This window comes from Cetorhinus maximus, chromosome 9 (genome assembly GCF_964194155.1).
Source record: "Cetorhinus maximus chromosome 9, sCetMax3.hap1.1, whole genome shotgun sequence".
NCBI lineage: Eukaryota > Metazoa > Chordata > Chondrichthyes > Lamniformes > Cetorhinidae > Cetorhinus > Cetorhinus maximus.
Window position 1 is genome coordinate 16,477,167 of NC_135887.1, and position 1,153,433 is coordinate 17,630,599.

A 1,153,433-nucleotide genomic window follows, 5' to 3' on the forward strand; every position below is an offset into this window, starting at 1 on the left:
GAAACCAGTTTGCGATCGTCCGCTCAGCCTGTCGATGGCGGGCCGCGTTCCCCGCCATTGAACATCGGGAACCTCGTCGTAGTACATCTGCATATCATTATAAGGCCAGCCCGCTGGAGTCATCACCCCACCCCCCCCTCCCACCCCACCCCCCCCGCTGGATCGTCCATCCACGTCAGTGTGATTACACGCCGGTGCAGAACTCGCCTGGCCAAGTGTGACATGCAGAAGTCGAGACTTACCGCCAGGGCCACATCGCGGACATCTGAGAAACAGCAAATGCTGGAGCCCAACTGCAATGCCATACTGGAGGAATATCCATGGCACACTGGGGTGGACTCTGGCTCTGCTGCGAAGCAACCTATGGAAGTCGGAAAGTCACCATTGAGGTTCTGCTCACAACTGATGATGGTCGGGGGGGTGGAGAGGAAGGTCCAGCTGTGCTTGGGAAAGGAAGATGTACCGGGGGCTGGGAGAGGAAGGTCTAGGGTCGACTGGGAAAGGAGGAGGTGTCAGGATAGGATGAGGTTGGGAAGGGGGAATTAAGGTGTCAGGATGGGGTGAAGTTGGGAGGAAGGGGTAATGAAGGCATCAGATGGGATGAGATTGGGGGGAGTACAGGGTAACAGGGGAGAAGACAGAAATTGGGGAGGTAAGTGTAAGGAGGGGGGGTGGAAGGTGTAAGGGAAAGAGTTTAGAGGTGGGAGGAATGAGGAGAGGGGAGGGAGTCCAGGGGGGAGGAAGGAGTGTGGAGAGACGGGGGAATCTGGGGGGAGGAAGGAGGGGGGAAGGAGTAAGGCTGGAGGAAGAAGTCCAGAGGGGGGAAGGACTAAGGGTGACGGGAGAAGTGAGGGTGTCTGAAGGAGTCAGGAAGGGGGAAGGACTAAGGCTGAAGGAAGAAGAGGCTGGAGGAAGAGATAAGGCTGGAGGAAGGAGTCAGGAAGGGGGAAGGACTAAGCGGGGGTGGAGTCCAGGGGGTCGGGGGAGGACCAAGTTGGGGGAGAGTGGGGGGATAGGGTTCCAAGGGAGGGAAGGTGTCCGGAATTGGGAGGGGATGTCCAGGTGAATGTGCGAGGGAGGGCTCTGATGAGTCCATGACTGCCTCCTGCAAACTGAGGGTGGGTGTGGAACAAGGGAATGGTGAGAATCACCAAGGGCAGAGTGAGGCGATAGGGTGGGAGGGCGAGGGTTCGATGGTAGTGGTAGAAGGGATGGCGAGGGTGGTTGGTGGGGACTCAAGGCCAGAAATGGACCCTGGGGGTGGGAAGGAGGAGGTCGGGGAGGTGAATGTGGATGGGGGTGGGATTTTCAGGAAGGAAGGGAACGTGCAAGTTCATCTGGACATCCCCGAAGGAAAAAGGTTGTGGCTGGTAGGTCACGGAGGGGAGGTGGAAGGTGATGCCGGGGGGATCTACAGTGATGGGGGAAAGGAAATGGGTGACTTGGGGAGGGGAAAAGATGAGGGAGCACACGGTAAACTGAATCCAGACCATGCTGTCCAAATCGAAAGTGAAATGAATGTCATGGTGGGCAGGAACAGATGCTGCATGGGAGTGTGATCAGTGGGTGGGCGGAGATGCAGGTCAGCTCAGATGGACAACGCAAAGCGAAACCTGGCAGGCAACATTCAAAATGCTCAGGACATTGAGATGAGTATTAAACGTGAAGGATCCTTGTGTGTGGGAGAGTGCTCGCATGAGGCTCCAAAAGGCCCCCCTCTCACACACACTTCTCCCTCCAGAATCACTCGTAGGCCAGCTGCTCCCTCTGTGGTGACAGAGGACGAGGTTGAGGTGCTGATAGGCAAAGGGGGCTCAGAGGGAGAGGACAGCCTCTGAGATTCCTGAGTGGGTGACCTAGGGGCGTCCAGCTGCTGCTCCTCCTCCCCTCCAGGTGCCCGGGGGCCCTGGCCTGAGTCCTTGAGGGGAAGGAGCACCTGGAGGGACGTTGAGGTGCCCCGTTTCCCCCTCGCGTTGCTGCTGCAGGAACTCACCCATGGCTCTCGTGTGGAGTGTCGGTCTGCACTTGGCTTCCGCCATTCTCTCCATGGAGACCTCCATACAAGCACATGCGGGCACCACTTCTTCAGAGAGCAGGCAAACGCACTCCTCCGACTTGCGTGCCACTCTGTTGAGGGATTCCAACAGCTCTGTGTGATGTTCCCCCGCTTTCTGCTGACTCTCCACGATGAGTTGGAAGGCCGAATCCAGAGGCTCATCCCCCAGCAGTCCTTCGAGTGCTGGGCAGCTCAGCTAAATCTGCCTCCTCCTGCTGCGGACATGTGTCCATGCGGTGACCACCAGATTGTGAACCCAAGCCTGTTCTAGATCTAGGCCCCACCAAGATGGCGCACTCCTCAAAGTGAGTGAAGGGCCTTATGTGGGCCCGGTCTGGGACCTCTCCCTATTGTTGTGAGCCAGCTTCTCCTGTGTGGAAACAGATGGAGAGAGCGTGAGCAGGATGCATGGCTCTGCACGGAATGTTTGTGTGGACAGGATGAGGATGTGAGTTCGAGAGGATATGAGCCTGATGGAGATGTGAGGGTGTCTGTGAGAGTTAGTGGTGTTGTCCCTTGAGGTGTGAGATCCCTGTGGGTGTGTGATGGGTTTGTGAGTGTGTGAGTTGAGAGTGATGAGAAGAGTGAGTTACCCTGCGGAAGGGATGAGACCATTCATCCTGTGGCAGCACTGGGTGGCTGTCCTCTGGAGCTGACCACTGCTGCCACCACCTGCCACGCTGGATTGGTGATGCTGCTGCCTGACCTGCGGCCAGAGCGGGGGCAGAGGACATCACGGCGAGCCTCCACAGCGTTCAAAAGGCGCTCGAGGGATGTGTCACTGAAGCAGGTGGGGGGCTGCAGTCTTTTTGCCTTTCGGGGCCATCCTGTCTTCTGTGCAGCAGTCCTGGGCTGGAAACACTGAGAGGTGTGTGTGCGGCTGCACTTTAAATATGGTGCCCAGCGTGATGAAGCGGCGAGGTGATGGCGTGGTGGGCGAATGAGAGCCCTCCATGGAAACGGCGTGTTTCCCGGGAATGCATAGTTAATGCGGCGGGTTTGGGACGATACGGCGTGAGAAGCTGCCAACGCGGCCGGAGGTTAAAACATAATTTTACCCACCCGCTATCACATTTAGTGCAAATCTGGGACGATTCCGCCCTATGGATGTAGGAGTTGGATTCTGAAGAAAGAGGATGAGAGGAGGATAACAGTTTTTGAAATGGGGTATGGAGGAGGATGCTCAGAATCAGCTGGATGGACAGAAAGACAGATGGGTGAGTTAGATCAAGGGGAGAAGTTCGGGAATCAAAGAGATTATAGAGAAGAAAATTGCCAAGTCCAGACATTGGAAACGAAGACTCAACAGCCTCGTCCTGGCAACAATTGAAGGAGAAATTGAGGGTAAAAACAGAAGAGGAAGAGGAAATATCAAATGGGTGGATAACATCGAGACGTGGATGAGGGAGGCTTGAAGACAGCCAGAGAAGAAGCAAGATGATGCCAACAGGCCCACTAAGGCTATGGTGACAACAAACAATTGAGTTACTATGACGGGGAATGCACTGCCTGAAAGGATTCTGTCACAACTATCAAAAGGGAATTGGATAAGTTATTGAAGAGGGAAAAATTGCAGGGCCATAGAAAAAGAGTGGGACTAATTGAAAAGCCCTTTCAAAGATCCAACACCAGCACAATGGGTTGAATGGCCTCCTTCTGTGCTGTAGCATTCTATGATTTCTGAGTCAATTAATGTGGAAGAGTTAATAATTATTAAAACGTTTTTAGATAAACTTACAAAGCCAACCCCAGAACTTAAGTCCATGACTCCACCCTATGTCCTGCCCCCATCCAATCTTCAGCCTTGGGTAAAGACAGCAGCTATGGTTGTGTGGAAGAAAAGATATTTAAAACTGACATAAAGAGAGCTTTCATGTTGTTCATCTGAGGCAGGGCTTTGAAGTGGATGAACAGCCAAGGGTTCCTGATTTTGATTACTATCCAATGGGCCCACCGGCATTAGACATCATACGAACATGTGAATTAGGAGCAGGGGTAGGCCATTATGCCCCTTAAGCCTGCTCTGCCATTTGATAGGATATTGGCTAATCTGATTGTGGCCTCAACTCCACTTTCCTGTCCACTCCCTATGCTCTGACTCCCTTGTCAACCAAGAATCTATCTATCTCAGCCTTAAAAATGTTCATTGACCCAGTCTCCACGGCTCTCTGGGGAAGAGAATTCCACTGAGAGAAAAACATTCTCCTCATCTCTTTCTTAAATGGGAGATCCCTAGTTTTTAACCTGTGTCCCCTGATTCTAGTCTTCCCCCACAGGGGGGGAACATTCTTTCAGCATCCACCCTGTCAATTCCCTTCAGAGGAACCAGGTTATTTTTTTTAAAAAACCTGTAAAATGATGGGTGGGACAGGCTGTGATCATATTTAGGCGATAGAGAGGGAACGCAAACAGGAGAGAGGCAAACAACAGCAAAATGCTGGGGATGCTGGAAATCTGAGGTCAAAACAGAAAATGCCGCAAATGCTCAGCAGGTCAGGCAGCACCTGCGGAGAGAGAAACAAGAGTTAAGGTCATTGGCCTTTCATCAGGAAAAGAGCAGACAGACCTGGGCTAGATTCAGTGACCTGGACTCCTGAAGGCTTGGCATTCTTGTTATTCTTTAATATGTTGTGGTGACTTCTGTCCCCATCGGACACCGAGACAGTCACTTCACTCAACGGCTGAAAGAGTGAATTGAGAAGCTGACAAAAGTACTGTGTCCCCTTTAAGACTACACATGTGAATCTTTAACACTTTCATGTCCAGAATCAGCCAGCAATCCAGTGAAAACGACCCCGATCGATTATTTCTTCCCCAAAAATTGTATAGATTTGCCTTCTGATTAACAAAATAAGAAGTGACCAAGAACAGTTTGGGTCTTATGGAACCAGAGTCCCAAAATCTCAACGCTAATGTGATTCTTGTTTAGACATAACAATGGTCTGCCCACAAGAAACGCAAGGTTAATTTATTTAGGTTCTAATCAGATTTGATATCGGAACATACATGCGATCATACAAATTAGGAGCAGGAGTAGGCCACTCGTCTCCTTGAGCCTGCTCTGCCATTCAATCGGATCATGGCTGATCTGATTGTGGTCTCAACTCCATTTTCCTGTCCACTCCCTATACCCTTTGACTCCCTTTTCAATCAAGAATCTATCTAACTCAGCCTTAAAAATATTCATTGACCCAGTCTCCACTGCTCTCTGGGGGAAGAGAACTCCACTGAGAGAAAAAAATTTCTCCTCATCTTAAATGGGAGATCCCTAATTTTTAACCTGTGTCCCCTGATCCTAGTCTCCCCCACAAGGGGGAACTTTCTTTCAGCATCCACCCTGTCAATTCCCTTCAGGATCTTATATGTTTCAATAAGATCACCTCTCATGCTTCTAAATTCCAATGGGTGACAGGGCCAGCCTGTCCCACCTTTCCTCATAAAATAACTCTCCCATCCCAGGAATCAGCCAAGTAAACCTTCTCTGAACTGCTATTATATTCTATCTCAAGTAAGGAGACCAAAGCTGTATACAGTACTCCAGATGTGGTCTCACTAACACCTTACACAACTGCAGCAAAACTCTCCTACATTTGTAAACCATTCCTTTGCAATAAATTACAACATTCCATTTGCCTTCCTAATCACTTGCGATACCTGCACACTAACTATTTGTGACTCATGTACCAGGTCACCCAGACCCTTCTATACCTCAGAGTTTTGCAATCTCTCTCCATTTTCTCCTGCCAAAGTGGATGAGTTCACATTTTCCCACATTATACTTCATCTGCCAATTTTTAGCCCATTCACCTAACCTACCTAAACCCCTTTGTGATTCTTTAAGTCCTCCTCACAGTTTACTTTCCTACTTATCTCTGTGTCATCAGCAAATTTAGCAATCATACATTCATCCAAGTCATTTATATAGGTTGTAAATAGTTGAGGCCCCAGCACTGATCTCTGTGGATGGGGAGGACAAGCTTGGGTTTGACTGGTGTGTTTTGGGCAGCTGAATGGCTCGTCAATGTAATGCCTAAACTTACCATGAGGAGTAGCTACTAAGGTAAGGTAAGAATGCTTTGCTGGGAGAAACTGTCTCCCAGTAAAATCTAGCACCTTTAGGAAGGGAAGATAGTCGAAAACTCGCTAGTCCAATATAGTTGTTTAGTACAATCAAGGTAGCTCCACTCAAACTATCCTCCTGATTCCAATGCAGCATGAGTTCTCAGTTTAGCCTTAGTAATAGTGAAATATTTACAATGAAGAATTAGGGCACTGTATTAACATAAGAAAGAACATAAGGAATAGGAGCTGGAATAGGCCACACAACCCCTCGAGCCTGCTCTGCTCTTCAAGTATAATATTTGACCTCAATCGCCCTCTCCCTTGGTTCCCTTTGTGTCCAAAAATCTAATGATCTCAGTTTTGAATCTACTCAATAACTGAGCATCTCCAGCCCTCTGGGGTAGAGAATTCCAATTATTTATAACCCTCTGAGTGAGGAAATTCCTCCTTGTCTCAGTCTTAAATTATCCTGAGATTATGCTCTTGTTTCTAGATCCTCTAGCCAGGGGAAACAACATCTCAGCATCTACCCTGTCAAACCCTCTAAGAATCTTATCAGTTTCAATGAGATGACCTCTCATTCCTCTAAACCCCAGAGAGTAGCGGCCCAATTTACTCCACCTTTCCAAACTGTCATCGTAGAACAACCTTCTCCTCCCAGGATTCAATCTAGTGAATCTTTGCTGTATTGCCCCCAAGGCAAATATGTCCTTACTTAGGTAAGGAGACCAAAACTGTACACAGTATTCCAGATGTGGTTTCACAAATTGTAACAAAGCTTCCTTACTTTTGTACTTTAACCCCTTTGCAATAAAGACCACATACCATTTGCCTAACATAAAAGCAAAATACTGTGGATGCTGAAAATCTGAAACAAGAACAGAAAACAGTGGAAAAACTCAGCAGGTCTGGCAGCATCTGCAGCGAGAGAAACAGAGTTAACGTTTCGAGTCTGCATTCAGAGACATTTGCCTTCCTAGTTGCTTGCTGCACCTACATGCTAATTTTCTGTTTCTTGTATAAGGACACCCTACTTTCCCTGAATATTTAAAAGTTTCTCACCATTTAAGAAATATTCTGTTTTTCTATTCTTCCTACCAAAGTGGATAACCATACACTTTCCCATATTATACTCCATTTATCATCTTATTGCCCACTCACTTAACGTGTCTATATTCCCTTTGCAGCCTCTTTGTGTCCTTCTCACAGCCTATTGGCCCACCTGGCTTTGTATAATCAGGAAACTTGGATACATTACTCTTTGTACCTTCATCTAAGTCATTTATAAAGGTTGCAAATAGCTGAGGCCTTGGTACTGAAGCCAATGCTGAATTTCAAACTAGAATCCTAACATCAGGTTATCTGTTTGGTTGTGTCAAAAAGGTAGTTTAAAAAATAACTTGCCTTATCTGGCCTTTCCAATGTGGGTAGTGGAACTATCTGAGTCAATATGACAAAACACTCTTTCCCAGAGATCTGATAAAAGATTGCTAACTAAACTGGCCCATTCATTCTGCAGATAGCCTCAGTAAATGTATTTCTGTTATCTAGCCTAGAAAGAAAGGGCTGTTATCAATGTAAAGGGTTACAGCGATCGATGATGTATGTATACAATTGATGGCTACTTATTATGGAGCTCTGCTTTCTATTGAAAATAAATAGGACCGCAAGACACCAGAGGAGACCATTCAGTCTCTCGAGCCTGTTCCACTATTCAATTAGGTCATGGCTGACCTGGACCTCATCTTCATTTGAAGAAGAGTCATACGGACTCAAAACGTTAACTCTGTTTCTCTCTCCACAGAGGCTGCCAGACCTGCTGAGTTTGTCCAGCATTTGCTGTTTTTATCTCATCTTCAATTACCTGTCTTTGTTCAATTTCTCTTGATATTGTTGCCTAACAGAAATCTATTGGTCTCAGTTTTGAAAGCTTCCATTATCCCGCATTGACAGCCTTTTGGGGGGCGAGGGGGTGTGGCGGTGTTGAGAACGACAGATTTACGGTACCCTTTATGTGAAGCACTGCTTTTTGATTCCCCTCATAAATGCCTAGCTCTGATTTTAAGATTCTGTCCCCTCATTCTTGATTCTCCCATTAGAGAAAATGGTTTTGCTGCGTCTATACTCTGCTGAATCCTTTAAGCATCTTGGACAGATGTGAGCCCTCAATCTCCCTACTCAAGGAATACAAGCCAAGTTTGTGCAACCTGTCCTCATAATTGAATCCTCTAAGCTCTGGTATAATTCTGATGAACCTGCGCTACATAGCCTCCAGGGCTAATATATCTTTCTTGGAGGTATGGTGTTCAAATCTGAATGATGTACTCCAGATGGAATCTGACCAAGGCACTATACAACTGAAGCATAACTTCCTTCCCTTTGTATTCCAGCACCCTTGAAATAGAGGCCAACTTTCCATTTGCCTCTTTAATTACTTTTTGTACCTGACTACTCACTTTAAATGATTTGTGTACTGTACTTGACCTCCAAAATCTCTTTGCTCCTCTGCAGTTATTAGTTTCTCGGCATTTAGAAAATACTCTGCTTTATCCTTCTTATGTTCAAAGTGGATGACCTCACATTTGCCCACATTAAACTCCATCTGATACTTTTGTCCACTTACCCAAATGGTCTATGACCCTTTACAACTTCCAGCTCCCATCTGAATTACTCATCCTAATTAAATCCAAGCTGTATGGAAAATCTTATGTCCACGTGAACTTCCATAATAAATTTCTAGACTCCCACCTACAATGGAAGCTGCCTGTGTGAAGTTGTCATGCTGTAATTGCTACCTTCTGCCAATGGAGGCACTGCAGCTTACAGTGAGGAATGAATAATTGCTGTGTGACAAGTTTGCTGTTTTCCATTGCGAATGGAAACGTAAAAGCCTGTGTAGAACAGGGCCTGGGAGAGGGGAGTGCACCCAGTTCAAAACAGCGGGCCCAAGGTAATGCATGACTTTAAACTGAGAGCTGAATTATATCTGCTCTGCACGTTCAGGTCCAATTATCCCCAATCTTTCAATCCCAGCTCTTCTGATGATTTGAGTCCCTGTGTACAATGTCAAGGGAGAATGACTCATTTTGTTTTATTTGAACAGGTGCTATCTCTCATTTTTCTCACCTTCAATTTCCTGCCTTCCTTTCCCAGGTTTGGGATAGAATTCCACAGGCCTGGGCGGTTCTTCACTGCCCCACCTAATTGGATATAATTATCATTTTTTTCTTCCGGTATTTCTTGGAAGGCAATGATTTAACCTGGTGTACAATTGCACAGGATGCACCCCTCTCTAGTACCTATCTTATTGTATGAATCTGGACAGTGACCATTAACTGAGGATCACAGTTGAGTCTGATCACCCTTTCACCCAACAACAACTTATATTTATATAATACTTTTAACGTAATGAAATGTCTCAAAGCACTTCACAGGAGTATTATAAAACCAAATATAGCACTGAGCCATGCGTGGAGATAGGGCAGATGACCAATAGCTTGGTCAAAGAGGTAGGTTTTTAGGAGTGTCTTATAAAGGATAAAGGCTGATAGAGAGGTAGAGAGATGTAGGGAAGGAATCCATAGCTTAGGGCCTAGGCAACTGAATGCATGGCCACCAATGGTGGAGCGATTGAAATGGGGGATGCTCAAGAGACATTAGATGAGCACAGTGTTATGATCCCAGCTGATGTTACCACTGGACAAGTCAGGTCCCAGGCTAGATAGACCCTAACTTTTATTTTTTGTTTAGAAACTTGGATGGCGGCTACTGAAGAGAGTCACAGGTCAGCTGTTGAACTTTTAACAAAAGAATAAAACATTTATTAACCAAGAAAAGAGGGGCCAGGATTTTAGGCCCCTCCCACCCAGCGAGATATTACAGTCCCGTCGAACTGAATGGAGTTTCAAATGGCTCGCTGCATCCGCTGGGGAGGAGACATGCTGCAGCAGGGCTGTAAAATCCTGGCCGTGAACTATATTACACTCCTTCACCCACAACTATACCTTTACCAATAGATACAGATTTGTAAGGGTAACACAAGTTACAAAAGCTATCTTATTCTCTAGTGTTCACAGTAAGTACATAGTCCATGTAAACCAATAGGCAACTTGTGGTCAGGCACACCACACTCTGAAACCAAGTGACAGATGCCATCGCAAACAGATGCTATGGATCTCTCCTCAAGTCCCCCCAGGATAAGTCTAAGAACCTTAAAGGGAGAAAGCTTTTGTAACTTGTGTCATCCTCCCATGAGCCAACTGGTCTCGTTGAGCTCCAACTTTCACACAAGGGTTTCCAATCTCCACTCTCGAAGAACTCGCTTTGGAATCATCTCCCAAACAACACTCTCTCAGACGCCTTCCACAAGGGTCCACCTCCAGGGTCTCGAACTCGCCCCTGGATCGCCACGTGCCTTCAAGCTTTGTCTTCCATGCATTCTCTCTCTGACTCAGCCATGCCAACAGAACACCACTGCTTCACATGCCCATAGTAAAGAGTTACAGACCTTAGTTTGTCTCCTTGAATCTTCTGGCTTCTCACAAGCTTATTTTGTTTGAAGTCCATGTCCTGCAGCTTTCTCTGTTTAAGCTTGGAGTCTCCCTCTGCTCCTCACTCCTAACTTCACTTAACAGGACCTTTTCCAGATTCCTATCCTTGTGCTTTGACTTAACCTAAAGGGCTTCTTGGGCCTTGCTCTTTTTCCTTTAGGACCTGCTCCCTGCAGTTCCCTCTCCCAGTAGACTGCTGACAACTTGCTATCTCCCTTGAGATCCAGAACTCACTTATCATTCACTGTTACTTTAACTTTAGAACAACTAACCTAAGATACTTAGACCTATTCTTCTCAGTAGTCTGCTAGTATGTCAGCTAGAGAGACACTTAAACTGTTCCCTTCATCTTAGAGCAGAATGACCAACTGAACTCAAACTGCTTTCAGTTTCTTTGTGTCTGTGTGCAGCCTTTCTCTCTGGACCCCTGTTGCTAGGCAACGGCACAGTTTTTTCTGCCTTGTGTTTGTTTTAACTCCCCTTGAAGAGTCGTAAACCTCATTAAAATGCAGGCATCTTTTAAAATGAAACTAAAACTCAAGTTCTCCCTTTCTTAAAGCACGAATACAGAAATACAAATTAAACTTAAAGATAAACCTTATTCCTAACACACCCAAATACACATATGACTCACTTAAACTATGTCTAGTTCCTAACAACAGACATCTTGGATATCATATCTCACAATTTCTCTCTTTTCCTTCTATCAAATGTGTCCCCAGATGCTTATCCTTCTTTGGGAGTCCATTCCATACGTTCACTACTCCCTACAGCAAGTATGTTGCTTCGCTTCAACCTCCCTCATCAACATTTGAGGCCACACCCTCATGTTATCTGCGTCCACACAAGCTAACAACCTATTTAGGGTAAAAGCAAAAAACTGCGGATGCTGGAAATCTAAAACAAAAACAACAATAGCTGGAAAAACTCAGCAGGTCTGACAGCATCTGCGGAGAGGAACACAGTTAACGTTTCAAGTCCGAATGACTCTTCAACAGAACTAAGGAAAAATAGAAAAGAGGTAAAATATAAGCTGGTTTAAGTGGGGGTGGGACAGGTAGAACTGGATAGAGGGCCAGTGATAGGTGGAGATTGCCAAAAGATGTCATAGACAAAAGGCCAAAGAAGTGTTGACGATGGTGATATTATCTAAGAAATGTGCTAATGGTGACATTAAGGGTAGAAAGCAGGACGAGCAAGGTACAGATAGCCTTAGTGGGGGTGGGGTGGGGGGAAGGGATCGAAATAGGCTAAAAGGTAGAGATAAAACAATGGACGGAAATACATTTAAAAATAATGGAAATAGGTGGGAGAAGAAAAATCTATATAAATTATTGGAAAAAGGGGGATTGGAAAGGGGGTGGGGATGGAGGAGAGAGTTCATGATCTAAAATTGTTGAACTCAATATTCAGTCCGAAAGGCTGTAAAGTGCTGAGTTGGAAGATGAGGTGCTGTTCCTCCAGTTTGCGTTGAGCTTCACTGGAACAATGCAGCAAGCCAAGGACGGACATGTGGGCATGAGAGCAGGGTGGAGTGTTGAAATGGCAAGCGACAGGGAGGTCTGGGTAATGCTTGCGGACAGACCAAAGGTGTTCTGCAAAGCAGTCACCCAGTCTGCGTTTGGTCTCTCCAATGTAGAAGAAACCGCATTGTGAGCAGCGAATGCAGTAGACTAAATTGAGGGAAGTGCAAATGAAATGCTGCTTCACTTGAAAGGAGTGTTTAGGCCCTTGGACGGTGAGGAGGGGGGAAGTAAAAGGGCAGGTGTTGCACCTTCTGCGGTTGCATGGGAAGGTGCTGTGGGAGGAGGTTGAGGTGTAGCGGGTGATGGAGGAGTGGACCACGGTGTCCCAGAGGGAACGATCCCTGCAGAATGCCACCAGGGGGTGTGAAGGGAAGATGTGTTTGGTGCTGGCGTCATGCTGGAGTTGGTGGAAATGGCGGAGGATGATCCTTTGAATGCGGAGGCTGGTGGGGTGATAAGTGAGGACAAGGGGGACCCTATCATGGTTCTGGGAGGGAGAGGAAGGTGTGAGGGCGGATGCGCGGGAGATGGGCCGGACATGGTTGAGGGCCCTGTCAACCACCGTGGGTGGAAAGCCTCGGTTAAGGAAGAAGGAAGACATGTCAGAGGAACTGTTTTTGAAAGCGGCATCATCAGAACAGATGCGTCGGAGGCGAAGTAATTGAGAGAATGGGATGGAGTCCTTACAGGAAGTGGAGTGAGTGAGTGAGGAGCTGTAGCCGAGGTAGCTGTGGGAGTCGGTAGGCTTGTAATGAATATTGGTGGACAGTCTATCACCAGAAATTGAGACAGAGAGGTCAAGGAAGGGAAGGGAAGTGTCAGAGATGGACCATGTGAAAATGATAGGGGGGTGGAAATTGGAAGCAAAATTAATAAATTTTTCCAGGTCCAGACGAGAGCATGAAGCAGCACCGAAGCAGTCATTGATGTACCGGAGAAAGAGTTGTGTGAGGGGGCTGGAGTAGGACTGTAACAAGGAATGTTCCACATACCCCATAAAGAGGCAGGCATAACTGGGGCCCATGCGGGTGCCCATAGCCACACAGTGAGAGGAGTTTAAGGAGAAATTGTTCAGAGAGAGAACAAGTTCAGCCAGATGGAGGAGAGTAGTGGTGGATGGGGATTATTCGGGATTATTCGGGCCTCTGTTCAAGGAAGAAGCGGAGAGCCCTCAGGCCATCCTGGTGGGGCTGGAGGTGTAGAGGGATTGGACGTCCATGGTTAAGAGGAGGCGGTTGGGGCCAGGGAACTGGAAATTGTTGATATGATGTAGGGCTTCAGAGGAATCGCGCATGTAGGGGGGAAGAGACTAGACAAGGGAAGAGAGAATGAAGTCAAAATAGCAAGAAATGAGTTCCATGGGGCAGGAACAGGCTGACACGATCGGTCTGCTGGGACAGTCCTATTTGTGGATTTTGGGTAGGAGGTAGAAGAGGGCTGTCCGAGGTTGGGAGACTATGAGGTTGGAAGCTGTGGAAGGAAGATCTCCAGAGGAGATGAGGTCAGTGACAGTCCTAGAAACAATGGCTTGATGTTCAGTGGTGGGGTCATGGTCCAGGGGGAGGTAGGAGGAAGTGTCTGCGAGTTGACTCTCAGCCTCTGCGAGGTAGAGGTCAGTGTGCCAGACAACAACAGCACCACCCTTGTCAGCAGGTTTGATGACAATGTCAGGGTTAGACCTGAGAGAATGGAGTGCAGCAAGTTCAGAGAGAGACAGGATAGAGTGGGTGAGAGGAGCAGAGAAGGTGCTGTGCAGGGCATCCCCAGAGCAAAGCAGAATCTGAGCTGGCAGTAGGTGCTGAAACCTGGATTACTCTGGGATCTGCAGGTCAATAGTTTCAAATTTAAATTCCCAGCGTGTTAGGAAATCCCATTGTTAATTTGACCAACCAACCAACTTAATTATTGAATATATCTGCTATATGGACACTCTGTAAGAATCATAATGCTGGCAGCAAGTGAATTATAATGGCTAACTATTGCACTTTAACCAGTGTCATTAAATAAAATGTAACTGAAGAGGTAGATTGTTGTACAATGTCAATCTGACAAACGGATATTAGAAGTGGCACTCCCCAGAGCCCACATAGATTAACGAGAGATTTATAATATTATTTACAAACACAGCCGGCTTTCGCTGGAACCTGAAATAGTCGCAGATTAATCAATTTTAAAAAGGCACAAACTAGCTCCAAACTATTGCACCATCAAATGGGTCATTTTCAGGTTGGCGAGATGTGACAAATGGAGTGCCACAGGGATCAATGCTGGGACCTCAACTATTGGCAATCTATGTTAATGACTTGGATGAAGAGACCGAATGTACAGTTGCTAAATTTGCTGATGACACGAAGATAGGTAGGGAAGTAAGTTGTGAAGAGGACATATGGAGCCTGCAAGAGGGATACAGATAGGTTAGATGAGTGGGTAAAAATTTGGCAGATGGAATATAATGTGAGAAAATGTGAACTTGTCCACTTTGGCAGGAAGAATAGAAAAACTGCATATTATTTAAATGGAGAGAGATTTCAGAACTCTGAGGTACAGAGGGTTCTGGGTGTCCTGGTAGATGAATCACGAAAAAATTGTATGCAGTTACAGTAAGTGATTAAAAAGGCAAACTGAATGTTATCATTTATTGCAAGCGGAATGGAATATAAAAGTAGGGAGGTGTTGCTACAACTGTGCAGGACATTGTACATGTTGGTGAGACCACATCTGGAGTACTATGTAGAGTTTTGGTCTCCTGTTTTAAGAAAGGACATAATTGCATTTGAAGCAATTCAGTGAAGGTTCACTCAACTGATTCCTGGGATGAAGGGGTTATCTTATGAGGAAAGGTTGGACAGGTTGGGCCTGTATCCATTGGAGTTTAGAAGAATGAGAGGTGATCTTATTGAAACGTATAAGATCCTGAGGGGACTTGACAGGGTGGATGCTGAAAGCATGTTTCCCCTTGTGGGAGAGACTAGAACTAGGGGACACAGTTTAAAAATAAGGGGTCTCCCATTTAAGACAGAGATGAGGAGAATTTTTTCCTCTCAGGGGTTGTTAGTCTGTGGAGTTCTCTTTCCCAGAGAGCAATGGAGGCAGAGCCAATGAATGTATTTAAGGCTGAGTTAGATAGATTCTTGATTGAAAAGGGAGTCAAAGGGTATAGGGAGTGTACAGGAAAGTGGAGTTGAAACCACAATCAGATCAGCCATGATCCGATTGAATGGCAGAGCAGGCTCAAGGAGACGAGTGGCCTACTCCTGCTCCTAATTTGTATGTTCGCATGTATGTTCAGATATCAAATCTGTTTAGAACCTAAATAAATTAACCTTGCGTTTCTTGTGGGCAGACCGTTGTTATTTCTAAACAAGAATCACATTAGCGTTGAGATTTTGGGACTCTGGTTCCTTAAGAGCCAAACTGTTCTTGGTCACTTATTATTTTGTTAACCAGAAGGCAAATGTACACAGCTTTTGGGGAAGAAATAATCGATCGGGGTGGTTTTCACTGGATTGCTGGCTGATTCTGGACGTGAAAGTGTTAAAGATTCACACGTGTAGTCTTAAAGGGGACACAGTACTTTTGTCAGCTTCTCAATTCACTCTTTCAGCCGTTGAGTGAAGTGACTGTCTCGGTGTCCGATGGGGACTGAAGTCACCACAACTTATTAAAGAATAACAAGAATGCCAAGCCTTCAGGAGTCCAGGTCACTGAATCTAGCCCAGGCCTGTCTGCTCTTTTCCTGATGAAAGGCCAATGACCTTAACTCTTGTTTCTCTCTCCGCAGGTGCTGCCTGACCTGCTGAGCATTTGCGGCATTTTCTGTTTTGACCTCAGATTTCCAGCATCCCCAGCATTTTGCTGTTGTTTGCCTCTCTCCTGTTTGTGTTCCCTCTCTATCGCCTAAATATGATCACAGCCTGTCCCACCCATCATTTTACAGGTTTTTAAAAAAAATAATCTGGTTCCTCAGATCACCCTCTGAGATTCTAACATGAGAATGTTTCACACATCTGTCCGAAATTCCTCTCTTTGCCATCTTTGTCATTTGAGTGGAGGCGTGAACTTTTTTGAAAATAATATTACCTCCACTGAAGCAGCAGAGAGATGAATCAGTTCAGCACCTGCATGTAAGTTTCTCACAGAGTGATTTCGGGGCTGTGGTTTTAATCTGCTTCTCAGGAGTGAAACTTCCAGTAACAACCCTAATGTTTTATTTAAATCAGATCTGACACAACATGTTTACAACATGGGAAAAAAGGATGGAAACATGTTGTTCTTGTACACTTGTGTTACCTTTATGTTCTGTGTTCCACAGGCGAGCTGTATCCGCTATGTATCAATAAAGCTTTTTTGAACTGAACTATCGCTGTTTTATAATGACATTTTAGTGGGATAATGCTTCTTTAAATTTACACACACAGTTAACTCCACCCCCCGCTTAAAATCTACCTCTCACCTGCCCTAGTAGCTCCTGAATTGGCTCAGTGACAACATGTTATTTAATGCTCCTGAGATGTGCCTTGGGATGTTTAACTAAATTAAAAGCGTCATATAAATACAAGATGTTGTTGTTGTTGTTGCTTGTTTTTCTGACTGTCCAGATGGACTGCAGAATCTTTTCTGCTTCTGTACTAACCTTTTTATCTTATGCAATGAGGATGCCAAGGCATTTGTGTTATCCTCACCTCCCTTAACTAAAGGATTGAGAAAACATGAAGCAAGGAGTTCAGAATAGGCTTTTGATTGTACACGCTTCAAAATGTTAAGGCCAGCAAAGGGTTACGTATGTTTACAGTTCTATTTAAAATAATATCTAACAGGTTGTCAAGAACTGTCCTGTGGGCTTTTCAGAAACACCAATAGCTTTGTCCAATTATTTAAAGTAGTGTTATCATGAGCTAGTAAATAACCACTGGCTCACAGCCATCATTATTTATTAGCTCACGATAACACTGGTCCCATCACCTTAGACACAATCAGCCACAACATACAAGCTATATCATGTTGATGTCTGCTGACACTGGGCTTTGTGTAAAAGGCAGTGTTGATTTAGATAAGGCTTTGGGAGCTTAACAGAGGGAAGTTGACTCCTTCTTACCCTTCTTTCTATGTGAATCCCTCTATTTTCCTTTGTTGTCTTTTCCTTACCCTTTCTCTGCTTATTGTTCTCTTTGTCTATCTCAGTCTTTCTGTATGTCTTTGTATTTCTCTAATTCGTACATGTTCCTTCTGCAAGTCTGCCCCTCTCCTCCCCTCTATCTTCCTAGTTCTGTTTTTTTTAAATCACTGTTCCTCTTGATTTCCTACCTTGTATGAATGCAAAATTCTCCTTCTCATCCTACTCTGCCTCCCTGTATGTATTCTGTATTATCTGTCTCTCCTTCTCTGTCTCACTTTGCTGCTTTATTTTGGTTGAATATAATTAGTACAATTTACAATCAACTAAGGCGTTAAATAATTCAAAGAAATAATTGTGATTGCAGCTGAATGACAGCACGACTACAACTTTGACCCCGGGCTCTGTAACCTGCATCTCTGATCAATTCGCTTTTGTAAGGAGCATTGAGCCTTCTCTTTAACTATGAACTGACACTATAGCAAATTCATGCCAATTGTCACATTGACCCTTGAGGAAAGGAATCGACATCAGATCCTGAGAAGACAGAACTTGTTGGCACTTTGCAAAAGCAATAGCTTATAATGAAATGTAATTATGCTTGCATTTGTATGGTGCCTAATCACATTGAAATGTCTCAAATTCCTTCACACAGTGAATTACACATCTCAGTGTCACACTGGAGTGCGAGTCTATTCGTTGTTGGAGTCTATTAATAAAATCCTGTTTTTGTTTTTGAGGTCAGGCCTTCCTTGAAAAGCTTCAATAGGAATTAACTAAAGGGTTAAACTTAGTTTTTGTACTGATGGTTTTTTTTATCTTAAAGCAACTAAGCAGAGAAACAAATTGTAGATTTATTTTGACTTAATTTGTTTCTGTTTTGAGCTTTCAACAATGAAATTGGAGACTGGGGGTAGGAGGTGGGAATGAAGGTTGGTTATGAATCAGTACTCTTCCATTACACTGAGGTTTGCCTGCATTCAGCTTTGTGTGATATTTCTGTTTGCATCTTCTGAAATGATCCAATGTGATAGATCGTATAGAGAATAATATACTTTGCAACTGAAACACTACAGATAATTACTGGAACCTTTTATAGCCTTGCAGTTGCAGTCAAGATTTAGAAAAAAACTCAACTTTGTTATTGTGAATCATTCTATTAATAACAAATGAGAAGGTGTGGGTGCAACAGGGGATTTTTTAAACCTTGATAATGATTATTTTTTGCATTCAAAGCACAACCAAATATTAATACAATTACTGGCATGGGTCAAACTCTGTGATGCTTTGTTTTCATTGAATGGATTATAAAAATAACTTTCTACAGATTCCTCCACTGGTTATATAGATTCAGCATGTTTCATACTGCCAGCAAGTTACAACTTCACAGTGTGGTACTACTTTAAACAGTATTTAAACCAAAAGTAGCTATTAGCCTTATCAGCATCAAACAGAACAATTAAACGGAGGGGAGTATGCCATACAGTTGGAAACTTTAATGCATTAGTAAACTGCCCAGTGTGGCACTGAGCTATACAGATCGGGAAAATACCAAAATCCATTCCTTAACCATTGTAGGGTTAGTTTAATTCAGCTGGTGGTGCCACAGTTGTTCTTCGAGTTAAGGATCAGCCAGGATTCCAGCTCCTGTTAACTCACACATGTATTGACTGTGGCTTAGTGGGTAGCACTCTAGGCTCCGAGTCAGAAGGCTTCAAGTGCCATTCTGGAAACTTGAGCATGTAATCCAGGCCGGCACTCCCGAAGCAATAGTGAGGGAGCGCTATAATGTCAGGAGCGCCATCTTTCAGATGAGATGTTAAACAAGCCCTTGTCTTCTCTCTCTCTCAAGTTGTCATTAAAGATCCCATGGCACTATAATGAAGAAGAGCAGAGGAGTTTGCCATGGTGTCCTGGGCTAATATTTATCCCACAACAAACATCACTAAAACAGACCATCTGGTTGTCATCACATTGCTATTTGTGGGGACTTGCTGTGCATGAATTAGCTGCCGTGATTCGGACATTACAACAGTGACTGCACTTCAAAAAGTGCTTTATTGAACTATAAAGTACTTTGGGATAGCCCCAGGTCATGAAATATAAATGCAAGTCTTTATTTCTCCTGCTCCAACTCCTATTTCTTCTGTTCTTATGAGAAATGGAGATAGAACAAGAAGGTGGAGTTAAGGTAGAAGATCAGTCATGGCGGCGCAGTCTCAAAGGGCCAAATGACCTATTCCAGCTCCTCTTATATTCGCTTTGCATTGATCAGTGCCGTAAAATGCATGGATGATGCTGGCTGGAGGCAGAATAAGATTTGCCAGTGATGTTTTCGTACTCCGATACCCTGCTGACACTCTCTGTCTAGGTTCACAAATGAAGAATGGCCACTTACAGAACTGTATTGCAACATTTTGTTTGCCTTCAGAAGATGAGGGAGAAAAGAACACAAATTTGGAACAAAAAAATTGTCAGTGCCACTCTCTCAATGAACACACCTGGTAGAGTGAAGGGTGAAAGGGGAGCCTTAGCCAACTCTATAGCTATCCATCAGACTGTGATCCAGAGATGAATTAATATACAGAACCCATAAAATGGTTCAATGGGTTATCATTCTGGGACGAATGGTTGGAATTTAGCCAGACTGATAGGATGTAGCCTCTTCCTTCAGCTAGCCTGCAAGGGTCTGATGTGAATTGAGTTTGGCACAGTCACAACTCAATCCCTAATGGGCACAGCATCCAACTACCTATAACCTGACACTAATTGATAGTTTCATTCAGAGGGTACAGAGAATTGCTGGTTCATGAATTGACAAGTTCGCACTAGTACAGGGGTTGGCAGCAATTATGTTTTGGAAAGAACAGTGCGACAAACTTAGCTCTACAGCACCATTATGATGCGGAGTTACGGTCTAAATTCTCTGCTTCATCCTCATGCACTTCTCCAAGAGGGCTGCCTCCAAGTATCACTAGTGGAAGCCCAGAGGCAGGTGAGTATTGTAATGGGCCATATCACGAATGTAATGATGGGAGGCAGAGGCGCCAAAGATAATGGGCCAAAATCCTTGGAATATGCAAGTGAGGTTGCCATTTCATCGAATCTTTGGTTGCTGCCAGCATGGCGATTGGGGAGTTGGATAATGAAGAAAATCTGAATCTTAACATTAGTTTTGAAAGGACTCAAGTTTATCTTCATTGTAGGGGAAGACCACAGAAGCCAAATAATAAGATTATAAAAGTGGGCTTTGATCGAGAGGAGATAGTTGGATCAGTTTGCATACCTGGAAATTATTTTTATTGTGGAACCTGAGAAGAGCCAGCCTCCACTTTTCTCTGGAGCTGAGATAAGTGCATGAAAGCAGAATTTGAATACGTTTTACAACATCTGGAAAAACTCAGCAGGTCTGGCAGCATCTGCGAAAAGTAACACAGTTAATGTTTCGAGTCCGTATGACTCTTCAACAGAACTAAGTAAAAATAGAAAAGAGGTGAAATATAAGTGAAATATATCACCTCTTTTCTATTTTTACTTAGTTCTGTTGAAGAGTCATATGGACTCGAAACGTTAACTGTGTTCCTCTCCACAGATGCTGCCAGACCTGCTGAGTTTTTTCAGGTATTTTTGTTTTTGTTTTGGATTTCCAGCATCCGCAGTTTTTTGCTTTTAACTTTTTGCAACATGCTGTGTAAAGAGAATGTTGGGAATCAGCTCAGAGGATAGCTTGGTCAATAATGAAACAATGAAAAGGAACATCCTGCAGTAAGCTGATTGCTAAGGGTAGGCCATGTGTGCTGTTTGGCTGACCACACTAACATTCGAAAGTGATGGAATGGGTTCCAAGTTTGGAAAATCAACATGGAAGGCTGCAACTGACCTCAGTAATACTAGCAGGAAAGTATATGTAGACAGGAATGTGCTCAACTGTGACACAACCCCCTACCCCCCATCCCATGGTGACTGAATAGACTGCTGTTATTCACGGTTCAGGGTTTAAACCTGAATAGTTGCCAGATGTTAAAGGCACAAGAGCATGGTCACAGATGATGAGACTGTACCTGAACAGAGCCACTGCCATTAGAAAGGGTGGAGAGTTGTGGGGGGAGGGGAGGTGGGGCAGACAGAACACCGTAGGGATAGATAGGGGGAGGAGAACATTTGGTCATAATTCCCGATAAAGAGTTTTGGGAGTGATAAACAGATATTTTTATTGCTCAATATCAAAAAACAAAAACTCGTGCTTCATTTTTCTAATTATGGAAATTACAAAAACATCAGAAGGGAGGCATGGTGGTACACATTGGGTTAATACAGGATTGAATGGCATGGATTTATATCCACATTTCTCCCTGCAGTGAGTTCTTGATCACAGCTGTGCATTATGAAGAGTGACAGGGCCAAATGTTTCTCCACAGAGGTCAAGGGGAAATGAAGTCAAGATCTGCTGGGCTACTCTAACACGCTTGGTGAGAATGGCATTGGCAGTGCAGGTTGCTTACCACCTACCCTCTAGGCTTGGTATGTGATATGGAGACAAGAGAACAAGGGTTCTCCCATGCTTATATGTAGTGTACACTGGAGTGATTGTACTCCTTCAATCACTAGTTCCTGTTTTAAGGCATGTGCACTATAACATCTGTATAGAAGAGCATTGTGGAATGCTTTTATAAGGTAGTGGGGAGGAGAAGGATTGAGTGGGTTTAGGATTGAAATAGATCAACATCACGGTCAAAGAGGTAAGTTTTTAAAAGATAATTCAGAACTGACGTATGGTAGCTCAGAAAACGTTTTGTTTATATATCATAAGGACAATGTTATTATTCTTAAAGATCGAGGGCCTTTAGGGACCACAATTTACAGTGTGATATTCACAGATCTGCAGAATCCCTACATTTTACATGAAAAATAATGCACGCAGGTGCAGAAAAGAAACTGAAGACAACTGGTAATACACAAGGAAAAAAAGGAGGCAACAAAAGAGAGGATGGAAAACAATTTAGATTAGATAAGGAAACAGTCATAATGAGCAGGTAAAATCTGATCTTGATCGGCAATAATCGAAGTTATTAATGATTTGTGTCAGTGGTCGCATCAGTGATTGCACACCAGGAAAGCAGGTAAATATATATATATATATATGAAGTAATTTACTATTGGCATATGACGCAGGCACTTCTCTGCAGAACTCGGAGAACGCTGCATTGTCGGAAATACTGTCCTTCCGACGAGGCATGGTTAATTTGATGCTCTGCCTGTCTGTGTTGGGAATTGTTGAAGGTCTGAAGACATTAACAGAAGAGGAGTGAGGATTGTCTCACTGATCCTGGCCGACACTTCTCCCTCAAACACCACCTGCCAAAAAAAAAACAGGTTAAATGGTCATTCGTCACGTCGCTGTTTGTGGGAGCTTGCTGTGCACAAAACACTTCCCTCCTTTACCTACATTACAACAGTCACGCCACTTTAAAGGAATTGGTTGCACACATGAGCCACTTTGACACATTTCTGATAGAGACAGCACGAGATGCTCTGCTAACTTAGAACTTCCAGTGGAAATTCTAGTAGAACTTTGCTCAGTTCTTAACTTCACTGGTGCTGAAAAAAATAGTCTGGGGGAAATAAAGAAAAACAATCGATAAAATAGCGAGGGACGGTTGGAGTATAACGTTGTCAACACTCTACACTTCCTGGAAATTGTTACGAATCGACCATGTTATTAAACAACAACCGCTAACAATGATCTGATGTAAACATCATATTTCATTCAGAAATTATTAAAAAAAACATTTTTGCTTCTTTGCTGAGATGATCTAATCTGACTCAGCACGAACTTTTTAAAAAATGCATTTCAGCGTTTGAGTTAATGATTGGGAAACTGTAGGCTGGATCGAAATAGGAGAATGAATGACAAATCCCATAACATATCTTGAAGCGGCCATCGATTCCTACCCGTGGCAAAATCAGAACATTAAAAAAAATATATATATTTAAATATATATGTGTTTGGTCTTTGAATTAATATTTAGTAAATAAGTTGTCGCTCTGGAAATCAGCCTGATTTCCGCCAGCCAGACTTTTAAAGACGGGATTGATTCAGCGGAGTAAATGCTTTGGTAAGCCTGGTGCAGCGTGAAATGCAAGTCTGGAAGGCAGGGGCAAGTGCAAAAGGGATTTTATTTAATACTGGGTTAATGCACAATGTGTGTTTTCTGTTGTGAATGAGGGAAATGAGATTAAAGCGAAACACTTGGGGGGTGACCAGCAGGGGAAGGAAGAAAAAAAGCCTGTAAAACTCGTGAAACTGAGAGTCTTAAAAAGGCGAGCAAGAGTCATAACTGAACTGGAAATGTCTCTTACTCTGTCTCTAACTCCACTGATGCTGCCAGACCTGCTGAGTTTTTGCAGCACTTTCTGCTTTTATTTTAGATCTCCAGCAGTGTACCTGCTTTTATTTTGTTTTCCTTTCCCCCCCCCCACCCACCAAAAAAAAAAGGGGGGGGCGGCTGGATGGGATGGCAACTCATCACCCAACACATGCACCAATTCATTTGTTCTCAGAGTGGGGGCTGCAATTCCAGATGTTATTTCACGTGCAGCTGACCTTTTTTTTCTTCCCCCCCCCCCCCCCCCTCTGGACGGTGCATTTTATTCCCAAACACTTGGCAAATGAGTTTGTCTCTCTTTCTGAAATCACTTTATATGTTGTATATGCAAGAGCTCCTGTCAATCACAGCTTCGCCCTCCTTCCCCGGAGGCTGCGAGACTGGGCAGCTTTCCGCAATTTGCACCGGGGTGCAAACTACTTTGCTATTTCATTTCCTCTGCTTTTTGGTGTGTGTGTGTGGGGGGGGGGGCGTTTTGTTTATTTTGCTTTTGGCCACCCCCCCCAAAAAAAATTCTGTGTCTCTCTGCTGCCATGACGTCACCGGCATTGCTGCCGCTTTCCATGACAACGGTGGTGCAGAGCGGGCCAATGGCAGGCCGCGCCGGCTGGAGCTGTCAATCAGCGCCGCCACGCTCCCTGACGCACGAGTAGTGGGGAGGCGGGGCTTCCCCCCGTCAGGAAGGAGCCGGCCGGCCGGGGCCGCGAAGGGGAGGGTGGGCCATTGGGCGGCGCCTGATGGACGGGCGGCGCCGACCAATGGCCGGGGTGGGCGGCTCGGGCGGCGCGGCCGGCGCTCGGGGGGGGGGGTGATGGCCAATGGGAGCGGGTGGAGGAGGAGAAGGGGGCGGGGCGTAGTCTGAGTTTTGTGTACAGCGTGCCGGGGTGGGTGGGTGGGTAGGGGGGGGGGAGAAGAGAAAGAAGGTGGCTGTGATGGACGGGCAACGCCGACCAATGAGCGGGGAGGGGGGGCGGCACCGTCGGCGCCGAGGGGTGGCGGCCAATGGGAGCGGGCGGAGGGGGCGGAGTCTGGGTTTCGGATACAGCCAGGGTGTTGGGAGAGAGAGGGAGAGAGAGAAGGGGGGTGGGAAGAGGGGGAGGGGCTCCAGGCTCAGGGCCCGCCCACGTGGGGGGGCTCAGGCAGCAGCAGCAGCAAAGCGGCGGCTCCGGACTGAGCTGATCCCCACGTGTGACGAGCTCATTCCCCGGCTGCCAGTCGCTTCTCTGAGCGGGGGCTTCTTTCCTTTTAGTTTTGGGGGGTGGGAGGGCTGTGTGAGTGAGTGTGGTTTTTATTTTTAGTTGCTAGATATGGAAGCAGACGGTAGCCAAGCCACCTCTGGCAGTCCAAACGACTCGCAACATGACCCAGGGTATGTTCTGATCTGACTTTTTTTTTATTTTCCACTTGCTGTTTTTGCCCCTTTTTTTCTTTTCATCCCATCCTCTCTCTTTCTCTCTCTCTCTTTACCCCTTTCACTCTTTTACACCTAGTTTTTTTGTTAAACTGCACTCAGTCAGGCCTCCCCCCCCCTCCCCAAACACCTTCTCCACCCCCCCCCTTCTCTCTCTCTCTCTCCCTCCTTTCTCTCTCTCTCTCTCTCTCTTCCTATTTAAGCTGCAAGTTACACGTCAAAATGGCCGATCTGACATCTGTGCTCACTTCTGTTGTGTTTTCCCCCAGTAAAATGTTCATCGGCGGCCTCAGCTGGCAGACTTCACCAGGTAAGAGAGCCCAGGCAAAGAAAGTATTTCTCCCTCTGTTCCCAGCGCTTTTTTTGTATGTGTGTGTGTGTTTATATATAACCTTGCAAAGAGAGAGAGAGAGGGGAGGGGGGTTGGGTTGGTTGGGTTGGGGAGGGGGGGTGTGGGTGCTGTAGGAATGGAAGGAGGAGGTGTGGGATTCAGTGAGCGATCGCTCTTTTTAGTTCCAGTTTTACAAGGTTGCTTTTTGATTGCGGCCGGGTTATTATAATGGTAACATCATGGAGTTGTTTTGGTCCTCCTCCTCCCACGACCCCTACGTTCAATGATTATCTTTTGAAGTGTGCACAGGCTACCCTAGTGACAAAACCACACTAACCTGCTTTTTCTCTTTTTTTTTGTCTCTTTACCCCCTCCCCCTCCTCCCCTCCCCTCCCCTCTCCCCATTCTTCCTCTTCGAATTTATTTATTTTTACAGATAGCCTTAGGGACTATTTTAGCAAATTTGGCGAAATCAGGGAATGTATGGTAATGCGAGACCCGACCACGAAGCGATCCAGGTAAGATCGTCCATTTACTTTTTATTTAACCTTTTTTTTATTTTTTTTTGGAAAGCGTTCCTGATTTTTTAAAATAAGTTTGATCCTGATTGCATCCGAAGTGCTTTTATTTTTCTCGCTTCTAATTGTGACACTGTCTCCAACGAAGAGTGTCTGAGCATTGAGCTTATTTTTTGACATTGTCCTGATGTTTAGAGGTGATACTTTGTGTATATATGCGTTGCATTTTTTTTTCGCTACATTTGTAGCCCATCCCTCTCCCTTTATCTTTCTCTCTCTCCCCTCTCTCTTCTCTTCTCTTCCACGCTCCTTGAGTCTTTGTACAATCGAAGCGATATTTTGACACTTGTGTTTGATTCCCTCTTCCCTGTTGCTCGTTATTTACTCATCGTCTTCTTGTTTCTTTGTGTCATTTCAGAGGCTTCGGTTTCGTTACGTTTGCCGATCCTGCAAGTGTAGATAAAGTATTAGCTCAGCCCCACCACGAATTAGATTCCAAGACGGTATGTTTGTGTGTTTCTGTGTCGATTTCCTTCAGTGTAAAACTGTAACGAACTGATTTTTCCCCCCCTCTCTCTCTCTCTCTCTTAAGGTCATTAAATGCCCGATGTGTCTCATCTTAGTAGAGCCAAAAATGACCTCGGAATATTAAAGCCAACTGTTAAAAATGTGTTTCGCTGCAACTTAAGTCCCTTTTTTAAGAGAGGGAAAAAAAAATGTATAATTTCCTACCCTACCGAAACAGCTTCACTGTCAGTTTCATGTCAGTTACATAAATTGACAAACCGCCTAGTGGCCGATTAAATTGCTAGTTAAATGGAAGTCTTGCAATTAAATTCTAATCGCTTTTCCAAGCAGTATGATCGGGATGAAACGCAAATGGGAGACGGTAAGGTTTGAGCTTTTGCATTTCTTATTTTGGGGAGAAAAAAAAAGCCTCCCCTTTAAGAAAAGCGATGCCGCAGCTCCAAGCAGAAAGTTTACTAAACACAAGAGAATGGACACACAAGCTGAGTTTGACTGTAAATCGCATGAGTGAGTTTCTTGTTGATCATTCTGTGTATCTTGTGTCTTAGCATCTGTTTGTAGCGTTCTATATACCCTTTCGACTTTGTTTTAAGGTTCAGGCAGGAAACCGATCGACAGAAGCTGTTGTTTACGGTTGCATTAAAACATTATTTAGGTAATGACAACTACATCAGAAATAGTTTGTTTTCTATCTAGTGACCTCTAGAAGACTGTAGTTAGTTTATTTTTAAAATCTCTTTACTTAGTTAGAGCTAACTAACTAATTTATCTTGTAGTTTTAAAAATGCCTAGTTTATACATTTTGCAATATAATGGTTTTAGCCAGTGCTAATTTTTCTGTACTTATTTTTTTTAATCAAATTGAGAATACCATGGGAGACTAGTCATGGCTACATAATCCAATTTGAGCTCAGAATTCTAGCACCCTCCCCCTCTGACAAAATAAAAATTCTTTTGGGTGAGAAATTGGTTTCTCAGGCAACTCCCAACGACGCTGGGTGAGATAATTAATTAAAATTCCCACTCTCAATTCTGGCTGACGGACCGGATTAGACACCCTTGAAGCACACAAGGTATCAGATTGTGCGAAGGAGGTTACTTAATGCTAAAACATCGAAGGGAGAGGAATAAGGCCAGCTTCAAACTGAGGAGAGAGTTTGGGCATGGGAGTAGTGCTTCAGTGAAAATTGTCTTCAAGCAACTGTGGTATTGACCTGTTTTAAACACTAGAAGGTGCACAATATTTCCCATTATTATAATATATACTTTTGCTAAAGTGTTGAAAAATACGTGAAACATAAATTTGTATCTTTTTTTCCTTCTTGGCCTCTCTGTCAGTTAAGCTGTGTCCCAAACACCAGAATTGCATATTCTCCCTGCTAGGGTTTTTTAAAAAAATAATTTGTTGTGTGCAAGCCAGTTATTTTGATGTTTAAAGTGTGACTTGAATTTTGCTAATATATTGGGATTGGTTTTGACCTGCCAAGGAAGTAAGGTAGCAAATCTGTTTTGTTCATGCTGTAAGTTAAATTTCAACCCATTAGAGAGGGTTTCATGATGGTCACCCTGTATTGTGGTTTTCAGTGGGCGTTAGGTTTTGGTTGTGGAATTGTGATGGATTTTGGGTATTGCATTGACATTGCAGAGGACAAGGTGCTGATTGATGCTGTCAATGGAAGCGTAAGGTGAGAGCATTGCAGGTGTTTAGCACAGACTGGGTTGTGGGCAGAATAAAACACCTTTACTCACTGCTGCTGCTGCTGAGGGCGGGCACCTTCACAGTCTGTGTGGATCCATAGACGAGGATATTCCAGTGCTTCTCCATGCAACGGGACTACACTTCTAATGGGTGGAGAGATCACACTGGCCCATGGTGCAGTTTCTCACTCTGATCCTGCTGTACTTGGCAGTTTATTACATCCCCCTCCCAACCAAAAAAAAAAATTGGTTTGCCATTTCTTCCAGGGCTAGAAACTAAAGTGAACAAATGAAGCAGGAACAATCTCTGGCTGAAGAGAACTTGGGTGGGTTTTTATTTTATTATTGAAGAGCTGCTTAAAGTTCCCAGTGGGCTTGAATGCAGCCTGTGAAGTATATGTCACCAAGTGGATAGCTCTGAAGGTGTGTTCATTGTGTCCCTTCTTTCCCCACACTTTCAACCTTTTTTTTATAAACTGTTTGTCATGTGCTGGGGAAATAGTCCTTTTGGATATCTGAAGCTTTTCACACCTCGCATGTGACCATTCCCCATATTTGAACCATTCCTAAGAGTCTCTTTGTCATCAAGGCTAACCACACACTCACTCCTCACTCACTCCACTCATTCATTCACACACTCTCACACGTACACACACTCTCACACGTACACACACTCTCACACGTACACACACTCTCACACGTACACACACTCTCACACGTACACACACTCTCACACGTACACACACTCTCACACGTACACACACTCTCACACGTACACACACTCTCACACGTACACACACTCTCACACGTACACACACTCTCACACGTACACACACTCTCACACGTACACACACTCTCACACGTACACACACTCTCACACGTACACACACTCTCACACGTACACACACTCTCACACGTACACACACTCTCACACGTACACACACTCTCACACGTACACACACTCTCACACGTACACACACTCTCACACAGACACACACTCTCACACACCTTTTCAATGGAAGACTCCTGGATTGTGAACTGAAGTTGCAGGCCATGTTTAGCTGTCCCCTCCCGGGTCCCTTCTCCAATCTGAGATAGTTTCCTAAATGCCCACCACCCAGAGGCTTTCTCTCACGCTGGACTGTCAGAACTTATGAACAGGGTTGCAGTTCTCCTTTTGGGGTTGTGAGGACAGTGCTCCCTATCTCTCCTGTCCCCGTCATTCTAGCCCTGCTCCTCAGTTGCATTTGTTTCGATAACTAACCAACAATGCCAGGAGCGACCGTTGGCATTCTAACTTTGGCCGCTGTGGGTTAGAGCAATGTGAAAAGGAGATCCCAACTACTTGGGTTTATCTCGCTTTGTGAAATTGGGAGGATGTTAACTGGATCCTTTTAACTGCAAACTCAACAACATAGCTCCTGAGCCATGGGGAAGAGAAAATCAAAATTTTGACTGGATCTGCACCCAGTTTTGATAACAGCATGCAGCTAGGAAGAACAGCTAACCGGGTGGGAGTTGATTGAGTAGAGAGAGTAGTTATTTTGTGGTTGGTGAGTACAGAGTACGGGAAAGTTGCTTCCTGCATTGTGTGTTGCATTGGCTATGCAGAGCCAGAATGGTGTTGAGAGATGCTTCAATGGATTAGGGAGAATAACCAGGATTCCCAGTTGTGACTGACTACTGCCTAGCGGTCCCTGCTGGAAGTGCGTGTTTGTCAGGTGAAGATGTGCTTGAGAATGGCTGGAGTGACCCCCAACCCACCCACAACCACCAAATTCCACCCCCCCCCCCCCCCCAACCACCACCAAATCCCCATGACCGAATAGCTGCCTTGCATTTGCGTGTGAGTGATTGGTAATTGGAATGCCTCTGGAATGACATCCCAATTCGGAGTTGACATGTTTAGGATGATGGGTGTTGTGGAATGGAAATTTTGTATGTAAACCTCTTCATAGCTCTGGGTGTATATGGAGAGAGGGGCAATTCAGAATTTGTCTTTTTAGCCTTGCACAGTGGTGCTAATTCCAATTTTATTTAGAGCTGGATACAAGTATGTTGCCAGCTCTGTTCTCTTGATTCCTGCTCTGTTTCTTGGTCTGACCCCACTTCACTGCACCAAGTCTGTGGCTCCTTCCTTCAGAGGCTCTCTCCTGGCTGGGTGTGATGTTTAGCTATGTGAATGGAACAGGTAACCTCCCAGTCCATGCAGGAACCAAGAGGCCTGGGCATTCGTCAGATATGTGAGCATTTAAATGGGGCATAAAGGCTACATAGTGTTCAGGATGTGTGGGCCAAGAGGGGAAAAAAGATTTCATTCCTCCCCTTTGATTAGCAATTATTGTTGAATTGCGTCGAGCGAGTGGCTTCGAAGCAATAACAAGGACTAATAATCCTCAGGGCCGTGGCTGACGTCTTTAAAACAGGTTCAAAAATAAAGCAGGACAGGATGTAAACGGTGACCGGCGGCCTTAGAAACTTTCTGCTTTATTATTCCTTTTTGCCTGAGAAACACCATGTTGGTTTGAAATGGCCTGGGGCGGGGATGCACCCAATGATTTCCTGACCCTTCTCTGATTTGCTTCAACAGATTGACCCTAAGGTTGCATTTCCTCGAAGAGCACAGCCCAAGGTAAGTGGGAGGATCATTACTGTGATTTGTTTTCTATCTGTCAGGGCGCACTGAGGTATTGTTGGAGGCTTTGGCAAGTGCTTTGGGGAGAGCGATGAAAAGAGAGAAGTGTTACATACGAACACACTGGTTTTGAGTTGGTAATGAAACCTTGAAAGCTCGTGTGCGTCGCTTGTTTGAGGTTCTGAGACATTGCAGCGGGAGCATTTGTTTGTGTTCTGTTTTACACTTCTGATTTTGCAATCTAATCCTCGTCTTGTGGCTTCTCTAGTATTTGCAAGTGGAATGAGGGGGCTTTTATTTATTGTTGTGGTTTGTTTAATAACTTTATTTGCGAGAAATAGGCAGCATTCTTTCTGATTTTGCTGAAACACGATTACAACAGATGGATTAACGCTAGATATTTAGGTTCAATTAGCGGAGAGGGTCAGGGTGGGGGTTGGTAGGGGGAAAAAATGCTGCTGAGCCTCGGTAACAAATAGTGTGTTGTGTTCTGAACCAGGACTGTCCTGTGAAAATGGAGATGGCAAGACGGGGGCCTGAACCTTCCAGTGCCCTTTGACCTTTAGATTGAGAGGGTCAACATGTGGTGTTGCTTAATGTTGCTTTGATTGTAGGCTGACAGGATGTGAATGGGCCAAAGGCAAATTATGCAAATTGCCTTGGAGCCTGATTGCATTAATGCTCGACGAGTCTGGTAACCTGGAAATAGTTGGTGTTCCTTGATGCAAGGAAGCCTGTGTTCGCTCAGTATACTTTCCTCACATGTTTTAAAAGCCAGATTTCCTCCTGGCTGCTGCGCTGAAAGGAAGCTAAGAAGCTGCCTGACTGGTAGCTCACGGGGCTTGCACACCTGGTCACCACGGGAAAACTTTTTAACTCTTGGCGGCCCTAAGGTTCAAGGCCGCGTACTGCCTGCCTGTCGGTTCCGCTTGATGCCCGCGTGCCGTGAATGACGATACCTGTGCCACCTCGGGAGGCGGGAAGGGGAGCTGCTCCCTCAAGTGTATCGATTTGATAAGTGGTTATTTTTGACGCGAGCAGCAGCATTGGACTAACTTGAACTAGGAAACCGCCCGGGGCTCCCTGCCTGTAAAATAGGCACGTAAAATATACACTTTAATTTTCGCAATTTGCTTTTCTGAGGGGGCAGCCCACCCCTTCAACATGATTCCCGGAAATCACTTTTTTATTTTAATGGAACATTTTCACACCAGTAACCTACCACTGAACATAATGGGATGGTAATGAAAAGAAAAAATCTCACTCAATAGCCCTTGTGTGAATAGCACTAAAATTATATTAATGCAGGAACTGTTTGATCTGTGACAGCGCTTAATGTGCACAAAGCTTAACACAAGGTGTAACGCAATCTGGCGTGTAGAATGATCTGTATATAATCTTGTATTCGGCTCTTTGCTGATGAATGGGAACAGTTGGGGTGATTGCAGTTGGATTTAAAAGCAAAGTGCTCAAGAAAAGGTGTTAGATATGAGGTAAGCAGCCCCAGACGTCGCTTGGCAGATCACAGAGGCATAGTCTTTCTGCTGCCTGGTTTGATTCGCTGCTTCCCGCGGTTTTTAGTGTTTTTATAACTCTCTCTTTGTGTGTGGTCCTTGGGATCTGTCATGGAGTGGGGTGCAAGATGAGAAGGAGGGCGATGAATGAGTTGGTCAATTCAAGACGAGTGGTCTCGAATAGAAGGTGCTGTTGCACGTGGCAAGTGTGTTCATGGGGGTTTTCTCAGGTGTGGACTTGCACCGAAGTTGTTCCTTGTGATTTTGACGTGAGGTGTACGGCCACCATTTTTTTGTGTTGCACTCGGCCAGCTGGGGGTGGCCTTCAGCCTGGGGACAACTCTCTTGTCTGTCTGATTTATTGCCCTCGCTGTGTTGCCGCGGGTGAGGACAGCATTGCGGTGTGTGTGTGTGTGTGTGTGTGTGTGTGGAGGCCGTGCCAACGTCCCTCCCGTGGGTCAGTCGTGCAGCGATTCCACTACCTGTGCACGTGAGCAGGCCCAAAAGGATGTAACGTTTTGACACCGTGTCTCTGCGTCACTGGGAGAACTGTCCTGAAGCCATTCGCGCACCTGTGACCGTCGTTGTCTGTGTGACCTGCCAGTCGTTTTGTGCTCAGTAGATTTTGCCGCAAGATACTAGGCTGCTACCTGAACCACCAGCACTGGCAAACAGGGACTTGGTTCAGTGACACCTCCAAAGCCAGGCACTTTGTTGTGAGCGTCGCGCTCTCTCAATGCCGGACTGTCGTTGCAGACTATGTGAGGCAGTGAAAACCACTTTCTGCTTGCTTTCAGTTTGACTTCGCGTTACAAAGGCACAAGAGGAGGGCAGCAGTTTTCAATTCGGACTTTTTTTTTGATTCAAAGCCTAGTGGGAGCCCTTGATTCCGAGAATAGACTCTCTATTTTCCTCCCTCAGGGCCCGAGGCTGGATCTGCTCTGTGCATGTGGAGTTGGTCTTTGACTGTGGTCCTTACTATTCAGTGTTGTCTACCGTGCAGCTCTTTAGGCAGCAACCCTCAGTGGGGTTAACGCTTAGGCCTCCTTGTTGACAGCAGTCGAAATGAGCAGTGTCAGTTTTTTTTTGGAGGGGAAAAGCAATTGGGCGTTTGGAAAATTGCTGCTTGTGCACCTAATATCTGGGATTAAATTAAAAAATTCTCCATTGAGATATTGCCATACTTTGAATATAACAAGTTTTGGTCCTTTTTTTTTTATATCCCTTCTTGCGAGGGGGTGGTGGGGAAGTAGACTCTATTAAAAGTCAAGTCAGCCCTGGCTGTGTGGGATTGCTTGGTACTCTGCGATGACACAGGTGTTCATTGAGAGACTGCACATAACTGTGACAGTTTTCACCCCTGTTTAAATCAGGCCCTGCTCACTCAGAGGCGTGTTTATATGTGACTTGCAAGCTGAAATTTGCTTGACAACTGCGGCCCCTTTTAAGTCCTGCTTATTCATCGGGAATGAAAGACAGCTTCTCAATGCCTTACTACGGCTGCCTTCCACAACTGCATTCAATTTAGATCCGCCTTGAAGTTCCCTTTTTTCTTTTATGCGTGCGTGTGTGTGTATGTATTTTAAAAGGTTGTTGAGAAAAAGCTTTTAAAATAAGCGGGGGTGACCTAGACACATAAATCAGCTCCGCACAATAAAAAGCACTGGATAGAGCAGAGAGGAACTGGAGACTGCTTAGTGGTGAGTGTAGGGAGCTGGGGAGTAAAAGGACACCAGGGAAGGGGTGAGGTGAGGTTCTGGCGCTTTCCTGTTTTGTACAGAACCCTGCTTAATTTCCCACAGCTATTTTGTGCAGGGCTTGCAATGAAACTATCTAGCTCGAAAGAAATGAGGTAGAACTGGATCCACACGACTGGTACTGGGAGAAAACCTAATGTTGAATGACAGTAATGAGGTTACCGGGGTGGTTTTGTATACACGCTTTTAGCTTAGTTTAAAAAGGAAATAAACCCTTTTTTTTTTCCTTGACCATTCTATCTTGCATTTTCTGTTTCCACTTAGTCTGCCCTGTTTTCAAAGGTTTCAATCAGGATATTTTTGCTTCTGACCCACTTTGCCTGCTGGGAGCGCGTTGATTAGCGTGATTTCAGGAGCTGCAGTATACCGAACCTGTTCACCTACACACATGGCTCTGCATTTCCCCTTCGCTTGACCGGTTAACATCGCCCCCTCCCCACCAAACTCGGTCCCGCGCAGCCCTTGTTGAAAGCTCCCTTTTGGGTTTAACTCTTTCTTAATTGGTTTGTATTTTTCTATAAGGCAGTCCGGCAAAGGGTTAACGAATCCTGCTGATTTAAGTGTTGTGGAACGGGCATCGTCCGAACTGTTTTCTCCCTCTCTCTGAGGGGGTCAGTGCAGGAAGGCGAAGGAGCAGAGGGTTTCATTTCATTCCTGGACTGTTTTTGGTGCTGCTGACTGATAGGGGGTCACATTCACCTGCTGTTTGTGCTCATGTGATGCATTTGGCTGATGTTTGGAAAAAATTACTTTTTTCTGAAAAAAAGTAGCGGCAACACAAATCGTCGCGTTAAAATGAGTTCACGGAGGGAATGAAACACCCCGGGTGTGTTCCCTAATAACATAGCTGCTTAAACCCAGAGGGTCAGAAATGGGAAGGTGGACCTCCATACAAGAATGGTATTAGTGTTGATGATAGGATTTCAGTAAGGCATTGTTATGTCCACTTGAGTTTTTTTTTATATGTGCAAAATCACCCAGTGGTAAGTTTATAGACCCTGTCCTTCTGAACATGGGTTGTGTCGTTGGATTGTATAACCCTAGGGCAAAGTACTTATAAGTCTGTCACCTATGGTGGCAATTGGAGCAATTTGAAATAAGTCGATAAAACACAAGAAGTATTGGCACTGCACTAAAGTGTATTGGATTAAGTGTGATTTCTTTTACCTACAGAGTACTAATGCCGATATGCTAAGTAGGGTTGACTGTACTGTGCACCAGGCTGAAGACCTCTCCCTCTCTCCTCTCTCTCTTTCTTTCCTGATCTCTCTTTCTCTGCCCCCCTGTCATTTTTTTGTCTTTTTCTCTCCCTCTCTTTTTTCTCCTTTTCTTTGTCTACTCTGCTTTCTCTTTCTTCCACTTTCTCTCTTTCCTTTTTTCTCTTCCTCTGTTGTTTTCTCTCTTTTTGCTCTCCCGCCTTTTTTCTCTTTTCTCTCTCTCTCTCTCCCTCTTTTTCTCTTTTCTCTCCCTCTCCCTCTCTTTTTTCTCTTTTCTCTCTCTCTCCCTCTCTTTTTTCTCTTTTCTCTCTCCCTCCCTCTTTTTTTCTTTTTTCCTCTCTTTCTTAGTTCAGCTCAGAAACTTTGCTCAGAGAGTGGTAATAATGTGGAACATGCCATCATAGAGATCGGTTGAGGTGAATAGTATTGATGCATTTAAGGGGAGGCTGGAAAAACATTTCAGGGGGAAGGGAATAGAGGGTTATGATGGACTTTGATGTGGAAATATGGGAGGAGGCTCGAGTGGAGCATAGACACCAGCATGGACTGGTCAGGCCAAATGGCCTGTTTCTGTGCTGTATATTCTATGTAACCTCTTTCCGTCCCCAATCTCAGTATCTGTTGTCATTTTTGCTTATGCACGAGTATCTTTTTTTAAGTTTGGTCTGTCAGGGGCTATGCTGCTGACGTGGGATCTTGTTCTGTAAACCAGGTGTGCGGGTTCCTACTGTGGGGATTCAGCAGTGAGTCACTGCTCCCTGTGTCTGCCCTGCAGAGCTGCATTTGGAAGGTCGTAACAAAATCTGCTTCTGTCAACCCTTTCCTTATCGTCATCTTTGACAGGCAGTGTTGTTCACAAGGAGAGCTGAGATGCTCTGTGTTTAAAAAATACCTTGATGGCCACACCTCCAGCTGCCCCCCCCCCCCCCCCCCTCCCCCCTCCCCTTGCCACCATAGCAATATTTGACAATAAGGGGATGGGTTTTATTGGGTAAGGAAAAGGCTTTTGCAGCATTTTTCCTCCAGGGTTAACCTAACGCCATCAAAATGGCAGCTGCTCGCAACTTTCCCAAAGCTGCTGTTTTGCGGAGAGCTGTTCAATGGTGAGAGTGTGGAAAATTGATGGTGCTTTCAGAGTTTTTGATTGCCCCTCAACCTGAGGCAGCCCATGTCCAGATGCAGCAAGACCTGGACAATATCCAGGCTTAGGCTGACAAGTAGCAAGTAACATTCGTGCCACACAAGTGCCAGGCAATGACCATCTCCCACAAGAGAGAATCTAACCATCACCCCTTGATGTTCAATGGCATTACCATTGCTGAATCCCCCACTATCAACATCCTGAGGATTACCATTGACCAGAAACTGAACTGGACTAGCCATATAAATATTGTGGCTACAAGAGCAGGTCAGAGGATAGGAATCCTGATCTCCTGACTCCCCAAAGCATGTCCACATTCTACAAGGCAATGTCAGAGTCTGCTGGAATACTCTCCACTTGCCTGGATGAGTGCAGCCCCTATACCACTCTTTCCAAGACAAAGCAGCCCGCTTGATTGGCACCCCATGTACAAACATTCACTGCCTCCACCACCAATGCACAGTGGCAGCAGTGTGTACCATCTACAAGATGCAGGAACTCACCAAGGTTCCTTAGCACCTTCCAAACCCATGCCCTCTGCCATCTAGAAGGTGGGCAGCAGACACATGGGAACACCACCACCTGGAGGTTCCCCTCCAAGCCACTCACCATCCTGACTTGGAAATATATTGCCGTTCCTTCACTGTCGCTGGGTCAAAATCCTGGAACTCCCTCCCTAACAGCACTGTGGGTGTACCTACACCACATGGACTGCAGCGGTTCAAGAAGGGAGCTCAACACCACCTTCTCAAGGGCAATTAGGGATGGGCAACAAATGCTGGTCTAGCCAGCGAAGCCCACATCCCGTAAATGAATAATAATAAAAAAGTGGAGGGTGGATAGTGGATTGAGCTGTGGAGAATGCAGGACTTGGCCGGGTTCTGGTTTAGTACTCGATTGTCCAGGCCAGGTTTAATGAGCAAGAACATGGCCATGCTGGGAGATGATGTACAGAACATGGCAAGGCTGGTGCCTGGTGTTTGCATCATAGTGATGCTGAGGGATGGTGAGCCAGAGAAAAGTAAAGCTCTGTTGATGCCACTGCAGTGCAACACTGGCGCAGAATGTGGCAATGCTTAACTGACCAGGTGTACCTGGCACCCAGCTAGTGAAGATCTGGGGATGTGATGGAAGCTTGCTTTAAAAGGAGAAAGAGATGACCAAAGCTAATGCTGATGTGCTTTTGGTGGTTTGAGAGGTTGGGGGTGGGGGGGGGGGGGGGTGAAAAATTTAACTTTTTAAAAATTCTTTCATGGGATGTGGATGTCACTGGCTAGGCCAGCATTTATTGTCCATCCCTAATTGACCTTGAGAAGGTGATGGTGAGCTTCCTTCTTGAACTGCTGCAGTCAATGTGGTGTAGGTTCACAGAATCTTAACGGCACAGAAGGAGGCCATTCGGCCCATCATGCCTGCACCGGCTCTCCTAATGAGCATTATGATCTAGTGCCATTGCCCTGCCTTTTACCCGTACCCTTGCACATTTGTTTCTATTCTATTCATTCTTACTGAGAAGTGAGTACTTTATAAGGCCAATATGGACATGGGGGATGAAGAGCACAGATTTTCTGGTTGGAAAATTGAACAGTGTTCCGTCAGTCTAGATCTCTCCCCACTTTGAATTGCGTGGGATTTCCAGTGTCCGCGGAAATCCTCGGCTCAAACGGTCTGGTGCTCACTTAAAATATTAATTCAGGATTGGGCATGCCCAGGGTTGCGAAGAAATCAGCTGTGAGCCTTGGTTGATTTAAAGGGCACGTTACCCTAAATCAGTTCTGCGGTTACAAAGCAATTTTGCTTAACCATTTTTCTTCCTATTTTGTGTTTATGTATTTTTCTGCTAACACTTAAGTTCTCAAGAGTTTTCTGTGTGAATTCCCCAATCCATGCTGTGGCACTCAACAGGGAATGTACCTTGGGAAACCATTGGGACTGTTGGGTTGAGATTTTGGTATTTATTTTTATGCTGGCCCTCCCACTCCGCCCCAGCGATTGTTTATTGTAGCAATGGGTCTTCCAATGGGAATCCACCTACCTGAAATCCAATAGAGGAATAACAGAAGGGTTTGGCTGCACAGGAAGTGCCCATGAGCTGGCACCTGTACATCTGCAGGCAGATGTGATTGCACCTCCCTTTTTGGAGGAACTTTCTATTCCCAAAGCTAGTTCCACCACTGATTTGTGAATACTGACTAAAAGTGATAGGGATGCATCAGAGGAAGGGCACCATTGTTGAGGCTAGGGAAAGCATCAAACTTAAGGGAACTGCGCAAAGATGAGTGGCAGGTCAGATGCTTGGTCAGAATATAAAGAACGGCAGAGAATGACTAAAAGGTTAATCAGGAGAAAGAAATGAGAGTTTGAGAGGAAGCTAGCTGGCAATGTAAAAACAGGTAGCAAGAGCTTCTACAGGTATTTAAAAAGGAAGAGAGCGAGTAAAGTGAGTGTTGGTCCTCTAGAGAGTGAGAATGGGGAGTTAATAGTAGATAATAAGGAAAAAGATGAACAAATATTTTGCTTCTCTCTTCAGTATAGAGGATACAAAAAACACTGTAGTAATAGGTGTAAATCAAGAGGTGGAAGGGAGAGGGGAACTTGGTGAATTGACAATCAGTCGGGAAGTGGGACTGAGCGAACTGATGGAGCTGTGACAAGTCCTGATGGACTCCATCCTAGGGTCTTAAAAGAGATGGCTAAAGAGGTAGTAGATGCATTGGTGTTAATTTTCCAAAATTCCCTAGATTCTGGAAAGGTTGAATCAGACTGGAAAGTAGCAAATATAACCCCTTTATTCAAGAATGGAGGGAGGCAGAGAACAGGGAACTATAGGCCAGTTATTTTTAGTCTATAGTGGGGAAGGTGTTAGAATCGACATTAAGGAGGTTATAGCTAGACACTTAGAGAAACTCGAGGTAATCGGGAAGAGTTAGCATAGTTTTGTGAAAGGGAACCATGTTTAACCAATTTATTGGAGTTCTTTGAAGGAGTAACATGTGGATAAAGGGGAGCCTGTAGATGTGCTGTAATTGGATTTTGAGCAGGCATTTGATAAAGTACCCCATCAAAGGTTATTGCAGAAAATAAAAGCTCATGATGTTGGGGTAACAGATTAGCATTGGTAGAAGATTAACTTGCTGGCAGAAAACGGAGAATGCATAAATGGGTCTTTTTCTGATTGGCAGGATGTGATGTGTGGAGTCCTGCAGGGGTCTGTACTGGGGCCTCAGCTTTTTAGAATTTATATCAATGACTTAGATGAGGGCAGTGAAGGCATGTTAACTAAATTTGCAGATGAACAAAGATAAGTAGGAAAGTATGTTGTGAAGAGGACATAAGGAGGTTGCAGATGGATATAGATAAGTTGAGTGAATGGGCAAAGATCAGGCAAATGGAGTATAATGTGAGAAAATGTGAAGTTGTTCACTTTGGCAGGAAGAATAAAAAAGCAGAGTATTACTTAGTGATTGACTACAGAATTCCGAGGCACAAAGGGATCTGGGTGTTCTACTGTATGACTCACAAAAAGTTAGCATGCAGGTGCAGCAAGTAATTAAGGCTAATGGAGTGCTATCCTTTATTATGAGAGGAATTGAACATAAAGGTAAGGATGTTATGCTTCACTTTTGCAAGGCATTGGTGAGACCACATCATGAAAACTGTGTGAAGTTTTGGCCTCCTTATTTAAGGAAGGATTTAAATGTGTTGGAGGTGGTTCAGAGGAGGTTTACTAGATTGATAGCTGGAATGAGTGGGTTGTCTTATGAGGAAAGGTTGGACAGACTGGGCTTGTTTCCACTGGAGTTTAGAAGAGTGAGGGGTGACTTGATTGAAGTATATAAGATCCGGAAAGGTATTGACAAGGTGGACGTGGAAAGGATGTTTCCTGTTGTGGCTGAGTCCATAGCTAGGGGGCACTGTTTTAAAATTAGGGGTCACCTTTTTAGGACAGAGATGAGCAGAATTTTTTCTGAGGATTGTGCGACTTTGGATCTCTAACTCAGAAGGCAGCGGAGGGGCGTCACTGAGTATTTTTAAGGCAGAGGCAGATTCCTATTGGACAAGGGAATCAAAGGCTATTGGAGGTGGATGGGAATGTGGAATTCAAAATGCAAACAGATCAGCCATGATCTTATTGAATGATGGATAAGACTCGAAGGGCCGAAAAGCCTATTTCTGCTAATATTTTGTATGTCCGTATGCTGTCCTGCTTCCATTGGCATTGTGTGCCTGAGTGCGTGGCAAGATGATCAGTGACCAAGACATCCTGACATGCCACATCTGCCAAGATGCCACATCCATGGCACAGCTGGCTGGCAGCGGACCTGGGGGAAAACTGTCTTGATGGAGGGGGCCTGGGTTAGCAGTTGGCCAGATGTAGAACTGTGCCGTCCACTGCGGCTACCATGCAGCACAGGGCCGGCACATCCTGCGACCGCACCGGTGAGATTGTGGCCTGGCATTTGGCGGCACCTCCCTGCAGGCAGGCTGACCAGTGGTACAGGGCGTGACCATGTGCCCACAATCGCCACATGCAGCACCACTTCCACTTCAGTGACTATTAGAGGGCATCAGGGATGGGCACCTCCTTGCCAACTCGTGTCTGCACCATTGCCCTCTCTCTGCCTTGCCAAAAGGACCCAAACTTTTCCTTGAGTAGTGAGGATTTTTGTCTCACTATTCTGACATTTCCCTTTAATCGTCCTTAAGTTTCACGCATGTGCAATTTTCAGCTCCCACCACTAGTGTACCCACTTGGTAGCACTGTTGTCTCTTGAGTCAGAAGGTTCTGGGTTCAAGTCTCACGCCAAAGACTTGAGTATAAATTCCAGACTAACTCTCCAGTACAGTACTGAGTGAGTGCTAATCTGCTGGAGCTGCTGTCTTTGTGATGAGATGTTAAACTGAGGCCCCGTGTGCTTTCTCAAGCAGATATAAGATCCCATTGCATTATTTGAAGAACAGGGAACTCTTCCCAGCGTCCTGGCTAATTTTTATCCCTCAATCAACAGCACCAAAACAGGTTATCTGGTTTTTGTGCGCAGCAAACTCCCACAAATACCATTGTGACAAAGTGACTGTTGTGTCTCCGACATGAGAATAGTGAGTACATGTCAAACAAAGAAGCTCATTGGCTGAAAAGTGCTCTGGGGTGTTGTGAAAGGTGGTCTATAAATGCATTTTCTATCTGTGCACATGTTCAAATAAGTACCTAAAGCTATAATTATGGTAATGAGCAAACCTTGTATATAATAGCTTTCTTCCATTTGGATCTACGTAATGTCCATTTCAAACCATTCTAGTGGACGTTGCATCTATATTGAAAATTTCTTAGCTATGAAATAAAAAATCTGAAGGGTTACCTCTTGCTGAGACTGAATTTCAACCACCCAATTCTTCCTAGCTTAATCCACATGGTTCTTGTCATTAAAGGAGAAAAAGGGATGCATAAAATAGAAGGGGCGCTGACTGCAACAGGTGGTGCTCTATCTCAGGGGAAAACCATTAACTGTGTATTAAGCAGACTCATTGACTTAATCCGAAAGGGGGCTTTCAAAGATGTTTAGCCTGAGCAATTTGCAGAGGTAAATAGGGCGATGAGTAGCCCTGTTGGTATGTAACCATATTTATCATGTAACATATGCAGCAAAGCGCTGGATACATCAACATTCCTCCACGCACGGGGCACTTGTGCTAATAGTTTGCATAATGATGGTGTGATATCCGTGTGGTCAAGTGTGCTTGCACAAAGGCTTCCCCTGCTCACTTCATGCAGCAATGAAGATCACGTGATCTGCAGTGCTGAAATGCACAGTCTCAGCCAACCATCAGTGCACTCTTGCATTAATCACCAGTGTAGATGCACCATGTGACCTTTGCAGAGTGACACACTGCAGGTGAAGCACAGAGCACTGGGACTGAAGGCACACAAGAGTGTGGGAATTGATGAAATGCCATAAGCTGAATGTTCCTTTGAGACCCATCTTACTGGACCTACCTTTCCAACATAGACATGGACTTTGTTGAACAGGCTATTGCTTTCTGTATCAATCTATAATCCTAGGCAGTACAAAGTGCTGTGGATAGGCTGCCTCATGTGACATAAATGCTTTTGGAGTCTATCTTATCTCAAGGCTGACCCTGAGGGAACTCATTCTGCACTGATCTATACCTAGGGGGTGGGTGGCGTCAGCTGAGGGCATGTTCTCTATCAGTGACATGCATGTAGAATCATTGGGAGTAGATTCTCTGTGACTGTGGTAGCCTCACACAAGTAACTGCTCCTGTTAATTCCAAAGGCAGTAAGGCCGGGTCAATGCCTTTAGCACTGCACGACACAGGTACATCAGAGGGAGTCTCAGAGCCTGGTGGAATGCCCTGTGAATCTAATTCTGATGGCTAAGTGACCACAGCCTACTTCTACTCCCTGATGAAACATATACAAACAGGTCACACAGGGAAGGGGGAGATTCCTAATCCATGTCCACCAGGAAAATGTGAGAAGTGTCATAGATCTTGCACGATTTTAGAAAACGTTATTCTCTGTGGCATTGAATTTCTTTCCAATGGCGATAGGAGGAGGGGGTTAGGAAAGATGCTATTTGTTTGGAAATGGGATCATGTTATTTGGGTTAGCTGTGTATTTCCGATGGGGAATTGCCCTCCCCCATTGCTGTTCCTGAGAGTGCTCATTGGAAGTTACACAACACATGGCAGACAGCTTTTGTTTCACAGTTAGAAATTTGTCCCTTTTGAGTTGTCACTTGGTTATAGTTTTCCAAGATCATGGAGGGAATTGACAAAATTGATCCAGGCAAACTGTTCACTGTGTTGGTGAGAAAGGTTTCAAATATCATGGAGTGCAAGTGAAGAGTTAGGAAATTGGGAATGCGATGAGAGGTTGGATGAAACGTTCTTATCTAAAGAGTAACCCCACTGTGGAGTAAGTTAGTGGGGAATGCTGTTAAAAGAGTCAATTGAATGGGTTCAAGACACAATGAGTATTGTTTACGATGAGAGAGAGCTGAGGGGTAGACTAGGAAGTAGGTAGATATTGGGGGTGGCTTATCAAAAGGGACTTGTGCCTGTTAATGGGTGAAAACCAATGGCTTCCTTGGCTTTCAGCCCTCTCAGTTTAGTCAGTTCAATGGTTCAAAAGAACAGGCAGGATTTTCTTAGTGGGCTTTATTGGTTGTCTGCTGGAGAGGTTTAATGCCCTCTCCTCTAAATTTTTGCTTTTTTTAGTGTCTATAAGTGTGTATTGAGAACTGTGGGGACAGCCCCGATTGCTTAAATATTCAAAATGCTGACTTTAGATGACTTCCTGTCTAGCAACTGTTTTGCCATTTGGCCTTCTTATCTGGATTTGACAGCTTACCTGTTATTGTCTTTGTTCCATTGGTCTCGACATTCAGTTTTATTGTCCGCTGGAGCACATCCCCTATTTCATTCCTCCCTACTTTTCCTGCCACCAATTCCCTCCCCACTCCCGAAGCTGTAGACTCTTGATGAAACGCCATGTTCCTGGGAAGTGGGCGCTCTTTTCAAAGCCCTCTTCCTCAAGTGACTATTTATCCGTTGTGAGTTTCTAGATGGTGAGTCTGATCAGGCAATTCAGCTCCATTGAACACGCACCCCACACACAATTATGTAGCATACTTCACATTTCCAGGATGTATGAAAGCCCTTTCCAGCCAATCAGTCACCTTAGGAAATGTGGTCACTGGCTGTAATGTAGGGAATGTGGCAGCCAATTTGTGTACAGCAAGATCCCACAAACAGCAGTGTGCTAAGGACACGTTTGTCTGTTTTAATGGTGTCGATGGGAGAAATGAATACTGGTCAGGGATTCTGGGGAGAGCTCCCCTGCTCTTCTTTAAAATAGTGCCTTGGCATCTGATGTAGCACAGGTTGAGGATTGAAGCTAGAACCCCTCCTGGCTGCAGAATGCCCTGAATAGAACCACGAGGCCATCACGGAAGCACAAGGTACCCAGCTGATGACTGCACCTTCCGTCCAAACCTGGACCCTTGCCCTTTCAGAAAGCCAAGTGGAATGAGTAAGAACAGCTCAGCAGTGCTATTGCGGCTGATCCTGATTTGTGAGACTGTTGGGCCTCTGTGAAGTGCTGATGGGATGATCTTTGAGAGGTGCACCACAGAGAAAATAGTCAGGTAGGTTTGTTTGTTCTCTGCGGTAGCAGGGCCATTGCATTGACCCTAAGTCCAGATGGTGGAGATACTAATGAGCCTTTGCTGCTGGTGCTGTCTTAGCATGCCTGCCCTTTTGCTTTCTTTCTAGTATGGAGATGGGAGAGTTGTTTAGTCAGCAGGGCTGCCTTTTGACTGCTTTTAGGTTACGTCTTTTTTTTTTGAAAAAGACTGTCACGAGCACAAATCTTTCCCGGAGCACTTTGCTTTCCCTGTTGCAATCTCTCTCGTCATCTTTCTTTTCCACTTTGCAGTGCAGCTGCGAATTTTATCAGCCTCGCTGCGTGATCTCGTGGGGCTAGCATTGTTACCGACTCAACTTCTGATTGAGACAGGCTGCCACTCTTGCTCTGTGATTGTGCTCTTTGTGGCACAGTCTCGGGCTGCATCTCCTGCACTGCCTGTAGGATCTTAATGGCACTTTCTAGAGAGGTGGAATCATGCAGCCTCCTGTTGTGCAGACCTTTTGTGCTTCTGCTTGATTGCTGTTGAGTTCTGTAGCCTTGTCCCTGTTGTGCTTTCACCGGGAAAGGTGCATTACTTCAAAAAAAAAAATTAAAAATTGCATATCAAGCATTAGGTGATGTGATATGGGTAGGTTTTCAGTGCACCTGGTAATGGAGTTGAATGCTACATGGTGTGACTCTTAGTCCAATGAGGAGCCCTGTGCTTGATGCATTGAGACATCAAGCTGTCCTAGGCAGGGATTGTATCACCTGACACAACCATGTCCACTTTGGTATTTAACCAACTTTTGTAACCTTTGGGAGCTAAAAGTAGTTGCACTGCAGAAATGTTCATTACAGATGGAACAGCAAAATAAAAGTCTATTGGTTTTCGAATAGAGAGAGAGAGCGGTGTCTGCATCCAAGTGTGTGAGAGTGTCCGGGAGGGAAAGTGAAGAGACGTAAATTTCAAGTCATTCCCCCGATAACCCCGAAAGGCTGTCGATACTGGATCAGTTGGAGTTATCAAGGCTGAAATCTGCAAGATTTTTGCTCGACTGGAATGTTGTGTGATATCCAGCAGAGATGGGTAAATGGAGTTGAGTTACGGATCAGTCACTACCTCACTGAATGATGGAACAGGCTCCAGAGCCTGAACAACCTACCCTTGTTCCAGGTCTTGCAGTGTTATGGCCAGAGAGGGAAGAGAGTTAAACGATGTCTGTAGCAATCAGACTTTAGACTCTGTAATAAGATGTTTGTTGTAAGTGGCATAAATCCCACTAAGTTATGTCCTGTGCAAGGTCTTAAACCAGCTATGTTTCCAGGATGTTGGGTGAAGCACAATAAAGCAGAGCCTGCAGTGATTTCAGTATTTGTGTGAAAGCTTAGATTATCCCTTTACCCCTTAAGGACTCTTCTGTCCAACCTCCCGTTTTCTTTTTTTTTTCCCTCTCCTCTTCCCCATGATTGTTTTCCGAAGCTCTGGTGCCATTTTAACCCTGAGTGTTTTTCGAGAGCTGGTAACCCTGGTTGCAGGTATGACATCAATGTGTCATGTGACCTGGGACAAGCGAGACCTATTAATCTTGAAAGTGTTTACTGCCATGTGCATCTGCCATGCTACTGAATCCAAGTCTCTGAAGGTAACATTGAGACCAGGTGTTGATGTGCAGGTTGCATTGGCAAATGTTGTTTGTGCTTAACTTAGAGTGGAGGAGCTTTAACCATCTCAGTACTGGGTGTCCTTTCACTCTCGTCTTTTCCTGTAGTATTCTTATAACCAATAAACCCCCCCCCCTCCTCCTCTTAATTTTTGCTTTGTAAGTTAGTCACTTTAATTCTTGATGTTTTCCCAACCAGCTGCCCTTCACGATGGATGGTTCAGCCTCTGGTCCTGGTGAGTGCAGCAAGCTCGGGAAGAACGGGTGATGCTGGGACCTGTGGCCTCCGAAGCTCTCCGCCGCTGGGGGCTTCCTTACCTCATGCAGCGGGTCTATTCCAGACTCATTGATAGGGGATGATTGGCTAAACCCTCCATTATTGCTGTGCCATGTGACTACCAGGATGGTGGGAGGCAATTTAGATGGACGATGATCTTTCCTTATCGAGCATTGCTCCATTTCCAACCTGTTCGGTGCCACTGGAAGTTATATTGTGATTCCTTGGCAAATATGTCTGTTAATGGGTGAAAACCAATGGCCCCCTTGGCTTTCGGCCCTCTCCGTTTAGTCAATTCAGTGGTTTAACCGGGCAGGCAGGATTTTCTTAGTGGGCCTTGCTAGTTGTCTGCTAGAGTTGCTAGTTGTCTGCTAGAGTTGGCAAGAAGAACACTTGGCTACAATAGTTGTTGCTAAGTGAGATGGAGGTTTGAAAGAACAGATCAGTAACAAGGAATGTTGATGTGCAGATCCACTGAAAGCATTGTATGAATGCAAGTTGTTGTTCTTGGTACCTGAACAATTTATTCCTCCAGGAGAACTGAGGCACTTTGTAACATTCCTATCATCCTCTCAGCTGAGATCAAGTAGCATAACATGAAAGTGTGACTGAGCTTGGGAGCTCCTTGGTCTGTATGATTCAGCTACTCATTGACTATATGCAGGGAAACATCAGGGGAAGCTTATTATAGAGTATGTAACACACTGCAATTTATCAATAAAGTGATGTGGCAAAGCTGGTAGGTCCTGTGTTATTTACCATATTGGCTGGCTCTGATGGTGGGTCATTCAAACTGGCAGATAATTGAGTTTGCACCTTGCAAGAGTGCAGTTGTTGTGATCTAGAGGAAATGATCACAATATTTTACAGAGGAAGTTTTTATTCTCAAAGCATAGAATGCAAATTAGTGGAAGATCTGCATTGGTTAAATCTGAAGATGTTGCAGAGAGTAAATGATTGTAATTCCTCTCTTAAAATCACTTTTACAAAGTAGACTATTTCAGTTGAGTTGTGCAGGGCATTTGTTTAAAAGCTCCTGTGTTTTGTCAGGTTACTGACTTACCTCACGTGGATCTATGAAAGGGAAATCATGTTTGACAAACCTGCTGGAGTTTTTTGAGGATGTAACTAGCAGAATAGATAAGGGAGAATCAGTGGATGTGGTGTATTTGGATTTTCAGAACGTTTTTGATGAAGTCCCACATGAGGTTAGTGTGCAAAATTAAAGCACATGCGATTGGGGGTAATATATTGTCATGGATTAAGAATTGGTTAGCAGACAGGAAACAGAGTAGGAAAGAATGGGTCTTCTTCGGAGTGGCAGGTAGTGACTAGTGGGGTACCACAGGGATCAGTGCTTGGGCACAATATATAACAATGATTTGGATGAGGGAACCAAATGTAATATTTCCAAGTTTGCTGACAACATGAAATTTGGCGGGAATGTTAGCTGTGAGGAGAGTGTTAAGAGGCTTCAAGGTGATTTAGACAGGTTGAGTGAGTGGGCAAATACATGGTAGATGCAGTATAATGTGGATAAGTGTGAAGTTATCCACTTTGGTAGGAAAAACAGAATGGCAGAGTATTATTTAAATGGTGATTGATTGGGAAATGTTGATGTACAAAGGGACCTGGGTGTCTTTGTACACCAATCACTGAAAGCAAGCATACAGGTGCAGCAAGCAGTTAAGGCGGCAAATGGTATGTTGGCCTTCATTGCGAGAGGACTAGAGTACAGGAGCAAGGATGTTTCACTGCAGCTGTACAGGGCCTTGGTGAGACCACACCTGCAGTATTGTGTGCAGTTTTGGACTCCTTACCTAAGAAAAGATAAACTTGTCACAGAGTGCGCAGCGAAGGTTCACCAGACTGATTCCTGGGATGGCAGGATTGTCGTATGAGGAGAGATTGGGCTGACTAGGCCTGTATTCACTGGGGTTTAGAGAATGAGAGGCAATCTCATTGAAACATATAAAATTCTGACAGGGATGGACAGACTGGATGCAGGGATGATGTTTTCTCTGGCTGGGCGGGTCTAGAGCAAGGGGTCAAAGTCTCAAGATACAGGGTAGGCCATTTAGGACTGAGAGGAGGAGAAACTCCTTCACTAGAGGGTGGTGAACCTGTGGAATTCTCTACCTCAGAAGGCTCTGGAGGCCAAGTCATTGAATATATTTGAGAAGGAAATAGATAGATTTCTGGACTCTAATGGCGTCAAGGGGTATGGGGAGAGAGCGGGAGTATGATGTTGCGAAAGAGGATCAGCCATGATCATATTGAATGGTGGGCAGGCTCGAAGGGCCGAATGACCTAATCCAGCTCCTGTTTTCTATGTTCCTAATTGACCCTCTCCCTAGCTTTATCTTCCCGTGTGCCTGCTGCAACAAGAGATTATCTCATTTTTCATTCATAGGCCTCATTAGCCCTCTCTCCTTATACAGCTTAGTCATCATACAAGTGGAATTAAAATGAGCGGCTGGTTTCTTTTTCCTCTTTTTGGTCGGCGGAGACGCAATGGGCTGAATGGCCCCTTTTTGCACTAACTTTTCTATGGTTCTATAGTGGATTACTTGCTGCATTGCTCTCGATTGGTTTTTTTTTACAACAGAAGCATTATTCAATGTGATCTACTGCGTATTATTGTGCTGTTAATGGCTATTTGCTCTTTAAAAGGCCATACATTCTATATGCTGTTAGGTAAACATGGCCACAGTTAAATCAGAGTTCAATTGTAGCATAGTGAGCTGATTATAAAGTGCTGGGAAATCTCTGGCTCTAGATCAACAATGGGCTTCTTTACATTAAAATTGCAACATCTGGAATATGATCAATCTTTGATGTATATTATTTATTGCCCAATGTATATTGCTACAAGAAGCATTGTACAAAGGGTGGGATTTTCCGGTCCTGCCTGCAGTCAACGGACCTTCTGCTGGTCCGTCAAATTTTCCATCCTGCCCGTGACAATTCCTGTGGCAAGTGGGACCGGAGAAACCTTCCCCCCCCCCTCCCCCCCCAAGAGTTTCAGTCTTCCATCATTAATACTGAACAGCCTTAATTGTGAGGCACAGGATCAATTGAGATAAATGTTATCTAGAGAGGCATTAAGTATGTAAATTTATCAAAGAGGGAGAGGCCAGCGGATGTTGGGAAGCATGGAAAATTCAGTGGCATATGTTACTGTAAAAGGTTGTGGGAAGTTGTAAAGAAACTCTTGGTCCTCAGGATACCAACTGTGCGTAACTCTGGACTGTACACAGATGTCTGCATTGTGTACTTCCCTGTAATCCATTATTGAAACCAGATGTACCAGTCACGTGCCACTGAGTCCCTTCAGAGTGCGAGTTGTTGTCCTCTTTATGCCATCTCATCACAGTCACACTCGGTGCGTGGAGAGAATAACAAGTTCTGAGACATTTCACGCAGGTACTGAGTGGAAGCGGAGTTACAGAAGGAGATACAAGCAGAGGAACCAAAAGCTTGGCTAAAGATCCAAGTTTTAAGCAGGAGAGTGAAAGGAAGAGCTTACCTTTTTATAAAGTACCTTTCACAACCTCCAGATGTCCCAGGACGTTTTTAATATCGGTTTTCAGAAGGCTAAGAGGGGATTTGGTAGAGGCGTTTAAATTCATCAAAGGTTTAGATAGAAACGTAGTTTCTGTTTATTTACTCTAAGTACTGAAGGGGCATTAACCAGAGGTGATTGGCTAAAGAACCAGAGGCGACTTGAGGAAAAACTGCTTTATGCAATGAGTGGTTAGATTTTGGAGTGCATTGCCTGATAGGGTGGTGGATGCAGATTCAATGGTGACTTTCAAAGGGAAATTAGGTAAATACTCAAAGGAGAAAAAGATTGCAGAGAAATGGGGAAAGAGTGGATTAGTGGAACTAACTGGATTGCTCTTTGTAAAGAGCCAGCACAGATATGATTGACTGAATAGCTCCCCATTCTTCTGTACTGTTCTATGATTGAGTTCTTTTGAAGTGTGAAGGGAAGAGTGAATGGGCTAAGGGCCTTTTCGCTAGGAAAGGGACTGCTGGATGAGCTGATAGATGCCTTTGAGATTATGGAAGGGTTGGATAGGAAGGCTTAGAGAAGGTGTTTCCACTTGTGGGTGAAAAGAAAGACTTACAGTTATATAGCGCCTTTCACCTCCTCAGGCTGTCCCAAATCACTTTATGACCAACGAAGTACATATTTGAGGTGCAGTCACAGTTGTAATGTGGTAACCAATTTGCACACAGTAAGATCACACAATCAGTTATGTGGTAATGACCAGATAATCTATATCAGTGCTAAAAACAGAAAATGCTGGAAAAGCTCAGCAGGTCCGGCAGCATCTGTGGAGAGAGAAACAGAGTTGATGTTTCGAGACCAATATGACTCCTCTTCGGAACTGGTTGGGGGCGGGGGGAGGGCAGTGGGAAGAAGTTCCGAAGAAGAGTCATATTGGCCTCAAAACGTTAACTGTTTCTCTCTCAACAGATGCTGCCAGACCTCCTGAGCTTTTCCAGCGCTTTCAGTTTTTATTTCCGATCTCTGGCATCTGCAGTATTTTGCTTTTATGTTAGTCTGTATTAGTGATGTTGTTTGAAGGATAAATATTGGCCAGGGCATGAGGGCAGAAGTTCCCTGTAATACTTTGAAATAGTGCCGCGGAATCTTTTGCATCAGGAGGGGCAGACGAGACCTCCTCAGTTTAGAGTTTCATCCTAGGTGCGAAGTACTTCACTGGGAGTATCAGCCTAGACTTCGCACTCAGCTAGCTGGGATGGGGATGTGTACTAGCTGGCTGCAGTCGTGACAGTGTAGTTTCCCACTGAGAAGCATTTCCCTAGTGCTGGTATGATATGTCACCTTCACTGAATTCTGGGACAAACTACCTCGGCCTCCGAAGGTGCCTGTGTGGGTCGGCCGTGCCTCTTAGACGTAGTCCCTTGGGGTGCTGAATATGTTTCGGGAGCAGACACTTGAGAGTTGTGTTCAGGCAATTGACTTGGACATGCTGATGTGAGTTTTAATAGAGAGATCAGAGAAGCTTATTACCTTCCATCTTACTTTTGCATTCAAGAGCAATTGCTAGCTTTCAAGTCAAAACTTCCCATGAGCTTTTGATGGCAGAACATGTGCAGAAGTTTATAATAATTGTTTTCTAATGTTTGTTGCTGGCACTGTTGTCTCTGGGTAGCTGCTACCTGCTGAAGGTCTACATTACAGTGATGATCTCTGGTGGGGTGGGATGCAGGGGAATGACAGGTAACCCCTGCCATGGTGTCCTGGAGCTCCCCTAGTGGCTCAGTTGTTAAATGCACAGCTGAGCCATGCACACCAGGGTCTATCTCCAGTTTGATGCCTGGTTTGTGCTGTTAGTAGATCCTAGCCAGTGATGAAATGGGGAAAAGGTACAATTAGTCTTAAGTACACCAAGGTTAGGACATAGGAACAGGAGGAGGCCAATCAGCCCTTGAGCTTTTTGCTCCATTTAATGAGATCATGGCTTATCTGTATCTTAACTCCATCCTCCCCTTGTCTATCCATCTTGGATTTAAAATTAATAATCGAACTAGCATCTCAATCAGGGGTGATGGTGGCAGACTGCGAACATCACTGGACTAGTAAAGCTAGAGGCCCAGTTAGACTCAGCAGTGGTGACCATGAAACTATCATTGATTGTTGTAAAATCCCATTTGGTTCACTAATGTCCCTTTAGGGAAGGAAATCTGATGTCCTTACCTGGCCTGGCCTACCCTACATGTGACTCCAGACCCACAGCAATGTGGTTAACTTTTAACTGCCCTCCGAAATGGCCTAGGAAGCCACTCAGCTCAAGGGCAGTTAGGGATGGGCAACAAAGGCTGGCCTTGCCAGTGACGCCCACATCCCATGAAAGAATAAAGAAAAAAAAAAAAATCACTTTTTTTTTTGGGTGGGGGAGAGAGTTGCATTCTCTTTATAGGAAGAAGCGCTTCTTAAATTTTTCTCCTAAAAGGCCTGGGGCCTGGTTCTGTTTTTATTGTTATGACCCCTTGTCCTATACTTCCCCCCACTACAAGCTATATTCAATAGGGAAAAGATAAATAGGCCAGTGTCCTCGCTGTGAGTGCTGTGGATGGAATATAAAGTGAGGGCAGCTTGACATGTGGCTGTGAAGCTCCCCATTTACCTATACTGTCAACCAGCTCCCCCAGCACTTGTGCCTGGCAGGGCCTCCCCAGTGAGAATCAGCACCTTCTGATGAGGAGGGGGAAAGCACTGGGGGGAGACTAATGTGAATGTTCAAAATCTACGGTATCATTATAATGTTTTCCTCCCCCAGTGGCTTTAAGTAAGGAGGAGTTATTTGTTACCCAGGTTCTGTGAAACATTCCTTGTGAAATGTTAATATGGATTTTGTCCAATAACTTGTGACATGTTGTTGAGAACTAGAACTTTGCAAAGCATTGAAAGGTCTGAGTGACTGTCCGCCAAAAAGTATGCAGATGTTTTGGCTATGTGAATAGGAGTGTGTGTGAGTAACAAATAGCTCATAAAACTAAAATAGTTTTGGGTTTGGCAATGGCAAGGTCAGATTCGCTCAGAAATCTGTTGCAGGGGTTTCTTCCCGATGGCAATTTTTTTGGGGGGGGTGGGGGGGTGGAGAGTTGGTTTGGTCACTCTGTGTAATAGAATTTATAAACACGCTCTTTTTGTGGTCCAGAAATTAGGCTGCGCGCTGCCTATTTTTCTCAGCGCTGTGCCGACATCTGCTACAGGTGTTGGGGCACTTTACATATGCAAATAAGGGGGCTAACAGCTGTTTGAGGCTCCGACTGAAATTTTTAGCTTGCCCCCGGCGACCAGGGAAACCAGGCCTACATGTGGCCTAACAGTTAGGCTGCAACCGAGAAGTTAAGTTTATGTATATATAAAAAAAATATATATACTTAGCTGAATGGGGACCCAATCTTCAGTCACACTTCACAGCAGCTCAGCCACTTCATGGGACTGTTGTCCGATGCTCCCTTTTATTAGCTGTAGCTCTTCCGAAATTGGGAACACTCCTTAATGACATGGCTTACCTCGCTCAGAAATGGACAGGTAGAATGGGAGGCAAACAGGGGGGTGACAAGACGGACAGATGGACACAACAGAGCAGGCACAGGCAGTGAGACCTAAAGAAAGCACCTCTCGGGTGGACGTGGAGTATCCCAAGGCACTATTTTTGAAGAAGAATGCGAGAGTTCTTTCTGATATCCTGGCCAATTTTTATCTCCCAGCCAAATCATTGAAACAGGCTAGAGGGGCTGAATGGCCTACTTCTGCTCCTATTTCGTGCGTTCGTAAGTTATTTGGCCGTTATTGCATGGCTGTTTTGTGGGATCTTGCTGTGTGCAAATTGGCTGCCGTGTTTTCTACATCGGCTACACTCAAAGTACTTCACTGGCTGTCAAGTGATTTTGGGGTGTCCTGAGGTGTGAAAGGTGATATATAAATATAGGCCTGTCATCCGTTTCCTTGGTAAGGTGTCTGTGCTGGGCGTTAATTGACCGCTGAGAAATGGTGCGTGAGGGAGGGGGCCAGTAAACTTATACATTTCTTCGACCCTGTTGTTTAAGTGTAAACAGTGGGCTGATCGGAAAATGTAACTGTGATTCCTGGCTTCTCTCTGCCTGTTGCATGGTTTGATTATATCCTGAATGGATACTTAAAACTGATTTCTTTTCCCTGATGCTTGCACTGATAGTGCCTCTCTCCAACCCCACCCCATGAACACAGGCTCTCAGTTTCCTCATTCCTGCCAGAGTTGTCACTCTTTTGTTGAAAGCCAGCCCGCGCACTGGGTGGGCACAGGGAGTTAAAAGCCTGTAACTACAGCACGTCAAATGTTTCATGACAGTTTATTTATTTATAATAATAAAATCATAAAGGAAGTGTAGCAGCTCCAGCAAAAGTAATTCCCAATAGAATGGATGCATCAATCACTGGTTAAATATAGGGCACTCACAAAACAGCAATGAGCAATGGGTGGAATAGAATATCTTCACTCCTGTGTAATTTTGGCTATTTTTAGTCCGGTGGGCTGGTCCTTTTCTCATTAAAGTGGGAGAAATCATGTTTCCCGTTGCCCCTTGCCGTCTCTCCGAACGCGCGGCACTTTTTCTGTGGCGGGCTCTTGGCCGGTTTTTAGATCAGAAGCACACGGCCCTTCACTTTTGGCACGTGCTGAGTCGCTTTGAAGTAGCGAGTGGAAAGTAGGATTCACATGCAGGGAAATCGCCGCCTTTTTTTGTTATTGGTGTTTGCAGGGTAGGTTTCTTTTTTCTAAAAAAAAATATATATACTAAGCCCCTCCATCGTGTTTGTACTTCGTCTGTGTTGGTTTGAATGATGTTGAGGTTTACTGTGGGTCTCCAGGTAGCTTGACAGGTGCACATGCCGATACATGCTTGGAAAGTCGCAGAAGCAAAACGCTGCAAACCTGAAATGAAAGGAAAGTTCTGGAAACACTCTGCAGGTCTGGTAGCATCTGTGGAGAGAGAAACGGAGTTGACGGCCGAATTTTTTTTTTGCCCTTCCCTGGCCTGCTAGCCCACACCGGGGAAGGTGGGGAGTTGAATTTGGGTGGGATGGCGGTGGTGGTGGAGGTGGGTTGGCCCTGTGCCTGTCACTTACCTGCCTTGGCTGGAATTTTACCAGCAATTGTGTAGGTACTGGGCCACCCCACCTGCCCTTGGGGCCAATTGAGGCCCTTAAGTGGCCAATTAGTGGGCCGCCAATTGGCCAGGTAAAATCTGGCTTGGGGCAAGGTGGGTGGGTGGGTGCAAGTCCTGTTCAGAGCACCCTGTGCCCAACGGAAGCCCCCATGCTCCCCTCCAAAGGAAATTGTCCCTGCTTGCCCCAAACTCCTGGTTGCAGCCTTTCCACCCATCGCCACCACTACTGGGTCCTGCGTGTGAAGCTGCTCCTGGTTACCTGAGCCCCTCCGTGGTTCATGGTCAGGGATCGACTGCTACCCCAGCAGTGACCATCACTCCCATCTGATTGACCGGCAGCTGTTGGAAGCGGGACACCCTCCCACGTTAAAGTGAACTGCCTGACAGCCGTAAAATCCGATCGCGGCTTCCCAGGGCCACCATCCCCGCGGAAAAGCACGGCCGATGTTTCAGGGTGAATGTTCTGACGAGAGGTCGTCGACCTGAAATGTTAACCCCTGTTTCTCTCTCCACAGATGCTGCAAGGCCTGCTGAGTATTTCCAACGTTTTTTTGCTTTTTTTGTTAAGGAAGATCTCCGATTTAATCGGTGCGCTGAGCCGGTGAATCTCTGCCGAAGACTTCCAGATTTCCTATTCCTGACTCGTATCCAGTCACCTCCACCGGAATGGGTGTGGTGTGGATTGGGTTTGGCTGGGGCGTGGCGCCTGTGTTGTTGAATAGCCAGTTAAAGCTCAGGGAAGTGGAATGACCAGTTGGTTTGGAGCATGGAGAGCTGAACCCTGACAGGTGCTCATGTACTTCAGGAGAGTAGAAAAGTAGAGACAAATTTTGAGAGGAAAGATTGGGGTAGATTTTTTTCATCCGTTGACTGAATAAATACATTTATTTTTGTTAGAAGATGCGCTTTATGAAATAGAGGAAGAATTAGGTTCATATAGCACCTTTCACAACATCACAAAGCATGTATGTATAGCCAAAGAAGTACTTTTGAAGTATAGTCATTGTTCTCGTGTAGGGAGAGTGCAGCACCCTGTTTGCACACAGCAAGCTCCCACAAGTGGCCATGTGGGAATAAGCAGATAACCTGTTTTAGTGTGTTAAAAGTAAAATGCTGCGGATGCTGAAAACCTGAAACAAAAACAGAAAATGTTGGTAAAACTCAGCAGGTCTGACAGCATCTGTGAAGAGAGAAACAGAGTTAACATTTTGAGTCCGTATGACTCTTCTTCAGAGCTCTGTAGGTTTTAGTGTGAGTTGAGTGACCAATCTTGGTCAGGACACAGGGATAATGTCCATGGGTTTCAAAACAGCGCCATGGGATCTTTTATGTCTGTCTGAAATAGCACATTGGGACCTTGGTTTAATGTCTCACCCACTCCCTGGAGTGTCACCCTAGATTAGGGTGGGACGTGACCCACTGCCTCCTGACTTGCACACAAATGAGCTACCCACTGAGACATTGATACCCATCTCTGATAGGCTTAGACTTAGGCTTAGAAGACTTCCTGCATCTAGAGACGCATGAGGCAGCCACAGCACACACTTGCGCCTGTTTTCCATAGCTTTTTCCTGGAACAGGTCGCTAGTCTGAAGCCAGAGGTTGTAGTTTGAGAGGGAGGGCCACTCCGCATCAAAAACATGGCTGACCAGGGGTGTCTTCACTCTTACCGCCTGCCATAGGTGTGTTGGAAGGATCAACCTGCTTGGGCGCGTTATGAACGCACTTTCCATGGCCATCAAGTCCTGGAGTGGGACTTGAACCCGGAGCTTCTGGCTCAGAGGCAGGACACTACCCACTGTGCCGCAAAACCTCCTTTCACCTCTGATACCTGACAGGTGAAAGCCAGGTGCGATCTTAGCTGTGAGATGTTTGTCTTGGGATGCCGCAGCCTGTGGCCACAGCTTCCCTGGAACAATTGCTGATATCCCTGTTCCAGTCAGAGCAGCAGCCGTCAGAGTAATGCACAACCTGGCATCACTAAGCATATCAGCAGAAAGTGGCCCCAGTTGAAAAAAGCTGCTATGATTGTGCGGAGCAGTTTGAGAAAAGCAGCCTCATGGGCTGACAAACCCGAGGCGCAGTTTCAATGGTGCTGAACGCAGAAAGAGGTCTCTCTGCCCAGCCAGTCCAGTTGATGCGCTGTGAGATGCTGAACCTGCGGGCCACATCCAGAGCCTGTTGGGTTCGGTCCTGGAGCAGCGAGCCTCATAACTGTACAGCTCATTTCTTGAGCTGGGCGCGTGACCTTCCAATTGGCACTTCTGAGAACTTGCTGAAAGAAAACCCACCAAGACGGAGTCTGGCACCCCGCGCCGCCTGTCTGGCACCCCGCGCCGCCTGTCTGGCACCCCGCGCCGCCTGTCTGGCACCCCGCGCCGCCTGTCTGGCACCCCGCGCCGCCTGTCTGGCACCCCGCGCCGCCTGTCTGGCACCCCGCGCCGCCTGTCTGGCACCCCGCGCCGCCTGTCTGGCACCCCGCGCCGCCTGTGTGTGGATGAGGTGGGCTCGTTTGGCAGGATTTATATTCTGTGTACTCAAATTTTTAAAAAGGAAAGTAGACCTGAAAAGAGAAAGAAAGACTTGCGTTTATGTAGCAATTTTCACGGCCACTGGAAGTCCCAAAATGCTTTACAGCCAATGTAAAACATTGGAAGTATAGTCACTGTTGTACTGTAGGAAATGCAGCAGCCAATCTGCGCACAGCAAGCTCCCATAAACAGCAATGTGATAACGATCACATGAATCTGTTTTTGTGATGTTGATTGAGGATAAATATTGACCAAAACGCCGGGAATAACTACCTTGCTCTTCTTTGAAATAGTATCAAGGGACGCTTTACATCCATCTGAGCAGGTGCATGGGTCTTGGTTTAACGTTTCACCTGAAAGATGGCACCTCTGACAGTGCAGCACTCCCTCCATACTGCACTGGAGTGTCAGCCTGGATTTGTGTGCTCCAAACATGAACTCGGCCTCACAACATGTCAAGCGGGGTTGCTGGAGCTACCAAGTTACACGGTGAAGGAGTGATTATTCTTCCTGTGATAGAGGAGCCAAAAGTAAAGAATGACACACATCGGAGACAGAATGGTGGGAGTCAGGTCCCAGATATATTCCGTTTATTTTTCTTACTTTTAATGCTCAGATTCGATTTTTTTTTTCAGGTCTCTTTTTGATGTGTGTCAGCTCCTGTCTGATTCACCCTTAAATCAATATTTTTCTTCGTTCCTGGTTCTTTCATTAGTAAAGACAGCACACAAAGTGCCCCCTTGTGTTGCATGGCCCTTAGCATAACCTGCTGTGCAAGTGGCTGTGAGGGAGTGACTCGCTGCTGAAGGTGTATTATATTTATTTTACCCCTTTACAGGATGTGGGCTTCGCTGGCTGGGCCAGCATTTGTTGCCCATCCCTAGTTGCCCTTGAGAAGGTGGTGGTGAGCTGCCTTCTTGAACCTCTGCAGTCCCTGTGGTGTAGGTACACCCACAGTGCTGTTAGGGAGGGAGTTCCAGGATTTTGACAGTGAAGGAACGGCGATGTATTTCCAAGTCAGGATCGTGAGTGACTTGGAGGGGATTGTGTGGGTGGTGGTGTTCCCATCTATCTGCTGCCCTTGTCCTTCTAGATGGCTGGGTTTGGAAGGTGCTGTCGAAGGATCTCAGCGGCTTCTTTTGATTTTTGCCCATTTGCAGGAGCTGTGATAGTTTTGGGTTTCCTTGTGTGTGGGGGAGTGTTCCTGTTCCGTCATTGCAAGGATAAGTATATATGAGGAAGATCATATGATCCAACTTGGCCCAGCACAGCTCCTTTCTTTAACTAGGCCTCAATGAAGGGCAATGGGATGTTTTTGTTGGTTAAAGGCGCTATATAGATGCAAGCTGTTATTGCCAATTTTGGAGGCTTTGCCTCTACCATCATACCCAGAAGTCCTTGCTCGTTTTGGTGAAACATTTCCTTGTAAATTTATTGTGAATTTGGATTTCCGCCCTACCCTTGCGGTAATCTTGATTCACCTTTTCCCTGAATTTTCGATACCTGAATATCTCCTTCATGAGGAACAGGAGGAGGAGTATGCCATTGGGTCTATCGAATATGCTTTACCAGTCAAGAGGGTCATGGCTGATCTCCTATGTCAACTCCACTTTCCCACTGATTCCCCCATATTCCTCAGCATTCAAAAAGATGCTCCTTTTTAGTTGAGCAGCTTTAATAAAGACCGGGTGAGGTGTGAGTGTAATCCTGTTTCCTTAACCTGATGAAACTGTTTATGTACAACCGGGATGTTATATTGTTGTTTGTAGCTTTGCTTTGGGTGAGGTCAGCTTTGGGTTATCTCTTGTGTAAATACATGAATCCAATCGTACTTGGGGCTGGCACTCAGGGTAGATTCTCTGAATGACAAGCGCCCCCTCAGCGTTTTCCTTTGAACTGACGAATGGACGTGGCTTTGCGCCGTAGCATACCCAGAGGCCTGGACTAATGATCTGGAGACGTGAGTTCGAGTCTCACCACGCAACTGAAGGTTTAAATTCAATAACTTTTTAAAAAATTCCGGTTTGTTATTTAAGTATTAGGAAAGCTAACCATTGATTGTCATAAAAGCCAACCTGGTTCATTATTGTCCTTGAGAGGAAACTTGCTACCCCTACCCTACCCGGCCTGGCCTACATGTGACTCCAGGTCCACTGCAATGTGGTTCACTCTTTACTGCCCTCTGAAACGGCCGATCAAGCCACTCGGTTGTATTCAAGATGGGCAGTAAATGCTGGCTTTCCCAACTATACCTGCATTCTCTGAATTAAAACAAAGGCTTGTTATTCAGTTCCTCCTTACCTGTGATTCCAAACTATGCCAAAGGGGGAATTGGGTAAACAGCTCTTGACCAACCTCTTCCCTTCTCTCATGGGTTCTGGGCAGGGCAGTTCTATAAAATTATAAATAGCTTTCACGCACTGGGTGTCAATGGAGATCACACTCTTTCTGTTATGATGCTACTGTGGAATAGTGTGAGAGGTGGCAACTGGACATTTCTAGTGCAGGGTTGTCTGGCCTAGTGAGCTTGAAGAAGGATTGGATTTCTCTTGTGGAACTTCAAACTGAATGTGTTCAGTTAATGGCAGACATGTCAGTACGTGTTGTTAGAAAGTGGTCCCTCTTCAATATTTATTCACTGAACAGAAATAGTTTAATTGAGCAGTTGCTGAAGTGGAATTGATGATTAGGTCTGTTTTCTTGTCAGCTACAATCTGTCTGTCGGTGCGTGTGTTTCTGTCGGTGCGTGTGTCTCTGTCGTTGTCTGTTTGTGTGCGTATGCGTGTATATATTTTAAAAAACTGAGTGAGAACTGATGAGTATAAAACCAGAGGCTGTTGTATTGTGAGGAGAGGGAAAAACCTGAGGGAACAGTCAAGCCTGGGTGTTCCCGTGCACTGGCACGGTGATGCCGTGGTTATGTTAGTAGAGGCCTGGATGAACAATCCAGAGGACGTGAGTTCAAATCCCACACCATGGCAATTTGGGAAATTGAATTTCACTTTACAAAAAGTAAATAAAACTATAAATAAATAAAACCAGCATCAGTAAAAGTGACCGTGAAGCTGTCAGATTGCTGTAAAACCCACTGGTTCACTGATGTTCTTTTAGATAAAGAAACCTGCCGGCCTTCCCGTTTGATGAATGATTTCAAAAGAAAGCTGGATGGGCACTTGAAGGAAATAACCTTGCAAGGCCACAGGAATGGAGCGAGGGAATGGGACTGACTGGATTTCTCAACAGAGAGTTGGCATGGAATCGATGGGCTGAATGGCCTCCTTCTGTGCTGCAATGATTCTGTGACTCAGATGTGTGTGTGTGTGTGTGTGTGTAATCTCCAGCCCTGCACAAATGTGGTTGACAGCCTGAGTCTGAGCTGTGCGCCCGATTATTGCTTTGTTTATTATTACAAATTATTTTTTTGGGAAAACTGATCCAGAAGATCCCCTTTCCTTTGAGGGGTGGGGGCAGGGGTATCTACCACATCCAAAAGTTGTGAGGAATGAATGCTGACTCTTTCTATAAATTGGCGACAGTGGTGCACAACATGGTTCAAGGGTCATGGGTGAGTTTGAACAGTGCGTCGATGAACTGGGGCCAATATGGGCAATGAGTACAACTGCCAGTTGGTGGGGTGAGGGGGAGCGGTGGCCCCCCCTCTGTTTTGGAACACCGGGGTCTCCATCGGGAAATGGTGAACTTCCCAGGACGTAGTTTCCAGGCCTTTGGCTTTTAATGAACGGAAAGAGTGCACTTTCCCAAAGTGAGATCCCATGGGGATGCGGGAAGTGTGAAGGCCTGGCTCTGCACTCCTGACCTCTGTTTGTGCTGCTCTGCACGTCCTGTGTGCAGGTGAAGTGGTGATTGGACTGCAAATGTCTTTGCGTGTGCAGCAAAAAAAAAAAGTATTTTTTTTTTTTAAGTTTTAAAAAGAAGTTGCTGATTTGCAACACCTTGCATTTATCAGGCCTGCTTGGTAGGCCGCAGCTGGCACAGGATATGATAACTAATTTTCTGGTGCAGTTGCTTTAAAATTGATTAAAACGCTCCGAAGAGCTACTGTTTATGGTTCTGCGTGTGGCCAAGACTGTGTCAGCCAGCTCTTAAAGGGACCACGCGGCCATTGAGAAATTTCTGCAGACAGGTTTCAGAGGTTCCCTCTGATACCACCTCAGCAGGCTGTATGTTTGAGCGGGGCGGGCCTGTTGGGGATGTGGTGGAAGAGAAGCCGAGTGTTGGGGGCTGAAACCGGGGGAAGGCTTTTCATTCCCGGGATAACTTTCTCCCCCAGTTAGAATACAGCTGAAAATTCCATTTTGAGTGACCTAACAGTCTTGCTGAAGTGTCCTGGCATTGTGTATGCGTGTGTGTGTGTGCGTGTAGAGATTCCCTCTGTAATCGGTGTGTGTGTTGTTTGATCCCATTAAATTCTGTTTAGAATAGATTCTGCATTGAGTGACGATGGCGAATGATCTGTCATCCTCAAGTCTTCCAGGAACAACTGCTCTTCAGCAATGCGGAGCAAAGGGAAAACATTTAAATCATTGAGAGTCTCTTATGGTTGTGAGGGGAAACACCATTGCAGTTTGAACAGAGCATTCAAAGAGTGTGTGTGTGTGTGTGTGTGTTTAAAACCCACTGTGTGCACCCCCTCCCCAAACTGTAATGGGTGAGACACCCACGCCAGCTCTCCCCCCCCACCCCCCCCACTCCTTCCAAACCGATCCTAGCCCTAAATCACAGAGCACAGATCTGCTACCCTTGCACCTTCATTCCTGGTCTGTCCTCACCTGACTGCTTTTGTGATGGTTGAGTTGCCCTCCGTGTCTTGGGAGAGAGAGGAGAGGGAAAATCTCCCGTCCCTCCCTCCCTCCCCCGATTTATTATCCAGTGACTCCTGTTTCCCTGCCTTGGCTCCCCCGCCCTCCCACCCCAACCACTGAAGTGAGTGTGTTTGGTGGGGGTAGGTGTGAACCCCCCCCCAGCCCAAACTCCCTGCCAATGCCGCGCGGAAGGCTTTAATCACCGTTAGGAACTAGCTGGTGGGTCTGTACTTTGGCCAGCAGTTGACACCTTTCGGAATGGACAGGTGAACAAAGCGAAAGCAGACTGGTCATCCTTTCTTTGACAGGCCCGTGCAGTGATTGCTGAATATCGAATGACACAGACGAGGCATCTTAAGGATGGGGAATGTGTCGGGGGGAGTGTGTCGGGTGGTGGGGGGTGTGTGTGGGGAGGTGGTAGCGGGTGGGGGTGAATCTTTTACTTGAATCTCCCCCCGTGCGAGAGGGTTGATTTGATGCCTTTAACCTCAAAAACGCTGATTGAGATGCAGCGTTGCGCTGCCTTCAGGATCCTGCTTGGTGCACGATGGGTTAAATGCCTCGATGATGGGCCTTTGAGGGAAGGGTATTCGGCCTTCGTAAAGCTGTGGATCCTTCCAGTCATTGAGAAGAAGGGGGAGAGGAAGGTGGTCCTTTCGCCGACATATTCTGTGGCTGTACTGACTCTCCCTCAGCTGTCCTGAATTGCTATTTGTGTTCACTTTTGCCGTGTAGGTTGACTTGTTCTATTTGAAGCTGTCCTGTGGCTTTATTTTTTCGTACTGTAGTATGACATGATGGACAGCCCAGAAAGATTCCAGCTCTCTGCAGCATGATAAATCTGATGCTAAAATTAGTGCCGGGCCTCTGCTTAGACTGTAATGTCGGTGAGATTACCATGGAATACTAAAGCTCCTGTACTCCTGTCAGATGGCCTACATAAGTTGTGCCGCTGCAGGTGCCTCCCCTTGTTCTGGCTATTAGTTTCGTCGAGCCCAATTTTAAGGCCAGTCGGTACTGCCTTATGCAATCCAGAGGACTGGGATATTCTCTTGCACCGTTTGGAATGTGCAATATGACATTGCAAGAAGCCATCTGAATAGATGGCTCAATTTGAGGTGTAATGATGCATTGTTGATGGACAATCTACAGATGGAAGGAGACAATTAATGTTCTTCAGCTCCCTTTTTTTAAATTCTGAAGCCAAAATACCAACTCACACCAAATCCCTTTCGCCCGTCATGCCTGTGTCAAACCTTGACTTACGTCGGCTCCCCCAGCAATGGCTCTCTCTCTTTTTTCTTAAAAAAATAATCCATGTCCTCGTCTATTCTTATCTCTGTATTATCCTCCAGCCCTAAAAGCCCCATGAGGTCTCCAGCTCCTCCAATTCTGGCCAATTTTTAATCGCTCCACCGCAGGCTGTGGTGCCTTCAGTTGCCTGGGCCCTAAACTTTTGGAAGTCCCTCCCTCAACCTCTCTAGTGTCTCTTTGCTCCTTATAACATGTTGCTTAAAACCTCCTTTTTTTGACTGAGCTTTTGTTTACCCGCCCTAATATCTCCTCACGTGGCTCCGACATTAAATTTTGTTTGGTGCCACTCCTGTGACATTTCCAAGTTAAGGCGCTGTATAAATGCAAATTGGTGTCTGCTTTCCTTTCCGACTTCAGCCGCTCCCTCGCCTCTGCCGTTCTCACTCCAAGCTGGGCCCTAAAAGGTGACGTGGTTACGCCCAGGATCTGTTCCCACCTCCCTCCCACCGCGTGGGCAAGGGCCTCCCTGTTAACCAATGGGATGTGAAGTGGAGCTCCGTGCTGAGCGACTGCTGCCTCCCCACTGTCTTCTCCCACCGTGTGCCCTCAGTCACTGTTCCTCTTTGGCTTCTCCTTCTTGGGGGCGTGGGGCAGTGGGCCCAGCTGGTCCATGCTTGAGTTTATGCTCCACACGAGCCTCCTCCCACCCCTCTACATTTAACCCTATCCACGTATCCTCCTCCCTTATGTGTTTATCCAACTTCTCCTCAACTCCCCATCGATGGTATTCGCCTCAACCACTCTCTGATAGTGAGCCCCGCTTTCTGGCTGAGGAACTATCTCCTGAATTCCCTATTGGATTTATTAATGATTCCCGTATACCCATGTTTTGGATTTCCCCACAAGTAGAAATATCCTCCAACATTTACCCTGTCCAACCCCTGCATCATTTTAAAGACCCTCTATCAGGTCACCCCCCCCCCACCCCCCTCAGCACTCTCTTTCCTGGGGAAAAGAGGCCCACCCTGTTTAGGCTTTGCAGCTGGGTCTATTCTCTCAGTCCTAGTATCTTGCCCGTAAATCTTTTTTGCACCTTCTCTAGTGCCTCTACGATACTATTGGAGACCAGCAGGTCCGCTGTGAGACATGGTGAATGGAGGTGGATGAGGATGAGCGAATTGCTGGTCCTGGAGCGATGGGGCCTAGTTCCCGATGGGTGCCTCTTTTCTGTCTCTCCCTGTATATGCTTTTTAACAGAAATGACTGATGAGGGTGACCTTTATCTCCCCCCCCCCCCCCCCCCCCCCCACCACCAACCCCCTTCATTAATGGACCACAGAATAACTTCTTTAAAAAAAGCAGCTGCTCCGTCTTTAAGATTTCCCTCTTCGGATTCCTATTGTAACTGAAGTACAATTTATCTGAAGGCTGCCACTTAAAGGCCTCCCTGGGGAGCGGGGGTGGGGGAGGTCTCATCGGAAGGAGCGTCCTGTGTGTGTTATGTGAGTAAATGGACACATCCCGCCCCCCTCCTCCACTCCCCGCTTCATCTGTTCTTGAATCGGCCATTAATGCATTTTGGAGCCCCCTGGCCCAGGACAGGGTGATTGATGGAGCAACCTACAGAACAGAAAAGTGAAGCAAGGTCACCTTAAATCATTGGTACAGCTGGAAGAAAATCTGGCCGCTTCGAGCTGAATACTCCTGCTCTCTCTGGAGTTTCCAGGATCACGGAAATGATTTGGGAAGTTTCAGATATCTGCGTACCTCCCTCTCTCTTCTCTGCTCATGATCTCGTTGTTTGTGGGGCTTTTCTATGAGCACATTAACTGCTGGATTTCCCTGCATTACAACAGTGACGACACGTCAAGAATGTTCAATGGGCTGTAAAATGCTGTGGGACTTTTTGAGGTTGAGAATGGCACTATATAATGCAAAATTGTCATTCTCCTCCCCTCTCTGTCTTACACTCTCCTCCCATCTCCCACCCTCCTTCGCTCCTTTACCCTTTCCCCTTCCTCCCCCTCTCTCATTCTCCTCCGCTGTCACTCTGTCTCCCTTGCCCCTCTCTCTCTCTCTCTCTCTCTCTCTCTCTCTCTCTCTCTCTCTCTCTCTCTCTCTCTCAGTCACTCACTCACACTCTCTGTCACTCACTCACTCACTCACACACATTGCCCTCCACTTCTCCACTTCCCCTTTGCCTCCCTTGCCCACACTCTCTCTCTATCACTCTCATTGCTCTTCACTACCACTTTCTCCCTCCCTCCCTCCCTCCCTCTCTCTCTCTCTCTCTCTCTCTCTCTGTTTCTGTTCACCCTCATAACTATTGATGTCAATACCCTTGACTGTATATAGCAGGTAGATGCTTGTTCCTATGCATTGTTTCTCTTCCTTTACAACTGAGTCGCTATAATGGAGCAAGTGAGTGTTCATTTTGAGCGCAGTGTGTGCTGTGCCATTTGGTGCCTCGACCCGCCTGGAGTTTGATTCACTGCACGCCAGCTCCTATCCTGGTTTCTGGGTGGGTTGGGGGCTTGGTTATTGGTCAAATGGAACGCACACTGCTTCCTGCAGGGTTGTGAGATGCTCCCCTGCCCTCCCTCCTCGGGACTGGGTTTTACAGGCGAACAGGTAGCGGCCAGCTGGGCTCTGACTGTTGCACAGAAATGCAGAGGCAGGTTGGGAGGGAAAAGGGAGTTAACAGTTGTCGCCAAGAATTAATAGCACTTAAATGGTTAATCTGCTCACAAGGCATTTCTCTGCCTACCACGCTAAGGGAGGGACTGCAACTTATTTATCCTAAACAGGTCGCCCCTCCCTTAAAATATACAGAGGGTTAACATGTGGACGTTAAAACATCTTCCATATTGTCACAGCTTTAGACTTTTTTTTTGAAAACTGGCTGAGGTGTCCTCATGGGGTTGGTATACCTGGGCTGAGGTGGGCAGTCTTAACGTCATGCAGAATGGCCAGGATAGGCCTAGAGTCTTCAGTGAGATTTAGACAAGTGAAGGTTTATTGATTAATCTGAGGCAGAGATAGCAGAGTGAATGAAGGTTTATGGTGCCCTCGAGCCATTCTCTCTCCCAACTCACTGCCTGCCTGTGTCTCTTTTAACACTTTGCCCTTGACTGTTTATCGTCAGATGTTTTGTCTACAAATTGCTGGGCCTTCTATTTTAAAGCAGTGGATGAAGGGAGAAGGAGGAACCAATGAGCCAGGGCAGATTTCAAATACTTGTGGTGCTTGATTGCAAGAGCCAGCGCCCCAAAGACAAAGTCGAATAAAAAAAACTCCCTCAGAGTTCATCCGTGCGGGAGCAACCCTCTTAAAGAGGTGGGTTTCACAAAGAGCCTCCAGGGCAGACCTGGCACCGTGTTGTGGGCAGAGGTGGAGAGGGTGATGCCATTTCTGCTCTAGCTGTCTGGCCCTTCTAGCGCTCTGTGCTGGCCTCCTGGCACAAAAGATGCGAGAGGAGATGTGACCCTTAGAATTGGTGCCTCAAGCTGCAAATAACTGCGCAAACGCAGCCTTGCACATTTTTAAGAGGATGACATTCTGATGTGAGCAAGTTCACATATCAGAGCTTAATGTATATCATACAGCATTCCAGGCTGTGCTATTTTCAAACGGGGGGTAAGGGCGGTGTTATCTCCGGCTTAAAAATAGCACAAACAGGAGTTACTCTGAGGGTGTAAAGCCTCATGGCCTTGCCTCGCATTCCCTGTCGCTCCAAACCTCCTCTAGCCTACAATCCTCTGAGATACGTGTGCTCCTCCCAATTCTGGCTCCCCACCCCCCCCCCCTTGCCTAAACCTTGCACCAGGTGCTCCTTCAAACCTACACTTCTGGTGAACCTGCCCTATTACCTGTTTATGTGGCTCGCTGTTAAATCTCTGTCTGATTTTTGCGTTTGTGAAGCTTTGGGTTGCTTAACGTTATTAACGGTGCAATATAAATTAAATTGTTGTCTATGTAGGTGAAGTTCACTGATTGGAACTTCTAGCTCATCCTGTTTTTTTTTGCTGAGGTGCTGTGAAATCTCTCTAAAGTGACAGTATTTAATAAATTTAATCGCCTGCAATCGTCTAGCGCCTAGCGTGCATCTGCCGCACGTTAAGTGCTGGGTCAAAGGCGCCACGTTTCTGAAGTATTGGGCAAAACGAGCATGCCAGTAATTTCCTGCTGCTTTCACTGACCTTGATAACTGGCCCTCTCCCCGAAGGCAGAAGTTGGGGATTTATAAGCAGCTGTTAGGCTTACAGGAGCTTGTCTCGATTATTAGACTTGGCTTGACCTATTTGGGCCACTCCTTCCTCGCATACGCGCAGAGTAGCTAACCCAGCAGCCTTAAAGGGATAGACCTGGTTAAGGAAAGCTCATGGTAGCAATTGAACGTCACCACCGTGCTTTAACCCGCAGCACAAGCTGCGTTGCCTAGAGGTGAATATAATGGCCGAGGCGGGGAGGGTGGAGCCTGCAAAAGGAGCCTTTGAGTTCTTGTAATTTGAAACGCTGTTTAGAAGATGGACCAAGTGAATGTGATACAGTGACTTGGACTTGCCTGAAGGCCAGGATGCTGCGAGGGACACCAGTGCTATTTCTTTCCCTCTCGCTCTGATTTTGGAAAGCTGACCATCCAGCCATATTAAAGGGCCTCTTCACAACGCAACGGTCGTATCATCTGGGATGAGGAATCCACCTCGTTTTGTTTTTTGGGAGAGGATTTTCGTTGCTACAATGCCTCTCATGTCCTTAAGACACTGCCAAAGAAATTCTCACCAATTTAATAAGGTTTGAAACGTAGACACTTGTTATGTCGGTAATAGCGTTTGACCACAGCTAGATCCACAAAAGAGTGATGTGATCGATGACCTTTTGTGGTCTTGTTGAAGACAGGACGCGGGTAGAACTCCTGTGTTTTATGCGAAAATAGTGTCATTGGACAGGCAGATAGGGCCTCGGCTTAACATATTATTCAAAGGCCAACACTTGTTCAGTGCAATTCAGTTCTGAATTGAAGTGTCAGCCTGAATTATACACCCAAGTCCTAGAGCAGGACTATATAAACTCTCAACCTTCTGAGCTTGGAGGAGGGCAAGCTACCCCTGAGCTGAGACTGACACAGTGCGACATCGCCACCACCACACAGCCTACGTATGTATCTGTTCAAAGGGCTTGTTTCACAATTACATTTCCAAACTCCCCAGTCAGTCGGACAGACCTCGGCAGGCCGGCGATGGTGCCGGACTGCTTTCCAAACGGCGTGCCTGTGTGACCAAGACAGGATGGTGGCCTCAGCCACAAAAGGCCTAGACTTCAACAAGCAAGCGCTTTGCCCGATGGGAGCCCACGAGGTCAGCGCACACATCTCATTTTTTTGTTAAGCAGAATCGCACGGACGCACTCGCCTCTGAGCCCAAAACGCTGATTACGGGCGAACCCCTGAGACAGATCAGAAGTCGGAAAATCTTCACCTTCATCCCGGCCTCCTGTTGCTTGTGGATGCTACCACTTCCCTAGGAGGGTGAGGGGCGTGTGGCTACAATACAGAAGTTCATCACTTCCTGATGGGTCTCAGTGCCCGAGGGAGCCTGGTAGCTTGCTGTGCTGACTGTGCAATTGGGATTGCCACTAATGGTGGCATTACAAGAGAGGTGTGATCCCACCTACCTGCTCCCTGCAGGAGGTTGGAAGCTTTGATGGGAGTGACTAGAGTATTTGTGTGCCTAGGAGGTTTGTTATGGTCATATTAAAGCAGTCTGTGCCCGTATGCAGCAAGACCTGGACAATAATTGAGGTTTGGGCTGATAAGTGGCAAGTAACATTCATGCCACACAAGTGCCAGGCAATGACCATCTCCAACATGAGTGAATCAAACCATCTCCCCATAACATTGAATGGCATTACCATCGCTGAATCCCCCACTATCAACATCCTGAGGGGGGGGTTACCATTGACCAGAAACTGAACTGGATTAACCATATGAATAATGTAGCTATAAGAGCAGGTCATTTGCATTGAGTAACTCACCTCCTGACTCCCCAAAGCCTGTCCACCAATCTACAAGGCACAAGTCAGAAGTGTGATGGAATACTCCCCACTTGCCTGGATGAGTGCGACTCTAACAACACACTCTGGAGGCTCGACACCATCCAGTGCAAAGCCCTCTGTTTGACTGGCACCACGTCCATCACAATAAACATCCACCTCCCTCCACCACTGATGCATAATGGCAGTAATGTGTACCATCTACAAGATGCTGTGCAGTAACTAGCCAAGGCTCCTTTGACAGCACCTTCCAATCCCACAACCTCCACCACCTTGAAGGACAAGGGCAGCAGTTGTATGGGAACACCACCGCCGGCAAGTTCCCCTCCAAGTCACAGACCACCCTGACTTGGAAATATACCGCCATTCCTTCACTGTCACTGGGCTAGAGTCCTGGAACTCCCTTCCTAATACACTATGGGTATATCTACAACACATGGAACTGCAGCAGCTCATGAAGGTGGCACACCGCCAACTTCTCAAGGGCAATTAGGGATGGGCAACGAATATTGGTCTAGCCAGTGACACCCACAACCTGTTAAAGGATAAAAAAAATCTCAACCTGGGCCACGGTGTGCTTTTATGTAGGAATGAGGAATGAAAGAACTTGCATTTATGTTGCACCTTTCACATCCTCAGGATGCCAGAGCCGTTACGGCACAGGAGGAGGCCATTCGGCCCATCGAGTCCATGCTAGCTCTCCGTCGAGCAGCTCCGTCAGTCCCATTCCTTCACTCTATTCCTGTCGCCCTTCGAGGTTATTTCCTTCATGTGTCCATCTGGCTTTCTTTTGAGATCATTCATTGAATGCGAAGGCCGGCAGGTTTCCTTCCCTAAAAGAGCATCAGTGAACTAGTTGGGTTTTTACAACAACCTGTCAGCTTCATGTTCACGTTTACTGATGCTGGTTTTATTTATTTATAGTTTTATTTACTTTTTTTGTAAAATGAAATTCAATTTCCAATATTGCCATGGTGTGGGATTTGAACTCACGTCCTCTGCATTGTTCATCCAGGCCTCTACTAACATAACCATGACATCACCGTGCCAATGCATGGGAACATTCAGGCTTGACTGTTCCCTCAGGTTTTTCCCTCTCCTCCCCAGACGATACCCAGTGAGATCATGATGAGATAATCTGTCTTACTGATGTTGGCTGAGGGACAGATATTGGCCATGTCACCATCGAGAAACCCCCACCCCAGTCCTTGTTCAACACAGTGCCATGGGATCTCTTGCACCCATCTCAAGGGGCAGACAAGGCCCCAGCTTAATGTCTCATTCAAAAGACGGCACCTCTGCCATTGCTGCACCTCCCTCAGTACAGTACTGGAGTGTAAGCCTTGACTTTTGTACTCAGGTGTCTGAGGATATGAACTCGGTGTTGCCACACGTTCTTGTGTAATGCAGTGAAACTTTCTGTTGAAGAACACAAGAACTCACAGCTGCATTAGGCTAATGACGCAAAGATTGGTAGGAAAGTAAGTTGTGAAGAAGGGATATGGAGTCTACAAAGTGATGTAGGTAGGTTAAGTGTGTGGGCAAGAATTCGGCAAGTGGCATATAATGTGGGAAAATGTGAACTTGTCCATTTTGGCAGGAAGAATAGAAAAGCAACATATTATTAAAATGGAGAGAGAGAGAGTGCAGAACTCTGGGGTTCAGAGGGACCTGGGTGTCCTGGTACATGAATCACAAAAAGTTAGTATGCAGGTGCAGCACGTGGTTAAGACGGCAAATGGAATGTTGTCACTTATTGCAAGGGGAATGGAATATAAAGGTAGGGATGTTTTGCTACAGTTGTACAGGGCGTTGTTGAGACCAAATCTAGAGTGCTGCGTACAGTTTTGGTCTCCTTAACTAAGAATGGACATCATTGCATTAGAAGCAGTTCAGAGAAGGTTCACTTGACTGATTCCTGGGATGAGGGGGTTATCCTATGGGGAAAGATTGGACAGGCTGGGCCTGTATCCACTGGAGTTTAGAAGATTGAGAGGTGATCTTATTGAAACATATAGGATCCTGAGGGCACTTGACAGGGTGGATGCTGAAAGGATGTTTCCCCTTGTGGAAGAGACCAGAACGTGGGTTCACAGTTTAAAAATAAGGGGTCTCCCATTTAAGATTGAGATGAGAATTTTTTCTGAGGGTCATGAGCCTGTTGAATTCTTCTCCCCAGACAGCGATGGAGGCTGGGTCATTGAATATTTAAAAAACTGAGTTAGATAGATTCCTGATTGACGAAGGGGGGCAAAGGTTATCGGGGGTAGGCGGGAATGTGGAGTTGAGGCTGCAGTCGGATCAGTCATGATCTTATTGCATGATGGAGCAGGCTCGAGGGGCTGAATGGCCTACTTCTACTTTTCTCAATTACTATGTCCATATTCAGCCCTTTGAGCCTGCTGCTCAGCTCAACAAGATCATGGCTGATCTTCTCCCTCAACTCCACCTTCCCTCACTATTCCGATATCCCTTAATTATGTAAGGATATTGAAATCTAAGTGGCTGGCTGAATGAAGAAAGAGAGGCTCCTGTTTGAGCAAATGCCCTACTTTGAGAGAAGAGCAGGGAGTTTAATTAAAAATAAATCTCTTGTTGCCTGCAAGTGGTGAAATTTGTTGTGTGTATGTGGCTCCTTGCATACAAGAGGATGCCAAGAACATGCCCAAACAGAAAATCTGAGATTGGAGTTTCATTCTGCTAATTGGTTTGCACGAGGTATGTGAGATCTTCAGTCGATTGAAGTACGGACTTGACTAGGGTGAGTCAGGGTGACACTCGGTGACTAGAGAAGCTGAAGCCTGATTTTTTTTAAAGCCACTATTGAATAGAAGGCTCCGGCCATGGATTGGTACCCTACTGAGTTCAATAAGTGTGGTGGTTTGGGGACTAACACCAGAAAATGACCCCATAAACAGCTGCATTGTTTAAGAAGAAAAGCACCTGGTTCAGTCCAGACCCTCGGGGAAGTGAATCTGCCCCCTCCCCACCCCCGATTCCCTGTATAGGAGGAAATTGTGAGCATTGTCCATTGTCGCTTCCATTGCAATGGGTAATTTTTCATTCAGTCTTAGGAGGTAGGCATCGCTGGCATTTATTGCCAATTCATAGATCCCTTGGAAAAGTGGTGATGGGCTGAACCATTTGCTTACAACCGAGTAGCTTGCCAGGCCACTTCCAGAGGGCAGCTAAGGGTCAGCCATGTTGGTGTGGAACTGGAGTCACGTGGAGATAGGAAAAGACAGCAGTTTTCCATCTCTGAAGGGCACCGGTGAACCAGTCGGATTTTAAAACAATTTTTACAACAACAATTTTGCCATTTTACTGATCGTCGCAGATTGTTTTGAAACCGAATTCAAATTCGCAAACGCCACGGTGGGATTTAAACTTGTGTTCACTTTGTATTGTTAGTCGGGGATTCTGGATTACTGGCCCAGTAAGGTAACAACTACGCCACGATACCTGGCTGAATACCAATACATTAGTCCCGGGGAAGCAGATTTAAAATATGTAATAGCCTTACAGCAGAGTGTAAATGTGGTGTAATTAGGGTTATGTGGGTATAACTGAGTTGTAATGAAGTATTGTAATGAGCGAGACGTATGTATGACAGATGGTTCTCATCAGACTGAGATGCTTTTAATTGAGGATGGCGATCAGGTCAGGTGAAGTCTATACTGTGAGTGAGTTGTACCACAGTAGCGATGAGGTTGTACATACTTATGACGAGGATCATAATATAATGGCGAGCATGACAGTTGCGTTGAGGTTGAGATGTGTGAATGATGGAGAGTCATGAGTGAAGGTTGGGCGTATATGGGGGGGATTGTGAATAAGGGTGCAGCTTCTATGGTGAAAATTTATAAGGGGTGTGTATGATGGAAGTTTGTAAATGAGGCAAGGAATGCATCATTACATGACCTGCTTTTTAAATTTATTTCTTTTGACAGCTAATTTCCATAGGAGTCCAGATAAAGTGGTTTGTACCTTCAAAAAAGGTACTGACTGAAAGTATCTGTTAATTAGTGGAACTCATTCAAATAGTTTTTGAACTGAAACTATTTGAAATAAAATACCTCTAATTGAATATGTGTAAAGCTAAAAACAAGCCTGGTCTCCTAAAGGGGTTGATCAGGTTTGCTATGATTTGCTTATGAGTGAAGCAATGAATTCCTGAGGCATTTTAAAATATTAAACCATCAAATTCTTGCAGGAAAGAGGGTAATTAGAAAATCAATTATTGCTAAGGAACTGATTTGTTTTTAGCTTAATTTATTTAAAGCACAGAAATCTCTATTCCCCTGCCCCTTATCTAAGGAAAGATATACTGGCATTGGAGGCAGTGCAGAGAAGGTTCACTAGGTTGATCCCGGGTATGGAGGGATTTTCTTATGAGGAGAGGTTGAGTAGGTTGGGCCTGTACTCGTTGGAGTTTAGAAGAATGAGAGACGATCTTATTAAAACATACAAGATTCTTAGGGGGCTTGACAGGGTAGATGCTGAGAGGTTGTTTCCCCCTGTGGGAGAGTCTAGAACCAGAGGGCATAATCTCAGAGTAAGGGGACACCCATTTAAGACCGAGATGAGGAGGAATTTCTTCTCTGAGGGTAGTCAATCTGTGGAATTCTTTACCACAGAGGGCTGTAGAGGCTGGGTCGTTGAGTATATTCAAGGCTGAAATAGACAGGCTTTTAATCAGTAAGGGAATCAAAGGTTATGAGAAAAAGGCAGGAAAGTGGAGTTGAGGATTATCAGATCAGCCATGACCTAATTGAATGGGGGAGCAGACTCGATGGACTGAATGGCCGACTTCTGATTCTATGTCTTATGGTCAAAACCCCTCTCTCTTCGACCTCCACTGAAGCTGTTTAATTAGGGTGTGGGTGGTCAACCCTGGTGCTCTGCTTGCAACCCCTCTCCTCCTGTCTCTTGAGGTGTTTCTGACTGTTCTGGCCAGCGTGAGCGATTGTATGGCAGCCCCTGTATCTGGGAAATCCGGCATTGAGTGGCTATCTTGGTTTAATGCATGGTGCATGTGTGCCATGATGATGTTAGGTGCAACATGCACTGCATGGCAGAGTGTGGCACTGCGTCTTCTATGACCTCGCCTAGTGAGTTCCCAGGAGTGGGAGCTGGAAGCTTTCAGGGGTGGGTGTGAGGAGCTTTTCAGGAAGAAAGACTTGCAATTTACATAGTGCCTTTCAAGATACCCCAAAGCAACTTTAGGGCCAAGGAAGTACTTTTGAAGTGTAGTCACTGTTGTAATGGAGGAAACAACGGCAGCCAATTTGCACACAGCAAGCTCCCACAAACAGCAATGTGGAAATGACCAGATAATCTTTTTTTTCTTTTCTTGTGTGATGTTGATTGAGGGATAAATATTGACCAGGACACCAGGGTTGACTCCCCTGCTCTCCTTCGAAATAGTGCCACGGGATCTTTTACGTCCACCTGAGGAGGCAGATAGGACCTTGGTTTAACAACTCATCCAAAAGATGGCAGCCCCGACAGTGCAGCACTCCCCTTGGTCACTACAGTGTTGGCTTAGGTTTTGTGCTCGTGTCTCTGGAATTGGTCTTGACCCCACAGTGTTCTGACTCTGAGGCGAGAGTACTACCCACAGCCGTGGCTGCCTTTTGGGGCCATGCCTCTTGCTATAGAGCAGGAGAAGTGGAGTCCTTTTCTTTGCTAATTCCTTCCCCTTCTCATTGGGCAGTGTCGGCTGGGGTTCTGAGTCACGGTGCAGGGTGCACTTGGGAATCTCACTCAGCCGGCCATTGTTGAAATGTGAACGCTGAGGACGAGTGTGGGGGGAAATTTAACCCTGGGGACCTGAGTTAACTCATTCAGAATGTAGTGTTGAAGTCACCCAATGTCCTACATGTGCATTCATGCAGGAATAGCAATCAGAAGGGAGCAACCAGAGGTGCTAAAGACAATATAGTGTTCCGACAGGGGCTTAAAGGGTTAAGTAATGAGAACAAGTTACATAAACTGGTCTTGTTTTCCCTAGAGCATTGAAGATTAAGGGGTGATTTATTGAGCTATTTAAATGATAAAAGGATTTTGGTATGGTAGAGAGAGAGAAACTATTTCCACTGGGGGGGGGGTTTAGTTTTTTTGTATTCTCCACGGTTATAGAAGTAAGGCGGGCAAATAAAGTTGTGATGCAGATCAGCCAAGATTGAACTGAATAAAGGACAAGGGGCTGAATGGACTCCTCCTGTTCCTGCCTGGGACCAGCTGATTCAGCATTGATTCAGGGCTGAAGGGATCTTCCTGATCTGTTGGGTTCGCTTGCTCGCTGGATCCACAGTCTGAGCAATCGGGGGGAGTGGGGGGGAGCCCCTGATTTGCGTGTTAACCTAAGGGAATGTTTTACCATCAGTCCCTTTTATTTTAAACTGTGATTTCTGGGGTTTTTAATTATCATTAGTCCCACGATTTTACACTTGCACCTCATCTATCCGATGAAGCATAAGAAGTGGAATTAAGGAGGTAGTGTACCACAAAAACCTGCTGTTCGTTGGCAACAACACAAGGTGCTCATTGACCGAGAGGGATTGTTCAGGTGGGGCGGGGGTTGGGTGGGTTGGAGAGAGAGGGAGAAATCAGGCACTTAAGCTTTAAAACATACTTGCCCCAGACACACGATGATAAAAGTACTTATCATCTCCGGAGTTTGTATCAAGGTTAAACATTTTTGCTGTTTTGTTGAAGACTTAAGAGAGGGAGAGAATTGGCTATTTAGTGTGGAGGAGGCTGGGAGAAAGAAGGAAATTGATTTACAGACTGATGCAAAGTTTATTCATGCGAATCCCAAAGCGCAGCACAGCTTGAGCATCGTTTGCATAATGTTTCCCAAACAAAGTTTGGCCTGCAGTGATTTCTGGGCCCATCTCCCTAGGAAACTGGGAAAGCTTGCTTCACCTACCCAGCCCAGGACACAAGAAGCAAAATGCAATGAGAAGTTTTCTTTACTAACACTCCCAGTAGTTAAAGAAGCACATTCCGTTCAGGTTATTGAATCGTAAGTCGAGCCTGGGGTTTTTTTTTTGGTGCGTGAGGAGTTTTTTTTTTTGGTCACCATGGTGACTCAACAAAAGGCAGTCCTCCCTGGCTCAACGTCGTGCGGTTGCTGTAGAGTGGCCGATTGGCAGGTGGCAGCCACAGCGAGATCGGCAGGGCCCTTTCTAAGTGTGGGGGGAGGATTCGGAGAGGGAACGCTGCATTGGCTGACAACCCAGAGGCCTTGCAGAGGGCTTTTAACTCCTTCACTGCAAACTGGCACCCTCTGCAGAGCCAGCCAAACCTCGCCCCTTTGGCACGGCTGTGCTCGGGTTGCCACCTGTTGGCTTCTGGGGGCCAGCAACCACGATGGGGGTAATGGCATCAATTTAACTCTTCAACTCCTGGATTCGCTCCGTGATCGAACCCAGTGTTAATGGGGTGGCATCTTCATTGAAAAGAAAAAGTGCTGTTTAAACGCATTTTTAAAAAATAAGTTTTTTCTTTCATTGAATGATACACCACTGAAGGAGGCCATTCAGCCTGTTGTGTCTGTGCTGGCTCATTGAAAGAGCAACCCTGCTTAGCCTCTCGTGTGTGTTTTTTGGCTGTGACCCTGTAAGTCTCATCCTCAAGCACCCATCTACCTCCCCTTTCGAATGATTTATGGAATCGGCTTCCACCATCAGAAGAGGTTCACTAGGTTGATCCTGGGTATGGAGGGATTTTCTTATGAGGAGAGGTTGAGTAGGTTGGGCCTGTACTCATTGGAGTTTAGAAGAATGAGAGGTAACCTTATTGAAACATATAAGATTCTTAGGGGACTTGACAGGGTAGATGCTGAGAGGTTGTTTCCTCCTGTGGGAGAGTCTAGGACCAGAGGGCATAATCTCAGAGTAAGGGGGCGCTCATTTAAAACAGAGATGAGGAGGAATTTCTTCTGAGGGTAGTCAGTCTATGGAATTCTTTACCACAGAGGGCTGTGGAGGCTGGGTTGTTAAGTATATTTAAGGCTGAGATAGACAGATTTTTAATCAGTACGGGAATCAAGGGTTATGGGGAAAAGGCAGGAAAGTGGAGTTGAGGATTATTAGATCAGCCATGATCTCATTGAATGGCAGAGCAGACTCGATGGGCCGAATGGCCTACTTCTCCTTTGTCTTATGGTCTCATGATCTCTTCAGCTAAAGCATTCGAAGACCTCAAAAACTTTTGTTTTCCCTGGTTGGTGAGTCTGGAACTGAGAGGCATAATGGGATAAGTGATTCGGTGCCAAATCTTGTCTGACTGCGCTCCTGTGAAGCACTTTGGAATGGGGTTTTGCCACCTTTTTAAAGGCGCCGTACGAATGCAAGTTGTTGTTGTTCTGTTCGAGGGGCAAAGTTGACAATCCTGGCTCTACTTGAGGTGCTGCCCTCCAGACACTGCATCCCGCCATGACTGACAGCTGAGCAGCCAGCCTTGCATTCCATTAGGTTCTTATTTCCCTGCTCTGTCTCCTTCCTTCCCAGTGTTTCCTTTCTCTCTCTCTAAACCACTGTAACAGTTTAAAATAGAGCATCCCACTTTTTTTTTTAAACTGTAGCCTGTTTTGCCAAAGCAGTAAAGGTCCATTCGAACAGCAAGTCACAGGGCGGCTGACATTAAGGATACTTGGCACTTAATTAGATCCCAACCGGATTCTTTTCTCTTCCCTTGTTTGGATGAGATGTGAGTCACTGCCTTATCATAAAACCCATAAAAATAAATTCTGACCTAGTGCAGGTGTGAGTAAATTTGAAGAATTTGTTCTCTTTTGACATGGCACCTTGTTTTATTTAATGAGGCTTATTGCTTCTGGAACATGTTGGCCCAGATAGATTGTGAAACGCAAGGCTGTTTCCCTTGGCTGGAGAGTCTAGAGCTAAGGGGCTGTGGTTTCAGGATGAGGGGCCTGCTGTTTAGGGCTCTGATGAGGAGGAATTTCTTCACTGAGAGGGTTGTGAATCTTTGGAATTCTCCCACTCCACGGAACTCCTAGTTGCTTGGCCGCTGAGCGTATTCAAGACAGAACCTGATGGATTTTTGGGCACTGAGGGAATTAAGGGATAGTGCGGGAAGGTAGAGTCGAGGTATGAGTCCTACCGTGATCTTATGGGATAGCGGAACAGGCTAAGACCATAAGGCGTAGGAGCAGAAGTAGGCCATTTGGCTCCTCGAGTCTGCTCCACCTTTCGATGAGATCATGGCTGATCTGATAATCTTCAACTCCACTTTCCTGCCTATTCCCCATAACCTTTGATTCCTTCACTGATTAAAAATCTGTCTATCTCAGCCTTGAATATAGGGGGGTGGGGTTATGAGGCCACAGAAGTTTACACTATAAATTAGTGGGCGGGAAAATGGAGTTGAAGCCTAAGATCAGCCATGATTGTATTGAATGACTGAGCAGGCTGGACGGGCCATATGGTCTAGTCCTCCTATTTCTTGTGTCCCTGTGTGTTCTGTGCATGGAAGAGGAGAGGCCATTCAGTCCCTCAAGCCTGTTCCGCCATTCTGTTAGATCATGGCTCTCAACTCCATTTACTTGCCTTAGTTCCATAGCCCTTCACACCCTTGTCTCACAGAAATCTATCAATCTCTGTTTTCTCTTCTGTTTTGCTATTGAACCCAACCTCAACAACTTTTGGGGAGAGAGAGAGAGAGTTCCAGATTTCCACTACCCTTTGTGTGGGGAAGTGTTCCCTGACATCACCCCTGGGCAGTCTGACTCTAATTTTAAGCTCTGCAGGGCTATGGCACGAAGTTGAATTGGAGAGACAGCACAAACATGATGGACCGAATGACCACCTCCTGTGCTGTAACCTTTTGTGATTCTATGGGGTTATGCTCACTCGCTTTGGCCTCCTCCACCCCCCCCGCCCCCCCGAGGAAATAGTTTCTCTCTATGTACCTTATCAAGTCCATTAATTACCGTAATCCTCTTACCCGTGACTCTTGCCTTTACAAGATGGTTACAACGCTGAAGGAGGCCATTTGGCCCATCATGTCTGTGCTGGCTCTCTGAAGAAGCAATTCACCTAGTGCCACTCCCCTGCATTTCCCCCCTGAACCCTGCACGTTGCTTCTTTTGCCATTTATCTTAGTACTGCGGCCCCTGGTTCTCGGTGTTAGGCAGGCCTTTCTTTCCCTGCGTCTCCGGGATAGATGTTGTTGGCTGGTGCATTGGGTGCTTAACCACTTTGACAGAAATAAATTGCATTACCGGTGCCTCGAGGTGCCTGACAGCCGATGAAATGCATGGGGGAAACATGGCTGGCAGCTTATCCACAGAAAGGCCCCACGATAGCAGTGCGATAATTAACATCTATCCAGTTTTAGTGATGTTGGTTGAGGGAAAACTATTGGCCTCGGTGCCAGGGAGAATTCTCCCTGCTGTTCCTTCCAATATTGCCGTGGTGTCTCCCTCGTGCACCTGTGAGGGGCAGATGGCTGCACGTCTCATCCGGAATACGTTATTCCCTCACTGCCGCACTGGTGTACCAGCCTAGATCGCCCGCTCCAGCCTCTGAATGGGTAAAGGAAGGTGAAGTGGGAGGAAGGAAGGAAATAATGGTTGAAAAACGGGAGGATTGAAGGGAGAGGATTTTTATTTCGTATCGTCACGTGGCTGCAATGTTTCGCAGCACTTCAAGGAACGGATTACTTTTCGAAGCCACTTTTGTGTGGGAGAACGTGGCTAAAACATCAACTGTTTGGGCAGGGGGGGGTAGAAGGGAGGGAGGAGAAGCCTTCGAAGAAGTGAGCCAGAATTGAGGCCCCGATCCGCTTTTGGGGTGGTGGGGTGGGGGGTGAGAAAAGATGAATAATACAAAGAGGTGCTTGAACAGAAGCAGGTAGTGATCTGCGTCCTGCTGCCCAGCTATTTGTGACAAACAGCGTCGGATCTTATCGCAATCCTCTCTGGCGAGCACAGAAAATATCACTTTTTTTCCTGGTGCTTCCGATGATGAGCGCTCTTCACGCTGGATCTGAGGAGACAAAAGAATATCTCCACTGACCTAAACCCATGAACAAAGGGGGAAGGGGAACACAGACCCAGTTGTGCCATGCCTGGCTGCAAAGTGTTAGGGGTGATTGTCCCGACAGCTGACCGTTATTGGGCTCTGAAGGGGCAGAGGTTATGACCCCCCCCACCTCCCATGCCAGCGCCTCCATCTTGAGCTCTGATTTTTTTTACAGCGCTCTTTATTTATTTCCTTGGAGGGATAGATCACAGTTGGAAGTTGCCCCTATTTTTCCAAGTGCGACCATCGCTTTGCAAACCCGTCCAGCGAGCTAACAGTAACGCGGAATTGACCTCACCCGGGGGCCCTGTGAGCGTTACCAATTCTGGGCGATTTAACTCTAATCTGTGAGGCGAGGGGAGGGGAGGGGATGGGGAAGAGCTGATTGTCAATGATGGAGAGAGAAAGGGGGGTGATGGGGTGAGGTGGGGTGGGGTGAAGGCCATCAGGCCTCCTCGGGCAGTACTCGGGGACTCGGAGTGGGGGGGGCGGGGAACTGCAAGGGCACAGGCCTCTCTGCTCGTAAGTGGCCGAACTGAGGGGTTTTCCACGTGGCAACTTCTGTTTGCTTTTATTTCTTGGAAATGTCAGTCAAATTGAAAGTAAAACAGTTTTCCACTTACTCACAATGGGCCAAACTGTCAGGCCTCTGGGATTTTCCTGGAGTTTCCAAGAATGAAAGATCACAGCTTTGAGCAACCTGTAGAAAAATTGTAAGTTTAAAAAAAAAACTGCCTGTGTATTTCCCCCCCCCCCCACCTATTTTCTTTAAACATTTGTTTTTGATTGGTTATTACTGTAGTTCCAAAAACATTAAAGATTGTTTGGGGGGGGTGGGGGTGCAGGCGGAGTGCTATGGGTGTTAAAAATACAGGGTGTTTGACCAGGATGGTGGGAGGTGATGAGACCATGACATCAGCGAAATTCGACTGTCTTGCATGGGATTGTTGACTGCATATCCTCAGAGACTGGAGCACAGAATCCAGGCTGATGCTTTAGGTGCAGTGCTGAGGGATTGCGGCACTGTCTGAGGTGCCCCCTGTCAGGTGAGGCGGCTGCCCCCTCGGGTATATGTAAAAGAACCTGTGGCATTATTTCAAAGCAGGGATCGGGTATCCTGGTCAATATTTATCTCTCTCTACCAGCATTGCAAAAAAAATAGATTATCTGGACATTATCACACTGCTGTTTGTGGGATCTTGTTGTGTACAAATTGGCTGCCACGTTTCCTACATTCCAGCAGTGACTAAGCTTCAGAGATGTACTCCTCTGGTTGTATAGTGCTTTGGAAAGCTCTGAGGGTCACAGAAGGCCTCAATACGGTTTCCATCGTTTAGTTCATCCTTTCTCCTTCCCATTCTTCTGTGTTTCTGAAGTCTTGTGTGTCATAAGAATAGAAACCACGCCTTGTATTTCAGATTCTTTTAGTCTAGTTCTGAAGCGGGATTATAATGGCAAGCTTAAAACATTCTGGGAGGCAGTGCCCTTGCTCGGTTCTGCCAAATGATGTTTTCAGCTTATTATTATTTTTCTTTCTGTTTCTACCTCCCTCGATGTCCGTCACTTGGAAGAGTGGCTGGTTTTACTCTTGTGTCAACACAAAGCGTCCATAATGCCAGTTTGTCAGCTTGAGGAACTGGCTGTAGTAGATTTAGTGACGTCAGGAGCCAGGCAAAGAGAGTGCCTGGATGAAGGGAGCCTGTGTTGCTCTGATCCACAATAGGCAGTGTGACAAGGAACCAACCCATCATTAATCCAGGAATTGGGGGCGGGGGGGGAGTCAACCACATACTGAACTATTACTGGGTGCTATACATGTATGAATCATTGCACTCAGAAGTGCTAGTTGCTCTTGCATATTGTGAATATCTTATTTTTTTTCAACATGAAAAATTGTCTGTTAGGTCACGTATAGAATCTATGTTTTTTTACTTGGCATGTGGGTGTCACTGGCAATGCCCATCCTTCATGGCCTCTGAGAAGGTGGTGGTGCGCCACTGCCCTGAAGTGCTGCACAAGTGCCGTTAGTGTGGTGTTCCAGGATTTTGATCCAGTGATGATAAAAGGCACCTTGTTTTGCTCCGCTGATGGATTTGATTATCTTCACTACTCTTCCTCCACACTTGCCAGTCTGTGGCAGGGATTTTAGAATCAATGTCACCCTCCATAGGGGTGATTTAAAAAAAAAATGTCATAATTTTTGTCGGGTGGTTTGAGGAGGGAGCAATAAGCGGCAACTTCTTTGAAATAGCTCCGGTTGAAAAACACAGGAGAAATTGTGCAGCAGGATATCTGACTAGATAAATCTGAAATTTTCATGCAGTTACTCGTTGAGTAGGAACTAATCTGTGCAGTGGGGAATCTCCAGTGAAAGGGGAGGTCATAACCTTCAATGTGGCGGCACAGACCTTGTGCTGACTTACAGCAATTAGTCAAAAGCTCAAATAGTGACTCCATTTGGATCCTGATTAATGCCCGCGCCGTGGGAGCTCTGATGTGGTGATTGTCACCCATCGATCGCTGGGTTCGGTCGGTGGGGGGTGGGAGGGTTTTGTTAGACATTCAGAACGGTAACTACAATGACGTGAGAGAAAGCAAGCGCTTTTCAGTCTATCTGATTCTGTAAGAAATCCATAGCCTGCTATTCTTCCCTCCCCCACCCCCGCCCACTGGAGAGGCTAAGTTAATTTGAATCAATGAGATGTGAATTAACACAGTTTTGGATTTAGCTGGGGTGTCATCCTGCATCTCGTGTTTGCTTGGAGCCCAATTTGGATTAATGAGGAACTAGCAGGGAGTGTACACGCTGCATTCATTGAATTAGACTCTTTTTTTTGTACAGTAGACATTGCGGGTCAACTTTGACTGACTGACTGACTGGGGCTCTTCAGAGCCTCTCTCCCTTTCAGCTGTGCCGATTCCTGGCTCGTGCTGGGTTAGCTGATTTTTGGGGGTGTTGCAGCTACCACACTGCTCCCTTTGGTTAAGGGGCGAGGTCAATAGGTGTTCGATGGTTCTTGCTGCCCCTCTAATCCTGGCCTCTTGGCACATCATCGATTTTTTAAAATCGCTCCACCGTTGGAAGCTGTGCAGTTTTAGAACCTACCTCCTTGACTAAGCTTTTGGTCACCTGCCCTAATATCTCTCCTTGGGCAGGATTTTTAACTCGGTGGGTGGGTGGGCGCGCTCCTGACCTGACCGAGCATGAAGTGACACGCAATGATGTCGGCCGACGTCAACAAGCAGTCGCGCGATGGTTCGGTCGATAATTGCGCGCTGGAGCCTGCAGCGCGCCCGCCGACAGTTAAAAGGCATATTCAGGCCATTAAATTATCAACTGAATTTAATTTTTCACTGCCCATCCAACCTAATGGTTGGCGGGCAGGCGAAAAGGCCCAGTGGCCTTTGCATCCCTCCCCCCAACCACTGCCACCCGCACAGGTAGCGCTCAGCACTGCCGCTCGTGTATCACGCTGGGCGGGCCTTAATTGGCCCATCCGTGTAAAATCGCGGAGCGCTGCCGATTAGCCGATTGGCTTCCCGACTGCCCCCCGCCGATCCCACACGCCGAGGAAAAAGCCCTGCCCCTCGTGTGTGTGCCTCGGTGTCAAGTTTTGTTACCCTCCTGTGTGTGTGTGTGTTTTTTGGCGGTAAAGGTGCTATATAAATTAATTATAAAATTGGTTGTCATTATCGCTGTCTAGCCAGGAATGCCCATGTGTGGAGGTTGGCAGAGGGAGGAGGGCGAGTGCGCTGCGTTATGAGGCACTTCCCAGCTGAATTGCCTGCTGCTACTCGCCTCAATATAAAGGCCACTCAGGCCAGAATGGGAAGTGCCACCTATTGAACGTGGATTCCAACCCTTCAGGAGAGGGGATACGGACATAACACACCCAACAACCCTCCTGAAATTTAAAACATCATTGCTGCTGGACCAACATGAAGTGATTTTGATTTCTGCTTCTACAGCTGCGCATGGCGTAGTTCATGGAAGGAAGAAAGCCATTCATCCCATCAAACCCTGCTGGCTCTTTAAAGAGTTGTCCAAACAGTTCTGTGCCTCTGTTCTTTCCCTGATTGGCTTGAGAATGCCACCACTCCCACCCGGAACCCAACCTTTTCAAGTATTTATCTGATTCACTTTTACTGAATCTGCTTCTGCTTCCACTGTCCTTTCAGGCCGTACATATCAGATTATTGATTGCAGAGTTGGAGCCATTCGGACAGCTGTGGCACAAAGTGGGTTCCGGACACGAGACTGACAGACTTAGGGGCTGACCAGAAAAGGTTGTCTGCCTGTTTCACAGAAGTGTACAGATTGCCCTTTCGCTTATCCTTCCCTCATCAGTTTCTCAAAGATCTTCTGTTCAAAACAAGCCATTGAAAAGTGATCATTTCTAGTCGAGGGCTCGGAGCGTGAACTCCCCTGAGTACTCCTGGTATTCTTATGAAAATTATGACATTTACAGATGGCCCCTTGCTGAGTCCTGATCTCTGCATAGTAATAGCAAAGCTGCCTTGCCTATTGGCGTCTTTCAAGATCTACAGCAAAGAGCAAGGGTTCGCTTTCAAACATAAGTAGGCCAGTGCGAGAGGCTGTGTGCTCCATTTAGAGTGTTTGTCCCTTTTTTATTTTTACTACTTGCTCTGTCCCCTCTCTGCAAAGTGCCTGTTTGCAGTAAAATTCCCTTCTTTGTCCCAGGGTTCTTCCCGTGAAAGTCATACAGAACAACTTCCCCGTGTCAGAGGACTTTGGTTATGGCGGGGTCAGCTGTGGTTCAGTGGGTAGCACTCTCCCCTCTGAGTCAGGAGGTTGCGGGTTCAAGTCCCACTCCAGAGCCTTGAGCACAAAACTAAGGCTGAGACTCCAGTGGAGCCCTGAGGGAGTGCTGCAGTGTTGGAGGTGCCCCCTTCTTTGGATGAAGTGCAAAATCGAGGCCCTGCCTGTGCTATCGAGCGGATGGAAAAATTCCAGTGACACTATTTCAAACAGCAGCACAGGAATTCCCCTTGATGTAATATTTACCCCCTCCCCCCCCACAATCTGCATTCCAAAAATCCGATAATCTCATTGCTGCTTGTGGAAGCTTGCTTTGCACAATGGCGAATACGTAAGAACATTATCTGCACTTCAAAAGTATTTGGTTGGTTGTAAAGACTGGGGGACGCGAAAGGTGCTACCTAAATGCAATTTTAACATTTCTTTCTTAAGCTGACAACTCCCAACTCCCCGCTATCCCGCTCACTGTGTGGCTGCGTGTTAAAGTTTAGATTTGGGAGAGGTCATTGTTGATACAGAAGCCAAGTTGGTGATGCTGGTCAGTCAGAGTGAAGCCCTTCCCTTAATGCACCATTTTATTCAATTACTTATAACGACGCGACAACTTCAGTATTAATTTTGGCATTGATTTAAACAGGTACGATTTAATTATTAATCAGCATTAAGTTTTGTTTTATTTATTTAAGTGCACTTGCTTAATTGGACCGTGAGCTTTCCCAAAATGTGCATTGTTTTGTTTTGGGTTTTCACCATTTAATTTGCTTCAATGTAGTATTTATTAAAAATAAAAAATTGCACATTGCACAGATGACAACTCTGTCAAATGGATTTTTAATGGTGTACAAAGGATTTGTTGATTGGGCCTGGGTAGTGAAAGTGACTTTGTGACGAGAGTTAACACAGCGGGTGTCCAAGGATTTTCAAAAAACACTTTTCAAAAATGCCCACTTGAGTGCAGTGGATTATAGCATGTACTCCAAACTATATATAACATACATCTTTTATTTAGCTGAAATAGCTTGTATTACTGTAATACCAGGTGCTGTGTGCCATTAAATCTGAGGCTCCTTTCGACAAGCTGGTCTTGAAACTTTCCTTGCTCTTTCCCCTCTCCTGACAGTGCAAACTTGTGTCGTAATGTTAGCCTTGCACTCTGACCTTGGCTGCATGTTTAAAAACGTATTCCATTGTCTTAGCCACTTGTTGAGATGTTCTGAGGAGGCGAAAGCGCTCTACAGATACGAGTTCCTTCTTTTATGGGGTGGGTTTCTACTGGTGCCAGCAATGCTCCCTCCTGTACCCCACTCAAGCGAGTGTGAGGGGCACTTGAAGCCCTGGTTTTTAAACCATCTGGTCCAGGCAATATCTGCTTTGCTGCTGTCAGTGGTTATCCCCTCACTGCCATTTTAACATGGAGTTTTCAGAAGCATTGAGGCCCTTGGAAGGTGCCGGCCAGGGATTCATACATATTCCAACATCACAGCCCGATAACCATCATTTGGACTCTTAAGTTATTTAATAGTGATAAAAGCAAAATACTGCAGGCGCTGGAAATCTGAAATAAAAAGAGAAAATGCTGGAAAAACTCAGCAGGTCTGGCAGCATCTGTGGAGAGAGGGAAACACAGAGCTAACGTTTCGAGTCCGTATGACTCTTCTTTAATAGTGACCTACGCAAACCACATCCCCCAAGCCACCCATGAGAAATTGGCTACAAACAGGATCACCCCCCCCCCCCCCCCCCCCCACTCCTTGCCCCCAGTTTAACATTGGGGCTCGAGTGTCAGCAGAGTGTTTCACCAGGGAGCGGGGGGGGGAATCCCATGTTAGTCAGGCGTTGGCATTGCCCACCCAGCACCCAACTCAAGATTGGCTGATTCCGCACCAGCCAGGGGCACAGCCTGGGGTTTTCCTCTGCACAGGGCAGGGTGCGAGTCCTCGGAGTGCGACTCAGCTGTTTCAAGCTGTATTGCTGCTTGAGAACAAGGTGTTGACAGAAAGGAAACGTAGCCACCAACCTCACGGCACATTCTGTCTCTGACAGATGTTGAGCTATTTTAGGAATCCCCGTTTCATGTGCACTTGAATCCTGAATCAGTTGAATTGGTTTGTAAGTTAGGAGAATTAGCATTTATATGATGCTTTTCATGTTCACAGGACACCCCAAAGTGCTTTATTGCCACTGAATTGCCTTTGTGATGTAACCTCCAGGCTTGACTGCTCCAAATACTGTGTCCCATCTTTCAGCCTCCATGAACTTGAGCTCATCCAAAACCCGTCACCTCCCGTGCTCGCTGACCTTTATTGACTCCTGATCCAGTAACACCTCAATCTTAAAAATTCTCATCCTTGTTTTCAAACCCTTCCACGACCTCTTCCCCCTTTCCCATCCCCATAACTCCTCCAGCCCGCCAACCCTCCAAGACCTCTAAGCTATATCCAATCCCAGCCACTTAAAGCTCCTGACTTTTATCACTCCACCATTGGTGACCATGTCTCCAGCTGCCTAGGCCCCAAGTTCTGGAATTCCCTCCCTAGGCCTGGCGCGCTCCCCCCCTCTGTCGGCGCGTGCTCCCCTCTGTCAGCACGCACTCTCTCCCTCCCCTTTGAAGTTGCTCCTTAAAGCCTACCCCTTTGATGAGCTTTTGGTCACCTGCCCTAACATCATCTCATGTGGTTCGGTATCAGATTTTGCTTGGTGAGCCCCTCCCTGCAAAGCACCTTTTGGACATTTTGCTACATGAAATGTGCTGCATAAACGCAAGTTGTTGTGTAGGGAAGCGTGGCAGTCAGTTTGTGCAGCGCAAACTCCCATGGAAAGTGATGAGGTAATGGACCAGATAATCTCTTTCTCTGATGGCATGACTAAAAGGATGAATGTTGGTCAGAACTTATTCCCTGTTCATCCTCAATTAATGCTGTTGGATCCTTTATGTCCACCTGCGCCGGGGACCTCCAACAGTGCAGCACCCCTTGGACGCTGCAGTGAAGTGACAGTGAGGTTTTGTGCCTCTGTGGTGGTGTTCGAGGCAACTACCTTTGGCTTCAGAGGAAAGAGCGTATCCAAGATGATTAAACAGCCATTACGGCTAAATGATGACACTTCCCATCCACTGGGAAACTTACATGATTTATTTCATGTCGCGGGCACTTTGAGCGAACTGTGCGGAAATTAGAGACTATTATGTGGGATATATAGAAGCCAAATATGTGTGTAGCGTGCCCTGGCTCCCTGCCTACCCACTCTGAGCTCCGTAAAGGAATCTTTGTGCTGTTAGTGCTCGCTGTGTGCAAACTGTGGTGGCCTTTAACGATGTAGTTAAGGTTTTTTTGTTGCCGAGGTACTGGCTGCTGCCGTTGCTGATGGTGCGTCTGTCGATGTGTTTATGCAGGGCTCCGTCACTGCTAGCAGTGTGCACTTTTTTTTTTTCTCCCCCCCAGTGAGGATTTGCTGTGACTCGTAACAGACATCCCATCGAGCTGACTGGAATCTGAAGGTCACCCAGCAAACGAGGAATTCATGCAAAGCTTCCTTGAGAGTGACTTCATCTTAAAGGGAAAGCGCTGAGACGTTGCTTCTTCCTATGCGTGCTTTTAAAAAGAGGAAGGGATTTATCTCCTGTGGTCTTATGCTTGGCACCCTGTTTTGTTCAATTCTGTTTCTCCTTGGCCTTTTTCCCAGCTGTGGCTCAGTGGGTAGCGCACTCACCTCTGAGTCAAAAGGCTATCTGTTCAAATCCCGCACCAGAGACTTGAGCATGAAATCTCTAGACTGACTTTCGATTGCAGCACTGAGGGACTGCTGCACTGTCGGAGGTGAGCTCTTTCAGATGAGACGTTGAACCGAAGCACCGTCTACCCTCTCAAGTGGACACAAAAGGATCCCAGAAGATCAGGGGTGTCCTGGGCAAATATTTACCCCTCCACCAATGCCACTAAATTGTTACCTCACTGCTGTGTGTGAGACATTGCTGTGTGACTGTTGGCTGCTGTGTTTCCCTCCAGTACACTTCAGTGAAAGAAACATTTTATTGGCTGTGAAGTGCTGAGGTTGTGACAGGTGCTATATAAATACAAGTTTTTCCTTCCTTTCTATTTTGTATGTTACTGGTTATTCCTGGGGATGTGGATCTCCAGGCACTTGTCCATCATTTGTTACCTTGGCCAAGTGGCCATTTATTTTTGTGGGGAAGCTGTTGGACTGGAGAGCAATCCTGTCCCCATCCAACAACCCCCCATCAAGTGCAGATAGCAATCGGGAATGGGAAGCCTGGCTGATTTTCCTTCCTCCCTCTCCCCTACCCTTTCTTTTCATTCAAAGTCACTGTGGCCTAACTGTAAAGCCCCAGCTGCAGCTCTGACTGGGATCTGCTAGCCAGACGCAGGATTGGCCCTGGGCCCTGTCTGATCTCCTATGGCCCAATCACATCCAGCGGTTCCCAGTCGCACCATTGGAAAGGGAAAGCTCAAGCGTTTTCTGCTGACTTAGATGTTAAGGGTGAAGGTCATGGGCGGATCTCTGTATCCCTCCCACGCTGGCCACTTGTGCATTCCCCACTTCCTTTGTCGCACCATTGGTAGTCCTGCCTTAAGTCGCCTAGGCCCTAACTTCTTGGAGCATCTCCCCAATCTCCCCCCCCCCCTCCTTTTTAAGATGCTTCTTGAAAACTTACCTCTTTGACCAAGTATTTGCCCTAATGCCTCCTTCATTGAAGAAGAGTCATACGGATGTGAAGCCTTAAGTCTGTTTCTCTCTCCTCAGATGCTGCTAGACCTGCTGAGATTTTCCAGCATTTTCTGTTTTTATTTCAGATTTCCAGCATCCGCAGTATTTTGCTTTAGTCTCCTTCATTGACCTGGTGCCAGTTTTTATTTGCGCTGCTGTGAAGCGCCTTGGGGTGTTCTACGTTAACGGAAACTGTAGGCTGTAAGGACCCAGTTTGGAAGTCAGAAATTCGAGCTTTACGGTGTAAGAACGTAAGAAATAGGTGCAGGTGTAGGCCATTTGGCACCCCGAGCCTAGCATTCAGTGAGATCTTAGCTCACCTGACTGTGGTCTTAACTCTACTTTCCTGTCTCCTGCCATTGTTGTGAGGGTGTTTGGTGTCTCACTAAGAGGTCTGAAGGCTTGTGTGGTTGAACATACACTGTTTACTGTTAACAGACAATTATATAAATATCTCCATGGTATAGGCCTAACTAGGTGGTATCTTCACGATGGCTTCTATCAGACTCTTTCTAACCATAGCCTGCCATCATGTGACTCCCCGCATCATAATGTGGGCAATACTGTTTCCCTGGTCCCACATTAACCCTTACTAATCCAAACAATAGCCATAACCCTTGACTCCCTTGCAGAGTAAACATCTATCTAACTCAGCCTTGAATATATTCAATGACCCAGCCTCCACTGCTCTCTGTGGAAAAGATTCCCACAGACTAACAACCCCCTGAGAGAAGAAATACCTCCTCATCTCCATCCTAACTGGGAGCCCCTTATTTTGAAACTCTGCCCCCTAGTTCCAGATTCCCCCACAAGGGGAAACATCCTCTCAGCATCTACCCTGTCAAGCCCCCTTAAAATCTTTAATGTTTCAATAAGATCACTTCTCATTCTTATAAACTGCAATGAGTACAGGCCCAAACTGCTCATTCTTTCCTTGTACAACAACCCCTTTATCCCAGGAATTAGCCTAATGAACCTGCTCTGAACTACCTCCAATGCAAGTATACCCCTCCTTAAGTAAGGAGGCCAGAACTGTACACAGTTCTCTAGGTGTGGTCTCACCAATGCTCTGCACAGTTGTTTACTACTTTTATATTCCATCCCCCTTGCAAAAAAGCTCAACATTTCATTTGCCCTCCCAATTACTTGCTGTATTTGGATGCTAACTTTGTGATTCATGTATGAGGACATCCAGATCTCTCCACTGCAGCATTCTGCAGTCTCTCTCCATTTAAATTAATATCCTGCTTTTCTATTCTTCCTGCCAAAGTGGACAACCTCACATTTTCCCACATTATACTCTACCTGCCAAATTTTTGCCCACTGACTTAACCTTCGCAAACTCTTTGTATTCTCCTCGCAACTTTGCTTTCCTACTCGTCCTTGTATCCTCAGCAAATTTGGCTACAGCACAGTCTGTCCCTTCATTCAAGTCATTAATATGGATTGGAAATAGTTGAGGCCCCAGCACCGATCCCTGTGGCAGTCCGCTAGTTAGTTTGCCAATGTGAAAATGACCCATTTATCCCAGCTCTGTTTCCTGTTAGTTAGCCAGCCCTCTACCTGTGCTAATATATTACCCCCCACCATGAGTTCTTACCTTGTGTAATGACCTTTTCTGTGGCACCTCGTCGAATGCCTCTTGAAAACCCAAATACACTACATCTTCTGGTTCCTCTTTATCCACCCTGTTTGTTACATCCTCAAAAAATGAATAAATTTATTAAACACAATTTCCCTTTCATACAATTGGGCAGAGTCAACATGGATTTTATTATGATTTTCTAAATGCCCTGCTACTACTTCTTTAATAATGGATTCTAGCATTTTACCAACGACAGATGTTAGGCGAATTGGCCTATAGTTTTCTGCTTTCTGTCTCCCTCTCTTGAATAGAAGATTGTGAAAAAGATGATTATCCAGTGAAGATCATGTTTCTCGCTAGCTGTTTCCTGGTGCTTCTGTGGTGAATACATCACCTTGCATGAAGCTAAATTGGAAAGACCAGGAAGGTTTTGGTGTGATGCTTAGCCTTTGTAAATGCAAGTTGGCTTTGAATCTATCTTGATGTACTTATTGAATCTGTCCGTCCAGGACAGGAGTGAATGCAGTTCATCAAGTGGAGAGTGAAGCCCATCCCCTCCCCCCATCAGCGACCTGGAGGAAGCACGAATGACTGAATCATTGACTAAGAGTTTGCTCAAATATTGGGAGCTTAATTCAGTCCAATGAATAAGCCCAGGATGATTAATAACTATGCAAGATCATTCAGAATGACTTATTGTACAGTATCCTGTGTGAGGTGTTATAGGGCTGGACTGGCCCTCAGTAGAGGAGTTGTGAAGAACCTGTAGAATTTGACAGGGATTTCACAAAGCAATGAATACTTGTATTTGCGCTAAGAGAAATGATCCCTTTTACTTATTAAGAGGCAAACTCAAAATTTGGTATTAAATAATTGTGCTACAACAGATACTATGGAAGCTGAGATTGGCCTCTCTCAGGATAGTTCCACAATCCAGTAGGACAACTACCTTGTGACTAGTTGCTGGCCAGATAATGCCTGGACATGTACAGGCCCAAGCAGCTAGAGGCTGTAAGGATCCAGCATTGGGAATCGTGGCTTCATGGACTTTTTTAAAAAATAAAAACATTTTTCTCGCATTCTGTCCCTGGTGCCTCCCTGGACACTAAATCAGAAAGACCAGGAAGATGGTCTTGCTACGATGCTTGGCCTTCATTGAGTTTGTAGGCCTTTAGTTGGTTCAGAAGATTTTCCTGTGCTCACTCAGCGGCCTAATCATAGCTTTGTCCCTCCTGAGTTAGGAAGGGGAAAATTGGGGCTGGATTTCTGCCCTCGATTGCTCGCCCCCTCGCGCCCAACCCCTTTCCCGCGACTCGCCATGAGAGTGTGCAGGTGTGTGGCCATTGTGGGGAGGACAGGTTTAGGATTGGCTGTGAGGCCTACAGCCATTGGCTAGATTCACCCCAGAATCGTGACCCGCACCTGTGGACCTGCATCCAACAGGAGTCTGTGTCTTCAGATATAATGAAGGGGATTGGAGGAAAATTGCTGGAAAACTTCAACAAGGATATTTTAAAAAAAAACAATTTGCTTTCAATCAAAGTGCAATCAGCAAAAATCCTTACCTTATCAATTCAGCAGAGCCATGAGATTTAAAGGGACATGTATTCCTGAGAAGGGCGAGTCAGTGAATCTCTTCCCATTGGGAAGGAAATGTCAATGGAATTTGGGGCCACCGGTCATTTTTGTTGGGCAGTGTCACTCAGTCTGTGCCAACCCTTGCCCCTCTGGCTCATCACCTCTCTCACTGAAAACCCCCGCCTCATTGAGATTTTGGCTACTTTCTTTGACGGGGCTGAGCATCATCTCTGGAATGCCTCGGGATGCTTCACCCTATTAATGGTGCCGTGTGAAGACAAAGCTGATGAATGGGAAAGGTTTCCCAGAGAGCGTGATCAAGAAGACTCCCCTTTTAGGAGCTCATACCGCAGCAGAAAGTCTATTTGGATGAAAGCTAACTCTAGAAATTTAAATGTAAACTCTAGCACTGCTGTCTGGAAGCAGAACGCGTGGACTATGCAGCGTAATGCTGATACCCCTGGCTCCCTGTTTCGATGGTCAATCCGTTGTTGCCTTTCCATGATGATGCTTGTACTTTTCAAAAGTATTGAGGGGACCTTGATGAGGCCCCTGCAAAATCCAAATCCAATAAACCGCTGGAAAAACTCAGCAGGTCTGACAGCATCTGTGGAGAGACAGAGTTAACGTTTCGAGTCCAGGTGACTCTTCTTCAGAGCTAAAGAGAAGTAGAAATGTGGTGAAATATGTACTGTCTTAGGGGGGTGGGACAGGTGAAGCTGGATAGAAGGCCAGTGATGGGTGGAGGCCAAAGGGGAGATTGCAAAAGATGTCATAAACAAAAGGTGGAAGGGGTGTTGATGGTGGTGATACTGGCTAAAGGAGGTGCTAATGGTGACATTAAGAGTAGAAAGCAGGATGAGCCAGTGACAGATGGCCCTCGTGGGGGTGTGGTGGGGGGAGGGGACAGTGTGGGATCAAAGATAAAAATAGGATAAAAGGTGGGGATAAAACAATTAATGGAAATACATTTTTAAAATAATAATAGAAATAGATGGGGAAAAATGTATATAGAAAAATTTAAAAAATAAATATTTGAAAAAAGGATCAAAAAGGTGAGAGGATGGAGGAGAGAGTTCATGGTCTGAAGTTGTTGAACTCAATGTTAAGTCCGGAAGGCTGTAAAGTGCTGAGTTGGAAGATGAGGTGCTGTTCCTCCAGTTTGTGTTGAGCTTCCCTGGAACAATGCAGCAGGCTAAGGATGGACATGTGGGCATGAGAGCAGGGTGCAGTGTTGAAATGGCAAGCGACAGGGAGGTCTGGGTCATGCTTGCAGGCAGACCGAAGGTGTTCTGCAAAGCGGTCACCCAGTCTGTGTTTGGTCTCTCCAATGTAGAGGAAACCGCATTGGGAGCAGCGAATGCAGTAGACTAAATTGAGGGAAGTGCAAGTGAAATGCTGCTTCACTTGAAAGGAGTGTTTGGGCCCTTGGACGGTGAGGAGGGGGGAAGTAAAGGGACAGGTGTTACACCTTCTGCGATTGCATGGGAGGGAGTTGAGGTATAGGGAGTGATGGAGGAGTGGACCAGGGTGTCCCGGAGGGAACGCTGACAGCAGGGGGGTGAAAGGAAGATCTTCGGACACATCTTCGGGTGTGTCTATGGGTACCCGCGTGGGCCCCAGTTATGCCTGTCTCTTTATGGGGTATGTGGAACATTCCTTGCTCCAGTCCAATTCAGGCCCCCTCCCACAACTCTTTCTCCGGTACATCGATTACTGTTTCGGTGCCACTTCATGCTCTCGTCTGGACCTGGAAAAATGTATTAATTTTGCTTCCAATTTCCACCCCTCCATCACTTCCACATGGTCCATCACTTTCACATGGTCCATCACTTCCTCAACTACAGCTCCTCACACCCCGCTTCCTGTAAGGACTCCATCCCAATCTCGCAGTCCCTTCGCCTCCATCGCATCTGTTCTGATGATGCCACTTTCCTAAACAGTGCTTCTGACGTGTCTTCTTTCTTCCTTAACTGAGGTTTCCCACCCATGGTGGTTGACAGGGCCCTCAACCGTGTCTGACCCATCTCCCACACCTCTGCCCTCGCACCTTCCTCTCCCTCCCAGAACCATGATAGGGTCCCCCTTGTCCCCACTTATCACCCCACCAGCCTCCGCATTCAAAGGATCGTCCTCCGCCATTTCCGCCAACTCCAGTGTGATGCCACCACCAAACACACCTTCCCATTGCCACCCCTGTCGGCATTCCATAAGGACCGTTGCCTCTTGGACATCCTGGTCCACTCCTCCATCACCCCCTACACCTCAACCCCCTCCCGCGGCACCTTCCCATGCAACCACAGAAGGTGCAACACCTCCCCCTTTACTTTCCCCCTCCTCACCGTCCAATGGCCCAAACACTCCTTTCAAGTGAAGCAGCATTTCACTTGCACTTCCCTCAATTTAGTCTACTGCATTCGCTGCTCCCAATGCAGTTTCCTCTACATTGGAGAGACCAAACGCAGACTGGGTGACCGCTTTGCGGAACACCTTTGGTCTGTCCGCAAGCATGACCCAGACCTCCCTGTCGCTTGCCATTTTAACACTCCACCCTGCTCTCATGCCCACATGTCCGTCCTTGGCTTGCTGCAATGTTCCAGTGAAGCCCAACGCAAACTGGAGGAACAGCACCTCATCTTCCGACTAGGCACTTTACAGCCTTCCGGACTGAATATTGAGTTCAACAATTTTAGATCATGAACTCTCTCCTCCATCCTCGCCCCTTTTTTCAAATATTTATTTTTAAATTTTTATATGTACATTTTTTCCCCCCACCTATTTCTATTATTATTTAAAAAATTTATTTCCATTAATTGTTTTATCCCCACCTTTTAGCCTATTTCTATCCTTGCTCCCACACTGTCCCCTCCCCCCATCACAGCCCCACAAGGGCCATCTGTCACTGGCTCATCCTGCTTTCTACTCTTAATCTCACCATTTGCGCCTCCTTTAACCAGTATCACCACCATCAACACCCCTTCCACCTTTTGTTTGTGACATCTTTTGCAATCTCCCCTTTGTCTCCACCTATCACCGACCTTCTATCCAGCTTCACCTGTCCCACCCCCCCTTAGACAGTACATATTTCACCACATTTTTACTGCTCTTTAGCTCTGAAGAAGAGTCACCTGGACTCGAAACGTTAACTCTGTTTCTCTCCACAGATGCTGTCAGACCTGCTGAGTTTTTCCAGCATTTTTTGTTTTTGTTTCAGATTTCCAGCATCCGCAGTATTTTGCTTTTATCCAATATACCGCCTCTGCTGGAGTTTGAAAAGTTCCCTTGGCATTATCTCGAAGAGCAGGCGTGTTCTGCTCAGTGACCTGCTCATCCCTCAAAAACTATCACTAAATAATGGATGGCCTGATTAACATCTCATTGCTGTTTGTGGGAGCTTGCTGTGCACAAATTAGCTGCCACGTTTCCTATGTTTTCAGGGGGGAAAAAAAAGCACATTGCTGGCTGTAAAGCACTTTAGGATGTTCTGAGGTTATGAAAGATGCTATAGAATTGAAAGTTCCTCCTTTTAGTATTATCACTGCCTAGTCACATGGTCTTGGTAGGTTCTGATTTGAGGACTGTGACGTTGTTCCATTCTCCTGGCAGGTCACGTAAACTGTAAAAACATGTTTAAAAAAAATACGCGGGGTCTTCTATTCTGTCATGGGGTGTGGGCACCGCTGGCAAGGTCAACATTTGTTGCCCGTCCCTAATTGCCCTGGAGCCGTGTGGTGAGTGCTGTAAAAATGAAAGTACCCAGTGCTATCACAAGCATCTACAGAAGGACAAACTGATGCCAAAGAGTGGTCAGACTTTGCTGTAAATGGACCCCTGGGTGGGGGTGGGGCTGGCAGTTGTTGGCCGAATGCCTTCTCAGATTCTCAGCAAATGCTGGTGCCCTGAGTAAACCTCAAAACCGACAAACATCCGAATAGCTTCTTGTGAACAGCTTTACTGACAAGAAAAGCTGAGGCCTGCCTACTTTGTTTAACCTGTTTGGAGCTTGTGCAATGTGGGTTTCTGCAGATGGCATGTTTCTCAGCTTGGCTCTCTGATACTCCATCTCTCTGTCTCTCCCTCCCCCCCTCTCTCTCTCCCCTGGCACCTCCCCAACCCCCAACCCTCAACCCCCAACCCCCAACCAGTCCTTCTCGAGGGTTCCCAGCCTTCCAGGATTATTTTGGCATCCCCAGAGATTGAAAATTAATCCCGTGGACACAACAGGTGCATCCTGGGAGAGACCTATTGGGGACATGGGAAAATATTTTTTTTTTTCTTCAGATTTCATTTTCTTTGAACACTTTCATTTATCGGTCATTAAAATATTAGAGACATGTGGAAAATGCTGTTGGATTGGCTGGCCAAGGGCCGTCCATCAGTTAACTGAAGAGCCCATTTGTTTTCCAGTTGCCGTTGGAAAATGGTGAACGATGTATTTGGCGGCCATTGGTGGCGGCGTGGGGGTGGGGCAGTTGGTGGCAGTAGGTCATGTGATGAAACCTCCAGGTGTCTGTCTCACCAGAGTTGGCATCTCAGCCTGGGTCTCTAACATTGTATCTCTTCTGTTTTCCTCTCCCTCTTTCCTGTGTTTCTCTCTATCTCTACCTCTATCTCCCTCTCTCACTCAGGAAAATTCAGTGAGGTCCTGCCTGCAGAGCAGAGTCTTACCGATGGCCTTCCGGGTTGGAATGTTGGGAGTGGACTGCTGTTGCCTGTAGCCTGTGTTGCTGACTCACGCTCCATCCAGTGAGGCTCCACTCCAGGAGTGCAACCTTGCTGAAATTATCCCCAGCTCCGTATTTTAAGTTTTTCTTTGCTTTAGTTCCTGTGAAGTATAACAACACAGCGACATGGAGCTGCCAGTGTTTTGCAGCCCTGTGCCAGCTGCCAGGTTGCTCTCGCTGTCGTTGTCCAAGTCCAGCTCTAAACTCCTTCAGGCAGCTTCTCCGGGTGTGATGTCATCACGGACATTTTCATAAATGGTTCCAACATGTCTACATAATTTTTCAGCTCCCTTTTTTTCCTCCTTCCTCTTCCTTTTCCTCTTCTTCCTCTTCCTCTTCTCATTCTCCTCCTTCTCCCCCGAAGGCACAGTTTGACCCTTGCTTGACCCTGGGAGTGTTTGCACTCTTGCCTTCAATGCCTTCGAGTCATGAGTTGTGGGTTCAAGCCCCACCCACCCCCCAGCCAGCTTCAGAGAGTTAAGTATAAAATATATGCTGCCACTCTAGCACTGAGGGAGTGCTGCATTGCCAGAGGTGCCGTTTCTCTTTGGGGACATTGAACTGAGCCTTCTCTGGTCTGCCCTCTCAGATGGATGCAGAAGGTCCCATGGCTATTCCAAAGAAGAGTAAGGGAGTTATCCCTGGTGTCCCATACCAAACTTATCCCTCAACCAACACCCAGTAATAGTTGATTGGTCAGTATCACGCTGCTTTTGCAGTGTTTCGGCACTGTTTGGCTGCTGTGTTTCCTATATTAAGCAGTCACTTAGCTCAAAAGTACTTAATTGGCTGTAGCAATGCAAATCTCACTCTCGCCCTCGCTCTCTCTCACTCACTCACCTCTTATCTCTTTCCCAACCACACCCCCACTTCCTTTCCCAGGGGCACCAGTTCCATTAGCACTGTCTACTTCACCCATTCTTTGTGTGTCATTCTGGGCAGTGAGTGTCAGATGGGGGTGGGGGCCTCTTTGACCAGTTGGGGCATCACAGCCGAGCATTATTCTGTATTTTGCCAACGTTCACACCTGGGCATTTCCCAGGTGTGGTCGAAAAGGGTTGTGGAGCGGTGAGCGGGGGGAGGGTCACTGAATCAGGAGCGGGATGCCTTCTTCGTTGAGTTACAGCCCCTCGCCCGCACCCCCAAGTCAGACCGATTAATGTGTGCCCACAGTTCTGTTCCAGAAAGCTGGCTGGTGTAGGATAGAACTGGAGCCAGTATTTACGCACTTTTATATTTATTTACAGTTACCCATTACAAGCATACACCTCCTAATCCAACAGCCACAGCTTTAGTCTGTAACTATAAGGGCTCAAGTGGGTCCCTGGCTAATGCCCATCATTTGCATAAAATTAAACACAATGAACACATAGCTCAAAACCCTCCATTGCCTGCAGCTCAGATGAACTAACCAGGGCAGAGCGGGGATCGAACCTGGGCCTGTCTAGATCTGTTTGGCCCCTTGCCTCTCCGTGTAGTGGGATTACCCGCTCAGCTTTGGGGGAGCCAGAAACCGTTCAACTTTTAATTGTCAAAAGCAAAATACCTGTGGAGGCTGGAAATCTAAAACAAAAAAACAAAAATTGCTGGAAAAACTCAGCAGGTCCGACAGCGTCTGTGGAGAGAAAGACAGAGTTGACGTTTCGAGCCCTGATGACTCTTCTTCAGAACTGGGACTTTTAATTGTGTTTTGCGTATCCTGAACTGTAATCGATTAAGCCGGGGCTTATTTTGAAGGGGAGAAGCTCGTGTAGACAGGTTTGGCTTTCGGACAAAACAACACATGTCTAAACTTGTCTCAAAGTGCTCCTTCCTTATCCCCAGGCACCACATAATTAAGCATAGAAAATAAATTATGTACGAGTTCACTCACTGAGATTTATTTTTGTGCAGCTCCTTAGTTACCTCCAGGGTTCACTGTTAAAATGCTCAATAATGTGAATTTTCCTTTCGCCAAAAATCCTGATAAATGTCACCCATTGGATGCTAATAAATATAGCTTCTGAGGTGATTTCGCTGGGTTATTATCTGAGAGCAGCCATTTTTCACGCCTTTACTGCTGTTGCCTGTCGCAGGATTGGATTGTCTGCTGTGAGAGAGCAGTCTTCCTTTCCCGCTGTCTGCCTGGTTTAAATAATTTATCACAAGGTCAATCTTCTCTGTGGGGGTTTCGACTTGAGGTATGAGGCACTTGGGCTAATCCTGAAATGCTTGCGTCAACAAGGGCCCTCAGGCTGTGGGTCAGCGCTGTATATTGCACTTGGCCGCCCATTGCAGAGGCCAGGGAAGCTCCTGTCTTGCCCCGTGCCTTTGTGGAGCTTCATTTTCAGTCCTGGGACGTGTGGCCGATTTGTGTGGGGGAAGAGAAAAAGAGAGGAAATCTCGCGTTTTTCTGTAGCGCCTCACACGATCACCGGATGCCCAAAAGCGCTTCACAGCTCGTGAAGCACTCTTGAGTGCAGCTGTTGTAGCAATGCAGGGGTACATGGTAGCCAATTTACACAGAGGGAGCTCCCTCAAACAAAGGTGATAACGACCAGGCTGTCTGCTTTTGTGACGTTGATGGAGGGGTAAGAATTGGTCAGGACACCAGGTAGAGCTCCCCTGCTCTCCTTCGAAATAGTGTCGTGGGATCTTTTACATCCACCTTGGGAGGGCAGACGAGGCCTTGGGTTCGATGTCTCATCCGGAGGACAGTGCCTCAGACGGTGCAGCACCCACCCCGCCCCCAGGTGTCAGCCTCAGGTTGTGTCGTCAGATCCTGGAGTGGGTCTTGAACCCGGAAACTTGTGGCTCAGAGGCCAAGGGTGCTGCCAGCTCAGCCTCGACTGACACCTGAGAAGCTGGCGCTGGGAGAGGAAGAAGGGCTTGTGTGTTGGCATGGCCGAAATGGGGGGGAAGAAATCCTGAACTGGAGCCAGGACCTCCCTTTCACAAGGTGGGCAGGGAAAGTTGGAGAACAGGTCAACCCAGGAGTTGGGAAGAGTAGAAGAGAAGATAAAGCAAAAGGGGTTGGTTATGCAACATGCCGTCTGTAGACAGGAGGAAGAAATAAAGGTCGGTGTACATACGTTCCATAATTCACTCATTTTAGTTCAAGAGGAGAAACCAGTATAAAGTGGCCAGCCCTGAGTGCTGGTTAAGATTTAGCCGGAGTTGCGAAGGGTGCATTGGATCATGGTTTCCTTACAGCGAGGAGGGAAGAACATGGAGGCTGTTGTATTCTGAGCAGCAGAGAAAAGTTCAGAGAAAAGGCGACTGCTGTGGTGTCAGAAAACCAGAGGAAGGCGGCGGAGAGGGAGAGAGATTGGTGGCAGGGTGGGGTGGGGGTGGGGGAAGCGAAGGATCAGGTCAGCCACATTTTCTTGCACCGTCTCCAGGAGAGGCAAGACCTTGTTTGCGCCTTCAGTGCGAAAGTCAACTGGGGGTGCTTTTTCTAATATGTCAATTCAAATGAGCTGTCGGCAGCTGAAGGGCATTTTGGGAGAGAGGCAGCTCTCGATCCATTGAGACAGAATTGAACAGCCGAAAAATTCTTTTGACTGTTTTTATTGGATCAATACAGCATTGAGATAAGCTGACATCCTGTCCATTCAAAGGCAACACTGCTCGCTTTGAGGGCCTTGGAAGGAAAGGGTTGCGCAAGAGAACATTTGATAATGCGCTGAAGAGAAAGAAAGACTCTCAAAAGAAAAATGATCCACTTTGGTTATTTATGTATTGCAAGTAACCGGAGAGTACCAGCTAACCTTGACTCAGGTACTGTTAACAGAGGTGCTGTATGGTCGTCTACTGCAACTATTTCTTATGTTCCTATGGCAGATTAGAATCTTGGCATTAAATCAGCTTTCTAGTTCAAGGTGCCTTTTGTAGAGTTTTTTTTTTAAATGTCCTGTTGAGTGTTTCTTTTTTTTTTTCTCTCCGTTTCTCCCTCTCTTCAGCGACAAATACCTATTCTCGTTTGCACAAAAGCTGCTCCGAGACTGTAGTTGCTGTCATCGACTCTCCAGCGTTGGAGAGGTTTCGATGTCGGGGTGATGCTGGCTGAGGCAATGCATTACCTTTCGGATGCTGTGACACCTGTAGTTAAGGCTGCTCGGTTCATTAAAGGGAGATTTAAATTGAATTTTTCGAGCAGATTTTCTGTCATGCTGCTTCTAACTAGAGCTGCACCGAGGACTCTCTTGACAGCGCAATCAGCTGGCTGTGAGCACTTGAAAATTCATTATCCCCTGACTGGACTGCTAGGCGTGGCATCCCATGGGTGAAGGAACCTCGCTGAGCCAGGTTTGAGGGGTGGGGGGTGGGCGGTGGTGGGGGGAGCGGGGGCAGGAGCAGGAAGAGAGTAGGATTGATTCGCAGTCTTGGCCACAGTGAACACACATCGCGATGGCTGAGTGCACAGTCATAAATTGGTTTGCCTATCTGTAAGTATAGTGTAGACACAGATGACTAATATATAGTGGTCAGATACAAAAAAAAATCAAAAAGGCTAATAGAGTATTAGCTTTTATGACTAGAAGGCTAGAATACAATGGGGAGACATACTTGCTATAGCTGTACAAAGCCCTGTTAGACCACATCTGAAGGACTGAGCACAGTTCTGGGCACAATATCTTAAAGGATATATTGGGCTTGGAAAGAGCACAACACAGATTCACCAGGAAGTTACCAGGGCTGCTATGGTTAGATTATGAGGAGAGATTTCATACACATGTGTTCCCTAGAAATTACATGAGAACGTAAGAAATAGGAGCAGGAGGAGGCCATTTGGCCCCTTGAGCCTTCTCCACCATTTAATAAGACAATGGTTGTGGCCTTAACCCCACTTTCTCCCCCCCCGCCCTCCCCCCGACTTCCTTGTTGATGAAAAATGTGTCTAACTCCGCCTTGAATATATTCAATGACCCAGCTTCTACTGCTCTCTGTGGAAGAGAATTCCAAACACTAAAGACCCTCTGACAGAAGAAATTCCCTCTCCATCTCCATCCTGAATGGGAGATCCCTTATTTTGAAACTGTCTCTCCAAGTTCTAGATTCCCTCATGAGGGGAAACATCCTCTCAGCATCCATCCTGTCAAGCCGCCTCAGAATTTTGTTTCGATAAGACCACCTCTCGTTCTTGTTATGACCAGGCGAGAAGGGGTGAATTTGGCTCCCCTCTCCTCGGTTGGTCACAGCAAAGGTTTACATTTCTTTTTCACGAGGATATGCCTTTTTCAAATCGGTATGTTTTTAACTATTTAAGCTGCGAGCTTAATCGAACAAGGTTTTCTTGAGTCAACGAAAGAGCAAATTTATTAACCACCATAGCCGAGAAAAATAATAAAATGCAGTGTCAAGCATTCGGCCTTCGTGGAATCATTCACGCGCACGCACACACGCACACGCTCACACACACGCACACGCTCTCACACACGCACACGCTCACACACACACACACGCTCACACACACACACACACACACACACACACACGCTCACACACACGCACACGCTCACACACACACACACGTATCAGAAATAAGGGAAGTTAGAAACATGATTAAGTGTCCTTTGATTGTCCTTGAGGTGTAGATTTTAAACGCTACGGCCGATTTAGGTTAGCTGGCTTCTCAGATGAGGTCAGATATAGAAGATGTTGCAATTAGTACAAGATCTCGGTTCGCTGATAGGTTTCTGGTAGAGTTGGCTTCTCGAAATGGATGACACTTTTATTCCAAAAGAGAGGAGGGGAGAGAGAGAGTGCAGCCTTCAGTCCGTTTCCTCTACTGGCACCACCTGTGTCACTTGCAATCTCCCTCAAGTGGCTGGGCAGCCTTGCCCTGAAATACTCTGCCCGTTGTGTATTTTCAAGAGGTTTTGGGTGTGTTTTCCTGTGGCAGCCATTGTTTCAATAGCCAGTACTTTGCATTTTTCACGCCGCTTCCTTGGACAGTTCAGAGTTTGGATGGGTGTCTCGATTTATAGGAACGGTCTCTCGCTTCCCACTCCCCGGAAGGCGATTTGTTTGTTTCTCACCTTTGCCTTGGAACATGGCTTTGCCTTTTTAAGCAGTTGTCTCTGCCTCAATTCAAATGGCAAAATTCCCAGTCAGTTGAAAGTTGGAACAATCATATTTCCAAAAGAGAAAAAGGGGCAAAACCCTTGTGACATTCTTCTAAACTCCAATGAGTAAAGGCCCAACCTGCCCAACCTTTTCCTCATTAGGGCAACCCCACCATCCCAGGATTCAGCCTGGAAAGTTTATTTAAGGAGTGATTAGACACAGGATTTTTGGAGGAATTGATAGGGTGGATAGACTAGATCCTTTTACTCTTGTACCCCATTTAGACTCTCAACTCCCAAGGAGAATGTGACCGTCATGTTTTTCCTGCCAAAATGCAGCACCTCCTGCTTACCTATATTGAAAATCATTCACACGCCCGTTTTGCAGGCTTATTGAAGTTTAGGAGCCGTAGAACCGATATGGCACAGGAGGGGACACTTCAGGCTATCGAGTCCATGCTTTCTTGTACTTTGCCGCAGCCTTCCGTTTTTTGCATTAACGGCAACCCCCAATTTGGTGTCAGCTGCAAATGATGATATCGTGCTCCTGATTCCTTGTTCAAATCTTTTACGTAACCTGTGAATCAACAGTGACCCTTGCAGCGATTGTTGTGGAACCCCCCCCGCCTCGGTCCTCGGGTACGCTGAGGTGGTGAGAGGTGCTACATTACAACAGTGAGGACACTTCAAAGACACTCCATTGCTTTTGAAGCACTTTGGGACACCCTGAGGTTGTGAAAGGTGCTATATAAATGCAAGTCTTCCTTTTCTTTCTAATACAAGGCAGGTTTTTCACTTCCGTCTCTAGCACGTTGTGTGTTGAGTGACAGTCTACGGATTTATTTTATATTAATTCACGGGATGTGGGCATTGCTGGCTGGGCCCAGTACTTATTGCACAAATTAGCAAGTACAGCAGTTAAAGCCTGGACCCTCGGGCTAAATCAAGTCATTTGCTCCAAGGTGCTCTGGCCGCACTGGTAGCAGCGTTGGTAGGGCTGTTGATAGGGTGAAATTTCCAAGCTCTAAATTCCTCTCCTGGGAGATATTTGCCCTGTTGTGCCCTGAACTCGTGTTTAAGTTGACTGGAGCAGTTGCTTAATGATTTTTGAGTCTTCATTCACAGAAACGCCAGTACCGGGGAGGCCAGCCAGTGAATCTGAAGCATGTGACTGTTTGAAGGTCATTCATTGTTTGTTTGACTGTTGGATTTCAGTTTTCCTGGCGTGTGGGAGGCTGTCATTTTTTTTTTTCTCTGTGGATATGAATGAGTGAGGCAATAAGAGGTGATGAATCTGGCTTTGAGGGGCAGCAGGACTGTTGTCGGGGGCGGGGCAGAGTTGTGGGTGGGCAATTCTCCTGCTCAAGTTTGGACAAAATTCAGACCTGCCTCACTCATGCCTTTAGATAATTTCTTTGCATCTACGACATCCTGTACTGACACCATCTGTGCAGCTCTTACAATATCCTTAAGAGCATAAGAAATAGGAGCAGGAGTTGGCCATTCTGCCCCTCGAACCTGCCCTGCCATTCAATAAGATCGTTGTTGATCTGACTGTGATCTCAACTCCACTTTTCCCTCGTAACCCTTGACTCACGTACAATTCAAGAATCTGTGAGCTAAATATATTCAATGACCCAGCCTCCACTGATCTCTGGGGAAGAGAATACCAAAGATTAACGACCCTCTGAGAGAACAAATTCCTCCCCATCCCCATCTTTAAAGGGGCCCCTCTTATTTTGAAGCTGTGCCCCCCCCCCAGAATCTTACCTGCTTCAGTAAGATCATCGCTCAATGTGATCTTAACACAATAACCTTGGCGTCGCCATGTGCCATGGCTACCAACATCTTACCCGGCACCAGAGACATGTTAAATCTGCTCTTGAGAGGAAAATGATCAGGACTGATTTTTTTTTTGTTGTTGTTGTGAAATTGGTTCTGCTGCCCAAGGGTAAAAAGTAGACGTTTCCTCTTTCAGAAGTGATTTATATTTTGCAGTCTGTAGAACAAAGTGTTTGCTTCCTGTGGATAAGTTTATTTTTGTATAATACATTGAGGTGCCCCCTAACCCTGACACCAAATATATCATTCTGCAGTAAGTAGCCGCTGCTGCCTGGGGAACTCTGCTCTGATCCCATAAAAACGTCTCTCTATGAACAGCTCGAGCTGGGGGGGGTCTCCACTCCAGATCATCTCCCAGGCCCCTTGCTGTAAAGCCCCCAAGCCCCAATCTCCCTTGGTAGAGAAGCCCACATACATGGAGGGTGACTATTTGGGTATGCAGCCTTGGAACTACACCCCAGCAGGAGAGATGGTGAGGGATGGCATATGGGACCATCTTGTCATGTGACAGGAATTCTCTCTCAACATCAGCTTCTAAGAACATAAAATAAACGTAAGAAATAGGAACAGGAGAAGACCACTTGGCCCCTCGAGCCTGCTCCGCCATTCAATAAGATCATGGCTGATCTGTTTGTGTTTTGAGTTCCACATTCCCATCTAACCCCGATAACCTTTGATTCCCTTGCCTAACAAGAATCTATCTACCTCTGCCTTAAAAATATTCAATGACTCCGCCTCCACCATCTTCTGAGGCAGAGAGTTCCAAAGTCGCACAACCCTCAGGAAAAAATTCTCCTCATCTCTGTCCTAAAAGGGTGACCCCTAATTTTAAAACAGTGCCCCCTAGTTCTGGACTCACCCACAAGAGGAAACATCCTTTCCACATCCACCTTGTCAAGGCCGTTCAGGATCTTGTATACTTCAATCAAGTCACCCCTCACTCTTCTAAACTCCAGTGGAAACAAGCCCAGTCTGTCTAACCTTTCCTCATAAGACAACCCATTCGCTTGGTGGCAGGTGTGGAGGCCCTGGGTACTAGTGGCAGGATCTCAAGGTGGATAAACGTGAAAGCGGTAAATACAACGCAGCGGTAAATGCGCGTTGGATGTGTTCCTGCAGCTGATCGCTACCTGTCCAACTTCCGTCAGGAAGGTTGCATATTTACTGGAGTGCCTAAGGGTGGAACCGACACCGTGACATTTTTGGAAGCTGCTCGTCGACAGATCTTGCTGTTTTGTGTTTTGCTTCACAAAGTCCCGGAGGGCGTTGCAGCTTCGCACTTCTCCCTGTCCCCTGTAGATCAGGAAAGGTGGGCTCAATTCCTTATGGAAAGAGTCATGCACTAGGTTGGAGTGATGATTCAGAGAGGATCATGCCCAATGCTCTTTATCGGATGGTTTCTCCGGGTTTAGTGATGTCCCAGTGGAGGAGGAGCTGAATAGAAAGGAGCAATCATCTTCTCCAGGAAGAGATCGGAGAGACCACATTCTGCTTCAGAATGAACTTTTGGCTGAACTGAGTCTCCTTTTACTAATTTACTTCCAAAAGTAGATTTTCTGGATGCTGTACCTGTAAATAATAATTAGATATTCTCAAGGCTTGTACCTTCGTTAGATGGGCAGCTAGAACTGAAGTTTGGGGGTGGGTTCAGATTGGGAATTCCTGGAGACATGCTAACTGGGGAATGTTAGCAATCTGAAGAGTCCTACACTTCTAAGGATTATAACACACGGAGACGGCCTGGGGACGATGGGTTTGGTAACTTGAAGGAATGGGGTCCATGGTCTGTACAGTGAGGAGTGAACTCCACATGGCTCCTAATCAGCTGTAGTTCCCATTTCCCACAAACACTGGTACCCCCAGCCCCCCAGTACGTCCAAGACTAGTGTCCTGCTTCTCCATCTAGGGAACTTACATCACCTCGCCCACACTCCTGGACGGCATACAGCTTGTCCCTTGTCTGTTGACCTTTCTCTCGCCTTTTAGCCTGTAACCTGTCTATCCCTCTGATCCTGTTTTGAACTGAAGAACTTGCATTGCTGTGGTACCTTTCACCATTTATAGGATGTCCCAAAGTGCTTTACAGCTAATGGAATACACTTTTTGAAGTGTAGCCACTGTTGTAAGGCGGAAATCACAGCAGCCAATTTGCACACAGCAAGCTCCCACAAACAGCAATGTGATGGTGACCAGATCACCTGGGTCAGGCCAGGAAGTTGCATGTCTGTTGCTTCTTCTGTTTATGTCTCTCTGTGTGCCTGACCCTTTTAATGTCTGTTGCTCTCTCTCTCTTCTTTCTCTTTGTGTCTCCCTCTCACTCTGTTGTCTTTATTCTTCATTTTCAGTGACCTGAGGTAACTTTGTTCTGGTCCAGCCCAGTTGCTCGTGAGAGTGAGTTTTACTCTGCATCTATCCGCCCGATAGCTGAATTTAAGTGTTCCACTGAATAAGCACTAATGTTGTTCACCCTTTTGACTGGCCACAAAACAGGATTTGTTTAAAAAAAATATCTTTTCAAAGGTACTGACAGCAAAGCTTTGAGGAAACAAAATGTTCTTTCTACAGTTTTACATGTGAAAATATAATGAGTACAGAACACGCCCTGTGAAGTCTCCGTTTTTCCAAACTGACTCTGTAAGATGAAGTTTTCTGTTTCACCCGGGACCACACTGGCCATGTGCATATCGAACACAACATCCAGACAGTGAGAGGAGAGACTTCAGTGACACGACTGTGGTAATCGTCACACAGCATAGGCCTGTGGGAAACAGTTGAACTTCGTTTAAACGGATGTTGCTTAAGCTCCTCACGCATAGAGCCAGGTGCATGTGGTTGGGGTCTCATGTACTCAGCTGCTCCTGGCCTCTTAAAAGGGCAATGCCCTGAAACAGACTGATTGCTGGACTACTTTCAACACTGAGAGCACCTGCTGCTGCTGTGCGTGTGTATGGTGGGTGCGTGTGTATGGTGGGTGCGTGTGTATGGTGGGTGCGTGTGTATGGTGGGTGCGTGTGTATGGTGGGTGCGTGTGTATGGTGGGTGCGTGTGTATGGTGGGTGCGTGTGTATGGTGGGTGCGTGTGTATGGTGGGTGCGTGTGTATGGTGGGTGCGTGTCGCTCTGTGTGTGTGCGTGTCGCTCTGTGTGTGTGCGTGTCGCTCTGTGTGTGTGCGTGTCGCTCTGTGTGTGTGCGTGTCGCTCTGTGTGTGTGCGTGTCGCTCTGTGTGCGCGCGTGTCGCTCTGGGTGTGTGTGTGTGTGTGCGCGCGCGCCGCTCGTGTATGTTGCTTGTATGTGTATGATGACTGCTGATAACTGGAATGCCATGCGCTTTTGTATAATGTTGGCTCTTGGGAATCATCACCATTTTGAAATGTTCTGCAAGCCTCCAGTCCAGTTATTGGGTTGTTGGCGGCCGGCTGGTGTTTGAGAAATTTATAAATCAGAAGCACGAGGTGTTTTTCATACCCCATACCCCATTTGCATCTCTACATTCTCGATCTAAGCTGAGGTGTTGAGCTACACGGGCATGCAACCTTCTGTCCAGCCCCTGGCAATGTCCCTGTGCCGCCAGATGCAAAGGTTGCTGATTGCGGTAATCTGCTCCATGTGACTGTTGTGTGTTGGGTGTTCAGCATACCACTGGCATGTATCAACTTGATGTAATGGTTGTGCTTGTAGTAGTTGAGCGGTGGTGATGTCACATGACCAGAATGCTGATCCACATGGCCCCCTCTGACAGTGCAATACTACAGAGTAGTCGCCTTGCGAGAGCACCTTCAAGGGAAGGTTGGGAGAACGCCAGAGGAGGAATGAGTTAAAGTGTGTGATGTAAAGACATATCTCTTAATGAGAAAAGACAGAAGAAAGACTTCAATTCAATTTCACTTTATTGCCCATAAGGAAATTAATTTCAGGTACATGCTCGTTCATTTAAAAAAATTGCATATAAATGAACAATAACAATAAAAGGAAGAAAATTACCCTATCACAGAGGTGTAACTTTAATTAAAATGTATTTAAAAACTATTCCAATGTATTAAAGTAATCAGTCAGTGTGTCCCACCCTGAGTACTCATCCTCATTCACACTTTAAACTCCTGTTAAAACTTCTTATAGAGAAGGGCGCAATCAAGTTCAGGAACTGATTTGTCCTGCATCTGAGGGATTGTAGCCTTTTTCCCTGAATGCATCCGACAGCAATGCTGAGACAGGAGGTGATTCCCGTTGTTCATGACACTCTCTTTACTTTCATCAAAATTCTTTTCGAGAGCGGGTTTTGCCAAGATTTTGTCTGCATTTGTATAGCGCTTTTCGTGACCCCTGGTTTTCTCGGCGCGCTCTACAGCCGATGAAGCACTTTTGAAGTCCTGTTGTAACGTCGGAAACACAGCAGCCAATTTGCGCACAGCAAGCTCCCGCAAACGGCAATGTGATAGTGAATCTGTTTTTGTCTTTATGATTGAGGGACAACTATTGGCCAGGACTCCAGCGATGGCCCTCCCCCCTCACTGCTGTTCTTCGAAGTAGTGCCATGGCACCTTTTACATCCACCTGAGCAGGCAGATGGGGCCTCGCCTGAAAGCCGGCACCTCCGACAGTGCAGCACTCCCTCAATTCTGCACTGGATTTCTTTGTTGACCTGACACTGTTACTGGTTAGGCCATTGGTTCTCATGGTGGGGGGGAGAGAGAAATGAAGATAGCAACTACCTTTCCACCACCTGAAGACCCAGTTTTAATGTTTTTTTAAAACTCTCCGAGCAACAGGTCCTACTCCGGAAACCGGAGCTGCATTACAATAGTGCCAAAAAAACCCTTAAAGGCTTGTGCGTCATTGTTAAAGAGTTTCTTCAAATATTGTTTGAGTATCACACAAGTATATAATTAAACATGATTCAAAGTCAGCCGGGTAGACACTGAGCATGTATTTATGGGGGTTTGATCTTTTGTAAGTGTATGACAGAATGTCTAACTTTCAGCTATTTGGGAATAGGCCTGTCAAGCAGATTACTGGTAGTCCATTACAGCTCCCTTTTTAAATACACGTCTGAAGATTAAAAATAGATTTTTTATTTCTCCCTGCCGTCTTTCAAAAATGTATCCTTGGAGCGAGTTGGTGCCTGAGCAATGGACTGGGTGAGCTGGCCTTTGCCCGAGTGCCACCCTAACCTACTTTTACATGCCGCCCTTTGACCTTGGTTACTATGGTAGCATTTCCGCTGCGTTGCATGAAGGAATTTTGTATTTTTGTGTTTTTTTTAAAAAAAAAATGTTGTGAAAGTGCTTTTGAAGTTTTCAGTAGTCTTTTCCAGGCTTCCGAAGGCTAACGTGACTCCGGCCACCCATGTTGGATGGTCCGTGCTGTACCAGCTCAGGTCCGGGCCCTGTGCTAAAGTTGGCAGAGTTGTCCAACGTGTGGCATACTGGCTGCACCCTATATTACATTGTGCAAAACACTCGCGGGCGCACAGTGCCCAAAGGTGATTTGTTGCAAAAACACTGAAGCAGAATCCATCGCTGGCAGCACGGGGCACGGGATTCCTGGCCTGGTACCCGGTGGGGGTTTCTGAGGGGATTGCTGGCCTGGTACCCGGTGGGGGTTTCTGAGGGGATTGCTGGCCTGGTACCCGGTGGGGGTTTCTGTGGGGATTGCTGGCCTGGTAGCCGGTGGGGGTTTCTGTGGGGATTCCTGGCCTGGTACCCGGTGGGGGTTTCTGTGGGGATTGCTGGCCTGGTACCCGGTGGGGATTCCTGGCCTGGTACCCGGTGGGGGTTTCTGTGGGGATTGCTGGCCTGGTACCCGGTGGGGATTCCTGGCCTGGTACCCGGTGGGGGTTTCTGTGGGGATTCCTGGCCTGGTACCCGGTGGGGGTTTCTGTGGGGATTCCTGGCCTGGTACCCGGTGGGGGTTTCTGTGGGGATTCTTGGCCTGGTACCCGGTGGGGGTTTCTGAGGGGATTCCTGGCCTGGTACCCGGTGGGGGTTTCTGTGGGGATTCTTGGCCTGGTACCCGGTGGGGGTTTCTGAGGGGATTGCTGTCTCCGTTATGGTGAAGTGCTTCCTTGGGCACCGCTAGCTCCAATGGGCGGGAAAGAAGAAGTTTGTTTTTGTTGTATATAATTGCTTCAGAGCACAGGGATATTAACACTTTTTTTTGGGTGTTGGGGGGGAGCCTAAGAGGGGCAGAGAAAGGAAAGGTTTGGGAGTCACTGTGAATGGGAAGGGGCTGTTTGCCCGAGAGAGCTCCTCTTCTGGCTCCCCCTCGCTGTCAGGAACCACACGGTGTTGCTGCGAATCCCTCAGTGAGATCACACACACACACACACACACACACGCAGGCCCAGATAACTCTGGTGGCTGCGCAATATGGAAAAATAAACTCTAAAATTAGAAACTCATCCAATGGTAAACAGATCTGCTGTGGGAAAGGCTCTGGTTGACTGTGTGTTTTTCTCTCTCTCTGCCCTTTTCAGACTGCAGGGCGTGTAGGGCGAGTTACTATAACCGAGGGAAAAACTCCCAGGGCAGATAACCTGTTATTGCAGGATAGCCAGGGGATGAAGGAGCGTGTTAATCTGCAGAGCGCTCCTGGGAAGAATAGGCCATGGAAAACTGGAGCGTTCCGGGATGCCGGTGGTTATAGGGTGTGCTCTCAGCGAGGGACACACAACTGCTCTTTGAAGATGACGTGGCGCTTTTATACTGAGCACGTTAAGCGAGTTTTATTTCCAACCTGTGGCTGACCTTTTGACCCTGTTTATTGCTGGAATGTTTTGTCACTACACAGTAGCTCCAAGACTATAAAAGTTACTGCCTGCCCTGGGAGTGCTTTATCAAGGCGAGAGGATATTTAACCTTGCTTTTTTTTTTAATTAAAAAAAAAATGAACGACTGTAGTCCTGGTCTGCGAATTCTTTTATTATTTAAACTTTTTTATTTTGGACCTCGCTTGGATCAGCCTCTTGCCCTCTGCCTCCACGGGGATATAATCACTTAAGAGGAAGAACTAACTTTGCATTTATATAGCACCTTCCTCGGCCTCCGGACTTCCAGAGGCGTTTATTGACCATGAAATGCAGCCGCCGTTGTAACGTAGGGAAACGCAGCAGCCCAATTGGGTACACAGCAAGATCCCGCCAGCCACACATGAAGTAAATGGCCAGACAATCCTTCTTTTTTCTTCTTTATAAGTGATGTTGGTTGAGGAATAAATATCGGGCAGTGTACTTGGAGAACTCACCCACTGTTCTTCGAACTGGCCCCGTGGGATCTTTCGTGTCCGCCCGAGAGGGGGCAGACATCTGAAATTTGGCCCCTCTTGACCACGGTAGCACTCCCTCGCGTTGCTCCGGAGAGTCAGCCCCCATCACATGCTCCAGTCTCGGAGGTGGAATGGTGAACCTACAATTTACCGACGGGGGAAACAAGTCCTTGTTCACAACCAAGTCACTCGTTAATACAGTGTTACCGTCCCCGTCTGTTAAGTGGGAGACTGGGGTTCGATTCCCCGATGGGGGGATAAGTTTCTTAGGTCTGCAGTCATGGCCACGTGCTTAAGGCGATGGATTTGATATCCGCTGGGGTCTCCCCATGCAGTTTCGAATCCTGCTGACTGTGCCGCTCACTTTTCCTCCCTTTAGGTGTCTCCAGAATAAATTATAAGAATCTCCTCGTTGATATAGTGGTGTAGTATCGCCCGCCTGTCACTGTGGGAGACCGGGGTTCAATTCCCCGATGGGAAGGCAAATCCCTGCTCCGAATGTCAGCTGTGATGTGAAAGCTCACGGTTTGGGGGCTGCCTTTACATTGTCCCTCATTTTGTTAGTCTAGTTTATTTGTTTGTAACCCAGAGAGAGTTACAATTTATTGACTCGGGCAGGATTGCCGGCCATCGATCCAAGGCTGACTCTGCAGTGCCACAGCGAGGGAGTGCTGCATTGTCACAGGTGCTGTCTGCCTGAGGTCCGCACGTAAAAGAAATCCCATGGCGCTACTCAGAGGAACAGGGGGTTTTGCTAAATTCACACCGACATTCATCCCTCAAATAACAACGCTAGAAAAATAAGGTTAATTAAACCTTCATTCGCTGTTTCCTCTGGCAGGGGAGTGGAGACCGAGGAGGCTTAAAATCAGAGCCAGGCTGTTCGGGGTTAATGTCAAGAAGCACTTCTTCACACCAAGGATGGTGGAAATGTAGAAAACTTTTCCCGCCCCCCAAAAGCTGTTGAGGCTGGGAGTTGATTATAAAAAAATTCAAAACTGAGACTGATTGTTTCTCATCCCTCAATAAAAATCTAACTCTTATCTCCATCCACCTGAGTTGGATTTTTATTATAATGGTGATCAGCCATGATCGAATTGAATGGGGGAACAAGCTCGAAGGGCTGAAAGGCCTCCTGTTCCTTTCTTTAAATCAGTATTGTTCCAGAACTGTGGCTACAAGCACAGAGGCTGGGAATTCTGCAGCGAGTAACTCACCTCCTGACTCCCCAGAGTCTGTCCACTGTCTACAAGGCACTAACAATACTTAAAAAAGCTGTACACCATCCAGAATAAAGCAGGACACTTAATCAACACCCCCTCCACCACTGGCAACACTCACCCCCTCCACCACTGGCAACCCTCAGTCCCTCCACCACTGGCAACATTCACCGCCTCCACCACTGGCAGCACTCACTCCCTCCACCACTGGCAACACTCACTCCCTCCACCACTGGCAACACTCACTGCTGCCACTGTGTGTCGGTGGTGGAGGCAGTGTGTGTACCATCTACAAGATGCACTGCGGCAGCTCACCAAAGCTCTTTCGACAGCACCTTCCAAACCCGCGACCTCTTCCACCTAGAAGGACAAGCAGATGCAAGGGGACACCAGCACCTGGAAGTTCCCATCCAAGCCACACAACACCCTGACTTGCAAATATATCGCCGTTCTTTTCACTGTCGTTGGGTTAAAACCCTGGAACTCCCTCCCTAACAGCACTGTGGGTGTACCTACAGCACTGTGGGTGTACCTACACCACATGGACTGCAGCGGTTCAAGAAGGCAGCTCAGCACCACCTTCTCAAGGGCAACTAGGGATGGGCAATAAATGCTGGACTTGCCAGTGATGCCCACATCCCAGGAAAGAATAAAAAAACAATTTGTCTATCGATTTCCTCCCCATCTTATTTCCTGCTCTCCTGAAGGCACTGCTTCCTCGCTGGGCTTTTTGACTCCGGTGTGCTACTGTCCAAATAGCTGTGATTATTAGCAAGGTATCGGAATATGGGAGACGCCAGGAAGGGAGTGTCCTAACTGAGTCCATTCCAATTTCAGCAGGTTTACTGTAAAACAAAGTTGATCAGGCACCAAGGATCCTGGAGTCTTATCTGGAGCAAACCGCTTAACATCTCCTGATTCTTTGAGATAAAGAAACAAGAATTTACTTTGATGTCAATGGTTTTTACAGCTTCAGGACATCCCAAGGAGCTTCACAGCCGAAGAAGTACTTCTGAAGTGTACTCATTGTTGTAATGTTAGCGGATGGTGATTTGACATTGAACTGGTTACATAAGTGAGATTGTTTAACAAACTGTTTATGGGCAATTTAACAGGGGCTGTTCATAGCTGTAAAGATAACTGTAAACCTGTGGCTTCAGGTTGGCTGGCCTTCTGATGTTTTGTTCAGACTTGAGGGCAGTTATTGCAGTTGACTCGAGTGTGGCTGGGGGAAGACTCCAGTTAAATCTGAAGATGTTGAATGACAAACAGATTTGTCCCCCAACACACATGTTGAGGCCCATCTTGTTCTCTGTCAACATCCAAATGTGTGTACTGACCAGCAGTAGCATGGATTGTAGATGAACATCAACCCAATTGTCGGCTCCATCCTGAAGACCTGTTCCTCCTCCGACCGCCTGTCGGCTCCATCCTGGAGACCTGTTCCTCCTCCGACCGCCTGGTTGGCTCCATCCTGGAGACCTGTTCCTGCTCTGACCGCCTGTTGGCTCCAACCTGGAGACCTGTTCCTCCTCCGACCGCCTGTCGGCTCCATCCTGGAGACCTGTTCCTCCACCGACTGTAAGAAATACATTCTGGAAAAGGGGGATTTAACCCTTTTATGAGCTGATTTTAATTTTACTTTTTTTTTTTACTCACTCTACTGTCTTAGGACCTTGCTGTGTCCATTTGATATATGTCTCAAAACAAATCTGGCCAAATAGTTTTAACCTGTACGCATTGATCTGACCTTGTTTTACTTTCCATCTTTTGGAATGGACAGGAGAACACAGAGAGCAGCTTGTGTATTCTCCCGAGAGAAACATCCCACAATTACAGGTTAATTGTTAAATCTGGGCCTGTTGACCCTTTAACCCAACATACAAGGACAAAGCACTTGGTTTGTATTGAAGCTTGTTCTGGCCACAGAAGCAGCCACCTGGCCATGAAAGAGTGAGGAAAGGCCTGAACTGTGACAATCAATGCAATCGCACTCATCCCACGTGATTTCCAGCCTCCTTTCCCCCAACGGCATTGCTTATAAACATCACTCAACCGACACCCCCTAACTCTGCACCAGAATAGGGTGGAACTGTGCCAGTGTACATTATCAGGAGATTCAGGGACACTGACTAATGTACGTCACTGATGCTTGTAGAACCTTGTGAAGTTGAGACAGTGATCTATTCCAGTTACTGCTAATGGCTCAGCACTCTCAGAAAAATATATATATCACAACCGTAATTATTGAAACATAAGAAGACAAAGCGTCAATTGTAAAACTCAAGTTACCTCACAGTCCAGTTTGATAATGAGCATTTTTTTTGTTTTTTTTTGTAAAACGTGTTCCTGATCGTGCCGGCTGCGAACTTTCCCTATCCAAGCTCGCCGTTCACTCTTTAGGCAGCTCGGCACAGCACAACAGCCTGAACAGGCTCCCTCCGGGTTCCATCGAGCTAGGATAGCAGGGCAGGAGCAGATACAACTGCTGTCCACGTTCAGGGTGGGGTAACTGGCTTCTCTCGACAGGCCCGATGCTGCCTTCCGATTTAGAGATTTTATTTAAAAAAGCGCTAAATAAAGAGCCTCGTCAGGGCTCCTGAAAGTACGAGGGGGGATGCTGTAGAGGCAGTGGCAGAGTGGACAGCGTCCCATTAAGCACATGTTGATGGGGGTAAAACTGCAAGGTACTTTATATCCGGAATTCCTCTGTCTGTCATTGTGAATCGAAACATCAGTCACGAGGATCCTTGTTGACAGCTGCATTAGCCCTTTCATCACTAATACAGCCCAGTGCAATTACCCAGCACACTAGCGTCAGACAACCAAGAGCTGCCTCACCATTTGAGGGAGCATGGGATTGTTACTTCCACCATAGGGAGGGGAACGTGCCTGTGGGATCGGCCCAGACTCTGACACTGCTCAGACCCAACTTTCATGTGCTTCTCTCTGACCCCACCCCCCCACCGCACCCCACAATTCCAAGTCCTGATTAAACCGGGGCCTTATCGATTAGCAGGAGCCAAGTTTGATAGGCAGCTGGTGCTGAATTAACTGATCTCGGGTAGGCATTGGCATCGGCTGTTACAAGTAGCCTCACCCTTAAATAAATAATTGGCGTGCTTCCTGTTCCTGACCATGATCCAGTAACACCTGCATGAGCTTAACCCATGCATCAGCACTGAAAACTGTGATGCCCTCCACAGTGGAGTGGCATGCCTGTACTCGACGTCCAAGCTCGTCTATGTGGATTGGGCAAGGTGCCAGCTATCAACTGGTGCTTGTGAAGTCAATGGGGGGATCACTTTACCTGGACAGGAGTGCAAAACAGGTGATGCATCCAATTGGCCAGCATTATACACTTCACCTGACTTTGGAACGGAATATTGGACTAGGAGGGTAAGAGTTCGGTTCATCGACCAACCTTCCCCACCCAAAGCCTTGAGGACAGGGGACAGAAGAAAAGGGGGCACAAATCACCAGAAAACCTGCAGGGGGAAAAGAGAAAGAAACAGGCAGACACACTGGGAAGAGTGAAGCGCACATCACATCCACACCAGCATTATCCCGGGCCACAGACCAGGCACTATGACCACTGGCAACCACTTTCCATTCAGACCACACAAGCTGCAAGAGCCATTCTAGTTCGTTCAGCCTGATCTCCCCAGGCTGTCTGATTTATCACAGCCAAGGGAACTGAGTTCTGGCCTATCCAAGCTCCCTGAAACACAACACACAAGGGTAGCAGTGAGCCATCTGTCAACTCCCCCCCCCGACTCTTTACCAGTTAAATTATTCGCTTGTGATCAATCACATCCGCTGATGATTTGAGCAAAGATAAAGCAACACTAATGAAAGGAGTAAAATGAAGCCAATATTAATATACTGGTATCGAGCCCATTCCTAGTTGCCCTTGAGAAGCTGGTGGTGGGCCTTTTTGAACCTCTGCTGTCTGTATGACGAAAGCACTCTCACATTGCTGTTAGGCAGCAAGTCCGGGATATGTCTGAATATGGAGCTAAAGTGGGTAAATGGAGTTGAGATACACATCAGCCGTGATCTAATTGAATGAAGGTACAGATTTTAGGGGCTGAATGACCATCTCCTATTCCTGCGCTCCATGTCTGGGACCAGCTAACTCGTTGTAGTTGGGATCTTCTTGGTGTGTTGCTCACTGGATAGATAGGCTAAGCAATCAAGGGGAGCTGCTGATGTGAGTGTATGACGGAACAGGCTTGAGGGGCTGAATGGCCTGCTCCTCTTGCTATGTTGACACCTGCACGACTACACGCTGGGCTGCAAAGCGCGGAGTAAGAGCAGCTTGAAGAAAGCATCTCAGTCTCTCTCCCTTACTGAAGACCCTTCCATGGTGGAGACTGAGAACCCGCAGTCCGGAGGGAGAAACAGCCTTGTCCCACTGCCCTGCTCCCCCAATGCACTGATTAACCCCATATAAGAATGGAAAGGACATTCCACAAGCAAGTTATTATTGGACTTGTTCTGGCTCAGTGAGTGAATGCACCATCCACGATAGAAGAGAATCAGATGGCCCCATGCTAGTGTCCACTCTTCGAGAAATCGGACAGCAATTGTAGCAAGGATCTCACCCATGTCATGTGGCAGAAATTCACGCCTTCACCTGACTGGCTACGTTCCACCTCCCCCACTCTCCCAGTTTGGGAGGGGGCAGACCGATGGCCTGAACAGAACTACCTCAGATTCCAACCCAATCAAGGGTGAAAGGCACATTGAGTTTTTGGGCTGTGCTCTGTACTGGAAAGAGGGTTGGTGAGGATGATACTGGAGCCAGTCTTTACTTAGTCTTAGATTTATTTACAGAGTGACATTGTGAGCACACACCTCCTAACTCAACAACAGCGGTTTCAGTAAGTGAATCCACGTGAATCCCCAAGTAATGCCCTTTAGCTGCGTATCGTTAAACATAATTGATATACAATTAAGAGACTGCTCACTTGTGGAGTGCTGAGCGAAAGGGAAAGCCTTTGGCTTTAACGTGGGTCTGGTGCCATGGAGGAGAATGGTTGCCCTTGACGGGCACGAGTTTGGTTTAGAGGCCTGCGGGTTTGAGGTAATGTTCGAGGTGAACACTCCCAATACAGCCACTGACATGAGGTGCTGCATTGGTGGAGGTGCTGCCCTTGGAACGAGATGTGTGGAGGTTGAGCGATGGCGCCATTTGAAGAAGAATGCTCTTGGCCCATTGCTTGTACCCCTTTCTCAACCGCCATCACTGCAAGCGGGGGTGGGCTGCTTGATTTTCTTGCTGTGGTTTGCAAGGTGTTGCTGGCGCACATCGGCTGTCAGGCTCACCTGCGTCACCCAGCACCACAATCTCTCTGGAGAAAAGTAATTCATTGTGTGAAGCATGTCAAGGTGATTTTAAATGAGATGGTGATGTATGAATGGAAATATTGTCCGAAGCTGAGCAGGGAAAATATCTCTTTGGAAACCTGAATCCCAGGGATAATAAGCTGATTAAAAGCTGGCTTGTGGCATGTTGGCACAGTCAAGTGAATGCTTGTATTTGGATGGTGTCTTATGTTATCAAAATGTCTCTGTTTCACACAATGAATAATTACATTGAATCTACAGCGTAGAAATGGGCCATTCAACCCAACCACTCCATGCTGGTGTTTATGCTTCACGCCTCTACCCATCCCTCTTCACCCTGTACCCTTCTATTCCTCTTTCCGCCAAGTACTTATCCAACTTCCCCTTAAATGCACTTTGCCCCAGCTACTCCCTGTGGTAGCAAGTTCCACGTTCTCGCCACTCTCTGGTGGCTAGTGAATGTCCTCTAAATTCCTTATTGGATTTATTGTTGACCATCTTATATTTATGACCCCAAATCTTGGGCTCACCCCCACAAGTGGTGATGCCTTTTCCATGTCCATCCTATCAAACCCATTCATAATTTTAAAGACATTCATTGGGCCACCTCTCAGCCTTCTCTTCAGGAAAAAGAACCCCATCCTGTTCCGCCTTTCCTGATGGCTGTAACCTCTCTTCAATTCTGGTATCACCCTTTATGAACTATATTTCTACCTTCTCCAGTGCTTTGATATCCTTTGTGGAATGTGGAAGCCCAAACAGCACGCTCTACTCTATAAGCCTGGTCCAACCAATGCTCCATATAAGTTTCATAGAACTTCTCTGCCTTTCAATTTTATTTTTGGAGTGCAGGGACTTTTGTTATGTAGGCAAGTGCGACAAGCCATACTACCCCTACAATATCCCAGGGGTAGCGCACTGATTTAACATTCCTTTTCCCTGAACACCTCACCACTCCCAAGGCTGTAGTTGAGTCTGTGCCTTATGGAGAGGTAATGCTTATAGCTCCGACCACTTTACTTTCAGTAGAAACTCTTCCAAGTCGTAGACCCTGCTCATTTATTGTATGTTGGTGTGTCACTCTGAGTTGGACAATTTTGCCAAACAATTCAAACATGTCAACCCAGCTGCCCTGTCCAGTTGTGGATGTATTTTTTTTAACATTATGGTAAGATACTTAGCAGCATCATTTTATGAGTTGCAAGAACAGGAAGCCTGTCAACTTGCGTTTGGTGAATCAGATTCCATTGCATTGATGTGCTTGAAGCATTATTAAAAGAATATTTCCACGCAATTGATTTTTTTTTAAATAGAGAGAAATAATGGATTACAAGTCTACAGCACATTGTTTTCTGTTTTGTTTGTCTTGAGGTGATAGTCTGTATAGCATTACATAGAATTTACAGTGCAGAAACAGGCCATTTGGCTCAATTGGAATAATCTGGCGCTTATGCTCTACATTACCCTCCTTCCACCCTACTTCATCTAAGCCCGATCAATGGATCCTCCTATTTCTTTCTCCCTCGTGTGTTTATTGAGCTTCCTCTTAAATGCACCTGTGCCATTTGCCTCAGTTACTCCCTTTGGTACAAGTTCCACATTCTCCCCACTCCCTAGATAAAGAACTTTTTCCTGAATTCCCTATTGGATTCCTTGGTGACTGTCTTATATTTATCTCCCCTATTTTGGACTCCTCCACTTCTCTAAGTCTCCCCCCATCAAACCCCTTCATAATTTTAAAGATCTCTATCAGGTCACCTATCGGTTCTGTTTTCTAGAGTAAAGGGCCCCAGCTTATTTAGTTTTTCCTGATGGGTATAACTTCACAGTTCTTGTGTCATCCTCGTAAGTCTGCCTTGCACCTGCTCTGCTGCCTCTGTATCCTTTTTCTAGCAGCGAACCTTAATGACGTGTTTGCATTTGTAATGGCCTCGTATGAACTTCTTGCCAGCGCCTTATTTCGGAGTGTGGGAGGTGCCTTCCACACTCTTGTAGCTCTTGATGTTGGCCGCTCGACTTTCTTCGATATTCTTCGATAAATTATTGAGGAGAAGAAGTTTGCTAAGCCAAGGGGAACGGGCAGAGCAGTGGAACTAATTGGATAGCTCTTCCAAAGAGCCAGCACAGACACAGATGGGCTGAATGGTCTCCTTCAATGGTATATCATTCTCTGGTTCATTCTTCCCGTGAAGAATGAATCTTCTAATGAGGATTCAGGCAGGACCAGACGAGAAACCAGGCACACGGAATAACACGGTTCAGCAATGAACACTTAATGCATTTGGTCCAAAGTTATTGGTGGAGGTGGGGCTGGTTTCTCGCAGGAAGCAACAGTTTCCAATGGCACAGAGGGTCAGTAAACAGAGGGCACCAATTTAAGATAATGGGCAAAATAGGGTACAAGATGAGATTGTTTTCGATAGAACGAAAACAAAAATACCTGGAAAAACTCAGCAGGTCTGCCAACATCTGTGGAGAGGGATACAGTTGACGTTTCGAGTCCGTATGACCCTTCAAGGATTTTTGTTTCTGTTCTAGATTTCCAGCATCCGCAGTATTTTCCTTTAGTCTTGTTTTCGATAGAGCTATGACCTGGAATGCACTTTCTAAGGGTGTGATACAGCAGTTGAAAGAACTATCCAGTTACATCGTCCACCTTCCCCTTTTCACTATCTCTCTTTTCTAATGTGTTTGACTCATTTAATTCCAAACCATTGACCTTCCCCCAGCCCAGCAATCTTTTTCCTATTCAGCTGTTTATCTAAGTCCATTTTGAAACTTCCTATTGAATCTGCTGCTATCACCCTCTCGGGCGTGACATCCCAGATCACGACTTGCTGTGTAAAAGCAATTCTCCTCGTCTGAAGAAATTTCTCCTCATCTCAGCCCTGAATGATTATCCCCTTATCCTGAGACTGTGACCCCTGCAGCACAGAAAGAGGCCATACTGCCCGTTGTTCCTGTGCCATCTCTCTGGAAGAACTATCCAAGTAGTTCCTACTGCTGTATCCCCATAACACTGCCAAATTTCCCCTTTTTTAAAATATATATCCAGCTCCCTTTTGAAAGTTACCATCGAATATGCTTCCCATCACACACTCAGTGCGTTCCAGATCATCATAACTCTGTTGAAATCAATCTCCCCCATCTTGTACTCTCTTTTGCCCATTAACTTAAATTGGTGCCCCCAGTTTACTGACCCTCTGTGCCTTTGGGAATTGCTGCTTCCTGTGAGAAACCAGCCCCCCACCACCCCCACCCAGCCATAACCTTGGACCAAACGTGTTAAATGTTCATAGCTGAAGCGTGCTATTCCGTGCTCCGGCCTCCTCCTCTGGTCCTGCCTGAATCTTCATTAAAGATGAGGCCGAATGTTTTCTGGGCTGTGTTGGGCTGGAGGTTGTTCCCACTGTATCTGATGACTGATGGGGAAGTGCTCTCATTGTTAAGTGCCTGTAGGCCCTGCAAGTGTAAGTGTCTTTTCCCTGTATAGTATCTGTAGAAAGCATCTTGTGTGCTTGTCCCAAGCACTGGGCAGTCTTTCTAACCACGCGTTAAGGGGCTTCGATACACGCCGGGTGGAAGTGCCCGATTTCCACCTTCCATTGTAATCTTGAACAGTCGGTCAAACCTTGTGTTCAGTCAGCTGCCCTGACACTACTATATATCCCCCCCCCAACCCCAGCCTGCACTCTGTTAATTGGTCTCGGCCTGAGTAATGTCAGGAGTTGGGCACAGATTAGGGAAAGGATGAGGCCAGCCAGGGTTTGACGCTGATGAGTGGGAGCACATCAACATTGTACAAGGTGGGCAGGGCTGTGATGCACACTGCAGTGGAGTAGCTCACTGTCTTATTTAGAATTGCAAGGTATTTACAGTGGAGAAATGAGAGAATCGGTCCAGTGGATCTATGCTGGTGTTTATGCTCCTTCCACCTTACTTTATTTAACCCCGTTTGCATATCTTTCTATTCCTTTCTCCCTTATTTGTTTAAGGGGAGGCCCGATGAGCATATCCCTGCAATTTGCCTCTACTACCCTACATGGTAGCACGTTCTCTTGGTGAATTCCCTGTTGGATTTGGTGGTGACGGTCTTGTATATTTATGGCCCTTTGGGGGTTGTGCACGAGGCGTGGGCACATCGGTGAGATATTGGGGGACGTCCAGTCCACTCATCAGGGAAGAAAGCATCCATCTTCAGATGAGAACCAGGGAAGGGGGTTGGGGGGCAAGGTGGCAAGATGGCCGGCGGGGGGGAGGGGGGCAAGGTGGCAAGATGGCCGGGGGGTGGGTGGAGTGAAAATGTTTGTCGCCGATGGCTGAAGTTTAAAAAATGGTGAACAGTAAAAGCGGGAAGGGCTCTTTTATTTATTTATTTATTTAAAAAAAAAAACGTGCTAAGTCTTCCATAAAATCAAAATGCCAAGTTACTGTTCAATATTTGGGGATGTAACGATGACCTTTGAACTCCTCACAGTGGCGGATCCTGATCGACCCAACGGGAAGTTATTTCCAGTGTCACACTGTGTCCTTGCCAGCTGCCTGGGCAACCGAGCGAAGAAAAGTTAAAGGTTTTGAAATTGGAATGCGTTGTCTTTTCTCTTTTGCATGCGTAAATGTAATTGGTTTCTCAGCAGTTAGCTGGCTCTACCCTGAGCATGAGAGATCGAAGATAAGAGATTTCTTGGCACCCGGAAGTGGAGCCGCCACGTTTTGGCAAGTGCAGTGGGTAGGGGAATGTAAACTGACTTAAATGTCATCCAAGTTTGTGCGGAATATTCCGGATGCTTTCCAGAGTGCGCCATGTGTTGCAGAGCTGGCGCCCGGTCTGTCACATCAAAAGGCACGATGTGTTTGGTTTAATTAGACAAATCATATTTTGGAGTGAGAAGCTAAGATGAAAAAAAAAGAAGCTTGTGCTTTTAATTATTACTTATATATTTTGTTTAATATTTTCCTGCCTTGGTGCCAGGTGCCACTTTCCTGCCTGGAAAGGGCAAGTGAATTGTCCTGTTCCTTTGCCAATTTCTCACTTGGAGGGCAGGAGAGTGACCATTTTTAGGGTATTTTACGCCCCCCACCCCCCAAAGTTCTTGTGGGAGATGCTCAGTCTCCGGCGTTCCCTTCCTCACTCTGTTACTCAGTTGAAGTAAGAAAGGAATGAAAGTCCTGTATTTATAGAGCACCTTTCACAACCCCTGGACATCCCAGAGTGCTCTTGACATCTAGTCATGTATGTAATGTGGCACCCGCTTTGCGCTCAGCCAGCTCCCGCAAACGACAAAGGAGTAATGACCGGATAATCTGATTTTCGGGATACAATGGCAAAAATACTGCAGATATTGAAACTCTTGAAGTATAAACAAAATGTTGGAAGCACTTGGCAGGCCAGCCAGTATCTTGTGGAGAGAGAGAGAGAGAAACAGAGTTAATGTTTCTCTCTCTACAAATGCTACCTGACCCACTTTCAGTAATGTTGGAGGACTAAATGTTGGCCCAGGACATGGCGGAGAACTTCCCTGCTCCTCTTCAGAATAGTGCCATTTTAGAAACCTTTTATGCCCACCTGAGAGGGTAGATAGGGCCTTGGCTTTATGAAACCATTCTGAAAGACGACACCTCTGACAGTGCAGCAATCCCTCAGTCCTGCGCTGGGAGTGTCAGCCTACACTTGGTGCTCAAACTGAGTTGGTGGTGAGAACACCTGCCCTAATGTGATGTCAGGGTGGTGACAGGCCACGCCGCCTGGGCAGCTTTCTCCTTCTCTTCTTGATTGCTGACGGTCAGCCTGGTGACCAGTGTGGCTGAGTTCAGGACAGGTGGAACTGTCGTCGGCAGCGGACGGTGAGATGTGATGGGAGTGACTTGGATTACGATGGTCCATTTGGCAGGCGCACTGCGCTAATGGCCGCCAAGTGTTCAGCTGACACCACTGCAACAGAGTGGAAACACTGCCCGAGAGGTCCCTTGTTCCATTCCTTGGTCTGTGCTGAGTCAGCCAATCAGTTAAGGGTACGGTAGCATAATGGTAATGTGACTGGACTAGCAATCTGGACTAATGCTCAGGAGACGTGAGTTCAAATCCCACCATTGCCATGGGGTGAATTTAAATTCAATTAATGGCATACTGCAACTAACTTTAATACCCTATAGCAAAGGATTACTACACAACTGTCATTCTCACTCCTGCAAAGTGCGCAGCTGTGCATGAGGTGAGGTGTGCTTGAGATGAAATGCCTCTCCCCCTTACCAATCTGCCCAATCTTGGTTTGTGGGTGAAGAATATTTACTTGGGTGAGGTTATGTAAATGAACTGGAGAAGCTGCTCCTTAGAACAGAGAAAGATAGGAGGAGTTTTGCTCGAGGTGTTCAAAATCATGATTGGCTTTGATAGAGTAAATAGCGGGGGGGGGGGGAGCGGTTTCCAGTGACACTAGGATCGCTAACCATAAGGCGCAGAATTAAGGTGATTGGCATAAGAACCAGAGGCGACATGAGGAAACATTTTTTTTACACACAGAGAGTTGTGGTGATCTGGAATTCGCTGCCTGAAAGGGTGGTGGAAGCAGGTTCAGTGGTAGCTTTCAAAGGAGAATAGGATAAATACTTTAAGGGAAAAAATACACGGCTTTGGGGAACGAGCAGGGGAGCGGGATTAATTGAATGACCCTACCGAGGAGTCAGTGCCAGCATGATGGGCTGAATGGCCTCCTTCCGTGATGTAACATTCAATGCTCCTGGAGGATGAAACCCATTCACCCGAGCAAGACACTGGGCCTTGGGGAAGGGAGGGCAGAGGTCAAAAGTGAAGACGGGTATTATAGACTGTAACACCATTCATGGCTGATCTGCGCCTCAGTTCCATTTTCCTGTCATTACTCCACATCCCTTGTTATCGCTTACCCAATGACAATCCTCTTATTGATCTCAGTCTGGAAAGCTCTGACTGATTCACTGTCTTTCTGGTGTAGAGAATTCCAGACTTCCCTTAGTGTGTGGGAGGGGGATAAAAGTGCTTCCTGATATTACTCCAGAATGCCCCCATCCAGCAGAGGAAACGGTTTCTCCGTATTTACCCTCTTGAAGCCTGTTAACATTTGCTTCGAGTGGAGTTTCAGTATAAGTTGGCAGGAGACTCTCGGGAAGAGCAGCCTCAGAGCTGAACCGTTGCAACATTTGCCTTTTCTTGTCACAGAGCTCCCCCTCTTCATCTCTCCCTCACATCCAGCTCAAAGCTGGCCTCGTTCTTCAGTGAAGAGATCGGAGCCAACGGGAACAGTCGAGTTCCGCATAAAAGCTCATTTGGTGGGGGCAGAAAGAGAACACTGCCGTGAATAAAAAGCAGCTCGGAGGGTTCTCTTACTTATCATTCACTCGTGAGCACATTGCGATACACTATGCCTCCCATTCAGCCAGTCGACATGCTGGAGAGAGTGGAGTGGAGTGGTGTTAATGCAGAACAAAGTAGAATCTGTTTGCAAAAAAAAAAAAGTTCTTAAGAAGACCTTGATGTGCACTCGGGCTGTTTGTTTCTCAGGGCTTGTTGTATTTGGATGGGGCGGCCTGGTAATTAATATGTGGAATGTGATTCAGCTTGGGAACGAACTGATTTGAAAATGCATTTGATGTGGATCGAAAAGCCGGTTGGCAAAATGCCCCGATTGTTACTGGACCTCCTGCGCACACATTGGCAGGGAATAACCGCCATTCAGCAGCGCTTGCGTTCAGGGACTGAGCAGTTTGCAATGTGGGACAGTGGGTTTGGTGCAACTCGGGTTTGGTTTCCGATGGTGGAGAGTGTACTTGTGAAGGGAGCTATCCTGTGCTATTCTGGACTGGGCAATGTCTCTGGTTCTTCCTTTGAGGATAATGGGGGTCAGTGAATTTGGAAGGTACTGGAGATACAGTTGGAGCCCATCGCACAACAATCCTAGCATGACCTGTTCCTTTGTTCGTTGTTCCCCCTCCCCTGCCCCCTACTGTGTTCCGCCCCCATCCCGATCCCCACCTGCAACACCCTGTGGGGCTTGTAAAGAAAGAACTCGTATTTACAGAGCACCTTCCACGACCACAAGATATGCCAAAGCACCTTGCAGCTCATGAAGCACCTTTTGAAATGGGCTCACTGCCGCAACATGGGAAATGGGGCGGCCATTTTGTGCACAGCAAGATTCCACCAGCAGCGAGCCGCGCGGTGATGGCCAGATGAAGAGCTTTTAGTGGCACGGGCTGCGGTGGGCACCAGCTCACCTCTGCAGCAAGTTCCAGCAGTTATAGCTGGCATTGAAGTCGCTGTGGCACACCACCAATGGATGCCACAAGCAGTCAGTTTTAAGCCATGATTTGTGGTGAAATCCACTTCTCAGGCCTCGCTGTTCAAACAGTGAGCCATTCAAACTTGTCCGGGTTTCACAAGCCCTACCTGTTTGACGCTTGTGGCCCTGCCCACGCAGCACTGAATGAACAGGAAGAGAACACACTGTGAAGTTTTGTAGGAAATAATTTTGAGACAGGTTCAATGCTGCAGCCCCCTCCGCCCCTTTGGGCCTGTTTGACACAGTGAGTTGCTTCACGTTTATTCCACAGATCAGTCGGAGTGAGGCACTTGGGAGGCCTTCATGTGTAAACAGGCCCTGAAAGAAACTTTACAGCGTCGAGTTGAGTGGCTGTCGGGCATCTCGTGTAAACCAAACCAGGCAGCAGCCAGGTTCAGGAGCTCTTCATGGGGGTGGGGTGTGAAAGACTTGCAATTATATAACGCCTTTCACAACCTCGGGATAAAAGTGCTTTGTAGCCAGTGAAATACTTTTTGAAGTGTAGCCACAGTTGTAATGTAGGAAATGCGTCAGCCAATTTGCGCACAGTGAGATCCCACAAACAGCACTGGGATAATGACCAGATAATCTCTCTTTTTTTTCTTTAGTCATGTTGATTGAGGGATAAGTATTGGGAAACACTCTAGGGAGAACACTCCTGCTGTTTGAAAAAATGCCATGGAATCCTTCATGTCCAGCTGAGGGCTACTTTCTAGATGCCTCAGAGAGTGTGTGTGTTTGTTTTGTGTTTGCGTTTTGTGTGTGTGTAAGAACATAAGAAATAGGAGCAGGAGTAGGCCATTCAGCCCCACCATTCAATAAGATCTTGGTTGATCTGCCCCAGGCCTCAACTCCTCTTTCGTGCCAACTCCTCATAGCCCTCAACTCGCCGATATTTCAAAAATCTAACTACCTCCTCTTTAAATACTTTCACTGAGCTAGCTTCCATAGCTCTCTGGGGTGGAGAATTCCAGACATTCACTACCCTCTGAGAGAAGAAATTCCTTCGCATCTCAGTTTTAAATGAGTGTCCCCTTATTCTGTGACTATGTCCCCTAGTTCGAGATTCCCCCAATAGTGGAAACATAGAGTCATAGAGGTCTACAGCACAGAAAACGGCCCTTTGGCCCATCGAGTCTGTGCCGGCCAAACAAGTACCTAACTATTCTAATCCCATTTTATAGCACTAGGCCCATAGCCTTGTATGCTGTGCCATAGCAAGTGCACATCCAAATACTTCTTAAATGTTATGAGGGTTTCTGCCTCTACCACCCTATCAGGCAGTGAGTTCCAGATTCCCACCACCCTCTGGGTGAAAAAATTCTTCCTCACATCCCCTTTAAACCTCATGCCCCTTACCTTAAATCTATGCCCCCTGGTTATTGATCCCTCCACCAAGGGGAAAAGTACCTTCCTGTCTACTCTATCTATGCCCCTCATAATTTTATACACCTCAATCATGTCTCCCCTCAACCTCCTCTGCTCCGGGGAAAATAACCCCAATCTATCCGATCTCTTGTCATAACTAAAACTTTTCAGCCCAGGCAACATCCTGGTAAATCTCCTCTGCACTCTCTCTAGTGCAATCACATCCTTCCTGTAATGTGGATTCCAGAACTGCACGCAATACTCTAGTTGTGGCCTAACCAGCGTTTTATACAGTTCCAACATAACCTCCCTGCTCTTATATCCTGTGCCTCGGCTAATAAAGGCCAGTATCCCATATGCTTTCTTAACCACCTTATCTACCTGCCCAGCTACCCGTTACCACATCAAGGTCCCTTTGATCAACCCTCCTACATTCAAGTCTAAATTGTTTATATATACCACAAACAGCAAGGGACCCAACACCGATCCCTGTGGAACCCCACTGGACAAAGGCATTCAGTCATAAAAGCACCCCTCAACCATCACCCTCTGCTTCATGCCACTTGGCCAATTCTGGATCCAATTTGCCAAATTGTCTTGGATCCCGTGGGCTCTTATCTTTGTTATCAGTCTCCCATGCGGGACCTTATCAAAAGCTGTGCTGAAATCCAAGTAAATTATGTCAAATGCACCCTTCTCAACCTCTGTCAAGCCCCCTCAGAATATCGTACGTTTCAATAAGATCCCCATCATTCTTCTAAACTCTAATGAATAAAGGCCAAACCTGTTTAGCTGTTCTTGATAAGTCAACCCCTTCATCCCAGGAATCAGCCTAGTGAATCTCTTTTGAACTGCCTCCAAAGCCAGTATATCCTTTCTTAAATGTGGTGACCAAAACTGTACACAGTAATCCAGGTGTGGCCTCACCAACACCCTGTACAGCTGTAACAAGACTTCCCTATTTTTAAACTCCAACCCCCTAGCAATACAGGCCAAAATTCCATTTGCCTTCTTAATTACTTGCTGCACCTGCATGCTAACCTTTTGTGTTTCATGCACAAGAACACCCAGATCCCTCTGTGTTGCACTTTTTTGGAGTCTCTCTCCATTTAAATAATAGTCTGCCTTTTGATTCTTCCTACCAAAGTGCATGACCTCACACTTTCCTACATTAAGCTCCATCTGCCAAGTTTTTGCCCACTCACTATATCCCCTTACAGGCTCCTTATGTCCTCATCACAACATGCCCTCCCACTTATTTTTGTATCGTCAGCGAATTTGGATACATTACACTCTGCCCCCTTCTCCAAGTCATGAAAATATAGTAAATAATTGAGGCCCTAGGTCTGATCCTTGTGCCTCTCTACTAGTTACGTCTTTCCAACCTGAAAAAGGCCCATTACTCCCGACACTCTGTCTTCTATGGGTTAACTAATCCTCAATCCATTACCCCCAATACCTTGAGCTCCTATCTTGTGCAATAACCTTTTATGTGGCACCTTATTGAATGCCTCCTGGAAATCCAGATACACTACATCTACCGGTTCCCCTTTATCAATCTGCTTGTTATATCCTCAAAGAGCTCCAGCAAATTTGTCAAACATGATTTCCTTTTCACAAAACCGTGTTGATTCTGTTTGATTGCATTAATCTTTTCTAAATGTCCTGCTATTTCTTCTTTAATAATGGACTCTAGCATTTTCCCAATGACAGATGTTAGGCTAACTGGCCTATAGTTTTGTGCTTTTCGTCTCCCTCCCTTCTTGAACAGGGGCGCCACATTAGCGGCTTTCCAATCCCCTGGGACCCTCTCGGAATGCAGTGAGTTCTGGAATATTTTGGCCAATGCCTCCACTATCTCTGCAGCCACTTCCTTTAAAATCCTTGGATGCAGGCCATCAGGTCCTGGCGACTTGTCTGCCTTTAGTCCCATTAGTTTGTCAAGTACTTTGTCCCTCTTGATAGAGACTGTTACAAGATCGTTCCTCCCATTAGCTCCTTGCTTATCTGATATCTTTGGGATGTTTATAGTGTCCTGCACTGTGAAGACCGATGCAAAATATTGGTTTAAATTATCTGCCGTTTCCCTGTTCCCCATTATCAATTCCCCAGTCTCACCCTTCAAGGGTCCCAGCTCACTTTAGCCACTCTCTTTTTATATACCCGTAGAAGCTCTTGCTGTTTGTTTTTATATTTCTTTCCAATTTACTTTCGTAATTTATTTTCTCCCTCTTTATTTCAGTCATCTGCTGCTGGTTCCTAAAAAATGCCCAATCCTCTATCCTACCACTAGTTTTTGCGGCTTTGTATACCTTAGTTTTTGGTTGGATACTCTCCTTGACCGCCTTTGTTAATCACGGGTGGTTCATCCTTCTCATCGAGTCCTTCTTTTTGACTGGGATAAATTTTTGCTGAGCGTAATGAAATATTTGCTTAAATGTCTGCCACTGCTCATCCACTGACCTTCCCCTTAGCCTATTATCCCAGGCTGCTTTAGACAACTCTTTCTTCATACCTCTGTAATTGCTTTTATTTAAATTGAAGACACTGGTTTCAGACCCTAGTTGCTCACCCTCAAACTGAATTTGAAATTGTACTATGTTGTGATCACTATAGCAGCACTACAACATGTAGTGATTGTTGTGATGTGTGTGTGTGTATCTCTTCCCTCTACTTGTCTCTCATTCCAGTTCTTTCTGTGCCAGGGAATGGGGAGAACTCTCCTGAAAATAATGACCCTGTGTGTGTGTGTGTTTTTTTAAACACATCCGTTTGAGTGAGCTGATAGGTCCCCTCAGTTTAATGTCTCATCCCAAAAGACAGCACCTCTGACAAAACAAGCAGTCCACCCAGTGCTTTATTTTAAACATCTGCAGCCACTGATCTATGCTGGACAATTGCACCACAGTTAGGACTGGTCTGAAGGGAACACCAACCATCTCCAGCTTTGGAGGAGGGTCTGCAGGCACGATGAGGGTACTTTCATTCCGCTGCTTGAGATGGTGGCAAATGTATTGCCAGCCCTCCAGTTTACAGCGGGTGCTGTCACAAGCTGTAGTGGCTGCTAAACATTCCCCAATTCAGTCTGTCAACTTGCAGTGCTATTTTCGGACCCTGCTCAGACTTGATGGAGAAAAAACCCATTAATTATTAGACTTGAATCCAAGGCAGGACAATGCCACTTTGCAAAGTTATTCACAGCAGTGGTTTTTCAAATGTTTCTGAGAGTGGTGGGGAGGTGGGGGTCGGGGGGGGCAGGGGGTGGGTGAAAATATTGTTTGACCCCGAGGATCCCAGCTGAATCTGACTTATTTCTCAGCAAATTGGCCATAGCCTTTGCCGCCGCTGCTTGAAGGACTCTGCCCCGCAGAGGCTCTGAAGCACTTTGGGACGCCCTGAAGATGTGATAAATTTATACCCGTACAATTTCTTTTGCTCTGCCCGGTTACAGCCCGTGCTCGATGCAGAGTGGAACTCTGCCCGGTTACAGCCCGCGCTCGATGCAGAGTGGAACTCTGCCCGGTTACAGCCCGCGCTCGATGCAGAGTGGAACTCTGCCCGGTTACAGCCCGCGCTCGATGCAGAGTGGAACTCTGCCCGGTTACAGCCCGCGCTCGATGCAGAGCGGAACTCTGCCCGGTTACAGCCCGTGCTCGATGCAGAGTGGAACTCTGCCCGGTTACAGCCCGCGCTCGATGCAGAGTGGAACTCTGCCCGGTTACAGCCCGCGCTCGATGCAGAGTGGAACTCTGCCCGGTTACAGCCCGCGCTCGATGCAGAGCGGAACTCTGCCCGGTTACAGCCCGTGCTCGATGCAGAGTGGAACTCTGCCCGGTCACAGCCCGCGCTCGATGCAGAGTGGAACTCTGCCCGGTTACAGCTCGTGCTCGATGCAGAGTGGAACTCTGCCTACGTTGCTGCTTTGGGTGCTCCCAGGCCAGGCACACCAATGGGTTAGATGCTGAGTAAAACTCTCACTGCCCAACAACATGTGCAACTCTGATCCCTGAAGAGCATGCCTATTTCCTGCCCCCGGCAGTTTTGTGGCCTTCTTGTCTGAGATTGACCATGAAGGTGAACAGCTCTGTACTGTAGACTCCAAGCCCACTAAAAACTGGGATGGAATCATTTGAAACTCAAATCGCCCTTACAGCTGGGGGAGAGAAAGTTTCTTCCCATTATTCAGTGTGGTATTTAACCTCTTGCTGTCTGTCTTTATTTTTCTTTTCTTTCTTTCCCCTGGCCTGCCTTTCTCTCTTTCTCTTGTGTCAACCATGGGGAGGTCTTGTGGCGCAGTGGGTAGCGTCCCTACCTCTGGGCCAGAAGTTCTGGGTTCAAGTCCCACTTCAGGACTTGATGGTCTTGGAAGGTGCGTTTGTGACGTGGCCCCAACAGGTTGATTATCAGCCTGCAAATCCTTTCAATACGCCTGATGGGAGAGTTTCCTGGTCTGACGTACAGCAGAAGGCAATGGCAAACCCCTGCAGTACTTTGCCAAGCAAATCATGGACCAGTGCAATGAGAACCCATGGTTGCCAACACCGTCATAGGGCCTGGTACCTGAAGGAGGAGGAGGTGTCAACCATGAGCACAGAACTCAAGGCTGATACTCCATTGCTGAGGGAGCGCTGCACTGGTAGGGAGGCGCTGTCTTTCAGATAAGATGTTAAACCAAGCCTGCATCTGCCTGCTTGGGTGGATGTAAAAGATCCCATGGCATTATTTTGAAAAAGAGCAAGCGAGTTACCCCAGGTGTTCCGGCCAATGACTGTCCCTCAGTCAACATCACAAGAAAACGGATTATCTGGTCATTGTCACAATGCTGTTTGAGGGTTTGCTGTGTGAATATTGGCTGCTGTGTTTCCTACATTATAACAGTGACTACACTTCCAAAGTACTTCATTGGTTGTTTATGCACTTTGAGATATCCAGTGATTGTGAATAGCACTCAGGCAAGTTTTTCTTTTCTTTTATTTCTCCTTCTCACCCTCTCTCTCTCTCTGAACATGTAAGCTATGAGGACTGTTATTATGTGACACCTATGTGAAATCTCTCTTTAGCACTTTGTTTTGCAGTGGACCGTGTTCATGCCGGCCTTTCAAACAAAAAAAGCCCTTTATTTGCATACACCAAGTGTCATTTTTAAACCTGAAATTACTCCTGAGATGTGTGAGGAGAGCTTTGGGTGCAGTGTTTTGATGAAAGGTCATTGACCTGAAACATTTAACTCTGTTTCTCTCACCGCAGATGCTGCCTGACCTGAGTTTTTCCAGCATTTTCTATTTTTATTTCAGGTTTCCAGCATCCGCAGTATTTTGCTTCTGATCTTGTGCAATGCTGTATCCTGTTAAGCATAACCAGGAAAAAAAGGGTTCCTTAATGTCATACAAAATACTTATTTCCTCCGCACCCCTTGCATCATAATTTTGTTTTATTTAGAGAGATTCTCCCAGGAAAGGACGATTACTGCATTCCTCACCTTTTATTGAGGTGTTGTTTCCTCTTCCCTTGCCGGTTTTCGGACAGTTTTCCCTCTTAAATAAGCTAATAGTTTTTCCTTTGACCGTCTTCTCTGCTCCTCCACAGAAGGTGCTGCCTCTTGCTGAGGCATTGGTTCAACGGGCATCTGCTTCACCGTTGCACCTGAGCCCAATAAATGTTCTCCACGAATGGGGCATAAGACGATGGTTATCAGACGGCTGCTCGGCAACAAACAGCATCACTCCGAGCCCAGTCCTGTCCGGACGCTCCCTTCAGCGGGTGGGGTGCGGGAGTGTGAGCTCAGGAAGCTGGGTGATGCCTCTCCCTGGGTGGCTTGCTGTCCTGTGCAGAGTATAGTCGAGCAGACTCGCACCACAATCCTAATTTCTTTTTATTACGTTTTTGCCTTAATGAAACAGGATGATGAATCTGCAAAGGTCTTCCATAAATTCAAGCCGCAGACCCAGCTTGCTGAACAAACGACTAGCAAATATATGTCTCTCTCACACACATTCGCTGATACGAACTCAATGCACCCGCACGCTCTCATACACACCCTAAGGGAAAAACAATGCCCAGAGACATTGCCAGCTGACTGTTGCAACTGATTATCACTGCCTTGTCACCTTGTCCCAATGACTGGTACTTTGTTGCTTTGTATCAATTGTTGAGTTTCTCATCACTTTGTCTCAATTACTGGGTGCCTGGTTATTTTGTGTCGATTATTGTTACCTTGTTTTGTAAAGGTTACTAATACCTGCTTGTTTTGTACCAATTAATAATACCTGATCTATTTTGTACTGATTATTTGTTATTGCCAGGTGCCTGGTAACTTTGCATTGCACCCCTGGTTACTTTGTCCTGATTACTGCTGCCTGGTTACTTTAATGGTCCCTCACTCGTGTTTTGTTTAGCATTGCTGAGTGCACTAATGAAACTCGAGCTGTTTATAACTGCTGGTTGAATGCTAAGATTAGATTGTACTCTTGTAATCCATCCCCGGTGCCTGGTCTTTCTTGTTGTTATGTATGCCGGTTTAATTTTGTGGAGGAATTATATTGCCTTGGTTTCGTATTGGTTTTGTACAGATTGCATCCATTAGTGCAGCCACCTGCATTGCATGTCCCATTCCTTGCGCGCAGTACTCTCCCACGGAGAGTAAGGACTTGTGATGTTATCACTGCGGGTTCATTGATGAATTATGTATGCCGGATTAATGGGAGAATTTTGTTTCCAAATTGGTGCTGCTCTCAGCAGGGTTAAAATCAAGGGTACAGACAGTTAATTCCCAGAGTGGCAGCAACAACAACAAAAACTTGCCTTTGTGTAGCATCTTCACTGTGATAAGACGCCCCAGTGTGCTTAGTTAATACTTTTCCAACCTGATAGCAAAATGTCTGGAGGCACTGGAAGAAAGGATTGTGAGGAGCTAGGTGACCCTTCCTAGAAAGGACAGGGTGTAGCCATTAAAACACCGATACCGTATCAGTTTGTGTTAATTGAAGGGGGGGGGGGCCTATTCGCCCACTCAAAGATGTCCTGAGGTTCTGAAAGGCGCTATATAAACGTAGCGTGTTTTTAAAAATAGTATAGTGGGGGGGTGGGGAGATGATGGTGTAGTGGTAATGCCACTGGACTACTAATCCAGAGACCCAGGCCAATCTCCTGGGACAACATGTTCAAATCCCACCATGGCACCTAGTGGAATTTCCATTCCAGATTTTATCAGTTGAGCTGAAAGCTAGTATCAGCAATGGTGACCATGAAACTATCATCAATTGTTCATCATCTGGTTCACTAATGCCCTTTTAGGGAAGGAAATCTGCTGTCCTTACCTGGTCTGGCCTACTTGTGACTCCAGACCCACAGCAATGTGGTTGACCCTTTACTGCCCTCTGAAATGGCCCAGCAAGCCGCTCAGTTCAAGGGCAATCAGGGATCACTGGCCTTGCCACTGATGCTCACATCCCATGAAAGAATAAATGTGGTTAAAAAAAAGTCTTGAATTGGTTTCATTCATTGAGCCCAGCTGGTACCCAAGCTGAACAAGGTGAGCTGTGGGGGAAGTTCCTCATGTGAAGATGGCTGTTTTATTGGCAACACGATGAGCCAATCCTTGACATTGCCCTGGGGGGGTGGGGCAAAGTTCTGCTTCGTTTTCTCTCTTTGGGCGGAGCAGGCAGTCTGATGATGATTGTTTTTCAAACAGTCAATGAGGCATAGAGGGCTCATTTTCTCTCCAGTTTTACAGCTTGCTTGCCTGTAAAATGAGATTAATTTATTAATACGGTTAGAGTGGTGTACCTTTTTTATTTCCCATTTTGCACAGTGACATGAATTAGATTGAATTTCATTGAAAATGCTACTCTGTTCACTCATGTATTTCATGTAAAATAAAACAGTTTATCGGCTTACATGTTGCCCCCACCCCCCCCTCCTCCCCTCACCCTCCCACCGCCTCACTAGATCGCTCATTGGCCTGGCATTACATTTCCCAACCTCCTGATGCTCCAAAGCTCTTTACAGCCAATGGAGTAACTTTTTTTGCAGTGCCACTAGTGTTGCAAGTGTGGAAACCAGTTTGTACACAGCTTCCATGAGCTGATGTGATAATGACCAAGTAATCATAATTTGATGATGTTGGTTGATGCACAAATATTGACGCGGACACTGGAGAGAACTCCCCTGCTCATCTTCAAAGATCACCGGATCTTTTATGCCCACAGAAAAGGGCACTTGTGGCCTCAGTTTTAATGTCTTGCCCAAAAAAGTGGCAAGAATGACTGACAGTGCTGTCGGCCTGGATTATGGAGCTTAAGACCCAGAGTATAAACAAGGTACTTCCGGCAGTGCAGCACTCCCTCAGTACTGCAATGGATTGCCGGTCTGGAGTCTGTGCTCAAGACTCTGGAGTTGAACCCACAACCTTCTGAAGCAAACACGCCTGAAGCATGTGCATAATTACAGAATGCTGAATGCACAACAAGGAGTCTCACTGCTGTGGGCTCTGGTCATGCTATGGTATAACCAGATATTGGTCAGCAAATGGTAGGGGGCAGAAAGTTCGCTTTTGGGAGTGACTATGATACTGAACCCAAAACAACGTCCATAGTGACTATCTGCCCAAGGGCAGGTACTGTGCTCATTTCTTCACCCCTCATGGCCCTGCGCCTTCCTCTTCAGTTGCTCTTAAGAGCCTCCCATTTTTAATTTTAGTGATCAATGTGGAATACGACTAGGGAAAAGGGTGCATGAGGTGGTTTCCCTTTGCCTTCCTCCGTACGTCCCTAAAGGAAACACTGATCCTCTGCCTGTCAGCAGCGATTGTCCCTCGCGATTTCAGCTCCTCCACCATGCGCACTGGAAATTTGCTGACACTGCCACTGGCCGTGCCTAGTAACCCTGAGCATGGGACCCTTACCCTGGGCCTGGGCAACTCGCTAAAGGGCAGGGGCGACCATCCCCCCGCGGTCTCAAATGACCCAGCTACCTGGGAAGACCAGAATATAGTGACACCTGCTACTGGACCACAACACCTGTTCCAGTTCACTTCAGCACCATGTCGAATGCTTGTGTGTAAAGCTCTCATTCTTGCCTCCCCCCTATACCTGTAATTTCCTTCAGCCGTAAAGTCCTTCGAGATCGCTGTATCCCCCCCAGGCAGGCCTCTTGTGCATTCCTGACTTTAATCACCTGACATTGGCACCCATGCCTTGAGCTGTCTAGGGATTAAGCTCTTTAATCTACTCCTTCTGTCTCACTACCTGTTTCTCCTCCTTTACAACGCTGCTTAAAATCTACCTCTTTGACCAAGCTTTTATGTCACCTCCCTTAACGTCTCCCTAAGTGGCTCAGTCTCAACTTCCGCCCAATGATGCTTCTGTGAAGCGTCTTGGGACATTCTGCTACATTGCTGCCGCTATATAAATGCAAGTTGGTTGAAGGCAGAATGTTGGCCAGGGCACCAGGAGAACTCTCTGCTCCTCTCTGAATAGTTCACCGAAATCTTTGAGTCTTTTTTCATTCACTTACGGGATGTGGGTATCGCTGGCTGGGCCAGCATTTGTTGCCCACCCCTAATTGCCCTTGAGAAGGTGGTGGTGAGCTGCCTTCTTGAACCACTGTAGTCCCTGTGGTGTAGGTACATCCACCATGCTGTTAGGGAGGGAGTTCTGGGGTTTTGACCCAGCGACAGTGAAGGAACGGTGATATATTTCTAAGTCAGGATGGTGAGTGGCTTCAAGAGGAACTTCCAGGTGGTGGTGTTCCCATCTATCTGCTGCCCTTGCCCTTGTCCTTCTAGATGGTAGCGGTTGTGGGTTTGGAAGGTGCTGTCTAAGGAGCCTTGGTGAATTCCTGCAGTGCATCTTGTAGATGGTACACACTGCTGCTACTGTGTGTAAATGGCGGAGGGAGTGAATGTTGAAGGTGGTGGAAGGGGTGCCAGTCAAGCTGGCTGCTTTGTCCTGGACGGGGTCGAGGTTTTTGTGTTGTGGGAGCTGCACTAATCCAGGCAAGTGGGGAGTGTTCCATCACACCCCTGACTTGTGCCTTGTCGATGGTGAACAGGCTTTGGGGAGTCAGGAGGTGAGTTACTCGCCTCAGGATTCCCAGCCTCTGACCTGCCCTTGTAACCACAGTATTTATATGGCTAGTCCTGTTCAGTTTCTGGTGTGTGTTTGAACCACTGGAACACATTGTTTAACCTGTCACCTCGAGTTGCTGTGACTGCTGCCTGCTCCCAGCGACAGATCCATAATCATCAGTGTTGTGCTGCACCTTGTGCTTTCTCCAGCCAAGCCCGGTTGGACGGACAGAATCTGGGGGTTCCAGCTGGGAACTCTAGCTCCAGTGTGTAGTACAGAAACTGTCTCTCACCCACCCTCACACTTGGCTGATATCCTGGCGACAGCACAGATTCTTCAGTCGGTCTCTGTGTGAAGTAAATCATCCTTGTGTCAGGGAGTTTTGTCACCGCAATGAGTGACTCAGTGATTGACAAACCAGCGAGTGGCTTAGCAGGAAGTGTCGGTGTTTTCATGATTAGATAGCACTGCTCCTGGGTAGGACAAGGGAACAAGTGAGTAAGTTGTATAGATTTGAAAGATGATGGGATTTGGGCGGACCCTTTCCGGGACTGGATCAGGGGCGTCAATCCAAATCTGCAAGGAGAGATTATTTTTCTTTATTCTTTCATGGGCTGTGGGTGTCACTGGTAAGGCCAGCATTTGTTGCCCATCCCTAATTGCCCTTGAACCGAGCGGCTCACTCGGCCATTTCAGAGGGCAGTTAAGAGTCAACCACGTTGCTGTGGGTCTGGAGTCACATGTAGGCCAAACCAGGTAAGGACGGCAGATTTCCTTCCCTAAAGGGGACCAGATGTGTTTTTACAACAATCGATGATTGTTTTCATTCGATTCCTGAGACTAGCTTTATATTCCAGATTTATTAATTGAACTTGAATTCCACCAGAACCCATGTCCCCAGAGCATTAGCCTGGGCCTCTGGATTACTAGTCCAGTGACATGACCACTACACCACCGTCTCCCTGTAATTCTATAATACAGTAGGTTCTGATCTGCAGGGCTTCTAGCTGCCTTATTGGGTTAATGGACTGCTTAGTATGTTACTAGATAGGGTGGGTAGGAGCCATCCTTCAGCTATACAAACTTCTGGTTTGACAATGCCTGGAGCACTGTCAGCTGTTCTGGGCACCACATCTTAGGAAAGATATATTGACGTTGGGGGCAGTACAGTGTGGATTCACCAGAACGATACCTGGGCTCCAAGGGTTAAATTACAAGGAGAAACTAAACAAATGGGGTTTCCATTCCCTGGAATTTAGAAGGTTAGGAGATGATATTTTAAGATGTTAAGCGAAGCTGATTGGGGGGATAGAGAGAAACTGTTTCCTCTGGTCGGGGGTTCTAGGGAGAGGGGGCAGTGTCTAAAGATTATAGCCAGACTTCTCAGAAATGAAATTAGGAAACGCTTCTACACACAGGGTGGTAGGCGTTTGCAACTGTCTTTCCACAAACAATAATTGATGCCAGATCAGTGGTTAATTTTAAAAACAGATTGATAAGATTTTTATTGAGGAAAGATAGGATGGCTTTATAGGGAAAAGGGAGGGATGTGGTGGGATCAGCCATGGTCTCACTGAATGATGGACCAGGCTTGAGGGGCTGAATGGCCTCCCCCTGTGCCTATGTATTGAGTCTGGCAAGAACCAGCAAAACACCAGGTCTGATCCCGTGTATGTGCAGTTAGCCAGTTTAATTTTCAAGAGACGTTTGTGGGTGAGGGATCCTTACTGGCTTCAGCAACCCTGGGCTAGAGAGGAGGAAGAACAGCTACAGAACCTATACCTGTAGCTACACCACAGGGACTGCAGCAGTTCAAGAAGGCAGTTCACCACCACCTTCTCAAGGGCAGTCAGGGATGGGCAATAAATGCTGGCCCAGCCACCGATGCCCACATCCCCTGAACGAATGAAAAAAATGATTCCACTTCTCACTGCAATCCAATGGCTTTTGTAGGGTGTGTGTGTTTGTGTGGGTGTGTGTATTTAGATGGAGATCAGTTTTGATGCCCACTCTCTGTTTCCCCCCCATTGCCACTTACCAAATCAGCTGCCATACATCAAACTGTAGATTGCCCTGTGCGACCATGAGCCATGCAGACCAGGAAGGGCCCCAGTTTTGGATGCCAGGCCTTTGTACAATCAAGTGCTACAGTGGGCCTCAATACCTAGTGGGGAATGGAACAGGGGCATGTGGCATTCTCACATGGTAACTTTCCAAATGAGGTATTGGCAGGTTATTCATTTGCAGAGTGAACACAGCTGAGTCCAACCCCTGCCTTATCTAACACCCTCTTCCGGCAGTGGGTGTAGGAAGCCCACCTCCTCTCTGACTGAGCAGTGTCAGCTCAGCATGGAGCAGGGAAATGAGAGCGTGGGAGTGTCCGCTTTGGACTGTTCTGCTGCTCGCTGCTTTCTCTGGATGAGCCACAAGAAGATTTAAAAACAGGAAATGTTGGAAACGCTCAGCAGGTCAGGCAGCTTCTGAGGAGAGAAACCAAGATAATGTTTCAGGTTGATGACCCCTCTTCAGAAACATTGTCCCGGTGAGGGCGCAGCACTGATTCACCGGAGTGATGGTTCACCGGTGTTCCCGTAAAGACAAAGGGACCAAGTCCGGAGAACCCTGGATGTCAAGGGACATAAAGGTTAGGTTTAAGAAAGAAAAGAGAAGCTTATGGCAGATACCGAGGGCTCAATACGGCAGAGTCCCTAGAGGAGTATAAAAAGTGCAGGGGGGAACTTAAAAAGGAAATTAGGAAAGCTAAGAGAGTGTATGAGAAAGCATTGGTGGGTAGAATAAAGTAAAACCCAAAGGGGTTTTTTAAATATATTAAGAGCAAGAGAGTAACTAAGGAAGGAGAATGGCCAATTAGGGGCCTCCTTCTGTTCGGTAAACATTTGAGCCTATGTTGATCCCTGATCACCCAGGGAGTCTGGGTTGCTGTGGCAACCTGTATATTTACATGCATGTTATAGCCTGGAGCTCTGGATAGTGATGGTGGAGGCTTTAACTTTCCTTTTTTAAAATTCATTCATGGGATTTGGGAATCGCTGGCTGGGCCAGCATTTATTGCACATCCCGAGTTGCCCTTGAGAAGGTGGTGGTGAGCTGCCTTCTTGAACCGCTGCAGTCCATGTGGTGTAGGTACACCCACAGTGCTGTTAGGGAGGGAGTTCCAGGACTTTGATCCAGTGACGGTGAAGGAACGGCGATATATTTCCAAGTCAGGATGGTGAGTGACTTGGAGGGGAACTTCCAGGTAGTGGTGTTCCCATCTATCTGCTGCCCCCGTCCTTCTAGATGGTAGGGGTCATTGGTTTGGAAGGTTCTGTTGAAGGAGCCTTGGTGAGTTCCTGCAGTGCATCTTGTAGATGGTACACACTGCTGCTACTGTCTGTCAGTGGTGGAGGAAGTGAATGTTTGTGGATGTGGTGCCAATCAAGCGGGCTGCTTTGTCCTGATGGTGTCAAGCTTCATGAGGGTTGTGGGAGCTGCACTCATCTTGGCAAGTGTAAAGTATTTCATCACACTCCTGACTTGTGCCTTGTAGACGGTGGACAGGTTTTGGGAAGTCAGGAGGTGGGTTACTTGTCGCAGGATTTCTAGCCTCTGACTTGCTTTTGTAGCCACAGTATTTATATGGCTAGTCCAGTTCAGTTTCTGGTCAATGGTAACCCCCAGGATGTTGTTAATGGGGGGATTCAGTGATGGTAATGCCATTGAACATCAAGGGGCGATGGTTAGATTCTCTCTTGTTGGAGATGGTCATTGCCTGGCACTTGTGTGGTGCGAATGTTTCTTGCCACTTGTCAGCCCAAGCCTGGATATTGCCCAGGTCTTGCTGCGTTTGGACATGGACTGCTTCAGTATCTGAGGATTTGCGAATGGTGCTGAACATTGTGCACTCATCAGTGAACATCCCCACTTCTGACCTTATGATGGAACGAAGGGCATTGATGAAGCAGCTGAAGATGGTTGGGCCGAGGACACTACCCTGAGGAACTCCTGCAGTGATGTCCTGGAGCTGAGATGACTGACCTCCAACAACCACAACCATGTTCCTTTGTGCTAGGTATGACTACAACCAGTGGAGAGTTTTCCTCCTGATTCGCATTGACTGCAGTTTTGCTGGGGCTCCTTGATGCCACACTCTGTCAAATGCTGCCTTGATGTCAAGGGCAGCCACTCTCACCTTACATCGGGAGTTCAGCTCTTTTGTCCATGTTTGAACCAAGGCTGTAATGAGGTCAGGAGCTGAGTGACCCTGGCGAAACCCAAACTGGGTGTCAGTGAGAAGGTTATTGCTGATGACCCCTTCCATTACTTTACTGATGATGGAGAGGAGACTGATGAGGCGGTAATTGGCTGGGTTGGATTTGTCCTGCTTTTTGTGTACAGGACATACCTGGGCAATTTTCCACATAGCCGGATAGATGCCAGTGTTGTAGCTGTACTGGAACAGCTTGGCTAGGGGCTCAGCAAGTTCTGGAGCACAGGTCTTCAGTACTATTGCTGGAATATTGTCAGGGCCCATAGCCTTTGCAGTATCCAGTGTCTTCAGCTGTTTTTTGATATCATGTGGAGTGAATTGAATTGGCCGAAGACTGGCATCTGTGATTCTGGGGACCTGTGGAGGAGGTCAAGATGGATCATCCACTCAGCACTTCTGGCTGAAGATTATAGCAAATGCTTCAGCCTTATCTTTTGCACTGATGCACTGGGCTCCCCTATCATTGAGGATGGGGATATTTGTGGAGCCTCCTCCTCCAGTGAGTTGTTTAATTATCCACCACCATTCACAACAGGATGTGGCAGGACTGCAGAGCTTAGATCTGATCCGTTGGTTGTGGGATTGCTTAGCTCTGTCTATCACTTGCTGCTTATGCTGTTTGGCACGCAAGTAGCCCTGTGTTGTAGCTTCACCAGGTTGACACCTTTTTTTAGGCATGCCTGGTGCTGCTCCTGGCATGCTCTCCTGCACTCTTCATTGAACCTTCTATCACATGGCTGACCAGGAATTTGTCCTGCTCTTCCTGCCTGCCGTTGGTGCGTGTTGGAAGGATTTGCAGGCTGACATTCCACTTGTCTGGCCGTGTTCCGTCCGCACTTTCATGGCCATCAAGTCCTGGGGTGGGGCTCAAATCTGGAGCTTCTGGCTCTGAGCCAGGGACGCTCCCCACTGTGTCACAAGACCTGCTCATCATATTGATATTGGGGCTAAAAAGGTGAAATTGTGAGGACTGGTTGCTGAAACGAGGCGTATATTCCCTTGAATATAGAAGATCAAGTGGTTTAAGATGATTAACAAATTTAATAGGGTTGATAGAGAGAAACTGTTTGCTCTGATGGAGGAGGGGAGTCCAGAACAAGGGGGCAGGAGTTGAAAAATGTGTCCGGGTCATTCTGGAGTGAAACCAGGAAGCACTTCCTCACACAAAGGCTAGTGGAAATCTGGAACTCTGTCCCCCCCCCACCCCAAAAAAAATAAGCTGTTGGGGTTGGGGGATAGATAGGAAAGTTCAAATTTTAGTTGGGCGAGTGTTTTAAGGGTTATGAAGGTAGATGGAGTTAAGAGACAGATCAGATCAGCCATAATCTGATTGAATGTTGGAACAAGCCCGAGGGGCTGAATGGCCTCCTCCTGTTCCTACGATCCTTTGAAATTTCAGTCAAGTTTTGCTTTGAAGTGCTTCCAGGGTTTACTAAAATAAAATAAAGTATGAAAAAGACTGATTTCCAGTTGGCTGCTCTTCCCGATTCAGTCTCATTAAATGTGTGTGTTTTGTGCTTTTTCTGTCATTGCTCAGCTAATTATAACCTGTGCAGGGAACTGCATGCGAGCTCGTGTTACACACATTTCGAGGTATTTTTGACCCTATGACGTTGTGAGCTCTGTATGCTTTAGCCTCTCTGCTACGCATCCATTCTGCTGCCGATTGTCTTTCCAGTCGTTTGAACTCCAAGCTGGTGCGACAGGAGGATTGAAGAGGAGGTGGGGTGGGGACATGGAAGGGGTTGGGGGGGGTGGGGGAGCGGAATGTGGCTGAGAGGCGAAGCAGGCCATGGAGGTGGGATGGTGATGTGCAGGTAGGGGGGGGAAGGAGGAGAGGGAGGGTTGAGGCCGTGGAGTAACAGGGGGTGGGGGTGGGGGGGTGGTCATAGAGTATGGGGGTTGAGGCCGAGGAAGGGTAAATGGAGCTGTGATTGGCAATGGGAGGGGCCATGGAGAGGTGGTGGGGGAGGGGCCATGGAGAGGTGGTGGGGGAGGGGCCAATGGAGTGGTGGTGGGGGAGGGGCCATGGAGAGGTGGTGGGGGAGGGGCCATGGAGAGGTGGTGGGGGAGGGGCCATGGAGAGGTGGTGGGGGAGGGGCCATGGAGAGGTGGTGGGGGAGGGGCCATGGAGAGGTGGTGGGGGAGGGGCCATGGAGAGGTGGTGGGGGAGGGGCCATGGAGAAGCAGAGGGCGTTGTGGGGCCATGGATAGGTGGAGGTGGTGGTGCAGAGCCCATGGAGAGGCAGCAGGTTGTGGGGGTGAACCATGAAGAGGCTGGGTGGGGGTGGGGGTGGGGAGGGCATGGAGATGTAGTAGGGGAGGGGTCCATGGAGAGGCAGTGGTGTAGGGGCCTATGGACAAGCGGCAGAGTTGTGGGGGGACATGGAGAGGTGGCAGGGCTGGATAGGAGGGGGTTGGGTTTTGGCAGGTCCATGTAGATTTGCAGCTCATTTATTTAAGTTGTACCAGATGAGCTCACATACTAGGGTAGATGCCACTGAGCACTTTTGTTGCCACATTGTTGTCATTCAGAAACAATGGTGTGTGCTTGTTGTGTAGCCCTGTGAACTGTGAGACTGTTACAAACTCACCTTGGTCCAGGTAAATCCTGGTGTGATAAGCATGCAGTTCCACAAACTCTCCTTTGAAACCTCTCAACATGGAAAGGATTCAGGCTCTGATAAAGTCTTACAGATTGTCAATTGTAGCATCACAAGATTGGTTTACTCAGCAGAGGCCTAGGATTGAACCTGGAATCAGTACTACATTGGGAGTTCATTTATTCTCAGGCGTGAGTTACGCCCGTGACTCGAGGCAATTGCTGAATACTTTATACTAGCCGGGCACCAGTGTCAACATTGCTCTGGATCAGTAGCTGATTGGACACGCAAGTGGTGTGATGCAATAAAACTGTGATGGGTTCTGTTGATTAGGATGGAGTTGATTGAGAATGTCACTGTCAGAACTCTCGGGGGTTGACTGTTCAATGATAGCATTAAACACTGTGATTTTTCAACAACAAAAAAATTAGGACGACTATTTTTAGGAAACATCTTCTGGCTAATTAGCCAATTGGAGCTGGCAGCAAATCCATGTTACGGCTGTCAGTCATCGCTGGTTCCATTTGAGTGGAATCTCTGATTAGCTGATTAAATGATGAAGTGGGTATTGGCTGGGGCTGCCATCACCTGTTCTCAGTGGTCCTGTGTGGGCAGAGTAACTGGATGCATTCAATGCCAGTTACACAGCATTTAATATTGGCTCCTCATCTGAGCAGAACCCAGGACACGCTCCAGGGAAAATCCATTACTTTTGACTCTTCCCAACTCTACAAGCCTCGCTGTTGTCCCCAGCCAACCTGGGATGTGGGTGTTGTTCAATGGTCTTTGACACACACCCCATTATTGCATGGTGCCTTCTAATCCCCTGACCCCGCCATCTCAGTGACCCAGTTGAGATGAGTGGGTCGCGATGTTAATATGGACTGTGCTTTGGTTGGGCGCGGCTCAGACCTGTGCCACTGTTCCTAATTCCCGTGTGTGACTTACTGGCCGCCGGCACTAGCATCAAATATAAAAGTTTCAGAAAGGACATGGGCCTTTGCTAATTTGTGACCCGAGCAAACCCTGCTTGTTTAGCTTGGTGTTGCCACTGATGAACCACGATAGGCAGTGGCATGTACATTAGTCCCAAATCAATGGAGAAATAGCTTCATCCCAACATAGAGCTGGTGTTACCTTACTGACAATACGCTGCTGTGATAAGATGCAGCTGCCAAGAGGCAGTGCATCTTCTGGCTTGTCTCCTAGTGCAACCCAATAGCGACGGACTGATCCAACCAGGCACCTGAAATCCTGCACCGGCCGACCAGCCTCCTTTTGTGGTGTTGCGACTCACTGAGGCTCACAGACCAGGAAGGCCCGAGTCTGTAGTTTCTGACTGAGATCGGTTAACAACATTGAATTTACAGCACAGAATCAGGCCATTCGGCCCAGCTGGTGTTGATTCTCCACCCTGCTTCATTTCAGTGAGTCAGCGTATCCTGCTATCCCTTTCTCCCTCAGGGACTTAAAGCAGCTTTCCCTTAAATACTTGTATTGTAGCTACACCTCGTGGTAGCAAGTTCCACATTCTCAATGCCCTGTGGGTACTCTAACCCCTGTCTGAGCATTGAAACCATCCTCTGGGCCTCTGCTGCCCTGGGTGAGAGAGAGAATGTGTGTGTGTGTGCGCGTGTGTGTGTGTGTGTGTGTAGAGGAGGATGGAGTTGTGTTTACCTGTGATGCCTCTTGTAGTTGAATAACTGGACAACGTCCCACAATCTAGGTTCTCCTTGGAAGGATGTCTGTTTGGAGGGCAGCCAGCACCTGTGGCATTGTACGCCAAGTAAAAGTCAGAAGCAGGAGGAGAAAATTGACAGAGAGATTCTTTTTTTTTCTGTTGTGGAAAGAACCTGAGATCGATTCACACGTCCGTTTTGTTAAGTTTGTTTGGGCAGGTTGGTTTATGTTAATGAACCTGACAATGGCGTCATGGGGAGAAGCGGCTGGGAGCAGTTACTGAGTCTGACAGAGTGAATTAACGCAGCTGAAGTCACCAGCTCGATGAAGCGTCCTGGGTTAATGACTGAATCTTTCCTGATATTAATTCAGCTGCATCATACTGTCAGGCCCAAGTGCCCCTCCCAATCTGTTTCCCAATGACGTTGCCTTAACTCTTTGCCCATTAAAAGCAAACAAATATTCAAGGGTGGGGGGGGTGGGAGATGTGGTTGTGAGGGAGGAGTAATGAAAATGAAAAAAACAAAATTAGACATGGGTGGAGGAGGGGTGAAAATAGATGTTATGGTCGGTCATAAATCTTTTCAACGCAATTGATGCAAGACTAATTCTCTAATCCTCTGATTCCTAATGCATCCTTCTGTCTCATGGCCAAAAATAGAGCTGAATTTTCCATTTCTTCGAGGCCCGTGCTATAAATAAGGGCTTATTCCACGTGTCTGTACTGTGTTTTCTGACACACACAGCCCTGCAATTAAAGGGAAAGAGAGTACAGACTGAACAACCTCATCATATTGGGAGGGAAGGAGGGGTTTTTATTTCAGACAAGCATTAGCGCTTCCCCTGCAGGCAGTTTGGAAGACCATAACTGTATTTTCACCTGCTCTGATTTGATTTTTAAAAAAAACTCATTAAGATAGACCGGGAGATTGAGTTGGGTTACCCTCATGTTCAGCGTCGGGCTTAAAATTTGTTCCTAACTGTGGTAATCGGAACAATCCTCGCACTTCCTGGTGAACCTTTGCCCCTTCTCGCTTGTTGCTGTGATCCAGGCTTCGTAGGCCTCTGGTCTCACACGCAAGCCTTGGCATGGTGTGGGATTTGCCCCATCCCGCAACACCCGTTTCCTGAACCGCGTCAAAGGCCGGGTCAGGCCCACCACCTCCGAAACGAAAGCCACTCTCCTGTCGATGCCACTGCAGTGGAAATTTACCAAGTCACGGAAGGGGATTTTGACAGCCTATCTTGGGTGTGCCTCCGAACAATTGGTCCCCAAGGAAAATTAAACCCAGGAGCAAAGGGAGGACTGAAGGATTCCAGGAATTGTACAGAGGCCAGCTCTTATAGAGTTGTTTTGGCACTGAAGGAGGCCATTCAGCCCAATGAACCCATGCCAGCTCTCTCTAGAGAAGCCCAGTCAGTCCCAGCTCCTCGCTCTATCCCTGTAGCCCTGCAAGTTTCTTTGCCTCAAGTATCCATCCAATTTCCTTTTAAGATCATTGAACATCTCTGTTTTCACCACCCTGGCAGGCAGTGAGTCCAGGTCATCACCATTCGCTGTGTAAAAAAGTTTTTCCTCACACCACCCCCTGCATCTCTTGCCTAAAACCTTAAATCTATGTCCCCTAGTCCTCATACCAATGGGAACTGCTTTTCTGTGTCTGTTGTGTCTAAACTTGTCATAATCTTGTATGCTTCCATCAAATCCTTGTAGCATTTGGGTCGATGGTGGCGGGTCAGATGAATACAGTTCCTGCCTAATGTTTCTCTGCTTAAAAAAAAGTGACATTATCAGTGCAAGCAATTGGTCTCTGTGTTTGTGAATGAGGGAGGGGACAGAGATGACCCCTGGTGGACAGTGTGTGGGTGGTGACTGAGGATATGCTCAGGCTTGGCCTCATGGGACGCAGGGATTGAGCAGATTAAGCCTACATTCCTTGGAGTTTAGAAGAACGAGAGGTGATCCAATTGAAGCGTACAAAATTCTTAAGGGGCTTGACAGAGTAGACACTGAAAGGTTGTTTCCCCTGGCTGGGGAATCTAGAACACGGGGTTACAATCTCAGGTTAAGGGGTGGGCTATTTAGATATATTTAGATATATACATAAAGCTATATATAAATATATTACATATGATCTCATCTGACCTCAACAAAATTCTGAGGTTGCATTCCCATCATCACTTGCAGATGGAAGAATGCCAATGACCATTTAAAAAAAAAAATCTTTCAGGGGATATAGGTTTCGTTGGCTGGGCCAGCATTTATTGCCCATCCCTAATTGCCCTTGAGAAGGTGGTGGTGAGCCGCCTCCTTGAACCGCTGTAGTCCATGTGGTGTAGGTACACCCACAGTGCTGTTAGGAAGGGTGTTCCAGGATTTTGACCCAGCGAGAGTGAAGGAATGGCGATATATTTCCAAGTCAGGATGGTGAGTGACTTGGAGTGGAACTTCCAGGTGGTGGTGTTCCCATCTGTCTGCTGCCCTTGTCCTTCTAGATGGTAGCGGTCGTGTGTTTGGAAGATGCTGTCTAAGGAGCCTTGGTGAATTCCTGCAGTGCATCTTGTAGATGGTGCACACACTGCTGCTAGTGTGCGTCGGTGGTGGAGGGAGTGAATGTTTGTGGATGGGGTGCCAATCAAGCGGGCTGCTTTGTCCTGGATGGTGTCAAGCTTCTTGAGTGTTGTTGGAGTTGCACTCCATCTATTTAGAACTGAGATGAGGAGAAATGTCTTCACTCTGAGTGTTGTGAATCTTTGGAATTCTACTTCAGAGAGCAGTGGATACTCTATTGTTGAATATATTCAGGATTGAGATTAGTAGATTTGTTGATACTTAATAGATATGGGGACTGTGCTGGAAGGTGGATTTGAGGTTGAAGATCAGCCATGATCTTATTGAATGGTGCAGGAGGCATGATGAGTCATCTAGCCTACTTCATATCCCATTTCTTATGTATTTTGTTCAGGGTCACACATGACGAATGACCATGTGGGCTGGATTCCCAGGGGGGAGCTGAGAGTCCCTGGGGTCATAACGTGGCAGGTGGCGGCCTCTGCAGGACAGGAGGGACAAAGCAAAGTGATACTCGGTGCCCGGCTGCCTTCAGAGTGGCTGGCGAAGCTGGCCCAGGCTGTGCCCACCGAGGTGTTTGCAGGACAGTGGGTTCGAAATTCCTCCACTCGTGGACCTGTCAGAGTAGGGGGGGCACCTAGTGAACAACTGGGGAGGGCGTGGCTTGGCAGAGCTGACCAGTGACCCCAGGAGCTTGGAGGCGCTTGGCACCATCTGACTGGGAAGGGTAGAACTCTGCCCATGATCAGTTACCTGCCTCACATGCCATTGATTAGTGTCGTGAGAGATGCCAATGTCTATATTGTCCTTCCTCACGGTTTGCCACCCCCACCCCCACAATCCTTTCCCAATGGTGTTGGCTCCTTGGTGCTAAACAATTCTACACAGCCAGGCACCCTCAGTGTGCACTTAGTGAGTGCTGGTAGATCCTGGGGGCATTACAAACAAGCCTGATCCTATCCTCAGCATTCACACGCTCCCTCACTCAGAGCTCTCTTCAAACAGGAATCGCTTCATATCCATCAGGATAGGGGAAACCCTGGCTGATTCCTGCCTCCACCCTTCACTGCCCTGCGCCCCCACCCCTCAAAAATTCAGTTGTAACTCTCCAAGTGTGAAGTGTCAGCCATACCTCTGCTGGTAGAACTCTTACCTCTGAATCACAAGGTTCTAGTTCAAGTCCTACTCCAGGGCCTGAGCACAGAAACCCAGGTTGATAGTCCACTGCTGTACTGAGATAGTGCCGTCTTTCAATTGAGCCGTTAAACTGAGGCCCCATCAGCCTGTTTAGATGGATGTCAAAGATCCCCCAACAGTTATCCCTGGTGTTCTGGCCAATATTTAATCCTCAGTCAACATCACAAAGAAACAATTATCTGGTCGTTAACCCATTGCTACTTGTGGGAGCTTGCTTTGTACAAATTGACTGCTGAGTTTCCTACATTACAACAGTCACTACACTTCCAAAGTACTCCATTAGATGTAAAGTACTTTGAGATGTCTGGTGGGTGTGAAAAGTGCTATATAAATGCAAGTATTTTTCTTCTTAACCTCCACACTGGGAGAGAGCAGCATGCCAGTACAGGCCATGGCGGGGCCTTGGGCCCTGGGCCTTGTAAGACTTGACTACTCCCAGGCTGTGAATCCACTGACTCCCTGGGTGTTGGGCAGGGTGGGGTTGGAAGACAGGTGGCACATTTTTGTTCTCTATAAAGAAACAAATTAATTTCCTTACTTCCTGACCTTGTGAGGTCACTGCCTGTTGATCGCAGCTACAATACTGTGTTGTGTCATGGAGGGTAACTGTGTTGTGAGGGCCTTGTTGCCTGAGATTGGGTGTCTTTCCTCCACCCTCTTTCCCCCCCTGCGTCCCCTCTCAAACCTACTGCCGTAACATTCACCTATGCACCAGGTGTGCCCTGGGCAGGGAAACAGCAGCTTCGCTTGACCTGGCACAGAATGGCTTTGTTCTAAGACATCCCAAGGTAACAGAAAGTACTGTACCACTGACTGCATGTGACGGCAACCAGGAACGTTGAGTACAGTACATAGATGGCACAGTGCCCCACTTCAGTCCAGAGCATAGATCCCTAAAACTGTTGGCAAAAGGCAGTGCCAGTCTTGCCATTTTATTTTGTACCTGTTTTTAAAAAGAAAAAAATTTGCATAGAATGACTGCCGACCTGGCAGATTTTTGGCTTGAGATTTGCATTGGGAGCCCACCTACTCACCAGACAACAGCGTTGGGTCTGATTCAGATCGGGATTTGCAATCCTGGTTGTGTTCTTTTCCCCCTATTGCCGTCTCTAACCTGACTTGTAATTCCCCTATCCACTGGCAGAGACCAGCTAACCCACTCGCCTGGACCTGGAAAAATTTATCAATTTTGCTTCCAATTTCCACCCCTCCATCACTTTCACATGGTCCATCTCTGACACTTCCCTTCCCTTCCTTGACTGCTCTGTCTCAATTTCTGGCGATAGACTGTCCACCAATATTCATTACAAGCCTACCGACTCCCACAGCTACCTCGACTACAGCTCCTCACACCCCGCTTCCTGCAAGGGCTCCATCCCATTCTCTCAGTTCCTTCACCTCCATCGCATCTGTTCTGATGATGTCATGTTCCATAACAGGGCTTCTGACATGTCTTCCTTCTTCCTTAACCGAGGTTTCCTACCCACGGTGGTTGACAGGGCCCTCAACCGTGTCAGACCCATCTCCCACACCTCTGCCCTCGCACCTTCCTCTCCTTCCCAGCACCACGATAGGGTCCCCCTTGTCCTCACTTTTCACCCCACCAGCCTCTGCGTTCAAAGGACCATCCTCCGCCATTTCTGCCAACTCCAGCAAGATGCCACTGCCAAACACATCTTCCCTTCACCACCCCTGTCGGCATTCCATAAGGACCGATCCCTCTCGGACACCCTGGTCCACTCCTCTATCGCCCCTACACCTCAACCCCTCCCATGGCACCTTCCCATGCAACCGCCCCTTTACTTCCCCCCAACTCACCATCCAAGGGCCCAAACACTCCTTTCAAGTGAAGCAGCATTTCATTTGCACTTCCCTCAATTTGGTCTACTGCATTCGCTGTTCCCAATGCGGTTTCCTCTACATTGGAGAGACTAAACGCAGACTGAGTGACCGCTTTGCAGAACACCTTCGGTCTGCCTGCAAGCATTACCCAGACCTCCCTGTCGCTTGCCATTTCAACACTCCACCCTGCTCTCATGCCCACATGTCCATCCTTGGCTTGCTGCATTGTTCCAGTGAAGCTCAACGCAAATTGGAGGAACAGCACCTCATCTTCCGATTAGGCACTTTACAGCCTTCCGGACTGAACATTGAGTTCAACAACTTCAGATCATAAACTCCCTCCTCCATCCTCACCCCCTTTATCCCCTTTTTTCAAATATTCATTTTTATTCTTAAATTTTTTTCCCACTTGTTTTTATTGTTATTTTAAATTTATTTACATTTTTATTCTTTGTTTTATCCCCAGCTTTTAGCCTATTTTTGATTTTTTTTTCCCTCACCATTGTCGCTTCCCCCCTACCCCACCCCCACTAGGGTCATCTGTCACTTGCTCATGTTGTTCTTTCCAGAGTGCTTAACCTGGTCTGGCTGTTATCACAATCTGCTTTCTACTCTTAATGTCACCATTAGCACCTCCTTTAGCCAATATCACCACCATCAACACCCCTTCCACCTTTTGTTTATGACGTCTTTTGGCAATCTCTCCTTTGCCCCCACCTACCATTGGCCTTCTATCCAGCCTCATCTGTCCCACCCCCCCTTAAACAGTATATATTTCATTACATTTCTACCCCTCTTTAGCTCTGAAGAAGAGTCATACGGACTCGAAACGTTAACTCTGTCTTTCTCTCCACAGATGCTGTCAGACCTGCTGAGTTTTTCCAGCATTTTTTGTTGTTGTTTCAGATTTCCAGCATCTGCAGTATTTTGTCTTTAACCCACTACAGGATTGGATAAGGCATTGGCCTGGTCTGTACAACGCAAGTGCTCCTAGATTTGAGCCTTGCTGTACCTTGAAATAAAAACAGAAAGTGCTGGAAAAACCCAACTGGTCTGGCAGCATCTGTGGAGACAGAAAGAGAATTAACATTGCGAGTCCAATATGACCCCTTCCTTGGAACTTTGGAACCCCTGCATGAACTGGTTAGGCTGAATGGCCTGTTTCCGTGCTGTATACCCTGTGTAATCCTATGGATAAGGGACCAAGGTCTTTTGTACAGGATCCACCAAGGTGGCAAAGGGTACAAGGGAAAGCTCATTCCGAAAAACAATCTTATCGGACTCGAAACGTTAACTCTGTTTCTCTCTCCACAGGCGTGGCCAGACTTGCTGAGTTTTACCAGCACTTTCTGTTTTTCTTTCTGATCCCCAGCATCCGCAGTGTGGAAGATGGTGCAGTCAAACTGCCCAAAATAAGTGAAGTGCAGTGATGTAACTGTTCTGTGAATATGGAGTGTAAATTTAGTGGCCCCGAAGCCTGACCCTTTGCCATCCAGGATACCTGAAACCAGGCCGGGAGAGAACATGCATCACCTTCCTGAAACCCACATGAGCCACGTTAAAACGAAATGCTCGTGATATTATTTATTTCAATAAGGCTGAATAGGCCAATTTCTGTCACAATTATATGTCCTTTTGATGTCAGTGAAGAGCTGTGTTTTTCAGGTGCCTCTTTCATTGTGCTGTGCTGTTGAAAGGAAGGATGTGATTTATGGGGTGTGTATAAGCTGCTGTTGTTCAACTTCAGTCATTTATCAGAGAGAGAGAGAGAGAATGAGAAAGAAAAAGAGCAGATGCCAACTTTTATAATTCTCAAGGTTTTCAAAAACTGGAATAGCTGTTGTCAGTTTGTCAAGAGAGGTTGTTTTTACGGGATTGTGAGGGCTTCTTGCTTCTCCCCTGCGCAGTCGTATTTGACAAGGAATCACAGAGTTCTCTTTCCCTCCTCCCCCTGTTGACGTCTCCTCCTTCCTTCCCCGATTCCCCCCCCCCCCCCAACCAATACCTTGGCCAATATTTATTCCTCAACCAACATCACTAAAACCTATCTGGTCATTTGTCTATACACATTGGGTGGCGTGGTGGTATTATCACTGGACTGGTGACGCAGAGGCCCAGGCTAATGCTCGGGGGACATGGCAGCTGCTAGAATTTAAATTCAAATCAATAAAAATCTGGAATAGAAAACTAGTCTCAGTAATGGTGACCAAGATGTTGTAAAAACCCATCTCGTTCACGAATGTCCTTTAGGGAAGGAAATCTGCTGTCCTTACCTGGCCTGGCCTACACGTGACTCCAGGCCCACAGCAATGTGGTTAACTCTTAACTACTCTCCGCAATTACAACAGTGACTACACTTCAAGCAGTACTGTCGTTGACTGTAAAGTGCTTTGGAACATCCTGACGTAATAAAAGTTGTTATATAAATTCAAGCCTTGTTTTATTCTTTCTATCTTTCCTGTCCTAAGACCAGTGAGCTGTGCGGAGATGTAGGCCCACCAGCCATGGTGGCCTTTTGACCCTTTCTTCTTTAGACCAAGATGATGAACGTTGTTGAAGAAGTGGGGCTGGGGTCAGCATCAAATTCTGAACCTGGTCCTGCCCTCTTTCTACATGCACTAGTGGACTAAGTGGTGATTAAAGAGAGTCCAAAGACTAACTAGGCAGCCTGAAAATCTCAGGGTGCCCAGGTCACTATCCAGAAGTTAGATGATGGGTAGGAAAGGCTAACCGTGCATTGCTTGTAGCCCCAAAGTGTATATTTGTTTATAAACATCAGAGGAAGTCAGGTCCTCCCCCACCCCAGTCCCTGACCACACTCAATGGGATTAATCTCCTCATTCCATACAACAACTTGTCTTTGTATAGGCCCTTTAATGTAGTAAAACGTCTAAATGTGCTTCACAGGAGCATTATCAAACAAAACCTGACACTGAGCCACATGGGGTGTTTTGTCAGATGGCCAGTGGCTTGGTCACGCTTAGATTTTAAAGCATATCTTAGTAGAAGAGAGAGACTGAGAGAGATGAAGAGGTGTAGGGTGGGAATTCCAGAGCTTAGGAGCCAGGCAACTGAAAGCATGGCCTCCAATGGTGGAGCAGTGGAGATCGGCGATGCTCGAGGGGCCTGATTTGGAGTTTGGAAAAAAAAGCCTTCCCGATCAGCTATTTTCAGCAGCGTTTTGAACCCTTTTCTGTCAAATGGCTGCATTAAAAGAGCGTGGAGAGAACTATTTTTGCAAAGGTGTTACTGGAGGTTGAGAGGAGAGATTCTGCAGTCCACCCCCTCCACCCCCCCCTACTCAATCCCACTCATCTTCATGAATGACCTGTTGCACTGGATGACATCACAAGTTGAACGAATTACAGTTTTCTTTGCAAATATTGAGCTTTAGCTATCTGTGCCCATCTAATTTTGGCCTCTTGAGAGTCCCTGATGTTAATCACTCCGCCATCTGTGGCTGTGACTTCAGCTACCTTAGCACTAAGCTCTGGGGATTCCCCACCCCCCCCCACCCTTAAACATCTCTACCTCCCCCTCCTCTTTTCGGAAGCTCCTTAAAGCCTTCTTCTTTGACTAAGCTTTTGGTCACCTGCCCTAATATCTCTTAATGTGGCTCGGTGTCAAATTCTGATTCATAACGCTCTTGTGAAAGTATCTTAGAATGTTTTATCATGTTAAAAGCACTACGCAAGTTGTTTGTGATGGCTGGCTTTCCCATGGCATCGTTCACAGGAGTTCAGAGGGCAGCCTGCCCCTTTAAGCCAGTGAATTCAGTGGGAATTCTGATATTCTGTGCTTGTAAATTGTTGAGGTCAATCAAAGATCAGTAAACTTCAGGCTGCAACTCAGAAGAACCCAGGATACTTCATACCGCAGCCATTTGTTACTGAAAATGTGTCGTGTGGTCTGTGTATAGTATTCAGGACCAGAGGCAACATTCTTCTGAACAGGGGTCTTTCAGGCAACTCTGCACTCGTGTAAGAAGCACGCCCCCTATCTAGAATAATGCCCATTAAACTAACTGTCATCGCTAAATTCGTATTAGCAAACTTTTAAAACTGAATATTGCACGTTTGATCGGCACCCCATTCACCAGCTTAAACGTTCACTCCCTCCACCATCGACGCACAGTGACAACAGTGTGTACCATCTACACGATGCAGTGCAGCAATTCACCAAGGCTCCTTCAACAGCACCTTCCAAACACACGACCTCTACCACCTAGAAGGACAAGGGCAGCAGGCACATGGGAACACCACCACCTGCAAGTTCTCCGCCAAGCCACTCACCATCCTCACTTGGAAATATATCACCGTTCCTTCACTGTCGCTGGGTCAAAATCCTGGAACTCCCTCCCTAATGACCTTTGTGGAAGTGCCTAAGCCACATGGACTGCAGCGCTTTAAGGAGACAGCTCACCAGCACCTTCTCAAGGGCAATTAGGGATGGGCAATAAATAGCAGCCTTGCCAGTGGCGCCCACGTCCCATGAATTTAGAAATAAATAGCGTTAGGGATGTGATGCCCCAGAGATGGTTGGTGCACAATTGTTGAACCTGAGATTTAGATTCCAGTGCAGCCCCAGTGGATGGTTTGAAAAGTTCCTCGGCTTGAATGTGACATATGGATTGAGAAATGTAAACCCAGTTACGTGTTGCCCCAGCTAAGCTCAATTAACTTGACAAAGACCGACAATCTTACCTACATCTTTCCTTGTCTCAGCAGCACACTGTATGGTGCGTGTACCCAATAAGCCAGGTAATTTTTCCTCTTGCATTTTTTCTTTAATTCATTCATGGGATGTGAGCATCGCTGGCTAGGCCAGAATTTATTGCCCTTGTTTCCCTAATTTAAGGGTCAACCACGTTGCTGTGGGTCTGGAGTCACGTGTAGGCCAGACATGTATCAACCAGATGAGTTTTTACAACAATCGACAATGGTTTCATGGTCATCATTGGACTTCTAATTCCAGATTTATTTATTTTTTAATGAATTCAAATTCCACTGTCTGCCCTGCCGGGATTCAACCCCGGGTCCCCGAGTATTACCCTGGGCCTCTGGATTACTAGCCCAGCAACAACACCACTTCGCCATTGCCTCCCCATCAATCTAATTAGTATAGAATTGTCCTCCGATGAGAAAACATGGTGATGTAGTCATTACCTGGAAGTTGACTGATATTAAACCCATTTAAAGAGCCAGGGTTTAAAGAAATGTTTTTCATGTTGGCAACTTGATGTGGAGGGAGTGTTTGACCAGTCACTGACTGGTAACGTGGATGGAAGATATTTGCATAATCTGCATTTGAAAACATTTCGCTATGGGACACTTAACATCCATGAACACATCAGACACGTTCCTGGTACGTGTAAGTGGATCTTTAACTCTGTGTATGGTCTGGTATTAGTCTGATAAATGAACAAGAGGAGAGACCTCTGATGTAAATGGGATTTCCCCCTCCCCACCCCCCACCCCCCCCGCCCCCACCCCGCCCGCTCCCAAATATCTGAAGTTCAGTTTTGAGATTTTCTTTGCACTTCTGTTCAGTGTTTAGTGTTTAGATAGCTCAGATCTGGAGACGAGGTTGCTTTGTCATGTGTTAGAATTGGAATGCCAAACTGTGTGTGGTGTGGGTGGCTTGCAGACAGCACGCATCAGTATGAGATGGCAATGAGCTGTTATGGTGGATTCAAATCAGGGACCTTGGTACCTTGGAACATGGTTAAAAGCTGCATAAACACCCGTCAGAAAGGAATTTAGTTCCACTTCTTTCTCTTGCCTCATCATAAAGGAAAAGAAAGACTTGCATTTATACAGCACCTTTCACCACCTCCCAAAGCACTTTGCATCCAATAAAGTACTTTTGAAGCATAGTTATTGTTGTAATGTAGGGAAATGAGGTAACCAGGTGGCACACTGCAACTCCCACAAACAACCCATGGCCAGATAACCTGCTTAACAATTAAATGAGGCTTTGAGCTCCTTGGATACCCCAGACTTCTGGCCAACAGTGAAAGTGTGGAAATGGTTTTCTGTCGGGGCTGATTGCAGCTGTTGAGGAGGGGATTGGGCAAACCCATCAAACAGGGGCCATCTCTCTTGTCTTTTCCCTCTCTCAGTGCTGCTGTTGCTGCACAACAGGATGTCACCTCTCACTCCGTCTATATTGTGACTCTCTGATGAGTGGGTTGCGCGCTCTCGTAACCCTGCAGGTCTAACAGCATCTGTGGAGAGAAAAACAGAGTTAACATTTCGACTTCAGAGCTGAAGGAGAGTCATACGGACTCGAAACGTTAACTCTTTTGTTTTTCCTCTCCACAGTTGCTGTCAGACCTGCTGAGTTTTTCCAGCTGTTTTTCTGTTTTTGTTTCAGATTTCCAGCGCCCGCAGCATTTTGCTTTTACTCTCATAACCCTGCCTTTTTTTCCCCCTTCATTCTTTCATGGGATGTGGGTGTCACCGGCAAGGTCAGCATTTGTTGCCCATCCCTAATTGCCCTTGAACTGAGTTGCGTGCTAGGCCCCTTTCAGAGGGCATTTAAGAGTCAACCCCATTGCTGTGAGTCAGGAGTCACACGTAGGCTAGATCAGGTAAGGAAGGCAGATTTCCTGCCCCTAAAGGACAATCGTGAACCAGATAGGTTTTTATGACAATTGATGATGGTTTCGTCGACGCACTAGTTTTATATTCCAGATTTATTAGTTTAGTTTAAACTTAGCCTGCTGCCACTGTGGGATTTGAACCCTGGATTCCTAGTCCAGTGGCATTCCCACCACGCCACCATCTCTTCGTCTACTGCCTTGCTTGCTGTTGCCCTGGAGGTGACAGTCACAGGCTGGGCGCAGATCTCCCTTGGCGACGCTACGTAGGCCTGTCTTGTCTGTCCTTCAGCCCACAGGCCCAGGGGCTGAATGGCAGCCTTTCCAAGCTGACCGGTTGGCTGGTGGGTGTTGCCCTCTCATGGCGTCGCCAACGTTAACCCCATCGGAGGCTTGGCAAAGGGCGCTGGAGCATCCACTCGTGCCGAACATGGTTAATCCCCAAAAGTTGCCTTTCCAGCCAGTGCTGCGCCTTTGCTTATTCTCCCTGTGTGTCGTACCAAACCATAGCCTGAAAATTAAGTTAGACGAGCAATTTCGTAGTAAGTAGGAGGGAGAATGCCCTCAACCAGCCTTTGTAGTAAACCTTGATAATTCTGTTTGTTGTTGAGTTGTAATGATGTTCATTGTGAAACTTGCGTTTGCTGTGCTGTTTCCTGATTTTGTGTATCCCGATTTAGGTTTTCAAATGAAATGAATAAATTGAGCGTTCACTTTGTTTACCAGTGGCCCTCATTAAATAGCCCACAGGTCGGGGCCTAATTAGTGTGTAGAGGGTTGTCTGGAAGAGCTCTCTGAGCAGCAGCTTCCCCCCCACCCCGCCCCTCCCCGGGCTGATTCATTCCTCTGTACTTAGGCTGCTGTGCACAGCTTGGATGGAAAGGCACGGCAAAGCTTTCTCGCTTTACTGCTGCTGCTGTCAATTTCACTTATTTAAAATTTTTTTTTTAGTGCAGGGTAGGCTGGTTTGTTGGTGTCGGAATGCGTGTGTGATCCCGATCGTCTCTTTCTCTCCTCTCCACCTCCCTCCCTCCCTCCCTGTGTGTGTGTCTCAATTTTTGTGTCAATCACGCTGAACCTTGTGTCTGCTTTTCGCTGTATGGCATTCTCCTGAGTGTGTGCATGCGCGCACACGTCTCCTCCCTTGTTTCTGTCTCCTCTTTGCTCTACATCTGTTCCTTTAGCTCTCTGTGTATCTCCCCCTTGCAGTCAGTGTCCCTCTTTGCTCTTTCACACGTGCCTCCCTTTCTCATTCTTTCTCTGTGCCTTTTGACAATTGAGTCTCCCACTGTTTTCCACTCTTCGTCTGTTCCCCTGTTTCTGTTTGTCTCTGTTCTGTGATTACCTGTCTCTCTTGCCTTTTATTGTTACTCTCCCCTCCCTGCCTTTCCTGCCTCTAGCTGTGTGTCTTCCTCCTTGTGTCAGTGAGTGCAGATCTCTTTCTGTCTACTGGTTTCATTTTCCCCGTGTTTCTTATTGAGTTTGTGTCTCTGCCACTTTGCATCTTGACCCCTCTTGTCTCTATTTGTGTCTCTGCTTATGTGTATATTGTCTCTCTCTCTCACTCTCCCCCTCTCTCTCTCTCTCTCTCTCTGTCTCTCCCCCGACCTCTCCCTCTGTGCAGGTGTGTGTGCACGCTATTTCCCTTCCCTTTGTTTCTTAGATCTGTAACTGTTCTAAACAGGAGTGCTGTTTAAAGTGTGAAATCCTGTAGGGCAGACCGAGTCGCTGGCTAGGAGTTCCTGACTGAATGATTGGACACTCCTTTGGGCTGTTGGGAATGAGATGTACAATTTTGAAAATGAAATACTCCTCCTCTGGTCAAATAGTTGGCTATTCATGTTTAATAAAAAGAATCACTGACCCGTGGCTGCTGACTTGCTTCTTAATGTCCTTAAAATGAGACACTGACAGCTGCGGGGCCACTGAGTTAAAGATGGCTGCTTTTTCACCCCACAGCCTTATATTTAAACCCTGTTGTGTTTAACTGTTTGATAAATGCTGTGTGATTATAATTTTATCTTTGTATCTTCAACTTCAGAAGCCTCACTGCCGGAGTCTATGACTGGGATTTTTCCCTTTGTCCCTGGTATCGGTCTTTTAGTGAGGCTCCTTCACTATGAAGGCTGAGCTAATAAGAACAGAAGACCATTCAACCCCTCAAGCCTGTTCCACCACTCATTAAATATTCTGGCTGAACTGTATCTTAATTCCCATCCAGCCTTGGTTCCGAATGTTAAATACACAATAAAATAAGTGCGTAGTCTCATCGAGTGGGCTTCAAGAGGGGGAGAAATGAATACTGGCAGTAGTCATTACGAGGCTGTCCTCACTTCACTGTGGCCCTCGAATTCCCCAAGGCCTGGGAAGCCGAGCTGGCCTCCTTGAACAGCCCGCCTCAGTAGAACCCAGAAGCTGGATGGCTGGAGCAGATCCTCCCCTTCACCCTTGCCAGGTCCCACCTTCTCACCTGTACTAAAACTCTCTCCAGTGTTAACATATGCGAACATACAAACAAGGAGCAGGAGTAGGCCATTCGGCCCCTCGAGCCTGCTCTGCCATTCAATAAGATCGTGGCCGATCTGATAGTAACCTCAAATCTGCATCCTGCCTAGCCCCCGATAATCTATCACCCCCTTGCTTACCAAGAATCTATCCACCTCTGCCTTAAAAATATTCAAAGGCTCTGCTTCCACCACCATTTCCGGAAGAGAGTTCCAAAGACTCAATACCCTCCGAGGGAAAGAATTTTACCTCATCTCTGTTGTAAATGGGCGACCCCTTATTTTTAAACAGTGACCCCTAGTTCTAGATTCTCCCACATGAGGAAACATCCTCTCCACATCCACCCTGTGAAGACCCCTCAGTATCTTACATGTTTCAATCAAGTCACCTCTTACTCCTCTAAACTCCAGCGGATACAAGCCTAGTATGTCCAACCTTTCCTCAAAAGACAACCCTCCCATTCCAGGCAGTGGTCAAGTAACCTTCTCTGAACTGCTTCCAACGCATTTACGTCCTTCCTTAAATAAGGTGACCAATACTGTACACAGTACTCCAAATGTGGTCTCACTAGTGCCCTGTACAATTGTTGGACAACAAGCATAACCTCCTACTTTTGTATTTAATTTCCTTCGCAATAAGTGATAATGTTCTGTTAGCTTTCCTAATTACCTGCTGTCCATGCATACTAGCCTTTTGTGATTTGTGCACTGAGACATCCAGATCCCTCAGCATTTCTGAGCTATGCAATCCTTCACCATTTAGATAATATGCTTCTCTTTTATTCTTCCTGCCAAAAAGGACAATTTTACATTTTCCCACATTATACTCCATTTGCCAGATCTTTGCCCACTCACTTAACCTATCTATATCTTTTTGTAACCTCCTTATGTCTTCTTCACAACGTACTTTCCTACCTATTTTTATGTCATCAGTAAATTTGGCAAACATGCCACCCATCCCTTTAGCCAAATAATTTATGTAAAATTGTGAACAGTTGAGGCCCCAGCACTGATCCCTGTGGCACACCATTCATTACATCTTGCCAACCTGAAAAAGAACCATTTATGCCTACTCTCTGCTTCCTGTTACCCAGCCAACCTTCTATCCATGCCAATATGTTACCCCCCTATACCATGAGCTTTTATTTTACGCAATAACCTCTGATGTGGCACTTTATCAAAAGCCTTCTGGAAATCCAAGTACAGTACATCCACCAGTTCCCCTTTATCCACAGCACACGTTACTTCCTCAAAGAACTGCAATAAGTTAGTTAAACATGATTTCCCTTTCACAAAACCATGTTGACTCTGCCTGATTATCTTGAACTTATCCAAATGCCCTGCTATAGCTTCTTTAATAATAGCTTCTAACATTTTCCCTATGACAGATGTTAAGCTAACTGGCCTGTAGTTTCCCACTTTCTGTCTCCCTCCCTTTTTGAATAATTGAGTTACATTTGCTATCTTCCAATCTAATGGGACCTTCCCTGAATCGAGGGGAGTTTTGGAAAATTAAAACCAATGTGTCAATTATCTCACTAGCCACTTCTTTTAAGACTCTATGATGAAGTCCATCAGGACCCGAGCACTTGTCAACCCGCAGCTCCAGCAATTTACTCAGTACCACTTCTCTGGTGATTGTGATTCTTTTGAGTTCCTCCCTCCCTTCCATTTCCTGATTTATAGCTACTTCTGGGATGTTACATATATTCTCTATAGTGAAGACCTGTTCAATTCATCTGCCATTTCCTTGTTTTCCATTATTAATTCTCCAGACTCACTTTCTATAGGACCAACTTTCACTTTGATAACTCGTTTCTTTTTAAAATATTTATAAAAACACTTACTATCTGTTTTATATTTCTGGCTAGCTTTCTCTTATACTCTAATTTTTCCCTCCTTATTAATCTTTTAGTCATCCTTTGCTATTCCTTATACTCTGTCCAATCTTCTGGCTTTCCACCTATCTTTGCACAATTATGTACTTTTTCTTTAAGTTTGATACTATCTTTAACTTTTCTAGTTAACCCCGGATGGTGTGTCCATCCCTTGGACTTTTTCTGACTCATTGGAATTCTATCTATTCTGAAATATCCCCTTAAATGATTGCCACTGCATCTCTATTGACCTACCCCTTAACCTAATTTGCCAATTCACTTTAGCCAGCTCAGCTTTCATGCCCTCCTAATTACCCTTATTTAAGTTTAAAAACATGGCCTTGGACCCACTCCCCTCTCCCTCAAACTGAATGCAAAATTCAATTGTATTATGGTTGCTGCTACCTAGGGGCACCTTCACTATGAGATCATTAATTAATCCCATCCCGTTGCGCAATACCAGGTCTAGTATAGCCTGCTCTCTGGTTGGCTCCAGAACATACTGTTCTAAGGAACAATCCTGAAAACGCAGTGTAATCTCCCTTGATTATCACTGTGCCTTTCTGATAAGCTCCCACTATTTCTTCCTTTTTGTTCCATCCTACTGTGTGGTTACTGTGTGGAGGGCCTGTACACAACTCCCACAAGTGACTTCTTGCCATTACCATTTCCCATCTCTACTCAAGCCGCTTCCACATCCTGATTTCCTGAACTTGGGTTACCCTTCTCTATTGTGCTAATACCATCATTAACTAGTAGAGCTACCCCTCCACCTTTTTCCTCACATCCTGTCCTTCCTAAATGTCTTGTACCTTTCAATATTCAGGTTCCAATCCATGCCCCCCCCACCCAACAGCCATGTTTCTGTAATGACTGTCAAATCATACTTACCTTTCTATGTGCGCCCTCGGTTCATCTGTTTTGTTTTGAATGCTTCATGCGTTTGGATACAGAGCCTTTAGTTTTATCCTTTTTATCACCTCTAGTCTCCTCTATTGATTTACTGTTAGATGTACTCGTTATCCCTTCCTGTCATGGTCTGTTTTTCATTTCCTGTGATAAAACCTTACAAACGCTCCTTACCATTTGGCTCATTTGGGTAACCTGTTGCCTCAAGGGTCAAGGCAGCAGTAGCTTCCTGCCATGCTGCAGGCTTTGGGCACATAACCCAGGCTAAGACTTGAAGAATTGGCTGCTTTGCTTGTCGACCCCTGAACCTGAAGAGTCTTGGGTGATAAATCCCCCTCTCCTCGCCTCCCCTGCTTTCACCAGTGCCCCTTCACCTTGACTATGAAGGAGGACTGAGCTGGGCTGCCTGTGAAAATAGTGTGATGGGTTTCAGTATAATGTGCTGAAAATAAGAATGATGCTGCTTGCCACCTTCAGAGCTCTTTAGTATATAAAGTGGATCCTGTTGCATTCAGTTCCGACTCTCGCTATCTGTCTCTTTAGTACAACCTCGTCAACATTTAGAAAAATAACATATTTATGTTCACACTTGGCCTCCGTACTGCGAAAAGGGTATAGAGGGACTGGAGAAGGTGGGAAAAAAAAGATTTACAAGAATGACGCTAGACCTGAGAGATTGTAATTGTTGTGGAAGATTGAACAAGTTGGAGCTGCTTTCTCCAGAAATGCTGAGGGGTGAAATTTTGAAGTGATGACATAGTTCACTAGGTTAGACGTCAAGTAACTGCTGGGGGGGCATCCAAAACTAGAGATCATGAATCTAAGATAATCACTAATAAATCCTATGGGGGAATTTGGGAGAAAGCTCCTCTCCCAGAGAGCATAAGAATGTCGAACCCACTACCACAAGGAATAGTTGAGGTGAATAGTATGGATCTATTTAAGGGGAAACCTCAGTAAACACATGCAGGGGAAAGGAATAGGCCAAGCTGATAAGGTGAGATGCAGTAGGGGTGGGAAGTGGTTCGTGTGGAGCATAAACACTGGTGTAGATCAGTTGGACCAAATGACCTATTTCTGTGCTGTAAATTCCATATAATGTTCCCACTTTCCCTGGTCAACCCACACCGCTCTAGTTCAGATGGCTCCGTTCCATGGCATTCCAGTACGCCATTGCTGGGTGCCACAGGCTGGAAGGATGCCCGTGATTGCTATGGTGTTTATCAATCTGGTGTCGGTGTGTGTGTGTTCCTCTGTCTCGGCCGTGGCTCAGTGGGTAGCGCCGTTGCCTCTGAGTCAGAAGGTTGTGGGTTCAAGTCCCACTCCAGAGACTAGAGCACGAAAACCTGGGCTGACGGGTCCAGTGCTCCACTGTCTTTGGGGTGCTATCCCAAACTGAGTTCCTGCCTGCCTGGTCAGCTGCACACCAAAGATCCCATGGCACTATTTGAAAAGCAAAGGGAGCTCTAGTGTTCTTGCCAACTTTCAGCCCTCTGTCAAAAACTCGTTCCTGTAGATGTGAACGGAACTTCATAAAATATAACTTCTTTCTCATGTGTGGTGGGAGGAGATGTGGGAGGTGAGATATCTACTATCATATAGGAAAGGACTGGCACTGGTTTGTCTCTGTGCATGTGTGCTATTATTTCTCCCATTTACTGTCCTGTATGTATGTCTGTATCTCTCTCGATCGAGTTGTTTATATATTTGCTTTACTGGGTGTTTCTACTGTTGGCTCCTGATGTGTGGGTGTTGTGGATACTTTGGAAAGCCAAAAGTAAACTTGCCGGATTCACTGCCCACGGAAAGACTAATTTTCATTTCCCTTTCACCAGCCACCTCCCCACCACCGCTGGCAACCCTGGTCTTTTCAGCTACTGGCTTTGGCAAGACTGGCTCCTTGGAAGCCAGCAACATCAACTTGGTACATCTCCCAGTTTAGTGGCAGTTTCCCTTTCTCTGTCTCTAGACCTTTAGGTTGTAATGCCAGCATAAAAATAATTTAGTTAGAAAATTGAGCGCTTGCTCTTTCCTAGAATCATGGAACTTCACAAGCAGAGATGGAGGTCGTTTGGCCCAACATGTCTGTACTGGCTCTTTGCAAGTGCCACTCAGTCTCTCTTTCTCTCTCTCTTTAGCTCACTCCCTATTTCTTTGTCACTGTTCTTCTGTGTTTCTATGTGGAATGCTTGCATTTTAATTGCCCTTTGGGATGTAATGCTCTTCTAAGCAGGATTACCTGTCTTAAGTCTATTCAAGGTCTTGGCATTTAACTGAAAAGTCAGATGAACATATTTCTTTAAATTTAAAAAAGCCTTCCATTTCACTCCCTTTTGAGGATTTGCAAATTTACAGTGTTTATTCCTAAACTCCAAACAATGGGAAGCTTGTCCTTGATGACATTCCTCCTGGTTGGGTTATTTGCAGGTTATCCGAATTAGAGAAGAAACTGAACATTGTTTTTCTTTCCTCTTTTTCAGATGGTCACACGCACAAAGAAAATATTTGTAGGTGGATTATCTGCAAATACAGTAGTGGATGATGTAAAGCAGTACTTTGAGCAGTTTGGCAAGGTAAGAGTGGATAAAGATGCTGTGGAATGTGCAGAATTGAAGCAACCATCTTAATCCCCTTGAGAAGGACAGGTCTCCTTGTTTTGGGAGTTGGCACTGGTTCTGTGCACATAGTTACGAGGCCTTGGACAATTCTGTACGTGATTCCTGGCTACTACGATTCTGGCTTTGAACGTAAGAGCAGGAGAAGGCCATTCAGCCCCTCTAACCTGTTCCACTGCCATTCAATGTGATCATGGCTGACCTGTTAGCTCCATCCATCTGCCTTGGTTTTTGATCCTTCTGTAGCCTTGTCTAGCAAAGATCTATTGCTCCCCCTGTTTTAAAATTGTTAACTTGTTAAATTGAGCTAGCGCCTGCTGCTTTTAGCGGGAAGAAGTTCCACACTCGTGCGCATACATTGCGTGCACCATATGGGAGCATTGGGAGCCACTGGTGGACTTGGTTGTTGGAGCTGGTGTTTCAAAGCAATGGATGACTGATGTAATTGTCACTAATTTAAGAGGCATTGCCATCTCTCGGCCATTTTCTCCACTGTGGCCACTCAGGATTCTGGTTTTCCTTGCTGCCTCCCATGCACTATCCTAACCTCTAACAAACACAGGGCAGGCATGCCTGCACCTGACATGGATGAGGATGTCCAACCAGAGCTGGCAGCCACAGGAAGCTGTTAGGAGCGGGATTTGTCATCGTCAATGGGTGGGATAGTGTAAACCGGCTTTTCGTTTTTTAAAAAGAAATGTGGCCAATATTCTTCCCCCTGCTCTTGTCCCTTTTTCTGGGGAGAGGGCTGGTGCTCTTGCACTGGGTTCCCACTTCACCAATGGAGCCATCATTAACCACTGCTCCTTGACCATGAGTAGCAATGAGGTATTTGGACCTCGGATGGCATCACACTTGAGCCCACTACTCTCCTCGTCCGCCGTCCATGTGAGAAATTCCAATTGTGTCTAACTAGTTGGCAGTTACGAGAGCAGAATGAGACTGGAGCTAGACGGGTTAAATTTTCAGGACTGGTTGCTGAGAGCAGCTTTGTATTGATAAAGACTCATTGCGGCACAGATGGAGGCCATTTGGCCCACTGAGTCTATGCTGGTAATTATGTGTAGAAGATTAAGAGGTGAATTAATTGGTCTTGAAAATGATGAAATAAGGTAAATAGAGAGAAACTAATTTCCTTTGGTTGGAGACTACAGAACAAAGAGGCATAACATTAAAATTCGAGCCAGGTCATTCAGGGATGATGTCAGGAAGTGCTTCTTCATACAAAGGATGGTAGAAACCTGGAACACTCTTCCTCCAGACAAGCTGCTGAGGCTGAGAGAGATCAATTGAACGTTTCGAAACTGAGCTTGATGGATTTTTGTTGGACAGGGATATCAATAGTTACCCAAGGTGGATAGAAGGTGTGAAGATACAGATCAGCCATGATCTAATAGAATGGCCCAATGATTGAGAGGCTGAACCATCTCCTCCCTGTTCCCACATTCCTGTCCAGAATGGGAAGCCTGATATGATGTTCCGGTTGCAGATGTATTTCACCTGCTGCTTCAGTTGAACCCAGCGAGTTCAGCACTGATTGATTGGGGATTGAACTGGGAACCTTCGGGATCTGAGTGGCTTAATGCATAAATCTACTGAGCCATCGGGGCAGCCCCTATTCCAGGCATTGGTAGGAAAGAAATGTGCCAGAAGGTGCTCTGATAAAAGTAAAATGAAGGAAACCTGATGGGGCCTTGGGGACTATTTCCTTATGCTGATGTGGAATGATCCAAAGGGAGGAGGGACTACTTTCTTCTATAGTGCCTTGAAAGGAATCAACAGGATGAGAAGTTCTTGAGAATCCAAATGGAAAGTTTTAATTCTGTATTGATTCTGGAATGCGTCCTACACAGCCTTGTAGTTAAAGTGGTTTACTACATTCATGATTTCTGTATTGGTACCCTTCTTGTTTGCACAGTTGGTTTTGCTGAACAACCTTAATATAGCCTGCGAAGCCAACTTACCGAGTTTTCAAATTTGAGAGGAACATTTCTGTCCAAAACGTTACTAAAGACGTACGACTTGAAAGTACTGGTTTCAGTGCTGTGGTTCACAGTTGCAGTTCAAAATGGTGTCAGGTCAGAACAACGTTAATTTATAGCAGGCCTGGTGAAGTCTGCTTCCTTCCTGTAACCCAGTTTGATTGTGGGTCTTGACAGCCAGCTTACAGGAACATACAGAAACATCTAGCCACCTGTTGTTATAGTCACCCTAACTGTTTCTGAACATAGAAACGAAGCTACATTTTACAAGTTTTACGTATATGCACTCTTTCTGTCCATCACTCTCCAGGTGTTGCATATGCAAATTGCTCTGTCTCACCTTTATAAGGGAAAAGAAGTATAAGGGAATACTTGCAATGTTTGCAGCAACTACTCACCAATGCGAAATACCTGAGCCACAATGTCTGCAGTCCCCTAATTGACATACCCACAATCAAAAGTTCATTTCACCTTCGAACTAACCCAATGGCTTTTTTTTAAATTCAGCCATGAGATGTGGGCATCGCTGGCTGGGCCAGCATTTTTTGCCCATCCCTAATTGCCCTTGAGAAGTTGGTAGTGAGCCTTCACTTTCCAGCTGCTGCAGCCCAAGCGGGTGTAGATACACCTGCATTGCCATTAGGAAGGGAGTTCCAGGATTTTGACCCGGTGACAGTGAAGGAACGGAGACATAGTTCCAAGTTGGGGTGGTATGTGGCTTGGAGAGGAGCTTGAAGGTGGTGGTGTTCCCATGCATCTGCTGCCCTTGACCTTCTAAATGTAGAGGTCGCGAGCTTGAAAGGTGCTGACGAAGGAACCTTGGTGAGTTGTTACAGTGCATCTCATAGGTGCGTCGGTGGCAGAGCGAGTAATGTTTAAGATGGTGAATGGCCAATCAAGTGGGCTGCTTTGTCCTGGATGGTGTCGAGCTTCTTGAGTGTTGATGGAGCTGCACTCATCCAGGCAAGTGGAGAGTATTCCATCACACTCCTGACTTGTGCCTTGTAGATGGTGAACAGGCTTTGGAGAGCCAGGAGATGAGTTATTCGCCACAGAATTCCCAGTCTCTGACCTGTGCTTATAGCCACATAATTTATATGGCTAGTCCAGTTCAGTTTCTGGTCAAAAGTAATCCCCAGGATGCTGACCATGGGGGATTCAGTGATGGTAATGCCATTGAATGCTTAGATTCTCTCATGTTGCAGATGATCATTGCCTGACACTTGTGCAGCATGAATGTTCCTTGCCACTTATCAGTCCAAACCTGAATGTTGTCCAGGCCTTGCTGCATATGGACAAGGTCTGTTTCAGTATCTGAGGAGTCGCGAATGGTGCTGAACATTGTGCAATCATCAGTGAACATCCCCACTTCTGACCTTATGATGGAAGGAAGGGCATTGATGAAGCAGCTGAAAATGGTTGGACCTAGGACACTACCCTGAGGAACTCCTGCAGTGATGTCCTGGGATTGAGATGATCTCCAACAACCACAATGATCTTCCTTTGTGCTAGGTATGACTCCAACCAGTGGAGTGTTTTCCCCCTGATTCCCATTGACTCCAGTTTTGCTAGGGATCCTTGATGCCACACTCGGTCAAATGCTGCCTTGATGTCAAGGGCAGTCACTCTCACCTCACCTCTGGAATTCAGCTCTATTGTCCATGTTTTGGACCAAGGCTGTAATGATGTCTGGAGCTGAGTGGCCGTGGTAGAACCAAAACTGAGTGTCAGTGAGCAAGTTATTGCTGAGTTAAGTGCCACTAATAACACTGTTGATGACCCTATCCATCACTCCACTGATGATCGAGAGTAGACTGATGGGGCGGTAATTGGCTGGTTTGGATTTGTCCTGCTTTTTGTGTACAGGACATACCTGGGAAATTTTTCATATTGCCAGGTAGATGCCGGTGTTGTAGCTGTACTGAAAGAGTTTGGCTAGGGGCACGACAAGTTCTGGAGCACAAGTCTTCAGCACTATTGCTGGAATGTTGTCAGGCCCATTGCCTTTGAAGGATCTTAACACCAATTAGTAGCCTTAAAGGTAGTCTTAAAGGAACGGGCACATCTGTACTGGTCAAAAACTAGAAAGGAAAAATATTTGCAGAGCTTTGGGAAAAGAGTAGTGGAGTGGGACAAATTGGATAGCTCTCTCAAAGAGTTGGCATAGGCACAATGGGCTGAATGGCCTCCTTCTGTGCTGTATGATTCTGTGGTGCTTTGCTGTGATTCTGGTGGAGTTGTTAATTGTGTTTTGCGTGGCATAATGTTGCCCTCCTTGTAAAGCTGTGCATCTTTTGACTTGCCGTGAGTAGAGCCATAGGAAACTTGCTAGTTATCCACAGAAAAGGTCTTGTTTACAGCATGTGCTCGCCGTACTTCAGCCATCGCATTTCAATTGTCTCACTCTATTACAGATGAAAAAAAAGGTCCTTTTTGAAAATAATAGACTGCCAGTCACGTCACGCTGGCTGCTGCCAACTTAAAGAGCCTGAAATTCTGAAGTGCTTTCCAATCTGCAAAGCTCCTCTCATCAAAAAAGCAATTAAACTCAGACTGACCCGAGGCTGTGTTTACTTAACAACGGTTGGAGTTTATGACTGTGAGCACACCTTGGCAGCAGGATGACACTGTGTGTTACATGGCGCAACTCTCTTGTCCTTGTAAAACTGTGCTTCACCCGACTCAGGGCAGACCTGCTGCTTCAGGTAGATTGCGAGAGAGCTGATCTCTGTAATCTCAAAATAAGTTTATAACTTGTCTTTGAAATTTATCAGGCAGCAACGCATGAAAGCTCCATGGAGGATTCCAATAATGCTATCACCTCGCATTTTGCCACCTGCCTGTGCGAGCTCTATTGTGTCATGAATCCAGGTCTTCAGAAGTTTGGTTCGAAGCTGTTGCCTGGCATTCTCATGTCAGACCAGGAGACCCCAGTTTTGATTCTTGTTTTGTGCTGTGTTAGTTAAAAGTGCTGCAGTTGGCTTCAGGATTCTTGAGAAGGGAGAGAAACTGGCTCCCAATTCCTGGACAGGAGCTCTGTATGAAACTCTGATGGGGATAGGTTTCGAGCCTCTCCCAACTCCAGGACAGAAACCTACCAGGCACCTCTGGACTTGTGTGTGGAAACTGACTGCTTGAGAGCTGTTGGGTCAAAAAACTTGTATTTATATAGCACCTTTAACATAGGACAGTGTCCAAAGGTGCTTCATAGGTGTGTGATTGGACAGAAATTTACACCGAATCAAAGAATTAGGACAGGATGATCAAAATCTTGTTAAAGACTTAGGTAAGACATAGGTTTTAAGAAGCATCTTAAAGTGGAAAGGGAGAAGTAGAGAATTTTAGGTTGGGGATTTTGAGGCTTGGGGCCTAAGTGGCTGAAGGTGCCACTACCAATGGTGGGTCGAAGGAACCAGGGGGTGTATAAGAAGCCAGAAATGGAGGAAGGTGAAGGTCTCAGAGGATTGTGGGATAGGAGGAGATTACAGAGTTGGGGAGGGGTAAGGTGATGGAGATTAGAGATGTGGAGGGGTAAAGTGATGGAGATTAGAGATGGGGAGGGGTAAAGTGATGGAGATTAGAGATGTGGAGGGGTAAGGCGATGGTGATTAGAGATGGGGAGGGGTAAAGTGATGGAGATTACAGAGATGGGGAGGGGTAAAGTGATGGTGATTAGAGATGGGGAGGGGTAAAGTGATGGAGATTAGAGATGTGGAGGGGTAAGGTGATGGAGATTAGAGATGTGGAGGGGTAAGGTGATGGTGATTAGAGATGGGGAGGGGTAAAGTGATGGAGATTAGAGATGGGGAGGGGTAAAGTGATGGAGATTACACAGATGGGGAGGGGTAAAGTGATGGAGATTACAGAGATGGGGAGGGGTAAAGTGATGGAGATTACAGAGATGGGGAGGGGTAAAGTGATGGAGATTACACAGATGGGGAGGGGTAAAGTGATGGAGATTACACAGATGGGGAGGGGTAAAGTGATGGAGATTACACAGATGGGGAGGGGTAAAGTGATGGAGATTACACAGATGGGGAGGGGTAAAGTGATGGAGATTACAGAGATGGGGAGGGATACGGTGATGGAGGGATTTGAAATCGAGGATGAGAATTTTATAATTGAGGCATAGGTGGACCAGGAATTTAGATCAATGAGCGCTCGGTTGATGGCTGAACAAGACTTGGCGCGAGTTAGGATAGGGACAGCAGAGTTCTAGTGAATGAGAGGGTGGTCAGGAACGCATTGGAATGGTTGAGCCAGGATTAGTTGAAGGGTCTGTAGTGCTTTATATCCCAGCAAAAACTAATGGCTTTTGGGAGAATAGGGAGGAAGAAAATCGAATAGTAGAATGGTTACAGCACAGAAGGAGGTGATTTGGCCTGTCTAGTCTGCACCAGCTCTCTGCAAGAGGAAGTTAAGCTGGTCCCACTCCACCTCCCATCCTCATAATCCTGCAATTATTTTCTTTTCAGTTGTTTATCCAATCCCTTTTTGAAAGCCGCAATTGAATTACTCAGAGGCAGTGCATTCCAGATCCTAACCACTTGCTGCATAAAAAAAAACTTCTTCCTTGTGTCGCTGGCTTTGGTTCTTTTACCAATCGCCTTAACTCTCTGTTCACTGGTTCTCAACGCCTTGGCCAAAGGGAACAATTTCTCTCTATCTACTCTGTCTAGATCCCTCATAATTTTGATTCTATCAAATCCCCTCTTAACCTTCTTTTCTCCAAGGAGAACAGCCTCAGCTTCTCCAGTCTGTCCTTGTAAATGTAGTTCCTCATCCCAGGAACCATTCTCATAAATCTTTGCTGTACCCTCTCTAAAGCCTTCACATTCATCCTAAAGTGCAGTGCCCAGAATTGGACACACTACTCCAGTTGAGGCTGAATCATTGCTTTGTAAAGGTTTATGATAACTTCCTTGCTTTTGCACTCTAGGCCTCAATTTATAAAGCCCAGGATCCCATATGCCTTTTTACTCCCTTTCTCAAGCTGCCCTGCCACCTTCAATGAATTGTGCACATATATACCCCCCAAGCCCCTCTAGTCCTGACCTGTACTGCTTCAGAGCTGCATCCTTTAGTTTAACTTGCCTCGCTTCATTCTTCCTACCAAAATGTACCTCTTCGCACTTCTCTGCATTAAATTCTGTCTGCCTCATGTCCGTCTGTTCTGCCAGCTTGTCTATACCCTCGTGAAGTCTATCATCGTACTCCTCACAGTTCACAGTGCCTCCCCAGTTTTGTGTCATCTGCAAATTTTGAAAGTGTGCCCTGTACACCCAAGTCTAAGTTATTCAGATATGTCAAGAAAAGCAGTGGTCCCAGTACTGAGCTGATGGGAAGCCCACTTCCTCCAGCCTGGGAAACAACTGTTTGCCCTACTCTTGTTTCCTGTCACTCAGCCAATTTTGTATCCATGCCACCACTGTGCTTTTTATGCCATTAAAGTTGTCTCTTCCCACACCAAATATAAAATACAAAAGAAAATGTTCTCCAGCTCAATAACTTTAAAAGATTGAGTGCTAACTGGTTCCCCCTGTTGTGTGCTACAATACAAACAGTCCCACTAATGAGGACCTTTGCCCTTCAGTGATTCACTCTCTCTATTTTCCACTTCAGCTGATGTTGAATTAATGGGTTTCTCATTCCTGTGGTCAGATGCTCAATGGTCATTCGTTTGGACACTAAGGTTGCCATGATGCAATCCTTCCCACTGAGGATCATGGTTAAATGAGGTAATTGCAGACTCACAGTTCCTGTGTGATGTCCAATTTATTGAAGTGAGAAATAGGCCATGATTCATAAGTTTCACCGTTCATCTTCCTTTCTTCGAAGGGTTCTGATTTTAATCCTGATTGTGGGCGATTTTGCCAGTCAGCTGGCGTTCTTGGTCTGATTCAGCTTGGTTTGAGGTTGAGAGCGGGGCAGCGAGTGGGCTAGGAGTTTTTGATGGGATGTTGATGACTTCCAAGTCTGAAGGTTGTGGGTCAAAGTCCCACTCCAGAGATTTGAGCGCAAATTCTAGCTAACACTGCTAGTGCAGCACTGAGGGGGTGCTGCGCTGTCTTTCGGGTGAGACGTTAAAGAAAGGCCCCATCTGCCCCCTCAGGTGGACAGAAAAGAAACCATGGCCATTATTTCAAAGAAGGGCCGGGGAATTGTCTTGGCCAATTTTTATCCCTCGATCAACATCACATAAACAGATCTTCTAGTCATTATCACACTTGTGGGATCTTGCTGTGTACAGATTGGCTGCCGCATTTTGTGCTTTACAAGAGCGACTGTACTTCAAAAAGAACTTAATTGTCTGTAAAGCACTTTGGGCGGCTCTGTGGTTGTGAAAGGCGCTATATAAATGAAGTCTCTTCATGTTCCTCGTCGCACGAAAAAATATTGTTTAAAATGAAAACCTAAAACCAACCTTGTGGAAGTGGCCTGTAATCCATCCTTTAAGAACCACTGGTTAGCAGCTATCAAGGATTGGTGTGTGCTTGGTGTCTGTCGATTAGTACCTTTAATTAATATTGTGTGGGTTTTTCAACGTACATCGTAGGATCCCGATTTAGCATGTTCCAAACGGACACTTGTCAGAACAGTCACCTGTTCAAGGGCCCCAACCAAAATGGCAGGTGGGGTGCAGATTTGAGCAGGAACAAGGCGGGTAAGTGAATCTTCTGTGATTTTTGGGGTGCTACTGATGGTTAGAGTTAGAGCAGAATTAGCGAGAACTATAAGCGGAGAAGTTAAGAAGAAACTGGCTTTTGGAAGGCCTGTCTTTTGTTGGTGTGCTCCTGTGGCAAGGCATTGGGGAAGGATTAGGGAATCGTTGGAAGGGCATATAAACCAGTTCATTCTGAGTGTTAGGAGGCACTGGGAGAGCCTGTGACTTTGCTTTGGTGGTAATAAACCTGTTGTAAGGTACAGGCTAACTTTGGACCCATTCTTCCATGACATACAATTATTGGAATTGACACTGCCTCCATGTACCCATGGTTTAATTTAAAGCTGTACTCCCAGACAGGCTGTTATTTCTCATTCAGTATTTGGGGTTCAAGTGCCTTTAGTGATTAAAAAAACCGCTGAGGTAAGGATTTCTCTGGTGCCTGTATATAGCGATGTGAGTGAGCTTGTGAAACCTGTCTTCATCAGTGTTACAAATCTTGTATACCTTAGAATGTATTAACTAGAAGCAACTACATGTAGCACAGCCAAAGAAATCCTTACAACTCTGAGATGGTGAATCAGATTTCCAAAATGCCTGTGCTTGGAAGAGAGTTCAGTAACCCAGGCTCTGTTGCATTATATTTCAAACTGGCCTCTGACCTTGGAAGTTGGCCAATGTTAGTCATCTCTTGTGGACAGAGAGACTGAAGTGACTAATATAGATAACTCTGATACTTTGTACCTCTTGATGCAGTTTGTAGTGAGTGCTCTGAGCCATCATTTCACCTATAACTATTGTCAGCCATTGCTCAAGGACAGTTATTGTCAACTGGGGGGGGGGGGTGGAATGTCTGAGGTTCTGAATTTGTTGGGATCAGACAAGAAAGGGTTAACTGACCTTGATACCTGTGAATGGGTCAATGCTCACCTGCAAAATCTGCTTGCCATGTCGCTCCAACACCAAGTCAGCTAGGTTACTGGAGAAGCTTCCAGTTCATCTTCGATTAACATGATGCTGATCCCTGTGCCTTCGCCCCAACCTTATACCCCATACCCCATCCGGAGAGGCTGTAAGAAAGACCTAGCAGTGGTGTGATGAGGGGAAGAGCTTGTTTTCTCCTGTGCACCAACTGAACAGCTTTAATTGGCTTTTTTTTTTGTAAACAGAAGGAGCAACAAAAAAAACACAACCAGATATCTACAAGATTATTTTCTAAGGATATTCTCAGTCACACTGACAGCATCTCTCGTGGGCATTGTGTGCTTTTCTTTTTCCATTCTTGGCATCTAGGCATTGATGGCGAGCCCAGCATCTTGTCTCTGTTCCTAATTGCTGTTGAGAAGTTGGGTGGTGGGATTCTTGACCTGCTGCAGTCCCGTGCAGTGTAGGTAGACCCACCGTGCTGTTAGGGAAGAGTGATCTCGGATTTTGACCTGGTCACAGTAAAGGAACAGTGACATAGTTCCAAGTCAGGATAGAGTGCGACTTGGAGGGGATGATGCACACACGGCATTGGCTTCCTTTGGTCTTTCTGGTTAGCGGAGTTTGTGGGGTGATCGTAAACTGGGCTGGATTTTTCTGTAATATCGGTTACTGTTCCAGAGTCGGTATAAGCCAACTCGTATTTATTATCTTACTGAAGGCATCCCAAAGTGTTTCACTGTGAATAGTTATTGAAGTGCAGTCACCATTGTTGTACGGGCAAAAGTGGCAGCCGTTTGACACACAGCAAGATCCCACAAATAGAAATATGGTGAATGGTCAGTTATCCTGCTCTTGGTGATGGGATAGCTTAGGGATTAAGGGATAGGGCGAGAAAGCGGAGTTGCGGTAGCAGATCAGCCATGATCTTATTGAATGGCCGTGCAGGTTCGAGGGGCTGAATGGCCTAGTCCTGCTCCTGTTTCTTGCGTTCTTATGTAACGGTTCTGCAACGTGCGCTGACTCACCAGTGCCCTCGATTTGCTGCCTTGGCCCCAGGGCCATCACGGTGCTTTGTGTGGACAGTGAAGATGAGCTGGGTGTTCTTGGGATGTCCTGATCAACAGCATGCCCTCAACCAACACCACTAAAAAGAAGATAAACCCTCTTGTTCACCTGTTTGCTGTCTGGACGTTATTAAATGTGGAATGGCTTCCTTACGTAACATCAGTCACAACAGATTCCATGTCTGTCAGGCGCTTTGAGATGTTTTGACACTGCGATGTGTTGCAGTACAAATTGTAGCTGTTTTATTTCTACCCACAAATGTGACGCTGGAGTCTTTGATTAAAGGAAGTCTGTGGCAAAGTTTGGTTATTCTCTGCCATGAGGCTTGAAGTGGAACCTAAATGATGGAGCTGGGGCTATTGCTGCAACACTTTTGAAGAGTTTTACAGTAGGGTTGACTAAAGCAGAAACCAGATTCTCTTTGAAATCCAGGGATGGAGACCGAGTCTCACACTCGCAACTTCTCATCCACGGATGAAGTAGTGAGTGGAATAATTAGTTTTGAAGGCCTCTCCTTAGTCAGCGCTTTAGCCTAATCGGCTTTGTCTGCCCTCAACAAAGTGAGCTTATTCTGCTAAGCTGCAGTAACTCCTGTCTCGTTGTTGTTTTTTTTTTCAAATTCATTTTCTCTTTTATATTTTCTGCCAGAGCTTTTCTTTCTGTGACCGTACAAGTCATTTCCAATTCAGTGGGTCACTACAATCGTCCCTTTATAAGGCAGCTGCCCTAGTTCCCAGGCCCCTTGTCTCCTCCGATTCTTTCTCTCTCACTTTCTCTCTCTCTCTCTCTCTCTCTCTCTCTCTTTCTCTCTCTCTCTCTGTCTCTCTCTCTCTCTCTCTTTCCCACTACAGCCTACCTTTACAGGTTTATTTTAAAAATAGCCAGGCCTGTGAGAGGGCCTCTGAAGTCATTACGCAGTACTTAGCATGAGAAAAGGTGCTTTTCTCTTCATGTGACCATTTTCTGGTAAGGTTTAATAGGCTGGTACCAGTGTGTACAAGGAGGAGGCTTCTTAGCACAGATGAAAGCCCAGCTCGTTTAAGCTTGGGCAAATCCGCGAAATCCTCATGTCTTTTATTTATTGATGCACTGTTTTTACTTGCCTTATGTATGACTTATGGTTAACATAACTGTCTGGGAATTCACACCTCACTAGTCTGTGTTTGTTGGTGAGCCGCATTTCACAAAGCAAGGAGAAAGATCCGACTTGGAAATGGTTTAAAAACGACTCAAATTTGATTGAGATGGAAGGCTTTTCAAACTGTCACCTCCTGTTTTAACCTCCAGAACATCTGGTTAATGTAAGCAGCTTTAATTAAAGGGATGATCCCTCTCCTCAGCCCCTGTGCGCGACTTCTGTTCCGAGTCGAAATGAAAGCAAGCAGCAGTGATTCACTCCCACATACTTCATCTTGGTGTCCCAACTGCTCTGTGCAGCTCCTATTACTGATTCAGTTTGAACGCTCTAATGCGATTGCTGCAGCTTCCTTCCATTGACTAGATGTAGTCATTATCCCATGACCTTTCCAGTTTAATGTGGGATTGCCCCCTGGTAGCTGCACATCTAACGGACAAGCCCAGGAAGCAGCTGGGACAAAGGCCGTTTGCGGGGGTTGGGTGAGGGGGCTCGGCAATAGTCCTGCTGCTTTACTGCAATTCACAAAACCTTTTTGTTGTGAAGGGAGAAAGGTGATGGGTTTTTTTTTAAAAATATCGAGGCATATTGCAGGTTTGATTCCTTCATCCTCACTCAAAATGGACGCCAAGGTTTGCTTTCAAGATGGCGGAGGTTGCTCTTTGGGAAATCAGCCACGTCCGCCGTCACCCAGGTCAGGTAGAGCAGAGTTAGGGCCAGGCCTGAGTAAGATTCTCCTTGCACTGGATTCAACCTGGCAGAGGAGTACGCTCTAAATGTTTCCATTTCACATGGTCAGCCACCCATATGGTCTGTTCTGTGTTGTGGTCTTGGATTCTCCACTGGAAATGACATTTGAGGTTTTCCCAACGTCGTTTTTGCCCCAGCCATGGGGACGCCGTTGAGGCCAGGCCTTTCAGGAGAAAGTATCTCCTACCCAGTTGTTTGCTAGTTCTACAGAGGAATTTCCGAGTGCTGACTTAACATTTTTCTCAGTCATTGCCTGTTTTATGCTTATGACCTTTGAAACTGGGAGGGGTTTTGGAGAGAGCCTGTGGGAAGAAAGTATTTCCTCTGGCAAGTGGGCCAGCAACTAGAGGGCACAGAGTTAAAATAATTGTCAACGGAAATGGGGAGAACTCTTTTTTTCCATACGGAGGGTCGATCAGATCTGGGTCACGCACCCAGGAAGTTCGTCGGAACTTTCAAAAGGGTTTCTTCTTTATTCTTTCACGGGATGTGGGTGTCACCGGCAAGGCCAGCATTTGTTGCCCATCCCTAATTGCCCTTGAAGCTGAGTGGCTTGCTAGGCCGTTGCAGAGGGCCAACCCCCCGAGCCAACCACATCTGCTGTGGGCCTGGAGTCGCATGTAGGCCAGACCAAGTAAGAACGGCTGATTTTTCTCCCCCCACCCCCTTAAGGGGCAATAGTGCTTGTCGCGGGCGGGGTGGGAGAATTTGAAGAGCCGTTGGCTTTTAACGGTCTTCCAACTTTTCCCGCCCCAACCCGCCCGGGACGACGTCGGCTGGTGTTGGGGCCGGAAAATCCTGCCCTAAATTGGACAGCGCTTTCAGATAGCCAGTACAGGTACGATGGGCTGAGTGGCTTCCCTCTGTGCTGTAAGACGGTGCGAGATTTGTGTGTGTTAAGTGAGGGGCTTAACCTGTGTTAACCAAAATGCGGTGGGGGGGGAACGAAGCAACAAGTGGGAGTTTCAGTTACTCCTAAAGCTTCGATTAAGCCGCGATACCAGTTGTGACAAAACTGGGGCTCGTCCGTTTCATTATTTTGGTGAGTGTTTTGTCTGTCTTATTGCCCTATACCCAACATCTAGATGGCATCCATGGGTCTCGCAGGCCTTGTACAGGCCTGTCATTAGTCCGGCTTTTGACAGGTTGGAAAGTATGATTATGGATGGAGGTTTATTGATGTCTGGGATGACATCTCTGCAGCACTGATAGCGATGTTGCAGCCAAATTGGCTGTCAAACATCTGCCTCACGTAAATTGGGGGAACGGATTCACGCGAGTCTCGAGCGGTGATATATTTTTCTCTCTCTCTCTCTTCTCGATTCAAGCCTGCCTTTATTCTTTTTCATTTTTTGGTTTGTTGCCTGTATCTCCGAATTCATCTCATCGTTTCCATCCTGTTGAATTTTGTTACGTTCCTGAGGCGAAACCTTCTCTCCCCCCCCACCGCCCCACCAAACAGGACGTTCTCTGGGAACGGCCTCTATATATATATATATATATATATATATATATGTATAAAAAATTGGATTTGTGAGCCTGATGTGGTTTGTGAGGCAAAAAAAAAAGATTTCCCACATTGTTGTCATTGTTAGTTTTCAAAGGAAGCCGTTTGAGGCAGGTTAACAAATCTCTGAGTCCTGTGAGTCTCTCCGATCCGACTGCTTTCCAAGGGATGTTGTGAGGGGCGGGGGTTTTAACTGGCAGAATTGGCAGTAGTAGTGATAATAAACGGCATGGACTCGATGGGCCTCCTTCTGTCACTGGAGCAGTTATTAAACTAAATCTGACACCAAGCCGTGTGAGGAGGTATTAGGATAGGTGACCGAAAATTTGGTCAAAGAGGTGGGTTGTAAGAGGTGCCTGTTATGTTGTTTGATCTCAGTCGGGGCGATCGGAGGGGTTTATTAGGATTGGCAGCAGCGAAGCAGGGCTTGGGAGCAGGGAAGGCAGCCGCCCACTCTGCAATGACCTGTGCTGGGAATGGTACTTCTAACCTCTGCGATCGGGTGGTGGGAGGGCTCCCTGCATGTGCGCAGTCTAAACTCCGCAACAGACCATGCCTTCGAGCGAAGAAGGGACACACTGGGGGTGATTAAAGGTTAAAGGACACATTTTGGCTGCTTTAGATTTTACGTTAAACACAGATTGGTCATTTTGCTGAAGACAGACAAAGAATCAATCTTGAATAGAAACAATAAGTGTTGGGCAAACTCAGCCAGTCGGGCAACAAAATGTGGAGAGAGAAGCAGACTCAACGTTTCAAGACGGATATGGACTCTTCTTCAGGAATTAGGATCAATCTTAACTGCCTTCCAGTGCAGCGATGTTCTTTTATTTGCCTCTATCCAATAATACAAGCCATTTTCTAAAGACACGACAGGCCTTGGTGTCAAAGCTGCTGAAGCTGCATAACCCAGGGTCTGGGTTGGCTGTGGGGCCCCAGGTCTGGGCCCTTGGTAGGCCTAGACTGGGTCTGTTGTGGGATTAGGGTTGCCGACCCTCCAGGTTTTGCCCGAAGTATCCAACAATTGAAGATCAACCTCCAGGACACTGCTGGGTGCAACCCTGGAGAACAATCATCAGGACATTAAAAAATAGTTTTTTAGAACCTTTCTCTTTACCAGATATAAAAATATTGAAAATTGGGGGGGGTGGGGAGGGAAAAAGGCTGCTTGGCTGACAGCCCATTGGGTAATGAGTCTTTTTACTTTCCAGTTGGCGTAGGAAGGCAGTATGTGGCAAGGTTGGATGTGTTGGCCAACTAATGGCTGGAGGGTGGGGGCAAGTCATGTGGTGAAGCCTCCAGGAATACATTTAATCACAGTTGGCAACCTTATGTGAGCCCCAGGCCTGGGCCTGCTATAGGGCCCTGGACTGGGCCTGCTATAGGGCCCTGGACTGGGCCTGCTATAGGGCCCTGGACTGGGCCTGCTATAGGGCCCTGGACTGGGCCTGCTATAGGGCCCTGGACTGGGCTTGCTATAGGGCACTGGACCGGACCTGCCGTGGGGCCCTGGATTGGGCCTGCCCTGGGGCCCTGGACCGGGCCTGCTGTAAGGCTCTGGGTCTGTTGTGGGCCTCAGTTTAAATCTGTAACCAGAGGACCATTTGCAGCGCTTTCTGGATGTATTTATGACCTTAGTTAATCGGATCATTTTTTTCCTCTGTGTGTTACTGAAATATTCTGTAGCAGGTTGTCAGTTACTCCTCAGAGCTGCTTGTAAATCATCCGGCTGTACTGAGGAGAGATTGGCTGATCTTAAATTGAAGACCTTTTCCCTAAGATAGACAAATAGGGAGTTGGAATGGAAGATGGCAGAGGTAATAAAAATCATGATGAGTTTTCAAAACTAGACTTGTGCCATCAGAAATTTTTTTTGTGTGGTGTTATTTCATACATCGATAAGGCCTGGGTTGATATTATTTAACTGAAAGCTGCTGTGTTTAACACAGGAAAGTCTGCAGGCTCTGAAATTGGAGTTGTGCTATTAGTCCTGTCACTGGCCCTTCCCCCCCCCCGCCCACTTTTCTCCCCTGCTCTCCTGAAGGCTCTGATTTTTGCTGGCGTTCTCTTACATTGGAACAGGAGGAGGCCATTCGGCCCCTCCACGCCGTTCGGCCTCTCGAGCCCGGCCCACCCATTCGGGTCCTCGAGCCTCTTCCACCTCTTAGGTCATGGCTGATCTGTATCTGAACTCCATCCACCTGCCCTGGTTCCACATCCCTTGTTCAATGAGAATCCACTCATCTCAGTTTAGAAATTTTCACTTGACCCTCGGACTCGACAGCATTTCGGGGGAGACAATTCCAGATTTTCACTACCCTTGGTGCAGGGAAGTGCTTTCTGACATCACGCCTGAGCGACGAGCTCTAATTTATACCCCCACACTGACCCCCGCCCCCCTCCATCACCGATGGAAAAGTTTATCAAATCAGAAATGTAAGTTTTCACTATCTTCAATTTAGAGGCATAAAAACAGAGCAGAAGACCTGCCCGAAATGACGTAGAATCTCTTAATTTTAAATCAACAAAACCTTGTGATCTTGTTTCAAGCCTCTGAATATTTGAAGCTGTCATCAGTCTGCCTGGCTTCACGACCAAGGCCTCAGGCTTCAAAGCTTTGCCGACCGATGAGACAAAAGGAAGCACGGAGTTCCCTTCATTATACCAGGATCCAGCAGAAATACTGTGGATGTGCTGGGAAATAGAAGGATCTGCTGAGACTGAGATGAGGCAGATGGAATGGGAAGAGAGCCTGGTTGAGCTTAAACATCAGCAAGGACTAGTTGGGCCCAATGGTCCGTTTCTGTGCTTTATATTCGATGTAATTTGATGTACAGTCAGCATCTGGTGATTAGCATCACCTGAATGACACCCAGGACTAAACAATGGAGACGGGTTTCAAAGACTAGGCTTGTATTCCACTGAGTGTAGAAGATCTAAGGGGTCGTCTAATCAAAGTATTTAAGATGATCAAAGCGTTTGATAGGATGGACAGAGAGAAATAAAAGCATTTCCTCTGGTTGGGGGAGTCCAGAACAAGGGGGCATAATCTTAAAATTTGAGCCAGGCCTTTGAGGGGTTGATGCCAGAAATAACTTCTTCACACAAAAGGGGAGTGGAAACCTGGAACCATGTGGTAGGAGAGGGGGGCGCAAAGGGAAAGAAACAAAATTAACAGGGAGGCAGGTTGCTGCGCTCACCCCAAAACCGCCCTTATTTACCGCTTTGGTGGCAGCTACAGGATGAGAGGGCCCGGAGAGTACGTTGTCTCCCTCGTCTCTAGCAGCCGGAGTGTGCTGGCACAGTGAGAGGGAATTGTCAGTATTGGTGTGAGCGCATAAGAAATAGGAGATGGGGAAGGCCGCACTGCCCCTCAAGCCTGGCCCGACATTTATTATGATTATGGTTGATCTTTGACATCAACTACACTTTCTCCTCCTGCCACCCCCCCCATGTTCCCCATATCCCATGATAAGAGTTCCAAAAATGTACTGAACTCTGTCTTAAATAAACTTGAGCACTGAGTATCTACAACCACCTGGGGTAGAGAATTCCAAAGAAACACAACCTTCTCAGTACTGAAATTTCTTATCCCAGTACAAAATCTTTAGAGGGACAATGCACCATCAATCTCCACAAGTGAACCATATACACTTGGAAGCAGGCAGATCTGATCCGTTAAGTTAGCTGGTATCATTTGGGGCTCTATAGTTGGCCTCAGGACCTCTGGGTCAGGGAAGGGACCTGTGTTGTTTAAACCTTGCACAGTGACTGCTGCTGAAAGGGGACTGGATGAGAGTTGTGTATGAACTGGCTAGTCCTCAGTTAAAGTACATCGTCCAATTCTGGACATTACGCTCTGGGAAGGATGTCAAGGCTGGAGGACCATCAACTCTGTGAAGGACGCTCTTTTGGTCTGCCCAAAGCTTGCTGGTCTTCCAGTGCGAGGAGTTGTCCAAGGTCCAGGACTATGTTCAGAGAGACAGACGCACTAAAGCTTGGGGCAGCCACTACAAAGGCCCAATGGGGAAAGGCCACTGCCTGGGGGGTAGAGGGGCTGGAAACTGGGTAAAACCCCTCAGATTGTATGTTTAAAGAGGAATAATTCTTGTAAATGTTAAACATAATTGTTAATGTGGTGAGTAATACAGCATTGGAAGAAATGGATTTAGTTTGCACCTTATGTAATGTCAATGATCATGAATTGTACTGAATTTTATGAATAAAGTCAAGGCTTTGGGAGGGGGTGTAAAGGAAATTGGCTACAAATGGACTGGGGATTGGGGACTTCAGTTACGTGGAGCGACTGGTGAAGCTGGGATTGTTCCCCTTAGAGCAGCGAAGGTTAATGGGAGATGTAAAGAGATGCTCAAAGTTCCGAGGGGTTTGATAGAGTAGATACGGAGAAACTGTTTTGGTTGGTAAGTGGGTCAGTAACCAGTGGACACAGACTTAAGATAATTGGCAAAAAATTCAGAGGGGCATATGCAGAGTTTTTTTTACACAGCAAGTTGTTGTGATTTGGAATGCACTGCTGAAAGATTCAATAATAGCATTCAAAGGGGAAATGCCAAATATTTGCAGGGTTATGGGGATTAAGGAAAGGAATGGAGCTCACTGGATAGCCCTTGCAAAGAGCTGGCATCAAAACAATGAGCAGAATGGCATCCTTCTGTGCTGTATGATTCCATGAACAGGACCATGCCTGTATTGTGATACACCCCCAAGTTAATTGGAATTAACCTACCTATCTCGGTCTGGGTTTGCATGGAGAGAAGGTTCCACTCGCAAGCGGGTAGCAGACCTGGGGTCCAGAGCGAGTTGGGGCATTCAGCTGAGGGAGGTGGGGAGGAGAGAAATTGGGATATTAGTAATAAGGAGCGCAGAGTGAGAGAGAGAGAGAGAGAAGGGAAGGGAAGTTTTGACTTGCTCCAGAGTATTCAGCTCCCTCGGTGCTTTAGACAGCATGGTGATGGCGACAGGGGGCCGAGTTTCTGGTAGAAGCACACACGGGGTTGTATTTGTTTGTGAAAACAGCAGAACAATGGTATATTTGGAGAGGGAATTAAGTGCAGCATCTGTCTGCCTAAACAGCAGATAATGAAGCCGCTCCGAATGTCAGAGCATCATTCCCAAATGCTTAATTAGTTTTTATTTCCAGGTTAATGATGCTGACAGAGTACTGAGGCTCCGGTGGGGGGGGGGTATGGGGAGGGGGAGGTGGGGGTGGGGGTGGGGAGCCAGTGGAGTTGTGAGGGGGTTGGGGGAGGGGGAGGTGGTCAGGGAAGTACCAGCACTTAACTCAATGAATTTTCTCGAATTCATCACCCCCACCTCCCCAGCCCATGCTCTCTGTCTCCCACTTCTCTCAGTACAGTAGGGCCTGTGAGTTGTGGTTGCCCCCTGGTCCCATAACTAAGCGTCTATCCAATACTGGAAAGCAGAGCTGGATGAACTTCTGTTGAGAATGTTGGCAGCAATGCAAAAAGTACCGGGAGTCACAAGCACAATGAGCAAAACCCCACATAAAGAAAATTCTCCCCGCTCCTTATTCACTCCCTCCCTCCCTCCATGGGAAGCCCTGAACTCCCAGGGGCCACTGGCACCCCTCCACCCTGTGCGACCCAGACCCTGCCATACAAATTGGATTTATGTACAACTGGGCCCCACTGTGATGTTAGTGGGTTGAAAGCTGGGGGAGGGGGGTAGGGAGTATGTCACTGTCGCTGAGCCGTATAGAGCAGCAGAAGCCTTTTATGTTTATGCTCCAGCACAACAACCAGCGACCTCTCTGCCCTCCTGCAGCTCTGACCTCTAGCCCATCCCCCGTTTCTATTGCTCTACCTTTGGTGGCAGTGCTTTCAGTGGCTGAGGCACCCGCCTCTGCAATTCCCTCCCTAAATCCCTCCGCTTCTCTGCCTTGTTCTCCTTTTAAGGTGCTTCTTAAGATCTGCCTCTTCAACCAAGCATTTTGTCATTGGTCCTAAGGTCCTTCCATGGGCTCAGTGCCGCGTTTGATCGTCTTCACGGAAGCATAATCACCTTGGAGCGCTTTACTACTTTTAAAAGTTGCTATATAAATGCAAGTTATTGTTGTATACAGCACCTCTCATGACCTCAGCGTGCCCGACAACACTTAACAGTCGACTACGTACTTTTGAGATGTGAAAACTGTTGTAAGGTTGGCAATCGTGGTAGCCAATAGGTGCACAGCAGGCTCCCACAAATACTAGTGAAATAGTGACCAGGTAATCTCTTCTAATTGATGTTAGCTGAAGGTCCCAAGTTGCAACACTGCTCTGGCACTGAGCGGACTGGCCTGAGTCACGTTGTGGTTTTGGGCCCAACAACTGGCTTCAGCATCCGCCGCCACCCCCACCCCTCCCCCGCTGCCGGCCGGCACCGGGAGAGGAAAAGATTTGCCGGTATTCCTGTTCCTGATGGCCAGCCCGCAATGCAGGCTGGATGTGCGTAAAATTGAGCTCAGCTTCATACACCATCCCTCAAATAACCCTGACAGGAAGGTATCGGGGTCTTGCCTGTATCCAAGGACCTGTACTAGACTCTGAGGGGGCTTGGCAGGGTAGATGTTGAGAAGATGTTTCCACGAGTGGGGGGATCTCGAACTAGGGGACACAGTTACAGAATAAGGGGGCACTCATTTAAAACTGAGATGTGAAGGAATTTCTTCTCTCAGAGGCTAGTGAATGCCTGGAATTCTCTACCCCAGAGAGTTGTGGAGGTTAGATCACAAAGTATTTAAAGAGGAGGTAGATAGATTTTTGAAATAATCGGGGAGTTGAGGGCAATGAGAAGCTGGCACGAAAAAGGGGTTAAGGCCTGGGGCAGATCAGCCATGATCTTATTGAATGGCGGGGCAGACTTGAGGGGCTGAATGGCCTACTCCTGCTCCTATTTATTATGTTCCTATGCTTCCTTCAGCGAGAACTTTGAGGAGAGAAAGGAGAGGGGGGGAAAACCCGTCTTTGATTTAACAGAAATATTTCGAGAATTAAATGGGGATGAAATGAATGGGAATGAAATAGATGCCCTTTTTTTTGTTACACTCTTCCTCCATTTCTTTCCCATTGGCTTCTCAATGGGACGGGATGTAAAATTAGGGAGCCGCATTTCGCTGTTGGACGTTTCACACTATCGACTCGCAATCCATTTTCACCCCCCCCATATCTACCTGAAGTGAAGTGCGGGAGGGGGACGCAAAAGGGTTAAGAGTGACCGACCTTCCGTTAATCCATCAGAGACAGCTTTCCGCTTATTTTTGTTAATGAAGAAGAAAAGTTCACCAGATTTTTCTTACACGGGGAAGGGGGAGGGGAGGGGGGCGGAAAGACGATGTCAGCTGTCAGGGTTTTAAACGTACTCACACGAAGTAACGAGGAGGAGGTGCTGGGTGAATCTTGTTGCCGTCGGCGATGCCTCTGGTCTTCATTAGCTGGATTGGCACTTGCTGGCTGCAGTGCTGGAAGGCTGACAAGGCTGCAGGTTGTCTCTACCGATCGTCTGAACCCCCACAAGAAATCCTGCAGCCGCTAATTCCAGGCAGAATGCACCCACCTGGGAGAGAGGACAATTTCAAAATGAGGGCCGACATCTGTTAAGTTCCTAAAGGGCGCGTGTATCTCGTGTCTCGTTTTTTTACCCCCCCCCCCCCTCCCTCTAATCTCCTCTGCTTCAACATTAATTAAGAACCTCCTTTCCAGGTTTTGGTAAACCCCAGTCTTCGCTGAATATGTTTACTGGATTTTTTTTCTAAGGCCGTAACTATCAGGAAAGATTCTTTTCTCTAGAAAAGAGGAGGCTGAAAGGTGACCCTGGTAGAGGCTTTGAAATTAGGAAAGGCTTTGATAGGATAGGCGTAGAGAAGGTGTTTCCCCTTGTCTGGGGTGTGTAAAACCGGGAGCTTTAAATGCAAGGTTGTCCCTAATAAACCCAGTAGGGAATTCAGGAGAAGCTTCTTCACCTTGAACAAGGCTTCCTAAACTGTGGGCCGTGACCCCCCAAGTCACAAGATGAGATTTTGGGGTTGCTAACTCCGAGGCAGGAACGTCTGCCTTGAAGCTCGGACCGATTCCTGGCAGCCGCAAGGCCCCTTTAAATCCGCGTATTCTTTTGTTGAGGGGCATGGGCTAATGGGACTGCACCCTGTGGCCCGATTGCTGCTGCAAAAATAATCCTGAGAGTAGCTCGGTGTCCTTTTGGAGAAACTCTACCTTCTCTCACCCCACCCCCGCTCAACAACTCTCGTACTCCCAAATTTTCACCCCAGGATTGGGGTGGGGGGTGGGGGGGGGGGGGGGGGGGGGGGGGGGGTGGCGGTGGGGGTCACATGAAGTCTGAGGCATTAAAATGGGGTCACATCAGACAATGGTTTGGGAGGCACTGACCTGGAGAGTGGAGCTTGCTACCATGAGGCGTAGTTGGACGTGAATGGTAGTGATGCATTTGACTGGACACTTGATAAACGTATAATGTAGAAAAGAATAGGACACGTCGATGGGGTTAGTTCTGGCTGGTTGGGAGGGGCATAAACGCCAACGGATCTTTTGGACCAATTGGCCTTGTTTCTGTGCTGTAAACTAGGTGCAATTGTACGGCTGTGGGCTTTTTTTTGTGCTGAGGAGCTGGCTTTTCCTTTCTTGCTGTTCCATCCTTCATGTGTCCTGTACCCCACTAATTATTATATTAACCCATGACATGGTTGCTGGGAGGGGAGGAGAGCAGGAGGGTGGGGCGTGGATGCTACAGTCACCATGAGGTGCAGGGCAGGCTTGTTAAACCAGCTGGTCTTTAGCTGTTCACCAATTCCGTTTTGTTTATATCAGGGTGCCGGGAGGGGTGATAGGAGGGGTTTGGAGCCTGGCTCACCAGCATCTCCATTACAGCTCTCTGTCGATGGTTCATCATCTTTCTGCCTTCAGTTGCTCTGTATTGTTCAGAGTGGTTTTCCCACCCCTCGCAGGAGGTCACTGATCCTGGTTTGGCAAAGGGAGTGCGCATATTGTGATGCACACAACATCGCAAACTCAGGTTGGATTTGTTTAATCCTCTGAGCATTGTCAGGTCTAGCTGGCTAAATATACCCACTGCCTGAACTCCTGCCTTTTGACTTGTGTAAATGAGGTTAAAGGTTGACTTTGGCCACATGTTGCTCTTCAATGTCTGGGCTTTTGATTGGCTGTAAAGCTGGCCTTTAAAAACCCATGACTAGCCAATGAAAATCCATTTCCTTGCCATCTACGCATCAGACAGTGGACGGCAATAGAGCGAAATGTATGGTTGGAAACCTTGACCTTGAAATGGTGTTGAGAACCTGAGCCTCTACGCAGGTGCACCTGTATTTGTTTTATCTGCTGTTCCAACAGGAGGTAAAATATATGAGTTACGCAATCTTTTTTAAACGTCCCGATGATTTTTCTCCGGGGTTGCACACATCAGTGTCCCGGTGATTGAAGTTCAATTCCTGGAGACCCCAGGCCAATCCTGGAGTGTTGGCAACCCTACTCAAAAGTGTTTCTGTGGTAGTTCCCCTTGTAGAAGGTCAGGGCCTTCATTTGCTTATGGGCGGGGGTGGGGTAGTTGGTGTGGAGAGGGATGGTTGGAAGAGGTGGGACAGAATGGTTTTCGGTCACAAATTGGAAAATGTGATTATATTAAACCTCCCAGGGTGTCGTGCATTTTACAGAATCACTGCATTGTTACAGAAGGAGGCCACTCGAGCTGCTTCTCAAAAGGAGCAATGCACCTAGTGCCATTCCCCTGCCTTCTCGTAACCCTGCACATTCCTCCTCTTCAGATAATAAGCCAGTTGCTTCTTGAATGCCTCGATTGAACCTGCCTCCACCCAACGTAAGGAGAGGCAGTGGCACAGTGCCACTGAACTAGCAACCCAGAGACCCAGGCTAATGCCGGGGGAAATGTGGGTTCAGATGGTGGAATTTAAATTCAATGAATAAAATCTGGAATCTGAAGCCAGTCTCAGTCATGGTGACCATGAAACTATCATCGAACCCATCTGGTTCACTATTGCCCTTTGGGGAAGGAAATCTGCTGTCTTTACCCGGTCTGGCCTACATCAGTGTGGTTGACTCTTAAGCTGCCCTCTGAGATGTCTGAGCAGGCCATTCATTTCGACGGCAATTAGGGGACGGGCACCAAATAGTGGCCTTGCCAGTGATGCCCACATCCCAAGAAAGAATTTAAAAAAAGTCAGGCAGCGCATTCCCAACTCCTCACTGTGTGAAAAGGCTTCTCTTCCTGTCTCCATTGCTTCTTAAATCTGTAACACGCATGATTCCTAGATATAAGAAAAAAATCCATTGTGTTTTTGGATGCACTCAAGCCAATCAAAAGTACAATTTAACATTTAATTCGCTATCAAATCAAAGCTCTCTGCCATGTCTAATCTCTCTTCCTCTACATGTATAACATATACTGAACTTGTGCTAAGTAGCGATAGGTTTTCAATGGAAGTGATCCTTTAAGTAGTACAACGACCTGAAAATGGAAATGACAGGGGGTGACATCAGGAGTTCCACCCAACGTCATTTTACGCGTCGGCGAGTGGGCCCCACCCCCGCTCACCGACTGGAAGATCCTGCCCCATGTCATAGCAATAACTGTAACCCTGCTACTTGGATGTTAGCCTGGTCCAATGGGTAGCACTGAATCAGATGTCCCACTCCAAAGACTTGAGCTGAAATCTAGTCTGACGCTCCGGTGCAGTACTGAGCGGGTGCTGCACTGTTGCAGGAGCCTTCTTTTGGATGAGACCTTGAACCGAAGTGCCCAGCTGTCCTCGTGGATCCCTTGGCGGCATTTTGAAAAAGAGCAGGAGAGTTATCTCTGGTGTCCCCAGCCAGTATTAATACTTCAAATCAACATCGCAAAAGCAGACTACCTGGTCATGATCACATTGCTCTTTGTGGGGGCCTGCTGTGCAGAAATTGGCCGATGAGCTTCATACATTACAGCAGTGACCATGCTTCATAAGCACTTCCTCGGCTTTGATTGATCCTGAAAGGTGCTAAATGAATGCACGACTGAGTGACTCTAAGCATTTGGGGTTTTATTAGCGCTTGCCTCAGAGTCATTGTGCCCGAGCGGAAAGAATGTTGCTTTCTCCAGTCAGGGAAGTGATCATGTGCCTGGATGTCGGGTGAAGGACATTGAGTGCGGGAGGAGGAGCAGCCGTTTGGGCTAAAATATCTGCCCCGAGCTGCTTATGAAGATGTTTTTATTTGGTGGTTGTGGTTGGTGGTGGTGGGGGGTGGGTGCGGAGATGGAGTGATCTCACTGTTACACTGCTCTTTTAGTCTGCTGTCTGATGTTTATCTGTGCAGACTCCCCAGGGAATGCAAAGACCTGATTTGTCAAATCAGTGTGGCTGGGTCTGCATGGCTGGTTTCTTTTTGAAACAAGTGGCCTTAATTTGACAGCAGATTCGTCTTTCTCCCTCGTTGACAGCTGGTGTCCTCTAGTGTCAATGCACCTCCAACTGCAGGCCCAAACCACCACACCTTTGTAACAAAGGGAATCTAGAGAGTGTGTATGGATGCCGATCTACTTTGCAAATTCAGGATACCTTGGGCATTTCTGATGCATTCAAACTGCCTTTAACCCAAGTTCTTTAGTGCAGTTGGAACTACTCCACAAGGCTTATTACATAAAACCTTAGAGTTAACAGTGCAAGTTTCGGTCCAGCTGGTCCCTGCTAGTATTTTGCTCTACATGACCAAGATATTTGCCAACTAGTTAAGAGAAATCATATCATATATACATCTTACATTTGTGTTACATAAGCGACTATCATATATTTTTTGATTTGACATTACATTTGGTTATTAATCAGCAGTAGCACTTTTCTAGTGATATCTACAGCTAATGAGTATACAATGTAAAAGAAAGTACTGCAGTGTTTCTTGTTGAAACATCTCTAAAGACATGCACCCCGCAACAGCTTTAAGGATGCCCCTGGCCTATGACCAACCTGTATCTTCTAGTCTGCTGTTAGTTAGATACAGAATTTGTGTGCCTGTTTACTGACTCTACAAACTTATACAGGAGCCTTGATCACTTTGTCAGAGTCATTATGGCACAGAGGAGGCAACTCAACCCATCGAGTCCATGCTAGCTCTCTGTAGAGCAGAGGCAGTGAGTTCCAGGTCATTACTGCTCGTTGCGTTAAATAAAAACAGCTCTTCCCTGCACCCACCCCTCCATCCCTTGCCCCAAACCCTAAATCTGTGATCCCCTAGCCCACGCATCATCATCAAATTATAACAGCTTTTCTTCATGACAGGTTCAGACAGGTTGACAATCTTGTTAAAAAGGCAACTCTTAAGTTTGTAACCGATGGGTTTGTCATGTTCTTTGGTCACTGGGTCTAGTGTCATTAGACGAGAGTGGAGACATGTCCAGGAGAATGGGTCTCATCGAGAGGCTGTTCGTTGTGTAAATTAAAGCAGCTTATCGAAGGCCGAATTGAGATATGACCTTGAAAGCTCTTTATTATGTCCAGCCTCTGTCAATCTCAAACCACCCCCCCCCACCCCACATCGATCTCCACACCTCACACCCGTCCTGACCCAGTCCAACAGGAGTTTTCTGGGTGGGCCAGTGCATTCCATTTTGCCACCTGGTGGTATCTAAGCGATTGATAATTGCGTCTTAAGTAGGGCATATTTATTGACTGGTGACTGTCAGCAGCTGATAACCATGAAAAGGTGCAGCAGCCTCTGTGCACAATACGCACTTAGAATGTGTGCTCAGTGTCTTTCCATATCACACTTCCTTGTTTGGTTCAAAGTAGTTCAATGGCTTGCCTGTTGTCGCATCCCCTATTGCTATAAAATGGTATCCTCCAACTCACTGTGATGGACACCATGGGAGATCAGCCAGCATTTTGGAAGGATCTTCTCTTTTTCCAATTTTTGTTCCAATTTTCTCCTCTTGCACTTCTGTCCTCCAGGCTTGAGGCTGGTGATTTGGACTTGGATACAAGCCCCTGTGATTGTCTTTTGCCGTTGTCCGCCTGGTTGGGTGTATTCCTGTAGGCTTTGTCACATGAGCTTCTGTGCTCTTGTAGCCACAGTAGTTATGTGGTTGGTTCTATTAAGTTTCTGGTCAATGGTGATCCCAGGATGTTGGTGGGGGATTCGGTAATGGTAATGCCGTTGAACATCAAGGAGGCGATGGTTCAATTCTTTCTCATTGGAGAATGCCTGGTTTAGTAAGTGTAAATTCTGCTGCATATTTCTGCCATCCTTTTATTCTTTTCAAAACCCCTTTGTGTAGAAATATATTAGCTTTGTCTTTTTACATAATGATCACTAAAAGTACATTGTCCAGGTAGAACAATCACGCCCAATGATAAGTACACTTGTCCTGTCCACTGCTGGCAAAGCCAATGAGCTGGCATGGAGGGTTGGGCCTTTATACCAGTGAGGACCACAAGAGCCTGTGAGGTTGGGCTGTCCGAGGATGGTGTTGGAACACATCTCTGGCTTGGAAGTGGCTCTGTATCAGACCCACGCAGAGAGTCCTGGACTCGAATGCCTAGTTAGTGTGATTTCGAGGCCACTGCGTATCAATACGCTGCTTTTCGTTAAGAAAGGCAAGCTTAGTGGGATTTCCTTAATAAATTACCTGTGTATCTTCCCGCTTTCTGAATGGGCCTCGCTGTCTCTGATTAGAGCCTTGACACAAGCAACACTGGAGCTTTTTCAGTATTTAATTCCTGGGGATGAAAGTGTGATAATGGGAGGGCGCGAGAGAAGAAAAAAAAAACTCTCTTTTTCAAAAGCACTTAAATGCCACCCTGTCACAGTATCAGCAGAGGATCACAGATTGGAATGATAATGGAAACTCCTCCACTTTCATTATAGCAGTTCTCAGGAGTCAATTACTTCACACATTGAAAGCCTGTGTTGAAGTCAATGTCCAATAACTGTAAGAAATGTAAGCTGTGAAAAAGCTGGGAGTCAAGGTCCAGTAACCTCGGAGCTGAAGAGCATTGGAGTGCAGTTACCAAGGGTTTGATAATGAGATTTGGAGCTAAGCTTCCGACAAGGAGTCGATTTGGGCTTTCTCATGGTCCAACTTTACAGAGTCATGTGCTGGATTCAAAGTAAGTGGATGAAAATGAGAGTGTGGGGGAAGCCGTTGACAGGTTTTGCAGAGATGATGCTGTGCTTGTGGAGTTATCGAATGCACCAACTCATTGAGGGCCGCGTATCAATAACACGCAATCCTTTCATTCTTTTATTATGGTGAACAGACTTCCCGTTTGTCCCTCCTGCGTTGCCTTGTCGAAATTTTAGACCTAGAGCTCGATGCAACACGGGAATGGGTTTCTGGTCCAAGCGAGAACAGGGTGAGATTTTTTAAAAAAAGAAGCTGCTCAAAATATTCACTGTCTGGCAGCATCTGTGAGGAGAGGAACAGAGTTAACATTTCAGTCAATGACTTTTCATCAGCATTTTCTGTTTTATTTCAGATTTCCAGCATCTGCAGTATTTTTGCTTTTGCATCAAGATTAGCGTAAGTTGTTGTGGTATTATAATGTGATAGTAACGGTTACAGTATAGTATTCCAGAGACCCAGGGTAATGCTGTGGTGACCCGGGTTCAAATCCCACCACGGCCGATGGTGAAATTTAAATCCAATAAAAACCTGGAAATCTGGTGGTGACCTTGAAACCATTGTCGATTGTCGTTAAAAACCCATCTGGTTCACTAGTGTCCTTTAGGGAAGGAAATCTGCCCTCCTTACCCGGCCTGGCCTACGTGTGACTCTAGACTCACAGCAATGTGGTTGACTCTTAAATGCCTTCTGGACACGGGCAATTAGGGATGGGCAATAAATGCTGGCCTGGCCAGCAATGCCCACACCCCATGAAGCAATAAAAAAACATGTAGACTTGACACTTCAGTGTGAAACTGAGGCGTTGTTGGAGGGGCTGTTTCAGCTGAGACGTGAAACCACGGTCTCGTGTGCCTGCCCCAGTGGTTTAGGTGGACGTTTGCAGATCCCATTATAGGCTGAGGAACGGGGAGTGCTCCTGATGTCCTGGCCATCATCCTTCACACGACCAACAGAAGAAAGAGATTAACGTCTTGTTCTTCTCATTTCCTCTTTGTGGGATCTTGCTGCCTTATTTGCTGGCGTTGCTATAGCGACGGCACTTCACGGGTAATTCATTGGCTGCAAAGTTTCTTGTGACCACCTGATGAATTGATAAGGCTCTGTGCAAACGCAAGTTTCTTTTTTTACATCAGCAGTGGACTGAAAGAGGTGCTTCATATTTACATCGTGCCTAGTTTTAGTGTTCCTGACACCTTTTAAGCACCTGTGGATCTTATCTCTTAACAATTCAGGGTTGCTTTGAATTCTGCTCTGAATAAAAATTGTTTTCTGTGCACGCCAAGTCCCTGGCATTTGTAATGTTATGTAATCGGGTGACCTCACGCCCCGACTGAAATGGCTTTGGAGGGAAACTGTATTGCCTGAGCAGAATTATCATTTGTGTGATTCACAGAAGTCAGGTGGGTGGCTGTCAGGGAACAGCCATTTCCTGAGTAGTAGCTGAATATCAAACCACATTGTAACTGAAGACAGCACCGATTGATAAAGGGAGTGATTCAGTCTCTTTGACCAAAGGTTTGAATGAGAGAGCTTCCTCTTTGACTTGGGCTGTGGATGTGTTTCTAATTTGGACAGTGGCATTGATTACATGATGCAGTGCACAAAATAGAGATGACCTTATCCAAAGGCAATTGATAACATTTTAGGATACGAATCAGATATAAAATTCTAAAACAACTCAAACCTCTTGATCTCATCCAGCCACCTAACCAGGCTGCTCAATTTGCCCTTCTCTCTCCAGGAATATATCTAGTTTGCTTTTTGAACCTGCTTGTGCAATCGATTTCTTTACCAGTAGCACATTACATTGTCCATGCTTATAAAGGAAACTGTCTATGTAAACATGTCACAGTGTATTTACACCCTCCTGCCATTAAAGGCACTGCAGCACCAACGGCAGGAGGCATTGTGACCAGTTAATGTAGCCAATCGCCATTATTAATTGTAGGGGGGATTTTATAACCAAAATATGAGAGAAAGGTCATAGCGACAGCAGTTTGCATTTATGTAGCATGTTTAATGTGCTATAAGTCCCAAATTGCTTTACAGGAACATTTTCAGGCAAAAATTGAATAAGGAGGTAACTCAAACAGGTCAAAGAAATGGATTTTAAGGTTGCGTTTTCAAGGAATGAGCGTTGGAGAGGTTTAGGGAGAGAATTCCAGAGCTTGGGGCCCAGGCAGCCGCTGGCATAGCTGCCATTGTTGGAGCGATGAAAAATGGGGATGCTCGGTTGGTCAGAATTGCAGGAAGACAGAGGTCTCGGAGGTGCTGTAGGGCTGGGGGAGTTTACAGAGACAGAGGGCCATGTTCCCCCTTATTTCTGTTTGCTGTGCGCAGCCTGCTTGTTGCAGTGCCCAATCCCTTTAAGGTCGTACACAGCCGCCATCTTAAAGGGAACATTGCCTGCGCATGGCCTTTTTGTCCCTGTGGAGCATCGCACGCCCACACAGCTTAGAAGCAACATTAATGGGGAGGGACAAGGCTATTGGGGGGTGGGGAGAGCTGGGATTTGTAAATTAGGATGATGATTATTATTACTTATTCATATATTATAATCAAAGCTGCACACGCGCCCATGCTTCCTGTCTGCCACATCACATTTCATACCTTGTACTTCTCTGCCGCACTTAAACAGGCAAACCTATTCTCAGCAAGATACTTGAAGCTGATTGGCTCATATGCAAACTTTTCCAGCAATTCTTCTAAGGAGAAAGAAGGGCCAGTGAATTAGAAGCACAAGAGACAGACTCCGGCCAACAGAAACTGCCTTATCAGCAGAGAAGTCAGATTATCTGCAACCTCTGATTAGAGCATTAATCTTGGCAATCACAGTTGAAGAAAATGAAAGGTTTCATCCTGGCTCCTCACTGGCAGGCTATAGAGGGGTACTCCATGTGGCCGCACCCTGAACAGTTCCCGTGCAATTGAACTCTGATTGACCCGAGTTCTTGTTTACTTAACAGCAGACTTAAAGGGACACCTTGGCAACGGAAGAATGCAATATGCATTGTGCGGTATAACAAACTTTTGTTCTTGTCAAACAGCACGCTATCGATTTACCATAATCAGCACCACAAGAGCCAAGATCTGACCAAGTGGCACAGCCTGAAGGGGCTGAATGGCTTTCTCGGGTCCTGAGGAGATCCGATAGCAAAGCAAAATTAAGACTTAAGAAGCTTTGATCATGGTCATTCGTTCACATGCTCATGAATTTATATTTATATATATGTGTATGTGTGTGTGTGTGTGTGTGTGTGTGAGTTCTTGTTAAATTATCCACGTGTTCCTCAGCACCTCCCCACCCCTGTTCTTTACCATCCTGCCTTAGATGCTTGACTCATGTTGAACTCCCATTTGTACACCAGCTACTTTCTGGAAACTCACCAAGGTATCCATTCAACATGAGTGTCAGTATCCTGTTTAACCATGGGCAGGTATTGCAGCCTAGCCCAATCACACCCTTTGCCCGACATCTATATATGCATGTCACTGGATTGCAGACACCAGACAAAGCCTTGGTCTTTACTCCAACAGCCACTCCTCAGCTGTCACCCGGCTAATCTAATCTTCAAACCGATTTTATAGACTGCTTCCTCTGGGCTGGGTGAACTCATGAAATTTGGTCGGTCATTATTGACCTTCCAACAGTTCATGGAGCTTGGCCGGTGAGCTAGAAGCTTGCAGATTGTCCTTCCATTCTGCCCTTCAGACAGTTTGGGGTTTTGAGTTAAAGCAATTGCACCATCTCAGCTCTCCCTTCATTCACCATTTAACTAACCCTGCCTTCAGGTATCAGCCGTGACTCAGTGGGTGGCACTCTCCCTTCTGAATCATAGGGTTGCAGGTTCAAATCCCACTTAAGAGACTTGTAATCCAGACAGACACACTCATTGCCAGTGCTGAGGGAGTGCTGCATTGTCTTTGGGTTGAAACGTTGAACCCAGGCCCTGTCTTGCTCTCTCAGGTAGATGTAAGCATTCCATGGCTCTATTTTAACGAGGAGAGTTCTCCCTAGTGTCCTGACCAGCATTAATCTCTCAGCTAATGTCACAAACAACAGATCATCTGGTTGTTATCACATTGCTTTTTTAAAATTCATTTACGGGATGTGGGCGTCGCTGGCTAGGCCAGCATTTATTGCCCATCCCTAGTTGCCCTTGAGAAGGTGGTGGTGAGCTGCCTTCTTGAATCACTGCAGTCCATGTGGGTGTAGGTACACCCACAGTGCTGTTAGGGAGGGAGTTCCAGGATTTTGACCCAGTGACAGTGAAGGAACGGTGATATATTTCCAAGTCAGGATGGTGAGTGATTTGGAGGGGAACTTCCAGGTGGTGCTATTCCCATCTACCTGCTGCCCTTGTCCTTCTAGGTGGCAGCAGTGGTGGGTTTGGACGGTGCTGTCTAAGGAGCTTTGCTTTGATGTTTTCGAAAATATTTTTATTACACTGGAATTTAGAAGATTAAGGGGTAATTTGATCAAAGTTTTCAAGTTATTGAAGGGAACTAATAGGGTAGATTGAGAGAAACTATTTTCGTTGATAGGAGAGTGTAGGATGGGAGAGTTTGGAACTCTCTTTGGCAAATGGCTCTTGATGCAGGTCAATTGTTAATTTTAAAACTGCAATTATTAGATTTTTGTTAACCAAAGGAATTAAGGGATAAGGGACAAATGGGGTTTAGGTCGCAGATCAGCCAAATCTCATTGAATAGATGAAGAGAAGCTCAAGGAGTTAAATGGTCTTCTCCTGTTCCTATACTCTTTCTGGGAGCTTGCTGTGCACAAATTGGTACTTTTTGTTTCCTACATTACAAAAGTAATTACACATCAAAGAGTAATTCATTGGCTGTAAGATGCTTTGGGACACACCGAGGATGTGAAAGACGCAATAGAAATGCAAGGGCTTCATTTCTTCCTTCCCTCTTTTTCTTTCTGTAATACACGGGCACGCAGACCCCAACCCTCACTGCAAATCCCCTCCCTGAATTTGAATATGATGTCTGCTGCTGGAGACGGCTGTGGTTCTGGCTGTGTGATGTTCAGCAGGGTGGGTAATGCGAAGAGGCTGGTTCCTGTTGGTGCTGGGACCAGAGCTGTGCAGGGCCCAGGCTCCTGTGCCAAAGGCAGTGGCTGTTAAAACTCATCACTTTGTTCCAACTCCCTTGGGGAGGGTGACATTCTCAAATACTGATGAATAACAAAGTAGGGTATTAACAACAGCAAGAACCTTAGTACTAAGCGCAGAATCTAATTAGTGCAAAGGTTGGAGAGGTTATTACTACAATAATGATGATGCTATCTCAATGCAATTAGTTTGAGCTAGGGGTCATTTTACTTTTCTTCTCATTTTTCAGATAAAGGAGAGCATTTTTATTTTCATTTGCCACCTCCAACGAGGAGCTCTCATTCAACTAAATAGATTTGTTTTCACAGTTAGTGCTTGAATGTCAAGCGTTCTGGGGGCATGGACCTCCTCACCTTTCAGTGCTGGATGTGCCATTGTAGAGAGGCAATTTCACAGTGTATCCATGTAATCCACGCACTCACCATGAAGCTCGCCAAGGCGATACTCCCCCCACTAGACTTCCATCATCTCTGATTGTTTGCTTGTTTCCCGGGGAATGGGAGATGAGGAAAGCAGTGGTGGTCCTTTTCTGGCAGTTAGCAAGCACTGAGGGATTGTGTTGGACGCTGACAAATCGTCTCCGCTGGTCGGGGAGTCTAAAACACGGGGGCACAGTCTCAGGATAAGGGGCCGATCATTCAGAACTGAGATGAGGAGAAATGATTTCATTCAAAGGGCTGGGGATCTTTGGAATTCTCTACCCCAGAGGGCTGCGGATGCCCCATCATTAAATTCATTTAAGGCTGGAATAGATAGATTTTTGGGTGTCTCAGGGAATTAAGGGATATGGAGAGCAGGCGGGAAAATGGAGTTGAAGCCCAAGATCAGCCATGGACGTATTGAAGAGCAGAACAGGCTCGGTGGGCCCTGTGGCCCACTCCTGTTCGTATTTCTTGTGCACACTCCGGAGGTTCCAGCCTCCTGGAAATGGATAACTTTTACCTGGCAACAACTGGCCCATTAACGGGCCTGCCCTCAACAGCCAAAATACCAGCAGCAAACATGAAGGACTACCTGCTTGACAGAAGCCTAGTAAATGGCAACCAAGATGGCATTGGAAGAGGTAGGTGTTCCTCGACCTGCCTCAAGGCCGGTTTTGAGGAGGTGATGCCCACATTGACAGGGGTAGCCATGTTGCCTGGAGTTCCAAAAGATCTTTCCATAAGGTAATTCATGAGGAATTGCTTCGCAAACCAGGCTGAGTGGGTCTAGAGGGTAAAACATTGAAGTAGATTTGTGCCAGGCCGTAGTGTATTAATGATCACTTCGTCCCAAATGTGGAGAGACTTTGAGTGGGGTGTTGCAACCCTTTCTGTGTCTACTGTACATTTCAGTACAAGATCGATAACTCCTCAGATAGGGCCAGGCCAAAAGGTGAGATGGTGGAACAGGGGGTTGGGGCGATTGTAAATTGAGAGTCCGGGCTGTTAAAAGTGAAATTAATTGGCTTTGCACCTTGAGCTGGCCAGCGGAAAGTGCACTTCAGCACTGGTGAATTTGAGGTGTTGTAAAATCGAGAGTTACGAAAATGAGCATTGGGTGGGATAGGGCTGACAAGGGTGAACTTGATATCATCCAAAACTCTGCTACCCCTGTCTAATAAGTCACACCAAGTCCTGTTCAGCTATTACCCCTGTGCTCACTGAACTACCTTGGCTCTCTGTCAGAGAACGCCGTGATTTTAAAATTCTCATCCTTGTTTTCAAATCCCTCCATAAGCCTTGCCCCTCCCTATCTCTGTAATCTCCTCCAGCCCCTCAGCCCTCCAGGATATCTGCACTTCTCTAAATTCTGGCCTCTTGAGCAGCCCGCCGCTGCCCCTTATTTTAATCGCTCCACCACTGGTGGCTGAGCCTTCAGCTGCCTTGGCCCAGCCTCTCCGCCTCTTCGTCTCGCTTTCCCCCTTTTAAGATACTCCTTAAAACCTAGCTCTTTGACCAAGCTTTTGGTCGTCTCCTTTTGCGGCCCAGTGTCACATTTTGTCTTATAACGCTCACGGGAAGTGCCTGGGGGCGTTTTATTCTGTTAAAGGGGGCGACATAGATATGAGTTGTTGTGCGGGAGGGTGGCGAGCAGATGGTTCGCTGCCAGGGCATGTGCTTGTCTGCCTTCCAGAGGCACTAGGAGGCTCCAGGGACACCCTGAAGATATAAAAGTCCCGTCCCCACTCCCACCCCCACAACATTTCCCGGAAAAAAAAAACCTTCACAAGAATCCCGAGATGAATTTGCCCACTCGTCACCTTGGGGCTCAGTAGGTGTTGATAGATTCAGAACTTGAAGTTAACCGACAGCTATCCACTTCTAATTGCCCAGGAGTTTTGAGAGAATTAAGGTTGTTGTGTTTACCGTGGGCAGTGCAGTTTTAGGAGACCTTTTGCCTTTCTATTGTGCTTTTATAATGAGGATGATTGGTTCTAATAGTCTGTTGTGAGGCAGAGATTCTGTGGCGCGAGATGAGTGGAAGCCTGGGGAGTAAGAACTGATTGGCTTGGTTAATTAAGTTGGTGACTTGGATTTATTCGTGGGAATTTTTTTTTCCCTGCTTCCAGGATTCAGGGAGAACGTTAAAAATGAAGCTTGAAAATCCTTCAGAAGCTGCCATTGGATCAGATGCTGGATTGGAGGGAGGGACCCCGGGGGAGAGGGAGTTTTGGGTTGGAAGAGGGAGGGCCGGAGGGAGGTTTGAGGATGTGAAGGGTTGGGATTGGAGGTAGGGTTGGAGGGGGGGGGTATGGGTGCAGTAGGAGGCACGGCTGGTGGGGTGGTATGGGAGATGGTGAGGACAAAGGGTGTGAAGGGCAGAGTGGGGTATGAGGTAGAGGATGGGGCACAGAGGGATGAGGGTGAGAGTGGATTGTGATGGGGAGAGGGTTTGGGGGTGGTGGGAATGTGCAGGAGTTGGGATGATGTCAGGGGGTCAAGGGGGTGTGTAGGGGGGATGTAGGGAGTTGGGGGGTTGCTGGGATATGTGGGAGGTGTGGGGTTGGGCTATGTGAGGGGTGAGGGGAGGATCTGGAGGACTGGGTGGGACAAAGACATTCGGGTTAAATCGGTCTATTTCCCACTGCCCCACAATCTGGTACAGGCTTCTCTGTGGATCACACTCCATCTGCCCATGGTGTGTGCAGCTGTCAGCAAGCTGGTTAACATTTGTATCTGTGCTATGCAACATTTAAGATATTACACGGCACACGTAGACTCTCACACATGCAATGCTTTCTTACACATGCGCTCTTAACAAAACTTTAATATATATAATTCCTTTAACATTGTAAAACATCCCAAGGCACCTCAGAGGAATCCAACCAACGCTTGACACACATTCTCAATCTCTCTCTTTCTCACTCACCTACTCATACTTGCGCTCTCATATGCACACTCATTGACACGTCTTTTTCTCTCTCTCATACCCTGTCATACCCTCCTCTCTCTCTCTCTCTCGCACTCTCTTTGTCATACCCTCCTCTCTCTCTCTCTCGCACTCTCTTTGTCATACCCTCCTCTCTCTCTCTCTCACACTCTCTTTGTCATACCCTCCTCTCTCTCTCTCTCGCACTCTCTTTGTCATACCCTCCTCTCTCTCTCTCGCACTCTCTTTGTCACACCCTCCTCTCTCTCGCACTCTTTTACATGCGCTCTCCTGCTCTCGCTCTCACTCACTCTCACTGTCTCTTGAGGCTTGATTATCCTCTCTCTCGCACTCTTTTACATGCGCTCTCCTGCTCTCGCTCTCACTCACTCTCACTGTCTCTTGAGGCTTGATTATAATCTTGTCTTTTTTGGCCTTGTTACTTTCCACCCACTAAATGGTTAATCGGTTTGATGAGACGAGTGTAATGAAGAACTGAAGTGGTTGTGTGCAGTCAGCAGTGCGACAAAATGGCCTGTGGTGGCGATGTTGGTGATTGTGTTGGTGACGACACTTGAGGTCGGGTCAAGACGCCTGGAGGGGGCTGATTGGAAAGCAGATAAGCCCCTCCCCCCCACCCTCCTGACTAACAGCCCCACATCCAGCAAATCTGGTGGCGGAAGTCATAGGAATATTGTAGCTCTGTCCCTTCCATAGCGCTTCGAAACAGGGTGAGAGGTTAAAAATAGCAGATGGTGTCTTTTGTATAAATAGCTTCATGCAAATAAGGTTGCTCTTGCTCCCGAGTGACTCATGGTGCAAACTTCCTCCTATTGGGTAAGGTGAGTTTTACAATGTCCCGTCGCCCTGAATAAATTAAACTGCCCCCTGCCAATTATTTTAAGCTCCTTCAAGGGCATGTTTTTATTTAGACTGCCGCCTGAGGCCTGTGCCTCGCTCTCATTGGCTGCCTGCTCAGCAACGTGTTGTTCGTACGCACCTGCTTTGCATCTGCCTCCAGCACACAGCTTTCAACTTGCCTTAACACAGGACGCGAAGCCAGTCTGCTGTGTTTTGCCAGGCAAATAGCAGCAAGGCTCCCTTTCATGTGGCTAATTTTATTTTGCTTCTGCATTAAAACAGAACCGGTACACTCTGAACACTAGGGTTTTACCTAGAGTCTGTAACTAGCCCGTGCCTCACACCTTGTGAGCTTCTCCTGTGTAAAGTTGGGTGTAATCTAGAAAAGATAGGGAAAGCTTTTATTGGAGGGAGGACCAAAGATTTGAGGCCTGTTCGCATAATGCCCTTTGTAAAGCCACGCCAGCTCTGGCTCAGTCACTAACAACCTTCTCTCAACCGCAAGACTTGTGATTTCAAAGGCCCAACCCAGGGAGCTTAACATGTAACCAGGGGCAGTGCTGAGGGGAGCGCTGCACATTCTTGTATTTGGGATTAAACCTTAAAACTCACCTGCAACCACAATGCTTCCTTAGCCAAAAGGCAATTTCCCACCCAGTCTTAGTTATCTCGTTTACAGCCTGTCTCGATTTTTAATAGAAGGTGGGAACGCTGGGCTGTGATTTTTATTAGCTTTGGGAGTTGACAAATGTTGCTCTGCTTTTCAAGAAAGGAGGGGGGAGAGAAAGCAGTGAACGACAGGGCAGTTAGCTGAACATCAGCTGCTGGGAAAATGCTGGAACCTGTCCTTAAGGAAGCATCAACAATGCACTTAGAAAAGCATTGTACACTTAGAACAAGTCAACATGGTCTTACTAAAGGGAAATCCTGTTTTTGACAAATTTAGTCGTTTTTTGCTTATGTAACCAGTAAGGTAGATACAGGGGAACCAGTAGATGTGGTATACCTGAATTTCCAAAAGGTTTTTGATAAGGTTCCACACAAAAGATTAATAGGTAAGATAAGCGCACATGGAGTTGAAGGTAATGTATTAGCATGGATAGAGGATTGGTTAACAGATAGGAGCAGAGAGTGGGCATAAATGGGATTTTTCAGATTGGCAGATGGTGAATAGTGGAGTACCACAAGGATCAGTGCTGGGGCCTCAGCTATTTACAATCTATATTAATGACCAAGATGAAGAGACAGAGAGTAATTTATCTAAACTTGTTGATGATACAAAGCTAGGTGGGAAGGTAAGCTGTGGGGAGGACACAGAGAGGCTGCAAAAAGATATAGACAGGCTAAGTGAGTGGGCAACAAGATGGCAGATGGATTATATTGTAGGGAAGTGTGAAGTTGTTCACTTTGGTCGAAAGAATAGAAGAGTTGAATATTTTTTAAAAGGTGAGAAACTTGTAAGTGTTGACGTTCAAAGAGACTTGGTTGTGCTCGTACAAAGGACACAGAAAGTTAACATCCAGGTGCAGCAAGCAATTAAACAGGCAGATGGCATGTTGGCCTTTATTACAAGGGAATTAGAGTACAGGAATAAAGGAGCCTGGCGAGAGTTGCTTCGGGTTTTGGTGAGACCACGTATGGAGTACTGTGTGTAGAACTGTCCCAAGAGCTTTCTGTGTCCCAGTGTGTAGTTCTCGTCTGTTATGCAGCAACATAACTGAAATGCTAAGATCAACAAGTGTAGAAAAACATGGAAATCTGATGTCCTAGGATCCCCTTCCGCATTCTCTCTCAGATCCTCCCTTAGTGTCAGGGTGGCCCATTTTGGAAATCTCTGCCTAAACCTGAACCAGAAGTGGTGCTGTACAAAGATGTGAGAGAATTACTGAGCGCCTGAATCCTGGGTGGAGTTTCACTTAGTCAAGAGGTGAAAACTCAGTACTGGGGCCTACTAAATTAGGATGGATCTGGATTTTAGCAGCTGTGCAGGTCAGTTTATTCATTAGCTCTGCCCTTCATTTTTATTTTACTGCATATTTATTTCATATTTTATTTCAGTTTTGCCGTATCTTTTTTAATCATCAACCTTTCATATTGTCATCCTCGGGAGTTTTAAAAAAATTTTTGCTTCTCTCTTGCAGAGAGAGCTCTCTGTTCTGAGCGACATTTCTCCACTTTCACCCAAATCTTGACATCAAGATACCCACAAAATGTGCCATAACTTCACCTCCTGGAACCTCTCCTCCCCGCTCCATGTACACGACTTGTGAGAATTCAGTTCCCCCCACTCCCTGCTCCTGCTCCTATTTCTTACGTTCTTAACTCCACTCCAATCAGAGTTGCCCAGTTGGTGCTAGATCATAGACAATTTATGCTTTTGGTCTCGTGTCTGTTGGGAGTTCAGATGAAATGGGCCAGATTTGTTTCTCTCACAGCCAGTAATGACCCAAGTCGAGAGGGGACTTTCATTCCATCTGTCTGAGAGGAACCTTGAACCCAGAGGTGGAAGGATTGATCCAGGCCACAGGGCCACGGCTGCAGTTGCACATACTTTCCAGTCATTGCATCTGCTATGGACTCAAGAGCATTCCTTGCTCTAAGAGCAAAGAGAGGTCTGACTGAGGCTTCAGCCCAACCTGACCACATTGCTTAAGGTCCATATGTATATCTGTGTGTGGTGTGCCTGTGTCTGTCTGTGTGTGGTGTGCCTGTGTCTGTCTGTGTGTGGTGTGTCTGTCTGGTGTGCCTGTGTCTGTCTGTCTGTCTGGTGTGCCTGTGTCTGTGTGGTGTGCTTGTGTCTGTCTGCCTGTGTGGTGTGCCTGTGTCTGTCTGCCAGTGTGGTGTGCCTGTGTTTGTGTGCTGTGCCTCTTTGGTGTTTTGTGCCTGCCTGTGTGCGCCTGTGTGGTGTGCGTTGTGCCTGTGTAGTATGCCTGTGTGTGCCCATGTGGTGTGCGTTGTGCCTGTGTGGTATGCCTGTGTAGTATGCCTGTGTGTGCCCGTGTGATGTGCGTTGTGCCTGTGTGGCATGTCTGTGTAGTATGCCTGTGTGTGCCCGTGTGGTGTGCGTTGTGCCTGTGTGGTGTGTCTGTGTAGTATGCCTGTGTGTGCCCATGTGGTGTGCGTTGTGCCTGTGTGGTGTGTCTGTGTAGTATGCCTGTGTGTGCCCGTGTGGTGTGCGTTGTGCCTGTGTGGTGTGTCTGTGTAGTGTGCCTGTGTGGTGTGTGTTGTGCCTGGGAGGTGTGTCTGTGTAGTATGCCTGTGTGTGCCTGTGTGGTGTGCGTTGTGCCTGTGTGGTGTGTCTGTGTAGTATGCCTGTGTGTGCCTGAGTGGTGTGCGTTGTGCCTGTGTGGTGTGTCTGTGTAGTATGCCTGTGTGTGCCTGTGTGGTGTGCGTTGTGCCTGTGTGGTGTGTCTGTGTAGTATGCCTGTGTGTGTCCGTGTGGTGTGCGTTGTGCCTGTGTGGTGTGTCTGTGTAGTATGCCTGTGTGTGCCCGTGTGGTGTGCGTTGTGCCTGTGTGGTGTGTCTGTGTAGTATGCCTGTGTGTGTCCGTGTGGTGTGCGTTGTGCCTGTGTGGTGTGTCTGTGTAGTATGCCTGTGTGTGCCTGTGTGGTGTGCGTTGTGCCTGTGTGGTGTGTCTGTAGTTTGCCTGTGTGTGCCCGTGTGGTGTGCGTTGTGCCTGTATGGTGTGTCTGTGTAGTATGCCTCTGTGTGCCTGTGTGGTGTGCGTTGTGCCTGTGTGATGTGTCTGTGTAGTTTGCCTGTGTGTGCCCGTGTGGTGTGCGTTGTGCCTGTGTGGTGTGTCTGTGTAGTATGCCTGTGTGTGCCTGTGTGGTGTGCGTTGTGCCTGTGTGGTGTGTCTGTGTAGTATGCCTGTGTGTGCCCGTGTGGTGTGCGTTGTGCCTGTGTGGTGTGTCTGTGTAGTATGCCTGTGTGTGCCTGTGTGGTGTGCGTTGTGCCTGTGTGGTGTGTGTGTTTATGCACCACCACTTGTTCCATATGTTGGGAATGGGTGGACATTCAGTTGATTAAAGGACTAGGCTGTACAATCCTTAAGCTTTAATCATCTCGCCATTTCCGCCAACACTGTCTAAGGAGGAGGATTAGAGCTGAGCTTCAAAGCTGGTATTTGTTTGATGTGCTCTTAAATGAAGCATCTATTGAATTCTAGATGTTCAGCTATTGAGATGCACTAAAATGGCTACTTGCCCAACTTCCATCAAAACTCCAACTTGCTACATTTTTGATCTCTTGATTTTGATGAGAAACCAGCGTGTTCTCAGGATTTGAAAATTCTTGTTAATAATTACCCATGGATAGTCACCCTGTGTAGGTGGTGACAGGCCCTCGCTTTGAACTGCTGCAGCCTCGTGCTGATCATGCCCCTACCATGGCGTTAGGTTGGGACATCATCGATCCAACCGCTGAAGACCGTGGATAGATGGAAATCAGCTGACTTGGTGATGGTGTTCCCACAAGCTCTTGTCCTCCTTGGCATAAGGGGTCGGGGGCTGGGGAAGTGCTGTCGAAGTTGCTGCAGATGGTATGCAGTTGCAGCCACGGCTGGTGGGAGTGGGTACATCCAGAACCTGGAGGCAGGGATGCCCATCAAAGCTGCCTTGACGGTGGTGTCGGGCTCAGCGAGTGCTGAGTATGTCGGACTTGAGCCTGGTAGAGGGTGGGGAGGCTTTGAGCGCTGAGGAGGTGGGTGGGAGGGAGGGGAGGGCGGATTCAGTCGCAGTGCTGTTATGTGGACCTCCTGCCCAATGGGGTTTCTCCCCCCCCCACCCCCCCAACCTCCCAACCCCCTCAGCGATGGCGGTGCCTTTGAGGATTCAGGGGAGGGTTGGGGCTGGTGTGCATTTTCTTGTTTGAAACCATCATTCCATGGTGTGAGTGTTGCTCAGCCCAAGCCTGGAAGTTGCCCAAGTCCCTGTTGTAGGCTCATAAGAGCTGCTTCATTATCAGAGGCTTACAAGCCAAGTATCCCCATGCTTATTCCTACCAAGATTGCCAACGTCCTTGTCAGGAGGAAATTAACTTTACACACAGAATTGGCTGATAATGAACGGAATCAATATTTATTCTTGCTCGTTGGTGCAGAAGAGGGCTTTACGATTATGAATTAGTTTGAGAAGTTCGACTGAATTCAGGGAGATTGTTTCCACCTGTGGTGGTGGGGGTGGGGGTGGGGGCGAGGGCAGGGTCCAAAAAACTAGGCAAGAAATCTTGTAACAAATTCAGGAGAAACGTCTTTTACCCGCTTACCTGTTACCGCAAGCTGTAGGTCGAGGTTGGAGGCTTTGGAGGGAGGAGGGCTGGGGGGAGAGGGGAAACCTGGATAAACACACAGAAAAGAGCTTGAAGGATTTGCTTGATGGGGTTTGAAGAAGAGGGGTGGGCGGGTGGGAGAAGGTGGCTTGGGAGGAACATACACACACATACACACACACACACACACACACAGGAACCAGTCGGGCTGAATTCTATGCTTCTTCTGCTGAATTTTCAGTGTATATCTATGCAAATGCTAACTCTGTACTTATGGCCAAGTGAAAGGCTCTGAGAGTATTGCATTCTTTCCAGGATTGCAGGGGAAGCAATGCTGCCTCCAGGAGGTGAAAGGCTGCAAAGGGGCTAGCTGGATTCCTCCATGATGAGGCGGAACCTGGGCGGACCCACGTCGTGGGGGGTGGGGTGGTGGGGGGTGCTGACGTTCCTCAGTAAACACGGATATCTGAAAGCTCACAACAGACCGAGCCACCACCTCCCTGGGAGTAGTGAATGGGTTTGGGGGGGAAGTGGTGGTGAGAAGGGGGCAATTTTCAAATGTCCCTTGTCCCTTTTCTTAAGGTGAGAGGAGGTGACATCAGCCATTGTTTTGTGTGGCAAAGTTTTCCAACACAGCTTTTCTGCTGGAGGCGAGATGCTCGGCATGTTATAATTTGCCATTGGAATCACGTGGGTTATTCCTGTGGGTGCTCACGGCAAGAAGCATCCCTCACTGTGTTTCAGAGCCTGGAGAATCTACCCTCTGACGTCTTTGTTGCTGATTGTAAACACAGCAACAACCATTTGCATTTATATAGCGCTTTTAGCATAAGAAAACATCCCAAGGCGCTTCACAGGAGCATTATCAGCCTAAACTTCAGGGTACGTTAAATAAGAAGATATTAGGCCCAATGACCAAAAGCTCGGTCAGAGAGGTAGATGGGAAAAGGAGCATCTTGAAGGAAGAGAGAGGGATAGAGAGGCAGAGAGGTTTAGGGAGGGAATTCCAGAACTTAGGGCCCAGGCAGCTGAAGGCGAGGCCACCAATGTTGAAGCGAGATCCACTAGTGGTGAAAAATTGGGAGGTTTGGGGGAGGTTACAGTGATAGGGAGCAATGAGAACATGGAGGGATTCGAACACGAGGATGAGGAAGGTAAAAGTGAGGTGTAATGGGTAACTCCTCTCTGATAACATTAAAGGATGGGGTGACAGGACCTGGGTTCAATGCCTTGTCGGTGCTGTACGCTGATCTCAGTGAGTTACGCTTGTTACAGTTGCCTCATTGCTCCTGAATGTGGAGGGGTGAAGGATAGTGGTGGGAGGGAGTAACCCAATCACATAAAGCCATGTCCTGCAGGGAATGGCCCCTGTTTTGACCAATGATGGGATTGGATCATGAACTGTGATGCCCATCACAGTTGGATTGCCTTGTGAAACAATCTGCACTCTAATAAATGCCAAGTAACATTCGCACCATACAAGTGCCAGGCAATGACGATCCCCCAACAAGAGAGAATATAACCATCTCTCCTTGACATTCAATGGCATTACCATCGCTGAATCCCCTACTATCAATATCCTGGGGGTTACCATTGACCAGCCATATAAATACTGTGGCTATAAAAGCAGGTCAGAGGCTGGGAATCCTGCGGCGAGTAACTCACCTCCTGACTCCTCAAAGCCTGTCCAACATCTACAAGGCACAAGTCAGGAGTGTGATGGAATACTCTCCACTTGCCTGGATGAGTGCAGCTCCAACAACACTGAAGAAGCTTGACATCATCCATGATAAAGCAGCCCGCTTGATTTGCATCCCATCCACCACCCTCTACATGCGTTCCCTCCACCCACCGATGCACAGTGGCAACAGTGTGTACCACCTACTGCAGAAACATACCAAGGCTCCTTCGGCAGCACCTCCCTAACCCACGACCACCACCACCTGGAGGAAAAGGGCAGCAGAGACATGGGAACACCACCACCTTGGAAGTTCCCCTCCAAGTCACTCACCACCCTGACTTGGAAATATATCACTGTCACTGGATCAAAATCCTGGAACTCCCTCCCTAACAGCACTGTGGGTGTACCTACACCACATGGACTGCAGCGGTTCAAGAAGGCAGCTCATCACCACCTTCTCAAGGGCAACTAGGGATGCTGGCCTAGCCAGCGACGCCCACATCCCATGAACGAATATAAAACAAACACATATGAAGAATGGCCTCCTGAGCTTGGTGCTGTGGGAGAGGACAGCGGGAGACCAGGGATCCAAGACAGGAAGTGAAAATGTAGGGGAGGGGATGGAGAGTAAAGGATTAACCGATAAGGTGTTCTACAAACCCAAAGTTATTGCACTTCAAAAGTGATTGGTTGTGTGAAGCACTTTGAGGCATTTTAACACAAGACCCGACATAACAACAGTCTCCCCTTTAATTCGTGACTGCACTTTGAGGGACTTTGAGGCACTCTTGAGATTGTGAAAGACGCTATATAAATACAAGTTCTTTTTTTTTCCCCTGTAGAAGTATTATTGGTGTTTAAATCGGTTGGACTGAAGGAGATGTACTTGTCACGGGCACTCACTCTGTAAGAGAGCACCAGATATCCACAGTGGCTCGAGTCCCAGAATACCAGGCAGAGCAGCCTGGATTAACCTGCTGTTTTGCCAGGGCTATAGATTTAAAAAATGTGTTGGGGGGAGGGCTGGGGTGATGAGTGGGGGCTGCAGGGCCTGGGGAGGAAATCATTTCTCAGGATCAGTCGGGAAGCATTAATACCGTGAGAAAGAGTGACTGATCGGCTGACTGATCAGCCCCTGCAGTGAGTAATGGCTGAACGTGGTGGGGGAGGGGGAGGGGGAGGGGGAGGGCGCCTCAGTTAGTTCAGCCTTTGATCATTATAATATAGCCACCAGTGCCGCTCTTGGCCTCCCTTTACCCCTCTGAGTAAGATGCGGGAGAGCCAGGTAGCTGGGAATCCTGACGTCTAGGTTTCAGCAGGAAAGTAACTGCTTTCCGTTAAAAGCAAAATACTGTGGATGCTGGAAACCTGAAACAAAAACAAAACTACCCGGAAAAACTCAGCAGGTCTGACAGCATCTGCGGAGAGGGACGCAGTTAACGTTTCGAGTCCGTATGGCTCTTCCACAGAACGAAGGAAATAGAGAAACGAGGTGAGGTTTTCACCTAATTTCTCTATTCTCTCTCTCTCTCTCTATTTTGTCTGCTTTCTGTGGTTAGGCTTGAGGTGGAAGATAACAAATGCTGGGCAGGGTTCAGTTTGAACTGAAAGGGGGTAAAATCCTGTGGTGGTTTTCTCGGAAGGCTAGGGAAAGGGACATCATGTGACCCAAAACCGCACGGTCTAATCCCGTTTGGAGTTCCCAGCAAGCACTACTCTGGAAGACCTGTGCGCACTCTGGTTAGTATAATCTAGGTGAGAAAGGGTCCCAGCCATGGGCTCTGGTTAGGGGCGAGTTTGAGTGTTGCAGGAGTGTCTGATGTTTTACCACACACAGCAGCAGTCGAAAGAAGAAAGACTTCAGGATGTCCGAAAGTGCTTTACAGCCAATGAAGCTCCTTTGAAGTGTAGTCACTGTGACAGTGTAGGAAAGGGGGCAGCCAATTTGTGCACAGCCACCTCCTGCAAACAGCATTGTGACAATAACCAGATAATCCCCCCCCTCCCACCGTTTTTGTAATGGTGACTGACCGCGGCACCTGGGACAATTCCCCTGCTCTTCCTTAAAATAGCGCCGAAGGATCTTTTACCACCACCTGAGAAGGGCAGGTGGAACCTTGGCTTAACATCTCGTTCAAAAGACAGGGCCTCCAGCAGTGCAGCACTCTCTCAGTACCGCACTGAAAGCACCAGCTGGATTTTTGTGGTCAAGCATTTGGAGTGGGGACTTGAGCTGGCGACCGACCGCCTCAGAGGCGAGAGTGTTACCGCTATCCTGACAATAGAGGCCGGGACCATGGGAAACAGGAGAGGCAGAGACCACGCCGGCCATTGGTTTACTCCAGCAAGGGTATAATGGATCGAATGGCCTCCTCCTGGGGTGTAGGCCTCTATGGATCTGTGGGTCCCCTGTGAATGGAGTTTCAGGAGTACAGCCCAGCAGGATGTGGCCTGGTGCTATAACTGGTTGGTTCCTTCCCCTGTGGGCAATGGGGGCTGGTGGCCGCAGCCATGTTGTGTGCGTGTATGCATGTGTGTGCGCCCTTCTGTAGCCCAGGGCTGCCCAATGAGAACCTGACTGGGCATTGATTTTCTTTTCATTGTTGCAAAGGGTACTGCCCCTGTCTGGTATCTCCAGTGCCCATTTGGTGCTGCCCCAGCACTGGTATCACTGCCACCCAGCGTTGGTATCGCCGCCCAGTGCCGTGGATCTCAGTTATCAACACACTGGTACACTTTTCACCTAATAAAGCAGGTTGCACTCTCAGAATAGCGCAACTCTCAGGCAAGGTCCCCAGAGTGCCATAAAACATCATTATGCAAACCAGTTAGTGTATTAAGTGTGTTTGTAAATGCTATTTAAATCTTTGCTAACATTAAATAATTTATACAAAAGTCCGATTGACTGAGTATTACTGTATGGGAGAGGTCTTTCAGCCTGTGGTGAGAGGGAGAGTAAGCAAATGAAGTTTTTCCATAAAGCTCAGGTTTGATAGGCTGATATTATTCTTCCACTTTGTAAAGGCATAGCCTTTACTCGGAGACTTGTGTGCGGGGACGAGGGGAGAGTTTGCCAGGGCTTTCTTTTGAAAGCTGAGGGGTGAGGATTGGAAATGGGAGTGGTAAACATCAGTGGTACATGGCAGTGGATGGTGCCATAGGACATTAGGGTGGGATTGTGTCTCTGCAATTGCCCCTCCACTTGCCGACCATCTGATCTCAGCCATATGGTTCTGCAACATGGATTGAGGTTGAGGGTTGGTGAGGTTGTAGGAAGACTTGGATTCTCTTTCTCTCCTTTCGTTTGCTGCCCTTTTTCTCTTGTTCTGCATCTCCTTCTTTGAATGTCTTTGCCCATAGCATTCTCCCCCCCTCTCATCCCTGCTCCCTCCCCCCCTCCCTCCCTCTCTCTTCCCCCTCTCTCTTCTCCGTCTCTCTCTCTCTCTCTCTCTCTTCCCCTGTCTCTCTCTCTCTCTCTCTCCCTCCCTGTCTCTCTCTCTCTCTCACCCTCCCCCCTCTCTCTCTCTCCCTCCCTGTCTCTCTCTCTCTCTCCCTCCCCCATCTCTCTCTCTCTCTCTCCCTCCTCCGTCTCTCTCTCTCCCCCTCCCCCTCCCCATCTCTCTCTCTCTCTCTCTCCCTCCCCCGTCTCTTTCACTTTCCCTCCTGTCTCTTTCTCTCCCTCTCCCGTCTCTCTCTCTCTCTCTCCCTCCTCCGTCTCTCTCTCTCTCTCTCTTCCTCTCCCGTCTCTTTCACTTTCCCTCCTGTCTCTCCCTCTCCCGTCTCTCTCTCTCTCTCTCTCTCTCTCTCTCTCTCTCACCCTCCCCTCTTTCCCTCCTTCCTCCCTTCCCCCACGAACTGTTGTTTTTTGTAAAACTAATCTTGTAAACAATGATCTGAAGCTGATGGTGAGTTGGCAGGCCGCAGCCCATCAGTCACAGAGCACAAGCACAGGCTTCCAGTTGTTTTTAAACAGTTGTTTAAAGTTAACAGCATGGTGGGACAAAATCTGAATAATCCTCATTTCTAATTTGCACCATGAAACCTTTGCGAGTCTTGCACATAATTTTCTTTCTCTTGTGTATTCATTTGGTGTCTCTGTTTCTCTCTCATTCCACAGGTACACCAATTTCTATTGACTGTGTGTGTGTGTGTCTGTGTGTGTGTGTGTGTCTGTGTGTTGTGTGTGTGCAGGTGTGTGTGTGTGTCTGTGTTTGTGTGTGTGTGTGTGTTGTGTGTGTGCAGGTGTGTGTGCGTGTGGGTGTGTGTCTGTGTGTGTGTGTGTCTGTGTTTGTGTGGTGTGTGTGCAGGTGTGTGTGTGTGTCTGTGGCTATCAACCCTATCATTCTATGGGTGGGATTTTCTGGCCCCACCCACTGCCGGGATCGCCTGGTGCCGCCAAAAGTCGATTGGGTCTTGGCTGGGCCACCGAATCTCCTGTGGCGTGTCCTGCCCACGACCAGAAACCTGACCAGTGTCTCTGCGAAAGCCTCTCTCTCTCCCTGTCTCCCTCCCCCTGCCTGTGTCTCCCTCCCCCTGCCTGTGTCTCCCTCCCCCTGCCTGTGTCTCCCTCCCCCTGCCTGTGTCTCCCTCCCCCTGCCTGTGTCTCCCTCCCCCTGCCTGTGTCTCCCTCCCCCTGCCTGTGTCTCCCTCCCCCTGCTTGTGTCTCCCTCCCCCTGCTTGTGTCTCCCTCCCCCTGCCTGTGTCTCCCTCTTCCTCCCTGTGTCTCCCTCTCCCTCCCTGTGTCTCCCTCTCGGCCACTGCCTCCCTCTTTGTGCCTTCAGCTCCCAGGGTGTTAACCTCTGGGATTCCTTCCCTAAACCTCGCTGCCTTTCCTCCTTTAATACGCTCCTTAAACCCAAACTCTTTGACCAAGCTTCTGATCATCTGTCCTCAAATATCATCGTGTGGCTCAGGGTTTAATTTTTGTTTGGTAATGGCTCCTGTGGGGTGTTTTGGGATATTTTATAATGGGAGAGCCACTGTAAGTTGTTGTAAAATTCCTTCCTACATATTTTATATTCTAGAGAGCACGGTGATGTAGGATGATTTTTTTTTTATTGTAAAAATATACTTTATTCATAAAAAATCTTCAATCACATTCAAAACCATTTCAAAAACAACATTACAAGGGTACAATCCAGGTTAAACTTTTACAAAATGTATCACCAGGTGCATCAGTACAAACAATATTACAATCATTTACAGCCTTTCATTTTGATCTGTACAGCCCGAGGGGCTCTAAACAGTTCCCAGTCTCTCGGTGCGCTGTGGTAGAAAGGTCTTAGACAGCGACCCTTCCCCATTGCGCCTTTGCGGCAGCTGCCCCAAGCTTTAGTGCGTCCCTCAGCACGTAGTCCTGGACTTTGGATTGTGCCAGTCCGCAACAATCGGTCGGGGACAACTCTTTGTGCTGGAAGACCAACAAGTTTCGGGCAGACCAAAGCGCCTCTTTCACCGAGTTGATGATCCTCCAGCTGCAGTCGATGTTTGTCTCGGTGTGTGTCCCTGGGAACAGCCCGTAGAGCACAGAGTCCTGTGTCACAGAACTGCTCGGGATGAACCTCGACAGCAACCACTGCATCTCTCTCCAGACTTTCTTTGCAAAGGCACAATCCACAAGGAGGTGAACAACGGTCTCTTCCCCACCACAGCCACCTCGAGGGCATCGTGCAGAGGGGGTGAGACTCCTGGCGTGTAGGAAGGATCTGACGGGGAGGGCCTTTCTCACCACCAGCCAAGCTACGTCTTGGTGCTTGTTGGAAAGTTCTGGCGATGAGGCATTCTGCCAAATGACTTTGACAGTCTGCTCGGGGAACCATCCCACAGGGTCCACCCTCTCCTTATCCCTCAGGGCCTCTAGGACGTTACGTGCTGACCACTGCCTGATGGACTTGTGGTCAAAGGTGTTTTTCTGCATAAATTTTTCCACCAGGGACAGGTGGTACGGCACGGTCCAACTACTTGGAGCGTTCCGCGGCAGCGTGGCCAGACCCATCCTTCGCAACACCGGGGACAGGTAGAACCTCAGCACGTAGTGACACTTGGTGTTTGCGTACTGAGGGTCTACGCACCGCTTGATGCAGCCACACACAAAGGTGGCCATCAGTATGAGGGCGATGTTGGGCACGTTTTTTCCCCCTTTATCTAGAGGCTTGTACATCGCGTCCCTGCAGACACGATCCATTTTCGACCTCCAGATAAAGCGGAAGATGGCTCGAGTGATCGCCATCGCGCAGGAGTGTGGAATGGGCCAGACCTGCGCCACGTACAGCAACAGCGAGAGTACCTCACACCTGATGACCAGGTTCTTACCCGCAGTGGAGAGGGAGCGTCGCTCCCACATGCCCAGTTTCCTTTTCACCATAGCCACTCGCTCCTTCCAGTTTCTAACGCATGCCCCGGTCCCTCCGAACCATATCCCCAGCACCTTCAGGCCGTCAGCCCTGACAGTGAAGGGGACAAAGGATCGGTCAGCCCAGTTCCCAAAGAACATGGCCTCGCTCTTCCCACGATTTACCTTGGCTCCCGAGGCCAGTTCGAACTGGTCGCAGACGTGCATCAGTCTGCGCACCGACAGCGGATCCGAGCAGAAGACGGCGACGTCGTCCATGTACAGGGAGGCTTTTACCTGAGTGCCTCCACTGCCTGGGATCGTCACTCCTCTTATGCCCGGATCCTTCCTGATGGACTCGGCAAAGGGTTCTATGCAGCACACGAAAAGGACAGGCGAGAGAGGACAGCCCTGCCTGACTCCAGATTTAATCGGAAAGCTATCTGTTTCCCACCCATTGATTGAGACTGCGCTACTGATGTTAGTGTAGAGCAGTTGGATCCAATTTCGAATTCCCTCCCCAAAGCCCATTTTGGAGAGCACATCCCCCATGTAGGTGTGCGATATTCTGTCAAAGGCCTTCTCCTGATCCAAGCTGATGAGGCAGGTATCCACACCCCTGTCCTGTACATAGGCAATCGTATCCCTGAGCAGCGCCAGGCTGTCAGAGATCTTCCTGCCTGGCACAGAGCAGGTCTGGTCAGGGTGAATCACCAATTCCAGAGCGGATTTGACCCGGTTGGCGATGACCTTGGACAGAATCTTATAGTCCACATTCAACAGTGAAATGGGTCGCCAATTTCTAATTTCCTCCCTTTCCCCCTTGTGCTTGTAGATGAGGGTGATGATGCCTTTCCTCATGGATTCTGACATGCTGCCGGCCAGGAGCATACTCTCGTACACTTCTAGCAGGTCTGGGCCGATCAAGTCCCACAGAGCCGAATACAACTCCGCCGGCAGGCCGTCGCTTCCGGGGGTTTTACTCTTCTCGAAGGACTCGAGGGCCTTAGTCAGTTCGTCAGGAGTTAGCGGTTTGTCTAGGCTCTCCCGCGTACTGTGGTCTAAGACCTCCGTGATAGAGGACAGGAAGGACTGGGAGGCCGTGCTGTCCGTGGGCTTCACGTCATACAGACCGGCATAAAAGGATTTGCTGATCCTCAGAATGTCGGACCGTGATGACTTTACTGAGCCGTCTTCTTCCTTCAGGCTGCTGATCACAGAGCGCTCTCTGTGTACCTTTTGGAAGAAGAAACGTGAGCACGTCTCATCCTGCTCCACGGAGCGGACTCTGGAACGGAAGATGATCTTGGAGGCCTCCGAGGCAAAGTGCGAGGCTTGCTGGCCCTTCACCTCTTGGAGCTCCTCCTTGACATCGACCCCCATCGACTGCAGCCGGAGCAGATTCTGCATCTTTTCCTGGAGTCGGGACATTTCCCTCTGTTCCTTTCTAGCTTTCTGGGTGCCTTTGCGGATGAAAAACCTCTTGATGCTTCCCTTGATCACTTCCCACCAGTGTGTCAGGGACTCAAAGAGGGGTTTCACGGTTCTCCAACCTTTGTAATCCCTCTTGAGCTCCTCAATGTTCTCTGGGGTCAGCAGTTGCACATTTAGCTTCCATGCCCCCCTGCCCACCCTCAGGTCTTCCTCCAAGTGGCAGTCCGCCAGTAGGAGGCAGTGGTCAGAGAAGAACACCGGCTTGACGTCGGTGGATCTGACTGTGAATGCACGGGACACAAACAGGAAGTCTATCCTGGAACGAATGGACCCGTCTGGCCGCGACCAGGTGTATCTACGCTGCGCTCCGTCTGCAGGGTTGCTGAAGACGTCGTGCAGCTTGGCATCCTTAACTGTTTCCATCAGGGATCTGGACGTAGCGTCCAATCTGCTTCCGGCCCTGCCGGATCGTCCAGCCGCATCGATGATGCAGTTGAAGTCCCCGCCCAGAATGACCGGCCTGGAGGTCGCCAGCAGCAGTGGGAGCTGCTGAAAAACCTCCAGCCGCTCAGCCCCTTGTGCCGGGCCGTACACGTTAATTAACCGGAGTGGAGTGTTCTTGTACATTACGTCTGCTACCAGGAGTCGCCCGCCCACCACCTCCTTGACCTCGGAGACGGTGAAGTTGCCTCCCCGCAGCAGAATACCCAGGCCGGAGGAACGAGAGTCGTTTCCGCCCGACCAGATCGATGGCCCGTGGGACCACCATCGTGACCATTGCCTGTAGGAGCTGAGGTGCGGTATCGCACACTCCTGCAGAAACAACAGGTCAGCTTTGACCTTGGCTAGGTAGTCCAAGGTCGCAACACATCGCGTAGTAGATTTAATGCTACGCACATTTATGGATACAATCTTTAAACCCATATTAAAGCATTTATTCTCCTACCAAACCCACTGTCTCTGAGAGTCCCAGACCTTTAGTCTGCTCCTTCATACCCGTAGTGAGCTCAAATTCCTTCACTTTGGATGGGCTGAGGTAGATCTCCTTGGCCGTGTTCTGCTCCAGTGGCATCTGGAGGTTCACGTAGTGAGCGGGTTTTGAGATGACCTTTGCTGGAGAAGCTTCTCCAAAACTCACCCCCTCTGGGGGGTTGCTGTTCCCGGCTTCCTGGAGCTGGGGTGCGATGATTGCCTCACTGCTCCCAGATTCCAGGGGCTGTGGTGCACTGGCCTCCTCAGGTTGCAGGCAAAGTTGGGGTGCGCTGGGCTCCTTGTTGTCTCCAATTTTCTGGAGCTCGGGTGTCTCGTCCTCCAACGCCCTGGAGCTTTGCCGCCTCTTCTGTCGGTGCCGCTCTGGCACTTCCTCATCCGAAGAGCTGCTGCCCTTGTCATCCGTGTCGGATGGGAGACGCCTCTTGCCGCTTCTCTGGGAAACGCCTTTGCTTCTTCTTCGCTCCCTCTTACTTTTCTTGTTCTTCACCGTCCGCCACTCCCCCTGCTGCTTTTCCACTGCTGCCTCCTCCTCCATTGATTCGCTGTCCTGAGGGCTGGAAGGTTCAGGGGGTAGTGCTGTTGATTGGCTCTCTGTTGCCTCAATCTCTTTCTCCACCTTGTCTCTCTCTGTGTCCTCCTTTGTCCCGTTGAGCTCCCTGGGGGCCTTGGTGGTTGGAGTGACACGGAACCTTTCTTCTGCTTCCCCCTGGTCGGCTTTGGCTGCCTGTGCGTAAGTACGGCAGCGTTTGGGGCAGGTCCTGTAGAGGTGACTTGCCTCGCCACACAGGTTGCAGCACTTGGCCTGTTTGCAGTCTTTTGTCTGGTGCCCTTCCTGTTTGCAGATCTTGCAGAGGGAGGCGCTGCAGTTGGCCGCCACATGGCCAGCCTTGCCGCATGAGCGACAATGCTTGGGTTGCCCAGCGTAGACCAGGTAGCCACGGTTTCCCCCGATTGCGAAACTGGAAGGAGGGTGGAAAATGGCTCCCTTACCATCGGTCTTTAGCGTGACCTTAAACAGGCGTTTGCCTGTCCAGATCCCCAAGTCGTCTCGAATCTCGGTGCCGCTCCCCACCTTATCGAAGTACCTGGTGAGGAAGGTGACCACGTCGGCGACAGGGACGAAGGGGTTGTACACATGCACCATCACCTCACGTTCCCGTTGCAACGGCAGAGAAAAGTGCGGCTCCGCCGTCAGGATCTTCATCTCCGGCAGGTCTCTCTTCTCCTCGAACACCCTCAGGAGCCGGACGCAGTCTGCCACTCGCTTGAAAGTCACATCGAAATAACCACCTTTGCGGGAGTCGTGCAGGGTGAAGATCTCCGTAGCTTGGAAGCCGCACGCCTTCAACAGGATCCTCCTGGTGAAGAAGCCCCGATCCATAGGTGATCCTCCTTCGCTGTGGTTCACCGTGACTCGGACGGTGATAGGTAACCCACGGTATAGATTTGGATTGCGATTGGTTATCGCCCTTCCATCCCGACCTTGCCATGGCAGGACCATGGGTGATGTAGGATGATACTGGAGCCAAACTTTATACAGCCTTACATTTATTTGCAGAGTGTAACACTACAAGCATACACTTCCTAACTTGGCCACACCACAGTTTCACTAAATGTCTTTTTACATGTGCTCAAGTGAAATCCCATTAATGTCCTCTACCTGCATGCAATTCAACACAATTGATGGACAATTAACAATATATATGTCTCTGCACCTTGTGGCTCACCTTTCTCTGTATCTGTGTGTATCTCTGCCTGTACCACCCTTCCTTTTTGCCATTGGTGACTGGGAGATGGAGTGCTGACAAGAGTGAATGGATTGTTTCCTGCACTATAAATCTCTCTTACACTCCCCTCCAGGGCTGCTGTTCAGGAGATGTTAGTGAACTGCTTTCTCTTGCCTTGTTTTGTTCAATAATAAATGTCTTCAGTTGTAGCCGGCAAACTCTGGGTAAGAGAGGGATGGTTTGAAAGCTGTAATCAATGTGAGGCTAGGTCCTACTCCAGCAAAGCTGCTACATTTCAAGATTGGTAACTGCCTCTTCCCAGGCATCCAGGTCCCTTTATTACTGGTCAAGCGCTCTGCACACAGCTATAAATTCCACTTAAGTCACTTGCCGTTAAGTGTAACCTATAGAACACAGTGCAGCTCTGAGCACTTTTGAAAATAAGAGCCTAAGTGCTTCAGAATTGGTGAGGACAACAGGTGCTGACGCCTCCTTTAACAGACCAGCAAGACCACCTGCCTGAGTGATCGCTCGGAGCCGCGGGCACCTCTCTGGGCACTGCAGTTGTTACCGCCTTTGCCGTGAAGTAAGTGAGAGGACATTACCGCTCCCAGTCAGGCTGCTGTACGAGGAGGTGACTACACCAGCAAGCGGTAGGTTGGGTGGTCTGAGGCGCTACCTCTCGGTGTTTCCTGCCTCCCCACCCCGCCCATTGTGGGGTGACAAGCGTCTGGTTGGGCCAGACGGCGGCAGGCAGCCTTTGCCACACGTTGGGTAGGAATTTCAACAGCTGCCTCTCCTTTCCAGTAAAGTTGACCTGGCAACTACAAGATACAGGTGGAAATGAACTGCATTACTGACACTCTGAATCGATAGATGACCCTCAGGGATTGACCCAGTCTCAGGATTAAAAAGCCTGGAGCCTGGAAAATGTGAATGTGCAGATGGTTGTATTTGTGTCCCACTAGTCCCTGTGGAAGGAGCCCAGCTTCCCTCTCCACTCTCCCCTTTCACTGAACTATACTTTCTATCCCCAAAGGCAGCTGGAGACCTCTTGGTGAAAAAGTACTTGCATTTATAGAGCACCTTTCACTACCTCAGGACATCCCAAAACGCTTTGATCAATGAAGTACTTTTTGAAGCGAGTGGGGCAGCCAATTTACATACAGCAAGCTCCTACAGGCAACAATGTGATGATGATCGGTAGTTTTGGTTTTGGCTGAGGGATAGGTAATGGCCAGGGCACCTCCTGCTGCTGTTCTGAGCTTTGGTGCCACCTGATTTTAATTGTTCCACCATTGATGCCTGTGCCTTCAGCTGCTTAGACCCTAAGCTCTGGAGTGTGTGGTGTGTTGTGTTGTGTGTGTTGTGTTGTGTGTGTTGTGTTGTGGTGTGTGTGGTGTGTTGTGTGGTGTGTTGTGTGTGTTTGTGTGTTTGTGTGTTGTGTTTATGTGTGGTGTGTGGTGTGTTGTGTGTGTTGTGTGTGTTGTGTGTGTTTGTGTGTTTGTGTGTTGTGTGTGGTGTGTTGTGTGTGGTGTGTTGTGTGTGGTGTGTTGTGTGTGGTGTGTTGTGTGTGGTGTGTTGTGTGTGGTGTGTTATGTGTGGTGTGTTGTGTGTGTTTGTGGTGTGTGTGGTGTGTTGTGTGTGGTGTGTTGTTGGTGTGTTGTTTGTGGTGTGTTGTGTGTGGTGTGTTGTGTGGTGTGTTGTGTGTGGTGTGTTGTGTGTGTTTGTGTGTTTGTGGTGTGTGGTGTGTTGTGTGTGGTGTGGTGTGTTGTGTGTGTTGTGTGGTGTTTGTGTGTGTGTGTTGTGTGTTTGGTGTGTGTTGTGTGTTTGGTGTGTGTGTTATTTGTGTGCGTGTGTGTGTTATGTGTGTGCGTGTGTGTTATTTGTGTGTTGTGTGTGCGTGTGTGTTGTGAGTGCGCGCGCACGCATGTGTGTGTGTATGTGCGCGTGTGTATTTGTGCGTGCATGCATTGGGTGTGTATATGTGTGTGCGTTTGTGTGTGTGTATATAAACTTTGTGTTATCCAACACTCTATCAACCAGAATTCTCTACTAATTGAAGTTTCTGATATTCCCCTGATAATGAAACGTCATTTTACCAACTGGAAAGCAATTACCAAGTTATCAGGAACTCATACCTATATACTGTATTACTTTATATTTTAATGTATGTTTTGATATATTGTTGAAGGTTAGAAGTAAAAAGAATACTGTTCCTTACTTCCTGAGTACTTGCATGTTAGTTCATGCTGCAAGTATTGTTCTGTAATGGGGAGTGCACGTACCAGCTGAGACACAATAGGAGTCTCCGTGTTTTTATCGGCTGTGTGTCTGTTCCTATTTGCAATTTTAACTGGCTTGCCTAGGCTCATGCATGTCTCGTACTAGCCACAGTTTGACTCTCTCGTCCCTGTATTCGAACACACCAAGGTTATTGGCTTTGGATTGAAGCCAGCATTCCCACGGCAGGCTTGAGTCGTTTCAGGTGCATTTTTAAATGTGACCAGCAGGGGGAATTTTGTTTGGCTCAACCTCGCGCAGGGCCTCGGTGATGCCAAACAACAATTTGCATTTATATAGCGCCCAGTAACTTCGGGGGGGGGGTGGGGACTAAAAAGACACTTCAAATAGATATTTGGAATAAAAGAATGAAGGAATGAGTGCCCAAAGCGCAGAGGAAACACTAGTGTAAAAGCAAAATACCACGGATGCCGGAAATCCGAAATAAAAACAGAAAATGCCGGAAAAACTCAACAGGCCTGGCAGCACCTGTGGAGGGAGAAACAGAGTTAACGCTTTAAGTCCATATTTAAGTATTCTTCAGAGCTAAAGAGAAGTAGAAATGCGATGGGTTTGATACTGTTTAAGAGGGGGTGGAGCAAAATAGAAGGTCAGGGATAGGTGGGAGCTAAGGAGAGATTGACAGAGGCCCTGGACATAAGGCGAAGGGAGTGTTACCAGTAGTGGTTGTGGTTGTGAGGAGCTCCTTAGGGCCAGAGAGGAAGGTGAAGTGGTGGAGGGATCTGGGGAGGTATTTCCAGTACCTGGGCCTAGGTTGGGGGAGGGAATGCAGTAGAGGCCGCACTCAGAAGGAGGGAGTGTTTGGCGGTGTGGTAGTGAAGGGATGGAGGTGACAGAGGTGGGAACAGGCAAAGCCATGATTGGCTTTAAGCACCAAAATGAGAATTTATTATTTGAGGTGTTCGGGGGACCGGACATTAATCCAAGTCAGCAAGGGACAAGAGTGATGGACGTCTACATCTTGATGGCTGATAGCAATAAGAGAGCGAAATTTTGGAGGAGCAGATGCTTGTGGAGGGCAGAGGAAGAGAAGCCAGCCAGGAAAGCAGTAAATATTTAAGTTTTGAGGTGACGAGGCATGGAAGAGATCTTCAGCAGCAGCTAAACGGTGACAGAGACAGAGATGGGGGAAGTAGGGGGCGGACTTTGAATATTGAGTCGTGGGCTTAGGTCAGGGTTGACTAGGAGTTGAAGTTGCAAAGAGCACGCTATCGTTTGTTCGCTTTGTATCTTCACACACAGTTTCTTCCCTTTGGGGAATAGTGGGGAAGCCTTGGAAGGATTAGTAGCCTGAACCATGTCATGACTGCGTCTTTCCGTGGCTGAGGAGTCCTGGAGTGGGACTTGAACCTGGAGCTCCTGGCTCAGGGACAGAGATGCTCCACACTGCGCCACAAAGGCATGGTTCAAATAGTGGGACTGAACGCCAGCAAGAGTCAGTGCCTTCAAGAAAGAAGTGGAACAAATTGAGAATGTTCCTAATGGTGTGGCTGTGCATCCACGTTCCTTGAGGGCAGATCCCTTCTTACCCTGAAACGTTGTTGGAGCTGGTGAATGTGCAATTGGTGAACGTGAGGAACCGCGATATAATTCCAAGTCAGGGTGGCGGGTGACTTGGAGGAGAACTTTCAGATGGTGGTGTTCCTCTATTTGGGATGTTCAGACGTTTTGTAATTTAGTGCAAAGTCACTTGATTTTAAAAGAAGTTTAATAAAGATTTATAGAAGAGTGTAGACTTGTTGGGTAAACATTCGGAGGAAACGGGAATAATGAAGCAGAATCCTGGCTTCTGAATTGTCCAAATGTACGGAGACAAATGCTTCCTTGATGTCAAGGGCAGTCACTCACCTCACCCCTGGGGTTCAGCTCTTTTGTCCATATTTGAACCAAGGTTATAATGAGGTCAGGAGCTAAGTGACCCTGGCAGAACCCAAACTGAGCATCAGTGAGCAGGTTACTGCTAAGCAAGTGCCACTGGTAGCACTGTTGATGACCCCTTCCATCACTTCACTGATGATCGAGAATAGACTGATGGGGCGGTAATTGACTGAATTGGATTTGTCCTGTGTTTTGTGTATAGGACATTCCTGGGCAGTTTTCCACATAGCTGGGTAGATGCCAGTGTTGTAATTGTACTGGAACAGCTTGGCTAGGGGTACAGCAAGTTCTGGAGCACAATTCTTCAGCACTATTGCCGGAATATTATCAGAGCCCACAGCCTTTGCAGTATCCAGTGCCTTCAGCCATTTCGTGATATCACATGAAGTGAATCAAATTGACCAAAGACTGGCATCTGTGATGCTGGGAACTTCTGGAGGAGGCTGAGATGGATCATCCACTCAGCACTTCTCCCCTTTTTCTCTGAGGCACACCTACCATGTCACCCTCAGGCCACCTTGAGCCCGGCCCCAGCGCCGAGAGCACCTTCGATGAGGACCCTGAGGGCAGCACTGTTGAAGGTCAGTCACAGCGCCTCACCCACACCCTCCACCAGCGCAGCACCACGCACCTCGGTGGGACCTAGATGTGGGGCAGCCTCGGGATCACAATCTGGTGAGCACAGCACACTATTTGTTCCACAGCAAGCGGAGGCAGGGACTTCCTTGGTCGCCGGCACTCAGGGGACTGCTGGAGGCAAGGAATCCTGCTGAGTCCGAGTCAGATGATGAGCCTCTGGACTCGGTCCTCGATCAGTTGTTGGAGCTGCAAAGCCAATGATGGGAACGTCAGGAAGAGATGTCTGGTGCACTCTTCAGCTTGCACAGGATGATGGAGGAGTCTGCCCGCCTTCAGTCTGAGGTGATAGCGCCGGAATCCTGATGCGCTGAGGTGAACACTGGGAGGATGGCGGCCGCCATGGAGACCTTGCTCCAGGGCATTGGTCCTGCACTGCCGCGCGGGCTGAACTCCATCGCTGACCCCATGGTTGGCCTCCAACAGTGTCAATGCGAGAGGGGTGCTGGGCTGTTTCACTCTTATTCCTGTTTCCCCTTCTCCTCAAGGAGTCAACCAGGGGCCCACGGCGCCCGTAGGGAGGAGGACCAGCAACTTGACACCTCGGGGCCCTCCACCCAGGTGACTCCTGGAATGTTTGGCTGATCCAATCCCCTCTTCCTGTGACTCCATCACCTCCAGCTCCACAGGCTGAGGAGGGTGTACCTGGCCCACAACAGGGCACCAAAGCAGGCCGGAGCCTTCAAGATCTCAGCCCTCCAGAGGGTGTCCACCGAGGTAATCACAGACAGGGTGTAGCAGTCAGCAGGCTCCCTCCACCTCTGCTGTGGATGTCCCAGGAGCACCAAGACGTAGCGCATCTTGTGCTGTAATTGCTCCGTGTGGACACGGGCGTTAATCACTTGTACATGATGTTCATTATTGCCAATAAACTCCCAAGAATGTCTGTTTCCCTATGGTCCCTTGTTCTGATGAGCAGTGTTCTAGTCACTCAGATGTGAAACCTTTCTGCACAAGTCAAAAGGCAGGTGTCTCAGTCCAGGGCCCCTTCCCTGTGCTCTGTGCAGCCTTCAGACCACAGTGATGGTCCGGCCTCACGTTCCTCGGACACGTTACTGGTGCCTGCACCTCGATGGTGCTTGTCGTTGCTGCCAGTGGGCAGGCACCATGGAGTTCCGACATTCTCTCTCTCTGTTCCCTTTGAGGTGGGGCTGGCCCCCATCTCATCAGCATCTGTGACCAGTGACACTGGTCCTCCTGAGGGGGTCTGGTACTGAAGGTGGACAAAGGATCAGATGCTTTTAAAGTTTCATTGCTGCGTTAGGGGCATGAACTGTATGCTACTGCTCTCTGATGCCATGAGTTGGGCTCTTGCTGTAGCTCAATGTTGACTTTAGAAAAGAGCGGGAGAGGCCAAGGGGAAGTGGACGTCCACAGCCTGCTGTCTGAGTCAGTATTAAGAACAAAACATAGTCAGAGTAATGGGCGTGTTGGTCCTACGTTACTTGATGAGTAATTTTCCAGTATATGATTTTCCAGACTAATTGGCAAACATTGCCGGGTAAACCAGCGTATTAGCCGTGGTTGATCAATTGAAGTTTGTCCCTGATGACCAGCTCCCTGATCCCTGTTTCCAGCTTCCTCCTCCTCCTCTTCCTGTGTCTCAGTTACAGACTAAAGATCACTGTCACCCTGATTCTCACACCTCTACCTGGCATTTGATGCCCGCAGCAGCTCCCGCCCGACCAACCTTTCCGTGTGGTTCGTCGGCGTAGCAATATCTGCTGTTTTTTTTTGAAATGGCTTCACTTGGTTAACGAGTATTGATGATCTCATTAGGAAGCTGCACAAAATGGCAGTCCGGCTGATTTGCAGGAGTGATGGGCACACAAAGGGTTAATGGACCAGGAGTGAACGGGGTGTGTGTGTGTGTGTGCGCGAGAGAGAGTGAATGGTGCTTATCCTGCCAGCTGGGCGAGCCCTTCACTACCTTGGCTACATTGAGCAATGTTAGGGCTGACTGTCGATGAGCTGAGAGAGATTGCCTTGTGCTTTCTTTTTAAAATTCCTCTCTTCACCGGCACCGCGTGCGTGCGCTTGCCCAGCCGGTAAAAACGAGGTTTGGCCACTCGGCGGTTTGCAAACTAACCCGTAAAAACCGTGTGCGCTCATTAAAGAGCGTGTGCAGAAGAAAGTAGCGGATTGGATGCCTACGGAAGGGGACTGCAAAAGACAGGCAGCTCCAGGGACAGCTCCGGCTGCTCGGACTTAGATTGGACCCCGCTTGCCTGACCTTTCCATCCTTAGAGGTCAGTTTGCCTCTCCTGATGGCACTGAGCCTTGGTCAGGGCTTGCAAAGATGGGAGATCGAGGCTGCTGCGGAATGGGAAGGAGTGTTAAAAGATAACGTTCATTGCCTTGGCTTGCGGCCCTCGAAAATAGAACTTTCTTATTAACAAAAAAAAAGTGGCTACTTCAGGGGGAGGATAATCTTGCATTGTTCAAGCACCTAATTAAAAATTCCTGGATGCATATTTGAATTTTTAATCCTGTCCTGCTGGCTGGAAGCCTCATCTCTTGTGCATTTCTAAATAGACCGAGGTCGACTCTCCTTAAACGTTACCATGCTAGAATCATAGATTTGATTCAGCACAGGAGGAGGCCATTCGCACCATCATGCCTGGTGCTCGTCCTGTGGTAAAGCTGTCCTACTAGTTCCGTTCTCCTGTGACTTGTTCCCCACCTCGCTCTACTCGTGTGTTTATCCAATTGACTTCTGGAAGTCTTCTTGGCACAGCCATGGCTCAGTGGTAGCTCCCTTGTCTCTGATACCGGGGAAAACCCCCCCCACCCCTCCTCCTCTTCAAAATTGTGTTGTGGGACCTTTCGCGTCCGCCTGACAGGGCCTCGGATTAATATTTCATCCCAAAGACGGGGCACCTCCGACAGTGCAGCACTCCCGCAGCGCTGCACTGGGGGCGTCGGCCGAGGTTATTGCGCACAAGCCTCTGGAGTGGGACTCGAACCCACAGCTTTCTGGCTGGAGGGTCGTGCCTGTTGAACCCTGCTACTTCCTTGAGTCTAAGTCAAAGGGGGACACCTGTCTTATCAGTTCCTCTGCTGATTCCACTGCGATCCTCAGCAAACCCTTGAAAAGCGTCAGTCAGTGCACTCCCAACACGAGAGAGTGAAGCATGGACTGAGCGTCCAAGGGAAGGGAGTCCATGGACTACAAGGGGAGCAGACACGTTGGCACATCTCAAACTGACGGCAGGTTCTGACAGGAGGGACATCTGTGAACTGTTTTTTTCCGATAAATTGCATGAGGCTTTTGTTTAAAGCTGAAACGCGCACCTTTGTGAACAGCTGCACTTCCAACCGAGCTCAACATCGGTTCTGCCTCTCGAGTCAGGCTAGATTAATCTTTTATCTGTGCATCTGCTTAGCCGACACTGATTGCTGTCATGTGCAGAGGTGTTTTGGCTACAGTAACCGTGGCAACGTTATTTAATTAGGACGAATAATTACCCAGTGGTTGTTGAGATGCTGTTTGCTTTTTTTTCAAATGGGGGATTCTGGATATTTTCTGAGGGTTTTATTGGACAGCCTTTTTGTTATAACTAAAATTGCTTTCCAATCTTGTGGCCTGTTTTTTTCCCCTCTCGCTCCCTGAATTGGGTGATAGGCTGAAAATTAGGCAAAGCGGCCCCAGCCAGCCCACCTCCCCCTGTTTCCCCCCCCACCACCCCACTCCACCCCGCCCCGCACAAATAGCCCACGTTCTGGAACTTTCCAAATTGCAGTGTTGGAATAGGCTATTACAAGGTTTTAGTACCATCCAGTATCTCACCCAAATGCCAGTCTACATAACCTGAGCATAAGCAGTGGCTATTCAGCTGCACGGGGCATCACAACTGAACCTAGTTGGATTGTTAGCCAACTCCACACCTGCGCACCTTGCCAGGGGATTGCTATAGCGATATAGTTGGTATAGGGATCGGGAAGCAGTTACCCTTGCTGATCATTTTGTTTCCTTCTCCTGGGTTTAGTTAGTGGCACTCTCACCTCTGAGTCAGGAGGTTCCAGGTTCAAGCCCCACTCCAGGACCTGAACACAAAATCCATACTAACATCCCCAGTGCAGTATCGTGGGGGTGCTGCACTGTCGGAGGTGCTGTCTTTCAGATGAGGCATTAAACCAAAGCTCCATCTGACTTCTGAAGAATATGTAAAAGACCCCATCGCACTATTTCAAAGAGGAGCAGGGGAGTTGTCCCCACTGTCCTGACCAATATTTATCCCTCAATCAACATTACAAAAACAGATTACTTGGTCATCACCATATTGCTGATTGTGGGAGCTTCCTGTGTTCAAATTGGTTGCCCCCTTTCCTACATTACAACAGTGACAGACACTTCGAAAAGGACTAAACTGCCTGTGAAGCACTTTGAGATGTCCTGAGTCATGGAAGACACTGTTTATAAGTACAAATCTTCTCTGATTTCTCCTCCTTGATCCTCTTCCTCCTGCAGCCATTTTAAGTTTGACTACCTCAGCACTGGGCCAGCTCTGCCCAGAGAGACACCAGGTATCACACTCGGCAATGGGTTGTTAGCAGACCAATCTTGTTTGATAACACCGGACCCCCCCCACACACACACTCACACACACTGGACGATGCTCGTGCATATTAGTGCAGTGTGCTCTCTCTCTGTAGCCTACACGCACAAAGTATGCTGATCCAAAAGCAAATGTGCTGTATTGGGTGGAATGATCACCACCTCTCCCCAACCCGTTGTCTCACCACTTCCTGTGCTTGTTCGTTAAGCATCCCCGCGCTCCCTGTTGCTCTGGCCTATGGGCTTTCAGTCTGGCTCCTGATATATTGCAACGTTTGACACCTGTGGTTTTGTGCATGTCTCTCGCTGTCTCATTTACAACTGCTCCCGCAACCTTCAGGTGATATTTTATAACTTTCTCTCTCTCTCTGTCTCTCTCCCCCCTCAAACCACTTCCTTTGGTTGGCTTGGACCCACCATCCCTGCAGGCTGTCTTGTTTTATTTATTCTTCCATGGGATGTGGGCATCTCTGGCTAGGCCAGCATTTATTGCCCATCCCTAATTGCACTTGAGAAGGTGGTGGTGAGCTGTCTTCTTGGAACTGCTGCGGTCCATGTGGTGTAGGTACATCCACAGTGCCGTTAGGGAGGGAGTTCCGGGATTTTGACCCAGCGACAGTGAAGGAACAGCGATATCTTTCCAAGTCAGGATGGTGAGTGGCTTGGAGGGGAACATCCATGTGGTGGTGTTCCCATGTGTCTGTTGCCCTTGTCCTTCAAGGTGGTAGAGATTGCAGTTTTGGAAGGTGCTGTCGAAGGAGCCATGGTGAGTTGCTGCAGTGCATCTTGTAGATGGTACACACTGCTGCTACTGTGCGTCGGTGCTGGAGGGAATGAATATTGAAGGTGATGAATGGGGTGTTTTTCCCTGGATGGTGTCGAGTTCTTGAGTGTTGTTGGAGCTGCACTCATCGAGGCAAGTGGGGAATATTCCATCACACTCCTGATTTGTGCCTTGTAGATGGTGGACAGGCTTTGAGGAGTCAGGAGGTGAGTTACTCACTGTGCAATCCCCAGCCTCTGACCTGCTCTTGTAGCCACAGTATTTATATGGCTAGTCCAATTCAGTTTCTGGTCAATGATAACCCCCAGGATGTTGATAGCGGTGGATTCAGTGAGGGTTATGCCATTGAATGCCAAAGCGGTGTAGGGCTGGGAGTTTGTTGTGCATAGAGTATGGCACCCTGAGATTAAGGCCAGGGGGAGGCTACCCTCAACTCTGTGAGGGGGACAAATATGTGTGTGTGTGTGTGTGTGTGTGTGTGTGTGTGTGTGTGTGTGTGTGTGTGTGCGCGCCCCTTCAGAAAGGCCGGAGTAGGGCATCAGAAGATCAGTGGCAGAGTGAGGATTGGAACAACAGGATGTGTCTCACCCAAGGTGCCCTAAATATTCTGGGGATCAGCACACTACCCTTTGGAGTGGAATATACAGACATAAAAAGAAAGCCTTGCATTTATATAGCATCTTTTACAATCTCAGAATGTCCCCAAGGTGCTTTACAGCCAATGAATTACTTCTGAAGTGTTGTCACCCTTATCATACAGGAAACGCGATAGCCAATTTACATGCAGCAAGCACTCACAAACAGAACATAAAATAAATAGCCAGATTGTTAATGTGTATCAATTGTATTTAATTGTATTCAGGTAGAGGGCATTCATTGAGGTTTCACTTGAGCACATATAAAGAGAAACTCACTGACACTGTGCTGTGATTGAGTTAGGAGGTATATGCTCGTAATGCTTCAATCTGTAAATAAACGTACGACCGAGTAAAGATTGGCTTCAGTATCATCCCATCACCAATTGGTTTTCCAGAATGTAACACAGCCTGTTTTAGGTATCAGTTGAGTGGTAAATGCTGTTGCCCAAGAATCCAGGAGAACTCTTCTTGGAATAGCGCTTGTGGTATCTCTTCCATCCACCTGAGAGGGCAGGCGGGGCCTCATTTTAATGTCCCCGCTGGAAGACTCCACCTCTGACGGTGCAGCATTCCCTCAGTACTGCACTGGGGTGTCAACTTAGATCTTGTGCTCAGGTCTCTGGAGTGGGACTTGGCCCCACAATCTTCTGACTCAGAGGCGAGAGCGCTGCGCACTGAGCCACAGCTAACACTGCCCTGTAACTCAGGTATCAGTGCCGGTGGGTGGGAGGTATGTCATCTCAGCCGGGGTGGCAATAGGGCACCACAGTTGGTCTACATACCCCTGAATGGTGAGAGGGGAAGACAATCCAGTGTCCATACTCCTTCATATCCAGTGAAGGCATGAATGTGATGCAGTCGGCAGCCGAATAGCCTCCTGGTAATGTGAAAACTGGCTACTTTTTCTTGAAATTATGGGCAATGTGGGCATTTATGGCTCTTGCCAAGCTGCCCTAAACTGGTGGTGTCAGCATTAAGAATCCGGCACCCATTGTGGGAACGGAGCAATGTAGACATGTAGAATTCAATCCTCAAACAGCTATGGTGGGATTTACACTCCTCTTTTCTGAATCATTGTTTCAAGCCTCAATCGCCTCTCCCAGTAATGGAACCACTACGCTTAACCCGGGCAGGAGAAACCCAGTTGGGACTTCATAGCCGATAGCTTCACCTCTCTGGGATTGCAGATCCCCCTCTCTCTCCCTCCAAGTGTGACTTATATCGTGTGATGATACCATTGACAATTGGTCACAAGCCCAGTTTGTCTCCCTCCCATCCAACAACAGTCCCATTGTGTCAGTAATGCAGCTGGTCAGTCCAAGCGGCTTGTGGTGGTGGTGGTGGTGTGCCACCCGTCACTCAGGGAGACTGAGTTGCTGTGGCAACACACGTTTTTACAGGCATGTTGTAGCCCAGACCTATGGGTAGTGATGGTAGAGGGTCCAATGTTCTTTCCATCATGGCTGACCGGGACACTCCCCCGCTCTTACCGCCTCACGTTGGCATGCACTGGGAGGATTTGTAGGGTGAATATCACCTTCCTTGGCCATCAAGCCCTAGAGTGGGACTCGAACCTGGAGCTTCTGGCTCAGGGGCAGAGATGCTAACCCGCTGCGTCACAAAACGTTCAAGCTGCTTGTATCACTAGATTATTTCTTTAATATGTAACTTGATATTTCACAAGGCCACAACTGAATAAAATGACTTTTGAGAGTGTTGGGCAGTGTAGTTCTAGTTTAGTTTGATTTTGCATGGAATACGTTACCACCAGTGGCCAGTAAGGTAGAGATTATAAACTCTGGAGATGGTGACTGGCATCTGCAGACTCATCATCCGTGAGTCAAAGTCGAGGCCCCGTCTGCCCTCTCAGGTGGATGTGAAAGTCCCCACAGTAGAAAAGCAGGGGAGTTCTCCCCAGTGTCCTGGGCCAACATCGATCCTTCAACCAACAGCAGTAAAAATGATAACATTTACAGCACAGAAAGAGGCCATTCAGCTGATTGTGAATTTGCCATCTCTCTGAAAGAGCTTCGCACTCCCTCTGCCCTTGCCCCTTAGCTGTCACTGAACGCTAACATGCAGGGGGAGCAGGCAATCAGGAAGCTTAATAGTATGTTGGCCTTTTTATCACCACAAGGATTTGAATACAGGAGTCGTGAAGTCTTGCTCCAATTGTATAGAACCTTGGTGAGACCACACCTGGATTAGTGTGTGCAGTTTTTGTCCCCTTACCTTAGGGGGGATATTATTCCCATAGAGGGAGTGCAGCAAAGGTTCATCAGACTAGTTCCCAGGATGGGGGGACTGTCCTATGAAGAGAGATTGGGGAAACTGGGCCTGTTTTCTCTGGAGTTTGGAAGAATGAGAGGTGATCTCATTGGATCCTACAAAATACTTAAAGGAATAGACAGGGTAGATACAGGCAAGATGTTTTCCCTGGTTGGAGAGTCTAGAACCAGGGGACACAATTTCAAAATAATGGGGAAGCCACTTAGGACGAGATGAGGAGAAATGTTTTTACTCAGAGGGTTGTGAATCTTTGGAATTCTCTCCTCCAGAGGGCCATGGAAATTCAGTCACTGAGTGTGTTTAAAGCAGGGATTGACAGATTTCTAAACACCAATGACGTAAAGGGATATGGGGATAGTGTGGGAAAAAAATGGCACTGAAGTGGATGATTAACCGTGATGGTACTGAATGACAGAGCAGGCTCGATGGGCTGAATGGCCTACTCCTGCTCCTATGTTCCTATACTTGCTCTCTTTGCCTGTGCCACATCGCCCCTCGGTGGGGGTGGGGACGGGGGTGGGGGGGGGAGGGGACGGACAGCTGGACGAAAGCCTGCGCCTTGCTCCCTGCCTCACTCGTTTAACAGAACCCCGCCCCCGCCGCCTGCGATGGGCTATAAAAGCAGCTTCGGAAAGGGGCTGCGTTTCGATTCCACTGTAAATGCAAGAGTCCCACTGTGTGTGTTTATATCACTGCGAGAATTGAATCAAATATTGCCGGGTGACCCTGCCCTGCTGCATTATGCGTTATTACTTTGTAAACGGCCAGATTAACAGATGAATTACGCTGTATAATTAGCCTGTGAACCTTGTTTGAAAACAAACCGTGCCTCTCTATTTACTGCTGATATTAGGCACTTCTAGGGATTTTTTTTTAAATGCCACGATTGATGTGGTTTTTTAAAAATCAAATTGGAAAGGTTTCCCCATTATTTACTGTAAGTGCGTGAATGTATGTACATGTGTGTTATATATATATATATATATTTTATATATATGTAATATATATAAACACACATATATATATTATAATATGTCAGTATTTGTGTGAGCATTTATACCCCTGTTAGTTTGTATTTATATATCTGTGCATATGTGTGTCTGTTTATCTACTTTTATATATATTTATATCTACGACCTGAAGAAATCCTTGAAAGGTTAAAAGCCTGATTCCCTGTTACAATCTAATAACCAGCATAAATAAACTGCTGACTGGTTTCGGAGTATTGAGAGAAATAGCTGATGGAGGAGAATTTGCCCTAATTTACGCGCAGGCTCTGCGCAGCGTTTGACACAGCAAGGCCGAGGGAGAGGGAATGTTTACACCAATTATCCACACACACACACACACACAGTGGTTAAGCTGGGGAAAAGAGGGCTGCATTAGGATGAAGGCCAGGGGAGGCAAAATGCATCATCCATCACAATTAATGCCACACAGCGGCAAGATAATGGGAAGAGATGGTGAGTGCGTGCGAGGTGTGTGCTGTGGGGAAGGGGGTGGGCGGTTGGCTGGGGGAGGGGTTGTTGGTTGGTTGGCTCCTGTTACATAAACATTATCCAGGCTGTGGAATATTACTTGCCACCGGCCTCTCATGCTCTTACAATATAAATATATAACGCACGTTGCCTGTTGGAACTCGAGGGCTCCTTCAACGGAAAATGATATGGGTTTTTTTTTTTCTTTAATTTCAGAGCTTTTCCGCCTCTGCTCTCTGGAGATGGTGACTGGCATCTGCGCATTCATCATCCGTGAGTCAAGGTCGAGGCCCCGTCTGCCCTCTCAGGTGGACGTAAAAGTTCCCACAGTAGCATTTTGTAGAAAAGCAGGGGAGTTCTCCCCAGTGTCCTGGGCCAACATTGATCCTTCAACCAACAGCAGTAACAATATAGTGTTCACTTGGCAGTTATCACATGGCTGTTTTTGGGAGCTTGCTGTGCACAGATTTGGGTGCCGCGTTTCATATACACCAGTGACTCTGCTTTATAAGTACTTCAGAGGCTGAAAAGCACTTTGGGACCTGTGAGGGGCAAGGCGCTATATAAATACAAGTCTTTAATTATTTCATTAAAGCAATTGCACATTGCTTCTGTTAGTGGCCAAGGTAGAATGTGTTACCATAGCACTGAGACCCTGAGGCCACATTGTGGAACTGCTTCTTGAAGTCTGTCTTGTTAATATTTGCGACTGACTTGGCATTTTTCCTTTACACCTGAGTATAGCTGTTATCAGACACATCTCCTCTCAAAAAGACCTGGAGGAATCTGTGCAATTAAGACAATGATATTTTCTGATTGCTCGCTATCTCAGCTGGGCGAGCAGACGCAAATTGTTCTGCTTCCCTCAGATCTCATCCTTGCCTCTTAGCCTACCCACCAACTTTCATTTATATTGTGCCCTTTAATGGAGAAAACTGTCCCGAGGTGGTTTGCAAGAGAGGGAAAAATGGATGCCACTTATCTCTGAGGAATTATCTAGCGTTGACATCATAGAGACAGGACTCTTGGCCCAACTGGCAGTGCCGCACCAGCTTCCATCTCATCCAACCTGCATTTGCCTTCTCAGGAGCACTGAGGCGAATGAGGTGAGGGATTATAATGGGGATAGGACAAAGCAGAGAGGGACCTGACTGGATCACCCTCGGGGGATTCAGCAGTGTCGGTGTGAAGTGACCGTGCAACCATCCAGCTTTTAGGCACCATCTGTCGGAGTTTGGTCAAGTGAGGGCTTGGACAAATGACCCATGAGGTAGGCTGCCTGGAAGGCCTTGAAGGAGGAGAGAGGTGGCGGGGCAGAGGGGTTTAGGAAGATAACTGCAGTGCGTGGGATTTATGTGGCTGAATGCTGGGTTGTTAATGGTGGCCTGAACAGGAAGGGGAGTGCACAAGAAGCCAGAGGCTGAGTGATTGTAGGTCCGAGTGGGGTGGGGATTCCAGCTGCTTTACTTTGTTGCAGGAAAGGACTTGGGGTTAGGGGTGGCTAGTTCTTAGGTTGGCAGCAAACCCTGGGATCAGGGCTATGGGAATGTTTGCGTTAAGCCAGTCTGAGAGTTTTGAATTTAAATCATGGTGGGGGGGATTCGATAAATAAACAGCGGCAGCAGTTACTGGTGCAATTACTGCCTGTGACGCATCTACTAGCCTGTAGCACTTTCCAGGCTCCCTGTGTCTGGGACACGGCAGAGGGCAAGAGGCGACTTAAACTGTGTTGCAGAAGAAGCTGTAATGTTGGAGCCCCTCAGTCCACGCTGGTAGTGACCTGGTGCCATGACACTAGGTCTGTCACCGAAATTCGGTCACATTGTTTAGGATGACACCCGTCAAAGGTGGAAGGAAAGTTAATCCGCCCTCCAAACATGCCCCTAACACTGTGCTCACGTACCTCTTAGTGGTCAGTCCCAGCATAACACCAAGAGGGCCCATGCTGATCAAAGATGCTGGAGCTTGTGACGCAGTATCTCAAGCAGAATAATCCTCACTTTTTTGCTTCTGTTCCCCGATTTCCCCCTGCTGCCCCACCCCTCAAAACTGCCCCTTGCTGAGGGAGTTGACTGCTTGTTAGGCATCCTTTCATGAGTTACTGAGCACCCTCATCTGAATTAGGAGCAGGAGTAGGCCATTCGGCCCCTCGAGCCTGTTCTGCCATTTGATAAGGTCATGGCTGATCTGACTGTGGTCTCAACTCCACTTTCCTTCCAATCCCCTTTGTCCTTTGACTCCCTTATCAAACAAGTATCTAACTCAGCCTTAAAAATGTTCAGTGACCCAGCCACCACTGCTCTCTGGGGAAGAGAATTCCAAACACTAATGACCCTTTGGGAGAAAATCATTTCTCCTCACCTGCGTCTTAAATATTTTTAAACAGCGTCCCCTAGTTCTAGTCTCTTCCACAAGGGGAAACATCCTCTCAGCATCTACCCTGTCAAGTTTCAATAAGATCATCTCTCATTCTTCTAAGTGGATACAGGCCCAACCTGTCCAACCTTTCCTCATAGGATATAACCCCCTCATCCCAGGAATCAGTCAAGTGAACCTTCTCTGAACTGCTTCTAATGCAACTATATCCTTCATTAAGTAAGGAGACCAAATCTGGACACAGTACCCAAAACACCTCACCCCAGTAGCCGCCATAGAACCACAGAAAAGTTACGGTGCAGAAAGAGGCCATTCAGCCCATTGTGTCTGCGCCGGCCAAAAAGAGAAAAAAGAAACTAGCCGCTCATTTTAATCCCACTTTCCCGCACCTGGTCCGTAGCCTTGCTGGTCACAGCGCTACAAATGCAGACCCAGGTACCCTTTACGTGAATTGGGCATTTCAGCCTCAAAAACCAATTTAGGCAGTGAATTCCAGATGTCCACCATCCTCTGGGTGAAAAGGTTTTTCCTCATGTCCCCTCTGATCCTTTTACCAATCACCTTAACCCTATGCCCCCCCCCCCCCCCCGCCCAGTAATTGACCCCTCAGCTAGGGGAAAACAAGTCTTTCCTGTCTACCCTATCTAGGCCCCTCATAATTTTGTCCACCTCTATTAGGTCACCCCTCAGCCTCTTCTGGTCTAAGGAAAACAACACCAGCCTATCCAATCTCTCCTCATAGCTGTAATTTTCAAGCCTTAGCAACATTCTTGTAAATCTCCTCTGTACTCTCTCCAGAGCAATTGTGTCCTTCCTGTAATGTGGTGACCAGAACTGTACACAAAATTCCAGCTGTGGTCTAACCAGCATTTTATACAGTTCCATCATTACATCCCTGCTTTTGTATTCAATACCTCACCCAATAAAGGAAAGCATTCCATATACTTTCTTGGCCACCTTATCCACCTGTCCTACCACCTTCAAGAACCTGTTTACATGCACATCAAGTTCTCTCATTTCCTCAACCCCTCTTAATAACTTCATGTTTATTGAGTATTCCATTCCTTTGTTCGCCCTCCCCAAATTCATTACCTCACACTTTTCCAGATTGAATTCCATTTACCGCTTCTGCGCCCACTCAACCAAACCACTGACATCATTCTCGAGTCGACAGCTATCCTTTTCATGATCAACTACACGGACAATTTCTGTGTCATCTGCAAATTTTCCAACCATGCCTCCCACATTTAAGTCTAAATCATTAATATATACAACAAACAGCAAAGGCCCCAACACTGAGCCTTGTGGGACACCACTGGAAACTGTTATCCATTCGCAAAAACATTCATTGACCATTACCCTTTGTTTCCTGTCACTGAGCCAATTTTGGATCCAACCTGCCACCTTTCCCTGTACCCCATTGAATCTCACTTTCCTGACCAGTCTGCCATGTGGAACCTTGTCAAATGCCTTACTGAAATCCATATAGACAGCATCCACTGCACTACCCTCATCAATCCTCCTTGTTACTTCCTTAAAAAAATTCTATTAAATTAGTAAGATGACCTTCCCCTAACAAAACCATGCTGACTATCCCCGATCAACCTGTGCCTTTCTAAGTGACAGTTTATCCTGTCTCTCAGAACTGATTCAAATAATTTGCCCACCACCGAAGTTAGACTGACCAGCCTATAATTTTCTGGCCTATCCCTCGCACCCTTTTTAAATAATGGTACAACATTCGCAGACCTCCAATCCTCTGGGATCTCGCCTGTATCTAGTGAGGTATGGAAAATGAACCTCAGAGCATCCGCTATTTCTTCCTGGGCTTCCTTTAACAACCTGGGATACAATCCATCCGGCCCTGGTGATTTATCCACCTTCAAGGATGTCAGTCCCTCCGGTACATCCTCTCTCACTATGCTTATTGTATCTAATATTTCACACACCTCCTCTTTAACCAGAATGTCTGCATCATCCCTCTCCTTAGTGCAGACAGAGATAAAGCATTCATTGAGAACCTTGCCTACATCTTCTGCATCAACCCACGAGTTACCATGTACACTTCTGATAGGCCCGACCCTTTCCTTAGTTATTCTCTTGCTCTTAATGTACTGGTAAAACATCTTTGAGTTTTCTTTGATTTTTACCTGCCAATATTCTTTCGTATCCTCGCTTTGCTTTCCTAATTTCCTTTTCCCTTGTACTTTCTATACTCCTCTCAGCTTTCTACAGTATTAAGTCTTTTGTGACTGTCATAAGCTTCTTTTTCTGCTTTACCTTGGCCTGTATGTGACGGTGACAGTGATGGTGCTTTGCTCAAATCTGAACTGAGGGAAGGGGCAACACAGCAGCTCCAGCGGTTCCTGGTCCTGTTCTTGCCCAAAGTCCACGCTAGAAGAGCATTAACATAACGCCTTTCACAATCAACAGAGGGCCCCAAAATTGCTTTATAGACAATGGAGTACTTTTGAAGTGAATTCATTGCTGCAGTGTAGGCAATGGGGCAGCCTGGTGATGTTAATCCCCACGACCTTCCCCTGGAGCTGTCCCACTCTGTCTGGGATCAGCTACCTCGTGACTGAGTGAGGATTGAACCTGGCACCTGCCAGCACTTGGGCCTTCAGTATCACAATGGGGTGGCAGTGGTTACCGGCCAAGGGGGAGGGGCTTCCTTTTATTTGAGCTCAAACTCTGTCTGGAGAAATATACGGTGACAGCGTCTTGTTCAGTGAAAGCTGGGTTTATTCGGTCTGCTCCCTGGTGCTTGTGTTTCAGCCCTGTGCTTTTTTCACTTTCCCATTGTGGGGACGCGAGTGTCGCTGGCAAAGGCCAGCGTTTATTGCCCGTGCCTAATTGCCCTCAAGGAGGTGGTGGCGAGTGGCTTGCTGGGCCACCTAAGAGGGCAGTAAAGAGTCAACCACAGCCGCTGCTGTTCCTGGCTCTGTGGGGGCAATTCCTGCTTCAAGCACTTGCCATTAGTGAAATTTATTGATGTCAGAGGAAATGAAAGGCAAGGAAACATTTCCTGACGCTAATGAGCTCCATCCATGGGTCACTGGCAGTCGTTTTCTCTTCTCAATGGCTGTGTTATTAAGATTCTGTCCAGGCGGGCCGGGTGATGGGTCGGGAGGTGGGGAGACAGGCCTCTGGAGGCTGCTTGAACTCTAGCTCAGAGTGGGGACGTAGACAGCTGTTTGTGGCAGGCACCATGAGACAACGTGGATAAAGAGATGACGCTGACACTCCCTGGGCCTAGGCAGTGGCTTGAGCCTGTTTTGCGAGGCACTGGCTGTGATTTCCCGCCTAGTTTTGGGGTGTTTATCTAAGGGTACAGCGCATATTGTCTCAGGGACACCCCCCCCCACCACCGCACCCCGCCCCGCCCTGGATTTTACTGAAGGGCCCATTTTTTAAATAGAGGCAAATCACCGCCGGTGCTGAAAAATTTGAAATGAAAACAGAAAGTGCCGGGAAAACTCAGCCGGTCTGGCAGCCTCTGTAGAGAGAGGAACAGAGTTAACGCTTCGAGTCCAGTTCATAGTCCCGAAGAAGAGTCACATTCAACTTGAAATGTGAACTCTCTTTCTCTCTCCACAGATGCTGCCAGCACTTTCTGTTTTTATTTAACATTATTTAAACGTGTATTTAATGTACTTTCCCCCTCCCCCCCCCACCCCACCCATTACCCATCCACACAAGCTCCTGTAACAATCTTCCAGCACCTTGTCTAAGTGATAGTTCTTCAGGTGTGAGCTTGGGGAGGGAGTGTTAGCCGACCGGGTGAGTAAATCACAAGTGTGAGGACTCTCACTTTTCACACTCTCGCTTTCACACTCTCGCTCGTACGCGCGCGCACACTCATGCACTCACTCACACTCGGATGCTCACACTGTCATTAATGCACTCACGCCCAGTAATGCGGGGCAGTGACCAGTGCCAGACCAGGGGAGGTTTGCTGCATTCCAGCGCCCAACTCAACACCCCACCCTGCAACCCACAATCAACCAGGCCACCGTGTGGATAAAGCTAGACAGCAGTGGAGGCTGCCGTGCCTGCACCTATTCCGTGCGGTGGTTGGAAAGGCGCCCAAGGCCTGTTGACCTGCCTTGAACTCAAAGCCTATAAATAAAGGAACTTCAATGGGGATAAAAGTCAAACACGACACAATAATCATTTTCAGGCAACGCATGGGGTTCTGTGAATCTCAAGGAATACTCTTTGTTTTACTGCAGCATTTTGATGACAGGTTTCTTCTGATATATAAAACCTCCGTTAATTATTAACTTTGAAGCTTAGAGCTTTGATTCTCTTCCCTGCCCTCCCCTCCTGACCTCAGTTTCGAACATTGCTTTTATTTTTTTTTTAATGGTCTTTGTGTTAATTAAGAAAACCATGCTTGACTCCCATTAACTGAGCAGCGATGGCCCTGAGCTGGGTTCTAGCAATCGGTGTCCCCGGCACTCCAATCATGACAAGCCTTAACCCTTACTCTGCAGGATAAATCTAAAACTCCTTGAAATCCAGGAACAGATGTAGTGACTGATTTTATACACGAGGAGGGGTTTACTTTGGGTAAAGGGTTGACCTTATCTTTGCTTCCTCAGGGGTCATTTAATGAGTTTACTTTTTACGACTTCATTAGTTGAATTACCCCCCTGTCCGCCCACCCTCAACACCTTCCCCATTCACCCCCACACCCCCTAGTAGGTTCTCCATCTTAGCCATTGCTGGTAACTGGCTGTTCCGAAGTCTCCAACTCAACTGTTGCCGCTGTGAAATTGTTTTTTAAAAACCGTGTTAAAACGGTGCTGTATAAATGCAAGCTGTTGTTGAAGACATTGTGCCAGCAGATGGAAATAGAGCAAGTTTATAATAATGCCTTGTGGCAGTTTGACTTATTGAATGTCGACAACCTTGCTTGCTGCCGATAACTTAGGGTGGTTTCTTCCCCAGCAGCGAAGCCTGTAACCAAATGGCTTGTAGCGAGTGATGACGATTACTGTGAGCTCTTTAAAATTTTCATTCAACACTTTCTAAACAGCATCCGATTCTGTTTCGTGCTGTATGACTGGATTTTCCCAGCTTATTGCCCCCGGTATTTGAAGGTTTGCTGGGAAGTGCTGTTGAGGGGAACTGACTTTTGGTGAGTGCATTTAGTTGTCCTTCATCCTCCTCTTTCTCGCTTGAAACTTAAATGTTTTCCAGGCTGCTGTGCAGACCTGTTTGCCTGTTGTGTGGCACTGCCCTGGTTTATACAGAGAGAATTTGACAGCTTCCCTTTTGGAAGGAGATGTGATGTTGGCTCAGTGCATCCTGTGAAGATTTAATGGGTCATCGTTACTGCTTGACTTCCTGTGTGTTTTCGGGCTCCCGTTGCGTGGCAACCATCTACAATCTGAGCTGGACCTGAGGCCTAGGGCCTACAGATCGGTGCCTGTCGGGGAGCCGCGGTAGATGAGGCCAGAGGTAGCCAGGTGCTTGAGTTCTTGTGATCTGCGTTGTCTCAGTTTATAGAATTTCTCGCAGTTGACGCAGTCCTCAATCAGTTAGGCTCTTTGCTTTCAAATACCTCAGCACTGAAGAGGAGCAGAGATCCTTTTTAAAAAAAAAAAAATCCTTTAAAATATTCTACGGGAAGCTCAATTCCGGCTGTAACTTTACCAGAAAGTCAGCAGAAACTCTCAGAGAAATGGTTTGGGTTTCCCTTGGTGTTAGCCCGGTGGAATCTCAGTCGCTGTCTATTAGAAACTTTTCAAAGGGCATAGGAACAGGAGAAGGCCTTTCAGCCCCTTGGGCCTGCCCCCATTATACAGGGCTGGTCTGTATCTTGACTCCAACTACCCGCTTTGGTCCCGTAACCCTCAATACCCTTACCTGCCCAAAAAAAAAATCTATCAATCACATTTTGGAAATTTCCAATTGATCCTCCAGCCTCAATAGCTTTTTGGGAGGAAAGAGTTCCAGGTTTCCATTCCCCTTTGAGTGAAGAGGAGCTTCCTGATACCTGATATCACCCCTGAATGGCCTGGCTCAAATTTTAAGGCTATGGCCCCTTTAGTTCTGGACATCCCCCCCGCCAGAGGAAATAGTTTCTCTATCTGTCGTATCAATTCCTTTAATCCCCTTACATACCTTAATCGTCCTAACTTCCTCTAACCCAACACATTGTATTTCTGAATGCTGCCTTTGCCTGTGTATTTCAGATGCGAATCACTGGACTGGGGCTGGCGGGGGGGGTGGTGGTTGGTGGTGAGGATGGAGAGGCCTGACAGTCTGGTGAAATCATTAGGACAAATATTTATTTATGACTCAAACAGACGATGATCCACTCCATCACCTCCTTATCGGACTCGATTGCACTGATGCATTTAAATTCAGAAATAGTAATGGGCCTGAAAATTGGACTGTGATTGCCTACGAGCAGCTTCGAAGTCTCTGTCAGAATGTTTTCATTTCTTTTGAGGATACTTTTAGCGTTGCCACAGCAACACTTTGCCACTCTGTACTGACCTAGAATACAATCTTTTGCCTAGTACACGCCAAGCTTTTGTGCGCGGTCAGATCGAATGATGTGTACGCGTGCATGCGGGCGCTCATCAGTTATGGCCCTACCTGAACTTGTCTGCTGGGTAAAACCCCCCTCAGAGTGCAACACAAGGGTCAGCCACGACCATCCTCTCCACAGTCCACCTGTCACGAGGGGCAAAAAGTTATGCCGGGCGCAGCAAGAAAGGGCGTGCATTTTTATAGCACCTTTCCCCACCTCAAGAGTGACCCAAAGCGCTTCACCTGCCGATGAACTCGATCAGAATATGAGGGAGAAAGGAATAGAAAGCTTTGTTGATTGGAATTAAGTTGGAGAAGGTTCACGTGGAGCGTAAACACCAGCACGGACAGGTTAGGCCGAGTGGCCTGTTTCTGTGCTGTGAATATTTTTAATCACTTTTTGAAGCTGCAATGTAGGGAAACAGGGCAGCCAATTTGCACACAGTGAGCCCCCCACAAATGGTAATGAGGGTAATGACCAGATAGTGTGTTTTATTAGTGGGTGTTTGTTCAAAATTGCGATGACCATTTGATTCGTGACTGCATAACATTATCCCAAATTGCAAGCTGACAATCGGGACAATGAGGCACCGGAAGTCCGCCCTCTCCTGTTGTAGGGAATTATTTCTGGTTTAGTGTCCGCGAGGTCAAACCAGGCAGTACGGAGGGGGCTATTGGTTTGATCATTGATGAAGGGTCTTGCTTTCAAGGCCACAGTCACAGCTCCTTGACCTAACTGAAACCCTCTGCACTCGGTCAAAACCTAAACCCCTCCGAAAGGCAATTTGAATGAGCCAATTTTATTTTAAATGTGATCATTTAGCCTTTCACTGATCCAGGTCCTCGGAGAAATAACGAATCAGGCTGGCAATCTCTGGGTAGCTGCACTGATTATTTGCCAGTCTGTACGTCAAAGAACCGATTCCCTGCTTTCACTGAGCTGACTGACGTCCTGTGACCGTCTTGCTGAGGAGCTGATGATGTTCCATTTCTAAAGATGCTGATTCTTTAAATTCGGCAAGCCTGTCATCTAAAACAAAACCCTTAAATGCTAGAAATACAGAGCGTGTTGGTTGGTACCTGAAAGGGGAGAGATAATGTTAACATTGCAGTTGGAGGAAGCCTTTGCCAGATACTGTCCCCAATTCTGTTTCAACAATTTCTGCTCCTCTTCCATCCCTCAACTGGCAAATCTTTGCTCAATCTCTTATGTCCCACAGGCCTGAGGCTGAGAGCCCCGCCCCCAGCCTGTGCAGCAGGCCTGGCTTAACCGTTAGGCCAACGTAAAAAACTTGTGTGGACCTCGCACGGCGAGATTGGCGTTTTTGTGGTTTAATGATCACCACCTCCGAGTGGATTAAGTACGTTCGGATCTAGATCAGGAACGAACGGGTTGTGGGCTCCAGGTGAGGTGGGTTTGTCATTGTCTTAATGCAGTGCACGATGAGAGGCTGCACATGTTAAACTGTGCATGGTCTTCATGCTTCTGCGTATACACAGAACACAAGAGTTAGGAAGAGGCCATTCGTCCCCTCCAGCCTGCTCCTCCATGCAGTAAGGTCACGGCTGAGTGAGGGGATACAAACCAAGTTGGCATTACTAATTAGAGACGATCATGTGTAATTATGCACGATAGGCTTGCAGAGCCTGTATGTGTATGACTTGTGTATTGGTCCCTGCCTGTGTATACGTGGCCTGTGTTTGTACCCTGCCCCTGTGTGTTTATTTGTATTGGCCCTGCCCCTGTATGTGTCCTGTGTATCTGCTCTGTGTGTGTGTCTATGCCTGTGTGTCCGTGTGTATGGGTGTGTCCATGTTTATGGTCTGTGTGTGTGTGTGTCTATGTACCAATTGACTCTGTCCCTGTGTGTATCCTGTGTATTGACTCTGCCCATGTGTGTGTCCTGTGTATTGACTTTGCCTGTGTGTGTGTGTGTCCTGTGTATTGACTCTGCCCATGTGTGTGTCCTGTGTATTGACTCTGCCTGTGTGTGTGTCCTGTGTATTGACTCTGCCCCTGTTTGTGTCCTGTGTATTGACTCTGCCCCTGTTTGTGTCCTGTGTATTGACTCTGCCTGTGTGTGTGTGTGTGTGTGTGTGTGTGTGTGTGTGCTGTGTATTGACTCTGCCTGTGTGTGTGTGTCCTGTGTATTGACTCTGCCCCTGTGTGTGTCCTGTGTATTGACTCTGCCCGTGTGTGTGTCTTGTGTATTGACTCTGCCCGTGTGTGTCCCCTGTGGATTGACTCTGCCTGTGTGTGTGTGTGTGTGTGTGTGTGTGTGTGTGTGTGCTCTGTGCATTGACTCTGCCTGTGTGTGTGTCCTGTGTATTGACTCTGCCTGTGTGTGTGTGTCCTGTGTATTGACTCTGCCCGTGTGTGTGTCCTGTGGATTGACTCTGCTCGTGTGTGTGTCCTGTGTATTGACTCTGCCCCTGTGTGTGTCCTGTGTATTGACTCTGCCCCTGTGTGTGTCCTGTGCATTGACTCTGCTCCAGTGAGTGTGTCCTTAGTATTGGCCTAGAGAGAGTCAATGATCCTCTTGCCCCGTACTTTGAGATTTTCTGGCGTTCCTACAATTGTACTTGGAAGAATCCCTCTAATTGGTGCCTGGAGAGTTAAATCGCTGTTTTTGAATCTCTGATGCTTACAGCAGATGTGTTTTTGATCCCTTTGTTCTCCTGCGGGCCCCTGCACACGTGTCTGGGAAAGGCAATATTTTTATGCCAAAAAGAAAGCTACTTAAAATGAGACCAGGTCAATAAAGAGATATGAGTAGGGACTCCTGGAAAGTGGTGTCTGCTGTGTGTGCAAGTTGAGTCTTGTCCACGGTTTGCCATTGAACAGCGCTGGGTGGAATTGTGATCCCTGCGTTGTGTAGGTTATGTTTGGTTTCACCCATTTGAAGCACAAACTGGGAGGCGACAAAATTAGGGGCATCTATCTGCCTCCTCCAATAGCTTTCCAGTTCACATCTCAGTGCACAGAGCCATTTAATATGGCAAGGTTTCAAGACTGCCGGCCATTCCATCTAGCACCTGGAGTCAGGGAAACCACCTCAGTCGGGGAACCAGGAGCCATTTTCTCACCCTTGTTTGACAAAGGTTTCCGATATCGTCGCCAGGCTTATTTAATCAGCTCGGCTCGGTCAAGGCACCCTCACTTTTTTAATGAGGGGGTGGTGGGCTCAAGTCCTCAAGGAGACAAGCTAGGTTGATACCTTGGTACAGGTGCTGAGGAGGTCAGAGGTGAGAGGTTGACGGTAAAGATCCCAGGGCACTCATTTCTGGGAGTCCTGCACCAACACTCTTCCTTCTACTGATGCCACGGAAAACAAATTTAATTGGCCATTCATCTCGTGGTCGAGTTTTTTTCATTCTTTGATGGTATGTGGGTGAGGTCAGCATTTGTTACTCATCCCTAATTTCCCTTGAAACTGAGTGGCTTGCGAGGCCACTTCAGAAGGCAGTTAAGAGTCAACCGCATTCCTGTGGGTCTGGAGTCACATGTAGGCCAGATCGGACAGCAGATTTCCTCCCCTAAAAGACATTAGGGGACCAGATGGGTTTTTACAACAACGAGACCAGCTTTAAACTCCACCAGCTGGTGTGATGGGAATTGAAACCATGTTCCCAGAGCATCGACCTGGATTCCTAGTCCAGTGACGTTGCCACTATGCCACTATCTTCTCTTGTAGCAAGTGGACACTTTATGAATAATCCTTTGGATGCAAAGCACTTTGGGTCATTCTGAGAGAGATGGTAAGCTGCTATTTAATCATTAGTTTTTTTCCCTTTGGGTATTGGTACCAGTCTGGACCCACCGGTTCATGGCGAAAGTCATATTTTGTTATTATTCTACGGGAATCTGGCCCCTTAACCACTCTTTGAAGGGTCACATTCCACCATTCTGTCCATCTGCTGGAAAGCCGCCAACCCAGTGTTAGCGATGCAAGAGTTGAATGTAAGCGACGATACGTGTTTGGATCTTTTAACTTATCACCTCAATGTTCCTGCCTCTACCATCACCAGCAACCAATCCTTGACTACCAGTATTGACCATAGTGTCTACCATATGATAGGACTCTCAGCTCCGAATTAGAAAGTTGTGGATTCTGTAGTGTATTGAAAATTGCATTGTGTATTTTGCCCACTCGAAGCTACCACACACATGTACCAGGAGAGGGAGTCTGCTTGGAAGAGATAGTAAAAAGATCCAAGTTTAACAGCTTGTGGAGTTCTAAATGTTAATGTCTTTGGCTGAATATATAACTGTTTCTGTCCCAAGGACTTCAGAGATTCAAGTCCCACTTTAGCGACTTACATACAAAATCTAGGTTGTAAGTTGCATTGCAGAACTGAGGGAGTGCTGCACTGTCAGAGATGCTTTCTTCCAGATAGAAGTTAAGCTGGGAGCCCATTTACCCTCTTGGGTGGACACATACAAACATACCTACATACATACGAAATAGATGCAGGGGTGGGCCATTCGACCCCTTGAGCCTGCTCCGCCATTCAATAAGATCATGGTTCATCTGTCTGTGTTTCGAGTTCCTCATTCTCATCTACCCCCGATAACTTTAGATTCTTGTTAGGCAAGGGAATCAGTCTACCCGCGCCTTAAAAATATTCAATGACTCCACCTCCACTGCCTTCTGAGGCAGAGAGTTCCAAAGTTGCACACCCCTGTGAGAGAAAAAGTTTCTCCTTATCTCTGTCCTAACAGGGCGACCCCTAATTTTAAAACAGTGCTCCCTAGTTCTGGATTCACCCACAAGAGGAAACATCCCTCCCATGTCACCTTGTCAAGACTGTCAAGACCTTACATACTTCAATCGAGTCACCGCTCACTCTTTTAAACTCTAGTGGAAACAAGCCCAGTCTGTCCATCCTTTCCCCAGGAGACAACCTGCTCATTCCAGGTGTCAATCTAGTAAACCTCCTCTGAACCGCCTCCAATGCATTTACATCCTGCCTTAAAGAAGGAGACTAAAACTGCACACAGTATTCAAGATGTGGTCTCACCAATGCCCTGTATAACTGAAGCACAACATTCTTACTTTTATGTTCAATTCCTCTCGTAATAAAGGATAACATTTCATTAGCCTCCTTAATACTTACTGTACCTGCATTCTAACTTCTTGTGAGTCATGCACTAGAACACCTAGATCCCTCTGCACCTCAGAATTCTGCAGCCATTCTCTATTTAAGTAATACTCTGCCTTTTTTTATTCTTCCTGCCAAAGTGAACAACTTCACATTTTCCCACATTAAATTCCATTTGTCAGATTTTTGCCCACTCACTCTACCTATCTATATCTGTCTGCAACCTCCTTGTGCCCTCTTCGCAACATGCTTTCCTACCTCTCTTTGTGTTACCTGCAAATTTAGTTACCATGCCTTCACTCCCCTCATATAAGTCATTGATGTAAATTGTAAGAAGTTGAGGCCCCAGCGCAGACCCCTGCAGGACTCCACTTGGCACATTCTGCCAATGAGAAAAAGACCCATTTGTGCATACTCCCTGTTTTCTGCCAGCCAGCCAATCTTCTATCCATGCTAATATGTTACCCTCTACACTGTGAGCTTTTATTTTCTGCAATAACTTTTGATTGGGCAACTTATCAAATGCCTTCTCGAAATCCAAGTACAGCACATCTACAGGCTCCCCTTTATCCACAGTACATGTTACTCCTTCAAAGAACCCCAATAAATTGGTTAAACATCATTCCCTTTCAAAAAACCATGCTGACTCTTCCTGGTTACCTTGATTTTTTTCTAAGTGCCCAGCTATAACTCCCTTAATGATCAATTCTAACACTTTCCCCATGACAGATGTCAAGATAACTGGCCCATAGTTTCCTGTTTTCTGCCTCCCTCCTTTCTTGAATAAAGGGGTTATATTTGCTACTTTCCAGTCTGATGGAACCATTCCAGAATCTAGGGAATTTTGGAAAATTAACACCAATGCATTTACTACCTCATTAGCCGCCTCTTTTAAGACCCTAGGATGAAGTCCATCAGGACCTGAAGACTTGTCAGCCCACAGCTCCATCAGTTCACTCAGTACCGCTTCCCTAGTGAGTGTAATTTCACCAAGTTCCCCTCTCCCTTCCATCTCCTGATTTACAGCTGTTACTAGAGTGTTTTTTGAAAGTGAACATAGAAGCAAAATATTTGTTCATTTCATCCGCCATTTCCTTATTATCTACTATTAACTCCCCATTCTCACTCTCTAGAGAACCAACTCTCACTTTACTTACCCTTTTCCTTTTTAAATACCTGTAGAAACTCTTGCTATCCATTTTTAACATTGCTAGCCAGCTTCCTCTCATACTCTAATTTGAAAAAGCTCATGGCACTGCATGAAGAAGAGGAGGGGAGCTCTCCCCAGTGTCCTGGCCAACATTTATCCCTCAATCAACATCACTAAAAACAGACTATCCCATCAGAATCACATAGCTGTTTGTGGGATCTTGCTGTGCACAAATTGCTGCAATGCTTCCTACCTTGGTAAGACTCCTTTGACAGCACCTTCCAAACATACAAGCCGTACCATCTAGAAGGACAAGGGCAGCAGGTGCATGGGAACACCACCACCTGCAAGTTCCCCTCCAAGTCACTCACCATCCTAGCTTGGAAATATATTGTCTTCCCTGTTGTTGGGTCAAAAATCCTGGAACTCCCTTCCTTCCGGCACGGTGGATGGCAGCCATTGTTTGCACAATAAGCCCCCACAAACTGCAATGAGGTAATCTGTTTTTGTGATTTGATTGAGTGATAAGTAACAGCCAGGATACCGGGTTTGGGGGTGTGAGGTGGGATTAGCATCTCTTCTCTTCGAAATATTGCCATGCGATCTTTTATGTCATCTTGATGGAGCAGACAAGGCCTTGATTTTAACATCTCATCCAAAGACTGCACCTCCAACTGTACAGCACTCCCACAGCTTTGCACTGAATTGTCAGCTTAGATTTTTGTGCTCAACTCTCTGGAATGGGACTTGAACCCACACCTTCTGATTCAGAGTCAAGAGTTCTCCCACAGAGCCACAGCTAAAACTGAAGGAGTGGAAGAGATGGGTCACCCAGTGTGACTCAGTAGAGGCTTCGCAATTGCCCTCAACGCCTGTGGGCTAAGGGGGAAGGGAGGATATCAGCCCATGCCCTCGCTGCGAGTTGTTCTCCAGTGACCCCCAACTGGGATGTTTTTGCTGAGGGGTGGGGGTTGATGGGTGTGTCCAGGGTGAGAGGATGTGAGGGCTAGAGGGCCTAACAGCTTCTAAAACATGTGGACTGAAGTCCCAGAGAACCGAGATGGGCCTTTTAACCAGCCCACCTCAACACTCGCCTGCCCCCATGGCCACCTTGGATCTGCTTCCTGGGTCAGCGGGCCTGACTCTACCCCGACCCTGCCTCCACGGAGTGATAATGGGGCCCTTTAAACTGAGGCGGGTTTGCCTATTTCCCGACTGGAGCTACCCTCTTTTGGTGGCGAAAATCAAGCCTCTGGAGTAGGAAATAATGATCAAATATAGAAAGTTACAAAGGGGACTTGTTCAAATAGGGTTCACTTTGAATTAAATGTTTCAGTGCTCAGCACCTCCTCCCCATAACTCCTCGCTTAGATTACAGTCTAGTTCCCTTGTAAATATATTATTGGTGTGACCTGGCCTTTAACTAAGCAGAGCTGCCATGGGAAGAGCTATTTGAAGACTCTTTTAATGTAAAATGTGGTCATACGTGCCATTTATAGATGGTGTCTTTTTTGTTGTTGTTAAGGAGACTGTTGCAATGCAGCGGCCTATTTGCATGTGACCCAGTATTTTATTAAAACCTGGATTGCTGTGATAACAAAAGTTCTGTCTGAGGAATGTTTGGTTACAGCTGAGGGGGCTTTTGTGTTCCCACAATAGCCACAGTTAATATACTCGGCTGACGCTTGTGTAGTAATTTTGTGAAGCTGAACAAAAAGGGGCTTTGTCTGGAGCCTGAATATAAAGGAGGAATTGTAACGTGTAATCCTTTTTGAAATCAGATCATTCTCGTTCTGTGCGGAGACTCGGTACAGGTTAAGCCGTCATTGCTGAGAGGTGAATTCCTATTAAAATATGAAACAGTCAGTAAGCAGGCAGCCCTTGAGATCTCTGGCATTGTGCAGTTGAGCTTCATTTCAGAGGGCCGCCATTTGAGTGTTGGGAAACTTAGCCTGTATGCATATCTTGACTTCAATGCTTTGCTGTTCAAGTGTTCCAGCCCTCCGCCGCCTCTCCCCTCCCTACCTCTATATAACCCTCCTGAGACTCCTGCACTCCTCCAATTCTGGCCTCTTGTGATTCCCCGATATGAATTGCTCCACCAGTGAGTGGGTGGAGGGGTTGGGCCTGCGGCCTTCCTGATACATACTGGGACACTACCCCCCCCACCCGTCACAACTTGCTGAATCCTCTTGAAGATAATGTGACCTACAAATAATGGATAAAAACAGCACAACCAGAATTCAGCTAGGCCGAAGGAGCCTAGCCGGCTAACTGCAGATTGGTGGTCAACGTGCTGCCCACGATCCGCTGATCGGTTCGGCCTATAGATGAGGCTTTTCTGTGGTGGTGTTCATTCCTGAGTCCAGGGACCAGTATCTCCGCATTTTAATGGGATATGAAAGGAGCTGGGGAGAGTGTGAAGAGTGTAGATTGCTCTATCTTGATGTTTAAATCTCACTGGAATTAATTTCTGAGACTCCCTGCGCGTTTGGAATTGGTGGGAGATTCACTCTCATCAAAAGGAGAGAAAGGAACGCAGCCAGTATAATTAGCCTGTGGATCTCTGGCACTGAGAGGTTTTTTTTTGTTTTGTTAAAGGAAAGAAAAGCCTGTCTTTTGCCTGTTAACACAAGCAGGATTGTAAATCTGCAAGCACTCAAATCAGCATAAAGCTAGTTTGTACATTGCCCCAGCCTTCTCCTAAGTCTGAGGGGATTGTAGAGATTTAGCCAAGGTGCCTCCAATGTGGAAAGTCTGTGCCGATGAAAATGAGAGAATTTGCGCTCACGCTGGGTTTGAATGGAAAGGATACCCTGGATAAGGATTCCGATAGCTGGTGTAAAACGGACACGTGGTTTTGCGCCAACACCTGGCTTCCCACAGCTCTGCCCTGGAGCCCAGTGATGTGGCCACTGCACTTGGTGATGGCTCCTCAGCTGTAGGCAGAGAATATCACACGAACATGAGCAGCGGGTGCATTAAGATATGATCGTCTTCAAATCTTCCTCCAAGTCTCGCACCCCACCCCCCCGCCTCAACAACTCGGTCATACATCAGCCCTCCCACCATCTTGGCTGGGTCCACAACATGTAATCTCCTACCCTACTTCGATAAGGTCACCACAGAAAAGCTGTTCCCAGAGCTAATGGTACAGGGACTAAGGGACACAGGTTTAAGGTGTCGGGCGAGAGATACAGGGGGATAAAGGAGGAAGAACTTTTTACGCAGTGAATGGTGATGACCTGGAACTCATTGCCTATGTGAAGGGTTGAAGCAGAGACAATGGCGGGCACTTGAGGGATATAAACCTGCAGGACTTTGGGGATAGAGCAAGGGAATGGGACTGACTGGATTGCTCCACAGAGAGCTGGCATGGACTCGACAGGCTGAATGGTCTCCTTCTGTGCTGCAATGACTCTATCTGAGTAGAATTTTTAAAAAATTATTCTTTCATGGGATGTGTGCATCGCTGGCAAGGCCAGCATTTGTTGCCCATCCCTAATTGCTCATGAACTGAGTTGGCTTGCTAGGCCATTTCAGAGGGTAGTTAAGACCCATTGCTGTGGGTCTGGAGTCACACCTAGGCCAGACCGGGCAAGGACAGTAGATTTCCCTCCCTAAAGGACATTAGTGAACCCAATGGGCTTTTATGACAATTGATAGTTTCATGGTCACTATTACTGAAACCAGTTTTCAATTCCAAAATTATGATTGATTTTAAATTTCACCAAATGCGGCAGTGAGATTTGAACCCATGTCCCCAGAGCCTTAGATTGGATCTCTGGATTAGCCTAGTCCAGTAACGTTGCCATTGTCTCCCCCAGTGGAATTTAAATGATGGAAAGCTAGGAACAGTGGAGGTCCAATGAGATTTCAGGATCCATAGGTACAGATCATTAAATTATAGAGATCGGGTATAAAAAAAACAATGAAAAAGGCTAATGGAATGACAACTGTTATAACTCGAGGGCTAGAATATAAAGGGGAGGAGGCTTTGCTACAGCTAGGCAAAGCACTGGTTCAAGCACGTCTGCAATACTCTGAATCGCTTTGGACACCACACCTTAGATAGAGGCCCTTTGAAGGAGGGCAGGACAGATTTACCAAGAATGTTACCAGAACCTTGCAAGGGTTAGGTTATAAAGAGAGGTTACATAAAAATAGGCTTGTTTTCCTTGGAGTTTAGACGGTTAAGGTGTGATTTGATTGATGGTTTTAGGAGTTTGAAAGGAATTGATAGGGTAGGTAGAGAGAAACATTTTCCACTGGTGGGGGTATCTAGGTCACAAAGACATGACCTTAAAATCAGGATAGAAGACAGGCAATGGCTCTTCACCCAGGAGTGTGGAACTCTATCCCACAAAAGTAGTAGATGTTAGCTCAATTAATAACTTTAAATCTAAGATCAAAAATTTTTGCTAGACATGGGTATAAAAGGTTCTGGAGCAAAGGCAGGTGGATGGGGTTAAGATATAGAACAGCCATGATCTCATTTTATGGCAGAATGGGCTTGAGGGGCTGAATGGCCTCCTCCTGTCCCTATCTGCCTTACATGTCCACCTTCGAGCAGGGTCAATGGATGGTGATCAGGAGCTGAGAATTTCTTTTTTCTCGAGCCCAAGAACACTGAGGTCCATGGCCAGTGAGGTTCGCAGGGTTGGTTATTGGGAATATTAGTTAAAATTTGACACAGAATCTGAGTGGGAAAACCCATTGCAGCCTGGCTGTGGGGTAAGGGAATTTGGGAGGGAGTGGGGGGGGGTGGATGTGGCGCAGGGCAGAGGCGGAATGGCCTCACCACAACCAATGGCAGAGAAGCAGATGGGAGAGGAGCAGTAAAGAACTTCCTGAAATCAGGGTAGAAACAGGAATTCTGAAACGCTTCGAACACTAGGACTTGGCCCTGTAAAATAACAAAAGGCCATTTCCCCCACTTTCAGTGCCCAGCAACATTGAATGCCTGCTTTACGTACGAAAGGTCACCATGGAGTGCAAATAACAGCATAAGGGGCATCTAATTGTCAGGATATGGAAACAGCCCTGTTTACATCCACCTACTTGGAAGTAGGCCAGGTTTGAGTGCGGTGAACGTCAGATGGTTGTCAGCGGAAACCCCATACTGAGATATCCTTAGTGTAATATTTGGTTGGCATGATTTCTTGGGATCAAATGGATCAAACTAATTTTCTTCAATGTTGCCTGTCTGGAATTTGGATGAAGCGCAGCTGATTGTTGAAGTCTTGTTCAGTCCTAGCGGGGATTTGCCATTACCTTTGGAAGATAGACAAGGGAATGTTTGACTTGAGACCGTAGTTAGCTGTTGTATTGCTGACCTTTATGGGTTGATGTGAAATTGTTGAGTGCGTGACCTTTTAAACCAGAGGACAAAGGGAGTTTGGGCCTACACTCGTTGGAGTTCAGAAACATGAGAAGTGATCTCATTGAGACATATAAGACTCTGAGGGGATTTGACAGGGTAGGTGCTGAGAGGATGTTTCCCCTCGTGTTGGAGTCTGGAACTAGGGGCACAGTTTAAAAATAAGGGGTCTCCCATTTAAGATGGAGGAGAGGAGGAATTTATTCTCTCAGAGGGTTGGTAATCTTCAGAATTCTCTTCCCAGCAGAGCAGTGGAGGCTGGGTCATTGAATACATTCAGGGCTGAGTTAGGCTTTTGATTAACAAGGGAGTTAAGGATAATGAGGGGGCGCAGGCAGGAAAGTAAAGCCACAATCAGATCAGCCCATGACCTTATTGAATGGCAGAGCAGGCTAAACGGGCCAAAAAGCCTAATCCTGCCCCGATTACTTATGTTGTTTTGCAGTGAGCGAACTATAATTCTAAATAAGTGACTGTGTTGTTAAAGACTGCCCATTATGCATGACCTCCTATTGGTTCAAGTGCAAGAATTGGCTCTATTGGTTACTCTGAAGGAGTGGATACCCCCGGGGTCAGTTCCTATTACCTCCAGCACAATGGAACTGGGTGACAAGGAATGTAAAGCTAATGACGAGATATTAGAGGGAAAGCTTTTGGGGTCATTTAGCTCAGTCGGCTCGATGGCTAGACCGTGATGCAGAATGATGTCAATGTGTGAGCTCAATTGCGTACCGGCTGTGGTTGTTCATGAAGTCCTGCCTCCTCACCTTGCCCCACACTTGCGGAGCAATGTCCCTCGTCTTTCTAATGGAGAGAGATGCCTATGATCCTTCGTGGACCGTGGCTATTTACCTCCATCGTCTTGTTGGCTCCTAATATTTCTGCGGTCGATCAAGCAGGTCCTCCATGCGTGGCAGGGATGTGTCACCTGGCCCAGACTAATTCTCTGGCCTAGAGGATCATTTAAATAATCTTCGAGGAAACTATGTGGGGGAAGGGTGGTGGGGTTGTGGGGTTATGGATAATGGTGGTGGAATGGGTTAAGAAAAACAGTGGCAGATAGAATTTTTGATGCAAGTTGGTACATTTGGGTAAAGATAACAGTGTTTTGTTTTTTGTTTTTTGTTTTGGATTTCCAGCATCCGCAGTTTTTTGCTTTTATCTTAGTGATGAGTGGACATTGAATGGGGGAAAGGCTGGATGTTATGGGCGAGCACAACAGAGGTGGGGGGAGGGTGTTAAAAATAGCACCTCAAGGAGAGGAGGCCATAAAATAAAAAAAGCCGATAGCAGAATGTAAAAGTCAAGAAGTAGTGGTGAATCAAAATAAGAACTCAGTTGGAGCAGTCTATGCAATTTTGGGCTCCATATTATTGGAGGACATTGAAATAATAAAGAAAATACAAGCAGACACACTAGGATGCTACCAGTATGAAGAAATAAAGATCCATCCAATCTCGCTCAAGGCTTCTGCTTATTTTGCTCCCAAGTTAATTAAGTTGCCTACTTAAACCACATCTATATCTTTGTTTTAAAGACCTGCATCACTTAAGGAGTCAAATGGTCACAATAAGCTTTGATTAACCTCTTAATTACATTTTAATTTGCCTGCACTTTGTAAGTCATTGTATGTCAAGTGCCGTGAGATGTTTCTGAGTGATGTGGTTAAGATTCTTTATGAATACAAGTCTGTTTTAAGTGTCTCTTTTTTTTTTCTCTGTTTTTTCATTGTTTGTAAAAATGAAACAAATGAGTACTTTAAAAAGGAATTATTTAAATAGCAAAGCATGGATAGCCTCATTGAGGAAGCTCACCTAGAGCCTCTAGTTCTTCTACCAATGAACTTAACTCTGTTTAAGCGACAGGAATGTGTGGGACAGAAAACAGCCCAATGAATTCATGCTTATGTTCCACACAAGCCTCCTCCCTACTCTACTTCATCTAACCCTGTGACATATCTTTTTCTATTCCTTTCACCCTCATGTGTTTATCTAGCTTCCCCTCAAATGGATCCATGGGCCTAGGGACATAAGTGAATTAATATTACAATAAGGTCTGGCGGTAAGAAATACTTTGTACGCCACCCAAGTTCTCTCTTATTTTTTGGTGTTTTTTTGTGTCGTAGTTATGGGGGCGGAGTTATAGTTTTGCTTTATCGGCAGGCGTTACAAGGTGGAAGCTCTCATCGGCTGTGACCACTTGACTAATGTGGCCCAGTTACCTGAGAACCTGAACCATTGTGCTGGGGCCAGAGGGTCAGGTGGGGCCATTTCTGCCCAGCTAGTTAAACGCCTCAATTCAACTGTCCGGTTCTTTCCACAACCAGAGTCGGAGGGCAGGGGCTCAGGAGGTGTGACCCTTTGCAAAAACCAACTCCATTTGCCCCAATCTGAAATCTGGGTGCTCTTCCCTGAGGGGGAGGGAGTGGGCTCATATAAATATCAGATCATCACTAATTAATCAAATAAAAGAATTCAAGAGAAACCCCTTTACCCAGAGTGCGGTTAGAATACAGAACTTGCTATCACATGCGTAGATGTGTTGAAGGGAAAGCCAGCTACGTACTTGTGGGAGAAAGGAATAGAAAGATGTGCTTGTGGGGTTAGATGAAGAGTGAAGGGAGGAGGCTGATGTAGAACATACCGCCAGCATGGACCAGTTGGGCCAAATGGCCTGCTCTATGCTGTAAGATCCATGTATGTAAGGTGGTGTTTCTCAGTCTGTTGCCTGTGGCAGTGTCTATCTGTGTGCCACAGGCTTGTTTGCTGATGCCGCATTGACACAATTGACTCTATACATGGAGAGTATCCGCAGCTGTGCTTCTAGGCCTTTCTCAAGATAAAAGAGAACTTTCTTCCCTGGCTCTTTAAGGTGTTCTCTTTCTAGTTGATACCCCGAGCGGTGGTTAATGGTTTGCTCCTTTGCTCCTCCCATATTGGGTTCTGTTGCACAGTGTGAGCTGTCATGTCCGAAGTTTGACACTGACTTTTTGTTTTCGGAGGCAGAGGGCAGCGAGGGGGTCATTCACCTGGCATGTTAATTCTGGGTTTGTACCAGGGCTGTCCTGTTTGAATCTGGAGAGAAGGGAGAACTGTAAATAAGTCTGAAGTGCTGAAAATTCCATTCTAATTGAATAGAGTTACCCAGTTCCTTTACTCTCCCCCATTCCCGCTCACCCTCCTGGTCCAATGCTGGATGTCCCTCCCCCACCCCCCCCCCGCTCCTTTCAAAACTACCAACATCACCCTGCTGCTCGATAAACACTCCCTCTCTGCCCTGTCCGATTTCTGAGGGTGCTTGACAGGGTGGATGCTTAGTGATGTTTCCCCTCATAGGGGAATCTAGACTCATGGTTTCAAAATAAGGGGTCGCTCACTTAAAACAGGGATGAAGAGGAATTTATTCTCTGAGGGAGTGGAGGCTGGGCCATTGAATATATTCGAGGCTGAGATAGACAGATTTTTGAACTATAGGGGAGTCAAGGATTATGGGGCGGGAAAGTGGGGTTGAGAACACGATCAAATAAGTCATGACATTGAACAGCAGAGCAGGCTCACGGGGACGAATGGCCTGCTCCTGCTCCTATTTCCTGGGAGTTATCAGCTCCCAGCTCCTCTGTCCCGGAGCTCCCTGGTTTCAATCCCCTTCAGCCTTGCTTCCCCATTCTGTTTCTAGCACCAAGGCGGCCCAGGCCAAAGCCTGAATGGCTCCTCTGTTGACTGCTGCCCCCACCCCCATGTCCTCCTTGACCTCTCTGCTCTGTTGGAAATGGATGACTATACTGTCCTCCTGCATCGCTTTCTCTGATGTCCAGTTGTGTAAGATGAGCCCTGCTTGGTTGTTCCGTTCCTATCCACACCCTGTGCATCTTCAGGTTTTACCTCTCCCACTCGGAATCACCTTGGTTTAAATGATTGCAAGTTGTGGCTGGGGCCTGTGGGCTATAACTGTGTAGCTCAGGTTCCGATTGATTCCAATGCTGTTGGATAATCCTTCTGATATAAATATTGTCATTAGCGTGGTGCAATGAGATGAGCACAGATTTTTTTTTAAGCTAAAGCTGAAACGAGGAGGAGATGGTGCTGAGCTGAACTTCGGGGTGTGATGTGCTGGAGGCATCACATCGATTAGATGGTTTGGTTCTTTCCCAATCAGTCACCAGCACACCAATGGAGAATCTGTCAGACTCTCATGGGATGGTCTGTGTAGGAGACCCAACGAACCCTTATTTTGTCTTCTGATTGTGTACAGAAGGCAAGCAGAGTATGTGTCTTCCAGCCATTGTGGTCTTCTGGAGTTGTGGGTTGGGGAAGTCAGATAAAAGCAAAATACTGCGGATGCTGGAAATCTAGAACAACAACAAAAATACCTGGAAAAACTCAGCAGGTCTGACAGCATCTGCGGAGAGGGATACAGTTAACGTTTCGAGTCCGAATGACTCTTCGTCAGAACTTGAGAAAGAGTCATTCGGACTCGAAACGTTAACTGTATCCCTCTCCGCAGATACTGTCAGACCTGCTGAGTTTTTCCAGGTATTTTTGTTTTTGTTCAGGAATTTCCCAGACTTGCACTCCCAAATGGGGAGGAGGTGGTGGCCTAGCGGTAATGTTACTGCACTCGTAATCCTGGACTAATGCTCTGGGGATGCAGGTTCAAATCCCACCACATTGAGTTAATAAATCTAGAAGCATAAAATGCTTCTGGTCCGGCCTAAATGTGACCCCAGACCCACAGCAACGTGGTTGACTCTTAAATGCCTCTGTGATGGCCTGGCAAGAGTAATCATGGATGGGCAACAAATGCTGGCCTTGCCAGCAACACCAAAAAGTTAGCCTTCCAATTTTTGTCATTTGTTGAGAGCCTGTGTGGGAATGGGTGTTGTAGAAGTCACACCATAATAGTGTAGAAGAGAGTCAATGGACCAGGTGGTCTCTTCCTGACCTTCGTTTCCCTATGTTTGCCTATTCTTCCCCCAGCTCCCCCACCCACTGACCTGTACCTCTAAGGGCCTTGACTCCTGCTGTGGAATTACATAGAATATACAGCATGAAAACAGGCCATTCGGCCCAAGCAGTCCATGCTCCGCTTCAGTCTTTTCCCAACTTTCATCATCTATCTCTTTTGGTGTAACCCTCTATCTCCTTCTCCCTCAAATGCTTATCTAGACTCCCTTAAAAGCATTAATAGAATTTTGCCTCAACCACTGTGGTAGCGAATTTCCCCATTCTCACTCTCTGGGTAAAGAAGTTTCTCCTGAATTTCCTCTTTCATTTCTTGCTGACTATCTTTATGTTGATGAGTTGTAGTTTTGCTCTTCTACACAAATGGAAAGGCTGTCTCTGTGTTTACCCTGTCGAAACCTCTGGTAGATACGGATCCACAGGACTCCTGGCTGCGTTGCCTAGACACCGAGTGCCAAAAGGCCAACCAATCATGAAGGGCATCACAGCGAAACCGATGATGACTTCATCCAACGATCCAGTCAGATGTGGTTTTCAGCATGGGTCACTGGATGGTTATTTGGAGCAGGAGTCTGGCTGATCCTTTCTCCCTCTGTCCTTAATTATAACAGCCTTGCATTGAGATCAGCTGAGTCAGCACGGAAGCAGTATTGCTCATGGGCACGTCTGTTTTATGTTTCTATTCATCAAACAATGGAATTTATTGACAGTAATTTACTAGCCTTTTAGAAGTTGCAGACCCTTGTGAATTAGGTGCTGCATATGTCATTAGACGGGAACTTGACATCATTGTTTTGGCGATTGAGAATAGTGCAGGGGGTATTTGTGTAGACAACATGGATGATACCATCTCCCATTCCAGTGGGTGCAGGGAGGTGTATTCACTTCCTGCTAAACTGGTCATCCAATCTGTCTTGTTGCTGCTCTGTACCCCTGATTTTCTGTCTGGTTCCCACTCCCCTTGCTCAGCTTCCTAATTGCCAACACTTTTGTCTCAGACTTCTGGTCCTTTTTTATCCTCCTTATGACTGCTGCTTTGCTGGTCCTCTCTCTATGGCTCCCATTTTCAGCTCCCCTTTATTGTTCCCACTATTCTACATTCCTCTCGTCGTTCCCATTCTCTCATTTTTCTCTCCCTTATTCCCACTCTCCCGGCACTCCTTCCATTCTTGCTCTCCCACTCTCCCCTTTCTCATGCTCACTCTCCTCTCTCTCGTTCCTGCTTTCAACTCTCCTCTTTCTCATTCCCACTCTCTCTCATTCCCACTATTGCACTCTCCTGCCTCTCGTTCTCACTCTCCTGCCTCTCGTTCCCACTCTCCTCTCCCTTGTTCCCCTCTCTCATTCCCTCTGTCTCATTCCTTCTATCTCGTACCTGCTCTCCTCTCTCTCGTTCCCGCTCTCCTCTCTCTCGTTCCCACTCTCCACAGTGATGTCAACCTCTACACAGGTCCACCAGCAATGGAAACTGCAGAGTTACTGTAAGAGAAATTTGTTGTGTTTTTTTTGAGATTCTTTATTACCTATTTTGGGATACAGTGTTTGATTAAATTTTTTTATAGTTCCTGTCTCTGTGTTTTTGCTGTGGGTAAAATAAATCTACCTCAAAGCTCCTTGGAATCAGTTCCTACAGAATCAAACAGTAAAGCCTGCTGTGGTGATCCCATCAATCTGTACATCAGGGAATGATAAAGCACATGGTAAGCCCTTCACTGAACCTCTTGGCCCATGGTCTGTCTGTTCAGTGAAAGTTGTCATCTTACGGGCTGATATTTGAACAGACCTCGGGAGAATGAGTGAGAGGGTTTGATTCAGTTCTCTTTAAATGGCCTCACCTGTTGGCTCAGTTTTGCTCTCCTGTGTTGGAACCTGGCCAGACAGACTAAGCAAGGGTACCAGTTTCCACCCTCCGACAGTGCTGACTTACCTCGCGGCCTTCTCCAGCCCCACAGCACCCCTGAGATCTCTACACTCCTTCAGTTCTGGCTCCTTGTGCAGCCTTGAATGTAATCCCTCCAGCACTGGCTGTCGTGCCTTCAGCTGCACCTGTTGAAGGCAGGGACGCACAATGAGAGGCAGAATAAAGTTGGGGGTTACACAAGAAGGTAGAATTAGGATCATAGGGACAGGAGGGGGCCACTTAGCCCCTTAGCCTGTTCCAACATTCAGTGAGATCATGGTTGATGACCTATTCCCTATAACCCTTTGGTTAACAAAAATCTGTCAATCTCAGATTTAAAATTTATGATTGATTTGGCATTAATTGCTGTTTGCACAAGAGAGTTCCTAAACTTCTGCTACCTTCTGTGTGGAGAAGTGTTTCCTAATTTCACTTCTGAAACATCTAGCTCTTTGCCCCCTAGCCCTAGACTCCCCAAACCAGTGGAAATAGTTCCTCTTTACCTTTCCTACCCATAATATCTTGAAAGCTTCAATTAAATCACCCCCTCAACTGTTTAACTTCCATGGAATGCAGCCCTAGTTTCTCTAATCTCTCATCATAATTTATGCCCAGGTTAAAACTCTGGTAAAAGTAAAATACCGCAGATGCTGGAAATCTGAAACAAAAACAGAAAATGCTGGAAAAACTCAGCAGATCTGATAGCATCTGTGGAGAGAGAAACAGAGTTAGTGTTTCAAGTCTGCATGACTTCTTCAGAGCTCTGAAGAACGGTCTTACGGACTTGAAACATTAACTCTGTTTCTCCCTCTCCACAGATGCTGCCCGACCTGCTGAGTTTTTCCATCATTCTGGTAAATCTGCACTGTACTCCCTCCAAGGCTGATATATCCTTCCTAAGGAGTGGTGCCCAGAGCTGCTCAAAGTGCTCCAGGGTTGGTCTAACCAGGGCTTTGTATCGTTGAAGCACAACTTCTACCCCTTTGTATTCTATTTCTCACGAAATGAAAGTCAATATTTCATGGTCTTTTTGGTTATTTTTGGTACAAGTTTGGAACGTTTTATTGATCTGTGTACCTGGACCCCCAGGTCTTTTTTGACCTCCACTGTTTCTAGCTTTTATAGGAAGTACTTTATTCTGTCCCTTTTGGGTCTAAAGTGGATGATCTCACATTTGCCTACATTAAAATTCACTTGCCAGTTTTGTCTGTTCATGTAATCTGCTTATATCTCTCTGTAATTTTATGGTTCCATCTACACCGCTTAAAACGCCATCTATCTTTTGTGTCATTGGCAAATTTGGATATGTGGCTTTCAATCCCATCATCGGAATCATTAATAAGGTTGGTGGATAGTCAAAGCCCGAACACGCACCCTTGTGGGACGCCATCCTGTCAATTCGTGGATCTGCCCATTATCCAGACTCGTTCCACTCAGCCAGTTTCTTAAACCTGGTCAATAGTTCACTTTCAATGCCATGAGCCTAACTTTAGCAAATAGTCTCTTAAGAAGAAATTTATCAAATGATTTCTGGGAGTCCATATGAGCAACATCCATAGACATTCCCCTGTGCACTAATTCAGTCACCTCTTCAAAAAATTCAATAAGAATCTTTGGACATGGCCTACCCTTTACAAATCTAAACCAGCTCTCTCTAATCAGTAGGATATGTTTTAGGTGTTCACCCGCTCCCTCCTTAATTAAAGAACTGCAGTCGTTTCCTGACAGCAGATGTTAGGCTAACTAGTCTATAATTCTCTGGTTTCTCTCATCTCACTTTTCTTAAATAGCAGAGTGTTTGGGGGGGATTGGAGGAACACAGAGTTTTCAGAGGGCTGGAGGAAGTTACAGAGATAAGGTGGAGCAAGGCCATGGAGGGATTTGAATGCTAGGATGAGAATTACAAAATCGGGGAATTGCTGGACTGGGAGCCAACATAATCATGGAGAGCACGGGTGATGGATGAACAGGACTTGGTGCGGGTTTGGCTGTGGGCAGCAGAGTTTCGGGTGAGCTTATGTTTATGGGGGTGGGGGTGGGTAGAAGGCGGGAGGCAGAGGACTGGGGTGGCGTGAAAGGATGGATGAGGGTTTCAGCAGCAGGTGAGCTGAGGCAGGGCTGTAGGCGGGTGTTAGTACAGAGGTGGGAGAAGGCAGCCTTTGTGATGGATGAGGATAGTGGGGGGGTCGGAAACTCAGCACAGGGTTTGCTTCAGCTTCAGGCAGTGATCGGGAAGGAGCCGGAGCGGGTGGCGTCGGAACAATGTTCACGGACTAAGCCTGAAGATTGTCCCCTGGGTCGAAGCAGTGGAGGTCAGCTGGACTCATGAAGCCAGAGCTCAGTACATGTAGGAAAAGTAGAGAGATGCCGGAGAGGAAGCGAGAAACCACAAAGTTTCTCCTGTTTGTACTGTTCCGGAAGAATGGAGATGTCCAATTAATTAGGAGCAGCAATGTGTCTCTGCGAAAAACAGGTTTAACCAAGGGAGTGATCTGGGAGTTGAGTGAGCTGTGTCTTGCCAGCTCTGATGTGTATGCTCGATACAGATGTGCTCTCTCAGCTCTGTTTCGAAAGGCACCTTTTCAACTGTGTCATAGGATTAGGTTTACATTTATCTAAGCAGGATTGTCAGTCATTGAGTAACATATTTGAGGAACTGTTTAATTCATGGCCAAGTTAGGGATGGGTGATAAATGCTGGCCCAGCCAGCAAAGCTCACATCCCGTGAATGTATGAAAAAAAAAGGTTATGCAATGGATTGCGGGGAGGGGTTTAGGCACCTGGCAGCGCGTGCTGGGTGGGGGTGGATGGTGTAACTGGGCAAATAATGAGAGCGTCCAATCAAATTCAGCTCCCGCTGTTCACCAAATATTTGGGTTGCCTCGACCAGCAACAGGAACCCTTTTTGATGGGGTGGTGGGGGTCCAGGGTGGGAGTGCTGTCCCGGGTCCACCCTTGCATATACGTGCTCCGGATAGAGCAGGAGGAAACGGGTGGGTAGGTTGGGAGGGAGAGGTCGGCTGTGTTGCTGTGTGTGACCGCTAGGCCGCACTGAGCTCTGAGCGATGACTGGAACCAACACGGCACAAAGTGCTGAACAAATGGGCAGCTCTGAGGCACCACTGAGCAGACTCCGCCTCTTGGCTCCTATTGGACCCCGTTGGAACCTCCGGGGATGCGCAGCTCCTCTGGTGCAGGTCAGCTTTCTGGTCACAGGCTTGACTGGGTCAAATTGGGGAATTTTATTGAGGTTAAGTAATTATTGCCTGGGAAACATACAGTCATTAAAAACATTTAGTCACATCTTTCATTAGCAGAGACATGATGGCTTTGTGAGGCGGTGGGCTGGAAACAATAGCATTTAGGCGAGGATGGGGGAGCTTGTGAGAACTGTTAACCCTTTGCTGCTCACTGAATCTGTAGGAGATGGGAAGCGAGGCCAGTTTCCTTGAAAACTGTCACAAAAGGAATGTTGAGTTTATTGGTGAGTGCAGTGGATTGACACTTGCCTACAGATCCAATCCAGACAGACTGGGGGATAGTCGTCTGTCTTCTCTTGGACACATGAATTCAATGGTGAATGAATATGGGTAGTGTCAGCCCAGTTCCTAATGGGTCCACAGCACACAAACGCCCCGAGCTCTGCACTAATTATATAGAGTTAGGTAGAATTTAAAGCACAGACACAGGCTATTCGGCCCAACAGATCTATGCTGGTGCTTCTGTCCCACAAAAGCCTACTCCTACCTTACCTCATCAATGTATCCTTTCATTCCTTCACGCTTCATTTACTTTTCTGGATTCCCCTTAAAATGCCTCTGTGCGACTTGCTTTAACTACTCCCTGTGGTAGCAAGTTCCACATTCTCTCTCAGGGTGAAGTTTCTCCTGGCTTCATTATCAGACATATTAGTCTCTATTGCCTAGTTTTAACTCCCCCACAAGTAGAAACATCATTATGTCCATCCTATCAAACCCCTTCATAATTTTTAAGGCCTGTATCAGGATCGCTGTTTTCCCTTTGTTAGAGGTAAGAGACCCATCCTCTTCCTATTTTCCTGATGGTTGTACCGTTTCAGCTTTGGTATCATCCTTGTAAATCTTCTCCAGTGCCTCCATATCCTTTCTTGTCTTTGGGGAAGGTGTGTTAGGCCATTTCAGAGGGCAGGTAAGGATCAGTCACATTGCTGTGTGTCTGAAGTCACATGTAGGCCAGACCGGGTAAGGACAGCAGATTTCCTTCCCTAGGGGGCATCAGTGAATCTGATAGGTTTTTACAGCAATCCTTACTCACCATTACTGAGACTACTTTTCTTTTAAAGTCCAGATTTATTAATTAATTGAATTTATATCCCCTCCTCTGTGGTGGGAGTTGAACCCGTTTCTAGAACATTAGCCAGGGCTTCTGGATTTTTCTTCTCGAGCCGCTGCCTGAAGGCAGGTCTGACCCACAGCGCCACGACCTCCACCAGGGGTAGGTCAAGGAGGCAGGTCCCGACTCCATCGCAGCCAGAACGGGGATTGAACCCCATGCTGTTGGCACCAGTCTGATCCACACCGGCTGTTCAGCCAACGGAGCCAACCAGCCACTGCCAAGGAGTCCGAGTTGTCGTAGCAATGTGCACTTTTACAGGCATGTTGTAGTCCGGAGCTATGAGTAGTGATGGTAGAGGCTCCAATTTCTTTCTGTCACATGGCTGACCAGGAATCTCTCCAGCTTTTAGCGCCTCCCATTGGCATATGTTGGAAGGATTTACAAGTTGATACTCAACCTGCTTGGCCGCGTTGTGAGCGCATCTTTCTTGGCTATCAAGTCCTGGAGTGGGACTTGAACCCAGAGCTTCGGGCTCAGAGGCAGGGACACTACCCACTGAGCCACAAGATTGCTAGATTACTGGTCCAGTAATGTTCTCACTACACTACCGTTCCGATCTAACAATCCTGTACCTGACCTGGGAGTGCTTGTCACTGCCGGTGCCTCGAAGCTTAGACAACCAAACCAGATATATTTTTTCAATGAATGAAACATTAATGAAGTCCATTTTTGAGGGCTGAACAAGGGAGTGGTGGCAGCTTTGAGCGTGACCCTTGATAAAGCAATTTGGACTAACAATGCCTCACCCTTTGAAGGGTTGGTCTTTGTGTTCGGGCTCGCCCGGTTTCAGTTTACAGCATTGATCGATGTTGAAGAAACACCTGGAGGAAGATGCGAAAGATCTTTTACAGCAGCAGAATAGTTCTCAGATGTTCCTTCCTAGTTTTTCATCCACCCCACCAAGATGGATGTGGAGAAGCTGCTAAGTCCTTACCTCCTTCTCCAACTGATTCTCAATCTGCACTGAGGCCCAGCAAGGCAGCTTCCGCAATCCTCAGTACCCCTGAGAGGGATTATCCTCCAAAGTACAGCATTGTAGCTTCAGTTGGTGCATGGGAGGTGAACAATAGTCATCACAACCCAGTGTTCCTTTCCAACACCGAAATATTCTCCCTTTTCCTGACCAGACATCAGAGAAAGTCGGTACTCCACTGGTATATTCACGACAGAATCATTGGAATAGTTTGCACTTATTCATTTGTTTTAATTACAAGATTTCACCCTACCTCTAGTTTTGAAAGCTTGCGTCAACACCAGCCGCAGCATTCATTTTGGACATCCTGTGCCTGTTCTTTTCTGGAACACTTGATTTCGAAATGTTATCTTTTTAAATGTTTGTGCCCATTGAGGCAGTGGATGTAAAGTTGTAGAATGGAATTCATTTGCGTCTCTCAAGTTCAGGCACAGTGCAGGACACGTGCGGAGTATTGCCAAACTTGAAGTGGCTTCTTAGTGTGCCATGGCTCAGTGGGTAGCACTCTTGCTCTCAGTCAGAAGTTCATGGGTTCAAGTCTCACTCCAGAGACATAAACACAAAATCTAGGCAGTCCCGCCTCTCGGATGAGATGCTAAACTGTGGCATCATCTATCCCGTCAGATGTATGTAAACGACCCTGTGGGATTATTTAAAGACAAGTAGAGGTCGTCTTCTTGGTGCCCTGGACTATATTTACCCCTCAACCAACATCACCAAAAACATCATCAGATTGCTGTTTGTGGGAGCTTGCTGTGTGCAAATTGGCGGCTGTGTTTTCTGCATTACAACAGTAACTACATTTCAAAAAGCACTTCATTGGTTGTAAAGCACTTTGAGACGTCCTGTGGTTGTGAAAGACGCAAAATAAGTGCAAGTCTGTTTTTTAAACCACAAACTCGGAAGACTGACCCCTCCTGCGTGCCTGTAGTATTTCTGTTTCTGCTCCAGGCTGTCCTGTCCACTTCCGGCGACAGCTTTCCACCTCCAGTCATTAGGCAGCTCGGACTTGCTTTCCTGTACTTTCAGATTTGCCTTATGCCAAAACTTAATCATCGCACAGGAATTTCTGGCCCAGCCTTATCTGCATAATTGTTCACAACTCCAGGTGCAAGTTCAGGTGGTTCAAGGGAATGGCGCCACTCATCAGAGCCGCAAATGACCTGCAAGCCAACTTTAAAGAATGGGGCACTTAAAATGGAGCGCTTTGGGGGTTGGGGGGCAGGGGGGAGGGCGGTGCATGGGGGCAGGTGCAAAAATTTAGGCAGCTTCCAGACAGCATTAAGAGGCACCTTTTTCTTTTCAGGCTGTAAGAGTCTGGGCTGTGGGCGTGGTGCCACCAGGTTTAGAGGCAGACCAGTGACAGTGCATTTCCCCTGGGCATCAATGTGGTGCTGCTTGTGTGGAGGCTTTTCCAGTCAGCAGCACTGTCCTGGGGTGGGGGAAGGTGAGTCAGCACTGTCATTGGTCAATACTTTAGCACCTCATCGAGACAAAAAAAAAGGGCACATTTTTATTCATTCATGAGATGTGAGCATCGCTGGCAAGGCCAGAACTTACGTCTCACCCCGATGGCCCTTGAGAAGGTGATGGAGAGCCGCCTTTAATTGAGTGCCTTGCTAGGCTATTTCAGAGGACAGCTAAGAGGCAACCATGTTGCTGTGGCATTTGGAGTCACCGTGGGCCGGTCTGGATAAGGGTGGCAGATTTCCTCTCTCTCCCCCCCCCACCCCACCCCAAGGACATTTTTACACCAAACTGGAGGTTTCTTGATCATTATTAATTAGCATTTTATTCCAGATTTATTAATTAATTGAACTGAAATTCCTCCAGCTGCCATGGTGAGCTCGTGTCTCTGGAACATTAGTCTAGGCCTGTAAGATTACTCGGCCAGTCACATTACCGCTATGCTACCCGCCCCTGTGATTCAGATTGCTGATTCGTACCATATCATTCCTCAGTTGTGTGGAGTGGAAGTGCATCATTTCTGAATCGGGTGAAGACCAAGAGGACTGCTTCACATCAGCCCTCTGGAACCAGCAGTGAGAGGAGACATTTAGTTTGAAACCAGTGACAGCTAGTTTAATGAAATATTTCTTTATCAGTCCTCTTTGATTCTGACTGCAATTCCCGAGATACTGCCTTTCATTCTTCCTCTGTCTATCTGTATCTCTCTCTCTCTCTCACGCACACAACTCTCATTGCTTGCCACTTGTCATTCTGAGTCTGCCCATCTCTGTGTATATCCATTCCTTGATTGATCATGTCTGCCTGACTGTCTGTGTATCTCTCTCCTCCCTCTCTGCCTGATTTCCTCTTGCAAATCCTGTGTGCAGCCAGTGCCTTTGGTATTCGTTGTTGGGTGAATGATTGGCCTTCTGAGAAACAAACTTTTAATCCCCCGCTTCCCCCACCCATCCATCCCACTCGGCCTCACCTTCCCAATCCTTGGATTCAACAAGGTAGAGGCTTTGCTGCCTGATTTTCGGATGGCTGTTTTCATTCCGTTAAAGACTTTCTGTCAAAGCTCGGTCCGGCATAGTCAAGATAGCCGAATCCACTCTGGAAAACAAGAACTGATTGCTGAAGGGGGGGTGGGGTTCAGGGGTCTAGTCTGCATCAACTGTTAGACAGAGCCTTGCAGTGTTATGGAAGAGAGAGTGAGAGTCCGCCATCCTACGACTGTGGATTAGCTTGGCTTTGCCAGGGGGCTGGTGGTGGTGGGGTTGGCGGGGATGGGAGGGGCGTGGGCTCGGTGGGGTGGGGGGCGTGGGCTCGGTGGGGTTGTACTGTAGCTCAACATCTGACCTTTTGGAGAAGATTTCAGGATTTTTCTGGAGTCGGGGTTTTGGACACCAAGCTTGCATTTCTCATAAGCCTGTTAAATAACCCTGTGGGGTGGGAGGTTGGGGGCTGGGGCGGGTGCAAGGGGACCTATCCCCCTGTTTGATAATGTCAGAATGGCTCAGTAAGAGAGAAGTCGGCTAGAGAATGGCCCTCTCAATCCGGCCTGGTCTTTTGACAGCACAGCTACCTCAGACAAGCTTCAGAAGATGCAGGAAGACATTTGGATGCGATTGTGATGCAGACAGACACAGACACGGTTGGGCTGCAGGTGTGCGCCTGGGATTAAGCACTTGGCAATCCATTATTGCCACGGTCAGTCAGCAGTGAGATACAGCATTTTGAGATAAAATAGGATCCAGCTTGCAAACCATTGAAGTGAATAGAAATTGAGTTGTTATTTCACAGTGAGGCTCACAGAAAGAATTGGTTTTTTTTTTGTATTAAAAAGTATCCTGTGTTAGTTTAAATAACCAAACAGTAGGTGGAATTTGTCATGTGATATGTGTGTCCTTCCCCAAGCTCCCGTGACCAAGTGTGCTGACTTGAGCTGTGGCCCAGTGACATGGGCACCCACTACCCTCACGCCCAAAGTGACCATTCCTCGAGTGTGGGTCTGCCATTTGCCAATTTTAAATGCAGCTCCCGCTTTCCAGCGGGGAACAATGTAATAATGATCAATCAGAATGATCGACCTCCCCCACTCTCAGTCCCGGAGGTGCTGAGGTCAGATGTAGCTTCTCCATTGACCCCGCCCCTCCCCCTCTCCGCCCTCCCCACCGGCCCACCAACCAACCCCCAAGCTGAGATCCAGTAACTCAACCCGTGTCGGGGATGAAGCTGGGCAGCCTCCTGTTCATACCCATTTGCACACTTGATGTTGTACCTAGCAACTGAACCATCAGGGCAAATCCCATTCAATTTTCATTGGTTCAATTTGGGAGGCCACAAGACAATAGCTGACCAATTGTAGGTTGAGTTGAAGCAGTGTGATAACTCCCAGCTAGCACTGGGCGTGCTCCCAGCTGTGCTGAAAATTCCCAGCAGTCTTTTCACCAGGATCATCATTCCCATCAATAATAACGACCAGTTTGAGTTCCATTCCATTCCAGGCAAATTGGTTTACCCCATTTGAGTCGACACACATACAGCAAAAAACTAGAGGCCATCAATATAAGATCAGCAATCCAATAGGGAATTCAGAAGAAACCCTTTTTACCCAGAGACTGGTGAGAATGTGGAACTCACTAATGTGGAACTGAGGCGAATAGGGTAGATGCATTTAAGGGGAAGCTGGATAAGTAGATAATTGAGAAGGGAAATAAAACTATGCTGATGGAGTTATATGAGAAGGGTGGAAGGAGGCTTTGTGTGGAGTATAAACGCCGGCAGAGGCTGATTTCTAAACTGTAAATGCAATGTAATCCTGCATAATCAGACACAGGTATTACTTTGCCAATGAAGGGACAATTAAAGACACTTAATACCAATTACTCTTACAGAGCTTTCATTCCTTCCCTTCCTCCTCCATCATGGCTTGATTTTCTATCCAGTGTTTTGCCAGTGGCATTGTCTGGCTAGTCTGTGCAAGTTAGAAAAGAAGGCTTGAGCTGTGCATAACACAGACAGATGAGCATTCTCTCCAGTCGCTCAGGAAATAGCTGTACCCCTGGCTGATTCAGAGTAGCGGAGAGTAGTAGAGAGCATTGCACATGTATCAAAACATTTTTTATGGCACTGAGTTACACCCACTGACGTTACAGGACAAGCAGGAGCTAGTGGAAATATAGCTTACCCATACGCCTAAGGGAGAACGAAATTGTTTTACAACACATTGAGCGATTTGCACAACTGTTTCACTCACTGAGAGGCATTGGGTAAAACCTACCTCTTGGCATGAAGTTGGCCATCTGGCAAGGCAGCAGGAGATGTATGGGTAAGAAAGATAAATCATAATAGAGATGCCAAGCAGAGGGTGCCCTGTGAGTGCAGTGCTCAATCCCATCCTCTTATTTAGGGTCTCCAATGTCAATGTCCTTGTCAAAAGTCCATCGTTGAGGGTTGTGCAACTCGTTTGGCTACCAAACTTGAGAACACTAAGAAAAAATGTTTTTTTTGTTGTTGCTGAGTTGGGCTGGTTGCCATCGGTGCTGTGGGATATGGAAGGTTCATTCCATCCTTTGGCAGTTCATGAAACAGAATGGGTGAGAAACAGCAGACAATTCTGGAGACATAAATACAAGATGGTTGCATGATTCTATGATTCAAACCGGTTTACATGGCTGCCAATGAGCTGGACTCTTTATTGCTTTGAGTGCTGTGCCACTGGGCCCTGTGATTATTGAATATTAATGTCTGTGTATCTAACCTGAACTGTTTTTTTTGTCTTGCAGGTAGAAGATGCCATGTTAATGTTTGATAAGACAACTAACAGGCATAGAGGTAAGTGAGAGTTTCCAGCACTAAACTCATTCTGATCTCAGAGCCACCTTTGCATTATAGAAGGGTCAGTGGACTATATACTCCAGTCGTACTCGGTTTGAATGTTTAATGTTGAGGATCATGGGCATTATGGTCCCCTTTGCTTGACATCTGCATTCCACACACTCTCTAGGCCTGAAACTCAACACGTGGCACAGACTTCGGCTGTAGAGGTTTTAGGGCATTTGGATGGATAGGTCAACAGGGCTAAAGAGGTGGGTGGACAGCCGTGTCTTGAGTTAGCTTCAGTAGATTGGTTCCCGACTAGGTAGTTGCAGAATGAAGCAAGGTCAAATCCAGAGTTCATCTTGTATAAAGATAATCTGGACTTCTGAGTGAAAATTAAACCTGATGTTAGCGGAAAATATTATTCAAAATATTCTGACACATTAAAACCATTGTAAGTTCCTCTGTTCCTATAAGAATGGCACGGTTTGTTTTCAGACTGCTGAAGAACTTTGCGTTTTTGAAGCTGGTACCTGTCTCTGGGCCCAGGATCTGCTGCATGAGCCTCAGGTGTCTGCATTGTGCATCATCCAGGGACTTGTTGACGAAGGATTTTGGTTGTGCTGTCTTATTTAATTATATATACCATGCTTGGAGAACTCTGTGCAGTACACACCATTGGGACTGTTGGGTTGAGATTTTGGCATTTATTTTTATGCCTGCCCTCCCACTCTGTCCCAGCGATTGTTTATTGTAGCAATGGGTCTTCCAATGGGAATTCACCTACCTGAAGTCCAATAGAGGAATAACAGATGGGTCTGGCTGCACAGGAGGTGCCCACGAGCTGGCACCTGTACATCTGTAGACAGATGTGATTTGCACCTATCTTTTTGGAAGAGGAGCTTTCTATTCCCAAGGCTAGTTCCACCACTCTGACTTGTGAATACTGACTAAAAGTAATGGGGATGCTTCGGAGGAAGGGCACCATTGTTGGCTGTCCTGCTTCCATTGGCATTGTGTGCCTGAGGGCGTGGCAAGATGATCAGTGGCCAAGGCATCCTGACATGCCGCATCTGCCAAGATGCCACATCCATGGCACAGCTGGCTGGCAGCGGACCTGGGGGAAAAACTGTCTTGATGGAGGGGGCCTGGGTCAGCAGTGGGCCAGATGTAGAACTGTGCCGTCCACTGCGGCTACCATGCAGCACACAGGGCCGGCACATCTGGTGACCGTACCGGTGAGATGGTGGCCTGGCATTTGGCTGCACCTCCCTGCAGGCAGGCTGACCAGTGGTACAGGGCATGACCATGTGCCCACAACCGCCACATGCAGCACCGCTTCCACTTCAGTGACCATTAGAGGGCATCAGGGATGGGCAGCTCCATCACCTCCTTGCCAACTCGTGTCTGCACCATTGCCCTCTCTCTGCCTTGCCAAAAGGACCCAAACTTTTCCTTGAGTAGTGAGGATTTTTGTCTCACTATTCTGACACTTCCCTTTAATTGTCCTTAAGTTTCGTGCATGTGCAATTTTCAGCTCCCACCACTAGTGTACCCACTTGGTAGCACTGTTGCCTCTCGAGTCAGAAGGCCCCACTCCAAAAAAAATCAGGGCACGTAGTCTCAGGATGAGGGGGTTAGGTCATTTAAGACTGAAATGAGGAGGAATTTCTTCACTCAGAGGGTGGTGAATCTTTGGACTTCTCTATCCCAAAGGTGCTGTGGATGCTCAATCATTGAAAAACCCAGATGCATTTAAGGTGAAGTAGGTAAGCAGTTGAGGGAGAAAGGAATAGAAGGACATGCTGACGTTCAGGTGAGGAAGGGCGAGAGGAGGCTTGTGAGGAGCATAAACATCTGCATGGAACTGATGGGCTGAAAGACCTGTCCCTGTGTGGCTGTGACTCTCAAACCCCTCGTCTGAGGGCTTCTTAGGCAGAGCAAAAGACCCCATGGACCACCGACCGGCCTTACCCTACCCACTTTCACTTGCCACCGCTAAAAACCGATAAATACTTTCCTGCTTTTTTGCAGCTGAATGTAATAAATTTACGTGCTTTAATTTTTTTTATTGATTTATGCCAGAAACAAAAGTCTAAACATTTTCATATTATTAACATTGATAGTACAAGAGAACATGTTCATCTGAAACTCTCCCTCAAAAGGCAGTGGAAACAGAGTCTTTGAATATTTTTAAGGTAGAGGTACATCGATTCTAGATAAACAAGGGGGTGAAAGTTTATCGGGTGCAGGCGGGAGGTTACAGTCAGATCAGCCATGATCTTACTGAATTGCATTGCAGGCTCGAGGGGCCGAATGGCCTACTCCTCCCAATTGTATGTTCGTATGAAGCTTTGCAGTGTGTTTATTTCAAATTTATTCTTTCATGCGATGTGGGCGTCACTGGCAAGGTCAGCATTTGTTACCTATCCTTAGTTGCCCTTGAACTGAGCGGCTTGCTAGGCCATTTCATAAGGCAGTTAAGAGTGAACCACATCGCTGTGGGTCTGGAGTCACATGTAGGCCAGACCAGGCAAGGACAGCAGATTTTCTTCCCTAAAGGACATTAGTGAACCAGATGGGTTTTTACGACAATCGATGATCGATGTTTTATAAAGTAATCACAATAATCTTCTTCTGAGTGGCTAATTCTTAACTCACATCTACACTAATCAGACAACATTGACAGTAACATAAACCTTGCTTATAAAACTACATTGTTTCTGCTCCTGTTCACGATGACTTGCGTCACTCGTGCAGGAGCCTGTCTAGTTGTGTGATGCCATGTGAGTGGCAGAGATGAGGATTTTGGCCTGTTCTCCAGTATGGGCTTAACCATGCCTTTGCGCACCTGTGACTTTATTTTGGAGCAGCCTGTGGACCTCCTGGAGGACCCTCACAGACCACCAGTGGTCTGCAGACCACACCTTGAGAACCGCTGCTGTGTTGCATCATTCAATAATATAACTGGTCAAGCTCACCACAGAGCATTGATCTGCAGGGCAGTGTAGGCATACCGCACATGCTCGGATGAGGCAGCCAGGCTGCACTGTACAGTGACCATGGGCTCAGAATACAACTCGATGCCTTTGTGAGGATAGAATGGATTGGAAGATATGGTGAGTAGGCACATTCAGAAATGGATGGCTGTGATGAGTGGGTCCATGGCTCCTGTTTGCTTGTGTAAGGTTTACCTTTGAACTAGAATTGAAGTGAGTTTAAGTCTTTCAAGCAGGAGCAGTTGTTCCCCTGGATGGTGCCTTTAGCAGTCAGAAGTGTGGGTGGGCCGGGTCAGGACATGACTGGCCCAAGAACTTGACTCTTTGAGACCCTTTGGGTGAGGTCAGGAAGTCTCATTTATTTAGGGCAAGGTCTTGAGAATGTACAAGACCGACACATATCATGTCATAGTTGAGTGAGGGGTATGAATGGATATGGGAGCGAAGGAGGGAAAATGGAGTTGAGGTGGAGCTCAGTCATGATCAAATTGAATGGCAGAACAGGCCTGAGGGACCGAATGGCATCTTCCTCTTCCTAATGTCACTACTTAGGCCATGGTAATTCGGATTCATGACGTGGGGCCAAGTGGTGGTGTTGATAATGAGAAGACTTTCACTAGACCACTTTGGCAGTGATGGAAGCTGCTCCTGTTACTGCTGCCTTGTTGTTCTGATGGTGATTAGGTCCTCCACAGTAGAGTTTTGGTGGCCTCTCTAATGGTGGGTCAGTGATTTAGCACTCAGGATCACTGGCTAAGCCTAGCTCACCTGAACCTGTGAGGCATGAGTGCTCTCCCCCCCTCTCCCCTCTCCTCAACCCCATTCCTGGAGACCCTCAGGGCCTCCACAAGGACTGATGAGTATTCCCTACATTGCTTTGATTGTAGTTAAAGATTTTGGGTGCAGAATTCCCATTTTGAGGATAATATTTTTCCCTTTTTGAAGGTGTTTTCCTCTCCCGTCCCTTCTTCACCTCTCCGTGCCACTGATGGAGGTGGTTGACCAATTTGCTGGCACTTGCCAAAACTACTAAAAGGATAGTGACCTAGGGATGGACCCTCTCCTTTCTCCCTACTTCCAACATGTGTCCCTCCCTCTTCATAGCCTCTCTGCAGCAACTTGGGTGAAATCTGGGAATCAAAATAAAAATAAAAAGCAGTTTGAGGCATCGAGACCTGGGACGAGAGAGGAAGGCGAGAAAGGCCGAATTCCACAGAGGGCTTTACCTCACTTAACCCATGCTTTAATACAATAAAGGCCAAGGAACTTGGAATCCATTTAAACACTCAGCCTCACTCAGGCCTCGAGGGTAGCTTCCAGTTTGCAAGCAGTCAGTGCAACCAGCCAACTATCCCCCCTGGAAATCTGTGGTTCTGTATCTCTGCCTTTGCCACGCCCAATGCGGGTGAAGGGGCACCGTGGAAATATGTCCATGGAGCACTGACAGGCCCAATTCCCCCCTCGCTGAACCCCTTCAACGTCCCAAATGCTCATAGTCTGGTTGGCTCTCTGGGGGGGGTGGGATTTTTCCCTCTTCGGGCGGACTCGGTGGGGGTAGTGGGCGGCGGGAGCGGTCGGGAAGCTGACTGCCGACTGCGATCGGGGGCCGGACCTCAATTTCACGCTGACAGGCCGCTTGAGGCCTTCCCAGCGTGAGTCGCGCGGGGCAGCTCTGCCCGTGTTGGGGGGGGTGGGGCTGTAGGAGGGCGAGTGGGAACTTGGCGCATGTGCGCGCTGGTGCGGGTTTGACAATCTCCCTGAGGAACAGAGCTGCCTCAGGGAGATGAATAGCTTTCAAAATGAAAAATAAAGGTTGAAAAATGTTATAAAACATGTCCCCTCATGTGACTCTGTCACACCAGCAGGGACATGTTATTAATTAAATTTTTATTTTATTTTTATTTGCTGTTGGAAGCCTCATCCCGCCCGTGGATGAGGTTTCCTAAAAATGCAAAGGCTGCTTGACCTTTTCACCTGCCCGCCAACCATAAGGTTGGATGAGCAGGGAAAAATTTATTTAAATTACATTTTTAATGGCCTTAATAGGCCTTTTAATTGTCGGCGGGCGCACTGCCAACTCTGGCGCCTGCCTGCTGACCAAAATATTCGCCTGACGTCATCGCACATCATTTTATGCTTGGCCGGGTTGGGCACCTGCTCGCCCGATGAGCTAAAAATTCTCTCCCTGGAGTTGCTTCTTCAGTTGGTTTACCCAAGGACAGAAAAAATTTCACCCAGCCTGTTTGAGTCATGAGCAGACGGAGTGAGGCGAAACCCTTGAACACCTTGCCCATAACTCATGACCTCCTGTCTCATGACCTATAACTCTTGGTAACAATTCAAAATCTGTGACCATCTGACACCCCAGCTGGGAGCTAAGCTCTTTACTGTGTGAGCGCACTATGAGCTGTGGCTGGACTGTGTATAATCCCCAGGGTAAAATGCCCATGGTGGCAGGCCTGTTATTGGCTGTGGGAACAAATCGAGGTATTAAAAGTTTCACACAAGACCTATATTAGCAGAACATTAAGTGGATATTTTTCCTCCCTGGAGGATGTTAGTCCCAACAGATTGAATAATCCCAGTTACAACATTGTCAGATGACAATAGTGGCAGCTCTGAAACCTCCCCCAATTCTCCTCCGCACCCTCAAATGGCTTGACTAGAGTCAGCCGCTCCTTCTTACAGTCAGAGGACAGTAGGAAGTCTCTCACACGAGCTCTCGGTGCAGAAAACCATGCTTATGGGCCGAGATATAAGCAAGATACTGCGGATGCTGGAAATGTGAAATAAAAACAGAAAATTCTGGAAAAGCTCAGCAGGTCTGGCAGCATCTGTGGAGAGAGAGAAAGAGAGTTAACGTTTCGAGTCCGTATGACTCTTCTTCAGAGCTCTGAAGACGAGTCATACGGACTCGAAACATTCACTCTCTTTCTCTCTCTCCACAGATACTGCCAGACCGGCTGAGCTTATCCAACATTTTCTGTTTTTATTTCATGCTTAAAGGCCAATGCTTCATATTGACACCGGGATTCAATGCCATTCATACTTTGTGAGTAGAGTTTGGAATACACTCTGCTGTTTTATCTTTGGTTGCTGTTTAATGAAACAAAATCATCGTTTCATCCTCACAGGGGTTGAGCTACTTAAAATGTAGGATTCAAGTGGCAGTAATTTGGTGTTAATACATGTTTAGTCAGAAGAGCTAACTGAAGTGGTGCAACTGGGAATAACATGGGCTGGTCTGGGCACTTAAAAATACCTGCAAAGCTTGGTAATGGTGCCAGGCGGAGGTTTACGTGGGCACTGCATAATACATTTCTCTTAAGTCTACATCAATTAGGTTAAAACAGAATAAACTATTGCCCTGGTTTAAAAAAAATATCAGAACCCCACTTCCTAATGCTGAAAAATCAGAAACAGAGGTTGCATTGTAGGACTGTAGGTTGCTTACTTTGCTATGTTGCTTCAAATACAAATAGCCTGGTAATCGGAGGAGACAAAATGACACAAGTTAAAAATCAGTCCTGGATAATGGAGAAAGTCTGGCATTTATATCACGCCTTTCACAACCTCAGGATAAATCCAAGTGCTTTGGAGCCAGAGAAGTACTTATTTTTAAAAAGCTGAGTCACTGTTGTAATGTAGAAAATGCTGCGGCCAATTTGCCCACAGCAAGCTCCCACACAACGTGATAATGACCAGAAAATCTGTTTTCAGTGATGTTGATTTGAGAGATAAATATTGGCCAGGGCAGCAGGGAGCGCCCCCACCGCCCCCACCCTTCAGCCTTTCTTTTATATCCACCTGGGAGGACAGACAGATGTAGCATCTCATCAGGAAGATGGCTCAAAGATGGGGAAGATTTTAAGCGTTAATGCAGGTTGATCATCAGCATATTTGCCTACTCTGGAGTTTCAGCTCAGATTAATAACAGGTTTAACCAGTGAGTTTTTACTGCAGTTGAACCCAAGGGGTGACTTAGTGAGGCTCATGACTTCCTTGACAGGTGAGAGTGCAACTGCTGAGTCAAGAAGGCTGACGCTTTTAAAAGAAAATTGCATTGCCGGGTTTAGCTCCTGCACACGTTGCTATTAGCTTCTTATGGGGGCGTGCTTTAATACACAGGGACACCTTTGTCAGACCCCCAACCCCCAGCCCCCCCCTCCAAAACCCAACAGTTGACAGAGGTTAAGAGTAGAAAATGTTAGAAATACTCAGCAGGTCAGGCAGCATCTGCAGAGAGAGAAACGAGAGTTAATGTCTCAGGCCGGTCAACAACTCCATTTCCAGATCTCCAGTGCCATTGCTTGTCACGAGCCCAGGTATATGCGAACTAAAATGTGACATCTGAATTGTGACAGGAGGTAAGTGTGACACTATGTGCCAGATTTAAAAAAAAAAAATTAATTGGCTGCATTTGCTTCTAAAATGAATGTCCATACAGCCACTAACAGAAACAGCATGTTCCAAACCATTGCTGACATTTCAGATGATTGAAATGCAGATTAGAGATTGTTTTGCATTTAAACAATATCATTTATTTTTAGAATATGTTTGATCGCGCAGAAGTGGAACAGGCTGAAGTAATTTTGCCATCCGTTTTACAAAGGGAAACCTCACTTTAAACACAGGAGGAGCAGGCTATAATCAGCACGCTATGTTATTAAATATAGTCATCTTGCAAGTTTGCCTTCCCAGTGCAAAAGCTTTGTGCATTTGGGAGCACGTATTGGCAGGATGACATGGAATTTAGTGCATCCAGTATGAATTTATGTCTACAATACAGGACCAAACCTAGAATTGGGGTTAGCCCACCACCTGGAGCTCCCAGTGTCGGGAGACTAACAAGGTGTGAACGGGAGTGGGATTCGAAACAACGACCAACTCTCATTCCCACAAAGATTTCCGACACCAGAACGTTTCCGAAAAGGGCCAACTGATTTGAAGGAGCGTTTTAAAGGAGGTAGTTGGGAGAGGCTTGGGGCCTAGGTAACCGAAGGCCAGTTGGGCTGGCTGTTTGGGTCATGCGATCCACTGTGCTTTGTGCTGATGAATCAGGCGTGTAAGTTCAATGCACCTTGCTTCGCACACTCCCACATCACCTTCCCAACCTCGTGCCGTGCTACAAAGGTTCCTCTCTCTGGTGTTGCTGTTTCTCGTGGTGCTGTGGAGTTTGGGAAGATGGATAGTCTGACTTTTAGTTAAACGACACTTAGAGCATTGTGAACAGTTCCGTAGGCTCCATATTACAAAAAGGATATAGAGGCACGGGAGATGATGCAAAAAGTGCTTTATAAGGGCGATACCATAACGAGGGAGAATTTATAAATATCAAGGGGGGCTGAACAGGCTGGGACACTCTTTCTCTAAACAAGAGAAAACTGATGGTGAATAGAGGTGTTTAAGACTACGAAGGGGTTTGATTGGGTAAGCACCCATAGGCTGGTGCTTCACATTGACACCAGGATTCAATGCCATTCATGCTTTGCAAGTAGAGTTTGGAATATATTCTGCCTTTTTATTTTTGATTGTTGTTTGATAAAACAAAATCATTGTTTCATCCTCACAGGGGACAATGTACTTAAAACGTAGGCGTCAAGTGGCAGTAATTTGGTGTTAATACATGTTTAGTCAGAGGAGCTAACTGAAGTGGTACAACTGGGAATAACATGGGGCCGGCCTGGGCACTTAAAAATACCTGCAAAGCTTGGTAATGGTGCCAGGCGGAGGTTTATATGGGCACTGCATGATACATTTCCCTTAAATCTACATCAATTAGGTTAAGACGGAATAAACTATTGCCCTTGTTTAAAAAAATGTCAGAGCGCGCATGGGGCGGAATTGTACAGTCCTGGTGGGGCAGGGCCCGGCCGGACATGCAGCGAGAGGCAGGGCTGGAAAATCCCAGCAGCGGGAGGCGCCGTATAATTCCACCCCCTATTCCTAATGCTCAAAAATCAGAAACGGGTGGCGTCGTAGGATTGTATTCGCTAAATTGCTTCACTTGGGGGGTGAAAGGTTATTGGGGGTAGGTGGGAATGTGGGGTTGAGGTTACAATTGGATCGGCCATGATCATATTGAATGGCGGGGCAAGGCTTGAGGGGCCGAGTGGCCTACTCCTGCTCCTAGCTCGTATGTTTGTGAGGGAGTCCAAACCAGGGGCTATAAATATAATGAATCTGGTTGGGATTTCAGGAGAAACTTCAAAAGTGTGGGTAAGAATGGAACTTGTTACCTGCCGCAGGGAGTAGTTGAGATGATTATCGCAGATGCATTTAAGGGGAAGTTGGATAAACGCATAAGGGAGAAAGGAATAGAAAGTAGAGTGGGACCCCAGGACGGACCAGTAGTGCCAAATGGCCTGCTTCTGTGTTGTACATTCTGTGTAATTCTGTGTGTTTGCAGTTGGCTCTAATGCTGAACATGTGGCAATAGATTGATCCCTGTGAAGCCAGTGACAGAAAACAGGACATTTACAAACCAGGACTGACACTACAGATGATCTAAATGTAGATGAGCAATCGTTTTGCATTTAAATAATAAAAGTTTATTTTTAGGCAGGCCAGCAGCTCGGGAGAAAAGAATTGGCAGAAATCACTTTAATATATCTGGCAAAAACACTCGCTTTCAACACACTGGCAAGATTATAATCGTGGCTTTTTTTGAAATGAAAATGTACTTTATTGCTATTGAATATAAAGTTACAAATTAAATAGAATAGTGGACCCTGAAGACCCAAAAGCTGTCCCTGTCAAATTATGTGTTTGCTGAAATGTTCATCTGCTATTATTCACAGCTTCAGAACATATTCCTTGGTGCTAAATATAGAACTGCTCCCTCTTTGTCAGTTTAAAGAAGACTGTTATTTGGAGTGTAGGTGAGTCCTCCAAATAGAACTGTATATTTCAAGATGTGAGGAATTTTTAAACTCGTGTGACAAGTTTCCTTTTTTTTTTAAAAAAAAGAACACCTTTTCTACCTCCTGAAAGGTGTCCGATCTTTCTTGGGGTGGTGGGGGGGGGTCCTATGTCTTGGGCAGCAAGTAGCCCTTTGATGTCTTACCTATCTGACCAAACTCAACTCCCACCCGCTGCCTCTTCCACGTTCCCTGTCTCTGCACCAAAATGGCCCGCACAGCAAAATGAACAGCCTCTATTTTTGAGTCTAAAATGGCAGAATGCTTTCCTGAGCAGCTGGGTCAGGGGCTGCTTCTAATTGTGGCGCTGTGTGGGTAAGCAGGGTCCGACACCAGGCAGAGAAAAGCAAAGAGCTTGCGTTTATTGAGCTGCTTTCACGGCCTCCAGGAGGTCCCAGGGCACTGTACATCCAGCGCGGTACTCTTTGAAATGTAACTTCTTCTGTTCTTAGCGGCAAGAGAGTCAAGGGTTATGGGGGGGGCAGGCAGGAAAGTGGAGTTAAGACCAGAGTCAGATCAGCCACGATCTTACTGAATGGTGGAACAGGCTCGAGGGGCTGAATGGCCTAGTCCTGCTCCTAATTCTTATGTTCCTATGTCACTGTTGTGATGTGGGGAAACCTAGCTGCCAATTTGCATTAATAGCAATGTGATAATGTCCAGGAAATCTTGCTTTCTCTTTAGTGATGTTGACTAAGGGATAAGTATTGGCCAAGTCACGAGGGAGAACCCACCTGTGCTTCTTCGAATAGTGCCTTGGGATCCTTTATATCCACGTAAGATGCCAGTCAGTGCCTCGCTTTAACATCTCATCTGAAAGACGGCACCTCCGACAGTGCAGCACTTCCTCAGTACTGCACTGGAGTGTCTACCTCGATGACGTGCTCCAGTCTCTGGAGCATGACTGGAGTTCCAACTTTCTGACTCTGAGACAAGAGAGTGCCACTGACCACTAAGGCACTCCCGATACTAGTCACAGTAGAGGCAGTGGACACAGCACACTGTGTACCACTACAATATTTAATGACTCGGAAATCAAAAGTCAAGAGACACAAGGGAACATGGCTTGTGCAGGAGATACTTCCACCATTTTGTTTTTAAAAAATCTTAAAGTAAGAAGCTGAATTTACCCAGGAGGAGACACACTGCAAAGTTAGCAAAAAATGTGCAATATATTTGATCCCTATAATTGCAGAATTGATCACAGAATCTTTACAGAGCAGAAGGAGGCCATTCGGCCCATTGAGTCTGCACTGGCTCTCTGAGAAAGCATTCTACCTAGTCCCACTCCCCTGCCTTATCCCCATAACCCTGCACATTCATTCTTTTCAGGTAGCAATCCAATTCCCTTTTGAATACCTTGATCGAACTTGCCTCCACCACCATTTCAGGAAATTTGTTCCAGGCTCCAATTACCCTCTGGGTGAAATTTTTTTTCCTCACATCACATATGTTTCTTTTGCCAATTATTTAGAATCTATGCCCTCTAGTTCTTGATGTTCTCTTGAGTGGGAACAGTTTCTCACTATTTACCCTGTCCATACCCCTCAGGATCTTGAATACCTCTATCAAGACCCTCCTCAGCCTTCTTTTCTCCAAGGAAAACAGTCCCATTCTCTCCAATCTATCCTCAGAGCTACAGCTCTTCATCCCGGGAATCATTCTTGTGAATCTCCTTTGTACTCTCTCCAATGCCTTCACATCCTTCCTCAAGTATGGTGCCCAGAACTGGATGCAGTATTCCAGATGAGGCCTAACTAATGTCTTATACAATTTCAACTTCACCTCCTTACTCTTGTACTCAGTGCTGTTATTAATAAAGCCCAAGATACTTTCTGCTTTATTAAGTTCTATCTCAACATGCCCTGCCATCTTCAATGACCTATGTACGTATACAGCGAGGTCCCTCTGTTCCTGCACCTCCTTTAGAGTTTCTCCCTTTATTTTATACTGTCTCACCATATTCTTCCTGCCAAAATGAATCACTTCACACTACTCTACATTGAACTTCGTCTGTCACTTGTCTGCCCGTTCCACCAATACATCTATGTCCTTTTGAAGTTCAAGACTATCCTCAACGCAGTTGACAACATTTCCAATCTTTGTATTATCTGCAAATTTTGAAATCGTGCCCTGCACACCACAGTCTAGGTCATTAATATATATCAGGAAGAATAAGGGTCCCAACACTGACCCCTGGACAACTCCACTACAAACCTTCCTCCAATCTGAAAAACAACCAACTCTCCATAAGCATGCACAATAACCCTAACCCGAACCCTGTTACCTCTTGCATGATGTGACTTGTGGAATCAGGCAATGCACTTCCCAAAACGTCACTGCTCTGGGTCACCGCAGAATCCCAGAGCTAATCTAAAACAAAGGAAAACAAAACTTCATTGACGAAAGAAGGGAATTATTCCTCCGACCTTCCCAAGTGGCCAAAAGCGCTGTTTATGCGGCAGTGGGAAACCCAGTTTTTGGCCTGTCAGTCCTGTTAAAGATAATGTACAGTAGCTGTTAGATACTCTAAGCTTATAAGGGAGCACTGCACCTTCAGGAATTGTGGATCTCTTTTGTTCAACTCTGATGCCCCGCCACTTTCGAGGGATGACACTTGCGTTAGACACAGGGTCTGTGCTTTGAGGACTTCAAGTTAACATCAGTGGAAATATTTCCTTCGCGGTTGGCCGGGCAATCTCAGAATGGTTTTTTTTTTAAGCAGTCTGCATATTGAGCTGGAGGGCACACGACTGACTGAGCTCAATTGTTCCACCATCATCAACCGATCCTTCGCTACGTCAGCACTAAAATATAACCAACAGCCCAAGAGAAACTCTACAACACGAGGGTATGCGATCCAGCTCCAAAGAGGGGAGCTGAGCACTTGGCTGTGGTGTATAGTGGTTTTGGAACTGGACGAGTAGCCCAGAGGTCTTGAGTTTGAAACTCACTACAGGAGGTTGCAAACGTCAAGTCAATAAATCGGATGATTTTGTTGCTCAGTCCAAAATTAATATAAAAAACAATGAAAGCTGGTCAGGTTGGTCGACCAATTGGATTTTTATAGCAATGTCCTAAAAGGAAGGGAGCATGTCATCACTCGGAGTACTGTGTACAGTTTTGGTCTCCTTACCTAAGGAAGGATGTACTTGCCTTGGAAGCAGTTCAGAGAAGCTTCACTCAACTGATTCCTGGGATGGTGGTTGTCTTCTGAGGTAAGGTTGAGCAGGCTGGGCCTTATACCCATTGGAGTTTAGAAGAATGAGAGGTGATCTTATTGAAACATATAAGATTCTGAGGGGGCTTGACAGGGTGGGTACTGAGAGGAGGTTACCCCTCATGGAGGAACCTAGAACTAGGGGGCGCACTTTCAAATAATTGGTTTTCCATTTAAAATGGAGATGAGGATTGAAACTCTAAACTCTATTAAGAAACTCTAAACTCTTTTAAGAAACTCTAAACTCTTTTAAAAAGTACCTGGATCTGCACCTTAAGTGCTGTAAGCTGCAGGGCTATGGGCCGGGTGCAGGAAGGTGGGATTAGAAAGGGCACCTGGGTGTCCTTGGGCTGACATGGACAAGATGGGCCGAATGGCCTCCTTCTGTGCTGTAACTTTTCTATGGTTCTATGGAGGATGAATTTCTTCTCTGAGGGTCATTAACCTTTGGAATTCTCTTCCCCAGTGAGTAGTGAAGACTGGGTCATTGAATGTATTGAAGGCTGAGTTAGACAGATTTTTGGTTGATAAAGGAGTCGAGGGTTATGGGAGGCAGGCGGGAAAGTGGAGTTGAGGCCACAATTGGATCAGCCATGATTTTATTGAATGACAGAGCAGGCTCAGTGGGCTGAATGACCTACTCCTGCTACTGTTTCTTGTGATCTGATGTCCTGGTCTGGCAAACACATGTGACTCCAGTCCCTACATTGTGTGGGAGACTTGTGATACCCTCTGAAGGGGCCATCGAGCTGTCGGCTTGTGAGACTATTGGTAAGGAAGAATGAGCAGTGTGTTGGGCCTTGCCAGTGCCTCCTACTATGTGGAGCAGACTACCCAGGAAAGCAGCAAAAGGTAGACACTGCGAGCAAGTTGGAAAAGGACTAGACCTTGGACAGAGAAATGCTGTTGAGGAACATGAGACAGGAGAGTGGTGAGTGGGAACTTTCAGGCTTTGGGACTGATTGGATGAATCAAAATGATCTCCTCTGGACTTGTACTTTCCTAAGATTGGGAATAATGTACTAATAAAACTCAGCCTTCAACATAACTTTGGCTGAAGCCTGATATGATCATTACTGTAGCACTTTAGCCCCATCCAACACCTTAATTCTGTATCTGTTTGTCTCTATTTTGTAACCTCTGTAGTTCTGTCTGTCTAATCCCATAATCCAGCTGTTTTGAGAGAGAATGAGAGAGACATGAATTGGCAACAGACTCATCCTTCTGTTGCTGCCCCTCCCAGCTAAGTAGTTGCAATTGGGAACTTGGAATGGGTTTAATTGTAAAGGTCTGACCTGCAGTACCCTGAACTGGAGCTGTACTGGGACTCTGGACATGGCATTGGAGCTGTACTGAGGCACTGAACTGGAGCTGTACTGGGACTCTGGACATGGCACTGGAGCTGTACTGAGGCACTGAACTGGAGCTATATTGGGGCACTAGATAACCTGAACTGGAGGTATAATGGGGTACTGTAATGGGGCATTGGGCACTGAACTGGAGCTACCCTGGGACATTGGGTGCTGAACTGGAGCTGTACTGGGACACTGAACACCCTCAACTGGAGCTGTACTTGGACTCTGAGCTGGAACTGAACTGAGGCATGCAACACCATGAGCTGGAATATCAGTAGCCTAGGCATGAGAGTTGTGCCACCACTGTCTCAGCTGCCTTTAGTTTTAGACTTTATGACCTCACAGGGATCCTTGACCTTCCCTGACAGTCTCCGTCCCCATTGTCTCATTGCTGTCTGTATATGGAGCTTGTGAACGTTTTCTTGAGGGTGACCTGGCCATTTAATCGGACACGAGTATTCATAAATAAGAGGCCAGTAGGAACAGGGGGAGACCCTTTAGCCCTTCGAGCCTGTTCCACCATTCCATGAGATCATGGCCGATCTGGGACCTAACTCCAATTAACTCCACGTCTCTTAATATCTTAGCCTGACAGAAACCTCAATAACAATTTCAGATTTAAATTAACAATTGATTCAGCCTCAACTCCTGTTTGCAGAAGAGAGTTCCAAACTTCTGCCACCAGTTATGTACAGAAGTGTTTCTCACGAATATCTGATGTCAAGTCTCAAGTCTCCCATTAGTGCTGCAAACAACCCAGCTCAGAACCTCGCTGCTTCGAGTGGCTGATTAAAACTTGCATTAAAATTGCTTCAGTTTGTCTCTCCCACAATGGTTCCCATTCACTGGCTGTCTGGCCATGCTGTATCACCTTGCTGTTTCTTCAACCCCACTCGAATGTTGCCGTGCCCCTCATGATTAGTAATTTTACAATAGGGGTGGGGGCAATGATTTAAGGCTTTGGCAAGAGATGCTGGGTGTGGATGCAAGGAATGTGAGGATGAACATTTTTACCCCGCAGGCGGTAGTGAATTTGAACTCACTGCCTCCGAGGGTGGTGGAAGGGGAGGTGATGAATGATTTCAAAAGCAAATTGGACGGGCACTTGAGGGAAAGAAACATGCAGGACTGTGGGGATAGAGCGGGGCAGTGGAACTGACTAGGATGTCTCGAAGAGACCCAGCATGTACTCGATGGGCTGAATGGCCTCCTCCTGTGCTGTTACGACTCTGTGACATAAATCTTGTGATGTCATCAATGACCGTGCGCTCTATGGGATTGAACTGTTGATTTAAAGGCCTAGGCTTTTGGAGCAATAAAACTCATAGAATGATACAGCACAGAGAAGGCTGTTTGGCCCATCGTGGCTGTGCCAACTCTTTGAAAGAGTTAGCCAATTAATCTCACTCTCCAGAGCCTCCACCATCACTATTCATAGCTCCGGGCCAACGTGCATGTGAAAGTGTACGTTGCCACAGCAATTCAGGCCCCTCAGGGGGCTGGATGGCTCCATTGGCTGGACGGCTGGTGTGGATCGGATTGGTGCCAACAGCATGTTGGGGCAGGGGCAGATCGAACCGATCCCTGCCCCGGCCTGGAGCAGATTCAGGGCCTGTCTCCTTGCCCTCCTCGTGGTGGCCTCACGGCACTGTAGGTCAGACCTGCCTTTGGGCAGAGACTCAAGAAGACAACTTATTTATCCAACTCCCTTTTGAAAGTTACTATTGAATCTGCTTCCACTGCCTTTCCAAGCAGCACATTCCAGTTTGAACTCACTGCGGAATAAAAATACACTCCCTCATTTTGCCCCTGGTTCTTTGTCAAATCGCCTTGAACCTGTGTCCTCTGGATACCGACCCTCCTCCGCTGAAGCAGTTTCTCTTTATTTACTCCATCAAGACCCCTAACCATCCCTGCTCGAGGGAGAGCAATCCCAGCTCCTCCAGTTTCTCCATGTAACTGAAGCCCCTCACCCTTGGCCTTTTCCGCTCGGAGACTTCCCGAAGCTCGTAGTTCCCGTGGTTCTCGGGCGGGTTGAGCGAGACCTGCGCTGACCTTCCCTTCACTAATCGGAATCCACCTTTTTAAAAACAAAATGGCTGGTTTCTCGCTTCTCCCTGGGGGGGTCTGCTGACTGTTGCTGAGACGCTGAGAATCTTGCCCTGGTGTGGCCGATTTTTCTGAATGAGCCTCCACTGTGTGTTATTGGACTGTAGGAGGCATCACAGTCGACTTCCAATCCTGCCCTCAGCCAATATTTCAGCTCATGGACTACCCAACAACAGGTGGAGGATGGAGCGTGGGTTGGAAGGGTCGCCGGGGTGGGGGGGGGTAAAGGCAGTGTGGGAGGCGGTTTGTGGGGGGGTGGCCGTGGTGTGGGGCGGGGCAGTTTGTCACTGAACAGCTGTCAGGCAGGATTGCATCCTTCCTAGTCCAGTGGGCATTATGGTCATGTAGCAGCTGAGATCAGCCAGCTTTGCAGAGGGTCAGACGTGGAATTTATGTGCCAGTGAACTGGGTACCACACTGAGCAGTGCCTTTAACACTCGACTATCGGGAAAGCTAAAGTGAATGTCCTGTCTAGGTGGGTGTACTTCAGTGCCCTGGCGAGTGTGGGCCTATCTAGCTCATAACCCGTTGTGCCATCAATATATTGATTTGCATTTTTTTTAAAAAAAGAATCTTGTATTCTTAGCTAGTGTTTAAAAAGAAATTGGAAAACAGGAGGCTGACATTCTATTTTGTCTTTGTGAAGAACTTGTTAAAACGAGAACTCGGGGCACTGACTGACTGACCTCTGATGGGCAGAGGGTTAATTTTAATTCTTGTTAGTCTACAGGACGTTACTGTCCTCCATCTCGGCTGAGCTCACTCAGTTCCCTCGTTCTGCCATCCAACCTGGGTTCTCTGTTATCACCATATTCTTTCCTTCACCCTCTCTAAACCCTGCGTCTCCTGCACCCGTGGCTCTGTTGCACGTTCTCCCGATGTCCGTGAACGGAGGCTCTGTCATTGCCGATTCCTTTGAGCTGGAGAGGAACTGCATCCTCTGGTGTGGGGGAGCCCAGAACAGGGGGAGCAGAGCCTTAAAACTAGAGCTAGGCCAATCAGAGGCGATATCAGGAAGCACTTCTTCACGCAAAGGGGAGTGGAAACCTGGAACTCTTTCCCCTGCACCCCCCCTCTCCACCCCCCCCAAAAAAAAGCTGAGGATCAGTTGAGAATATCAAAGCTGAGATCGATAGGTTTTTGTTAGGCAAGTGTAGTGAGGGTTATGGCACCAAAGCGGTAAATGGATTTAAGATACAGATCAGCCACGACCAAATGGACTGGCAGACAAGGCTTGAGGGGCTGAATGGCCTCCTCCTGTCCCTATGCCCTTACTATCTCATAGTAACGCTCTGATACCTATTTACCATCATGATAGGAAATTCTGCCACATTCCAGGGTGAAATCAAAGGTTTTTGTTTGAAGAGCAATCGGAAAACATTTTGAATTCACAACGAGCTGAAATATTTGATTATCTCTCATTGTCCTGCACAACACCCACTGATGCTTACTCAAGCGAGTGAGATTACAGGTACAAAGTGCCTGCCACATCCATGACTTTATTTGGGGGTTTGACGGGGGGTGGGGGGAGGTATTGACGTGAAACAAGCTAATCAGTTGTAGCAGACGGGGAAATGACCAGCTCGCTCCTTAAGGTGTTCGTGGCTGCTTTTGTCTTTTGATTCACAGAACGTTTGGCATGATGCACTTTAGGCTTTCACTGAGCCTGAGCTTTCAATATGAAGCACGTAGACCAGCTCAGTCCCAGGAATGACTTGGACCTCTGACAAGTCAGCCCACTGTTTCTGGCCAGTTTAAGATCTTGATCTCAGTTGTCACATCCGGTTAAATTTCCTCAAAATTGGATTGGCACTGAAATCCTCCAGATGCAGCCACTGGAGATCAGCCTACTGGATAACCCAGTACGGTGACATCCAGAATTTTAATGGTTGTATCCCATGAACTAGGCAGTGAGTACAAAAAATGGGCTTCACCCCCATTGCCTTTGGAAAGCAGGCAACCAAGTGTTGGAACTGTCCATGGCTCTTATTCTCAGCTCAAGGCGATTCTCTCTATGGTCCTCCCAACACCATGTGGCATCTCCCCCAAACAATCTCTTGGCTCTCTCCCTGACCCATTTCAGTAGTGGGAACTCCACCACTTGGAAGTTCCCCTCCAAGCCACTCACCATCTTGACTTGGAAAGATATCGCCGCTCCTTCACTGTCGCTGGGTCAAAGTCCTGGAACTCCCTCCCTAACAGCACCGTGGGTGTACCTACACCACATGGGACTGCAGTGGTTCAAGAAGGCAGCTCACCACCACCTTCTCAAGGGCAACTAGGGATGGGCAGTAAATGCTGGCCCAGCCAGCGAAGCCCACATCCCATGAATGAATTGAAAAAAAAGAAAGTTACCCAATAGACTTAACCTGTTACTGCACTGCGGTAAGTCAGTTTAGGATTACACTTCTATCCTGGTAATCGGCACGATGAATGCCGAATAAGGAAGACCATTATTGGTCAAGTATGTAGAAAAGCCCACGGACCTCCCCTCCCCCACTCTCGCTGTCCTTCAGAAAACCTCACGTTTTTTGCCTCCACTAGCCTACCCCAGGAACCCTTTTCCAGCCGTTAATTTCTTTTTCATTCAAAGTATGATTATCAACAACAGCGTGCATTTATATAGCACCTTTTAATGGAGTAAAATGTCCTGAGGTGCTTCACAGGAGCATTACCAAATAAAATTTGCACTGAACTGTACAAGCGGATATTAAGGCACTGCCCAAAAGCTTGGCCAAATAAATTGGTTTCAAGCAGCGTTTTAAAGGAGGAGGGAGAGGGTTAGGGTCTGGGTAGATGAAGGTAAGGTCACCGATGGCGGTGTGACTAAAATTGGGAATGTGCGAGCGCCAGTGTTGGAGCATCACGGAGATCTTGATAGGTTGTAGGGCTGGCGGAGGTTACAGAATCTGTCCTGTGTTTGCCTTCTGCCAATTTATACCCACAGGTGCCACGTGCTACGTGCCCTGCTAATCTTAAAGCAAGCTGTTCCTGATCTACCCTTTCTACGCAATTCCCTGCCTTTTGTCTACTGGCGTCCCTAGTCTTTAGTCATGCAGCCTTTCTCTGGCACAACTTACACTCAGCTGAGGGCTGGCAGTGTGAGGGGAGGGGGTAGTGCTGGCGGTAGATGGGCAGATAGGCTGTGGGCAATTAAAGGAAGCAGACTAAACAAGGAACGAAAAGTCATGATACAGTAAAAGGAAAACTCGTGTACGTTTTTGTAAGGAAGGCTAACTTAATTGATAGCTTGCCAGACTTAGTGTAATAAATGTAGCGTTTCCGATCTCTCCTCCTCTCTATAGGGGCAGCTGGTTAATCATTACATCGATTTAATTAACTGAGGAGATAAATTGCCCACTGATCTTAAAAGGAATGCACAGTTAAATCACAAATATTTAGCCTGGCTTGCCACTGAGTAGCTGTGCATGTCCGTCCACTTGCTGCACAGCCAATGGCATCGCACCCTGTGTAGAGTGCAAGGCTGGGGGTGGGGACAGGGGTGCGGGGAAGGGGGCGGCGCAGGGGAGGGGAAGAATGCAATGGAGACACAGGTCAGTGGAAGGTTGTTGTCAACTCTCTTAAATATTGAGGATAATAAATAAAAGCCAGCTTCAGAGTTTTGCCAGACGTCTGAAGGGACGGGGTGGCGGGGGGAGAGTCTCAAAGTTAACCCTTGGACCTTGCCGAAATTTTCTGCCTGACGTTGTGGTGCCTCATCACAGAGGCTTGACTGGGTGAAGGAAGTTGCCATCTTGGGTACTTTACCTGAGGGGATAGGCCTGTGCCTTGGGGCATGGCGCGCCACACCCTTCCCACATACACACTTCAGAACATACAAAATTGATCAGCTGGGAAAGACCAGCAACGGAGGAAAAACCCCCAGGGTTAGCACACGCTCCAATCAAAACCGTCCTAGGAGATCACATTGAATGTTAAGATGTCTGTAAAAAAAAAAAAATACTTTTACATGATGCCATCCCTGCCTCAGTCAAGAACTGGTCCAGATCCCTCATGAACACTCGAGTTAGGAGCAGGAGTGGGCCACTTGGCCCCTCAAGCCTGCTCCTCCGTTCAATAAGGCCATGGCTGACCCGATGAACGTAAACAGAAAGTCCGTGCCCACCACACCAGTGGGTACTGACTCGCAGAGTTTCATTAATTGTTGCAGTTGGTGCTTGATACTTTCCTAAGGACATCAAGGAATCCTCATCTACCCCTGTCAGCACTTTTAGAGATGGCCCTTGCGTCTCCTGATGGGTCAAGGTGCAGTGTGGAGGTGGCATGGAGACAGGCGGGCTAACTGATTGTCAGGTTCAACCCCTGGTCTATGCTGCAGAGTGCACTGTCCCCATGTGGAGCAACACCGGAGATGGAGGGTGCCACGGTTTGGACTCAAGTGCCCCCCAGGATGTGGGAGATTGCAAAGAAGTCAGCCAGTGCACTTGTGTAGACACCAGCTCCAGTGCACCCTGTCGTTGGATAGCCTGCTCTCTCACTGGTTATGGAAATTGGTCCATGAAGAATAGCCAATGAGTTGAGTATTCATGTGTGGCTGCTACCTGAGGAAATGAGCACCCCGCCCCCTCCCCAAATGTGGATCAGTCCACTCGGGAACTGGAGGAGGAGGAAAATACAAGAACTTAGTTGGCCAGCTGTTCCAAAGAGTTGCCTATAAACACAATGTGCTAAATGGCCTCCTTAAACGCTGTGTGATTCTATGAAGAAACAATTGCCAGTTTTTAAAAAAAGAAAAATTCTTTCATAGGACGTGGTCATCACTGCTAAGGCCAGCATTTTGTTGCCCATCCCTAATTGCCCTTGAACTGAGTGGCCTGCTCGGCCATTTCAGAGGGCAGTTAAGAGTCAACCCTATAGCTGTGGGTCTGGAGTCACATGAATGCCGGACCAGATAAGGGCGGCAGATTTCCTTCCCTAAAGGGCATTGTCAGCCTTTAGACAACAATAGTTTGATTGTCACCATTAGCTTTCATTTTCAGATTTTATTAATTCATTGAATTTAAACTGCACCAGCCGTGGTGAGATTTGAACCCATGCCCTCAGAGCGATCAGCCTGGGCCTCTGCGGGAGCGGTTCGGCGATATTGCCGCTGTCTCTCCATGAAAAAACTGCCCAGCCAATCCATGGGTTAACTCCAGCCAGAAATGGTGACCCGTTTCATTTTTGCAGCATGTTTTTTTCCAGGGGTGGGAAGCACTGAAGTGATGCAGAATGCAAACAGTTCTGGTTGAAAGAAAATATATATCTAAATGCAGATTGGAAAGAGAGAGGGAAAAAAAAAAATCACAGGGTGGATCTCATTTACCACCACACTTAGCGGAGAAATCAAAGGTTTCTTTGTTTGCTTTTTGTCCCCGTGTGAGAGCGGAGCCTCTGACTCAGTCAGGTGTGGAAATGGACTCGGGCTGCAGAGGACGGTGGGCTAGGCGAGCAGAGACCCCATTGGCGGCTGAGTGAGCAACAGCTGTGTCAGGTGGGTGATGCCAGCTGTCGGAGGCAAAGTTCCTCTAGGTGTGTGCGCGGAAATGGGTTTGATAAATAATGAATCAGTGATAATAAGCAGCTGCTCACTGCACATCACGTGGGACAGAGCCAGGCTCCTGTGGTGGCTGGTGAAGGGGAGAGGGGGAGTGGGTAGAGGCTGTGGTGGGGGGGAATGTCAGCTGGAGGTGGGGTCGGGCAGCGAGAGTTGGATCAGGACTTGTTGAGAAAGATGACCTTTCCACCCCTTGACTCCCCTGCCCCTCCTCCCTCGTTCCCTTTCATCAGCGAGGAAAACGCAGCCGTGGGTTTGATGCCTGGCGAGAGGTCCCAGTAGGGACTGTGCATCGGGATCTGGATCACTGCTGCACAGCTGAGAAAAGTTTGCTGTAAACAGCCCCTGCAGAAATACAAAAAAAAAAGTACAACTGAGAACCACAATGTTTACAGTTTACATTGGGAGGATATATAGCAGAGCTGGGTGCTGGGGGGCAGTAATTCGAGGTGTGGTAATATAAACATTGAGAGTATGCCACCTGAGATTATTGATTTGAAAATCACTATCTGCCTAGGAGGAATTTGTATTTGTGTAGCCTCTTCATCAAATCCTCAGGATCCTCTTCAACTAAAAACCTTTCTGACATTCGGTCACTTTTGTGACGTTGGTAAATACCACTGAAGGAGCAGTGAGATGGATGACCAGTTCACCGGTGTTTTGAGGGAGGAATATTGCCCAGGACATTGAGAGAACTCCCTCTCAGTCCTGGGATCCTTCACCAGTGGATTGTCTCGTCCACCCATTGCTGGTACTGCAGCAATAGCCCAGAACTGCACAAAGTGTCAACCCCTCTGTCTCTGTCACTCTGTCTCCATTTCTATCTCTTTCTGTCTCCCTGTCTCTGGTTCTCTCCCTCTCTCGCACACACTCTGCCTCTCTCTCTGTCTCCCTGTCTTTGGCTTTCCCTCTTTCTGTCTCCGCCTCTGGCTCTGCCTTTCACTCTCTGGATGCCTCTCTGTCTTTATATCTCTCTCTCTGTCTCCCTGTCGCTGTGTCTGGTTCACTTAAAAAAAAATCTTTCACAGGATATGGGCGTTGCTAGCTAGGCCAGCATTTACTGCCATCCCAGATTGCCCTTGAGAAGATGGTGGTGAGCTGCCTTGTAGGTACACCCGCAGTGCTATTAGGAAGTGAGTTTTGACCCGATGAAGGAACGACGATATAATTTGAAGTCAGGTTAGTGTGTGGCTTGGAGGGGAACTTCCAGGTGGTGGTGTTCCCATGCATCTGCTGCCCTTGTCCTTCTGGGCCGTAGAGGTCGTGGGTTTGGAAGGTGCTGTTGAAAGAGGCTTGGCAAGTTGTTTCTCACTCACTCTATGTGTCTTTGACTCTCTAATTCTGTCTCTCTGCCTTGCGCCCCCTGTCTCACGCTCTCGTGCCCTCTCCCTCACTCTCTCACACACTCTCTCGCTCTCTCACACATTCTATCACTCTCTCACTCGCTCTCTCACACTTGCTCTCGCGCTCTCTCTCTCTCTCTCTCTCTCCCACCCTCTCTCTCTCGCTCTCTCCTTCCTGTCCATTCTGTGCCCCTTCCGGATTCGATCCCTGGTTTGTTAAACTTCAAAGGTGTTTTTCTCTGTGGTTCGATAATTGGTTTCATCTTAGCAGAAAGTTCACAGGCACCTGCGAAACTGCAAATTGAGTTCAGGATTTTTAGCAATTAAACCCTGAGGGCCTTAAAGAGGAGATGGGGGTGGGGGGATGTGGGGGAGGGGGAGGCGGGTACGGTGGCTGGAGTTGGTGCTGAGATCACATCTTCAGCTCCGCAGCAGAATAATACAGTGAGAACCGCCCCCCCTTTCCCCTTTTATCCCATCACGCTTGTGACATCCACTCCGTCCCCCCTATCCTCGTTTTAAAAAAAAAATCTTCCTTTTGGTAGCGGGGCCAAGGCTCCCTTTACAAACAACAAAACCCCCCACCACCAGCTCCCCCCATCCCACCTCCCCAAACACCGGTTGTTGGTGCGGCACGCTAAGCAGGCATTGATGACTGGCACAGACAAGCCCACCAATGCCACCGCCTCGCAGTGTCTGCCGGTGATTTGCCAGCCTCGTCACTCGACGGGAGATGGTGTCGGTGTGGGGGGGGGGGGGGGGGGGGGGGGGGGGGGGGAGGTGACCCTCAGGCCCGGCAGGCAGGGGGGGACAAGTTGTCTCGTCACTTGTCGAATCCTCTCCCCCTTTGGACATTCAATCAAAATGCAGATAGCGCAAGGGAGCGAGCGAGTGATATTATTGTAATAAGAAGTTAGCAGATAGAGGAACAAGACGGCACAGAGTCAATGCAATGAACCTCATCTCACTTTAATTACCCTGACAACACTTGCTCTCAGAAGCAGGCAATTTAATGATGGTTTCTGCAGGAATGCTTACACTGTTTTGTTCTCTCTGCCAAGAAGAGGGAGAAAAAATTACCAGTGCCAAGATTTCTATATAAATATATTAATAAAAATAGGTAATAAACTTGTTATAATATAAATGGTCTATTATCATAATCTTTTCGAAAATGGTTATTAACGTGTCATGATATGATTTTTTTTTTAAAGAAACGATTGAGTTTGTCAGTTTGTGAATGGAATGATTACTTTGTTTTTTTTCTCCCTCCTCTTAGTTCCCCTTTTGAAGGTGGGTTTCTCACTGCTTCTCCTGCTCTGCTGCCCGCTCACCATCACCACCGTGTGGGTGACCATCGGGTAATGACAGGGTTGGGCTGCGCTGCGATGCTGCTCCCTCCTCCCTCTCCACGCCCCCACCCACCTCATCATCAATCCCAGCTTTTCCAGCAACCCCCCCACCCTCCTGCCCCCCACCGTCTCGCTTACCCACCCACCTGCCTCACGGTCGAATACCCGACCGAATCGTATCTATTTCAGTCGCGCCACCATCGGCAGCCATACCCTCAGCTGCTGCCTGTGTGTTTTTAAGAACGAGGACAGGGGGATGGAGTGGATGTCACAGGCATGATGGGATAAATCGGGAAAGGTGGGGGGAGTTCTCACTGTATTATTCTGCTGCGGAGCAGACGATGTGATCTCAGCACCAACTCCAGCCACCGTACCCGCGCCTCCCCCTCCACCACATCCCCCTACCTGTGAGAGAGAGAGAGTGTGAGAGAACGAGAGTTCATGGTACGTTCATTGTATCCTTAAGGGTATACAAGAATTGATTGATTAAGTACCTTGAGCACATACAAGGAGAGACTTGGCTGGAGTGCATCACCAGCCCCAGAGGCATTATTTTAATTTGATAAGTGTCTTTTGTGGTTTTTGTTTTAAGTTGCAGTACCCCTTTAAGGGGTTGTTAATTAGTTAATGGGTTCATTTGTCTATTGTTTACTCAAAAGAGTATGAAGAGAGACTTAGCCCCTAAAACATCATTTTCATTTAATTTTGATGTTTCCTTTTGAGTTTTGTTTTGTTGTAGGGCCCCTTTAAGGGGTTGCGAACGAGTTTGGCCATTTGCTTTAGTTTGCTCAGAAAAGTGAAAGAGAGACTTCTGTGACCCTGGGTGCTGGGTAGGGAGGAGGCAGACATATGTCATTGTTGCATTCTGTAAATAAATCTAGTATTAAGTAAAAAGATTGGCACCTGGTTTCCTGCTTCACCGTTGGTCTTAGAATGAATTACTGCTAAGCTCTAGAATTCCCTCCCTAAACCTCACGACCCCTATGCTTGCCTCTCCTCCTTAAAGACACTCCATAAAACCTACCTCTTTAACCAAGCTTTTTGTCCTCTGTCCTGGTATCTTCTTACATGGCTCAGTGTCAAATTCTAGTTAGAATTGCATAGAGTATACAGCACAGAAAGAGGCCATTTGACCCAATTAGTCCCAATGAGACTCAACAAGAGTCTCCTCCGATCCCATCTACCTCATCTCAGCCTTTTAGTATCTTTCTATCCCCTTTTCTCTCACGTACGCATCTAGTTTCCATTTGAAAACATCTGAGCTGTTTGCTTCAACCAGCTCCTGTGCTAATGAGCTCCCTGTTCTAACCACTCTCCGAGTAAAGACATTTCTCCTTGCTTTCCTGTTGGATTCATCAGTAACTATCACATCACAGGTGTAGAAGGAGGCCAGGGGAATGGTCTGGGTTCAAATCCCACCACGGCAGATGGTGAAATCTGAATTAGATATTTAAAAGTCTGATGGATGAAACCATTGCCAATTGTCGTAAAAACCCATTTGGTTCCCTAACGTCCCTTTAGGGAAGGAAATCTGCCCTCCTTACCTGGTCTGGCCTACATGTGACTCCAGACCCACAGCAACGTGGTTGATTCATAAACGTCTGCTGAACAAGGGCAATTAGGGACGGGCAACAACTGCTGGCCTAGCCAGCGACGCCCACACCCCATGAACGAGTTAAAAAAACAAGTCCGCCATCTCACTACTTGACTGCGTGGAGAGCAAAAAAAAGCCATCGGGGGGTAAAAAAGCCCATAGATTTCAATTTTTATCTGACAACCTCTCTCATTGGGAGTGCCTTGGGGACGGTTTCACTATGTTAATGTCGGGGGTGGGGGGGGGTGGCGGTGCTAGTGAGGAGAGGAGAGGTTCTCTGGAGGAGAGCTGGGGACGGTGTCACTAACTCAGTGCCCTCTGTGTGGAGCAGATAAAGGAGCTGGAAGGAATAGAATATGGATAGAAATAAACTCCGAGCAGCTTTGAATTCCCAGATTGGAGGATTATCCAATGTAACTGTTGTCCTGTTGGATCTTAACATATACATACCAAACACAATAACAGTGATTGGTAAACTAAAGTTCTGAAGCCTCCATTGTTGAAGCATTACAAGATTCCAGGAGAGCTCTTCATACACCTGTTAACTGATAATCGACATTGCTCCAACAACCAGTATCACATGTTAACTTGCATTACTCCCCGTGATGATGATGTATACCGAGCTATTTGCATATTCAGCAGTATGTTGACCTGCATGTAGCACAAAGCAATACCACAACGGTAACCAGGAGCACTTGCCTCTCCGGTTACAACCTGCAATGCGCTGTCTGGATGGGCAGCGGAAGTAGATTCAATAATAACCTTCAGAAGGGAATTGGATCAATAATTGGAACGGGAAAACGTTGCCGGGTTGTGGGGAATGGGCAAGGGGGGCGGGTCCGATTGGGCAACTCTTTCAAATTGTCGGCACAGGAACGATGGACAGCCTCCTGTCCTATATCGTTTTATGATCCACGTGCAGTTTACTTCAGTTTAAGCCATTGAGGTAAAAAACTTGGCCTGGCCCATTTTTGTATCCCCGGGAATCGGTGTCGCTCAGGCCAAACCGAGGTGAGCCCAAGGTTGGCCCGAAACTGGGCTTCGGGTCTCATTTCAGTAACATAGGGTGAGTTTGATGTACCTATGGCATCTCCACACGGGGCTCACTCATTTCAGAAGATGAGCTTCAGACCTCTTGCCTCATTGGTAGAAATGCTCTGGTAAGAGCGAGGGACGGTGGGTTGGAGGCATGATCATGGCTGCCATTGCTGCTGGACTCCTCCTCCTGGCTCCGCGTGAATTTGAAACAAAATCAATTAAAAATTCCACCTTTTCAATGGCAGCCATTTTCTAGGCCGCAACCACACCAGGATAGACTGACCCCAGAGCAGGCTCTGCTCAGGGCAGCCCAAATGGCCAGCGGGGTCCTAAAACAGTGTAGGGGTTGGGGGCTTGGACCCTTCATTAACACATGCAAGGAGCCTAATGTCAGTCAGAGGCAGCCCTTCCAAATGCCTGAAAACTGTCCGAGGTCAACACAGCATCAGGAATTGATTCAGGCATGCGTGGGGGACCGGGGACAGGGGTAGGGTGGAGGGGGGTCGCTGGCTGCTAGCGGGAGGCATAGCAACCCCCTCCCCCACCCCCACCGAAAATGGTCACGGTTTAGCAGCCCAGTCTGACCTGGGTTAGGGATGAAAGGGGAAGACCTCCTCCAAGCGTTACTGAGCCGATCCTGCAAACAGCCTTATGACGCGGAGCCTGGCCCTGCAGGAGCACGTGGCGCTGATCTGACGTGAGTGTGGGCAATTGGGCTCAGAGTGTCAGGGGGGGGACGTACAAGACCTTGATGCACTCCGGCCTATCTCCCTGGCTTAACGGGCTGACAAATCACCAGCCTCGCTGCGATCACAGTCTGGTCACTCGCTCTTTATGACTCAAACCGATTCGCACCAGGTTTCTTTTGTGTCAGAGAAGCTCACTCCCAACTCCCGACACGACGGGTTTTCCTTCTTGAGCCACGAGCCGTGCCTCAGAGGGGTAGCCAGCCCACGTGTGTTTCCAATTATTCTTGTCTAAATCTACCCCCCCCCCCACCTCCCCACTCTCTCCCCCCCACCCGGAGCCGGAGAATGGTAATTAATAGGCTGGAAGTTATTTTGTGTGGTGTCAGTATTTCTGTCAGGATGATAAGTGATGATCTTCACTGGCTGTCGGGGCCCGAGGGACGTTTCCATCTTGTTATCTTGTCTGACAGAATGCTGCGTCTGCCTAGGACGGTCAGCCTGACTCCCGGGCAACGGAGCTGGCTGCAGCGGTGACTGAAAGCTTAGTCATTATCACCAGCCACTTTTAAACATTCACCTCCTCCACCACCAACGCACAGTGGCAGCAGTGTGTGTACCATCTACAAGATGCACTGCAGCAACTCACCAAGCCTCCTTCGACAGCACCCTCCAAACCTGCAACCTCTACCATCTAGAAGGACAAGAGCAGCAGACACAGAGGAATATCACCACCTGGAAGTTTCACTCAAAACCACTCACCATCCTGACTTGGAAATATATCGGCCGTTCCTTCACTGTCGCTGGGTCAAACTGTAACACCCTCCCTAACAGCACTGTGGGCGTACCTACACCACATGGACTGCAGCGGTTCAAGAAGGCAGCTCACCTCCACCTTCTCGAGGGCAACTAGGGATGGACAATAAATGCTGGCCCAGCCAGCGATACTGATCTTCTGAATGAGGAAATGAGAAAAAACTTAGACAGTGGCCCCTAACTTGCTGCTTCTGCGAGGTCCAGAGGAGAAAGGCACAAACTGCCATCTCATCTCTTGCAGGATTACTGGAGCCTGTGTTGCATCCATTAGAAGCTTCACTCTCTGTCAATCCAAATTCTCCTCCATTACGTTCTCAAGGTAAAATTTAACGTGGGCTGCTAGCTCAATACCAATTCTCGAATAGAATTTACAGTTTAGAAGCAGGCCAACCTGTCTGTGCTAGTGTGTATCCTTTGAATGGGCTTCCTCCTCCTCTTTCGTATCACACTGTTAAAATACCCTTCTACTCCTTTCTCTTTCATGTGCTTATCAAGCTCCGTCTGAAATTCATACCACATCTCCTGCCTGTGGTAGCAAATTGCACATTGTCACCACCGTTAGGGTGAAGAAGTTAGTTATGCTCTCTAGTTTTGTACTGCCCCTCCCCCCAAGTGGAAACATTTTCTCTGCGTCTGTCCTGTCCAACCCCATTCTAATTTTGAAGAGCTACATTAGGCTACCTCTAGCGAAAAGAGCCCCAGCCTTGTTGAGTCTTTGCTGATGATTGTTCCCTACCTGTTCAGGTATTAGCCTTCTAAATCCTTTCTGCTTTTTCACCAGTGCTTCTCTTTCCTCTTTCAAATATACATTGGTCCTGTATCGATTCCTGCGGGATCCTATTCGGGGATATCATTCATCATTCACCATGAGGCAGTGTTGGGGAGTGCGGGGGGTGGTGAACTGTTATGGCTTTGAGGCAATACAGCTGGAAACATCTTCTCCTGGTCCAGTCCTGTTGATTTGGACTGTCTCGCTGATCTGTCCATGTCGCGCCACCCAAAGACACTCACTTGTCACACCCTCCAATGTCACAGCTGCCCCCCGCCAACCCAGTGTCGGACCCTCCATTTCCACACCAGGAAAAGATATCTTGCAGCTTTGGTAAATTAGTGCCTGTGGAATTCTGTTATGGTTCTGGCTAAGACCAGGCCTCACCCTGAAGTGAAGGTAGGCCCATCTATTAACTTCAGGCCTCACTGTGATATCCATTTTTCCTTAGATGTGCGAGTGCAGGGGTTAATTTGTGAGAATAAGGAGCGAGAGGTGAACAGCAGGTTAGTGAGTCAGCTACAGGATGACGCACCAGATCAGGCCCTAACTACAGGCCAGAGGTTACTCTGCAGACCAATGCCATTCTGGATGCAGGCAGGCAAGAGGCCAGACAAACTTAACCAGGACACACTTGGGCAAAAGGGAAAGTAGGCAGTCACACTGAAACCTGACAGACCTTCAGTGTTTCTGCACTCTTATTCAAAGAGATGTCCTGATTACCAGAGGGAGAAGGAACATGTCGTCTTCAGTGCAACATTAATTGGTGACACAGTGATAGATTTTGACATGAAATGCGTCAGTACTTGCTGGACATGCTCAGCTTGGACAGTATCCTGGTAAAGGGAGGACAATGACGGACAGGAAGAGACCCTGTGTGTCCCATCCAGCCTGACAGCCCCAACCCCCCGCACCAACCGCAAAATTGTGCATTGCAATATGTCCGCACTTCATCACAACCCAAAAGCCATGAGATCTCCTGTAAAAAGCTGAATTTGCCAACAGTGGATGTAAGCAGAATACATAGCCTGCACACCCTCTTACCCCACACCCTCACCCACCCTGTATCTGGGGTGCACTTCCTACAGCTGCAGACCATCTCCTGGACACCTTTCCCCCAGTGACCAGTCTTTTAGAAGTGACTCCGCTCGGATTTTCACGCACTGGGAACACACACTGGAATGTCAGGAGTGTATCTCCGATTTCCCATCCACTCTATGCCCAAATTCCTCATTTGTGCAGTCGGTGGAGGAGATTTCATGTTGCCATCGCAGTTTTCTGGATTTATTTACTTCACTGCTGATCTTAATCATGCTTTCATGGAACGTTGCCCACGGACTTTCGAGCAGCAATTAGCGACCGGGATTGGGACTGTTTTCCATTTCCCGGCTCAGAGATGTTGCCCTCTTTGAGGGAGTCCAACTCCACGCAAACTGGAGGACATGCCTGATATAGGTGTCTGCTTTGTTTGGGAGGAATCTTCTGTTCGGCTCTGAGTGTGAGCCAGGAACATTTCTGGCTCCTGACCCCACCTGTTATGGTGCTCAGCTGGGAGATCGCCCGTAGGTGGCCAGACAAGAGGCTGCCACCCGGTCCACCGTCCAATTGAAGATGGCCTGAGGCTGCAGGCCCAGCCTGAGAACCTGCAGCCTTGGACGGACAGGCACCCCCACCATCAGAGGTGGGTGCTGCCCCCTGTTGGAGGGAGGACATGAGGGTGAGTCCATCTTGATCCACCCTCTGAAGTGCTGTTAGTTAACTTCAATCCAATAAATAATGGTGGCCACAGCTGCCAGGCCACCCCTGTGGAGGGGAAACCTCTCCACAGGATGGCCAGAGGGCAGCAGCTGTGGCTGGTTGATGTCTAAACCCCAGATGGGTGGGGCCACTGTCGGAGTCCTCACAAGACCCCTGCCCCTAGAACAGCTGCCACCTAGCACCTGTGACTTGGCGCTCAGTGGGAGGCCCGGCCCAGAGGCATGCCTAGTCTACCCACGAATCTGCAGTGAACTACGTGGAGTGACGACCCGCCTGGACCCTCCTCTACAAAGACCGCGTTGGGCCACTGACTTGCTGCGTATTTCTCAGAAATTCTTCCTGGTCCTGCCCCTGTGGGACCAGGAAGATTCTGCCCTTTGACTCAGATCAGCACATTGGAGAATGCAGTGACCAACTGAGAGCTACCAGGGGTACTCCAGCCTGTGGCGAAGTTCCACCCACATTGCATGTTGGCCAATTGCGCTTGAGACATCTAAACGACTGCACCGTCTGGCTACTCTCCCAATGCAGACTCTCTGTCAGCTTGGCTCAGTCAATGGGAATCAGGGGGAAAACTCTTCGCTGGCTGGAGTCATACATAGCACAAAGGGAGATGGCTGCAGTTGTTGGAGGTCAGTCATCTCAGTCCCGGGACATTGCTGCAGGAGTTCCTCAGTGGAGTGTTTTCAGTCCAACCATCTTCAGCTGCTTCATCAATGACCTTCCTTCCATCATAAGGTCAGAAGTGGGGATGTTCGCTGATGATTGCACAATGTTCAGCACCAGTCACGACTTCTCAGATACTGAAGCAGTCCGTGTCCAAATGCAGCAAGACCTGGACAATATCCAGGCTTGGGCTGACAAGTAGCAAGTAACACTTGTGCCACACAAGCGCCAGGCAATGACCATCTCCAACAAGAGGTAATTTAACCATCTCCCCTTCATATTCAATGGTGTTACCAATGCTGAATCCCCACTATCAACATCCAGGGGGGTTAATATTGACCAGAAATTGAACTGACTCAGCCATATAAATACAGTGGTTACAAGAGCAGGTCAGAGGCTGGGAATTCTGTGGCGAGTAACTCACCTCCTGACTCCAGAAAGCCTGTTCACCATCTACAAGGCACAAGTCAGGAGTTAAGAATAAGTTAGATAGATACATGGATGGGAGAGGTCTGGAGGGTTATGGACTAGGTGCAGGTCAATGGGACTAGCGGAATAATATTTCGGCACAGACTAGAAGGGCCGAATGGCCTGTTTTCTGTGCTGTAGTGTTCTATGGTTCTATGGAGTGTGATGGAATACTCCCCACTTGCCTGGATGAGTGCAGCTTCTACAACACTCAAGAAGCTCAACACCATCCAGGACAAAGCAACCAGCTTGATTAGCACCCCACCCACAAACGTTCACTCCCTCCACCACTGGCGCACAGTAGCAGCAGTGTGTACCATCTACAAGATGCCGGAACTCACCGAGGCTCCTTCGACAGCACCTTCCTAGAAGACCTTTATCTTCTAGAAGGACAAGGGCAGCAGATGCACGGGAACACAACCACCTGGAAGTTCCCCTCCAAGCCACTCACCATCCTGACTCGGGAATATATCGCCGTTCCTTCACCGTCGCTGGGTCCTGGAACTCCCTCCCTAACAGCGCTGTGGGTGTACCTACACCACAGGGACTGCAGTGGTTCAAGAAGGCAGCTCACCACCACCTTCTCAAGGGCAATTAGGGATGGGCAAAAAAATGCTGACCCAGCCAGCGAAGCCCATACCCTGTGAAAGAATAAATAAAAAAAAAGTTGATAGCACTTGATAGCTGAATCATAACGTTTTTAAAAGAAAATTTATTCTCAGGAACGGCATCCTTTATGGGGACATTGATGAACCAGTTGAGTTTTTACAGCTTCTTGGCCACATTTATTGGCACCGACTTTTTATTTCCAATTTATTTTGAAACTAAATTCAGATTCTCAAACTGCCAGGGTGGGACTTATATGATTCCATAATCTCTGGATTACTGGTCCAATAACAAAACCATAACTCTACCCATTTGTACTGGAACACATAATCAAACAGTGGCTCAAACAGAGATCTCAGGGGAATATTGAGAGAAGAGGATGTTCTCCCTGGCCAACATGTTGCTGCCAACAACCACAACAACGTGTTATTATATAGCATGCTTAACATAGTCAAATCAAGAACGAGAGGGCACAGATTTATGGTCATTGGCAAAGGAAGCAATGGCAGCATGAGCAGAATCGTTTTCGCACAGCAAGTGGTTGGGATGTGGAATTCACTGCCTGAGAGCATAGCGGAGGCAGGTTCAATTGAGGCATTCAAGAGGGAAGTGGATTATTATCTGAGAAGGAAGAATATGCAGGGTTACAGGGAAAAGGGTCAGGGAGTGGCACGAGGTGAATTGCTCCTTCAAAGAGCCAGCATGAACACGACAGGCCGAATGGCCTCCTTCGGTGCCGTGGCGATTCTGCGAAAATGTCGCAGGGCAATTCATGCAAGTGCAATCGGGGCAAAATTTGACGATAAACCATGTAAGGAGATATTAGGACAGGTGGTTAAAAATTTGGTCAAAGAGGTAGGTTTTCAAGAGGCTGGGAGGTTTAGTGAGGGAACTCCATATCTTTAGGGCCCAGGCAGCTGAAGGCACAGCAAATACAGGGGCAGCGGCGAAAATCAAGGATGCGCAAGAGGCCAGAACGGGAGCAGCACTGCGATCTCGGAGGGCGGTAGGGCTGGAGGAAATTAGAGAGATAGGGAGGGGGAGAGCCTATAGAGGGATTTGAACATGAGTATTGGTACTAGATTGAAATGAAATGATTACTAATGTGAACAATGTATGGAAAGCAGTTTGAGACATTTCTAAGAGATATGATAAAATGTTTGTTATAATTGGGACTCTCTAAGCACTTTCATCCTGCACAACACAGAATCCAGCCCCATTAATCAATCCTGTATCTCCTAGATACTGATGGTTTGTGCACACAGCAACGTGAGATAGTACATTCTGGATGAACAACAGGCCTGTTTATTGTCTCAGCATTTCCACTTAGAGTTTCCACATCACTTTAGAAGACGGTGAACGTCAGCCACAGCAGACATTTTTGGAACAGGTTAAATTACCAGGCAAGTTCACAGTCTGAAGGTCATGGGATCAACTCCCACTCCAGACACTAGAGCACAAAAATCCAGCTGACACTCCAGTGCTGTGCTGTTGGAGGTGCTGTCTTTTCGATGAGATGTTAACCTGAGGGCCCCATCTGCCCTATCAAAGACCCCATGGCACTATTTTTAAGAAGAGCAGAGGAGTTACCCTAGTGCCCTGGCCAATATTTATCCTTCAATCATTGTCACTGAAACAGGTCATCTGGTCATCATCACGTTGCTGATTGTGGGAGTTTACTGGGCGCAAATTGGCTTCCGGGTTTTCTATGTTACAACAGTGACAACACTTCAAATGCACTTCAATGGCCGTAATGCGCTTTGGGCATCCGGCGACCATGAAAGGCACTATATAAATGTAAGTCTTGTTCATTCACTGACTGTAATTTAAAGAAATGAGCTATAGTAGCGAGTTATTGAAGTTAATCCAAGAAGCACAGCAACTTTGATCCAGCTCACGGAAGGGTTAATGCAACAAAGTAGTTAATTGAGTGCTATTGGATGGTTTCCTTTACAGACCCTTCAAACGAAGGATGTTATCAGGTCTGTGTGTATTAGCAGGTGCCCAAGATATATCATTGAGGATTAAGTGTTGCCTCTCTCTTGGGAGTTAGAGGTGTTCTCATTGAAACAATGGCAAACAAATTGTCCACAAGGTGTTACAATCGTGTAGGAATAGACTGTTCTGCCCCTCAATGCTTTATGTTCAGAAGCTACACATGTACCAAGGGATGCTGATGGGCTGGGAACATAGTCTAGACTAGGGCTGCCCTGAAAAGTTTGCATTTCTACTTAATATTCTGAGGATGCACCGTAATTGTTTCTAGCATCGGGGAGGTAACCTCATTTCCTAGGTGTTAGTAATTAGAGCAATGTTTTTAAGTATGTCAACGTAGAACACTTGAGTTTATGTAACATTCTTCCCATCAAAGGGGAATTTTACAGTCCTGGCAGGATCTTCTGGCCCCTCTGAAGTATGGTTTACCCCCTTTCACAGCCCCACCCCCGCTGCGATGGGGCCGCAAAATTCCACCCATAGAGTCGATGTGTCGTTTACGGCACAGGAGGAGGCCCTTTGGCCCATCGAGGCTATGCTGACTGTCAGTGAAGCATTCCGTCAGGCCCACTCCCCCTGCTCTATCCCCATAACCCTGCAAGTTGGTCTCCTTCAAGTGCCCGCCCAATTTCCTTTTGAAAGCACTGATTGTTTCCGCTTCCGCCGCACTCATGGGCAGCGAGTTCCAGGCCGCCACCATCAGAAAGGCACCTCAGAGTGACGAGGAAAATGCACATTGAGCAGGAGGGGTGAACTGGCAGATGGCAATTGGCGAGTGTGGTCAAAAGGCCAGGCGAGAAGGTGGGTCTCCTGCTGACCTTAGACAGCAGGGAGGGAGGATGTTAAACAGAATCTTGGTTCTGGTTGGACGTACCTACAGCCGCCAAAGGCTGGGCCCACTGAAGGTCAAGGTGCAGGAAGATCAAATCGATGGCAGCAGTCTGCTGGAACACCCATGGCTCTGTGAGGCCGCCTTTTCTGAAATCTCCACAATGCCGTAGAAAGGACATGAACCGGTCAAAGATAACAGAGAGCTTGTACATACAAGTCTTTCTGAGACTGTAAAAAGAAAATGATGTATCCATTGGGTGCTGTTATAAATTTTCTTTCATAAGCTGAGGTACTAAGTACTGGTGTCAAGGTTAATGGGAATAAATTTCCCAAGTGGCTGCTTCTGGAGCTTTGCCTGGTTGCTTTAAGTCTGTAAAAGTGAAAAGAATCTGCACAGAAGGTAAGAGGTAACCTCAGCAGTCAAGATATGCTCAAAGGAACAAAATAACGCAGTCAGAAAGATTATAGATCAAAGTCAGCCCAACACTCAAGTTAATAATGTGATTGTTGTATTCAGAAAATTATTTTTGGAGGTCAGTGAACCAGACCATCATCACCTCTAACCTGTTTCCAATGTTGCTCGACTGTTAAAGAAAGCTCTTTATCCGGTCTCTCTCGAAATTTCCCAGTCTGAGATCGACAGATTTTTGTTAGGTTAAGGGTATCAAGGGCTTTTAAATCAAGGCAGCTCAATGGAGTTGAGATACCCATCAGCCACGCTCTAATTGAATGGCATCCTCATGTTCCTGATGTCTCTCCATAACATCTCAAAGCATCTTTCATGTGCAACAGTATTGTTGTGTCGGCAAACACTGCAGCCTTTTTATCCTTCAGATATTGCCATGGGATCTTTTATTTGCATAAAGCAGCTCATGAGTTACAATGATTGAGAAATAAATGTCAGCTGGAAAACAAATGAAATGCTGCCAATTACTTGCACCAAAAAAAATGGAGGGAATGAATGGCCTGTTAATGCTATCTCGGCAGACTTTACCTTGCCTTCTGGCTGCAGGCATCTATAGACAGCAACGTCATTAATATCCAGTATTAATGGATCGATTGGACCCAAAGCACCAGCTGTTCACATGTGACCCCTGAGTTGATGGAAAATTGTGGTTAGGAAGACAGGATTTCACAGTGTATTGTGTGGGAATTAATCTCTTCCCTGAATAAGCAGCATTTAACAATGTGCTTTCATCGTGGTAGAGACATCCCAAGGCGGGAGGGCCGTTAGGCAGCCTTCAATACTGAGCCCCATAGGGAAATCTGAGGGCAGGCGATGGAAATGTTGGGTTAAAGGGAGAGGGTTTAAAGAGCAGCGAGACAGGGAGGGTTCTAGGGAGGGAATAGCGTTTCGAGCCAAGGCAGCTAAATGTCCGGCTGCCAATATTGAAGTGAAATAAAGTCAAGGGTGGACAAGTGACCAGAATTGGAAGAGCAGAAAGATCCCGGAGATTTAGTATTTTGATACTTGTACAGGTTGAACTCCGCTGCTCTTCTGTGAAACGGTGGCTATGGGGTCTTGTGCACCTGCCTGAGGGAGCAGATGGACAGGGTCCCTGTTTGACGTCTCATCTGAAAGACGGCACCTCTGGCAGTGCAGCACTCCCTCGCGGCAGCCCAGACAGTGGGTTGGAGTCTCTGGACTGGATGCCGAGCTCGCCGTTTTCTTGAGGCAGGTGCAAGAGCGCTAACCGAGCGATCTGTGGCTTCCACCCACAATTAAGAACGTGGGAGAAATAAAATACACGTTAACCATTTTGATGACAGTGAATAGTGAGCTTGCTCTGGTCATTCTGTGTGCTAGCTAAATAATGTTGAGCTGTCAGCAGCATCACTGACTGCATTTAGTCCATTACCTGTGACTCTCTCCGAGAACTAATGGCCTAAACTTTTCAGTCCTGCCGGCTGCAAGACTTGTAAGTGGGGGAGGAGGTGGGGGGGGACTAGCAGCAAGTTTGTTGATTTGGGGTGTGAATTTGCGGTCCTGCAGTGGGCAGAACCGGAAAATCCTACCCGATGTTTCTGTTTGCAAATAAAAGCTATGAAGAGCGGGCACTTCTCAGGATATTTTCCCACAGTTTCTAATGCAAATGGAAAAAGTCAGTGTGAGAAAGAAAAGAATCCTGTTGTGTTTTTCTCTGAATCTGAAGGTTGTGGGTTCAAGTCCCACCCTAGGACATAAGCACAAAAATCCAGCCGATACTTCCAGTGCAGTACGGAGGAGTGCTACCCTGTCAGGTCGTCCGTCTTTTGGGTGAGACGTTAAACCGAGGCCCCATCTGCTCTCTCAAGTAGGTGTTACGAGATCCCATGGCACTATGTCAAGGAAGAGCAGGGAGTCATCCCCGGCGTTCTGGCCAATATTTATCTCTCAATCAACATCACAAAAACAGATTTATCAGGTCATGGCCACATCGCTGTTTGTGGGAGCTTGCTGTGTGTAAATTGGATGCCGCTTTTCCTACATTACAACAGTGACTACACTTCAAAAGCACTTCATTGGCTGAAAAGCACTTTGAGATGTCTGGTCGTGAAGGGCGCTATATAAATGCATGTTTGCGATGACTGGCACTTTAAGATCAGTTCAATTGAGTAGGGGCGTCACGTGATTTGTTCAACCAATGTTGGCTAGTGCAGGGGGATAAATTCTAGGAAGGGGGTTCTGAAGAAAAAAATGAGGGGCTGGCTGGATACAAGCGGCCACGGAAGCTCGCGTGTAAATAAAGTTAGTTTTGTTTGACTAAGAAGCCTCCCGAAGCGTGTTTCTACAATGTCTTTCATTTCTATTACTGCAGGAACATATTCACTCACATCAGTAGCCACAGAGAAAATAGATCAGCCATGATCTTAATGAATGGCGGAGCAGGCTCGAGGGGCCGAATGGCCTACTCCTGCTTCTATTTCGTAGGTTTGTATGGATCTCCCTTCCTTTCAGTAAATCCAAAAAGCTCACTGATGAGTTTCCACTGGAGCGGAAAGGGCTACACAGTGTCGTGTGTGGGAATTAACCCCTTCCCTGAATAACCAGCTTCTTCGAGTTGATCGAGGGCTCCCAAATTGTAAAGGGTTTTGATCCAGGTACCATGGTGACCGATGGTTTCCCCTGGTGCCAGACAGGGACGTGCTCACAAGAATCAAAGAGAAGGAGGTGGCTGGAGCAATGATTATTTGCACAGAATGTGGGACCCTCCACCACAAAGCTGCTTCTGAAGCAGAACCTACCAACTCTTCTAATTGGGCAGTCATTTGGAAAAGGAGTAATGTAAGCTATGGGGGAGAGCGCGGGAGAGTGGGAATCGGATCAGTTGGCACCATGCAGGGAAAGACATATGAGTCACGGGCTTGATGGGCTGAATGGCCTGCCCCTGTTACAGTTACATTCCACGAGTGTGCAGCAACAGCTGGGGCCGATTGTACAGGGAGACTTCGTGGACACCGCTGATGAAAGCTCCTGCTTGAGTTTGAGTTATTGGTCTGTCCAATCACTTCTCTTTAAAAGCTGATCTGAGTATTATTACAGTAATCAATTTGCTGATTATCCCTGCTTTGAATGACTAGGTGCTGCGATGCTATTGAAATTAAGCCTGAAGACAGTACAATTTACTACAATTAAGGGCAGACAGCTGTGAGTCGGTACAGTGCTGATGGTGAGCGACACATTGGCTCTGGGTCTATTGCCGCTCTTGGGATTTGTGTGCCCCCTCAGTTCCCTGAGCCTGAGGTGATCTCTGACCTACTTTCTACTATTTGGTGGGCAAGACAAAATATTTAAAGGTTAGAAATGGGCCATTCAGCCCAACTGGCCTATGCTGGTGTTTATGCTACACTTGAGCCTCCTTCCACCCTGCTTCATCGAACCCCATCAACTATCCTTCTATCCCTTTCTCCCTCGTGTGTTTATTTAGATTCCCCCTAAAAGCATCGGTGTTATTCGCCTCAACTACTCCCTGTGGCAGGGAGTTCCAATTTCTCATACTCCCTGGGTAAAGAAGTTTCTTCTGAATTCCCTACTGGAATTATTAATGGCTGTCTTATATCTATGGCCCCAAGTACTGGCTTCTCCACAAGTGGAAACATCTCTCTGCCAACCCTAACAAGCCCTTTCATAATCTTTAAGACCTCTATTCTGTCACCACATCTCAAATCATCTCTTTTCCAGAGAAGACTTCCCCATCCTGCTGAAGACCTACAGGAAGTACATCCCAATTCCCAACCCTTAACCTCTCCGCCTCTCCTTCCGCAAAACACCCATCTTTTTGACCAAGCATTTGGTCATAGCTCCTTATATGGCTCAGTGTCAGATTTCTTGTCTGCTCACCTTCCTTTGAAATGCCTTGGGACGTTTTCCTACATTAAAGCTGCTATATGAATGCAAGGTGTTGTTGTATGGGGGAGCGAGGCACACAGTTTAATCCCAGTGCCGGGTGAGTTATGAGCAAGGACTGGAGAAACAAGCTATTCAGCCCAGAATGGATGGGATCTTCTGGAGATAGACAAGGGCATTAAAGAGCTTGGGAATGTTAAGTCCAGAATATCTCTTTAAAATATCTTTTTAAATTCAATCACGGGATGTGGGCTTCGCTGGCTGGGCCAGCATTTATTGCCCATCCCTAGTGTGAGCGCAGGACAAGGAGACTCGAGTTGAAATGGGTAAAAGATAAATCTGGGCCTGAGATCAGGAAATTCCTCTTCCTACAATCAGTGGTATACACGGGGAACACATGGCAAAAACCTAACAGCCAATTGGATGCTGCATTTGGGCACCTTCAGGGTCGCCTTGGATGAATAAACTACGGTGGCCCAAATGGACTCCCTCATCAGTCAATATTTTGCAATCTGTTGTACTGTTGCAAACTGCCCGATCGTCCTGGATGTAGGGATGGGCAACAAATGCTGGCCTTGCCAGCAAGGCTCACATCCCATGAAAGAATAAAGGAAAAACAGAGCATTGGCGTGGTGTGCACGTGCCAGAAGCATGAAGCGGACGAAGATTGTGATGCCCAACAGCCTCTCATACTGGTTTAATGCACATTCTGCTTATCTGGAGCTTGCAGGTCCTGTTAACAGGCCTCCCCTTATCACTCCCAGCTGAACAGGCGTTCATTGCACAGCGGACAACCCGCACTTGCCTTATTTATAGCACCTGCGATCCCAAATGGAAGTGAGGTGCTTTTGACTTAACATTTGCTCTTGCAAAGTTTGGGGAATGACTGTCGTGTGCTCTTGCAGGAGTTTAGGTGAATTGTTGGATTTGGAAAGGATCGTTGCTGGCAGGTCAGAGGACTGACTCAACAGAAAAACCTGCTAGCGTTAAGGGGTCTAGAGTTACAGTCCCTCTCGCAATGCAACACAGCAGAGATACGGTGCACAGATGACAGAAAGGGGAGGTTGTGTGGAGAAGCTTGGGGAAAGGGGAAACTGTGTGTTGTGGTCCATTGAAGAGTGCAGGAGGGCATGTCAGGAGCAGCACCAGGCATACCTAAAAATGAGGTGCCAACCTGGTGAAGCTACAACACAGGACTACTTGGATGCCAAACATCAGAAGCAACAAGTGATCGAGCTGAATGATCAGATCTAAGCTCTGCAGTCCTGCCACACCCAGTCGTGAATGGTGGTGAACAATTAAACAACTCAGTGGAGGAGGAGACTCCACAAATATCCCCATCCTCAATGATGTGGGAGCCCAGCCCATCAGTGCAAAGGATGAGGCTGAAGCATTTGCTACAATCTTCAGCCAGAAGTGCCAAGTGGATGATCCATCTCGGCCACCTCCAGAGATCCCCAGCATCACAGATGCCAGTCTTCAGCCAATTTAATTCACTCCACGTGATATCAAGAAACGGCTGAAGACACTGGATACTGCAACGGCTATGGACCCTGGCAATATTCTGGCAATAGTACTGAGGACTTGTGCTTCCAGTACAGCTGCAACACTGACATCTATCCGGCTATGTGGAAAATTGCCCAGGTATGTCCTGTCCACAAAAAGCAGGACAAATCCAACCCAGCCAATTACTGCCCCATCAGCCTACTCTCCATCATCAGTAAAGTAATGGAAGGGGTCATCAATAGTGCTATCAAGAGGCACTTGCTTAGCAATAACCTGCTCACTGATGCTCAGTTTGGGTTCCACCAGGGCCACTCATTTCTGACCTCATTACAGCCTTGGTTCAAACATGGTCAAACAAGCTGAACTCCACAGGTGAGATGGGACTGACTGCCCTTGACATCAAGGCAGCATTTGGCTAAGTGTGGCATCAGGGAGCCCTAGCAAAACTGGAGTTAATGGGAATCAGGGGAAAACTCTCCACTGGTTGGAGTCATACCTAGCACAAAGGAAGATGGTTGTGGTTGTTGGAGGTCAATCATCTCAGCTCCAGGACATCACTGCAGGAGTTCCTCAGGGTAGTGTCCTAGGCCCAACCATCTTCAGCTGTTTCATCAATGACCTTCCTTCCATCATAAATAAGGTCAGAAGTGGGGATGTTTGCTGATGATTGCACAATGTTCAGCACCATTTGTGACGCCTCAGATACTGAAGCAGTCCATGTCCAAATGCAGCAAGACCTGGACAATATCCAGGCTTGGGCTGACAAGTGGCAAGTAACATTCGTGCCACAGGTGCCAGGCAATAACCATCCCCAGCATGAGAGAATCTAACCATCGCCCCTTGATGTTCAATGACATTACCATCACTGAATCCCCCACTCTCAACATCCTGACTAGAAACTGAACTGGACTAGCCATATAAATACTGTGGCTACAAGAGCAGCTCAGAGGCTAGGAATCCTGCAGCAAGTAACTCACTTCCTGACTCTCTAAAGCCTGTCCACCATCTACGTGGCACAAGTCAGGAGTGTGATGAAATACTTAAGCTTGCCTGAATGAGTGCAGCTCCAAAAACACCCAATAAGCTCAACACCATCCAGGGCAAAACACTCTGCTTGATTGGCACCCTATCCACCACAATAAACATACACTCCCTCCAGCAGTGTGTACCATCTACAAGATGCACTTCAGCAACTCACCAAGGTTCTTTAGACAGCACCTTCCAAACTCATGACCTCGACCATCTAGAAGGAGAAGGGCAGTAGATGCATGGGAACACCACCACCTGGAAGTTCCCCTCCGAGCTACATAAAGTCCTGACTTGGAAATATGTCCTCCACTATCGTTGGGTCAAAATCCTGGAACTCACTCCCTACCAGCACTGTGGATGGATCTACACCACATGGACTGCAATAGTTCAAGAAGGCACACACCACCACTTTCTGAAAGGCAATTAGGGTTGGGTAATAAATGTAGGCCCAGCCAGCGACGCCCAAATCCCGTGAGTGAATGAAAAAAAGAGGGAAAAGGAGGAGGGCTCTACACAAATGGTCCTAGCCAGCAAGGTGTTTCAGGGACCACTACACACAGCTCCCACCCAGCCAGGAGCAATGTGTCAGCTGCCTACAATTCACCCAAGGAGGAGGCTGTTGTATAATTAATATCTCATATCTATGCAGAGGTGATACTAATTTCTATGTGTGTAACTGTGCTTTAAAAATGTCTGCTATGTGCTCTAGCTTCTAGTTCTATCTACAGTTGTGTTTACTTTTCTGAGTCCACAACCAGGCTTAACTAATCAAGCACAGTGACCATCAATAGTAAACAGATGTACATAATCAAACACAGAGCAATTGAGCCATTGAACACTACAATGGTCACCGAACTGTGACACCGAAGACCATAAACAGGGGCAGGAGTAGATGATATGACCCTTTGAGCCTGCTGTGGCCAATCATCTCCTTCAATAGGACCTACAGCAGTAAAGCAGAGTCTCCCCAGAGAGCAGCAGGAGGAGCGGGCAATTAGCTTTGCCAGGGAAGCGGGATTCCCTGTGTTGTGCATGGCGTCATTGAGGGCAGGCATGTGGCTGTTCAGACCCACAGGGAGATGTACTGGAACCACAAGGGCTACCTTGTGCACAAGGGCACAGTTGTACTGGGCTTCACATTGAAATGAGGGGGTATCACAAAGTCCACGTGCTGCCTACCTCGATGGGACCGGGCACGCGATAGTCACAAATCCTCTGCCTGAGAAAGGGACCAATCGAATTTTTTCACCTCCCCGCTTCCCCACCCCACCCCAATAACTTTCCCCACAACATTATCACCAGCACACTGAGGGAATATCACTCAGTGCTGGCTTTCTATGGGCAGCTCCAGTAGTTAAGGTTGGGACTCCCACATAAAAATTGAATGGGGGCACCTGGCCTGTGGCTGTTCTGTCCTCTGGCATGCAAAATGTTCGGCCAAATCTAATCGGTTGGTGATGTTGGCATTTGTATATGAGCCATCAGTGCCATTACTCTGAAGATGCAGAAGGAACTTTCTTAGAATAACTGATGATACGTACTGGCTGTGAAAACTGGCATGGGGATATCTTAACACCCCCGCCCCTCAAGAGAAAATGACCCATTTAAATCAAATACAAATACTGTGGAGCGAGTTGCACAACCTCTGATACCCTTTCCCTGTCTATCTGTGCCCCGGGGCACTGGGTGGTCTCCCTGAAATGCGGCATTTGGGTAAATTTAAGAGTGGATGCAAAGTGGGCGGGCAGACTGATGTTCGGAGGACAGTCAGCGTTCCAGATTAATGATGTCGTTGAGGCCTTGTCTTTCCAAACCCCTGAGCGTAGGCCTGTGCAAGTGAGGGGTTAAAACTGAAGAGCTCACAGCAGACTGAAACTGGCGGGAATTGGTGCAACCAGATTCTCTGCCTGCCTCTCCCCCCCGACCCCCCACAATGCAAAACTGTTTAATAATTGATGAAAACATGAAGTAGACCCAACCAAAAAGAACCTTTGTTGAACAAATAGGCTGCTAACCATGGTGTGTATCAGTGAGGAGTGATGACACTGATTTGCTGCTACTCTGCTGAGGTAGGACCATTGATTACTGAGTTTGATGTGTTTTCAAGTAATGGTCTCAAAAGCTTCCAGGGGCTGGAGTAAAGCAAGGTTGTTAGGGCTGCATGACGAGGTATTTTATTTTTTTTTGTATGGCTAGCCTGATTGTAATATGTTCTGACAGCCGCCTTCAGATAATATAAGCAGTTGCAAGATACCTCTGTAGGAATAATGGATTTAGATATTGTGTCTCGGGTTTTTTATTTGCGCTACCTAAATTGGTCCTTAAATTGTCCTACAGGAACCGACTCGATTAAAAGGATCCCGCAGCCCCTCAGTCGGTGAGCCGAGCATTGGCTCAAGCCTTTAACCCTTGACTTTACTTCCTGATTCAAAGGGACATGAGTTTTCTTAGGAACTCCTCAGGCTGTCGAGCAATGAATCTGGCAGGAGTTGGAGCCATACAGTGCGCAACAAAGGCCAGGATTTAAGTTGAGGGATCCTGCGTGGTCTCATGAGGGACATCGCCTCCGCCCGCCCACGTATGGCTGGTGGTGTTGGAGGGGGTGAGACCCAAGGTGGAGATTCCTTGCCACAGGTTAACCACCATATCGGAAGGTGATTTTACCCTCCCGGGAATAGGGCTGCCAACTGTCGACTTATTCCTGGAGGTTTCATCCCATGACCCGCCCACCTCCCAAAGGCCTCGCCCCCACGCTCCAGCCATTGGCCGCCCAACATGCCCATCCTCCCGGTGCCCTGCCTACTCAAGTGGAAAGCAAGAAGACCCTTTGTTGCCCAGTTGTTGGATGATTCTTGCCTGTCAGTCAAACAACCTTCTGCCCCATCTCCAATATTTTTAATGTTAATAAATAGAACAGCTAAAACAAAGTGCCCTGGAAGTTTATCTGCAATCCCTGGAGACCCTGGAACAATCGTGGAGAGTTGGCAACTCCAGTTTGGGGAGGTGGGGGAATGGTGGTTAGTGGCATCATTCATTGTTTAGAGCCGCCTTCCTTATTTGTTTCACTAGCAACTTGTATTGGGGCCCTTGACTCTTGTGTGACTCTACATAAAGAAGAAAATGTTTGCAGTTCTAATTTTATCTTATCAATAACAACTTATATTTGTATTGCGCCCTCAACAGGAGCATTATAAAACAAAGTATGACACTGAGCCACATAAAGAAATACTAGGTCAGATGACCAAAAACTTGGTCAAAGAGGTAGGTTGTAAGAAGTATCTTATAAGGGGAAAATGAGGTGTGGGGGGGTTGGGGGCGCAATTCCAGAGTTTAGGGTCCAAACAACTGAAGATGTGGCTGTCAATGAGAGGGCGATCAAAATCAGGGATGTTCAAGAGGCCACAGTTGGAGGGGCACAAATACCTTGGAGGGTTGTGGGCCAGGAGGTTACAGAGATGGGGAGGGGACGTAGCCATGGAGGGATTTGAAAACAAGGTTGAGAATTTTTAAATTAAAACAATCAAAACAGGGAGCCCGTGTAGGTGAGGGAGCACAGGGGTGATAGGGGAACGGGACTTGGTGTGAGTTAAGACACATGCAGCAAAATATCATCAAAATATCCTCAAGCTCTTCAAACAGTGAATCAAAATTCGAAGTACACTCACTCCAGTTATGGAGGCAAAGCAGAGCTGCCATTTTGGAGCGATTAAAATCGGGAAGATGCAAGAGGCCAGAATTGGAAGAGCACAAGGGATCTTGGAGGGTTGTAGGGCTGGAGGAGGTTAGAGAGAGGGAGGGACGAGGTCAGGAAGGGATCTGAACAAGAGGATGAGAATTTTAAGAATGGAGACATTGCCCTATATAGGTCAATGGGTACGGGGGTGACGGGTGAATGGGACTTCAAAGTCTAACTGGGGAGTATAGACCCAATCAACCAGCTGGATTGATCGATGTATCACATATAGAAATGGTGTGAATTACTGGTTGACCTGTTCAACTTGGTTATGTTCATTGAAGGGAATGTGCTAGTTTTCCAGCAGAAATTCATTTTTTAATTTTATTCTTCAAGTTGTGTCATGAGATAACTAACACGCACTGGAGCAGATGGGTCCTCAGTTTGATGTCTCATTTTAAAAGTTGGCTCCTCCCAGATTGCAGAGCTCCCTCACTGCTCTGTCTGCCTGGGCTCTGCGCTGGTGTTTTTTTTTTGTTAAAGGGCTCCAGTCAGCACAGCTTTCTGACTTGGAAACGAGGGGGGGGTTGCTGAATGAGCCAAGCTGACAAAAGTGTGAGCTGCTTCAACCCCCAATTTTTTTTGTTGTTTTGGAAGGTTGCACTTTCTCCTGAGCAGATCACCTTGAGAGTGACCTCGCTCTGCTTTGTGGCCTGCACAATCTGATTATGCGATTCAACCTGAGGAATTTTTCACAATCCGCTGTAAGCTTGGATGGTAAGGTACTTGAGAAGCCAAACCCCAGCTGGTTGATTGGGTCTATACTCCCCAGTTAGACTTTGAAGTCCCATTCACCCGTCACCCCTGTACCCATTGACCTATATAAGGCAGTGTCTCGATTTTTAAAATTCTCATCCTCTTGTTCAGATCCCTTCCTGACCTCGTCCCTCCCTCTCTCTAACCTCCTCCAGCCCTACGACCCTCCAAGATCCCTTGTGCTCTTCCAATTCCGGCCTCTTGCATCTTCCCGATTTTAATCGCTCCCACTGTTGGTGCTGTGCTTTCAGTTGTAAACTCTGGAAATCCCTCCCAAAACCTCTCCACCTTTCTTTCCTCCTTTAGTTTCTCTGTGAAATCTATCCCGTTTGACCTAGTTTTTGGTTACCAGTCCTAATATTTCTTCAGTGGCTTGGTGTCAAATTTGTTTCTTAATGCTCTTGTGAAGTGCTTTGGGACCTTTAGCTACCTTAAAGGCGCCATATAAATGCAAGTTGGCGTTGTTGAGGGGTGCTGTGAGCCCGTATGGTTGAAAATTCCTGTTGCAAAGTGACCCCTTTTAATGAATGTCGCAGAAATACTTACTGCAGTCTCTGGCTCAAAGTTCTGTTCGTTCCACTTCTGTGACTCAATGTCAAAATGCCAGCTCCAATTAGAGTTAAATGCTGTAACCTTTAGGGGCCCAAAGCTTTATCCTGAAACTTCGCTCACTGACGGCGAGGGTGTGTTGAGCGGTGTCATGCCTTTGACATTCAGAGGACGACGTGTGCCCATGCATTCGCTGAGGAAATAGTGGCGCAGTGGTAATGTCACTGGGCTAGTAACCTAGAGACCCAGGCTAAAGCTCTGGGGGGGGACACAGATTCAAATCCCACCACGGTAGCTGGTGGAATTTAAATTCAATTAATAAAATCTGGAATATAATGGTGGCCGTGACAACTATCATCGATTGTTAATAAAAACCCCATCTGGCTCCCTGATGCCCTTGAGGGAAGGGAACCTGCCATCCTTACCTAGTCTGGCCTACACGTGACTCCAGACCCATAGGTCGACTCTTAACAAAGGAGTTGCAAAGAAAGGGGCGGAAGATGTGTTACGGTTTATGTTAAGCTCTTGTTAGATCATTCCTGGACTACCGTGTTCGATACCTCAGGAAAGACATATTGGTCTTGGAGTGGGTTGCAATGTAGATTCATCGGAATGCTGGTGTGTTACAGAGCACTCAGGGAGTCCGGGCTGCTGTGGCAACGCCCACTTTTACACGCGTGTTGTAGTCTGGAGCTGTGGATCATGACGGCCGAGGCTCCAACTTCCCTTCCCTCACACGGCTGACCGGGAATCTCTCCCGCTCTTACTGCCTGCCCTTGACGTGTGTTGGGAGGATTTGTAGGCTGATGCTCAACCAGTTTGGCCGTGTTATGAACACACCTTCCTTGGGCCATCGAGCCCTGGAGTGGGACTGGAACCCGGAGCTTCTGGTCCAGAGGCAGGGACACTACCCACTGCACCATTAGACCTCCTCATCAGAATGGTAGGTAGGGCTAAAAAGGTTAAGTTAATTGCATTGACTAGGCTTGTATTCCCTCATGTATAGAAGATTAAAGGGTTGACATAACTGAGGTGATGATTACAGGATTTAATAGGGTAGAGAGAAAGGGTTTCCTCTGATGTGCCCCATAACCGGGATAGTCGGGGAGGCCATGGCCTCCATATTAAAGCCGGGCTGAAATCAGGAAGCACCTTCCATACCTGACCTCCTGTTACACAGCCGCGGGGCAAATTAAAGCGGGGTGTTTATTCCTCTGTGAATGTCTCAACTCGAAAGTTGCAAGTTTGATGCCAGTGTGCCACCCCATCCTGGCAAGGCACAGCACAGCACTGGGAACAGCAGGTTCATTCAATAGGTGAGTGGGTTGGAGCAAGAGGCATCCCACACACTGGTTAACTCTGGTCCCCTGCTTTTCCTATCTGACGCGGAGCTCTTGTGTAACCCACCCCTTTCACAGGAGTCTTGGACCCTGTGCGGGGGTGGGGTGGGGGGGAAGGTGAGCTGACGTAGCTTGAGAACCAAATCATCCAGCGAGTAAGAGGGATATTCTTTTTTTCAGCCGAGCCAGAAAAACAATACGAAAACAAGCACCCAGCGGTATAATCCTGGCTCAGAGCACAGCAACATCAGCAGAACAGAGCACAGGACAGATGCTCCAATAAATCTACTGCGGCTCTTCATCATTCCCAACTCTTCCTAATAACCCACTAAATAAACAACAACAGAACAACAGGTGTTCTGCTGTGTCCCTGCATGGAATTTGAAGAGAGTCTATCGACAGCGACGAGTTACTGCCCAGACTGTGCAATAACTCTTTGCCTGCAGCCAAAGCGAAATCACCAGCCAGCAGCTCATCACTGGGCTGGCCTATCACAGCTTCCCCATGTGCATGTGTCAAGACAATATATAACCGTACGAGGTACGCGTCAGATTCTCCCCAGATTGATGGAACTGATGATCTCTCCTGGATCTCGATATAGAGCCACTGGGAAAGGTGCAGGGCTGGTTTACCAGGGATGATACCGGAATCGAGAGGTTATAACTAGCAGGAAGGGCTGATCAGACTGGGGTTCGAAAAGCTGAGGGGTGACCTGGTGGGTGGTCTTTAAATCTACGAGAGGGTTTTGATAGGGTAGATGCATTTTGTTGGGGTTGGGGGTGGGGGGGGGGTGGGGTGCAGTTCAAAACTGTGGGCCATCAATATAAGGTAGTCACTAATAAATCCAGTAGGGAATTCAGGAGAAATTCCTTTACCCGGAGAGTGGTGAGAATGTGGAGCTCATTCCTTCAGGGGAGTGGTTGAGTACGTCGCATTTAAGGGGAAGGTAGGGAAGAACATGAGAGAGAATGGAATAGAAGGGTTTGGTGAGATGAAGTAGGGTGAATAGAGGCTCATGTGGAGCATACAGACCTGCCGGGCTGAGTGGACTTCCTCTGTGCTGTACTTGCTAAGGAGATGGAAGCTAACCTAAGTGAGATACACATGGTCCCTAAATTCTGTCACTATCTGCCAATGTTTTGGGGGATAGGGAAGTGCAGCTGGCTGTGTAAACCTGGATTCAGTCACATGCTGTGTAATCCTGGATTGGGTCACATGCGGTGTAATCCTGGATTGGGTCACATGCAGTGTAATCCTGGATTGGGTCACATGCGGTGTAATCCTGGATTGTGTCAGATGCTATGTAATCCTGGATTGGGTCACATGCGGTGTAATCCTGGATTGGGTCACATGCTGTGTAATCCTGGATTGGGTTACATGCTGTGTAATCCTGGATTGGGTCACATGCGGTGTAATCCTGGATTGGGTCACATGCTGTGTAATCCTGGATTGGGTCACGTGGGGTGTAATCCTGGATTGGGTCACATGCGGTGTAATCCTGGATTGGGTCACATGCGGTGTAATCCTGGATTGGGTCACGTGGTGTGTAATCCTGGATTGGGTCACATGCTGTGTAATCCTGGATTCAGTCACATGCGGTGTAATCCTGGATTGGGGTCACATGCGGTGTAATCCTGGATTGGGTCACATGCGGTGTAATGATCCAGTATCATAGCTACTGGCCAGCCAGCCGCAGAGGTTGTGAGTCTCAATCCTGCAGCTCGGTCCCATGGACATGTTTCTAGCCTTCAGCCTGAGGTGCTAACACAGTCTCCATTTTAAAAACACCTTTGTGGCCAAGTTTACTGTGCCACGATGGGTGTGGAATGGGGGAGGGTGGGGGGCGGGTGAGAAACGGAGGGGTGCAGTTTTATACCCAGGCTGTTTACCACCCCCCCCACTTTCCTCGCCCCCTCCTGAAAAGCTGCTTATTATCAAGAGAGTTGGAGCTGAGAGACGAGGGGAGTGTGGGGAATACAACGCAGAGAGATGCTGCATGATGTGTGAATGTTATAACATCGAGTCAACAGCCTGTGTCGCCAGTAACATTGCTCCCACACTCTATCGGCATGTGTTCAAAATTGATCAGGTACAGGCTTAAGTTTTTAAGCATTTTTTTAAAATATGTATGAATATTTTTCAACTGGCACCAGACTCCATCTAGTGGCCTCTAAGTGCATAGTGACATTATAATATTTGGTTTGATAAAGTTTTTTCACCAGTGTGGATCTTGTTAGGCCATGTGTTTGACTCATATAAAATAATATATGGTGCGAGTGAGTATCTGAGTGGAAAGGTGAACTCATTCTCTCTTTGTCTCTGCCCCACCTCTTTCTCTCTAACCACCCCCCCCCCCCTCTCTCTTTTTCTCTCTCCCTCTCCCCGTATCTCTCTCCCTCGCTTTCTCTCTCTCTCTCTCTCTCTCTCGTTCAGGACTCTGGGTGTTGTAGCTCCCCCAGTGGCTCACTAGGTAACTGCAACATATGTGTGATGGAGCCAGACCAGACAGGAAGGTTCCTGTCTATGGAGTCTTAAAATTCCCTATTCATCCATTACTTCGAGCTTTGCCCTATTTAAAAAATACTCTGATTTATCTTCTTAGTGGGTGACCTCTCATTTCCCCACAGAATCCAGGTAGCAGCAACTTACATTTATTTGACACCTATAAAGTTGTGCAATGGCCCAATGCACTTCACAGTAGTGGTATTGAGATGAAATTTAACACCGAACTGTATGAGGTGGTAATAGGACAGGTGACCAATAACTTGGCTGAAGAGGCAGGTTTTAAGAAGCTTCTTAAGAGATGTGAGTGAGCTGGAGAAGTGGGAATGGTTTAGGGAGGATATTCCAGAACATAGGGGCCCGGCAGGTGAAAGGCTGAGCTGCCAGTGGGGCAATTAAAATCGGAGATACGCAGGAGGTCAGAATTGGAGGTGTGTGGACTGTAGGGTTATAGGGCTGGAGAAGATTACAGAGGCAGGGAGGGACGAGTCCATGGAGGGGTTTGAAAACAAAGGTGAGAATTTTAAAGTCAAGGTGTTGTAACTGGCTACTTCTGTAATGTGCAGGTTGGCTACTGGGTTTGATCCCATTCAAAACAGTTGCTACTCTTCGAAACAAATCCATTCGTTGTACAGTACTCTGGAACTTCCTGAGGATGTGATGAGGCTCCGACAGTCCCAGAAAAAAAAAGATAACCGCTTGTTCCGTCAGGGTCACTCAGCTCCTGACCCCATTACAGCCTTGGTCCAAACATGGACAAAAGAGCTGAACCCAAGAGATGAGGTGAGAGTGACTGCCCTTGATATCAAGGCAGCATTTGACCGAGTGTGGCCTCAAGGAGTCCTAACAAAACTGGAGTCAATGGGAATCGGGGGGAAACTCTCTGCTGGTTGGAGTCATACCTAGCACAAAGGAAGATGGTTGTGGTTGTTGGAGGTCAATCATCTCAGTCCTGGGACATTGCTGTAGAAGTTTCTCAGAGTAGTGGTCCTGGGCCCAACCATCTTCAGCTGTTTCATCAGTGACCTTCCTTCCATCATAAGGTCAGAAGTTGGAATGTTCGCTGATGATTGCACAATGTTCAGCACCATTTGTGACTCCTCAGATACTGAAGCAGTCCATGTCCAAATGCAGCAAGACCTGGACAATATCCAGGCTTGGGCTGACAAGTGACAAGCAACATTCACACCACACGAGTATCAGGCAATGACCATCTCCAACAAGAGAGAATCTAACCATCGCCCTTTGATATTCAATGGCATTACCATCACTAAATCCCCGCTATCAACATCCTGGGGGTTATTATTGATCAGAAACTCTACTGGACTAGGCATATAAATACTGTGGCTACAAGAGCAGGTCAGAGGCTGGGAATCCTGCGACAAGTAACTTACCTCCTGACTCCCCAAAGCCTGTCCTCCATCTACAAGGCACAAGTCAGGAGTGTGATGGAATATTCCCCACTCGCCTGGATGAGTGCAGCCCCACCAACATTCAAGAAGCTCAACATCATCCATTCAAAGCAGTCCGCTTAATTAGCACCCATCCATCACTTTCAACATTCGTTCCCACTGCACTGACGCACAGTGGCAGCAGCAGGTACCATCTACAAGATGCACTGCAGCAACTCCAAGGCTCCTTTAACAGCATCTTCCAAACCCGTGACCTCTACCATCTAGAAGGACAAGGGCAGCAGATAGATGTGAACACTGCCACCTGTAAGTTCCCCTCCAAGCTACTCACCATCCTGACTTGGAAATATATCATCGTCCCTTCACTGTCGCTGGGTCAAAATCCTGGAACTCCCTCCCTAATAGCACTGTGGGGGTACCTACACCACATGGACTGCAGCGGTTCAAGAAGGCAGCTCACCACCACCTTCTCAAGGGCAACTAGGGATGGGCAATAAATGCTGGCCCAGCCAGCGAAGCCCACACCCCATGAGCAAATTAAAAAAAGATTACCACTTGTAAGCAGCAAGCAGGGTGAGCAATAGCGGAATATCTTTTGCCTTCTGATTATCCACCTTCTCCTCCTCCTTGTCCTTAAAACTCATCTCTCTAACCAAGCTTTTTGTGTCTTCCCACCTCTGCACTGACTCACCTTTTTTGCTTGCTGTCCATATTTTTCTTGAAAATGGGAGCACCTTTAAGGCACTTGTAAACATTAAAGATGCTATATTAACTTCAGTTATGAGGATAGATTGGAGAGGTTGAGACTGTTTTCCTTGGAGAAGAGGAGGCTGAGAGGAGATTTGATGGAGGTATTTCAAAATGGTGAGGGGTCTGGACAGAGTAGAAAAGGAGAAACTGTTCCCACCTGGTTGAAGGGTGAGAACCAGAGGGCAAAGATTTAAGGATACTGGCAAAAGAGGCAATGGAGACATGAGGGAAATCTTTTTCATGCAGCGAATGGTTGGGATGTGGAATGCTCTGCCTGAGAGTGTAGTGGAGGACATTTCAATCTAGGCATTCCAGAGGAAATTGGATTGTTACCAGAAAAGGAAGAATGTGCAGGGCTATGGGGAGAAAGCCAGGATATTACATCAGGTGAATTGCTCCTTTGCAGGGCCAGCACAGACACGACGGGCCGAAAGTCCACCTTCTGTGCTGTAACCATTCTGTAACATAAATGCAAGTTGCACAAAGTGTAGCTCCTGGGGATTGAAGTAATCTGTCTTGTGCCAGTGTGGCAGTGAGGGCCAGTGTAATGGAGGCAGCTGTTCAATGTTATGATGATGATGATGTCCACACAGATGGACAGATGGTTGTGTTGTGATCACTGTCTTTATCCAGTTGATAACTTGGCAAAGTTGTCATATTCTCCAAAGACTTGCCCCGTGAATTTTCTCTCCACACCTGAGTCACCAAATCTTTCTGCTGACTGTCATTCGTAAGCTTGGATCGGGCGCTGCTGTTCCAAAGCTGATCATCCTTGAAGGTTATCCTCAAGAATGTGGCAACACCCTGTCGTAGCCTAACAGGTTATGGGCCTGTGTGCACGATTTACCACAGAACACACTACTGTGGGTTCAGCTGTGGCTTAGTGGGTAGGACTCTCACTTCTGAGTAAGAAGGTTCTGAATTCAAGTCCCATTCCGGAGGCCTGATCACAAAATGGAGGCTGACACTCCAGTGCATTACTGAGGGAGTGCTGCATTGCTAGAGGTGCCATCTTTTTGGATGAGGTGTTAAACGTCTGAAGTCTCAGGTGGAGAATAAAGATCCCATGGTGTTATTTTGTAGGAGTTCTTCCTGGTGTCCTGACCAATATTTACTCCTCAATCAACATCACTAAATCAAATTACCTGGTCATTCTCGATAGCTTGTTTTGCACAATTTGGCTGTTGTATTTCCTCCAGTACCTGAGTGGCCACACTTGAAAATTACTTCATTGGCTGACAAATAGTTAGGGAAGTACTGTGGCCATAAAAGATGCTATTTAAATGCAAGTTAGTTCTTTCTGTATCCCTACATGTGCAGTACATTAATGTTAGCCTGTGTACTGGGAGTGGGGTGGGGGTGGGAGAAAACCAGTGAGCATTAAATCCAAGTGGGACAAGTGGAATTCTACTTTACAAAGAGAATTTGGAGGCCTGGAATTCAGGTTGGGTAAGGCTATCAAGGGATATAAGAACATGAAAAATAGGAACAGGAGTAGGCCATTCAACCCTTCGAGCCCACTCCACCATTCAGTGAGATCATGGCTGGTCATCTACCTCAACACCATTTTCCTGCACTATCCCTGTATCCCTTGATGTTTCTAATATGTAGAAATCTATCAACCTCAGTCTTGAACATACTCAACAACTGAGCCTCCACAGTCCTCTGAGTAGAGAATTCTAAAGACTCACTACCCTCTGACTGAAGAAATTCCTCCTCATCTCAGTCTTAAATGGCCCACCCCTTATTCTGAGACGGGGTCCCCTGGTTCTAGACGCCTCGACCAGGGGAAACAGCCTTCCTGCATCTACCCTGTCGAGCCCTAAGTTTGAGTGACATCGCCTCTCATTCTTCTAAACTCCAGAGAATAAAGTCTATTCAATTATTTCTCATAGGACAATCCTTCCATCCCAGGAATTAATTTAGTGAATTGCTGGAAAAGCTCAGCAGGTCTGACAGCATCTGTGGAGAGAAAGACAGAGTTAACGTTTCGAGTCCGTTTGACTCTCCTTCAGAACTTAATTTAGTGAACCTTTGTTGCACTCCCTCTATGGCAACAGAATCACAGAGTAGTTACAGTGTAGAAGGAGGCCATCCAGCCCATCGCGGCAAGAATATCTTTCCTTTCAGATAAGGAGACCAAAACTGCACACAGTATTCCAGGTGTGGTCTCACTGAGGCTCTACATAATTGCAATAAGACATCTTTACTCCTATACTCAAATCCTCTTGTAATAAAGGCATATACCATTTGCCTTCTTAATTGCTTGCTGTGCCTGCATGTTAGCTTTCAGTGACTCATGATCAAGGACACCCAGGTCCCTTTGAAGTTCAACACTCCCCAGCCTCTCACCATTTAAGAAACACTCTGTATTTCTGAGAAATACCTTGTAATTTGGAGCAACAGCAGGTAAATGGAGTCGAGATGCAGATCAGCCACGATCTGAATGACAAAGGGGGTCGAAGAAGCTGAGTGGCTGTCACTGGAATGGCCAGCATTTATCGCCCGCCCCTAATTGCCCCTGACAAGGTGTCGGTTACTTGACCATTTCAGAGTTGAGATTGAACCGCACTGATGGATAAGGGGCCACACATTTCCTTTCCTAAAGGGGGCATTGGTGTTGGGACCACAACTTTTCACTTTATACATTAATGATCTAGATGAAGGAACTGAGGGCATCCTGGCTAAGTTTGCAGATTATACAAAGATAGGTGGAGGAACAGGTAGTATTGAGGGGGCAGGGAGGCTGCAGAAGGATTTGGACAGGTTAGGAGAATGGGCAAAGAAGTGGCAGATGGAATACAACGTGGGGAAATGTGAGGTCATGCACTTTGGTAGGAAGAATAGAGGCATAGACTATTTTCTAAATGGGGAGAGAATTCAGAAATCTGGAGTGCAAAGGGACTTGGGAGTCCTAGTCCAGGATTCTCTTAAGGTTAACTTGCAGGTTGAGTTGGTAGTTAGGAAGGCAAATGCAATGTTGGCATTTATTTCGAGAGGACTAGAATATAAAAGTAAGGATGTGCTGCTGAGGCTTTACAAGGTTCTGGTCAGACCACATTTAGAATATTGTGAGCAATTTTGGGCCCCGTATCTCAGGAAGGATGTTCTGGCCCTGGAGAGGGTCCAGAGGAGGTTCACGAGAACGATCCCAGGAATGAAAGGGTTAACATATGAGGAACGTTTGAGGACTCTGGGTCTATACTCGATGGAGTTTAGAAGGATGAGGGGGGATCTGTTTGAAACTTACAGAATACTGAAAGGCCTGGATAGAGTGGACATGGGGAAGATGTTTTCATTAATAGGAGAGACTAGGACCCGAGGGCACAGCCTCAGAGTAAAGGGAAGACCTTTTAGAACAGAGATGAGGAGAAACTTCTTTAGCCAGAGAGTGGTGAATCTATGGAATTCATTGCCACAGAAGGCTGTGGAGGGCAGGTCATTTGAGTGTATTTAAGACCGAGATAGATAGGTTCTTGATGGGTATGGGGATCAAAGGTTACGGGGAGAAGGCGGGAGAATGGGGTTGAGAAACTTATCAGCCATGATTAAATGGCAGAGCAGACTCGATGGGCCGAATGGCCTAATTTCTGCTCCTATGTCTTATGGTCTTAACCAGATGGGGGTTTTTTTTTTGAGACAGTACTGTAGCTTCGCGGTCGCCATTACTGATCCCAGCTTTTCATTTATTTATTTCATTGAATTTAAATCCCGAGCTGCCGTGGTGGGATTTGGACCCATGTCTCTGGATGATTAGTCCGGGCCTCTGGATTACGAGTCAGGGTCCAGAACCACTATACCACCATTCCCAACATCTTGCTTAACTTCTTGGGCTCCCATGGGAGGGCCCGGGATTTCAGAGCAGTTCCGTCCGACCATAAAAGATCCTTTATGATAAGTTAAGCTGTTGTTTCCTCCAGCTATCGATTGCTCTTTGATCAGGAAACTAACGTTGTAGGTGTGCCCTCGTGTTTCGAGCATTTTTTTTTTTCAATTTAGCAATCAGTCCCTTAGAAGTAAGTTGACTGGGTGAAAGCCTGGGGAGTATTGAAGTGCAGGGGTGGAATTAAAAATAAATCAGGAAAGCAAACATAACGTGTGATTCAAGCACAAGGCCTGCACGATGGTTATAAAACAGGGATCCTTTATTGCACTGGCATCAAATCTTTATAAACACTAATGGAAAAGCTTAACTTAAAGTAATAAACTATTTACAGTGGATATTCATAGGCAATGCTCTAGATCCACTTGGATACTGTCAAGAGCTTAACTCCTGATCTCTAACCAGCCGGATATTGCCAACTTCCTGTGCCCATGTGAACCCGACTACCTTGTCTCCCAGGCACAAAGGGGATCGATCTTCCTCTCTTTGTGGCCTCTTGAACTTGGGGGTACTGTCCAGGTGGTTGGCCTAGGTCTCCAGCAGCTGTTCGCCTTCTCTACTCTGACTTCCTGGCTCCCCAGCCACAGTCAGAGGCCTCGGTCTGCCCTATTCATGGCCTTGGCTCCTCAACTCACCAACTCACCAGCCTTGTACTACTGGTCCAGCTCCTCACTGCAGTCCTACTCTCTCTCGCTTCCAGCCTCGCCTCCACTCTCGTTCCATCTCCTTCGGGCTCACTCTCTCTCTCGCTCTCTTGTTCTTGCTCCCTCTTTTGTGCACTCTTTCACTCTCGCTCTCTGCCTCCCTCTTTTGCGTGACTTCTCTCTCTTGCTCTTGCTCTCGGTCTTGCTCTCGCTCGCTCTCTCTCTCTCACACTCGCTCCCTCTTTTGCGTGTTCGCTCTCCCTCACTCTCTCTCTCTCTCTCTCTTATTCTCTCACTATCCCTCTCTTTTTGTATGAGGCTTCTGGCACCTCCTGTGCACCTTCAGCCCACTGAGGCTCCACCCCCAGCCTGCCGGGGACCTCGGCTCTTGTCCCGAGGGGAGCCCTCAGGGCCGACCAGATCCCCTGCCCGGCATCCTCCCAGGCTGACGATCCCTGCAGTGGGTGGGGCCCAGGCTCCGGCCCCACTCTGAGGTCGGAATGTCGAGGGCCCGCTCCCCTCCCCTCCCCCACTGCACAAAAACACGCTATGAAAAGATATTGACAAATAAAAGCATGGAAAACCCAAAGATGCTTTATAAATACTGAAAGAGCAAGACGGTAACTAAGGAAAGAGTAGGGCCAATTAGTCTCTAAAAAAGTAACTTGTTTTGGGAGGCGGAAGCTGTGGGCATGGCTCATAATGAACACTTTGCATCTATCTTCACAAAGGAGGGTGATGATGCAAACATTGCAGTTAAGGAGGTGGATTGTGAAATAATGGATGGGATAAACACAGTGAGAGAGGGTCGTTCAGCATCTTTGAAAACAGACAGATTGCCAGGCCCAATGAAATGTGTTCCAGGCTGTAAAGAGAAACTGGGGAAGAAATATCGAAGGCTCTTCCCATCCCGGGTGTTTCTCCTCAAGAAACGTAGCAAGTACAGTGTGATCAGTATGTAACTGCCTCCCGCCCTCCTGATACCCTGACTGACAAAATTGGGACCATTGAGCCAAGTACTAATCGCAGGCTGGTGAGTCTCACAGTGAAGGAACCTCCATATGAGGCAGCAGCCTCGCCAAGGCTCCTTCGACAGCACCTTCCAAACTCGTGACCTCTGCCACCTGGAAGGACAAGGGCAGCAGATGCATGCGAACACCACCACCTGAAAGTTCCCCTCCAAGTCACTCACCATCCTGACTTGGAAATATATCGCCGTTCCTTCACTGTCGCTGGGTCAAAATCCTGGAACTCCCTCCCTAACAGCACTGTGGGTGTACCTACACCACATGGACTGCGGCGGTTCAAGAAGGCAGCTCACCACCAGCTTCTCAAGGGTAACTAGGGATGGACAACAAATGCTGGTTCAGCCAGCAACGCCCACAACCCATGAAAGAGCAAATAAAATAAGTTCCTGTGAAACCACGCCATCGATTGGTGGCTTCTCCATATATGAAGAAGCATTCAAAGCTCTGTGGTGAAATAGTGCCTCAGTGCTCGTTGAAAGTGATGTTATCACGCAGCATGTCGGGTGTGTGTGGTGTGCGAGTTTTATTTTCTTGCGATTGGTGCGGAGTTCATACAGACTTTGTCTTGTTGGGGAGAGAGAGCTAGTGTATCAGCTCAGTTGGTAGCACGCACTCGTCTCTTGAGTTCGAAGGTTGTTGTTTCAAGGCTCACCCCAGAAACTTGAGCACAAAATCAATGCTGGCAACAAGAACACCTTGCATTATCTAGCGCCTTTAAAGTAATAAATTGCCCCAAGGCATGTCACTGGAACATCATAAAGCAAAAATTTGACACTCAACCACATCGGGCCATATCAGAATAGAGGGCCAAATGCTTGGTCAAGGAGGCCGGTTTTTAAGGACTGTCTTAAAGGAGGAACAAGCAGTAGAGATTTAGGGAGGGAATTCAAGAGCAGAACCCCCAGCAGCTGAAGGGATGACCACCAAGGCTGCAGCGATGAAAATTGGGAGGTACTCGAGAGGCCAGAATTGGAAGAGCGTAGACATCTCGGAGGGTTGTTGGGCTGGAGGAGATTTCAGAGATAGGGAGGGGGCGAGGGCCATGGAGGGACCTGAAAACAAGGATGAGAATTTTAAAATTGAGGTGTTGCTTGACTGGGAGCCATCGTGGGTCAGTGAGCACACGGGTGATAGGTGAACAGGACTTAGTGCTAGCAAGGACATGGGCAGCATGGATAACCTCAACTTACAGAGCACCAGCGTCCGGTGAGCAACCAACGGAGCTGTGCCCGCGTTGGCTCGAGCTCCTTCGGCAATTCGGAATTTGTCACTAGCTGCATGACAGGCCTGTCTCTGCAAGAAGTGTTGCACTTCCAGCGATCCACACTGTCGACAGTGGCAGAACTAACAGGAGGCCCTTCCACAGCAGCCAAGCAAGTGCCTGGGCTCTTGGCTATCACTTGTGTGAGGAAGATGTCCTGTCTGATTTACACAGAGCTGTAATGTAATGTGATTCCTTGCATACATACAGGCTCCCGAGAGCCTGCCACCCCACAGAGATGATTGTGATTGTACTTGATAGAGTAATGAAATGTCACTCTTCATCACCAGTGACAGATGCACAGGAAGTCCGAGTCAGCGCACCAGTTTACACTTAATATATATTAAAGGTGTCATGGGGGCGATTGCTATCAATTTAACTGGACTGGTAGCTCGGCAGCCTTTCGTTGTCAAAGCAAGGAACGGTTCCAAGAGAGGTTTTAGCCAGGAATAAAAATGTGGCGTTTTGATGTTTGAATGCGAAGTTGGGGGAGAAAGAGAGCCTTGTGAGCTGTGAATACGCCAGAGCATTTAAGTATAATTTTGCCTTTGAGAGAGTGGCACTTTCCTGAGTGACTTAACAGTTCAGCTATTTTTTTCCTGTCACTGTGCAGAGTGGAGGTGGCAGAGAAGTGTCACAATGTTTTCAGTCATTTCAATACCTAATGTTTCTGTTCAAAAAAAAAAAGCAGAGTGCCTTGATCTGAGGAATTGCCTTAGGATTCCTCACGGAGCTTGTCCCAGTGCTGCTGTGGTAATGGTGGTCGAGCGTCGGAGGAGGCCCTGCGGCTCTTGTGCTGTGCTGAGTGCAGGGATTGGGAAACGGAGGGCAAGTTCCTTCTGCCCCAGCAATGTGCATTTCTGTAGCGCCCTTAATGTAGCAGTGCCTCCCGAGGTGCTTTACAGTGGCCTGTAGGAAACCAAATCACAGGAGAGATTGGTCAATGACGTGGGTCTAAAGGGCGGTCTTAAAAAAACGAGATGGGGCAGCAAATTGTCAAGAATATTCTCCACCAGCATCTCCCAAACCTGTAACCTCTACCAGGTGGATGGATAAATGCAGCAGGCCGTTGGGAACACCACCAGTGTCCCCTCTCAAGTTCTCTCTCCGTGCACAGCCTGCTTGTCACCCTGCGTGGTATCTTTAAGATTGCCGTGCCCAACGCGCGCATCTTTAACGGTATGTTGGTTGTGTGCGCTCTGTTCTCCGCATTCCAGATTGCTGTGCAGCTGCACTGTTCAGAGGGAACACTGAACACTGCCGCTTCCAAGTTCCCCTCCAAGCCGCACACCATCCCGATTCGGGCGTTCTGTCATCGTGGCTGCGTCAAAACCCTGGAACGCTCTACCTAAGAGCACAGTGGAAGCACCCTTATCTCAAGAGACCACAGTGGCTCAAGATGGCCGCTCACTAAAGCGTGAGGGAGCCAATCGTTTCCTGCTGGTTTTTCTGACCGTAACCATCTGTGGAGGCGCCCGCAATTGATCTCTAATTGACCTTGGCGCTTTGCCAGTTCAGAACACTTCCCCTCCCGCCCCCCCCCAACCACCACCACCACACACACACACACACACACACACACACACACACACCGGGGGAATCTAAACAGGCGCTTCTAGGGATGTGGCAGAGATAAGCACAGCTCGGTTCCAACAGGTAGGCGTGCTTAGCCGCAAACAATGAGATGGCAGATCTGCTCGTAACTTCTTCCACACAAAGTTAATTGTTTCTGTCTCCTGTGTGGTGAGTGGTAGTAGAACGCCCGAGAGCTAGACTGGACTGACTGGGCTCTAACTAATTTCCACCCTGAGGTGGGTATTTTTTTTTTTCTAAAAGTGCAGGAAATGAACCTGAGGAATTCATAAAAATAAAAGAGAATTACAGGGTTACTGTTAAAATATCTTTTCAAAATGGGATTAGCATTTTTTGTGGAAAGCGATGACATTAATTGGTACGATTTAACCTGGTTCTGACCCAGCTGTTTAATGCTCAAGGTTATCATTATTGACGTGCTTGAGTTAAAATGATGAACCAACATCAAGAGATCACTGAGGTATCATTAACTTGATGACAGCACATTAGGAGCTAACATCTTTAAACTCTCTCTTTTAGTAATTGAAAAGATATTTGATAACATTCCAAACATTCAGCTCAATACCGCCTCGTCTCTCAGGAGAACTCTCGGGCCTGCAACACCACAGGCAGCCCCCACGAATTGGCAGTGTCGAGTGAAAGGGAAGATTTTTGAAAGGTTGAATAGGTCCAAAGAGGCCAAAGCTGAGCCAAGCCTATAAACCGTTCCATTGCTACTGCAAACTGAAGTCAAACACATTGCTGCTAATTTGTAGGCTGTTGGGGGGCCTCCTTTCCTCATGCTGTGCAGAGTCAGAGAATCATTACAGCACAGAAGGAGGCCATTCGGCCCAACAAATCCGCGCTGGCTCTCTATAGAGCAATCCAGTCAGTCCCATCCCCTCACTCTATCCCCTGCAAGTTTTATTTCCCCCAAGCGCCCAACCAATTTTCTTTTGAAATCACTGATCGTCTCCGTTTCCACCCCCCTCGTTGGCAACAAACTCCAGATCGTTACCACTTGCTGCGTAAAAAAAAGTTCCTCCTCACGTTCCCCCTTCACCTCTTAGCGAAAATCCTAAATCTTTGTTCCCTGTGTAGCTTCTACTGATGATTGACCAACAGGAGTAGAGATGTTGGGAGAGGTCGCACACATCTTGCTAGGCGGTGACAGAAAGCCCAATAATCTAAGTACCACCCTGATAACTCTCCCCGTCTCATAGGGTACCAACTCTCCAGGATCATCCAGCAATTTAAAAATGATCTCCGGGACCTGCACAGAAAAGTCATGAGGGTGTTAAAGATAAAAATGGGGGTGTTTTTTTCCAATTACTTTGAATATTTTTGTTGATTAATTAGAGGACAATATTGGAGCTGGGGCAGGAGTAGGGGAAGGGGGAAGGGGGTTTGACAGACTGTCAGCGATCATCACTTGGGTAATTACATAGGATAGGTGGCACAGAAACAGGCCATTTGGCCCAGCCCGTTCATTCAGGGATTTATACTCCACTTGAACCTCCTCTCATTTTCCCTCAACTAAATCAGTTATTGTAACCCTCTATTCCCTTTTCCCTCAAATGCCTGTCTAGCTTCCCCTTAAATGTATCTCCTACAATACTTGCTTCAACCACTCCCTGTCATAGCGCATTCCACATTCTCATTATTCTTTGGGTAAATAAGTTTCTACTGAAGTCCCTTTTGGATTTTTTGGTGACTGTCATATATTGATGGCCTCTGTTCTTCTTTTGAGGAAGACCAAGACTATTCTCTCTGTAATGAAGAGCTTGGGCTTAGCGTTAAGTTTGAAAAGGCAATGTGCTGTAGTAATGGGATGTGCCTGGCAACCAGTTGTGGGGGTAAAGAAGATAAGAAGCATGAGGGTCATGTGACTCTTATCTCCAGGAATACATCCACCAGAGTTGGCAGCCTGACAAGTTCACTTGCAATGAAGCCTCCGTGATAGTGTCCCACCATCTCCCGCCACCAGCTCCCGCCACTTGCCTGCGCGCGCCTAGCAGCCCCTGCTGGCCTCTGTCGATCCATTGCTGATGACTAATGCCACGGCTGCACCATCAGTGTTTTCTCAGTTGGAATCCCCTCCACCTTGTACTTGCTTCGCTTTATAAAGTCTCTTTAAAAGCCTTAGAACCTCATGGTGTGGAATTAGGAGGCTATTCAGACCATCATGCCATTGCCAGCCCTTTAGGAGAGCTGTTCCATTAATCCCACATTCCGCTGCCTTTTCCCCATTTACAATATCCCTCCTTTTCAAGTATTCATCCCAGCCCCTTTTGAAAGTGATCGAATCTAGCTCCACCACCCTTTCAGGCAACAGTCATCACAATTTACCTCAGTTTAAATGGCTCTTTTGCCATTTAAATCCTCGTCCTTTGGTTATTAATTCTCCTGCAAGTGGAAATAGTTTCTCTTGAACCACTTAACCATCTTAACCACTGCCTCCTGACCCTTCCACCCGCCCGCCCGCCCCTGGCATCACCACCAGCCCATCCACCTTGTTTCTGTTCTCTTCTTTTTGCCCCCTCGATGTCCAATGTTTTCCTCTGGCCACCACAGAGCCTTAAGCCTTGTGAGGGGCGCTATAGATACGCAAACTGTTGTAGTTATTACCAGTCACTTGGCTATAAGCCAGGTTAATGAATACGTTCCTTATTTATCAATTTGTTCATCACAAATGGGAGTGGGGGGAGGGTCTGAGAGGGATTTGACACTGCCCTGAATTAAAAACGTGAATACCCACCGAGGTCCCAAAAAAGGCCCAATTCAAAGCCTGAACCTTTCCTGCCAATGGGAATAGGAATGCTGCTGGTGGTGGTGTGTGTGTGTTACAGTTCATTCAGGGAGCCTGAGTTACTGTGGCAACGTGCACTTTTACAGGCCTGTTGTAGTCCTGAGCTATGGATAGTGATGGTAGAAGCTCCAATTTCTTGGCATCACACGGCTGACCAGGAATCTCTCCCACTCTTACTGCCTGCCATTGGAGTGTGTTGGAAGCTCAAACCCAACCTGTCTGGCCACTTTATGGCACATCTTTCCATGGCCCTCAAGTCCTGGAGTGGGATTTAAACCTGGAGCTTCGGGCTCAGAGTCAGGGACGCTACCCCCTGCGCTACAAGACCTTCCTTCGCAATGACGATTACAGTCCATTTAACAGATAGATCTAGATGTAGACCATAAAACAGAATGACTTTGCACCACTTAAATTCCACATCTAGTTAACGCCTGTAGATCTCAATGAGAGATTCATTACAGGACAGAGGGAGGCCATTCAGCCCTGTGAGTCCATGCTGGCTTTCTGTAGAACAGTCCAGTAAGTCCCATTTTCCCCCTATATTCCTGATATGAATGACTTTTTAGAGTCATGCCACCTTGGATAATGTGGTACTAAGTTGCTTGGGAGACAACGGGGTAAACATTTTTATTTAAAACTATTTTTTTTTAAAGATTATTTCCTTAAAAAGTATATATATGCAAAGAAACATCTCAACGTTGACAAGTTAATTCATCCTTTCTGATTCTCACTGGCTAAAGAATGTCTGAATTCCTGACGTTCCCACGGATTAAAGGATTTGTCAACTCTGATGGACTTGTTTTTCGATGTAGCTCGGAGTGAACTGACGTTACAAGAATCTCTTCAAATAGTAGCCCATTGACCTCTGCCGTGACATTTGACCTGTTCATGCCACCAGGTGACGTTCACAAGAACAGTGTAAAAGCCACTCGGGCGGGGCCAGCTGTGGCTCTGTGGGTAGCACGCTCACCTCCGAGTCAGGAGGTCGTGATGTGTCCGAGTCCCCCTCCAGAAACTAGAACACAAAATCTAATACTGAGTGAGCGAGCGAGCACTGTGCTTTTGTGTGGGGCGGGGGTGCTGCCTTTCATTTGAGACATTATCCTGAGGCCCCCTGTCAGGTCTTTCAGATGGATGTGAAAGATCCCCTGGCACTGCAGTGGTCAAGCAAGTTATCCTTAGCCATGCTGGGTGTGCCGCCTGCTTTGGGTGCTGCACCCCCACCCCCTATGCCCCTGCCAGGCTCTGTTTGCTGCAATTTGGTACATCCTGAGGCTTTCTACAGCTGGAGAAGGAAGCCTGTAGATTGACAGGTGCTGATTCCCAATTCAATATCTGGAAAGAAAACGTGTGAAATTGCTTTTTGTTACACTTTTGACACTGTGATATGTGACAATCCGGGAATTTTATATCAAGATGCAGATACCAGGGTAGATTTTCTCTGTTTCACTCTCACAGTCTCTCTCCCTTGGGATGTGATTCATTGTGACAGCGATTAGCCAGTTTCGAGAAGTGCTTGAAAGGACTAACAATTAATTATTGGACCCGAAAAATGTATAAATTGAGTGGGAGAGTAGACCCTGTCATAGTACAGTCCCGTGTCCATGCGCGTGTATGTCTCTCTGTGTGCACCCATGCCTATCTGTTTGCATGTTGGTGTGTGTGTGTCTTTATGTCTGCCTCTGTCCATCTGTGTGTGTGTGTGTGTGTGTGTGTGTTTTTTTACCTTGTTCAAAGCTGGGTAGGTTTGGACATTGAAGAAGCTTCTCAGAGTTGTGGGCAGCTGCTTAAGAGCACAAGGGTTGAGGTCTTCATTCACACCAGGCAGTTGTCAACGCACCAATGGGAAACTGGAGTTTTACAAATGCCCCTCCCTTGAATCAGACTGTCCTGCACCTAAGTGGGAAAGATGGTCACCTGTGCCTGTATCTTTCTTCTCTCTCTCTCCCTCCTCCCACATTACAGCACTGACCATACTTCAGAAACTTCATTGGCTGGAAATACATTTTGGGACATCCTGAGGCTGTGAAAGATGCTATATGAATGCAGGTTGTTTCTATGCCTCTCTTTTCTCTCTCCTTCTCAGTTTCACTTCACTCTCATTTTCTCTCCATCGCTTTGCCCCTTCTTGAGGTTTAATTGTGACTTTGGGGATTAATGTAAGTTAGGTTATATTGGCACAATTGCCCCAAGCCAATGAAACTGAAATGGGGAGAGATGCAGAACTGTTCCAACATATCATATTATCACACAGAGTCCACATGACCCTGCCCCTTCTATTTTTCACTCTCTTTTTCCATTTCTGTTCCTTTTCCCTTCATTTCCCTCTGCATATTTATCACTCTCCCTCCCACGTCAGAAGCTGAACGGTCAGGTATGCTACTTGTGACAGGAGTATCATTCAATCAAGAAGTATATCAACTTTTCTGTTGTTAACTAAAGAAAAGCTTGCATTTATGTTGTGCTTTTCATGACCACAGGACGCCTCAAAGCACTTTACAGCCAAAGAAGTACTTTTGAAGTGTAGTCACTGTTGTAATGTAGGATACAAAGCAGCCAAATTTGCACACAGCAAGCTCCCACAAACAACACTGTGGTAATGACCAGATAATCTGTTTTTCTGATGTTGATTAGGGGATAAATATTGCCAAAGACACAGGGAGAACTCCCCTATTCTGCTTTGAAATAGTGCCATGGGATGTTTCACATCCACCTAAGGGGGCAGAAGGGTGCCTCAATTTAACGCCCCATCAGAAAGAGCACTCCCTCAGTAAGGTACTGGAAGCGTCAGCCGTAATTTTTGTGCTTAAGGCTTTGGAGTGGGACTTGAAACCTAAACCTTCTTATTCAGGGACAGGAGCGCTACCAATTGAGCAACTGTTAGGTGTAATTGTTCAGGGAAAAGGCACCTTTAAATTGACATTTACAGCGTATATAAAACACACATGGCGCTAAACAAGCTGAATCAGCGAGAGTTGGAGAGGGCCAGGCGCTGGATAGGCTGTCAGCTGTACCTTGCTGATAATGAGCCCTGGACAGCCAGGCGTGTGACTGTCACTCACAAAGCCCCACTTGTCTTGGGCGTGTTAAGGTGCAAATGTACTCGAGTTGCTCATCTACGCTTCTGCTGATGGTGATTTTACAGCTTTCTTGATTGGTGCCAGGCAGTGTGAAAAGAAGCAGCTTCTTTATCACTCATGTCTTCTTCGACTTGCATGATCTGTCTCCACAGAGCTGTTGGCTGAGGCCTACGTCAATACCCTTGAATGTGCCGGTTCCTCAAGGAATTGACCCCTGTCCTCAATATTCAAAGCACCAAAGCAGCAAGCCCAAACTTCTCTCTTCCTAAGTTGAATTTACTTGGCAACAATGTAGCCCATCACATGACACTGACGTCCGCTCGTACTGTGTTTTCCCCTTTTTAAAAATGTTCTTAATTAATTTCAGGCTCTATACGAGGCCTCTGGGCCCTGTTGTCTCCCGCGTACTCAGCCATTGATGGCGTTGCCATGGTTACCACCCTGCACCATGAAGCCTTTGGGCTCAGTCAGGCCATGCAGAGATTTGGGAAGACTTTGTGTCGACCAGCCAGACTGGACCACCTTCACCCCCATTCCCAGCGGCTTTTTGGTTTCGCTGGGTGGGATAGGTTGCGCGCAGTGACCTAAGGGCCTGATGCAGAAGGGCCTGAGAGGTGAAGGGCCCAGTCGGAGAGATGCCACCTTGCTTCACGGCGCATGTGAAGAGTGCCAGTGACCTCTCATTGCAAACAGCGGACGGATTGATGTGGATTCACACGGTCACTCACTCCTCTCGTGCGCCCGAGGCGGGATTTTCCCACACCCGCCCGCCGCTAGGATCGTCTGGTCCTGCCGCAAGTCTGTGGGCCTCTGGTCAGGACATCGTCCCCCCCGTGATGGGGGCCGGAAAATCCCGGCCCCAGTTTCTGTTGTGCTGTCAGGCAGCGGAGGAGAGAGATGGGCAAGATATGAGGAGGAAGTGAAAAAGTTATGCACTCTGAGCCTCTCTCACTTACCCCCCTTAACAACAACTGACATTTATATGGTGCCTTGAACACAGTTAACCATCCCAAGAATGTTATCGAACAAAACATGAGATATTCAGTCATGAGGTAATCAAAAGATTGTTCAAAGACGTAGGTTTTACAGAGTGCCTTAAAGGAGGAGAGAGAGAGAGAGAGAGACAGAGAGACGGGGAGGTTTGGGGGTGGAGGAATTGCAGAGCTTCAGGCCCTGGAAGCTGAAGGCACGGCTGTTAATGGTGGAGTGCTCGAGAGGACAGAATTGAAGGAGTGCAGCGATCTCAGAGGGCTGCAGGGCTGGAGGAGAAACAAAGATGGAGAGGACATGGAGGGATGTGGAAACAAGGGCGAGAATTCGACAATGTTAGCCGCTCAGAGACCTGGAAGCAGGGCACCCGACTTCCCTCGCTGGACGTGAGAATGACGCGAGCGGCGGGGGTCGGAGGACACAAAAGATGTGAGAAGAGGGCGGAAGTCAGCGCAGACCCTTGGAAAGTGAAACTCCTTCGATTAGAGGCTGAGAGTGAAGCTCATAAAGCGCCACAGTGATGGGTTAAACTCCTCCACTGACTTTTTCCCATCTGAACTGCAGTGTAAGGCACGCACCGGTGTTTTAGTCATGTCTGCTGCAGAGATGCAAATGAGCTATCATGGCCATGGCTCCTTGCTGCTGGTCTGTGCCCAGTTACAGCTCATAAACAGCTCAGCTGTCCGCTTGCATCGGACTCAAAGCCCCGGCAACAGATGGTGTGTCGGCGCTGCTGTTGTCATAAAACCATAAATTAGACCTCGCATCCAGCAGAAGACAGTAATGTTTCAGGAGTAGATGTTAATCCCCAATATGTGGTGACAGATTACACATCGGACAGGTTTTGTTGGCGTATTGTAAAAGCAACACGCTGCGGATGCTGGAAACCTGAGGAAAAAAACAGCAGAAAGTGCTGGAAAAGCTCAGCAGGTCTGGCAGCATCAACGGAGAGAGAGAAACAGAGCAAACGTTTCGAGTCCCGTGTGACTCTCCTTCCGAACTCAGATTTGTTGGCATCTCTCCTGAAGAGGCAGAGCGCTCTGCTCCTTCAGTGGGATTTGTGATTTGTTAGCAGGGCAGGGTGGACGGATTGAGAGGGGAAGTGGGCAAGGAGCCCGATTACCCGGGCATTGGGTGTTCTTGGGGCGAGGTTTTTACCTACCCTCCCTACCCTTCCTTCCATTCTACTGCCTCTAGCGCCGAGCAACCCTCTTCCTCTCCGTCAGTGTCCATCAGCCTCCATGGGTCTCCATCATCAGTGTCAGTGAGGGTAAACTAAAGGTCAGCATCTTAACGGTGGATGAGGTGGGGGACTGGTGGTGGAGGGAGAATGGGAGTGCGGAAGGAACGTGGGAGTCAGGAGAGGGGAGAGGGAGAGCAAAAAGGAGGAAAGTGAGACAGCAAGGTGGGAGCAGGGATGGGAGTGGTGTATGGGAATGGTGGTTGGGTAGGTGGGGGGTGGGAGGAGATGGAAGGGTGGGAATGGGGCTGGGATGGGAAGGAGCAGTCCATCTATATGGAAGGAGGTTGACACCTGATGCGGTGAATATTTATCCACCAGTAGCCAGAGTCTCGACCTAGGGGGATGTCGTGGGAGGGATGGGTGTCTACGGGGAGAGACTTGGGTGTCTTTTTTTTCCTGAGGGGGAGGAACCTGGGGATCTGTGGGGAAGACACCAGAGGGATCTGACTATGGGGCAAGGTCCTGGAGGAGGGGATAGTTTCCCACCTTCTCAAGGGTAATTAGGGACGGGCAATAAATGCTGGCCTTGCCAACAACACCCACATCCCATAAATGAATGAAAAAAACACCAGCTCCTTTTGGACTTGTGGATGAAGGGTTTAGTGCCCACACTGGGTGGAATTTTATGAAGTCTGCCAGGGCGGGCATGATGGTGGGGGGAAGCGAGGGGGTTGCAAGGTGCCGGGATAATGGAACAGGAGTACCCACATCCGATAAAAGTTAGCGGGGGGAGTGGTGGAGGGGCAGGAAGGACCTGGCGCAGGAATCCTGCCCATTGGTTGTGGAATGTCAATAAGACTCACTAACAAACCATTTAGAGCCAATAATCCCTGAGCCCACAGGGATTTAACGGGACTCACACAGGTCTTCCATGCCTGCCAAAGGCTGCTCAGCAAACCCTGTTGTGTTTGACAGCGGCCTACCGGGGTGTTCCTCCTTGATAAGCGCTCAGTACCCGGTTGGGGGATCCGGCATTGGAAAGTGGAGGAGCTGCAGCTACTTAAAGCCACCACCCTGCCCTGGTATCTGACTTCCCACCAGTCCTTCCTCGGCGGTGACCCCCTCCCCGTGACTCCATCCCATCCCACTTGTCAGCCTCCAGGGACCCAGCAATGGTGAAGACCTCAGAGCATTACCAGCAGCGGCCACCACTCCCAGTGGCGCTGTCGGCAATGGACAGCTGCCAGCCTCTGATTGGCCGTCAGCTCTCGGGGGCAGGATTTCTGCATTGGGGTCTTGAGATCTTAATGCTGCCCGGGTGAGTGCCTGGTTGCTTTTAAATTTCGTCGGGCCTTCTGCAGAGAAGTGACGTGGGGTTCCCACCGGTTGGACGGTGGGCTAAATTCTGCCCACCATGTGTAGAACACTCTCCCACTACAGTCCTAGAGAGTTATAAAACTTGGGTGAGCAATAAATAATGTCAGACTCTGAGAGTTACTTTATCTTTAGGAAGTGGGTGTCGGACATGATATAGCACTTGATGCATTTAAGGGGAGGTTAGATAAACAGATGAAGGAGAAATGAATAGAAGGATATGCTGATAGGGTTAGATAAAGAAGGGTGGAAGGAGGCTTGTGCAGAGCATAAACACTAGCGCAGCTGAGATGGGCCAAGTGGCCTGCTTCTGTGCTGTTCTATGTAATTCTGCCCATTGGGTCCTTTACTGTGTTTAGTAATCTCCTGGAATGGAGAAGCTCGTTGCTCAAATCATCAAATGCTCAGACTGTCTGACCATGAGGTGGGCTCTTTTTTCCTTTGTTTATGGGATGAGGGTTTCGCTGGCTGGGCCAGCATTTATTGCCCATCCCTAATTGCCCTTGAGAAGGTGGTGGTGAGCTGCCTTCTTGAACCACTGCAGTCCATGTGGTGTAGATACACCCACAATGCTGTTAGGGAGGGAGTTCCTGGATTTTGACCCTGCGACAGTGAAGGAACGGCGATATATTTCCAAGTCAGGGTGGTGAGTGACTTGGAGGGGGACTTCCAGGTGGTGATGTTCCCATGTGACTCCTGCCCTTGCCTTTCTGTGTGGTAGAAGTCATGGGTTTGGAAGGTGCTGTCTAAGGAGTCTTGGTGAATTCCTGCAGTGCATCTTGTAGATAGTACACACTGCTGCTGCTGTGCGTCGGTGGTGGAGGGAGTGAATGTTTGTGGATGGGGTGCTGATCAAGTGGACTGCTTTGTCCTGGATGGTGTCGAGCTCCTCGAGTGTTGTGGGAGCTGCACTCATCCAGGCAAGCGGGGAGTATTCCATCACACCCCTGACTTGTGCCTTGTAGATGGTGGACAGGCTTTGGGGAGTGAGGGGGTGGAATCTTACTGAGGGGTTGGGGAGCCTCGCCCGCCGGCTGGAGAGCTGGCGAGAAATCTGCGCTGCCTCTTTTTGGGATGGCCCAGCAAGCCACTAGCTAATCAGGCAATGGCGAGGACAGCAGTGGGCCTTCACCTGGAATTGGGACCCTGAGGATGGAAGCCTCGCCTACCGGGGAGCTGCTGGCCAGTCGGAGGCGAGCAGCTCCGAAGGCGGTGGCTGCTGCAGGAGGAACACCTATTGGAGTCTGAGGGTCGTAGAGCCACCCAGGCCACTATCAGGTGGCTGCTGTCCTGCACTGCCTGTGGTTGGCAATCTGATGATGCTGTGTAAACTCTGATTTAACCTCAGTGGGCCTTGTTGCCAGGAGAGAAAAGCATCCCAGCAAAAAAAAAAAGGGCCAATTTGTTGTCACAGAATATTTGGAGCTGTGAGGTGGAGAGTGTGACTGCCTCGGGAGCCTCTCCCATGGTCACCTGGGACTCTGTCAGTCTCCACGTAGTCTCCTCCTCTGGGGCTGGCATTTCCCATTGTTACAGGTGGGGCTGTGAATTATTCAGTGAATACAGCGCTGGAGACGGTGCAATACGCCTTCAAAAAAAAACTTAACACGCTCCAGCTATGTTTTAATGATTGAGCATATTGCTTTCCAGAACATTCTGCATATAGGGTGGCCAGCCCTCCAGGATTATCTGACTTTACAGCCGTGACTACACTTCAGAAGTACTTCATTGGCTGTAATGTGCTTTGGGATGTCCCAAGCTCATGAAATGCGCATTTTTTTCCTTCTTTTGTGTGTCTTCCAATTTCAGATTAATCTCCAGGACCCTGCTGTGGGCAAAAATGCAGGAGAAAAATCATAAGGGGATATTAAACAAAATTGCTTTCCCTTTCCTTCTGCATCAGCTGTGCCTCAGTTGATAACACTCTTACCTCTAACGCAACGGGTTCAAGTCCCACTCCAGACTCATGAGCACAAAAATCTGGGTTGGCACTACAGTGCGTTGCTGAGGGAATGCTGACCTGTCAGTGGTGCCATCTTTCAGTTGACATATCTACCCTCTAAGATAGAGGTAAAATATCCCCAAGACAATATTCTGATGAAGAACTGGAGAGTTATCCCCAGTGTCCTGATCCATATTTATCCCTCAGCCAACATCGCTAAAACGGGTTACCTGGTTGTTATCACATTGCTGTTTTTGGGAGCATCCTGTGCACAAATTGGCTGCTGCTTTTCCTACATTACAACAGTGGCCACACTTCTAAAGTATCCATTAACTGTAAAGCACTTTGGAGCATCCAGAGGTGGTGAAAGGCACTATATAAATGCAGGCCTTTATGTTCTTTTTTGCTTTGAACAATTTTAAAAGTTTGTTATTAAGATGTTGGAGATGGCGGGTCGAGAATGAACCGTTTGGGGTGATCAAGAAGTCAGCTGACTTTCCCATTGGCTGAGGGAAGGCAGGGCGCCACGGAGATGGATGGGTCGGGTGACCAATGGCAGAATTGGGGGATAGGGCAGAGAGGTAGGAAGTCGTGTGGTGGAACTCCCTCGACTATCTCCCTACCAGAGTTAGCGAAACCTCCCAGCCTGCCCTTCACGATGATGCCCGTTCCTGTCTTGGGGACAGGAGGTGAGGACTCCAGTCAGATAATGTCTGCCAGGAAGAAGAGAGAAGTGAGCTCTGCAGCCTGAGGCAGGGCAAGCCTTGCTTTCGGGGCCTCGAGGATGCTCGAGGACGTTTAGATCAAGAACTGATCCAAACACACAGCGTAGGTGAAGGCGCTCACAGTACAAAACAAAGAGTTATCTTTCTAGTATGTTTATCTGGCTGGTTATGGGGTCTGAATTCCCTGAGGCCTGCTGCTTCCACGCAAGAGTTAGCTCTGCCCAGGAATTCCTAGCGTGGACTGCTGAAAAATTTCCGGAACAGGTTAAGTTGCTGCTTTTGTTTTTGTTTTATTTGCCCCCTCCATAACCCCCGGCCGAGGTCTCCTGAGGTTTTCTTGTAAACCAAAGTTTCACCGCACCTTCTACTGCCCCGAGTTGGATTTCCTCGCTCCCAGTCCTGCTCGGAGCTCAGCGAGTGAACCTCAGCCAGCAGATGTTGGAGTTCCCCATCGTGGTCTTCAGAGTGTAACAGCAAAGGATGTACAACAATCACTGGTGCCTGTCTCAATACACATTAACATTTTCTGATACAGGGGCCAGATGGCTACTGCAGTCCGCCTGTCCCATCCACTTAGCGTTACATGGTGCCTGCCTGTGCATAATGCTTCTGTCTCAGTTTTGAGCTTCTATTACATTTCTGAGCAACGTGCTGGACCCCAGGCTCTGTGAGGCCTCCCCCCCCCCGCCGCCCCCGATAGGGACCCTGCGAGAAGCCTTTAAGGGTCACTCAAGGCACCATGGTACGTGGTGGCTTTGTCGGAAACTCCTCAACTCCAAGTGGGCAGCTGACAGCCTAGGTTCAAAATCGCCACCTTGACAATTGGGGTTTTCAGTTCATCCTCAGGACGTGGGCAACCCAAGCGAAGCTGAAACACAAACAAAAGTACCTGGAAAAACTCAGCAGGTCTGGCAGCATCTGCGGAGAGGAACGCAGTTAACGTTTCGAGTCCGTATGACTCTTCGTCAGAACTAAGGAAAAATAGAAAAGAGGTAAAATATAAGCTGGTTTAAGGGGTGGGGGGGTGGGACAGGTAGAGCTGGATAAAGAGCCAGTGATAGGTGGAGATAGCCAAAAGATGTCTCAGACAAAAGAACAAAGAGGTGTTGACGGTGGTGATATCAGCTAAGAAATGTGCTAATGGGGACATTAAGAGTAGAAAGCAGGGAGCTGGCATTTATTGCCCATCCCCAATTACCCAGATGTAACACAAGGTTCGACATTCAAGTCCCGCTCCAGGGCTTGAGCACAGAAATCCAGGCCGACACCCCCGGTGCAGTACTGCGAGGGAGGGTGCAGCCTTTCAGATGAGACACTAAACAGAAGCCCCATTAGCCTGCTCAAGGTGGGTGTAAAAGATCCCTTGAGACTATTTCAAAGGAGAGCAGAGTAGTTAGCCCTGTTGTCCTGGCTGATATTTATCCCTCGATCAACATCATAAAAAAAAGATTATCTTGTCATTATCACATTGCTTTTTGTGGGAGCTTCCTGTGCACAAATTGACTAGAACATAAGAAATAGGAACAGGAGAAGACCATTCGGCCCCTCAAGCCTGCTCTGCCATTCAATAAGATCATGCCTGGTCTCCTTGTGTTTCAATTTCCACATTGCTATCTAACCCCCGATAACCTTTGATTCCCTTGCCTAATAAGAATCCGTCTACCTTAAAAATATTCAATGACCCCACCTCCACCACCTTCTGAGGCAGACAGTTACAGCAGTGACTACACTTCCAAAGTACTTCACTGACTGTAAAGTGCTCTGAGAGATTTAGTGGTTGTGTAAAGCGCTATATAAATGCAAGTCTTTCTTTTTAACTGAGAGGTTTGCTAGGCCACTTCAGAGGGCACTAAAGAGGCAGCCAAATTGGTGTGTGAGCTTATGAGTGTAAGCATGCAGACATCAGCAGGGAGAGGAGGTGGGCGAACAGCAATAGGTTTGATCGTGCTGTTCCATCCCTTCCCTAACCTCCCTCCTCCCCACTTAAAGACCCTCTGACATTCACTATCGAGATGGCACATGAACACTGACCAATTGTGTGAGCTGACAGAGGGCACCCGATACCCATGAGACGTCCCCAGCCCAAAGCAGCCAAGGAAGGGACCATCAATAGAGCAACAAGACAGAGAACAGCTTTGCACATCCCGTGCACAGATGTGCGGCCCTGGCCCTCGCTCTGTGCCTGTGCTCATTGGTAGGGTCTGCTTGCTTGAGGTTGAATCCAAATTGGTGCCAATCTCTTTACATTTTAATCACCCCCCCTCTACGCCCCACACCCCCAGTAGCAACACACAAAAAAAAAAGGCTTTCATCTAAAGCAGTATTACGAACAGTTACGGCAGTCCAACAAAACCCTTGGCTTGTGACAACTGTTGCAATGCCATCCACACCCCACCTACCTCCTCATAGCTTGGGCTACTCAGGACCATTTGCCAACAGGAAGGGAAGCGAGTATCACATGCTTTGACTTGGTAGTCTTTGGATGGAATGCCTCTATACCAACGCCAAACGGCTGCCTGGATGTTGGGGCCAAGTGCCAAACTCTTAACGCCCTGATCGTGGGCCTGGCCAAACTCAGCCAGTCCAGCAAGAATTAACTGCCGGCTTTGCCATTGAACCACGCAGGGACCCCATGAACCAGCGACACCTTCCTGGGAAGGCAAGAAGGTGTCTTTAAAAAGAAACAAAAACTTGCCTTTATGCAGTGCCTCAGGATGTCCCAGTGTGCGTGGCAGCCAATGCAGTCATTGTGGACATTTGAGCACAGCAAGCTCCCAGAGACAGCAATGAGATAAATGATTGTCTCGTTTTTCTTTTGCGCCAGATAATTATTGGATAGGATGTCATGGAGAGAACTCCTGCCCTTCATCGAAATAGTGCTATTGGGAGGCCTTGGTTTAACATCTCATCTGAAAGACGGCAGCTCTGACAGTGCAGCACACCCTCAGTACTGCACTTGAGGACTGGTCTTGGATTTTGTGCTCTAGTCTCTAAGGTGGCTCTTCACCGCACAACCCCCTGCCTCTGAGACAAGAGACTGCCACTGAGCTAGAGCTGGCACTTAGGACTTCATTACGAACTTCTCCTGCATGGGGAGAGATAACACTTTGGACTTAGCACCATGGCCCGGTTTATTGGGGATTCTCCAGCTAGCTAGACCCTAGTTTTGTTCCCTAGTCAGAATAACCCAGAGTCCTCCCCACCGTCTGACACAGGCCAAGATGTTTCCCAGGCTTGATAGTTGGTTTCAGTGTCCCTGGATATGGGGAGGAGAAGAAAGGAAAAAAAATTGAAATTCCTGATCCTGGTCACTGACTCCCACCCCCACCCCACCGTTGCAAAGTGGATGTTGGCTGAAGAGGGGATCAGGTCTGTTGTGATGCCTGCCCTCAACAAAAAAAGGAAGTTTTGCATTGATATGGCGCCTCTCATGACCACTGGGAGTCTTGCAGCATTTCACAAGTTTAATCACGATTGTAAGGTAGGAAATGCAGCAGCCAATTTGCACACAGGAAGCTCCCACACACAGTAACATGATAACGCCAGCAGCTGAGCCTCACTGACTCAGTCAGATAGAACGCTGGCATTGACTGGCATGCCTTACACGTGCAGAATGGTCACTTACCCGTGTAGAGCAGCTCATGGAACTGTGAGCAGCAAACATCAATTCTTCCAGAGGGGAGAAAATAACATTTTGGTTTGCATTGGGTTAACAAAAACGGTAATACTTTAAAAAGAGACAGGAAACTGGGTTGAAAGATATAGATGAGGTAACCCAGTATTGGTGGAATTTAAAGAGGCCTTATTGATCTTGTCTTCTTCCCTCCTGCCCCCCTCCCCCTTTTCACTACATTCTCCCTCTCTTTCACACTCAATTACTCACTCACACTCCACTTCACTGTGTCACTTTTATTTCCACTTTCTCTTCCACACACTTCCACTCAAATCTGCAGGAACCTTTGTGTCTATTGTTTATCAGATTCCTGGACCTGCATGCAGCCCCTCATTGACACTGTCTGGGTCACGACAAGGTTACACAGTCCGACTCCTGCCAACTGAGCTGAGATTTTCCCAGGAACCGTCCTGTCTGCATCAGGATTTCTGACAACCACAGAAAAAAATGTCAGAGTCTGTGTGTAAAAATCTTTGTCTCCGCCACAGTTTAATCATTTGTTTATTCAGTGGCTGGCTCCCAATTCGACCAGAATCCGTGGAGATTTTTCCCCACGGTGATGAGATTAGGTATGACATTGGGCTGATGTCATTTTGGTTGGTATGTCCTGCTCCCAGTGTGGGTGAATAGAATGATGGAATGTGGGCTTGATTCCCCTCTACCTTCTCCCTCTCTCTCTCTCTCTCTCTCACACATCCCCTCTTTCCTCTCCTCCCTTCCCCCCTCTTCTCTCCCATCCCTATCCTTTGTACCCTTCCCCATCTCGCTTCTTCCCCCTTCCTCTTCCCTCCTCCCCCCCACTCTTCCCTCCTCCCCCCACTCTTCCCTCCTCCCACTCTTCCCTCCTCCCCCCCCACTCTTCCCTCCTCCCCCCCACTCTTCCCTCCTCCCCCCCCACTCTTCCCTCCTCCTCCCCACTCTTCCCTCCTCCCCCCCCACTCTTCCCTCCTCCCCCCCACTCTTCCCTCCTCCCCCCCCACTCACTCTTCTCCCTCCCTTCCCCATCCTCTCTCTCGCCCTCACTTTTCCTCTACCCCTTCTTTGCTCCCCCTATCCTTTTTCCTCCCTTCTTTTCTCTGCTCCTCTCCTCCCCTCCCTTCATCCATACCCTGTGTCCGTGTGTTTCCCTGTCTCGATGATGGGCCCACCAGGCAATGTGCTGGGGTGGGGGGGGGGAGGTGGAGGGAGGGTGGCTGGGGGCTTGTTTGCCACTTTGCCTAAAAGTAGTGAATTTCACAACCCCCCCTGCCACCCAGTGTCAGTGATAGCGTGGTTAACCTGCTGCAGCCCGTGCATGAATGGGGAGTGATCTTGCCAATGGGCTGTCCAATTCTCTGAATTGGCTAATCGTAAAGACTCCTGGTGGAGCGATTCACTGACTGCATTGTTGGGCAGTGTTGGTTTCTTAACATTTCACCAGTGTCCCACTCAGGCTGCTGGTGATGGGTTGAGAGCCACAACTGGAAGAGAATAACATTTTGTTTCATAGCTCACCGGTCCAGTGGAGAGGAGAGTAGGAGGGCTGCTCATTATTTAAGTGGCTGTTCCGTGCGAGCTGTAGGGGAGGGTAGATGTGGGTTTGATTGTGGACACCGGGGGGGGCAGGGGGTGTGTGGTGAGGGTTTGTAGTTTGGGGATGGTGGGTGGGCACTGCTGCCTTCTAATCACCCGATCAGTCGCTCTTGGTGATCAGCCGGGCTGTTGATCCATTGATCCCTTCACCCTACATTAAAACAACAACCACACTTCAAAAAAAATACTTCACTGGCTGTAAAGTGCCATGGGACATTTTAAAAAAAAAAATTCATTCACAGGATGTGGGCATCACTGGCCAAGCCAGCATTTATTGCCCACCCCTAATTGCCCTTGTTCCAAGGGCATTTAAGAGTCACATGTAGGCCAGACCAGGTAAGGACAGCAGATTTCCTTCCCTAATGGACATTAGTGAACTAGATGGGTTTTTACGACAGCCGGAAATGGTTTCATGGTTTTACTTAATTCCAGATCTTATTTTTAATTGGACTCAAATTGCACTATCTACCTTGGTGGGATTTGAATCCGGGTCCCCAGAGCATTACCCCTGAGTTTCTGGATTAGCAGTCTGGTGACAATGCTACTATGCCGCCACCACTACAGAAATGCAATTTGTTTTTTTTATTCCTTTTAACTGGCCTGATGGAAACACAATGTGAGGCATTGGTCAGCAGTGTGAGCGTGAATCATGAGTGAGTTGGTAGGTCTGTGGCTGGAGGTTGAGGATTCTCCGCCTCTCTTCCAAGGGCAGTGCTGAGAGACAAAAGCCCATCTGACGTGTCATCAGGCTTAGTCACTCCTTTATTCACCCGGCAAGACGAATCATTCTGCTTATTGTAGTTGCCCTCGAGTCCAGCGGAGTCAATGTGTATCTTGACAACAACAACTTGCGTCTATATAGTGCCTTTAACATAGCGAGACGTCCCAAGATACTCCACAGAAGCATTATCAAAAAGAATCTGACACCCTAACCCCTTAAGGGAATATTAGGACAGGTGACCTAAAGTTTTATCAAAGAGATGAGTTTTAAGGAACGTCTTAAAAGAGGAAAGAGAGGCGGAGAGATTTAGAGAGGGAATTCCAGAGGCTAGGGCCTTGGCAGCTGAGGACATGGCCCCCAGTGGTGGACCAGTTAAAATGGGGGATGCACTAGAGGCCAGAATTGGACGAATGCAGAGATTTCAAAGGGTTGTAGAGCTGGTGCAGATTTCAGAGACAGGAAGGGGTTGAGGCCGTGGAGAGATGAGGAGGAGAATTTTTTAAATTGAGGCATCGGGCAGACCAGCGGTTGATTTAGGCCAGCGAACACAGGGATTGTGGGTACGGCATTTGGCGCGAGCGGGAATATGGGCAGTGGGGTTTTGGAACTGAGCTTCCTTGTATTTTGATTTAACTTTTGTTTTGGAAAACCATTTTATTTGGCGCTCGTTAAAAGTGAAAGCTCACAGTTGGCAATGAAAGGTGATGGGCATTGTGAGAGGGTTTCGTTAATTCTTAGCCAGTAACAGGCCCGCCATGTGAGTGGCTCTGGCACGGTCTGAGCTGACTAGAAGTAACAGTGACTGACAGGCCAGCTGCGTGGTGCTGCTGAGGACTGAGCTAGCCCTAACGTTCTGCTGCATGTGTCAGCACTCAGGGGCAGGAACTGCTGTGAGTGAGGTCAGAGTTCCCCCCCCCCACCCCAGTTTTTTATGGGGCTTTTTTCACAATGGGATGTCCAGGGATAAGGCAGAGGAATCCATTCAGGCAGGAAGTGAAGTTTCCAAGGAATCCAGTTGGGGATGTGATCAGAAACACCCTGGATTTTTTTGCCCATTGTGTAGTTGGAAGACATGAGGGGGGTGGAGGCGGGAGAGTGACCAAGGTGGGATTGGTGATTGGTCAAAAGTCTTCAAAGTGGCTTTTATTTGAAGTTGTGCTACATGGCAACTACAAACATATCTCATAGGACTCTTGCCCCCTTGAGGTTGTGGGTTCAGGCCCCACTCTAGGTAGGAGCTGAGCGCCTAAACATAGGACTGACTTTTAAGTGCAGTACTGAGGGAGTGCTGCACTGTCTGAGGAGCCATGAGACTTTCAGCTCTCTTGCTCAGATGAAAGTTAATCGTGTGGCATTATTCAATGAAGAGCTGGGCGTTCTTCAAGTGTTTTGGCTGAATTTCCTCGTTCAGCCCGCACCGCCGGAGGGAGATTAACCGGTCGTTTACCCGAATGCTGATTGTGGAACCTTGCTGTGCGCAACGTGGTCTCAGCATTTGCTGACAAAATAACTGAGAGTGTACTTCGAAGGTCATGCGTTAGCTGCAGTGTGCTTTGGGCTGTCCAAAGGATGTGAAAGACGCTAGGTCAATGCAGGTTTTCTCATGCACTGGAATTGAGGTGCGCACGGACACACACACACACACACGCTGCACATTCTTTCCACAAAGAATCACGCAGGACCTCCGCTGAGAAATTTGTTTTGCCCCTCAATTTATTTTATTGCAATTTTCTTTCCTCATCCCCTGACGGGGCCAATCCTTTCCTATGGTTCCTTGTGTGCCTCCGATCAGTGATCACTCTTCACTTTACCAGCCTGGAGCTGGTGTCGGCCTATTGGGCCATGGAGGCATCACCCACGCAAGGGGCCTAACGTCTGTTTTCGGTAGCTGCTGGAAAAAATGCTGGTCTGACCCAATTCCAGCCGGGGCATTTTTCTCCTGGTGACCCCGGCCCTGGAAAGTGGGCTTTGCTGCACCTGTTTCTCACAGGCGCGTACAGCGAGTGCAGCGAGGGCTCTGTTCCATTGCCAGTTTCTGAAGTTAACCCGGTCGGCTGTTGGGAGAAGGTGGTTTTGAGGCCCGGGAGGAGGCGGGCACACTTACGGCCTGCGCAAAGCAGATTAATTTCCAATAATACTCTGTTGATAAAAAACACGCTTAAAAACATAACCTAAGAGGTTAATCTCCATTCTGTCTTTCAGAAGCTGTAATGCGCCCTAAGTGTGTGCAGTTATAATTAAATGTAATTATGCAGCGCGCGGGAAATGTTGTGTAAAAATGCTATGTTTAGCTCGTCTGCTGAGCACTTAGTGAAGCCTCACTGCAGAGCTTGGTGATGCATCAGAGCTGAGAATGTACACTCCCGGCCCGGCGTTATTGGAAGCTTGGAGCGATCTTCACTGGGGCCTCTGTTTGGCAGCGCAGTGGCTGCCAAAAGACGTCCCCCCCCCCCCACCCCCACGCCCCATTGGCAAACCTGTCAGGACAATCCCAGCCATATTTTAAAGGGACCACACCCCCATTTCCGGCGTGCCCAATGGTGCCCTTTGGTCCCAATGAAAGCTCCAAGATATGGGCTTAATTTCCTGTTTGCTATTTTTAGCCCGGCTGGCTAATGCACTCTCTCATCGAATTCCCTTCTGCTCTGTTTTGACTTTGGCTGTTAACCCATTTAAAATAAACATTTTACTGAGGTGGCGCTAAAATAGTCTAAATAAACTAGAGTTAACCCACTTTTTTTCCCACAAGGGGAGGGGAGATAGGAACGTCATTATGACGTGGTGATGTAGAAATTGCTACCATTGGGTGTCTATTGAGCACAGCACAAAATGGCAGTGGGAATAGATTTTTTTTTGTCCCTGAGTTGGTTGAATTTCCAACGCAATGCCTACATCGCAGAATTGTTACACACAGGAGGCCATTCAGCCCATCGTGTTTGCACTGGCTCTCTGAAGGAGCAATTCACCTATTGCCTCCCTGTAGCCCTCCCTTTTCAGATAATTATCCAGTTCCCTTTTGGAAGCTTCGATTGAACCTGCCTCCACCACACACTCAGAGAGAGCATTCTGGATCCTAACCACTCACTTTTTAAAAAAGCTTTTCCTCATGTTACCGTTGCTTCTTTTATCCAAATCCCTTAATTCTTCGGCCTTTGGTTCTCGATCTTTCCAGCAATGGGAACAATTTCTCCCGATCTACTCTGACCACACCCCCTCATGATTTTGAACACCTCTATCAAATCTCTTCTCCAAGTGTTGAAGGAGTCTCTGATTTACAAGGCTGGGGGAATTATTCTGCTGAATGTGACTTCATGCCCGTTGCTTCCAGACTTGAGTGTTCTTTAACGCTTTCCTGGTTGGCACCCTGTCACCCTCCCTCCATAAACTTCATCTCACCCTGTCTCTAACTCGTACCAAGTCCCGTTCACAAATCGCTCCTGGTGCTTGTTCACCTCCATTGGCTCCCGGTCCTACATGACCTTAATTTAAAAAAGTCGTATCCTTGTTTCAAATCTTTCCATGGCTTTGTACCTCCCTCCCTAGCTCTCTAATCTCCTCCAACTCAACAACCCTCCCAAGATCAGAAAATGCTGGAAAAACTCAGCAGGTCGAACAGCATCTGTGGAGAGAAAAACAGGGTTAACATTTCAACTCTTCTTCAGAGCCATACGGACTCAAAACGTTAACTCTGTTTTTCTTTCCACAGATGCTGTTAGACCTGCTGAGTTTTTCCAGCATTTTCTGTTTTTGTTTCAGATTTCCAGCATCTGCAAAATTTTGCATTTAACCCTCCAAGATCTCTGTACTTGGTCAATTCTGACCTTTTGATCAAGGCCAATTTTACTCGCTCCACCGTTGGTAGCCGTGCCTTCAGCTGCCTAGGCCCTAGGCTCTGGAATTCCCTCTTTATACCTCTGCACCTCCATCTCCACCTTTATGACGCTTCTTAAAAGCTATCTCTTAACGAGACTTTTGGTCACCCGTTCTATTATCTCCTTATGTGGATCTGTGCTAAATTTTGTTCATCGTTCTTGTGAAGGTTGTTAAGTGTGCTGTATGGATGCAGATTGTTGTTGCTGGTCTCCCTCTATAAAGTCCAATTGGTCTAAAATCTCTGCTGTATCCTATCATACACGACATCCCAACACTGACCAATCACTCCCATTCTCACTGTTTGAGATATTTATTCTTCCAGGGCCTTATTGCTGGCAATCTTTACAACCTCCTCGACCCCTACATCTCCTCCCAGCCTTCTGTTCCCCTGACTCTCACTTTCTGTGTATTTTCCCCCGCCCAACAACCCCTTCCCCTTTGGTTCCCTTTGACTCTGCAGCTCCCTCCCTCAATCTCTCCACCTCGCGATCTCTGTCTATCTCTCCACCTTCAAAACTTTCCTCCAAAGCCCCACCTTCCTGACCAAGCCTTCGGACACCTTTCCTAATCACTCCCTTCCCGGCCCACTGCCCGTCATCCCTGCACCTATTTATAAAGTGCCTCGGGCTATGCTTTATTCTGAGGAGTGATCTATAAATGCTTGCTTCACAGCACAGATTCATGGAAACCAAAGCTACAGGCAGTTGCGTTCAGGTGCCAGGTGGCTTGCAGTAGCCCTTGAGCCACACTCATCACTCAGCTTCATTCAGCAGTGGTCAGCAAAAGTGGCTGAGTGTGGACTTCCGTGACCTGTTGGAGATAACGATAGCCAGGCACTGCGGTGTCTCTGCCCATGAAGCGTAGTGCTGTTCTGGGGTTAATATCTTCAAAGGATTATAGAATTTGGAGCCAAGTTTTCAAGATGGGCTCTTGTGACTTGGAAGGAAGGTTTAGATTGTGTTGTGTCCCGATGTGGGAGTTTAGCCTATGCCATTGTCCCACAATAAGAGAGGGGAACTAATTTCCTATCCCATGAGAAAAGCAAAAGGGAATAACCCCCGATGCAGATGGAGTGCTCCAGCACAGTACAAAGGTGCTGTGTTAGGGACTCTCCCTAACTTCCTTTCACTATTGCAGGGGTGCAAGGTATTAGTTGGCCCTGGGTTTAATGCTCTGTTTACATTTTCTATTGGTAGAATTTTTCCTAAAGTGCTTCAGTGAAGGTGGGGAGGCAGGGGGGTGGGGGGTGCCGAGTATATGTTATTGTGAAAAGGGTCATCACTGTGGACAGTTCCTTGGTTGTGAGATTTAAACATTGATGGGTACTGAGCTGTCATGGTCAGGCTGGTCACTTCAGCTCCCTTATCAATTTGATTTGGAGGAGGATGTTTGCTGGACTCTGGAAGCTGACCCATATGTACTTTTTTCAAACCCTACCTTTGTTCCAATGTTCTTGCGTTAAAATGATCACTACTGTACACTTCAAAAGTACTTCATTCATTGTTGGTGGAAAGTGCTTTGGGACGTCCTGAGCTTCTGGAAGGTTCTATGGAAATGTAAGTTCTTTTCTCATGAACGCAAGGGAGTGGCGGCCTGATACCTCAATCTGTAGTAGGAACATTCAGGCTTCTTGCCTTTGCCAGCCGTATATGTGAACATCACAGAGCCTCACAAAGCAACTTGCAAAGTTTGTGTCCCTAATAATTCATGTTTATCCCAAGGTTGCTGATTTATGCACCAAAGCAGGAGATAAGAACAGTTCTTTCCAAGCCTCCAGGTCCATGGAATTTAAGTAGAACAAGACAGCAAGTGAAGAAATATTTGCATAGTAACCATATTTTGGACACAGTCCTGTCGGAGATCCAGCTCTCTTACCCCAGCAGCTGTTACCAAGAGCAAGGTCAGCCTCAGAGGGAGGCTTCACTGCAATGAGTTTGTCTTTTAAGGTCTATTTACTCAGCAAACAGTGTCTGTTTAAGCAGCATATTGCAGCAACCAGTCTACAGAGTCTATTTAAAAAGAGCCTTCACAGACAGGGAAGGTAATTTAAGCTCACTTCACCAGTCCAATCTGTTTCAGGAGCACATCTGTGCTGATGGTTATACAGCTGCATTGCTGGTGGGGCCATTGGTAAGAAGTATACCCTCCTCCCCGCCCTCAACTGCAAGTGCCTGAGTAGAGTGTTTATTGACACCACTGTAGCCGAGAATGAATTTGACGGAGGCGAACTTATGGCTGGACTTACAGGAAAGAATGAATTATATAGCAAACCCAGCAGTCTATTTAAGCAGCACATTGCAGCAGTCTACAGAGTCTATTTAAAAGAGTCTCCATGATCCAGTCACTTACAATAGTGTGTGGCCTCCAGGAGTGACTGATGGTGGGGGTGATGGGGGGGGTAATAGCCAACCATCTTCATCCTGGTGGAGAATCGTGAGGTCACTATACGCAGTCATGTCTGTGAGCTGATTCTGTGGGAACGCAGAAGAGGGTAGAACCAAAGAAAGATGGACAAACCAATTATTTCACTCAGAGAGCCTCAGGGGCACACAGTGACAGTTCCTGCCTGCTGTTCGTGCATTCCTGGCATTTGTTACATGTTAATAGTCCTTGGGAGACTAATTAGTGCTTGAGTGAATGGAGTTTAATGGCCGGGTGTAGATACCTTACAATGTGTCTGATCCTTGGTCCCTAATAGAGGGGACCAGCAACCTGGGTGGCCGTCATTAAGTGGCAGCAGCTAACATTCCTTTCCTTTTCTGCTTCTCTTTCAGGATTTGGCTTTGTAACTTTTGAAAGTGAAGAAGTTGTTGAGAAAGTCTGTGAAATCCATTTCCACGAAATCAATAATAAAATGGTAAGCGACCGTGACTGAGTTTGAGAGAGAGTGTCCTGGCTGGGTTTGAAGGAACGTTCTGTCACAGGGTTTTGGAAATATATCGGCCGTTCCTTCACTGTTGCTGGGTCAAAATCCTGGAACCCCCCCTCCCTAACAGCACTGTGGGTGAGTGTACCTGCACCACATGGGCTGCAGCGGTTCAAGAAGGCAGCTCACCACCACCACCTTCTCAAGGGCAACTAGGGATTGGCAATAAATGCTGGCCCAGCCCAGCGAAGCCCACATCCCGTAAACGAATTAAAAGAAAGGTGTTAAACACATCCCCCCCCACCCCCAGCGCACCTTTTGAAAACTCTCCTGTTCACACAGATTCTGTCTAATTTTGTTCATGGAATAAAAATGTAGATAACCGTCGTGTGGCATTACACAGAAACATCTAGGGAACGGGTTTGGTGAATGCTGTAGGTGCTCTGTGCCACACAGACACAAATATATGCACACACACACACACAGACACACACACACACCCTTACACATGGGCAGGAGGGGGAAGAAGCAGTGAAGGGTTTTATCTTGTATTGTACGGCTTTGAAGTGCAGGAGTTGTTGTTACTTAGCAAAGAATTAATGGGTTAGAAAATGAAAGAAAATCAACTGCGTTTAGTCATAAGAAGTGTTTGAAATTCAGGCCAAGGAAGGGATTGTTGAACTCAAAAAAGGGTTGCTGTGTTTAGGAAACATTTTCCAGCAGCGTGTAAATGGCTGCTCAGATCCCTGCATTTTCCATTTAAGTCGGTGTGTGATCCTTTTAAATGGTGTTCCACCCGATTTACTCCCACGATTTACTTTTCTATAATTACGTGACAAAATGGGACTTCTTGAAGAAACCCGATGAGGTGCAGAGAAAGGCTGCCAGCCAGGTTCATGGAGCAGAGCTGCACCGATTACGGCACCAATTGGGTGCTGGATTGCTAGTCCCGGCTGTGCAGTGGGGCCTTTTTTTCTGAAGCTGGGAGAGGCTGCAAGTCACAGAGTTTCTGAAGGTGCCAGGAGAGAACATCGGCTCTCCGCGTTCAACCCACACTGGAGTGTAAAGTTGGAGAGACGGAGAGCCCGGTATGGCACAGCGTTCGGTGAGTTGGCACATTCGCGTATTTCTCTGGGCGAGCTGGATTTCGAGCCCTGTCCTCGACCCGTTTCTCCCATTGAGACTTGAGTACGTCAGGTTAGGCCCAGGCTCCCAACGGAGCCCTGAGGGAGTGCTGCACTGTTGGAGGCGCCAACCTTCCATTGAGATGTTAAACCCAGGCCCCATCTGCCCTCTCAGGTGGGTGTGAATGACCGCATGAGACTATTTCGAAGGAGAGCAGTTGAAACAGCCCCGGCATCCTGGCCATTATTTATCCCTCGACCAACATCACTAAAAAAGATGACCTGGTCTTCATCACATTGCGAGGTCTTGCTGTGCACAGACTGACTGTCAGGTTTCCCACATTGCCATCATGACCACAACTCAAAAGTGCTTCATTGGCCCTAAAGTCCTTTGGGAAGGTCCTGAGGTTGGGAAAAGTGCTATATAAATGAATGTCATTCTTAATTGAACACAGCTCCCTCCAGATTATTTCCCCAGGAACAGAGCAACAGTCGCTTATTTGACCTAGCTGCATTGACATTGCTGGGCAATGATTGCAGCAAATCATTATTTTTTGAAGTTTGAATTGCTGGCCTGCAACAACGCTTTGGCCCGTGCTCCTGGAGCCTGGTGGTGGCGGGGGGGTAGGTGTGGAAAGTGGGGGCTGAGGGCGTGCCTCAGACCTTTCCGTTCTGGCATAGCTTCTAGGCCAAACGGGTTCAGGGTCCATGCCCGAACCGAACGTTGGGGGTGTTCTCTCTGAGTCGTTGAGGAGCGGTGCTTAGCGAGAGAACGGACCAGGAGACAGAATGGGGGATCTGTGAGTTCCACACCTCCCCGAGCAATGCTCTCTGTGTCTCCAGCAGCCTCCCTACTAGAAAATCAGCCAACAACTCATCAAATTTGTTTCTTTTGGAAACGAACGTCTTGTTGTTGGCAGATTGCACTCAAAACACCAAGAGACAGCCTGGATGCTTTCAAAACATCTCCACCTCCTTCAAACACAAAACATACCGCCTCCAGACTCTCGGTTTTACATGACCTGTGAATCCTGCTTTCATCCCTGCCTTTGTTAACAGATTTTGAAATATTTGGGATTTGAACCTAGCTGGAGGCAGAGGAAGAGATCCCTTCAAAGGTGAATCAGGTGGGACCTCCCTGTTAGTGCCTAATCCCCCTTTTTAAAAATTGTAATGTTTACAAAAAAATAAACTTTTTTTTTCCGGTAAATTGACTGACGGGAACTTTGCTTTGGTCGGAAGTTGTGCGTGCTCTGTGTTGTACCCCGGGAGGGGGTGGGGGCTGGTTCCTCTACCTCGAGGTTCCACTGGCACACACTGTGCCCTCCTATTCATCTCTGATACCTTCCCCCCACTACCCACCCTCTGCCTCTCCATCCCCCCCCCCACCCCAACTGAGAACGAAGGCTACGGGAGGGAGGCGAGGCTGTAAGTGACTGATGCATTGCTGATGTACCAAGGCCTGCTGATAATATGGCTGCTCCTGGGCTGGGCTCCTGTCTTAGCCAAGCCTGTGACCTCTGGTGTGTGCCATGGATAATAAAAATAGCAGCTAAATCTTTTCAGCGTTAGTTGGAAGGGATGTGACCATATGTTTTTTTTTTAAAAAGGACATCATTTGACGTGTTTTTTATTTTTAGTTGCAAGCTAAAAGTAGGATTCAATGAGGCAGTTAGAAATTGCCCAATTTGGGGCTCCCTGCTGAACATTGCTGGTGAGGCTAAAGCAACTGTGAATGCAGCAGGTACCTTCCATATTAGCCCCTCAGCCACACACTTGGAAGCGCGTTACTATGTGTTTGATATGTTGTGTGATTCAAAGAGGCTTTCCAGGGCAGAGCGCAAAATCTGCAGAGTAAATACTAGCACAGTGCAGCCTGTAGTCTGGGGAAAATAAACACACCCAGCAATCCTCCGAATCTACATTACCTCCTTCTCAAACCCCACGTGCCGTTTTGATGGACAGTTTTCTGAAGCATATTAATATATTATAACCCCACTTTCTCCCTCTCTGTCGCCCCCCCCTCCTGCTCTCTGTCGCCCCCCCTCCTGCTCTCTGTCGCCCCCCCCCTCCTGCTCTCTGTCGCCCCCCCCCTCCTGCTCTCTGTCGCCCCCCCTCCTGCTCTCTGTCGCCCCCCCCCCCCACCGTGCTCTCTGTCGCCCCCCCCTCCTGCTCTCTGTCGCCCCCCCTCCTGCTCTCTGTCGCCCCCCCTCCTGCTCTCTGTCGCCCCCCCTCCTGCTCTCTGTCGCCCCCCCCCCCACCGTGCTCTCTGTCGCCCCCCCCTCCTGCTCTCTGTCGCCCCCCCTCCTGCTCTCTGTCGCCCCCCCTCCTGCTCTCTGTCGCCCCCCTCCCTCCTGCTCTGTCGCCCCCCCCCACCCCTGCTCTCTGTCGCCCCCTCCTCCTGCTCTCTGTCGCCCCCCTCCCTCCTGCTCTGTCGCCCCCCCCCCACCCCTGCTCTCTGTCGCCCCCTCCTCCTGCTCTCTGTCGCCCCCCCCGCTCTCTGTCGCCCCCCCCCCACCGTGCTCTCTGTCGCCCCCCCCCGTGCTCTCTGTCGCCCCCCCCTCCTGCTCTCTGTCGCCCCCCCCCTCCTGCTCTCTGTCACCCCCCCCTCCTGCTCTCTGTCGCGCCCCCCCCCTCTCTCTGTCGCCCCCCCCTCCTGCTCTCTGTCGCCCCCCCCCTCCTGCTCTCTGTCGCCCCCCCCTCCTGCTCTCTGTCGCCCCCCCCCTCCTGCTCTCTGTCGCCCCCCCCCCTCCTGCTCTCTGTCGCCCCCCCCCGTGCTCTCTGTCGCCCCCCCTCCTGCTCTCTGTCGCCCCCCTCCTGCTCTCTGTCGCCCCCCCCGTGCTCTCTGTCGCCCCCCCGTGCTCTCTGTCGCCCCCCCTCCTGCTCTCTGTCGCCCCCCTCCTGCTCTCTGTCGCCCCCCCCGTGCTCTCTGTCGCCCCCCTCCTGCTCTCTGTCGCCCCCCCTCCTGCTCTCTGTCGCCCCCCTCCTGCTCTCTGTCGCCCCCCCTCCTGCTCTCTGTCGCCCTCCTGCTCTCTGTCGCCCCCCCTCCTGCTCTCTGTCGCCCTCCTGCTCTCTGTCGCCCTCCTGCTCTCTGTCGCCCTCCTGCTCTCTGTCGCCCCCCCTCGCTCTCTGTCGTTTCCCCCCTCCTGCGCTCTGTCGCCCCCCTCCCACTCTCTGTCACCCCCCCCTCCTGTTCTCTGTCGCCGCCCCCTCCCACTCTCTGTCCTTTCATTCGGCATCTGTTCCTCAGCCATCGTCAGTGGGTCAGGGTGTTGGCCCTATAAGCAGCGCAAGGCAGGAGTGTGATTCAGGGGGAGAAGGGAGTTATGTGTACGTGTGGAGGGCTGGGTGTGTGTATATGTGTTAACGTGTACGTGTGGAGGGCTGGGTGTGCGTATATGTGTTACGTGTACGTGTGGAGGGCTGGGTGTGCGTATATGTGTTAATGTGTACGTGTGGAGGGCTGGGTGTGCGAATACATGTTATGTGTACGTGTGGAGGGCTGGGTGTGCGTATACATGTTATGTGTACGTGTGGAGGGCTGGGTGTGCGTATACGTGCATGTGCAGAGAGGACAGAGCCCCACAGGGCAGGCGGGGGCTAGTGGGTGAATATCTCCTTCTGACTGACTGATGGAAGGTAACGGGGACAGATTCAGTCCTTCTCGCCAATGCTTCTGTCCCCAGTGTTAGCTATTGTTGTATACGGTGTGTCAACATCTTATTGCGCTGTGTTGAAGTATATCATGTCAGATACACGGAGGGCTATCGTGAGTTGGAGCCGATCTACTTAATAAGCCCAGTGACAGCCATGAATGGAGATGCAAACGTGGTGACTGCTGAATAGATGTATTTTTTGATGGTGGTCTGTGTGCATGTCTTTACATCTATAAGAGAACTTTAAAAGACTGAAGCGCATTGCCCTCCTCTAACACTGCCAAACTTCATAATGGAAAATGTATAAAGGCTGTACCTGAATTCCAGATCTTCTGGTGGTCTTACTGAGTGGGAAAAGCATCATTATCCTGTGATGTTCAACAACTAAGTCAAAGTTGGAGCTAGCTCCCTTTTCTATTCCGATCACAGATGTCTCTGTCTTCTCCTCCTTGTCTCGTTCTTTCCCACTTGGATATTGCTGAAAAGAGAGACATGTCACTGAAGCGTTTCATCTTGCACTCAACAGGACAAACACAAGAATGTCAAATTTCAAACAATCATCACAATTTATACTCCAGGGGAACAGGGAGCTGATTGGTTGGCAAGTTCAACTGTTGCAATCCTCTGAAATTTGGTATTCTTGCATTTGTCCTGATGAGTGTAAAGTGCAAAGCTTCAGCGACATGTCTCTGTTTTCAGTGATATTCAAGCTCTATACTACCAATTGACTACTTTCCACTTTTTCCTTTGCTTCTAACATCCGCTTGCTCCATGTGTTGTCGTTGGTCATTATTCCCCCTAAAAGGAGTAGGGAAAGGATTTTCCTGGTTGGGTAACTCCGTCCCCATTGGCTCCTTGAGAGATGTTCACAATTGACATGACATGTTAAGACACAGCTGCTGTCAGTGAGTTTTAATCTGGCTGTTTCTCACAGGGTCATATCTGGAAATTATAATGTTGTTTTAACGTACTCGAGGCCTCTGTTGCTGATCTGAGGAGTGTCACACAGACCTTTCCACCTCTTGACGGCATTTTGGAGAGTGCTACTTTACGGGGATATTACTTGTGGAATGGGAGATAGGAAGATGGGGAGCAAAATCTGGGAAGCAACACGGGTCAAGAAACGACTGAATAAATGGACTCGGTTTTAGACAAGCATGGACCTTTCTGAGAGCAATTCCAATTTCCTATTTGTCCTGTGATAACTAAAAATACAGAAACAAAATGTGGTGGCGCCCTCTTAAAGGGACCCCTCTGCCTGTCCCATGTCCGAAGCATACCTTCACCGTAGATAAAAACCAGGCAGTTAGTTCATGACTGTACCACGGCCTTTTTAAGTGCTCTAGACCACCAGAAGGTAGACAAATTCATGTTCTTGCTGAACCAGGAGCCCTGGGGAATTCAGGCTTTGGGGTAAATGGGCTTCGAATGGATGGAGAATCCTGTGGGGAGTGGGGGGAAGTGGTGGGGGGATGACCTCTGTGCTCAACTCCTTGTCACACACCCTCAAAAGTGGTCAAGTTCTGTCTAAGGAGTTCTGTATTCCGTGGAAGCTACCCTTAAGGTGTTCCTTTAGAACCGTCGGGACTTGGCCTCACACTGAGGGGCCTGTGACGCCAGCCAATGGCATGACGCCATTAATGGTTGCCATGGAGGACGCGGCAGCCCAGACTGCCACCTCCCGCTCAAACGTTGAAGTGGTGTGTGATTGGGGAAAGGGGGAAGTCACTCAAAGACCCAGCACCAATCATAGCTGCCATGCTTCCTTCATTCCCCAACAGGACCGTTCCCCCCCACCCGACATGCTCCACCTCCCGCCACCCATCCTTTCCATCGCAGTAATTGGCCTCTTACGTCAAGCCCATCTTTCATCTTCAGTATAATGGGAAAACCGATTGCAGCATTACAGGCAATTAAAACATTCCGGGTTCTTTGTCATCGTAACTTAGCAACGAAGATACACAGTTAAGTATAAACATAATGAGAGGAGCATGCTTGTCCTACTTATTGGGATTCTATCTGGTAATAGAGCTCTCAGTGTGGATAAGATCAAAGCAATCTTCCAAGCGCTGTTTGCAACAATCTAGCCTGCGTATTTGGCTTGTAAATCCTGCAGCACAAAGGTTGTGAGGGACCTGGTTGCTAACAGCATCAAATGATGAGAATTAAACAACTCTCCCCTGATCCATTTGGGGCTTTCCATCTGTGACCTTTTAACAGACTGAAAATGGAAATTAAAACGTGTCTGAGGAAGACAATAACGGAAACGATCCCTTTTATCCCCTGGGCCGGGAAATCGTTTTAAAGTAGGATTTGCCCTGAAGTGTTTAATTTTCCCCAATGTGCCCCCCTCCTGTATCTCCTCCGGAAAGGGATAACTGGAGGCCAGGAGCTTCTCCCCTTTACCCTGAGGCAGCAACGGTCGGATTGTGGAGTGGGGGACGCTGCCTCCCAGAGACCCTCCATTTTTGCGCGCTGAGGTCTGCCTCCAGGAAGGCAGCAGATTCCCCCACCCACTCTTTCTGTTCCAGTGCTAGCTGCTCTTGAGCAGGGCATCATAAAAGGATAGTAAATAGGAGCAGGAGTAGGCCATTCAGATCTTGAGCCTGCTGTGCCATTCAATACGATCACGGCTGACCTATGACCCCAACTCCACTTTCCTGCCCCGCCCTCGCATCCCTCGATTCCCTTATTGTCCACAAATCTATCGGTCTCTGTCTTGGATAGACTCAACGACTGCGCTTCCATCTCCCTCTTGGGTAAAGGACTCCAAAAATTCACAGCCCTTTGAGTGAAGAAATTTCTCCCCCCAAACACATTTCTTCAGGTCTCGGTGTATTTTGCTAATGCGCGCCTCAAGATAACATTTTGTTTTTTGCAGTAAGGCCCGCAGTTTCTCTGCTGAGAGCTTTATGGGTTCCTTCTCCAAGCTCCGAGTGCCTGTCTCTCGTCTCTCGCAACATTCACTACAATGGGACCAGGGATGAGGGACTTGCAGTCTTTTGCGAAGAGATGAGAGAAGCTAGGATTGTCCTGTTCCGAGCAGGGCAGGTTCAGGGTAAATTTAATAGTGTTTTTTTTTTACTCTTTAAGGCTTTTGACAGGGTCAGTGAGGAGAAACTTTCTGTTGGCGAGGGGTGGGGTGGTGTCAGTAGCCAGGTTTAAAGGCATTGGCAAAGGAACTATTGGGGAGGTGAGAATTTTTTTTTACGCAGTGTTGTTGTTGTGATCTGGAATGTGCGGCCTGAAAGGGCGTGGAGGCACGTCCAGTAGCGTCTTTCAAAGGGGCTTGGGTAAAGACTTGAAAAGGAAAGATTTGCAGGGCTATGGGGAAAGGAGCAGTGGGAGTTGGACTAATTGGGAGAGTTCTTCCAAAGAGCCAGCACAGACACAATGGGCCAAATGGCCTCCTTCTGTGCTGTACAATTCTAAATACGAGGTCCTTAGTTGAACGGGTGTGACGGCCTACCTGCATGGATCTCGGCTGGTCTGTAACTTTGCAGAGCCGACGCATGATGCGTGCTGGTCTATTCTCCCATTGGTTGGTGTTTCCCTCCCACAGGCGCTGGCTAAGGGTGGGGGAGAGTTCAGACTCTCAGTGTCACCCTTTCCAAAAGAATGTTAACAGGGAACATTTACTTAGGAAGATGAGAGAGAGAGAGAGAGATTGTATCGGAAAAGGAGCACTTAGTAATCTTGCTTAACAAGGTTATCACACCTCTCCTGTCAATGGTCACTAAAGCCAAGTGGAAAATGTCAGCTAACACTTTGATGCACTTTAAAGTCACGTCTCTTTGTCCGTTAGCTTTAGCAGTCAGTAACATGAGCCACGCACCCAATAAACTCTGAACGATGTGACTTTGTAACACGTACTTCAGGTTTTCTCAGGCAAATATCAAGGACACTCAGCTGCGAAAGTAAATTTTCCAGAAGTTGTTATGCTCAACATTAACAAGGAAAGCTGCCAAGACTCTGGGCAGAATCTCATTGTGCAAAGCTCATTAGTAATCTAATTGTCCCAGTGAAGAGAGGGAGAGAGATTGAGGAGACTAACGGAGAACCTCCGCTCTCGGGCACTAGTTGCAGAGCAGCATTTGTGTGAGGACTGAGACCCCATGGTCAGCAGGCAGAGGGATGATGTACAGCAGGAATATGGGGAGAAAAAAGTACTTTCAAAAAGACAAGCACACCTTCCAGTAATAGAGCAGGTGCACCAGTTATTCTTCAACTATATGGAGCTCCTGATTTGGGGAACGTGTGAAGGAACTGGGTCAATATAAGCTCAGTGGCCCATGTCCACCGTGTCAACCTGTGCCATTGGTCAGTAACCTAGACAAAAGAGGATTAATGTGTCACCTTTAAAAAGGAGCTTTCTGTCTATCTTCCCAAACTTAACCTATCAACTTTTTCTTTTAACTTGTTCTCGCATCACTGGTAAGGTCAGCATTATTGTCTATCTCCAGTTGCCCTTGAGAAAGTGGTAGGAGGGCTGCCCTCTAAAGGGAGCAGCCTCAGTTTCTCTGCTCTCTCCACATAGACTGAGGTCCTTCATCCCTGGAACTATGTGGGGAAAGTACTCCCACTGTGCTGCGAGGCAGAGAGAGTTCCAGGATTTTGAGCCAGTGGCGATGTCCGAGTTAGGATGGTGTGCACGACTTGGAGGTGGTGGCGTTGCCACGGATCTGCTACCCTTGTCCTTCTTGGTGGTCAAAGTCATGGCTTTGGCTGGTGCCATAGTAGCACTGTGCTACAGGACAATGTACTCATTGTTACTCAATGTTGTATTGAATCTGCTTCCCCCACCCTTTCAGACAGCGCGTCCCAGATCACAACAATTTGCTGCATTATAAAAAAAAACTCATGTCCTAAGGCTCTTTTGCCAACGACTTTAAATCCGGTTACTGACCCCACCACCCGCGCCCCCACCTCAATCAGTAGAAACAGCTCATTTACTCCCAAAACCCTTCAACATTTTGAACGCATTTATTAAATTCAAACTGAGCCATCTCTGATCGGACATGAAAGCATCACCTGTTGAGTTTATAGCTGTATTTGAACCACGAATAGGCATTTTCACTGGGTAAAACACAATAAATCAAAATTCAAAACAGAGGCAGAGAACCCTCAGCAGGTCAGGCAGCATCTGTGGAGACTGGAGATGAGTTAATGTATCAAGTGCGGCCCCTTCAGTATAACCTTAACTTGTCTCTTCTCTCCGTTGATGTTGACAGACCTGCTGAGTGTTGGCAGCATTTTCCGTCTTTACATGACTTTGTTCTGATTCTCAGTTATACTGGGGCTCTCCAAATCTGCTGCACCTTTACAGACACCAGATTTCATGGCCAGTGGAAGCCGGTCTTGGTAAATGTGGTTCGTTGAATACCGCCACTATGGGGGGGTGCGCCGTTTCGGTGAGGAGACCCCATCACCACGTTCACGGCCACTGGAGGTGGGAAATAAACACCAGGCTTGCAAGAATCATCCACATCTGGAGAACAAGTTTCAGACCTTGCTCCCCGGAATTGGGACACATACCTTGGAGACGTTGCTTGTTTGGCTGAAGGTTTATTGGACTTGCTCTGTCTGGTAGTTCTCCCTATCGCTGTTTTCTGCCTTGAAGAGATCAAATGAAGGAGACCATGGGGAATGGGTTACCAGGGTAACCCTACATGCCAGGCTGGGTGATCAAATTCCCCTTTGAGTCAGAAATGAAAAGAAAGATTTACATTTATATAGGGCCTTTCACGACCCCACTACATATCGAAGAGCTTAGCCGCCAGTGAAGCCCTTTTGAGGTGCGGTCACTGTGGTAATGTAGAAAACACGGCAGCCAATTTGCACACAGCAGGCTCCCACAAACAGCAATGTGATCATGACCAGATAATAGGCGGGATTTTCTGGCCCCCACACTTGGTGGGCGTCGGCGCGGGTAGGACGGGAAAATTTGGAGAGCTGTTAAAAGTCAGCGGCTGTCCAAATTTTCCCATCCCCCTCCCCGCCCCGCTCCATGATGATGTCCACCGCTGGCGGGGCCAAAAGATTCCAGCCTCTGTCTTTTTTAGCAATGTTGTCCGAGGGATAAATGTTGACCAAGAACTATCTACTCTGCTTTGAAATAGCCACATGGGATCTTTGACATCGACCCGAGAGGGCAAGACGGGGCCTCGATTTAATGTCTCATTTGAAAGATGACACCTCCGGCAGTGCAGTATCCCCCTCAGTAGTCTTTCAAGTTGGAACTCATCAGGATTTCATTGTGACCTTGTTTGTTAGATTCTGAGGCCCATCCCTCCTCAGTGCCCTTCACTGATCCTCTCCATACCTGATGTGCATATTAGATTATTTCTACAATGAGGACCGCTGGATAGTGAACAGGAGCCCAGGCCCTAGCATTGTCTTGAGCCATTGAAGCCAAATGTAGGCTGTCACTCTGGGTGAGCTCAGTTTGAATCAGGGACCCGTTGTTGTCTGAATGGCTCAGTATAGCTACCAGGAGAGCTGGCCATTCCTTCCTGTATAACCGTATGGCCTGAGAACAAATTTGCAGGATTATGGGGAAAAGGTAGGAAGTGGGACTAGCTGAGTTGCTCTTGCAGAGAGCCAGCATGGACGCAACAGGCCGAATGGCCTCCTTTCCCACATTTTGGATATGGTCAACCGTTGTATCAGTTGTGTGGCATGGCTCTGCCAATACGTAGATAAAGGAATGGGCCATTCAGTAACCGGGATCTAACTATGGGGAACAGGCACAAGGTGCTCAATGATCTCAGCCCAGACGTTATGGATTATCTTCAGACCAGTATGTAACATAGAAAAATGGGACTGTGTGTTGCTCAGCAGCCTGGGATCCAATACCTATTGAATTGCTCAGAACAACATCTGCTGGTTGCTGAGTTGCTTACAGGCTGGGGGATTGCTATCCATATTTCCACTTGATTGGCCTTAATTCCTCTGGGATGGATGGGGTTGAGGGGGACGCAGGGAGAAAATCAACCAGGGTTCCCCAGTGGAAAAACCAGAGTAAGTACGTGTGCATCGACATCAGACAAGCAGTAAATAGGCATAACTGCGACATTCTCTATGGTCAATCTCCTGACAGTCATTGTATAGATTTCGGGAAAAGAGAAAGCAGAGGGGTGACCTGAGTGAGGTTTTCATAATTAGAAAGGGGTTCCATAGGATAAATGTGAAGAAAATGTTTCCACTTATAGTGGGGTGGTGGGGGGGCGGGGGGGGTGCGGGGGTGTTGGTGGGCAAGAGGAAGACCATGAGGGTGAGATAGTAACTAATATGTCCAATAGGGAACTATCCAAAGAGTGGTTAGAATGTGGATCCTGCTACCACATGGAGTGGTTGTGCTAAATCACATCAATGCATTTAAGGGGAAGCTTGATAAACACGAGGGACAAAGGACCAGAAGGTTATGCTGATTGGGTTGGATGAAGAGGGACAGGAGGGGACCTGTGTATGGAGCATAAATGCCAGCGTTGACCATGTTCTGTGCTGTCATTGCTATGTAATTCTATGTAATTATGTTTGGAGTTTTCAGTAAAATTTGTATCAGTGCATTTACAATGGAACTTAGCGTGTTGTTAACTTTAGCAACAGGTGATTGACGTATGCTGCAGTCAAGGACTCATTGTTGACTGGTCCCCTACGAGCTTTGCCTGTCACAAACTATCCCCTGTTAAATCCCTGCTTTGTTAAGACGTTCCAGCCTTATGAACAGGATCACCGCAGCTTCTGTACAAATTCTGGCTGGATGCAGGCATGGATTTAGAGGTCTATAAATAAAGCTTGTTGCAATAAACTTGTCAAAGCCTCACTCAAAGCACAAAGCAAGTTGCCTCACATGCTCACATTACCTGAGCTGTTTGTCAAAGCGCAAACACAATTTAATTTTATTTGACGTGTTGCTTTTCCTCATTATCTCCTGTCTGTAGCTTCTGGGAATATGTGATTCCATCTCCTGGACCACAATTACTGCTGCCAAACCCAGCCTTCCAGCAAAGATACAACACAACTCCATGGCATCCACCAAATTCAGCCCTGTCAGTTCACATTGGAAGGCTAGGAGATGACTGGCGATGCTGCTTATGTCTGAATATAAGAGAGAGCAGGACCAGTTGGATAGATGTACCAGGAAGCCAGGACTGGTATAATGGCTGAATGGCTTCCTTTTCTGCTGCATCATTCTATGATGCTATATCCTAGCCTGTCCCTGGACCCAATTCCTTCCCCCTTAAGGTTCCATCCAGAGGTACTCTTGAATGGCAGGGTTAACCTGAGGAGAGATTGAGTAGAATGGGCATAAATTCTCCGGAGTTTGGAAGAATGAAAGTTGATCTCATTCAAATGCGTAAAATTCTTAGAGGATGTTTCTCTAAGTCCAGAACTAGAGGGCCATTACCTCAGAATAAGCAGTTGGCTACTTAAGACTGGGATGAGGGGAAATTTCTTCACTGAGGATTGTGAAATTTTGGAACTCCCTACCCAGAGGGCTGTTGATGCTCAGTTTGTTGAGTATATTCAAGACAACCATCAATAGATTTTTGAGTAGTCGGGGATTTAGGGATAACATGGGAAAGTGGAGTTGAGGTAGGAGATCAGCCATGATCTTATTGAACTCCTGCCCCCCTATTTCTCAGGCATAATCAGTTCCCTGTTTGAAGTGCTGCCGTTGGCCTATTTTCACATCTGTATTTCCCGTTAGCTTGGACCCATTGTAAATCCCTGTGCCCGCGTTTACAATGGGACACTTACATATGCAACCCGTGCTGCACAGCGAACCATAGGTCGGGATTTTCGGGTCACTGGGCGGGCGGGCCTGGGAGCGGCCGGGAAACGGGACGCCACCCGCGATCGGCCCCCCCGAACGCAATTTGACGCTGGCTGGCCAATTATCGGCCAGCCGGCATGGGGGCGTGGGGGGGAGCGCGGAATGAAAACTCCTCGAAGGCAGAGAGAGCTGCCTCCGGGAGCTGAAGTATTTTAAACCAATGAATAAAGTTTTTAAAATTCCAGGAAAACATGTCCACACAGCGGACTCCCCTCGACATGTAGATTTGAAAAATCCTGCCCAAAAATTTTAATCTTTTTAAAGCTTAATTACGGAAACCTCACCCCGTCCATGGATGTGAGGTTTCCTCAAAAACCCAAAGGCCGCCTGGCCGATGCGCCCACCCGCCGTGTTGGACGAGCAGTGAAAGATACGGGTTAATTAATCGATTAATGACCTTAATAGGCCTCTTAATTGTCGGCGGGCGCGATGCCAACAATCGATCATGCCCATCGAGCGAAACATTGCGCGTTACTCCACACTCGGGCATGCGCCCGCTAGCTGAGTGGAAAATTCAGCCCATAAATTCAAAGCCAACAACTTGCATTTACGTAGCGGCCTTTAAGGCAGTAAAACATCTCAAGGTGTTTCAGAGGAGTCATTGTCAAAAAAACTAACTAACTTAAGAGGTAAAATGGCAAGATTTAAGAATAATCCAGTGCCATAACTCAGAGGCCATAACCTCTGGCGGTGGTGTGTTACACTTCACCCAGGGAGTCCAAGTTGCTGTGGCAACATGAGCTTTTACAGGCATGTTGTAGCCCGGAGCTATGGGTAGTGATGGTAGAGGCTCCAATGTTCTTTCCATCACAGGGCTGACCAGGAATCTTTCCCACTCTCACTGCCTGCCATTGGTGGGTGTTGTAAGGATTTGTAGGTTGAGTATCAACCTGTTTGGCCGCGTTATAAACACACCTTCCTTGGCCATCGAGCCCTGGAGTGGGAGTCGAACCTGGAGCTTCTGGCTCAGAGGCAGGGATGCTAACCCGTTGCGTCACAAGACCTCATTCGAGGAGACTGGAATGACTGTTAAACTTCGAACCCCGATGACATAAAGAACTTAATCGGATGATCAGTACACTATTCCACTCTGCTCGTTCTATCGTTTTTTGTACTTCTTCATTTACTTGGAATGATTGATCGTAAAACTTACCACAGTTCAGCCCTTGGCTGTGACAAAAGTTGATTTTTAAATAAATAATTCTTCGTTGGGTAGTATGGAACTTGAGTATTGCCAAAAGGTAACAGCCATTCCCTGGTTCATTCCCCAGGGGCAATGCCTTGACCATTCAGAGGCAACCTGCCAGGTTTGAATTTAAACATAGCATGGCGGTTAACTATCAGTTATCAGTTAACTGGTGCAATCTCCATGGCAACGCCTCTACCAATCAGAGTCCGCTTGCCAACCAGTTGGCACTCTCTCCTCGTGCAGTATAAATTGTTGTCCCCCTTAGCAATTTGCTATTCTTGTCAATTGTCCTGATGAGTGCAAGGTGAAAAACTTCGACAGCATGCGTCTTTGCTAATAGGTTTGACACCACTATCACACCAGGAGATATTTAAGGTCAAGGTGTCCAGGAAGCCAGCCCTATTTTCCCTCTGACTGAATAAAGCCTTTTGTTCTTAACACTTGTCTGATTCTGTCTTTTTTGTTTCTTTTTTTCTCTGCACTCCCCTCCCTCCAACAGGTAGAATGTAAAAAAGCACAGCCTAAGGAAGTGATGTTCCCACCAGGAACCCGTGGCCGTGCTCGGGGATTACCGTACACCATGGATGCGTTCATGCTGGGAATGGGAATGCTGGGTAAGGTCTTGGCTCCATTCCTGTTCCGCCATTTTGCAGGGAGGGGGTGTTTAATTGCTGGGGGTTTACTGAGTTGCTGCGGTATAACCCGGATGAATAGGTCAGCATTGGGTTTGAACAATATAATTAAATGTAGCCAGAGTGAACCTCGTTGATTAATCCTAACTGAGTTTGAGAATTAAATGAATCAAATTAATATTTAAGATTGGAAATTTATTTACCAGGGACAGAGGGAGAATCTCAATTTTATTAATATGAAGTTTGTCTAGATTTATTTCTTTGCCCATGCCCTTCCCCACTCCCTGAAGGTGATAACTCCCTCCCAGGGTATTCTCTGATAGAGGTACTCAAAAGCATGGGGAGTCTGGACAGAGTAGATAGGGAAGAACCGTTTCTACTGGTGGAAGGCTCAAGAACGAGGGGGCGTAGGTTGAAGGTAATTGGCAAAGGAAGCAATGGCGACATGAGGAAAAACCTTTTCACGCAGCGAGTGCTTAAGATCTAGAACACGCAGCCTGAGAGTGGCAGAGGCAGGTTCAATCGAGTCATTCAAAAGGGAATTGGATTATTACATGAAAAGGAAGAATGTGCAGGGTTAGGGGGAAAAGGCGGGGGAATGGCACTGGGCGAATTGCTCATTCGGAGAGCCAGCACAGACACGGCGGGCCAAATGGTCTCCTTCTGTGCTGAAGCAATGCTGCGACTCTGGGTACAGTTCAGTGAGCAATGACTGTCCTTCCGCTACCTCAACCAAATGACCCTCTTCATGCGTGACCCTGGGTAATGAATGCTGGTATGTTGTTTGGCCAGGGAATGTCTCACAGTTGAGCCTAAACCCATCCCAGCCCCAATGCCCACGCACAACCAGCTTTCAACTGGAATCCCAGGGTGGTCTCGGATAATTTGACAATTGGCATCATGAGCCTGTTTCCTTAAATTCTTCATAAAAATGACCCACCGTCATTCTGAAGTGAGATAGTTTGCACCTAAAGCTGCTGTACGTTTACACGCCTCAGAGCAGAGAGAGTTCGAGTCTGCAGCTGACAGAGCTCTTACGAGACTCTCTTGGCGATTGTTGAGACTTGGGGGAACCTTCTAGACTCTGACAGTCAGCTCGTATGTTTTTGCCACGGCAACTGTCGGGACTCTGGGTGGGATTTTCCTGTTCCCCAGCACCGGCGGGCATCGTCGCAGACGGGACGGGAAAATTCGGAGGGCCGTGAAAAATCAGTGGCTCTCCGAATTTTCCCATCCCGCCCGGGACGATGCCCGCCGGTGTCAGGGAACAGGAAAATCCCGGCCTCTACTCCCACCCGCAAGAAAGAGGAAGTGCTAATCTGTTGGAACGGTGGGCTTGGGTCGTGGGTGTGGGGTTTTTAATCAAAACGGTGATTGCCGTGGTCTGCCAGTCAAGGAATCAAAGGACTGAGAACCCAGGGCTTCAGGCCCTGAGCCCCAGAGTTGTCACTCGCATCTGACTGCTGAGGTTGGGGGTTTTATTTAGCCTGTTCCTGGCTCACCTGTCGGATGGGGCACTCTTGCAAGAGGCCCGTTTCACCCCAGGTTGTGAAAAAAATAAATAAACATTACATATTATTCCTGCCTCTTCTCCCCTTCTGCACCCCACCCCCCCCCCCCCCCTCCTCCCCACACCACATACACTTCCTGGTGTTTCTATTAATATTAATTACAGGACATTAATATTAACTTTGCATTAATATTAATTACAATTCCCTCCCTGTTCGGAGCTTTAAACGGGTTGACAAACAACTGGGGAAAGCAGGCCGCAGTAGTCTGAATCGAGAAGGTGTGCTCTTTGGCTCTTAAATGGGTTTTAATTGGATTGAGATGTACAATCAATTCTCCCTAATCAAATCAGGCCTGGTGGTCCACCAGGCCCTTCTGTCCAAACTCCTAACACCTCCAAGGCTTTCCAGTCGCTGCTGATGTTTTCTGCTGTGTGTGAATCCTGCAATCGCATTTACTCTCAAAACAAGTCAGGATTCCATTTCGGTGAGGCAAATTGAACAGTGGCACCTCGGAGGCAAGAGCAGAAAATAAACATCGTTCCCCTCGGCGGCGCCCGACGCCCGGTTGATAGCATTCTTCTGAGTCAGAGGGCCGTGGTTTCAGGTCACACACCGGGGTGGGGGGGCTTGGGCACCTGACCCAGAATGCCGCTGCAGTGTGTCGCTGAGGTGGCGGTGACGGAGTTAGGGGAGGAGGTCGAAGGTCAGACTTAAGACTCAGGAACGGGACCGAGATGGAAACTGGGGGACGCCAACCTATCCGGTGCAGAGTCCGCAGTCTTGAAGAGCAAAGGCAGGTGATTGAGGCTTTCAGGAGCGAAAGTGGGACTAGGCCTCCAAGGTGTGCTGCCCGGCCCCAAAAAGATTAGGGGTGGCGGAGGGCGGGCCCTAAGGGGAGGGTGGGCCCTAATGACCTTCTCCACTGGAGGGTGGGGAGGGTGGGCCCTAATGACCTTCTCCACTGCAGGGAGGGCCCTAATGACCTTCTCCACTGTGTCAGCATTGCAGAGGGATTACTGCGTTGCACCTGAGGCGCTCAGGGTCGTGTAAGTAACCTTTAGGGTATCAGAAGGATGAGATGTATTTGTGGGCGGGGAGCAGGATAAAGCTGCAGTTCCGATTTGGCCCCATTCCTTTGTTGAACTGTAACTGTGGTGAAGTTCAGCTCATGAGCATTTAAACGCATTCATGTGATATCGCCAGACCGCAGCACAAAATACAACCTGAGACTCCAGTGCAGTACTGAGGGAGTGCTGCACAGTCAGAGGTGCTGGCTTTTGGATAAGATGTCAGACCAAGGCCTCACCTGCCCCCTCAGGTGGATACGAAAGATCCCACGGCACTATTTGAAAGAAGCACAGGGGAGTTCTCCCAATATTTATCCCACAATCAACATGACTGAAAATACAGACTAACGTCGGCTGGATTTGAGCTGAGACACCAGAGGTCAAAGGGCATTGAGGTAAGTTTGGCAGGGGTGGGGAAATGGGAGATGCTCTTATGAATTAATTCAAAGAAAAAAAGAGTAGGCGGCCTATTTTATTACTGAGGAGTTTAATTTTGAATTAAAACGGCATCAACAATGCAAATCCCTCAAAATCCTTTCTGAAGCGTAACATACACCCTTGCATTGTGAAACCTTTGTAAGGCCCAAGCACACCCTGCTGTGTAATAAACTGCCTGCAGCCTCGGAGCCTGGTGAATTGTATTGACGGCGCGACCCTTGACCTCTCCCTCACACCCATCCTCCGACAACAACCGCCACCCCCACCACCCACCCACCCACCTTGCTCTCGGTTCCCAAGGACAGGCAGACGCCAGGGATCTCTCGGCTCCTCCCCGAGTGCGCTTAGCGTCAGGCAAGATAATTACTGTGAGATTGACTGTTCACTGAAGGTACTGGAGCAAGAATAAATCAATGGCTCTACGCCAAATGAGGGGGGGATGGAGATCAGAAAGGTGGCTAATGGAAGCAGCGCGAAGGTTGTCACAAACCCTGATTTGGCCCATGATGCAGCATCCACGCAGGCCCCGGGGTTAATGTGCTGCTGACCTTTCGAGGCCAATTTGCCCGCGCAGGTCGGACCTCAGACTCACTGGAGCGGAGAGTGGGGCACGGTAGCAGCAAACGAACAGGAAAATTCAAGCAAGGTTATGTTAGAAATTTAGAGCGTCCCCTCCCTGACCCAAAGAAAATTGTGTCACGGAGATGAGAAATAGCGCAGTTGCCCGTTGGCTGCGTGACCTTTCACCCTCGGTGCCACATGGAAGTTGTTGGAACAGACTTTGTGTAATAGCTTAAAGTGGGGGCACTCACTCTGGTGCTGGGCCTGTCCAAGATCAAGATCACGGCTCTCAACAAGACCACGGCTGATCTGCACCTCAAACCTCGTTTGCCCCATATCCCATGTTGCACTTACTAAATAAAAATCCCCTTGATCCTAATTGTAACATTTTTACTTGACACTTCCCCCAGCCCCCAGCAGCCCACAGGTTATTAAGGGAGAAATACCAGATTTCCACCACCCTTTGACTTTCCTCCTGTTGCTTGTGACTTGACCCTGATTTGAAGTAACAGCCGAAGATGCGCTCTGCAGAAGGGCGCTGCTCTTTTGAGAACGCGTCCACGTCCATGAGACAGCCCTGGCTGACCTGTCGAGCCTCGGAAACCAGGAGAGTCCTGGGGTCATCCCCCCCTGCACCCCCCAGCCTCTCCCCACCACCCTCAACAACAAACCTGTTTCCAGGTCGGCTGATGCGCGGACGCTCACAGAGCTGCAGCATTGGCGAAAGGGTTACGTCCTGAGGACAGGCTGCACAGTAATCCCTGGGGTGTAGAAAGTTAAGGGCGATTGAATTGAGGTGTTCGAAAGGATTTTGATAGAGTGGATAGAGAGAAAGCATTTCCTCTCGTGGGGTGGGTGAGTGGGGTCCAGAACAAGGGGGCCGTAACCTTAAAATTATATCTCGGCCGTTCGGCGGGCTGATGTCGAGAAGCACTTCTTCACACTGAAGGTAGTGGCAATCGGGAAGCCCCTCCTTCAAAAAGCTGCAGACGTTGCTTGGGGCTGGCAGGGAGCTGGTCACTTGAAACTTTCAAAACTGCTGTTGATAGATTTTTGTCAGGCAAGGTTATTCAGGGTCTTGGAGTTATATCAGCACAGAAGGAGGCCATTCAGCCCAACAAGCACATGCTGGCTCTCTGTAGAACAATCCAGTCAGTCCCATTCTCCCGCTCTACCCCCCCCTCCGTAACCCTGCAACTTTGTTTGCCTCAAGTGCCCATCCAGTTTCCTTTCAAAATCATTGATCGTCTGGGCTTCCAGCGCCCTCCTAGGCAGCGAGTTCCAGGTCATTACTCGCTGCGTAAAAATGTTCTTCCTCGCATCCCCGCCCCATACCTCATGCCCCAAGCCTTAAATCTGTGTCCCATAGCCCATGTATCATCAGCCAGTGGGAACAGCTTTTCTTTGGACTACCTTTCCTAATCCAATGGACCTCGGGCTACAGAATCAAGGTGCGTAGATGGAGTTAAGATACAAAGCGTCCATGATTGAATTGAGTAGAGGAATGAGCTCAAGGGGCTGAATGGCCTCCTACTGCCCCTGTGTTCCTAACGGTGCTTGGTGTGAAGCGCTCAGCCCGGTTTTGTCAGGCAGCACTGCCTCGGAGAAAAGGGTCTGCAAACCTTCACGTTAGCTTCACAAGGTTCGGTGAGATGTAGTGAGAAAGCAATCTAAACGGAGCTCAGTTTGCCAGGCCTCACCTGTCACCTTTGCAGATGCCTCCTGGTTTGACGGCCCGCACAGAAAGGGGAAGGGTCTTGAATCATGGCTCCAAGCCGCAGATTATGTCTGTACGTAATAGACACGTAGTGTCCGGAAAGGGTTTGAAATTAGGTTGGGAGGAGTGTTAACATCTTCACTGTAGGGGGAATGGATGAAGGAATGTGATGCGAATAGAGGATAAAGGGTGGGAATCACCATTTGCAGTCTCTTCCTAACCCCACCCCACTGACCACATCAGTTCCCCCTCCTCTCTTAAATTTTGCTGGAATAATGATCTACATGCACCAGGCCCCACCCAGTTTCTTCACACGTTCTTCAGGTGTGTATGTTTGTGGTGATGGTCATTAGGCTGTTCTTTAAGTGTCTCAGTGAAGCCTCCCCACCCCTGGTGAAATCATTTGCTAGTCTCTTGCATGCCTGATATCGGACGCATGCCCTGTTGCTTGCCCACTGATATCACGCTGCAAGACTTAGGCTGGGCCTGTACTCATTGGCGTTTAGAAGAATGAGAGGCAATCTTACTGAAACATGGAAGATTCTGAGGCGGCCTTGACAGGGTGGATGCTGAGAGGATGTTTCCCCTTGTGGGGGAATCTAGATCGAGGGGGCACAGTTTAACAATAAGGGCCTCCCATTTAAGACTGAAATGAGGGGGAATTTCTTCTCTCAGAGGGCCCGTTAGTCTTTGGAATTCTCTTCCCCGGTGAGCAGTGGAGGTTGGGTCATTGAATGTATTCAAGGCTGAGTTCGACAGGTTTTTGATTGACAAGGGAGCCGAGGGTTATGGGGGAACAGGCGGGAAAGTGGAGTTAAGGCCAGGACCGGATCAGCCACGATCCTATTGGATGGTGGAGTAGGCTCGAGGGGCCGAATGGCCTCCTCCTGCTCCTATTCTGTATGATCTTACTGCTGCGGGATTGCCGGAACTTTGGAGATGCTCTCTTCAGTCGGGATCATCTTAACCAGGCTCAGGGGCTGAGAAACAGCCAAAGCATTTCCTGCTTCTGTTGCCGGCACTCCTGACTCCTCGCTCCGCCATCGTGGGCCACTCGTGCAGTTACCCAGCCAAACTCACTCCAGCTAGAACTGGACAGAGCCTCACATTCATCCTCCTCCCACCCCAAACCCACAGCTATGAAAGTAATTTCAGCCTTCCCTGCTGAGCACTTACAGGCCAATCTTCGAAATTCAACACATTAAATACTAATAAACAGAAGGACAATAATATTTCGCTTATTAAAGTGTGGATGTCCTTAAATCGCTCTCTTGGCCAGGATAGCTGCAAGGTAGTTCCAGCTTCTCTTCACATCGAGAAACACATCGAAAAGTCATCTTCTGACTCCTCAGATTCCAATCTTTTATTAAATCAGATTAATTATAATTTGCTCATCCCTCTCCTTCTAGAGCTTCATAATTATTGTGTGTTTTGTTCTTCTGTACCTCTCTCTTGTCTGCCTTTTTCTGTATCATTTTTCTCTCTCCCTCTATCTTTTTCTGTCGCCCGTCTCTTTCTGTCGCCTCCCCCCTCATTTTCTCCTCCACTCTCTCTCTCTCCATCTCTCACTTTCTCTCTCCTCTCACCCTTTTATTCTGCTTTCTCCGTTTCTTTTTCTCTCGCTCTATCCCTTGCTCTTTACATCTCCTATTTATCTCCCTTCCCCGATTATTCCTTTCTCGCTTTGCCTCTTCTGTTTTGCCTCTCCGTGTCCCTTTCACCCATCGGTTTCTCCCCAGCCCTGAAGAAGAGTGCTACGGAGTCTGCCAGACCAGCTGAGTTTTTCCAGCACTTTCTGCTTTTTGTTTCTTCTCTTCGATATCTTTCAATCTTTTGCATGTGTTTTTCTTGTTTTATTTTGCCACTTCTCTCTTGGGACCAAACTTGTCTGCTCACTAATTTTTGAGCACACCCTGCTTAACATATTCCCGTCTCTCCACACTCTTTTAACAAGCCATTCAAATGTCTCTCCTAATCGCAGGAATTTGACGGAGATGTATTAACCAGTGTGCTAAAAATAGCACCACTTCTCGTTTGTCTGATTTTTCCAGCCATCCCTGGCTCCCCGGACTGATCCGTGTCTCTCTCTGATTTCCAACCTTGCTCTCCCCCTTTCCACGGGCTGGTGAATCTAGAACCAGAGGGGACAGTCTCAGAATAAGGAGGATTTGAGACTGAGACGAGGAGGAATTTCTTCACTCAGAGGGAGGTGAATCTTCAGAATTCTCTACCCCAGAGGGCTGTGGAAGCTCCGTCATTGAGTGTGTTCAGGACGCAAATCGATAGATTTCCAGAGACTAATGACGTCAAGGGACATGGGGACAGTAGTGGGGGGAGAAATGGTGTCGAGCTGGATGATCAGCCGTGATGTGTTTGAATTGCAGAGCAGGATCGACAGGCCGATTGGCCTACTCCTGGTTAGTTAAAAATGGCTTGCTGATATATCCTTGAACCAGTGCTTAAGGAACTTGTGTGGAATACCTCACCCTTTTCATGGGGTTAACAAGTTCAGAATAAACCTCAGTCGAACTAGTGATGAGATGAGCTTAATATTAGCCTGTTAAACATCCACGCAATAAGATTGCCAATAGAAATTACTCTGCCACTGTTAACAGCTTTAGTTGTGATGTGTGCTTATGGCCCTGCCTTAAACACTCGAAGACAGCTTTAGCTCAGAGCAGCAAAATCATTTTTCAGTCACAGCATCAGTCTGACTGCATCAGGCCGGTAACCAATTTCTTTTATTGACCCAAGTTGTCTAAACAACTTGTTAAATCACAGAAAACAAGACCTTGGCAAGGGGATTTGGGCAGTGAAATATAAAGCAGGAGTAAAATTGGATTGTCTAAATAATGACTTGGATTGTTGTTTCCTGTGAGTCTTTCAGACTCATGCTTGCAGACCCACTCTCTCTCACACACTCCCTCACACACTGTCCCTCGCACACTGTCCCTCGCACTGTTTGTCTTTCGCACTCTCAAACACTCTCTCTTGGTGCCCCTCTCTCATGCTTACTCTCTCCCTTTTGCACTCTCTCTCTCGTGCTCGCTCCCTCTCTCGCACGCTCTCCTGCTCTTTCTCATGCACTCTCACACATTCTCTCTCTCAAACTTTCTCTCGCACGCTCTCCCTCTCGTGCGCTCTCCCTCTCTCGCGCACTCCCCCTCCCGCCCTTGTGCGCTCCCCCTCCTGCCCATAAGCGCTCTCTCTCATGCTATCTTTCTCACGCTCTTTCCCGTGCTTTCTCTTGCGTTCTTTCTCGTGCTCCTCTCTCACTCTCCCTCTTTCTCATGTTCCCTCTCTCTCTCTCGGGCTCTCTCTCCTCTCTCTATCTTGTACTCTCTCCCTCTCTCTCTCTCGTGTTCTCTCCCCCTCTCTCTCGTGCTCTCTCCCTCTCTCTCTCTCTCTCGTGCTCTCTCCCTCTCTCTCCCTCTCGCGCTCTTTCCCCCTCTCTCTCTCACGTTCCCTCTCTCTTGTGCTCTCTCCCCTCTCTCTTGTGCTCTCTCCCCTCTCTCTTGTGCTCTCTCCCCCTCTCTCTCATGCTCTCTCCCTCTCTCTCTCTCTCATACTCTTTCCCCCTCTCTCTCTCGCGTTCCCTCTCTCGCGCTCTCTCCCTCCCTCTCTCGCGCTCTCTCCCTCTCTCTCTTGTGCTCCCTCTCTCTCTCACGTGCTCTCCCTCTCTCGCATGCTCTCTCTCTCTCTCTCGCACGCTCTCCCTCTCTCTCTCGCATGCTCTCCCTCTCTCTTGCGCTCTCCCTCTCTCTCTCTTGCGCTCTCCATCTCTCTCTCTTGCACTCTCCCTCTCTCTCTCGCATGCTCTCCCTCTCTCTCTCGCGTGCTGTCCCTCTCTCTCTCGCGTGCTGTCCCTCTCTCTCTTCCTCCCACTCACTCACTCTCTCTCCCATGCGCTCTCTCTCGCAGCCTCTCTTGCACTCTCTCTTTCACACTCACTTTCACTGTCTCTCACATTCACTCTCTCGCACACCACAACCAGTCCCCCTCTCTCTCTCTCTCACTCACTCTCACGTGCACTCATACACACCCTCTCTCACACCCATACATGATTTCTCTCTCACATGGACACACACATACACCGGGCCGGTTTTTTAGGTTGGTGAGCGAGCACAATCGGTGGGCCCAGGATCAGCCGGGGAACAGAACGCTGACCACGATGGGCCATTGACTGTGATTTGACGCTGGATGTCCAGTGAATGTCCAGCCAGCGTGAAGCACGTGCTGAAATGCTCAGCGCTGCCAGGGGTGGGGGTGGGGGCGGGAGCAGGGCGAGGCCTGAATGAAAGCTCCCTGAAGGCAGAGAGCTGCCTCAGGGAGCTGAAGACTTAAAAAGCATTAAATAAAGTTTTTAAAATCAGAGAAAAAGTGCCCACGCATCACAATCAGTCACCTGAACACATACATTATAAGAATACTGTCCATAGATTTTCATTCTTGTTTTAATTTACTAACGGAAACCTCATCCCGCCCTTGGATGAGGCTTCACGAAAAATGCGAAGGCTGCCTGGCCGATTCGCCCGCCGGCCGACCGTAAGGCTGGACAGACCACGAGAAACCGGAGACAATTGCATTACTTTAATTACATTAGCCGGCCTCTTAATTGTCAACAGGCGCACTTCCGACTTGTGCACCTGCCCGTCAGCCGAGATTGCACGGGGTGACGTCCTCGCGCTTGCCCGATGTCATCGCGCACTCACACGGTATTCCGGTCGGCGGGCGCGCCGGAGAATCGGCAGCGTTTCCCGCTGCCAGTCAGGAGGCCTATTAAAAGTAGCAACTGAAGGCGAATTTTCACCTTTTGATGAAACCTCACCCACGGGCGGGATGAGGTTTCCGCTATTAATTTGAAAAAAATAAAACGTTTGGACAAAATTTTCATCGTTTATATTTTCACGTGAGCGAACCCGATGTGCGGGCAATTTTCCTGCAGTTTCGAATCTTTATCGGTGGGTTTAAAATACTTCAGCTCCCTGAGGCAGCTCTCTGCCTTCGGAGAGCTTTCGTGGCACGTTCCTCCCGCACCCATCCCAGCAGCGCTAAGCCTTTCACTGCGCGTTTCATGCCGGCCAGCCGGCTGTTGATTGGCCAGTCAGTGCGAAATCGCGATCGCGGTCAGCGGTCTATTCCCCGGCCGCTCCCAGGCCTGTCGATCGCAGCCGACCCGAAAATCCTGCCCCTGGTCCCTGTCTGCACTCTGCGTGAGCACACACACACACGGATACATCTTCCAAATGTTAAGGTTGTACAAAAATAGTGCAGTTAACTATTGTTATTCTCCAGTATGGAGTTCAGTATAGTTGTTGCAATTATGTTGTGATGTGGGCGTCACCGGCTGGGCCGACATTTGTTGCCCATCCCTAATTGCCCCTTGAGAAGGTGGTGGTGAGCTGCCTTCTTGAGCCGCTGCAGTCCCTGTGGTGTAGGTACACCCACAGTGCTGTTAGGGAGGGTTCCAGGATTTTGACCCAGTGACAGTGAAGGAACAGCCGATATATTTCCAAACCGGGATGGTGAGTGGCTTGGAGGGGAACCTCCAGGTGGTGGTGTTCCCATGCACCTTCTGCCCTTGGTCCCTCTAGATGGTAAAGGTTGGACTGGAGCTGATGGGAAGAAGCAGAATACAGGCCAGAGGGTAAGGCTGGGCACTGGAACTGGTGCAGGCTGGTATAAACCAACAAGACAGGGCTCAAACAAACAGGCAGAGAGACAGAGGGCATCTGGACAATGAAGGGCACAGAGAGGCCAGCGTATCAGGACCCAGGTGAGGAGAGGCAGGACACCAGGATGCAGACAGATAGAGAGAGACAGAACCTCACCCTGGCTGCTGCCTGCTGTGAACTTCAGTTAGGAGATGCCAGATATTTGCTTTGTAAACACAAACAGATTAACAGTACTGAAGCTTTAATCGTCTTAGTCTGGTGTTTCAACATGGAACAGAATGAGCTGTGATCGAGCTGTGAAACTCTCCTTCCACACTGAACAAGCAAGCTATAATTAAAGGCACAGTATGGCTAATGTGATCAATATGGCCCTATTTACCCTTATCTGTGAACATAGCCACACAGACCTTACACTGCAACAGTGACTGTGCTTGAAAAATACTTCATCAGCTGTAAAGTGTTTCGGGGCATCCGAAGGTGCTATATGAATGCAGGTTTGTTTTATATGTGTGTCCCGAGTTTGGCAAGATCAGGTCAAACTCTGTAAGCCAAAATGATCAGGACAAGCAGTGACCACTAAAACCAGATTCTACCGTATGCGATTGGTGTAGATGTCGGTCGAATTGTTCCCTCCTCAGCCTGGAGTAATGATGTGCGGCTGATCACTGAGCTCCCCACGATAGTCCGAGTCCATAGCCTGCTGACGGGGGTTGTGTCCTCAAGACTGCTGCAGAGTCACCATCTATTGGTGATAGGTTGATTTGTCCCCCCAACCCCTGGTTTCCCCTTTCACCTCGGCCTCAGCAACAACTTGCATTTACATAGGGCCCTTCAACACAGTAAAACATAGCTCGGTCTTTCACAGGAGCCAAATTGGTGAAAATTTAACGCTGAGCCAAAATAAGGCGGCGTTAGGGCTGGTGATCAAAAGCTTGGTCAAAGAGGTCATTTTTAAGGACCGTCTTAAAGAAGGAGTAAGAGATTTAGGTCTGGAGAGCCAGTGCTTTGGCAGCTGAAGGCATGGCCACCAATGGTGGAGCAGTGGAAATCAGTGATGCGCAGGGAGAGCGGAAATGGAGGAGTGCAGGTATCTCGGAGGGTCGTAGGGCTGGAGGCCTTCGCAAGGTAACACCCGCACTGAGGGGATTGGTTTGACTTTAAGAGAGGCGAGCATAAACTTTCCACTGCATACAGCGTCAAGAGAGCAATTGCAGAAGTTGCACCAAGGGCAGATAGGCGATGTCAGAGATAAGATGGGGGTGAGGCCATGGAGGGGATTTGAAAACAAGGATGAGAATTTTAAAATCACCGCACGTAGAGAAATAGATCAGCCATGATCTTAATGAATGGTAGAGCAGGCCCGAGGGGCCGAATGGCCTACTCCTGCTTCTATTCTGTATTGTTCGTATTGCTCAGCGCAGGTCAGTGAGCACAGGGGTGATTGGAGGGCGGAGATCTCCGCGGACTGTAGAGCTGAGAATTTTAAAATCAAATTGTTGCCAGACCGGAAGGCAATGTAGGTCAGCAAGGAACCTTCAGCCTGCTGCTCTAATGAGGCGCTAGCCTGATTGTGAGGCTCTGCTCCCATTAAAATAACTAATAGAGAAACGCACACTTTAATGTCTTAAGTACTCATCTGCTAAATATCACCAGCAGTAAGATACCGCCTATCTCCCCTTGGTGCAACTTCTGCAATTGCTCTCCTGGTGCTCTATGCTGCGGAAAGTTAATGCTCTCCTCTCTTAAAGTCAAACAGATCCCCTCAGAGTGGGCGCTACCTGGCAAAGACCCCATGCAGAGGTTTGACTTGGGTCCTCCCCATTTTACTGGACAATGTAGTTAATGCTTGTTTGGGGGCGGAGCGGGGGGGTCCAAAACCAGGGCCCATTTGTAGAAGTTGGTCAAGCTGGTCACCAATAAATCCAGTTGGGAATTCAGGACAAAGCTGCTTTATCCAGAGAGTGGTTGGAATGTGGAACTTGCTGCCATAAGGAGTGTTTGAGGTGAGAACCGTTGAGGATTTTAAGGGGAAGCTAGATAAACAGGCGAGAAGCAGGAGGATATGCTGACTGGGTGAGACGATGCAGGGTTGGAGGAGGCTCGTGTGAAGCATAAACACCAGCATCGACTTGTTGGGCCGAATGGCCTGTTTCTGTGCTGTTAGTTTTATGTCCGTTTTATGTAAAATCTTGAGCAGCTTGGCAAGTGTAGGAATTCACAGCATTTATCGTGGGATGTTGCATCAAAGCACCTTTTCCCCATCATCCGCTGTTTCCTTTGATGCGGAGGGTTTCGTGTAGGACAATGAAGGCAGCAGCAGAATGTGTCTGAGCTTGACAGAATGATAACATCTCACCTCTCGCTGAAGATCGAATCTATTTGCCAGTGGAATTATGGAGCTTGGACCATTAGGTGGAAAATCTGGTCAGTTCTTTCCTTCTGACCATTTTTTGATGAGACGGGCTCTGGTAAGTATGGGCGCAAGGGTCAATCCAATAACTTGATAGCAAATTCCACTTCCTGAGCACCTACAAACCTCAAGGGGCAGTTCAGATGCAGAACGTGAATGGGCCCCAGCTGTTGCCAGGTCAGGCAGATGAGAGCTGCCCAGCTGTGCTGGTTGAGGGATCACGTGGCTCCTTCAGCTGTCTTTAGATCAGCATCTTTGTGGGCCCTGGATCTGCTCACAAAGCTCACTGGCAAGGGCGTGCTCAAGCGAAATATGGGATGTGTGGCTTGTTGACTCATCATCGTCCTCTGGACAAGTATTCGCTGCTCCAGACTTACTCCGGCAACTCACCGCTGTGCCATGTAGGAGCTTGTGAAAGTGGCTTTAGATCCAGACGCCAAACGTGAGATCCACCAGCCTGCAGAATTGTAGCCCTACAAATCTTCAGCCCCTCGGCCCTCCGAGACCTCTGCACTCCTATGATCCTGGCCTCTTGCACGCCCCCGATTTCCGCCGCTCCATCATTGGATGGCCTTATCTTCAGCTGCCTGGGCCTTAGGCTCCGGGAAATCCCCCCTCAAAACCTCTCTGCCTCACCTTTCGAAATGCCCCGTAAAACCTACCTCTTTGACCGAGCTTTTGGTCACCTGTCCTAATATCTTCTTAGGCCTCTGTGCTAAATTATGACTTTTACTACATTAATGGTGTTGCGTAAATGCACGTTGATGTCAGATGAAATTTTTGAATGAGTGCTCCCAGCATGGGGCCTCCACGTGGCGGGAGTCCGGCAATTAGAGACACCAGACCGGAAAATCCAACACCCTCTTTCTTTTCCCCCTCGGTGATCTTAAACATAAAAGGCTGCATTTCTCTCTTTTCACTGCTCCCAGTGTTGAGCACCACCGAGAGTGCAAAAATAAAATCCTAAAGACTTGCTCCAAAATCTGTGCTAATTTTAGAGGCAATTGCCAGATATTCTCTCGAGTTTTCACTGACTGCTAATTGGATGTAGGAGCTGAGGAGTTTATACTGCTGTTGCCAATTCTCCAGGATTGTCCTGGAGCCTTTGGGAACTCAAGATTACTCAACTGGGTTCTGCAGTGAGCAAACACAGGGAGCATAAAAAACAAAAAATCACCAGGCCACTTGACATAATTGTATTTTGTTTTATTAGTTACAAAAATATTGGCGATGGGCAGTTTAAAAAAAAGAAACAGCTGTTTGACTGGCAGGGCGGGGGAGAGCACTTTTGACGATACCTCCAGGAATACATGCGGCCAGGGTTGGCAACCCATGTTACAGCAGCCGATAAATTCGGTTCCATTAACCTGGTCGTTTGTGGGCTCGCACCCGGAAAAAAAAGCAACGGTGAAAGCTGCCAGGCTCTCATCTATTTAAAAACAAAAACCCCAACAAATTCACTGATGTCTTTTAGTTTTGGGCATTGCACCACAGGAAGGGTATATTGGTCTTGTAAAGGGTGCAGCGCAGATTTACCAGAATGATGCCAAGGGTTTGAAGGGTTAACCTACGCATGAACTTGGCTTGTACTCCCTTGGGTTTAAAGGGCCGTGGGGGGTGACCCGATCGAGGTGTTTAAAATGGCGAAAGGACTCCATAAGGTAGTTCTGGAGAAACTGTCTCCTTTGGTGGGGGACGTCCAGATCAAGCGGGCAAAAGCTGAAAATGAGAGCCGTGGCCGTTTAGGAGTGAAGTCAGGACGCACTTTCCTCAAGAAGGGGAGCAGGAGAGTGGGATTCTCTCCTGCAAAAGGTCAATTGAAATGTCAAAGACTAAAATTGATAGATTTTTGTTAAGAAAGGCTCTTAAGGGGTGTGGGCCAAAGACGGGTAAATGGAGATCCGTCACTCACCTAACTGAAAGGCCGAACAGGGTCAAGGGGCTGGTTGGCCTCCTCCTGTTGTTAGTGTTCGGTGGAAGGGAAGCTGCTACTTTTACTCTGTCTGGGTTACCTGTAGCTCCCAGTTCCTTCTAGGTCGATTGCCAGCACCCTCGGGCCATTAACAGTGTCACCCCAGAGCAATTAACAACAAAAGGAAAAGACAAATCTGAGGACATTTATTTTGGTTTAAAAGCATGGCTTCTTTCTCTTCCCACAACTCGTGGCATGCGGCACTTGCCTCAGATTCATGCTCGGCGGCAAGGGTAGCATCGCCGAGTCTCGGAAATTAAAAGTGGAGAGTACGAAAAGGTTCGAGTTAAATGTAACAAGCTTTTTTTTCCCTTAAAACCATGAAAAATTAATAACCCATTAAATGAGCGTTGAATTATTAATCCACACCATCAAATGTCTGCTAAGATGGCACGTTCAGCCTGCATGCCTTCTCTTTTATTTCGGTCCCATTAAGAATTACTCTGTCAAATCACACTTAACCTTTCAAGCTCTGAATCACCAGTTGCCCCGCAGTGTAACCCCGGACTTGTGTTGAGCGTGCCCCCTTGGGCATTGGGGATGGCTGACAGCAGCATTGGTCCGGGTGGTGTCACTCCTGGGATTCTGTGGAGGCATGATACTATTGGCAGTCCATCCTTTCTCCCCTCCGCCCCCCATTCCCTGCCCGCTCACTCAGCCACAGTGCTCAGCTGCACCCCCTTTACATCTGATTCGCCCAGGCGCCCCTTATCACCAGCCACTCAGTGCCTCGGGCAGCTATATGGGAAGAGCTGGGAGAGCACCTGAGACAGTTCTGGGATTGAACATTGAGAAGGAGTTCCATAGCCATGCAACAATTAAACTCCAAGTGACCCAGACTTGCGAAAGTACAGCAACAGTTCATCTTGTCGCTAGATATGTAATTATTGACAAATCTTCCATGGAATTGCTCAGAGCAAATTGATATTGCTTGTCAGGACAAGAATCTTATGGTGTGTAATGCACATTGTATTTTGCTAAAGTGGGTCTTTAAAGAAACAAAAGCTCAAATTTAACCTAAACGTCCCTCCCCAGAGAGAATAGGGTGGGTTCAGGTTAGGCACTCCATTTACACCCTCGTCTTAAAAGCAGGCAGAGTCTAAATCTGTATTTTAGTGAGGTTGATGAGGGATAAGTATTGCTCAGGGCACTATGACAAGCTCCCTTGTTCTTAATTGAAATTGTGCCATAGGATCTTGTGGGCCCTCCTAAGGGCACGAATGGGGCTTCGATTTAACGTTCCATCCAGAAGTTGACCTCTCTTGCTGGAGTGGGACTTAAACCTATGACGTTCTGACTCCGAGGCGAGAGCGCGCTACCCAGCAGCCTCTGATGAGGGGAACTGAGTGCCCTCAGTAGAGTTTAAATCTAACCACATCCCTTTACCGAAAGCAACGTTTTTCCCCCCACGTTGCTACCTAAATTATTTGTAGGGAAAACTTTCGCAAAACGAATGCTTGGTTGTCACGGTATTGGAGGAACTTGACTGTTGCAGGGGTCCAACATCAACAGGCTCCCAAAAGGGTTAAGTTTGTGGAAGGGTAGTGATGGGGAAAAGAGAGTCCGCTTCTTCCCCGCGTGCCTCCGTCATCCCAATCCAGTTTCAGGAGCGTCCATTTTCTGTCCTTTCCCTTTTCCAAATGTCCTGCACTCCTTGCTGAATCATTGATCCATCCAACTCCTTTTTAAACTTCAGATGAGTCATCTGTTCTAGCTAGCAGTGTGTTCTATAAATAACCCATGATGAATCACTCCAATCTCGGAGAAGACTTTCACTGTAGTAAAACCATTAGCGCGTTCTCTTTAAACATGCTTACAATTTTGCTATATTTAGTCCTTCCCCCATTGCGTCTTCTCCTTTACCTCTACTGGGTTCGCCCGAGATATTTCCACCAGGTTGATTTTATCGCCTTCTTGAGATTACAAAAAGTCACAAGGAGGTGTAAGCAAGCCATGCAGGCGAGAAAGACTCCAGAGCCAGTTTCTGACCTGTGCTGAGCTAGGGATGGTACAATCAGCCTTGGAGGTCACCAGATTAGGGGAGCACAAAATCGGCCTCTTTCCCTTTCGACTGCCACCTGGTTGCTGCTTGTACTGGAAGGTGTGTGTGGACTGAAATTCAGGTAAGCACAGGGTTGAGGTTCAACACATGACAAATGACCATCGGCTGCCGTAGTGCAGCTGGCAGCGACCGGCAGTGGCCTTCAGAAGTGGAGGGACAAAACTTCCTCAAAATAAGTGTAAACGTGCGCCCTCCCTGTTTGTTTTACCTGAGTTTTTAGCTTCGTTACGCTTGCCTTGGAGTAACCCCGGTACAGTGAGTGTAATACAAGGATATGACTGCGATCACACTAAGATACACACACCAGTCACAATCTGCTCTAACCTGACATCTTTCTTTCTCTCCCCCTTTTTTTAAAATATTGTTTTAAAGGTTACCCAAACTTTGTTGCAACGTACGGCCGTGGATACCCAGGATTCGCACCAAGCTACAGCTACCAGTTCCCAGGTATGTGGACCCTTGATTCTATCTCGCACCAGCCCCTAATCCTTCCATTCCCCCGACCCCCGTCGCCATGTTAAAAAGTGCGTAACAAAACCACGGCGCTCCCTCCCTACAAGGTTTCGTGGTTTCATTCCAGCTCCCAAAATGAGCCTCTTCTGGTTATTTGTAAACCATTATGTGGTAAAATGTGGGAACTAAAAAAAATCTTCTTTCAGTTTGAGGTTCTGTTTCAGATCGCTGGCATTTCTGGCCGAGAGAGTGGGGCAAATAACTTACTACTCCTCCCCACCACCCAGGCTTCTCTCCCCCCCCCACCCCCACTCAGTTTGTCTCTGACCCTTCCCCTTGCCATTCTTACCATGGCACGTTTGTGATTTAGGACCATCTGTGTGATCCCAGGTTGAAGCCGCATGTCCTTCCTCTTGTAAAATACAATTTTTATCGGGACGTTGGCATCACTGGCAAGGTTGGCATTTATTGCCCATACCTCATTGCCCTGAGAGTGTGGTAGTTCATCAAGCCAACTCAGAGGGCAGCAGCTAAGAGTCCGCCACATCTGCAGTGGAACTGGTGTCCCATATAGACCAAACCAGTTAATGGCAGCAAATTTCTTTCCCTAAAGCTCCTTAGAAGATCACCTTCGAAGCCCTGACACATCACGCAGCCAAGGCACAGACCAGTCACGAGTATGTTGGCTGTCTAGTCATGTTCTCATTCTTACAGCCATTCTCCCACTACTAAGGCATCAGCAAGTCCAGGGAAGAGAAACACATTCCTGATTGAGGAACGCTCGAGGGGCCAAATGGCCTACTCCCGCTCCTGTTTCTTATGTTCTTAACCCAAATTTGGGACCTGCTGTTCCCCATTCACTTCCATTGTGTAGAATTCCAATGTTTCCATCCATTTGCATTGTGCAGAATTCCTAATGGAATGCATAACACTCACCTGCCAAGTTCTCCGATATCTCTTCCATCAATGCTTACCATACCCAGTCCACAACCACTGTCACCTCGAGGCAGCTGTGTACTTTAGGCTTTTAATCACGGCGTGTATGTTTTCTGATAACGTGTTAGTTTGGAATGAGTGATTAAATGACCATGTCGCACAGAGAGACATGCAGTCTGCTTATTTTTATCTGCAATTTAAGGATATCGTAATCTAATCAGGACAATTCTTGGGCAAAGGTGTGACGTGTTTATTAGGATTTGGCAGGGGTGGGGGGGGGTGGCGGCGAGACCGAAGTCATTTTGTAATAAGCATTTTCGCCTTTTGAAACTACGTACATTAGTTGGGGTTTGGAACGGCAGAGTCAAGGTAAAGGGGGACCTTTACCTGAAAATCAAATCCTACTTCACTGCGCAAGTTCCTAGCTCACTGTAGGCTGTTGTATATTTTGGAGGATGATTATTCTGTCCCTAGCGATATGACTAGATGCCAAATTCACAAAATCATTAATGAGAAAAAGTGTTATTCTGTGAACTCACACATCGAATGTTCAATAATGTTAGCAGTGGGGTCACTCAGACTATCCCATCAGCTCAGTGATGCTATCCGGCTGTAACTATTTGCAAAGCCCATTAACTTTTGGCTCCTAGACTATTCTATGGTTGCATAAATTGTTCAACTCTTAAGCTTTGTAGTCACCACCCCACCTCTTTACAAATTTCTGTTTGAACCCGTGTGGTGCCCATTAGCATTTAATGGGAATGATGAACCACACTTGGGAAAGACGAAGTAAAACGTATCTGATTGTGTCAATGGTAGCTGATTGGAGGATCTCTCTCTCTCCTCCCCCCCCCCAACTTTCTGGGTATAAGTGCCACAGCTAGTCAATGGCTTGACAGTCCTTTGTGGTGAGAAGTGGTTAGCAGAGTGCTGTCACAGATGATTTGAGCTGAGGGGGTTAACTTACGTCGATGCAGTCAGCCGACTGCCGAGTCTAGCAGGGTACCGGTGAAGTCTGTAACGTTGAATGTAAGATGGTCTGGGGCCAAGCTTTCTGGCCACAGCAGCAGCTCTGTGTAAATACAGTGGGATTGGAATAGACAAGATGTGTTGTGCGATGAGCCTGTGAAGATTACTTGCTTCCTATAATTGGCTCTCCCCTTTCCACAGTGTGCAGCAGGTTTCACTTTGCCATTTGGCACACACATTGGGCCCTTTTATAGGTCACATAAGAACATAAGAAACAGGAGCAGGTGTAGGCCATTCGGCCCCTCAAGCCTGTCCCGCCAGTCAATAAGATCATGGCTGATCTGCCCCAGGCCTCAACTCTTCTTTTGTGCCAGCTTCCTCATAGCCCTCAACTCCCCGATATTTCAAAAAATCTAATAAGAATTAGATTATTATTATTTGTGCTGCGTAGAAAGCCAGCATCAACTAACGTTGGCTGTTCAACCAGTTGGATTGTTTGGTTGTTTAGTGACCATCCTATTAGAGTACGGCTACCTAAATTCAGTGGAGTTTAGAAGAATGAGAGGTAATACTATTAAAACATATAAGATTCTGAGAGGGCTTGACTGGGTAGGTGCTGAGAGGATGTTTCCCCTCAAGGGGGATCCTAGTACGAGGGGACACAGTTTCAAAATAAGAGGCCTCCTATTTAAGACCGAGATGAGGAGGAATTTCTTCTCTCAGACGGTCGCCAGTGTTTTGAATTCTCTTTCCCAGAGGGCATTGGAGGCAGGGTCACTGGATATATTCGAGGCTGAGTTGGACAGATATTTGCTCGATAGGGGAGTCGAGGGTTATGGGGTTGCGGGGTTGGGGGGTGGGGTGGTGGGGGAGGGTTGCGGTTGGCGGGGCAGACAAGACAGTGGAGTTAAGGCCACAATCAGATCAGCCATGACCTTACTGAATGGCGGTGCAGGCTTGAGGGGCAGAATGGCCTACTCCTCCTATTTCTTATGTTCTCATTGGTGCATCCAACAAGATTGAGGATAAGTTCACTCAGCCATCTTCCAGTTGGTGTCTACATGGAAGTTAGAGGTGATATTAATGAAATCACTTCCAACCAGTTGACTGGTGCTTAACAATGAGATTGATGAGCTGCCCTCAGAGCTCTTGCAGAGATGCTAAACTCAGTGGGAATTAAACACAGTCCAATCGCAGCAAGCTCAAATTCCTTACCTCATCCAAAGCTCAGCATTTGTGGGTATGTGCATAGGCTTAGAACAAACAATCCCATGATCTGGAACTTAGGACTGAGCAAACCCTATGGGTAGAATTTTGCCCTGGGCATGCGGGATCGGCAGAGGCGGGCGGGAAGCTGCCTGCCGCCTGCGATCTCAGTGATTTTACGCGGACGGGCCATTTAAGGCCCACCCAGCGTGATACGGGAGCAGCAGCGCTGAGTGCTGCCAGTGTGGGCGGAGGGAGGATGGCGAGCAGGCCTAGAGCGAACTTCGCACATGCGCGCGAAAGAGCGCTGGATAATCTCCCTGAGGCACGGAGCTGCCTCAGGGAGACGGGGAATATTATTGAAAAATTATTAAACATCAGAAAAAATGTAATAAAACAGGCCCCCTCATGTGACTCGGTCACATGGGCAGGGACGTGTTTTTAATTAAAAATCGGAAGTTTTTATTTCAGTTGCGTTTGCTTTTGGAAACCTCATCCCGCCCGTGGATGGGGGTTTCCAAACCCTTTTTGCCTGCCCGTTAGGCTGAACGGGCAGTGAAAAACTCAGGACAGTTGATAACTTCACGGCCCTAACGGGCCTTTTAATTGTCGGCGGGCGGGCGTGTTGCCGGCTCCGGCGTGTGCCCGCCCACCGAACCATCGCGCGGCTGCGCATTGACGCCATCTCATGCTCGGTCAGGTCAAGCGTGCGCCCAGCCGCCGAGCTAAACATCCTGTCCCCATGAAACGGAATTCTTTCAGGACGCAGCTCATCATACGGCCCGAGTGTGTCGAGCTGTAGCTGACACTTTGATGCAAAGAAAAAAGAAGCCTGTGTAAACCCAAGAAAGGAGACACAGTCTCCTTTAAGGTTTCTGGTCCTGAGTTTAATTACCTGTGTGCTCCTGGTTGGAACTGAAACGCGATGTGACAACCTCTCAACACAGTTGAGGGGCACAACAATGTGGCAATGGAATGTGATACGGTAGGGATGGTTAATGTGTACCTGATGTGTTGCAATATGGTGAGGAAACACTGACAGAGATCCACTTGCCCACAGTAATGCCCACAGCATTCCAGCAACAAGGGAACAATTCAAACTCACATGACATTAATAGGCTATCTTAATTCTGTCCCATAGGTGAACAGAGCCTGTGACAGTCTAAGCATTCTGTTTGTTCCTGATGATAACCACGTAGTGTGGTAATTGTGAGATGTAATTCTGGATTACACGGGGCACCTTGTGTCAGTACGTGTTATAATCCGTGATGGTTAAGCCTCTCTCGGTTGTTTTTCTGTCGACTCTTGTGGCGCACTTTGATAGAATCATAGGATAATCACATCACGAATGGAGGCCATTTGGCCTGTCAAGCCCGTGTCAGCACTCTGCAAGAGCAATTCAGCCAGTCCCACTCCCCTGCCCTCTCCCTGTAGCCCTGCAGTTTGTTTTTTTCTCTCTTGGGTGCTTAACCCATTCCCTTTTGAAAGCCAGGCAGTGCATTCCAGACCGTCACTGCTTGCTGTGCGAAAAAAACTTTGGCTCTTTCACCTTAAGTCTATGCCCTCTGGTTCTCGACCCTATATTCAAACATTTCTCCCTAAATACTCTGTCCACACTTCTACCCTCTCAACTTTCTCTTTTCTAAGGAGAACAGCCCCAACTTCTCTAATCCATCCTCGTGACTGACGTCCCTCAGGCCTGGAACAGCCTGTGTGTTACAGCACATTTTTTTCTCTTTTCGTTCGTGGGATGTGAGTGTCGCTGGCTAGGCCAGCATTTACTACCCTAATTGCCCTTGTTCAGAGGTCATAAAAGTCAACCACATTGCTGTGTGGTCTGGAGCCACATGTAGGCCAGACCGGGCAAGGATGGCAGATTTCTTTCCCTAAAGGTCATTGGTGAACCAGATGGGTTTTTGTGACAATGGGCATTGGTTTCATGGTCACCAGACTTTTATTGAATTCAAATTCCACCATCTGCTGTGGTGGGATTTGAACCTGGGTCCCACAGAGCAATTACCCTGGGTCTCTGGAATACTAGTCCAGTGACAGTACCACTATGCCATCGCCCACCCCCCCCTTGTGGAGTTATTGAGCCTATCTCTTGCGAGGATCCCATGCACCACAAAGTATTGAAATATCCCAGTGTTGAATCCAACTTTCTCCATTGCTGTGCCCATTGACTGCACTCCTCGTGAGCTCAACACCTACTATTTCCTGGCGCAGTCTTACTTGACAGGAATGTAGATCAAAGAGACCACCCCGCAGGTCAGTGGATCTAATTCGCCGCTGATTCTAATTTCCCGGCCATTGATTCTCGAGCTGGAAACCAGGAGTGTGCCTCGCCCGCCCCCTCGCCCGCCACACTGGGTTCAGCCACACTGGGTTCAGCCACACTGACTCACTTGCTCAATTCTCCAACCCCTGGTCCACACAAGGGAGGCCCCCAACTACCCTGACTGACCTTCCAAAAAAAAATGAGAATCGCAATGGGAGAAAATGAAATAATTAAGATGATTCTCTGATTATAAAAAAGAGGAAAGTGTGATTGTCGTACCCCTCCTTTTACAACGCCTCTTTGAAATTTGGGTAAAGCCAGTTCTTGCACCTGAAGTGTTAGTGGAGTTTGCAGACAAATGGTAGAGTGTTTGTTCTAAAGGGCTGGGGAACTAGATCCAAGAGAAGAAGCCATTCTTTGCAGTACTCCTGTCTCTCCCCAATTAGTTAACGCTGCTCGGGAGGTTGTAGCGAGCCTTTGAATTCTCAACCACCCCCCCCACATCACCAATATTTCAAGTGTTAAAATGAGTCTCCTGATTTATTGATGATGATTTATGGGGGAGGGGCTTTGTGCACACTTTGAGAGACGATATTTTGAACTGGATACACAAGGGCATATAGTTCTGACAGAATACATTGTACTTAACAGTACAGAAAGGCCATTTGGCTGCACTCGTTCATACCAATGGCTGTGCTCCACATGAGCCTCCTCCCATCCTACTTCATCTCACCCTGTCAACATAACCTTCTGTTCATTTATTTCTCTCTCTCTCTCTCCATCTCACTCTCTCCATCTCGCTCTCTCTCTCTCTCTCTCTCATGTGTTTAGCTAGCTTCCCCTTCACTGCACCTATTCTAATCACCTCAGCCACTCCCTGTGGCAACGAGATCCACCTTCTCGCCACACTCACAAGTAAATAAGTATAAAACTTCTCCTTAATGCCTCACTGGAGTTGTTAGTTGACTGCCTTGTGTTTGCGAGCCTCGGTTGTTGGACTAGGGGAAAGGTTTGACCAGAATCCGGTGAGGATGGCTGTGTGTGAAAAGCTAGGCAGACTGACCGCCTGGTTCGGTTTTGCTTCCCGGGATAAGGCTGACTTGGGGGTGGGGGGTGGTAAATGTGCAGTTTGTGTGATGGGTGCACTAGATATCCCTGTCTTGGTGTGCCTCTTAAGGCTGTCAATCAACCATGCGGGCAGGCTGGAAGCCATAAGGCTCCCTGTGAGCTGGGAGCTGGTGAGTCAGGCAACACCCACAGAGCTGGAGCTGCCTGACATCAGTGAAGAGCAAACGAATGCAATGAGGCTTTCCGATGCTATTTTTGGCTCGGTAACAGACGGAGGCAGGTTCTAAAAAAAAAAATCTGCACGTACGATTTTATTGTCTCAAGTGAGGGTTATTTTTGGATGTGCTTCTGAATTTGAATTAAGGAAAATTATGGGTTCTGGAAGCTTTAGATTGGGTGGGGGTGTCGGGGGGGTGGGGGGGTGAAGAGAAAAGTGGATAATGTGCGATGGAAGGAATGACTTCACTGCCAGGGCTTCAATCCCCTTTAATTACTGGCCCCATCATGTCACGGCGTGTGTATTCTGATTAAATGGCTTTGTACCTAGGCTGGGCTGTATTCTCTGATCGTTCTGCATAGTAGCTCCAACCTGCTGGTAGGGTTTTTTTTAAAGAAAGGAAATGACTCAGACCCTGCGAGCCACCTGCGCTTTGATGTGCCGCCGACAAAATCCCCTCTGCCTCGATTCTCTCCCACATCACCACTTTAGAAATAGGAACAGAGAAATGCTGGAAGGACTCTCAGCAGCTCTGGCAGGAGAGAGAGAGAGAAAAACAAGAGTTAACGTTTCGAATCAGTTATCACTTTAGACCCCCTCCTGCCACCAGCCGTGCCCCTAATATGGGTTGGGGGGGGCAGCTCAAAAGTGCTCTGATCAGGAGCAGCCCCCCAAACCATAACCCCACCCCCCCACCCAAAGTTTGGAAAGGGTTCATGTACAAAATGAACCTTCTTGTCTGTTAGAGCGTTCGCCCCACCATCACCACCACCACTAAAGTTTGGAAAGAGTTCATCTTACAAAATGGACCCTCTTGTCTGTTAAAGCGTTCGCTGTGTGAAAAGTTTTGCCTGTCTTTTATGCTTTGTGACAAGAACGTTGACAGGAACCCTGTACAAGAGCTAGCTCAGTTTCTGCGATATTCATTCAGCATGTGTGAGCTAACCAGGAAACATCTCTTCATACTCTCGCTCTCTCTCTCTCTCTCTCTCTCTTTTTATTGGCTGTAGTTTTCTTTTTTTTTTGGTTTCGTGCTGTACAAATGAATGAGCCTCATTTATATTTGGATATTTATATATCATTTTTAATTATATTAAGAATAATCATCCACCTCTGATTTACTTTTTATGTTTTTTTTTTAAAAATTGCAACTTCTTTGATTCTTTTTTTTTTAAAAAAAAATCCTTTTGGGGTATCACACCATTAATTTCTTTTCTTATTTCACTTTTCAGACTGTTTCCAGATTTCACAAGATATTATTTTTATCAACTAAATTTTTCCCCCCCCCGCCCCCCTTGCAAGTTAGCGAGGTTTCCTGCAGTGTTAATGAGAACCTGGGTGGCTGGCTGTGATTAATTATTGCCTTTCGCTGGAATTATCACTAATAATAACTGCCTGGGCCCATCACCTCATTTATATTTATATATATATTTTTAATTATTTTTTAAAACACATTCCATCAGCTGTCCACCATTTTGCTTCCTGCATGATTAATTTGCTTCTGATAATTTAAATGCTTGCTTTATTTTTTGCTGTATTGTACAAACAGTTCCTTCCATGTCACTCTCTCAGTTCCGCGAGTTGTGGACAGCGCTTTCTATTTTTACATTTGCTGAACGACCCCCTCCCCTCCCCCCACCTCCCCTCCCCCCCTCCCCTCCTCCTCCCCTCCCCTCCTCCTCCCCCACCACCCCCCTTCTCACAAGGTTTCAGTTTTAAAAAAGAAAAATTCTTATTTTTAATAGTCCCTGAAGTTTAAAAAAAAAAATGGTGGCTGGATATTAACTGCGCCGTAATCTCTCGAGATTTGTTTTTATTAGGTCAATAGTTAGCAACCCCCCCACCACAACAACTTGTAGTTTATATAGCACCCGTAACATCCCAAGGTGCTTCACAGGAGCATTATCAGATAAATTCTGACACCAAGACGCATAAGGAGATTTAAGGACAGCTAACAAAAAGCTTGGTCAAAGAGGTGGGATTTAACTACCGCCCACCAGTTTTTAAGTCCAATATGGAACAGAATCTTTCCACACTGGAATGCTGCTAGTTTGTTACCATAGTCTGAATTAACTGGTAATCAGCTAGTTGGAGCCAGCCAGAGTGACAGGATGTGACCAGTTATCCACCTTTGCCACAATAATCATGCAGCAATGGTCCCTTAGTGTCCTGGACCAGTGAAGAGCATTAACTTAAGCCAGCTTCCCTCTCTTGCACCAATGATTGTGTGTTGAGTTTCGATGGTGAGCCCCCCCCCCCCCATTGTCAAATAGCTTGCTGCTGCCCACTGCCGAGGCACAAGTGACTAATGGCCACTTGGGCAAAATGCCAAAGAGTGGCTGGGCCTGTGGAATTGCACCCCAACATGAGTCCGTGACTTCAGAAGCGGTGGGTGTTTTGGGGGAGTGTTGGTCACGGGGGGTTAAAAGTTGTGGAAACTCAGACCTATTATAATGAGGGGTTGTGCCACAATCTTCAGGGACTTTTTAAGAGTTTCAAAAAAGGCACTACATGAAAATTTGTGAGAAGTGTGATGCGTACTAGGGATTAATTGTGTATTTAAAAAGAGAAGTCTCCCTTTTCTTGGCTTAACAAGGCTGTACGTTCAGTTGCTATGGAGGTTGTTAACCATACCATAATTAAGATGGCTGCTTGTTAACCATGTTGCTCTTTGCAGTGACACTGCCTTCTTTGTCAACAAGATAGGTGATTAAACATTTTCACAAGCAGAAGGACTTGTGACAGTATTTTTTCTTTATCTAGTGCAAATGAACAATAAAGAAATTGGACTAAAATGATCCATATTCTGAGCAAAATCCAGTTATTTTTTTTGGTTGGCAAAATTTTTGTCACCCAAAGTAAAGGCCTTCGGGCCTAGTGCTGCAGGGCTACTTGCTTCTTAAACACTTTACTGCAGGAGTCCAGTTCAAAAAGTACTCTAAAGCTGAATGAAGTCAGTCAGATTCTTTAACCTTCACTGAGTCCAGTCTACATAAGCCAGTGAAAGGAAAGCTTTCTTAACTTAATTTTTTTGAAGGTCACTTAATTAATAAGTCACGGAAGCCAAACAAGCTTAAATTATCACGTCACTCTGTTCCTGTTAATTAAACATGCTTGATGTAATTAATTGTATAGCTTGAAATAGTGTTGAAGTCACTGGCTTTCTACTCTGTATTTTTTTGTAATGTGAAGACACTGGTCTCCTTGTTGACTCTTTATTTTGTGATAGTAGAACTGTGAATACTGATTGTTGCTTAGTTTGAAAGTGATTTGAGTTTTTTTTTCTGTTGTGGATTAGAACGGTCCCTTTTCTCACTTATCTGTAATCATAGCTCCTTTGTTCTGCTTTTAAAATTTCATTTTTTCCCTTTTTTTTTTAAAAGTATTTTGCTGTACCTAATTTAGACAGACAAATAAAGAGAATTTCCTTCAATAAATCTTATGCAGTGTGTGTGTGTGCTCCTCTTTTAACTGCAATTTCTTTTTTTTTTGACCATTTAACAGGCAGTAGCTCTCCCCATCTTCCCCCTCCTCCCCCACCCCCACTTGGCCTCAATTGGACAGACCAGGGCACAATGCGATTTGACCTGCAGCTTGTGCTGACCTCAAGGGCGCTGCAGTTCATCTGAGCATCCGTAGACTAGAGAAAGTGGAGGGGGTGCGGAGGGGAGAGATAAGAAAAACAGGCCAGAGCTCACACTCCCGATTACAGTCCAGTGATCCTTGTGTCTCCCCCCCCCTCACCCCAACCCCTCATTCCCGTTGTCCCAATGGAAAGGAAAATGCCAAGCGCAGGCTGACTGTGATGCTCGGTTGCCCTCCTGGTGAGGCTGATGTGGGAAAAATAGCCACTTGGGGCAGGACACCAAAGTGATGCCTGTCAGCTGCAAAATTATACCCCAGCGTGTGTAAGCACCATCAGAATGGACAAGGTCCATCGCAAGGTGTTCCCTCATGTAAAGACATTTTGTGTAGCCAGTTCCAGTGAGACATGTGAGCCACTGAGACGGGGTCTCACTCCAGGGCACAGAGGTTCTGCTCAGTGAGTGGTTCTATGCCAAGTCGGCTGGGCAGGTGGATGTTATGGCTGCGCCCACCCTGAGCTGCTATATCCCGTGATGCAGCCTAAGCAGAAGAGAGGTACGGGCAGCAGAACAGTTTTGCCTCTGGCGCTGCCAGTGCCATCACCTCAACACCTTTTGATGTTGGTGGCAAATGAAGTTCAGACAGCAGGAAGGGGCCCAGCAAGTTAGTGGTCAGCGATTTAAAGATCCTGGCAGTTTGGAGAGCCTCTGATTTGTTGATGGGGACTTCAATCATTTCCTGGCTGACGTCATTTCTTAAAACTGGCCAAAGAAAAAGCTCTTTCCTTATTGTGCTGTACTGCCAGCGATTGTGTCCTCTATTTCAGACAGCAAATATCCCACAGTGTGTCACTGAATTGGCTCTCTTTTGGGGCAACAATATGGCTGTTAAATGGTTAAATTTGAGCAAATAATCAATGCGCATCATTTTTCACGCTAAATTTGACCAAATTCACGCTGAATTTAAGCTTCATTTGAAGTTGAAATTTCATAGTTTATTTAATCACTAAACAAATACCCTCATCCAATCTTGCATGAACTTTACTTGCATGAAATGACAATTGCTTTGTTTGAAAAAGGGCACTGGTCATGTGTGCGTGTGTGTTTGCGTGCATGCGTGTGCATGCTTGTGTGCATGCGTGTGCAAGCGTGTGTGCGCGTGCGTGCGTTTTTTCTGTTTTCTCTGAACCTCCCCACCCTTTGATTTCCACGCAAGCAACAAGCCACACAGTTTACACACTTACAGGTCTTTGTGTCTCCTTGTGAAAGTGCGCGAGACCCTGCTTCTTCCACCATTCCAACACTTCACCTGGTTACAGGGCCTCTGGCATTTTGCAGACTTGTACCCCAGGCGGCTAATACTCAAACTATTTTCATTCTGGCGATTGAGAATTCTCCTTTCCTTGCACCCGTAGTATGCGCAGAAATAAAGTTCCACAGCTCAAAATGTTTGCACGGAGCCCCTTAGCATACGAATATCAGCTCTGGTCCTTAACCTGCTCAATAAGCAGGAGACTCCGCACATTTACACAGCAGCAAACAACGAGGGTAATAACAGATTTTCGGAGAACATAGACACAGTGAAATGGGCAGCCACGTGGCAGATACAATTTAATGCAGCAAAGTGTTGCATTTTGGTAGGAAGAGTGAGGAGAGACAATAAGAACTATATGGTACAATTTTTAACGGAGGGATCAGGAACAGAAAAGCCTGGCAGTGTATGTACACAAGTCCTTGATGGCGGCAGGACCAATTGAGAAGGCTTTTATAAAAAAATCATTCAGAATCTGTGGCTTTATAACTAGAAGCGTAGAGTACAAAAGCAGGGACATTGTGGTGAACCTTTATTAGGCCCCAGCTGGAGTATTGCAGCCAGTTCTGGATGCTGACTTGAGGAAGGATACCGAGGTTGAAGAGGAGAGTTATTGGAACGGGCGGCAGGGATGCAGGAATTCAGTGATGTGACGAGACCGGAGAAGCTGAGGTTGTTCTCCTTAGAGCAGCGAAGGCTAAGGGGAGACGTGCAAAATTGTGAGGGGTTTTGATCAGAGTAAATAAGGAGAAACTATTTCGATAGCAGAAAGTTCAGTAACCAGAGGGGTACAGATTTAAGAAAAGAATCCGAGGTGAGATGAGCGAGTCTTACACAGCGAGTTGTTGTGATCTGGAATGTGCTGCGCGAAGGGGTGGCCGAAGCAGATCCAATAATAACTTTCGAAGGGGAATTGGACGAACACTTGAAGGGGAAGAATCAGTGGAGCTCTAGAGCAGGGGAAATGAGCCAAGTGGATAGCTCTTTCAAAGAGCCAGCACAGGCACAAAGGGCCAAATGGCCATCTGGACTGTCTCGTTCTATGATTCACAGTGATTGGTTCCAATCCTGCTGCCTAAATGGGAAACCCCACAAAAATGCACCTCTTTATCCCTGCTGAATGGTCGGGACCGGAACACATTTACAGAGAGTGACCCACACTCTGCTGAATGAGCTGGCAGTGTTACCCTGTCGGATTAACTGGAAAATACCGCAGTTATGCAGTGAATAGCCCTTGACCCTGAATAAGCAGGAGCACCACACAGCTGCACAGTAAGTAATCTCTAAACAGCAGCTCTATATAGTTAGCACAGCAAACACAAGGGAAGTAAAGCAGCATCAGGTAGATGAAAATCCTGTTGACTAAGTGAAGGTCTTGCGAGAAGACTTTGGGTTCTGGGTAGCGTTTGGAGTGTTAGATTCAGCATCAGGCAGTGCTACACGAGGCCAGAAATCACTCTGAGCTGTAACTGCCCAGAGTCACTCTCTCAGTGCTTGAGAAAAGGAACATTGACGCTCACAGTGCTGAGTGACTTTACTGGCAATACACTGCAAGATGTCGGGGGGAAAGAAGGAAGGAAACAAAGAGAAAAGAAGGAGGGAATCACATCCACAGTTTCCACTGACATTGAGACATGTAGCCAGCAGCAGTCTTTTTAAAATATCTGGTCTGTTTTTCACTCTGGTCAAAGTAGGGCAGTTGAGGATGTTTTGTCAAAGATTTCCATTTTTAGGCCCCTCGTAATCCGCCCCTTATAAGTTTTATTGCGTAGATAAATATCTGGTAGGGGGAAAACTTACAGGGCTATGGGGTAAGAGCAGAGGAGTGGTTTTAACAGGCGAGCTCCTGCAGAAAAAGAGCCAACACAACAGGCACAATGGGCCAAATGGCCTCCTTCTGTGCTGTATCATTCTATCTGTTGAAAGTATCTGCAAACTGATTGGCTGAGGCCCTTTTTAAAATATCTTTCTGCCTGACTGGAGCTGAGTGATGTCCGCGCTGTGACATCGCAATATTGCAGCGTCAACAAAGAATCTCCACTGACAGAATGTCAGAAAGTGACCTCAGGCCAGGTTTGTTTGGAGCCTGTGAGGTGCCTTCACTTCAAGGGAAAGTCCAACCTCCGAATAAACTGTTCAAGACTCAAAAGGATCCTCCAATATCAATGATCCCAATCACGCATCAGCACGTTGGGGAGATGGTGGCAGTGTGGTAACGTCACTGGGCTAGTCATCCAGAGACTCAGGCTCTGGGGACATGGGTTCAACTCCCATCACCACAGCTGGTGCAATTTTAAAGTCAACTCATAAACTTGGAATATAAAACTAGCCTTGTTAATGGTGACCATGACAACTATCATCGATTGTTATTTTTAAAAAACCCATCTGGTTCACTAATGTCCTTTAGTGAAAAAAATCTGTTATCCTTCCTTGGTCTGGAGACACATGTAGGCCAGACCCTCTTAACCGCCCCCTGAAATGGCCTAGCAAGCCACTCAGTTCAAGGGCAATGAGGGATGGGCAACAGATGCTGGCCTTGCCAACGATGTCCACGTCCCATGAAAGAACAAACAAAAAATGTTATTTGAGCGTGGAGAGCTGAAGCTTGTCCTCCAATGCTATAATATTTTCTGATGTTATCTGGAATGCACAGCCTTATAAAGGATGATGGAAGCAAATTGAATGGTAACTTTCAGAAGGGAACTAGATAAATACTTGAGGAAGAAAAATTTGCAGAGCCACGGGGAAGGACAAATTTGTTTTTTCAAAGAGCTAGCATGAGCACGTTGGGCTGAATGGCTTTGCTTTCTGACTGTGTGATATTGCCACATGCACACTCCCAGCAGGGCTCGCTGGACAGCAGTCAGGAGCTGAGAACCTTTTTAAAAGCACGTTTTGCCTCCTCCGCACTCTTCATTCCTGCTGTACTGGGCAGGGGGATATGCTCCCCTCCTGCCAGTGTCAGAGATCTCCTCCATGATTGGCTCAGTGTCCAAGCAAAGTGGAGCCATCTCATCCGAGGCCCAGTATCCTGCTCTGTCATTACAGTCGCTGCTCTCTCACTGTATCCCCTCTCACTCATGCATTCAACGGCAAGAGTCCTTGTAAAAATGATACTGCGTGAAGGTGCACAAAGACGCAGCTTGCTCTCCCCCAGCCTTACATCCCTGAGCTCTCCCTCTGACTGGCTTTCTTTTGTATTCCCCCGCCCCCTGCTCCCTTCACCCCTCCTCCGCCATGGGCTTCAGCCCTTCAGTTCCTTCAGCCACCTGGGGTTCCACATTTTGGAATTCTTCCTGAAACTCCTCTGCCTGCCCATCTCCATCTCTTATCATTCATTTTCATCTGATTATGCCTCCGTGAAGCCCCTTGGGCCATTTTTGCAGACACACCCAGAACACACCTGTGTTCGTTGCATGATGCTGACAGGACAAGTTGATAACAGAATCTTTACAGTGCAGAAGGAGGCCATTATGGCCCATTGCGTCTTCACTGGCTCTCTGAAAGAGCATTCTACCTAGTCCCACTCCCCTGCCTTATTCCCGTAACCTTGCACATTCTTGCATAAGTCAATTAGAAATGCCATAAATAGATGCACAAAGTATAAAAGCAAGGAAATTATGCTAAATTTTTATAAATCATTGGTTAAGTCTCAGCTAGCGCATTGTGTCCAATTCTGCGCACAACACCTTTGGAAGGGATATCACAGCCTCAGAGAGGGTGCAGGGACGATTTACTAGAATGGTACCAGGGATGAGGGACTTCAGTTATCTCGGAGAGTCTAGAGAATCTGGGATTCTCCTTTGAGCAGAGAAGATTTGCTAGAAGTATTCCAATTCATGAACGGTTTTGATAGGGTAAATAATCTGACAGGCGGGTCAGTAACCAGAGGGCACGGGGATGATAGCATAGTGGTAATGTTGCTGGATTAGTAATGCAGAAGCCCAGGCTAATTCTGCAGAGACATGAGTTTACATCCCACCATGGTAACTAAGGGAATTTAAATTCAATTAATGAATAAATGACTGGATTGTCCCATCTGGTTCACTATAGAGAAGGAAATCTGCTGTCCTTACCCGGTCTGGCCTACATGTGACTCCAGAGCCACAACAATGTGACTCTTAACTGCTTTCCCAGCCAGTGGCCTAACAGGCCGCTCAGTTGTATCGAACCACTGCAGAAATAGTCCAGGACAAAGCAGCCCACTTGATCAGCACCCCAACCACCAACCTAAACATTCACTCCCTCCTCCACTGACGCACAGTGGCAGCAGTGTGTACCATCTACAAGATGCACTGCAGCAACTCACCAAGCCTCCTTCGACAGCAAGTCCCAAACCCGTGACCTATACCCCAAAGAAGGACAAGGGCAGCAGACACATGGGAACACCACCGCCTGGAAGTTCCCCTCCAAGTCACTCTCCACCCTAATTGAGAAATATATCGCAGTTCCTTCACTGTCACTGGGTCAAAATCCGGGAACTCCAGCACTGTGGGTGCACCCGCACCGCATTGACTGCAGCAGTTTAAGGTGGCTCACCACCGCCTTCTCGAAGGGTAGTTAGGGACGAGCAATAAACGCTGACCTAGCCAGCAACACTCATGAATGAATAATTAAAAACTCACAGAGGGGAGATGAGGAGAAAGTTCTTTTAAGCAGTGAGCTATTATGGTCTGAATGTGCTGCCAGAAAGGGTGGTGGAAGCAGATTCAGTGGTAACTTTCAAAAGGGAATCAGATCTACATATGAAATAGAGAGAAAAAAAATATTGGGGCTATAGGGAAATAGGGGATTGGGATTAATTTGATAACTCTTTACAAGAGCCAGAACTGGTATGATGGACCAAGTGACGGCCTCCTGTGCTGAATGATTTTATGATTCAAGGGCTACAGTATCTATTAAGCTACAGGAAATGTCAGCCTTCCATAAGAACCATGGCTCCCCAATGGCCTGCCGTAGGATTAATCTTACCCATGTCAAAAAAACATACAGGTTTTCAGAATTATTTGCAATTTTTTGGTTGACAAATCCTGAAGTAGAAAGTCCTCAACCTGGGACTATGGTGGGGGACTTTCATGGAGGCAACAGGGGTCTTGGCCACCGGCGAGAGACCCGTGTTGCCTCCTTTGGGGAAGGCCTGCCGAATTCCGAGCCAATCAGACCATTAACAGGCCATTGGCGTGCCTTCCACGGGATCAGGGCCCCAGGGATAGGAAGCCCTGTCTGCCTACAGAGGCCGGCCAATCAGAGGCCATAGCTTTTAGCTCAACGGCGCCACCTGGGATTTGTGGCTGCTGCGGGAAGTACACCCACTGGTGGACCAGGATCGTGGAACGACCCAGGCCAGAGGTAAGTGATGGAGTGGTGGGGGGGAAGGGAGGTCAGCAGCAAAGGCAGGGGGTGGCTCTCAGCGCCCCCATTCCTACCCCTCGATGCCGAGCCCCTCGAGCAGACACTGTGCCTTTGAACGAGGGATCCCTCTCCCAAGGGGAGCACAAGCAACCCACATCGTGACAGGTCAGCCTGCCTCTGGTTAATACCAGCGTAGGCGGGTTGAGGCCCTTAATTGGGCATTAATTTCCCACTTAAGTGCCTCAGTTGGCAGCGATCTGGGAAGGCCATCCATGAGCCTTCCTTCCACGGACCTAATTGAGGTGGTGGTGGGAAGATGGTGGAGGGGGTGGCGGGGTAGGTATAAAATACCACCCTTGGCCCTTGATATGCAAATAGCCAGGATTTTGCTGTAGGTGAGTGAAGGGTTGCCGTCTTCTCTTCCCCTCTGTAGCTTCCCAAAGAGTTTATTGTGGGTTACGTCTGAATACAATGCATTGGCACTCGCGGCCAACTCAGAAGTAACCAGGCAATGGCGACGACCCAGGTTGTTAACGCAAGCAGGCGAAGCTTGGTTTTTTTTAAAAGGTTGCTTTCCTTCCCCTGCTGCCACTCACATCCCCCCCACCTTGGCCCCTGAGCTATGTTTGGAGCTGTTCCTGACAGTCTAATCAAGATTGGCACAGGCCAAACACTGTGCCATGCCAAAGGATCACCAATTTAATGAGCGAGTACATGGGGACGCAGAACTGCTTGTGAGATTTCCTATTCACCGAGTTCCCTATCTTGCCCAGGCTGCCGGTGAGGGGGGTTTTGAGCAGAGGTCAGGGAGCGGAAATGGAAAGCTCGTTGTAGAATTTTGCATCCACGTTATGATAGCAAGCTTGGACACTGGGGGTGTCAAGGGGGATGGGGAGATCGCCGGGGTGCGGCGTTGGGATAGAGGATCAGCCATGAATAGTATTGAATGGCGGAGCAGGCTCGAGGGGCTGAATGACCTTCTCCTGCTCCTATTTTCTATGTAACACCTATTCCACACCAATTAAGGCTTTTTATGAATACGAATTCTGTCAAAGTTACTGTATAATAATACAATATAAGCTTCTATAAAGCACCAGTTTCAGCTGCAGCTGGATTCTGTGCTCAATTCTGGGTGCCACACTTCAGGAAGGTTGTTGAAGGATTTGGGGCTGGCTGAGAGGAGTTTTACTGGAATGGTACCCAGGGCAAGGGATTATAGTTAAAATAAAAATAAAATACTGCAGATCCTGGAGATCTGAAATTAAAACAGAAAATGCTGGAAAAACTCAGCAGGTCTGGCAGCGCCTGTGGTGAGAGAAACAGAGTTAACGTTTCGAGTCCGTATGACTCTTCTTCACTAGCAGCATTCCAAGTGTAGACAGGTTCCACATTGGACTTGAAAATTGGTGGGGTGGTTGTTAAATCCCACCTCTTTGACCAAGTTTTTGATCACCTGTCCTTAAATTTCCTTATGTGTCTTAGTGTCAAAATTCACCTGATAATGCTCCTGCGAAGCACCTTGGGATGTTACGGGCGCTATATAAATGACAAGTTGTTGTGGCGAGGTGCTAACCATTGACCCTAATAAAAACAAATCTCGGAAGATTATGGCACTGTTAATATCCAGCCGCCGTTGTTATTTTTTTTACTTCAGGGACCATTAAAAATAAGAATTTTTCCAGCATTTTCTGTTTTTATATGAGGGATTACGGTTACTTGGATCGCCTGGAGAAGGTGAGATCGTTCTCTTTAGAGCAGACAGGGCCTGGCGAAAGTTTATCTAGAATAAATAAAGATTAGCTGTTTCCAATGACAGAAGAATCAATAGTCAGAGGGGCATAGATTTAAGGTGATGGGCAAATTAACCCAAGGCAACCTGAGGAGATACTTTTTTTTAACGCAACAAGTGGTTAGGATTTGGGATTATCTGCCTGACGGTGGGGTGGGGGCAGGGTAGATACAGATTCAATAGTGGCCCTTCAAAAGGGAATTGGGTAAAAACTTGAAGGAGAAAAAAATATGGGGATAGAGTGGGAAGTGTGAACTAACTGGATGGCTGTTTTATACGGCCAGCATAGACTTGCTGGGCCGAGTGGCTTACTTTTGTGCTGTGCTCTTCTAGGAAGAGGCTGCACTATTTGCACAGGCCAGCCACAGTGTGAAAATCCTTTGCTTTTGTACCCATAAACTGGAATGCTTGATAAAGTCAGGAATCGTTTCTACCCTGGGCTGCCCATGTAGGTCCTAGCAACAGGCTCAGGAATGCAGGGCCCAGGAGGTTGGGGTGGGGGGGGTGGGGTTGTGGTCTGCTTCTCATCTATTTGTCCTGCCAATTAATGGGGAAACCAAGGAGGGGGATGTTAAGAAATTTGGCAGGGTACACAAAAGCTCACCGAGGGCTGAGTAATCATTAATTGTGTTGTGCTGTAAGCCGAAACGAGAACACTGAGGCTGTGTGACAAATATGTTACTCAGATGTCATAGATATTTGAAATATCACCTTGGCATTTTTAAAACCTCTCCCAAGTTTGCATCAATATGTTCCTCTGCAGTTAGTTCCGTAAAATGCGTCAAGTGCGGTTGATAGCACGGCATTAAAGGGCGGGAGAGGGGAGGGCAACATCACTTCTGACTCTCCAGCACTGTCTCTTCTGGGTGTCGTGACCTATTTTATTTTAGCCGCTGCTTCTCCTCAGATACCTTGTGGTGGGTTTTCCACAAATTAATGTAGCGGAAAAGCCCTCAACTTATCTGTGAAAGGGACAACTGAATTTGAAAAAAAGGAAGTCTTATTTACAGAGCGCTTTTCATTACCGCCGGACCCTCTCAATTGCTTTACAGCCAAAGGAGTATTTTTTTTGAAGAATAGCCATTGTTGTAATGTAGGAAACGTGGCAGCCAATTTGCACACAGCAAGCTCCCAGAAACAGCAATGTGATAGTGGCCAGATATCCAGTGTTTTTGTGATGGCAATCGAGGGATAAATCTTCTTCTCAGGCAGTCCCCTGGGATTGAGGGTCACTCCGGTTCGAAGGGTCCTGAGTTGGCTGGTCAGTCCGATACACGACCTGCAGCCCCTGCCACATGTGGGGCACTTGGTGCTTGGGAGGTTGGGTAGGTGGGTTGTTTGGAGGCTTGTGTGCAACTCCTCGGGTGGAATTTTACGCAGGCCGGCGGGATTTCCCGGTCCTGCCGAAGTCGACGGGCGTTTGACTCGCCGCATTTTGCAGCCCCGGCCCCACCCCCCACCGTGACGGGGCCGTAAAATTCCACCCCTCGACTTCATCCCTGCGCGTTCCCGATGAAGCCTCTCGATGTGCTCGGTGCCTTCCCGAATGAACCTCCTCCATTTTGTTCGGCCTGCCATGAGTGACAGGCCTGTTTGACCCCTCCAGGGCTGCTTTGAGGACATCCCCAAAGCGTTTCCGCTGTCCTCCTGGTAGTCACCTGCCTCAAGAGCAGTTGCTTCAGGAGTCTGGTGCCAGGCGCACAAGTCAACGTGTGCTGTCCAGCAGAGCTGGTTTTAAGCGACCAGCGCTTCGATGCTGGGCATGTTGGCTTGGGAGAGGAAGCTGCCATTGGACTGCTGCCAGATTTGGAGGATCTTGGCCAGGCCACCAGGGATAAGTCGCCTGCTCCTCTTTGAAACAGCACCGTGGGATCTTTTGCAAGCAAGCAGGCATGCCCTCGGTTTGAACGCCTCGTCCAAATGGCGGCACTTCGGACAATGCAGCTCCTCGGTGTGGGAGTGTCACTCGATTTTGCGCTCAAACCCCGGGGTGGAACTTGAACCTGGAACCTTGCAACTCGGAGGCGAGAGGTTCGACCAACTGGGCCACGGTTGATTGAAGAAACAAGACAAAGCAAACGGCAGGCGGTTAGGGTTTGGAACGCACTGCCTGGGAGTGTGGTGGAGGCAGATTCCATTGAAACACCCAGAGGCGGTTATGTGAAAAGGAAGAACGTGCAGGGTTACGGGGAAAAGCGGGTGGGAATGGCACTCAGTGAATTGCTCATTTGGAGAGCCAGTGCAGATATGATGGGCCAAATGGCCTCATTCTGCGCCGTAACGATCCTGAGAGTCAGATCAGTCGTTATTCGAGAGAAAAATACACTTCGTTGGTCAGCTGGCAGAACTTTGCATCTGAACTGACCAGAATCTGTAAGGCATGAGGGGTAAAAAAAAGAAAATGCAGCCCTTTCTGATGGACACTAATCAAGCAAGTTAAATCTCACCCCCCACTCCTCCACCGTCCCCCAGAAAAACAAGTAGTCACGACCCAGTGGAAGAGTATTTTGTTCATGAATAAATGATTTCAGTTTTAAGTAAGATAGTGCCAGTTTTGTAAGAGGAACATTGCGCTGTATAACCCATAGTGTATTATTCTGCCGCTGGGGTCAGCTGCAGACACATTGCTTTCAGTTGTATCTTGTGTTTGCACGGAATGTTTAGAATTGTCATTTTTTGTTTGGACATTTTTGTAAAGTGTGGCCCAGTAATTTTTGTGTGTAACACAGGAAGTGTGATAAATGTGTCTCTCGACCTTTTTTGCAGGTTGTTGTACTTCTACGCCAGTTAAGTCAGAGTTTTTTGGTCAGGACGGGATTATTATACGGTGTAAAGTAGGGAGTACAGTAGCTTTAGTGCTCATGTTACTGGATGAGTAATCCAGAGGCCTGGACTAATGATCTGGAGACATAGGGCTGCATTTTCCATTTGGGTTCAAGACCCCCACATCAGAATCCATTCTGGGTCCCGAATCCGAATGGTGTGATTCAGCTATGCCTTCCCTGATTTTTGGGGAGCTGGCCAATTATGGACCAGGGAGCTTGCTCGCCATCCAATGAAGGAGGGCAGGTGGGCTCCAGAGGCTGAAGGGCCAATGGGAAGGCCCTCCAGTGATGACACGTCAATACCCACTCCATCTTAGGCGGGAGCTGCCGATGCCTGCAGAAATACGTTGCAATGGAGGTGTCCTCTGAAGTCAGATCAAAGAATTTGATTTAAAAAAAAGGGCATAGCTGCCCGGCTGTGATTGTGCAGGTGCTGGGTGCAATCTGGGTGGGCTATAGCCCATGGCACGGTGCCCACGCCAGGAGGTCTCTGGTGGATGAAGTGTACTTCCACACTTGTCTTCCACCTGGAGGCTGCCTCCTCTCATTGGCCATGTTTCGACCACTTGTGTGGGGCCCACCTAGGCTTGGGAGAGGGGTCTTGATGGGCCCCCTCAATTAGCCGCCTGCCACTTGCATGTGGTTAATCTTTCTGCCCCGACCCACTCCTCCCAACGATGGCTTTGTTGATGGAGTGAGTGGGTGGGGGTGTGGGGGGGTGAATGAATGGTGCCGACAAACCTGAATGCCAGCCAGTGGTGCGAAATCCCGGGCGTGTGCCCACATCTGCTCCCGGCCCCTTCGGCCTTTTGGAAACTCTTGCCCATTAACTTGAATCCCTCTGTGGCAACTTGGGTATTTACATTCAATTAATTCGTAAATCTGGAATAAAGAAACTCTTACAAATAGTGCTGACTGTGAAACTACTCGATTGTTGTAAAAACCCCCATCTGGTTCACTAATGCCCTTCAGGAAAGGAAATCTGCCCTCCTTACCCGGTCTGGCCTACGTGTGACTCCAGACCCACAGTGATGTGGTTGACTCTTAACTGTCCTCTGAAATGGCCAAGCAAGGCACTCAATTGTGTTCAAGAGAGCAGCTCACCGCCACCATCTCAAGGGCAATTAGGGTAGGGCAAAAATGTTGGCCTTTCTAGCAACACCCATACCCTGTGAATTATTACAAAGAATCCTGGAAAGTTGAATGCGGTCCCGCTAAGACCAGGAGGCGCACTTTCAAAATAAATTGAGAGTCCCATTGGAGGCCAGCTGGCAGAGGGGAAACCCTGAATTTGACTGACTGACAGGGAAGGCGTAGATATTGTGGTACAGGCATATTCTCGGAGGGAGAGGGCTGTAACACACGGCGTTTTATGGGTTGCCCTGCACAGGTGAGAAAGGGCAGAGCGTTGGAGGCAGAAGCTGCGAAGAGTAAATGTTGCAGGAAATAATTGTGATCTGGAAAATGCGTGCAGCGACCTTGTGGTGCAGTGGGTAGCATCCCTACCTCTGTGCCAGAAGCTCCGGGTTCAAGTCTCACTTCAAGTGAGCCATGGAAGGTGTGTTCATAACGTGGCCAGACAGGTTGATAATCAGCCTGTGAATCCTCCCAGTATGCCTGGTGGCAGGCGGTAAGAGCGGGAGGGCTTCCTGGTCAGCCACACCGCAGAAGGCAACGGCAAATTGCTGCCGTACTTTGCCAAGCTCAATCATGGACCAATTCAATGAAAGTCCATGGTTGCCAATACCCTCTTAGGGCCTGGTACCTGAAGGAGGAGGAATGGAAATGCACACTATGTGCAAGATGCAGTATAATATGCACTGCTGTGTATATGGGACTGGTCTGGTAAGTCAGATGATGTGTAGTTTTAAAAGCTGGTGGTGGGTTACTCGTCACTCAGGGAGTCCGAGTTGCTGTGGCAACATGCATTTTTACAGGCATGTTGTAGTCCGGAGCTATGGGAAGTGATGGTAGAGGCTCCAATGTTCTTTCCATCACATAGCTGACCAGGAACCTCTCCTACTTTTCTGCCTGCTGTTGCCGTGTGTTGGGAGGATTTGCAGATTGATGCTCAAACCTTTTTTGGCTATGTTATGAACACATCTGTCTTGGTCATCAAGTGTCAGAGTGGGACTCGAACCCAGAGCTTCTGGCTTAGAGGGCAGGGATGCTCCCCAATGTGCCACGAGAGCTCTTTGCATTTTCAAAAGGACAGTAGCATTATAAAAACTCTTTCACACAGCAAGTAGTTAGGGTTTGGAATGCACTGCCTGGAAGTGTGGTGGAGGCAGGTTCGATTGAGGCATTCAATGGATGGTTATTTAAACAGAAACAATGTGCAGGGTTACAGGGAAAAGGCAGGAGACTGACACTAAGTTAAAATGCTCAGAGAGCCGGTGCAGACACAATGGGCCGAATGGCCTCCTTCTACATCGTAACAATTCTGTGATATCGGTATCGCACAATGTGTTATTCTGCTATTACCTTGTGGCTGTTTCCCTCTTAAGGCCATAATACCTAATAGCTGTTAAGTAAGCACTAGGTTGTGGATAATAAGAGTTTAATTGTTCTTCCCAGAATCCCTGATGAAAGTCACAAAGCGTGACAGCCAAAGTGACCCAGGAGATTGTAAATATTCTAACTCTCATGTCAGTGAGGATTCTAGTCTAAATGTGCATTCTAAATGGATGGCTTTCTTCATACTTATTTTGTAAAGATGTGATGGGGAAATGTGGAGTGTAATATGTGAAAGGGGCCTGACACGGACATTGTCCAGAAAAGTACCATTTTTACTATATTACTAGAGCATTTCTTGTTCCTGTAAGTCAGAGGATCGGCTGCTGTTATAGGCAGGAATGTTATATTATGTCATGGATTATTTTGCCATGGCAGAACGGTGCCTCTTTAAGCCCACAACGTCCAAATTGTCAAATAAAATAGATGCTTGGGTCAGCCAGAGTTCAATTGTTGCTTGGTCCAGGGAGCTTTGCTGATTGAAACCTGTTTGTCAGCTCTAGACTGCAGGTCAAAGACTCCTATCATTTGAAAGTTGTTTTATGTCTTAAAGTGCGACGTCAGCTTGCTCTACGTACTGTTTATTTCATTCTGTCATGGGGGTGTGGGCGTCGCTGGCTATAGCCAGCATTTGTTGTGCACCCCTAATTGCCCTTGAGAAGGTGGTGGTCCACTGCAGTCCATCTGGTGTAGGTACACCCACAGTGCATTCTATGTTCATACTACATGCTACATCTGTGTGCATGCATATATATATATATATATATATAGAGAGAGAGATATATTTGTGTACAGAAAGATAGATACGTATACGTTTAAGTTACAAAAAGTTTCAAACTTTCGAATGTATTTTTTAAATTAAAATGTGCTAAAATTCCAGTCAGCTGACCTGTCTGTGGCCTGGCTCGCTGCCAAGCTGACCAACAGGGGCGAGCGTTAGATGTGGCTCCGGCCTGTTGACGTGCACTGAACTATTCGATGCCAGATCATGAGGGGGTTAGGGAAGCGTGGTTGGGGGAGGGGGGGGTGGGGGGGGGGAAGGTTCAGCTTCACCGAGTGTGACTGACTGCGCAAACAGTGACCATCGAAGCGCGAGCCTTTTTTTGCTGTTTAACCTGCTTCGCTTTCCAGTGTTGACCTTCAAGCTGGAAGGTTCTTCAAGGCTGTTGTGTTTTGTTGCCGGGGCAACGGCAGCAACACCGCTGTCTGGGCAGAGCGGATGAATCCAGATTAACAGGAGTTTGCCCAGTGATGTCCTGCCAGATAAGGATCTCTTATAGATTGGATAGTGAGGCACAGCTAAATGAGTAATGATTGGTTTCCAGCCACATCAGTCTCGGTGTGTCTGCAAGATTGTGGCGTGTAATCAGCGAGGCTTTTTTTTTCTCTCTTTCAAATGATATCACTCTCATTTTGAAATAATCTCTAGAAGCTTATGTGTCTGGGGTGGGGGGGGTGGAGGTTTCATTAACTTTTTAATACCTAGTTGTGATTATAAAAATAGCTGGACAAATAGCTGATCTCCGTGAGGTATAGCGGCCAGTGGACTCGGTACCTCCGAGCTGAGGAAGGGGTGGGTCATTCGACGCGCTCCCTCAGTCATGCGTTCTTGACCACTCTCCAGCGCCTGCTGCTGGAATCTTGCTGTATCCGTGAGGTGAAGCCGAGTTCAGCAGCGATGCCCCACTCGGTCAAATAGCTGTTGTCGCTTACTGTTTCGGCTCCCGGTGATTCCAGTGGCAGAAGGATGGGCCACCCGACCTATTTCTGGAAAGCAATTGGCACCCGTGAACCTACAATCCAGAGCAAGACAGCTCCTCGGGGTTGGAGGGGAGGCACAGGGAAGTCAACAGGAAAAGGCATTGGTTTAAGAGACCCCGTTTGGGGTTTGGTCGAGGGTGGGGGGGTCAGTGAACTCAGTCGGCTCGATGGCTAGACTGTGATGCAGAATAATGCCAATGTGTGAGCTCAATCGCTGTATCGTCTGTGGTCATTCATGAAGTCCTTCCTCCTCACCTTGCCCCACACTAGCGGAGCGATGTCCCTCAAGCTATATATAACCAATGGTCGTCTCTCTAATGAAGAGGGATGTCTATGATCCTCTGGGGACTGTGGCTATTTACCAAAATTCCCAAGTTCAGAGCCCTACTCCATGTGCATAGGGTGTGGGGAAGGAGGTAGGCGGGTGTAGCGTCATATTTCCACACTCCCAAATAACCGAGCTAGGCTTTGTGAAGGGACGGGATGCATACAGGGTGTTCGAGGCCACAGATGGTGATGGGAAGGTAGTTAGTAAAACTTGAAGTTATATAACCTGACAGGACTTGTCCAGGTGTGTAGGCCCTGGTCCTTGCCTGAGCAATTAGTAACGGAGCTGAATCCCCTGGGTTCAATGGCCGACTCTTGGTCCCTATCTTCCTGCCTGTGTTGTGTATCACCCATTCCCATGTGCAGAGTTCCTGATCCAAGTGCAAACCACTTCCAGTCACTGGGGCAATTCCCACAATTCCCTTGGAGAACAGTCTGCTTTGCTCCATTGTATTGGTATCTGCTGTGACCAGCCCATTAAAAGATTGTGTGGGATCTGTTCTCTTTCTCCACCACCACCACCATCCCCACCCTCCCCCTGCCCCATCTCCAATGTTTTGGGAAGTGAGGTGGTTTTACCAGGGATTTCTCTGGAACTGAGACAAATGGTCCCTCAAAAGCTGTAATCCTGTCCATTGGTCCAGATTACCAATACTTAGGGTGGACCAGCTTAGACTCTTTATTACCTGATTGGTTGATGCTTAAATAGCCTTTTTCTTCCACATTTTTATAACCAATAAACAAAAACATTCCAATAAATGTTTTTGAAAATACAGTTTTTTAAAGCTATGATTTCTCCTTTGGGTTTTTTTAATTATTCGTTCATGGGGTGCAGGCGTCACTGGCCATGGGCATTTATTGCCCCATCCCTAATTGCCCTTGAGAAGGTGGTGGTGAGCTGCCTTCTTGAACCGCTGCAGTCCATGTGGTGTAGGTACACCCACCCACAGTGCTGTTGGGGAGTGAGTGAGAAAGTGGAGTTGAACCCAAGATCAGCCATGATCGCGTTGACTGGTGGAGCAGGCTTGACAGGCGGTGTGGCCTACTCCTGCTCCTGTTTCTTGTGTTCTTGTGTTTTTGACCCAGTGACAGTGAAGGAACAGCGATATTGCTCCAGGTCAGGATGGTGTTTGACTTGGAGGGGAAATTACCGGCGGTGGTGTTCCCATGCATTTGCAGCTCTTGTCCTTCTAGGTGGTAGAGGTGGTGGGTTTGGAAGGTGCTGTCTGAGGACCCTTGGTGATTTGCTGCAGTGCATCTTGTAGGCGGTACACACTGCTGCTACTGGTGGTGGACGGAGTGAATGTTTAAGGTGGTGGGTGGGGTGCTGATCAAGCGGGCTGCTTTGTCCTGGATGGTGTCGAGCTTCTTGAGTGTTGTGGGAGTTGCACTCACCCAGGCAAGTGGGGAGCATTCCGTCACACTCCTGACTTGTGCCTTGTAGATGGTGGACAAGCTTTGGGGAGTCAGTTTAGCTCATAGCAGTGTGCTGGAGATTAAGCTTTAACTCCTGGAGATTCCAGTTCAATCCTAGAGGGTTGCTAACCCCTATAGTGAATGCAGTGGCAGTTCATAGCACCCATCACTGGGTCTCCACTGACCCCTTTTAACTTTCCAGTCACAGCAGACATGTCCATGAATTACTCACCAACTTTATTCTTACCTCTGGTCCTAAGAAAGGTTCCCTTTGATGCCGGATTGGATGTGGGGCCCATTCCCATTTGGGTTGCCAGCTCCTGGTGAACGTTTTCCTGAAATTTTAATCACATGACCCCTCACTCCCACCCGCCCCAGGCCCACATCATTGGCCGCTCGACATGTCCATTCTCGTGTCAAACGGAGAGCGTTTCACTCTGTAATACCCGATCGGAATATCTTATTTCCAAGTCAGACGGTATTTTTTTTTTTACCCCAACCCCCAATATTTTTTAGGACTGACCCACCGACATGTTCAAGACAATGGTGAAGAAATATGCAGCATTTGTTTTAATGGCCCTTGTGATATTTTTTTTCTCCCTGGTTTGGACTCTCACCTGTTTCCTGGAGAGGAGCCTTCAATTCCTGGCCAACCCTGGAGAGTCAGCAACCCTACCTTTTGCATAATTTTAAGTCAGAGCCTTTGTTGAAATTTTATTGAGCAAACCAAGTTGGTGTAGTGCGTTAATGTAGTGCCGAGTGTGAGGATATGGGAAGGCCGGGGTCGGCGGGGGAGTTGGGGGGGAGTGGGGGCGGAGGTTGGGGGTGTTGGGGGCGGAGGTTGGGGGGGTTGGGGGCGGAGGTTGGGGGGGAGTGGGGGCGGAGGTTGGGGGGGTTGGGGGCAGAGAGGGGCATGGCCCTCCGCCATGCGGAAACATCGAGACACTTAAACGAAAGGCGTGTCGTGCGTAACCACAAAAAGGTTGCGTGTCGGCAACCCGCTGACCCTTGTCGAGAACAAACGAAGGATTGACGTAACTAGAGACAGAGAGAGAGAGAGAGAGAGAGTGTGGGGGTGGGTGGGGAACATGAGGGAATTATGAGCTGGGTGATTGCATTTGAAAGATTTTTCGGTACAGTTAGGCCACTTAATGGTGTCAGAGCCCAGTTTCCTGGCCCTTTTGTGAGCCAGTGATGAAAGCTGCAGTGAGCTGTAAAGGGATATTATCCCTACGTTGTCACGGTTACGCCTGTGTGCAGCTGATTCAGAGTAGGCCTCAAGGTCACACTGACCATCTGAACAGCAGCCGCCTGTTTGCGTCCTCTAGTTGGCTGCGCCCCCTTCCCCCTGTACGTGGTTCACTAACTAAGTGCGCTGCTCAGCTAGGTACCAGCTTCAATTCCTGCCTTGTGCCGGGTTAGCTGATGGCAGCCGGACTCAGTGACCCTTCACTAGAGAGGAAGAATTTCTTAAAAATCAATTCACCTTGATCACTAGCTAGTAGAGCCCCCCCCTCCCTCATTCTCCTCACTGGAACGTGCTGTTGTGACAGGATCACTCTGTCTGATGTACTCCAGAGTTAAATAGACTGCCTGGCAACAAGGACTAGCCACATGGGTGGGGCACCAAACAACAATAAAGATATATATTGTGCACATGCATGCTTGTGTGAATATAGCACCATCAGCTTTAGACCCAAAGCCTATTAGCTGGGCTATAGGGTTGAAGGAGGTGGGCTTACAGCTGAAATGACGCACATAAGTGCACACAACACAAAAACATGCATGCAAACACATGGGTGCACGCAGACAAGCACGCATGCACACACACACACACAATCACACACACAGGCATGTACATGCATGAAGGACATGCACATACATACATGTACCAACATACACATGCGTGCCACACATGCGTACATCCATAGCCATGCGCGCATGTACACGTGTACATTCATATACATGCACAGATATATGAACACTGTATCAGGCTGACATGTATGTGCAACTTTCCATTCTCACTGGTGCTGTTTGGTGTGTCTGGGAGGGTGTGCTCCACACCGGGTGGCTGGGGGAGCTACCCAGGACTCTGCTCATGACACCAGCTCAAGAGCCACAAAGCCAAGGGCAAAAATAGCTAGGAATGAACACTTCAGAGCTGCTTAAAGTGTGAGGCATCGTCAAAGCCTGATTTCTGTCTTGAGGGCAATCATTTTAGTCCCTGATCATTTAATATCGATTTCCTCAGTCTTGCTCCGAGCGCAATCATTTCTTATGTAATTACTGTGTGAATGAGACTAGGGTAGGTGCAGACCAAGCTTCTAATGCTCTTAATATCTAATATCCACAAATATTAACAAAACCAAATCATCACTGGCTAATGTGGTGGTATTAATGTCTATTTTCTTGGGAACTAATCTGCAGTTCATGGTACTTAAGTGCAATTTAACAACAGTAAGGAGGAAGGGCTCATTCTTTTTACTGTACAGTGCATTGCCAGAGAGCCCTGGCTGCTCTGTAACAAAAGGTTCTTCATTTACATAGCTGCACTCTCATTAACATCCCCCAAGTGCTTCATAGACAGCGGCTCGCTTTGAAGAACAGTGACCTTTGTTGTGTGAAGGCCGCAGCTCCTGGTAAGCTCCCACAGAGATGAAGCAACAGTTTGCCTGGTGTATCAGTTTGAGGGAGGAATGTTGGCCAAACCCTAGCGAGGCCATCCAATCCTCCATTGAATTGCGGTATAGGATGTTTCAAGGTCACCTAAACTACCAATGATTTAACATCTAGAATGAGAGCACACTATAAGACCACGCTGTTCCAGTATTCCTCCACCAAGGCACAAACATAGAAATATTGTGAGGAAATCGCCCCTTGCTCATTGGAACTAAATGGCAGATTCATCACATTGGCCGGGATTTTCCAGCCCCATCGTGGCGGGACCCACCGCGGGAGATTTGGCCGCCCAGCCAAAAGTCCATTGTCTTTCGGCAGGAGCTGGACGATCGCAGTGACGAGCAGGCCAGAAAATCCCACCCATTAACATTGGTCCAGTCACTTTATGATACAACCACTGTATTTGGATGTCAGCAATCAGATGCGCCCAAGAGATCCCAGCCTACAGCTTGTGACCGGGGGGGACCCTGTGCCATGTCAACCCTGGACTTAATGCTACTGAGTGTTGAGTTGATCTGTTGGTGAAGGGTCCTTTCATCATTGACAATATTCTGCATTCGTTTGTGCTCCCAGTGAACTGGTGACTACTTCAGTGCCAGAAAGGAGACTGTGCACATCCAGAACACACAGGTCTATGCCCACACACATGCAAACATACTTCCATACACACATGCACATGCTTATACACATACAAATACACACGTAAACACACAAGCTTATACACACCCAGCTTATACACACCCATGTACATGCTCATACATGTGCACATGCTTACTTGTATCCACATGCATCCATTGAACCCACTTTCCAGCAGAGGTCACGAGATTAGTGATATGGATTCCTACTTTTACCCCTCTCTGGGCCAAAGCCCCAACATTTATAGAACCATCGAGTGGTTACAGCACAGAAGGAGGCCATTCAGCCCATCAAAGTCTGCGCTGGTTCTCTGCTAGAGCAGTTGAGTTAGTCCCACACCTCTCCCCCCCCCTCACCCCGCCCACCCCGCCCTAGCCCTGCAAGTATTTTCCTTTCGGTCCTGTCCTGATTTTTCCCTTTTGAAAGCCAGGGTTGAATCTGCTCCCACCAGCGTTCCAGATCCTAACAACACACTGTGTACACCGTGCGCTCAAACCAAGAAACAATCCTGGCCGGGTGGCTGCCTGTTTCCCCTTTGAGCACCTTGGGCTGTTGATGATATGAAAGGCAGTTGAAAGCATGACTTGTTGGCCTGCTAACAGCGAACCCCTGATTTTTAAGGGAAGCGGGAAGATTAGAACACTTTCACCGGCCGGACAAAGGCCCCTTTGCCCTCTCCCCCTGGAGGAGGTGAGGTTAAAGATTGAAGAATTGGTTTAAAAATCAGCGCCTTTTCCTCCCATCCCCACTTTGAAGGCTCCTGTAAGTCAGTAGATGAGATTCAACGAGTGCCTTTAGCAGCCTCTGACTGAGGCTTGCTGTACTGACATAGCCACTAAGCTGAACAACGGGCTCCGGGGAGCTTTTTGAGCTGCGCAGTGCTTCTATTCAGTTCCCACTTGGAAACCTGAACACAAGCCATAACCTTTTCAGAGGCTTCTTGACACTGGGATTGTGTCCATGCCAAGAGACTGCATTTCTATCAGATAATGAGTGAAGGAGACAGTGTCCCTTTCATGGGCCTGAATAGATTGAATTCGATTAGTTCCGTGCATTATCCTGTAGAAATAGTCTCATTCTTCCATACACAGGTTTTCATCATTGGCCCTTAAAGGAGTTATTCTGTTGAATTTGAGCCTATTTAAGCTTTTCATTCTCTCTGCACCACCACACCCCCCCCAACCCCCACCAGTGCTCCTTTCCAATACCTTTTCCTCCACATCCTCTTAGCTTGTTAATCAAGTTGAAGCTGAGGTTTGATCCACAGGATAGTGATGAGCAAGTGACCAGCGCTTGAATGACTAGTCACACCAGCCTCCGCGTTAACTCGGGCTCAGAAGTAGGGATGGGCGTGACAGTGAGTTCGCTCCCTGCGTTTCTGTGCAGAGTGTTACAGTGATGGGCCTGGGCTCAGGTTTTAAGCCTTCTGTGTCCGCGCTAATGTCTGAGAGGCCCAGCGATCTCGTCTCCGAAAAGCACTTGTATTTCTCCCGCCATCCTCTTCATGCCAGGGCTGCTCTGTCATTCTTCGATTCCTGACAAATCTGAACAGAAAAGAAAAGGGTCTTACATTTATACGCCATCCTCCATAACCCCAGAAGTCCAAAAGTGCTTTACAGCCAATGAAGTACTTTTGAGGTGTCGTCATTATTGTAATGCAGGAAAACACGGCAGCCAATTTACCCGCAGCAAGATCCCACAAAAAAATGTGATAATGATCAGTTAATTTTCTTTTTTTTTAAAGAGCTGTTGGTTGAGGGATAAATATTGGCCAGGACTCTGGGAGAATTCCCCCGCCCTTCTTTAAAATGGTATCAGGGAACTATCCAGCTGACAGGAAAGATAGGGACGCCTTGATTTAACATCTCATCCAAAAATTGGCACCACCGACAGTGCAGCATTCTCTCAGTACTGCACTTGGAGTGTCAGCCTGGATGACGTACTTAAGTCTCCGTTCAGCTGCCTGTACCTCAACTCGCATCAACTTCTGTTCACCCATCGTCCCTGTACTCGTTGGCCTACATTGGTTCTTGGTTCTTCGACCCCTTGATTTTAAAATTCCAACATGTTTACAAATTCCTCCATGGCCTCTCCCCTCCCTATTACTGTGACCTGCTCCGGGATCTCTGCGCTCCCCCACTTCTGGCTTCTTGTGCATTCCTGTATTTAACCGTTCCACCACTGCCAAACGTACCTTCAGCTGCCCTGAGCCCCGGAATTCCCTCCATAAACCCCTCTGCTCCTTCATAAGACACTCCCTACCTTTTTGACCAAGCTTTTGCTTATCTGTACTAATATCTTCTTATGTGGCTCAGTGTCACATTGTGGTTGATGATGCTTCTGTGAAGCGCCTCGGGATGTCAGAAGGTGCTACATAAATGCAAGCCGTTGTAAAGTGGAACCTGAGCCCATGAGTTTCTGACACAGAGGGGAGAGCGGTTCATTGAGCTATGGCTGACAGAGGAGTTACAGATTCGTCGTTGCCCCATTTCACTTATGACTGTTGTAGGCCTCTACCAGGGTGTAAATGGCCTGGCTTGGTCCTTTACCATTCGGTCGAGGTGAACCTTCTTACCCTCTGAGATTGAGTTTAGGGCATCCAATGTTTGGAAGTTAGCAGAACCTAAGTAACCTGTAAAGAAATAAATGCCTTATGTGATTGGTTCACTACTTTAACAAGGTTTAAAATGAATTCATTCGCAAGTGATAGGAGCTACCCTGGGGAGCAAGGAGCTGTGCAGAATGACTTTGCGATACGTTTGGATAAACTTGGCAGTGGAATAGAAGTATTGAATGGTCACAGCACAGACGGAAGCCATTCGGCCCATCAAGTCCATCTTGGCTCTCTTCAACAGCAGTTTAGATAGTCTCAATTCTCCTGTCCTTTCTCTGTAACTCTGCAGTTTTTCCCCTTCAGGTGCTTACCCAACCCTCCTTTGAAAGCCTCGATTGAATCCACCTCCACCACACTCTCAAGCAGTGCATCCCAGACCCTAACCTCTTACTAGGTAAAAATCTTTTTCCGTGCTTTTCCACCTTTGGTTCTTTTGCCAATTGCCCTAAAGTCAGCGCCTCGATCCTTCCGCCAATGGGAACAATTTCTCAGCTTACTCTGTCTACACCCCTCATGATTTTGAACTCCCCTCCATCAAATCTCTTCTCAAACTCCTCTCCCCTAGGCAGAACAACCCCAGCCCCCAGCCTATTCACATAACTGAAGTCCCTCATCCCTTGAACCATACTCGTGAATCTTTTCTGCACCCCTTTCTAAAGCCTTCACATCCTTTCTAAAGTGCAGTGTCCAGAATTGGATACGACCTCTACCCCTGTTAAGGCCAAACCACTGTTTTATAGAGGTCAGATTGGAGATGTGCAGAGACCACAAGGAGATGTGGGGCTGGATGAGATTGCAAAACTGAAATTGGATGAGACCATGGAGGGATTTAAAAACCGGAATGGGAATTTTGAAAGTGAGATATTGCTGGACAAGGAGCCAAAGCAGATCAGTGAGCACAGGGCGTCAGTTGAAAGTGACTTGGTGCGAGTTAGGCAGAGCTTTGGATGTGCTCAAGTTCCTGGAGGGTGTGGGAGGCTGGCCAGCCGGGAGGGCCTGGTCATATTATATTAATGTGTGTGGGGATGCGAGTGGGTCTGTATCTGTGCGGTGTGTGTGTGGGGGTGCGCGGGGGTCTGTATCTGTGCGGTGTGTGTGTGGGGGTGTGTGGAGGATGCGGAGGGGTCTGTGTGTGTGTGTGTGAGAGAGCTCGTGCGGGGCTGTGTGTGTGTGTAGGGTGCTGAGGGGGTCTATATGTGTGTGTGGGGTGGGGAGGGGGTCTGTGTGGGGGTGGGGATGGGCTCCTGTATTTAACCGCTCCACCACTGCCGAGCGTACCTTCAGCTGCCCAAACCGTGAGCCCTGGAATTCCCTCCATAAACCTCCTTCCTCCTTTATAAGACACTCCCTACCTCTTTGACCAAGCTTTTGCTTATGGGGGTGGGTAGGGGCTCTGTATGTGGGTGTGGGGTGGGGAGGTGCATGCCTGGTCCTGTAATGTCATTTATAAGATTGGATAAGGTATTGAGTTCCACAAGGATGTCATCAGTCATTGTTTTTGAAAGGGTGACTGGGTCCCATTTGGAACACTGGATTCACCATGGGTAGGAATGATTGACCTGATCACTGTTGCCGGGCGGCCATACTGGCAGGGAACGAAAAGCTCCAATGTAGCTCATGCAGGATGTAATAAGCGGGTCAAGGGCCCACTTAAGGGAAAATATGCAGCGAGATGATTGGGCCAATCACCAGTCACATAAAACAATCCTACAGCATTTGGCCACATGGGAAAGTAGACAGGTATGGAACAGGTTAAAGAATGTGAAAAGGGTTGAAAATGAATTCATTCGGAGAAGATAAGGAGATATCTTGAGAAGCGGGGCCTTATAAAATGACTTTGTAATGTGTTCAGCTGAATTCATGAATAGCCTGATTGAAGTTTTTATTCTTTCCTCATTGTGAGCTTCAGCATATGTTGAAGGCATTTTGATTTGGTGTGTGATAGTTTTGAAATCTTTCTCTGATACTCTGACAAAAGGCACACTGCCTCTTGAAAAACAGACCAAAGCCACTTGGTTATTTTACCGTAGATGTACTACTTTTAACACTTTGGAAGATAAGTCCAAGCCCCACCGTCTCCTCTCCCCTCAGCCCCCAGTTTACATCTTACCTTGCCTCTCTTCCCTATAAATAAAAAGGGAACATTTACATAAGTCATTATGCAGATTGCTCCTTGGCGGAAAGGGTCAGTTTTGCGCAGGAAAGCTACTAAGTATTTTTTCATGCCTACACTATAAATGTTCATGACTTTAATTAGTTCGGGAACCTGCCTCTGGAAGTAGTTTCCTTTTCAGGCCTCTAAATAAGCCTGAGCTGAACCAGGCCTCACTAACGATGACTGGATCATATTGGGCCCTGTGTCACTGACTCATCAGATAAATGTTTCTCCTTCGTCGTTTGAAAGTAGGCTTCTCATTTACTTTTTGGCAGGTATTCCGCCACGATTCTCAGTGTCGGCTTACCCTTGTCAAGTACGGTTATTCAAGGGAGAAAGAGAATGTGCTGAGGGAGCTTCAAGAGGAGGAGTTTGTTCGCTGTACGAGGGAGGGGGGGGGAGTGTGGCAGATAAAAATGGAGGCAGGTTTTCGGTGGTGGGGGGGGGGAGGTGGGAAGGGGTGGGAGGGGTGGGGGTGGGTGTGAAGAAGGGGATAGAGGCTGAGGAGTGGGTAAGAGAGTTCCAAAGCGATGAGGGTCCGGTGACTGAAGGCTTTGCAACAAGTGCTGGAATGGAGGGTAAAAGCCACAAGCACAGGTCAGAGTTAGGGGGCATGCAGGGATGGCAAGAGTAAAGCTATGTGCAGGGCAACTAATGATGAAGACAAGGGTTTTATAGTAGATACATTTGGCGATAAGGAACAAGCGGAGTGAGTCGAGGACAGGGGTGGGTCTTAATACCAGCCAATCACCAGTTGGAAGTGTTTAAAAAACTGCCCAATTGACCTGTTCCCATTCAAAATAATGGAAGTCATTTGGGCACAACTAAATTCCCAGCGCTATTATCTATTCATAAGCCAATTATGCAGCAGTCAAATAGCAGACTTTGAGTAGCTGGATTGGAATCATGAGGTGCTGAATACTCGAAGACTTGAATAATCAATTCACGCCACTGATTAGTGTAATTTTAACCCCCCTATCTGTTCATGCACACATTCCTGAAGCATCATTGGCTAAACTGTCACTCTGACTGATCAAGATCTCAAATCTCCTTCTGCACTCCAAAGCTGAACTGCCTCTTAATCGGTGCAGTTAAGCGTCACTGTGTTTCTAAAGTAGGTTTTTGAAGTCAATCAAGGCACTTGGCAAGTATCATGAAATGCCACCACATCTTGGCAACCACTCCTTTTCCTGGGAACGATATTATAAAGAAAAACCATTTTGAAAAGTCAACTGTGTTTTGATTTGAGGGAAGCGGCTGCGTTGCATGGAACTGAAGGCCGTGGGGTTTTCGTCGAGAACAGTTAGGAGTGTTTTTGATCAGGAGGTGATCCTCACCTTCTGTTAAGGATATACTTTTAGGTCTACTTTAACGACCAGTGAGTATCCCTGTGGTGGACTGGTGTGGTTTGCACGGCCCTTGCCCAGCGTTAAGAGGTGCTAACAGCCTCACAGTGGGGGTCAGACACCTCGCCACACAGTTACCACCGGCAATGCCTCTGTCATCATTTCGAAAGAAGCCCCCTGCTGAGTGGCTAAAGCATTGCCTGATTCAAGCGTTGGATCCCCTTCTAATATGGAAATCAGGGTCTGATTGGCTGAATTCTGTTAAGTTGGGGGCCCAGAGTAAAAGTTGGGAATAGATGAGAAACTCCCCAAAGTGGTGTCAGTTGTTACTTGCGTGTTGTGTGTGGAGTGTTGCGTGCTTGCGCATGGAATGGTTGGTGCATGTTGTGTATGGAGTGGTGCAGCGTGCGTGTTCCACATGGAGCGGGGCGTGTCTTGCGTGGAGTGATACGTGTGTTGTATATGGTGTGATGCATGTTGTATGTGGAGTAGTGCATGTGGAATGTGGCGTGTGTGTTGTACATGGAGTGGTACATGTGATGTACATGGAGCAGCTCACCCAAGGCCACGCCTCTCTTTCTGCGCCCTCTAAAAATGGTCAAATGAGGGGCAGGGTCTGGGCCAAATGGTCCACAGTATTCACCTTCCGTACGTACACGTGATGAATTGACCACTCGTGCACCTGTGGGTGTCAGCGCCTTTGGGTGGGGAGGGGGGTGGCGAGAAGTGAGTCGGAAATGAAAATGGCAGCTGCCAAAAGTGACTGAAACAAAACCAGAGGCCGCTTGCCAAGTGAGTAATTAGCTAGGCAGAACTCCAAGTGTGTGCTGATGCTCAGTGTGAGCTGTGGCTCAGGTTCGCTGTGTCCCTGTGTTACAAATAAAGTCCTGCAACCGAGTGACATTTTACTGAGCTTACTGAGCTCCATCCGTCTACACTTTCCCCACCAGGTAGCACAGAAGCACCTCAGCTGGGCCACAGTGAGCCTAACCTTTACAACTTATAACCTTTCCCAATCTCTCAAACAGGGATAAATAAGCTGATGGTAAAACTGCATTCGAAGTTCAGATATCTACAAGGAAATCACAAATTAACGTCTTCTGTTCGCTCCTGGCAATCTTTTGGGGGAACCTCATTTTCGTTTCAGCAGGTGGATGGTGACCACCCCATTGTGTTGGGGGAGGGGGGGAGGTTGTCGGCTCGAACCTGACTCGTGTGGAGGTTAATGGACTTGGGGAGTGAGGCACTCAGGAATATCTCCGCAGTCAGCGCCCCATGGCTGCGGGGGGTGTATTATCCACAGGGCACACTGCAGCAACTCGCTCAGGCTCCCCTTGACAGCCTGTCCCAAAACTGGCACCTCCACCCCCCACAGAATGACAAAGGCAGCAGGTGCCCCCAGCTCCCTCTCCCAGTTATACACACCGGGCTGCACTTAATGACCGTGCCAGTGGCCCCGATTAGTGAGTTTCTCTTTATATGTGCTCAAGTGAAACTCCAATGAATGCCCTCCACCTGAATACAATGAAACACAATTGAAATGCAATTTCGAGTTGGGATCTGGAATCGCATGAAGGTACAGCAAGCGTTTAGGAAGGCAAACGGCATGTTGGTCTTTATTGCAAGAAGATTGGAGTACAGGAATAAAAAAAAAGCCTTGCTGCTATTGTACAGGGCTTTAGTGAGACAACACCCAGGATACTATGTGCAGTTTTGTCTCAATATTTAAGGAAGGATATACTTGTCCTGGAGGCAGCATAGCGAAGGTTCACTAGATTGGGCCCTGGGATGAGGGGGTTGTCCTAGGATGAGAGGCGGAGTAAATTGGGTCTGTTCTCTCTGGAGTTTAGAAGAATGAGAGGTGATCTCATGAGAACATGCAAAATTATGAAGGGGTTTGATAGGGTGGATGCTGAGAGATTGTTTCCACTGGTCGGGGAATCTAAAACACGGGGGCACAGTCTCAGGATCAGGAACTGATCATTTGGGACTGAGACGAGGAGAAATTACTTCACTCAAAGGGTTGTGAATCTTTGGAAATCTTTATCCCAGAGGGTTGTGGATGCTCCATCGTTAAATACATTTAAGGCTGGGATAGGCAGGTTTTTGGTCTTCCAGGAAATCAACGGATATGGGGAGCAGGCGGGAAAATGGAGTTGAAGCCCAAGATCAGCTATGATTGCATTGAATGGCGGGGCAAGCTCGATGGGCCGTGTGGTCTACTGCTGCTCCTGTTTCTTGTGTTCTCCAACTGAAAAGCTCATTTCGTGAATAATTTTAAGAGGGAGTTGGACAGATACTTGACCTTGAGGAGCTTACAAAGTTATGGACAAAAAGTGGGAAGACAGTGCCTAGCAACTCGTTCAAAGGGCCAGCCCGGGCGTGATGGCCTGAATGGCCTCCTCCTGCGCTGTAGTTTTCTGTAAGTCTACTGAATTTGAGCAGAAGGCCAAGCGAGGAGCCTCAATTTCCATGCAGGGAGGTTGCGGGGGCTGGAGGGAGAGCTGGGGGCTGGAGGGAGAGCTGGGGGCTGGAAGGAGAGCTGGCAAGAGTGTCGGCTAAACACTCTGCAACCCCTGACAAACCTGCAAGTTCTGAAAGTGTCATCAGAAGAATCGTCCATTCAATGAAAACGAGGCAGAAGGGTATTGGTGTAGAACTCTAACACCCCCCCCCCCACCGCCCCAGGCCCCAAGATTGTTTCGACAAAGTCCAGGGAGGTAAAGCCCCTTTTTAAAAATGCCATTAATGAGGAAGAGCTCAGACGTTGTCAAGACTGCAGTTCAAACCCTTGACTTTCTTGTGCCATCCTTTCACCAGCCTCTGCTTTGTGCAATATTCCCCCACCGGCCGCGATGGCTCTTTTTTTTTTAATAAGAAAAGACCTTTCATCGCCATGGCGACGCCTATTGTTGCCCGCTGGATTACACAGCGGCTGTTTTCTTGCTCTCGATACGCACATTCTCTCTCGGTCCTGTGGTCTGTGCTTGGGAACCAGGGCTCGGGAGAATTGTATCGCGTCAGGGCTCAGTAACAATAATAAGAAAAGTGCAAAAAAAAAAGAGGCAGCGAGACACAAAAACAAGAAAGGAAATCAGAGCTTGGAATCTTTCCGCCTTCCAGTTCTTTCTTATCTGCTGCCTCCTGTCTGCTTTTCAGCATCAAAACTGTTCTCACTGAGGATGCAGGTTGAAGGTGATCGGCAAAAGAGCCGGCGGCGAGATGAGTGAAAAACTTTTAAACTCAGCGAGTGGTCAGGGTTTGGGATGCGCACTGCCTGATAGGGCGGTGAAAGCAGAACCAAATGGCCAAGCGGGAATTCCGATAAATACTTGAAGGAGGAACAATTGCGGTGATAAGGGGAGGGGGGAGAGTGGGGGGGGTGTGGGACCAGCTGGATTGCTATCCGATGGGCTGAATGGCTCCCTTCTGTCCTGTCTCTAGTTCGTCCTTCGCGGTGAAGACGACAGCGATGACCGTCTGGGGTGTTGGGTAGGGTTCCAATGGGCACGTGGGCGACGGCTAAGGCCGACCCGCGCCCGGAAGGTTCTGATGCAAAAAAAAGGACAGGATACCGTGGACACTGGAGTTTTGGACGAGTCGCTGGCTGGGGATTTCCTCTCCTTGCACTTACTCGCTGCCCCTGATGTGTGCTTGCTTTCCAAGGAGGTTACGCCGCTTTTATTTGGCTGTGCCAGGTGCAGCGTACCTGGGCGAGCTACCCCCCCAGGACTCGAAGCCAATATCAGTACTTCCAAGTGAAGCCTTCAGAGGGTCTTTATCGTGCTTCCTCTGAACACCCCAGACTCGAGCTGTCCATAGAAGATTTGCTTCTCTGCGGTACTATTCTATGATCAGTATTTACCTGATCTCAAATAAAAATTTGACACTCTCCATCCCCTCCCCGCACTTCCAGTTAGGCCCTGACTCATTCTCTCTCTCTCTCTCTCTCTCTCTCTTTGGGCCTGGTGCTGACCCTAGTCCCATCCTGACCACACGGCCCAGCGATCGAAGCAACCACTAGATCACAGGAACAGAAAGAAAGACTTGCATTTATATAGCGCCTTCAGGACGTCTCAAAGTGTTTTACAGCCAGTGAAACATTTTGAAGTGTAGTGACTGTCGTGATGTAGGAAATCGCAGCAACCAATTTGTGTACAGCCAGTGCCCACAAACAGCAAGGCGATAATGACTAGATAACCTGTTTGATCAGGAAGAGGAACTGAGGTGGGGGGATGGAGGGAAGTAGCTTTTCTCGAATGTTTCTCTCTTTTTCTTTATCCGGTCATTATCATATTGTTGTTTGTGGGATCTTGCTGTGCACAAATTAGCTGCCTCATTTCCTACATCATAACAGTGACAACACTTCAAAAAGTGCTCATTTGGTTGTAAAATGCTTTGAGACGTTCAATGGTCATGACAGACACTGTATGAATGCAATTCTTTTTCTCTCTCTCTCTCTCAGTCTCTCTGTCTCTCTCTCTCTCTCTCTGTCTCTCTGTCTCTCTCTCTCTCTCTCTCTCTCTCAGTCTCTCTGTCTCTCTCTCTCTGTCTCTCTCTCTCTCTGTCTCTCTGTCTCTCTCTCTCTCTCTCAGTCTCTCTCTCTCAGTCTCTCTCTCTCTTTCCTACTTCACTGGACAATACCCAAAGGAGTCAAATTGTGCCCCATCTTAGTTCATCAACCTGTAAGGCCCAGCAGTGCCCAGTGTCCAGTAGCCTGGGCCTACTCTGTCTCCGTGGAAAACAGGCCAGAGGTTTGGTGCCAATATTTCCAGGTTAATTCCCTCTGTTGATTCATTGAGTATATGTAGTGGGTTACAGCAAATGCTGAGCCAGAGAGCCTTGGCTTCAATCCCTGGCATTTGCTGACCCTCGCGCTCTGCCAGGGCTCCAAGTGGGAGCGTCACAACTTGGCTTAGGAAAACCCACCAAATTCATTCATGAGCCTTACCCTGTGGACTGCCCCTACACCACTCCCCACCCCAACTCAGTCCCCAACTGGAAAGCATGTGAATGTCGATCCTGGGCTAGGGTGTCTCTAGGCTTCCCTCCTTGGCGGGTCCAGAGGATAAAGGATCCTTTAGGCACAGGGGAACAGGAAAATGGAGGATGGGGGGCAGGGGATGGGGGGGAGAAATTGGATTCTGTCTGACTCCTTTGGAGCACGATTAAAGGAAAATCTGCCCGGATGATAAGGCTTCCTGCAAAGCACTCTGTAGTTGAATAGCCAAGCAAGAATCACACAAGAACTGAACACCAGCAAGAATTGACACTTGGTGGGGGGGTGGTGGGTCGGAGGTGGGGGGTGCGGTGGGTCGGGTGGGGGGGTGGGTGATGGAGGGGAGATGTGCAGTTTTTTAAAAATTTGATGTTTAAGAGTTCCAGCTCTGACTGCTTGGGTAGGTATGGGTAATGTGAAATCGGCTTCTGAATCGACCCTCTATTATGTGTATGAGGAACAAATATTTGAATGTGTTTTTTATTTGAGGGGTCTGGCTTACAAGGAGTCTGTTAAAGAATGAAAGAGAAGCGGGAGCCTGTTCCTGGAGTTGTGTGAACTAAATGGTGCTCTGTCAAGAAGTGTAATTGAATTCCTGCTTATAGCAAGAAAAAATAACTCTCACACAGAAAGAACACTGAGTGCTGGCAAACTGCGGAGGAGGAGACGAGGAAGAGGAGAGGAAATCGAGTACCTGCTGGAGATTTTATTGCGTAACCCCTATCAATACAGCCTCCTGTCAGCGAGAGCGGGGGAGACGAGAAATCCTGGCGATGGCTAGATTTGAACCTGCACACACCCCCCCCCGCCCAACCCATCCACCGACAGTCACTGCAGCTCCTCAATTTTCATAGTTATTCAGAAAGTGCATCAGGGCCCATTATTTTAATTTCATAGCAGAATTTTAATTAGGAAAGGAACCTCTTTGAGACAAAATTTCGAAAGGATTCAAGGGAACAGGCCTCGATGGGCATCTCTGACAGAGAGATCCAGCACGGGCACAGCGGGCCCAATGGTCACTTGCTGCTGCGACGCCCCCTCAAGAACAGACCAAACCTTTTAAGCTGACAGCTCAGTCTCCGATTGGACTGCGGGTGACCAGGTCCAAATCAGAACATGGGCACGCCCGAGAATTACGGGAATCTTGACTTAGGGAACTGGTGAATGTCTTTAAGGATTTTGATTAATGAATGCTTCCAGGTCGCAAGGAACAGAAGCGGGAAAAAAAATAGGCCATTAAAAGCAAAATACTGCAGATACTGGAAACCTGAGATAAAAACAGAAAGTGCTGGAAGTACTCAGCCAGTCTGGCAGCACCTGTGGAGAGATAAAGGAGAGTTAACAGTTCAAGCCGAATATGACTCTGCTTTGGGACTGTCAGTTCCAAGGAGAGTCACGTTTGACTCGAAACACTAACTCTGCTTCTCTCTCTCCACAGATGCTGCCTAACCTGCTGAGTATTTCCAGAAAAATAGGTTTTGTTTCTGTATCAATAATCGGACTGTCTTCTCTGGCGAAGAGAAGGCTGAAGGGTGAGCTGACACGATTTCTACAACTTATGAAGGGGTTTGCTAGGGTGGACATGGAGAAGATGTCTCCACTTGCAGGGGAGACTTTAACCAGGGGTGGGGGCGGTCATGTAAAATAGTTACTAATAAATCCATTAAGGAATTCAGGAGTACGTTCTTTACCCAGAGAGTGGTTAGAAGGTGGAACTTGCTACCACGAGGAGTAGTTAAGGCGAATAATATGGTTGCATTTAAGAGCCCGAGGGAGAAAGGAGAAGGAAGATAAGGTGAGATGGAAAGGGGGTGGGACTGAATTGGCGTGGAGCATTAACACAGGCATGTCCTGATATCCTGCGCTGTGAGCCTGGGACACGCAAAGTTTTGAAGACCTGAGAGAACATAGAACCATAGAACACCACAGCACAGAAAACAGGCCATTCGGCCCTTCTAGTCTGTGCCGAAATATTATTCCACTAGTCCCATTGACCTGCACCTAGTCCATAACCCTCCAGACCTCTCCCATCCATGTATCTATCTAATTTATTCTTAACTCCTGACTTGTGCCTTGTAACCAGTCCGACATTGCACTAAGTTAACGACTGATGTCGTGGAACTGTGTATAAAACCAGTAATCTGTTAGATGTACATCCTCCAGCCCAGACACTCTTTATGACTTGTACCTTAACTGCCTTACTAGTAAACCCGGTTCCCGTTGGCCCGAACCAGCTTAGGCCGGCGTTAATTTGGCTGTGACAGGTTGTGAAGGGACTGGATGGGTTGACTGTTGTGAGGTGGCGGGTAAGTGAGTTCACCAATTGAACTAATTTGACCTGGAGCTGGTCCAAACTTCCTCCTTGGACCACATCAGCCAACTGCCGGATGGAATATTTATTTTTCCCAGGGCCGGGAAGCCTTTGAAGTTTCCCCCAACAAATCTCTCTTCATCCTCGCGCTGACTGCTGTGTTTATTTGAAGTAAATATATTAATAAGCTTCCATAAAAGAAAAACACGCAGCTGCTTCAGTTTGAGAAGAATTAAACGGGTGGCAGTTTCCTAAAGAAATGTTTAGAAAACTGTTCTTTTTTAGAGGAGTTTTTATTTAACCTCCCAATGACATTCTACAGTGTTCCCATGTAATTTACTCTATAGGCTCTAGTGAAAATACGTTTGCCCTATTTACACAAGGATGGCATCCCTTTAATTTGCTTATAACCAAGAAGACTGAAGAAATCGAATTGCCTTTTTTATGACACAAGATTGCGGGACTCTTTAATCAGATCACATTTGGGCCATATGGTGACTGAATAACAGATTTTGGGGATTTTTGTTGTTGTTTTTTTTGTTGAAGCAGTGTTTTGACGAGCAAATTCTGCCTGTTTTTGTCTGGAAAAAACAGGAGCACTCAATAGACAAAGGGTCTGAGCAGTGGACGGCACTCCGAATGAATAAATCACACCCTCTGTTGTTACGTGGGGGTTTCTCGGAGGGTCCCGCGACTTGATTCTCTTCAGCTTTCCGTGAATCCTTTTGGGAATCCTTTCTACTTTTGAGAAACTCAAAATTTTTTTTTCACCGCACTTGAACCCGTCTTTAATCGCAATGTGTAATTTCTACTTTACAACCTCTTAGGCATAGTTGAGAGATGGTGGCAACAGCGGCAACACCGTTGGACTAGTAATCCAGCGGCCCAGGCTAATGCCCAGGGGACATGGGTTCAAATCCCACCACGGCAGGTGGTGGAATTTAAATTCAGTTAATAAAGTCTGGAATTGAAAGCTAGTCTGGTAATGGTGACCATGAAAAACTATCATCAATTGTCATAAAAACCCATCTGGTTCATTGATGCTCTTTTGGGACTGAAATCTGCTGTCCTTACCTGGTCTGGCCTACATGTGACTCCAGACCCACAGCGATGTGGTTGACTCTGAACTGCCTCAGAAATGGCCCAGCAAGCCACTCAGTTTCAAGGTCCATTAGGGATGGGTCACAAATGCTGGCCTAGCCAGCGATCCACACATGCCATGAAAAGTATAACAAAAACCAGAGTGAGCAGCTGTAGTGGTTTGTTTTGTCGCGTTTGGCAGCCCTGGGTTATTTGATTTATATTAAGGCTTGATAGCTTTTAGATTCCGGGGCTTTGACTTTCCTGCTTGTAGACTTGCTATTCCAGCTTGGCCTGCTATTGACTGTGACCGTAGTGGTAAAGATTTATACATACATCACAACCTAGATAGGGAGGAGGAAGGTCATTCAGCCCATTGAGACTCATTCACCCAGCATGAATCTAGAATTTTCCCCAAGCGATGCATCAAACTGCTTCCTAAATGGATCCACTCTTCAACCCACAAGTACATGTCATGTGTTAAACACTCTTTGGTCTGGATTTGCACCTGGTCTTGTTGACTCGGGGGCCCTTTAAAAATGGCAGGGTGGGTGGGGGGGGGTGCAGATCCGATTCTGGGATTCCAGACCCCGTTCCCGGGCTGCCTGGATTTTCAGGAGTGCCTTTAAAGAGTGTGGCTGGTACCTGTCAAAAGTACCTGCATCTGGCACCCTCGACCTGGCCGGCTCCATTGCGGAGATTGGCATCTCTTACTCCTCCACAATTTTCATGGTGTCGGGCCAGGTTTTTAAAGAGCCGTGCTTCACAGAGCCTCAGAGGAATCATGAACCCTAGTCTGCACGAGGGGATCTTTTAAAAGGTAAGTTCAAAAGATTCTCTTCATGTCACCTATGCCAAGCCCTTCCACCCACCCCACCTATGGCCCCCCATGCCCCCTGTGCCAAGCTCTGTCCTTCCACCCACCTTCTAAGGCCCCCTATGCCAAGTATGATACTTCAGTGCCCATTAACCCATTATACACCGTCTAGAACCAATGAACCCTGTATTATATAGTGGTATGTGTAAAAAAAAAAGCTTTTAAAAAGTAATTCATTCATAACTTTCTCCTGTTTGGGAACAAAAAGTCATTTCATTACAAGCTTAAAAGTGTCAATCATCTAGACCCTTTAAAGTATCAATAACAAGAACCTCAAACCCTTGAAACCACTTAACTTGTGTAAACAAACATTGTGAAATTGACAACAGAGATCAGAGAGCCTGAGCTGTCAATCAAACAATGTTTTCTCTGGGGTTAAGCTGTTTCAATAAGCTTAATGGTTGCCTGGCCCCTCAGAGGAGTCATGAACCAAAGTCTAGCTGCGGGAACCTTTTCAAAGGTAAGTTCTTACCTGTGCCTTTCCCCATGACCCCTCACACTCTCTGTGCCAGCTCAATGCCAATGCATGCCCATTCACCTAGTATGTACTGTGTACATAAGAAATGAGCCAAAGATTAACAATGGCAAGTGTAGAACTGCTGCGGAAAAAAATAATCCATTCAGAAATGTTCTTTTTAAAAAAGCTGTTGTTCCCACAGCCTGATAAAGTGCCAATCAGACAGACCATGAAAGGATGAACAACAAAAGTTTCAAACACTTCAGACCTCTTAACCGTAAACATTGAGACATTGACAAAATAGATCACAGAAATAAAAGCTTATTATAACTACTTAAAAGATGTCAATCAAGCAAAGTCAACAATTCACTTCACTTGTCAAAACAGATTCCCAGCTGAGCTAATGCTTTTATTGGTCTGGGCTCTCAGCTAAGCATGCATAACAAGGAGAGGTGGAACCCCACCTTTACACAGTGCATAATGGATGAATGGGCATTGAAGGGACATGATTTGGCATTGAGTTGGCATGGAGAGCATGAGAGGGTATGGGAGTGGCTGGGGGATATGAGTTGGCATGGAGGGTATGAGAGGCCAAGGGGAGTGGGTGAGGGGTGAAACCCAGCGGGCCTAACTTCTTTTATTACAGAGAACCCGGGTGGGCATCCTAACCAGCCCACCTTGGTACTCACATGCCCCCATGGCCACCTAGGATCTGCTTCCAGGGTCATTGGGCCTGACTCTATCCCGCACCCATCTCCACCACCACCACCACCATCCTCCAATCCCTGCCACCCACCCCTCCCCGGGAAGTCTCCTTCCTCAAGCTAACCGTCTCAGTCGCGAAAATCTAGCCCATTGCCTTCCTGTCCAGGGAACAAACAGCCATTTTACAAAGTCAAGATGGGCTGAAAGTCTTTCTGTGTCTGAACCTGTTGAATCTGGGTTACATTTAGTTCACAGGCTGACAGCGTTACACTAGCGTGTAACAGAATTAAAACCTGCAGTAACTGTGAACTGCTGGGGTCCCAATTGCAGTCCCAGAATTTTACTGACCTTTCGCCCTCAGTGCACAGGGTCAAGATCAGATTGTCGAGGGGTGTGTGCAAAGGCCACTTAGTGGATTATCCTGGCATTGCAGCATTTTCAGCGCGTCCCTCTGCGTATAGTTTAATAGCAGCTTCATCGATTTCGCAAAGTTGGCCATTCCAACCATGCCTGAAAGCTGATGTGCCTAAATTCTTTCATTGTTGTGTGTGTCTGTTTAATGTTTTAAATGAAGGATTAAGTGACACTTTCCTCCATCCCACCTGCTGGCACCATCGATTCTTACTGGACACAGGTTGCCTTCTCGTAGTGAGGATGTTAGGAAGCAGAGAAGATAAAAAGGAAGAAAATATAGGTCTGTGTGTTTGTGTGTGTGTGTGTGTGTGTGTGTGTGTACGTGGGTGCTTATTTATCTCTGCGTGTACCAGTGTGTATGCGTATGTCTGTATCTGCGCGTTGTGCCTGTCAGCACAGTTAGGGAAATGGTAGGCAATTAGATGCAGTCAATTTAAAATATGTGCTACTCTCTCAGAAACCAAGAGCCCTTTCACGTTCCTCTCCGAATGCTGGGCAATTTTTAAAACGGCTCTTGCAGCCCAAGCTGTGTTTCCAACCCTTGTGAATTCAGAATTTAAAATTTCCCAGCACAGATGTTGGAGGAGTTTGTTCTTTGGGTTGTGAGTGAGAGACCGCCATAGGCAGTACAAGTACATATCAGGAAGAGTTATGCTCCTGGAGAGCTATCAGCATGTTGCTGTTTGCACATCCTCCAGCTTAGTTCCTTTGCACTCTCCTATGCTCAGTTGGGAGCACCAGAAAAGACTTGATTTTGCCCCAAGTTGACAATAGCTCCACTTGAACCATTTTGACTGTCAGCTGCTGGCTTGATTGAAAGCCTAGGCCTCGGGACGATTGTTTTCCTGCAGAGGAGCTGATAGATGTGGATATTTCCCACCATTTGCAACTCTGAATTCCTAAACGTTCCTGTGCGTCAGATGGAGAAAATTGCCAACAGGAGGTTGTGCAGTTAAGTATGCGCTCCTTGATTTTAAAAAACATATAAAAATTCATGATCTCATTGAACAGCAGAGCAGGCTTGAGGTACTCCTGTTCCAGTCCATCACTAATTTGTCTCCTTTATAGCCTCCCCGGTTCTTTACCCAATTTGATCCATCCTCTCTCACAAGGGCTACCATTCCACAGGTGCCAACTGCTCCTCAGGACCTGGATCAAGGAGCCATTCTTCATGTTGTGTGGGCCATTCGACTGTGTGACAGGTTTCACTGCCAAGCCCAACCCTGCCCAGGCTCGTTGCCCACGTGCACACACATGGGTGCAAGTCAGGAGTAGGAATACTGGCTGATGTTTTATTCACTCAACCCCCCCCGGCCATTTACCCTGAGGTAACTAATCTTGAGTGTTATAGCTGGCTGGAATGAGACAGTTGACCAAAGTACCCTTTACCCTGACAACGTTTGAAATGCAGGTCCCACCCATTAAGACTAAACCAGGACACGCCTCAGAGTGAATTGAGAGCAAGTGATGCTCATTGAAGCCTGTACTTAGGAGCTGGGTTTTTCCTCAGTCAAGGGGTTTCTAGCTTCTGGATGGGGAGCGGATCCAGAAAGGAAGAGTGGAAACTGGTATTAGTATTGAACTCTAGTTTAACAATAACAATAAACATTAACAATAAAACAGTGTGATTCACAGAATGTCTTCTACTGCCTGATTCGGCAAATGAATATCCACGTATTAAACATACCCGTCCCCTACACCCACCCACTCTCCTCTCCAGGCTAGGAGGTACAATCTAGAAGACCCGTTCTATACAGCGATGCCATTAATATTGACAGGCTACCTTTCGTCCAAAAGGTTTTTGTATTAGCATCTGTCAGGAAGCCATTTTTTATCTTGCACCTTCTCTCCTAGGTATAGGAGTAGGCCATAACTGGACCAGCCAAGTAAATGCTGTGGCTTTTTTATCTTTATTCTTTCATGGGATGTGGGTGTTGCTGGTAAGACCAACATTTGTTGCCCAGCCCTAATTGCCCTTGAACTGAGCGGCTTGCTGGGCCATTTCAGAGGGCAGTTAAGAGTCAACCACGTTGCTGTGGGTCTGGAGTCACATGTAGGGCCAGACCAGGTAAGGATGGCAGATTTCCTCCCCTAAAGGATATTAGTGAATGAGATGGATTTTTACGACAATCAATAATGGTTTCATGGTCACCATTACTGAAACCAGCTTTCAATTCCAGATTTTTATTAAAAATTTAAATTCCACCAGCTGACCTCTGGATTACTAGTCTAGTGACATTACCATCAGGTGACTGTCTCCCCCCCACCACTCCCCACCCCAGCTATAAGAGCAGGTCAGAGGATGGGAATTCTGCAGTGTGTAACTCAGCTTCTGACTCCCCAAAGCCTGTCAACCGTCTACAAGGCATAAGTCAGGAATGTGATGAAATACTCTCCACTTAGCTGGATGAGTGCAGCTCCAACACCTTGACACCATCCAGGACAAAGCAGCCCACGTGATTGACCCCCATCCACAAACATTCACTGCCTCCACCACCGACGCACAGTGGCAGCAGTGTGTAGCATCTACAAGATGCACTGCAGCAACTTGCCAGTGCTCCTTAGACAGCACCTCCCAAACCCAAGACCGCTACCATCTAGAAGAACAAGTGCAGCAGACGCTTGGGAACATCACCACTTACAACAAAAACAGAAAATGCTGGGAAAACTCAGCAGCTCTAGCGGCATCTGTGGAGAGAGAAACAGACCAGCAAACAGATTTGCAACCACCTGGAAGTTCCCCTCCAAGCCACTCACCATCCTGACTTGGAAATATATCGGCCGTTCCTTCACTGTCGCTGGGTCAAAATCCTGGAACTCCTTCCCTAACAGCACTGTGGGTGTACCTACACCACGTGGACTGCAGCTCAAGACAGCTCACCACCAGCTTTTCAAGGGCAATTAGGGATGGGCAATGGATACTGGCCAATAAATACTGGCCTTGCTAGCGATGCCCATGTTCTTTGAATGAATGAAAGAAAGGCCATTTAACCCCCAAGCCTGATTTGCATTCTAGGAGTAACCCAATGCAGGATTAGTGTGTGTTTGTTAATGTTGCATTCTAAACTTTGATACATCCCCGCACAAATTCTAGACTTGATTTTGAAGTAACGTACAACAAAGTTCCTCAAGATGTCCAACTAAACACAATTCTGTTGCAACCCCATATGGAAACAATTGCTGAAGGTAAATAAAAATTGTGGGGTTACGGGGAACGTGTGGGAGCGTGGGGCAGGACACCCACGCCCACAGGACGGCAGAGTTGGGCAGGTCCATGGGCAATGCCCTCACACCCTCCCCCAATCCCACAAAGCGAACCAATCGGGTTGGGTGATAGGCCTGTCAGAGCCCCTCGCCCGCTGGGAAAAATGTAAGACAAGTTAAACCAAAACTCATTGTGAATCCCACACTGAATTTCTGAGCATTGACATCGAGCTTCCATTTGAAAGAGCTGGAGAATCTGCAGGATAATGAATCCAGTTCAACACTCTTGGGAATGGGCTTCTTCTCCATAGCAACAATTAAATGGAGCCAGCAGCCTTATTCCCATGATGCACCGAGACCTTTGGAGCCTTCTTAGCCACTAATAAGCAAAGATTCATTAGTTTAACCCTTTGTGAGCCTCGCTAGCCCTTCATTCCTTGCCATTTTGTTTTTTTGAGCTATGCTGATGGAGCACCCCTTCAAGAACTATTCCGTACCCTTTCCATTTTCTGCTCTACTCACGATCCTCGCTACATTTATATCAGGAGAAAAAATATTTTGCCTTGCTGTGCATGAATTGGCTGCTGGGCTTCCTGACATAATGAACAAAATGACTACACCATCAGGAGGAAATTCATTGGGCTGCAAATTGCTTTTAGGATGACTAACAAAAGCTCTTCAGAGTGAGGAATCTGTGCCTCTCACAACCCCTGAGCGAGTCGAGCTGACTCGGCCCAGACTGTGGTTTGAACCCGAGATCACCCCTTCCACGTGATTCAGCCCTGCACCTTTCCCACCAGAGACTCAGCTGACCAAGGGTTCACGCGATATGAAAGACTATTTTTGAAAAGAGGGCAGAATAGAGGTTGTTGGGAGGTGCGTTGGAAAAGCCCTGGCATAAAATCATGACCGCCCGCTCCGGTAACCGGGGCTATTGTCGGGTGTGGGCCTGCAGAAGCCAGTCTCCTTCCTGCCTGTGCGTGAGGACAAGAAACTGATGATCTGGTCATCTAATTGCCATTTGTGGGAGCTTGCTGTGTGCAACCTGACTGTCATGTTTCCCCACATTACAACTTTACGTTATATTACAACTACACCTCAAATGGCGGCAAAAGCGTCTTGGAACGCCCTGAGATGGTGAGAGGCAGCTCTTGTAAACGCTCGAGCTTTCTTTATACGCTGTACGGCAGCAAGACTGGCAATCAGAGGACAGAGATTGAAGGCCACTGATAAAATAACCTGAGCGGGAGCTGAGGAGAAGTTAGTTTCAGTCATGTGACCTGGAATGTGCTGCCTCAGAGGGCAGTGGAGACATATTCAGTCATAACTTTCAAGAGGGAGTTGGATAAAGACTTGAAAAGGGAAGGATTGCAAGGGAGTGGGGGGAAAGAGTGTGGGTTGCGGGACTAATTGGACAGCTCCTTCAGAGAGCTGGCGCAGGGACGCTGGGCCGAATGGCCTCCTCCTGCGCTGTATGGTTCTATCTAAAGCAGATTTACACATCCTTTTCTTGTTTCTTTTCCCTCCCCCCCCCCCCCCCCCCCCCCCCCCCTCCCCCCACCCCTCCATTCAGGCTTCCCAGCAGCGGCCTACGGCCCAGTAGCAGCGGCAGCGGCAGCAGCGCGAGGCTCAGGTAGGGGCGCCCGTGGAAGAGGCGGCTACATGGCATACCCTCAGAATGTAGGGGCAGGTAAAACTCTGTCGGTATTCTGTGTGGCTGCAGCTGTCCATCGTCACTCTCTTGTTGGTTCTCTGTTGGTTCCTTGCTCCTCTCTCCTGGGATGGGGGTGGGGTGGGGGGGTGGGAGGTGGCGGGTGGTGGGAAGGGGGCAAGGGGGTGGGGGGAGGTGGGCTGGGGGGGTGAGGTCAGAGGTGGGGAAGGTGACCTGCATTTTTAAGCAGAGGCCCCAAGTGCGAGTTGGCCTTGAGCACAGTAGCAGGGGGAGGCCGTAGTTAAGACAAGCTTCTAAGCATATTGTAATGAAGGAGGGGTGGGTACGAGAACAGTCGCTTGCTTTTTTAAACGGAGGACCAGGGTTAAGGTGTCGTTCCAAAGTTACGTTCCATGCAAACATGTGCTGCTTGCAAAGGATTGCCAGTCCAGAATTATGTGTGCTGGTTTTAACTGTGATGCTGAGTGTGGTGATTGGCCAGTTACTGGATTAGGGCCCCATTCAATCCTATACTTATTTTTAAGAACAATTGAAAAAAATGTTTTGAGGAAGCAATTATTATTTTTGAAATTGCTGCCACTTCCTCAAGTCTTCGTGTCTTAAATTAAAAGCTGGTCCTTTCCCTGTCCTCTTTTTCTCTCTCTCTCTCTCTCTCTCTTTCCCATTCCCTTCTTCCATTCTCTCTTCTCGCTTCTCTACCTTCTCCCCTATATCCTCTCTTGTTGCCCCACCTGCATTCCCTCTCTTCGCCATCCGTCCTCACTCTTCCCCATTTCTGTTCTTTCTCTTCCTCATTCATGCCCTTTCTTTTTCACATCTCTGTCTTCCTTGCTGAAAAAAGAGACATGCTTTCGAAGCTTTTCATCTTGCGCCCATCAGGACAGGCGCAAGAGTGTCAAATTTCACAGCCAACAACAATTTATTCTGCATGAGAAAAGGGTGCTGCTTGGTTGGCAAGTGGACTCTGGTTGGTCAAGGCGTTGCCATGGAGAATGCACCACGGAGCAATTATCCCCCAAGTTTTTGTTTAAATTCAAAAAGAGCAAGTCGACTCTGATTGGTCAGGGCGTTGCCATGGAGAATGCACCACGGAGCAATTATTGCCCCAAGTTTTTGTTTAAATTCAAAAAGAGCAAGTTGACTCTGATTGGTCAGGGCGTTGCCATGGGGAATGCACCAGGTAACAGTTGCCCTCAATGCTTTTGTTTAATTGAAAAAGGCTCAACGATTGGACATGTTCTATCTGCTTACAGAGGACAGGGCCCTGCAAATGAATATACGTATCTTCTAGCAAGCGTAAGGGAGCAACACTGTGAGCACAACTGATAATCTTAAATTGATTGTTAGTGTAATTCTTAGCACACTCAGGATTGTTCAGTAAGTGCTGTCCAATTGTGGAAGGACATCTAATGCTGGATACTATGTTCTGAGTTTTGCAAGTGGGCTGGTTGAGTATGGTGCATTCCCCATGCAATGTTTCGATTAATCAGAGTCAGCTTGCTTTTTTTGAGTTTAAACAAAAGCTCGGGGGGGATAACTGTTTCTTGGTGTATTCTCCATGGCAACACCTCAACCAATCAGAGTCCGCTTGCGAACCAATCAGCGCCGTTTTCTCATGCAGTATAAATTGTTGTTCCCTTTGAAATTTGGCATTCTTGTGTCTGTCCTGGTGAGTGCAAAATGAAAAGCTTCAACAACATGTCTCATTTTTTCAGCAATACTCAAGTTCTATTCTACCAAGCGGCTATCCATCCTCTTTCCTTCCCTTCTTTATCCTTCATTTTCACCTCATTAGACTCTGTCCATTCCACCCCCCTGCTCTTTTCCCTTCATCCTTGTCCTCTCCCTTCCTTTCTCTCTGACCTCTTCATCTCCTCTCTGATCCTTCTCATAATTCCTCTCTTCCCTTCCATCATCTCTTTCTCCCCATCTATCCCTCCATTCAACCATCCCTCCAACCTACTTTGGCCTTCTTTACCCTCTCTCTCTCTCTTTCTCTTTCTTTATTTCTCTCTCTCTCTCTCTCTCTCTCTTCCTTACCCCCCACCACCCCCAACAACGTTCCTACCGCTTGTACCTCCCTAACCGGCTAATCTGGCACATGACCCCTCAGGCCACAGAGTATGGATAGATTTATTTTAACTTTGCTTCAATTGTTTAATCAGAGTGCTTTTGGTGCCATTTTCAAAAAAAAAAGATTAAATCAGAACGGAGCATTTGACAATTCTATGCCTGAATCATTTACAAAAAAAAAAGTTTATGTGGGTATTTATGACTTTGCAATAAAACCAAAATTTAATGGAGATTGAGATCACTCTGGCTGGCAGGTTTGAAGGACAGCGCTAGGTCCTGATGTGTTCTGGGTGCCGATATTCAATAGGTTGAGGGCTGGTGGCCAAACTCCAAAAATTGCCATTCCATTTTTGTTTGGCCTCAAGAGGTGAAGCAGATGTTTCACATAATAATCTCTGGACAATTTTAAGCTCTGTTGAATGAGACTTAGCTACAGTTCATATCAAATATTTACACTACGCACTGCATTAAGCAGGACGCAGACATGTCTTACAGAGAGGACAAAATCATTAATGTGGCTGCTCCTCCCAACTAGAATCCTAGATGCACAAACACACGCCCCCCCTCCTCCAACCCCAGCATTTTCTCTTCATCTCCAAAGGCCGGCTGCTACCTGAGTGGATGAGTGAACAAAAAAGAGAGGCGCAGGAACCCTCACAAGAACCAAACCAAATCCGGCTTGGTTTGTTAACTGGAGCTGTGAGGACATTTCGCACTGTGTGCTCTCGTCTGTTACCCTTTGTCTCTCTCTTACCCTGCGCGACATGGCAGATGCGTGGGAGTGAAAAGGGGGAAGGGGACGCTCACAATCTCCCCCTCCTTGGGCTTCCCCGTCCTCAACTCTTGCTTGTCTCCTTGACCTTGTCTCCTGACCACGTCATCCATTTTGTACTGGGTGGCCATTTTGCTTGTTAATCACCAACTGCCTGAAAAGGCTTATTCTTCCGCCAGGAGCCCGTTACTTCCCGTCCATCTTCCCGTGGAGCTCTCCGCTTGTGTTGTAATGCTGTACACTCAGGTCCTCCTGCAAAGCTGATGCAATTTGACCAGTCTGAGTTGCTGGGTACAGATCGAGGTTGGGATTTGAACCTCGTAACCTCTGGACGGGAGTCACAGTGCTCAACAGTGGGGAGAATCCTAAACTCTATTTGAACCTTTTCTATTAACTTGATGACGAGCTAGACATGGAGCTGTTATAATTCTTGCCTGACACTTCGGAAGACCAGGTCCTATCCCATGCTCTAAGTGTCATTTTTTTTTTGTTGGCCTGAATTTCAAAGTCATTCAGCAAAGATCTACCCACCTCTTTCCTTGGAGGGTGAAGCCCCACTCCTCATGCTCCTGACCCATGAATCAGTGGGTAGCGTATGCTCCCCTCTGAGTCACAAGGTTGTGGGTTTAAGCCCCACTCTAGAGATTTGAACTCCAAAGTCCAGGCTGATAGTCCAGTGCAATACTGAGGGAGTGCTGCACTGTCAGTGGTGCCGTTTTTCAGATGAGACATTAATCGCTGCTCTCTCGGATCGATGTGACATGTCGAATGGCACCATTTCTAAAGAAGAGCAGGAGAGTTATCCCCAGTGCCTTGGGTCAGTATCTATCCCTCAAGCAACATCAGTCAAACAGATTATCTGGTTACTATCGTGTGGTTGTTTGTGGGAGCTTGCTGTGTACAGATTGCTGCGTTTCTTACATTACAGCAGTGACTACCAAAGTACTTGATTGGCTGTAAAGCGCTTTGGGACATCCTGAGGCCATGATAGGGGCTATATAAATGCAAGTCTTATGTTCATTTATACCTCGTAGCCTTTTGCTCCAGTGTTGTACTGGCCTAAGCGACCGGGCGAGTGAACAGTTTTTCTTCTTTGCTGTGGAATGAGCTATTCCTCTACTGCAGCCATCACACCAAAGCACCAAGTCAGAAACTGAGATAATTCAACCCAAGCCAGGTTGGCAAATTAAAGGTCACCTGATTCCCACTGTGGGAAAGGTGACGGTGGTGGTGGGGGGGGGGCGCAATTCGGAAGAAAAAGAGAGACAGCTCTCTCTTTACCTATATCCTGTTTAACCTTCTTATCTTGTGGTTGCCTGCATTGAAACCCGCCTGCCACAGTTTTGCCCATTCGCTTCATCCTTTAATATCTCTTTGTAAATCTATGCTTCCACCTACATCACTTAGTCACGACACCTGTTTTGTGTCATCGGCAAACTTGGCCACGTGGCTCTCTACCCCCATGACCTGAGTCAGGAATATTGGAGGAATAGTTGTGATTCCTCAAACTCTGGGATAGATGTTTCCAGCACGGAAAGTGACTATTCACCTCCCTTTAAAGCTGCGCTGGCCTCTTTTATTTGGATATTCCAAAACTAATCCCACTGTCCTAGTTACGCCCCCCCCCCCCTCCCCGCGCAACCCCCATGCCACCCCACCCCCGCTCCGCAGAGCACCTCCTTGTATCTATCTGCTCTCCCCCGCCCCCCCCCTCAAAGGCTGCAGCAGCCTTACCTCACCTGCTCTGTGACAAACCAGCTGGGCTCCTGGGGCACGGAAAACAAAATCCGGCTAATCCGGTTTCACTTCCATATTTCTCGCCAAACTTTGGAAGTGGCCTTTAATCAATCGACCCGAAACTGCGGAGGAATTAAATTAAAACGTTTCGGAGAGTTTCCCGTTAAAGTCTTACTTTTACATCTATATGACGTCATTTTTTCCAAAAGTTTTCCACAAGGAGATGCAAGGCTCTGCTCCGTCCAATTGGTGCTTGGAATGCTGTCATGGTGTCTGTTGGTCGTGGAATTCCCGGTCTTTTTGGTATTCCCACTGGAGCCAAGTGCCAAGTGCTCGCTGGGATAGAAGGGAAGAAAATGCCCCCGGCCTTTCCCTCACCTTGCCTTCAGTGCCTGACTCACAGCCACAATGGTAGACATCTAGGGTCAAATCACGTTACCTATCCACTCAGCCAGAGCTTAGGTTTTGACTTTGGGTGACCGTGACTGGTGGGGGGAGGGGAGGGGAGGGGTGGGTGCAGGGAATGAAGAACAAGACAGAAGAAGAATGGGGGTTTGGGGGAGGGGGGGGTGGGGGTGGAGTGTAAAAAGAGAGATGCACCTCAACGCACAGGAAAAACAACCTGTCCAATCTGGGTTTGGAGTTTTGGCTCATTCTCCATAGTCCCTGCCCTCTCAGGATCCCTGGGTGGTCCCTCAGATCTGCCAGCTGGAATATAATCACGTGAGCTACATGACTCTGTCAGTGGGTGTGTGAGTAGTTATGTTTTTTTTTTGTTGTTGTTCTTTTTCTCGATTGGTTGGGGCCGCTGTGAGAGAGTGTTTCTGAGGCAGTGTTTCCCGCCTCTCTTACACTCGGACCTGCGCACCTCCATCTCAAACACTCTTCTGAGCGTGCTCAGCAGGAAGGTTTGTCCTCGCCTATTAATCCTGTCAATGTGCAGCTTCCTCCGTTAGTTGCATGTCGCTTGTCCTTTACATTAAAAAAAAAAGACACACCGCACACAAAATCAGAAGAAAACGAGAAATTCATATCTACTCTGGAGAAATGTCGTCTTATTTGTTTTTCATTCAGTTTTTACACCTGTTTCTTTGAATCTTTTCTCCTCCTTCAGTTTCTTTCTGTGATACGCAATGCCTCCAGTTTCATAAACATCCCCACTGTCCTCTGCCTGCGTCTCCTCTTCTTTAGTTTTGTATGTTCTTTTGTGACACTGGAAGGAAGTTGCATGCTTGTGTTAGATGTGTTCGACTGGTCCCTGTAATGGTCATGATGCTGGATCTGTCCATAGAGTAGTACAGAATAGGAGAAGGCCAGTTGGCCCATTGAGTCTACTTTAGTTTGACGTTGCTTTTTGGTTGGACAGAATTTCCTTTCAGCTTTCTCCCAGTTTGTTTCCCCCCCCCCCCCCCCTCCCCCCACCCATCTCCTCTCCCAAAGGTGCTGATTTCTTGCTTGGGTGAGGCTGGGACTGTAGTCAATCTCTGTTCAATTGTCTGACGGTACGCCTTATTGCTAACAGTTATGACTTCATTTGACACAAGTGAAACTGTATTGCATGTTTAAGCAGCACTTTACAAAGGACAATTGGGAATTACCCTCTCCTGGTTCTTTGGACAAAAATTTTGCCACCATTCCCCGTACCCTTTACGCTCGCTCTGGCTCACCTTCCCGCTGCCACCATGTTAATCTTCTACAAGACACACCCCCCCCTACTTACTCCCTTATCTACCCTTCCTCTCCCCCTGTCTTTTGCTTTGCCTGTCTGCACCAAATTTCCACCCAAGCACCAACTCTCCTCTTTGTTGCCTGGACATCCCAGTGCAGAGTTTTACAACCTGTGTTCTGCTATCAGTTATTCCCTGTCTGCAGCATTCAGCCGGAAAGCAGTTCATCTAACGGAACAGTACTACAAGCCAAACCCTGCGTCATTTAACCCTGTCAATGCCACTCCCTCTATATACCCTATGAAGCCTACATATACCTAAGGATTGGGGGGGGTGGGCACATTTCCACAGGTGTTGGTAGCTCTTCCTCTATCCCAGGTGAACACTGTCCCTGCATAGCTAAGCAACTACCGGAGAGGATTGCGGATGGTCCTGACTCTGATCCCACCCCCACTCACACATTCCCATTTTCCCAACCGGGGGTCGCAGGGTAGCAGTCAGGAATGAGGTTGAGGGTGTGGGAAACCATGCCTAATAATTCCTCTGTCCAGGAGTGCAGAGGCCAGTTATAGTTCAGTTCGTGCCACCCCCGCTGGGATCAGCTAACTGGGTACAGAGTGGGAGCGTTGTGGAGTTTACCTTTGAAGGGGTGGAATCAGAAATGTTTTGACTCAGAGAAGACCAAAGTGTTCCAAATTTCACTTGCTAGAATTTGCACTTGACTGTCCCTCTTTCAATTGTGATTTTGTTTATTTAAGCAAAGCATCTCCCTGAATATTCTATTACCCTATGGGTTTTTTCCAAACATTGGGTGGACAATTTTCTTTCGAGAAATGGCATGCCCTCCCCATCGCCCTTCACCGATTACCTGGTTATATTTGGTAAAACACCATCCCTTTAAGTGCCAGCCTGTAACTTTCCAACAAAACGGTAAATGGAACTTTTATGTCCCCGCGGCTGCTCAGTATGCTAATCGGAATTAGTGACAGGGTAACAAGAACCCTATCTCCGAGTCGGCCCACGTAGTGTCCACAGTAACCCTGACATGACCTTGTAGGTAGGCCCAGCGTTCCCTAAGAGGAAGCCGTCCAGCTCTCCCAGTGTCTCAGATTGGGTTTGTACCTAACCAAAGAGGCTTGCAGGCAAGGCCTAAGTCAGAAAGTTCAGAGCAGGTTCGTTGATGATTGGAGGGCCTGGCGGGGCAGGGGTGGTGGGCCAGGGAAGGGTTTGAAGGGGTTATCAAGCATGTCTTATTCCTTTCCTATCCAAAACTGAAACTGGTGCCTCCAAAACCTTCTATCCTTCAGGCCATGCATTCAAGCTGGACATTGGTGGCATGTGTCCTATGAGCCCTGTTGCACTTTTTCTGCCTTCCCACATCCACCTTCTCTTTGTCCTACTTAGTTTGACTATTTTTGGTCACTGCAAGTGTTAGCTTCTCAGCAAGACCATGGTCAGGTCACTCTGAAGTCCCATGTTTTTCAATAAGGACATCATTTCTTGAATATTGCGGCAAAGGAATACATGTTGTTGAAGCTTTTCAGTCGAGCTTGTAACATGGCTCATTTATGCTTGCTCGAAGATACATATATTAATTCGCAGGGACCTGTTCTCTGCAAACAAAAGGAATATTTTCAGGCCTTGCATCTTTTTTTTTGAATTACTTGGGAGCATGGGGAGCCTATTGTTCCCCTTTGCATTCTCCATGGCAACGTCTCAGCCAATCAGGGTTGACTTGCCAACCAATCCGCACCCTTTTCTCTTGTAGTATAAATTGTTGTGAGCGTTTGAAATTTGGCATTCTTGCGTTTGTCCTGATGAGTACAAGACGAAAAGCTTCAGCAATATGTGTCTCGTTTCAGTGACATTCAAGTTCTGTACTATCAAGTGACATAGATTCTTGCTGTCTTACAGGATCAGGTTGTGATTAAAAAGGAGTAGCCGCTTGCATATAAAATATACACCGGGTATCTCTTTGCTCTGTAACAAGATGAAAAAAATCCAGTTGGGCAGCTGATCAAATTGTCTGGTTCAACCATATCAAACCATCCCTGTCTGACATGGGACCAGAAATGCCAGGATAAAAGCATACCCCTCACAAGATTCACCTTTACATTTTCAGAAGAGGGTCACGGGTTTGGGGTGGGCTGGGGAGTGTCACAAGGGAGTGAGGCATCTTAAGATTTGCAGAGCCTCGGAAAGCCTTGCAGCCTTGATTAACAAAGTCGTTTCAAGCCTTCATACACTTGAAATTACAACTGGCACTTTTGACCTCCGATTGTTCGGTACATTTGTGTGATATTCCTTCAATTGGAAATAAGTGGTTCAATGCTCCTGCTGCTGTGCCTGTTTAAGTGGAGCATTTCCCACATAGATGTCACACAGCGTAACTCCAAAACTCACCTCAAAGAAACTCCTCTTTTTGAAGGAAACATGAAAGTGATACTGAAGGGCTCACGTTTTTTCCTTGTGTCTGCTGCTGAAGTGGATGACACAGGCTCTTGCCATTTTCATGCCAGTAGCTCACTGGGTTATTTCCCAGGAAGCCAGTCTTTATGTGTGAGTGCCTGCTGACTATAGAGGATTGGAACAGGAAAGCCGAGAAATTATGTTTAACTTGTATGAAACCTTGATCAGACTACACTGGTGGTGCTGTGAACAGTTCTGGTCTAATACACAGAGGTGCTGGATAAGATGAAAGAAAAGCTTTACTAGAATGATATCAGAACTGAGAGGTTAGAGTCATAGAGGTCTACAGCACAGAAAAAGGCCCTTTGGCCCATCGAGTCTGCGCCGGTCAAATGAGTACCTAACTATTCTGATCGCGTTTTTCCAGCATTAGGCCCATAGCCTTATGTGCCATGGCATCGCAAGTGCACATCCAAATACTTCTTAAATGTTATGAGGGTATCTGCCTCTACCACCCTTTCAGGCAGTGGGTTCCAGATTCCCACCACCCTCTGAATGAAAAAATTCTTCCTCACATCCCCTCTAAACCTTCTGCCCCTTACCTTAAATCTATGCCCCCTGATTATTGATCCCTCCACCAAGGGGAAAAGTTCCTTCCTGTCTACCCTATCTATGCCCCTCATAATTTTATATACTTCAATTATGTCTCCCCTCAATCTCCTCTGCTCCAGGGAAAATAACCCCAGTCTATCCAATCTCTCCTCATAACTAAAACTCTCCAGCCCAGGCAACATCCAGGTAAATCTCCTCTGCACCCTCTCTAGTGCAATCACATCCTTCCTATAATGCGGATTCCAGAACTGCACGCAATACTCTAGCTGTGACCTAACCAGCGTGTTATATAGTTCCAGCATAACCTTCCTGCTCTTACATACTATGCCTCGGCTAATAAAGGCAAGTACCCCATTTGCCTTCTTAACCACCTTATCTACCTGTCCCGCTATCTTAAGGGACCAGTGGGCATGCACACCAAGGTCCCTCTGATCCTCGGTACTTCCCAGGGTCCTACTATTCATTATGTATTCCCGTGCCTGGTTTGTCCTGCTCAAGTGCATCACCTCACACTTATCTGGATTAAATTCCATTTGCCACTGATCAGCCCATCTGACCAGCCTGTCTATATCCTCCTGTAATCTAAGGCTATCCTCCTCACTATTTACCACCCCACCAATTTTCATGTCATCCGCGAACTTACTGATCAACCCTCCTACATTCAAGTCTAAATCATTTATATATACCACAAACAGCAAGGGACCCAACACTGATCCCTGTGGAACCCCACTGGACACAGGCATCCAGTCATTAAAAACACCCCACGACCATCACCCTCTGCTTCCTGCCACTCAACCATTTTTGGATCCAATTTTCCAAATTGCCTTGGACCCCATGGGCTCTTACCTTCGTTATCAGTCTCCCATGTGGGACCTTATCAAAAGCCTTGCTGAAGTCCAAGTAGACTACGCCAAATGCATTGCCCTCATCTACACACCTGGTCACCTCTTCCAAAAATTCAATCAAGTTGGTCAGACATGACCTCCCCTTAAAACTATGCTGACTGTCCTTGATTAATCCCTGCCTCTCCAAGTGTAGATTAATTCTGTCCCTCAGAATTGCTTCCAATAGTTTCTCCACCACTGAGGTTAGACTGACCTGAGATTATACCCTCAAGAAATATTAAACAGACTGAGGCTTTTGCTCTGCAAACGAGGAGGTTGAGGGGGGATCTGAAAGGGGTTTTTAAGGATATGAATGAGTTGGATGGGGTAGATGCAGATAACATGTTTCTACTTGTGGACAAGAACAGAACCCGGATCATAAATAGACAGTCACAAATAAATCCAGAGGAGTCGAGAGAAACTTCTTTATCCAGAGAGTGGTTAGAATGTGGAACTCACTACCATAAGGAGTATTTAAGGTGAAGAGCATAGATGCATTTAAGGGGAAGCTAGATAAGCACATGAGAGAGAAAGGAATCACTTGACTGATTACTGGGATGAGGGGGTTATCCTATGAGGAAAAGTTGGACAGGTTGGGCCTGTGTCCATTGGAGTTTGGAAGAATGAGAGGCAATCTTATTGAAACATATAAAATCCCGAGGGGACTTGACAGGGCAGATGCTGAAAGGATGTTTCCCCTTGTGGGAGAGACTAGAACTAGGGGACACTGTTTAAAAGTAAGGTGTCTTCCATTTAAGACAGAGATGAGGAGACATTTTTTTCTCTGAGGGTTGTGAGTCTGGGGGTCTCTCTTGCCTAGAGAGCAGTGGAGGCTGGGTCATTGAATATTTTTAAGGCTGAGTTTTTTTATTCTTTCATGGGATGAATGTCACTGGCTAAACCAGTATTTATTGCCCATCCTAAGGTGCCCTTGAGTTAGATAGAGTCTTGATTGACAAGGGAGTCAAAGGGTATAGGGGGTAGGAAGGAATGTGGAGTTGAGGCCATGATCTTACTGAATGGCGGAGCAGGCTCAAGGGGCCGAATGGCCGCCTACTCCTCCTGATTTGTATGTTCTTATGTTGATGGGGTTAGATGAAGAGAGATGGGAGGAGGCGTCTGTGAAGCTTAAACACTGGCATGGACCAGTTGGGCCAAATGTTTCTGTGTTGTAAGTTCTATGTAACTACAATGTAATTTGTTATCTGAGTATTTAGGGAACCAAAGGCTTGTGTATTTTTTTTGTCAATGACTAAAATCAGTAAGACAAATTGCTTATAAACTCCCCAGGGGATAACAAACCTCGTGAGATTCTCAGTCTTGTTTAATTGGCTTCACTTGTGCATGAGCCTGTGCAAACTGCCTGTTCATTCATAGCCAGCCCAAGTCAGCCTCTATAGCAGGGGATACATTACGGCAACCTCATAAAAAATGGACAGTTTTAGTGCAAACTCCCAAAATTAAAAGGTAAGAAGCTTGACAGACAACAGACCCCGGTTTTAGCCGCTCCATCCAACATTGGAAATCAAAGAAAACACACAATGCATGCAGTAAAAGTCTAATCCAAAGAGGAAATTAAAACCATGTTGTAACACACAGCTTGAGAGGTCAACATCCTACTTATGTATTAAAGCAGCATGAAAGCCATTCATTAAAGGCCTTGCACACAAGGCTAGGCCCTTCAGTTCAGGGGAATGGCGTGAATGACGCTGGAATGTTGCTACGACTGGTCCCCGGGTGAGGTCCCCCAATTTGTTAAGATCCCGGATGAGATACCCCAAATCGTTAACTTGCCAAACGGGACCCCAATTTTGTTATGCTCCCGGGTGAGGAGGGATGAACTGGCTCCCCTTCTTTATTCAACCCCCTCAGCTGGTCGCAACAAGGTTAATTTAAAAGGCATCCCTTCCCTCGTGGATACCTTTTCCCAGTCCGAATATGTTTAGGTTTTAAAAGGAGCCAATTTTAACCAGCCTGTCTTGAGTTTAAAAAAAAGAGTAAGTTTATTAGTTACTAAAAACCCGAAGGAAAAAAAATTTAAAACGCAACATACATACACACAGATCAGAAATGAGAAGTTGAGTCCGAAAATAAAAGCTAAAAAAAGATAAACGAATCAGTCTTTGGCTTGTCCCCCGTGAGGCGTAGATGGTGAAACGTTGCAGCCATTAAGTTGGGTGATTCCGGTAGAGCTGACTTTGGCAGTTAAGCAGTTGGTTTGAAGACAGTTGGTTCTGCAGGTTGGCTGAAGAAGCTGTTCTATTTCCTTTTTTCGATTGTGGCTTTGCTGACTTTCCTCCAGCCAACAGAGAGAGAAAGAGAGTCTTTGCCTTCAAGCTGCAAAGGGATGCCTAGTTGATCTTCTTCTGCTCTGTCTCTCACTAGCACACACTAGCTCAGCAGAACAAGAACACACAGATCAGGTCAGCAGTTAGCTTTTTAACCCATTTCACTGTGTATTCCTGGAAGGGAAAAATCAAACATGTTTTTAACCCAGAGTCTGTTTTCTTTCAACTCAAATCATTTCCACATTCTGAGATATACCTCAACAGGAGATGGTTTCTGCTGAGATGTGATAGTCAGTCTCCATTGTCTCCACAACCACAGGAGATTAAAGTTCAGTCTTTTATATTTCATCTGTTCCTTTCAGGTGTCTCTATCTGAAGTAGGCCTTGACACCTTTATAGGTGTGACATTTCATGGTCTCTCTGGACTAGTCAGTCAAGTCTAATCCACAGAGGAATTTTCCAGAAAATGGTTACTTTACATTCTCAGCCAGCTTTTTGTTTGCGTGTCCTTTTTAAAAAAAACACATGTCTTCCGTAAAAAGTTCAATATGCCCCTAAGTAATCTGGAGCTGCAATCCACTGTCGTGACAATATACAGCACAGAAACAGGCCATTCTGCCCAACTATTCTGTGCTGGTGTTCATGTTTCACATGTCACCTCCCATTCCATCTGCCTTACATCAGACTCTGTGTATATCTTTCTATTTCCTTTTCACTCATCGAGTTTCCTTTTGGGAGCTACTCGCTGCAACCAGCATCAGTGGGAGGGCACCTCAATCGCTAGGTGGCAGCAAGCACCCAGACCACTGTGGGTGCCCACCTGCCGCCCAACGCAACTGGGAGCCAATCCTCTACTGAGTCCCTGCAGATGTGGGAAGTCCCAATGTAGAGAGTCCCTGTTTCCTTGGACAATGTTGACTCTAATAAGCTCCACCCTTTAAAAGGCCAGCTGGAATTCCCCAGTGATTCGGTTCCAAGTATTTTCCAAGTGGTTCTGCCAGACTTATAGGAACAGGAGGAGGCCATTCAGCCCCTCCAGACTGTTCCACCATTCAATCAGATCAAGGATGACCTGAAGTCCCTTACCCCTTAATAGCCTTGCCAACCTAAACCTACCAATCTCACTCCTGCTGGAGTTAAATGCCACAAAGTCAGGTGGGACTGGCAGGTAAGATTTGACCCCAATAACCCTAAAACAAACTAACCTGTCAACCACAGTCCTAGCTTGTTAAGGTCTTGGAACCAGAGGACTCTGTGAGTGCAGCAGGAGAACATTTTTCACACGGGGATTGACCTGAACCATATGTGCTGGGCACCTTCAGGTCAATCATCAATGCCTCAGAACTCCTCCCGTGTGTCAGAATGATGCCCATACGAAGGATCACATCCTTACATCCATGAGTTCCTTCTATACCTCTGTCTTAAGAGTGTAGATAATCTGTCAGTAGAGAGAGAGTTTGATTTCCTGCGTCTCTCCCCTCACTGCCACAGGTGCTTTCATGAGGACCTGCTAGGTTTCCAAAATCTCCGGCATGTAGTGATTGGAAAGTCACAGAGTTAGGGTTGCCAACCCTCCAGGATGACCCTGGAACCTCCAGGAAGTAAAGTACAATCGTCAGGACACTGCTGTAAGAGAAAAAGGGAGACAATTCATAGGGGGCATTAAATAAATCATTTTTTTTTCCCCTTTCTCATTTCCTTTGAACACTTCACTCTGTAAGTTACACGAATGTCAGAGATAGGGAAGAAAGGCTGTTTAATTGACAAGTCTAGAATCAATCAATCGCACATCGAATTATCTGTTTGATAGCCAATTGGCTGGGGGAAGGTGGTCCTTCATGAGGATGGGCATGTCGGACCAGCAGTGCAGGTGGTGAAACCTCCAGGAATTCAGCCAGTCAGAGTTGGCAACTATAAGCAGAGTTCTTGCTTGATACCTCTAGGGTGTTAACCAATATCACAGTAGGTATCAGTGTAAACAAGACACTGGCAAATTGCTGGTGTCTGAAATAGTGCTAAGTGAAGAACGTTAGTGAAAGAATTGCTAGTAAAGAAACTCCATCGAGAATGGCAAAATCCAACGAGAGCTTACCTAACTCTATGGAAGCTTGTTTCACTGGTGTTGAGGAGGAGGAGATGCTGAAGCACTGCTCAGAATGAGGAGCTGCACTTGCAGAGAGCACAGGTCCGAGGATGGGGGTTGTAACTCTGCTCCTAACCTGTCAGTGCAGAATTGTACAATTAGAAACTAGGGTCTAGATTTTCATACCCTGAGTTTGCCATGCTTACCTCAGGAGGAACTCCCCCTGAATGACAGGATCTTCGTTCCAGTGGCAAGGGGAATAGAGGGGGTGCAGGGGTTGGGGGGCGGGCGTGGGGGGGGTTAGTGGGTGATGGATGGAGTCAGACCGGCTGCTTCTGGCTGCTGATTAGAGGCAGCCATGCCAAACCACGATTCCCCGCCCACCTTCATGCCCCCTTATAACCCCTATGCCAACTTAATGCCAAATCATGCCCCCACCATGGCCCTTATACCCCCCATGCCAACACCGTGTCAACTTATGCCTCCCCCACCCACTACCCTTTGCCCTTAAACCCTCCATGCCAGCTCAACCAGTATCCGACATGGCCAGACCTCAGGAGCCATGTTGAGATAATGTAAAATAAGAACCTAAATATCTGTTAAAGTCTTCACTATGTTTAAAAAAAAACACCTTCCATTCATGAAAGCCCATTCAAAACATTTGAATTCCCTCAATCTCTTATAAAAACAAACAGTTGTATTCAGAGCCTCACATCAAAGACAGCTATTTTTAAAAATAATCTCTGGGCTGTCAATCAAACTGTGAATTTTCAACCTCCTATTGGGATGACAATAGGTTGTAGAAAGCAGCCAATCTATAATAATAATATGATGATAGCCCTTAGGGTAATGTCAAAAAATAACTATTGTAACTGCTAGAACAGTTTTTTTTGCTCTCACTGGCACAAGCAGCCTATTTTTAAAAACTTTTGTTAAAGGGCTGGGAATTTAAATAATTTCACAGCTTGAGTTTTTGAACCTTTCACCACAAGCAGGCCGCTTTTGTTTCATTTTTAAAGGTTTTGGGATTTAAATAACTCCACAGCTTGACTGTTCTACAGAACTTATCTGCCCTTCAGGATACGACAACGCTAAAGATTTGTAACTCCCACACTGTGGTTTAAGGCCCTTGCTGCACTGAAAATGGGTCTTTTTGAACTCGCACTGAGCCCCACTCCCACTCCCTTTCCCCTACCAGCAAAAATGGGGCCGGGACTTCTGGATCTCGGGTCCGTCCATTATTTCAGAGTCACCAAATCCAAGTCCAGGTGTACTGATGACACCTGGGAACAGGATCTTGATTCAGTGCTGTTGTTTTGAAAGATGTTTCCAGTTTCCGACACCTCTACTGCTATCCGTAACTATCAATAGAAACCTCAAAGGTCTCAGTTGGACATGGGGTTTCATCTGAGGCTGCTGAGAAAGGAAGAAAATTCTCCTAACGTTCGCACATTAATTCTTTGCTATTGGTGAGGAATTTTCCCTGGGAACAGCTGGAGGGCACTCAGGTTGTCCTGTGTATGGATCTGCTAGTGCTCTTGGGGCTTTCTTTATTGGGATTGTAACACTCACCCTCACAATCTGATAAACTCATCGCTAGTTTGATAAACTTGTTGTCAGTTTGTTAAACTCCTCACTGATTTGATTAACTCATTGCTGTTTTGATTGATTCATTGCTTGTTTCATCAACTCAGCACTGATTCAATTCGTTGTTGGTTTAATAAACCCATTTCTCATTTAATCGACTCATTGCTGGTTTAATAAACTCATCACTGGTTTGATCAACCCATTGCTGGTTTAATAAACTCATTGCATGCTTAATAAACTCATCACATATTTGATTAACTCCTTGCTGATTTGATTAACTCCTCGCTCATTTAATAAACCCGTTACTGGTTTTATAAGCTCATTGCTAGTTTGCTAGTCTTGCGTTAAACTTGGGGGTTAATATGAAGTGGAGATAAAAATAACCCATTTGCAAACCTCTCAGCCTGTTTAATCATTAATTCAGCAATTGACTCTAAACAAAATCTCTGAGTAAAACTCTGCATTTTAGACTAAATTAATTGGATGCCTAAATCACATTACAATCTCTCAGAAAATTGTGACAGTGGCTTTGAGAGCGTTTAGTGCACTGAGCATTAAAACCAACAGGTAATGAACTGGGACATATTTTATCCTTGGATTAGAAACCATGTACAGTAGCAGCGAGCACAAAGGATTCAGACAGTCGGGAATGAATGACTGAAATGCTATACAATAGAAGGGATCAGACAAGCAGTTAGATCTATTGGAATTCTCTATTGCTTTACAGAAAGATACAATCCATTGGAATTCTGTAGATTGGGAATGATTGGGAAATGGAGAAGAACACAGGGATATGGGGAGAAAACAGGGAAATGGGATTTCATTATGGATTGTTCTAGCAAATTGCTGGCGCAGACACAATGGTGCAAACATCTCTAAAGAGAAGCCACCCCTCACTGAGCTATGTCTTAATGTTTCCCAATCAGTTGGCTCTCAGCACCATTGCCTGTACATGCTGTCAGGTGGAGAATAAGGCTCCCAGTCTTAGTGGCAATCAGGAGAATTAAAAAAGACAGCATTTTATTTATTTGAAATTAAAATTTATTTTTTTAATTGATGTTGTTTCTCCCTTCACCAGCAGTGTCCACACATCATTCAGCGTTTATTGGCGAGGAGACTGAGCCCAATAGTGGCGGCCATTTTTAAGTGCAATACAGAAAATGGGAGGATTAAAGCTTAGAAATGTTGAAAGATTTACAGCACAGAAGGTGTCCATTCAGCCCATCATCTGCTATCTGATTCCCCTTCCCTTTGCTGCGCAAGAAGCATTTATATTAGTGCCTTGAACACAAAACTAACCCAAGATACGTCACAGATAGATGCTGCGGGTGGTGTGGGGTAGTGGCGGGGGGAGGGTACAGAATCAGATACCGTGCCAGGGAGGGAGAAATTAGGAGTGGTGACCAAAAAGCTTGTTGGTTGTGAGAATAAGGTCCGAAGGAGGAGAGAGAGAGGGGTGCAAAGGGAACTGCGGTGCATGAGAGAGAAACAACAGGTCTGACATCGGGGTGGTCAACAAGGCCCCCACCCCACGCCTCATTAATCTGTAATGCCACGCCTTACAACATTCACGACCCGCTGTGTCGCCATGGCGCGTGTTAAGTAAAACCTGTCACTCGGTGCGGTGTAAAAATCCGCAGTGTGTGTCTGTGTTTTGTAGTGTGCCATTAGCTACTGAAGCTTGTAAATGAATTTGGACAGCACCATAACAAAACCTGTCAATAGCCCTATGGTTTTTCAAACACTGAAATTTTGACAAATCATCTCTACTACAAACCATTAGAAATGCTTATGTGCACAAGAAATGGGGCGATATCAACCGTGAATTATTTAATAAGAATCTTCAATCTTTAATGAGAGAAAGCGTGTCATCAGGCACTAAATCAGAAAACATATTCTTATCTCAGAATGGATAATTTTTTTTTTAATTAATGTAGCTTGCATTTGCAATTATACATTATTAGAGGCAAAAAATGAGCTAATTACCACGTTTTCATTCTTGTCTGGTGTTAATCTCGAAGAAGATGAGTATCAGGCAGGTTCCCTTGTTACATGACAGTTAAACAATGCCTGATAGAAAACATTTTCCCACCTCCCCTGCCCACTGTCATCCCCCTCGACACACATGGATTGAATTCCCTTCTCTCAGCAGTTCAATTCTCCTCCGAAGCGTTGGTGTACTGATGATCGATGTTTAACACGATGGATGTCTGGCTTTCTCATTGTCCAGCCTTGGTTGGGCTGGCTGGTGGTTGGGGGGTTCTGAGCAGGCTTTCAGGTGAAACCCCGTGATCACTGCGTGTCACTCGCACATTCATCATGATGGCTCTTCAGGGCATTGGGAGAAGGTCATTGGGGTGAATGGGTCCATAGGAATGGACAACATTGTATTATGTAGCACCTCTGGCATGGTAAAACGTCTCAAGGCGCCTCACTGGAGGAGTCATCAAATACAATTTGACACTGAGCTACACAAGGCGATATTAGAATGAGTTACCAAAAGCTTGGTCAAAGAGATGGTTTAAAGGTGGAGAGAGAGGTGGAGAGGTTTAGGAAGGGAATTCCGGAGCTTAGGACCAGGCAGCTGAAGGTGCAGCCATGAAAGGAGGTTGAAGGAATGGAATGTTGCCCAGAGGCTAGAGTTGGAGGAATGCAGAGTTCTTGGAGGGTTGTAAAGCTGGAGGAGGTTATAGGAGATAGGGAGGTGCTTGACCATGCAATGATTTTAACACAAGGGCGAGAATTTTAAGGTGGAGGTGTTGCTGGACTGGGAGCCAGGGTAGGTCAGTGAGTACAGGGTGATGGCTGAATGAGATTTGGTATGAGTTAGGATTGGGGCAGCAGAGTTTTAAGTGAGCTCAAGTTTATGGACAATGGAAGATAGGAAGCCAACCAGGACAGGATTGGATATGTAACAAAAGTTAGGGTTTTGGCAAGAGATGAGTTGAGGCAGGGGTGGAGACGGACGGCGTTATGGAGATGGAAGAAGGAAGTCTTCATGACGGAGAGGAAGCCGAGGTTGTGAGCAGTCTGGTTCAGACTGAGACAGTGGTCTGGGAGACTGGATGGAGCCGGTAGCTAGGGAACAGAGTTAGTGGTGGGGAAGTCAGAGGATGGCTTCAGTAACCCCAATTTCAGTGGAAGGAGTTTTCAGCTCATCCAGGTCTGAATGTCAGACAAGCAGTCTAACAACACAGAGGCAGTGGGAGGATCGAGAGAGGCGTTGGCAGGGTAGAGTTAGATGTTGCCAATGCATTTTTGGAACCTAATGTGTTTGTGGATGATGTTGCCAAGGGACAGCGCGTAGATGAGAAATAAGAGGAGGCCAAAGATAGATGATAGATCTAAAAATAATGTTTCAGGGGTGGGAAGAGAGGGTACTCTCACTGGACAGAAGAGAAAGAGCGTTAAGGAGGATGGTGTAGTGAACAATGTTAAAGGTTGCGCTCAGGTCAAGAATGATGAATGGGACAAGAGGCCTTTAGAGGAGAAGGGCAACGTTATGTGTGGATTAGAAAAATAGAATTTCAATGGCAGTAGAACAGAGAAACTGTTGGCATTTTTATTGTTAAGTTGGATGAATGCTAGTCAAATAATGACCTGCGACCTCAATAATTACGCTTTAAAAGACAAATAAGAGGGCTGGTATGGCATTCAGTGAAAGATAGGTCCTGAAGTGTTAAAAGAGCTTCTAAAAAAGATGTTAGGTACGTTTTGTGGGGAGGAAGTGTGAGTGAGATCGAACCCAAGCAGTTTCTCATGGTGGGTTACTGATCACTGTGAAAACCACCCACAGGATTCCCAGCTAACAACATCACAACAAACAGGCCCCTTCCTTAGCCTATGTACTTCAGTTTCAGGCTATCCTTTAGAGAATGTTGTGCAGCCCTGTGTTGTTTAATTTATTTGAATCCTTTGGTACCAATGCATGAAAGGAAAGACCACACTTGAGTCATCCACTCTGATGTTATGCCAATGTGCTGTGCGTGTGATACTTTGAGCTAGCCTCAAACTGTCCTCACCACTGACAGCGGCCACCCCACAGTGACAGGCCTGTAACTATGACAATGGCCACCCCACAGTGACAGGCCTGTAACTATGACAATGGCCACCCCACAGTGATAGGCCTGTAACTATGATAGCGGCCACCCCACAGTGACAGGCCTGTAACTATGACAGTGGCCACCCCACAGTGACAGGCCTGTAACTATGACAATGGCCACCCCACAGTGACAGGCCTGTAACTATGACAATGGCCACCCCACAGTGACAGGCCTGTAACTATGACAGTGGCCACCCCACAGTGACAGGCCTGTAACTATGACAGTGGCAACCCCACAGTGACAGGCCTGTAACTATGACAATGGCCACCCCACAGTGAACAGGCCTGTAACTATGACAATGGCCACCCCACAGTGACAGGCCTGTAACTATGACAATGACCACCCCACAGTGACAGGCCTGTAACTATGACAGCGGCCACCCCACAGTGTCAGGCCTGTAACTATGGCAGCGGCCACCCCACAGTGACAGGCCTGTAACTATGACAATGACCACCCCACAGTGACAGGCCTGTAACTATGACAATGGCCACCCCACAGTGACAGGCCTGTAACTATGATAGCGGCCACCCCACAGTGACAGGCCTGTAACTATGACAATGGCCACCCCACAGTGACAGGCCTGTAACTATGACAATGGCCACCCCACAGTGACAGGCCTGTAACTATGATAGCGGCCACCCCACAGTGACAGGCCTGTAACTATGACAATGACCACCCCACAGTGACAGGCCTGTAACTATGACAATGGCCACCCCACAGTGACAGGCCTGTAACTATGACAATGGCCACACCACAGTGACAGGCCTGTACCTATGGCAGCGGCCACCCCACAGTGACAGGCCTGTAACTATGACAGTGGCCACTCCACAGTGATAGGCCTGTAACTATGACAATGGCCACCCCACAGTGACAGGCCTGTAACTATGACAGTAACCACCCCACAGTGACAGGCCTGTAACTATGACAATGACCATCCCGCAGTGATAGGCCTGTAACTACCCACTCTTCACCCTACTTTTATATAGCTCAAAGCACTTGGGAAGGTCAGAATGTGCAGCTGGGCAGTGTTTCCACAATCCAGCCAGTGGAGCCCGACAATATCACTTGCCCACCATTATAGTTTGCTGGAACACCAGTGAGAATTTTTGAAATGGTTTGTTTGTGTGACAAGAGCATGTTGCTGAGAAAGCGTTTGATTTATTTCCTGCTTTAATGAGGGAGCCACAAACAGCATGTCTACTACGACAGGTTAGGAAATATCAAAAAGTATCGTAGTGAGGGCCATGCTGCAGACAGTCTGTTTTCTTAAGTATTCCTCTTAATGAGGGGACCAGGAAGAGTGTGTGCATTGATATCTGAGACTGCGTAGGCTGAGGTAACAATGACTATAATATTCCTGTCCCCCTCTGTGTGATTTTACAATGCAGTTTCACCTGATAATGTTTTAAATTACAAGGACCTGCATGTCTACTCGTTTGAATTGGATTCTCTTTTCTCAATTTGAAAGGTGCAAGTACTACAAGCAAGAGATGCCTTTGGTAGATATGTAATGGGGGTGTATCAGGGAGTGTGAGCCTCTGAGCTAGTGCCAATGGAACACGAGCTTGCCTTTCTAGAGGAAGGGGTCCCCTCCATGCAGCTTTACACAGTCCAGGCAGCCAATTCTCCTCTTTCCAGAGGAGACGTTAAACTAGGGCTTTGTCTGCCTCCTCAGGTGTATCTAAAAGATCCACGGCCATTGTAGGAAGAATGGCAGGGGAGTTAGCCCCTGTGTCCTGGCAATATTTATCCCTCAACAACTTCACTAAAAGCATTATCTGGTCATTCTCACATTGCTGTTTGCGGGAGCTTGCTGTGCACAAATTGACTGCTGTGTTTCCTACATTACAGCAGCTATTACACTTCACAAAGTACTTTGTTGGTTGGACAGCGCTTTGGGACTCCCCTGAGGTTGTGAAAGGCACTATATAAATGCAAGTCTTTCTACTTTCTTTCTCAGGCACCAACTGCCTTCCCGTTGCGCTTCAGTCAAACAATCTCCGAGACCTTGCAGAGCAGTTATCGTAAAGGGGCAGTGCCTTCATGAAAAGATGTTTGCCACGCTCCATTTTGCCCATTTCTTTCCAAGCCTCTGGTTGGTGAGGTGGGTGGGGGTGGGTGGCGGGCAATGCAAATCACATGGTGGCGCTTAGTTTGAGAAACAATTGTCGATAATGTTGAATAGCTTTTTGGTTTGGGAGGAGCGGCAGTGGATTCTATCTGCAACAAATTAAAAAGGAGGGCATCCACAAATCATTTTAACTAGACAAGGCCTCGAGAGCACTGGAAGCTAGGCCAGAAGGAGAAGGTCCTCCCAATCTCCCACCTCAGCTTCGGAGGATCAGCGGAATTATTGAGAGAACCCGCGTGAATGACCATCCTTAGCCATCTCACCAGCGGAGTTCCAGCCAATCGCCTCATTTTATTTGCCCCTCCAAGATATCCAAGAAAGTCACCTCGAGAGCACTTTGGTGACTGAGGAGACCGACCATTGTTTGGAGATTGAACTGTGGGATCCTGGATACACCCTGTTGGGGACCTTGACGTTTCAGATCAGACATCGGCAGTGCAACAAGGCTCATAGTGGGAGATGTCATCATAGATCCCATCTTGCTTTCCTATTCTGGGCAAGCCGTTTCCACTCTTGGACATCTATTATGCAGGGTCTCAGTGGCTTCTCAGCAGCCTTTGTATCTCTTTTACGGACCAGAATGACATTGCTTCCCATTTGTCAATGAACCTTAAAAGATCTTCTTCAAGATCCCCTTCTTCAGACACCAGATGACCTCACCAGATGACTCGATGATCTGAGCAGCCCTGATTAGCACGTCCAGCTTTCTGAAGAACTTCTGTGTCAGGGACCTTGTTTTATCACCTGATCTTCATTACACAGAATTACATATCATTTACAGCACACAAACAGGCCATTCAGCCCAACTGGTCCATGCTGGTGCTTATGTTCCACACGAGCCTCTTCCCACCCTACTTCACCTCACCCTATTGATATATCCTTCCTCCTTGTACTTAACCAGCTTCCCCTTAAATGTATCTGTGCTATTTGCCTCAATTTCTCCCAAGCTGCACATTCAGGCCACCTCTCTGGGTAAAGGTTTGTTCTGTCAGCCAGGATTTTGAAGGAATGTTTGGACGGCGGTGGGTGGGGGGGGAAGTGTTCACTCTGCAGCCGGTGACAAACTCACTTCGGTTCCCCCTACATGTTATCAGAAGAGTTAAATTTTGTAAGCCAACCTTAAAGGAGTTGCCTGGATGGCATGCTAACGATGCCATCCCCCGTAAGTTTGTACCCTTGCCCCAGTGGCTGGCTGTGCCCGCTTTGAGGAAGAGCCACTGTTTGGCCACATAAGTACAGTAGACATCCTGGGTGGCTGCTGCTCTCCATTTAAACTAAAGGCCATTGCCAAGCGCTCTCCTGGTACAGTGTGTTGGATGATGACTCATATACCTTAGAGTGTTAGGTCAATGCCTTGCTCTCTCGCAACCAGGGCAAGCAGATGATTCATTATGGCTCAGGTCCGCTGGGAAACCAGCATTCCCCATGGTGCCGTGACATGCAGGCCAGGCCTAGTCATTTGCCCTACTCTTGATCCTCCCTCAGTCTGACCTACGCACAGCTCTAGTGGGCTGACAAGTGGCAGATGAAGCTCAATGCAGAGAAGTGTGAAGTGATTCATTTTTGGGCAGGAAGAGTATGGAGAGAAAGTATAAAACAAAGGGAGAAACTCTAAAGGAGGTGCAGGAACAGAGGGACCTTGGTGTATATGTGCATAAGTAATTGAAGATGGCAGGGCATGTTGAGAGAGCAGTTAATAAAGCTTATAGTATTGTAGGTTTTATTAATAGGGGCTTTATTAATTTGAGTGCCAGAGTAAGGAGGTCGTATTGAAATGGTATAAGACACTAGTTAGGCCTCGTCTGGCTTACTGAGTCCAGTTCTGGGCACTATACTTGAGGAAGGATGTGAAGCATTGGAGAGGGTACAGAGGAGATTCACAAGAATGATTCCAGGGATGAAAAACTGTAGCGATGAGGATAGATTGGAGAGGTTGGGACTGTTTTCCTTGGAGAAAAGAAGACTGAGAGGAGACTCAATAGAGGTATTCAAGATCCTGAGGGATACGGACAGGGTAAATAGTGAGAAACTATTCCCACTCAAGAGAACATCAAGAACTAGAGGGCACAGATTCAAAATAATTGGCAGAAGGAGTAAATGTGATGTGAGGAAAAAAAATTCACCCAGAGGGTAATTGGAGTCTGGAACAAATTTCCTGAGAGGGTGGAAAGGGAATTGGATTGTTACCTGAAAACGAAGAGTGCGCAGGGTTACGGGAATAAGGCAGGGGCGTGGGACCAGCTGGAATGCTCTTTCAGTGAGCCAGTGCAGGCTCGATGGGCCGAATGGCCCCCTTGTACACTGTAACAATTTTGTGATTCTGTTCCTACGCGATTCCCTCCAAAACAGAAGCTGAATTTCATCCCAGAGGTCAAAAGAGTACTTAGCCCTCTCCACTGTCCACTCACTCAGAATGCCAACAACAGATCTGTTTATGAAATATTTCTCTCTCTCTGTTTGAGACTAATTACTGCCTCGGACACTATCGGCAAATCATTGTCAGGATATCACAGCGTGGAAGGAGGCCATTTGGCCCATCGTGCCTGTGCCAGCTCTCTGAATGAACTATCCAATTAATCATACATGCTGCTCTTTCCCCACGGCTTTGCAATTTTACTCCTTTTCAAGTATATATTCATTTCCCTTTTATAAGTTATAATTGAATCTGCTTCTACCCCTATTTCAGGCCAAGTATTGCAGACCATAGCGACTCACAGTTAAATAAAAGCCTCCTCCGTGGTCCTCTGGTTCTTTTGCCAATGCCATTCAATCTGTCTCCTCAGCTTCACAACCCTCCTGCCAGTGGAAACAAGTATGTCCTGTCTACTTGATCAAAACCCCTTCACGATTTTGAACAGCTCTGTTAAACCCCTGCCCTAACCTTCTCTGCCCTAGAGAGAACAATCCCAGCACAGGAACCAGAGGAGATCATTGCGCCCCTCGATCCTATTCCATTCATTGAGATCATGGTGAACTTCATATACCCCGCTGTTCCTCCTTAGCACCTTTGGCTAACAGAGCATGTGTTATTAGCAAAACCTTACAAGAGTCTCCAGGAGATGGGACTTTTCTTGCGCTCAGAACAGTAGCTCCTAGTCTTGAGTAACACAACAGGCATAATATACGGTAACGGTGGATGGGAAGACTGGAGATTATGCAAATCACACCAAGGACTGGCCCCTAACTGCACTGTTTAGGCAAAGCGGCGAGAAACCCCTGTCGAATCTGTAGAGCAGTGGCCTTTTTAAATGGGTAATATTTTAATACGAGCAACTGATAGCAAGGAGACTGTGGTCTCTGTTTCCATGGATACGAAGATTGTCTCATTTGGTTTACAGATGAGCAATGACTACCCAATTAGAGAGGTCTAAAAATAACACAACCGTTTGTTGCAGATCAGTCATTAATATTAATGAAAGAGCTGTCAAAACTGTTGTAAACATTTGATGTAAATTCAGTTAGCCGTGGCGATGGTAGCATAGGGTTCATTACAGATTACAAAATAAATAGATGGCAAGTCCAACTGACTCAGTTTATTACCTCGCCCTTCCCACATATATGTTATATGTATATAGTATATACAATATACCCACTATGTAAAGCCTGTCACTTATAGAGCCTTTGTGGGAGCATTTCATTGATAGTGACCTATAGATATAAAAAAAAATGAATGTAAAGCCTCTCACCCACTCACTCCAGTTGGTTCACCAGTGGCGGTTAGAAAAGGGGCCCTGTTGCTCTTGCGCAGTCTGGCCGACACACGACTCCAGTCCAGCGCTGTGTGCTTGGCTCTTAATTTCACCTGAAGTAGTCTTGAAAGCCATACCTTTGCTTAAAAAAAAAAATGGCTATTTTTCACGGAGAAGGCTCAACCCTGCCACCTTCTCAGGGCAGCCACTGGTTGGGCCATAAATGAAGTGGTGGCCACCAGCGTCCACATCCTGAGAGCAAAGAAAAACCCGATAGGACCCTCATCTCCTTAAGCCTCGTGCCTGGAGATGGCCCTGATAGCAGACCAGGTCCGCTTCATTAAGCTTCTCAGGCCCCCCACGTCTTATTCCAAGTTAACGCACTATGTCCCGTGGGTACTTCTCTCTCTCTCTCTCTCTCGTTTTGCTAAGGCTCCTCTTGCCATTCATATTTCTTGCCTCCACCCGTATCTTGGAGCAACAACAGCCCAGGATTTAGACCAGTGCCAGGTCTCTTCCAGTGGCACTCCCAGGCAGACCAGAGAGAGCAGCTGGCCGCCGTCCCTTTGCTTAGTGTCCTCTTCTCTCCTGTCCCCCCTGAGCGACACGGCTGAGAGTGTGAGTTCGGGGTTTGCAGTAAAGCATACCCTGCTGCTGGTGTTAGCAGATTCCCCCTTGCGTTAGTCCAGCAATAATAATCCTGCGCAAATTCAAGGCCAAAGTTTTTATACATTAGAAGCTTTAATATACATCGACTATTGCTGAGACGCGGGCCAGAATTTTACCTCCACACGCCCGACCTGTCTGGCTGCGAAATAGCGCGAGATGACGCCAGGCAAACGTCCCAACGCCATCGCGCACTTGCGCGATATCTCGCTTGGCGGGCGGGTGCAGCAGTCAGCCAACAATTAAGCCCATTAGGGAGGCATTTGAAAGTGATTTTTTCCCTGGCCCATTCACTTTTACAGTCGGCAGACAGGCCCATCGGCCAGGCGGCCTTTGCTCAAACCTCAATCCAGGGCGGGATGAAATCTCCATGGGGAGATAAAATAAAAAGAGACACCTGGGTCCTGTTTTTTTATGAGGTTTGCTTTCAGGCGCTTGATTGTGCTGCATGGACGTAATTTGCAGCATTTTTTCTTGTGGTCTGCAGCTCCCCCGGGGCAGCTGTCTGCCTTCAGGGAGCTCCCTGGAAGCGCTCACCAGGACCCGCGGTGACATCGGCGCCCGCCCTCTTCCCGCTCCCACAGGCAGAGCCTAGTCTTTCTCAGCACACGTTTCACGTACCAGCCAACGTGAAACCGTGGGCGGGGACCCATTTCCCGTCCGCTCCCGGGCCCGCCGATCGCACGCGCCCGACGAGTGAAAAATTCAGGCCACGTTGCTGAAGCTTTTCATCTTGCACTCATCAGGACAAACGCAAGAATGCCAAATTTCAGACAATCACAAAAATTTATACTACAGGAGAAAAGGGTGCTGATTGGTTAGCAAGACGACTCTGATTGGCTAATGCATTGCCATGGAGAAAGCAATGAGGTACTAAGACTCTAATGCTTCTGGTAATTCAGAAAAGGCACAAAGCTGGAACATAATCCTTTTGTTTACAGACAACTGGTCTCTGCTAATGAACGTATGTCACTTCTAGCAAGCATAAATGAGCCACATTATGAGGTCGACTGATTTTATTAAATTGGTTGTTAGTGTAGCTATTAGTGCACTCAGGATTGTTCAGCAAGTGCTGTCTAATCAAGGAATCACATTTAACAGCAAACGTTTTGTTTTGGGCTTTGCAAGCATGGGCTGGTTGGGTATAACCTATACTCTGCCTGTTACAAACAGTCGGAGGAAGGTGTTGCTTGATGCAATCAGCCACTCGTTGGGATGTAAAGTCTTAAGTACCTGGCATTACACTGGCACAGAAATTCAGACACGATGTTGCTCAGTCGTGTGGTAGGCAGTGGGAAGTGGGGAGCCCACTCAGAGCCACTCTCGTGCCCTTGGTGCCAACTCCCCTGCTGCCCTCCCCACGACCCCCACCCCGTGACCCACCCCTTCCCACCATCTGTGGCCTGGGATCCAACGGCGGTCCTAGGGCTGGGGTGGGTGTCGTACCAGCAGCAGCCACCAACCCTGCCCCTGCCATTCAATAGAGTTTGCCTACCTCTGATTGGCCAGCAGCTCTCAGCACGCTGGACTTCTGCCCCTCGGGTCCTTGATCCCACTGCTGGCCTGTCAAGTGCCTGAGTGGCACGTGATGTGGGCCTGCCCGGATAGAGGCCACGCCAGGCCCCCTGCCAGCTCTCCCAGCAACGATCGAGATCCCCCTCAGCCCCCCCCAAGATTCCAGCCAAGGTTTTTGGTAGAATTGAGACGGGGAGAGGGTTTCCACGTGTGGGGAAGAGCAAAACTCTTGGCCGTCAATATAAGATAGTCACCGAGGGACTCAGAGAAAAATTCTTTTCCAAAAGACTGGTGAGAATGTGGAATTCTCAACCACCGGGCGAGGTTGAAGCAAATAGCGTCAATGCGTTTAAGGAGAAGCTAGGTAGGCAGATAAGGCGAAGGGAATAGAGGGTTACGGTGATAGAGTTGAATAAAGAAGGATGAGAGGAGGCTGGAGTGGAATATAAATGGCAGCGTGGGCTGAATGGCCTCTTTCTGTGCTTTTATTTCTATGCAATTCCATGTAATACAACCTGGCTCCCAGACCTGGATTGATTTGCTTTTGTCTCTTCAAGTCGCCTGTGTGACTCCAGCCTTCCAGCTGATCCTGGGCGCGTTCTGGCTCCCAAGTGAATAATTCCCAGGTCCGGAGTGACCACCAGCAGGCCTCCAGATCGCAGTGGCTCCTGACCACCCAGAGAACGTTCCCTGCACCCCCGGCACAGCCCGCACTCGCTTCAAGTCACCAAACATTTCGACCGTGCCCCACAGTGGATAAGGGAGAGTTCGCTGTCTAGGACGCGCGTAAGAATTTTAAGAAGAAAAGTCTTTTAGGCCCAGTCAGCCTTCCTGATAGATCAGTCCACCAGCCACCCACCCACCTCCAGCTCCTTCCACGCCCCCCCCTCCTCCTCCCCTCATCCGAATTTCAGATCATTCCAGGTGATAGTGGACTGCTCGGAGTTAAGTTAAAGCGCCAGACCAAGCTGAGAGGCCAGATCATCTGCTCTTGCTGTTTATGGTATCGTCAGCGACACTGATTCAGCTGAGTCCTGTAGTTAACTGAGAGGGCGTAAGTTATCAGTAAATAACCCAGCACAATAATGATTTATCCTTTCTCTTAACTGGATCCAAACAAATGAACTAAGAAACAGGAAATACACAAACTGTGCCAAACAAAATATCAAATGCAGTGAGCAGCGAGTCTATGGCAGTAATTTAATCTCCTTTTCCCAGGAGGGATCACAGAGAGGATGGCGTCTGTCTGGCAGAGGGATTACTGCCAGTAATTCGCTGACACACATCAGCATTGTTTATATTATATACGGAGTTTTTAAATAGCCCTTGACAGCAACTACTTCTTTTCATGTCATGATTCAGTGCAGAGTAAGGTAGGAGTTAGCCTTACAAAGTGTTGCACTGTGGGCTAGAGCCTTGCAGGGAATTATATTGTGGTGTGGGCCCTGTCAGGACACCAGGCTGCAGTGTGGGCCCTGCCAGGACATCAGGCTGTAGTGTGGGCCCTGCCAGGACATCAGGCTGCTGTGTGGGCTCTGTCGGGACATCAGGCTGCAGTCTGGGCCCTGTCAGGACATCAGGTTGCAGTATGGGCTCTGTCAGGACATCAGGCTGTGGTGTGGGCCCTGACAGGACATCAGGCTGCAGTATGGGCTCTGTCAGGACATCAGGCTACAGTGTGGGCCCTGTCAGGACATCAGGCTGCTGTGTGGGCCCTGTCAGGACATCAGGCTGCAGTGTGGGCCCTGTCAGGACATCAGGCTGCTGTGTGGGCCCTGTCAGGACATCAGGCTGCAGTGTGGGCCCTGTGAGAGCAGCAGGTTGCAGTGTGGGCCCTGTTAGGATATCAGGCTGCAGTGTGGGCCCTGTCAGGACATTAGGCTACAGTGTGGGCCCTGTCAGGACATCAGGCTGCAGTGTGGGCCCTGTCAGGACATCAGGCTGCAGTTTGGGCCCTGTAAGAGCAGAAGGCTGCTTTGTGGGCCCTGTCAGGACATCAGGCTGCAGTGTGGGCCCTGTCAGGACATCAGGCTGCAGTGTAATCCCTGTCATTATTGTATTAAATGTATATCTTAACTAGTTTAACTACCTGGTATAACCACAGATAACAGTTGAGTAATATTTCTAAACTTGAAACCTAATTAATTAAATTAAACACTTAATAAAGATGGCAGAGCAGGTTATGTGTTGCAGCTGTAGCACGTGGGCGCTGGTGGACACCAGTGTGATCCACGGCAACCACATCTGCAGTAAGCGTCTGCAGCTGGAGGAACTCTGCGTTCGAGCTGATGAGCTGGAGTCTGAGCTTCCGATACTATGTCACGTCAGGGAGAGGGAAGGTTACCTGGACATATTGTTCCAGGAGGCAGTCACACCCTTTAGACCAGGTACTTCAGATTTGGTGTGTGGTCAGGGATAGGAGGAGGTGGACTACGAGTGAGGCAGGTACGGGGATCCAAAAGGCAGCAAAGACGGAGCCTCAGCCCTTGCCATGTCCAACATACTTCATGTTCTTTCAACTTGTGTGGACGAGTGCAGGGATTGCAGGAAGGGTGAGCAAGGCATTGTGATGCAGGAGGCCATTCAAGTCGGCTGGGCGGGTGGGGGTGAGATGGGTGGGAGAGTTAAAAGGCATGGTTCATTATATGGTTAAGGGGATAGACACTGTTCTCTGCAGCCAAGACTGAGAGTCCCGAAAGCTGCATTGCCTGCCCGGTGCTAGGGTCAAGAACATCTCCTCAGGGCTGGAGAGGAACAAAGAATGAAGGGAAAGGGTTCAGTTGCTGTGGTCCACGCGAGCATCAACAACATCGGCAGGGCTAAGAAAGAGGTTCTGATGAGGGAGTATGAGCAGCTAGGGACTAAATTAAAAATTAGAACCAGAAAGGTAATAATCTCTGCGTGACAACCTGAACCACGAGCAAATTTGGCATAGGGTACATAAGCTTAGGGAGTTGAATGCGTGGCTCAAAGATTGATGTGGGAGAAATGGGTTTTAATTCATGGGGCACTGGCAGCAGTGCTGGGGAACGAGGGAGCTGTAGACTGGGATGGCCTTGACCTGAACTGCGCTAGGACTAAGTTACTTGTGAATCATATAACTAGGGCTGTAGAGAGGGTTTTAAACTAACTTACTGTGTGGGGGGAGGGCTCGCGTGAGGGGAGAATCGGAAAGTTAAAGAGAAAGGACAAAGCAATAGTGCAGGGTAGCAATGCGGGTAATGATAACCAGAGTGTGACAGGAAGGGACAGTGTGTACAAACGTAACTGTGCTCCAGCAAATAGGGTCAGAGCAGGGAGAATGGTAAAAAGGCAGAGTTAAAGGCTCATTCATAACAAGATGGATGAATTGATAGCGCAAATAGAAATAAATGAATATGTTATGATAGCCATTACAGGGACATAGTTGCAAAGTGACCACAGCTGGGACCTGAATATTCAAGGGTATTTGACATTTCGGAAAACAGGAAGAAAGAAAAAGGAGGTGGGGTGTCTCTCTATTAATAAAGGATGCAATCAGTACAGTACTGACAAATTATCTTGGTTCAAAGGATCAAAATGTAGAAACAGTTTGGGTAGAGATAAGAAATAGCAAAGGAGAGAAGTCGCTTGTGGGAGTGGTTTATAGGCCCACTAACAGTAGCTGCAGTGTAGGACAGAGTATAAATCAAGAAATAATGGGGGCTTTTAAGAAAGGAACTGCAATAATCATGGGAAATTTTAATCTTCATATTGATTGGATGAATCAAATTGGCAAAAGTAGCCTAGAGGATGAGTTCATAGAGTAAATTTTGTACAGTTTCTTAGAGCAATACATTTTGGAACCAATCAGGTAACAGGTTATTTTAGACTTGGTAAAGTAAATCAGACAGAATTAATTAATTACCTCATAGTAAAGGAGCCTCTAGGTAAGAGTGATCATAAAATAATAGAATTTCACATTCAGTTTGAGGTTGACAAATTTGGGTCTGAAACCTAGTGTCTTAAACTTAAATAAAGTCCAGTACAAGCATATGAAGGCAGAGTTGTCTAAAGCGGACTGAGAAAATAGATTAAAAGATAAGACAGTAGAGAAGCAGTGGCACATTTCAGGAGATATTTCATAACTCTCAACAAAGGCATATTCTATTGAGAAGGAAAGATACTATGAGAAGGATGTACCATCTGTGGTTAACTAAGGAAATTAAGGATGGCATCAAATTGAAAGAAAAGATGTTCAATGCTGCAAAGATTAATGGTAACCCAGAAGCTTGGGAAAATTTTAGAAACCAGCAAAGGAGGACTAAAAAAAAAAAGAGGGAGAAATTGGAGCATGAGAGAAAACTAACCAGAAATAGTAAAACAGGCAGTAAAAGCTTTACTAGCATATAAGAAGGAAGAGAGTAGCTAAAGTAAGCATTGGTCCCTTAGAGGGTGAGAATGGGAAATTAATAATGAGAAACCAGGAAATGGCAGAGACTTTGAACATGCATTTTATGTCTGTCTTCTCGGTAGCAGGCCCAAAAAGAATCCCAAGAATAGTGGGAAATCAATAGGCAAAAGGAAGGGAAGAACTTAAAACAAACACAATCACTAGAGAAAAAGTAGTAAGAATACTAATGGAGCTGAAGACAGGCTAGTCTCCTGGACCTGATGTCCTACTACATCCTGGGGTCTTAAAGGAAATGGCTGCTGGGTGCATGGTTGCAATCTTCCAAAATTCCTTAGCTTCTGGAAAGATCCCAGTGGATTGGAAAACTGGAAATGTAATACCCCTATTCAAGAAAGGAGAGAGGTGGAAAGCAGGAAATTGTAGGCCAGTTAGACTAGCACCTGCCATTGGAAAAATTCTGGAATCATTATTTAAGAGGCAGTAACAGGACATTTAGAAAATCATAATACAATCAGGTAGAGTCAACATGATTTTGTGAAAGGCAAATCGTGTTTGACAAATTTATTAGAGTTCTTTGAGGAAGGAACAAGCAGGGTGGATAAAGGGGGAGCCAGTAGATGTAGAGCACTTGGATTGCTGAAAGGCAGTCGATAAGATGCCACATAAAAGGTTACCACGTAAGGTAAGAGCGCACGCTGTTGGGGGTGATATATTATCATAGATAGAGGATTGGCTAATGAACAGCAAACAGAAAGTCAGAATAAATGGGTAATTTTCAGGTTGCCAAACTGTAACCAGTGGAGTACCACAGGGATCAGTGCTGGGGCCTCGACTATTTTCGATCTATATTAATGACTTGGATGACAGGACAGACTGTATTGTAGCCAAATTTGCTGATGATACAAAGATAGGTAGAAGGCAAGTTGTGAGGAGGATACAAAGAGTCTGCAAAGAGAAATAGTGGTTAAGTGAGTGGGCAAAAAATTGGCAGATGGAGAATTATGTGGGAAAATGCGAGGTTGTCCACTTTGAGAGGAAGAATGGGATATAAGAGGCAGGATATTAATTTAAACGGAGAGAGACTGCAGAATGCTGCATGTACAAAGGATTCTGGGTGTCCTTATACATGAATCACAAAGCCAACATACAGATACAGCAAGTAATTCGGAAGGCAAATGGAATGTTGGCCTTTATTGCAAGGGATGGATTATGAAAGTAGGAAAGTCTTGCCTCAACTGTACAGGGCATTGGAGTACGAAGAGCAGTTTTGGTCTCCTTACTTAAGGAGGGATATACTTGCATTAGAAGCAGCTCAGAGAACATTCACTAGGCTGATTCCTGGGATCGGGGGTTGTCTCATGCGGAAAGGTTGAGCAGGTTGGGCCTATACTCACTGGAGTTTAGAAGAGTGAGAGGCAATCTTATTGAAAGATATAAAATTCAGAGGGGGTTTGTCATCGTAGATGCTGGGAGGATGTTTCCTCTCGGAGGTGAGGGGTGCTGGTGGTGGTGGGAATCTAGGGCGAGGGGGCACAGTTTCAATTGAAGATGGAGATGAGAAGGAATTTCTTCTCTCAGGGGGTCATTTGGAATTCACTACCCCAGAGAGCAGTGGAGATTAGGTCAGTGAATATATTCAAGGCTGAGACAGATTTTTGATCGACCAGGGAGTCAAGGATTAAGGGAGCAAGTAGGGAAAGTGGAGTTAAGGCCACAATCAAATCGGCCATGATCTTATCAAATAGTAGAGCAGGCTCAGTGGACCATACAGCCTGCTCCTGCTTGTATGAACTTGTCAGGATATGGGCTGGAGTGTAGGCCCCAATGATGGCGATGGAGAGGGATACTCAGTGGCAGAAGTTGTCTGATTCCATCCCTTTTTTCTCTGACTCAGATGTTGGGGATATGTGTGTAGCGTAGAGTGACGGACTGTGGCATTTTCCTGATGGTTTTATCACATGATCTCCCTCCTTGAAGCGCTCTACTCAGTCAAACACAGCTGTTTGTAGATGTATTCATTACCAACAGACAATAGATTTCCAAGATATTAGAAAAATGCACAGTGTTTCTCAGCGCCTATGATTTTTCCCCTGGCTTTTGCTTGTAGCAGTGCCTGGGAGGTTAATCTTTAATCCCTGGAGAGTCTGGGGGCATCCTGGATGGGTGGCAACCCTAGAGCATTAAGGCGGGGGAGGAGGCGGGTGGGGGGTGGGTGGGTGGGTGGTGGGGTGGAGGTTGGAAAAAGCAGAATGAAGGTATTAGAGGGTAAAAAAACAAAATGGATGGTCCAGGTTCTCTCAGATGATAAAATCCTTTTTTTCAACCATCCACTAATTCCCTCAGGGGTGGAAAAATTGCTTGTAAGATACAGCGGGTTTCAATAAGTAATTTAGTGTTTGGGTTTTGTCAGAGCAATGTGTAAGTTGTCTGATATTGTGGTGTCTCAATTACCAACAAACTCCCACACAGCTCGAGATATCCAAATATTTGGCGTATTTTTTTTTTTTAAAAGTGTGGAAAGGAGAAATGGCTCACAGCTTCCTGCTGAGACACCTAAAGTACCTGTTAGGTTTGCATCCTATTCTTGCGCTGATGCCTCGATTGTTTGACAGCTTGACCTAATAACAGCGACTTTTTTTGTTTGGAGTCAATTGAGAGAGAAAAAAGGAAAATGTTCATTTAGAGAGCAGCCTTCATGACCTCAGGAGGCCCCCAAAGCGCTTTGCAGCCGATTGAGTACTTAGGAAGAGCGGTCACTATTGAGATGTAAGGAACGTGGCAGCCAATCTGTGCACAGCAAGCTTCCACAAACAGCGATGTGATAATGACCTGTTTCCTTTTGTAATGTTGATTAAGGGATAAATGTTGGCCCCGGGCACCAGGGGTAGCTCCCTTGTGGTTCTTCGAAATAGTGCCACAGGATCTTTGAGCGGACAGAGAGGGCCTCGGTTTTAACGTGAAAGCAAAATACTGCAGATGCTGGAAACCTGAAACAAAAACAGAAAGTGCCGGAAAGGCTCAGCAGGTCTAGCAGCATCTGAACCGTATGAACTGAAGAAGGCTCATCTGGACTCGAAACATTAACTCTGTTTCTCTAACAACAGGTGCTGAGTTTTTCCAGCATTTTCTGTTTTTGCCTCGGTTTTAACACTTCACCTGAAAGATGCACCTCTGACAGTACAACACTCCCTCACTACTTGCACTGGAGTGTCAGCCTTGATTATTGTACTTGAGTCTTGGAGTGGGACCTGAACCCACAATCTTCTGACTCAAAGGTTGAGAGTGCTACCGAATGTGCTGCAGCCATACTGAATTTTAGAAGGGTACGAGACACTGACAGGCAGGAAAAGATTAGCTAGTCCATCAATAAAAGCTAAATGCTGCGGATGCTGGATTTCTGAAATAAAACCAGAAAGTACTGGAAAAACTCAGCAGATCTGGCAGCATCTGTGGAGAGAGGGAAACAAGAGTTAATGGGGAGAATTTTGCGTGGGTGGACCAATTAAGGCCCGCCCAGCGTGACACGCACCCAGAAGCGCTTAGCACTACCTGTGCGGGCAGGGGGAGGAGGGAGAGTCGGGGCCTGCACTCTCAGGGCCTGCAGAAGCCTCCCTGAGGCACAGAGCTGCCTCAGGGAGATTACTTTGATTTTAATAAGTTGAATAAAAATAATTTCAGACATGTCCCATCATGTGACAGTGTCACATGAGCTGGGACGTGTCAATGAATTTTAATAAAATTTTTTATTAAACTTATAAACCCTTCGTGAAACCCCATCCCGCCCGTGGATGAGGCGCCATGAAAAATGCGAAGGCCGCCTGGGTTCTTCGCCTGCCCCCCGCCAACCTTAAGGTTGGACGGGCACCCCTGACAAGTACCTCAATTAGTTTAATAATGGCCTTAATAGGCCTTAGACAGTTCGGCGGGCACGCAGCCGATTCCGCTGCGCGCCCACCATACTGAGGATCGGAATGATACGCGGTGACGTTGGGACGCACGCCCAACATCACCGTGCGTCATTTTACGCGTCGGCGAGCGGGGCCTGCCCCTTGCACGCCAACCAGAAGATTCAGGCCTATGTTTCGAGTCCGATGTGGCTCTTCTTCAGAACTGTTTCTCTCTCCGAAGACGCCGCCAGACTTGCTAAGTTTTTCCAACACTGTTTTTATTATCGCTAGCCCATTAAGCCTGTCTCGAACACCATAATGACCGGACCATCATGGGCTTAAATTGTTTCTCCCTGACCCGCCCCTGCAACCACATGATCTTCTGGGAGAGGTGGAATAAAACTGAGATAACCCAATAACGGGAAGAAAAACAGTGGAAAATTACTCTCCCGCGTACCTCGGGCGATCTAAACTAGTTCAGGAGGTCACATGAGGCCATAACACAATAGCCCAAGTAAGAGGTTTAAGAAGCTGTAACGAAAGCCCGGGCAGTGAGGAAATGGGACAGGACACAGGCCTGGCATTTGTTTGTTGTTAAGGATCTTAATTAGAAACATGAGAGACTTCAAATAGTTCCTTGCTCGCCTAATTAGCAACATGCACGGAGAACCGTTCGAACTCCCAAGGACACGGAACCATTAACACTCACAACAGAGATGGATTAGAATCACAGAAGCCTTTCATAATGATTAAAGATGAGCTGAGGCTCCCTTTTGTGCAGTGACCCCATGATTCTTAAGAAGCTCGCGCTGAAGTGGGGCTGTTATTTTTTTTTTTGAGTCAAGCCGAACCAATTCAGCAAGTAATAAATAACAGGACTCGATCTGGGATGCTATTATCTAGCAATCAGCCAGGCCTGATTAGCAATAACATGGAAGACATGAGTCTTGATTAGAAATTGACAAAGAGATTACGGGAGCCAAAAAAAATACATTTTGTTAAAAGCAAATAAGAGAGCTTGGAAACGTGTGGAAGAGAGAGGCTTAAAGAAGAAGCACATTAATAGCGGATTCAATTCCAGGCGCCGCACTTTCGAAAGGGTGTCAGGACCATGGGGGGGAGGGGCGGAGGAAATTTAGTGGAAATGGTGTCAGGGGTGAGCTGTGTGGAGAATGTGGGCTTGCTCTCCTTGGAGCGGAGAAGGGTAAGGGGAGATTTGATAGAGGTGTTCAAAATCATAAGGGCGTTGATTTTGTAAATAAAGGGAAACTGTCTCCAGTGGCAGAAAGGTTGATAACCAGAGGGCAACAGATTGGCAAAAGAACCAGAGGTGACATTGAGGAAACAATTTCATACACAGTGACTCGTTGTGATATGCCTGAAAGGAGGCTGGAAGCAAGTTCACTAGTAACTTTCAAAAGAGAATTGGGTGCATACTTGAAGGAAAACCATTCACAAGACTATAGGGAAAGAGCAGGGGAGTGTGAAGAAGAATAATTAGAAAGCGCTCCCAATGAGCCAGTACAGGCACAAGTGGCCAAAATGCTTGTTTCCATGCCTGGCGTTCCCTTACTCCCCAAAGCCTGTCCACCATCTACAAGGCACAAGTCAGGAGTGTGATGGAATATTCCCCATTTGCCTGGATGAGTGCAGCTCCCACAACACTCAAGAACCTCAACACCATCCAAGACAAAGTAGCCCGCTTGATTGGCATCACATCCACAAACATTCAGTCCCTCCACCACTGACACACACTGCCACAAGTGTGTACCATCTACAAGATGCACTGCAGCAACTCACCAAGTCTCCTTAGGCAGCACCTTCCAAACCCCATGACATCTGCCACCAAGAAGGACAAGGGCAGCAGATGCATGGGAACACCAGCATCTGCAAGTTCCCCTCCAAGCCACGCACCATCCTGACTTGGAAATATATCGCCGTTCCTTCACTGTGGCTAGTCAAAATCCTCAAACTTTTTCCCTAACAGCACTGTGGGTGTACCTACATCACATGGACTGTAGCAGTTCAAGAGGGCAGCTCACCACCACCTTCTCAAGGGCAACTAGAGATGGGCAATAAATGCTGGCCTAGCCAGCGATGCCCACACACCATGAAAGAATAAAAAAAACTGTGGGTCGCAAGCCCCAGATGTGTCACAGGGCGAGATTTTGGGGGCCACAAGATCTGAGACCATAATAGCGACTGTGGAGCAGAGACCCTGTGTCCTGGGACCCACTCTGAGGTCCCACGATGCACGCACCCAATTTTTTTGTTTTCTCAGCTCACAGCTTGCTGGTGGGCAGTGGTCAAGTTTCCCGCGGGTCGCTTCAACAGGAATCCCGATTGGAGGAACAGTAAGTGGGGGAGGGAGGACCTGCTGCAATTGGAGAGTTGGGGTGGTGAGAGGGTGGGGCCAGGAAGTAGCCTCTGAGTGCATAAAAGAGTAATGAAGCTTACTACCCTGCTGTTTTGTTTTATTTTGTCGCTGTTCTCCCCTTCCCCCACCCAAAAGCTGAAGGCTACAATCATCACCGCCCCCCCCAAGTCACCCAGTCAACAACTCTGGGATCACACCAAGTTTGAGGTGTTAAAATGGGGCCAGACCGGGAAGAAGTTCAGGAAGCATTGCTCTGTGCTGCATCATTCCATGATATCTCAGCCCTGACTCACCGCTTATTTCCACCAGAACCATTTGACTTCACACCCCCGCCCCCCCCCCAGCCAATCTTTTCCTGGGATGGCAGGTTGGGGCAGTGCTGATCAAAGATGTCATCTTTCAGACAAGACATTTAACCAAGGCCCCGTCTGCCCGCTCAGGCAGACATAAAAATTCTTATGGCACTATTTTTGAAGAAGAGCAGAGGGGAGTTCTCCCGGGTGTCCTGGCCAATATTTATCCCTCAACCAACACCATAAAGCAGATTTTCTGGCCATTTATCTCATCGCTGCTTGTGGGAGCTTCCTGTGCACAAATCGGCTGTTGCGTTTCCTGCGTTACAACAGTGACCACGCTTCAAACGCACTTCACGGTCTTTCAAGTAAGCACCAAAAATCAGCTCCGAATGTTGGCTCTTGTTTGCTAGTGACAGGATAAGTTTGGTTTTCTTCATCACCTGGGATTTCACCGGTTATTTTCACCGGTTATTTCTATATGAAAATTGGGGTAGTCAGTTACTTCAGTTGGACGGATGGCTAGATTGTGATGCAGAATGACGCCGGCAGTGTGGGTTGAATCCCTGTACCGGCTGTGGTAGCTCATGGAGGTGTTACCTCCTCCCCTTGTTCCCCATTTGCAGGGTGGCGCCCTTCAATCTACGAGTAGCCAAAAATGCCTACCTAAGGGAGAGAGAGATACCTATGGTCCTTTAGGACTGGATGCATGCATATGAAAATTGAAATGTCAAGACATCGTGCGACACATGAAAACAAGTGGTTCTGCTGAGAGTGCAGCGGGACAGGGGCTAGTTGTAGGCTGAGCTGATGGTGCCCCCGATATACTCGGCATCACTCGTTATGGCAGCAAAGGAGCTACGCAAAACAATGGGCCGGAATTTTACGTTGATCTGGCGGGTGCGCGCACCCGACCCGAGCGTACATGAAACCATGCGAAATGACGTCGGGCGTGGGTCCCGATGTCATCGCGCACGCGAGCAATACTGAGGTCGGCGGGCGCATGCCGGAGTCTGAGCCACGCCCGCTGACAATTAAAGGGCCAGTTAAGGCCATTAAAAACCCTATTGCCCACGATTTTACGTTGCCCGTGCGATTTTGCACTCATCACACGGGCGGGCGGGCAGCCTGTTTTAAACGAAGCCTCATCCAAGGGCTGGATGAGATGTCCGGGGTGAAATACAATAATAAAAAAAGATGTCTGGGGACTGACGTTTCTTTGAGTTCTGCTGTCAGGTGCTGAACGTGCTGAACAGACACAGTTTTGTGAATTTATTTTCTTGTCATTTAATCTGTCCGGGTCTGCGGCTGCCCTGAGGCAGCTCCGCAGCAGCTGTCTGTCTTCAGGGAGCTCGCTTAGACCCTACCCTCACTATTATCGGCGCCTGCCCTCTTCCCCCACCCCCCACCCCCCCCACCCTCAGGTGGGCCTCTAATTGGCCAGCCAGCGTGAAATTGCATTCGGAGGTGGGTGGGGGGGGGTGGGGGGGTGGTGATCGCAGGTGGAAGCGCATTTTGCATCCGCTTCAGGGGCCCCGCGGACTTGGCGCACAGGCCAAGTGTGAAATTCAGGCCCTGGAGTTTTTCAATGGTGGATCCAGAAATTTGCGAAAGGTTGACGAGCGCTGAAGAGAAAAGTTGTAATTCTGAGAGCTGAAGAAACTCTGAAGCAGTATTCCGTCTAATTCCTCTTTGTCGTGCACAGCCTGCTTGTTGCACTACCTGGTTACTTTTAGATTGCTGCGCAGCTGTCCATCCAGGCAGCAGCTGTCCACCCAGGCAGCATCGATGGAGCACGACTGGGAACTACTTCCTGCCCTCGTGAAATTTTATATATTGATTTTTGTTTTTTTTACATTCTCCAGCATCTGGGAGTGGACAGTGAAGGGAGATGATTTATCCCAGAGAAGCAGCAGCTGTTGCTGAGACTAGATACTGAACTGGACTAGCCATATAAATACTGCGGCTACAAGAACAGGTCAGAGGCTAGGAATCCTGCAGCGAGTAACTCACCTCCTGATTCCCCGAAGCCTGTCCACCATCTACAAGGCATAAGTCAGGAGTGTGATGGAATACTCCCCGCTTGCCTGGATGAGTGCAGCTCCCACAACACTCAAGAAGCTCGACACCATCCAGGACAAAGCAGCCTGCTTGATTGGCACCACATCCACAAACATTCACTCCCTCCAGCACAGAGACACAGTGGCAGCAGTGTGTGCCATCTACAAGATGCACTGCAGGAACTCGCCAACGATCCTTAGACAGCGCCTTCCAAATGCACAATTGCTACCAGCTAGAAGGACAAGGGCAGCAGATACATGGGAACACCACCACCTCCAAGCCACTCACCGCCCTGACTTGGAAACATATCTCTGTTCTTTCATTGTCACTGGGTCAAAATTCTGGAACTCTCTCCCTAACAGCACTGTGGGTGTACCTACACCACATGGACTGCAGCGGTTCAAGAAGGCAGCTCACCACCACTTTCTCAAGGACAATTAAGGATGGGCAATAAATTCTGGCCTAGCCAGCGATGCCCACATCCCATGAATGATGAAACAAACAATATTTATGCAATGAACCTTTGAGGTCACAGTTAAATAGAGGGCTCACAAATTCAAAATAGAGATTGGAGCTCTTAATCCCTTAAATGTCCATCACCAGGTACAGACTGGGAGCCTCCTGTTCCTCTTCTCTGTTTTTTTTAAAATTAGCCCTCTTTTAATCTTTAGGGTAATCAGAGGAGAGATCAATTAAAGTCTTAAACTTTTCTAAATAATTGTTTTTATTAGCATTAAAATACAGCAGCTTTTCTTGAGATTCTTATAACCGTCATGTCAGAAATGCAGCTCAAAACTCAATTCTTCTTCTTTGGGAGACTGGGAGGTTAAAACTCCAACAACATCCTGTAAGTTGTTCTTGAGCTGCCTCAATGTTCTCTTTGGAATGGCTGCTCGTTCCCTGCATTCACTGATGGAAAAACAAGCTGTCCGGCAACTTTCCATTCTCTGTCTCCCGTGCTTGTACAGGCTGGTGTTACAGAAACAACACCTGCTGTTTAAGCTGGTTTCCTGCAGCCTCTCATGACCTCCTTATCCATGGCCTTCCAGGCAGCCTTAATGCCAATTTTTCAGATGTGGCTAATTTCCCCATCATGCTTCCTTGGGCAGTTAGTTTGAAAGTTCCTTTGCTGAATTAATACTTTTAACCAACTCAGCTCCTTTAGCAGGTAATTAATCCAGGGCCTAGCCAATCCTTTAATTTCCTCAAAAATTGTGTTGTAAAGTCCGAAATCCTTCACCCCGGCCTCTGCAAATGCCCACGAGGACCTTTCACAAAGGCAAGAAAGGCTCGGTTGCATCCTGAGTTGAGTTGAACAAGAAATGCATCCGGCTGTGCAAGAGCTAGAGATGTCGGCTAGAGATTGCAGATTGATTGCTGAGCCACCAGAATAATGGCGGGGAGAGGCTTTTGCCTGTCCTAGTACCAAGCTCCCCCAACCCCGCTCCCTGTATCACAAATTGCTGACTTGGTGGGCATGCGAACACCCCATTTACATTATTTCCTTCACAACTGCCTGGGCGCATCTGGAATTTTGGGCCAGTACCCACAGGCCTCTCTGCCCAACAACAACTTACATTTATATAGCGTCTTTAACGTAACTGTACGTCCCAAAACGCTTCATGGGAACATTATAAAACAGTGTATGACACCGAGTCACATAAGGAGATATTCAGTCAGATGACCAAAAGATCGTAGGTTTTGAGGAGTGTCTTAAAGGAGGAAAGCAAGAGCAGATCTTTATTGCAGAAACTTTTCTGCCTTTATGAACCAGGGTAATGCCCTTTCCGGGGCTGATACACCTGCATGATTTGGTGTTGGTAGTGGGACAGGTGTAGCTGATGGGTGTTCCTGCAGTGAACACCATCGCGCCATCCTGTCTCACAGCATGAACTCAGGAATAACAGTGGACAACCACAACACCCACTCCTCAACTGGCAATTGGAGTCCTGTCTCCAAGCCAGAGAGAGGCTGCCACCCCAAGTAGATTTCCCCCACCGTTCTGCCCCCATCCCACTCCTGCGCAGATTGGGCTATTCCTGCCCTAGAAAATGGTTGGGGGGGAGGTGCATTGGGGAGGGAGTTTTAGGACTTGGGATCAGCAGACTCTGTAGGAACTGGCCAGTTATTGACAGGTGTTGAAGCCATTGAGATGCCTTTTGGTCCCTGATCATTAGTTGGCTGTAACAAAATATTTAACACAAAAACAGAATTACCTGGAAAAACTCAGCAGGTCTGGCAGCATCGGCGGAGAAGAAAAGAGTTGACGTTTCGAATATTTAACGTTGCTTTGAGGGCGGTGATCATTCAGAGGGTGTGCTGCTAAGATGAGAGCATGTCTTTTCTGCTTGAGCTCTGAGCAGCTTTCTGGCAGAGTAAGCAAACACTATACGAGCAAACATGGAATTGGCAAAAAATGGCCTTTGCCATTGTAGTCACTGGAAACAAAAATTGGGTGCGTATCAAGCTTTCGATCCACTATGAGTGAATATTCTACAGGTGAAGACCAGTTTCACTATTGAGCCTATCAGAAAGTTTTTTAACAGCGATTCAATCTGGGAAATCAATGTAGAAAGGCTTAACCCTTATCAGACCAGACGTTGGTCATTTCCTTTTTATGGCATTCAGTCACCTCCCCCTGCCCCCCACACCCCTCATTTCCTGTCCTGAGACAGTTAACACCATTTTGCTGCCATTGATCTTCATGCATCTGCATTTTGGCGTCTTAAACCGTCAGCAACTCCCGCTCAACGTTTGCTGACCCTTGAATCTAATCCGCACCCAGCAACTACGACCCACAGACTTTGCTTGGGTCCAGGAAAGGAACGAATTCCCTAAAATAAAAACGTGAGGCAACTCAGCCTGTGCTGTCTAATTTCAAACCTGTATTGCTGAGGAAATTGGGGTGGGGAGGGAGAAGCCGAGGTATCCCACAGAAATCCCTGGCGGGGTAACCAGGAAGCAGGTGAGGAAATCACTAATTTACAGTTGGTTTTTATGTGTTACCTGTTGGGGAGGAACACCTTAAGCTTGGCACTGAAAGCACTGACGGCTAGTCGATGGGTTTGGCTAGTCTCTCCCGGGTTTATGGGTGAATATGATTTAAATGCATTAGACACAGCTCGAAGAAACCACGTCAGAATTGTCTCCCCTCTCATCTCTAGGCCAGCCTCAGGATCTCTTCTATAAGAAATTGGAGCAAGAGGAGGCCATACAGCCCCTCAAGGCTGTTCCGCTGTTCCCTTGATTCCCCGAGAGACCAAAAATTCACCGATCCCAGTCTTCAATGTACTCAGCGATTGAGAATCCACGGCCCCCTAGGGTGGGAGTTCCAAAGATTCAAGACCCTCTAAATGATGGGTGCTGCAGTGGGCTCACGTTATGGTTCACTGGATTAGAGACATTGCATGGTGTGGCAGTAGAGCAGAAGGCCTCATGCTTGATTCCCTCATCTGTACCGTGTCAGCTGTACAATGTTGGGTCAGGGCAGCAGTCAGGGTGTTACCATTGGCCTTAATGTTTCTGGGCTACAGAAGGTAGACTGGGTGGGGGGGGCGCAAAGCAGGATACCTGTTGTTGGTCACTAGCAGGTGGCTGTGTATTTGCTGGCATTAGTCAAGCCTAGAATTGAACTGGGCTATCTTGCCCTGCGTAGTTGAGCCGACGAGCGGTGCTGATTGTCCGGGTTCACATTCGTGAAGAATTGATCACATGGGCAATGGTGCCAGGTATCAATGGAAATGTACCCTGACAAAAATTCAGGAAAAGTGTCTGAGAACTGGGGGTTGTGGAGATGGAAGGGATACTGATGGTCAGGAGCTAAATCTATCTTGGATTTTCTCCATACGCTTGACCAGAATTGCCCAAAGTATTTCCCTTGGCACATTTTTGACAGTGGTGTTGCTTCAATTGTCCCTGTCATTGTGCCAATGATTACATTGCACCGCCCCCTCTCTTTAGCCCTGCGTGCCCTAGAAGCACAATATTTTTCTCGTTTACACTGCTTGCCCCACCTCTTCTCACTTGCTATGGGCTCAGAACTCACCTTCATTACGCGGACAGGACACCACAGCTCCTGGACAATCCCAATCCCACTTCTCAAATGTCGGCTTGAGTGGCCCAGCACTGGGAGGCGGGTTTCCTGGAGCTATTGATACAGTCCCAGGCTCAGTAAAAACTAGCGCTCTAAGGTAGCTACTATGATAGTGTTTTGGGGGTATGGGATGCACTGGATGGGGGTGGGGAGAAGCTACTTGTAGTTGACCTCCCATCTTTTAGTCATCTTTTTAAAAATTCATTCTCTGGATTTAGGCACAATTGGCAAAACCAGCATTTGTTGCCCATCCCTAATTGCCCTTGAACTGAGGGGCTTACTTGGCCATTTCAGAAGACAGTTAAGTCAACCACATTGGGTGTGGAGTCACATGGCTAGACCGAGTAAGGATGGCAGATTTCCTTCCCTAAAGGGCATTAGTGAACCAGATGGGTTTTTACAACAATCTGGTGCTTTCACAGCCGCCATTACTGATACAAACTTTTCATTCCAGATTTCTCTATTAACCAAATTTAAATTCCCCAGTAGCCCTGGTGGGGTTTGAACTCAAATCTCTAGATCATAACCACAATGTTACCGTTCCCTTAGTGGACCTGCCACTCCGTGTCTCTCTGGTTCCCCGTTTGCAGTATGTGGTAATGCTGGAGTTGATGTTGGGCGATGTTCCCTCTCCTTGTGCTCATTGGAGAGCGACCTTGAACCAGGGGCAGGTGAAAACGCTTCTGTAGTTCTCAAGTGTTACTCCTGTAGATTTTTACCCTTTGTGGTGAATTTGGAACCTGGAGCGGAGCGTAGACACAACTACAAGCATGGATGAGGTTCCCTCTGTACCTTCCCTGCTTGGGCAGTGAGCTGGCAAAGCGGATTCGCCAGCCCGGTGAAAACGCCAATTGGGCAGGGCATTTTAAGGGAAGGCTGAACCATGCCACCGTTTTACTGTAAGCGCCAAGAAGGAGGACCTCGCCCATCTCGTTGCCATGGGCACCAGCAAACCGCAGAGCAGCCCATGAACAGGGCACCGGCTTGGGAAGGGCATTCCTTCAGCAAAAGGCCCACTGTAAGGGAAGCATGAATGTCTAGTTCAAATGTTCACCGGGCACAGGATCCCGATCCCCCAACATTCCAGAGGCCCTCGCAGCCGTGCGATCACTCGCAGCCCCGCTGGTCAATCAATAATTTCAGTTAGCACTTGACCGGCAGATAAAGGGTTGGGGGGTGGTTGGGGGGTGGGGGGGGTGGGGGGGTGGTTGGTGGGCGTGAGAAACAAAAATAAAAATGCCCTGAGCTTATCTGGAATTGACAGGATAAAGCCATTGTTTTTGAATTCATTCTGTGTGGGATTTATTTTTTAATGGACCTGAACTGTATCTAATGCATTTAAATAGTAGGAAGGTATTGGCGGTGTAGTTGAAGGAACTAAAATATAGCTGAATCCGGGATCAATAAAATGTGATAGGGAACATTGGCAACAAACAGGGAGTCAGAATGCCTTTAGTTGGTAGGCTCTGTACCTCTCTGGGAGCGGCCTGCCCTTCTATAGTCTTGGTGGTTTCAGCCTACTGTGTGTCCCTGTACCAATACCTTTGCTTAAACCTCGGGGTTCTAGCCTTGCTGTTTTCTTCATGTGATGTACGTGGGCCAGAGTAAACTGGCCCTGTGGTAATTCTGTGCCGCTTGGACAATGATTAAAGGTCCCCTGTGTCTCCCAGGGTTTCCCGATTACGGTTTCTATTCCACGCCCGGCGATCAGCGGGCCTCCTTCTCGTTTGCGGACTACGGCTCGGTTGGACTGCGGGCCGCTCAGATGCTTCGCAGTGAGCACGCTCCGTCAGCAAGCAGTCCCTCCCTGCACCATCTAACCAATCCGGATCAGTTTAAGAACCCAGGTTTGTGCCACAGATTCATTTCCTTTGGTGGGGTGGGGCGGGGCGGGGGGTGAATGGGCGAGGTCGGTGGTGGGTGGGTGGGGGGAGGGGGGGCTGGGTGTTGGGTGGGTGGGGGAGGCGGGGGGGTGGGGAAGTGGTGGGACAGTGGGATCAAGTGTTTCTTCACCTGTTTAAAAGCGATACCATATGACTTGGAGCCAATGAGGCCATATCTGCATTGCCTGTTCCATTCACCGCGGGTGGGAGGGGTATTCGCAATTATTTCTGTCATTTTTAAAATTACTTTCTCACAAGAATGCAAAGATTTTTCACCCCATGTGCTGCTCCCCCGCCCGCCGCCCCCCCCCTCCCCCAACAAAAAAAAACCGAGCGATTGATCATTTTAATCTTCTGTGACAACAGATAATTATTTTGACTTGTATATTAAACTAGTGCCTGCGTGGAATAACTAAGCGGCCTGCCTCTCTCCTCAGAGCAATTTTGGCGCGTTTGTGAAACTTATTTACCGACGTGAGTGGTCCTGTTCTTTTTTTTTTAGAGAGACAAAGCATGTTGTGGGTTATAAACTTAAAAAGAAAATGCAGGCTTGACCCGTTCCTCGGGCTTTAAGAAGCTCTCTCATTGCGCTCGTGTGCAGCTTGTGTCGCTCCCTTTCTCTTTGTTGGAAGTTTCATTCTCCTGACTGCCTCGCCTTGCATTTTACCCACCTCTCCCGCCGTCCCCGCCCTACCACCCACGCTTGCCAGTAGAGAGGGTGGAGCGAGCTGGTGCCAACAGCCCTGAGCCACTGCAGGGCGCTGCCAGTGTGGAGAGCATTTCATACTCTCCCCAGGCCAACCCATTCATTTCCTTTTTAATGGTGCGTCTGAATTTGGGGCTTCTTCCGATCACCCACCCACCCGCATTGGTTCGCTGCAGGTTAGAAATTCAAAGTGGCAAGATTATGGGCGCAAAGCCCCTTTTTGTGCACCAACAGTTAGTTGCCACCCAGTTCCTCTGGACGTTCTGTATCAGCTGTTTGCCATTCACTATCCCATTTACCCAGCAGCGTTGACTTGCACGGCGGGAGGAGGCAGACAGGGGAGGAGGATTCTGCTAAAGATAAAGCCATCGCACCCATTATAAGCAATTATTAGACTGGTCAGCAAGCGCTGTTTTGGGTTGGCCGGGGGTGTGGGTGTTGGGGGGCGGGGGGAAGAGGTGAATCGTTTCTCTTTATTCTAAACAGAGGTTGGAAGCAGGAAGGGGTGTTGAAAGTGACAGAAGCAAAGCCAAGTTAGCAATATAAAGAGGAAATGCTGGAAGTACTCAGCAGGTCAGGCAGCGCCTGTGGAGAGAGAAACAGAATTAACCTTTCAGGACAATGACCCGTCATCAGAATCAGTTGAGACAAAAGTTAATCGACCTTAAACATTAACTCCGTTTCTCTCTCCACTTCTGTTCTTGTTTCAAATTTCCGGCGTCCACAATGTTTTGCTTCTATGTCAGAGAAAGTTTAAGTTTTGTCTTTGAACGAAAATGCTTAAAGGGGCAGTGTCATCCTGAGATAAAAAGCATTTGCTTTTAATCACGCCAGCTTGTCTCAGTTGGGTAGCACTCTCAGGTCGTGGGTTCAAGTCCCACTCCAGAAATTTGAGCCTATAATCGAGGCTAACACTGCATTGTGGTGCTGAGGGAGTGCAGCACTCTCAAAGGTGCCAGATTCAGATGATCTCTTAAACCGAGATCCCAATCGTTCAGAGGTAAAAAAAAAAATTTGAAGGCACTATTTGCAGAAGAGCAAAAGAGTTCTCCTGCATTCCTGGGCCTCATTGACCGCCTTAGCTAACACCACCAAAACACATTTATTCCATTTGTGGTTTGTGGGATCTTGCTATGCGCAAATTGAATGTCACATTTTCCTAAATAATAACAGTAACTTTACGTCAAAGAGAAAAATATTTATTGATTGTGAAACGCTTTAAGGTGTCCTGAGAATATGAAAAATGCCATAAGAATGTAAATTCTATTTGTACAGAAGCACATCAATAAATTGGAGGTCTTGTGGTGCAGTGGGTAGTGTCCCTGCCTCTGAGCCAGACGCTCCGGGTTCAAGTCCCCCTCCAGGACTTGATAGCCACGGAAGGTGTGTTCATCACGAGGCCAAACAGGTAGAGCATAAGCCTGCAAATCCTCCCAACACTTGCCAATGGCAGGAGATAAGAGTGGGAGAGATTCCTGGTCAGCCATGCAATGGAAGGAATGTCGGAGCCTCTACCATCACTATCCAGAGCTCCAGACTACAACATACACTTAAAAGTGAATGCTGCCACAGGAGCTTGGGCTCCCTGAGTGAACGGTGACACACCAACACCACATCAATGAACGATGAAAGTGTTATGTTTACACAGCTCCTTACCACAGGTGAACATCCAAAAATGACAGACGGGAAAGGGCCCACTGCCTCACCCAGCCTGCCCCACCTCTCAAAATGGCAGGTTGCCAGAACGACACCCTGCCTAGCCGATATCCTGCTCCACAGCCACAGCCACACAATCTACTGGGAGCGACAGAAACGCACAATAAGATCCCAGGGCCAACGGGAGGGAAAAATTCTTTGGAAAATTCTCCTCCATTTGCCCCTCACCACTCAGGTGACCCAAAACCATCCCAGGAGATTAATGGGCCATTCACATCTCACCGAAACATCTCAAACTGCTTCACTCATTGTCAGGTGTTGCCTACTGCTAATCTGCTGTTTTGTTTTGTTACCTTAAACAGACAACCGCAGAATCAGGTCTTTAATTAGCTCATGTTGCACGATCCAACATGAGTACTCAGTCAAATCAAAACGACACAATTCCAGTATGATTACACAATTCTTTATTATTACTACAACTACTCAGGTATATCACACTCCACAAACCAGTGTGACTACAACATACAGTGTGTCACGATCCCCATAGAGAGAACTTTTTAAAAGAAACGGATTTCCCAAATGACCATTGAAAATAAACCAGTGGACGGGATTTCACTTTTTAAGAGTTTTATTGATCAAATGTTACTTAACAGGCAATTAATACACCAAACTAAAGAAAAAGGTAAGTTTCACATTCACTAACTGACACAACCAAAATGTGTCTTACAAAATACTTTTACGCAATGCCATGCTTTTGGCCAATATGTAGTATTACAGAAACAGTCCCAAAGTCACCCTCAGCCCTCCAGCAGAGGGTCACTTCTCCCCATCATGTCAGGTTGAAACTTCCAGAGTCCTTCAACAATCATTCCACTCCTTCCGAGTTTTCATAGAGCCCCGTCTGCTCTTTCCTTTTCTCCCGAACAGCAACCAAACTTTCACTGACATCCTGCTTGGTCATCAACACAAAAACAGCTCCCCTTGCTTCTCCACAGCAGTAGCTTCTTTGTTTGTTTGTTTACTACTTAAATAGTAGCTGTCCTTTTTCTGTGAGAGAACGTGAGAAGGTGTTAAAGCTGCCACCCACTTGAATGGATTTCTGTCTGAGTTTCTCTCCCCGTGGTGATTGGATCACATGGGCTTGTCTCCGAGCTGAGGTGTTTATCTGGCATTCTCTGTTTTACTTTGAGTTAAAGGTATATTTTAATTTGTCTTGTAAAGTTCAGTGTTCATGCCAAGCACTTAATACCAATTCTACCTTTGATCACTACAATCCATGTGTGCTAACACTAAATCAGTACATCAAAAGACACACACAGTGACATTGAGCTAGGAAGTTATACTTCAGTGTCCTCAATCTCTCCCAGTGATTTTGTTACCATTGTAATATGGTCCACTTGAGCTCCTCGATCATAGAGTAGAATGATAGAATGGTTGCAGCACATAAGGAGGCCATTCAGCCTGTCATGTCCTTGCTGGCTGTCTGCAAGAGCAAGTCGGCTGCAGCCCTGCCAATGTTTTCTCTTCAGATAATTATCCCATAACCTCTTGGATGGAATCTGCCTCCACCACACCCCCAGGTAGTGTATTCCAGATTCTAACCACCCACTGCTTAAAAAAGGATTTTCTTCATGTTACCTTTGGTTCATTCGCCACTCACCTTAAATCAGGCGCCCTCTGGTTCTGGACCTTTCTGCACAGTTTCTCCCTGTCTGCTCTGTCTAAACACCTCATGACTTTGAACACCTACCCCCACCCCCGTATCTTTCATGACGTCAGAACTTCCAAAATAACTTTACAGCCAGTTCAGCATTTTTTTTTGAAGGGCAGTCACTTTTTAATGTACGTCGGAAAAAAGGGACAGAAATAGGCCATTTAAGCTCCGTCAACCTGTTGGAAGCGTCTTTTCACGTAATTACTGTTGGAAAGCTGCTGGACTCCTCGCTCTTGCCATCTCCACTGACTAACCATGTCGAGGAATTGTGTGTTTGGTGTCCCTGACGTCAGTGCCCTTTGGCGGGTTACAAACCGTTTTTGATTTCGGTTGGCATTTGTTGATGGGTCATGGGGGCGGGGTGGGGTGGGGGAACAAGGGGTGAGCCAAGCGTGAGAAGCAAAATCAGGAAGCAGTAAGTGGCCCTGCCAACAAACAAAAGCACTTTGAACTAGGAAAAGTGACTGCAGTGCTTTATCAAAGCTACCAGCTTGTGCCTGGGCTAATTCACCAGTGCACTGAGTTATGAGATGGTAAGATACTGGCCTGTGATAAATATCCTTTATGTAAGTAAATAAATAATTCTTCCTTTATCTGAACCTCCCATAATCTTGTACATAAACGCCGAAAGTGCTGGAAATACTCAGCAGGTCAGACAGGATCTGTGGAGAGGAACAGATCAACATTTCAGCTCAATGACCCTTCAGCTTGAGCTACTTTCTGAAATCTCCCCTAAATCTCCTTTGCTCCAAGGAGAACAGCCTTGTTGCTAAAATCCCTCATCCCTGGAACCATTCTGGTAAATCTCCTCTGCATCGTCTGAGCGACCCTCACACCCTTCCTAAAGTGTGGCAACCAGAGCTGGACGCAGTACTCTAGTTGACGCCTAACCAGGGCTTTATACAGATTGTATATATAGTTGTGTGCTTGTAAATTAGATTTGCCGGCTGGGTTAACAGGCTAGCTTGTTCAGAGACAGACACTGCCGTTGGCATTATTGGCTCCCCAAGCGCCCACTGCTGCTCTTGTAAGCAAACAAAATAAAAAAAGGAGCTTAAATCAAAGAGGGATGGTTCCAAGTGTAGAGGCTGTCCAATGAATACTCTGTGCGGTTTCCTGTCCCAACACCACCACACAATGTTGTTCCAGAGATTAACGGAGACACATGACCTGGTTAAACAGCCTCCTGTGGAACTAATGAAAGCACTGTCATTGGGAGCCAGTGGGGGAGGGAGTTTTTGCTGTGCACATCTATAGACATCAACGTAGGCCAAATTGAAGAGGTTCGCACATACTTGGAAAACATAACTTGAATCGACATTTACTATGATTTCATTTATTTTTTACTTCACACGTTTTAAAAAAGGCATTTTCTTTGAACATGACAGATTGTATTTCCCTATCTTATGGGAGCTTTAGCTTTGTGCCTTTATTTCCTTCAATGTGCTGAATGTTGAGGTATAAGTGGGTTTGGAGAGAACGTCTGTGTGTATGTGTTTGGGAGCATTCGCCCCCACATTGACCTGTAACTTGTTTGTGGGAGAATGCCTCGGAAGTGGGGGGGTGGGGAGGGGGGTGCGGTGGAGTCATTGCCCGAGGATATCTGCAAAGATTCCCGGCTGCAGCCCCCTGTTAGATGATGAATCGCTTTGCTCGCACCTCAAAAGTATTTCGTCCCCATTTTCTTCCCCTTTTTAATCGATAAGTCACAATCTGCTGACTGCACGGCATCTCTGTATCACCTCTTCCAGCATTTAAAACCAAGTGTGGCTGTGCGATCCAAATAGGGGTCGCGAAACCTCCAGGGTTGTCCTGGAGACTCTGGGAATGAAAAATTAATCTTCTGCACAAGGCCCTGGGGAAAAAAATCATAGAGACGTTAAGAAAATAGCGTATTTAGTTTTCAATCCTTCCATTGATCAGTTATTAAAAAAAAAATCAAAAGTTGGGGGCGGAAAAGGGCTTTTTGGGGGGGCGGGGGTCAGAGTGCACGGGCAGGATTTTCCTACCCCGCCCGCCGTTGGGATCATCCGGACCCGCCTCAAGTCAATAGACTTTTGGCTGGTCCGCCACATCCGCCCCACAGCGGGGCAGGAAAATCCCAGCTCGCGTGACAAAACCTCCAGGGATACATCCAGTGGAGCTGGCCACCCTCGATCCTAGCCATAGGGTTAGACTGTTCTCCCCGATTGGACAGTGCCTCCCACTGGCTGCCGCTCTGCTCGATCGCACCAGGGTCACTCATGCCGCTGTCGGTGAGCTCGGCATTAATCAGGGCTCGGGCTGAGGGTTTGCATAACTCATTGTTCCACGTGGGCAATAATGTTCACACGTTGTTTCCTTGGAACCATGATGGCCCCACTAATTCCCCACAATGTTCCAGTTTCCTTATTGCTCTGTAAAGGCCTAAACAGATTAAAAACGGTAGAGGGTGGCCTCTGTGTAGAGGTTCAGGGCCCAGTGATCCATCCTCCTAGCGTTGGTCGCACACAGTTAGCCTGCTGGCTCCAGGAAACCAGAGAAGCAATAGGAGCTAACTCATGTTCACCAGGGAGCCAGCAGAAAGATTGCTGCACCACATTCTCACTGGCTCCATTCCAGGTTATAATGGGCCGTGTCCCCTCAGTGTGTATTTAAGTGTGTCTCAATCATTGCGTTTTCCCAATTGCAGAACTTTCAAATAGGGAGCGGATGTAACAAGTGAGAGAAAGGAAAAGTGGGGGGGGAAAAGTCTGAGGGAATCGCTGAAGTTGAGGCGGGGGTTTGGCTGCACAAGCTGACAAAACCTCTCTTCAGTGCTCTTTGTAAACTGGGTTTGTCCAACAAGGGCTCCATAGCAGCCTCACACAGATTGAACGAAGCAGAGCTCTGGTCAGACTAGTTGTCCTGTTTCCCTGATGTAAGTTCTTTTTAAGAAGCCTGGGTGGCTCTGCTGTACTTCAAGGAAATGACAGCGGAATGTTGGGAGAAGATGCCCTTGGGAATTCCAGGAGAATGAACCCCTCACACCTAGGACCAGAGACTCAGCGGGCTAAAACTGAGAGCTGCTTTTACAAAATCAGAGAAGAGTTGGGGAAACACAGAGTTAGTTAGTCAGTCAATTGGAATTTAGAACATTCAATTCATCAAAGCTCTTGCCAGCCCTTCTTCAACAGGTTTTGGAATAAAAGACATCTTTTTGAATTTACATCAGAGTTTTTATGCCCTTGGGTAGGAAGTTTCGTATTGAAGCTGCGAGCTGCAGTATATACAGGGCTCTTCAAGCTGAAATCCCTTCTGAATCCAGCAAGAACGAAGTAGTTATTCACCTGATTTCTTGATGAATGACTGTGATATCACAAAGTAACAGCAGAATAACACCTAATGTCTCTGGAATAGACCACATGTAGGCGAGGCAGGTTTATTTAACACATGCCCTCAGCAAATCCAGCAAAGAATGCTTGTGAATTTCGCCACATTGCAACTGTACGAACGCGTTGAACGGCTGGGGCCTATTTACTGAGCTATTGCCTTGGGTTCCTGACATTGATACCAGGCACTTTAACTAATTCTACTAATTCCCCAAGAACAAAGACCAGTGACCCTTTTTGAAGTAAATAAAACATGGTTAACCCCTTTGTTTGGAAGGTTACAGCTATTTTACATTATTATTATTACTTCTTCAACTAAAGCACAAGTTTGATGTATTTACAGCACAGAAATGGATGGTTTGGCTCAGCCACACTTCCCACGAGCCTCCTCCCACCCTCTTCATCTCAGCCCATCAACATATCCTTCTATTCCTTTCTCCTCCATGTGTTTATCTCGCTTCCCCATAAATGCATCTATGCTATTCACCTCAATCACTCTATGGGCGGGATTTTACAGTGGCGCCGAAGTCAATGGAGTTTTGAAGGTCTCGCCTCATTTTACAGCCCCGCCCCTGCCCCCGGCTTCCATATTCTAACTACTCACTGGGTAACGGGTTTCTCCCGATTCCTGATTGGGTTTGTTGGTCACTATCTTATCATTAGAAGTGCTCACATGGATTGACTGTGTTTCACAAGAGTCATATGTAGGATTTGTTGAAGGGTTTGATCTGCCTACGCTAGATGTGTGGTCAATCCTAAAGGTATGAAGTGTTAATCTATTGTTTTCTCTTTTTTTGGTTCATGGGATGTGGGCAACACTGGCAAAAGCCAGCATTTATTGCCCATCCCTAATTGCCCTTAGGAAGGTGGTGGTGAGCTGCCCTCTTGAACTGCTGCAGTCCATGTGGTGTAGGTACACCCACGGTGCTGTTAGGTAGGGAGTTCCAGGATTTTGACCCATCGACAGTGAAGGAACAGCGATATATTTCCATGTCAGGATGGCATGTGGCTAGGAGGGGAACTTGCAGGTGGTGGAGTTTCCATGTGCCTACTGCCCTTGTCCTAGAGGTCATAGGTTTGGAAGGTGCTGTTTAAGCAGCCTTGGTGAGTTGCTGTTTCCACTGTGCATCAGCACTGGATGGGGTGGATGGTGGGCGTTCAGGTGAGCTGCTTTGTCCTGGATGGTGTCATGCTTCCTGAGTGTTGTTGGAGCTGCACTCATCCAGGCAAGTGGAGAATATTCCATCACACTCCTGACTTGTGCCTTGTAGATGGCAGACAGGCTTTGAGGATTCTGGAGGCGAGTTCCTTGCTGCAGAATTCCCAGCCGCTGACCCGTTAAGGCTCAGCTTTTTCTCCTGTATAGACATGATTGCGTTAACACGAATCATTGATTCTCCCACCCAGAGACATAGGTGGGCCACCATTTCCTAATCTGCCTCACAAGTGACTTCGCAAGACCAGCAAAAAGACCCCTCCTGCAAGAGCAGGCTGCATTCTTAACTTTGTTCCTCAATTTGGTTGTCCCAGTATTAACTACTCAAAGCCTGTGTCCCAGTATTAACCAGCAGAACCAGTGAGAAGCTCTGGTCTACCCATTGCCTGAAGTATCCTTCACTAAGTCTCGCACATTTGTCATTCTAGTCATTCAACATACCTTTGCCATTTGTGAAGAAAAATAGATGACGAGATTAAAAAGTAGAGAAATGGCCTTTGAGTTTCACCAAGGTCTTCCTGGGTGTCCTGCAGTGACTGGCTGGTGACCTCTCCCAGATGCAACATGAAAGGTCAACTTACAGGGGTTCTGCCATGGTCAACCTCAGGAGAACAACAGGTTCCCCAATTCTTTTTCTACTTCTCTGGGTTTTTAAATACCCTTCTTTGCTGATGTTGGTGATTCCTCACTGAGGTGAGGTTCCACGAGCACCAGCAGCCCTCCAGCACCCGCACCACAATGGCCAATCTTCACGAACATATGAGTTAGGAGCAGGACTAGGCCACTCGGCCTTTCGAGCCTGCTCTGCCTTTCCATTAGATCACGGCTGATCGGAATGCAACCTCAACTCCACATTCCCGCCAACCCCCGATTACCTTTCACCCCCTTGCTTATTAAGAATCTATCTAGCTCTGCCTTAAAAATATTCAAAGACTCTGCTTCCACCGCCTTTTGAGGCAGAGGGTTCCAAAGACTCACAACACTCAGAAAAAAAATTTCTCCTCATCTCTACCCTAAATGGGCGACCACTTATTTTTAAACAGTGACCCCTAGTACTAGATTCTCCCACAAGAAGAAACATCCTCTCCACATCCACCCTGTATAGGCCCCTGATTTCAATCAAGTCAACTCTTACTCTTCTAAACTCCAGCGGATACAAGCCTAGCCTGTCCTCATAAGACAACCTGCCCAATCCAGTAAACCTTCTCTGAACTGCTTCCAATACATTTACATCCTTCCTTAAGTAAGGAGACCAATACTGTACACCAACTCATGTGTTCCCATAACACATTAGGTGGTGGCGTAGTGGTAATGTCACTGGGCTAGTAATCCAGATGTAATGTTCTGGGGACACGGATTTGAATCCCACCACCACAGCTCATGAAATTTAAATTCAGTTAATAAATCTGGAATTAAAAAGCTAATCTCAGCCCCGTCGTCACTGCAAAGTCCCACGAACTAGTCAAGCAACAGCCTGACATAGTCATACTCATGAAATCATACCTTACAGACGATGTCCCAGACACCATCATCAGCATCCCTGGGTATGCCCCACCGGCAGGACAGAACCAGCAGAGGTGGCGGCACAGTGGTATACAGTCAGGAGGGAGCTGTCCTAGGAGCTCTCAACATCGATGCCGGATCCCATGAAGTCTCATCGCATCAGGTCAAACATGGGCAAGGAAACCTCCTGCTGATTACTACGTACCGCCCTCCCTCAGCTGATGGATCAGTGCTCCTCCATGTTGAACATCACTTGGAAGAAGCACTGAGGGTGGCAAGGGTGCAGAATGTACTCTAGGTGGGGGACTTCAATGTCCATCACCAAGAGTGGCTTCGTAGCACCACGACTGACCTAGCTGGTCAAGTCCTAAAGGACATAGCTGCTAGACTCTTTGATCTGCAGCAGGTGGTGAGGGAATGAACAAGAGGGAAAAACATACTTGACCTCATCCTCACCAACCTGCCTGCCACATATGATTCTGTCCATGACAGCATTGGTAGGAGTGACCACCGCATAGTCTTTGTGGAGACGAAGTCCCAGCTTCACAATGAGGATACCCTTCAACGTGTTGTGTGGCACTACCCAGCATGCTAAATGGGATTTTGAACAGATCTAGCAACTCAAAACTGGGCATCCATGAGGTGCTGTGGGCCAGCAGCAGCAGCAGCAGAATTGTACACATTCACAATCTGTAACCTCATGGCCCGGTATATCCCCCACTTTACCATTACCATCAAACCGCAGGATCAACCCTGGTTCAATGAAGATTGCAAGAGGGCATACCTAAAAATGGGGTGTCAACCTGGTGAAGCTACAACACAGGACTACTTGCATGCCAAACAGCAGAAGCAGCAAGTGATAGACAGAGCTAAGCGATCCCACAGCCAATGGATCAGATCTAAGCTCTGCAGTCCTGCCACATTCAGTCGTGAATGGTGGTGGACAATTAAGCAACTCACTGGAGGAGGAGGCTCCATAAATATCCCCATCCTCAATGATGGGGGAGCCCAGCACATCAGTGCAAAAGGTAAGGCTGTGTAAGGTTTACAACAACCTTCAGCCAGAGGTGCTGAGTGGATGGTCTATCTTGGCCTCCTTCAGAGGTCCCCAGCATCACAGATGCCAGTCTTCAGCCAATTTGATTCACTCCATGTGATATCAAAAAATGGCTGAAAGCACTGGATACTGCAAAGGCTGTGGGCTCTGGAAACATTCCAACAATAATACTGAAGACTTGTGCTCCAGCACTAGCTGTGCCCTTAGCCAAGCTGTTCCAGTACAGCTACAACACTGGCATCTACCTGGTTATGTGGAAAATTGCCTAGGTATGTCCTGTCCACAAAAAGCAGGACAAATCCAACCGGCCAATTACCGCCCCAATAGCCCACTCTTGATCATCAGCAAAAGTGTTACCGACAGTGCTATCAAGCAGCACTTACTCAACAATAACCTGCTCACTGATGCTCAGTTTGGGTTCCACCAGGGCCACTCAGCTCCTGACCTCATTACAGCCTTGGTCCAAACATGGGCAAAAGAGCTGAACTCCAGAGGTGAGGTGAGAGTAACTGCCCTTGACGTCAAGACAGCATTTGACCGAGTGTGGCATCAAGGAGCCCTAGCAAAACTGGAGTCAATGGGAATCAGGGGGAAAACTCTCCATTGGTTGGAGTCATACCTCGCACATAGGAAGATGATTTTTTGTTGGAGGTCAATCATCTCAGTCATGGAACATCACTGCAGGAGTTCCTCAGGGTAGTATCCAAGGCCCAACTATCTTCAGCTGCCTCATCAATGTCCTTACTTCCATCGTAAAGTCAGAAGTGGGGATGTTCACTGATATTTGCACAATGTTCAGCACCATTCGTGACTCCTCAGATACTGAAGCAGTCCGTGTCCATATGCAGCAAGAGCCAGACAACATTTAGGCTTGGGCTGACAAGTGTCAAGTAACATTCATTCCACACAAATGTCAGGCAATGACCATCTCCAACAAGAGAGAATCCAACCATCGACCCTTGACATTCAATGGCATTACCATTGCTGAATCCTCCACTATTAACATCCTGGGGGTTACAATTGAGCAGAAACATAACTGGACCAGCCATATAAATACCCTGGCTACAAGAGCAGGTCAGAGGCTGGGAATTCTGCGAAGTCTAACACACCGCCTGGCCACTCAAAGCCTGTTCACTATCTATAAGGCACAGGTTAGGAGTGTGATGTAATACTCTCCACTTGCCCAGATGAGTGCAGCTCCAGCAACACTCAAGAAGCTTGACACTGTCCAAGACAAAGCAGCCCACTTGATCCAACACTGTCCAAGACAAAGCAGCCCACTTGATCCACCACCCCATCCACCACCTTCCACATCTACTCCCTCCACCGCCAATGCACAGTAGCAGCAGTGTGTGCCACCTGCAGGAACTCACCAAAGCTTTTACAGCAGCACCTTCCACCACCTGGAAGTTCCCCTCCAAGTCACTCACCATCCTGACTTGGAAATATATCGCCGTTCCTTCACTGTCACTGGGTCAAAATCCTGGAACTCCCTTCCTAACAGCAGTGTGGGTGTACCCACACCACAGGGACTGCAGAGGTTCAATAAGGTGGCTCATCACCACCACCTCAAGTGATGGGCCATAAAAATGCTGGCCCAGCCAGCGATGCCCATGTCCCATAAAAGAATTTTTAAAAATCTGACAAGCTAATGACTGTTGACCCTTCAACCAAGGAAAGAGTATGAAGGGCAGGGACCAAGGGATGGCTACCCTCCAATTTTTTACAACGCACTTTACACCAGACGAGAAACCAAAAATGACTGTGTGCAGAATGAGTTGTGTTTATTTTGACATGATAATGATAAGCTACCTCTAGGAAAATGTAAGTGATGGCACCCCAACAGGGAGCCACTCATGGCAGACTCAGTGTTTGGCGTTAAGAGTAGGTTAGCAGCTAAAATTTCTGCCTGTTTAAAGAATTCTATCTACCTATTAATATCACGAAGGCATTTAAGAGTTGACTTTAATTATATGCATCTATTAAAACTGCTCTGCCTGTGCTTTTGTGATTTAATCAGGCACCTCTGAATGCCTAATGAAGTCATGTGGGCATGTTTCCTTACTGTTTGGAGGTTTAACAGGGCAGCGATTGCTGTGGCTGTGATACCTGCACTGCAATTTATGTTAATAGCCTTTTAAAGTGTGTGTGAGTCAGAGTAGAAGCACAGGAATCCATTTGCATTTTGTACCAATTAACAATTGGAAGCAGGGAGGGTGGTAAGAGAATTTCTGTTAGTTGATAATAGACAAGACGCACAGAAGAAAGCGAAACCCTTTGGTCCTGCAGTGTGTTGGACGGACGCGCGGCCGGGCCTAGTGTTCTATTGGGGATGCTGCTCATGGAGAAATCCTGATCTTTTGACAGGATGTCTGGAGAGAGTGGTGGCAGAAATGGTCACAAGGGATTTCCATTCCCTAAAAGTGGAGTGATTTAGAATCTCACAGCAGAGAAGAAGTCCATTCGGCCCATTGTGACTATGCCAGCTCTTTGAAAGAGCTGTCCAGTTTAGTCCCCCACACCCCAGCTTTTTCCTCCCTGACCTTGCACATTCGACCTCTTCAAGTACATGTCCAATTGCCTTTCGAAAGGTGCAACCTGTACTCTTTGTAGGTGGTGCAGTCAGCGCACTTTACCAGGCGTCCTCAGGTTATCTTTAACCTTGCCTCGGTACTTAAAGATTTTGGGTAGCTCTTTCCTCGTTTCTCTTTTGTAACAGGCACAATGTAGTAAACTGGTATCTAGTGGTCCTAAAGCTAAACATTCATGTAGGCCCCATCACCCTGCCTCTTTAATCTGCAATACAATTTCTGTTGGATTAAATAAATTCTATAATTATGCAGAATTAGTCACCTACAGGTACAATAACTTGGGGCCAATAGTAGACAACCTGCTCCCTCCCCCACCCCAACACAACATTCAACAGCATGTGGGAGAGTAACAATGGGATATGTAAATAATGTGTAGCGTCCACTTAAGACTGTGGAGTACTTACAGGTAGCTTGACTACATTTTATTGGGTAGCGTAGTGATGGCTAATAGGAAGGTTTGATAGCGTAGTCATAACTATGTTTCCACTTGTGGGGAGAATCCAACTAGGGATTCAAAAGTCACAAATAAATCCAACAGGGAAGTCAGGAGAAACCTTTTTATGCAGATCATGGTGAGAATGTGGAACTTGCTACCATAAGGAGCAGTCGAGGTGGAGAGCATAGATGCACTTAAGGGGAACTCAGGTAAACCTGTGAGGGAGAAAGGAAATAGAAGGGAGATGCTGATAGGGTGAGATGAAGCAGCGTGGGAGGAGACTCATGTGAAGCATAGACCAGTGGGGCTGAATGGCCTGCTTCTGTTTTGTGTATAAACTCAGTGTAACATGACACTGCTGGTCTTGAGTGCCAATCTCACCATGCTGTGTCGTAAAATTCCATAAACTTGGCAATTCGTTGTGGACAAAAGCGAGCTTGTGAGCTGTTAGATTGATTTAGAAACCCAGGGAGTCCAGCCTACACGTGAATGCACTCCCACACGTTTGACTCTTGATGCCCTCTCAAGACACCTAGCTGGAGAGCGCCCACCACCACCTTAATAGGAGACGGGTAATAAATATGCCCACGTCCAACGATCAGTAGCAATGCTGCTGTGACCTAGGAGTACAAGGATTGGGTTTGGACAGTTGACTGATACCAAGGTTGTTTCCGTCCGAGCTGTTGTCGTACAGTATTGGTAGGAAGGGGAAGTCTATCCACTTGAACCACCCCCACTTCCTAAGCAAGTAATGCGACTCCTGTAGGCTTGCAGTGGAGTGTCAGTGGCTCAGGGCAGTCCGGTGTGGGAGGGCACAACCATTTCACCATGCCATTAAAGTTCTGCTCTAGTAACGTCACCTCAGTGGGAGCTCTATGTGACATCGCTGCCCCAAGAAGGCCTCAAACCCATCAACCAAAATGACTCTGTGCTAAAGGGCTACTGAGAGAGCCCAGACATGGTAAAAGAGTGGCGGGAAATTCAACTTGCCACAGCGGGCTCACTCCATTTGGTTTGGACCAGTGGTGGGCGAGGCTTGTCATCTTGTTGGTTGGTGGGGGGGTGGGGTGGGGAGAGGGGGACGGGGGAGGCACGGAGAGGAGGTGGAGCAGGCCAGGTTTCTCCAACAGGCCTCAAAGGTGCCCTTCAGATCCTTTTAATGTCCTCAGGAACCAGTGCGTGATACAGAGTAATGACTTCACGCTCATACGATGCGAGCTGCAGGATAATTAGTGGAGGTTTCGACAAGATGACACAGACCCTTTAAATAAAGTTGTGTGGGCCTCGCGATTTGTTTTAAGGGGAGGTGGGGGGGAGATGTGAGAGGGGGAGGGGAGGTGTGATAGCAGGTACAGTAAAACCTGTCCTAATGGTCACCTAGATTAAAGTCACCTGTCTTAAGCAGCCAGTTATTCTCAGAACCAACAAATTTCTAATTTAATTAAATAGGGTCTGCACCCGGATTAAACAGCCACCTGCTAACGTGGCCACAACCACTGGTAAAAATGACAGGTAAGCAATGTAAGTAAATTGGAACCTGCATCTAACTTGTTGCCCTGATACACGGTCAGGATCTCTGTCCTTGTGGGGGAGGGGGCTGGGCATAAGGACCTTATCTTCTCGATTCTTCTCCCCCACTTCACTCCCCTGACTCAGGACTCCCCAGCCACCTGCCTCAAAGCAGCCTCTTTGGTTCAGGCCTGAAGGTGACCGTTTATTACAGGTTTCACTGTAAATCGGATTTGAAGCATCCCTTAGCAATATTCGTTACTCCACGTTTACCTCTAAGCAAATGGCCTGGGTTTTATGTGCGTGGGCCTCCCAATTCTCATCCAATGCATTGCTCGACCACTACATGCCAAATCTGCCAGCTCCAAATCGCATTGAAATTCATAGCCGGCATTTGGAAGAAAGGGCTAATTCTGACCGTTGGCTGAATGCTCGTTTTCCCGCTCCTTTTTAGTGATGACACCATTACGGCCACAAGAGCGACCACCAAATTTGGCAAAAGCCCACCTGACCTTGAACCAAGTTAGTTCAGACGTGACATGGCCAAGCTGTAGCTCAGAGATAACCTCAGGGCGGGAAAGGGGCTTCTGGAAGTTAGTCAGTCGGCTGTCTCTCGGGAGTGAACAACTTGAGACGCTGCCTTGCAAAATGAGCATACATTAATACAGAAGAACACGGATGTTGTGATTAGAGATGTGACAAAGGCTGGGATGTCGAACGTTGTTTCATTGTCACTTCATTCCGGGGGCACCTATTTTGACATTACCCAGTTGATTTTTTTGTTTTGTTTTTTTCCCTCACCCCCCACCCCACCCCCCACAACCGCCTCAGAAAGATTGCTTTAGTTTCATCACAGTCTTCACATTAACAGAATTCCCTTCTTGAGTGAGGCACCCATGAACTGCAGCACTTAATCTCCAGGTTTGGACAGATGTTATGACGGTATTTCCAAATTCATTGACTCAGACTTCAACTTAAATTAAATCTTAAATTCTGAGAAGCAATAATGCTTCATTTTAAACCAACAAACGAAATTTGAAGTCCCGAGGGGACGCTGCTTCAGAGGTTTGCGCGTGCTGCCTCCTGCCTTCCAGTGAGGGTACAGCGAGGTGACTCCTAGCCATTTCCCTCAAGTCAACCACAGACCATGTGACGCCATTAACTGGAGCAGTTCGGAAGCAGGAGGGCCAACAGAACCTGGGTTGTCAAAGGTTGAGGTTAAAGAAGGGGCCTGTTCCTCCTTGGGATTTCAAAGTTTCACTTGTCTGGGGATCTGGCGGTAGAGCATGTCACGCTTTTCACTGAATAGACACGTGCCCATTTGGGTCCGCCAAGGTGGGAATTCTAAAGCCTTTTGAACATCTCTAATCGTCGTACATTAAGTGTTGATGCGGTGTTACTGAGGACATGGTGAGGGTGGGGTGGGAGGGGTGGTGGGGGGAGGGAGCGGGGAGTGGTGAAATTAGTCTCCAGTGATTGCGAACAACAAACCCACTTTTATGCCACAGCTGATCTTTACCGTTGACTTCAGTTTAACCAGGTGAGGGGTGGGGCGGGTGGTGGGGGTGCGGGAGTGTAAACTGGGCTGACAGTTCACTATTGCCCATTTTATACTTTCTCCAAAGACCAGTTTCACTCCCAATGTTTTCAGTGTACTTTGGGATAATCTTTTTTCCTGCCACTCCCTTACGATGACCATTTATTTCTCCTTGTGGGCATTTTTATTTTTATTTTTTATTTATTTTTTTTGCATTTCACTCCCTCCACTGTTTGCAAAAAAAAAGATTTCCCAACTCGCCCTCCCGGAAGGTAGGAGAGCTGCAGAGGTTGAGAAACTTTAGCCCAGTCCCCGCCCCCCCCCCGCCCACCCCTCTCTGGAAAATGACCTGTTTCCTCACAAGGCCCTAGACTGTCCTAGAACTGTCGACTTTTTGTGTTTAGACTCTGGCTATTGTTTCACTGTAGCTGCCATTTTATTAACATGCTGTGTAGTAGAACTCTAGCTCCTTTGTAGTTTGCATGGGATGTGAATGCTATCTCAACAAGGCCTGATCTAGAGATTGTTATTTCTGCATGAGCATCAGATCTGATGTGACGGAAGGTGACAATATGCGCCTATGGTCTCTGTGTTGGATGACTGTGTTCTTTTGGGGATGGGTGGTGTTGTGGGGGTGGGGTGGGGGGGGTTGGGGGGGAGCGGGCGGTGGGTGTGGGGTGCCTCTGAGCTTCTTAGCAGTAGTAACGGGCTGACTATCTATCGTAAGTACCGCTGTTGTCTTATCGCATGGCCTTGGACTGAGTGTTAGAAAATGGGGCCTTAGGCTGTCGTAGTGTTTGGCTTTGATTTTGTGCATGCTACGCTCGTGCCTCATACCCAGCTCTATTCTCTACACACCAGTCCTGAATAGCTACAGTGCTCAACCGAATTATGGCGCCCCTGCTTCCCCAGCAGGCACCAACCCACCGCGGCCTGGTGGATTCCCTGGAGCCAACAGTCCAGGCCCGGTTGCTGATATTTATGGTACAGCCAGCCAAGACTCTGGTGTCGGTAACTACATGAGTGCTACCAGCCCCCAACCCGGCTCTGGCTTTGGACACAGCATTGGGGTAAGTGAGTTTTCAATTCACCCCCCGTTTCCTCTCTGTTTTCCTCCATCCATCCACCCCCTCCCCCCATCGCCTTTGTCTCTCTCTCTCTCTCTCTCTCCCCCTCCCCCCCTTCCCTGCACTCCCTTTTTCCACCTTTGCCTAACACAAGCATTTGGTCTGAAACTAAAAACTTAAAAAGACCTAAAGAGCTGAGAGACAATCCAACCCTAACCTCTGACCAAGGCATTAACCCTCGGCAGATCTTTCACGAGGCCAAAGTTCGTCAGCCCGTCTCCTTGCCCAATATTGGAGTCATGAAGCACGTGGCTCATCTGAGAATTTGACAGAGAGAAAAGAAAACAGGCTGGTTTTAAAGTTTTATTTTAAATTGAAGACTGAAGAGTAACAATCTAAGGTCAGACCATTAATTGGGGAGGGTGTGGGAGGTCCTAAGATTTCTGAATGAGAGGAACTCAAATACAGCCTCAGATATTTATAAAAATGCCACTTAAAATTTGGCGAGCTTCCTAAAGGCACCATGACTCTTGTTGCTGATTGTTCCTCCTTACCTCCCCCCTTTACCAGTCGTCACGGCTCGAACCTTCTTCCCCGCTGGAACCCATGCGGGGTTTCGCCATCGTGCTCATTGCAAGGTCAGAGGTTAGGCTGGTTTTCATCTGGAGTGTGTTATCTGTGTCTCCTGAGCAGCTGATGTTGTTACATTTTCATTTATTTTTTTGTTTGGTGTAAAGAAGTAAACTTTAACAGAAATTGTTCATTTGAAAGGTGGGGGGTGGGTGGGGGGGCTGAAAAAATGGGAATATTGCACTATTTTGAAAAAAAAAAGTGTAAGCGATATATTTTCAGTGTGTGTGGATTTTAAAAGTTCCATTACGTACGTTTTGTCCTTTAGCTGTTAAGCCATGTAACAGTAATAATTTTCATATCCAAGGCACAGACGTCCTGTACAGGTATATAAGAGAAAGTCCTCGAGGTACAGTTAGGGCACATCATCCTAGTGTGGGTGAATCACAATGTCACACTCCAGAAGGTTCAGTAACTCTAATAATTAATACTGAATGTTTGCTGTTTAACTTGCAGTTTTTTTTAAAAAAAAATTAAATGCATGGTTAGCATTATTCGCTTAAAGAAAGTGAAACAGAAATATTTCTGTCTGAAAACTGACACCTGAATCTCGGCCGTGAAGCGGGAAATGAGGCATCGAGTGTGTCACGCTCCACAGGGCGGTGGGTGCCAAAGATTTCACGTTCCGTAGGACGGGGGCACATTCGATGTGACGCACAACCGGATGGGGGAATTGTTAGATGTTACACACAGCGGGGCAGAGATAGTAAACATATTGTAGGCCAGAAAACCAGCACCAGTTTACTAGACGACAACAGCAGGATCAGACTTATATAGTGGGATTGCACATATAACAAAAACTAAAGCTGTTTTTGACCTCCTTTAAGTAGCCCCCGTGACACTGCGGCCCCCACCTTGTAGCTGTATAAAATCGCCGGTGGCGATGTGATCTCCATGAAGAAATGTAGAAATGCAGAAAAGGCCACAATCCCCAACACCAATCTCAAAACGCCAAGTCCCTGTAATATTTACCGTAATTCGGAACGTTTGAATTAGCAAGGGACAGAAATGCTTTTGTTGCATTTTCCTTAAGGCTAATTTAATGGATGATCTGATACTGTGTGCAGCATGTCTGGCTGGAAGGTTGCCTTACTGATGATTCTAGTGGACAGTGTTTGCATTGGTCTGTGGAGGCTGTGATGCTTTCCCTTCATCCAGTAATTGTTTCTGCCTCCCTGATGGTGTTTGATTTTTTTTTTTTTTGGTCATTGTTCCTACCCCTTAACCGTGCCCTCTTTGCCTCTCCTGAAGATGGTGACTCATGTTGGGTATGGTTCCACTGGAGGCGGTGGAGGAGGTACCTGAATCGAGCAGCAATGATTTCTTGCCCGCCTGTCTTGTTTGACCATGGATATGGTGGTCCAGGCCTCCCTTAGTGTCCGCACGCATCCACTTTCCAGTGGGAGTGTGTGAGAAGTGACGAGGATCCGGAATCTTGGTTCGTTTTCTTTTCCCAAAGCTCCCGGGGCGCTGATCTCCACCCTCCATCCCTCCCACACTTACAGCCCCTCAAACTGAGACCTCTCATTTTAACCCCTTTAACTTTCCCCTTCATCTTTCTGCATTTCCACTCAATGTGGAACTGTCCCTACTTTTTGGTCAGTGCAGCAAAGAATACCGGCCACCTAACCACCGCCCCACCCACCCACCCTCCCAACCCCCCCGCTCCGGCCCATGAGACGGCCTCCTTTCCCAGATGACCCAAATAAGGCCTTCCAAAACAGGCTTCTCAGAAAGAACCTGTATGTGATTGTCTGTCACGTGTTGAGCTTTCCTGCTCCAGATCGCACCCAACAGCAGCCAGCAGCTACCCCCGTTTCTCATGTAAATAGATAATAAAGTCTACTCGGGTACCACATTCATGCTCAGTTATCATGCGATTAGCCCACCTCTTTGATCCCATCCCTTACCAAAATTATCTTTGAAATAAAGCTAAGACTCAAAGTGAATCTCCCTGAGGTTTACATAGAAGTAGCCTGACCTGTTGTTGCGAATAAGAACGTAAGAAACAGGAGCAAGCGTTGGCCACACAACCCTTCGAGTCTGCTCCGCTGTTCAATAATCTGGTCTGACCTGCTCCCCGATCATAAATTTCCGTCTCGATCCTCATGCCCCTTAGTGTCCAAATATCTATCGATCTCAGCCTTGAATATACTCAATGACTGACCGTCCACAGTCCTTTGAGAGTTCCAACGATTTGCAACCTTCCTCGTCAACAGGTTTCTCCTCACCTCAGTCCTAAATAATCCCTTGTTCCAGACTCCCAAGTGAAGATAAATGGTCGCTACCCTGTCAAGCCCTCTCGGAATGTTGTACCTTTCAGTGAGATCACCTCTCATTCTTCTAAACTCTGGAGAATAAAGGACCATTCGACTGAATTCTGATCCAGCCAATATAGACCAATGAAATGAAATGCTGTAGCTTTGGAGTTGAAACTCGCCTCTTAACTGTATGTGTTTGTGTCAAGATGCTGTGCTCTAACATTAGATGTGTTGGCATGAACCCATATGAATCCTGAGGAGAGGCTGTCAGTCCTGGTAAGGTAACTCTTTGCAAAGCCCCAGCATATTACGAACTGGGGTCTCACGATGCCTTGGCCCTGAAGACACCCTGTGGTGTACCAGTGTATGACACAGCACCTGAAATTCCTCTCCCTGCCTTCTAAGTGGGCCTTAGCCCATCTACTTTGCCAGTGTTGAAACATAACGCTGAAATAACAGAGCGTGGAATTTGAGTGGAGGGCACTGTCTACTCGCATCCCACCTGTGCCCTTTCAGGATCTGCGCTTTCTAAATTCTGAACTTCGTGGCAGCTCATGGGGCTGAGAAACAGCTTTATCCTGCCCCTTCACCCCTGTTGCTACACCCCCACCCACCCAGGGAATGGGCAATTTTCTTGACTTTGACTTCGCCCCGTCAGAGATTAATTTTCGCTCTGCCCACCATGAATTAAAACACCAACGCGTTTTGTGCTTTGCTGAAGCCTCACCGGGCTAAAGACGCTGCCCAATTTGACACTGAGCCTCTTGGAGGAGAGAAATCCCTGTCCTGAATTTGCTGCCCTCAGCCAGCATAACAGTGGAGGTGCCACGATTTACCTCGGTAAACTGGGCTCCAGCCTCTGATTACTGTCCGGTGGCCTCTGCTGGAGAACTGTGCATGGCGAGTGAGGGCAGGAATGGGCAGCAGAGCGATGGCTCCATGAAATGGCTAACACTTGTTGTCTATGAAGAATGAATCTCTCGGCCAGAGCGTTGGAGGGTTATTGGCACCCTGCTCCAATATGAGATACAAGTCATTCAAAAAGAGGGGAGAATGGGAAGGAGGGACCCAGAGAACAGCAGTAACAGCAGCAAGCTTTGTACATCGTCAGCTCCTCACCCAGAAAGCCTATAGTTCATTAATTACTCCCAACATCCAGGCCTAAAGGTATTTTTAAATTTATTCATTCATGGCATCGCTGGCTAGGCCAGCATTTATTACCCATCCCTTGGGAAGTCTATAGACCATGTTAAGAAGATGTACATACCAGAATGAATTGCTCCATTCTGTAAACCCACAACTGCCAACAAACCACGGGAATACAAATTGGGGAGAAAAGATGAGGGCAGAGTGGGGATTGACAGCCTCTCTAAACTGTGATGCAATGAAGAACCAGTCAATTTGAACACACTATGCTCCTGGCCCAGACCGCAATGTGCCATGTCTCCAATATATGTCAGCTTCAAAACTTGATTTGTGTGTTATATATTTATTGCTTTTATTAATCCTTAAACAGAGCTCCAGGCCCTTAATATAGAGGGGTACAGGTCCCTAACATAGAGAGGTGCAGGTCCCTAATAGAGAGAGGTGCAGGTCTCTAATAGAGAGAGGTGCAGGTCCCTAATAGAGAGAGGTGCAGGTCCCTAATAGAGAGAGGTGCAGGTCCCTAATAGAGAGAGGTGCAGGTCCCTAATAGAGAGAGGTGCAGGTCCCTAATAGAGAGAGGTGCAGGTCCCTAATAGAGAGAGGTGCAGGTCCCTAATAGAGAGAGGTGCAGGTCCCTAATAGAGAGAGGTGCAGGTCCCTAATAGAGAGAGGTGCAGGTCCCTAATAGAGAGAGGTGCAGGTCCCTAACGTAGAAAGGTGCACATCCCTAACGTAGAGAGGTGCACATCCCTAACGTAGAGAGGTGCACATCCCTAACGTAGAGAGGTGCACATCCCTAACGTAGAGAGGTGCAGGTCCCTAACGTAGAGAGGTGCAGGTCCCTAGCGTAGAGAGGTGCAGATCCTTAACGTAGAGAGGTGCAGATCCCTAACGTAGAGAGGTGCAGATCCCTAATGTAGAGAGGTGCAGATCCCTAATGCAGGGAGGTGCAGATCCTTAACGTAGGGAGGTGCAGGTCCCTAATAGAGAGAGGTGCAGATCCCTAACATAGAGAGATGCAGATCCCTAACTTTAGAGAGGTACAGTTCCCTACTAGAGGGAGGTGCAGGTCCTTAACATAGAGCAGTTCAGGTCCCTAACAGAGAGAGTTGCAGGTCCCTAATAGAGAGAGTTGCAGATCCCTAACATAGAGAGGTGCAGGTCCCTAACTTAGAGAGGTGCAGGTCCCTAACATAGAGAGGTGCAGGTCCCTAACAGAGAGAGGTGCAGGTCCCTAATAGAGAGAGGTGCAGGTCCCTAATTGAGAGAGGTGCAGGTCCCTAATAGAGAGAGGTGCAGGTCCCTAATAGAGAGAGGTGCAGGTCCCTAATAGAGAGAGGTGCAGGTCCCTAATAGAGAGAGGTGCAGGTCCCTAATAGAGAGAGGTGCAGGTCCCTAATAGAGAGAGGTGCAGGTCCCTAATAGCGAGAGAGGTGCAGGTCCCTAATAGCGAGAGAGGTGCAGGTCCCTAATAGCGAGAGAGGTGCAGGTCCCTACCGTAGAGAGGTTCAGGTCCCTACCGTAGAGACGTGCAGGTCCCTAACGTAGAGAGGTGCAGGTCCCTAACGTAGAGAGGTTCAGGTCCCTACCGTAGAAAGGTGCAGACCCCTAACGAAGAGAGGTGCAGGTCCCTAATGTAGAGAGGTGCAGGTCCCTAACGTGGAGAGGTGCAGGTCCTTAACGTAGAGAAGTGCAAGTCCCTAACGTAGAGAGGTGCAGGTCCCTAACAGAGACAGGTGCAGATCCCTAATGTAGAGAATTGCAGGTCCCTAATAGAGAGAGAGGTGCAGACCCCTAACGTAGAGCGGTGCAGGTCCCTACTATAGAGAGGTGCAGACCCCTAACGTAGAAAGGTGCAGACCCCTAACGTAGAGAGGTGCAGGTCCCTAACGTGGAGAGGTGCAGGTCCTTAACGTAGAGAAGTGCAAGTCCCTAACATAGAGAGGTGCAGATCCCTAACGTAGAGAGGTGCAAGTCCCTAACGTAGAGAGGTGCAGGTCCCTAACGTGGAGAGGTGCAAGTCCCTAATGTAGAGAGGTGCAGATCCCTAACGTAGAGAGGTGCAGGTCCCTAATGTGGAGAGGTGCAGGTCCCTAACAGAGACAGGTGCAGATCCCTAACGTGGAGAGGTGGAGATCCCTAACATAGAAAGGTGCAGGTCCCTAACGTAGAGAGGTGCAGATCCCTATTAGAGAGAGGTGCAGATCCCTAATAGAGAGAGGTGCAGATCCCTAATAGAGAGTGGTGCAGATCCCTAATAGAGAGAGGTGTAGATCCCTAATAGAGAGAGGTGCTGATCCCTACTATAGAAAGATTAAATATCCCTAATACACTGAGGTTCTGGTCGCTATTTAGAGTAGGAAGTTGTGGCATGGGGTTCTAATGATCCCTCTGGCAATTATGCTAATCCTTACGTATTTATATCAATTTATATAGCAAGATACTGGCTCTTAAATAGATGTCCATTTCTAAACTAACATTGCAACTGTTAATCATCTTGATTATTGTGAGAAATTGTCTGTAAGAAATGTATTACATAGCTGAACCTCCCTCTCTCTAGATCGCAGAGTAACTGTGAATGACGAGGGAGAAAGGTGTTATTCATGACTGTTACATTAGGTGATGAGTTGGCATGGAGTTTGATTTAAAATAACATCCTACCTGAACAAAAGGGTTGAATAAGTCAGAGGAAAATGGTTAAAATTAAGGGGATACTGGGATAATATTATTATTCGAAAATTGGATCATTGAAGCTCACCAATCCATGTAGATTCTCTGAACTTTTGTGAAGGTTTTCCTCATTTCTCTGAAACTTGTTGAGTTATTTTCAGGGTGGTCAGTTAGGAGAAAGATGATTTTGATAAACCACCTCTTAATTGACCCAACACAAGGTCACTTCCTGTAGCTAAATCATCACTCTTCTGGTGTTTGCAAGTTTCTTTTAAAAAAAAAGAAACCAAGATAAAGAGAAATGTTTCCTTGTTTGAATATGTATTGAGCACTGACAGACCTAATAACTGTACGATTTTAGGGACCCTTGATTGCGACGGCATTCACAAACGGATACCATTGAAAGCAAACAGGTGGTTGGTTGGTTGCCATCTCAGGTTTGAGGTATTACAATTATATATATATTTTTTTTCCATCCCATTTCTTTCCTTGCTTTTCCTAAGGTAGCTAACCCCTGTCGGGACACACATTTCCATCCTCTCCTATATTCCTTATTCATCTAATATCATTCTCCTACTGCTTAAGCTGTCCCCTGTTATATGGTGTGGGGAAAGAGCACCTTGTAGGCGTCAGGTGCCATGGCGGGTCAGTGTTCTCTGGCGCCCGGGTCTGAGTAGCGTCTGGACAGAAGGGGCCTGTGGTTGTTTCCTCTCTGAATGAGGATCGAAAGAAAGAATAGTGTTTTTATATAGCGTCTTTCCCAACTTCAGGACGCACCCCATCGATCTTTACAGCCAATGAAATACCCTTGAAGTGTCGTCACCATTGTAACACAGTAAATGAAGCAGCCAATTTCTGCACAGCAAGTTTCCACAAACAGCAGTGGCAGGATAGTCCTTTTTCAGTGATGCTATCTGAGGGATAAATATTGGTCAGGACCAATGTGCCTTTGTAGTATGCAGGCGATTTGTTTAGGTGCACGGCCCCTTTAAATGTTTTTGCGTGGTCGCACATGCATGGTAACTTAAAGGGACCAGCTTGTGTGCAGCATGCACGGGAACTTTTGGCCAGGGCAGTAAGGACACTGAGAATGATTGGCTTGGGGAGTCTTGAGGCGCTATCGAGCAGATACAAGTCCACAGCGCAATAACTACTGTTACATTTGGCACACATTACCTCAGCTAGCAAATGCACTAGCCGGTGTATGAGGAAAGTAATTCAAAGTAATGCAATGGTGATGTAATGGCCCCACTGACATAAAACATTCCATGACGCTACTTCAAAGTAGAGAAGCTCTCCCCGGTGTCGTGAGCCAGCATTTATCTCTATAAACCAGCGTCACAAGAAACAGATTATATGATCGTCACCTCATTGCTGGTTGTGAGAGAGCTTGTTCAATTTGGGCTGTTGCAGTTTCCTACATTACAACAGTGACTTTTCAATTTATTCTTTCACGGGACGTGGGCACCGCTGGTAAGGCCAGCATTTGTTGCCCATCCCTGATTGCCCTTTGAGGGCAGTTAAGAGTCGGCCACATCGCTGTGAGTCTGGAGTCACGTGTAGGCCCAACCAGGTAAGGATGGCAGATTTCCTTCCCTGAACCACATTTAGATGGGTTTTTGCAACAATCAGTGATAGTTTCACAGTCACCATTCCTGAGACTAGTTTACTAGTTTGATTAATGAATTGAATTCACATTCCACCAGCTGCTGTGGTGGGATTTGAACCTCTGTCCCCAGACCATTAGCCTGGGCCTCTGGACCTCAACTATACTTCATTGGCTCTAAAGTGTTTTGCGATGTCCTTCAGTTGCGAAAGCCACTGTACAAATTCTTTCTTTCTTCTTTCAATCTCTACCTGTTTTGCTCTCCGCTTTCTCCTTTCTTAGTTTGGCAACTGGCATGAACATTGTTTTTGTTATGTTAAAAAAAAAAAGTTTGCACTTTGGACCCCGTGTAAAGAGGGTGCTGGGAGTTCCCCAGCTGGGTAGGTGCATGCACAATGCTGAGTTATATTGAAACACAGAGATCAAGAAAGCCCTAAGTGTTTTCCATCAGTCGTATTGGTGATGGAGAAACATTCCCAAGGTCAAAGGACACTGCCAAGGTTAAAGGTCATCACCAAGGTTCAAAGACATCACCGAGCTTTATAGAGTAGAAAGGAAGATCAGAAATAGTGACCAGGTGAGGTAAAGATTGTTTTTTTAAAGTCTGAGGGTGGATGAGAAGATGGAGGAAGGTCAGGAGTTCCACAGTTTTAAATAGGTGAATGACGGGAGGAAGGAGTGGGTTGGGTGGTGCTTTTGAGGAGCAGGATAAAGAGAGGAAACTTTAAATTTAGCAGCATAAATAAAATAGTAAAAGATAAAACTGATTATGATGACGGGGAGTGGAGGTCAGTTCTGTATTCGGAGATCTAATCCAGGATGAGGGATGGCTGCACAACAGTTGCACGTTCCAGATTAAAGAATGGGAAGAAATTTCCCCCAGGGCCTGTTTTCCGAGCCACCCTCCCTATAGACGCATTCCTGCTCACAAATATTGTCCCTTTAAGGAAGGGAACCTACTGTACTTACCCACTCGATCAATGATTTCAGAAAGAAATTGGACACGCATTTGAGGGAAATAAACTTGCTGGGCTAGGGGGATAGAGTGGGGGAATGGGGCTGACTGAATTACTCCACAGAGAGCCAGAATGGGCTTGATGGGCCGAATGGCCTCCTTCTGTGCCATTGTGACTCCAAGTAGCGGAATGTCTATGTCCATCTCCTTTGTCTTGTGTGCCTGAGCTGTGTTGGTGGAGGTCACGGGTGTTAAGGCTGGCTGTCGAGGGCAGAAGACCAGTGAGGGTGTAAAGAAGTTGGAAAAATACTATTGAGGAGGAAATGATTTTCCTCGCTGATGGTACATTTTTCGAGCAGGTCCCTATAAATTTCTATTCCCAGCTCCCATCTTGGAATTGCCAGCAGCAAATGGTTGGGAATTAATCGATGGAAAGCCCAGCATGGACCATCAAATTCCTGAACTCCAATTTATGTTAACCTGCCCTTCCTGTATTTTACATTAATAAGCGGCACAGAAGTCCAGCAAGGTGATGCCTGCCCCACTCCTAGGCTTTGTGATGTGCTGAAAGTAGTATGAGGGAAGGCGAGAGAATTGTCCCGCACTGCTAAGTGAGACTGCCTTCCCTGCTCCTCATTGAAATGATCAGAAGCTCACTATTTCCTCCACCCCTTTCTCTACTTCCCAATGTCCATGCGATCATGAGTAACTTCATTCTATTCCCTGACCTAAAATAGTTTTGGAAAGTTTTGAATATCTTTACAGTTTCCCAAATGACTTAGTTGTTGTCCTGCTCTGTTGTGCCCACCAGGTTTGTTGAGTTTTCCTACCAGCGTCCTGACCATTAATTTCCAGGTCCATTTGGTCTCCTCCTTGCTTCCTGGCCCAGTGAGTGTCCTGGCTCACTCCTGTCCCTAGTTTAATCACTCTTCTGGTTCAGTGGCTGTCCTCACTCAGCACACATCCCTCACTGTCCAGCCTCAATAAGTGACAAGTGAGGCATCTCTCAGTCTCCTGGCTTAGGCTTGTTTTATAACTTGACTAAGTGTCTGTCCTTCTGGATCACTTTCTCTATGGTTGTACAGTCCTAGATCTGCAGGTAAAACCAACGCAGTGGACGCATCTGTTCTACGTAGGAACCCTTATTTCCTATATGCCATTCTTTTTCCCCACTGCGATCATCTCCTTCCTGTGAGTATGCTCTTCTATAGCGATATAAGAGCAACGCTGCCTGTACTGGCTAGAGGAGGATGGTGCAATACAAGTATCACTAAAGTCCCCAAAGCCCATTCACTAGTTTAGGGGTGATGGTGGCATAATGGCAATGTCACTGAACTAGTAATCCAGAGGCCCAGGCTAATGCTCTGGGGACAAGGGTTCAAATCCCACCACGGCAGCTGGTGGAATTTAAATTCGATTAATAATCTGGAATTGAAAAGCTAGTCTTAGTGTTGGTGACCATGAAACCATTGTCGATTGTCTTAGAAACCCATCTGGTTCACTAATGTCCCTTTGGGGAACGAAATCTGCCGTCCTTACCTGGTCTGCCCTACACGTGACTCCTGACCCACAGCAATGTGGTTGACTCTTAACTGCCCCTCTGAAATGGTGTGGCAAGCCACTCAGTTCAAGGGCAATTAGGGGTGGGCAACAAGCACTGGCCTTGCCTGCGATACTCACATCCCACGAAAGAATTTTAAAAATAGTCACAATTGTGAATTTCTCTATCTCCCCCATGCTCGTGACCATCCGAAGATGGGACTGATAAAGCTAGGGCCTCCACTTTTGTGATCTCCCGCATTGATGCCCACTCTGCAATTCCAAAGAACCCCACTTGCCTTACCTCCTCCTTGTGCTTCACTGACTCTGTAAAATAAATCCAAACAACAGCCATCGTTAGTCATCAAGTCCAGCCTTTGCTTTTCACTTGCAACCCCAGGCAACCAAACTCTGGGAGCTCCAGAGTAGCGTGGGATGCATGTACCATCATAGGACGTAGCCAGTAAACTCAACTGGCCCAACTTAATCAGGCACCGGCCACCTCCCCCCCACCCCCCCTGCCATTTTTGTAGTTGAATTCAGGACCATTGCCCTGAATTTGAAGCAGGGATCCCATGCTTTAAAATGTTTACAGTCGTTGCTGCATAGCCTTCATTTTCAGCTTGCAGGAGCTGTCAGGTGAAACAACCAAGGCGTGCTTAATCTGTTTTGCTCCCCCCACCTGCACTCCTCAATTAGAGGAACTCTGTCTGCACTGCATTTAATGGGGGACTGTTGAAAGATTTAGACGCTGTACAACCAACATACAACGAGGACCTTGCGATAATGCCAGGAGCTAACGGTGTACGAACGAATGGTATAGCACAGAGGGAAGACCATTCGGCCCATTGTACCTGTGCCAGTCCTTTGAAAGAGCTATCCAATTAAAAACGCTCATCTCTCTTATTTTAGTAGAGGTGTCAATGCAATTATTTAAGATGCCGCAGCTGCAGTTGGGGACAGAAATGATAAACCAAAGCGAAATATGTTCATACACTAGTGTCACCTGGTGTCATTTGAGGGTCAAAGCTCTTTGATTAAAGTGTCTTAATATACTGGGCAGGAAACAAATTAAGCACATATAAAACTGAAATTCCCTTCATGTGTACCGGATTTGTGTGCACTATAATGTATTAAGCTCATTAGGAACACATGAATAGTAGTTTAAAAAATAAAAACGTTAAGTCATTTGGATAATGAAAGTGCTATGCTTCATAAATTATCATGTCCCTAACTTTGGCTAATTGCCACTTCTTCTTTAAAATCTTCGTGCCAGGCTGCCCAGAGGTTGAAGTTCCAGATGAATGATCACTGGGCAGGGAAAAGAACAGTAAAACTCGGGAAATGTACTGCTCTGAGCTTGTGCACCTTAAAATGGAACTCCAGTTCAGACCAGTTCCAGTCATTTCCAAGTTTTACTGTTTCTTCCTTCTGGAGCTGGGGTTACATTAAGTCAGCAAACAAGAGATTTAAAGGGGAAGGAATATCTGAGTGTGGCGTCTTACAGTAGTTCCTGCCTGTGATTATCTGTGTGAATTTTACGGCACATTCGTGGTGGGAGGTGGGGGTGGTAAAATGCGGTGAGTCGTTCAAAAGTCCATTGACTTCAGTGGGACCGTAAAACCCCACCCCTTTGTAAAATTCCACCCAAAGTCTCAGCCGCACCATTGAGGGGGTGGGGTGGGAAGGTGTTGAGTAGCTGCAATGAGGTGTTCTCCCATCCCCCAGGGGGCAAGAAGGAAAACCATAAGACAGGACCAAACCATACCTGATATGTGCGCTGGTTAGTGGCTGGGCACTAACAGAGAATATTGCCTAATTATTGTGGGGGACATGGAAAGGGAGGAAACTAGCTACAGCAGTAGGTGAGATAAGAAAAGTATGGAGTAGTGATTGCGCCATTTTACCTCTGGGGGACCAATGAAGCAATCCATCGGGTAGCCCGAGCTATTTTGAACATTGGTTCCTGAGTGTCTCCTAGTGGTTAGTGAGCTCCAAATGGAACTGTAGTGAGAGGGACAATCAGGATAGCTCATCTGGCAACAGTCTTATCAGACCAAACATCAGGTGCACCAAGTCCACCTGGTTTTGCACTTAGACAACATTCTCTCCCTCTCTCGGTTACTCATGAAACATTTTTCCTGTAGTGCAAACTACTGCGTCTCCTTCCTTCCTGAATTCTCGTGCATCCTCAGTAGCGTTTTAGCCTCTTTTTCTTTGTAGCTTACCTACCCTCGCGTTTTTCTGTGCTGTTGTTTTAAGTAGCAACTCGACATGTTAGGCGATGTGAGTTAATCTTCTTCTGCTCTTCTCCCTCTGGCCCCTCCCGTCGATCTCCCCTCACTCTTACCCCCTCCTCCTCCCCCCTCTCGCCACACCCTTGCCTCCGCAGAGTTTATCAGGAGCTCCATGCAAGACTGGCCGAACTTTCTGACTGGTCCCAGATTCAGGTGATGTCATCAAAGCGAAGAGGAAAACTTTAACAAAAACACACACAAACGAGCACTACATCATCACCGAGCAAAGAAAACTGGAGGTGGCACTCTGTGGACTAATTGATTTTTTAAAAAGAAAAATTAAATTGCATCATCTCAGTGGTCTACTGTATTATAATAATCTTAGGGTAAAAAGAAAATGGCATTTTAAATGATTATTAATAATAATAGTCTTTTTAGTGTTTTTTGATTTATTTTAAAATTTATTTGAATCACAGATATTATTTTTTCCCTGCTATTTGTGTTATGGGTAGTGACGTAGTTCTTAGACTGTGTATAATATTTCTGACACCATTAATCCTGCAATGTAATCTCTTCAAACTTTATGTGTGCGTGTGTGTGTGTGTGAGCGTGTCATTTTGACTGGGAAAGAACCCTGTTTTAGTTCGTAAGAGCCTTCCACCCAGGTTTTATGAATTCTGAAGAACTGTAGGTGTTTGAGGAGGGGGGTGAGGGGTGGGGTTGAGTTGGGGGGGTGGGGGGGTGGTGGGTGGCGGGGTGGGAGGGGGGAGGGGGAGTGGTGCGGCTCAGGTAAATGACAAACAATGTGAAGACCGACAAAGGAAATGGTGGAATATTCTAGCACAAGTGCTGTCTCCTTAGGGGGAGGTTACCGCCTAGAGCCAGTGAAACAGGGCAATGGGGAGTCTGTTCTGCTTTAAATGTTGTTGTCTAGAAGGAGCGGAAAAGTAGCCTGACTAACAATCAGAAATAAATCTATTTTTTTGTTCTGCAACTGTATCTTGTTTAGCTCCACTTTTGGCAATAAGGTCAGGACTATGAGATTTATTTTCCAAGTCCTTTTTCTATAAGTACTGTTTTCACAGGTTTGTGTTTAATTTTGGGTCGTCATTTAAAGCGGTGATTATAGTATAAGGTGTTTTATTATGTTGTTGAAGTTGTGAAGTCTCAGATACTGTAAATAACGATTCCAAGTGGCTGCATATATTCTATTCAAAGAGAGCGATTGAGATTGAGAAAAAGAGAGAGAGAGAGAGAGGGGTACAAATGTTTTGAGTTTTTTTTGTTGCTTAACAGTGCCGCTCTGGGCAGTGGCACACTTGGCGAAGTAAGGATTCTCTTAACTTGGACATAAATTGGAAATCCTGCCAAGCTTGGTTGCCTGGGCTGCACTGTAATGATACCTAGTGTAACACTGTTCAGCTTGCTCTGTAGATGACTCTGATGGAATTATTGACTGTACTCGCATCATTACCAGTATGTTAATTTCTAGTTGATTTCAAGCCCATGTGGACAACTCAAGGAAACTAACTTCAGACTAGGGTTGTCTCAATTGTACTTTTATTTAAAAAAAACACAAATTGAATATTTCACATGAGAAATGAAAAAGAATATTTTTCACTTCATAGGCTGAAGAAATAATCCAAATGGTATCTTAAACAAGTTTGAATTAATTGAATAGATTTTTTTGTTTTTTAAAAAAAAAACAGGCTAGGAGTTCTCTCCCCAGCCTCGGAATTAACCGTAGCTAATTATTGTCACATTTCAACCATTCGCTTTTCTCTCCTTAATCTGTTGTTAGGCAAGTGCCTGTCAGTCACTGTATTGCCTGATTAGACACATATGGGATGGCAGTACAAAACAAAACTCACACAAGCCTCTTATCCATTTTACTCTGTATTACTGAATTTAAAGAGCAAAAAGAAAGCTTTTACGAATACCTCAGTGCTGTATTGGTTTCAGCATAGAAGCATTCTAAAGATTAATTTATTGTAGACTTAAAGATAATTAAAATAACATTTAAAAAAAAATCGTTGCACTGTGATTGGTAGGGAGAAACTGACAATTCCTATTTGCACATGTTAATTATTTGGCATTTTTTATGGTCCTGGATCCCCTTAGACAGGGGGGGAGATGTATGAAGGATAGTCTAATTTCTTTTTGTTACATTTGTCTTTTATTTTTAAATTAAATTGAGACAAGTAGGGCTCCAACAGCCAATAGAATGACATCTTATTAGGTGGTGTGATGAAGTGGGAATGTTGCAGGTTAGTTACTGCAAGACAAAGCATCCTTTGTTTTTAAAAAGAAATAGCAGTAACTCTTTAAAATGCAGAATCTGGTACTATTAGACCCTTTGTTAACACACCGATAGACAAGATAAAGGGTAGCTGCTGCACTCCCAGGTTACGGAAGAGTTAGCGATTAACATACGGCCTGGCTATAAACAGAAGCAGGTGACTTTAGAGGCAGTCGAATATTAGGACATTAAATGACAGTGGATCCTGTCAGGGTTGTTTATAAAAAGAAAAATACATTTGTTTTTAATCCCTGTTTTATTTTTGTCTTCGAAACAACTGGTTTGTAAAACGCTGGATGCTCAAGATTTTTATAAGTGAGAAAAGATTTGATCAAGGAGGGAAAGAAAAATAATAACACATTTTAAAGAAGATAAAAGTTGTTCTTGGGAGAGAAAAAAAACAATAGTTCCCTAAGATCTGATTGTAATCAGGGAACATTTGTATTGATAAATATATATATATATATTTTTGGGGGGGTTGTTGATAATTCTGTACTGTATTTCCTAGTTTATTTTATTTTTCCTCATTTCCTTTCCACCTCATGGAGATACATTTCCACATCCCCTCTGCCCCCTGGTTCATTGTTAGACATTGATGTATTTTTGCTAGTGTGTACAATTGCTATTGTCCTGGAGTGCTGTCTTTGATGCTTAGCGTAGTGATTTTTAAGACAAAATAATTCTCTCTCCAATAATAAATCTTGAGTATTAGTTGTAGACGTACTGTAAATTTAAAAGAAGGAAAAAAAAGTTTAAAAAAATTTTTTAAGGAAAAAAAAAAGGTAAATACAAGTTATTAGATGTAGTTAAATGAGATCTAGGACCAGTAAGGATAGGATTTCCTGTATTTAATAATGAATAATTAAAAAAAAAAGGTAATTACTAACCATTATAATGTTGGGGCAATTCTGCTGATCTGACATGGTTTCAACTAACCAAAGTTTTCATGACATTTTAATGCTGGCAAATGAAAGGCATTAAGTGGATTCCCCACCCTTGTCTCTTAAAGGGGTTGCCATACTACCTTAAATGCTAACGCTAGATATGCAAAACTGGGTTTTTATTATTTTTAAGAGGGACACAAGCTATAATTATGAAAATGATTTTATTAAGAAAAGAATCCATATTTTTTTAAAAGCTCAGATGAAATTGATAAAAAAAAAGTGATCGTGTGATGAGTTTTAATGTTTATACAACACATAAACCACAGTCCCGGTGGCCCACTGCACAAATATTTTTGAAGAAATAAAAAAAAATATGTTTTAACGCGTCTGCCTATATAGTAAGGTTTATTTAGTTCTCACTTGTCTAGAACGTTGGGTTTGTTAAGGTTTTTTTTGTGACTGAATTCTGTCACTTTAAGAGGAGTCCATACAATTTTTTATTTTTTAATTTGATCCTTGTAGCTTGGAGTTTAAGGTAGCATGGCTCTGTTTTGCTCTAATTTTATTTTTCATTGTACAGCAGTTTACAGCTGATGAATGTTACACATCTTGCTTAGACTAGTTTCAATCCATTGGGCAAGTGTTGGTGATTTTTCTGACCTGAAAGCTGTTTGACTGAACTCGGTGCATTTTTTAAGCCACCGCTGTTGGAACTTGAAGCTGAGGTGAGGTGAGGGGGCCTGGGGGGGCTTGGGGGAGGGGGGGGAACCCAGGTACGAGCCACGGCGACGGCGCAGGTTGGCCCTCCCTCCGCGCCGAGCTGGAGGCGGCAAAGGTATCGCGCCCCGGGGGGTTTGGCAGCATGGTCGGGTTGGCCGTGGGTCTGCGGGTTCTTCCCCCCGCCCCAGGTCCCGCCGGGCCAGCAATTCTAAACGGCTGCCCCGTGTTTGAAACGGCGCATGGTGGGGAGAGAGGTGACCCACGGTTACACGGCACCGAGGGCGCCATCTCTGGGTTGAAAGGTTGCCTGCAGTGCCCCAGCTGGCTTCAGATTGACCACTGCTGCCGCCACCCGTGGGGCACTGAAGGAAAAGGAAGTAACGCAGGTTCATTTGAAGTGGTTGTGCCAGCTTCTCCCTGGTGGTTCTACCCTGCCGATGTTGGCTATAGCTCCTTGGGAGGTCCTGAGGTCATGAAAGCTGCTGTGGGAATGTAACTTAAGATCTGTTCATTTCTCAACTTGAAACCTCCTGACCCTTTGACCTCACTCTGACCTAATGTATTTGAAACTCTTAGAATATCCCGGATTAAAGTGGAAGAGATAAGATTGATTCCACGCACTACTTCCCGCCCCTAGTCTCATGCAGCACTGAATCAGCCACAAGTTCCCCTCACACTTTATAAGGTCTTGTCTCATTCGGGACCGGAGGTTAACTTGCTTAATGACTTACACATGGTACCAACGAATAATATTTGCACTTTCAAAATCGTGCTAAAAACTATTGATGTGTTTAGCCGTTGGCTTAATTATTTAATGTCTTTGGAATTAATCTTTTAGACCAGGATTCGCTTTAATGTGCCAATTGCAGCCTCAGGCTAACACCAGCAGTGCTCAACACTAATGCAAACTGACAGAGTGAACTCTTTTTTATCCCCTGCTTTTTGGGGAAGTCACAGGGCAGCGGGGGGGTGGGGGGGGGGGATGGGCGGCGGTAGGGGAGGGGGGGGGTCAGGAACTGAGGCGGCTGCCAATCGGCTTTGGGGATAGAAGTGGGTGAAGGGCCCCGGAATTTGTGTTAACAAGCAGACTGACATTGGGACAAACGCACTGCCGATGGGATGCTCCATCGTTAAGAGAGGCGGGGATGGAGATGAGGAGAATTGAAAGATACAGCTCATTTTTATCCCTTCAGTCACTTAGTGGCAATGCCCTCTGGTAGTTGGGGAACTCAGTTGTCGGGCAGATTTGCCCGCCCTCCTGGTACTGAGCTCTCTGTGCGTGAAATGGTCTCGAACACATGTTCTCCAATTCCTTTAGTAGTTTGAAACCGATAAAGATACCTCCAATATGGTGGTTATCGCAGACAGGCAGATGTTAAGGGGATGCTGCACTGCATTGCCATTGTAGCTCAGTTGTCAGGAGCATGTTGTCCATTGGAAGAACACCGCTGCTCCTGTGAGTGTGCCAGATAAATCGAGGACACAAAACCTAGGCGTACCGGTTAAATTTATCAACAGAAGATCACGTAGTTGGCTAGATTAGTTTTGCTTATCCGATCCGTGTTTGCAATTAAATATTTTCAGCCTTCAAAGTGAAGATTGTCTACTGCCAGGTTCAAGGGTCACAAGGCATACATGTCACAGCAAATAGAGATGGACAGTGGCCTCACCAGGGGGGAGAGATGGAAAGTGACCATTTGCTGTAACATGGGAGTAGTGATTGACAGTGACCATACTAGTGGGTAGAGATGGACAGTGACCACACCAGTGGGTAGAGATGGACAGTGACCACACCAGTGGGTAGAGATGGACAGTGACCACACCAGTGGGTGGAGATGGACAGTGACCACACCAGGAGGTAGAGATGGACAGTGACTACACCATGGGGTAGAGATTGACAGTGACCACACCAGTGGGTAGTGATGGACACTGACCACACTAGTGGGTAGTGATGGACAGTGACTACACCAGGGAGTAGTGAAAGACAGTGACCACACCAGTGGGTAATGATGGACAGTGACCACACCAGGGAGTAGTGATGGACAGTGACCACACCAGTGGGTAATGATGGACAGTGACCACACCAGGGAGTAGTGATGGACAGTGACCACGCCAGTGGGTAATGATGGACAGTGACCACACCAGTGGCTAATGATGGACAGTGACCACACCAGTGGGTAGTGATGGACAGTGACCACACCAGTGGGTAATGATGGACAGCGACCACACCAGGGGGTAATGATGGACAGTAACCACACCAGTGGGTAGTAATGGACAGTGACCACACCAGGGAGTAGTGATGGACAGCGACCACACCAGTGAGTAGAGATGGACAGTGACCACACCAGTGGGTAATGATGGACAGTGACCACATCAGTGGCTATTGATGGACAGTGACCACACCAGGGAGTAGTGATGGACAGCGACCACACCAGTGGGTAGAGATGGACAGTGACCACACCAGTGGGTAGTGATGGACAGTGACCACACCAGTGGGTAATGATGGACAGTGACCACACCAGGAAGTAGTGATGGACAGTGACCACACCAGTGGCTAATGATGGACAGTGACCACACCAGTGGGTAGTGATGGACAGCGACCACACCAGTGGGTAAAGATGGACAGTGACCACACCAGTGGGTAATGATGGACAGTGACCACACCAGTGGCTAATGATGGACAGTGACCACACCAGGGAGTAGTGATGGACAGCGACCACACCAGTGGGTAGAGATGGACAGTGACCACACCAGTGGGTAGTGATGGACAGTGACCACACCAGTGGGTAATGATGGACAGTGACCACACCAGGGAGTAGTGATGGACAGTGACCACACCAGTGGGTAATGATGGACAGTGACCACACCAGGGAGTAGTGATGGACAGTGACCACACCAGTGGCTAATGATGGACAGTGACCACAACAGGGAGTAGTGATGGATAGTGACCACACCAGGGGGTAGAGATGGACAGTGACCACACCAGTGGGTAATGATGGACAGTGACCACAACAGGGAGTAGTGATGGATAGTGACCACACCAGGGGGTAGAGATGGACAGTGACCACACCAGTTGATCTTAGCAGCTCATTTGCTGAAACTAAAATTGCAAACTATTTTTTGGAGCAACTCTATGGATGACAGTGCACCTCAATCCACTCCATATTTATCTCAACTCGAGGTTGTGACTCATTCTCAGAGTTTTTACTTCAGAACCAAGATCATTCAATGTTCCTAAATACCCAATTCCTGGAATAATTTATTTGGCAAGACCTTTGGTAAGGGGAGGAGCTGCTAGCCAAATCTGATGATTTGATCCTTTCAGATAAACTCAGGACGGCCCAGAATACAGGTTGAGCATCTTTTTGTATAATGCAGAAAGGAGACTCTGCCTTGAGTCCATCTCAGCTCTTGACTGACTTGTGGAAGACTTGAGTTGAGGGGATAGAAGATATAGCTAACACCCTCTCCTTTCTCTTCCAATTTTGCATTGATTGTTACAAATCTCACTGCACCAGGTCAGTTCAGAAGCTATTATTTTTGAGATGCAGTTTGGGTTTCTTGCCATGTGATACCCTCACAGACTGACTATAAACTGCCTTCCCCCACTGACTATAAACTGCCTTCCCCCACTGTATCACTCTTTTATTGGTCCAACCATAAAAAGACTGGGTTAAATGGGACAGGTGACCTTGAAACACCTGACCCTTTGAAATAAGACATGGGTGGAATCTTTTGTTGGCGGCGAGGGTCTCGCCTGCTGGACGCAAGGCCTGGGAGATGGTTCTCAGCCGGTACCCCTTTGCTTGATGGCCATGCCCCCGCTCAGGCACTGAGTGACACTGCCCCACCCCTCCCAGTGAACCAGATGGGTTTTTACGACAATGGTTTCATGGTCATCAGTAGATTTTAATTCCAGATTTTTATTGAACTCAAATTCCAACATCCGCTGTGGCGGGATTCGAACCTGAATCCCCAGAGCATTACCCTGGGTCTCTGGGTTATTAGTCTAGCAACAATACCACCATGCCATTGCCCGCCCCACCCCCCAGTCTTTTAGCAGCCTTACAGGCCGTACACTGGTGGGCCCACCCAGAGCTGGCTTAATCCCGGTAGCAGAGGGAAGAGGCCCTTCGATGGTCATTAATTGGCCAGTTAAGGGTCTTCATTGGAGGCGGGGGCAGGAATGTCGACCACGGGCCTTCCCGCCCGGAGCTGAATTCTAGCGGAGGTGGGGAGGCAGCGGAGTTCAGGTAGGCTACCCCCTCGCCTCACGGAGTGCCCTTCCCGCCTCCAAGCTCACCATCTCCGCAAGGAGAAGATTCCGCCCCGTGCCTGGGATCCGATCCAGTCTATCACCTTTCCTCTTGGCAGAGAGAAACCTCTGATGTGCGGGCGGCTCCTCTGTGGGGATAGATGGATTAGCAGCAAATTTAAACTGACAGTTTCCTTTGGCCTGCGTGTCTTTTCCCTGTTGCAGACAAACGAGATTGATAACTCTCTCATTATTTGGTCCCAGACATTCTTTCCCCTTTGATAATCTGCCTGCAAATTGTGCAGCAGGACTTTGTTTTTAAATGGTCAATCAATTTGTGAAATTGACCTGAAATGGACAAATGTAAGTTGTTTGCAGAGGGCTGATTGGAGATTGGAATCCAATGGCAGCCCTGTTGATTATTTGTGCTGCGATTTTGCTGTTTGTTATAAACACCTTCACTGTCTCTTTAACTTCTCCTCCGCTTGTTATTTATTTTGTAGACTGAATTGCAGGCTACATTAAGAAATACTGAATGGTATAACTATGGTGTCCAGCAGGTCAGCAAATAGGTGTCCCAAGTCCAACTCTCAAAATCCCAACAAAGTCCACAATGACCCAGTCGGCGGACACAAGGATGACACGTGCAAGAAAAGAGAAGCAAATGAACATTGGTCCAAAAGGAGCTTTATTTTGCCCACCTTCCCCGACATAGCTTCCCAATCCACAACAGGGGAATCAAGCCCTGAACAACGACACCGAAGCCTCCCGAACTTTACTCCCTCTGTGGTGTAACATCTCCCGGTCTTGACCCCCTATACTCCAAAGTCTTCCCGTGTCTCTTGCCCTATCTAACGGTGGAGTTCTGCTGTCCCCGGTGCGCTCACCTCAGCCCTTTTCGCTGTGTTGCTGAACCGCTCCTGACGCGTGACATTGCTGGGAGTTAGACTGCAGGTTTCCCCTTCTTTTCCCCAATATCGCTGCAGTCCTTTGACCTCAAGGTCCAGAGAGAGGCGCCTTCGGCCAAAAGTGGTCAACTTTCTCTCGTCACTGGCACAGGAGGTATGCTTGGGAGTTGTGATGTGAGCCCTCACGCCACAGCATCATTAAGTGACTGGCCGCTTGCCCCATGTTACTTCAGATACCGTGGCAAGAAATACCAAGCACACTTGCAGAAGGCAGCGCCGGGGACTGAGCTCCCAGCTGTGCCCTTCGGGTTCTGTGCCCCTACCATCCTAAGTATTGGGTCTGAAGTAGAGCTTTCTGCGCTCCCACTCCCAGCAAACCCTGCACCAGCATCTTAACCACAAGAATTCTTCCAACCTGCGAGGAAACGACCGTTTTTAAAAGAGCCTGTTGCCCATGTACTTGACGCCAACCAGCTCCCAGCCTCGCGCTGCGTTTAATTGTAGCACTTCTGACATTTTACTGAGCGATGGCTGACTCTCTGTCCTGCACCGGGACAACACAATGATGTAATGAGGTGAGCTAAGGGTGGTGGTAGTAGTGTCCCTTTCAGGTGGGGCACTTAATTTGTTATGAGTTCTAAAAAGAGGTATAAATTAAAACCAAGGATTTGGAGCCCGGTCACTATTCCCTGGGCAATAGGTTGCGTAAAAAAAAAGCCTTTGATATGCTTTGTTCTCTTGTTGGCTGCCTTCATTTCAATATTTCTTACATTAGGACAGTCTCCGAAAGTACTTCATTGGCTGTAAAGTGCTTGGGGATGTCCGGAGGTCATGTAAGGTGCTATATAGATGCAAGTCTTTCCCTCTCACAAATGCGAAAAAGAAAAATTCTTCTCCAATCTGAAGCAGGCAGCTCACTTTGGCCTCTGGGCTCCAACTGCACGATTCAGTCCAGGCAATTTCTTGGTGCTGATGCCTTTTGATTACTTTAATTCCAAGCTGTTTGCTTAGTGCAATTGTATTTGCCATTACCCTTAAGTCTTATTGAGCCTCCTTCCATGTAAACTGTCACCACCTACCCTGAAAACAAAGTAAATTAGTCATCCGTGTGTATAGGTCATGTTAAGCTGTCTTGACACTACTTACGCTGGTCACTGTGCCTTGCCACTCTGTCAAAACCCAAGCAAGCGAGGAAAACTCATCTCTCTTCAGAAGAGATATCTTTGTCCTGTGTGAATCACTCTTAATTCATACGAATAGAGGATTTCGGTGAAAAACATTTTCAGCAATTTCTTTTTGTGATGATTCCAGCAATGCTCATCAAGCTGACTGATGTCGGTGTTGAAAGTTTCTCATGTCGGGTGTCGAACACCCTCCCAAGTTAAAGCGTACCACGGCCAGATTCTGTCCCAGGTAACAGCCCAACCTTCAAAAGGGGGCCTCCTGCTGCACCAGAATGTAGAATTGTTTTGCATTTCCCACACTAAACCATCCTTACGACTAGTTTGAAGGATATTGTCGGCTAGTGCCGGTGCTGAAGGCTCACTAAGAACTGAACTGAGACCGCTCAGACCCATTTCACACAGGACACAGCCAGGCCCGGTCTTTGGTTTGGGCTGGACTGAATCCAGGACCTAGAGTTGTCAGTTGTCGCTCAGTGGGAAGCATTCTCGCCTCTTGAAGCACAAGATTGTGGGTTCAAGCCCCACTCCAGAGAGGCATGGTGGATATAGTGGTATTGTCACTAGACTAGTATTCCAGAAACCCAGGGTAATGCTCTGGGGACCCAGGTTCGAATCCCACGATGGGATCTGGAATTAAAAGTCTGATGATGACCACAAAAACCATTGGCATTTGTTGTAAAAACCCATCTAGTTCACTAATGTCCTTCAGGGAAGCAAATCTACCATCCTTACCTGGTCTGGCCTACATGTAACTCCAGACCCACAGCAATGTGGTGACTCTTAAAAATGCTCTCTGAACAAGGGATGGGATGGATGGGCAATAAATGCTGGCCTAGCCAGCGACACCCACATCCCATGAATGAATTTTTAAAAAAATCTAGGTTGGCACTCCAAAGCGGTACTGAGAGAGTGCTGCATTGTCAAAGGGGCTATCTTTATGCCAAAATCTGGCCTCTGGCCTCTCAGGTGGAAGTTTAAAGATTCCGTGGCAATATTTTGAAGAAGAGTGGGGAATTATCCCTGTTGCCCAGTCCCTCAATGAACATTGCTTAAAGCAGAAGATCTGGCCATTATTCCAATGCTGTTTGTGGGACCTTGCTGTGTGCAAATTGGCTGCTGCATTCCCTACTTTACTCTAAGTGTAGTCACTGTTGTGCTTCATTAGCTTTGGGATGTCCCAAGGTTGTGAACGGCATTATATAAATGCAAGTTCTTTCTCCTTGAAAGGTCACTTTGCTTGATGCGGTTCATGTACAATGCTCTCACAACATTGTTAACAAATCAACTCAAAGTACAATTATACAATGCTGTAAGCCAGCATTTGAACAGAGTGCATTGTGAAGACTGCATTGTCAGCATAAGCCAACAAAACTCCACGTTAAGAGAAGGAGAGGCTTTCATTGTGACAAAATAAATCCCCTGCTGAAAGAGAAAAATAAGCTAAAGCTTGAGTTGAAAAGTCCACTTGAGGTGCCCTCAAACCCAGTGACATGTTGTGTATGTTCTTTGTCGTTCTGCTTTATCTCGTTAATTTTGTTTTGATTTTCTAATCCCCTGCCTGGTCCACCTCAGACGCCTGCTTCTGGTCACGAGGTGTCACGAGGTAACCTTGCATCACCCATTGCAGCAAAACTACACTCCAGAAGAAAGCCTTTGTCAGAAAGCACTTTGAAACATTGCAACACGATGTTACCTTGTCTAATTGGAAAAGCCTCTCTTCGCCTTATACGGAAGCAGGTCTCCACGCTCACTCAGGCCTGCTCAGGACTGACATTCAGAGTTGGTGAGGCATCCCACTCAGAGTGGGATCATTGGCGACTTTACAACAGTGATTATACTTCAAAAAAGTGGTTTTAAAGCACTTTTGGACGTCCTGAGGTCATGAAGGGTACTATGTAAATGCAAGTTCTTTCTTTCTCGATGATTTAAAGTTTTTTCTTTTCCCCCTGGCTCTGAAGGTGGGGGGGAAAAAAAAGATAAAACCCCGATAAAGTATACCTCAAGTATTGACTTTCGTTGGATTGTTTTAGCAAGCAACGCTTCAGGGGTCGAAGCATTTAATCTTTTACCCTCCTTCGCTTGTGATCAGTGAGTTAATCCTTGCCGAGAGGTAAGAGCTGGCAGAAGGACAGGACCTTTCCAACTGACGTGGGGTGGGGGTGGAGGGGGTGCGGAGGTGGGAGGGTGGGGCAGTGGGGGGGGTTGGCGAAGGGAAAGGGTTCCTCCGTTCGCACCTTGCAGAAACTCATGAGCTCAGTCTGCTGATCTGTGTTTATAATTTCACTGCAGAAGTCCACGATTGGTTTGTGGTTCATTCTAGGCGTTCCAGGTGGCTCCCTGGAACATGGGCCACAACTGCATCCTAGCTTCTCAATCAGCAAAAAAAAACTGGTATCATTAGTTGAGTACGGGGATTATGTTTTGGTGCGGGCACTGACGTTCCTGCCGATGTTTAGTCAATGTGGCTCGCTCTCTTCCCCGCCCCCTCAGCTCTCACCTCAATATTAAAATCTGAACTGTCAACACTGTAAACACAACTAGTAAAAAGCATCTTTCAGGTCCCTGTGTATGGCTTACTAAGCCCTGTTGTAAAATATGTGGATGGGGCTCTCTCACATCCCAGATGTGGAAAGTATAATTTTATATTTGTATTTTCAAAATAAAAAAGTTTGTGAAAGGTTTCCATCCTCTACTGTGGTCCAGAAATCAATGTGTTTGTCTGAAATAATAAAAAAAAAATTAAAAAAAACTGTTTTGAACTCAGTTCTTTGTCAGCGTCTTTTATATTAAGCTTGCCAGAGAGATCAGGGAGCCAGTCGAGGAGGCTGGTAACTTGCTCCATCGACATGAACCTGGAATGATGGAATGGCCGCCCAATACAAAGCCAGTTACAGAGACTTTCCTCGATAGGCATCACCCGTTATAGACACAGCGCAATATAGACACCGCACAGGATGTACGCTGCCCGATATAGACACCGCACAGGATGTACGCTGCCCGATATAGACACCGCACAGGATGTACACTACCCGATATAGACACCGCACAGGATGTACGTTACCTGATATAGACACCGCACAGAATGTACATTACCCGATATAGACACCGCACAGGATGTACATTACCCGATATAGACACCGCACAGGATGTACATTACCCGATATAGACACCGCACAGGATGTACATTACCCGATATAGACACCGCACAGGATGTACGTTACCCGATATAGACACCGCACAGGATGTACGTTACCCGATATAGACACCGCACAGGATGTACATTACCCGATATAGACACCGCACAGGATGTACATTACCGGATATAGACACCGCACAGGATGTACGTTACCCGATATAGACACCGCACAGGATGTACGTTACCTGATATAGACACCGCACAGGATGTACGTTACCTGATATAGACACTGCACAGGATGTACATTACCTGATATAGACACCGCACAGGATGTACATTACCCGATATAGACACCGCACAGGATGTACGTTACCTGATATAGACACTGCACAGGATGTACATTACCCGATATAGACACCGCACAGGATGTACATTACCCGATATAGACACCGCACAGGATGTACACTACCCGATATAGACACCGCACAGGATGTACATTACCCGATATAGACACTGCACAGGATGTACATTACCCGATATAGACATCGCACAGGATGTACACTACCCGATATAGACACTGCACAGGATGTACGCTGCCCGATATAGACACCGCACAGGATGTACATTACCCGATATAGACACTGCACAGGATGTACATTACCCGATATAGACACCGCACAGGATGTACGCTGCCCGATATAGACACCGCACAGGATGTACGCTACCCGATATAGACTCCGCACAGGATGTACATTACCCGATATAGACACCGCACAGGATGTACGCTGCCCGATATAGACACTGCACAGGATGTACGCTGCCCAATATAGACACTGCACAGGATGTACATTGCCCGATATAGACACTGCACAGGATGTACATTGCCCGATATAGACACCGCACAGGATGTACATTGCCCGATATAGACACCACATAGGATGTACACTACCCGATATAGACACCGCACAGGATGTACATTGCCCGATATAGACACCGCACAGGATGTACGCTGCCCGATATAGACACCGCACAGGATGTACGCTGCCCGATATAGACACCGCACAGGATGTACGCTACCCAATATAGACACCGCACAGGATGTACATTGCCCGATATAGACACCGCACAGGATGTACATTGCCTGATATAGACACCGCACAGGATGTACATTGCCCGATATAGACACCGCACAGGATGTACATTGCCCGATATAGACACCGCATAGGATGTACACTACCCGATATAGACACCGCACAGGATGTACATTGCCCGATATAGACACCACACAGGATGTACGCTGCCCGATATAGACACCGCACAGGATGTACGCTGCCCGATATAGACACCGCACAGGATGTACATTGCCTGATATAGACACCGCACAGGATGTACGCTGCCCGATATAGACTCCGCACAGGATATACGCTGCCCGATATAGACACCGCACAGGATGTACATTACCCGATATAGACACTGCACAGGATGTACATTACCCGATATAGACACCGCACAGGATGTACGCTACCCAATATAGACACCGCACAGGATGTACGTTACCCGATATAGACACCGCACAGGATGTACATTGCCTGATATAGACACCGCACAGGATGTACGCTGCCCGATATGGACTCCGCACAGGATATACAGTGCCCTATATAGACACAGCACAGGATGTACATTGCCCGATATAGACACCGCACAGGATGTACATTGCCCGATATAGACACTGCACAGGATGTACGCTGCCCGATATAGACACCGCACAGGATGTACATTGCCTGATATAGACACCGCACAGGATGTACGCTGCCCGATATAGACTCCGCACAGGATATACAGTGCCCTATATAGACATTGCACAGGATATACACTGCCCACTGTAGACACCGCACAGGGCATACGCTGCCCGATATAGACTCCGCACAGGATATACAGTGCCCTATATAGACATTGCACTGGATATATGCTGCCCACTATAGACACCACACAGGATATATGCTGCCCGATATAGACTCCGCACAGGATATACACTGCCCACTATAGACACCACACAGGATATACACTGCCCGATATAGACACCGCACAGGGTATATTCTGCCCGATTATAGGCACCACACTAGGTATATGCTGCCCGATACCGACACAGCATTGGATATACACTGCCCGATATAGACAACACACAAGGTTTACACTGCCTGCATGATATAGACACCACACAGCGTATACTCTGCCCAATTATAGGCACCACAGTGGATATACGCTACCCGATATAGACAATGCCTAGTATAGACACTGCCTTGTATAGACACGGCCCTGTATAGACACTGCCCACTGTAGACACTGCCCTGTATAGACACTGTCTGTATAGACACTGCCCACTATAGACACTGCCCTGTATAGACACTGCCCACTATAGACACTGCCTGACATAGACACTGCCCACTATAGACACTGCCCTCTATAGACACTGCCCTCTATAGACACTGCCCACTATAGACACTGCCCTCTATAGACACTGCCCTCTATAGACACTGCCCACTATAGACACTGCCCTGTATAGACACTGTCTGGATAGACACTGCCCACTATAGACACTGCCCTGTATAGATACTGCCCACTATAGACACTGCTGTATAGACACTGCCCGATATAGACACTGCCCTGTATAGATACTGCCCTGTATAGGCATTGTCTGTATAGACACTGTCTGCATAGACACGGCCCACTATAGACACTGCCCTGTATAGACACTGCCCACTATAGACACTGCCCTGTATAGACACTGCCCACTATAGATACTGCCTGTATAGACACTGCCCACTATAGACACTGCCCGATACAGACACTGCCCACTATAGACATTTCCCGATATAGACACTGCCCGATATAGACACTGCCCTGTATAGACACTTTCTGGATAGATACTGCCCACTATACACTGCCCTGTATAGATACTGCCGACTATAGATACTGCCTGTATAGACGCTGCCTGTATAGACACTGCCCAATATAGACACTGCCCGATATAGACACTATCCGATACAAACACTGCCCGGTATAGACACTGCCCGATATAGACACTGCCCGATACAAACACTGCCCGATACAAACACTGCCCGATATAGACACTGCCCGATATAGACACTATCCGATACAAACACTGCCCGATATAGACACTGCCTGATATAGACACTGCCCGATACAAACACTGCCCGATATAGACACTGCCCGATATAGACACTGCTGGATACAGACACTGCCCGATACAGACACTGCCCGATACAGACACTGCCCGACACAGACACTTCCCAATACAGACACTGCCCGATACAGACACTGCCCGATATAGACATGGCCCGACACAGACACTGCCTGACATAGACAATGCCCGACACAGACACTGCCCGATACAGACACTGCCTGACACAGACACTGCCCGATATAGAAACTGTCAGTGTAGACACTGCCTGATATAAACACTGCCCGATACAGGCATTGCCCAAAATAGACACTGTCCTATACAGACACTGCCCGATACAGACACTGTCCAATACAGACACTGCCCGATATAGACATTGCCCGGTATAGACACTGCCCGATACAGATACTGCCCGATATAGATGCGGCCCAATATATACACCGCAGTGGATATATGCTGCCCAATATAGACACAGACCAATATATACACTGCCCAATATAGACACTGCCCGATATAGACACTGCCTGATAACAACACTGCCTGACATAGACACTACCTGATAGAGACACTGCCTGATATAGACATTGCCCAAGATTGACACTGCCCGATATAGATGCTGCCCAATATAGACACTGCAGTGGATATATGCTGCCCAATATAGACACAGACCAATATATACACTGCCCAATATAGACACTGCCCGATATAGACACTGCCTGATATAGGCACTGCCTGATATTAATACTGCCTGACATAGACACTACCTGATATAGACGCTGCCTGAATTAGATACTGCCTGATATAGACACTGCCTGATATCAACACTGCCTGAATTAGATACTGCCCGATATAGACACTGCCCGATATTGACACTGCTCAACATAGACCCTGCCCGATATAGACACTGCCCAATATAGACATTGCTCTGTATAGACACTGCCTGATATAGATATTGCCCGATACAGATACTGCCCGATACAGACACTGCCCAATACAGACACTGCCCGATATAGACATTGCCCGACATAGACACTGCCCGACACAGACACTGCCCGATATGGACACTGCCTGGTATAGACACTGCCCGGTATAGATGCTGCCCGATATAGACACTGCCCAGCATAGACACTGCCTGGTATAGGCACTGCCTGATATAGACATTGCCGAATATAGACTTTGCCCGGTATAGATACTGCCTCATATAGACATTGCCTGATACAGATACTGCCCGATATAGACACTGCCCGATATAGACACTGCCCGGTATAGACACTGCCCGGCATAGACACTGCCTGATATAGACATTGCCCGATACAGATACTGCCCGATATAGACACTGCCCGATATAGACACTGCCCGGTATAGACACTGCCGGATATAGACAATGCCTGATATAGACAATGCCCGATATAGACATTGCCCAATACGGACACTGCCCGAGATTGACACTGCCTGATATAGATGCTGCCCAATATAGACACTGCAGTGGATGTATGCTGCCCAATATAGATACAGACCAATATAGACACTGCCCGATATAGACACTGCCTGATATCAAACGGCCTGACATAGACACTACCTGATATAGATACTGCCCGATATAGACACTGCCCAATATAGACACTGCCCGATATAGACATTGCTCTGTATAGACACTGCCTGATATGGACACTGCCCGATACTGATACTGCCCGATATAGACACTGCCCGATAAAGACACTGCCTGACACAGACACTGCCCGTTATAGACACTGCCTGATATAGACACTGCCTGATATAGACATTGCCCGATATAGACACTGCCTGATATAGACACTGACCGATACAGATACTGCCCGATATAGACACTGCCCGATATAGACACTGCCTGACACAGACACTGCCTGATATAGACACTGCCTGATATAGACATTGCCCGATTTAGACACTGCCCGATATAGACACTGCCCGATATAGACACTACCTAATATAGACACTGTCCGATATAGACAATGCCTGATATAGACACTGCCTGATATAGACACTACCTGATATAGACACTGCCCGATATAGACACTGCCTGACACAGACACTGCCCGTTATAGACACTGCCTGATATAGACACTGCCTGATATAGACATTGCCTGACACAGACACTGCCCAATATAGACACTGCCTGACACAGACACTGCCCGTTATAGACACTGCCTGATATAGACACTGCCTGATATAGACATTGCCTGACACAGACACTGCCCGATATAGACACTGCCTGATATAGACATTGCCCGATTTAGACACTGCCCAATATAGACACTGCCCGATATAGACACTACCTAATATAGACACTGTCCGATATAGACAATGCCTGATATAGACACTGCCTGATATAGACGCTGCCCAATACAGATACTGCCCGATATAGACATTGCCCGATATAGACATTGCCCGATATAGACATTGCCCGATATAGACACCGTCCACATAGACACTGCCCAATAGAGTCACTGCCCGATACAGACACTGCCTGATATAGACACTGCCTGATATAGACACTGCCCAGTATAGACACTGCCCATGATTGACACTGCCCAATACAGACACAGACCAATATATACACTGCCCGATATAGACACTGCCCGATATAGACACTGCCTGATATAGACACTGCCCCTGTGCCATGGGACCACCCTACCACCTGGTGTAGTTGAGAATACCACTGATGCCTTTAAGGGAAAACTGGATAAACACAGCAACCTGGACTCCCTGAGTGAACTGTGACATGTCACCAGTACTCCAGGTGGCAGTGAGTTCTATGTTCTACCCACTCTCTTGGTAAAGAGCTTTCTCCTGAATCCCCAATAGGTTTTATTGGTGACCATTTTATATTTATGGCTCCAAGATAAACATGAGGGAGAAAGAAATGATAGATATGTAGATGGGGTGAGATGAGAAGGGTGGGAGGAGGTTCATGTGTAGCTTAAACACTAGCATGGATCATTTGAGCCAAATATGCCGTAGACACTTTTTTAAACCTTTTCTCATGAGTTCTAGGATCATTCTTGTTTGCATCCATTGCAATGTTTATTCCCCCATAATCCCCAGATCTATATCTATATCGCGGCCCATTGTTCCACTGCCTCACTGGTAGTTGAGACATGTATAGAAGTTATTGGAGAAGATTCTTCGTGACAGGATTTACTACCATTTGGAAGCAAATGGGCATATTAGTGAGGGGCAGCATGGTTTTGTGAAGGGGAGGTCGTGTCTCACTAACTTGATCAAGTTTTTCGAGGAAGTGACAAAGATGATCGACGATGGAAGGGCAGTAGATGTTATATACATGGATTTCAGTAAGGCCTTTGGCAAGGTCCCTCATGGCAGACTGGTACAGAAGGTAAAGTCGCACGGGATCAGAGGTGAGCTGGCAAGATGGATACAGAATTAGCTTGGTCTAGAAGACAGAGGGTAGCAGTGAAAGGGTGCTTTTCTGAATGGAGAGCTGTGACTAGTGGAGTTCCGCAGGGATCAGTGCTGGGACCTTTGCTGTTTGTAGTATACATAAATGATTTGGAGGAAAATGTAACTGGGCTAATTAGTAAGTTTGCAGACGACACTCAGGTTGGAGGAGTTGCAGATAGTGAAGAGGATTGTCAAAGGATACAACGGGATATAGATCGGTTGGAGACTTGCGCGGAGAAATGGCAGATGGAGTTTAATCCGGACAAATGCAAGGTAATGCATTTTGGAAGGTCTAATACAGGCAGGAATTATTCAGTAAATGGCAAAACCCTTAAGTGCATTGATGGGCAGAGGAGATCTGGGTATACAGGTCCACAGGTCACTGAAAATGGCAACGCAGGTGGATAAGGTAGTCAGGAAGGCATATGGCATGCTTGCCTTCATCAGCAGGGGTATTGAGTATAAAAGCTGGGAAGTCATGCTGCAGTTGTATAGAACCTTGGTTAGGCCACGCTTGGAATATTGCGTGCAATTCTGGTCACCACATTACCAGAAGGATATGGAGGCGTTGGAGAGGGTGCAGAGGAGGTTTACCAGGATGCTGCCTGGTCTGGAGGTTATTAGCTATGAGGAGAGGTTGGAGAAACTCGGATTGTTCTCACTAGAGCGATGGAGATTGAGGGGTGACTTGATAGAAGTTGACAAAATTATGAGTGGCATGGACAGAGTAGATAGTCAGAAGCTTTTTCCCAGGGTGGAAGAGTCATTTACTAGGGGACATAGATTTAAGTTGAGAGGAGAAAACTATAGAGGAGATGTGCGGGGCAAGTTTTTATGCAGAGGGTAGTGAGTGTCTGGAATTCGCTGCCCGAGGAGGTGGTGGAAGCAGGTACGATAGTGGTGTTTAAGAGGCAGCTTGACAAATGCATGAATAGGATGGGAATAGAGGGATAAGGACCCCGGAAGTGTAAAATGTTTTAGTTGATGGGCAATATGATCGGCACAGGCTTGGAGGGCCGAAGGGCCTGTTCCTGTGCTGTACTTTTCTTTGTTCTTTGTTCTAAAGGAACCTCGTTTAGCCTGCCCCGAGCTACTGACTTCCCCAATTAGCTTGCACAGCAATTACCACATTGGCCCTCACTTTCATTCAATTAACAAAGTGCTTCTGAAAATCTTTTCTCATGGAGCATAATTAGTCAGACATCTATCATCTTCACTCCAATACCCATGGTCTGCTCAAGACGATGATTAGCCACCAGGCACTGCATCAGCCCACTGGGCTGGTTACACATGAAGGGACCAATCAGTGGGCATTGGGGCCAGACACAAAGGGCAGGATTCTCCAGCCCTGCCTGCCGCCAGGGTCATCTGGTCCTGCCAAAGTCAATGGACTTTGGGCCGGGCTGCTGAGTGTCTCATGGCGGGTTCCACCACGACAGGGCCCGAAAATCCTGGCGAAAGGCTAGGTGCAAGGCACAGCCATCTACCATGTTGTGTTCACACCACGACTCATTAGTGGATCTCAGATGCTGCCCACTCTGGGTTTACCCCAAGCAAGAAAACCAGCAAGAACAGGAATCCACTCACTTCACTAAGGCAAGGCCCCTCAAGCTGTTCCTCTTCATCTAATCCCATTAATAACAACTGAACATCAATTTTTCCTGGCTTGATTTCAGCTGCCAATAGGCTCTAAGCTCTGAAATTCCCTCCCTAAAGCTCTCTACTTCTCTCTTTTGCTTAAAGTCACGACTTAAAACTTGCCTTGTTGACCAATTGGTCTAACAACTCCTTCCTTGGCTCAATGTCAAATTTTGTCTAATCACACGCTTGTGAAGCACCTGGGAAGTTTTGCTACATGGTAAAGGTGCTATATAAATGCAAGTTGTTGCTACGAGGGGGAAATCTCCTGCCATTTACCAATAGAAGAGAAAAGATGCTGAACACAGCACTAACCAGAGACTCCACTTCCCTCAGTCTAATTTTCAGCAGCATACATCCGCTAATGACAATGTGGAATTCAGTTTGCACACATGGTGGGTAAATAGCCCGATCCCATTCATTTATAATGTGATCAAAGGTCAGGAACACCCCTGCTGGTGTTCTGGTCCTCCCTTTAATAAAGGATAATTACAAGACCACTCCTAAATCTGTGTTAGAATTTCCGATCTCCTTGGGAACACGAGCTCCTTTATTAACAAATATTTCTGAAATTATAAGGCAGCAGTGAAAACTCACAGAAATGGATTTTCTCTGTAACTTGGGGGCATTCTGAAAAGGCCCAAACATATGGTAATAAATATATTTTTCTCCCTGTTGTGACCGTGATGGGAGGAGTGTGCGAATTATCAAGCCCCACTACTCCGTAGGCTGTACCATTAATTTAAATGTTTAACTTTCTCACCAAAATGGCCAATTGTTTACCTCTACCTCTAGTACCCAGAAAAAAAGAGACTCTGACCAGGCTTCTTTCAAAAAACTCAGAATGATTAATTTATTTTAAAACAAAACTTATTTTAACAAGTTACAAGTACTGGTTAACACACAATTGTAATCGGGAAGTATACCTATCTATCTCTTGCTAAAGAATTCCCCCCAGCACACACACACACACAGACAAACAAAGGACAAACAGATAGAGTCTCTTTGCAGAGATGGGCTTTGGAGGATGGACGTCATAAAAATAAAGGATATGGTCTGCAGGATCTCAACACTGTTGACCTGGAGTTCTCTCATGTGAAGAAAGGGTGCCAGGAAATTTCCACCAACTGGTTTCAACTTTGCGAGTCCAAATGCAGACTAGTTACACTCAGATGAGGGTTCTCTGGCTGTTGATAGCCACACACAATTTTAGGCAGGGTAGAGAGAGGGAGCCAGTCAAGGTAGCCTTCCTTTCTCAGCTTGTTCTCCAACAAGACTGCCTTCAAAACAAGCAGGTTCACAACTTGAATTTTTTACCTCTCTCCCGTGTGATTGCCTTTCTGAGTCCCAGCTTCATTAATTAAAGTGCTTTGCAGTTCAACGCAAACAACTCCTTCTCAAGTACCACATAGGTCAGGTGATTTCCTGGAAGAGGCCTGCTGGTCGATAGTTCCAAGGTGAATTTACAACCTTTTTAAAAAAAAAAATCCCAGGTTAACATCCAGTTGACCAGGCCCTTCCATTGCGTAAAAGAAAACTTCAGTCTTGAGAGGTATGATTCTAGCATCCCATTATGAAACCTGGGCCTGGAAAATGTTTACCTGCTCCTTTTTCTCCTTCATTTTCTCAAAGTGTTGTGTCTTAGTGGGGTTGAATTCGAGGGGGAATAGATTCCTTCCCACAACTCCTGTTTGGTACCTCACTCAAGTTGCTGTTTCTCATTATTGAGCCCAGGCAGGGAATGCAGATGTGGATGGCCTAGCAGCTAGGCGATGGGCGCTGGTTAGCACAGTTGGCTGGATGGCTTGAGTTTAATGCAGAATGATACTAATAGCACAGGTTCAATCCCCAGCTGGAGGCCCACCTCCCCACCCTGCCTATATCTGTGGAGTGGTGTCCCTCAAGCTATATGCAACCAATTGTCTCTCTCTAATGGAGAGAGATGCCTATGATTCTTTGTGGACTACGGCCGATTACCTTACCTATCAGCCAGGGGCATGCAATTTTTCTCTTCGTATGCCATATGCCATGGAACCACAAAGATAGTTTAACTCCCCGTTCCCATTAATTTAGAAACATCTCAAGTTGCAGATGCCAAGGGGTCACGGTGCTTTGATCTAAATTTCATCTACCAATGAAAGCAAAACTTTCCAAAAGGCCCTCCCAACACCTCCAGGGGCATGATGTTGAAGAACTGTCAAACCAATGATTGGAGAGAAGCAAGGGTACATTTCTTTACTCCAGAACATGCTTAAAATGTGCAACTCATTCAGGAAGTGGTTGAGGCAAACAGCTCAGATGTTTTCAAAAGGGAGCTAGATGAGCGCATGAGAGAAAAGGGGATAGAAAGGGGATACTGGAAGGCTGAGGCAAATGGAATGGGAGGAGACATGTGTGGAGTATAAACGCCCTGTACTAAACTGGTTGGATTCGATGGCCTTTTTCTGTGCTGTGTATTCTGTCCAAATCTATACAGAGCTCCCATTGTGCACAGCCCCTGTCACACTAGCGTGCTCTGGAGGAGGAACGAGGTGTTGCAGATGAGTCCAAATCCCAGTCAAGACCAATATCAGCTGAAATGGTGTCGGGGGTCCTATCATTGACCTCAACCCCACAACCAAAGCAAGGAAGGAAAGAAAAATAGTCATCAACAACAAGTTGCATTTATATAACGCCTTAAATGGAGTAAAAATTTCCACTGCACCTAACAGGAGGATTATCCGACAAAATTGGACACCAAGCTGCACAAAGAGATATGAGGACAGGTGAGCAAAAGCTTGGTTAAAGTTGTAGGTAAGGGAAGGGCCAGGTTGAGTTGAGATACCCTCCCTCTTAATACAGTCAAATAACCTGATGGGAGAAACACTGCTTGTGTGGAGCTCAGCGTGACTGAGCTGCTCCAGCAAAAGGAGGGCAGGGACCTAGAGGGAAAATGAAATAAAATCTAATTTAAATTAAATTAATTTTTTCATCCGCAAAAGGTGTTAGATGAGCATTTTGCTGAGGAAAATGAATATTAAAAGGAAATAACACAAGGAATCTGTCAATGGGAGCGGCAGACAAAGAAATAACTTGTCAGCAAAGATGCCCCCCACCATGAAATCATTTAAATGAGAAGGGGTTGCTATTTTTTCTTCTTTGAGAAGCAGTTCACTGGTTTATAAATCTCTCACGCGCCTACTTTTTTATATAAAATTTTTACTTAATAACAACATGCATTTCTGTAGCTCCTTTAGTTAAACATACCAAGGGCAATTCACCGGAGTGGTATCAAAGAACAAAGAACAAAGAAAAGTACAGCACAGGAACAGGCCCTTCGGCCCTCCAAGCCTGCGCCGATCATATTGCCCGTCAACTAAAACATTTTGCACTTCCGGGGTCCTTATCCCTCTATTCCCATCCTATTCATGCATTTGTCAAGCTGCCTCTTAAACACCACTATCGTACCTGCTTCCACCACCTCCTCTGGCAGCGAATTCCAGACACTCACTACCCTCTGCATAAAAAACTTGCCCTGCACATCTCCTCTATGGTTTTCTCCTCTCAACTTAAATCTATGTCCACTAGTAATTGACTCTTCCACCCTGGGAAAAAGCTTCTGACTATCTACTCTGTCCATGCCACTCATAATTTTGTAAACTTCTATCAAGTCGCCCCTCAATCTCCGTTGCTCTAGTGAGAACAATCCGAGTTTCTCCAACCTCTCCTCATAGCTAATAACCTCCAGACCAGGCAGCATCCTGGTAAACCTCCTCTGCACCCTCTCCAATGCCTCCATATCCTTCTGGTAATGTGGTGACCAGAATTGCACGCAATATTCCAAGTGTGGCCTAACCAAGGTTCTATACAGCTGCAGCATGACTTCCCAGCTTTTATACTCAATACCCCTGCCGATGAAGGCAAGCATGCCATATGCCTTCCTGACTACCTTATCCACCTGCATTGCCACTTTCAGTGACCTGTGGACCTGTACACCCAGATCCTTCTGCCCGTCCATGCACTTAAGGGTTCTGCCATTTATTGTATAATTCCTGCCTGTATTAGACCTTCCAAAATGCATTACCTTGCATTTGTCCGGATTAAACTCCATCTGCCATTTCTCCGCCCAAGCCTCCAACCGATGTGTCGTCTGCAAACTTACTAATTAGCCCAGTTACATTTTCCTCCAAATCATTTATGTATAATACAAACAGCAAAGGTCCCAGCATTGATCCCTGTGGAACTCCACTAGTTACAGCTCTCCATTCAGAAAAGCACCCTTCCACTGCTACCCTCTGTCTTCTATGACCAAACCAATTCTGTATCCATCTTGCCAGCTCACCTCTGATCCCGTGCGACTTTACCTTCTGTACCAGTCTGCCATGAGGGACCTTGTCAAAGGCCTTACTGAAATCCATGTATATAACATCTACTGCCCTTCCATCGTCGATCATCTTTGTCACTTCCTCGAAAAACTTGACCAAGTTAGTGAGACACGACCTCCCCTTCACAAAACCGTGCTGCCTCTCACTAATACGCCCATTTGCTTCCAAATGGTAGTAAATCCTGTCACGAAGAATCTTCTCCAATAATTTCCCTACCACCGACGCAAGGCTCATCGGCCTGTAATTTCCTGGATAATCCCTGCTACCCTTCTTAAACAATGGAACAACATTGGCCATTCTCCAGTCCTCTGGGACCTCACCCATAGCCAGTGAGGATACAAGTATTTCTGTCAAGGCCCCAGCAATCTCCTCCCTTGTCTTCCTCAACATGTTTGGAACAAAACCACATTTTTTTATTCATTCACGACTAGGCCGGTATTTTTTGCCCATCCCTAATTGCTCTAGAGAAAGTGGTGGTGAGCTGCCTTCTTGAATCGCTGCAGTCCATGTGGTGTAAGTACACTTGCAGTGCTGTTAGGGAGGGAGTTTTAGGAATTTGACCCAGTGACAGTGAAGGAACGGCGATATATTTCCAAGTTAGGATGGCGAGTGACTTGGAGGGGGACTTGCAGGTGGTAGTGTTCCCATCTATCTGCTGCCCTTGTCCTTCTAGATTGTAGCAGTCGTGGGTTTGGAAGGTGCTGTCGAAGGAGCTTTGGTGAGTTTCTGCAGTGCGCCTCGTAGATGGTACACACTGCTGCTACTGTGCGTCGGTGGCGGAGGGAGTGAATGTTTTTAGATGTGGTGCCAATCAAGCGGGCTGCTTTGCCCTGGATGGTGTCAAGCTTCTTGAGTGCTGTTGGAGCTGCACTCATCCAGTATTCCATCACACTCCTGACTTGTGCCTTGTAGATGATGGACAGGCTTTGTGAAGTCAGGAGGTGAGTTACTCGCCACAGGATTCCTAGCCTCTGACCTGCTTTTGTAGCCACCATATTTATATGGCTAGTCCAGTTCAGTTTCTGGTAACTCCCAATGGTAACATAAGGTGATATTAGGGCAGATGACCAAAAGCTTGATGAAAGGGGTAGGTTTTAAGGAGGAGAGAGAAATTGAGAAGCAGAGGAGTTTAGGGAGGGAATTCCAGAGCTTAGGGTCTAGGCCAGAATTGAAGGAGTGCAGATATCCCTGAGGGTTATAGGGCAGAGGAGATTACAGAGAGAGGGAGAGGCAAACATTGGGGACGTTTGAAAACAAGGATGAGAATTTTAAAATGAAGGGGTTGCTAATGTAGGTGAGTGAGCACAGGGTTGAATGGGACTTGGTGCAAGTTTGCATATGGGCAGCAAAGTTTTGGATGAGTCAGAAGGAATTGGGATCAAGTCCCATTCCAGAGATTTGAGGACATTATTTCGGATGACACTTCAGCACAGTACTGAGGGAGTACCAAGCGCATTGGCTGTTGACTAATGGGAAACAGTGATGCAGTGGTCATGCCACTGGAGGAGTAATCTGGAGGCCCAGGCTAATGCTCTGGGGACACGGGTTCAATGTAGTGGTGGAATTTAAGTGCAAATAATAAAGCTGGGGCAGAATTTTGAGGTGGGTGTGTGGGCGCGCACCTGACCTGATCGGCTGCAAAATTGCACAGGATGATGTTGGGCGAGCGTCCCGATGTTATACCGCGCTCCCGCGATGTTTGGGTGGGCGGGCGGGCACAAAAGTTGGAAGTGCGCCCGCGGACAATTGAGAGGCCGATTAATGTAATTAAAGTTGTATTGTCTCCGATTTTTCATGGTCTGTCCAACCTTACGGTGGGCGGGCGGGCGAATCGGCCAGGCGGCCTTTACATTTTTCAACAAACCTCATCCAAGGACGGGTTGATGTTTCCGTTACTGAATGAAAAGAATAAAAACGTATGGACAGAATTTTCATCATGCATATGTTCAGAAGACTGATTGTGGTGCATGAACATTTTATTCCGGATTTTAAAAGCTTTATTTATTGGTTTTAAATTCTCCAGTTCCCAGAGGCAGCTCTCTGCCTTCAGGGAGCTGTCATTCAGCGCTTGCCCCCACCACGCCCACACCGATGTCAGCGCCCGCCCTGCTCCCGCCCCCACCCCCGCAGCGCTGAGCTATTCAGCGCGCGCTTCACGCCGGCCAGCCAGTGTGAGATCGTGGTGGGGGGGGGTGCCGATCGCAGTCGGCGGTCCATTCCACGGTTGCAACTGGGCCCGCCAACCCTGCCCGCCCACGAACCCTGCCCCTGGAATTCTCAATCTGGTTGCAGTCATGGTGACCATGACAACTATCATCGATTGTTGGAAAAACACAACCTGCCACCTTTACCCACAGTAATGTGATTGACTCTTCAATGGTCCAGCAAGCCACTCAGTTCAAGGGCCATCAGGGATGGGCAACAAATGCTGGCCTTGCCGGCGATGCCCACATCCCATGAAAGAATAATTCTGCACTAGTGGCTCACATGAGACTTTAAACTCAGGTTGCATCTCCATCCTCTCAGGTGGGTATAAAGGATCCCGTGACACTGTTTAAAGAGCAGGGGAGTTTCCCCTGGGTCCGTGGCCAATGTTCATCCCTCAATCAGCATCGCAGAAAACAAATTTATCCGGTCATGATCTCATTGCCCTTTGTGGGAGTTTGCTGCGCGCAAATTGGCTACCACATTTCCTACAACAATGTCTGTGCATCAAAAGTAGTTCATTGGCTGTCAGGCACTCTAGGATGTGTTGACCTTGTGACAGGCGCTATGGAAATGCGTAAATCCTAACAGCCGTTAAAATCAATTGAGAACTTTGTGAGAGACTAGCACAGTGGGCTGAGTGGCCTTCTTCTGTCCAGGCTGAGATCCAGTAAGATGTCCCGTCAATACAAGTTCTTTCTTCAGGTGAAGGGGACTAATGTTTATAAATATATACAAGCGCTGGAATAGTCTGCTCAGTCTTATCAATTTATTAATAAAATGAGGACAAAGCCATCGAGAAGGGAGATTTAATGTTAAAAATTACCTGCCAGATTTAGCATTTAAGCACAGATAAGAAATCACCTTAAAGACATCATTTATTGATTTTATGGGCGATAGACTTTGACATCTAATAACGGGTAACATGTTCCACTGTCAGCAGGTGAAAAGAGCTGAAGATTTCTCACAAAATGAAATGCTAAAATCACTCAAAATCTGACGGGCATCTGTTATAAGGTTAAGACTCCAGTTGCAGTGGGAGCTGTTCATATTCCCTATAATCCTTTGAAAGGTAATCTTATGGAATTCCGGCATTTCTCAACTATTCATCTTTACAATGTGATGCTGAGAACAAGGATTAAAATATAATCCAAATATTGGCTATTTACAAGTAAAAAAGGGAATATCAACAGGACAGGTGATCCCCAGAGCATTCTGGGACTTCTTCAGTGTTCCAGTGTTTATATCCCTCTCCAGAAACACAAGAGCCCAGGAGCACAAAATCCAGGCTTCCACCCACTGTGTAGCGCTGAGGGAGTGCGGCACTGCTGGTGGTGCTGTCTTTTGGATGAGGTGTTAAATCTAAAACCTGGCTGCCTTCTCAGAAGAATGTAAAAGATCACATACCGTTTTCTCAAAGAAGAGAAGGAGAGCTCTCCCTGATGTCCTGGCCATTATTTATCCTTCAATCAAGATCACTAAAATATAAATGATCAGGTTACTGTCTGTGGGAGCTTGCTGTGCACACATAGCCTGATAGCCTGCTGTGTTTCCTGCATTGCGACAGTGACTACACTTCAAAAGGACTTCATTGGCTGTAAAGCGCGTTGGGGTGTCCTGAAGTCATGAAAGGCATTATATTTTTCTTTTATATCTGTTTACACTGGGGTTTCATCTTTTGAGGCCTTCACCTTTCAGCATGCACAGAGAAGTGTTGAATCTTATCACGTTTTCAGAGCAGAGTTCATCTGGTTGGTATATCAAATAGTAAGTTCATGTTTTTTGTTTTATTAACAACAACACTTTATGATTTCATCAAGAGAATGCACGTTTACAATTCCACCTGCAGATCATCCCCTCTTCCACACTTTCTTCTTCTTCTTGAGCTCTCTACCTGAAGGGGGCTCTGACCCACAGCGCCATGGCCTCCACCATGGGTAGGGCAAGGAGGCAGGTCCCAAATCCACCCCTGCCATGACGGGAATCCAACCCCGTGCTGTTGGTGCCAATTTGATCCACACCGGCTGTCCAGCACCAAAAGAGTCCGAGTTACCGTGGCAACATACACTTTTACATGCATGTTGTTGCCTGGAGCTATGGATAGTGGTGGTAGAGGCTCTAATTTCTTTCCATTACATGGCTGACCAGGAATCTCTCCTGCTCTTACCTCCTGCCATCGACATGCATTGGAAGGATTTACTAGCTGATACTCAACCTGCTTGATCGCATTACAGACCTACCTTCCATGGCCACCAAGTCCTGTGGGGACTTGAACCCAGAGCTTGTGCCTCAGAGATAGAGATGCTACAAAGATCTCTTCCTTACTACACCTAGTTATTTGTAAATGGCAAAGAGCAACCTTCAGTCACTTCTTGTGCCTGTGCCAAGTCCAGGACTAACTGAGGGCAGAGCGTTGGGTGCAGTGGACAGTGGAGGGACTGGTGGGATCATGGCTGGAGTTCTGCTGGTTGTTTTGCTGATACTGAAGATTCACTGAAATACTTGAATTGATAGACTCCATGTCACCAAACGCTGGTTGAAAATGAAATGAAATGGAAGTAACCACTGTGACTATCAGCAAGATTGGCACTGACCAGCAATCATTTCAGAATCCAGCTCAATTGATGAAAATCCACCCAGGTGCCACTATAGCTGTCATCTCATCTTTTCACTCTTCCACTCTCTTATTAGTTTCCATGTCTGAACATGACTTTCTTCTGATGTATTCTCTCTCCCTCATTCTTTCACACTTCCTCACACTTTCTTGCTGCCTCTCGCTCTATCACTCTCTTTCTCTCTCCCCAACTTTCATTCATCCAATTTGATTTAACCTTTACTCACCCAGTTTGCGCAGATTGGCATGACCCATTTGGCACTTAACCCTTTCAGCCTGTCTCTGACAATCAGTTGGGCTCTTCAGGGGGATACCTCTTCAACTTGTACAAACTGGGGTCCTGTTCCATCAATACGATGTGGTAGCATTCAAATATAGTGGGGGGGGGCGTAGGACTGACTAGGGAGAAGTGTGGTTCATATACAAGATGCACTGCAGGAACTCACCAAGTCTCCCTACACACCAATTTCCAAACCCGTGACTGCTATGATCGAGAAGGACAAGGGCAGCAGATGCAGAACTGGAAGTTCCCCTCCAAGTCACTCACCATCCTGACTTGGAAATATATCACCGTTCCTTCACTGTCGCTGGGTCAAAATCCTGGGGCTCCTTTCCTAACAGCACTGTGGGTGTACCTACACCACATGGACTGCAGCGGTTCAAGAAGGCAGCTCACCACCACCTTCTCAAGGGCAATTAGGGATGGGTAACAAATGTTGGTCATGCCAGTGACACCCACAACCTGTGGATGAATAAAAAGAAGAAAATGCCAGGCTGAGAGTAGGTCAATAAGCTATTTAGAAGGATGGAGAGACTTGCAGTTTGGGTCACCAAATGTCCTTTGTAGGTCCGAAAGGAGCAGGCGTGTTTCAGACTACCCCCCCACCCACCCCCGCTCCCCCACTGCCACTACTGCATCCTTCCGGAATGGTAGCAGAGATGAAAGATTTCAGTTACATAGAGAGAGGAGATAAGTGAAGGTTGCTCTCCTTAGAGTAGATTTGATAGAGGTATCCAAAATTGTGACTAGTTTCGAACCTTCTCTCCACCACTAACCTGGGAGCTGGTGGGTGGCCATTGACTGCTCCATCCTCCGCCCGCCTGGCGAGGAGTTCCACTGCACCCTCTCCTGGGCACGTAGGGGGCCCATGGCTCGGCATTTGGAACCACTGTGACCTCCTGCTGACCCAGCTGGCTGGGGTGGGGGTGGGAGGGAGGGAATTTAACTTCCCACCTGAAAATCACTGAATTAAAATCCACCCGAGTCAACCTTTCGCTCTCTCACCCTCCCCCTCCCCTCCCCCTCCCCCTTCTTGTCAGGCTGGGATTGTGTCGTCGTCGTCCCCCCCCCACCCCCTCACCCCGCACCAGGACAGGGCCAGCGAGCCATTGAAATCTCCGTTCACATCTGGAGGAGGGGGAGATCCCACTGGCATCAGGGGCTGGAAAACTCTGGCCTTAGTCTCTACTTGATGCACCCCCCCTCTGGCTCCTGTCGTCTCCCACTCACTTATCCTTTTCCTCACACCCAGCAGTTTACGGACAGATCCGTCTTTCACCTCCCAGCATTTGTTGAGCAGCAGTGGGATTACATTGAGCAAATCCATTTCCAAACAATTAGATCTTTCAATCTCTTTCAATTAGAATTCAGATGAATCAACAGATTATCTTACGCCAAGGCTACAGCTGTCATGTCAAAGTTGAGAAGCCGAGTGTGGACCAACACCAAACTAACCGAAAGCACAAAGCTCCATGTGTACCAGACTTGTGATCTCAGCACCCTCTACAGTAGCGAGGCCTGGACAGCTTATGCAAGCCAAGAAAAGCAGCTGAACAGCTTCCAACTCTGCTGCCTCAGGTGAATATTGGGCATCCCCTGGCTGAAGTGCACCAGCGTGCAGGGATCCCCAGCATGCTTTCCCTCTTGAGTCAGCAGCGATTCCATTGGCTGGGGTCATGTGAGCCAAATCGATAACGGCCGCATCCCCAAAGTCATGCTCTGTGGGCGGGATTGCTATCGGCACAAGATTGTATCTCTGTGATACAAGGATGTCAGCAAGCGAGACTTCAAGTTTCAGGTAGAGCAAGAGGACCAGGTAGGCAACTCTGGAATCTCCTGTGGCTATTCCCCTGCAAAACAGATATACCGCTTTGGATACTCTTGGGAGGAATGGCCTCTCAGGGGAAAGCAGCAACAGCCAAATTTGTTGCACCACAGTTGGCTCTGCTGCACAGAGGAGTAAAAAGTATGGGAATGCAATAGTTCAAGGGGATTAAATTGCAAGGGGAATAGATAGACATTTCTGTGGCCGCAAACGAGACTCCAGGATGGTGTGTTGTCTCCCTGGTGCTAGGGCCAAGGATGTCTCAGAGCGGCTACAGGACATTCTGAAGGGGGAGGGTGAACAGACAATGGTCGTGGTACATATTGGTACAAATGACATAGGTCAAAAAAGGAATGAGGTCCTAAAAGCAGAATATAGGGAGTTAGGAAGTAAGTTGAAAAGTAGGACCTCAAAGGCAGTGATTTCAGGATTACTACCAGTGCCATGCGCTAATCAGAGTAGAAATAGCAGGGTATATCGGATGAATACATGGCTGCAGAGATGGTGTGAGGGGGAGGGTTTCAGATTCCTGGGACACTGGGACCGGTTCTGGGGGAGGTGGGACCAGTACAAACTGGACAGGTTACACCTGGGCGGGACCGGGGCTGATGTCCTAAGGGGAATATTTGCTAGAGTGGTTGGGGAGGGTTTAAACTAAAATGGCAGAGGGATGGGGACTTATGCAAGGAGTCAGAGGAAGGGGAATCAAGGACAAGAACAAAAGACAGAAAGCGGAATAAGAAAAGTGATAGGCAGAGAAATCAAGGGCAAGAATCAAACAGGACCTCAGTGAAAACTAGTGGGAACAGGACAAGTAATGTTAAAAAGACAAGCTTTAAGGCTTTGTGCCTTAACACGAGGAGCATTCGCAATAAATCGGATGAATTAACTGTGCAAATAGATGTAAACATGTATGATATAGTCGGGATTATGGAGACTTGGCTGCAGGGTGACCAGGGATGGGAACTGAACATCCAGGGGTATTCAATATTTAGGAAGGACAGACAAAAAGGAAAAGGCGGTGGAGTTGCATTGCTGGTTAAAGAGGATATTAACGCAATAGTGAGGAAAGATATTAGCTCCGACGATGTGGAATCTGTATGGGTAGAGCTGAGAAACACTAAGGGGCAAAACACGTTAGTGGGGGTTGTATATAGACCCTCAAACTGTAGTGGTGATGTTGGGAGTGGCATGAAACAGGAAATTAGAGACTCATGCAATAAAGGAACATCTGTAATTATGGGTGACTTTAATTTGCATATAGATTGGGTAAATCAAATTAGTAACAACACCATAGAGGAGGGATTCCTGGAGTGTATACGGGATGGTTTTCTGGACCAATACGTTGAGGAACCAACTAGAGAACAGGCCGACCTAGATTGGGTATTGTGTAACGAGAAAGGAATAATTGACAATCTAGTTGTGTGAGGCCCCTTGGGGATGAGCGACCATAATATGATAGAGTTCTTCATCAAGATGGAGAGTGACGTAGTTGATTCTGAGACTTGGGTCCTGAATCTTAATAAAGGAAACTACGATGGTATGAGGCGCGAGTTGGCTATGATGGATTGGGAAACATTACTTAAAGGAATGATGGTGGATAGGCAATGGCAAACATTCAAAGAGCGCTTGGGTGAACTGCAACAATTGTTTATTCCTGTCTGGCGCAAAAGTAAAACAGGAAAGGTGGCCAAACCATGGCTTACAAGGGAAATTAGAGATAGTATTAGATGCAAGGAAGGGGCATACAAATTGGCCAGAAAAAAACAACAGACCTGAGGATTGGGAGCACTTTAGAATTCAGCAAAGGAGGACCAAGGGATTGATTAAGAAGGGGAAAATAGGGTATGAGAGTAAGCTTGCGGGGAACATAAAAACTGACTGTAAATGTTTCTATAGGTATGTGAAGAGAAAAAGATTGGTGAAGACAAATGTAGGTCCTTTACAGTCAGAAACAGGAGAATTTGTAATGGGGAACAAAGAAATGGCTGACCAACTAAATACATACTTTGGTTCTGTCTTCACAAAGGAGGACACAAATAACATGCCAGAAATGTTGGGGAACACAGGGTTTAGTGAGAGGGAGGAACTAAAAGAAATCAGTATTAGTAGGGAAATGGTGTTGGAGAAATTGAAGGCTGATAAATCCCCAGGGCCTGATAATCTACATCCCAGAGTACTTAAGGAAGTGGCCCTAGAAATAGTGGATGCGTTGGTGGTCATCTCCCAAGATTCTATAGACTCTAGAACAGTTCCTACAGATTGGAGGGTAGCTAATGTAACCCCACTATTTAAAAAGGGAGGCAGAGAGAAAACAGGGAATTATAGACCAGTCAGCCTGACATCTGTAGTGGGGAAAATTCTAGAGTCCATTATAAAAGATTTAATACCTGAGCACATGGAAAACAGTGGCAGAATCGGACAGAGTCAGCATGGATTTATGAAAGGGAAATCATGCTTGACAAATCTACTGGAATTTTTTGAGGATGTAACTAGTAGAGTTGATGAGGGGGAGCCAGTGGATGTGGTTTATTTGGACTTTCAGAAGGCTTTTGACAAAGTCCCACATACGAGATTAGCGTGTCAAATTAAAGCGCAAGGGATTGGGGGTAGTGTATTGAGATGGATAGAAAACTGGTTGGCAGGCAGGAAACAAAGAGTAGGAATAAACGGGTCTTTTTCCGAATGGCAGGCAGTGACTAGTGGGGTACCACAGGGATTGGTACTGGGACCCCAGTTATTCACAATATATATTAATGATTTAGATGAGAGGACTAAATGTAATATCTCCAAATTTGCAGATGACACAAAGCTGGGTGGGAGGATGAGCTGTGAGGAGGATGCAGAGAAGCTTCAGTGTGATTTGGACAAGCTGAATGAGTGGGCGAATGCATAGCAGATGCAGTATAATGTGGATAAATGCGAGGTTATCCACTTTGGTAGCAAAAACAGAAAGGCAGATTATTATCTGAATGGCTATAAATTGAGAGAGGGGAATGTACAACGAGACCTGGGTGTCCTCGTACACCAGTCACTGAAGGTAAGCATGCAGATGCAGCAGGCGGTAAAGAAGGCAAATGGTATGTTGGCCTTCATAGCCAGAGGATTCGAGTACAGGAACAGGGATGCCTTGCTGCAATTAAACAGGGCTTTAGTGAGACCACACCTGGAATATTGTGTGCAGTTTTGGTCTCCTTATCTGAGGAAGGATGTTCTTGCTATAGAGGGAGTGCAGCGAAGGTTTACCAGACTGATTCCTGGGATGGCGGGACTGACATATGGGGAGAGATTGAGTCAGTTAGGATTTTATTTGCTGGAGTTCAGAAGAATGAAGAGGGATCTCATAGAAACCTATAAAATTCTAACAGGATTAGACAGGGTAGATGCAGGAAGGATGTTCCCGATGGTGGGGGAGTCCAGAACCAGGGGTCACAGTCTGAGGATACAGGGTAGACCATTTAGGACTGAGATGAGGAGAAATTTCTTCACCCAGAGAGTGATGAGCCTGTGGAATTCACTCCCACAGAAAGTAGTTGAGGCCAAAACACTGTATGTTTTCAAGAAGGAGTTAGATATAGCTCTTGGGGCGAAAGGGATCAAAGGGTATGGGGAGAAAGTGGGAGCAGGCTATTGAGTTGGATGATCAGCCATGATCACACTGAATGGTGGAGCAGGCTCGAAGGGCCGAATGGCCTACTCCTGCTCCTATTTTCTATATTTCTATGCAAGTTTACCGGGATTGGAGTTGATGCATGGGAAGTCCTCGCTGCTGATCAGAACGCCTGGAGACAAGCAGTCAGGAAGGACATGGATAAAGCAGAGGGCAAAAGAAATGAGCCGATGACGGAAAAGAGAGCCCACCGGAAGGAAACCAAGCATCAGTCGATCTCGGACCAACGCTATTCATCTGTATCAGCTGCGGAAGGGACTGCCACTCACAAATCAGCCTCCACAGCCAAAACAGACGATGTTCAATGCAGAAGTGGCATACACCCTGGGCACAGTCCTTTGTCTCCAGAGGTGCACGGATGCCTAACTAACAGATGCCTCTACCTCCAGACTCTCGCCCACAGGTACAGTCACAGGCTCCTCCCTCCCTCCCTCCCTTCCTGTTAGCAGCTGCTAAAATAGCAGAGGTTTGGAAATGGAAGATTCAAGCTGACAAACTTCCTCACGTAGTTTGTGAGTGTTATCGACAAACTAGATAATAGTATTCCTTCCAACATATTTAGATTTTCAGATTCCTTGACAATGTCTCACATGAAAGGTCTCACATGAAAGACCTAAAGCTATGGTCAGGCATGGCATAGATCAAGAGCTTGGGGCTAAAAAGACCCAGAAACACGACAGTGCGGTCGATGTCACATTGAGGACGAGAGCGATGGGGAGAGATATTGAGTGCAGTGTGCCCAAAATCACCTCTCTGGACCAGTTCTCATCAAAAATGCCTGAAATTCTAAAATAGGAAGGGCTCTAGAGATAAAGGATGAAGCTTAAAAATTTTGCAGCATTGGCAGAAATATGGGCCTGAATTTTACACTTGGCGGGTGGGCCTGATTGGCGGGACTGATTGGCGGACCTGATTGGCGGGACTGATTGGCGGGACTGATTGGTGGGACTGATTGGCAGGCCTGATTGGCAGGCCTGATTGGCGGGCCTGATTGGCGGGCCTGATTGACGGGCCTGCGACCGGCTGGGAAATGGGCCGCCACCTGCGATCGGACCCCGACTGCGGTTTCATGCTGGCTGGCCAATTAAGGCCCGCTCAGCATGAAATACACCTTCCCAAGACTGACTGACTGCTTGGACTGAGTGCCTTACGGCTTGAGGGCCACGACTTGGATGTGCCCTGGGAGGTGTTCCTCAGCTGGGGTTGGCCAGGCTGCAATGGCGCTGCAGGTACAGAGTGGATTAATCCATGCTGCTCTGTCCTTTCAGGGGAAGATGACCCATAGCAACATTGAAAGGTCACGGACAGGCGGAGGCCCCCAAACCTCCTCATCCTATCCAGATTCGAGCAGGACGCCTTGGCGCTGGAGACGTACCACGCACCTCAGTCAACCGGCTGCGGAGAGGCTGGGATGTCAGACGAAGGTAAGATAGCAGTGCACAGAGGTGAGAGTTTTGGATGGTGCAAACATTCTTGTGCAGTCTCATCATTGATGGGAGCCTCAAAACTGGTCATTGGCACCATGATGCAAATCTCCATTGTCTCACCAGGGTGCCTGGCATGTGCAGTGAGTGTGATGACTTAAACTAATGACATGTTGTTGTTCTCCCTTAGGTTTGCCAGCACAGACTCAATCACAGCGTGATGTATGGGAGGATCTGGCGGAGATCCATGAGTGTCTGCGTGCCATGGTCACCGTTGTGGAGGAGTCTATGCGGAGCATGAGCACTGTGTTGACCCTCATGACCAAGCACACTGCCCCCTCCATTGAGAGAGTGGCGACTCTCATGGAGAGGCAGCTCCAGGGACAGAATGAAGGGTTCTTGGGGTTGCACTCGGACCTGCAAGCCCTCACACAGACACTGACCTCAGGCAGTCAGTGCCAGTGTGGGAGATGGATGAGACACCCAGTATCCCAGCTAGGTGCCCGTCTATCAATGGTGAGCAGTGAGGTCCAGAGCAACCTCACATTAGCACACGAGCTGCTTGTTGTCTCTGCGGCTCCTCTCAGGGCACTCTGGATGACAGCAGCAGCTCTTCCCCCCTCTGCCAGTGACTGTGGCATCTGATGAGGCTGCAATAACTGGGGAGATGCCAGCTGTGCCACTGGCCACTCCCTCCTGGGTGGGATCAGCACGAACTCCAGTGGCCAGAGGACGATTGCCAAGGTCACCAAGGCCAACAAGACACCAGAGGCAGCAGGCTGCCTCCAATGCCGCTGTAGCGAGCGTTGGGGAGCACCAGGACATAGCACTCGCAAACGTAAGCTTAAGGCACCATAAAGCACAAGAGGTCATGGGTGATCTTCTGTTGAGTGATGTTTTGTTTATGTTTACTGGTCTGGGAATTAAGACCAGAGAAGGTGATGTTATTTTTTTTGGATTGTCAAAATGAGATAAATTTTGTTTTTGTCTCCATGGCCTGAGTATGCTTCACCTTTGTATTTTTTTGGTGCAGGGTACGCCAGTGTGTAATGCTGGACATGGGTGGCTCTAAAGTTTATTGCACAGGTACTGGGAGGACTTTGGGTTCAAATGAAAGAGTCATTTCAGACATCCTGGATGGAGGCAGCAGCCCTGGCATGAGGTAGAAGCAGAAGCCTAGCTGAAGGAGCATTGGATCAAGGCGTCCCTGGTGTCCCTGTCTCCCTGGAGGTTACAGAGGTCTGCCTCCATGCCCTCAGCATTCTCGTCACTGTGCTCCTCTTCTAACTCACTACTGGATTCATCCTCTGTGGCCTGTGCAGCTGCATCAAGATCCTCTTCCTCCAGTGGGTCCCCCCTTGCCAGTGCCAGGTTGTGGAGAGCGCAGCATGCGACCACTATCAGTGACACCCGCTCTGACACCCTGAACGGCCCAGGCATCGGAAGCGCATCTTCAGAAGATCTATGGTTCTCTCTATCACCGCCCATGACTTCTATTGTAACGCTGCTCTGCCTCTGTTCTTGGGTGGCGGAGAGGCATCATAAGCCACATTTTCAACCGATACCCCTTGTAACCCAGCAGCCATCCATCCAGTCAGGCTGGAGCATTGAATAGCCTCAGCACCTGGGAGTGTCTCAGGATGTATGCGTTATGGGAGCTGCCAGAGTACAGACTTGTAGAATCAGCATCCTGTGATCACACACTATCTGCATGTTCATGGAGTGGAAGCCCTTCCTGTTGACGAAGGCACCGGGCTGACCCGCTGGCGCCTTGATGGCCACATGTGTGCAGTCTATAGCACCCTGGACGCGGGGGAAGCCAGCAATGGCCACGAAGCCTCTGGCTCACTCAGCCTGGCTGGCCTCATCCGTACGGAAATGAATAAATGTCATTATCCACCTGAACAGAGCTTCTGTCACCAGCTTGACGCAACTGAGCCCTGGAAAGAGCCTGAGGCGTAGAAGTTGAGGGCCACTGTGACCTCCAGAGCCACTGGCATGGGGTGTCCACCCACACAGTTGGAGCTGATCTCAGGCTGATCCTCTGACACATGGAGGTCACTGACTGCCTGGAGACGCAGAGCCTCCTTCGGCATTGCACGTTGGACATATTGGGGGAGCTGCATTACTGCCTGTAAACTCTGGCAGCAGGATAGTGGCGTCCTCTGTGGCTCCTTCCGCCTTCGACTACCTGCTGGCCTGCGCCCCTTGTGCCTGCGCCTCTCCTCCCACAGGCCCCTCCCCTGGAAACTGCATTGGGACACCTGGCCTCCTCTCCCTTCTGCCCCTCTCTTCCTCCTCAGAGGAGCTGCCACCAGCGGAGATCACAATCCCCATTACCAGGGTAACAGAAGGCTGTCTGATACCTGGAAGGGTCCACATGGTTAAAATCCTCCAGGGGCCTTGGGGACACCAATGAGTCATCAATTGAAGCCTGGAAATGCTAAGGATGAAGCTTGGAACAGAGATGAAGCTGTCAAGTTCAAATAAGCAGCCAGCAGCAAACTATCTCCAAAACTCCTCACCACCCACACTGAGCAGTGACCCTTTTTATCCCGCCCTTGGATGAGGTTTTGCAAACTGTGGGCTGCCCGCCTGCCCGTTTTGCCCGTGCGACAAGCCCGAAATCACACGGGCAACGTAAAATCGGGTTCAATTGGGTTTTTAATGGACTTTAAGTGGCCTCTTAATTGATGGCGGGCGCGGCTCTGACACCCGATTGCGCGCGTGCGGCATGATGTCGGGACGCTTGCCCGATCGATGCCTTCTCGCACTAATTTACACTTGATCGGGTCGGGCACGCTGATCGGGCCTGCCAGGCGCAAAATTCTGCCCATGAAAATCAAAACAAGCGATTTCTTTGAGAGAGGGCTTTGACCTTCCCGATTCATGTGACTTGGTTCAATAACAGGCTTACGGCAGTCTAATGCTTCATGGTAACCCAGAGGCCTGGGTTATTCACCCCAGGAAAGTGGGTTAAAATTCCAGCCCATTGGTCGTTTGAGAATTAAAATTCGGTTGAAACAAAGGCCTGGTGCCTCTAGAAGTCACCGTGAAGCTGCCAGGTCACGATAGAAACCAAACTGGCTCATTAATGACCCTAACCTGCCATTGCCTTCCCCGGCCTCGGCCTACCTGTGACTCCAGCCCCACAATAACATGGCTGCGTCTTAACTGCGCCCCCCCTGAAGAAGTCAACTGATCCTGTCTCTGTTGTGTCAAACCACTGAAAGATTGGATATGTACTGGTAAGGAAAAAAGTTTGCAGGGTTAGGGGGAAAGTGGAGAGGAATGGGTCTAATTGGAGCCAGCACAAGCATGATGGGCTGAATGGCCTCCTTCTGTGCTCTATGGATTTATGACTTGATGTTATGCGTATGCAATAAGTAAGTGGTGGTCTTTCCAGCGATGCCTGCATCACAAAAGTGAATTTAAACAAAAACTTAACTATTAAATAACTAACCGAATCATTGTGAATCCTGTGATACAGATTTATTTATTCAGTTGTTTTTATTTTTTAATTCCGACCTGCACCAAGCTGAAATTTTGCCTGGGATATTGCGATCCGATGTTCTTACACTTAGAGCTACAGACCTATCCTGCCGTGATGGGACCTGGAAAGGTGAAGCAAGCGGACTCGATAAATAATTTTGAAAGGGAGTCGGACAGTCACCTGGGGATGAGGGTCAGGGGGAAAAAGTGGGAATGTGGAAGCAAATACGCCTGCTCTTTCACAGACCTAGCACAGAGACGATGGGCTGAATGGCCTCCTTGTGTGCCTCAGCTTTCTATTATTCCACCGTTTGGATGTAAACATTGCCCAGGGACTGTCAATAATCTCGGCACGCCCCCACCCCGCCCTGCCCATGTCACTTCCCTGCAGGTAGTCAGAATCTGTAGGGAATTGCTTGGATTAAAATGGGGAGAATTCTGTCGCTGTCCTTCGTCTACTCCCAAGCCTGGCATTTCTCTGCAGAGAAATGAAAGCGGTCAATTTAAGTAACGAGGGGCTGAATCTTCCGGTCAGCGTACGGTAGTGGGCATGACATGCCAATGCGTAAAATGATGTGCAACCAATGTCATTGCGCGCCATCACGATATACCGTTCGGCAGGTGTGCGCCGGAGTCGGCTGCGCGCCCGCCGCAATGCCAGCAGCCTATTAAGCCCATTAAGAAAGTAATTGAAGCTGTTAAAAATGCTGCCTGGCCAACCTTACGGTCAGCGGGCAGGCAAAGTGCCCAAGCGGCCTTCGCGTTTTTCAGGAAACCTCATCCATGGGCGGGATGAGGTTTCCTGAAGCTTTTACAAAGCCAGTAAATCAATTTTCCCACCTTTACAAACATGTCCCAATTCATGTGACACTGTCGCACGAGGGGACATGTTTGAATAAATTTTTAATTCCATTCTTTATTAATTTTCACAACCATTCAGCCTCCCTGAGGCAGTTCCCTCCTCTCCCCAACTCGCACAGGTAGCGTTGAGAGCGCTACCGGCCGTGCATTACGCTTAGCGGGCCTTAATTGGCCCGCCCGCATACAATGGCGGCGCGCACCCGATCGCGGGCGGCTTCCAGCTCTGCACCCGCTCCCCTTACCTGTCTGCTCCTGCCCAGCCCGCCGGCCATAGGAAAAATCCAGGCCGAGGTTGTATATCGCACTTAGAGATCAGCATGTAAAGGAGCGCAGCAGCATCAAGATGGGAAAGTGGTCATGTTGACACTCCAAGAAGTGGGATGAGTTGGGCGTTGGTGGGGTTGGGGGGAGGTCATATGTCAATATGCTAATTATAAATTGATACCCAAAGACGATATGTGCTGGGAGGTGTGGAACCTGACAGATGGTGTGTGATGTTAGATAGAGGGATAATAAAAGGACTCGACACATTTCCTTACATTTCAATGTATCAGTGAATGATAACTATGGTGGGCTGGAGTAGTGTTGTGTGTGTGTGAACACTGCATGTTTTCTGAGGGTGATTTTAGCACATTTTGGCACTTGGATATATAGAAATTATAGTACGCTTATGTCACAATTTTTTTAATTAGTTGCCACTAACTACATAACAACCAGCTGCGCTCTGTCAGAGCTTTAAGTAAAGAACAATAAAGTCCCTCTGCCTGATGTCTTAATTTAATAAACAAAAACTGCAAAATTGGAAATGAAAGCAGTAAAAGCTGGAACAACAACAAAGATCCAGGAGAGATCAGAGGGATTAAAGTTCCAGGTGAAGGCCCTTCGACTGAACTCACGGTATCTCACATGGGCAAAGCGCTGCCCAGTGCAGTTCCTGAGGCCGGCAGTCAGGGGGATGGTTTCAGGTGCCTAGCTGGTGCCTGGGGTTAAAGGGAGGGGTGGGGAAAAATGCCACTCTTGACCGCTATTCAGTCCTGCCAACTCAGAGGTGGGTGAGGACGTGAGTCCATATTTACATCAGCTGTGGACAGGATTAGCCTCAGGTGCAATGCCCCTCATTGTTTCCTAGTCTGCCAACTGCTCAGGCTGTCACTTGATGAAAGGGCACTTCCCTGTGGTACCTGCCGTTGCTCAGTGGGTAGCAGCCTTGCCTCTTGAAAGTTGTCGGTTCAAGTCTTAATCCAGAGGCATTTTCTGAGGGAGTACTGAGGGAGTGCTGCACTGTTGCTGGTGCCGTCATTCAGGTGATATATTAAACTCAGGCCCTGTCTACCACGTAAGTGGACGTGAAAGATCCTTTCAAGAAGAGCAAGGGAGACCTCCCCAGTTCTGGCCAATATCTATCCCTCAAACAACATCACTAAGAAAAGTAATGGTTATTTAGTGCATTTCTATCTCATTGTGCATGCTGCGCACAAATTGGCTGCCATGTCTCCTGCCTTACAACATTGATCTCATTGCTGTAAAGCGCTTTGGAAGATCCTGAGGTTGTGAAAGGTGCCATGCAAATGCAAGTTCTTTCTTTCCCATTACTGGAAGTTGATTGGCTTAATACCATCATACCTCACAGAAAGCGCAACTTTCTCCAGGACATAGGAACAGGAATAGACCATTCAGCCCCTCCAGGCTGCTTCCACCATTCAGTTATCTGATTTGTGACACAACTTCCATACATTACTGAGGGAATAATGTAATGCCTTTCAGAGAGCGGGAAGTAAACTCATCGACCTTGAAATTGTCTCAAGGGGTATTGGCTTGATGGCAACATCCTGGGGGTCACCATTGACCAGAAACTGAACTAGTCTAGCCATACAAGTACTGTGGCTGCAAGAGCAGGTCAGAGGCTGGGAATTCTGCGGCGAGTAACTCACCTCCTGACTCCCCAAAGCCTGTCCGTCAACTACAAGGCACAAGTCAGGAGTGTGATGGAATACTCTCCACTTGCCTGGATAAGTGCAGCTCCCACAACACTCAAGAAGCTGGACACCATCCAGGACAAAGCAGCCTGCTTGATTGGCACCACATCCACAAACATTCACTCCCTCCACCATCGATGCACAGTAGCAGCAGTGTGTGTACCATCTACAAGATTCACTGCAAGAATTCATCAAGGCTCCTTAGACAGCACCTTCCAAACCCATGACCAGTACAATCTAGAATGACAAGGGCAGCAGACACATGGGAACACCACCACCTGGAAGTTCCCCTCCAAGTCACTCACCATCCTGGCTTGGAAATATATCGCCGTTCCTTCACTGTCGCTGGGTCAAAATCTTGGAACTCCCTCCCTAACAGCAGTGTGGGTGTACCTACACCACATGGATTGCAGCGGTTCAAGAAGGCAGCTCACCACCACCTTCTCAAGGGCAAGTAAGGATGGGCAATAAATGCTGGCCCAGCCAGCGAAGCCCACATCCCGCGAATGAATTAAAAAAAAACAATTAAACTGAGGTCCCGTCTGTTCTCTAAGGTGGATGTAAAAGATCCTGTGGCACTATTTGAAGAAGAGCAGGGTAGTTATCTGGGTAACCCTCACCAATATTTACTCATTAATCCACATGACATAGAAACAAGGTGTTTTGGCCATTATCACATTGCTTTTTGTGGGATCTTCCTGCGCAAAAAATTGGCTGCAATGTATCCTATGTTACAACAGTGACTACACTTCACAAAGTACTGCATTAAGCGCTTTGCGATTTCTGGTGGTCATGAAAAGTGCCAAAGACCCATTGGGCTGAGTGGTCTGTCTCACACTTGCAGCGTATTTTAACCTCTATCTTATTCCATCTAATTTTGCCACTGGCTATTTTTTTACACTGTGTTATCGAGAAGCCTGATCTTTAGAATTGGGAAACTGGAAACAGTTGAATGTGGAATCACGGCAAAGAACAAGGACAGATTCAAGTGCATGAAATTAATAACATTGGAAAAGTCATTTGATCTGCGCTTATGTAATTTTCCCTGAAACTAGCCATAAAATTCACATTTGCTTTAGTTCCTCGTGTTGACTGCGATCTGGAACAAAAAAAAAGGGACTTGGATCTGTATTGCGTTAGGGAGACAGCGCTGGGAATAGCAGCTATTTAACCTTGTCACTCATATCAACTTACTGAATTATGTGCACATTATGTATTTGCAGTACGCCTGAAGGCTTTATGTGGGAGAGTCCTTGGGGCTCTTGTGTCAGCAGTCAAATTTCAATAAACTTTTCAAAAATGAGGTTTTGCTAACCAAAGTGCAGCTGGAATTAAAATGGAGCCACAATGCATTTGTAGACTCTATTTATTCCCTATTTTCCCAAGTCCCTGGCCCAATGTTTGTTCCCCGCCATCTCTCCTGAAGGCACTGACTTCATCCCACTGGGTTACCGCTCCCTGGGTACACAGAGCATCATTCCAAAGTTTGCAGATAACACGAAGCTGGGAAATGTAATAAACTGTGAGGAGGATGTCGTACTCTGTGAAGAATAAAAATAAAAATACTAAGACTTCCAGGGCTGGTATTAGAGAGTGAAATAAAAGAGCCAAAGACTTCCTCTCTTATTCATTGGTTCCCCCGCCAGTCTGCTGCTGAAAAATGCATTTTCTTCGTAGCTCAGCTGCCTGCTCCTGTTTTACATCAATTTTACACCAATGGGTGCACCAGTGTGGATGAAGATGGGTAGCTCCAGGAAACCTCCCTGTACCTCACTCTTCAGGCCACCCGCTGGGGAAATTGGGTGAAATTTTCCATGCCCGCTGGCGTTGGGCGTGTTTGGCGGTGTGAGCGGACAATGTGACGAGAAGGCCAAAAATCGGTTTCACGACATCGTGGAACCAGTTTGCGATCGTCCGCTCTGCCCATCAATGCTGTCGGAAGTCAGGAACCTCAGTGTAATACATCTGCATGTCATTATAAGCCCAGCTCGCCAGAATCACCCCCCCATGCTGGATCATCCAAGCACATCGATGTGCAATCACGCCAATGTACATAAGTGACATGCACCTCGCTTGGGACTTCGAGGTTTGTTGGTCTACTTGCTTAGGGCAGCACTCATGGTCACTAGCACCAGGCTTTGCAGACAGGACCACATCACTTTTAGGTGGGCTCTGAGGCTGCTGTCTACCGAGCAGACCAGCCATAAGGTGGAGGTGGCATTTCGATGGCTGCAGGCCTAGGGCTTGCTTGGCGAAGGGGGAGGAGTGGCCTCAGGCAAGGGAAGAGGTTACAGGGTGAGGGCTGTACTGGGGAAGGAGGGTATCCCAGGGAGTGTGTGTGACAGTTGGGGGGGTTGGGGGGGCACAAATTGATCTGTGAAAGTGGCCTCAAGATGGTGAGGGCTGAGGAGGCAGTCTCCAGAGGAGATGAGGCCGGATGGAGATGTGAGGGTGTGTGTGAGAGAGTGAGTGGCGATGTCCCTTGAGCTGGTAGTGAGTGAGATACCAGTGAACGTGTGATGAGTTTGTGAGTGTGTGAGTTTAGAGTGATGAGATGGTTGCCTTACCATTGTGGCACGGATGAGATAATTCATCCTCTATCTGCACTGGATGGCCAATATCTTCTGTGCAGCATTGGCACTGATCACCACTGCCATTGCCTACCAAGGCGGGGTGGTAATGTTGCTGCCCCTCCTACAGCCAGAGTGGAGATAGAGGACATCACAGCGGGCCTCCATGGCGTCCAAAAGGTGCTTGAGGGACGCATCACTAAACTGGGGGGGCTGCAGTCCTCTTGCCTTTTGGAGACTTCTGTGCAGCAGTCCTGGGCTGGAAGTACTGAGAGGTGTGCACGCGGCTGCGCGTTAAATACGGTGCCCGGGGTGAGGAAGCGGTGAGGTGACGGCATGGCGGGCGAATCAGAACCTGCCTGCCATCGAAACGGCGTGATTCCCGGGAATGCATGATTAATGAGGCGGGATTGGGATGATACGGCGTGAAAAGCTGCCATTGCTGCCAGCAGGTAAAAAGTCCTTTTTCCCGCCCGCTACAGCACTTAGTGCAAATCTGGGATGATTCTGGCCATTGTTTTTCCAAACAGTGTGACTAATTTTGAGGAAATTCAAGGCCAAGGATGAGGAGGTTTCCAAATGGGTCTTCGTTTTGTGTTGGGACTATATAACCCGACACAATAAGCCATACGTACTGATGGGCTTCCTCCCCCTCCCCAAGCTCCAGCCTTTCATCCCGCATTGGCATAATGATTGAAGTCACTCTGTGGAGAATGCATTTAGTTTGCTGATGATTCAGAGCTCGGTGGGAATGTAAGCTTTGAGGAGAGGCTGCAAAGAGATACGGACAGGTTAAGTGAGTGGGCAACAAGGTGGCAGATGGTGTAGAATGTGGGGAAGAATGTGGGTTATTCACTTTGGTAGCAAGTGTAGAAAACCTTTTAAATGTCAATGTTCAGCGCTGGTAGCATGCAGGTATAGCAAGTAATTTGGAATGTTGGCCTTTATTGTTGGGGATTCAAGTACTGGAATATGGAAGTCTTGCTACAATTGTATAGGATCTTGGTGAGACCACAGCTGGTATACTGTGTAATTTTGGTTTCTATATTTAAGGAGGGATATACATGCTTTGGAGGCAGTACAGCAAAGATTTACTAGGTCAGTTCCTGGGATGATAGGGTTGCCCTATATGAGAGGTTGAGTAAATTGGGCCTATATTCTCAGGAGTTTAGAAGAATGAGAGGTGATCTCATTCAAACATACACGATTCTGAAGGGGCTGTAAAGAATAGACACTGAGAAATTGTTTCCTCTGGCTGAGGGATCTAAAACATGGGGGCACAGTCTCAGGATAAGGGATCAATCATTTAGGACTGAGATGAAGAGAAATCTCTTCACTCAGAGGGATGTGACTCTTTGGAATTCTCTACCTCGGAACATAAGAACATAACATAAGAACATAAGAACTAGGAGCAGGAGTAGGCAATTCAGCCCCTCGAGCCTGCCCCGCCATTCAATACGATCATGGGTGATCTCATTTCAACCTCAACTCCAATTTCCCGCCCTCTCCCCAAAACCTTTCAACCCGTTACTAATTAAAAATCTGTCTATCTCCTTCTTAAATTTATTCAGCATCCCAGCATCCCTGTATTCTGAGGTAGTGAATTCCATAGATTCATGACCCTTTGAGAAAAGTAATTCCTCCTCATCTCTGATTTAAATCTACCAGCCCTTAGCCTAAAACTATGGCCTCTCACCTAGAATGCCCCACAAGGGGAAACACCCACTCCACGCCTACTTTGTCTACCTCCTTTAGCATCTTATATTCCTCAATTAGGTCTCCTCTCATCCTTCTAAACTCTAGTGAGTATAGGCCTAAACTGCTCAAACTCACCTCATAAGACAAGCCCCGTATCTCTAGAATCAATCTAGTGAACCTCCTCTGAACCGCCTCCAATGCAACTACACCCTTTGTCAAGTAAGGGGACCAAAACTGTGCACAGTACTCCAGGTGCAGTCTCACCAATGCCTTGTACAGTTGCAACACTTCCCTATTTTTATACTCTATTCCTTTAGCAATAAATGCCAAAATTCCATTTGCCTTCCTCATTACCTGCTGTACCTGCATACTAGCTTTCAGCGATTCATGCACGAGGACACCCAGATCCCTCTGCACTGAAGCATTCTGAAGTTTCTCTCCATTTAAATAATAAGTCGCCTTTTTATTCTTCCGACCAAAATGGGTAACCTCACACTTATCCACATTAAACTCCATCTGTCAAATTTTGGCCCATTCACCTAACCTGTCCATATCCATTTGTAAATTTCTTATTTCTTCATTGCAATTTACTTTCCCACCTATTTTGGTGTCATCTGCAAATTTAGCTATAGTACCTTCTATCCCTGAATCCAAGTCATTAATATAGATTGTAAATAGTTGGGGCCCAAGGACCGAACCCTGTGGCACCCCACTAGTTACAGCTTGCCATCCAGAAAAAGACCCATTTATCCTGACTCTCTGCTTTCTGTTGGTTAGCCAATCCTCTATCCAAGCTAATATATTACCCCTAGCTCTGTGTGACCTTATCTTGTGTATTAATCTTTAGTGCGGCACCTTATTAAAGGCCTTCTGGAAGTCCAGATATACTACATCTACAGGATCCCCATTACCCACTTTGCCTGTCACATCTTCAAAGAGCCCTAGCAAATTAGTCAAACATGATTTACTCTTCATAAAACCATGCTGACTCTGATGGATTGCATTTTGACTTTCCAAATGCCCCATTACTACTTCCTTAATAATGGATTCCAACAATTTCCTAACGACAGACGTTAAATTAACTGGTCTACAGTTTCCTACTTTCTGCCTCCCCCCTTTTTGAATAAGGGCATTATATTAGCATTTTTCCAATCCATTGGAACCTTTCCAGAATCCAGGGAATTTTGGAATATTATAGCCAATGCATCCGCTATCTCCGCTGTCACTTCCTTTAAGACCCTGGGATGTAGGCCATCAGGTCCTGGGGACTTGTCACCCTTTAATCCCAGTAGTTTGCCCAGTACTTTTTCTCTAGTGATGGTGATTGTTCTAAGTTCCTCCTTCTCTATACCCTCTGCACTACCTGTTACTATTGGGGTGGTACAAGTGTTCTCCACAATGAAAACTGAGGCAAAATATTGATTAAGCATCTCTGCCATTTCTGTGTTCCCCACTATTAACTCCCCAGTCTCATCCTCCAAGGGACCAACATTCACTTTAGCTGCTCTCTTTCCCTTTATATACTTGTAGAAGCTTTTGCTAACAGTTTTTACATTTTGCGCTAGTTTTCTTTCATAATTTACCTTTGTTCTTCTTCTTATTTTTTAAATAACCCTTTGTTTACCTTTAAAAGTTTCCCAATCTTCCAGCCTGCCACTGACCTTTGCAATTTGGTATGCCTTAGTTTTTGCCTTTATGTTATTTTTAACTTCCGTGCTAAGCCATGGATGCTTTTTCCCCCTCTTACCATCTTTCTCCCTCTTTGGAATATATTTTACTTGGGAGGAATTGAATATCTCCTTAAATCTCTGCCACTGTTCATCAACTATCCTACCTTGTAGTCTTCCTGCCCAGTCCACTAGGGCCAAATCTGTCCTCATGCCTATGTAGTTACCTTTGTTTAACTCCAGAACACTAGTGTGGGACTCAAGTTTCTTGCCCTCAAACTGAACTTGAAATTCTATCATGCTATGATCACTCTTCCCTAGAGGGTCCTTTATTATGAGATCATTAATTAATCCCATCTCATTACACAAAACCAAATCCAGAATAGCCTGCTCCCTGGCTGGTTCCACAACATATTGCTCCAAGGAACAATCTCTAATTCATTCTATGAACTTTCCCTCGAGGCTACCCTTGCCAATTTGATTAGCCCAGTCTATATGCATATTAAAATCACCCATGATTATTGCCGTGCCTTTCTTACATGCTCCAAGTATTTCCCGGTTTATATTGTGCCCTACTGCTGAACTACTGTTTGGGGGCCTATAGATTACTCCCACCAGGGACTTATTTCCCTTGTTATTTCTTATTTCTACCCAGACTGACTCTATGTCTTCCTCTCCAGTGCCTATATCATTCCTCACTATAGCACTGATCTCTTCCTTCACTAACAAAGCTACACCACCTCCTTTTCCTTCCTGCCTATCCTTCCGAACCACTGAGTACCCTTGGATATTTAACTCCCAAACCTGTTCTCCCTGTAACCACGTCTCAGTAATCGCCACCAAATCATACCTATTTATCTCTATTTGCGCTATTAATTCATTAGTTTTATTCTGAATGCTACGCGCATTCAGACACAAAGCCTTTAAGTTTGCCCTTTTGCCAATTTTCCCTACTCTTATATGATTCTTTGGTACAATATGACATTCACACACTCTGCCCCTTCCTAAAGGGTTGCAGATGCTCACTCGTTGAGTATATTCTGAGGTCAATAGATTTTCAGACAATAAAGGAATCAAGAGATATGGGGATAGGGTGGGAAAGTGGAGTTGAGGTGGAAGATTTAGCACGATCTTACTGAATAATGGAGCGGGCTTGAGGGAGGAACAATGTTGCCTACTCCAGTTCCAAGGTTCCCATGTTTTTAAACTAATTACAGTCACTGTGGCAGGAATCCCAGGGGGCCCTGAACCTGACATTTACATACAAGTATTTTTTCACAAGAGCCACTGGAAAGCAATCGGGAGAGGGAACCTTAGTTGCGTTGTCCTCTTCTTTTGTATTATGTGTGAAGAAACAACTGGAGCACCCTCTAGAATGAAACCCACGTAAACAGTGCCCAGTCGAAATACAACAATATGCTGATCCAACAGAGAGGGAAATGTGAAGAAACGAGCCAGGCACATTTCTGATGGAACTAGTATCTTGTAACTAGTATCTTGTTTTCACTTGAAAACCCCACTTGGTTCTCAGCAGGAACAGGTTAAATTGAGAGGCCGCCATTCTATCTTGCTATGAAGAATCTTACACCTGCTTGCACTTCCTGTCATCATTTTCACTATAATTGACTATGCCCGTGTTTATAATGGGAAGCTCAGTGGGAAGTTACATACTAATTGCATGCAGCACAGAAACAGATCCCTTGGCCCGACAGACCCATTTATGTTCCATTTTGAAAAATTATTTGTTCATGGGATGTAGGCACTGCTGGCTAGGCCAGCATTTATTGCCCTTGTTCAGAGGGATTTAAGAGTCAACCACATTGCTGTGGGTTTGGAGTCACAAGTAAGCCAGGCCAGGTAAGGACAGCAGATATGTTCTATAGGACATTAGTGAACCAGATGGTTTTTTTTATAACAATTGGTAATGGCTTCATTGTCATCATTAGACTTGTAATTCCAGATTTTTATTGGATTCAAATTTCACCATCTACCATGGTGGAATTAGAACCCAGGTCCCCAGAGCATTGCCCTGGGTCTCTAGAATGCTAGCCCAGTGACAATACCACTATGCCACCACCTCCTCCTATGATCTCCTCCTACCCTACATCTCACTCTATCAATAGAACCTTCTAACCTTTTCTCCCTCAGGTACTGAGCTAGCTTTCCCATATACGATCTAAACTGGCCCCCTCAACTGTTCCTTGTGGCAGTGAGTTCCAAACTCTACCCACACTCTCTATCATGCTGACATTACACCCTCATGCTGTGAAGGTGCTGCACTTCCAGGGGGTGCAATTATTGAGTGGCAAGTTTACATAGGCAGTTCCCATGATAAATGTGGGCATGGGAATTTATAATGGAAATGTAAAAATAATGGCAGAACTCATGACAGTATAATATGTACGGTATTATGTTAGTGCACCATTGGTTCAATTATCTCCCTCCCACCATCACCCCAAGGCCTCAAACCTGAAGACTGCATATGGCCTTAGCTCCCGGTGTGCCAGAGCAACAAGAGTCACACTCGACTCGAAACGTTAACCCCGGACAGAATCACCCCAGGCTTGCACAAAGTCCGGTAGTGGACGGGAAAAAAGTTGTTTTACCCACCGGCCGCAATGGCGGGTTTTCATACCGTATTGTCCCATTGCTGCCTCATTAATTATGCAGCCACACGAAACATGCCATCTCGCTGGCGTGCGGCCTCCAATTTTCCCGCCACGCCATTACCTCGCCGCTTCCTCAAGCAGGGCGCCGTATTTAAATTGCAGCCGCGCGCAGTCTTCTCAATGCTTGCAGCCCTGGACAGCTCCAGGATATGGCCCCAAAAAGCCAAGACGAGTGTAGCCCCCCCTGATTCAGTGACGCATCCCAGGGATGGCTTCTGGACACCATGGAGGCCTGGCGCAATGTCCTCTGCCCCCCGCTGTGGCCGCAGGAGGCCCATCACCACTCCAGCTTAGGAGGCAGTGGCACTGGTGGTCAGTGCCAACGCTGCACAGAAGAGGTCGGCCATCCACTACGGAAAGAGGGTGAATGATCTCATCCGTGCTGCCAGGGTAAGGCAACCATCTCATCACTCTAAACTCATACACTCACAAGCCCATCACACATTCACTGGCATCTCACTCACTGCCAGCTCAGGGGACATCGCCACTCCCTCTCTCACACACTCCCTCACATCTCCATCTGGCCTCATCTCCTCTGGAGACTGCCTCCTCAGCCCTCACCATCTTGAGGCCACTTGCACAGGTCAACATGTGCCCCCACACATACACTGGGAACCCCCCCCTTCCCAAATACAGCCCTCACCCTGCAGCCTCGTCCCTTGCCTGAAGCCACTTCTCCCCCTTCCCCAAGCAAGCCCTAGCCCTGCAGCTGTTTAACAGCCAACCCCCGCCTTACCGCTGGTCTGGTAGGTAGAGACCTGCCCGTGAGTCCCCCTAAAAGAGAAGTGGTGCTGCCTGCGAAGCCTGGCACTGATGACTGAGAGTGCTGCCCGAAGCGAGGTAGGCAAACAAACCCCAAAGCCCCGGGTGAAGTGCAGCTCACCAGGTGCACGCCCCCTATATACAGTTGTGAAACACGTCGGTGTGCAATCATGCTGACGTGTCCGGATGGTCCGGCGTAAGGGGTTGATCCTGGTGAGCATGGCTTATAATGAGATGCTAAAGTATTGAAATTAGGTTCTCAACGTGCGGCGGCCATTGACGCTGGAGCAGACGATTGGAAATTGGTTTCACGATGGCGTGAGACCAATTTTTCGGCCTTCTCGCCATATTGCCCCCCCCCCGCCCTCCACCCGCCATGACACCTGACGCCAATGGAGCTGGAAAATTCCGGCCTCTGTTTCTCCCTCCACAGATGCTGCCAGACCTACTGAGTATTTCCTGCACTTTCTGTTTTCGTTTCAGATTTCCAGCATCTGCAGTATTTTGCTTTTATTCGTGTGCTTTCATTTTGCATGGAGCATGGTTTTTAGTTCAACTTCAACAATAGTTATTTGGCTGGTGTTTCTGTATAGATGTTATGCTAAAGACCTCTTATTTAAGTGGTTTGAAGTAGTTTTGTAGTCCGTGCACACAAACAATAATGGGCCTTATTCACCTTTCCAAATGCTAATCTGTTAATTGCTTGTCTAACTGGGTCACTTAAACAGCTCATTATTCACAGGCTTCTTGTAAATGTCACACTTTGAAATTCTTTAAGATGTCATAAACTACTTCATTCAGCGTGAAAGAAAGATGGAATTTCCAAACAAACATTGATGCATTTATATTCTGCTGTGTGAGTAATGGTGCAGCCTGGTCAGAGCTGAAGCAGACAACTAAGGCCCTCTCTCTGTCGAGAGTTTACACTGCGGCAGGGGTTGGGAGGGGCAGCGGGGGAGGGGCAGTGGGAGCGGGGATGGGGCAGTGGGAGGTGTAAAAAAAGCACCACGGAGGCAAACGTCAGCTTCCACAAGAAGGAAGTGTTCACAAGACCTTCTCTGGATAATGGCAGAGGCGTTGAAACTCACAATTGAATGAACAGGTGTGCACGTGAGTATGCACAAGCACGTGCGTGTGCGCGTGTAGTGAGAATGCATGTGGGGGTGGTTCATGTGTTTATGCATATGTGGGCGTTTGCATGAGCAGATAGAGGCACACGTGCTACCCCCATGCGGCTGTTTGAGTGTTGCTGCCAGCCCTGTGAAATAGGCCTCAATCTCCTGCAGAGTCTGCGCAGTTAACATTCCCCACCCCGCCCCACCCCTGCCCACACTAGCATACATTGTCAAGGCTTACGCAGGTTCAAACACTGCACGGGCTGGGTCAGAGAGGGGAATGGTACCACAAAGACCAATAGGCTCACTCTATCTGTTCAGGTGCTATCTTCACAGGAGCGAGACTGTACCATGGCACTATGGTGCTATGGCATTGTAACTTGGCATTAGTTAGCACCTGCCATGGGGGAGAAAGTAAAAGATTACTTAAATGAGTTACTTAAAAGAAGTTGAAATATTCCAGTTGTCTGAACCCACGCCCCCTTTTTCTTGATGTTTCTTTTCATTCAGGGGATGTGGGCGTCACTGGCAAGGGTGGCATTTATTGCCCAGGAGAAAGCAATGGTGAGCGACCTTCTTGAATACAACTGAGTGGTCTCCTAGGCAATTGCAGAGCTAAGAGTCAACCACATTGCTGTGGGTCTGGAGTCACACAAAGGCCTGGCTAGATAAGAACGGCAGATTTCTTTCCTTTGAAAAAGAAGTCTTGACAATGTATGTTAGCACGGGGGGGACATAATAACTGAGCAGACTCTGCAGGGGTACGAGGCCTGTAAAATGGATGTTTATGATAATCTGGTAGTTTCGTGGTGACCACTATTGATACTAGCTTTTCATTCCAGATTTATGAAATTGAATTTAAATTCCCCAGGTTCTTTGGGGAGTTTTGAACTCATGACACACAGATTAGTAAACCAGGCTTATGGGATTACTTCCCAGTTACATAACCATTAGGGTGCTGTAGCCCATGCACTGGCATGAAATCTAGGATAGCATATCACTGACAGACAGAATTAATGCAATTCCTGAACAGCTCTTATCGTTTTATTTGTTCATGGGATCTGGGTAGACCAGCATTTATTGCCCATCCCTAGTTGCCCTTGAGAAGGTGGTGGTGAGCTGCCTTCTTGAACCGCTGCAGTCCATGTGGTGTAGGTACACCCACAGTGCTGTTAGGGAGGGAGCTCCAGGATTTTGACCCAGCGACAGTGAAGGAACGGTGATAAATTTCCAAGTCAGGATGGTGAATGGCTTGGAGGGGAACTTCCAGGTGGTGGTGTTCCTATGTGTCTGCTGCCCTTGTCCTTCTGTATGGTAGCGGTCACAGATTTAGGAGGTGCTGTCTAAGGAGGCTTGGTAAGTTGCTGCAATGCATCTTATAGATGGTACATACTGCTGCCACTGTGCGTCAGGAGTGAATATTTAAAGTAGTGGACTGGGTACCAGTCAAGTGGGCTGATTTGTCCTGGATGATGTTGAGCTTCTTGAGTGTTGTGGGAGCCACACTCATCCAGGCAAGTGGAGAGTATTCCATCACACTCCTGACTTATGCCTTGGAGATGGTGGACAAACTTTGGGGAGTCAGGAGGCGAGTGACTTGCTACAGAATTCCCAGCCTCTGATTCTGATCTGAACATTATCCTGAAGGTAATATGGTGACAGGTGGAGTTGCACAGATGGAAGGAAAAAGCAAGGGAATTAGCTCCTGTGGTAGATACCCTCATGTACCTCTCAGTGAGCGGTGTATACAAGTGGTCTTGGCAATGAGAACTGACACCTGCCTTTCATCCACTGACACTGTGCAGCAAAGGAAGAAATTAGAGAACTACCATTTATATATAAATAAATATCACCGACTGCAGGGAGAATCAGCCTTCAAAAGGACAAAGCAGAGCATCTGGACATATACCGTAATATAACATTAGTTCTGTTCAAATCTCTGACAAGCTCAAGTTCACTGCAAGCTGGATAACCCTACAATTCATTTATTGTAATTCCCCAAGCTTCACTGAATCCAGTGTTTCCCGCCAATAAATCCAGGCATATTCCCTGAGACTGCTTTAGTCAGCTTCGACCTTGAAATGGAAGAGTTAAAGGAGCTGGGTGTGTATTCATGTCATAGATTGTTGGGGGTGGGGGGAGGGTGGGGAGGGAATGGAGTAGAGAATTGTTAACAGTGTTGTGTATATTAGAGAATCATTGAATGATGCAGCAGAGAAGGTCATTCAGTCCACTGTATCTATGCTGGTCCATTCTCCCCTGTGCTTGCTAACCTGCACTGGCTCTCAGTCTGGCAATGTTTCAATTCTCAAATCTCATTCATGTTTTCAAATCCATCCATGGCTTCACTCTGCCCTATCTCTGTAATCTCCTCGAGTCTCTCAACGGCCCATAAACTCTGTGCTCTTCCAATTATGGTCTCTCCCATTTTATTCATGATATCATTCTAGGTGTAATTTATCTGGATTTTCAAAAGGCCCTTGAAAATGTGCCACATAAATGAATAAGGTCAGAGAATGTGGAGTCAAGGGACAAGTAGCAGAAAGGATTGCCAGCTGGCTTCAAGACAGGAAGCAGAGAGTGGGAGTAAAGGGTGGCAGAATGTGGGAAGGATCAGTGCTGGGACCACTGCTGTTCACGATTTATATTAAGGATTTGGACTTTGGGATCAACAGCAAAATTCCTGGATGACACCAAATTGGGGGGATATTCAAGACTGAGGAGGACAGTATCGCATTGCAGGGCATTAATAAACCTGCATAGTGGACAAATAATTGGCATATGAGTTCAGCACGGATAAATATGAGGTATTGGTAGGAAGAACAGGGGGTCACCTGAAGCTGCAAGTTAGATGGGGTAACTCTTTTGAGTCAAAACAATTAAATTAAATTAACAAAACCAGGGACAAAGTAAAAGCAGCCCCTTAAAGGGAAACTGCAAAAACAAAAGACAAAATGCAAAGGAAACTTACCAACATCAAAACAAATAAATCTCGGAGTACAAATACCCAATCACCAAAAGAGCGTTACAGGTTGACAAGGCCATTAAAAAAAAAGGCAATCCAAGCTCTAGGCTTTATTTCTGGAGGGATAGAATTGCAAAATAGGGAAGTTGAATCAGTATCAAATCTTGGTTAGACCACATTTAGAGTACTGTGTGTAGCTCTGGTCACCATGTTGTGAAAAAGGATACAGAGGCACTAGAGAGGGTGCAGGGAAGATTTACAAGGAGGATGTGGGTATACATACCAGGAAAGGATTAACAGGCTGGGTCTCATTTCTTTTGAAAGCAGAAGGTTGAGGGAGGACCTCATAGAGATCTTTAAAATTATGAACGGGTTTGATAGAATGTTCCCACCTGTGGGAAGACCGTAACTGGAGACCATTAATATAAGAAAGTCGCCAAGAAATCCAATTGGGAATTCAGAAGAAACTTCATTACCCAAAGGGTGGGGAGAATGTGGAACTCGCTACCACAGGGAGTGGTTGAAGTAAATAGTATAGATGCATTAAAGGGGAAGCTAGACAAGCATATGAGGGAGAAGGGAACAGAGGGTTACGATGGTAGATTTAGATGAGAGAGGATGGGAGGAGGCTCATGTGGAGCATAAACACCTGCAAGCACTGGTGGGGCCGAGTGGCCTGTTTCTGCACCGTATATCCTCTGTAATCCACTTCATCTCTCCCTCCTGGCAAGCGTTGTGCAGCATTTCTCTGGCGGATATTTTGGATGGAAGAGTTTCCCACTCTGCCACCCAAACAGTCGACAGGGAACTCATCCCCACCAATGCCAGCTGCCCTGGCGCTACTTAACTCTCAGTGGGCCGCCATTTGGCTCAGGGCCAGACTTCCGCCCCCATCTGGGGAGGAAGTGCTGCCTTAGAAAGCTGCCGGCTAATCTGATTGGCTGGCAGTTCTGTGCTCCCAGCAGTGTCAGGTTCGAGTGGCGGCCACTGCTGGGACAACTGGCGGGTGTGGGGGGTGGGGGCGTGGAAGTCAAAGTTGGGTATGAACTCCTGGGAGCAATGCCTCCAATGGGTACAGGGTACCCCCAAAGGAGGTCCCCGCCTTGCCTGAGGCCAGTTGACCCAGCAAAAGCTGTTGGGCTACTCACCTGGCATGGGCCACCCCCCCTGCCACTGTTGAAATAGCGGTGGGGGCAGGATGAGGGTCTTAATTGGCCTCTTAAGAGCTTCAGTAGGCCCAAGGATGGGTAGGCTGACCGGCCCCTGTAAAATGGGCGTCAGGTCGGGGCAGGCGGGCAGACAGCTGGCAGTCCACACGGTGCATTTTACAAGGGCCATTTCCCCACCCCAAACCCGCCAATGGGCGACTGTAAAGATTCCTGCCCAAGACTGAAGGTTCTGCGTTAGTGTAAGGATTAAGAAGTAAACCTTTCCCAATCTGACCAGCAATAAATGCTTCCCAATTCCCCTCTGTGGCACTGAAGAGTCAGATAAAAGCTGCACACAGCAAACTCCAGTCTTTAAACTCAGTTGCATCACAGATATTTTATGTCCAGATCAGCAGTTCTTGAAGACAGCCTGCATTTAACAAAGCAAACGCAATTCATGCACCTCAAGCAATTTACTCACTCACGTATGCCAATATAATCTAAATTTAAATACTGTCCAATAAGCACAAAATAAGATGTCTTACAGAAAGTTAGCAGAGTGCAAAAGACAAGGCAGACAACAGAGAACAAGACTAATGGGGAAAAGCAGTTTCTTTCATCATTCAACACAACGCATATTCAAGCTTGGGTTCTGATGAAGAGTCAAACGGGCTCGAAAAGTTAACTCTGCCTTTCTCTCCGCAGATGCTGCCAGACCTGCTGAGTTTTTCCAGCAATTTTTGTTTTTGTTTCAGATTTCCAGCATCCGCAGTATTTTGCCTTTATCCAAGCGAGGGCTATTCTCCTTCGAACAGGAAGAGGAGGTTTGATAGACGTGTATTAAAATCGTGAAGGGTTCAGATTAAGCAAATAAAGAGAAACTGTTTGCAATGGCTGGAGGGTCCATAACCGGAAGCAATAGACTGAAGGTAAGAAGCAGAGGCAACGTGAGGAAAGGTTGTTTTATCCAATGAGTGGTTAAACAGGATTTGGAATTAATGCGTTACCTGGCAGGGTGCATGGATACAGATTCAATCGTGACCTTTAGAAGGAAATTGCGTAAATCCTTGAAGGACAAAAAATTGCAGCAATAACAAGGAAGGGCCAGAGTGTGGGACTAACTGGCTTGCTCTTCGAAAGAACTGGCACTGACTCGATGGGCAGAATGGCCTCCTTGCGTGCTGCGCTGTCCTATGATGCTATTATTAAGCAGCCTAGGCTTGGTTCAAAGTAGATCAGTGGACGGGGCATGTTTTAACTCACAGTCGCTCACGTGATGGGCCGTGGGTCGTGTTTGTTTACAGTCACCCTTGCACTAATTGTGTATAAATGAAATAAATGAATGCAACCTTCTTCTGTGACCTAATTAAATGCAGTGTTTGTAGCGGATCCGAAAATCCTATTAATCTTTAATCGCCAGGAGTGAGCTCCTGGGCAGCAGAAATCCAACAGATCTATTGATTATCTTGGTTTAAATTAATTAACGTGATTGTAGTTCACCATAATATGTCAGCTTTACAAACCCTGGGCAGCCTTCCTCCTTAATTATGAGGTTTCGTGGCTTCAGTAGTAACTACTATTTTCACAATTCAGAATCGTTCTTTATTAATTGAGAAATGCAATTTGCTGAAACACAGTTAACCCTCTCAGTGCTGGCTGGCATTGCATAGGGTGTAGAATCTAACTTTACACACCAACTGCAGCGCCAACTGTAGCCATCCGTATTCCCGTCTTTCCCCACCCCTTCCCGACATGCCCATCCTCTCCTGAAGGCACTGACGTAATCATTGACATCACAGCCCCGAAGGAGACCAGAGTTAAATACCCAGGTAGCATTCATGGAGAGAGAAACCAGAGTCGATGATTCAGGCTGATGACCTTTCTGAGTGTTACCATTACCAGCACCCGTCCAGCTCTGACGAGCAGTCACCCACCTGAAATGTTGGACTGGATTTTTACCGGGGTCTTCAGGACCCCGACACTGGGCCGGAAAGCGGGTCACGTGCCCGCCCATGCCGCACTGGGGTCGGCTCGGTGATTTTACCACAGGTTGTGACGTGCTCGAGGGCTGAGAAGAGGATCAGCACGTAGAACAGATTTAACTTCAGTCTCACAGGTGAAGCCAGTTGTGGAGAGGTGGTGGTGTAGTGGTAGAATCACTGAACTAACAATCTAGAGGCCCAGGCTAATGCTCTAGGGCACTGGTTCAAATCCCACCATGGCAACTGGTGGAATTTAAATTCAATTAATAATCCTGGAAGATAGGGGGGACACCCTTATTGGTCTACTGTGATGACTCTTAACTGCCCTCTGACATGTGGTGGGTGAAATTGTTTCATGGTCAGACTTTGGCCCCTCACCCAGGACAAAGTCCTGCCCTCAGGAGCTGCTGGCCAATCAGAGCTGAGCAAGTGGGTGCTGTCAGGAAAGAAGGCTCAAGAGGAACATGGCTTCCCTGAGGAGGTAAGCTCTGGGGTTTCAGAGTGGGGAGGGATCCTACAGCTGAAGGGGGGGATGTTGAGGAAAGGAAGGGAGTTGGCATCTTGGGAGGGGGGTGGTGGCAGGGGAGGAAGGTGCCCCTCTGATGTGTGAAGGGCATCCCCTGAATGAGGTGCCCCTGATTCCACCTTAGTTCAAGTAGGCCTTGAAAAATGGCCTGCCCACTCCCTGCCAACAGTGTTATGGTGTGGGCACAAACAGATCAGCCATTATCCTATCGAATAGCGGAGCATGCTGAAGGGGCCAAATGGCCTACTTCTGCTCCTATTTTGTATTATTCACGGCAATAGGCTTGATAACAAGCAATATCGACCTTTAATTATTTATTTATATATGGCAGGCGAGCTGGCGATTTCGTCGATGGGGGTTGGGGGAGGGGTAAGTGGGAAGGTGGTGGGCTGGCCCATTTTACGTGCCTCCATCCCAGCTGAAGACACGCCTGGCAGGGGTGGCGGGGAGTGGGTGGTGGGCAGGGTGAGGGGTTGTAAAATCTTGCCCATGGTCTCGCTTTCTTCCTGGGCATTTTTCCTGTGGTCACATGGGGTTGCTGCAATGTTGGTTGATCACCCTTCTCCATCTCCTTTCATCATCAAGCTTTTTATGGACAAAGAAATAGACAAGTTGCAAAAAAATGTTTTGGATTGGGGGAGAGTGTATTTTAGTAGAATAAGGCAGGATCTGGCCAAGGTAGACTGGGAACAGCTACTTGTGGGGAAATCTACAGAGGAACAGTGGGGGGTGTTCAAAAAGGAAATGGGAGGGTACAGGCTCAACATGTTCCCTCTAGGGGATAGGAAGGAATAACAAGCCCAGAGAACCATGGATGACCAGAGATATTCAGGGTACAATGAGAAGGAAAAGAGAGGCTTTTAGCAGGTACAAGGGAAGCAAATCAGCAGAGGCATTAGTGGAGCACAGACAGTGCAGGGTGGAGCTTAAGAAAGCAATTAGGAGAGCAAAGAGGGATTATGAGAAAGCTCTGGCTGGTAAAAGTAGGGAAAATCCCAAGATATTCTATAAGTATATCAATGGGAAGAGGATAACCAGGGAAAGAGTAGGGCCCATAAGGGACCAAGGGGACAATCTACGGGTGGAGCCAGAGGACATCCGAATACTTCACATCCGTCTTCACCCAAGAGAATGAGGATAAAGGTATCGAACTCGGGGAGAGAGACTGCGAGGTTCTTGAGCAAATTGATATAGGGAGTAACAAGGTATTGGAGGTGTCGGCAGGCTTAGAAGTGGACAAATCTCCAGGTACAGATGATTTGTGTCCCAGACTGCTGATGGAGGCAAGGGAGGAGATCGCAGGGGCTATGACCCAAATTTTTAATTCCTCTCTGGCCACGGGGGAGGTGCCAGAGGACTGGAGAACAGCTAATGTGGTTCCGCTATTTAAGAAGGGCTGTAGAGATAAGCCAGGGAACTACAGGCCAGTGAGTCTCATGTCAGTGGTAGGGAAACTATTGGAGAAAATTCTGAAGGAGAGTATCTATCTCCACTTGGAGAGGCAAGGTTTGATCAGGGATAGTCAGCATGGCTTTGTCAGAGGGAGGTCATGCCTAACAAGTTTGATTGAATTTTTTGAGGAGGTGACCAGGTGTGTAGATGAGGGTAGTGCAGTTGATGTAGTTTATATGGATTTCAGCAAAGCCTTTGACAAGGTCCCACATGGGAGACTTATAAAGAAGGCAAATGTACATGGGATACAGGGTAATTTGATAAGGTGGATTCAAAATTGGCTTAGTTGTAGGAGACAGAGTGTGTTGACAGAAGGCTGCTTTAGTGACTGGAAGCCGGTGTCCAGTGGCGTACCACAGGGATCGGTGCTGGGTCCCCTATTATTTGTCATTTATATAAACGACATAGATGACTATGTGGGGGTGTCGGAGGTTAATCACACCAAGGCATCATTACTACATAGAAACCCCATTTATTACTTGTGCACAAGGGAGAACAATACGAGAGCTATTGTACTGTCTCAAAGCAGAATACACAAACACTTGCGTAAAAGTATTTTACAACCAATCAGTAAATTTTGCACATCTCATTCCGCTTATTTGCATACGTTAACTGATCAATCCATGTTTTAGTTAATTTCCATTCCCACCACAACAGATGCGGTGCCTACACACTTGGTTATCACAACTTTGATTACATTCGGCCTGAGAAAGAACAACATGGAATGTCTCAGGACTCATCCTACAACAGTGGTCAGACAAGATGGTATTGTTTTTCAAGGTTGCAGTATTTTTCTCTTAGGCCTAGGCATTTAATTCAATTTCTCCATTCACCCTTTTAGTACTAAGTGGGTTCCCTATTTGCCTAGGCCACCATAGGGGGTAGGATTAGTAAATTTGCGGATGACACAAAGATTGGCCGGGTGGTTAACAGTGAGGTTGAGTGTCTTGGGCTACAGGAAGAGATAGACGGGATGGTCAAATGGGCAGATAAGTGGCAGATGGAATTTAACCCTGAAAAGTGTGAGGTGATACACTTTGGAAGGAGTAATTCGACAAGGAAGTATTCAATGAACGGCATGACACTAGGAAGTTCTGAGGAACAAAGGGACCTTGGCGTGTGTGTCCATAGATCTCTGAAGGCAGAGAGGCATGTTAGTGGGGTGGTGAAAAAGGCATATGGGACACTTGCCTTTATCAATTGAGGCATGGATTACAAAAGTAGGGAGGTCATGTTGGAGTTGTACAGAACCTTGGTGAGGCCACAGTTGGAGTACTGTCTGCAGTTCTGGTCTCCACATTATAGGAAGGATGTGATTGCACTGGAGGGGGTGCAGAGGAGATTCACCAGGATGTTGCCTGGGACGAAACATTTAAGTTATGAAGAGAGGTTGGATAGACTTGGGTTGTTTTCGTTGGAGCAGAGAAGACTGAGGGGTGACCTGATCGAGGTGTACATGATTATGAGGGGCATGGACAGGGTGGATAGGGAGCAGCTGTTCCCCTTAGTTGAAGGGTCAGTCACAAGGGGGCATAAGTTCAAGGTGAGGGGCAGGAGGTTTAGGGGGATGTGAGGAAAAACTTTTTTACCCAGAGGGTGGTGACGGTCTGGAATGCACTGCATGGGAGGGTGGTGGAGGCGGGTTGCCTCACATCCTTTAAAAAGTACCTGGATGAGCACTTGGCACGTCATAACATTCAAGGGTTATGGCCACGTGCTGGTAAATGGGATTAGGTAGGTAGGTAGGTCAGGTGTTTCTCACGTGCCGGTGCAGACTCGATGGGCCGAAGGGCCTCTTCTGCACCGTGAGATTCTGTGATCATTTTTGGATTGGGGTTGTGGCGAAGGGGGGGTGGGGGGGTGTGTGATGGTTTTATATCCAGATGCCCCTAACCCTCCCCACTTACCTCCGCTGGGATTGACAACAATACACGCGGGGTTTGACTGCATCACTGGCTGCATTCTTCCATGGCCGACAAGTCCCGGAGTGGGACTGGAACCCACAGTATTCAGATCAGAAGCAGAGTTGCCACTGCCCGAGGCACAAGACCCGTCCCCCCAGTTCCTGTATGCCCCAGCTAAAGCATATTAGGGATGGGCAATAAATGCTGGCCTTGGCCGCAGTTCCCACATCTCATGAGGAAATGAAAAGAACACGTGTTCTTTGAGCACAGAGATTCAGGGGTGAACTAACTGAGGCGTTTCAGGTGATGAAAGGAGTTGGTGGGGTAGATAGAGAGAAACTATTTCTTCTGGGGAGGGCAGGCCAGGTTGGGGGTGGGGGTGGGGGGGCAGTCCAGAACAAGGGGGAAAAAGCCTTAAAGTTAGAGCTGGGCTGTTCAGGGGTGATGGCAGGGAGCCCTACTTCACACGAGGGTGAGTGGAAATCCCCAAAACGTTGTTGAAGCTGGGGATGACTCCAGCATTCCCAAACTGAGAGTTTTGTCAGGCAGGGGGTGTTAAGCCTTACGGGACAAAGGTGGGTAAATGGATTTAAGGTATGGATCAGCCATGTTCTAAGTGAATGGCAGAACAGACGCAGGGGGCTGAATGGCCTCCCCCCACCCCGGTTCCCCCATTTCCAGAAGTCGCCACCTTCAGCAGAGGAGGAGGAAAATTCCGGAAAGCCAAGCGAAGGAAACCAAGGGCATTTCTAACTTAAACTTTGGGATGAGGGAAGGAAAAAAATAATCGTGATTTTTCATTTTACTTTCGGAGATTAAAATCCTCCCTCAGTAATCTTGAAGATAAACGTCATGGCAACAGTTCTACACGGGCTGAGCTGCCAGAAGCAGCTGCTGACTGCATCACCTTCACTAGAAGTCACCTCTGTTGGCTCCTTCCCGTTGCACATTTAGGCACAAATTGTGCAGCTTTGCAGAGTTGAGCTGCTCGTTTGTCATCGGTACCCTGCTGCCCTCATACAGCCTTCGTCTCCAGTTACCCTCCCGCCCCGCCCAGAACCTGTGCTACCCCGTCACATAGCACCTGCAGACCCCATGTGTCGTAATAGTGCTCCCTTCCTCCCGTTTGGGTCAGGCCTCCTGAAGGCACGAGACTGGTTTTGGGCTCGTGTGCCAGGGGCACCGGGCCACTGCCCCCTGTTGGTCGCTGTGCCACATTGGAGCCCAGGTCGGCTCAGGCTGATTTTCACGAGTGCTCCAGCTGTCACAAACAGGATGGCGGGGAAGGTGCTGGCAGCTAACTTAACGCTTTGGACAGAATTCTTCGGGCTCTGTGGTACGATTCTAAAGGAGGTGCAGGAGCAGAGGGGCCTGGCTATCTATGCCCAAATGTCATTGAAGGTGGCAGGACAGGTTGAGAGCGCAGTTAATAAAACGTATGGCATCCTGGGCTTTGTCAACAGAATACAAGAGCAAGGAGATAAAACTTGTACAAAACACTAACTCAGCTTCAAACGGGGTATTGTGTCCAGTTCTGGGCACCACACTTTAGAAAGGATGTGAGGGCGCTAGAGAGGGTGCAGAAAAGATTCACAAGAATTGTCCCAGGGATGAGGAAAGATTGACGAAGCTGGGACTGTTTTCCTCAGAGAAGAGAAGGATGAGAGGAGATTCGATTGAGGTGTTCAAAACCACGAGGGGTCCAGACAGAATAGAGAGGGAGAAACTGTCCCCACTGTTGGAAGGATCGGGGGCCACAGGGCACAGATTTAAGGTCATTGGCAAAAGGATCAATGGGCGTGGCGTGTGGTTAGGATCTAGAATGTGCTGCCTGAGAGTGGGGTGGGGTGAAGGCAGCTTCAGTCGAGGCGTTCAAGAGGATTATTATCTGAAAAGGATTCAGGTTACAGGGAGAAGGGAGCAGAATGACACTAAGTGCATTGCTCATTTGGAGAGACATGCAGACACAACAGGCCGAATGGCCATGTTCTTTTTTTATTCGTGGGATTTGGGTGTCACTGGCAAGGCCAGCGTTTATTGCCCATCCCTAATTGCCCTTGTTCAGAGGGCATTTTAAGAGTCAACCACATTGTTGTGGGTCTGGAGTCATATGTAGGCCGGAACCAGGTAAGGATGGCAAATTTCCTTCCCTAGAGGGGATTAGTGAACCAGATGGGTTTTTACAACAATCATTTCTTGGTTTACTTCCAAATTTTTTATTGGATTCGAACCCAGGCCCCCAGAGCATTACTCTGGATCTCTGGATTACCAGTCTAGTGACAATACCACTACATCACCATCATTATGTGGTGGTGAGCTTGGAGGTGGGTGGTGTGGGTGGGGGGTGGTTGGCTAGGAAAATAGGGGGAAGCTGCATCAGGGTGATTCCCTGGTGCACTCCCACCAGCGGGGAGCTCTCCCCTCCAAGCCACTCACCATCCTGACTTTGAAATATATCGCCGTTCCTTCACTGTCGCTGGGTCAAAATCCTGGAACTCCCTTCCTAACAGCACTGTGGGTGTACCCACACCACATGGGCTGCAGCGGTTTGAGAAGGCAGCTCACCACCACCTTCTCAAGGGGCAACTAGGGATGGGCAATAAATGCTGGCCCAGCCAGTGAAGCCCACATCCCCTGAATGAATATAAAAAAAAAGAGGTGGGCAGAAATGTAGTTCGGCTGTCCATACCATGGAGGCAGGCAGCCATTTCCATAATTAAGGCCCCAGTTAGAGACGATTTTGGGTCTTGTTGCTATTTAGCCACCAGCAGTGGACTGACGCCACTCCCCTCTGCTGCACGTGGAGGAGGCCTCCAGCTGAATGGAGGGGCTCCCCGAGCAGTCCAGAGGGGCCATCAAAGCTTGAGCCTTCATCGCCCAAGGAAGGGGCCACAGGCAGGTAAGACAGCCCCCACAGTCCCAATGGTCCAACTGGAGCCTTCTGATCCAAGGCTCCTGCCATCTTCCCCCATCTTTTCACACCTCCAGGCCTGTCTCCATGTTGAGGGGCCCCCAGGTCCCCTAGCTGCAGCGCCCGCCTCTCCCAGTGGGGTTGGGATTGGGAGCAGCATTGGGAGCCCTCCCCCCCACTCCCACCACCTGCCCTTAATAGGACAGTGAGCGTGGAGGCGGCCAATTGGGAGGCCGCCGCTGGGAAAACAGTTCTGGCTCTGGCAAGTGCGGGCTCAGGACCCCCATCCGACCCCATTGTCGGGGGTCTCGAAGACCAAGGGAAGATCCTGCCCCTTGTTTGCATTGATGTACCGGCTGCCGCCATCTTGGGAAGGTCTTGTTAAAATTCTGCAAATCGCAGATAGCTGCAGGTTGGACTCTGCCTGTTTAAAGGTTACAGAACAGTAAGAGATGCCTCATTTTCTCCCCACTTTTTGACCTGTCAACCCTATCGGAGACGTAGATGTGAAGCCCGTCCCCAAAGCCTCTGCTAGTCCAGTTGGCGATGGTGGTGGTTTGAACCAGATTAGGATGGGGATGACTACAAGGTCACTTAGACGAGAAAGGGAGGATAATGTTGATCTGGAGCTGAAGGGACTAACCAGGGTAGCAGCCCAGCATGTGTGCTTGCAAGCCTGAAAATTTGTTTGTGATTGCCAGCAAAACTGGCCATTCACAGGGCAAGCCAAGCAGCGAGAAAACGGCTGACCACAAGGAAGGCATTCTGAACAATCAGGATTTGTTTTCGTTGTGGAGGACATAACCCTTCCCGGTGATGGGGTGGGTGGAGGGGGGAGGACATAACCCTTCCCGGTGATGGGGTGGGTGGGGGGGTGGGGGGAGGGCGGCGGGGGGTGGGGGCGGAATGTGAATTTCCTTGGAGCTTCAGCTATTCCACTAGTGTGACTTCACCGGAAGTGCAGTGGAAATGCCGTGTTGCGTGTGCAAATCAATTTGTGCCGCACCTCTGCCAATAGTATGGCAGCGATGCGACAGCGCTTACAGAGCAATCCTGAGTGTGTTAAGAATTACACTAACAACAAATTTAAGGTTATCAGTCGAGCTTGGCAATGTAACTCACTTACGCTTTCTAGAAGCTACATATATTCCAATGCAGGGCCCTGTCCTCTGCAAACAGAAAAAATATGTCCGGGCATTGTACCTTTCCCAATTAACCAAAATGTATGGGGGCAACTGTTCCTGGGTGCATTCTCCATGGCAAATCAGACTAATCAGAGTCAACTTGTCAACGAATAGGCACCCCTTTCTCATGCAACATAAATTCTTGTTTCCTTTGAAATTTGACACTCTTGCATCTATCCTGATGAGCGCAAGACGAAAAGCTTTGACAACATGTCTCTTTGTTCAGCAATACTCATCAATATCGGCAAAGATTAGAGGAAATTCACCTTCCAAATGACACGGAGGAAATTTCATGAAGTGACTGACAGTGGCAATGCAGGATAGAAATTCTGACAATAAGGTTGGAAAGATATCAAGCTGTATATTAATTATAAAAATGCCTTGCCATGTGTTCAAGGCTGTTAACATCCCCTGGGTTTGGACAGCATTGGGAAAGCATTCAAGATTCGCTCTCACCGCTCTCAATGTCTCCTGACCCTGCCCCCACCACCCCCACCTACTGTTAAAGGATGGGTCATCTTGCTATCTTGTGTAGTTCAGTCCTTACTGACTCCTCGCTCAGTGTCAGTGTGATATTGACCCAATAGGGGCATCGGTATTAAAGAAAGCTAATGTGACAAAAATTATTAATCATGTCATTATGAATTAGAAATCTCGATAAATCATTGCCATCGCCAGGGATCAGTCAGGAGGGAGCATTAGTGATGCAAGATGAGCTCTTATTCAGCCATGAAACTGGCACTTTAAGCAGCTGCGTCTTCAGTCCAGCCCCATGCAGTTAGCCCATTAATAATGTAATCGACAATCACAAAGCCAACTTTGCCAGCCACCCTGCCCAATGATAGCGGAAGAGAAACCCACCAGGAGGAAGGGAACATGGTTCAAAGTCAAAATTGTTTTCAAACCCTTTCTGTGCACCTATTCCAGAGGCTTTCCCCTTCCCATTCCTGCAACGAGTTGACTATAAGACAAGGGAGTTAGACCCACAGCTTGGCCTGTCCACCTACAGACCCACCCAGCTTTCTCTCCTTTGTGTCTTGCTTCACCCATCTTTGCAACTGCTCGTCCAGTGCGATTAACTATCCCAGCTTTTTGGCTGTCCAGATGCCAGTGATAGGTGCCTTCGTTGAATAGAGGTCACAAGGCCACACTACAAAGCAGTTCAGATACATTTTGTACAACCTACATTGCATCACCTCCCTCAGATCTGGACTCAAACCCCCCCTTTTAACTCCTGCTTGTATCAATCAGACGGTTGATAAAGCACGGAGTGGAATCCACGGAATGTGTTTCTGCATAAAACCACAGGGAGACACCAGCTTGCTCCAGTTTCGTCCTGTCCTTTTTTTTAATGGGGCACAATAATAAAACCATAAAACAAAGGAAGCTTTAAAATTAAATAATTGAATTAGGGCCTGTTGTATATTTTATATATCTCAGAGCAATGCAGAGATGACGCTAGTTTCTAAGTGTGCAACAAACTCGGCCCCTCGAGCCTGCTCCGCCATTCAATAAGATCATGCCTGACCTGTTTGTGTTTCGAGTTCCACCTTCCCATCTACCCCCGATACTTTTGATTCCCTTGCCTAACAAGAATCTATCTACCTCTGCCTTAAAAATATTCAATGACCCCGCCTCCACTGCCTTCTGAGGCAGGGAGTTCCAAAGTTGCACAACCCTCTGAGAGAAAAAAATTCTCCTCATCTCTGTCCTAAAAGGGTGACCCCTAATTTTAAAATATTGCCCCCTAGTTCTGGACTCACCCACAAGAGGAAACATCCTTTCCACGTCCACCTTGTCAATACCATTCAAGATCTTGTATACTTCAATCAAGTCACCCCTCACTCTTCTAAACTCCAGTGGAAACAAGCCCAGTCTGTCCAACCTTTCCTCATAAGACAACCCACTCATTCCAGCTATCAATCTAGTAAACCTCCTCCGAACCACCTCCAACACATTTACATCCTTCCTTAAATAAGGAGGCTAAAACTGCACACAGTTTTTGAGATGCAGTCTCACCAATGCCCTGTATAACTCAAGCATAACATCCTTACTTTTATGTTCAAATCCTCTCATAATAAAGAATAGTATTTCATTAGCAGCGGTTCAAGAAGGCAGCTCACTACCACCTTCTCAAGGGCAATTAGGGAAGGGTAATAAATGTTGGCCTAGCCAGCGAAGCCCACGTCCCTTTAATGAATTTTAAAAAACATGTTGTACCTGCATACAAAATTTTCGTGTGTCATGCACCAGGACACCTAGATCCCTCTGCACCTCGGAATTTTACAGTCGATCTCCATTTAAGTAATACTCTGCTTTTTTATTCTTCCTGCCAAAGTGAACAACTTCACATTTTCCCACATTATACTCCATCTGTCAGGTTTTTGCCCACTCAGTCAACTTATCTATATCCATCTGCAAATTCCTTATGTCTTCTTCACAACATACTTTCCTGCCTATTTTTGTCATCTGCAAATTTAGGTACCATGCCTTCGCTCCCCTCATCTAAGTCATTGATGTAAATTGTAAAATGTTGAGGACCCAGCATAGACCCCTGTGGGACTCCACTCGTCACATCCTGCCAATCAGATAAAGACCCATTTTTGCATACTCTCTGTTTTCTGCCAACCAGCCAATCTTCTATCAAGGCTTATTTGTTACCCCCTACACTATGAGCTTTTATTTTCTGCAATAACCTTTGATGTGGCACTTCATCAAATGCCTTCTGGAAATCCAAGTACAGTACATCTACAGGCTCCCCTCGATCCACTTCACATGTTACTCCTCCAAAGAACTCTAATAAATTGGTTGAACAACATTTCCCTTTCATGAAACCATGCTGACTCTTCCCAATTACCTTGAGCTCTTCTAAGTGCTCAGCTATACCATCTTTAATGATCAACTGTAACACCTTCTCCATGATAGACGTCAAGCTAACTGGCCTATAGTTTCCTGTTTTCTTGAAGAGAGAGGTTATATTTGCTACTTTTCAGTGTGATGGAACCTTTCTAGAATTGAAGGAATTTTGGAAAATTAGCACTAATGCATCTACTATCTCATTAGACACCTCTTTTAAGATCCTAGGATGAGTTTTAAAATATCTCTGCCATCACAAAATGTCTGGGCTCATGCGTACAGCTCAGTTTCTTGTAGTTTCTGCGATGTCTGTTTACTTTGGTCTGAGTCCACACCCAGGCATAACCAATCAAGCACAGTGAGCATTGATCAGTTACCAGAGTAACATAATCAAAGACAGAACGATTGAACACCACATCACCCATGCCAGTATACACTCCAGTGCCTCCAGTACCCGCCAGTACCTACCAGTGGTGGTAGGCCTCTAGCATACCCGTGGGCACAGTGTGTTCCCTCTCCAGGGCCATGTGGGTGCAGGCAAGTCCACAGAAGAGATGTCGGGCAGCCAGAGGAACCATCCCTGTGGTCTATATGTACAGCCTGGGCTTGTGGATGGGCATCTTGGCCAGGCACATGCAGACCCGGAGTGCCTCCGATTTGCTCACCCGCCTCATTCCGCACTGGGTGGCCGAAGATCAGGAACGTGGGAATGAAGTGGGGCCAGAAGTTAAGGAGCAAGCTTCCTTCAAACAGTGGAAGTAGAGGCTGCGACCTGTCACGAGAAACAAACCTATAGAACAGGGTCTCATTAAGGCCACAAAAATTGCAAATGGAGCCTGAGCGTTGTCAAAATGAAGTAAACCTGTTTGACGGAACTGCTCTCTGCCACGCTCTCCTCCAGATTCCCAATTGCACAGGGGAGGACTCCTGTGTATACAGCAGCTATGCCCTCTACCACCCCCCACCCCCCCAACAACTGGGAACCCCACCCCCCCCAACAACTGGGAACCCCACCCCCCCAACAACTGGGAACCCCACCCCCTCAACAACTGGGATCCCCACCCCCTCAACAACTGGGAACCCCACCCACCCTTGGGAACCCCACCCACCCTTGGGAACCCCACCCACCCTGCTGGACGGCATGGAATATGTGGAAAGTCCTGAATCCAGATCATGTTTTTCTGTGAGTTGGTTAGTTGAGTGTCTCTTGGCAGAATGACAGTGATATATTAATTTCATTGCCAGTTCCATTATGGCACAAAAGAGCAGAAGCTGTCAGCCTGATGAATCCAATCCATTGGAGTATCTGCTAGCATTTTATCAATCATTTATGTGTATAAATCGCCAATCCCCATTAGCCAATCAAATTCATGATATTACCCGACAGACCATGTCCCTGGGTGGCATCAACCCCTCAATTAACCAGTGATCAAACTGTGTTTCTAAGCAGAAGACGGCAGCATGAGTTAATTGAAGATGTTGTCACCTTGTCTCATTGTGAACGGTGGACCAAGGTTTCCACCTTTTGTTTTTATCAGTGGTAGAGCTGGTACAAGTTGGTTATAATCCCAGTGGCCGGGAGTCTTTTGGAACATGTCAATATATACTTTATTTCTTCCCCTCTTAAGCAAGCACATACATGTGCAGCAAAAGCATGTATAAAATTAATGACATATCAGACAGCTCAGTGGGCTAAATGTGGTGCAGAACGACACCAACCGGACTGGTTCAATCCCTGTCCTGCCTATGGTAGTTTGCTTGTGGCCTGCCTCTCTGTCTTGTCCCATGCTTGATGTGGGTTGGTGCTGGTATAGCCAATATAGTCTCTCTCCTGTCCTTCATGGACTATGATTAATTACCCATCATACAGGAATACACTGGTGCTACACAGAATTACAAACGATTTACAGCACAGGAACAGGCCATTCAGCCCAACATATGTTAATGATCCACACCCTCTCCCTCTCATCCTGCTTCATCTTACCTTATCAACATGTCCTTCTATTCATTTCTCCTTCAAGTGCTTATCTAGCCTCCCCTTAAATGCATCGGGCGGAATCATCCCAGAATTGGACCAAGTGCGGCAGTGGACGTGAAAAATGTCCTTATACCTGCTGGCCGCAATGGCGGGTTTTCATGCCGTATTGTCCCACTCCCAGTGCGTCCCACCTCATTCACATGGTAAACGCACCGGATCGCTGGTGGGGCAGCCTCTGATTCACCCGCTCCACCGTCACCCTCAGGCCTTCAGGAATCTGGGCGCCATATTTAAAGGTTGCCCCTGCACAGAGTTAGCTCTCTCTAAGGGATCGGGAGCTGCTGGGAAGTTATGGCTGCCAAAGGGAGGAAACATGCTGCCTCCAAATTTAGCGATGCCTCCATTGGGCGCCTACTGGATGGAGTGGAGGCCCACTGTGAAGTCCCCTACCCCAGCTCTGGAGGAAGACCAGCACCAATTCAGCATGGGAGGTGGTGCCAGTGGTGGTCAGCACCAACACCCTGCAGAAGAGGACAGCCACCCAGTGTCGAAAGGGGGATGAATGATCTCCTCCATCCCGCCAGGGTAAGTCACTCTTCTCAACTCACACACTCACAAACCCATCACACATCCACAGGGTCCTCACTCACTGCCAACTCAAAGGACATCACCATTCACTCTCTCACACACACCTTTGTCTGCTCTGTGAGTCATGTCCTCATCCCATCCATGACACCACTCACCACTCACACATGCCAGGCATCCTTCTCATGTGGTCCAACAGGCATCCTGCTTACACTCTCATCATCGGTATTCATGCAGGACAAGCTGGCACACAACAAAAGGGAGAGGTTGCAGGCGTTAGAGGAATGCCTGACATCAAAGACTTCACAGATTTTGAAAATAGAGTGATCCAGCTGGCTGGCAATGATTTGGGCCATTCCTGTGCTGACGGTGAGGTCGGCGGTGCTCAACCAAGTGAGGATCCAACAGTGCAACATCCATCTGACAACCATGTTGTGAGTGAGTTCCCCTGTTCCACAGTCCCCTGCCATACACTAATTATCTCTCCTTGGTTGCACAGGCACATCTGGAAAGAAGCCAAGGGGGTTCACAAGCCAGGTCCTTGACCCAAGCCCCAAAGAAGAATCTGATGACACCCTAATTGAAAACCCATCACAGCGCTCACCCACACCCTCCACCAGTGCAGAGATGCACACCTTGGTGGGAGCTAGTTCTAGAGTAGCCTCAAGATCACAACCTGGTGAGCACATCGCACTTTCTGATCCACAGCAGGTGATGGCAGGGACTTCCCAGGTTTCCGGCACTCGGAGCACTGCTGGAGACCAGAAATCTGCTGACTCCGAGTGTTATCATGCGGCAGATGATGTGTGCCAGGTGGATCAAATCCATGAGGGAAACTTGATCATGCTATCACAATGGTTTTGCAATTTGTACGTATTTCGAGATGTATGCACTGAATTCAGAATTAATACGTCCACCAAGACTTTTAGAGATTTTTAAAAAGCTAAATTAAAATATTTATTTACAGAAGAAAAGATTTCAAGCACATAGATAGGACAACAAATTACTACTACAATAACTCCTAAAATTCCTAATTAACCTGACTCCCAGTTACACCCCTTTAAGGCAACGGTCCAAACATAGATTTTAGATTTTAAACAGATCCAGCAAGTCAACACAATACCCTGGACAGTGGAATTCCAAATGACTTTTTCCCAGATTTAGTTTTGATAGAAAGCATGCTTCTGTACAAATACTGGAGGCTTCATTAAAGCTATTTCACACACTTCTGTTGCACCTCACAATGTCTTCTCCTGGCACAAAGCCTCATTCCCCTTTATATATATATTTCTCCCTTCTAATATGTAAACTTTATTGTTTTATATGTCTTTGAAACTGTATCCTCTTCACAATATAAAAACTTTCAAGTTCCTACTATTTATTGTCAGTAACCTTTGGGAAAAATAAACACATTCCTTAACCTTGCTTATATGGCAATTTGTAAACAGACGGAGATTCCTTTGAAATACAAATCTCTCTTCATCTGTTTAAGAAGGCAAATTCTCTTCACACCTTACATGCTAAGCCAGCATCCATGTCTACCCATTAGCATGTCAAGCACTTAGCTTCTTTTGATGAGTTAAAGCTTGCAGTCTACTTGACTCCAAATGTAATTAAATCACACACAGATAGACCCAACTATACTTACCCCCATAAACCTACTTCACAATAAACCAGAAAATTATTATGAAAGTTAATATACCTTCATGACACCGAGTCAGATGAGGAGCCTCAGGACTCAGTCATGTCACAGTTGCTGGAGCTGCAAAGGCAAGATCGGGAAGATCAGGGAGGGATGTCTGCTACACTCCTCAGATTGCAAGGCACGATGCAGGAGTCTGTCTGTCTTCAGTCTGAGATGAGAGCACCGGCGTGCCAATGCACCGAGGTCAACACTGGTAGAATGGCGGTTGCCATGGAGACCTTGGTCCAGGACATCAGTCCTTCACTGCTGTGCTGGCTGAATTCCATCGCTGATGCCATAGTCGGCTGCCAACAGTGTCAATGTGAGAGGGGTGTGGGTCAGCTCGATCTCACTCCGGCTTCCCCTTCTCCTCAATGAGTCAGCCGGGGGCCATCGGGCACCAATAGGGAGGAGAACCAGCAGCTCGACACCCCGGGGGCATCCACCCAGGTGACTCTGGGAATGTCTGGCCAATCCAAATCCCCTCTTCCTGTGATCCCTGCAGCTCCAGCTCGACAGCTCGAGGAGGGTGCAGCTGGCCCACAGCAGGACACCCAGAACAGGCTGGGGTCCTTCAGGTCTCAGCGCTCCAGAGGACTCCCACTGAGGTCATCACAGACAGGGCATAGCAGTCAGTAGGCTGCCTCCACCTCCGCTGTGGATGTCGGGGGTGCACCAAGACGTAGCAGCAGAATTAGGAAGATTAAGAAGACGTAGTTGCACAGCTTGGGCATGGGTGTTGATCACTTGTACATAATGTTCACTATTGTCAATAAACTCCCAAGAATGTCCCCCTGCCTATAGCTCCTTGTTATGATGAGCAGTGTTCTTGTCACTTGGATGTGAAACCTTGGTTCCTGTGCAAGATAAAGGCAGGTGTCTCAGTCCAGGGCCTCTTCCCTGTGCAGTGTGTAACCTTCAGACCAAAGTGATGGTCCGGATTCACACTCACTGGACATATTAGTGATGTCTGCACCTCGACGGTGCTGGTCATTGCTGCCAGAATATTGTGAGCAGGCGTCACAGAGTTTCGTCATTCTCTTTGTGTCCTCTCAGCACCTTTGAGGTGAGCTGGCCCCAATCTCATCAGCATCTGTGACCAGTGACGCTGTGCTCCTGAAATGGACAGGTGCTGAAAGCAGACAAAGGATCAGGTGTATTTAAAGTTTCACAGATGTGTCTCCATGATATGACCCTGATCACAGAGCGCAAGCGAGCTGCCCTCAGCCAGACAGGAGTCAGACATTCACAGAGGCAATGTGAAGATCTGTGGAGTGCCCTCACTGCATATCATCATCATCCTCCTGGGATCTAGCAACCACTGGGGCCTCTGCTGTGTCTCCATGACATGAGCCTGAGCATTGAGGGTAATTGTGCTGCCATCAGCCACATAGATGTAAGGTGAGGATGTCAGGACTGTCCTCACTGCATCTTGTCATCATCCTCCACGAATCTTGCGGCTATGAGGGCCTCCCGAGCAAGCCTGCCTCGTTTGGCTAGTGCAATGGCCTCATCGCCGGCATCCTCACCTTTGAGGACCTCATCATTGTCATCCCCTATGATGTCCTCCTCATCAGAGGAGACATGCAGCTCCTCCATCTCCTCCTCAGCCAGGCCCTCCCCCCGTTGCAGCACCAGCTTGTGGAGCGAGTAGTAAGCGACGATGATGCACGACACCCTCTGGGGCCTGTATTGCAGTGGCTCCACCAGACCTGTCGAGGAACCAGAACCTCATTTTCAAAATGCCGATTGTTTGTTCCATCAAAGTCCGGGTAGCGACATGAGCCTTGATATACTGTCGCTCTGCTGTAGTCCGAGGTCACTGCACGGGCATCATCAGCCACATCCTCTGTGGGTAGCCCTTGTCCCCGAGGAGCCAACCCTGCAGCCTCTGTGGTCCCTAGAAGACATCAGGGATCTGAGACCTGCTAAGGATGTAGGAGTCTTTACATCTTCCCTGAGAATTGTGCGCAGACCAGCAGGATGCATTTGTGGTGGCCGCACACTGGCTGAACATTCAGCGAGTGGGAGCTCTTGCGGTTGATGTAGTTGGCTGCTTGTTGCCACGGAGATCTAAGCACCACATGAGTGCAGCTGATGGCTCCCTGAACCTGTGGAAAATCAGAGATCTGCGCAAATCCCAGCGCTCTTGCTTCCTGGCTTCCCGAATCTCGGGCGAAATGCACAAAGTTGGTGCCTCCATGAGGATGGCGTCCATGACTTCCTGGATACGTGTGTGCGTGGAGGATTGAGAGATCCCACACAAGTCACCTGTAGAGCCTGGAAGGAGCCACTGGCATAAAAATTGAGCGTCGCAGTCACTTTCATGGCCACTGGCAGCAGATGCCCTCCATGCCCCCATGGCACCAAATCCTGCGGCAAGTGGCACATGTGACTGATCAGCTTCCTAGACATGGGCAGTTTTCAGTGGCACTGATTCTCAGTCATCTGTAGGAATGTCAAGCACCATCTATAGACCTGAAGCCTAGTTAAGCACCTAAGAGTGGCGGCTCTCTGTGGGTCGTCAGCCTCTTGTGCAGCAGGTCCTGCTGCCCCTTCACCTTGAGGGAGATGCTCCTCTCTTTGCCAAGCCAGGCACTTCCGCCACTCTCTTCTCCTTCTCTGCTTCCTGTAAGCCATGAGGCATAGCGCTAAATCACCAGGATCCATGATCCTGATGTACTCCTCCTGCAGGATGAAAGAGAGAGATGCGTGGGTTAGCTTGGGTGTTCTAAGGACCTGTCTTGGTTAAGTCTGAAGGCCCCTTAATGCACCCCAGAGAGTGCTGGTCACCATTTGGATGGCCAGAGTTTAGTGCGCTCATTGGCTGCCCGAAACCCCGCCCACCTCCGCCTCATTCCACTTGACCAATTGGCGGCAGCTCCAGCCACTGGACTGCCATTGCTCTCAGCTCAGGTGCAGGCATTGTCCTAACCAGCAGTGCAAGGCTGCACTGTTAGCTTGAACCATGAGGGATTTTGGTTCAAACCGTAATAAAGACATTGCAAGGGGCTGTGAGCACCTCGATCAGTGACTGCGCCATGGACGCCTTTCTCAAGGGGATTGTACAATTTGCCAGTTGTTCTACTGCCCCCTAAAATGCACATTAATTTGTAGGCTGTGCCCGAGGGGTGAGACGTTATGGAGCATTTGGTGGCAGTTTTATGCTTTTGCATTGCTCGAGTGGGCAGGGAAGTTTCAGAGGCCCGACTCCCAGCATGCCGATGGAGCTGCAGCTGAACGGTCTCAGCTGCGGGAGAATGCCCACTTTTGACAAGCTTTTCCCAGTGTGTGACCGCTTCCCTCACCTGCCCCTCCACCCTTCCCCACCCCCAGCATGTACCTGTGTACTTCCTTCAGTCAGGGTTGCCTTGCCACCCCCCCTCACCACCCCACCCCCAGCCTGACCCACTCTGCCCTTGCCCTGGCACCGCACTGAAAACCAGCCGGGAGAAAGCGACATGCCTGTGCCTCCAACCCCACCCCCCAACAAATACACGGCACCTGCTCCTTGATGTCCTGCGGGCGACGCTCTTGATCGCTGCGCAGGTTTGAGTGCACTCACCTCCGAGTTCCCCTCAAAGTTCAGCTCGCCAGGCCCACGCCTTTGAAAGGCAGTCGTGAATCACGCCGTTCTGAAGTCACGCCGACGTGGCTGGTAAACTTGACGCGGGGGGGATGATTCTCGTGAGCAGGGCTTATAGTGAGATGCTGAAGTATTGAAAACTAGGTTCCCGAGGTGCGGCGATGGGAAATGTGGCCCGCCATTGACGGGTGGAGCGGACGATCGTCAACTGATTTAATGACGGCGTAAAACCGACTTTTGGCCTTCTCGCCATATTGCCCCACCGCACCGCCCGCCATGATGCCCGATGCCAACGGGAGTGGAGAATTCCAGCCATTGATTACCTGTATCTAGCCTGACCACTGCCCAAAGGTTCAACACATGGGCCCGGATTTTCGAAGAGATGCCAGGACAGGAGCAGGCTGGGGGGGCAGGCTTTGAAAATCGTGATCCGAGAGGTCGTTTGGGGGATTCCAACACTCCTGGGACAGGTTCGAATTTTTAAAGTCCCAGTGGGTGTGGGGGGGTTTGGGGCGGGGGGTGGGCAGAAAACATGGGCGCTGCCAATTCATAGCCCTTTAAGTTCATTAAGGAGCTCAATAAGGGGCCTGTCCGTTTGAGATCGGAATTTTTAAACTTTGCCCTGGCGAGCCTAAATGGTCTTGTGCTTGTTAGTGCACGATTTCGGGCTCATTTTCTAAAATTTAGCCTTTCATGGGATGCAGGGGTCACTGGCTAGGCCGCTATTTATTGAGCGCTGCACCAAAACTTGTCGCCCATGGCTCCTTTTGACCTCCTGGGCTTCCAAGGGGCTGCCTGCTCTGATTGGCTCCCAACATGGCACCTACCTTTGCCACTGGCACCAGGCAGACAATCAACTCCCAACTCTAACTGGGCGCTGAGCTCCCCTCCTGCGCAGTTAGGGGCCTAGGCCTCACCCATCCCACCGTAAAATTGAGGAGAGGCCAGGACGGACAGGGGCCTGGCGGGAAGGCCTTTCGGCAAATTTCACGGCCCTCTCCCGCTTCAAACCCGCTGGCGGGAGAACATAAAATTCTGCCCAACCTCTTTAGCATCAGAAGTTCCTACCCTGTAGCTTGGGGTATTGGTGGGGAGGGGCCATGTATTGCGAAGGTAGCGCACTCATAGCCAGAGATCTGCAATCCATAAATGGACAATGGATAAGACATGTGAAATTTTATGATACGACCTCTCGGTACAAGAAATTGGACAGTCGGAGGTGTTGAAATGGTGGAAGTCAGCCCAGTGTTTGTGGGGGCAGGGTGGGCTCCGTTAAAGGTGGCAAACAAAGTGACCTTGAGGCAGAAGAGTCTTTCCTAGAAGGTTAAGGGCTGATTATAGGAAGGATGTGGTTGCACTGGAGGGGGTGCAGAGGAGATTCACCAGGATGTTGCCTGGGATGAAACATTTAAGTTATGAAGAGAGGGTTGGATAGACTTGGATTGTTTTCATTGGAGCAGAGAAGACTGAGGGGTGACCTGATCGAGGTGTACAAGATTATGAGGGGCATGGACAGGGTGGATAGGGAGCAGCTGTTCCCCTTAGTTGAAGGATCAGTCACGAGGGGACACAAGTTCAAGGTGAGGGCAGGAGGTTTGGGGGGGATGTGAGGAAAAACTTTTTTACTCAGAGGGTGGTGATGGTGTGGAATGCGCTGCCTGGGAGGGTGGTGGAGGCGGGTTGTCTCACATCCTTTAAAAAGTACCTGGATGAGCACTTGGCATGTCATAACATTCAAAGCTATGGGCCAAGTGCTGGTAAATGGGGTTAGGTAGGTAGGTCAGGTGTTCGGTGCAGACTCGATGGGCCAAAGGGCCTCTTCTGCACTGTGTGATTCTGTGATTTGATCGATGTTTTCAAAATATAAAAGGGAACAGGAAGGGTCATTGGGAAAAAACTAATTCCACTAGTCAGAGAGACTGGGACTAGGGGGCACAGCCTAAAAAAATCACAGTAAATTTTAAAACTGAGATTGGTAGATGAAGCATCAAAGGGATAAAGTATGTAGAGTTAGTTTGTAGATCAGCCATGATCTCACTGAATGGTGGAGGAACTGCTTTAAGGGTGAAATGGCCTCCCCCTGTTCCTGTGCTCCTAAGCTCAATGTCTGGGAGATTCCTATTCCAAGGAATTGTTCCTCGCTACAATTCATTTGCCCGCCTTCTTGTAGAAAGCTGGCAATCACATCAAAGTCATCAGACACAGTAAGTTGTGGAGTTAAGGATAAATTGGTACATTTTTAAACTTTATGTTCAATAGCAATTCTCAGAGCCAACTGACCACAGAGTGACCTTGTCGGAGATCATCATCCCACCTTCCTTGGGTGACAGAAAGGAACAACAGGATAGAAAACAGATGTGAGCAAAAGCATTAGCATCATAGAATATACATTTGGCGCACAGCTATCTTATTAACAGGACGCACTCTCAATGTACTACAAGGTACTCCAAACCCCCACAGTGCAGGGCTTGCATTACTAGTCCCTGCACTGAATAGGTTAAACTGACTGGAAAAGGCTGAGAGGGACTCATCAAACCTAATAACTGAAGCAATAACACACTTCTACTCAGAGTGTCTTAAGGAGTACACTCAAGCACCCTCTGCTGACTACCAAAGACTGTTGCACATAATCATTCATTATTCCAAGGTCAACCATCTCCTCTTCAAGGTGACTGGACGGTCTCTCTGTGCCATTTCCCTTCGCCACCTCTCAGACCTGTGTTCAATTAAATCCTTTTTTTAGACAACTTGGGGTGGGGCGGGGAGGGTGTGGATTGACATTTCTTTGTCCTTCTGTTCCTCTCCTGAAGGTGTGGACTCCTTAATGCAGCACTTGAGAGCCTTGGCAGTGAGTGTTGGCAACCCTCTCCCCCTTCCTGGAACAACTTAGCCGAATCCGGTTCCATCCTTAGCTAATGTTGTTGATCAGCTGTGACTCAGTAGTAGCCGTCTGATCTCTCAGAGGGTAGGTTGTTGCTCCAAGTCCCACAGCAGAGTCCTAAGCACAACAACCTGGGCTGATACTCTCAGTGCATTACTGAGGGAGTGCAGCAATGTTGCAGGCAGTGTCTTTCGGATATGACATTAAAGCAAGGACCCATGTACCCTATCAGGTGGATGGAAAAGATGCCAAGATGCCATTTTGAAGAAGGGCAGAGGAGTTCTCCTGGCCAATGGTTACCCCTCAACCAACATCGCTAAGACATATCATCTGGCATATATCACATTGTTATTTGTGGTATCTTGCTGGGCACAGATCAGCTGCCATGTTTGTTTTCAAACAATGCTGATTATACTTCAGAAGGTAATCATTGGCTTTCTTTTGCATATTTCTCTCCTATTCAAGCACCACAGCTCACCCATCAGGTGAACCCACTGCTGAATGACTGACTCCCAGGCTCATAATGATGGGGGATGCTTGTTGCGACTACTGGGAGCAAACAGCGGCTGCAAAATTGGGCTCCATGATATCTGTGGCCTGAATTTTACCCTCGGGGTGCACCCGAAGTTGGCGTGGCCACAAACAGATGTAAAACCCGCTTCTGGCCAACTGAGGCCCGCCCAGCGTGAAACACGACTGATGGTTGGTTTTTCTGTGTGCGGGAACCCGGGCACTGGGTCCAATGAGGACCCGGCAGTGTGTTCAAAAACAGAAGAGGCAGCTCCCTGAAGGCCGCCAGGAGTTGTGGGGGAGGCTGAGGGAACTGTTTGGAAGCTGCTCAATAAGTGTCCTGGTGTGCAGACAAGGCCTCAGCACCCGGTGGTCATGGAAGGCGGGAGGGCAAGTTGGGTTGGCACTCTGCCCCCTGTTGCTCAGATGAATCCCCTTCCTGAAAAGGAGGTGGAAGCAGAGTCTTTGAATATTTTTTAGGCAGAGGTGGTTAGATTCTTGGTAAGCGAGGGGGGTAATAGGTTATCGGAAGTAGGTGGACTGCAGGTTTCAAGCTACTATCAGATCAGCCACGATCTTATTAAATAGTGGAGCAGGCTCGAGGGGGCTGAAAGGCCTACTCCTGCTCCTTGTTCATGTGATCGTATGAGTGTCTGGGAGTGCTGGTCGAGGAGGTCAGTGCCAGGTGGCATATCTTAATGCCCCAGGACAGCAGGAGACGGCCGCCCCACCTGGCCAAGAAGGCCTGGACAGAGGTCGGCGCCCAGGTCAATGGGCATGACGTGGTGTCGCCCAGGTCAATGGGTATGACGTGGTGTGCTGTATGTGGCTTCAGCATGGCCTCTAAAAGGTTCAATGATATTCTGCGGTCAGCAAGGGAAGTGTAGAAATGGCATGGATGTATGCGAAGAACTTTAGTCGAGTACCCGTTGCTTGGAAGGTTCAGGGGTCTAAGAGTGTGTATGCCAACTGGCACTGAAACCTGCCCTACCAAGGCTGGGATGTCAGCACGACTGGCCTCAATGCATTGCAGGGTGAGATATGCCACAGTGACACAGCCCGTCTAATGCCCGGGGGGGTGGAGGGATGGTGGGGAGGGAACCAGGAAAGGACCTTCAGGGAGACGGAGCAATAATGAGGCTATTTTTCCCTGTCGGGTGAAGAGGAGTCTTAATGCTGCGGAGCGCCGCAGAACAGGTGGAGGAGTGCCAAATCCGTGTGTCCTCACTAAGCACAAGAGCGATGCGCTGGTGCTGGAGTGCCACTGGCCAGCTTGCTCCTCCGGTCGCAGTGAGGCGGGGTCTCGGATGAAGGTAGAAGTGTAGGTGACAGATGCGTGTGTGGAGTGGGTACTGGAAGCATAATGGGCTCCTCTCACCAGAAACTGAACTGTCGTAGCCAGAGAGCCCAGTGAAGCTCCAATGCAGATGTCACCATGCAGCAGGTCTCCACTGTCGCCTCAGCCCGCCCAACATGATAGTGACTATGATGATTGAATGCACTGATCTTTTGTCTTCCTCCCACAGGTGCATCATCCGCAGGAGCCACCGGTGACCCCGAGGACCCATTGAGCTCCGAGGAAATCAGCACATCCGCACCAGTGTCACACTGTCTCTCTGAACCAGGCACCAGCGCAGATACTCACACGTCGGTGGGCATTAGATATTCAGCAGAGCTGAATAATGTACAGTGGTGATGGAACATCACACTCGCATGAAGAGCTGGCAGAGGCAGAGAGGTCCCAGGGAGCCGACAGTGGGAGCACAGCTGGAGACCAGGACCATGCTGCGTCTGAGGCAGATGATGAGCCTCTGGAGTTGTCCATCAGGTGGCAGATGCTGGGTGTCCAGTGGGATGCGCAGGGAGAACTGGCAGAGATCCATGAGGGTCTGCATGTCACCATGGTCTCCGTCATGGAGGAGTCCATGTGGAGCATGAGTTCTGCATTGACCCTTAACACCGAGTGTACAGCCTCCTCCATGGAGAGAGTGGTGACTCTCCCGGAGAGGCAGCTTCAGGAGCAGACTCAGGGGCTCCTGGGGTTGCACTCGGACTTGCAAACTCTCGCACAGGCAGTGAGCTCAGGGAGCAGGGAGGTTCAAACACTGGCAGACGAGCTGCCTGTCATCTCCGTGGGCCTCTCTCTGGGTCCTCTGGACCAGGGCACCAGCTCCTCCTCCCCTCTGCCAGTGGCCGCTATGTCTGATGATGCCGCGGTGACTGAGGAGTGCCCAGCTATGGGGCTGGATGCACCCTCCCAGGCAGAGCCTGCTCAGGCTCCGGCAGCCAAAGGACGACCTCCAAGGTCATTGGGGCCACCGGGACAGCAGAGTCAGCAGCTGCCTCCAACGCCACTGTCAGCGAGGTGGGGGCACCCAGACACAGCACCCACAGACATAAGTTGAAGGCACCTTGAGCGTCACGGGTGACATTTTTTGCTTTAATTATTTTGACTCTTGTGTTAGGGATGGACACTTTGTTTGTTCTTTGTTTGTTCGTGTGAAGTAACAAACATTTATTTGATTAAATGGACTGAGTTGGCCGGATGGTTTGAATAGGTGCCAGATACAGCATCGACTTGTAAAGGTCTGGCATTGTGTGGTGCTGGCGTACTGGGTTGGGTTCTCATTAATTTTTTTTATTTCTGTTGAAGATAGGATAGGAACAGGAACAAGACCATTCAGCCCCTTGAGCCTGCTCCATCATTCAATTAGAACATCACTGATCTGTATCTGAACTCCATCGACCTGTCTAGAAGAAAGATCAAGGTATCCTACTGGCTGGTCCTAAATGTGAAAGCATGTGACACATCATACCAAAATCTGCACTGTTCTGATGAAAAGCCCCAGTGTTTGTCTCTCTTTGTGTTTGTGTAACCAGCCAACACAGGTGCTGCACCCTCTCTCAGGGGTCACAGTCTCGGCTAAGGGGTTGTCCATTTAGGATTGAGATGAGGAGAACCTTCTTCATCCAGAGATTTGCGATTCTTTGACATTCTCTACCTGTGAATGCTCAGTCATTGAGGGTATAATCAAGACAGAGATCAATAGGTTGTTTTTTTTGCCATGGTCTTGTTGAACGATAGGGCAGGCTCGAGGGGCCGAATGGCCTACTCCTGCTCCTAGTTCATATGTTTGTAAGGGAATCAGGGCTGGGGTATTGGGCGGGAAAGAAGGGTTAAGGTAGAAGGTCAGCCAAGATCTTATTGAATGTTGGAACAGGCTCGAGGGACTGTCTGGCCTCCCCCTCTAATGTTCTTATGCTGTAAAGCCTGAATATCTTTCCCTTTGTATCAAGCTCAATACTGCACTGTATTCTAGCTGAGGTATTATTAAGGTTTTATATAGGTTCATCATTACCTCCCAGCTTTCATATTCTTTACCTCTTCCGATAAAGTCTAGAATTCCATTAACATTCTCTTCTGTCCTTCTAAGCAGAATGAAAGCCCCAGAACTGAATCCTGTGGGAAGAAGTGACCCACTTTCAACCCCTTTGGGAAATTGCCCTTAACTCCTACTAATTGTTAATCAGGTTTGCTAATCTCCTCTTAATTTCATTGCCTTTAATTTTCTCCAGTAATCTCCAGTGTGGCACATTGTCAAGGTTTTCCTAAGATCCGTGCACACTGTGTCGACAGTTCTTCACCTCCATCTACCATGTCCGCTTCCTCCTCGTGGAATTCGGAGATTTATCATCCCATTTGAAATCCATGCTGGCTACTTCCAATCATTTATAGCTGGATGTGTGGTAATTTAATCCATAATTAGCGACTCTAAAATTTTCCCTCTCACAGATGTTAAACTAACTGGCCTGTAATTACTCAGATGAACTGTCTCCCTTTTGAAAAATGTTTGCTACATTGATCACTCTCCAATCCTCTGGCACACATCCACGCTCAGTAGAATCTTGAATATAATTTCGAGGATCTGAGCAAGTTACTCCCTGAGATTCTTGGCCTATACCCCCATTAGGCCCTTTAGCCTAACAACAATAACCTGCATTTAGGTAGCACCTTTAAAGTAATAAATACACCCCAGGGCACTTCACAGGAGCATTAACAAACAAAATTTGACACTGAGCTATGTAAGAAGATATTAAGCTTAGTCAAAAAGATACATTTGAAGGGAGCGTCTAAAAAGATATGTTAACTAACATTTAACATTTGCCTTTTATTCATCATTATGTCATTCTCAACCAGATCAGGACTGGCTTCCTCAGTGTAATCTTTCTATTTAGTAAGAACCAATGCAAAGTGTTCTGCTCACTGACCTACATCACTCCCACACTGTCAATGCTTCAATAATTCTCATCCTTGTTTTCAAATCCCTCTATGCCCTTGCCCCCGCCCTATCTGTGCAATCGTCTCCACCCTTACAAACCTTCAAGATCACTGCGCTCCTTCATTTCTGGCCTCTTGTGGAGCCCTGATTTTAATCACTTCAACATATGGAGCCATGCCTTCAGCTGGCTAGGCCCATCTGGAATTCCCTCTCTAAACCTCCTGGAACACACTATCCCTTTGATCAAGCATTTATCATTTGTCCCATGGTTCAGTGTTAATTTTTAAAATTCTTTCATGGGGTGTGGGCGTCGCTGGCTAGGCCAGCATTTATTGCCCATCCCCAGTTGCCCTTGAGAAGGCGGTGGTGAGCTGCCTTCTTGAACCACTGCAGTCCATGTGGTGTAGGTACACCCACAGTGCTGTTAGGGAGGGAGTTCCAGGATTTTGACCCAGCGACAGTGAAGGAACGGCGATATATTTCCAAGTCAGGATGGTGAGCTGCTTGGAGGGGAAACTTCCAGGTGATGATGTTCCCATGTGCCTGCTGCCCTTGTCCTTCTAGATGGTAGCAGTCGTGGGTTTGGAAGGTGCTATTGAAGGAGCCTTATGGAGTTGCTGCAGTGCATTGTGTAGATGGTACGCACTGCTGTCACTGTGCGCCAGTGGTGACGGGAGTGAATATTTAAGTTGTTTGACGTGGTGCCAATTAAGCGGGCTGCTTTGTCCTGGATATTGTCAAGCTTCTTGAGTGTTGTGGGAGCTGCACTCATCCAGGCAAGTGAAGAGTATTCCATCACATTCCTGACTTGTGCCTTGTAGATGGTGGACAGGCTTTGGAGATTTAGGAGGTGAGTTACTCACTGCAGGATTTCTAGCCTCTGAACTGCTCTTGTAGCCATAGTATTTATATGGCTAGTCCAGTTCATTTTCTTAAGTTTCTATTTGTTTGATAATGTTCCTGTGAAATGTCTTGGGGTATTTTACTGCAGACACTATATAAATGTCAGCTGCTGAGGATTTTATGAAATACTTCCTCCAATTTTAAATGAATATTCCCCTCACTCTGGAATTTCACTTCGGTTTAAAAACATCCTTTTTACTGATATACTTTATTGTCCCTTTTGATATTTGAAAAGCAAGTCCCTTAAGTCTACCCTTAACTTTTCTTATCCTGTCTCAACCTCTTTTCTCATATTCTCCTTTCATCTATTTCATTATTATCATGGTCCTTATTGGCGCTCTCCAATTTTTAATCGGTTTCTGACCTCTTTATTTGCCTGAGGGATCCGAAGAAGTTCCCTTCTTTGCTTCGGAATGGAATCTGCTTCTTCTGTACCTTTGTACTTCAGCATAACAAAACCACTACCCCACCCCACCCCCCACCTCCTCCTCCCCAATCCTCCCCCACCTCCCCAACCCTCCCCCACCTTCCCCTCCCCCAGCGCATAGAGTCATAGGCGTTTACAGTACAGAAGGAGGCCATTCAGCCCATCGTGTCCAAGCCAGTCAACACAGATCTGACTACACTCGTCCCATTTTCCAGCGCTTGGCCCATAGCCCTGGAGGTCGCGGCAATGCAAGTGAGTATCTAAATGCTTCTTCGGCTGCCCGACCGGATGAAACTCCGCTGGAACTTTCGAAATGCGGCGCTTTCCTAATCCAGCTGACTTTTGCCCCATCACCAGCTTTTTGCACACATGATCATTGGTGTGACATGTTGGCTGCCATTTCTCCCAGCGAAGCAATAAAAAAAAAAAAAAATAATACCCACGGTGGTCAGGATTTTACGGCCCCTCTCGCCTGATGGAACCGGACCGAACCGAGATTTAAACGGCTCGCCGCGTCCGTCCATGGGGGAGACACGCTGAGGCGAGGCGGTGAAACCCTGGCCAGTAGGCCTCTTACATCTCCTGCTTTCCAAAGGTTAGAAATAATCACTCAAAATGTCTTTCCTGTTGAGGCCTCTTCTTGAAGATTCGGCACGCGACTGCAGTGAAATGTGGCACCCTGGGATATATATTTACATAACAATTAGCTCCTATCGCTTATTACGAACAACATAAGAATAAAACAATATAACAAGGCCCAGGTCTACGTGTCACTCTGGCTTGATAATAATTAGTTATTTAGAAGCGCTTAAACAGCAATGATGACTGGAATGCACATTAACCAAGCGACCTTTCCCTTTTCAAAACGTACGGCTGGAAATAATTTTGGAGGATTTTACAATTGTCACTTCAAATGTCATTAAACATTAACCCCCTTCGCCTGTGAAATTAAAGGGCAGAATGTATAGAGGAAGTGAGAAGGAAGTGACACAAAGGGCATTTGTGTATTAAGCGCGTTCTCTGAATGTGCCCATCATTTTAAACAAACAGTTCTCTCTGCTCCCCCACACGCACCCCCCACCCCCCTCCCACCCACTGCCACCCCCGTTTGCCTCAATGATAAATAATCAAGTAACTTCAAGCTTCAACCCCGCGTTCTGTTCGAATTGGTACGAGGAGTGTGACAACTGCGCTCGGAATCATGCCACAGGAGGACAGCCAAACCAAACTGAGTTGGTAAAAGGAAAAGTTATCAGCTTTGCAAATGCTTCTTTCCGCCGTCCTTTCCCAGCCCTGTTCCAAAGGCTTTGATTCCCCCTGGGCCATTTTCCCCCTCTGCAGCCAGCTTCCTCCAGTGGTAAGTCCCTTTGGTAGGTGAGCTGAAAGGCTATTGAGTCATAGCGAGCACCACAGTCGAGCCCGTGGAATTGTAAAGTGGGGAAGTTAATGCTAAGCCTATACTGAACCTTGGTTTGACCACACACATGGAGCGCTGCGATAAGTTCTGGTCGCTATATTGTATAAAAAGGATATAGAGGCGCTGGAGAGGGCGCAGAGAGTATTTGCAAGGATAATACCGGAAATGTGTGGGTATCTACATCAGGGGAGGATTGACAGATGGGGTCTCTTTTCTCTTCAAAAAAGGAGGTTGAAGGATGATTTAATGGAGACTTAAAAACTCTGAAAGGTTTTGATAGAATGGACACAGAGAGAATGTTTCCTCTTGTGGGGAAGAGTGTAACTTGAGGACATCAATATAAGACAGTCACCAAGAAATCCAGTAGGGAATTCCTTACTCAGAGAGTGGTGAGGATGTGGAACTCACTACCACAGGGAGTGGTTGAAGTGAACAGCGTAGATGCATTTAAGGGGAAGCTAGACAAGCATATGAGGGAGAAGGGAACAGAGGGTTACGATGGTGGATTTAGATGAGGGACAATGGGAGGAGACTCCAGTGGAGTTTAAAGACCAGCATGTTCTTGTTGGGCCAAATGGCCTGTTTCTGTGCTGTGTGTACTATGTAATCCTGTCCTCACATCACAGCCCCATTTGGGCAGAAAGTAGTGGTCACTGGATAGCATTCTTGACTTGTGTCAGAAGGTTACAGCCTGAAGCTGCACTCCAGAGCTGTGGCTATTTAGTCTAGGCCGATACTTCAGTTTTGCAGGAAGGAGATGTATGGGGTGAGGTGGGTTGGGGGGTAGATGGCGGTTTGGTGGTATGTCACTGGACTAGTAATCCTAAAGCCCAGGCTAATGCTGGTGGAGTTTAAAATCAATTAATAAAATCTGAAATATAAAGCTAGTCTCAGGAATGGTCACCATGACAACTATCATCGATTGTTGTAAAAACCCATCTGGTTCACTGATGCCCTTTAGGGAAGGAAATCTGCCATCCTTACACGGTCTGGCCTACATGTGACTCTAGACACACAGGAATGTGGTTGACTCTAAATTGCCCTCTGAAATGGCCTAGCAAGCCCTCAGTTCAAGGGCAATTAGGGATGGGCAACAAATGCTGGCCTTGCCAGTGATGCAAAAAACATCCCATGAAAGAATAAAGAAAAAATAGTATTGCTAGTGCCATCCTTCTGAAGGGATGCCAAACTGCAGCCCCATGTGTTGGTTCAAAAGTATTTTAAATATCCCATGAGGAGATAAGGTGGAAGATTTTCATGACCTCAGGATACCCCGAAGCACTTTAGAACCATTTGAGTTGTTACTGGTGTAAATGTAGGAAACACGGCAGCCAATTTGTGCACAGGAAGCTCACACAAGTGCAATATGAGAATGACCAAATAATCCCTTTTAGTGATATTGGCTGAGGGATAAATATTGGTGAGGGAACTGGGGATAACTTCCCTGCTCTTCTTTGAAATAGTGCCATGGGATCTTTTACATCCACCCGAAAGAGCAGACTCATCAAAAAGACGGTGTCTCCCAGTGTAGCACTTCCTCAGTACTGTGCTGGAGTGGCAGCCTGGATTACACGCTCAAGTCTCTGCAGTGGGACTTGCACAACCTTCTGACTCAGCGGTGTGGTGAATACCACAGCACCGTTTAGGGACAGCGGAGAATTTGTCTGGCATTCTGGCTAACATTCACCAACGCCACCAAAAATATACACTTCCTGCCTGGGGAGTGATGTCGAAAGGAGTGGCGAATTGACACTCTCACGCTGTTCTCCATTTGAACGTAGCCCCCTACTGGGTTTATGGGATCGGTGAATTTACCCTAAGAACTCATTGTTGTTTGTGGGATGTTGCATGAATAACGGCTGCTGCATTTACATAGGAACAGGAGTGGTCCATTCAGCCCCTCAAGCTTGTTCTGTCACACGAGATGGGACATGTTAATAATAAACACATAAAATTTATTAAATGTTTAAAAAACGGACATGAAACTTCATCCCGCCAGTGGATGAGGTTTCATCAATAATCAGAAGCCCACTGGGGCTCCTGGCCTTCCCGCCAACCTTAAGCTTGGCCGGGCAGGTCTTTAATTATCTTGATGATCCTGTCAATGGCCTCAATTGGCTATTGACAGGTCGGCGGGCGGACAGTCGATTTCACTGTCCGCCCGCCTTCCTAAAATTTTAAAGGGACTGGGATGATGTCGGGGGTTCCTCCCGACGTCATCCCGCATCATTTTCCCCTCGGCATGTGGGCCCCGCCCCCAAATCACCGAGGGGAAAATCCTGCCCATAAAGACCGAATTGTGTGACAACATTGTCTGCCTCTCACTGTGTATGAAGTGTTGGGATGGTTCTGAAAGACAAGGGGTGGAATTATCCATTCTGGGACTAAGTCCCATGGCGGGGATGGGGAGTGTTTCCTGCCATGGCTGGGAATTTGTGCCATATCACATGACCCTGACCTCATTCATTATGTAGTTGGGGGCTTCCCGACGTATCGCGTGGCAGGGAGGGCTGGATGGCTTGTGCCCTGCCATTATATCCCGGAGCCATTTTAAAAGGCGTTCCGACGTAACTGACCCCCCATTGAAGATAGGGGATGGACCTTCAGAACATAACGATGGGCTTTCTGGAAGACTCTGAAGCTGGAAGTCTGAAGCTGGAAGATCCACCTGATAGATGCTCCCCCCACACATTGCTGTGTGTTCCAGTGCCCACAGTTGCTGGAGGCCTCCATCAAGATCTCCGCAGGCTGTTCCAGGCCTTCTTCAGGTAAGTGCCGACAAGTCTACGCCACGTTGGTCCAGGCGTGTTCTGGATTGGCGTGATTACCCTCTGGTGGCGCAGACGATCGGGCAGCGGGCGGGGCGGGGGGGTGGGGAGGGCAATTACAACCAGGCCTTCATCTGCAACCCATTAATGGGTTGCAAATCGGTTTCACGCCAGACTATGGCGGGAATGGCAACGCGCCATGGCGGGCAGGAGCGCAAGATCCCACCGTCATCTTACGCTGGTTTTTTTTTCAGCTACCCCATTGACCGCCCTTAAACCCGCCGATGGGCGACTGGAAAATTCTACCCAAGGCATTGTACATAATATGAAGACATCTTTATTTTCCTCTAGCCTAGGGGGCAGTCATTGATGAGGGAGCCCCAGCACCAACCGGGGATCTTTCTGGACGCGGTTCATCTTGAGAGTGAACACAAAATGGACGACAGTGAATCAGCAGCTCCTGTTATGTCCTGTTCGATTTTATTTTCCATAAACAAAGACTTGCATTTCTATATCACACATTCACAGCCTCAGGAAACCACAGAGTGTTTCACAGCTACTGAAGTACACCACTGACTGGCGCATCGCTCGAGACCACATCTCATGCTCAGGTTTGGTCCTGACAGCGCCAGAGACAATACTGTGTGCGCATCCCTACAGTTTCCAACTCTCCTGCTCCAAAATAAATGAATAATTCAGCGTAAAACAAACCAGAGGATTAGTTGGCCGCTCTTAATTATTCTTTTTTAAAAGTGTGTTCGTAGTGGGGGGAGGGGTATGTGGCCGCATTTGCAGAATGAAAATTTTGGGGTCCAGCTTTATACTGAGTTCTGTGCTAAAATAGACCACACTCTAGCGAGGCCCAGTGTATTTAATGAAGGGCAGTCGCCATTCCAAACAAGAAATCGATAGCTTAGTGTAAAGTGGGCTCCTGATTCGGTGTTGCCTAACCTGTTTTACTCCCAAAGACCAGTTTTACCCACTGTGACTCAGTCCCTCATTTACCCATTGAACCATCAATCATTCCGCCTACCTGGCTCCTCCTGGAGGGTGCTGAGCTCTTTATCACCTGGCAAAAAGGGCACATTTTAACTCAAAGCTGACGGGACCACGTTGGCGTGACTTTAACCTGCGGCACTGCCAGTATCTGTGAAGGGCAGCGTGGTGACGGTGGTAACCATTGGTGCTAACTGCCCCGGCCTTCATGCAAATTGATGAGAGAAATGCAATGAGAGAGAGAGAGGGTGAGAGAGAGAGGGTGAGAGAGAGAGAGAATCCATCTGGCACACCGAAGCTGCAGACATTGCTCACAACCTGTACAGAATAAATCTAATCAGATGGATGCAATAACGTAAACTGTATTACACCCAACTGGAATCAAACTGAGTGATGACAGCGGAGGAAATCTCATTAATCTACAAGCTGTTCTATGTGTATAAAAGAATCTCAAACTAATGATGTTGCTGCTAAATTGTTACTGTTGTCAGTCTTATCAGCTTTGGTGCAATTCAGTAATTTAAAAAAATATTGTTGTCCCCCTTTAACTCCTGTAGTTGCCCTAGTTTTGTGCCGATTTATGCCCATTTGTTGTTACAATGGCATACGCAGGTCTCCCAGAGTCGCCTCCCACCTTGTCTTTTCCTCTCTCTAACACCATGACCACTGAGCAGGAGCACGTCCCATACAATGCCAAGGATTCTTTTGGTTTCCTGCTTCCCCAACACCACGCCTCCAATTCATTCCTTCCCAGGACCTCAAACGTCTGGAGCTCCTCACTTCTCTCAGCCTTCCCTTTCAGATGACTGCCAATAGGCTCTCCTAACCACACTGGCTATTGGGAGGCGATGTTAAATCCAGCGCCAACCTGTTTGCTCTGGTGGGTTCCAAAGGTCCAACTGCACAATTCAAAGAAGAGCAGAGAATCCTCCCAGTGTCTCGGCCAACATTCCTCCCTCAGCCTACATCATTAGGGAACAGATCGAATGGTCATTGTTGTGCTGCAGTTTGTGGGATCTTGCTTTGCACCATATGGCTGTGACTTTTAAAAAAAATTTTAATTCATCCTAAGGATGTTTTTTCACATTTGTTCGAGGGCATTGCTGGCAAGGTCAGAATTTATTGTCTAATTCTAATTGCCCTTGCGATGGTGGCAGTTAACACCTTTGTGAATAACTGAGTGACTTGCTAGGCCATTTCAGAGGGCAGTTAACATAGCATAGAGTCATATAAAGGCCAGACCAGGTAAGGATGGCAGGTTTCCTTCCCTAAAGGGCATTAGGGAATCAGATGGGGTTTTTTTTATGACAATCCACTAGTTACATTTTTACCATTGCTGATGATTTTATTTAATTAATTGAACCCAAATTCTGTATCTGTCATGGTGGGATTTGAAGTCATGTTTCCAGAGCATTAGTCCAGCCTCATGGATTACGAGCTACCAAATCACTGTTCCCCCATGGGGAGAGGTGAGACACCTTCTCGAGTGGCTGCAGTTTTGGATTTGCCAACAGTTACAGCAATTAAAGTAATTCCCTGTCAGTTCTGTTGAAGGGTCATGTGGACTCGAAACGGCAACTCTTTTCTTCTCCACCGATGCTGCCAGACCTGCTGAGTTTTTCCAGGTAATTCTGTTTTTGTTTTGAGTCTCTGATGTGTCGTTCTGACTCAGAGGTGAGTGTGTTACAAATGAGTTGTGGCTAACACCTATATAGGCCCCAAAGAGGAAAATCCAGGTCAAACTTAAAGGTAAAACAATGAGCCCACAATTTGTCACTCAGGGAATAACTAAATATAAAGTGCAGATAAACATCTTTTGCTGCATCTTACCCAGTGAGAGTACGTTCTCCCTGGGTGATGCTTTCCTTGTACCAGCCTATGCCAGAAGAACTTCGACTATCACCAGCATGCATCAGAAAATCACGAATGCGCCTCCCTCAATTTTCCACTATGCTCTGGCGCTGGGCAAGGCTCCCCACTACTGGCTCATGCCTGGCACATTGTCCCTCGCCTTGTGTCTCAGTTTGTTCATTCCGGGCTTCCGAGGCTACAGGTAAACAAAGCCCCAGATGCAAAGAGTGAGGAAAATCCACTCACGGGTCTCTGCCAATGTCACACCTGCTGACTGTTAGAGGGTGAGTGAGAAGCATCCAGCAATAATTCTGATTTACCTTCATTCTTCACCCGGTCCCACTCCCCCCAACTCCCAAGTGGAGGTGCCTGGAATTGGCTCTGTCCTACTCACAGAAGTGAAGCCAATATTCTCAACTCTGTGACCAACCTTCACGACCCACTATCTTATCATCATACCTGCCAGGCTTGGTAAGATAGGAGTATAAGAATTAGGAACATTCAGCCTCTTGAGCCTCCTCTGCCATTCAGTAAGATATTGGCTGGTCTGATTGTGGCCTTAACTCCACTTTCTTACTTGTTCCCCCATAACCCTTGACTCCCTTGTAGATCAATAATCTATCTAAACCAGCCTTGAAGATATTTGGTGGTCTTCCATTTAATGTGGGGATGAGAGGGAATTTATTCTCGCAGGTAGTCCTTGGTCGTTGGAATTCCCTTCCACAGCGAGCAATGGAGACTGGGTCATAAACATTTTTAAAAATTCATTTATGGAATGTGGGCGTCGCTGGCTGGGCCAGCATTTGTTGCCCATCCCTAATTGCCCTTGAGAAGGTGGTGGTGAGCTGCCTTCTTGATACGCTTGATACTCTGCAGCCCAAGAAGGCAGCTCACCGCCATCTTCTCAAGGGCAATTAGGGATGGGCAACAAATGCTGGCCTAGCCAGCGACGCCCACATCCCATGAATTAAAAAAAAATTCAATGACCCAGCTTCCACTGCTCGCTGGGCAAGAGAATTCCAAATACTGGAGGCCCTCTGAGAGAAGGAACTCCTCCTCATCTCCATCTTAAATAGGTGACTGTTCAGTTTGAAACTGGGTCCCCTTGCTCTAGGTTCCCCCTTGAGAGAAAGCATCCTCTCAGCATCCAACCTTACCAGCCCCCTCAGAATCCTATATGTTTCAATGAGATGTAACCACGATTCTCAACAGATAGAATGATCAAGTGTTTTTGTGTTTAATTATCACTAGCGCTCAATGTCACTGGTTTAAGGAGAGAATAAAGATAAAGACTGCTGTCCACTGCTCCCCTGAGGCAAGTGCCTGAAACCTGGAGTCATCGGATGATATGGCACAGGAGGAGGCCATTCAGCCTGTGCTGTGCTAGCTCTTTAGAAGAGCTATCCAATCAGCTTCACTCCCCTTCACTTTCCTCAGAGCCCTGCAATTTTTCTCCCCTTCAAGTTTTTTCATCCCAATGGGCAGGATTTTCCCCTCATCGGGCGGGTCTGGTCTGGGAGCGGCTGTGAAATGGTCCATCGCCTGCGATCGGGCCCTGACCGCGATTTCATGCTGGCGGGCCAATTAACGGGCAGCCAGTATGAAACGTGCGCTGAGAGCCTCAGCGCTGCCGGGGTGGGGGCAGGAGGGGCACAAGCGCTGATGTTTACGCATGCGCGGGGTGGGGGTGGGGGGGAGAGCGCTCAACTGAAAACACCCTGAAGGCACTGAGCTGCCTCAGGGAGCTGAGGATTTTTTAAATGGAAAACGGAGAATCTACAATGAATATAAACATGTCCCCACATGTGACTCAGTCACATGAAGAGGGACGTGTTAAAACTGAGGTTAAAAAAAGTTTTGTTTTTTTTAATTCATTGTTGGAAACCTCATCCTGCCCGTGAATGAGGTTTCGCAAAAAAATGCAAAGGCCGCTTGTCCTTTTAGCCCTTCCGCCAACCGTAAGGTTGGACGGGCAGCAAAAAATTCTGCTTAATTAGCTGCTTAAGGGCCGTAATGGGCCTATTAATTGTTGGCGGGTGCGTTGCCGACTCTCACACGCGCCCGCTGACCGAAATAGCACACGAGCGTGCGATGGCGTCGGGACGCTCGCCCAGCATCATCGCGCGCTGTTTCACGCTCGGGCGTGTCGGTCGCGCGCCTGTGCACCGAGCTGAAAATCCTGGCCAATGTCTTTTGAAGGTTAATGTTGAATCTGCTTTCATGGCCCTTTCAGTAGTGCATTCCAATTCACAGCAAATCAATGCATAAAGCAAATTCTCCCTCATCTTGCCTCTAGTTTTTGTGCCAATTACCTTAAGTCTGTGTCCTCTGGTCACTGACCCTTCTGCCAGTAAAAATAGTTTTCCCCTTATTTACTTTATCAAAACTCTTTGTCATTTTGAACACCTCTATTAAATCTCCCCTTAACCTCTCTGCTCTGAGGAGAACAATCCCTGATTCTCTAGAGAAGCCCGGTACCCCACTGGAGGAGAAGAATGGTCACTTAACACTTGCACATTTCGAAATGGTTGTCTAGGCGGGGCACTGGAGGGCTGCCCATGTACAATGAAGTGTTCAACGGTTTAATAGTTCAGTGTTTTGATTATGTTAGTTTGGTAACTGATCTATGCTCACTATGATTGATTGGTTAAGCCTGGGTGTGGACTGGGTAAGCAAAGGAAACGGACAAGATACTACTAGAAGCTGAGCTGTAAGCATGAATACAGACATTTTGTGATTGCGGAGATATTTTAAAACTCTTGTAAATAAACCTGTCTCACACACTTAGAAACGAGTGTCATCTCTGCATTGCTCTGAGATATATAAACTATATAACAAACCAGTGAATATACAACATGTGGTAAACCCCAGCAATGTGGCAGTACCTTTAGGGCAGAAAACCCTTGGGGTTGGGAGGAGAGGAAGGAAGAAGGGAAAAAAAAGACAGAAAATGTCCACAATCTTTGGTTTTTTGAATATTCCCCCTTCCAGACAGTTTATCAAACTGTGCCACTTTGAGTGAAGCTGGTCGGCACAGCAGGATGTGCAGGTCTACCACTGAGATGTTGACGAGCTGTCTGATGAACTGACTGCACTGCTATAAATAAGAGAAATTCGTAGCAGTGTTTGATTAATAAGGTCAGAGAGCTAAGCATTTGGCATTCTGTTGGTACCGAACACTTTGAACAATGTCAGTGTTAATTAAAGGTTTCCAGACTAATCCTCTTGCTGTTTCCAAATATACTCACCTCGGCTCAAGCAACTCCCAGTGACTGTGCACTGCTACTGCTATAAGATTATTAATCTCTGTTCTTTTCATCGAGGGCCTGATATCTTTGGATCAATTGCCATTTCTATTTAAGTGCTTCTTTTGTTCAAAGTTCTTTCAGTCAGGTTAGAAATGGCATCTATTTTCCCTTCATTTCCCTCCTGATTCACTCACAAGTCAGGTACAGCTCCAAGGCCACTGGGAATGAATCCTGTCCAGTGGGGAACATTCTTCACTTGTGAGCCTTGTGTCAATGGTATAGAGAGAGAGAGAGAGAGGGATAGATAGGTAGGTAGATAGATAGATAGATGGATAGATAGATAGAGGGATAGATAGATAGATAGAGGGATAGATAAATAGATAGATAGATAAATAGAGGGATAGATACATAGATAAATAGAGGGATAGATAGATAGATAAATAGAGGGATAGATAGGTAAATAGATGGATAGATGGATAGATAGATAGAGGGATAGATAGATAAATGGATAGATGGATAGATAGATAGATTGAGGGATAGATAGATAGATAGATAGATAGATAGATAGATAGACAGACAAATAGATGGATGTCGAATTGTGAATACAATACAAATAAAACAAGTAATTGTATTTCATGTCATAGTTACGAACATGCATTAAAATCTAAAAGTAAAGAATAAACTAATTTTAAAATTGCACAATTATAATAATTTAAGCTTACAAATAAAGACAGTACAAAGTGCAGGTCTCCTTAATGGTGGAGGACATCAACAACAATCCCAATCATCCTCACTTAACATCCACACACACCCTCCACTGACCAGTGGTAAGGAGTGACAGAGGTAAAGGGTGAAGAACTTAACCCTCACTTCACCCTCCCTAGACTGTGTGTACTCAGACCAGTTATTCCCTTTGCTGCTTTGGGTGAGATTAGCTAAACAGCACAAATGAAGGTTCAGATTTGGTGCCTTCTAGAGCTCTCTATCATAATGGGAGGTATGAAGCTTCATCTTAAGCCCAGTTATACTTTCCATTCAGAATGATCCCAAATTGAAATCAATTTTCCTTCCAAGTGGTTTTCTTTTGGGGGAGTTTTCAGATGCGTTCAGCTCTCCAGTGGATGGTTGACTTCCAATTGAAGACAACTTGGCTGAATTTTCCGCAAACAGCAGAAGTCTAGCGCTGGGGCTGAAAGTTGGTTTCGGCCAGCAGAGGGAGCTGGCCGCTGCAGTTAGTGGCTGGCAGCCAATTACGAACAGCGGCCCACCCCCAAGAGTTGCTGGCCCAATCAGAGTGCCGGTAGCAGCCTCAGCAGCGCCACTGCCAGCGGTGGCCATTGTTGAAGATGCAGCTGCCTGGAGAGGGCTCTTCAATGGCTAGGTGCCCTTGAAAAGGGGTAAATAGTTTTGGAGGGAGCCGGAGCCAGGCAGAGGCGCCCTGGTGATCGGGGGGTGGGGGACAGTGTTGGGGCGGGTGGGGGGGGGGGGGGGGGGGAGGTGAGGGGGGGCGGGATCTGTGCCAGTGACACTGTCATGAATGTGTAATTATGATATTGCGGATTTTAAGGGCAACGATTTTAAAGGTACATATCTGTTTTCAAACTTTTACATTGAGATTAAAAGCCTTTTTCAAAATGGAAGAATGGACAGACAACATGGGACCTTCCTGTGTTAGTTCAAACCTTGTCAGGCCCATAGCTCTGCAGCTGGCTATGAAAAGTGCAAGACTCCTTCAGGGCTGCCCATTGTATCCTCTAAAAAGGTGTGGAAACCCCTTGGCTTCTGAGAGAGCAAGAGGCATGAAGGGACTTCAAAGGGCCACAACGTAACTAACTTCTCTGCCTGGTGAGACAATGACGCCTTGAAGATTAACATAGCAGCCATTTTTGGGTTTTTTGAACTGTATAAAGGAGGCTGTAAGAATCCATCTTGTGTGGCAGTCTGAGAGGCAATAGCAGCGCACAGCTCTCAGCTAAAACAGCCAGGAACCCCCCCAAGAAGAACTCTGAGGGACATCAGAGGGGTTTTGATCTGCCACCGGGAGTCAGTTCGAAGGTATTAAGAAATGTGCTGCCAGAAGTGTGCAGGGAATCTTCCAGTGTCATAACCACAGAATTAGTGAGGAACAAGAAACCTTCCCTCTCTCCCAGAACCTGCTTGACCTGCTGAGCCCACCTCAAAAAGGTTAACACTGACTAGTCAACCGCAGAAGCCATTGCAGCTGCTAAACCAAGCCTCAAGTTTCAAACCGTTTGCTCTGGAAAGAAGGAATTCAAGCAACAGGCCTGCAACAATATCTCACAGAGACTGATTTGAAACCTCATCTTAAATATTCTTTCATCTTTATCTGCTTTTAATCTTTGTATCTGTATTTTAGTTAATACCTTTCATTTTTACCTAAGCAACTTTCAGCAGGTTTTTTTTGTAATAAACTAACCTTTATCTTGTTTATGACTCCCAAGTCCCATGACCTCTCACTATAGCTTCGGGGAGAGGCTAGTAGACCCTCAAGGAAACAAGGTCACCATCATTGTTGTTAGTTTTTACATTGAACTTCTATCTGCTCTCTCCAAGTGACAATCTGGGGCTGGAACCAGGGGCTGGCCTTCCTCAGCTATCAGTTCTTGATCCTGGCCATGAATGGGGACTTGCCCCGTAAGTGTTGGGTACATGAGGTGTGCAGACCTCCACAAGGGTGTATGTGGGTTCGACAGGTGGGGTACAGGATATATATATAAGCAGCCCAAATAAAAACTCCTAGATTGGCACCCTTCTTCAATCACTGCTAGAGGTGTGTCTGTGTTGGGGTAGCCCTGGAAAGCCCCACACTGGATGATCAAGTTAGCGTAAGGGACAGGTGGCTGCCACAGTTCCGGGTATGTGAGGCAGGCAAACACAAAACACCCCAAAGGTACTTGCATTTATATGGCAGCTAAACCTCAGGACGTCCCAAAGCACTTCACAGTCGACGAAAGGCTTCTGAAGTGTACTCACTGTTGTAGCGTAGAAAATGCAGCAGCCAATTTCTGAACAGCAAAGGTCCCAGATTGTTCCTAATGTTGGTAGAGCGATAAATATTGCATCAAAGACTAGGAGTGGGTGGCTAAACATCATTCTGCCAGAGGTCATTGAATGCAGTCTTCAAGGTTTACTGTATCTCTGTGAAATATGAGGAACAAGTTCAGGAGTATCCAGGAGAAATGCCAAGTCAATTGTGGGCACCTTTATATGCATGTATGCTCTTTAATGCTACAAGGCATGGACCCAGTGTCAATGTTCATCTGTGGCATCTACAGGACATTAAGCTGCAAAGCACAGACAGAACACTGAAGCTCCCTCTACAATGCACCTTCATTCAACAGCAGCTGTATTGTGTATTAACAGCGGGGGAAATATATAACACCAGGCACATAGCACTTCACAGGTGACCAGTGAGAGTGTGCTGGCAGGAAAACTGCCATGGCAAGCCAAGGTGAGAAGGCCTGGCACAGGGTAGGAGGTTGTCAAGACACGGGGCTGCTGCCCGGGGAGCTCAAGGGCTTGCGAAAGTCTTCATCAACGTGCTTGCTTTAGGGCCAAGTTTGTTCGCAACCATTCGGGTGCTGGGCCGCACTGAAGCAGCTGCCGGACCTGGTCACAGGCACGGACTGCAGAGAACGTAACCCGGCGGCATTGCTGAACTGGTAGGTATCGTGTTCTCATGAATTGGTCCTCTTTGCCTCCAACTTGGGCAACACCATGGGAATGGTCAAAAGGGATTCCCAGCATTCTTGTACTGTGGCAATAACTGACAAGGCTTCAGGGGAGTGTGAAGATCTCAATGAAAATATACAGGGAAAGAAAGAAGATGCACACAAGGCTTGAATGAGCAAGTTGGGAGCGACTGAGAATAAGAAGAGTTCAACATTTAATGAAAGGACGGCAGCCTTGCCTTTAAGAGACTAGGAGACACACACACACACACAAACAAACTGCAATTATCCGGAACCCCAAGGGCAGGATTTTTCACTGAGCGACGATGTTTTCGCACTCGCACCATATTTTGATTGGCGGGCGCGAGCGGGAGTCAGAGCTGCGCCCGCCATCAATTGCGAGGCCAGTTAAGGCCATTAAAAAGACAATTAGGCTGTATTTACGTTGCCCGTGCGATTTTGCACTCATCACACAGACAAAACGGGCAGGCGGGCAGCGGACAATTTGCTAAACCCCAGCCAAGGGCAGGATATAAAGGATCAGCAGCATTGCCAGTGTGAGCAGTGAGGAGTTTTGGAGATTGGTTGCTTATTGGTACTTGGCAGCTTCATCTCTGCTCAGGGCTTCATTCTTAGCATTTCCAGGCTTCATTTCAGGACTGATTGGTGTCTCCAAGGCCCCCAGGTATCAGACAGCCTTCTGTTACCCTGGTAATGGGGATTATGGTCTCCGCTGGTGGCAGCTCCTCTGAGGAGGAAGAGAGGGGCAGAAGGGAGAGGAGGCCGGGTGTCCCAGTGCAGTTTCCAGGGGAGTGACCTGTGGGAGGAGAGGCGCAGGCACAAGGGGCGCAGGGCCAGCAGGAAGTCCAAGACGGAAGAGGCCGTAGAAGATGCCATTATCCTGCTGCCAGAGTTTACAGGCGGCGATGCAGCTACCTCAATATGTCCGAGGTGCAATGCCGAAGGAGACTCCGCCTCTTAAGGGAGACAGTGACCTCCATTTGTCAGAGGATTGGCCCTGAGATCAGCTCCAACTGGGTGGGTGGACACCCCATGCCAGTGGCTCTGAAGGTCACAGTGGCCCTCAACTTCTGTGTCTCCAGTTCTTTCCAGGGGTCAGTGGGGGAATCTGTGTGGAGTCTCCCAATCAGCTGTCCACAGTTGCGTCAAACTGGTGACAGAAGCTCTGTTCAGGCAGGTACTGACCTTTATTCTTTAGCATACGGATGAGGCCAGCCAGACTGAGTGAGCCAGAGGCTTTGCAGTGATTGCTGGGTTCCCCCGTGTCCAGGATGCTATTGACTGCACACATGTGGCCATCAAGGCGCCAGTGGGTCAGCCCGGTGCCTTTGTCAACAGGAAGGGATTTCACTCCATGAACATGCAGATAGTGTGTGATCACAGGATGCTGATTCTACAAGTCTGTGCAAGGTACCCTGGCAGCTCCCACGATGCCTACATCCTGAGACACTCCCAGGTGCTGAGGCTCCTCAGTGCTCCAGCCCGACTGGATGGATGGCTGCTGGGTTACAAGGGCTATCCATTGAAAAGGTAGCTCATGAGGCCTCTCCGCTATCCAAGAACAGAGGCAGAGAGTTACAAAAGGAGTCACGCCTCCACAAGAGAGGACCATAGCTCTTCTCAAGATGTGCTTTCGATGCCTGGATCTTTCGGAGGGGAACACTACAATGCCCCCCAGAGCGGGTATCGCTGCTATTGGTCGCATGCTGCACTCTCCATAATCTGGCATTGGCAAGGGGGGACCCATGGAGGAAGGGGATCTTGACACAGCTGCACAGGCCACAGGGGACTAATCCAGTAGTGAGTTAGAAGAGGAGCACAGTGAGGAGAATGCTGAGGGTGTGGAGACAGACCTCTGTAACCTCCAGGGAGGCAGAGACACCAGGGACACCTTGATCCAAAGCTCCTTCAGCTAGGCTGCCAAAGATCTGTTTCCACCTCATGCCAGGGCTGCCTCCTCCATCCCGAGTGTCTGAAATGATCCTTTCCTTGGCACCCAAAGTCCACTCAGTGCCTGTGCAATAAAATATCCAGCCACTCACGTCCAGCATTACAGACTGGCGTACCCTACACCAGAAAGAACAATGGTGAAGCGTACTCAGGCCATCAGAACCAAAGCAAATTTAATGTTATTGTCACATTGAATGCATAATGACATTACCATTACTGGTGTTGATGTCCACACCATCAGACATATAAACCAAACATAAATGAACAGAAAATCATCCATGAACTGTCCCTCTTGTCCTCATGGTGCCTTTAACTTACGTTTCCGAGTGCTACATCTTGGTGCCCCCCACCCCCCCTCCCCACCCCCCCTCAGTGTCACCGGCATTGCAGACAGTCTACTGGCTCTCCTGTCTTGATGGCCTTGATGACCTTGGTGGCCGTCCTCTGGCCAGTGGAGCCTGTGTCCGGGTGGGAGTGGCCAGTGCCACAGCTGGCATCTCCCCAGCCATCGCAGCCTCATCAGATGCGACGGTCACTGGCAGAGGTGCGGAGGAGCTGCTGTCATCATCCAGAGCGCCCTGAGAGGAGCCCACAGAGACGACAAGCAGCTCATGCAACAACCTGGTCTGCAGCAGTAGGTTAGACAGGCCTCCGCCTGTACATGCCCTCTCTGATTAGTTATGGCTTGTCTTTTCCTGAAAGGACAGAGGAGCATTGACTAGTCCACTCCGTACCTGCAGCACCATTGCAGCCTGGCCAACCCCAGCTGAGGAACACCTCCCAGGGCACATCCGAGTCGTGGCCCTCGAGCTGTAAGGCACTCAGTCCAAGCAGCCAGGGCTCACCCCCTTGGCCAGCTCCGGCATCACTGACAGTTGGCACTCAGACTCTAACACCCCTGAGCTCCATGGGGGACGGCCACACCTTAACACTTCAACACACTGACCCATGCCAACACGGTACTCACCCTTCCTGAGCGCAGCAGGTCATTGAACCACTTCTGGCACTGCATCCGTGTACGCCGCACCACCTCATGGCTGCTAACCAGCACTGCCACCTCCTCCCATGCCTGCTTTGGTGAGGTGCAGTGGCCTCCTCCTCCCACCTCTGGGGACAAGGGTGTCCCTCCTGGCAGCCACCTCCTCCAGGAGGATAGTGAGGCACTCATCTGAAAAACGGAGGCCGGGGGGGTGGTCAAGTGCCCACTGGGCCTGCCCTCCTGAAGGCGTCTCCGGCCGCACTCGACTCCATCACTTTGCTAACGCAAATTAAGGCCCTCCCCCACCCCCCAGCATGAAACGCGGCTCCACACTGGTCAGGAAGGGCCGAGTGGGGGGTGGGGCCCTGTCGGCCACTGGGCCCAATGGCGACCCAGCAGCCGGGTTAAAGCCCTCAACCGAGTGGCTTGTGAGTCGGAGGAGTGCATCTGCCTGCCCTCTGATGAAGTGGTGCTCATACGTGTGCGCATGGAGGTTTCCAAGGGAAAGATGGCGGATGCCATGGAGACCCTGGTCCAGCAGAACGCAGAGATGTGTGCAGACTTACACCCCGTCGTGGTTGCCATGGTCAAGTTCCTGCAGTGGCAACACAAGAGGGAAACGGGGCACCTCACTGTCCCTCCAGGTGCTCCTTCCCCACAAGGAGTCAGGCCAGGGCTCTTGGGCACCCGAAGGGAGGAGGAGTGGCAGCTGGACACCCCTGTGTCATCCACTTAGGAATCCCAGAGGCTGTCCATTTCCTCTGAGTCCCTTTTGCCTGTGACCCCACCTCAACCTCTTCCTCTGTCACTGCAGAGGGAGCAGCTGGCCCACAGGAGGACAGGCAGAGCAAGCCGGGGCCCTCAAAACCTCGGCTCTCCAGGTGGACTTACACCGAATTAATCAGAGGCAATGGGGCCAACCATTGCACAGGCTGTCTCCACCCCTGCTGCGGATGTCAGGGCAGCACCTAGAAGAAGTGGTAGGCCTAGAAACATTAAGAAATTCTGATCATAAGTGGTTGCAGGGGCGAACACATTTTGTCACTTTCTAATCTGAAAATATATTCACTTTCACTGAATAATGGGTAATGTTGCCTTTCAGCTTCATTTACAGGCTTCGCAAGTCCCACTGCACCCTCCCCATCCCACCACTAGCAGTTCAGCTGCACTGCACGCAGCTGGACCAGGAGTGGATCTGGAGGGAGAAGTGTATGTTTGGCAGGGCCTTTCGGAGCCTCAGTGCAAGCCTCTCCCACACACGCCGATCCTACCTCCCATCACACATCTCCCTGAGCGTTTTCAATGCTGCCTACAGGGCTTCTCTTTCAGTTGTCCACCTGAGCTGAGCTGCATCTCCGCCCACCCACTGGTCGCACTCCCATGCAGTACCTGTGCCCGTCCAACACGAGGCTCCGCTCACTTTCGATTTGCACAACATGGTAGTCATTAAGTTTTTGATTAGCTCCCCCATCCTTTACCTCTCCCAGTCACCCATGGCATCACCTATCGCCTCCCACCGTTACCCTACAGCCCAAACCCTTGTCTTTCCAGGATGTCCAAGTGAATGTGCACATTCCCTATCTTCCTGAAAATCCCACCCCCATCCACATTTACCTCCCCGACCTCCTTCTTCCCATCCCCAGGATCCGTGTTTGCCTCCGTGTCCCCACCAAACACTCTCGCTGCCCCTTCTACTGGTACCGACGCACCCTCATGCCCCACCGGCTCCCTCTGCCCCCTCTCACACTCACCATGCCCTTCTACCATGCCCACCCTGAGTTCACTCCCCAGGAGGCAGTCATTGGCTCCTTAGACCCCTCCCTTGAGCATTCACCTGGACTTTCCACCTCCCCCACCACCTTCCTCCATCCTTACTCCTTCCCCCATCCAGACTCCCTCGTCCCCTTGGACACCTTCCCCACTCTGGACTCCCTCCTCTCCCCCTGGACACCTTCCCCCCTCTGGACTCCCTCCTCTCCCCCTGGACACCTTCCCCCCTCTGGACTCCCTCCTCTCCCCCTGGACACCTTCCCCCCTCTGGACTCCCTTCACTCCCCCTGGACACCGTCCCCCCTCTGGACTCCCTCCTTCCGCCCGGACACCTTCCCCCTTCTGAATTCCCTCTCCCCTCCGGATACCTCCCCCCTCTGAACTCCCTCCATTATGCCTTCCTCCTCCCCTGTACATCTACCTCCCCCATTGCACCATTCTCCCTTGTTACAACCTCCTCCCCCTGTGTTCCTTCCTTCCCCCAGACACCCTCCTCCCCCCTTGCAAACTCACCCTCCCTGACACCTTCGACCCCTCCCACCCTCTCCTCCACTACACCTTCGGCCATCCCCCCTTCCAATCTCAATACGCCCCCGGTACACCTTCCTCCTCCACTCACACCTAGACCTTCCTCTATTCAGTGCCCCCCCGCACCCCCTCCCCCCACTTCATTGATCATCCATACCAGCCTATGGTGAAGTCCGTGAAGTTCCAAAGCAGGTCCGAAGCATCAACTGAGACCATAGTAGATGGTGCGACCCCATGACGAAGTCCATGAGGTTCCGAGGCCTCAGCGAAGTCAAAGCTGCTGCGTGCAGACTTCCCACCTTCCGTGAGCTGCTTCGCGGCGGAGCTATGTGCATAAGGGTCCGCCCAGCATGTGATGCACGTGTTCCTCCAGGGCCTGGTAGCTGTCGGGTTCCAGCACCTTCTGCTCCTCGGATGTCCGCGATCTGAGCAAGGCCCTAACGATAAGTCCCAACTTCTGCACGTCACACTTGTCCAGACGAGTCCTGGGCCGATGTGTTTTCCCTCTGGCATAATGGAAATCAAGCTTGGAGGGATGATTCCAGTCGGGTTTTACCTTGCACCCTGTCGTAATTATAGTCCTGGAAAATGTCGGACTGTAGCTTTAAGAATAATCCTGTGCTGTAAGATCACATGATCTGAGTGAACCAATGTGTTAGCAGCGCAGGGAACCTCTGTCGAGGAGAGTACTTCCTTAGTTATGGAGTTTGATGCACATGTGCAGTTGCTACTGCTGCCTTGTAAATAAAGTCAAATGTTTCCAATAAGAAAAGTTGTCTGAAGATCAACTCTATAACATACCGGCGATGAGGATAAATCAGAATCGGTGCTTGCCCAGTGATTGTCAGTATCTAAGTTTGGTAAAAATAGCAGAAGATATACTTATCTGAAATGCCACAGTTTGGCAGAATCGATCCCTTTGAGCCAGCCACAGGCGATTGGTCTCAATATATAGAACGTCTTGCGTTCTTCTTTCAAGACAAAAAAATCATGGGGGAAGAAAAGAAGAGAGCAATCCTCCTAAGTATTTGCGGGAGCAAGACCTACAGTTTAATTTGAAGCTTGACAGCTCCCAGTGCCCCAGATTCAAAGACTTCCAGTGAATTAGTAGACCTCGTTAAGGGACATTTTCAACCCAAGCCCTCAGTCACAAGGCAGAGGTTCAGGTCCAATTCACGAAATAGAGCCCCCGGTGAGACAATTGCTACTTACTGGTGAAATTAAAACAACTAACAGAACATTGTGATTTCGGTGAAACCCTGAATGACATGCTCAGAGATCATTTAGTATGTAGCGTGCAGTAAGATGCTATTCAACGCAGATTGCTGGCTGCAGTGAATCTTGATTTTAAGAAAGCGTTAGAAATAGCGCTGGCGATGGAAAGCGCTGTAAGGGATTCACAAGCAATTCAAGAGGCGCAAAATGGCGCCGTTCTCCTAGTCGGGCGGGAACAGTCAGCCGAAAGTGAGGTGAAAAGTCAGGAGTCTGCCGCAAAGTGGGAAACAGCCCCTGCTAACCGAAAAATGAGAGGAAACAGCTTAGTGACTAAATCGAAAATAACTTTCAGCGATGTGGAAACAATCAATCATTCTTCAAGTGATTGGCAATTTTAAAAAGTAGAATGTTATTTTTTGTCACAGAAGTGGATACATAGTGAGACAGTACAAAGTGCGATTTAAACAGGCTTCCAAACAACAAACAAAGTCCAATGAAGTCTATAGTGTAGAAGAGCCAGAAATAACCAATTCTGACATTTATTCATTATTCAATATGAAAGTTGGGGTGACAGAGTCAATATTTGTTACAGTGCAAGTGAATGGTAAACCATTAAAAATGGAAGTAGACACGAGTGCTTCTACCACTGTAATAGAAGAACACACTTTCAGATATTTAAATAAAGGTGATCAACAATTAAATTTGGAACCAACATCTGCCAAGTTGAAAACATACACGGGCAAAATAATCCAAGTAAAAGGTATCACCAGAGTAACTGTTCATTATAGACACCAATCGACATATCTACCAGTGATGGTTTTGAAAGGCAGAAGACCAAACCTTCTAGGTCGAAATTGGTTGAGGGAATTTAACTTCGATTGGCCAGTGAGATTTCAAAAGGAAGCTGGGAGAGTTCCTGAGTTGAAAAAGGAACAAGGCAAGGTACTTCAGAAAGAGCCTGGAGAGTCCCAGGACTGCAACAGGATGAAAAAGGAGTGCGTAAACATTCAGCAACCTGAAGAAATGAAGACTGTCTTAAACAACAACATGGAAGAACAGCAGAGGAAATTCAAGGAGACTCTGCTGAATGACAGAGTTCAAGATGAAGTGAGTGAGCTTCACAAAGAAAAGGAAAACCTGTTGAAAGACCTTCACACACGACAAGGATCCCTCAGGTCAAAGCTTGTGCCTCTGGAAAAGTATGAAGAGAAATGGGAAGAATTTAACATCTCTCTGAACAAACTGAAGAACCAGTTGGCAGAGAAGACTCAGCAATGTTCAAGTTTCCAGGAGGAAGCCGACAGATACAAGAAGGAGACAGAAGAGCTGAAGAATCAGCTAAATGAAGCTAAAGAGACTTTGAAAGCAAAAGTCATAAAACTTTCCAAGATGCAAGTAGATAATGAATTTTTGGGTAGCTCAACTACTGAACTAAGACAAGCTGAGATTGCACCTGAGAGAAGTCTGGCCGACAGTGATGTCAAAAAGAAGGTCGAGACTAAATTCTGTGGTAAAAGGAAGAAGATACGTAGAAAGAGGATGCAGAATTAATGATGAGGCGCCGTCTTCGGACAAGACTAAGCCTGATATTTCCCAATTTGGAGGGGAAGGTGGAGAAAAGTCAAGGGAACCAAAAAGAGACTCTTGATTTGTCTAGTCGTGAGCAACAATTTACTGTTGGAGAAGCAGTATATGTAAAGAATTTCGGACCAAAGTGGTTACCTGGTATAATGAGTTCAGTGACTGGTCCATTGTCGTACCACCTGGAAGTGGAGGGCCGGATCACCCGTAAGCATGTGGATCATTTAAGAAAAAGAGAAATACCCCAACAAGATATTGTTCCACCTGTAACCATTACTGAACTTGTGGTTCCTGTTGATAGGGATGGAATCGTTGTGGGATGTTTATTCTCTATCTAAACTGAACTCGCTATTGCATGAAGTAGTTGAGGCGAATAGCGTTAATGCATTTTAGGGGAAGCCAGATGAGGGAGAAAGGATGAGAAGGATATGTTGACTATGAGTAATTGGGAATGCAACCTCTTGCCCTGGGTGCCTGAAATCAGAGATCTCTCTCATTCCCAGCAGCAAAATCCTTTGCCTCAAAGAGCAAAGAAAAGTTCAGAGTTTTGTTTGATGTATTGTTGGGTAACTTTAACTGATCTCACTGGATGGAAAAACCAATGGGATCGGGTGGGTCGTGAATTCTACACTCCACCCAATATTACAGCACAAATTCACAGCACAGGAGCAAGTCATTCTGCCCAACTTGCCTCTGCTGGTGTTTATGCTCCACACTGCTCTCAGCCTACTTCATCACACTCCATCAACATATCTTCCTATTCCTTTCTCCCTCATGTGCTCACCTAGCTTCCCCTTAAATGCATCTACACTATTCGTCTCAACTACTCCTTGAGAAGGTGAGTTCCACATTCTCTGGGTAAAGGAGTTTCTCCTGAATTCCCTTTTGGATTTATTAGTGACGATCTTATGTTTATGGCTCCTGCTTTAGACGGACAGTAAAATTGGGCCTAGTGTGCCTCCAGCAATGCACCCAATGCTGTCAGTTTTCCAATGGGCAGCTCGAGTTAAAATCGCTCCCTAAGGAGGTCTCTGCATTGTGACGTAACTAACACCACTCTGCCGAAGCTGTCTCTGGTAAAGCCTGCATACTCGCACCAGCTGAGAGCTTGGACAAATAACACTTTTTAACGTCGGCGACCGGCCCTTTAAGAGAATATGTTAGCTGTTTTCCACAGCGCCTGACATTCACAGAAATTTCCTGGCTCATCCGCGGTTTTGTCACTGTTTTACTTACGCTTTTCTGGGACCCCTGTGACCTTCATGTCAAATCACTGCGCTCATTCTGTGAACCACATTAGAGCCAGTAATCCCTGGAGTCAAACGCCTATCCTTCAGAAGAAATGGAAGCTATCAGGACATTGAGAGACTTAAGACACTTCTACAAAAGACTGTCAGCTGAAGAGCTGAGTGCAATTTAGTCATCTTTCAAACCGCCCTGTCAACAGCAGCGAGCAACCCCTCACCTTAGGCAACTCAGCCATCGCCATAGCAACTGAAAGAAGCACCAACAAAGTGCAAAAAGTGTTAAACTATTTATGTAGGAGTGAATGCTCTATCCCTTCAACACATAAAGGAAACTGGTTAACTACTCAAAACATTTATTTGTGCACCTGAACTGGGTTGACTTTTGTATCAGATTTTAAGCTTTGAAACCAGGGCTTGAAAGTGAATTCTTTTCAGGGCTTTTGTTGCCAAAGCTGGTAAAAGCTGAAAGGACTGAAATTGGTCGGAGTTTCACAATGCACAAGGCTGATATGGAAGAAATATTTCTTTACACAGCTGGGTGATCGACAGACGGAGTTCCTTGCCAGGGACAATGATTTTGGCGCAGTAGGTATGCTGAAAGGATAAAACCATGAATGGGCCAATTGTCTACATTAACAGAAACAAAAGCAGGCACGGCTGCAGGTGCTGGGAATCTGAAATGCAAACGGAAAATGCCGGAAATACTCAACAGGTCAGGCAGCCTCTCCGGAGAGAAACAGAGTTAACGAAACAATATTAATGCTGGGGAATTAAATGTCTTTTGCATCCATTGCCAATTGCAGCTGCTTTCAGACCAGTTAATAAAAACTTGTTTCATTGTATGGTAGGGGTTTTGATGGGGTTTAGGGGTTTTTGTCTAGTCCCCCAAAAGTATGTGGCTCGAGTCCGTAGCCTCTTTAAGCAGAATTGTTTGTTTACAGCTAGTATTTACACTTCTGGATCTCCACACAAGGTTGGAGCTTCTCCTCCTTCCAGATCTCACTTACTTCTCAGTCATGTGATCTCACATCATTATTACATCAGCATCAGTTATACTTCTGACATTAACCCATTACCCTACATCTGCCCCCAAGTCTTTATTCCCATCATATTTACTTCCACCTACACCTCCCAACAAAGTCTTCATGGGGTTCGTCCCTGAGGTGCCTTGACCAAGCTCTCTGATCTGATTCTGATCTCCTTGTGAGGTTGAGGATATCCAGTCCTTTCCCTTCTGTCGGTCTGAGTGATCTTCTCCTGGGAGACTGTAGAACTTGTAGCAAGTCCTTCTTCTCCTTCAGGATCGATTAGTAAGCCCAAGGTTTGTTTGACTTTCTTTCCAAGGATATTAAGGCATTGTGCTTTCTCCTTATGTTACCCTGACCTGTCTCAACCCTGTACGATTTTGGTTGTGGAGCTGTTTCAATGATGTGCCTTCCCTCTGCTGGTCTTGGGCCCATATTCTCTCTCCGGACTTCAGCACTGGTAACTCCCGTGCTCTATGCATGTGATTAAAGTTCTGAGCCTGGTTGTTTCTCTGTTCTTCCTCACACTCTTTTATACCCTCGTGGTCATTTGTGGTGATGTTGGTTTGATTCTTTGTGTCAGAGATGGAAGCTATGTTCTGGCACAAGTAAGACAGTTAGAAATCAATTTTTCCATGAAGCTAGTAATGCCTGGCCACCAGACTGATTGTTGCACCCTTGCACAACCTTACAATTCCTAGATGACCTTGATGAAGTCTGAAGTGCTCTTGGTTTGACTATTCTCTCGTTGAAGACTAGTATCGTCAATGATATGAGAGGCTTAAATTCAAAGTACTGGCATAGTATCGGATTACCGGGGATATAGTCTGGCCATCCTTCCAGACAATATTCTTGGACTTGGAGACATTCTTCATGTTGTTTCTGGGTTTGCTTTATTTACTGTAACTTCCTTGCAGCAGCTGGTAAATGCTGAGTGATGAAGGACATACATGCTTCAAGCACCTCATCGATGTGTAAATCCTCTTGTTTGGTTCCCTCTGATGGTATTTGTAAGCGTGTGTCCACTGTTGTTTGATACTTCCCTTGCACATACTCTGTGATGGGGTCATGTATCATCAATTTTAATCTGAACTGCTGGATTCTGGGCAGCATTTTCACAATTTCTTTCATGTTCAGAAGGATGACTAGAGGTTTATGATCTGTTTCAATTTTGAAAAACGTAGTCTGATAATTTTTCATACACCCGTGTTGTTGCCAAAGCTTCTTTTTCTTTGGTGGTGTATCATTGTTCTGTTTCTGTTGGTGACTGAGGGGCACAATAGGCTGGCCTACACTTGCCATCTCTCCGCACTCCAGACCTGTAGACGATGAATCTGCTGCTACTATGGTCAGTAATTCTAGGCCATAATGTGCCAAGCTTTCAGAAGAGATTAGCAGTTGTTTAATTCTTTCAAATGTTTTTTGCTGGCGCATGTTCTAGCAAAACTGTTGACCCTGTCTCACAACAATCTTCAGGACTTGTTGACCTCTGCTAAATTTGGCAGAAACCTGCTTGGCTGACCATCCCAAGGAACCTTGGAAGCTCAGTTATGTTCCTGGGTTGCAGAAATTCTCTCATAACTTTCGTTTTTGGTGGATCAGCTGTGATTTCAGTGGCTTGTAAAATGTGACCTAGAAACTTGATCATGGGTTTGGTGAACTCACATTTTTCATTCAGTGTTACGCTTGCATCCTGTAAGACTCTCAAGGCTGCTCTGACGCTGTGATCATTCTCTTCTCTCATGGAGCCACAACATAAGTATGTCGCCCATACGGCATGTTGCTCCTTCCATGCCTTCTAAAGTGTTAGACATTGTTCACTGGAAAAGCTCTGGAGCGGACTTGATTCCAAAGGGAAATCTAATGAAACAATAATGACCGAATGGCATCATAAGTATGGTCAGTAACCTGGATTCCCTGTCCAGAGGCAACTGCCAAAATCTGCTGTCCGCATCGAATTTGGTAAATAAAGTACTTTTGGCTAATTTGGTGAAGCTGTCATCCACTGAGGCCATATCAGGTGGATCTCACATTTCACTGATTTGTTTAGTTGAGTTAAATCCAGGTAGATTCTTAAAGAGCCATTTGGTTTTAGGACCGTAACCTTAGCTGAACACCATTTTGTTGGCGTGGCGACTGGCGAGATAACCCCTTGCTGCTGCATCTTTTCTACTTCGACCTTGACTTTGTCCAAGAGTGGGTGAGGGACTTTCCTCGGTACAAAGAGGCAAACTGGTTTAGCATCGGCTCCTAGGGTGATGTGATACTCGGTCTTTAATTTCTTTAACCCTGTAAACAATTTTGGGCATTCATTTCGGAATGTAGTGTTATAATTCTCATCAGCAACTTTGTGCACCTTACAGATTAATTTCGGTTTTCGGCGTGCCTATCTGCTTAGTAGAGGGCGTTCTTGATTTTGAATGACACCGAGAGGTTTGAGAATTTCTCGATCTTTATATTTCAGCTTGGCCAAGAGTTGGCCTTTCGCCGTCCCCCCAGAACCCTGTAATTTAACGGATGAGCTTTGCAATGTAACCTGTTTGAGTCCATTTGACTTCATTTGATAAAATGGAAACCCCTGCTCCTGTGCCTAACTTAAACTCCGTGGGGTGTCCACCCACTTTGAGTTGAGCACTGCAATGTTTGTTTTCAGTGTCATTTATCTCACCGAGGGAGTTCAATTCCTGTTCTGTTTGTTCTTCCACTTCCACATGGCTACGTTTTAAAATTTTCTCCCTCTCTTTACAGGTTATCAGTGTGTTTGAGTGACAAACAGTTTTGAAACAGCCTATTTTTTCACAGTTGCAATGCTCTGCACCCATGCCACCACCCTCCCCACCCCCCACCACCTCCCCCCCACCCCCCCACCCCCTCCTTGCTGGACATTATTCTTATTTGCATGGTTTGTTCCCGCCAAACCAGGGACATTTCAAAATGGCGGTTGGTGTGATTTTCCCCCGTTTTGGCGGGCTTCCGCTTTTATGGCCCACAAACTGAATAGTCTCACTCGATCTTCTCCAGGGGACCCTCTGCTTCCCTTCAAACGAACACCCGACTCTGTTTCCCAAACTCCGCCTGCCTTGCGACCTGCACTGCTTTCGCCAACGTTGAATCCTCTCTTGTCTGTAAGATAACTGATGATGCTTCTTTCAGGGTCCCCGGATTTTGTCGTGAAGCAACTTGCCTTTTAAAATTCCATAAGCACAGTTCCCTGCTGGCCTATAGAGATTGTGGATGAGTGAATCCTTGCTTTCACTTGGCCTTTGCTTTCTTCTATTAAATTCAGCCCTCTCGATTATTAAATTCTGACAGAGGCTGAAATAAGAGTTGAAGGCTTGCAGGGCTTCTTCATAAGAAGCTGAAGTTTCAACAAGCCCCTGCCTTGCTATCATGTCATCAGCAATGGATCCTACAACATAAAGTGGAGTACTGGCCTGGTCTTTTTGTTCCTTTTTATGTAATCCTGAGGCAGGTCGGTACCTTGTGAACCTTTTTCTTTAGTTGTCCCAGTTCTGGGCCTGTGGTGGGCCTTCTGCACTGTGAAGTGGATCTGGGAGTGATCGGGTGGATTCCGTGCTTCTGCTGAGCCCTGGAATTGTTCCAGCTTCCCCACTGTTGCTTGCTGCTTCGGGCCTGTGCTCACTGCTGTCCGGTCTCCCGGTCCGTGTCCCAGCTTGCGGCTGTGGCTCCTGCGATGTTCCGATGCCTTGGTGAGTCTTGGGAGTTTTTTCTCTTTTGTCTTTCTTCGAGGGTCTCTTCTTCTTGCCAGCACCATAGCTCCTTTCAATCCTTGCTGGGTTTTTTCACTTGCTACCACCATGTTTTGTTGTGTGTGGGGGTCTAGATGGCTTTTTGGGGATTGTCTGGTCTTCCAAAAATATGCTGCTTGAGTTTGGCATCTCCCTAAGCGTAGCTGTTTATTTACAGCATATATTTACACATTTGGACCTCCACACAAGGTTGGAGCTTCTCCTCCTTCCAGATCTCTCCTACTTCTCAGTCATTCGGCCTGACATCATTACGACATCAGCGTCATGTATGCTTATGATGCTAACCCTTTACTCTACACTTGCATTTATATAGCACTTTCTACAACCGCCAGATATCTCAATGCACTTCATAGCCAATGAAATACTTTTGAAGTGATGTCACTGTTGTAATGTAGAAAATACAGCAGCCAATTTATGTACAGCAAGTTGCCACAAGCAGTAATGTGATAAATGACCAGATAGTGTTTTTGTGATGTTGATTGAGGACAAATATTGGCCAGGCTCTTCTTCAAAATAGTGCTACAGGATCACTTAGATGCTCCTAAGAGGGCAGATGGGGCCTCGATTTATCATCTCATCTGAAAGACCGCACCTCTGATCGTGCAGCACTCCCTCAGTACTGCAATGGAGTTTCAAGCTAGCTTTTGCGCTTAGAGAACAAAGAGACAGTGTATGAATAATTCAATCTGTTGAGAAAGGGGATCAGAGTTAAAAGCATGAACTCCATGCTTTGTTACCCATTTATTTCATGTCATGTGTGATGCACAGGACAAAGAGGGACCCTAGGACAAAAAAAAGGAAGGGGGTCTGTCAATTTTTAAAATTCCTTCATGGGATGCGGGCACTGCTGGCAAGGCCAGCAGTTGTTAGACTTAGACTTAGGACAGAATTTTCTGTCAGATTGGAGGGTGGAAAATGTAACCCCACTATTTAAAGAAGGAAAGAGGGAGAAAACAGTGGATTACAAACTGGTTAACCTAACATCAGTGGTAGGGAAAATGCTGGAATCTATTATAAAGGATGTGATAACAGGACACTTAGAAAATATCAATGGGATTAGGTAAAGTCAGCATGGATTTATGAAATCCCACATTAAAGGTTAATGTGTAAAATTAAAGTACATGGAATTGAGGGTGATATATTGACATGAATTGAGAATTGGCTAGCAGATAAGAAACAGGGAGTAGGAATAAATGGGACTTTCTCGGAGTGGCAGGCAGTAACTAGTGGGGTACCACAGGGATCAGTGCTTGGGCTCCAGCTATTCCCAATATATATCAATGATTTGGGTGAGGGAACCAAATGTAATATTCCCAAGTTTGCTGACAACACAAAACTAGGTGGGAGTGTGAGTGGGGAGGAGGGTGTTAAGAGGCTTCAAGGTGATCTAGACAGGTTGAGTGAGTGGGCAAATACATAGCAGATGCAGTATAATATGGATAAGTGTGAAGTTATCCACTTTGGTAAGGAAAACAGAATGGCAGAGTATTATTTAAATGGTAATAGATTGGGAAATGTTGATGTACAAAGGGACCTGGGTGTCCTTGTACACCAAACACTGAAAGCAAGCATGCAGGTGCAGCAAGCAGTTAAGGAGGCAAATGGTATGTTGGCCTTCATTGCGAGAGGACTTGAGTACAGGAGCAAGGATGTCTTACTGCAGCTGTACAGGGCCTTGGTGAGACCACACCTGGAGTATTGTGTGCAGTTTTGGCCTCCCTACCTAAGAAAGGATAAACTTGCCATAGAGGGAGTACAGCGAAGGTTCACCAGGCTGATTCCTGAGATGGCAGGATTGTCGAATGAGGAGAGATTGGGCCGACTAGGCCTGTATTCACTGGGGTTTAGAAGAATGAGAGAGAATCTCATTGAAACATATAAAATTCAGACAGGGCTGGACAGGCTGAATGCAGGGATGATATTTCCTCTGGCTGGGCGGGTCTAGAACAAGGGGTCACAGTCTCAGGATACAACAAGATTATTAATTAGCCCTTTCTCGTTACATAATACTATATCTAAAATAGCCTGTTCTCTAGTTGGTTCCTCAACATACTGGTCTCGAAAACCATCCCTAACGAACTCCAGGAACTCATCTTCCACAGCATTAGTGCTCATTAGGTTTACCCAGTCTATATGCAGATTGAAGTCACCCATGATTACTGCATTGCCCATGCTACACTTCTCTAGTCTCCTGATTAAAACCATGCCCCACACTACTACTACCGTTTGGTAGCCTATAAACAACTCCAACCAATGTCTGCTGTCCCTTTGCTGTTTCTTAGCTCCACCCAAACAGATTCCACATTTTGTTATTCTGATCTGAGATCCTCCCTCACTAATGTACTGATCCCATCCTTTATTATCAGCGCAATCTTCTTAAATGTCAAATATCCTTGAATATTCAGCTACCAGTCTTGGTCACCCTGCAGCCATGTTTTCATAATGGCTCTTGCCTTTTTAAAACAATCCATAAAGATGCCCATTGTCATCAACAGGGGATGCCCATTGTCATCAACCTCTCTCTTCATGGTGAGGAACTTAAACATCAAATGTACATTCAAGAAAACTAAAGGTAACGTATAAAACTAAATCATAATATTATTGCTCATGTCAATAAGACATCACCCAATGATCACAGAAGACCTCAGGTATACTAACAGGCAGTGAGCTATGGCTCAGTGGGTAGCACTCTCACCTCTGAGGAGGGTGATTGTGGGTTCAAGTCCCACACCAGACGCTTGAGCACGACCATCTAGGCTGACCCTGCAGTGTGTTACTGAGGGGGTGCTCCACTGTTGGCCGTGCTTTTGGATGAAATGCTAAACCAGGACCCTTGGTTTCTCAGGGTGCTGTCACAGGTGGAGAGTCTCATCGCACTCTTTCAAAGAGCAAGGGAGCCATCCCTGGCGTCCTGGCCAATATTTATCCCTCAAACAACACCACTGAAAAAAACAGATTATCTGCTCATTATCACATTGCTGCTTTTGGGAGCTTGCTGTCTGCAAATTGGCTGTCACGTTTCCCACATTACAACTGTGACTACGGGTGGAATTTTATGGCCCAGCTGTGACGGGGGTTGGTTTGGAAAACATGATGAGCCATTCAAAAGTCCATTAACTTTGGCGGGACCAGAAAATCCTGCCAGCAGGAAGGGCCGTAAAATTCTGCCCTATAGTTTCAAAAGTACTTCATGGCCATAAAGCACTTTAGGTTGCCCTATAGCCATGAAAGGTGCTATATAAATGTAAGTCTTCCTTTATCTCGGGGCTGAATTTAGCGTTCGCAATGTGATTCCCACCCACCAGTTGCACAACCGGCGGGAGGCCCCTGTGTTACTTCGGTGGAGGAGACCTGACCAAATTGAGCACCTGTCAGGCACTTAAAGTGGCCAGCATTGGGCCTTCGTGGGATTTAGGACCCCAGCATCAGAAATCCTCCCCCCACTGAGAGCCGCCAACCAATCAGAGGCCAGCAGCTCTCCACTGCCTGTCAGCGCCACCGGGAGCAGTGGCTGCTGCCAATAATGCATCCACCAGAGGTCCAGGGTTGACGAGGGATCCGGGCCACAGGTGGATTGAGGGCAGGACGTGGGTTTGCGCAGAGGGGATTGCTGGCGAGAGGGGTGAGGGAAGTCGGGGCGGGGGAGTGGCTCTCAGTGGGCACGCTCCCTTCCCTGATGCTGGGCCCCACAATCGGGTACTAAGTGCCTCTGAGAGAGGGACCTCTCTGGGGGGGGTCGCTGCTGTCAAACACAACAGGGTTTTTTGGCCCTTCTGAGGTGCTGGAGACACGCACAAGTTCAGGAGAATCCCTGAGCCACCACCTGGTGGGCTTAGGGACAATGACCTTTAAGTGGCTCATTAATGAGCCTAATTAGGCAATGGGCGGGTTCCTCATGTCAGCCCATTTCCGCTGCTGACTTAATAGGATTCAGTTTTCCTATTGGTGGGAATAGAATGCGTGACCATCCCCACAAATATGGAGACTCACATGCCACCTACCCTGCTCCAACAAAGTCCATTAAACCCAGCCCTATGACTCCAAAGTCATTGATTGGTTGTAAAGAACTTTTGAACGTGCTGAGATTATGAAAGGTGCTATATATATATATAGTATATATGTATATATGCGCTAGTCATTCTTTGCTTTTTCCAGGGTTAAGGTTTTTGTAGTCAGCAAAGAAAAGAGACTTTTGGACAATTGAACCCAGATCCTGAGAGTCAATTTCCTTTAACAGCATGATTGGAAACAAGAGGAAGTTGATTACTTTTCCCAAATAGAAACATTTTGAACAAACATCACTAAGGTTTCACTGATTACCTCCTGGCAAAGTTGATTGTTTGATTGGTGAGGGCCCCTTTTTGTCAATTTGGAAGGACTTCATTCCAAATCAGCTCCTTGATCATTTTGATTGCTGGAATCAATCTTTGATCCAACTTGAACTGATTGAACTTTAAAGCAGGTGTTCCTCTTCTCCAAGAATGAAATCAGCCCACTTTAAAGGAGGTATACTGCTGCCTGCGTGAGGCTGACCTGTAAAACACTTCACAATTTTTTCTTTTATTCATTGGATGTGGGTGTCACTGGCTAGGCTGGCATTTATTGCCCATCCTTAATTGCCCTTATTCAGAGGGCATTTTTAAGAGTCAGCCCTGTGTGTCTGGAGTCACATGTAGGCCAGACTGGGTAAGGACAGAAGATTTCCTTCCCCAAAGGCCATTAGTGAACCAGATGGGTTTTTATGACAATTGTTTCATGGTTATCATTAGACTTTTACTACCAGATATTTATTGAATTTAAATTCAACCATCTGTTATGGTGGGTTTTGAACCTGGGTCCCCAAAGCATTACCTGGATCTCCAGTGATAATACCACTATGCTCCTACCTCCCCTCTGTTTGTCAGTAGAGCAGGGATCAATGGCCCAATTGGCAATGGCCAATAATTCTACCATGTCTCTGAGCATCCATTGTTACAAATCCTTCTTGTCACAGCTTTAATTATTTATAAAAGTACTCATGGCGAATATTCCCTGGGAACTCACATGGTGCCTTAACTACCAAACATCTGGAGCAGGATCTCAATAAGATAAGAGCCATATTGGACTCGAAACGTTAACTCTGTTTCTCGCTCCACGGACACTGTCAGACCTGCTGAGCTTTTCCAGCATTTTCTGTTTTTATTTCAGATTTCCAGTGTTGGCAATATTTTCCTTTTATCTCAATAGAATAAGAAGTTCCTAAGAAAGAGAATTGTCAGGAGGTATAATCTAGCTTGTTGAGCAAAGTGTTATATTCATAACACAAAGGTCACCATCAAAGAGGAGACCCTGCACAGAACCAGCTGTGCCAGCGGAGCCTTCCGGAAACTGGACAACCGGGTCATCGACCACAGAGACCTCCATGAAAGGACAAAGTCTACAATGCTGTTGTTGTCGCCATGCACCATTCTGAATGGCAGTGAGACTTGGGTTACCAACCAAATGCACCTCCAGGCACTAGAGAATTTCCACCAGCATTGCCTCTGCAAGATACTCAAGGTCAAGTGGGAAGACAGGCAAACAAACTCCAGCATCCTTACCGAAGTCAATTCCTCCAGCAACACAATCCTCAGTGAAAAGGGTACAAATTGACATTGGCGTTCGGGGGGAATTTGCCGCAAACTGTGCCACGTGGCGACGCCTCATCTAACATGCTGCAATACAAGAGGAAACCGACTGCACAAAAGCGAGGAAAGTGGAGGAAGAGAGAGCAGGAGATCTGGCTCGAGAGTGCCTTTTCCTCAGGGCAACTTGTCCTCTCTGCCCAAAGACCTGTGGCTCCAGGGTTGGCCAGCTGAGTCACCCTGAGGACACACAAATCATGAAACCTGGCTGATGTCATCCGTGATTCGAGGCACTGATGGCAAATGGCGTCGAATTGTTCATTGACGGTAATTCAAACGGGCAAGAGAAAATGGGCAACTGTTAAAACAGGAACTGTCAGATCTCCAGCTCCCATTTTGTGTTACCAGTAGTGCTTTACAGCCAATGATGTTTAGAAATTTAGTCCCTATGGAATGTTGGAAACACTGCGGCCAATTTACACACAGCAAGGCCCCACAAACGGCAACGTGTTCATGACAAGACCATTTGAACTTGATTTTTAGGCCCCACTAGGCCCAAGATCAGAGCAGGCAGGAGCTAAAAATAGCGCTGCTGGCTGGCTTGTTAGTTCCCCAGTTCCATCCCACCCCCAGGCCAACTTTATGGAGGCAGAATTTTGGGAGGGTTGGTGGGGGGCGGTGGTGGGGGGGTGGGGGGGGTGGGGGAGGTGAGGGTGGGGTGGGGTGTGTTTCAGGGACCTGTGGCAAGGCTACCCACCTGCAAGCAGTAGGTAGCCAGCACAGCCCATTAAAGGCCAGTGAAGGCCAACTGTTGGCGGCTGACTGGGATTTTCCAGTTGGCTTCCAGGTTCCCATGGGTGACAGAGGACAGGTGGCCTCCTGGTGGCAGATCAGGGGGACCAGTGCCCTGGGCAGGCTTAGAGGCTCTAGTTGCCTGCGTGGGTGCAGCAGCAGCCAGAGGCTGCCCTGTAAAGGGGCTCTACCCACTCTGCCCACCCCCACAACTCCGCTCCCCACAGGCCTGGTTGCAAAAGCCATTTTTTAATATTAAATTTTAAAAATTGCCTCCATTTTGATACACCCTCGCTCTCGCTTACCTGTCATGGCACCTGCTGCTGCTTTCCAGCTGGAAGGCCTCTGACTGGCCCTCCAGCTTCGAGAGCCCCACCTCCCGCCCTTAATTGGACAGCGAGACCACCCTCCGGCCATTAAGTGGCTGTCCCCCGGGGGGAGAATTCCATTTAGTGATTGTTTCCTGCGCAGTGTGGGCTCCTCACCCACGTTTCAGCCTGACAGCCCCTGGGTTAAGAAACACGGGGGAAAATCCTGTCTTTTGATTTAAATTGGCTAAGGGATAAATGTCGGGCCAGGACAGTGGGGAGAACTCCCCTGCTCTGTCCAGAAATAATGGCCGAGGATTCTTTATCCAAAAGCCCTGGGGCCGAATGTGGTTTGGTGTTCTGATATTATCGGTTTTCTGACATGATATACCCTACCGTATTGGGGATAGTTAGAATGGACAAGCAGTGACATAGCTAGTCACGCTGAGTTGGAGAAAAGGCTTGATGTCCCTCATGCGCTACATTAAAGAGTTTGTGAAGCAAGGGAAAGCAGCCTTTGGCAGACCGGACTTGGCACTCATACCTGCACTTCCAAAGGCTTGCTGATTCCATTTGGATCAGACGTCGCTATTTGGCTGAGGGGCAGCGTTTTCTTGGTTGAATTTAGTTGCTGCGATAGGGTTTGGATCAGGAGAAAAATCTCACAGCAGCTGGGCACAAGATTAGGCAAAGGACTAGGCTTCCTGCGCTAAAGCTCGGGTCCAGCTGGCAAGGCTCGTGTCGGCCCGGGTCACACGCTTCCCCCGCAATAAATAGAGGTGCCCCGATGCGCGGATAAAGGATGCTTGACCTGTGGTGCCAAGCGTAATGAGTTCTAAAAAGCACAGCAAAGAGAAGTCTCGCACGCGAAGGGAATAGATGTCGGCTGGGACTGAACGGCACCCAGTGCTGCATCCAGTTTCAAACAGTTCCTTGCATTAGCCACGCAACTCTGAGCAGCTAATAGCAGCAACGAGCTTTGTAACCCAGTGTAAATTGCTGCAGTCTGACTGATCTCTGGAACACGCCAAGCAAAGAACAGGGACTCACGAGGACACAGGAGAATTGTGCTTTCGTCTTGTTCTGGTGTACCAGCGTACCACAAATCTCAACAATGTTTTTTTTTATTCATTCATAGGGCGTGGGCGTCGCTGACTAGGCCAGCATTTATTGCCCATCCCTAATTGCCCTCCTTCAGAGAGCATTTAAGAGTCAACCACATTGCTGTGGGCCTAGAGTTATATGTAGGCCAGACCAGGTAAGGACAGCAGATTTCCTTCCCTAAAGGGCATTAGTGAACTGAATGGGTTTATACAACAATCAACAGTGGCCATCATCAGACTTCTACCATCTTGCTATCTGCCCTGGTGGGATTTGAACCCAGGTCCCCAGAGCACTACCCTTGGTCTTTAGACTAAACAGTCCAGTGATAAAAGCAAAATACTGCGGATGCTGGAAATCTGAAACAAAAACAAAAAATGCTGGAAAAACTCAGCAGGTCTGACAGCATCTGTGGAGAGAAAGACAGAATTATCGTTTCAAGTCCATATGACTCTTCTGCAGAGCAGTCCAGTGATAATACCACAATGCTACCATCTCCCCATTGCTGGTTCTGATATGGCTGGGAGTTTAATGTCTCAATAAATGTTTGTGTGAGGTTACTCTAAAGTTGATATATATTAGCTTTTTTTGAAATGAGTTAAAACTTTTTCCATAACAGTGAATAGGAAGGATGTCACACAAAGACGATAAATATTTGTCCCGCAATATCTCCAATATATACAACACTTCCTAGCTCACCCAGCTAGGAGTGCCTTCAGCTCCCCCAATTACAGCATCCAAACGATATCAAGGCTTTTTCATTGGTTATCACTATTTTATAATCACTACCGTATTTGTATATTGCTGAAAAGCGAGACATGCTGCCAAATCTTTTTGTCTTACACTGATCAGAACACAAGAAGGCCAAATTTCAAACAATCTCTACAATTTATACCACAGGAGAACAGGGTGCTGATTGGTTGGCAAGTTGACTCTGATTGGCTGAGGCGTTGCCATGGAGAAAGCAACGGTGAACTATAGGTTCCCCAAGTTTCCAGGTAGTTCAAAAAGGGCGCAAAACTTGAACATATTCCTTTTGCTTGCAGAGAACAAGTCCCTGAGTATGAATGTATGTTCCCTGTAGCAAGCGTAAATAAGCTATGTTACGAGCTTGACTGATCATCTGAAACTGATTGTTAGTGTAGCTGTTTTCCCATAGCCCTGCAACTTTTCATGTTTCAGGTAATCATCTATTCTCTTTTGAAAACCATCATTGAATCTGCCTTCACCGCACTCTCAGTCAGTTCTAGATCCTAACCATTCGCTGCGTAAAAAAGCTTTCGCTCGTGTCACCTCTCATTCTTCTGCCAATCATCTTAAATCAGCATACTCTGGTTCTCAATCCTTCCTCAAATGAGAACAATTTCTCCCTATCTACTCTGTCCAGACCCCTTATGATTTTGAACACCTCTATCAAATTTTTTCTCAATCTTCACTTCACTAAGGAGAACAGTCCCAGTTTCACCAATCTATCCATGTAGCTGAAGTCATGGGGGAAGGTTGGGGGAAGTGGGACAAGTTGAGTTGCTCTTGCAGAGAGGCAGTACAGACATGACAGACTGAATGGCCTCCTTCTTTGCTGTAACCGTTGTCATGTCTGTGAAGGCACGGAGATATTACAAATTTTTGAAAGCCGTATTTCATGTTAAAATGGACCCTGATGAAATGTAAGATGGTTGCCGAAGGGCCACCTGACTTTTGCAACTGCAGAACTATCCAAGCTTCTAGAAATTTCCAAAGTGAATAGACATGCCTAAACATCACCATCCTGTTGAATTTTACATCTACTGTTCTCAAGGTTTACTTCAAAACACAGGGACAATAAAGCCCTAGACTCTCTGGCTCCGAGTCTGCCCAGGTAATAAAGGTGGGCTATCAGGATTGGTTACCCACATTGAAGTTCTAAAGAGCCCTACCTTCCTACTGTGGTATATCAATGGCTCTTGACCATGTGATTGATACTGCTTCATTACTGGGAAAGATTATCAATTTCCTTCCATCGTGCATCAATGGCCATTCATCATGTGATCAAAACTACGCTGATTTTGAAATCCATTTTATTCCCAAGCCCTGTCTGCTTTGAGGCAATCTGCAAACTAACATCAACAAGAACACACGTGCAGGGAAAAGGCTGTGTCATCTTGCTTTCTTCAAGAACTGTGAGGCTTAAAAGTCTTTTTAAAAGCTTCCTTGAACCTGTTCCGTGAACCTCTGAGTTCACCTGCAAAGAAATTGGACCTCCAGCTACAGTAATTGTCATGGCTGCCCACATGACCTTCTGAACAGTGTCTTACTTCAAAGGGGATTCTACAACTTCATCCAGATTCCGACCTCAGCCATCCGAACTTACCTGAACTTCAACCCCAGAGTGGCAAAGCTCCCTCCTTCACTGGACTCTTACGGACACGTTGAACTGCCAACTATTCTATTTGGTAGAAGTGCACTCCTTTCTTTAATTGTACCTTTCTTGGATGTTTGTTGTGTGTTTGATGCAGCAATCAGCCTTTCTGAGGTGAGTGTGTGTGAATAAATAATACTCGCTGTTTAAATCCCTTTAAGTCTGCTGCTGGTGACTTTTACATTGACTGCTCGCCAACAGGTGTTTGTGGACACACATCAGCCTTATCAAAAATTACATGACACTGATTAGGAACAGAAGGGAAGGAGAACATGCTTTTTCAATCTATCGCTCTCCCCTGTCCATAACACCACTCTAAGGACAGACTTGTCCAAGATTTGCACTAAGTGTGGTAGTGGCCGTGAAAAACAATGTTTTTCCCACCAGCCACAAGGGCGGGTTTTTGCGCCATTTCGTCCGCTTCCCACCCCATTAATGATGCAGCCACATCTCGCTGGTGGGCGGCCTCTGAATCACCCACCACGCCATTACTTCACTGTTTCCACACTCCGGGTGCCCTACCTAAACTGCAGCCCACACGCAGTCCTCAATGCTTGCAGCCCAGGCCTACTCCAGTGAAGACATGGCCCCGAAAGTCAAGAAGAGTTCAGTGATCCGTCACTGGAATGCCTTTAGGAGGCCTGTTTGATGTCTTCCACCCCCGCTCTGTCTGCAGGAGGCCCAGCAGTCTCACCACTCCGGCTTGGGAATCAGTGGCAGTGGTGGTCAGTGCCAACGCTACACAGAAGAGGTTGACCATCCAGTGCAGAGAGAGGATGAATGGTCTCATCTGTGCAGCCAGGGTAAGGCAAACATCTCATCACTCTAAACTCACACACTCACAAGCCCATCACACATTCACTGGCATCTCACTCACTGCCAGCTCAAGGGATATCACCACTCCCTCTCTCTCACACACAACCTCACATCTCCATCTGGCCTCATCTCCTCTGGAGGCTGCCTCCTCAGCCCTCACCATCTTGAGGCCACTTGCACAGATCAACATGTGCCCCCACACACACCCTGGGATACCCCCCTTCCCCAGTGCAGCCCTCATCCTGCAGCCTCTTCCCTTGCCTGAGACCACTTCTCCCCCTTCCCCAAGCAAACCCTGCAGTCATTGAAAAGCCACCCCCGCCTTACGGCTGGTCTGGTAGGAAGAGACCTGCCCGTGAGCCCCCCATAAAAGTGCAGTGGTGCTGTCTGTGAAGCCTGGTGCTGATGACTGCGAGTGCTGTTCGAAGCAAGGTCGGCAAACAAACCTCGAAGTCCCGAGTGAAGTGCGGTTGACCAGGTGCGTGTTGTTTATGTACACCAATGTGCCCAGATATCCAGTGTGGGGGGGATGATTCTGGCAAGCAGGGCTTATAATGAGATGCTAAAGTATTGAAATTAGGTTACCGACGTGTAGCGATGGGAAACACAGCCCACCATTGATAGGCGGAGCAGACAATCGCAAACTGGTTTCACAATGGCATAAAACCGATCTTTGGCCTTCTTGTCATATTGTCTGCTCACGCCCACTGCCAGCGGGACTGGACGATTCTGCCCTGTGACTCTATATTAACCCATTTCTCACATCCTGTCTCCCAACCAGGTGACTCATTGCTGCAGATTCCTCCAGTCAAGGTAAAGTGGCAATTCTCCAGCAGCATCGGAAGGTATCAATTTAAATTCCTCCTCCCATTTTACTTACTTCTAACTGCAACCAACTTTGTAAAGTCTTTTCTGCACTCTCCTTAATGCCTTCACGTTCTTTTTTTAAAATTCTTTCATGGAATGTGGGCCAGCATTTGCTGCCCATCCCTAGTTGCCCCTGAACTGAGTGGCTTGCTAGGCCGTTTCAGAGGGTAATTTAGAGTCAACGACATTGCTGTGGGTTTGGAATCAAAAGTAGGCCAGACCAGGTAAGGATGGCAGATTTCCTTCCCCATATTACATTAGTAAATCAGATGGGTACTGGGTGAGAATAATGGTCACTATGAGAGAGACTAGCTTTCAATTCCCGATTTTGTTTATTCACTGCCATGGTTGGGATTCGAATCCATACCCCAGAAGATTAGGTGTGGTCCTCTGAATTACTAGGCCTGTGATATTACCATTATGCTATCATCAGCCCTCCCTAAAGTGTGAAGCCCTGATTTGAACGCAAACCCCAGCTGAGGCCGAATCAGTGCTTTATGAAGATCCACCATAACCTCCTTGCTTTTATACTCCAGGATTCTATTTAAAAAGCCCAGGATCCTATTTTTAACCTCTTTCTCAACCTGTCTGGCCACCTTCAAAGAATTGTTCACGTACACACTCAGGTCCCTCTGCTCCTGTACCCCCTTTTAGAATTGCACCCTTTATTTTATATTGCTGTTAAGTTAAAATTTTTCTTCAAATTAAATCAATTTTTAAACATTTCCCCGTTGCGCTTTTGATATGATAGTTTTCTCCACATTATGGCAATGAAAAGCTTTGACCAAGGACCAACAATAGGTAACAAAAACAGAAAATGCTGGAAAAGCTCAGCAGGTCTGACTGCATCTGTAGAAAGAGAAGCTGCCAGGAACTGTCGGAAACAGATGCTCTCAGACCTCTGCAGAGTTTTTCCAGCATTTTCTGTGTTTGTTTCAGATTTTCAGCATCCCCAGTATTTTGCTTTCACCCAACAAAAGGTTGTCAGGTGAAATCTTAAACCAATTCTTATGTGTTTCCGAGCTGCGGCCTACAGTTAACAAGCCAGCCTAGAACTGAACTAAGGTCTGAACACTTGTTCAATCAGACAGAAAACATTGGACTCCTAGCTGCAGCCCCGCCTAAATCCCAGTCCCAGCGCTGTCTTGTTTTCACCTGGGGGATTTACCTCCAGAAAGATCTCAGGCTACTATTAAAGAGGGTGAGCAGCAAGGAAATGGAACATTTCCCTCTCCCCAGCCCCCCTTCCCCATCTCGTCCCCCAAGATGCGTGTGAACCTCTCAGGTATACATCCAAGCAAAGTTTGTAAAGTCTGTGCGGGGAGACGTTCCCAGGGACCCAGGGAGCGGAGGTATAAGGAATCGAAGATTGACCTATGGAGCACCTCTGAGTTAGGTAAGGCACGGTAAGATAAGTTCTGCTTCAGTAATAGTAATAAGTGACTTCAGGAAATCGGTGGCATAGTGGTAATGCGACTAGTCTAGTAATCAAGAGGCCTTGATTAATACTCTGGAGACATGAGTCCACCATGACAACTGGGGGAGTTTAAATTCAATTAATTATAATGCAGCCTCATTAATAATGATCTTTAAACTATTGGATTGTCATAAAAACCCAAATGGTTTACTAATGACCTTCAGGAGAGGAAATCTGCCTTCCTCACCTGGTCTGGCCTACATGTGCAGTACAAGGGCCTGAGATGCACTGCCTGGGAGTGTGGCGGAGGCAGGTTCAATTGAGGTATTCAAGAGGGCTTTGGATGATTATTTGAATAGAAACAATGTGCAGGGTTACGGGGAAAGGCAGGAGATTGGCACTAAGTTAAAATGCTCAGAGAGCCGGTGTAGATACAATGGGCCGAATGGCCTCCTTCTACACCGTAACAATTCTGTGACACGTGACTCCAGATCTACAGCAACGTGGTTGACTCTCTTAACTGATCATAAGAAAAAGCAGCTGAAGTAGGCCATTCAGCCCATCAAGCCTTTTCTGCCTTCAATAAAATCATGGCTGATCTGATTGGGGCTTAACTCCACTTTCCTGCCTGCCACCACCCCCCACAACTCTTGACTCCCTTGCCAATCAAAAACCTGTCTAACCCAGCCTCCAATATATTCAATGACCCAGCCTCCACTGCTCACGGGGAAGAGAGTTCCAAGGACCAACGACCCTCTGAGAGAAGAAATTCCTCTTCATTTCCATCTTAAATGGGAAACCCCTTACTTTTAAACTGTTGCCCCTTGTTCTAGATCCCCCCACAAGGGGAAACATCCTCTCAGCATCCACCTTGTTAAGCTCCCTCAGAATCTTATGTAATTCAATAAGATCACCTCATTCTTCTAAACTCCAATGAGTACAGGCCTAACCTGCTCAAAGATGTTGCGTTATGGGCTTGTTTAATGTCTCAATGTTGAGCTCTTGAGACTTGTATGTTTAAACATGAACCATTCATTGTTAATCTTTAACTATGTACAGATCCCAGTTAATGTCATGCATGGTGCTGCTTCCAGAGTGTTCTACTGGTCTATTACCATGTGACTCAATGCATCATACCGTAGGTGATGCTATTCTTCAGTTCCACATTAACCTTTGCTCTGTTGAGCACCTTTGCATTACAATGGCATGCAGCCACACACAGCATCATGTAACATAAGACAACCTTTTTATCCAAGGAATCAGCCTAGTGAACGTTCTCTGAACTGCTTCCCATGTAAGTATATCCCTTGTTAAGTAAGAAGACCAAAACTGTACACAGTACTCTAGGTGTGGTCTCACCAATGCCCCGTGCAGTTGCGGCCAGACTTCCCTACTTGTATACTCCATGCCCCTTGCCAACATTCCACTTGCCTTCCTAATCACTCGCTGTACGTACCTGCACGCTATCTTTTTGTGATTCATGTACAAGGGCACCCAGATCCCTGGTAGTGCGGCACCCTGCAACCTCTTTCCATTTGAATTGTATACTGCTTTTCTATTCTCCCTGCCGAAGTGGACAATCTCATGTGCTGTACTCCATCTGCCAAAATCTCCACATTGTACTCCATCTGCCAAATTTTTGCCCGCTCATTTAACCTATTTAGTCTTTCAACTCATTCCCGGTACCATTCTAGTAAATCTCCTTGGCGCCCCTTCCCAAGGAACTGTAAGAAGAAGAGTTCCCTTGGCTAGACTGCACTTAGAGCCCTGGGAGCAGTCCTGGTGGCCGTATTATATAAAAAGGATGTAGAGGTAGTGGAGGCAAAAGCCTATTCACAAGGATGACACCAAAACTGAGAGGTTATACTTTTCAAGCCAGGATGAACAGGATGGGTATGTTTTCTCTTGAAAGTAGCCCTAATTGAGGTCTAATGAAAGGCACTGACGGAGTGGACACCGGGAGGATGACTCCAGCAAAACTAGAGGCCATCAATGTAAGATAGTGAATAAGAAATCCAATAGGGAATTCAGAAGAAACCTTAGCCAGAGTTTAGGGTTGCCAACTGTGATTAAATATATTCCTGAAGGTTTGATCACATGACTCCTCCCCCCCACCAACAAGTCACATCCATCCTTGTGATGCATTGCCTTTCTACACCAATTGGAAAGCAAAATGACACGTTACCTAGTTGGATGATGCTTGATTCTCAGCTAAACAGCCTTTTATACCCCCCCCCGTTTTCAATATTTTTATCTGGTAAAGAGAAATGTGGAAAGAAAATGACAAAAAAACCAATTGTTTTTAATGTCCCGATGATTTTTCTAGGACCATAGGAAATAGGAGCAGGAGGAGGCCATTCCGCCCGTCGAGCCTGCTTCCCCATTCAAACCGATCATGGCTGATCCTCTACCTCTACACCATTTTTCCCTCTATCCCCGTGTCCCTTGATGTCATTAGTATCCAGAAATCTATCGATTTGTGTCTTGAACACCCTCAACGACTGAACCTTCACAGCTCTCTGGGGTGGAGAATTCCAAAGATTCTCCACCCTCTGAGTGAAGAAAATCTTCCTCATCTCCGTCATAAATGGCCTGAGACTGTGTCCCCTGGTCCCAGACTCACCTGCCAGGGGACACACCCAATCTACACCTACCCCTGTCAGGCCCTGTAGGGACACAGCAATGACCTGGAGATTGAACTTCAATTCCTGGAAACTCCAGGCCAATCCTGGAGGGTTGGCAACCCTACCAGAGATTGTTGAGAATATGGAACTGGCTACCATAGAATGTGTAGAATGAAACAAATAGTATTTAGGAGGAAGCTACATAAGCGTGTGAAAGATTGAGGAATAGTGTTCTGTTGATAGAGTTAGATGAGGAAGGATGGGAGGAGGCTTGAGTGGAGCACAAAAGCTGCCATGGACTAGTCGGGCCGAGTGGCCTGTTTCTGTGCTGTAACTTCTGTGTACTTCGTTTTTAACAACACTTTTAACAGGCTGAAAGTGGCTCGGGTTATGAAGATGCCCCCTTGTGGGAGTGGCTGGAACTCCCTTTATACCCCTGCACCATCATGGCAAAGGGCAGGGCTGTACGAGGAACAAATCCACAGTACAGGACAATGCAGTATAGTGCTCGTGCCAGTCTGAGCACTAATTAAAAAGCAAACGTATGAGATAATCCTAACTACTAATCTGAAAATAACCAGGAATATAAAAATAGAATTAACCGTATTAGTTAACTGCAGGTCCATTCCGACATGTCATGTCCTAAAGTGAGGTCCACTTGTGGCAGCCTGACCCCACTCCCACCTGGGTATCACCTAGTCTTGGATTTCCATTAGAAGTTTTACCACAACAAAAACTTACGTTTGTAATAGCGCCTTTAATGTAGCAAAGTATCCCAAGGTGCTTAATGGGCACATTAGCAAACAAAATATGATAACAACAAAAAGCTAAAAGCTACTGCGGATGCTGGAAACCCAAAACAAAAACAGAATTACCTGGAACAACTCAGCAGGTCTGGCAGCATCGGCAGAGAAGAAATCAGTTAACGTTTCGAGTCTTCACGACCCTTCGGCAGAACTGAGTATAGTTAGGAGAAAGGTGAAATATAAGCTGGTCTAAGGTGGGGGGGTGGGGGAGAGAGAAGTTGAGGGTGGGATGGTTGTAGGGATAAGCAAGCAGTGATAGGAGCAGATAATCAAAAGATGTCACAGACAAAAGGATCAAAGAGGTGTTGAAGGTGGTGATATTGTCTAAGATATTGCTAATTAAGAATGGAAGACAGGATACTCAAGGTACAGCTCTAGTGGGGGTGGGGTGGAAAGACTAACAAAGTTTTAGTTTTAGATTTAAAAATAATGGAAATAGGTGGGAAAAGAAGAATCTATATAAATTATTGAAAAAAAAGGGAGGGGGGAGAAACGGGGTGGGGATGGGGGGAGGGGGAGTTTAAGATCTAAAGTTGTTGAATTCAATATTCAGCCCGGAAGGCTGTAAAGTGCCTAGTCGGAAGATGAGGTGCTGTTCCTCCAGTTTGCGTTGGGCTTCACTGGAACAATGCAGCAAGCCAAGGACAGACATGTGGGCAAGAGAACAGGGTGGAGTGTTAAAATGGCAAGCGACAGGGAGGTTTGGGTCTTTCTTGCGGACAGACCGCAGGTGTTCTGCAAAGCGGTCGCCCAGTTTGCGTTTGGTCTCTCCAATGTAGAGGAGACCGCATTGGGAGCAACGAATGCAGTAGACTAAGTTAGGGGAAATGCAAGTGAAATGCTGCTTCACTTGAAAGGAGTGTTTGGGCCCTTGGACGGTGAGGAGAGAGGAAGTGAAGGGGCAGGTGTTGCATCTTCTGCGTGGGCATGGGGAGGTGCCATAGGTGGGGGTTGAGGAGTAGGGGGTGATGGAGGAGTGGACCAGGGTGTCCACTGATATGATATGATAACGACGCACATGAGGAGATAGAGGAGAGGTGACAAAAAGCCAGGTCAAAGAAGTAGGTTTCAAGGAGCTTCTGAAAGGAGGAGAGGGAGGTGGAGGGAGGGAATCCCAGAACCTGATGCTGAGGCAACTGAAGGCACAGCCTCCCATGGTGGAGCCAGTAAAATTGTGATGTGCGAAAGGCCAGAATTAGCATTATATACAAAATATGATATTGTTGTTGTGAAACCCAGAATAGTGAATATTCCTGCTGGGTGTTCTGAACTGTACTTGTCAGAGGGTGGGGCTGAGCATTTCATGAATAGGCCTCTCTTTGCGATTGGTAAATGAGTTTAACAAAGTGTTCTAACTACTGGGCAGAAACTTGCGCTGAGCGGGCGGGCGCCTGACCCACTCGAGCGTGAGATGACGCGCGATGACGTCGGGCAAGCGTCCCAATGTCATCGCGCACTCGGGCGATATTTCGGTCGGCGGGCCTGTGCGGGAGTTGGCAGCACGCCCGCCAACAAGTAACAGGCCTATGAAGGCCATTAAAGTTGTAATTGAGTAAAATTTTTCGCTGCCCATCCAACCTTACGGTTGGCGGGCAGGTAAAAAAGGCCGAGTGGCCTTTGGATTTTTTCGGAAACCTCATCCACGGGCGGGGGTGAACTTTCCAACAGCCAATAAAAATCAAATATAAATTTTTAAATTTCATTCATAACATGTCCTTGCTCATGAGGGGACATAGTTTTTAACATTGCTAAGTTTCTTATTTCTGATTTTTAAAAAAATCTCCAGCTCCCTGAGGCAGCTTCTGTGCCTCAGGGAGCTTTCATTGCGCGCACTCACGCGCATGTGCGAGCTTCCTCGCTCGCCCTCCTCCCACACCCCCACCCCCCCACCGACCCCGGCAGCGGTGAGATTATCGGTGCGCGTTTCACGCTGACCGCCCATTAATCGGCCAGCCGGTGTGGAATCGATGTCGGGGCCCGATCGCGGGTGGCGGTCAGGTTCAGGGCCGCTCTTGGGCCTACCTGCCCGACGACAGTAACATCCTGCCCGCTGAGTTGGTAAGCAAGAGTTGAATCAGCTGCCAATACACAAAGGTGCAGTGAACTGATTGCTGATCGTTGCCTCAGTCTGACTGCTATTTCAGGTATTCTCAGGGCAGACTAGAGTCGCCAACTGCATTTAAAAGTATTCCTGGAGGTTTCATCCCATGACTTGCCCCCCAGGCTCCAGCCATTAGTCAGGCAACACATCCATCCTTGTGATGTACTGCCTTCCTTCGCCAACTGGAAAGCAAAAAGGACTCATTACCCAATGGGTTGATGCTTGACGGTCAGCTTTTCTTCCCCAGTATTTTTTATATCTGGTAAAGAGAAATGTTCAAAGAAAATGACAAAAAACAAACAATCCTTTTTAATGTCCCAGTGACTTTTCACCAGGGTTTGCACACAGCAGTGTCCTGGAGATTGATCTTTAATTCCTGGACAGTCCAGGCCAACCCTGGAGTGTTGGCAGCCCTAGGACATACAGGGACATACAAGCTATAAAGATCTTGCATTTATATAGCACCTTTCCTAACCTCAGCATGTCCCAAAGTGCTTTCCAGCCAATGAAGACGTTTTGAACTGTAGTCGTTTTGTAAGGCTGGAAATTTGACACACAGCAAGATCCCGCAATCAGGAATGTGATAATCACCAGATAATCTATTGTTTTTGTGATGTTGATTGAGGGATTTGAAACAGTGTTTTGGGATATTTTGCATCTGCCTGAGAGGGCAGACAGGCTCTTGTTCCAACAAACATACATATATACATACATACATACAAGTTTGGTACAGGGGTAGGCCAATTGGCCCATTAAGCCTGCTTCACCATTTGATAAGATCATGGCTGATCTGATTGTGGCCTCTGCTTTCCTGTCTACTCCCTACAACCTTTGACTCCCTTGTCAGTCAACGACCTATCTAACTTCGTCTTAAAAATATTCAGTGACCAAGTCTCAATGGCTGTCTGGTGAAGAAAGGTGCACAGACCTTCTGAGAGAAAAAAATTGTCTTCATCTCCATCTCAAATGGGAGACCCCTTATTTTTAAACCGTGTCCCCTAGTTCTAGTCTCTCCCACAAGGGGAAGCATCCTCTCAGCATCCACCCCTGTCAAAGCCCTCTCGGGATCTTTACAATAAGATCGCCTCTCATTCTTCTAAACTCCAATGGATACAGGCCCAACCTGTCCAACCTTTCCTCATAGGATAACCCCCCCTCATCCCAGGGAATTAGCCGACTAAACCTTCTCTGCGCTGCTTCTAAATGGCTCATCAGAAATTCAGTGCCTCCAGCAGTGCAACATTGGGGTGCAAAACTGGATCTATACCCAAGCGTGCGAAGTGAAACTTGAGCCCCATGACCCTGTGGCTCACCAGCAGGATGTGCTACCCACTGAGCCTCGGCTTCTACGCTTGGAGCAAGCGGAGTGTTTTGAACAGGAGGCGTTCAGATCTGGAATGCACCTCCTGCGGGACCAGCGGAAGCAGATTCAATAGTAACTTTCAAAAGGGAACCGGATAAATAAGTGAAGGGGGAAACATTTGCAGGGCTATGGGGAAAGAATTGGGAAACGCGACTGTGATTGGACAGCTCTTTCAGAGATCTGCGGTAGGTATGGTGGCCAATGATCTTCCGTGCTGTGAATAAGCTCCGCTTATTCTGTCAAGGGGCTAGTTGTCCTGGAAAAAGCTGAGGCGGCCAATTTCCCTCAGCTCTGGTTAGACTTGGGTGTGCGAGTGATACCCCAGTCAGACGCAGGCACGGGTGAATTATGTGCTCGGATGTTTTAATTAATTAAATATCGACTAATTAGAGGTCTGTAACATTAAGGGATCGCCCTGAGGTTACAGAAGTGTCGGCCAGTGTTTAATTCACATTCAAGGTCACTCTTCTAATCTAAGGGTCAATATTTTGCCGCTTTTGTAGCCTGCCAGTTGTACTATTTAAACTGAAAGTGCTGAGGTGAAACCAGACTGATGCAAGCGTCACCGTTTCTCTTTAAAAGGACTTTTTCTGTGCCGTTCACGCTCACCCAAGTTCTCCCCCCCAGTGGCGGGGTAGAGGCAACATGAGGGAAAGGTGGAGGGTGGGAAATGGGACTCGATGAGCTGCTTTCAGAGGGCTGTCAAAGGCTTTTTGGACCGAGTGGCCTCCCTCCTGCATCATAACCAGCCTGATTTTACTCCCCTACCTCAAATAATCCAAGGTCAGCTTCAGGCCCTTGTATTATGGAATCACAGAGCCGCACAACACAGGAGGCCATTAAGCCCATCGCGCTGGTGCTACCTCTTTGCAAGAGCCATCCAATTAGTCCCATGGCCCTGAATTTTTCTCCCCATTCAAGCGCTGGTCCAATTCTCTTTTGTAAGTTAAAGCTGAATCTCTTCTACCACCTTTTCAGGCTGATCATAACAACATGCTGCGTAAAAAAATAAATCAATACATTCCCGTGCCCCCTTTGGATCTTTTGTCAAGTATCTGTTGTTCCCTTGATAGAGAAATCTGTCAGAACTCGGCGGGAGCTGCCCATGAGGTTTTTTTTTCTCCCCCCCAAATTATTTTCTCTTTTTTTTTAAACCTTCTGCTTTAACACACTTTTCATGCCTTGAATAATGTGCCTCAGCCCCAGTATGGGAACAGGTTCCGTGCAGTGCAACGCTCTCTGTTTCCTGCCCCAGCCTGTGGCCTTGCTGAGTGAGAATGCAAACTAGTGCTCAAATAGGTCACAGCTCTCTGTTTGCAGCTCCGTGCTCACCAGGACCTGGACTGTGATTGCCCAGGTCCCCCTGCACGCAGAGCTGCCGTTTCATGCTACCAGCCTTGGCTGAGTTTGAAGCCAGTCCCTCATGAGATGAAAGACCAGCGTCGTCCACTTCTCTCTCCACACAGGGCTGACTCGCCCCCACGCTGACTACAGCCAAGAGAGCTGCGTGGACCTCTGCCAGGGCCCCTGACCACATCCCTTCATCAGGTTGCTAGGAGACGCTTGAGCCTCGCAAACACTGTTTTTGAATTATTCCTCGTTCCCATTGGAATTTCTCTTTTAAGGCCTTCTCCCTGTTGGGGATGGGCTCAGTGGAATACAGACTTTAATTGCTATTATCTCCCTACTCTGTGGCGTTCAATGCTGGAGCTCATTAGCAAGGCACCACCTACTCAGTGATAAGTTTAAATCTCTATTAGCTTCAGCAGGCAAGCGTCGCTTTGAGTGACCTGCCCAAGTTCGAAGTCAAGTTTCTTTGTTGAATTCTTGCATTTCCCCTCCCTCTACCTACACTGGAACCATGTACGATGTGCAGTATTGTACTCCATGCTTTAGGAAGGACCATGACTAAGGACTCAGCAGTGATCCCCACACTGCAAATGCTTCAGAGACTTGGATAACCTACAGCAGGCGCCTCAAACACTGGGGAAGTACCCCCCAGCGGCACCTTTGCAAGACCCTCCAAATCCGATGGCAAGAAAGGCAGCCCGACAGCAGCGTCCTCTCCCAAGTCAACATGCCCAGCAACGAGGCGCTAATCATTCAAAACTAGCTCCACTGGGTGGGACATGTTGTTCATGTGCCTGACACCAGACTCCAAAAGCAACTGCTCTACACGGAACTCAGCCAGGGTAGGAGGCTCCCAGGAGGACAGCAGAGCATTTTAGGGATATCCTCAAAACATCCCTGAAGAGGTCAAACATCCTCATCGACTCGAGAGACTCTGGCCTGTGACCGAACAAAACGGCGAAGGTTCATTCGGGGAGGTAGTGAACCGATCGAGAGACTCCATCGGGAATGTGCGGAGGTAAAGCCAGTGAGAGCGCGAACCTCCAAACGCCTCATCCACCCAACGCTTCAAGCACCACCTGCCTCGCATGTGGCAGATCCTACAGATCGCGCATTGGACTTACCAGCCACCTCAGAACCCATCGAACTGGAGTGGAAGCGAGTCACCCTCGATCCCGAGGGACTGCTCAAGAAATAGGGACGATATAGATGCTATAGAGATTACATAATGTGGATTCGCTAAGAAGCTGCCTGGAACGAGGAAGTATGAGGAAAGGCTTGAAAAGTTGTGGATTTTTATTAGAACAAAACAGGTAATGGAGGAATATAAGTACTTGAAATTCTGAAAGGGTGGATGAGCCATGAATCAGTTGGGAATGCTTTCTCCCCTGAGTCAGAAGGTTGTAAGTTCAAGTCCCACTTCAGAGATTGGTTCACAAAACCCTCGCTGCAGTCCTGAGGGAGTGCTGCACTGTCAGAGGTGCTGTCTTCCAATAAGATGTTAAACCGTCTGTCCTCTCAGGTGGATGTAAAGACACAAAGGCACAATTTCAAACAGAAGCAGAGTTTTCCCCCAGCATCCTGGCCAATATTCAACATCACTAAAAAAAATATAGATGACCTGGTCATTATCACATTGCTGTTTGTGGGAGCTTGCTGTGCACAATTTAGCTGCTGGCTAGAAAGCGCTTTGGGATATACTGAGGTTGTGAAAGGCTCTATACAAATGCAAGTTGTTTTAGGTCGAAGCAGTTTGTTTGCAGTAGGTGATGGACAAAGAGGGTCACAGGAGGAAAATTCAATGTAAGAGAAAAGAAAAAAAAGGGAGAAGCTGCATTTATATAGCACCTTTCACAACCTCAGCATGACCCAAAGCACTTGACGGCTAATGAAGTACCTTTTGAAGTGTAGTCACTGTTGTGATGTAGGGAATGCGGCAGCCAAATTGTGTACAGCAAGATCCCACAAACAGCAATGAAATCATCAGTTTTTAGGTCTTGGTCGCTTTGGCATAGGAGCATTCTCCCTGGTGTCGGGGTCAATATTCATCTGTCAACCAACATAACTAGAACCGATTGCCCTGTCATTATCGTTTTGCTGTTGGTGGGAGCTTGCTATGCGCAAACTGGCTGCAGCATTTCTTACATTACAACTGTGTCTACACTTCAAAAAGTAACCGAGGACAGTGCTTTGGAACATCCTGAGGTTGTGAAAGGTGCTATATAAAGGCAGGTGCTTCGGTTAAGCCTTCAAAGCTTTGTGAAGGCGGGGCCTGGCAAATACTCCCCCCCGGCACTGGCTGTGCTCAAATGGAACCAAACATAACCTAGAAATGATTGTGGGCAACGTTAACAGATAAACCCTGAACTCCCTTGAGTCCTTAACTCTCTTTGTGCTCCGTTCCAATACAAGTGGTAATTCATTTAGAGAAACGGATCTGGAACCAACATACTGAGGAGGAACTTGTTTGTTCCCAATTATTTCTAATGACGTGCGCAGGTGTCATTTAGCGGTGGGGTGGGGGGGGGAAATCTCGCGTCACTTTAGCTCGGTGGCCCAGGCGGGTGAAAACGAAGCATTCAGCTGCGCTGACTCTTCCACATTTCACAGCGCTGAGCGTCAAGTTAACATCAAGCGTCATTAATCACCCTTGCCAAAGGCCGAGCCCCCATCGCACGTTTCCCATTAATCAGCGACTGATCGGAGCTGCAAGCCAGTCGAGTTCAGCCAGATTTGCTTTGTCTTGTTTGCATCTTTCAATAGAGATAAGATTATCGTGACATCCAAGACACTGGTTCAACAGCGAAGTGCTTTGGAGAGAGGGGGTGGGGGGGTGGGGTGGGGGGAAGGAAAGACGTGTTTCATTAAGTTGGCCTTTCTTTAGACAGCGTGTCTCTCCCTGTCACAATATGCCCTTTTCCTGGAGCATTCAGCTTTGAAAATTCAATTCTGTCAGATAAAGAGAATCTTTAAGAATCCCTGTATGCCCTTAAAAGCTTTTTTGGACTTTATCAAATCATGAATCAGAATGCTTTATCTTTTGACTGAAAGCGTTTTAAAATGTTAAACACCTCTACATCAATTAATCACGGCCAAAATGGGGAGAACGGCAAGAGATTGTATAAATCTCAAAAAACAAAAAAGGGATCCAGAACTGACAAATCTCTCCGGCATTGCATTAGATCTTTTAATATCGTTGATCGTCATTACAATAATAAGCATGCTTCAGGAGATTTGCTCCCAATTAATTTTACCCTATATGGTCCATTTAAATTCAAAGTGCATACATGTTTAAATCCTCTCTCTCCGGTACCTTGAAGGAGGGAGAACGCTTGTCACAGGGCCCAGGGCACAGCTTATACCTGGAGCCTTTTAGCTTCAGCTACCCACATGGTGCTGGCTGACCAGCTCGTATCGTCTGCCAGAGGCCTATTGGAAGGGATTTAAGGGTTGATGATTTGCTGACAATGAACACACCTTCCGTGTGCCATCGAGTCCTGAAGTGGGACCCAAACGGGGGGGCGTCTTCTGGCCCAGAGGTAGGGAGGCTACCCACTGCACCACGGGACCTCCACATTTCTATCCACTGAGGGCTGGAGGAGGGTGGGTGTTGGTTGCACCTGTCCTTAACTGCAGTGTCGATGGGATGGGGGGGGAGAGGGAGAAAGGTGGGGGGAGGGAATGACGGGAGGGGAGAAGAGCAGGGGGTGGTGACGAAGGGTGTACAGTTGAGGGGAGGGGAAAGAGGAGAAGAGAGGGGAGATGAAGGGGAATGGGACATATGGTGGTTCCAGCACTATCGAGCCAGAGCTGATGGGTGAGATTTCAACTCATTCAAAACCCAGCCACTTGCACAGAGTTAAAATCAGGCCCGTAATGAGTTCAGTTCCCACCAGATCAGGTGCTGGAAACCTGAACTGAAAATAGGCAATGTTGGAAATACTCAGCAGGTCAGGCCATATGTGTGGGGAGAGAAACAGAGGTAACTTTTTAGGTAGGACACATTTCACCAGAACTCCCATGTAATGTAGGGAACACAACAACCAATTTGTGCATAGCAAGCTCCCACAAACAGCACCATGACAATGACCAGATAACCTATTGTTGTGATGTTGATTGAGGGATGAATAGCAGCCAGGGCACGGGGTTAACTCCCCTGTGCTTCTTTAAGTGGGATCTTTTACATTCACCTTCAAGGGCAGGCAGGGCCTCAGTTTAATACCTCACCTGAAAGCCAGCTTCTCCAGCACTGCAGCACTCCTTCAGTACTGCACTCAAGTGTCAGCGTTGACGTTTACACACAGAAGGCCTGGAGTAGGATTTGAACCCACAACCTTCTGACTCAGAGGTAAGAATGCTACCAGCTGAGCCACATCAAACTACTACCAAATGCATTTTTATCCCATTCTTCTAATTTTCGGCAATATTCGTATATTATAATTGGCCCCCTTCCTTAAGTTGTCCATTTTTGCCCTGAATCCATGCCAGGCCTTCAATGTCCTGGAGACTGCTTTCACCCTCTGGGCAGCATCTTCCCATGTGTGCCAAGCTCCAGGGAAGGAAATCTGCCGTCCTTACCTGGTCCGGCCTACATATGACTCCAGACCCACAGCGATGTGGTTGACTCTTAAATGCCCTCTGAACAAGGGCAATTAGGGATTGGCAATAAATGCTGGCTGAGCCTGCGATGCCCACACCCCATGAACGAATAATAAAAAAGGAGGCTTATTTGCAGTGTATCTGTGAGTCCTGTACTGTCCCGTTAGCTTCCATGGCGGCATCACCGAGAGGTTGTGTGGTGGCTTCTCCAAAACAGGCTATTCCCCGCTATCACTCAGCTCTGAACTCTGCTGATTGCACACTCCACGATGAACTTTGGGAGGTGTGCACTGGCTGGTTAACCGGCTTTCCCCAGCAGCTAAAGGGTGCCAAAGGACCACCATTGTGGGTGTGAAATTTAGGTTAGTGCGTCACTAAGACTAACAAATGCAGTTCCCCTGGAATCACATGCGTCAATCACATGTATCAGTGTCTCTCCCCGTGCCACTTTGTGACTCATTTTCTCTCTTGCTTCTGTTATCTCTGTCGCTCCAGATGCTTCCTCTCTTCATTTGCCTCACACATTACTCATGCTCCTCTTAGTCTCACACTGACCTATTTTTCTTCTTTATTATTAAATAGCTGGCCCCTGTCTAATCTCCACAGCCAACAAAGCTCACGCAGGTTCGCAGAGAACAATTAGGAAGAGAAAATTTAAGGACATTTCCACAATTCCTCACTCAAACTTGGAAGAGGCAGCAGAGCAAGTCTTTTGTTCCAGGCCAAGAGGAGGATTAGTAAATTGGATGGTGGGGTGGGGGGTGGTGGGGGCGTGGGGGGGGTAGGGTGGGCATGCTGGAGATTTGAAGGGGAAGGTTGAGCAGCTGGCTTTTTGTGATACATATGCTGAGCCATTGAACTGGACGTGCAAGTTCCTCAGAGGACACTGGCACAGGGTCATGATGAATGGCTGTTTGTTTTCTTACTGTAACATCTAGTCACAATTCCTCCAGGAAGTCTACTTGGCCCCAATATTTTCTTTCCACTCGTCTTCCAACATCTTCTTGGGTGTCTTAGAAAGTGATGTTGTTCCCATTGGTGGGTAGTTTTTTACCCAGTGATTAACTCCTCATTTGAAGGAGCAGAGCAAAATTATTCAAAGTCATCGATCTCAGTTAGGCACAGGGAGCCCGTTATTTGCAACATTGATGCCCTTCTTAACATCAAGCATCCCCCACTATCAACACCCCTGGGGGTTATCACTGGCTTGAAACTGGACTGGACCAGCCATATAAATACTGTGGCTACAGGAGCAGGTCAGAGGCTAGGAATCCTGTGGCGAGTAACTCACCTCCTGACTCCCCAAAGCCTGTCCAGTATCTACAAGGCGCAAGTCAGGAGTGTGATGGAATACTCTCCACTTGCCTGGATGAGTGCAGCTCCCACAACAATCAAGAAGCTCGACACCAACCAGGACAAGATCGACACCTCATCCACCAATTAGCATTCACTCCCTCCACCACGGACGCACAGTAGCAGCAGTGTGTACCATTTACACGATGCACTGCAGCAAGTCACCTAGCCTCCTTAGACAGCACCTTTCAAACCCATGACCACTACCATCTAGAAGGACAAGGGCAGCAAATAGATGGGAACACCACCACCTGGAAATTCCCCTCCAAGTCACTCACCATCTTGACTTGGAAATATATCACCGTTCCTTCACTGTCGCCGGGTCAAAATCCTGGAACTCCCTCCCTAACAGCACTGTGGGTATATTTACACCACATGGACTGCAGTGGTTGAAGAAGGGATACACTCCCATCTTCTCAAGGGCAATTAGTGATGGGCAACAATTCCCAGCAATGCTCACATCCTAGGAACAAATATAAAAAATCAGCCAGTAGATACTGTAACAGTTGGAAGCTGGTGGGTATACATCCCCTTAAAGAGTTGGATAGGTGATGTAGGCTGACACTACAGTGTCAGCATTGAAGGAGTGCTGCATTGTTGGAGGTGCTGTCTTTTAGGTGAGACATTAAACTTAGGCTCCTTCTGCCTGCTCAGATGAACATTAATGATCCCAAAGTATTGTTTAGAGAGCATGAAATTCTTCCAATGTCATTGGCCAACATTCCTCCCTCAGGCAACATCAATAAAAATGGATTTTCTGCTAATCATTTGTCTGCTGTGAGTGCATGGGACCTTGCTGTGTGCAGACTGTCTGTTGCAATTACCCATGTAACAGCACTGGCTGCTTACAAAAATAATCCATTTGTTGTAAAGCTTTTTGGACACAAGGCAATGCGTAAGATATTAAATAAACGTACAAAGTACTTACAGCATAGAAAGAGGTCATTCAGCCCAATAGGACCATGCCAGTGTTTAAGCTCCACATGAGTCTCCTCCCATCTGACTTCATCTAACCCCACCAGCATATCCTTCTATTCCTTTCTGTCTTGTCTGTTTATCTCGCTTCCCTTTAATGATTCAATGCCAATCTCATCAACAAATTCTTCTTTCTTCTTTCCTTCACCTCAATATACGGTCAGCAATCCTCGGATCCTCAGTCACTTGGGAAGTATGAAAAGCTGATGGAACCTGTTGGAATTCAAACCAAAGAACCTTTGGGCCCATATCTGGGCCTCAATCCAACCAGATCAGCTATCCAACCTCACTGAAGGGCAGACAGCAATTGAATCACTGAAGGTAGATATTAAAAGAATCAAACAGCTGGCAGACAAATGTGTTACCCACTGAGCTAAAAAGACCAAGTAGATAACTCTGTCAAGAAAGATTGACAGTGATGGCATCCACCCACCTCTACTGCATGAGGATAGCAAATTCGCTTCACTTAGCCATTCAATTCCTTGACTAGATAATCGTACTCCATCTACACAGGGCCAAATGAGTGATAAGAATTGCTGAAACAGCTGATACAAGAGCAGGAATTTTCAAGAGGGTTTAGGAATACATATCACTTCTGACAGCTTCAGTGTTATACAATGCCTACATCCACATGACGCCAATACCTGTGTCTTTAATAATGCTCCTGTTAAATGCTTTGGAACATTAGCGGTGCTATATAAATGCAAGTTGGCTTTGTTGCGCCTTGTGTGGGTGAAGAGCTTTGGGGCAAATTCTGAGGGTGAAAATCGGTAACTTTTTGTTATGCAAAAAGGTCCGGCATTCGCACAGCGGATGACATAAAGTTAGGTTGAAACATGACCTTCACGACCCTCCACATTACCTGCCCCATGAGGTCTTATTTGAGATGCACATTTTCCATCTCTCTCAAACACATGGGGCCACGGGTGGGTCAAGGGGGAAACCACAGGATAGGCCTCGGTGTTTCCTCATCCCTGGCCTGATAAAGGAATGGCAGGCTGGTAAGCCACGTGAGAGCTGACAGAGTGGACCACTGTCTGATGAAAGCTGGGTCCAGCAGGAGTCCTGGTCTCAGTAAAGGCCTGGACTTTTGCAATCGTTTTCTTCGGCAACCTTACAAAGGCAGGGCACCCTGTTCGAAACAGAAAGCCAGTTGGTGAAGGATGGAACTGGAGCCAATATTTACTCTTGCATTACTGCAGGATCCATCAGCCTAGAATCATGGAATCATAGTATTACAGCACAGAAGGAGGCTATTTGGCCCATTGAGCCTGTGTCAGCTCTCTGCAAAGGCAATTTGGCTAGTCCCATCCCCTGCCATTTCCCCGTAGCCCTGCAAATTGCCTTTTGAAAGCCATGATTGATTCCGCCTCCATTTTTATATTTATTTACAGAGTGGCATGTTGCAAGCATATAACTCCTAACCCAACAACCATGGTTTTAGTCTATTTATACTGAATGCCCAGTTAATACCCACCACCTGCATACAATTAACCACAATTAAGATACAGTCAACAACACTCCCGCAATCTTTCCAGAGAAGCACCCTCCACCATTCCTGGACACTCTACCCTCTCCCTCCCCCAGAGTGGGCACTCCCTCCACTGCCCCAGGGTGGAGACATTCCACTGCATTTTGTAGCCTTCTCCCTCTGTCCAGTGCTCAAGATGTGTTCTTAATGACCAGGGTACCAGCCCGAAATTTTAATTCGAGGTGACCTTCCCATAAAGAAACCAGGGAGCATCACACAGTTCGAAGGAGAAATGTATGGGCAAACGTCAGATTGAGTTCAAAAACACTGGAAAACAGAACAAACACAAAGCATCCGTGAAGAAGAGTAACTTAAAAAAGACTGACACGGGCAACAATGGAACACAGGAGTTAAATGAGGCCAAAGAGATTGTTATGGACATAGCAAGCGAACTAACGCGCAGTGAGTTGAATATGAAGTACAGAGAAAAGTGGGTAAGAAACCGATAAAGAGAGTTAAAGCAGAAAATGAGGTTTAGGGTTGCAGGAAATAATTAAAGAAATATCACACGCTCATACAAATATATTCAAAGCAAGCAGCTGGAAATATGAAACATATTCATCTGATCATTGGAAGGTCTCCAAGGTGAAAAGATAGCACGGGGACCAAGAGATAGTGAGCATATTGAATAAACCCTTTTCCTTGTGTGTTGATGGAGGAGACCATGGCAATCTCTCCAGTGTGAATGCTGAGTTTCCTGGGCCAACAGAGGGAGTTTTGAATGAAATAGATATTTCAGGTGAGGCCGATAGAATTATGAATTTGAAGGAAAGAATCAAAACCTGACTCAAATGAACTTTGCATAATGTTATGTAAAGAAAGGGCTAGCAAAATCAATCAGACTCTTTGCAATCTCACGGGATCTTTTACGCCTGCCTGAGTGGGAAGACACAGCCTCAGTTCAAGTCCTTATCTGAAAGACAGCGCCTCCAACAGTGCAGTACTCTTGCATTACTGGACTGGATCACCAACCTAGAATCTTGGAATCAGAGAGTCACAGGATTGTTACAGCACAGAAGGAGGCCATTGAATCCATGCTGGCTCTCTGCAAGGGTGATTTAGGTAGTCCCTTTCCCCATAGCCCTGCAAATCTTTTCTCCTCAGGTATTTATCCAATTCGCTTTCGAAAGCCGCAATTGAATGTGCCTTCACTACACTCTCAGGCACTGCATTCCAGATCATAACCACTCACTGCATTAAAAAAAAATTTCCCCATGTTGCTTTTGATTCTTTTGCCAATCACTTTAAATTCATGCCCTCCGATTTTTGACCCTTCCACCAATTTCCCCAATTTACTCTGTCCGGACCCCTCGTGATTTTGAATACCTCAGTCAAATCTCCTCTCACCCCTCTCGTCTCCAAGGAGAACAATCCCAGCTTCTCCAATCTACCCACGTAAATGAAGTTCCTCGTCTGTGGAACCCTTTTTAAAAACCTTTTCTGCACCCTTCCTAAAGTCTTCCCTTCCTCCCGAAAGTGCGGTCTCCAGACTTGGACACAAAACTCCAGATGAGGCCGAACCAGTGCAGTGAAGGCTCATTGTAATTTCCTTAACTTAATCATAGGTCATTGCCTGGAGCAGCATTTTCCCCTCGCTGGGTGGGCTCGGTGGGCAGGCCCCGAGAATGGCCGTGAGACAGACCACCGCCCGGGATTGGGCTCCGACTGTGGTTTCACGCTGGCTGACCAGTTGGCGGCCGGAGCAGGGGTGGGGGGGGGGGGGGGGGGGGGTGAGAGGAGCGCGAGCGCTGAGGTCCACACACGTATGCGCAGGGGGGAGCACAGAGCTGCCTCAGGGAGCTGCAGAATTTTAAACACAGAAATAAAAATTTTACAAATGTTATAACCATGTCCCCCGCATGCGACTCAGTCACACGAAGAGGGACGTGTAAAAAAATGCCATTAAAACTTTAAAATTTTCTCTTCGTAACCGTTGGAAACCTCATCCCGTCCGTGGGTGAGGTTTGGTAAAAAGTGGAAAGGCCGCCTGGCCTATTCGCCCGCCCGCCAACCGAACGGGTGAGCAGGCAGTGAAAAATGCAAATTAATTCATTGCTCAAGGGCTTTAATAAGCCTCTTAATTATCGGCGGGGCTCTCGCTTGTGCCTGCCGACTGAACGATCGCGAGAGTGCGTGATGATGTTGGGACGCTCGCCCGACATCATCGCGCACCATTTCATTCCCGTTCGGGTCGTGCGAGCACCCGGGGGATGAAAAGTTCTGCCCCTGGTCTCCAGAGTGGGATTTGAACCTACAGCCTTACACCACTGCCAGTAAAACCAAGGCTCACGTTGTTATTTTTTTGAGGGAACGGAGAAATTGGACGCCGACGACATGTTGGCAACCGCCACAAACTCCAGAGCCGAGGTGCACAATAGTTAAGAGGCGTTGCATTTCTGGAGCTTGCTGGTTATTATCCAGTTCTGCACTTTGCCACCTTCCTGGTTCAGGGGCCTGGGTATTGATTAAAGATCCCATGGCTCCTCTCTGAAGAAGAATAGGGAGTTGGGACTTCACAAGGGGGAGAGATTAGGAGAATTCTTTTGAGCAGCGGGTTGTCATGATCTGCAAGGACGGTGGAAGCAGATTCAACTTTCAACGGGAATTGGATAAATACTTGAAAGGGAAAGATTTGTGAGATTGTGGGGAGAGAGTGGGATGGGGGGGCGGGGCGCACGGTGAGGTGGGGTGGTTGCCGGTAGTGGGACTAACTGGACAGCTCTTACAAAGAGCTGGCACAAACACAATGGGCCGAATTGCCTCTTTCTCTATTTAGATCCTATGAAGAGTATTGTTGCCTAGAATCTTCTGCATATCAAAGTTTAAAAGCAAAACACCACCACCTATGGGGCTCAACAAGATTTGCAACAGTTATGGGCAGGAAGGAATGGAACAAATTTGAACATGGTGGTGAGTGAGCTATCTGTGCGAGCACCTTACCTAAAGGGCAGTGTCCATGCACCGCTCTCACTAGTGTTAACTACCATTAACTTCTTTTAAATTTAAGATTAACACTATTTTTTTCACAGGATACAAAGTGGGGAGGAATTAATTTATTCTCCTGTAAGGAAAGTTTAATAACTTTGTTTCCCCTTTGACCAGAACAAAGGACATTCCACTTTCATGCCATTGTTAACTCTAGACTTGACTATTCCAAGACATTCCTGACCAGCCTCCTGTATTCTGCCCTCTGTTAACTTCAGGCCATCCAAAATTCTATTGCCTGTGTTCTTATTCTCATCAAGTCCCGATCACCCCTCACCCCTCTCCGTGCTCACCGACATACGCTGGCTCCTGACCGAGAATGCCTCAATTTTAAAATTTCCTCATCCTTGTTTTCAAATCTCTCAATGGCCTCTCCACTCGCTATCTCTCTCCCCCAGCCCCACGACCCTCAGAAATATCGGCCTTCCTCCAACACCTTTCAATCACACCACCATAAATGGCCATACATTCAGCGGCTTTGGCCTAAGCCCTGGAATTCCCTCCCTAAAACTCTCGGTCTTTCTGCCCCTGTAACCTCCTTTAAGGTGCTCTTTAAAACCTACCTTTTTCACCAAGCTTTTGGTCATCTGTACAAATATTGTCTTATTATTCTCGGCTGACTAATTTTACTTTATAATGCACTCATAAAGCACCTTGGGATGTTTTACTACATTAAAGGCCCTATGTAAATAGAAGCTGTTGCTGTTTTGTAACTTACATTTCGCAATGCCGGGCAATAATGGTTAAGGAAAACATCTAGGAAGGTTCCACCAGGCAGCATTGGTATTCATTGATCCAGGGTGTCAGCCGTGACTCAGTGAGTATCATTCTCATCTCTGAGTCAGAGGATCTGACAAAGATCTGACAATCCCCAGGGCATGGGGAGTGCTGGATGTTCCATTGCTCAGATGAAGAGTTAAACCGAGGCCTTGTCTGCCTTGTCAGGTGAACGTAAAAGATCGTTTGGCATTACATGGAAAAAAAGCAGAAGAGACAATAAAACAGAGCGGGAGTGGCGGACCAGGGGAATATAAAACAGAGCGGGAGTGGCGGACCAGGGGAATATAAAACAGAGCGGGAGTGGCGGACCAGGAGAATATAAAACAGAGCGGGAGTGGCGGACCAGGAGAATATAAAACAGAGCGGGAGTGGTGGACCAGGGGAATATAAAACAGAGCGGGAGTGGCGGACCAGGAGAATATAAAACAGAGCGGGAGTGGGGGACCAGGAGAATATAAAACAGAGCGGGAGTGGCGGACCAGGAGAATATAAAACAGAGCGGGAGTGGCGGACCAGGAGAATATAAAACAGAGCGGGAGTGGGGGACCAGGGGAATATAAAACAGAGCGGGAGTGGGGGACCAGGAGAATATAAAACAGAGCGGGAGTGGGGGACCAGGAGAATATAAAACAGAGCGGGAGTGGCGGACCAGGAGAATATAAAACAGAGCGGGAGTGGGGGACCAGGAGAATATAAAACACAGCGGGAGTGGTGGACCAGGGGAATATAAAACAGAGCGGGAGTGGCGGACCAGGAGAATATAAAACAGAGCGGGAGGGGTGGACCAGGGGAATATAAAACAGAGCGGGAGTGGTGGACCAGGGGAATATAAAACAGAGAAGGAGTGGCGGACCAGGGAAATATAAAACAGAGCAGGAGTGGTGGACCAGGAGAATATAAAACAGAGCGGGAGTGGGGGACCAGGAGAATATAAAACAGAGCGGGAGTTGTGGACCAGGGGAATATAAAACAGAGCGGGAGTGGTGGACCAGGGGAAAATAAAACAGAGCGGGAGTGGTGGACCAAGAGAATTTAAAACAGAAAGGGATAGCGGACCAGGAGATTATAAAACAGAGCGGGAGTGGGGGACCAGGGGAATATAAAACAGAGCGGGAGTGGCGGACCAGGAGAATATAAAACAGAGCGGGAGGGGTGGACCAGGGGAATATAAAACAGAGCGGGAGTGGGGGACCAGGGGAATATAAAACAGAGCGGGAGTGGGGGACCAGGGGAATATAAAACACAGCGGGAGTGGCGGACCAGGAGAATATAAAACAGAGCGGGAGTGGCGGACCAGGAGAATATAAAACAGAGCGGGAGGGGTGGACCAGGGGAATATAAAACAGAGCGGGAGTGGTGGACCAGGGGAATATAAAACAGAGCGGGAGTGGTGGACCAGGCGAAAATAAAACAGAGCGGGAGTGGTGGACCAAGAGAATTTAAAACAGAAAGGGATAGCGGACCAGGAGATTATAAAACAGAGCGGGAGTGGGGGACCAGGGGAATATAAAACAGAGCGGGAATGGCGGACCAGGAGAATATAAAACAGAGCGGGAGGGGTGGACCAGGGGAATATAAAACAGAGCGGGAGTGGGGGACCAGGGGAATATAAAACAGAGCGGGAGTGGCGGACCAGGGGAATATAAAACACAGCGGGAGTGGCGGACCAGGAGAATATAAAACAGAGCGGGAGTGGCGGACCAGGAGAATATAAAACAGAGCGGGAGTGGCGGACCATGGGAATATAAAACACAGCGGGAGTGGCGGACCAGGAGAATATAAAACAGAGCGGGAGGGGTGGACCAGGGGAATATAAAACAGAGCGGGAGTGGTGGACCAGGGGAATATAAAACAGAGCGGGAGTGGCGGACAAGGGAAATATAAAACAAAGCGGGAGTGGTGGACCAGGGGAATATAAAACAGAGAGGGAGTGGCGGACCAGGGAAATATAAAACAGAGCAGGAGTGGTGGACCAGGAGAATATAAAACAGAGCGGGAGTGGGGGACCAGGAGAATATAAAACAGAGCGGGAGTTGTGGACCAGGGGAATATAAAACAGAGCGGGAGTGGTGGACCAGGGGAAAATAAAACAGAGCGGGAGTGGTGGACCAAGAGAATTTTAAACAGAAAGGGATAGCGGACCAGGAGATTATAAAACAGAGCAGGAGTGGCGGACCAGGGGAATATAAAACTGAGCGGGAGTGGCGGACAAGGAAAATATAAAACAGAGCGGGAGGGGCGGACCAGGGGAATATAAAACTGAGCGGGAGAGGTGGACTAGGAAAATATAAAACAGAGCGGGAGTGGTGGACCAGGAGAATATAAATCAGAGCGGGAGTGGCGCACAAGGGGAATATAAAACAGAGCGGGAGTGGTGGACCAGGGGAATATAAATCAGAGCGGGAGTGGCGCACAAGGGGAATATAAATCAGAGCGGGAGTGGCGGACCAGGGGAATATAAAACAGAGCGGGAGTGGTGGACCAGGGGAATATAAAACAGAGAGGGAGTGGGGGACCAGGAGAATATAAATCAGAGCGGGAGTGGCGCACAAGGGGAATATAAATCAGAGCGGGAGTGGCGGACCAGGGGAATATAAAACAGAGCGGGAGTGGGGGACAAGGAGAAAAAAAAAAAGAGCGGGAGTGGGGGACCAGGAGAATATAAAACAGAGCGGGAGTGGGGGACCAGGAGAATATAAAACAGAGCGGGAGTGGGTGACCAGGAGAATATAAAACAGAGCGGGAGTGGTGGACCAGGGGAATATAAAACAGAGCGGGAGTGGGGGACCAGGGGAATATAAAACAGAGCGGGAGTGGGGGACCAGGAGAATATAAAACAGAGCGGGAGTGGTGGACCAGGGAAATATAACACAGAGCGGGAGTGGCGGACCAAGAGAATTTAAAACAGAAAGGGATAGCGGACCAGGAGATTATAAAACAGAGCGGGAGTGGTGGACCAGGAGAATATAAAACAGAGCGGGAGTGGGGGACCAGGAGAATATAAAACAGAAAGGGATAGCGGACCAGGAGATTATAAAACAGAGCGGGAGTGGTGGTCCAGGGGAATTTAAAACAGAGCGGGAGTGGGGGACCAGGGGAATATAAAACAGAGCGGGAGTGGTGGACCAGGGGAATATAAAACAGAGCGGGAGTGGGGGACCAGGGGAATATAAAACAGAGCGGGAGTGGTGGACCAGGGGAATATAAAACAGAGCGGGAGTGGGGGACCAGGGGAATATAAAACAGAGCGGGAGTGGGGGACCAGGAGAATATAAAACAGAGTGGGAGTGGGGGACCAGGGGAATATAAATCAGAGAGGGAGTGGCGGACAAGGGAAATATAAAATAGAGCGGGAGTGGTGGACCAGGGAAATATAAAACAGAGTGGGAGTGGCGGACCAAGAGAATTTAAAACAGAAAGGGATAGCGGACCAGGAGATTATAAAACAGAGCGGGAGTGGGGGACCAGGGGAATATAAAACAGAGCGGGAGTGGTGGACCAGGGGAATATAAAACAGAGCGGGAGTGGCGGACAATGGGAATATAAAACAGAGCGAGAGTGGGGGACCAGGGGAATATAAAACAGAAAGGGATAGCGGACCAGGAGATTATAAAACAGAGCGGGAGTGGGGGACCAGGGGAATATAAAACAGAGCGGGAGTGGTGGACAATGGGAATATAAAACAGAGCGGGAGTGGGGGACCAGGGGAATATAAAACAGAGCGGGAGTGGCGGACAAGGGGAATATAAAACGGAGCGGGAGTGGGGGACCAGGGGAATATAAAACAGAGCGGGAGTGGCGGACAAGGGAAATATAAAACAGAGCGGGATTGGTGGACCAGGGGAATATAAAACAGAGAGGGAGTGGGGGACCAGGGGAATATAAAACAGAGCGGGAGTGGGGGACCAGGGGAATATAAAACAGAGCGGGAGTGGCGGACCAGGGGAATATAAAACAGAGCGGGAGTGGGGGACCAGGGGAATATAAAACAGAGCGGGAGTGGGGGACCAGGGGAATATAAAACAGAGCGGGAGTGGGGGACCAGGGGACTATAAAACAGAGCGGGAGTGGGGGACCAGGGGAATATAAAACAGAGCGGGAGTGGTGGACCAGGGGAATATAAAACAGAGCGGGAGTGGGGGACCAGGGGAATATAAAACAGAGCGGGAGTGGGGGACCAGGGGAATATAAAACAGAGCGGGAGTGGTGGACCAGGATAATATAAAACAGAGCGGGAGTAGTGGACAATCGGAATATAAAACAGAGCGGGAGTGGTGGACAATCGGAATATAAAACAGAGCGGGAGTGGTGTACAATCGGAATATAAAACAGAGCGGGAGTGGCGGACCAGGAGAATGTAAAACAGAGCGGGAGTGGTGGACCAGGAGAATGTAAAACAGAGCGGGAGTGGTGGACAATCGGAATATAAAACAGAGCGGGAGTGGTGGACCAGGGGAATATAAAACAGAGCGGGAGTGGTGGACCAGGGGAATATAAAACAGAGCGGGAGTGGTGGACCAGGGGAATATAAAACAGAGTGGGAGTGGCGGACCAGGGGAATATAAAACAGAGCGGGAGTGGCGGACCAGGGCACAACTTTGCGTTCCAGGGCTGAGCAAATGTTATGTCAGCATGAGGACATTGTCTGATATTACATTCGACAGGCATGCGCCAAAGTCGGAAGACTGCCCGCCGACAATTAACCTGGCAATTCAGCCGCTTTAATACCCCATTGCTTGCGATTTTACATTGCCCGTGCGATTTCGTGGTCAGTGCAGGGGTAACATGGGTAGGTGCCATCCCATTTTAATTGGTTCTTCCATTCAGGATGTGAATAGTTAGGAGTTTAGGTGAGAGTTTGCTGTTGGTTGTTTGCTGATATTTCATAGCTTTTTCACCGTTTTTTGGAGGACTGTTTGCCTTTCTAGCTTATTTTCAGGACTGCTTTGCTTGCAACCTTTCCTGGAGGATTTCTGCTAAGTGCAACCTTCAGAGCACGAGACAGTGTCATCTGCATTTCTTCAAACGGGGATTGTCTACTCAGCTAGTGGGACCTCCTCTGACGATGATGAGAAGGCCAGAACAGAGAGGAGGCCAGGTGTCCACAGGCAGCGTCCCAGGGAGTGACCTGTGGGAGGAGAGGCGCAGCCACAGGGAGTGGAGGGCCAGCAGAAAGTGCCAGGTGGATGGGTCCGCAAAAGACGGCACTATCCTGGATCCCCAGTCTACAGGCAGTGCTCCAGCTACCTCAACATGTCTGAGGTAGATGCTGAAGGAGGCTCTGTCTCTCTAGGGAATCTGTAATTTCCGTACATATATATCAGATGATTGGGCTGGAGATCGCCTCCAACTGCATAGGTGCCAGTGGCTCTAAAGGTCACTAGCCCTGAGCTTTTTTGTCTCCAGTTCTTTCCAAGGGTCAGTGGGGGATCTGTGTGGAGTGTCCCAGTCGACAAAAGCTCTCTTCAGATGGGTCATGGCATTCATTCATTTCCAGACCGAGGAAGCCAGGCAGGCTGAGCGAGCCAGAGGCTTTGCAGCAATCGTTGGGTTCCTCCCCATCCAGGGTGCCATAGACTGGGCTCATGTGACCATCACGGTGCCAGCGAGCGAATCAAGTGCCTCTGTGAACCGGAAGTGGTTTCACTCTGTGAATGTTCAGGCAGTTTGTGATCACAGGACACAGACTCTGCAAGTCTGTGTAAGGTTCCCTGGAAGCTCCCATGATGCCTACAACTGGTGACACTCCCAGATGCCACAGCTGTTCATGGCTCCAGCTCGGTTGGATGGTTGGCTCCTGGGTGACAAAGGCTATCCCTCGAAAAAGTGGCTCATGACGCCACTCCGGCACCCAAGTACAGAAGCGGGGGAGAGGTACAACAGAAGTCCTGCCTCTACATGGGCGGTAGTTGAGAGGACCATTGGGCTGCTGAAGATGAGGTTCAGATTCCTGGACTGATCAGGGGGAGCACTGCAATGTGCATACAAGACAGGCTGCTGACACCACAAACAACTGCCTCGCCAAGACATTGTGATTGGACAATCAATTGCGACTCTTCCTTAGAAATTCTCATTTGAGATGAGACAACCCCACATTCATTGCACTGTCCCCCAGTCTCGTGTCTGTCCGCTGGACGCTTACCTCCCTTCGAGCCTCCTGCCTTTCCATGACCTGTGGACCTTGCTCTGTGATGGCGCTAGAGCTCCAGGGTGTCCATCTCATACTCGCTCATTATGAGGAGGTTGGCCACCCCAGCACCCGTTCGTGTTCGCTCAACAGCTTCTATTCCCCTGAATGGGCAGAAGAGAATATGAACATACGAACAGACGAAATAGGAGCAGAAGTAGGCCATTCGGCCCCTCAAGCCCTGCTCCGCCATTCAATAAGGTCATGTCTGATCTGTTAGTGTTTTGAATTCCACATTCCCCATCCACCCCCGATAATCTTTGGTTCCCTTGCCTAACAAGAATCTATCTACCTGCACCTTAAAAATATTCAGTGACCCCGCCTCCACCGACTTCTGAGGCAGAGAGTTCCAAAGTCGCGCAACCCTCCCAGAGAAAAAAATTCTCCTCATCTCCGTCCTAAAAGGGCCATCCCTAATTTTAAAACAGTGGCCCCTAGTTCTGGACTCACCCACGACGGCAGCATTAGTTCAACCCCGACCGGCAACACCATTCCAGCCTGGCACACCCCCTCTGAGAACCAGGTTGAGTTGCACATCAGATTAGCGCACCTCACCAAGGCAAACAAGCAGACCTGCCAGCTTACAGTGCCATTTGGCACATAGACTCTTATACCCTGAGTGCCAAGATGAATGGCCACCCATTAGCACATCCATACACAGCTCCATGCCAACTCAGTGCTCGCCCTTGTAGAGCGAAGAAGATCGTTAAGCCTTTGGAGGGCACTGTAGCCAGGAGTGGCACACCACATCATGCCCGCTGAGCTGGGCTGCCACTTCCATCCATGCCTTCTTGGTGAGGTGCTGTGACCTCCCCTTGCCATCCCATGGCAGGAGGACTTCACGCCTGGTGTTTACACCCTCAAGCAGAATGCATAGACCCTCGTCAGAGAACCGGGGGGCAGAGTGCACACCTGCATTGCCCTCCCCAATGGTGTGCCCAGCTCAGATGCCATTACTATATCCCAAGCTTTAATGTTTTGGCAGCGCATCTCCCGATAAGTCCCATGGTAGCCTTCAGAGAGCTGCCTCAGCTGTTTTTAAATCCCCCGCTGGGTCTCCAGTGGATCCGACGCCTGACACACCCCTACCCTCACCAGGAGCGTTTCGGCAAACAGATGCCAAGTTGCATGCTGGGTGGCCCTCAAGTGGCTCCCAACAGGGGAAAAATTCAAATCAGGAGAAAATAAAACAGAGAGAGAGCAGCGGACAACAGTGTGAGAGTGGTGACCAGGAGACTATAAAACAGAGAGAGCAGCGGACAACAGTGTGAGAGTGGTGACCAGGAGACAATAAAACAGAGAGAGCAGCGGACAACAGTGTGAGAGTGGTGACCAGGAGACAATAAAACAGAGAGAGAGCAGCGGACAACGGTGTGAGAGTGGTGACCAGGAGACAATAAAACAGAGAGAGCAGCGGACAACAGTGTGAGAGTGGTGACCAGGAGACAATAAAACAGAGAGAGCAGCGGACAACAGTGTGAGAGTGGTGACCAGGAGACAATAAAACAGAGAGAGAGCAGCGGACAACAGTGTGATAGTGGTGACCAGGAGACAATAAAACAGAGAGAGTAGCGGACAACAGTGTGAGAGTGGTGACCAGGAGACAATAAAACAGAGAGAGCAGTGACCAGGAGATTCAGGTGTGGGGAGTATTTGGAATATAGGGCAGAATTTTATGGCTGATGAGCGGGTGGTGGACCCCGCTCATCAGCGCTTAAAATGTCGCGCGCCCGCCATTAATTAAAGGCCTTGCTAAGGCCCTTAACTCGGCAATTGACGCCGAATCTGAGGAGCCCGTGGGATCTTTGGCTCGGCGCACGGGCCCAACGGGCAGGCGGGTAACTGATTTCTTAACAAACCTCATCCATGGACGGGATATGTGGGCTCAGAGGGGTTGTTCGTGTTTTTTCTGAAGTATTTAATGCAGAAAGTGTTTTAAACTTGCCTGTGTGATTGTTAGCAGTTCAGATCGATTTCCAACAGCTTTCTCTGTACTTTGAAGCTTCAGCTCAGCACTCTGCAGACAGTTATCTTTATCGGGCCTGCAGCTTTCCGGAGGCCTCCATTTAGCCTGGGTATGGATTCTGACATCTCCACTGGAGGCAGCTCCTCTGAGGAGGAAGGGAGGGCCAAAATAAGGAGGCGGCCAGGACTGGACAATCAGCCACCAGGGGAGCCACCTTTGGGAGGCCAGGCGCAGGCACTAGGGGCACAGGGCCAAGAGGTTGTCCAAGGTGGAAGGGGCCGCTATCCTGCTGCCAGGGTATACAGGCAGCGAAGCAGCTACCTCAATATGACTGAGATGCAGTGCCGAAGGAGGCTCCGACTGTCAAGGGGGACAGTGAACTATACCTGTCAGATGATTGGCCCTGAGATCTCCCCTGTGTGGGTAGACACCCCATGTCAGCGGCTCTGACGGTCACAGCTGCCCTCCACTTCTATGCCTCTGGCTCCTTCCAGGGCTCGGTAGGTGATCTTTGCAGTGTCTCCCAATCAGCTGTCCACACTTATGTCAAGCAGGTTACAGACGCTCTTTTCAGACGGGCATTGACCTTTATCCACTTCCGCTGCGACCAGGCAAGCCAGACACAGCGAACCAGAGGCTTTGCGGCCATTGCTGGCTTCCCCCGTGTCCAGTGTGCCATTGACTGTACACATGTGGCCATCAAGGCGCCAGCAGGTGAACCCGGTGCCTTCGTCAACAGGAAGGGCTTCCACTCCATGAACGTGCAGATAGTGTGTGATCACAGGATGCAGATTCTACAAGTCTGTGCAAGGTACCCAGGCAGCTCCCACGGCGCCTACATCCTCAGACACTCCCAGGTGCCGGGGCTCTTCAGTGCTCCAGCCCGACTGGATAGATGGCTACTGGGTGACAAGGGCTATCCCCTCAGAAGGTGGCTGATGACGCCACTCCACCATCCAAGAACAGAAGCTGAGGAGCGCTACAATGGGAGCCACGGCACCACAAGGGCTGTGGTGGAGAGAACCATCGGTCTTCTCAAGATGTGCTTCCATTGCCTGGACCACTCAGGTGGCACACTCCAGTACCCCCCAGATCGCGTCTCTGTGATAGTGGTAGCATGCTGCGCTCTGCACAATCTTGCGCTGGAAAGGGGGGATGCAGTTGACGATGAAGACCTTGACGCAGTGAATGAGGCCGCACATGATGTATCCAGCAGTGGCTCAGAGGATGAGGAAGCACAGGTCAATGATGAGGGGCAGCACGCCGACCCGCTATTACACCAAGGAGGCAGGGACACCCGGGACACTTTAATCCGATGAACCTTCAGCTAGCTCCACACACATGGATCAGCAGGAGCAGCATTGCCTGGTGCTTCCACACGTGGCACTTAGGTACTACATCTTCCACCTCATCAGCTGCAACTAAGGGCTTAGTACAGAAACATCAATGTCCACTCAAACACTCATGATATGTCTGTGAAACAGACAAATGCAGCACAAAGGAAACACCCTCAGCCATGGTCAGAAAACTGGACTTTATTCCCACCAAAAAAATGAACAAACGTCGCTCTGATGTTGAGAATCAAATATTCCCTAATCTAGGGCCAACACAAAATCACCAGTGACAAACCCGTGGAGTGCCTGATGTGCCTTATGCTTTCGTTTGCGGGTGCAACGTCTAGGTGCCACCCCATCGCTCGGAGTGGCTTGTGAGACAGCCTGCTGACTCTGCTGTCCTGTTGGCCTCGATGACCTTGGCGGCCGTCCTCTGGCCCGTGGAGCCTGTGCTGGCCTCGACTGGGAGGGAGTGGCCAGTTCCAGAACTGGCACCTCCCCAGTTGTCGCAGCCTCAACAGATGCAACGGTCACTGGCAGAGGGGCGGAGGAGCTGCTGCCCTCATCCGGAGCGCCCTGAGAGGAGCTCGCAGCGATGACAGGCAGCTGCTGCACTGACATGATTTCACATTGGACCTCCCTGCTCACTGCAGATGGATGGGCACCGAGCTGGGACACTTGGTGCCCAGAACATCTCCCACATTGCCAATGACCACCTGTGGCCATTAGCGCTGTGAGGGCTTGCAGGTCAGAGCGTAATCCAATCAGAAGATTCTCAATCCGTTGGAAGCCCCTCTCCATGAGAGTCGCCAATCTCTCAATGGAGGAAGCCTGATGCTCTGTCCTGAGGTTCATGCCTTCACTGACATTCTGCCTGGACTCCTTCACCACATAGACCAAGTGAAACACACCCTCATGCAACCCTGCTAGATGCTCCCGCGCACCCGGCCGCTTGTCCTGCAGCTGCTGCATGGCGGACATCTCCAGAGGCACATCGTCACTGCCGGACTCAGCATTTGCCTGGCCCCCTGCAGTCCTCCGGCTGCTGGCGCCATCGGCACTCTCTGTCCGTGCCATCTCCTCCAGCGATTGTGAAGTGCCCTCTCCACTGTGCCCCGGGATACTAGCTGACGTTATAATCCCCACCCATGTGGTAGTCGCTGCGCTGGTGCCTGGCTGGCTGAAATGATGTGACGCAAGTTGCAAGTGATGGCCCTCGGGGTGGAGGGGGGGCTCTGGACTTGTTCCTGGCGGCCATGCGGTGGTGATGCTGAAATTAACAACAAGGACAGTGCATCAGTTAGCGTTCAGTCAGTAACACCATTCATCCCTTTCCCCACCAGGCTCATAATGCGCTCAACCTTCAAGAACCTAAGGAGACCAATATTGGTGGGGTGGTAAATAATCAAGAGGAGGTCCAAACATTACACGCGCATACAGACAGGCTGGTCAGATAGCCTAAGGAATGCCACATGAAATGTTATGTGGATAAGTGTTCGGTTAAGCACTTGGGCAAGACAAACAAGGTACGGGAACACATGAGTAATGATAGCACTGTGGAAAGTCATGACGATTACAGGGATCTTGCTGGGCAGACCTGTTAAGGTAGCAGAACAGGAACATAAGGCGTTTAACAAGGTCGAAGCCAGACTTGCCTTTATTAGCCGAGGAATAGAATGTTGGAAAAGGGAGGTCATGTTGCAAGTGCAGAAAACGCTGTCGAGGCCACAGCTACACTTCTATCCAGCTTTACCTGTCCCACCCCCACTTAAACCAGCTTATATTTCACCTCTTTTCTATTTTTCCTTAGTTCTGTTGAAGAGTCATATGGACTCGAAATGTTAACTGTGTTCCTCTCCGCAGATGCTGTCAGACCTGCTGAGTTTTTCCAGGTATTTTTATTTTTGTTTTGGATTTCCAGCATCCGCAGTTTTTTGCTTTTATCTTAGTGTTTAATTGACTGCCACTTCTCTTTAAGGAATGCCTACCTTGAAGAAGTATTGCTCTTCTCTCCGACAGGATTTCCGTCTCTCTCTTTTGCCTTCATTGCTTTCCATTTCTCTCCTGGTGTTTGACAAGGTGTTTACTAAAACCCGCTTTCACAGCCATATTTCCTTCCTCAGTGACTTTAAGCTTACTTAAACTTCCTGTCTATTGTTTGATATTCTGTTGACAGGTCCTACTGCTTTTTAAAACATGCAAATATCATGCAGAACAATCTCTCCTTAAACTCTTCTCACTTCCTCCAAATAAAAGGTGTGGCTATGGGCACCCGCATGGGCCCCAGCTATGCCTGTCCCTTTATGGGGTATGTGGAACATTCCTTGTTCCAGTCCTACTCCGGCCCCCTCCCACAACTCTTTCTCTGGTACATCGATGATTACTTCGGTGCTGCTTCATGCTCTCGTCTGGACCTGGAAAAATTTATTAATTTTGTTTCCAATTTCCACCCCTCCATCATTTTCACATGGTCCATCTCTGACACTTCCCTTCCCTTCCTTGACCTCTCTGTCTCAATTTCTGGTGATAGACTGCCCACCAATATTCATTACAAGCCTACCGACTCCCACCGCTACCTCAACTACAGCTCCTCACACCCCGCTTCCTGTAAGGACTCCATCCCATTCTCTCAGTTCCTTCGCTTCCGTTGCATCTGTTCTGATGATGCCACTTTCAAAAACAGTTCCTCTGACATGTCTTCCTTCTTCCTTAACCAAGGTTTTCCACCCACGGTGGTTGACAGGGCCCTCAACCGTGTCCGGCCCATCTCCCGCGCATCCCCCTTCACACATTCCTCTCTCTCCCAGAACCATGATAGGGTCCCCCTTGTCCTCACTTATCACCCCACCAGCCTCCGCATTCAAAGGATCATCCTCCACCATTTACGCCAACTCCAGCATGATGCCACCACCAAACACATCTTCCCTTCACCACCCCCCCCCCCACCCCCGGCGGCATTCCACTGGGATCATTCCCTCCGGGACACCCTGGTCCACTCCTCCATCACCCCCTACACCTCAACCCCCTCCCACGGCACCTTCCCATGCAACCGCAGAAGGTGCAACACCTGCCCCTTTACTTCCCCTCTCCTCACCGTCCAAGGGCCTAAACACTCCTTTCAAGGGAAGCAGCATTTCACTTGCACTTCCCTCAATTTAGTCTAAAGCATTCACTGCTCCCAATGTGGTTTCCTCTACATTGGAGAGACCAAACGCAGACTGGGTGACCGCTTTGCGGAACACCTTCGGTCTGTCCACAAGCATTACCCAGACCTCCCTGTCGCTTGCCATTTTAACACTCCACCCTGCTCTCATGCCCACATGTCTGTCCTTGGCCTGCTGCATTGTTCCAGTGAAGCTCAACGCAAACTGGAGGAACAGCACCTCATCTTCCGACTAGGCACTTTACAGCCTTCCGGACTGAATATTGAGTTCAACAATTTTAGATCATGAACTGTCTAATCCATCCCCACCCACTTTCCGATCCCCCTTTTTTTTCCAATAATTTATATCGATTTTTCTTTTCCCACCTATTTCCGTTATTTTTAAATGTATTTCCATCCATTGTTTTATCTCTACCTTTTAGCCTATTTCGATCCCTTCCCCCCACCCCACCCCCCACCAGGGCTATCTGTACCTTGCTCGTCCTGCTTTCTACCCTTAATTAGCACATTCCTCAGATAACATCACCACCTTCAACACCTCTTTGTCCTTTTGTCTATGACATCTTTTGGTTATTTCCACCTATCACTGGCCCTCTATCCAGCTCTACCTGTCCCACCCTCCCTTAAACCAGCTTATATTTCACCTCTTTTCTATTTTTCCTTAGTTCTGTTGAAGAGTCATACGGACTCGAAACATTAACTGTGTTCCACTCCGCAGATGCTGTCAGACCTGCTGAGTTTTTCCAGGTATTTTTAGTTTTGTTCTACACTTCTGCATTCAGTTGTGACCTGCGCTTCATGGGAGGGATGGCATTGGAGTGGAGAGAGTGCAGAGGATCCTGACCAGGATGCATGCTGGCCTGGAGAGTTGGAGTTATGAGGAAACATTGCATACACTTGCAACATTTTCCGTGGAGCACAGGAGATTGACAGGTCACATTATTGACCTACATACCGTTATGAGAGGCATAGAATGGGTGGACAGAAGGCAACATTTCCCCTTGGCGCAGGGATGACTCATGTGGTGGCATTTATTTAAGTTGAGTGCTATGAGGTTGACAGGTGAGGTGCTGAGGAGCTTTTTGGACAGAGTAATGTGGGATGCAGTGGCTGAAAGGGTGGTGGAGGTACAAACCCCCCTAAGATGCAATAAGTATTTGGCTGTGCAGCAGCGATGCCATGGCATGTTGGGTCATGGGGATAGTGGTCACAAATGGGATAAGGTGACTTTGGAAGGTGCTAGAAACGCACATCCTCAAGGGGCCGAGGGACCTTTGTGTATGACCCACACGTCAGAGTGTCTCAGTCTGTGAATGAGCAGTGTTGCTGCATTAACGATTGCAGCAACCATCAGTGCTTTGGATGGTGGGAAGACAGAGTGGATGGGACTCTGGGCCTCAAGTACCTGGCCGCTGCACCCCAGCCTCACCGACACCTGCCGCCCTGGCCGCCTGCCTCCTCCCCAGCTCCATGGCCTGCTCCTCATAAGTGGTGAGGTGCTACAGCATGGCGTGCCCACCATCAGTCCACAAACGCTTCCGGCTGTTGTGTTCTGTTTTTTTGCCTGCAGAACAGAGAAGAGCATTTATTGGGGCTGATCACTCATGTACTCTGCACACGCATGCCACACCCCAACCACAGTGGCCCATCTGAGGCCTCCAGCGGCTCCTGTCCACACTACTGGTGATCAGTCCCCAGAAGATAGTACAGCTGGTCCTAACCCCCTCCCCCAACGGACACCTTGGACACATTCGGCGTCCATCACTTTGAATATCACATGGGTCTTAGCGCCCATGGCAAGGAGGAGCAACTAGGTGCAGCGCCAAAGCCAGCAGATAGCTCTTGGCCACGACACCTTGAGGCTCCCCTTCCACCATCTCATCACCATCAATAAGACATGTGTTGGAGTTCTGAGTATGTGTCTAGCTGCCTCCCCTGCAGGTTGCCCCCAGATTACTCAAATACGACAAACACCAACATATGCTGTGGGGAGAACCCATCTTCCCCTCAACCACTAAGGCTGACGTAAGTATGGTCACTATCTGTTTGCCCACCCAGCATGCGCCAAATGCTCAATGCAGTAACAACACTAAAACATTGTGGGGGTGGGACCTCAAAGGCTAAGGCTACCTGCTGGGTTAAATGGCCAAGGCTGACATGGTACTCACCCTTCCAGAGCGCAGCAAATCATTGAAGCGTTTGCGGCACTGGGTCCCTATGCGCCGCACAACATCTTGAGAGCTCACGACCTCCGCCACCTCCTGCCAGGCCTGCTTGGTAACGTGGGGGGGCCCTCCTCCTCCCATCCTCGGGAAGCAAGACCTCCCGACGTTCTGCAACCTCTTCGAGGAGGGCAGCAAGGCAGGCATCGGAGAACCGAGGGGCACATTGGCCACCCGCTGGCCTACCCTGCAGCCTGCCCTCCTCCTCCTCCTCCTCTGCCCTCACCTCCTCTGGAGCCTGGTCGCTGGCCCTGGTGAACAGCCTAAAGGAGGCTGCCTGGCCTTTCTTCATACAGACTGCCAGTTCCCCATTGGAACCGGTGGTCTGTACATACCCGGCGTACATTTGAAATTCCCGCTGTACATGGGAGTCTGCAACGCGCTGGGCAGGCCTTAATTGGCCCGCCCGCACAAAATAGCGGCGCGGCCCGTTTCGCCGGCGGAGATCAGCTATGCACCCGCCGCCCACCCGACAAACATAAAATTCAGCCCATAGTGTTATTAAGGGACAGTCAGGGGGATAGACAGTTCTCTGCAGCTGAGAACATGAGGTTTTTTTCATCCGTTAATAGGATATGGGCATCGCTGGCTGGGTCAGCATTTATTGCCCATCCCTAGTTTCCCTTGAGAAGGTGGTGGTGAGCCGCCTTCTTGAACCACTGCAGCCCATGTGGTGTAGGTACACCCACAGTGCTGTTAGGGAGGGAGGTTCAGGATTTTCACCCAGTGACAGTGAAGGAACGGCGATATATTTCCAAGTCAGGATGGTGTGTGGTTTAGAGGGGAGCTTGCAGCTGGTGGTGTTCCCGTGTGTCTGCTGTCCTTGTCCTTCTAGATGGAAGTGGTCGTGGGATTGGAAGATGCTGTCTAAGGAGCCTCGGTGAATTCCTGCAGTGCATCTTGTAGATGGTACACTCAGCTGCCACTGTGCGTCAATGATGGAGAGAGTGAATGTTTATGGTGGTGGATGTGGTGCCAATCAAGCGGGCTGCTTTGTCCTGGATGGTGTGAAGCTTCTTGAGTGTTGTTGGAGTTGCACTCATCCAGGCAAGTGGAGAGAATTCCATCACACTCTTGACTTGTGCCTTGTAGTTGGTGGACAGGCTTTGGGGAATCAGGAGGTGAGTTACTCAACGCAAGATTCCCAGCCTCTGACCTGCACTTGTAGCCAGAGTATTTATATAGCTAGTCCAGTTCAGTTTCTGGTCAATAATAACCCCAGGATGTGGACAGTATGGGATACAGCGATGGTAATGCCATTGAACATCAAGGGGTGCTGGTTGGATTCTCTCTTATTGGAGATGGAGATTGCCTGGTACTTGTGTGGCGTAAATGTTACTTGCCACTTGTCAGCCTAAACCTGGATATTGTCCAGGTCTTGCTGCATTTGGACATGGACTGTTTCAGTATCTGAGGAGTCGCGAATGGTGCTGAACATTGTGCAATCATCAACGAACATCCCCACTTCTGACCTTTTGATGGAAGGAAGGTCATTGATGAAGCAGCTGAAGATGGTTGGGCTGAGGACACTACCCTGAGGAACTCCAAAACGCTGTGTTGCCGGCCCTGTGCCAGGGATCAGGTTCAGGTAATAATCTCTGGTGTATTACCTGAACCATGAACAAATTAGCATAGGATAAATAAGAGAGATGTATCCATGGCTCAAAGACTGGTGTGGCAGAAATGGTTTTCAATTCATGGGTCAGTGGCACCATTGGGCGATCTTCACCAATCAATAGGTATGCAGTGAGGAAACCAGATTTGGGTGCATCATATCATTTTTAAAGACTCTTATTGTGACATGGAAGGAAAAATCCATATTGTAAGTTAAAAGATGTAAGAAAAGGACCAGTGGGACATATCAGCATGGTGGACACTGTTACTCAGATAAGCATTTGGTAGCTAAATACACAAACTATAAGATATAAAATAAATCAGCTGGAAGCACAAACTCAGCCGGAAAGGTACGATGTAGTTGCCATTGTAGAGATCTGGCTACAACGTGACTCTAGTTGGGAGCTAAATATTCCAGGCTGTAGGATCTTCAAAAACGACAGGGGAATTAGGAAAGGAGGGAGAGTAGCAATACTGATAGTTAAGTGAGTACTTTGCAACCATTTTCACAGTGGAGGAACAGGACAACGTATCGATGGTATAAAGGAACCTAAAACTATGTCAATGGGAGGAGACACGTGGAATTATGAAACACCAATTTTCACAGTTTGCCAACTAGAGGCTGAACTCTTTATTTCCAATGCCCCCAAATGGCAGCCTACGTCTCAACGTTTCCTCCAATTCTGAATATATACTATATTTATATATGATCTAGATAAACTTGGATAGAAGAATAGTGACTTCTATATCTAAGTTTATAGGTGACACTATGAGGCATGATTAGTTGTAAGAATGGGAGCAGGAATCTGCAAGGGGCCAGAGAAAGACTGAGTGAGTGAGCAAAACGATGGCAGATGTATAAAAGTGTGAGCCTGCAATTAGTAGGCATGTACTGAGGAATCAAACCCTGGCTGCACCATATCAATTTTTGTAAATCTTATTGCGAAATTGCCCTTCACTTTTCCCTGTTCTTGCAGTATTACATACTGGACCTGAGAGATAAAGCGATTTTCTTAATAGTGAGAAACTAGGAGGTGTGGATGAACAAAGGGGTTAAAACCTGGTACAAAAAGTAATCAAAGATTAGTGGAACAATGGCCTCCATTTCAAGAGGGTTGGAATTCAAAAGTGAGGAGTTGGTGCTTCAGTTGTGTAGAATACTATTCAGACCCAATCTGGAGTACTGCATTCAGCTTTAGTCATGAAAAATATATTGGCCTTTGCAAGGATTACAGCATGGATTTGTCAGAATATTGCTGGGAATTAAAGGATTAAACCATGAGGCACCCCTAGGTAACAGTGATCATAATATGATTGAATTTTACATTCATTTTGAGGGAGAAACGGTGTGTCCAAGACTAGTATTTTAAACTTAAATAAGGACAATTATGAGGGCACGAAAGCAGAGCTGGTTGAAGCAAAGTGGCAAATGAGATTAAGAGCTAGGTCAATAGAGGTTCAGTGACAGACATTTAAAGGGATATTTCAGAATACACAGAATAAATACATTCCAATGAGAAAGAAAAATTCCATGGGGAGGATCCACCATCCGTGGTTAACTAAAGAAATTAAAGACAGTATCAAACTTAAAGAAAACGCATATAATTATGCAAATATGGGTGGCAGGTCAGAAGATTGGAAAGAATGTAAAGAACAGCAAAGACTGACAAAAAGATTGATAAGGTGGGAAAAATTAAAATATAAAAGAAAGTTAGTTAGCAATATAAAGACGGATAGAAAGAGGTTCTATACATATTTAAATAAGAAAGGAGTTAACAAAGTGAACGTTGATCCTATAGAAAATGCATCTGGGGAATTGATAATGGAATGTAGGGAGATGGTGGATGGTTTAAACAGATTGTAATTTGTTTCGGTCTTCACTATAGGGGCCACAAGTAACATCCCGGAAATAGCTGTAAATCAGGAAATGGAAGGGAGGGAGGAACTTGGGAAAATTACAATCACCAGGGAAGTGGTATTGACCCAATTGTTGGTGCTGCCAGCTGATGAATCTCCAGGCAGGGATGGACTTCACCCTAAGGTCTTGAAAGGAGCGGCTAGTGAGATAGTTGATGTGTTGGTTTTAATTTTCTATAATTCCCTAGATTTGGAGAAGGTTCCATTAGATTGGAAAATAGCAAATGTAACTACTTTATTCAAAAAAGGAAGGAGACAGAAAGCAGGAAACTAAAGACCAGTTGGCCTAACATCTGTCATAAGGAAAATGTCAGAAGCTAGTATTAAAGATGTTATAGTAGGACACTTAGAAAAATTCAAGGCAATCAGGCAGAGTCAACATGGTTTTGTGAAAGGGAAATCATGTTTAACCAATTTATTGGAGTTCTTTGAAGGAGTCACACGTGCTGTGGATAAAGGGGAACCAGTGGATGTACCATACTTAGATTTCCAGAAGGCATTTGCTAAGGTGCCACATCAAAGATTATTGCAGAAGACAAAAGCTCATGGTGTAGGGGGTAACATGTTGTCATGGATAGAAGATTGGTTAGCTAACAGGAAGTAGAGAGTTGGCATAAATGGGTCTTCTTTGGTTGGCAGGATGTGATGAGTGGTGTGCCACAGGGATCAGTACTGGGGCCTCAACTTTTACAATTTATATAAATGACTTGGATGAAGGGCCCAAAGGAATAATTACTAATTTGCTGACGACACAAAGGTAGGTAGGAAAGTAAATTGTGAAGAGGATGTAAGGAGGTTACAAAGTGACATAGGTAGGTTAATTGAGTGGGCAAAGATCTGGCAAATGGAGTATAATGTGGGTAAATGTGAAATTGTTCATTTTGTCAGGAAGAATAAAAAAGAAGCTTATTATCTAAATGGTGAGAGATTGCAGAGCTCTGAGATTCAGAGGGATCTGGGTGTCCAAATGCATGAATCACAGAAGGTTAGTGCACAGGTACAGCAGATAATTAGGAAAGCTAATAGAATGTTATCATTTATTGTGAGGGAAATTGATTACAAAAGCAGGGAGGTTATGCTTCAGTTGTACAGGGTATTGGTGAGACCACATCTGGAGTATTGTGTACAGTACGGGTCGCCTTATTTAAAGAAAGATGCAAATTTGTTAGAAGAAGTTCAGGGAAGGTTTACTAGTCTAATACTAGGGATGGGCGGTTTGTCTTATGAGGAAAGGCTGGACAGGTTAGGCCTGTATCCACTGGAATTTAGAAGAGTAAGAGGTGACTTAATTGAAGCCTTTAAGGTCCTGAGGGGTCTTAACAGGGTGGATGTGGAGAGGATGTTTCCTCTTGTGGGAGAATCTAGAACTAGGGGTCATTGTTTAAAAATAAGGGGTCACTCATTTAAGACAGAGATGAGGAGAATTTTTTTTCTCTCAGAGGGTTGTGAGTTTTTGGAGCTCTCTTCCTCTAAAGGCGGTGGAAGCAGAGTCTTTGAATATTTTAAGGCAGAGCTAGATAGATTCTTGATTAACATGGGGGTGACAGGTTATCGGGTCTAGGCAGGAATGTGGGGTTGAGGTTACATTCAGATCAGCCATGATCTTGTTGAATGGCAGAGCAGGCTCGAGGGGCCAAGTGGCCTCACTCCTGCTCCTAGTTCGTATGTTCATATGTGGATAGTTTGTATTTTTAAATTTACAAGTTTGAGGGGTGGTCTAATCAAGATGTTTAAAATGATCGAGAGATTCAACAGGGTCGACACAAACAAACAGTTTCTTCTGGTGGGGGAATCCAGAACAAGGGGTCAAAATTAGACATTAGCCATTTAAGAGAGAAAGCAGTTTTTCCACACACAGTTAAGAAATCTAGAACCACCCTAAAGATTTGTGGTTGAGCCAATTGAAATTTTCAAGACCGAGACTAATATATATTAATTAGTTACAGCAACAAGGTATGTGGAACAAAGATGGCTAAATTGAGTGGATGTAAAAATCAGCCATGATCTAATTGATTGGGGCAGCCAGCTTGAGAAACTATAGGACCTGCTGCTGTTCCTGAGTTCCTTATCCCAGTTAAGCTTTTGTTAACCTTGCTTTGTAATCAGCTTATCGGAGTTATGTGAAAAAAACCCTTTGTTTGCCTGATGGTTATTTTGTTTCTCTGTTGCGTGACACTGGCCTTATTTTCAGTGCCTTCTCCACTTGCCTTGCAATATTTTAAATTGTGGATTCAACTTCCCTCCTTACCTGCAATAGCAGTGGAAAGTGCCACTGCATTATTCTTTCATGTGCTTATTTTCCATGAAACTTAAATATCCAGCTAAAGTTGCTTCCAATCGCCTCAAATGGTTTCCAATAATATTTGTTCCTTGAGGGACACTGTGTACTTTCTGTGCACAGTACTGCCATATTTTCACGGGTAAAAGTATTAGATCGAGGTTCAATCGAAGCATTCAATAGGCAATTAGATTGTTATCTGAAAAGGAAGGATGTGCAGGGCTACGGGGAGAAGGCGGGAGAGTGGTATTAGGTGAGCTGCTCATTCGGAGAGCTGGTACAGGCGTGACGGGCCGAATGGCCTCCTTCTGTGCTGGAACAGTTCTGCGATTCTGCGAACCTTGCCAGGACCAGCGTTCTGGCGAGTCGTATAACTAGGGCGGTAGAGAGTGCTTTAAACCAAATAGTAGGGGAAAGGGATCATGTGAGAAGGGATGTGGTAAATCGAAGGGAAACAACGAAGTAATGGAGCAGGGTAGCGATTCGGGTAATGATAACCAGAGTGTGACAGCAAGGGACAGAGAATTCAAACTTAAGAGTGCACCAGCAGATAAAGCCAAAGATTGCAAAAATGGTAAAAAGACAGAGTTAAAGACTCTGTATCTGAATGCGTGCAACATTTGTAACAAAATAATTGAATTATTAGCACAGGTAGAAATAAATATGTATGACCTGATAGCCATTACAGAGACGTGATTGAAAGGTGATTAAGGCTGGGACCTGAATATTGAAGGGTATTTGGCATTTGAAAAAGTCAAAAAGCTAGGAAAAGGTGGCGGGTAGCTCTGTTAATTAAGGATGTCATTAATACAGTAGTGAGAGATGGCCTTAGCTAGAAAGAGCAAGATGTAGAATCAGTTTGGGTAGAGATAGGAATTAGGAAAGGTAAGAGGTCACGTGTGGGAACAGTTTATAGGCCCCCCTAACAGTAATTACACTGCAGGACAGCATACAGGAAGAAATAAATGAGATATGTAAGAAAGGTACTGCAATAATCATGGTTGACTTTAATCTACACATAGATTCGGTGAATCAGATTGGCAAAGATAGTCTGGAAAATTAGTTCATTGATGGCATTCGGGACAACTTCGTAGAGCAGTACATTCTGAACCTAACTAGGGAACCAACTATCCCAGACATGGCAATAAGCAATGAGACACGATTAATCAATAACCTCATGGTAAAGGAGCCTCTTGGTGACAGCAATCATAACATGGTAGAATTTCATATACAGTTTGAAGCAGAGAAGTGTGGGTCTAAGACTAGTGTTTTGAACCTGAAGAAAGCTAATTATAAGGGTATGAAGACACAGCTGGCTAATCTGAACAGGGAAACTTGGTTAAAAGATAGGACAGTGAAGATGCAGTGGCAGGCTTTAAAGAAATATTTAATAACTCTCAGCAAAGATTTATCTCAGTGAGAAAGAAAGAATCTTTGAGAATGATGCATTACCCGTGGCTAAATAAGGAAGTTAAGGATAGTATCAAATTGAAAGGAACTTTGCGCTAATCTGCAGAGATTAGTGGTAGGTTAGGAGGTTGGTCAGATTTCAAGAACCAGCAAAGAATGCCTAAAAAAAATAGAATATGAGAGAAAGCTAGCTAGTGATACAACAACAGATAGTAAGAGTTTCTACAAGTATTTAAATAGGAAAAGAGTAACTAAAGAGAGTGTTGGTCCTCGAGAGAGAGTCTGAGGAATTAATAATAGAAAACAGGAAATGGGCCATTTTGTGTTTGTTTTCACTGTAGGAGACTTGGAAAACTTGCCAAAGATACTTGAAAATCAAGAGGTGAATGGGAGTTAGGAACTTAAAACAATCACCATCACTAGGGAAAAGGTGCTGGGAAAAATATTAGGCCTAAGGGCTGACAAGTCCCAAGGACCAGATGGCCTGCATCCTAGGGTCTTAAAAGACGTGGCTGCAGAGATAGTAGATGCACTGGTTATAATCTTCCGAAATTCCTTAGATTCTGGAAGGGTCCCAGTGGATTGAAAAATAACTAATGGAACACTTTTATTCAAGGAAGGAGGGAGACAGAAAGCAGGAAACTACAGGCAAGTTACCCTAAAATCTGTCATAGGGAAATTGCTAGAATCCGTTATTAAGAAGGTTATAGCAGGATACTTAGAAAATCATAATTTGATCGGGCAGAGCCAACTTGGCTTTGTGAAAGGGAAATTGCGTTTAACTTATTTATTAGTGGTTATTGAGGAAGTAACAAGCAAGGCGGATAATGGGGAACCTGTAAATGTGGTGTACTTGGATTTCCAGATGGCATTTGATAAGGTGTCATATCAAGGGTTACTACACAAGGTAAGAGCACGTGGTGTAGGGGATAACATATTAGCATGGATAAAGGACTGGTTAGCTAACAGGAAGTGGAGAATAGGGATAAATAGGACTTTTTTTGGGTTGCCAAGCTGTAACTAGTAGAGTTCCACTGGGATCAGTACTGGGGCCTCAACTATTTACAATCTACATCAATGATTTGGATGAAGGGACTGAATGTGCAGTTGCTACATTTGCCAATGACGCCAAGATAGGTAGGAAAGCAAGCTGTCAAGAGGAGGTAGAACATTGGCAAAGGGATATAGACAGGTTAAATGAGTGGGCAAAAAATTTGGCAGATGGAGTATAATGTGGGAAAATGTGAACTTGTCCACTTTGTCAGGGAGAACAGAAAAGCAGTCTACTATTTAAATGGAGAAAAATTGCAGAACTTGGTGGTGCAGAGGGATCTGGGTGTCCTGGTACATGAATCATAAAAAGTTAGTATGCAGGTACAGCAAGTGATTAGCAAGGCAAGTGGAATGTAGGCATTTATTGCAAAGGGAAAGGAATAAAAAAAGTAGGGACATTTTACTGCAACTGTACAGGATCTTGGTGAGACCATATCTTGAGTACTCTGTACACTTTTAGTTTCCTTATTTGGAAAATAATATAATTGCATTAGAAGCAGTTCAGAGAGGGCTCACTTGGCTCATTCCTGAGATGAAGGGCTTATCTTATGAAGAAAGGTTGAACAGGTTGGGCCCATACCCATTGGAGTTTAGAAGAATGAGAGGTGATCTTATTGAAACATGTGAGATCCTGAGGGGACTTGATAGGGTGGATACAGGAAGGATGTTTCCACTTTTGGGAGAGACTAGAACTAGGATTCACCATTTAAGAATGAGAGGTCTCCTTGTTACAACGAAGACGAGGAGAAATGTTTTCCCTCAGAGGGTCGTAGAATGTGAAATTCTCTTCCCCAGAAAGCAGTGGATACCGGGTCATTGAATATATTCATGACTGAGTGAGATAGCTTTTTGATAGACAAGGGGTCAAGGGTTATGGGGGGCAGACAGGAAAGTGGAATTTAGCCCCAATCAGATCAGCCATGGTATTATTGAAAGGTGGAGCAGGCGCAAAGGGGCGGATGGCCTACTCCTGCTCCTAAATCCTATGTTACTATGTTCTCCCGGGCATCCTGGCTAATACTTATCTCTCAACCAATATCACTAAAGGAAGATTACCCATTGATATGTGCGGGATCCTACCATGTGATAATTGGTTGCCACATTTCCGACATTACAAAGCGATCAACTTTAATAGTATTTTATTGTTTGGGTTGTCCTGAGGTTGTGAAAGACGCTATATAAATGCAAATTATTTCTCTATTTCTATTAAAGTTCTTCTAATTTCATTGACTATCTTAACTACATGCACTGACTCCTGCTATTTACCCACAGACATCATGTACAGTTAGAAGCCAGCGTGTATAAATGGCCTCTTAGATCTTACAGTTGTCATTACCTTCTCAAGCGTTCCTAATTGGAAGTGTCTTTAAGGACCCGCCGTAATTAAATTCAGATTAATGGGAAAAGGGTCTGTCACTGAGGTTCACCTGTAGAACTCATTTATACCACCTTCATCTTCCTGCTACAATAGCAAAAAAAAAAATCATTCTATTCAATTAGGATTTTATAACTTTTCTGAATACAACTGGTTCAGTACAGGTGACAGCGTATCGCACATACAGGTATCCTATCACTCACAGTGTCGCTGCAAGAGCAGGTCAGAGACTCAGAATCCTACGGCGAGTAACTCACCTCCTGACTCCCCAAATCCTGTCCACCATCTACAAGGCACAAGTCAGGAGTGTGATGGAATACTCTCCACTTGCCTGGATGAGTGCAGCTCCCAGAACACAAGAAGCTGGATTGGCACCGCATCCACAAATTTTCACTCCCTCCACCATCAAAGCACAGTAGCAACAGTGTGTACCATCTACAAAATGCACTGCAGGAACTCACCAAGGCTCCTTAGACAGCACCTTCCAAACACACGACCACTACCATCCAGAAGGACAAGGGCCACGGACTAATGGGAACACCACCGCTTGGAAGTTCCCATCCAAGCCACTCATCATCCTGACTTGGAAATATGTTGCCGTTCCTTCACTGTCACTGGGTCAAGATCCTGGAAGTCCCTCCCTAACAGCACTGTGGGTGTACCTACACCACAGGAACTGCAGCGGTTCAAGAAGGCAGCTCACCACCACCTTCTCAAGGGCAATTAGGGATGGGCAATAAATATTGACCTAGCGAATGATGCCCACATCCCATGAATGAATTAAAAAAAACACAGGTATTCTATCACTCACACAGGTAGCTGTCTAGCCAATGTATAGGTAGCAGACTATACCTCATATAGGTAGCAGGCTATTCCTCACGCAGGTTTTCTATCACAGTTAGGAAATAGAGATAGTTTATGTAAATTGTATTGGTATTTGTAGGTGTTAGGAATGAGTTTTAGTTTTAAAGTTTAAGTTTGATTTTCATTTCTGTATCTGCATGTTAAGAAAGATCACATTGAGTTTTAGTTTCACTTTAAAAAGGTGTCTGCATTTCTATTGAGAGTTTTAGGACTTAAGCTAAGGTAAACAAACAAGAGTAGAAGAACTGTCACTTAGCAACAGGGGCCTAGAGAGGCAGGTCCCTCCCACAGCGACACACAGGAAAACTAAAGAAACAGCAGTTTTGAGTTCAGTTGGTTTGAAGACAGCTGTCAAGCAGAAGCAACCTAGAAGGAGCAGATGGCCAGCTCCAAGCTAAAATTGGTTGAAAGTTGCTGCCAGAGAAAGACTGCAGCAAAGGGGGACAGTTAGCACTCCAAGCTAAAGAAAAATGCCAAGAATCCAGGGGAGTGGAACATGGGAAAGTCCCATACAGACCTTCTAGTCAAAGGAAGGGCAGGAACCTGGAAAAGGCCCTGTTAAGTGAAGTTAAGAGTGAGAGGCGGAGAGAAAGGCTCCAAAGTTCAGATTTAAGACACAAAAGCTGCAGAAAGCAGATTTAAAGCGAGAAAAGCTTGCAAGAGGCCAGAAGGTCTAAAGAGACAACTGAAGGTCTGTAACTCTTTGCTATGGGCATCTGAAACAGTGGTACTGCTAATGGCTGAGTCAGTGAGAGAGTGCGTGAAAAACAGCTTGAGTGAATGTGGTGATCCACATGAGAGGAAGAACAGAAGGAGAGTTTGAAATCCTGGAGGTAGACCCTTGCGAAAGGCACCTGTGGGAAAGCATCAGTTTGGAGAAGATTCCAAAGTGAGTTCTTGGAGAGTGGAGATTGGAAACCCCAGTGTGAAAGACTGAATGCGGTGAGATCGCTTGGCTCACAGTGTAACAAGCATCTGGGGGGAATTGATGAGAGATCCATAGCATCTGGTTGAGGTGGCATCCGTCACTTGGTTTCAGACTGTGGTGTGTCTGACCACAGGATGCCATAGATTTACATGGACTGTGTACTTACTTTGAACTTAAAAGTATAAGATAGCTTTTGTAACTTGTGTTATCCTTACAAACCTGTATATATCTGTAAAGGTATAGGTGTGGGTGAAGGAATATAGTGATATAGTTCATCTTTCCTTGTTGAATAAATGTTTCATTCTTTTGTTAGAAATTCATCAGCTGACTCCTGTGACTCTGTTCAGTAGCCACTCTCCACATGTCTGAACAAACAAATTAAAAGTTAGGATCTATCAAGCTAGGTTCCGCTCTGGCATCAGGCTTGGGATCAATAACCTCAGCTGGGATCATAACAATCGCTCACACAGGTACTAGTCTATGTCTTGTACAGGTAGCAGAATATCTCTTGCATGGGTTGAAGTCTGTCCCTTACACAGGTAACAGGCTTTCCCTCATAAAGGTAATCTATCCCTCACACAGGTAGCAGGTTACCCCTTCACACATGCAGCCGGTTATCCCCTTGTACAGGTAGCAGACTAACTTAATAACTTTCAATATGAGATAAAAAGAATGGAAACAAATAATATAACCCTGAAATAAAATCTTGAAATGATGGAAATACACAGCAACAAGACAGCTTCATGGTTGGGTGAAGACTCTCACATGGACTGTAGCACCACAGGAAGTGCAGCAGGACACAATCACTGGGCACCAGTTTGTCCTAGATTTGACCCTGTCCCAAATCCAGGGCTATCAGCATAAAGGGGTGGGCACCAACATCATTCATGGTGCTTCCTGGGTGGAGGACGAGAGGAATTTTGGGTTGGCATCTAATGGCTGTGGGAGTGGGGGTGGGGTTGGGTGGGAGTGGGGGTGGGGTGGGGCCTTAGGAGGGGCTTGGGTGGGGTAGGGTGGGGGAGGGGGTGGGGGTGCAGTAGGATGGGAGTGGGAGTGGGGTAGGGGGTGGGGGTACGGTAGGGCAGGAGCAGGGCTGGGGCAGGAGTGGGGGTGGTGTAGGGTGGGGGTGCAGGTTGGGTGGGGTTGGGTGGGTGTGGGGATGGGGTGGGGCCAGGGTGGGGGTCAGGTAGGGTAGGACGGGAATGGGGGTGGGGTAGGGTGGGGGTGCGGGTATGGTGGGGTGGGGTTGGGTGTGTGTGGGGGTGGGGTGGTGTGTGGCGGGTAGGGGGTTGGGTGTGGTCGGGGGTGGGGGTATGGTAGGGCAGGAGCGGGGTGGGGTAGGGTGGGGGTGCGGGTGGGGTAGGATGGGGGTGTGGGTGGGGTTGGGTGGGTGTGGGGGTGGGGTGGTGTGCGGGTGGCAGCGCAGTAGGGCGGGAGTGGGGGTGGGGTGGTGTGCAGGTGGCGGCGTGGGAGTGGGGGTGGGGTAGGGCGGGAGTGGGGGCGGGGTAGGGTGGGTGTGGGGGCGGGGTAGGGTGGGAGTGGGGGTGGGGTAGGGCGGGAGTGTGGGCAGGGTAGGGTGGGTGTGGGGGCGGGGTAGGGCGGGAGTGGGGGCGCGGTAGGGTGGGAGTGGGGGCGGGGTAGGGCGGGAGTAGGGGAGGGGTAGGGTGGGAGTGGAGGCGGGGTAGGGCGGGAGTGGGGGTGGGGTAGGGCGGGACTGGGGGTGGGGTAGGGTGGGAGTGGGGGTAGGGTGCTGTGAACAAGGGCAAGCTGAGAGACAGCAAACACTGGAAATGCTCAGCAGCTCTGGCAGCATCAGCAGAGTGAGGGACAGAGTTAACGTTTCAGATCAATGGCCCTTCGCCAGGATCCAGGAAGAATCCTGTTAGGAGGATCAAACCTTCCTCGCAAACAGCGAACACCCATCATACGCTTCAGAAACGATTGCGGAAGGTGCTGCCATTTGTGGAAGATGAAAACATCTTCATCGTAAGACTGCAGAGTTCCACAATCAGACCCTGGAGCACATCAGCGAATACTGTCCTCAGAGGGAATGCCCAGGGAAGCTAGAAGATATCCATGCTGTTCGGCCAGGAGCTTTAGCCTGGATACTTGATTGAGACATTGATATTTGATATGGTTTTTTTCTTTGCTCCTTCTCGATGAAGAAAAGCACTGCGGATGCTGGAAGCCAGAAGTAAAAACAGAAAATGCCGGAAACATTTGTCAGGCAGCATCTGTGGAGAGAGAATAACAGAGTTAACAGGCTGAATTGTACTGGCTCCCAGGAGCGGAGGCGTGTGTGGGGGAGGTGGTGTAGGGCGGGCTGGGAAAGCAGCAGTGAGCCACACTTCTCAATAAGGGTAAAAAGAGAACGAACTTGCATTTATATAGCACCTTTCACTGTCCCAATTGTGAAATGGACTGGTTGCCTTCCCTACGTATGCAGGCAGCCGATTGGCATAATTAAGGACCCAATTATGGGCCTTTCAATGGGGTAGCTGGGCATTTTACTAATGGTGAGGGGCCACCCCCCTCCTTGCCAAGTGGGGAGGCCGCCAACCTCTTTGCGACAGCCCAAGGGGCCACCGAGGAGACCACCTGCGGCAAAATCGCCAAGCCGGTCCCTACTGCCAGCAAGTGTGAGCTTGGGGCCTGTTTTCCAAGCCCAACTTCGGGATCCCGAAGGCCCTGCGGCAAAATCCTGCCCAATGTTTCTGGTGTCAGAATTGGAAAAAAGTTAGAGCTCCCGCAGGAAAGAAAGGAAAGACAGGAGATCGAGAAAGACGGGGGCGGAGGGTGGAGGTAGGCAAGGAATGAACAAAAGTGAAGGTAGTGGTGGCTAAGGTGGAAGGCAGGAGTGGTTAAATGGCAGAAGATGGGACAAGGGAAAAGGGGATGGTAACAAGATAAAGAAGAATCAAAAGCTGGGCCTAGAGGAGGCATGTGGTGGTTTGTGGCGCAGTGGGTAGCATTCCTACCTCTGGACCAGAAACTCTGGGTTCAAGTCCCACTCTAGGGCTTGATGGCCATGGAAGGTGTGTTCATAACGTGGCCAAACAGGTTGATTATCAGCCTGTAAATCTTTCCGATATTCCTGATGGGAGGTGGTAAAGAGAGGGAGGGCTTCCTGGTCAGCCACACTGCAGAAGGAATGGCAAACCACTGCAGTACTTTGCCAAGCATAATTGTGGGCCAATCCAATGGAAGTCCATGGTTGCCAATGCCCTCTTAGGGCCTGGTACATGGAGGAGGAGGCAGTGGATAGGACATGTGAATGGCAACAGAAGAACCATCGACAGCTTGTGATATCCAAAAAGATAGGAGCAGTGGTTATGATCTGCACCTGTTGATCTCAGTGTTGAAACCAAAATCCACAACCCAACTCCCTCCTTATTGGCATCAGAATTCGGGTTGCTAACCCTCCAGGATTGGTCTGGAGTCTCCAGGAATTGAAGATCAATCTCCAGGACACTGCTGTGTGCAACTCTGGAGAAAAATCATTGGGACATTTAAAAAGATAGGGGCTTTTTTGGGTCCTTTACTTTGAATGTTTCTCTTTACCAAATAAGAATGTTGAAAATGGGGGGTGGGGGGAAACAATATTTGGCCAACAGTCAAGCATCATCCAATTGGGTAATGTGCCTTCTCGCTTTCCAATTGGAGTAAGAAGGCAGCACGTCACAAGAATGGATGTGTTGGCCAATTAGTGGAGGCAAGTCATGTGATGAGACCTCCAGGGTTACATTTTATCACAGTTGGCAACGTTAATCAGAATTTTACAAAGGACGAGGAAGGGTCAGAGAGTTGACAGAGTGAATCATATCACAAACTCCTCCCTAGCCCATGTAGATAAGGATGATACATTGCCAGAGACCAGGAAAAGGATGATACATTGCCAGAGACCAGGGTAAGGATGATACATTGCCAGAGACCAGGAAAAGGATGATACATTGCCAGAGACCAGGATAAGGATGATACATTGCCAGAGACCAGGGTAAGGATGATACATTGCCAGAGATCAGGATAAGGATGATACATTGCCAGAGACCAGGGTAAGGATGATACATTGCCAGAGATCAGGCATTGCTAAGCCCCTTTGTCAGCAAGAACTGCTTCCAAGGAATATGGTGTTCAACTTCCTCCATTTCAGGTCAGGACAGTCTTGCTGTGCATTTCCAGAACGTTGGCTGGAGTTTTCCAGCCCCTCACACGGGCAGGATCTTTCGGTCTAGCCGATGTGAACGGAGATTTCAATGGCTCTCCAGCCCTGCCGCGGGGGAGCCCACCATGGTGGGACTGGAAAATTCTGGTCGTTAACATTTTAACTCTAAATATGAAGCAGTTTCTCCTTGGATTATGATTTTTTTTCTTCCCCCTGTCACTTTCCTGGAAGGTGAGGGCTCATCATAGAGTCAGCACCACAGGCAACAGAGCCAAGTACATCAACCAAGCGGTCAATCTTTATGTGAGAGCTCGGAGAGCGTGTCCGCATGCTATTCATCATATGGGAGATCACAATTGAACCTGATCTTCTCCTTCTATGACAAAAACATCAACTTCCATTTATATAGCACCTTGAACATAGTAAACCATCCCAAGGCCTTTCACAGGAACATTATCAATTAAACTTTGACGCAAAGGGACATAAAGAGCGATTGGGATAGGTGGCCAAAAGCTTGCTCAGAGTGGTAGGTTTTAAGGAGCAAGGGAGTGCAGGGAGGTGGAGAGGTTTAGGGATGGAATTCCAGAGCTTCAGGCTGAGCAGAAGGTAGGGCAGCCAATCAAAATTGGGGATGTGCAAGAGGCCAGAATTGAAAGAAAGCAGATATATCTTGTGGGGCTGGCGGAGGTTACGGAGATAGGGAGGGATTGCCATGGAGGGATTTGAAAACAAGAGCGAGAGTTTTAAAATTGAGGTACTGCTGGACAAGGAGTCAATATAGGTCAGCGAACACATGGGGTGAACAGGACTTGGTGCAATTCAGGACACCAACGTTCACTTTTCAATAGTGGTAAAAAGAGAAAGAGCTTGCATTTATATAGCACCATTCATATCCTCTGGATAGCCCAAAGGACTCACAGCCAATGAACTATTTCTGAAGTGTAATCATTGTTGTTATGTAGGCAAGCACAGAAGCGAATCTGAGCAAGATAAGGTCCTCCCACGGACAACAATGAGATAGGCGACTCGTTAATCTGTATTGAAAACAGGAAATGCTGGAAATACTCAGCAGGTCCGGCAGCTTCTGTGGAAAGAAAAAACACAGAGTTAACGTTTCAGATCAAGGACCGTTCTTCAGGGCTGAAGGAGGATAGAAATGTAACAGTTCTCTACCCCCTAGATCAGCATGAAGAATGACTCCAAATCTAACTGACATTGTGAAGAGATAAAGAGGAAGCCGATTAATGTGCTTTGTCACTCAGCCCCTTCTATCGCCTATCCTCTTCTTCAGACAAGACATTAAACCAGGGCCATGTCTGCTCTCCCAGATGTATGTAAAAGACCCTACGACACTACTTGGAAGTAGAGCAGGGAGTTCTCCCCATTGCCCTGGCCAAAACTTATCTCTCAACCAACATCACTAAAGCAAATCATTCGGCCATTATCACATTGCTGTTTGTGGGAGCTTGCTGTGCGCAAATTGGCTGCTGCATTTCCCATGTTACCACGGTGACGACACTTCAACAGTACTTAATTGGCTGTAAAGCAGTTTGGGACATCCTGAGGTCATGTGAGGTGCTGCATAAATATAAGCTTTTCTTTCTTTCTATCCATCTTATCACTTACTTACCTGCGGGGAGAGAGGCAGAGAGGAGCAGACCTGTGGGAGATACATAGAACGGGGAACGGGTAAATAAAGCTCCATGAGTGAGGCCTACAGCACTGACCTTCGGAGAAAAAGGTTCAGGAGTGCCCTGGGTTTGGGGAAAAAAAGTGAACAGTGACATCACCAGGAAGTCCTACGTTGATTGGCTGGTGAGTATTGTTGCTTAGGCACTGAGTCTAAACAACTCGGAGGGCGGAATCGCTCCAGCTTTGCACTAAGTGCAGTAGTGGCTGGGAAAAACGACGTTTTACCCGTTGGCTGCAATGGTGGCTTCTCACGCCGTATCGTTCCAATCCCGCCGCATTAATTATACACTCCCGGGAAACACGCCGTTTCCATGGCTCCCACCCGCCCACCAGGCCATCACCTCACCGCTTCATTGCACCGGACACCATGTTTAAAGTGCAGATGCGCGCACACCTCTCAGTGCTTCCAGCCCACAACTGCTGAACGGAAGACATGGCCCCGAAAGGTGAAAAGGCAGCAGCCCCCCAGGTTTAATGGTGTGTCCTTCGAGCGCCTTTTGGATGCAGTGGAGGCTCGATGTGATGTCCCCTACCCCCCGCTCCGGCTGCACGATGGGCAGCAATATCACCAGTCCGGCTTGGGATGCAGTGGCAGTGGTGGTCAGCGCCAACGCCCTGCAGAAGAGGACAGCCACTCAGTGCCACAAGAGGAGGAATGATTTCCTCCGTTCTGTCAGGGTAAGTCACTCTTCTCATCACTCTCAACTCACACACTCACAAACCCATCACACATCCACAGTGCCGTCACTTACTGCCAGTTCAAAGGCCATTACCATTCACTCTCTCCCACACACACCTTCATTGTCCTCATCCCGCCCATGGGACCACTCATCACCCACACAGGCCAGGCATACTTATCATCTGGCCTGGCAGCCATCCTGCTTACACTCTCTCCATCTCTAATCATGCAGGACAAGCTGGCTTTCCAGGTCACAGACTGGCGGAGGAATACCTGAAATCAAGGTCCTCATGGGCTTTGGAAACAGAGCCATCCAGCTGGCCAGTGATGACCAGGACCGGTCCTGTGCAGACGGTGAGGTCGGCGCTGCTCTACCAAGTGAAGATCCAGCAGTGCAACATCCATCAGACAACCATGCTATGAGTGATTTGTCCTGTTTCACAGGCCACTGCCATGCACTAATTATCTCTCATTGCTTTCGCAGGCACATCTGGGAAACAGCCGACAGAGTCCATGACCCAGGGCCTCCAATCAAGCTCTGAAGAAACCTCTGAAGAGGAATCTGGAGGCACCCTCCCTGAAGTCCCATCACAACACTCACCCACACCCTCCACCAGTGCAGAGATGCACAACTCTGTGGGACCTAGCTTTAGAGTAAACTCAGGATCACAATCTGGTGAGTACATTGCACTGTTTGATCCATAGCAGGCAGCGGCAGTAACTTCCCAGGTGTCCGGCACTCAGAGGACTGCTGCAGGCTAGAACTTTGCTGAGTCTGAGTCAGATGACAAGTCTCTGGACTCGGTCATGTCACAGTTGCTGGAGCTGCAAAGGCAAGCTCCTGCACTGCTGAGCTGGCTCACCTCCAGCGCTGCCGCCATAGTCGGCCTCCAACAGTGTGTACGCAAGAGGGGTGCGGGGCAGCTCGATCTCACTCCAGCTTCCCCTTCTCCTCAAGGAGTCAGCCAAGGGCCCTCGGGTGCCCATAGGGAGGAGGATCAGCAGGTGCACACCCTGGGGCCATTCACCCAGGTGACTCCGGGAGTGTCCGGCCCAACTGAATCCCCTCTTCCTGTGACCTCAGCAGCTCCAGATCCACAGGTCGAGGAGGGTGCCACTGCCACACACCAAGACCCTAAAAGCAGGCCAGGGCCCTCTGGATCTCAGCCCTCCAGAGGACATCTGTCAAACTCATAACAGACAGGGCGTCATAGTCAGCGGCCTGCCTCCACCTCCGCTGTGGATGTCGGGGGAGCACCAAGACATAGCGGCAGGGTTTGGAAAGTTAAGAAGATGTAGATGCACAGCCTGGGCACAGGTGTTAATCAATTGTACATACTGTTCACTGTTGTCAATAGACTCTGAAGAATGTCTCCCTGCCTATGGCTCCTTGATCTGATGAGCAGTGTTCGTGTCACTCAGATGTGAAACCTTTCTGCACATGATAAAGGCAGGTGTCTCAATCCAAGACCTCTTCCCTGTGCTTTGTGCAGCCTTCAGGCCAAAGTGATGGTCCAGCCTCACTCCCTGGAAACATTACTGATGCCTGCACCTCGGCGGTGCTCGTCATTGCTGCCAGAATGTCATGGGCAGGTATCACTGAGTTCTTTCATTCTCTCTGTGTGCTCTCAGCACCTTTAAACGGGGCTCGTCCCCATTTCGTCAGCATCTGTGACCAGTGAAACTGTGCTCCTGAAGGGGTCAGGTGCTGAAGACGGACAAAGAGTCAGATGCATTTAGAGTTTCATGGCTGTGTCTCTATGATATGACCCTGATCACAGAGCACAAGCGAGCTGCCCTCAGCCAGACAGGAGTCAGATGTTCTCAGAGGCTGTGTGAAGATCTGTGGAGTGTCCTCACTGCATGTTGTCATCATGCACCTGCAATCGAGCAACTATTAGGGCCTCCACTGTGTCTCCATGACAGAGGGTATGTGCACTGCCATAAGCCAGACTGGAGTCAAACGTTCACAGATGCAATGTGAGGATCTATGGTGTCTCCTCACTGCATGTCATCATCATCCTCCACAAATCTAGCAGCTATGAGGATCTCCCAATTGCCTCCCTCGTCTGGACAGTGCGATGGCCTCATCGCCATCATCATTGCCTTCAAGGACCTCCTCACCCTCATTCCCGTTGACGTCCTCCTCATCAGAGGAGACCTCCAGCTCCTCCATCTTCTCCTCATCCAGCTCCTCTCCCCATTGCAGCGCCAGGTTGTAAAGGGTGCAGCAGGTGACAATGATACATGACACACTCTGTGGACTCTATTTGTAAGGACTCAATGGAGCAGACAGGTTTCAATAAGAAACAGATAAACTTTATTACAGAGAGCATTTCAGGTGCTACATGCTCGATCATGACTCTTGTCAGGAAACCCCACCCCCCAGTTTGCCCGCACTTAGGGCTCACTGGTCGGAGCCTTAACAGAACATCATGTGACCCCTGATAGACAGCAGGAGGGGCTATACCCTCAGTTACCACATTTCCTCTCCCTTCAGCTTTTTTACAATTTCTTTAAGAGGAAAACATTTCAGCATCCAACAACATATACATATATATAACTTCAGGTTGATTATAGATCAAGTCTCTGAGGTGATCTCCTTACACGGCTAGAGTGGCGTAGCTCTAACACTTGAGGTTGCTCAACAAGATCGACAGGATCTGGAACTGCAGCATGAGGCACATCATTAGAACGAGGCAATTCAGGGTTTGGCAACTCGACAGAGACATCGGGCATGTCTATTTTAGGTTGACCAATCACCTCAGGAATTGATGGTTCACCGTTAATCGCAGGCAGGATAGTTGGTTGTTGGAATGTGTCTCTGACATGAATATGACCTAAGTGCTTACAGACGATTCCATCTCCTATTTGGAAAGATAATGGACCAGTCTCTGAGACAATGGTTTCAGGAGCCCAACTGTCCACTGCCAAAATTTTGCATGAATACTGAGTCACCTACAGTGAATGTGAGACCTTTGCTGTGTATGTCATGGTTCCATTTTCAATTACTCTGATTACACTCTACCTACCCCCTCTAAATTTGGAAATGCCAGGTGTAACAGTGTTTGTAGGCAGCGTTTCATCAATAATTCAGATGGTGTTGAACCCGTAGTTGAATGTGGTGCTGGACAATAACTGAAAAGAAAGTGGGAAAGTTGAGATTCCAGAGTGCCTTCCGATAGCTTTTTCATGCCCGGCTTAAAAGTTTGTGCAGCCCTCTTGGCTATCATTCGATGAGGAATAGTAAGGGGCTGTCTTAATGTGTCTGATTCCATTCAGATCCATAAATTTCTGAAAGACTGTGCTGGTAAAAGTGGTGCCATTATCTGAAACAACAATTTCAGGTAGGCTATGATTGCTGAAACTATGACATAGCTTCTCTATAGTTGCGTTTGACATTGGCGACTTGACTTCATCCATTTGGACTGTGCATCTACAATCAAAAAGAATGTGGTACCCAAGAACGGTCTTACGTAATCGATACGTAATCAAACTCAGGGTTGACCAGGCCACCCCCACAGATGCAGGGGAGCTGGAACAGACAACTTGTGTTGTTGTTGCTGACAATGGAGACAGTGATTGACCAAGATTTCAATATCTCCATTAATGCCTGGCCACCATAAATAGCTTCGCGCAATCATTTTCATTTTTGCTATGTCCTGATGGGCACTATGGAGTTCTGTCAAGACTGGCTCTCTGCCTAGTGGTGGGACCACCAGTCTAGACCCCTGCAATAAAATCCCACCTTGGCAGCTCAATTCCATCTGTCTGACATGGAGTGGTCTCAATTCTTCAGGTACAGGCAAGTTTGGTCATCCTTTTGAGACAAAGTCTCTGACTTTTGATAACGTTGAATCTCTGTTCATCCAATTTCTAATTTGTTTCGCACACACAGGTGAAGAATCTAAGAAATTCAATAATAGCACTAATTCCTGAGGAACAGGAGTATGTACAATACTGTCTGGCAATGGGAGACAACTGAGTGCATCTGTGTTTGCAATGTGTAGACCAGGGTGGTGCATAAAAGTATACTGGTACGCAGATAATGTCAATGCTCATCATGTATCCTTGCTAATGATATTGGTGGGATGACCTTGTCCTCACTGAACAAACCCATTAATGGTTTATGGTCCAACACAATGATGAGTTGGTGACCATGCAGGTACTGGTGGAGTTTCTTCACCCCAAATACTACCGATAAACCTTCCTGTTCTAGCTGGGAATAGCCCTTCTCGGCTATGGAGAGGATTCCCGAGACATAGCCAATGGGCCTTTCAGACCCATTTTCCATTTTATTGGATAACACAACTCCCACCTCATAGGGAGAGGCATCACAGCTCTTTCAACGGGTCAACATGGCGAATGCAACAATTCCTTTGCTTTCACAAAGTCTCCTTCCTGTCGTGGCCCCCAAAGCCAATGGTTGTTCTTTTTTAGTAATGAGTGTAACAGTGCCAACACAGTTGATAATTTGATAAGAAGCAGTTATAGTAGCTGATCATGCCCTGGAAGGATTTGAGTTCTGTTACATTGGATGGTAATGGCGCATCTTTCATTACCTGAACTTTGTCTTCTACCGGGTGCAGTCCCATGGCATCCACCCTGGACCTAGATAAGTCACTTCTGGTGCCTGAAATGTGCACTTTTCCTTTATTAACCGTAGCCGGCTTTCATGAGCCTTCTTAACACCTCCTCCAGGTTGGTCAAGTGTTCTGTCTTGGTTAACCCTGTGATGAGGACACCATCTGGATATATAATTACTCATGGGAGTCCTTGCAACAGGCTCTCCATTATTCTCTGGAAGATAGCTTGCACCGACCAGACCCCAAAGGATAGACAGGTGTACTGATAAAGACCCTTGTGTGTGTTAATGGTTACGTTTTCCCTCATTGTGCTATTGAGCTCTAGTTGCTGGTGAGTGCGGCTCATATCCAATTTCCTATAGGACTTGCCTCCAACAAGATAGTCATCTATCTTTGGAAAAGGGTGCTTGTCTAGTTTGGCTGCCTTGTTTACGGTCAATTTATCGTCTCCACAGATACGTATGGTGCAGTCAGGCTTAACCACTGGAACTATGGTTGCAGCCCGTTCCGAGAATTGAACAGGTTGGATAATGCCCAGGTTTTCTAGCTGGCACAGCTCCTCATCAACCTTTCCTCTCAATGTATAAGGCACAAGTCTTGCCTTAAAGAAGTGAGGTGTTGCCTCACATGTATCTTGGCCTGCATGCTTTTTAACTTCCCTGGTTCATCCCGAAAAACCGTGTTGTATTTTCTTAGAAGCTCTGGAACTCCATCAGGTTTGAGGTGAAATATTTCAGCCCAGACGAGCTGGATCTTCTGTAGCCAGCCTCAGACTGAAAGACTGGGTCCCTCTCCTTTCACAGTTATCACAGACGGCTGGGCTGCCTGTTGCTTGTAAGAAATTTGTACTTTGGCGATGCCATTTACCTGAATGGATTCTCCTGTGTTTGTCCTTATTTTAGCAGTTGTTTGCTCCAGGTTTATTGGCTGTTTATCCTCATTAAGGTACCTGAAAGAGTGCTCTCCCACCACCATAGTTGAGGCGCCCATATCCACCTCCATTATTAGTGGCTTCTCATTAACTTGCACTGTCACAGTGATATGTTTGGTTTTTACAGTGGTTATGTTATATACAGGGAATAAACATCGGTGTCGGAAGCTTCAGGCTCTGCTGTATTCTTTAATTCAATCAGGTTGGTTTGCTGTTTTGCGGCTGCTTCAGCTTTGCCCGGCATTTTCTTACCACATGATCAGGACTCTCGTCAGGAAACCCCACCCCCCCGGATTGGGTCCACTTGCTGGAGCCTTAAGAGAACATCACGTGACCCCTGATAGACAGCAGGAGGGGCTATACCCTCAGTTATCACAATATTGCAGAGCTCCACCAAACTGGTCCAGGCACTGGAACCTCATCTTCCAAGTGGTGGTGTTCTCATGTCTGCTGTCCTTGTCCTTCTAGATGGTAGTGGTCGTGGGTTTGGAAGGTGCTGTCTAAGGAGCCTTGGTGAGTTCCTGCAGTGCGTCTTGTAAATGGTACACTCTGCTGCTACTGTGCATTGGTGGTGAAGAGAGTGAATGTTCATGGATGTGGTGCCAATCAAGCGGGCTGCTTTGACCTGGATGGTGTCAAGCTTCTTGAGTGTTGTGGAAGATGCACTCATCCAGGCAAGTGGAGAGTATTCCATCACACTCCTGACTTTGTATCTTGTAGATGGTGGACAGGCTTTGGGGAGTCAGGATGTGAGTTACTCGTCACATGATTCCAAGTCTCTGACCTGCTCTTGTTGCCACAGTATTTATATGTCTAGTCCAGTTCTGTTTCTGGTCAATGGTAACCCCGGGGATGTTGATAGTGGGGATTCAGTGATGGTAATGCCATTGAACATCAAGGGGTGATGGTTGGATTTTCTCTTGTTGGAAATGGTCATTGCCTGACACTTGTGTGGTGCGAATGTTACTTGCCACTCGTCAGCCCAAGCCTGGATATTGTCCAGGTCTTGCAGCATTTGAATATGGACTGCTTCAGTATCTGATGAATTGAGAATGGTGATGAACATTATGCAATCATCAGCGAACAACCCCACTTCTGACCTTACGATGGAAGGAAGGTCATTGATGAAGCAGCTGAAGATGGTTTGGCTGAGGACACTACCCTGAGGAACTCCTGCAGTGATGTCCTGGAGCTGAGATAACTGACCTCCAACAACCACAGCCACCTTCCTTTGTGCTAGGTATGACTCCAACTAGTGGAGAGTTTTCTCCCTGCTTCCAATGCTAGTATATCTTTCCTTAAATAAGGGGACCAAAACATTTCACAGTATTCTAGGTGTGGTCTAACTAGTGCCTTGTATAGTTTTAGCAAGACTTCCCTATTTTTATACTCCATTCCCATTGAAATAAAGGCCAACATTCCATTTGCCTCCCCTATTACCTTTTCAACTCGTTTGGTAGTTTTTATGATTCATGCACGAGGGCGCCCAAATCCCTCTGTCCTGCAGCTTTCTGCAGTCTTTCTGCATTTAAATACTATTCAGCTCCTCTATTCTTCCTGCCAAAGTGCATAACCTCACATTTTCCCACATTATATTCCATCTGCCAAGTTTTTGCCCACTTACTTAACCTGTCTAAATCCCTCTGTAGACTCTGTCATCCTCACCGCTTGCCTACCCACCTATTTTTGTGTCATCCGCAAACTTGGCGATAATACATTCACTTCCCTCATCCAAGCCATTAATATATATTGTAAATAATTGTGGCCCCAGCACTGATCCCTGTGGCACTCCACTAGTTACAGGTTGCCATCCTGAAAATGCCCCCTTTATCCCAACTCTCTGTCTTCTATTAGTTAGCCAATCCTCTATCCATGCTAATATACTACCCCAACACCATGGGCCTTTATCTTATTATGCAACCTTATGTGCAGTACCTTATTGAACACCTTTTGGAAACCCTGCTTGTTGCCTCCACAAAGAATTCTAATAAATTTGTCAGGCATGATTTCCTCTTCATGAAGCCATGCTGACTCTGCTTGATTATATTATGCATTTCTAAATGCTCTGCTATTACATCCTTTAACATTTTCCCAAAGGCAGATGTTAAGCTAACTGGCCTATAGTTACTTGTTTTTTGTCTCCCTCCTTTTTTGAATAAGGGTGTTTACATTGGCACTTTTCCAATCTTCTGGGACTTTTCCAGAATCTAAAGATTCTTGGAAGATTACTACCAGTGCATCCACTATCTCTGTAGCTACTTCCTTTAATATCCTAGGACGCAACCCATCAGGTCCAGGGGACGTACTGGCTTTTAGCCCCATTATTTTCCCTAGTACTTTTTCTCTAGTGATAGCTGTAGCATTTATTTCCTCCCCTCCTTTCCCCCCTTGATTATTTAGTATTTTTGGAATGCTATTAGTGCCTTCTACCATTAAGACTGATGTAAAGTACTTATTCAACTCCTCTGCCATTTTCTGGTTCCCATTATTTCCCCAGCCTCATTCTCTAAGGGGCTTATGTTCACTTTGGCCTCTCTCTTCCTTTTTATATATTTAAAGAAGCTCTCACTGTCCGTTTTTATATTACTTGCTAGTTTACCCTCAAAGTTTATTTTCTCCCTCTTTATTATTTTTTGGTCATCATTTATTGGTTTTTAAAACTTTCCCAATCCTCCGGCTTACCACTAATCTTTGCCACATTGTACGTTTTTTCTTTCAATTTGATACTATGCTTAACTTCCTTTGTCCAACTGTTCAGCAGTCCACTAAAATGCTCATTAGTTTGCTCTGGGTGAAAAGCTCTGGAGCACTTGGTGGCACTTTGATGCCTCTGTGTTGCTTGAGTGGGCAGATAAGTAAGAGGCCAGACTCCACGCATGTCAAGGTGGCTGTGCCTGAACTGTCTCAGCTGCAGAGGAATGGTCACTTTATACAAGGTTTCCCTCGTGCATGGCTGCTTCCCTCCCCCACCCCTACATGCTTTTGCACTACCTTCAACTGCAGGGCAGCTTTTGCCTCCACTCCAACGCGCCTCAACCTTGAAGTCTAACAGGCATCTCTAGTGAGCGCTCCGCAATGTTACTGTGCACTTACTTCCGAGTTCCGCTCATAAGGCAGCCTGCCAAGTCCACACCTTATATATGTTGTTGTGAAACACGCCGGCATGAAATCACACCGATGTGGGTGGACGATCCAGCTGGTGAGTGGCGGGGGGAGTGGAAACGGGTTGGCCTTACAATGATATGTAGATGTATCACAATGAGGCTCCCGATGTCCGATGATGGAAAACGAGGCCCACCACTGATGGGCTGAGCGGACGATCGCAAACTGGTTTCATGATATCGTGAAACTGATTTTTGGCCTTCTCACCATATTGTCCATTCACACCGCAGAACACGCCCGACGCCAGCGGGTATAGAAAATTCTGCCCGGTGTTTAAAAACTATTAATAACAAGTAACAAGTGAGTAGCTGTTGAGTCTTATCTTCCATTCTTAAGTAAGGTTTATTACCACTAGTAACGTGCATTAACTATTAAGTATTAGTAGGGTTTACCAGTATTAGTAAGGTTCATTAGTACTGGTAAAGCTTTATTAGTATTGGTCAGGTTTAGTAATTCCATCACTGTGGGTGTACCTGCACCACACGGACTGCAGCAGTTCAAGAATGCAGCTCACCACCACATTTTCAAGGGCAATTAGGGATGGGTAATTACCTAGCCAGCGACGCCCACATCCCGTGAAAAAAATTAGAAAAAGTAAGCTTTATTAGAGGAATAGCAGGGCTGTCCCGACCTCGAGGATGCACATGCTGTGCTATGTGGGAACTCTAGGACACTTCCCATGTTCTGGCCAACCATTGGTGCAGGAAGTGGTCAGTTGCAGCAGCTTGACCTCCAGGTTTAGGAAATTGAGCAGCAGTTGGCGTCACTGCGATGTATCCACGAGGTTGAGAGCTTCATGGACAGCATGTTTATAGATGTGGTCATCCCTGCAGCTTAAGAGTATGCAGGGAGAGAGTGAATGGGTGACCACTAGACAGTTAAAAAGTAACAGGCAGGTAGTGCAGGAGTCCCCTGAGTGCATCCGCTCTCCAAGCAGTGTTCAGTTCTGAATACTAATGAGAGTGATGGTTCATCTGTGGTGTGCAGACAGAGCCAAGTCCATGGCACCATGGGTGGCTCAGCTGTACAGGGGGGGTACAAGGAAGCCTGAAAGAGCAATAGTGATAGGTGATTCGATAGTTCAGGGAATAGATAGGTGTTTCTGCAGCCACAGACATGAATCCAGGATGAGGTGTTGTCTCCCTGGTGCCAGGATCAAGGATGTCACTGAGCAGCTGTAGAATACCCTGAGTGAGGAGGGTGGACAGCCAGTAGTTGTGGTCCACATTGGTACCAATGACATAGGCAGGAAGAGGGATGTGGTCCTGCAGTCAGAATTTAGGGAGTTAGGTGGGAAATTAGCAAACAGGACCTCAAAAGTAGTAATATCCAGATTATTCCCAGTACAATGCGCAATTGAGTACAGAAATAGGAGAATAAGACAAACGAATGAGTGGCTGGAAAGATGGTGCAGGAGGGAGGGCTTTAGATTCTTGGGACATTGTGACTGGCTCTGAGGGAGATGGAAACTGTTCAGGCCTGACAATTGCACCTAAATAGAGCCAAGACTGACTTTCTTGTGGAGCATTTTGCTAGTGCCATTGGGGATGGTTTAAACTAACATGGTGAGAGTGTGGGAACCAGGAGATAATGTCAGTGAGGAATACCAAGGTGCACAGTATGCTGGGAGATAGCACCAGAATAGAGAATAGTAAGTTAATAGGTGGGGTCAGAGTAAGGGAGAAACTAATAAAGTCTAAATCAGGGTTACAGTGCATGTATGTGAATGCACGGAGTGTGGTTAATAAGATTGGTGAGTTACAGGCACTGATTGCCATGTGGAATTACAATGTTGTGGCTATGACAGAGACCTGGCTCAAGGAAGGGCAGGACTAGGTGCTAAATATTCCTGGATACAAGGTGTTCAGGAAAGATAGGAAAGGGAGAAAAAGAGGAAGAGTGTCAGTGCTGATTAAGGAGAGCATTGCAGTGCTTGAGAAAGAGGATATCCCATAGGGGTCAGGGACAGAATCTATTTGGCTAAAGCTAAGGAACAAAAAGGTGCAATTGCATTGCTTGATGTAGTCGATTAGTGGGAAGGATGTAGAGGAGCAAATTTGCAAGGAAATTACAGAGAGGTGCAAGAATTATAGGGAAGCTATAATGGGGGACTTTAATTATGCAGATATAGACTGGGATAGTAGTAGTGTAAAGGGCAGAGAGAGGAAAGAATTGCTAGAGTGTGTTCAGGAAAATTTTCTATAGCAATGTGTCCAGTCCAACGAGGAAGGAGGCACTGCTAGACCTGGTACTTGGGAATGGGGTGGGTCAAGTGGATCAAGTGACAGTAGGAGAACGTTTAGGGAACGGTGATCATTGTATTATAATTTTTAAGCTGACTATGGAAAAGGACAAAGGACAATCAAGAGTAAGAATAATTAACTGGGGGAAAGCCAACCTCAATGGGGTAAGAACAGATGTGGGGCGAATAAAATGGAGTCAAAGGCTGGCAGGAAAGACAGTAGCTGAACAATGGGCTACCTTCAAAGAGGTGATAGCTTGGGCACAGTCAAGATATATTCCCTCGAAAGGGAAAGGTGGGGCAAACAAATCCAAAGCTCCCTGGATGACAAAAGAGATAAAGATTAAGATAAAGAAGAAAATGTGTGCTTATGACAGATGTCAGGTGGAAAATACAATTGAGAACCAGGCTGAATATAGAAGGTGTAGAGGGTAGGTGAAAAAACAAAGAGGAGAAGCAAAGCGGGAGTATGAAAAGAGATTGGCAGCTAACATAAAAGCTAACATAAATTTTCCATACACATATAAGTAGTAAAAGGATGGTAAAAGGAGGAGTAGGGCTGATTAAGGGCCAAAAAGGAGATTTACACATGGGGGCAGAGGGCATAATTGAGTTATTAAATAAACACTTTGTATCTGTCTTTACCAAAGAGGAAGATGCTACTCAGGCCATGGTGAAAGAAGAGAAGAAGAGGTAATCCAAACACTAGAAGAGTTTAAAGCTGATAAGGAGTAGGTATTAGATAGGCTATCTGTACTTAGAGTCAATAGGGCGCTGGGACCAGATGAGGTGCATCCAAGGATACTGAGGGAAGTGAGAGTGGAAATTGCAGAGGCACTGGCCATCATTTTTCAGTCTTCCTTGGACTCGGGACTGGTGCCAGAGGACTAGAGAATTGCAAACGTTACACCCTTGTTCAAAAAAGGGTGTAGAGATAAGCCCAGCAACTATAGACCAGTCAGTCTAACTTTGGTGGTGGGGAAACCTCTAGAAATAATAATTAGAGACAAAATTAATAGCCACATGGACAAACGTGGGTCAGTTAAGGAAAGCCAGCATGGAGTTCTTAAGGGAAAATTGTGGTTAACTAACTTGCTTGAGACTCTTGAACATGTGACAGCAATCAGTTGATGTGATGTACATGGACTTCCAAAAGGCATTTGATACAGTGCCCCACAATAGATTTGTGAGCAAAGTTATAGCTCATGGAATAAAAGGGAAAGTAGCAACACGGATATGAAATTGGTTGAGTGACAGGAAGGATTGAGTAGTGGTTGGTGGATGTTTTTTGGGCTGGAGGAAGGTTTGTAGTGGAGTTCCCCAGGGGTCGGTGTTGGGACCCTTGTTTTTCCTGAAATATATTAATGACCTAGACCTTGGTGTACAGGGCACAATTTAAAAATTTGCAGATGATACAAAACTTGGAAGCATTATGAACTGTGAGGAGGATGGTGAAGAACTTCAAAAGGACACAGACAAGTTAGTGGAATGGGAAGAAGTCTTTGAAGGTGGCAGAACAGGTTGTGAGAGAGTGGTTAATAAAGCATACAGTATCTTGGGCTTCATTGATGGGGGCATACAAGAGTGAGGAGGTTATGTTGAACTTGTATAAGACACTAGTTCGGCCTCAACTAGAGTACAGCATTCAGTACTGGATGCTGCACTTTAGGAGAGATGTGAAGGCATTGGAGAGATTGACAAGAATGGTCCCAGGGATGAGGAACTTCAGTTCTGAAAATGGATTGAAGAGGGTAGAACTGTTTTCCTTGGAGAAAAGAAGGTTGAGAGGAAATTTGTTAGAGGTATTCAAAATCATGAGGCATCTGGACAGAATAAATAGGGAGAAACTTACCATTCATGAAAGGATTGAGAATGAGAGGGCACAGATTTAAGGTAATTGGCAAAAGAAGCAAAAACGATAGGAGAAAGAACTTTTTCATGCAGCGAGTGGTTGGGGTCTGGAATGCTTTGCCTGAGAGTGGTGGTGGAGGTTCACTCCCAGGCATTAAAGAAGGAAGTAGGCTGTTGTTTGAAGAGGAAGAATGTGCAGGGGTTACCTGGAGAAGGCGGGAGAATGGAAGTAAGTAAATTGCTCATTCAAAGAGCCTGTGCAGACATGATGGGCCGAATGGCCTCCTTCAGCACTGTAACAGTTCTGTGATTCTCTGATCCTGTGATCTTTTGTTTGGTTTTTCAAGACTAATCCTGCTGCCCAGGCTGCTTTGGTTTTCAATGCTCCCTAAGCTTCACTCCTGTTGCCAAATTCTAAAATCTGTCCGTTAACAAAACATTCCTCAGCACAGCAAAATGGATCCTGTCATGCATTATTTACCAACACCACTTAACTAATGTTTCTGAATTGTATTTCAGACCTCACATGCACTGTAATGAGGTCTGAGCATATGTGATTCACAGAGCAATCGTCAAACACAAACAACAGAATTGAATTCACACAGAGTGCTCCGCATTTTATTGAACAGAACGAGCGTTCTGTCCCACACTCTGTATTGAAACAAGATGACTAACACAGCGAGGATTCTCCTTTAATTAAAGTCTCGTCTGCAGAGAATATCTAGCAGGATGTAAGCCAATATTTGAAACAAGATTACACTTGCAAGAAACCTTTGCTCCTGTCCCAGTGTACAATGCAGCAAAAGAACACAATGGCAATGGTTTTCAGGATGATGATTTGATAAACTGTAAATAGAACAGAATATAGATACACCTTTATGTATGTAATTATTTTTGTCTAAAATTCACTGATCGGTGAATTATGATGATCTATCTCCGACCTGCCAATCTTTCTGAAGTAATGTATAGGCTTTAGCTCAGTTGGGTTCCTGATGCATTTGCAAACCCATCAACAGGTTTGAAGGTTCCTGAACTAATCTTCCTGTAAATCTATTCCTTCAGCGTTTCTGTTTGGCCGTCACAGAACGCGCGCTCTTCTCTGGCAGGGGCACATCCCACTGAAACAACTCCGCAAAGCCAAAGTTAGTGATTACCTCCAATGGAGTGAACGTCCGGAGGTGCTGCCAGGGAGTGAAATCGGACCAACTCTTGACGCCAGACCACATCGGGAGATCATAGGGCAGGCAGCCAAAAGCTTGGTCAAACTGGTAGGTTTTAGGGGGCGTCTGGAAAGGCAGAGAGGATTAGAGAGGGAATTCCAGATCTTAGGACCACGGCAGCTGAAGGCTTGGTGGCCAATGGTGGAATGTTGGAAATCAGGGATGCATAAGAGGCTAGAACTGGAGGAGCACAGATAGCTCCAACTGAGGATTGTAGAGCTGGAGGGTATTATGAGCATTGATCAGTCCCTGTCATTGACAAAGGCTGACAGATCTGCTGAGGGCTTCTAGCACTCTCTGTTTTTTGCTACAGATTTCCAGCATCTGTGATATTTGCTAAAAGGAAAAAAAAGCTTGCATTTATATAGTGCCTTTCCTGACCTCAGAAAGTCTCAAAGCTCTTTACAGCCAATGAAGTGGTTTTGAAAGCATGGTCACTTTTATAATTTGGTAAACATGGCACGCTCCCACGACCAGCAACATGATGATGACCAGATAATCTGCTTTTAGTGGCGCTGATTGAGGGGTAAATATTAGTCAGTACATTGAGGAGAACTTCTGCACTCACCTTTGACACAGTGCCATGGGATCTGTCACGTCAACCCAAGAGGCACTGGTTTAGCACTTCATCCAAAAGTCAGCACTTTTAACTGTGCAGCACCCCCTCAGGTTCCCAGGCCTCTGGAATGGAACTTGAATCCACAAATTCCTGAGAAAAGAATACAGCCAACTGAGCCACGGTTGACACAACTATTGGTAAAAGCTTCTCACTGCTTCTCCATCTAGGATCACCCTGCTGGTTAGGGCATTAGGTTTGCAGGATTATCTAGAGCTAAGTGACAACAATTGCGTGGCCTGGAACAGCCAGTTACACCACACTTGGGTCCATTCATGAGCCTGACTGGCTGCTGAGTCATTAACAGTGTCACAGTATACTGCAGATCAGCTTTTAATCGCTATTTGCTACAAAGAGCACAAATAAAAATTCTATTATTCCTTAAAAGCTCAGAATTACTCTATTTACCTCCTCCTCTAGGTACCATGCTCTAAGAGGGCATTATGGACTCACATTGGATTTGCTCACAATTATGCTTGGCAAACTACTGCAGAGGTTTGCCATTGCCTTCTGCAGTACGGGCTGACCAGGAAACTCCCCCAATCTTGCTGCCGGCCACCAAGTATATTGGAAGGATTTACAGGCTGATAATAAAACTTTGTAACTAGGTTATGAGCATACCTCCTGTAGTCATCCAGGTCCTGATGTGGGACTTGAACCCAGAACTGAGATGTTATACCTACTAGCCAGAGGTTAGGACACTACCGCTGTGCCACAAGACCTCCCTTCATTAGATTGACACTCCCCACAAAGTTGTTCCTCCCTCTCTGGAAGTAATCACTGACGAACTGAAATCGCCAAGATGAAGCGCCTCGAGTTGAAAAATCCACTCTTTCATCTCTTATTCTTCCCGCCCTTTTTACCATCAGCAACATTGGGCAGAGCTTTTCATCCCTGCAGGCAGGCGCGTGCCCGACCCGAACGGGAGTGAACTAGTGCGCGATGACATCGGGCAAGCATCCTGGCGTCATTGAGCACTCTTGTCATCTTTCGGTCGGCAGGCGCACGCCAGAGGCGGCAGTGCACCCGCCGACAATTTAGATGCCTAGTAAGACCCTTCAGTAATTCATTAAGCAGCAGTTTTCGCTGCCCGTTCGGTTGGCGGGCCGGCGACTAGGCCAGGCGGCCTTTGCATTTTTAACGACACCTCATCCACGGGCGGAATGGTCACTGAAAAAAAACAATAAAATCTTTTCAGCATCCTTTTTTACCATGTCCTTCTTCTTGTGACTGAGTCACATGTGGGGACATGTTTATATCATTTGTAAAAAGTTTATTTTTCATTTTAAAATCCTTCAGCTCCCTGAGGAGGCTCTGTGCCCTCAGGGAGCTGTCAGTGCACCGCTCCCCCTGCGCACACGCACACGCACACTTCAGCGCTCGCGCTCCTCCCACACCCACACCCCGGCAGCACCGAGGGCCTGAGCGCGCCTTTCACGCTGGCTGCCCGTTCATTGGCCTTGTCGGCGTGAAATCGTAGTCGGAGCCCGATGGTGGGTGACAGTCGGTCTCACAGCCATTCCCGGGCCCACCTGACAAGGAGAAAATCCTCCCCATTATAAATAACACAGATTCGTTACATAACCAGCATTCATTTCCAGAGGGATAGAATTGAAAAGCAGAGAAGTTCCATTAAATCTGTATAGAACCCTTGTTAGACCACACTTGGAGTACTGTGAACAATTATTGCCCTTCATATTATAAAAAGGAGGGAGAAGCACTAGGGAAAGTGCAAAAAGGATTTACCAGAACTGAGAGGTTGTACCTACTAGCAAAGACTGAACAGACAGGGATTCTTTTCTCTAGAAGAAAGAAGACTGAGGCCTTCAAAGTCATGCTGACTACACTTTAGATTTGTTGACTGTGAAAGGCTTTGGGTTATAGAAACATAAGTTCACTCTTCCTTCAGTCTGTGCTAACACTGCTAGGAGGTGCGTCAGTGCAGGAATCCAATATTGTCTCTGCGTGTACGCTGGACAAATAAAGGGAAAAGCAGCCAGATTTCCCTGTTCCCAGTCACTGTCCGTCAATCCCGGACTGCAGGCGAGGGTTGGGCTTGACTGTGATGCCCTCCATGGCTGAATTGCCTTCTGACTCGCTCTATCAGAGATCATACGAACATACAAACAAGGCGCAGGAGTGGGCCATTCGGCCCCTCGAGCCTGCTCTGCCATTTAATAAGGTCATGGCTGATCTGTTAGTAACCTCAAACCTGCATCCCACCTATACCCAATAGCTTATCACCCCTTTGCTCACCAAGAATCTATCCACCTCTGCCTTAAAAATATCCAAAGACTCTGCTCCCACCTCCTTTTCAGGAAGAGAGTTTCAATGGCTCAAGACCCTCTGAGAGAAAAAAATTTCACCTCACCTCCGTTTTAAGTGAGCGACCCCTTATTTTTAAACAGTGACCCCTCTTTCTAGATTCCCCCAGAAGAGCAAACATCCTCTCCACATCCACCCTGTCAAGACCCCTCAGGATCTTAAATGCTGCAATCAAATCACCTCTTACTCTTCTAAACTCCAGGGGATACAAGCCTAGTCTGTCCAGCCTTTCCTCATAAGACAACCCTCCCATTCCAGGTATTAGTCTGGTAAACCTTCTCCAAACTGCTTCCAATGCATTTATATCCTGCATGAAGAGTGGCTACTAGAGTAAGATGGCTGCCAGCACACATGGGATCGGGGGTCAGTGGGGTTGGGGGCCGGGTGTGCGCACCCTCGCTTCTGAGTCAGAAGGGCTGTGTGTCCCAAGCTCACTCTAAAGCCCTGAACACATAATCTAGGCTGACACTGCAGTGAAGTGCTGAGGGAGTGCTGCACCCTCAGAGGTGCAGTCTCTCAGGTGAGGCCTTAAACTGAGGCCCAGTCTTCCCTCAGCTGGATGTACAAAATCCGACCAAAGGAGAGCCAGGGGAGCTCTCCCTGATGTCCCGGGCTATAGGTATCCCTCAACCAACATCACTCAAAACAGATGATCTGGTCATTGACACATGGCGGTTTGTGGGGGCTTCCTGTGAGCAAATTGATTGTCGTGTCTCCTACATTTACAACAGTGGCTACACTTCAGAAGTCCTCCATTGGCTACAAAGCACTTTGGGGCACCCTGAAGTGGTGAAAGGCGCTATGTAAATGTACACAATTTTCATGTCCTAGTACGCAAGCAGATGGGGGAATTAACTGGGGGACCAGTGGTGGACGTGAATCTGTTGTTGGATTGCTGGCATCGATCTTAAGGTGGCTTTGCACCGCATAGCTAGAAAACTGCTGCTGTGTGCTGCGAGCGTTTGCTGAGAGATGCTGGGTCCTTAATTCTCACAACCCCACTGACATCGCCCAGCTTTGGTAAAAAACAATTCACTATAATGCTTAGATATGCAGTTTGGCGACAAACTTTCCACAGCATATGCAAAAAAAAAAATCCCTCTAATTCAGCAATTTCTCTGCAAAACATCACACCCAGCACAAGTAATGGCAATTTTAACGAATTCAGGGAAAAAAGTATTCCATTTATAGGAGAGGGAACGTTCACAGTTGTTCATATAGTGAGGCCGTTTCTCAGCACAAACCTGAAGCTGCTGAGTCTGATGATTTTGACAGTCCGCGATGTTCGTTGCCAAGTAAACTTGCTCTGCAGCAGATGGGATGTTTTAACAGGGGGAGGGCAGGGCTCCAGATATTTTTAATCATGAAAATTTTTCTTTGAAAAGAGCATGTAGCTCGGTGATGTTGGTCCAGTTTTGGTCACCTGGTATGTGAGTGACGGAGACGCATTGGAAAATCTTCAATAGGGGATCACAAGGGTTGCTAGCTTAAATAAGCTTATTTACTTGGGCAAAAAGAAAGGCCTGCATTTATATAGCACCTTTCTCGAACTTCAGGGTATCCCAAAGGGCACTTTGCAGCCAATTAAGTACTTTTGAAGTGCATCCATTGTTGTAATGTAGGGTAACAAAGATGGGATTATTCACTTCATAGTAGGATGGTTACAACGCAGAAGTTGGCCTGTCATGTCTGTCCTGGCTCTCTGTGAGAGCAACTCAGCAAGAATTTTCTCTTCAGGTATCTGCAATTCCCTTTTGAAAGCCAAAATTAAATCTGCCTTTACCACATTCTCAGGCAGTACATTCTAAATGCTAAACACTCGCTGCCCTAAATGTTGCCTCTGACTCTTTTTCCAATCATTTAAAATCAGTATCCTCTGCTTCTCAACACTTTCGCCAATGGGAACACTTTCTCTCTATCTACTCTGCCCAGACCTCTCATGATTTCGAACACCCCTATCAAACCTCTTCTCAGCCTTCTTGTCTCCAAGGAGAACAGCCCCAGCTTCTCCAATCTATCCATGTAGCTGAAGTCCCTCTTCCCTGGGAGCGTTCTTGTGAACCTTTTCTCCAATGCTTTCATATTCCTGCTGAAGTGCGGTGCTGAGAACTGAACACAATACTCCAGTTGAGGAGTAGCGGAGATAACAGTTGATGGAGCATTAGACTGAAGGTGCAAAGGTCTCTGATTTATTCCTGGATTTAAGCGATTTGTTGGCCTGTGGGTAAAGTCCGTGTGGGGCATTTTTAAAAAATGTATTCTTTCATGGCATGTGGGCATCGCTGGCTAGGCCAGCATTTATTGCACATCCCTAATTGCCCTTGAGAAGGTGGTGGTGAGCTGCCTTCTTGAATCGCTGCAGTCCATGAGGTGTAGATACACCCACAGTGCTGTTAGGGAGGGAGTTCCAGGATTTTTACCCAGTGACAGTGAAAGAACGATGATATATTTCCAAGTCAGGATGGTGAGTGGCTTGGAGGGGAACTTCCAGGTGATGGTGTTCCCATGTGTCTGCTGCCCTTGTCCTTCCAGACGGTAGTACTCATGGGTTTGGAAGGTGCTGTCAAGGAGCCTTGGTAAGTTGCTCCAGTGCATTTTGTAGATGGTACACACTGCTGCTACTGTGTGTCAGTGGTGGAGGGAGTGAATGTTTGTGGATGTGGTGCCAATCAAGCGGGCTGCTTTGTCCTGGATGGTGTCGAGCTTCTTGAATGTTGTTGGAGCTGCACTCATGCAGGCAAGTGGAGAGTATTCCATCACTCTCCTGACTTGTGCTTTGTAGATGGTGGAAAGGATTTGGGGAGTCAGGAGGTGAGTTACTCACCGCAGAATTCCCAGCCTCCAACCTGCTCTTGTAGCCACAGTATTTATATGGCTGGTCCAGTTCAGTTTCTGGTCAATGGTGTAGGATGTCTCCCATTTGTTGCCCATCCCCAATTGCCCTTGAGAAGGTGTTGGTGAGCTGCCTCCTTGAAACATCACAGTCCTATTGTGTAAGTACATGCTCAGTGCTTTTAGGGAGGGAGTTCCAGGATTTTGACCCAGTGACAGTGAAGGAATTCCCTGATTGCAAAAGTGCCACTGTGGCCCATTGTCTGGAGAAGGCTCAGTTCAAGGCAAAGAAATAACTAGATTCTATTTTAATAGGGCCAATTAGAGGAGATGGTGGCTTAGTGGTAATGTCACTGGACCTAAAAATTCAGAGGCTCATGCTCTGGGTTCATGGGTTGAAATCACACCATGGAATTTAAAATTGATTTAAAAAAAAATCTGGAATTGAAAGCTAGTCTCAGTAATGGTGACCTTAATTCAATTGTCATAAAAACCCAGCTGGTTCACTGATGCCCTTTAGGGAAGGAAATCTGCTGTTCTCACCTGGTCTTACATGTGACTCCAGACCCACAGCAATCTGGTCAAGTCTTAATGGGTCTTTGAAATGACCTAGCATGCCACTCAGTTCAAGGGCAACTAGGGAGGGGCAACAAATGCTGGCCTTGCCAGGAATGTCCAGATCCCTTAAAGAATAAACTTTAAAAAAGGAATCCATTTCATGAATGATGCCATAACATAACAAATGGTCATATTATTGAGGTAATGTAGGGCTGTTAGTCATGGAACTGTAGCCAGCGAGAGTTGGCATCCAGTGGACCAAAGAAATGAAGTTTTAAATAGAAGTTGAAAAAGAAATTCTACTTTGGAATATATTTTCAATATCAATTGCATCTTACCTGGTTATTGCAAATGACCTTTCCTCTCATACACTAATAGGTTCTGTACAAATCACCTCAGACTAGGGTTTGCAGTGATCAACAGCGAATATGTAAAATATATTGAGAGCTGGCATTGATGTATGAGGCAAAGCTACGTTTCCACAGCATGCTCAGCTCAGTGTTAACATTATTGAAGGTTTTGGCATCAAATATAATCACAGGTTACAGCACATGGCCATTCAGCCCGCTGTGTCTGTGCCAGCTCTCTACAAGAGGAACTCAGCTTGTCCCACTCCCCAGCTTTTTCCCCATAGCCCTATAAATTCTTTCTCTTCAGATAATTGTCCAATTCCCTTTTGACAGCCACGACCGAATCTGCCTCCACCACCAGGCAGTGCATTCCAGACCCTGATCACTCGCTGTATAAAAAAGCTTTTCCCCAGGTTATCTTTGTTTTTTTTTGCCATTCAACCTTAAATTGGTGTCCTCTGGTTCTGGACCTTTTTCAACCTCTTTTAAGTTGTAACAGCATGCAGGACTGCCAGCATTTAACCATTCTGGCTTAAAGCCACAAAATGGAAGGTATATTCTAATCATCATCACCAAATAAACCGTGAATAAGTGTGAAGTTACCCCCTTCAGTAGGAAAAACAGAATGGTAGAGTATTATTTAAATGGTGATAGATTGGGAAATGTTGATGTACAAAGGGACCTTGGTGTCCTTGTGCACCAATCACTGATAGTAAGCATGCTGGTGCAGCAAGCAGTTAAGAAAGCAAATGGTATATTGGCCTTCATTGCGAGAGGACTAGAGTACAGGAGCAAGGATGTGTTACTGCAGCTGTACAGGGCCTTGGTGAGACCACACCTGGAGTATTGTGTGCAGTTTTGCTCTCCTTACCTAAGAAAGGATAAACTTGCCATAGAGGGAGTGCAGCGAAGGTTCACCAGACTGATTCCCAGGATGGCAGGATTGTTGTATGAGGAGAGATTGGGCTGACTAGGCCTGTGTTCACTGGGGTTTAGAAGAATGAGAGGGGATCTCATTGAAACATATAAAATTCTGACAGGTCTGGACAGACTGGATGCAGGGATGATGTTTCCTCTGGCTGGGGGGGTCTAGAACAAGGGGTCACAGTCTCAGGATGTGGGGTAGGGCATTTAGGACTGAGATGAGGGGAAACTCCTTCACTCAGAGGGTGGTGAACTGTGGAATCCTCTACCACAGGATGCTGTGGAGACCAATGAATATATTTAAGGAGGAAATAGATTTCTGGGCTCTAAAGTGTCAAGGGGCACGGGGAGACCAGGGGCATGGTGTTGAGATAGAGGATCAGCCATGATCATATTGAATGGTGGAACAGGCTCAAAGGGCCGAATGACCTAATCCAGCTCCTATTTTCTATGTTTCTATGTTTCTAAACAGTGCTAGAGAGGAGGTTTCTGCTAGTTAAACACCAACTGCAACCTGTAGCACTTTGGGTCACATTAAGATTATGATTCTAATCACAAGGATAAGCATGGATGAAATAAAGAACTCCCATTAATATCCAGTAATGTCTTTCACAAATCCCAAATCACTTCACAACAAGGTAGCATTTTTGAAGTGTAGTTACTGTTGCAATGTAAAGAGACTTGAATTAATGTAGCACCGTTCACAACCACAGGACCTCCCAAAACGCTTTCCAGCCAATAATGTACTTTTGAAGTGCAGTCAATGCTAAAGTTACAGGGTTGGAAACATGGCACCCAATTTACACACAGCAAGCTCCCACAAACACTAATGAGATAATGACTAATCTGTTCTTTCAGTGGTGTTGTTTGAGGGATAGATTGGCTCAGACACTAGGGAGAACTCCCCTGCCCTTCTTCCAAACAGTGCTCTATGATCTCGGAGGGCCACCTGAGAGAGCAGACAGACTCTAAATTTAAAATACCACCTGGAAGGCAGTGCAAGCACTGAGAATGTCAGCCTGGATGATACGCACAAGTCCCTGGTGTGGGACTTGAACACCCAACCTCCTGACGCAGAGGTGAGAGCGCTACCCACCACCTCACATCTTAGCCCTCTATCTCCTTGTGATCATACATTACGGTGTACACTGTAGTGCATTGGAACATTACGAGTTCATTCATCTCCTTTGTGAGGTTGAAGGAAGGGAACAAGCAATGTTGGAGCTTGAACTGGGAATCGGGAGCCCTCTAGGTACTGAATCCAAGCTATTACCTCATGGCAGAGTCCTCTGTCCTGCCTGTTGCTTTGTATCTATTGAGTTTCCCTATTAAGTTGTAGTTCTTAACTTTTTTGCATGAAAAGCAAGAGTCAGTTTTTAAACAAACAGGAAGCAAATTGAAATTTCACAGATAAAGATATTAAAACGTTGACAGTTCTTATTTTGTAACGTTATCATTGCTCGCTTCAGAATGTAATTTTTATTCAGTTCAAACTCAATCATAGTCTAATGATTACTGACAAGCAAAGGCTTTCCTACATCAACACCTTCCAGTTTTCATTAATCAAGAGGTCTCAACAGTCCAATTGGAAAAAAATTCAATAAAATCTTCAGATAATAGTCTACTCTTTCCATCCCACGGATCTTAACACTTCATTTTAATGTGTCAATGTCTTTTTTTACTCTCCTTCACTTTAGTCCCGCAGGATTCTCTGTGTCATCCTTCATACCTTGGCTGAGAGGTAAGGCAGACTCGCTAGTCGTGATTTTAACCCTGTGTAAGTGGGTGGGTTTTGAATGAGTTGGAATCTCACCCCCCTATCTCCAGGACACCCTCTTGCTCCGAAGTCAAACGCTGGTCGGGTGGGTCATCTTCTCCCAGTGTACAGTGAACTTCTGGAACACATCGCTGGTTAGTGTGCTGGGTGCTGACCCTGTGTCGAGGCAAAGATTGCATCATATACAAGTTAAGTGTTTTTGCAGATAAAGCTTGTCCCATGTGATCTCCTGGACTGGTTTTGATTGCCTGTGGGAATCGGCGAGGAATTGTACAAAGTATTATTTCCCTTACTGGGGCTGTAATATCAGGACCATCGAGGAGAGTGACAAGGCTCACATGAGAGTATTTGAAATGAAAGGGCTCAGGCGGGTATTACATGCGTCATGGATAGTCAAGCAGACAAATGAGTGGGTGCTCGAGAAAGCTGGTGTTAAGAGGAACTTGTTCGAGGCGGTTATATCAAGGGAGTGCTCATTTTGGATGCCTGATGTGAACAGGAGGGGCGTGTTTGGAAAAAGAGGTAATCCAAAGGAAAACACCTGGAAAACGTGCTCAGGACCCAAGTTGGCACGGATGGGTAATATCAGCACGTGGACTGGCCTCTCTATGGGACAGGCAGTGGGAGCAGCGGAGAATAGAAAACTGTGGAGGAAGATTGTTCATAGTGCGGCCAACCTTAGGAATGAGAATGGTTGAAAGGCAGACAGACAAAGACATTTCCCTTATATGCATTGGGTTCCCACCACATCTCCCCCCCACCCACCCCCCCCCACCCCTCCCACCAACCCCCACCACCCCCGCACCCCACCCCCTTTGCCTTTTGCCTCTCCCAGGTGAGTATGTGGCAGCAGCAGAGGCGGGGAGTTGAGGGAAGGGAAGAAGTGTTTAGCCACAATGGTGTATGGGGCAGGCTCGATGGATTAGCAGGTTTTTTTCCCTGTCAGTTTTGGAGGTATGCGTTAGGTGGTGCATGAGGGTGGCCCAGGCAGAGGCTGAATGTTGAGGAAAATGTGAAGTTGTTCACTTTTGCAGGAAGAATAAAAAAGCAGAGATAACTTAAACGGGGAACGGCTGCAGAATTCCGAGGTGCAGAGGGATAGGGGTGTTCTAGTGTATGACTCACAAAAAGTTAGTATGCAGGTACAGCAAGTAATTAAGAAGGTTAATGGAATGCTATCCTTCATTACGAGATGAATTGAACATAGAAGTAAGGATGTTATGCTTCCATTATACAGGGCATTGGTGAGACCGCACCTCGAATACTGTGCACAGTTTTGGTCTCCTCACTTAACGAAGGGCGTCAATGCATTGGAGGCGGTTCAGAGGAGGTTTACAATATTGATACCTGGAGTGAACAGGTTGATTTATGAGGAAAGGTTAGACAGACTGGGCTTGTTTCCACTGGAGTTTAGAAGAGTGAGGGGTGATTTGATTGAAGTGTAAAAGATCTTGAACAGTTGTAATAAATTTAGAGTTCCGGACAGGTTTCTTGTTAGGAACGGTAAACTTTATCTACACAGTTCATTATGAAAATACAAGCTTGAACAAGGTCCACAACTAGAAAGCTCTGCCTCTAGGGCTGATTCACCTGTACAGTCACATGATCCCCAAAACAGCATGAAAGGTTTTATTTACAATCACTACAATGGTATTGACAAGGTGAGCATGGAAAGGATGTTTCCTCTTGTGTCCAGAACTAGGAGACATTTTAAAATTAGGAGTCGCCCTTTTAGGACAGAGCTGAGGAGAAAATTTTTCTCACAGAGGGTTGTGCGACTTTGGAACTTTGCCTCAGAAGGTGGTGGAGGCGGGGTCATTGAATATTTTTAAGGCAGAGGTAGATAGATTGTTGTTAGGCAAGGGAATCAAAGATTATCAGAGGTAGATGGGAATATGGAATTCAAAACATAAACAAATCAGCCATGATCTTATTGAATGGTGGAGCAGGCCAAATGGCCTACTTCTGCTTCTATTTCGTATGTTCGTATGTTTGTAACCTGTGCTCTAAAGGCAGGTGGATGGCTTTCACTGCCCAGCTCTTCTAGATGAACTGAAGAGAAGCGTGTTGACTGAGGAATGAAGGGGATACAGCAGACACCTTATTGTACAGGAGTTTTCACTAAGTGAACCACATAGATGCATTTTGGAGACACATGTGCTCCCCAAAAGTGCCAAGCAATGACCATCTCCAACAAGTGTGAATCTAACCATCTCCCTTTGACATACAATGACATGACCATAGCTGAATCCCTCAACATTAATATCCTGGGGGTTACCATTGGCCAGAAACTGAACTGGACTAGCCATATAAACACTGTGGCTACAAGAGCAGGTGAGAGGTTAGGAATCCTGCGACGAGTAACTCACCTCCTGACTCCCCAAAGCCTGTCCACCATCTACAAGGCACAAGTCAGGAGAGTGATGGAATACTCCCCAATTGCCTGGGTGAGTGCAGCTCCAGAAACACTCAAGAAGCTCAACACCATCCAGGACAAAGCAGCCCACTTGATTGGCACCACATCCACAAACATTCACTCCCTCCACCACTGATGCACAGTGGCAGCAGTGTGTACCATCTACAAGATGCACTGCAGGAACTCACCAAGGATCCTCAGACAGCACCTTCCAAACACACAACCACTACCATCTAGAAGGACAAGGGCAGCAGACACATGGGAACACCGCCACCTGGAAGTTCCCCTCCAAGCCATTCACCATCCTGACTTGGAAATATATCACCGTTCCTTCACTATAGCTGGGTCAAAATTCTGGAACTCCATCCCTAAAAGCAGTGTGGGTGTCCTTACACCACAGGGGCTGCAGCAGTTCAAGAAGGCAGCTCACCACCACCTTCTCAAGGGCAACTAGGGATGTGCAATAAATGCTGGCCTATCCAGCGACACCCACATCCCACGAAAGAATAAATAAAACACATGAGAGTTCAACCTGTAAATGTAAAGTTTTATTTTATAAAGCTCCACCTTATCTCTACGTGGCACTGCATTTGGAGCACCGACACATTGCACTCCTGTGCCACCCCAAAAATCACGGTGCTTTTATATAAACTAACCAGGCAAACAGGAGTGCACATAATTCAGCAGATAACAGAATACAGCATCATGCAGCACGTCACCACAGAGGCACATTAGTATATTCTCTCTGCGAGTGCCATGCAAATGTCTCTCTTAGCCATTGTTTATCTTATGCTGATTCTGCTGGCATTATTCTCTGCTACCCCCAGCTGTATCCTGCTGTCAATTAGACAGGGAAAGAGACAGATGATAATTAGTGGAAAAGACAACTCACAGCAGAAACCTGCACAACATTAAAAGCGGCAGTGTGATGTGGGCTGCCAGCCTGGGTTAATCAGCGGGCTGTTTCCCAACTAGATGGCCACAATGCTTTGGACTTGAGGACAACCAATCAGCTAAACCCACCTGCCTGGCTGCAAGTTTCCTCAACCAGGATACTGAAACTAGAGATAAGGGATCAAGTTCTGCATAAGCAAATTCTCTGCTTAGAGAGGAAATTTAGGTGTCAGCTGTGCCTCAGTTGGTAGCACTCTCACCTCTGAGTCACACGCGGGGCTGCAGTACAAAAGTCCAGGCTGACCCTGCAATGCGGTACTGAGGGAGTGCTGCACTGTCGGAGGTGCCGTCTCTTGGGTGGGACATTAAACTGAGCCCCCGTCTGCCTGTCTGGGCGGATGTAAAAAAATCCAGTGGCACTATTCTGAAGAAGAGCAGGGGAGTTCTCCCTGGTGTCCTGGCCAATATTTATCCTTCAATCAACATCACAAAAAGATTCTCAGGTCATTATCACGTTGCTGTTTGTGGGAGCTTGCTGTGCACAAATTGGTTGCTGCATTTCCTACCTTAGAACAGTGACCACACTCCAAAGTATTGCATTGGCTGCATAGTGCTTTGAGACATCTGGTCATTGTGAAAGGTGCTATATAAATGCAAGTGTAAGTGTTTATTTTATTTGCCAGCCAATATGACTGAATTTGATGTCCGCTTGAAAAACCAAATACCTTTTAACGACCAAATCACCCCAGAACCACTTCAGAGAGGCATCTGATGCCTGGACAGGTTCAGAGTCTGTAAATCTTGGCTTGAAGCAAGTGCTTGTACACACAAAACAGTCTTGGGGTGCACAGATTTGCTTCTCTCATAAATTCACTCCTTCTATTGATTTGGGGAAGGCACTGCTGCCTGGTAATAAGTCTGCTGCAGTAGCAAAGGCTGGGAAGATGGTTTGTTCTATACTTAGTAGATCACGGATCTGACCCGAGAATAAATGAGGCAGCTTCACAAGGCGGCAGGTACATGGGGGATCAAATTATTTGAAGTCAATTTGGCATCAAAGGAACAATGAACAAGGAACTGGATTATCCTCACTGAAATTAGAATCAGAGTTAAGGAACCAGGAAGGAATGGTAAGCAAGCTACAGTATCGCTCTCTGTCTTCACTGGCTCATGCTCCACCATGAGAGACATCTCTCTGAACTCCCAGCCTCAGTCCCAACTCGGACTTCTCTACATGACTGAGGGAGATTTGGTGGAGCCAAGAGACATAAACAGAGAGAAAGAACAATTAAAGAAGATGGAATCAAACACTTCGGCATCTCGCGTGCTCTCTTTTTATTTTTCTTTGGTTTCCCCTCTCATGCACTGTTGTGCTTTGACTATCCTGTTCATCGAGATTTAGCTAAAGTAAGGCAACTATACATGATGGAGGGGATTTTAAACTCCCATCCTCCACTAACTATTCCCATCCCTTTATGACATGAGCCAAAGGAGTTGGGGGTACGGTACAGATCAGCTATGATCTCGATGAATTGTGGAACAGGTTCGAGGGGCTGAATGGCCTAATCTGGTATGGATGGCCCATAAATGTGGCCTTGTCTCTCTTACCTACACACTGTGAATAAATTTCAAAAAGGCTCTCAGCCCTTTTCTCCTCACATTGGCTAAAACAGTGCCTCATTGACACTCAGGTAATTCAACACTTTTGAAGATGCTGGTAGGTCGCTGGTTGGAGAGAAGATACGACAACAACAGTTTATATTGATGTAGCATCTTTCACATCATGAAACACTCTAAGGCACTTCACAGGAGCATTATACAATAAAATATGACAACGGGCCGCAAAAGGCGATATTAGGTCAGATGACCAAAAGCTTGGTCAAAGATGTAAGTTTTAAGAAGTGTCTTAAAGGAGGAGATAGAGGGAGAGAGGCAGAGAGCTGTAGGAAAGGAGTTCCAGAGCTTGGGGCCTAGTCAACTGAAGGCACAGCCACCAACGGTGGAGAAGTTAAAGTCTGGGGTGCACAAGACGCCAGAGTTAGAGGGGTGCAGATATCTCAGAAGGTTGTGGGGCTGGAGAAGATTACAGAGATAGGGAGGGATGAGGCCATGGAGGGATTTGAAAACAAGAATGAGATGTTTATTAGTGTCCTTCTAAATGGGTTTATAAACATATGTCAAAAATATAAGAGTCCTTACTAAGTGCGCTCATGCTGAATTCCAATCGAAAGACGAAATCCACACAACATACAAAGCAAATGCTGCCAACAATTCTAAAATTAAACAGGGATTGTATGGAAGGGGGATGGTGGTGTTGTTGAACCACCTGGAACCTCATGAAATTATAAAACAATTATAATAATTCTGCTGTACACAACATCGCAATTACACAAATTATAAATTGCGTTGGAAAATTGGAAAATCAGTAAGGACAGCCAGAAAGGTGGGACTGAGCACAAAGTGCTGGAGGGGAGGCCACTGAATTATCAGACAAGAGTGTGATAAACAAGGAACAATAGGAAGTCTGTGACTCACATAAAGGCACATGGCTTGTACAGGGCACCCTTAATTATTAGGAGACTGTCACTATCACTATCTCTCTCTGACCCTTACTATAAGGTTCTCTTATAATGTGACTAGTAGTCCCTCTCTCTAAGCTTATTGAACACTATTTCCTGATTATCTTAAATATTACACATTATATATAATGATATTTGTTTTATCATGGATTTTGTTACATATTTGATGGAATGATTAGCTCCTGCGGGAGTTCAGGTTATCCTTCTTAACACTAGGAGCTCAGGATTTTAACGCTAAATTAACTATTTAAAAACCAGATCTTTTTCAATAATGCAACTGGTAAATGCACTGTCCAGACTAGTGCTAAACTGCAAAGGCCAGTTCAGCTGCAGATGGAACCCTTGGTCTGGGCTGAGTTAGCCTGTTTCAGCTTTGGCGCTTGTCAGTGTTCATTGATTGGACTTACCTCTCTCAGGATCAAGGAAGGTGTCTTATGGTCGGCCTTGCTTCTCTTGAAAAGGCCATTCTCTTGCCCAATGGACATTCTCTTGCCCATTTGCTATTCTCTTGTAATAGCAGAGCATTTAGAATTACATAATCTAATCAAGCAGAGTCAGCATGGCTTCATGAAGGGGAAATCATGCCTGACAAATTTATTAGAATGCTTTGAGGATGTAACTAGCAGGATAGATAAAGGGGAAGAGTAGATGTAATATATTCGGATTTCCAAAAGGCGTTTGATAAGGTACCACATGTAAGGCTACTTAATAAGATAAGAGCCCATGGTGTTGGGAGTAGTATATTAGCATGGATAGAGGATTGGCTAACTAATAGAGGACAGAGAGTTGGGATAAGGGGGCATTTTCAGGATGGCAACCTATAACTAGTGGAGTGCCACAGAGATCAGTGCTGGAGTCACAATTATTTACAATATATATAATGACTTAGATGAGGGAAGTGAATGTACTATCACCAAGTTTGCAGATACACAAAAATAGGTGGGAAGGCAAGTGATGAGGATGACACAGAGCAGAGGGATATAGACAGGTTAAGTGAGTGGGCAAAAACTTAGCAGATGGAATATAATGTGGGAAAATGTGAGGTTATGCACTTTGGCAGGAAGAATAGAGGAGCTGAATATTATTTAAATGGAGAAAGACTGCAGAAAGCTGCAGCACAGAGGGATTTGGGAGTCCTTGTGCATGAATCCCAAAAAGCTAACATACAAGTTCAACAGGTAATAGGGAAGATAAGTGGAATGTTGGCCTTTATTTCAAAGGGAATGGAATATAAACATAGGGAAGTCTTGCTAAAACTATACAAGGCACTAGTTAGACAGTTGAACAGTTTTGGTCCCCTTATCTAAGGAAAGATATACTGACATTAGACGCAGTCCAGGGAAGGTTCCCTGGTATGGAGGGATATTTTTATGAGGAGAGGTTGAGTAGGCTGGGCCTGTACACATTGGAGTTTAGAATAATGAGAGGCGACCTTATTGAAACATATAAGATTCTTAGGGGGCTTGGCAGGGTAGATGCTAAGAGGTTGTTTCCTCTTGTGGGAGAGGCTAGGACCAGAGGGCATAATCTCAGACAAAAATAAAAATACCTGGAAAAACTCAGCAGGTCTGGCAGCATCTGCGGAGAGGAACACAGTTAAAAAAAAAAACATTTTGAGTCCGTATGACTCTTCAGCAGAACTAAGTAAAAATAGAAAAGAGGTGAAATATAAGCTGGTTTAAGGGGGGGGGGGGGATTGTGGTGGGACAGGTAGCGCTGGATAGAGGGCCAGTGATAGGTGGAGATAGCCAAAAGATGTCATAGACAAAAGGACAAAGAGGTGTTGATATTATCTAAGGAATGTGCTAATTAAGGGTAGAAAGCAGGACAAGCAAGGTACAGATAGCCCTAGTGGGGTGGGGTGGGGTGAAGGGAAGGGATCGAAATAGGCTAAAAGGTAGAGATAAAACAATGGATGGAAATACATTTAAAAATAATGGAAATAGGTGGGAAAAGAAAAATCTATTTAAATTATTGGGGAAAAAAAGGGGGGGATTGGAAAGGAAGTGGGGATGGAGGAGAGAGTTCATGATCTAAAATTGTTGAACTCAATATTCAGTCCGGAAGGCTGTAAAGTGCCTAGTCGGAAGATGAGGTGCTGTTCCTCCAGTTTGCGCTGAGCTTCACTGAAACAATGCAGCAAGCCAAGGACGGACATGTGGGCATGAGAGCAGGGTGGAGTGTTGAAATGGCAAGCGACAGGGAGGTCTGGGTCATGCTTGCGGACAGACTGAAGGTGTTCCGCAAAGCGGTCACCCAGTCTCATAATCTCAGAGTAAGGGGTCACCCATTTAAAACAGAGATGAGGAGGCATTTCTTCCCTCAGAGTGTAGTCAATCTGTGGAATCCTTTACTGCAGAAGGTTGTAGAAGCTGGGTCATTAAGAATATTCAAGGTGGAGATAGATTTTTAGTCAGTAAGGGAATCAACGGTAATGGGGAAAAGGCAGGAAAGTGGAGTTGAGGATGAGCAGATAAGCCATGACCTCATTGAATAGTGGAGGAGATTCGATGGGCCGAATGGCCCATTTCTGCTTCTAAGTCTTATGGTCTTATGGGCCAATCACCATCCAGCAAGTCCTGCTGGCAGGTGGAATTCAGCAGGTGGCAGTGGAAGTGAATGTTGTGAGTGGAGGTTTGCAATCGCAGGCAGTACCTGCAAGAAACAGGAACTCCCTCAAAAAACAAATGAGTGAAAATTCCAGAATTAACAAACCACTCTGCCCTGACCAGTTGTACAAACCAGCTTGCCACTGTTTCTAGTCTCTGATTTCCTGCAGAACAAAATGAGAAAACCTGCTGCCATGTTAAGCACATGGAATGCTTTTCTGCAAATGGATACTGAAGCGATAACTGTAACATCCTTTCAAAAAGACTTTGAAAGGGAGAATGTGGAAGGAACAGGTGGGGAAATGGGATTGGAGTAAGCTGAAGTGGCATTGCCCAGGCACCATGGGGTGGCCTGTGCACCCTGATTTCTATGGTTTCACGATGTTACATTGTGGGGGATATAGCTGGCACTGACCAAACAGAAAGCGGATGGAGTCTAACTAGAGGCTCCACTATAAGTTGAACTCTTCATTTCACACATGGTCCACACATTTCGTTCAAGCAAAGATCTCCAAACTTGTTCTGGACGTGCACGAGTCTTTCTGCCAGTGACCAGTAGGCTGTGCCTACTCTTGCTATTCGGCCTTGGGAAGAATCACAGCCAGGACCATGGGCAGGCGCCTCATCCTCTTGCCATTTGATTTTGGGGAGCATCCTCATCTGACAACCTCCCAACACTCCCCAGCAACCCTCTTCACACAGGCATATATACAGACACACACACACACACACAGACACACAGACACAAACACACACAGACACAAACACATACACACAGACACACAAACACAAATATACACAAACACGCACACACACTATCTCCTCTCTCTCACTGGAGTAGGAACCACAGCCAATTATTTTCCTTAACTAGGAGCATTGAGACCAATTACAGTGGCCAAAGATCAGCCAGGGTTTGAACCAGGGCAGTAAGAAGGGTTAATGACCAAATTACACGTTTTGAGCAGCTGCCTCTCTGCTGTCAGTTCTGATTATTTGATTCTCTGGAAAAGATGGGGGTGGGGTGGAAATTGAAGGTTTGAAACAACATCATGACCCCCTCTAGAGAACTCAGTATCTCCAAAGTCCGTTTGAAACACATTTCGCTGTGCTACATCCAGGAGCTCGAAGCAGCAGGCAGTGTTGAGGCGCATTGCGATGGCAGGTGCTCTCAAAGACGTGGTTATGGCAACAAAATAAATGATGGATAATTGCTTTTGTGACAACTTAGCAATTAAATTACACTCAGCCGAATAACATAATGACAATTTGTTATGCTCTAGCGGGCACTAACATACCAATCATAATTAAATGCAATGACTGAAATAGCAAGCAGCTCTATACAGCAACTATAACCCAATTCCCTCTTCACCAAACATTATACGCACAGACTTGATTTTAATTTCTTCAGCATAATAGCATTATTTCACAGAGGAATTAGTTGCGAGGAACAGTTGTGTTTTTTTTTTCTGAATGTGAAGTGCATGTTATGGGAGCATTTGTGGTGAGAGTTATGAAGCACTTGATACCACTCAATTTTCCAGGAGTTCAGAAAGAAGAGTTTTCAACAACAGGAAAAGGGAAATCTGACCAACTTGCATACTGTTTTCTAGGATGCCAGCCTTGGCTCAGTGGGCCATGCTCTCGTTTCTGAGTCAAAACCTTGTGGGTTCCAGCCCCGCGCCACAGAATTCAGCACAGTATCCGGGCTATTACGTCCACTGCAGCGCTGAGGGTGTGCTGCACTGTTGGAGGCACTGTCATTCAGATGAGGCATTAACCAAGGCTCCGTCTGCCCCCTCACGTAAAAGACGCCAGGCCTAAAAGACCTCGTTGCATAATTTTGAAGAAGAGCAGAGGAGATCTCCCAAGTGCCCTGGACAATATTTATCCATCAGCTAATATCACTAAAGAAAACAGGTTGCCTGGACGTTAGCTGATTGATGGTTGTGGGAGCGTGACTTCAGATGTTTGAGAGTTTGAGAGTTTTATAGGGTTCTGGGGCTCATAGGTGCAATCAGAATAAGTGCGTAATAAACTCTAGCAGCCTGCATGGACTAACAAGTAAATGCAACTGATTGCCACAAATTATATTTCAAGAGCGTCTGACTTGAGGAGCAATTTGCTTTGGGGGTGAGATGTTGATCAATGTCAGCATTTTAAAAATGTTTATTGTATATCAGTAAATCTCCCATCACATTGCCTGTGGATAATCTGGGCGCCTGGAACACAGTTCGATGGTTTCACTGTCAATGTCGCCTGTCCCTGTAAGGCCACTGCCCAAACACACTCTGTAGCGCTCCAGGTAATTGTAGATACTTGCGCACTAGCGAGGCTAATCAGCAGTCAATACATTTCAGGCTCCAGTTCCCAAGGACTGAGGGTGAAATGACCAGTTCCCTCTCCGTTAACACTATTGTATCCTGTAACAAAGTGCAAATTCATGAGTGTGAAAGAAATGGGGCAAGATTAACGATAGATAAAATATAGGTGGATTGGTAAGATATAGCTAGAGCAATAAGATATAGATAGAGCGATAGCTAGATAAAATACAGATAAGATCTAGGTGGATAAATTAGAGAGATAAGGTATTGATAGAAGTGATATAGATAAGGTAAGGATAAGATATAGCTAAGTAAGATATAGATATGATATGGATGAATCAATAAGATATAGAGGAACTATATATAGATAGGATAGAGATAAGTTAAAGATAGAGTTAAGATAAAGATAGAGATAAGGTGTAGATAAGAAGATAAGATGTGAATAGAGAGATAGCTAGATAAATAAGATATAGGCAGGGAGCTAAGATATATAGATAAGTATGTGAGGTAAGATAAAGATGGTGAGATGGACAAAGATGTGCCTATTTTTTGCAAATGGCTTCCTTCAGCTTTGCTGCATGAGGCCCAGAATGCCAAGAACGAGCTCAATTAGCTAATACATGATTCACTGAGGGACAGAGATGCAAATTAAGAACATTCCAGATGGATCCCAATTTCAACATGGGAGGGTTGTGGGAGTTATGGCTAAGATTGGCCTCAGCACGCCGGACAAGAGAGGACAACATTAAACCTAGGTTTCTGTTTCTAATTGCGATTGCAAGATGTGTGTGTGTGTGTGTGTGCGTGTGCATGTGCATGTGTGTGTATTTTTAATGGTATTACCATCACTGAATCCCCCACTATCAACATTCTGGGGGTTACCATTGACCAGAAACTGAACTGGACTAGCCATATAAATACTGTGGCTAGAAGAGCAGGTCAGAGGCTAGGAGTTGTGTGACGAGTAACTCTCCTGCTGACTCCCCAAAGCCTGTTCACCATCTACAAGGTACAGGTTAGAAGGATGATGGAATACTCTCCACTTGCTTGGATCAGTACAGCTCCCAAGCACTCAAGAAGCTTGACACTATCCAGGACAAAGCAGCCAGCTTGATTAGCACCAGATCCACAAGCATTCACCGACGCACAGTAGCAGCAGTGTGTGTCATCTACAAGATGCACTGCAGGAACTCACCAAGGGTCCTTAGACAGCACCTTCCAAACCCACAACCTCTACCATCTAGAAGGACAAGGGCAGCAGATAGATGGGAACACCGCCACCTGGAAGTTCCCCTCCAAGCCACTCACCATCCTGACTTGGAAATATATCACCGTTCCTTCAGTTGTCGCTGGGTCAAAATCCAGGAACTCCCTCCCTAACAGCACTGTGGGTGTACCTACACCACAGGGACTGCAGCAGTTCAAGAAGGCAGCTCATCACCACCTTCTCAAGGGTAAATGGGATGGGCAATAAATGTTGGCCCAGCCAGCGAAGCCCACAACCCGAGAGTGAATTTTTAAAAATAGAAAGGTATTTCAGAAAAGAGCAGGGGGCGTTTTATCCGGTGACCTGGGGCCATCTTTATCCCTCAACCAACTTCACTGAAAACAGGGGCAGAATTTTCCGGTAGGTGAGCGGGGGGGTGGGGCCCGCTCGCCGACGCATAAAATGATGCTCGGTGACGTCGGGCAGGTGTCCCGATGTCACCGCCCGTCATTTAGGTTTTCAGTTTGGCGGGCGTGCAGCTGAGTCGGCTGTGCACCCGCCGAACTGTCAAAGGCCTATTAAGGCCATTTAAAAACTAATTAAACCAATAAAGTGACCTGGCCGTCCAACCTTAAGGTTGGCGGGGGGCAGGCGAAAAGCCAAGGTGGCCTTTACATTTTTCATGCAGCCTCATCCACGGGCGGGATGAGGTTTCATTAAGTGTCTATCAATTGAATAAAACTGTTTTTAAAAATTCATTGACATGTCCCAGCTCATGTGACATTATCACATGAGGGGACATGTCTTAAAATGTTTTCCTTCCTTTATTCAGCTTTTTAAAACTTAAACTAAAGGGGGCCTCAGGGAGATTTCTGTGCTCTTTCGCTAGCATGAGCACGAAAGAGCGCAGACCCTGACTCAGGGAATCCCCCTCCTTTCCGCACAGGGAGCGCACAGCACTTCCAGGTGCGCGTCACAAATTGGGGGGGCCTTAATTGGCCCGCCCACATAAAATGGCGGCACGCACTGATCGGGTTCACGCCCACCCTCGTCCGCCCCCCAACGGGGGGGAAAATTCTCCCCCAGGTTATTTGGTCATTATCGCATTCCTGTTTGTGGACATTCATTGGCTGTAGAGCACTTTGGGACGTACCTATGATGTGAAAGGTGCTATATAAATGCATGGCTTTTGTTTGTCTTTATCTGTTGCCCAAGGCTAGGCTAATCTCATCTAGGATTGCGGGAGTGTCTGGTGAACTGCGGGACTTACTGCTGATAACAGTTGGCCTCAGGAGTCAGCACCTCTCCATTTGAAGATCGATATTCGCAGAGCCCTCCTTTGTGTTATGTTGCAGTCGGTGAAACGAGTGTGCCACTGACAAAGTCTCACGGGCAAAGATCATAGCCACATTCCTAATTAGCAGGCAACCTGCGTTACCCACTTCAGAAGGGAAGGTCAGGGAGGTGCATGAAGGAGTGATTAATATTTTGTAGTTATTCAGACAGTGTGGAAACGCAGGTAGTTTTAAATGAATATTAATATTAAATTTATATGCACTCATTCTCCTTCCGCCTCCAATTCCAGCCACAGGCTGGAGTTAGTATTTTGAACTTAATGCTATTTATTGTGAAAATGTGAAAAACAAACGTTTAAAAGATGCAATTGGCACTAATATGTTTGGAAGCGAATGTTCGATCTTCAAATGGAGAGGTGCTGACTCCTGAGGCCAACTGTTATCAGCAGTAAGTCCCACAGTTCACCATTTTAAATAGGCTTCTAAAAATGCCTCACTGAAAGTCACGTGGGGTTTAGCCACTTATATCAAAAAACAGACTTCACGTCATGAAAAATCTGAGGGCGTGCAGTGGGCAACGACTGAAAAGCATGACAGGAGTTAGGGGAGCTGTTGATGGTGAGGTCAGATGTACCTTTAGGGGGCTTCAGGAGGAAGAGGGGAAGACGAAGAGGCAAAGATGTGGCTGAGGGTTTCAGAACCAGTGGGGCTAGAGTAATGGCACAAGTGGGAGCACGGTAATGGAGGCTCTGCTACTGATGGCACAGTGAAGGTAAGGGCCCACAGTCAGAAGGGTGCGGGATCACAAGAAGGCATTACAGAGGTAAAGTCAAGCAAACCATGCAGGCATCTGAAGCTGAAGGCATGATTTTGTAAAGTCATTATACCAGACTGTAAGCGGTCACGAGTGGAGATTGGCAAGGTGATGGGTGAGTGGGACTTTATGCGGCAAGTGTGGGTAGATAGTGGTGTGGTGGTAATGTCACTGGACTAGTAACCCAGAGGCCCAGGCTAATGTTCTGGGGACACCGGTTCATATAGCAGCTAGTGGAATCTAAATTCACTGAATAAACAATCTGGAATATAAAGCTAGTCTCAAAAATGCTGCTCATGAAACTATCATTGATTGTTGTAAAAACCCATCTGGTTCACTAATGCCCTTCAGGGAAGGAAGTCTACCTGGTCTGGCCTACATGTGACTCCAGACCCACCGCAATGTGGTTGACTCTGAACTGCCTCAGAAATGGCCTAGGAAGCCACTCAGTTCAAGGGCAATTAGGGATGGGCAACAAATGCTGGCCTAGCCAGCGACACCCACATCCCATGAAAGAATTTTTTAAAATGTACGAATGAGTTGGAGCTTAACTAGCCCCCACACCCCTCAGACTTCCGAACCCCACCCCCCTCAACAGACCTCCGACCGACCCACCCCCACCCAAGCCACCCCCGGACAACCCACTCCACCCCACCCCACCCCACCACCCGCAGATAACCCACCAGACCACCCCCCCCTGCTCCCGGACCTCCACTCCCCCACTCCCCAGAAACCCCCCCCAAGCCCCAGGCACACCCCCGCCCCCCAACCCCCGGACACACCGCCACCCAACCCCGGGCACAACCCACCCCAAATCCTGGACACACACTCCTCCAAACACCCGGCCACCGCATCCCCCAACCCAACCCCCGGACACTGCGCACCCCCCCCAACAACCACCGAACACACTCCCCTCCCTCAAGCGCCCCGGACACCCCCAACCCCCAAATCCTACCTACTTACCTTGGGCAATTACCTTCTCCCTAGTCTGTCGATTTCCCTGGCCTTTAAACTTACCTGCTTTACGGCAGCTAGTGCTGTAAAAAAGGGGGCATGCCCTCCTAGAATACGCTGGATCTAGACAGCGTTGGGACCTTCGAGGATTCTTTCTATGGAGGCCCCAAGCAGCTGCGGCCAATGGAAGTGTCAACGCCACTTTCAAGACCAGGTAAGTAGGTATTTATTTCTTCTCATTTCTGCAGACTCTAGTCAGAGGTTACGCCCCATTGTTTCTTCGTTGGTGTCGATTCACATCTACTTCACCAAGGAATATTGGCCTTGGAGGGGGATAGTTATAGCAGAATGATACCACGGAACAGCCACATACTAGGGCCAGGCTGCATAAACGCATCTCCTTGATTTCGAAAGGTCGAAGGGTGATTTGAGTGAGGTCTTTAAGATGGTAAACGACTTCTGTAAGGTATCGAGCAGCAAATTAGCTGCAGCAGAAGTAGGGATACCCAGAGATAGAGGACTCTTCAAACGCAAGCTGGTCCCTTTAGGAGTGAAATCAGGGGGAAGAATTTTAGGCCCCGTGGGCGGGCACACGCCCGACATGGTCGGGTGTAAAGTAGCGCGTCATGGCATCGGGCGAGCGTCCTGATGTCATCGCGCACTCACGCGATATTTCGGTCGGCGGGCATGCGCAGGAGTCGGCAGCACGCCCGCTGACAATTAAGAGGCCCGTTAAGGCCATTGATGAATTAATTGACCCGGACCTTTCGCTGCCTGTCCAACCTTATGGTTGGCGGGCGAAACAGCCAGGCGGCCTTTGGATTTTTGAGGAAACCTCATCCAAGGGCGGGATTTCCGATATTAATTTTTTTTAAAAATAAAAACGTTTGGGGCAGAATTTTTACCATTGACGTGTTTAGCTGAGTGATTCTTGTGGGTGGAGATTTTTTTCGGAATGTCATAAAGTTTATTTTTGGTTTTTGAAATACCTCAGCTCCCTGAGGCAGCTCTCTGCCTTCGGGGAGCTTTCATGGTGTGCTCCCCCCCGCACAGACTTCAACGCTCGCCATCCTCCCACCACCCCCCCCCCCCCGACCCTGGCAGCGCTGGGCCTTTCAGCGCGCGTTTCACGCCAGCTGCCCAGCGTGAAATGAGTGGTCGGGGGCCGATTGTGGGCGGCAGCCCCTTTCCCCGGCCTTCCTGGGCCTCCCCACCACACACGAAAAACCTGCCCAGGGGGTGCTCCCTCGCACAAAGGGCATTGGAAATAAAAAGTTGCCCAGGCGGGGGCGGGGGGGGTCACTTCAAAATTAAGACTGAGGTTGATAGATTTTTGTTAAGTAAAGGCATCAAGGGCTATGGAGCAAAGGCAGGTTAAAGGAGTTGGGATACGGATCTAGCTGAGTGACAGCAGGACAGCTGGAAAGGCTGAATGGCCTCCTCCATTTCCTGCGTCACTTGGAGGCCAATACTTTTCTTGTTCTTCTAATGCCTTTGGCAAAACAAAATGTTAGCTTTGTGACCAAACTAACTGGGTGGTGCAGTCGATAACTTTATTCATGACACACAAAATCCCATCTTCCGTTTCTGGCCCCGGCCATTTTAAAATGCCAAGATCTCCCTATCAGCCCTCTCGCTCAAGTCAGTACCCAGCCCCTGTCAATGGTGGCAGCTGGACAATCAGCCCCCAGGCCTTCGCCACAGGAGATTCAAGGAAGGAGCAGCTCAAGACGGCTCATTGCCCAATTTCCTCCTCCCCCGTGTGTAAGGTGTTACGATGCTTCTACCCGATGGCACAGGTGAAAGCGAGAGCTTGTCATGTCGGCGACGGCATGCACAAAACCCTGCCTCCTACTGCTCAATGTTCAACTCTTACGTCTCGACACCTTTGAGACCCTTTGACCCTGAGGTGTCAGTCTGACTTGGTGTCACAGTGAATAGAGAAGATGCCCTTCCTGTCATTTACAGCTGAAGAGTGAATGGGGTTTTGATTCAAATCTGCTGCTGGCTGTGTATTCTTGTCTATTCCTCAGCCATCGCTGTTGCTAGGCAGCACCATTAAGCTCATGAGCATTGGATGGCACTCTTGAATGTTCCTGTCTTGGAGGGATAACGCACAACCATCAGCAACCTTCTTTTTCTCCTTTGTGAATCCTTGTGGGATGAATAGATCTGCTGTAATAATTTGACAGTTGATATGATTGCCATAGAGAAGGAGATTGAAGCAATTAATGAAGGTGGCTGGGAGTCTACAGTAATATATACTACACTCAATCTTGCTGCACATACCCTTGAGAAAGAGAAAAAGCACCCAGCGAATATCATTGACATTCCCCATAGGATCTGCAGGGCAGCTTTATTTCTGTCAGTCTGTGAATAAGTGTCTGAGTCAGCAGCAGCAGTAGAAGGTGCCAGAACACAAGATGGAGCAATTCCTCCATCTCCTCCTTTCAGTACAATGTCAGTTAGTTAATTCTTTAAAAATCAAATTCTTCCTCTTTGATTCTCCAACCCCTGGGCCCAAAGAGCAAGGCGTGTATAGAGCATAAGAAATAGGGGCTGGAGTGGGCCATTTGGCCCTTTGCATCAGCTCCATGGCTTATCTTCTACCTCAACAATACATTCCCCATATCCCTTAAATCCCTTAGTGCTCAAAAATCTATTGATCTCTGTTTTGAATTATGATGACTCGACGGAGCAGAGAGGTTTCATAAAGAAACAGTAAAACTTAATTACGGAGACATCTAGGAGTGCTTGCACCAAGACCTGACCTCTCATCCTAAAGACTCCGCACCCCCCAACGGATTGCCTGCGCTAACAACTCACTGGTCGAAACCCCCCCGCAGTACATCACATGACCTGTGATTGATGGGAGGGAAGGACAATACATGCAGTTACCACATTTCCTCCCCTTTTAGTTTTTTACAATTACTCTTTACAAAACACGTTTGAACATCCAACAAACGTGTATACAATTTCAGGTGATTATAAATCAGGTCTTTGAGGTGCTCTTCATATACGGCTAGAGTGGCGTAGCTCTACCACTGGAGGTTCCTCAACAGGATCGACAGGATCTGGAACTGCACCATGAGACACACCATCGGAAATGGGCAGTTCAGGATTTGGCAACTCCTCTGAAACATCTGGAATGTTTGTTCTAGGTCAATCGCACACCCCAGCATTCGACAGTCCAACGTTAATCACAGGTTGATCAGTCCATTGTTGCTCTCTGGAACGGACATGATCTACGTGCTTATGGATGATTCTATCGCCCACTTGTACTTGGAAAGATAGTGGGCCAATCTCTGAGACAATGACTCAGCAGGGTCCACTGTCGAAATTTCGCATGTAAACAGTGTCACCGACACTGAATATGCAAGCCTTTCTGTGTATGTCATGGTGAAATTTCTGATTACTCTGGTTCTGCGCTACCTTCCCCTCTAAATTCGGAAACACCAATTGTAAATGTGTACACAGACGGCGTCTCGTTAATAAGCCTGACAGTGTTGAAGCTGCAATCAAATATGATGTTATACGATAACTGAAGAGAAACCGGGAAAATTGAGATTCCAGAGTGCCTTCCAATAGCTTTTTCATACCAGACTTAAAGGTTTGTACTGCCCTCTCAGCTAGACCATTTGATGAGGGATGCCAAGGAGCTGTCTTTATATGGCAGGTTCCAACATACAAACATACAAACAAGGAGCAGGAGTGGGCCATTCGGCCCCTCGAGCCTGCTCCGCCATTTAATAAGATCATGGCTGATCTGATAGTAACCTTAAATCTGCATCCCACCTACCCCAGATCACCTATCACCCCCTTGCTTACCAAGAATCTATCCACCTCTTCCTTAAAAATATTCAAAGGCTCTGCTTCCACCACCTTGTCAGGAAGTGAGTTCCAAAGACTCATGACTCTCTGAGTGAAAAAATTTTGCCTCATCTCTGTTGTAAATGTGCAACCCTTATTTTTAAACAGTGACCCCTTTTTCTAGATTCTCCCACAAGAGGAAACATCCTCTCCACATCCACCCTGTCAAGTCCCCTCAGGATCTTAATTGTTTCAATCAAGTCATCTCTCACCCTTCTAAACTCCTGCGGATACAACCCTAATCTGTCCAACCTTTCCTCATAAGACAACCCACTCTTTCCAGGTATTAGTCTGGTAAACCTTTTCTGAACTGCTTCTAATGCATTTACATCCTTCCTTAAATAAGGTCACCAATACTGTACACAGTACTCCAGATGTGGTCTCACTAGTGCCCTGTACAACTGAAGCATAACCTCCCTACTTTTGTATTCAATTCCCCTCGCAATAAGTGACAACATTCTATTAGCTTTCCTAATTACATACTGTACCTGCACACTAGCCTTTTGTGATTCATGCACTAGGACATCCAGATCCCTCTGCACCTCAGAGCTCTGCAATCTCTCACCATTTAGATAATATGCTTCTCTTTTATTATTCCTGCCAAATGGACAATTCCACATTTTCCCACATTATACTCCACCTGCCAGATCTTTGCCCACTCACTTAACCTATCTATATCTTTTTGTAGCCTCCTCACAACTTACTTTCCTACCTATCTTTGTGTCATCTGATTCCATTCAGGCCCATAAATTTCTGAAACTTGGTGCTGGTAAAGGCTGTACCATTAACAGAAACAACAATTTCAGGCAGGCTGTGTATGCTGAAACAGTGACATAGCTTCTCGATAGTTGCATTCAATGTTAATGATTTGACTCCATATACGTCCATCCATTTTGAATGTGCATCTACAATTAACAAGAACATGGTACTCAGGGTCAACCAGGCCGCTCCCACGGATGCAGTGGAGCTGAAACAGGCAACTTCTGTTGTTGCTGACACTGGAGACGGTGCTTGACCATGCTTTCAATGTCATTGTCAATGCCTGGCCACCAAACATAGCTTTGCGCAAAAGTTTTCATCTTCATTATGCCCGGATGTGCACTGTGAATCTCTGTCAAGACTGGTTCTCTACCTTGTGATGGGACCATAGCTCTCGACCCCCACAACAAAATTCCATCTCGACAGCTTAATTCTGTGTTTCTGACATGGAATGGTCTCAATTCTTCAGATACACGTGAGTTTGGCCATCCTTACAAAACAGAGTCTCTGACTTTCGACAATATTGGATCTCTGATTGCCCAATATCTAATTTGTTTTGCACACACGAACGGCGAAGGATCTAAGAAATTCAATAATAGCATTAATTCTTGTGGAATGGGAGTATTTTCAATACTATCTGGTAACGGGAGACCACTGAGTGCACCTGCATCCACCTTTTCTTTCAGAAGTTCTGGAATTCCATCTGATTTTAGGTGAAATATCTCAGGCCAGTCGAGTTTTATCTTCTGTAGCCAATCTTGCCCTAAAAGACTGGGTCCCTCCCCTTTTATGATTATCACAGGCAGTTGGGCTGTCTGTTGCTTGTAACAGACTGAGATAGCAGCAATGCCCTTGATTTGAATAGATTCTCCCCTGTAAGTTCTTAACTTGGCAGCTGTCTGCTCCAAGTTTATTGGCTGTCTTCCGTTATTGAGGTACCTGAAAGTGTGCTCTCCAACCACCGTAGTCGAGGCACTAGTATCCACTTCCATACGCAGTGGCTTCTCATTTACTTGCACTGTCACAGTAATAGGCTCAGTTTTCACAGTGGTTACATTATACAGGGAGTACATATCAGTATCAGCAGCATCGGCCTGTGCTGTACCAGCCATGTTTGTTTGCTGTCTTGCAGGCTGCCTCATCTTTCTTCGGCATTGCCTAACCACGTGTCCCTTCCTAAGAAATAATGACATTCTGCCTCTCTGAATTTATAAGTATCTGCTCTGTGGTCACCTCCACATCTAAAGCAATTTTGACTTGAAGTCGTTGATGAAGTGTCCCTGTTAGGCTTCTTAATGTTTCTTACAGTGGACATTGAATCGTGCTTTAATTCTGCAGGTCTAGTTTCTCGCACCATGCTCGGCAGCAGGTTCCTGCCCACGTGAAGTACGGCACCATTATCCATATGTTGCCAAGCCTGCGAGTCTTTCTCAGCACTTTCCATGGCGAGGGAAGTTTCTAGAGCGCGCTCAAAGTCGATATCGATTTTAGCAAGCAAGTGGCGCTGTATAGCATCGTCCTTGACTCTGCACACCAGTCAGTCCCCCAGCACATCATTTAATGCGTCCCCAAAGCCGCAGTATTCCGTTAACCACTTGAGGTTCGTCACATAGGTTGCCATGGACTCTCCCAGGGCACGAACTCTTGAATTAAATTTAAAGTGTTGCATTATCACGGACGGCTTTGGCTGGAAGTCACTAGGTCCACTAACTCACTCTGCGATTTGGAATCGGGCGCGCTCGCGTCAGTCAGGTTGCGAATCAGGTTTTATGTTTTACTGCCACATACACGCAAGAGGATCGCTTTCCACTTTTCTACGGCGCTTATTTCATTTGTTACAAAGTAAAATTCGAGGCGCTCAACGTACTGGCTCCAACCTTCAATATTAGCAACATATGGATTGATTCTTCCAAACAGCGGCATAACTGGTGAGAGGTTTTTAAAATTCGATTAACTCACAGTAACAGGGGGAGGTGCACAGTCGAAGTTGATCTTACCCTCGTCCCCAAATGTGATGACTCAATGGAGCAGACAGGTTTCGTAAAGAAACAGTAAAGCTTTATTGCAGAGACATCTAGGAGTGCTTGCACCAAGACCCAACCTCCCATCCTGAAGACCCCCCCCCACCCCCCCCCCCCACTCCCCTGGATTGCCTGCGCTAACAGCTCACCGGTCAAAGCCTCCGCAGTACATCGCATGACCTGAGATTGACTGGAGGGAGGGACAATACATGCAGTTACCGCATGAAGTTATTCGACAATTGGGTACTCCCGGCTCCCTGTGGTAGAGTTCCGAAGATTCACAACCCTCTGGGTGAAGAAATCTCTCCTCATCCCAGTCCTAAACAGGCGACCCCTTATTCCAAGGTTGTGACCCCGTGTTCCGGAGCCCCCAACCAGGGTAAACGTTTTCTCAACGTTTATCCTGTCGACTCCCTCAAGAATTTTGTATGTTTCAGTTATGGAGAACTACATGGCTTCTGCGAGGGCCGCAATTCAGTGTGGCGGAGATCTGGAAGTTTCAATGAGGGATTGGAGATGCCTGTCTGGGCCCTACCTGTTCAATGCTACAACCAATGGGTCAATAAAAGTTGGTGATGCCAAAAAAAACTCATCGCTGGAAAAGAAAGTCTTACAGGTGAGAATTTGGGGGGGGCGGGGGGGGGGGCGCGAAAAAGTAAAAAATAATGGCGGGGGAACAAACATAGGGAAACAAAGTGTAACTAAAAGAAAGCATTGACCACCTCAGTGCATCCGTTGGCAGCGCAGGTTTAAGTTAGCCGCAGATTTGCTTTAGGCAAATTAAGGACGATTCGTGTTAATGAGGAGGGACAATTCCTGTAAATTTAAAGTCTTTCTCTCCTCGTACCTCCTGAAGTGTTGGCGTTTTAAATAGAGTCGCTCCTGTTTATGCAGCCATTTGTGGAAAGGCTCAGCTGCGAAGACTGAGAAATTGACATTTCTCAGAAGTGGGCACTCTGCTGCCAGGCAGGCAGATTCCTATTGGATTCTTTGCCAATTGCCGCACAACCAACAGGTTTACCGTCTGCCCTCTGTTGCTTCTCGCTGCTAGTTAGCGGAGTTTGGTGAAAGTTGGTTCAACCTCTGATTTTTTTGTACTGCCTTCCCACCCCCCGAGTAAGACATAATTTCAGGTGGTTGGGAACAGTGAAGTACATCATTTACCTGTAACAGTGCTTCCTCTTTCACTCCCTAAGGAATGGGTTCTGCTCAGTGCCATCTCACTGGCCAGGTGCATCATCGGGTGTGGTGCTGAGCCACAGGTAGACCAGGAAGGTCAAACGCTAGTTTGGCCTCATCTGGAGGGTTGTATCCAATTCTGGGCAAAGCATTTTGGGAAGGATGTGAAGGTTTTAAAGGGGGTGCAGAAAAGATTTACAAAAATGGCTTCGGGGATGAGGGGCTTTGGTTACATGGATAGATTGGAGGAGCTGGGATTGTTCTCTTTAAAGAAGAGAAGGTTGAGGGGAGATTTGATCGATGTGTTCAAAATCGGGAGTGATTTGGACAGAGTAGATCCCATTGGTAGGCAGGTTGAGAACCAGAAGACACTGATCTAAGGTGGTTGACAAAAGAACCAAAGGTTAAATGAGAAAACATTTTTTAAGCAGTGAGTGGTTGGGATGTGGAACGCACTGCCCGAGCGTGTGGTGGAGGCAGATTCAATTGTGGCTTTCAAAAGGGAATTTGAACACCCGTGCCTGAATTTTCCCACATTGGGCAGGCTCAATGGGAGTGGGCGGGAGCCAATCACTGCCAGCGATCGGCTCCGTGCCGCCATTTTACGTGGGTGGGTCAATTAAGGCCCACCCAGCGTAAGACGCAAGCTCAGCGTTACCTGTGCGGGTGGGGGGGAGGAGAGAGAGTCAGGGTGAGCGTTCTTTCGCGCAGGTGCGTGAGAGAGTGCTTCAATCTCCCTGAGGCAGCTCCGTGAGATGGGATATGTTTTTATATTTCATAGACATTTTTTATTTAATAAATGCTTTAGGAAACCTCATCCCGCTCATGGATGAGGTTTCCTAAAAAAACATGAAGGCCGCTTGGCCTTTTCGCCTGCCCGCCAACCTTAAGGTTGGACGAGCAGCATCGACAATGACCTTAATGACCTTAATAGGCCGTTTAAATATCGGCAGGCGCACAGCCAACTCCAGCACGTGCCCGCCGAACAAAACATCATGACACAGCGCGATGACATCATCGCGCGTCATTTTACACATCGGCGTGTCGGACCCGCCCCCACACATCGAATGAAAAATCCTGCCCCTGAAGATTAATAAATGTGCAGGACTACATGGAAAGGGCCGGGAGTGAGACCAGCTGTTTTTTCTTGCAGAGAGCATTCAATGGGCTGAATGGTCTCCTTCTGTTCTCTAACAACTCTAATTCTAACCAATAATCTGTGCCTAAGTGCCAGGGCAGCGATAAGGCACTATTAATGGCCTTAACAACCTCGGATGCTTGCAAAGAGCGGCCCTAGGGTGAGGTACCACTTGATTTAGTTAACAAACTATTTGCATTGCAGTTGGCAAAGTGCAGGAGGTCTGGGTCTCATTGGTTAACTCTTTCAAAGGTCTGGCGCAGGCATGATGGACTGAATGGCCTCCTTTTGTCCTGTTTGATTCTAACCAATGGTCAGAGGAGGAAACAAGGAAACCACCAGGAAAATAATCCCAACAGTATTTCATTATTGTGTACCCGACATTTATACAGTAATCCAAGATGGAAGGATTGCACAAGCAATCTCTTCTTGCTTGCTGGTAGTGACCACTTTGTGACCCATTGGAATGGGATTGAGCGAGCAATCGAATCACATGTGCCAGGGTACATTCCATTGCAGCACTAAGGGAAAGCTATAATGATGGTGGAGGTCAGGTCTTATGCCAAGATCCCATTTGCCTAAGCTAAAAGCAAAATACTGCGGATGCTAGAAATCTGAAACAAAAATAGAAAATACTGGAAAAACTCAGCAGGCCTAACAGCAACTGCGGAGAGAGAAACAGAGTTAACGTTTCAAGTCTGTATGAGCCTTCTTTAGCTCTGAAGAAGAGTCATACGGACTTGAAACGTTAACTCTGTTTCTCTCTCCACAGATGCTGCCTGGCCTGCTGACTTTTTCCAGCATTTTCTGTTTTTGTTTCACGTTTGCCTACTCCTGTAAATAGCTGTAAATAGTTCCAGGGATGAAACACTTCAGTTATGAGGAAAGATTGGAGAGGTTGAAGCTGTTTTCCTTGGAGAGGAGAAGGCTATGAGGAGACTTGATAAAGTTTTCAAAATCGTGAAGGGTCTGGACAGAGTAGATAGGGAGAAACTGTTCCCGCTTGTAAACGGATCGAGAACCAGGGGGCACAGTTTTAAAGTGTTTGCAAAAGAAGCAAATGTCAGGTGAGAAAAAACATTTTTTCACAGCGAGTAGTTAGGGTTTGGAACACACTGCTTGGAAGTGTAGTGGAGGCAGGTTCAATTGAGGCATTCAAGAGGGCATTGGATGATTATGTAAATAGAAACAATGTGCAGGGTTACGGGGAAAAGGCAGGAGGTTGGCGCTAAGTTAAAATGCTCAGAGAGCAAGTGCAGACATGATGGGCCGAATGGCCTCCTTCTACACCGTAACAATTCTGTGGTTCTGTAAAGATCCCATTGTATTATTTGGAAAAGAGCAGAGGAATTTTCCTGGAGTCCTGGTCAATATTTAGCCCTTAACCAACCCCACCAATATAGGTGAGCGGGTCATTTATCTTATTGCTATTTGTGGCAATTTGATTGGTGTAAATTGTTGGCATTTCATTGCTATTTCACTGGCTATAAAATTCTCCTTCTTCCTTTCATTATATCACTGAACTAAATTGAATGGATTCTGATAAAAGATCATTGACCTGAAATGTGAACTGGTTCTTTTGCTGAAGGTGCTGCCCGTCCATCATTTTGTGCTTTTATTTCAGATTTCCAGCTCTGCAACTTTTTCCTATTGTTTGATAACAATATCTTATATTTATATTGTGTCTTTAACGCAATTAGACATCCCAAGGCTCTTCACAATAGCAATTTATAAAGCAAAATCAGACACTGAGCCACATCAGGTGAGATTAGGGCAGATGACCAGAAGCTTGGTAGTATTTAAGGAGTATCTTAAAGGAGGAAAGAGAGGTCAAGAGGCAGAGAGGTGTAGGGAGGGAGCTTGGGAACCAGATAATTGAAGCCATGGCCATCAATGGTGGAGCTGTTAAAATCAGGAATGCTCAAATAGGCCAGAATTGGTTAAATAGGAATCCCTACCTCTGCTCACATAAATTATGGGTTCATTTTATAAAAATTTCTTTTTTCATGGGAGTCACCGGCAAGGCCAGCATTTGTTGCCCATCCCTATTTGCCCTTGACCAGCTTACCAGGGAGGTAAGAGTCAACCACACTGCTGTGGATCTGGAGCCACATATAGGCCAGAACAAGTAAGGATGGCAGATTCCTTCCTTAAAGGACAGTAGTGAACCTGATGGATTTTTACAACACTCAGCAATGGTTTCATACTGAGATTAGCCTTTCAATTCTAGATTATTAATTGAACTTAAATTCCACCAGCTACCATGGTGGGTTTTGAACCCTTGTCTGGGGCCTAGGGCTGCTGGATTACTAGGCCAGTGATATTACCACTATACTACCATCTCCTCAAGGGCTATATCTACCCACTCGCTCTCCAATCAGCTCAGCAGGTTGTAAAATAGGTTTAACTCTGATTCTTTATTTTATATTTTCACATTGGAACCACTATAACTGGGGGAATCATAGGGCTGTTTGATAAAGTAGCCAGAATTTAATGATTATTCCAGGGAAGAATGAATCTTCACACCGTTGCCAACTGATGCAAGAGGCTCTGTTTCACTGTAAATTACTCTCAGGCTACATGCCTTTGAATACACTAACCTGTGGAGACATGACTAGGTGTTTGACAGCTAGACATCACTTTAGCAAGATCGGAGAGCTACAGTCAGATGTGCTGTTGAAGCAAAAAGGCACATCAGCTATCAAGGTACCATTTAAGCCTGGGCTAATTAACACAAAGTCTCCTGTTCTAAGATTGTGGCTTGTTAACAGATGATTAATGGACCAGCCTACAGGTGTTTTTACATTTAAAATCTTCAGCCAATACATTGGGTTCTCGTTGCCTGCCACAGTTGGAAAGTTAAATTCACTTTTGTCTGATGATTCTATCAATCTAACCAGCTGCTATTGGATTTGCCAACTCCACTTCTGTCCAGCGTCTGAAAGGAAAGGTGGAAATGTCAATGGCAGAGTGGGGAGCCATGGTGACTGGCACAACGTTGTTGCTTTAGCTACTGCTGCCGTGTCAAAGCGCATGGTTAAAAAAAAAAATCAATATGCACATTCTTGGACCAAGTTACACTGTTAGACAGGAGCTGGAGCAACCTTCTTCCTTCATCCGATCCGCTTGCAACCTGACTGAATTTAACGTCTTTCACTTGCGGAGTATGAAATGTGGCCACTGTTGTGTTTCGCAGGTTTGTTGCATGTTATATCTCTGAGCAATGCAAAGATGACACTAGTTTCTAAGTGTGCAGAAACTTAATTTTAAAATGCTTTTAAAATGTCTACACCAGGCTGCAGCTCAGCTTCTAGTAGCTTCTCTCAGTCAACACCCGGGCCTAACCAGCCAAGCACAGTGAGCTTAGCTCTGCATTCCAGATCCCAACCACGCGCGTGGGGTGGGATCAGCTCAGTGGAAAGGAGAATAAAAGGGAAGTGCAGTGCTAGTTGCACTAGAGTGCTGACTAACAGTTAAAATCGAGGCTGAGATTCACTCCTGATCCAGATACAAGAGCTAATGACTACAGGGCAGTTAGCTGTTGCCGTTTTAGAACGCTTTTTAGGGGCTGTTATATTGTGCAGCAAATATCTGTTTATTCAAGACCCCAATTTCTTACACCGTGCGGGGCAGCTAACTGTCCTGTCATCATTAGCTCTTGTATCTGGATCGAGAGTGAATCTCAGCCTCGATTTAACTGTTAGTCAGCACTCTAGTGCAACTAGCACTGCACTTCCCTTTTATTCTCCTTTCCACTGAGTTGACCCACCCCACGCAAGTGATTGGGATCTGGAATGCACTGCCTGAGAGTGTGCTGGAGCCAATTCAATCTAGGCATTCAAAAGAGAATTGGGTATTTATCTGAAGTGAAAAGAATTGCAAGGCTACGGAGAAAAGAGAAGGAAGTGAGGCTTGGTCAGTTGCTCTTGCAGAGAAATGGCATGGACATGATGGGCTGAATGGCCTCCTTCTGGGTTGTAACCGTTCTATGATTGTATGGTACCAACACTAGAATAGTTCACTCAAGTGCTAAACTATGTGTTATTAAAAGCAGAAAATGCGGGAAATAACAGGTCAGGCAGCATCTGTGTAGAAAGAACCATTCCTCATGTGTATGCCTGGACACTTAGAGGGCAGGCTCGTGTTCTGGCCGAGCCTTATCTTTGTCCTTACTCAATGCCTGGAAGAACTGTCTGCTCTTCTCGGGAAGTGTAAAAAGATCTTTCACGTTTCCCTAAGCAGGTGGGCAGGGTCCAATGTTTTTTTCATTCAAGGGATGTAGGCTTCACTGGCTGAGCCAGCATTTATTGCCCATCCCTAATTGCCCTTGAGAAGGTGGTGGTGAGCTGCCTTCTTGAACCGCTGCAGTCCATGTGGTGTAGGTACACCCACAGTGCTGTTAGGGAAGGAGTTCCAGGAATTTGACCCAGTGACGGTGAAGAAACGGCGACATATTTCCAAGTCAGGATGGTGAGTGGCTTGGAGGGGAACTTCCAGGTGGTGGTGTTTCCATGTGTCTACTGCCCTTGTCCTTCTAGGTCGTAGTGGTCATGAGTTTGGAAGGTGTTGTCTAAGAAGTCTTGGTGAGTTCCTACAGTGCATCTTGTAGATGGTGCACACTGCTGCCACTGTGTGTTGGTGGTGGAGGGAGTGAATGTTTGCGGATGGGGTGCCAATCAAGCGGGCTGTTTTATCCTGGGCGGTGTCAAACTTCTTGAGTCTCACCTGAAAGATGGCAGCTCCAACAATGCAGCACTCTCTCAACGCACCAACGTAGCTTAGAGGTGCTAAAGTCAATGATAGTATCCTTATCACTACTCCAACTGCACAAGACTAATTCAGCACACCACCTTCAGAGGGACAGGCGCGGGCGGGGGAGTTGTCTGTATTGACTTCACTAGTTTGTAGGGATCTTACCAGGCACAGTGACAGCCTACACAGCCACAGTGACTGCACTTCAAAGGATGAAAAGCTTTGAAACATTTCTAATTGATATCAGGCGATGTATAAATGTTTTCCCACTCGGCACCGGGCAAAGCATTTGCAAACTGAGCCTACAGGGGAAGCCGGGTCAGAAGCACTAAACAATTTGCTGGACTGAGCAAGAGCTCTGTCTGGGAATCAAAGGAAATTTCTTGGAGGTAGCCTCGTTTGATAAACAAAAGCTATCACGAATACCGTTTGCCAGAGAAACTGCAATTAGATTATTTAGTGATACCTGCTGACCCTAACTCAGAATTAAATTGGCTGTCAGCTCTACAATATGGCTTTAATATCTTCATGTTCTCAACATACACAACAGATGCAGGCTATTGCAATCCCTTGAAAATGATTACCAAGTCTTTCATCAGTGAGTGTAGCACACTGTGCAGAGGAGGAAATCATTTAGACATTATATAATCATCATTTACATATGCATTTATATAGCACCTTTCACAACTTCATGCCCCCAAAGCACTTTACAGTCAATGAAGTACTTTTTAATGTAGTCACTGCTACATTAAGAAACAGTCAATTTGTGCACATAGCAAGATCCCACAAAGAGCAATGTGATAACGACCAGATAATCCTGTTTTTCTCTTGCGATGTTGATTGAAGGATCAATAATGTCCAGGAACCTCCCCCCCGCCCCGGCTCTTCTTCGAAATAAAGCCATGAAACCTTTTGCGTCCGCCTGAGAGGGCAGACGGGGCCCTGATTTAACGTTTTATGGAAAAAGTGGCACCTCCTGACAGTGCAGCACTTCCTCAGTACAGCGCTGGAACGTCAGCCTTGATTTTTGTGCTCAAGCCTCTGGAGTGTAATTTGAACCCACGATCTTCTGACGCAGAGGCAAGAGTGCTACCAACTGAGCTAAAAATTCTTAACGCCATTTCCTTGTCTTATTTTGCTGAGTAACAAAAGAATGGACCATCCTAAGCTGTGCAGCACGTGAATGGAAATGCAGAAGGGTTGCCAACCCTCCAGGATTAGCCTGTAGTCTCTAGGAATTGAAGATCAATCTCCAGGACACTGCTGTGCTCAAACCTGAAGAAAAATCGTTGCGACATTAAAAAACATTGTTTTTTTTTCTGTCTCTTCCTTTGAGCATTTCTCTTTAACAGCTAGAAGTATTGAAAATGGGAGAAAAGAAGGATGTTTGGCTGGCAGTCAAGCATCATCCAATTGGGTAATGTGTCTTTTTGCTTTTCCAATAGGCGTAGGAAAGCAGTACATCACAAGGATGGATGTGTTGTCCGACTAATGGGGGCACGTCTTGTGATGGAACCTCCAGCAATACATTTCATCACAGTTGGCAACCCTAAAACGCAGGGACACTTTTGAGTAGTAGGTGCGGTGGAGGAAGACTGTAGAAGATCCTACGACCATATTAATAGTATTGCTGCACTATAACATTTCTTTTACCTTGGATCCTGAGCACCTGTCAGAAGGGATGAAACTGGTAATAGCACTGCTGGTGTGTGGAATATTGTGTTATATTTTCAGCAGTGTGTAAGCAGGAGACTAATCCTGTAAAAGCTCCCTTGTAAACTTTAAACAGTCAATAAGACAGAACAACAGGAAACAAATCAAATAACCAGCTCTGCGAGGGAGGAAATTGATAAAAGAAACTATTTGTGAACCACTCTACCATCAGTTCACAATAACAGAGCAGGACAGAAACCCAATATAAAGACAAAGTAAAGCTGAAACAAACAGTTTTTTTTATATTCATTTGTGTGAGCATCACTGCCTGTGCCAATGTTTATTGCCCATCCCTAATTGCCCTTGAGAAGGTGGTGGTGAGCTGCCTTCTTGAACCACTGCAGTCCATGTGGTGTAGGTACACCCACAGTGCTGTTAGGGAGGGAGTTCCAGGATTTTGACCCAGCGACAGTGAAGGAACGGTGATATATTTCCAAGTCAGGGTGGTGGGTGACTTGGAGGGGAACTTCCAGGTGGTGGTGTTCCCATCTCTCTGCTGCCCTTGTCCCTCTAGGTGGTAGAGGTCGTGAGTTTAGAAGGTGCTGTTGAGGAGGTTTGGTGAGTTGCTGCAGGGCATCTTGTAGATGGTACATACTGCTGCTACTGTGCGTCAGTGTTGGAGGAAGTGAATATTGAAGGTGGTGGGTGGGGTGCCGATGAAGTAGGCTGCTTTGTCCTGGATGGTGTCGAGCTGCTTGAGTGTTGTGGGAGCTGCACTCATCCAGGCAAGTGGGGAGTATTCCATCACACTCCTGACTTGTGCCTTGTAGATGGTGACCAGGCTTTGGGGAGCCAGGAGGTGAGTTACTCACCACAGAATTCCCAGCCTCTGACTTGCTCTTGTAGCCACAGTAACATAAAGGATGGAAATATATGCTATCATTGATTACAGGGACGCTGGGATGGTTTTTAGAGCTGAGAAGGTTAAGAGAAGATTTATTTGATAAGGGTGTTTAAAACATGAAGAGTTTTGACAGAATAAATAAGGAGAAGCTGTTTTCAGTAACTAAAGGGTCTGTTCACCAAAGGACACAGATTCAAGGTAATTGGCAAAATAACCAGAGACAAAATGTGATTCTTTGACACAGCGAGTTATGAAAAGATGGTGAAAATGGATTTAACAGTAACTTTCTAAAGGTAATTGGATACCTACTTGTCATGGAATAAAATTGCAGAGCTACAGGGAAAGCCAGGCTCACTGGATAGTTCTATCAGATGGCTGGCCCACACACGATGGGCTGAATGGCCTCTTTCCGTGGTGTGTGTAGTTCTGTGATTCTCAGAGATATCTCGGGGGTCTCCAGAGATATAATAGTGCAGGAGCAGGAGCAGAAACGATTGCAGGAGATTCTCTGGCTGCTGGTTAGATATTGGAACCAGTCGCAAACAATCCCACCCAGTTGGACGACAGAGGAGGATGGTGCGATCAATTGAGTGAGAGCGGTTTCAGACAAGTCGAGAACAAATCGGTTACCATGGTCACAGTCACATTGGATGGTCATTTGTGACTTTGATAAGGGCTGCTTAGTGCTGTGGAAGGGGCAGGAAGCTGATTGGAGGAATTCAAACATGGAATTATGGGGAAACTCTTTTGAGTTATCAACAGTCACAGATTGCAACTCTTTCGAGTACAATCACAGTTCTTGGTTTCCGGGAGTGGGACATGAACCCACAACCCTCTGATTCAAAGGCGAGGGTGCTATGAACTGAGCCACAGCTGACACCTCGCCAAAAAATTCTTTCGAGTTATCAACAGTCACAGATTGCAACTCATTTGAGTACAATCACAGTTCTTGGTTTCCAGGAGTGGGACATGAACCCACAACCTTCTGATTCAAAGGCGACGGTGCTATGGACTGAGCCACAGCTGACACCTCAGAATTATGGGGAAGGTGCACACGCTTTGTGAGGTGACATCATGTTCAAGGACTTTGGAGAGGAATGGGAGATTGGAGCAGCTAGGATAGAGGGGTTAAGACTCCTAGGACAGGATTTCATGGGCCCTCCGTCCGGCAGGATATTACGGTCCCACCAAACTGAATGGAGATTTAAACGGCTCACCGGACCCGCCGGGGAGAGACGCTGTGGCGGGGCCATTATACCCTGGCCCTAACGTCAGTCAGTCTAGGCTAGTGCTCGTTTACTCTGCCCGTGCCCCAGCGATCCTGTCTAGGCCTCAGACCATTGCTTTCCCATCAGTTGGGTGCTGGCCACACTGGGCATTGGTACAAGCAACCTCGTCAGCCCATCAATGCATTTGGGGCCAACTCCACTTAACCACTGTAACGGGCTCCCTCAAAAGCCAACAGCTTATTCATAGGCCCCACATTTTGTGGTATCCCAATGCTACTGATTTTCCCATGTGTAAGGAGGAGTCATTGACTGTCAATATTGAGAGTGCGCAGTGCGGCCGACAGGAAGGACCCCCAGGTTCTTGTCATACAAAACAAAAAGCACCTTTTAATTCCTCAGATCTGACAGTGCAGTTTGAATAGCAGGAGTTATGTTCTCTGCTTTGTGTTAAAAGCGAGAGTCTCACCATCTGTTCCCAGTTTGGAAGGTAAACAGGTAACACAAATTATGATAAACTTCAGCAGCCTTTAATTTTTCATCTTTAATTTTGTTGCTTAAATAGTAACTCCCACGGGGAAGTTGAACACTGCCGCTTAATAATGCCTTAAACCAGGCCCCGCGTACTCTTCTTTTGTCTTAAGACAAATCTAATGCAAGTTCATATCTATAACAAAGCGGGGGATGGTAATAAACAGATATAATGTACAGCTGTAGTTGAAACCTGGCATTTGGAAATGCTAATAGCTTGTATCTGGTTTAGTCCTGCCCGTGACTAATCTCTAATTACTGACTGCCAATTTCTGAATAGTAGCCTGTCATTTATTCATGTTGATTGACAAAATGCACAGAGCAGATGATTCTGTCTCTGCCCTCACATTGAATCACTCAATCTGGCACATTGCACTGATATATTAAACACCACACGGAGATGTGCAAACCATTACAATATCCTCCGTACATGCAAGGATAATGGATACTTGGGAACCATTTCAAAGCAGTAATCTAATTCCTAGGTTTAAATTACATTATAAAGCACAAACTGGAAGCAAAAAAAAAACTTGACTGAACTGTCATCTGAACCCTGAGATTACATTACTGCTTTGAAATCACACCACAGTAATCTATTATTTCTTATAATAACAGATACTGTTAATAGCTTGCAAATTTGTTCAGTGGGCTAATGCACTGCCTGGTGTGAAACTGAACTTTCCAGATCAGCTGTGGTGCTGGTGAGGAGTGGGGGAGCTGGTCGGGTCTGGGGGCCACATTACAGTTGGAGCTCAGTATCTCTGGGATGGGTGTCTGGTTGGATGCTCTGTAGCAGCACTCATTACTCGAGTCAGGAGGCACAAGAACCCTCAAGCCCCAATTCAGACCTTGAGCACATAATCTCCTATGCAGGACTGAGGGAGTGCTACACTGTCAGGGGTGCCATTTTTTGGATGAGATGTTAAACAGAGGGGCCCCATCTGCCCTCTCGCTTGAGTGCAAAAGATCTCATAGCAGTTTTCACATGGCTGGGGAGATCGCCCAGTGTCCTGACCAAGATTTATTCATCAACCAACCAACACACCTCATCCACTGAACAGAAGACAGGTTATTCATCTCATTGCTGTTGGTGGATCCTTGCTCTATGCAAATTAGCTGCTACATTTATTTTTATTCATTCATGGGATATGGGCGTTGCTGGCCAGGCCAGCATTTATTGCCCATCCCTAATTGCCCTCGTTTAGAGGGCACTTAAGAGTCAACCACATCGCTGTAGTCCAGGCCAGGTAAGGACAGATTTCCTTCCCTGAATGACATTAGTGAACTGGATGGGTTTTTACAACAATTGGCAATGGTTTCATGGTCATCATGATTTTTATTCAAATTCCACCATCTGGTGTAGTGGGATTGCTCACAGATCAATGACTACACTTCCATAGGATTACATAGGATATACTGCACAGAAAAGGCCACCCAGACAAACCAGTCTATGCTGGTGTTTCAACTCCTCCCATCTTTTCTCATCTAAATCCACCATTGTAACCCTCTGTTCCCTTCTCCCTCATATGCTTGTCTAGCTTCCCCTTAAACGTATCTCCACTATTCACTTCAACCACTCCCTGTGATACCGAGTACCACGTTCTCAATCTTTGGGTAAAGGAGTTCCTTCTGAGTTCCCTGTTGGGTATCTTCGTGACTAGCATATATTGATGGCCTCTAGTTACGCTCTCTTCCACATGAGCAGACGATTTGTAAACCCACACATTCAAAACAAATTCATTGCCTTGAATGTCCTTTGGGACCCCCTGGCAGCCTTATAGGTGCTTTTTAAATGGCAGTTCTTTCTTTTAGGCAGAATTAAGTTAGTCAGGATTCCTGATCCTGGTCCCCATCCAGCAACACCCAAGAAAAATGCGCTTTTGGAAAAGGGCCAAAGCTGGTAGGAACAGGAGGATGCCATTCAGCCCCCTCCGACATTCACCTTGGTTCCCATTCCCCTTTACACCCTTACCTAGCATAAGAAGTCCATTAATTGTGAAGCCTGTTGCAGTCAAATAACTTGGATTACCCATGAGGGAGGTAATGGCATAGCACCTGGAGTAGTATTCCAGGCCCTGGGGGCCTGGGTTCAAATCCCACCATGGGAGATGGGGAAATTTGAATTCAGTAAAAAACCTGGAGTTAAAAGTCTGACGGTGACCATGAAACCATTGCGGATTGTCATTAAAAACCCATCTGGCTCACTAATACCCTCCAGGGAGGGAAACCTGCCATCCTTTCTTGGTCTGGCCTACATGTAACACCAGAAAGGGCATTAGTGAGCCAGGTGGGTTCACAGCAATGTGGTTGACTCTTAAATGCCCCCTGAACAAGGGTAATAAATGCCGGCTGATCCATGAATGGATTTAAAGAAGAATAGTCCACTCCTGGGCAGTGAAGGAGGGCGACTTTCATCCCGCAGTGACTTGGCACTTTCAGGGCAGGGCGAGGGGAAATCGGTAAAAAGGGAAACCGCCTTTTTTTTCCCCTTGCTTTTTAAAAAAAATCAGTTTTTTCTTCTCCCTGCTGCGACCAATTTGTGTTCCCACCCACCGCTCTGCAACGAAGATAAACCACCGGCCTCCACTCAGTGACACAGGCTCCTGGCGTCGCCTGAGTCGATGAAGGAAGCCACAGGTAGAACCATAGAAAAGTTACAGCACAGGAGGAGGCCATTCGGCCCATCTTGTCCATGCCAGCCCGAGGACACCCAGGTGCCCTCTCTAATCCCACCTTCCTGCTCCCAGCCCTGCAGCTTACAGCACTTCAGGTGCAGATCCAGGTACTTTATAAAAAAGAGTTTAGAGTTTCTGCCTCTACCATCATCTCGGACAGCGAATTCCAGACACCCACTACCCTCTGCGTAGAAAAAGTTCTTCCTCATGTCCCCCCTACACCTTCTGCCACTTATCTTGAATCTGCGTCCCCTGGTTCTAGAATTCTCCACCAAGGGAAACAATTTCTACTGTTATTTCAAGAGTTATTAATATATATATATATATATATGTATTTTTTAATCGAAGGTTGTGAATTTACCCCAGCTTCATGGGTGACTTTAGGGAGTTGTGTCATGAGGACCCCCTGTTTGAAAATCAACAAAGCTGCCACGGTGGAGGTGGGGGGGGGGTGGTGGTGACTGAACAAAACACCCATTTTGTTTTGGTTATTTATTTAAAGCCAGTCGGAGCGGCACCAGTTGGGAGGCAGCGGCTTGAGAAACAAGCAAATGAGTCCCAGTGTCAGGAGCCGAATGATCCGCAAAGACAGTCATTCCTCTTAAGGCTGTCCGAGCATTAACAGGTTGAAGGGTCATGAGGACTCGAAACGTCAACTGTACTTTTCTCCGCCGATGCTGCCAGACCTGCTGAGTTTTTCCAGGTATTTCTGTTTCTGTTTTATGCTAATACAGTTCCCTCCCTCAATCGCTCGGACATCAGTGACATCACCAAGACATTGCATCCCCCCCACCCACCCCAGTCAGCCCTTGATGTCTAAGTAAAAGGTATTACGACTATTGGATAGAAAACAAGAGTGTTAATACTTGTGTTTGATTTCTGTTAAAGGGCACTGATGGTGAAGACAGTCTCTTTAATATTCAGAATAAGGCACTTAATAAAGTACTTGGTTTTAACGTGCCCTCTGAATATTCCACCCTTGGGGGATTTAGGTAGAGAGTGATGTTTCGTGTCCTGTTTAATTAAGCTCTTCCTGTTGGACGTGGACCACACAATTCATGTTCCTAAAACCTGCCACGGAGGGTGAAATTTAAAGGATTGTAATTTCACAAAAGGATCATCTGCTCAGAGCGAGTTGCTGAAATGTTTTGAGATACGAGGCATTGGGTGATCCATTACTGGTCTCCACCGAAGGCTCAACAGCATTTACCCACCTTTGTTCCCAGGTGACCATGAGAATAACACAGCACAGCCGGAGGGAGGCCATTTGACCCATCGAGTCTGTGCCAGCTCTTTTTGAAGAGCAATCCAATTAGCTCTTCTCCCCCCTACTCCTTCCCCATCCCCACCCCCCCTGCAACTTTTGTATCCTTCATTCAAGTTTCCCCCCCACACGCCCTCAATTCCCCACTTTCAAGGCTGCTATTGAATGTGTGTCCTCCACCCTGTCTGAGGCAGTGCATTCCAAATCCTAACCCCCTCCTTGCACAAAAATCAGAAAATGCTGGAAAATCCCCAGCAGCATATCCATCAGCGGAGAGAGAAACAGTCGGTGGACGTTACCTCTGTTAAATCCCTTCACCGATGCTGCCAGCCTTTGCTGAGTACAGTTTTCTGTTTTTATTTCAGAGTTCCTGTATTGTATGTTTTCGTGTGGCTCTGTGTCCTCCCTGGTTCTCTTCCCAATCACCTTAAATCTGCCCCTTCCGTTCTCAACCTGCAGCCACTGGGATAGGTTTCTTTCTTCATTGACTCTTATCTAAAACCCTGCATTGATTTTAAAACATCTCAGTGGAATCTCACCTTAGCCTTCTCCTGCTGCGTGGAGAACAGCCTCTCCCAGTCTATTCGTGTAACTAATTCGTGCCTGACCCAGGGATCCATTCTAGCAAACTCCTCCTGTAACCCTCTCCAAAACCTTGGTATCCCTTCCTTAAAACAAAGTAGCGGCCAGAATGGGACACAATCCTGCCGCTGGGACCGGACTAGCGTTCCTCTTAAATAGGTTTAGTATAAGCACCTGTCCTTTGACATTCCGTGTCTCTGACTGTAAACATTGCCTCTTCCATGTGTGTGTGACCTCAGACAGGGGAGTGTGCGCTGCTTGTCCAGTGTGACTTCTCCTTCGGTTCTCCCAAGGGGTCAGTCAGACCGGACTCGGAACGCTGGGCGGGATTTTCCAGTCCCCCCGCTGGCCGCCCACAACAGGAATTCCCGTCCGTCGGATTTCCCGTCCCGCCCGTGACGATTCTCAGGGCGAGGGGGGGGGGGACTGGAAAATCCCGCCCTGTTCACTCCGCTTCCCTCTCTATCTCTCTCTCTCTCTCCACAGACTCGCCCACATCTTCCAGCGTTTGCTGTCAAAAGCCAAACCCTATCTAAAATACAAACGCACAGAAACTTTCCTGCAGGGTTAGCACTGAATTGTAATCAGGACGTGATTTACACCCCCACCCCCCCACCTCCCCCCTCCCCCCTCCCACTCCCCCTCTCACCCCACCCACAACCATCACCTTCCCAACTTGGGATACAGTGTCTGGCATCACAATCCCATCTCTGCTCAGATCTGTTAAAAGCCACTACAGGCTGGAACATTATTCCTTCAGACATTCTCAGCAAAGATCCCCGAGTGTTGACAGCATCGCTAGGGGTGAAGCTGGCTGGGAGAGGTCCAACCATCTCTGAGGTAGTGGAATCGACACCAGAGATAGGGGTTTGTGTGAATGCCGGGCGCATTAGAGCAGGGGGTGAAACACAGTCAGACCAGTGACCACATAATCCGAGATGTTATCACTTTCTCACGCCACTCCGTCATGTTAAAGCCTTGAAACCTGCTGGGAACAAACATTTTTGTGCAGAATTGCCCCCACCCCCACCACTCCCCGCCCCCCCACCCCCATGATCAGCCAGTTGTGCTGTCATTTCATCATCCACAGGTTAGAAAGCAAAGGATTTACAGTGTGAAGGGAGCCAGTTCCCAGTGGGCAGGAACTGCAGCAAACGACACTGCCAGGCATGGAGTGTACTATAGAGGAGGGGCAGTGGGTGCTTTACTGACACTTCTGGGGGGGCCAGAGTTGTTTTTTTTACTACTTAATAAAAGCAAAATGCCGCGGATGCTGGAAATCTGAAACAAAAACAGAAAATGCTGGAAAAAACTCAGCAGGTCTGACAGCATCTGTGGAGAGAGAGAGAGAGAGAGAGACAGGGTTAACGTTGCGAGTCTATATGACTCTTTTTTTCAATTCCTCTCTCACGGGAATGTGAAGCATTGCAGAAAGCAATTAATCAATCACATTGCTGTTGGTCTGGAGTCACACAAAGGCCTGTTAGGTAAACCAGATGGGTTATTTTTAAGCAACAGTCCACGTTTCTTGTTCAACATGGCTAGTTTTATATTGCAGATTTAATTGGATTTAAGTTTGAACCCATGTCCCCAGAGAATTAGCCTGGGCCTCTGGATTACTAGCCCAGTGACATCACCGCTGTGCGACCCTCACCGGTCTGCTACATGTGAGCTGGGAGTGGCTGCTGCAGGTACAGGGTGCCTGAGTGCTACTCTCCAGCATGAACAACCCCCCACCTCGACTAAAGCCAAATCAAGAGGAACCTTTAAAAGGCTTTCCACCTGCCCCCACCCCCAGCTCCACCAACACCAGCACCCCCTTTGTGGCTCGGTCTCCAAACGCACCGCCACAGCATTGGCACTTAAGACACAAAACGCCAAGATGGTTCTGGGTCTTGGTTTATGATGTAGGAGAGAGGTAAAACTGGACTGCCCAGTTCTGCGGACATCCATGCCAATCCCACAGCCGACTCTTCAGCCACGAGAGGCCCCGCAAAGGCGGGGGGGGGGGATGAAGTTGCTTCCAGCTTGGGCACACTTGAATTACAGGGGATCTACCACCACCACCACCACCAGGTAGAGTGAACTGATCTCAGCTGGTCCCCAGGACTGGGGAAGCGAGGAGTTTACTTTCACCGCAACCTCTACTGAGCTGCTCACAAGTGAAAAATGAGGCATGAGACAATTTGTCTATGCTCCCGTAACAACTAGCCAGCAGTTACAAATATTTCAATAAAAGCGTGACTGCACTGCAGCCGTTTCAATGCCAGAGCGGCTGTATTAAGAAGAATGGATATTGATAGAAAGCAGTTTGGCTTCATGCCTTCAAATCGACTTGGTGTCAAAGGATGAAAGTTATACATTAGTGCTACCTAGTGGACAAACCGGGAACAGCGCCGCAGAGGAGAAACAGCAACTCGGCAAGGGATTCGCATCTCTGAACATTGATTTTCACAGGAGATTTTCTCAAGATTAAATCTGTGTGTCACTTCATTAAAACTACTCTTCAGTCAGTATGCTTGAAATGTTAAAACGCCTCATGCCTGACCTATAGCGAAGCAAAGAAATCTCGGTGGAAATTTAAGAAAAATGTACTTCCACAGATACAGCATGATTACTGGGTCATTTATTCTGTTTTCTCTGACTGGAATAAAATATAAAAATTCATCCCTCTGGCTTTTCATCAGCGAAACAAAGAAGCTGCAGTATAAATAGGCTGGGCAGGTGGAATGCACTGAGAGGTTTGATGAGCTGTCTCAAAGAGGCAGCATCTGTATGTGCACCTATTATTCCCAGTGACAAATTCCTGAGCTCAGATGGGCCACTGGGGACATTGAAAGTCGAGCGTTTCCCTAAAGGAAGGGGGTGGGGTGGGGAATGAGTCAGGCGATGAATCAATCTACCACGAGATGGGACAGCGAGGTTTGGGAAGTCAGGAAGAGCGGTCCAGGGTTGAAGAATGGTGACGTAAGTGATTAAACGCTCATGAATCAAGGGGTTTCCAACACAGAACCGCGCCGCGGCAGGTTAAAAATGATGGCCGGGGGCATGTGACAGGGCAAATTGTATGGGCGGACATGGTAAGAACATGAGAAGTAGTTGCTGGAGAAGGCCAGGCGGCCCTTGGAGCCCCTGCTCTGCCATTCAACACATGACTCTCCTTCCACCACAACTTTCCTGCCCTATCCTCAGATTCTTAGACTTTTGGGGAAATCAATCTCCGCCTTGAGTATACCCAATGCCTGAGCACCCACAGCTCTCTGAGCCAGACACATCACGCCTGACTCCCGTCTTAGCCACTATCCACATACAAGCGTTCCAACGGACAGCAGAATTCCCATTCCTAATGACAGTCCGGCTACCACTGGCTTGCCAGAACCTGTGGGACCAGAACACGCTGTGCACCACCGACTCTAGGAGAGGAATCGCACGGAGATAATTAGATTATTTTTCTTATAAACAACGTTACTCCATGAATTAATTCCACCACAGTAATTATTTAATTAGTTAGCACCGTAAGGGAATAAGAGTTTGAAACAAAAATAAATGGGAACAAATTCACCTAAATATTTCACCTCCTGCTAAATGTCCTTAGATCTCTCTGTCAGATATGCCCTCCAGCTGAGCTACTAACCCTGGTTCCCAGCTAATGTTGCTCTTGAAGCATTATCCATACCAGGGGCCAAATCTTATATTTTCTCTTCCAGACACTGACCGACCTGGACGAAAACCTACAGTGAACAACTTGCATTTATATAGTGCCTCCAGCATAGTAAAACGTCCCAAGGCATCCTCATAGGAATAAGAGCAAACAAAATCTGACACCAAGCCGGTCAGAGACAGGGAGACAGCTGACCAAAACTTTGGTCAAACAGGTAGATGTTAAAAGGAGAGACTTACAGGAGAGAGGGGGATGGATGGAGAGGTTTTTTGGGAGGTAATTCTAGAGCTTAGGGACTACGTAGCTGAAGGCACGGCCGCCCATGGTGCAGCGATGAAAATCAGGAATGTGCAAGAGACCAAAATTAGAGGGTGCGTGGAGTTCTTGGAGGGATGTGGGGCTGGAGGAGGTTTCAGGAGATAGCGAAGGCTGAGGCTGCGGAGGGATTTGAAAACAGGGATGAGAATTTTAAAATCGAAGCGTCGCTGGACTGGGAGCCAGTGCAGGTGGTTGAGCACCGTGGTTATGGACGAGAGGGACTTGCTGCGAGTGAGGTTGTCGGCTGCAGAGTTTTGGATGAGCTCAAGTTTAGGAAGGACAGTAGGTGGGAGGCTGGGTCAGGAGACCATCGGAATAGTCTGGTCTGCAGGTCACAAAGGGATGGAGTAGCAGCCGGGCTGAACGAGGGAAATAAGCATGTTGGAGGGCAGTCATGTAGAAATAAAGAGCGAAAGCCCTGATGGGAAAAAGACTATTTTTAAGAATTAAAACAGCCAAAGAAGGTGATTCCAATCTATGGTCAAAGTGCTTCAGATTTCAAGGTACTTGGGACAGCCACATAGTCTAGAACAGCACTTCCCAAACTTTGTTCTGCTGTGACTCCATTTTAATGCCTCACACGTGCTGTGACCTCCCCCCCAAGCCCGAGTGAAAATTCAGGTTTGGGGGTTGCGGTGGGGAGGGTGTTGAGCGGGGTGGGAGTTCAAACAGCAAGGGACACAGGCACAAAGGACCACTGAGACACCCACCACTTTGCAGGCTCTGTTGGAGCCAGCGATTGGGCCTCAGAGCTCATTGGATTAGGCCACGCCCACAGGCCAAAAAAAAAATTAAAAATGGCACGCACATTTAAAGGGGCCTGGTAACCGCTGCTCGGACTGTCAAATCGGGAGTCTCCACCCCACAGCCGCCATTACTGCCTCGGAGCTTGCGACCTCAATTGCTCATCCCGTGACCCCCCCCGTTGTGGGGTTGCGACCCGCAGTTTGGGAGCCCCGGGTCTAAACGTACGCTCACGCACCTGTGCTGTAACGACAAAGAATCCATTTGCATAGCCAATGCTTCCCTTCATAATTTTACCAGCGTAGTACTCAAGACAGGTGACAGGGCTGTAACCAGCATATCTTTCCACAGACAGTGCTGTACTGACATCCAGGGTCTGTTCCGGTTTTGCACACGGTGGTTGAGGAGCCAGTCGACACCGAGCGTCTCCATCTGACAGGTGAACAACGGTCACGTAGCTGAGCTAACTGGAGGGCTGCTGGTTCCTGTGGAGCAGCATCTCAGTCACAAAACAGTGCCGAAAGGAGGGGAGGAAAATGCTATTGGGGTGAGGGCAGGCCACGGTGGAGGATGTCCTGACTGCAGCTTTGTCCCATATCTTAAATCCTCCGTTAGCACTCAGTGCTGGAGATATTTCAGACAGACGTTAATTACCTGGACTGGCAGCTACTAAAGCTGATTTCTTTTAATAGATTAGCTGGAAAATGCCATTAGCGTTTACGGCAACTTTTACTTAGAATGAGGGTCGTAAATAACAGGTTATATTTAAAGAGTCAATGACCTTAAGGAAGGAGCTGGACTCCCTGCTCCTCGGGGGACTGGTTTTTGGTACTGACAGCCAGATTTTCCTTCTAACAATACCATAAGACACAGGGATACTATCTTGCCTGTTGCTTTGGTGCTTCATGGGCAGTCCCTGGGATTGGAGTTGGGACTGTGTAATAGCTCCAGAACTGAGTGCCAATGGAGGATTTAGATAGGGGACAAAGTTGCAGTCAAGACATCCTGTTTCATCTCCCCTCACCATGACCAGCATCCCCCTGCCCTCACCCCAATGCTGCCAGCACAGCTACATATTCGTATTGTCTTCAGTTATAAATTGGTTGGTTTTTAAAATAAATTAACATCATTTTCCTCCCCTCCTTTCGGCACTGTTTTGTGACTGAGATGCTGCTCCACGGGCACCATGAGACAGTTTTTAATGGTCTGGAGCACAGACTCATGTCAATGCGGCTGCGCCGCGTCTGGTGCCTGAAGGCGGCCCTCCTTTTGGGCCTGCAGCTCTTGGTCCTCCTGCATCCCCTTCAGCAGGTCTTGCAGCTTCAGGTCCAACACCGGGTCCCGTTTCTTAGCATCCTGGGGGCTGCCACTCGCAAAACTTGAGATCTGAAAGTCGCAACGAGTTATTGTGGAGGGTTAGAGTTTGATGGGTACACCCGGCCTACTTTGACGAACCAATCTGCGCACAGCAAGCTCCCACAAACAGCACATGAGACAAACAACCCGGTCACCTGTTTTACTCATTGACTGAGGGATAAATAGTGACCAGGACACCGGGGAGAACTCCCTTGCTCTTCCTCCAACTAGGGCAATAGAATCTTTAACGTCTACCTGAGAGGGCAGACAAGGGCCTTGGTTTCAAGTTTCATCTGAAGGCAGCACCTCTGACAGTGCAGCATTCCCACAGACCTGGCCTGGGAGGATTCATCTGGATTGTGTGCTCAAGTCCCTGGAGTGAAGTTTGATTCCAAGACTGTGTGAATCAAGGGAAGGCTGACTCTCCCGCACAATACCAGGGGAGACCTAACTGATGCTAGTGGAAAATTAGTGACTGGGCCCGAGTCCTATTTAATCCCACTATAACTGAGCTCGATTGAAGCTGGTCAAGGTGACCAGGACAACACAGGACCATTCAGCCCATCTGCACTCTACTGGCTCCTTTAGAGAGCAATCCAGTTAGTCCCACTCCTGTGTCACTCTTAGTTCACTATCACTTATTACAATCCCTCCTTCCCTCCCCACCAGATCCAAGCACTCTAACAGTCACAGGCTGTAAACAGATTTGTGTTATACTTACTCCCACCCCGCCTCTCCTTCGTAACACGACTCCCTCTAGTAGGAGTGCCCTGCTGGTTGCCTCAAATAACATTTCTTCATCAACTTCACCTTGTGCCTCCAGTTCTCGGTACTTTTCCACGAACCTAGGAACGGGAGCACAGACAATGTGAGAGCGCCAACCATCACAGTCAGGGATCCAGAAGACCAAGAGACACGTGTGATGCTGATCCAAGGTTCAGGTGGTGTCACCTTTAGACCAGAAATGGCAGAAAACCTTTGAGTTACTAAGATGGAGATTCGGTTTGTGGCAGACTATTGTTGGTAAATGAAGAAATAGTTGTCAAAAATCAATAAAGTCCGGTTTTCTAAACAAAAAGAAAGGAAAAACAATGGTCAGCTGATGTGGGAGATTGGCCTAACTGATTGAAGCAGTGGCTTAGAGCTAGGACAACACAGGATATGACCATTCAGCCCATCTGCTCTATACTGGCTCCTTTAGAGAGCAGTCCAGTTAGTCCCACTCTTGTGTCACTATCACTTGGTACAAATTGCCTGATCATTCATATTTTTGTAACCCCAACGTTGCTACTTTGCTGAGTTATTTGTGCTGCTCCATTCAATTAACTTGATAACTCATTTTATCTTTTAAACATGCAGGGTAAAAAAATACAACTTTGAATGGTCTAATGCAGAGATCAAGAGCCATCAGGGGACACAGATTGTTTCCAGTCCCTCTTTCTATGTCAACATTGGGACAGGGGATGAGAACCTGATGAGTGCAGCATAGAAGCAAGTTCCTGTCCTCATGGTAAAGTCTCCAACTGAGAGTACCTAGCTCAGCACAGCCAAGATTGACAACTCAAATCCATAATCCACTGCTAAAGCGCAGCGCTTCATAATTAACTCTCACCTCTTGGTTAATCAACTTGTTCACTATATTCTATCTCATATCAAGATATCAGGGCGAGGAGCCATACTTCAAAGCGTACCAGAGCTGCACTGTGTCTGCTAATGTCCAGCTCATGGCCAAAGCCATCCAGAGCCTTAAAAACATGGTGCTCGGACCTGACTGAGCTTGAGATGTCGAAGGCAGTACAAGTATTCAGGGAGCTCTAAAATAAAAGCAAAATACTGCGGAGGCCGGAAATCTGAAACAAAAACAAAAATTGCTGGAAAAACTCAGCAGGTCTGACAGCGTCTGTGGAGAAAAAGACAGAGTTAACGTTTCAAGTCTGTATGGCTCTTCTTCAGAACTAAAGGGAAGTAGAAATGTGGTGAAATATATACTGTATAAGGGCGGGGGTGGGACAGGTGAAGCTGGAGAGAAGACCAGCGATAGGTGGGGACAAAGAAGAGATTGCAAAAGATGTCAAACAAAAGGTCGAAGGGGTGTACCCCTTAATGACATCTTTTGCAATCTCTCCTTTGCCTCCACGTATCACTGGCCTTCTATCCAGCTTCACCTCTTCCACGCTCTCCCCCCCACCCCAAACAGTATAAATTTCATCACACTTTCACTTCTCTTTAGCTCTGAAGAAGAGTCACACGGACTCGAAACGTTAACTCTGTTTTTCTCTCCACAGATGCTGTTAGACCTGCTGAATTTTTGCTTTTGTATGCCGCGAACTCCCATCTAAACTGACCCCGCCCCGCGCGGATGCAATTTCACGTTGGTCTGGGGACCCGGGGCCACTCTCAGGAACCCGAGCCGCACAATTTGAGCTGCCTCACGGAAATTGCCTCCGTGCTGTTCCATTCTGCGCTGAGGGGGTTTCCTGCTCAGGTTTCTGCTGCACACTCTCCAGCTCCTCGGTCTCGTCAAGCGCCCGGACACGCTGTGGTGGTTTTCAGTACTGCTGGTGGGGGACCCCCGGTGGGAGGTTCTCTACATGGGGGTGGCCCCCCCCTGCCCTCCTTTCCCATCGGGGATTTGGCGTGGAGGGTGTCGCACACAGCAGCCCCATGTAATAGAAGACTAAGAATGCTCACAGACTCTCAGGCCACCTGTATTCTCTTTGGCCTTAAGTGGTCCACGCTCCATGAATATGGGAGATGTGTGAGGTCACAGCCCCTGTTCCATTTTTTAAGGGGGCTGCTCCTCAAGTTTTATTTGCACTTCAGCCCCACACGCCTGATGTTTGGCCACCCGGTACGGGGGGGGACATAAGCAGGTTGGAGGACTTCCCCGTGGGACTGCTCCTGGACCTGGCCAAGGTGGCCATCAACAGGTCCAGGCTGAGGTGGCCATCAACAGGCCCAGGCCGAGGTGGTCATCAACAGGCCCAGGCCGAGGTGGCCATTAACAGCTCCAGGCCGAGGTGGGCAATAACAGCTCCAGGCCGAGGTGGCCAATAACAGCTCCAGGCCGAGGTGGCCATCAACAGGCCCAGGCCGAGGTGGCCATCAACAGGTCCAGGTCGAGGTGGCCATCAACAGGTACAGGCCGAGGTGGCCATTAACAGGTCCAGGCCGAGGTGGCCATTAACAGGTCCAGGCCGAGGTGGCCATTAACAGCTCCAGGCCGAGGTGGCCAATAACAGCTCCAGGCCGAGGTGGCCATCAACAGGTCCAGGCCGAGGTGGCCATCAACAGGTCCAGGCCGAGGTGGCCATTAACAGCTCCAGGCCGAGGTGGCCATTAACAGCTCCAGGCCGAGGTGGCCAATAACAGGTCCAGGCCAAGGTGGCCATCAACAGGCCCAGGCCAAGGTGGCCATTAACAGGTCCAGGCAGCAGGTGGTTTAGGGGTTAGGGGGTGGTTTGACCCGACCGGCCTCTTCCACAGCCACATTCGCACCCTTTAAGGAGCTGTTAATTTGTTCATTTTAATTAGCTAATTAGTCTTACTGGTTTCTTCAAAAGATTAGACAGGGAGTTAAATTGGCATCCCAAGCTGCGTGGCCGAGTGGTGAAGGTGGAGAACTGAAAACCATAGTGGGCTACATATGAATTAGGAGCAGGAGTAAGTCATTTGGCCCATAGGTTCAAATCTTGTCAACCACACTCTTCATTATTCCCGATTTGTGGGAGGGGGCGGTCTGTGGCCTTGGCTGTGGCCAAGTGGTTCAGGTGGTGGGTTAAAAATGCACTGGGGAATCCCCAGTCAAATTCGAATCCTGCTGACTACACTTCTCATCATTGCACGGAGTTGGTGGCGTGGCGGTAATGTCACTGGACTAGTCCGTCAAAGTCTCAGGCTAGTTCCCTGGGGTCAAATCCTGCCATGGAAATTAATTAATATAAAAAAGGCACTTGCCTACAGGCAACTTTAGTGTGAGAATGGCTGGTCTCAGATGCTAAGCAGGCTCAGGCCTGGTTAGTACTTGGATGGAATACCAGGTGCACTAGAAAAAAAGCTCTATGCTCGGCTAGCTCAGTCCGTAAAGCATGAGACGCTTAATCTCATGGTCATATGTTTGAGTCCCACGTTAGGCATTGTTGTTTTTAAACCAGTGATCCTCGTAGAAGCAGGAGTGCATCATCAGCCTGGCAATGATATCCTAATATGATAAGTTTCTGTTGAAGATTTCTGTTTTGGTTACGGTGCCCCTTTAAGGGGTTGCCCCTTGGTTAATTTGTTTATTTGATTGTTGTATCCCAAGAGAGTATAAAAAGGGACTGCTGGGGTGTTGATGGGCACGGGGCAGCGATCTGGCCTACTCCTGCTCCTATGTAATGCTGCATCCTGTGAATAAACCTACTGTCAAGGAAAGGACCTATGTCTAGATTCATACTTCGCCATCAGGCTCAGATCCATTTAACAGGGCGGCATGTGGTGCAAAGCATGTGATCTGTGGATCTATAACAGTGCTGTTTGTCTGTGGTCTGGACTGTTTATACTGAAGAGTGCAGTCCACAGTGGATATCTGGCCATCTACTTGGTTGCAATTCTCTGATGTAGAAGCTTTAAGAGTCGCCTAAATAGAGTTGTTTTCCAAGACCGGAGGATATCCAAGAGAAGCCAGTTAGGTTGTTTATTGGGCACTGTGAGCTGTAATAGTGCAGCTATTTTAACTGCTGATGGGCTAAGAATAGTGAGTTGGAAACACTAACAGGGATTTTCCTTACCTTTGGCACGTGGAGACGAAATTGGATCGTGTGAGGTCGAATGGCCTAGGCCCATTCCCATACACCTTGTAGAATTTCCTGCAATTTAAAAGGCCTCAGAATGAAACAGATTTATGTCATGTTGCCCCCACAAACCCATGCATTCTAACGCCATCACGAAGACCGATTTCCACCTCCATAATCCGCCTGATTTCACCTTTATCTCAGCTCATCTACTGCTGAAAACCTCATTCATGCGTTCATTACCTCGAGACTCTTAACGCACTCCTAGCTGGTCTCCCACTGTAAACTCGAGGTAATCCAAAACTCTGCTGCCTGTGTCTTACCTTGCACCCAGTCCTGTTCCCCTGTGACCTCTGCGCTCGCTGACCTACATTGGCTCCTGGTCAAGCAACATCTTGATTTTAAAATTCTCTTCCTCGTTTTCAAATCCTTTCATGGCCCTCGCCCCTCCCTATCTCTGTAAACTCCTCCAGCTCCACAACCCTCAGGTATCTCCTTTCCTCCAATTGTGGCCTCTTGAGCATCCTCAATTTCAGTCACTCCACCAGTGGCGGCCATGCCTTCAGCTGCCTAGGCCCCAAGCTCTGGGATTCCCTCCCTACGCCTCTCTCTACCTCACTTCCCTCCTTTAACACATTCCTTAGAACCTACCTCTTTGATCAAGCTTTTGGTCATCTGACCTAATATCTCCATACGTGGCTTGGTGACATATTTTGTTTTATGGTGCTGCTGTGAAGCGTTGGGGGTATTTCATTATGTTAAAGGCACTATATAAACATAAGTTGTTGTTGTAGGAGACCCTGTGAGGCAGCAGGTAGCGCCCCTGCCCCTGAGCCAGAAGCTCCGGGCTTGAGGGCCGTGGAAAACGCGTTCATAACACGGCCAAACAAGTCGGGCATCAACTTGTAAATCCCTCAAACACGCCAACGGCGGTCGCTAGGAGCGGGAGAGACTCCCGGTCCCAGCCCCGGTATAAATGGGAAAGGTTAGCAGCAGAAAAGGGCACCTGGCTGTAAAACCCCTGCCAAATCTAAAAAAAAATAAACGATGGTTGACATCGAGGTGACCAAGCAGCATTGTGGTGAGCCCATGTGGGAAAGGCCGAAGGATAAAGAAGAAGGAGATAAAAATAAGTTGCTGTAGCGATCCTGACAAATCCTAGTTTCCACAGATAACTCTTCTGCACCTCCCTGCATAAAGCGATTGTAGATTTTTTCACCCTTCCCCTCTGTTTAAGTCTCCCCATACCACAGCTTCACTTGTGAAGTATTGGGAAACACTAGCCTCTGAGGGGTGGGGCAGGGGGTGGAACATAGATTTGGACCTGTATCCAGCCATTTTATGATCTTAGCCGTCTGTCCTGCAGGTTTGTTAGTGAAAGCATGGTGCATCTCCATATCTAAAGGAGGTAGGGGTGATTTTTTAAATATATATTAGGTTAAATCACAGAACAATTGATTGCAAATCATCAGCAAAAGAAACTAAATGGCTGTTTGTTTGGCCAGGCACCAGGCAGTGTGAGACCACTAACAATACAAGAATACTGAGGAACAGGGAAGGCTTTTGTTTTTATTCTTTCACAGGATGCGAGAGTCGCTGGCTAAGCCAGCATTTTTATTGCCCGTCCCTAACTGCCCTTGAGAAAATTCTTGACCACTGGAGTTCGGCAAAATCTGTACGTGGGCAGAACAGTGAAACATTAGTAAAGATAAGGGCAAGGCTCTGTGCATGATTTCTTCCCCCATTTGGAAACCAAAAAGATGGGGTACTGCAGAAAGAGCTTGCTTTTCAAATGGTGCCCGTCACATCCCCAGGACATCCGAAAGCGCTTTTACAGTCAATCACTGCTACACGGACACACGCAGCAACAACATAGGCACAGAGCAAGGCCCCACACATAGCCTGAAAGATAGTGACAAGTTAATGTGTTTTGGTGATGCCTGCGTTCTTCAAGTACCGCGATGGGATCTCTTGCGTCCATCTGAACAGGCAGACAGGGCGACAGTGTTCCAGTGAAACTCAAGGAACAGCACCCTACCTTTTCGACTCGGTGCTCTACAGCCTTCTGAACTCAACATTGAGTTCAACAACTGTAGATCATAACTTTCTTCAGTTTTGATGGAAGGGCACCGACCCGAGACGTTAACTCTGTTTCTCTCTCTCCACCGATGCTGCCTGACCTGCTGAGTATTTCCAGCATTTCCTGCTTTTATTTCAGTCAGGGCTTCAATTTAACTGCAAGACAACACGTCAGACAGCACCGCCAGCTCTTTACTCAACTTTGATCACGCAGGGAAACGTTAACCACCCCCCCCGCGAAGTGAGCATGCATGAAGTTGTAGCAAAGTGTCAGAAGACTCAATTACCATGCAGGTCTGGAGACACTGAGGCTCCTTAGCTCCCTAGAGAAGATCTCATCGGTTCCATCTGTATTGCTACAGCTCAGGTAAACCCAGGTATCTCGACCAAGATAAGTCAGTGATGAGAAAACACTTTGGGGCTTTGGGGGAACCAAGATTGATCGACACTTTGAACAGGCATTGGGTTGGTGTAAGGAAAAATAAACTTCAGCTTTAAACCAGATCCAGCTCGGTGATGCGATTAGGGGCATTTTTCTCTTTTGACTTTGGTGAGCTAAGTTGGACTTGCCTTTATCTGTAATTCTCTCTGATCTCAACTGCTTGCCTCAGGGAGTAAACACTGAATGAGACACGTTAGAAGATCAGACCCGCCGCTCCGATATTTACAGTTAGCAGGTGCTGGTATTAGAAGTGCCATGGTCAATGATGTTTTTCTTTATTCATTCATGGGTTGTGGGCATCGCTGGCTAGGCCAGCATTTATTGCACATCCACCTAATTGCCCTTGAGAATGTAGTGGTGAGCTGCCTTCTTGAACCGCTGCAGTCCATGTGGTGTAGGAACACCCAGTGCTGTTAGGGAGGGAGTTCCAGGATTTTGACCCAGCAACAGTGAAGGAACGGCGATATATTTCCAAGTCAGGATGGTGAGTGACTTGGAGGGGAACTTCCAGGTGGTGGTGTTCCCATGTGTCTGCTGCCCTTGTCCTTCTAAATGGTACAGGTTGTGGGTTTGGAAGGTGATATCTAAGGAGCCTTGGTGAATTCCTGAAGTGCATCTTGTAGATGGTACACACTGCTGCTACTGTGCGTCAGTGGTGGAGGGAGTGAATGTTTGTGGATGTGGTGCCAATCAAGCGGGCTGCTTTGTCCTGATGGTGTCAAGCTTCTTCAGTGTTTTTGGAGCTGCACTCATCCAGGCAAGTGGAGAGTACTCCATCACACTCCTGATTTGTGCCCTGTAGATAGCGGACAGGCTTTGGGGTGTCAGGTGGTGAGTTAGTCACCAGAGGATTCTTAGCCTGTGACCTGCTCTTGTAGCCACAGTATTTATATGGTTAGTCCAATTTGGTTTCTGGTCAATGATAACCCCCCAGGATGTTGACAGTGGGGGGTTCAGCGCCAGTAATGCCATTGAACATCAAGGAGCAATGGTTAGATGCTCCCTTGTTGGAGATGGTCATTGCCTGGAACTTGTGTGGCACGAATGTTACTTGCCACTTGTCAGTCCAAGCCTGGATTTTGTCTGGGTCTTGCTGCATCTGGATATGGACTGCTTCAGTATCTGAGGAGTCGTGAATGGTGCTGAACATTGTGCAATCATCAGCGAACATCCCCACTTCTGACCTTATGATGGAAGGTAGGTGATTGATGAAGCAGCTGAGGATGGTTGGGCTGAGGACACTACCTTGAGGAACTCCTGCAGTGATGTCCTGAATCTGAGATGACTGACCTCCAACAACTACAGCCGTCTTCCTTTGTGCTAGGTATGACTCCAACCAGCGGAGAGTTTTCCCCGATTTCCAGTGACTCCAGTTTTTCTAGGGCTCCTTGATGCCACACTCGGTCGAATGCTGCCTTGATGTCAAAGGCAGTAACTCTCACCCCACCTCTGGAGTTCAGCTCTTTTGTCCATGCTTAAACCAAGGCTGTAATGAGGTCAGGAGCTGCGTGTTCCTGGCAGAACCCAAACTGGGTGTCAGTGAGCAGGTTATTGTGAAGCAAGCGCTGCTTGATAGCCCTGATGATGATCCCTTCCATCACTTTACTGATGATCAAGAGGAGACTGATGTGGCGGTAATTGGCCAGGTTAGATTTGTCCTGCTTTTTGTGTACAGGACATACCTGGGCAATTTTCCACATAGCCAGACTGGCATGTGTGATGCTGGGGACCTCTGGAGGAGGCTGAGATGGATCATCCACTCAACACTTCTGGCTGAAGATTGTTGCGAAAGCTTCAGCCTTATCTTTTGCACTGCGGTGCTGGGTTCCTCCGTCATTGAGAATGAGGATATTTGTGGAGCTCCTCCTCCAGTGAGTTGTTTAATCGTCCATCACCATTCACAACCGGATGTGGCAGGACTGCAGAGCTTAGATCTGATCCAATGGTTGTGGAATTGCTTAGCTCTGTCTATCACCTGCTGCTTATGCTGTTTGGCATGCAAGTAGTCCTGTGTTATAGCTTCACCAGATTGACACCTCATTTTTAGGTATGCCTGGTACTGCTCCTGGCATGCCCTCCTGCACCCTGCATTGAACCAGGATTGATCCCCTGGCTTGGTAATGGTAGAGAGGGGGATATGCCGGGCCATGAGGTTACAGATTGTGTTCGAGCACAATTCTGCTGCTGCTGATCACTCACAGCAAACCTGTCTTGAGTTGCTAGGTCTGTTTGAAATCTATCCCATTTAGCATGGTGGTAGTGCCACACCATGGAGGGTATCCTCAATGTGAAGATGGGACTTTGTCTCCACAATGACTGTGCGGTGGTCACTCCTACCGATACTGGCATGGACAGATAGATCTGCGATAGGCAGGTTGGTGAGAATGAGGTCAAGTATGTTTTTCCCTCTTGTTAGTTCCCTCACCACCTGCCGCAGACCCAGTCTAGCAGCTATGTCCTTTAGGGCTCAGCCAGTTCAGCCAGTAGTGATGCTACCGAGCCGCTCTTGGCGATGGACATTGATGTTGCCCACTCAAAGTACACTCTGTGGCCTTGCCACCCTCAGTAACACCTGGACAATAGTGGTGTTCAACATGGAGGAGTACTAATTCATCAGTTGAGGGGGTGGAGGGTTGGGGGGGGTGGGGGGGCGGTGGTACATGCTAATCAGCTGGAGGTTTCCTTGCCCATGTTTGATCTGATGTCATGGGGTCAGGAGTGGATGTTGAGGACTCCCAGGGAAACTCCCTCCCAACTGTATATCACTGTGCCGCCACCTCTGCTGGTTCTGTCCTGCTGGTTGGACAGGACATACCCAGGGATGGTGATGGTGGTGTCTGGGACAATATCTGTAAGATATGATTCTGTGTGTATGATTATGTCAGGCTATTGCTTGACTAGTCTGTGAGACAGCTCTCCCAATTTTGGCACTAGCCCCTAGATGTTAGTAAGGAGGACTTTGCAGGGTCGACAGGAAACGCCGTTGTTTCTATGCCTAGGTCAATGCCGGGCGGTCCATCTGGTTCCATTCCTTATTGACTTTTTAGCGGTTTGATAAAACTGAGTGGCTTGCTAGGCCATTTAAGAGTCGCTGTGGGTCTGGAGTCACACGTAGGCCAGGCCAGGTAAGGAAGGCAGATTTCCTTCCCTAAAGGACATTAGTGTACCAGATGGGATTTTATGACAATCGACAATGGTTTCACGGTCATCAGTAGACTTTTAATTCCAGATTTTTATTGAACTCAAATTCCACCATCTACTATGGTGGGATTCGAACCTGGGTCCCCAGAGAATTACCCTGGGTCTGTGGATTACTAGTCCAGCACAGTACCACTAGCCAACGCCTAAGACCAGATGGAAAGATGCAGAGGCGAGAGACTTAAAGTGCAGCGGGATGGAAGAGGAAGAAGTGCAGTGGAGTGTTATGTGATAGAAAAGTATCACTGAAAAGCTAAAACTGAAAGGAAGAATCTCCAAGAAAGTTGTGAGGCCGGCCTTGTTATATAGCGCAGAAACACCAACACGAGAGGAACAACGACTACATACAGATGAGATGGGGCTGCTGAGATGGATGCATGGAGTAATGAGAAAGGACAAAATCAAGAACCAGCACATCTGGGGTCAGTGAAGATTGTGGGAGCGTCGAAGAAAGGAGCCGAAAAGAGATTGAAACGGGTCGGTCATCTGTTACACAGAGAGAGAGGAAATGTGGTGAGGTGAGTGATGGATATGGGACTGTCAGGAAGAAGAGGAGGAAAGGCCTAGGACCAGATGGAAAGATGCAGTGCCGAGAGACTTAAACGCAGCGGGATTGGAAGAGGAATGGATAACTAAGAGGAGGAGATGGAGGAATGTGATCAACCAGCATTGTGGTGATCAACCCCAAGTAAAAACGGAGAAACTGAAAGAGAAAGGTGGTGGTACTGGTAATGGCTCCACTGTCACCATGCACAGCTCCTCTCCACCCACCCATCGTTAGTTTCTTTATTTGCCCCAGTACCACTCCTCTTTTGTCAATATCCCTTTTGTCACTTAATCATTCCTGCCTTCTACCCTATCATAAACCTTCCCTTTTGTTCTCTCCTCCCCACCTTTTCCCTGCCTTAGTGCTTATTTAAAAGCCCTTACAGCTCTGACCTTTTCCAGTTCCATAAAAGGTCACAGACCTAAAACGTTAACAATTTCTCTCTCTCCACAGTTAGTGCCTGACACGCTAAGTGTTTCCAGCATTTTCTGGTTTGACATCTGAAACATTGTTAGCTCCAAGAGCGCAAGCAGAACTTACGCTCGAATCGTGTCTTCCTGGTAGAAAATCTCCTGGACGGGGTCCTGCACTTTTCCAAACCTCTCCTTTGGTTTCTGGTAGACTGGCTCACGCTTTGGGGGGAACGCAGCATAAACATCGTACCAGCAAGGTTTCTCCGACTCCTTCATGACACCAGAGCGCAGCAAATCTCTCACCCTACATTTTAAACAACAACAGCAAAGAGAGAATTAGTGGGTGCTTTTGTCTTTGTTTACCAGTGACAAACCCAATTTAACCCGAAGTCTGAATTCTGAAGAAGTGGCGTCTCTAACCCAAAAGCCCGGGGAATGATTGACGAGACTAAAGACGGAGTAGGTCTATTGGCATCTGAGGAACAGGGGCCAGGTTAACACTTCAGCTGGAGAACATTTGAAATTCTCCACCCAAGATGTTAACCAACCTTTTACTTTGTTGCTAAATGTTCTTGGCAAGGGGATGATTTTGGTCAGGCTACATTTGCTGACCACTGGTAGCTTGCTGGACTATTTCAGATCACGTCAGGCCAAAGCCAGGCTCGCCTCTCTGCTCAGCATTAAGGAAGCATTTAGCTATTCACAGAAAACTCGCAGCTTTCATCGTCAATTTTGTTGGAGTCAGCTCACAAGCGACCAGGTTTAGTAAATCTGGTATTACAACTTGCCACAGCAGGTTCCTATCGTCCTCCGTTTTAGAATGCTGACTGGTCTGCTGTTGTTGCTTTCCAACATTTTCTGCTTTTATTTCACTGGTTTCTAATTTATTTTCATCCCATTAATTCATTCCGCCTGATGTAAAACAACATTTTTGGACTAAGTCATGGAATAAGTGCACGCATATCAAAGGAAGAAAACTTGCACTTTTTTTTTGTTCATGAGATTCAAGTATCACTGGCTGGGCCAGTATCTATTGTCCATCCCTAATTGCCCATAAGAAGGTGGTGGTGAGCTGCCTTCTTGAACCGCTGCAGTCCATGTGGTGTAGGTACTCCCACAGTGCTGTTAGGGAGTTCCAGGATTTTGACCCAGCGACAGTGAAGGATGGTGATATATTTCTAAGTCAGGATGGTGTGTGGCTTGGAGGGGAATTTCCAGACGGTGGTGTTCCCTTGTGTCTGCTGCTCTTGACCTTCTAGGTGTTAGAGCTTGTGGCTTTGCAAGGCTATTCACAACCTCAGGATATTCCAAACTGTTTTACAGCTAATGAAGCACTTTTGAAGTGCAGTCACTGTTGGAGTTTAGGAAATAGAGCCATAGAAAAGTTATGGCACAGAAAGAGGCCATTCAGCCCATCATGTCTGCACCGGCCGAAAAAGAAAAAAACATAATAGCCACCCATTCCCCACCTTCCAGCACCTGGTGAGTAGCATTGTAGGTTACAGCACTTCAAGTGCTGATCCAGTTACCTTTTAAAAGAGTTGAGGATTTCTGCCTCCACCACCAAACCAGGCTGTGAATTCCAAATACCCATCACCCTCTGGATGTCCCCTCTAATCCTTAAACCAACCACCTTAAATCTGTGCCCCCTAGTTATTGACCCCTCTGCTAGGGGAAACAGGTCTCTCCTGTCTATCCTATCTAAGCTGCTCATAATCTTGTACACCTCAATTAGGTCACCCCCCCAGTTCTAAGGAAAACAACCCTAGCCTATCCAATCTCTCCCCATAGCTGCAATTTTCAAGCACTGGCAACTTTCATGTAAATTCCTCTGCACTCTCTCTAGAGCAATTGTCCTTCCTGTAATGTGGTGACCAGAACTGTACACAAAATTCCATCTGTGGCCTAACCAGCATTTTATACAGTTCCAGAATTACATCCCTGCTTTTTTATTCTATACCTCGTTCAATAAAGGAAAGCATTTCATCTGTTTTCTTTTCCACCTTATCCACCTATCCTGCCACCTTCAGGGACCTGTGGACATGCACTCCAAGGTCTCTCACTTCCCCTTCCCCTCTCAATAGCCTCCTGTTTATTGAGTATTCCCTAGCTTTGTTTGCCCTCCCCAAATACATTACCTCCCACTTCTTTGGATTGAATTCCATCTGCCACTTTTCCACCCACTTAACCAAACCATTGAAATGCAGCAGCCAATTTGAGTATTAGCTCCCACAAACAGAAATGTGATAACGGCTGGATAATCTGTTTTTACGATGTTGATTGAGGGATAAAATATCGGCCAGGACACCGGGGAGAACATCTGTTTGACTTCAAACCTCCGCGGGATCTTTCACATCCACATGAAAGGGCAGTCGAGCCCCCCGGGTTAACGTCTCATCTGAAAGGCAGCGCCTCTGACAGTGCCGCAGTCCCTCCCCGGAGCGTCGGTTCACATTTTTGTGCTCGTGTCTCCGAAGCGGGATTTTTTTTTTTTTCCTTGGGGAAAAACATACTTTATTCATAAAATATCTGAAAGGACATCACAAAAAGCGCAATCATATTCCAAGTTTTCCGCATAGATCGTGAGGCGCTTCAGTGCAACCAGTGAACATGACAGACATTTCAACCTGGGTCATTACAGACAGTCAGACAGTGCAATGCTATTTAAATTGGTGGGGTTTGAACCCACAATCTCCTGACTGAGAGCCAGGAGGGTCGTGCTACCCACCCTCAGGGCTCAGGGGGAAATGATTTCACATCAGCATCCCGCTGACTGAAAAGATCTTTAGCAAACTAAACCCCATCCCTCGCTCACCCAGCCCCTCACCTGGTGAAGATGGTGCCGAATTTCTCCAGCCTGCTGCCAGCCATGATCACAGGCAGTGCCTCTTCTCCCCTGTGCCCCTGACACCAGCAGCCACTTCCCTCTGCGCTGGCTGCTCCTGCTGCCCTCTGACCCGGAAACAAAAACCACTCCTCCAGGCTCAACAATCAAACCCGAGCCAGGCATAATCCATCCACCAGCCACACACAATCCATCAGCAACCAGCCCCATACACACAGAGAGGGAAATGCACATTAGGGCATGTTAGCTTACACTTACTGCAACATGCATTACAGAAACTATATATATATAGAGATATGTACATTATATATATATACTGTATATTATAGATTGTGTATATCAATGTTTATATCATTGTTTATTATGTATGTGTGTGTGTATATAGATATATGTGTGTGTTTTGAGGTGCAGTGGGTAAGTGTCCCTGTCTCACCTGAGCCAGAAGCTCCAGGTTTGTGTCCCACTCCCAGGCCTTGATGGTAAAGGAAAGGTGCATTGCCAAACAGGCTTAGTATCAACCTGCAATTCCAAAACAGTAGGAGTATTGAAGGGTCATGTTGGGCTCGAAACGTCAACTCTTTTCTTCCCCACCGATGCTGCCAGACCTGCTGAGTTTTTCCAGGTAATTCTGTTTTTGTGAGTGGGAGAGTTTCCTGGTCGGCCATGTGAAGGAAAGAAGAGTCGGAGCCCGAGCTCCAGGCTGCAAGGTGCACGTTGCCCCAGCAACTCAATCCCAGTGAGTGACCTGCAGCATTAATATTTCCCCCTGTTTCTTTTCTTTTAAGTTGTATAAATGTCATATATTTCTGGTATTACATCTATAGATGTAACAGGAAGACTTGCATTTATACTGCACCACCTCAGAACATCCCAAAGCACTTTGCAGCCATTCAGTACTTTTTTGAAGTAGTTGCAGAGGTAAAATAGGAAGTACAGCATCCAATTTGTGCACAGCAAGATCTCATAAATAGCATTGTGATCATAGCCAGGTTGTCTTGTTTATTTTTGTGATGTTGGTTGCGGACACAGGGCCTCTTCCTCTTCGAGTAGGGCAACGGGATCCTTTCTCCCACTGAGAGGGCAGATGGGGTTTTGGTTTAAAATCTCATCTAAAAGACAGTACCTCCGACAATGCAGCTCCCTCTGCCATGTCAGCCTTGATTTCTGTGCTCAAGTCTTCAAGTGGGACTTGAACCCACAACTTTCTGACTCAGGCAAGAGTGCTACCCATTGAGCCACTTCTAACACAATGACAATATGTAATGGCTTTAGCTGATGATTAGGTATTGCTCAGGAACTAGCAGATCAGAACATACTACCTCCCCCTATACTTTAAACTTAAGGCAGTAGGGAAAAGTCTTTTTATGCCAAATTATAATACTTGGGCTACACCCAAGCAGGTATTGAAATTCTTGGGATTTGATCTTGGAATCTCATAACTTGCCAAATCCTTCACCCTAAGTCTCACTCATTTGAATAGAGGTCAAACATCACCATTTTGAGGTTAGCATTCAGGGTTTGCTGACATTGCATGTTCTCCTACCCAAGTGCTATTGCAAAAGGACCGCACTAGACCCTGCCCCTTACTCCCAACCACCGCAACCCCTTCCCCATCACACAGGATGTTGCACGGTCTTAACTCTCCCAATGTTGCTCTCTGCTTCGTCTGATCCAACCTGACCTTTCGGCCACGAACCCCGGGCCAATCTGACTTCGCAGTGCTACTCCCCACCCCATCGCGACCTGGAGCGATTTGAAACTTGCGTGTCTCTACTGTGTTCAGTTCTGTTCGCTGCAGCTCAGGAGAAGTACAGTGGTTCTTGGAGAGGGTGCAGATTCACCAGAACGATTTAAAAGCAGAAAATGCTGGCAGCACCCAGTAGCTTGCAGGCAGCACCTGTGGAGGGAAGCAGTTAACATTTCAGGTCAACGGCCCCTCCATCAGGATCAGCCGGAAACCATTGGACGAGATTTTCCGGTCTCGCCTGCTGCCGGAATCGTCGCGAGAGGGACGGAAAATTTGACGGACCAGCAAAAGGTCCCTTGACTTTGGGCAGGAATTTCCGGCCCCGTGGTGGGCGGGACAGGGAAAATCCCACCCTTTAACTCCATCTCTCCCTCCTGCCAGACCTGCTGTATATTTCCAGGGTTTTCTGTTTTTATTTCAGATTTCCAGGGTCTGCAGTATTTTATTTTTGTAATAGTGATGTTGTGTTCATCAGGATGATACCAGAGCTAAAAGAATTAAATTAAGAGGTTGCACACCTAGACTAGGCTTGTACTCCCCTGAGTATAGAAGATTAAGGGGTGATCTGATTGAGGTGGTCAACATGATTAAAAGATATGTTAGGATGGTGTAGAAACATAAACAAAAAGTGCTGGAAAAACTCAGCAGGTCTGACAGCATCTGTGGGGAGAGAGAGAGAGTTAACGTTTCGAGTCTTCAGAGCTCTGAAGAAGAGTCATACGGACTCGAAATGTTAACTCTGTCTTTCTCGCCATGGATGCTCTCAGACCTGCTGAGTTTTTCCAGCACTTTTTGTTTATGTTTCAGGTTTCCAGCATCCGCAGTATTTTGCCTTTATCTTGGTGTAGAAACACGTTCTGGGAGGCTTCTTAGTCAAACAAGAGGAACTTTATTTACGCTAGAGCTTCAGTGGCTGCTTGTATCCAGCCAGCCCCTCATGCAGCTCTTTTTTCTTCGGGACCCCCTCCCTAGAATTTATTCCCCCTGCGCTAGCCACACATTGGTTGAACAAATCACGTGACCCCCCCCTACTCAGTTGAGCTGGTCTTAAAGTGACAGTCCATCGCAGGTAGATAGCGAGCAGCTACTTCCTCTGACGCAGGAAATCCGGAACGAGGGGAGCAGAAGCTATAAGTTAGAACTTGGCTGATCAGGGATGATGTCAGGAAGCACTTCTCCACGCAACAGGTAGTGGAAATCTGGAACTTTCTCCCCCCAGAAAGCTGCAGAGATGGGTGGGGGGTGCAAATGGAAATTTCAAAACCGAGATTGAGAAGATTTTGTTGGGCAAGTGTTATTAAGGGTCATGGAATCAAGGCAGTAACTGGAGTTAAGATATACAACCATGATCTAATTTGAATGCAGGCTTGAAGAACCACTTGGCCCCCCTCCTGTTCCCACATTTATAAGGATCCTGTTCAGTTGATATCAACATTCAAAAAAATGGGACCCCACCCGAAACTCCAGCCAGGGGTGGATTATCCATAGGGAAAATATGACATTTCCCAAATACCCTCGTGAATGTTTTCAATGGTGCTTTATTATCAGTCCTTCCCCCTCCCATGTCCCCGTCCCCCCCACTTCCTTCTCACCTGCGGCTCAGCGTCAAAAGGTTTTTATTGATGTTGTTCTCGTTAACCACCTTTGGGAGGTTTTGTTACATTAAATGGACAATATAAATGCAAATCATTGTTGCTGAAAGTCTCACAAGGGATCATGAACCCTTTCAGGGGAGCCAGTCCTCCTCTCTGGCTTCAAGCAAACCACAGCCATTGAAGGCTCAAGTTAATGAAATAAAACTTCTTTAGGAATTGACAGAAGCAGGACTTTAATCAGATGCCCCCATTACTCACCCCACCCCAAAGTAAACCCCAATTATGGTCAGATGTTGTATGTTAAATTATATATGTAACCTATCCGTGAACTCAGCATTAATACCAAAGTGACCTGCTAGCAGTTTGTCAGCACACTGACAGCAGTATTGGCACAGAATTCAAAAGTTATGATTAAACACAGTTTATTTCCATTATATAGATCATTAAATCAATGTCAGCTTGGCAAAAAAAACTGATCTGAATCATTCCCGTCAAAATATGATAGCTTTATTAAAAATATAACAGCGTTTATCCCCCTCCCCCACCCCACCCCCCCGAGTCCTATGGCCACTCAACAAACTGATATAATAATCATCCGTATAAATGTATGTCAAGCGATATAACATCAAAAAACATACTCTGCATCACTATTTAAAAAGGATCTTTCAGGAACATGTGTTTTTACACACTAGAGCGTTAAAACTTCTAGAGGTTCGAGGGAATTCAACATTGAATTCGAGAGAAGGGTTCTGCTGGGTGTAGGGGGGGCTTGGGGAGGGGGCGGGGTGGGTTTGCTGGAGAATGGGGGTTGGGGGTGCTCTGCCGGGTATATAAGAGGAGGGTTCCTCTGGAGACGAAGGGAGCTCTACTGGCTATATGCGGGGGCGGGATTGGGGGGGCAGGATTTGGGGGGGGGGTTTGCTGGAGAATGGGGGAGCTCTGCTGAGTATATGGGAAGAGAGTGCTGCAGGAGACTAAGGGAGCTCTACTGGCTAGATGGTGGAGGCGGGGAGTGTTGGGGAGGAGGTGTGGGTTTTCTGGAGACTGGGGGAGCTCTGCTGGGTACATGAGTGTATGTAAGAGGTGTGTGTTTTGCTGGAGACTGGGGGAGCTCTGCTGGGTATATGGGGGGTATCGGATAGTGTGGTGGGTTTGCTGGAGACTGGGGGAGCTCTGCTGGGTATATGAGTGTATGTAAGAGGTGTGTGTTTTGCTGGAGACTAGGGGAGCTCTGCTGGGTAAATGGGGGGATTGGGGAGTGGGGGTGGGTTTGCTGGAGACTGGGGGAGCTCTGCTAGGTCTATGGGAGGAGGGTTCTGCTGGAGACTAGGGTAGCTTTGCTCAAGATTTTGCTGTCAACTTGAATTAGCGAGAAGGGGATTAGTGAATAGATTCATGCCCTTTACACTGAAATAACTATTAACATTATATTTCCAGCCCCTTTAATTCTCTCCCAAAAATGTCCCAATTGTAATATATAGTGTTACATTGTGTAAATGACATAACCATCCACTGACTCACTGTGAGTAACACCAGAGAGAAATACTAATAAGTTATCAGTACATTCACTGAATTCCTGTTGTTACTGAGAAACTGAGGTCAAAGACCAAAGGTTATAATGCAGGACATCACTAAGATTGGAATGAGGTAGAAGATGACATAATCTAAGGTCTTTTGATTTAATCACGGAATGTGAGCCTTGCTGGCAAAACCAGCATTTGATGCTCATCCCTAATTGCCCTCGAGAAGGTTGTAGTGAGCTGCCTTCTTGAACTGCTGCATCCGGGTGGTGTAGATACATCCAACGTACTGTTAGGGAGGGAGTTCCATATTTTTGATCCAGCGATGATGAAGGAACAGTGACATAGTTCCAGGTCAGGATGGCGTGTAGCCTGGAATTTGCAGGTGGTGGTGTTCCCAAGAATTTGCTGCCCTTGACCTTCTAGATGGGAGAGGTTGTGGGTTTGGAAGGTGCTGTCGAAGGAGCCTTGGCGAGTGAATCCCCATCAGATAGGGCTTGTAGTTCTGAGCCCTCCAGACTTTCGCAAGTAGTGTGAGGTCTCAATCTGCCATAGTTTTAATGTTAAAATAACGTTCTGCATGACATTTTCTTTTAGCTAATATTTCATAGACTTAAAATCTATTCTCATGCATTGTAACCACTGAGCAATTAGCTTCTTAAAATAATTTTGATTTTATTTAACTTACTGTAATGTTATTTAATGGAAGCCAGACTCTCGAGCTCCATTCTGATGCTTAGTTAACAAGTTACCTTATTCCTATAAGGCCACTGCTCACTTTGGGGAAAATAGGCTTAAATGTGACCTGGGGTTAGTTGAATTTTAATTGCCATTTGATAAGGGAAGGTTGGGTCAGCTGGAGTTTGATTGCTATTTGACAAGGGAAGGTTGGGTCTGTTGTAGTTTATTTGATAAGGGAAGGTTGGGTCAGTTGGAGTTTAATTGCTATTTGATGAGGGAAGGTTGGGTCAGTTGGAGTTTAATTGCTATTTGATGAGGGAAGGTTGGGTCAGTTGGAGTTTAATTGCTATTTGATGAGGGAAGGTTGGTGTTTAATTACCTTTTGGCTTATAAATTTCCAGCTCCATGTCAAAATAAAAATGTTATGCCTTTCATTTTTGTAAATATTTTGAAATGAGAGGCTGGAGAGGGAAGTGATGCTGTTAAAGCTCTGTCTATAATGTTTACTCCTGTGTTATGACATGTGTTTGAGGGAGAAGACAATACTTGCTTCTTGCCATTCTCAGGAGGGATGTTGGAACAGTGTGACAGCCGATTAATTGCACCAGCAGAAGGGCAGACAATTAAAAAAAATTCTTTTGAAATTTAACACCAATAAAGAGCTTCGACAGTGGCTCAATGGCAATGTTATCTTCTCTGGAACACACGAGAAAGTCAACAGTATTGAAACCCAAAATTGCACCAAATTGGGTTTATGAGCTGGCTCAAGTGCTAGTCACAGTTTGGATTGCAAACTCTCCAGGATTTGAAGAATAGAAGATTGGGAAAACAACCAGAGTCATCATGAAGAAAAACCTTTCTGTGCAGCGAGTGGTTAGGATCTGGAACGCGCTGCCTGAGTGTGTGCTGGAGGCAGATTCAATCGTGGCTTTCAAAGGGAATTGGATCGTTATTTAAAGAGGAAACATTTGCAGAGATAGGGGGAGCAAAGGCAGGGGAGTGGGACTAGGAGAGTTGCTCGTACAGAGAGCCAGCACGATGGGCTGAGCACCATCCTTGTGCTGTAACCATTCCATGATTCTAGTCTCCAGGACACTGCCACAAGTGACCCAGATTTAAAAAAATCTTAGGAGTGTTGAATAAAACTGTTTTGATTTTTCTTTGAACACTTTCATTCATTAGGTTTTCCTGACTTACCGTGCACAGTGTCACAAAGGATCCACTAGTAATTAAGGATGCATTTCCTTGGCCCTGAGAGAAATACAAGCTGGACCCTCCAAAGCAAAGTTTTGCACTGAAACCGCCTCATCTAAAAGCAGACCACGTCTCAGCACTGGATTCAGATTTACCAAATCACTCCCATTATGTCAAATTTATGAATCAGACACTATTTTCCCATTATGGGTTTTCAGTACTCAGTACACATAACATCCTTCATATATTAAAAAGCTCTATGTGAATATACTTCATGTCTAATAAAGTGTTACATTCAGATTTGGCTACAGTCAGACAGATTAAATGAGCTAAGGCAGAAATGGCCCATTTACCTTTCTTAAATGTAAATATATATATATATATATTAGCAGTCTACAGAAATCCTGATCCAGACATATTTTTTCCAACTGAAGTGTGCTCACTAGGGTTTAACTGTATATATTACTTTCAGGGCCATTGATTTACAGTGACTGAATAAGTCAAATTGCATTTTCATTACGGAGGCTATTTTTATCATCTCTGCTTGGGTTCATTTTTCTGTTCAGAATGCACTGTCTTTACTGATAAGTAAAAGGTGCTGCTATTCCCTTAACGCTGAGCATTCGTTTCCCCTGGCTGGAGAGTCTAGAACGTGGGGCAGAGTCTCAGGATTGGCTGGCCAATTTGGATCGAGATCAGTGAGAAATTTCTTCAGTTGGAGAGTTGTTGGGGGGTCAGTTAGTTAAGAGTCTGGTGCAGAATGATGCCAACAGAACTCATACAATCCCCTTACTGGCTGTGGTAGTTCAGGGAGGCGCCCCCTTTACTCCACGCTTGCGGAGTGGTGTCCCTCAAGCTATAGAACCAATTGTCTTCTCTCCAATGGAGAGAGATGCCTATGGCCTTTGTGGGACCATGGTCAACGACCAGAGGGTTGTGAATCTTTGAAATTCTCGGTCCCAGGGAGCTTTGGGTGCTCAGTTGGTGCCTAAACTCAAAAGCTCAGATCAATAGATTTTTGGACACCACGGGATTCAAGCAGGAAAGTGGAGTTGAGGTTGAAGATCAGCCACGATATTATGGAAGGGCGGAGCACGTTTGAGGGGCTGTATAACGTGCTCCTAGTTCTTGTCCTTAAAAATACATAATTAGTAAAAACAAAGATCAGTTTCCGTTAAATGGACTTCTGTGGTTTTGCCAGCGTTCTGAATCAGTCTATTTATCCGTGACAACTGAGGCCTTTCATTTCATGTGTGTGGCATCAGGTACGATATCCAGAAGCATCTCTGCATGTTAGTCATCAGTAATGAAAGGGGAATCTTAATTCTGGAAAAAGCTACGCGGTACCCAGTAGCGTTGTTGCTGTACAGGGTCAAGACCCAAAATCTGGTTGCCCGAACTTTACTATTTGAGCCATTGCACACTGGTTTTTATCTGCTTGAAAAATGCTTGAACAGGAGCAGCTGTGCTATAAGGCTGCTAATGTGCATTGGGTTATCTTGAGGGCATCTTCAGCCATCACTGTTCACAAAAAAAGTGATAAATCAATTCGAGTAAAGCAATTTGAGTAACTGGGCATCTTTGAAAGGGTGCGCTAATCAGGCCACTGTACAGGGCAGACGTCCAAAATCTGGGGAAGTCTCAGTCTTGAGGGGGTGCTGGATTTAGATATTGTCCCTGTGCGGTCACGTGGAATTAAATATCATTGGAAATCACTTCAGTTCCAACATGTTTGCAATCACAGAAATCCCATTATCTGCACAATCCTGGGTGAGAGTGCAACTCAAGTGTGTGTGTGGATTTGGAACAAAATTAACACACACCATCATTTAATTACAATCCAAATTCAATCTACACAAAAAAAAACCCCGCAATCTTTAACACGTCAAAACAAACATTTATTTTTAAATGACTGTCTCACTGGTAACCAATGCAGGACATTTTTTTCTGTAATGTTTGTACAGTACCCAAAGACAGTGAGGGTGTTCAATTCACTACTGACAACTGTACCAAATATCACATCAATGCTGTAAAATGACTTCCCATTTATTCAGCACCGTATCACAACTCCGAAGCATCTCAGTGCTTCACCGACAACGAAACATGTTGAAGTGCGGTGATTTATTATGTAGCAACTGGACAAAGCAGCCCCCTCCGTCTCCATTCCAAAAATGGACACTGCTCTCAATCTTTGAAGGTTTTACTTTGTTGCCCTCATCAATGATTGAATGACATCGATTTCACAGCAGAGATGCAGGCCATTCAGCCCTAAGAGTCTATCCCTGGTGTTTATGCTCCCCAAGAGCTTCCTCTCACCACTCCCCTCGTCATTTAATCCCATCAACACTATCCCTTTCTCCCTCATGGGTTTATCCAGCTTCCCCCTTAAACGCATCGACATTTTTGCCTCTGTGGTAGCGAGTTCCACATTCTAACCACTCTCTGGGTAAAGACATTTCCCCAGAAGTTCTGATAAATCCCAATCTGGGAGGTGGGAAAGGGATGAGCAACATTAAAATAGAACTTTCAGCATCGCTCATCACATCTTTTATTCTGCAATTAACAGCAACACTCAACGGTTCCATATTTGCAAGCTTGATTTCTGTAGCGCCCGGCGTTTAAATGCCTGAACTTTAACCAAGTGGGTGAATGGTGGGACCAAGTGAGAAAGCAGAGGTGAAGAGTTTGAAGCTAAAGCTGCTGGGTGCATTGGAGATGGGGTGAAAGCAGAGAAGGAAGCAGGTGGGAAAATGGTTCCGGAAAGAGAATTTCGGCGCAAGCGGCGGTAAGATTGGCCTCCAGAGGCGGAATGGGAAAAAGTGGGAATCTGGTGCAAGAGAAGTGTAAGTACAATCAACAACCACTTCATGTATTTTTTTCTCATTCTTTGTAGAAAGCAAAAGAAAATATCACAGGCCTCTGAGGAAAACAGAATCTAACGAACTCGGCTCAATTTGCGCTTGGAGTAAAAAATGGTGGCATTAACATCACTCCAGGACAAAAGGCGCAAACTGTCTGAATTTTCATAACCCGCATTAGTGTGAAGGGCAAACTCTGCTCCCAGCTTAAGACCAAAGCCGCCACTTGACGTGGGAATGGGTTCAGTGAGATCCCTACGTATGTCCATCACTGCACCACGGCAACAAGCACCGTGGCAACAAGCACCGGGGAACTCGTTGACTCCAAGTCAACCCAATAACCTAAAGACGTTGACACCCATACCATATACAAAGTGCGCAGTCTGACCCACCCCTCGGTGTTCAAATCTGCAGATTTCAATCCACAATCACGCTACATCTAACAGAGAACAAACTATACTTAGGTGATTTGATCACAAATTAAAACTGGTGTTTAAAAATGAGGGAGCAAAGAACTCTAGGATGTAAAATTGTGTCCAAGTTACTGGAAGAAGTGGATCAGCTCTTGGCAGCAAAACTGGGCAAAGCACGGGACATCAGGAGAACGCCTCACCCTCTTGGAGCAGTAGGGAGCACCCACACAGGTCACAGTGGACAGCCATCCAACATCAATGATGTGAAGTAATTGGACTGACTCTTGAGAGCCAAAAGGAAACAACTATTTGGGTATTTAGGCAGCTGGGGGCGTGGGCAGGAGAAATATCAAGTAAAACTACCCATGTGAACACTGTAACCAACTCACGTCTTTATTTTAAAATACTTAACGTTTTAAACCATTTCGTTCATCATATCTTCATTAGCAAGAAGCTACAGGTTATTTGCTTCAGTGAAGATGTTTGGTGTTGAAAGCCTTTGGTGACTGCATGTCCTCCCGCTGCATCGCTGTGGGACTGGAACAGAAACAGAGACCCAAAAACTTCCACAAGCCGTGAATCAGTGAGGTCTGCGGTTGAGCGATCCCCGCCCTGTTCACGCGGAGGGCTTCTGCTTGCGATGCTTTTCAAACCATTCGCTGCTTTTGTCTGCTGCTATAGCCTGTTGGGAAAGAAAAGCAGGATTACTCCCTCCATCCAACAAGGGAAATGGACCCCAAAGGGGATCAGGCGCTTCCTTACTTTTCCAATTCACTTTGGGGTGGAGAGGAATCAACGCGAAGAGACACAGGATGATTGAATCCACAACACTGAGCTTATGAAAGCTCATATTGACACGACCTCCCATTAAAACCCTATATTAGAATTCCGATTGTAAATCACTCCCACTGACTCATTACATCTGACAAATAAGCATCATTTTCAAAGGCTGCAATTTCTTCCAACTTAACTAGAAACGTCAAGTCCTTTGACCGCTCACTTTAGATAGCACTGAAATTCTCATCACAAACAAGTCGAGTTGTTTCTGCCCTCCACATCGACTCATTCCCAACGTCCCCCAGGACCAAGAGATCTGGCATCAAGTCCCAGTTTCCATCAATGACTTCCACACCAGCTGCTATCGAGTGCACTCCTGCCTGGGCTGTTGATTCAAGCTTAGATGGGGCAAAGTATGTGAACCATGGAGAGGGCTCCCCTCATATAATCCTTGGGTGTCAATACCTCCCCTCATGCAAAGCAAATGCCACACAGTAACATAGGCACAATGGTTCGCAATGGTGCAAAGCTCTGAGGAACGCAAAATAGCAAATTAGTTTTTCATAGCAGAGGTAAATTAACGAAGTAGAATATCAAGAGGTATACATTGCTCTAATATTCACCCAAACTCCATAAGCTGCACATTGTCCAATTTTGCACTACCTACAACTTTTTCCACACTAAACCAAGCTTAACCATTACTCACAGAATGTACTTAATGGACTTACACTGTCCTCTGACCCATCAAATCTAAATTTCTCATCTTAATTCATCAAATCCACCCCAGCTCTGCAGCTGCCTCCAGTCTTACAAGTTCTCTTGACCTCTCAGTCTCTTGTTGCATTCTCTGCATCCCATCATTGGTGGCCTTTGGCTGCATGTCTCTGGTCCTTCCTTAAACCCCTCCAGCTCCCCGTCTCCCGCCAACTTCAAAAGCAAAACCCATCGCTTTGGCAATGCTTATTGTTCAACTCCAATCCCGCTCTCTGCTCACCTCTGCTAACTCTCTCCTTCTGCTCACCTCTAACTCACCATTTGAGCACAACCTCAGGATAAGAGGCTGATCATTTAGGACTGAGATGAGGAGAAATTACTTCACTAAAGGGGTTGTGAATCTTTGAAATTCTCTACCCCAGAGAGCTGTGGATGCTCCATCACGGAATATATTTAAGGCTGGAATAGACTTTTGGTCTCTCAGGGAATTAAGGGTTATGGGGAAGGGGGCAGGAAAATGAAGTTGAAGCCCAAGATCAGTCATGATCATACTGAATGACGGAGCAGGCTCGACAGGCCATGTGGTCTACTCCTGCTCCTATCTTGTGTTCCTGTTCTCGAATCACCGTGTGTACAAGCAATGAACTGAAAGGCACTGCCTGAATGGGTGTTGGAAGCAGATTTGATAGTAACTTTCAGAAGCGAATTGGATATATACTTGAAAATAAAAAGATGGCAAAGCTATGGGAAAATAGCCAGGGAGAGGGACTAATTTAATAGCCTCTTCAATGAGCTGGTACAGGCATGGTGGGCTGATTGGCCTCTTTCTGTGCTGTTGTAATAAAAGAGGAGTTGGGGGAGGGGATGGAGTTCTGGCTGGAGATTTTGCTTCTCTACGGTTCGGTGTTGTGCTCCCACAATGAAAGGTTTGTGCCTGGTGTACTCACATCATCCAGTAGCTTGCTGCCATTGGAATCCACTCTGGAAAGGTCCCGAAAAGCCACATCCCCCACGAGGCAAATTTCATGGCCATCCTGATCGTTCAAAGCAGAAGGCGAGAGCTTTAGTACACAGAATCTGGGTACAATGCCAAACATGAGCACTGTCTCTTCTGCTCTTATTTCTTATGTTCTGATGTTCTTAAGCTTTACAGCCAATGATATACTTTCGAAACGTGGTCACTATTATAATGCAGGAAATGTATGCACAGCAAGCTCCCACTAACTGCACTGAGATGAATGACCAGATCATCTGATGTTGGTTGAGGGTAAGTACAAAGAACAAAGAAAAGTACCGCACAGGAACAGGTCCTTCTGCCCTCCAAGCCTGCGCCGATCATATTGCCCGTCAACTAAAACATTTTGCACTTCCAGGGTCTGTATCCCTCTATTCCCATCCTATTCATGTATTTGTCAAGCTGCCTCTTAAACACCACTATCGTACCTGCTTCCACCACCTCCTCTGGCAGCAAATTCCAGACACTCACTACCCTCTGCGTAAAAAACTTGCCCCACACATCTCCTCCATAGTTTTCTCCTCTCACCTTAAATCTATGTCCCCTAGTAATTGACTCTTCCACCCTGGGAAAAAGCTTCTGACTATCTACTCTGTCCATGCCACTCGTAATTTTGTAAACTTACTTCTGTAAAGTAATAGGAGAGCTCACCAGCTTTTCTTCGAAGTAGTGCCACAGGATCTTTTATACCCATCCAAGACGTTTACCTGACATCTCCGACAATGCCGCACTCCCTCAGTACTGCACTGCAGTGTTAGCCTAGATTTTTGTGCTCAAGTCTCTGGAGTGGGACCTGAACCCGCAACCTTGTGACTAGGAGGTAAGGGTGCTACCCACTGAGCCACTGAGAACTATCAAAAGAAATATTATTTAAGGCACAGCACAATCTACACATCGAGGAAACATTTAGTTTTATTTTTTAAAAATGCAATTGTCCTGATGTCTGTATCCATCCCATTCTAAAAGTTCCGCCGATGCCGCCTGTTCTGACACCACTTGCCCCATCTGTTGCCCCCACTTTCTGCTCAGCCTGGCTGAGGTTAGGAACTGTGCAGAGTGCATAAATTTAAAATGCCTCTTTGCACTCTTAAGACATTAAACATAGAACAGCACAGTTCAAAAGGAAGCCATTCGGCCCATCCAATCCGTGCCAGCTCTTCCAAAGAGCAATCCAGTTAGTCCTATATCCCAGCAATTTTTTCCATTTTCACTTCAATTATTTATCCAATTTTCCTTTGAAGTTGACAGTTGAACCTATAACCACCAGGCAATGTATTCCAAATCCTAAGCACTCAGAATCACAGGATTTTAACGGCACAAAAGGAGGCCATTCAGCCCATTGTGTCAGCACCCGCTCTCCAAATCAGCATTATGACCTAGTGCTATTGCCCTGTCTTTTCCCCACACCCATACACATTGTTTCTATTCAAATAATCATCTAATGCCCTCTTGAATGCCTCCATCAAACCTGCCTCGACCACACTTCCAGGCAGTGCATTCCAGACCCGAACCACTCACGTCACACTTGCTTCTTTTGCAAATCACTTTAAATCTGTGCCCTTTCGTTCTTGGTCCTTAAGCGGAAACAGCTCTGTCCAGCCCCCTCATGATTTTGATCAGCTCTATCAAATCTCCTCTTAGCCTTCTTCTCTCCAAGGAGAACAGTCCCAACTCTCCAATCTATCTTCTTAGCTCAAGTTTCTCAACCCTGGAACTATTCTTGTAAACCTCTTCTGCACCCTCTCCAATGTGTTCACATCTTTCCTATGGTGCGGCGCCCAGAACTGTACACAATACTCCAGCTGAGGTCTAACTAGTGTCATCGTAAATTCAGCATAACGTCTTTGCTCTTGTACTATATGCCCATATCAATAAGGTCCAGGATACTATATGCTTTATTAACTGCTCTCTTCACCGGTCTTGCCACCTTCAATGATCTGTGCACATATACACCCAGATCTTTCTGCTCCTGCACCCCCTTCAAAATTGCACCCCTTATCTGCCCACTGTACCAACTTGTCTATGTCTTCTTGAAGTTCCACACTGTCCTCCTCACAGTTCACAACACTCCCAAGCTTTATATCATCCGCAAACTTTGAAATTGTCCCCTGCACACCAAGATCTAGATCATTAATTTATATCAGGAAAAGCAAGGGTCCCAATACTGACCCTTGGGGAACTCCACTACAAACCTTCCTCCAGCCCAAAAAATATCCATTGACCATTACTCTCTGCTTCCTATTTTTCAGTCAATTTTGTTTCCATGTTGCTACTGTCTCTTTTATTCTATGAGCAATAACTTTTCTCACAAGTCTGTTGTGTGGCACCGTATCAAATGCCTTTTGAAAGTCCATGTACACCACATCAACAGCATTACCCTCATTGATCTTTTCTGCAACCTCTTCAAAAAGCTCCAGCAAGTTAGCTAAGCACCATTTCCCCTTTAGAAATACATACTGGCTCTTCCTTATCAATCCACATTTTCCCGTGTGACTACTAATTCTATTCCAAATAATTGTTTCTAGAATCTTGCCCACCACTGAAGTTAAACTGACTGGTCGGTAATTGCTGGGCTTATCCTTACAACCTTTTTTGAACAAGGGCGTAATGTTTGCAATTCTCCAGTCCTCTGGCACCATCCCTGAGTCTAGAGAAGACTGAAAGATTATGGCCAATGCCCCTGCAATTTCTACCCTCACTTCTTTCAATGTCCTTGGGTGCATCTCATCTGGTGCCTTGTCAACTTTAAGTACCGACAATCTATTCAACACTCCCTCCTTATCAATTTTGAACCTTTCTAGAGACAGAGTTTCCTCAACTGTCACCATGGCCTGGGTAGCATCTACCTCCTTGGCAAAGTCGGATGCAAAGTATTCATTTAGTACCTCAGCCATGGCCCCTTCATTCATGTGTAATTTCCCTTTTAGGTCCCTAATCGATCCTACTCCTCCTTTTGCCATCCTTTTACTATTTATATACCTATAGAAATCTTTGGGATTCCCCTTTATATTGGTTGCCAGACTTTTCTCATAATCCCTCTGCACTTCTCTAATATGCTTTTTCACCTCCCCTTTGAACCATCTGAACACCCAGTTCTGCCCTTCCTTGAGCCAGGTCTCTATTATCACCCTAACACCATAATTCCACATGGCAATCTGTACCTGTAACTCCCCAATCTTATTTACTATACTCTGTGCATTCACATACATGCACAGTAACCCTGAGTTAGATTTTGTTACTTGCTCCCTTACCCTGACTTTACCTATTAACTTATTATTCTCTAGACTAGCATTATCTGTCCCTTCCAGTATTTTGTGCACCTGGTTTTCCTCTCTAATATTTTCTCTTGGTTACGACACCCCTGACGAGTTAGTTTAAAGCCCTCCCAACAACACTAGCAAAACACCCCGCAAGGAACTCAGTCCCAGCTCTGTTCAGGTACAACCTGTCTGGCTTGTACAGATGCCATTTCCACAGAGCCAGTCCCAGGAATCTAGATCCCTCCCTCCTGCACTATCTTTCCAACCACGCATTCATCTGCCATATCCTCCTATTTCTGTACTCACTGGCGTGTGGCATTGGGAGTAATCCGGAGATTACTACATTTAAGGTCCTGCTTGCTAATTTTCTACCTAGCTCCCTAAATTCTGATTGCAGGACCACATCCCCCTTCCTACCTAAGTTATTGGTACCAATGTGGACCACGATTTCTGGCTGTTCACCCTCCCCCAGAAGAACGTCCTGCAGCCGCTCTGTGACAACCTTGACTTGTCACCAAGGAGGCAACATACCATCCTGGAGTCACGTTTACGGCCACAGAAATGCCTGTCTGCTCCCCTAACCAATGAACTCCCTATCAGTATTGCTCTTCCTTTCTTCCTCCTCCCTCCCTGTACAGCCGAGCCGCTCGTGGTGCCACAAACTTGGCTCTGACTGCACTCCTCTGAGGAACCAGTGATCTCACCAGCTTCCAAAATGGAAAAGCGATTTGTGAGCGGGACCCCAGGGGGCTCCTGCACTACCGCCTACTTCTCTTGGACTGCCTGGTAGTCACCCATTCCCTTTCTGTCTCCAGGCCCTTAAGCTGCGGCATAACCACCTCTCTGAACGTGCTATCCATGTAGCTCTCAGCCTCGTGGATGCACCATGGTGACTCCAGCCGCTGCTCCGGCTCTGAAACCCGGAGCTCAAGTTTCTGCAGCTGGCAGCACTTCCTACATGTGGTTATCTAGGACACCGGTAGCGTTCATGACTTCACACATATTACAGGACACGCATTCCACTCAACTGAGCTGCCCTGCCATGTCTTAACTCTACTTACCTCACATTAACTTTATACTCCTTTGGGTTATGTATATTATTTTGTTATGTTGGCCCTAAATTTCCCTTACTCCTGGTGCTTCTCTGTTAAATCCGAGTGTAGCAACTTGTTTAAAAATATAACCCTTTTCTAATTTACTCACCAAGTCCTACTTGCCAAGGCCACTGCTCTTCTTTCTGAGGACAGGTAAAAAAGGAAAGGAGCACCTCCTCCCTCCTCACCGAACTCCCTCAGTCACCAAACTCCAAGGGAATCATTCTACTGCAGCCCAGAACAGCACTCCAGTGCAGACACTCATTGTGTAAAAAGCTTCTCTTCATGTTTCCTCAATCACCTTAAATCTGTGCCTTCAGCCATTGGAAACACTTCCTCTGTATTTTCTCTATCTAAACCTTTCATGATTTTAAATACCTCAATTAAATCTCCTTTTAGTCTTCACTGCTCCAATGTATACAACCCAGCTTCTCTAGTCTATCCACGTCCCTTATTTCTGGAACTATATGAGTACCCTCTCCGAAGCCTTCATGGTCTTCATAAAGTGTGTTGCCCAGAATTGGGCACTAACCCCAGCTGGGGCTGAACTAGTCTTTTTTGTAGGGTTTAGAATTACTTCCTGGCTTTTGTATTCTATGTTTCTATTTAAAAGGCCCAGGACTGCATATGTTTTATTAATTCTTTGTTAACCAGTCCTGTCACCTTCAAAGGTTTGTGCACAAGCACCCCCAGCTCTCTCTCTCTTCGTGCATCCCTTTGACAATGACTTATATTATATTACTGTCTTTCTTTTTTTTAATTCTTTCATGGGATGTGGGCGTCACTGGCAAGGCCGGAATTTGTTGCCCATCCCTAATTGCCCTTGAACAGAGTGTCTTGCTAGGCCATTTTAGAGGGTATTTAAGAGTCAACCACATTACTGAGGGCCTGGAGACACATGTAGGCCACACCAAACCTACATGTTACCTACAGATCGGGTAAAGACGGCAGATTTCCTTCCCTAATGAACACCAGTGAACCAGATGGGTTTTTACAACAATCGATGATAGTTTCATGGTTACCAGAACTGAGACTAATGAGGTCTAGCTAATGGAATTTAAATTCGACCAGCTGCTGTGGTGTGATTTGGACTCATGTCCCTGAACCAGTGTCCCCAGAGCATTAATCTGGGCCACTGTTTTTACTAAGATTACTAGTCCAGTGACATTATCACGACACCATCATCTCCCCCTCGAATGTAGGGAAACTTCGCAGGGAGTTTGACAGGAATGTTATCAAACGGCTATCTGGCAGTGTTCAGTGATGCTGCATTGCCCCAGCATAAAATGACATGTGTCAATGAGCAGAAGGCCCCCCAGAATCCTTCTGCACATTTACTGGAGGCCAGCGATTATATACAGCCACCTGGTGAGGAGATTCCTATTTCTAAGGCCAGGGCAATGGAATTCTTTGCCCGGTAGCCAGATGGCAAAACGTGGAACTCACCGGATCTGCTAGGATCACGACCTCCACTGTCGCTTTTCCTGGAGTGTCCAGACTCACCAATGGAGTCAGGATTTTCTGATTCTTCATCTTCATCTGGGTCTCGATAACCGGCAACTTAATTTTAAAAAAAAAACAATTGGGCAATTCTTAGAGCGAACAAGAAGACTGCTGAAAATGGAGTTCGAATGCAATTAAAAGTAAGTGGTAATTGATGCTTGTTGAGTTGAGAAACAATGACAGGAACAAATTCGGGTGGCTACCCCCGCCTTATTCCACATCTGGCCGGGCAAGCCTGGACATTCTGACCGAGACGCATCTCCAACAAAGCTGCACTTGCAGCAATCACCCAGAGGCCCCCAGACCCGTGTTGATGTTTTGACTCCAGGATCACCTATCTGCATGGTCAAGATTTGTGGGAGAAATGCAGAGCTAAAACTTTGGTGCGGGAGACCTCAGGAATGGAGGAGGGGGTCTTTATAGTGGAGTGCGAGGAAGAAAACAGCCTCTGAGCCACCTGAAAAATTTACTGTTAAATTAAAATTTCTTTTAGGGCCCATGCATAGACAAAACTTTGGCTGTGTCAGCATCACAGACTAACATCTGTATTCCACCAATATTTATGGATGTGGCTAACAACGTGATAATGAGGTGTGAGTGACTGTCCTGGACATCAAGGCAGCATTTGACCGAGTGTGGCATCAAGGATCCCTAGCAAAACTGGAGTCAATGGGAATCAGGGGGAAAACTTTCTACTGGTTGGAGTCATACCTAGCACAAAGGAAAATGGTTGTGGCTGTTGGAAGTCAGTCATCTCAGCTCCAGGACATCACTGCAGGAGTTCCTCAGGGTAGTGTCCTAGGCCCAACTATCTTCAGTTGTTTCATCAATGACCTTCCTTCCATCATAAAGTCAGCAGTGGGGATGTTCACTGATGATTGCACAATGTTCAGCACCATTTGCGACTCCTCAGATACTGAAGCAGTCCATGCCCAAATGCAGCAAGACCTGGACAATATCCAGACTTGGGCTGACAAGAGGCAAGTAACATTCGTGCCACACAATGACCATTGCCAACAAGATAGAATCTAACCATCGTCCCTTGACATTCAATGGCATTACCATCACTGAATCCCCCACTATCAACATCCTGGGGATTACCATTGACCAGAAACTGAATTGGACTAGCAATTTAAATACTGTGGCTACAAAAGCAGGTTGGAGGCTGGGAATCCTGTGGCCAGTAACTCACCTCTTAGCTTCCCAAAGCCTGTCCACCATCTACAAGGCACTGGTCAGAAGTGTGATGGAATACTCTCCATTTGCCTCGATGAGTGCAGCTCCAACAACACTCTAGAAGCTCGACACCATCCAGGACAAAGCAGCCCGCTTGAATGGCACCCCATCCACAAACATTCGCTCCTTCCACCACTGACACACAGTGGCTGCAGTGTGTACCATCTACAAGATGCACTGCAGGTACTCACCAAGGCACCTTAGACAGCACCTTCCAAACCACAACTGCTACTATCTAGAATGACAAGGGCGGCAGACACATGGAAACACCACCACCTGCAAGTTCCCCTCCAAGCAACTCTTCTTCAACAACATGCCATGGGATCCTTTACATCCACTTGAATGAGTGGATGGGGCCTCAGTTTAACATATCATCGGAAAGATGGCACCTCCAACAGTGCAGTGTTCCCTGACTACCATATTGGAGTGTCAGCCTTGATTTCTATGCACCCAAGGCCTGGAGTGGGACTTGAACCCAGAGGCTTGTGGTTCAGAGGTGACAGTGGCACCAACTGAGCCACAGCTGACATTGTTATCACACTTAGGGTGATTTCACCTGCCCCATTGTGAGCAAAGACTCTTAAGACCCTGTCCATTGGCCTTTGCATGGTTTATATCAAGGGCTTTGAGCTGCACTCGTGTCCAATGTTCAAGCAGGAGTATTTGGCAAAGGCCACGGTTCCTTCATTTTAATTTCATTTGCATTCACCAACCCACGCTCTGGAATAAGGAACATGGGTAGGCCATTTGGCCCTTGAGCCTGTTCTGCCATTCAATTAGTTTATGACAGGCCTCCCTATATCCCACCACCACTCCATCTCCCTTTCCTCTCAAGTCCCTCCTTTAAATCCGCTTCATTGACCAAGCTCTGTGGAATCCTCTCTAAATGGTCCTTCTTTAGTTCAATATTTATTAAAACTCATTAGCCAATATTCCGTAGCCAACTGAGCAACTTGGGAATGTTTTAATACCTTAAAGGGGCTACTTAAATACATTGCTTTTTGGGAGAATGACAAGAGGGTGGGGAAGCTGCAATTTTCTAGCTCAAATCCACCAGAAGAGCAGGCCAGAACACACTGTCTTCAGGGAACATTGATATAAATCACCCCATCATTCATGTGCAAAACATGAATAAAATGGCACAGAATCCTTCTGGATCATCCCTTGTCTCCCAACTCCAAACACCTTACCAACTTCCTCAAGGAGTGTTAAATGGCATCAAGATGCCTCCTGCTCCCAATTAAGGAGGTCGGAACTGCATTGGACACATTCACCTCACTTGCTTTGCAAAATTCACTATTTACATCCGCCACCCCCCCCCCACCTCAATATTACCTGCTCTCCTGGACAAGAGAAAGCGATTCTTCCGTAAGCTGTACCATGATCAACAGGGCAGCCAATAACCTGCAGCTCCAGCTTACACTGTAACATGGAGCAAGATAGAAAACAAACAGACCTGGGTGTCAGAGGATAATATGCTACCAATGTTACATGAGAATGCAAATTCAGGACACTGCTTAAAAAAACAACCTAACTCTTTGACCAAGGGTTTGGTTATCCAATCTAATATCTCCTTAAGTGACTCGGTGTCCTATTTGCTTTCATAATGTTCCTGTGAAGAATCTTGGGATGTTTTATTATGTTAGAGGCGCTATACAAGTTGTTGTTGTTAGCCCACGTCAAAACAAAAGAAATGAAGTCCAAGCAGGTGTACGCTGGACTCACGGCCTCAGCGTTAACAGGAGGAGAGGAAGAGTTCTGGTGGGAAGGAGGGAGGGAGGGGGATGGAGGGGAGAGTGGGGACAAATTCTTCGCTGACTCCCCCTCGCCCGAATGTCGGTGAGATTTGCAATCCAGGAGCAGCCGACTACGTGGGACTCTCCCTGACGCTCCGCACCGCAGCGTCAATAATGTCGTCTGGTACCGTGATTCTGTACATTAACCAAGCCCCTCCCAGATCCCTTTTGGGGGACCCTCATCAAATGCCTGATTCTGGAGCAGTAAAAATTCAAACAGCCAGGAAGGCAGTGGGTTGGAACTGGGAGGTACAATTTTATGATTTTAACCCTTCCCATGTACTATTCCCCCTGGGAGAGGGGCACTAAAATCGAGGTCAGGAAATCTATGGAACTTAAGCTACAGACCAAGATTCTGCCACTTCTGCGATCCTGATCAAGTGACATTTTGAAATGGAAGGACAAACTTGAACTGCATTTCAAACCAATGTGCAGTGCAAGAACCATTTAGTCTTCAGTATTGCTGGAAAAAGAGACAATACTGTCAAAGCTTTTTGTCTTGCACTCATCAGGACAAACACAAGAATACCGAATTTCAAAGGGAGCAACAATTTATACTGCATGAGAAAAGGGGTGCTGATTGGTTAGCAAGTTGGCTCTGATTGGTCAAAGCATTGCCATGGAGAATGCACCAGGGAGCAATTGTTCCTCATGCTTTTGTTTAATTCAAAAAAGGCGCAATGTCTGGAATCTTCCTTTTTCCTGCAGAGGACAAGTCCCTGTGCATGAATATATGTAGCTTCTAGCAAGCGTAATTTTCCATTCTTGCTTCTGTCCTGATGTGTGTAAGACAAAAAGCTTTGACAGCATGTCTCTTTCTTCAATAATGCTCAATTTCTGTGCTATCAAGCAACATTTAGTCTTTCTGCTGCCTGCTTAACCAGTTGAAAACTCCAAGTTATGCAACAGCGAGATGCTAACGGGGCTACAGAGCTCAAGCTAATTATCCCATCAATCTGCAATGTGGAATTAGGAAATCGAAGGCTGACCATCTGCCAATAATACGTCAAATGTGTGTTTCATGGCATCTGCCAACTGGTTGGTTAACATTTCAATGGTGAAGACCAATTCAGAGAATGAGATCTAATCAAAGAACGCAATGCTATGAATCTGCATGTATTCAGTTTCTGTATCTCCCCAGCCATCAACTTGTCTGCATTGACGGAAGCATTGCACTGTTACATGTGGTGTGGTGATAATTCACCTGATCATCTGCAAACCCCAGCAGGGCATGCTTCTTGGCGTCACTCTTCTCGTAGACTTTCATCCCAAGCAAATTGGACCAGTAATCGATTGAGCGCTGGAGGTCCGACACTGCCAAAGTTACCTTCTGCACAGGATCTGCACAAGCAACATTGCATCAGCATCATCTGAAGTGAGTGAGCAACAGCATAATTAAATACAACAGTTCCAATTGCTCCATTGGTTAGTACGCCAGCCTGCGCTGGAATCCAATGCTTAGCCTTTCCCAAGAGGTAATAGAGGTACTATTACTTGTAGCAATAGTGAAGCCATCCCTCAGTCCCACAAATACAGGTTCAGCATCCAGCTGACATGCGACTGTCAGAGGATATGGCTTCCTGCAGGGTATTTAGGAGGGTTGGTATTGAAAGAGTTAAACAAGCTAGGCTTCTGTTGATACTCCTGGCCTGCTCGATGAATTACTTTTTTGTTTTTTTTTGTGGAGTCGATCAGGAGGTCCTTAACTTTCTTTTTTTTAAAAAATATGAAATGATTCAATTGACATCGCTGTGCGCTCCATCGACTGGGCTGGATCCAGAGCGTTTACAAAAGCAGCTGATAAACAGGACTAAAATCAGCGCACAAACCTGTCTTCGGCTGTTCCTTGTTCACCAAAAAAAACTTATATCCTCCTGGATCCTCAGTTACAAACACCCCGTCCTCATCTTCAGTCAGTGCCCATCCCTGTTTCTTGGCATTACTGACTGCCTCGCTCGACTGAATGGTAATCCCCTGGGGTGGGGGGACAAAGAATAATAATGTAACATTGCCAATATGGTGCAGATTAGATCTGAGATGTTCTAAAGGAAGGAGAAATCGTTCTGTTCCTTCATATTTAGAATAAAGGATAAAGATGGGCCATTCGGCCCCTCAAGCCTGTGACACCATCAATTAAACTATAGTTAATCTATATCTCAGCTCCTTATACCAGTTGTTACATATCCTTTGATACTTTTACCCAACAAATATTTACCACCCCCCCCATATCCCAGGCAGATAAAGAAATCTAAAAAAAAAGTTACGTTAAAAAAAAACTCACCAAGAAGTCATTCCCCAAGCGATAGCCACCGATTCCATAATTATAAGTCAATTCTGACACAAAGTGGTTGTCCTCGGGGCCAAACCCCACCATGGTTTTACTCCATTTGCCATCGTAAGGGCTGTAATACAATTTAGAAAGCATTGAGAAGAACACACTTGAATTGCAATGTCCACATCCTCGGGACAGCAAAAACTTCACATAAGAAACAAAGGCATGGCTGATCTTCTAACTCAACTCCACCTTCCTGCGCTATCCCAACAACAACTTGTAATTCCTTCAGCGCCGAAAAATCTAGCGATCTCTGCCTTGAATATATTCAACAACTGAGGATCCATATCCCAATTCCAAAGATTCACGGCCTCTAGGTGAAGAAATTTCTCCTCATCCGAGTCCTAAATGGCTGATCTCTTAACCTGAGACTGTGATCCCGTGTTCTAGATTCCCCAGCCCAAGGGAAACAGTTCCCCATTATCTACCCTGTCAAGCCCCTTAAAGAGTTTTTACATTTCAATTAGACCGCCTTTCATTCTTCTAAACTTCAAGAAATACGGGCCTAATCTCTTCAGTCTCTCCTCATAGGACAATACACTCACAACAAATTATTTTTGTTGTTGTCAAAGGAGAAAATGCAGCAACCAATTTGCGCACAGCATGGTCCTACAAACAGCAATGTAGTAAACAATCAGATAATCTGCTCCTGTGGGCACTAGCTGAAGGTTAAGTGTTGGCCAGGACACAGGGAGGCCCAACTCTACTCCCCAGTGCCATTAGGGTTTTTCCAATCACGGAAACAGTGAGAGGAATGTTTCATCTGAAAGATAGCACCTCGGACAATGCCGCACTTCCTCAGTACTGTACTGAAGTGCGTTAATCACGGGTGACTTTAATCTTCATGTAGATTGGGAAAATCAAATTGGCAGAGGTAGCCACATACCAGAATTCATAGAGTGTATTCAGGACAGTTTCCTAGAACAATACATTGTGAATCCAACTAGGGATCAGGCTAATTTGGATCTGGTAACGTGTAATGAGGCAGGTTTAATAAATGACCTCAGAGTAAAAGATCCCCTAGGAAACAGTGACCATAACATGGTTAAAAACAAAAAACTACTGCGGATGCTGGATATCCAAAACAAAAACAGAATTACCTGGAAAAACTCAGCAGGTCTGGCAGCATCAGCGGAGAACCCCCACCTATGGCACCTCCCCATGCCCACGCAGAAGATGCAACACCTGCCCCTTCGCTTCCTCTCTCCTCACCGTCCAAGGGCCCAAACACTCCTTTCAAGTGAAGCAGCATTTCACTTGCATTTCCCCTAACTTAGTCTACTGCATTCGTTGCTCCCAATGCGGTCTCCTCTACATTGGAGAGACCAAACGTAAACTGGGCGACCGCTTTGCAGAACACCTGCGGTCTGTCCGCAAGAAAGACCCAAACCTCCCTGTCTCTTGCCATTTTAACACTCCACCCTGCTCTCTTGCCCACATGTCTGTCCTTGGCTTGCTGCATTGTTCCAGTGAAGCCCAACGCAAACTGGAGGAACAGCACCTCATCTTCCGACTAGGCACTTTACAGCCTTCCGGACTGAATATTGAATTCAACAACTTTAGATCTTGAACTCCCTACCCCATCCCCACCCCCTTTCCGTTTCTTCCCCCTCCCTTTTGTTTTTTCCAATAATTTATATAGATTTTTCTTTTCCCACCTATTTCCATTATTTTTAAATTTATACCTGTAACGCTCTGTCAGTCTTTCCACCCCACCCCCACTAGAGCTGTACCTTGAGTGTCCTGCCATCCATTCTTAATTAGCACATTCTCTTAGATAATATCACCACCTTTAACACGTCTTTGTTCCTTTGTCTGTGACATCTTTTGATTATCTGCTCCTATCACTGCTTGCTTGTCCCTACAACCACCCCCCCCCCCCCCCCCCCCCCTCAACTTCTCCACCCCCCCCCACCCCCCACCTTAAATCAGCTTATATTTCACTCCTCTCCTAACTTTACTCAGTTCTGCTGAAGGGTCATGAGGACTCGAAACGTCAACTCTTTTCTTCTCCGCCGATGCTGCCAGACCTGCTGAGTTTTTCCAGGTAATTCTGTTTTTGTTTTACCATAACATGGTAGTATTTAGCATTCAGTTTGAGAGTGAAAAACATGGGTTGGAAACAACTGTGCTAAACTTAAATAAGGTTAATTACAAAGGAATGAGGGCAGAGTTGCTGGAGTGGACTGGGAAAGGAGTTTAGCAAAAAAGATGATTGATGAACAATGGCAGTCGTTTAAGAAAATAGTCCAGGACTCACAACAAATATATATCCCAGTGAAGGAGGAGGATTCTAGGAGGGGGATAAATCAACCATGGTTAACCAAGGAGGTTAAGGATAGTATCAAATTGAAAGAAAAAACATACAATGTGGCAAAGATCAGTGGTAAGCCAGAGGATTGGGAAAGTTTTAAAAACCAACAAAGATGACCAAAAAAAAGAGAAAATGAACTCTGAAGGTAAACTAGCAAGTAATATAAAAATGGACAGTAAGAGCTTCTTTAAATACATAAAAAGGAAGAGAGATGCCAAAGTGAATATAGGCCCCTTAGAGAATGAGGCTGGGGAAACAATAATGGGGAAGCAGGAAATGGCAGAGGAGTTGAATAAATACTTTGCATCAGTCTTCATGGTAGAAGACACTAATAGCATTCCAAAAATACTAAATAATCAAGGGGCAAAATGGGGGGGGGGCGGAAATAAATACAATAACTATCACTAGGGGAAATAATGGGGCTAAAGGCCGATAAGTCCCATGGACCTGATGGGTTGCATTAGGATATTAAAAGGAAGTAGCTACACAAATAGTGGATGCACTGGTAGTAATCTTCCAAGAATCCTTAGATTCTGGAAAAGTCGCAGAGGACTGGAAAACTGCAAATGTCAATACCCTTATTCAAAAAGGGAGACAAAAAACAGGTAACTATAGGCCAGTTAGCTTAACATCCGTCATTGGGAAAATGTTAGAATCTATTATAAAGGATGTAATAACAGAGCATTTAGAAATGCATAATATAATCAAGCAAAGTCAGCATGGCTTCATGAAGGGGAAATCATGTCTGACAAATTCATTAGAATTCTTTGAGGAGGTAACAAGCAGGATAGATAAAGGGGAACCAGTGGATGTAATATATTTGGATTTCCAAAAGGCACTTGATAAGGTACTACACATAAGGCTACTTAATAAGATAAAAGCCCATGGTGTTGGGGGTGGTATATTAGCATGGATAGAGGATTGGCTAACTAATAGAGGACAGAGAGTTGGGATAAGGGGGCATTTTCAGGATGGCAACCTGTAACTTGTGGAGTGCCACAGGGATCAGTGCTGGGGCCACAATTATTTACAATATATATTAATGACTTAGATGAGGGAAGTGAATGTACTATCGCCAAGTTTGCAGATACACAAAAATAGATGGGAAGGCAAGTGGTGAGGATGACACAAGGACTTGATGGCCAAGGAAGGTGCACAACACGGCCAACCAGGTTGAGTATCCAACACAGGCCAATGGTAAGAGTGGGAGTGTCTCATGGGCAGTCATGTTTGATGCAAAATGACCCCCAGCCTCTGGCTTCAGGCTAGCAATCTGTTCCAGGGGAAACAAGCTACCAAAAACAGACATCAGCATGTGCCAAGTTCCGAAGAAGAGTCATATTGAACTCGAAACATTAACTCAGCTTCTCTCTCCACAGATGCTGTCAGACCTGCTGAGTTTTTCCAGCACTTTGTTTTTATTTCAGATCTCCAGCATCTGCAGTATTTTGTTCTTATTATATAAGCATGTGCTTTATGTGCCTCATGCTTCTCTGGATGCGGGAAGCCTTCTAAGTTTAAGTCTAATTATTCCCCATCTTTCTTATCCACTCACTGAACTAGGGAAAGCATTTCGCCACTTTCACTTGACAACACTGGGCGGTGACAGGGGTGAAAGATAGATTGGCGAAGCTGGGGCTGTTCTCTTTTAAGAGAAGGCTGAGAGGAGATTTGACAGAGGTGTTCAAAATCATCAGCTGTCTGGACAGGATAGATACGGAGAAGCCGTTCCCGTTGGGGGAAGGGTCATAAACCAGAGGACGCCATTTTAAAGTGACTTGCAAAAGAACTAGAAGCGACATGAGGAAAAACATTTTTTTTTTTAATGCAGCACTGGCTGAGACTGTGGTGGAGGCAGATTCAAGTGTGGCTTTTGAAAACAAATTGGAAAATTATCCGGAGGAAAAATTTGCAGGGCTATGGGGAAAAGGAGGGGGCAGTGGGACTGGATGACTGGCTCTTATAGAGAGCTGGTAAGAGCACGACAGGCTGAATGGCCTCCTTCTCCACTGTTGCCATTCTATGACAGGGGTAGATTTCCCCTGTTCATTATCTGTAGCACATATATAGAAAAATGCTTTCAGCTTCATCTCAAACAGAGGAAATGTTCTCTCTCTTCACCCCACTCCCAACTGGAGCAATTAGAGGAGTTTAAACTGAACCTATTACCAGTGGAGAATCCTTTAACGACTGGGCTGATAGAACACTCTTGACACAACCTTGTGCTCGTCCAAGCAATTACAGAGGATCAGAAGTTTACCGCACATTAGAAATCAAGTGGAAAAAATATATAACCTGTGTGTCCGTCAAGCATTGCTCCCACAAACAATCAATAAAAGGCTCTACACACCCATTGCAGCTTGCTTTGCAGCCTTCTTCAAACTCCTCGTGCCTCAGCACCTACACAAACATCCAAAAGGAGAAAGTCAAAGCCAAACCCAACGCAAATATTCTTCTACATCACTGTCATCAATCATCGCCCTTCATTTCAGATCACAGATTCCTTATGGGAACACGATTCTCATGAGGACTGGACTTGCTCCAATATGTCATCCAGGTAGCCATTATTCATGTCACCTTTGATCACGGGTGTTGACGTGCTGTTGGACTGTTGGTAGAACAAAGGTCAGCTTCTAGCTACAAGCATTGCTGCTGGCATTAGACATGAGGAATTCTGCCCAATATCCTGTTTCCCTAATCCAAGACCACGGAGGTGACTGGAGTGCCCAACTCAGACCAGCTAATTTCAACAATTTGTATTTATGTAGCGCCTTTAACATATCAAAATATCCCAAGGCACTTCACAGAAATATTGTAAAGCAAAATTAGACACTGAGCCACATCAGGGCATATTAGGGCGGCCATAAGCTTGGTCAAAGAGATAGGTTTTAAGGGGGTGTCTTAAAGGAGGACAGGAGCAGAGCCTAGAGGTAACAAAAATTAGGGAGGAAATTCCAGAGCTTGGGGCCAAGGAAGCTGAAAACACAGTCAACAGTGGTGAAGCAATTAAAATCAGGGATGCTCAACAGGCCAGGGTTAGAGGAGCGCAGATATCTCACAGGGTTGTGGGGTTAGAGAAGATTACAGGGAGAGGGAGGGGACAAGGCCATGGGGGAATCTGAAAACAAGGTTGGGAATTTCAAAATTGAGGCGTTGCTTGACTGGGGCGACAATGTAAGTCAGCGGCCACGGGGGTGATGGGTGAAAGTTAAGACACGGGCAGCAGAGTTTTGGAGGGCTTCAAGTTTACGGAGGATAGAAGGTGGGAGAGCAGCCAAGAGCATATTGAAATAGTCAAATCTAGAGGGAACAAAAGGCATGGGTGAGGGTTTCAGCAGCAGATGAGCTGAGGCAGGGGGATGTTAGGAGCTGGAAGTAGACGGTCTTAGTGAAGACTGAGTAGGAAATGGAGATTGAAACTAGGACTTACTGGCCTGAATGGGTAAACCTGCAAACGTATTCTGAAACACTGCCAATATGGAACAGTCTTCAATAAAGCGGTTACCATAGCTCCCTAATGCCATAACTCAAGTTAACATATTGTGACCCCACTGCCATTCATTCCACCCAGGTTTTTGTCCCTCCTCCTGCATGTGAAAGCACAAATCTCACATACATAAATCATTAGCTGGTGCTCATCTTTTAGGTTCAAAATGCCCACGTGTAATAAGGTACACGGGGGCTGCTATGAGCCAGTCCATTCGGGAGTCAGGGTTTGGGAGTATAACGTACATAGCTATATGTTAGGCAACATTCTGCAGCAACATATAAAATAAACACTTAGAACGGGTCCTTTCATATTTCATATACATACGAACTAGGGGTAGGAGTAGGCCATTCGGCCCCTCGAGCCTGCTCCACCATTCAATAAGATCATGGCTGATCTGATTATGGCCTCAACTCCACGTGTCCGCCTACCCCTGAGGACCTTTGACTCCCTTGTTAGTCAAAAATCTATCTACCTCTGCCTCAAAGATATTCAATGATGCTGCCTCCACTACTCTCTGGGGAAGAGAGTTCCAAAAATTCACAACCCCGAGAGAGAAAAAATTTCTTTGCATCTCCATCTTAAATGAGAGATCCTTTATTTTTAAACTGTATCCCCTAGTTCTGGTCTCTCCCACCCTGTCAAGTCCCCTCAGGATCTTATATGTTTCAATAAGATCACCTCTCAATCTTCTAAACTCCAATGAATACAGGCCCAACCAGTCCTGCCTTTCCAAATAACATAACTGCCACCCCAGGTATCAGTTGAGTGAACCTTCTCTGAACTGCTTCTAATCCATTTATAACCTTTCTTAAATAAGGAGACCAAAACAGCAGGTGTGGTCTCACCAACGCCCTGTACAACAGTAGCAAAACATCCCTACTTTTATATTCCATTCCCCTTGCAATAAATGACAAAATTCTATTTGCCTTCCTAATCACCTGCTGTACCTGCATACTAACTTTTAACAATTCATGTACCAGAACACCCAGATCCCTCTGTACCACTGAGTTCTGTATCCTATGTTCCTATGAATAATTCCCCATAATATTTAAACATTCTCAGGATGTGGGCATCACTGGCAAGGCTGACCTTTATTGCCCATCTCTCATGGCAAGTTTCTGGCAGAGGTGAGCCTTCACATCTTATTAGCTTGGCAAGGCAGATAAAAGTCAGTCACGTTGGTATAGGATTAGTGTTCTATATAGGCCTGGGCAGGTAGGAACAGCACATTTTGGTTCGTAAAGGACATTAGTGAACCATTTTTTCTTAAATGTCAATCTGACACCTTCGTGGTCACTTCTACTGATACCAGCTTTTTACTTCCAGATTTAAAAACAAAACTAGATTGACAGGCTGGACTGCTTTCTCTTGAAAAAAAAAAGGGTGAGGGGTGACCTAATCTCTCTTTCTGTCTTCAGTTATCATGCCCTAAGAGGCCGTTGCCGACCATGGCCTTCTGTGTTGCTCCATGGTTGTACGGTCTCCATGGCAAGGTACTGCAGTGATTTACTGTTTCCTTCTGCAGACGGCTGACCAGGAAACTCTCCCGCTCTTACCGCCTGCCGAAGGTGCATTGGAAGGGTTTACAGGCTGATAATCGACTTGTTTTGGCCGCGTGATGAATGCACCTTCCTTGGCCATCTTGGGGTAGGACTCGAACCTGGGGAGGTAGGAACAATACTCACTGCGCCACAAGACGCCCTGTCCTGTGACCAAATAGAGGTCTTTAAAACGATGAAAGGTTTTGATAGAGTGGATACAGAGAGGATGGGGCGGAATCTTGTGCTCTTGCCGGTGGCAAGCTCGGAGGTGGGAAGAGCAGGTCAGTAGGCAAAGTGGTGGCACACTGGAACTCTGCCGCCTTCCTGCCTCGGCCAGCATTAGGTTCTGGGTGGGAAGGCCCATGGTTAACTGTCCTGCCTATTGGGACCCTTAAGTAGGTAATTAATAGCCAAGTTGGGGCCTCATCCCACCACCGCTGGTATTAACCCAGTGGCAGGTGGGCCTGTTAACATGCAGCTTGCATGGCAGGTAAAACTGTGCGACCAGCTTCTCACCTCGGAGTTGGCCGGGGAGAGGGGCTGGGAGAGACGTCGCTTGTTCCAAAAGCACTCAGTACTTCATCAAGGGACTTGACATCAGAAGGGGTGCTCGCTGAGAACCGCCCCCTGCTATTCCTGCCCACCAACACCCCAGCTCTTCTTCCCCCCTCCCTCCCCAAACAGACCATTACTCTATCATCCTGGGACTCTGGTGCATGCCCTTCCGGCAGCAGCCTTGGCCTCCCAGTGGTGATGCTGAGTACAAGGGTTGCTGGCCTCTGATTGGCCAGTAGCTCTGAGTAGGCGAGACTTCCACCCCTCCGGGGTCTTGATTCCAGGGGAAGGCCTGCCAGTGCCTGACTGGCCTCTGGTTTGGAGGGCAGTGCAGGTCTCTTGTCGCCTCTCCAGCTGGCAGGTGTAAACCTCCGCCCCTCTCAATGCTTCAACATGATTCTGCCTAATATTTCCTCTTGTGGGGAACAGCATATCGACAGGCCATCAATATAAGATAGTCACCAAAAAATATAAAGGGGAATTTAAGGGGAAAACTAGACACGCATTAGGGAGAAAGGAACAGACGGTTATGATGGTAGATTTAGATGAGAAAAGATGGGAAGATGCTCAAGTGGAGCATAAACACTGGCATGGACTGGTTGGGCCAAATGGCCTATTTCTGTGCCGTATATCCTATGTAAATTCTCAAAATGTCACGTTGGGATTTGAACTCAGCTTCAACACGACTGTCAGTCCAGGCCTCTGGGTTAATAGTCTAGCAAAATAACCACTACACTGCAGAACCCGAGTGCGTCTCCAATCTCCCAGGATGAGGTTGGTGATAGCAATTAAAAGTGAAGACGACAATATGTCACAATAATACTTCATAATGTCCGTTCACATGGAGTGAGGAAGGGAAATTGTGTGGTCAGCAGGTTAGTGTTAATGGGGATAAGAGAATCTGGAGGTGGCCCTCATGGATGAGATGAGCTTGGGGAGAAGCAAGGGGACGATGTGGGTTCAGAACTTGGTAATCCGGAGGTTTGCTCTGGTGAGCAAGGACAGGTGGGATGCAGCAAGAGAAGCTGAATGAACAATCCCAATCCTGATGGCAAACAAGCTTCTGAAAGTCGGAGGCGAGGACAGATGAGAGGGATTTGAGTGATTGACGATTGAGAATGGAGGGAAGTAGCCAAGGCTCATCTTTGAAATATACAGGGTAGATGCTGAAAGGATGTTTCCCCTCACTGGGTGGGTGGGAATCTATGACAAGGGGCACAATTTAAAAATAAAGGGGTCTCTCAATTTGATGGCGATGAGGATGAATTTCTTTTCTGAGGGTCGTTAATCATCGGAATTCTCTTACCAGAGAGCAGTGGAGGCTGGGTCATTGAATATATTCGAGGCTGAGTTAGACAGATTTTTTGACCGACAAGAGAGTCAAGGGTTATGGGGGGCAGGCAGGAAAGTGAAGTTAACACCACAATCTGATTTGCCTGATCTTATAGAATGGCAGAGCTGAATGGCCTACTCTTGCTCCTATTTCTTACGATCTTGCTCTCCAGGATGATCTTAAAACACTGAAGGGTGAGGCTCAATATTGACTGCCATGGTACAGCCAGATCTGGTCACAGGTGGCACAGCCAATTGTGTGGCAGATACGTTCAAATCTCTGAACTTGAGGAAGTGAACATGGCAGCCAGGTCAGGGGGAGAAGTTAAAGGTTTTACTAGGGACAAGAGCATTGAACATTGCAGTGATAGAGATGGTTGCAAAGGAATTGTGGTAAATTAACAGTCAAAGGATAAGTACTTGGGCAACAAAAACAAAAATAGCTGGAGAAACTCAGCAGGTCTGACAGCATCTGTGGAGAGGAATACAGTTAACGTTTCGAGTCCGTATGACTCTTCATCAGAACTAACTTCATCAGACGCTGTCAGACCTGCTGAGTTTTTCCAGCTATTTTTGTTTTTGTTTCAGATTTCCAGCATCCACAGTATTTTGCTTTTAAATAAGTACTTAGGGTTTGAAATGGAATTCTGTACACCATGATTCAAGTCCTGATGGCGATACTGGAATGATAGGTGAAGAATACCACTGGTTAGAATGGCAGTGCCACATGGAGTTGTGCACATTCTGCAACCAGTGAATACAGCAAGGAAATGAATGTCTAGTAGACGTGAACAACATCACGATTTAATTCTCTCCTTCTGCTTTGTTGAAAAGTACATTTTATGCAAAAAGGGCCCCAAAAGTGGGATGTAAATTGTTTCATTTCATTGACACTGGGTCAACCCAGTGTCCTCCTTATAGAACGGTTACAGCACAGGAGGCCATTCAGCCTGTTGTGTCCATGCCGACTCTCTGCAAGAGCAACTTAGCGTGTCCCACTCCCCTGCCCTTTCCCTGTAGCCCTGAAAATGTTATCTCATCAGGTAATTTTCCAATTTCCTTTTCGCTTTCAGCACATTCCAGACCATAACCACTGTGAAAAAGATTTTCCTTGCGTCACCTCTTTTGCTTCTTAAACATCTTAAATCAGTGTCCTCAGGTTCGCGAGCCTTCCACCAATGGGAACAGTTTCTCCCTATCTACTCGGTCAAGTCTTCTCTCAACCTTCTAATTTCCAAGGAGGACACCCCCAGCTTTGCCAACCTATCCACGTAACTAAGTCTCGCATCCTCAGACCCATTCTCACAAATCTTTTCAGTACCCTCTACAAATCCTTCCCGTCATTCCTTAAGTGCAGTGTCCAGAATTGGATACAGTATTCCTGTTGAGGTCAACCAGTGTTTTAGAAAGATTCACTATAACTTTCCTGCCTTAGTACTCTATGCCTCTATTATAAAGTCCATGTGCCTTTTTAACCACTTTCTGAACCTGCCCTTCCATCTTCAACAATTTGTGCACGTACACCCCCAGGTTCCTTTGCTCCTTTGGAACTGTAGTCTTCATTTGAAATGGGTCATTTAAAAAAAAGAGTTGCATAACATAAAAAATGGGAAGCAGCTTGATTAATGGTGGACTATTTATGCTGGGGTTAGCAGGAAGTTGTGCTAAACTCCTGTGCATTGTCAACAGAGGAACAGGCCCTTATGTTTTAGCAGGAGCTGCAGTCTGTGAAATTGTACAAGATCAGGGCCTTTTATCACATTAGTCAACGCCATTTACAATCAAGGTAAAGTAGGTCAACAATTTGTCAGACCGCTTATTTTAACCAGAGTTGCTCCCCTGGCGTAAAAAAAATGTTGCACGGAACATCTGGTGGTTGTGCAAATGTAGCTTCTGAAGGAATCAGGACGATTATAACCAATCATTTGCCCAATCAATAAGCTTAAACATTAACGCTGTATCCCCTTTGCAAAAAGTAAAAAAAAAAATAGGGCCTGTCTCTGTACTGTTTCTTTGTCGAGGCTGGAGTTTATAAAATAAAGAGCACTATCTCCCCCAAGCCGGACATGGAGCTGCTCCATTTAGTTAGTTTGTTGCTCCATTAAACACAGGGCAGCCTGCACAGAAACTGCACCTTCACATGGAGAGAACCACAAACACCAAACTCACAGTCATGCCCAGAACATCCCTGTAAAACCTGGCGGTCCGAGTCCGGTCCCCCACTTTAAACACAAAATGCAGCGCCCTGCCCAGCACCATGTTGCCCAGGTACAAGCCGCAGCCGCCCTCACGTGACCGCCTCCACTCTGCTACAGTGTCGCGCATGCGCGCCGGCGAGTAACCTACCTACCCACCCACCTCCCCGAGGATCTCTGCACCAAGCGAATGAATGGGGCATAGGCTCAATATTACCCGTTCCGCCCTGGGAGAACAAACCCCCGTGTTTCTTTCCCTGTGCAAAAGCAAACAGCTGCAAATTCTGAAATTACGAGCACTAATCCTGGGAATACATATTTGTTATGGCTGTTGGCACAGCGGAGTTATTTAAAAATCCCAGAGGGAAACTTTAAACAATTGTCATAACCTATATTTTTAAGCGTTATGTTTGAGGAATTCAGGAATCAGACCGCCCGTTCTTGAGGTTTTCCATTTTTCACCCCACTTCTTGAATATTGTATTCACTAGCATCAGGACTGTCCGCAGGATTGAAGATGGTCGCATGCCTGAGGACTTTCTGTATGGTGAGGTAACCAGAGCCAGACAACCGGTAGGACACCCAAAGCTCCACCCCAAGAAAGCCCTAGTCATCGATTATTGCAGCTGGGAGTCATGAGCTGATGACAGAGGAAAATGGCGACACCTCCTGTGGGTTGGCATTCACCCCCACAATGACCAGTGGCGACAGCGGCTTGGCAACAGGCGCCAACACCTAAAACAATATCCTATAGTGACACTCAGTAGCTTCATATGGCGGAAACTGCCTCTCAAAGATAGGTCTCTTCAGCCATCAGCAAAAGTGCACCATCCAAAATGGATTGTTTTCTGCCTGTCCATCATCTTTCACAAATGAAAGGATGCTGGAACAGAAGTTATGGAGCCAGCAGACAAGTTAATGTTTCAGATACAGTATAGGCCCTGCATCGGAACTGTTTGGTAGCGATTCTAACTCTGTTCCTTCTGCTCAGAATCCACTTGAAGTAATTTTATTCCCTCTCACTTAAAGCGGCAGAGTGTTGCTTTTCAATTAGACCTTGTGCTTTTTTCTGCCTTGGCCCTAAGCTCTGAATTCCTTCCCTTTACCTCTCTGCTTTAAGGTGTTCCTTAATACTTACTTCTTTGCCTAAGCTTTTGGACATTTGTACCAACACCTTCTTCGGTGGCTTGCTGTCAAATTTTATTTGATAACCCTCTTGTGAAGCACCTTGGGATGTTTTGCTACATTAAAGACACTACACAAATACAAATTGTTGTTGCTGCATTACCTTAAACTAGTTCATTATGCGACAGCATTGAGGCAGCCCTTAAGTGAAATCTGTGGTCCATGGTGCAGAGACCAGGAGGCTTCAGTGGGTGATTTTAAAACTGAAATGTAGTATACTGAAGATATGATGAATAAATGTATCCTCTTGAGATTATCAAAGCATTTGTCAAAGTTTCATGACATTACAAATAAGGTTCCTCTAAGTTTAAACAAAATACATGAAGTAAGACAATTGGTGTTAAAGTCTGAACAAAATATTTTGCTCACCTTTGATTTATGTTAAAGGAAAATCAAAATACTTTGGCTTAGATAGAATAATTTTTTAACTGTGAAAAGCATTTTGTTCTCAATTCATCTAGCAGTTTTTGATGGACACATTGTGCTGATACCCAGAGGTCCCTCTGAATCCCAATCTGGAAAGCTAACAGAACCCTTTGCCACTCGAAGAGCACATCTGGTGGACACAATCATGGAGATAGGAAAACACCGAGTTGCAGAATAAGGATATAGGGTTGGGATGGACCACAGTTCCATTCCATTTCTCACCTAAAGGCCTTAAAATAATTTGTATCAATTACATATGAAGCATTAGAGCGCCAATGCACAGCATCAATGCAGTGATTAAAATGAAACTGTTACGTTTTTCTTTTCTTCAACATAAACATACCAATCATACACAAAGATTGGTGAAACTAAAATATGGGTTGTTTATTGGAAGATAAGGCTATACCCAGATAATGTTCACTGGGAGGCTAAGTATGGTACAATAACTTCTGCCAAGCTGCTTACAGACTGAGTACAAGTCATGGGACTAATACATTATATTCTATTGAGGTGGTAATGATTGATAGTTGCTTGAGATACATTCCCGTAAAGGTGTATGCACATCATGTCCCAACTGATATATGGGTTCAGTCCACTCTTACTTTTTTTTCCCAAAAATGTAATTTATTCACAAAATTTGTAAAATTACATTCCACAACATTTCAAATTACATAAAGTGCAAAACATACAATTTTCTTTCAATACAGTGATGTGCCTCACGGCATTTAGTTATAGGTTATAATTACAATATTCATTTCATGTTGAACATACAGCTCGAGGGGTTTTACGTGGTTTCCAGCTCCTTGGTATATAATGGTGTGAGGCCCCATTGAGCCTTTGTGGTGGCTGCCCCAAGCTTTAATGCGTCCCTCAGTTATATAATGTAATTTTACAAATGAACCTTTGGATGTGCCAGTCTGCAATACATGGTAATCAGTAGCTTTTTGCACTGGAAGCCCAGCAAATTTCAGATGATCAAAGAGCATCTTTCAAAGAGTTGATGATCCTTCATCTCAAGGTGCATCCCTGGGAACAGCCTGTAGAGCACGGAGTCCTGCATTACGGAGGCTGCTCAGGATGAGCCTTGACAAAAACCACTGCATCTCTCTCCCGACCGTCTTTGCAAAGTCACGTTCCAGAAGGAGGTGGGCAGTATGCAGAGGGGGTGAGATTCTGGGCGTGCAGGAAGGATCTGACAGGTAGGGCTTTTCTCACCGCTCTACTGATGTGGGAATGTGCTAAGTGGAAACACCATAGAAAGAAGAGGGGGTGGAAATCAGAGAAAGAGTCAACCCCAGACCACTGTCATGGGTATCCTAAGTCAAGGATGATGATACAGCATTCTTTCATGGGCCAGCATGTTACCCTATCACCTCTGTGCTTACCTACCTATGCTCCTGGTTTCTCATTCTTGTTTTCAAATCACTCTGTGTCCTCAGCCGTCCCTATCTCTTTAATCTCCCCCAGGCCCACAACCCTTCAAGATAGCTGCACTCCCCTAACTCTGGCCTCATGTGTATCTCTGATTTTAATTGCTCCATCATTGGTGTCCTTGAACTAAGTGGCTTGCTCACCATTTCAAAGGGCAGTTAAGAGTCACCCACATTGTGGTGGGTCTGGAGTCACATATAGGCCAGACCAGGAAGGATGGTAGATTTCCTTCCCTAAAGGGCATTAGCGAGCCAGATGGAATTTTACAACAATCAATGATGGTGCTAAGGTCATTATTACAGAGGCTAGCTTTCAATTCCAGATATATTGAATTTAAATTCCACCAGCTGCCATGGTGAGAATTGAATCCATATCCCCCAGAGAACTAGCCTAGGCCCCTGGATTACTAGTCCAGTGACATTACCAGTACACCACCATCTCCCCCAGTGTATTAACAATAGCTGGAATTCAATAATGAGCATCTCCTATTTGACCCCTGGCCCTGCTACAAACATTACCATGACATTTGTCAAGTTCAGGCACACTCCTGCCAGTCATGTGATGTTAAATCCAAGAAATATGTCTAGGCCAAACCATTGCAGTCCATACTAAAGTACCTTGTCCAAGGAGTCACCAAATATTAATCAGCAGCAGAAACACTGGCTTATTTACCCACCCCGGGGGATGGAGGTGACGAGGCTAACAGGCATCATGCTAAGAATGTTTTGGAACAGATTTGAAGAAGCAAAGTTTGCCCAGACATAACTGGGAAAGTGCATCTGAATTGACATGGTGACAGCTATATTCCAGAAGGGAAAGACACTCCTTTGAAATACAGTAATTGTGGGCTCAGACCTGCTACCCACCCTACCTCCACACACACACACACACACACACACACAAAGCAAACATGTGAAAATGTTTGTACTCATGGGGGAGCCCAAAACTCAAGGTCAGATACTTAAAGTAGTTACACATAAATCTAATAGAGAATGGAGGGGAAACTTTCCCCAGAGAGTGGTGCGAATGTGGATCTCACTGCCATATATAACAGTTGAGACAAATAGCATAGAAATATTTAAGGGGAAGCTAGATAAGCACACAGGGGAGCAAGGAACAGAAGGGTATGCTGACAAAGTTCGATGAAGAGGGGTGGAAGGAGCCTGGTGTGGAGCTGGAACACCAGGTATCTTCAAATCAGCCAAAATCCAATTGAATGGCGGAACAGACTCAAGGGGCTCAACAGCCAGCTCCTCCCCCTTATGGGCGAACCAGTTGGACAAATTGCCTTTTTATCCCCTCTGGAGTTGTAAATCTATCATATAGAATAATACAGCCCAGAGGGAGCTGCTCAGCCTGTGCTGAGTTATCCAATTAGTCCCACCACCCGACCCTTCCATCATATCCCTTGCGAGGAAAAACATTTCCTCATGTCGTTCTTACATGTTGCCCTGGACCCCAATGGGCAGCCTCTGTCTCTTTTATACTCTTATGATTGAAACCAATTAAACTCTGTCTCTTTTATGTTCAACCAATACTGGTACTTGTCAATTAGAAGAGATAATAAGTGCCTCGCCCTCCTTCATTCATAAAGGGTTAGGTTTCTGGGGGATGGAGGGATGATTTCCTCCAGTCAAAAAGATTTCTATCACTTTTAGATTCAATTAATGACAAGGATCTATCAATGGAGATGGAAGAAAAACACAGAAGGGCCGCTGGGCAAGTCATGTGACCAAATGTAGCCACCAGGGGTCACATGACCTGCTGGGTTTGTTACAACGCCGCGCAGGCGCAGGAGCCCTCGGTTCACCATGATGGCGGCGCTCAGGAGAAACGTGGGCCGCTGGGGAGCTGCCCTGATCCCGGGGAGGCGGCACGTTCGGGTGCTGAGGAGGAGGCCGCTAGAGATCCTGTACCCCCGGAGTGAGGGAGCTGCTGCTGGGGCCGCAGGGGACCGGGTTGGCCCGGTGACCGGGGCGGAGCGCCGTCCCCCTGCCGCTCCGCAGCGCTGGCCGGCGGCTGGCAGCCCCGGCTCGGTCCCGGCCCCGGTCCCGGTCCCGAGCCCTCGGCCACCCGGCAGCTCCGCTTCACTGGACGGGCTCTCGTACGAGAAGGCGCTTCCCGGCGACAAGCGACTGGCGTAAGGGATAAATAAACCTGAGCGGGCACTGAAACCCCTTCCAGCAGTGATAATAACTCGGGTCCCATCACCCTGTATCCTCCCTGATTCACTGGGTCCTAACTCGCAACGAGTCCTCTTCAACCCATCACCCCTGTGCTCACTAACCTACACTGCTTCCTGGTCCAACAACCCCTCCATTCTATTCTTTCATTTTTATCCAGGTCCTTCCATGGTCTCAGCCCTCCTTATACCTGTAATCATCTCCAGCCCTGCAACTCTTGGATGTCTGTTCTTATTCTGACCTCTTGTGTGTCCCTGATTTTAATCACCCATGTCTTTTTTTTACTTCATGTGTTTGAGTATCGCTGATGAGGCATTTGTTGCCCACCCCTAATTGCCCTTGAGAAGGTGGTGGTGAACTGCCTCCTTGAAGCACTGAGTCGATGTGTAGCCTTCAGCTGCTGGGCTCTAAGCTCGGGCATTTCCCCTCTTTCCTATTTTAAGAGGAACCGATGATTCCCAAACTCCTCACCTTGTCTACTGTAGATTAAATGGCAGCCTGATTGCTGTCATTAGTCAATTACTCCATTATCATTGTATTAATGCCAGCACCAGAATGGTGGACAGTGAACATGATGGACCATGGCCTTCCTTGTGTCTAGCAATCTGAGCATTACTTTTTTATTTAGAATCTAATTATGAATCTCGCCTGTCAATAGGAAAGTCGTGACTATTGTGAAGTCCAAGAAATTCCGTGACCAGCACAGGAAGATCCTGGTGGAGGGCCGGCGGCTAATAACCGATGCCTTGGGGGCTGGAGCATTGCTGCAGACTCTCTTCTTCAGTACCGTAGACAACCTGAAGGAGTTACCTCTGGAGAAACTGAAACACGTTAAGTTAATCAAAGTCAAGTTTGAAGAGATCAAGATGTGGTCTGATCTTGTATCCCCCCAGGGAGTGATGGGTATGTCTGCAAAATGACTGCTTTTGGACGCTCATTGTGGCGTTACCTGTTAGGTCAGGGCTCAGGGGAAAGGCTCTAGAACTGGTATATCTCACACAACACTGATGCATAGCAACAAGAAGAGCAACACTGGTCTGATAGGGCACAGACAGGATGGGCTGAATGGCCTCTTTCTGTGCCATGATTTTTCTATGGTTAAATGGTCTGCCAAAGTTATAACCAGTAACAACTTTTAAGTATCACATTACCTTGAAACATTCTAAAGTGTGTTCACACAAGAACTGTTTCGAGTGTATGGCATATTGAAATGGGATTAAGCTATTTGGCCTTTAAACCTTGCTTTGCCCTTCAGTAAGATCATGGCTGATCGTCTACCAGAACTCCAATTTCCGCCCTCGCTTTAATACCCAAATCTATCAAGCTCTTCCTCCCGAGTGCACTCAATAACTCGGGAAACGAGCTGGGCTCGAGAATTTCAGAGATTCACAACCCTCTGAGTGAAGAAATTTCTCCTCACCTCAGTCCTAATTGGCCGACCCCTCTTTCTGGCACTGACCTGGTGTTCCAGATTCCCTAGCTAGGGAAGCTTTTTCTTGTCCTGTCAAGCCGTTAAAAGTTTTATATGTTCCAATTAGATCGCCCCTCGTTCTTCTGAACTCCAGAGAATATAGGGCTCATCTAGATAATCTTTCCTGATCGGACAATCCTCTCATCCCAGGAATGAATCGGGTGAACCTTCATTGCAGTCCCTCAAAGCCAAGTATATCTTTCCTAGGTTGGGAAGACGAATGATGGGCAATTTCTGCACAGCAAGATCCCACAAAGCAATGAAATGAATGACCAGTTTTTTTGTTTTTAATTTGCTGGTGATTGAAGGAGGGATGTGGGCGAGTGAACTCCCTGCTTCGCTTATAGCAGTATATTGGGATCTTTAATGACTGTCGAAGCAGGCAGGCTCGGCTTTGATTCAAAGATAAAAGTACAAAATTGTACGCTCACTGTTGCACAGTGTAGAAGTTGTAGTGAGAAGAGCTCTTGAGCTGTCGGGGTTGAGGAGAGTGGGGGGTTATGAAGCTTCCTGGGAATAATCCACAAATGAAACCTGAGGGGTGTTAAATTGTAAATGAACCTCTTGGCGTTGCTGTTCCTGATAGGGATTTTTGTCAGACCGGACCATCCCAAGATGAAATATCCGTCAGTTCAGCAGGAACACTCCGTACCCCTCTTCCTCATCGGTGACAACATCCGAGATCCTGGAAACCTGGGGACAATATTACGATCTGCAGTGGCTGCTGGATGCAGCAAAGTGTTGTTGACGAAAGGTTAGCGTCATCAGTGTCTCTCTCGATTCTGTTATAACCCCACGACGCCTTCCGTACTTCTGTTTTCCTCTCCCTAAAATGCGGACTCACACTGGGAGTGATTCGCATGGGGTCCAGCAGCAGCCTTGGTCCCTCTCCCTAACTAGTTATTCTCCACACGTGAGCCAGAACAATGATGGCCAGCTAATCCTGCCCATGGTCAGTCCTGTTCTCAGCTAACGGTCACACACTTCGTTTTTCCAGTAGGGGTTATTTGTTACGAAATCAAGAATGGGGAACCCCAGCTGATTTTTCTTTTTGAGCGCCCCTCTGATTTAGGGGTACCGAGCCCATTTGGAATGCCGTGCACTGCCCTCCATCCCAGCACAGATTAGCTGACTCAACATTGAGGGTGAATCAACTGGTAACGTGTTGCTGAGTATCGCATCAGGAGAGCCACAAAGAACAGTTTGTATCCTCCACCAACTTGTTTGGAACATGTTATCAGGCTGTCCCCTAACTAGCATTGAATAATTGTTTCTGACGGAGCTATAAAGCATCTGCTCACCCACACCCTACGTTAGATACCCCCTGTACCATGCAATCACCCTAACCCAGTACCCCTGTTCCTGTAGTGTACTGTGAGGATTCTGCACCAGCATGGTCTTGTGCCATAAAACACTGCTGCACTCAACCTCCTATACAAAATACAATTGAAGAAATATTTTCGGGAACTAAAGTGTGTGTTTGCTTGCTTTCCCCTGCAGGCTGCGTGGATGCCTGGGAACCCAAAGTACTTCGGGCTGGCATGGGTGCCCATTTTCGCGTCCCTGTTATCTCAAATCTAGAGTGGGACGTGGTCCCTAACTACCTGACTACCAGTACTCGTGTCCATGTGGCAGACCATTCCTACTGGAGTGCTGAAAATTCTGGGGTGCCTCCTGAATCTCATGCAGCGAGTGACCAGCGCTGGGCCCCCTCGCGCACGAGGCAGATTGAAGACCAGGAGAGCGACAGTGAGGACAAAGGAAGTGAATTTCCACTCCCGTTGCCCGAAGTGGAAGCTCAGTGTTACTACCACACCTGGGCGCAGGAGCAGACGGCCGTGGTGATCGGTGGCGAGACGCACGGGCTCAGCCTAGAAGCGCTCTTGTTGGCCGAGAAGACGCAAGGCCAGCGATTGTATATCCCCATGGTTCCTGGCGTGGACAGCCTCAACTCAGCCATGGCAGCGAGTATTTTATTGTTCGAGGGCAGGAGACAGCTCTTGTCCAAGGTGGCGAATGTCAACAGGACTAAGAGAACCTAGCAGTAGTGTTACTTGAATATGGGTACGTGCTCTGTAATCCTGGGTTCAGCATTCAGCCGCTCACCATTGTAATGATCAGTGGGAGTTTTGAAACTTTCACTATTAGAAATGACACTTGCTGGTCTACACTGGGCTGGGTTTTAATCTATGTCACTAGACTTCAAGTTCACTCATTGCACAAGAATAATTTTGAAATGTTTCTGAGAGACTTGATACAACAGTGTGCTAATGAAGCCATATCTGTTTGGCTTGCGTAGTGCATTGCAAATGTTCCATTTCTTTTACATCTTGTACAATTATCCAAATCGCAAGATAATTATGGTTGAGGAAAGTCCATGTCCTTATGCAACCAGATAAATCCTCCAATCTTGCTGAAAAGCGAGACGTGTTGCTGAAGCTTTTTGTCTTGCACTCATCAGGACAAATGGAAGAATGTCAAATTTCAAACTGTCACCACAATTTATACTGCAGGGGAACATTCTTGTGTTTGTCCTGATGAGTGCAAGACGAAAAACTTTAGCACCATGTCTCTTCAGCAATAAATCCTCTAGTTCCTGCCCCCAGAACATCCAGTAACTTCTTAAATGATTCCAGGGTTTTCACTTCCACTATTCTTGTGGAAGTCCGTTCTGAGTGATGGTTTGTACTAAACCCAGCTTTTACTGGTTTCAAACTGTGTCTGTATGCCCCCAGCCCCACTGTTACAGTAAGTTTCCTGATGATCTATTTGTCATTTCTTTAACCATCTTGTATACCTCCCTCATGATCACACTGCTCGATCACCTTCAACTGAGACTGAAAAACTCAAATCCATCCCAAACTCGGGAACTAAAGCTTTCCTCGGGTCTCTTCACGTGGGGCCCATTTCCAGACAACAGTGACATGTTACTGAACTGATGATTCTTCCTGCACTATCTGGTGTCAGAGTAGTGGAGCGTGCAGAGTAAGTTATAAGATTACCACAAGTGTTCATATTAGATTCCTGATTAGCTAGGGAGTCAGAAGTTATAGAGGGTAGACAGGAAAGTGGAGTTGAGGCCACAATCAGATCAGCCATGATCTTATCAAATGGTGGAGCAGGTTTGAGGGGCCGAATGGCCTAATCCTGCTCTTAGTTCCTATGTACTGTAGGAAAGATGTGATTGCAGTAGAGAGTGTACAAAGATTTATGAGGTCGTTGCCTGGACTGGAGAATTTGAGTCCTGAGGAAAGGTTGGATCGGCTGAGATTGTTTATTTTGGAACTGGGGAGGCTGAGGGGAGAGCTAATTGAAATGTATAAAATTGAGGGGACAGGATAGAGTGGATAGCAATGCCCAGTTCCCCTTGAAGGGGTCCATAACCAGGGGACGTAGGTTTAGGGTAAGAGGTAGAAAGTTTAGAGGGGATTCAAAAGGAATTTTTTTTCACGCAGAGGACGGTGAGGGGTCTGGGACTCATTGCCTGAATAAAGGCAGAAACCCTCAATATTTAAAAAAAAATTCAAAGAACAAGGGCAGCAGATACATGGGAACACCACCATCTGCAAGTTCCCCTCCAAGTCACTCACCATCCTGACTTGGAAATATATCGCCGTTCCTTCACTGTTGCTGGGTCAAAATCCTGGAACTCCCTCCCTAACAGCACTGTGGGTGTACCTACACCACATGGACTGCAGCGGCTCAAGAAGGCAGCTCGCCACCACCTTCTCAAGGGCAATTAGGGATGGGCAACAAATGCTGGCCCAGCCAGTGAGACCTGCATCCCATGGAAGAATTTTTTAAAAACTTGGATATGCACTTGGACGTGCCCTATTCTGCGAGATCAAGAACCAGGAGCATGAAAAGTGGGATTAGGCTGGATGGCTACTTGTCGGCCAACATGGACACGATGGGCCAAGTGGCCCCATCCTTTGTTGTAAATTTTTATGATTCTGATTACAGTTCCCACCTTCATTGTCCTGTTAACACAGCACTATAATCAACATTAAAAACAAATACTGCAAGTCGCTAGAAATCAATGCCAGATCATGCTCAGCTGTGATCTTAAAGGCAGAGCAGGTTCAAGGGGCTGAATGGCCTACTCCTGTTTCTTGTGTTACTAAAAATTGCAGCATACAGACAATGCTGGCTTTGCACATTAAGTCCATCCTGGGTAATAGGCCCTTCGCCTCTAGACCTGAATTGTTGATCTGTCCATTTTTTTTTCCCAAAACAGAGTTGGGAGAATAGCTGTGTAAAATAAACGACCCCTTTTATTTTACCTTATCTCGAGTTTGCTTGTTGGGGGTGGGGGGCTTATCGAGGATTTGATAACTCGAAAACTGAAGGGTTGGGGAAAGAAAAAAAAAACAAAACAGGGTTAGGGGAAAGAGATGGGGAATTGGACTAATTGGATCGAGACTCAAAGAACTGGCACAGGCACAAGGGGCTGAATGGCCTCCTGTGCTAGCTCAGGTTAAGTCTGCTCTACTGTTTCTCTTGGAAGAATTTCAGATTCTGCAGTTCCGTTACTCGTCACTGGATGTTGCTGTATCAAACGCTTGCTAAAACATCCAATGGGTGGTGTTTCCCATCGTAGCCACATGGTGGTGCTTGGGTCTGCACAGTTGCTGTCAGTGTAAGCCGAGCATTTGGGATGAGGAGAAATTGAGTTTAAAAAAAATGGAGAAATTTCTTCAGTGACTCTTTGGAAACCTCTGCTTCAAGGAGCTCAAAGTTGAGTATATTCAAGCCTGACATCGATAGATTTTTTTTCAACGTTAAGAGGAATAAGGGACACGGAATTAGGGCTGGAAAATGAGGTTGAGGTAGATCAGCCGTGATCTTAATGGCGGAGCAGGTTTGAGGGGCCGAATGGCCTACTCTTTCCAGTGTTTAAAAGTTGCAGCTTGCAACAATCCAGAAAGGGGAATTTCCACTCGGCTGTGATTCGTCCCCCCCTCTCTGAGTGACAGGTTCTTGATTGCCGAGGGTTATGGGGGCAAACTGGAAAGTGGAATCGAGGCCACAAACAAATCAGCCATGATGTTGTTGAATGGCAGAGTGGGATGGTGGGGCTGAATGGCCTAATATAGTGACCACAGGGATTTGAACCCACAATCTAGTCTGACACTGCAATGTTACACTCTCAGATGAGCAAATACATTTCAGGTGGGTGAAATAAGAATATAAGAAATAGAAGCTGGACTAGGCCGTTCTGTGACTTGGCTCCACTGTTTCCACCATTGCCCCATAACCCTAATACCTTGGCTAACAAAATTCTTAGCAATCTCCGGTTTGAAATTAACAATTGACCCAGCACCAATTGCCATTTGCAGAAGAAAGTTCCAAACTTCTACTGCCCTCTAGAAATACGTTCTAACTTCAAAAGACTGGTTCTAATTCTTTTGACGATCCACCCTTCCACCCCTGTGCCCCTCCTCCCTCTCACCCCACCCCTCCCCACCGCCGTCGACACCCCCCAACTACTAGAAATAGTTTCTCTCTACGTGCCCTTTCAGTTCCCCTTAATATCTTGGAATCTTCAATTAAATCATCCTTTAACCTTCTAAATACAACCCTAGTTTGTGTAATCACTCCTCGTATTCCAGATATTGTTCTAATAAATGTACGCTGTGCTCCCTCCAAGGCCACTGTATCTTAAGGTGCAGTGCCCTGAACACTCAGTACTCTGATCAGAGTATGACTTCTACCCCCTTCTATTTTAATCCTTTAGACAGAAAGGCCAGCATTCCGTTAGCGTTTTGGTTTTTTTTTCCCTTTTCATGGGGTGTAGGCAAAGTCAGCATTCGTTGCCCGTTTCTAATTGCCCTTGAACTGAGCAGCTTGCTTGGCCATTTCAGAGGCCCATTAAAACAAACAAAACTTGTTGTGGGTTCGGACTCACGTAGGCCAGACCGAGTAAGGGTAAAGGGACATTAGTGAACCAGATGGGGTTTTGATGACAATTGGTGATAAGTTTCATGGGTCACCATTACTGAGACTAGCTTTTTACATTCCAGATTTATTGATTGAATTTAAACTCCATCAGCAGCTATGGTGGGATTTGAACCTGTCCCCAGAATGTTAGCCTGGGCCTCTGGATTACTAATCCAGTAACATTGCCCCTACGCCACAGTATCTGACAGTGCAGCATTGCAGTGTCGGCCTAGATTATGGGTTCAAGACCCTGCGGTCACTCCTGTATGACCCCAGAGAAGAAATCAGAGCAGGAGTAGGCCATTTGGCCCCTTGGGCCTGCTCTGCCATTTGACTATCCACCCTTCCACCCCTGTGCCCCTCCTCCCCGCAACCCCCCCCATGTATTTTAATGATCTGTGTGTGTGGCCCTTGAAGTATCTTTGGACCGCCATTGTTTCTAGCTTCCACCCTTTAGAAAATATCCCGTTCTGTCCTTTTGAGGGTGGCCAAAGTGGGTGACCTCACGTCGATGTACATGGACGTAATGGTAACAGGAGATCATTGACCAGGATACACCAGGTGGGGAAAAAAAAGAGAGATCTGAACTCAAAGGCATGAAAGTGATGTAGGGCTGGTTTCTAAAGCAGTGTGAGAGCAAAGCCTTGCAAGGAGGAAGGCAGTGCAGCATTGGATTGCAGCTAATGGAGATGGCAGTAAATGCAGTACTATTGAGAGCACATCTGGAAAATTCCAACTCAAAATGAGCAGACTATATATTTTTTTAAAAAGTGAGAGTTTTGGCAAGACGACGAAGGTTTGCTAAGGTAATAAAATCTGTGGCAATAAGATGTCTTGAAAGAATTTTTTTTTTATACAGAAGGCATGTGTCCCTGTATTGGATAGAGGGTGAAATAAGATTGAATCAGTGGCTGATGAGGAATTCAAAGGGCACAAGTAGCGGATGAGATATTGGGATAGCTGTGGTCACACTGGAAATGTCAAACTTTTGGATCCGCTTGTAGAGGAACAGAATTGAAAAGCTTGAGAATCGGGAAGTTAACGTTGAACCTTGTTTGGACCGCACTCTTGAGTGCTCTGCACAGTTCTGGGCTCCATATCGTCAAAATGATATACAGGCACTGGGGAAGGTGCAAAAAAGATTTACAACGATGATACCAGAACTTAGGGGGAATGCGGTGGTGGGGGAGCGGTTTAGTGTTAACTAGCAGGATTCAAGAGGCTGGGGCTCCTTCGAAAAGTGAAGGCTGAAGAGGGTGACCTGTTAGAGGCCTTTGAAAATATGAAGTGGTTTGATCAGGTAGATGGAGAGAAGTTGGTTATGCTTGTGGGCGAGTCCAGAACTAGGGGTCACAAATACTGGTTACGAATTGTGCCCTAGGCACAAAGGTCTAGGTCACTAATATATACCAGGCAGAGCAGGGAGCCTAACAACGATCCCTGGGGAACTCCACTATAAACCTTCCTCTAGTCCAAAAAAACAACCATTAACCACTACTATCTGGGTATTCAACATTATTCCATAGGCCACACAATGGCAAGGTTCTCAGCTCATTGGAGAGACAGAACTGTATTGAATTAGATAATAACAGAAAGTAAACTAGAAGTGTCAACAACAGCTTGCATTTACCTAGCACCTTTACCATTCTGACGCGTCCCAAGGTGCTTAACAGGAACATTATCAAACAAAATTTGACACCGAGCCATATAAGGGCGGGTGACCGAACACTTGGTCAAAGACGTAAGTTTTAAAGCAGTGTCTTAAAGAGGAGAACAATGCTGAGAGGTTTAGGAAAGGAATTCTAGAGCTTAACTGAAGACGTAAACATCAATGGTGGGACAAAGGAGGGATGGGCAATAAATGCTGGCCTAGCCAGCGAAGCCCATATCCCTTGAATGAATTAAGAAAAAGTGTGTGCCACTGCTAACTGTGGCCAGTCTGAGAGAGGGTCTGCTGCAGCTACCACCCACAATGTGCTTGACATTGCTCCAATACTCCTTCAGGGCCTACCATTCAAATAAGGCCTTTAAGACACTATAGGGCGTGTTTCACAGAATCCTGCAGCATGACTTGCACCCACGCTCCAGCCATTAATCGTCTGACACATCCATCCTTGTGACGTATTGCGTTCCTACGCAGATTGGAAAGCAAAAAGACTCATTACTCAAATGGATGATGCTTGACTCTCAGCCAAACAATGTTTTTCTCCCATTTTCAATATTTGTGTAGCTGGTGAAGAGAAAAGCTCAAAGAAAATGGCTAAAACCCCCACCCCCCCTCACCCATTTTTTTTTTCATGTCCCAATTATTTTTCTCCAGGATCGAGCACAGCACTGTCCCGGAGATTGACCTTCAGTTCCCAGACACTCCAGGCCAGTCCTGGGGGAACCCAATGCCCATGCCAGTATCACACAGCAGCAAATAATGAAACTGCAAAATCTGAAAGGAACATAAAGTGCAGCAGATACAGGGTGGAGTTTTCTGGCCCCACCAGTGGCGGACAGGACAAGAAAACTCTTTTGAGCGCAGCCGAAAGTCAGTTCCCCACCAGCATAAAAATGGGTTGCAGTTTTCTGCTCCCGACTTTCATGGTGGGTCAGGAACCACAGTTGCACAGTGGAAGGCAATGTGGGGTGGGGGGGTATCAGGAAGGTACACACCTGACTGGGGGGGTGGTGGTGGTGGTGAGACAAGACAGGCAAGGGAAGGGGCTGGAAGGTACATGCTTGACTCAAGGTGGAGGGTTGGTTGTTGTGGACACATGACCGGGGGCGATGACTGCAGCACAGGAGGGAAGGGGTGGACGGAGACTCATGACGCGGTGGGGGACAGGGGAAAGGAAGAGGGGCCAGAAAACAAAGGCAGTCCTGGGGCAGTGTGCGCCATGCTGCAAGGCTGTGCACCCATGTCCTGGTCCCAGTACAGGGAGGGGGAGGGCCTGTGTGGGCTGTGCACAACCTGGTGTGCAGGGCATGGTCAGTCCCTCACTCATTTTGGTCCTGGAGGTTGGTGACTTGGTACTGGGTGGCAGATGGCACAGTCACAGTCAGGGGAGGCATCTGCAGCTATAAATGGGGAACTGGTAACTAACGAGAGGCCCTTGATGGTCTTATGGACAGAGGCCTCGGTAGGTCACTGTGCATAGGGCCTCAAAATGGGCGAGGTGGTGAGGTTGACCTGGGGCACCACGACATCAACAGAAAATGGTTCCGGGGGAGGACAGGCATACTTACCTGAGTTATTATGGGTTCCTGGGTTAGATGGGGAGGCCGGAGAGTGATCGGAGGGAGGGAAACTTGCACACGAAGCTGCTCATAATAGAAGTGGAGCAGCAGCATTTCGCCAGCCAATGGAATGATACCATTGAGAAATAACCTAGGAAAAGAATCGCTGGGGGAGGGGTCGACTACTACACTTGAACCAATTGAAGGGGCACCCTAATAATTTCTGCTTCAGGACATGGAGAGCAAGGCTCAGCTGAGACATGTTAGGAAGACTCAAATGCCAATTGAAGGACTTGGGCACCTGAACTCATGGGCACATTCTTGCGAGAATGCTTGGGGCCAAATGTTGATTGGGTCGGAATGACCATTTGTCCCTCTCATGGGAGTGTGCAAAGGTCACAAGGACCCAACTGTAAAGGGACAATGGCTAAAGTACATAAGCAAAATGCTCTAAAATCCTCCACACCTTACAGCTGACAGGTTCAGGCTTTACACGACTCAATGATTACAGTTATTACATTAGTGTAAGCCTGGGCTCTAGTCTACTCCAAAGGAGGCTGCCTGACATATGGACATACGAATTAGACTGAGGCTTATCACACCTGGCTGTACTCATCCAGCTCTAACCCCCTCTGTGAAAGCGCTGTCATGCCTGGGGCATCGGTGGGGCATTCAGCTTCCAGTGACCCTCAAGGCTGTGCAACAGCTGCAAGGGAGGATCTGGGGATGGAATGCCTGGAATGAGGGCAGCCCAAGGGCTTCACAATGACTCCCTAGCTTGGGCGATGGAAGGTGATCGTTGCAGGGTTATGTTCAATCATGTCCCTGTTCAATTTTTCCACAAGAGGGGAGGAGGAGGAGGAGTGCACAATGGAGGCAGCAGGCAACACTGCCTTTTCATGGCTGTATAGAACTGAGGAGGAGGAGAAGGGCCCATCACCATCAGGCAGGGCAAAGGGAAGAGCCTTGCCCTGGGGAACATGGGCCAGCGAGGCCCCATGAAGACCCAGAAGCTGAGGCAGAGACCAATTCTACAGAGGTGTTTGGTGCGACCTAGGGTGTACCGAAGATGCCTCTCAAACTTGCGAGTGAGAGACAGTGCCATAAACCCCTTCGCTTGTTAAGGATGCAGTGGCTCATATCTGCAGATTTCTTTGGGAGGTTCTGACTCCGCAGGGACTGGGAGACCATCCATTGCCAGTGGCTCTAAAGGTGACCACTGCACTCAACTTTTTTTGTGTGTGGCTCATTCCACTCTGGGGGCTTCTACAGAATATCACAATCCTCTGCCCATAAATGCATCCGGGAGGTCACCAAAGCCATATTCAGTAAGGCACACAATTACGGGCAGTTCCTCCTGGATGAAGCCAGCCAGAGCAGTGGGATTTGCAGCAGTTTCCGGTTTCCCACAGGTGGAGGGTGCCATCGACTGCACTCATGTGGCTTTAAGAGCTCCCTGGCAGCAACCACAATGAATCATCAGTAGAAAAGGTTCTCACTCTCCCCATGTGCAGTTGATCTGTGATCACCAAAAGCAGGCGATGCAGGTCTGTGCGAGGTACCCTGGGAGCTCGCACGACTCTTACATCCTGAGTCACTCGCAGGTGCCACAGATCTTCCAGGCCCCTCAGCACATTCAGGGTTGGCTCATCGGCAACTAAAGCTACCATCAAGAGACGTGGCTAATGACACCCGTTCAGTGGTCACAAAGTGCTTCAGAGGAGAGGTACAGTGCGGCTCATTCTGTGACACGCTCTTGATTGAGCAGACCATTGGCATGCTGAAGATATGTTTCAAATGTCTGGACCAGTTGGGTGATGCTCTCCAGTACTCTCCCCAGAGGGTGTCCCGCATCATCGTGGTTTGCTGTGCTTTAAACAACCTGGTGCTCCAAAGGGAGAGGGGATGAGTTACTAGATGGAGGAGCTACACTTCACCTCCGATGAGGAGGACATTGAGATGGGTTGAGCTTGATGAGGGCGAGGATGTTGAGGCCCCAGAGGAAGTGGCCATAGCACAAGCCAGACTCAGCAGAAGTTCCCGTGAGATCCTTATAGCCTCATAATTCCAGGAGGATGAAGATGACTAGCTCACATGAGCCTCTTTCACCTGTGCCCTCTGTGCAAGCTCGACACGAACACCTTCATTGCCATCCTCAGCATCTCAATGAAGGACATCAATCTCTGAATGATTAGTCACAGTCTGTCCTCATCCTTGGAATGCTAGGCAGCCTCTGGAGCATGTGGCCATTCTCTTATGGGACAGGAGCTCCACCAGCACGCACTGTGAAGCAAGTAGACGTGGTGCAGTCTTTTCAAGCATCGCACCAACATTTCACTGTCTATGGCAGCCTTCAAGAGGCAGGAGCAGCACTGCCAGCCTCAGTGCACTCATGGCAGTATGCCTGGAGTGTTGCAAGGAGCCTCAAGGAGGACAATCATCCACACTGGTTCTCGCGTGAACATCTGAGGTCTGATCTGAATGTGGACAATGCCATCTGTCCACAGGCCATCCCTCATGCAAGAATAATGTTCTGGCCTCATCCTCATACTGAGTCTCCAACATGAGACCGTTCTTTAGGACACAGTGATCTGTCACTCTCAGTCATGGATGTGAGTCTGGTCACCTTTTATGTGCACAGAGAGACCTTCAGCAGCACCATCGTCTGACCATTAACAAGCACTCATGACCCTGGCTTCGTCTGGAGCTTCTCAAGTTCACGTCCAGCATTGCCTTGGCATCTGTGGCCCAGGAAATCCCGACACTGCATTTAGGCGTTACTCGGTGACTTTGTTGATAATGAAGCACACACATTGGATGTAGTGGAGCTTCCCTCTGATTTCATTTGAAAACTCCATATTTTCATTCCATCGGTTTCAGATAGGCACAAGGAAGCCTGGCACACTGATGGCATTGTGCCAATCAGATAACCAGGCCAGTTGTCCATCAGAGAGCTGGCTCAGGGATTATGTCAAGCCATACTAGCCAGACCTTCAGGTCCAGAGTGGTATCCTCCCATGTAATGGTCCAGCATCAGGAGCCTAGACACACACTCTGATCTCACATAGTCGTTGCTGTCTAGCAGGCATTTCAGGAGTCACCAAGTTCTATCTAGGTCCATAAATCTGCATCATGCAAGTGGAGATTGGGAACTGCTACAGGAATGATGTTTAGCTGTACACATGGTCACGACATCACGCTACAGGCCGTCATGAGCACCCAAGATCCCTGACTATTACCTCAAATATAACCCACACCCAAGCCTGACAGACATTACATGGAGGCCATTGAAAGATGCACCAAATTAGATTGACTCCAATGCGGGTCGCCATTAAAACCTATAACATCCACATAGACCAGTTTTCAGTGTAGCAGCATCAGGAGAATAAACCAAACCACAAAATCTATACTCGTGAGGCCACATGATATGATCCTCTGACGCAAGTCTAAGACATGCATTGCCGAACCACCGTGTCAATAGAGCAACAGGCTTTGCTCATGTTACTGCTGTGGACAGAAGGGTGACTGACTCACTGTACTGGGATCATGTGAGACACCATAGACCTGAGGCACATGATGGGAGATAAGTGAGGAGCAAGGGGCACCCGTTACGCTTGTATGACCTCGGAGCATGGCATCAGATAGAAGAGCCTTTCACTAGGTGAGAATATCAGATAAGCAAAATACATTTACAGATGTGCAAAGTATATACAGTGAGTGAACACCTGTATCAATACTGTGCTCTCAATATTTCTTATTTTTGCTTACCCTATTGCTACGTCTAGGTGTATCCCCGAGATCGGCAGTAGAGATGAAGGCAGCCTGCTGTCTGCCAAGCCCTGCTGCCTGTGATGACCTTGGTTGGCGACCTCTGGAGGACCGAGGCCTGGAGGGCCCTGGGATGTCCGGCTAACCTCCTCCTCACTGTGGGTGCCCAAGGGTCCCTCCCTGACTCCTTGAAGAGATGGGGCACCTGGAGGGAGATTGAGGTGCTTCATCCTCCTCTCGCCTAGATACTGATGCATCCCATTTATGGCTATAGCAATGGTGTGCAGGTCCGCGCGGATATCCCGCTGGACTGCTGGACCAAGGTCTCATGGCGGTCGCCACCCTTCCAATGGTGACCTCAATGCACTGGCATGTTGGCGCTGCCACATCAGACAGAAAACGGATGGATTCCTCCATCCTCCGTTCTAATATGGTGATAGGCTCTGACAACCCTGCTTGCTGTGCCCCTGCCTGTCTTCGGAGCTCCAACATCTCTCTGACGCCCAATTCCAGAGGCTCATCATCGGATTCGGACTCAGCAGGAGTCCAGCCTCCAGCAGTCCCCCGAGTGTCGATGCCCTTAGCTGTTGCTGCCTCCGCCTGCTGTGGACCTGAATCTATCCCGTGCTCAATGGATGGTGACCCCGTGCCTGCTCTAAAACTAGGTCCTGCCGAGGTGCGTGTGTCTGCGCTAGTGGAGGGTGAGGGTGAACGCAGCGATGGTTTGACAACTAGCGGATCCTTGGGATCCTCATCTGAGGTGGTCTGGGGGCTGGGGCTGATGGGCTGGCTGGCAGTGTGTCTCCTCTCCTTGCTGCTGGCTGTAACAGAGAAAAGAGATAATTAGTGATTGGCTGGATAGTCACCTACATTGAAGGGAACTCAGTTTTGGAGGGTGGACGAAGAGTGGCAGATGGATCCTCACTGGACTTATCTCACCTTTGGCGCAGTAACTGTCTCTGTCTTCGCCAGCCAGCTCTGCCACCTGCTCTTCAAAGGGAGTTTGCCCCCCCCCCCACCTCCAGTCTGGGATCTCTCCCTGTTGTTGTGGGTGATCTTGTCCTTCACAAAGACCAATGGACAGTCTTTGAGCAGGACGGGTGCCAAAGCAGATGATAAGCTTCCCTCCCTGCTGTGTCTGTAAGGGCTGAAGACGTGACTTGTGCAGGATGTGACAAAAGATGAAGATGTTAAAGTGTGTGTGAGAGAATCAGTGATGATGTCCTTGTGCTGATAGCGTGTGAGATCCCTGTGGACTGTAAGCCTGTGAATGCCTGATGGCCTTGTGAAGGTGAGGGTTGAGAGCGATGAGGTTGACCTATCCTGGTGGATCGGGTGAGACCATTCATCCTCTTCCTGCACTGGAGCATGGTCCACTACTGAAGAGCACAGGCTCTGACCACACTGCCCCCTAGGCCTTGGCAGTGAGGTTGGTGGACCTCTGGCTCCCATCACGAGGGTAGAGGACCTCTTGCCAGTCCTCTACTGCCTGGAGGAGCGCCATCAGTGCCTTGTCACTGAACTTCAGGGCACAGTGCTTGTCTCTTCTGGGCCGCAGAGAGTGAATGTGTGCATGGGTGCCATTTAAATATGGCGCCCGGAAATGTGAGCTGATGAGGTAACAGTGAGGTGGGCGATTCCCACATTCATGTATACATAATGAGGTGAGAAGCTGACCAGCTGGTGCAGAAACCCGCCATGCTGGCCAGAAGGAACCACACCGAATTTCCTGCCCGCCACTACACTAGTCTCCAGAGCGGAAAACTCCGCCCATGGAATCATACAGCACAGAAGGAGGCCACTCAGCCCATTGTGCCTGTGTCGGCTCTTTGAAAGAACTATCCAATTAGCCCCTCTCCCCCTGCTCTTTCCCCCATTGCCCTGCAATTTTTTTCTCCCTTTTTAAACAAATATCCAATTGACTTTTAAATGTTACTATCAAAATTTAAAAAATTCATTCATGGGATGTGGGCTTCGCTGGCTAGGCCAGCATTTATTGCCCTTCCCTAGTTGCCCTTGAGAAGGTGGTGGTGAGCTGCCTTCTTGAACCGCTGCAGTCCATGTGGTGTAGGTACACCCACAGTGCTGTTAGGGAGGGAGTTCCAGGATTTTGACCCAGCGACAGTGAAGGGACGGCGATATATTTCCAAGTCAGGATGGTGAGTGGTTTGGAGGGGAACTTGCAGGTGGTGGTGTTCCCATCTATATGCTGCCCTTGTCCTTCTAGATGGTAGTGGCCATGGGTTTGGAAGGTGCTGTTGAAGGAGCCTTGATGAGTTGCTACAGTGCGTCTTGTAGATGGTGCACACTGCTGCTACTGTGCGTCGGTGATGGAGGGAGTGACTGCTGAAGGTGGTGGATGTGGTGCCAATCAAGCAGGCTGCTTTGTCCTGGATGGTGTCAAGCTCCTTGAGTGTTGTGGGAGCTGCACTCATCCAGGCAAGTGGGGAGTATTCCATCACACTCCTGACTTGTGCCTTGTAGATGGTGGACAGGCTTAGGGGAGTCAGGAGGTGAGTTACTCATCGCACGATTCCTAGCCACTGACCTGCTCTTGTAGCCACAGTATTTATATGGCTAGTCCAGTTGGTTTTCTGGTCAATGGTAACCCCCCAGGATGTTGACAGTGGGGGACTCAGCGATGGTAATGTCATTGAATGTCAAGGGGCAATGGTTAGATTCTCTCTTACTGGAGATGGTCATTACCTGGCACCTGCGTGTGGGGCAAATGTTACTTGCCACTTGTCAGCCCAAGCCCGAATATTGTCCAGGTCTTGCTGCATTTGGACATGGACTGCTTCAGTCTCTGAGGATTCACAAATGATGCTGAACATTGCGCAATCAGCTTTCAGGCAGTGCATTTCAGAATACAATAAATGACTGAGTAAAAAAAAATTCTCATCTCTCCCCTGGTTATTTTGCCAAATATCCTAAATCAGTGTCCCCTGGTTACTGACCCTTCTGCCAGTGGAAACAGCTTCTCCCTGTCTACTCTATCAAAACCTTTCAGGATTTTGAACAGTGCTCCCATCTTTCTAAAGAGACTCGTTTTTACACCAGGAAGGCAGCTCCTATGTTCTATTCCAGTGAATGATGCGTCCTGGTGAGAGCGGCAGGCTTTTTGTGCGGGGGGAGGTTAATATTGTTAAAAGACTCATCACGAGTCAGCGCAGCACTGCCAGAGTGACAAATGTTGTCTGTGTTGAGGTGCCGCTGTAGCAGACTTGTCATTATCAGCTGATGCACACTTGCGTCCCACACCTCACTGGTTAACAACGTCACAGACTGCGGGTAAAATACAAAGCAAAGATTTCTCATTTGCTGTGCTTGGGTGGGATGGCAGTGAGTGTCTCACCTGATCAACATTTAAAGTTTATTTTACAAGACGCACTGCAGTTGTCCAGTTCTAATGATATTCTGAATCCTTCAATCCATTTAACTCAGGCACCTCCACTCAAATAATTTTATATGCTGCAACGAGTTCAATATTTCCTGAATGTAAAATACAAATATGTTTCTGTATTTTCTTTCAAAACTTGCAAAGGGAAAAAACTGGTAAGGAATGGGAAAAGATCAGGGAGGAGTGGGACTAATTAAATAGTTCTTTCAGAAAGAACCAGGACAAAATGATGGACCAGAGTTATTTTTTATTTATTTATTAGGATTTTGGACTGAGGTGAGGAGAAATTATTTCACTCAAGGGCTTGTGAATCTTTGGAATTCTCTACCCCAGAGGGCAGTGGAGGCTCCATCATTGAGTACATTTAAGGCTGGGATAGACAGATTTTTGGTCTGTCGGGGAATTAGGGGATATGGAGAGCAGGTGGGAAAATGGAGTTGAAGCCCAAGATCAGCCAAGGTCGTATTGAATGGCGAGGCAGGCTCGATGGGCCGTGTGGTCTACTGCTCCTATTTCTTGCGTTCTTGTTCTTCAATGGCCTCGTTCTGTGCTGGAAGATTCTATCAGTCATTTTGAAGCCCATTAAGAAATATCAGTGACAGAAACAAGCACCTGGTGCCCTCCGGCAATGACAACACATGAGGTAGCCGTCCGCACAAAATACAAAGACCATTTGTTTCCGAGACAGTGTTTCAACAATCTTTCCTCCCAAGGACAACCCCACAATGGAACAAGCTGCCAAAGGAAATCGTCACAGCCTCATCACTCGAAACCTTCGAGACCCATCCTCAGATTATTTCCATTTAAAAGCTTTCATTATGAGGGCAGCCATTTCAGCAGGCTGTGCCTGTTTTAGATAGCGCTGCCCATATAAATGTTGGTGGGATATGGATATACCTATGATGATGACAACACGACAAAAGCAGGAGCAGAAAGCAGTGTGGATTTTATGCATTTTTTTTTTGGAGCTGCAAGGTGAGGGCTGTGCTCATATCACCGCAGCGGCAGTCACAGTCCTGAGGGCATGTCGATGAACTGTTCGCATTAATTCATCTCCCTTTAGACTGTCACGCGCTGTAACCAGTCCCGCGGCAGCTCACTGAAGCCGTCAGAATTGCCACTGGAGCAAAACATTGCCAATCCCGTTTCATACAGACACACAAACCGAACGAGAGAGAGAAGAAAACAGAGCAGATCATTTTTAAGTCAAATAATTCTTATTAACGGTTTCATTTCTCCCCCCCCCCGCTATTTTTCCTGTCGGTTTCTTGCCCCGTTTCATCCCTGGAGATTTGGGGGTTGAGCCTGTGTGGAGGGTGGCTCCTCAGGGGCATTCTGCCCTCTGGTACCTCAGCTCAGGGGCACATATTCAAATGCCAGCTTAAGAAGTGCGGACTAACTGGTTATATTACAGCCAGGAACATCACAACCACCTTACATCAGAGGACAAAGTTTTTTTTAAAATTCGTTCATGGGATGTGGGCGTCGCTGGCATTTATTGCCCATCCCTAATTGCCCTCGAGAAGGTGGTGGTGAGCTGCCTTCTTGAACCGCTGCAGGTCATGTGCTGAAGGCACACCCACAGCGCTGTTAACAGAGGGAATTTTAGAATTTTGATCCAGCGACATTTAAGGAGCAGAGATATAGGGCGGAATTGTCCCGGATTTGCAGTAAGTGTGGTAGCGGGCGGGTAAAATGACGTTTTACCCGCCTGCCCCAATGGCGGGTTTTCACGCCCTATCATCCCAAACCCGCCACATTATTTATGTACTCCTAGGAAACAGGCTGTTTCCATGGCGGGCGCCTGTCATCACCCCGTCACTGCGTCATGCCGGGCGCCATATCTGAAGTCCAGCCGCAAGCTCTATGAGTCACACACCCCAGTGCTTCCAGACCACCAGCACTGCATGGAAAACATGGCCCTGAAACTGAAGAAGAGTGCAGCAACCCCCCACCCCCAAGGTCATTAACGCATCCCTCGAGTGCCTTTTGGATGCCAAGGAGGTCCACCAGGGTGTCCTCTACCCCCGCTCTGGCTGCAGGATGGGCAACAACAGCACTAACCAGGCTTGGGAGGCGGTGGTCAGCACCAACACTCTTCAAAAAGAGGACAGCCACACAGTGCCGCAAGAGGAGGAATGATCTCCTCCGTTCCTCCAGGGTAAGTCACTCCTTATCACTCAATCACACACTCACAAACCCATCACAAATCTACAAGGCCCTCACTCGCTGCCAGTTCAAGGGACATCACCATTCACTCCCTCGCACACACCGTCATCGTCTTCATCCCATCCATGGAACCACTCACTGCACACACAGGCCAGGCACATTTATCATCTGGCCTGGCAGGCATCCTACTTACACTCTCTCCATCTTTATTCATACAGGAGCAAACCGGTGGCGGAATCAGGGTCCTCACAGACTTTGAAAACAGAGCCATCAACTGGCCGGCGAGGAGCTGGACCAGACCTGTGCTGACGGTGAGGTCGGCGCTGCTCTACCAACTGAGGATCCAACAGTGCAACATCCATCAGACAACCATGCCGTGAGTGATGTTCCCTGTTTCACACGCACTAATTATCTCTTCCCTTGCTTTCGCAGGCACATCTGCCAAACAGCTGACAGAGTCTACGAACCAGGGCCTCCAATCAAGCCCTGAGGGAAGCTCAGAAGAGGAATCTGGAGGCACCCTCCCATGAAGTCCCATCACAGCGCTCACCCACACCCTCCACCAGCTCAGAGACACACACCTCAGAGGGACCTGGCTTTAAAATAGCGCTGGGATCACAATCTGGTGAGCACATTGCACAGTCCGATCCACAGCAGGCAGAGACAGGGACTTCCCAGGTGTCCGGCACTCGGGGGACTGCTGGAGGTCAGAACTTTGCTGAGTCTGAGTCAGATGAGGAGCCTCTGGACTTGGTCATGTCACAATTGCTGGAGCTGTAAAGGCAAGATCGGGAACATCAAGAAGGGATGTCCGCTGCACTCCTCAGATTGCAAAGCATGATGGAGGAGTCTGTCCGCCTTCAGTCTGAGGTGATAGCGCCTGCATTGCAACACACCGAGGTCAATACTGGTAGGATTGCGACCGCCAAAGAGACCTTGGTCCAGGACGTCGCTCCTGCACCGCTGCGTGGGCTCAACTCCATTACTGATGCCATAGTTGGCCTCCAACAGTTTGTACTCGACATGGGTGCTGGGCAGCTCGATCTCACTCCAGCTTCTCTTGCTCCTCAAGGACTCAGCCAGGGGCCCCACAGGAACCATAGGGAGGAGGATCAGCAGGTGCACACTCTGGCACATCCATCCAGGTGACTCCGAGAGTGTCCGGCCCATCCGACTCCCCTCTTCCTGTGACCTCAGCAGCTCCAGCTCCACAGGCCGAGGAGGGTGCCACTGCCACACAGCAAGACCCCGAAAGCAGGCCGGGGCCCTTCAGAGGACACCCACCAAGGTCATCACAGACAGGGAGTAACAATCAGCAGGCTATTTCCACCTCTGCTGTAGATGTCCGGGGAGCACCAAGACATAGCAGCAGGGTTAGGAAAGTTAAGAAGATGTAGTTGCACAGCCTGAGCACGGGTGTTGATCACTTGTACATACTGTTCACTATTGTCAATAAACTCTCAAGAATGTCTTCCTGTGGCTCCTTGTTCTGATGAGCAGTGTTCTTGTCACTCAGATTTGAAACCTTTCTGCACAAGATAAAGGCAGGTGTCTCAGTCCAGGGCCTCTTCCCTGTGCTTTGTGACTTTCAGAACAATGTGATGGTCCAGTCTCACACTCCCTTTACACATTACTGATGCCTGCAACTCGACGGTGCTGGTCATTGTTACCAGAATGTAGTGGGCAGGCGCCACAGAGTTCTCTTATTCTCTCTGTGTGCTCTCAGCACCTTTAAGGAGGGGCTGTCCCCCATCTCTTCAGCATCTGTGACCAGTGATGCTGTGCTCCAGCTCCTGAAGGGCTCAGGTGCCGAAGGCGGACAAAGGATCAGATGCTTCTACAGTTTCATGGCTGGGTCTCTATGATATGACGCTGATCACAGAGCGCAAACAATCTACCTTCGGCCATACAGGAGTGAAACATTCTCAGAGACTGTGTGAAGATCTGTGGAGTGTCCTCTGCATGTCATCATCATCCTCCTGCAATCGAGCGACTATTAGGGCCTCCACTGTGTCTCCATGACAGGAGCATTGTCACAGAGGGTATGTGCGCTGCCATAAGCCAGACTGGAGTCAAACATTCACAAATACAATGTGAGAATCTATGGTATCTCCTCACTGCATGTCGTCATCATCCTCCACAAATCTAGCAGCTATGAGGGACCTCCCAAGTGCACCTGCCTCGTCTGGCCAGTACGAGGGCCTCAGTCCTGTCATCGTCGCCTTTAAGAACCTCCTCACCCCCGTCGGCGTCCTCCTCATCAGAGGAGACCTCCAGCTCCTCCATCTCCTCCTCAGCCAGCTCCTCTCCCCATTGCATCGCCAGATTGTAAAGTGCGCAGCAGACGACAACGATGTGTGACACCCTCTGTGGACTACATTGCAGGGCTCCACCAGACCGGTCCAGGCACCGGAACCTCATCTTCAGCATCCCGATGGTCTGCTCCACCAAGTTGCGAGTTGCAGCATGAGCCTCATTTTACCTTCTCTCTGCTGCAGCCTGAGGCCACCGCACGGGTGTCATCAGCCACAGCCTCTGTGGGTAGCCTTGTCCCCGAGGAGCCATCCCTGTAGTTTCTGTGGACCCTGGAAGACTCCAGGGATCTGTGACCGACTGAGGATGTAGGAGTCGTGGACACTCCCTGGAAACCGTGCACAGACCTGCAGGATGTGTTTCTGGTGGTCGCACACCAGCTGCACATTCAGTGAATGGAACCCCTTGCAGTTGATGTGGTCCACCGTGTGTTGCGACGGCGATCTGAGCGCTAAATGAGTGCAGTCGATGGCACCCCACACCTGTGGGAAACCCGAGATCTGGACGAATCCAATTGCTCTTGCATCCTGGCTGTCCTAGTCCCAGGCGAAATGCATAAAGGTGTGTGCCTTCGCAAAGATGGCATCCGTGATCTCATGAATGCATTTGTGGGTGGAGGCTTGTGATATCCCACAGAGGTCACCTGTGGAGCCCTGAAAGGAGCCACTGGCATAGAAATAGAGCGCTGCATTCACTTTCATAGCCACTGGCAGTGGATGCCCTCCATGTCCCCATGGCGTCAAATCCTGCAGTAGCTGGCAGATGTGACTGACCAGTTCCCTAGACATGTGCAGTCTTCGGCTTCTTCATACTCTGTAGGCCATCAGGCATACAGCTAGTTCACCAGGCTCCATGATCCTGATGTACTCCTCCTGCAGGGTGAAAGAGAGAGACACACGGTTAGCTTGGGTGTACTAAGAACCTGTCCTGGATAAGTGTGACACTTCCCGGAGAGTGCTGACCACCACTTGGATGGCCAGTGCGCTCCATGGCTGCACTGTTAATGTGAACCATGGGGGAGACTGGTCCAAACCGGGATGATGACATTGCCAGGGGCTGTGAGCACCTCCACCAGTGACTGCTCCATGGCCAGTTTTAGCGAGGAGATTGTACAACGCTTGCAGTTGTCTAACTGTCTGCAGTCCACTAGAACGCTCATGAATTTACAGTCTGTGCTGGGGGCAGGTGGGGGAAGCCCTAGAGCACTTGCTGGAAGTTTGATGCCTCTGCATTGCTTGAGTGGGCAGATAAGCTAGAGGCCCGACCCCAGTCATATCAATGTGGCTGCACCTGTGCTGCCTCAGTTTCGGAGGAATGGTCACTTTATACATGTTGCCCCGAATGCGTGGCTACTTCCCTTGCCTGCTGTACTCCTCCCACCACGAATGCTTGTGCGCTGCCCTTGCCCCCACCTCCCTGCCACCCGTCACCGCAACAGCAGGACTGCTCTTAACCCCGACCACCCCCGCCCCCCCCCCCGACTCCCCCGAGACCCCTGAAGCTTGAAGTCCAACTGGCGACCTGGGCGAGCACGGCACAGCATTGCTGTGCACTCACCTCCGATCTCCCTTCAAAGTGCAGGCCGCCAAGTGCAGGCCTTTTATGTGCTGTTCTGAAACACATCAGCTTGTTTTCCTGCTGACGTGGATGGATGATCCAGTGATGGGGGGGTGGGGGTGGGGGGGAGGGGGGGAGGGGAGGGACGATTCCGGCGGGCTGGCCAGATAATGATGTGCTGATGTATGACAATGACATTCCCGATATCCGATGGCGGGAAACGCGGTCCTCCGTCGGCAGGCTGAGCGAGCGGACGACCGCAAACTGGTTTCCCGCCGTTGTAAAACTGGCCGCGCCACATTGTCCGCTGGCGCCACCGATCGCGCCCAACGCCAGCGGGTGCGGAAAATTCCGCCCATTGTTCCAAGTCAGGATGGTGAGTGGCTTGGAGGGGAACTTCCAGGTGGTGATGCTCCCAAGCGTCAGCTGCCCTTCTCCTCCTAGATGGTAGTGGTGGGGGGTTTGGAAGGGGCTGTCGAAGAAGCCTTGGTGAGCTGCTGCAGTGCATCTTTTAAATGGTAAGAATGAGGCAAAAAATGGGGGAGGAAGCTCTTTTAACCCTTCTTCCTAGCACCAACCCTCCATTCTGTGGACTCTAGTCACCCTGTGCGGAATCCCATCGCTCTGCCACAACATTTGGAAACTCTCTAAATCCCAGAACAGAAATGTAGGGAGGGAGGTCATGAGAAAATTGTCTTAAACCTTGGTTCCCCCCGCACCTGGATGGCGGGTTTCCTACACTGCCACTGAAAAGCTCAGCAGGGAAAACGCTCTCCCCTCCTCCCCACCCCGATGTCGGAGATCCTGAAGCCACTTATCTGCCCGTTATTTGGCTGGAGGCCTGACCTCTGCCCCTCACACAGGAGGAAGTCCCACCTCAGAGAGCTGCAGGCTGGCAGTCCCACCAGTGCCACTGGGAGGGGTGGCCACTGCTGGGATTACAGTCTCCAGATCTCCAGATTCTTAAATCCCGGGACTGGAGGGGGGGGGGGGGGGGGCCCCCAAGTGGAGGGGTGGGGCAGGGAAGACAGGCTGGAAAGGCCGGGTGTGGGGTTTGGAGCACCCGATGCGGGGGGCAGATGTTTGGGGGGGGGGGTGCCCGGTCAGGTAAAGGGGACCCCTGAGGGAGGCGACTCCCCCACCCTTTACCTTCCCACCTGAGGCCTGAGCAGGGTACCTGCTGGTCATCAACACCCCCCAGCCCCGAACTGACCCCAGTCCTTGACTTCCTCCCACTGGCCTCAGAATTGCGGCTGAATGGGAAGCGGCAATGGCCACTTTAGATCCTCAGTTGGGGCGAGGTCAGCTAGACCACCCTGGGCCTCACCCAGCCCCCCCACAATTTCAGATGGCTCTGGGGTGGGTGGGTAGACAGCAGGTATTATAGAGACACCCCTGCCTGCCAACTTGCCAACAGGGACCTGTAAAATTCTGTCTCTGGAGTCCTGTATGCAATTCTGGTCACCTTATGTTAAAAAGGACATAAAGACACAGGAGAGAATGAAAAAGAAGAATACAGCGATGACCAGATCTGTGAAGTTATACCTATCAGTTAAGTATGGAACTTGAATATTGCTGATAAAAAGCGACATGCTGTGGAAGCTTTTTGTCTTGCACTCATCAGGACAAACACAAGAATACCAAATTTCAAAGAGAGCAACAATTTAACAGTATGAGAAAAGGGCGCTGATTGGTTGGCAGATCAGCTCTGATTGGTCAGGGCATTGCCATGGAAAATGCACCAGAGAGCTATTGTCCCCTCATAAAAGGTGCAATGTCTGAACATATTCCTCTTGCCTGCAGAAGACAGGTCCCTGCATATGAACATATGTAGCTTCTAGCAAGCGGAAGTTTGAGCCTGACTGATAATCTTAAATTGGTTGTTAGTCCAATTCTTAGCACACTTGGGATTGTTCAGCAAGTGCTGTCCAATCACAGAATCACATCTAATGTTAGACATTATGTCCTGAGTTTTGCCATCACGGGTTGATTGAATATGGTCAGTCCTCTGGCTATTGCATACAGCCAAAGGGATGTACTGTTTGATATGATCCACCGCCAGTCATTGGTACATACAGCACATGTACCTGGCATCATACCGGCACTGAAATTCATATACCATATTACTCATTTTTGTGGTAGGCAGACCTTCGACAACAGGTCTCTTTTCTCAGCAATACTATCAGGAAAGGTTTGATCAGGCTGATTCTCTGTTCCCAAGAAAAGAGAAGGCTGATGGTAGAGAGTGTATGTTTCCTCTTGTGGGGAAGAACAAAATGAGGGGGCCATCAATATAAGACAATCGTAAGAAATCCAATAGGGAATTCAGAAGAATTGTCTTTACTCAAAGAGTGGTGAGAATGTGGAACTTGTTGCCACAGTGAATTGTACAGATGATTTTAAGGGGAAGCTAGATAATCATATGAAGGGGAAAGGAATAGAGGGGTTTGCTGATGGGGTTAGATGAGGAAAGATGGGAGAAGACTCTAGAGGATCATAAATCGCACTATGGACTGGTTGGGCTGAATGGCCTGTTTCTGTGTTGTACATCTTATGTGATTCTCTATATCTCTCTCGCTCTCTCTTCCCCGCAAAGTTTCCTCAGGAGATACTCTCTGGCCAAGCCTTTAGTTACCACCTTTAACTCTTCTCCTGACTCCCGCTCAGTGACTTGACCACCACCCAATTCGAAGTAACACATACCTTTAAAGGCACTTTATTGTGGGATGTTTTCCACCCTGGCAAGGCAGCACTTATTGCCCAGCCCAAGTTGCTTTCTACCCTATGTATCATTTCACACTTGCCCGCATTAAAATTTCATCTGTCATACCATTACCCATCGAGCCAAACTGACAAGTTTGCCTTGACAGCAAACTGTGGGAGTTGTGCCAAGAGATGCATTACAGCGCTAAATAAATGCAAAGCTTTCTTCCCTTCGCAGAATTGTTAATTTATAGAGCACACTATCATCCGTGTTGGTGAATGCAGACTCTGTTGGTATGGATTGGCACAGAGGGACCGTGGGCTCAAACAGATTCCACTGTCACTTTGCCCAGTGAATGTGAACTCAACTGAAGCATTTAGAAAAAAGGGACAGTCTGACTGCTGTTTCTGTCATGGCAACAGCTTGCAGTGAAAACAATACTGAACGCTGTCAGTCTCACTTACTGTTCAGAAGAATACCCTTATTCTAAACAAGTCTTTGCTGGTTTCAATGAGAATTCCACAATTGCATTAGCTCATTGCTCCAGTTTAGTCCTTCCTGCATTTTTTGGCGCACACATACAGTGAAAGAGAGAATGGGTGGTGGAATGAAAACTAGCTTGCCTAAACACGCAGCACATTTTTTCCCAAACTGGCTGGTGTGATTACTCAAAGTTAAGCTCCACAGGGTATGTTCAGGCCTGGTTTTTAAGAATAAAATCAGTCTTGCTGCGCAGTTTGCACAATTAAATAAAATATAACCAGAGGCACTAACTAGCACAAGAGGAGGCATGCAGCTGAATTACATAGACAGCTGGTTAGATGAATGGATTGCATGCAACAGAATATAAGCTTTACACTTTACAGCCTTCCGGGCTGAATATTGAATTCAACAACTTTAGATCTTAAACTCCCCCTCCCCCCATCCCCACCCCGTTTCTCCCCCCTCCCTTTTTTAAAAATAATTTATATAGATTCTTCTTTTCCCACCTATTTCCATTATTTTTAAATCTAAAACTAAAACTTTGTTAGTCTTTCCACCCCACCCCCACTAGAGCTGTACCTTGAGTATCCTGTCTTCCATTCTTAATTAGCACTTTTCTTAGACAATATCACCACCTTCAACACCTCTTTGATCCTTTTGTCTGTGACATCTTTTGATTATCTGATCCTATCACTGCTTGCTTATCTCCACAATCATCCCACCCTCAACTTCTCTCTCCCCCCGCCCCCCCACCTTAGACCAGCTTATATTTCACCTTTCTCCTAACTATACTCAGTTCTGCCGAAGGGTCATGAAGACTCGAAACGTTAACTGATTTCTTCTCCACCAATGCTGCCAGACCTGCTGAGTTTTTCCAGGTAATTCTGTTTTTGTTTTGGATTTCCAGCATCCGCAGTAGCTTTTAGCTTTTTGTTTTTATCTCTAGAATATAAGCTTGTTCACTTACATTGTGGGATTAACATGGGTGTTGTTGGTGAAAACTCTCTTCTCTGATCTTAATCTTCTGTTCTCTTCCTGTCCTGACTTTAGCACTCTCTGAGTCACAACATTTTAATGATGAGGCAGAACAGCGGCAGAGAAGCAAAGAAAAGGCAGCAAATCCTGGACTCCAGATCCCGTTACTTTTTGGGGCGTCTTGCCCCATGTGTCCAAAGATCTCTGGGTCACGAATTGACCTGTTCTGTCATCATCAAGTGTTCATGGCAGAAAGTCGTGGCCCTGGGTAGACATCATCCTCAAATCGAGGGACAGCTGCTGCTGACCGACTGTAGCCCTTTTGTATCTTACTCTGGATGTCATTTCTCATCTGTTTGAGAGTCTCAATAGAGTCCAAAGAGTGAGTGGGGAAGGGGGGGAGGGGGAGCAGCGGGTGGGAGAAGAGGAGAGAAGTAGGGAGAAAATCAGAGATACAAACATACAAATTAGGAGTGGGAGTAGGCCACTCAGCCCCTTTGAGCCACCTGCGCCATTCAATAAGATCATGGCTGATCTGACTGTAACCGCCCACCTACCCTGGTAACCTTTCAGCCCCTTGTTTATTAAGAATCTATCTAACTCTGCCTTGAAAACTTTCAAAGACTCTGCTTCCACTGCCTTTTGAGGGAGTTCCAAAGACTCACTACCCTCGGAGAGAAAAAAATTATCCTCATCTCTGTCTTAAATAGGCAACCCCTTATTTTTATACAGTCACTCCTAGTTTGAGATTCTCCCACAAGAGGAAACATCCTCTCCACATCCATCCTGCCAAGACCCTTCAGGATCTTATATGTTTCAATCAAGTCGCCTCTTACTCTTCTAAACTCCAGCGGATACAAGCCTAACCTGTCCAGTCTTTCCTCATAAGACAACGCACCCAATCCAAGTATTAGTTTAGTAAACCTTCTCTGAATTGCTTCCAATGCATTTACATCCTTCCTTAAAAAGGAGACCAATACTCTACACAGTACTCCAGATGTGGTCTCGCCAGTGCCCTGTATAACTGAAGCATAACCTCCCTAATTTTATATTCAATTCCTCTTGCAATAAATGATAACATTCAATTAGCTTTCCTAATTACTCACTGAGCCTGCATACTAGCCTTTTGAATTCATGCACTAGGACACCTAGATCCCTCTGTACCGCAGATCTCTATAATCTTTCACCATTTAGATAATGTGCTTTTTTTTATTCTTTTTGCCAAAATGGACAATTTCACATTTTCCCACATTATACTCCATTTGCCAGATCTTTGCCCACTCACTTAACCTGTCTATGTCACCTTGTAGCCTCCTTATCTTCTCTTCACAACTTACTTTCCTGCCTATCTTTGTATCATCAGCAAATTTAGCAAGCCTACCTTCTGTCCTTTCATCCAAGTCATTTATATAAATTGTTAAAATGCTGAGGTCCCAGCACTGATCCCTATGGCATGCCACTCATTACATTCCCCCAACCAGAGAAAGACTCATTTATGGTTACTCTCTGCTTCCTGTTAGCTAGTCAATCTTCTATCCATGCCAATATGTTACCTCCTGCACCATGAGTTTTTATTTTCTGCAATAACCTTTGATGTGGCACCTCATCAAATGCCTTTGGAAATCTAAGTACAGTACATCCGCTGGTTCCCCTTTATCCACAACACATGTGACTCCTTCAAAGAACTCCAACAAATTGGTTAAACATTATTTCCCCTTCACAAAACCATGTTGACTCTGTCTTAAATTTTTCTAAGTGCCTTACCACAACATTTTTAATGACAGATGTTAAGCTAACTGACCTGTGGTTTCCTGCTTTCTGCCCCCCTCCTTTTTTGAATGAAAGAATTACATTCACTATTTTCCAATCTAATGGCACCTTCCCTGAATCTACGGCATTTTGGAAAATTAAAACCTATGCACCAACTATCCCACTAGCCACTTCTTATTATTTTCAAAGGGCTGTATGGAGGGGACACATCAAAGGAAATTGTCTGGATCATGCCAGAGGTAACAGGCTTTAGTTAAAAGGAGAGACTGAGGAAACTGGGGTCTTCTCATTAGAACCACAAACGCAATGATAACGTTTGATAGGAATGTTTGAAATTATGAAGGCTTTGGATAAAACAAAATTGGGATATATTATCCCCACTGGTTAATGACCTAATACAAGGTTAGTCACCAAAAGAATGGAGGGAGAGGTTTGGAGAGTAGTCAGGATATATAATGTCTGACCCATAACAGGGGTGGACTCAGGGAAGTGGATTAATATTGGTTCTGCAATGTAATGAGGTTGAATACCATGGCCCCAATCTAAAAGGGGGTTGGGGACTATTGGTAACGTTCTCGCTTGCAATGGATAGCAGGTAAGGACAGGGTTGGATCAGCTGAAATGGATTCTTTCCCCTGGCCTGTTGCCTGCCAATTCAGATTCTAAAAGCTCACACATGGAAAGTAGTCACTTGCCGCTGACCTTGAAGAAAGCATGGTTGAGTGATGTAGTGATCTCTGTGGCCAGGATTTTACTTCTCTCAATGTGCAATTGATTGCAGTGATCTTTAATAGGAATTCCCTGTGTGGAAGTGTGGTGATGTCATCAATCTATCCAAGCAGCCAATCGCATTAAAGAATTCTCACAGACAGCCGCCCCCCCCCACCCCAGGAAATGATAAGTGCCGATAATCAAATGGCTTTAGAAAAAACTTTACACAGAGTGAAAGATTTGGGACATGAGGGTGAAAGTAGAAGTTGAAATGTCATGAAAATACTTTAAATTCGTTTTTAAAATATTTTAAAATTCTAGCTGAGAAGATTAATCATAGCGGAGATATCTACCAACATGTTTCAGAGGCAGATCTGTTGTCCAGCAATAGTTATCACTCAGATCACAATTAAAAACCCAGTTGCACCTCATTGAACAGGGCTTAACCTTTTCTGGAGTTTCTAACAGTCGTATGAGTGAGGAAAAGGAATGGTTTGCATCAAATGAACCGATTTCGCCGATTGCTGGCCCTGGGTGGGAGGGGGTGTCTATTGTGCAGTCAGTAATGGTGCGTTTGCGCTAAGTTTGAAAGTCGTGGTCAGATTCAGAGGGGTAATGATGCTGGCAGATCCCTGCAAAATCCAGACCCTTGTTTATTTTCTGGATGGGTAGGCGAGAAAATTAGACCGCAAGAAACCTTTTAGAAAATACTCCTGCTGTACGCTTTAAGGCATTAGACCCCTTTCTGAAACCCCAAATGTTAACTCTGTTTCTCTCTCCACAGGTGCAGCCTGTCCTGCAGAATATTTCTAGCATTTTCTGTTTTTATATCTGAGACCAGACGGCCTGATTGCGAGGAGATTAAATGCCATGGCATTATTTTTTTAAAAATCACTGCACTTCCCCTCCCTCAAATACCGTCAAAAACAAACTAACTGGCCTATCACCTTGTGAAATCTTACAGTGTGCAAAAGAGCTGCTGTGTTTGTCTACATTACAGTGACTGTATTTCATTGTATGCTACTGATGTGATAAGGCATTCTATAAATACAAGTCTTTGTCTTGCTGTGTGAAATCTAATTTCCTATCAGCTTTGTTTAATGGGTTTAGGAAGACCTGTTCTATTCTCATGTTGCTGTCTCATGACAGGATAAAGCTCTAGATTTATTCCTTGGGCCCTCTCAGCGCTACCCATGCAGAGAGCATCATCACTTATTTCTGACAGTGCTGGTGTGCAAACAATACCCCTGCCAGCACACAAGACAAGGCTATCATCCACATCTGCTGTTCTCCAAATAGCAAACTCTGTTAGTGTGTGGAATATCCATCATATTTTAAAAAGCTATTCCTTCCCACAAATATGAGACTGGTGAGTCTATCCCTTTGTGGGGTTTATCCACTGTCAGGTCATGGGTCATGAGCTGCAAGGAGCCAGGGCTCCAACAGGCTGCATTTTGCTATCAGAAAAGCCACTCAATAAATCAACACTGATACGTGAGATATTGACCTAGTGGTCATGTCACTGGACCAGTAATCCAGAAGCCCAGGCTAATGCTCTGGGGACACTGGTTTAATGGCCTGATTGAGAGCTACCATGGCAGCTCTCTTGAGTCTAACACATGATTGACTAGTGTCAGCGGGCCATCATCATCTACATCATACATTAGCATACCCCATCAGTTAACCTTTTATACTACACCTCCCCCCGCAAGTCTACTACCCTACTTTTCAACAACAACATGAAACTATGGGCAGAATATTGAGCTCGGTGGGCAGGTGTGCACCCGACCGGGCCGCGTGTAAAATGACGCGCGATGATGTCTGGGGAGCGTCCCAACGTCATCGTGATATTTCGTTCGGTGGGAGTGTGCCGGAGTCGGCAGCACGCCTGCCGACAATGAAAAGACTTGTTCAGGCCATTAAAAAGGTAATTAAGTTCAAATTTATGCTGCCCATCCAACCTTCCAGTTGGCAGGCGGGTGAAAAGGCCAAGTGGCCTTTGCATTTTTTAAGGAAACCTCATCCACGGGCGGGGTGAGGTTTCCTAATGCAAATAAAAATTACATTAAAATTTTACACTTGAATTAAAAACATGTCCCTGCTCATGTGACAGAGCCACACAGGGGTGGGGTGGGGGGGCATGTTTTCTGAACTTTTTATTTTCTTTATTTTTCTTTTAAACAGCGCTTCATCTCTGCCTCAGGGAGATTACGTAGTGCTCACTCGTGGGCGTGCGCAATGTTCAAGCTCGGCCCTCCTCTCCCCACCCACCCAGGCAGCGCTCAGTGCTCCCACTTGCGTTTCACGCTGGGCGGGCCACGTGAAATCGCGATGCGGTGCTGACCACGGGCGGCTTCCAGGCCGCTCCCGCCAAGCCCACATGCCAAGGGCAAAATTCTGCCCTATGTCTTTAACTATAATTCTGTAACTCTCTTTTTTACAACTATTGACTCTACTCAACCCCAACTCCCACTCTTCCCCTCCTCCAGTCACAGTGCCGGGGGATTCAATTGCCCACAGTATTCTTGACTCTCAGGGAAAACATTTTGGAGACTTGAGAGCTTTTCTTTTGCATCTGGTCGGACAACATCATCTGCAGAATAGGATGGCACTTTAGCAGCGTTGCTGGGAAGCTGAGTGGAGGCTTCAGAATGACTAAACTGCAAGACACCAAAGGCTTTTCACTGAAAGACTGATTCAAAAGAGAAGACTGAAGAGAATCAAACTTTGGACTCTGTGAGACTTGAAAAGAAGAACTCAGGACACTCTGAGGAACTTGTTGCTTCCTCAAAAGACTTTGGGAAGAAGCTTCAGAAGAGAAATAATCTTCAACTCTTGGGAAGACTATCAGAGCTGTATCATCCACTGCTGTATTAATGACTGAAAAGGCATTGAGATTTCAATGAACTTAGACAATGAAGGAAAAAAAATGACCAAATTCCTGTAAGACTGTCAGGAAAAGAAGAGATGATTTCCCAATGATTTTTCAGGAGGACTGTCTACTTTTTGTAGGCAGTGATAAGAGAGCCACACTTCTCTCTCTGTATGAGGTTGCTCCACTGTTGGCAATGGGAAGAATTGCTTAGAATATGGAGACAGCACCATCACCTGTAATGAGATGAATTTCCTGCAGACAATTAACTCAGGGACAAGATTGATGGACAGAATTCTGCAGCTTCAGAAATGCTAGAGATTCTGCCACAGCTTCTGTGCTGACCTCCAGCTCTGGAGGGAAGAAGATTTTCAACTGGGACTGAAGTATGAGTGCCAATTGACTTTCACCCTGGGAAGGTACCAGCTGTCTAACAGTGTGATCCTCAATGGACTCTGACCTGGACTCAGGCAAAGCATCCTCTATGGAAGACTCTTCACAGGCAACAGGAGATAAAGTAGGCAACACATCAGTAGATTCAATGGAACTAAGATCTCAGTGCTGCTCAGCCACTAAAAGCGCAGCTGATTCTTCTAAAAAGACAATAGAGACGTCACAAGGTACATCTAACAATGGGAAAGGCAAATCATTCTCTAGGACCTCAACCTCTAAGGTAGTCACTCTATGCAAGGGATTCTTCCTCATCACTCTCTAGGAAGAACCAATTCAGGTCCAGCAGGTCTTCATGGGAATGGTCACTAGCTACTGCAGTGCCTTCTGTATCTGTCACTTCTGGCCTTACTTCATGAAGAACTGTGAGATTCATAACTTCCTTGTCTACCCTGGGTCTAGTGGATGGTGTCTCTGTGAAAGAAAGGAACTTGCTGTTGAGTGTATAAACTTCCTCAGCTTCTGCTGAGCTGCTGCTTTGAAATAAAAGGTTGAAGATTGTAGCATGAAAGATAGTGAGTAGTTCAAATGGTGGGCATCATCTGGTTTCTATAGGGTTCCTAACAGTGGGCTAACATCACCACTCAATAAGGATGTATGTTTATTGTGAAGAACATGGGGAGAATCAATGATCTGTTGCCCCTTGGAGCTAAGAGGAACAATAATCCTGCCTTTAATTGGCCCCATCTTCGAGTGGTGAATCGGACTATAGTTCATGGTGACACCGTGGCTTCACATAACTCTGTAGATTGGGTAGGTCCACGGGCATGTTGGCATACTTCTAGGAATCCTATAGAAACCAGATGATGCCCACCATTTGAACTACTCACTATCTTTCATGCTACAATCTTCAACCTTTTATTTCAAAACATTGAACTGCCTGCTCGATAATGGGATTGCATGGCAGATTGAAAAAGGTATCAAAGGCTTTAATAACTGAATCTAAATCTACAGTGGACTCCTGCCTTAGGAGAATGTTGTCTGCTACTTGACTGACTGCGTAAAGAAAGGAACTAACTTGAAGCTTTGTCTCTTTTTTGTGAAGACTTGATGCTGCTGGGTACAGGAGAAAATTGCATTACTCCCACTCCTGGCCTCTCTGTGGGGCCCTGAGGCAGTCAAACAGATGGGCAGGGGTAAGGGCAGGGACTGCTCACCAGGAATGGTCATCATTACTTCTCCCCAGTATGCCTCCTTCTACCACCAAAATTTATTGGAGCTGCTTTCAAAGGTTTCTTCACTCTGTGGCTTCTTCGATAACACTGATGTCACTCTTGCATCAATGTCTCCATCACTGCCGCTATGTCCTAAGATTGGATCCTTCTGTCTTGGACTCTAGGCATGGGATTTGGTTCTTAGACTGCAGACATACTCTGGTATCTGCTTAATACCTGTTTATTAGCACTACTCCTGAATAGGTTACAGGGTAGGCACATTGCTCCAAAGCATGATTCCAACCTCTCTCTCTCTCTCGAGTCTAACACATGACTGATGAGTGTCGGTGGTCCATCATCATCTATGTTATACATTAGCACATCTCATCGGTTAGTATAAATTACAATATGAATATGTGGGAATAATGAAGAATAATTAGTATATTAGCAGGAACTCTCATTAGAAACAATGTTTGAGTAAGCTAAAGGTGGGTGCACTAGGCAGAATACTTAACCTTTGAAATCTCAATCTCTTGACTGGTGATGCTGTGCATGTAGGTTTCCTAACAGCGATTGGGTGCATTCCAGCAGATTTCACCATTCACCTGCACATATCCTACCATTGATCGGCCATCCTCACATCACATGGTCTTCCCACAAGCAACTGGAAAGCGAATATACTCTTTGTCAGCCACTTGATCGAATCTTGATTTTTCAGTCAGCAGCCTATTTACCCATCTCCAAACAGGCTCAAAGAAAATAAACAAATACCTCAAAATGTAGGTTTTTTTTTACCCTGATGATGGTTTTCCCCATTTTGAGGAAACCCCATTTTGCTCGCAGCCATGCCCTGGAATGGTTACAGCACAGGAGGTGGCCATTTGGCCCAGAGTGACCATGCTGGCTCTCTGCAGGAGCAACTCACCTAGTTCCACTCCCCCATTTTTTTCCCCATGGGTGTACAATTTTTTTCTTTTCAGATAATTGTCCAAAGCTCTTTTGAGAGCCTCAATTGAACCTGCCTCCACCACGTTCTCAGGCAGTGCATTCCAGATCCCAACCACTCACTGCGTAAAAACATTTTTCCTCATGTTACCTTTGCTGATCACCTTAAATCTGCATCCTTTGGTTCTTGATTCTACTGCCAATGGGAACAGCTTCTCTCTATTTACTCTGCCCAGACCCCTCATGATTTTGAACAGCTCTGTCAACTCTCCTCTTCCCCAAGGAGAACAGCCCCAGCTTCTCCAATCTAGCCATGCAACTGGAATTAGTAACTGGAGATTAATCTTTAAACCCAAGATAATCCTGGAGGAGTGGTAATGCTAAACAAGTGGTTCACACATTCCATTAAGTGCAAACTGCTGGTGCCCAGATATGATCTAGTTTCCCCTCCTTTTCTCCTGAAGGCAGAGATTTATGTTTCCTGCTTGCCTTCAGTGACATGCCCAGGAGACTTGGCCAACTGCTGGATGGCAGGAGGCTTCGCTCAGAGACCCGGGACAGAATTTTTCCCTTGTTGGGCACGTGCGTTCGGCGGGAAACAGACCCCCGTCCGTTATCGGCCCCTGACCACGATTTCACGCTTGCTGGCCGTTAATTGGCCAGCCAGCGAGAAACATGCGCTGATAAACTCAGCGCTGCCGGGGTGGGGGCGGGAAGAGGGCAGGCGATTATATCACCACAGGCAGGGGGCGGTAAGCGCTGCAAGGGGCCTCCCTGAAGGCATACTGCTGCCTCAAGGAGCTGCAGACCTGAAAATAATTAAATAAAGGTGTAAAAAGTGGCAAAAAAATGTCCATGAATCACAATCCAAGCACCTGAAAGGATACCTCAAAAAAATGCTTTCCCCAAACATTTATTTTTATTTTATTTCAAAACGGAAATTTCATCCCGCCCATGGATGAGGTTTGATGAAAAATGTAAAGGCCGCCCTTTGGACAGACCACGGAAAATAGCAGACAATTAGGCGGTTAAAGGGCTTAATTACACACTTAATTATCAGCGGACGTGCTTCCAACTTTTGCGCGCACCCGCCAAGTGAAATATTGCGCGAGTGTGCGATGACGGGACGCTCGCCCAACATCATCTCACCCGATCGGGTGGGGCACACGCCTAACCTCGGTACGCAAAATTCTGGCCCAGATGCGTGAGCACATTCTCACATATTCAGGGATCAGTGCCAACCAGGACTGGGCTGCAGAGACCAAACCGCTGCTGCTGGAGCTATGCACCGCCAACTGGTGGTGTCACTGCACATTGAGTATTGTGCAGGTCTGTACTGTGAGCAGGAAGATGGTGGCAGTGCCCTTACCCATTCAGTGAGGGTGCTACTTGGGAGGAGCTCATGGTGCCTGTTGTACTTTTGGAGAATCGAAACCTAGCCTCATTAGTTGTCCAATGATCAACTAGAAATTAGCCTCTTTGAGGGAGTAGATAAAGACTTGAATTTGTAGAGCACCATTCACAACCTCAGGGTATCTTAAAGTGTTTTACAGCCAATGACGTAATTTGGATTGTTGTAACTTAGGAAACACGGCTGCCAATTTGCACACAGCAAGCTCTCACATATGGCAACGAAATACCCATGGGATTTTTCAACTCCATCTGATAGGGAAAAGGGCTTCAGTTTAATGTTTCATCTGAAAGATGTCACCTCCGTCAATGCAGCACTCCCTCACCACTGCATTGGGAGTGTCAACCTAGATTGTGTGCTCAATATGACTTGAACTCGCAACGTTCTGACTCAATACTACCTCCTGAGCCCATTGCTGACAGCTTTCTGCTCCAAGATAATGCACTTTGAGTTGGGAGATTTGAACAGAGTTAATTCTCTGAGGCAGATTTACTAATCTGAAACCTCAGCCAAGCAGGTTTCCAGTGGCCCACTGAGTTGTTAATGATTGACCAGGCTCATTAATATGACCTAGTGGGATAGACCTGTCACAATGGACTGGGATTCTTAACTAACTGGCCCCAGAAAATGCTACAAATTCAATGTTGAAATGGAAGGAAAGTCCAAGCTGGCATAACAGGAGGGAACGTATCCTCAGGATCTGTACTGGTAAACGGTGTGCTGTTACAGAGTACTACAAAGCATTTACAGCACAGAAATGGGCCATTCGGCCCAACAGGTCTATACCAGTGCTTATGCTCCACACGAGCTTCCTTCCACCCCCTCTCCATCAAACCCCATCAATATAACGCAGAAGCAAAATTGTGCGGATGCTGGAAATCTGAAATGAAAATAGAAAATGCTGGAAACACTCAACAGGCCAGGCAGCATCTGTGGAGAGAGAAGCAGAGTTAAAGTTTCAGCTTTGTGATCTTTCATCAGAATCTTCTATTCCTTTCTTCCTCATGTGTTTATCTAGTTTCTCCTTAAATGTATCTCTGCTGTTCATCTCAACCACTCCCTGTGGTATCGAGTTCCACATTCTCACCACTCTCTGGGTCCTCTGTTGAACTTATTTGTGACCATCTTATATTTATGGTCTTGAGTTTTCATCATGCCTACAAATGGAAACATCTCATCTATGTCTTAGCTATCAAACCCCTGCATTATCTTGAAGACCTCCAAGAGCTCAGGCCTCAGTCTTCTCTTTTCTAGAGAAAAGAGCCAAAGCCTGTGATTCAAAGTCCAGTGATTATCCAATTCATACTTGAGGGGACCCTAAGCCTTGTTTCATGTCGATCTGTGCCTAAACTCTTTGGGATTAGATAAGACGGATGTTTCCCTTAGATAATGTGGCCTTCTGTTAGTATAAAATTCGCAGTAGTTTGGCTTTGGTGATATCAGACGCCTAACTGACCAAACAATCCTAATCCAATCCTCATCCAATCCTCTGACTGTGAGACGACATTGTGACTGAGCTTAAATCTGACCTCACTGAACACTGAGACTTTGAGATATCTGCGCTCCTCCATAATTATGGCCTCTTGCACATTCCGGACATTAATCATGCCATCATTGGTGGCTGCGTCCTCAGCTGCCTAGGCCCTGTAGGCTCTGGACTTCCTTCTCGAAACCCCTTGGCCTCTCTACATCACTCTCCTCCTTTAAGATGCTGCTTAGAAATCTCACTTTGGTCAAGTCACCTGTCCCAATATCTGTTTATTTGGCTCGGTGTCAAGTGTTGTCTGAGAATTGCTCCTCTTAAGATCTTTTTCTATGTTGAAGGTGCTATATAAATGCTTGTTATTGTTGTTGTGAAGGGATGCCTTTACAATTCTTGCTAAACTCTGGGCAATGGGAAGGGCAAGAAAGAGTTAACGCTAAGGTCATGGGTATTCCAAGACAGATCTGGGAGACAATAGGTCTTTCGCAGCCCGGAGCTGGTAGACTTAGTAGTGCGGGCCACAACTTTGAGATAGTGCTGGGGGCTGATCGAGAATAATTCCACCTTTTATCTGGTGTTGACTTAGTAAAGGCTAAGAAACCAAGGGGAGTCACTGGCCACTGATCATGCTTGGTTTTTGTGTTGTAGTTAAAATTGATTAAATGCTATTTCTAGTAAAATATTTGACTTAAGGTTGATTGACACCCAAGAAGGAAATCTTTGCAGTACCCAGAATGGACAATTGACAAGGAAGAGCTTATTTTGTGGAAATTAACGGCACAAAAAATAGAGTTTCTATGACTAAGAAGATTAAAAAAGAGAAAGAAGCCTGAAGAGATGGTTTTAGATAGTCCCTAATACAGAAGATCTGATAGATCTGAATAAACATTCAGATGTCCAGTCAGTTGCAGATAATAGTTTAAGTGTGTCACTCCTTTGCAAGAGGAATTTCTCTGAGAGTAGTAGGAGAAGTGAACTGGCTCTAGACCAAATAATAGCTATTCATGAGTTGTGAGTTTAGATCGGAGAGATAGATCATTCTGCAGGGATATAAATACCATATCCAGGGGCAGAAATCCACCATTTTTGTGTCACACTCAGTTGGTTGCACTCCAAAGGCTTGAGTACAAAAATCTAGGCCAACACTCCTGTGTAGTACTGAGGGTATGCTGCACTGCCGTCTTTCAAATGAGATGTTAAACTGTTCTCTCAGGTGGATGTAAAACGATCCCATGGCACGACTTTGAAGAGGAGGAGGGGAGTTCTCCACTGTGTCCTTGTTAATATTTATCCCTCAAACATTATTACAAAAGCAGATTATCTGGTCCTTATCACATTGCTGGCTGGGGAGCTTTCTGTGTGCAAGTGTGGTCACACTTCAAAAAAGACTTCATTGGCTATCAAGTGCTTTGCATTGAGGTATTGAGAGGTGCTATATAAATGCAAGTCTTTTTACTCCCACAAACCAGAAAAGCTACCGGCAATCTCCAATAGGGAAGGGAATCAATTAACTTTATGCCAACCAATATCCAGGAGTCATTGCAAAAACTGTGAACCTTATCAACAATAAGCAGTTCTAGGTAGACTAGTTATTCAAAGCAATTAATTTGTCATGTGTACAATGACTCTAACCACAAACTAGTCTTGATGCCTTAATGTCAATCTTGGACATCAGTTTCTAATAAGTTAACCAAGAAATGATTTTACTGTCTGGCTTAATTTGAAATTGAGCAACAAAAATTATTGACTCATTCACTGAATGGTGACCTGGTTTGCTGAATGGAGGCTGGTTATACAAAGGTCAATGTATCTAGGCAGGGGAGGGCACCAGTTAGCTCAGTTGCCTAGATGGCTAGCGCACGGTTCAGAATAATGCCAAGTGTTCCGGCTGAGGTAGGCTTGGGGCCCACCTCTTCGCCCAGCCCTGTTGTAAAATCAGCATTTATCAAATAATCAAGGATACAACCTGGAGAAAGAATAGAATTTGGACTGGTTAACGTAAACCAAATAAGCTACCTAATAATTCCCTAGATTTGGGCAGTAGTTTCTTTGATTGAAGGTTTAATGGGTTAGGAATTCCTCTGGCCCTTTTACACGTAATTTCTTGCAAGGTTTATGGTTTACTAACCATCCGGGAGTTCTTCATCTAACAACATTTTCTGGAAGTCGTAACTCCTCAGTCTCCAGGAGGAGGAAGCTCAGTTGACTTTACTGCCTTTTAGGCGCTAAGGTCTGGAACTCCTTCCCTAAACAAATTCCCAGCCTCTCTCTCCTCCTTTAAAATGCTTCTTAAAACCAATGGGCTGAATTTTACCAGCCCTTTGAGGACGGATTGGGAGGCAGGAAGGGAGAGGGTGGCATTGCTTGTTGTCTTCCGGCTGCCGTGCCACTCTGCCAGCAGTGGAAGAGATGGCAGATGCCCTTCCTGCCTGTAGCCCAATTGAGCCACTTAAGTGGCCAATCAAGGGTCCCTTCCAGCCTCCACTTGCACTTTACCAGGGTGGTGGGGGTTGGGGGGGGGGGGGGGTGCAATCTGCTGCATGGGGAGATTGCCAGATGAGCCATGGTAGCCTCCTGTCAGGCTCTGGAGGAGGGGCCTCTTTGGCTCATGGATAGGCCTGTTGCTGTGCAATGGTGACCCCCATGGCTGTGGCGCTGTCAGTCCTCACCAGACCCACTGTCCCCTTGCCAGGGCCTGCCTGACTAGCTGGGGCACCCCCAGAATCCACGGACCTTGCTTTGAGGATGCACACCCATTAATGTGCCTTCTGCTTTCAGGTGCAGCCCTGGCAGTGGTGACCACTCCTTGTGGTGCTACTGAGCTCCCGGCCCCCTGATTGGCCAGCAGCTCTTGGGGGGCAGGTGGCCCCAGTGGCAGCTGTTGACAAGATGGCGACCCAGATCCCACCAACTGCTGGAATGGGCTTTGCACCCCACCATCCCCAACCCCTGCTTGGAACCCCTGCCACCAGCACTAAATCCAGGCCAACCTCTTTGACTCAGCTTTCGACTATCTGTCCTAATATCTCTTTATTTGACTCGGTGTCACATTTTGTTTGCTACCCTTCTTGTGAAGCAAAGCAGATAGGTGCTATATCAAGAGAAGTGGTTGTTGTTTTCCGAACTTCAAACAGCCAGGCATGTTGAGGCCAGTTGCAACGCACTGGCTGGAATCACCAACCTCCAAATGTGACATAGGTCAAAATTTTCAGGATGGCGGGGGCTCGGCTCCCGCCATCCGAAGGGTGGGCGGGAACACATCCTCACTGACTCCAGCAGTCCCCCTGCCATTTCATGCTCTAAGGAGTGTCGATTGGCAGAAGCCTGACCCTCCTTGGAAAGCTGCCGGCCAGGCAGATTGGCTAGCAGCTCTCCAGTCATTCCAGGAACAGCGCTGCAGTGGTTGGGAGAGGCACTGCAGCCAGCTGCCTGGAACTAAGTGCTGGGAACCGGGGGAAAGGTAGGTGGCAGGGGTCAAGGGGTGGGGTGGGGGTCAAGGGGTGTAGGGAAGGCCTGGGTGCTGCGAGGGGAGTGATCGAGGTCTCGGGAGATAGGTCGTGGGGGTGAGAGGGAAAGGGTGGGAAAAGGAGGCCCGGAGGTCACCAGGCCCCTAAGGGGAGGTCATTCCCAGCCAGAAGGGGTGTTCTAATGGAGGCTCCCCCCCCAACCCCTCCCCCTGCACCACTTCCCACCCAAGGTCGAACTTTGTTCAATTTCAGGTGTCCCCCACTGACTGATCTGTCGTTGGGCCGCCAGCCTAAAAATTGGTGCTGGTCGGGAAAAGGCCCTTAAGTGGCCATAAAAGGCCCTAATTGGGCCAAGGGCGTGTCTCCTGTCTGACGGCCCTTCCTGCCCCATTGTAAAATCGAGGGGGCGGATACCAGTGGGAATCCCATCCATGCAATTTCACACGCACCACCCCCCCCCCCCCCCCCCCACCCCTCCCCACCCCACCCCCCACCCCGGCCTCAGATCTCGCAAAGGGGATGGAGGGGGAGCATAAAATTCTGGCCATAGATCAAACTCTGTACCTTCCTGCAAGGCCCAAAAAGATATTGGAATGTCGCAGTTGCAAACTGAAAAGGAGGGGAGATCTTCCTGTGCTGTAACCATGCACTGAATGCTTAGGATTGGCTGGATCCTACAGCTGGCTTGGGTGGAGCTGTCCTGCCCACTGTGCTCCACACTGACTTTAGGAACAGACTACTGTGCTAAAAATATTAGTAGTTGGAGCGAGTGGCAAAGTCCCTGGCTTTACGATGCCCTTTCTGACATTTACAAAGAACAACATACAATAATCTTGCAGCAGACTTCAGCAAAACAAATCTGGAATAGTTACTCTCTTCTATTAATCCATCCATTTTAATTTGAAATATTGTCACTGCCGACTTATTTCCATATTTCATACAGAGTATTACTAATTTATTTCAGGCTTGGCTTGTATATGGCAGTTCCTCATTAACATGGGCCTCACTTCTTTATTCTTAGCCCCGACCATAACTCATGTCTATATACACAAGAGAAAGCTCACTGTTTGACAGGCCCACCTCCAACCTCTAAACTCCCGCCCGCCTTTGTTTATTTTATTGTTACATTCCTGCCATTGACCCTCTGAAACTTTTTTTCGTTTTGAAGAAGTTTTAAAATGCCTTAGTTTTGAAATTCGCAGCATTGTGTTCAACTCCCTCCATGGCCACTCACCTCCCCTCTCCATAACCCCTTCCAGTCCTACAGCCTTCCGAGATTTCTGCGCTCCTCCAACTCTGACTCATATCCCCCCACTTCTTTCATCCAGTCAATGGCGGCTGTGCCTTCAGCTATCTAGGGATTCAGCTCTAGAATTCCCTCCCTAAACCTCTCTAAGGCTCCACAGTTCCTCATTTTCACTGAACCCTTAGTTCCCCATTACTTCCGGAATGATTTTTAAGTTTTTTACTATGTAGACAGACACGTGGTATTTGTTTAATGCCTCTGTCATTTCTTTAGTTCACTTTATGATTTCCCCTGTTTCTGCTTCTAAGGTACCCATGTTCACACTTGCTAATCTCTTCCGTTTTATGTACCTACAGAAGCTTTTATGATCTGTTTTTATGTCTCTAGCTAGTTTACTCTCAGATCCTGTTTTCTTTTCCATTATCAATTTCTTGGTTATCCTTTGTGGAATTTTAAAATGCTCCCAATCCTCAGGTTTACTCGACTTTTTAGGCAACATTATAAACCTCTTCCTTTAATCTAATACAACCGTTAACTTCCCTCGCTAGTCACAGCTGAACCACATTTTCCATGTGGCTTTTGTGCCTTAAGGGAATGCATAATCATTAAGAATTATGAATGAATTCTTCAAATGTTTGTCATCACCTACCTACCGTCATATCTTAAATGTAATTTACCTTGGTCAAATCTCTGCTCATACCTATGTTCAGATTAAAGACCCAGCGTTCAGACTTAACTAAATCACACTCAAACTCATGTAAAATTTCATCATATTATGATCTGTCTTCCCCAGAAGTTCCTTTATTACAGGGTTATTAATTAACCCTATCTCACTGTACAATACTTATTGAGGTGGCACTGTGAAGGACTGAGGGGGAGAACACTATAATGTTGCAGTTCTCCACAATAGCATTGTTTAGAGGCCTTGAAATGTCATTTAAAGGCAATCAGTGTTTTTTTGAAAAGCTTTACTTTCTCTGTAAATGTACTCTCATCATTGACTCTGAGGTACAAGCAATGTTAAAATTGAATTTCAGTCAGTGCAGAATCACCAAATGTGATCATTTATTTGCCTCCCAAGATACAGTGGAACACGCACAATAGCTATCTGATACCTCACCTACCCAGAGTTAGGAATGCAATTCCAACATTAACTCCTCCTGTTAAAATAAATACATTGTATGTTCCACAATACTTGGGTTATAATTGAAAGCCACATCCCCGGCAAATCTTGGCTGAATTATTCTGTAAAGCAAGTCAGATGGCACATGTTTAAGGTAAAGAATTCACTCTGGAATTGGTTTGTCCATATATTGCTGCTCTATGCATTAAAGGCAGAGTGATCCAGATTGGGAATTAGATCACAAAGACAGACATTCTCCCATGTATTAACAGCACAGTATTTATTTTATTTGTCCTGTCTAAACAGCGACTGTAATGTAAAATCAGAGCTAAAAAGGTAATATAGTCGAGGAAGAGAAACGTCTGTTTCCTGTGTGTGGAAATCAAGACACAGAATGGTGATTTTGACAAAGCAACATTAACTTAAACCACCTGGTAGTCTCCACTGTTCAGGTAATGAATGGATTCAGTGCCCAGGGCTCAATTGAGATGAGGGTGTTTGAAATAGAAACAAAAAAATGCTGAAAATACTCAGCAGGTCTGGCGGCATCTGTGGAGAGAGAAACAGAGTTGATGTTTCAGGTCGACGACCTGTCGTCAGAGGTGAGGATATTCTTGGGTTGAATTTCCTCTCCGTGTTAAATCAGCTGATTTCCGCTAAGGTGGGAGTTACATAATTATGCAATAATTACAGCACAGAAACAGGCCATTTGGCCCGCCAAATCCATGCTCCACGTGAGCCTTCCCCCACCCTACTTCAACTAAAACTATTTTAACCCTTTCTTTCCCTTTGTGCACTTATCGCACTGCCACCCTTAAACGCTAGTCGCCTGAATTACTTCTTGTGAAAGCAGGTTCCACGCTCTAAACACACTCTGAGTAAAGTAACTTCTACGGAATTCCCTGTCAGATCCCTTGGCTGTGGTTGTCATAATTGGTTTGGGCTTGGGGGGGCGCGGGGAAGGTGAAAGTTGAGTTTGCAAGCACCACCCCAATCCCGCCCAGCACAAAAGCCAACTGCCTGGCCACGGGAGGGGGTGCGGTCCTGGGTTCCCTTTCCTCGCCACAGATAAACAGTTGGCCAACACCTAACGGTTAGGATAAGGAGTTGCCCAGTTCACACCTGGTGACGGCCAAAGCAGCTTCAATGTCCCAGGGATGGGACCACACCCTTCCCCAAAACATCCCCCCCCCTCCCACAAACATAAGTGAAGGCTTCACAAGAGCAGTGTTAATATTAAAGTGGGCATCTATTGTCCAGCTTCATGATTAAAAAACTTACCAAGTGGTTGATCCTGTAATGAGACTGTGCGGATGGGCATTCACTCTACCCCTGCCAGCACACACACATAAAGAGAATTCAGTGGCCACACATTATTTTGCTAATTATTCACTGATACACATTGAAACAGGGGGTGGGCCATTCAGCCCCTCCACAACCATTCAATGAGATTATGGCTGATCTGTGTTGTAATTCCAGCCACCTTGGCTCCATATTTAGCAAAAATCTGGCGATCTCAGATTTTACATGGTTAAATGCGTGAGAATCTACTGCTTTTTGTGGGAGCGAATTCCCATTTCTACAACCCTTTGTATAAACCTGCTGGATGTGTGCTTTTCACCAGTGAACCGGTGTTGAGGGTGACCTGTTTCTTCACTGGGTCTTCCTGACTGACAGGATTTTTTTTTCTGGTTTCATAATGGCGTCATGGTACTGTGCCACTCTGTCACGCTGCCCTTGAGCATGACCTTTCCCTGTTAACTCCACAGAGGCTTCATTGTGCAGCTACTCACGCAGGTCAAAGTATCTCTGCCATTAGCCCTGTGTGTGCACAGTGCCAATGGGTCACAGGAAGACCAGCTATTTTACAAAATAAATGGAAAAGGGTGGCTCAGTCTCCACAAACTGTAATTAAAGCAAATGGAGGGAAAGAAAGAGAGGGAGGGAGGGAGGGAGAGAGAGAGACCAAGTGAAAGAGACACTGAGAGACTGAGTGAAAGAGATATCAATAGAGAAACAGAGTGAAAGTGACCCCAATAGAGTGGGAGACTGAGAGAAAAAAAATAAGTGACTGAGACAACAAGAGATCGAGAGTGGTGGAGAGAAAGGGAGAGACTGACACACCACGGAGAAAGAGACACAGAGAGAAACAGACTTGGGGAAAAAGAGACAGATTGAATATGAGAGAGGCGCAGATCCATCTCGAGAGAAAGGGACAATGAGTGAGCAAGGGATTAAAAAAAGAGAAAAGGCAAGTGGAGGGAAAGGAAGAGACAGAGAGAGACTGAGCAAAGAGGTTAAAAAGTGACTCTGCAAAATAGATAGAGATCCTGAAAGAAAGAGGTAGAGATAAGAGTAAGAGAGAGAGAGACTGGAAGAGACTGAGAGAGAGTGAAAGAGAGACACACATGCCCCCAGTGAGATACCGAGACTGAAATCCAAGAAAAACAGAGAAAGGGACTGAGAGAGAGAAACTGAAAGAGAGAGAGAGACACACACAAACACACCAAGTGAAAGAGTGAGAGCGACAGAAAAAGGAAAAAGACAAGTGGACACTGAGAGAAAGTGACTGGGAGAATCTACACTGAGCAAGAGAGAGAGGGAGAATGTGATAGAAAAAAGAGAAAGAAAAGTAGAGAGCAAGAGGCACTGAAGGAAAATCACACACACACAAAGGGGAAAAAAATACAGAGAAACAAGGGGAGGGAAAAACCAGAGGAAAAAAATTTCAAAACACGCAACAGATAAACTTTCAAAGAGAAAAGCTCTTTGCCAAGAGCATGTTCCAGGATCAGAGGAGCTTAATAAGGAAAATGGTTTTCGGAAGGCAAAGTCTTCAGTCACATTAGCCCAAGATCAGCAATAGTTCACTACAGCCTTTTCAAATCATGTAGTATCTGCACTCAGAAGTTACTTGAATGATGTCTCAACAAATTGAAGTAAACTACTTCTGTGGAAGCCGTTTTGCTTGCTGACAGTCAAAGAGCGGAAAATAAAACAGAGCTGTTTTCAATGCGAACTGCTGCCATGTTTATTAGACTTGCAATAATTTAAAACATTGTAACAGGACCAGATTACATAAAAAGGATATAAAAAGGGTGTGGTATAAAGTCAATGGGAAACTCTTTAGAAGTACATGAACATAGTGCGTTGCGAGGGTTCTAACAGCCGCCCTTGGAATTATCAGCATCATCAAAAGCAGCCCAGTATCAGTTTGTTGGCTTCAGAAACGAAAGACCCTCAGCTGGAAGGGACTAGGCCCAAGCAGAATTTAGTTGGCTTGTCAGAGACATCAATGGTCTGCTGGAACTTTTAGCGGAACAAAAGTCAAGCTACCAATTGGATTCATCGCAACAGGGTCATCCTACATGGCCAGCTAAAGCAGAGGCAAGAGACACCAGCAGTCTCCTCCAAACATGTGCTTATGACTGTAATGTTAGAACGAATAGAAATTCAATAGTTAGAAAGACTTTTTTTTAAAACCTTTTTTTTTTGTTTAAATAGAAGTTTGAATGGAAATCAGCAAAGAGAATTAAATATTCTTTTCTTTTTGCATCTTCAGATGGGCTCTGGTTTTAGCTTTTCTTTCAAGAATGCCTTCACAAACTCTTCCACAATCGCTGGTGTGATTTCCTCGACATCCTTCACGTACTTTGCTCTCTGCGACATGTCCAGAATGGTGAGTAGTGGAGCAGACTCTGGGAGGTTTGTGAAATCCCGTAGCGATTCTGTCATGTCATCCTGCAACAAACAAAGAGATCATCAAATGGCTGGGGCGACAAGGATCAAGCCGGCTCTGTGGGGTCCAGATTAGGAATTAGATTGAGTTTGAAAATTCTGCTAAGAACTTGCATTTGCATAGTATCGTCAATGTAATAAAATGTCCCAAGACACTGCTGTTATCAAACAAAATTTGACTCCCAGCGCTAGGGGGAGGCATGATGTCAAAGAGGTCGCTTTTAAAGAATGCCTTGAAGCAGGAGAGGGAGGTAGAGAAGGTTTAGGGAAGAGATTGCAGACCTTAAGGCCTGGGAGCTGAAGGCACGGCCACCAAGGGCGGAAAACTTAAAACTGGGATGCTCAAGAGGCCAGAATTAGAGGAGTGCAGATATCTGAATAAAAGACTACATCTGTACAGATCAGGAAGGGGCTAGGGACCAGGATTTTCCCTAATCTATACTGAATTCAACCAGTGTGCAGGGAAATAAGGTCATCTTTCCTCTCCTCGTTGCTTTCTGGTAACAACTGCTGGAAAGGGGCAAACCCTGATGTGAAGCGAGGGCACGACCTGTGTTCTGATAACTAGTCCATGTACCTACTTGGTTAAGGCAGCAAAGGCCCCAGTGGCTCTGGCATAAGTCAGACCAGTGAGTCATTGGCAAAGTGGGAAAGAATAAGAAATCCTTTCATGGAACTCAGAAGCTCCAGTGTGCTGCAGCACTGGGAGAGAACGCAAGCTCCCTGTACAGAATAGTCACAATTCCAGGCATCAGTCTTGGGTGGGGAAGGGTGGAGACAAAGGGATGGTGCTGGCTGTCTCATGTGCTTAGCACAAGGCAGATGCCCCATCCCTAGTGAAAAGTCCAAGGGCAGGTTAATCTGTACAACTTGTACGCAGCCCCCAATACCTGGGTGAAGGGCACCAGCGGGACAGGGTTCGCAGTTTGAACTGTACGGGTTCAGGAATCAGTCCAGAGTGGAAAATAAATGTCTACATATGAGAAAGTTTAAGGCTGAATACTTTTATTGGCAGAAAGCTACAACATTCTGATTCATATCTCAGTTCACTTGTGCAATGTAAAATAACCTCGGACTCATTTCCTAATTCTTTGCTATTATATATATTGAATGGAACATTTCCCAGTAATCAACATCAGATTATTTACTCAATAAAGCTGCAGCAATAACATTTGCAATCATTAATCGTCCTGTGAGAGGCTCGAGTTGAACTTCAGGAGAAAAAGGGCAGGGAAAAGAGGGAGGGAGAGAGAGAGAGAGAGAGAGACACAGTCAGCAGGCAACCTGAGACTACATGTCCAACAGCGCCATTCCTACCTTCAGCTCAGTGTTTTGCACTCTTGTCTCTGAGTCAGGAGGTTGTGGGTTCAAGACTCACCGCAGAAACTTGAGCACAAAAATAGAGTCATAGAGTTATACAGCACAGAAACAGGCCATTCGGCCCATCGTGTCCATGCTGGCCATCAAGCTCCTATCTATTCTAATCCCATTTTCCAGCTCTTGCCCCGTAGCCCTGTATGCTATGGCGTTTCAAGTGCTCATCTAAATACTTCTTAAATGTTGTGAGGGTTCCAGCCTCTACCACCCCCTTGGGCAGTGAGTTCCAGATTCCAACCACCCTCTGGGTGAAAAAATGTTTCCTCAAATCCCCTCTAAACCTCCTGCCCCTTACCTTAAATCTATGCCCCCTGGTTATTGACACCTCCGCTAAGGGGAAAAGCTTCTTCCTAACCACCCTATCTATGCCCCTCATAATTTTGCATACCTCTAACAGGTTCCCCCTCAATCTTCTCTGCTCTAAGGAAAACAACCCCAGCCTATCCAGCCTCTCTTCATAGCTGAAATGCTCCAGCCCAGGCAACATCCTGGTGGATCTCCTCTGCACCCTCTCCAGATCAATCACATCCTTCCTATAGTGTGGCGACCAGAACTGCACACAGTACTCCAGCTGTGGCCTAACTAGCATTTTAAAAATCTAGACTGACACTGCAAGCATGGTACTGAGGGATTTGTACATAGTATTTGAGGATCAGTATCTCAAACCTGAGACAGCAGTGATCCCTGCACTCCTATATGCTTCAGAGCTTTGGATAACTTGCAGAAGGCACCTGAAGCATTGGTGAAGTACCCCCAGTGGTGTCTTTGCAAGATGCTTCAAATCCGTTGGCCAGAAGGCAGTCCAACAGCAACGTCCTCTCCCAAGCCTACAAGCCCAGCATCGAGGTGCTAATTGGTGAGGTGAGAGTGACTGCCCTTGACATCAAGGCTGCATTTGACCGAGTGTGGCATCAAGGAGTCCTAGCAAAACTGGAGTCAATGGGAATCAGGGGGAAAACTCTCCGCTGGTTGGAGTCATACCTAGCATAAAGGAAGAGGGTTGTGGTCATTGAAGGTCAATCATCTCAGTTCCAGGACATCACTGCAGGAGTTCCTCAGGGTAGTGTCCTCAGCCCAACCATCTTCAGCTGCTTTATCAATGACCATCCCTCCATCATAAGGTCAGAAGTGGGGATCACCATCCCTGAATCCCCCCCTATCAACATCTTGTGAAATGTCCTGATGAGTGCAAGACGAAAAGCTTCGACAAAAAAGTCTATTTCTTTCAGCGATACTCAAGTTCTGTGCTACCAAATGACTATTTGCCAATTACCTTAAATCTGTGTGCTCTGGTTCGCTATCCTTCCGTCAATAGGAACAGTTTCTCTCTATCTGCTCTGTCCAGACCCCTCATGACCTTGAATATCTTTATCAAATCTCCAAGTCAAATATCACTTATAAAACCGAGATGATTGGAACTTGATCAGTTCACTGATGACCAGCTTCTTTTGACTCCAAGGCCCATATCAGAGAAAAGTCCACCCCTCCCCTGCCTGCAGGACTTGGACACAATGTAGGTTGGCATTCCAGTGCAGCACTGAAAGAGAGCTACATTATCCTGTCTCCCCCTCCAGTGATTCAGAAGGATGTTAACCCCATGGTGCTATTTGAAGAGGAGCAGAGAGTCCTCCCAGAGCTCAAATCAATATTTCACCCTCAAAAACACCACCCAAAGGCAGACTAATTATTCATTGTCTCACCGTGTGTACGATGGCTGCTCTCACATTTCCCTATGTAGCAGTTACTGTGCTTCAGAGTAATATGTTTTATATGAAGTGCTTGGAGAGATGTGGTGAAACTAGATAAATGCCAGCCTCCCTTGCTGGTTTATCCCAACTGAGCTGTAATTGGAATCAAGAACGAATGACAAAATAACAGAAACAGGCCCCTCCGAGGTCTGAATTTTCACTATGCAGCATGGACCAGGGAGTTGCCATGTTTGTTGCTCAGTCTAGTTGCTCTTGGACTAATCACTGGCAAAGGTGATTTTAACAAAAACAACTTTAAACATTTATATAGCACCTTTAACATAGTAAAACATCCCAAGGCGCTTTGCAGAAGCCATTATCAAACAAAAGTTCACATTGAGCCAGAGAAGGAGCCATTGGGACAGGTGACCAATCATCTGGTTTTGAGTAGCATCTTAAAGGAGAAGAGAGAGGTAGAGAGGGAAGAGATTTAGAGAGGGAATTCTAGGCCTTTGTTTTGCAATGGCTCAGGAGGTGTGGGGAAGGTAGACTCAATTCTAATTCCTATTGCCGTTGCTACCTAGCGATGGCTGCCAGAGAGTGTCCAAGTCTGGACACTATTGAACTCAGGTAACTCCATAGTTCAGCCAGTGCTCCATCAGAAAGTCTGGGAATCCCTGATTATGTGTTTAAATCTGATTAGTTCATATACCAATTCAGGTTCAAATGTAGGTGACATTTTGGTGTGGTGCTAAAGGAGTGCTGCACAGTCAAAGATGCTGTCTTTTAGATGAGATGTTAAATTGAGGCCCCATCAGCCCTTTTAAGTGAAAATTTAAAAAAATCCAATGCCACTATTTAAGAAGAAGAGTAGGGGAGCTTTTCTCTCAGAGGGTCTTAAATATTTTGGAGCACTCTTCCCCAGAGAGTGGTGAAGGAGGGTCATTGAATATCTTTAATGCAGAGGTAGATAGATTCTTGACTAACAAGAGAGCAAAATGTTATTGGGGTCAGGTGCAAATATGGAGTTGGGTCCACGATCAGATCAGCCATGCTCTTATTGAATGGCGGAGCAAGCTCGAGGGGCTTACCCCTCCTAAATCATATGTTCGTATGAGTTATCCCTAATGTCCAAGCCAATATTTATCCCCCAATCAGAATCATTAAAGCACATATCTGGCCATGATCACATTGCTGTGGTGGGAGCTTGCTGTGCACAAATTGGCTGATGCATTTCCTACTTCAATGATTACATTTCAAAAATACGCCATTGGCTGTGAAGCACTTTGGGATGCCCTGAGGTCATGAAAGGTGCTATGTAAATGCAAGTTGATTTTTCTTTATCGTAACCTCAGCCCGACTCCAATCTAAGAATCTCTTTTGGAGATGCCATAAAAATTCACCAAACGCTGTCCCTCGGCCACTACTCAATGCTTCTCTGCCACAGTGCAACCAAGGTAGTAAAAGACAAGTATCAGCAACAGAACCCAAGACCGGGAAGCATCCCCTTTTGTCAGGAATTAAGGTCACAAGCCTCCGCATCCCACCGTTCTCTAGCACAGTGTGCTCTGTGACACCTGTTTACTTTAACAGGTTTCGCAAGTGTCCGAGGTTACACTTGGATGAGAAAACACATCACCCTTTAACTACAGTGTGATCTTCGTTCTCATATAAACTCCACCTCATCTCAGCTGTCTCCTGCTGAAGCCTGGCTGCATCTTGAGTGCGCTAAGCTGTTGATTGAGGATCTGTCACAGAGTCACACTTGCTGCATTCACACTTGAATTGTGATTTGAATTGAATTGATCTGTGTCCCTGGCCAATAGAATCATGGAAGAGCAAACCATTTCAAAGGTTCCTTTACAAAAGTGTAGACTCAGTCGGTTATAAAGAAAATGAAAAAAAGACACGGAATTCTCTAGCACCTCTTCTGACCTCAGGATGTCCCAAAGCACTTCTTTATTCTTTCACGGGATGTGGGTGTCACTAGCAAGGCCAGCATTTGTTGCCCATCCCTAGTTGCCCCTGAACTGAGTGGCTTGCTAGGCCATTTCAGCGGGCAGTTGAGGGTCAACCACATCGCTGTGGGTCGGGAGTCACATGTAGGCCAGACCAGGTAAGGACAGCAGATTTCCTTCCCTAAAGGACATTAGTGAACCAGATAGGTTTTTACAACAATCGATGATGGTTTCACAGTCACCGTTACTGAGACTAGCTTTCAGCTGCAGATCTATTAGTTGAATTTAAATTCCACCAGCTGCCATGGTGGGATTTGAACCCATGTCCCCTGAACATTAGCCTGGGCCTCTGGTCCAGTGACATCATCACTACACCACCATCTCCCCCCTGACTTTACAGCTAGTGATGTACTTTTGGAACGTAGTCACTGTTGCAATGTAGGGAATGCAGCAGCCAATTTTTAAAAAGATCCCACAGTGTTGTGATAATAACCAGATCATCTGTTTTCTTTCGCGATGTTGATTGAGGGATAAATCTTGGCCAGGACACGGGGTTAGATCCCTGCTTCTCTGGACCTTTTCCATTCATCTGAGGTGGTAGATGGGGCCTCGGTTTCACATCACATCTGAAGGAAAGCAGCTCTGGCAGTGGAGCACTCCCTCGGTACCTCCTTCTCAGGCAGTCCCCTGGGATTGAGGATGACTCCAGTTCGATAAGTCCATTGTGCGATCAGCAGGCTCTGCCAGATGTGCGGTAGGTGGTGCTAGAAGATTTGGGAGATGGGTTGTTTGAAGGTTTCTGTGCTCCCCCCAACACCTCCACTTCATATCTGCACATTCCCAATAAAGTCTCTTGATGCGTTCGCTGCCTTCCCAATGAAGGTTTCTCCATTTTGGTCAGTCACAAGCCAAGAACCCTCATGAATCAGTGGGTAGATCCAGGGAGGCTTTGAGGACATCCCTAAAGTGTTTCCGCTGTCCTCCTGGGAGTCTCCTGTCGTGACTGGGTTTCTTCAGAAGTCTGGTGTCAGGCATGCGAATGACATGTCCTGCCCAATACAGCCGGTTTTAAGTGATTTTCCTTTATTTCATTCATGGGACGTGGGTGTCGCAGGCTAGGCCAGCATTTATTGTACTTGAGAAGGTGGTGGTGAGCTGCCTTCTTGAACTGCTGCAGTCCATATGGTGTTAGGGAGGGGGTTCCCAGCAACAGTGAAGGAACGGCAATATATTTCCAAGTCAGGATAGCATGTGGTTTGGAGGGGTGGTGTCCTATGTGGTAGTGGTCATGGGTTTGGAAGGTGCTGTCTAAGGAGCCTTGGTGAGTTCCTGCAGTGCACCTTTTTAAAATTCGTCCATGTGGACTTCGCTGGCTAGGCCAGCATTTATTTTCCATCCCTAATTGCCCTCGTTCAGAGGGCATTTTTAAGAGTCAACTACATTGCTGTGAGTCTAGAGTCACATGGAAGGATGGCAGATTTCCTTCCCTGAAGGACATTAGTAAACCGGATGGGTTTTTACGACAATTGGCAATGGTTTCATGGTCATAATTAGACTTTTAATTCCAGATTTTTATTAATTCAAATTCTACCATCTGCTGTGGCAGGATTCGAACCCGGGTCCCCAGAGCATTGCCCTGGGTCTCTGAAATACTAGCCCAGTGACAATACCACTACGCTGCCACTGTGCATGGGTGGTGGAGGGAGTGAATGTTTGTGGATGGGATGCCAATCAAGCGGACTGCTTTGTCATGGATGGTGTCAAACTTCCTCAGTGTTGTTGGAGCTGCACTCATCCAAGCAAGTGGAGAGTATTTCATCACACTCCTGACTTGTTCCTTGTAGATGGGCTTTGAAAAGTCAGGAGCTGAGTTACTCGCTGCAGGATTCCTAGCCTCTGACCTGCTCTTGTAGTCACAGTATATGGCTAGTCAGTTCCGTTTCTGGTCAATGGTAACCCCCAGGATGCTGAAACAGGTGCAAGGTGTGTACATGTTCTTTCTGTCTGCCCTGTGTATTAATATATGTAGCTTCCAGTACACACAAATGCACCACACTGCAAGCCCAACTGACAATCTTAAATTGGTTGTCAGTGTAATTCTCAGCACACTAAGGATTATTTAGCAAATGTTGTCCAATCGCGGAATCACATCGAATGTTGGAAACTGTGTTTTGAGTTTTGCAAGCACCTTGCTCCTGTTTCAGCTAAAGAAAATAAGTGACAGTCATTCGCTGGTTCATTCCTCAGGGCAATGCCATGACCAAAGTTAAGCTGCCTGGTTTAAATTTTCAAATAATGCTTGGCAGTTAACTGTCAGTCACCTTCAACTGGTGCATTCTCAATGCAAGCCTCCACCAATCAGAATCTACTTGCCACCCAATCAGCACTCTCTTCTCATATAGTATAAATTGTTGTTCCCTTTACATTTGGTATTCTTGCAAATTATCTTGAGTGCAAGATGAAAAGCTTAGACAAAAAAGTCTATTTTTTCAGCAATAATTGGCAAAAGAAGCAATGGAGACATGAGGAGAAACTTTTTCACACAGCAAGTGGTTGGGATCTAGAATGCGCTACCTGAGAATGTGGTGGAGGCAGGTTCAATCGAGGCGTTCAAGAGGGAATTGGATCATTATCTGAAAAGGAAGAATGTGCAGGGCTACAGAGAGAAGGCGGTGAGTGGCACTAGGTGAATTGCTCCTTCAGAGAGCCAGTGCAGATACGATGGGCTGAATGGCCTCCTATGCTGTAACCATTCTATGATTCATTCTGTGACATATTTTAATGCATCTCACTCTTAGAAGCAAACCACATTTGCATTTCAAAGGGTCTACAATCCATGAATCACTTTGTTCCTAAGTCTCAAATCAACATCTTTCCCAATTTCAACAGCTGTATCCTATATCCCAAAAACTGTGGATACTGGGGGACAATTGAAGGTTTAAAGACTGACATTGATAGATATTAGTTAGGCATGGCTATCAAGGGATATGGAGCAAAGGCAGGAAAATGGAGTTGGGGGTGAAGATCAGCCATGAGCAAACTTAATGGCTGACCATCCCCGAGGGGCTGAATGGCCTCCTCATGTCCCCTCGCACCTGTTTCGAAGGGATCTCTTCTAGACGGCACAAAGATGGAGTCTGCAATGTACAGGCAGTACATGCGTGAATACAGACTAGACTTCTGAAGATGAAGTTAAGGTTAGTCACCAAGGCAATATGGAAACAACAACGTAACAACATGGAAAAATATGGCTTGATAAGGAAGAGCCAGCATGGATTTAGGATAAAGGGGAAATGGTGCTTAACTAACTCACTGGAGATTTTTGAAGAGGTAACAGAAAAGGTCGATGAGGGTAATGCTGTTGATGTGGTGTACATGGACTTTCAAAAGGCATTTGATACAGTGCCACACAACAGACTTGTGAGAAAAGTTATTGCTCATGGAATAAAAGGGACAGTAGCAACATGGATACAAAATTGGCTGAAAAATAGGAAGCAGAGAGTAATGGTCAATGGATATTTTTTCAGGCTGGAGAAAGGTTTGTAGTGGAGTTCCCCGGGGTCAGTATTGGGACTCTTGCTTTTTCTGATATATATTAGTGATCTAGATCTTGATGCGCAGGGGACAATTTCAAAGTTTGCAGATGATATGAAGCTTGGGAATGTTGTGAACTGTGAGAAGGACAGTGTGGAACTTTAAGAGGACATAGACAAGTTGGCAGAGTGGGCAGATAGGTGGCAGATGAAGTTCAATGCGGCGAAGTGTGAGTTGATGCATTTTGGTAGGAGGAAGAACATGGAGAGATAATACAAAATAAGGGTTGAAATTTTGAAGGGGGTGCAGGAGCAGAAAGACCTGGGTGTATATGTGCATAGATCATTGAAGGTGGCAGGACAGTGGTGAGAGCAGTTAATAAAGCATATAGTATTCTGGGCTTTATTAATAGGGGCATAGAGCGCAGGGAGGTTATGCTGCATTTATATAAGATACTCATTAGATCTCAGCTGGAGTACTGTGTACAGTTCTGGGTGCCACATCATAGGAAGAATGTGAATAAATCGGACAGAGTGCAGAAGAGATTGCCAAGAATGGTTCCAGGGGTGAGAAACTTCAGTGATGAGGATAGATTGGAGAGGTTGGGACTGTTGTCCTTGGAGAGAAGAAGACTAAGAGGAGATTTGATAGAGATGTTCAAAATCATGAGGGGGCTGGACAGAGTAGATAGGGAGAAGCTATTCCTACTCATAAAAGGATCAAGAACGAGAGGGCACAGATTTAAAGTGATTTGCAAAAGAAGCAAACGTGATCTGAGAAAAAACTTTTTCACACAACAAGTGGTTCAGGTCTGGAATGCACTGCCTGGAAGTGTGGCGGAGGCAGGTTCAATCGAGGTATTCAAGAGGACATTAGATGATTATTTTAATAGAAACAATGTGCAGGTGTACGGGGAAAAGGCAGGGCAATGGCACTAGGTCATAATGCTCACTTGGAGAGCCAGTGCAGACTCGATGGGCTGAATGGCCTCATTTTGTGCTGGTTAAAGTTCTGTGATTCATCATGCATTCTCTAAGTACAGCATAATAAAAAGTTCCAAGGGGCTTCACAGGAGTGCTATGAAGCAAAGTTAGACAACAAGTCACATAAGGACAGATGGTCAAAAGCTTGATCAATGTGGTAGGCTTTAAGGAATGTCTTAAAGGAACAGAAAGAGGTAGAGGGCAGAAAGGGGTGGGGAGGGAGTTGCAGAACTTGGGGCCTGGGCAGTTAACGTCATAGCCATTGGTGGTGATAAAAATGGGGGTGGGGGAAGGGCTCAGGAAAGCAGAAGCAGAGGAGTGCAGATATCTCCGATGGGTGAGGGGTTGCAAGAGATTACAGAGACAGGGAGGGGCAAAGCCATGGAGGAGTTTGAAAAAAATAGTAAGATTTTAAAACTGAGGCATTCTTAACTTGGAAACAGTCGAGGTCAGCAAGCACAGGGGGTGATAGGTGAACAGGACTGGGTGCGAGGAAGGAAGTAGGCAGCAGAGTTGACCTCAAGTTTAACGAGGAAGGCCAGCCCGCAGTGTGTCCGAATAGTTAAAGAGAAAGGGCCTACAATTAAGACTGATTTTTTAAAATATATGTATATATCTGACCCAACTGATTCCATCACTGGGTCGAAAACTAGAGAAAAAAAATGTTCTGCTAAGAGAGTCATCGATCATCTTGACAAGAGCAGTTCACATAAAGGAAAGCAATCTCATTTTCAAGGCCAGGTGCCCAGAGGAACTCAGGCAAGGTATTAATTTACCGCTGCTTTGGTAATGCACACCAGCAGGAAGAGCAAAGCAGCAATACCACATAAAAATCAGAGCATGACTTTTCCAACTACAGCAGAAGTTGGATGCTAACAATCACCAATTAGCAGTGGCTCAGGGTGTGTGTAACGCAGCATGGCCTGCAATGGCTGTCACTTATTGTACGCATCATACTTCCTGCTCATTTCCTCCCCTGCTCTTTGTTCCCCGTGTTTACAACAGCCTGCGAGTTAAGGACATGTCAACCTGGCTAGTGTCAGACAAACCTAATGAAACTGGAGCAGGGGACCCCGAGGGAGTAGATCGAGGGACTGCGAAAAGCCTCTTCAGACACTCACCAGAACTGCCGCGCATGTTAACTTCACGTCAGGTGCCAGACCCAAAGCAGCTTCCAAAGTTCAGTTCAGCCCAAGTTGTTGAGTGCACTCCCTTGCTACAAATGAAGTCATTCTTTGAAACACTCTCTTATAAAGGAAGCATGTTTAAGGCGCGTCTGATGCCCCCATGGGGGGTGCACCGCAAGTCGTGTACAAAAGCAAACCAGGAAGGTGACAGGTTCAACCTGTGGTCTGTGTTGTTAGAGAAGATAATGGTTCGAGATTTCAACTAACCTCGGGTGTCAGCCCTGACTCGCTATGAACCACTCTTGCTCCTGGAGCCAGAAGGCTCATTAGCCTCTGGAATTCGCCTCCTCAAAGAGCAGTGGAGGCTGAGTCATTGAATATATTCAAGGCAGAGTTCGCCAGATTTTTGATTGACAAGGGAGTCAAGGGTTATGGGAGGCAGACAGGGATGTGGAGTTGAGGCCACATTCAGATCAGCCATGATCTTATCAATGGCGGAGCAGACATGAGGAACTGAATGGCCTACTCTTGCCCCTAATTCGTGTGTAAGGTCATGGGTTCAAGCCCCACTCCAGAGACTTGAGCATAAAATCTAGGCCAACACTCCAGTGCCAAGACTGCAGGAGTGCTGTACTGTCTGAGGTACTGTTGTTCAAATGAGACATTAAACCGATGCCCCACCTGTCCTCTCCAGTGGATGTAAAGGATCCATTGATACTACTTCGAAGGTGTGGGGAGCTCTCCTTGCTGTCATGGCCAACATTTATGACCCCAGTCAAAACATCACTAAAACAGATAATCTGGTCATTATTACATTGCAGTTTGTGGGATCTTGCTGTGCGCAAGGGAGCAGAGTTGTTCCCCTGTCCCAGCTGACATTTATCTCTTAATCAACACAAATAAAAAAAATTGTGGTCATTGATACAATACCATATGTGGGATCTTGCTGTGTGCAAATTGGCTGCTGCATTTCATTACATCACAGCAGTGAGCATGCTTCGAAAGTACTTCATTGGCTGCAAAATGTTTTGGCGTGCCCTGAGGTTGTGAAAGGCACTATATAAATGCAATTGCTTTCTTTGTCTCCCGTGTCTTGGTGATAAATCTTGCCAAGCTGTGCCCTCATGATGTTACCCACACTGCTGGTTTATAATCCACTGGCTGTCTCTTATTCCACAGGCAAATAGCCTAGCGGGAGCCTCGCATGTTGTCATCAGATGTCCCAGGATCACAACGGGCAGTCTAATCTTGCACTATGGCACTTGGCAAACACTGACTCCTCCACGCACCCAAAACCATACAGTTCCAACCACTACAAGCTCAACAGAATTAAAATTAAAAGCAGCTGGACGAGGATTTTAAAAGCTTATGGCCACGATTCAAGAAGGTCATAATGCAACTCAGGAACTCCAGGAAGTTTCTGAAATGCTCTGAGCCCTCTTCCCTCAGAACTTGGATTTCCAAGCGCTGGCTATTCTGAACGTACTAAAACCCTCTACTTACAAAGGGCAAGTTTAAAGTGTGGCTAAAACACTGATGGTTTCTCATTGTTTATTAGATGACATTGAGTAGTTACACAAACGGCAGCTTGGACATAAATTAAATCTACCATGTTTTATCGGACAGAGTCAGGCAATAATTCTTCAGCTATCTGGAGTTTGTAAACCTCGCTGGGAGTACACAGGCCGCATACAAGAATTGAAAGGCCCATGGAACTGGCTTCCCTGACTTAGCCACTGTGGAATCAGTGTGGCTGGAAAGTTCTAGAAAGCCTGCAGTGTAGAAACATTTTCGGGCTGAGTGAAATGTCAACTTGGCTGCGTCAATGACCACACAACCTGTTTGCGGAGTCACACCAGACTTCACACGGAGAATGTAGGATCTGTTAATTCCTTCAACGCCAGACAAAAGTCACTTGAAAAACAGGTTTAAGACTTGGATGAGTTGTCCCCTTAGCTAGTGTCCGGCAGCAGACTGACCACTTTCGCCCTGTAGAGCAGTTTATAAAACCAATTATCTCTAAAAGCTGAACAGCTTCAAGACTTTTGCGAAAAAAAAGGAGACATGCTGTCAAAACTTTTCATCTTGCACGCATCAGGACAGATTCGCAAGGATACCAAATCTCAAAGGGAGCAGCAATTTATACTGTATGAGAAGGGGGTGCTGATTGGTTGGCAAGTGGACTCTGATTGGTAGAGGTGTCTCCTTGGCTCTGCCGCTCCGCCCAAGGCCACCTCGTGTAAAATGGACGTGCGCCTGGTTTCAGCGAGCTCCCAAACCATCGCCGACATTGAACTTCGGAGGTTTGGTGTGTTGAAACCTGATGGGTGACCAGTTAACTGCCAAGCTTTTGCTCAACTCAAACCAGGCGAGTTGACTCTGATTAACTGTTACTAGGGTAGTAGAAGGATGAGTTTTGATCAGCCGAATGGCCTGTCCTCACCTTTGCCTTTTCTTACATTAGCACTCTCACCTCCAAGTCTGAAGCTTGGGAGTTCCAAATCCCACTCCAGAGACTCGAGTGCACAATCGGACTGCGGTGCAATCCTGAGGGAGTGCTGCACTGTCAGAGATGCCATCTTTGATCAGTTGATGCGTGTTTTGGGATAACTGATAAGATTCAAACAATGTTTCTTGTCTGTCGACTTCCCATCTCCAATCAAATGAAACAATTCAGCGTTACCATGTACCTCAGCCCAGCAGCTGCCTACAAACAAGAGCTCATCCAATGCAGAATCTTACAGTCCAGCTGGGACTGAACCTTAGGTCCACTTAGACCGCAAGGCAGATACTCTAACACTACAACTACGTAGAAACCTTGGCCTTTTCCCCCAGCTTGCCCCCTCATTCAGCGGGGTACACTGGGGGATTGGGGCAGCGGGGGAGGGCTCAGGCGGCTGAGGCGCTGCCCAGATTATGAACAAACCACAGGACACGCAGGATGGTCACCCATCAGGTTTCAACACACCAAATCTCCGAAGGCCAATGTCGGCGATGGTTTGGGAGCTCGCTGAAACCAGGCGCACGTCCATTTTACACGCGGTGACCTTGGGCGGGAATGGCAGAGCCGAGCAGAAAGGTCAGAGCGCGGGCAGAACTGTTAATCGTCAGTCAGCGCACTGTTTCCTTCAATACACAGCATGGCTCAGGTAATATCGGTTTGAACACTTCGAACATAAATCTTAAAAACAGTAACATTAACTCTTGTGACAGGTACCTGGCAGACCACAGCGCAAGGAAAAAGAAACACTTTCACAACATCAGGGCATCCCAAAGTGGCTATGAAGTACTTTTGAACTGCTGCAATGTGGGAAACGCAGTTGTCAAAATGTGCACAGCAAGATCCCACAAACAGCAATGTGATAATAACCAGATAATCTGTGTTTTTTTTTCGAGTAACGCTGATTTAGGGATCAATATTGGCTCAGGACAACTGCTCTTCTGTTTGGGGAAACAGGATCTTTTACGCGCACCTGTCTCATCCAAAAAGACAGCACCTCTGGTAATGCAGTACCTCAGCACCGCACTGGAATGGCCAACCCACATTTTGTGCTCAAGTCTCTGGAGTGGGTCTCAAACTCACAACCCTCTGGATCAGAGGCATGGGTGCTCCCCAGTGACCCATATCTTCCTGCTGCCTTACAGAATGCCCATTTTTACATTCAACATTAATAAAAATGCCCAGGGATGGAACTCAAACATCCATTAGGGAAGGAATTGTTGGAATTCAATGGTGGTCATGCTGTGCATGTTCAATGAAGCCCAATGAGGAAGAAATATTCCAATTTTAAAACAGGAGCTCAACGGGCAACTAGATCTTATCTTGCTATTTCTCGATTCAAGATCTCAAATGAACAAGAACATACAATTGAGCAATGATTCAGATTTTGCTTCTACTTAAAAAGGAAAACCTAAGCGAGAAAGTTATTGGGGGGGATGTCCCTTAAATATCTGGAACTCCAAGAAAAATAATTGATCATCCCAGTCTCAGTCAGCCTGAATGTGATGAGGCTTCTACATTCAGGGAATGTATTTATTGGCCATTTTGGGAAACAGTCAATGTTTACCCCCGCCCTCCCTCCCAAGTTCCATTTGGAACTGAGAGTCTCGCCATTCCCTTCTCAAGGACTAAAATGCAACTAACAAAGCGTCATGAACTTTGACAGGTGTTCTTCCAGTCAGCAACTTCAGTGTAAACCATTCCCGTTTCCCATATGCCTGGTCTTCACTCATACCAACCATCCCCTGTAGAATTATCAATGAGAGCTTACTTCCTCTGCTGATTATGAAGTAAGCCAAACGTGGTGACATGTTGATGGTACTAGCGGAGGTGATGGACCCAGGGGAGCCAATGGGCAGAATACTTCTGTCGGTGTGCGGGGGTGGGCCCGGCACGCCGATGCGTAAAATGACACGCGATGACGTCGGGCGTGCGTCATTTAGGTATTTCGTTTGGCGGGTGCGCAGCCGAACTGTCAACGGCCTATTAAGGCCATTAAAAAAACCAATTAAAGTTATTAGCAACCCTGCCTGTCCAACCTTAAGGTCGGCGGGCAGGCGAAGAGCCCAAGCGGCCTTCGCGCTTTTCAGGAAACCTCATCCACAGGCGGGATGAGGTTTCCTGAAGGTTTTATAAAATACTTAATTAAATTTTGCAAAATTCACAAACATGTCCCAGCTCATGTGACACTGTCACATGATGGGACATGTTTAAATAATTTTTTTCCTCCTTTATTAGAAAAGGTTTACTATCAGCTTAATCTCCCTGAGGCAGCTCCGTGCTGCGCATTACACTGGGCGGATCTTAATTGGCCCACCCACGTAAAATGGCGGCGCGCAGCCGATCGTGGGTGGCGACTGGCTCCCCACCCGCCCCCGTCCAGCCCGCCCGACATAGGTAAGATTCAACCCAATGTTGCAGCAAGCTTAACACTTGCTCAATACTGTTCTAACTACGGAGGTTTCCCAAGTGTTCAAGATTAAACTGCAACCAGGGGTAGCCGGATATGAAGAACATAAAATGGTGGCGTGGCACATCCACAAAATGATCACAGATGAGGAAACCCATTTCATCCATTCTTAGCATATTCATACACAAAGAAAAATCTCAAATACTGCCCCCCTGTCTTCTCCATGCTCCTCAGTGACCCTCAGTTTCTATTTACTCTCGCCGCTCATTACCATCTGATTCAGAGATAAGCGGGAGAGCAACTCCACTGAAATAAAGGTAGTTTTCCAGTGGGAATGTGTTCCATTCTAACTTAGTACACATGGCAGCAATTACCGCCAAACTGTGTGCAGCAGTGTGAAGCTACCTGGCTGGTCCTTAACATATAGGAAATTAAAGGGCCATTTCCCCCCAGTAGAAAGGGGAAGGAGGGTAATGCCCTTTACCCAAATGGCCACCTGTGTTTAAGAAGAGGGAAATATTAGCTTCTGCCCTTCTGTCATGAGTTGAGCCTGACGGTCAGCACAGAGATCTGTTTCTAGTTAATACTAAACATGTTCTCATGTTAGGGGAATGCTTCCAATTACAGCAATGCTGGAACCTTTTAGGATCTGTATATGCTGCAGGGAAAGAGAAAGAAAAAAAACAGACACGTGTCTGGCAAACATCACCATTACCAGATGTACCGACTACTCTGTACTGAAATAAAACACTTATTAGATATAAAAATGGAAATCACTAAACCCTGACATTACTGCTGTACCCACCAGGCACCTGGCATGACGACTGCAGGCTGAGGTGGCCAGTTAGGAAACCTAAACTCTTTCTTTGCCCCTTCACAAAAAGGAAGATTCGCACCAGAGTGCTGAAATGATCACACTGCTGAGACATCCTCTGGCGTCAACCATAATTTAGAATGAAACCATAACCGAGCCAAAAGAATTCCTTCTCTCTTTTTTTATGTTTTAAGGTATGCGTCTGAACCCGGTGAGATGTGGGCATTTATAGCCCGTCCCTTCTTGGCAAAGGGCAACCAACTAGTGCAGACTGGAGTCACATATGGTCCAGCCACAATAGGGATCCCCGAATGGACATTGTCAAACCAGTTGGGTTTTGTTTTAATGATTATCCATCAGTTCTCACAGTCATTTAATTCTGATGTAACCTCACAAATGATTGAATTCCATTTCATATTTTGCCCAAGGTGGGATTTGAATTCTCACCCTATGGGTTGCTAGACCAGCACTGCAATCACCAAATCTCTCCTTCCTTCCTGGAGGTATCTATTTATACTGGATTTTAGTTCCACCCGTACCAGACACCTTGACTCCATCAAGTAGCTATCCTTCATGTGTGAGCCATGGTAGCAAAGGGTGTCTAACCAACATGTGGTGTTGCCACCCTAATGTTAGTTCCAGTTCTCAAACACTAGGTGTAAGCAAGAGTAGACCATTTGCTTGCTCTAATTCTGTTAGCTGTTTCCTTTTAACCCCAACTTCCCACCCATTCTACAAATTCTTTGCCATCCTTACATTTCAAATAAGCATCCATCTGCGTTTTAAACCACTCTCCATATCAATTCTTGGCACCTCTACTGAGACTAGGATCTCTTTGTCTGACAGGAGTCCTGAATGAGTCATCATTTGCTCCAGACAAACATTGGGAAGACTGAAGCTAATGTTTCATCTCAAACTCGATATACTTAACACTGTCTCAGGCTGAAACACAGAGTTTGACCCCAAGCTGAGTTCCTGGGCCTATATCATCTCTCACAGAAGGATGCCTGTTCTCAAAGTCTGCATCATCTCCCACTTTCACCTCCTGCCTTAACCTATCTGCTACTGAAATCCTCACACTTGCTTTTGTCATCCAGACTTGACTATACCCAATTTTCTCCAGGCCAACCTACAGTCCGCCATCCTCCATCGTCCTCAACTCCTGCAAAACCCGTCTGCTAGAATCCTCTCCACCAAGTCTCACTCATACATCACATCCAGAATTGTATACTTACAATGGCTCTGGGACTTAAAATTAAAAATGTTTAGGTCTTTTCATAGTGTCACCTTTTCCTCACCTCTCTATTCACCCCCATTTCTAAAATTCCCTAATTCATCTGGGTCCATGCTCCTTGGGCATCTCCCCACCTCCCACCTCACCCCGCCATTGGCCACTGTCCTTTCAGCCGCTTGGCCCCAAACTCTATCATTCCCTAAATCCCTCTCCATTTTCATCTCCCTCTTTTCCTTTAAGACATTTTTAAAATTCAACCTCTTTGACAGAGATTCTAAGATCATAAGAAATAGGGGCAGGAGTAGGCCATTCGGCGCCTGGAGCCCGCTCACCATTCAATAAGATCATGGCTGATCTGATTGTGGCCTTAACCCCACTTTTCTGTCTGGCCCCCATAACCCCCGACTTCCTTGTCAATCAAAAATCTAACTCAACCCTGAATAAATTCAATGACCCAAATGGTCACACCTTTTTGCTTAGCATCTACTTCTGCTTTAAAGGGGGCCATTGATTATTTTTGTGTGGTAGTCTTTATTAGCCAATATCCTGGTGTTTGTACTGGGCACGACAGATGCTTAAAGGTTAAAACCATTGAGGTGTTAACAACAACTTCCATTTGTATATTGCCTTTAAGATCATTATTTGTGGAAGTGGCCACAAACTCTGTTAAGATGGCTGCAATTTAACCTGTAACTATGGACATTTAAACTGTGGACAGTATTCAATTCTGTGGCCAATGCTTAGTTAAACATGGACCTGAATAAGGGGACTTCACAGCTACTTGTGAAGTTTAAATGCCTCACTGTGTAAAGATGGACCAGCATTTGAGGAATATGAAATCTCTAGCCTGTTGACCTCCAAGTGCCATATTGAACAAAGGAGAATATTTGAGCCCGCGTTGGGACAGAGATAAGTGTGAACGACCATTGTCAACTGCTATTGTATCCTGGTGGTCTGGACCCCAGAAACCTGCCCACAGGGTTAACCGTCAGAGACTGCAGTGTAATACAACCCGAGCGAAGCAAATCTCTGTGTGCGAGAGAAACATTTGAAACACCAGGAAACATCCTAGACAGCTGAACCATCATAGCTGGGAAAGTCTTCTAATGCAGCCAAGGTACTGTACTTGTTCCAGCTTCCGAGTCCACCTGAGAAACAACCTCCTGGCTATTCATTTACAAGAGGCTTCAGAGCTTCATGCAAATCCTTTGTCTTTAAAAGAGCTTCACTCCAATTAAAATATCAACTCAACCAAGGAGACGTCAGGCTTGCATCGACATAGAGACTGAGTTATAAATTCCATTTCTATAATTACAGCTTTAACTTCACCTGTATCTAATTTCTGCCTGTGTGATAGTGTGAATGATACCAGTGACTGAGATGTTGCGTTTCAAACATCCGGCGCAACTGTGTGATCATAAATAACCTTCACTTCTTTAAAAACAAAAATCACCAAAAAGCCTGCTGCTGGAGGCTATTTTAAACTAGGAAAAGTCACTCCAGAGGGTGAGGTCATACACGCGCCTTACACACGAACATCCTGATTACAGACTGGAGGGGAGTGCGCAAATGTTGTCTGTAACACAGCTTTAGAACACGATTGCGCATTTCTGCAAAGATTTGTGTTAAGATGTTTCTCCTGGATTTTTTGCTAACCAGTGCGCTCAGCTTCTTAAGATTATTCGCAAGTTTTAGCAACAGTTGGGTATTTTAAGTTTCCCCAGGACTGAATCCCTTTTTTAAAAGCAAAATACGGCGGATGCTGGAAATCTGAAACAAAAACAGAAATTGCTGAAAAAACTCAGCAGGTCTGACAGCATCTGTGGAGAGAAAGACAGAGTTAACGTTTCGAGTCCGTATGACTCTTCTTCAGAGCTAAAGAGAAGTACTCGAAACGGTAACTCTGTCTTTCTCTCCACAGGTACTGTTAGACCTGCTGAGCTTTTCCAGTGTTTTCTGTTTTTGCTTCTGAATCCCTTTTTATTTTGTGTTTCCCTCTTCCAGATTTAATTATCTCTCTGCCGCACTGTGGCCTTCCCTGGTTGACACCAAGGGCAGGTGGTTTACTTCCCAATGAAGCTTAGCCTCTACCAGGATCTGAACAGCATTCTTGATGGTTCCATTTCTTCCAAAAGGGGCAATGCCCATGGTCTTAACCTGATGCACTCTCTCCCTTTCCATTCTCCAGTTGCGGTTAGAGAGACATATCTGAAACAAAATCATCCCACCGTTGTGGCACAGTGTATTAGTACACTGCAACTCGTTGTCCCGTCTTCCACTCGAACTCACTTTTCCCAAAACTGCGAATGTCCGTCCCAACACCACTTCTTCCTGCAACGGACGGGGAGTTAAAGCCCCCTTGGCTTTATCCATTCACCACTTCTACACTTTCCTCTCAAACGCTTTGCCCACACCTTAAGAACTTCGTTCTTCACCCAGGCTTCTCAATCCAGGTCACCTTAGTGGTAGAATTTGTGTAGGTTGTGGGCTCAAATCCCATTCCCTTGAGCACAGAGCCTCCCGTGCCAGGACACAGGCAGCGCTGGAGGCCCCCTTTCTCAGATGAGACATTAAACAGAGGTCCCACCTGCCCTCTCAGTTGGATTCAAAAGATCCATAATGTGATTTTGAAGAAGGGTTTTTAATGTCATGTCAATTACACCGTTAAGAGAAACAGGTAATGGGTATTAATTGTCTTTGAGCACATATAAATAGGGGATTAGGCCTGCTCTTGGGCCTGGCCAAGGTGGCCATCAACAGGTCCAGGCAGTGAGTGGTCGAGGGGGTCATCCGGCCCGACTGTCTGCCCCTCTACCATGGCTATGTTCATGACCAAATGGCCCTGGAGAGGGAACACGCAGAGCCCAGTGGTATGCAAGAGCCCTTACGCAATTGGTGGGCACCGTGGGGGCTGAGGGGCATCATCACCCCTGAAAATGATATTTTCATTTGATTTTGTTAGTTTCCTTTTGTGTTTTTGTTTTAGTTATAATGCCCCACTAGGGGCTCTCACTTATTGATTTTAGTTTAATTTATTGATTTTGGTTTCAAAAAGGAGTCTATAAATAGAGGATAGCTGGGACACTGGGTTGAGTGGGAGGAGGGTCGTGAGACTGAACAAGTCAATAAACCCAATAAAGAAAAGCTCTTTGTCTTGGTTTCAGCTTTACCAGTCGGCTTGGATCCTATTAACAGGACGGGGGAGTTCTTCCCCATGTCCTACCAATATTTATCCCTCACTCAACACCACAAAATCAAAAAAAAAAGTAACTTATAATTAGCCTTTATAAAACACTGGTTCAGCCTCAATTGGAATTTTGTGACCAATTCTGAGCACCACATTTGAGGAAGGATATAAAGGTTTTAGAAAGGACACAGAAAAGATATACAAGAAAGATCCCATGGGCAAAGAACTTCTGTTGTGTGGATAGAGAAGCTGGGTGAGGAGAAGATGAAGAGGAGATTTGAAAGAGGTGTTCAAAATCATGAGAGGCCTGGAAAGGATAGATAGGGAGAAACTGTTCCCGTCACAAAAACGTGAAGGACACCAATTTACGGTAATTGGCAAAAGAAGCAATGACGACATGGAGAAAGCTTTTTTACCTAGAGTGTGGTTAGGGTCTGAAATGCACTGCCTGAGAGTGTGGTGGAGGCAGGTTCAGTCACGGCTTTCAAAAGGGAATTGGATAATTAACTGAAGAGAAAACATTTCCAGAACTACGGGGAAAAGGCAGGGGTGTGGGACTAGCTGAGTTGCTCATGCAGAGAGCCAGCACAACAGGCCAAATGGCATCTTTCTCTGCTGTAACGATTCTAAAAGATTCAATGAAAACATAATCATCTGGTCATTATCACATTGCTATTTGTGGGAGCTTGCTGTGTGGAAATTGGCTGCTGGGTTTCCTACATTACAAAATTGACTTCAAAAGTACTTCATTGGCTGTGAAGAGCTTTAAGGTGTCCTGAAGGGTGCTACAGAAATGTAAGTCTTTCTCTATTTCAGATAGTTTTGAGGTAGACAGCCAGCCCATCGAACACGGTGATTCAATTCATAAAATGTGAAATGAATCTTCGACCTACCTCTCCTGCAACAAAGAACAGCAATGGTGGATCTTCGTCTTTTGCTTTGTGCTCTGAGAGAATCTTTTCTGCAATTGGCTGAATCAGTTGCTTTGCTGGTTCTAATTCCTCTTCTTCAGAATCTAAAGAAAAGTTAAAAACCAAAACACTGTCATAACAGCTCATGTGATAACCCCCCCTCAAGTTTTGACTCCCAAGTTTCCAGGTTGCACTATAGCTTTAGAAACACAAGGATTATGGGAATGATAAAAAGTGCCATGCAATCCAGGACACGTACAATTATCTCTGATTATAACCAATCCATTTGATCTCCCAAGGAAAGGTTCTTCAGTTTCTTCCTTCCCTCTCTCAATAGCGAGGCAAAGAAAGCTCCAGAATATCTACCAGTGTTCCCATACCTCATTATTAACATCAACCCGGTTGCCTTTCCTTGGTTGGACAACTCAAGGATCTCGAGCCATACATCTGTAGTAATAACTTTTAATTCTACTGCTGAAAAGTGCATGTGCATTGGATGTTGAGTCATGACAGAACCTAGCTCATCTACAATCCACAGTTCAACAGTCAACTGATGCTCACCATTTAGGCCAGGGAACATAGCCTAGAAACTACAGCCTGGCCTTTCAGGAGTGAAGTTAGGAAACACGTCCACACACAAAGGGTGGTAGAAGTTTGGAACTCTCTTCCACAAACGGCAATTGATGCTTGATCAGTCGTAAATTTTAAATCTGAGATTGATAGCCGTCTGTTAATCAAAGGTGTTAAAGGAAATGGGGCAAAGACAGGTATATGGAGTTAGACCACACGTGAGGTATGATCTTGCTGAATGGCGGAACAGGCTTGAGGAGCTAAGTGGCCTCCCCTTGGTACTGTGCAAGTGCCCGATGTCACCTCGCCCTTGAGACTTGACAGTAAGGCAAACAATGGTCATGCCTTGCCTCCCAGCACTGTCTGCTGCTAGGTTCCTGGAAGAGATTGTGTGGAAGGGAGATAATGGGAGGCCAACCACAGTGATAGTTCGCCCAATCCTCACAAATGCCAATGGTGTGTCAATTCCTGTTGTGCTTTCTCTCTCTTCTGAAAGCATGGGTTACACTGGGGGTGCAGTACCAGCCTCAGGCCCTTTGTCCAAAGCAGGCTGCTCTGCTGCAGGGGGCACCACAAAGGCAGGCCAGACTCTGTCCTCACAGGATAAAAGAACGCGAGGAGAGCGGCAGAGACACAGGATAAAACTGAAAAAGTGACGTCACAGGAAAGCTGTGACCTGATTGGTTAGTAGGAAATCTGCACCAAATTTGAAAGAAAAACACTGCAAAGCTAATTAGTAAATTAATTAACTAAGTTGAGATGGCTGGGCAGGTGATGTGCTGTAGCTGTATGATGCGGGAGCTGGCAGATCCCATTGCGAGCCTTGCTGGAGGAACTCCGGTTCAGAATTGATGAGCTGGAGTCCGAGCTCCGGACGCTGCGGCACATCCGGGAGGGGGAGAGTTACCTGGACGCTTTGTTTCAGGAGGCGGTCACACCCGGTAGATTAAGTACCTCAAATTCGGTCAGTGGTCAGGGTCAGCAGGGTGTGACTGCAAATGAGGTAGGTAGAGGGATCCTGTGTTCAGGAACAGAGGAGCCTCAGCTCTTGACCTTGTCCAACAGGTGCGAGGTACTTGCTCCCTGTGTGGATGAGGAACAGGTCTGTAGGGAGGATGAGCCAGCTGACCACGGCATCGTGGCACAGGAGGCCATTCAAGAGGGGGGAGCAAAAAGACAAGTGGTAGTTGTAGGGGATTCTATAATTAGGGGAATTGATAGCATCCTTTGTAAGCAGGATCGAGAGTCCCGCACGGTATGTTGCCTGCCTGGTGTCAAGGTGAGGGACATCCCTGACCGACTTGAAAGGATTTTGGAGAGGGAGGGAGAGGATCCAGTTGTTGTGGTCCATGTCGGGACAAATAACTTACGTAAGACTAGGAAAGAGGACCTGTTTGGGGATTATCAGGAACTAGGAACTAAATTAAAGAACAGGTCCTCAAGGGTTATAATCTCCGGATTACTACCCGAGCCACGTGCAAATTGGCATAGGGACGCGAGAATAAGGGAAGTAAACACGTGGCTAAAGGAGTGGTGCGGGAAAGAGGGGTTCCATTTCGTGGGGCACTGGCATCAGTATTGGAAGTGGAGGGATCTGTACCGTTGGGGCGGTCTCCACCTGAACCAATCTGGGACCAATGTTCTAGCGAAAAAGGTAAATAGGATGGTCAACAGGACTTTAAACTAGAAAGTGGGGGGGAAGGGAAGGGTAAAACTCCAAGAAGTATGACTAATGGGAAACAAAGTAGCAGGTTAGTGTGTGGGGGGGTGGATTCAACTTCATGGAAAATTATAAAAAAACTGAAAAGAAAGGAGAGCCCAGGAGAGGCTATTAAAGTCTCCAGAACACAAAATAGGACAGTGTGTTTGGAAAGGGCTAGGAATCTAACTTCAAGCACATCAGATAAAGGGACGACAATGAGAAAGGGGACGGGAAATACAGGACTGAAGGTGTTTTATCTGAATGCACGCAGTATACGAAATAAGGTAAATGAGCTTGTGGCGCAGATTGAAATTGGCAGGTATGATGTGGTGGGCATCATGGAGACATGGCTGCAGGGGGATCAGGACTGGGAGCTAAATATCTAAGGATATACATCTTATCGAAAAGATAGGCAGAAATGAAATTAAATCAATAGCAAGAAACGACGTAGGGTCAGATGATGTAGAATCTGTGTGGGTAGAGTTGAGGAACCGCAAAGGTAAAAAAAAACATAATGGGAGTTATGTACAGGCCTCCGAACAGTAGTCAGGATGTGGGGCACAAGATACACCAGGAGATAGAAAAGGTGTGTAAGAAAGGCAAGGTTACAGTGATCATGGGGGATTTCAATATGCAGGTACACTGGGAAAATCAGGTTGGTAGTGGATCCCAAGAAAAGGAATTTGTGGAATGTCTACGAGATGGCTTTTTGGAGCAGCTTGTAGTGGAGCCCACTAGGGAACAGACAATTCTAGATTTAGTGATGTGTAATGAGGCAGATTTGATAAGGGAGCTTAAGGTGAAGGAACCCCTAGGAGGAAGTGACCATAATATGATAGAATTTACCCTGCAATTTGAGAGGAAAAAGCTGGAATCAGATGTAACGGTATTACAGTTGAATAAAGGTAACTACAGAGGCATGAGGGAGGAGCTGGCCAGAATTGACTGGGAGATGAGCCTAGCAGGAAAGACAGTGGAACAGCAATGGCAGGAGTTTCTGGGAGTAATTTGGGAGATACAGCAAAAATTTATCCCTAGGAAGAAGAAGCATACTAAAAGGAGGACGAGGCAACCATGGCTGACAAGGGAAGTCAGGGACAGCATAAAAGCTAAAGAGAAAGCATACAATGTGGCGAAGAGCAGTGGGAAGCCAGGGGATTGGGAAGCCTACAAAGACCAACAGAGGACAACTAAAAAAGAAATAAGGAGGGAGAAGATTAAATTTGAGGGTAAACTAGCCAGTGATACAAAAGAAGATTGCAAGAGTTTTTTTCAGATATATAAAGGATAAGAGAGAGGCAAAGTAGACATTGGGCCGCTGGAAAATGACGCTGGAGAAGTAATAATGGGGAGCAAAGAAATGGCGGAGGAACTGAATAGGTACTTTGCGTCAGTCTTCACAGTGGAAGACACGAGTAACATCCCCAAAGTTCAAGAGATTCGGGGGGCAGAGGTGAGTATGGTGGCCATTACCAAGGAGAAGGTGCTAGGAAAACTGAAAGGTCTGAAGGTGGATAAATCACCTGGACCAGATGGATTACACCCCACAGTTCTGAAGGAGATAGCTGAAGAGATAGTGGAGGCGTTAGTGGTGATCTTTCAGGAATCACTGGAGTCAGGGAGGGTCCCAGAGGACTGGAAAATCGCTAATGTAACCCCCCTGTTTAAGAAGGGACTGAGGCAAAAGATGGGAAATTACAGGCCGATTAGCCTGACTTCGGTCGTTGGTAAGATTTTAGAGTCCATTATTAAGGATGAGATTTCAGAAAACTTGGAAGTGCATGGTAAAATCAGGCAAAGTCAGCATGGTTTCATCAAGGGGAGGTCATGCCTGACAAATCTGTTAGAATTCTTTGAGGAGGTAACAAGCAGGTTAGACAAAGGAGAGCCAATGGATGTTATCTACTTGGACTTCCAGAAGGCCTTTGACAAGGTGCCGCACAGGAGGCTGCTCAGTAAGATAAGAGCCCATGGTGTTAGAGGCAAGGTACTAGTATGGTTAGAAGATTGGCTGTCTGGCAGGAGGCAGAGAGTGGGGATAAGGGGGTCCTTCTCAGGATGGCGGCCGGTGAGTAGTGGAGTTCCGCAGAGGTCAGTGTTGGGACCACAACTTTTCACTTTATACATTAATGATCTAGATGAAGGAACTGAGGACATCCTGGCTAAGTTTGCAGATGATACAAAGATAGGTGGAGGGACAGGTAGTATTGAGGAGGCGGGGAGGCTGCAGAAGGATTTAGACAGGTTAGGAGAATGGGCAAAGAAGTGGCAGATGGAATAAAACGTGGGGAAATGTGAGGTCATACACTTTGGTAGGAAGAATAGAGGAATAGACTATTTTCTAAATAGGGAGAGAATTCAGAAATCTGGAGTGCAAAGGGACTTGGGAGTCCTAGTCCAGGATTCTCTTAAGGTTAACTTGCAGGTTGAGTTAGTAGTTAGGAAGGCAAATGCAATGTTGGCATTTATTTCGAGAGGATTAGAATATAAAAGCAGGGATGTGCTGCTGAGGCTTTATAAGGCTCTGGTCAGACCACATTTACAATATTGTGAGCAATGTTGGGCCCCGTATCTCAGGAAGGATGTGCTGGCCCTGGAGAGGGTCCAGAGGAGGTTCACGAGAATGATCCCAGGAATGAAAGGCGTAACATATGAGGAACGTTTGAGGACTCTGGGTCTATACTCGATGGAGTTTAGAAGAATGAGGGGGGATCTGATTGAATCTTAAAGAATACTGATAGGCCTGGATGGATTGGACGTGGAGAAGATGTTTCCATTAGTAGGAGAGACTAGGACCCGAGGGCACAGCCTCAGAGTAATGGAAAGACCTTTTAGAACAGAGATGAGGAGAAACTTCTTTAGCAAGAGAGTGGTGAATCTATGGAATTCATTGCCAGAGAAGGCTGTGGAGGCCAGGTCATTGAGTGTATTTAAGACCGAGATAGATAGGTTCTTGATTGGTAAGGGGATCAAAGGTTACGGGAAGAAGGTGGGAGAATGGGGTTAAGAAACTTATCAGCCATGATTGAATGGCGGAGCAGACTCGATGGGCCGAATGGCCTAATTTCTGCTCCTATGTCTTATGGTCTTATTCCCACATGATAGCCTTGTTAAATTTCTCCCAACCCAGTCCAGAGGTCAGCACAGCTCACCAATCAAACCTTAGACCTTCCTAACCCACACAGCTCAGCTGCAGACCAGGTTAGCATTACTCAGGTATCCGTAACATTTGCACTTTAACTGACATGACATTCATTATTGTTTTATCATAGCATTATGTGGATCATAAAGCTTCTTCTTAAAAATAAAAACAACCACCAAAGGTGTTGGTTGTCAGCCAAATAATCAAAGCATTAACGTATTGTGGGACTCTTATACTCATTTATTCCTTTTAATAGGAGGCAAAGAGATCTATCACTGCTTGTTAATCCTCAGATTCCACAGCCAATATAACAGGTTAATAGAATAGGATTCCCATGCTGTGGTATAAAGCTGTGTGGGTAACTCAACCCTACTGAGCTGGCCGAAATCAATTCAGGATGGATATTTCTGCTATGGATTAGGTTCTGTATTTCCCATCTCTCTGGAGGGCTGATTGCACAGTTATGGAACAACAAACTGGTTTTTGTTGTCCCAGCTGGAGGGACATGCTGATGAGGTGAGATGAAGCAGGGTGGGAGAAGGCTTGTGTGGAGTATACCCACGGGTAGGTGGGCTGAATGGCCTGTATCTGCGCTGAAGGTACGAAGTAACTACAGCTCTGTATCTCCCATTTCCAGCTCCAGACACAATAATTTGCCTTCACAACGTCAGGCCTTGAGGCACATTTCCGCATACTTAGAACTAACCCTCTCCTTTGACACTTATTCCTATAAAAAGCTGTCTCAGTCACTTTATTTTCAGATCACAAAGAGTTAAATTTAGTTGCGAACAGGATCTGAATGAAACTGGATCTTAAGACTGGGAGACTGTCAAAAGGACACGAAGGCAGCCAGCAAAATAAAGCTAGGATCTACCACAAATCAAAGGCAGCAAGTGAGAGCAGGTCAAGGCCGTGATCAGTGGGCGGTTGGACTGGAATCCAGGGAGGCACAGGAATGAGACTCCAGGGAAAAACACAGGAAGCATTTCTATATAAGGTCAAGGACATGATTGAGGCCATAAAGACACCAGGAGGAGGTGCCAGGAGGAAGCATGTTGAGCCAGAGGACAAAATCGAAGCTGAGTGGTCCACAACACACACCTTCTGAAACCCATACAAAATGGCTCCTTTGTCCCCCCTGTGGCATTACTAAAACATCCACAGTGGTGATGAGCAGGCCCGTCTTGGTGCCGTACATGTCCGACCGTTCTCACGTGTGAACAGGAAACGACATCACTTTTGCCCTCCTACACCTCTTCCGTGAAAAAAAGTAACTGAATAGTGAGTATCCAATTTTTGTTTCTCATAATTACCAGGGAGTCAACCCGAAAGATGACCTGAAAACAGCCCTGGGGTCAGATATGCAATTAAGCGGCAACAAGAGAAGAGCAGTTCTGGACTTAGTCTTAGGGAATGAATCTGGGCAAGTGGAAGGAGTATCAGCAGGAGAACATTTTCATGGTAGTGGCCATAATTCAGTCAGATTTTACGTAGTCATGGATAAGGATAAAGGTCGGCCAAGAATAAAAGTTTCAAATTGGGGAAAGGCCAATTTTACTAAGCTGACATGCGATTTGCTAGAAGTAGACTAGGAACAGCTACTTGAAGGCAAAACAGTGTCAGAGCAGTGCGCGGTATTCAAGGAAGAGCTAAAAAGGGCTCAGAACAAATTTATACCCTCAAAGAGAAAGAGTGAGACTCACAAATCTATACCCCCACTGTCGCCCAACCTGGCTGTCAAAGAACATACAGGCAAAAAAAAATGCTGAAGTTGATGCCAAAAGCTCAGTACTGCAGGAAGCCTAAAAGAGTATAGAAAGTGCAGAGGTGAAATTTTAAAAAAATTAGGAAAGCAGAAAGGTTATGAAAAAATTTTGGCCAAGTAAAACCCAAAGATGGTTTATAAAAACAAAGAGCAAGAGGGTAAATAAAGAAAGAGTAGGGCCAAGGCTAAGGGGCCTTGTGTGGAAGTGTTCTCACAGAAGAGAGGGACAAAGTAGATGTTGTAGTAAAAGAGAAGGGCTGGGAGATATTGGATGAGATAATAGTGAGGGAGGCAATGTTAAAGTGGCTAGCATCCTTAAAAGTGGATAAGTCACCAGGACTGAATGAAATGTGCCCAGACTGCTGAGGGAAGAAATAGTGGAAGCTCTGACTGTCATGTTCCAATCCCTTCTGGCTGCACACCTGGTGCCAGAAGACTGATAACATTGTGCCATTGTTTATAAAGGGAGGAAGGGATAGCCAGATAATTACAGGCCAGTTAGCTTAACCTTGGTGGTGGGAAAATAATTTGGAAAAAAAATTCTGAGACAGTATAAACCGTCATTTGGAAAGGCGTGGAGTAATCACGGGCAGTCAGCGCGTATGTGTTAATGGAAAGTTGTGCCTGACTAACTTGATTGGATTTTTTGCTGAGGTAGCAAGGAGGGTCGATGAGGGTGGCGCATTTGATGTGGCCTATGTTGATTTCAGCAAGGCTTTTGACAAAATCCTACCTGACAGGCTGGTTAGAAAATAAAAAGACCCATGGGATCCACACAAAAGTGGCAAATTGGATGCCAAATTGGCTCAGTGACAGGAAGCAAAGGGTGATGGTTGACGACTGTTTTTGTGACTGGAAGGCTGTTTTTAGTGGGGTTCCGCAGGGCTCAGTACCGAGTCCCTTGCTGTTTGTGGCTTATCAATCATTTAGACTTAAATGTAGGGGGCACGATTAAGAAGTTTACTGGTGGTATGAAAATTGGCTGTGTGGTTGATGGTGAGGAGGAAAGCTATGGACTGCAGGGCAGGTACCAATGGGCTGGTCAGATAGGCAGCAAAATGGCAAATGGAGTCCAATTCGGAGAAGGGTGAGGTAATGCATTGGAGGAGGGCAAACAAGGTAAAAGAATGAACAGTATCTGCAGGAGACAGAGAACTGTCCTTTGGAGTGCACATGCAGAGATCCCTGATGGTAACAGGACAGAAAGAAAAGATGGCCAAGAAGACGTATAGGACACTTTTCTTTATTGGTCAAGATGTGGAGTATAAGAACAGGGAGGTTATGCTAGAACTGTATAAAACACAAGTTAGAGTATTGCGTACAGTTCTGGTCACCACATTACAGAAAGAATGTGATGGCACTGGAGAGGGTACAGAGATTTTTTTTATTCATTGGGTGTGAGTGTCACTGGCTAGAATTTATTGCCTATCCCTAATTGTCCTTGTCCCGAGGGCATTTAAGAGTCAACCACATTGCTGTGGTTGAATTCCACCATCTGCTGTGGCGGGTTTTGAACTCGAGTCCCTAGAGCATTACCCTGAGTCTCTGGATTACTAGTCCAGCAACAATACCACTACGCTATCACCTCCCCTTTATACAGGATGTTGCCAAGAATGGAGAATTTTAGTGATGAGGCAAGATTGGATAGGCTGAGGTTGTTTTCTTTGGAACAGAGCAGGGGGATTTAATTGAAGTGCATAAAATATGAGGGGCCTGGATAGAATGGACAGGAAGAACCTAATTCTGTTAACAGGGAGGTCAATAACCCAGGGGCTTAGGTTTAAAGTAATTGGTTTAAGCATTAGGGGGGGAAGTTGAGGAGTAAATATTGTATGAAGAGGGTGCTGGGGTGGTGCAGGTGGAGAGGGGTGTTCATTGCCTGTTAGAAGCAGAAAACCTCACTGCTTTTAAAAAAAACACTTGGATATGCAGTTGAAGTGCTGTAACCCACTAAGAGCTGCAATTTGGGATTAGGCTGGCTTGCTCTTTCTCGGCTAGGATGCACATGATGGGCCAGAAGGCCGCTTCTGTGCTGCACATCTTTCTATATTCTTTGTTTTAAAGTGACACAAATGATCTGATAAACCCATCACTTGGTTACTCAGCCCAGACAATAAAGGGAAACCAGCCTTTTAACAAGTGCTGTCAAGTTTTAAAACATTCCATAGGTGCAGACATGTATATACACACATACATGTGTGTGTGAGCAAGTCAGCCAGACAGACAGACAGACAGACACACAGACAGACAGACAGACATATGCACCCACACAAACACCAGAGGGGGAATACATGACTAAGACTTCATACCCACAAACAGAACGAGGCTGGGCCCCTCGTTCAGCTGGAAGGCGTTGGATTCTGTAAGCTCTAATACTGGTTTGGGATGCCATGGGAATTCTTTGCAATCCATGTCATTGAGCACTGCTGGCCTCCCCTGGCGTGTAATTATCTTTCCCTCCTGGTCCAGGATAATAAGCGTTGGAATGCCTGTATTTAAAGCAAAACATTGGTGATTATTTGATGTTTCTGCTCAAACTCAACAACCATAGCAGTTCAAGAAAATCAGTTGGCTCTATGCATTTTCCAGAGGTTACTTTAGGCATTTGGATGCTGTAATTATCTCCAAATTGGGGATTGAGAGTCCTGGAACCTATGAACCGACCTTAAAAGTTTATGTGAAGGATCCTTGTTTTGTGCTCTATATCTCTGGGACCTTTTCCCACCTCACCTTATTTCGGACTGTCAAATTCCCCTTCTTGAGGAGGTAAATGGCTCTTGGGTAGCACTCTTGCTGATCAGAGATGATACACACTTCTGCAATACTGTGCGCAGTTTTGGTCAACATATTTAAAAAAGAATATCCTTGCATTGGGGGCGGTACAGCGAAGGCTCACTAGATTGGTCCCCGGGATAAGGGGGTTGTCCTATGATGAGAGGCTGAGTAAATTGGGTTTATATTCTCTGGAGTTTAGAAGAATGGGAGCCGATCTCATTGAAATATACACGGCATGTTAGGGTGGACACTGAGAAATTGCGTTGGTCGGGGAATCTAAAACGCAGGGGGGCACAGTCCCAGGATAAGGGGCTGATCATTTAGGACTGAGATGAGGAAAAATTACTTCCCTCAAAAGGGTTGTGAATCTTTGGAATTCCCGACCCCAGAGGCTCCATTGTTGAATATATTTAAGGCTGGGATAGACAGATTTTTGTCTCTCGGGGTGGGGTTAAGGGATATGGGGAGCAGGCAGGAGAATGGAGTTGAAGCCCAAGGTCAGCCATGATTGTATTGAATGGTAGAGCAGGCTGGGTGGGCTGTGTGGTCCACTCCTGCTTCTATTCTTGCGTCACTGGAGACTGGAGCTGAGTCAGTTTTATGTCGCAGATCTGGTCGTCCAATACCTAAACCAGGCAATGTGTTGACGATTGACGAGTGAGCCTTTGTATTCCTGTGGGATCTGAAAGAACAAGCCTTTCACTGGGGCTGCTAATTCTTTCCACTGGGCTTCATAAAAACCATGCCCCAGCATATAGGGTGGTCCTAGCTGTACAAGGCTAATCAACGTTCTGCGGATTTGGCCATTAACTCACAGCACTACCCCTACGCATACCTGGAGATAATATAAGCCCCAGCTCTCATTACCCTGCACATAAGCTTGTTGGGCTCAGATATTTCAAAATCCTGGAACTCTCTCTCTAACAGCACTGTGGGTGTGCCTACACCACATGGACTGCAGCGGTTCATGAAGGCAGCTCACCACCACCTTCTGAAGGGCAATTAGGGATGGGCAATAAATACTGGCCCAGCTGACAGGCCCCACATCCTGTGAGTGAATATAAAAATATTTGGAATGTGTACCTACAGGGAAAGAGCGTGAGATTCACATTAGGCAAATGTAAACTCTATTTACATGGTTTTCTCAGTAGATTGGCTTGGAGATCATAGAAGCTCGGTGATAAATCTTCATATAGGAACAGGAGGAAGCCATTCAGCTCCCTGAGCCTCATGAACGATTTCTATCTTAACTCCATTTACCCACCTTGGTTCTGTAACTCTTAATACCTTTACCTAATAAAAATTTATCAATCTCAGTTTGGAAATTTTCTATTGAACCACACTCCCGCCCTCCACCTCCAGCCTCAAAAGCTTTTTGGGGAGAGGGAGTTCTAGATTTCCACTCCCTGCTGTGTTAAGAAGTGGTTCCTGATATCATCCCTGAATGGCCAAGTTATAATTTTAAGGTTATGTCCCTTTGCTCTGGACTTCCCTCATCAGAGAATATCATTTTTCGCTATCTACCCTATCACATTCTTTAATCATCTTAACCTCTCAATTACCTAGCTCTTTAATCTTCTACACTGGAGGGAATACAAGTCAAACCTTGGAGTGGTAAAGGTTGAGGGGAGATTTGATTGGGGTATTCAAAATCATGAGGGGTCTGGACAGAGTAGACAGGGAGAGACTGTTCCCATTGGTGGAAGGATCGAGACCAAGAGGACACAGATATATTACAATTGGCAAAAGAAGCGATGAAGACACGAGCAAAAACCTCTTTTACACAGCCAATGATTTGGTGCTGGAATACGCTGCCTGAGTGTGCGTTGGAGGCAGATTCAACTGTGGCTTTCAAAAGGGAATTGGATCATCGTCTGAAGAGGAAGAATTTGCAGGGCTACGGGGAAAAGGCAGGGGGTTGGCACTGGGTGAATTGCTCTTGCAGAGAGCCGGTACACACACATGATGGGCTAAATGGCCTCTTCCTGTGCTGTAACCATTCTATGATTCTAATTCATTCCAAGCTGTCCTGACAATTTAACCCGTACAGCCCCTGTACCGGACTGGTGAATCAGATGATTCAGACAGTTAAATGACGAAAGATTTTCAGGCCTCAGAAACGGTCACTTACAACCTGATCCTCCCCAAAGATAGAACGCCGTGGGGCAGTGTTACTGGGGAGGGGACAAACAGAGAAGAAGAATTGAGGAGGGGGGTTGGTGGGGGGAGAAAAAGGAACAGAAATCTAAAATGAAAACAGAAAAAATGTATCAAGAAAAGAAAGAAAACTGGAGGAAGAAACTAAGATAAAGAAAGACAGGAAAAAGTGACCAAGCAATGACGTCCTCACACATGTACCCGCATTCCCGAACCCCTGCATGGAAAATCTGTCTGGAAGACCCCCGTCTTCACAAGGCTCTGCAGAACTGGAGTATAACAGCCCAGTAAAGATTTGAAGAGTCACTCTTCTCCTCCTTTCACCTCTTGCATGTTTAATTAACAGTTCAGCATTCTCAGTGGATGTTGGTGTTTAGCACCAAGCGGTATGAGGAAGGGATGGAGATGGCGGAGGGGGTGGGGTGTGCCCGTAATTCAATTTAGTGTTGGTGTTAGTGTTGCAGACATGTGTAAAAATAATGAAAAAGAGCCAAAACATTGGCTGAGTAAATATGCACAACAGATGAACAAGGCTCGAGTCAATCCCACTGAGACCTCATTAGAGCAGCGACCATGTGACAGCGCCCGAATAAGAATTCAATTCTCAACTCGTTCTCTCACAGCTGAAATGATTTAACACCACAATGATTAGAGAATTCCGTTTAAAGTGTGTCACCATTACTATAGCTTCTATAAATCAAACTGCCTCAGAGAGAGTTACAAATCAACTTCAAACAGCCATTTAAGGTTTTCTAACTTTCTTTCCTTCCTGATGAAAGGTCCAATGATTGGAATTACAATAATTAGATTACAACATACACATCGATGATTCAAAGGCATCCAGTTTTATAATGATTTACTCTATCCAAATCATTTCGTGCCCATACTAATTGGTGACAGTACCATTCACAATCAGGAGGCAATGCGTGGGATAGGGGAAGAATCACACGTATAGGAGGGAGGTGGTGGTGGTATAGTGGCAATGCCACTGAACTAGTAATCCAGCAGCCCAGGCTAATGCTCTGGCCACAGGTTCAAATCCTGCCACGGCCAGCTGGTGGAATTTAAATACAATTAAAAGCTAGTCTCAGTAATGATGACCATAAAACCATTGTTGTAAAAACCCAAACCCCCCAGTGTCTAGGAAAATCTGCCTACATGTGGCTCCAGACCCACTAGCAAGCCATTCAGTTCAAGGGCAATTAGGAATGGCCTTCCCAGTGACGCCCACATCCCTTGAAAGAATAAAGGAAAAAAAGAGATACCGCTGTTCCTGTTGTAGTCACCAGCCTGTGGCTCCAGCTCACCACTGAACCTTGTGGGTTGATGTCCCACTCCAGAGACTGAAGCACATAATCACACTCCAGTGCTGTACTGAGGGAGTGCTGCACTGTTGGAAGTGGTGTCTTTCAGACGAGATGTTAAGCCCATCAGCTCTCTTAGGTAGTCATAAAAGGTCCCATGACACTATTTTGAAGAAGAGCAGGGGGGCGGGGGGGGGGGGGGGCACCCACTCCCTGTGTCCTGGCCAATATTTATCCCTCACTAAACATCACAAAAACAGACTATCTGGTTATTATCACATTGCTGTTTGTGGGAGCTTGTTGTGCACAAATTGGCTGCTGTGGTTCCTACATTACAACAGTGACTATTCAATGGTATTCACAAAGGCAGCTCAGCACCGCTTTCTAAAGGGCAATTAGGGATGGGCAATAAATGCCAGTCTTGCCAGAGATGCTCACATAGAGAATGAATAAAAAATAAGTCTGCGATTCTCATACCCCAGCAGGAGCTGAAAAGCAGTGGGGGGTGGCGTTTAATGATTTACACTTGGATGTTAAGTGAGAGCGTCTGAAATAAAGAATTCACTTGGATATAGGGGCTTTCACAGTCGGAGGAAGCAGCCAATGATGCACTTATGAAGTATGGTCACTGTTGTAAGCTTCTTTAAATACAAAGCAGCCACAACTACAAAGGGAAATCAGTCCTTTATTGGTCGGTACGTACTGTACTAAGAGAGGGCCAAATCTTCCTGGAGGGTTTCATGTCTAGTCAGCCCTCCTCCCCTGCCAAAGCTAAACATTCGAGCTTCCAAACCTTGTGTTTAGTGAGCTTATGCACACCGCATTTCAAAATCACATGCAAAACAGTCTGCAAATATTAAGCATTATTACAGCACAGTTTTTCCAAAATGTCAGCATCCCCTATGGAAGTACAATGGATGCAAGGGGTTGAAGATTTAGTGACTCAATGAACAAAAAATGAACAGCAAAGACTGAAATATGTGTGTCAGCCATAGCTCAGTGGGCAGCACGTTTGGCTTTGAGTCAGAAGGTTGTGGGTTCAAGTCCCAATCCAGGATGTGAGCACAGCGATCTAGGCTGACGCTCCGGTGCAATGCTAATGGAGCGCCACACTGTCAGAGGTGCTATCTTTCAGATGGGATGTTAAGTGAGGCCCTGTCGCCCTGGATGTAAAAGATTCCATGGCACTATTTTGTAGAACAGCAGGAGAATTATCCCCGGAAAAAGAGAGATACCCTGGGGACCGCTGTTCCTGTTATAGGTGCCAGCCATGGCTCAATGAGTGGCGTTCTCACCATTCTCACCTCCGAACATTGTGGGTTGAAGAACATGACACTATTTTGAAAAGCAGCAGGGGGGGCACCTACTCCCTGTGTCCTGACCAATATTTCTTCCTCATTCAACATCACAAAAATAGATTATTGTTATCACTATCACATTGCTGTTTGTGACAGCTTGCTTGGTGCAAACTGGTTGCCATGTATCCTACATTACAACTGTGACTGCTTCAAGATTCCACAAGCTGCATTGAGATAGGTGACCAGATAATCTGTTTCGGGTGTTGCTTAAGGTACGACCATAGGCCAGGGCACCGGGGATAACTCTTCTTGTCTTTTTTTCAAAATAGGACCTTTTAAATCTACCTGAGGATGCAGATAGGGCCTTGATTTAATGCCTCATTCACAAAGTGGTACCTGTGACTCCTTCAGTACTGCACTGGAGAGTCAGCCTAAATTTACTGCTTAATTCCCTGCAATGGTGCTTGAACCCACAACCTTCTGATTCATCTGCCTCTTGAAGATAAAGGTCAACTGATGGCATCTGCTGGAAAACAATGGCTAGGGTTCTCTGTTTAGTGCCTGGGTTTTGCTGCATTAACTTAAATAGTGGTCAGGTGAAGGTATACTCTGGTTCATAAGGAACACAAGGTCCACTTATGGAAGTAGCTACTGATGTTGAACCCAAGTGGCAGGTATAGTGAAAATAAAAACCCATACTGTAGCAGGCAGCCCCACCCAGAGGGGAGCATAGATTAGGTACAAGACACTATAGAACAGCGGGAAAGTAGCTTACACTCTCAATTTCCCCTGATCTCAGCTGGGTTAGCAAGCAATCAGACAGCACATCCATTGTCACTGAGCTGAAGCGATTTGCGCTAATATGCCAAAGAAATTAAGCCAGTGTACTTCAAAGTTTATCCTTCTTGTAGCTTATACTTAATTTGTGACTTCAAAGTAGTCCCAGCACTGCTATCTCAAACAGAAGCAGCACATAATTCTCTCTCCGGCTGTAACCTGTGTTTGGAAAGATAAAATCTGCATTTGTACCGAAGGCTATTTTTCCACAGTTGAGAACGTGTCATGAGAATGTTGTGTTAAAACAACGGCAACTTTCATTTATATAGCGTCTGCTATGTAGTAAAACAGCCCCAAGAGTGTTATCAGGTCAAGTTTGACATAAAATTAGGGCAGGAGGCCAAGAAACTTGGTCTAAGAGGTAGGTTTTCGGGAGAATTTAAGAGGAAGAGAAAAGGGGCTGAGAGGCTTAGGGAGGGCCCAGGCAGCTGAAGACACGACCACCAATTACCTACATCATACTGTTCTGAAAGTCTAGTGACAGTAACAGAAGAATCAATGGGTGCAGATGGCAACCAGCTCACAGCTAATAGCTCAACAGCAACATTGCAGAAGCCTGGAAGTAATTTGCCTGCCTTGGATAAAGATTATTTTAACAACTCTTTGAAGGAGCCTTTGAGTAAAGGTGGTGGCACAGTGGAATTATCACTGGACTGGTATTCCAGAAACCCATGGTGATGCTCCGGGGGCTTGGGTTCGAATCCCACCACAGCAGATGGTGGAACTTGAATTCAATTACAAAATCTGGAATTAAAAAAGTCTGATGATGACCACAAAACCATTGCTGATTGCCATCAAAGGAAATCTGTCATCTTTACTTGGTCTGGCCTACATGTGTCTCCAGACCTGCAGCAATGTGGTTGACTCTTAAATGCCCTCTGAGGGGTTGGGCAATAAATGCAGGTCTAGCCAGCGATGCCCACATCCCATGAATGAGTTTTTTAAAAAAAACAGTCCGTGAACATACACTTCAGACCTAATCCAGCTTCAAAAGGCCACGTGTCCACGGTGACCATCTGATACCCAATCGCTGACAATGTAATGAATTAGCTATAAACCCGTGTCAGAAGACCAGCTGTTGGCAAAGGACTGTCCCAAATAGGGCTGTATGGTACAATACAAACCAAACTGACCTGCAAACTGAGGAACTACAGCTTGTCTCCTAAGTTTTCAGCAAGGGAATTAACAGAGTAAGGTTTAAAATTTCCAGGTTTATGGTTTGGGGAGAGATGGTTTGGGGAGAGATGGTTTGGGGAGAGGTGGCTGGGAAGAGAAATAAATTGAAGCCTCAAATGCTTTAACCTATCAGGCCTATAACAGTGCTTAATGAATGGGCAGACTCACCAAGAGAGAGGAGGTGGTACAAGTGTCAACCATCTAGCACAGCTTTCTACTCATGGTTTCCAACAGTGCCAAACAAACCTGCTTAGCCCCAACCATTCAATGTTGGACCTCACTGTCCAGTTTGAGTTTAATGCCCATTCTATTCCGGACTTGGTAAACAATGGTAGCCCCTGTTCAGGGAAGGGGAAAGGTGGTGTTGGAGCTGGTGGTATATCATACTGGGCTTGTGTTCCATAATTAGAAACAAGTTACAAAGACAAAGACCTGCCGACATCTCCACCTTCTCTTCCCCGACACTATAGGAAACCTAGGTGTTAGGTGGGAAATATTCTCGTCCATGAAGGTTGCGTGCAAGCGTCAGCCACCAAGCACAATAGGTTCAAGTCCCACTCAATGGGCAGAAATCTGCGCTGAGTGGGCAGGCATGCGCCCAACCCGCTCGAGCGTAAAACGACACGCGATGATGTTGGGTGAGCGTCCCGACGTCATCGCGCAATGTTTCAGTTGCCGGGCACGTGCGGGCAATTAACAGACCTATTAAGGCCATTGAAGTATAATTGAATGAAAGTTTTTGCTGCCCGTCCAACCTTGCGGCTGCAAGTTTCTTTTCTTCTTTCTGTGGGAAGATTGCCCCACAATCCCTTCGGGAGGACGAGGATGAGAGACGGTAGGAACAACAAATATTCAAAGAAGCTACAATAGCTGGGGGGGATTCATTAACTGAGGAAGAATTTACATTTAAATGGCACTTTGGCACATCCTCAGGGTGCCTCAGTCAACCATTTTATTGGTGTCATTGTGATGTAGACGAATGTGACAGCTATCTTGCACACAGCAAGATCCCACAAACAGTAAATGAGACCAGTTCACTTGATTACCATGAAAATGTCGGCGTGGATCTTCTGCTCAAGCCCTGCCGACGACAGGACTGGAATTAGCAGTAGGTGTGGTAAACATACGAGTAAAAATCAGGAGGGCATTGGGACTTGATCAAGAACGGATTTAGTCCACAACACTTCAGTTTCAATTATGCAGCTTGTGTAGCAACAATCTGAATGCAGGCTTTCAGTGCACACGCAGCAAGACACTCGGATGGAGGCAGGAAATCTGGCAGTCTTGATTCAACTGCGTTGCCTCTTGTGTAAGTTTATTATTTTTGAGGGGGAGTGGAAAGTTGACTTGAAAAACGGTCAGGAAAATAAGAAATTAAATTTACTGAAAAAAGAACAGCTGACCTATGAGTAAGTGAGTAAACATTAAACATTAGAAATGAACTCTAACGTCTGTTTTATGGTGCAGGACATAATTGCCCCACCTCCCTCCCTTTCTCTTCCATACCTTAACCTTCCACACAGTAGACCATGAAAGCGACCCTTAATTTCTCAGTGTGAATGGAAGTTGGGAACTATTTTATTTCCTTTTGCAAATTCTCACAATTTCATTACAACAAAGATGTCTTGTGATGATCCAGTCATGGTTTATTATTCTAGGCTGTGATGTCACCTGTCACATGACTGAGTATAAACCAGATTCAAGACACTTTTATCCACCATCTTTCTACCCCCAAAGATGCTTGCTCATCCAAGTGGCTATTGGAACAGGAAACATCAGAAAGCCACTTGACTGTCGAGGACCTCACAGCCCAGCCCAAATTTGCTCTTACTAAATAACATTCACCTAAAAAGAGAAAGAACTGGCATTTATATAGCGTCTTTCATGGCCTCAGGAGGACCCAAGTGCTTCGCTTCACTGAAGTACTGTGTCATCATTACCATCAGCGCTGCCTCATATGGAGGATGATATTTCCTTGCAGGCAGTTGGATGGATGCGTGGTGTCAATGTTGGCTGCGGGTTCACGGACGGCTTCTGAGCCCTATCTTAGCCTTACAGGCTCTCCCCCAGTGAGGACGTCGGCTGTCCACCAGTACAGGTGGTGGTGGATTGTTATCTCAAACAGCTGCCCTCTCTTTCCATCTCTCTCACTGTTCTCTCTTGGTGGCTGCTCTTGTTAATTGGAAGGTCCTGACGCCATTTTTGACGATGAATTGCCATTTTGGCGAGGTTTGGGCATATGTTGGTGTTAATAGAGCAGACCCTCGTGGCGGCTTTGAGACTCCCGTGTGAGCGGGCTCCCTGGTGTACCTCTGAATACAGCAATTGTTTAGGCAGTCTTGAGTTGGGCTTTCTGGCATTGATGTGTAGTCATCGTAGTAATAAAGGAACCGTGACAGCCAATTTGCACACAGCAAGCTCCCACAAACAGAAATGACCAGTTAATCTATTCAGTGACGTTGAATGAGGGACGAGGGATGGTGAATGAGGCCAGGGCACCAGGGAGAACTCCCATGCTCTTAGAGTCATAGAGTTTTGCAGCACGGAAAGAGGCCCTTCAGCCCATCGTGTCCATGCCGGTCATCAAGCCCCTATTTACTCTAATCCCATTTTCCAGCATTTGGCCCGTAGCCCTGTATGCTATGGCTTTTCAAGTGCTCATCTAAATACTTCTTAAATGTTGTGAGGGTTCCCGCCTCTACCAACCTTTCAGGCAGTGAGTTCCAGATACCCTCCCCACCACACTCTCTGGGTGAAAAAATGTTTCCTCAAATCTCCTCTAAACCTCCTGCCCCTTACCTTAAATCTATGCCCCCAGGTTATCGACCCCTCCACTAAGGGGAAAAGTTTCTTCCTATCTACGCCCCTCATAATTTTGTACACCTCAATCAGGTCCCCCCTCAGCCTTCTCTACTCTAAGCAAAACAACCTCAGCCTATCTAGTCTCTCTTCATGGCTGAAATGCTCCAGTCCAGGCAACATCCTGGTGAATAAATAGCTGAGGATGGTGTTGATTCATCGATTTCTGGGTTGTGGGCCCAGCACGCTTCCGCTACGGCACTATGGGCAGAGACAGCCATGAAGAGTCAACCACGTTGCTGTGGGCAGTGCAGCTATCAGGCAGTGTGTTCTAGATCTAAACCAGTCACTGTCTAAAAAGGTCTTTCCTCATGTCGCCATTGTTTCTTTGACTAATCATCTTCAGTCAGTGTGCTCTGGTTCTCGATCTTACCACCCCTTAGAAACTGGCTACTTAACCAGGGTGGGGTTTGGCATTCCGGAAACTGTGTGTTCTTATATCCCTCCCCCGCTTTCACAATAATCCATCCTGTAACAGTCTGTTCAGAGGCCTCCTCCAGAGAGCGGATTAAACAGCACTAATTTAAGTTAGAAAACAAACAGCAACTGAGATTCAGACACTGGACTCAAACTCCACCACCCCTGTCCATTGCAATGCTGGATAATTCAGCAACAGTGCCCTAGGATATTTAGCATCTGCCTCTGTATAACATCTTATCTAAAAGACGGTACCTCTGACGGTGCGTCCAGCAGTGCTGTAGTGGACTGCCTGAATAAATTATGTCTTCAAGTTTGCTGTGGGACTTGAACCCACGACCGCCTGACTCAAGAGGCGAGAGTGCAATCCAAGGCTGACACCTAAGTCCCCTAGTGTGTGGGGACCGGGGGGAGGGGGAGGGTGCCAGCAGGTGACCTCTTCTTAGTTTCTCTAACTAGCTGCTGGCAATAATGGAATTATGACTGCTACTCACTGAGCCACGGCTGACACTATGACACACTTCTCAGCAGGATTCAGTGATCAGGACTGGGATCATTGGCTGGTTTTCTCAGTCTCTTGTCAATTGCCATTGCACCCACCCCGCCGGAATCTGGGAACCTTCTAATCCACATAGTTTAGGACTTTACACTTACCCATTCAGCCTTCTCAAACTAGACTAAAAACGCTCAACACCCACTATCAAAGACACTAAATCTTGCACAGTGACCAGTATTACATTTTGGTGGGAAGAATGGGGGGCACATAATTCCTGGTAAATAAGGGTGTAAAAGCTGGGTAGAGGAGCAGGGGAAACTAAGGATACAGATAAACAAATCACTCAAAGTAGCAGCGCACATTAAGAAAGCAATAAAACACAGCACTGGGGTGCATTTATGGAGGAATAGAATTGGAGAGCAGAGAAGTGCTGTTAAGCTTCTACAGAGCCTTGGTTAGGCCACACCTGGCATGCAATGGCCAGCTCTGTGTCCATTGTTATATAAAAGGATACAGAGGTATTGGAGAAGGTGTGAGAAAGAACGATGCCAAAACTGAGAGGTTATAAATATCAGGAAAGGATGAACAGGATGGGTCTCTTTTCTCTATATAAAAAAAGACTGAGGGGGGCGGGGGGTGGTGAGCTGATAGGCGTCTTTAAAATTAAGAACATGTTTGATAGGGTAAGCGTGGAGAAAATGTTTCTTCTTGTGGGCGAGACCAGAACTAGGGACCATAAAACGACCATCACTCATAAATTCAATAGAGAATTCAGGAGAGATTTCTTTACTCAGTGAGTGGTGAGGATGCGGAACTCGCTACCACAAGGAGTGGCTGAGGTGGACAGCAGTGATGCATTTAAGGGGAAGTTGGATAAACACACAAGGGAAAAAGGAATAGAAAGCTACGTTGATGGGATTAGATGAAGAAGGGTGGGAAGTGGCTCACGTGGAGCATAAATGCCAGTATGGATCTGGTGGGCCGAATGGCCTGTTCCTCTGTTGCAAATACTATGTACAATATGTAATACTGTGCAAGCTCCTAATTACCATGAGTCACTGTAGCCAACAACTGCTGAATAGCAGCAGAAATTGTGCGATGGAACTCCTGGCTATAGACAACTCGTCCAAGAGAGCACCAATGGCCAAGCTCATTCATGTTGCCACCCAGCTTCCGTGTGTGAGCGCATTCCCGTGGCAGCGAGATCAGGAGAGGGAACGTTGTACAATTTCCCCCTTTCCTAACCGTCAGATGGACAGACCACACGGGCTCAGACCAGTTGATGCAGGGCGGCCGATAACTCCGCAGCTGGAAAGGATGTGCCTTTGAACAGTCGACTCCCCTCTCCTCCATTCTCCCAGGCAACCCAGCTGTGACTGTCAATAAGACACTAGGCCATTCTGTCATCAGGTAACCCCAGTCAAGCCTGCAGATCAAGCCTGCTTGAAATTCACACAAAGAAGATTTGGTTGAAAGCCCTTCAAGCCCATTTGCTCTCAGCTTTGAACAGGCTGCGGCTCCTCTCTCCAGAAATAAAGGGGAGGCTGATCAAGGTCTTTTAAGATTTGATATGGTAGATGTAGAGAAGATATTTTCTCTTGTGGAGACCACCAAAACTAGGGGCCATTAATGTAAGACACAACAACATGCATTTATATAGCATCTGTATTGTAGTAAATTATCCCAAGATGCTTTACATTAGTGTTATCAAAAAAACTTAACATGCAGTCACTTAAGGGATTAGAAAGACAGATTATCAAATGCTTGGTCAAAAAAGCTAATTTTTAAGGAGCATCTTAAAGGAAGTAGAGAGGCAAAGAGGTTTAGGGAGGGAATTAGATGCTTGGGGGAAGATGCTGGCATAGTGGTGATACCACTGGACTAGTAAGAGGTCCAGGCAAATGCACTAGGGATGTGGGTTCAAATCCCACCATGGTAGCTGGTGGATTTAAATTCAATTAATAAAATCTGGAATTGAAAGTCAGTCTCAGTAACAGTGACCATGAAACTATCATCGATTGTTGTAAAACCCCATCTGGTTCACTAATGTCCTTTAGGGAGGGAAATCTGCCACTCTTACCTGGCCTGGCCTACATGTGACTCCAGACCCACAGCAATGTGGTTGACTCCGCAAATGCTGAGCAAGCCACTCGGCTCAGGGCAATTAGGGATGGGCAACAAATGCTGGCCTTGCCAGCGACATCCTGAGAAAGAATTTTTAAAAATGTGAGTTTAGGGCCTTGGCAGCTGAAGACACGGCCAGTGGAGTGATTAAAATATGGGATGCATTAGAGCTCAGAACATGTACTGCGCAGATATCTCATCCTATAGGGTATTCAGGAGAATTGTTTTTTTACCCAGTGATTGGTTAGAATGTGTAAATTAAAGTGTGAGTTAAGGCAAATAACATCGCTGCAGTTAAGGGGAAAGCTCGATAATCATGAAGGATATGCTGATGGGGTGAGGCAAAGAAGGGTGAGAGGGGAGAATGAACACTGGCATGGACTAGTTGGGCCAAATGGCCTGTTTCTGTGCTGTAAATTCTATGGGGACTAAATTGGATAGCCCACGAATACGGGTGTAGGGGCAGCAATGCCCATCAGCACTCCATCTTCGTGCTATTTGCTCATTTGCATAACTTCTGCTGATTGGGCTGGTGATTGGCAGGCTGCTCTGCCAGTTGTGTTTCAGCTACCAGGCCAAATCCAATGGCAGCTACTGGGTGATGAGGCTTTTCACTGTAGGCATTTTGAGTACATTAGTTGTGAAATAGAGCCAGGGGTGACGTCGTCAGCAAATAGCCCTCGTCACCCAGTAGCTACCATTTGGTCTGGTGTCTTGGCCTAAATGCAGTTGGCAGAGCAGGCTGCCTCAGAATGAATGCATCATGACTGCTGCCAGGATACTGGGCATTGACCTGCATAATTCGCTGCCTATGGTCACACACCAGCTGAACATTAAGGGGATGGAATCCTTTTCAGACCCGGTATTAGGCAGAGTTGCCAAGTGGCGCCCTGCGCCAATGGGGATCCCAGCAATCCTAGCAAATCTTTGTGCCCGCTCTGCCTGCTTGTCTCTTGTGTAAACAGTGCACGGCAAACTGAGAGATGTTGCTAACATCTCCAGCCCAAGCCTGGAAAGAGTCGGATGCATAAAAAGTCATCGCCACGGTCACCTCCGTAGCCACTGAAAATGCAGTTCTTGCCTTGTTCTAAGAGGTTGCAATTGTGGTTGCAGCAGTTGGCAAATTTCAGTGAGGACCTCCTTAGTGATGTGAAGGCATCTGATGCACTTTTCCTCACCGTGGTTCCAGCAGGAAAATCATTTCCTAAACACCCTGAGCAGATATGGCCTCCTGCTGAGAGCCCTTCTCACCCTCCTCCTCCTTCTTCCAACAGCTTGTCCTACTCAGTGTGACCTCTGCTCATTCTCCCAGCAATGGTTTGTGCAGAAGCATTGAACTCCTTCAGTATCTGTCACCCCATTCTCTGCAGAACTCAAAATAGCTATGCAAAGCATGAAAAGAATTGTAGAATCAAAAGTGACAGCCCAGCTATAGAAATTGCTAGAAATCAGCATCTAACCTGTGAGTGGTCACTGATTCCTTTAAATAGTGCATATTTGCGTTCCTACCTGCTGCTGAATGTGTGTTTGTCTCGAAGACCATATAAGAGGGCATTAGCTGGAGCAGTGAGTTCCAGCGCTAGTGTCAAATTTCTGTCGCACGCTCGCCCTACTTCCAGTAACAGTTCACTATGGGCCCGCTAATCTCAATACCAAGATGGCATCTGGTATACTTCACCCCACAAGTGTGCACTCTTTTGGAGTTCGAGGGGCACCACTAATGCAGGCACTACTGAGCCCGATTTCCTGGCCTGTAATAAAACCAACTCTACTGCTTTCCCATTATAACAGAAGAACCCCCGAGAGTCTGGCAATGGCTTTAGCGTGAACCCGGGAACAAAATCTTCCCACTGAAAACCCACCACAAGAATTAACAATCAGGAAGTATGACTGAGCGAAATACGGTCCAGATCTCTCCTGCAAACACTAACGCTTTGGACAAAGGCATCTTCTAAACTGCTTATCCAAGCACGCAGGTGCCACTTGGACACTGGGGGCTGGATTTTCCCTCTGGGGCTGGGAAACAGAAGTCAGGACTGTTTCCAGTTGCAACCCCCACCCCTGGCAGTGGGGGAAGGGGGCAGGCGGAGATATAGTCATTAATTGGGATTTTCAAGGATGTACCCCTTAAATTGGCCTGAGACAGGCTCTCTGATCAGTTAAGGACAGTGGGCGGGCCCTCGAAGCTGGAGGGCCCATCAAAAGCCTTTCGGTTTGAGAGGAGCAGCAGGCCGTAATGGGAGGGAAGTAAGAGAGAGGATGCTTCAAAATGGAGGCACCTTCTCTCCAACTTCTTTGAATCTTTAACTGAAAGATAGATTGAGCAGCTTTGGTTGATCCTGTACCCAGGCAGGGCGAGCCTACAGACCTGCCTGATGCTGGGTGCCTGCCTCCAGGCACCTAAACTAGCCCCGCTGGTGTACCTGGAGAACTCCAGTCAGCCACCTTTAATTCGCCTCAATTAGGCCCTTAACAAGCCTGATTGGCTACCCATCACGAGTGGGCAGGTTTCCTTGCTGGTCCCCTATCCCACCACTGCAAGGAATGGTTTGAAGGGGGGGATGGAGTTGGGGAATCAGCGCGCTGGGCCTATTTTTGGCACTTCTTGCCACCAATCCCAGCCTCAAAAGGGGCTGAAAATCCAGCCCTGAATGTGAGGCGGGCTGCACATTCCCACAAGCAACCGCTCCATGAGTTCCAGCTCGCCAGCCAACGCTGGGACTGAACGCTGGTTGCAATGCTGCATGCGACTGCTCGCCAGCCAACGTTGGGAGTGAACGCTGGTTGCAATGCTGCATGCGACTGCTCGCCAGCCAACGTTGGGAGTGAACGCTGGTTGCAATGCTGCATGTGACTGCTCGCCAGCCAACGTTGGGAGTGAATGCTGGTTGCAATGCTGCATGCGGTCACTCGTCAGCCAAAGCTGGGATTGAACGTTGGCTGCAATGCTGCATGCAACTGCTTGCTAGCCAATGCTGGGATTGAACGCTGGCTGCAATGCTGCATGTATATGACAATGTGCTGCATAATTCTCCTGCCCAAGAAGCATTTCAAAGACATGTTTTAAAAAAACATGCAGTTAAATTCACTTAGTCTTTGCTGGGTAAAAATATGACAGGTTAAGTTTCTCCTATGAGTCTTTGAGGAATAATTCCCACTCAACACTGTAATTTAAATTCTGGAATTCACTGGAAACAGAAGGATTCATAAAGAAGTTTTTTTCAAAAATAGTATCCAATAGTTTTTGGAGCTTTTGGAGTAAACGTGCTCAGATTGTATATGATGAAATATTTTTAAACTTCATATAAAAAAATGTAAATGTTTTTTCCGTCCCTACGGCTATTGGGAGATTTTGTTTTTGAAGAGGGTGTGCCGGGAGATTAAGTTACAAAACCAGGTGGTCAGTGGAACAAGCTGGATCGAGCGTTCCATCACAGCACATATCAACTGAGAATCATCCATCACAAGAGGTCTTTTGGCCCATTGTGCCTGTGCTAGCTCTTTGAAGCAGCCAGCCAATTGGTCCACTCCCCTGCAGACTGCCTATTCGACTACATATCCAATCACCTTTTGCGAATTACCACCGAATCTGCCTCCTGTGACGTTTCAGGCAGTGTATTCCACAGGGGTCTGGGGGGAGTGTCAGAGGAGAGAGAGAAACTGCATAAAGGATTTCCTGGTAGTATACACAAGGTCGGTTTCAGCAAACACCTTACCCTTTCAGCCAAGATGCTGGCAAAGAATGAGAACCAATTGTGCAAAGAATGGTTGTTGGTGAAGATCGGAATCCCTTCATTTATTTTTTCTTCCTCCCCACTGCTCTTTACAGCCATGGCCAACATTGTCAATGTCACCCATTAACTAAGTGTTAGGCAGCGTGCAATTGGCTCTATGGCAACTCTCGTTCCCCATTTCAGCAGGACAGAGATTGGGTTGAAGGGTTTTTTTACCTCAACTTTTACCTCACCACTGTACATTGCCATGGCAATTCATGAGATAAAAGTAAACCAAGAACAACATAAATGGACAGGATAACTTTGCCCTCAACCCAGCTAAATCCTAGACACCAACATTGTTTCCGCTCTTAAACCTGCATTGCTTCCAACACAGGCATAACTTGGCTTAAAAAAGCTTAATGTCCCGAAGTGCTCTGACCACAAGCACTGTTATCAAAATGTATAATGGCTTCTTAAATCAAAATATGATTTATCATCATTAATATAGATTGCCATCTAGAAACTTAAGTCTTGGGTAGGTTTTGTGTACTTGCATTTATATGACGCCTTTCATGACCTCAGGTCATCTAAAAGTGCTTTGCAGCCAATGAAGTACTTTTGTTGAAGTGTCATCACTGTTGTAACATAGGAAACACGATAACCAACTTCTGCACAGAAAATCCCCACAAACAGCACAATGCAATAATAACCAGGTCATCGGTTTCTAGCTGTTGGCTGAGGGATAAATATTGGCCAGGACATTGGGGAGAGCTCCTTTTCCTTTGAAATGGTGCCGTGGGATGTTCGACAGCCGCTGGAGAAGGCAGGTGGGGCTTCAGTTTAACATCTCATCTGGAAGGTTACACTTGTAAAGAAGTCCAATGGCCTTCCCACTGTGAGGCAGAGGTGACCTCCTCGAGCCTGAATTTTGCAGCTGTGATTACTCGTATTCTGGTTCTCTGCGTACATCTGAAACTTCCAAGGTGGCAAACAAGAGGTCTGTTTAGTCTGCAACACTTAAATCTACGCTCGCTGTAATTTAAGTAAGGGTAAAGCTCTATGAGGAAGCAAGGCCAGCCAGCATTGTTTACATTTTGTGATACTGTCCTTCATTGTAGTGAAAACATTGTCATTTAAAGGCTTTGAGCGGTGCAATTTGTAGAATTTAATACCAACAAATGGAGCTCAGTGTAAACGCAGGGCTGGTTACAAACGCAAGGGTGGTCAGCAAAGGAACATTCCAAGGACAGTACCAGGGCTCTCTCTTTCTTTTGGCTTTTGCTATAAAATTAAATGAAGCATTCAAGATATAGATTTACAGGAATTGTTGCAATTTTAAGTAAGAGATTTGTTTGTTTTCCCAAAGACCTGATTTGGTTTTGTTCTACTTGCAACAGCTGGTTCTGAGTCAGAATGTATAGCATAGAAATGGCTCATTTGAGCCAACTGGTTTAAACTGGTTTATGCTCCACATGAGGCCCCTCCCACCCTGGGCCAATATTTATCCCTCAACCAACATCACAAAACAGGTTATCTAGTCAAAATCACATTGCTGTCTGTGGGAGCTTGCAGCGCACAGATTGGATGCTGCATTTCCTACATAACAGTGACAACACCAGATGGACTGTACAAGGTGCTATATAAATGCAAGTCTTCCTTTTTACTTCATCTACCCCAGCAACAAATCCTTCTATTCCTTTCTCCCTCTTGTGTTTATTGAGCTTCCCCTTAAATGCATCTACCCTATTGGCCTCATCTACTCCTTGTGGTATCCAGCTCCACATTCTCAGCACTCTCTTGGTAACTAAGTTTCTCCTGAATTGCTTAATAGATTTACCAGTGACTAATTTACTTCATGCTTGCGATGCCTTGTTTCGGTCTCTCCTACAAGTGGAAACATTTTCTCAACATTTACCCTATCAAACCCTTTCATTATTTTAGAGGCCTCTATTAGATTACCCCTCAGCCTTCTCTTTTCTAGAGAAAAGAGTCCCAGCCTGTTCAATGTTTCCTGATACTTATAATCTCAATTCTTGTATCATCCTTGTAAATCTCTTTTGCACCTTCTCTAGTATCTCTATAGCCTTTTCTGTGATATGGAGAGCAGAACTGTACGCAATTTGCCAACTGCAGTCTAACCAAGGTTACCTACAAAGTTCCAAGGGCAAAAACAGAATTACCTGGAAAAACTCAGCAGGTCTGGCAGCATCGGTGGAGAAGAAATCAGTTAACGTTTCGAGTCCTCACGACCCTTCGGCAGAACTGAGTATAGTTAGGAGAGAAGTGAAATATAAGCTGGTCTAAGGTGGGGGGGTGGGGGAGAGAGAAGTTGAGGGTGGGGTGATTGTGGGGATAAGCAAGCAGTGATAGGAGCAGATAATCAAAAGATGTCATAGACAAAAGGATCAAAGAGGTGTTGAAGGTGGTGATAAAAACAAAAAGCTAAAAGCTACTGCGGCTGCTGGAAATCCAAAACAAAAACAGAATTACCTGGAAAAACTCAGCAAGTCTGGCAGCATCGGTGGAGAAGAAATCAGTTAACGTTTCGAGCCTTCATGGTTCTGCCGAAGGGCCATGAAGGCTCGAAACGTTAACTGATTTCTTCTCCGCCGATGCTGCCAGACTTGCTGAGTTTTTCCAGGTAATTCTGTTTTTGAAGGTGGTGATATTATCTAAGAAAAGTGCTAAGTAAGAATGGAAGACAGGATACTCAAGGTACAGCTCTAGTGGGGGTGGGGTGGAAAGACTAACAAAGTTTTAGTTTTAGATTTAAAAATAATGGAAATAAGTGGGAAAAGAAGAATCTATATAAATTATTGAAAAAAAAAGGGGGAGGGGGAGAAACGGGGTGGGGATGAGGGGAGGGGGAGTTTAAGATCTAAAGTTGTTGAATTCAATATTCAGCCCGGAAGGCTGTAAAGTGCCTAGTCGGAAGATGAGGTGCTGTTCCTCCAGTTTGTGTTGGGCTTCACTGGAACAATGCAGCAAGCCAAGGACAGACATGTGGGCAAGAGAACAGGGTGGAGTGTTAAAATAGCAAGCGACAGGTTCCAAGGGTTTGATTCCTAGTCCAAGCACAGTTAGCTGGTCTCAACCAGCAAAGGAGATCAAAGTGCTACAATTAGCCTCGGGACAATTATACAAAGCTCCCAACTGGAATGATGTGAATCCTGTGTGTAATAAGATGACAGGCGAGGGCAGGAATGTCAAACAGCAATGACGTTCACTGTCTTAGCTCACTTCTGAAGAAACCACTTGGATGAGACACTGAGGATGGCCGGTATCTGTGCAGTTCCAGTCCAGCATGGGCCAGCATCTTCAGAATGCAGAGGCAGCAGAGGTAATGTAACATTCAGTGCAAAAGTTCAAAGTGACAAGCTGCACCTTTGACAGACTTAACAGCAGCGCAACTTCAGGTTCTATCAAGCTCTCACGCAAAATATACCTTCCGTTTTTATTAACAAATTGAGAATATACTCATTGTAGGGTTTTCTCTCCCTAGGTACATAGCCAAGATGGGTCAATCGACTTTCCTGTGCTGCAGTTACCTCCTCAGTTTTGGCAGGTTACACCATTTTAAATGATGTCTAATTGAAGAACCCAGGAGGTCAGTGGGTTGAGCAAAAGGGACAAGTGGGGGAAGGAGCACCTCAGGAGATAAAGCCAGCAAGCTTTAATCCCAACTTCAACTGAACTCAGGGACCTCTGCAATTTAATTGCCTCTTTTTGCTTCACTGGTTCTCCTTTTCTGTTTCCTGTTCTATCTCTCCGTAGGTTTCTGTGAGGAATTAACATCACTTGGTAGTACGGATCTTGAATATCGCTGGAAAGAGAGGCATGTTGCTGAATCTTTTCATTTTGCACTCATCAGGACAAAGGCAAGAAGGCCAAATTTCAAACAATCAAAACTATTTATGCCACAGGAGAAAAGGGTGCTGATTGCTTGTCGAGTTGACTCTGATTGGCTGATGTATTGCCATGGAGAAAGCAACAGGGAACTATAGGCTCCCCAACACCCCTAGCTGCTGGGTAATTCAAACAGCATGTTCTTGTAGCTATTCGTAACAGGCAGTGTACAGATCGTACCCAATCAGCCCACGCTTGCAAAACCCAAAACAAAGCATCTAGTGTTGGATGTGATTCTATGATTGTGCAGCACTTGCTGCTTTCTCCATGGCAATGCCTCGGCCAATCAGAATCAACTTGACCACCAATCAGCACCCTTTTCTCCTGTAGTATAATTTTAAAAATTCATTCACGGGATGTGGGTGTCGCTGGCTAGGCCAGCATTTATTGCCCATCCCTACTTGCCCTTGAGAAGGTGGTGGTGAGCTGCCTTCTTGAACTGCTGCAGTCCATGTGGTGTAGATACAGCCACAGTGCTGTTAGGATGGGAGTTCCAGGATTTTGACCCAACAAAGGAACGGTGATATATTTCCAAGTCAGGATGGTGGGTGGCTTGGAGGGGAACTTCCAGGTGGTGGTGCTCCCATGTGTCTGCTGCCCTTGTCCTACTAGCTGGTAGCGGTCGTGGGTTTGGAAGATGCTGTCTAAGGAGCCTTGGTAAGTTCCTGCAGTGCATCTTGTAGATGGTACACACTGCTGCTACTGTGTGTAGGTGGTGGAGGGAGTGAACATTTGTAGATGGGGTGCCAATCAAACAGGCTGCTTTGTCCTGGATGGTGTCAAGCTTCTTGAGTGTTGTTGGAGCTGCACACGTCCAGGCAAGTGGAGCCTATTACATTACACTCCTGACCTGTGCCTTGTGGATGGTGGACATGCTTTGGGGAGCCAGGAGGTAAGTTACATGCTGCAGGATTCCTAGCCTCTGATCTGCTCTTGTAGCCACAGTATTTATATGGCTAGTCCAGTTCAGTTTCTGGTCAATGGTAACCCCCCAGGATGTTGATAGCTGTTTAGTTATTAGTTGATTGTTGTGATAATTCAAAATTTGGCATTCTTGCATTTGTTCTGATGTGTGCAAATGAGTGATGAAAAGATTCAGTAACATGTTTCTCTTTTCAGCAATATTCAAATTAATGTCAATGCCAATCCCCAGCCAGTATTTTAGAAATTATTCAGGATATGCTGTCTACACTTTCCTCACCCTGCCCCCTTCTGCCCTTCATGGTCTCATGCCTCGGGCTCAATTAGTCCTTTCAGAATGCTGTTGTAGCCAGTTAATGAGGAAACGCATGAAAGTGGCCCATTGATAATGTTCCCTGCTACTTGTTAAAGTTCCTACACACAGTAGCAGGTGTTAATTCCAATAATTGTATGTCGAGGAAGAATGAGTCTGAAGATGGCTTGTTCCTTAAAACAGGTTTACTTCCAAGGCAACTGATTTATATATTCTTGCAATGATTCCCTAATCCTTCCCCAACTGGGGACAGCTGTGTTTAATTACCAACTTGAAGCATGTATTCCATTGTAGCACAATTTCAACATTAACATCATTGCCCAGATATTTTGTTGTAATATAGGGCAGCATTTTCGCCCCCAATGCCTGTGCTGCTGGTCAGTGAGCTGGTTTTCCAGCACCCTCCTGCTCCCTCCACGCCATCAACTTGGATAATTTTCCCAGAGGTGGGATGGGGGTTGGCAGGGTGACCCACCCGCTTTCAGCTGGTAGCCAAGTAGATAATAGCCTATTGAAACCAATTGTCAGGGAGTGGGATTTTCCAGTGAACCTGCCAGGCACCCCTCCCCTCTCTCTCTGAGGCATCAGAGCCTGGGCCAGCTGACTGGAGGCAGCCTTCTCGTGGCTGACTGGGGAGCTGGCACTTTAGGCAGGCTTTGAGGCCCTCGCCATCTTGCTGGCTGTATAGCTGTGGCTACAGGCTGCCCTGTGCAGGGAACCCCCCTCCGGTACGGTGGCCCGGCTGCTGTGGCCATTTTTTAATGTAAAACTTTAAAAATGTGGAAAGAGGGCACCTTAAAAAGGAGGCACCCGCTCTCCCTCTCCCTGAACTGCAGGCTGCTGCTCCTCCAGTGCTGGAGGGCTTCCTATTGGCCCGCTAGCTTTGCGTGCTCTCCCGCCATCCTTAATTGGGCAGCAAGAACCCCCTCTGGCCGCTAATTGGCCAATTTGGGGAAATCACTGCCGGGTGACAGGCTCCTACACAGTGTGTGGGGTCAGGGTCCCAACCCAAAGGGCAAAATCTATACATTTTCACCCTTCTTTTTACATTTGCTTCACATTGTACACCACCGTCTGGTCTGAACAGCAATCAAATGACTTGTTCCCTCCCAACCCCAAGATCTCACACCTGGAATGATTCATTTCGCCTTTCCGGTGATGGCCAAGGATGGATCTGCTCTGAGGGGCTTATTCATGGAATATACTAATAGTGCCAGCACACAGACACTGGTGTTGGAAGAAGCAGAGACAGGGTCCCAGCTGTGAACTCCTTCTACAAACTGAAACCTCATCCCCTTTCTTTAAAAAAATTATTTGCAGCCGCGGTATTTGCTTCCTCTTTCATTTGTTTTAAAAAACTGCCACGTTTAAGAGAGCTTTGAGGATGTTCGACAAAGAGTTACACTGCACTCTCTTCTACACCAATTTAGTAGAAATAATTCATTTCATTATGTGATTCAGATGCCATTAATAACCAAATTTCATCCCAGGCATAACGAGATACTGGATACATTTTAAATTATGTTAACTCAACAGGAGTTGTACAATGAGCGGATCTGTGTTCTGTCCAGCCTGCTCATACACTAAGGCAGGCGGCAACCAAAGTGCAGAGTTACTGTCACTGGGCTTTCAATGTTCTTCCCAATGAGGAGTGCAGGAAAGAACAAATGGAAATAAGGCACAATCATTAACAGGCTGGTGACGTGAAAGGGACCAGTGTTGCGTCCAGGAGCTTGGCCATCCGCACACAACACCCGCACGCATGACGCGGAATATAAACGTCAACATGGCTGGTGACTTCCAGAATTTCACCGCATTTTTACCGTGAAATTTGGCCCATCGTGTCTGCGCCAGCTCTCCGAATGAGCAACTTACTTAGTGCCATTCCCCCGCCTTCTCCCAGTAACCCCTGCGCACTGTTCCCTTTCAAATAATAGTCTAATTCCCTTTAGAGTGCTTGGATTGAATCAGTCTCCACCACACTCTCAGGCAGTGCATTCCAGACCTTAACCACTTGCTGTATGAAACAAATTTTTTTCTCATGTCACTCCTGCTTCTTTTGCCAATTACTTCGTAGCTGTGCCCTCTCACTCTCGATTCTTTCACAAATCGTTTCTCCCCATCTACTCTGTCCAGGCCCCTCATGATTTTGAATACCTCTATCAAATCTCCCCTTAGCCTTGAAGAGCCAGCTCTGAAGAAGAGTCATACGGACTCGAAACGTTAACTCTGTTTCTCTCTCCACAGCTGCTGCCAGACTTGCTGAGCTTTTCCAGCATTTTTTGTTTTTATCTCCTCCTAGCCTTCTTTTCTCCAAGGAAAACAGTCCTACCCTCTCCAGTCCATTTTCATAACTGAAGTTCCTCATCCCTGGAACCATTCTTGTCAATCTTTTCTGCACTCTCTCCAATGCCTGCACATCTTTCCTAAAGTGCGGTGCCCAGTACTGGATGCAGTACTCTAGTTGAGGTTGAACTAGTGTTTTATACAAGTTCAACATAACCTCCTTGCTCGTATACTTTATACCCCTATTAATAAAGCCCAAGATACCGTATGCTTTTATAACCGCTCCCTCAACCTGTCCTGCCACCTTCAATGACTTATGCACAAGAACACCCAGGTCCCTCTGCTCCTGCACCCACATTAGAGTTGTATACCCTTTATTTTATATTGTCTCCCCCTGTTCTTCCTACCAAAATGAATCACTTCACATTTCTCCACATTGAACTTCATCTGCCACCTGCCCACCCAGTCCACCAACCTGTCTGTGTCTTTTTGAAGTTCTACACTATCCTCACAGTTCCCAATGCTTCCAAGTTTCATATCATGTGCAAATTTTGAAATTGTGCCCTGTACACCAAGGTCTAGGTCATTAAAATATATCAGAAAAAGCAAGAGTCCCAACATTGACCCCTGGGGAACTCCACCACAAACCTTCCTCCAGCCCAAAAAACATTCATTAACCACTAATTGCTGTTTCCCGTCACTCAGCCAATTTCATATTCACGTTGCCACTTTCACTTTTATTCCATAAGCTATAACTTTGCTCATGAGTCTGTGGTGTGGCACTGTATCAAATGCCTTTTGAAAATCCATGTCAACATCATCAGCATTGCCCTCATCAACCCTGGCTGTCACCTCTTCAAAAGGCTCGAGCAAGTTAGTTAAACACAATTTAAGAACTCAATGCTGGCTTTCCTTAATTAACCCAGATTTGCCCATGTGACCATTAATCTTGCCCCTAATTATTGTTATTGTTTCTAGGAGTTTCCCTACCACCGAAGTTAAACTGACTGGCCTGTTCTTATCTTTAAACCCTTTTTTGAACAAGGGTGTAATGTTTGTAATTCTCCAGTCCTCTGGCACCACCCCCGAGTCCAAGGAAGACTGAAAAATTATGGCCAGTGCCTCTGCAATTTCCACTCTCACTTCCCTCAGTATCCTTGGATGCATCTCCTCCGGCTCTGGTACCTTTTCAACTTTAAGTACAGACAGCCTATCCAATACCTCTGAGGGTCGAGCACCTTTGGAACTCTGTCCCTCAAAAGGGGGTGGAAGCAGAGTCTTTGAATATTTTTAAGGCAGGGCTCCTTAGATTCTTGATTAGCAAGGGGGTGAAAGGTTATTAGGGGTAGGCAAGAATGTTGGGCTGAGGTTACAATCAGATCAGCCATTCTCTTATTGAATGGCGGAGTGGGCTCGAAGGGCTGAGTGACCTACCCCTGCTCCTAATTCATATGTTTACTTTTATGTCTTGTGGTGCAGTGGGTAGCATCCCTACCTCTGGGCCAGAACCTCTGGGTTCAAGTTCAACTTCAGGACTTGATGACCATGGAAAGTGAGTGTGTATCGTGGCCAAACAGGTTGACTGTCAGCCTGTAAATCCTTCCAATATGCCTGATGACAGTAAAGAGTGGCGTTTTCTGGCGAGCTAGAAGGTAATGGCAAACCACTGCAGTACTTTGCCAAGCGTAATCATGGGCCAATCCAATAGAAGTCCATGGTCACCAATGCCCTCTTGGAGCCTGGTACTTGGAGGAGGAAGAAAGTTGCTATATAAATGCAAGTTATTGTTTGTGCCAGTGGTTTTAGGGTAAGATATGTTTGTATAGCTCAACTGGTCCCTTGTGTTACAAAGTTTGAGTTGTGAGGAGAAAATGGAGAATCTTGACTGTTGCTTATTTAAAAGAACAGACTGATGGGTATAGGAAAGTCAAATCCAGAACACTGCTAAAAATTAAACCACGTAGTAGGACAAGAGACATGGGTTTAACCAGGTGAATGTTAGAGTCACGACAAAAACCTAGAAATTCTTCACGTAGAGAGCGATCAACACATAGAATAGAGTTCAGGTAAAGATTGTGGAGACAGGAATTTGAGATAGAGATGGGATGTAGCCGGGGGAATTGTAAGGTTATGTTATGATTAACCTTTATAAAACATTGGTTCAGGCACACCTGTCCAATTCTGGACAGAATGCATAGAGAGAAACTGTTCCCGCTGGTGGAAGGATCGAGAACCAGGGGGCATAGATTTCAAGTGGTTCCAAACGTATCAAAGACGGAAAAACTTCTTTATGCAATGTGTGGATATGATCTGGAGTGCACTGCCTGAGAATGTGATGGAGGGAAATTCAATTGTGGCTGTCAAACGGGAATTGGATAAGCACCCAAAAAGAAAAGACTGGCAATGCTATGAGGAAAGAGCAGGTAGCAGGACTAACTGGATTGCTCTTGTAGGGAGTAGGCACAGGCTCAAGAGGCCAAATGGCGTCTTTCTGTGCTGGAACCCTTCTATAGTTCTGTGGTCACTCCCCCACCACCAATGCACCCCAAACCCCCATCCACTGTGAGATAGATGAGCCAAGGATGGCTCAACTGACTTTCCTGGACCGCATTTACCTCATTGCTTGTGGTAGGTTACAATGTTTTACATGGTGTTTCACTTAAAACCCCAGCACCAATGCTAAGAACAATAGCTAGACACTGAAATAGTTACAAATCTAGCTCTCTACAGTCACAATATATGTAAAAATAAAAATCGGTATATTTCTGGAATGGTGCCCTCTAATTTTTTAGTCACTTCCAGAACATAATGGCCCAAACCAGAAAATACTCTAATTCCCCAAAGAGTCTTTACAGGCTGACATCTGGCTGCAGAGCAGAGAAATTTCTTCCTGGATTTCACATTTCAATTACATTACTTTAAAATAAATCTCTGGAATGGATTATTAAAATTTCAGGGATTTACTAGGGAAAGATTATACTTACTGCTTAGCAGGGAGAGGGGACTATTCCAAACTCTGGGAACTGGAGTTTCCATCTAGGGTTGGGACTCCGACGTTGGGATCATTTCCAGGTCCCAACCCAGCACTGTGTCGGATATAGGCCCTGATGCGATTTTCAAAGAAAAGGCCAATCACGGGCAGGTTCACCATCCAAATAAGGATAATGGGCGGGCTCTCAATGCTGGAAGGCTAACAGGAGGCTCTCCAGCCTTGAGGGAGCAGCAACCTGGTCGGGAAAAAAGAGGGAGCTTCAAGATGGAGGTGCCCTCTCAGCACGTTTAAACATTTTAAAAATAAAATTGTCCACAGCTGTCAGACCGCCTTTATGGAGGGGAAACCCCTCCACCGGGTGGGCCTGTGGCTGCAGCCGTGGACGTTAAGCCATCCTGGTTGGGGGGGAGAGGAGCGGATGGGGGGGGTTTAAAAAGTCCACTGGCGTGCTGGCACCCGTCACCCACCCATCCACCCACCCTGGCCCCTGGTTTACCACGGGAGGCCACCTCCTCTGATTTGACTCTGTTCTGGTCTCCACATGGGGCCTGCCTGCCAGCAGGAAAATCCTTGGCCCCTGCCCCTAACCTGAACTTTCTGAAAATGGGTCAAGGACTGGAAAACTGGCATGCCAGCTGGTGGCCGAAAATGCTGGGCGGTTCCCCGCTTTGGTCTCACCCTCACCACGCTTCTCAGGTCAACTATGGATGCACAATAAATACCAACTTTGCCCACAGCCCTAAAAGAAATGGCAAAAGCCCCTGAGAGTTTTGGAGGTCCCACCAATGACTTGAGGGATAGACTCCCCATGAAAGTGAGATGGTGAATTCCTTTAAAAACGAAGTCGGATGACCATCTTGCTGGAAATGTTGGTTATAAAGAGAAACAAAGTTGAAAAACACCCCATTTGTAAAGTAGACCGGTAGGAGGGCCTATTGGGGAAGAGGGGCAAAAGAATGGAGGTATTGGACATGTGTAGGCCAGGATTAAATGATAGGAAGGGTAAACATTTTGCAGTTTTTCTCATTTATCCAGGAATCAAGGAGTGTCCATGCCCAACTTTCCTTCTGTAGATTGATGAATAGAGAGTCTACGGTATGGTGGATTATCCATGCAAGAGTGAGCTTGATGGAGAAAATGGCCACTACTTCTTCCCTGTTATTTAATGTCTGCTGTAAAAACAGTAGGACAACATGACAGAGCCGCACCATAGGTCCAGTGAGTTGCAGCTCTGAGCCAAGTGAGGCTGTTCAACATGGGTGAGGTGGGGGGTGAGGGCAGTTGGTGGAGGAGGAGCAGGGGAGGGGAGATAAAGGAGGAAAGAAATGAAGGAAGGTTGGAGGCTATATTTGTGAAAAAAGAGTGTGAATCGACCTAGGGCGGAATTTTCCATGCCCGCTGGCTTTGGGCGTGTCTGGCGATGGGAACGGACAATATGGCGAGAAGGCCAAAAAATCGGTTTCGCGACGTCGTGAAACCAGTTTGCAATCGCCCGCTCTGCCCGTGAATGGCAGGCCGCATTTCCCACCATTGGGCATCGGGAACCTCATTGCAAATACATCTGCTTATCATTATAAGCCCAGCTCGCTGGAATCAACCCCCGCCCTCGCTGGACCATCCAAGCACGTTGCCGTGATTGCACGCTGACGTGTTTCACAACCGGACACAAGCAACAGCACTTCGATTGGGACTTTGGGGTTTGTTTGCCTACCTCGCTTCGGGCAGCACTCGCAGTCATCAGTGCCACATCACTTTTAGGGGGGCTCACGGGCAGGTCTCTACCTACCAGACCAGCCATCAGGCGAGGGTGGCTTTTAAACAGCTGCAGGGCTAGGGCTTGCTTGGGGAAGGGGGTATCCCAGGGTGTGTGTGGGGGCACAAATTGATCTGTGCAAGTGGCCTCAAGATGGTGAGGGCTGAGGAGGCAGTCTCCAGAGGAGATGAGGCCAGATGGAGATGTGAGGGTGTGTGAGAGAGAGGGAGTGCTGATGTCCCTTGAGCTGGCAGTGAGTGAGATGCCAGTGAATGTGTGATGAGTTTGTGAGTGAGAGAGTTTAGAGCGGTGAGATGGTTGCCTTACCCTGGCAGCATGGATGAAATAATTCATCCTCGACCTGCATTGGATGGCCAACCTCTTCGGTGCAGCACTGATCACTACTGCCACTGCCTACCAAGCTGAGTGGTAATGTAGCTACCTCACCTGTGGCCAGAGGGTGGTAGAGGACATCATAGTGGGTCTCTATAGTGTCCAAAAGGCACTTGAGGGACATACTACTAAATCGGGGGGGGCTGCAGTCTTCTTGTCTTTCGGGGCCATGTCTTCTGTGCAGCAGTCCTGGGCTGGAAGCACTGAGAGGTGTGCACGCGGCTGCACTTTAAATATGGCACCCAGTGTGAGGAAGCGGTGAGGTCACGCCGTGATGGGCGAATTGGACCCTGCCTGCCATCGAAACGGCATGTTTCCCGGGAATGCATGATTAATGAGGTGGGATTGGGACGATACGGCGTGAAAAGCCGCCATTGCCGCTAGCGGGTAAAACGTCCTTTTTCCTGCTCGCTACCACGCCTAGTGCAAATTTGGGACGATTAAGTCCCTAAAGTGGAATCTGAGGAGCAGCTTGCTACCAGACCAAATGGAGGAACATCATTCAAATCCTGTAGGGCTTTGACAGGGAAGGTAAAGAGGGAAGTGGAGGAGGGAGATCAACTGGGACAAACCCTGGATTCAACCGTGCTCAATGTGCTCACATCTGTGCCCTGTGCTAACTGGATCTGGAATGCATTGCCTAAAACAGTAACTTTCAAAGGAGAATTGGATAAATACCATATATGCTTGTGTAAATGTTAAATTTTTGATATCAATTTTTTAGGCCAAAAATCACAGGGTTGACTTTTACATGGGTGATGTTTTTGTGGGTAATTATGGATGGCCAATAATAGTTGGCCCTATCAGTGACAGCAACACCCTGTGAATGAATAAATAAAAATAAAAAGTCAGTCGCAAGGGGAGAGTTTAAAAATACGCCCACATAAAATGCAATTACAGAATATCGAGAAGCTAATAAGTTATGACTCCCTTCCCCTCCAAACTCTTGCCTGCGCTGGAACATTCCAGACAACAATGTCTGGAAACCGGTTAACCGAGAATATCACAGGTTCCTGAAAATGGCCAGACGTTGTTTCCAAAGAGGAAAGAAGGGGGATGTGGCTAGAGCAGTTGCTTTGAGCAACTGAGCTATTGCCAAGAGCAACAGGGCCAGGAATACGAGGCTCCCCGCAATCTTTATCTCATTGCCGGGAGTTTGAGTAAACAACTTTTACAAAGTTGCTTTCACTTTGGAATTATTCTGAACACAGCAAAGGTGACAGTGGGTTTGCGGTTGGGTGCCATCTTGGACAGAGCTGAGGGAACAGGTGCTCTTCATCTGCTCTTTGGAATGTCAGCCTCCCAAGTTCGCACTTACCAATGTTCTTATAGCTGACGGGCATGTGGAAGTGGGCTGCACTATCGCCAAGTGCCCGGATAGACATGCCTGGGTAAGAGCCAATATTGTTCCTAATTTATGAAAAGTGGTATGAAATATAAAAGCCAAGAGACCATACTACATAAATCACTGGGTATCGCAGAATTTTAATGGCACAGAAGGAGGCCATTCGGCCCATCGTGTCTGCACCGGCTCTCCAAAAGAGCATCATGACCTAGTGCCATTCTCCTGCCTTTTCCCCATACACCTTGCACGTTGTTTCTGTTCAAATAATCATCTAATGTCCTCCTGAATGCCTCGATTGAATCTGCCTCCACCACCACACTTCCAGGCAGTGCATTCCAGACTCGAACCACTCGCTGTGTGGAAAAGCTTTTTCTCATGTCACATTTGCTTCTTCTGCAAATCACTTTAAATCTGTGCCCTCTCGTTCTTGATCCTTTTACGTGTGGGAACTGCTTCTCCCTATCTACCCTGTCCAGCCCCCTCATGATTTTGAAATTCTATCAGATCTCCTCTTAGCCTTCTTCTCTCCAAGGAGAACAGACCCAGCCTCTCCGATCCATCTTCGTAGCTGAAGTTTCAGAGCTGGGGAGGGTTTTTACAACAATCAACAGCAGACAGTCATTTTTTAATTCAAATTCAATCGTCTGCTGTGGTGGGATTCGAACCCAGGCCCCATGAGCATTACCCTGGGTCTCTGGATTACTAGTCCAGCAACAGTACCACTAGGCCATCGCCTCCCCCAAAGAGCTGGGGAGGTATGGACAATTCTGGGCACCATGTCAATTTGACAATTACCTTGTTAAAGACAATTGCTAGTTAAACAGGTGATGGGCATTGATTATCCCATCTAAATAGAACAAAAAGATACAGCTGGAACACTTTGTGAAGCTACTTGGTAGTCAGTAGCACTGAGCAGTTGTCTTGAAAATAAACCAGATTGAACCAAAAAGACCAGCCTGGGTTAATACTTCCACCACAACCTCTTATTGTGAGTAACACACCACATTCCAGAAAAGATGTGAAGGCCTTTGAGAGGGTACACCACTGAGGAGGCTTACCCAGATGTCACCGGGGTGAGGGACGTCAGTATGAGGAGGTGTTGGAAAAGCTCAGACTGTTTTACTTGGAACAGAGAAGATTAAGAGGTGACCCAGCAGAGGTTTTCAAGATGATGGGAGATGGTGACAGAGTAGAGAGAGAGAAAAAACAATTTTAAATCATTGGCATGTTACCTAGAAAGGGGAGGTGAAGAGATACTTTCTCTTTGACGGGGTCTGGAACATTGGCCCTGAACAGATGGTGGACTGATTCCAGAAATAATTTCAAAAAGGGAGTTGGATGGGTACTTGAATTTGAACAACTTACAAGGTAATGGACAAAAGCAGGAGTGAGGGACTCAGCACGACTGGGTTTTTTTTTAAAAAAGGGGCCAGCATGGATACGATGGGCCCAATGGCTTCCTCCCGTGCTGCTGCAAGTTTTTATGATTCTGTGGCAATTCTTCGTTAATCATGGGAATAGAAACTCCGTCTCATTTCCGCTCCCTCCTCCAAAAGCTGATTCAAAAGAAAAGCTAACCGTTTGATGCCTAGCTGATACAAGTGGACGCTTCTGACGCTCAGCTTGGATCCCAGCATCTCACTGCAGGGGACGTGCAGCTGTGTTTACATTCCCGAGGAAGCCGAGGAGGCGGAGTTGTGGATTCCAGCTCATAGTCGTCTGGGAGGCCGGAGTCCGACTGGCAAAGATATGCCCCCTCCTTCACACTATACATTCTGCAGGGGGGTGTGGGGTTGTTGGCCCAAGAACACAGGGGGTGAGCGCTATTGGAGGGTGTTTTTGCTTTTGCAGAAACAAATATTTGAAGTTGAAATGTTCTGGGCAAGAATAGACAAGCCGTGCACTGTTGCCAATAAACATTTCTGGAATTGGTCCTTCCTTTTCCCTAGTGTTACACAGCATTTACTGCACAAAAAAAATGGGCCTTTTGGCTTAACAAGTCTGCGCCAGTGCTTATGCTGCACGTGAGCCACCTACTACTCAAACCATTTCTCTCCAAGTCACCTCAAACTTGTTAGTGGCTTACTTCCTGCTCGTTTTTGAAAAAAAAAGATAAAATACATCGAGCTGAAATTCGGTGGTAATTGACCTAACTTCAATTACGTTTAAGTTCAGACCCCATGCCCGACATCCCCCTCTCAACACACTTCCTTTCACACTTCAGGACGTTGTCACTAAATCCTGCAAAAAAACCAACACAGACAGCAGTTTGGACACTAGAGTTTGTTTCTTCTGGGTCATTAACTGAATGCCGCTGACTGTTATTTACAAAGTAGCTGAAGCGAGCTGACAGTAAGCAGATGACACATTGCTCTAGTCTGGACTGAAGATACTGGGATTTCCTGGAGGTTACAGTTTGTTCGTCACAGACTAACCATCATTTCTTCCAGCTCACTCCACAAGCTGCTCTTCAGCTCATTCGTGGGCAGTTGAAGCCATTGCCTTTCTTCATGGTTTTTCTTTTTACCTTTTACTTTGAATTCCTCTCGTGCTGTTTTCCTCCCACTCCTCTCTGGCCTACATTAGCTCCTTGCGTTTTTCACACGTTCTTCCACTCCAAGGGAAAGAGGAGGATCATAGCTACAGCCTTATCCCAGCCAAATCAGGCCTCCACAGGTACTTCCCAACACCTTTTACTGGAAAGTGGCCAGGGTGAGAACTGCATTAGGGCCGAGGCAGCTATGGCCAAATATAATGGTCTCTGCCACCCCTCTAGCTAAATATCTCACTCAGCACAGTCTGCCTGGATTTTTCCTGGTCCGTACGGATCAACCACTCAATCAGTGAAAGAACTTCAGCCATTGATCATTTAAAAACAAAATCAACAAGCTACTACCATCAATTATATTGATCAATGCGGGTGACACCTTTCTTTACAGAGCCAAGCATTCTCCTTCAAACAGATACTCCAATTAACTAAGTGCTTGTGCCAGATACTTTTCTTTTTTTATATTCGTTCATAGGGTGTGGGCGTCGCTGGCTAGGCCAGCAACTGTTGCCCATCCCTTATTGCCCTTGTTCAGAGGGCATTTAAAAGTCAACCACATTGGAGTTTGCGTCCTCATCCTGTCCAGGGGTTCCACTTGCCACCCACACATGCCAGGCACCCTTATCATCTGCACTCATGTGTGTTTTGCTCACACTCTCTCCATCTGTTTTCATGTAGGACATGCTGGCTCACAATAAGGAGGTCCTATACTAGGGTGGCATTCCTGAGAACAGAGCCATGGAGCTGGCCAGAGAGGATATAGGCCGTGCCTGCGCCGATGGTGAGGTCGGCGGTGCTCAAAGAAGTGAGGATCCTGCACTAGAACATCTATCAGACAACCATACTGGGAGTGATTCCTCCTGTTTGAGAGTCACCTGCCAGGCAATAATTGTCTCATTTCTGTAGGCACCTCTGGGAAGCTGCTGAGGGCATCTGTGAGCCAGGGCCTCAACTCCAGCCCCGGTGACGCTTCGGATGAGGAAGCTGAGGACAGCGCCTTTGAAGACCCATCGCAGCGCCCACTCACACCCTCCACCTGCGCAGAGACACACACCTCGGTGGGACCTAGTTCTCTAGAGTAGCCTCGGGGTCTCAATCAGGTGAGCACAGAGTACCAGCTACTCCACAGCAGGTGGAAGTAGGGATATGAGAGGTCGCTGGCGCTCGGAGGACTGCTGCAGGCCACGATTCTGCTGAGTCCGAGTCAGATGGTGAGCCTCCGGACTCGGTCCTCAATCAATTGCTGGAGCTGCAAAGACAAGCTCGGGAACATCAGGAAGGGATGTCCGCCGCACTCCTCAGATTGCAATGGCCAATGGAGCAGTCCATCTGCCTTCAATCTGAGGTGATAGTGCCGGCGTGCCAATGCACCGAGGTTCAACACTGGTAGGATGGTGGCCGCCATGGAGACCTTGGTCCAGGACATCAGTCCTAAACTATTGCAGGAGCTGCACTTCATTGCTGTAGCCATTGGTGGCATCCATCAATGTCAACACGAGGGAGCTGTGGGGCACCTCAATCTCACTCCAGCTTTCACCCCTCGGACACCCATAGGGAGGATCATCAGGAGCTGGACACTCCCGGCCTTCCACCCAGGTAACTCTTGGAGAGTCCGGCCAATCCAAATCCCCTCTTCCTGTGGCCCCATCAGCACAAGCCCCACAGCAGGACACCCAAAGCAGGCCAGGGCTCTCCAGGTCTCAGCCCTCCAGAGGATGCCGGCCAAGGTCATCAAAGACAGGGCATAGCAGTCAGCAGGCTGCCTCCACCTCCGCTGTGGATGTCGGGGGAGCACCAAGACGTATTGGTAGGGTAAGGAAAGTGAAGGAGATGTAGTTGCACTATGTTGGCACGCGTGTTAACCACATGTATATAATGTTCACAAATATAAACAGACTTGCAATCATTTCATATCTCCTCTTTTCTATGCCCCCTCCTTACGATGAGCTGTGTTACTGTCAATCACTTGTGGAACCTTGGTTCCTGCACCCACTTATAGCAATGGTCTCTATTCTGGGCCTCTTTTCTGTGCGGTGTGCTACCATCTCACCACAGTGAGTAGCCCATTTCAACATAATGCTCCATATCAGTAATGCCTGTACCTTCATGTTAAGTGTGTTTGTGGAATGAACCTTGTTCACATGCCTTGTAGGGTCCCATCATGTGCATTCTTGGTTCTGAACGGTTGAGACAGGGGTGTGCCCCTATCTCGTTTGCACTCTTGACAGGTGAAGGTGTGATGGTTAAGGAGAGACATGCTAATGCACGGAGAAGGCTCATGTACCGTCCAACTCCATCTGCTCGCTGTCTTTCAGCAGGATTTTGGTGACATGAGCCTATACTCAGAGCCAATGTGCACTGCCCTCAGCCAAACGGTTTCTGATGTTCCCAGCGACAATCCACTGAGCTCAGCAAAAAACTGGGAGCACCTTGGCACCTCAAGGTGATGAAGCAATGGCACATTTGTGTGCAGGTGCTGAGACGCCCAATCATAAGCATTTCTCTCCCTGTAGTTGTGGCTATTGTGGGGAGAAGGGTTTGGTCACAAAGTTGGTAGACGGTGCTGTGCATCTCATTGCCTTGACACTCCAGGAGGTTACTGATGCTACTTCCAAATGGTGATTTCTGGAAGCCAAAACAGCCTTTAGGCATGCTCTGGAATCGCACACCGTTGCTTCAGACAGGTGGAGGGGCGCAAAGGGATAGGAGCGAGTGTGTGATGAAGCAGAACAGCGCTCCTCATTAGCAATGGCGCGTGCCCTTGAGGGCTTCATGTTCTCTGAACATGTTGGACCTCGCTGGGGTCAGGGCTGACCATGGTTGTATGCAAGAGGAAGCATCTCAATATCAGGCAGCCAAGTGTCTGACCTCAAATAAAAACAGAAAATGCTGGAAAAACTCAGGTGTGGCAGCATCGGTGGAGAGAGAGAGAGAGAGAGAGAGAGAGAGAGCGTTAATGTTTTGAGTCCGTATGACTCCTCTTCAGAAAGTTTTTCCATCATTTTCTGTTTTTATTTCAGATTTCCAGCAGCCGCAGTATTTTGCTTTTATCCAAGTGTCTGACCTTGTCACTCACACGCCTCCATATTAGGGTGAGGAGAAATGCAGCTCAGGATCTCTAACTTCAGCTGCTGGGTGTCACTGTCATTTCGGGGAGTGTATTACAGCCGGCTGAGTCATCGCTAAGCGCAGTCACAGCTGCGGCGGGGTTTCATTGGCTGTCTTGTCCCAGGTGTTAGGTTTGTATGACACAGTCAATGTAACACATCGTGCGTGACTGCGTTGGTTCAAATGGACCTCCATGAGGAGCCTTGCCAAATTGAAGGTGTGCAGACACTAACCCACTGAGGATCGTGCAAGTGCCCCTGGGTTTTGCATGGTGCTGCTGTGACTGGGATGCTGGATGGACATATGAAGAGGCGGCACTTTCTGATGTCTGGTGCTGGAACGCCCTCCTCCAGGTAACACCTCATCCCGGCACGGACACATGCCCTCGAGGTTTGCTCATCCTTCGCAGCATCAGGGCTATATGGACGATGCACTGTCATCTAGAGGTTCATGAGCGTAACGAGAGTGGCTGTGCTGGTGGTCATGCTGGAGGAGAGTTGTCCAGGAGGATCCTCAGTGCATCTCGTCATCCTCCTCCTGAAATCTGCCAGCAAATGAGGGCCTCACGAGCGTGGCTGCCACATCTGGCCTGTGCAATGGCCTCTTCGCCTGCCTCCTCGGCTTCCAAGACCTCATTACCCTCATTCCCTTCAAGGTCCTCCTCATTGGAGGAGGCGTGCAACTCCCCCGTCTCATCATCTGTCAAGTCCTCCCCCAGCTTTGTAGCACCAGGTTGGGTAGCGTGTAGCAAGCCACGATGATGCGTGAAACCCTGTGGGGAGTGTTGTGGGGAGTGTTCTGGGGCACTCCGCCAGGTCTGTCCAGGCATCAGAATCACATTTTCAAGATCCCTATGGTGTGTTCCACCAATGTCTGGGTTTCGGCATGAACCTTGTGCTTTGCGGGTAACCCTTGTCCCCGAGGAGCCAACCCTGCATCCTGTGCGATCCCTCAAAGATCTCGGGGATCGGAGACCTACTCAGGATGTGCGAGTCGTGGACGCTTCTTGGGAATCTGGTGCACGTCTGCATGATAAGTTTGTTATGGTCGCACGCTGAGCGAGCGGTAGCCTTTCTGGTTGACGTTCTGGACTGCCTGTTGCCGGGGAGCTTTCGTAGCCATGTAAGTGCAGTCGATGGCACCCTGCACCTGTGGAAAACCGGAAAGATCTACGAAGCCCAGTGCTCCTGCGTCCTGGCTTGCTTGATCTCTGTCGGCATTGACAAAACTGTGGGCCTTTGCAAAAAGGGCGTCTGCGACCTCCTGGATGTATTTATGGGTGGACGCTTGGGAGATGCCACAGAGGTCCCCAGAGGAGCACTGGAAGGAGCCACTGGTGTAGAAGTTGAGTGTGGCTGTTACTTTCACAGCCACTGGCAATGGATGCCCTCCAAGTCCCCATGGCGCCAAATCCGGCAGAAATGTGGCAAATGTGAGTCACTAGATCCTTTGACATGTGGAAGTGTCTGCGACACAGGGTCTTACTCATCTGTGGATAACACGTGCGACATCTATACACCCTGGGTCTAGTGAGGTGACTACGAATGACGGCTCTCTGAGGATCATCCTCTGCGTGTGGAGAGGTCTTGAGGGTTTTGCTCCTCCCTTTGGTGAGCCAGGCACTCCTGTTGACTTCTTCTCATTCTGCTCTCTTGCCTAAAGCCAATAATGTAGGCAGCAGTAACACAGGCTCCAATTTCCTGATGGTCTCCTCACTGCAGGGTCAATGAAATGATGCCCAGTGCGGGGTGTGCAAGAAGGTTCACCACAAACCACACCCCTCCAGCCCACATGGCCAACTGACAACAGCTTGGGCCAGGTGCCTGGATATTCTACTTTCAGCCCAGGCACTGGGATCTTCATTCCCTGCACTCCAAGACTATGTTGTTTGGACTAAACATGAGGGTGAACGTTCAGTGTCTACAGGAGATTAATTTAGGGGGTGCGGAGGCTTCTCCTCTGTGAGTGGTGAATGGCCACATTTCCAAGGGGGTTCTCAAGCTTGTCTAGTTGTCCAATAGTTGCTGATGACATGGAACCTGGTGGGAATGTGAGCGATGAGGAGGATGTTAAGAGGCTTCAAGGTGATTTAGACAGGTTTAGTGAGTGGGTAAACACATGGCAAATGCAGTATAATGTGGATAAGTATGAAGTTATCCACTTTGGTAGGAAAAACAGAATGGCAGAGTATTATTTAAATGGTGATAGATTGGGAAATGTTGATGTACAAAGGGACCTGGGTGTCCTTGTACACCAATCACTGAAAGCAAGCATGCAGGTGCAGCAAGCAGTTAGGAAGGCAAACGGTATGTTGGCCTTCAATGAAAGAGGACTTGAGTACAGGAGCAAGGATGTCTTACTGCAGCTGTACAGGACTTTGGTGAGACCATGATGCCCACCACGATTGGCAATGTAAAATCTTGGCCATGGTCACCATTGCTGAGACTATCTTTTCAATTCCAGATTATTAATCAAATTTAAAATTACACCTGCTGCTGAGGTGAGATTCAAACCCGTGTCCCCAGAGCATTAGCCTGGGCCTCTGGGTTACTAGTCCAGTGACATTACCTCTAGGCCACCATCTCCCAAATATTTTAACAACTTACCCTTACATAGCAGCTTTAATGTTGCACAAAAACATGCGAGTGGATATTTTATATCCACCTGAGGCTATAGCTTTAACATCACATCTGAAAGGCAGCCGGCAGTGCAGTCCTGCATTTATATAGCACTTTTCATGACCACGAGACGTCTCAAAGTGGTTTGCAGCCAATGAGATACTTTTGAAGTGTAGTCACTGTTGTAATGCAGGAAAATTAGCAGCAAATTTGTGCACAGCAAGCTCCCACAAACAGCAATGTGACAATGTCCAAGTAAGCTATTTTAGTGATGTTGACTGAAGGATAAATATTGGCCCTGTGATACTGGATAGAACTCCCCTCTGCTCTTCTTCAAAATAGTGCCATGGGACCTTTTACATCCACCCAAGCTGGCAGAGTGGGGCCTCGGTTTAACATCTCACCTGAAAGACAGCACCAGCGACAGTGCAGCACTCCCTCAGCACTGAACTGGTGCGTCAACGTTCATTTTTGTGCTCTAGTGGGACTTGATCCCAGGACCTTGTGATTCAGAGGCGAGAGTGCTACTAACTAAGCCACAGTTGATGCACAGTGGCCTTGATTATGTGCTCAAATCCTGAATTGGGACTTGGGCCCAGTGACTCTGGTGAGAACGTGTTTCCTGAGGCAAGGTTGATATGTAAACCACTGTCCTGTGCCGTTTAGATTTCCAGTCCTTAAGGCCAAGCAACCTGGTGCACAAAGCCCAGACAACTTAGTTACATTCACTTCTCACGCTCTGATTCCAAATTTCCAAATACTTGGAAAGGGCTTTTGTAAAAAGCACCATTAACATCTGTGGCTTGCAGTGTACAGAAGTTACAAAAGAACGAAAGGAAGGTAAAGTGGCAAATACTTCAATGTAGTGAACAATGATTTGGAATGCACTGCCTGAAAGGGCAGTGGAAGCAGATTCAATGATAACTTTCAAAAAGGAATTGGGAAAAAAAACTTTAAAAAAGATAAACAAAACTACAGGTTTATAGCAAAGAGCGAGGGAATGCAACTAATTGGATAACTCTTTCAAAGAGCCAGCACAAGCACGATGGGCCAAATAGCTTCCTTCTTGTGCTGTATTATTCTACGACATATTCAAATTAATGGAACATTAATTTGAACTTAATATATAGAGTTTAAGACTTCATGCCATTTACGAATTACTTTAGTTGAAGTAAGATCAAACTATGTCTGATTGAAGTAAGAGGAAACTGTATATCGAAGTGTGCTGGGGGTACCAGGTTAGATGATACAATAAGTATGGTTGGGTTCCTACAACATGAGAAGAACTCCAACACCTTATGTTCAGAACTTTATCCTTACTGCTATATTTTTTAAAATGGATTTCCTGCTGAACTAAAAAGATGGCTGCTACAAGTCACATGACCATCAGGTTGGCCCTTTCTCTGGGAGCTATCCCTAGAGGTTACAAGAACAAAAGTCTTTGCTCAGTTTCTGGAATCTCACACCTCATTGTACACACCCCTTACAATCACAAAAAGCCAGGAGACTTGCACATCAGAACTCTTTATGCCTACAGAGCTGCTAACAGATTCATGTCACACCTGCAACTGACCAGGCCCATTTCAAAAGGAATGTCATTTGCATCTGATGAACTCACCTGGCGAGTGGAGTCAGTGGGTCTACCTAAACAAAAACGTCCCAACACCAGACCTTCGATATGGATGGTATCTCATTCAACAACTAATGACTGGGACATTATCAGTCCTAAAATCAAAGCCAATTCCAGACGTTGGATAAACATCCCTTTTGAAGTCATTGTGGAGAAAGAAGGGACCACTTTGAAATCCCTATATGCCTTTGAAAACAGAGAAATAGTCAGTTTGCTGTAACATCCAGCTGGGGAACCACCAAGAAGCAGACCCCTCCAGGCAGAACACAGCCTGTACCTTGAAACCTGTTTCTGCTGGAAGATGTTTTACCACTGCCCACGGAACCAACCCAGTCTCTGCGCATCTACTTCATCTTGCGGTCAGCACCAATTGAAAAGCGAATACAACAAGTCTGGTCTTCAGCCAGCTGAACTCGAACACTTACATGGAAGAATTTCTCACTGGACTCTGACTTTGGAAATCGTGAACTAATATTCATTTCAATGGTTCTTGTACTGTTCAGTTCTGAACACCAAACTTCAGGAAGGATATACTGGCCTTTTAGTGGGTGCAGTACAGATTTACTAGAACGATATAAGGACTAAACTGCGAGGACAGGTTGCATAGACTTGGCATATATTACCTTAAATATAGAAGATTAAAAGACGATCTAATTGAGGTTAAAGATGATTAAAGATTTTGATAGAGAGAAACTATTTCCTCTGGTTGGGAGGTTGGTGGAGTCCAGAACAAGAGGGCATAACCTTAAAATTAAGAACGGGGCCATTCAGTGGTAATGTCAGGAAGGGTAGTGGTAAACTGGAACTCTTCTCCCAAAAAGCTGTTGAGGCTGGAGAGTCAATTGAAAAATGTCAAAGCTGAGATTGATAGGTTTTCATTAGGCAAGGGGTATTAAGGACCATGGAACCAAGGTGAGCAGATGAAGTTAAAATACAGATCAGCCATGATCTAACTGAACGATGGAACAGGCTTGAGGGGCTGAATGGCCTCCTCCTGTTCCTGTTATGGGGCTAAATAACCCACAGTGAGACACCTCAAGCTCAAATGCTAAAGTGTCGATGGACAAGAAGAGAAAACAAAGTTGCACATTTGCTGGCGGAACTAGGTTGAAAGCAGACAGAAGCAACTTACTGTGCAGTTTTGGAAAAAAAAACATAATGCGTTTTGGGGCTTAAGCACGATATTTATGGAATTAACATTTTGAACTTCAGGATTTCCACTGCAGCTTTACCATACAGCAGCATCTCCTTCATGTAGAGAACACATCCGGTTAAATTGACATTTCATGTTCGAGAGAGGAAGAAAATAGCAATTTTAGAAAACAAGCACAAGACACACAGAGTGCCCACAGGGAGCAGCGTTTTCTACAAGTACCTTGTATGCCGTAATGCCAATTCAGCCGTGACCTCCTGGCTTCATCAGTATATGGTACCGCTATCCAAGGCATCTCGCTGAAATACTGTTTATAGGAGTCTTCTGACCTGAGAGGATGAAGAATGGCAGGACTTAAGTTTTATGATGTTCTTTTTTTAAACAATACTTCAGAAGTGGCTGGGGTGGCGCGGTGGGGGGGGGGAGTACTGCCTTGGCTGAGACCTGCAGTTCAAGAGGCAGCAGACGTTAAAGACCACCACAAATATATCCCGTGACCGACCACCAGGAGGTGCTAGAGACTCCCCGTGACATTCCCCACACTGGTTTTCCCCATCTCCCAGCCACCCCCATCTTCACTGTCCCCCACCCCCACCCTCCACAGCACCCTCCTCATTGCTTCCTTCAAAGACGCTACTAAGGCAAAAGTAGATGTAAAAAAAAAAGCTGGGCCAGGATTTCACAGCCCTTCCGCTGGCGTGTCTCTCCTCACCCCCTCACACCCCGCTCCGGCAGATGCGGCAAACCATTTAAATCTCCATTCAGTCTGGTGGGACCGTACTATCCCACTGGGTGGGAGGGGCCATAAAATCCTGGCCTTGGTGTACGGGATGAGGGCTCGGGTCACAGAACGAGACACACCCACCTTCTGTCTCTTCAACCTGACATTTGTTTTTTTTTTACAAATGCCGCCAAGCATTTGAAATTTTTAAAAATTCGTTCACGGGACGTGGGCGTCGCTGGCTGGGCCAGCATTTATTGCACATCTTAATTACCCTCGAGAAGGTGGTGGTGAGCTGCCTTCTTGAACCGCTGCAGTCCATATGCTGTAGGTACATCCACAGTGCTGTTAGGGAGTTCCAGGGTTTTGACCCAGCGACAGTGAAGGAACGGCGATATAATTCCAAGTCAGGCTGGTGAGTGGCTTGGAGGGGAATGCATCACCAGATGCCGGCAATATATTTAGCAGTAACACCCGTTGACTACATCCGGACATAGTGTGGCTCCAGGCCCCAGTATATGTGTGCCCTGTAGGACTACTTAAGCTTAAACAAGAATCCAAAACACCAGTCCTTGTTTCACAGTATCAGAGTATCTTTACAGTACAGGAGGAGGCCATTCAGCCCATCGAGTCTGCACTGGCTCTCTGGGAAAGCATTCCACCTAGTCCCACTCCCCTGCCTTATCTCTGTAACCTTGCACATTCTCTCTTTTCAGATAGCAATCCAATTCCTTTTTGAGTACCTCAATTGAACCTGCCTCCAACACCCTTTCTAGGAAGTTTGCTCCAGACTCCAACCACCCTCTGGGTGAAAAAATTTTTCCTCACTTCACATTTATTGCTTTTGCCAATTATTTTGAATCTATGCCCTATAGTTCTTGATGTTCTCTTGAGTGGGAACAATTTCTCACTATTTACCCTGTCCATACCTTTCAGGATCTTGAATACCTCTATCGAGTCTCCTCTCAGCCTTCTTTTCTCCAAGGAACATAGATTCAACCTCTCCAATCCATCCTCAGAGCTACAGCTCTTCATCCCTGGAATCATTCTTGTGAATCTCCTCTGCACTCTCTCCAATGCCTTCACATCCTTCCTCAAGTATGGTGCCCAGAACTGGATGCAGTACACCAGATGAGGCCTAGTTAGTGTACAAGTTCAATATGACCTCCTTACTCTTGTACTCAATGCCCTTATTAATAAAGCCTAAGATACTATGTGCTTTATTAACTGCTCTCTCAACATGCCCTGCCATTTTCAATGACCTGTGTACTGAGGTCCCTCGGTTCCTGCACCTCCTTTAGAAGCTCTCCCTTTATTTTATAATGTCTCACTATATTTCTCCTGCCAAAATGAATCACCTCACACTTCTCTGCATTGAACTTGCCAGTTGGTTGCCCAACCCACAAATATGTCTATGTCCTTTTTGAAGTTTTAAGACTATCCTCACAGTTGACGACATTTCCCATCCTCATATCATCTGCAAATTTTGAAATTATGCCCTGCCTAGGTCATTAATATATATCATGACAAGCAAGGGTTGCAACACTGATCCCTGGGGAAATCCACTACAACCTTCCTCTGATCTGAAAAACAACCATTTATCACTACTCTCTGTTTCTTGTCACTCAGCCAATTTTTAAAAAGTTCATTCATGGGATGTGAGCCTTGCTGGCTAGGCCAGCATTTATTACCCATCCTGAGTTGCCCTTGTTCAGAGGGCATTTAAGAGTCAATCTGGAGTCACATGTAGGCCAGACCAGGTAAGGACAGCAGATTTCCTTCCCTAAAGCACATTAGTGAACCAGATAGGTTTTTACAACAATTGGTAATGGTTTCGTAGCCATCACCATCTGCTGTGGCGGGATTCAAACCCAGGTCCCCAGAGCATTACCCTGGGTCTCTGGATTACTAGTCCAGCAACAATACCACTGCGCCATTGCCTCCCCTACTTTCCCTTTTATTCCATGACCTAGAATTTTGCTCACAAGTCTTTGTGTGGCAGTGTATCAAATGCCTTTTGAAAATCCATATATACCACACCAACAGTGTTTCCCTTATCTACCTTCTCTGTTACCTCCTCAAAAAATTCCAGCAAGTTAGTTAAACATGATTTTCCCTTAATGACTCCATGCTGGCTTTCCTTAATTATCCTGCACTTGTCTAAGTGACTATTGATTTTATCCCGTACTATAGTTTCCCGAAATTTCCCTACCACTGAGAACAAACTGACTGGTTTGTAGTTGCCGGCTTTATCCTTGCACTCCTTTTTGAACAAGGGTGTAACATTCACAATTCTCCAGTCCTCTGGCACCAACTCTGTGTCTAAGGAAGACTGGAAGATTTTCACTAGAGCCTCTGCAATTTCCACCCTCACTTCCCCCAGTCCCCTTGGATGTATCTCATCCGGTCCTGGTACCTTATTTCCAACACCTCCTTCCCTCTTCATCTCTGTTATAAGGTGATCAGAAACAGAAAATTGTGGAGTTCTAGAAATACTAATCTTGGCAACTGTTAAAACTATAACTGGTTTAGTTTGTCGAGTTCTGACAAAAGATTGACCTGTAAAGTTAACTTTATTTCTCTCTCCACAGATGCTGTCAGACTTGCTGAGCATTTCCAGCATTTTCTGTTTTTATTTTACATTTCCTGCATCTGCAGTTATTTTGCTTCAGTAACCTGTTTTGTTTCTTTGCTTGTCGCATTGCCATCCTGCTCTTGCCTTGCATCATCATTCCTTTTGTCATTTAATCTCTCCTGCCTTCCACCCCATCACATATGAACATACGAATTAGGAGCAGGAGTAGGCCACTCGGCCCCTCGAGCCTGCTCCGCCATTCAATAAGATCATGGCTGGTCTGATTGTAACCTCCCGCCTACCCCTGATAGCCTTTCACCCACTTGCCTATCAAGAATCTATCTACCTCTGCCTTAAAAACATCCAAAGATTCTGCTTCCACTGCCTTTTGAGGAGAGGTCCAAAGACTCACGACCCTCAGAAAAAAATTATCCTCATCCCTTTCTTAAATGAGTGACCCCTTAGCATTAAACACTGACCCCTAGTTCTAGATTCTCCCACAAGAGGAAACATCCTTTCCACATCCACCCTGTCAAGACCCCTCAGGATCTTAAAGGTTCAATTCAAGTCGTCTCTTACTCTTCTAAACTCCAGTGGATACAAGCTTTTCCACATAAGACAACCCACCCATTCCTGGTATTAGTCAAGCAAGCAAACTTTCCTTTATGTTCTTTCCTCCCCTCCTGCTTTGCTATGCCTCTCTACTTGCTTAAAACCCATTACATGTTCTAGTTCTGACAACAGATCACTGACCCGAAATGTTAACCTGATTTCCAACTCCACAGATGCTGCCGACAGATGCTGAGCACTTCCAGAATTTTCTGTTTACATTTCAGATTTCCAGCATCTGCCTTTTTTTGAAACTATAAATTATTTGTCTTGGCTCAATCAGAACTCACACAAGCTTAATAAGGGTAAGGCGATCGAGGGATATGGAACAAAATTTGGGGTTAAATGGAGTCAGGCTGCTGATCATCGGCGATCCAATGCCCACAGGGGCCATCTTAACAATGTTTTCTGTAAGTGCTTTATATAACGTGAGGTCGATTGAACTAGTGGCTTTGCCAGGATACGGTGGGTGCAAAGGGGCTGAATGGCCTACTCCTGCTCCTAATGTTGCTAAACATGCTGGGTTATTATGGGACATGGAAACTTGTGGGTCATGCTCAGAGTTGCTCCTCGCAGGGTTAATCAAGGGTGTCCACCTGTGGCCCTAGGGAAACAAACAGCCCACGATTCTTGGCTACTTAGCTTAGGCAGCTCGGTCCTATTTGTGTTTATATTTGCCAGTTCGGCCAGTTTGAATTTCTTGGGCTGGAAAGGATGGTTGCTTTGCTCCGTTGCCTGACAGACAGATAAATCCTAAATCAGAACACAAAAATCTGTCAGGATCTCTCACTTGGGAGAGATGCAGATTAATGACAAAAATGGATTTAAATGTTAAGTGCAGCGTCGGAAGCTCTAAGGGACACGTTGTGTGGGCCACAAAGACTGAAGCTTCAACACCCCGTGGACCGGTTGTTAGGTCGTGGAGGAAAATGTCCTTGCAACAAGATTGCTCGATCTTCCATTTTCTCCAGCGTCTTCCTCGTCCTTTCACTAGCAAAAATCCAGTTTTTTTGGCATGGACGTCTTGCAAGAGGAAGACACAGAGCCAAAATCCCCATGATTTACACACAGAAAACAACACAAGGACAGGCTAAAACCTGACATTTAATGAGTTTGTCTGTTGATATACAGCTGCCAAGTCATCTCAATGCTGTCCAGGACAGGAAAAAGCTTATGTTTATAATTAAAGTCACTGGTATAAATACTTGCAGAAGAACGCAAGCACCAGTGTTGGCCCAATGCCATCCCCAATTCTGACCTTCGCTTTGCATTCACTAAAATGTCAGGCAGAGATAACAGGCTGTTTTCCCCTTCCCCATTCCTTCCTTTCTCTCTCTCTTTCACACACATAACAACACAACATTGTACAGGGGGAGAAAACGTGACCTACAACAGGCACCAGCAGCTTCAAATTCCCCTCCAAGTCAACATGTATATTGACCGTTCCTCATCATCACTGGGTGAAAATCCTGGAACTCCCTATCCAACCTACAGAAGCACCTTCACACATGTATTACAGCGGCTCATCACCACCTTCTCAAGGTTAACTGGAGATGGACAGTAAATGCCAGTAACACGATTTTTTTTACACGTTCATGGGATCATTGACTGCCCATCCCTAATTGCCCTCCTTTAAAAGTCAACCACATTGCTGTGGGTCTGGAGTCACGTGTAGGCCAGGCCAGGTAAGGACAGCAGATTTCCTTCCCTAAAGGACTAATAGTGAACCAGATGGGTTCTTACGACAATTGGCAATGGTTTCATGGTCATCATCAGACTTTTAATTCCAGATTTTTATTTGCCGGGGCGGGATTTGAACCCGGGTGCCCAGAGCATTACCCTGGGTCTCTGGAATGCTGGTGACAATACCACTATGCCACCCACATGAACATATATAAAAAGCACAAGTGGGATTTGTGACACTCAGGCAGCAAAAAGAAATAATTGGCCCACCAGCGTGAAATCACCTTCCGGCCTCGATTCCGGGTGGTGGTTGGCTTCCCAAATACCCTTGCCCGCTCCTGCCCGACAAGGGCTAAATTCTGCCCAACGTTTCCACCTGAGAAGTGCCTGCAGATCAACTATCATTAATAGCACAACTATGCCACCCTACGCCAGATGGACGGGATAATCTTGAGCTGAACCATCTGGTTAAGGCTGGGACAAGTTGGAGGGGGGGTGGGAAAAAAGGGGAATTTGGATTTCGGTGGCCAGGGGTTTGGTGACTGTAATGGTTTGCAGCAGGGCTCTCCTCTTCCCTTCAAGTTACAGGAAGTTAAGCATCCACGTGAACATCACTCAGTGCAGTGTGAAATGTAGTTTTATCCAGCTCTGGCTCCAACAACCAGAACATAAACTGGTGAATCTTCTTAATACAAAGCCTACCCAAAATAAAGGAACCCAGCTTACCTGTCAGCACTGACGAAAACAATCTCAAACTTCTGTCCCATCTCTTTGATTTTTCGATACGTCTCCACGAGGACACGGGTGAGGCTTCTGCAAGGGGGGCACTGTATAAAGGGGGAGAGAATTAATGCAGAGAGCAGTCGGGTTCTGTTACTCTCGTCTTCTGCACCGATAACGCACACGCTTTTTCGCAACATGGTAATCATTAAAAAACGCTCCCCCCTCCCCCCCACCCCCCAACAACCCCCGCCGGAACACCATTAATACACGTCACTTATCCTCTTATTTTTGTGTTTGATGTAATTTTCCACATCTGGTAAATGCACTGCCTTTTCCTAGGATCTTGTATTTTCAAAGTTATAGCAATTAGTCCCATTGAAGGACTAACCTGATGGGGATTTCTCAAGAGTTTTATATATTGCTGGAACGTGTTCAAAGTCAAATTGAACCATTTCCTCCCCAGCCGCTCTCTTTCACTTACTTTCCATTGACTCTATCGTACATTTTTTTTTTAAAGAGGGCAATGAAAATGTTTTTGGCAGGTAGGGGTGTACTGAAGAGGTACTGCAGGGTTACTAAGAGGTAAAGTAGAGCAAGAGGTTCATGATTTTTAGTTTACCCTGGAAAATGGAATGATTGTTCCTGCATAGTCACTTCTCCCATCATACAATAATATAATCTTACCGAAAACTCTACTGCCCGTATCCTAACTCACATCAAGTCCCGTCCACCCATTGCTCCCTGTGCTGACTGACCTACATTGGCTTCCGATCTGGAAACCCCTTCAATTTTAAAATTCTCATCCTTGTTTTCAGGTCCAACCACGGCCTCAGCCCTCCCTATCTCTCTAATCTCCTTCAGCTCTACAACCATCTGAGCTCTCTGCACCCGGCATTTGTAGGGGAATCTTCAGCTGACTTGGACCGCATCTCTAGAACTCCCTTCCTAAATCTCTCCACCTCTCTCTCCACCTTTAAGATGCTCCTTAGGACGTACCTCTTCCAGCACAGTTTTAAACGCCTGTCCTAATAATCTTCTTATGTGAGTCAGTGTCAAGTTCTGTTTGATAATGCCCTTGTGAAGCTCCTTGAGACATTTTATTATGTTAAAGGCGCTATGTAAATGTTTCGAGTATGCCTAGTCATGGATAACTATTATCTGAGAGTCGTCTTAACTGCCCACGGATTTTATTCCCTCTATTCAGAGTCAGTAATATTAGCGAAAGATGAATGGTGCATGTTGTTGCATCAACTAATTCACAGCACCCCTCATGGCCTTTTCTCACTCTTCTGTTTAGTACTAGGATGTATTTTATTGCTCATGTATGAGCAGCCTATTCCACTCTTGGAGGAACAACACAATCCCATCCCCAACTCGAGTCCAAGCACATGCGTCTTCAGTAGGGGTCACCGTGAGATGATCAGGAGTTCTTCTTCTCATCCTTTCACGGGTTGTCCATCTCGAATTGCCCTCGAGAAGGTGGCGGTGAGCAACTGCTGCAGTCCATGTCCAGGCCCACCAACACCATCTCTAGGACAATTAGGAATGGCCTAGCCAGCAACACTCACATCCTGTGAAAGGATTTAAAAAACTCAACACCTCATCGAGACACATCTTTCGCTTCTTTCCTTTAACCATTACCACTCTCTTTGAGTTAGGATACAGGCAGTAGAGTTTTAGGTAAGATTATATGATTGTATGATAGGAGAAGTACCATGAAATATTTTGTCATTGAATCTCTCCTGCCCTCCACCCCATCACAGACCTTCCCTTCTGTTCTTCCACCCGCCCCCTCCCCTTTCACTTGCTCAAAACCAATAGCATTTCTATCTTTCCTTACTTCTGATAAAATCAGGTCATCAAGCTGAAACATTACCTTTGTTTCTCCCTCTATAGAAAGCTGCCTGAGCTGTGGAGTATTTCCAGCATTTTCTGCCTTTATGACTCATTAGGAACAAACCTGCCACATACCCAGTTTGCATGAAAAAGGCTATGAAGGCTTCAATGATTGCACTGCCTTCTTTTCTGTGCTAAACTACCCTTCACTGATGGAGGAGCGAGCATATGGCCTACCCGCAGGTTATCACCAATGTTGGGTTCAGTTCTGAAGGCCAAAAGTAGAGTTGGATAAAGGTGACCCATTTGATTATATCCTTCCAGAATGTCAACCCTTCCTTCTTCTCATCACAGCTTTTAACACCCAAGAACACAGATCTAAGGCATGGCAGCCTGTCCAAAGCAGTGGTATATCAATCTGGGGTCTGTGGGCCCCTGGGGGTCAGTACAGACTTCTTATGGGACCCACCAAATAATGTGCACAGAGCAGAGCGGAGCCAGCGTTTATTGCCCATCCCTAGTTACCCTTGACTACAATGGATTGGCTGGCTAGACCATTTCAGCGAGCCGTTAAGGGTCAACCATATCACTGAGGGTCTGGGTGCATATGTAGGCCAGAACGGGTAAGGATGGCAGCTTTCCTACCCTAATTTGTGAACCAGAGGGGTTTTACAACAATCTGGTAGTTTCATATTTGCCATTACTGATACCAGCTTTTTATTCCAGATTTTTATTTAATTATTTGTAATTAAATTCCCCACGATGGGATTTGAACTCACGTCTCCAGATCACTATTCTGGCTTGCTGGTCCCATCGCATTACCAATATGCAGCCATATCCTTTGATGGCCATAATAAGGGTTCTACAATTGTCCTTAGTTTCCCAAGGTTTAAGTAAGGGAGAAAAAGAATTCACCCAGGGCTGCTTGTGCTGGTTCCACTTGAGGGACCCCTGCTCTATCTTGGGGAGGTTGGACTGAATGGGCCAAAAGGCATCCAAAACTTACGTTTCAATCCACAGTATTGAATGCAACATTGGCAGCAGCCTGGGCAAAGGCCAGTGTTGATCTACCCATCAAAGAATGCCACTTGGTACATTGGACAGGGACAGGCTAGAAAGCCAATCAGATCATTTTGGGCTTAGACGCGAGGACAGGATCCAGGGTTGAGAGTGAAGCTTGCACAGTCCACACTAGTAACAGTCATGATCTGGACTGAACCATGAAGAATGACCAGCTGTGCAAGATCATGGAGAGCTGCTTGGACCAGGAGAACCGGACCCCAAAGCAAGTCAGCGCCTTCAGGAGAAAACTGAAGTGTGGGGTAATAAATCTACATTAATAGTATGTTAATTGTATTGTTAAGGTTCAGGATAATCAATCAATAGCCTCCAGCTGTTTAAGTACCTTGAGCGTATAGAAAGAGGGACTGCTGGGACACTAGATTAGTGGGTAGGAGGCAGACATATGTAATGCTGCATTCTGTAAATAAACCAACTATCAAGAAAAGGATTTGAATCTAGTTTCATACTTCACCATCTGGCTTGGGATCCATTTATCAATCTCAATGAATCAAAACCCGGCCATTAATAGAACACCTGTTTCATACAACAAAGAGCAAGGCATTAGTGACTCTAACCTTACCCAGTGTGCAGAGAAGTAGACACCAACATAACTGCCATCCAGAGCACTGCTGTCCACTATCTGCCCATTATTCTTGATCAGTGATCCAGCCATCACCTCGCCAAAGGACTTGGGACCCCAGGGAAACTCGGACCCTGCTCGAGTTAACAAATTGGTTAGTGTGGTTGCAAAATGTACTGAAGAGCGAGGTATTTTGTTGAGCACCCACAGCAGTCTGAGGCTGGTGTGGGGGCGGGGGGGGGGGGAGGGGGCAGGGGGTAATGTTATAATCCCTACCTAGAGGGTCGTCCCGAATGATCAGATGTCCGTTCCTGCTGATGATCCTTCCTGTGCTGCCTTCGATGAATATTAGTGATGGAATATTGGTCACTTTATATTTACTCCACAGCTTCACCTGAAATTGGAGAGCAGAAAATCTTTTTTAAAATCGGAATATTTAAATTTGAAATTCACCCTGTCAGTCTCTCCCCTCATTGGAGTGGGGTGGCTAGCAAAGACTCTCTCTCAGAATTCACGGCAATAGCACTCCTTAACTGGCCGCTGGGTGTGAAAGAATGGGTGAAGGTGACTGCCCATGGATTCCATTCCCTCCCTGCTTCAATTCCCTGTGCACAAATTCAGCACCTTGTAATTGTCCTGTGCTTCAAGCCCAGTGTGGTTGCACCTCCACATCAATTTCTCAATTCTAGCCTAATCCTTACAGCCTAGCTCCGCAAAGTGGGTTTAATTTTCACTAGCACTGGGGGTCAATGGGCAACTCTTCTCCACAACAATGGGTTGCTGGGTGCCACACAAAGTTGTGCCAGGTCTCTTCTACCCAAAGCTGCCAAGTCAATTAGGTAGTAGGACAGGGAAGGGAGAGAGGCGTTAACCTCACCTTCAAACAAGAATAGCTTGTATTTATATAGCACCTTTAACACATTGAAATATCCCACCAGGTATGTCACAGGAGCGTTATACAGCAAAGTTCGGCATCAAGCCACATAAGAGCAGATATTAGAAAAGATGACAAAAGTCTTGGTCAAAGAGATAGGTTTGAAGGAGCATCTTAAAGGAGGAAAGAGAGCTAGAGAGATTTAAAAAAGGTAGACATCAAGTTACTTGGAAGTGACCTTGAACTGGGGAATTTTTTTGAATAAAGCTGAATTCTCGCCTAAGTGCTCCAGAGATTGAGGGATGCTTTAGGCTTTTAGAAACATTTGATTGTCACAAATCTATCACTCATTTTCTTTGACACCAAATATACCAGTATAAGTAAGAAGGTGAGCGTCTAAATTTTTGAATATAGTGTTACGACCGTGATGGGAGGAGTGTGTGAATTATCAAGCCCCGCTACTCCTCAGGCCGTACCATTCATTTAAATGTTTAATTTTCTCACCGAAATGGTCAATTGTTTACCTCTACCTCTAGTACCAGAAGAAAAGAGATTCTGACCAGGCTTCTTTCAAAAAACTCAGAATGATTAATTTATTTTAAAACAAAACTCCTTTTAACAAGTTGCAAGTACTGGTTAACACACAATTGTAATCGGGAAGTATAACTATCCATCTCTTCCTAAAGAATTCCCCCCAGCACACACACAGACAAACAAAGAACAAACAGATAGAGTCTCTCTGCAGAGATGCACTTTGGAGGATGGGCGTTATAAAAATAAAGGATAAAGTCTTGACACTGTCAACTTGGAGTTCCCTCATGTGAAGACTGGTCCCAGTGGATGCCTGGAAGTTCTCACCAACTGGTCTCAGCTTTGCAGGTCCAAATGAAGACTAGTTATGCTCAGATGAGGGCTCTCTGGCTACAGGTTGATAGCCACACACGATTTTAGGCAAGGTAGAGAGAGGGAGCCAGCTAGGGTAGCCTTCCTTCCTCAGCTTGTTCCCCAACAAGACTGCCTTCAAAACAAGCAGGTTCACAACTCTCCCAGGTGATTTCCAGCAAGTTACCAACCTTCCTTTTCATTCTGTTTATTCATCAATTAAAGTGATTGCTGTTCAAAACAAGCAACTAGATCTCAAGTACCATAAAGGTCAGGTGCTTTCTTGGAAGAGGCCTGCTTGCTGACAGTCCCAAAGCGAACTTATGACCTTTTTAAAAAAAAATCCCGGCTTAGCATCCAAATGTCCAGATCATGCCGTGTCCTTCCATTTTGTAAAAGAGAAACTGAGTCTTGAGAGATATGATTCTAACAATAGGCACAATGATAATGGGTTGGAAGAACTGTCGGAATAGCTAGAGTAAAGAGGGTCATAGAGTTAATGTTTCGAGTCCATTATGACTCTTCCGTTTGAAGAGTCATACAGACGTGAAGCGTTAACTTTGTTTCTCTCTCCACAGACGCTGCCAGACCTGCTGAGTTTTTCCAGCATTTTCTGTTTTTGTTTCAGATTTCCTACAGCCGCGGTGAGACCTTGTGTCAGGCTGTTTGTCTGCACTACGGAGCAGGGAATATTGTCAGGCAAGAGAACAAGAGTTCAATATCATTGCAAACCTCTCTTTGAACAGAATTTCTAAATAACTGAATCTTCAATGTACTCTCCCAAAGAGTCCCTTTCGAAATGAACATATAAACCTGTAGTTTACACCAGCTCAGTTGGCTGGACGGCTGGTTTGTGATGCAGAGTGACGCCAACAGTGTGGGTTCAATTCCTGGACCGGCTGAGGTTGTCCATGAAGGTCCCACATTCTCAACCTCGTCCCTCGCCTGAGGTGTGGTGACCCTCAGGTTAAACTCACCACCGGTTGTCTTTCTCTAATGAGAGAGCAGCCTTTGGCCCTCTGGGACTACGGTGACTTTATAAGACCATAAGACATAGGAGCAGAAATTAGGCCATTCGGCCCATCGAGTCTGCTCTGCCATTCAATCATGGCTGATAAGTTTCTCAACTCCATTCTCCCGCCTTCTCCCCGTAACCTTTGATCCCCTTACCAATCAAGAACCTATCTATCTCGGTCTTAAATACACTCAATGACCTGGCCTCCACAGCCTTCTGTGGCAATGAATTCCATAGATTCACCACTCTCTGGCTAAAGAAGTTTCTCCTCATCTCTGTTCTAAAAGGTCTTCCCTTTACTCTGAGGCTGTGCCCTCAGGTCCTAGTCTCTCCTACTAATGGAAACATCTTCCCCACATCCACTCTATCCAGGCCTTTCAGTATTCTGTAAGTTTCAATCAGATCCCACCTTCTAAACTCCATCGAGTATAGACCCAGAGTCCTCAAACGTTCCTCATATGTTAAGCCTTTCATTCCTGGGATCGTTCTCGTGAACCTCCTCTGGACCCTCTCCAGGGCCAGCACATCCTTCCTGAGATACGGGGCCCAAAATTGCTCACAATATTCTAAATGACTTTCTTTCATTTAATGACGTTAGTGATTTAAAAAAAGGGAAAACTGTAAAACTCTTAATTGTTCAGCAAGTTAATCTGATTTGTTGCCCAAAGACACAGAAGGCCCCAGAGTTCAATCTGATGTTAGGTTCTCAGCTGAGGTGATGCAAGGTCAGCAAAAGGACATTGGCAAACCCTCGGTTATAGACTAAAACTAAACATGGCTGGGGACCCCCACTGCTGGTTGCTATCGGTTGCCATGAGGAAGTTGGCGAGAAGAGATCGGTGTTTGGTATTGAATCCTACTACGGTGAATTCATTTGCTGACACATTCAAGACCCATCTCATATTGGCTTTAGAGTGGGAGCAGCGCAGATTCACCAGAATGATTCCTGGGATAAAAGGGTCAAATTATGAGGGCAGGTTGCAACAACTTGTGTTGCATTCCCCTGAGTACAGAAGATTGAGGGTTTGATTTGACTGAGGTGTTTAAAATGAAAGGATATGATAGGGTAGATACACAAGAATTAGGAGCAGAAGTAGGCCATTCAGCCTGCTCCACCATTCCATAAGATTACGGCTGATCTGATTGTGGCCTCAACTCCACTCTCGTGTTGACCTCCTATCCCCTTTGATTCTCTTATTGGTCAAAAATATGTCTAACTCAGCCTTGAATATAATCAATGACCCAGCCACTACTGCTTTCTGGGGAAGAGAATTCCAAGGATTAAAGACCCTCAGAAAAAAATTCTCTTCATCCCCGTCTTAAATGGGAGACCCCTAATTTTTAAACTGTGTCCCCTAGTTGTAGAGCCCCCCACAAGGGGAAATAGCCTCTCAGCATCCATCCTATCAAGTCCCCTCAGGATCATATGTGTTTCAGTCAGATCACACCTCATTCTTCAAAACTCCAATGAGTATAACCCCAACCTGCTCAACCTTTGATAATCCCTTCTTCCCAGGAATCAGTCAACAGAGAGAAACTATTTTCTCTGGTGGGGGATTGCAGAACAAGGGGGCATAACCTTAAAATTAAAGCTAGGTCATTTTGTTCAGGAGTGACATTCAGGAAGATTTTTCATCCCAAGGGTAGCAGACGTCTAGAACTCCCTTCTCAAAAGACTGAGGATGTCGCGAGTCAAACGAAAGTTTTGAGACTGGGATCAATAGACTTGGGTGAGGGTATCAAGGGATATGGAACAAAGGCTTGTAAATGGAGCCAGGGTGCAAATCAACCACAATCGACTAGTATGGCAGAGCAGGCTCAAAAGGCTGGATGACCTACTCCTGCCTCCTAGGTTTTAAAATATTGGGAATTCTGAAATAAATAGGAAGTGCATTAGAAGACAAAGGCAACAGGCTCGGAATTCACCCACATCCCAGCAAACCTCTCCTTTCTCTCTCTGGTGCTAACTGACCAGAAACATACCTGCAGCATTTTCTGTGTTTTGTATCACCTTAGCCAAGCTGAGTGTTGCTGGGGTTATGAATGCGGGCGTTCAGGCGTCTGTACAGACTCCTTCCTGACAGTTTAACTGCCCACCCTTGCTCCGATCTCACACTGCAACAGATGGCGTCAAGTGTAAATGCCACATACCAAAAGAGCAATGTTATTTTTCCTTCCCCTCAGATCCAATTAATGGGGCATTAAGGGTACTAATGCTGTGCTGGATTATAATTAAAACTTCTGCAGAAAAAAAAAGGAAAAATACTGTTCCTGTAAGACTTTAATTTCACTCGAGATCTGATAATTATGAGGCTTCTTGAAAGCTAAGAACATTGCAACAATAAGGCATACAAATTCCAGCTGGGACCTTGCACTAAACAAGCTACAGAAAATCACTGACAGATGTGTGAATTGGTAATTCCCCAGAGATGGCTTTTAAAGTTTTAAATGAGACAAACTTCCTAAACCCTCAGATACGCAGCATGGGAGAGAACTACAGGCAATTCAGCCCATGCACTACATTTCCTCATTTAAAGGAGATCTTTTGAACTCAGCGCAGTGAGAAACCCTTATTTGGGCTAAGTAAAAACACATTCTCTTTTCTTCCTCCCCCACCACAGTGCCCCCCACCCCACTCCCCACCCCCCAACCTCTTTTTAATTACAAAGTTTGCAAGAATTTATACTTCCCCAGGTCACGGCAGGATACAGAATTCACAGTGAACATGCTGCTTCGCTAAGTCACTTAATGCAGACACTGATGAGTCCATTACAGCTGTATGGTTTGGCACACAGATGGGCTCCTGGTTGGCAGGATTAGGGGGGGCCATTCTTCATCAGAAGCCCCACATTTCATGGGTTAGGGGAAGAGACAAGCTAGACACACACAGCGATACGGAATGGATAGTGCGGGCTTACGTTGGGCACTGGGCATCTCAGAGATGTTGACTGAGAAATCCCCCTGAGCATCTAAATGGCTGTGTGGGACCTGCAGGAAGAGGCACATCCTCCTGAGGCTGGATTTTCCATTCGGAGCCAGGACTCCGGCATCAGCATCAAATACGGGTCTCGACCCCGCACAGTGGTGGGAGCCGCCCAATAGCGATCTCTGCAGAATTGGCCAACCGGCAGCCAATTAAGGACGGTGGGCGGGTTCTTGAAACTGGCGGGCCGATATTTACTCTCCATCGACGTCACATCAATAGATTATCTGCCCGTTTCCTTGTTGCTTTTGTGGGATCTTGCTGTGTCTAAATTGGCTGCCGCATTTTCTACTTACTAAAAGAGTCTGCCCTTCAAAAAGTTGTCAAAGGTTCTATATAAATGCAAACCTTTCTCTGCTCCACCATATGTCGGCACCTTCAGAAAGGTGAAGAGGAGAGGCAACTAGTAAGAGAAATTAAACTGGCAAAAAGATTTGTGACTTAAATATCCAATACATCTCTTCTCCAACCTCCCGATTCCTGTAGTAACAATGCACTCCATCACAAACTAATTGCCATTATTTAAAGACTGTGCAAGGGGAAAACTAGAACTTTGAATTGTTCAGTGCTGAAGCTTGGCTTCCTGAAACTGTAAGAGACAAGATATTCGTAATTATACAGAACCTTATCTCAAAAGACCTAAAAACACTTCACATAAACCAGGAACTATTTAATTTTGTCATATGTGGCAGCCACTGTGCACACAGCAAGATCCCACAAAACAGCTCATTTCTTTTTCATGGCATTGATTGGAGGAGAATGTGGATCAATATGTCAGGCAACACCCTGTTTAAACAACGCTTCCAATTTTTATCATCCATCGGATTCCCAAAAAACATGCAGGGCCCTGGTTTAACTTCTGAAACAATGCACCTCATGGAATAGATTTGTGTTGGCCTGGAGTGAGAGACTAGCGAGTTCTAAGGTACTTGTCCTAGCTGTTATGTCACAGAAAGAGGACTCTTAATAGGACAGAAAATTGGGGGAAATAAAATAGAACCCAAGCACTGCCCCGTGAATACTTCGGCACCTTCTAGTAGCCACACAGACAAAAGCTCAGGAGCAGGGTCACCATCCGTGGTCCCTCGAACAGGAATAGCACATGGTAAATGTTGACAACAGAGAGGAAAAGGGAGCTGAAACAAAAGTGGTATGAATGGTGTTCTATACGCACCCAGGCATGTGTCAATTCTGAAGCAAAGTTGAGCATGGCTGCTCCCAGCATAAGTTATTTGGTTGTTAATCCTATGGTGACTGCCAAATGACAGCCTTTGCCAACCGTATTTGGGGAGGGGAGGAAGTTGGTGGTGGGGAGGGTGAAAAAGGGAGCAGGCAGAGCCCCCTATGTTGGCTTTGTACCATGTCTTAACTTGATTTATTCCATCACGAAAAGTGGGAGCTGAAGGACCTAGATGGATGTTTACTGGAAGAGATGATTAAACCCACCGCTCCTCCAGACAACTGCACTGGGGTTCATTTTCTGTCTAATAACAATACAATCGATCCCCTTCAACATTGACAACACAGCTACTCGGTAGTCGCCTTAGATAGCTGCTTCGCAGAATAAATAGTCGTGAACAGTCGCTTCACTCAGACTACTGCCCCGTGTACTCCTGTGTCATTTAGAAGCAGATCGATAATTTTACAATAAAATCATTGAGCGATAAAGGGGCTCATGGATAGGATTGATTTCTGTACTTGATAAATAAGATATAGGTGGCACACTCTGACAGATTCCTAATGCGAGTTTAAGTTGAGCTACTGCACACTCATCAGCTGTGCTATAAATACAGGTACGTTTACAAACTGCAGCAAAACGGCTCATGATCGTAGCAGAGTCAGGCCACAATACAGCATTCCTGAAATGAACTCGCCTCAATGCTCTCCCACTCACGGCAATGCGTCCGAAAACCCAAACTCAACTTCTCATTTAAAAATTCCTGGTTGTAAAATAACTTGCCTGACCTTCTACGTTTCGGTGCTATTTCACCACCGCAGCAAAAAACTGACCCACAGTCAATCAATCAGGTTTGGGCCTCCCTTTTCCTCAACTGCCCTTGCAGCCTCCAGAGGAAAGGGGCGTATTCTTCCCCCCCACCACCCCATTTGCTCATGCCATGTGGCTGTCGCTGGCAAGACCAGCATTTATTGCCCAACCCCAATTGCCCTTGCTGAGCAGAGTCTGCATTGGATTCAAGTCGGAGTTGCCAACCCTCCAGGGTTGGCCTGGCGACTCCAAGAGTCGGAGATTAATCTCCAGGGCACTGCTGCGAGCGATAAGGGATACAATATTAAAAAAAGTGCTTTACTTTTCATTTCCTTGGAATATTTCTGCCTATTAGCCATAAAAATACTGGAGATGGGGAAAGTTTGCCTGACTAGTTAAGAGTGGGGTTGTCCAACGTACAATGCCACAGGCCACAATCCGGCCTGCCATGCCTTTCTGTCGGGCCTACGGTCTCGCTGTTCAAAATATAGGTAAGTGGGAGTGACAGGTCTACAAGGGGCTGCTCCTCTAATCACAGGCCGTTTCTCTCACCAATGAGCAGCAAATGCAGGAGGGAAACAGTCTGTGATTGGAAGAACAGTGTGAAGGTGAGTAGTCATGGTGCATTCTCTCTCTCTTGCCCTCTCACGAAGGTGCTAGCCCCTCCCTAAAGGAGCACAGGAGTCAAGATGGTGAAGCGGGCCAGGGAGGCCACGGGGAACAGCAGTTGCAGCAACAGCGCTGGCCTGCACCAGCCCCCCACCCCGCCCAGGGGGTGCAGCTGGAGTCTCGGACAGGCCAGAATGAGGAAGCGCATCTCGGCACCATCGCAGCCGTCTCAAATTCCTCCGCAGAGGTAAAACACCCAAACCTCTCAGGCCTGGGCGGAGGGGGGGGGGGTGAGTGAATTTGTATGAGTGTGAGTGAGTCTGTGTGTGTGAGTGAGTCTGTGCAAGTGTGAGTGAGTCTGTGCGAGTGTGAGTGAGTCTGTGTGGGTGTGAGTGAGTCTGTGCAAGTGTGAGTATATAAGAGAGAGAGAGAGAGAAAGAATCCAGAGACTGGGAACGAGCTGGGCACACACACACACACACCTTTCCCTCCTCCTCTTCCCTCCTCAAAAACGTATCCACAAAGTAGACCGGAAGATGAGGAAAACCCAGGCTGAAAGGCAATCCACTCCCGACACCCACTTTTGTCTGAATTCCACCGAGGCTAGCTTGGAGTGTGCGTCATCAATGGCGAACGCAAGGTCAGTGTTTGTTAAACCCCAACTCCATAACTCGGCCCTGGTCCCCACCCCTTCCCTGGTGACCAGGACGTGAAGCTTATTCTTCCCTCTAGCTCTGCTTCTGAAGCAAAAAGGCAAAGAAGGTTTTATTGGTTAGCTCTGCTGCTTGGCAGTTTTTAACGGTTCTTTGTATTTATTACTCTTTTTTAAATTATCAATTTATTGCACTGACATAAAAATTTTAAAAATCAATGTTTCACGTTGTGCCAAACCTTATCTTTCCGAAATTTGCTCAATGGCCCCTCGTGTGAGAAAAAAAACCCGAAATGTGGTCCCTCACACAAAAAGATTGGATAACCCTGTTAAGATCATCGATCAGCTAATGAGGAGCCCATTCACTTTCTAATTGGTGTAGGAAGGAGATGGGCGTGTTGGGTGACCAAAGGCAAGAGTGTTGGGGTGGCAGGAGGTCACGTGATCAAACCTCCAGGAATACATTCAATCATTGCTGGCACCCCTAATTCAAATATATACCCCAGAGACGAAAGTGCATCAATAAACTCCAAAATCATTGCTCACCTGATCTAAGCACATGGGAAATAGGAACGGGGAGTAGGCCATGCGAGCCTGCTCCACCATTCAGGTAAGATCATGGCCGCAATTTTCTACCTCAACTCCGCTTTCCCACACTTATCTCCATATCCCTCAATTCCTTTCATGTCCAAAAATCTATCAACCACAGTCTTGAATACATTCAACAACAGCCATCTGGTGTGGAGCATTTCAAAGATAATTCTGCATGGTGAGAGACAGTCCAGAGACTGACAGGGCCCGGTTACTATCTCCCTGATTACCGAGACAGAGGAAGGGGAATGGATCTGCTGAAACCTGTTCCCATGACGACCCACAACTTTCAACGCCAGTTTAAGGCCTGGTTTTGAACTGAGGCCTATCTGAAATGGTCATAAAACAATTTGCTTCTGCCGTGCAAGGGGAATTGGAAGTACTCCTCAGACTACAGTTTGAATGGAAAGAGGCAACAAAATAATTAATCCCATGTCGTGTCCCTTGGGAAACTGCACTGGAAGATCCAGGCCCCCCGCCAATGGCCAAATGAGTTTGGAAAAGGCCTGCCTGGGTGCAGCACATATTGCTGCAGTTTCTGACTGAGTTTATTATCCGGAAGTCTCAGGGAGGCAATGCCGCGGGTACAGTTCTTCCTTGGTTAACAAACTCTTTGAAAACACTTGCGGACTGCACTGGGGAGTAGGTACTTCAAAGAAAAAAACGTTCAGGTAATTGAGAACCATCTCTGCCTACTGCCATTAATCCCTCAGCACGAGGATGGAAAGCAGATGTGCATCAGGAATGGGACCCAGCTCTGGCAGATTTAACCCTTTCACAGCCACTGAGAACATCTTGCATGGGATGGAAACATTGTGGGGGGGGCAGGAGTAAAGGGAGATGAACAAAAGGGGGAGGGAAGGAGAGGGAGCCCGGGGAGGGGGGTTGAGAGAGAGAGCGGGGGGGGTCGAGAAAGAGAGAGAGTGGGGGGGGGTTGCCAAGAGAGTGGGGGGGCCAAGAGAGAAGTGGCACGAAGGGGTAGAGGGGTAGCGATGGAGAGGGGAGGGTAAGCGGGGGAAGGGAGGGTAAGCGGGGGAAGGGAGGGTAAGCGAGGGGTAGTGAGGGGAGGCGAGGGGTAGTGAGGGGAGGCGAGGGGTAGTGAGGGGAGGCGAGGGGTAGTGAGGGGAGGCGAGGGGGAGGGGGAAGAGCGCGAAACATGCCACACATCATCATTTGAATGTCTGGTGAAACCATGCATGGGAATAGAGCAGAATTGGAGAGGTATGAAGAGCAAACAATAGAGCAAAATATTTAACGAACTTTACAATGGGGACACTGCAGAACCTGTTTTAAAATACAAACAGGAATCTCAGCCATTCCAAACTTCAGCACCACCGGCCCAACCCCCTCAACTGCAATGAGCAAATGAACCAGACACAGTAGATATTTATTCAGCTCCCAGGTTTTGAACAGTGGGATGTTAAATTTTCTCCAGTCATGTTCACAGATTTATAACAGCATTTATGAAGCCAAAAACAGAGCTACATTTCTGTGCCTCCAGCACACACTTCCTAAATATTGCACAGAGTGTGAAGATTGATGTCCTCTACACAGGCTCTCAGCTGCATTCAGAATAATGTTAGCAATGACAACACTCATCACCAGTCATATCCTGAGGAATTTATGGGCTCATTGCCTGTTAAAACGAAAATCAGATACATGCCAGGTATTGACCGAGCACAGTGGAGAACATCATATAACCTGGTGAAACGTGGGGCGTGCTCTATCCTAAATTACGGTAGATATTGGGGGGGGAATCACTTGCTGCTCACCTTCTACTTCCCACGAGGGCCTCCCTCGCCGACACCATAAAGTTGCTAAATTATCCCAATTGCGACAACTCGAGTTATGACAAATTCTCCACCAAGCAAAATTCTTCTTTTGCTTCTGATTTTAGTCGAGTTTGAGAAGATTCATTTTGCAAACATAAGAATTAAGAGCAAGAGTCAGCTCTTTCTCCCCCCTCAATCCTGCTCCTCCATTCAATAAGATCATGGCTGATCTGATCTTGGCCTCAACTCCACTTTTCTGCCTGCGCACCCACCGTCCCAGCCTCCGGTAACTCTCGCCTCCCCTGCAGTAAACCTGTCCACCTCAGCCTTGAATGTATTCCACAGTTCCCTGGCTAGAGGATTCCAAAGATTCATGACATGCGGAAAGAAATTCCCCCTCATCTCCATCTTAAATGGGCAATCACTTGCACAGACACCGTGCTCCCAAATTCTAGCTTCCCCCACAAGGGGAAAACATAGAAACAGAAAGTAGGAGCAGGAGTAGGTCAATCGACCCTTTGAACCTGCTCCACCATTCAATATGATCATACCCCTTGACATCTTTAGAGTCTAGAATCTATTTCCTTCTTAAATATATCCAGTGACTTGGCCTCCACAGTCTTCTGTGACAGAGAATTCCACAGGTTCACCACCCTCTGAGTGAAGAAGTTTCTCCTCATCACAGTCCTAAATGGACTACCCTGTATCCTGAGACTGTGACCCCCTTGCTCTCCATCCCCCACCCAGGGGAAATATCATCCCTGCATCCAGTCTGTCCATCCTTGTCAGAATTTTATATGTTGCAATGAGATCCCGTCTCATTCTCTAAACCCCAGTGAACACAGGCCTAGCCGGCCCAACCTCTCCTCATACGACAATCCTGCCATCCCAGGAATCAGTCTGGTGAACCTTCGCTGCACTCCCTCTGTGACAAGCTTATCCTTTCTTAGGTAAGGAGACCAAAACTGCACACAATACTCCAGGTGTGGTCTCACCAAGGCCCTGTACAGCTGCAGTAAGACATCCTTGCTCCTGTACACTAGTCCTCTCGCAATGAAGGCTAACATACCATTTGCCTTCCTAACTGCTTGCTGCACCTGTATGCTTGCTTTCAGTGATTGGTTTACAAGGACACCCAGGTCCCTTTGTACATCAACATTTCCCAATCTATCACCATTTAACTAGCAATCTGCCATTCTGTTTTTCCTACCAATGTCGATAACTTCACACTTATCCATGTTATACTGCATCTGCCATGTATTTGCCCACTCACTCAACCTGTCTAAATCACCTTGAAGCCTCTTAACACCCTCCTCACCGCTAGCATTCCCGCCAAGTTTTGTGTCGTCAGCAAACTTGGAAATATTACATTTGGAAACATTGGGTGGTATTTAATAGAAGCGACAGGGGTGTCGCCCGCTGGTTGCAGAGCCCGTGAGAGCTCCATGTCACCTCCTTTCAGGATGGCCCACCAAACTAAGGGCCTCTTGGGCGGGTTAGGGTGGAAATCCGGTTCCCCCATCCAGAGGCTGGCAGCTGTGCATTGCTTGGTAGCGCCACTGCTGGAGTGGTGGTAACTGCTGGTAATGCACCCACCACGGGCCCAGGGACCCAGACCCAGGTGAATGATGGCGGGATGGGGGTCATGGGGCAGTGGAGGGGGAGGGGGGAAGAGAGGCGGGTCAGGAGCAGCAAGGGCAGGTTGTGGCACTCAGAAGACACTACCCGCTCCCCCCTCCTTTCGATGCTGGCACTTCAATCAGGCACTGAGTGTCTTTGAATGAGGCCCCTCCACCCCAACACCTCCCTGGAAGCCACCCCAACACCTCCCTGGAAGCCACCCCAACACCTCCCTGGGAGCAAACAACCGTGACAGGATTGCATGGCAAGTCCACTGCCCACTCCTGGCTTAATACCAGCGGCAGTAGAATGAGACCCTTAAGTGGACCCTTAAGAGACTTCCCATCCCAGATTTAATCGGGGCAGAGGCAGGAAGCTGATGTGGTCCCCATTCACCATTCTCCCGCCCGATTAAATGCCCCAAACTCAGACACATGGGAACACCATCACCTGGAAGTTCCCCTCCAAGCCATTCACCATCCTGACTTGGAAATGTATCGCTGTCGCTGGGTCAAAATCCTGGAACTCCCTCCCTAACAGCACTGTGGGTGTACCTACACCACATGGACTGCAGCGGTTCAAGAAGGCAGCTCACCATCACCTTCTCAAGGGCAACTAGGGATGGGCAATAAATGCTGGCCCAGCCAGCGAAGCCCACATCCCATGAATGAATTAAAAAAATCTAAAGTCCTCTCGTAACAGCAACCAGCTGTTTGGGAGTATGATGTCGATTTCAAGTGGCACTTAAAGGGGCACTCAACATTTCACAGTCATTCCTGCTGGAGCTTAGAGGAGGATCTTGGGAGGTTTCCGGGACACTTTGTCAAGACTTCGCCAACAACGTTCAATCTGGAAATTCTGTAACAACTTCACCTCAAAAGAGAAACGCTGAGCTACTCCACCTTATTGGAGTCAACAGAAGGGGCTGTTTGGTCATGGGCGTCTTCCTAGAGGTTCTCACTGGTCTACAGGAGGCATGGGAGAAGAAAATGAGGTGAGGGAGATGCAGCACCAGCTGCTGGAGGAGAGAGGGGCAAAAAGGCAAGGTCACATCCCTCCCCAGGGCACAGAACATCCCTCTTTCCTCTGGACCTCCTCCACAAGAAAGTAAGAAGTAGATGCAAGAGGAGACCACATGGCCTGTTGAGCCTGCTCTGCCATTCAATACGATCATGGCTGATCTCAGGCTTCAACTGCATTTTCCCACCCGCCCCTCATATCCCTTGATTTCCTGAGACACCAAAGATCTGTCTATCCTAGGCTTAAATGTTTTCAACAAATGGAGCATCCACGACCCTCAAGGGCAGAGAATTCTAAAGATTCACCACCCTTTGAGTGAAGTAATTTCTCCTCATCTCAGTCCTAAATGTTGGGCTCTTATTCTGGGACTGTGTCCCTGTGTTTTAGATTCCCTGACCAGCGGAAACAATCCCTTAGGGCTGCAATTTGCGCTGAGTAGGTGGGCATGTGCCTGACCCTACTTGAGCGTAAAACGACACGCGACGACGCGGGGCAAGCGTCCCGACGTATCGCGCACTTGAGCGATATTTCGGTCGGCGGGCGCGCGTGGGGAGTTGGCAGTGTGCCCACCGACAATTAACAGGCCTGTTAAGGCCATGGAAGTCACAACTGAATGAAATTTTTCATTGCCCATCCAACCTTACGGTTGGCGGCGCAGGCGAAAAGGCCAAGCGGCCTTTGGATTTTTTTTTAGCAAACCTCATCCACGGGCGGCATGAGGTTTCCAACAGCAAATAAAAACTACATTCAAATTTTAAAACTTCATTCTTAACATGTCCCTGCTCATGTGACAGGGTGACACGAGGGGACACGTTTTTAAACCGTGGTAACTTCTTTATTTTGGTGTTTTTCAATCTTCAGCTCTCCGAGGTAGTTCTGTGCCTCAGGGAGGTTTCGTTGCGCGCGCCCGCGTGAACTTTCACACTCGCCCTCCTCACCCCTCCCCTCCCCCCTGGCAGCGCTGAGCGCTGCAGTGCGTGTTTCACGCTGGCTGGCCGTTAATTGGCCAGCCCAGTGTAAACTCAACATCGGAGCCCGATCGAGGGCGGCAGTCGGCCTTGTGGCCACTCCCAGGCCCGCCCGACGAGGTAAAAATCCTGGCCTGAGTTGTCTACCCTGTCAAGTCCCCTTCTGAATCTTGGACGTTTCTTGTCACTGGTAGGGATCGCCTCTCATTCTTCTAAACTCCAGAGAATATAAGCCCAATTCACTCAGCCTCTCATCATAGCACAGCCCCCTTATCCGAGGGACCAATTTATTGAAGCTTTGCTTCACTCGGGCCTCCAATGTTGCAGCCGAGAACCTGTGCACCCTGGTCCATCCTGCAAAAGGTGGTTGTTTGTCAGCCAGAGCACTCCACGCCTTCAGTGGGAGTGGGTGTGTGAAGCCCACGCAGACTGCTCACAAACTTCAGCACTTGAGTGCAAAACTTCCAGGAGTCTGTTTTAGCACCTCCAGGCAAATTCAAATGATGATAATCAGCAATCAGGGCCAATATTGAGTGCTCAAATCGGAATTTATTAGCACAGCATCCATTTAGCGTCAGTTTTCACCCTCTGGCCAAAACAGCAGCCTCCTGTGCCTAAGGGCCAACCCAACACAGGAAGACAGAAGTGCATTTACGTAGCAGCTTTCGTGACCTCAGGACATCCCAAAGTGCTTACAAGTCAATCAAGTGCCTTTCAAGTGTAGTCACTGCTGTAATGTATGAAACACAGCAGCCAATCTATGACAGCAAGTTCCCACAAAGAGCAATCCGATAGTGGCTAGTTCAACTGTTTTTTGTAGTGGTGTTGATTTATATGACTCTTGGAGCATGGACCAAGTAGAACAGGCCCCATCTTATGCTGCTGGTATGCAACAGGAATCTACTAAAACCAACTGTGCAAAGGTTGAATTTTGCACTCAGGCCTGAGCCATTGCCGGACATGAACAGGTTTCATCCTCTTCTTCCGCTGCATGTTCCTCCCCGCCCCCCTCGCCATCGCTTTGACAGGGATTCCTCCGGGAAAATGTGTTTTTCCTTGCGGACGAGGAGAACATGAATGGATTTTTCCTTTGATACCTCCACGGTAAAATAACCTAGGGCGCAGAGAGGGCTGACTTGGTCACAGGAATGAGGGGAGGGAGAGGACAGGGGGGGTGGTGGGCGTGTGGGTGGCGGACAGAAAAAGGGGGAAAAAGGGAGGGAGGGCAATGGAGTGGCGGTGGGCCAGATAGGGAAGAGGAGAACAGAGGAGGAGAAGATAACAGAGTGACAGAGAGTGAGAAGGAGGAGAGAGATAAGATATAGGCTGATAGGCATCCATATTAAAAGAGTTGTACATGTGTTACTGGCTTCCCAACCCCTCTTAACTTTTGACCCAGTTCCCCTTTCATTCTGAATCCGGCCCTGGAGGATTTGAATTAGGATGGCATATCCTTTAGCAGATGCCAGGACTCCTCACAGTGATCACTGCCAAAAGCAAGAGTGTATATTTATTAATGTCAGCCTGCAAATGGCAGCTGTCAGCTTGTTAAATCCCTTGGCTGAGATCCACAGGGACTTGGAATTGATGCATTTACCACATTTACACGTTACATTAAGTAATTCCATTTACCAATGTCACAACAGCAGGGTCCAGGCTACAGCAGCACACAGGCCCAAAATACAGGCACCATACAATTACAATGAAGCCCTCTCACATAAAGATTTCATGGATTTTCCAAGCCAGCTTTTATCCTCATTTGTGTCTGTGACAACCTGGGTAAACAGGAAACTGCGATCCGCTGAACTGTCAAACCACCTCAATTAATACAAGACGACAGAAAAGCCAAATACTGCAGATGCTGGAAATTTGTAAAGACATATCTACACGCTTGTTTGGATGAGTCAGCTTCCTCTTAGACTTAGAAGGCATCCCGCGTCTAGAGACGCATCAGGAGGCAGACACAGCACACGCTTACGTCTCATTCCCGTGGCTTGTTTTTCCTGGGACAGGTCGCTATCCTGAAGTCAGAGGCTGTAGCTTTGGCAGGAGGTCGGGGGTCAGGGGGTGGGGAGCACTCCGCATCAAGCATGGCTGATGACGAGTCTGTCCCGCTCTTAGTGCCTGTCAGAGGCATGTCGGAAGGATTCGCAGCTTGACAATCAACCTGTTTGGCCGTCAAGTCCTGGGGTGGAACTTGAGCCCAGAGTTTCTGATTCAGAGGCAGGGGTACGGCCCACAAGCACCACAAGCCCTCCTCAGCTGCCTCTTTGCCACCGGAGTTTATGGTTTAAAACGGTTGGTCAGCGGCACAAGTCGGAGCATCATCAAAGAGTTTCTTGCAAAGGGTGACCGACTAATGGGAACAGTGCAGTCAAAAGCCGCAGAAGTCGCGCAAACCTCCCATCATACGGCAGTCTAGGCATCGAGAGGCTGACCTAACTGTGCTGTGGAGCAAGCCTTTGGCAGCATTCCCACCTTTAAGTCAGAGGGTGCAGGGTTTGAACTCCACTGCACGGTGAGCGGAGGCGGAATATCTAGCTCGGGATTGGTTTGACCAGCAGTGAGATACTCATGTCCGTCCATCGCGGCCTGTCGGGCAAGTTAATCCACCCTGTGAACCCTGGCTCTCAGGGTGAAGATATGGAAACCGCAACGTCCCTAATGCAGCTGGTTTCCCCCCCTTTAACATTCGAAACGTGGAGTCGGTCATCTCACAAGGCCCAGCTGCAAGGCTGTGGGCCTGATCAGGCCAAGGCATTTCGGCTGCCTGGAGCAGTGCAGTCATGACATCGGGCCAAAGTGCTGCCGGCCCAGAGAGTTTCCTCATCCCAGGAAACCTGGCAGCGAGCAGAAAGAAGATAAGAGGTAGGAGCAGGAGTCGGAGCTGATCGCATAGCCCGTTGAGCCTGCCACCCACTCAATCAGATCGTGGCTGAATTTCTACCTCAACTCCGCTTTCCCTTCATCCCCTTAGCGCCTAAAAACGTATCAGTTTCGGTATTGAATACACTCAATGACTGAGCATCCACAGCTCTCAGTAAAGCATTTCAAAGGCTCACGGCCCTCGGAGTGAGGAAATTTCTCCTCCTCTCAGTCCTAACTGGCTGAAGCCTTGCCTCAGTTCCAGTCTTTCCAGCCTGGGATGTCAGTCAGTCAGCGTCCACCCTGTCAAATCCTCTAAGAATTCCCTGGGCGGAATTTTTACAGCCCCGTCACAGCGGGGGCTGGACCGTAAAAACGCGGCCAGCCGTTCAAAAGGCCACTGACTGCGGCGGGATCGCCAAATCCCACCGGCCATGCGATTCCACCCCATGATCCAATAAGGTCCAGCCCCAAAAAGAAATCCGGGCCTTCTTGGTCACAGGTCTAAGGAATCTTCATCAGATTTGTTTTAAAGCAGCTGCGGACTCTGCGCGATCCGATTGGGCCTGGAGACCCCTTTGGCCTCCTTCCCACCAGATGGCCGTCCGAAGCTTGACTGGACGAGCTGGGACGGCGGGAGCGAGTGGTTCACAGCCCCCGTTCCAGCCATAGTGTCCAGCGGCAGCGGACTCTGCCTGATCCACGCTGCAGGAGTAGCTATGACCGGGAGAGGGTGTGAGCCGTGAGTTTGTCTGATGGGTGAGTAAAGGTGGGCCGAGTGGCCTTCCTCATCCATGCCGCCTTGGGCTGGACTGTGTGTTTTTCGGCGGGGTGAGGGAGGCGGGACGGAATCTGAGTGGTCCGCTCTCTCTCCCGCCGTCTCAGCTCGTCCAATCAAGCTTCGGACGGCCGATTCACGGCCACCCGGTGGGAAGGCAGCCAAAGGGTGCTCCAGGCCCAATGGGGATCGTAGGCCGGGACATCATGTGGCAGAGGGTCGAGCAGGGAGTCGGTCAGGGCTACAAGTTTACAGGCACCCCCCCCGCTCTCTGAATCTTTCTTAATTTCGTATGGCAGGCTCCAAAAAGTTTAAAAAAAAAGGAGTTTAAAGTAAAAAAACCACCCTCACCAACAGAATCTGCTGCTACAATCAAATCCATGGTCCTGTCGACAGGGCGTGCGCAGGGGGGGTGGGATGGTGGGCAGGGGGGGTGGGGGGGGTGCAGGGTAGGGGGGGGCGCAACCTGCAAGATTTGCAAAGTAAAATCCAGCCCCACGTGCGGCAGCATAGGGTGGGGGGAGCTACCCGCAGTCAGTGTGGGGCGAGCAGAATTCAGGATCGGGGAGGTGATGGCAATGGCATAGTGGTATGGTCGCTGGACTAGTAATCCAGAGTCTCCAGTAATGCTCTGGGGACCCAGGTTCAAATCCCACCATGGCGGATGGTGGAGTTTGAATTCCATTAAAAGCCTGACATGAAACCATTGTCAATTGTTGATTGCCAATTGTTGTAAAAACCCACCTGGTTTACTAATGCCCCATGTAGGTCCAGGTAAGGACGGCTCTTAAAATTTTGGCAACAGTTAGGGGTGGGCAGTAAATGCCAGTGACACCCACATCCCATGAATGAATTTTTAAAAAGCTGAGCTCCACAACAATGCAAATTCCATTCAATGCACCTCTGAAACCTCCCAAGGCACCTCACAGAAGTGTAATCAGATAAAAGATCGACACTGATATTAGGACAAATTACCAAAAGCTTGGTCGAAGAGGCTGGTCTTAAGGAGCATCTTAAAGGAGGAAAGCGGTAGAGAAACAGCGGGGATTAGGGAGGGAATTCCAGAGTTTAGAAGGATGAGATGCACATTTCATTTAAATATGTGGCAATTCAGCAACAACAAGTCACCCCTGGAAACAATCACGCGACTGGCAAATGATTGCGAAAGATTTTAACGAGACTCTTGAGTGTACTGATGTTAACGATGGGATGATGGACGTAAGGTTTCACTTGGGACTTTCATGCTCTGAACCTATCTGTGCCTCATAGCCTCAAACACTCCCTTCGCAACATAAGGGGAAGGGGAGAGCAGGATGGGATTCATGAGTGGGAACCAAGGCGAAACTGGGATTGGGACTGAAATTTCTGCTCAGTCCAGCTTAGCACTGTAACAACAACTGTTCTTGCGAATATCCAACATATCACTGCCAAGACTGAGGATCTGGTGAGTTTTTGGGAAATGTATCATATAGTCCCACATAGACCATGCAACTCATTTGTGCAATGTTGCTCTTTCTTTCAGGCCCTCCCCACTGGCAAATTAAAAAAATTTTGACAACTCATGCAACTGATTAGCAACAGTAAGCCTTGTAACAGAAAGCACCTGAAGTCGTTAAATTCCCTGAGGGCAAGTGCACAGCAATAATAGCAAAACACTGCTGGGTACCTTTACTGCGCAAAATTAGCTGCCATTTCCCAAATGTCAAACATAACTCGAGCCTGCAGCAGATTTTCCTGTCAATCATTTGCTTTACAAATCAGAATTAATTATTAACAAATGGTCAACTTACCTAGTCCCGCACTGTTATCGTTTTAACCCATCCCCTGTTACCCCCAACCCGCACTGTCCTAATTTTAACCCATCCGTTACCCCATCATGCAATGTTCTCACTTTAACCCTTCACTATTTGCCCCAGCCCACACTGTGATAAGTTTAACCCTTCCTTTTACTTCTTCCACAGTGTTCCAAGTTTAACCCTTTGCTGTTACCTCATCCTGCAGTTTTATAATTTTAACCCTTCATTTTACTCCTTTTGCACTGTTCCAATTTTAACCTTACCTTTTACTCCTTCTGCACTGTTCCAATTTTAACCCTCCCCTATCACCCTATCCTGTACTGTTCCAATTTTAAAACCTTTTTATGCGGTGATCTGGAATGCACTGTCTGAGTGTGTGGTGGAGGCAGATTCAATCCTGCCTTTCCAAAGGGAATTATTCCATGATTTGAAAGGAAATATTTACAGGGCTCCAGGGAAAAAGGCAATGGAGTGGCACTAAGTGAATTCTCCTACAGGGGCCAGCACAGACACAACAGGCCAAATGGCCTCCTTCTGCACTGTGACATTCTATATAAACATACGAGTTAGGAGCAGGAGTAGGCCACTCGGCCCTTCGAGCCTGCTCCGCCATTCAATAAGATCATGACTGATCTGGCTGTAAATTCCCTCCTACCCCTGATAACCTTTCACTTCCGTTCTACGAACCCTTCCCTGTTACCTCACCTGCACTGTTCCGATTTTAGCCCTTCCCTTTCGTCCCATTCCACACGGTTTCTATTTTTAACCCTTCCCTATCACCTCATCCATACTGTTCTAATTTTATACCTTCCCTGTGACCTCATCCCGCACAATTTTAAACTTCCCATGATCGGCGTCTCTCAGATCTACTCTTCTTATTCTGTTCTAGTTTTAAGAAAAGCTGACTAGAAGGAATCCTGAGGGTGACATTTTGCGTGGATATTGCACTGCTTTGATCTGGGGAGCACTGGCCATGTTCAATCACCAGGTCCCTGCAGAATAATTTCTGCACAACATTTCTATTCCCAGCTTGCCTTTCAGCAGTTGCTTGATACAAAGAGCCCACTGAAAACAGATGAACTCACGATGAACAGATGTTACTCACCTCATCACTCTTTGTGGCACCTTGTGTATGGGAGTAGCTGTTGTGTTTGCCTACGTAAAGTCATTGTACACGATGCATTGTAAGACATGCAATAAATAACTGCGTAAATGCAAGCTTTACTTCCTTAAAACAGAGAGTCCACTTTAAAAGCTGGCTGTGTCAGTGACCTCCCCGCATCCCCGCTTTCTCTTAAACCCGCCACGAAAGCACATCAATATCCTATTAGTTTGGATTGAAGCAAGGAATCAAGGTGATCGATTTTTAATTTGTTCCGGGCTCATTTTGAACTGTATTAATTTACTTGAGCCCCGATATAAATGCAATTTGAGCTTCTCAAGCGATGTTTGTTTCTGAGCCAGGTGAATCTGCATCACAGTCTTAGCTACACTCCCTCCGTTGCCCCGTCTGCACTGGTCCCTCAAGTAAATAACTTGAGGATGGCTCTCATAAACAGACCTCAGCTCCGAGGAGCCGGAATCTACATCTTTATTTCCATAGGTCACCATCCTGAAACATTAACTCTGCTTCACTGTCCGCAGATCCTGCCTGACCTGCTGACTGTTTCTATGTTTTGATTTCTCAGGGATTTTTGGGTTAGTCTAGGTATTGACCCCAATCGTGGTGCTGGGGGATAGGCAGGATGGCTATCTAGACACAGTTAAAATACATCCCCGCTCAATCATATTACATACATTATAAGCTGCCATCCTAGATTTATTTACAGGTAAAATCACAGAGGCAAGAGGGCACAGGGTAGATACACTGAATTTTACTACATCCCTCACTGTTCTAATTTGAACCCTTCCCCATTATCCCACCCCAAGCAAAAAAAAAAGAGGCCCAATGGGTCCACATTGGTGTTTATGCTCCACTCGAGCCTCCTCCCATCCTCCTTCATCTCACTCCATCATAATCCTTCTATTCCTTTCTTCCATATGTACTTATCCAGCTTCCCCTCAAATAGCATATATAGTTTTCATCTCAATCACTTCCTGTGGTAGCGCGTTCCACATTTTCATCACTCGCTAATGAAAGGTGTTTCCCCCCCGAATTCCTCATTTAATTTATTAGTGACTATTATTGGACCGAGGGAGGTTCGAAGAAAGCCAGAGAATAAGCAAGACAATGCCAACAGCCCCACCAATGAACAATCTGATATTCATCCTCCCTCGTTTTAGACTCAACAAGAGTAGAAACATCTCATCTACATCTGCCCTATCAAACCCTTCAACATTTTAAAGACCTTTAGAGGTCAACACTCCAAATCAAACTCTTCAAAAGTCATTTCTTGAGTTGTTCCTTCAACTTTCCAGTTAGTAACCGTCTCTTCTGACCAGATATGGCCTTTCGCATTGCTATCCTTGTTATTTGCTCTCTCCGGATATTATACTTCCTAAATACTTGAATTCTTGCACCTATTCTAGTGCTTTTCCTCCTACGAGTATATGAATATTTCTTGGAGGATTTCACTGGGTGGTGACCTGGGAGACCTCACTTGCTCCCTCGCCAAGTGCGACATCACCAATCATGGAGCAACTTGTCAGGAGCTTGATTTGGAGTGTTTTATATGGATGTGAGATGTGGACCTTATGGACACAGGAGACCAACTTGCTAAATAGCTTTGAAGTTGGGTTTGGAGAAGAATAGAAATGATCATTTGGTCAAAAAAAGTAACAAATGATGAAGTGCTGCGAAGAGTGAATGGACAAAGGAATTTGCTGAATGCAGTGAGGAACAGCGCCTGGGAAGGGCTCATCTTAAGAGGAAATGGACTTGTAAGAAACATTGTGGAGGGAAGATTTCAAGGGAAAAGAGGAAGAGGAAGGAAGAGAGTATCGATATAAAATAAACAGAAAATTCTGGAAAATCTCATCAGATCTGGCAGCATCTGTGTAGAGAGAAACAGAGCTAATGTTTCGAGTCTGAATGACTCTTCTTCAGAGCTAAAGAGGAGTAGAAATGCGATGGGTTTTATACTGTTTAAGAGTGGGTGGAGCAGTTGGAGCAAAATAAAAGGTCAGGGGCTCAGGAGAGTTTGACAAAGATGTCATGGGACACAAGACAAAGGGAGTGTTAATGGTAGTGTTAAAGACTAAAGAAGGTGCTGACAGTGGCATAAAAGGGAAGATAGCAGAATGGCAGAACAAGGGTCAGCGCTCTGTGAAAGCACAACATAGAAACAAGTGACAGGTGGCCCTGTGTGTGTGCGTGCGTGTGGGGGTGGGGGTGGGGGGGAGAGGGGGAGGGTGGTGTTGGGGAAAAAGGATTTAAAAAATGAATAAATAAAAAGATTATAAAGAAAACTGGATTGAAAAAGGGGTAAAGATGGAGGAGAGAGTCCATGGTCTGAAGTTGCTGAACTCAATGTTAAGTTCAGAAGGCTGTAAAGTGCCTAATCAGAAGATGAGGTGCTGTTCCTCCAGTTTGCATTGGGCTTCACTGGAACATTGCAGCAGGCCAAGGACGGACATGTGGGCAAGATGGTGTGTTGAAATGGCAAGAAATGGGTCATGCTCACAGACTGAACGAAGGTGTTCTGCAAAGCAGTCACCCAGTCTGCGTTTAGCCTCCCCGATGTAGAGGAGACCACATTGGGAGCAGTGAATGCAATAGACCAAATTGAAGGAGGTGCAAATTAAGCGCTGCTTCACCTGAAAGGAGTGTTTGGGGCCTTGGATGGTGAGGAGGGAGGAGGTAAAGGGGCAGGTGTTGCTCCTTCTGCGATTGCATGGGAAGATGCTGTGGGAAGGGGGTGAGGAGTTGGGGGCGATGGAGGAGTGGACCAGGGTGTCACGGAGGGAATATCAAAGGTGGATGGCTTGAAATCTGAAGTAAGTTATTGGCAAATGAAAAGACTGGCACAGAATAGAGAGACATGGAAAGACTATGAGCCAAGGACCTGGCTTTCAGCAGAACACACAGAGCCAGGTGGTACGATACTGAACCAAACAAATACAAGTTACCCTGTTAAAAATAATAATGCCATAATATACATGGCACAATCTTTGGCCAGCGTAGTTAAGTTGGTAGCACTCTGGTCTCCGAGTTAGAAGACTGAGGGTTTCAGGCCCGCTCCAGGCTATAAGCGTATGATCTAAGCCCTTGGTGCTCAGTCATTTCTGATTCACCGAGTGGCAGTGAAGGCATGGTGATATAGTTCCAGGCCAGAATGGATCAGTCATCACGGACCTCGCCAAACTAAGTTATCCTATAAATGCTGATGATGTGAAAGCACTCGATATAAAGAGTGTTTTAATAATGCCTAAAAGAAATCAGGTATCGGTGAGATGGGTGTGGCTTCTTCACTGCAAGGTCTGTCCATTGTTGTCAGGATCCTGGAAAGCGAGCAGGGGGAGAGCAGGAGCTCTGAGGGAGCAGAGCACGGGGAGAGCAGAGCACGGGGAGAGCAGGGCACGGGGAGAACAGGGCTTGGGGAGAACAGGGCTCGGGGAGAGCAGAGCACGGGGAGAGCAGAGCACGGGGAGAGCAGAGCACGGGGAGAGCAGAGCTCGGGGAGAGCAGAGCACGGGGAGTGCAGAGCACGGGGAGAGCAGAGCACGGGGAGAGCAGGAGCATGGGGAAAGCAGGGTATGGACAAAGCTGGAACCCAGAGAGAGGAGAGCATCCTCCAGTTTGAGAGTCGCTGATCTACGCTGGCACCATGGTGCTGTACTGGGGGAGTGCGGCCTTGTTGTTGTTCTTCAGCTGGCACACGTTAAACTGAAGCTGTGCCCGCCAGCTTGGGCGGAGCTAAAGATCCGAAGAGGAGACACTCCCAGTGTCATGGTCAATATTCATTCTTCAGCAGAAAACATCAGCACAGATTAATTGCTCCTTCAATTCATTTGCTGTTTGTGGATCCTAATTGAACGCCAAAAAAATAGACTGCGCTTCAAGGAGTATTTTGGGATGTCCTGAGGATGTAAAAGGTGCTCTAAAGATACGCCGCCTTTGTTTTCACATATGGTTGTTGCCTCTTGTACTGCCTTGCCTGGAACAAAGCTCTCTTCCCTTGACGCTATTGTCTGTTGGAACATTACTCATAGAATATACAAGACACAGGCACTTTTGGTGTCAGAGCTAAAGACTAGCAGTTAGCCCCAGGACATACATTCCATGGCCCTTCTTTGATTTAATTCAAGGAATAAGGATGCATTCCTTTTGAAACAATCAAGCCAACAATGGTGTCTGTCTTAACAAGTTAATAAAGGTAAAAGGATAATGGTTCATAGCAGCTAGCTTCTGACACTTACTTACCTCAGATTGAAGTGGCTAATTTCAGTCTGTCAAGCAGCACATGTTAACCGCTAGTTATACAGCAACTACCTGGCCCATGCAGTTTGGGCGTTTTTGATTCTGTACTGAAAGAGACAGCACCTTTCATTTTAATTTGGTCACCTTTAAATTATACATTTTGAATACATATTTGTGCCTGGGACGTGGACATTACTGACAAGGGAATATTTATTTTACATCACTGGATGCCCTGTGGGGGGATGTTGGGCAAAAGGGATTTTAAAAAAAGAATAAATAAGTAAATAAATAACTGACATCGAGTCAACCACATAGTTTGGGATTGGAGACACTTGCAAGCCAGACTGGATACGTAAGGCAGGATCGCTTCCCTGAAGCACTTTAATGAACCAGTTGGGTTTGTTAAGGATAATCCAGCAGTTTTCTTGATCTTATTCTGACGCTGGCCCATAACTATTGAAGGCAGTTTCACCACTTCCAAGGCGGGATTCCAGCTCTCAATTTCTGCGTTGCGAGTCGAATACCATTGCCACTAAGCTAATGTCCTCTTTGCTAAAAAGCTCAAAGCCAGCTCTGCCCCACACGTTTGTCAAACCTCATTTTCTCCAAGGTGATGAACAAAGTTACAAGTGGGAATAAAAACTGCTCAAGAACCTTTTCAGTAAAATTACCTGCAACCCTCGGAACTGTAAACCAAAGTTTCAACATTTCAAACTGAAACTTGATTTTCGTTTATTCTCCAAGAGGTTTTTGCAGGTAGCAACCAATACTTGATCGAGTGATTGTAATAACTGATGACACCAGTGGGCAAAGTCAAACAAGGAACTTTCTCTTTTCACCCCCCACCCCATCACAACCAACGTGCACACATCTCACTATCAACTCACGATTGTTTAAACTTTAATAAAAACAGAAAATGCTGGGAAAACTCAGCAGGTCTGTTTTTATTTCAGATTTCCAACGTCTGCAGTATTTTGCTTTTATCTTATTGCTTAAGCTGCCTCTGTTTTGTAAAGTTTACACTCAGCAACTTAATGCTGGGGGAAGAGATTCCACTTAAGGCATTATCAGTCCTAAGCATTCCCAAGTCAGAAAAAACAGAGCGAAACTGCTTAGTATCTGTCACAAGATGCTTCAGCCCCAACCTAACGTGCCCACAGCTCCCTCCCCTCACCTCCACCCCTCCTTCCCTGCATGAAATTTTTACCTCTCCTAAACAAGCTGCCTTGCTGCCTCTAGGAGTGAGCTTCCCAATTAACTGCTAGATTTGAGGAACGTTGTGTGCAATGACTTCATGCCCATGACACACTTGGTTAAAGTGACTCCAATACATCTCACACGGGACTCCAGCAACTGACAAGAGAAAGTTTCATCCCATTGGTCTGAGGTGTGTTCGATTTCCTGAAGTTCAGTGTCTGATTCACTGCTCCAGTCTCCCTTCTCTTCCCCGCTCTCCCCAAGCCCAGAATGCTTTTCTTTTACCATTTTATCACACCAACAGTATAATGGAAAGTGTCTACTTTGAGAAGAACAACGATTAATGGAATTGGACCGTGCTTCTTACCAGTGCTGCAACAACTAACAAACATCAAAGGCAACCTACAAGAAAGACACCCAACATCTGGGCTCCTATGGATCTCACCATCACTGAACATCAATGCAGATCCTTCAATCATCTCAGCCCTGTGCTCTGGAACAACCCCTTGAACCTATCCACCTCTATCTCATCTTCTCAGTAACATGTGAATCAGTGCTGCTAACTCGTCCAACTAGTACTTGCACCCACTCCTCCATCTGTCCTTGCTAAGTTTACTTGAAAAGCGACCGCTAAATACATTGCGAAAGTGGCTGACCCACAAGTCATAACGCAGAGCCAAATGATACATTCCTTCTGCACTATTGACAACAATGCTGGCCTCACGCTGCTTAATATTTCTCATGTGACTGCACAACAGGAAATGTACTGTGATTTGCGGGGCAAGCTGCACTGAGAGAGATCTAACGAGTGCTGAAACTTCTTATCAGTTTTGCACTTTGTAAGCTGGGGGATGGCACTGCTTAGGAGTATGAGTGTTCATTTGCGCCTCGTGTCGGCGTCAAGAATTTCCGGATCGCTTTCATCGCAAGCTGAATGCAGTTATTTTAATCGCTCCACCATTCGCGGCCATGCCATCAGCTATCAGGGGCTTAAGCTGTGGAATACCCTCCCCAAACCTCTCCGCTTCTCGGTCTCTCTTTCCTACCTAATGACACTCCTGTAAACCCACCCCTTTGACCAAGCTTTGAGTCACCTGTCCTAATATCTCCTTACTTGGCTTGGTGTCAATTCTTTTTTTTTGGCAAGTGCACTTGCAAAGCGTCTTGTGACATTTTAGTGCATTAAAGGCGCTATATAAATGCAAATTGTTGCCGTTGTTGAGTAAAGTTCCATTTAACACAGCCTATCTCAAAACAGCGATACACCCAGCCACGCTGTCCTTTCCTACAGCAGCAAGCTTCGTGGGCTCTCTGAGCAGTGCCAACCTGATGCTGTAATGTGGGCACTCACGTGCCTTAAACTGAGACAGTCATCAACCTGTTTCACTCACATCTGGCAGAGCGAGGGGAATGCCTTCATTCCATAGCCTCAGCCATAACTCAGCGGGCAGCGCTCTTGCCTCGGGTCAGGAGGTTGGCGATTAAAGGCTGACGCTCCAGTGCAGTAGTTAGGGTGTGCGCCACTGCCAAGGATGTGGCCTTTTGGATGCAACCTTAAGGTGAGGCCCCATCTGCCCTCTCAGGTGAATGTAAGTAATCCAAGGCACCATTGTGAAGAACAGCAGCTTGATTCCCTCTGGTGTCCTGACCAATATTTATTCCTCAACCAGGAGGACTAAAGCAAACCAGCTCATCATCCGTGGGACCTTTCTGTCTGCAAATTGGCTGCTGCATTTCATACATCACAGGAGCGAATACACTTCAAAAGTATTTCAGTGGCTGGAAACCGCTTTGGAGGCATCCGGAGGTTGTGAAAGGTGCTGTACAAATGCAGGTTCTTCTTTTGCGCCTAAATGACCTGGGCCCCGAGGTGATAGGATCTTGTTCTAAACTAGAAGTGCTACCCAACTCCTGATGCTTCTGGGACTTCACACCAAAAGTGTTTGGATTCTCATGTGCCCAGGGGATAGGAAAAAACAGCCTGAAGTTTAACCATAACCGCTCAGGAATTTTCAGATTGGTGCAGAAACAGGAAGCCGTATTTATACTTCCATGTTAAGTCCTACTGTTAACAGCCTGCCCTGAACAAGCAATCCCTTCCATAAACTGCATGCGTATCCAGGTCAGGGCCCTCCGCCTTTAAAGTATTTCAGATGAGGAGAGTTATGGCCATGTTTCCATGGTAATGCATTCTGGAGCCTTTTCACATAATAGGCTCATTACTGGGAACTAGGCTTCCAGCTGACCCTAAGGTTCAAAGGTCGTTGGCCTTTTAAAGGTGCAGTCTCTCCCACAACTCCCCCCCCCCCCCTCTCAACCCCCACCGACCCACCCTCACCCAGACATGCCACTCTTTCTTAATAAAATAATCCTCCCTCTCATACAGAAGCTGTGAATGAAATGACAAAAGCTAGGAGGAAAAACATTTCAATCTAAACTTGCATTTAGGTTTACATTCATCACAAGTTGCCTGGCGCCCATGACACCAATCGGGGGAGGGGGTGTGTCCTTGACAATAGGTGAGAGGAAAATGGGGGAGAGGCACAGAGGGAAATTGTAAATATCATCCTACTTCTGTGATAATCAAAAATATTTGCTCTCACACTCTTCATATTTTGATGCTATCTCAATTTTGTTGTGCAGTTTTGGCCTCCTTATTTAAGGAAGGATGTAAATGCGTTGAAGGCAGTTCAGGGGAGGTTTGCTAGATTGATAACTGGAATGTGCAAGTTGTCTTATGAGGAAAGGTTGGACAGACTGGACTTGTTTCCACTGGAGTTTAGAAGAGTGAGGGATGACTTGATTGAAGTATACGAGATCCTGAACGGTACTGACAAAGTGGGGACATGGAAAGGATGTTTCCTCTTGTGGGTGAGTCCAGAACTAGGAGGCACTGTTTTAAAATTAGGGGTCGTCCTTTTAGGACAGAGATGAGGAGAATATTTTTCTCTCAGAGGGTTGTGCGACTTTGGAACTCTCTGCCTCAGAAGGTGGTGGAGGCGGGGTCATTGAATATTTTTAAGGCAGAGGTAGATAGATTCTTGTTAGGCAAGGGAATCAAAGGTAATTGGGGGTGCATGGGAATGTGGAACTCAAAACACAAACAGATCAGCCATGATCTTATTGAATGGCGGAGCAGACTCGAGGGGCTGAATGGCCTACTTCTGCTCCTATTTTGTATATTCGTAATTTAGATTCCCAAGTGTCAAATGGTCAGGTTTCTGGCATCGTTGTGGCTTATATCAGGCTCCACTATCTGAAGCGCAAGCCTTGCTTATAATAAGGATCTGTTGCCAGGAGCAGGAAGCCAATCCAACTGTGGAAGGAAGTGGAGAGGGAGAGAGAGAGAGAGAGAGAGAGACCAGTCTTGAAATTAGTGCCAGAGTAGAAGGCACCTTCCAAGCATCTCCTTGTGGTTTGCAGCCTAAGCACGATAATTCAACTCAGTTTGATCCCATGCCGCTACTTTGAAGAAGAATTTATCCCCAGTGTCCTGGCCAATATTTATTCCTCAACCAACATCATAATTATCTGGTCATTATCACACTGCTGTTTGTGGGAGCTTACTGTCCGTAAATTGGCTGCTGCGTTTCAGACAAAACAACAGTGACTATGCTCAAAAAATACACCATTGGCTGTAAAAGCGCCGTGAGATGTCTGGCACTATATAAACGCAAGTAACTCTCAACTTTCTCTAATTCAAATGATCAGGTCATTTTGAAATACAGCCTCTAGATGCTGCTTTACTTCAGTTGCGTGACTCAAATTAATTCATCTTATTGAGAAAAAAAACCAACAACGTCACAAGTGTAGCCTGTGCTAAGAAGGTCAAGCCGTGCAGTGTGTGATCCTGCCGCCCATGGGCATTGTAACTTCATTTCCCTCCCCCACCCATCTATACCCTGGAGTAATTAGAGAGGATGGAAGGACAAATGCTCCGAGTCGTTTACAGTCCCACTTCTCACGGCTTAGCGGCCTCCTCTTGCTCTTCTGACATCCTTTCAATGTTTTGACAACATATCCCACCCGTGTGGCACCCACTCAGGAGCACTTATCTTCCCCACAGAGGCATCGCCTGATGTTTTACAATTTCCACAACCTGCGCAAGTCCCATTAAGTTTACTGCAGCAGGAAATGTACTGGACAAATTGCCTGCCATTTTTCCAAAAATAATGCATTCAATGCAACGTGTCCTTTCAGGAGAAAATGCTCCGAATAGGCAGAATAAAAACACGTTGAAATGCATCTGCCACACGAGCGGTGCTATAGAATCCCAACCCCCCCACTCCCCACCCAGACCCCCAACCGATTTGACACAGTTAATAGAGTTGGCTAACACCTTTCACAAAACGCTCCCCGGTTACTGAATCACGTCGCGGTTTACAAGGGCCAGAAAGGATTACAAAGCCCAGATTACATCAGGCACACTTGTTATCAAAGCTCAAAGTGATCTCTGTGGACAGAGGACAAAATCTCTACACGGTTCACTTTCTTAGTTCAAAGTTACTCATATTTCAACTTTATAAAAGTAAAGACCTACATTTCTATCGTTCTTGTCACAAGCTCCAGACATCCTGAAGTGCCTGATATTTGAAATGTAGTCGCTGTTGCAACTTAGGAAATGCCAGTTTGTGCACAGCAAGCTCCCACACACAGACACAATGTGATAATGACCCGATAATTCTGTTTTCAGTAACGTTGATTGAGGGGTGAACGTCGTCCCGGACAAAGGGGGTAACTCCCCTGCTCTTCTTGAAAATTGGGCCATGGGGTCTGCTCTTGAGAGGGCAGACAGGACCTTAGTTTAGCATCTCTGACAGAGCAGCACTCCTTCAGTACTGTACTGCACTATGAGCGTCAGCCCAGAATTTTGTGCCCAAGCCTCTGAAGCGGGACTTGAACTCACAACCTTCTGACACAGGCCGAGTGTGTTACCCACCCAGTCACAGTTGACACTAAAGCCACTAAATCCCCTCTTCACTGAGTTCTTTAGGTTGCTAGATTCAAATGACTGGATAATTCACTTTTACTGTCAAAGGGCGGCATCAAATAGGCCGAGACTGGGTGTCTTTCACAATTTGCGTGAACACAAATGAAACTTGTGCAAATCTGAAACCCTCAAGGCCAAAGAGAAAGAAAAGCATTGTAGCATCAGGAATGTTTCACCCATTCATTCTGGCCACCATGCCAAAGGAAGGACCTACACAAGGGCACAGAAAGCAGCAACAAATGGATCCCAGGTGTAAGGGAATAAAACCACAAAGGAGGGAGGTCAGGAAGGGTCTGTTTCATTTATTTAGACAGCATAGGCCAGGTAAACCCATAATAATACTTCAAAGTTAAGTCAGGCTAGCAGGGCCTGAGAACTTCAATTTAAATTAGTTGAATGTAAATTAGAGGAACATTAGAAGGAGCTCTGTCATTGAAAAAGTGATGAGAGTTTCACCAGCGTGCTGTGTTTATGTCTTCCAACCTCTTTCATATTTTTGGTGCGTATCAAGGTAACACATGTTAATGCTGGAGAACTTCCAGCATTTTCCAACAAGCTCCCATTCCTGGTATCCAGTATCAGCATCAAACATTCCGAGGTCAAGTCAGGAAAAGCACAGTGAATAGCGTTCCCTACTGTGCCCCAACCCTGCACTTCAAGCCCAGAATAAGCACACCACAATGCAACAACCTGGCAATGTTTCCATTTCCCAAATCAGTCAGCCTGAGGCCTCTGACTAAGTTTGCAATCAGTGCCAGATTGCAATCAGTGCCAGATTGCAATCAGTACCAAATGAAAGGCAGTGCTTTTTTTTTTTAACCATACACCCATGTCCTCTGAAAAGTGGATGGAGACAGCTCAAACAGCAGCAAAATGCCATGGATGCCAGAAATTGGAAATAAGAACAGAAAAATGCTGGAAATACTCAGGCACCATCTGTGAAAGAATCACAATGAAGCCTCGTAGCTGGAGAAGACGACACTTGCTCCCTTAGCTTGAGCTGGGTTTTAGCCCAGGTTCGTGAGGTGATAAATCAGTGTTTAATCGAATAAGGTACCAGCTTCATCAACCCAACATCTGTCAATCCAGACTGTACAGATGGACACATCTTCCCTCATAGCTTGTCCCCATAATGCGTGAGATCGTTCCCAACAGTGACAGAGTTTGGCCCCTCCACCCTCACTGACATCAGTGGACTTTTTAAGTCTAGGGGTGTGTCCGTTCCATATGCAAAAATTGAAAAAAACATCACAATCTTGTAACCATTTATACAAAGGTCCAGGAAAATGAATCTGAATCCTAGCCAACACAGTTATACCCAGCGCACTGTGACAGAGGCATCTGCCAACAGTCAGGTCAAAGTGCTGAGAGACTCTTTGTCAATGCGCGTTCAACCACACTTTCATTCCAAGTCACTGCATCCCACCAGATGGAAGAGGCTTTAACTCATGTCTGCCGGTGCTCTCCGACAGATTGCAGTGGTCAGGGAGAAAGGAGTGCACACGGTTGGATATCTTAAATCAAAGTACTGAAACCATAATGTCCAATTCGTTTGTGATAGATCAACTGTTCTGCTAATCTCTATTAAAATGGAATCAGCCCAAAGGTACCAGGTCTGATCAGGACATTGCAAAGTAGCCACAAGGTAGAACTACCTAAGCGCACCAACACCATGCATTACAGTGCTGTGGGCGGGATTTTACACCGGCGAGATTTCACGGTCCCGCCAACGGCCAATGGCCTTTTGAATGGCTCGCCGGATTTTACAGCCCCGCCCCTGTCACGACAGGGCTGTCACATCCTGCCCTGTGAGTCACACCTTCAGCAGATTTATACTGATTTCCTTTTCGGCCCTACTACCCGGCATAAAATTTGAGTTTGCATTTCTCTTTTTACACTAACTATTATTGATAAGGCCATAAGACGTAGGAGAAGTCAGCCATTCGGCCCATCGAGTCTGCTCCGCCATTCAATGAGATCATGGCTGATATGATAATCCTCAACTCCACTTTCCTGCCTTTTCCCCAGAACCCTTGGTTCCCTTACTGATTAAAAATCTGTCTATCTCAACATTGAATATACTTAACGACCCAGCCTCTACAGCCCTCTGCGGTAAAGATTCACTACCCTCTGAGAGAAGAAATTCCTCCTCATCTCGGTCTTAAATGGGTGTCCCCTTACTCTGAGATTATGCCCTCTGGTTCTAGACTCTCCCACAAGGGGAAACAACCTCTCAGCATCTACCCTGTCAAGCCCCCTAAAAATCTTGTATGTTTCAATAAGGTCGCCTCTCATTCTTCTAAACTCCAATGAGTACAGACCCAACCTACTCAACCTCTCCTCATAAGAAAATCTCTCCATACCCGGGATCAACCTAGTGAACCTTCTCTGGACTGCCTCCAATGCCAGTATACCTTTGCTTAGATAAGGGGACCAAAACTATTCACAGTATTCTAGGTGTGGTCTAACTAGCGCCCTGTACAGTTTTAGCAAGACTTCTCTATTTTTATATTCCATTCCCTTTGAAATAAAGGCCAACATTCCATTTGCCTTCCCTATTATCTGTTGAACTTGTATGTTAGCTTTTTGGGATTCATGCACAAGGACTCCTTTGTACTGCAGCCTTCTGCAGTCTTTCTCCATTTAAATAATATTCAGCTCCTCTATTCTTCCTACCAAAGTGCACAACCTTACACTTTCCCACATTATATTCCATCTGCCACTTTTTTGCCCACTCATCTAACCTGTCTATATCCCTCTGTAGACTCTTTGTGTCATCCTCACCACTTGCCTTCCCAAGTATTTTTGTATCATCCACAAATCTGGCAATAATACATTCACTCTCCTCATCCAAGTCATTAATATATATTGTAAATAATTAAGGCCCCAGCACTGATCCCTGTGGCACTCCACTAGCTACAGGTTGCCATCCTGAAAATGTCCCCCTTATCACAACTCTCTGTCTTCTATTAGTTAGCCAATCCTCTATCCATGCTAATATACTACCCCAACACCATGGGCTCTTATCTTATTAAGTAGCCTTATGTGCAGTACCTTATCGAGCACCTTTTGGAAACCCAAATATATTACATCTACTGGTTCCCCTTTATCTGTCCTGCTTGTTACCTCCTCAAAGAATTGTAATAAATTTGTCAGGCATGACTTCCCCTTCATGAAGCCATGCTGACTCTGCTTGATTATATTATATATTTCTAAATGCTCTGCTATTACATCCTTTATAATTTTCCCAATGACAGATATTAAGCTAACTGGCCTATAGTTGCCTGTTTTTTGTCTCCCTCCCTTTTTGAATAAGGGTGTTTACATTGGCAGTTTTCCAAACCTCTGGGACTTTTCCAGAATCTAAGGATTCTTGAAAGATTACTACAAATGCATCCACTATCTCTGCAGCTACTTCCTTTAAATATCCTAGGATGCAATCCATCAGGTCCAGGGGGGCTTATCGGCCTTTAGCCCCATTAGTTTCCCTAGTACTTTATCTCTAGTGATAGTTATTGTATTTATTTCCTCCCCCTTTTTTGCCCCTTCAGTAAGATCCTAAGGTCTCCAGTGAAGAGAAATTCCGATGGGACGGTGGGGAATGAAAGTGAAATTCTCCACCGGCTGCCTTGGGATTTAATAAAACGGAATAAAATTGTAGAGGAGGGGGGTAGAATATCCCCGTTCTGTATGTTTCACTGCCAGATCTCATTGTGCATTTAACCCATAGGGGAATCAATGTTGTCAGTGTTGTTCAGTAATGTGAGCTTTTCATTATCCAATATTTGAAGATCAATGCATTTCATATAAGAGTCAATTGCAGCAGATGTTGTTGAAGTATTGGAAGCACCATTTCAGTAACGTTTTTTGTTTTCTTTCATTGAGGAACAAGTTCTCCATCTTTTTTAATCTTTGTAGCATTCTTGTTGATCCCATCCACCACCTTACACATTTACTCTCTCCACCACTGGCAGCAGTATGTACCACCTACAAGATGCACTGCAGCCTCCTTTGACAACACCTTCCAAACCCACGATCTCTACCACTTAGAAGGACAAGGGCAGCAAACGCATGGGAACACCACCATTTGCAAATTCCCCGCCAAGCCACTGGCCATCCTGACTTGGAAATATATCGCCGTTCCTTCACTGTCGCTGGGTTAAAATCCTGGAGCTCGCTCCCTAACAGCACTGTGGGCGTACCCACACCACATGGACTGCAGCGGCTCAAGAAGGCGGTTCTCAATTAGGGATGGGCAATACACCCACATCCTGTGAATGAATAAAACAGACTTCTGAGCTGTGAAAAATAGCCCAGCAGTACAATGGTATACTTCCTTCCTAATTTGGGATGTGCCTAGAGAAATCTTTTTAAACTGTGGAACATGGGAGCGGAGTGGAATTGATTACAGTTTCGTCACTTTGTAAGGCTGGCAGCAGCAATGGGAACAAGGCGAGGTGACAAACTTCTCACAGGCCATTTAAAAGTACCGGCGTTACTGCACTTTTGTACTAATTCACAGAAATTTCAACGCAGAAATAGGCCATTCGGCTCAGTCAGTCAGTGTCAGGGTTTACCCTGCACGCCAATAGTTCTCATCATACACTCCCACCATGTTCCTATATCCCTTCAACCCCTCTTCCTTCAGCCACCTATTCAATCCAGTCTTGAGCATTGGCCTGAATGACCAACCTTTTAAATAAATTCCAGGCACCAATCACCGTCCACCCTTCAAAATGACATGTGTTTATTCTTGTATCTATGGCCTCTCGCTCCTGACTCCTCAGCTTCGGGAAATGGCCTACCCGCTTCTATCCTTACATCACTTCTGTTAAATCATTCCATAATCTGTTCGAACGAGAAAAATATCCAGTTTTCTAAGTCTTTCTCCTTATTTGTATTTCCCCATGGAGGTAAGTTTGTGCTGCAGCCTATCTGAAGTCTCTGTATCCCTGGTGTGAGACCCATTCTTGCACAGTATAGAGGCTTGGCTTTTAAATAGCTGCATGTGTTCAGTTAATACAAATGGAACCTGTTCCTTTATGAGTGCCTCAAAAAAAAATGGCCTTCCAACCTTTCATAAGACCATAAGACGTAGGAGAAGTAGGCCATTCGGCCCATCGCATCTGCTCCGCCATTCAGAGAGACCATGGCTGATCTGATAATCCTCAACCCCGCTTTCCTGCCTATTCCACATAACCCGTGATTCCCTTACTGATTAAAAATCCGTCTATCTCAGCCTAGAACATACTTAACGACCCAGCCTCTACATCCCTTAGCGGCAAAGAATTCCACAGATTCGCTACTCTCTGAGAGAAGAAATTCCTCCTCATCTCTGTCATAAATGGGTGACCCCCTTACTCTGAGATCTCTAGTCATTTTCTTAGTTCTGTTGATAGTCAGGATGCCAAACCACAAGACCCAGAAGGTGCCATCATCCATTCTTTCTCTGAGGCTGTTCCTTATTGGCAGGCTATTTAACTGCAAGGGCCGTCATTGCCATATCTGATTCTGCCCTTCTCCTCAGGCACAAAACAAACATTGCTGGGTCACCATTAGGAGCAGGAGCCCCAATCAAATCTTCCTCTTCCTTATCCAAGGGTACTGAGTCAAAGTGTAGTCCCCTTTAACTAACAACCCAATGCAGATCGTTTAACTTGGTCCAGACCAGGGATCGAGCTTTCAATCTTTCTGGGGATGTGTTTGACACCACTGCAGTAAGCAGCCCTAGAACACAAATGCACTCCCTAAATTTCCATAGTCAAATTAGGGGCTGGATTTTTCTTTCAGGGCAGGAAACAAAAGTCGGGACTGTTTCCAGGTACCGAACCTGCCCCCTAGGGAGAGACAGTCGCTCTTTGGGATTCTCACGGAGGCACGGAGACAGGTTCCCAGCCCAATGAAGGGTGGCGGTGGGCTTCCGAAGCCAGCGGCCCAATGGAGGTGTTCCAGTTGGACAGGAGCAGCAGCCTGCAGTAGAGGGTCATTAAGGGAGAGGGCGCTTCAACACGGAGAACCAAAAGATGTCTGTTGCAGCCAGGCCACTTCTGCGGTGTGGAGAGTTCCTCTACAGGGCAGCCCGGGGCTGCTGTCCTGCCCAGGCAGTTAGAAAGGGCCCGTAAGCCTGCCTGGGGTGCTAGAGCCCTGGCCTAGCACCGGGTGCCTGCCATCAGGCACCTAAACTGTCCCCTGACAGTTTCCAGTTGGCCTCCTTTAATTAGAGTTGACAATGAGCTGTTAATGAGCCGAATCAACTACCCCTTATGTGCCCTGCTGGCCCTGATCCTGCCTCCTCTAACATGGTTGGCACCAGGTACAGCGCTGGGAGAGCAGCACGTCAGTTGATGCCAGCATTTTCAAGCTCCATCCACCTCCATTCTACAGCCGGCAGGGCCTGGGAATCCTGCCCTAAATGCCTGGCAACTGTTTCCATGCGAAGGAAGGAGCAGGCGGAACACCTCCATTCAGGTTGCAAGTATGATCCCGAATTTCCGGTCACCTGTCATCTTAATTCTCCACCCCACTCCCGCTGTTCGATCTCTGTCCTCGACTTCCCAAACTGTTCCCATGAAGCTCAGTGGAAGCCTGAGGAACAGCGCCTCATGTTTTAATTAGGCACTTTATATCCTTCTGGTTTCAATACTGAGTTCAACAAATTCAGGTCATAAACACTGCTCCTGTTGTTTCAGATAGGAGGTGTTGGTAATGCTTCTGCTGTTGCCATTTACACCTCCTCTAGACCCACATTTAGTCTCTTTGTTGTCCGATTACCTTTTGCCCTGCACTATCATCTCTTTTGTTATGTAACCACTCCTACCTTCTGCGCTATCACAGACTTTCCCTTTTGTGTTTACCTCCCCTCTGGCTCGCTCTGCCTCTGCACTTGCTTAAAGTCTGTTACATCTTCAATTTAGGTGATCAAAGCCTCAATTACGGGCAAATTTATGGCCTCCCAAATTTTATCCCCAATTGCAATAGAGATGGCCTCACTGTAGTGGGCGTTTGGCGGTAGCCATAGGCTCCATCCCCCAGTGATGGGGCCACAGGCAGGAAAGGGAAAGGCTGTTCCTATGACCGACCCTAATCCAGAGGAGGGATTGCCTCTCCGCCCCCGTGGACATGCCAACCGCTATCTTGTTCACTGCCGCAATGCTGCGCAGCTCAGCAAATGCGCCTCCATGTTGAGGTGCTCTCCCGGACATCTACCTGCCTCAGAAGCATCTACACCTCTTCCAGTGGGGTTTCCAAAGCTCCAGAGCTTTGCACAGTATTAGGAGCCTGCTCGCTGTCCTCAATTGGACGGCAAGCTCAAAGGTAGCCAATCAGGAGTCCACCTCCAAGAAGGCCGCTGAGCCGATCTTGCTGCTGGCAAGAGCAAGCTCAGGGTCCCATTTCATCCCGATGTCAGGGTCCCAAAGCCAACTGGAAAATCCGACACAGTAACTCTGTTTCCCTTTCCACAGATGTTGCCTGGCTTGCTGAATTTTTCCAGCGTTTTCTGTTTATTTTTCTGAATACCAGCATCCGTATTATTTCACTTTTATATTTAAATTATCGTTGAACACAAAGCAGATACATAGTCTGTGTACACCTGTCTCTCAGTTCACCCTTCCCTGTGCACACCTGAGGTGCGGCTGAAAGCCTTCCGAAAATCAAAGGATCGCAATTTGCTAAACGCACGCCAGTCGCTGTGATCTAGAGCCTGAAGTGGTGGCGATAGAAAAGTCTAACAGTAACTTTCGAAAGGGGAACCGACAAATACATAAAAAGGGAAACATTGTCCGGGCTAATGGGAAAGAGGTGCGGGGCCAATCGAAGAGCTATTTCAGAGAGGCAGCACAGGCGTGATGGGCCGAATGGCTTCCTCCTGCGCTGAGAGATTCTCTGATTCCAGAAAATGAATGGAAGTCATCGGGGGGGGGCGCTTTATCCTACACAGGTCGCCGTGCGAGGTTGGAAAGTGCGTCAATCAAAGTGCCGTCATGCCGTTAAGCCATAGACTGCTGCACTCAGGGAAATCACAGGGTTGTTGCCATGATCAGCACTTCGATGGATCGATAGGGTCAGAGGCTGGTCCGTCAGCTCAACGCAGAAATAAACACAATGCATTTTTAAGCTTCGTCTCTGGTAGCCCCATGCCAATTACATGCCAATCTAGGTGCACCAGGGCAACCGAAGGCAAGAAAAAGGGCCCACACATCAGTTCCAGTTACTGTCTCACGACAACATCTCATTTTTCTTATCTGAATGGCAGAAAATTATTTGTTCTTTTCAAAAAAAAACGAAACTCTGCCCTTTTGTTTCACCCTAGTTCTGGACAGGAATGTTGTCTGCTGGGGTTGGTAGATCAGACTAATTTACTGTTGCTAGCAGATTAGACAACGCCTACTAAAGTCAGCAGAAATTCCTGAAATTCTTGGTCGGTGGGGATGGAGGAGGGGGAGGGTGGCTGAGAGAGAGATAGCAAAGAACACAAGGAACTCCCGAGTTTGAGCACTGTGTCCAGTTTTTTGCCTTCCCCAAATGATCGAAAACATTTTTCCCAATGGAGAAATGTGACCCATTGCTTCATCGCTCAGCCCTTCTCAGAACTCCTGCCAGGACACAACCAAGCTCACAAAGGAAGGTTACATTCAGTTTACCTAAACTGTACTGGTCCTCTGTTTCTGCACTCACACTGCTTCTCTTTCCCACCAATGAAATACTTATTGATGCAAAGGCTCACAAGCAGATGAATTAGGAGCAGGAGTGAGGCCACTCGGCCCCTCGAGCCTGCTCTGCCATTCAATAAGATCATGGCTGATCTGATTGTAACCTCAACCCCACATTCCCGTCTACTCCCGGTAACCTTTCAGCCCCTTGCTTATCAAGAATCTATCTACCTCTGCCTTAAAGATATTCAGAGACCCTGTGTCCACCGCCTTTTGAGGAAGAGAGCTCCCAAGTCTCACGAACTCAGAGAATTTTTTTTTTCCTCAGCTCTGTCTTAAATGGGTGACCCCTTACTTTTAAACAGTGACCCCTAGTTCTAGATTCTCCCACAAGAAGAAACATCCTCTCCACATCCACCCTGTCAAGACTCCTCAGGATCTTATACATTTCAATCAAGTCGCCTCCTACTCTTGTAAACTCCAATGGATACAAGCCTAGCCTGTCCATCCTTGCCTCATACAACCACCTGCCCACTCCAGGTATTGGTCTCTTCTCTCAACTGCTTCCAACACACTTACATCCTTCCTTAAATAAGGAGACCAATTCTGTACAGAGTACTCCAGGTGTGGCCTCAACAATGCCCCGTATAACTGAAGTCATGTTGTAATGTAAGTAACACAACAACTTCCACAATTGGCGTTTTCAATGTTGATGGAGGGGTAAATTCTGGCCAGGTTGAGAGGAAGAATTCCTCTGCTCTTCTGGGAACCATGGGATCTTTCGCGCTCGCCTGAGGGAGCAGATGAGGCCCTCAGCAATGTTCCCTTTAACATTTTGTTCGTGCACAAAGCTAGGTTTTTTTCAGGTCCCTTTAAATTTTCTTGGATTATTCATCGCAGAACAAGGGCTGCTCAGTACCTTTCACGCTGCCGTCTGGCCACGCACCCACCCTTAGCGGGACATGGGGCCCAGGCCTCCTCTGAAAGAGAGCACCTCCGACAGTGCAGCGCTGCAACTGGAATATCAGCCTATAGCTTTCGCGCTCGAGTCTCTGGAGTGGGGCTTCAGCCCACCACAGACTCAGAGGTGAGAGTGCCACCCACTGAGCCACATCTGATCGGTACTGACCAGAGATGCTCATTACCAGACTGCCAAAGCAGCCTGCTTCTTACTGTTCTACTATGAGCCCCTCCTTTAAACGGAAGTAGAGAGTTCTTGTGAAACAAGAAAGGAAGCTGCATACTGCAAGAGAACTAAGTGTAATAATACACGGAGATTTAAAATGGTTGCAGCACAACAGGAGGCTATTCGGCCCAATATGCCCGTGCTGGCTCTCAATGAGAGCTATTCAGCTAGCCCTACTCCCCCGATGGGAAAGAGAATTCCAAATTCCTTCTCATCACCATCTTAGAAGGGAAAGCCCTTATTGCTAAACTGTTGTCCCCAGTTGTAGATTCCCCAACGAGGGGGAAACACCCTCTCAGCATCCACCCTGTCAAGCCGCCTCAGAATCTTACATGTTTCAGTAAGGTCGCCTCTCATTCTTCTAAACTCCAATGAGTACAGGCCCAACCCGCTCAACCTTTCCTCACAAGACAAACCCTCAGCACAACCCCACCCCCCGCCCCCGCCACAAGGATCAGACTAGCGAACCTTCCAAATAATGCATACATGAACAATTTACTTTTCACCTGATGGAAAGATCTGTAAAGAAGCATCCCCGACCTGTGCAGGTATCCTAGAAATACAACGATGGCTTGCTGCCCCTCTCGAGTCAATACTCTAGCCCGCTGCTCCCAGACACACAGGAGTCGCTGGCTCCTGTGCAGTATTCGACAGTTTGAGATCTGCAGCCATCCCGGAAACCACATGTCCCATTCCCAGCCACATGGTTATCCAGCTTCAACTGATTTTGTGCACACATCATTTTGTTCCTGTAAGGGCAAAATTCAACTGCTTTCTAGAACCCGTGGGGCTTAGTGCATCGCAACAACAACTTATACTTATATAGCACCTTTAACGTAATGAAAGGTCCCAAGGCTTCGCAGGAGTATTATAAAACAAAGTATGACACCTGGCCACTGGGAACATTAGGCCAGCCGGTCAAAGGCTTGGTCAAAGAGATAGGCTTTGTCTTTAAGAAGGAAGGTGAAGTAGACAGTTGGAGTGGTTCATGGAGGGAATTCCAGAGTTTAGGACCTAGCCAGCTGAAAGAATGGCCGCCAATGGGTGGAACGATTAAAATCAGGGATATTCAAGAGTCCAGAATTAGAGGAGCGCAGATATCGTGCAAGGCTATGGGAGTGGAGGAGATTACAGAGATGGGGAAGGGCGAGGCCATGAAGGGATTTGAAAACAAGGATGAGAATTTTAAAATCAAGACACTGTTTGACTGGGAGCCGGTGCAAGTGAACAAACACAGGGATGATAGGGAAATGGGACACTCACAAACATTCCCTCAGGTTATACTGTAACACAACAACAGGTAGATAGAGAGAGAGAGAGAGAGAGAGAGAGAGGGAGGGAGAGACTGACAGAGAGAGAGAGAGAGAGAGAGAGAGACTGAGGTAAAGCACCTGACAGCCATTTAATAAAAACTGAAACTGTATTGGAAGAGTAAACGCAGAGTTTTTTTGGGACAAGGGAGCTAGCTACCATTGGTCACATGCTTCTTATCCATCTATATTGCTTTGTAAATGCAGCTCAAATGATACAGGCAGTAATCTACAGGTATTGTACACAAGTCTTTCCTTCCTTAATGGGACAAAACCAACTCTCAAATATCAGGGGTACAACATAACACTGCACGGAGCATTAATTTTACTAGCCGTAATGTCATGCTACTTAATTAAAATAAACCCTCAGAATCCACAAGCAGTGACCTCTCCCCAGCCCCTCATCAAAAGTACCCTCTGTAGTCTGGATGGTATTAAGTGACTGTGGCTGGCAGCGTCTCAGGGATTTGCTCTCCAAATGCTCCCTACAGATGCTTTCGGTCCCATTCAAAGTACAGAAAGGCTTCAAACAGGTCACTTCAAGGCCAGCAGCTGGGCAAGTTCTCTGATCTCTAGCGCTTTATTTTTGGGTGGTGCTGTGTTATTATAATTATTTTATTCCCCCAGCTATTATGGCCAATGGCTGAATTTGACTGGAAACATCCTGCTAAGAAATTGCCCCAGTTTACAAGGTGGAAACCAACAGCGGACTTGAGAGAGAATAGACTGAAGTCGCGTGAAAAGCTGATGAATATATTTGCATATTAAATGCCAAAAACATTCTAACTTGTTTTTTTTTAAAGTCTCGCCCAGCCAGAGTGTCTCTGGCCTGGGCTGAGTCATTGAGGGGAAGCAAAAGATCCAACTTTTAACCAGCGGCACTCACCCACGGAGCTACTCAGAAGAAAAAAGAGAGAGAACTTGCATTTATATAGCACCTTTCATGACTTCAAGATGTTCCAAAGTGCTTTACAGCCAATGAAGTACTTTTGAAGTGTAGTCACTGTTGCAATGCAGCAGCCAATTTGCACACAGCAAGCTCCCACAAACAGCAATGAAATAAAATGACCAGAACACTTTTTTTTTTAGGGATGTTGTTTGAAGGATAAATATTGGCCGGAACTCTGGGGGAAAAATCCCCTCCTCTTCTTCAAATCCTGCATGGGATCTGTGAAGTCTGCCAGAGAGGGCGGACGGGCCTCAGTTTAATGTCTTATCTGAAAGACGGCACCTCTGACAGTGCAACATTCCCTTAGCGCCGTGGCTTTGGCAGAAACTATGGAGCCATCCACTGCTCTCTACAGCAACCCTTCCCCCGCTGGGCTCTGTAGTGAAGGAGGTCAGGGAGCGGGAGATGGAGTAAACGAAAACCGTTTTAATGGGGACAAAAGTAAGAAACTTACTGAGGATAAAGGTCCAACATCAAGAATATCCCATTGGCTACGTAATAAGGAGACATCTCAGGAAAAATTCTGATGGAGAATTGGGAAATCCTATACATAGTTTCCACTGACATGAGTTCAATCCCCCGCCGCCCTCCCCCACCATCCCTTTATGGAATGAGCAGTGGTACTTTGCCCAAAACTCAATGCAGAGGCAAGCTCGGTATCTGCTGAAGGCAAATCCAGGGCTGAAAGGCCAGGGCTCTAACCCACTGTGTTGTTGTAGGGTGTTGGATACAGTTTGGTAGGTCTGAAGGAGTCTTCGTAGTCATACGTAGGCTAACTGTAAGTCATTACTGACTCTTGGAGCTATTGACAAATATACAGTGAAGGGTACAAGCTAGGAGCTGTCTCCATACTTGCTCTGTCCAACACTACTGACCCTGGATGTGGGTCATGTGTTCTCTTGCATCACTGTGTGGGTGGTACTGTACTCAGTCCCACATTAACCCTGTATGTGCCAGATCCTTATGCTACACACTGCTTTGAGCTGTCTTCCAATTTAAACCCAGGCTTGTTTCGAGATAACTGTTGCATAAAGACCGAGGGATCGGCCTTTGGATCCCCAGCCTGCCAAGGACTTCCTCATCCCCTCACCCACCAGAAACACACACAGCAATTCACCCCTCCAAAAAATGCACAAACAACAACAGCTTGCACCTGTATAGCACCTTTGACATAGGTAAATGTCCCAAGGCATTTCACAGGGTGTGTTACAGACAAAACATGCCACTGAGTCACATAATGTGAAATCATAAGACAGGTGCCCAAAAACGTCACCATCAAAGAGTTAGGCTTTAAAGAGGGTCTTAAGGAACTGGAGAGGTTTAGGGAGGGAATTCCACAGCTGAAGGCACAGCCGCCGATGGTGGGAAGATTAAAACTGGGGATGGGAGAGTTGCAGATTACAGCGATCGGGGCGAAGCAATGACATGACTGGGTTTTAAAAACAAATCTTGTAAGCACAGCAAGAATAAACCAACTGTGCGGAATGTTCCAGACCGGCTGGTTGGAGATGCGTCTTTGCTGGAGCAGGAATCAAGCCTGTGCAATGCTTCGTATCTCCAAATGCACCACAAAGAAACATAGCATTTCAGATGACAGAATACACAAAGTAACTTATCCACTCCACACCTCAATGTGAGAGAAAGATTATCCTTCACATAAAGAAAGGAGGCTAATTCGACCCTTCCCCTCCCCATGGAGGGCATTTTCCAGAGAGATTCACCTCCCCAGTTTTTGGTCCTTCAGATGCTTATTTTGCAGGAAAGGGCAGATTCACGGCCTACTCTCAGGCTGTTGCCTATGGCCACATATGAGCCGCCAGCCACAAGGAGGAGAGTAGGTGCAGAGAGTGCTTAGAACATAAGAAATCGGAGCAGGAGTAGGCCATTCGGCCCCTCGAGCCTGTTCTGCCAGTCAATGAGATTACGGCTGATCTGATGCAGCCTTAACTCCACTTTCCTGCCTATCTCCCATAACCCTCGACTCATCAAGGATCTGTCCAATTCAGCCTTCAATGACCCAGTCTTCACTGCTCTCTGTGGAAGAAAATTCCAAACACTAATTACCCTTTGAGATTACTCCTCATCTCCATGTTAAATGGGAGGCCCCTTATTTTGAAACGGTTGCCTCCCTGGTTCTAAATTCCCTCACGAGGGGAAACAACCTCTCAACATCTAAGGCACCTCCATTTGCACCTTCATTTTTGCCCCCTCCTCCCTCTGGGGCTGCCAACTCGGGTTGACTGCACTCCTGGAGGTTCCTACTTCCATCTACGCTCCCCCCCCGCAAAAAACTCTGGCCACTGGCCACCTGACACACACATCCATGTGACACAACACTTCCCACGCCCACTGGAAAGTACAGGCTCTTAAATTACCCGACTGGGTGATATCTGACCATCAGCCAATCTGCCTTTTATCCCACCTCCAATATATTTATACCTTTTATAATATTATTTGAATGTGGCCCAAGGCTCAGTGAATTGCACTCTCGTCTCAGAGTCAGAAAGCGGCGTGTTCAAGACCCACTCCAGAGGCTGAGCAGAAAAAAAAAATCAAGTCGGACCCTTCAATGAGTGCTGCACTCCTGCTGAGGGAGTGCTGCACTGTCAGATGTGCTGCCCTTCAGATGAGATGTTAAACCTTGGCCCCATCTGCCGGTAAAACATCCTGCGGTGCTATTTCAAAGAAGAGCAGGGAAATGCTCCCCAAATGGCCTGGCCAGTATGTGTCCCTCAGTCAACATCATTAAAAAGAGATGATCTGGTCATTGTCACATTGATGTTTGCGGGAGCTTGCTGTGCACAGATTGACTGCTGCGTTCCCTACATTCCAACAGTAAGGACACGTCAAATGTGCTTCATTGGCTCAGAGGTGCTTTGAGATCTCTCAGATTGCTCTCAGCAGTGTCCTTGAGATAGTCTGCAATGCATGGGGACTCCAGGACAATTCTAGAGGGTCAGCAACTCTACGCTGCTGGGAGACGTTGCTGCCCCTGGTTCAGTTCTTTGTCACACAAAAGTCAGGTCGGGCCAGAAGAGGCACACGGTTTATTTATGTTTTCGGTTGGGGGCAGCTGGAAGGCGAGTGACGGGGTGTCTCCCTTCTCTCATCTCAAAACAATCTGGCTCACAAAGGAATCGGGGTCTGGGAACGGTAAACTCGTGAAACCTCACCCGTAGCAACACGGCATTGTCTGCTCAGGTTCAGACACTCCAAAAGAAAACAGGACAGCCCCGGGGAGTCATACACGGCCTCTGGTTAAATCAGAACAAATCCTGAAAGTAGGAACTCCCTTCCTGGCTGTATAACAATTTGTACAATGCCCATAATTGTAGGCAGCATCGACTGGATGTGCTGTGATCTTGGAAAACTGTTTCTTTGCCATCTGTTCTCCCTCATTATATTCCCTTTAGACTGCGACACTGCAGTCGCTGGGTCCCGTGCAGTATTGAACTGTTCAGATCTATATCTATTGAGGTGGGGAGTAAAGGTACAGATTGGCCGTGATCTAATGGAACACTGAATGGCCTCCACCTTTCCCTTTTCCTGAAATCACAAATTCCATTCCCAGATGTTTATCCAGCCTCAACGACTGCTGCAGGGTCTGTTACACACAGACACACACGCACGCAGAGATAGAATTCTACTGGTATCCAGACTCCAACAGGATTGAATGGATCACAAACATGCCCTTTGTATACATTCTAACAAATTGACATAACAGGGTGTAATAAAAATGTTTCATTGCTGAAAAAAAGAGTTATGTCTAAGCTTTTCATCTTGCACTCATCAGGACACTCACAAAAACAACAATTTATACTGCACGCGAAGAGTGTGTCGATTGGTTGGCAAGTGCCGTTGCCATGGAGAATGCACCACTGATGGTGACTGACAGTTAACTGCCAAGCATTGTTAGACATTTAAACCAGGCAGCTTGACCCTGATTGGTTAAGGCATTGCCCCCAAGAATGAGTCAGCTGTCACTTATTTTGTTTAGCTGAAACAGGCGCAATGTGTGTATATGTCCTTTCTGTCTGCAAAGAACAGGACCCTGTGTATGAATATGTGTAGCTTCCTGTACACACAGATGCGCCACACCGCGAGCCCAACTGACAATCTTAAATTGGTTGTCAGAGTAATTCTTAGCACATTGGAGGATTATTTAGCAAATGTTGTCCAATCACAGAATCACATCTAATGTTGGGCACTGTGTTTTGAGTTTTGCAAGCATGGACTGGTTGGGTATGGCCTGTACCTTGCCTGTTGTGAACAGCGGCTGGGACATGCTGTTTGATACAATCAGGCGGTCTTTGGGATGTACAGCCTACATACTTAGCGTCACACTGGCACTGAAATTCATATACCACATTACTCATTTGTGTGATAGGCAGAATGTCTCTTTGGCTTGATGGCAGCATCTTGTTAGTGGCGAATACCACTCGTGTTGCTACTGCGTAGTAGCAGCTTCAAACAGCTAGCTTCACCTACTGCTCAAAAATGTCTCATTGCCGTGCACGCGGTTTTAGGAAAGGTTGTAGAAATTTGGATCTTTCAGCTTTGTAAAGGGCAGACTGTTCGGGGACCTCAGGAGATATGTGACACAGCGAGTGGTCTAGAAAAGGTATGTTAGGGACATAACCTATAATCAAACTAGGCCAGTCAGGTAAAGGGACATAGGCGCTGAGGCAACTGCAGACATTTTAGCACAGGAAACGTCTCATCTCACAAAAATTCTCAACATATGGAATGGCACTTCTGGGTTGCTAGGGAGAAGGCAGAGTTGCCAGCGCTCCAGGAATGAAAGATTAAGCTTCTGAACACTGCTGCGAGTAACGTGGGAGAAAAAAAAAATCACCAGAGATTAAAAAAAAAATTCTGCCTTTTCTTCATTTTCTTAAATTTGTTGGTGACAAAAATACTGGAGATGGGATAAAAAGGGTTGATTGACTGGGTGAGGTGGTTGGCGGTGGGGGGGAGGTCATGTGACGAAACCTCTGGGAATACATCCAACCAGTGTTGGCAACTGTAGGACAAGGGGAGGTAAAATACCCACAAATAGTACAAGAAACAACTAGATGCTATAATGGATGGTTAAATGTAATGTAAAAAGGTGTTTCTCTTGGGCCATGGGAAACACGAACGAGTACAAAACTGTGGGATTTCTCATTTGTACCAATGCACCAAATGGCTTGTCCCCATCGACAGGGCATGTAGATTATATACATATAAAACCTCAGCCAACATTAACTTCCAACTCTGTCTGACACTCCACCCTGCCTCAGCTCATCTGCTGCTGAAACCCTCATCTATGCCTTTGTTACCTCTAGAAGTGACAACTCCAATGGTCTGCTGACCAATCTCCTGCCTTCCGCTCTCCATAAACTTGAACTCAACCTTAGCTCTGTCGCCCGCATTTTAATTGGGACCAAATTCCATTCACCCGTTACTCCTGTGCTCGCTGACCTACACTGGCTCCCGGCTCAGAAACACATCGCTTTTAAAATTCTCATCTTTGCTTTCAAATCGCTCCGTGTCCTCATCCATCCTCACCTCTAATTTTCTCCAGCTGCACTAACCTCCCGAGATCCCTGTGCTCCTCCAATTCCCGACTTTAATTGCTCTACAATTGGTGACCCGTGTTCTTCAGCTGCCGAGGCCCTCGGCTCTGGAATTCCCTCCTGAAACTTCTCCATCTGTCTACCTCTCTCCTCCTTTGAGACACCCCTTAAAAACTACCTCCTTGAACAAGTTTCTAAGCAGCCCCCTGTCCTAATATACCTTTGAGTGTCTTGCAGTCAAATCTGTTTCATAACACTCCGGTAAAATGCCTCGCGATGTTTTACTATGCTAAAGGTGCTATATAAATGCAAGCTCTTGTTGTTATACAAGCAATGAATTTCATATTTTTAAAAATTTATTGCTGATAACGACCTGCATCAATTACCACAGGAAATCAGTGTACACGAAACCCACTTTTGATTAATTTGCTACAAAGCTGGTGGCATTGGCAGCATTTATTGTGCATCAACTGATGCAGCCCCACTTCCAAGTCAGCCAGGGTTAACGTTTCACGTCAATAGTTCCAATGAAGGTCAAATACCTGAAACATCAACTCTGTTTCCCTCTCCACAGATGCTGCCTGACTTGTTGAGTACTTATGGCATTTCCTGCTTTTATTTCAGAATTCCAGCATCTGCAGTGTTTTGCTTTTGCACCAGAGTCGATTGTGTGAGTCAGGGATGGCCTTAGAGGGTGCTGTTTTTTAATGATGTGCCACTTTTACCAATGTCAGCTCCTTTTTTTTTTAAACTGTATATATTTTTTTTGCTGCAAATTGAATTGAAACTCACAGAGAGGTAAAAACTTGGGTTTTCTGGATTAGTCCAGGCCTCTGAAAGGAAGATTTGTATTTGTATAGCACCTTTCATAACTACAGTACATCCCAAAGAGTTTTGGCTTCAATAAAGTACCTTTGAAATACAGACACTACAGCAATGTAAGAAACACAGCAGACAACTTGTGCACATCAAGCTCCCACCAGCAGTAATGCACCAGAGTCGATTGTGTTAGTCTGGGATGGCCTTAGGGGGACTAGTGCTGTTTTTAATGATGTGCCAATTTTACTGATACCACCAGACTAGAACCTTTTTGTGCTGTTGATTGAGGGGTAAATACTGACCTGGGGAGAACTCCCCAGCTCTTCTTCGAAATAGTGCCACAGAATCTTTTATGTTCATTTGAGAGCGTGGACAGGATCACAGTTTAATGCCTCATTCAACAGAGCAGCACTCCCACAATACTGCACTGGAATATCAGCTTTGATTTTTGTGCTCAAGTTCTGAGTGGGACTTGAACTCACAACCTTCCAACTCAGTGAGCCACAACTAACACGCTGGTTCGATTACTAGCCAAGTAGCATAACCACTACCCTATACTACCATTGGTTTTCTTGCTGAACTGAAGAGTAAAACATACACTGCGGTGGACCAATCTGTAAATTGATCTAATCAACAGTGACTCGCAGGGTCTTGCTTTTCTGCCTTCATGTGCTTGAACAAATGCAACCAAATCCACCAAATCCAACCTCAGCTCTCAGCAACCAATGTGTCAGTGACTGTCACCAGAGAAACAAAAACCTACTGAAGCTGCCGACTTGTTGTAAAATCCCAACTGGTTCACTGACGTCCTCCATGAGAGGCAACCTGCTTACCTCGCCTGGAGAATCCTTACCTGCTCTGGCCTATGACGCACCATTCTAGCCCACAACATGTTAATGGCTCAGGGCTTTAAAGTAATCTCGGGCACTGGTACAGAATTGGTGGTATTGGACCACCCCAGCCATTATTCACAACGCCTTGTATTTAGTTGCTTTGCAGTCAATGGAATTAATCACCAGGTGCTACATCGGCCAGGTGGGCTAATCTGATACCATCCAATTCTATAACACCATCTGAGACGGGTTTCAAGCCTCCAATTCCTTCTAAAGTGGTCTAGCTAGCCACTCAGTTCCAAAAATACACATGGGCAATAAATACAACCTTACCATAGTCATCCACATTGCAAGCCCAAGGAGAAAAAAAAAATTATATGTTTATTTAACTCATTCCCTGGACCTGAGCATCACTGCCAAGGCCAACATTTATTGCCCATCCCCAAGTGCCCTTGAGAAGGTGGTGGTGAGCTGCCTTCTTCAACTGCTGCAGTCCCTGTGATGTAGGTACACCCACAGTGCTGTTAGGGAGCGAGTTCCAGGATTTTGACTCAACGACAGTGAAGGAACGACGATATATCTCCATGTCAGGATGGCGGGTGGCTTGTGGTGTGAAGTGAGATGTTTCGGTGTTATGATGATATGGAAATACCCATCTTTCTTCCTTCTTTCTCTCTCTCTGGATCACTCAGATGTCGATCTGCATTTACAAAGCATCCTTCATGTAGGAGAGTGTACAAACATTTTACAAGGATAAATAGGATAATGCTAAACAAGAGCTGGGAAAGATTAAGAGGCAAATGTGGAGCTACATTGAACGTTGCAGCACAGAAACAGGCCATTGAGTCCAATGCCAGTCTTCATGGTTCTGATGGCCCGCCTCCTACTCCAATTCATCTAACTCAATCTGCATATCCTTCTTTTCCTTTCTGCCCCACGGCTTATCTAGCTTCCCCTTAAATGTATCTGTGCTATTTGCCTCAAATACTCCTTGTGGTCACGAATTCCACATCCACACTACTTTCTGGATAATGATTCACTAGCCATTATCTTACGCCCCCAGTTTTGAACCTCCCTCACAGTAGAAACATTTTCCACACTTTTACCCTATCAAACCCCTTCATAATTTCAAAGGTCTCTGTCAAGTCACCCCACAGCCTTCTCCTTATCAGAGAAAAGAGCCTCAGCCCCAGCAAGTACTACGTCCTTCAGGTTTGGTGATAAGACTGTGAAGTCACTAGGAAGTGGTAATTCCATGTAAATTAGCTGGAGTGAGCCATTTTGTAAGTGTTGATGTAGTCGCTACTTCAGAGTAAACTTCCATGACAAAAGCACAAAAGAAACTTGACATGGAGCACAATAAGGCAACTATTTTTGGGAAATAGGTTGATCTGCAATTTATCCAGTCAGAACATTATTATATTGCCTTAACAAAATCTGATGTTTCTCAGCAGAGTGTTAGATAAGTATTAATGGAATCAGCTAGTTGATGAGGATAAGAGAGAGAAAAAAACAAATTGTCTTCAGGGAATTTGCCCACTGTAATTCTCATTGATAAATAAACCTGCTAAAAGATGCAGGTACATATGAACCTCCGAGTTAGGAGGAGTAGACCATTCAGCCCCTCGAGCCTGCTCCACCATTCAACAAGATCATGGCTACTCCGATTGTAACCTCAACTCCGCTTTCACGCCTATCCCCGATAACCTTTCACCCCCTTGCTTATCAAGAATCTAGGTGTAGTTGAAGAGTATAGGAGGCTAATAAGAAGAGGTTTAGTGTGAAATCTGTAAGAAGTATCGAAGGGCATCCCCATCCTATTGTAAGCTTTCCACTGGCATGTGGCTTTAACAAGGTAGTTGCCATGGATCTAAAGGTATGGGGACTAAGACAGAAAAGTTTTCATCTTGCATTTCCTTAATCTGATTATGGGGTTTAGTGTTTCTACAAATATATATGTAATTACTTTCTTGTATTTATGAGAAATAAAATTATGGAAGAACTGAAGGAACAATGGAAGAGAGAGCATGAAAAGATAGGAGAAGAGATATAAAGACATAGAGGTAAGAAGAGGGGTAGTTATTTTGTGACAGGATATGACGGCAGTCAACGTTAGAGGGAGAGAGAAAGGAATGAGAAACGGATCCAGGAAAACACAAGGGATGGACATTGCTACACGTGGCTGGAGAAAAATTGTGAAACACTGGACGCAGGTCCTTGGCAGTTAAAAAAAAAACACTTTTGAGTACTTCCATACAGTGTCTGGCATGCGCATGTATAAACATAAGTACAGCGGCTTCATTTAGTACACCCAACATAGGCTTATTGCCTTTGTTCCGTTAACGGCACTGGGCCTCAGTGTTCATTAATCTGAGGATGTGTGCACCGGACAAATGGTGAACCGTTCTCTCTTTCAATTGTAATATGGAGTGATGGAAGAAGATGTATAGGAAGTGAGGAGCAATGGGAGTTGAATGAAGGAATAATCACTCAATAGCATTGTCGTAGCAGCTGCTTTCATGTCAGATTCCGTGAGGTATTGACAAGTCCAGACTTGCTATGGTGGGCCACCAAGAGGTTCTGGGAATAACAATGCTCCCTCAATTGGCAAGCCTTAATAAATCTGGCAAGCCTATGCTGGTGTTGCAATTGGCTGCAAGAGGGCCACACATTAAAAACGTTTAGGTCTCAACAGCATTTGCAAAAATTCCATCATTAGTTTCTAACCTAGGCAGAAACCCTGTTGATAAAACCAGAGATGAGTACATAAGCTACCAGTGAGGCAGGGTGCATGGAGAGGGCGGGGGGGAATGTGGTTAGTTGTGGATCTTTTAATACAGGGTAGCATCATTGTGAGCCCTCTTAGGCAATAGTAAGTGAACCAAAATGTGAAGTGGGATCAGAATCTAAATGCACATGTTTCAGAAGATTGATGGCAATTGGTCTCTCACGCAGGCTGAACCAGGCTCTGCAAAATCTTGGCCTCATGTTTGACCCTGAGCCCACATCCTGCCAATCTACAAGGCCTCTCCACCTGCACTGTTGTAAATCTGCTCGCCTCTACCCCACTGACACTGATATTTATACTTTAGCCACTTTTACACCAAAGCTCAGCAGGTCTAAATCCAATTACTCCATTCTTTGCTTCATTCTTGGCCCCTTTCCCTTCAAGGCACTGAATTTAAAGTCCTTTTTCTCTTGTTCAAGTTCCTCACCCATTAGCCTCCTCCAGGCCTGCATCTCCTCCCGTCTCTTCTGGTTCTCCAACTGTTTTCAGTGCGTTACCCTGCTTCCGATGCCCTACCACAATGCGTTTAGCCACTTCAGCTCTATTCACCTCCTTCCTCAAAATCCCGCTGCCTCTCCCTCTCTCTCTCTCGTTGCACTTTTAAAAACTTTCGCCAAACCCATCTTCATCATCAAACTTTTGGACACAGTTCTTAACTCTCATTAGAATTAGACGTTTCATTTGCTATCCTTTCTACCTTTCTTTAAACTACCTTTCTCTCCTCTCTGTGAAGCACGACCGGGTTGTTCTCTACACTAAAGGTGCTTTTTAAATGCAATTATTATCTTCAAACAACAGTCCATGTAGTAAGGTGAGCCCCGGCAATCCTACCAACTTTACATACATACATACGAATTAAGAGCAGGAGTAGTCCATTCAGCCCCTCAAGCCTGCTCTGCCATTCAATAAGATTATTGCTGATCTGTTTATGGCCTCAATGCCACTAACCTGTCTACCTCCGATACCCTTTTACTCGCTTGTTAGTCAAGAATCTATCCCTGCTTTAAAAAAATCAATGACCCCTGCCTCTACCAATCTCTGGAGGAGAGCTCTACAGACCTCACAACCCCTTTGTTTCACTTGCATATGTATTTCTGATCCACCGCTTTATCCTGGTGAATATCGTAAGCCTGGTAGTTTGGAATATCCTCAGTGCTGTGGTCTCACTGTGGGGTAAATCCTCAAATAGAACATCAATATCAGTTAATGCTGGATGAGACTTCAGACGTCTGCCCTCTCTGGTGATGGAAAGAACAACCGAAGAAAATTGAAAAATTTGAAGATGAGTAGTGGCCTGTGTCCTGGTCAATAATTAAACTTCAGCCAACATCATGGTCATGTATCTCATTGCTGTTTGTGGGAGCTTGCTGTGTGCAAATTGGGTTGCTGTGTTCTCCATATTACAACAGTGACCACACTTCAAAAGCACCTAATTGGTCATAAAGCACTTTGGGCCGTCTTTGGGTTGTGAAAGGCGTTATGTAAATGCAAGTTATTTATTTCCCCCTATATACACATTAACAGAAATGGATTTAAATTTTAGGTGCGGCCTATGACTTCATGATACATGAATTAATAGGCCACAATGACCAAAAGCTTCAAATTGCTGTAATTTGGTACATTCTTGCCCCAGCCTTTGAACTGGCATCAAACCATACGTCTGATGTTTCAAAATAAATTAAATTATGGTTGGGTTGCCAAATCCAGTTGGAGGTTTTATCACGTGACCTTCCACCTCCAACGACCCTACCCAAACACACATTTTTCCCATCTCAAGTATTTTTATATCTAGTAAGCAAAGGTGTTTTAGCAAAGGACCTTTCTCAATATTCTAGTCTCTGAGTCCGAGGGTCACGGGTTCAAGTCCCACTCCAGAGACCTGAACAGTACTGAGGGAGTGCTGCACTGTCCGAGGAGGCATTAAACAGAAGCCCCAACTTTACTCTTAGACAGATGTTAAAAAAAAAACCCTATTGCACCCATTCTGAGAGCAGTGGAGATCTCCACCTCCTGTCCTGGCCAATATTTATCCCACAAACAACCTCACTTAAACAGGCTGTCTGGCCATTATCTCATTACTGTTTGTAGGATCCTGCAGTGTGCAATTTGGCTGTCACCGTTCCTATATTACAACACTTCAGAAGTACTTCATTGGCTGCGAAGCACTTTGGGGTGCCCTGAGGTTATGGAAGGTGCTATAGAAATGCAGACCCTTTCTCTCTTCTCCACTTATTAAAAGAACTTGGATTTATTTTTTTAAATTTGATAAGGTTAGAGGCGTTCCACCAAAGGTGACTAGCAAAAGAACCAAAGGTGACGTGAGGTAAACTTTTTTTTAAAAAAGCACAGTGGATGGTTAGGATCTGAAATGAACTGCCTGAGAGTGTGGTGGAGGCTGTTTCGATTGTAGCTTTCAAAAGGGGATTGGATAATCAACATTTACAGCGCTATGAGTTAGGGTGGCAGGGTAGGGGAGGGGGGAGTGGGACGATCCAAATTGCTCTTGCAGAGAGCTAGCACGGGCTTCACGGGCCGAACAGCCTCCTTCTGTCCAGTAACCGTTCTATGACGCTATGATACAAGGCCAAATGTTCCACGCTACACCAAAGGCTTGAACGCCCCATGATGTCAAGTGTCATTTTAGAATTGGGTGGATCGAGGACTTGCTGCCATCTGAATAGGTACCAAACCACACAGCAGCCTGACATTTGATTTAAAGGGTTGGGTTGCCAGTTATGGTTGGTTGTGTTCCAGGAGGGTTCATTTTCCTCTTCACCAATACCTTACGTAACTTATAAACTATGTCTTTTAATGAAAAATATAGCGCACCAGTTCTTTTCCCCTCATACAATGCTTGTAGCGGTGTCATGGAGACTGAAGGCCAATCCTGGCAGGCTGACAGTATTAGAAAGCTGAATGCTAACAGAGCGTGCCACTCTGCCTGAAAACTCTCCATCAAAGCACAAATTTAAATAAAAAGCTTAATAAGCAACCAACGAGTTCTGGATTTCTGTCCAACTCTCATTCTTACAGAAAGAGCAGAGCCCCACTGTCCTTCAAATACCCAACAGGAGGGCTTCTGTTTCCTGCCCCATTGTTTACATAGCCCTGCCTGTAAAGCAAGGAATTTACTGAGGTTCAGCCCTTACATCACTCTCTGAGAACTCGATAATTTACCCTGCAAAATTACATCCCTTACATTGCCTGGGGGGAAAAAAAAACACACACAGAAATAAAGCAACTGCAATGTAATTAGAAAACAGCGGACAAAGGAGACTGCAGATATTTTGGGGAGAGGGCAGGAATTGGATTACCAACAGGATGGCACAAGACAAGAGTGACTGAAAGAGCTGCTGTTATTGGAAGGAGAACCCTGTTTTGTTTGTATTCATACGCAGGGACCTGTCCTCTGCAGGCTAAAAGGGACACGTACAGGCATGGCGTTTAATTTTTTTTGAATTAAACAAAAGCCTAGGGGATAATAAATTTCCTGGCGCATTCCCAGTAATTATGGCTCCCTTTGAAATTTGGCATTCTTGCATCTGTCCTGATGAGTGCAAGACAAAAAGCTTCACCAGCATGCCTCTTTTGTTCATCCATACCGTCTTTAACATAATAAAATGTCCCATGGTGCTTCACAGGTACATTATCAAACAAAATTTGACACCGAGCTAAATAAGGCCATCTTAGGGCAGGTGAGCAAAAGTGTGGTCAAAGGGGTATATTTTAAAAAGAGTATCTAAATGGAGGAAAGGGAGATGGAACGAGAGAGAGAGAGGTTTAGAGAGGGAATTCCAGACCTAGGGCCTGGGCAGCTGAAGGCACGGCCACTAATGATGGTGGGATGAAAATCAGGAATGGTAAAGAGGCTAGAAGTGGGGGAGCGCAGAGATTCCAGAGGATTGTAGGGCAGGGTGCTTGTTTAAATGTCCAATTGATCTCTGCATGATGGAGTGAAACATCCCAAAATGTTTTGCATAGGGAGTGGTAGCCGACTCCATTCTGGCAATGGGAGAAAGCAACCAAGGCGGTAGTCTAATGTAGGCTTTTGAAGGTGGGGAGAGGTATGGCAAGGGAGGAGGGGCTTAACGAGCGAATTCTAGTATGGGCGGCCCCATACCACCAAATTCAGTCCCCAAGATGTAACAGTCATAGTGTGATGGTGGGGAATGATATACATTGGCCAGACTGTCTGGTTCAGAGAGCGAACTTGACAGCAGCCCAAGGTATGTGGAGGATAGGCAGAAAAATTAATTCTGTAATGGAGTATGTTAAATTCATAGCAAATTATCAACAGAAGGCGCTAGAAATCTGTGTGTTCTCCAGTATCGCACAGCGACCAGGCAAGGCTTTTGTACAAGGGAAGGAAAAAGGCGTTAGCTGGAAAAAGCAGCTCGTTGTCAAGCCACTCCGCAGCTCATCAATTCTGAATTCCGCAAGCCAATTACCTCAGTGAATGGGACCTACTAACAATAGAAAACAACATCTCCAGGTCGGCCATAAATTAACAGTGTGCAACTGAATGTACGACACCCCACTGCAGGCTATTGATCATGGCAGGAGTTAGACAGCAGCTGAAGTTAAAAGTCAGCGTACCAGCTGTGTGCAAATTTTATATATTGCATCTTTGTTTTCTAAGAAGGGCACAATTCATTTTCTCTCTCCTTTTTACCTTGGAGTCTTCGTATGCCACATGCCCTCTCCAGCACACGGTTGCTGGGTGAACGGGACTCAGTGAGAGTTAGGATAGGAGTAACAGAGCTTTTTCCGAAGGCATTTTTAACTTGACTTTAGTGATACGAGAGTGACAGTAGATACAGGGTTCTGTCAGGTCATGGAGGCAGAGGAAGACCAGCAGAAGATTATGTACAAGATTATGGCAGGTTTGGTTAAGGTAGACAAAGAAAAGCTGTTCCCATTAACCGATAGCACAGGGACTAAGGGACACAAATTTAAGGTTTTGGGCAAGAGAGTTGAGGGGGACGTGAGGAAGAACTTTGTTTTTACCCAGCGCCTGATAATGACCTGGAACTTGCTGCCCACGAGGGTGGTGGAGGCGAAAACAATCAATGATTTCAAAAGGCAATTGGATGGGTTTTTGAAGGAAGTTAACCTGCAGGGCTACGGGGATCAAGCGGGGAAGTGGGACTGACTGAACCGCTCCATGGAGAGCCAGAATGGACTTGATGGGATGAATGGCCTCCCTCTGTGAACATCTAGGTTTCAGCCAGCGAGAAGGAGGTGGGAATAAAAAGAAATACTTGCATTTATTTAGCACCTTTCACAATCGCATGACACCGTAAAGCACTTCACAACCAATCAACAGTGGTCATTGTTGTAAATGCAGGAAATATGGCAGCCAATTTGCACACAGGAGGCTCCCACAAACAGCAAGGTTTAGACGACTTGCTTCAGTGATGTTGGTTGAGGAATAAACGTTGACCAGGACAGCAGGGAAACTCCCTTGCAATTCGAATGGGGGCTATGGGATCTTTTACATCCACCTGAGTTTGCAGACAGAGCCTCATTTTAGCATCTCATCCAAAAGATGGCACCCTCAACAGTGCAGCACACTCTCAGTACTGCACCGGAAGCGTCAGCCTGGATTACGGTCTAGCGTTCCCTCTGTGCTGCGCTGTTATCTTCAGTGCAATTCGCCCGGAATTGGCCAAACTAGTGCGACACTTTGAGGAATTTCAACTGCAAATTGCATCCAATGTAATTTTAGTTCCCTTGATTTTTTTGCACTAGAAAGCACCACAAGCCAGCCCGGCCTATAAAACTTGCCACGCTCCTGGATCGAGTGAATCATCAAGGCGGGTTTTTGCTAATTGTCCCTAATTGCAGCCTCTTGAGGAGGCTGTAGAAATTAAGCTGGTTCTTGAAGTCACTTTTGGCACCTGCACATGTTCAGGAACAGACTGAATGATAATCAATTAAAGAAGCTCTGAAACTCAAGACAACCTACATCACTCTGCTCAATTAGCTTCACCGTCACAGAAAGCAAACGGCAAGATCTTGAATCTAACTCAGGGTTTTGCTTTATCATGCCTGTGGGTTTCTAAAATATGCATCTCTAAAATGACTGCTTCAGGACGTGCTTGCTAATACATTATGAACAATTTGCCCTAGCTCCAGCTTTTAAATAATGGAGTTCTCTTTTGCAAGCAACATGGAAATTTTATTGAAAGTGGGAGAGTCAGTGGGAGAGTCTAGGAAAGGTAGAACTGTACTTACATTACAGTGAAGGCATATTAACCAGACTAGCTCACAAACCAACAGGGTAACGAATGTACAGTTCACAGTGAAGTCGCAAGCACAAGGATTCTGCTTTAATAGTTTAGGAATATGTGTCGGTTTCCCTCACTCCACCCTCCTGGAACGCAGTGTCTCACTATGCAATACATCTCCATCACCGCCTTAGCAATATCCTGGGAAAAGCTTGCCCAGGATCACTGCACCTGGCACGACCAGAGCAAGCGCATGTCCAAGGCAGAGAGAAAACGCACGGAGAGGAAATCCCAAGGCAGCAACTCCTCCAAAACTCAATCCCGTCCTATTTGCAGCAGAACCTTCCGGGCCCAGATTGGCTGTAGCAGTCACCTACGTACCCACCGGGGCCCTACCCAACACCCCAGATGGTGAACATGCTCATCCTTTCAGGTGAAGTTAACCAAGAAGGAGAAACAAAGTTGCCCCGGGAGCATAAACTGCGAGCGCAGGCAAGCTACTGTCTCAACCCCACCCTTCCCCTCCCACAACATGCACTGCCCTAACAGGGTCACTGTGACAGTGATAAAGCATAGGGGATTAAGGTTAATTCACTTCTCCAACCTCAAGATGCTAAAACAAACCATATTTTGTTCTTGCCATTAACCCAAACCTTTATAAATTGAAGGAATTAGAAAAATGCAGTAATAGCATCTCCAATAAAAAAAATCCTTCACATTTGGAAATAGTGACTGTTCATGAATAACACACACACACACAAACACACACACACACACACGTTGGAGTGTGGCAACAACTGAGATGGTGCAGTCTGAATGCATTGCCTTGCAGACTCTGCTTTACCGATCTCCAGCCTTGGATAACAGCACGAGGTTAGCTATAAAGAAAAGCAAGTTTGAAACGAGCAGAAGCGCCGCACATACTCAGCAGATCGAAAACAAAAAGACTCAGAAAGGCCCTGGGAGTGGGACTGGCCAAACTGCGCATGCACGGCTCTTCAACAGGACCCACCCAAGCTGCACCCCTCGACCAACATCAAAAAACAGACCATCTGGTCGATATCACTCACAACGCTATTTGTGGGAGCTTTCGCTGTGTCAATTGGCTGCCGTTTGTAACACTGCAGCACTGACTACACTTCAAAACGTACTTAACTGTCTGTCAAATGCTTTGGGAAAGCCTGAGGTTGCGAAAGGCGCTATACAAATGCAATTTCCTTGTCAAATGGGTCGAGATTTCGAGGACGCAGGTTTAAAGTGATTGGCAAAAGAGCCAAAGGTAACATGACGAAAATCCTTTTTATGCAAGTGACTGCAATCAGCAGTGCGCTGCCTGAAAGGGTGATGGAGGCACATTCAAAAAAAGGTAAAGGAGGAAGATTTGCAGTTATATAGTGCTTTTCATGACTACTGGGTGCTCCAAAGTGCTTTGCTGCCAGTGAAGTACTTGAAGTATAGTCAATGTTATAATGTAGGAAACGCAGCAGACAATTTGTACACGGCGAGCTCCCACAAACAGCAATGTGTTAATGACCAGATCACCTGCTTTTTGTGTGATGTTGGTTGAGTGATGAGTATTGACCACAACATTGGGGATAATTCTCCCACTCTGCTTTGAAATAGTACCATGGGATCTTTTGCAACCACCCAAGCAGGTAGATGGGTTCTCGGTTTAATAGCTCATTTGAAGGACAACTCTCTCGCCGCGCTGGCGTGTCAGCCTGGACTTATGCGCTCAGGGCCTGGAGTGGGATTTGAACCGGGAACGTTGTGGTTCAGAGACGAAAATGCTACCAGTCGAGCCACAGTTGACACTTAAAAGCTTTCAAAGAGGAACTGGAAAAGCACCTGAAGGGATAAACAAAAAAATTACAGGGCTATGAAGAAAGGCCCTGGGAGTGGGACTGGCCAAACTGCGCAGGCAGAGAGCTGGCATGGGTTCAACGGGCAGGATGACGACCTTCTGAGCTGCAACAATTGTAGGATTGTTCTGTGATTCTATTCCTCCTCCTTCTCCCTCACAAGCAGAATAGCTGCTGTGCAATTTGAGGTTGCAAATTCAGTGGTAAGAGATTAATCAGGACCATGGGGCACTAATATTGTGGTGGTTTGGAGTAGAAGTATCTGCATATTTACAGCACTCCTTGCATAACAAAAAGACCAAGGCACTTACTGGGAGGCAAAGGGAGCTGCAAAATTACAGGAAATAGCCAGGTTGTCTTAGGAGGAAAGGTTGGGCCTGTATCCATTGGAGTTTAGAAGAATGAGAGGCGGTCCTATTGAGTTGTTTGACACGGTTGATGCTGAGAGGATTTTTCCCTTTATGGGAGAGGCTAGGGAACACAGTTTAAAAATAAGGCCATTTAAGACAGAGGTGAGGAGAAACATTTTCTCTCAAAGGCATTCTCTTCCCCAGAGAACAGTGGAGGCTGGGTCATTGAATATTTTTAAGACTGAATTAGGTAGATTCTTGACTGACGAGGGAGTCAAAGGGTATAGGGGGGGTTAGACAGGAAAGAGACAGGAATGGAGAAGCAGGGGCCAAGGGTATATAGGACTTGGAACACCAAATGGGATGCAGGAGGCAAGGTTCTGGATGATTTGACATTTATGCAAAGCAGAGCTTGCACAAAAAGTCAAGCTTCAGGGTGATGAAAGTACGGCCAGCGTCAGGCTAGGGACACAGGCAAGCAATGGTGCTAGTGCAAGTAGGTGGTCTTGGGTGACAGACTGGTTGTGTGATTCCGAACTCAGCCGAAGGCTGAACAGGGCACAGGTCATGTGTCTTCAGCTTCAGGTGAAATGAGTAGCCAGGGAATAAAATCAACCCCCAGGGGTAAAGTTCCAGCAAATCAGGAGTTAGAAAATAAAAACATACATTTAAATCTTTTCCTTTCGAAAGATGCCATAGATTCCCTTTTGAAAGTAATGCCTTTCCAGACTTGCAATAAGCTTGAGTAATGGTTGGGACTTAATCAGGCAGCAAGCCTAACAGGGATGGAGTCTTACTAACATTACCAGGGATGGTGACAAAATCAATCTTCATTACAGCAGTGAGCACAATGTCACTGGGTCATAAGTTATTCCTTTTACGAGAAAGACACAGGGTTACATAAACTTGTAAAAGAGCAAACACCCCCAGAAGAGTATAAAGCATCAGCTGCTATGAAGGTTATTCAGCAATTTCTCATGATTCATTTCAAGGTTTGCTCCTAAAGTCAATGAGTTAGAGAAGAAAATTGCATCTCTTTTCCCCCCTCCCCCCCCATGACTGCTATTTGAAATATAATGAATAGCGTCATTAGTCACCAGCATCATTAAACAATGTGAAAAATGTGCCCTTTCCATGACTGCTTAAACAAACTGGGAAGGTGGGGAGCCAAAGAGGAGGAGGAGGAAAATGGTCAATTCTAACTACAGTGAGCCAGCTGTTTCTATAGTAAAAATGCCGAGGCTCTCAATGCACACAGTTATTACTAGGTAAAACAGACAGCAACTTTTGGCTTCCACACACGCACAATTAAATATGGAAATCGGCAGTTAATCCTCCACAGAGTGCACTGTTGCAGTCTTTGCTAATGGAACAAATCACAGTCATGGAGTGAACTTAAGCTAATTAGCCTTATCATCACACTAAAGACCAATGAGAAGTTTGAAACATGTTCAAACAGGAATAATTGGGTTATTAACAGTGTAGTGACTCAATTACAGATGAACAGCCTCTCTGACCCTGAAAAATAGATTTTACATGTGTGGACCATCATTTCCTCAGAACAAAATTAAAGTTGCAGATTTAAGAAAAATAATTTTTTAAAAAAAGATTAATATTTCTCCCTTAATTCCACATGCAAGTCCTAATCTCCGTTTCATTTTCTGTGCAATGATTTAAATGTAATTTGTATTTCTTGCTTTTTACTTCCTGCTTTGACATGGGTGAGGATTCTGCAACATAATTGGTAGATCAGCCTGCCTGCCACCTACCCTGTTCACAGATGCCACAAATCCCCTCTGGAGGGCGCTGAATTCAAACAGAATCAGAAAAGTGTAAGTCTGTGCTCTAGAGCCTGCTAAAATATCTGGGCAACTTTCTTCATGGTCAATTGTGAGCACAATCTCTTTACCATTGACTGTAAAATCTAGGCTGATACATGTACACACAAAGGTTGACAGAGACCTTGCTGAAAATTCAAATCACTTCTGCAAATGTATTGCCCTCAAATGGCACCAACATAATCGGTGTGGTATTGCACGAGATATTCTCTGGCATTTCAGCCCGTCACCTCCTAACTTAAACCTGCCTGGCTGTCAAAAAGGCCCATGTACATAATTACATGAAATGTTAAAATATGCATACAAATGCCAGGCATATGTAAATGTTCTTCATATTACTAGTAGAGCCAATCAACTGTCGGTGCACAGTATAGAATCATAGAAAGTGCCGGTTTGGTACATCTGAGAATCATAGAGCACAAAAGGAGGCTATTCAGCCCATCCAAAACAAATTATCTGGTTGGTCAATGCAAGGTAGGTCTTGCCGGCGCAGATACGATGGGCCAAAGGGCCTCTTTCTATGCTGTCACAATTCTAAGATTCTAAGGGCATCATCACATTCTGCCTGTGGGAGTTTGCTGTGTGCATTTACAAGATGCACTGCAGAAATTCACCAAAGCTACTTAGTCAGCACCTTCCAAACCCATGACCACTGCCATCTAGAAGGACAAGGGCAGCAGACACATGGGAACACCACCACCTGGAAGTTCCCCTCCAAGTCACTCACCATCCTGACTTGGAAATATATCGCCATTCCTTCACTGTCGCTGGGTCAAAATCCTGGAACTCCCTCCCTAACAGCACCGTGGGCGTACCTACACCATATGGACTGCAGCAGTTCAAGGCGGCAGCTCACCCACCACCTTCTCAAGAATCAATAGGGATGGGCAATAAATGCTGGCCCAGCCAGCAACGCCCACGTCCCATAAATGAAAAAAAAATTGGCTACTGCATTTCCTACATCACAACAGTGGCTATGCTTCAAAAAGTACTTCACTGGCTTTGGGATGCAAAAGGCACTATATCTGTGCTACTCTTTATTTTTCAAGTGAACTCATGGAATCTGACCATGGAACCAGGCAGTGTCTTCTGAATAGTTGGACTGAAAACTGGAGGAGGAAGTTTAAGGCAAACGTTTCAACAACTACTTCACTCAGCACACTGTGAACTTGGGGGTCCATCTGCCAGGTACGTTCCATATCAGATGTGTTCGATGTCGAGGGTGGGGGTGGAGTGGTTAAAAAAGGAAACAAGTCAGGTATATCATCAAAAGCATGACCAGATGAAATGTTGAAGTATAGGCAATTCTGCCCTTGATATATGGAGGCTCCTGTTCCAAAACTCATTGTAGGCCCTTTGGGTCTAATGCCTCCCATTTCTAGAGCAATAAACTTCTGGTTCAATAATTGAAAACATAAACCATTAACAATGAGAAGAGGAAAGGCTACAGCAGAAGTAGCTTGCAGGGCTGGCTCTGACTGTTTAATTTCCTGGAGGAGAATCTCTTTGCGCTAATAGATGTTATTTTAAAAAGTCTTAGTACTTTTTTTGAAGAGATTGGGGAACAATATATTGAAATGTTATTTGACAATAAAAATTTCTAACCCGGCAAATTTGGAAATTTTATCAAAGATAAATCTTGGTTTCAAGCTCTGACATTCAGCCAAAAAAAAGGACACAGCAAGATAGAAATGCACGTTCTCTGGGGAGCATGTTTCAGTGACAACTTCAGGAAAGGTTGTGTGAGAGAGTGAATGCGGGGGGAGAGAGCGAGAAAGAGAGAGAGAGGGAGAGAGAGAGAGAGAAAGAGACAAAGAAAGAATCAGATTTGTGAGACTTCTCTTGATATTGGGTACTTCTCCAACACCAAGACTGGCACAATTTTTTTTTGATGGGATGTGGGCAAGGTCAGCATTTGTTACCCATCCCTAACTGCCCTTGAGCCAAGTGACTTGCTAGGCCAATTCAGAGGGCAGTTAGGAGTCAACAACATTGCTGTGGATCTGGAGCCACATGTAGGCCAGACCAGGTAAGGGCAGCAGATTTCCTTCCCTGGAGGACATTAGAGAACCAGATGGGTTTTTACAACAATCGATGGTTTCGTGGTCGCCATCACTGTGACTAACTTTCAATTCCAGGTTTTATTGATTGAATCTAAATTCCACCAGCTGCCGTGGTGGGATTTGAACCCGTGTTCCCAGGGCATTAGCCTGGGCCTCTGGATTACTAAACCAGTGATATTACCACTGTCTCCCCTAATTTTAATCCACAAATAAACACGAATTAGGAGCTGGAGTAAACCACTCAGCTCCTTGATACTGCTCCGCTATTCAATATGGCTGATCTAACTGTAAGCTCCCATCTACCCCGATAACCTTTCACCCCCTTGCTTATCAAGACTCTATCTACACCTGCTTTAAAAAATATTCAAAGACTCTGCTCCCACCACCTTTTGAGGAGGAGAGAGTTCCAAAGTCTCACAGACCTCAGAGAAAAATTTTCTACTCATCTCTGTCCTAAATGGGTGACCCCTTATTTTTAAACAATGGCCCCTAGTTCCAGATTCACCAACAAGAGGAAACATCCTTTCCACATTGACCTTGTCAAGTCCCCTCAGGATCTTATATGTTTCCATCAAGTTGCCTCTTACTCTTCCAAACTCCAGCGGATACAAGCCTAGCCTGTCCAACCTTTCCTCATAAGACAACCTACTCAATCCAGGTATTAGTCTAGTAAACCCTCTCTGAACTGCTTCCAATGAACTTACATCCTTCTTTAAATAAAGATACCAATACTGTACACAGTACTCCAGGTGTGATCTCACCAAAGCCCTGTATAACTGAAGCATAACCTCGTTACTTTTGTATTCAATTCCCCTCAAGGTAATTAATAACATTCTACTAGCTTTCCTAATTATGTGCTGTACCTGCATATTCGCCTTTTGCGATTCATACACTAGGACCCCTAGATCCCTCTGCATCTATCAAAGTCACACACCATCCTGACTTGGAAACATATCGCCGTTCCTTCACTGTCGCTGGGTCAAAATCCTGGAACTCCCTTTCCTAACAGCACTGTGGGTGTACCCACACCACATGAATTGCAGTGGTTCAAGAAGACTGCTCACCACCATCTTCTCAAGGGCAACTAGGGATGGGCAATAAATGCTGGCCCAGCCAGCAAAGCCCGCTTCCCGTGAATGAATACAAAAAAATCTGAGTTCTGCAACCTCTCACCATTTAGATAATAAGCTTTTTTTATTTTTCCTGCCAATTTCCCACTCATTTAACCTATCTGTATCCCTTTGTAGCCTCCTCGTGCCCTCTTCATATCTTACTTTCCTACCTATCTTTGCGTCATCAGCAAATTTAGCAACCATACCTCCAGTCCCTTCATCCAAGTCATAGGCCCCAGCACTGATCCCTGTGGCACGCCACTCGTTACATTTCACCAACCAGCAAAAGATCCATTTATATAAGGACGACAGAAGGAAATCTGTTGTCCCTGCCTGGTCTGGCCTACATGTGACTCCAGACCCACAGCAATGTGGTTGAAACTTAACTGCACTCTGAAATGGCCAAGCAAGCCACTTAGTTCAAGGGCAATTAGGGATGGGCAACCCTTGCCAGCGACGCCCGCATTCCATGAAATAATTTTTAAAAATTCCCTTTCGAAAGCCACGGTAAAACCTGCCTCCAACACACTCTCAGGCAGCGGATTCCAGATCCTAACCACTCGCTGTATAAAAAAGTTTTGCCGATCACCCCTCTGGTTCTTGTCCCCTGCACCAGATTCTCCATATCTACCCTGTCCGGACTCCTCCTCACGATTTTGAACGCCCCTGTCAAATCTCCTCTCCGCCTTCCCTTTACTAAAGAGGACGGGGCCCCAGTTTCGCCAATCTACCCACGCCACTGAAGTCACTCCATCCCTGGAAACACAGAAACACAAGTGATCGTTGAGGTGAGCGAGGGCCTGGTGATAGCAATGCAGGACTTGGTAATGGGTTAGACTGCGAGCAGCTGAGCTGGAAACAGATAGACAGCAGATAAGAGTGGCGACACGTGGGACTAGGCAACAAAGATCAGGAGCTTCCCAGTGGCCAACGGCAGGCTTGCTAGTGCGTCCTTGGTTCTGACCCAGAAACTTTACTCTTGCTACCCATTTTAGTCTCCATTTCAGTTGTGATTCCCAGAGGGGAGTTTAACCGAATTGAGCAGCCAATTGCTAAGCTGGCGCAGAGCCCTGAAACGCCAAACACAGCCCGCTCAGCTCGGCTATCAATTTCCAAATGCTTTTTTTTTCCCCCAAACGATTAAGCAGATTAAGAGAAGCAGAAGCACAGTTCCTCGGTTTACACCCATCCACTTTCTAGCGAAAGCACAAAAATAAGAAGATATCCCAATAAGACTGTTAGCCGCAATTTTAAGAAAATGGCCAGGGAGAATTTTGTTTTGTAAAGGGGTGTCAGTCAATCAGTATCGCATGCTGTCCGCTCAGGAAATAAAGGGCTGTACTTTAGGCAAATGTTGACTTTGGCTTTCTGTGGCTGGCTGTATAAAGGGGCCAGGAATCTCCATTCTTCTTTTCCTTTTATGTACTAATGCTGCCCAACTTGCCCCCAGCAGCTCCAACGTGACACAATTAATGTGCTCACCCTGCATTTGCCAAGGTTCTGTCATCTGATGCTCAATTCATCAGGAAGAAAAGGTTCACGGCCAATTTCAGAGTGACCCGTATTTATCCAGCACATACCTCTGGTGTAGCATTGCCATACAGATTTCTGCAACTGGCTCTTTCTCATGTTATACTGCAGTGTTCAAAAGAGCGGTTGCAGTTAATGGACTGGAAAATGCCATTCTTTCCTCACCCCCCACCCTGAAGCTGTTGCCTCTTGCGCCACCGGGGCACGATTGCAGCAGTGTTCGACCGCACATCACACGGGTGCCACAATAATGAGAACTAGATAAAAATCTTGCAAAAGGATAAACTTGGGCAGGGCGGAGGGGTGGGGGGGAGGTGGTGGTTCTGGGGAAAGAGCAGGGGGAGTGGGACTAACTCGATAGCTCCTTCAAAACTCTAGCACAGGCACCAGTGGGCCTCCTGCTGCGCTGCATCATTCTATGATTCCGTTCTACGATCTGCGGCCCTGCAGCTCGAACATAGACAAGCTGCACAACTGTGGTGGAAATCACAAGCAAAGTCTGTTCTAGCCGCTATACGCACTTCCAGCCAGGGTCACTGCATCGATGATCAGCCAAGGGGCACAATGAATGTATTTTCACTTCCTTAGCTGATGAGCGCTGTGGTCGACTGTATACAGCATAGCACAGCGAGATAAGCAACATGGACTAGGAATCAGGCCTGCAATGTTGCATCTTTGTGGCTCAAATGGGGAGCACACTGTGAATCCACTTCCATTGAATTTCTCTCTGACTTATTTACAGCGGATGAGGAGACCATTCGGCCCATCCGGTCCAAGCTGGCTCTCCACAGAGCAATCCAATCGGTGCCGCGCCCCACCCTATCCCTGAAGCGCCGCAAGTTTATGTCCTTCAAGCGCCCACCCAACTTCCTTTTGAAATCGTTGACCGCCTCCGCTCCCCCCATCATGGGCAGCAAGTTCCTGGTCTTTGCCACTCGCAGCGTAAAAGGTTCTTCCCCAAAATCCCCCTGCATCTTTTGCCAAAATTTTCAATCAGTGTCCGTCAGTTAATGAGAACAGTTTTTTCCTTGTCTACCTTATCCAAACCTGTCATAATCTCGTACACTTCTACCAAATCTCCGCCCCCACCCCAACTCCTATCTCTCGCTCCGGGAAGAATAATCCCAACTTCAACTCTCGGCTTCCTTTTTGTAGGGCAGGAACACTCGGGTGTGGGTGTGCCCCAAGCTTTTTAACCCAGAGCCTAATCTTCATGGGAGAACCTTGATAGGCAGCATTTTTCAGCAGATCCTAGCAGGGTTTACAAATCGATATTTCCAGTCAGTGCCACTGGATAACAAACGCTGTTTAGAGTCACGCCCCGGTCCCAACATGGGTTAAGATCAGCTCATTCCACACAAACCAGTGATTGAATTTAGGGCTTTCTTAGTCTGTCACACAGCATCAAGGGCACCTATACAACGTGTCACATCAGGAGGTGAAGGATTCCCTCTTATCCATGGCGTCAGAGGAAGGCAGAAAGGTTTATTCAGGTACAGGGAAGAGGTAAGATCAAAAAGCAAGAAAAAGACACTAAGTTTTGCTTTGCAGATGATCCTCTAATACAGTTTCAAATAAGCAACAATCCTGGGATCCAAATCCCAAATATTGTGCCTTTACAGAATCCTTAAGGTGCAGAAGGAGGCCATTCGGCCCATCACATCTGCACCAGCTCTCCAAATGAGCATTATGACTTTGTGCCATTCTCCTGCCTTTTCCCCGTACCCTTGCACATTGTTTCTATTCAAATAATCACCTAATGTCCTCTTGAACATTTCGATTGAATCTGCCTCCGCCACACTTCCAGGCAGAGCATTCCAGACTCGAACCACTCGCTGCGTGAAAAAGTTTTTACTGTGTATAAAGATAGAAATGTATGTCATTGCTTAGAGGCTGGAATCACATGATGGAGAATACTGCAGCTCACTACAGTCAGTCCTATCCTTCAAACTTCTCCAGGCAACTAGCCGCCCTCTATTTCCTCATCTCCAGCTCCTGTCCCCTCACTTAATTCTGTTTTACTCTTGTCTGTGTCCATGCAGTGATGTGGAACAGCCAGTGTGCATTAAAATCAAATTGCCCTTCCCCAGGGAGCAGCCACCTTATATATTTTTCAGGTCTGTCTGTGCCAGTGTGCACGTATCTGCATGTGTTTCTGCGCGCGCGTGTGTTTCTGCGCGCATGTGTGTTTCTGCGCGCACGTGTGTGCGTGCACGCGTGTTTTTGCGTGTGTTTCTGCACGTGTGTTTTTGCGTGTGTTTCTGCACGTGTGTTTTCGCGTGTGTTTCTGCACGTGTGTTTCTGCGTGTGTGTGTGTTTCTGTGCGTGTGTGTTTCTGTGTGTGTGTGTGTGTTTCTGCGTGTGTGTGTGTTTCTGCGCATGTGCGTGTTTCTGCACGTGTGTGTGTTTCTGTGCGTGTGCGTGTTTCTGCCTGTGTGTGTGCGCATGTTTCTGCGTGTGTGTGTGCGCATGTTTCTGCATATGTGTGTGTGTGCGCGTGTTTCTGCATATGTGTGTGTGTGTAAAACACATTCACACTCACAAGCAACTATATATACACATTAAAAATTCACGGGTCAATAATGTTATGAGTCACCTTATACATGACTTTATAGGATAATTCAGAGAGTTCTCAGCATATTAAAATAAACCAAAGATTCCAATCCGATTACATGTGGTGCAGAAATGCAACCCCAGGCAAAGGGTTAATTTACAGTGGCCACTTGGCTGCCAAGTCAAATACTTGACAGTTACAGAGCTTATTCCAAGAATACTAGAGATTACGAAATGTTATTCAGTACCACCCACATCTCCAATTCTAATTTAATAACACTGTGCAAAAGCTTGGGTTTTGGAAACATTGTTCACATAAAAGCATTAAGGCTTAGGAGGGTTACGTCTTTTTTTTAAAAAACAAAAAGCAGCTGGATGAGTATGTGATTGGGAGCAGAATCTGTGGTTAATAAAGAGAGAGGCAGGCAGTACATACTTTTACTCTGTGGGGAGGGGTTGCCAACCCTCCAGGATTGCCTGGAGTCTCCAAGAATTAAAGTCTAATCTCCAGAACAAATGCTGCGAGCAGAGGAGAGAAATCATAGGAGGCATTGAAACAGGTCTTTATTTTTAAAAAACTCTTTCAAAATTATTGGTTAGAAAAATACTGGAGATTGGGGGGGGGGTTGGCGACGGTCGAGGTTACTTGATTGGGCTGGGCAGTTATTGGCAGGAGATCATGTGGTGAAACCTCAAGAAGTATGTCCAGAGTTGGCAACCCTGACTGTGGGTCTTTTACACAGTGTCAGTTGTGGCTCAGTGGGTAGCACGCCTGCCTGGGTCATAAGGCTCCTGTTTCAAGTCCCACTCCAAGAATCGTGCACAAAGTTCCAGGCTGACACTCCCAAGCCGTACCGAGGGAGTGCTGCACTGTCAGAGGCACCATCTTACAGGTGGATGTAAAACTTCCCATCGCACTATTCTGGAGAAGACCAGGGCTGGTCTCCCTGGTTCCCTGGCCAGTGTATATCCCTCAATCAACATCACAAAAACAGATGATTTTGGTCATTATCACATTGCTGCTTGTGGGAGCTTGCTGTGCGCGGATTGGTGCCACGTTTCCAACGTCACAACTCTTCAAAAGTACTTCGTTAGCTGCAAAGGTTTCTGGCAGCCGTAAAGGGCGCTCTGTAAATGCAAGTCTTTTTTTTCTTTTTCTTAAGTTGACAGCCTTATTATGAGTTGCCCTTCCCTGAAAATGCAATGGAAACAAAGCCTGAAGCGGTGTGGACGACCCTGTAAGTGCATCAAGCTGGCTGCAGATGAATTCCCAAAGCATTACAGACATTACGGCGTCATATTTCAATCATTAAAACAGTACAGACTAGTAAGACAAGCACAGAGCTAATAGATTGTGATTCTCAAGACAGGCAACATGAAGTGGCGGTGGGCGGGGGGGGGTTGATTCTAACCTTAGCCCACATAATCTTCGAGGTCCTAAACCGAGGCCCCGTCTACCCTCTCAGGCGAATACAAAAGACCCTGCAGCATTATTTCAGAGAAGAAAAGGAGTGTCCTCCTCAGTGTCCTGGCCAATAGTCACGCCTCAACCAACATCATTGGAAAAAACATTATCTGGTCATTATCTATTTATTGTGGGAGCTTGCTGTGCACTAATTGGTTGGTGTGTTTCTCTACATCAGGACAGTGACTGCATCTTCAATGGCTGTAAAGTGCTTCTGGATGCCCAGGGCTTACAAAAGGTTCTGGGTTCCTTATACATGGAGAGGAGAGGAGAGGAGAGGAGAGGAGAGGAGGTAGGTCTTCTGAATCCTATACCTCACTGGAATTATCGATGTTCCAGAAAAATAGCAACAGCAGCCTCTCGAGCCTGTTCCACTATTCAATAAGATCATGGCTAAACTGTATTTTAACTCCATTTACCCTAAAAAAATCTAGCAGTTTGGAAATTTTCAACTTCCCCCCTCCCCAGCATCAACAGCATTTTTGTTTGCGCGGGGGGGGGGGGGGGGGGAGGGGGGGGGGAGTTGGAGTGCAGAATTACAAATTTCCACTTCTCTTTTGTGTGAAGAAATGCTTCCTGATTTCATCTTTGAGTGGTCAGGCTCTAAGTTTTAAGAATGCTATCGCTTGTTCTGGATCCCTCACCAGAGAAAATAGTTGCTCTCCACCTACCCTATCCTTTAATCATCTTAAAACACCTTAATTAGCTAACCCCTTAATCATCTATACCCTACCTATGTTACCTGGCTGCATAAATTAACCTGTTTAGCCCTGGCATCATTCTGGTGAATCTGCTGTGCACCCCTTCCCAAGCCCAACATATCCTTCCTGGGGTGTGCTGCAGACGTGAATGCAGTCACTCCAGACGAGACTTGATCGGGGCTCTGACGGCTCCGACATCATTTCTACCCAAAGGGTCACAAGGATCCCTGAGCTACTGGAATGGGAGGTAACGGGGGAAGAGGAGAAGGAGATGCTGTTCTCTGCTGACAGAAGACCAGGGCTGAATAATAGATGTGATGATAGAGGAACTTTCTTTCGAATTTTGTTTAACTTCATCACCTTTGCACATCAGGGTGTGTTTATGCAGACTTAAAACTGAAACTTATGAGCCTTCCGGTGTCTAGTGATACATGAGGTAGACAAAGCAGGTGCTAAAGTCTATTTCCATAGCTTGTTTTTTCCTGGAACTGGTTGCCAGAGGCTAGCTTGAGGGGCGTCACTCCACGTCAAGCATGGTTGACCAGGGGGCTCTCCTGCTCTTACTGCCTGCCATCAGGCATATTGGAAGGATTTACAGGTTGATAATTGACCTGTTGGCCACGTTATGAACACTCTTTCCTAGGCCATGAAGTCCCGGAGTGGGACTCGAACCCAGAGCTTCTGGCTCAGACACAGGGGTGAAACTCACTGCACCACAAGACCTCCTCCATTTATGCCGAACTTACCTTCAAATTAAAAGGCTAGGATAGAGTCCTTGATAGGAGGGGCTGAATAGATTGACTTCTCATTCCTTATGCTTGTCACATTCCCTTCCCCCCTTTCTTCTCCTCACCGAAGGTGGGACATCTTCTCCAAGGGCTCCAGGGCTCATCCTATTCTACAGGTGGATGCTAACATGGGGCAGAACATCACTCCAAGGTGACTCTCTGTGGCACTGCCTGGTCTCTGAATTTGTGGGGTTCCCACCCTACCCTATCCTACCCCACCCTGCAACAGTCCAGCTGAGATTATGGTCTCAACATGGAGGAGGAGCCCACAGACCAGATTCCATATCCTACAACCATCTGGCCCATCTTCCCATACTCAAACACACTGCATATTGGACAACCCGACCAATGTCTGATATCACGCAGAAATTTCCCCCCTCCCCCACCCTCAAACTTAACACTTTCAAATAAAATCGCCCGCTTATTGTTGGGGGCAGTGGGGGTGCGGGCGGGGGGGGGAAGTATTGATCATTAACCGAGAGCAAAATTTCCATAAAACCTGATGTTTTAAGTCCAATTTTACGAATGTTTCTCTGTGCCATCGCAAAAGACCCAACGATAAGCAGCGCAACACAGGTGCGCTCCACCTTTCCACGGCCATTTTCTCATCTTGGGGGAGGGGGGAAGCGTCCCAGATGTGATACTTTCACCACTGGGGACGATTATAAGATAGAAAAGCAACAACATTTGAGACCTTGCTGAGGGCCAGGCACTGGTGCAAATGCTGCTAGTTGCTGGCGCGCACTTGGAGAATGGTAAACTGGTGAAAGAACCGGCGGAGGAAGGTGAAAAACAACATGGGCGGGATGGGGGAGGTGGGGATGAGGGGGGTGTGATGGGGGGGGCGGGGGGGGGGGGGTTGTGTGACAGTGGGGTGAAAAGGGAGAATTTCTTAATCTGCCGGACCCAGGCTGCGATTGCAATATAAAAATAACCCTCTCTCTCTGTAATGCGTAGCAGGCAATGTGCCACTTTCAATCACCACAGTTACAAATACCATCCCCATAGGAAGCCCAGTGTACCGACAATATAATTACCCCTCATTACAATGTATACAAACAAATCGGCAGGTCACCAAGGTTTAAATACAGCTGTAAAATAGGTCCTCACAACTACTGACCAACCCATTAGCATCAGGAAATGTTGCACAAACCGACTGTCTCACACACACACACACTGAGCCAAGACTTTCTCCCTCTCCCATCCTGAACTCAAGCTGCTCCTCAAGTTTCTCGGTGCAGCTTCAGAAAGACATTACAGCCTTTCCCAAATGGTACTTCCAGACACTTTCTGTATTTTCTTTTAAGAACAGGCCACTAGTGAACCAGCAGCCTTTGTATAAATGATCAAACTTGTCACTTTTAACTCTGGGTTACACATACATCTTCCCAAAAACAAGGAAAAATCTCCTTGTGCTGCACACTCCTGTGTATCTGAAGTGGGGATGGGACGGGTCAATAAAGTGTTATGGATAGCCACTTGTGAATCTCTGCAGCCTTGAGTTTTTGTTGAAAGTCCTGCTTAATTTCAGCAGCATGTGTCTCCTCTGGAAATTTTTTACACGGCTTCTAACGACTGTTAAAATATCACACAAATATTGCAGCGCACTGGTTTCATGGATCAGCCAAGGCACAAGATTGAGTTTTCATTAGTTCCTGAGAATGGCTGTGACTGTGATGGGGGCTGGGAGGCAGCTGGTGGGCAGACTGTCAGGCCCTTCCCCCCATCAGGGGAGAGAACAGAGAGGTAAAAGTGCATCATCAGTAGCTGCCAACAGGGCGCAAGGACCAAGACAGAGAAAGCAATCCACCTTTGATCTTGACTTTAGCTGGTGTCTCTCTCGGGGGGGGGCAGAGAAAGAACCTCTAATCGCCACATTTGCTTTCATGTTTTGATCCATAACGCCCCTATTGTAAAATGGGGTACCGCCTGGCTCACTGTGACCAATGCTATGGGCGGGGTCATAGAATCATAAAAAGTTTCTGGCGCAGAAAGGGGCCACTTGGCCCATTGGGTCTGCACCTGCTGAAAAACTGGCCACCCAGCATAATCTCACTTTCTAGCGTTTGGTCCATAGCCCTGCAGGTTACGGCACTTGAGGTGCACATCCAGACACCTTTTAAGTGAGTTGAGGGTTTCTGCCTCTACTACCCTTTCAGACAGTGATTTCCAGACCCCTGACAATCCTATGGGTGAAAAACAATCCTTCCTCATCTCCCCTGTAATCCTTCCACCAATCACTTTAAATCTATGCCCCCTAGTCACTGACCTCTCTGCTCAAGTAAATAGGCCCTTCCCACCCACTCTATCTCAGGCCCCTCACAATTTTATACATCTCAATCAAATCTCCCCTCAGCCTCCTCTGTTCCAAGGAGAACAACCCCAGCCTATTCCAATCTTTCCTCATAGCTGCAATTTTCCAGTCCTGGCAACATCCTCATAAATCTCCGCTGTACCCTCTCTAGTGTAACTCCATCCTTTCTGTAATGAGGTGACCAGAATTACACACAGTACTCAAGCGGTGGCCTAATTAAAAAAGGCATCTCAGAAATGCAGAGAATAAAAGTTGCAGCCACCATCATGATCTCCTGCACATCTTAACTGTTTTGCCTGTTTAAGGCATAAAGAGACTCATTCTGCTTTGGTTGCTGCTTTTGGAGACGGAGATATATCTGCCCTGACAGAGGTCCTGCCCACTGCTAACGATCAGGATTGCAATAGCAATTCAGGAACCAAATAAGCACAGAGTCCATTAGGGAAAGTCAAATCTACTGAGCAAAATTATAAGGCAATAATAAGGAAACAATATTGCTTTTTAATGAATTAGCAACATGTGAAGGAACAAAAAATTTCAAACAGATGTTCACATAGTAATAGATTCAGGTCAAAGGTATCAAATAAACACAGTATGTGCCAATCATATAAATTCAAAGGGAAGTGATCCATGCATTTCATTAACAAAGAACGTTCACTTTCAAAGCTCTGGAAAACACAACAACAACAGTTTAGTGTCTTGGTGTGATCCGATATGCATTGAACCAAACAGACGGTGATTCTAATCGATGGATGTTGGTGGAGAGGTGGAAGAATTAATACCAGGCCACAGCACAGCAGATTGTGTTGTTGGAAAAGGTCACCATCTGGGAAATAATGGCTGAAAACCCGTCTAATGGCACAGTGATCCAATGTAGAACTGAACAGGAGACAGCTCTCACCCGACAGAACAATCAGGTCTCCCGCTACAACAACCTGCATTTATTTTAGCGCCTTTAATTTAGCAAAAGTGCCCCAAGACACATCATAGGAGCAGTTATCAAACAGAATTTGGCACCAAGCCACACAAGGAGATGTCGGGGCAGGTGACCCAAAAGTTTGGTTAAAGTAGATGTCGTTTAGGGTCGAGGTCCTGCCACATCCACCTGTGAATGGTGGTAACCAATTAAGCAACCATTGGCTCTACAAATATCCACATCCTCAATGATGGCGAAACCCAGCCTGCAAGTGAAAAAGACAAGGTTGAAGCATTAGCAAACATCTTCAGCCAGAAGGGCAGAGGGGCTAATCCATCTTGACCTCCTCCCACGATCTACACCATTACAAATTCCAGACTGGAGCCAATTCGATTCACTTTATGTAATATCAAGAAGTGGACAAATGCACTGGGTACTGTGAAGGCTATGGGTGTACAGCTGAAGACTTGTGCTCCAGAACTAGCTGCTCTCCAGCCAAAGCTGTTCCAGTACAGCTACAACTCTGGTGTCTACCTGAAAATATGCCCAGCTATGTCTCGTCCACCAAAAGCAAAACAAATCCAACCCAGTCAATGACCGCCTCATCAGTCTACTCACAATTATAAGTGAAGGAAAGTGTCATTAACAAAAGAATCAAGCGGCACTCACTCACCAATAACTTGTACACAAATACTTGGTTTGTGTCCTATCAGGGCATTTGGCTCCAGACCTCATTACAGCCGTGGGTGTGAAAGAACTGAATTTCAGAGGTGACGTGAGAGTAACTGCCCTTGACATCAAGGCAGCTTTTGACTAAGTGTGGCATCAAGGAGCTCTAGCAAAACTGAAGTCCATGGGGATCAAGATGAAAACTCTCCATTGTTCGGAGTCATGCTTAGCACAAAACAAGATGGTTGTTGTTGTTGGAAGCCAATCACCTCACTCTCAGGCCTCAAACCAGTATCTTAGGCCCAATTATGACCTTTCCACCCATCTTAAGGTTCAGAAGGGACGGTGCTCCCTGATGATTCCACAGTGATCAGCACCATTCACCAGTGCTGACACTGAAGCAATCTGAAGCACATGAGGAAAGACCTGGACAACATTCAGGGTGATAAGTGGAAATTGACATTCATGCCACAAAATTCTAGGCAATGACATCCCAGCTCCAACCAGACAGAGTGTCTAACCACCTCTTCCATGACGTTCAATGGCATTCCTATTATCAAATAGACTTCTATCATCAAAACTTTGGGAGTCACCACTGACCAAAAACCTAACTGGGCCAGCCAAATAAATACTGACTACAAGAGCAGGTTAGAGGCTGGGAATTCTGCAGTGAATAGCTCACCTCCTGACTCCCCAAATCCTGTCCACCATCTACAAGGCACAGGTCAGCAGTGTGATGAATACTCTCTACTTGTCTGGATGAGTGCAGCTCCCACAGCACAAAAAGCTCAGCAACAACCCAAGGCAAAGCAGCCCGTTTGATCGGCACCCATTCACCACCTTGAACATTCGCTCTCTGCACTGTGGGCACATTATGGTTGTGGCTGTGTTCACCAACTACAAGATGCACTGCAGCAACTTGCCAAGACTCCTTCAACAGCCTCTCCCAAACCCGCCAGCTCTACCACCTGGGACAAAGGACAGAAATCCTGGCAGTGGGTCACACATTCAGAAGAAAAGGGGGCGAAATAGGAAGGGAATTTTTTTTTTTTAAAATGGGAGTTTGTTTCCTCTTGTTGACACTGTATTTCAATGATGCCAAATGGCCAGCTACTCTATGCATAACTACACCCTGCCTTCTACTCTGTACATACAGCTTCCGTTACACACAAGACAATACAGATGTATCTATTTAAGCTGCATCAAGTGCCTATGCAAGTCCGGCCTCCCAACCCCTCCCAGTTAAAGGCACAGCTCCTGCATTACTATTAAGCACTGAACAACATTTAACGACGGTTCAACCTGCATGTCATTAATGCTGACCATTAATGAGACAAACTAAACACCAAATGTGTCCAGTATCTAACCCGTTGACTGCTTTGTGATAAGCTGGCTGCAGTTGTTCAAAAATCATTAATCCTTCAGAGTGGATGTCATTACACATTAACCACACGGAGGGTTCAATCAATGTCTAACACAAGCACACTCAGCCAGAAATGAAAAAGGCAGAAAATTGACCTCCTAAATGGCACGGTACAGATTAATACTGAACACAAAGCCATAAAGTTACTGGAAAGTAAGCTCATCTTGGGGTTTGAATGATGATTGCAAACTGCTCTTAAGTGTGGCACTCACGGTGCAAAATAAAAATCGCTCCACTTGCCACACAAACGGTGATTTAAATTCAGAGTCACGCCATACATTTCAAACTGAGCTCATTTTTAATCCTGAGCAAACCCAAACGAATGGTCTCCGTGGCAACCCTTCCAGCAGGGGCGGGGGGGGGGGTTCCTCAAATCCCTGAAATCCGTCTTCGAGACGGGGACGGCGTTTTTTTGCAGGAGTGCTTTCGAAAGGTTCGATTTTCATTGGCCAGCATCTTCCGGTCGGCAAGCGGGGGCAGGGCGCGCTCACCGAGGCGTAAAATGGCGCAGGGATACGTCAGGCCTGCGTCTCAACGTCACCCCGCGTCATTTAGATTTTGGGTTCGGCGGGCGGGCAGCCGTTAAGGCCATTTAAAAACTAATTAATTGCCCATCCAACCTCAAGATTGTCGGGCAGGCCGGGAGCCCAGGCGGGCCTCGGAAAAAGCATGAAGCCTCACCCACGGGCGGGATGAGGTTTCATGAGGGTATTTACATTTTTATCAAATGCTTAAATAAAAGTTATGGACAAGTCCCAACTCATGTGTGTCACATGAGGGGACGTGGCAGGGAAATTTCTTTTATTACCTTTATTTCAACTTTTGAATCGGAGCCGATCGCTGAGGCAGCACTTTGCCTCAGGGAGATCCGTGCAATCATGCGCGAAAGAGCGCACTCCCGGCTGAGGGAATCCCCGAGGGGATTACCCTCCCAGCCCCCGCCCCCCCCCCTCCCTCCTCCGCCCGCACAGTAAGTGCAGCTTCCTGGCGGACATCACGCTGGGTGGGCCTTAATTGGCCCACCCACCTAAAATGGCGGGGGCGCCGATCGGAGGTCCAGTCCCCCCGCTCCCCCACACCCCCCCCCCCCCCCCCCCCCCCCTCCTCCAACGGGGGGAAAATGTTGCCCATTGAGGTGAGGGATGTCAGTGGTGGAGTAATGGGTAATCAAATCGGCTCAGGTCAAACCCAGCGCCAGCCATACACAAAAATCCCCCTTCACTGATTCCAACAATGCACTTCAAGCTGATTTCCTACTGCGTGAGTGTAACATTTCGATGTACCACACCAATTATCCTGGTGACCTGACAGAGAAATATTCAGGCCCAATTAGCGGAGAGTTATGGGTAGTTGGGTTTATCCAAAATTCTGTTGCTCGTGTCCTAACCTGCACCAAGTTCCGTTCACCCATCACTTGTGCACCCACTGACCAACATTGCCTCTGGTCTGGCAACACAATTTTAAAACTCTTATCCTTGTTTTCAAATCACTCCCTATCTTTGGAACCTTGTACAGCAACCCTCCCAGATCTCCGTGCTCCTTCAATTCTGGCATCTTGCGCATCCCCCATTTTAGTCACTTCACCATTGGTGACCGTGCTTTCAGCTGCCTGGGTCCTAAACTCGAATCCACTCCCTAAACCATGTGACCTCTCCATCCTACCTCTTTGACCAAGCTTTTGGTCACCTGGTCCTATTACCTCTTTAGATGGCTCAGTGCCAAATTTTATTTGATAACATTCCAGTGAAAGCACCTTGGGGCATTTTCCGAGGTTAAAAGATGTTATATAAATACAAGTTGTTGTTTTTGTAAAATGGAGTTGTGGGACAGATCAGCCACGGTACAACTGAATGATGGAAGAGGCTCGAGGGGCTGAATGGCCTACTCCTGGTCCTATGTTCCAGTCCCAGGTTGTGGACTAGCAGCCAAGCTCCTTTCACATCAGTTTTAAAAATTGGGTATCCAACCAAATGGCTGAGAGTTGCGCATCCTAAAACTGAGAAGAGTGGGAGAGAAAGTGAGGCAAACCAAGTAGTGGTTAGGGTTTGAAAAAAACCTTTTAGTTGCAGCAAAAGTCTGAGTGATAAGGAACAGGCATGGTGTTGAGATCCTGAGAAAGAATGGGATTGAGTAAGAGACAGCTGGATTTAAATTGCCTTTTGTGCAATGTGTCTAGACTAAAGGCGATGTGACATTTCTCTGCTTTGCACCATAATAGTTTGGATGACCTTGAACAGTAAGAGCCAAACTTAGAGCAGCAATAGTTCTCTATTTCAATGCAGTGAAGATGAAGAGAGGGAGGTCAGTTTGGAGCCCTTTACAGTATGTGAGTAACAGGAGAGGCATTTAGCTTTGCAACAGCTCAGCCAACACAGACCTGGAATGCCCCAGGTTTGATCCCTAGTACATATGGAATACATTTTCAACCAAGAAAGCTTTAGCAATGCTACCGCTGGCCTCAGCAGTGCTGGCTACGGAGATGAAAATCAGCTTGGTTTCCTACCCCTGCTCCCTGTCTAACTACTCCAACTGGAGCTCTCTACACCCATTGACTTCAACTGTTGATATCCACTCATAGTCCAGCAGTCGGCGAATACTAGCTTCACTGGTGTGGAGGATTACTACTTAATGGCGGGCCAGCAACACCCATTAAACGGAGATAAAAGCAAAACACTGCGGATGCTGGAAATCTGAAACAAAAACAAAAACAGCTGGAAAAACTCAGCAGGTCTGACAGCATCTGCGGAGAGGAACAAAGTTAACGTTTCGAGTCCGCATGACTCTTCATCAGACATTAAAACTGACAACCATTAAACTGAACCTGAACAAAGAGTCAATGCTGAAGAGAAGGTGGTAGAAAAAGGGTGGAGGATAAAAGAAAAAGGTTCATTCCAACTCCCAGGGGTAAAAAAAGAGCAGCAACTTAATCCAGCACAGTACCCAACACCAGTACAAACATGTATTAATCCAGCACAGTACCCAACCCCAGTACAAACATGGATTAATCCAGCACAGTACCCAACCACAGTACAAACATGTATTAATCCAGTGCAGTACCCAACCCCAGTACAAACATGTATTAATCCAGCGCAGTACCCAACCCCAGTACAAACATGGATTAATCCAGCACAGTACCCAACCCCAGTACAAACATGTATTAATCCAGTGCAGTACCCAACCCCAGTACAAACATGTATTAATCGAGCGCAGTACCCAACCCCAGTACAAACATGGATTAATCCAGCGCAGTACCCAACCCCAGTACAAACATATATTAATCCAGCACAGTACCCAACCCCAGTACAAACATGTATTAATCCAGCGCAGTACCCAACCCCAGTACAAACATGGATTAATCCAGCGCAGTACCCAACCCCAGTACAAACATGTATTAACCCAGCGCAGTACCCAACCCCAGTACAAACATGGATTAATCCAGCGCAGTACCCAACCCCAGTACAAACATGTATTAATCCAGCACAGTACCCAACCCCAATACAAACATGTATTAATCCAGCGGAGTACACAACCCCAGTACAAACATGTATTAATCCAGCACAGTACCCAACCCCAGTTCAAACATGTATTAATCCAGCACAGTACCCAACCCCAGTACAAACATGTATTAATCCAGCACAGTACCCAACCCCAGTACAAACATGGATTAATCCAGCACAGTACCCAACCCCAGTACAAACATGGATTAATCCAGCACAGTACCCAACCCCAGTACAAACATGGATTAATCCAGCACAGTACCCAACCCCAGTACAAACATGTATTAATCCAGCACAGTACCCAACCCCAGTACAAACATGTATTAATCCAGCACAGTACCCAACCACAGTACAAACATGTATTAATCCAGCACAGTACCCAACCCCAGTACAAACATGTATTAATCCAGCGCAGTACCCAACCCCAGTACAAACATGGATTAATCCAGCGCAGTACCCAACCCCAGTACAAACATGTATTAATCCAGCACAGTACCCAACCTCAGTACAAACATGTATTAATCCAGCGCAGTACCCAACCCCAGTACAAACATGTATTAATCCAGCACAGTACCCAACCTCAGTACAAACATGTATTAATCCAGCGCAGTACCCAACCCCAGTACAAACATGTATTAATCCAGCGCAGTACCCAACCCCAGTACAAACATGTATTAATCCAGCGCAGTACCCAACCCCAGTACAAACATGTATTAATCCAGCGCAGTACCCAACTCCAGTACAAACATGTATTAATCCAGCACAGTACCCAACCCCAGTACAAACATGTATTAATCCAGCACAGTACCCAACCCCAGTACAAACATGTATTAATCCAGCACAGTACCCAACCCCAGTACAAACATGTATTAATCCAGCACAGTACCCAACCCCAGTACAAACAGGTATTAATCCAGCACAGTACCCAACCCCAGTACAAACATGTATTAATCCAGCACAGTACCCAACCCCAGTACAAACATGTATTAATCCAGCACAGTACCCAACCCCAGTACAAACATGGATTAATCCAGCACAGTACCCAACCCCAGTACAAACATGTATTAATCCAGCGCAGTACCCAACCCCAGTACAAACATGGATTAATCCAGCACAGTACCCAGCCCCAGTACAAACATGTATTAATCCAGCGCAGTACCCAACCCCAGTACAAACATGTATTAATCCAGCACAGTACCCAACCCCAGTACAAACATGTATTAATCCAGCGCAGTACCCAACCCCAGTACAAACATGGATTAATCCAGCGCAGTACCCAACCCCAGTACAAACATGTATTAATCCAGCGCAGTACCCAACCCCAGTACAAACATGTATTAATCGAGCACAGTACCCAACCCCAGTACAAACATGTATTAATCGAGCACAGTACCCAACCCCAGTACAAACATATATTAATCCAGCACAGTACCCAACCCCAGTACAAACATGTATTAATCCAGCGCAGTACTCAACCCCAGTACAAACATGGATTAATCCAGCGCAGTACCCAACCCCAGTACAAACATGTATTAATCCAGCGCAGTACCCAACCCCAGTACAAACATGTATTAATCCAGCGCAGTACCCAACCCCAGTACAAACATGTATTAATCCAGCGCAGTACTCAACCCCAGTACAAATATGGATTAATCCAGCGCAGTACCCAACCCCAGTACAAACATGGATTAATCCAGCACAGTACCCAACCCCAGTACAAACATGTATTAATCCATCACAGTACCCAACCCCAGTACAAACATGGATTAATCCAGCACAGTACCCAACCCCAGTACAAACATGTATTAATCCAGCGCAGTACCCAACCCCAGTACAAACATGGATTAATCCAGCACAGTACCCAGCCCCAGTACAAACATGTATTAATCCAGCGCAGTACCCAACCCCAGTACAAACATGTATTAATCCAGCGCAGTACCCAACCCCAGTACAAACATGTATTATGGAACGATCTCTGTGCTCCTCCAATCCTGGCCTCTTGCACATGTCCTATTTTCATCGTTTCACCATTTGCGGCCGTGCATTCAATGGCTGAGGCCCTAAGCTCTGGAATACCCTCCCCAAACCTCTCCCACATCACTCTCCTCTTTTAACTCGGCTCCTTAAAATCTCTCTCTTTGACCAACCTTTTGTCACTAATATCTCCTTCCGTGGCTCAGCGTTACAATGTTGTTTGACAACTGCTCCGGTCAAAAGCCTTTTCCCGCTATACCACATGAAACGGGCTATCTAAATGCAAGTTGTTGTTGCTACTGCTTAGCGTTCAGCTTTTAAAAGGTAAGATTTGGTTTGGCCGAGAAACTGAGGTTCTAAAGTGTTATAACAGCTGCTAAACCAGCATATAGAGGAAATCCCCAACCAGGCAACAGTAAACCATAATGCCATTAAAATAAAGCTATGGCAGTATCCTGGAAGGAAAGAACAGTCTGTAAAAAAGCAGTAATGACAACCATTTCATTACAGAAAAGATTACAGGGGGCGCAGAAAGAATTGCAAGCCCCTTACCTCTGAACTTTTAAGATTGCAAAACTACTACAATCATAACCCAAGGGGCATGGGGAATTAAAAAAAAAGAAAACGTATGGTTAAGACATAAGAAATGAGAGCAGGAGTAGGCCATATCGCCCCTTGAGCCTGCTCCACAATTCAAAATAAAATCATGGCTGATCTGCCACCTCATCTCCACTCAATCCCCATATCCCTTAATTCCCTTAAATCCAGAAATCTGATCAATCACAGTCTTGAATGTACTCAATGATGGAGCATCCTCTGAGGAAGATACTTCCAAAGATTCATAACCCGGAAGAAATTTCTGCTCATCTCAGGTGATGGTCGATCCCTCAGGATTTGGAATGCACTGCCTGATTGAGTGGTGGATACAGATTCAAAAGAAGTCTTCAAAAGGGAATTGGGTAAGTAACTGATGGAGAAAAAAACCAATGCAGGGATACGGGAAATACCTTTTTGAATGAGCCAGAGACTGGATGGGCCGAATGGCCTCTTTTTATGCTGCAATGTTCTACGATTCATCTCTCCAAAAAAAACAACAGTCCTCACTGGACAATGAAGAGTGCAAGGGGGCATACCAGAAGCAGCAACAGGCATACCTAAAAATGAGGTGTCAACCTGGTGAAGCTATATCACAGGGCTACTTACGTGCCAAACAGCATAAGCAGCAAGTGATAGACAGAGCTAAGTGATCCCACAACCAACGGATCAGATCTAAGCTCTGCAGTCCTGCCACATCCAGGCGTGAATGGTGGTGGATAATTAAACAACTCACTGGAGGAGGAGGCTCCACAAATATCCCCATCCTCAGTGATGGAGGGCCCCAGCACATTAGTGCAAAAGATAAGGCTGAACCATTTGCTATGATCTTCAGCCAGAAGTGCCAAGTGGATGATCCATCTCGGCCTCCTCTGGAGGTCCCAGCATCACAGATGCCAGTCTTTAGCCAATTCGATTCACTCCATATGATATCAAGAAACTACTGAAGGCACTGGATCTGCAAAGGCTACGGGCCCTGACAATATTCCGCCAATAGTGCTGAAGACTTGTGCTCCAGAACTTGCAGTGCCCCTAGCCAAGCTGTTCCTGCACAGCTATAACGCTGGCATCTATCCGGCTATGTGGAAAATTGCCCAGGTATGTCCTGTACACAAAAAGCAGACAAATTCAACCCAGCCAATTACCGTCCCATCAGTCTACTCTTGATCATCAGTAAAGTAATGGAAGGGGTCATCAACAGTGCTATCAAGTGGCAATTGCTGAGCAATAACCTGCGCGCTGACCCATACCTAGCGCATAGGAAGATGGTTGTGGTTGTTGGAGGTCAGTTATCTCAGCTCCAGGACATCACTGCAGGAGTTCCTCAGGGTAGTGTCCTCAGCCAAACCATCTTCAGCTGCTTCATCAATGATTTTCCTTCCATCATAAGGTCAGAAGTGGGGATGTTCGCTGATGATTGCACAATGTTCAGCACCATTTGCAACTCCTCAGGTACTGAAGCAGTCCATGTCCAAATGCAGCAAGACCTGGGCAATATCCAGGCTTGGGCTGACAAGTGGCAAGTAACATTTGCGCCACACAAGTGTCAGGCAATGACCATCTCCAACAAGAGAGAATCCAACCATTGCCCCTTGATGTTCAACGGCATTACCATCACTGAATCCCCCACTATCAACATCCGGGATTACCATTGACCAGAAACTGAACTGGACTAGCCATATAAATACTGTGGCTACAAGAGCAGGTCAGAGGCTAGGAATCATGTGATGAGTAACTCACCTCCTGACTCCCCAAAGCCTGTCCACAATCGACAAGGCCCAAGTCAGGAGTGTGATGGAATATTCTCCACTTGCCTGGATGAGTGCAGCTCCCACAACATACAAGAAGCTTGACACCGTCCAGAACAAAGCGGCCTGCATGATTGGCACCACCATCCACAAACATTCACTCCCTCCACCACCGACGCATAGTAGCTGCAGTGTGTACCATCTACAAGATGCACTGCAGAAATTCACCAAGGCTCCTTCGACAGCGCCTTCCAAACCCACGATCAATACTATCTAGAAGAACAAGGGCAGCAGACACATGGGAACACCACCACCTGGAGGTTTCCCTCCAAATCACTCACCATCCTGACTTGGAAATATATCCCCGTTCCTCCACTGTCACTAGGTCGAAACTCTGGGACTCCCTCCCTAACAGCACTGTGGGTGTACCTACACCACAGGGACTGCAACGATTCAAGAAGGCAGCTCACCGCCACCTTCTCAAGGGCAACTAGGGTTGGGCAATAAATGCTGGCCCAGCCAGCAATGCCCACATCCCATGACTGAATTAAAAAATCACAAATATTTAGTGAAACATCAAACAGATCATTTTTTTTTTAGTAATAAGGAAATGAGGGCTAAAACCTGTTGAAAACACAGGTCAGCTCTAGTGCATCGTGTTTATGATCCTCTTCCTCGCGCTGGGACACCAGAGAAATAAATGTACAATACTTGTTCAAGCAGGTCACACAAGGCCCAAGAACCAAGAGGATAAATACTTTTCCAGGGAATTAGGAACATAGAAACTGGGAGCAGGAGTAGGCCATTCGGCCCTTCGAGCCTGCTCCGCCATTCAATATGATCATGGCTGATCCTCTATCTCAATGCCATACTCCCACTTTCTCTCCATATTACTACCCTCACCAGTTGAAAACAAAGCAAACAACCATTTAAAATGATTCCAGGGAGATTCATGGAAACTCTGGCATTACACCAAGTACTTGCCAATGGAGGAGCGTGCTCTCATCACACATTGCGGCAGGCGGGTGGTCAAGTCATCGGTTGGGAACAGCTTGGGCTGACGCAAGTTCAGATATTGTTCTGATTCCCTTCTCGTTTTAAAAGAAGCTGGCTCCCCATCAATGAAAAGAGGCCATGCTTATGGCAACAAGTTCCAATCTTAGCCAAGATGAAGTGAGGACAAAGAACAAAGAAAAGTGCAGCACAGGAATAGGCCCTTCGGCCCTCCAAGCCTGCGCCGATCATATTGCCCCTCAACTAAAACATTTTGCACTTCCGGTGTCCGTATCCCTCTATTCCCATCCTATTCATGTATTTGTCAAGCTGCCTCTTAAACACCACTATCATACCTGCTTCCACCACCTCCTCTGGCAGCGAATTCCAGACACTCACTACCCCCTGCGTAAAAAACTTGCCCCGCACATCTCCTCTACAGTTTTCTCCTCTCACCTTAAATCTATGTCCCCTAGTAATTGACTCTTCCACCCTGGGAAAAAGCTTCTGACTATCTACTCTGTCCATGCCACTCATAATTTTGTAAACTTCTATCAAGTCGCCCCTCAATCTCCGTTGCTCTAGTGAGAACAATCCGAGTTTCTCCAACCTATCCTCATAGCTAATAACCTCCAGACCAGGCAGCATCCTGGTAAACCTCCTCTGCACCCTCTCCAACGCCTCCATATCCTTCTGATTATGTGGTGACCAGAATTGCACGCAATATTCCAAGTGTGGCCTAACCAAGGTTCTATACAACTGCAGCATGACTTCCCAGCTTTTATACTCAATACCCCTGCCAATGAAGGCAAGCATGCCATATGCCTTCCTGACTACCTTATCCACCTGCGTTGCCACTTTCAGTGACCTGTGGACCTGTACACCCAGATCCCTCTGCCCATCGACGCACTTAAGGGTTCTGCCATTTACTGTATAATTCCTGCCTGTAGTAGACCTTCCAAAATGCATTACCTCACATTTGTCCAGATTAAACTCCATCTGCCATTTCTCCGCCCAAGTGTCCAACCGATCTACATCCCGTTGTATCCTTTGACAATCCTCTTCACTATCTGCAACTCCTCCAACCTTAGTGTCGTCCGCAAACTTACTAATTAGCCCAGTTACATTTTCCTCCAAATCATTTATGTATAATACAAACAGCAAAGATCCCAGCACTGATCCCTGCGGAACTCCACTAGTCACAGCACTCCATTCAGAAAAGCACCCTTCCACTGCTACCCTCTGTCTTCTATGACCAAACCAATTCTGTATCCATCCTGCCAGCTCACCTCGGATCCCGTGCGACTTTACCTTCTGCACCAGTCTGCCATGAGGGACCTTGTCAGAGGCCTTACTGAAATCCATGTATATAACATCCCTTCCATCGTCGATCATCTTTGTCACTTCCTCGAAAAACTCGATCAAGTTAGTGAGACATGACCTCCCCTTCACAAACCATGCTGCCTCTCACTAATATGCCCATTTGCTTCCAAATGGTAGTAAATCCTGTCACGAAGAATCTTCTCCAATAACTTCCCTACCACTGACGTAAGGCTCACCACCAGCCTGTAATTTCCTGGATTAGCCCTGCTACCCTTCTTAAAAAATGGAACAACATTGGCCATTCTCCAGTCCTCTGGGACCTCACCCATAGCCAGTAAGGATACAAAGATTTCTGTCAAGGCCCCAGCAATCTCCTCCCTTGCCTCCCTCAGTACGCTGGGGTAGATCCCATCTGGCCCTGGGGACTTATCCACCTTAATATTCTTCAAGAGGACTAACACCTCCTCTTTTTTGATCTCAACATGATCCAGGCTATCTACACACTCTTCCCTAGACAAATCGAATTCTAAGTCCTTCTCTTTGGTGAATACTGATGAGAAGTATTCATTTCGTATCTCTCCCATTTTTTCTGGCTCCACACACAGATTCCCACCTCTGTCCCTGAGTGGGTCTACCCTTTCCCTGGCTACCCTCTTGCTTTTTACATATGTATAAAAGGCCTTGGGATTTTCCTTAATCCTGGTTGCCAATGACTTTTCATGACCCCTTTTAGTCCTCCTGACTCCTTGCTTAAGTTTCTTCCTACTTTCTTTATATTCTCCACGGGCTTCATCTGTTCCCAGCCTTCTAGCCCTTACGAATGCTTCCCTTTTCTTTTTGACTAATCTCACAATATCCTTCATTATCCAAGGTTCCTGAAACTTGCCATGCTCATCCTTCATCCTAGCAGGAACATGCTGGTCCAGAATTCTTATCAACTGACGTTTGAAAGCCCCCCACATGTCAGTTGTTGATTTGCCCTCAAACATCTGCCTCCTGTCTAGATTCCTCAGTTCCTGCCTAATATTGTTATAATTAGCCTTCCCCCAATTAAGCACCTTAACCCGAGGACTCCTGTTATCCTTATCCACCAGTACCTTGAAACTTACTGAATTATGGTCACTTTTCCCGAAATGCTCCCCTACTGAAACTTCGACCACCTGGCCGGGTTCATTCCCTAATACCAGGTCCAGTATTGCCCCTTCCCTAGTCGAACTATCTACATATTGTCTCAGGAAGCCCTCCTGGATGCACCTTATAAATTCCGCACCATCCAAACCCCTGGCACTAAGTGATTCCCAGTCAATATAGGGAAAGTTAAAATCACCCACCACAACAACCCTATTGCTTTTACATCTTGCCAAAATCTGCCTACATTACTGTTCCTCAATCTCCCACCGGCAATTGGGAGGCCTATAGTAAACCCCCAACATTGTGACTGCACCCTTCCTATTCCGGAGCTCTACCCATATTGCCTCGCTGCATGAGCCCACCAAGGTGTCCTCCTGTCGTACAGCTGTGATATTCCCCTTAACCAGTGCAACTCCTCCACCTCTTCTACATCCCTCTCTATCCTGCCTGAAACATCTAAATCCTGGAACGGTTATCTGCCAATCCTGTCCATCCTTCAACCAAGTCTCTGTAATAGCAATAACATCATAGTCCCAAGTACTAATCTAAGCTCTAAGCTCATCTGCCTTGCCTGTTATACTTCTCGCATTGAAACAAATGCATTTCAGACCCCCAGTCCCGCTGTGTTCAGTAATTTCTCCCTGCCTGCCATTCCTCTTAGTCCTACTGGCCATATTCACTGGTTCCCAGTCATTTATTACACCTGCTGACCTATTGATCTGGTTCCCACCCCCCTGCCATTCTAGTTTAAACCCTCCCGAGTGACACTAGCAAACCTCGCAGCCAGGATATTGGTGCCCCTCCAGTTTAGATACAACCCGTCCTTCTTGTACAGGTCCAACCTGCCCCAGAAGAGATCCCAATGATCCAGATATCGGAAACCCTCCCTCCTACACCATCTGTTCAGCCACGTGTTCAGCTGCACTATGTTCCTATTTCTAGCCTAACTGGCACGTGGCACAGGGAGTAATCATGAGATTACAACCCTAGAGGTCCTGTTTTTTAACTTTCTGCCTAACTCCCTGAACTCCCGCTGCAGGACCTCATCACTCTTCCTGCCTATGTCGTTAGTACCAATGTGTACCACGACCTCTGGCTGTTCTCCCTCCCCCTTCAGAATGTCCCGTACCCAATCAGAGACATCCTGGACCCTGGCACCAGGGTGGCAACATACCATCCTGGTGTCTCTTTCACGACCACAGAAGCACCTATCTGAACCTCTGACTATAGAGTCCCCTATGACAATTGCTCTTCTGTGTTTGACCCCCACTGCTGAACAACAGAGACAGCCGTTGTGCCACTGCTCTGGCTACTGCTATTGTTTTCCCCTGATAGGCCATCCACCCCCAACAGTATCCAAAATGGTATACTTGTTGGAGAGGGGGACAGTCACAGGGGATTTCTGCACTGACTGCCTGCCCCTTCTAGTGGTCACCCATCTATCTGTCTGTACCTTGGGTGTGACCACGTCTCCAAAACTCCCGTCAATGATGCTTTCCGCCACCTGAATGCTCCTAAGTGCATCCAACTGCTGCTCCAACCGATCCATGTGGTCTGTGAGGAGCTGCAATTGGGTACACTTCCTGCAGATGTAGTTGTCCGGGACACTTGAAGCGTCACAGATTTCCCACATCCCGCAGGTGAGGTTGGGGAACAAAAGTGGGTGAACGCACTGGAGGCCTAAATGGCCAAGCAGCCAGCCAGACAGCAAAGCATATCCCTTACCCTTATTTAACATGTTCCAGCTAATGGAATTAGGAATGAGAGGAGGCCATTCAGCTCCTTGCTCCTGTTCCATCATTGAGCTAAATCATGCCCGATCTTGCCTAACAAAACATTAACAATTTTCATTATGAAATTTTCAATTGAATCCCAGTCTTTTTGGGAGAGAGAGAGTTCCAGATTACCACTAGCCCTCGTGTGAAGAAGTGCTTCCTGACATCGCGTCCGAATGACCTAGCACTCATTTTCAGGTTATGCCCCGTAATCTGGACTCTCCCCACCAAAGGAAACAGTTTCTCTCTTTCCACTCTGTCAATTCCTTTATTCATCTCAGACACCTTAATTAAATCACCCAAAATCTCCAAATCTGAGGGAATACAAGCCTAACCTATACACCTGTCCTCCTGATGTAAATTGCTCAGCCCCCAGTATCACGTTGGATAATCTACACTGTACCCAACCTCCACAAGGTCAATATCTCCTTCCTGAGGTGCAGTGTCCCAAATTGAACCTTCTTTACATTTTATTCAAATAAGCATGGAAAGACATAGCTAAAATTGCATGAAACTGAATAAGATCTGCACAAATGGAAAAATACCGCTAACGACAGGTCAGCAACCTGAAACGCTAGCCTGACCCGAGTAACCTCGGCATTCTCCGTTTTCCTATAATTGCCCTTGAGAAGGTGGTGGTGAGCTGCCTTCTTGAACCGCTGCAGTCCATGTGGTGTCGGTACACCCACAGTGCTGTTAGGGAGGGAGTTCCAGGATTTTGACCCAGCGACAGTAAAGGAACGGCGATATAGTTCCCAGTCAGGATGGTCTGGAGGGGAACTTGCAGGTGATGGTGTTTCCATGCATCTGCTGCCCTTGTTCTTCAAGATGTTGGAGGTTGTTGATTTGGAAGGTGCTGTTGAAGGGGCGTCACAATGTGTCTTGTAAATGGTACACACTGCAGTCACTATGCAATGGTGGTGGGTCTGAATGGTTAAGATGGTGGATGGGGTGCCACTCAAGCAGAAACCAAAACAGAAAATGCTGGAAAAACTCAGCAGGTCTGACAGCATCTGTGGAGAGAGAAGCAGAGTTAACGTTTCAAGTCCGTATGACCCTTCAGAGCTAAAGAGAAGTAAAAATGTGATGAAATTTATACTATTTAAGGGGGGGTGGAGCAGGTGAAGCTGGGTAGAAGGCCAATGATAGGTGGGGGCAAAGGAGATATTGCCAAAGATGTCATGAACAAAAAGGCAAAGGGGCGTTAATGGTGGTGGCACTGGCTAAAGGCGGTGCTGATTAAAGGAGGTGGCATTAAGGTAAGAAAGCAGAATGTGATAATAGCAGGACAGGGGTAAGCACTCTGGAAAGAACATGAACAAGTGACAGATGGCCCTTGTGGGGGTGGGGGGAGGGGATGGGATGGTGTCGGGGAAAAGGATTGAAAATAGGATTTTCATTTTTTTATTTTTATTTTTTATCCACTTATTTTTATTTTTAATTTTTATTCATTGTTTTATCCCCACCTTTAATCCTATTTTCAACCTTTTTTCCTGCCACTATCCTCTCCCCCCCCACCCCACCCCAATAAGGGCCATCTGTCACTTGTTCATGTTGTTCTTTCCAGAGTGCTTACCCTTGTCCTACTATTATCACATTCTGCTTTCCAACTTTAATGCCACCATCAGCACCTCCTTTAACCAGTACCGCCATCATTAACACCCCTTTGCCCTTTTGTTCATGACATCTTTGGCAATCTCTCCTTTGCCCCCACCTACCAGTGGCCTTCTACCCAGCTCCACCTGCTCCACCACCACCCCCCCCTCAACAGTACAAATTTCATCACATTTTTACTTCTCTTTAGCTCTGAAGAAGAGTCATACGGACTTCAAACGTTCACTCTGTTTTTCTCTCCACAGATGCTGTCAGACCTGCTGAGTTTTTCCAGCATTTCCTGTTTTTGTTTCAGATTCCCAGCCTCCGCAGTATTTTGCCACTCAAGCAGGCTGCTTTGTCTAAAACGATTTTGAGCTGCTCCAATGTGGCTGCAGCTGCACTCATTCAGACAAGTGGAGGGCATTCCAACACACTCCAGGCCTTGTAGATGGCGGACAGGCTTTGTGGGGTCAGAAGGTGAGTTACTCACTGCAGAATTCCCAGCCTCCCCAACTGCTCTTGCAGCTACAGCATTTATGTGGCTGAGCCAGTTTGGTTTCTGGTAACGCCATTGAATGTCAAGGGGGCGATGGTTAGATTCTCTCTTGTTGGGGCCTGGCACTTTTGAGGTACGAATGATACTTGCCATTTAGCAGCCCGTGCCTGAGTGTTGTCTAGGTCTTGCTGCGTCCAGGCGTGGACTGCTTTATTGGGCGGGATTTTCTGGCCCTGCCCGCCGCCGCGATTGGTCGGCCCCCGCCGAAAGTCAGCGGGCTTTTGGTTGGGCCGCTGAATCTCCCACGATGGGGCTGGAAAATCCCAGCCATTATCTGAAACGTTGCGAATGGAACGGAGCACCGTACAAATCAGTCAACATCCCCGATTCCGACCTTACGATGGAGGGAAGGTCGTGGATGAGGCAGCTGAAGGTGGTTGGGCCGAGGACACGACCCTGAGGAACTCCTGCAGCGATGTCCTGAGATTGATATGATTGGCCTCCAACAACCACAACCATCTTCCTTTGTGCTAGGTACGGGTCTAACCAGTGGAGAGCTTTCCCCTCATTCCCAATGCCTGCAATGCTACGCTTCACACTTTACATTTTATTCAAAATGAAATTGATCATAAAATGTGTACATAGAACTTACAGCACAGAAACAGGTCATTTGGTCCACACGGTCTATGTCAAGTCCTTTATGCACCACATGAGCCTCCTCCCATCAGGATTAAACCTTCTAGTCCTTTCTACCTCGTGAAAACTTAAACTTCACAAATTGAACGCAATCAGAGCTGCTTCCATCCGCAAAGCTGAACATTATGAATTGTAGACACTCGGGCTGCCAGTAGGGAGGGAGGGGCACGAAGAGAGTGACCTTTCACAAGGTAGTTGTGCGCCTGCAGATCACACTTGTACCCATTTCCTAGAAATGTATTTCACATGACATGAGCAAGGGACAGCAGAATGCTCAGCCACCTTCTGTCGCCGAATACTAAAAGGCAGAGGTGAAGTGAGGTGGAAAGAGACGCACTAATTAAAATGCATCCACACCCCAACAATAAGACGGCTTTATCCAGGTTCATTCCCAGTACGATAAAACGTATGTCTGCGGTATATTAAAGAATCCTTTGAGCAGCACATACAAGGCAAAAATGAACTGCTGATATTACTCAGCACATCATCAAATCCGCACACATGTAAACAGTCCAAAGACAAACAACTCTTTTCAGACACACACACACGTGCAGTTACAGTCTGCAGCTCAACACATTTCTCAGAGTTAATGAGCCGCGGTCTGAATTTTGGTCACTGTGATGCATCAGGAAGGGGAAGAGGGTTACTTGGACACTGTTCCAGGAGGCAATCACACCCCTTAGGCTAGGGCCTTCTGATTTGTTCAGTGGGTCAGGGACAGGAGGGTGCAAATGGGAGTGAGACAGGTAAGGATATCGAGAAAGAATGGCTCTTTGAGAAAGATGCATTACCCGTGGCTAGATAAGGAAGTTAAGGATAGTATCAAATTGAAAGGAACACTGTACAAATCTGCAAAGATTAGCGGTAGGTCAAAAGATTGATCAGATTTTAAGAATCAGCATAAAATGACAAATAAAAGGAAGGAGAAAGTGGAGTATGAGAGAAAGCTAGCTAGTAATATAAAAACAGACAGCAAGAGGATGTAAGTAGAAAAAGAGTAACTAAAGCTAGTATTGGTCCTCTAAAGAGCAAGTCTGTGGAATTGATTATAGAAAACAGGAAATGGTGGAAGCATTCAACGCATATTTTGTGTCTGTTTTCACTGTAGGTGGCTTCGAAAATTTCCCAAAGATACTTGAAAATCTAGAGGTGAAAGGGAGGGAAGAATTTAAAACAATCACCATCGCCTGGGAAAAGGTGCTGGGAAAACTACTAGACCTAAGGGCTGACCAGTCCCAAGAACCTGATGGCCTGCATCGTAGGGTCTTAAAAGACGTGGCTACAGCGATAGTAGATGCATTGGTTATAATCTTCCAAAATTCCTTAGCTTCTGGAAGGGTCCCAGTGGATTGGAAAATAGCTATTGTAACACCTTTATTCAAGGAAGGAGGGAGGTGGAAACCAGGAAACTACAGGCCAAATTAACCTAAAATCTGTCATAGGGAAATCGCTAGAATCCATTACTAAAGAGGTTATGACAGGATACTTAGAAAATCATAATGGGATCAGGCAGAGTCAACATGGTTTTGTGAAAGGGAAATCCTGTTTACCTAATTATTTGGAGTTCTTTGGGGATGTAGCAAGCAATGTGGATAAATGAGAACCCGTAGGTGTGGTGTACTGAGATTTCCAAAAGACATTTGGTAAAGTGCCACATCAAAGGTTACTACACAAGATAAGAGCTCAAGTTGTAGGGGATAACATATTAGCATGGATAAAAGAATGGTTAACTAACAGGAAGCAGAATGGGGATAAATGGGTCATTTTTGGGTTGGCAAGCCGTGACTAGTGGAGTGCCACGGGGATCAGTGCTGGGGCCTCAACAATTTACAATATATATCGATGACTTGGACGAGGAGACAGAATATGTGGTTGCTAAATTTGTGAATGACAAAGATAGATAGGAGACTAAGTTGTCAAGATGCGATAAAGAGTCTATAGGGATATAGGCAGGTTAAATGAGTGGGCAAAAATTTGGCAGATGAAGTACAACGTGAGAAAATGTGAACTTGTCCGCTTTGGCAGGGAGAGCAGGAAAGCAGTATGTTATTTAAATAGAGAGAGATTGCAGAACTCAGTGGTACAGAGGGATCTTGGTGTCCTGGTACATGGAACGCAAAAAGTTAGTATGCAGATACAGCAAGTGATTAGGAAAGTAAATGGAATGTTGCTGTTTATTGCAAGGGGAATGGAACATTAAAGTAGGGAAGTTTTATTGCAGCTGTAAAGAGCATTCATGAGACCACATCCAGAATACTTTGTACAGCTTTGGTCTCCTTATTTGAAAAATGATATAACTGTATAGTTCAGAGAATTGCAGTTCAGAGAAGGTTAACTCAGCTCATTCCAGAGATGAAGAGCTTTTCTTATGAAGAAAGGTTGAGCAGGTTGGCCTATATGCATTAGAGTTTAGGAGAATGAGAGGTGATCTTACTGAAACATATAAGATCATGAGGGGACTTGATAGGGTGGATACGGGAAGCATGTTGCCTCTTGTGGGGGAGACAAGAACTAGGGGACACAATTAAAAAAATTAGAGGCCTCCCTTATAAGACAGAGATGAGGAAAATTTATTTTCTTTTAAAGGCTAGTTAGTTTGTGCAATTCCCTTCCCCAGAAAGCAGCAGAGGCTGGGTCATTGAATTTATTGAAGACTGAGTTAGATAGACTTTTGATAGACAAGGGAACCAAGGGTTACAGGAGGCAGACAGGAATTGAGACCACAATCAGATCAGCCATGACCTTATTGAATGGTGGGGCAGGCTTGAAGGGTGGCCTACTCCTGCTCCTAAGTTCCTAGACACAGACACACACACACAAAGACGCGCGCACACACACACACACACACACAGAAACACGCAGAGATGCACACACACAGAGACATGCATGGAGACGCGCATACCTCTGATCTGAGCACGTTTATTTTTTGACGTAAGCAGGAATAAAGGTTAAACTCTGTACCCACTACATCCCATTTCCAACGAAACCTTCAACCTTGGAGTGGGTGCAGCTCATATCCACCAGAGTGACGCTGAGGCTTAAAAGGATTAAATTAAGAGGCCAAGCTGCATAAACTTGTGTTTTCTGGTATATAGAAGATTGAGGGGCCAAGTATTTAAAATGATAAAGAGGTTTGATAGGGTAGGGAGAAATGATTTCCTCTGCTGAGGGTTGGGGGCAGGGTGGTGGGTGTCCATAAGAACCTTAAAATTTTGAGCCCATTCATTCAGGGGTTATTTCAGGCAGCTCTTCTGCAAACGGTAGTGAAAATCTGGCACTCTCCCTCCCAAAACAGCTGTGCATGGGGTTACTACACATGCTCAGTCCTGTTGAAAAACAAACCACCACTCGGGCGCATCCTGTCTCCTGCTCACTGCCTCCCTGAGCCTCCCACTCACCACTTTCCTCCCCTGACCCTTCCACTTGCCGTTCCTATCCCAACCCTCCTGCATGCCACTTCCCTCTCCCGAAAACCCTCGCTGCTTACCACTTGCTCAGGAGAGGGTCAAGGAAGTGGGAGGGAGCAAGTGAGGGGAGCAAGTAGGGGGAAGAGAGTGAGGCAGGTGGCGGGGAGCGGTGAGTGGAAGAGTTCAGGTAGGCAGTGAGCTGGAGGTAAGCAGAAAAAGTTATTAGAAGTCGCTAAGTTAGTAAGAGGATTGTTCGGCCAGTTAAATTCAAGGCAGGCAATGGGTTTTTAAATGTAAAAGCTACAGGCCAGGAACGTAACCCACCCTTATCACAAGGTTTCTTATGGGAAAGTGATTTTCATTTAGCATACTGTTTTTTGGGGAACACTTTAGGAGTGCTAAATTTGGAGCACCATTTACAACAGCTTCAGAGTGAAGAATGGAGAGAAACAGGGCTGTGTCCGAGCCCCTATTTTGTTCGACAACTTCTTCTCCATGCTCCTGGCCTTTGCCTTCCCTGCAGATGTGGAAGGAGTTTACCTGCAGACTTTGGGGGAAGTGATGGCATAGTGGTATTGTCGCTGGACGAGTCATCCAGGGTAATGCTCTGGGGACCTGGGTTCGAATCCTGCCACGGTAGATGGTGGAATTTGAATTCAATAAAAATCTGGACTTAAAAGTCTAATCATGAAACCATTGTCGTAAAAACCCATCTGGTTCGCCAATGCCCTTTAGGGAAGGAAATCTGGCCTACAAGTGACTCCAGACCCCCAGCAAAGTGGTTGACTCTTAAATGCCCTCTGAACTGGGGGTGGCGATACCCACATCCCATGAATAGATACAAAAAACACTAGGCCAGATGGCAAGCTCTACAATCAGTCCAGACTGAAAGCAAAGACAAAAATACAGCATGACTTGTTCAGAGGATTCCTCTACACTGATGGTGTTCAAGAGATATGTTGGGTAAATGGCAATAGATTGTTCCCATTGGGTGGCGTGTCGATTGGGAGAGGGCATAAATTTAAGACAGCTGCAAAACAGAATAAAGTCGGGGTTTGGAAAAAAGGAATTGTTTACACAGACGGTGTTTGGTTGTGAATTCTCTGCCAGAAGTAACATCACAAAAAGGGACTGAGTTGCTAGGAGAGGAGGTTTGTTGAAAGGTTTTAGACAAGGGAAATAGAGTGGGATTAGATGAAGTAGCTCATGTGGGAGCCAAAAAACCACTGGCACAGCCTCGGTGGGCAGAGTGGTTTGTTTCTGTGAGGGTTTATTCGATAGTTTTATGAGTATGTTGCCAAGTCTTAGATATCTCTTGTCGTTTGTGACACAGGTCATTCAAGGCAGTGAGGCAGCCAAGTCCCCCATAACTGGCAGAAAACTTTGGTCTTTTGCCCCATTTTTTCTATCTCCCACCCAGACAACTTGGCTGATACTCGTAGTGCACCATTTAAAAAACTGTATCGCGCAGCTTCTTGACTTCACTCACGTTCTGGTATTTTACTTCCATGGGACAAAGGACAAAGAACAAAGAGAAGTACAGCACAGGAACAGGCCCTTCGGCCCTCCAAGCCTGCGCCGATCATATTGCCTGTCAAATAAAACATTTTGCACTTCCAGGGTCCGTATCCCTCAATTCCCATCCTATTCATGTATTTGTCAAGCTGCCTCTTAAACACCACTATCATACCTGCTTCCACCACCTCCTCTGGCAGCGAATTCCAGACACTCACTACCCTCTGCGTAAAAAACTTGCCCCGCACATCTCCTCTATAGTTTTTTCCTCTTACCTTAAATCTATGTCCCCTAGTAATTGACTCTTCCACCCTGGGAAAAAGCTTCTGACTATCTACTCTGTCCATGCCATTCATAATTTTGTAAACTTCTATCAAGTCGCCCCTCAATCTCCGTCGCTCTAGTGAGAACAATCCGAGTTTCTCCAACCTCTCCTCATAGCTAATAACCTCCAGACCAGGCAGCATCCTGGTAAACCTCCTCTGCACCCTCTCCAATGCCTCCATATCCTTCTGGTAATGTGGTGACCAGAATTGCACGCAATATTCCAAGTGTGGCCTAAGCAAAGTTCTATACAGCTGCAGCATGACTTACCAGCTTTTATACTCAATACCCCTGGCGATGAAGGCAAGCATGCCATATGCCTTCCTGACTACCTTATCCACCTGCGTTGCCACTTTCAGTGACCTGTGGACCTGTACACCCAGATCCCTCTGCCTGTCGATGCACTTAAGGGTTCTGCCATTTACTGTATAAGTCCTGCCTATATTAGACCTTCCAAAATGCGTTACCTTGCATTTGTCCAGATTAAACACCATCTGCCATTTCTCTGCCCAAGTCTCCAACCGATCTACATCCCGTTGTATCCTTTGACAATCCTCTTCACTGTCTGCAACTCCTCCAACCTTAGTGTCGTCTGCAAACTTACTAATTAGCCCAGTTACATTTGCCTCCAAATCATTTATGTATAATACAAACAGCAAAGATCCCAGCACTGATCCCTGTGGAACTCCACTAGTCACAGCTCTGCATTCAGAAAAGCACCCTTTCACTGCTACCCTCTGTCTTCTATGACCAAACCAATTCTGTATCCATCTTGCCAGCTCACCTCTGATCCCGTGCGACTTTACCTTCTGTACCAGTCTGCCATGAGGGGCTTGTCAAAGGCCTTACTGAAATCCAAGTATATAACATCCACTGCCCTTCCATCGTCGATCATCTTTGTCACTTCCTCGAAAAACTCGATCAAGTTAGTGAGACACGACCTCCCCTTCACAAAACCGTGCTGCCTCTCACCAATATGCCCATTTGCTTCCAAATGGTAGTAAATCCTGTCACGAAGAATCTTCTCCAATAATTTCCCTACCACTGACGTAAGGCTCTCTGGCCTGTAATTTCCTGGATTATCCCTGCTACTCTTCTTAAACAATGGAACAACATTGGCCATTCTCCAGTCCTCTGGAACCTCACCCGTAGCCACTGAGGATACAAAGATTTCTGTCAAGGCCCTAGCAATCTCCTCCCTTGCCTCCCTCAGTACGCTGGGGTAGATCCCATCTGGCCCTGGGGACTTATCCACCTTAATATTCTTCAAGATGCCTAACACCTCCTCTTTTTTGATCTCAACATGATCCAGGCTATCTATACACTCTTCCCTAGACAAATCGACCGCTAAGTCCTTCTCCTTGGTGAATACTGATGAGAAGTATTCATTTAGTATCTCTCCCATTTCCTCTGGCTCCACACACAGATTCCCACCTCTGTCCCTGAGTGGGTCTACCCTTTCCCTGGCTACCCTCTTGCTTTTTACATATGTATAAAAGGCCTTGGGATTTTCCTTAATCCTGGTTGCCAGTGACTTTTCATGGCCCCTTTTAGCCCTCCTGACTCCTTGCTTAAGTTTCTTCCTACTTTCTTTATATTCTCCACGGGCTTCATCTGTTCCCAGCCTTCTAGCCCTTACGAATGCTTCCTTTTTCTTTTTGACTAATCTCACAATATCCTTCATTATCCAAGGTTCCTGAAACTTGCCATGGTTATCCTTCATCCTAGCAGGAACATGCCGGTCCTGAATTCTTATCAACTGACGTTTGAAAGCCCCCCACATGACAGTTGTTGATTTGCGCTCAAACATCCGCCTCCAGTCTAGATTCCTCACCACAACAACCCTATTGCTTTTACATCTTGCCAAAATCTGCCTACGTAACTGTTCCTTAATCTCCCGCCGGCAATTGGGAGGCCTATAGTAAACCCCCAGCATTGTGACTGCACCCTTCCTATTCCGGAGCTCTACCCATATTGCCTCGCTGCATGAGCCCACCAAGGTGTCCTCCTGTCATACAGCTGTGATATTTCCCTTAACCAGCAGTGCAACTCCCCCACCTCTTCTACATCCCTCTCTATCCTGCCTGAAACATCTAAATCCTGGAACGGTTATCTGCCAATCCTGTCCATCCTTCAACCAAGTCTCTGTAATAACAATAACATCATAGTCCCAAGTACTAATCCAAGCTCTAAGCTCATCTGCCTTGCCTGTTATACTTCTCGCATTGAAACAAATGCATTTCAGACGCCCAGTCCCACTGTGTTCAGTAATTTCTCCCTGCCTTTCCCCTGGTTTCATGTTGTTGTAGAGAGACAGCTTTGCTCTGCTTCATGATTTGGAGATGTCGTCACAGGCCGCGGGGGCTGGGGGAGGGATAACCAGGTCCTCATCTTGAGCTGGCGCTACAGTGGGATTTGGCGGATGAAATCTTGTGGAGTCCTGCCCTGCTGATGGTGTTTAGTGCTTTAGTGAAATCTATGAAAGTAAGGTAAAGAGGTATCTCCTGTTCCCTCTTGTTGCTGGTGTGGGGAGAAGATCAAGTCCACTGTAGGTCTGCCAAAATGGAGGTCGCACTGCGCTTCTGGATACACTCGCTCGGCAAGAAGGTAAAGTCCTTTAACCATGACCCTAATGAAGTCCTTCCCAGGGATGCTAAGGGGTGAGATGCCCCTGTTGTTTTTGTGATCTCTCCTGTCGCCTTTGTCTTTGTATATAATGGGATGATTTTTGCCTCATGCAGGTCCTGTGGAATGGATCTTACCTTCCAACAACTGTCAAGCAAGGACGCTCAACAAAATTCACCTTCAATGTTTGTGACACATTCTGGGCATCTCACAGAAGTTCAAAATCATGAAAGTGGCAGTCCTCTCAAAGGAAAATCTTCCAAGTGTGTAGGCACTCATTATGCAGAGACAACTTCACGGTCTTGGGCTCGTTCGTATGATGGAAGATCGTCCACATACCCACGGATTTTCTGTATGATGAGGTAGCCGAAGCCAGACAACCAGTAAGACGCCCAAAGCTCCACTTCAAGCTTGCTTGCGAGTGTGACATGAAGACCCTAAGTATTGAGTTCTGCACCTGCGAGACACCAGAGGGAAAGGTCAACTTCACCTGCAGGCCGATGTGCACCACCATCACCATCAGTGACTACAGTGGCTTGGCAACAGGAGCCAACACCAAAAACAACGGCCCATGATGTCACCTGATAACCATTTCACATATGGCGCTTGTGACAGAACCTGCCTCTCATGGATTGGCCTCTTCAGCCATCGGTAAACGTGCACCATATGAAGCGTTCTCATTCCCAACGGATTTGGTTTGCTGCATGTCCATCATCTTACATGGATGAAAGGTTGTCAACGATGATGACGAACTCTTGAAGACCTCTGTCTGATTAGCCCTGGTGACACAAGCCATATCTTCTCATAGCACTCAGTCAAACCTTGTTAAAAAGAAAGTAGAGCTTATCCTCAGACTTCTTGCAATCCCAACCTTTTAATCACTTAGGTACAACTCCTTGATTGATTGTCTTTCTTCCTTGTGTCATTAACCATAATCATTTAGCAAAGCTTCGTAAGGTTTACCAAAATGATTCAAAGGCTCAAGGCCAACTCGAGGTGTAGACCCTCAGAGGTGCTCAGTTTCTTCAGAATCAGATGGACTTCATTTCACCTTGTACCCTTGTAGCATAGGATGGGAATTCCAGGGCTATCTTTACTTCTCTCCTACATCCCCATGGACCTTGGTCCCTCACTTTTATTTTCCATCTTATGAAACTAATTATTGCAACAGCAGCAAAGCAAAAATAGAAAGGATCACTGGAAAATAAGTCACTCCAAACTGCAGGTAGCGATCTCCATCAACTGATGACTGAGAGCTAGTTATTTTTTTGGATTGTTTGCGGGGCTGATGGAGAGGAACTTGAAAAGGAAATGTGTTAACATGTTTTTGAGTGCAAGGAAAAATCTGCATCAACTTTTCATTTGACTTGTTGGTTTTGGCATCAGGCTGTGGGTTTTCATAGTTAAGAGATAAAAACGGCCTCAGTTGATAAACATTCTTTTGCCTCGTTTGAGCCATGCAGTAGGGGAGATTTAGCTATGATTCATTAATTAGCAAACAGTAATCAGGAACAGTCAGCCTTCCGCGAGGTTATCTCCTCTACGGAGGTACGATGACACTGAGCTTCAGTCTTATTTGGGTCTTTCCGATTAGGAGTCAGGGAGATCTTGATTTCCAGGGTAAGAACGCAGGAAAGGAGGAACAGTTTTCAGGGAAAGTGTGTTTTCAGTTTTAGGATGAATCATAAAATGGGTTGACAAGCCCCAAGATATAAAGAAAAAGAAAGGCTTGCATTTATATAGCGCCCTTCACGACAACCTGACACCTCTAGAGCCAATGATGTACTCAAGAAATGTAGTCGCTGTTGCAATGTAGGACTCATGGCAGCCAATTTTGTGCACAGCAAGCTCCCACAAAAAGCAATGTGATAATCACCAAATAATCATCTTTTGTGATGTTGAATGAGGGGTAAATATTGATCAGGGAGAACCGCCCTGCTCTTCTTCAAAAAAGTGCCGTGGGATCTTTTGCATCCATCCGAGCAGGCAGAATGAACCAATGGCATTTGGCGAAAGTTTCATCGTGGTGCATCCCATTCAGTTCAGATGGATTTAGGAGGTTTATCTTTAAGCCTGGACAGTCCTGGTGGATATTGTTAATTTGCTTTCCATATCCTTCTTTCACTGTTAACTTTCACACTGCAAAAATTGACAGCTGCACATAACAGCAAGTTTGTCAAGCGAGAAATTAACTGTTAATTGTGCATGCATATAGTCAATGTATATAACACACAGGATGGAGAGTGTTACACAGCAGCAGCTGTTCCAGGAGTTGACATAATGTCAACTCTTTGGCATCTGAATATGAGCTAAGTCTTTGAGACACATTATTCTGGTTAATGTAATCGGCACACACGATGGTTTTTTGCCTGGTGGTTTACTAGGTTACAGCATTGCCAATTGTGAAATGGAGCCAAATACACAAGGAACCAAGATTGATCCTGGCCCTGTGCTGCTGTTAGATGATCTCAGTCCTGGCAGCAATGAACAAACAAACTTAACATAGAACATAAGAAATAGGGGCAGGAGTAGGCCACATGGCCCCTCGAACCAGCTCTCTTTTTCAATAACATTTCCACTGATGTGATTGTAGCCTTATCTCCACTTTCCTGCCTGCCCCCCTGTAACCCTCGACTCCCTCGTAAATCAAAAATCTGCCTATCTCAGCCTCGGATATATTCAACGACCCAACCTCCACTGCTCTCTCGGGTAGAGAATTCCAAAGATTAATAGCCCTCTGAACTTAAATTAACTCACGTTCACACAGCGCCTTTCATGGCCTCAGGGTGTCCTAAGGCACTCTACATCCAATCGAGTGCAGTTACTGAGGTAATATGGGATGCGCCATAACCAATCTGGGCACAGCAAGCTCCCGCAAACATGATAATGGCCAGATTATTTGTTCTTCAAATGATATGTGCCAAGATACCTGGGAGAACTCCTCTGCTCTTCTCCAAAGTAGTGTCACGAGGGCAGCAGCAGAAAGAACTTGGTTCAATGTTTCATCCAAAATTCTTGAAAACAACAGCCTCGAAGCCCAAGTTCTAACAAGAGAAGCCCACACACGAAATGTTAACTCAATGCTCTCTCTGCAGATGCTACCCAATGTGGTGTAGCAAGTGTTTCCCGTTTCTTGTGCTAAATTCCGATGAGCCTTTGAGTGGGGCTACAAAAGACGATATGGGAAAAATAAATGAGCCAAGATTCTTGGGTCGGACTGCCATACATTGATCCTTGCCAAAACGTGCACGTGAACTGGACTGCGATACGTCCAGCCTGTAAAAGAGCCCTCAACCACTCACGATCAAGATTGACAAGTGAACACCGAGCCACTGGTGAGAAGTATTGGAGGTGTCCCTCAAACAGTACACCAGCAATCAGTAGCCAAAGCGCCTCCACCGTCAACTTGCCAGCCTGTGACTTGCCCCCCCACCTGCAATTTGGTATTATTTCCCTGAGTTTTACTGGGATTTGCATAACTGCCTGTGAAGCACCTTGGACAGTTAACTATGTTAAAGGTGCTACATACAGAAAGCAGCGACTGACTAGAATGACTTACAGGCAAGAATGCCACCTAAGATCTTTGTAGACTATGAATAAAACACTGAATATTGGAAGACTTCAAAAGCCTGACTCTTTATGCAATTTTTAGCATAGCCCTGCCAATCAGTGGAAAGCCTGGATCTCTTGCTGTTTTGATGATGATTTTGTATCTGTGTGTTTTACAATGGGTTAAATAGAAAAGCTCCTGCATCAAGGGGTGAACTAGCCAGAAAGCATATTGCAGCATTGAAATTAAGCTCTTGGGTAGTCAATGTTAAGCAAACTATAATCACAATGTAGTCAAACCAACGAGGCAGCTCATGACCATGTATGGATGTATCTTTGAGAATCAAGACCACAGGTATGTACAGCATGCAGTACTTGGTAAACGTATAAGTGCTCAGGGGAGGGAGGGAGAGGGGAAGAGAGAGAGAGAGAGAGAGAAAAAGAGAGTGTGAGAGTGAGGTGGGGGTGTGGGATGGAGGGGGGTTGCGGTGCTGTGCTATCTCACAAAAGTGGGAAGTGAATCCTAAATGAAAAAAAAAGAAACTGGACACAGCTTTGGATTAGTGTGCTATAATGTCACGACTGAAACCTGGGCTTAAATAGGAACAGAAGGAGGCGGCCATTCAGCCCCTCAAACCTGCTCTGCCATTCAATTAGATCATGGCTAATCTGCACCTCAACTCCATTTACCTGCCTTTTCTCCATGTACCTGAATACCCCTTACCCAACAAAAGTCTAATCCATCTCATTTCTTGAAAATTATGGGGAACAGGCTTGAAAAAGTGGAGTCGAGGGCAAGATCAGATCAGCCATGATTTTATTGAACAGTGGTGCAGGCTCGAGGGGCCAAATGACCAACACCTCCTCCGGCACCCTTAGCCTTTCGGGGAAAAGAGTTTCAGATGTTCCCTGTGTGTGTTAAAGCTCCTCTCTGAGGTGCCTATGTCCTGCTTCCTGTTCTTTATAAGTGCCCTCCCCGTCTATCCTCACTCGCATGCGTGAGCCTTGACAGTAGGTAGTGGCAGGCCATGCAGCCACAGTAGGCCTCATAGGGAAGCCTGGTCCTGTCCTCCCACAACATCTACAAGCCCACGTATGGGCACAGACAACCTGTGGGAACTGGACCATTGGGTTTAGGAGTGGGAACCATGGCCAATTTCCCCTTCGCCGACCCAGGGGCGCAACCAATTTGAAGTGATCCTGAGTTTACGCTCTCCTAAGCAGGTAATCCAGCTCCTAGAATGTTCATGAATAAAAATATCAAAGGAACTCCAAAATAGCAAAAATACATAGAGTGCCCAAACAATCCGCTTTTAAGGTACGCTCAAGAAAGACAAAGTCATGAAACGGTGCATTTTGTTAAAAAGTATAAAGAGGTGTTTTATGTAAATCATTTTGCAAACCCAATTTGCAAATGAGGCAGTCATCATGGTTTGTTGCAAATTAAGACAGGTTCATTTGCTCATTGTTATTTTGACACGATCAGTGTGTTTTGTGTGTCAGATCACAACGTTACTTCTAAAAACCTTTCCGATAAGGGTCTTGAAATGAAGGGCTTCAGGTAAGGTTCCAACAAGCAACTACTTAGAAGCATTTGGAAGAGTTTATGTTATAATGTAATTCAGTTCTGCAAATCAAACTCATCCTGTAACAGGAGGCATTAACAGTAGAAGCTCCACAAAGTTGTTGTAGAAACACTGACCCAAACTGTTAGTACGGAATGATAACAACTTTCATTTATAGAGTGTCTTTAACATCGAGTCTTAACTGCCCTCTGAAATGGCCTAGCAAGCCACTTCAGTTCAAGAGCAATTTAGGGATGGGCAACAAGTGCTGGCCTTGCCAGCAACACCCACATCCCATGAAAGAATAAAGAACGGGAAAAAAATGCAATATTCTGTATCGAGGCACTTCATGGGAGAATGATGAGACAAAATAGTCCACAGTGTAGGCCAGTCAGAAAGGGGTGATGAGTGAGAGGAACTTGATGCAAGTCAGAATATGGGCGGAAGAGCTTTCCATGAGTTCAAGGCTGTGGATGGTGGAGATGGGATGCTGAAGTAGGGACAGGTGACTTTGGGTCGGAATTCCGTTTTGGGCTCAAGGAAGATACGGAGATTGTGAACATTCTGTTTCAACACCAGGCAATGGCCAGGATGAGAAATGGAATCGGAGCATGTATGGGAACATAGTATTGTGGAAGGGTTAAAAAAAAAAAATGATTTTGGGCGTCCCAATAGTTAATTGGGAGAAACTTCAGCTCATCCAGGGCTGGATGGCAGACAAATAGTCCAACAACACAGAGACAGAGGAAGGGTTGAGAGAGGAGGTGATGAGATGGTTCTGACCATCATCGTTTATGTGGAACATCGACCTTTTGGATGAGACGTTAAGCCAAGGCCCCATCTGCTCTCTTAGGTAGAAGTAAGAGGCTCAATGGCAATATTTTATAAAAGAGCAGAGAATTCTCCCTAGTGGTCTGACTAACATTTATCCTCAACCGACATTACAGAGATTATCTGGTCGTCATCACATTGCTGGTTTTGGGATCTTGCCACGTTTCCTACAGCAGTGACTGCATTTCAAAACGTACTCCACTGGCTGCAAAGCACTTTGGGACGACCTCGGGCCACGAAAGGAGTTATATAAATGCAATTCCTCTTTCTTCCTCACCTTGAATGTTCTCTTGCTGGGATCGGGTGCTCGAGGGCAAAAACGCCCTCCATCGCCTCAATCCCATAAGTTAAGCTGCCGGCTAGAGTGTCAGTGACGCAGGTTACTGAGGAAGTTTGCCAGGCAGTGAAAGATTTGAGGCGGAAAGCGGAGGGGGTAGGTTAATGTAAAGAGAAAAGCAGAGTTATGAGGTGATCTTCCACAATTAACTATGGTGAAACACTTCATAAAGATAGGTGTTGGTTCCTGTACCTTTGATCTGGCAAACTTTATTTATATATAAAAATGGAACAAGCATCATGGAAAAGGAGTACAAAATGTTTCCCTTCACGTGGCTCAACTTCTAGGGCACTGGCACTGAGCAGCTTTCCACGGCACTCGATTAAAAAAAAAACATTAATTACTTCAAAGCCACAAGCTTAGCTGATTTCAGCTCAGATTACTAAAAAAAAAAGCAGAATGTGCTCTTTTCTTAAATGAGAGACTTGGATGGGAGTTTGCTGTTGGTTTGGATGCAGCAATCACAGGCACTTGGCGATTTCAGTCTTGGCTCTCAACCCCGGCTCGTATCTGGCTGAAGATTCTCTTGTTTCCCCAGCCACCTCTGTTCTCGATCCAGAGACCACGTATTACTTCAGGTCGTGCCTGCGGGCTTCCAGCCTTTCCCTTTTTGCTTTCAAAAAGCCATGAGCTCGTCCAAAACCTGGCCTGCTTGAGTCCTAATGGCTGGCTGTCTCAGCCTAGATTTTGTACTCCGGTCTCTGGAGGAGGAGCGAGACTCGAACCCACAATTGTCTGATTCTAAGCAAACGGGTTTCTAAACGGGCACTATATGAATGCAAGTGTGACAACCAACTGCTGTGGAGGAAAATTCGAGAACGTGCCCCCATTCTTTAGCACAATTTGGTCGGTTTGATTTAAAGGCTGGGGGGGGTGCTTTTTAAAATCATCCCAGCACAGTTATCACAGAGCGTTAATGGGTCTGGGTCTTGGCAGCAGTGAGCTTGCTGGAACGTACTGCCTACTCAATAAACGTGCATAATCGCAAAAATAATCGGAGCCCAGATTCGGATCTCAAACAAATGCATTCTATACGTGGAATTCTGCATAGGTACAAACATTAGAATGGAACGCAGCAAAGAATTAAATCACAGCTATATGAGGAGAGCCAAGCAAACTAAATAAAAGCACTGATTCTAATTGGCAGAGATAATCTTACCCGACAACTCCAGTCTACTACTTCAAAGGCCTTTCAACAACAAATAAAATACACAGGGGCTCCGTTAATCTCAAACTGTGGCTCATGCCATAACTCTCTCAGCTGAGTCAGCAACTTGAAGGCCCCTCCTCCAGGGCCTGAGCACTAAAATGATGTCAACACTCCACTCCCAGCAAGATGGGGATGCTGCATGGTCTGAGGCCCTTTGCTTGGGTGGTACTTTAAGACTTGCCCCCCCCCCCCCCCCCCCCACCCCCCCACCACCACCCCCCATCTCAGATAGGAGTTAGCTCTGTTATTCCCATGGTATCCTGAGCAGCATTCCTTCCTCAACCAGTCTTGGCCATTCATCATCGCAGCCTGGAGAATCTTGCTGTGCGCAAAATGGCTCCCGAGAAAAACAATCCTTGCATTTCAAATGAGCTTCATGAAATATGAAAAGCCGAGGCCCTCAGCAGACTTCAATTTACGATTGTAGTGGCTTTGCTTTAAAGTAACTCTTCTGTTTAATATTTTAAGCAAGGTTCACAGAAATAGAACAACGCCACACAAACATGTTTTAATTGCACTAGCTGTACACGAGAAAGCAAAGCCAAGCGAAGCCTTTGAGTGAGGCACTGTTACAACGCGGGGATCATTGGGCCAGGGAACACAAGCATAATTCAATCCGACTGTGAGGCCGTATATTTTGTCCTTTTTATTATCCCATTATAATTGCTGTGCCAAATTCAAAATGAACGCTGTTACAAATCTTACCCCAAAGATTTGAGCACAAAATCCAGGCTGACCTTCCGATACATCACCAAGGGAGTGCGGCATGGTGGGAGGTGCTGTCTTTCAGGTGAGACATTAAGCCGATGTTCCGTCTGCCCTCTCAGGTGGGCACAGGAGATCCCGTGGATGCATTTGAAAAGCAGGGGAAGTTGTAGCCAGTATCCTGAGCCAATAATTATCCCTCAACCAACATCACAGAAAAGTACAATGATCTGGTCATATCTGTATCCGAGGCCTTGCTGCGCGCAGATTGGCTGCCACATTTCCTATGTTACAAGAGTGGCGACGCTTCAAAAGTACTTTGTTGGTTCTGGGATGTCCTGAGGCTGTGAAAGGCACTATATAAATGCAAGCCTTTCCCTTTTGTGTAACACTTTATTACACCCTCTCGCCAGCAGCAGTGTCTGCACCGTCTACAATGGCTTGGGGCAGGTGTGATTGAAAGTTAGGAGTGAAACTATGGTGTGACAAGTTTATACAGGCAGTGTCCATTTTAAATATCAGCACAAGAACTAGGAGAGAGGAAAGTTGGTAGGAAGATCACAAACGACTTTTAAAAAAAAACTTTTAAACATCCACAGTATGTGCACACAGACACATACCCCGGTTAATGAATATGTGGTTATGGAATTAAACAACTACACCCTCTTTAACAGTATACAACCTTTTCTTCACATAAAATCCCAGCTGTAAGTCTTAAATGCAATTTACTGGAGTGCCAAAGAGGGAACATTTTTAATTATTCTGCGGTAGCATCTTGCAAAGCCCCTACTGCAAAAGTTTTTACATTGGCACATATTCATCATGAGGCTCTAACGCATCATTATTTCAATGCATGGACTGCAGTGGCTCAAGCTGGTGGCTCACCACCATCTTCTCAAGGGCAATTAGGGGTAGGTAATTAATAGTGGTCTAGCCAGCGATGCTCGCATCCCATGAACAAATACATTTTTAAAAAATGCAGACAAATACATCTTAAACTGATAGCAATCACTTTTCTTTTAAATAAAATTGTAATTGTCATTATCATACGAACATTATTTTCACCATCTATCCCACAGTTTTTACACAACTGCAAAAAACATTACCAACATCTACCAAATATTGCACTCTCCAGTTAATTCAAATAATGAAAGCTTGCTGGAAGAGATTCATCTTATAGGAGTCTATTTCTGGTAGTTTTATAATAATTGGTTAATAATGAATGACTGCCTATGCTGCACCAATAGATTGAGAAGAGACAGGTTGGCATCTAAAGATCTAAAGACATTTGAAGATCAATATCGCCAGTACAGACCCTTCAACACTTCCCCACCCCTAGATCCTTATTGCAGAGCTGCAATATAATAATGGCCATCCATCTTATTGCTCATGATTTCACTTGCTTCAACCATGGCCTCGGCATTCCTAGTGTTTACCAACCCACGTTCTCTCTCCATGACCATCTCATCCTCTCCCCTCTCAACTTTCTCACCTCTTATGCTCTCAACATACGGCTCTTCTCTCAATATTACAAAAAGATTATGGAGACGATGCGAAACAAAACAAGATGGACAAGTTTGATACCAGAACTTTAGAGGTTATAACCAGCAGGCTGAAGCTCCTTTCACTACAGAGAAGGTTGCAGGGTGACCTAGTGGGAGGTCTTTAAAACTATGAAAGGGCTCAACAGGGTAGACATGGAGAAGTTGTTTCCACTTGAGGTGGTGGTGGGGGCAGGGGGAACTGAAACTAGGGATCACAAATATATGGAAGCCATGAAGAATTGAGCAAAAACTTCTTTATCCAGAGAGTGGTGAGAATGTGACACTTGTTACAAAACAGAAAAGTTGCTGCCTTTGAGAGGGAGCTAGATAAGTAGATGTGGGGGGTGGGGGAAGAATAGAAAGTTATGCACATAGGGGTAGTTGAATTAGGGTGGGAGGAGGTTCATGTGGAGCATAAACACAGGATAGACCAGGTGGGCCAAAGTGCCTCGGTCTGAGCTCTAAATGCCATTAAATTATATAGGCAGCATGTACCAGGCTATGTTTGCAGACATTGAATGTTGGCAGGCAATTTACTCATGCACAATCACCACTTCGCCCGATACAGAGGTACCTGTTGTTGAGTAGAGACTGGGAGCAAGATCCCTGCCCAATATTTCCCTTACCTAGCTCGAGGTCAAGTACTCCCACCTTGTCTGTGCCAGCTAATGTAGCACGGAGCAGGGAGCAAACTTGAGATCTTCCCTGATCAATACTGATCAGTTCTACACTGGGCCAGCAAGGTAACTCTCAACAATAATCAAACAAGAAGTTGTCTCAGGCACCAACTGAACTGCATTAAGTTACAGATATGTTTGAAAGGAAAGAGGGAGAAAAGTAGAAAACATCAGGAAATAAATAATTTTCATTTATATAGCCACCTTTCATGGACTCAGGACCAAGACCATGAAACCATTGTCGGTGGTTGGAAAAACCCATCTGGTTCACTAATGTCCCTTTAGGGAAGGAAATCTGCCATCCTTACCTGGTCTGGCCTATATGTGACTCCAGACCCACAGCAATGTGGTTGACTCTTAATTGACCTCTGAACTAGGGCAATTAGGGATGGGTAATAAATGCTGGCCTGGCCAGCAACACCCACATCCCATGAACGAATTAAAAAAAGGACATCTCAAAGTGCTTTTCAGCCAATGACGTGCTTCTGAAGTGTAGCGACTGTTGTAATGTAAGAAAAGTGGCAGCCAGTTCGTGCACAGGAAGCTTCCACAAACAGCAATGTGACAATGACCAGATAGTCTGTTTTAGTGATGTTGATTGAGGGATACTGGCCAGGGCACCAGAAAACACTTCTCTGCTCATGCCATGGGATCATTGAGGCCATGGTACCTTTTACACCCAACTGAAAAATGCAGATGAGGCCTCGGTTTAACCTCTCATTCGAAAGACGGCAACTCCAGTGGTGCAGCACTCCATTGACACTGCACTAGAGTAAAATCTTAATATTGCACCGTCTTTTACAGCAATAATAACAATAGTTTCTGCCAGTCCACATTTTCTGATTGGTCAGTGGGTTGAGTTTGCGGGTGGAGCCTGGTGTACACACCACAGTTAATAGGCTCTGGTCCCAGCTCCCATTAGTCCCCAGCCTTCGTTACTGGGCTCCTGATGATGATGATGGGGGTGGGGGCAGGAGAAGTATGAGAGAAGGAGGGAGGGTGACATGGCATATTAGGACGTGTGGGTGGGTGGCATAGAAGGGGTGGAAGGGGAGGACATCATTGGAGAGGTAAATGGGGGTGTGGGATGGCATAAGAAAGGGTGGGATGGGAGACGATATGAGAGGGATGAAAGGAACGACATGGGATGGGTACAGCAGGACAGCAATGGCATGGGAAGAATAGAATGGTTGGGGATGGGCATTTAAAGTAGTACTGCGGCTATGAAGATACTAATTTCACCGCAAATGTTTTGCGGGTTTCCGCTAGTTAACGTTAATAAGGATAACAACAGAATATTGCAGCAATGGCAGTGTTTTGTGCTGCCATGTTGGGCCAACCATATAAACAATCTAACTCATTCCACTGCAGTCACCCGTACTATCCACCCAACCCCAACTCCACGGAGCTACCTCCAGTAGCAGTCTGAATTTGTCAAGCTGCTGATTAAATATGTATCACTGCCGCTGCTTTAATGTATTCTGAAGAGACAGCAGTGATAAACACTGTACATGTGTATTACAATATAGCAGAGTGTTCCCAAGGTATTTAAGAGGCAAAAAAATGCAATTCAATATTTTCTTCCAACTCTCGCTTGGGTTTCTTTTTTGTTTGAATTCAAAAAATTCAAACATTCCCATTATATCTCCCCACCACCCCTTCCCCCACCACCACCACATGTTCATGCGCCTGTTCAGGTCTCTCTGCCACTATTTCACTGGTTAGCACCGGTGTGACCTGCCAGCAACAGCTAGAGAAAGGTTTGCTGGAGCAACACTGGAAAGTTGAGTAGAAAGACGGAAAAGAAAATCCATCATTCCGCCCCATCTCCTCTCAATTTTCTTGCCCATTTTGTCTCACTGCAGCAGCCGTCCAAGACCTTGCACAAGCAGGCTATTCAGTCATGGTATGACAGGCAAGCCTGCCTCTGTCCTCATCAGATGCCCACACATGTGCCTTTTCCACCAGGAGTTAATGAGCAGCAGGGAGGCTAGCTAGATTTTCCCCTTCCCACCAGCTCACACTGAGGCCCTCCTCACCCCAACTAACTCCTCATCTGTTGTCTGCTCCCTAAGCAGAGAATTGCGCTTACTTGATGTCATTCTATATTCAAAATCTGGATTAGAGTCAGAAAGAGTCCATCAAGAGAGTTTGAGACAATGGAGTTCTATTGTAAATATTCACACGTGAGATTGGAATGCACCCACTGTAGCCGGCACAGGCATGATGGGCTGAATAGTCTCCTTCCATTCTATATTACATTATGATTTCATGATTTGAGCCCAGCGGGTTAGTTTCCAGGAGTCTTCTCTGTGGATGATCGTAGACAGCTTGGCTGGTCATTCAGCTGGCCAATTGCCAGATATGGAGAACTGGGAAAGGATCAGAGGTCAAGCCCTTGGTTTCCTGCCTAACTTGGAACAAAGGAACCAAACACATGGTCTGTCGATCTACTCTGAAAGATCTGGTAAGGAAGCCAAACTCAAGAGAAAACTCCTATTAAAAACTCTTAAAGCAGTCCAACTAGATTTCAGGAAACGAAGTATAAAAGATATATACAGCTCACTAACTAGGGGCAGGGCAGTGTGCTTTACAGTTTGTACAAAATAAGCTGCATTACATTGCTCACTCGACAAATTAGCTTCTTGATTTATTAAGTTTTAAAACTATTTTGTTAATATCTGGACACGTCTTGTCATAGAGTGTTAATCAGTCTGCCTTTCATGGGATGGTAGAGATGCACATGATGGCACATACCTGTTTACGGTATCCAGTTTGTATATCAAGCAATTTTATTGTTGATTACCCTGGGTCACTCCATCATACACTAGATATGTAAAAGTAAAGCAAAGATCCTGATTATAAGGGATGAGGGATCTACTGATAGGGGACATCGAACACAAGGTTACTTTAGTGGTTTGAAATTTGACCATTGTCTGATCCACAGAGGAAGCTGCTCAAACATTCACGAGCTGGAAGTTTCTTCTATTTTCACTAAGCTTACACCAACAGTTTACACAAAACCAATAAGGATCAAAATTTCCAGGCCCCGCAAGGTTTATTATCACCCAATGGGACCCAATAGCCTTGCTAACCTGTCCAAATACAAAGCAAAGGCCCAGGTATGTGGTCAGCGGTGAAGGAACAGAGCTCACCATTCTTCACTTTCTATGGACTTTTGCACTGAAACTTAACGATTAGAAAGTAATTTCAGTGCAGCGCACTCTGCAGGAGATCTGGGACCTGTGTGAACTGTGTATCTCCTTAACCAATCAAAATGAAGAATCGTCATTTGGTGGTACAGAACTTGAGTATCGCTGAAAGAAAGAGACACGTCGAAGCTTTTCGTCTTGCACTCATCAGGACACTTCGCAAGAAAGTCAAGCTGCCTAGTTTAAATTTCAAACAATGCTCGGCAATTAACTGGCAAACACCATCAATTGGTGCATTCTCCATGACAATGCCTCTACCAATCAGAGACCACTTGCCAACCAATCAGCACTCTCTTCTCATACAGTATAAATTGTTGTTTTCCCCGTATGTCTCTTTTTTCAGTAAAACTCAAGACTGAAGAACCCTTAACAGAGATTGCAGAGTCTAAACCAGAAAGCTGGAGCCTTTAATTCAATTCCAAATCATGTGGAGAAAGTGCAATGGAGAGAGAGAAAGAAAGATGGGATGAAGAAACAGAGTTAAAAAAGACAGCAAGAAAAAACATTAAAAAGAACATTCTTTCAATCTCCAACCATAATTAAAAGATGGAAGAACAAAGCTCCACACTTGTAAAATTTCATGCTCAGTGCCAGAGATGTTGTTTCACTATAATTAAGACATACCATGCTCTGGTATATTTGAACAGACAAGCCCTAATTTTTTGGCGTGAGTTCAGTGGGAATGTTCCCCCTTCCATGTATCAGAATGCCAAGTCTCTCAGTGCAACACTGCTTCTGGAGGACCAGGGCAACTCTAACAGCAACTTCCCGATTTCCACCTTTAACAGCATGCGTGAGGTTGCTGGAAGCTGCTGTCTGATTTACATTTTAATAAAGATGAGCACTGATAACCTCACTGTTATTTCTACTGCAAATCCAAGCCAAAGTTTCTACAGAGTTTGCATCTCGGAATCGATGGATGAAACAAAAGTCTCCAGAAAGTGTAGGTCAAAAAAAATAAAGCTGGCCCAGAATAATTCTATTAATTCTGGTGACTCTGACACAACCAAACAAAATTCTCAGTGGCAGGCGATAAATTGGAGGTTGAAGCATTTTAGGGATTAGTAAGCAATAGCACTGACCACCTTCAAATTTCTGTCCCGTTACTTGTGGCAGATTAAATAGTTAGATCGATCCAATTGTAGGAATTCACATAATAAAGCTCCTTCACATAGTGAAGAAGCAGAACCATTTTTGGATCTGAATTAACATTATGCTTCAATTTTGGAGTAGCACATTGAAGATAATAGGGTAACTAAAGGATTTCAATTCTTTGCTATTGGACCACACATAATCTATTGGGCAACAAGTTAGGAGTAAATATATGCAACCACAATTCAGCTGGATTCGGTCCATTTAGCTTCAGTCTTGTACAAGTGTGCAAAAATCTGAAGTTAAAAAAAGTATTGCTTCGTATGACATATTACACAGTGCCACCAGCAACCCCCCACCCCCACCCCTTTGTTGACATGCTCTCTTTGCAGATGCGGGTTTACTTTCCATATTGTTGATTTTAATTTCAAATCTCTGGCATCTGTGGCTTTTCCTTTTCACCTTTCTTGATCGGATTTTTGAAAAGATAGCCGTGTAACTGAAGAGCTCCAATGCTGGTCCTGCCTCATGTCTACACATCCACAGAATACCTTACATTAGGTAACACTGCAGATTGATTAGGAAAAGCAGCATTGGCTGGATTATCCCCTTCCCCCACCGCCTGGGATCAGAGGGGAAGAATAGGGAGGAGCAAACTTTAATGAATTCCACCTGTTGCCCCAGGGGATCAGGCGTGGGATCTTCCTGCTCTGTATGACTCCAATGACCCATGTGCTCGGAAAAGCCTGTATTTTCTTCTGTGCAATGTCCCTTTAAGAGCAAAATGGTGCTGGGGTATCCTGAAAGAGGGTTAATTGGTTTCCTGATTATGACATCATTGCATTCTAAGAAATACCTAGGTGACCTGAGGTTGCTATGCATATGAACAGCTAAGTAAAGGCAAAATAGAAAGATGATTGCAGTGTGGTTGGGTCAGCCAGTGTTTTCTGTCTGGCAGTTCAAAACATACTGTGAATTTGTGTAAAAAGGAAATAAGCAAGGTTCCCTTCAAATGGAAGTTTTCTGTTTGGAAATCTTCGAACAGATCCTGGTGTTGAAGCAGATCTCTGAGAATAGAGCAGAGTGTGTGTTACCGTGTGTTATACAGTTGGAAAGAGCAGACAGCTGCAGGCAGGAAGGGTAAAGGATTGTGAATTGGACAAGACCCATTTCTGCAGTTTCAGCGTTGCCAAAGCCCACCAGACAGTTTGAAGGCATTAGAGAAGCAAGTCTTTGGGGATTCTGTGCCATCCGGACTGTCATGACCTGAATGAGAGAAGGTGCGTTGGTGGCAACCATGTCCAGGGAAGTTGGATGGAATATGGCTGCTGGTGAATACGACTCAAGGGCCAAAATGATAGAGTGGGAAGTGAGAGATCCTACATAGCAGAAGCTGAGGTGGAAAGATGGAGATGGTCTGACATTTATGCAGGAAATAATCTGAATGCTTATAATTAAGTATCGACCACTTCGGAAGTGAAAATTAACTTTTAATTTGAAATATCCTTCACCTGTTAATTAATGTTTGAATTGCAGTAAATCTTTGCTTAACATTGTAACTGCGTTTCTGAAAAGTGCAACTTTAAGTGAAACAACATTAAACGAATCAGATTTTCTCATTATAACCAATGTAAAATCTGTCGTTAGATTCTGCAAGAACTTCCTTGTCAGAAAAAAATCATTAAAGCATAATACCCTGTAGGTCAAAAGACTTTACAGTGCTAAATTCCTATATTCATAAATGAAATAACTTAAAAAAAAACATAAATTTTATAATATGTAAGAAATATGTTAAATCTTTCTACATTCCTTTTGCTTGCTGCCTGTTCTGCTTGCTAACCCTCTGGTTTGCTGCCTCTCCTGCTCGCTACCTCTCCACCTCCCTGACCTCCCCGCTTGCCATTTATTGTCTTTGCCACCCCTCCCGCTTCCCACATTTCCCACTCGCCGCTTCCCTCTCTCGAACCGCTTGGATGATGAGCAGCAAGAGGCAGGAAGAGCAGCCTGGAGAGAGAGAGAGAGAGAGAGAGAGAGAGAGAGAGAGCAGCTTTGAGCTGCAGGATTGGGGAGGTAAGCCACAATCTGGAGAGACAGTCGGTGACAGGGAGGGAGGATAGCAACCGGGAGAGTCAGCAAGAGGAGGCGCGGTGGTAACTGGGAGGGTCAGGGAATGGGAGAGGCCACTCCAAAATGGCGTCAATTGGGTACGCGACCCTACATCAGAGTTGACGCAAAATGAAATGAAAACAAAGCTCCTGACACTAAGTGTGAATGATCACTCCGTTAACTGTGCGACTTTAAAGCGGAATGACTTAAAATGGGCGACTTAAAACGGCGGCTTACAGCATGTTGATTTTGGTTGATTTGTTACAGTCAAAGTTGCAAAAAGTGAAATCTTGCCCATCGGTTTTCTTTCTGTTGGCTTTGTGGAGATTCCGTTCTTTTAAAGGTTATCAGTCTCTCCAGAGATCCGATGACTCAGCACCATACCATGTAATCCGAGTTTGTTCAGGATCCCATCTTCTGCTAAGAATTATCAATATGAAATCTCAGCATTCTTGCAACAGGAAACCAAGAAAGGCTCTCATTCACTTAAAACACAGTTAGAAACACCAATGTTAAAGAGTCAAGCATTTAGCTTGAGTGTTTCCAGGTTCCTGAGCATATCTAGATATCCCTGAAAATATTTCATTAACGCAATGTATTCCCCACATATGTGAGCTGATGACACAACAATAAGATCACCCTCAAATAGCAAATTGCTTCCCACGTTCTCCAAACCTTGCACTTAGTGGACATGAAAGGCGATTCCTCAAGAATATTTCTTATTACAAAGTTCCGTTCAGTCAACTCTGGCTTTTGAGATAAGTCTTTGATTCTTTGCCAAACCAGCATTTCTATAGAAACATTTCACAGCAACCTCACCAACATTCCACATCCATCATCCTGTTCTCCTTCCCCCACCCCACCCACCCACTTACACATACTCCACACCGTCTCATGGTGTTGGAACTCAGCCACAGAATCATAGGCCTTTTGACTGACAAACAGGCACATGTGTATAGTTACTCTATAGTATGTGTATAGTTACATGTGGCTGACTTTAAAACTCCTACAGTGTTGACACGGGCACCACAGAATACAATACTCATTACAGTGAACTGGCAGAAAGCAATTGTTTTAAACCCCAGAACAAAAATCAAAACTCAATACATACACGTGAACACAGAAATGAAAAAGGGTAAATTGCTCAACCCATCCCCCTCATCTTTTAGGTGCTTTTGGCTTTTTATTAAAAAAAAGCTGGTTCCTTGGGAAATATCAGAAAGAGCTCTTAACATCTCCAACAACATCACATTGCACTTATATGGCACCTTTAATGCAAGAAATCTTTTAACACAATCCAGGAGGGTAGACGTTGAACGTCAGATTCAACAGGAATGCATCTCTGACAGTGCAGCATCCTCTCAGTGCTGCCCTGGTGTGTCAGGCTGGGTTATGTGCTCAAGTCTCTGGAGTGGGGCTTAAACCTAGGGCTCTCCCGATTCTGAAGCAGGACAGCATTACCAGCTGAGCTGCAGCTGATGCCTACAAACTCAGCGTGGATGCAAAGCACATTTACACTAAACTTGTATGGGTTAAAATTGGTTGTTAATCATTGGGCTGAGTGAATCAGACTGAGGTTCTCTCTACTGGAGATCTTACTCCAAATTGGTATCAGGTTAGCTGCCAACTCTGCACTTAGACAGAACTGATTAGGGCCACTAATGCAGTTACGTAAATGCACCATTAGCCTAGCAGCCGTGTTCAACTGCATTAAAAGATCCGTTCTGATGGGAACCGGTAAGTGACATTTCTCAGATGACTGGAGGGGTGTGGTTAGGGAGAGACCAAAAGCAATTAGCAAATATTTTCTTTTCTAAAGAAGGTTGGATTCAGGACTGGAGCCACGTGGAGTGGAGCCACTTCACTGTATATAAACAAAATACTGAAGTAGTCTTTGACACAACGCCAATACTTCCATAGAATCACCTTCTGACAGCATTCCAGCAACCCACAAGCACCTTCCATCGCCATACCAACACTTCTATAGAGTCATCTGTACACAAGTGCATTTAACTCCTTGGAAAATCCAGTTTTAAATGGGCCATTAGGCACAAAGTAGTTATAAAACATTTGAAGCATTTTTATACAGTCATAGGAATTTCGACACCAAAGGAAGTCAATTGACCTATCATACTTGTGCCAGATCCACTTTGCTCCCATCTGCTTTAATTACTTTAATGTTCTCCTAGTTGCCTCTCTGTAGACTTGAGGTCATCCAATACTCTGCTGCCTATGTCTTAACTCGCACCAACTCACTGACCCACATTTGCTCCTGGTCTGGCAAGGCCCTGATTTTAACATTTTCATCCTCGTTTTCAAATCCCTCCAATGGCCTCATCCCTCCCTGACTCAGCCAGCGTGACAACCCTCCAAAATCTCTGCACCCCTCCAACTCCGCCCTTTTGCACATTCCTGATTTTATCCAACCTTGGCAGCCATTCACTGCCTAAACCCATGCTTTGGAGCACCCTTCCCAAATCTCTCTTTCTCCCTTTAAGACACTCCTTGAAACCTACCTCCCCAACCAAACTTTAGGTCACCTGTTTGTTAACGCTCCTGTGAGTTACCACAAAGACGTTTCTATTATGTTAAAAAGGAGCTAAATAAAATGTGAGTTGCTGTTATTTTTAAAACGATATGATGACCTACTGAAGTCAATCAGTTGTCACTGCTAGCAACACAGCCACGGGGGCACACAGTCCTGTCTGTACTTGCTGGTTGAAAATGTGAAAATATCACCACGTATAGGGGTTTCCAGCTGCTTTGTTTTCTCGCCCATGTAGAAGAGCGTGAAATGTAACAGGTTATTCATTTTGATACTGGCAAAGGTGCTTGTATGGGGAGGGGGTAGGAATTGTGGGGGGGGGTGGCGAGGTTGGGGGAAAAAGAGAAAAAACATGATGATTTAAAATAGATAATTCAATTGTAACTGAGAAACACATTAAATGACTGGAATATCTCAGCCGTTAATATTTCTTCGGTCCTGCTCCCATCTGATTCTCTACCAGCCATTTCTCCCCCCACCCCCCTCCTTCCCTGCAATACAGGCTACAGCAGTAGACAGACCGTGGATAATGATATGTCATCTTGCAAGCCAGGGGAAGCTGTTGGATGTATCAACGTTAGGCGTCTCTATGGACAGAAACAAACACATTGTACAAAAGGAGAGTCAGTTAAAGAATGAGACCATTAGCCAAATGAAAGCTCATCCCTCAAAATGCAGCTTCAATCTCTTTCCAATTTCAGGCCATGGTCAATAGGGCAGATACGATTGATAGCTCAATGGAAACTAATACCCAGGCGACATTTTATTTTTAAAACTGCTCCTGTATTGTGTTCCTGCCTTTGAAAGATGCACTGGAGCCTCTAGACAGTGCTGACCAGCGCAGATGCTGGTTTCCATCGCTATCTCCAGAAGCAAGGTGACGCACAATCACAATGTTAAAGATTTTGTGCGTGTGCCCAACATGACACTCGCACAGTTGTCTCAGCTGGTCCTCCACATCCACCCTACAGTGCAACAGGGGAGAGCTCAATGTCCCAAAGCAGTTACCACATCCAAAGGGCTCAATTTCACATTACAAATAGTCAAATGTGGCAGCCAATTGGTGCACAGTAAGCTCTCGAAACAGAAATGAAATAAGTTACCAGTTAATCAATACTAGGGTTCAAAAGAAAATCAGACATTGACTTGAAAAGGAATTCGGGCTGCAGGGCTATTGAGTGGTGGGGGTGGGGTTCATAGAGCAGAAGTGCATGGAACTGATTGGATATCCCTGTGTTCTGTAATGTTGGTCAGGACATTCTACTCTCCTTCGAACAGTGCTCTGGGATCCTGCTAGGCTACCCAGAGCTTGTCTGTCTCTTGGTTGTGTTCCACCATCACCTAAAGAATGTGTCACTCCTCCTTTCTGACAATTTGTAAAGTACCTTAGGAAGCTCCTTCAGTTAAAAGCATTTTTGAAGTGCAAGCTGTTTATATCGTCAAGAGTTGCCCTTACTAATTAACTACAATGCAGTTAATAGGGGCATCGAATACAAACGCCAGGAAATTCTGCTAAACCAGAGAAAACACCAGCTCAGCCGCAGCTGGAGAATCATGTCCAACTCTGGGCAGCACGCTTTAGGAAGGAACATGGGGGCTTTGGGCAGAGTACGGAAGAGATTTAGTAGGACGGTTCCATGGATGGGGAAATTACAGTTCCATAAATATAGTGAAGAAGCTGGGGGTGTTCTCCTTACAGCAGAGAAAGTGGAGAGCAGATTCGATAAAGGTTCAAAATCATGAAAGGTATGATGGAGCAAATACGTTCCCGATGGTGGAAGGGTCAATAACCTGAGAGCACAGGTTGAAGCTGGTTGGCTACAGTGTCGGAGGCAACATAGGGAACAACTTTTTTTTAATGAAATGATTGGTGAGGATTCAAAACGCACTGCCTGATAGATAGGCTCCTGTTCACTGATTCAGAATGCACCACCTGATAGATAGGTGTAGTAATTATAGTTTTAGGAAACAGAGGACTGTAGATTTAAGAATAATCCTGTGCTGTAAGATCACATGATCTGTGTAAACAAATGTGTTAACAGCGTGGGGAACCCCAGAAGAGAGTTCTTCTTTAGTTATGGAGTTTGATGCACATGTGTAGTTGCTGCCGCTGTCTTGTAAATAAAGTTAAATGTTTCCACTAAGAAAAGTTGTCTGAAGATCAACTCTATAACAAACTGGCGACGCGGATAAATCAGATTCGCTGCTGTACCTCATCCAGTGGTTGTGAGTGTCTAAGTTCATTAAAAATAAAAGATACACTCATCCGAAATGCCACAGTTTGGCAGAATCGGTCCCTTTGATCCAGCCGCTGATGATTGGTCTCAATATATATCTTGCGTTCTTCTTTCAAGCAAACAAAATCACGGAGGAGGAAAAGAAGAGAGCGATTCTCCTGGGTATTTACAGAAGCAAGACCTTTGGTTTAATTTGAATCAATGGAACCAAATTACAGAGCAGCAACAGCTGGATATTTTGTGAACGTAATGATTCAAAGACTTTCAGTGAATTAGTAGACCTCGTTAAGGGACATTTTCAACCCAAGCCCTCAGTCACAATGCAGAGGTTCAGGTTCAATTCACGAAATAGAGCCCCCAGTGAGGCAATTGCTACTTACTGGTGAAATTAAAACAACTAACGGAATATTGTGATTTCGGTGAAACCCTGAATGACATGCTCAGGGATCATTTAACATATGGTGTGCAGGAAGACACTATTCAGCGAAGATTGTTGGCTGCAGTGAATCTTGATTTTAAGAAAGCGTTAGAAATAGCGCTGGTGATGGAAAGCGCTGTAAGGGATTCACAAGCAATTCAAGGGGCGCAAAATGGCACCGTTCTCCTAGTCGGGCGGGAACAGTCGGCCGAAAGTGAGGTGAAAAGTCAGGACTCTGCCGTGAAGCGGGAAACAGCCCCCGCTAACCGAAAAATGAGAGGAAACAATTTAGTGACTAAATCGAAAATAACTTCCAGTGACGTGGAAACAATCATTCTTCAAGTGATTGGCAATTTTAAAAAGTAGAATGTTATTTTTGTCACAGAAGCGGACACATAATGAGGCAGTGCAAAGTGAGATTTAAACAGGCTTCCAAACAACAAACAAAGTCCAATGAAATCTATAGTGTAGAAGAGCCAGAAATAACCAATGCTGACATTTATTCATTATTCAATATGAAAGTTGGGGTGACAGAGCCAATTATTGTTACAGTGCAAGTGAATAGTAAACCCTTAAAAATGGAAGTGAACACAGGTACTTCTACCACTATAATAGGAGAACACACTTTCAGATATTTAAATAAAGGTGCTCAACAATTAAATTTGAAACAAACATCTGCCAAGTTGAAAACGTACACAGGCAAAGTAGTCCAAGTAAAAGGTATCACCAGAGCAACTGTTCATTATAGACACCAATTGGCATATCTACCAGTGATGGTTTTGAACGGCAGAAGACCAAGCCTTCTAGGTCGAAATGGTTGAGGGAAATTAACCTCGATTGGCCAGTGAGATTTCAAAAGGAAGCTGGGAGAGTTCCTGAGTTGAAAAAGGAACAAGGCAAGGTACTTCAGAAAGAGCCTGGAGAGTCCAAGGACTACAACAGGATGAAAAAGGAGTGCGTAAACATTCAGCAACCTGAAGAAATGAAGACTGTCTTAAATAAAAACATGGAAGAACAGCAGAGACTCTGCTGAATGACAGAGTTCAAGATGAAGTGAGTGAGCTTCGCAAAGTAAAGGAAAACCTGTTGAAAGACCTTCACACACTACAAGGATCCCTCAGGTCAAAGCTTGTGCCTCTAAAAAATTACAAAGAGAAACAGGAAGAATTTAACATCTCTCTGAACAAACTGAAGAACCAGTTGGCAGAGAAGACTCAGCAATATTCAAGTTTCCAGGAGGAAGCCGACAGATACAAAAAGGAGACAGAAGAGCTGAAGAATCAGCTAAATGAAGCTAAAGAGACTTTGAAAGCAAAAGTCATAAAACTTTCCAAGATGCAAGTAGATAATGAAGTCTTGGGTAGCTCAACTACTGAACTAAGACAAGCTGAGATTGCATCTGAGAGAAGTCTGGCCGACAGTGAAGTCAAAAAGAAGGCCGAGACTAAACTCTGTGGTAGAAATAAGAAGATACGTAGAAAAAAGATGCAGAATTACTGATGAGGCGCTGTCTTCGGACAAGACTAAGCCTGATATTTCCCAATTTGGAGGGGAAGGTGGAGAAAAGTCAAGGGAACCAAAAAGCGACTCATAATTTGTCTAGTCGTGAGCGACAATTTACTGTTGGAGAAGCAGTATATGTAAACAATTTCGGACCGCAGTGGTTACCTGGTATAATGAGTTCAGTGACTGGGCCATTGTCGTACCACCTGGAAGTGGAGGGCCGGATCACCTGTAAGCATGTGGATCATTTAAGAAAAAGAGAAATACCCCAACAAGATATTGTTCCACCTGTAACCATTACTGAACTTGTGGTTCCTGCTGAAGTTGCTCAGCCAAGGACAGACATGCCGGATGTCTCTGTCAGAGTGGAAGACACTGAACTGCCTGTGCCTAATGAGGTACCTGATGTTGATGCGGTTCCAGAGAATGTGTTTCCTACAAAAGAATCTGAAGTTGTGGAGCTGTGACGTTCCAGATGGACCAGAAAACCAGCTGAAAGACTGAACTTGTAATTTCATGGCCTGTGTAAATTTGTAATGCCATGAGATAAAGATCCTTAAATACAAAATGTACAGAAAAGTTAAAGATGGAGGGGATGTAGTAATTATAGTTTTGGGAAACGTAGGACTGTAGCTTTAAGAATAATCCGGTGTTGTAAGATCACATGATTTGTGTAAACCAATGTGTTAACAGCGCGGGGAACCCCTACAAGAGAGTTCTCCTTTAGTTATGGAGTTTGATGCACAAGTGTAGTTGCTGCTGCTGTTTTGTAAATAAAGTTAAATATTTCCATTAAGAAAAATTGTCTGAAGATCAACTCTACAACAATAGTGTACTGTTCACTGATTCAGGATGCACTGCCTGATAGATAGATAGGCTCCTGTTCACTGATTCAGGATGCACTGCCTGATAGATAGATAGGCTCCTGTTCACTGATTCAGAATGCACTGCCTGATAGATAGATAAGCTCCTGTTCACTGATTCAGAATGCACTGCCTGATAGATAGATAGGCTCCTGTTCACTGATTCAGAATGCACTGCCTGATAGATAGATAGGCTCCTGTTCACTGATTCAGAATGCACTGCCTTATAGATAGATAAGCTCCTGTTCACTGATTCAGAATGCACTGCCTGATAGATAGATAGGCTCCTGTTCACTGATTCAGAATGCACTGCCTTATAGATAGATAGGCCCCTGTTCACTGATTCAGAATGCACTGCCTCATAGATAGATAGGCTCCTGTTCACTGATTCAGGATGCACTGCCTTATAGATAGATAGGCTCCTGTTCACTGATTCAGGATGCACTGCCTTATAGATAGGTAGGCCCCTGTTCACTGATTCAGGATGCACTGCCTGATAGATAGATAGGCTCCTGTTCACTGATTCAGAATGCACTGCCTGATAGATAGATAGGCTCCTGTTCACTGATTCAGAATGCACTGCCTTATAGATAGATAGGCTCCTGTTCACTGATTCAGAATGCACTGCCTCATAGATAGATAGATAGATAGATAGATAGGCTTCTGTTCACTGATTCAGAATGCACTGCCTTATAGATAGATAGGCTCCTGTTCACTGATTCAGAATGCACTGCCTTATAGATAGATAGGCTCCTGTTCACTGATTCAGGATGCACTGCCTTATAGATAGATAGGCTCCTGTTCACTGATTCAGGATGCACTGCCTTATAGATAGATAGGCTCCTGTTCACTGATTCAGGATGCACTGCCTTATAGATAGATAGGCTCCTGTCCACTGATTCAGGATGCACTGTCTGATAGATAGATAGGCTCCTGTTCACTGAGTCAGAATGCACTGCCTGATAGATAGATAAGCTCCTGTTCACTAATTCAGAATGCACTGTCTGATAGATAGGGTGCTGTTTTCTCTAAATCTCTTTTGAAGTATGTATCCAATTCCCTTCTGATGGTTACTATTCAATCAGGATGGGGATAGATGACTCTCTGTTCCCTCTGCGCAGTCCCCTCTCACCCGCAGTTGGAATGGGAAAGCATCAAGCCCATATTCAAGTCAGACCCCCAGTGTTAACTGAAGAGCAGGCACCCTGAACACTCAGCTCTGTGATGTATTGTCCCAGCACTAGTGAAAAGCTATAATTACATTTTAAGAGAGAATGTACTCATTAAACTACATTTTTGTGGATCCTGAAACATTTTTTATAAACACCAAAGCAAACTAATTGATGTTCCACAGCTGTTCACATTGGATGCTATGAGAATTCCTGCAACTTTTACTAAGTGTTTCAAAACTAGGATTCAAACATTAAAAACAGTGTCTGCAAGGTCAGGCTAGATAAAAGGTGCCAATTTTTCCCTAAGTGAGTGGGCACATTCACATCTAGAAAGCGACACAGAAACACATGTGCATGCACATACAGACACACACCACCCACAGACACAGCCACACTGCACATACAGACACATACCGACACACACCACACATACAGCCACACGCACCACATGTACACACAGCCACACATTCACCACACAGACAGACGGACACAGACAGGCACAGGCACACGCACACACAGGCACACGCACACACAGGCACACGCACACACAGGCACACGCACACACAGGCACACGCACACACAGGCACACGCACACACAGGCACACGCACACACAGGAGGTGATGCCCTTTAAGGAAGGAAATCTGCCATCCTTACCTGGCCTGGCCACATATGGCTCCAGACCCACAACAACGTGGTTGACTCTTAAGTGCCTTGGAAATGGCCTATCAAGCCACTCAGTTGTATCAAACTGCTTCAAGTCAAAAAGGAATGAAACCGGATGGACTACCCAGAATCGACCTAGACACCATAAACGACAATGGCAAACTCAGCCCTGTCTATCTCACAAAGTCCTCCTCACTAACATCTGGGGGCTTCTGCCAAAATTGGGAGAGCTGTCTCACAGACCAGTCAAGCAACAGCCTGACATAGTCATCCTCAGGGAAGCATACCTTACAGATAGTGTCCCAGACACCACCAGCACCATCCCTGGGTATGTCCTGACCCACCAGCAGGACAGGCCCAGCAGAGGTGGTGGCACAGTGGTGTACAGTCAGGAGGGAGTTGCCCTGGGAGTCCTCAACATCAACTCCAGATCTATGAAGTCTTATGGCATCAGGTCAAACATGAAGAAGGAAACCTCCTGCTGATTACCACGTACCACCCGCCCTCAGCTGATGGATCAGTGCTCCTCCATGTTGAACACCACTTGGAGAAAGCACTGAGGGCAGCAAAGGTGCAGAATGTTCTCTGGGTGGGGACTTCAATGTCCATCACCAAGTGTGGCTCAGTAGCACCACTACTGACCGAGCTGGCTGAGTTCTAAGTGACATAGCTGCTAGACTGGGTCTGTAGCAGGTGCTGAGGGAATCAAGAGGGAAAAACATACTTGACCTCATCCTCACCAATTTGCCTGCCGCAGATGCATCTGTCCATGACAGTATCGGTAGGAGTGACCACCGCACAGTCCTTGTGGAGACAAAGTCCCATCTTCACATTGAGGAGGTACCCTCCATCATGTTGTGTGGCACTACCACCTAAATGGGACAGATTTTGAACAGATCTACAACTCAAGACTAGGCATCCATGAGACGCTGTGGGCCATCAGCAGCAGCAGAATTGTACTCGAACACAACCTGTAACTTCATGGCCCAGCATATCCCCCACTCTACCGTTACTACCAAGCCAGGGGGTCAACCCTGATTCAATGAAGCGTGCAGGAGGGCATGCCAGGAGCAGTGCCAGGCACACCTAAAAATGTGTCAACCTCATGAAGCTACAGCCAAACAGCAAGTGATAGACAGAGCTAAGTGATTCCATAACCAACGGATCAGATCTAAGCTCTGCAGTCCTGCCACATCCAGTCGTGAAAGGTGGTGGACAATTAAACAACTCACTGGAGGAGGAGGCTCCACAAATATCCCCATCCTCAATGATGGAGGAGCCCAGCACACCAGTGTGAAAGATAAGGCTGAAACATTCGCAACAACCTTCAGCCAGAGGTGCCAAGTGGATGATCCATCTCGGCCTCCTCAGGAGGGCCCCAGCATCACAGATGCCAGTCTTCAGCCAATTCGATTAGCTCCACCCAATATCTGGTGACAATATTCTGGCAATGGTGCTGAAGACTTGTGCTCCAGAACTTGCCGCACCCCTAGCCAAGGTGTTCCAGCACAACTACAACACTGGCATCTAGCCAGCAATGTGGAAAATTGCCCAGGTATGCCCTGTACACAAAAAGCAGGATAAATCCAGCCTGGCCAGTTACCGCCCCATCAGTCTACTCTCCCTTATCAATGAAATGATGGAAGGGGTCATCAACAGTGTTATCAAGCGGCACTCGCTTAGCAATAAACTGCTCACCGGCTCTCAGTTTGGGTTCCGCCAGGGCTACTCAGCTCCTAATCTCATTACAACCTTGGTTCAAACACAGACAAAAGAGCTGAACTCCCGAGATGAGGGGAGTGCGACTGCACTTGACATCAAGGCAACATTTGACCGGGTGTGGCATCAAGGAGTCCTAGCAAAACTGGAGTCAATGGGAATCAGGGGGAAATCTCTCCACTGGTTGGAGTCATACCTTGCACAAAGGAAGATGGTTGTGGTTGTTGGAGGTCAGTCGTCTCAGCTCCAGGACATCACTGCATGAGTTCCTGAGGGTAGTGTCCTATGCCCAACCATCTTCAGCTGCTTCATCAATGACTTTCCTTCCATCATAAGGTCAGAGTGGGGATGTTCGCTGATGGTTGCACAATGTTCAGCACCATTCGCAAATCCTCAGATACTGAAGCAGTCCATGTCCAAAAGCAGCAAGACCTGGACAATATCCAGGTTTGGGCTGACAAGTGGCAAGTAACGTTCACGCCACACAAGTGCCAGGCAATTAATACCTCCAACAAGAGAAAACCTAACCATTGCTCCATGACATTCAAACACAGTACCATCGCTGAATCCTATACAATCAACATCCTCAGAGTTACCACTGACCAGAAACTGAACTGGACTAGCCATATAAATACTGTGGCTACAAGAGCAGGTCAGAGGCTAGGAATTCTGAATTAACTCACCTCCTGACTCCCCAAAGCCTGTCCATCATCTACAAGGCAGAAGCAGGAGTGTGACATGCACGCCCCACTGACAGACAGACAGACAGACAGACACGCACACACAAGCACACACAGGCAGCAGCCAACACACGCGCACACCTACGCGCAGACAGGCAGGCAAGTGTGCGAGCGCAGGAAGCTGCTTACAGGCAGGCACACGCATGCACACACACCGGCAGGCAGGCAGGCATACCTCATCACAAGTAATTTAGAAAGTTAAAATGGATTCATGTACCTGCACAAGCCACAAGCTCTACACCATGTTTATTTTGAAAGGTTCTGTATGCCTGTCCTGCAGAGCCTGTTAGAATTAAAAGCCTATCATTGGGCTTGTTGTGACACTGAAGGGTTAATTAAGTGAATGGCTGGACTGTTAGTAAATGGAAACCTGATCAACCAACACCAAAAAGAGCCACAAACACCTTTCCCCTTTTCAAAAGGTAAGAAGCAAGGAGGGGATGAACAACTGAAACGCACCTTTACTTTATATACCTGCCAGGCTGCCTACCCTCCTGAATGTGAATGAGATGAGCCAGCGATAATCCATCCATTTCTGCTATAGCACAGACCCATCTCCCAGGGAAACACAGAGGCTTGGATGAATAAAGAGAGCTCACTACTGCATTGTGCCTCTATTAAAATACAATACAATGATATCAAGATGTGTTATAGTAACACAACAACCTATTTGGGGGAGACAGTGGTCTAGTGGTAATATTACTGGACTAATAATCCAGAGGCTCAGGCCGATGTTTTAGGGTCACAGGTTCAAATCCTACCATAGGAGCTGGTGGAATTTAAATTCAATTAATAAAAATAAATCTGGGACATAAAGCCAGTCTCAGTAATGGTCACCATGAAGCTGTCAGTGATTGTCAGCCATAAAAACCCATCTGGTTCGCTAATGCCTTGTAGGGATGGAAACCTGCCATCCTGGTCTGGCCTACCCATAACCCCAGACCCACAGCAATGTGGTTGACTCTTAATTTTTTTTTTAATATTCGTTCATGGGATGTGGGCATCGCTGGCTAGGCCAGCATTTATTGCCCATCCCTAGTTGCCCTTGTTCAGAGGGCATTTAAGAGTCAACCACATTGCTGTGGGTCCGGAGTCACATGTAGGCCAGACCAGGAAAGGATGACAGATTTCCTTCCTTAGTGAACCAGATGGGTTTTTACAACAATCGACAATGGTTTCCTGGTCATTATTAGGTTTTTAATTCCAGATTTTTATTGAATTCAAATTCCACCATCTGCCAAGGCGGGATTTGAGCTCAGGTCCCTAGAGCATTACCCTGGGTCTCTGGATTACTAGTCCAGCAACAATACCACTACGCCACTGCCTCCCCCAGCGATGCCCTCTGTAGTAAGCTACTCGGTTCAAGGGCAATTAGCAATGGGCAACAAATGCTGGGCTTACCAGCGATGCCCACATCTCATGAAAGAATACATTTAAAGAAAAATCTTTAACATCGTAAAAACATACCAAGGCACCTCACGTAAACACAAGGTTTAAATACAAAAGATATTGAGCCAAAATAAAGATATTAGGACAGGTCACCGAAAGCACGGTCGAAGAGGTGGGTTTCAATGAAGTCCTACAAGGAGTGGAAGGTGGACAAGTTGGGCCTAGGCAGGTGAAGGTACAGTTCAGCATGGTAAATCCAAGCCTGATGTTGCATGACTAAGCCAGTTTAGCGTGACATGCTCAAGTTTGTGCCCCTTGGACATGAGGCCCCATACCAGGGCAACAATAAGCAATGAAGACTTGGCTGGGGCGGAGGGCATCGAAAGGTAGAGGCAAGGCCCTGATGGGCCAACCAACAGCTGTAGAGGTGAAAGGCTCAGCAGTTTGAAAGTGCAGGGGCAAGGAAGCAGACTTCATCCCCCCCCCCACCAAAGTTGTACACGGAAGGAAACGGAGTTGAAGGAGGATTAGAGGGTATTGAGGATGGCTGGGGCAAGGGATAAAATAAAACGGTTTTGATAGCTATGAAGGTGATACGAGACCATGGAAGTAGAGAAGCCAAGAGAAAGAGTGAGGCCACAAGTGGCCATGAGTAAGGGTAGATGAGTTTATCTCGAGGATGAAGTTTAGAGTGGGCCAGAGGAAAGTGAATTTGAAGGAGAGGGGTCAGGGAAAGTCAAGATGGAGAGTAAAATCAGCTAAAACAAGCTACTCAGGGCAGAAATCAAGGGAGGATAAAATAAAGGACAAACTGGGTTTTATATAGCACCTTTCATGATCTTAGGATATCCTATGTTAAAGTTACGTTAATTGTTAAACTGAAGGATGAACAGGTGGAGGGTATTGATTAATTAAGTACATATAAACGGTACACTTGTTAGCCAGATTTCTTTTATATACATACACACCCTTCCCGATTGCCTGCCCCTCTTCTGTGGTTACATCTGCACCCAGGTGTCCCTGGAGTGGGAACATGCAGCGTCCACCAGAGTCACCCGAGGCCTTCCATGACCAGTGGGTGCTGCTGGAGTGCCTTATCTCTGCCCAAAATGACATTTTAATTTAAATTACTAAGTTTCCTTTAACATTTTATTTTTAACACAGCGCTCCTTTAAGGGGTGGCTCATTAGATAATTAGTTCATTCTGTTCATTTGGTATATTTAAAAAAAGAGAATAAATGGGACGCTGGGTAGGTAGGAGACAGAGATATGTGATGCTGCATTCTGTAAATAAACCTACTAACATGTAAAGGGTTTGTGTTTAGATTCATACTTCACCATATGGCTTGGGACCCATTTAACACCCCATAGTACTGAAATACTTTTGAAGAGTAGTGACTGCCTAAAGCATTAATTGCAGCTGCCAATTAATGCACAGCAAGGTCCCGCAAACAGCAGTGTGATAACAATCAGAAAACCTGCTTTTAGTGTTGCTGGTTCAGGGATAAATATTGGCCAGGGCACTGGGTAGAACCCCAACCCACCCCATGCTCCTCCTCAAAATGGTGCCATGGGGCTTCTTAATGCTCACCCAAGTGGGGAGATAGGGTCTTTTTTTAAGACCCCCATCTGAAAGATGGCACCTCTGAATGTGCAGCACTCCTGCAGCCAGGATTATGTACTCAAATTTCTGGAACCAGGAAGAAACCAAGTGTGAGGCAGTATGCAGCAAGAGCCTAAAAGAGGTGAGGGGGGGTGGAATAGTTTGAAGTGTATGAAAGTGGTCCAGAGGATTGGGGGAAGAGACCAGGGGATAACTTGCTGATTAAGACCATGCCACCATTGTGGGGCAGGTAGCAGGAACTATAAGGCAGATCCAGAACCTTCTGTAGAAGGAAAAGGTGTGGGATGGTATGATTTACATCAATGCCATATTACCAATGTAAATCACCAACTTGTATTTACATTGTGCATTCAACACACCAAAAGCTCGCAACCTGCGTCTCAGGAGCGTTTAGACCAAACTTGATTTCGAGTCACAAGACAAAATATTAGAACAGATGACCAAAAGCTTGGTCAAAGTGGCAGGTTTTAAACAGCATCTTAAAGGAGGAGAGAGAGGTCGAGAGGCAGAGAGGTTTAGAGAAGGAATTCTAGAGCTTGTGGCCAAGGTAACTGAAAGTATGGTCACCGATGGTGGAGCAAAGGAAAGCGGGAATGCGCAAGGGACCAAAATTGAAGGAGCGCACTGATCTCAGAAGATTGTAGGGTTAGAGGGGGTCAGTGATGAGGAGGGGGTGAGGCCATGCAGCGATTTGAAAACAGGGGTGAACTTTTTCTTTAAAATCCGTTGCCAGGTGGAGAGCCAAAGTAGGTCAGTGAACACGGGGTGACAGATGAATGGGACTTGATGTATGGGATATATGAGATGCAGAGTTTTGGGTAAGCACAAGTTTCTGGAGGCTGTGAGTGGTCTCAGTGCAGTGATTATATCTGTCGGTAAAGGAAAGTTGGTTAGTGAGGTGAAGGTTGGTGAGATTAGTCCATAGTGGGTGTGGTGAAGTAAGGACAGAGCAGTTGGGATTGCTACTCTTGAGGAGGCAGCAATGGGTCCATTGGAAAATGTTGAGAAAGGTACAGAGAGTAGCCATGAACATGTTCAAGGTTTGTCCCAACACGGACTGGCAGTAGAAGGGAGGCAGGCTGAGGAACAGTGGAAGGCTGGGATTGGGGTTAGGAATCCAGGACGAGAGAGACTAAAAGTTGGTCTGTCCGGGTGAGGTATTTGGGAAAAAGGAGAAGGGTCAAAAGGGATAAATGGAAGTAATTGGTGCAGGTCCAGAACAACATCCAAAAGAACACCACACAGTCTCTGACACCATGACATCAACTCTCGAAACATAGTCATTTTTAAAGGAAACTATCCTCCTTTGGGGTGTGATTGTGATTCATCTCCTAGAAATTTTGACTGGACTTCATGTTGAGTTCTACAGCTGCCAGCCAACAGCTCTCTGATATTTTACCCGAGTGGTTGATCTTTATTACAAGGGTTCGAATGCTGGAACCTATTCAACCATAGGTGGCGGCAGAGAGGGGGAGGGGGGAGTCTCACCAATTTCCTTATTCTCGCCCAGTGCAGAGACACTGCACTCAATGCTGCAGCATCCCTGCTGTCACCACGACTGAGATGGGTAGACTGAGCAGAACCCAGGGACCTCCCGGGTCTGTACAGTTCCGTATCACACTGGGCAGGGTACCGGAGGGCTAAATGGAACTTGGAGCTCAGCTTTCTTAACAGTCAGAAAGAAATCAGCATTTAGAACAATGGGTTTGTTTTTAATATATTCCATTAACAAGCTCAAACAAGATCCAAGGAAAGATAACTCAGCTTGTTAAAACCGTATTGGTTGTAAAATGTGTTCCTCTCTGTTGGATTTCTATTACCCAGATGTTTGTCTTTACGATGCAGTTTTCTATTTCCAATATGACCTAGAGTTTAAATTGGTTGCATTCTGTACTTCATGACCCTGAATTTTCACCAATGGAGCCTACAAATTGGAGAATTCATTAAGCAGAAAAGAGATAGCCAGTGACAACTCGTATTTAAATGGGAGTTTTAATGTAGATAAACAATCTGAGCTGCTTCATAAAGACATGAGGAAAATAAATGGGCACAAAGGAGAAGGAGAAAAGATGCTGGATGGGGATGTCAATGAGATGGGATTTTAAAGAGAGTCTTAAAGAGGTGAGGTGGAAATTCTGGGAAGCAGCTGCAGGCTTATCCATCAATGCTGCTGCAAAATTGATGTGACTCCAGGATGGTGTGTTGCCTCCCTGGTGCCAGGGTCAAGGATGTCACTGAACGGCTGCAGGGCATTCTAAAGGGGGAGGGCAAACAGAAGGAGATCGTGGTACATATAGGTACCAACGACATAGGTAGAAAGAGGGATGAGGTCCTGCAAGCAGAATTTAGGGAGCTAGGAAGCAGATTGAAAAACAGGACCTCAAAGGTAGTAATCTCTGGATTGCTTCCGGTGCCACGCGCTAGTGTGTATAGAAATAGGAGGTTAGTCCAGATGAATGCGTGGCTGGAGAGATGGTGCAGGAGGAAGGGCTTTAGATTTCTGGGACATTGGGACCATTTCTGGGGGTGGTGGGACCTGTACAAGGCGGACAGGTTGCACCTGAACCGGAATGGGACCAACATCCTTGCGGGGAGGCTTGCTAGTGCTGTTGGGGAGGGTTTAACCTAACTTGGCAGGGGGATGGGATCCTGAGAGGAGGTTCAGCAGGGGGGAGATGCACAGCCAAAATTAGAAGAGACAGAGATTAGAAGTGAGCTGGAAGGCATAGAAGTTATAGGCCATTTAAGACACAAAGGAGTTTGGCAAGGTTGGATGGTATTTATTTTAATGCAAGGAGTCTGATGAATAAGGCACATGAGTTGAGGGCATAAATTACCACATGGAAGTATGATGTCATTGCTGTCACAGAGACATGGTTGAGAGAGGCGCAGGATTGGCAGCTCAATATTCCAGGATATAGGGTCTTCAGGCGAGACAGGGAAGGAAGTAAAAGAGGAGGGGGTATCGCAATATTGATCAAGGAATCAATTACAGCAATAAGGAGGGATGACATCTTAGAAGGCGCCTCAAATGAAGCCATATGGGTAGAACTTAAAAACAAAAAAGGAGCAATCACATTGTTTGGGGGCCTATAGTACACTCCCAGCAGTCAGAGAGAAATAGAAGAGCAGGTATGTAGGCAAATTTCAGAGAAGTGTAAAAATAATAGGGTAGTAATAGTGGAGGATTTCAACTTCCCCAACATTAACTGGGTTAGTCATAGTGTGATAGGTTTAGAGGGAGCGGAAGTCTTAAAATGCATCCAGGAGAGCTTTTTAAGCCAGTACGTAGAAGGTCCTACAAGAAAGGGGGCAGTCCTGGTCTTAATTTTAGGGAATGTGGTAGAGGTATCAGTGGGGGAGCATTTTGCAGATAGTGATCATAACTCCGTTAGATTCAAGGTTGTTGTGGAAAAGGACAAGGATGGGCCAGAAATTAGAGTGAGTTCTAAATTGGGGGAAGGCCAATTTTAATAAGATCAGATATGATTTGGCCAGAGTGGACTGGGAGCAGCTACTTTTAGGTAAATCTGCGTCAGAGCAGTGGGACTCATTCAAGAAGGAAATAGGGGGAGAGAACAGGGCCAACATATTCCAGTAAAGACAAAGGGTAGGACCAATAAATCAAGGGACCCTGGATGTAGAGGGATATACAGGATCGGATAAAGAGAAAAAGGGAGGCTTATGGCAGATACCGAGGGCTCAAAACAGCGGAAGCCCTAGAGGAGTATAGAATGTGTAGTGGGGGGAGGGGGGATCTTTAAAAAGGAAATTAGGAGAGCAAAAAAAGGAGCATGAAAAAACATTGGCAGGTAAAATAAAGGAAAATCCAAAGTTATTTTACAAGTACATTAAGAGTAAGAGAATAACTAGGGAAAGAGTAAGGCCCATTAAGGACCATAGTGGTAATTTGTGTGTGGAGCCAGAAGACGTAGGTAGGGTTCTAAATGAATACTTTGTGTTGGTATTCACAAGTGAGAGGGACAACGTGGGTATGGAAATCAGGCAGAAGGGCTTTTATATAATTAAAGAAATTAGCATAGAAAGGGAGGAGGTTCTAAGGGGTCTGGCAGACTTAAAAGTAGATAAATCTCCAGGCCCGGATGAAATGTATCCCAGGCTGTTGAATGAGACAGGGGATGAGATAGCAGGGGCACTGGCAATAATTTTCAATACCTCTCTGGCCACAGGAGAGGTGCCAGATGACTGGAGGACAGCCAATGTGGTACCATTAGTCAAGAAGGGAGGAAGGGATAAACCAGGGAACTACAAGCCAGTCAGTCTAACCTCAGTGGTGGGGAAACTATTGGAAGCAATTCTGAGGGACAGAATTAATCTACACTTGAAGAGGCAGGGATTAATCAAGGACAGTCAGCATGGTTTTGTTAAGGGGTCATGTCTGACCAATCTGATTGAATTTTTGGAAGAGGTGACCAGGTGTGTAGATGAGGGCAATGCATTTGACATAGTCTACTTGGACTTCAGCAAGGCTTTTGATAAGGTCCCGCATGGGAGGCTGATAACGAAGGTAAGAGCCCATGGGATCCAAGGCAATTTGGATGTGGCAGGAAGCAGAGGGTGATGGTCGAGGGGTGTTTTTATGACTGGATGCCTGTGTCCAGTGGGGTTCCACAGGGATCGGTGTTGGGTCCCTTGCTGTTTGTGGTATATATAAACGATTTAGATTTGAATGTAGGAGGGTTGATCAGTATGTTCATGGATGACACGAAAATTGGTGGGGTGGTAAATAGTGAGGAGGATAGCCTTAGATTACAGGAGGATATAGACGGGCTGGTCAGATGGGATGTTTATCCAATGCACAGACTCTACAGAATAACAACGCAAGCAAAGCCACAAGCACACGTCAGCACTGAGTCTGCCCATGGCACTCGGACAACATAACCAATGTGTTTTGGACAGAAAGCAAAATAAAATCACTAGAAGCTTGCACTCGATTTAAAAACAGAAACAGAAGTCAGGGGATAGGCTGATTAAAGAGGTGCATCATACAGCAACATAACATCTATTCAAAGCAGCTCTACAAAATTCAACTATCTGGATCTGCGGATTTAACAGGTTATTTTAAGTATGCCATTCATTGAGAGCTATGTAATTGCCATTTAAATGTTTGAGGTTTGTCACAGGATCTTGTCTCACACGCAGGTGAAGGGAAGTCAAGTGTTATTTTCACAGTCCATTCATTGGCAGCCATGCCTTCAGCTGCCTAGATCCTTATGTGGCTAGGTGTCAAATTTTGTCAGATAATGCTCCAGTGAAATGTCTTGGAACATTTCACAATGTGAAAGGTGATATGTGAATGCAAGATGTTGTTGTTATAAATACTTACACATCACTGTTCACATACCAAAATATTCTAAGATGCTTTGTAGAGAAGTACTGAGCTAAGACAGAAGTTATGGGACTTGACCAAACAAATGCCAAGCACATGCTGCTGTAACAATTGAAGGAATGGAAATAACTGTGCAGAAGCTGTTCAGGCACAGACTGGACAATGTAGCCCCTCGTATAAGAGACAGATCCCAACTGGGAAAAGGGAACCCAGCCACCAATAGAAGGATGGAGCTTTTTGCCCTGTGAACCTAAAGGATACTGTTTGATCCAGTCTCCAGTCCTCTTAGTGCAGCTCATCAGTGAGCTGAAGATAGACAAACACAAGTAATCAGGCTGGTTCAGTGCTGGAAGAGTCACCCTTACTTCACATGGTCCTGGAGTTCAAGCGCACTCTCAGGTTTTGGTACATAACCCTAGGCCAACACTCCTGCCTCAGCAGAAAACTCCCCATTGCAAAGGTACAATCTTTCAGGTGAGACGTCTGCCCACTCAGGTGGATATAAAAGATTGAAGAATGGCAGGGAGTTCTCCCAGTTCCCTGACCAACATCCCCCACGTGGCCAGCACCACCAAAACAGCAAGATAAAAGCAAAATACCGCAGATGCTAGAAATCTGAAACAAAAACGGAAAATGCTGGAAAAACTCAGCAGGTCTGGATGGGAATAGAGGGATACGGACCCCGGAAGTGCAAAATGTTTTAGTTGACGGGCAATATGATCAGCGCAGGCTTGGAGGGCCGAAGGGCCTGTTCCTGTGCTGTACTTTTCTTTGTTCTTTGTCTGGCAGCATCTGTGGAGAGAAAGACAGAGTTAACGTTTCGAGTCCGTATGACTTCTTCAGAGCTCCGAAGAACTGTTCAGAGCTCCAAAGAAGAGTCATACGGACTCGAAACGTTAACTCTGTCTTTCTCTCCACAGATGCTGCCAGGCCTGCTGAGTTTTTCCAGGATTTTCTGTTTTTGTTCCACCAAGAGTGTAACATTGCTGTTTATGCCTAAAGAACAACAGTAAATCATGGCAACATAAAGTGGTCGACTTTGAAGTGCTTTGGAACGTCTTGAGAAAAAAATAAATCTACATTTACATCATGCCTTTTGGGACCTCAGGGCATCTAAAGTGCTTTCTTCCTCCAGAAATACACTTTGTTCATAAAATTTGTAAAAGTACATACATAACAGTTCAGATTTAATATTACATAAAATGGAAAACACATCGACTCCTTTCCATACAGTATGTGGCACTCTGAAGTACCTCACTTATAATTACTGGTTATATTTACAATAGTCATTTCATGAACATACAGCCTGAGGGGGTTTCCATGATTTCCAACCTCTCAGTGTACTATGGCTGTAAGGCCTGAGACAATGGCCTTTGCCTATTGAGCCTCTGCAGTAGCTGCCCCAAGCTTTAGTGCCTCCCTCAGCACGTAGTGCTGGACCTTGGAATGTGCCAGTCTGCAACACTCGGTCGGGGACAACTCTTTGCGCTGGAAGACCAACAAGTTTCAGGCAGAACAAAGAGCGTCTTTCACCGAGTTGATGATCCTCCAGCACCGGTTGATGTTTATCTCAGTGTGCGTCCCTGGGAACAGCCCACAGAGCACAGAGTCCCGCATCACGGAGCTGCTCACGATGAAACTCGACAAAAACCACTACATCTCTCTCCAGACCTTCTTTGCAAAGGCACATTTCAGAAGTAGATGGACAATGGTCGCCTTCTCATCACAGCCCCCCTTGAGGGCAGTCTGCAAAGGCAGACAGACTCCAAGCGTGCAGGAACGATCTGATGGGGAGGACCCTTCTCACCACCAGCCAAGCTACGTCTTGGTGTTTCTTTGAAAGTTCTGACGATGAGGCATTCCGCCAAATGACTGACAGTCTGCTCAGGGAACCATCCAACAGGATCCACCAAGTCCATTTCCCACAGGGCCTCAAAGACATTACATGCGGACCACTGCCCGATGGCCATGTGAACAAAGGTGTTTCTCTGCATAAACTTTTGCACGAGGGACAGACGGTACAACACTGTCCAGCTGACGAGTTTTGCACTGCAAATTGGACAGACCCATCTTTCGCAACACCAGGGACAGATAAAACCTCAGCACATACTGGCACTCGGTTTTTTTGTATACCAAATGTCTATGGACAGTTTGATGCAGCCACATGCAAAGGTGGCCATCAGGATGAAAGTGACGTTGGGTAAGTATTCCCCACCTTTGCCTAGAGATTTGTACGTCACGTCCTTGCAGTCACGTTTTTGAAGTGTAGTCCTGCCTCATAATGTGGCAAATTACAGCAGACAATTTGCATTCACAAAGCACCCATAAACAGTAACGTGATAGTGGGTCAAAATCCTGGAACTCCCTCCCTAACAGTGCTGCGGGTGTACCTACACCACATGGACTGCAGGGGTTCAAGAAGGCAGCTCACCGCCACCTTCTCAAGGGCAACTAGGAATGGACAATAAACGCTGGCCCAGCCAGCGACGCCCACATCCCACGTATGAATTCAAAAAAATAGAGGCCAAAATACTCTGCTTTTTTGTGATGCCGACTGAGGAAGAAATATTGGCCGGGACACCACTGAGAACTTCCCTGCTCTTCTTCATAATAGCCTTGGGAGATCTTTTACATCCACTTGAGGGAGCAGGCAGGATCTCAGTTTAACATCTCATCCAAAAGACAACATTGCAGCCCTCCCTCAGCACCACACTGGGCTGGCAGCATAGGTTTTGTGTTCAAGTCCCTGGAGTGAGACTCGATCCCACAATCCCTCACTCAGAGGCGACGCTGCTCCCCACTAGGTCACAACTGAGAATTGCTAAAGGTGCTGTAAGTGCTAATATTTTCCCCTGAACTCCTACTAAACACGTGTGTTTAAAAAGAAACTAGAAAAGGTAGGAGAGAGAAAATGAGAAGAATTAAGGCTATCAAAAAAAAATCAAAACAAAACCAATCACTGGTGGAGCTGAAATGTTTATCTGCGTCAGGGGCAGAAGCACTGACAACTAAACACAGAACAAGATGGGTTATCTGAGGACTGGCAATTGAATACCAGATAGTCTTAGAGAGGGAAAATAAAAGCAAATTTTCCAAAAGATGGAATTATTATACATGGTGAAGAGGCTGGAACAATTTCTACCCCACAGCCTGAGCAATTAGTGATACTAACTTAGATTCCTCATGGAATGCTTCATCCCACTTGGCTTCCTCAATGGGCTTTTCCAGTTTTGCCTCATCCTGAAACCTGGCCTTCCGCCTTAAGTCAGCATGTACGGCATAAAGGAGACAGGATATCGCAACTGCTGTTCGGATTGAGCACAGCCTCGAGGCTACCTCCTCCGAGGGTGGGGAGGGAGGCAAATATTGAACCCTCTTTAATAAACAACCACTATACAATGGAGTGACCTCAAGCTGACACTGGGAACAGCACATGCAAATTCACAAAATGCAACTTCTGCTCCCTGAGGTTACAGGGATTACAGAACACTGGACAAATCCCCAAAGCACCATCGTTTCACCCGCATGTCTCCCTAACAATCCCTCCCCCTCCCCCACCACCACCCCAATGACTCTTGACTGGGCTTCCACTCAAATGATGCATTTTTTTTTACAACAGCAACAACAGTTTGAAGGTACTTGTCATTTTAAGCGAAGGCTCAGCTTTGAAAATGCCCAAATACAGGGGCAGCCCACAGAGATGTCGGTCTCCCCACTTACTACAGCTTTGCAAACACCAAGCGGACAGGAGGAGAGGGGATCGCTGGCAGTGTGAAGATGCACAAACTCCTGAGCTGGCAACCAATGTCAAACTTCACAGGAAATTTAAGATGCCCATTTTAACCACTCAACAAAAGTTACTCAGTATGCAAATACGGAAGTTGACATGATTTACTGGATCAGCTTATGTATAAAAAGATCCATAAACATTAATGTGTCTTGCAACAGGGGGCAGAGGTGGGCAATGAAAATCGATGCTGCAATGGTATCTGGTGTTAGGCTTGTTCCTTTCTAACATCACAGCATAAAATGTTAAAATTTGCACCAAATGCAGACACGCACTCAACGCAATGAGAACTGGTAGAATAACCACTTCGGAGAGCTCAGAATATTCCCAGTCGCCAACCAAAACTCCAGCATTTTGCAGTATGGTCACTCTTCTGAATAAAAAGATTTTCACATAATCCTCTTAGCTGGGTCATGCCAATCAATCTACACCCCCACCCCCCAACCAAAGCCTCACAACATTCTGCAGCTTTCATAGGTATGCGTGGATACAGTGGAAATGCAGAGAGAAAGGACCATCATTAGGTGAACAAAACTATGGCACAGTAAATGAAAGCTCAATCTATTCTCAGTGAAATAAAAAGAGGGGTATATGCTACTGGAAAAGGAGTGCTGGTATCCTTTATTATAGAATCATACAGGACAAAAGGAGGCCATTCAGCCCGTCGTGCCTGTGCTTGCTGTTCGAAAACAAGCTCTCCAATTCGCCCTACGAAACAGCAGCATCACTTAAGCAACGGTGTTTTTAAAATAAACATGTCAGCAAATAGGTTTAAGTGGGGTTGCGAAAGAAGGTTTAAAACAGGAATGTTTGTGACAATTAGGACCAAGGGGCCGAGGTTGCAAATATAGAGAGAGAGGGTCTGTACAGCAGACTTGGGGGTGGGGGGGTGCAATACTCTAATCGCCTGTGTGCAATCCTGTATCCCCAGTGTGTAACATTGTATCCCCTGCCTTCAGTTACCTTCCTCTCCTTGTCTTGGAAAGGGAGCACTAGCCAGGGCATCTGGCCGACGAACTCCTGCCAGGGTTTGTGCTCCTCCTCGGAGCTGATGAACACCACCTCCAGCTTGTCGCCGTGCTCCCCTTGCTTGAAGCGGCTGTAGAAGTCGCCGAGCGCCGCGTTGAACTGCTTACACGAGGCGCTCCAGCTGCAGCCGAAGTAGAGGGCGAGAAGCCGGCCGTCGGAGCCCAGCGGAGAGCTCTCCACCTCGGCCTGATCGCGGTCCGTCAGCCGCTCCCCCAGCAGCTCGCAAACCAGCTCAGACATCTTCTCAGCAGCAACACAAATCAAGAGACAGAGAGGGAAGGAGGGGGGGGGGGGGGGGTAGGGAAGGAGGGAGGGAGGGAGAGGGGAGGAGGGTAGGGTGTGAAGAGGGGAATGAAATCTTCTTCAATGCAAATAATTCACAAGATTACTTCCTTCGATTTTTGCTCGATTCTGTAATCTTTTCCCCCCCTCCTCCTCCTCCTCCTCTCCCTGTGTCCACACACTCCACTCCCACCTATGGGACATGGCAAAGCTGAGCTCCAGCACTCCTATTGGTTCCACCAGCAAATTTCTTCTTCAGCAAGACTTTTGTTCCCTACTTATAAAGAATAAAACTTCTTTCCTCTTTTGTGCAAAGTTTTTTTTTGAAAAAAAAAAGGAAAGATGTTGGACAAATACTTGAGGGGTAGGGGAATGGGATTCATTGGGTGCTTCTTTCACAGAGCTAGCACAGGCACGATGGGCTGAACGGCCCCCTGTTTTATGCTGGACCATTCTACGGTGGGTATCGGATTCACAACGCAGTGGAGAATCGAGCAAAGTACAGAAAGGCCAAACGCAGAATAGAGAAAGAATGGGGTGAAGAGAGGGAAAAGTACACCCCCCCTCCCCGTAAAATAAAATAAAAGGGAACACAAGTCTTTCTAAAGAATGAGCATAAATTTGGGATGGGAAGCAGAAGCACAGAAGAGGAATAAGTGAGAAGCATTTTTTTTGGGGGGGGTGGGGGCACTGAAGTGGGGAAAAAGGAATTTGAGGTGATTTTACTAGACTGCCCTGCAGGAAAGCCACTTCCCCCATCCAAAGGGTAAGCTCTGTGCACCTTTGCACCCAGGGATGCACTTTTTTTTTACATTCATCCATGGGAATGTGGACGTCACTGGCTAGACCAGCATTTATTGCCCGTCCCTAATTTAAGAGTCAACCACATTGCTGTGGGCCTGGAGCCACATGTAGGCCAGACCAGGTAAGGATAGCAGATTTCCTTCCCCACAGGACATTAGTGAACCAGATGGGTTTTTACAACAAAAAGCAATGGTTTGATGGTTTATCATCAGACTTTTAATCCCTGATTTTTTTTCTGAACTCAAATTTTACCATCTGCCATGGTAAGATTGGAACCCAGGTCCCCGAAACTCTAGTCAGTGACATTACCACTATACCACCATCTCCCCGCATACTGCAAATAAAGCCAGGCACAAATGCATTTCGCTAGGAATTACTTTGTGGCCGAATTTCTCCAAGTGTTTACCCCAAACTAATTGATCCCTGTGCCCCCACCCACTTCAGCTCAAGATAACAGTTCTATTATCCCTACCCCAGTTTCAAGAGGCAGACACCAAAATTTCGTACAATTGTGTTGCTTCAACATAGGCTTAGAATTCAACCTAGAACTTCAGGGAAACAGAATAATTTTTCTGTTGTTTTATTGTTGTTAAAAAAAATAATTTATTCCCTCAGAGTCATGTTCTTTATTTTCTGTTTCTTTCAAAGCAGTTTTATGGCAACAGTACAAGTTATATTTAAAATTGAAAATCGTCCACACCTCCAACACTCCCTCAATACTGCACAGAAATGTCAGCCTAGATTATATACTCAAATCCCTGGAGTTGAATCCACAACCATCAGAGAGAAAAGTGCAACCATTGAGCCACAGCTAACACTGAGCTACACAGACAAACATTAATGGTTGAATGACCAACAGTCAGGTTTCTTGAAAAGCCATAAAGAGGCAGAAAATGATCGATAATACATGGATATTGCCTCAGTAAAGGGAAGACAACATTCTTACATTAAGTATTGCTGAAAAAAAAAGAGACATGTCTAAGCTTTTCATCTTGCACTCATCAGGACACCTTGCAAGAATACCAACGTAAGGGGGAAACAACAATTTATACTGTATGTGAAGAGAGTGCTGATTGGTTAGCAAGTGGTTTTGCCATGGAGAATGCACCAGTGATGGTGACTGACAATTAACTGCCAAGCATTGTTTGAAATTTAAACCAGGTGGCTTGACCCTGATTGGTCAATGCATTGCCCTGAGGAATGAGTCAGCGAATGGCTTTCACTCATTTTGTTTAACTAAAACTACATTACAACATCTCTCCCTCTTCAGGTGCCATGCCCCAAGAGGCCATTGGCGACCATGGATTTGTATGACAACCAGTGACTACACCTTCAAAAACACTTCACTGGCTGCAAAAGATTTTGAGATATCCAGTGGTCATGAATAGCCCTATATAAATGCAAGTCTTTGTTTTTTTTTAAGATACTGAAAGAACAAAAATAGCTCAGTAAAAGCCAGGAAAAATATCCACGCAAAAGAAAAAAAAAAGACTCTGGTTGAAAATTCTTTTTGGTCTCATAATTTAAAAAAATATATATATAACCTTTATTTTGGAAAGAATCTTCTCATGCAATAACAATACCACCCATTGCTGTTGCAGTCTGGAAGGGACGGGTTTGTCCATTTCCAAGACAACAGGAGAGAAGTGGCCAAAGGTCAAGAAACAATGATCTGAGGCTTACATTGTACAAGCTATTTATCAAATATACAGGAGTTGACCCTATAGCCTCTTATAACTATTTCATTTCCAGCTGGGGGAGACCAGGCATGTGTGATTCAACACAACACGCATTTTGACACAACAATTTAATTAAAAGACTGTATCACCTTGGACAAGAAAGTAGACAAAAATTAATTTCCAACAGAGGGCAGGCAAGTGGTTATAGATTAATACCTAAATTCTAACCTGTCTTAAAAACATAAGGTCACTTATTGGAGAAGACAAGGAAATGAACAATTCTGCTCATTGTTCTGACTTGTCAATAAAAAATTCTTCTTCCTTGTATTCAAGAGGGCTTGCTGCATTAATGAAGGATGATGACGTCCAGCTGGTTACTGAACATGCCTGCCCCAATGATTTGTCTATTATCTATCAATTATTACCTGCAGATCTGTGAGTCTAGAAACTGTTCAAAACCTTCCCACAAGCCAGCATTGTCCTTATTTGTCTCCCTTTCTCCTCCTGAATCTCTGATTTGCATTGAATCATCTGTTGCAAATAATTATTCTGCTGTAGTTATCCCACAAACTTTATCTTTGAAGGGTTTGAAGAGAGTACATTTCATAATGTCATTGCTTATATCAAAAACTCAATGCAATTCATTTTAAAATGAATACGGGCACATTTAAATTCTTTTTTTACCTCACCCACACTAATGAAGGTGTCGATTCACACAGTGTGTGATTTTCCCTCCAGTCGCTTGCTGAAGCAGCCATTTTTTATTTGTAAGATGGTCAGTGAAGCTATTTGGCTTTGGGTAAAACTACAACCAAACTGATCTTCTGCACACTTTCAAGCAGGATTTACTGCATAGCGAAAACAAAAACAGAATTACCTGGAAAAACTCAGCAGGTCAGGTTTTTCACATTGTCCGTCTCTGACACTTCTCTTCCCTTCCTTGACCTCTCTGTCTCAATTTCTGAGCCAGACCTGCTGAGTTTTTCCAGGTAATTCTGTTTTTGTTTTGGATTTCCAGCATCCGCAGTAGTTTTTTGTTTTTACTGCATAGCGATCTGGAGCAGGAATCCAGGCTCATTTACCCCATCAATGGCTCAGGTTCAATATGTCCCTGTATCACCCCGATCTTCACCCCAGCTGAGGACAGATAACTCAACACAAATCAGAGATTCAGGAGGGGAAAGGGGGGCAAATAAGGAAAATGCTGGCTTGTGGGAAGACTTTGAACAGTTTCTAGACTCGCAGATCTGCAGGTAATAATTGATAGATAATAGACAAATCATTGGGGCAGGCATGTTCAGTAACCAGCTGAACATCATCATCCTTCATTAACTATATCAGCCTGTGCTCAAACCCAGTGGAGTGTTTCATCAGTGTTTCAGGCCTGAAGGGGGTATTTAAACTTACCCAATGCTGACACCGTATGGTCACCTTTGGTAATAGTTATGAAAAAAAAGTGCACTGCAAATCCCATAATCAAATGTTTGCTTTTAACGTTGATTATAATAATACCTTTGACATAATGACAAGCTCTATAGTAAGGGTGCACAGATTTAAACCAAATTGAGGAAGATCACCAGAGAGTTGAGATGTAGTTACATTACACAGAGGCGAGTGAATGTATGGAACAGGCTGCCTGGAGAGGCAATGAGATGGATTGTTTTACCATTTAGGGCTGTTTCATCAGTGGTGGTGCAATGATACTGTCCTAAACTAGCAAACATGAAATCTATTCTAATGTTCTCAGAGTATAAGTTCAAATCTCACCACAGCACCTGATTAAATTTAAATTTAATTAATAAAATATGGAATACCCAGTCAGCGTGGTGACCATGAAAGTATCGTTCATTGTTGTGAAAACTCATCTAGTTCCTTAATTCTCCTTAGGGAAGGAAATCTGCTGTCATTATCTGGTCTGACCTCCATATGACTCTAGACATACCCTAAATGTGGTTGAGTCTTAACTGCCCTCTGAAATGGCCTAGCCAGACACTCAATTCAAGGGTAATTAGGGATGAGCAATAAATGCTGATCTTGCCAGCGACACCCACATCGCATGAAAGAATAAAAATGAACTTTATTTTTCCCTTCATATAATTCATATTTTTTTAATTTATTCGTTCATGGAATGCAGATGTCCCTGGATAGACCAGCATTTGTTGTCCATCCTTAATTTCCCTTGCGAAACATAGGAAATAGGAGCAGGAGTTGATCAATTGGCCCTTGGAGCCTGCTCCGCCATTCACAATGATCATGGCTGATCCTCTATCTCAACGCCATACTCCTGCGCTCTCCCCATACCCCTTGACACCTTTAGAGTCCAGAAATCTATCTATTTCCTTCTTAAATATATTCAGTGACTTGGCCTCCACAACCTTTTGTGGTAGAGAATTCCACAGGTTCACCAGCCTCTGAGTGAAGAATGTTTCTCCTCATCTCAGTCCTAAGTGGTCTACCCCATATCCTGTTCTAGACACCCCAGCCAGAGGAAATATCATCCCTGCATCCAGTCTGTCCATCCCTGTCAGGATTTTATATGTTTCAATGAGATCCTCTCTCATTCTCTAAGCTCCAGTGAATACAGGCCTAGTCGGCCCAATCTGTCCTCATACGACAATCCTGCCATCCCAGGAATCAGTCTGGTGAACCTTCGCTGCACTCCCTCTGTGACAAGTATATTCTTTCTGAGGTAAGGAGACCAAAACTGCACACAATACTCCAGGTGTGATCTCACCAAGGCCCTGTACAGCTGCAGTAAGACATCCTTGCTCCTGTACTCAAGTCCTCTTGCAATGAAGGCCAACATACCATTTGCGTTCTCAACTGCTTGCTGCACCTGCATGCTTGCTATCAGTGGTGTACAAGGGCACCCAGGTCCCTTTGTACATCAACATTTCCAAATCTATCAACATTTAAATAATACTCTGCCCTTTTGATTTTCTTACCAAAGTGGATAACTTCACACTTATCCATGTTATACTGCATCCATCATGTATTTGCCCACACACTCAACCTGTCTAAATCACTTTGAAGCCTCTCAACACCTTCCTCACTGCTCACATCTCCACCAAGTTTCGTGTCATCAGCAAACTAGGAAATATTACATTTGGTTCCCTCATCCAAATCATTGAAATATATATATTGTGAATAGCTAGGACCCAAGCACTGATCCCTACGATGGTGGTGAGCTGTCTTCTTGAACTGCTGCAGTCCATGTGGAGCAGGAACACCCACAGTGTTGTTAGGAAGGGAGCTCCAGGATTTTGACCCAGTGACAGTGAAGGAACAGCGATATAGTTCCAAGTCAGGTTGGTGTGTGGCTTGGAGGGAAACTTCCAGGTGGTGGTGTTCCCATGCTGCCCTTGTCCTTCTAGGCGATAGAGGTCGCAGGTTTGGAAGGTGTTGTTGAAGGAGCCTTGGTGACTTGGTGCAGTGCATCTTGTAGATGGTACACACTGCTGCTACTGTGCATTGATTGTGGGGGGAATGAATGTTGAAGTTGGTGGATGGGGTGCCAATCAAGCAGGCTGCTTTGTTTTGGATGGTGCTGAACTTCTTGAGTGTTGTTGGAGCTGCACTCATCCAGGCAAGTGGGGAGTATTCCATCACACTCCTGGCTTGTGCCTTGTAGATGGTGGACAGGCTTTGGGGAGTCAGAAGGTGAGGTGCCTTCCACAGAATTCCCAGCTTCTGACCAGCTCTTGCAGCCACAGTATTTATATGGTTGTTTGAGTTCAGTTTCTGGTCAATGGTATCCCCCAGGATGTTGATAGTGGGGGATTCAGTGATGCATTTCTCTGCATTCAAGGGTATTTGCCATTTCTTTCCCATCCTTTAACCAAACTCCTTCTCCAATTTCCTGCCTCTCTTATTCACAGCTTGCTGTACCTCTCCTCTAATGTTGTATCATTATTTTGTTTAATTCCTCTTGGATCTGCCTCGTCTTGCATATCTATAGTACACTTCACAACCACCAGTCATCTCGGCATTTACAGCCAGTGAAGCACTTTTGAAGCGTAATCACTCTTGTAACTAATGGACATATGGCAGCCCAATTTGCATGCAGCAAGCTACCACAAAAAGTAATGTGGTTATGACCTTGTATTAGATGTAATAAGGTATTAGATGTATTAAGTACTAAAGCAAGCAAGTTATGCTTAACCTTTATAAAGCTTTGGTTAAGCCTCAGCTCAAGCATTGAACCATGCTCTGGTCACCACACTTTAGGGAGGATGTGAGGGTCCTTGAGAGTGTGCAGAGGAGATTTACCAGAATGGTTCCAGGGGTGAAGGATTTTAGCTCCAAGGTTAGGTTGGAGAACCTGGGCTTGTTCTAGGAGCAATGGAAATTGAGGGGAGATTTGATAGAGGTGTACAAAATTGCCAGTTTTAGATTAGGTAGATGAAGAAAGGCAGTTCCCAGTAGTTGATGGTACAAGGACCACAGGACATAGATTAAAGATTTTGGGCAAGAGATGCGGGAGAATGTGAAGATGCACTTTTTTACACAGCGAACGGGAATGACCTGGAACTCACTGTCGACAAGAGTGGTGGGAGCAGGGAGGATGAATGATTTCAAAAGGAAACCGGAAGGGTGCTTGAGGGAAATGAATTTGGAAGGATATAGAGGAAGGGAATGGGATTAAGTGGATTGCTCTACAGAGAGCCAGCACGGACTCATTCTGTGCTGTTATGTCTTTAATCTATGACCAAATAGTTCATACAAATGGAAAACAAAAGATCTCCAGAACACTGGAGCATACTACTATCCTCATCCTTCCAATTCAAATAACATCTATTTTATTTAAACTCTTTGTTTTCTGACCCCTAATAGCCATGGGCAAATCATCTGTGCCCGCTGACATCGGGCGTGCTCGGTGGCATGAGTGGACAATAGGTGAGAAGGCCAAAAATCGGTTTCACAATGTCGTGAAATCAGTTAGTGATCGTCCGCTTCACTCGCCATCGGACGTCGGGAGTGTCATTGTAATACATCTGCATATCATTATTAGCCCAGCCTGCCGGAATCGTTCCCCCATCCCCTGCTGGATTATCCTCCCACATCAGCGTGATTGCACGCCAATGAGTTTCACAACAGCATATAAAAGGCGTGCACTTGGTGGACTGCACTTTGAGGGGAACTCGGAGGGCTTCAAGGTTGAGGCGCTTTTGGCGATGGGGGGGCAAGGGCTGCCCTGCAGTTGAGATTCATTGGGGGGGTGGGCAAGGCCTGAACTGCAGTTGAGGCAACTTGCCGGGGGGAACCAAGGGCTGTGCTGCAGTTGAGGCGCATGGGTTGGGATGGGGCAGGCTGCCCTGAGGTTGAAGGTAGCGCACAAGCACGTAGGGGGGTGGGGGCAAGGGAAGCAACCATGCATTAGGGAAACCTTGTATAAAGTGACCATTCCTCTGCAGCTGAGACAATTCAGGCGCAGCCACATTGATGTGATTGGAGTCGGGCCTCCAGCTTATCTGCCCACTCAAGCAACACAGAGGCATCAAAGAGCCACCAAATGTTCCCGAGATATTCACCCCTCAGGCACAGGCTGTAAACTAATGAGCGTTCTAGTGGGCTGCAGAACAGTTGGATGACTGCACACATTGTACAATCTCCTCGCTAAAGCTGGCCATGAAGCAGTCACTGGTGAAGGTGCTCACAGCCCCTAGCAATATCATCATCCCGGTTTGGACCAGTCTCTCCCATGGTTCAAGCTAACAGTGCAGCCTTGCAGTGTGGGTTAGGAGAATGCCTGTGTCTGAGCTGAGAGCACAGCATGCAGCCCAATGGGCAAAGCTGCTGCCAATCGGTTGGGTGGAGTGGGGCGGAGGTGGGTGGGGTTTCGGGCAGCCATGCAACGCACTAATCTCTGGCCATCCAGGTGGTGGCCAGCACTCTCTGGGATGCGTTAAGGGGCCTTCACACTTAACCAAGAGAGATTCTTAGAATGCCCAAGCTAACCTGTGCATCTCTTTCTTTCATCCTGCAGGAGGAGAACATCAGGGTCATGGAGCCTGGTGAACCAGCTGTATGCCTCATGGCTTACAGAGAGCGGAGACGATAGAGAAGAGAGTGACTGTGCAGAGGGAGGAGTAGCACCCTCTGGAAGAAGGGACGGCTGGGGCTCCTGCACACACTGCCAAAGAACCACAGTGAGCTGGTTGGCGCCTAGTTAGACCCAGGGTCTATAGACGTCACCTTTCATTACTGCAGATCACCGAAAACCAGTGTTGCCAAAGACTGCACACGACAAGGGAACTAGTTGGTCACATCTGCCAGCTGCTGCAGGATTTGGCACGACGGGGGCATGGAGGGCATCCACTGCCAGTGGCCATGAAAGTGACTGCCTCCACAGCTGACCTCTGTGGGATATCATAAGCCTCCACCCACAAATGCATCCATGAGATCATGGATGCCATCTTCGTGAGGGCACATAGCTTTGTGCATTTCACCCGGGACCAGGACAGCCGGGTGTAACAGTGATTGGATTTGCCCAGATCTTGGTTTTCCCACAGGTGCAGGGCGCCAGTGACTGCGCTCACGTGGCGCTCAGATCTCCGTCGTAACACACGGTCAACTATGTCAACCACAAGGGCTTCCATTCACTGAATGTGCAGCTGATGTGCAACCACCACAAACGCATCCTGCAGGTCTGTGCACAGTTTCCAGGGAGTGTCCACGACTCTTACATTCTCAGTCGGTCTCAGATCCCTGACGTCTTCCAGGGTCCTCAGAAGCTGCAGGGATGGATCCTCAGGGACAAAGGCTACCCGCAGAGGCCGTGGCTGATGACACCCGTGTGGTGGCCTCAGGCTGCAGCAGAGAGAAGGTAAAATGAGGCTCATGCTGCAACTCGCAGCTTGGTGGAGCAAACCATCGGGATGCTGAAAATGAGGTTCCGGTGCCTGGATCGTGTCTGGTGGAGCCCTGCAATGTAGTCCACAGAGGGTGTCACACATCGTCGTCGTCTGCTGCGCACTTTACAACCTGGCGCTGCGATAGGGAGATGAGCTGGCTGAGGAGGAGATGGAGGAGCTGCACATCTCCTCTGATCTGGAGAACACTGGTGGGGATGAGGTTGAGGAGGTCCTCGAAAGCGATGATGATGGCGGTGAGGCCATCGCACTGGCCAGACGAGGTGGGTGTCCTCAGGAGGCCATCATAGCTGCTAGATTTGTGGAGGATGATGATGACATACAGTGAGGAGACACCATAGATCCCCACAAAGCACCTATGAATGTTTGACTCCAGCCTGGTTTATGGCAGTGCACATACCCTCTGTGATAATGCTCCTGTCATGGAGACGCAGTGGAGGCCCTAATAGTCGCTCGATTGCAGGAGGATGATAATGATGCAGGAGGATACTCCATAGATCTTCATATAGCCTCTGAGAAAGTCTGACTCCTGTCAGGCCGAGGGCAGCTCGCATGCGCTGTGATCAGGGTCATATTATAGAGATGCAACCATGAAACTTTAGAAGCATCTGATCCTTTGTCCGCCTTCAGCACCTGACCCCTTCAGGATCACAGTGTCACTGGTCACAGATGCTGAAGAGGTGGGGGCCTTAAAGGTGCTGAGGGCACACAGAGAGAATGAGAGAACTCAGTGACACCTGCCCACTACATTCTGGTAACAATGACCAGCACCGTCGAGGTGCAGGCATCAGTAGTGTGTGAAGGGAGTGTGAGGCCGGACCATCACTTTGGTCTGAAGGCTGCTCAAGGCACAGGGAAGAGGCCCTGGACTGAGAGACCCATCTTTATCTTGTGCAGAAAGGTTTCACATCTGAGTGACACGAACACTGCTCATCAGGACAAGGAGCCATAGGCAGGGAGGCATTCTTGAGAGTTTATTTACAATAGTGAACATTATGTACAAATGATTAACACCCGTGCCCAGGCTGTGCAACTACATCTTCTTAACTTTCCTAACCCTGCCGGTATGTCTTGGACATCTACAGCGGAGGTGAAGACAGCCTGCTGACTTTGACGCCCTGTCTGTGATGATCTTGGTGGGTGTCCTCTGGAGGGCCGAGCCCTGGAGGGCCACAGCCTGCTTTCAGGGTCCTGCTGTGTGGCAATGACACCCTCCTCAGCTTGTGGAGCTGGAGCTGCTGAGGTCACAAGAAGAGGATATTCAGATGGGTCAGAAACTCCCGGAGTCACCTGGGTGGATGGCCCCGGAGGGGGTACACCTACTGATCCTTCTCCCTATGGGTGGCCAAGGGTCCCTGGCTGACTCCTTGTGGAGAGGGGCTAACTGGAGTGAGATCAAGCATACACACTGTTGGAGGCCAACTATGGCGTCAGTGATGGAGTTGAGCCCGCGCAGCAGTGCAGGGGTGACGTCCTGGACCAAGATCTCAATAGCGGCCACCATCCTACCAGTGTTGACCTCGGTGTGTTGGCATGCTGCCACTATCACCTCAGAGTGAAGGCGGATGGACTCCTCCATCATGCCTTGCAATCTGAGGAGTGCAGTGGACATCCCTTCCTGTTGTTCCCGAGCTTGCCTTTGCAGCTCCAGCAACTGTGACATGACCGAGTCCAGAGGCTCATCATCTGACTCAGCAAATGTCTGACCTCCAGCAGTCCTCTGAGTGCCGGATGGGGAAGTCCGTGATGCTGCCTGCTGTGGATCGGACTGTGCTATGTGCTCACCAGATTGTGATCCCGAGCCTACTGTAAAGCTAGGTCCCTCTGAGGTGTGTGTCTCTGCGCTGGTGGAGGGTGTGGGTGAGCGCTGTGACAGGACTTCAGGGAGGGTGCCTCCAGATTCCCCTTCAGAGGTTTTTTCGGGGTTTGATTGGAGGCCCTGGGTCATGGGCTCCATTGGCTGTGTCCCAGATGTGTCTGTAGAAGCAAGGGGAGATAATTAGTGTATGGCAGTGACCTGTGAAACAGGGAACAACACTCACGGCATGGTTGTCTGATGGATGTTGCACTACTGGATCCTCACTTGGTAGAGCAGCGCCGACCTCACTGTCAGCACAAGACCGGTCCAGATCCTCGCCAGCCAGCTGGATAGCTCTGTTTCCAAAGTGCGTGGGGATCTTGATTTCAGACATTCCTCCGCTGGTCTACGACCTCTCCCTCTTGCTGTGTGCTAGCTTGTCCTGGATGAATAGAGGTGGAGAGAGTATAAGCAAGATGCCTGCCAGGCAAAATGATAAGTATGCCTGGCCTGTGTGTGCAGTGACTGGTCCCATGGATGGGATGAGGACGATGACGGTGAGTGTAAGAGAGTGAATGGTGAAGTCCCTTGAACTGGCAGTGAGTGAGGGCCCTGTGGATGTGTGATGGGTTTGTGAGTGTGTGAGTTGAGAGTGATGAGAAGAATAACTTAGCCTGGTGGAACCGAGGAGATCATTCATCCTCTTGTGGCACTGGTTGGCTGTCCTCTTGTGAAGGGCGTTGTTGCTGACCACCTCTGCCACCGCCTCCCAAGGTGGATTAGTGAGGTTGCTGCCCATCCTGCATCCAGAGCAGGGAGAGGGGCCATTGTGGCAGGCCTCCACTGCATCCAAGAGGCGCTTGAGGGACGCGTCATTGAATCTGGGGGGCTGCAGTCTTTTTGCCTTTCAGGGCCGTGTCTTCTCTGCAGCAGTAGTGGGCTGGAAGCATTGAGATGTGTGCATGCGGCTGGACTTATATATATAGTACTTACCTACTTATTATTATTTAAACACTTACTTATATATTACTTAAATATGGCGCCCGGCGTGCTCAAGCGGTGAGGTCATGGCGTGGCGGGCGAATGAGAGCCCGTCTACCATGGAAATGGCGTGTTTCCCGGGAATGCATAATTAAATGGCGCGTTTGGGACAATATGGCGTGAAAAACTGCCATTGCGGCCGATGGGCAAAACATTGTTTTACCCGCTCACTACCGCACTTAGTACAAATCTGGGACGATTTTACACTATGTCTCTATTAGTGAAGCTTCTCTATTTTTAATACCCTGTACCTTAATTTTCATATCAAGTTGCCAACTGATTCCGTGGATAGCACACTTGCCTCTGAAGGTCATTAGTTCAAGTCCCACAACCAGAAACTTGAAGCTATAATCCAGGCTGCAGTATTGAGGGACTGCTGCACTGTCAGAGGTACTGTCTTATGGATGTGAAGTTAAACTGAGGACCCACCTGCCCTGCAGCTTTTTTAATAGATTCATTCATGGGATGTGGACATCGCTGGCAAGGCCATGGTTGTAAAAGACCCCATGATGCTATTTGATTAAAAGTAGGTGACTTGTCCAAGTGTCCTGGCCAATATTCACCCCTCAACCTACCTCCCTTCAGGTACCTTGCCCTAAGAGGGCATTGGCAACCATGTTAATCGTGCTCCGTGTAAATCTTGCTCTAGAGGCGTCTATCATTGTTGGCGGTACATGCATCCAACTGGCGAGCTTCTTCAAAAAGATCGTTCTTTGTCTACTTCGATCTCTTTTACCATCAATCTTTCCCATCAGCATTAGACTTTCTAAATCATGACATCTTTTATTACGTGCCCAGGAAATTCCAACTGTCTCTTCCTGATCTTAGGCAGCAGAGTTCTTTTGGTCTCAGATTTTACTTGCACCTTTTCATTAGTAATGCCCAAGATATCTTCATTATTCACCTGAAAAACCACAACACTGCAGCCTCAATGCTTCTCTGCATTGCTGCATCATCCAACATTCACTTCTGCATGTCCAGATTGGTGTGATGGAGAATGCCAGGGTTAATTGGACCTCATGGCCTGGGTGACTTGAATGAAAGAGGGGAAATGTGGATCGATTGGTGTCCAGCAAATGATCAGGTTATTCTAAATACCTGGTTCAAGGAGCACCCAAGAAGGAAATACACATGGACAAGTCTTGGCAACATGACCAGAAATCAAATTGACAGTGTGACAACAGATGGTAGCGTAGTGGTATTATCCCTGGACTGGTAATTCAGAGACCTGGGGACCTGGGTTTGAATCCCACCATGGCTGATGGTGAAATTTGAATCCAATAAAAACCTGGAATTCAAAGTCTGATAATGACCATGAAGTGACTGTTGTAAAAACCCACCTGTTTCACTAACGCCCCTTTAGGGACCTGTTGTCTTTACCTGGTCTGACCCACAGCACTCTTAAATGCCCCTCTGGATAGGGAAATTAGGGATGGGCAATAAATATGATGCCCACATCCCATCAAGAAGTTTTTTTTTAAAAACCCGAAACGCAGTTCAACAAGCAAAGACCTACCTGGGTGCCGACTGCAGAAGTGACCATGTACCTGTCATTTGCACCATCAAAATAAAGCTGAAGTTGAAAAAAACCAGGGAGATTAAAAAGACTAGATTGTGAGCCGCTCAATTAAAGAAAAAAATAAAGTGGAAGTTCAAAATCGTTTCAAACAGCTTAAAGACCAAGGAAATGATCCAAAGCATCAGTGTCAATGTCAACAACCAGCATGCCAAGTCAAGAGAAAGGAACGAAAATGGATGACAGATGAAATATTCGACCTGATGGAGCACAGAAGGAGGTTCAGGAATTGGTCAAAAAGGATCAAACAAAAATGTGTTGGGGAGAAGGAAAACATTTGAAGGAATAGAAAAATGTAAAAACACAGACTCAGGAACAGTGTGTCAAGCCATTCGGGAAATCACAGGAAAAAGTGAGTAGTACATCTGGCAGATGCAACAAAGGGAAACATGGGGAAGCTATCCTGGAAAGGGAACAAGTGCTGGAAAGATGGACTGAATACATACAAGACTTATTTGAGGACAACAGTCAAGAAGAAAAGCCAACAATTAAGAAAAACACACATGGTCTAAAGATCAATGAAAGATGAATTAAGAACAATAATGAATAAGATGAAAAACAATCAAACCAGAAGCCCGGGTGAAATAGTCACCGGTCAATATAAAGTTTAGAAGACTTTGGAATAGACAAACTGACTCTCATCTTCAATGAAGTTTCTGGGAGAAATCCCAGAAGACGTAAGTAAATCAATATTTATTGCGCTTCCTCAACCAAGACTAAAAGAAAAGCAAAATGCTACAGATGCCGGAAATCTGAAATAAAAACAGAAAACACTGGAAATACTCAGCAAGTCTGGCAGCATCTGTGGAGAGAGAAACAGAGTTAATGTTTCAGGTCAATGACCTTTCATCAGAACTAAAGCAGATTATCTGGTCATTTATCTCGTGGCTCCTTGTGGGAGCTTGCTGTGCATAATTGGTTGCCACGTTTCCATCATTACAACCCTTCAAAAATACTTCATTGGTTGTAAAGCTTTTTGGGACATCCTGAGGTCAGAAAAGGTGCTATGTAAATGTGCATCTTTCTTTTTCTTTCTCTTGTTGGAGCCTCTGAAAATACATAAATATTCACATTCCTGCCCTTTAACTACACATTGATTTTCACGTAAAACTCAGTTAAATCAAATGAGTTGACCAGGAAGAGCCAACACACCCTTCTCCAAACCCATACTGATTCCACAGGGATCATCAGGTGCACTCTGGTGCTTCTTGGATGGTGCCTGGCCGGAATAGCTATTCCTCATGCATTGAAACATAAGACGAGAATATTAATAGATTATTTGACTGAGTCTATCGCTGCTGCTTCTGATCCTGTACTCACCCGACGTCCATGGGTCACTGGAGCATGATCTGGAGTGGGACCTCTACAGATTTTCCATACCTTCCTCAAACCAGGTGTACTCAGACTAACTGTAGTAGCCCAACCTTTGACTTATGCCTTGAAATGCTAAAACTGCACAGGTTGGGATTTGAATGATGGCATGTTGCCTGTATCTCCAGAGGTTACTCACAGGCCAGGCAAGACATTTATCCACTGGATCAACAGAATCCAGCTTAATCAACCATTTTATTAATTGGTCTGTACCCTTCGCAACATTTTCCAGCCAAAGGGATAGATTGGTGACCTACTAATGGTAGCTAATATTGTCAGCCTTGACTCACTGGGCAGCACGCTGCTACCCCGGAGTCAGAACAATTTGGGTTCAAGTCCCACTCTAAAGACTTGAACAGAAAAAATCTAGGCTGATACCACAGTGCAGTACTGAGGGAGTGCTGCAATGTCAAAGCGCTTGCCCTTTGGATGGGATGTTAAACCGAGGCTCCGCCTGCTCTCTCAAGTAGACATAAAGACCCCATGGTACCGTTGCAAAGAGGAGTTAACCCCAGTGTCATGCCAAATATTTATCCTTCAATCAACATCACTAAAACAGATTTTCACACTCCTAGTTATGGGACCTTGCTGTGCGCAAATTGGCTGCCACGTTTCCTACTTTACAACAGTGACTGCTTTCAAATGTAGTTTATTGGTAATCCTTTTTTATGTTCTTTCAGATTTAGTTAACTTATGACAGAATACATAATTTAAGCAGAATTTGTCAGATTCTGCATTCAAAATTAAATAGTTTCAAGTTTAATAAATAACTGGTAAACTTATTTAAAAGCAATGCTCATGTAGCCACTACTGTATACATCTGGCTGTTTGCATTGACATAGTTTAATTATTATGAGCATAAGTGTGTGGGTTGCATTTATTTCAGGTCTCTTTCCTTTTACCTAGAAAGTCTTTTCTGCAAACTCTATTCTTTTTAAACTCAACCAGGTTTAGTAGGGCAGAGAAGCCAAGGACCCAAAATGAAAACTTTCCTTAATAGCTGCTTCACCTCCTCCTCCACTCTTCTGCAGCTATAATTGTTTGAAGTAAGTAGTGTTTGTAAACCTGTTGAATGTAAGTGCTAGGAATATTACCTACAGTGAGACAGTATTGTAGGAGAACCTTCATCACATGGACGGCAATGGTTTATGAAGAAGGCTCACCACCAGCTTCCCAAAGATCAACTAGGAATGACCAATAAATGCCAGCCTTGTCAGCCATGCCCATACCCTGAGAGTGAATAAAGAACACACAAAGGTCACTATACATAAGTGAATCTCAGTAACTTAACCACAGAAGCAACCATTGTATCCCAATCCATACCAAGAGACATAATACATGAGCACAGCTTCTCAGTGTAATTCACGTGCTACAGGGGACACTGAGTATGTCCTTCACCCCGACTATGCTACCTCAAAGTGAACACCAGTCAACAGTACATCATAAAGAATTATTCATTCATTAAGTTTTGTTAGCTATTTTAATGGGCGTTTTAAAAATTAACATAATTAATGTTTGCAATATTAAAATACTGTAGATGTTGGAAATCTGAAATACAAACAGAAAATCTGGAAGTACTCAGCAGGTCAGGCAACATCTCTCAAGAAAGGAAGAACATTAACGTTTCAGGTCGTGATGACCCTTCATCAGAACTGAATGGTCATCACGAGCTTAAATGTTAACTACATAATTAATGTTTGATTTCTTATATGCAGAAATCCTGCAAAAGTAGGATTGAATCCTAAATGTAGATGCTGCAACTTCTGTAGGTCTGAAAGGGTGATTATTAAAAATCAATCATGATCAAAAGACTACGTGGAAATGGAGTTAAGGTTATAACCATACATACATTGGTAGGGGTGGGGTGGGGAATGTGGGGGTGGGGTCGGGCGGTGTGGTGAACCCAATTGTTGGAACCCAATGGAGAGGAGTAACATACTTGAGATGGTTAGTGGGAAAGGGGAGTTGGGGAGGGGATATCCAAAGGAGAGAAGTAAAATAACTGGTTTATTTTCCCTTTGCAGTGAAAGATTGGAAAAATGGAGGATTCAATGCAACTAAGCTCCGAAAATGCTGCTCAGACCCATGGTAACCTGCTCCTGAGGAAAATAAGGAGATTGATACCCATCAACTTCTGGCAGGAAGTGAAATGTATTTCCAGACTGGCTGGGCCAGTGGTGAGTTTACACCCACCTAATATCCCATCATATCCTTCACACTTCACTCTCTCCAAAAAGGTATCCAATTGCCTACCAAACACATTTATATCATCTCCTTCAATGAGCTCATTAATACAATTCTCTTCACCTTGCCTATTTACATAATCTCTTTCAATTCATCCCTTTATTCAATTTCCTTCATTGAGCCTATTTATAAAATCCCCTTCACTGATTCGATTTGTACAATTCATTTTCTTGAGCCCATTTAGAAAATCCCTTTCAATAACCTTGCCTGTTAACTTATTCCACAACTTCCTACGCTAAAGGTGAAAGTCTTCCGCTTGATTTTGTTTGATTTCTTCAAAGGTCATAATTTCTAATTTGTTTAACCTTATAATTGAACCTTATTCCTTTTGTAATCGTGAACACGTCAATGAAATCAACTTAAAATTGCATCACCTTCTGAGAAAGAGAAATTGCAATTACATTCAGTAAGGGATATTATTGGTTTAATTCAATTTAATTTTGGGTATAAAAGAGTTTGATTAAAATTAAGTGGCCTTTGTATATTATTTATCATTCATTTTCCTTTGACAGATTTTGACACAGCTGATGGTATTTCTCATAAATATTGTCAGCTCTGCATTCTGTGGACATTTAGGAAACATTGAATTGAACGCAGTTAGTCTAGCCACGGTGGTGAGTTTATATTCAGAATGTGCACATTTATGTGTCCCATAGCGAATGGGCAATATCCAGCGTTCTAGTGCTCAAGAAAGATGGCTCCATACGCATCTGTGGGGATTTCTATATATTTGTATCCTCTATAAAATAGTGATGGAATTGCATTGCTTCTGATCAGTTTGAAGCTTAGTGCCTTTACCAGCTGATGGAATGCTCCTTGTGAAAAAGCCTGGGCGTTACCTGCTGCTCTCAATGGAAGGACAGCAAGAGAGCAGCAGTTGCTTCAGTGGCCCTAGGCTAAAGAACAGAAACACCAGCTAGGAATCCCAGCTCATCACCATCGTCAATGAGCCGTACTGGAAGTCCGATATGTGTGGACATTGGGTGAGAATGAGATTGGGCTCAATCTGAATGCTCTTCATGGGCAGATAATCCTCTGGCAGCCACTTGGATCACACATGAGGACTGGTCACTTGTGCAAGGCATTCATGAGCTGCTGAGGCTCATGGAACTATAGCAACAAACAGAACTTGCATTTATATAGCACCTATGCATCCCAAGGAGCTTGATAGGATCATAAACAGGCAAAAAAAGCTTGACACCAAGTCAAAGAAGAAGGCATTAGGATAGATGGCCAAATGCTTGATCAATGAGGCAGGTTTTAAGGAGATCTCCGAAAGGAGGAGAGAGATGTGATGAGGCAGAGGTTTAGAGTGAGAATTCCAGAGGCTGGGATCCAGGAAGTTCAAAGGAATGGCTGCCAATGGTTGGTTAAAGGACATGGGGCATGCATCACAGGCCAGAATTGGAGGAACACAGGTTGTAAGGATGGAGCGGATAGCAAAGCAAGGGCCATGGAGGAATCTGAACACAAGGATAAGAATCCTAAATTCAAGACACAGGTGGTCGGGATCCAACATAGGTCAATGGTCATAGGGGTCATTGGTAAAGCTGCCTTGGCATAAGTTAGGATACGGGGAGCAGAGATTTGGATGACATTCACCAGCGTGCAGGGATCCCCAGCATGTTTTCGCTCTTGGGTCAGCTGCGATTCCATTGGCTGTGTCATGTGAGCCGAATCCTCAAAGTCATGCTCTGTGGCGGGATTGCTATTGGCAAGGATACAAGGATGTGATACAAGGATGTCAGCAAGTGAGACTTCAAGCTGACTGGGATTGGAGTCGATGGAAGTCCTCGCTGCTGAGCAGAGCGCCTGGAGACAAGCAGCCTGGAAGGACGTGGAAAAATCAGAGGGCAAAAGAAATGAGCAGATGGCAGAAAAGAGAGCCCACCGGAAGGAAACTAAACATCAGTCGATCCCGGACCAACGCTATTCATCTGTATCAGCTACGGAAGGGACTGCCACTCACGAATCAGCCTCCACAGCCAAAACAGACGATGTTCAATGCAGAAGTGACAAACACCCTGGACACAGTCCTTTGTCTCCCAAAGCAGACAGATGCTAGTAATAATACAATCACCAGCAATCTGTTACTTAATGCTGAAATCAATACACGCATCATAAAAGCTGTCACTGTTTTGTCCAAGCAGTGGTGGACGCAATGGAACAATAACAAATGGATTGAGAACACCAAACTGCGAGTCTACCATGCTGGCATTCTCAGCACACTCCTTTACAGTAGTAAGACCTGGGCAACATATGCGGACAGGAGAAAAGGCTTCCACCCGCCCTGTCTCAGATGTATCCTCAGTGTTGCTTGGTAGGACAAGGTCACCAACTCAGAGCTCCAGGAGCATGCTAATCCCATCAGCATACATTCATTGCTAGGCCAACGGCATGCCACAGGATCACAGAATTGTTACAGTGCAGAAGGAGGCCATTTAGCCCATCGTGTCTGTGTCGGCTCTCTGGATGAGCATTATGACTTAGTGCCATTCTCCTGCCTTTTCCCTGTACCTTTGCACATTGTTTCTATTCAAATTAACATGTAATGCCCTCTTGAATGCCTCGATTGAACCTGCATCCACCACACTTCCAGGCAGTACATTCCAGACCCGAGCCACTCGTTGTGTGAAAAAGTTTTTTCTCACATCGCATTTGCTTCTTTTGCAAATCACTTTAAATCTGTGCCCTCTCATTCTTGATCCTTTTATGAACAGGAACAGTTTCTCCCTATCTGCTCTGTCCAGCCCCCTCATGATTTTGAACGCCTCTATCAAATCTCCTCTTAGCCTTCTCCTCTCCAAGGAGAACAGCCCCAACCTCTCCAATCTATCTTCATCACTGAAGTTTCTATCCCTGGAACCTTTCTTGTAAACCTTTTCTGCACTCTCTGCAAAGTGTCACATCCATCCTATAATGTAGTGCCCAGAACTGTACACAATACTCCAGCTGAGGTCTAACTAGTGTCTTATATAAGCTCAGCGTAACCTCCTTGCTCTTGTACTCTATGCCCCTATCAATAAAGCCCAGGATACTATATGCTTTATTAACTGCTCTCTCCACCTGTCCTGCCACCGTCAATGATCTATGCACATACACACCAAGGTCCCTCTGCTCCTGCACCCCCTTAAGAATTGTACCCCTTAATTTATATTGTCTCTCCATGTTCTTTCTACCAAAATGCATAATCTCACACTTCTCCATGTTAATCGGATGGATGACAGCCGTATACCCAAAGATCCTCCATTCAGTGAACTGCCCACTGGGTCACAACAGCCTGGGAGCCCATACCTCTGCCAGAAACTACAAGCCAGATATGAAGATGAAGACACTGACATCTGAGAGACAGTCGCATGACATAGGTCATGCCCTATGGAAGCTGACTGCTTGGAAGGGCAATGGAAGATGTGAGTAGAGACAGAAAGCTCAGTTGACCAAGAAAAGGGCCCAGAGACAACAGGGGCCAGCAAATCGTGCACTTTTGCAGCAAACACAGCAGGGACTGCCACACTAGTGTGGGGCTCCTGAGCCGCACCAGGTAATGATTAACACAGAGTTGATCACCATGGTGCAAACCATCGTGTCGCAAGAGGGAAGTCTTCCAATACCCATACCTTTTAGTTGATTTACCAAATCAATCTTAGTCAGCTCCAATGCACGATTTGCAGACTCTGTCACATGCGAGGCAGGTGGTGCCTGGAGGGTTGGGCGGATGAGGTCTTTGGAGATTTGTGTGCTCTCACTGACACCTCAACTTCACCTTTGCACGTTCCTTAAGCAGCCTCTCGATGTGTTCAGTGTCTGTCTGAATAAACCTTATCCATTTTGGTTGGTCACAAGCCAGGGACTCCCATGAGTCGATGTGGGTGCTTGACTTCTTCAGGGATGCTTTGAGGACATCCCTAAAGCAGTTCCACCATCCTCCTGGGAGTCTCCTGTCACAACTGAGTTCTGAGTAGAACAGTTGCTTTGGGAGTCTGGTATCAGGCACATGAATGACATGTCCTGCCCAGTGGAGTTGGTTTTGAGTGGGTAGCACCTCAATTCTGGGTGTGTTGGCTTGGGAGAAGACACTGCTGTTGGACTGCTCTCCTTGCAATCGGATTTAAAGGATCATGAGAAGGCACTGTTGGTGGTACTTCTCCAGTGCTTTGAGGTGTTTGCTGTAGATTGTCCAAGTCTCCAAAGAATGTAGGAGTGTGGGGATCACTGCTTTCAGTTTAGTCTCGGATTTGTGACCCTGGTCCTCAAATACTCTTTCCTCATCAGCCGAATGCTGAGCTAACACATTGGAGGCGACGATGAGCTTCGTTGTCTATGTCTACCTTCATTGAGAGGAGGTTCCCAAGCTATGGAAAATGGTCAAAATGGTTGACATTGATCTTAATCAGTGTGGGGATGGTAGGGGGCTCGGGGGGGGCAGCATGGTTGGAGGTGTTGTGCTTTGGGAACTGGTTGGAAGAGGACCCTAGCTTTCCAGGTGTTTAGCGATAGGCCCGTTTTCTCATATGCTTCAGGGAAGGAGTAAGAGCTCAGTTTCTGAGTGAGCGCACACATAAGCGTCATCTGCATACTGGAGCTCAATGACTGAATTTGGAGTGATCTTGGTTTTGGATCGAAGGCGGCCCAGGTTAGACAGTTGCCCACCTGTTCTGTAAATTATCTCCAAGCCCATGGGTAGTTTGTTGGAGGAGAGCTGCACTATTGCAGCAAGGGAGATGGGGAAGAGGGTTAGTGTGATGGCAGCCCTGTTTGAATACAATCTTCACTGAGGTAGAGTCAGTGGTGAATCTGTCGGTGAGGAACATGGCTGGCATGTTATTATGGAGTAGGCAGAGGATGGTGAAAAATTTCCGAGGGCAACCAAATTTGAGAAGGATACTCCATAAACCTTGAAGAAGCTCTGAAGAAGAGTCGTGCAGGCTCGAAACTTTAACTCTGTTTCTCTGTCTATAGAGGCTGTCAGACCTGCTGAGTTTTTCCAGCATTTTCTGTTTTTACTCCATAAGCCTGAATGGCTGACAGAGTCAAAGGGTTCTGTAAGGTCAAAAAAAGGCCACGTGCAGCAGTTGGTGCTGTTCCTTGTATTTGCAAGGAACCAGGGGGTGATATAGCAGTCAATATTGATAGAATATCTTTAACAAATCTTTTAATCTGATTTTCAGACATACGGCAGCAAGAACTGGAAGCGAATTGGAGTGATTCTCCAAAGAGGGATTCTCATTCTCATGATAGCCTGCTTTCCCTGCTGAGCCATCTTCATAAACATCGAGCACATTTTAGTGGCTTTAAAACAGTCTCCTGCAGTGGCCAAGTGAGAGTCTTGTTTATTTTTTATTACAAAGAGAATAAAATAACAGTATTTGAGTGAAAGAAAGGAGGCCATCCAGTGGCCTGATGACAGAGTGTGTTAGTGAACTCAGAAGTGTTGGGTCAAGGAATGTTAGGATCGAGGTTCCAAATTGTACATTTACATATAGTGAGGGGTTAATCTCAGCTGGACCAGCATCAAGCAGAGACCAGACGGTCTCCTCAATAGAGAGGGAGTCAATGAAATGGTGAGTCGACCATCTTACAGTGAACTCCGCCTGGCATCCAGAGCAGCAGCAGCAGCGATAGGGAATAGCAACAGGTCACATGCTTTCCTGTGAGGTGTGGCGGAAGTAAGAAATTAACTCATAATTTAAAATGGAAAATAATACAACAAAGAAATTCCATTATAGAACTAAACAAAATGGGTTTGAGTCCTTGGAATACGGGGGATTTCAGGAGAGTCCCTATATCAATCCATCAATCCTCTCCACAAGCCCAGTCTGTGTCACTGTGTAACAGGCTTGTCGGAGGGACCTTTCAGTTCATGGACTGGGTCAACTTTACTCTCCCCCAGAATCCTTTGCAGATACATGACAGAAAACTGAGAAAGTGTGACTGAATGATCCTGTGATTCAAACTCAGGTCTTATTGGGAGTTTGACACAAAGTTGATCTAAACACCAGAACAGCTGCTTGTTGGCGCTTCAGAAAATAAATAGAATCATAGAATTAGGACAGTATAGTACAGAAGGAGGCCATTCGGCCCATCAAGTCTGTACCAGCTCTTTTGAAGGGCAATCCAGTTAGCCTCACTCCCCATCTATCCAGATATCCCTGTAATTTTTTTCTCCTTCAAGTATTTATCCAATTCGAATTTAAAGGTGACTATTGAATCTGCTTCCGCTGCCCTATCAGGCAATGTGCTCCAAATTCTAACCACTTGTGGCAAAATAACATTTTTTCCTCAAGAGGCCTCTCATTCTTTTGCAAATTACCTTGGAACTGTGCCCTCTGGTTATGGATCCTCTAATAATACCTCTTTACTTACTCTACCTAAATCCTTCATGACTTTAAACACCCCTATCAAATCTCCTCTTAGCCTTCGCTGCTCGCAGGAGAACAATACCAAGCTCCCCATACCGTCGACCGCACTGTAATCCCCATCACTGGACTCATTCTAGTAAATCTCTTCTATACCCTCGCCAAATTCTGCACTTCTCACCATTTCAAAAGGATTGTGGAATTACAGGAAATACGGCTTTGAAATACGTCACTGGGAGACAGGAATGTCAGGGTAGAAACTGGTCCTTGTTGTGCCAATTTCCCAGGTAGAAAATGGGGACAAAAAGGACCAGTTTCGGGAAGCAACGCCTGTGCCCGTTCTGCACCTGCATTGCAGGTACCTGCCATATTGGTAAAGGTGATTTTGTAGGGGTTTCAGGCAGTCATATATCGAGACATTTCCCTGTACGTGTAAATAAAGCAGCAAAATGGATGTTGATTTCATACCTGTAAGACTGTTGCACCAGTTGTTAGCTGAAACATCAGAGTTGTCGGGGTGACCATTTCAATGATACATTCCCTTCTTTTGTTGTGTTTCACACAGAGGCCTGGCTGTGACTCCGCTATGTGCCAGGTCTAAACATCTGTCTTCATTGGCACGGCACCGTGTGTTGGTACCTCACTAATGTTGCATGACTTTATTACCTCGATTTGAATTTATCTTTGGTTCCAGATGATGATGTTCTATGTTTTCCCTTTTATAATCAGAATCTTCTATTTTTGTTACAGGTTAACACAACAATATGTGAAGATATATATTCCTGGTCTTCCTCTAAGTACAGTAATTTATTATAGGTAACACACAATAAAAGACACACACAATGATACACACACACACATACACACACACAATAACACATACACAATGTCACACGCACACACACATACACACAGACACAATAACACACACACAATAACACACACACGCATACAATTACATACACACACACAATAACAGACACAATAACACACACACAATAATACACACAATAATACACACACAATAACACACACACAATAACTCATGCACAATAACACATGCACACACACAATAACACACACAATAACACACACATAATAACACACACAATAACACACACACAATAACACACACACAATAACACATGCACACACACAATAACATGCACACACAATAACACATACACACACACACAATAACATACATGCATGCACACACACACAATAACAAACACAAACTAACACACACAATAACACACACACAATAACATACACAAACAATAACACACACACAATAACACACAGACACTAACACATTAACACAAACACACGCAAACATTAACACACACACAAAATAAAACACACAAACACACACACACACACACACACACGTCATTCATTACCTGAAATGTGCACATAGCAAAAGAGTCAGCGAAGCTCACAATAATCTCCTTGTGACTAGGAACATCAGAATAGGAGGAGGCCATTCAGCCCATTGAGCCTACTCCTCCACTCTATTAGATCATGGCTAATCATCTACCTCAACAGCTCTCTGGGGTAGAGAATTCTAAAGATTCACCACCCTCTGACTGAAGAAATTCCTCATCTCAGTCTTAAATGGCTTACCCTTTATCTTGTGACTGTGTCCCCTGGTTCTAGAACCATCACCGCCCCCCCCCCACCGCCTGCCCCCCCAGCCAGGGGAAACATCCTATCTACATCCACCCTGTCACACCCTGTAAGAATTTTGTAAGTTTCAATGCGATCACCTCTCATTCTTTGAAACTCTAGAGAATACAGGCCCAGTTTCCTCAATCTCTCCTCACAAGATAAACCCGCCATCCCAGGAATTAATGTGGTGAACATCCATTCCATGGCAAGTATATCCCTCCTTAGATAAGGAGACCAAAACTGTACACAATACTCTAGGTGAGGTGTCACTGAAGCTCTATACAATTGCAGTAAGACATCTTTACTCCTGTACTCAATTCCCCTTATGATGAAGGTCAACATATCATTTGCCTTCCTTACTGATTGTTGCACCTACATGCTAGCTTTTAGTGACTCATGAACAAGGACACCCAGGTCCCTTTGGACATCAGCACTTCCCAACCTCTACTATTTAAGAAATATTCTGTCTTTCTGTTTTTACTACCAAAGTGAATAACTTCATACTTATTCACATTATATTCCATCTGCCGTGTTCTGGCTCATTCGCTTAGCCTGTCCAAGTCCTCTTGAAGCCTACTTGCATCTTCCTCACAACTTACGTTCCCAACCAGTTTAGTATCATCAGCAAATTTGGAAATATTACAATTAGTACCCACATCCAAATCATCTGTATAGATTGTGAACAGATGTGGCCCCAGCACTGATCCTTGCGGTACCTCACTAGTCACAGCCTACCATCCTGAAAATGACCCATTTATTCCTACTTTCTGCTTTCTGTCTGTTAACCAATCATCAATCTATCCGAGTATATTTCCCCCAATCCCATGCACTTTAATTTTATTTGCTAACCTGTGTGGGACCTTACCAAAAGCCTACTGGAAATCCAAATACATCACATCCACTGGTTCTCCTTTACCAATGCTACAAGTAATATTCTCAAAAAACTCCAACAAGTTTGTCAAACATGACTTCCCTTTCATAAATCCATGTTGACTCTGCCCAATTTTGCCATTCTTTTTTAAGTGTCCAGTTATCACGTCCTTTATGATAGATTCTAACATTTTCCTTACTGACGTCAAACTAACAGGTTTGTAGTTCTCCATTCTCCCACTTCCTCCCTTCTTGAATAGTGGCGTTACATTTTCTACTTTCCAGGCTGCAGGAACCTTTCCAGATTCTGTAGCATTTTGAAGGATAACCACCAATGCATCCAATACCTCTCTAGCCATCTCTTGCAACACACTGAGATGAAACTCATCCGGTCCAGGGGAGTTATTAGCCTTCAATCCAGTTAACTTTTCAAGCGCTACCTCTTTACCATTGTGAATTTCTTTCAGTGCCTCAGTTTCACAAGTCCCTTGGTTGCCTAGTATTTCTGGGAGATTTCCCGTATCCTCTTCCATGAAGACACACATAAAAAAGGGCAGAATATTGAGCTTGTTGGGCGGGTGTGCGCTCGACCCCAACAAACGTAAAATGATGCGCGATGATGTCGGGTGAGCATCCTAATATTCTCGCTCGGAGGGTGCGTATGGGAGCCGTGCCCACCATTAATTAAGTGGCCTATTAAGAACCCGATTGACTCGAATTTTTCACTGCCCTTCCAACTGTTCGGTTGGCAGGTGGGCAAAAAGGCCAAGCGGCCTTTGCATTTTTGGCAAAACATCATCCACAGGCGGGATGAGGTTTTGATCAGGGATTAAAAAATAATTAAAAACTTTTAACACTCATGCTTAACATGTCCCTGCTCATGTGACAGAGTCACATGAGGGGACATGTTTCCATTATTTTTTGAATCTTTATTTTTATTGTTAAAAATCTTCAGCTCCCTGAGGCAGCTCTGTGCATGTGCAGACTTCCGCGTTAGGTGCTCCTCCTGCCCCCACCCCGGCAGCGCTGAGCACTACAGCGCACCTTTAACACTGGCGGGCCATTAATTAAAATACAACCTGCTTTTTTAAAATGCACACAAGCCACTGGCTGGAATGCTGCAGTGTGACTCCCGAAGAGGTAATGGAACCCCACCCTATTGCCAGACAAGGTACTTCTAAAGACATCCAGGAGCTAACTGCTCCCCCCGGTAGTGACAATGAGACATAAAGGGAGATGAGTATCATCTCATGAAGAAATCCTGTGAGCAATGCCCAGACAGACTTGTGATTTTGCTTCCCACTTGGAATGTACAGAGAAGGGGTTAAAAGTGAGCTGAAAAGCTGCCCTAGTGTCTGTGGGTGGTGTTGGTATAGTGGTATTGTCACTGGACTAGTAATCTAGAAACCCAGTGTAAATCTCTGGGACCTGGGTTCAAATCCCACCATGGCAGATGGTGGGATTTGAATTCAATAGAAGTCTGGAATTAAAAGTTTGATGTTGATTGTTGTAAAAACCCATCTTCTTCACTAATGTCCATTAGGGAAGGAAATCTGTCATCTTACAGGTGATACCAGAACCACAGCAATGTGATTGACTCCTAAACAAGGGCAAATAGGGATGGGCAATTAATGCTGGCCTAGCCAGTGATGCCCACATCTTGCAAATGGATGTCCTGGGAGACAGCAAGTGCTGGAAGTTTGACTCAGAAGTAACAGCCACACACAGTACCCCATGATCACTCTCCCTCTCTACTCAATTCAACTCTACTGGAACCTTGAAACTGACTATTCATCTACTGGAGTCAGCTCTTTTGGAATATGGAATTGCAGGGCTCAATCAAGTTAAGAACTGTTCTGTTTACCTTTTTTATATATATATATATATATATACTTCAAGCTAAATTCTTACTTTTAACCTGCATAACTGTATATGCATCTGTTTTATCCTTTCTTGCCTTTAGTAGTTAATAAACCTACTCTTACCTTTAACTCAAGAAAGTCTGATCAAATTGGATCCTTCAAAACCAGAACAATGGGATCTGGGAAAAAGGTATCCGTGAAAGGGATCCTTTTTAGATTAAATCCTGTTGCGACCAACAGAAGTGGGGGGTGGGGGGAGCTGAATAAAGACAGGGAGCCAGTTCATCCTTCCTCTGCCGAGGCATAACAATTTGAGGGGTGTCCCAGCCAGACGGTGACAAATTGAGGGTTCTCGCCTGAATCAACCACTTCAGGGCTCCTCAGCTGGGGGTGAGTCGTATGAAATTGGAGTGCTCGTCTGGGAATTGAACAAATTGGTGGCTTGGAGTCTGGAATATTGTTCCCCGCAGATGAAACAAACAAATTAGAGTGGGGAAAGCGAGTTGTCCTTTTGAAATCAATATTTTAGAAGCTACAAAATGACTTTCTTGAGTCTATACTACTGAAGTGTTAAAATGTCCACTTTTGATGCCAGTACCTTTCTAGCAGGACCAAAAGCAGTTACTTTTGGGGATCTGAAGGTTCTGTCCCTCGAACAGTTAACAGAGTTAGTGAGGCATTTAGGATTGGAATTTCGGCCAAAAGCCAGAAAACCTGAAATTTTAAAAGGGGCGGCCAGTGGTCTATGGGTGGAAATTGAGGACGATGAAATGGATAGAGTAGCAGTAGAGAGATTAAAATTGAAGGAGTGGAAATTAGAAATTCAGGAGAGAGAAAAGGAAAGGGAGTTTCAGGAAAGGGCGTGAAGGGAAGAGAGAGAATTTCAAGAGAGAGGAAAGGGACCAAAAACCAAAGCAGCTTGAGCTGAGGAGCAGGCATCCCACTGAGTCCCTTGAAAACACCACTAGCTTGGACTTAAGGATTGAGGCAACCCAGTTTGCTCAGCTAATCCCTAAGTTTGATGAAGCCTTCTTTATATCTTTCCTTCTTTATATCTTTCGAGCAGTTAGCACAGCAGTTAAAGTGGCTGGTCCAACAGCAGTCCCTGTTACTACAGAGTAAGCTTTCAGGAAAGGCTCACGATGTTTGCTCCCTCCTGCCTGAGGAAAGTGCCGCTGATTACGAGGCAGCAAAAAGGACTATTTTGAATGTGTACCAGTTAGTGCCGGAGGCGCACTGTCAGAAATTACACACCCTCAGGAAACAGCCTGACCAGACGTACCTGGAATTTGAAAGGCTTAAGCAACTTGCTTTGACCAGTAGGTGCGGGCACTTAAAACAGAAGCCACTTAGGAAAACCTCCATTAATTAATTCTCCTGGTGGAGTTTAAAAACCCCCTATCCTTTCTAATGAGACCACATCTAGAGGAGTTGGGGGGTGGGGGAGTGGGGGGGGGGTAAGGGTGGGGGGTTGTCGGGGGAGAGGGGCAGGCGGGTAGCCACACTGGCTGACAATTATGAGTTGATCCACAAACCTTTGTTTCAGAAGAGACCCTCCCCTAGTCACCCCCAACCAACTGGAAAGGACAGAGTGCGGTGGCGGGGTGGGGGGTGGTGGTGAGTGACAGGAAGCTGAGCACCCAGGGGAGAGAGGGAAATTCTGGGGCCCCTCCTCAGGACAGAAAGGGTGGTGCTGAGGTGAAATGCGAAGCCAAGAAGCCTGTGGACAGGGTCGACCTGCCCCTCGACCATGACCTGGTGGGATCAAAGGTAATAGCATCTCCAGTCATCTCAGAGAAGTCCTTTGAGGTCAAGGAGAGTGAACAGCTGCAGGAGGAAGGGCCTGCCATTTTCCCTGACTGTGTGGTGACCCGGTCTATGGCCTGACAAGCTCCAGCAGAGGAAGCTGAAGTGGCACTGCTGACAGAAGACCCTCCAGTCTGGTTATCTGAAACCTCTTTCGGGAGCCTAGAAGACCCTAGGGAGATGATGAATAAACCTGTTCGCTACCTGGGACTCACCCAATTAATCCACCGAGTTTACTCCGTTCGAATTAGTTTACGGGCACCTACTGCGAGGGCCTCTGAAACTCGTCACGGAGAGGTTTTTAGAGCAGAAGGAGGAGCTCTCCATTTTGGATTACGTAGTCGTGCTCCTGAAGCGGCTCATGAGAGCCTGCGAAGTGGTCCGAGAGCAATTGAAAATCTCTCAGACGGCTATGAAAAAACAGGCCGACAGACATGCCAAGACCCGAAACTTCCAGCCAGGAGACTACGTGTTAGTGCTCCTACCAATACCAAGTGAACCCTTACAGGCCTGGTCCAATGACCCGTACAGAATAGTAAAGCAACCCAGGGAAGTGAACTATCTAATTGAGACCCAGATCAGGGGAAAAAGCAAAGGCTGTGTCATGTCAACATGATAAAGCAACATCACAGCCGAGAGGGGGACAATCAGGTAACGGTTTGATCCATTGCCACCGACCTGGAGGAGGAGGGTAGCAGTGGGGATGAATTGGAGGGAGACATGGATGAGGCCCACACTGAACCCCCTATTACCTGGCTAACCAACACAGAGATACTAGTCAACTTAGGCTCCTTGCTCTCCCACCTGGGTGCAGAACAGAAAGCTGACCTGACGAGGCTGTTCACTGCATTTAAAGGCTCATGCAGGGACAGGCCAGGCTGCACCACACTAGCTCTACGTGATGTGGATGTGGGAGAGGCCCAGGGAAGCTGGCCTAGGTCTGGGAGGAGATTAACTACACGCTGGAGCACCAACTAATAGAGCCTAACAGCAGTGGCTGGAGCTCCCCAATTGTGCTCATGTCCAAGCTGGACGCTCCACAAGGTTCTGCATTGACCACCGAAAAGTTAATGCAGTGGCCCAGGCTGACTCCTACCCGATAGCCCGGCTGGAAGACTGCATATACAGGGTAGGTAAAACAGCCTACATTACTTAGATAGATTTACTCAAGGGATACTGGCAGGCTCCCTTGATGGCCCGTGTGAAGGAAATTTCCGCCTTCGGAACTCCAGACGAGTTATACCAGTGTCAGGTTTGAACTCCGGAATGACCGGGCTACCTTCCAAAGGCGGATGAGCCAGGTAGTGGTGGGCTTGTCCAATTGTATCGTGTGCCTGGACGATTTCCTAGTGAATAGCGACGCCTGGGAAAACCATAGAGCAACTGGAAGCCCTCTTCCAAAGAGTACAGTCAGCTGACCTAGTGGTCAATCTTGCAAAGAGTGAGTATGCTGAGGCTAAAGTGGCCTATCTAGGACAGGTAGGTAGGTCAAGGACACATACTCCCCAGGGCTGCCAAGGTACAAGCTGTAGCCCAGTTCCCCATTCCCACCACAAAACGGGAAATCATGAGGTTCTTGGGAATGTGTGGGTTCTACTGCAAGTTCATCCCAAACTTCAGCACAGTAGCCACCCCACTGACAGACCTACTACAGAAAAAAGCAAAGGTATTATGGACTCAGAAATGCCAGACAGCATTCAAAAAGCTGAAGACCGTTTTAATTGGTGAGTCCTTGCTCACTTGCACGTGGGACTGGAAGTAACCCCGAGATTACTGCTTTAGAGGTCCTGTTTTTCAATCTCCTTCCTAGCTCCATGAAATCTTCTTTCAGGACCTCATCCCCCTTCCTACCTATGTTGCTGGTACCAATGTGGACTACGACCTCTGGCCGTTCACCCTCCCCCAGAAGAATGTCCTGCAGCTGCTCTGTGACATCCTTGACCCTGGCACCAGGAATCAACATGTCATCTTGGAGTCACATCTACAAGCACAGAAATGCCTGTCTGTTCCTCTGACTAATGAGTCCCCTATCACCACTGCTCTTCCCCTCTTCTTCCTCCCCTCCTGTACAGCATAGTCACCTCTGGTGCCACGAACCTGGCTCTGACTGCACTCCTCCAAGGAACTGACGCCTTCACCAGTATCCAAAACGTAAAGCTGATTAGCGAGTGGGACCCTAGGGGACTCCTGCACTACCTGCATGGTTCTCTGGGAAGGCCTGGCAGACACCCATTCTTTTTCTGTCTCCATGATTCTAGCCTGCAGTGTGACCACCTCTCTGAACGTGCTATCCACATAGCCTTCAGCCTCGCAGGTGTGCCACAGAGACCTCAGCCACCCAAAACCCAGAGCTCAAGTTTCTGCAGCTGGTGACATTTCCTGCACATGTGGTCATCTAGGTCACCTGCAGCATCCACGACTTCGCACATCCTACAGGACACACATTTCACATGACTGAGTTGCCCAGCCATGTCTTAACTTTACTTCACTAATGTTCGACTTCCCCCATGAACCCCCTTCCCCCACGCACCGCCTTCCCCCATGCACCCCCTTCCCCCATGCACCCCCTTCCCCCATGCACCCCCTTCCACCATACACCCCCTTCCACCATGCACCTCGTTCCCCCATGCACCCCCTTCCCCATTGCACCCCCTTCCCCCATGCACCCCCTTCCCCCATGCACCTCCTTCCCCCATGCACCCCTTCCCCCATGCAACCCTTCCCCCATGCAACCCCTGCCCCCATGCACCTCCTTCCCCCATGCACCCCCTACCCCCACGCACCCCCTCATCCATGCACCCCCTTCCCCCATGCAGCCCCTTCTCCCATGTACCTCATTCCCCCATGCACCCCCTTCCCCCATGCACCCCCTTCCCCCATGCACCCCCTTCCCCCATGCACTTCCTTCCCCCATGCACCCCCTTCCCCCATGCACCCCCTTCCCCCACACACCCCCTTCCCCCACGTACCCCCTTCCCCCATGCACCCCCTTCCCCCATGCACCTCGTTCCCCCATGCACCCCCTTCCCCCATGCACCCCCTTCCCTCATGCACTTCCTTCCCCCATGCCCCCCCTTCCCCCATGCACCCCCTTCTCCCATGCACCCCCTTCCCCCATGCACCTCCTTCCCCCATGCACATCCTTCCCCCATGCACATCCTTCCCCCATGCACCCCTTCCCCCATGCACCCCTTCCCCCATGCACACCCTTCCCCCATGCACTTCCTTCCCCCATGCACCTCCTTCCCCCATGCACTTCCTTCACCCATGCACTTCCTTCCCCCATGCACCTCCGTCCCCCATGCACTTCCTTCACCCATGCACTTCCTTCCCCCATGCACCCCCTTCCCCCATGCACTTCCTTCCCCCATGCACCTCCGTCCCCCATGCACCCCCTTCCCCCATGCACTTCCTTCCCCCATGCACCCCCTTCCCCCATGCACCCCCTTCCTCCATGCACCCCCTTCCCCCATGCACTTCATTCCCCCATGCACCCCCTTCCCCCATGCACCTCCTTGTCCCATGCACCCCCTCCCCCATGTACCCCCTTCCCCCATGCACCCCCTTCCCCCATGCACCCTCTTCCCCCATGCACTTCCTTCCCCCATGCACCCCCTTCCCCCATGCACCCCCTTCCCCCATGCACTTCATTCCCCCATGCACCCCTTCCCCCATGCACCTCCTTACCCCATGCACTTCTTTCCCCATGCACCCCTTTCCCCCATGCACCCCCTTCCCCCATGCACACCCTTCCCCCATGCACCCCCTTCCCCCATGCACCTCCTTCCCCCATGCACTTCCTTCCCCCGTGCACCACCTTCCCCCGTGCACCCCTTCCCCCGTGCACCTCCTTCCCCCGTGCACCCCCTTCCCCCGTGCACCCCCTTCCCCCGTGCACTTTCTTCCCCCGTGCACTTCCTTCCCCCGTGCACCCACTTCCCCCGTGCACCCCCTTCCCCCGTGCACCCCCTTCCCCCGTGCACCCCCTTCCCCCATGCACCCCCTTCCCCCATGCAGCACTTTCCCCCATGCAGCACCTTCCCCCATGCAGCACCTTCCCCCATGCACTCCCTTCCCCCATGCACCCCCTTTCCCCATGCACCCCCTTCCCCCATGCACCTCCTTCCCCCATGCACTTCCTTCCCCCATGCACCACCTTCCCCCATGCACCCCTTCCCCCATGCACCCCTTCCCCCATGCACTTCCTTCCCCCATGCACCACCTTCCCCCATGCACTCCTTCCCCCATGCACCCCTTCCCCCATGCACCTCCTTCCCCCATGCACTTCCTTCCCCCATGCACCCCTTTCCCCCATGCACCTCCTTGCCCAATGCACCTCCTTCCCCCAAGCACCCCTTCCCCCCGTGCACCCCTTTCCCCCGTGCACCCCCTTCCCCCGTGCACCACCTTCCCCCGTGCACCTCCTTCCCCCGTGCACCCCCTTCCCCCATGCATCCCCTTCTCCCATGCACCCCCTTCCCCCATGCACCCCCTTCCCCCATGCACCACCTTCCCCCATGCACCTCCTTCCCCCATGCACCCCCTTCTCCCATGCACCTCCTTCCCCCATGCACTTCCTTCCCCCATGCACCTCCTTCCCCCATGCACTTCCTTCCCCCATGCACCTCCTTCCCCCATGCACCCCCTTCCCCCATGCAGCACCTTCCCCCATGCACCCCCTTCCCCCATGCACCTCCTTCCCCCACACACCCCCTTCCCCCACGCACCCCCTTCCCCCACGCACCCCCTTCCCCCACGCACTTCCTTCCCCCACGCACTTCCTTCCCCCGTGCACCCCCTTCCCCCGTGCACCCCCTTCCCCCGTGCACCCCCTTCCCCCGTGCACTTTCTTCCCCCGTGCACTTTCTTCCCCCGTGCACTTCCTTCCCCCGTGCACCCCCTTCCCCCGTGCACCCCCTTCCCCCGTGCACCCCCTTCCCCCGTGCACCAACTTCGCCCGTGCACCCCCTTCTCCCGTGCACCCCCTTCCCCTGTGCACCCCCTTCCCCCGTGCACCACCTTCCCCAATGCACCTCCTTCCCCCATGCACCTCCTTCCCCCATGCACATCCTTCCCCCATGCACCCCCTTCCCCCATGCACCCCCTTCCCCCATGCACCCCCTTGCCCCATGCACCTCCTTCCCCCATGCACCTCCTTCCCCAATGCACCCCCTTCCCCCATGCACCCCCTTCCCCCATGCACCCCCTTCCCCCATGCACTTCCTTCCACCTTGCTCCTCCTTCCCCCATGCACCCCCTTCCCCCATGCACCCCTCTTCCCCCATGCACTTCCTTCCCCCATGCACCCCCTTCCCCCATGCACCCCCTTCCCCTGTGCACCAACTTCCCACGTGAACCTAATTCGCTATCCACTCGGTCTCCGTCTCGCCTGTTCAGCTTCCTGCTACAGTAATTAACACCAATTGAACTTTCAGCTGATTGACAGATAACTGCCACTACCAGACTAACTGGATAAATGCACCATTCAACAAGCCATATTTGTCAGGATGACCTCAGCTGGGGAGCCATAATGACTCAGTGCCCCATGTCTGGATAAGAGAGGAAGTCTTGAAGAATCCAGAGAGGTACCATCACAGCTTCAGTATCTCACCAAAATTCACTGTTCCCAGTATGTGAGGGAAAGAGTGAGTACTGACAGCTCTTTGATCATAGAAAGTGTCACAGGTGAGCCAACTTCTCCTTCATTCAATGTCCACACACGTACGAGACTTTCCACCATAAGTAACCGGTGATCAAGAATCGCTCATTTCTTACCCTTCATTGCCTAGAATTGCTGAGACTGATAACAATATCCCATGTGCTCCCCGTAGTCCTGTCCAAATCTCAGCCTGCCATTTGACTCAGTGACAGTATAGCTGTCGATTCACCTAATAAGCCATTCTAGATTCACCCAATCTAGAAAGAAAAATCACATTTATATAGAGCCTTTCACACCCTCAGGCTATTCAAAACACTTTACAGGCAATGAAGTACTTTAGGAATATACTAGTGTAGGAAACACTGCAGTCTATTTGCACACAACAAGCTCCAACAAACTTCAAAGTCCTAAGTGACTACATAATCAGCTTTTCTTTCAAATATTGATTCATGGATAAATATTGAACAGGACACTGGAGAAAACTTCACTGATCTTTGAATTCGACCTTTTATGTCTACCGAACAAAGCAGAGAGAGACACCCTTTAACACGTCATCTCACAGGCAGCGCCTCCGACTTTGCAGCACTCCCTCAGTCATACACCGAGTGCAAGCCTAGATTTCTCAGTCTAATGATTCAAAAGGAGGAATGCTACAAACTGAGCCACAGCCAGCACGTTAATGCAAAACTTGAACATCTCAGGTTCTAGTTAGCTATAGCTTGGCCCCTGCAGAACCTGTGTAAATAGCCTGCCGTCAGGTTGAACATAATCCCAATCATGGGTCTGACGGAAACTTTGGAAGAAAGTTTGAATGTAACCTTTTTTTCTATTTCAGTAATAATTGGCACACTGTCTTCTGCTAATAATTTTCAATATTTTTTCCTTAGGCAGCATGTCTTTATCAGTTAGAGATCAAATACCTTCAGAGTCAGGTAAAGTCACTGAATTTTGGAACTTGCACGAAATTACTTTGATAATTATTTAAGTGAGATGTACTTGGGAGTTGTCAGTTTCATACCCCTTATTTCGATGATCAATTGCAAATGGGGAGAAGGATCATAATATTTCAGGGATTAACTTGGAAGAGGTGGTCACAATCATTGAGTATTACAAAATATTAACAGCACAGAAACAGGCCATTCTGCCTAATAAATCCATGCTGGTGTTAGTGCTCCACACGAGAATCCTCCCACCCTTTCTCATCTAACCCAATCAACATATCCGTCTATTTCTTTCTCCCTCGTGTGCTTATCTAGCTCGAACTGTTCACCTCAACAACTCTTTGGGTGAAATTTTACGGCAGTAGGATTTTATGTTTCCGCTGCAGCCAATGAGGTTTAGAATGTCTCGCCGCATTTTATGGCCCCGTCCCCACTGAAACAGAGCCGTAAAATTCCACCCCTCGTGTCCAATTACATGAAACTGGTTTCTTAGCTCAAAGGGATCAAGTGGGGGTTATTTCCACCATCATTTTTGCTCAAGTGTTTTTTTTGGTGGTAGAGATTATGGGGATCGGTGTACCATCAGAAGTAAGCTAGGTGAGAATCTGCAGTATATCTTGCCAATAATAGATACTATAGCCAGAGCCACACTGGTAGAGGTGGTGGATACTGTGTCTATGGACACCATATAACAAGCTCAACTTCATGTGTACAGACACAGTTAGCTCCGACAAGATGAATGGTAAGCATTCCATCAGGTAGGTGATTTTCAGATAGTCTAGAGTAACTCTGAGAGTTCAAGAGATGAGACACTCACTGCAGAGTATTCAGTTTCCATCCGGCTTTGTAGCCACAGTGGGAAGAATTGTCCGTGCCCGCTGGCGTCGGGTGTGCTCAGTGGTGTTAGCGGACAATATGGCGAGAAGGCCAGAAGCCAGTTTGTGATTGTCCGCTTAGCCAATCAATGGTGGGCTGCGTTCCCTGCCATCGGATGTCGGGAACCTCATTGTAATACATCTGCTGACCTTTATAAGGCCAGCCCACTGGAATCATCCCCCCAGCTGGACCGTCTGCCCATGTAGATGCGACTGCACGCCGATGTGTTTCATAACAGCATATAGAGGGCATGCACTTGGTGGGAAGGGAAGCGCCCATGCATTAGGGAAACCCTGTATAAAGTGACCATTCCTCTGCAGCTGAGACAGTTCAGGCACAGCCACATTGACATGTGTGGAGTCGGGCCTCTAGCTTATCTGCCCACTCAAGCAACACAGAGGCAAGAAAGTGCCATCAAGTGCTCCAGAGATTTTCACCCCTCGGGCACAGGCTGTAAACTAATGAGCATTTTAGTGGACGGCAGAACAGTTGGACGACTGGGTGCATTGCACAATCTCCTCGCTAAAATTAGCCATGGAGCAGTTGCTGGTGGAGGCGCTCACAGTCCCTGGCAATGTCATCATCCCGGTTTGGACCAGTCTCCCCCATGGTTCAAGCTAACAGTGCAGCCTTGAAGTGCGGGTTAGGAGAATTCCTGTGTCTGAGCTGAGAGCACAGCATGCAGTCCAATGGGCAAAGCTGCTGCCAATCAGTCGGGCAAAGTGGGGTGGAGGTGGGTGGGGTTTCGGGCAGCCATGCAGTGAGATCGAGCTTCCCTGCACCCCTCTCGTGTACACACTGTTGGAGACCAACTATGGAGTCAGTGATGGAGTTGAGCCCGCGCAGCAGTGCAGGAGTGACGTCCTGGACCAAGGTATCAATAATGGCCGCCATCCTACCAGTGTTGACCTCAGTGCATTGACATGCTGGCGCTAACACCTCAGAGTGAAGGCAGATGGACTCCTCCATCGTGCCTTGCAATCTGAGGAATGCAGCAGACATCCCTTCCTGATGTTCCCGATCTTGCCTTTGCAGCTCCAGCAACTGTGACATGACCGAGTCCAGAGGCTCCTCATCTGACTCAGACTCAGCAAATTTCCAGCCTCTAGTGGAGGCAGTCCTCTGAGTGCCAGAAACCTTGGAAGTCCCTGTTGCCGCTTGCAGTGGATCAGAAAGTGTGATGTGCTCACCAGGGCTACTCTAAAGCTAGATCCCACCGAGGTGTGTGTCTCTGTGCTGGTGGAGGGTGTGGGAGAGTGTTGTGATGGGACTTCAGGGAGGATACCTTGAGATTCCTCTTCTGAGGTTTCCTCAGGGCTTGATTGGAGGCCCTGGGTCATGGACTCTGACGGCTGTTTGCCAGGTGTGTCTGTGAGAGAAAGGAGAGATAATTAGTGAAGAAGAAAGGTCTGAAGTCTCTGAAGAAGGGTCATACAGACTTAAAATGTTAACACTGCTTCTCTCTCCACAGATGCTGCCAGACCTGCTGAGCTTTTCCAGCATTTTCTGTTCTTATTTTAGATTTCCAGCATCAGCAGTATTTTGCTCTTACCTTGAGATAATTAGTGCATGGCAGTGGCCTGTGAAAGAGGACACATCACTCACGGCATGGTTATCTGGTGGATGTTGCACTGCTGGGTCCTCACTTGGTAGAGCAGTGCTGACCTCACCATCAGCACAGGACTGATCCCAGTCATCGCCGGCCAGCTGGATGGCTCTGTTTTCAAAGTCTGTGGGGGCCTTGATTTCAGGCATTCCTCCACCGGTCTGTGACCTCTCCCTCTTGTTGTGTGCCAGCTTGTCCTGCATGGATAGAGATGGAGAGAGTGTGAGCAGGGCACCTGCCGGGCCAGATGATAAGTATGCCTGGCCTGTGTGTGCAGTGAGTGGTCCCATGGATGGGGTGAGGACAATGACGGTGTGTGTGAGAGAGTGAATGGTGATGTCTCTTGAGCTGGCAGCGAGTGAGGGGCCTGTGGATGTGTGATGGGTTTGTGAGTGTGTGAGTTGAGAGTGATGAGGAGAGTGACTTACCCTGGCTGAACAGAGGAGATCATTCACCCCATTGCGGCACTGGGTGGCTGTCCTCTTTCGCAGGGCGTTGACCACAGCTGCCACCACCTCCCAAGCCTGGTTGGTGATGACGCTGCCCCTCCTGTGGCCAGAGCGGTGGTGTAGGACATCATGGTGGGCCTCCGTGGCACCCAAAAGGCTCTCGAGGGACGTGTCACTAAACTGGGGGGGCTGCAGTCTTTTTGCCTTTCGGGGCCATGCTGTCTTCCGTGCAGTAGTCCTGGGCTGGAAGCACTGAGAGGTGTGCGCGCCGCTGCACTTGAACTATGGTGCCCGGCATGATGAAGTGGTGAGGTGATGGCACGGTGGGTGAATGAGGGCCCTGCCGCCATTGAAACGGTGTGTTTCTTGGGAATGCATAATTAATATGGCAGGTTTGGGCTGATACGGCGTGAGAAGCCACCACTGAGGCCGATGGAGAAAACATCGTTTCCCCCACGAATACCGCATTTACTGCAAAGCTGGGACAATTCCACCCAGTGTTGATATGGCTGGTCCGGTTATGTTTCTGAGGTGGTGACCTCTAAGCATTATGCGTGCTCACCAATGCACCCGTTAGAGAGTTAGATATCAAAGGAGAAACCCTTACCATCCCTTATTAATTATTTGTTCCATTGTTGAATCCAACACAGAGCGTGAAATAGGTGCATCAGGGGGAATATTTGAATGAGTTGCTTACCAGAGAGATAGCAGCCTATTGAATGAAGCTGTGGTTCCAAATCTCCTGTACTATGGGGAAGCATGATGATGGATAGAGTAGCTCCCTGGTGCACAGGGAAGAGGAATTTGATGATTGAACTGCAAATATGGACAACTAGAGCTGACGAGTAGGCAAGTTCCAACAGTGAACCCAGACCAAGTGAGGGAACACAAGACCCCAAGAGATAGGAGCAGGACTAAACTACATGACCTGTTGAGCCTGCTCTGCTATTCAATATGATCCAGGCTAATCTTTGGCTTCATCTTTCCCGCCCATTCCTTATATCCCACAATTCCCTAATAGATCAAACATCTGTCTATCCCCACCTTAAATGGATACAACGATGGAGCATCCCAACACTCCGGGGTAGAGAATTCCAAAGATTCATGGTCCTTTGAGTGAAATAGTTTCTCCTCATCTCAGTCCGAAATGATTGGCTCCTTATCCTGAGACTGTGCCCCCGTGTTTTAGACTCCCCGACCAGCGGAAACAATTTCTCAGTGAATAACCTGTCAGATTCCTTCTGAATCTTGTACGTTTCAATTAAATCGCATCTCATTCTTCTAAATTCCAGAGAATATAGGTCTAATTTACTCATCTCTCATTCCTTATGAAGAAAAGTGATCCTCCTAGATCGGGGGCACATTGAAACCCAAACATGGACATTGGGAGAGCAGCTGCACCCTATCTTGCCTTATCTTGGCACCATGCCACATACCCTGTTTGTTTATTGAAGGGCAGTTCCAGGAATTACTTTATTGTTTTGTTCCCACCTCGGGGGATCATCATGCTTCAGGTTTTCACTGGTCTCATAGCCAACATCCTCAACGCTGTCATCAATTATCTCTTCCTCTTTGTGCTGACGCTGGGAGTGCCGTAAGTAGCAAACAACTTTAAAAAAATTAACGTCAAATATATATTTGAATCCCAGTTCCAATCAATTAATCTTTCAGTGAACAATGAGCCAATCTTTATTTGAAACTGCCTTTAATATGTGAACTTGTTCCCCAGGGGCTCAGCTGCTGCCACTGTTATCTCTCAGTACTGTCAGGCTATTCTCCTGTTTGGATACATTCGATGGAAAAAGTTGCATGTTAAGACCTGGGCAGGTAGGTTTCAGGGAGGGTAATTTACACTTTGGGCAATGATATGAAATGGACGATATCTAATTAGCCACCCAGTATACAACTTGGTGGGGAGGGGGATGCATTTTAACCTGGTAAAAACATAGAGATAAACAGAACCAATTGAACACCGAGGTGATCTGGATGTTATGAATGATTTTCTCTCACCCGACTATGTATTGTGTTAGTAACTTCATTGTTTTAATTTGTATAGGATGGTCTACTGACTGCCTGCAGGAGTGGGGCCATTTTATACGACTGGCAATTCCTAGCATGCTTATGCTAATGTATTAAATGGTGGACTTCTGAGATTGGAACTTTCCTCATAGGTAAATAAAGTAGCTCACATCTTAAGAAAACACACATTCCTCCATTGTTGTGTGGGTGAGTCGGTGAGAGGAGTCAGTTATCAATATATAGATGTGGTAATCTGATGAATATTATACCTGTAACAAGAATGTTATAATGGAAGATCACATGATCTTAGTATCCAATCGCAGAGTAGCGCAGGCTACCTCTGTAGTTAGTAGTCTGTACTCAGTAGTTAGTAGCAGCAGTAGTGTTCAGATTGAGTCTGAACTGTAAGCATATGTTTAGTTGATGCTGTGTACCTTTGTAAATAAACACAGAGTTTCTACCTATGAGCGTCTGCTACTCAACTCTATCATTCGTACCAAATCAGCTACCACTCACAATAAGGACACGAACAGGATCCAACAAACTGGTGACTAGTATCCAACAATAGAGTGAATAGATACGGTCAGAGCAGCTTTATTAAGAGGGGCATTGAATATAAAAGCAAGGAAGTTACATTAAACTTGTATAGAACCCTGGCCTAGATTCACCTGGGGTATTGTGTCCAGTTCTGGGTGCCACACTTTAGGAAAAGTGTAAAGAGAGAGAGTGTAGAAAAGATACACAAGAATGGTCCCAGGAATGAGAAACTTCAGTTATGTGGATAAATTGGAGAATTTTGGGCTGTTTTCCTCGGAGAAGAGCAGAGGAGATTTGATATCAAAATCATGAGGGGTCTGGACAGGGTTGATAGGGAGAAACTATTCCCATTGTTGGAAGGATCAGGAACAAGAAGGCACAAGTTTAAGGTAATTGGCAAAAGAATCAACGATGTCATGAGGAAAAACATTTTCACGCAACAAGTTGTTAGGTTCCTCCAGCTCCATGACCCTTCGAGATCTCTGAACTCCTCCAATTCCGGCCTCTCGTGCATCCCCGATATTAATTATTTCACCATTGATGGTCATGCCTTAGGCTGGCTTGGCCCTAAGGTCTGGAATTCTCTCTTTAAACCTGTCTATCTCGTCCCTTAAAAACTCCTTGAAACCTTGCTCTGTCACCAGGTTTTTTGTTATCTGTCCTGATAACAAAAATGTCAAAAATGTTTTTATTAATATTGCTCTTGTTAAACGCCATACAATGTTTCGCTATTGTAAATGTGCTGGATAAATGTAAATTGTTGTTGTTTAAGCATAGTAAATGTTGTAACATAGGAAATGTGGAGGGAGTTTCATTCATGATTGGCTTACTTTCCAAGCCTTATTTGAAAACCCAAAGGTCTTTGAGTCAAAAAGCAAGGAATGCTGGGGACATCGAGCTAAGGCGCTGTGTATCAATGCAGTGGATATTTGACACTGAGAATCTTGTTCAGTTCCATTCATCATCAGTATGAGGAAGAAGCTGATCTTCAGCAAATGTTGAGAAGAATTGTATTTGTGTGGCTTTGCATTGTCAATTATATTTCATTGTTGACCACTATACCAATTTTTATATTAAATAAAGATTAAGTTAGAGAAGAGTAGGGGTGTTCTGACTTCTCCTTTACAGATTTGGGAGATAGTGGATGTAATAATTATGGTTTTATTTAGCGTTTAATGGACCTTTAAGAATAATGCTTGTTAAGGAAGATCTGTAGTAACCAATAGGAGAGTAGCGGGGGCTATCTCAGCAGACAGTGTAGAGATGGAGCTGGAGTTGAAAACACAAGTGTAGTTGCTGCTAAGTATATTGTAAATAAATTAATGTTTCCACCAAAGAAGTGTCTGCAGATCAACTCTATCATTAATAGTACAGCATGGCCACCCTATAACAAACTGGTGATGAGGATAGAACAGGATTGAACAGAAGAAATCAAGTTAGAAAGAAATCGGCACGGCACCTTGCTCAGTGATTGTAAATAGCAATCTCCGTTAGAATTGAAGAAGCTATCCCCTCTCAAAGTGCCACAATTTGGGGGAATTTATCATTTTGAACCTGCTACAGATGATTGGTCTCAATACATAGAATGCCTCAGATATTTGAATAATGGTGAACATCAATTAAGTT

At 46.9% G+C, this 1,153,433-nt stretch overlaps 5 protein-coding genes and 1 pseudogene across 23 annotated transcripts; 3 read left to right on the forward strand and 3 right to left on the reverse strand.

Annotated features, from left to right (window-relative positions):
• Positions 1-24,762: 24,762 nt before the first annotated feature.
• Positions 24,763-529,829, forward strand: msi2b (musashi RNA-binding protein 2b). 18 transcript variants are annotated; one of them, XM_078548150.1, is made up of 16 exons: positions 24,763-25,062; positions 25,374-25,414; positions 25,872-25,953; positions 26,372-26,456; positions 30,770-30,811; positions 168,342-168,434; positions 276,010-276,058; positions 363,131-363,213; positions 378,530-378,644; positions 396,448-396,522; positions 449,133-449,249; positions 496,201-496,377; positions 512,092-512,154; positions 514,550-514,758; positions 521,824-521,906; positions 527,955-529,829. In XM_078548150.1, exons 1-15 carry the CDS (start codon positions 25,001-25,003, stop codon positions 521,863-521,865), a joined length of 1,335 nt encoding a protein of 444 aa, XP_078404276.1. In that variant the 5' UTR covers positions 24,763-25,000; the 3' UTR covers positions 521,866-521,906; positions 527,955-529,829. The 18 variants fall into 18 exon arrangements, with proteins under 18 accessions (XP_078404276.1, XP_078404278.1, XP_078404280.1 ...); XM_078548152.1 differs by having other exon boundaries at positions 514,601-514,758; XM_078548154.1 differs by having other exon boundaries at positions 449,133-449,192.
• Positions 529,830-777,905: 248,076 nt separating this feature from the next.
• On the reverse strand, positions 777,906-792,591 carry mrps23 (mitochondrial ribosomal protein S23). The gene is made up of 5 exons (XM_078548170.1): positions 792,466-792,591; positions 789,766-789,942; positions 782,957-783,034; positions 778,909-779,032; positions 777,906-778,217 (listed from the first exon to the last, which is right to left on the reverse strand). Exons 1-5 carry the CDS (start codon positions 792,507-792,509, stop codon positions 778,056-778,058), a joined length of 585 nt encoding a protein of 194 aa, XP_078404296.1. The 5' UTR covers positions 792,510-792,591; the 3' UTR covers positions 777,906-778,055.
• An 8,505-nt stretch (positions 792,592-801,096) lies between these two features.
• glod4 (glyoxalase domain containing 4) lies at positions 801,097-827,757 on the reverse strand. The gene is made up of 9 exons (XM_078548171.1): positions 827,620-827,757; positions 820,883-820,932; positions 816,168-816,288; positions 815,716-815,860; positions 815,091-815,227; positions 813,426-813,512; positions 810,798-810,911; positions 804,930-805,016; positions 801,097-803,173 (listed from the first exon to the last, which is right to left on the reverse strand). Exons 1-9 carry the CDS (start codon positions 827,707-827,709, stop codon positions 803,108-803,110), a joined length of 897 nt encoding a protein of 298 aa, XP_078404297.1. The 5' UTR covers positions 827,710-827,757; the 3' UTR covers positions 801,097-803,107.
• A 4,710-nt stretch (positions 827,758-832,467) lies between these two features.
• mrm3a (mitochondrial rRNA methyltransferase 3a) lies at positions 832,468-838,622 on the forward strand. 2 transcript variants are annotated; one of them, XM_078548174.1, is made up of 4 exons: positions 832,468-832,521; positions 833,528-833,772; positions 834,927-835,094; positions 835,841-838,622. In XM_078548174.1, exons 2-4 carry the CDS (start codon positions 833,736-833,738, stop codon positions 836,380-836,382), a joined length of 747 nt encoding a protein of 248 aa, XP_078404300.1. In that variant the 5' UTR covers positions 832,468-832,521; positions 833,528-833,735; the 3' UTR covers positions 836,383-838,622. The 2 variants fall into 2 exon arrangements, with proteins under 2 accessions (XP_078404300.1, XP_078404298.1); XM_078548172.1 differs by having other exon boundaries at positions 832,479-832,826.
• Positions 838,623-880,512: 41,890 nt separating this feature from the next.
• Positions 880,513-1,109,948, reverse strand: nxn (nucleoredoxin). Its single transcript, XM_078548175.1, has 8 exons — positions 1,109,423-1,109,948; positions 964,337-964,454; positions 964,061-964,194; positions 960,586-960,686; positions 954,494-954,600; positions 912,456-912,635; positions 902,950-903,071; positions 880,513-881,247 (listed from the first exon to the last, which is right to left on the reverse strand). The coding sequence occupies exons 1-8, from the start codon at positions 1,109,726-1,109,728 to the stop codon at positions 881,065-881,067; spliced, it is 1,251 nt and encodes a 416-aa protein (XP_078404301.1). The 5' UTR covers positions 1,109,729-1,109,948; the 3' UTR covers positions 880,513-881,064.
• Positions 1,109,949-1,128,938: 18,990 nt separating this feature from the next.
• Positions 1,128,939-1,153,433, forward strand: part of LOC144684290 (multidrug and toxin extrusion protein 1-like) — a 35,222-nt pseudogene continuing 10,727 nt past the window's right edge.

Coding starts and splice junctions, on each gene's coding strand:
- msi2b (XM_078548150.1), top strand. CDS start 25,001: ATGGAAGCAGACGGTAGCCAAGCCACCTCTGGCAGTCCAAACGACTCG. Junction 25,063..25,373: donor GACTCGCAACATGACCCAGG/GTATGTTCTGAT, acceptor GTTTTCCCCCAG/TAAAATGTTCATCGGCGGCC. Junction 496,378..512,091: donor GGATCAGTTTAAGAACCCAG/GTTTGTGCCACA, acceptor TTAATTAAATAG/GGTCTGCACCCGGATTAAAC.
- mrps23 (XM_078548170.1), bottom strand. CDS start 792,509: ATGGCTGGCAGCAGGCTGGAGAAATTCGGCACCATCTTCACCAG. Junction 789,943..792,465: donor TTCGGCACCATCTTCACCAG/GTGAGGGGCTGG, acceptor TTTAAAATGTAG/GGTGAGAGATTTGCTGCGCT. Junction 783,035..789,765: donor CAGGAAGACACGATTCGAGC/GTAAGTTCTGCT, acceptor TTTAAATTGCAG/GAAATTCTACAAGGTGTATG.
- glod4 (XM_078548171.1), bottom strand. CDS start 827,709: ATGGTGCTGGGCAGGGCGCTGCATTTTGTGTTTAAAGTGGGGGACCGG. Junction 820,933..827,619: donor GGGATGTTCTGGGCATGACT/GTGAGTTTGGTG, acceptor ATGTTTGTGTAG/GTGCTGAGGCACGAGGAGTT. Junction 816,289..820,882: donor TGCAAAGCAAGCTGCAATGG/GTGTGTAGAGCC, acceptor ATTGTATTACAG/CCCTTACGATGGCAAATGGA.
- mrm3a (XM_078548172.1), top strand. CDS start 832,498: ATGATGGCGGCGCTCAGGAGAAACGTGGGCCGCTGGGGAGCTGCCCTG. Junction 832,827..833,527: donor CCCGGCGACAAGCGACTGGC/GTAAGGGATAAA, acceptor GCCTGTCAATAG/GAAAGTCGTGACTATTGTGA. Junction 833,773..834,926: donor ATCCCCCCAGGGAGTGATGG/GTATGTCTGCAA, acceptor TGTTCCTGATAG/GGATTTTTGTCAGACCGGAC.
- nxn (XM_078548175.1), bottom strand. CDS start 1,109,728: ATGTCTGAGCTGGTTTGCGAGCTGCTGGGGGAGCGGCTGACGGACCGC. Junction 960,687..964,060: donor TCTACTTCTCTGCACACTGG/GTAAGGTTAGAG, acceptor CCCTTTATACAG/TGCCCCCCTTGCAGAAGCCT. Junction 912,636..954,493: donor TTGGCATTACGGCATACAAG/GTACTTGTAGAA, acceptor CTTTAAATACAG/GCATTCCAACGCTTATTATC.